The sequence below is a fragment of the Pseudophryne corroboree genome, chromosome 2 (genome assembly GCF_028390025.1).
Source record: "Pseudophryne corroboree isolate aPseCor3 chromosome 2, aPseCor3.hap2, whole genome shotgun sequence".
Taxonomy (NCBI): Eukaryota; Metazoa; Chordata; class Amphibia; order Anura; family Myobatrachidae; genus Pseudophryne; species Pseudophryne corroboree.
The window spans coordinates 536,354,268-537,507,700 of NC_086445.1; the positions used below are offsets into that span (position 1 = coordinate 536,354,268).

Consider the following 1,153,433-nt stretch of genomic DNA (forward strand, 5'->3'; position numbering starts at 1 on the left):
ACAGCGAGCAGCTACCAGCAAGAACAAACAGTTGTCTTAACATCGGGTGTGCTTGGAAAGCTCAGTCCTGTTTACTACTGTATATTTTTATGAAATGATTAACTTTTTTGTGACCACTTATTATTATGAGAAATTTAGCTCACTGCACGTCCCTGATGTATAGGGGATAAATATTTATGATATAGAAAGTTTGCTTTTTAGAGTCTCTCCCTTAGCTCCAGAACTTGCTTGAATACTGTGTAGAGCAGGGGACTTGAGCTGGGTACACACTATGCGACATATAGGGCGTTCAACCGAATGTCCGATATATCGCTATCGGGTCTGCTGGTGTATGTGAAATGATATGTCTGCGAACAATGTCCTTCACAGACATATTGTTTCAGGTGTGCAGCACAGCGATGGCCTTTATATCTTCAGATGAATCAGCGCATCTGGCTTTGTGTATAAGAGGTCTACCAACTGCCCATACACTTGCTGCAGGGGCTGACGTCACAGCTGGGAAGGCAAACTCAAATGTCCACCTGGCTGCGATGCGAGACCGACACACTGAGCGACCAATCGGTAAGTGTTTATGCTTACCTGGTTTAACCGCTCTATTGGCTTGATGGAAGGTCTGCCTTCAAGTTGTGACTTTGTATTCAGTTTGGTAGGGTTGGCTCTACTGTTACATAATAGGATTTTGGTACCTACCGGTAAATCCTTTTCTCGTAGTCCGTAGAGGATGCTGGGGTCCACATTAGTACCATGGGTATAGACGGGTCCACCAGGAGCCATTGGCACTTTAAGAGTTTGAGAGTGTGGGCTGGCTCCTCCCTCTATGCCCCTCCTACCAGACTCAGTTTAGAAAATGTGCCCGGAGGAGCCGGTCACAGTTAGGGGAGCTCTCCTGAGCTTTTCTAGTAAAAGTTTCTTTTAGAGTTAATTTTTTTACAGGAGGCTGTTGGCAACAGCCTGCCTGCAGCGTGGGACTAAGGGGGGGAGTAGTGTCCGCCCTGCGGGGTCTGAGCCACTGACTCCTCTGAATGGACACTGAGCTCCAGAGGGGTCAGGTCGGTCTCCCCCACAGGGGAACCGCTCGCCCCCGCAGCAAGCCGCCAATTCCATACAGAGCTGAAGAGAGTGGTGAGTTAGTCACGACCCCCCTAGCAGGCGGGGGGCCGGTGTGAAGATGGCGGCAATAGGGAGGGAGTGTGGTATTAACTACGCTCCTGGGATGGTACCAGAGGCACATAGTGCGGAGCTGTGAGGGGCGCCCTGGGCCAGCGCTTACCCCCCACACTGATCGGCAAGCCTGTCGGGGTCCAGGGATCTCAGCCAGCAATTTTCCTCAGGCCAGTATAATCATCTGAAGAGCGGGAAGACAGCGCCATTAAGGGGGCGGAGCTTCTCCTCAGAGCGGACCCAGCAGCGTTCCAGCCCCATTTTCCTGCCTGCAAGCGCTGAGAGGAAGATTCAGGTACCTCCACAGCAACTCCAGCTTACTGTACACGGTACCAGGGGGTTGTAGAAGGGAGGGGAGACTGTGTCCTATTAAGGAGCACAGTCAGCGCTGACAAGGGGTTTCTCCTTGCTACAAAGCGCTGTGTGTGGGTTGGCTCCAATCTCTCTCTCTCTCTTGCCATTCTTTGGGGGGGAAACTCTGTCTGCCCTCACCTGTGTGTGTGTGGTGTGTTTGGTGGTCTCCTTTAGCTATGTCCAGGGACCGTGTGTCATATGCTGCAGTGGATTTATCCTCCCAGGATGATCCCATTCCATTCTATTGGCTTGATGGAAGGTCTGCCATCAAGTTGTGACTTTGTATTCAGCTTGGGAGGGTTGGCTCTACTGTTACATACAGTATAAGAGTTACTGTGATTGCTGGCCTTGTATACTTCTGAAGCATTACGTACACTGTACTTGGTATGAGGCAGACTATAGCTTATTATAGTGTTCACTCTAGGTGCAAGGTGCTGATCAGTGAGGTAGGCATATTTTAAGTTTGATGGTTGTGGCTCAAAAGAAAGTGGTTAAAAAAAGCTGTGCTCCCAGATTTTTTTATGAATCTATTAACCCAACTTTAAAGACCAAAGCTGGAATCCATACACACCTTTCAGAATCCTGATGCCGGAGTCCGACATTTGACATTGTGAACATAATTATACCGGGGAGGGTCAGGTTTAGGCTGCGGGAAGGGAGGGTTAGGGGAATAGAGGGGACAGAATTAGCATACCTGCCCACCAGGTGCCGGGATTCTTAGCATCAGGAGGACGGTGTCGATCATGTGATCGCCAGCATTGCAAACACTTGGGTACAATCCTGTACCCAACCTCTTTAAAGTTTGAGTTCCATTACTATAAAAAAAAACAAAAAATTTTTATTGATAAACTATTATTAGAGAAAAACGATAAGTGAAGAGACCTTCGGTCATTTTGCCAGCCTACAAATGATACATGCCAGTACATTAACACAAATTAACTTGAATGAAAAAACAACATTCTGTTATTTTCAACACTGACTGTGCAAAGCAGTATCTGTAATCTGCTGCCATTCTCCTGCCACTAAATTGTGTCTTGGTTTTTCTTTACGCTGTGTAGATTGATTTGTACAGAGCTGTTGCGTGGTCCCTTGCTCTTCCCTTTAAATTGTTTTCAGAAAGGTTTTGAGCTGGCAGTGGCCTTACAAACCCCATTGAGAGAAAGGCAGTCATACCAGTTCACCCCCCCTCCTGTACATGTGCGTTAATACAGCAAAAAATCAGAGTCTTCTCCCTCCCTGGGGATAGGAGAGCAATAACCACACGCCTTTTCTCCTCTTCACACTCCTGACACTGCTCCTATCTACCCGAGAAGGATATTTCCTCTTTCATATTCCCTTGGATATCACGGATCAAATATTCATACAACCTCCTAGAGAACAGGCTGGGACGTGATGCATAATGTAACTACAAGACACGCTGCACAGCAAGCATGCTAACAGACACAGCCAAATTGCAAGCTCCTGTGAACAATTTAATATGTAGAATAACATATTTGTACCACGGCACCTAGGTAGAGCCACTGTAGGGGTTAAACTAGCTTCTGCTTCCCTTTGCCTTTGTAATTGATTTTGTTTTTTTTTGTTTTTTTTTGGGGGGGGGGGGGGGGGAATCAGTCATTGAATTCCAATCACATGGATGTAACAATTCTTGGAAAAATGTGAAAATCCTTAAAGGCTTTTATTGCAAAACAAATGTTATATATGGACTGTAATTATTATTATTTTTCTTTTATACATTTGTCACCTCTTTATTGAATATACACTATGCGATCATTCTGTACACCTCAAGTGTGTGTGAAAATGGCCAGTGCACACAATACTGGGAGCATCTCAGATAAGAAAGAGTTATGAGGTTGTTAAAACCTGTGTAGGCAACATAGTACATACTGGCATATATACAGTAGTTGTATGAAAACTGTATGAGTGCTATTATCAGTGTACCTCTCAAAATATACCTGCAAATTGGTATGAGGATGTAAGTAAATAATGAATTGTAGCGTTGAGATAAAGTACACTACGTGCTCGATATGGCTTCTGTATATAACTGTGCTCTGAATGCTAAGACAGAAACATGCTGCCCTCTACTGGCCAAAGATTTTATTAAACTTGAATGCATTATAGTTCTCAAGACCTGCATTAGAGGCGGATAAGTATAATGATAACAATTAAAAGAATGACATGTCAGTGATATCTGCATATAAGGGAAACGATAGATACCTACATAAATACATACTTACATACATAAATGTGTACAAGGGAAAGGAAACTGATACAGATGGAGCCACGCTAGTCGTGGCTCCGTCTGTGTCTGGACGCGTCTGCCCAGGCGTGCCTAATGCCGAGTGTCTTCGTCCGTCTGGGCGCGCACACTAGTGACGGAGACGCGCCCCCATTCACTAGAATGGTTGACCGTCTTAGTCGCGTGCCCGGACGGAGACGCTCTGAATGGGAACATCGTTGTGCATTCCTGGCATGACTAAGCAGACGGATCGCCTAGTCACGCCAGGAGTGCACGCCTGCGATGTAGCCGCCTCAGCTGAGCATGGCTCCATCTGTACGTCTACTAATGTAAAAAAAAACAAGTAAGTTTTCACCTGAACAAACCATGCTGCAGTGCAAGAGGTGCAAGCATATGTATTGTTTTTGCACGCAGTGTTAATACTGGCTGCTCTTGCATGTAGCCCACAAATGCTGTATGTGGACAGTTCTTTTTACACATCACTTCAGATTTCAGTTTGGACACAACCTTCTCAGATCTAAATATCTATGAATACATCTTTTTTCCAATTTATTTTTAAACTACAATAAAATGGACTTATCATTTTTTTTCCCTGACTTTTTCTATAACTAACAGAAAGTATTTAGTACATTTGTATTATGATTCTGGAAATATAAACAGGCCATTGCCAAGTTTTCAGGGAATTCCATTTTAAAGTGTCCCTAAAGACAGTCTTCTCTTTCACAGTACTGAGAACAGCTTCTGTTTAGTAATATAGAATGCAGATGCACAACCAGATCATATACTTCTCTGTGCATATCAGAAAGAATTATGTGAGTGATCAGTAGTAGTAAGATATGAACACGCTCATCATGCAAGGGCGAAACAGTTGCATACCTGATGGGCTATAAAGGCAAACTTTGATTGGGGCACCGGGAATGTAGCTTATTGCAATAGACTGCATATAATGAACTTGAACACCAAACTTACAACAAAGAGCCCTATTCATTCATATTGGAAGAAGTGGAATGTGAGGAGGGATCCATTCAAATTCAGCTGCCTCCTACTGCCCTCTTTGTATGCATGCATGAATGAATACTTTGGAAATCCAGTATGCACACTTACATTGGTGGTCAGCAGTGCCAGATTAAGGTCCATATGGGCCTGGAGCTGAAATTTAAGAAAGGCCTAGTGTGTGTCGCCGCAGGGTCATGATCACCGCTGCAGGCGTGTCCAAGCGTTTGCAGGGCGGGTGTCTGACGTCAATTCCGGAACAGGACAGTCTGAATTGATCGCAGCGGCTGAGTAAGTCCAGAGCTACTCAGAAACTGCAAAAAAACTTTTTTGTGCCGTCGGCTGCAAAAGCGTTCGCACACTTGCAAAGCGAAAATACACTCCCCCATAGGCGGCGACTATCTGATCGCAGCACAGCAAAAAGTTGCTAGCAAACGATCAACTCGGAATGACCCCCTATGGGCCTAATTCAGACCTGATCGTAGCAGCAACTTTGTTAGCAGATGGGCAAAACCATGTGCACTGCAGGGGGGGGGGGGGGGGCAGATATAACATGTCCAGAGAGAGATAGATTTGGGTGCGTTATTTTGTTTCTGTGCAGGGTAAATACTGGCTGCTTTATTTTTACACTGCAATTTAGATTTCAGTTTTAACACCCCCCACCCAAATCTCACTCTTTCTGCATCATGGGTGGTTGCGCTTTAGTGGAGCTCCGACTGTCATAGCTCATTTTGGGGGGTTTTAGGAGCCCATTTATCTGGAAAAAAAACCACATGATTTCGAGGGATGGGATTCACTGCAATGTAAAAAGGAGGGATCACAGTGGTTATCTCCGATACCTGCTGCGATCCCTCCAAAACTCCCCACCGCATCTCACACACAATTCTATATGGGATGCGCTGCTGCCAGATGCCGCATTCAACCTATTTAAAGCCTGTTCCGATTTTTCAGCTTGTGAAAAATCTGCCCGGCCGAAAACCACGTGGATCGTGAATTCACCGCTGATCCACGTGTTTTGTAGAATTTGTGGGCGTTTACAACAGTTTTTGTTTGTTTTCATCCATGCCGATTCAACTAAAAAACAAAAACGAAAAGGCATGATGAAAATGAAGCAAAAAACTGTCAAAAATGCCCGCTACTGAATAGCAAACAGTCGAATTAGTGCCGGTTTACCGACTAATTGAATATACCCCATAGAAGGCAGATCCCTGGTACTGTTTTTGAATTATGGTGGGTACACACTGCTCGATATACATATCTGCAGATATATCTACAGACAGACCACGCAGTGTGTTGTACATACAGATGGGGCCTCGCTCATCTAGCCTTCTCTGCACCTAGGTGCACCAAGGTTTATCAGCATAAACTCATCTATTGTTCTCAGCTGCAATACAATACCGAGAGAACAATACAGCAGGGGATTAAGTCATTACAGCAGGGGATTAAGAAAGACTGCCCTGGCTCAATTAATCCTATTAAAGGGATAGATGAGGATGACTCCATCTGTACACACTGCCCGATCTGTTGTGACTGATGTCACGAACTGGGCGCGCATTTCAGCCATCAGTCACCGCCAGCTGCTGCAGCATGTGCACGGGCAGTTGGCTGACCGACTGTATGCACACAGGGATGCGCCAATATATGTGAAGATGTGTGTGATGCAGGGCCGATGCGATGTGTCTGTGAACGATAGCGTTCACAGACATATCGTTGTTACACACTGGTCGACGGGCTCACCTACATATCAGCTGTTCAATAGATCAGCCGACATATCCGCCTATGTGTACCCAGCATTATACTATAATCACAGAGATATCGGTTTCCCATTTTCGGTGGACAATTAAAACACACATGTATTTTGTGCGGATAATAAAGAACGTATAAAACATATGTTTTTACAATATGTTTTTGACTGATTTTAGAAATTAACCTGTCTGGCCAATTTACAGTCTCTGCCCTCCCACGCCGACTGGGGAGTTTGGTGTATACCCGTTTGTTTCACATCCAGCCGTAAGGGACAACCGCCGGAGGCTCCCCTCTTACCTCCTGTCTGCGGCTCAGAGTGACATGCTGCGCTGGTGACCTCCGGCGATCTGGTGCTTCCTGCCTCCCCGGTGTGATGCTAGCAGAGGCTCCAGCGGCTCCTGGCAGCGATCACTTCTTAGCGCCTGTTGCTCCCGACTCGCTGACCACAGCTCTCAGCCTTAACACCAACTGGCCGTCCAGCGTGGACCTTCACTGCCCGTGACCAGCGGCCACCGGGCCATTTTACTTCAGCTTCTCCCTCTTGAGCTCCGGTCACATTGGGAAAGGGGGTTCCTGCGTACACCATGGACGGCGTTCGGGGGATGGACGGGATGTTTATGCAGCCGGAGGCGGGGCCACGAATACCCACTGGCAGGCTGCTGTAGCAGGAATTTGTTTTTCCTGTCTACAGCAGCATAGCAATATAAAGATGCCGTGGGCCTATTTTGATGCTGGGCCTGGAGCTGCAGCTCCATCAGCCCCATTGTTAATCCGGCCCTGGTGGTCAGTGTAAACTTTCAGAGATACTTATTAGTGGTAGGTCTCACGGGACAGCTGTTATACACAGCTACAACTCATGGCAAGTTGGGCACAGTACATTATTAATGGAGGGGCCATTGGGGTTTAATAATGAATTGACCACTAAGTCATTAAATAATTACTAGAACATGCTTAATGCTCCCATACTACCTAGTATATACATTTCACCAACACGGTGATTCCACTAGCGGGAGTCTATTTCATTTGCAATTTTAAAATGATAGCGGAGGCAACTTGAGAGCAGCAGGGCCAATTATAATACCCCAACACCAACCACAGCGATCCACAACCAAGTCTTCACTTGGGAAGAAACTGGTTTCTATTAAGGGGCATCACATTAGTAAAATATATATATATATATATATATATATACACATATGTAGTATTAGTGTAATTGGTGCCTTGGGGTTGTTATAACACCCCTATTTTTGTGACAGAATGACCTAATGTCAAATAAAATCTTGTTTAGGTTAAACAAACAATATGTTCCAATACGCAAAATTGATTAAAATTTATAAAAGATCATCTGATACTGTATTGATATAACTGTCCATAAAACATTTCAACCACCACTAACATCCAGTGGTGGTCCACATAAGAGCAGATGTACAAATATTTATTTTGCGAACTCCTCCTTCAAGGATTGTAAGTTGGAGGTCAGATCACAACAAATTTGATAGGGTTATCAAATTTGTTGTGATCTGACCTCCAACTTACAATCCTTGTAAGCAGGATATTTGTATACATAAACTAGTTGCATTTAAAAAAACATTCATAGTAATTGTTCTAATGGTGCACTGTGCAATCACTCTGTGCTTGCACATAACGATCATTTTAAATGGTAGTGGTGCAGTATTAGTAGGGTGTAGTATGGTATGCCGGCGGCCGGGCTCCCGGCGACCAGCATACCGGCGCCGGGAGCCTGACCGCCGGCATACCGACAGCTTGGCGAGCGCAAAGGAGCCCCTTGCTGGCTCGCTGCGCTCGCCACGCTGCGGGCACGGTGGCGCGCTACGCTATTTATTCTCCCTCCAGGGGGGACGTGGACGCCCACGAGGGAGAATATCTGTCGGTATGTCGGGTGTCGGGATTCCGGAGCCGGTATACTGTGCGCCGGGATCCCGACATTCGGCATACTGAAGACCACCCGTATTAGTCCTATAGGGCTTCTCTGAGGCAGTGACATGCAGTGAGGAGAGGCAGAGCCTTTCCTGTCATACTAACATATACTGTATGCCAGAGTTTTGACTGTATAAGGTATATGAAATATATACTGCTGCACCTGTGTATAATGCCCACATGAACCCTTGGGCTCATGTATTGTGTGTAGATCTGGCTCTGGTACTAGCTAGTGCCTCCTGAGCCGTTACCTCAACGCGCATTGCTGCTCTGAGGAGCTAGGTTAAAGCGTGCATTCAGGAGTCACATACAGTAAATACTGGGCCTCTAAAGCTCCGCTCTTGTTAGTGATCTTCAGAATGTACATAGTGAATGTGGCATCCTTTTTAGAAAATAAAGAACAAACTAAATCACAGCTGCTGTTAATATCTTTTTAATTTTTGGTCATTAAATTAGGTTAAATAGATATTTTTAAATGTATTTTTTCATGTTATGCTTAGATGCATTCATATTATTTCAAATTATAGCAAATCAACCCATAAGATATCTCTATTTGCTGCTACGCTACAGTACATCTGCCTTGTACAGGGACACCTAATATGTGTACTTTATTGGATTTTTGGCATGCTCTAACACTAAATGCATTGTAGGAAGAATGATCTGGGTCTTACTAGTCCCAGATCATTCTCTTTCGCGAAACTCCATTGATCATGTCACATATATATCATGTCTGTCACCGAAGGCAATCTGTGACGTATCTGGATGCATAGTGGTATTTGAAATTATTCTGTGCCTGAGGCAGTAACTAAGACGGAGTCTTTCCCTTTCTTTATACAGACTACCACAAACATTTCTACACAAATAGGGCTATACTATTAATATAACTTGAATCATTAGCCATCTAAGATCAAAGCCACTAAAATAGACTATGGCCACAAGAACAAAGGCCCAGATTTATCAAGCCTTGGAGAGTGATAAAGTGCATGGTGGTAAAGCACCAACCAATCAGCTCCTAACTGTCATGTTACAGGCTGTGTTTGAAAAACGACAGTTAGAAACTGATTGGTTGGTACTTTATCCCTGCAAATTATCACTCTCCAAGGCTTGATAAATCTGGGCCAAACTTTTTAATCCTCTATTTTTTTTGCTGCTTTCCTCAAACTGCTGCCTGGAACACAACATACCCTTGTATATGGCTTTATGTTGTGTATACAGACACAACCTGCACCACAGCAAACTCAGATACAAACCAATTTCTGTATGCACACTAAAAACAAATGTCTCGATCATGAAATACGAGTACTTACCCCTCCTCTGGCTTTGTACCTCCATGTTGAACGGAGTGTATATTATTAATAGGAGGGGTGGACTTATTTTTCTGCCTTTCTGTTTACATAGGAACACTTCTACTTGGTTATGTCTCCTCAGATTATAGAGTTGACATTAACCTGTATTGTGCTGGGCAGTCCACTCAGACCAAGGCATTTTGCAGCATGCATTGAAGGTGCTTCATAAATGACTTATTTGTACCTTCTTGTACACATTTGTCACAGAAAAACTGTTCACATCCCTAGGTCATAACTCTACTATGTGGATGATCAGATGCTTTGACATCTATAAAATGCAAGCCCATTCCATAGCACATCTCCCACCAAGTTTGGGAATAGCAGTGTTAGTTTGGATGCTTTCATTGGCTTTTTTTTTTCTTTCTTGCCCATAGACCCATTCAGATGCAGGAAATATATTACAAATGCATTGTGTCAGATATTTTTGTTTTCTGCTGCGTCAGAATCCAAGTTACGCATTGTTCTGTATTTTGTGGTATCCGAATGGAAAAACAGTCCTATCATAAATAACAACTGTGAAGTCAATATAGACTTTTTTTTTTTTTTTTTTTTAAATACCACAGTGCAAAAGCCCCTTTGGATCCTGCTTGTTCCTAGATTTCCACTGGGTTCCCTAGGTGTCCAGAGAGGAATGGGCACATTTGCAGAAGATCAGTTTGCACAGGCAGAGGGGAAGAACGGGACCAGTCCAGGGCCATTCTGAAGGTGGTGTAATCAGTGGCACCTTCAATGGCACAAGTCTGAGCGAGTGGGAGGGCTCTCTGATTTGATCCAGGAAGACGTCTAGGCTCCTGTGGTCTGTTAGCTTTCTCCAGCATGGAGGGAGCAGTAGCCAAGAAAAGCCAAGTAGCAGCGGAATGGGATGTTTGTAGAAATGCCATAGATGGATGTGGGGGTAGGGGGAGCTGGTGGTTATAGAGGTACCAGAGAGAATGGAGGACTGGTGTGTCCAGGTATTATTATTATTACTACCAGTTATTTGTATAGCGCACACATTTTACGCAGCGCTGTACAGAGAATATTTGCCCATTCACATCAGTCCCTGCCCCAGTGGAGCTTACAATCTATATTCCCTATCACATGTACACACAGACACATTCATGCTAGGGTTAATGTTGTCAGAAGCCAATTAACCTACCAGTATATTTTTGTATTGTGGGAGGAAATCCACGCAAATACAGGGAGAATATACAAACTCCACACAGAGCCATGGTGGGACTCAAACCCATGGCCTCAGTGCTGTGAGGCAGTAATGCCAACCATTACACCACCCGTACTGCCCACATGGCAGGTAAGGCACTCATCTGATGCAGAGAGTTGCACAACCAATTCATTCCACAAAAGGTTTTAGGATTGTTGGACTTAATCTTTTACATTGTTGGATGGACCATTCAGGCACCTGGTATACAATGAATGTAACTGGTTCTATTCATAAGTGATATGAAGTAGCATAATACCAAAATGTACACTGTTATGCTCAGCTCACACACAACAAGCCTGCATGGAGGATTTTAGTTGAAGCACACATAGCTAGCTCACCATTGGTGTATGTGTAATGGGTGCAGGGTATGGGGTTCACACGGGTCCCTCACTGCACACAGAACAAACCCCAGTGTATGCCATGCATCTGCTGGTGGCACCAAGATTTGGCTGACGGGCAGAAAGATGATGATGGAAATAGCAAAAGGTATAGCAGAAACTCAATGCATGGGGTGGGGGTCCCGGAGCACAGGGGTCCTCTATAGCACACACACCTGCCTCCATGTTGTGTTATTCTGAATGACAGATTATTTATTTCATAACTAATCTTCACAACCATATAATTTTGGCAAGATCTGTTCCACATACAGATTGCAGCATATTACAAAGTCATTTTCTAATTTTGCTACCTGGTAAAGTAAAAAAAAGAAAAAGGAAAAAAAAAAAAGAAGAAAAAAACATCAATTACATTTTTCTTTTTATATGTGACTGAGAAATCCATGAAATATAGAGGGGGGTTTTACCACCTCAGTTCCTCTCCTTATAAAAGGCTCCCAGTCCCAAGTGTGTAATATGTAACAATTGCTATAAGCGGCGTGAAAGTGTTGGGCTGAAATGACAGTTGTTTATCAGATTCAAACATTTTCAATAACACATTCATTGCCCAGGAGATCCATGCATGGGTGTTTTATTACATGAACTACCCGCCTGATCTGTTTGCATCAGATAATTAAAGGGAATTATTTATTAACCTTTCTAGGCAGCAAACTGTAGAAAACTGTAGATGAAAAATGACTGTATCCCACATTTAAACGAAAAGTGATATTTATTTCCTGGAAATGTTCAGTTGCAGGCAGTATTTTTACCAGTTTCATAATAAGAAAAAAAAATCAGGTTTATGAAGCACAATGATCAGAAATACAGGGCATTACAGAACACGTACATATACTTCAACAGATTTTCTAAAAAGATGTTCCCAGGGGTGTAGTCATATTCATATTTTATGGTGCATTCCTAAACTACAGATCAGCTGCATTTATCCATTACATAATGACACTGTTTTCCCTCTATTGCCCATCATCTCTATGAAATCTGTATAGTTTGCCAGTTTTTGTATGGATCAGTGATCACTATTGCAAGTTTCATTTAAAATTTAGGATGTCTGCTTACAAACCACCTACATCAGGTATGTCAAACTCAAAATCCCAACTGGGCTGAATAATCAAGGTCTAAAGGTCCATACACACTAAGCGTTTTCCCCCCCTGCCAAGCGATGTCAGTGGGGGTGAAACTGCTTTCCATAGCAGGACGCTATGGAAAGCTGCTCACCCCGCCGTTCATCTACTGGTAATACCAGTAGATGAACGGCGGCTGCCAGCGAAAAGCGGGAGTGCGCATCAGTGCTACATACACACTGAGCGCTTTTCCCCGCTGCCCAGCGATGTTAGCGGGGGTGAGCGGCTTTCCATAGCAGGATGCTACGGAAAGCCGCTCACCCCGCCGTTCTGCTGGTAATACCAGTAGATGAACGGCGGCTGCCAGCGATGAAGCGGGAGCGCGCATCAGCACTCACCTCTTGCTTATACACACTGGGCGGCTTTGAGCTGAAAGCAGCTCAAAACAGCAAAAGTGACCTGCTCTCAGCTCAAAATCGCCCAGTGTGTGGGCCTTTAGTGTTGTGTGGGCCGCAAGAAAAAGAGTCTTATATGCAATAATATAATAATAATAATACCACCATATATCAGTGTGTGCCAGAGGCTGTTATTCCCCCTTATACAGTATACCACCACCGGCAGTGCCTGATACACATAATTGCCCCCAGGGTGCCAAATAACACACATCCCCCCTCGGTGCTAGATAACACATATGCCCCCACGGTGCCAGATAACACATATGCCCCCTCGGTGCCAGATAACACATAAGCCCCCACGGTGCCAGATAACACATAAGCCCCCACGGTGCCAGATAACACATATGCCAGCTCCCTCCAATTTACCTTCCTCCTTGACAGCTAACAATTACTTTTCAATGCAGAATCTGCATCGCAGACGACTCCTCCTGCTCTTCAAGGTCAGACGGGCACACAGTGAGGGTAACTCTCCTCTATATAATAATAACAATACCACATATCAGTGTGAGCTGACAGCGGTGCTATACCCTTTCATATATAACTGTGTGGTCCCCTCTCCCCTATATAATAATAATACCATATATCAGTGTGTGCCAGGGGCTGTTATTCCCCCTTATACAGTATAGCACCACCGGCAGTGCCTGATACACATATTTGCCCCCACGGTGCCAAATAACACAAATACCCCCACAGTGCCAGATAACACATATGCCCACTTGGTGCCAGATAACACATATGCCCCCACGGTGCTAGATAACACATATGCCCCCTCTGTGCATTTTATATAAAATAAATAAGTACTATTATTACTATATAGGGGAGAGAGGACTGCATTTTATATATGAGGGTGAATAACAGCTCCTGGCACACAGAAACTACTATGTTTCTGAGTGTACCAGGAGCTGCTATTCCCCTCATATATAAAATGTGGGCCTCTCTCCCCTATGTAGTAATAATGCTATTTAACCATTAATAATACTATTTATATTACTTGTTATTGGCCATATATAGTTAGCCCTCAGCAGTGTGCTCACCCTGTTTATTCAGCGCTGCCGCTCTGGTAGAGCAGTGCCGCCTCCTCCGAACACGCTGCGCCTGGCCACTGGTGTCAGTCAGACGCCGAGTGTCTCCCTGTTTCCTCCGACACGGCCCTGTGAGCGGAATCAGGTGCCATTTTGTGAGCCAATGAAAGCTTGTGGTCCGGCAGCCAATCAAGAGCCGTAGCTGCCGGTCTGCGAGCTCTGATTGGCTCAGGAACCGGCGCCTTAATTAAAATATCAAAAGTCCGCTTTAGCCCTTCTCAGGCCAGCGCGCAGCCCGCAAAAGTAGGCGGGCCGCGAGTTTGACACCTATGACCTACATGTACACAACTACACCTGCATCCTCCATTACCTAATAATCAGTGGTGTCGAGAGAGGGTACAAATACCCGGGCCCAGGTCTGATGGAGAGGCCCAGTGAGGGTCCAGTAGGGGCCCAGGCCCACAGCAGCAGGTGCGGCTCTTCTCGTCAGCCCAGAACACTCTGCTGTGTACTGGGCTACAGTGTGGCCATAGAGGTGCTTAAAATACAATTTTTTTCAGTATTTTTTCTAAGGTTACATGACCACACCTCCTGTGATTAGGCCATGCCCCTTGAAAAGTACCTGGGCCCAGCCAGTAGTGGCTGCAACAAGAGACACAGTTGCTGCTGCAGCTGCATCCGCCGCTAAATCAGGTCCTGATTATTTCAATCTAATATTACATGCAAAATTATATTTGTTAACGAAAAAAAAAAAAAAACAGCAGTAGGGATTGAAACCAGGTCCCCTCCCCAAAAAGTTGCCCTTTGCGAAATCTCTCTGCCTCCATCACTCTCTGTAAATTATGGTCAGATGTAAACCCACCATAAAAATCATACCCCTGGAACTAAACACCCACACACACACTGAAAACCATACTTAAAATAATTAACCTTTCACCCTCTACTGTTGAAAATGAGACCATAGCTCAATAGTGACTCACTGCTCAGAGAGAATTAGCTCACCTGCCTGCAGTTGCCTGCCTCCAGTGAGTCTCTCCATAGATAGTACATGCACTCTAATTGGTAGATAGCTCTAGCCATCTACCAATCAGTATGCAAAGACATTTCTCGACTGTAATTGGTAGATAACCAGAACCACGTAGCCTGGAAGAGTGGGAGACTCAGGCAGGCAGAAGGTGTGGCCTAGCAGCTCTGATGCAACTGCATCATAGTCTTCAGTTGTCATAGATTACGGGTCGAGAGCGTACAAGAGGGAAACAGCCTGGAACCGGTGGATCCCTCAGTCCACAGGTGCCCCCTGTGCAGTGCAGCTGCTGCACCACCAGTAGTGCAGCCCCTAAATGCAGTGATTCATTTTTTTTGTATTCTACAGTGCAATCAGCACTCTTTTTCCAAAATAGCCACCTGGCCAAAGGATTTTCAAAATATGTGACGTGGCAAGATAAAATTAAGGCAATCACTAATGTTTCTGAACTTTAAATTCATTCATTCAGTTTTTTGTTTTTTTTTAAATCCATCTATGCCTAATACACAGTTTCATGCGCATGTGCCGGAAAATTCTAAAATGTAAAGTGACAGCTTACTTGATAACTTTATTTTGGCGGTTCAGATGCTATTGAGCGATTTCACATACATTGCCAGCTGCCATGCATGCACAGGCAATAATTACAGGAGAGGGATCTGAAGGGGAAAAAAATGCATAAATATATCCGATTAGTAACAATAGGCTAAAGGGGCCAAGTTTGTTATGTAACCCTGATGCTCAATATGGGGCAACTCTCTGAAACAGCCATTTTCGGAGGACTAACCTCATTTTCAGACCTTAATGAATAGGTCACTATGGGGTAGATGTATTAAGCCCAGAAAAGTGATAAAGCAGTGATAAGTGCAATGTAATAACGCACCAGCCAATCAGCTCCTAACTGTCAATTTACATATTGGAGCTGATTGGCTGGTACGTTATCACATTGCACTTATCACTGCTTTATCACTTCTCCAGGCTAAATATATCTGCCCATGTGGTTTAAGGTATTGTTATATAGTTTATATGAAAAGAGGATGCATATGAGGAGCATCTGTTACAAGTATCTTGTTTCTATATGGCCTTCGTTGACAAATCATTGATCAAGTCATTGCTGAGGAGGAGAAATGAAGACTGCTTGGCTTGGGGCAAGCTTACGAAACCCATAATGTGAGAACATCACATTTGCCAAATTATTCTAATTTAAATGTCATTAACTGTCCATCTCTTTGTCTAGATGCTTTATCCATGACAGTGTTCATTTTTCACTACTAGTAACAAATACCACATTTCTTAGTAATCAGTTTCTGCTGGATGGGTTAATGTTCCATATAATTAAGTAACCATATAACATTACTGTATTCTGACCCTGTTCACCAGTCTGTTCATGTTAGGGATTAGGCAAAGCAGTATTAAGGGCCATAACGTGATATTATATATAATATAAACCTTTTCAGGAGACCTATTCTTACAAGGCATTCCACTCTCACCTCTATTACTAGAATTCCCACCATACACGGTAAAAATAAGAATTTACTCACCGGTAATTCTATTTCTCGTAGTCCGTAGTGGATGCTGGGAACTCCGTAAGGACCATGGGGAATAGCGGGCTCCGAAGGAGGCTGGGCACTCTAGAAAGATCTTAGACTACCTGGTGTGCACTGGCTCCTCCCACTATGACCCTCCTCCAAGCCTCAGTTAGGTACTGTGCCCGGACGAGCGTACACATAAAGGAAGGATTTTGAATCCCGGGTAAGACTCATACCAGCCACACCAATCACACCGTACAACTCGTGATATGAAACACAGTTAACAGTATGAAACAATAGAGCCTCTCAACAGATGGCTCAACAATAACCCGATTTAGTTAACAATAACTATGTACAAGTATTGCAGATAAACCGCACTTGGGATGGGCGCCCAGCATCCACTACGGACTACGAGAAATAGAATTACCGGTGAGTAAATTCTTATTTTCTCTGACGTCCTAGTGGATGCTGGGAACTCCGTAAGGACCATGGGGATTATACCAAAGCTCCCAAACGGGCGGGAGAGTGCGGATGACTCTGCAGCACCGAATGAGAGAACTCCAGGTCCTCCTCAGCCAGGGTATCAAATTTATAGAATTTTGCAAACGTGTTTGCCTCTGACCAAGTAGCAGCTCGGCAAAGTTGTAAAGCCGAGACCCCTCGGGCAGCCGCCCAAGATGAGCCCACCTTCCTTGTGGAATGGGCATTGACAGATTTTGGCTGTGGCAGGCCTGCCACAGTATGTGCAAGCTGAATTGTACTACAAATCCAACGAGCAATAGTCTGCTTAGAAGCAGGAGCACCCAGCTTGTTGGGTGCATACAGGATAAACAGCGAGTCAGATTTTCTGACTCCAGCCGTCCTGGAAACATATATTTTCAGGGCCCTGACAACGTCTAGCAACTTGGAGTCCTCCAAATCCTTAGTAGCCGCAGGCACCACAATAGGCTGGTTCAGGTGAAACGCTGACACCACCTTAGGGAGAAACTGGGGACGAGTCCTCAATTCTGCCCTATCCATATGGAAAATCAGATAAGGGCTTTTACATGATAAAGCCGCCAACTCTGACACTCGCCTGGCTGAAGCCAAGGCCAATAACATGACCACTTTCCACGTGAGATATTTCAGATCCACGGTTTTTAGTGGCTCAAACCAATGTGATTTTAAGAAACTCAACATCACGTTGAGATCCCAAGGTGCCACAGGAGGCACAAATGGGGGCTGAATATGCAGCACTCCTTTCACAAATGTCTGAACTTCAGGTACTGAAGCTAGTTCTTTTTGAAAGAAAATTGACAGAGCCGAGATCTGTACCTTAATGGAGCCCAGTTTTAGGCCCATATTCACTCCTGCTTGCAGGAAATGCAGAAATCGACCTAGTTGAAATTCCTCTGTTGGGGCCTTTTTGGCCTCGCACCATGCAACATATTTCCGCCATATGCAGTGATAATGCTTTGCCGTAACATCTTTCCTGGCTTTAATAAGCGTAGGAATGACTTCCTCCGGAATGCCCTTTTCCTTCAGGATCCGGCGTTCAACCGCCATGCCGTCAAACGCAGCCGCGGTAAGTCTTGGAACAGACAGGGGCCCTGCTGCAGCAGGTCCTGTCTGAGCGGCAGAGACCACGGGTCCTCTGAGATCATCTCTTGAAGTTCCGGGTACCACGCTCTTCTCGGCCAATCCGGAACCACAAGAATTGTGTTTACTCCTCGCTTTCTTATTATTCTCAATACCTTTGGTATGAGAGGTAGAGGAGGGAACACATAAACTGACCGGTACACCCACGGTGTCACTAGAGCGTCCACAGCTATCGCCTGAGGGTCTCTTGACCTGGCGCAATACTTCTCTAGTTTTTGGTTTAGGCGGGACGCCATCATGTCCACCTGTGGACGACCCCATTGATTTACAATCATTTGGAAGACTTCTGGATGAAGTCCCCACTCTCCCGGGTGGAGGTCGTGCCTGCTGAGAAAGTCTGCTTCCCAGTTGTCCACTCCCGGGATGAACACTGCTGACAGTGCTAGTACATGATTCTCCGCCCATCGGAGAATTTTTGTGGCTTCTGCCATCGCCGTCCTGCTTCTTGTGCCGCCCTGTCGATTCACATGGGCGACTGCCGTGATGTTGTCTGACTGGATCAGCACCGGCTGGTGTAGGAGCAGGGATTTTGCTTGACTTAGGGCATTGTAAATGGCCCTTAGTTCCAGAATATTTATGTGAAGGGCAGTCTCCTGACTTGACCATAGTCCTTGGAAATTTCTTCCCTTTGTGACTGCCCCCCAGCCTCGTAGGCTGGCATCCGTGGTCACCAGGACCCAGTCCTGTATGCCGAATCTGCGGCCCTCCAGAAGATGAGCACTGTGCAGCCACCACAGAAGAGACACCCTGGTTCGTGGAGACAGGGTTATTAAACGATGCATATGAAGATGCGATCCGGACCACTTGTCCAACAGGTCCCACTGAAAAATTCTGGCATGGAACCTGCCGAATGGAATTGCTTCGTAAGAAGCTACCATCTTTCCCAGGACCCGCGTGCAGTGATGCACCGATACCTGTTTTGGTTTTAGGAGGTCTCTGACTAGAGAAGACAACTCCCTGGCTTTCTCCTCCGGGAGAAACACTTTTTTCTGGGCCGTGTCCAGAATCATTCCCAGGAACATTAGACGTGTCGTGGGGACCAGCTGTGACTTTGGGATATTCAGAATCCAACCGTGCTGGCTCAGCACTTCCTGAGATAGTGCTACTCCCACTAACAACTGTTCCTTGGATCGTGCCTTTATTAGGAGATCGTCCAAGTATGGGATAATTAAAACTCCCTTTTTTCGAAGGAGTATCATCATTTCCGCCATAACCTTGGTAAATACCCTCGGTGCCGTGGAGAGTCCAAACGGCAGCGTCTGGAATTGGTAATGGCAATCCTGTACCACAAATCTGAGGTACTCCTGGTGAGAATTGTAAATGGGGACATGCAGGTAAGCATCCTTGATGTCCAGGGATACCATGTAATCCCCCTCGTCCAGGCTTGCAATAACCGCCCTGAGCGATTCCATCTTGAACTTGAATTTTTTTATGTATGTGTTCAAGGATTTCAAATTTAAAATGGGTCTCACCGAACCGTCCGGTTTCGGCACCACAAATAGTGTGGAATAGTAACCCCGGCCTTGTTGAAGTAGGGGTACCTTGATTATCACCTGCTGGGAATACAGCTTGTGAATCGCTGCTAGCACCGCCTCCCTGTCTGAGGGAGCAATCGGCAAGGCGGATTTTAGGAAACGGCGAGGTGGAGTCGCCTCGAATTCCAGCCTGTATCCCTGAGATACTATTTGAAGGATCCAGGGATCCACCTGTGAGCGAGCCCACTGATCGCTGAAATTCCTGAGGCGGGCCCCCACCGTACCTGGCTCCGCCTGTGAAGCCCCACCGTCATGCGGCGGACTTGGAAGAGGAAGCGGGGGAGGACTTTTGTTCCTGGGAACCTGCTGTTTGCTGCAGCCTTTTTCCCCTGCCTCTGCCTCTTGACAGAAAAGACCCTCCTTTTCCCCGCTTATTTTTCTGGGACCGAAAGGACTGAACCTGATAAAATGGCGCCTTCTTAGGCTGTGAGGGGACATGGGGTAAAAATGCTGACTTCCCAGACGTTGCTGTGGAAACTAGGTCGGAGAGACCATCCCCAAATAATTCCTCCCCCTTATAAGGCAAAACTTCCATGTGCCTTTTGGAATCTGCATCTCCAGTCCACTGGCGAGTCCATAAGCATCTCCTAGCAGAGATGGATAATGCACTTACTTTAGATGCCAGCCGGCAGATTTCCCTCTGTGCATCTCTCATGTATAAGACTGAGTCTTTGATATGGTCAATTGTTAGCAGGATCGTGTCTCTGTCTAACGTGTCAATATCTTCTGACAGTTTATCTGACCACGCAGCGGCAGCACTGCACATCCATGCTGACGCAATAGCTGGTCTGAGTATAATGCCTGAGTGTGTATATACAGACTTCAGGATCGCCTCCTGCTTTCTATCAACAGGTTTCTTAAGGGCGGCCGTATCCTGGGACGGTAGTGCCACCTTTTTAGACAAACGTGTGAGCGCTTTATCCACCTTCGGTGGTGTTTCCCAACGTAACCTATCCTCTGGCGGGAAAGGGAACGCCATTAGTAGCTTCTTAGGAATTACCAATTTCTTATCAGGGGAAGCCCACGCTTCTTCACACACTTCATTTAATTCATCTGACGGGGGAAAAACTACAGGTAGTTTTTTCTCCCCAAACATAATACCCTTTTTTGTGGTACCTGGATGTAAATCAGAAATATTTAACACCTCTTTCATTGCCTCAATCATGCAGTGAATGGCCTTAACGGGCATTAAATTTGACTCATCGTCGTCGACACTGGTGTCAGTATCCGTGTCGACATCTACTTGTGCCACCTGAGATAGCGGGCGTTTCAGAGCCCCTGATGACTTTTGAGACACCTAGACAGGCACGAGCTGAAGACTCGGCTGTCCCACAGTCGGCATGTCGTCAAATTTTTTATGTAAGGAGTCTATACGTGCACTCATTTCCTGCCATAATACCATCCACTCAGGTGTCTGACCCCCAGGGGGTGACATCCCTGCTAAAGGCATCTGCTCCCCCTCCACATCATTATCCTCCTCAAACATGTCGACACAGTCGTACCGACACACTCCACACACACAGGGAATGCTCCAACAGAGGACAGGACCCACAAAAGCCCTTTGGGGGGACAGAGTAAGAGTATGCCAGCACACACCAGAGCGCTATATATATACAGGGACTAACTGAGTTATGTCCCTAATAGCTGCTTTTCAATATAATATACTGTATACAGTGCCAATTTTAATGCCCCCCCCCCCCCCCCCTCTCTTTTCCCTCTTACTGTACTGTAGAATTGCAGGGAAGAGCCAGGGAGCTTCCTTCCAGCCGAGCTGTGAGGGAAAAATGGCGCCAGTGTGCTGAGGAGATAGGCTCCGCCCCTTTTTTGCTGCGTATTCTCCCGCTTTTTATGGGATTCTGGCAGGGGTATTTACCTCATATATAGCCCCAGGGGCTATATATTGAGGTATTTTAGCCAGCCAAGGTGTTTTTATTGCTTCCTCAGGGCGCCCCCCCCCCAGCGCCCTGCACCCTCAGTGACCGGAGTGTGAAGTGTGTATGAGGAGCAATGGCGCACAGCTGCAGTGCTGTGCGCTACCTTGGTGAAGACAGGATGTCTTCATGCCGCCGATTTTCCGGACCATCTTCTTGCTTCTGGCTCTGTAAGGGGGACGGCGGCGCGGCTCCGGGACCGAACATCAAGGCTGGGCCTGCGGTCGATCCCTCTGGAGCTAATGGTGTCCAGTAGCCTAAGAAGCCCAATCCGGCTGCAAGCAGGCGAGTTCGCTTCTTCTCCCCTTAGTCCCTCGCTGCAGTGAGCCTGTTGCCAGCAGGTCTCACTGAAAATAACAAATTCTAAGACTATAACTTTCTAAGAGCTCAGGAGAGCCCCTAGTGTGCATCCAACCTCGGCCGGGCACGAAATCTAACTGAGGCTTGGAGGAGGGTCATAGTGGGAGGAGCCAGTGCACACCAGGTAGTCTAAGATCTTTCTAGAGTGCCCAGCCTCCTTCGGAGCCCGCTATTCCCCATGGTCCTTACGGAGTTCCCAGCATCCACTAGGACGTCAGAGAAAACTCATGTTCAGTAGTGCAGTATCACATTTCTCGTGACTCCTATAATTCCAGTCCCATTCCAGCAGCATTTCTATTGCAGTAAGGTAACCACAGTTCTGAATCCCAGGCCTGTGTGTTGGTGTTTTGCTTATAGCACCTGGCACGCACAATATGGAAAAGCTCAGTCTCACAGCAGGACAGCCAGTGTACAAATGAACTCTGAAAGGAAAGGTTGGGTGATTATACGATAACATTTGTATTGTCGCAAGTGGAAAGCATGGATTGCACGCGTTTGTAACCAGGAGCGGCCCTAATCAGGTTTTGCTTTCCATACTTAGCTATGCCGTTAAACAACAAGCCCTACTACAGGAAGAAAGTTTGCAAATAAACATAAATTAAAGCTAACTGTGCAGAGAAAAGAAATCAATTTGTCTGTGACCCGGTGTCAGGCTGGGAGAGGCATTAATGCAGAGCGGGGGGGGGGAGGAGCTGCCGCTGAGAGATGGTGAGCAAGCGTCTCATCATGATACAAAAGGTGGTTCAGCAGGGACAGGGATGAAACCAACTTCTATTTACAGAACAGGAGGTCAGCAGCAGAGAGAACATGCAATCTGCTAGATGTTACTAACTGTTCTCCTGTATGCACTGTCTCTCACTGCGTCATCTCCACTGTCTGAAGCTTCTTTTCTTGGCCATTACATTATTTCCTTTATGTGAGCATCAGAGGTCCCCAGATCAGTGTGCCCTCTCCTGCTCCTTTCTCCTCACAGCAGCTAAAGCTCCACAATCCTGACCAGAGGCGTGGAGTTCAGGGATGTGCCTCCTAACCTATACATTGCCAAGGGGCAATATATATTCAATCAGCCATCTATGTTATTGTGAAATGTCTGCACATCCAGCTCTTCATCTGCTGTCCTTGGCCATATACTTCAACTTAAAAAATGATAATATTATGAACTGTGTGATGGGTCAAGCAGCAACTTGAATTGTACAATTCTCCTTCCTTACACAGACAACAATAAACATTTCTATATGCATAGTGCATGCTATGATAGACAAATATCAGTTCAGTTTCTTACATTTGCTGTAATTGTCTCTTATCACTTTGCTTAAAACTAAAGTCAGTCCATCCTTGCTGCCATGACAACCAGGGCCGTTTCTAGACAATTTGGCTCCCAGTGCGAGATTTCAAAATGCGCCCCCCCCCCCCCCATTGCTATAAAAAAAAAATGCGTGCCTCCCCCCATATAGCTATAAAAAGAAAAAGCATGCGCGCGCCGCTCCCGACAAGGGTGTGTGGCCTGATTGAAATGGGCATGGTCTCATTAAAGTGGGCGTGGCCTCGTCTGATATCATCACGCCCACCACAGGGGGGAAAAAATAAAAATAAAAAAAGTCCCCATTTTACACATTACAGCAGGCAAGTGTCCCCATTTTACACAGCGCGGCAGGCAGGTGTCCCCATTTTACACAGCGCGGCAGGCAGGTGTCCCCATTTTACAAAGCGCGGCATGCAGGTATCCCCATTTTACACAGTGCGGCAGGCAGGTATCCCCATTTTACACAGTACGGTAGGCAGATATCCCCATTTTACACAGTACGCAGGCAGGTGTCCCCATTTTACAAAGTGCGGCAGGCAGGTATCCCCATTTTACACAGTACGGCAGGCAGATATCCCCATTTTACACAGCGCGGCAGGCAAGTGCCCCCATTTTACACAGCACGGCAGGCAGGTGCCACCATTTTACACAGTGCGGCAGGCAGGTGTCCCCATTTTATACAGTGCGGAAGGGCAGGTATCCCCATTTTACACAGTGCGACAGGCAGGTATCCCCATTTTATACAGCGCGGCAGGCACGTGCCCCCATTTTACACAGTACGGCAGGCAGGTGTCCCCATTTTACACAGTGCGGCAGGCAGATATCCCCATTTTACACAGTACGCAGGCAGGTGTCCCCATTTTACACAGTGCGGCAGGCAGATATCCCCATTTTACAGTGCGGCAGGCAGGTATCCCCATTTTACACAGTACGGCAGGCAGATATCCCCATTTTACACAGTACGCAGGCAGGTGCCCCCATTTTACACAGTGCGGCAGGCAGATATCCCCATTTTACACAGTACGCAGGCAGGTGCCCCCATTTTACACAGTATGGCAGGCAGGTGTCCCCATTTCACACAGTGCGGCAGGCAGATATCCCCATTTTACACAGTACGCAGGCAGGTGTCCCCATTTTACACAGTGCGGCAGGCAGATAGCCCCATTTTACACAGTGCGGCAGGCAGGTATCCCCATTTTACACAGTACGGCAGGCAGATATCCCCATTTTACACAGTACGCAGGCAGGTGCCCCCATTTTACACAGTGCGGCAGGCAGATATCCCCATTTTACACAGTGCGGCAGGCAGGTGTCAAGTGGGGGGGGAAGGAAGTGGGAGAGAGAGAGATAGAGATAATACTTGACAACTGCTATAACATTATCACTAAGCAGAGCAGTGCTCCAGGAAAGGGTTAAGCATTGCACTTAGCAAACTGACATATGAAATAAGATACACTGGGGCTGGAGTAATTCCCTCCACATACTGTATAATATCACCTGAGTGCAGGGACTCTTAGGGGGATAAACCTTACTGTCGTCTGGATAGTTGCAGGAATCAGGACTTCACTAGTGCATAGCCAGACCGGGGATGGAACGGACTCTAACCAGACAGACCTTTATGTATTATTCATCAGCCATGAGTATACTGTGCAGATAAAATACCCTCCAGGAACAGAAATAAAGAGCAATGTCAATTCTGTAAAACTCCTTTACAGACATGAAGAAAAGCATACACTAAAATCATACACTAACATAAACAGAATATATATACATACCTGTAGTGCGCACATGTAAATAGGCTAGATCCAAGGTACTGGGCTATTATTATTTCTCTAACGTCCTAGTGGATGCTGGGGACTCCGTAAGGACCATGAGGGGGGTAGACGGGCTCCGCAGGAGACATGGGCACTTTAAGAAAGAATTTAGATTCTGGTGTGCTCTGGCTCCTCCCTCTATGTCCCTCCTCCAGACCTCAGTTTGAATCTGTGCCCGGACGAGCTGGGTGCTGTTCAGTGAGCTCTCCTGAGCTTGCTGTAAGAAAGTATTTTGTTAGGTTTTTTTTTATTTTCAGGGAGCTCTGCTGGCAACACACTCCCTGCATCGTGGGACTGAGGGGAGAGAAGCAGCCCTACTCTCTGCAGATAGGTCCTGCTTCTTAGGCTACTGGACACCATTAGCTCCAGAGGGATCGTACACAGGATCTCACCCTCGTCGTCCGATCCCGGAGCCGCGCCGCCATCCCCCTCGCAGAGCCGGAAGACAGAAGCCGGGTGAAAGAAGCAAGAAGACTTCGAAATCGGCGGCAGAAGACTCCAGTCTTCACTGAGGTAGCGCACAGCACTGCAGCTGTGCGCCATTGCTCCCACACTACACCCACATACTCCGGTCACTGTAAGGGTGCAGGGGGGGGGGGGGCGCCCTGGGCAGCAATTAGAGACCTCTTTGGCAAAAGTTTGCATATATACAGTTGGGCACTGTATATATGTATGAGCCCCCGCCAAAAATTGTACATTAAAACGGGACAGAAGCCCGCCGTCGAGGGGGCGGGGCTTCTTCCTCAGCACTCACCAGCGCCATGCTTTTTCTCCACAGCACCGCTGAGAGGAAGCTCCCCAGCCTCTCCCCTGCAGTTACACGGTAGAAGAGGGTAAAAAGAGAGGGGGGCACATAATTAGGCGCAAAAATCAATATAAACAGCAGCTACAGGGTTAACATTAAGTTACTGTGTTATTCCTGGGTTAATAGCACTGGGGTGTGTGCTGGCATACTCTCTCTCTGTCTCTCCAAAGGGCCTTATGGGAGAATTGTCTTCAGATGAGCATTCCCTGAGTGTGTGGTGTGTCGGTACGTGTGTGTCGACATGTCTGAGGTAAAAGGTTCCCCTAAGGAGGAGATGGAGCAAATGTGTGTGTGAGGGTGTCTCCGTCGACAACGCCGACACCTGTTTGGATATGTGTAATTAAGTGCTAAGGTGAATTTATTGCACAAAAGTTTAGAGAACAGACAGGGAATCTACCCATGTCTGTCCCTATGTCGCAGAGACCTTCAGAGTCTCTCAATGCTCACTATCCAAAATAATAGACACTGATATCGACACGGAGTCTGACTCCAGTGTCGACTACGATAATGCAAAGTTACAGCCAAAATGGCAGAAAAGTATTCAATATATGATTATTGTAATAAAAGATGATTTGCATATCACTGATGACTCATCTGTCCCTGACACAAGGGTACACATGTCTAAGGGGAAGAAAGCTGAGGTAAATTTCCCTCCTCTCATGATGAAAAAGAGCGGGAATCTCCAGACAAGAGACTGCAGTTTCCCACAAAGAATTCTCAGGGAGTATCCTTTCCCTACTAGGGCCAGGATACGATGGGAATCTTCCACTAGGGTGTCACGTTTGCCCAAAAGGTAGCCCTGACGTAACAGCTATCCTCAGGGATCCTGCAGATAGCGTGCACATTCTGGTACACTACTCAGACCGGCGATTGTGTCGGCATGGGTTTATAGCGCTGTAGCAGCGTGGACAGGTACCTTATCAGCAGAGATTGAGACCCTAGTATGTATATATATATATATAGAGATATATATTAAAGATGCTGTCTTAAGAGATATATATATATATAAAACATGCCCAAAGAGACATTAGTCTACTGGGTTCTAGAGTCAAAGCTATGTCGATTTCTGCTTGACGTGTCCTAAAGAATATGCAATGGACAGATGATGCCGACTTAAGAGGCATATGGAAGGCTGAGGATTGTGTGGAGAAGGGTTCTCGGACCTGGTCTCCACAGCTATAGCTGGTAATTCTGATATTTTACCTTATATTCCAGCACAGCCTATGAAAGCACGACATTATCAAATACAGCCTTTCGAACACAAAGAAACAAGAAAGTCCGAGGTGCGTCCTTTCTTGCCAGAGGCAGGGGCAGAGGAAAGAAGCTGCACAACACAGCTAGTTCCCAGGAACAGAAGTCCTCCCCGGCCTCTACAAAATCCACCGCATGTCGCTGGGGCTCCACAGGCGGAGCTAGGCCCGGTGGGGGCACGCCTTCATAAGTTCAGCCACAAGTGGGTTCACTCCCTGTTGGATCCCTGGGCAATAGATATTGTGTCTCAGGGATACAAGCTGGACTTTGAGGAGATGCCCCCTCACCGACGGCCCTGCCGGCTTCCCCCCACGAGAGGGAAATAGTGTTAACTGCAATTCACAAATTGTATCTTCAACAGGTGGTGGTCAAGGTTCCCCTCCTTCAACAAGGACGGGGTTATTATTCGACCATGTTGTAGTCCCGAAACCGGACGTTTCGGTCAGACCCATATTGAATTTAAAATCCCTGAACATATACCTGAAAAGGTTCAAGTTCAAGATGGAATCGCTAAGAGCGGTCATCGCAAGCCTGAAAGGGGGAGATTTTATGGTGTCTCTGGACATAAAGGATGCATACCTTCATGTTCCCATTTATCCACCTCATCAGGCGTACCTCAGAATTGCGGTACGGGATTGTCATTACCAATTTCAGAAGTTGCCGTTTGGTCTTTCCACGGCCCCGAGAATATTCACCAAGGTAATGGCGGAAATGATGGTGCTCCTGCGGAAGCAAGGTGTCACTATTATCCCGTACTTGGACGATCTCCTCATAAAAGCGAGATCAAGAGAGCAGTTGCTGAACAGAGTATTACTTTCTCTGGAAGTGTAACGGCAACACGGCTGGATTCTATATATTCCAAAGTCGCAGTTGGTTCCTACAGCTCATCTGCCTCTCCTAGGCATGATCCTAGACACAGACCAGAAAAGGGTTTATCTCCTGATACAGAGAGCTCAGGAGCTCATGACACTGGTCAGGAATCTATTAAAACCAAAACAGGTGTCAGTGCATCACTGCACTCGAGTCCTGGGAAGGATGTTGGCATCATACGAGGCCATTCCCTTCGGCAGGTTCCATGCGAGGACCTTCCAATGGGACTTACTGGACAAGTGATCCGGATCACATCTTCAGATGCATCGGTTAATCACCCTGTCCCCCAGGGCCAGGGTGTCACTCCTGTGGTGGCTGCAGAGTTCTTACCTTCTAGAGGGACGCAGATTCAGAATTCAGGACTGAGTCCTGGTGACCACAGACGCTAGCCTCCGAGGGTGAGGAGCAGTCACACAGGGAAGAAATTTCCAAGGTCTGTGTTCAAGTCAAGAGACTTGCCTTCACATCAACATCCAGGAACTAAGGGCCGTATACAGCGCCCTACGTCAAGCGGAGCACTTGCTTCGCGACCAACCGGTTCTGATTCAGTCAGACAACATCACCGCAGTGGCTCATGTGAACCGCCAAGGCGGCACAAGGAGCAGAGTGGCGATGGCAGAAGCCACCAGAATTCTTCGCTGGGTGGAGAATCACGTAAGCTCTCTGTCAGCAGTGTTCATCCCGGGAGTGGACAACTGGGAAGCAGACTTACTCAGCAGACACGACCTCCACCCGGGAGAGTGGGGACTTCATCAGGAAGTCTTCACACAGATCACATATCGGTGGGAACTGCCACAGGTGGACATGATGGCATCCCGCCTCAACAAAAAACTACAGAGGTATTGCGTCAGGTCAAGAGACCCTCAAGCAATAGCGGTAGACGTCCTGGTGACACCGTGGGTGTTCCAGTCGGTCTATGTATTTCCTCCTCTTCCTCTCATACCAAGGTGCTGAGGCTAATAAGAAAAAGAGGAGTGAGAACAATCCTCATTGTTCCAGATTGGCTACGAAGGACCTGGTATCCAGATCTGCAAGAAATGCTCACAGAGGACCCGTGGCCTCTTCCTCTAAGACAGGACCTGTTGCAACAGAGGCCCTGTCTGTTCCAAGACTTACCGCGGCTGCGTTTGACGGCATGGCGGTTGAACGCCGGATCCTAGCAGAAAAGGGCATTCCGGACGAGGTCATTCCAACGCTGATAAAGGCTAGGAAGGACGTGACAGCTAAACATTATCACCGTATTTGGCGAAAATATGTTTCTTGGTGTGAGGCCAGGAATGCTCCTACAGAGGAATTCCAGCTGGGCCGTTTCCTCCACTTCCTACAGTCGGGAGTGAATTTGGGCCTGAAATTGGGCTCCATTAAGGTCCAGATTTCGGCCCTATCCATTTTCTTTTTTTCCATTTTCTACCAGAAGTTCAGACGTTGTAAAGGGAGTGCTGCATATTCAGCCTCCTTTTGTGGCTCCAGTGGCACCTTGGGATCTTAACGTGGTGTTAAGTTTCCTGAAATCACACTGGTTTGAACCACTTAAAACGGTGGAGTTAAAATATCTCACGTGGAAGGTGGTCATGCTATTAGCCTTGGCTTCGGCTAGGCGTGGGTCAGAATTAGCGGCTTTGTCACATAAAAGCCCCTATCTGGTTTTCCATATGGATAGAGCAGAATTGCGGACCCGTCCACAATTTCTGCCAAAAGTGGTGCCATCTTTTCATATGAACCAACCTATTGTGGTGCCTGTGGCTACTCGTGACTTGGAGGATTCCGAGTTACTGGATGTGGTCAGGGCTTTGAAGGTTTATGTAGCCAGAACGGCTAGAGTCAGGAAAACGGAGTCGCTGTTTATCCTGTATGCATCCAACAAGCTGGGTGCTTCTGCTTCAAAGCAAACTATTGCTCAAAGAAAAACTCCTGGCGCTATGATTATACAGGTGTGTAAGCAGCTCTCTCAGGGGTAATTGGTATTTCACCCCTGAAGTAGAACAAGAAGATCAAAAAATGAGAAAGCGCTAATCACATCTGATGTGGATTTTATTTTTCATTCATTTCAATTTTTACTAAAAGCACATTAAATGTATTCAGTGCCGGCCGGCAATACACAAGAAAAATAATAAAATATTACAATAAAATTAATAATATTCTAGACATAACTTTTCATCTGCATATTGTGAGTATGATGACTCTAATTTATACTATATCTAAGTTTATAACAATGCACATAATATATTAGCCCGAGGATCCTCTTCTTATCCTCAGATATTTTGTTACTATTATGCTCAGGCAGATGGTAATCGTGTGTCTTTGTAACAATATTAGGCAATGACACTGAGGAAGCCGCCGATATTCACTAATAGGCGGAGAAACGCGTCTGTCAGCATCTCCGGTCACAGCACACTGCAGACCGAGTTCATCAGCCGGCCAGCTGAACACAGTCCCTGTGGAGGTGAGAAAAATCCCTCCATCAACCGCACACGGACTCCGGATAAGGCCGAGGGTGGTGCACACCGGCCGGGAGGAAAAAGCAAACACACCGTGGATACGAGCGGACACCTGTTCAACTCCAATTAAAGGCATACATTCAGCCAGGAGAAGCATCTCTACCATTGCGTCTGAACAGAGGTTTCAATACGGTACTTTTCAATTATACACTGTGGTACAGTGACCATATTCATATCAGCTTTCTTTCATAAACTGCTATTAATATCCGTTATAAATCAACAACAGGACTGTCTAATTTATTCTTCATATACGCACTCCATTAATTTGGAACGCACGGACATAAGCATTGCCTAATATTGTTACAAAGACACACGATTACCATCTGCCTGAGCATAATAGTAACAAAATATCTGAGGATAAGAAGAGGATCCTCGGGCTAATATATTATGTGCATTGTTATAAACTTAGATATAGTATAAATTAGAGTCATCATACTCACAATATGCAGATGAAAAGTTATGTCTAGAATATTATTAATTTTATTGTAATATTTTATTATTTTTCTTGTGTATTGCCGGCCGGCACTGAATACATTTAATGTGCTTTTAGTAAAAATTGAAATGAATGAAAAATAAAATCCACATCAGATGTGATTAGCGCTTTCTCATTTTTTGATCTTCTTTCAAACTATTGCTCGCTGGATCTGTAACACAATTCAGCAGGCTCATTCTGCGGCTGGATTGCCGCTGCCAAAATCAGTTAAAGCCCATTCCACTAGGAACGTGGGCTCTTCTTGGGCGGCTGCCCGAGGGGTCTCGGCATTACAACTATGCCGAGCTGATACTTGGTCAGGTTCAAACACTTTTGCAAAGTTCTACAAGTTTGATACCCTGGCTGATGAGGACCTATTGTTGCTCAATCGGTGCTGCAGAGTCTTCCGCACTCTCCCGCCCGTTTTGGGAGCTTTGGTATAATCCCCATGGTCCTTACGGAGTCCCCAGCATCCACTAGGACGTTAGAGAAAATAAGATTTTACTTACCGGTAAATCTATTTCTCGTAGTCCGTAGTGGATGCTGGGCACCCGTCCCAAGTGCGGACTTCTTCTGCAATACTTGTATATAGTTATTGCTGCAATAAGGGCTATGTTATTGTTGCATCAGGGTTGAACTGATGCTCTGTTGTTGTTCATACTGTTGACTGAGTAAGTTTATCACAAGTTATACGGTGTGATTGGTGTGGCTGGTATGTATCTTGCCCTGGATTACCAAAATATTTTCCTTGTACTGTCAGCTCTTCTGGGCACAGTTTCTCTAACTGAGGTCTGGAGGAGGGACATAGAGGGAGGAGCCAGAGCACACCAGAATCTAAATTCTTTCTTAAAGTGCCCATGTCTCCTGCGGAGCCCGTCTACCCCCCAATGGTCCTTACGGAGTCCCCAGCATCCACTACGGACTACGAGAAATAGATTTACCGGTAAGTAAAATCTTATTTTTTTTGTGTGTGCAGTAGTTAAATGTACTAAAGTATAAATTATAAACTAAAGTGTACTACATATAAGGGCCCTATTGCTGCAGTGCTGCGATTGTTGAGTAGGTCTGCAGCACTTCACTTTTTACAAAAATGTCCCCGCTATGTACTGCTGCTATCCCTGCCAGTTACATCACAGGGGTATTGAAAGAGTCATTCACATCCACCTGAGAGTCTAACACATACGCAGTGTCACTTCCAAAGCCAGACAGAGGCCACGTTAGAGGGATCATGAAAGTAGCCTCCATAGGCATAAAGCGTGTTGTACTATTTGAGGATTGCGTAAACCAACAGGGCCAAACTCTGAAAATCTTAGCTTTTCTGAGTTAAGGCCCTCATTCCGAGTTGTTCGCTCGCTAGCTGCTTTTAGCAGCATTGCACACGCTAGGCTGCCGCCCTCTGGGAGTGTATCTTAGCTTAGCAGAATTGCGAACGAAAGATTAGCAGATTTGCGAATAGAAATTTCTTAGCAGTTTCTGAGTAGCTCCAGACTTACTCAGCCATTGCGATCAGTTCAGTCAGTTTCGTTCCTGGTTTGACGTCACAAACACGCCCAGCGTTCGCCCAGACACTCCCCCGTTTCTCCAGCCACTCCCGCGTTTTTCCCAGAAATGCCAGCGTTTTTTCGCACACTCCCATAAAACGGCCAGTTTCCGCCCAGAAACACCCACTTCCTGTCAATCACACTCCGATCACCAGAACGATGAAAAATCCTCGTTATGCTGTGAGTAAAATACCTAACTTTTGAGTAAAATAACTAAGCACATGCGCTCTGCGACCCTTGCGCATGCGCAGTAAGCGGCTAATCGCAATATAGCGAAACTCGGCAACGAGCGAACAACTCGGAATGAGGGCCCAAGTACATAGGGGTCAGATCGCAGTCCCCATTGATAATAATAGAGACTGAAGCCTGGAGTGCTAATAGCCTTCTGCAGGAGATTGTATTCATGATTTGGATCCTGCCAGAGATAGGAAGGAGTACTGTAAGTTCCAGAGTCATTGTAATAAAGGCCAGTAGGTCAGCGGGAAGCATATTGTACCTGCAGGCTCCTGGATTATATGGGCTACATATGGAAACACTGTTGAAATGATGTATGGTAACCTAATGCAGAAAAGACAGAATTAAAGTAGTGAACATAGGAAGTGCACACGTAGGAGGATGGCAACTACAGATCTAAAACCCACTCGAGTTGAAGTGAAGCCGATCAATAAAAAAAAAAAAATGAGTGAGCAACCACCGATTGATATTAAAACTTTGTAATGGAAAATGGCACCCACACTCATAAGAAAGCTCAAATTATTGACCTACTGTATTGAGATCCCTTTACAAGGAGCTGTATTCACAAAATCATACTGATGAGGCTGCAAAGCTATCATCTTGGATGAATACGTCTCCACCATGTGACCCACACTCTGCCACGCTGACGATATTTCAGCAGATCAGTAAGTTGATTATAAATCTTAAACCCTCTAAGGCTCCAGGTCTGATGATTTGAGCAGGGACTTCTATAGAACACTCTCCTGCAAGTTGCAATTGGTCTCTAATACTATTGCTGAGACATGATTGTAACCAGTTTCTTTGAATTTAGTCATCAAAAAGTACTACCCAAAGCAGGAAGATATACTGAACAACCACACACCTACATTATACACCGATTTCCCTACTGAACAGATTATAAATTACTAATGAAGATCCTGGTAAAGGGAGTCAAGACAACCCTTCCCTTAATAAGGGTCGGAGCAGTGCCATAGCAGTGGTGCGTGCATTAAGCAATCCTATTTCTTTTATGGCTTCCACCATAAAATTCGCAGAGTCCTGCATATGTTGCAGGAGCAAAATAATCTCCACTTGAGGTAAGGTACCTAACCCCTCAATTAGGTTACCCGACCATCTGGCGATGGTTTTAGTAATCCACCCACATGCTATAGTGGGTCTCTGGGCCACCCCAGCAGCTGTATACCAAGATTTGAGTGTATTCTCAATTCTACGATCAGCCGTGCCTTTTAGGGAAGCTGCACCCGGGACAGGCAATACAATTTTCCGTGACAGCCTAGATACTGATGCATCCACTATCGGTGGATTTTCCCATTTTTTTCTATCCTCAGGAGGAAAGGTAAAAGATATCAACCTTTTAGGGATTTGAAATTTCCTATCAGGATTAACCCACTGTTCTTCAAACAGGGTATTTTGTTCCTTTGACACAGGAAAAGTGGCTGAGGATTTCTTTTTTATATTAAAATAAGATTCCTCAGTCTCCTCTGTTACCTTATCAGGGATATGTAGAACTTCTCTGATAGCTTCTGAGAGCCTCTATTCCTTGTGACAGAGTAGCCTCCCCCACCTCGGAGTCCACCTCCCCCTCCTCCATGTCTGAACCCCTCATCATTAGAGTCAAACTGCAGGATATAAGCCAAACGTTTTTTGCGGACAAATGGCAGGGGACTAAGACACTGGTTTTGGGTACTGAGTCTCTGTTCATAAACTCAGTCATTAATATTCTTAAGTATTGCGTCTCTTTCTCATTGCGTGACAATTTAGTAGAAATATTGGAAATCATTCCCCTAATGGAATCCAACCAAGCTAGTTCTGCCCCGCTAGCCAGAGAAGGTACACTGCACTGAGTACACTGTAGTGAACCCCCTGGAGAAGAGGAACACTGTGCCTTACATGAAACACACTCTTTGTCTGACATATTGTGACAGTGACAGCAAACACACAGGAAGAGGTTAAATGCACAATTAACCCACAAAGAGCCGTTGAAGAGAGACACAGAGATAGCCTGGAGCCAGCACACAGCGCCCTTACTGCTAATGCCAAGCTTAGCCTAGTCGCAGACTAAGTACCCTGATTGGGGACTTAGTACACTAGTAAGCGCTATGACCCCCTGGTACTGATGAGGAAATCTGGAGTCTCTCCGGAGGAGCTGCGCGTCCCTGTCAGTCAGCGTCTGTGTCCACTGCAGAGGGAAAATGGCGCTGGTGAGCTGCTGTATCTGCTAATAGTGGAGCCCCGCCCACTTCCATGGCGCATGGTCTTCAAGCTTTTTTATACTGGCTGAGGTAATTTTAGTGCTTAAAATGCGCCGGCGCATAACTGACAGCCGACATTGCCTAACGATCGCCTCTGCCTGGTTGACAGGCAAAGGCGGTCGCTGGGCAGGAGGGGGCGGCACGGAGGCGTTTGGACGCCATTTTGTGGGCACGGACCGGCCAACGTAGGCGTGGCCAGACCATGCGGGGGGCAGGCCGCAGCGGCTTCATGACGTCACATGCAGCGGCTGCGATCCGGGCAGCGATGAGTAGCTCCCGGCCAGCACGCAAAAGCTGCGCTGGCCGAGAGCTACTCCTGAAGTGCAAAAGCATCGCCGCTGTGCGATGCTTTTGTACTTCTGCGGGGAAGGGGGGGCGGGCCTGACATGCGGGGCAGACTAGCCCTGTGCGGGGCGGACTAGCCCTGTCAGTGTGCCTGATCGTAGCCCTGCAAAATTTTGCAGGGCTACGATCAGGTCTGAATTAGGCCCATAGACTTAGTTCGCTCCCTCAGAAACGATGCGTCCGCACTGTGTACTAAGTCTGGAGAACCTGCCACCCCCATAGAAGCCATGCGTCTCCGTACCCTCATGCCGCCATAATGGCTGGCGACCCGCTAACCGGGACGCCGGATTAGTACTCACCACTCTTTTATCATCTGGCTCTGTTAGGGGTGGTGGCGTGCTGCGGGAATGTATGCTTGCCGTGTTGGGGCTTGCGAATAGTTCCCTCAGGAGCTAGTGTCCTGTCAGCAGAGAACGGGACCATTAACCCTTCAAGAGGTTGGGCCGTCCTCCCCTCTAAGTCCTACGAAGCAGGCAGGCTGGTACCAATCAGCCCTGTCTGAAAATAACAAGCAGATAAAATAAATGCAGAAAACTCTTCAGGAGCTTCCAGCAACATGACTGGCTCCTCTGGGCACATTTTCTAAACTGAGTCTGGTAGAGGGAGGAGCCAGCGCACACCATCAAATTCTTAAAGTGCCCAAGGCTCCTAGTGGACCCATCTATACCCCATCGTACTAAATGGATTCTCAGTATCTTTTAGGACGTAAGCGAAAATTTGATTTTACAAATACTGTACAGTGTTGAATGACAAAGTAAAAGCAGAATGTGAGGATAGTATCTCCAAAATGCTATACCTCTGTGAAACAGCCCTATTCCACCGCAAGTACTGTAGTTTGCATTTGCCTTACAGTATTAGGTTATTAAGTCACAGTGGCAGGAAACTAGGCTATGTTGACTTTTGAAGTAAGTGAGTAAACTAGGCACCCTATTCAGTATCAATAGCAGATTCTGCTAAAAAGCAAAATCTGCTAATGCTGAAGATCACATGCTGGGGTCCGCCCAGCACAGGGTAAGGCCGCCCAGCGTGCCAAGTCCGCCCAGCATTGTGATCCCAATCTAATTGCGATTCCATCGCTGACCTGAGATTTGCGGATGCCCCCTGCATACGCCAAACCGCCGCCATGTTCTTCACCGGAGCGGCATGCATGTGACTCCCCTGCAAATGGTCCGTCGCCGCCCACCCAACGGCGGTCGCTGTCAATCAGCGAAGTTCCACGCATGCGAAAATGTTTGATAATCGATCGTTTGCAATGTTCGGACATCTAACCTGAATGAGCACCTACATTCTGATGTGAAAGAAACTCAGCCACCTAATATAATTTTTTATTTTGACAAATATTTTTATTTATTTATAAACAAAACAAGTAAAAACTGTAAAACAAAAAAACAAGCATCAACATTAATTACAATAAAAAACTTTTTCCTTTTTTAAAGTTATCTGGTTACAGAAAGGTTTTTGTCTTAAACATAGCAGTCATTTTAATTCTAACATCTTAAAAACAGTTATATGCTCTCAAAACTAAACACTATATTTACAAACCTCCCTAAATTTTAAAAAACTGTTCAAAACTTTCTATACAAAAAAATAAACAAAGACAAATATTTTAAGTATTGTGTGTTATTATGATGTTAGAATGTAGAAGGCCAAAAACAGGGTTGACCACACATGACTGATGGATCAGACATGGCTACTGGATTAGTGTCATAAGGGGGAAGAGGCTGCACACTGGGTGTCATATTATGAATTGGCCACATAGGGCTTGTTGCTGTTAAGGGATCAGGCTGGTTATCAGTCATCACATTGCTAAAATTGTTGTTATTCTGTGTTGCCATCCCCTGAAGTGTGTTTACCAACAGACAGAGACTACCTATCAGCTCTGGCATGGACACTTCCTGACCTACAGAGCTCTGATCTTTGGGGGGAAGCCACATAGGTGGCAGCCCCTGTTCCTCCATTTGATGCTCTTCTCTCTCCATATCATCTATTATAGATAAAAAGATGTCATCGGGGACATCCAGCTCCTCTTTCTGTATCCTGCTTCTTTTTGTACAGGAAGTCCATGATGGATGGTTTGGAAGAAGGAGGCCTAGCAACAGCTGGGGATGGTCATCATCGAGACCTGTGGAAAGCATAGCATACATAAGATTAATAATGGCAAGGTTCAATGGCAAAGAATTATACAACTACTATATATTTTCCTTTTAGTTTACTGTTCCAGTATATTCCTGGAATATTAATGTTGGCACACATTAGCAGCAATTCAATAGGATCTCAAAGTGGTCCTATAGTAGCTGATATGCAAATATAGGGGGTCATTCCGAGTTGTGCGCTCGTTTTTTTTCTCTCGCTACGGAGCGATTAGTCGCAAACTGCGCATGCGCAATGTTCGCAGTGCGCCTGCGCCAAGTAAATTAGCACAAAAGTTTGGTATTTTACTCACGGCCTAACGAGGATTTTTCATCGTTCTGGTGATCGGAGTGTGATTGACAGGAAGTGGGTGTTTCAGGGCAGATACTTGCCGTTTTATGGGAGTGTGCGGAAAAACGCTGGCGTTTCTGGGAAAAACGCGGGAGTGTCTGAAGAAACGGGGGAGTGTCTGGGCGAACGCTGGGTGTGTTTGTGACGTCAAACCAGGAACGAAACTGACTGAATAGATCGCAGTGTAGGAGTAAGTCTGGAGCTACTAAGTAACTGCTAAGAAATTTCTATTCGCAATTCTGCTAATCTTTTGTTCGCAATTCTGCTAAGCTAAGATTCACTCCCAGAGGGCGGTGGCTTAGCGTGTGCAATGCTGCTAAAAGCAGCTAGCGAGCGAACAACTCGGAATGAGGGCCATAGGTTGAGTCTCCCGTATCCGAAAATTCAATATTCCGAAATCCAACATTTTTTTAGAGCATGACGGAGATAGTGGCACCTTTGCTTTAAAATGGTTCAATGTACACAAACTTGGTTTCATACACAAACTGATTAAAAAAAAATTGTATAGAAATACCTTCAAGCTTTGTGTATAAGGTGTATATGAAACATTAATGCATTTTATGTGTAGACTTCAGTCCCATCCCCAAGATATCTCATTATGGTATGCAAATATTCCTAATATGGAAAAATAGGATTTTAATTAACTACCGGTAAATCCTTTTCTCGTAGTCCGTAGAGGATACTGGGGTCCACATTAGTACCATGGGGTATAGACGAGTGCACTAGGAGCCATGGGCACTTTAAGAAATTGATAGTGTGGGCTGGCTCCTCCCTCTATGCCCCTCCTACCAGACTCAGTCTAGGAAAATGTGCCCGAGGAGACGGGCATACTTTGAGAGAAGGATATAAAAGGATAGTGGTGAGATTTCGAACCAGCACACACAAACCAGAGGAAAGCCAAGCCAACCAAACTTTAAACCAGGAACAGCAACCGCTGAACCAACAATACTTAACCAAGTAACAGTGCAGGAAGAAACAAAGCACTGGGCGGACGCCCAGTATCCTCTACGGACTACGAGATAAGGATTTACTGGTAGGTAATTAAAATCCTATTTTCTCTTACGTCCTAGAGGATACTGGGGTCCACATTAGTACCATGGGGAAGTACCAAAGCTCCCAAACCGGGTGGGAGAGTGCTGAGGTTCCTGCAGAACTGATTGACCAAACTGAAGGTCCTCAGAGGCCAAAGTATCGAACTTGCAGAACTTAGCAAACGTGTTTGAACCTGACCAAGTAGCTGCTCGGCAGAGCTGTAAAGCCGAGACACCCCAGGCAGCCGCCCAGGAAGAACCCACCGATCTAGTAGAGTGGGCCTGTACAGATTTTGGACACGGCAAACCTGTCGTGGAATAAGCATGCTGGATAGTAAACCTAATCCAGCGTGCAATTGTCTGCTTTAAAGCAGGACACCCAATTTATTGGGATCATAGAGCACAAACAGCGAGTCAGATATCTGTGACGAGCTGTCCGCTTCACACAGATCTTCAAAGCCCTCACAACATCTAAAGACTTTGAAGTAGCAGAGGTGTCGGTAACCACCGTAACCACAATAAGTTGGTTGATATGAAACGCAGAGACCACCTTTGGAAGAAATTTCTGACGAGTTCTGAGTTCAGCCCTATCTTCATGAAAAATCAAATAGGGGCTTTTGTGAGACAACGCCCCAATCTCCGACACGCGCCTCGCAGAAGCCAAAGCCAACAGAGTGACAGCCTTCCATGTAAGAAAGTTGACGTCAACGTCCTGTAACGGCTCAAACCATTCCGATTGCAGGAACTGCAACACCACGTTGAGATCCCAAGGTGCCGTAGGAGGCACAAAGGGCGGTTGGATGTGCAGAACCCACTTCAAAAATGTCTGAACCTCAGGGAGAGAAGACAATTGTTTCTGGAAGAAAAAGGATAAGGCCGAAATCTGGACTTTTATGGAGCCCAAACGTAGGCCCACGTCCACACCTGACTGCATAAAAAGGAGAAAACGTCCCATTCCAAATAAGGTGGTAATGTTTAGACGTTACCCCCTTTCTGGCTTGGATCAGGGTTGGAATAACCCTATCTGGGATCCCTTTCCGGGCTAGAATTTGATGCTCAACCTCCATGCCTTCAAATGTAGCCGTGGTACGTCTTGATAGACGAACGGCCCCTGTTGGAGAAGATCCTCGCAAAGAGGTAGAGGCCACGGGCCCTCTAGGAGCATCTCCAGTAGATCTGCATACCAGGCCCTTCTAGGCCAGTCTGGAGCAATGAAAATTGCTTTAACCTTTTCCCTTTTTATTCTTTAGAGAATCTATGGAATCAATGGGAGTGGTGGAAACATGTACACCATCTGGTAGACCCATGGACTCACTAGAGCGTCCACCGCCACTGCTTGCGGATCCCTCGATCTGGAACAATACCGCTTGAGCTTCTTGTTGAGATGAGAGGCCATCATGTCGATTGGTGGCATTCCCCACTGATGTGTCAAGCACCGGAACACCTCCGGGTGAAGGCCCCACTCTCCTGGGTGGAGGTCGTGTCTGCTGAGGAAGTCTGCCTTCCAGTTGTCTACTCCCGGAATGAAGATCGCGAACAACGCCACAGCGGGTCTTTCTGCCTGGGGGAGAATCCTTGTTACCTCTGACATTGCTGCCATGCTCTTCATTCCGCCTTGTCGGTTTATGTACGTTACTGCCGTCACATTGTTCGACTGAACCTGAATGGCTTGATTTTGAAGAAGATGCAATGCCTGTAGAAGGGTGTTGCATATGGCCCATAGCTCCAGAATGTTGATTGGAAGAATGGCTTCCTGATTTGGCCATTTTCCTTGGAACTGTTCCCCCTGAGTGACTGCTCCCCAACCTCTGAGGCTTGCGTCTGTGGTTAGCAGAATCCAATTTTGAATCCCGAACCTTCTGCCCTCGGTCAGGTGAGAAGTCTGAAGCCACCACAGAAGAGAAATCCTGGCTTTTGGCGACAGACGGATCCTCTGGTGCATGTGCAGATACAATCCGGACCATTTGTTCAACAGATCCAGCTGGAAGGGCCTTGCGTGAAACCTTCCGTACTGCAGCGCATCGTAAGCGGCTACCATCTTTCCCAGAAGGCGACTGCATAGATGCACCGATGTCCGGGTTTGTCTTAAAACATCCCGCACCATTGATGGGATCACCAATGCTTTTTTAACGGAAAGAATACCTTCTGCGCCTCCGTATTCAATATCATCCCCAGGAACGGAAGCCTACGTGTTGGTTCCAGATGAGATTTTGGCATGTTCAAAATCCACCCGTGATCCTGGAGTAGTCGGGTTCAGAGGGTAATATTGACTAACAACCTCTCCCTGGATGGTGCTTTTAGCAGCAGATCGTGCAGGTACGGTATTATGTTCACTCCCTGTTTGCGGAGGAGAAAAATCATCTCTGCCATTATCTTGGTGAACACCCTCGGTGCCGTAGAGAGGCCAAATGGCACGGCCTGGAACTGGTAGTGACAGTCCTGTAATGCAAACCTTAGATAAAATCGGAATATGATGGTACGCATCGTTGATATCCAGAGACACCAAGAATTCCCCCTCCTCCATCACCGCTCTCAGGTGGTCATTCCGAGTTGTTCGCTCGCTAGCAGTTTTTTAGCAGCCGTGCACACGCTATGCCGTCGCCCACTGGGAGTGTATTGTAGCTTAGCAGAAGTGCGAACGAAAGGATCGCAGAGCAGCTACAAAGTTTTTTTTGTGCAGTTTCTGAGTAGCTCAAAACCTACTCAGCGCTTGCGATCACTTCAGACTATACAGTTCCTGTTTTGATGTCACAAACACGCCCTGCGTTCGCCCAGCCACGCCTGCGTTTTTCCTGGCACGCCTGCGTTTTTACGATCACTCCCTGAAAACGGTCAGTTGACACCCAGAAATGCCCACTTCATGTCAATCACTCTGCGGTCAGCAGTAAGATTGAAAAGCTTCGTAGACCCTGTGTGAAACTACATCGGCCGTTGTAATAGTACTACGTGCGTGCGCATTGCGCCGCATACGCGTGCGCAGAAGTGCCAGTTTTTTGCCTCATCGCTGCACAGCGAACAAATGCAGTTAGCGATCAACTTGGAATAACCCCCTCAGAGACTCCATCTTGAATCTGAACACCCGTAAGTACGGGTTTAACGACTTGAGAATTAAAATGGGCCTTACCGAACCGTCCAGTTTCGGAACTACAAACAGGTTGGGATAATAATCCTGACCTTGTAGCTGAAGTGGAACTGGAACAATGACCTGAGTCTGTACCAGTTTCTGAATTGCTTCCTGTAAAGTCATACTTAATTCTTAAGAAGCTGAGAAGCCTGATTTGAAGAATCTGTGAGGTGGGAGTTCGTGAAACTCCAGTCTGTAGCCCTGGGTTACAAGATCTTTGACCCAGGGATCCTGGCATGACGTTGCTCATATGTGACTGAAGAATCTCAAACGGGCTCCCATCTGCCTGTCTTACAGACAGTGCGGTCCACCATCATGCTGAAGGCTTAGAGGAAGCAGAACCGGGGTTCTGTTCCTGTAAACCTGCAGTTGCTGGTTTTACCTCTATTGCCTTTGAAGGCCGTAGAACTACCTTTGGTTTTGTTTTTAAACTTTGCTGTCCGAAAGGACTGCAGAGATGGAGCAGTAAAAAGAAAAGTGGATGCTGCGCTTGGGTTGGTGAATATAACAACAATAATGATGTATCTAATAATTACACAATTTATTTATAAGAAATTAATAAACTTGAAGTTTTTAAAAAAAATAAATACATCATAGGAATGCATGCATCAATGATAAAAGGTTAAAAAACACAATTGGTACAGTATATAGTTTTTGGGTTACCCAAATAGCCAGGAATTTGAAGAGGATTTGGAGAAAAGCTGCTAGCTGATTGCAGCGAAACGCGTCAGTTGCACAGGTACCCCTGTCAGGAACTTATTGTTGGAGGACCGGACCATCCCCTACATAATCCAGATTGTCTATTTGCACATGGAGGACTTATAATAGCAAGCTGAACCGATTAACTGTATCTACCGTATTGCAGTCCACCACTCAAGATTTCGGATTATACCATCCTCTAGCGGTAAAGTGTCATCACATTGGACATTGCTTACCTCCCAATAACCTGCCTGTGCTGGACTATACAAATTTTGGGGAACAAATTTGGAACGGACCTCCCATCTCCAAATCCTCTTCAAATTCCTAGCTATTTGGGTAACCCAAAAACTATATACTGTACCATTTGTGTTTTTTAACCTTTTATCATTGATGCATGCATTCCTATGATGTATTTATTTTAAAAAAAACTTCAAGTTTATTAATTTCTTATAAATAAATTGTGTAATTATTAGATACATCATTATTGTTGCTATATTCACCAACCCAAGCGCAGTCTCCACTTTGCTTTTTGTTTTTCCATTGTGGGAGTGACTCCCCCTTTCTTTCTGAGGCCGTTGCTCGGTACAGCACCTCATACCTAGAGCGCCTGAGTACCCCTTGGGGGTTCACTACGGCTGGCCGGCGGTCGGGCTCCCGGCGACCAGCATCCCGGCGCCGGGAGCCCGACCGCCGGCTTACCGACAGCTTGGCGAGCGCAAATGAGCCCCTTGCGGGCTCGCTGCGCTCGCCACGCTACGGGCACGGTGGTATTTTATTCTCCCTCTATGGGGGTCGTGGACCCCCACGAGGGAAAATAAGTGTCGGTATGCCGGCTGTCGGGCTCCCGGCGCCGGTATACTGAGCGCCAGGAGCCCGACCGCCGGCAAACAGAAGACCACCCCCCCTTGGTAACCTATTTTCTACAGAGTTGGAGCAGTGTAGGATTTTCTAGCCGGGGGAGCTGCGGAAGGAAGATATGTAGACTTACCCGCTGTAGCCTTGGAAATCCACGTATCCAGTTCATCTCCAAAAAGGGCTTCACCTGTGAAAGGTAGGTTTTCCACGCCTTTCCTGGAATCTGCGTCCGCAGCCACTGGCGTAGCTACAAGCCCCTGCATGCTGACAGTGCTATGGCAGTGGTGCGCGCATTGAGTAAACCAATTTCCTTTTTGGCCTCCACCATAAAGTTAGCAGAATCCTGTATATGCTGAAGGAGTAAAATTATCTCCCCCCTTGATAAGGAATCTAACCCGTCAATCAGATTACCTGACCATTTAGCAATGGCCCTAGAGATCCATGCACAAGCTATAGTGGGTCTCTGGGCCACCCCCGCAGCTGTGTACAGAGATTTGAGAGTGGTCTCAATCTTGCGGTCTGCAGCATCCTTCAAGGAAGCTGCCCCAGGGACAGGTAAAACTATCTTACGTGACAGCCTAGAAACTGATGCGTCAACTATCGGTGGGTTTTCCCATTTATTTCTGTCATCCTGAGGAAACGGGAAGGATGTGAGTAATAGTTTTGGGACCTGAAACTTCTTGTCGGGATTTACCTAAGTTGCTTCAAATAGGGAATTTAATTCCTTAGATGCAGGGAAAGTAACTGAGGATTTTCTTTTCACATTAAAATAAGATTCCTCCTTGTCCTCTGATACCTTATCAGGGATGTGCAGAACATCTCTAATAGCTACTATCAGGGCCTGTATACCCTGTGACAAAGCTGCCTCCTCCCCTCCCGAGTCTACCTCACCTTCCACCGGGTCTGATACATCATCATCATCATCAGTATCAGCCTGCATGATTTGGGCCAAAGTACGCTCCTGTGGACAATTGGTAGGGGTCTGAGACACTGGAATGACCACTGAATCTCTATTCATCAAGTCATCAACAGATTGCCTTAAGCATTGTGTCTCCTTCTCATTTTGGGATAATTTAATCGAAATATTAGAAATCATCCCTTTTAATGAATCTAACCATACTGGTTCAGATCCACTAGTCTGAGAACGTGTACTATCCTGAGTACACGGCAGTGATCCCCCAGATTGAGAAAAACACTCTGCTGTGCATGATACACACTCCTTTGACATAGTAAATGTGAAAGAATACACACACACACACACGAAAATAGGGTGAAACACAGTTAACCCACACAGAGCCCTCCTGGGAGACAGAGTATAATGGAGCCAGCCACACAGCGCCCCTAAAGCTAAAGTACGAGTTTAGCTGGGTCGCAAACGAAGTACCCTAAATAGTGTTTAGTATACCAAATATTGCTCCCCCCCTTGCTATGACCCCCTGGTACCGCTGAGGTGCTCTGTGTTCTTGTGGAGGAGCTGTGCTTCCCTGCCAATCTGTCTGTGTATAGCTGCAGAGGAAAATGGCGCCGGTGAGCTGCAGGATCCGCTCATTGAGAAGCACCCCCCCCTCTTAATGGCATGCGGTCTTCCCGTTTTTTTTAATACTGGCTGAGGTAATTTCTGCACTACAGTGGGTTAAAACCGCTGAAGAATTGCTGCCAGTCTGGGTATATTGTTGTGTCTTCAGCTTGCCCCTCACAGCGGAACAAACAGCATCCTGTATGCCTCTGAAGCCTGGAGCCACAGCCTGCTTGTCAGCATTGCGCTCCTACCCTTTTGCCGCCATTACAGCAGGCGACCCACTAACCGGGACGCTGGCCAACTACTCACCACTCTTCTTACTTCTGGCTCTGTTAGGGGAGGCGGTGTGCTGCGGGTCTGTACGCTCGCCGTGGTGGGGCAGCGAATAGGACCCTCAGGTGCTCAGTGTCCTGTCAGCGGGGAACGGGACCATTAACCCTATGGAGGTTAGGCCGCCCCCCCCCCCCCCTCCTAAGTCCCACGAAGCAGGCAGCCTGGTGCCAGCCAGACCTTACTAACAACAATAAAAAGGAAAATAAATGCAGAAAACGCTTCAGGAGCTTCCCAAGCGTGACAGACTCCTCCGGGCACATTTTCTAAACTGAGTCTGGTAGGAGAGGCTATTCCACTTATCAACTACCCTTTCTGTGAAGTAATTTTTCCTTAAATTTCCCCTGAACCTCCCCCCCCCCCCCCTCCAGTCTCAGTGTATGTCCTCGAGTTCTAATACTTCTCTTCCTTTGAAGAATGTTTCCCTACTGAACTTTGTTAAGACCCTTGATATATTTGAAAGTTTCTATCATGTCCCCCCTTTCCCTTCTCACCTCCAAACTATACATGTTAAGATCTTTTAGCCTTTACGGGTAAGTTTTGTGATGTAGGCCATGCACCATTTTAGTTGCCCTTCTTTGTACACTCTCTAATGTATTTATATCCTTCTGGAGATATGGTCTCCAGAACTGGACACAGTATTCCAGATGGGACCGTACCAATGACCTATACAGTGGCATTATCACTTCTTTTTTCCTGCTACTGATTCCTCTCCCTATGCAACCAAGCATCTGACTTGCCTTTCTCATTGCTTTGTTGCATTGCTTTCCTGCCTTCAATTCACTTGAAATAGTGACTCCTAAATCCCTTTCCTCCTCAATAGTATCCATTATAGTACCCTTGATACTATATTTAGCCTTTGGGTTTTTGAGACCCAAGTGCATGATTTTGCATTTTTTAGCATTAAACTGTAGTTGCCACGTTCTTGACCATTTCTCAAGCCTACCTAGGTCATCAATCATTTGTTTTACCCCTCCCGGTGTGTCTACTCTGTTGCATATCTTTGTATCATCTGCAAAAAGGCATACCTTCCCTTCAATACCATTTGCAATGTCACCAACAAAGATATTAAAGAGAACTGGACCAAGTACAGATCCCTGGGGTACTCCACTTGTAACATTTCCCTCCATAGATTGTACTCCATTAACTACAACTTGCTGTTTCCTATCCTGCAACCAGTTTCTTATCCATTTAACTGTTCTATAATCCACCCCCACGCTTTCAAGTTTATTTAGCAGTCTGCGATGTGGGACAGTGTCAAATGCCTTACTAAAGTCTAGATATGCTACATCTACAGCTCCCCCTTGATCTATTATTTTCGTCACAGAGTCAAAAAAGTCAGTAAGATTTGTTTGGCATGATCTCCCACCAGTAAAACCATGCTATTTTGCATCCTGTAAGTTGTTTGATTTAAGATATTCCACAACTCTTTCTTTTAATAGTTTTTCCATTACTTTCCCTACTACTGATGTAAGGCTTACTGGTCTGTAGTTACTTGCTTCTTCCTTGCTTCCACTTTTGTGCAGTGGAACTACATTTGCTCTTTTCCTGTCCTCTGGAATGGCACCTGTACTTAGAGACTGGTTAAATAATTATGTTACAGGTGTAACCAGAACATCTATTAGCTCTTTGAGTATCCTTGGGTGTATCCCATCTGGTCCCATTGATTTATCCATTTTTAGTTTTAAAAGTTCTGCTAGGACCTTCTCCTCTGTAAATGTACTTTCATCTACCTTATTTTTATGAATGTCCTTGCAACTTAACTGTGGACCCATCCCTTCTTCTGTAGTAAATACTGAGCAAAAATAATTATTTAGGTGATCTGCTATTGCCTTGTCTCCCTCCACCAAATGCTCACTCTCCGTCTTAAGTCTTATTATTCCTCCATTTGATTTTCTCCTTTCACTTATATACTTAAAAAAAGTTTTGCCCCCTGTATCTACTGACTGGGCCATTTTCTCCTCAGCTTCTGCATTTGCATGTCTTATCACTTTCTTAGCAACCTTCCGTCTGTCCAGATACACCTCTTTGTCGTTATTATTTTGAGTCTGTTTGTACTGTATTTCCTAAAAGCCATCTTTTTTGCTTTCACACTAGTTGATACTTCTTTTGTGAACCACACTGGTTTCCTTTTCCTGGTGCTTTTCCTAACCCTTTTGATACAAAGGTCTGTTGCACTTAATATTGCACTTTTCAGTTTTTCCTACCTCTCCTGCACTTCTTCCAAATTCCTCCAGTCCGCCAGTGAATCACTTAAACATCTCCCCATTTTTGCAAAGTCAGCATTTCTAAAATCCAACACCTTTGTTTTTGTGTGACAGGAGTTGGATCCTGTCTTTATACTAAACCATACTGCTTGATGATCACTGGATCCCAGGTGCTCACCCACATATGTGTCGTATATCCTATCACCATTTGTAAGAATTAAATCTAATATTGAGTCTTTGCGAGTGGGCTCCCTCACCAATTGCTTGAGAGATGCTCCCTGTAAGGAATGGAGAAATTTTCCACTTGTAGCTGAACTTGCAAAAGACCCCTCCCAATTTACATCAGGTAAATTAAAGTCTCCCATGATTATGACTTCTCCCTTTAAAGCCATTTTAGTGATGTCCAACAATAGGTTCCTGTTCAAATCGTGCCCCTGGCCTGGTGGTCTATAGATCACCCCAATGCGAATAATGTCCTTCTACGCAGTTTCTATGGTGACCCAAAGGGCCTAAGTTTTGTCTTCAATATTTTGTATTAAAGTAGCATTTATGCTTTTTTTCACATACATTGCTACCCCTCCTCCTATTCTTCCTATTCTATCCTTCCTAAATAAATTGTATCCTGCTATAGCTATGTCCAAGTCATGATTCTCATTGCACCATGACTCTGTAATTGCCACAAAATCCAAGTTATCCCTTGTCATTATTGCAATTAGCTCTGGAATTTTGTCTCCTAAGCTCCTAGCATTTGCACACATAGGGGTATATTTACTAAGGTCCCGATTTTGACCGAGATGCCGTTTTTTCATCAAAGTGTCATCTCGGTAATTTACTAAGCAAAAATCACGGCAGTGATAAGGGGATTCGTAATATTTTGGAAGTCCTAGGAAAAAATCATGAATCAATACACCATCGGTCAAATACGCCTGCAATTTGCTAGAAATCGGGAATTTACTAAAAAGTGCAAAACACAAACACTGCCGACAATTGCCAAACACTGCCGTGATAAAATACAAATCGTGAAAAAGTGCTAAAAAAAAACAGACCTGCTTTTTTATCCCGTGATTGTATAGGCATGCACGGATCCATGAGATCCGTGCATGTTTTTCAGTGGGAAGGGGGGGGAAATGTTCAAAATTTTCGGAAAAAAAATTGCGTGGGGTCCCCCCTCCTAAGGCAAACCAGCCTCGGGCTCTTCGAGCCGATCCTGGATGCAGAAATATGGGGAAAAAATGGACAGGGGGTCCCCCATATTTAAGCAACCAGCATCGGGCTCTGCGCCTGGTCCTGGTTCCAAAAATACGGGGGACAAAAAGCGTAGGGGTCCCCCGTATTTTTAAAACCAGCACCGGGCTCCACTAGCTGGACAGATAATGCCACAGCCGGGGGTCACTTTTATACCGTGCCCTGCGGCCGTGGCATCAAATATCCAACTAGTCACCCCTGGCCGGGGTACCCTGGGCGAGTGGGAACGCCTTCAATCAAGGGGTCCCCCCCCCCAGCCACCCAAGGGCCAGGGGTGAAGCCCGAGGCTGTCCCCCCCATCCAATGGGCTGCGGATGGGGGGCTGATAGCCTTTGTTGATAGTTATGAATATTGTTTTTAGTAGCAGTACTACAAGTCCCAGCAAGCCTCCCCCGCAAGCTGGTACTTGGAGAACCACAAGTACCAGCATGCGGCGGAAAAACTTGGCTGCTGGTACCTGTAGAACTACTACTAAAAAAATACCCCAAAAATGACAAGACACACACACCTTGAAAGTAAAGTTTTAATACATCCATCCACACAAACATATACACATACTTACCTTATGTTCACACGCAGGTCGGTCCTCTTGTCCAGTAGAATCCATGGGGTACCTGTTGAAAAAATTATACTCACAAAATCCAGTGTAGATCGGTCCTCTTCAAATCCATTTGTAATCCACGTACTTGAGAAAATAAAAAAACGGAGTCCCGACCACGAACTGAAAGGGGCCCCATGTTTTCACATGGGACCCCTTTCCCCGAATGCTAGAAACCCACTCTGACTTCTGTCTAAGTGGGTTTCTTCAGCCAATCAGGGAGCGCCACGTTGTAGCACCCTCCTGATCGGCTGTGTGCTCCTGTACTGACTGACAGGCGGCACACGGCAGTGTTACAATGTAGCGCCTATGCGCTCCATTGTAACCAATGGTGGGAACTTTCTGCTCAGCGGTTGACCGAAAGTGACCTCACCGCTGAGCAGAAAGTTCCCACCATTGGTTACAATGGAGCGCATAGGCGCTACATTGTAACACTGCCGTGTGCCGCCTGTCAGTCAGTACAGGAGCACACAGCCGATCAGGAGGGTGCTACAACGTGGCGCTCCCTGATTGGCTGAAGAAACCCACTTAGACAGAAGTCAGAGTGGGTTTCTGGCATTCGGGGAAAGGGGTCCCATGTGAAAACATGGGGCCCCTTTCAGTTCATGGTCGGGACTCCGTTTTTTTATTTTCTCAAGTACGTGGATTACAAATGGATTTGAAGAGGACCGATCTACACTGGATTTTGTGAGTATAATTTTTTCAACAGGTACCCCATGGATTCTACTGGACAAGAGGACCGACCTGCGTGTGAACATAAGGTAAGTATGTGTATATGTTTGTGTGGATGGATGTATTAAAACTTTACTTTCAAGGTGTGTGTGTCTTGTCATTTTTGGGGTATTTTTTTAGTAGTAGTTCTACAGGTACCAGCGGCCAAGTTTTTCCGCCGCATGCTGGTACTTGTGGTTCTCCAAGTACCAGCTTGCGGGGGAGGCTTGCTGGGACTTGTAGTACTGCTACTAAAAACAATATTCATAACTATCAACAAAGGCTATCAGCCCCCCATCCGCAGCCCATTGGATGGGGGGGACAGCCTCGGGCTTCACCCCTGGCCCTTGGGTGGCTGGGGGGGGGGACCCCTTGATTGAAGGGGTTCCCACTCCCCCAGGGTACCCTGGCCAGGGGTGACTAGTTGGATATTTGATGCCACGGCCGCAGGGCACGGTATAAAAGTGACCCCCGGCTGTGGCATTATCTGTCCAGCTAGTGGAGCCCGGTGCTGGTTTTAAAAATACGGGGGACCCCTACGCTTTTTGTCCCCCGTATTTTTGGAACCAGGACCAGGCTCAGAGCCCGATGCTGGTTGCTTAAATATGGGGGAACCCCTGTCCATTTTTTCCCCATATTTCTGCAACCAGGATCGGCTCAAAGAGCCCGAGGCTGGTTTGCCTTAGGAGGGGGGACCACACGCAATTTTTTTGTAACATTTAAACTTTATTTTTTTTTTAAACAAAGTGCACAATGAAGCCCAGCACGGATCTCTCAGATCCGGCCGAGATTCATTGTATTAAAGTCGGCAGTGTTTTACAAGTCACTCACGTAAAACACTGCCTAAAAAAACGAATGACATCGACATCGGAAAACCCGAAAATGCAGAATACGGCAGCTTAGTAAATTAGTCGTAATCAATTTAAAAAGTTGCATATTTACACTTTCGATGTCATTCGTGATTGAACTTTGACCTCAAACGGGAAAACACGAATCTTAGTAAATTTACCCCATAGCTTTAAGAATTTTGTCTGTGCATTTGTTATTAGTAGCCATATCCAGACAGTACAAAATAAATTACAAGTTATTGTTCAAACCCTGAAGAGATATAACCTGTCAAAAGCTTGTCTTGACAAAAAGTAGCATCACCAGTTACTAATCGACCTTCATTTTACAATAAATGAAATGTGTTGTTTCTAAAGTTATCTAAAAGCTGTGTGGGACAAAAACAAAACAAAGGTGGTCATTCCGAGTTGTTCGCTCGCTGCTATTTTTAGCAGAATTGCTAATAGGCTAAAATCTGGCAGTTCTGCGCATGCGTCTGCACTGCAGGGCGCACGCGCTAAGCAATTTTACACAAAACTATGCTATTTTACTCACGGGCGAACAAAGCTTTTCAGTCGCTCTGTTGATCGGAGAATGATTGACAGGAAGTGGGTGTTTCTGGGTGGTAACTGAGCGTTTTCCGTGAGTGTGCTAAAAAACGCAGGCGTGCTAGCAGAAAATGCAGGAGTGGCTGGCCGGACGCTGGGCGTGTTTGTGACGTCAAATTAGGAACTAAACGGACTGAGATAATCGCAATCTAGGAGTAGGTCTGGAGCTACTCAGAAACTGCAAGGAAATACTTAATAGAGGAATTGCTAATCTTTCGTTAGCAATTCTGCTATGCTAAGATACACTCCCAGAGGGCGGCGGCTTTGTGTTTGCATTTCTGCTAAAAGTAGCTTGCGAGCGAACAACTCGGAATGACCACCAATGTACATATCTGTCCTCCAGTGCAATGCTTGAGAGTACCACTGTTCCTGAGTACAGCCATCCAACTACTGACACTGGGGGTCATTCTGAGTTGATCGCTTGCTGCCGTTTTTCTAAGCGCAGCGATCAGGTTACTACTGCGCATGCACTGCAATGCGCACGCGCGTCGTACGCGTACAAACAGCATCGTTGCTGGGCAATGCTTCTAGCGACGAATCCATTCGCACAACCGATTGCAAGGAGATTGACAGGAAGAAGGCGTTTATGGGTGTCAACTGACCATTTTCTGGGAGTGGTAGTGAAAACGCAGGCATGTCCAGACGGTTGCAGGGCGAGTGTCTGACGTCAATTCTGGGACCGGACAGGCTGAAGTGATCGCAAGGGCTGAGTAAGTTCAGACCTACTCAGAAACTGCAAAAAACATTTTTGTCCCACTCGGCTGCTCATGCGTTCGCACACTTGCAAAGCGAAAATGCACTCCCCTAGAGGCGGCGACTATCTGATCGCTGCTCTGCAAAAAATAGGTAGCGAGCGATCAACTCGGAATGACCCCCAATGTTGGAAGGAAAATTCCCAAACTGTGTGAGGCCGGAAACAGAGGTAACAAGCTAACAAAAATAATTTAGGTTACATACACATTATTCTTTCAACTGTTTCTGTAATGAATACATGTAGCATGGATGGAGTAAAACAAAATTCATCATATTGATATTCCAGTAAACTGTGCACAGTAATTCTGCTAGTGTCAGTTTCCAGAAGCCCCCTAGCAACAAGTGGAATCTATCTGCCTGAGAGCACAACATACGTGTCTGCCTTTTGCACCATATAGTATATATCAGCACTCTCCATCATGTCATCTCCCTGAAATCATCAGGATTCGAATCACCATGACATCCAACGCATGACACAGTGGCAGGTGTGGTTGTATGCAGGGGCGGATCGGTACGCCGGACCGGATTCCGTTTGGCTGGTCCGATCATCCCCTCAGTGGCTGCCCGTCATTCCCTTTGGCTCCAATAAAATGGCCGCCGTCAGAGCGCAGCAGCTCCCTACCCGCATAATTTTTTGTGGAACCGGTCCGTCAATCACCACAGACAGCTCCGCCTCCCCTCCAGCTCCGTGTTTACACTGACTGTCTTTCAAAGAAGCAGCTGCAGCAGCCAAAATGAGCCAGCAGCCGCCCAATTCTGAGTTGACTGTAGTGACATTCAGGCAGTAAGTGCCATTATTTGATAATTATATTATTAATTTATATGATTTAAATTATATATATTATATATGTAGAATATATACATGATACACAGGGGCGGATTGGGACGCCGGACCGGATTCCATTTGCCCGGTCCGGCGTCCCCTCATTGGCTGGCCGTCACCCCCTATGCAGGCTGCGATCGCGTTAACTGAAGCTTCTACACATGCGCAGAAGCTCAGTGAAGTATTTTAAAAATGGCCACCATCGGAGCTGCAGCAGCCCCTCCTCCCCATAATGCCTTGTAGAGCAGAGCCGTCAGTCACTATTGACAGGTCTGCCTCCAGCCCTGAGTCTTCCTCCAGCCAGCCCCAGCTTCCCTCCAGCCTCCTTGGAAGGAGGCTGGATTCCCTCCTTGAAAGGAACCAAGGTAGATCTCTCTGAATGCAATAGCTGGAGCACATGCAACAGGCTTATAAGAGCCAAGCAGAGTCTGGATGCAGGCAATAAAGACAATGATCGGCTACCTGTAAAATCCACAGATCGGGTTTGAATATCACTCTTGCTGAGCGAAGGTACAGAGACAATGAGAGAGCAGTCATGTAACTGAGGTTATAAAGTGGAGGTATGCATTACAATATGCAAGAAAGAGAGTGGTTAAGTGGACCATAGACACCCTACTGGGTAGAACATTTCAATCAAATAATTTCAGAGACTGGGGAGCATGAAGATCTGCAGGATGTAAATATATTTGTTCATTTTCTCAATGAGCCCAGTTTAAGAGTCAGGTCAAATACAAGTCAGGTCATATATATAAAGTCATCACTCTCTGCACTGGTTTTGTCAAAGCTACTCTACTTATCCAAACTGGTAAGGGATTTTGTAACAAAATATTTTCCGGTACAGTATATCGATGAGTAAGGAGGCTCCCCAGATAATAGTGACATAACAATTAATAAATGAATGCTAAATATATTATCAAAGATGAAGGCACATCTCTGTTACTGAAAAGAGAGGTATAATGCAACCCTCTCCTCAATAATACATATTTGCTAAATGTTTTCAATTCTACATAGACACAAATGGAATAGTCCAACGGGATGTGAATGAATTATTCCAAATGCATACAAGTACAACACAAGAATGTAGTGCAGTACATGGGTTATTAGCATTAATTTTAAGATTTTTTAAATACAGGTCTGTGGATGAGTAGAAAGCACTAGTCCCACTTAGTCTTAGCTGGGAGACCTAAAGGGAGATTTATAAAACCTTTTAAGAGAGATAGAGAAGTTGCTCACAGACATAATCACTAAAATCGTGGAACTATTCACAGTAAAAAAAAAAAAAATGTCAGTTATCTCTACTTGGGCCTGAACAGTTGAATTCACCTGTCTCAACATGAAACGCTGAAAGGTTAACTCCTCATGGGCCGTAACATTGCTTTTGGTTATGTCTCTTCAATGGAGTTCATTGAAGTGCACTCGAGACCGGCTTGACACAAGTTATATTCCCACTCGGTTGGTGGCGTGGACCCACCAACCTAGTGGGAATACAGAGGGTCTGCCGGGATTCCGGCTTCGGTCTCCTGATCGCTGGGATCCCGACAGCTGCTATATTAACTGCATCCCTCTTCAATTAACATGTCCTGCCACCTGCTTCTTTGGTCAGTTCACATGCACAGTGAGATGCTGTCACCAGAAGAGGAAGACTCATAATGACAGTAAAGCTGATGAGACCAGAACTTGGACAGATACCAGTCATGAAGCAGAGCTGTTATTAAGTGCACAAATTATACATAGGTCCATAAATATTTGGACACTGACACAATTTTTTTGGCATTTTAGATGTTTACCAAAACATATTTAAGTTACAGTTATATAATTAATATATGGGTTTAAAGTGCAGATTATCGGCTTTAATTTGAGGGCACTCACATCCAGATTGGAGTATGGGTTTAGGAAATGCAGCTGTTTACTATGTACAGTACCCCCTCTTTTTCAAGGGACCAAAAGTAATTGGACAATTGTTTAGCTAACCACTACAGAGTGCATGGTCTGGGCCCCCCTGATATATATATATATATATATATATATATAGTAAATACTGTAGTGCATGCATTAATGTACCAGAATAATGATGCAATGCACTGTAGAAAATACACCATAGTCCTGTGCAGTAGAAGGTAAAACGAGATTTATGGTAAGAACTTACCATTGTTAAATCTCTTTCTGTGAGGTACACTGGGCTCCACAGGGAATGACATTGGGGTGTAGAGTAGAATCTTGATCCGAGGCACCAACAGGCTAAAAGCTTTGAATGTTCCCAGAATGCATAACGCCGCCTCCTCTATAACCCTGCCTCCGTGCACAGGAGCTCAGTTTTTGTTAACCAGTCCAATGCAGTAGCAGGTACTACAGAGCACAACCGTTAGTAGCCACATACATCACATTGTCACGACAGGAGAAAGTGTCAGCGGCTAATGCCATACCAACCCAAAGAAGCTAAGTGCGTCAGGGTGGGCGCCCTGTGCAGCCCAGTGTACCTCGCAGAAAGAGATTTAACAACGGTAAGTTTTTACCATAAATCTAGTTTTCTTCTGCGGAGTATACTGGGCTCCACAGGGAATGACATTGGGGATGTCCTAAAGCAGTTCCTTATGGGGATGCACTGTAGCGGGTACAAGACCCTGGCGTCCAAAGGAAGCATCCTGGGAGGCGGAAGTATCGAAGGCATAGCACCTTATGAACGTGTTCACTGAGGACCACGTAGCCGCCTTGCACAATTATTTAAGGGTAGCACCACGGCGGGCCGCCCAAGAAGGTCCAACAGACTGAGTAGAATGGGCCTTGATAGTAGCAGGAGCTGGAAGGCCAGCCTGTACATAAACATGTGTAATCACCATTCTAATCCATCTGGCCAGAGTCTGCTTGGAAGCAGGCCAGCCACGTTTGTGAAAACCAAACAACACAAAAAGAGAATCGGATTTCCTAGTGGATGAAGTTCTCTTCACATAGATACGGAGAGCCCGTACCACATCCAAAGATCACGTCCCAAGGAGCCAAAGGCGGGACATAAGGAGGTTGAATCCGCAACACACCCTGAGTGAACGTATGAACATCAGGTAAGGTCGCAATTTTTCTCTGGAACCAAACCGACAAGGCAGAAATATGAACCTTGATGGAGGCCAGACGAAGGCCCAAGTCCAGGCCCTGTTGTAGAAAGGTCAAAAGCTTTGCCGTACTAAACTTGCAAGCGTCATAATTGTTAGTGGCGCACCAAGCAAAGTAAGAATTCCAGACCCTATGAAAAATCCGAGCAGAAGCCGGTTTCCGGGCCTTCAACATAGTTTGACTGACGGCCTCAGAAAATCCTTTGGCCCTCAAGACGGAAGCTTCAAAAGCCACGCCGTCAAAGCCAGCTGGGCCAGATCCTGGTAGACAAAAGGGCCCTGAATGAGGAGGTCTAGTCGTTGTGGAAGCAGAAGAGGACGCTCTAACGATAGACCCTGAAGGTCTGAGAACCAGTGCCGTCTGGGCCACGCTGGAGCAATCAGAAGCAGGATTCCTCCTTCTTGCTTGAACTTCCTTATTACTCTGGGCAGGAGTGACACCGGAGTTAACACGTATGGCAGCCGAAAGTTCCATGGAATTGCCAGTGCGTCCACGAACGCTGCTTGAGGATCCTTTGTCCTTGCTCCAAAGACCGGAACCTTGTGATTGTGTTGAGACGCCATCAGGTCCACATCTGGGAGGACCCACTTGTCCACTAGGAGTTGAAATACTTCTGGATGGAGGATCCACTCTCTGGCGTGTACGTCCTGGCGACTGAGGAAGTCCGCTTCCCAGTTTAGGACTCCCGGAATGAACACTGCAGATATGGCTGGCAGATAGCGTTCTGCACACTGTAGAATTCTTGAAACTTCCCTCATTGCCATGCGGCTGCGAGTGCCGCCTTGATGATCTATGTACGCCATATGGTGGCGTTGTGCGACACTGCAATGGGAATATGCAGGTAAGCATCCTGTATGTCCAGGGAGACCATATAATCCCCAGGTTCCAAGGCCAGAACAATAGAGCGAAGAGTTTCCATACGAAACTTGGAAACCTTCACAAATTTGTTCAAGGACTTGATGTTGAGGATGGGCTGACCCATTCGGTTTCTGGACTAGGAACAGAGGTGAATAGTACCCCTTGCCTCTCTGAGCCAGAGGCACCTGTACTACCACTCCTGTGTACAGGAGGGACTGTACCACCGAATGAAGAGTTTTTGCCTTCACCTGATCCGAAGGGACGTCTGTCAGGCAAAATCGATGAGGGGGACAATTCTTGAAGGATACGGCGTAACCTCGAGTGACAACTTCCCGTACCCAGGCATCGGAAGTGGTCTTCAACCATTCCTGGGTAAACCCTAGAAGTCGGCCCCCCACCCTGGGATCCCCCAGAAGGAGGCCCGCTCCGTCATGCAGCAGGCTTGTCAGTTTTGGAAGCAGGCTGACGGGCAGCCCAGGCCCATTTAGGTTTGGGCTTATTGGGTTTGGAAGTGCGAGCCTGTTTTGGATACGCATGACCCTTTACTTTCCCTGAAGGACGAAAGGAAGAACTCTTAGCCTTCGGTACCGAAGGAGCAGTACTAGGTAGACAAGCTGTTTTAGCAGAGGCTAAGTCTGTCGCTATCTTGTTAAGGTCTTCTCCGAAAAGAATGTCTCCCTTGAAAGGGAGTACCTCCAGGGTTTTCTTAGAGTCCAGATCTACAGACCAGGACCGTAACCAGAGAATCCGGCAAGCCAAAATGGACGTAGTAGAAGCCTTGGCCACCAGAATACCGGTATCAGAAGCCACCTCCTTAATGTAATGAGAAGCTGTGACAATATATGAAAGACATTGTCCAGCATGATCAGAAGTATTGGAAGGCAGCTCAGCTTCCAACTCCTGAGCCCACGCTTCAATAGCCTCTGCAGCCCAGTCGCTGCAATGGTGGGCCGATGCGCAGAACCTGCTGAGGTGTAAATCGCCTTTAAACAACCCTCCACACGCTTATCCGTCGGTTCTTTCAGAGACGTGACGGTAGTAACAGGAAGAGCTGAGGATACTACCAGCCGCGCCACTTGCGAATCCACTGGCGGGGGTGTCTCCCAATTTTTACTTAGCTCCGCCGTGAGTGGATAGCGAGCCAGCATCTTCTTGTGAGGTGTGAATTTCTTTCCTGGATTTTCCCAGCATTCCTGACGTATGTCAACTAAATGGTCAGAGTGAGGTAAAACTTGTTTAACCACTTTCTGATGTTTAAATCTGTCCGGCTTCTTAGGGGTAGTATCAGGCTCTGGGTCATCATTAATTTGAAGAATCATCCTGATAGCCTCCAACAAGTCAGGAACATCCACCTGTGAAACAGATTCCCCATCAGAATTATCAGTATCAGTGTCTGTGGGTCAGTATATACGCCATCCTCATCAGACGAGGTGTCTGGGACGTTGGTGAATTGTGAGGAAGTAATAGCCTGCTTAGAGGACCCCTTGGCAGGCGAGGGTGAGATTTCTATTTAGTCAGTGACTGGTTCCATTGCTGTAACTGAGTGGACAGTTGAGCTGCCCATGGCGGATTAACCGCAGGGACCATAAGCGGTTGCACCGGCACAGGAGGTCCCATAGGGGGTGTAAGTCTAGTTACTAGCATATTCAATAACGTGGAGAAAGTAGCCCAAGGTGTGTCATTATGCATCCAATGTGTCTGCAGCGTCAAAACCACGCAATGTGGGATCAGCCCCAGCTCTGTCGCCTCGTGTAGCTGACATGTCTGAAAGCTCAATTCAAGGCAACCCAGTACAATATCAGCAGCACAACACCTGACAAGAACCCCCTGTGTAGTACAAACAGAGAGTTCCAGAGGTATATGGTGACTAAGAATCACAGAGAAATACACACAATAAGTATATCTTGTGAAATACCTACTGTATATTAAGTAATAATCCTAAAGCACTTAGCCCCCTCAGGTTACAGAATATAGGGATAGCAATCTGAGTGAGATACACGAAATGGAGGTCACACAGCAGTTATATGCACACACACATAGTCATATTGTACAATGCAGAAATTATGACATGCAATAAAACTGCACTGGACTAGCAATACAGAGTAATATAAGTATAGCTATACACTCAATATATATAACAATGCACAGTAAAGACTGGATGTATATCACGGGGTACTTGTACTAAATAACCTTGACTAAATGCACTTAACTAACACTGTCAACAGACATGTAGAATACTTAAGTGTCCTGTAAAATGCACTGCGCTGACATGCAGGCGGCTTTACATAGGAGAATTTGTCCAAACAGTCCCAGGATCGGCTCAGCTTGACCTAATGGCGCCCAAACGCTGACAGGGAGTGAGTTAGAGAGAGATATGCAGCTCCAGGGCGGGAACATTTACTCTAAATGGCGCCCTGGGGCTACAGGTCAAAGCCTTATCCCTTTGCTGGACTTCACCACCGGGTACTGTGGGCCTTAGTAAACGGATTTTTGAGAGAATCTGACCTGTGCCCTTGCCCTGGTGGTCTAGTGAGGCCCTGTACTACCACAGTGTCCACGCCACCGCGCGCGGCCCGCCTCCCACCGGCCGCACCGGATCGCGGTCTACAGCACCTGGGGATCTTGGAGAGCTGCTGTGGTGTGTGTGCCTGGCGGAAGAAAACCGGAGCCTCCGCTGTAAGTACCTGGCAACCAGGGCGCGGGAGTATACAGCGCCGCTGGGGGAGGTGATGGAGCTGCAGCAGGAGATGTCTGACTGACATCTAACACTCACAGTGTCTCTGCTGCAGCCCTTGAAGTCTTAATTTTTCACTTAAAAAAGCTCTTCTGAGGGCTACTGGAGCAGCCCACCTGTTGTATGCCTGCACTGCATGGCACCAACTACAAAACTGAGCTCCTGTGCACGGAGGCGGGGTTATAGAGGAGGCGGCGCTATGCATTCTGGGAACAGTCAAAGCTTTTAGCCTGTTGGTGCCTCGGATCAAGAACCTACTCTACACCCCAATGTCATTCCCTGTGGAGCCCAGTGTACCCCGCAGCAGAAAAATAAGATTTTACTTACCGATAAATCTATTTCTCGTAGTCCGTAGTGGATGCTGGGACTCCGTCAGGACCATGGGGATTAGCGGCTCCGCAGGAGACAGGGCACAAAAATAAAAGCTTTAGGACTAGGTGGTGTGCACTGGCTCCTCCCCCTATGACCCTCCTCCAAGCCTCAGTTAGGATACTGTGCCCGGACGAGCGTACACAATAAGGAAGGATTTTGAATCCCGGGTAAGACTCATACCAGCCACACCAATCACACCGTACAACTTGTGATCTGAACCCAGTTAACAGTATGACAAACGTAGGAGCCTCTGAACAGACGGCTCACAACAATAACAACCCGATTTTTTTGTAACAATAACTATGTACAAGTATTGCAGACAATCCGCACTTGGGATGGGCGCCCAGCATCCACTACGGACTACGAGAAATACATTTATCGGTAAGTAAAATCTTATTTTCTCTGACGTCCTAGTGGATGCTGGGACTCCGTCAGGACCATGGGGATTATACCAAAGCTCCCAAACGGGCGGGAGAGTGCGGATGACTCTGCAGCACCGAATGAGAGAACTCCAGGTCCTCTTTAGCCAGGGTATCAAATTTGTAGAATTTTACAAACGTGTTCTCCCCCGACCACGTAGCTGCTCGGCAGAGTTGTAATGCCGAGACCCCTCGGGCAGCCGCCCAAGATGAGCCCACCTTCCTTGTGGAATGGGCCTTGATAGATTTAGGCTGTGGCAGGCCTGCCACAGAATGTGCAAGTTGAATTGTGCTACAAATCCAACGAGCAATCGTCTGCTTAGAAGCAGGAGCACCCAGCTTGTTGGGTGCATACAGTATAAACAGCGAGTCAGATTTTCTGACTCCAGCCGTCCTTGAAATATATATTTTCAATGCCCTGACAACGTCCAGCAACTTGGAATCCTCCAAATCGCTAGTAGCCGCAGGCACCACAATAGGCTGGTTCAGGTGAAACGCTGAAACCACCTTAGGCAGAAACTGAGGACGCGTCCGCAGTTCTGCCCTGTCCGAATGGAAAATCAGATATGGGCTTTTATACGATAAAGCCGCCAATTCTGACACTCTCCTGGCTGAAGCCAGGGCCAGTAGCATGGTTACTTTCCATGTAAGATATTTCAAATCCACCGATTTGAGTGGCTCAAACCAATGGGATTTGAGAAAATCCAAAACTACATTAAGATCCCACGGAGCCACTGGGGGCACAACCGGGGACTGTATATGTAGTACTCCTTTTACAAAAGTCTGGACTTCAGGAACTGAAGCCAATTCTTTCTGGAAGAAAATCGACAGGGCCGAAATTTGAACCTTAATGGACCCTAATTTGAGGCCCATAGACAATCCTGTTTGCAGGAAATGTAGGAATCGACCAAGTTGAAATTCCTCCGTCGGGGCCTTCCTGGCCTCACACCACGCAACATATTTTCTCCAAATGCGGTGATAATGTTGTGCAGTCACCTCCTTCCTGGCTTTTACCAGGGTAGGGATGACCTCTTCCGGAATGCCTTTTTCCCTTAGAATTCGGCGTTCAACCGCCATGCCGTCAAACGCAGCCGCGGTAAGTCTTGGAATAGACACGGTCCCTGCTGAAGCAGGTCCCGTCTTAGAGGTAGAGGCCACGGATCTTCCGTGAGCATCTCCTGAAGTTCCGGGTACCAAGTTCTTCTTGGCCAATCCGGAGCCACGAGTATCGTTCTTACTCCCCTTTGCCGTATAATTCTCAGTACTTTTGGTATGAGAGGCAGAGGAGGAAACACATACACTGACTGGAACACCCACGGTGTTACCAGAGCGTCCACAGCTATTGCCTGAGGGTCTCTTGACCTGGCGCAATACCTGTCCAGTTTTTTGTTGAGGCGGGACGCCATCATATCCACCTTTGGTTTTTCCCAACGGTTCACAATCATGTGGAAGACTTCTGGATGAAGTCCCCACTCTCCCGGGTGTAGATCGTGTCTGCTGAGGAAGTCCGCTTCCCAGTTGTCCACTCCCGGAATGAACACTGCTGACAGTGCTATCACATGATCTTCCGCCCAGCGAAGAATCCTTGCAGCTTCTGCCATTGCCCTCCTGCTTCTTGTGCCGCCCTGTCTGTTTACGTGGGCGACTGCCGTGATGTTGTCCGACTGGATCAACACCGGCTGACCCTGAAGCAGGGGTTTTGCCAGGCTTAGAGCATTGTAAATCGCTCTTAGCTCCAGTATATTTATGTGAAGAGACATCTCCAGGCTTGACCACACTCCCTGGAAGTTTCTTCCCTGTGTGACCGCTCCCCAGCCTCTCAGACTGGCATCCGTGGTCACCAGGACCCAGTCCTGTATGCCGAATCTGCGGCCCTCTAACAGATGAGCACTCTGCAACCACCACAGAAGAGACACCCTTGTCCGTGGAGACAAAGTTATCCGCTGATGCATCTGCAGATGCGATCCGGACCATTTGTCCAGCAGATCCCACTGAAAAGTTCGTGCGTGGAATCTGCCGAATGGAATCGCTTCGTAAGAAGCCACCATTTTTCCCAGGACTCTTGTGCATTGATGCACAGACACTTTTCCTGGTTTTAGGAGGTTCCTGACAAGTTCGGATAACTCCCTGGCTTTCTCCTCCGGAAGAAACACCTTTTTCTGAACCGTGTCCAGAATCATTCCCAGGAACAGCAGACGTGTCGTCGGGGTCAATTGAGATTTTGGAAAATTCAGAATCCACCCGTGCTGTTGCAGCACTACTTGGGTTAGTGCTACTACGTCCCCCAGCTGTTCTCTGGACCTTGCCCTTATCAGGAGATCGTCCAAGTAAGGGATAATTAATACGCCTTTTCTTCGCAGAAGAAACATCATTTCGGCCATTACCTTGGTAAAGACCCGAGGTGCCGTGGACAATCCAAACGGCAGCGTCTGAAACTGATAATGACAGTTTTGCACCACGAACCTGAGGTACCCTTGATGTGAAGGGCAAATTGGGACATGCAGGTAAGCATCCTTGATGTCCAGGGACACCATAAAGTCCCCTTCTTCCAGATTCGCTATCACTGCTCTGAGTGACTCCATCTTGAACTTGAATTTTTGTATGTACAGGTTCAAAGATTTCAGATTTAGAATAGGTCTTACCTAGCCGTCCGGCTTCGGTACCACAAATAGTGTGGAATAATACCCCTTTCCCTGTTGTAGGAGGGGTACCTTGACTATCACCTGCTGAGAATACAGCTTGTGAATGGCTTCCAATACCGTCGCCCTGTCTGAGGGAGACGTTGGCAGAGCAGACTTTAGGAACCGGCGAGGGGGAGACTTCTCGAATTCCAACCTGTAACCCTGAGATACTACCTGCAGGATCCAGGGGTCCACCTGTGAGTGAGCCCACTGTGCGCTGAAATTCTTGAGTCGACCCCCCACCGCCCCTGAGTCCGCTTGTAAAGCCCCAACGTCATGCTGAGGGCTTTGCAGAAGCCGGGGAGGGCTTCTGCTCCTGGGAGGGAGCTGCTTGGTGCACTCTCTTACCCTTTCCTTTGCCTCGGGGCAGATATGACTGTCCTTTTGCCCGCTTGTTCTTATAGGAACGAAAGGACTGCGGCTGAAAAGACGGTGTCTTTTTCTGTTGGGAGGGGACCTGAGGTAAAAAGGTGGATTTCCCGGCTGTTGCCGTGGCCACCAAATCCGATAGACCGACCCCAAATAATTCCTCCCCTTTATACGGCAATACTTCCATATGCCGTTTGGAATCCGCATCACCTGACCACTGTCGCGTCCATAAACTTCTTCTGGCAGATATGGACATCGCACTTACTCTCGATGCCAGAGTGCAAATATCCCTCTGAGCATCTCGCATATAAAGAAAAGCATCCTTTAATTGCTCTATAGTCAATAAAATACTGTCCCTATCCAGGGTATCAATATTTTCAGTCAGGGAATCCGACCAAACCACCCCAGCACTGCACATCCATGCAGAGGCGATGGCTGGTCGCAGTATAACACCAGTATGAGTGTATATACTTTTCAGGGTAGTTTTCAGCCTCCTATCAGCTGGATCCTTGAGGGCGGCCGTTTCAGGAGACGGTAACGCCACTTGTTTTGATAAGCGTGTGAGTGCCTTATCCACCCTAGGGGGTGTTTCCCAGCGCGCCCTAACCTCTGGCGGGAAAGGATATAATGCCAATAACTTCTTTGAAATTAGCAGTTTTCTAGTTTTGTGCCCTGTCTCCTGCGGAGCCGCTAATCCCCATGGTCCTGACGGAGTCCCCAGCATCCACTTAGGACGTCAGAGAAACTACAGGTAGTTTATTCAGACCCCACATAATACCCCTTTTTGTGGTACTTGCAGTATCAGAGATATGCAAAGCCTCCTTCATTGCCGTGATCATATAACGTGTGGCCCTACTGGAAAATACGTTTGTTTCTTCACCGTCGACACTAGATTCGGTGTCCGTGTCTGGGTCTGTGTCGACCGACTGAGGTAAAGAGCGTTTTACAGCCCCTGACGGTGTCTGAGACGCCTGGACAGGTACTAACTGGTTTGCCGGCCGTCTCATGTCGTCAACTGATTTTTGTAACGTGCTGACATTATCACGTAATTCCATAAACAAAGCCATCCATTCCGGTGTCGACTCCCTAGGGGGTGACATCACCATTACCGGCAATTGCTCCGCCTCCACACCAGCATCGTCCTCATACATGTCGACACACACGTACCGACACACAGCAGACACACAGGGAATGCTCTTATCGAAGACAGGACCCCAATAGCCCTTTGGGGAGACAGAGGGAGAGTTTGCCAGCACACACCCAAGCGCTATAAATATATAGGAACAACCCTACAGAAGTGTTGTTTCCTTTATAGCAGCTTAATATATCAATATCGCCAAAAAAGTGCCCCCCCTCTCTGTTTTTTTACCCTGTTTCTGTAGTGCAGTGCAGGGGAGAGTCCTGGGAGCCTTCCTCGCAGCTGAGCTGTGCAGGAAAATGGCGCTGTGTGCTGAGGAGATAGGCCCCGCCCCCTATTTCGGCGGGCTCTTCTCCCGGTGTTTGTGAGACCTGGCAGGGGTTAAATACATCCATATAGCCCCAGGGGCTATATGTGATGTATTTTTAGCCAGAACAAGGTATTATCATTGCTGCCCAGGGCGCCCCCCCCCCAGCGCCCTGCACCCTCAGTGACCGCTGGTGTGAAGTGTGCTGACAACAATGGCGCACAGCTGCAGTGCTGTGCGCTACCTCATGAAGACTGAAAAGTCTTCTGCCGCCGGTTTCTGGACCTCTTCACTTTTCGGCATCTGCAAGGGGGTCGGCGGCGCGGCTCCGGGACCGGACTCCATGGCTGGGCCTGTGTTCGATCCCTCTGGAGCTAATGGTGTCCAGTAGCCTAAGAAGCCAATCCATCCTGCACGCAGGTGAGTTCACTTCTTCTCCCCTAAGTCCCTCGTTGCAGTGAGCCTGTTGCCAGCAGGACTCACTGAAAATAAAAAACCTAATAACTTTTTCTAAGCAGCTCTTTAGGAGAGCCACCTAGATTGCACCCTGCTCGGACGGGCACAAAAACCTAACTGAGGCTTGGAGGAGGGTCATAGGGGGAGGAGCCGGTGCACACCACCTAGTCCTAAAGCTTTTATTTTTGTGCCCTGTCTCCTGCGGAGCCGCTAATCCCCATGGTCCTGACGGAGTCCCAGCATCCACTAGGACGTCAGAGAAATATAGATAATGTATAATTCAACTGTCCATTTTGGAACCTGTTCCCTAGAGGAGGGAGTGGCCCACCGGGGGTTTCCACTGTACCCCTGTGGGCCAGTCCAACCCTGCACAACATGCAGTCAGAGGACCACTTAATGCAAGTGAAAGTGGCCATCCTTAGGCTGCAAAGGCAAACAGATCAATCAGAGAGATAGCGGGCACCTTTAGAGTGGCCAAATCAACAGTTTGAGAAAAACCCCCACAATGGTTAGTTTGGCAACACAAAAAGGCCTGGACGTCCTCAGAAAGACAACAGTGATGGATGAATGCAGGATCCTTTTGCATTGTAAAGAAAAACACTTCACAACATCCAACACTCTCCAGGAGGAAGGGATATTGGGGGTAATTCAGACCTGATCGCTAGGGTGCGTTTTTTGGCATCCCTGCGATAAGGTAGTCGCTGCCTACATGGGGAGGGGGAATTCTCTGTGCAAGTGTGCGTTCGGATGTGTAGCAGAGCTGCACAAACTCATTTTGTGCAGTCTCTGTGCAGCCCAGGGCTTACTCTTCCAGTGTGATGATCAGGGCCGGAGCAGACATCAGAAACCCTCCCTCCAAACGCCTGGTCCCTCCTGCGTTTTTCCAGACACTCCTTGAAAAAGGTCAGTTGCCTCCCACAAATGCCCTCTTCCTGTCAATCTCCTTGCGATCGCCGTTGTGTTCGGATTTTTCGCATCTTCTCGTCGCTGCCCGGCATGCCCTGTTGCTGCAGTCTGTTGCGCCTGCGCATTGCGGTGCATACACATGCGCAGTTCAGACCTGATTACTCGCTGTGTGAAAAAGCACAGCAGCGATCAGGTCTGAATTATCCCCATTATTATCCAAACTTACCATAAAGGAAATACTTCACAAAGCAATTACAGAAAGTTCCCTGCAAGGTGCAAACCATTAAAAAGCCTCAAAAATAGAAAGGCCAGATTAGACTTTGCCCAAAAACATCTAAAAAAGCCAGCCCAGTTCTGGAACAGCATTCTTTGTAAAGATGAAACTAAGGATCAACCTGTACCACACTGATGGGGAGAAAAAAAAAGTATGGAGAAGGCTTGGAATGGTTCATGATCCAAAGCATACCACATCTTCTGTAAAACACGGTGGAGACGGTGTGATGGCATGTTCCTGTATGGCCTCTAATGGCACTGGATCACTAATGTTTATTGATGATGTGACAGAAGCAGCCAGATTAATTCTGAAGTGTATCTATATAGATATACTGGGGTATATTTACTAAGATTCGTAATTTCCGAAAATAGGTCAAAGTTCAATCACGAATGACATCGGCAGTGTAAAACTGCAACTTTTTGAATTGATTACGACTAATTTACTAAGCTGTCGTATTCGTATTTTTCTTTGCTTCCGATGTCGATGTCATTCGTGTTTTTTTACCTAATTTGACGGCAGTGATTAGCAAAACACTGCCGTTTTTTTTTACAATCAATCTCGGCCGGATCTATGTGATCCGTGCTGGGGTTCGTATTTTTTTTTTTTTTTTAAATTAAACAAAGTAAAATCCTAAAAAAAATTGCGTGGGGTCCCCCCTCCTAAGCATAACCAGCCTCGGGCTCTTTGAGCCGATCCTGGTTGCAGAAATATGGGGAAAAAAATGACAGGGGTTCCCCCATATTTAAGCAACCAGCATCGGGCTCTGCGCCTGGTCCTGGTCCCAAAAATACGGGGGACAAAAAGAGTAGGGGTCCCCCGTATTTTTAAAACCAGCACCGGGCTCCACTAGCTGGACAGATAATGCCACAGCCGGGGGTCACTTTTATACAGCGCCCTGCGGCCGTGGCATCAAAAATCCAACTAGTCACCCCTGGCCGGGGTACCCTGGGGGAGTGGGGACCCCTTCAATCAAGGGGTCCCCCCCCCCAGCCACCCAAGGGCCAGGGGTGAAGCCCGAGGCTGTCCCCCCCCATCCAATGGGCTGCGGATGGGAGGGCTGATAGCCTTTGTTGTAAAACAAAAGATATTGTTTTTAGTAGCAGTACTACAAGTCCCAGCAAGCCTCCCCCGCATGCTTGTACTTGGAGAACCACAAGTACCAGCATGCGGCGGAAAAACGGGCCCGCTGGTACCTGTAGTACTACCACTAAAAAAATACCCAAAAAAACACAAGACACACACACCGTGAAAGTATAATTTTATTACATACATACACACATACATACATACTTACCTTATGTTCCCACGCAGGTCGGTCCTCTTCTCCAGTAGAATCCAAGGGGTACCTGTTGAAGAAATTCTACTCACCAGATCCAGTGGTCCAGGCTCCTCGGCAAATCCAGGGATAATCCACGTACTTGAATAAAACAAAAAAACGGCTGCCCGACCACGAACTGAAAGGTGACCCATGTTTGCACATGGGTCACCTTTCCACGAATGCCAGAAACCCACTTTGCCTTCTGGCTAAGTGGGTTTCTTCAGCCAATCAGGGAGTGCCACGTTGTAGCACTCTCCTGATCAGCTGTGTGCTGCTGTCCTCACTGACAGGCAGCACGCGGCAGTGTTACAATGTAGCGCCTATGCGCTACATTGTAACCAATGATGGGAACTTTCTGCTCAGCGGTGACGTCACTTTAGGTCAACCGCAGGGCAGAAAGTTCCCATCATTGGTTACAATGTAGCGCATAGGCGCTACATTGTAACACTGCCGCGTGCTGCCTGTCAGTGAGGACAGCAGCACACAGCTGATCAGGAGAGTGCTACAACGTGGCACTCCCTGATTGGCTGAAGAAACCCACTTAGCCAGAAGGCAAAGTGGGTTTCTGGCATTCGTGGAAAGGTGACCCATGTGCAAACATGGGTCACCTTTCAGTTCGTGGTCGGGCAGCCGTTTTTTTGTTTTATTCAAGTACGTGGATTATCCCTGGATTTGCCGAGGAGCCTGGACCACTGGATCTGGTGAGTAGAATTTCTTCAACAGGTACCCCTTGGATTCTACTGGAGAAGAGGACCGACCTGCGTGGGAACATAAGGTAAGTATGTATGTATGTATGTGTGTATGTATGTAATAAAATTATACTTTCACGGTGTGTGTGTCTTGTGTTTTTTTGGGTATTTTTTTAGTGGTAGTACTACAGGTACCAGCGGGCCCGTTTTTCCGCCGCATGCTGGTACTTGTGGTTCTCCAAGTACAAGCATGCGGGGGAGGCTTGCTGGGACTTGTAGTACTGCTACTAAAAACAATATCTTTTATTTTACAACAAAGGCTATCAGCCCTCCCATCCGCAGCCCATTGGATGGGGGGGGACAGCATCGGGCTTCACCCCTGGCCCTTGGGTGGCTGGGGGGGGGGACCCCTTGATTGAAGGGGTCCCCACTCCCCCAGGGTACCCCGGCCAGGGGTGACTAGTTGGATTTTTGATGCCACGGCCGCAGGGCGCTGTATAAAAGTGACCCCCGGCTGTGGCATTATCTGTCCAGCTAGTGGAGCCCGGTGCTGGTTTTAAAAATACGGGGGACCCCTACTCTTTTTGTCCCCCGTATTTTTGGGACCAGGACCAGGCGCAGAGCCCGATGCTGGTTGCTTAAATATGGGGGAACCCCTGTCATTTTTTTCCCCATATTTCTGCAACCAGGATCGGCTCAAAGAGCCCGAGGCTGGTTATGCTTAGGAGGGGGGACCCCACGCAATTTTTTTTGGCAAAAAAAAGCACTTTCCAACCCCTTCCCACTGATATACATGCACGGATCTCATGGATCCCTGCATGCATCTCAAATCACGAATAAAAAAAGCAGGTCTGTTTTTTTTTAGGACTTTTTTACGAATTGTAATTTTTCACGGCAGTGTTTTGGGTTTTTTTGCTTTGCACTTCTTAGTAAATGACCGAGATTCATACTTAAACAGGCGTAATTTGACCGATGGTGTATTCATTCGTAATTTTTTACCTGAACTAGAAAAAAATTACGAATGCCCTCATCACTGCCGTGATTAGTGTTTAGTAAATGACCGAGATTGACCGAGATGACACTTTGATGAAAAAACGGCATCTCGGTCAAAATCGGGAGCTTAGTAAATATACCCCACTGTCTGCTTAGATTCAGTCAAATTCTGCAAAGTTGATTGGACTGTGCTTCAAAGTACAGATAGACAATGACCCAAAACATACTGCGAAAGCAACCCAGGAGTTGTTAATGGCAAAGAAATGGCATATTCTGAAATGGCCGAGTCAGTCTCCTGATCTCAACCAGATCGAGCACTTGCTGAAGACAAAACTAAAGGCAGAAAGCCATCTGCAGTTAAGGCCTGGAAAAGCATAACAAGAGAAACCCCAGCATTAGCCTATGTCCATGATTTCCGCACTTCAGGCAGTCATTGCTTTGAAAAGATTCTCGACAAAACATTAAAAATTAACATTTTATTTATGATTATGTTAATTTGCCCTATTACATTTCAGCTTGTGAAAACAGGGGACTCTAAATAAAAATTGTTCTCCCAAACTTTTCATACAATATTTTTGTTCAACCACATGAATTAAAGCTGAAATGCTGGGTACACACTGGTAGATATATCTGCAGATATATCTACAGACAGGCCAGGCAGCGTGTGTTGAGCATACACACTGCCCGATCGGCCGGGCCTGATGTAACGAAATGGGCTGACCGCAGTACACACTGCACAATGCACCAATGGGATGCCGTCAAGATACCGCCGGACGGAATCCCAGCGGTCGGGATCCCGACTGGCACAATCCCGACATATTCTCCCTCTGTGGGTGTCCACGACACCCATAGAGGGAGAACAAATTAGTGTGCCGAGCGTAGCGAGGCACCGTGCCCGCAGCGTGGGGAGCGCTCGCCCCCGTCGGGATTGTGCCGGTCGGGATCCCGGTGTCGGTATTCCGACCGCCAGGATTCCGTCCGGCGGTATAGCGTACTGATCCCGCACCAATATAGCGTTAGATATATTGGCCGTTGGCTGTGCTGCGGGGCCGACGCGATATGTCTGTGAATGACGGCGTTCACAGACATAGTGCTCGTACACACTGGCCGGTGGACCCGCGATATATTGGCCGTTCAATAGATTCTTCTGTGTTTACTTAGGATGATTGATAGTGAGTGCCAATTAATCTAGTCAAGGGCTCTTACCAACCCTCGTGAACAAGGAGCTACTATGAAAACAGTATATAAAGAGGGCCACCCCTCCAACACTCCAGGAAAAAAAGTGCAAAAATCAAATGACTTAGAACATTTTAATCAGACACAAGGATGAAGTAGGTTTCATTCTTTGATCAGTCCTACCTGGCCCCCCCAGTGGGTGTAGTCTGTGAGGTATTGGTTGGCATGCAGGCAGCGGAATAACAAAGGCTTCCATGTTGTCTGCACTCACTATTCCGTATTTGAGTTTGCGATTCAGGTAGGAATAAAGCCGGCTACAGAATACAGAATCACTGGAGGTCTGGGGACAGAATCGGAGCAGGCACATATCCTGTGTGGACACAATCACACACATTGTATATATTACTATTGCATAAAATAGAAAATGAAATCTGGTTAAGATGATACCATAAGCACCCATGTATGAAAACAATACACTACAGAATATCGTAGTGGCTGAATATTTTAAAAAGTAATCTGAAATATTAGCAGAGGCAACGTAAAGAGAAGTTTATTGTTCATAGAAATACAGTAAAATGGGTTTCTGAAATTACAAGGACACATTAGTAAAGGGCCATGCACACTTTAGATATTTAAGAACGATATCATTAAAAAATGAACAATATATCGTTCAGTGTGGAAGAACCGACGATGAACGATGCATGTTTCTGCAGTCGTTCATCGCTGGTCTATCATCGTTTATCATTGCAAGCCAATATGGACGATATCGATGTTTGCAATGTTAAATCGTTCAGTGTGTATGCAAAAAAACGTTACTGAAAAATCGTTCATTGTTCATATAGATAAAATCGCCCAAAATCGCACAGTGTGTAGGGCCCTTAAGGTTTATATATTTAGCTAGATCACTGTTTTTATGAAGTAATGGTATAGAACAGACATTACCAACCTCCAGGTTTTAGTGATATCCATGCTTGAGCACAGGTGACTTAATTAGTACCTTAGTTATTTTGATTATACCATCTGTGCTAAAGCCTGGATATCACTAACACCTGCACTGTTATATCACTTTTATATGGTATTGCCGAGTCGCACCCAGGATTTGTGCACGGGACCATACCGGGTGCGACTTGGCGAGACCCTTTTCAGACAGGGGCCCGACTCAGCAATATGCCAGGTTGGTGACGACACCGCAGATGCGTGCGGAGACGGTGTTTGGAGATCAGAGGATCTCCAAAGGCCCCCTCTTCTCTATGCAGTGAATGGGTTCCAGGACACAATTATAACAGGGTACTTTTACACTGCACAATATCCCGGGATGCTGCGTGTTCAAAGGCAAAACCCGGGATATTTATTGCGGTGTAAACGGGGTATAAGTGTGCCTTGGAGACAGAGGTTGGGAATGCCTGCTATAGAAGTATAAATGAATAGATACAGTATATTGTCTTATTACACTATATATGACAAATTTGGGACAGATTATGTAATCATATACTCAAAAATTATAGGCTGATGTATTACTCTCTATAAAGTGTTTAATACATGTTATTCTAATACTTGAATATGGCACAGCATCCTAATAGGTGATTTTTGTAGTGCTTTAAATATAAACCGATAAATGACCAATTTCATACAATTTAATAGGCCACACCATGCATCATATTGAGGATTACCAATCTGTGATAGCTGCTAGCAGCTACTGAAGTATGAGCTTTATCTACAATCACAAGTTCTCCTAATTGGATCTATAGGCTTTTAAATAGCTATCAATAGTGTTTCAAGAAAGGCATGACACTAATATTCCTGGCTGACTGCTTTTTATTGGCATTTTAACACCTTAGGGTCTAGCTGCAACTCCGGTCCTCAATGGCTGATAACAGGTTAGGTTTAAACCAATGACAGAACATTTTTTAAAAAGTAAATGTGAGAAGCATCCATTAGTACACAGGTTCTCAAATTCAGTCCTCAGGACCCCACACAGTGCATGTTTTGCAAGTCTCCTCACAGAATAATTACTCCACCTGTGGACCTTTTAAAATGTGTCAGTGAATAATGAACACACCTTTGCACTTGCTGGGTTACCTGTGTGGTACCTGTGTTAACTGTGTGGGGTCCTGAGGACCGAGTTTGAGAACCACTGTATTAGTATACCGGAAGAGCAGTAAATATTTGGGGCCTGATTCTCAGTTAGATGCAAAGCGGCTGTAACTGTTGGAAGATGAGGAAGCCAGATATTACTACCTCATGCTAATGCAAATATCTGTATGGCTTCAAGAGGGAAGTGGCACTGCTCACTGTTTTTTCGTTCTCTGAGAATAATGAAAACTATATATACAGTATACATTTTGCTCTAAACAATTAAAGATGCATAGAATATAAGAATATGCTACTTTAACACCAGTCGTGCTTCATATAGTGCATCCGGAAAGTTTTCATAGCGCTTCACTTTTTCCACATTTTGTTATGTTACAGCCTTATTCCAAAATAGAATAAATTCATGTTTTCCTTCAAAATTCTACACACAATACCCCATAATGACAACATGAAAAAAGTTTTTTTTTTACAGATGTTTGCAAATTTATTAAAAATAAAAACCTAAGAAATCACATGTACATAAGTATTCACAGCCTTTTCTCAATACTTTGTTAATGCACCTTTGGCAGCAATTACAGCCTCATTATGAGGTATTGGCAGCAACTGTCATTATGGGGGATCGTGTGTATAATTTTGAGGGAAAAAATGAATTTATTCCATTTTGGAATAAGGCTGTAACATAACAAAATGTGGAAAAAGTGAAGCGCTGTGAATACTTTCCGTATGCACTGTACTTGTTTCGGACTGGCCCAGCTGCTTCACCAAGTGGTTTGAGCGCATGCAAGTTTGCATAGACTTCTCTGGTGAATACTTTGAAAAAAATGTAACGTTCAATTTGTTTGTAAATTAAATACTTTTTGTGCATCTGGAAACTAATTGCACACCCCTCGTATTCTGAAAATGCCAAAAAGGCTGTAGGTGACCTATTTATTTGTATGTTGATCTGTCACGTAATGCACCACTTTCACTAGATTTTCCTTTGTAGCAGGAGATGATTTAACTTGTTAGTCATTTTTCAATTAATTATGTATGAAGTGCAAAAAAATTCCACAACGGAATACAATAAGATACATCTGACAGGCATGAAGTAATGCAGCTACCATATAAATCAGAGGTTCTCAAACTCGGTCCTCGGGGGCCCACACAGTGCATGTTTTGCAGGTCTCCTCACAGAATTACAAGTGAAATAATTAGCTCCACCTGTGGACCTTTTAAAATGTGTCAGTGAGTAATTAATACACCTGTGCACCTGCTGGGTGACCTGCAAAACATGCACTGTGTGGGGTCCTGAGGACCGAGTTTGAGAACCTCCGATATAAATCTTGTCATAAAGAAAATGTCTATTTTGCTGATAATTTAAATGGAACCAGATCTTATTTAATTTTCCCTTTATTCTTTGGTGAATCTATAATAACAGCATAGCATAGCTGATGAGCATAGAGAAATGGACAAATTATCATGATAACTTGATGCTTGATCGGCTTAAATCCTTGGAAACAGGCAAAAGCCAAGGCTCAGACACATTTTCAGAGAAATGCCATCAGATATTCTTTCCTCTGATTTAGTCACCATGTTTAAAGACACACTAACCTTAAAAAAAGCTCTATGCTTCATGGGCATTTCCATTTTAAATAAGCCCTGCACTAAATGAAATGCCTTCCTTTCCAGAAATATTAACTTTCACTGAACATCCTTCCCTGGGAACTCCACAAGCTGTCTGAAACAGGCATCCCATCTCCCGCTGCATACTACTGGAGTTGGCTAACACACCCATGACACTCGCACTAGACAGAACAGATCCATGAGTCCACATTGTCGATTACCAATTTCCACGCTGAAATGCTCATGTCACAGAAAGAGTGGTCCTATCAATCTCTCCGCACTTGCCATCTCCGTCCATGTACGTATGCTTGATCCGGTGCATGCGCATTTGACTATTTCTGTTTTCAGCACATGCGCAGTATGCAAGATCCATCCAAAAACCCATTTGCATCCAACTCAGAATCAGGCCCATGGTATCTAAATGTTGTCTACAGGTACTTCAATACATTCTTACATTAACAAAGTCGCACAGTGTTACTGCAATTCCCATTTAGTAGTATTATAGAATATACACTGCTCAAAAAAATAAAGGGAACACTAAAATAACACATCCTAGATCTGAATGAATGAAATATTCTTATTAAATACTTTGTTCTTTACATAGCTGAATGTGCTGTCAACAAAATCACACAAAAAATAAGATTTTACTCACCGGTAAATCTATTTCTCGTAGTCCGTAGTGGATGCTGGGGACTCCGTAAGGACCATGGGGAATAGCGGCTCCGCAGGAGACTGGGCACAGCTAAGAAAGAATTAGGACTACCTGGTGTGCACTGGCTCCTCCCTCTATGACCCTCCTCCAGACCTCAGTTAGGATACTGTGCCCGGAAGAGCTGACACAATAAGGAAGGATTTTGAATCCCGGGTAAGACTCATACCAGCCACACCAATCACACCGTATAACTCGTGATACAATACCCAGTTAACAGTATGAACATAACAGAGCCTCTCAACAGATGGCTCAACAATAACCCTTTTAGTTAACAATAACTATATACAAGTATTGCAGACAGTCCGCACTTGGGACGGGCGCCCAGCATCCACTACGGACTACGAGAAATAGATTTACCAGTGAGTAAAATCTTATTTTCTCTAACGTCCTAGTCCTCCTCAGCCAGGGTATCAAATTTGTAGAATTTTGCAAACGTGTTTGCCCCTGACCAAGTAGCAGCTCGGCAAAGTTGTAAAGCCGAGACCCCTCGGGCAGCCGCCCAAGAAGAGCCCACTTTCCTCGTGGAATGGGCTTTTACAGATTTAGGCTGTGGCAGGCCAGCCACAGAATGCGCAAGCTGAATTGTGCTACAAATCCAGCGAGCAATAGTCTGCTTTGAAGCAGGAGCACCCATCTTGTTTGGTGCATACAGGATAAATAGCGAGTCAGTCTTCCTGACTCCAGCCGTCCTGGAAACATAAATTTTCAAGGCCCTGACTACGTCCAGTTACTTGGAGTCCTCCAAGTCCCTAGTAGCCGCAGGCACCACGATAGGTTGGTTCAAGTGAAAAGCTGATACCACCTTAGGAAGAAATTGGGGACGAGTCCTCAATTCTGCCCTATCCATATGGAAAATCAAATAGGGGCTTTTACATGACAAAGCCGCCAATTCTGACACCCGCCTTGCCGAAGCCAAGGCCAAAAGCATGACCACTTTCCACGTGAGATATTTTAAATCCACGGTTTTGAGTGGCTCAAACCAATATGACTTTAGGAAACCCAACACCACGTTGAGGTCCCACGGTGCCACTGGGGGCACAAAAGGAGGCTGAATATGCAGCATTCCCTTGACAAATGTCTGAACTTCAGGCAGTGAAGCCAGTTCTTTTTGGAAGAAAATCGACAGAGCCGAAATCTGGACCTTAATGGACCCCAATTTTAGGCCCATAGTCACCCCTGACTGTAGGAAGTGCAGAAATCGACCTAGCTGGAATTCCTCCGTTGGGGCCTTCCTGGCCTCACCACGCAACATATTTTCGCCATATGCGGTGATAATGTTGTACGGTTACATCTTTCCTAGCTTTAATAAGCGTAGGAATGACTTCCTCCGGAATACCCTTTTCTTTTAGGATCCGGCGTTCAATCGCCATGCCGTCAAACGCAGCCGCGGTAAGTCTTGGAACAGACAGGGCCCCTGCAGCAGCAGGTCCTGTCTGAGCGGCAGAGGCCATGGGTCCTCTGAGATCATTTCTTGAAGTTCCGGGTACCAAGCACTTCTTGGCCAATCCGGAACAATGAGTATAGTTCTTACTCCTCTTCTCCTTATTATCCTCAGTACCTTGGGTATGAGAGGAACAGGAGGGAACACATAAACCGACCGGTACACCCACGGTGTCACTAGAGCGTCCACAGCTATCGCCTGAGGGTCTCTTGACCTGGCGCAATATTTTTCCAGCTTTTTGTTTAAGCGGGACGCCATCATGTCCACCTGTGGCCTTTCCCAACGGTTTACAATCAGTTGGAAGACTTCTGGATGAAGTCCCCACTCTCCCGGGTGGAGGTCGTGCCTGCTGAGGAAGTCTGCTTCCCAGTTGTCCACTCCCGGAATGAACACTGCTGACAGTGCTAACACGTGATTTTCCGCCCATCGGAGAATCCTTGTGGCTTCTGCCATCGCCGTCCTGCTTCTTGTGCCGCCCTGTCGATTGACATGGGCGACAGCCATGATGTTGTCTGACTGGATCAGAACCGGACGGTTTTGAAGCAGGGGCTTTGCTTGACTTAGGGCATTGTAAATGGCCCTCAGTTCCAGAACATTTATGTGTAGGGAAGTCTCCTGACTCGACCAAAGTCCTTGGAAGTTTCTTCCCCGAGTGACTGCCCCCCAGCCCCGAAGGCTGGCATCCGTGGTCACCAGGACCCAGTCCTGTATGCCGAATCTGCGGCCCTCTCTGAGGTGAGCACTCTGCAGCCACCACAGCAGAGACACCCTGGTCTTTGGAGACAGGGTTATCAACCGATGCATTTGAAGATGCGATCCGGACCATTGGTCCAACAGGTCCCACTGAAAAGTTCTGGCATGGAACCTGCCGAATGGAATCGCTTCGTAGGAAGCTACCATCTTTCCCAGGACTCGCGTGCAATGATGCACCGACACCTGTTTTGGTTTCAGGAGGCCTCTCACTAGAGACGACAGCTCCTCGGCTTTCTCCTCTGGGAGAAACACTTTTTTCTGGATCGTGTCCAGAATCATCCCTAGGAACAGTATACGTGTCGCCGGAACCAGCTGAGACTTTGGAATATTCAGAATCCAACCATGCTGGTGTAGCATCTCCTGAGATAATGCTACGCCGACCAACAACTGCTCTCTGGACCTTGCCCTTATCAGGAGATCGTCCAAGTATGGGACAATTAAAACTCCCTTTTTCCGAAGGAGTATCATCATTTCGGCCATTACCTTGGTAAATACCCTCGGTGCCGTGGACCGGCCGAACGGCAACGTCTGGAATTGGTAATGACAATCCTGTACCACAAATCTGAGGTACTCCTGGTGAGGATGGTAAATGGGGACATGCAGGTAAGCATCCTTGATGTCCAGAGATACCATGTAATCTCCCTCTTCCAGGCTTGCAATAACCGCCCTGAGCGATTCCATCTTGAACTTGAATTTTCTTAAATATGTGTTCAAGGATTTCAAATTTAAAATGGGTCTCACCGAACCGTCCGGTTTCGGTACCACAAACATTGTGGAATAGTAACCCCGTCCTTGTTGAAGTAGGGGCACCTTGACTATCACCTGCTGAAAATACAGCTTGTGAATTGCCTCTAACACAGCCTCCCTTTCTGAAGGAGTCGTTGGTAAGGCAGATTTGATGAAACGGCGGGGGGGGGGGGGGGGGTGTCTCGAATTCCAGCCTGTACCCCTGAGATACTACTTGAAGGATCCAGGGATCTACCTGTGAGCGAGCCCACTGATTGCTGAAGTTTTTGAGACGGCCCCCACCGTACCTGGCTCCGCCTGCTGAGCCCCAGCGTTATGCGGCGGACTTAGCAGAAGAAGCGGGGGAGGACTTTTGTTCCTGGGAAGTGGCTGTATGCTGCAGCTTTTTCCCCCTACCTCTGCCTCTGGGCAGAAAGGACGCGCCTCTACCCCGTCTGCTCTTTTGGGGGCGAAAGGACTGCACCTGATAATACGGTGCTCTCTTTGGTTGTGAGGGGACATGTGGCAAAAATGCTGACTTCCCAGCTGTTGCTGTGGACACTAAGTCTGAAAGACCATCCCCGAACAACTCCTCACCCTTATAAGGCAAAACTTCCATGTGCCTTTTGGAATCTGCATCCCCTGTCCACTGCCGGGTCCATAACCCTCTCCTGGCACAAATGGACAGTGCACTTATTTTTGATGCCAGCCGGCAAATATCCCTCTGTGCATCTCTTATGTAAAAGACAGCGTCTTCAATATGCTCTACGTTTAGCAATATAGTGTCCCTGTCTAGGGTGTCAATGTTCTCTGACAGGGAGTCTGACCATGCAGCTGCCGCACTGCACATCCATGCTGAGGCAATAGCTGGTCTCAGTATAATACCAGTGTGTGTATATATAGCTTTTTGGAGAGCCTCCTGCTTTCTGTCAGCAGGTTCCTTTAGGGCGGCCGTATCTTGGGACGGCAGTGCCACCTTTTTTGATAAGCGCGTAAGTGCTTTATCCACCTTAGGGGGTGTTTCCCAACGTGACCTATCCTCTGGCGGGAAAGGGTACGCCATTAGTAATTTTTTTTAAATTACAAATTTTTTATCAGGGGAAGCCCACGCTAGTTCACACACGTCATTTAATTCTTCAGAAGGGGGAAAAACTACTGGTAGTCTTCTCTCCCCAAACATAATACCCTTTTTTGTGGTACCTGGGGTCACTTCAGAAATGTGTAAAACATTTTTCATTGCCTCAATCATATAACGAGTGGCCCTATTGGACATTACATTAGTCTCTTCGTCGTCGACACTGGTATCAGTATCCGTGTCGACATCTGTGTCTGCCACCTGAGGTAGCGGGCGTTTTAGAGCCCCTGATGACTTTTGAGACGTCTGGGCAGGCACGGGCTGTGAAGCCGGCTGCCCCACATTTGGCATGTCGTCAGATTTTTTATGTAAGGAGTCGACACTTTCGCGTAATTCCTTCCACAAGTCCATCCACTCCGGTGTCTGCCCCGCAGGGGGTGACAACACATTTATAGGCACCTGCTCCTCCTCCACATAAGTCTCCTCATCAAACATGTCGACACAGCCGTACCGCCACACCGCACACACACAGGGAATGCTCTGACAGAAGACAGGACCCCACAAAGCCCTTTGGGGAGACAGAGAGAGAGTATGCCAGCACACACCAGAGCGCTATATAATACAGGGATTAACTAAATTATATCCCCTTATAGCTGCTATATATGTATTTTGCGCCTAAATTTAGTGCCCCCCCTCTCTTTTTTACCCTTTTCTGTAGTGTAGACTGCAGGGGAGAGCCAGGGAGCTTCCTTCCAGCGGAACTGTGAGGGAGAAATGGCGCCAGTGTGCTGAGGGAGATAGCTCCGCCCCTTTTTCGGCTGACTTTTCTCCCGCTTTTTTATGGATTCTGGCAGGGGTATTTATCACATATATAGCCTCTGGGGCTATATATTGTGATATATTTGCCAGCCAAGGTGTATTTATTGCTTCTCAGGGCGCCCCCCTCCAGCGCCCTGCACCCTCAGTGACCGGAGTGTGAAGTGTGTATGAGGAGCAATGGCGCACAGCTGCAGTGCTGTGCGCTACCTTGGTGAAGACTGATGTCTTCTGCCGCCGATTTTCCGGATTCTTCTTGCTTCTGGCTCTGTAAGGGGGCCGGCGGCGCGGCTCCGGGACCGAACACCAATGGCCGGTTCCATGCGGTCGATCCCTCTGGAGCTAATGGTGTCCAGTAGCCTAAGAAGCCCAAGCTACCACCAGTTAGGTAGGTTCGCTTCTTCTCCCCTTAGTCCCTCGCTGCAGTGAGTCTGTTGCCAGCAGATCTCACTGTAAAATAAAAAACCTAACATATACTCTCTTTCTAGGAGCTCAGGAGAGCCCCTAGTGTGCATCCAGCTCGGCCGGGCACAGGATTCTAACTGAAGTCTGGAGGAGGGTCATAGTGGGAGGAGCCAGTGCACACCAGGTAGTCCTAATTCTTTCTTAGCTGTGCCCAGTCTCCTGCGGAGCCGCTATTCCCCATGGTCCTTACGGAGTCCCCAGCATCCACTAGGACGTTAGAGAAATTATCAATGGAAATCAAATTTATTAACCCATGGAGGTCTGGATTTGGAGTCACCCTCAAAATTAAAGTGGAAAAACACACTACAGGCTGATCCAACTTTGATGTAATGTCCTTAAAACAAGTCAAAATGAGGCTCAGTAGTGTGTGTGGCCTCCACGTGCCTGTATGACCTCCCTACAATGCCTGGGCATGCTCCTGATGAGGTGGCGGATGGTCTCCCTTGCAGTTTTCGTGGGCCCTGAGAAGAAGTCTTTATATAGACTTTGTTTTTGTAACAGAAAAACCTTGAAGATAAGACAATGACGCGTGGCGTTTTCTGTAGCATAGAGTGGGCTCACTAGGCATTATAGTCCAAACACCAGTTACCAATAGCATTATGGGCCAAATGCCATAGTAGTTTAAAACCAGTTCAGAATCAGAATATTGGGAGTAGCTCTGTAAGCAAAAAATACAGTATATGAAGGAGGTCTTCCATATGTTTAATAGGGGTTCAGCTAAGGCAGAGTGAGATATGCAACGTGCTTAGTACAGTATATATGCGCTGTGACGGACCAGCACATGTGAGTTTCATGTGCTATAATGACGGATTCCCCTCAGAAAAATGAAGGACATATTTAGGGACTTTCACATATAAGTTGAGTACTGATTCTTATATTGCTTGTCATTATTGAATTGCATGCTGTTTTGTGGTAAAATCATTTATATGCACCAATAAACTATATATATATCTTTTATGTAATACTGAGCCTCAGAATATATTTACTGACATAGAATAAACGTGGTGAAAGATTACACTTGTTCCCCACACCCTATAGATTATAAACTCCTTTTCGGTAGGCCCATCTTTACCTTCTGTTCGAAGCCACTGTATTTGACTGCAAGTACAGGTTGAGTATCCCATATCCAAATATTCCGAAATACGTATTTTGTTGAGCGAGACGAGATAATAAAACTTTGCTTGATTTAAAAATAGGAATTTAATACCTACTGGTAATTCCTTTTCTCGTAGTCCGTAGTGGATACTGGGGAATTCTAGATTACCATGGGGTATAAATCGGGTCCACTGGAGCCTGGCACTTTAAGAAACGAATAGTGTGTGCTGGCTCCTCCCCTCTATGCCCCTCCTAGCAGACTCAGTCTAGGAAACTGTGCCCGAGGAGACGGACATACTTTCAGAGAAGGATATAACACATAAAGCGGTGAGGTAACAAACCAACACACTACAATAATACAGTAGAGCTAACCAAAACAGAGGAAATCAATGCTAACTTAGATAAGGATAGCAACACTAAGCAAACATGGAACAGGGAAAGCAACAGCAAAACCTACCATAACACTTACAACCAGGTAAGCAGGCAAACAAAGCACAGAGGCGGGCGCCCAGTATCCACTACTGACTACGAGAAAAGGAATTACCGGTAGGTATTAAATTCCTATATTCTCTAATGTCCTAGCGGATACTGGGGAATTCTAGATTACCATGGGGACGTCCCAAAGCTCCCAGAACGGGTTGGAGAGTGCTGAGACCCTTGCAAAACCGCCTGAAGAAACTGAAGGTCATCTTTGGCCAATGTGTCAAACCTATAGAACTTAACAAAAGGTGTTCACACCAGACGAAGTTGTGGCCCGGCAAAACCGTAAGGCCGAGACACCCCGGGCAGCTGCCCAGGAAGAACCCACGGACCTCGTGGAGTGGGCCTGAACAGAACTCGGCGGCAGTAGAGCCGCTGAAGTATAGGCTTACTGGATAGTCAACTTGAGCCAAAGAGCAATGGACTGCTTGGAGGCAGGACGACCAATTTTCAAAGCATCATAAAGGACGAAAAGCGAGTCAGACTTCCTGTGACGAGCAGTCCTTTTGATGTAAATCCTCAAAGCTCTTACAACATCCAGGGACTTTGGAGCAACTGAAGTGTCGGATAAGACTGGAACAACAATAGGTTGATTCACATGAAAGTCCGAGACCACTTTCGGCAAAAACTGAGATCTAAGCTCCGCCCTATCCTTGTGAAACACCAAGTAAGGGCTCTTACAGGACAGGGCCCCCAATTCCGACACATGCCGAGCCGAAGCCAAGGCCAGTAACATAGCAGTCTTCCACGTAAGGTATTTTAAGTCAACCCTATGCAAGGGTTCAAACCAATACGACTGGAGAAAGGTCAAAACCAAATTTAAGTCCCACGGAGCAGTGGGAGGAACAAAGGGTGGCTGAATGTGCAACACCCCCTTAAGAAAGGTCTGTACTTCAGGAAGTACCGCCAGTTGCTTCTGGAAGAAGATTGAGAGAGACGAAATCTGAACTTTAATGAAGCCTAATCGTAGGCCCTTATCCACTCCTGTTTGCAGGGACAGAAGAAATTAGGCCAGACGAAATTCCACAGGAGAACATTTTCGACCCTCACACCAAGAAACATTTCTTCCAAATGCGGTGATAGTGTTTGGAGATAACCACCTTACGGGCCTGAACCATAGTTTAAACCACATTGGAGGGAAGACCCTTCCTGGTTAAAATTTCCCTCTCAACTTCCAGGCCATCAAACGTAAGTCTGAATAGACGAACGGTCTTTTGTTGAAGAAGGTCCTTGAGAAGCGGCAGAGGCCGGGGATCCTCCAACGACAAGGTCAGGAGGACCGCATACCAGGCTCGTCGAGGCCAATCCGGGGCAATGAAAATTGCCTGAACTCTTTCCTTTGAGTATTTTGAGAGCTCTCGGGATTAGCGTAATCAGAGGAAACAGGTAAACGAACTGGTAAATCCACGGTGTCGTCAGAGTGTGCACCACCACCGCAACAACTGCTGCAGTATAAATTGATTTAAGAGTGGTTTCAACTTGCGATCAGCTGAGTCTTTAAGGGAAACAGCCCCCGGTACGTGTAAACTATCTTACGTGACAGCCTGGATACAGAGGTATCCACTGTCAGCGGGGTTTCCCAGACCTTCCTCTCCTCTGCAGGGAAAGGGAAAGAATTTAACACCCGTTTAGGGGTAATACATTTCTTGTTAGGATTAATCCATGCTGCCCTAGCCAGGGAATCTAATTCCTTAGAAACCGTGAAGGTGGCAGAGGACTTAGGCTTCACATTAAAATACGATTCCTCTGCCTGCTCTTCCACCTTATTAGGGATGTTAAGCACCTCTCTATTGGCATAAACGAGGGCTTCAACACCCGGGGACAGGGAATCATCCTCGTCCACCTCAGCCTCTCCCTCATCGAGCTCTGGTAGTTCAGAATGTAATAATTGAGGGAGTGCGTATGTGAGAGACAAACAGGGGGGGCTGAAGTGTATGTCTGTGGTCGGCAGCAGTTATCATAAACGTGTCCATAGTTTGTTACAGGGCTTGCCTTTCTTGCTTAGCCATAGCTAGCTCTGAATTAAAATTGGAAATCAAAGATTTAAATGATTCTATCCACTCTGGTGCCTGCACCTCACTACCCTGTGAAGGAATTGAGCATTGGGTACATATCAGTGAACCTTGTGAGGAAGATGTAAACCTAGCTTTGCATAAAGTACACAGACTTATTTGCAGACATGCTTGTACACAGATTAGTATGGAAAACAGTAATATTAGTGAGATAAGCACACTAACCCGGACCACCCTGAAAGGAGTGACACAGAGAGATATGGGAACCAGCACACTTCACCACAGACTGAGCAACACCCCGCTGGGTGACCTTAGTGTCATTGTCCTCAAAGCGGTAAAACCGCTGAACTAGCGCTCCCCTGGTAATTCAGTGGGTCCTGAAGGAGCAGTGTCCGCGTGCAGCCTGTGAAGTAGCAGCAGCAGCAGGAAATGGCGCTGTTTGCCTTCTGGTCCCGCACTCCGGAAAGCCCCGCCCCCATAATGGCATTCGGTTCCGTCATCATTTCTTTTACTGGCTGTCTATAATCAGTGTAAAAACGAGAGCACAGAGCCCCCAGTGTTGCCAGTCCGGGTAGTCAGAGTCCACCGCGGCCCGGAGCCGGGTGGACATGCCCCCATCACGCACCGGGGACCCGCTAACCGGGTCCATGGTGTAACTCACACCAAACCGCGTCATGGTCCCTCTGTCTTCGGCATCTGTTAAGGGGTGGCAGCATGCGATCACCCTCTGGGAGTGTGAGAACATCACCTCAGGAGCTCAGTGTCCTGTCAGCTGGGATGACGAACCATTAACTCTAAGGAAGTTGGTTCAGTCTCCCCCTTAAGTTCCACGACGCAGGCAGACTGGTTGCCAACCAGTGTGCCTGAAAATAATAAACTAAAATAAATGTCTCTCTGGAGAGCAACAGAATTCACCCGGCTCCTTGGGCACATTTTCTAAACTGAGTCTGCTAGGAGGGGCATAGAGGGGAGGAGCCAGCACACACTATTATTTTCTTAAAGTGCCAGGCTCCAGTGGACACGATCTATACCTATGGTAATCTAGAATTCCCCAGTATCCACTAGGATGTAAGAGAAAACTATAAAAAATATTGTATTAAATGACCTTCTGGCTGTGTGTATAAGGTGAATTTGAAACATAACTGAATTGTATGTACACAAACTTTGTTTAATGTACAAAATTATTAAAAACATTGGCTAAAATTACCTTCAGGCTGTGTGTATAAGGTTTATATGAAACAAACGCACTCTGTGCTTAGACTTAGGTCCCATCACCATGATATCTCATTATGGTATGCAATTATTCCAAAATACGGAAAAATCTGCGCTCATCTGAGGCGGCTCCATCGCCTAGTCATGCTGGGAGTGCACAGAGACGCTCCCATTCTGAGCGTCTCCGTCCGGGCGTGCGCCCCCGCTCTCGGCGTTATGCGCGCTCACAGACGGAGCCACGAATAGCGTGGCTCCATCTGTACTTCTGGTCCCAAGCATTTTGGATATGGGATATTCAACCTGTATTGCAATTCCCTCAATGTATAGCCTTCTAGAAATAAAAGATAATAATGATAGCTCCATTTTAGGAAGGAATGAAGCCTTTTAGTTTTCAGAAATTATTTGCTTATAGATGATGTTCATATTCTAACAGATGTGAGACTTGGCTCTTTGAGAAGAAGCTTTGGATCAATATGTCTTACAAAGCAAAGATCTTTCATGCATCATGAACAGAACCACAAGGGAAATAAAAACCCAACAGAGCTTCTGAAAGCTTGTTACAATGTCAAGAAGGAAGTAATAGGCAATCATTAGCTAATGGATCTCTGAAGGGCACTGGTTTACTTTATCAGAGATGGAAAGCGCATGACAAAATCCATGAAATTCAACAGGTCTTTAAAGGGAAATAAGAGAAACATGATAATGGGGTTTTATTATGTAATTGTAATAGCTAATGCAATAGCAAACATGAAAGAGTGAGCATACTCCACAGGTCAAAAGCGGACACTCAACCTTAAAACAGTGCTACTCTTCACCTTGAAATGAATGGTCTGTCAACATAAAAGGGCATTATTACTTATTTAGAGGACATTGAATGCTTTGCATGGCTTGTCTTTCTGAATAAAAAAGGATACTTCATTGTGAGAGACATTTTCTTTGTCTGTAACATGTTAAGTGATCTACTATTTCTGTACTTAGTAAGCTACTGTTTATCACTATTATTGTACTTTCTTAATAGCATTTTACTTAACCTCATTAGAGAAAATGGCAATATGTTATCATGTACTGTAGATAACAACCCATTAGGAACCACAAGTCTTTTATAAATTGATGACCACAACATTTTTTTCTGTTGATTGCAATACATGAGCAAATCTGGAGGAAAAATGTTCCACTTTAAATAAGAATTTACTTACCGATAATTCTATTTCTCGGAGTCCGTAGTGGATGCTGGGGTTCCTGAAAGGACCATGGGGAATAGCGGCTCCGCAGGAGACAGGGCACAAAAAGTAAAGCTTTCCGATCAGGTGGTGTGCACTGGCTCCTCCCCCTATGACCCTCCTCCAGACTCCAGTTAGGTACTGTGCCCGGACGAGCGTACACAATAAGGGAGGAATTTTGAATCCCGGGTAAGACTCATACCAGCCACACCAATCACACTGTACAACCTGTGATCTGAACCCAGTTAACAGTATGATAACAGCGGAGCCTCTGAAAAGATGGCTCACAACAACAATAACCCGATTTAGTTAGCAATAACTATGTACAAGTATTGCAGATAATCCGCACTTGGGATGGGCGCCCAGCATCCACTACGGACTCCGAGAAATAGAATTATCGGTAAGTAAATTCTTATTTTCTCTATCGTCCTTGTGGATGCTGGGGTTCCTGAAAGGACCATGGGGATTATACCAAAGCTCCCAAACGGGCGGGAGAGTGCGGATGACTCTGCAGCACCGAATGAGAGAACTCCAGGTCCTCTTTTGCCAGGGTATCAAATTTGTAGAATTTTACAAACGTGTTCTCCCCCGACCACGTAGCTGCTCGGCAAAGTTGTAATGCCGAGACCCCTCGGGCAGCCGCCCAAGATGAGCCCACCTTCCTTGTGGAATGGGCCTTAACAGATTTAGACTGTGGCAGGCCTGCCACAGAATGTGCAAGTTGAATTGTGCTACCAATCCCACGAGCAATCGACTGCTTAGAAGCAGAAGCACCCAGCATTGTTGGGTGCATACAGGATAAACAGCAAGTCAGATTTCCTGACTCCAGCCAACCTGGAAACTATATTTTCAGGGCCCTGATAACATCCAGCAACTTGGAGTCCTCCAAGTCCCTAGTAGCCGCAGGTACCACAATAAGCTGGTTCAGGTGAAACGCTGACACCACCTTAAGGAGAAACTGGGGACGAGTCCGCAGCTTTGCTCTGTCCGAATGGACAATCAGATATGGCTTTGTGAGATAAAGCCGCCAATTCTGACACTCGCCTGGCCGAGGCCAGGACCAACAGCATGGTCATTTTCCATGTGAGATATATCAAATCCACAGATTTGAGTTGTTTAAACCAATGTGATTTTTTAGGAATCCCAAAACTACGTTGAGATCGCCCAGTGCCACTGGAGACATCAAAGGGGCTGTATATGCAGTACTCCCTTAACAACTTCTGGACTTCAGGAACTGAAGCCAATTTCTTTCTGGAAGAAAATCAACAGGCCGAAATTTGAACCTTAATGGACCCAATTTGAGACCCATAGACACTCCTGTTTGCAGGAAATGTAGAAATTAACCTAGTTGAAATTCTTCCGTGGAGCCTTCCTGGACTCACACCCTGGCACATATTTTCACCTAAGTGGTGATAATGTTGTGCGGTCACCTCCTTCCTGGCTCTGACCAGGGTAGGGATGACCTCTTCCGGAATGCCTCTTTCCCTTAGGATCCGGCGTTCACCCGCCTTGGCGTCAACGCAGCTGCGGTAAGTCCCGGAACAGACACGGTTCTTGCCGAATCAAGACCCTTCTTAGTATCTCTTGAAGTTCCGGGAACCAAGTCCTTCTTGGCCAAACCGGAGCCACGAGTATAGTTCTTACTCCTCTCCTTCCTATCATTTTCAATACATTGGGTATGAAAAGCAGAGGATGGAACACATACACCGACTGGTACACCGACGGTGTTACCAGAGCGTCCCAGCTATTGCCTGAGTGTCTCTTGACCTGGCGCTTCAGGTGGGACGCCATCATAACCACCTTTGGTCTTTCCCAACGGTTTACAATCATGTGGAAACTTCCAGATTAAGTTTCCACTTTTCCGGGTGGAATTCATTTATGCTGAGGAAATCTTCCCAGTTGCCCACTCCCGGAATGAACACTGCTGACAGTGTTATCACATGATTTTCCGCCCAGCGAAGAATCCTTGCTGTCATTGCCCTCCTGCTTCTTGTGTCGCCCCGTCTGATAACGTGGGCGACCGCCATGATGATGTCCTACTGGATCAGCACCGGTTGACTTTGAAGCAGGAGTCTTCCTAGGCTCAGAGCATTGTAAATTGCCCTTAGCTCCAGTATATTCATGTGGAGAGAAGTCTCCAGACTTGACCACACTTCCTTGGAAATTTTTTCCCTGTGTGACTACTCCCCAGCCTCTCAGGCTGGTATCCGTGGTCCCCAGAACACAGTCCTGAATGCTGAGTGTGCTGCCCTCTAAAAGATGAGCACTCTGCAGCCCCCACAGAAGAGACACCCTTGTCCTTGGAGACAGGATTATCCGCTGATGCATCTGAAAATGCGATCCGGACCATTCGTCCAGCAAATCCCCTGAGATCTGCCGAATGGAATCGCTTCGTAAGAAGCCACCATTTTTCCCAGGACTCCTGTGCATTGATGCACTGATACTTGGCCTGGTTTTAGGAGGTTTCTGACTAGGTCGAATAACTCCTTGGCTTTTTCCTCCCGGAGGAACACCTTTTTCTGGACTATGCCCAGAATCATTCCTAGGAACAGCAGACGTATCGTCGGAAAACAGCTGCGATTCTTGGAATATTTAGAATCCAGTCGTGCTGTCGTAGAACTACTTTAGATAGTGCTCTTCCGACCTCCAACTGTTCTCTGGAACTTGCCCTTCCAAGTAAGGGATAATTTAGATGCCTTTTTTCTTTGAAGAAACATCTTTTCGGCCATTACCTTGGTAAAAGGCCCGGGGTGCCGTGGATAATTCAAACGGCATCGTCTGAAACTGATATTGACAGTTCTGTACCACGAACCAGAGGTACCCTTGTTGAGAAGGGCAAATTTGGACATGGAGGTAATCCTTGATGTCCAGGGACACCATATAGTCCCCTTTTTTCCGGTTCGCTATCACTGCTCTGAGTGACTCCATCTCGATTTGAACCTTTTATGTAAGTGTTCAAAGATTTCAGTTTAGACTATGTCTCACCAAGCCGTCTGGCGTCAGTACCACAATATAGTGTGGAAAAATAATACCCTTTTCCTTGTTGTAGGAGGGGTACTTTGATTATCACCTGCTGGATATACAGCTTGTGAATTGTTTCCAATGCTGCCTCCCTGTCGGAGGGAGCCGTTGGTAAAGCAGACTTCAGAAACCTGCGAGGAGAAGATGTCTCGACTCTCCAATCTGTACCCCTGGGATAATACTTGTACTATCTAGGGGTCAACCTGCGAGTGATCCCACTGCGCGCTGAGACTCTTGAGACTACCCCCCCACCTTGAGTCCGCTTGCATGGCCCCAGCGTCATGCTGAGGACTTGGCAGACGCGGTGGAGGGGTTCTTTTCCTGGGAAGGGGCTGCCTGCTGCAGTCTACTTCCCTTACCTCTATGTCTGGGCAGATATGACTGGCCTTTTGCCTGCATGCCCTCATGGGAAAGGAAGGATTGAGGCTGAAAAGACGGTGTCTTTTTCAGCTGAGATGTAACTTGGGGTAAAAAGGTTGGATTTCCCAGCTGTTGCCGTGGTCCCCAGGTCCGATGGACCGACCCCAACTAACTCCTTCCCTTTATACGGCAATACTTCCATGTGCCGTATGGGATCTGTATCACCTGACCACTGTCGTGTCCATGACATCTTCTGGGTGATATGGACAACGTACTTATCTTGATGCCAGAGAGCAAATATCCCTCTGTGCATCTCACGTACATATATATAGAATGCATCCTATTAAATGCTCTATATGAATAAAATATTTTCAGTCAGGGAATCCGACCAAGCCAACCCAGCACTGCATCTCCAGGCTGATGGCGATCGCTGGTCGCAGTATAACCACCGTATGTGTGTATATACTTTTTAGGATATCTTTCCAGCTTCCTATCAGCTGGCTCCTTGAGGGCGGCCGTATCTGGAGACGGTAACGCCACTTGATAAGCGTGTGAGCGCCTTATCACCCTAAGGGGTGTTTCCCAACGCGCCCTAATTTCTGGCGGGAAAGGGTATAACGCCAATATTTGCTATCGGGGTAACCCCACGCATCATCACACACTTCATTTTATTTTATCTGATTCAGGAAAAACTACAGGTAGTTTTTTCACTCCCACATAATACCCTTTTTTGTGGTACTTGTAGTATCAGAAATATGCAACACCTCCTTCATTGCCCTTAACGTGTGGCCCTAATGAGAAATACGTTTGTTTATTCACCGTCGACACTGGATTCAGTGTCCGTGTCTGTGTCTGTGTCGACCGACTGAGGTAAATGGGCGTTTTTAACGCCCCTGACGGTGTTTCTGAGACGCCTGGACCGGTACTAATAGTTTGTCGGCCGTCTCACGTCGTCAACCGACCTTGCAGCGTGTTGACATTCTCACGTAATTCCCTAAATAAGCCATCCATTCCGGTGTCGACTCCCTAGAGAGTGACATCACCATTACAGGCAATTTCTCCGCCTCCTCACCAACATCGTCCTCATACATGTCGACACACACGTACCGACACACAGCACACCCACCGGGAATGCTCTGACAGAGGACAGGACCCACACTAGCCCTTTGGGGAGACAGAGGGAGAGTTTGCCAGCACACACCAAAACGCTATAATTATATAGGGACAACCTTATATAAGTGTTTTCCCTTATAGCATCTTTATATATATCTCAATATCGCCAAAATCAGTGCCCCCCCTCTCTGTTTTAACCCTGTTTCTGTAGTGCAGTGCAGGCTTTCTGTGAGAGAAAATGGCGCTGTGTGCTGAGGAGATAGGCCCCGCCCCTTTTTCGGCGGGCTCGTCTCCCGCTATTTAGTGAATCTTGGCAGGGGTTAAATATCTCCATATAGCCTCTGGGGGCTATATGTGAGGTATTTTTCGCCAAAAAAGGTTTTCATTTGCCTCCCAGGGCGCCCCCCTCCCAGCGCCCTGCACCCTCAGTGACTGCCGTGTGAAGTGTGCTGAGAGGAAAATGGCGCACAGCTGCAGTGCTGTGCGCTACCTTTAGAAGACTGCAGGAGTCTTCAGCCGCCGATTCTGGACCTCTTCTTACTTCAGCATCTGCAAGGGGGCCGGCGGCGCGGCTCCGGTGACCATCCAGGCTGTACCTGTGATCGTCCCTCTGGAGCTGATGTCCAGTAGCCAAGAAGCCAATCCATCCTGCACGCAGGTGAGTTCACTCCTTCTCCCCTAAGTCCCTCGTTGCAGTGATCCTGTTGCCAGCAGGACTCACTGTAAAATAAAAAACCTAAGCTAAACTTTCTCTAAGCAGCTCTTTAGGAGAGCCACCTAGATTGCACCCTTCTCGGCCGGGCACAAAAATCTAACTGGAGTCTGGAGGAGGGTCATAGGGGGAGGAGCCAGTGCACACCACCTGATCGGAAAGCTTTACTTTTTGTGCCCTGTCTCCTGCGGAGCCGCTATTCCCCATGGTCCTTTCAGGAACCCCAGCATCCACAAGGACGATAGAGAAATTATATATATCCTATATAATAAAAGCCAACTTTGCTCCTCAGCTCTGTCATGTACTCAAACTCAAACTGCAGGGAGATGTTACTGTCCTCTAACCTACTGCTGGTAATATAAATAATACTGATCTGACTGTTTCACACTTGCTGCATAAGGAGAGAGAGAGGGGGTAGGGGCAGATAGGGACTGGGGAGTAGGGTAGAGGCAGATAGGGCATGGGGGGGAGAGAGAGGGGTTGTGTTAGATAGGGACTGGGAGAGAGTGGAGTGTTAGGGGCAGATAGGGACAGTGGGGAGATGCAGATTTTTTCAATACAGTCAACTCTGTGTGACACACACACACACACACACACACACACACACACACACACACACACACACACACACACACACATTGCCTATGTACACTGCACCCCCCACCATATACTGCACCCCCATCCTCTTCTATATTCTGCACCCCCCCCCCACCATATACTGCCCCTATATACACTGCACCCCCATAGCCCTCCATATAGTGCCCCATATATACAGGGAACCCCCTCCATATACTGCTTCCATTATATACTGCATTCTCTGCACCCCCTCCTCCATATACTATGCTTCAACGTCAGATTACCTGCTACCCCGGGACTCAGCAACCAATAGCAGCACTAACTATGAAACGGATGCAGGAACCACTAGATGGTCCCACAGCGCACAGAGCGGAGGCATCGGGGACACATGTGGCCACTTACCAGCAGGGGGAGGTGAATCAGTCTGGCAGGAAGGGGTGGGACCCTGTGTCGGGTGACCAGTGCAGTGACCGGGAGGAGAGATCGGTGCTGGGGATGCAGATGATGAGGCAGATAACGTCTCAGCTGCTTTATATATCTACTGCTGTGCTCGCACCTCCCACGCAGGCCATGCCCAGACCTCTCCAGACAGCTGCTTGTGGCTACTGGTATCCTCTACCCCCCAGACTGGCTGGGAGCTGTGCAGAGACTGGTGAGCTTATACGTGCCAGAACTGGTAAATATAGTACAGCATCATTATAGACTGCCCATTACAGATAGACAGCATTTATATTTATAAAAGGTTAACGCTACACCATTTACGTCACCGCACGTCCATAACACACAGCATGACAGAGCCCCAGCTTCCAGCAGTAGGACTTCCATAAACCCGGCAGCTCCTGTGTCTGGAGCGACTGCCCTCCTAATATAATCCGGCCCTGGTGTCCATCATCATCATCTTGACGGGCTTTCAACTAATATATATATATACAAACATATATATATATATATATATATATATATATATACATGCACTGCTCAAAAAAATAAAGGGAACACTTAAACAACACAATGTAACTCCAAGTCAATCACACTTCTGTGAAATCAAACTGTCCACTTAGGAAGCAACACTGATTGACAATCAAGTTCACATGCTGTTGTGCAAATGCAATAGACCACAGGTGGGAATTATAGGCAATTAGCAAGACACCCCCAATAAAGGAGTTGTTCTGCAGGTGGTGACCACAGACCACTTCTCAGCTCCTATGCTTTCTGGCTGGCTGTTTTGGTCACTTTTGAAAGCTGGCGGTGCTTTCACTCTAGTGGTAGCATGAGACGGAGTCTACAACCCACACAAGTGGCTCAGGTAGTGTAGCTCATCCAGGATGGCACATCAATGCGAGCTGTGGCAAGAAGGTTTACTGTGTCTGTCAGCGTAGTGTCCAGAGCATGGAGGCGCTACCAGGAGACAGGCCAGTACATCAGGAGACGCGGAGGAAGCCGTAGGAGGGCAACAGCCCAGCAGCAAGACCGCTACCTCCGCCTTTGTGCAAGGAGGAACAGGAGGAGCACTGCCAGAGCCTTGCAAAATGACCTCCAGCAAGCCACAAATGTGCATGTGTCTACTCAAACGATCAGAAACAGACTCCATGAGGGTGGTATGAGGGCTCGACGTCCACAGGTGGGGGTTGTGCTTACAGCCCAACACCATGCAGGACGTTTGGCATTTGCCAGAGAACACCAAGATTGGCAAATTCGCCACTGGCGCCCTGTGCTCTTCACAGATGAAAGCAGGTTCTCACTGAGCACATGTGACAGACGTGACTGTCTGGAGATGCCAAGGAGAACGTTCTGCTGCCTGCAACATCCTCCAGCATGACTGGTTTGGCAATAGGTCAGTAATGGTGTGGGGTGGCATTTCTTTGGGGGGCCGCACAGCCCTCCATGTGCTCGCCAGAGGTAGCCCGACTGCCATTAGGTACCGAGATGAGATCCTTAGACCCCTTGTGAGACCATATGCTGGTGCAGTTGGCCCTGGGTTCCTCCTAATGCAAGACAATGCTAGACCTCATGTGGCTGGAGTGTGTCAGCAGTTCCTGCAAGACGAAGGCATTGATGCTATGGACTGGCCCGCCCGTTCCCCAGACCTGAATCCAACTGAGCACATCTGGGACATCATGTCTCGCTCCTTCCACCAACGCCACATTGCACCATAGACTGTCCAGGAGTTGGTGGATGCTTTAGTCCAGGTCTGGGAGGAGATCCCTCAGGAGACCATCCGCCACCTCATCAGGAGCATGCCCAGGCGTTGTAGGGAGGTCATACAGGCACGTGGAGGCCACACACACTACTGAGCCTCATTTTGACTTGTTTTAAGGACATTATATCAAAGTTGGATCAGCCTGTAGAGTGTTTTTCCACTTTAATTTTGAGTGTGACTACAAATCCAGACCTCCATGGGTTAATAAATTTGATTTCCAATGATAATTTTTGTGTGATTTTGTTGTCAGTACATTCAACTATGTAAAGAACAAAGTATTTAACAAGAATATTTCATTCATTCAGATCTACAGTAGGATGTGTTATTTTAGTGTTCCCTTTATTTTTTTTTTGAGCAGTATGTATATATATATATATATATATATATATATATATAGTCCAGAACCAAGAACCAGCACCTCCAATCAATGCAAAAAAAAAGGTTTTAATATCCACAGAATCCACAAATTCCATTTAAAAACAGATGCAAAAAAATGGAAACATGATAAAGCATAATAGGAGCAAGACAAAAAAAAGTGCAAATGCCTGCACAGGGTGGCCAATGATATAGTTAGATGTCTCCAGTGTGTCATATTCAGGTCGACAGCCGTTTCGGTGCCATCACAGCACCTTCATCATGCTGTGATGGCACCAAAACGGCTATCGACCTGAATATGACACACTGGAGACATGTAATTATATCATTGGCCACCCTATGCAGGCATTTGCACTTTTTTTGTCTTGCTCCTGTTATGCTTTATCATGTTTCCGTTTTGTTTTTTTGCATCTGTTTTTAAATGGAATTTGTGGATTCTGTGGATATTAAAACCTTTTTTTTTGCATTGATTGGAGGTGCTGATTCTTGGTTCGGGACTATACAATACATGTACAATACAATACATGTACCATGCACTTCCCCTTTGGACTCTAATATGTGCAGGCTGGCTTCTTATATATATATATACATACATACATAGAGTACTGTGCAAACGTTTTAGGCAGGTGTGGAAAACTGCTGCAAAGTCAGAATGCTATCAAAAATAGAAGTGTTAACAGTTTATTTTTTATAAATTAACAACATGCAAACTGAATGGACTGAGGAGAAATCTATCTCAAATCAATATTTGGTGTGACCACTCTTTGCCTTCAAAACAGCACACTTGCACACAATTTAAAGTAACCCAGCAAGGAGGTTGTTCCAAACATCTTGGAGAACTATCCACAAATCTTCTGTGGATGTAGACATGCTCAAATCCTTCTGTAATCCCAGACAGACATGTTGAGATCAGGGCTCTGTGGTGGCCATATCACTTAAAGGACTCCTTGTTCTTCTTTATGCTGAAGATAGTTCTTAATGACATTGGCTGTATGTTTGGGGTCGTTGTTCTGCTGCAGAATAAGTTTGGAGCCAAACAAACATCTACCAGATGGTACTGCATGATACAGTGCATCCGGAAAGTATTCACAGTATTCACGGTGCATACGCATGTGCAGATTAGCCTTTTTTTACTGATCGCTATGCAGCGAACAACGGCAGCTAGCAATCAACTTGGAATTACCCCCAATACCCCATAATGACAACGTGAAAAGTTTTTTGAGATTTTTGCAAATTTATAAAAAATAAAATACTAAGAAATCACATGTACATAAGTATTCACAGCCTTTGCCATGAAGCTCAAAATTGAGCTCAGGTGCATCCTGTTTCCACTGATCATTCTTGAGATGTTCCTACAGCTTAATTACAGTCCGACGGTGGTATATTCAGCTGATTAGACATGATTTGGAAAGGCACACACCTGTCTATATAAGGTCCCACACAAACCAAGCATGAAGTCAAAGGAAATGTCTATAGATCTTTGAGACAGGATTGTCTCGAGGCACAAATCTGGGGAAGGGTACAGAAAAATATCTGCTGCTTTGAAGGTCCCAATGAGCACAGTGGCCTCCATCATCCATAAATGGAAGAAGCTCAGAACCACCAGGACTCTTCCTAGACCTGGCTGTCCGTCTAAGCTGTGCGATTGGGGGAGAAGGGCCCTAGTCAGGGAGGTGACCAAGAACCCGATGCTCACTCTGTCAGAGCTACAGCATTCCTCTGTGGAGAGAGGAGAACCTTCCAGAAGGACAACCATCTCTGCAGCAATCCACCAATCAGGACTGTAAGGTAGATTGGCCAGACGGAAGCCACTCCTTAGTAAAATGCACATGGCAGCCCGCCTGGAGTTTGGCAAAATGCACCTGAAGAACTCTCAGACCTTGAGAAACAAAATTCTCTGGTCTGATGAGACAAAGACTGAACTCTTTGGCGTGAATGCCAGGCATCATGTTTGAAGGAAACCAGGCACTGCTCATCACCAGGCCATACCATCCCTACAGTGAAACATGGTGGTGGCATCATCATGCTGTGGGGATGTTTTTCAGCGGCAGGAACTGGGAGACTAGTCCGGATAAAGGGAAAGATGAATGCAGCAATGTACAGAGACATCCCCGATGAAAACCTGCTCCAGAGCGCTCTTGACCTCAGACTGGGGCGACGGTTCATCTTTCAGCAGGACAACGACCCTAAGCACACAGCCAAGATAAGGAGTGGCTTCAGGACAACTCTGTGGATGTCCTTGAGTGGCCCAGCCAGAGCCCATACTTGATTTCGATTGAACACCTCTGGAGAGATCTGAAAATGGCTGTGCACCGACACTTCCCAACCAACCTAATGGAGCTTGAGAGGGGCTGCAAAGAGGAATGGGCAAACCTGCCCAAAGATAGGTGTGCCAAGCTTGTGGCTTCATATTCAAAAAGACTTGAGGCTGTAATTGCTGCCAAAGGTGCATCAACAAAGTAATGAGCAAAGGCTGTGAATACTTATGTACATATGATTTCTTAGTTTTTTATTTTTAAGAAATTTGCAAAAATCTAAAAAAAAAAAAACTTTCTTCATGGTGTCATTATGGGGTATTGTGTGTAGAATATAATTCTATTGTGGAGACACCCAGCAAACATAAGCCATGTTAAAGGGAGTGCTAGGCCCTATGGACATAAAATCCAATATGCCAGGACGAAGTCCAAATGCATTCAAAGTACTCTCAGATTTGAAAAAAATGTTTAGAAATCCATAAATTTTCCCAGCGGCTGGGATCCGGCAATCAGAATACTGACGCTGGAATCCCAACATTATTCAAAATGCCGTCACCAGCATCCCGAATAGGGTCTCCAGCTCGGCGCCACCGCCATGCTAGAGAGGTAAGCTGCGCAGGAGGGGGTTAAGTTTAGGCTGTGGGGGGAGGGTTAGGCTGCACCACGGTGGGGGGAGGGAGGTGTAGACTGTGTGGAAGGGGGGTTATTGCAACCCCAGGGGAGGGTTATGGTTAGGCTTTGAGGGAGGGAGGACTAGGGTTAGGCTGATGGAGGAGGAGGGTGGGGGGGGGTTAGGTTAGGTTTCAAACCATCAGGATGCCGCAGTCGGTATTCTGACCACCGGCATCCCTAACGCTGGCTAATCAATCCCAACCACTTTCCGGGCAATGCAAGACCCTGTCATCAGGACACTGGGATCCAAAATTATAGAAATAACATAGGAAGAAAAAAGCAGAATACAAAAAGAACTCACCTAATAAACCAACCACTTGTGGAAAGAGACTATCTTCAGATGTGACTTTCTTTTGGTAACATTTCTGAATGAATATCCTCGTATTTTAGTGGAAAGTGCAAAAACTGGATGAAAATAAAATTAACTAGGACTTGCTTTCCCTGTAATTTTCCACACCTAGCCTAATTGAACAATAACGTGGAGGCTTTTTCAGGCACATACAGTATGATCTCATGATCCTATACCTGTACTATGGGCCTAATTCAAACCTGGTCACACGCAGGCAATTTTTTTGCACTGCTGCGATCAAGTAATCGCCGCCTACAGGGGAGGGGGTAATTGATGTGCAGGGGTGCGATCGGCTGTGCAGTCAGCTGCACAAACAAAAGTTTGTGCAGATTCTGCAAAGCCCAGGACTTACTTAGCCGCTGCGATGATCCTGGAAGAAGCTGACCCCAAGAACCCTCCCTGGAAACGCCCGGGCACTCCTGCGTTTTCCTGGACACTCCCTGAAAACGGTGAGTTGACACCCCCGGACGGCCTCCCCCTGTCAATCTTCTTGCGTTTGCCGCTGTGAACGCTTTCTTCGTTAGTTTCGACGCTTCGTGGCGATGGCCGTCGCCAGCAACCGACGCGCCTGTGCATTGCGGCCCACGCGCATGCGCTGTTTAGACCCGATCGCACGGCTACGAAAAAAGGCAGTGTGTAATCGGGTCTGAATGACCCCCTATGTCTGTATGGACATCACTCAGTCAGCAGCAGAATGAGTTCTGAAAATAATGGCTACACCTTCTCCACTTCATATTTATCTTAGACAGGCTGTAGGCTACCAAACATAAACACAGCAAAACCCTGTATGTTAAAAATCTTTAACTTCTTTGGAGATAACCTGTAGTTACGTTCATTCCTACATAAATAAAATCTTTTGAAAGAGATTAGCAAGCAACTATCTCCACTGAAGTCTCTCTGCACCCTTTCCATACCTCTGAAGGGGTTCAGTATGATATCCCGATGATCAGGATGCCGGCGGTCAGAATACCGACAGCGGCATCCCGACCATCAGAATCTCGGCAGCCACCTGGAAAGTACCCTATACCTCCCCTGCCCCCTACCCTAACCGTCCCTTGTGGGTGCCTAACCCTGACCCTCGCCACCCTAACCCTCCCTTCCCCGCCTAAACCTAACCCTCCCCGCTTGGTGCCTAACCCTAACCTCCCCTTCTAAGTGCCTAAACCTAACCCTCCCTCCACAGTACCTAACCATACCCTTCCCTGCACCTAACCCTAACCACCCCTTTTAATACCTGAACCTAACCTCATACCCCCTGCAGAAGCATGCAAGCGCGTCCCACTGGAGAAAACTATCTGGATTCCAGCTGTCTGTATTTTGACACCGGGATCCCAACCTCCATCGGGATTTAGATGCCGGGCTTATGGCGTCAGTATATCGACCGCCGGGATCCCGTCCTTCGGGATATTAATTGCATCCCTTCTGAAGCCATATATTTACACAATATATAGGCTGATTTTAAATGACAGACCCAACCAATGGACCTTGTTTCTCTGTTGCATGACATAGAAACCTGGGTAGAACACTTAACTCCATCCAGTGAGCCAAAGTTTACCAATTCATTCATACATGTTTATGTACTTCCTAGGGAGTTGAGACTCAATATAAGATATTAAGTAGGTGGTAAATGTGTCCAGAGCTTCTTCTCAAGATCTCTCCATCTGTCTCCCTTCTCTGCTGGAGATGTAATTCCACAGTTGGCTGACCACGGTACAGTATACCAGTATATATGCCATAGCAGCCTCCAAAGTACTCCATTTAGCAACAAGATCATAACATTCCCTAAGACTATCTTAGGAACTGATATATCGCTCACACTATTTCTTAGTCTAAAAATGATCTCCATAAATACCTTGGCAATGCAGCCAAGGCTTTGATCCCCATCCATGAGAACTTACCTACTGTGCCCTCAATGTCCGAGTGATTTCATGTACTGATTTCTATACGTTCACGGACAACCTTAATTGGTCAGCAGCCGAAAGAATTCAAGAGCTTACCTCTACCTGACTGAAATGGCTACAGTTCAATAGTTGGTCACATATAATTACCTAAACCTAACCCTTCATCTACTTCCACTGCCAATGCTGGTATTTCACCCATAAATGATGCCTTCCATACACATAATATAGTATTGAGACCATTTTCCCAAAACTAGGTGACCCTCCTCTCCCTTTGTCCACTTGGCATTAGCTGACCTCATCGGCTTAGCCCCTACCCCAGTTAACTACCTTCCAGTTTCCCCCTCCCTGTTTCAATTTATTATTAATCTTGTGCACAAAATCAAAAAGTTGTAACCTCATAATGTTACAAACTGAGTACCTGGAACTCTGGGTAGTGGGTGGTAACTGGGGAGTTCCAGTACTCACGAGTGAAGCTGCGGCCAGTTATGAATGACAGCAGCTACGCCTACTCTAACCCCTGACTCCGTTACTCCCCCCAGTGGTCGGTTGGTGCCTGCAGTGCTAGCCTTCTCCTATAGCAGCCGCGTTTAAATGGGCAAATTAGGTCCGCCCAGACTCCGATGACCCCCAGGTCTTACGAGGTAACAAGACACCAACTGAGACTGCGAGTGAATAAGGGGAAGGCTAATTAAGACTAGCGTGACTACCAATGGGAGAGAATACAGAAAGGACAATGAACAGATTATATGCGGTGCGGTCGCCGAAATCCCAACATAGGAACAAAGGCACAGAGTGTTGAAAGCAAAGACACTGAATATATGAGTGATTGTGAATGCAACAATGCATGATGATGTTATAATGCGGAAATACAGGCAAGCAGTATCTGCTCCACAGAAACCTGAGTACAAGGCTAGCTGGTTCTGGTCAGGTAATCAATATGGCAAGCTCTCCGGGTCATGGGTTCAATACAGACAGAATCTGTCAGCTTGTATTAGATCCTGTCTAACTGAATGCTCTAAGATGTTATTATACAGAAACATAAGCAAGACAGTGTCTGTGTGTAAACTCCACACACTGCTTGGCAAAAACCTGAATACAAGGCTGGCTGGATCTGGTCAGGTTATCAATCCAGCAGGGTCTCCAGGTCACAGGTACGACACAGACAGACAGGATCTCTCTCGAGCTGATAAGTTCAAGATTCCACCATAGGACTGGGCCTGGACACAGGTACAAACAGGAAACATGTATGTATAGGGGGGTACTCACGGAGAGATCCATGATTAAAACCTAAGCAATCTGGCTAGATTGCTTAGATTATAAGCAAAGATCATTTGTGTGTACCCCCCCACAGCGATAGCGATGCACGGCCCCGAGCATCTCTATCGCCGGTGCTAGATTGGCCTGCATGCAGGCTCAATCTTGCACGTCGCTCATTTCACCCGCTGGGTGAAATGGGCGGCCCCCTGTCCTCCCCCGCATCACTCAGCACACATCACGCTGTGCTGAGCGGCGCCGGCGTCAGGTGAAAGGCAGACTGGATAATAAAGGAAACACACCCCAATCAGGATGGCTGGAAGTCAGACACAATGTAATGGCCTTCTTAACCAACAGGTGAGACAGCACAGGCCACACACACAAGAGACAGGCTGCAGTTACACAGACTCACCACATAATGGCCTAATTATCTGACAGGAGAGGCTGCACAGGCCACACATAGAAGAGACAGGCTGCAGTTACACAAACTCACCAAAGGCGGCCCGCAACAGTACTCTAAACAAGTACATGAGAAAACCTGGCATGCAAACATAAATATAACATAAAATACATAAACAGAATGCAAACAGGAATGAGCCACAGCAGTGGCTTATGACACATAAACCTCTAAATGAATTTGTATGCATGAATTCTGCTCACCCCTGTTATTTTAGTTATCTGATTTTATTAATTAAAGAAAAATTGGAATTTGTTTTCAAAAAGTACTACTGTATGAGAATGGATTGCATCACCTGTATAAAATAAAGTCCCTACGGCCTTCTAATAGCCTTATATTTCACAGCAGGGTATACATAATTTAGTACGTTATATACCAAATCTAAAGAGTAATTATCATTTGTAAGGGATGCCTTCTCCTTAAAACACAGTCAAATCTAGTCTTCAAAAATATCTTAAGAATTTCTTTGGAAGATAAAATTAGCCTCTCAAGATCACATAGACGCAAGTGTCTTGAGCATTTAGCTGTTTATAATCTACACAGGCAATGCTGAAAGATCAGATATCTTTTTGAATTCAACATGAAGGCTGCAAGTATACGCTACAGATGAGGTGGAAAGAAGATAAATACGAAATGTCTGAGCCAAGAAAGATAACAACAAATGAGAAAAAACAAGGTTATGGATCAGCATGTTATTAGACCAACAAAACAATGCACTGTAAGCCTCACATAAACTAATGGCATTACAGTAATGTTTCTAATCAGACTCTATTTGCATTAGTATTCAAAAAGAAAATTTGCATAGAGCATTTCTAAACAGAAATACAACACTGTACTATTATCTTAATTCTTATGTTTATTGTATGCAACGTGTAGACTGTTTGACAAGTGTAGTTTTAAAATTCATGGTTCTCTTGAAGTTATACTATTACCTAATAAAAGGTAGTAATTCAGGGTCCTCACTCCCCTCTCTCCACAGCCTTGAAAGAGAGTGTACTACGTTATACTGACGGTCGGGATCCCGGCACCCAGCATACCGGCGCTGAGATCCTGACCGCCAGAATGCTGGCAGCGGGGCCAGCGCAGAAGAGTGTGGCGCGCTACGCACAAGGTGGCGCTCTACGCTATTTATTCTCCCTCCAGGGGTATCGTGGACACCCCAAGAGGCTTAATAGTTGTCGGTATGCCTGCTGTCGGGATCCCGGCGTCAGTATGCTGAGTGCCGGGATCCCGACAGCCGGCATACCGAATGCATTCCCTTGAAAGAAGATGATCTAGCTGACAATACAGATACACCAGGACATCGGAAGCATGCGGCACTTTACAACTGAAAACTAGTCTGGAAGCACAAGGATTTCAGAGAGCCATATGAATCTTTCTGCAAGCATGCTAGACAAAGGTCTGGCAATGAGTAGTGCACTAGGTTTAAATAGCCTGCCTATAGGTGGAGAGGCTGGCTATTGGTTCATGCTGTAAGATGACCAAAGTTTGCAAAGGCATGATGGCACCCAAGAGAGCTTCCCAGCACTGGTATCTAAACCTATGAGAACAGCTCTACAGACCATGATAAGTGCACTGGAGCAGTGGAGTCATAAGGCCGCACCTGGGTATCATCCTCGGAGGGGGTGACACCAAAGTGCTTGCTCTTCCACAGTGATGTGAGCCAGGTGCTGCAGTGTGACAACCTCATACAGTACCTGGCTCCTCTCATTGATGGGGAGCCGACAGCGAAGGCAGAGTGTCTCCGGGGGCTGCCCAGTACAGCCCAGCATCTCCGGAGATGCTGGGCACGCCCCCGGAGTTACGAGTTCGGGATCCCCGCGAGGTCAGGCCCTCTATACTTGTGGCCATTCACACTTATCGCCACAAGCGCGCAGGGAGATCCAGGGTGCGCACCAGGTGTCACCACACCCGGTGACACCTCTGCACTAGAGGGTGTGGTACTACTGTGCAAAAATAAGTGCATTTTATGACGTGCTGCAGGAATGCATTTTTACACACTCATAATGTCTTTCAATGGCATAACAGTAATTGAATCTGTTGAAAAACAATTACACACCTCTCATCATTGAAGTTCCTCAAGGATCTGTCCTTGTGCCTGTTTTCTTTTTGTAGCCTTCTTCTCTATGTAACCTACAGTAATACACTTCTTTGGGGTGGTTGTGGTATGTCAGGTCTTCAACTGTCATGTCAACATGGTAGGAATGTCGACAGCGACCATGTCTATATTAGTCATGTCTACACAGATGAAATGTCAACATGTTAAAATGTTGACCTAACGTCCCTGGAGGCCCCATGGTCACTTACCTGGTCCTTGCTGCCCTTTTTTATTCCTTATCTTGGTCTCGAATTGTACACTGTAGGACTACCCACAAGGAGATAACCTAGATTACAGAGTCATTTTAAGTTAGAACTTGCCCACTGGCCCACCTAGCTTCCCTGCATAGTCAGCATGCCCACTGACACGCGGGACTCTAAAAAATCTGCTTTGTGAGATTAATACAATGATGTCCACAAAGTGACACATTATTACCCCTTATATGGCCATCTAAAACAAACTGCTGACTTAAGGTTTTCCAGGATTCTTAAGTGACTTGGGGCACTATTCTGCTTCAGTTGCAGTTTTGCTAAATTAGCAAAACTGCAATTGCTTGCAATCGCATGCTGGGACCCACCCAGGACAGGGTAAGGCTGCCCAGCATGCTAATAGCTGCCAGCGATGCGATTGCAAATTGATTGTAATCGCATCACTGTCCCAGCAAAATAAGTGATGCCCCCTGTCTGCGTAGCCTGACTGCGAAGGCAGACAAGGCGTGGCCATCTTACCTCTCACAGCGGATGCGTGTGACATCATGCAGCCGGCCAAAAACGTCCAGGACCTGCCTGCGTTCCCGATGACACGCCTCCGCATGCGGCATCGCCAAACCTAACCGCCACGTATACGCATCTGCCTGTCAATCAGCATTCGCATTACTGAGATGTGATTGCATCTCCCTGCCTAAGCACTGGGCGATATTTGGAAGTATGAGATCGCATCTCAGATGCATCACATACTGAATAAGCCCTTGGTGCTTCCAGCTGGTGAAAAACTTCTGTGTAATTGCTGTATGGTGCAGTTTACTTCTATTAGAGAAACATTTAGCTAGGACTGCTATCAGAACACTCCACAACTGGTCAAAAATAGGATTTTAAATTCCTACCGGTAAATACTTTTCTCGTAGTCCATAAGGGATATTGGGGACACAATAGTACGATGGGTATAGACGGGGTCCACAGGAGCCAGTGCACTTTAAATTTCTTCCACTGGGTGTGCTGGCTCCTCCCCTCTATGCCCCCTCCCACAGGCAGTTATAGGTAAAACAGGTCTCAAAGGAAAAATTACATACTTGAGAGAAGGAACATAACAATGAAAAGTGTGGTGAGATTTATACACCAGCACCCCATAACATAACTGGGCCAGCAACATCAGGCAACATAAACAGCAACAGCTGAACAGGTAACACCTAACAGAGAACCTGCAGAAAGTCACCGCACAGAGGCGGGCGCCCAATATCCCTTATGGACTATGAGAAAAGGATTTACCGCTAGGTATTTAAAATCCTATTTTCTCTAGCATCCATAAGGGATATTGGGGACACATTATTACGATGGGGATGTCCAAAAGCTTCCAGAACGGGCGGGAAGGTGCGGAGACTTCTGCAGCGCTGCCTGCCCAGACTGGGTATCCTCTTTGGCCAGGGTATCAAACTTGTAGAACTTCACAAAGGTGTTCTTCCCCGACCAGGTAGTGGCTCGGCATAGTTGCAAGGCCGAGACTCCATGAGTAGCCACCCAGGAAGAGCCCACCAATCTAGTAGAGTGGGCCTTTAGAGACTGAGGAACTGGTAAGGCTGCCGACATATAGGCCTGTTGGATAGTAAGCCTAATCCAACGAGCAACGAACTGCTTTGAAGCAGGGCAACCCTTTTTCTGCGCATCATAGAGCACGAACAAGGAATCCATTTTTCTGACCTGAGCTGTGCGCTTGACATAGATCTTCAAGGCACGCACAGCATCCAATGCCTCCGGAGGAGAAGAAGCGTCAGAACAGGATGGAACTACAGTACAATAGGTTGATTCCGATGAAACGCGGAAACAACCTTCGTCAGGAACTGCTGTCTAATCCTGAGCTCCGCCCTGTCCTCGTAAAAGACCAAATACGGACTTTTATACGATAAGGCACCCAATTCTGAGACGTCTAGCAGAAGCCAGGGCCAGTAACATCACCGTCTTCCACGTAAGGTACTTGTCTTCTACCGTCCTCAGAGGTTCAAACCAGGAGGACAAACGAAGTCTTGATAAACTAACGGTCCCTGCTGAAGCAGGTCCTCGTGAAGAGGAAGAGGAAGAAGCAAAGGATCTTCCAGCAGTAACTCCTGAAGATCTGGTTATCAAGCCCTCCTTGGCCAGTCTGGAGCAATGAGAATTGCCCGAACCCTTGTTCTTCTGACGATCTTGAGAACTTTTGGTATTACTGGAAGTGGAGGGAACAGATACACTGATTGAAAGACCCACTGGGTCACCAGTGCATCTACTGCTATTGCTTGTGGGTCTCTCGACATGGAACAATATTTCTGAAGCTTCTTGCTGAGACGTGATGCCATCATACCTACTTGAGGAACGCCCCAACGATCTGCTACCTCTGCAAAGACTTCTGGGTGGAGGCCCCATTCTCCTGGATGGAGATCGTGTCTGCTGAGAAAGTCCGCTTCCCAGTTGTCCACTCCCGGAATGAAAATTGCCGACAGAGCTCTTGCATGTCTTTCTGCCCAGAGGAGTATTTTTGTTACCTCTGCCATTGCCGCTCTGCTTTTCGTTCCGCCCTGACGGGTTTATGTAAGCTACTGCCGTTACATTGTCTGACTGGATCTGTATGGGACGACCTTAAAGAAGATGCGCCGCTTGATGAAAGCTGTTGTACACAGCTCTCAACTCCAGAATGTTTATGTGAAGAAGGACTTCTTGACTTGACCATCTTCCTTGGAAGCTTTCCCCTTGCGTGACTGCCCCCCAACCTCGGAGGCTTGCATCTGTGGTAACCAGGATCCAGGCCTGAATCCCGAACCTGCGTCCCTCCAGGAGGTGAGAACTTTGTAGCCACCACAGAAGTGAAATTCTGGCTTTTGTTGACAGGATTATCCTCTGGTGCAAGTGTAGGTGCGATCCGGACCACTTGTCCGGTAGGTCCCACTGGAACACCCTGGCATGGAATCGGCCATATTGTAGAGCCTCGTAGGCCGCTACCGTCTTCCCCAGCAGGCGGATGCACTGATGAATCGACACACGTGCTGGTTTCAAAACTTGTATGACCATCTTCTGGATTTCCAGAGCCTTTTCCATCGGTATAAATACTTTCTGTACTTCTGTGTCCAATATCATTCCCAGAAATGATGTGATTTTGGAAAATTTATGATCCAATCGTGCTGTTGAAGCACCGTCAGGGAAAGTGCAATGTTCTGCACTGGCTTCTCCCTGGATCTCGCTTTTATGAGGAGATCATCCAAGTACGGGATTACGTTGACTCCTTTCTTGCCAAGAAGAACCATCATCTCCGCCATCACCTTGGTGAATATTCTCGGAGCCGTGGAGAGCCAGAAATGCAATGTTTGGAACTGGTAGTGGCAGTCCTGCACCGCAAACCTTCGGTATGCTTGATGCGGAGGGTAGATGGGAACATGCCAATAAGCTTCCTTTATGTCCACCGACACCAGAAATTCCTTTTCCTCCAAGCTGGAGATCACCGCTCAGGGATTCCATCTTAAATTTGGACCTTTTCAAATACAGTTCAGAGTTTTTAGGTTTAGAATTGGTCTGACCGAGCCATCCGGTTTCGGCACTACAAACAGGCTTGAATAAAAACCTTTTTCCTGTTGTACCACAGGAACTACGGAAATTACGTTGTCTCTACATAATTTCTGTATTGCGTTCAGCACTTTTGTTCTGTCCCGAACAGAAGCTGGTAAGGCTGATTTGAAAAATCGGCATGGGGAAGGTCTTGAAATTCCAACTTGTAACCTTGGGATACTATCTGTAATACCCAAGGATCCAGATCTGAGTGAACCCAGACCTGGCTGAAAAACAGTAGACGTGCCCCCACCCGATCGTACTCCCACACGGGAGCCCCAGTGTCATGCTGTGATTTTAGCAGCTGTTGACTTCTGCTCCTGCGAGCCTGATGGTGTTGTAGGTTTGATACCTCTTCCTCGCCCTCTTCCTGCGAAGAATGGGGTACCCTTTGCCTTTTTGTACCTGTTGGTCCGAAAGGACTGCATCGTATGAGAATGATATCCTTTCCTAGGTGGAGCAGCTGCGGAAGGCAAAATGCTGACTTGCCTGATGTAGTTGTTGAAATCATGGCATCCAGCTTGTCTCCAAAGAGGGCCTCTCCATTGTAAGGGAGCGCCTCTATATATTTTTTTGATTCCACATCAGCATTCCATTGGCGGATCCATAGCGCCCTGCGGGCTGAAATCGCCATAGCGGAGGATCTTGAACTCAGCAACCCAATATCCTTCATAGCTTCAACTAAGTAACCTGCAGCATCTTTGATATGGCCGAGAATTAGGACTATTTCATCCCTGTCAACTGTGTCTATATTAACAAGCAAGTTGTCTAACCATTTTTCCACAGCGTTACCCACCCATGCACAAACAATGGTGGGCGTGAGCACCGTTCCGTTAGCCGTATATTTGGACTTTAAGGTTGTCTCTAATTTACGGTCAGCCGGATCCGTTAAAGAAGCTGACCCTGGGGCAGGCAAAACAATTTTCTTAGACAGCCGAGAAATTGAAGTGTCTATCATTGGGGGTGTCTCCCATTTGTGCCTGTCTTCCTCAGGGAAAGGGTACGCTACACGTATCCTTCTGGGAATAGTAAATTTCTTTTCTGGGTTAGACCAGGATTCTTCAAAGAATGCATTCAGATCCTATGAAGGAGGAAAAGTCACAACCTGCTTTTTATTTAATTTAAAATAATCCTTTTCCTCCGGGACAAGTGTGGTCTCAGTAAACTCCAACACTTCATTTATAGCGACTATCATACATTGAATGCTTTTGGCTAATTTGGGGTCTACCCCTCTCCATTCCCCAGTGTCGACGTCAGTGTCGGAATCTGTGTATGTGTCCCCTTGCATTATCTGGGCCAGAGACCTTTTCTGGGAACTGGATGGGACCGAGTGGATGATATGGAGGGGTCAGCAAACAGTGCATCCTCCACAGACTGTCTCCAATATTTGGTCTGTTGTTCAGACTCAGAGAATTTCTTTGCAAGCACTGACATATTCTTCTGCAACTTTCTCACCCACTCCGGCTCCTTCTGAGAGGGAAGGGCCATCATATTACCCTCTTGTGCATCTAAAATGGGTTCCTCCGGGGAAGAACCCTCCCCGATGTCTGACATGTTACACACCTGTACACACCTGTACACCGACACACACACACACACTTATCACACACGGGAGCTATCGGGGACAGACCTACACTAATGTATGTCAGAGAGACACAGAGGGATTCGCCAGTCCACACACTGCGCCCTATATGTGAAATGTGCAAATATTACACAATTACAGCGCATATACCAATATTAGGCCCACAGACCTAATTATAATGAACACTCCCTTCCCCCTCTATAACACCTCAGTACTTGTATCAGCCGTGTCTTGAGGAGAAAACAGCGTTCTGGAGCCTCACAGTGGCGGTTCTGCAGGAGAAAATGGCGCCCAGTGAGTGTTCCGGCACATCTGAGGAGAAGCCCCGCCCCCGTGTAATGGCGCGATTCAACCTCAGAGAGGGTTATCTTTATACTGGCCTCGGGGGTAGTACATGAACAGACACTCTGGATGTACCTTTTCACCAGTGAGAGTAAGGATTTACACATGCTGCTCAGAGCGCCCCCCCCCCCACGCGCGCTCTGCACCCGTGCTGAGAGACATGGCAGCGCAGTGTCCCGCCGCTGCGGTGGTACCTGTATGCCGCCAACGGACCCCTCTCTGCAGGACTCTGGTAAATATACTCACCAGCCTTTCGACTTCTGGCTCTGTTAGAGGGTGGCGGCAGTGCTGTGGGAGTGAACGCTGGCCAGGCTTGAGCTGTGTTCAGTACCCTTCAGGAGCTAATGGTGTCCTGTCAGTGGAAGCAGAACCATTAACTAATTGAGAAGTTGGTTCCTACTTCCCCCCCCTAAGTCCCACGAAGCAGGGAAGCTGTTGCCAGCAGCTTCCCTGTAAAATAAAAAACCTAGCTAAGTCTTTTTCCAGCAAAGCTCTGTAGAGCTCCACTAGTGTGCATCCAGTCTCCCGGGCACATTTTCTAAACTGAGGTCTGGAGGAGGGGCATAGAGGGAGGAGCCAGTTCACACTGTTGAAAAGTCTTAAAGTGCCGAAGGCTCCTGCGGAACCGTCTATACCCCATGGTACTAAATGGACCCCAGCATCCTCTAGGACATAAGAGAAATCCCATTTTCTCTTACGTCTAGAGCAGGGGTGGGCAATTATTTCAGCTGAGGGGCCACTTGACACTTTCTTGTCAGTATCCGAGGGCCACACATAAAATAGCAGCTCCCCCCCCACCCACGTGCCAAAAATATAGGGACGTGGCTTCATGTGGAAGGGGCATGGCCAAAAAATAATACAGATTCATATTAGGCTGCTCAATAGTCTCCATTACTCAAATTGGGCCACACAGTAGCGCCACTTACACACATTACACCAGGTAGAGCCCCTTTTACACACATTATGGCAGGTAGAGCTCCCTTATACACAGTATGGACGGTAGAGCCCCCTTTTTACACAGTACGGAAGGTAGAGCCCCCTTTTACACATTACAGCAGGTAGAGCCCCCTTTTACACATTAACATTTTATTTGGGATAATCATTGCGCAGCAAGCAAATTATCCAGTGTATTATGGCCCCTGGGGAAAGGTGTGACACAGTGATAGAACACGGGGGTGTGACACGGTGACAGAACACTGGGGTGACAGTGACAGAACATGGTGGGGGTGACACAGTGACAGAACACGGGGGGTGACACGGTGACAGAACATGGGGTTACACAGTGACAGAACACGGGGGGTGACAGTGACAGAGCACAGGGGGGTGACAGTGATAGAACACGGGGGGGTGACATTGACAGAACACGGGGGGTGTGACACAGTGACAGAACACGGGGGTGTGACACGGTGACAGAACATGGGGGGGTGACACGGTGACAGAACATGGGGGGGTGAGACGGTGACAGAATACGGGGGGGTGAAACGGTGGCAGAACACGGGGGGGGGGGGGGGTGACATGGTGACAGAACACGGTGGGGGTGACACAGTGACAGAACATGGGAGGGGTTGGTACAGCGAGAGCTAAAGATCTCTACCCCCAACCTAAAAACAGTCTGACGCCACTGCCCGCACACACAAATATATGCACACTATCACACACACACACACTTTTCTTTCTTTCACTCACTTTTCCCAGTAACTTACTGATCTGGCTGGCAGTGCAGGAAGGATTGATCTGCAGCAGCCTGGCTCTTGTCCCGTGTAGCTCCGCCCCCTGAGGTCCCGTGTTGCCCCGCCCCCTCATCGACACGTAGCTCCACCCCCTTTTCGGCTGAACACAGCCGTTGTCACTGGGGACGCGGGAGGAGGAGGCTACAACGCAGGCGCCGTGCAGCAGCAGCAGCAGGGGAGACTGGCATCGGCAGCTTGGAGGTACTGCAAAGCAATGACAAGCAGCTCAGCCGGTCGGGCCGCTTGTCATTGCTCGCTGTTGGGAGGCAGTGGGCCGGGCAGGATTGGTTTGCGGGCCGCATCCGGCCCACGGGCCGTATTTTGCCCACCCCTAGTCTAGAGGATGCTGGGGCCCACATTAGTACCATGGGGATGTACCAAAGCTCCCAGAATGGGAGGGAGAGCGCGAAGGCTCCTGCAGAACTGATTGAGCAAACTTTAGGTCCTCAGCGGCCAAAGTATCGAACTTGTACAACTTAGCAAACGTGTTCGACCCTGACCAAGTAGCCGCTCGGCAAAGTTGTAAAGCTGAGACACCCCGGGATGCTGCCCAGGAAGAACCCTTACGAGTAGAGTGGGCCTTAACAGATTTTGAACACAGCAATCCTGCCGTAGAATATGCATGCTGAATAGAGAACCTGATCCAGCGAGAAATTGTCTGCTTAGAAGCAGGACACCCAATTTTCTTGGGATCATAAAGGACAGAGAGTCCGATTTCCTGTGAAGAGCAGTCCTCTTCACATAGATCTTCAAAGCCCTCACAACATCCAAGGACTTTGACGGAATTGAGGAGTCAGTAGAAACTGGCACCACAACAGGTTGGTTAATGTGAAAAGCCGACACAACCTTTGGAAGGAACTGCTGACGTGTCCGGAGCTCAGCTCTATCTTCATGGAAGATCAAATAGGGGCTTTTTCAAGACAAAGCCCCCAACTCCGATACACGTCGAGCAGAAGCTAAGGCCAACAAAGTGACAGCCTTCTATGTGAGAAACTTGACTTCAACCTCGAACCAATCCGATTGGAGAAACTGTAACACCACGTTAAGATCCCAGGGTGCCGTAGGCGGCACAAAGGGAGGCTGGATGTGCAGAACCCCTTTCAAAAAAGTCTGAACCTCAGGGAGGGAAGCTAGCTGTTTCTGGAAGACTATGGATAAGGCCGAAACCTGGGCCTTTACGTATCCCAACCTCAGGCCCATATCCACACCCGCTAGCAGGAAGAGGAGAAACCGTCCCAGTTGAAACTCCACTGTAGGAAACTTCTTGGATTCACACCAAGATACATACTTTTTCCAAATGCGATGGTAATGTTTAGATGTTACTCCTTTCCTAGCCTGTATCTGGGTAGGAATAACTTTGTTCGGAATGCCTTTCCGGGCAATCATGTGGCGTACAACCTCCATGCCGTCAAACATAGCCGCGGTAAGTCTTGATAAGCGAACGGCCCCTGTTGTAACAGGTCCTCCTGAAGAAGAAGAGGTCTCGGATCTTCCAGCAGTAGACCCAGAAGATCCGCGTGCCAAGCCCTTCTTGGCCAGTCCGGAGCAATGAGGATTGCCTGAACTCTTGTTCTCCTTATGAGCTTTAGAATCCTTGGAATGAGTGGAAGGGGAGGAAACACGTACACCGACTGGAACACCGACTGAGACACCGCAGCATCCACTACCACTGCTTGCGGGTCTCTCGACCTGGAACAATACCTCCGAAGCTTCTTATTGAGGTGGGAGGCCATCATGTCTATCTGAGGAACCCCCCAAAGATGTGTCACTTCCGTGAACACCTCTGGATGGAGGCCCCACTCTGCTGGATGGAGATCGTGTCTGCTGAGGAAGTCCGCTTCCCAGTTGTCTACTCCTGGAATGAAAATTGCTGATAGCGCCAACGCGTGTTTTTCTGCCCAGAGGATGATTCTTGTTACCTCTGACATTGCAGCTCTGCTCTTCGTTCCGGCCTGACGGGTGATGTAGGCCACCGTCGTTACATTGTCCGACTGTACTTGAATGGCACGATCTCGCAGAATATGCGACGCTTGGAGAAGACCGTTGTACACAGCTCTTAGTTCCAGAATGTTTATTGGAAGATTGGATTCCAGACTTGACCACCTTCCTTGGAAGGTTTTATTTTGAGTGACTGCGCCCCAGCCCCGGAGACTTGCGTCCGTGGTCAGAAGGATCCAGTCCTGAATCCCGAACCTGCGGCCCTCCAGAAGGTGAGACATTTGCAGCCACCAGAGAAGTGAAATCCTTGCTTTCGGCGACAGACGTATCCTCAGGTGCATATGTAGATGAGACCCCGACCACTTGTCTAGGAGATCCAGTTGGAAGGATCAAGCACGAAATCTTCCGTACTGTAGAGCCTCATAGGAGGCAACCATCTTCCCCAGTCCACCGTCATGCTGAGGACTTTTAGGAACCAGAAGCAGGCTTCTGGTCCTGGGAGCCTGCAGGTGCAGGCTTTTTGGATTTTGCACGCCCACCTCTAAAGAAAGTGGTAGGGGGCTTGGACTTTTTTGTCTTAGCGGTCCGAAAGGACTGCGATGCGGATGAAGAAAAGGGTTTCTTCGTAGAAGGCGTAGCTGATGGAAGGAACGGTGACTTACTCGCGGTTGCCGTGGAAATCAACGCATCCAACGCTTCCCCAAACAGAGACTGACCTGTGTAGGGTAGGTTCTCCACACTTCTCCTGGATTCCGCGTCTGCCGACCATTGACGTATCCAGAGTCCCCTGCGAGCTGAGACAGACATGGAAGATATCCGTGCATTCAGCGTACCCAGGTCCTTCATGGATTCCACCATGAACCCCACAGAATCTGTATATTACGTAAAAACATTCAATGTCACTTCTATCCATTGTATCTAAGTCTTCTAGTAACGTGTCTGACCACTTTACTATAGCTTTTGAGATCCATGCACAGGCAATAGTAGGCCTTAATGCCACCCCTGAAGCCATGTATATGGATTTGAGCGTAGTGTCAATCTTACGATCAGCCGGTTCTTTTAACGCGGTAGATCCAGGGACAGGTAAAACCACCTTTTATGACAGTCTGGAAAAATACGCGTCAACTATGAGTGGGTTTTCCCATCTTTTTCTATCCTCCTCAGGGAAGGGAAAAGCAACCAGAACCCTCTTGGGGATCTGGAATTTTTTCTCCGGGGTTTCCCAGGATTTTTCAAATAAAGCATTTAGCTCTTTAGACGCAGGAAAGGTTAGCGGGGTTTTCATATTGTCTGTGAACTAAGCCTCTTCAACCTGCTCAGGTGGTGTGTTAGTAATGTTTAACACATCTCTAATGGCCTCAGTCATGAGCTGCACCCCCTTAGCCAACTTTCAGAGAAACACAGAGCTTGGAGCCAGCACACACACAGCGCTTAATAAGGTAGATAAAACAAAATACCTGTCGCTGACTGTGTACCCTTAATAGACTACACAGGAATTTAGAGCCTCCCCTTCCCCCCTTCTACAACCCTTTGTACCGCACAGGATAGCTGGAGTCGTGTGGAGGGACAGCTCTCCCTGTCAGCGTCTCTGTGTCTGGATCTGCAGGGGGGGAAATGGCACTGAACGCTGCTGGGTGCGCTCTGAGGAGAAGCTCCGCCCCCTGACACATGGCGCTGCTTCCAGCTTTTACATCTTTATACTGGTTTGAGGTATGGTGCTGGCAGCGTTACCTAGGTTCATGACAGCCTGAGTGACCAGTGTAGGGTATAGGCGCTGGCTCAGGGCGCCCCTCATAGCGCCGCACTGTATACCGCTGAGCCTCTGGAGCGCAGTTAGTACTGCGCTCCCACCCTGTTGCCGCCATCTTCACACCAGCTCCCCGCTTGCCGGGGCGCCGGTGACTCACTCGCCACCGGAATGTTCTGGCTCTGTTAGGGGGTGGCAGCAAGCTGCGAGAGTGAGCGGTCGCCTGGGGTGGCTAACGATCATCACCCTCAGGAGCTCAGTGTCCTGTCAGCGGAGATAGTGGCCATTAACTTCTGAGAGTTGGACACTACTCCCCCCCTAAGTCCAACGAAGCAGGGAAGCTGTTGTCAGCAGCCTCCCTGTGCCTAAACTCTAATGAAAAAAATAAAAAAAACTCCTATGGAGCTCCCCTAGCTGTGACTGGCTCCTCCGGGCACATTTTCTAAACTGAGTCTGGTAGGAGGGGCATATAGGGAGGAGCTAGCCCACACTATTAAACTCTTAAAAGTGCCAGTGGCTCCTAGTGGACCCGTCTATACCCCATGATACTAATGTGGACCCCAGCATCCTCTAGGACGTAAGAGAAAGTGACTGAGGACTTCTTTTTTACATTAAAATAAGATTCCTCACACTCCTCTGACACCTTATCAGGAATTTGCAGAACATCTCTGATAGCCTCTGTAAGAGCCTCTATTCCCTGTGACAGAGTGGTATCCCCCCCTCCAAATCCACCTCACCCTCCTCCATGTCTGACTCGTCAGCGTCAAAGACAGATCGTTTTTGCGGCCAAATGGGAGGGGATTGAGACGCTGGTTTGGGGACTGAGTCTCTATTCATAAACTCATCCACAGTCTGTCTGAAGTATTGTGTCTCTTTCTCATTGCGGGATAATTTCATAGAAATATTGGAGATCATTCCCTTAATGGAATTAACCCACTGCGGTTCAGCCCCGCTATTCTGGGAAGGTGCACTGCTCTGAGTACCCAGTAGTGAGCCCCCTGGTGAAAAGGAACACTCCGCTGTACAAGAAACACACTCTTTGCCTGACATAATGTAAATGTAGCTGTACACACACAGAAAAAGGTTAAGCACAATTAACCGACAAAGAGCACTTCAGGGAGACACAGAGTTATTTGGAGTCAGCCCCCACCATGCCCTTATCGCTAATGCCAAGCTTAGCCGGTTCGCAGACTAAGTTCCCTGATAGGGGACTTACTACACTAATAATCGCTCCCCCCCCCCCCTCCTGCTATGACCCTCTGGTGCAGCTGAGGTAATCTGGAGTCTCTCCAGAGGAGCTGCGCGTCCCTCTCAGTTAGCGTCTGTGTCCACTGCAGAGGGAAAGTGGAGCTGGTGATCTGCTGGATCCGCTCATAGTGAAGGCCCGCGGTTTTCCGCTTTTTATATACTGGCTGACGTAATCTGGTGCTTAAAATGGAGAAAAAACGGCTGTTTATGCCAGTGTGGGTACTGTATACAGTGTACTGAGACGCAGCTGTGTACTGTGTCTGGAGACGCATTCCGTCCCGGTTAGAAGCCGTGCGTCTCCGTACCCTCATGCCGCCATAATGGCTGGCGCCCCGCTAACTGGGACGCCGGCTAAGTACTCACCAATCTTCATTCTTCTGGCTCTGTTAGGAGTGGCGGCGTGCTGCGGGAGTGTATGCTCGCCTTGGTGGGGCTTGCGAATAGTTCCCTCAGGAGCTCAGTGTACTGTCAGCGGGGAACGGGACCATTAACCCTTCAAGAGGTTGCCACCCCCCTCTCCCCCCTAAGTCCTACGAAGCAGGCAGGCTGGTGCCAACCAGCCCTGCCTGAAAATAACAAGCATATAAAATAAATGCAGAAAACTTTTCAGGAGCTCCTCCGGGCACATTTTCTAAACTGAGTCTGGTAGGAGGGGCATAGAGGGAGGAGCCAGCTCACACTATCAACTTTTTAAAGTGCCCATGGCTACTAGTGGACCCGTCTATACCCCATGGTACTAAATGGAACCCCAGTACCCTCTAGGACGTAAGAGATATAAATAAACACGTACGGGGTATAGCTGAACAAGTACAAATGATCATGCATCAGCAGTCTGGGAAGTGCCCTTCAAAGCACAGAAGATCACTCACATGATTTTGGGAAGAACTGGGTTTCCACATGCAGAGTTTTCTTACTACCAGCCTTTAAGTCTTGGATACCAGAAGGTGGACAACACCTCTCCAAAAAAAACATATACAAAACTTGATTGTAGCCAAGAGGTTGAAAAATGTATGTTCATGTAGATTTAGATGTGTTCTGAAGAGTGTTTGCACTCAGAGACAATTCAACCTAACAGGTTCTAGATAAAGCTGCTACCAAGGTTCTTTCTGACTGTAAATAAGCATTACAGACTTATACAGGTTGAGTATCCCATATCCAAATATTCCGAAATACGGAATATTCCGAAATACAGACTTTTTTGAGTGAGCGTGAGATAGTGAAACCTTTGTTTTTTGATGGCTCAATGTACACAAACTCTGTTTAATACACAAAGTTATTAAAAATATTGTATTAAATGACCTTCAGGCTGTGTGTATAAGGTGTATATGAAACATAAATGAATTGTGTGAATGTAGATACACTTTGTTCAATGCACAAAGTTACAAAAAATATTGGCTAAAATGACCTTCTGGCTGTGTGTATAAGGTGTATATGTAACATAAATGCATTCTGTGCTTATGGTAAGCAATTATTCCAAAATACGGAAAAATCCGATATCCAAAATACCTCTGGTCCCAAGCATTTTGGATAAGGGATACTCAACCTGTACATAAACAATTTATCCCCACAAAAAATAATAATTTACTCACCGGTAAATCTATTTCTCGTAGTCCGTAGTGGATGCTGGGTACTCCGTAAGGACCATGGGGAATAGACGGGCTCCGCAGGAGACTGGGCACTCTTAAAAGAAAGATTAGGTACTATATCTGGTGTGCACTGGCTCCTCCCTCTATGCCCCTCCTCCAGACCTCAGCTAGGGAAACTGTGCCCGGAAGAGCTGACATTACTAGGAAAGGATTTGGAATCCAGGGTAAGACTCATACCAGCCACACCAATCACACCGTACAACTTGTGATAACTATACCCAGTTAACAGTATGAACAACAACTGAGCCTCATTTAACAGATGGCTCAGAACAATAACCCTTAGTTAAGCAATAACTATATACATGTATTGCAGAAAATCCGCACTTGGGACGGGCTCCCAGCATCCACTACGGACGAGAAATAGAATTACCGGTGAGTAAATTCTTATTTTCTCTGACGTCCTAGTGGATGCTGGGTACTCCGTAAGGACCATGGGGATTATACCAAAGCTCCCAAACGGGCGGGAGAGTGCGGATGACTCTGCAGCACCGAATGAGCAAACTCAAGGTCCTCCTCAGCCAGGGTATCAAACTTGTAGAATTTTGCAAAAGTGTTTGATGCCGACCAAGTAGCAGCTCGGCAAAGTTGTAAAGCCGAGACCCCTCGGGCAGCCGCCCAAGAAGAGCCCACCTTCCTCGTGGAATGGGCTTTTACTGATTTAGGATGCGGCAGTCCAGCCGCAGAATGTGCAAGTTGAATCGTGCTACAGATCCAGCGAGCAATAGTCTGCTTTGAAGCAGGAGCACCCAGCTTGTTGGGTGCATGCAGGATAAATAGTGAGTCAGTTTTTCTGACTCTAGCCGTCCTGGAAACATAGATTTTCAGGGCCCGGACTACGTCCAGCAACTTGGAATCCTCCAAGTCCCGAGTAGCCGCAGGCACCACAATAGGTTGGTTCAAATGAAACGCTGATACCACCTTCGGGAGAAATTGGGGACGAGTCCTCAATTCTGCCCTGTCCATATGGAAAATCAGATATGGGCTTTTACAGGACAAAGCCGCCAATTCTGACACACGCCTAGCTGAGGCCAAGGCCAACAGCATGACTACCTTCCACGTGAGATACTTCAACTCCACGGTCTGAAGTGGCTCAAACCAATGTGATTTTAGGAAATCCAACACAACGTTGAGATCCCAAGGTGCCACTGGAGGCACAAAAGGGGGCTGAATATGCAGCACTCCCTTAACAAACGTCTGAACTTCAGGCAGTGAAGCCAGTTCTTTTTGAAAGAAAATAGACAGGGCCGAAATCTGGACTTTAATGGATCCTAATTTTAGGCCCATAGTCACTCCTGACTGTAGGAAGTTCAGAAATCGACCCAGCTGAAATTCCTCTGTTGGGGCCTTCCTGGCCTCACACCAAGCAACATATTTTCGCCATATGCGGTGATAATGTTGTGCTGTCACATCCTTCCTAGCTTTTATCAGCGTAGGAATGACTTCATCCGGAATGCCCTTTTCCATTAGGATCCGGCGTTCAACCGCCATGCCGTCAAACGCAGCCGCGGTCAGTCTTGGAACAGACAGGGCCCCTGCTGTAGCAGGTCCTGTCGGAGCGGCAGAGGCCAAGGGTCCTCTGAGATCATTTCTTGTAGCGCCGGGTACCAAGTTCTTCTTGGCCAATCCGGAACGATGAGTATAGTTCTTACTCCTCTCTTTCTTATTATCCTCTGTACCTTTGGTATGAGAGGAAGAGGAGGGAACACATAAACCGACTGGTACACCTAGAGCGTCGTCACTAGAGCGTCCACAGCTATCGCCTGAGGGTCCCTTGACCTGGCGCAATATCTTTTTAGCTTTTTGTTGAGGCGGGACGCCATCATGTCCACCTGTGGCCTTTCCCAACGATTTACAATCAGCTTGAAGACTTCTGGATGAAGTCCCCACTCTCCCGGGTGGAGGTCGTGCCTGCTGAGGAAGTCTGCTTCCCAGTTGTCCACTCCCGGAATGAACACCGCTGACAGTGCTAGCACGTGATTCTCCGCCCATCGAAGAATCCTTGTGGCTTCTGCCATCGCCATCCTGCTTCTTGTGCCGCCCTGTCGGTTTACATGGGCGACCGCCGTGATGTTGTCTGACTGAATCAGCACCGGTTGGTCTTGAAGCAGGGGTTCTGCTTGACTTAGGGCATTGTAAATGGCCCTTAGTTCCAGAATATTTATGTGTAGGGAAGTCTCCTGACTCGACCACTGTCCTTGGAAGTTTCTTCCCTGAGTGACTGCCCCCCAACCTCGGAGGCTTGCATCCGTGGTCACCAGGACCCAGTCCTGAATGCCGAATCTGCGGCTCTCGAGAAGATGAGCACTCTGCAGCCACCACAGCAGAGACACCCTGGCCCTCGGGGACAGGGTGATCAGCCGATGCATCTGAAGATGCGATCCGGACCACTTGTCTAACAGATCCCACTGAAAGATCCTTGCATGGAACCTGCCGAAGGAAATTGCTTCGTAAGAAGCTACCATCTTTCCCAGGACTCGCGTGCAATGATGCACCAACACCTGTTTTGGTTTCAGAAGGTCTCTGACCAGAGATGACAACTCCTTGGCCTTCTCCTCCGGGAGAAACACCTTCTTCTGTTCTGTGTCCAGAATCATGCCCAAGAACAGCAGACGTGTCGTAGGAATCAGCTGCGACTTTGGGATATTCAGAATCCAGCCGTGCTGTTGTAGCACTTCCCGAGATAGTGCTACTCCGACTAACAACTGCTCCTTGGACCTTGCCTTTATAAGGAGATCGTCCAAGTACGGGATAATTATAACTCCCTTCTTTCGAAGGAGTATCATCATTTCGGCCATTACCTTGGTAAATACCCTCGGTGCTGTGAACAGACCAAACGGCAACGTCTGGAATTGGTAATGGCAGTCCTGTACCACAAACCTGAGGTACTCCTGGTGAGGTCGGTAAATGGGGACATGTAGGTACAGTAAGCATCCTTGATGTCCAGTGACACCATAAAATCCCCCTCTTCCAGGCTTGCAATAACCGCCCTGAGCGATTCCATTTTGAACTTGAACTTCCTTATATAAGTGTTCAAGGATTTCAAATTTAGAATGGGTCTCACCGAACCGTCTGGTTTCGGTACCACAAACATTGTGGAATAGTAACCCCGTCCCTGTTGAAGGAGGGGAACTTTGATTATCACCTGCTGAAGGTACAGCTTGTGAATTGCCGCCAGTACTACCTCCCTTTCCTTGGGAGTAGCTGGCAAGGCTGATTTGAGGTAACGGCGAGGGGGAGACGCCTCGAACTCCAGCTTGTATCCCTGAGATACCACTTGTAGAACCCAGAGATCCACCTGTGAGCGAACCCACTGGTCGCTGAAGTTCCGGAGACGGGCTTCCACCACACCTGGCTCCACCTGTGGAGCCCCAGCGTCATGCGGTGGACTTAGTGGAAGCAGGGGAGGATTTTTGTTCCTGGGAACTGGATGTCTGGTGCAGCTTTTTCCCTCTACCCCTGCCTCTGGGCAGAAAGGACGCGCCTCTGACCCGCTTGCCTTTCTGAGGCCGAAAGGACTGTACTTGATAATACGGTGCTTTCTTAGGCTGTGAGGGAACCTGAGGTAAAAAAGTCGACTTCCCAGCTGTTGCTGTGGATACGGGGTCCGAGAGACCGTCCCCAAACAATTCCTCACCTTTATAAGGCAAAACTTCCATGTGCCTTTTAGAATCAGCATCACCTGTCCACTGCCGAGTCCATAATACTCTCCTGGCAGAAATGGACATTGCATTAATTCTAGATGCCAGCCGGCAAATGTCCCTCTGTGCATCCCTCATATATAAGACTACGTCTTTAATATGCTCTATGGTTAGCAAAATAGTATCCCTGTCAAGGGAATCAATGTTATCTGACAGGGTATCAGACCATGCTGCTGCAGCACTACACATCCATGCTGAAGCAATAGCAGGTCTCAGTATAGTACCTGAGTGTGTATACACAGACTTCAGGATAGCCTCCTGCTTTCTATCTGCAGGCTCCTTTAAGGCGGCCGTATCCTGAGACGGCAGTGCCACCTTTTTTGATAAGCGTGTGAGCGCCTTGTCCACCCTAGGGGATGATTCCCAACGCAACCTGTCCGTTGGCGGGAAAGGGTACGCCATTAGTAACCTCTTAGAAATCACTAATTTCTTATCTGGGGAACACCACGCTTCTTCACACAATTCATTTAACTCATCAGATGTCACTGGCTGCTTTTTCTCCCCAAACATAATACCCTTTTTAGTGGTAACCGGGTTAATGTCAGAAATGTGCAACACATTTTTCATTGCCGTAATCATGCATCGGATGGCCCTTGTGGATTGTACATTTGTCTCATCCTTGTCTACACTGGAGTCAGACTCCGTGTCAACGTCTGTGTCTGCCATCTGAGGTAGCGGGCGTTTTTGAGCCCCTGATGGCCTCTGAGACGCCTGGGCAGGCGCGGGCTGAGATGCCGGCTGTCCCAAAGCTGTTACGTCAGCGAACCTTTTATGCAAGGAGTTGACACTGTCGGTTAATACCTTCCACATATCCATCCACTCAGGTGTCGGCCCCGCAGGGGGCGACATCACACTTATCGGCTCCTGCTCCGCCTCCACGTAAGCGTCCTCATCAAACATGTCGACACAGCCGTACCGACACACCGCACACACACACAGGGAATGCTCTGACTGAGGACAGGACCCCACAAAGTCCTTTGGGGAGACAGAGAGAGAGTATGCCAGCACACACCAGAGCGCTATATAACAGAGGGATTTACACTAACACAAAGTGAATTTTCCCCCAATAGCTGCTTATATCACCTTTTGCGCCTAAATTTATGTGCCCCCCCTCTATTTTTTACCCTTCTCGTAGTGTATACTGCAGGGGAGAGCCTGGGGAGCGTCCTTCCAGCGGAGCTGTGAAGAGAAAATGGCGCTGGCTGTGCTGAGGAAGATAGCCCCGCCCCTTCAGCGGCGGGCTTCTCCCGCTTTTTTAATAATATTTATGGCGGGGGATTAGGCACATATACAGTTTATAACTGTATTATGTGCATTTTGCCAAAAAGGTATACATATTGCAGCCCAGGGCGCCCCCCCCCTGCACCCACCAGTGACCGGAGCGTGTGGTGTGCTGTGGGAGCAATGGCGCACAGCTGCAGTGCTGTGCACTACCTTATTGAAGACCGGAGTCTTCAGCCGCCGATTTTCTCCTGGTTCTTCCGTCTTCTGGCTCTGCAAGGGGGACGGCGGCGCGGCTCCGGGAACGGACGATCGAGGTCGGGCCCTGTGTTCGATCCCTCTGGAGCTAATGGTGTCCAGTAGCCTTAGAAGCACAAGCTAGCTGCAAGCAGGTAGGTTTGCTTCTCTCCCCTCAGTCACTCGTAGCAGTGAGTCTGTTGCCAGCAGATCTCACTGAAAATAAAAAACCTAACAAATACTTTCTTTTTTAGTGAGCTCAGGAGAGCCCACTAAGTGCATCCAGCTCTGGCCGGGCACAGATTCTAACTAACTGAGGTCTGGAGGAGGGGCATAGAGGGAGGAGCCAGTGCACACCAGATATAGTACCTAATCTTTCTTTTAAGAGTGCCCAGTCTCCTGCGGAACCCGTCTATTCCCCATGGTCCTTACGGAGTACCCAGCATCCACTAGGACGTCAGAGAAATAAATGATAAAAGAAAGCATTCTCTGGTCATGGCGATAGGACAAAAATAATGAAATGAATGGAATTATAACTAAAAGCTCAAACGTTTGATTTGTGTACTATCATACATGAAACACTTCTGCAATATCTATAATTTGTTCCACAAAATGTGCAAGCTTTGTGAGAGCTATTTCTGATTCTAACATTATGATGAAGGGCAATGCATAAATTATAATGTCATCTAATAATTGGAAACAGATAAATGCGGGAAAACATACCCCCCCCCCCCCACTCCCGATGCTGCTTAATAAGAGTGAACTCAATGTTTTCAATCTATTTAAAACTGAACTTAGCCTTTAAAATATCTTAGGCCCTCATTCAGCATGGATTGAAATTGTGCAAATGCAATCCATAGTAATGCAAATGCAGTAGGAGCAGTATACACACCTCCGTGCTGCATTTGCGATCGCAGCACTGCGACCGCGTCGCAGCCTAGGATCAAACATCGCGACCGATGTTCATCTGTGAGAGCGAGCTGAGTAAGCCATGCAAAGCAGTCCTTGGCCTTGCCACTCCCGGAAAATGTGGGAGACACGCCCCCATTTCTTGCAATGCTGGACATCCCTGTCCCTCCCCCCGAATGCCTCTGCCTGTCAATCAAGCAGAGGCATTCACAATACTGCGATGCAATCGCAAGATCCATTCTGCGCATGCACAGAACGATACCTGCACAGTTTCCCGATAATTAGGAAACTGCACAGGGGATCAGATACGCGATCCATCATGAATAACCCCCTTAGTGCATTGTTCAGTACCTTAGTGCATTCAGGCCAAATAAGATCCATGAATTCCCAGACAGATTCTGGACAGATTAATCCATTGTTTGTGATGATCTTTGGTAATTCCTAAAGACACAAAAAAAAGCTAAATGGATGACTGGTCTGTGTATCATATATTAGAGTTGCATCTGTGCATATATTTTAGAGTTGCAGCTCACTCCTAACATTAATGAATATTATTTAGTTCAGTAAAATATAACCCCTTAAATATAGTACACGTACCTCTGGTCCCAAGCATTTTGGATAAGGGAGACTCAACCTGTAATATCAAATAGCGGGTTTACTTTCTGGGGATGTTCCTTGCCATGCACAGCCATTTCCCGTACAGATCTGTCTTGTACCACTCTTTAATGAGACAAAACACTTCCAATAACCAGTGTATTGTACATTGGGGGTCATTCCGAGTTGTTCACTCGTTATTTTTTTTCCGCTACGGAGCGATTAGTCGCAAACTGCGCATGCGCAATGTACGCAGCGCTCCTGCGCCAAGTAAATTAGCACAAAAGTTTGGTATTTTACTCACGGCGTAACAAAGTTTTATCATCGTTCTGCTGATCGTAGTGTGATTGACAGGAAGTGGGTGTTTCTGGGCGGAAACTGGCCGTTTTCTGGGAGTGTGCGGAAAAACGCAGGCGTTTCAGAGAAAAACGCGGGAGTGGCTGGAGAAACGGGGGAGTGGCTGGGCGAACGCTGGGTGTGTTTGTGACATCAAACCAGGAACGAAAAGGACTGAGCTGGTCGCAATGGCAGAGTAAGTCTGGAGCTACTCAGAAACTGCGGGGTAATCGTTACGAGAAAATTTGCGAATCTTCGTTCGCAATTCTGCTAAGCTAAGATACACTCCCAGAGGGTGGCGGCTTAGCGTGTGCAATGCTGCTAAAAACAGCTAGCGAGCGAACAACTCGGAATCACCCCCCTTATAAAAATAGGATTTTAATACCTACCGGTAAATCCTTTTCTCTTAGTCTGTAGAGGATGCTGGGGACTCCATAAGGACCATGGGGTATAGACGGGATCCGCAGGAGACATGGGCACACTACAAGACTTTTACTGGGTGTGAACTGGCTCCTCCCTCTATGCCCCTCCTCCAGACCTCAGTTAGAAAACTGTGCCCAGGGAGGCGGACATTTCGAGGAAAGAATTTATTGATTAAACACAGTAAGTGTCATACCAGCTCACACCACGAACATACCGCAGAACGTGGCATTCAAAAGAATACCAGCCCACGGCATGAACAAATACACAGCCACAAGCTGATAGAATATGTAACACAACCAGTGTGTCAACACAACCAATAGTAAGACACCGCTTGCCATGGCATGCACAACGTCAGCAACAGCCTGACAGAAAAGAAACACCACAAGAGTGTAACCAGAACCAATAACTGCAGACAGGGTACGCACTTGGGACGGGCGCCCAGCATCCTCTACGGACTAAGAGAAAAGGATTTACCGGTAGGTATTAAAATCCTATTTTCTCATACGTCCTAGAGGATGCTGGGGACTCCGTAAGGACCATGGGGTTTATACCAAAGCTCCTGACCGGCGGAAGAGTGCGGACGACTCTGCAGCACCGATTGAGCAACATAAGGTTCCCATCAGCCAGGGTATCAAACTTGTAGAGCTTAGCAAAAGTGTTTGAACCCGACCAAGTATCCGCTCGGCCAAGTGAAACCACAGAGACTCCTCGGGCATCCGCCCAAGAAAAGCTCCCCCTTCCTAGTAGAATGGGTCACCACCGAATTCGGTAACGGCCTTCCAGCCGTAGAACAAGCCCGCCGAATAGGATCACATATCTAGCGTGTAACCGACTGCAGAGACGCAGGCGCACCAATCACGCTAGGAGCATACCGGACAAACAGAGCCTCTGTTTCCCCAATCTGAGCCAAATTGGCGACATAAATATTCAAAGCCCTGACTACATCAAGAAAACTTGAATCAGCCAATGCTTACGTAACCACAGGCATCAAATAGGGTGGTTTCTGCGAAACACCTAAACCACTTTTGGCAGAACTATTATCCGAGTTCTCAATTTCGCTCTTTCCACCTGAAAGATCAAACAGGGCTCCTGTGAGACCCAGCCGCTACGTCCGACACTCGCCTTGCGGACGCCAAAGCCAAAAGCATGACCACTCTCCAAGAGAGAATTTTTTAACACAACCTTTCATAAAGGTTCCAATCATTGTGACACTAGAAACTCAACGCCATGTCAAGGCCCCACGGTGCTAATGGGGCACAAATGGAGGTTGGATGTGCAGTACTCCTTCCACGAATGTCCGAACTTCCGGAAAGGTCGCCAATTCTTTCTTGAAAGAAAATTTATAAGGCCAAAACCGCACTTGAACGGGGCCTAACTTTAGGCCTGCCTGGAGAAGAATGACCCAGCTGAAGCTTCCGTAGTAACCTTCTTGGACTCACACCAGGACACATATTTTCTCCAACCACGGTGGTAAGGCTATGCCTTTACTTCTGTTCTAGCCTGAAGAAGAGTGGAAAGACTTCACTGGGAATACCCTTTCTGTCTAGGATATGGCGTTCAACAGCCACGCCGTCAAACGCAGCCGCGGTAAGTCTTGATACACGCCCTGATCTTGCTGTAACAGTTCCTCATGTAGAGGAAGAGGCCAGGGATCTTCTATGAGTAAATCTTGAAAAACTGGATACCAAGCCCTCCATGTTCAGACCGGAACAATGAGGATCGCCTGAACATTCGTTCGTCTTACGGTTATCACCTTCAGAAGAGTGAAAACGGAGGGGACACATAGACCGACTGAAAACACCCAAGGTGTCCCGAGGACGTCCACTGCTATAGCCTGAGGCGGAATGAAATTGACGAATTTACTGTCGAAAAGCACTGTTGTCGAATCGACATTTTTCAATTGAATATACTTTTGTAGAAAAGCCGCATTTTTAACATTGCAGACATGTCGAATTTGTCAACTGTCGAATTTCAAAAAGTCGAATCTGAAAAGTCTGTTTTTTTGTCGAAAAGTACTGTATTGCATTGTCGAATTTATTTTTTGTGTAGAAAATGCCCCGTTTTTCGACATTTGCGGCAATTCGACCGCAATTGCATATACCCCATAGTCTCCTTCAGGATGTTGGAAAACTGATCCAATTTTTAATTATTCTTTACCTTAGGTTTCACAATTTTTATTGAATTCAGTATACCAAATGGGACATCAAAGCTGATTATATATCTTGAATTTTATATTTTCATTTTATGTCGTTTGTCAGTTATACGGGTTTTGAAAATCTAAAAAATCAACAAATGTTGGCACTTGTAAGCATATAAAACCCAATTTTCTAAGGCCAGAATTAAGATATTTTCAAAATAAAACCCATAACAGGCTTTAATTTGGTATACCACATGACAAGGTTTAAGGAAGTCAATATTTATAGATCAAAGAAGCAAATATTTATAAAAAGTGCCTCCCATTTCACTTTCTAGACTATACTACAAAATTAGTAAACAGAAAAATAGTCAATGGTCAATATACTAAAATAACAGTAATGGTCAACACCTCTTTTTCCAAATCAATGAACTGACAATGCATGCAAGACCTAATCTCTATTAACACAAGAGCCCTGGATCTTCATGATTTAAAATTTGTCAATACAATTCAAACTGATTTAAAATATTGGAAGTTTTTTTTTTTAAATGTTATTCTTCAACTCCAGAGGAAAAAAAATCAACTTACATTATAATGCATCCTTACATGTTGCGGTCTACAAGGTACGAGACAGTTGATGAAAACAATTTATGGAAGAAAAAAATGCTTTAAATGTTAAGAATATAATAATCCAACAAAATGTCATTTTTTAATGAAAATAATTTGATATTTAATGGCAATATAGTACGAGAAGAAGGAAGCCCGACACACTTACAGGTCCAAACACTCATAAGATGTGGACAGAGGAACCGGGAGCTGAGCAAAACCCCGCAAGTCAGGTGTATCAGGGGGTGGCCTGTGTCTCCTATGGATTCCAAAGAAAACGACTTAAACAGGTAAGAACATAAATCTCCTTTTCTTCTTCATGCCATAGGGGACACAGGCTTCACAGCGGGATGTCCCACAGCTATCCCCCCTAAGGAAGGAGGCGCTCCTCATCTGCGCTGGGAAACCTTTGCCCAAAAGCCGATTCTGCAGTAGCGAAGGTGTCCAAACTAAAGAATTTGACAAACGTGTGGGTAGAGAACCATGTGGCCGCCTTGCAAAGCTGATCTGCAAAGGCACCACGTGAAGCTGTCCAAGAAATTCCCACCGACATAGTGCAATGAGCCGTCACCACAGCCGGGGCAAGGAGGCCCGCCACAGTGTAGGCATGGCAGATGGTCAATCGGATCCACCTGGCTAAGGTCTGTTTCGAAAGCCAGCCAGCCCTCAGTTTGTAAAAGTCATAGAGGACAAAAAAGGGCTATTGTATATTTGTGTAAAAAGTAGCATCTACAGGTTTTTTTTTCTAATTTTGACTGTATATCTGTATGCAGTTTCTGAGTCTGCGGACAAAGTATGACAGAACTTGTTTTGGGAAAATTAGAAAAAAAACTGTGGATGCTAATTTTTACACAGCTATAATGCAACTTTTTACACAGATATACAATACAAGTGTGACTTTTCAAATTATAAGAGTCTTATCTTTATAAGACTGAGTTTACTGTACTTCTTCCTGGGCCTCCCCATTGCTTTAATAGGCAGACTCATCCACCACCACCACTAATTCCACCCCTTGTGAGACTTGTGATTTTACGGACTGGGTATACTGCTTAGTAAACGACAAACACAACATGGCCGGTAGACTACTGTATGCAACTGAACGGCTCCTACTGGCTTTGGTTGGGGGAAGGGAAACCCAGAAGGCACGTTCATTTGTAAGGCATGTAAGCATTGTGCATCAAGAGATGCCTGGCGTGAGTTAGCCGTCATTTGCTGGGCAGCTCTGCTAACGTTGGGCGTCTTTTCTTGCCATAAATGCATGTTATATACATCGCTATGCAAATAGGACAAACAAGCTTCTGATGATTAAAATGATATGCGGTATGCCTATATTAAGTATGAGAATGCAAATGTATCTGCTAACAAAATTTTACGTAAGTATTTTTCTGGAAATCATTGTAGCATTTTGTATGCAAATACAGCCGGACTCGCACACTGAATATAGGCATGTTGCATATCATTTTACTCAGCAGAAGCTGCTTGTGCATTCTATTTGCATAGTGATGCATATAAGTTGCATTTATGGCAAATGTTAAAGAGCTGCCTGTCAACGGACTGCTTACTCATGCCAGGCATCTCTCAGTGCATGTACAATGCTAATATGGCTTACAAATGAATGTGCCTTCTATGTTCCCTTTGTCACGATCCTGACTGTAGTTTTCATATTTGGTGACTTACCTCTGCCATCCCTGTCCTGGATCCTGCATCTTTCTGCTCACTGGGATAAACAGCTTGCCAATACCATGAGTTTCCTGAGTCCTGAGTTCTCTGCCTGGAAGATAATAGTTAACGAGCTCCACCTGTGGTGATTAATCTTCTGTGTGAGTCTGAATTCAGCAAACTGTAGTTTAGGCCTAAAAGCCAGCATCCTCTGTTTGTTTGCAGAAGTTCAGGCTTCAGTGTTCTCTCAGCCTGCTAGGCCTCACTCCACATTACAGCCTAGTCTAGAGTACTCACATGACAGTGACTGTTCACCTGACCCAGAGCTGTCCAATCCTATGCCAGCCTGAGACTCTCTTAATCACCTGACACTGCTCACCAATCACCAAGGACCAGGAAGTATAAGTCAGGAGACTGAGTTGGAAACTCTGCCAGTTCCTTGTGTCACAAACAGCTCTGTGTGAGCTTTGAAGCTGAGCTCCCTAAAGGTAACCCTTGTACTTCAGTTCCTGTAAAAACTCTGTTCCTTTGCTACCCAGTTTGGATTACATTTGTGTTACCATTGATATCCAGTATTTCTACAGTTTCATCTTACAGGCACAGTTGCAGTATTCCATAGTTTCATCTTAAAGTCACAGTCGCAGTATTCCACAGTCTCAACTTAAAGGCACAGTTGCAGTATTCCATAGTTTCATCTTAAAGTCACAGTCGCAGTATTCCACAGTCTCAACTTAAAACCACAGCTGCAGTATTCTACCGTCTCATCTTAAAGTCACAGCCGCAGTGTTCTTCAGCCTCGTCCTAAAGTCACAGCCACAGTCATCGTTCTACTTTCAGCTGCGTTTCCAGTTATATCTGGTACCAGCCCGGATTACAGTTGCATCCCAGTCTCACCGGTAACCAGCCCGGTTCTCAGTTTCACCAGTAACAGTCTGTCTTACTATCTCGCCAGTAACCTTGAGTACATAAGCACCTACTCCTGTGACACTATATCCAGTACAGTCTCACCTATACATTCATCATCCTGCTATCAAAGTCCCTGGTGATCCAGTGGTCAGGATACGGCTTCCTCTGCCGAGGCCCGGGTTCGATCCCCGGTCAGGGATTGCTCCTTCTTCTCACCGATTACTACAGACTAGCCTAATATTCACATAGTCCTCCAGTTGCCCGCACAGACTTCACTAGCACTGGGTTCACAAAAACCACAGTCATGACAGTAGGAACTGGCCTCATGGACCCGGCCGAAAGTGTTTGTCTGACGCAGGACCTCCTAAGCAATATTCAGGACGCTTGGAGGGTTTGGAGTCGACTCAGCATCACTTGGCACAGTGTCTGCAGCGGAACTTCTCCAGAGATTCTCGGACTTTCTGCACTAAGACTCCTGACAAACTGCAGATTTTCTACCAGATGCTATTACAGTTACAAGAACTTTTGTCTAGTATTCTTTCTGTGATGCCTGATCTCTTTAGGAATACTACCAACATTGTTGATTCTGTTTTGTCCCATCCAGTTACTAAAGTCTCTTCCTCTGTGCAAGGAAAAGTTGTTCATAAGAGCTATCCACGGCCCAAGCTCTCTGAAGCTGAACGTCAGCGTCGTAGGGAGCTACACCTCTGTCTTTACTGTGGAAATTCTGGTCATTTTGTTAAGGATTGCATTTTTCGCAAGCCTGGAAATGGTGACAAATCTCAGTATCATAGCGCTCATGTCTACAAGTCATCCACAGTAGCCGATCCTGCTACTGCTGATGGGGGTGTCAAGAAGGCTACTCTGAAAGAGACTCAAATTTATGACTGGGGACCTGTGATTAAAAGACCATATCCCAAGTTGGGTGTCCAGAAAAGAATGTTCAAGCCATTTAAAGTCAGAGGAGTCCGTGTCTTCAGCCCAAGGAGGGGCGTCCGTGTCTACGGCCCAAGGAGGGGGCGTCCTTGTCTACAGCCCAAGGAGGGGGCGTCCGTGTCTACGGCCCAAGGAAAGGCATCCATGTCTACGGCCCAAGGAGAGCCGTCTGTGTCTACGGCCCCAGGAGGGGGTTCAAAGCGTCCAGCCCCAGGAGGCTGTTCAGAGCGTCCAGCCCCAGGAGGGGGTTCAGAGCGTCCAGCCCCAGGAGGGGGTTCAGAGCGTCCAGCCCCAGGAAGGGAAGTCCAAGTGTCCAGCCCCAGGAGGGGGTTCCGAGTGTGCAGCCCAAGGAGGGTTATCCAATGTTCAAGCTCTAGTAGGAGCATATGAGTCTTCCACTCAAAAAGGAGTATCTGATCTGTCAACCCCAGGAGGGGTGCTGGAAATAACAACCCTGAGAGAGGTGTCTGATTCGTCAACCCAAGGAGGGGTCACCAGTTTCAACCCCAAGGGAAGTATCCAGAGTCAAGTTTCCAGATGGGAATCTTTGTGCTACAGATGCAGTTATGAACTCCTGTTTGCCGTCTCCCGAGAGCACCACCATGTTGGCATCCAGCATGGTTCAGGTCCAGGATGGACCATCTGAACACTTGGATTCTACTCACTCCAGTTCCAGCCAGAATCCGTCTTCTCCGGTTTCAGCCGGTCCAGCAATACTCCAGGCCCAGCCTGGCCAGTCCGTCCCGGTTCCAGCCGGTCCAGCAATACTCCAGGCTCTGCCTGGTCAGCCCGTTCCGGCTCCTGCCGGTCCGGCAATACTGCAGGCTTCGCCTGGTCAGCCCGTCCCAGTTCCATCCGGTCCAGCAATACTCCAGGACCAGCCTGGTCAGCCCATCCTGGTTCCAGCTGGTCCAGCAATACTCCAGGACCAGCCTGGTCAGTCTCCTTTGGTTCCAGCCAATTCAAGTATCCTCGGATCCAATCCAGTCCTACTCATCCAGCCCAAGATTTCTCCAGTTTCAGTCAGTTCAAGTTCATCCGGACTCAATCTGGTCTCGTCCATATGTCCGATTCAGTCTCCTCCGGTCCCAGTCGGTTCAAGTTCATCCGAACTCAATCTGGTCTCGTCCATATGTCCGGTTCATTCTCTCCCGGTTCCAGCCGGTCCAGCAGTATTCCAGGTCCAGTCTGATCAGTCCGTCCTGGTTCCAGCCGGTCCAGCAGCAATTCTACAAGTCCAGCCTGGTCAACCCGTCCCAGCCAGTCCAGCAATGCTCCAGGACCAGCCTGGTCAGTCTCCTTTGGTTCCAGCCAATTCAAGTATCCTCGGATCCAATCCGGTCCTACTCGTCCAGCCAAAGATTTCTCCAGTTTCAGTCTGTTCAAGCTCATCTGGACTCAAACCGATTCCAAGCATTGGTCCGAGTAAAGAACTTCCACCATCTAGTTCTAAAATTAGACTTCAGTCTGTCTCTGATTCTGTTTCCTTGTCTTCCAGCACTGAGTCCACAGCTTCTGCTGGGAATTCTAATACCTCTTCTCCTCAATGTCAGGATAATTTTGCTGTAGCCGCTAAAGTTAAGAAAAATCCCAAGGCTATTAACTTGAAGTCAGAATGTGCTACAGAACTGGATGCAAATCTGAGTACAGCTTACTCAGCTTTGTCCCTAAGCTTTTCTGAGCAACCTAATGTTCCATCTGCTGATTTGGATACAGGACTTCAGGCTAATTTCGCTGAGGATACCGAAGTTACTTCCTCAGTCCAGTCACCAGAGTCGTTTACCTCAGTCGCAGACGCAAATGTTGCAGCTTCGGGGAGAATTACTAGCATCTCCATCCAGAAGAAGATTTCAAGTGATTTCTCAGTCTTATTTGAGGATTTCAGCCAGACTACTTCAGAAGGGATAGTTTCTCATCAACCTGACGTTCCACAAACTAACTCCAATCTAGCTTCTGAGAGTGCATCATCGGTTTCAGCCTCTAAGCTTTCGTCTGATGCTTTACCACCTATTTACTTTGATGGAGATTTATTGCAATATGCCGCTCTGGTTGATCAATTTCTCTCTCTGATGGAGTCGGATCCTTCGGGTGCAGTAACTCCTTCCAACGTTACTCGATATCTGTTCCTGGCTTTCAGAGGAAGCGCTCTGGAGTGGGCCAACACGCTTTTTGAGGGTAATGATCCTGTGTTCCATGATTTACAGACTTTTAGTAATGCTGTGGTTAAAGAATTTAGTCCTAAACCTTTGGAATCTGACTCCGTAAAAGAATCATGCTCTAAAGGGAATGCAGAAGGAAGTTTGTGCTGTCCTCCCAGGGATAATCTAAGTATCTCCTTCGGTAAGAATCCAACCATTAAAATTGGTCATGTAGGAGTCTCTCCTAACCCAGAGAATTTAAAACTCCAGTGCACTTCCTTTTCATCTGCAAACTGTGTATCTAAGGGAGATTCATATCTTCCATTAGACTTGGACTCAGACTCTGAATTTGATCCAGTTCATGATGCTACTCCTTACAGGGGAGGTCCCATGTTTTCTAAGGAAGTTTTTTCTTTACAGGAGATTCCGCTCTCCCTGGTCAAAACCAAATGTTCCCGTAAGAAGAAGAGGCATCGACGAAGGTCCTAAGTTATTCTGTATGAATTTCTCAAGTTACTCTTAAGATTCAAGATGGGTGTCCGGAGTCCACCCTTGAAGAGGGGGATACTGTCACGATCCTGACTGTAGTTTTCATATTTGGTGACTTACCTCTGCCATCTCTGTCCTGGATCCTGCATTTTTCTGCTCACTGGAATAAACAGCTTGCCAATACCATGAGTTTTCTGAGTGCTGAGTTCTCTGCCTGGAAGGTAATAGTTAACGAGCTCCACCTGTGGTGATTAATCTTCTGTGTGAGTCTAAGTTCAGCAATCTGAAGTTTAGGCCTAAAAGCCAGCATCCTCTCTTTGTTTGCAGAAGTTCAGGCTTCAGTGTTCTCTCGGCCTGCTAGGCCTCACTCCACATCACAGCCTAGTCTAGAGTACTCACATGACAGTGACTGTTCACCTGACCCAGAGCTGTCCAATCCTGTGACAGCCTGAGACTCTATGAATCACCTGACACTGCTCACCAATCACCAAGGACCAGGAAGTATAAATCAGGAGACTGAGTTGGAAACTCTGCCAGTTCCTTGTGTCACACACAGCTCTGTGTGAGCTTTGAAACTGAGCTCCCTAAAGGTAACCCTTGTACTTCAGTTCCTGTAAAAACTCTGTTCCTTTGCTACCCAGTTTGGATTACATTTGTGTTACCATTGATATCCAGTATTTCTACAGTTTCATCTTAAAGACACAGTTGCAATATTCCATAGTTTCATCTTAAAGTCACAGTCGCAGTATTCCACAGTCTCCACGTAAAGGCACAGTTGCAGTATTCCATAGTTTCATCTTAAAGTCAGTTGCAGTATTCCAGTCTCAACTTAAAGGCACAGTTGCAGTATTCCATAGTTTCAGCTTAAAGTCACAGTCGCAGTATTCCACAGTCTCAACTTAAAACCACAGCTGCAGTATTCTACCGTCTCATCTTAAAGTCACAGCCGCAGTGTTCTTCAGCCTCGTCCTAAAGTCACAGCCACAGTCATCGTTCTACTTTCAGTTGCGTTTCCAGTTATATCCGGTACCAGCCCGGATTACAGTTGCATCTCAGTCCCACCGGTAACCAGCCCGGTTCTCAGTTTTACCAGTAACCAGTCCGTCTTACTATCTCGCCAGTAACCTTGAGTACATAAGCACCTACTCCTGTGACACTATATCCAGTACAGTCTCACCTATACATTCATCATCCTGCTATCAAAGTCCCTGGTGATCCAGTGGTCAGGATACGGCTTTCACTGCTGAGGCCCGGGTTCAATCCCCGGTCAGGGATTGCTCCTTCTTCTCACTGATTCCTACAGACCAGCCTAATATTCACATAGTCCTCCAGTTGCCCGCACAGACTTCACTAACACCGGGTTCACAAAAACCACAGTCATGACACCCTTCCCCCAATCAAAGCCAGCATGAGCCATTCATTTACATACAGTAGTGTACCGGCAGTGTTGTATTTGTCATTTACCAAGCAGTACACCCAGTTCGTGAAATCACAAGTCTCACAGAGGGAGGGATTAGTGGTGGGAAGGCTGCCTATTAAAGCTATGGGGAGGCTCAGGAAGAAATAAAGTAAACTCAATCTCATAAAGATAACACTCTCGTAATTTGAAAAGCCACACTTGTATTGTATATTTGTGAAAAAGTATCACCTAAAGCTTTTTCTAATTTTGACTGTATATCTGCGTGCATGTCTGAGGCTGCATACAAAGTATTATAGAACTTGTTTTGAGAAAATTAGAAAAAACCGGTGGATGCTAATTTTTACACAGATATAAAGCTACTTTTTAAACAGATATACAATACAAGTGTGACTTTTCAAATTACGAGAGTCTTATACCCCAGATAGAGCATCTCCAGAGATGGACTCAAGGAGGACTTCACCCAATTGATGATCCAGCCGTGAAACTGAAGATCTATCCTGAGATGGAGATGATCGGAGTACATCTGGTAACAGGGCCAGAATAAGAGGATCATCCAGGTAAGGAAGAAATCTGACAACCTTCGTCATAAACGAGCTGCCGTGACCGACATGCCCTTCATGAAGACACAAAGAGCTGTAAAAAGACCAAATGGCAACACCCGAAATTGGTAATGTTTCTTCCTAACCTTAAACCAGAAGAAGGGCTGATGACTGAGCAAGACAGGAACATGCAAATAGGCATCCTGGATGTCCAAAGAGGCCATGAAAACCCCTGCTCCAGGGCCAGAATGATGCAACGCAGAGACTCCACACGGAACCTGGGAACCCGTAAGTACCTGTTGAGGGTCTTCAGGTTGAGGATAGGCTGGAAGGAGCCCTTCGGCTTCTGAACCAAGAAGAAACTGGCATAGAAGCCTATGCCTCTCTGCAACTGGGGAACAGGAACAATTACCTTGAAGGCCAAATGAGAGTGATGCTCCCAGGAGGATAGAGTGTAACCTTGGGAGACTATGCTTCGAACCCAGGAATCCGTCATGATTGCCATCCAGGGCTCTGAGAAAAGCAGAAGCCGGCCTCCCACACTGGGATCCTCCATGTGGAGGCCTGTCCAGTCATGTGGCAGGCTTGTCTTCTGGCTTGATGAACAGACGTCTGGTAGACCAGGGCTGTTTAACTTGGTGCTTGGAGCTCTTGGAGGGAGAACCATAGAACCTAGAAAAATATTGGCCTTTGGCTTTCCCTTGCGGACGAAAGGAGTAGATGCTCACTGCAGAAGGAAGGAAGGCTGTCTTGGACGTCTCCACCATGGCCACAATCTTGTTCAATTTTATACCAAAGAGAATATCATAGGAATACGGAAGAGCCTCTAGGGCCTTCTGTGTCAGCACACCAGGAACAGAGCCAGAGTGCTCTCCTAGCCGACACGAAGGAAGCAGACATCTTGGAGGTTAGGATACCAGTGTTTATTGCCGCCTAACCAAGATAGGGTACTGCCATCATAATAAACGTACCCAGAGACAATAAATTATTTCTAAGGGTACCCGAAGAAAGACCATCCTTAGGGTGTCTACCCAACTGCTGATGGCCTTAGTCGCCCAAGCAGATACTAGGGCCGGACACTCGACAGCATTGGAATGAGAATAAATGACCATAAAGAAAGCTTTCAACTACCAATCTATCCAATCCTTAAGAGAAACCGTGTTATGGATAGGGAGGGTAGATGTTTTAACAAGGCGGGCAACGTGTGCGTTTACTAGGAAAGAAGATTTCCACTTGGACTGATTCAGGAATCAGATAAATAGCCGCAATGAGATTTGAGACATGAGAACGCCTGTTCAGAGTAACCCAAGCCTCCGCCAAGATCCTCAAACTGAGAAGACATAGGGAATACAACGGGAACCTGCTTCTGACATTTGAACTGCTTTAATCAGGGACACTACATCAACGTGAGACACAGAATACTCTGGGATAGAGGAATTCTCCACATCCGAGTTAATTGATACAGTTTCCTCCTGCTCAGAAAGCCCAGAGTCTGAATCCGAACCAGACTGTGGAGTAGAGGCTGCACGCCTGGTAAGTCTGCGTCTGGAAGGGCAGTCTTTACCCATTTGTTGGAAAGAAGCGGACACCTGCCCCAAACCATGCACTGTCTATGAGAAGGAGTACCTCCACGATGGCTCTACAGTGGGCGGTGAAGATCAGACAGCGCAACCGTGGCAGACTAGCCCCTGTATAGCAACCAGCCTGGGTGGTGGGCACAGGGGTAGCAAGCCGATCCAGCGACTGCAAAATTACTTGCAAAAGAGAGGTAACCCAAGCCGTTTCCTGGTTGGAAGCAGTGGCCGAGAGTAGGAAGGAGCTTTCTGTATAACCTGCCTGCTGGAAGTGAGGTATACAGGGAGATCTTGTCATGGTCCTCCGTGCGGCCCGTGCTGGATGCAGGTCCTGGTCATTGCCAGGAGTCTGGGACGCTGCGTCTCTTCCAGCAGCTAGAGTCACTGGTCCCCACCCGGGGCCTAGCAACCTAGACACAATGGACGCGCTGCAAGTCTAGTTAATCACTGCTCCCTCTCGCTGCTGGTAGCTGATTGGTGCAGCTACCCTACATATTCCCTCCTGGCCACTACCCCAGTGCTGGTTATAGTTTATAAACCACTGACTCCAGACACCTGTCCAGATTGATTTCTGTGGATAGATTTCTTGCATGTCTGTGACCTGACTCCTGTCCTGCCTGCTTCCACCTTAAGATTTGTATGGCATCCTTCATCTGCCATTACCAGTGCTTCGGCTTGCAGCCTGCATAACTTCTACACAGTATAACACCTGCCCTGATTGAGATTGTATGCAACCCTTGACGCACTCCCAATGCTGTAGTGTGCCTCACTCTAAGTCCTTTCTCAGTGTTACCCAGGGTTTTCAGTCTATTGTGTGTGCTCCTACTGCCGGATGTATTAAGTCCAGAGGGCCAACTAAGTACCGTTGTACGTATCAAGCACTAAGGGAACAGCGGAGGGTTGCTATTGGTGGAAGACCCTCTTGAGGACTCTAGGAGTCTCAAGCCAATAGTTCTGGAGTTCCCCTCAACATCAAGCAAGTCCAAGCTTCCTAAGGTATATCAAGTCAGAGAATTCCTACGTTCCTCAAATCCAAGAACCACAATTCTAAGCAAGTCCAAGAGTCTAAACATTAAGCAAGTCCAAAGTTCCTAACAGATCTGGAGCCTATGTAAGTCTCTGGAGACTTGTGGAAGCAACTGGAAGAAGGGCGCCAGAGAAATAATTTGATTTGATGAATTTTAGTACCAAAAGGGGACAATTAACCTGACATGTGTCACTATTGCAGTGTCCAAATTGGTGGTGCGCCCAGAGTCAGAGAACAATATATGTAACTGTAGTAGAGAAAACAAGACTCTTGTGTGGGCGCACTCGTAAATGTCGGTAAATACAGAGCAAAAATACTATTTAAAACATCACTTTTAATAGCTTGCCACTAAACTGATGGTTGACTCACTGTACCCCACTTGGAAATTATACGAGGAGAAATGAATAAGAAAAAAATATAATAAAGAAGAGGCTATAAAGATAGCTTACATTTTAGTGTATACCGAAACCTTAAAAAATTATTAAATGTTCTGGTAAATTTAACCCTTAATTGGGAATTGGGGGTAAACAGCCACATATCTGGCCTGTACCCTGCCACCCTGACCAGTACAGTGATTGTATTAATGGGGCCACGAGTGGCTAAACGGAGCACCGTGCCCCACCTGGGTTGAGGCAGCACCGTATCCTTTGATAGGAATATAGCAATATAATATGTCACTTAAAGAGGGTTCCCCTGGTAAATGGTGCACACTGAAGAACAAGAGTGAAAGAAGAAAAGGGGTGCTTCTGCTGTTGGTGTTGAGAATTACTCCAGTCCTGGTAGATCCTACAACACCCGGTATTCCCAGCAAGTCACCCTCCAGGTACTGACCAAGCCCAGACCGCTTGGCTTCCAAGATCAGACGAGATCGGGCATATGTGGTGTGGTATGGTAGTAGGGTCTAGGGCTAGTGGAGGCACCAATGAGAGAGCACCGAATAAGAATATTATTGTAGCGGTCTCATCTGGGACAGAATCAAAAATAAATAATGAAAGTGAAAATAAAGATGGGTGAATCTGCTGTCTGTATTAGGCAGGAAAAGACCTGGATCTCAGATGAGAGTTCACCGAATAAGTAAAGTCACAGAATAATAAATTGAAAACAGGTGTGCAACAGGGGTGGTGACATAATGAATATGGATTCAGTATCATGCAATCAGTTAGAATAATTACATTCTGCACATAGCATTGTGCTGAAACCCTACCCTCTTAATTAGAGGATAACATTGCTACCAAATTTTGCTTAATGCATAAATTGCTAATCCTTCACCAGCAAGCTATAATAGCTGAAGATGTTAATGTCCAGTACTCATTAGTGTATTACACCAATAGATATTGCTGATTCCACAATACACCAAACACAATTCACCATAGTCATTTGACTTTCTTAATTAGAGGATAGCATTGATACCCGAATTTGCTTAATGAATAAATTGCTGATCCATCACCAGCAAGATATTATAGCTAATGATGTTAGTGTCCAGTACTCATTAGTGTATTTCAAGCAATAGATATTGCTAATTCCACAATAAACAGTACACAATTCACCATAGTCACTTGATTAGGTCAGAAAAGCATGGTAAGTTCTGTCCTAACATGCACAGCAATAAATTCTGCTTTGGACATGAGATCGGGGTTGAAATAGTCACTTTCTGCACATAGCATTAAAATAGAGACCCCGCCCTCGTAGTTAGAAAATAATCTGGGTACTGCAATTTGTATGCTAATTAGATACCGGACAATCGCCATCATGATGTCATAGCTAATAATATCAATGTCCAGTCTCCAGATGAAATATTCCTATATACTGTGGGTATGCGCCCACTATGAACTGAAATCTCAAACACTCTGCAATGTCACAGCTGGGAGATAATAACGCCGTGTAGTATAAAGAATTACCGGTACGTGCCCCTAAAATCTGGGGCAGCACCTGTGTGCTGTGTTGTGAATTATCAGTTAGCAGTGAAGTATTACACTAGGAGCCGGACAAGTCATTGTGCAGGAAGCTCCGAGACTCCTCAGGCTGTTACCAGGACCCCGGACCGGGATCAAGTACTGCTGGTGCGGTGCTCCTGGTCTCAGGTGGGATAGTGTCTGGAAAACGTTTCGCCCAACAAGCGGGCTTGTTCACATCCTAGTAAGGTTGACCTGCCCACACAAGACACTTGTGGAGGCTGTCAATGTGTAAAATGGCTGCTCCGCTTCTCTGTGAAGGAGGGCAGGGTGAGGATGAGTCAACCTGTGGCGGGATGCCTGTAAAGAGAGAAAGCATCAAAGTGTGGGGGAGGCGCTAACAGGGATAGTCTAACTCCCCCTACTGACATTGATCCCAGGGCAAATGGCAGCCACCTTTGTAGTGCCGCGTTACCTAGCTGTCCTTGGGGTCTAGTGGGGGTGAAGGTGACCTGGACATCCACTATCAGCACAGCCGATGGTCTCCCGCAGCGGCGGTGACAGACGCTATCATTCTTGCAGGGAGCAGCATGTTCCTGGGGGAACAGACAGACAAGCCCAACCCAGAGCTTAATGAGGACATGGACTGTCACCGGTACTGAGGCTATTTCTATTACAGGACTTTGCCCAGGACTAAGTTAATAATGCTACCCTGGAACAAGACTTTAAGGCGGAGACAAAGGTTAAAGGGGTCTCCGAGTAGCCCTACTGCAATCGGGGAGCTGCTGTTAACTGTACCCTCATGCGTCCGGCTGCAGCTAAGGGTTCCAGACTGGGGTTGACGAAGTGGCAGTGCTTATCGCTGTCCGCTCAATAAATAAAAAGATGAGAGGCTACTAAAAGCAGTCCCCCTAAAACGGTGCCTGCATGCACCAAACAAAAAATGGCCTGCCTGGAACTTGGGGCATAGGGAGATAAGGAGCCTGGGTTGCTGCCGGTAGAAAAAAGTTAACTGTTTGGTACCCAGACATCTACTCAACCTATACCCCACTATGAAGCCTGTGTCTCCTATGGCATGGAGAAGAAAAGTGTGTTTAGCTCAAATTATTTAATGCTATCCCATAACATAATGTACAGCGTACTAAAATATTACAGCTTTTGTGTTGATTTTTTGCTACAAGTAACACTACTGACCTGGCATAGGTGGGTGTTATAGCCAGACACTTTGTATGCTGTAACTTTGAACTGCTTTATAGAAAACATGTTAATGAATCCTTTCCACACAGCAGAACATGAAGAAGGTATCCCTTGAAGTTCAGTACTCACAGCATATCTGGAAGAGGAAAGCATACACAGAGTGATGGGAGGGTTACACACATAAGGAATCACTAAGTTGGAAGCATTTGCACAACGAATTCAGGCTTAAAAAAAAAGGACTTGCCGATAAAAATAAATATATGTGTACCTCCAACTTAAAATCAGTAGTAATTGTCTCAGGTATACATCAAGCATATAAGTGTGTATACTTATTTCTAACAAAAGCAGAGATTTACACTAAGGGGGTCATTCTGAGATGGTCGCTCGCTGCCGTTTTTCACAGCGCAGCGATCATTTTAAAAAATGGCAAATCTGCGCATGCGTATGCACCACAATTCGCACACGGTGTACATGGAGCATAGTGGTTTTGCACAGGTTCTAGCGACGCTTTCAGTCGCACTGGCGGTCGCAAGAACATTGAAAGGAAGTGGGAGTTTCTGGGTGTCAACTGACCGTTTTCTGGGAGTGTTTGGAAAAACGCAGGCGTGGCCGGGCGATTGCTGGGCGGGTATCTGACGTCATTACCGTGTCACTCGTCGCAGCAATCATTGCACAGGATAAGTAACTACAGGGCTGGTCTTGTTTTGCACAAAATGTGTTTGCAGGGCTAGTCTTGTTTGCACAGGCGTTCGTACTCCTGCAAAGCGAAAATACACTTCCCGTGGGCGGCGACTATGCGTTTGCACGGCTGCTAAAAACTGCTAGCGAGCAATCAATATGGAATGACCCCCTAAATCATAGTATTTACAACATAGGGGGGAATGCCTACAACTTCAAAGATTTTTTTATTTATTGTGAAACAAACAACAAATAGGACAAAATAATAGAAAACTTCAGCGTGCATAACTATTCACCCCCCTAATATCAGTACTTTGTAGAGCCACCTTTTGCGGCAATTACAGCTGCAAGTCGCTTTGGATAAGTCTCTATGAGCTTGCCACATCTTGGCACTGAGATTTTTGCCCATTCCAGGCAAAACTGCTCCAGCTCCTTCATGTTGGATTGTTTCCGCTAGTGAACAGCAATCTTCAAGTCTGACCACAGATTCTCAATTGGATTGAGATCTGGGCTTTGACTAGGCCATTCAAACACATTTAAATGTTTCCCCTTAAACCACTCGAGTGTTGCTTTAGTAATATGCTTCGGGTCATTGTCCTGCTGGAAGGTGAACCTCCATCCCAGTCTCAAATCACAGGCAGACTGAAACAGGTTTTGCTCAAGAATATCCCTGTATTTAGCACCATCCATCTTTCCCTCGACTCAAAACAGTTTACTAGTCCCTACTGCTGAAAAACATCCCCACAGCGTGATGCTGCCACCACCATGTTTCACTGTGGGGATGTTGTTCTTGGGGTGATGGGATGTGTTAGGTTTGTGCCAGACATAGCGTTTTCCTTGGTGGCCAAAAAGTTACATTTTAGTCTCATCTGACCAGAGTACCTTCCTCCATACATTTGGGGAGTCGTCTTATATGCCTTTTGGCAAACTCAAAACGTGCCTTCTTGTTTTTAACACTAAGTAATGGCTTTTCTCTGGCCACTCTTCCATAAAGCCCAGCTCTATGGAGTGTACGGCTTATTGTGGTCACATGCGCAGATACACCAGTCTCTGCTGTGGAACTCTGCATTTCCTTCAGGGTTACCTTTGGTCTCTGTCCTGCCTCTCTGATTAATGCACTCCTTGCCCGGTCTGCGAGTTTTGCTGGCCGGCCCTCTCTTGGCAGGTTTGTTGTGGTACCATGTTCTTTCCATTTGAAGATGATGGATTTGATGGTGCTCCGTGGAATCACCAAAGGTTTGAATATTTTTTTATAACCCAAGCCTGACGTGTACTTCTCAACAACTTTGTCCCTGACTTGTTTGGAGAGCTCCTTGGTCTTCATGGTGTGATGCCTCTTGCTTAGTGGAGTTGCAGCTTCTGGGGCCTTTCAGAAAAAGTGTGTTTATACTGACAGATGATGTGACACTTAGATTGCACACAGGTGGACTTAATTTCACTTAAGGTAGGTAATTGGTTGCGCCAGAACTTTTGAGGGGCTTAATTGCAAAGGGGGTGAATACATATGCACATGCCAATTTTCAAATTATTATTTATAAAAATTATTTTTTATATAAATTTTGCTCATTTCACTTCACCAACTTATAGACTATTTTGTGCAGATCCATCACATAAAATTCAGATTAAAATTTTTTCTAATTACAGGTTGTAATGTTACAAAATAACTAAAAACCCAAGGGGGTGAATACTTTAGCAAGGCACTGTACAGGTCTATAGATCTTAGTAATCAAACATAATGATAACCTAATTTACATCAAAACCCAACTTTTTCAGGTTCTCTGTGGTCTCTCCTGATTGTGAAGAAAGATTATCCATGCTGTTGTTTTCCGATGTGATTTTTACTGGTGATGTCAACTGTATTAACTGGCTGAGATCCATCTCATCTGAAGGTTGTATTTTCCCTATGAAACAGAATAACAGTGTGTTAAAAACATCCTCTTAGATTTGTATTTTATTAACCTTGATTATGGCAAAAAAATAAGATTTTAAACCTACCGGTAAATCTTTTTCTCCTAGTCCGTAGAGGATGCTGGGGACTCCGTAAGGACCATGGGGTACAGACGGGCTCCGCAGGAGATATGGGCACTATAAAGAACTTTAGAATGGGTGTGCACTGGCTCCTCCCTCTATGCCCCTCCTCCAGACCTCAGTTAGAGAAACTGTGCTCAGAGGAGATGGACAATACGAGGAAAGGATTTTGTTAATCTAAGGGCAAGATTCATACCAGCCCACACCATCCACACCGTATAACCTGGAATATACGCAACCAGTTAACAGTATGAACAAAAAACAGTATCAGCTAAAGACTGATCTCAACTGTAACATAACCCTTATGGAAGCAACAACTATATACAAGCCTTGCAGATTTTGTCCGCACTGGGACGGGCGCCCAGCATCCTCTACAGACTTGGAGAAAAAGATTTACGTCCAAGAGGATGCTGGGGACTCCGTAAGGACCATGGTGTTTATACCAAAGCTCCAGACCGGGCGGGAGAGTGCGGATGACTCTGCAGCACCGACTGAGCAAACGCAAGGTCCTCATCAGCCAGGGTATCAAACATATAGAACTTTGCAAAAGTGTTTGAACCTGACCAGGTAGCTGCTCGGCAAAGCTGTAAAGCCAAGACGCCTCGGGCAGCCGCCCAAAAAGAGGCCACCTTCCTAGCGGAATGGGCCTTTACCGAATTTGGTAACGGCAATCCTGCCGTAGAATGAGCCTGCTGAATCGTGTTACAGATCCAGCGAGCAATAGTCTGCTTCGAAGCAGGAGCGCCAACTTTGTTGATTGCATACAGGACAAACAGTGCTTCTGTTTTCCTAACCCGAGCCGTCCTGGCTACATAGATTTTTAAGGCCCTGACTACATCCAGGGACTTGGAATCCTCCAAGTCACCAGTAGCCACAGGCACCACAATAGGTTGGTTCATATGAAATGAAGAAACCACCTTAGGCAAAAATTGAGGACGAGCCCTCAACTCTGCTCTATCCACATGGAAAGTCAAATAGGAGCTCTTGTGAGACAAGGCCTCCAATCCGGACACCCGCCTTGCAGATGCCAAGGCCAACAACATGACCACCTTCCAAGTGAGAAATTTCAATTCAACCGTTTGAAGAGGTTCAAACCAGTGAGACTTCAGGAACCGTAACACCACATTAAGGACCCAAGGTGCCACTGGGGGCACAAAAGGAGGCTGGATGTGCAGCACTCCCTTTACAAAAGTCTGGACTTCTGGGAGAGAAGCCAATTCCTTCTGAAAGAAAATAGACAGGGCCAAAATCTGTAACTTAATGGAGCCTAATTTTAGGCCCATATCCACTCCTGTCTGTAGAAAGTGGAGAAAACGGCCCAGATGGAAATCTTCCGTAGGAGCATTCTTGGCTTCACACCAAGAAACATATTTCCTCCAGATACGGTGATAATGTTTTGCCGTCATCGCCTTCCTAGCCTTTATCAGAGTAGGGATGACTTCCTCCGGAATACCTTTCCCAGCTAGGATTCGGTGTTCAACCGCCATGCCGTCAAACGTAACCGCTGTAAGTCTTGGAACACGCAGGGCCCCTGTTGTAACAGGTCCTCCCTGAGAGGAAGAGGCCATGGATCTTCTGTGAGCATCTCCTGAAGATCTGAATACCAGGCCCTTCGAGGCCAATCTGGAACAATGAGGATTGTTTTCACTCTTTTTTGTCTTATGATTCTCAATATTTTTGAGATGAGAGGAAGAGGGGGGAACACATAGACCGACTGAAACACCCAAGGTGTCACCAGGGCGTCTACCGCTACTACCCGAGGGTCCCTTGACCTGGCACAATACCTCCGAAGCTTCTTGTTGAGGCGTGACGCCATCATGTCTATGTGAGGAATTCCCCAGAGACTTGTTATCTCTGTAAAAACGTCTTGATGAAGTCCCCACTCTCCTGGATGGAGATCGTGTCTGCTGAGGAAGTCTGTTTCCCAGTTGTCCACTCCCGGAATGAAGACCGCTGACAGAGCGCTTACGTGATTTTCCGCCCAGCGAAGAATTCTGGTGGCTTCCGCCATTGCCACTCTGCTCCTTGTCCCGCCTTGGCGGTTTACATGAGCCGCGGCTGTGACGTTGTCTGATTGAATCAGAACCAGTAGGTCTCGAAGAAGATTCTCCGCTTGTCGTAGGCCATTGTATATGGCCCTCAATTCCAGTACGTTGATGTGTAGACAAGCCTCCTGGCTTGACCATAGCCCCTGAAAACTTCTTCCTTGTGTGACTGCTCCCCATCCTCGGAGGCTCGCGTCCGTGGTCACCAGAACCCAGTCTTGAATGCCGAACCTGCGACCTTCTAGAAGCCACCACAGGAGAGACACCCTGGCCCGGGGAGACAGGCTTATCTTCTGATGTATTAGTAGATGGGACCCTGACCACTTGTCCAGGAGGTCCCACTGAAACGTCCTCGCATGAAACCTGCCGAAGGGGATGGCCTCGTAGGCTGCCACCATTTTCCCCAGAACTCGAGTGCATTGATGAACAGACACTCTTTTTGGTTTTAGCAAGTCTCTGACCATGTTCTGGAGGTCCTGGGCTTTTTCCATCGGGAGAAAAACCCTCTTCTGTTCCGTGTCCAGAATCATGCCTAGGAATGATAGTCGAGTCGTTGGAATCAATTGTGACTTTGGCAGATTGAGAATCCAACCGTGTTGTTGTAGCACTCTCAGGGAGAGCGACACGCTCTTCTGCAATTGATCTCTCGATCTTGCTTTTATCAGGAGATCGTCCAAGTATGGGATAATTGTGACTCTCTGCATGGAATCGGCCAAACTGAATGGCCTCGTAGGCCGCCACCATCTTCCCCAGCAACTGAGTGCATTGATGAATTGATGCTCTCGCTGGTTTCAGAATTTGTTTTACCAAACTCTGAATTTCCAGAGCCTTCTCTTCTGGAAGAAAAACTCTCTGTAATTCCGTGTCCAGAATCATTCCCAAAAACAACAGCCGCTTCGTCGGATTCAACTGTGACTTCGGCAGGTTTAGGAGCCAACAATGTTGTTGCAGAACTGTCAGGGAGAGAGCAATGTCCTGCTCCAGCTTGTCTTTGGATCTCGCCTTTATCAGGAGATCGTCCAGGAAAGGTATAATTGTGACTCCTTGCCTGCGCAGGAGCATCATCATCTCCGCCATCACTTTGGTGAAAATCCTCGGGGCCGTGGAAAGCCCAAACGGCAACATCTGAAACTGGTAATGACAGTCCCGTACAGCGAATCTCAGGTACGCCTGATGAGGAGGATATATGGGGACATGAAGGTATGCATCCTTTATGTCGAGTGACACCATAAAATCCCCCCCTTCCAGACTGGAGACTGGAGATAACAGCCCGGAGCGATTCCATCTTGAATTTGAACTTTTTCAAGTACAGGTTTAGGGATTTTAGATTTAAAATGGGTCTGACCGAACCATCCGGCTTCGGGACCACGAACAGGATCGAATAGTACCCTTTCCCCTGTTGGACTAGGGGAACCTTGACAATCACTTGCTGTTGACACGGCTTTTGAATTGCAGCTAACACTACTTCCCTCTCTGGGGAAGAAGCTGGCAAGGCCGACTTGAAAAATCGTCGAGGGGGCACCTCTTCGAATTCCAGTTTGTAGCCTTGGGATACAATATCCATCGTCCAAGGATCCACGTCTAACAGAACCCAGACCTGGCTGAAGAGTCAAAGACGTGCCCCCACTGGTGCGGACTCCCTCAGTGGAGCCCCAGCGTCATGCGGTGGATTTAGTAGAAGCCGGGGAGGACTTCTGCTCCTGGGAACTAGCTGGAGCAGGTGCTCTCTTTCCTATACCCTTACCTCTGGCGAGGAAAGATGAGCCCCGACCTCTTCTGGACTTATGCGACCGAAAGGACTGCATCTGATATTGTGGAGTTTTCATTTGCTGTGGGGGAACAAAAGGCAAAAAGGTAGATTTACCCGCAGTAGCTGTGGCAACCAGGTCCACGAGACCTTACCCAAATAAAACTTCACCTTTGTATGGCAAAACCTCCATATGCTTCTTTGAGTCGGCATCACCCGTCCATTGGCGGGTCCACAAGGCTCACCTAGCAGAAATCGCCATGGCGTTGGCTCTCGAACCCAGCAGCCCAACGTCTCTTTGAGCGTCCCTCATATATAAGTCTGCGTCTTTAATGTGGCCTAAGGTCAATAAAATGGTATCCCTGTCTAGGGTATCAAGGTCAGCTGACAAGGTATCTGTCCAAGCTGCAACTGCACTACACACCCATGCCGATGCTATTGCCGGTCTGAGCAAAGCACCTGTATGCGCATAAATAGATTTTAAAGTAGTTTCCTGTCTGCGATCAGCAGGATCCTTGAGGGTTGCCGTGTCCGGAGACGGTAGCTCCACCTTCTTGGACAGGCGTGTTAAAGCCTTGTCCACCCTGGGTGAGGATTCCCAACGTACCCTGTCCTGTGCAGAGAAAGGATACGGCATAAGAATCCTTTTGGGAATCTGGAGTTTCCCAAGCTTTTTCAAATAACTCGTTAAGATCATGGGATGGGGGAAAGGTTACCTCAGGTTTCTTTTCCTTATACATGTGCACCCTCGTGTCAGGGACCGAGGGGTCATCTGTGATATGCAAAACATCTTTTATTGCAATAATCATCTAATGAACACTTTTGGCCACCCTTGGGTGTAACCTCGCATCATCGTAGTCGACACTGGAGTCAGAATCCGTGTCGATATCAGTGTCTGCTATTTGGGATAGGGGACGTTTTTGAGACCCAGAAGGGCCCGGTGACCCAGTAAAAGCGGTGGATTGACCCCAGCTTTTTCTCTGGACTCTGCTTTGTCCAATCTCTTATGTAATAAGGTCACATTTGCATTTAAAACATTCCACATGTCCATCCAATGAGTCGGCATTGCCGACGGAGACACCACAATCATCTGCTCCACCTCCTCCTTAGCGGATCCTTCCGCATCAGACATGCCGACACACTCGTACCGACACACACACACAGGGATATAGTTATAAGGAGACAGTTCCCCAATAAGGCCCTTTGGAGAGACAGAGAGACAGTATGCCAGCACACACCCAGCGCCAACTCACACTGGAAAATAATCTCCCAGATAATAGCGCTTTTATCTTAATCACTGTGTTAATACACTCACTGCGCCTTACAAGTGCCCCCCCCTCCTCTTTTTAGCCCTGTGTCACCGTGTTCAGCAGGGGAGAGACCGGGGAGCCAGCTTCTCTGCAGATCTCTGTGGAGAAAATGGCGCTGGTTAGTGCTGAGGGACCAAGCTCCGCCCACTCAGCGACGGGCTTCGGTCCCGCTCAAAGTATCACAAAACTGGCGGGGGATGTATAGAATTACTGCCTCCGCAGTGTCTAACCTTATAATGCCAGATTTAGAGGTTTTTATTGCTGCCCAGGGCGCCCCACCTGCGCCCTTCACCCATCAGTGCCCGCTAGTGTGTGTAGTGTGTGGGAGCAATGGCGCTTACCTCAGTGAAGATCTGAAGTCTTCTGCCGCCTTGAAGTCTTCTTTTATTCTTATACTCACCCGGCTTCTATCTTCCGGCTCTGCGAGGAGGCTGGCGGCGCGGCTCTAGGACGAACAGCGAGGGGAGACCTGCGTTCCGACTCCCTCTGGAGCTAATGGTGTCCAGTAGCCTAAAAAGCAGAGCCTATGACTTAAGTAGGTCTGCCTCTCTCTCCTCAGTCCCACGATGCAGGGAGCCTGTTGCCAGCAGTGCTCCCTGAAAATAAAAAACCTAACAAAATTCTTTATCAGAGAAACTCAGGAGAGCTCTCTGCAGTGCACCCAGTCTCCTCTGGGCACAGGATCTAACTGAGGTCTGGAGGAGGGGCATAGAGGGAGGAGTCAGTGCATACCCATTCTAAAGTTCTTTATAGTGCCCATATCTCCTGCGGAGCCCGTCTATACACCAAGGTCCTTACGGAGTCCCCAGCATCCTCTAGGACGTAAGAGAAATATCCCACAACGACTTTGTCCCATGGAATCTATTTTGTTAATCTTTCTGGCATTGTCGGGACATATGCTATTCTACAAGTGGGGTTGCACATCCTTGTATATCAGCCTATTTCCTGTATAGCAGAAAATGTGTATTTGCGCATGTGTTGTGTGTGCCCGTGCACAGACATCTGCCCAACTCAGGCCCTAAATATGTGAAGAAATTGCTGCAACGCTCATCTTACCCATGCAGATGAGACAATTCACATCCAGAAGGTGGCTCTTATGGTTAGCCGTGGTGTTAATCTCTGATTTGTCAGAATTTGCACAATCTTGGCGGTACCAAGGTGAATCCTATGAAGAAATTCAGTAGATTATTTATACTTTATTCACAACCATATAAAAGAACAATTGTAAATACACCCTTTCATTGGTAATGGTAATATGACAGCTTAATGAGAAGATGCCCGCTGTTCCAGAGTGTGCATGCTTCACCCCTTTCATTAAATTCTACTTTTCAGCTTTTCTCCAGAATACTGCTGGGCTTATGGCTTAAGACGATCATATAAAGGAGTGGACATCGGACTGCTCCTTATTAAATGTGTCAATTTGAATGTTTTAAGGTTTTCATTATATGGGCTGGAGTGCTCCTGCACTTTTCCAAAGGGAAAGATGTACGTAAAGAACAAGCCCGATCTCCACCAGCTCAGATCTCATACAGATGGCAAGTACTGTATGTTTATGGATTTAAAATGGCTGTGCGTCTTTTGCAGTACAACGTATGTCCTTAAAAATATGCCCTCTCCATCCTTTTATTTTATTTGAATAAACTCATTTATGAGCTGCTCCATAAAAATAAGAATTTACTTACCGATAATTCTATTTCTCGTAGTCCGTAGTGGATGCTGGGGACTCCGTCAGGACCATGGGGTTTAGCGGCTCCGCAGGAGACAGGGCACAATAATAAAAGCTTTAGGATCAGGTGGTGTGCACTGGCTCCTCCCCCTATGACCCTCCTCCAAGCCTCAGTTAGGATACTGTGCCCGGACGAGCGTGCATAATAAGGAAGGATATTGAATCCCGGGTAAGACTCATACCAGCCACACCAATCACACCGTACAACCTGTGATCTGAACCCAGTTAACAGTATGATAACAACGAAGGAGCCTCTGAAAAGATGGCTCACAACAAGAATAACCCGATTTTTGTAACAATAACTATGTACAAGTATTGCAGACAATCCGCACTTGGGATGGGCGCCCAGCATCCACTACGGACTACGAGAAATAGAATTATCGGTAAGTAAATTCTTATTTTCTCTAACGTCCTAAGTGGATGCTGGGGACTCCGTCAGGACCATGGGGATTATACCAAAGCTCCCAAACGGGCGGGAGAGTGCGGATGACTCTGCAGCACCGAATGAGAGAACTCCAGGTCCTCCTCAGTCAGGGTGTGCCCATGACCAAGTAGCAGCTCGGCAAAGTTGTAAAGCCGAGACCCCTCGGGCAGCCGCCCAAGATGAGCCCACTTCCTTGTGGAATGGGCTTTTACTGATTTTGGCTGTGGCAAGCCTGCCACAGAATGTGCAAGCTGAATTGTACTACAAATCCAGCGAGCAATCGTCTGCTTAGAAGCAGGAACACCCATCTTGTTGGGTGCATACAGGCTAAACAGCGAGTCAGATTTTCTGACTCCAGTCGTCCTGGAAACATATATTTTCAGGGCCCTGACAACGTCAAGTAACTTGGAGTCCTCCAAGTCCCTAGTAGCCGCAGGTACCACAATAGGTTGGTTCATGTGAAAAACAGAAAACACCTTAAGGAGAAATTGAGGACGAGTCCTCAATTCTGCCCTGTCAGAATGAAAAATTAAGTAAGGGCTTTTATATGATAAAGCCGCCCATTCTGACACACGCCTGGCTGAAGCCAGGGCTAATAGAATCTTCACCTTCCATGTGAAATATTTTAATTCCACAGTGGTGAGTGGATCAAACCAATGTGACTTTAGGAAACTCAAAACAACATTGAGATCCCCAAGGTGCCACTGGAGGCACAAAAGGAGGCTGTATATGCAGTACCCCTTTTACAAACGTCTGAACTTCAGGCACTGAAGCCAGTTCTTTCTGGAAGAAATTCGACAGGGTCGAAATTTGAACCTTAATGGACCCTAATTTTAGGCCCATAGACAGTCCTGTTTTCAGGAAATGTAGGAAACGACCCAGTTGGAATTCCTCTGTAGGGACCTTCTTGGCCTCACACCACGCAACATATTTTCGCCAAATGCGGTGAAAATGTTTTGCGGTTACATCCTTCCTGGCTTCGACCAGGGTAGGGATGACTTCATCTGGAATGCCCTTTCAGGATCCGGCGTTCAACTGCCATGCCGTCAAACGCAGCCGCGGTAAGTCTTGGAACAGACAAGGCCCCTGCTGGAGCAGGTCCTTTCTTAAAGGTAGAGGCCACGGTTCTTCCGTGAGCATCTCTTGAAGTTCCGGGTACCAAGTCCTTCTTGACCCATCCGGAACCACGAGTATCGTTCTTACTCATCTCCTTCTTATGATTCTCAGTACTTTTGGTATGAGATGCATAGGAGGGAACACATACCCTGACTGGTACACCCACAGTGTTACCAGAGCGTCCACCGCTATTGCCTGAGGGTCCCTTGACCTGGCGCAATATTTGTCTAGTTTTTTGTTCAGGCGGGACGCCATCATGTCCACCTTTGGTTTTTCCCAACGGTTTACAATCATGTGGAAGACTTCCCGCTGAAGTCCCCACTCTCCCGGGTGGAGGTTATGCCTGCTGAGGAAGTCTGCTTCCCAGTTTTCCACTCCCGGAATTAACACTGCTGAGAGTGTTATCACATGATTTTTCGCCCAGCGAAGAATCCTTGCAGTTTCTGCCATTTCCCTCCTGCTTCATGTGCCGCCCTGTCTGTTTACGTGGGCGACTGCCGTGATGTTGTCCCACTGGATCAATACCGGCTGACCTTGAAGCAGAGGTCTTGCTAAGCTTAGAGCCTTGTAAATTGCCCTTAGCTACAGTATATTTATGTGGAGAGAAGTCTCCAGACTTGATCACACTCCCTGGAAATTTTTTTTTTTTTTTCCTTGTGTGACTGCTCCCCAGCCACTCAGGCTGGCATCCGTGGTCACCAGGACCCAGTCCTGAATGTCGAATCTGCGGCCCTTTTATAGATGAGCACTCTGCAGCCACCGCAGAAGAAAACACCCTTGTCCTTGGAGACAGGGTTATCCGCTGATGCATCTGAAGATGCGATCCGGACCATTTTCCCAGCAGATTCCACTGAAAGGTTCTTGCGTGAAATCTACCGAATGGGATCGCTTTGTAAGAAACCACCATTTTTCACAGGACCCTTGTGCAATGATGCACTGATACTTTTCCTGGTTTTAGGAGGTTCCTGACTAGCTCGGATAACTCCCTGGCCTTCTTCTCCGGGAGAAAACATCCTTTTCTGGACTGTGTCCAGAATCATTCCTAGGAACATTAGACGTGTCGTCGGAAAAAGCTGCGATTTTGGAATATTTAGAATCCACTCGTGCTGTCGTAGAACTACTTGAGATAGTGCTACTCCGACCGCCAACTGTTCTCTGGACCTTGCCCTTATCAGGAAAGCGTCCATATTTCTTTTAGGAAGAATCATCATTTCGGCCATTACCATGGTAAAGACCCGGGGTGCCGTGGACAATCCAAACGGCAGCTTCTGAACTGATAGTGACAGTTCTGTACCACGAACCTGAGATACCCTTAGTGAGAAGGGCAAAATTTGGACATGTAGGTAAGCGTCCCTGATATCCAGTGACACCATATCGTCCTGGTTCGCTATCACTGCTCTGAGTGACTCCATCTTGATTTGAACCCTTGTATGTAATTGTTCAAATCTTTTAGATCTCACCGAGCCGTTTGGCTTCAGTACCACAATATAGTGTGGAATAATACCCCTTCCCTTGTTGTAGGAGGGGTACTTTGATTATCACCTGCTGGGAATACAGCCTGTGAATTTTTTCCCAATACTGCCTCCCTGTCGGAGGGAGACGTTGGTAAAGCAGACTTCAGGAACTTGTGAGGGGAAGACGTCTCGAATTTCCAATGTACACCTGGGATACTACGTGTAGGATCCAGGAGTCCACTTGCGAGTGAGCCCACTGCGTGCTGAAACTCTTGAGATGACCCCCCACCGCACCTGAGTCCGCTTGTATGGCCCCAGCGTCATGCTGCGGACTTGGCAGAAGCTGTGGAGGACTTCTGTTCCTGGGAATGGGCTGCCTGCTGCAGTCTTCTTCCCTTTCCTCTAACCCTGGGCAGATATGACTGGCCTTTTGCCCGCCTGCCTTTATGGGTACGAAAGGACTGAGACTGAAAAGACTGTGTCCTTTTCTGCTGAGATGTGACTTGGGGTAACAAAAGTGGATTTTCCAGCTGTTGCCATGGCCACCAGGTCCGATGGACCGCCCCTTTATACGGCAATACTTCCATGTGCCGTCTGGAATCTGCATCACCTGACCACTGTCGTGTCTATAAACATCGTCTGGCAGATATGGACATCACATCTACTCTTGATGCCAGAATGCAAATATCCCTCTGCGCATCTCGCATATATAGAAATGCATCCTTAAAATGCTCTATAGTCAATAAAATATTGTTCCTGTCAAGGGTATCAATATTTTCAGTCAGGAAATCCGACCAAGCCCCCCCAGCGCTGCACATCCAGGCTGAGGCGATTGCTGGTCGTAGTATAACACCAGTATGTGTGTATATACTTTTTAGGATATTTTTCAGCTTCCTATCAGCTGGCTCTTTGAGGGCGGCCGTATCTGGAGACGGTAACGCCACTTGTTTTTATAAGCGTGTGAGCGCCTTATCCACCCTAAGGTGTGTTTCCCAACTCGCCCTCACTTCTGGCGGGAAAAGGTATACCTCCAATAATTTTCTATCGGAGGAAACCCACGTATCATCACACACTTTAATTTATCTGATTCAGGAAAAACTACAAGTAGATTATTCCCACCCTACATAATACCCTTATTTGTGGTACTTGTAGTATCAGAAATATGTAACACCTCCTTCATTGCCCTTAACATGTAACGTGTGGCCCTAAAGGAAAATACGTTTGTTTCTTCACCGTCGACACTGAAGTCAGTGTCCGTGTCTGTGTCGACCAACTGAGGTAAATGGGCGTTTTTACAAGCCCCTGACGGTGTCTGAGACGCCTGGACAGGTACTAATTTGTTTGCCGGCCGTCTCATGTCGTCAACCGACCTTGCATCGTGTTGACATTATCACGTAATTCCTAAATAAGCCATCCATTCCAGTGTCGACTCCCTAGAGAGTGACATCACCAATACAGGCAATTTGCTCCGCCTCCTCACCAACATCGTCCTCCTACATGTCGACACACACGTACCGACACACAGCACACACACAGGGAATGCTCTGATAGAGGAAAGGACCCCACTAGCCCTTTGGGGAGACAGAGGGAGAGTTTGCCAGCACACACCAAAAAACGCTATAATTATACAGGGACAACCCCTTATACAAGTGTTTTCCCTTATAGCATTTTCACATATGTAATCATATCGCCAAATAAGTGCCCCCCCTCTCTGTTTTAACCCTGTTTCTGTAGTGCAGTGCAGGGGAGAGCCTGGGAGCCTTCCTCACAGCAGAGCTGAGCAGGAAAATGGCGCCGTGTGCTGAGGAGAATAGGCCCCGCCCCCCTAAAACGGCGGGCTCTTCTCCCGGAGTTTGTGAGTTCTGGCAGGGGTTAAATACATCCATATAGCCTCAAGGGCTATATGTGATGTATTTTAGCCATAAAAAAGGTATAATACATTGCTGCCCAGGGCGCCCCCCCCAGCGCCCTGCACCCTCAGTGACCGCTGGTATGAAGTGTGCTGACAACAATGGCGCACAGCTGCAGTGCTGTGCGCTACCTTATGAAGACTGAAAGTCTTCTGCCGCCTGTTTCTGGACCTCTGGACCTCTTCAACTTCGGCATCTGCAAGGGGGGTCGGCGGCACGGCTCCGGGACGAACCCCAGGGTGAGACCTGTGTTCCGACTCCCTCTGGAGCTAATGGTGTCCAGTAGCCTAAGAAGCAAATCCATCCTGCACGCAGGTGAGTTTACTTCTCTCCCCTAAGTCCCTCGTAGCAGTGAGCCTGTTGCCAGCAGGACTCACTGAAAATAAAAAACCTAACAAACTTTTATTCTAAGCAGCTCAGGAGAGCCACCTAGATTGCACCCTTCTCGGCCGGGCACAAAAATCTAACTGAGGCTTGGAGGAGGGTCATAGGGGGAGGAGCCAGTGCACACCACCTGATCCTAAAGCTTTTATTATTGTGCCCTGTCTCCTGCGGAGCCGCTAAACCCCATGGTCCTGACGGAGTCCCCAGCATCCACTTAGGACGTTAGAGAAACTAGGAGTACTGTTGTAGTCCTAGCTACTTAGATAATAACATTCACACCTCGCCCAATTTTAACCAGGAGGGGTTTCCTCTGCGTATCAGTGGTATTGCAGATCATAGACAACTCTATGTATCTTTCCATAAATGGTTACAAATGGTTCTCTTCCAGTTTTATTTAGTAGCATGGCTCATCCTGTAACTAGAGCTCTCTTATGACACAAGCAAGTTGCTAAGATGGTGGAAATTTGAGTTAAACTTTAGCTGTGAGCACAATGGGTGTGATTCAAAGATACGTTTGCAGGTGCAATCCGGTACGCAGTGGTCTTGCAAAAATATGCTAATGACTTAGCTGATGCCTATTGTATAGACACCCACCAAAGGCATCTCACATCCGCAGCTTACACACAAAAGCGGGAACATCAGATGCACAATGCTCAAATCTCAAACTTCTGAGTAAGCCTATGCTGTCCTAGGCTGAGCAGCTCTCCTAAGACAATGGGGCCTCTCTAGCTGAATTCGCAGTGGCTGACTATGGTATGCCCAGAAACCCAGGACGCCTGCATTTTTGAAGCCACCCACGTTACCTCCCACAAACGCTGGCTACCTGTCACTTTCCGAATAAATTCTGTCATCGTAAAACAATCACAAGTGCGGCAGTGGCAAAAAAAAATACCTCAACTGCGTGAAACCTCGACATTGTGTCCATTTCTGAATCAGGCCCAATTTAAATTTGGCATTGCTGAAATATACAGTAAATATAAACTGTGCATTACAGTTTCACATTGCACTTACTTTCCAAATACTGGATGTATCTTACACACTATGGAAGGTATTCAATTTTTCGCCCAAAACAACAGGGCATTATCACAATTTTGTACAGATATTTCACCATGCAATCCTAACTGTTTTTTTGTCCGAAAAACATACCCCGTTTTCGTGGAAAAAAACAGGCTGATGAGGCTGGTTATCAGGGATTTTGCTTAGCCTCCCTCAGGGGACAACTGAATATTGCCAGGGGGCTCACTTAGCCACTGGAAAATTATGGCGGCTAATTGAATATCAGTGTACAGATGGGTCCACCTTTATCTTGGCCTTTAATAGGATTAACTGAGCCAGGGCAGTCGGACAAGGGTGGTCATTCCGAGTTGATAGCTAGCTGCATTAGTTCGCTGTGCAGCGATGAGGCAAAAAAATGGCACTTCTGCGCATGCGGCACAATGCTCACGCGCGATGTACTATTACAACGAACGATGTAGTTTCACACAAGGTCTAGCAAAGCTTTTCATTCACACTGCTGGCCGCAGAGTGATTGACATGAAGTGGGCATTTCTGGGTGTCAACTGACTGTTTTCAGGGAGTGTTCGAAAAAACACAGGCGTGCCAGGAAAAACGCAGGTGTGGCTGGGCGAACGCAGGGCGTGTTTGTGACGTCAAAACAGGAACTGAACAGTCTGAAGTGATCGCAAGCGCTGAGTAGGTTTTGAGCTACTCTAAAACTGCACAAAAAAACTTTGTAGCCGCTCTGCGATCCTTTCGTTCGCACTTCTGCTAAGTTAAAATACACTCCCAGTGGGCGGCGGCATAGCGTTTGCACGGCTGCTAAAAACAGCTAGCGAGCGAACAACTCTGAATGACCATCTTAATCCCCTGCTGTAATGACTTAATCCCCTGATGTATTGTTCTCTGTATTGTATTGCAGCTAAGAACAATAGATGAAGGGCTTATGTTAATAAACCATGGTGTGCCTAGATGCAGCAGAGAAGCCAGATGAGCATAAACCCATCTGTATGTATTTCAAGTGTGTACTCACAGACAGATCCTCCAGGGTAAACATCTGATCTGGTGCTGTATCTATTTCGATTAAACCTTTGTGCGTGAGTTTAGTCATCTGTTGCTTGTGGTGGAGCTCTTTTTCTGCTCTCTCAATGATCTCCAGAGTCTAGATAAAAAAAGAGCTAACAACGTAGATATAGTGCCATGTCAAATAAAACAAAACAGAGGATAAGGGGTGGAATGGACAGTGAGAAGACACGTTGAATGGAAATCCCACTGACTTCATCATTTAACCACGTACTTTGCAACCAGCCAATACGTCCATTGTTTGGCTGCTGGAATTTCTTCCAGCGGCTGCCACTCTTAGAGGGACTTCCTGGCCCCTCTGCTTCCTGGTTCCCTCTCCCCAGTGTCAGCCGTGCTGCCGATCACTGCAGATGGGGACATGTAAAAGAAGTAGCACTCCCTAACCTGTGTACACCTGGCGGCTGCAGAGAGAAGCAGCCGCCAGGAAAAAGTGGGTTCGCAATAATCGCAATAATTGATGGCCAGATATTTTCAGCATCAATGTTTAACTAATGTTTATTTAAAAAAAATAAAAAAAACAGGATTTTGGTACTTACCGATAAATCCCTTTTTCTGAGTCCATAGGGAACGCTGGAGTTCAGTACCATGGGGTATAGCTGGGGTGATCAGGCGAGCCGGCACTTTAAATTTTTAATGTGTGACTGGCTCCTCCCCCTCTATAATCCTCCCCAGACCAGTTAAAAAACTGTGTCCAAGGAGAGACGGCAACACGACCAAGAGAGGAGGAGGTAAGCAAGACAACCATAAAGAAAAATCTCTGTAAAACAGGAACCTCAGAAACAGCTAGATAGACATGTAAAATGGATGAGAGTGTGTGTGTGTGTGTGTGTGTGTGTGTGTGTGTGTGTGTGTGTATACATACATATATAGAGATATAGACATATACACAGTGTATCTTCAGATGTTGTAAATTACACAGGTCTTAGCAGTCACGCCCAAGAGTTGAGCACATAACCAGTTACTCTCAAGGTAGACACCGTACAGAGAGTGATTCACGCTTGAAGTATAACCATACAGAAAGAGAAAATATATACAGTAACACAAGGAAACCTTGCAACCAGGTCCCAAGGACACCCAGCCACCAGGAACCACCGGGACAACCAAGGATATAACCACACCGCCGGAAGAAAGCAGCACAGGGTGGGCGTTCAGCGTCCCCTATAGACTCAGAGAAAGGGATTTATCTGTAAGTACCAGAATCCTGTTTTCTCTATCATACATAGGGGACGCTGGAGTTCAGTACCAAGGGGACGTCCCAGAGCTTCCCAAATGGGCGGGAGAGCGCTGAGAATTCCAGAAACTGCACAGTCAAGCCGAGACTCAAGGCCACAACCAAGAGAATTGTGGAGCGTGACAAAAGGATGTCAGGCAATCGAAGATGTAGTCTGACCCCAAGGCAACCGATACAGAGATCCACCAAGATAACTTAGATACATATATCGCACCAATAACTGGTATACAGATATCGCAGAAATAACAGTAATACATATATCGCGCCAAGAGCTCTGCCAGCGAGCCAAATAACATGTTGAGCCTGGCCAGGCAGTGATCGAACCAAGGAGGAGCCATCAGGTTAATCAAAGACTGACGCCAAAAACATGCTTTGAAAAGCATATTAGACAGCAGAGGCTAGCCAGAAATATTGAAATACTAAAAAATCAATCAAGATCCAAAGGAGTAAGGCGGAACCGTGAATTGCCAAAACCACCCTGAGCAAACAGCTGAATGTCCGGCAGGACTTGTTGCAGACAAGACCGACAAGCAAGTCTTTATCGGAACGTAGGGCAGTCAGCTATGCTGTTAACAAAAACGTAACTGAAAAGGTGCCACCAACTACCAGGAGTATGCACCATATGCAACATATGACGTCCACTAGTATAGGAATGGCTGGACTATAAGCAGCATGAGTCGACTGATACCGTAGAGTAACCACAACAGAATTCCATATTTCCGTCCTAGGAAAGAATGCCGGAATGTTGCATAATAGAGGGAAGCAATACACTGCACGACCAGAGTTCCATCACCACACTGTAAACAGCCAAACTGTCAAACGTAGGTGCCAGAAAAACCCAAACGCAGAGGCAACATACCAGGGTTGCCCGTGAGAAGAATCAGCAGGTCTGGAGACCGAGACCAGCGAGGTTAGACAAAAAATGAGAACGAAGCAGTTGTATATTGTATACCCTGCATGAGTAAACAAGGAAGGAGCAGAGAGGTCAGTTGACACCTAAGCCAACTGGCAAGACCCAGAGCAGACAAGGTCTACCTTCATATAGCCCTCCACTAGCATATAAAAATAATGAGGATCTCACCAATCCACTAACAGGTAGAATTTCTGGTATAGAAAACCACCCTCACCCTAAGGGTAGGATTAGTATGTTGCAAAGACTATGGTCGATTAGTCGACCTGTGGACAATAGGCAAAAGGTGGGATAGCACCATCTGTTGACTCCTTATTGTTATAAGTATGCTACAGTAGAAGAGTAGCACAATCTGTGTATTCCTACTTCTAAGGGTCTGCAACAGAAGGGATGTAGCCTGACCAGATTTAAATGACCCATTCTCAAAAGGAGAAGCGATATAACCCAAAGCCGTTCAAGTAGTCCTAGTTTCAGGACAGCTATGGGCAGTGCAAAAGAGATCTCATAGGGAATGGAAAAGGCCCAACTGGAAAGTCCTATTTAAGGCCAACCAACTCTCCCAGAAGTATAAAACACCAACTGAGCCGAGTACCCAGCGAAGCAAAACCCATATTCCAAAGAGAGTATCCAAGCTATACGTTCAGAACTAAAATCACTGAATGTAATGAGACTCGTGGAAAGTCTCCCTCATACATACCTTTGTGTAAGCAGAAGTATTAATCAAACTCTCTTCAGAATATGCCTACAGGAATAGGTCATCAAGATAAGGGATGAAGCTTTTGAGGTGAGGACACAGATGAGCAACCCCTGTGACCACGAATAACGCCCCCTGAGTCGCGGGGCGTCAAGTATTAAAAGTTGGAAGATGACAAGAGGATTACAAACCCTATTTACGGAAGAAGAATCTTTCAGAAGGGAACAAGGAGGAAAGTGCAAAGCCATGTAGGAATTCCCCCTACACCAAGTCTAAAGGGGAATGTAAACCCTCAGTTCCAGAATAGACTGTGACCTTAACACAGGTCCCTATACCACTTGGAGTTCCTGATAAGTTTATTCTGAACTTAAAAAAAACACTATTCTACCTGTAGGCTTGGAGTCTGAAGTAGTGTCAGAAGACTCAGGACCTTTTACGCCAACCGACTGGAATGACGCTAGTTGAGAGAAGCTAGGTGGCTGAAAAGTGACTATCCTTTGCCTGCAAGCAATTGAGATATGACTTCTGAATGTGGAGGTCTTAATCCCAATCATGAGAAAGAGTCAGGAGACGCTATCCACATTGCGATCTTCCAGTTAAGATAATAGGTAAAGCTAGTTGCTAATGGAATCTACCTAGAGAATCCAAAAGTAAGCATAACTTGTTTTTGGAAAAAACATATATACTGTAGGTGTGTGTGTATGTATATATATATATATATATATATATATATATATATATATACACACACACACACACATATATATATATATATATATACACATACACTGCTCAAAAAAATAAAGGGAACACTTAAACAACACAATGTAACTCCAAGTCAATCACACTTCTGTGAAATCAAACTGTCCACTTAGGAAGCAACACTGATTGACAATCAATTTCACATGCTGTTGTGCAAATGGAATAGACAACAGGTGGAAATTATAGGCAATTAGCAAGACAACCCCAATAAAGGAGTTGTTCTGCAGGTGGTGACCACAGACCACTTCTCAGCTCCTATGCTTTCTGGCTGATGTTTTGGTCACTTTTGAAAGCTGGCGGTGCTTTCACTCTAGTGGTAGCATGAGACGGAGTCTACAACCCACACAAGTGGCTCAGGTAGTGCAGCTCATCCAGGATGGCACATCAATGCAAGCTGTGGCAAGAAGGTTTGCTGTGTCTGTCAGCGTAGTGTCCAAAGCATGGAGGCGCTACCAGGAGACAGGCCAGTACATCAGGAGACGTGGAGGAGGCCGTAGGAGGGCAACAACCCAGCAGCAGGACCGCTACCTCCGCCTTTGTGCAAGGAGGAACAGGAGGAGCACTGCCAGAGCCCTGCAAAATGACCTCCAGCAAGCCACAAATGTGCATGTGTCTACTCAAACGATCAGAAACAGACTCCATGAGGGTGGTGTGAGGGCTCGACGTCCACAGGTGGGGGTTGTGCTTACAGCCCAACACCGTGCAGAACGTTTGGTATTTGCCAGAGAACACCAAGATTGGCAAATTCGCCACTGGTGCCCTGTGCTCTTCACAGATGAAGGCAGGTTCTCACTAAGCACATGTGACAGACGTGACAGAGTCTGGAGACGCCAAGGAGAACGTTCTGCTGCCTGCAACATCCTCCAGCATGACCGGTTTGGCAGTGGGTCAGTAATGGTGTGGGGGGTGGCATTTCTTTGGGGGGCCGCACAGCCCTCCATGTGCTCGCCAGAAGTAGCCTGACTGCCATTAGGTACCGAGATGAGATCCTCAGACCCCTTTTGAGACCATATGCTGGTGGGGTTGGCCCTGGGTTCCTCCTAATGCAAGACAATGCTAGACCTCATGTGGCTGGAGTGTGTCAGCAGTTCCTGCAAGACGATGGCATTGATGTTATGGACTGGCCCGCCCGTTCCCCAGACCTGAATCCAATTGAGCACATCTGGGACATCATGTCTCGCTCCATCCACCAACGCCACGTTGCACCACAGACTGTCCAGGAATTGGCGGATGCTTTAGTCCAGGTCTGGGAGGAGATCCCTCAGGAGACCATCCGCCACCTCATCAGGAGCATGCCCAGGCGTTGTAGGGAGGTCATACAGGCACGTGGAGGCCACACACACTACTGAGCCTCATTTTGACTTGTTTTAAGGACATTACATCAAAGTTGGATCAGCCTGTAGTGTGTTTTTCCACTTTAATTTTGAGGGTCACTCCAAATCCAGACCTCCATGGATTAATAAATTTGATTTCCATTGATAATTTTTGTGTGATTTTGTTGTCAGCACATTCATCTATGTAAAGAACAAAGTATTTAATAAGAATATTTCATTAATTCAGATCTAGGATGTGTTGTTTAAGTGTTCCCTTTATTTTTTGAGCAGTGTATATATATATATATATATATATATATGTTTAAAACAGAAAAAAAACAAGGCGGCACCCCAAGGCTGGTAAATAAATGAACTTTAGTGCACAAACATAAGTGCAACAGTTCAACATTTCGGGGAATGATACCCCATCATCAGGATAACCAGTGAAAACAGAAGAGAATAAATTTTATACTTACAAAATCCCCCTTGCTCGCGCTCACCTCCGGACGCCGGCCCGGGACCCCGCAGCACTTCCGGTGATGTACAGCGGTGGTGACGTCATCTCTGGGGCAGCGCCGGCGGCCAGCTAGAGAAGAGGAACACAGGACTAGTTGCTGTGGCGACAGACTTGGCACCAAAACAGCAGTGAATACATTGTTATACTGTTATTAAGTATAACATAAGTATAACATAAAGTGCATCAAAACATCACTACATATATTGCAAGAGATCTGAGTGAACAGAAAATACTAATACATACATAAAACAAAATGAGAAATAAATGAACACATATAGAACAGAGTTAAACAAATGCAGATAGATACAATCAGTATGGCAGGAAGCTGCATAACATGACTGCCCGGCTCCTGTATGTAACAAACACTACCATAGGTATATAGCCAAGAATTAACCTTTTCTATAAGATACCATACCAGGAACCTGCTCAGGTAAGTTAAAACCACTATAACGTCACCTAAAGATAAACTAAATGAACTATTTATTTATTATAAAATCAAACGGGTACATAAAGTTATACATCTGTTAATCAAAGAAAACATGACAGGCTCAGTGATTCATTTAAGCCCCACGGACTAACCGTATCCAGGGTAAAAATCCACTTTGCTTCCAGTTGCAACAATTTCTTTGCTCTATCTCCCCTTCTCAAAGAGTTGGGGACCTGGGCAATCATCCTGTATCTCAACATGGCCATATTATGTATGGCCTGTGTGAAATGCCTAGCCACTGCTTGGTCACTATTACCAGAGATCAGCGCAGCCCTACTAGCTGCCCTGTGTTGAGCAATTCTTCCCTTGAATTGTCTCTCTGTCTTGACCACATAGTGTAAACCACATGGGCAAGACAGAAGATAGACAACAAACTTAGATGTACAAGTCAGGGGAACTCTGATCTTGTACATCTTACCTGTATAGGGATGTGGGAATTTATTCCCGACGTTCATGGCTCTGCATGTTGTACAACCCGTACAACGTCAACAGCCGCCCTTTCTGCTAAGGAAGTGTTGCGGTCTTACCTTGCCCATCCCTGTTATGTCAGTCTTGACCAGCATGTCCTTGAGGTTAGGACCTCTCGTATAACTTGGAAGCAGTTTAGAATTAAGCAAATAAGGTAATTCTACCTTGTTTCTTGATAGAAAAACATTGTTAGAAGAAAAACTAAGGTGGAAGCTAGCAATGCACTCATACCCTGGGTTAACAGATATATACGGTAGAAAGTGAGGCGATTAAGAAAAAAGCCAAAAGGTTATGGCCCATTGTCAGCTCTGATGTAGAATTACCTTATGAAAGTGTCAACCCGATACTCCTCACCTTACCAGCAACCCAGTTCCTGTGGCAAAAAGAAACTGCTCTTTACAGCCTCCGAGCTGTTAGTGGCAGCCCCGTTTTAAGGGGAAGCTCAAAACACTGCCTGTGCGTAAGTGGAAAAAAAATCCCGCCTTATGCCTGTAACCAAAAGGTCTAGCTCCGAAGGCGTATCAGTAAACCAGAATCGCCTCCCAGACATCAATTTGTGCTGTACAGAATCACATTTCTGCGAAAACTAGAACAGAAGGGAAGGGATGGAACATACCTTGAATTATCTTCAATACACCTTCCTGTCCATTTTAGTTTTGATGAGCCTCAAATACTTCCCTGTACATTGGTGCTAAATTCAGCTGGGCAGAGAAAAATAGGATTTTAATACCTACCAGTAAATCCTTTTGTCTTAGTCTGTAGAGGATGCTGGGGACGCTTCAAGAACCATGGGGTATAGCCGGGATCCGCAGGAGACATGGGCACTTTAAGACTTTTAAGGGGTGTGACCTGGCTCCTTCCTCTATGCCCTTCCTCCAGACTCCAGTTATAGGAACTGTGCCCAGGGAGACGGACATTTCGAGGAAAAGGATTTATTTTTAAACCAGGTGAGATACACACCAGCTCACACCACAAACACGCCGTACAACATGGCATTCAACAGAACTCCTGTCAACGGCATGAACCATGTCAGCAACAGGCTGACTATAACAGAAACACAACCTGTGTGTAAACATAACTAATAACTGCAGATAGAGTCCGCACTGGGACGGGCGCCCAGCATCCTCTACGGACTAAGAGAAAGGATTTACCGGTAGGTATTATAATCCTATTTTCTCATGAATCCTGCTGGGGATGCTTCAAGAACCATGGGGTTTATACCAAAGCTCTAGAACGGGCGGGAGAATGCGGATGACTCTGCAGCACCGATTGACCAAACATGAGGTCCTCATCAGCCAGGGTATCAAACTTGTAAAATTTCGCAAAAGTGTTTGAACCCGACAAAGCAGCTGCTCGACAGAGTTGTAATGCCGAGACCCCCCGGGCAACCGCCCAGGACGAGCCCACCTTTCTGGTAGAGTGGGCCATTACTGATTTCGGTAACGGCAATCCAGCCGTAGAATGATCTTACTGAATCGTATTACAGATCCAGCGCGCAATAGTCTGCTTGGAAGCAGGCGTCCCAATCTTGTTGGAAGCATATAGGATAAACTGAGCTTCCGTTTTCCTAAGATGAGCCGTTCTGGTGACATAAATCTTTAAGGCCATGACAACATTGAGAGATTTTGACTCCGCGAAGGCGTCGGTAGCCACCGGTACCACAATAGGCTGATTCATGTGCAAAGATGAAACCACCTTCAGCAGAAATTGTTGACGAGTCCTCAACTCCGCTCTATCTTCATGGAAGATTAAATAAGGACTCTTGTGAGACAAAGCCGCTAACTCAGACACCCGCCTTGCGGATGCTAAGGCCAATAGCATGACCACTTTCCAAGTGAGAAATTTCAACTCTACCTTCTATAAATGTTCAAACCAATGTGACTGAAGGAAATGCAACACCACGTTAAGATCCCATGGTGCCACTGGGGGCACAAACGGAGGTTGGATGTGCAAAACTCCTTTCACGAAAGTCTGAACTTCTGGAAAGGAGGCCAATTGTTTCTGAAAGAAAACCGATAAGGCCGAAATTTGTACTTTAATCAAGCCTAACTTCAGGCCCGCATCCATACCTGCTAAAACGTCCTAACTGAAATTCTTCCGTAGGTGCCTTCTTGGATTCACAGCAAGACACATATTTTCTCCAAATACGGTGATAATGTTTAGACGTTACTCCTTTTCCAGCCTGAAGTAGTGTGGGAATGACTTCACTGGGAATACCCTTTCGGGCTAGGATCCGGCGTTCAACCGCCAAGCCGTCAAACATAGCCGCGGTAAGTCATGCTATACGCACGGCCCCTGCTGTAACAGATCCTCACGTAGAGGAAGAGGCCAGGGATCTCTTATGAGTAATTCCTGAAGATCTGGATACCAAGCCCTCCTTCGCCAATCCTGAACAATTAGGATCGCCTGAACCTTTGTTCTTCTTATGATCTTTAGCACCTTTGGAATGAGTGGAAGTGGAAGGAACACGTACACCGACTGAAACACCCACGGTGTTACCAGCGCGTCCACTGCTATTGCTTGTGAATCCCTCGACCGGGAACAATATCTCTGAAGTTTCTTGTTGAGACGAGACGCCATCATGTCTATTTGAGGAATTCCCCAAAGACTTGTCACTTCTGTGAAGACCTTTTGATGAAGACCCCACTCTCCTGGATGGAGATCGTGTCTGCTGAGGGAGTCTGCATCCCAGTTGTCCACTCCTGGAATGAAGATTGCTGACAGACCGCTTGTATGTCTTTCCGCCCAGCGGAGAACTTTTATAGCCTCTGCCATTGCCGCCCTGCTCTTTGTTCCGCCCTGGCGGTTTATGTGCGCTACTGCTGTTATGCTGTCCGATTGTATTAGGACGGGCAGGTTGTGAAGAAGACGTTCCGCTTGAAGAAGACCGTTGTAAATGGCCCTTAACTCTAGAACGTTTATGTGTAGACAAACTTCCTGGCTTGACCATTTTCCCTGGAAGGTTTCCCCCTGTGTAACTGCTCCCCAGCCTCGGAGACTCGCATCCGTGGTTACTAGGATCCAGTCCTGGATCCCGAACCTGCGTCCCTGTAGGAGGTGAGAGCTGTGCAGCCACCACAGGAGTGAGATTCTGGTCTTGGAGGACAGGATTATTTTCCGGTGCATGTGCAGATGGGATCCGGACCACTTGTCCAACAGGTCCCACTGAAACACTCTGGCATGGAATCTGCCAAATTGAATGGCCTCGTAGGCCACCACCATCTTCCCCAGTACATTGATGGATTGACACTCTCGCTGGTTTCAGAATTTGTTTGACCAATTTCCAGAGCCTTCTCTTCTGGAAGAAAAACTCTCTGTAATTCTGTGTCCAGAATCATTCCCAAAAACGACAGCCGTTTTGTCGGATTCAACTGTGACTTCGGCAAGTTTAGGATCCAACCATGTTGTTGTAGAACTGTCAGGGAGAGCGTAATGTCCTGCACCAGCTTGTCTTTGGATCTCGCCTTTATCAGGAGATCGTCCAAGTACGGGATAATTGTGACTCCTTACTTGCGAAGGAGAACCATCATTTCCGCCATTACCTTGGTGAAAATCCTTGGAGCCATGGACAGACCAAACGGCAACGTCTGAAATTGGTAATGACAATCCTGAATAGCAAACCTCAGGTAAGCCTGATGCGGAGGATATATGGGGATGTGTAAGTAGGCATCCTTTATGTCGACCGACACCATGAAATCCCCTTCCTCCAGACTGGAGATCACCGCTCGGAGAGATTCCATCTTGAATTTGAATTTTCTTAGGTAAAGATTGAGGGATTTCAGGTTCAGAATTGGTCTGACCGAACTATCCGGCTTCGGGACAACAAACAGGCTTGAATAAAAGCCTTCTCCCTGTTGAGACTGGGGAACCCTGATAATGACTTGATTTAGACACAACTTTTGTATTGCATCGCAAACAATCTTCCTGTCAGGAAGAAAAGCTGGTAAGGCCGATTTGAAAAATCGGTGAGGGGGAACGTCTTGAAACTCCAGTTTGTACCCCATGGACACTATTTCTAAAACCCATGGGTCCAGGGCCGAACAAGCCCAGAATTGACTGAAGAGCCGGAGACGTGCCCCCACCGGTGCGGACTCCCGCAGAGGAGCCCCATCGTCATGCGGTGGATTTGGCAGAAGCCGGGGAGGACTACTGCTCCTGGGAACCTGCCACGGCCGGAGATCTTTTACCTTTTCCTCTTCCCCCTATTAGCAATAAAGGAATAACCTCGGCCTTTTTTGTATTTATTTGGCCGAAAGGACTGCATCTGAAATTGGTGTGCTTTCTTTTGTTGTGGAGGAACATAAGGCAAAAATTACGACTTACCCGCAGTAGCCATAGATACAAAATCAGTGATACCCCCACCAAACAAGACACTACCTTTATATGGGAGAGACTCCATAGCTTTCTTAGAGTCAGCATCAGCATTCCATTGATGAATCCACAATGCCCTCCTAGCTGAAACCGCCATGGCATTGGCTTTTGATCCCAAAATGCCAATATCTCTCGTGGCCTCCTTTAGGCTTTAGGTAGGCCGCAGCATCCTTGATATAAGCCAGAGTTAACAGGACACTATCCCTATCTAGGGTATCTATATCAGATGACAAGTTATCTGCCCACTTTTCGATAGCACTACTCACCCACGTAGATGCGATGGTTGGTCTGAGCAGTGTACCCGTGGTGACGTAAATGGATTTTAAAGTATTTTCCTGTCTACGATCCGCAGGATCCTTAAGGGCTGCCGTGTCAGGAGACGGTAAAGCCACATTTTTAGACAACCGTGATAGAGCCTTGTCCACAATGGGGGATGACTCTCACTTTTCTCTATCCCCAGAGGGGAACGGATACGCCACCTGAATCCTTTTGGGAATCAGAAACTTTTTGTCAGGATTTTCCCACATTTTTTCAAACAGAGTATTCAGTTCATGAGAGGGAGTAAACGTTACCTCAGGCCCTTATACATACAGACCCTAATATCAGGAACCGCAGGGTCTTCAGTGATATGTAACACGTCTTTTATTGCCACAATCATGTACTGAAAGTTCTTTGCCAATTTTGGGTCTAATCTGGCATCACTATAGTCGACACTGGAGTCAGTGTCCGTATCTGTGTCTGCCAACTGAGCAAAGGAACGTTTTTGTGACCCCGACGGGGTCTGAACCTGTGATAACACATCCTCCACAGATTTCTTCCATGCCTGGTCCTGAGAATCAGATCTATCTAATCTCTTATTAATAAGAGCCATATTAGCAATCAAGGCATTTAACACATTTACCCAATCAGGAGGCGGCGGTGCCGACAGGGTCACTCCCACAGCCGTTTCTGACCCTAACACAGTCTCCTCCTGGGAAAAGCACTCCGCCTACACGCGTACCGACACCCACAGACACACTGGCCCAAAGGGGGAGAGACCCACAGTAAAGCCTGTCAGAGAAACACAGAGGGAGTTTGCCAGCTCACACCCCAGCGCTCAATCCCGGTTCTGAAACGTTAATATAAAGCCTCAGACCCTGCAGTGCTTTTCCAATACTTATATTTGCACCAAATCAACTGTGCCTCCCCCCCCCCCCCCCCCCCCCCGTTTTGCACACTGTCACCTGTACAGCAGTGTTGAGGAGAAGGACCAGCATCTCTGCAGCTCAGAGAAAAGAAAATGGCGCAGATGAGAGCTGTGAGGGCTAAGCCCCGCCCCCTCAATTGCGCGCTTCAGCCCCGCTATTTTTAAATATAATCACACTGGCGGGGGTTAGGATTTTGTGCCTAGGGACTTAAAATCCACCTTGCCAGCCTTAATGAGGAGTTTTATGCTGCCCAGGGCGCCCCCCCTGCGCCCTGCACCCTGTAGTGCCGCTGTGTGGGAGCATGGCGCGCAGCGCGATCGCTGTGCGGTACCTCAAAAGCCGTCACTGAAGGCTTCTTTCTTCCTCTACTCACCTGTCTTCTGACTTCTGGCTCTGCAAGGGGGGTGACGGCGGGCTCTGGGAGTGAACCCCTAGGCGTACCTAGTGTTCCAAACCCTCAAAAGCTAATGGTGTCCTGTAGCCAAGAAGCAGAGCCTTTAAACTCACTAGAAGTAGGTCTGACTTCTCTCCCCTAAGTCCCACGATGCAGGGAGACTATTGCCAGTAGTCCTCCCTGAAAATAAAAAACCTAACATAAGTCTTTTCCGAGAAACTCAGTAGAGCTCCTCTAAGTGCATCCAGTCTGCCTGGGCACAATTCTAAAACTGGAGTCTGGAGGAGGGGCATAGAGGTAGGAGACAGGTCACACCCCTTAAAAGTCTTTAAGTGCCCATGTCTCCTGCGGATCCCGTCTATACCCCATGGTTCTTGAAGCGTCCCCAGCATCCTCTAGGACTTATGAGAAATAGGATTTTAATACCTAACGGTAAATCCTTTTCTTGTAGTCCATAAGGGATATTGGAGACACATTAGTAAGATGGGTATAGACGGGGTCCAAAGAAGCCAGTGCACTTTAAATTTCTTCCACTGTGTGTGCTGGCTCATCCCCTCTATGCCCCCTCCCACAGGCAGTTATAGGTAAAACAGTGCCCGAAGGAGAAATTACATACTTGAAAGAAGGAACATAACAACAATAAGTGTGGTGAGATGTACACACCAGCACACCATAACATTACCGAGACAGCAACGTCTGGCAACATAACAGCAACAGCTGAACAGGTAACACAGAACAGAGGTGGTCATTTTTTACTGCTGCTGCTGCGATCAACTAGTACACCCCTATGGGGTAGTGTATTTTAGCTTAGCAGGGTTGCGATCGCTTGTGCAGCCCTGCTAAGCTAAAAAAATTTCAAGCAGAACAAGACCAGCCCTATACTTACTAACCCTGTGCGATGAATCCAGCAATGATGGGACCGGCTTTGACGTCACTCCTCCGCCCTCCGTTCTGCTGGACATGCCTGCGTTATACTCACCACGCTCCGAAAACGGCTCCAAACGGTCCGGATGCGCCCTGCCATGCCTCCCTGCTGTCAATCTTCTTAGCGGTCGGCTCTGCGAACGCTTCCTTTGTAAGTCGCGACGTAACCCGCAACGTCGCACACACGCACTGTGCCTGCCACGCATGCGCATTCCGCACCCGTTCGCACCGCAGCAATAAACCGCTGCGTGCAAACGGGTCGGAATGACTCTCAGACAACCTGCAGAAAGTCACCGCACAGAGGCGGGCGCCAATGGTGGTCATTCCGAGTTGATCGCTTGCTGCATTTGTTCGCAGCACAGCGATCAGTCTAAAAAAAAAGCAGTTCTACGCATGCATATGCGGCACAATGCGCACGCGCGTCGTACGGGCACAACAAACGATGTAGATTTGCACAGGGTCTAGCGAAGCATTTCCGTCGCACTGGTGGCCACAGTGTGATTGGCATGAAGTGGGTGTTTCTGGGTGTCAACTGACCGTTTTCAGGGAGTGTTTGGAAAAACGCAGGCGTGCCATGAAAAACGCAGGCGTGGCTGGGCGAACGCAGGGCGGGTTTGTGATGTCAAAACAGGAACTAAACAGTCTGAAGTGATCGCAAGCGCTGAGCAGGTTTTCAGCTACTCTAAAACTGCACAAAAAAACTTTGTAGCCGCTCTGCGATCCTTTCGTTCGCACTTCTGCTAAATTAAAATACACTCCCAGTGGGCGGCGGCATAGCGTTTGCACGGCTGCTAAAAACAGCTAGCGAGCGATCAACTCGGAATGACCACCAGTATACCTTATGGACTACGAGAAAATAGGATTTTAATACATACCGGTAAATGCTTTTCTCTTAGACCGTAGAGGATGCTGGGGACACCATAAGAACCATGGGGTATAGACGGGATCCGCAGGAGACATGGGCACTTTAAGACTTTGAATGGGTGTGAACTGGCTCCTCCCTCTATGCCCCTCCTCCAGACTCCAGTTATAGGAACTGTGCCCAGGGAGACGGACATTTCGAGGAAAGGATTTATTGTTAACTAAGTTGGGACACATACCAGCTCACACCTCAAACAAGCCGTACAACATGGCATTTAACAGAAACTCCAGTCAACGGCATGAACAACGTCAGCAACAGGCTGACCATAACGTAACACAACCCGTGTGTAAACATAACTAATAACTGCAGATAGAGTTCGCACTGGGACGGGCGCCCAGCATCCTCTACGGACTAAGAGAAAAGGATTTACCGGTATGTATTAAAATCCTATTTTCTCATACGTCCTAGAGGATGCTGGAGACACCATAAGAACCATGGGGTTTATACCAAAGCTCTAGAACGGGCGGGAGAGTGCGAATGACTCTGCAGCACCGATTGACCAAACATGAGGTCCTCATCAGCCAGGGTATCAAACTTGTAAAATTTTGCAAAAGTGTTTGAACCCGACCAAGTAGCTGCTCGGCAGAGTTGTAATGCCGAGACTCTGCGGGCAGCCGCCCAAGATGAGCCCACTTTTCTGGTAGAGTGGGCCTTCACTGATTTCGGTAACGGCAATCCAGCCGTACAATGAGCGTGCTGAATCGTATTACAGATCCAGCGCGCAATAGTCTGCTTGGAAGCAGGCATTCCAATCTTGTTGGCAGCATACAGGATAAACTGAGCTTCCGTTTTCCCAAGTTGAGCCGTTCTGGAGACATACATTTTCAAGGCCCTGACAACATTGAGAGATTTTGACTCCGCGAAGGCGTCAGTAGCCACTGGTACCACAATAGGCTGGTTCATGTGGAACGATGAAATCACCTTCGGCAGAAATTGTTGACGAGTCCTCAACTCCGCTCTATCTTCATGGAAGATTAAATAAGGACTCTTGTGAGACAAAGCCGCTAACTCAGACACCCGCCTTGCGGATGCTAAGGCCAATAGCATGACCACTTTCCAAGTGAGAAATTTTAACTCAACCTAATGTAAGACACACCAAGACACATATTTTCTCCAAATACGGTGATAATGTTTAGACGTTACTCCTTTTCTAGCCTGAAGAAGTGTGGGAATAACTTCACTGGGAATACCCTTTCGGGCAAGGATCCGGCGTTCAACCGCCAAGCCGTCAAACGTACCCGCAGACGTACCCGCAGTAAGTCGTGGTACACGCACGGCCCCTGCTGTAACAGTTCCTCTCGTAGAGGAAGAGGCCACGGATCTCTTATGAGTAATTCCTGAAGATCTGGATACCAAGCCCTCCTTGGCAAGTCCGGAGCAATGAGGATCACCTGAACCTTTGATCTTCTTATGATCACCTTTGGAATGAGTGGAAGCAGAGGAAACACGTACACCGACTGAAACACCCATGGTGTTACCAGTGCGTCCACTGCTATTGCTTGAGGGTCCCTCGACCTGGAACAATATCTCTGAAGTTTCTTGTTTAGGCGAGATGCCATCATGTCTATTTGAGGAATTCCCCAAAGACTTGTCACTTCTGTGAAGACCTCTTGATGAAGACCCCACTCTCCTGGATGGAGATCGTGTCTGCTGAGGAAGTCTGCTACCCAGCTGTCCACTCCTGGAATGAAGATTGCTGATTGCTGACAGAACGCTTGTATGTCTTTCCGCCCAGCTGAGAACTTTTGTAACCTCTGCCATTGCCGCCCTGCTCTTTGTTCCGCCCTGGCAGTTTATGTGCGCTACTGCTGTTATATTGTCCGATTGTATTAGGACGGCCCGGTTGCGAAGAAGACGTTCCGCTTGAAGAAGGCCATTGTAAATGGCCCTTAACTCTAGAACGTTTATGTGTAGACAAACTTCCTGGCTTGACCATTTTCCCTGGAAGGTTTCCCCCTGTGTGACTGCTCCCCAGCCTCGGAGACTCGCATCCGTGGTTACTAGGATCCAGTCCTGGATCCCGAACCTGCGTCCCTCTAGGAGGTGAGAGCTGTGCAGCCACCACAGGAGTGAGATTCTGGTCTTGGGAGGACAGAATTATTTTCCGGTGTATGTGCAGATGGGATCCGGACCACTTGTCCAATAGGTCCCACTGAAACACTCTGGCATGGAATCTGCCAAACTGAATGGCCTCGTAGGCCGCCACCATCTTCCCCAGCAACTGAGTGCATTGATGAATTGATGCTCTCGCTGGTTTCAGAATTTGTTTTACCAAACTCTGAATTTCCAGAGCCTTCTCTTCTGGAAGAAAAACCCTCTGTAATTCCGTGTCCAGAATCATTCCCAAAAAGAACAGCCGCTTCGTCGGATTCAACTGTGACTTCGGCAGGTTTAGGAGCCAACCATGTTGTTGCAGAACTGTCAGGGAGAGCGCAATGTCCTGCTCCAGCTTGTCTTTGGATCTCGCCTTTATCAGGAGATCGTCCAGGTAAGGTATAATTGTGACTCCTTGCCTGCGAAGGAGAACCATCATTTCCGCCATTACCTTGGTGAAAATCCTCGGAGCCGTGGACAGACCAAACGGCAACGTCTGAAATTGGTAATGACAATCCTGAGTAGCAAACCTCAGGTAAGCCTGATGCGGAGGATATATGGGGACGTGTAAGTAGGCATCCTTTATGTCGACCGACTCCATGAAATCCTCTTCCTCCAGACTGGAGATCACTGCTCGGAGAGATTCCATCTTGAATTTGAATTTTCTTAGGTAAAGATTGAGGGTCTTTAGGTTCAGAATTGGTCTGACCGAGCCGTCCGGCTTCGGAACCACAAACAGGCTTGAATAAAAGCCTTCTCCCTGTTGTGCCGGGGGAACCCTGACAATAACTTGATTCCGACACAACTTTTGTATTGCATCGCATACTACCTCCCTGTTCGGAAGAGAAGCTGGTAAGGCTGATTTGAAAAAACGTTGAGGGGGGACGTCTTGAAACTCCAGTTTGTACCCCTGGGACACTATTTCTAAAATCCACGGGTCTAGGGCCGAACGAGCCCAGAATTGATTGAAGAGCTTGAGACGTGCCCCCACCGGTGCGGACTCCTGCATTGGAACCCCAGCGTCATGCGGTGGACCTGGCAGAAGCCGGGGAGGACCTCTGCTCCTGAGAACCTGCCACGGCCGGAGATCTTTTACCTTTTCCTCTTCCTCTATTAGAAATGAAGATATAACCTCAGCCTTTTTTGTATTTATTTGGCCGAAAGGACTGCATCTGCAAGTGGTGAGCTTTCTTTTGTTGTGGAGGAACATAAGGCAAAAATGACGACTTACCCGCGGTAGCCGTAGATACCAACTCAGCGAGGCCGTCACCAAACAATACACCACCTTTAAACGGTAGAGATTCCATAGCTTTCTTAGAGAGTCAGCATCAGCATTCCATTGATGAATCCACAATGCTCTCCTAGCTGAGACTGCCATGGCATTGGCCCTTGATCCCAAAAAGCCAATATCTCTCGCCGCCTCCTTTAGGTAGGCTGCAGCGTCCCTGATATAACCTAGCGTTAAAAGGATGGTATCCCTATCTAGGGTATCTATCTATATCAGATGACAAGTTATCTGCCCACTTTTCGATAGCACTACTCACCCACGCAGATGCAATAGCTGGTCTGAGTAGTGTACCTGTGGTGACGTTAATGGATTTTAGCGTATTTTCCTGTCTACGATCCGCAGGATCCTTAAAGGCTGCCGTGTCAGGAGACGGTAAAGCCACATTTTTAGACAACCATGATAGCGCCTTGTCCACAATGGGAGGTGACTCCCACTTTTCTCTATCCCCAGAGGGGAACGGATACGCCATTTGAATCCTTTTGGGAATCAGAAACTTTTTGTCAGGATTTTCCCACATTTTTTCATTCAGTTCATGAGAGGGAGTAAACGTTACCTCAGGTTTCTTTCCCTTACACATACAGACCGTAGTATCAGGAACAGAAGGGTCCTCGGAGATATGCAACACGTCTTTTATTGCAACAATCATGTACTGAATGCTCTTTGCCAATTTTGGGTCTAATCTGGAATCACTATAGTCGACACTGGAGTCAGTGTCCGTGTCGGTATCTGTGTCTGCTAACTGAGCAAACGAACATTTATGTGACCCCGACAGGGTCTGGACCTGTGATAACACATCCTCCACAGATTTTTTCCATACCTGGTTCTGAGACTCACATTTATCTAATCTCTTATTAATAAGAGCCACATTAGCATTCAAAGCATTCAACACATTTACCCAGTCAGGAGTCGGCGGTGCCGCACTCCGCCTCAGACATGCCGACACACCTGTACCGACACCCACAGACACACTGGGCAAAAAGGGGGACAGACCCACAGTAAAGCCTGTCAGAGAACACAGAGGGAGTTTGCCAGCTCACAACCCAGCGCCTGTCCCGGTTCTGAAACCTTAATATCTAATGCCTCAGACTCTGTAGCGCTTTATAATAACTATTTAAGCACCAAATTTGCTGTGCCCCCACCAGTCTTCCACCCTGGTACTTGTTATAGCAGTGGTGAGGAAGGACCAGCGTCTCTGCAGCTCTGGAGAGAAAATGGCGCCAATGAGAGCTGTGAGGGCTAAGCTCCGCCCCCTTCACGGCGCTTCAGCCCCGCTATTTTTTAAAACTAATAATGCTGTCGGGGGAAAGAATTCCAATTTCACTTTGCCAGCCTGAAAAGAGGATTTTTATGCTGCCCAGGCCCCCCCCCCCTCCCCTTGCATCCTGCACCCTGTAGTGCCGCTGTGTGTGGGAGCATGGCGCGCAGTGCGATCGCTGTGCGGTACCTCAGAAGCCGTCTTCTATCTTCTTCTACTCACCTGTCTTCTGACTTCTGGCTCTGCAAGGGGGGTGACGGCGGACTCTGGGAGTGAACCCCTAGGCGTACCCAGTGTTCCAAACCCTCAGGAGCTAATGGTGTCCTGTAGCCAAGAAGCAGAGCCTTTAAACTCACTAGAAGTAGGTCTGACTTCTCTCACCCAGGTCCCACGATGCAGGGAGACTGTTGCCAGCAGTGCTCCCTGAACATAAAATATTTTCTGAGAAACTCAGTAGAGCTCCTCAGTGTGCATCCAGTCTGCCTGGGCACAGATTCTAAACTGGAGTCTGGAGGAGCGGCATAGAGGGAGGAGCCAGGTCACACTCATTCAAAGTCTTAAAGTGCCCATGTCTCCTGCGGATCCCGTCTATATCCCATGGCTCTTATGGTGCCCCCAGCATCCTCTAGGATGTATGAGAAAAGGATTTACCGGTAAGTATTAAAATACTGTTTTCTCTAGCATCCATAAGGGATACTGGGGACACATTAGTACGATGGGGATGTCCCAAAGCTTCCAGAACGGGAGGGAATGTGCGGAGACATCTGCAGAACCGCCTGCCCAAACTGGGTATCCTCTTCGGCCAGGGTATCAAATTTGTAGAACTTCACAAAGGTGTTCTTCTCCGACCAGGCAGCGGCTCGGCATAGTTGCAGGGCCGAGATTCCACAGGCAGCCGCCCAGGAAGAGCCAACCGATCTAGTAGAGTGGGCCTTCAGAGACTTAGGAACAGGTAAGGCTGCCGAAACATAGGCCTGTTGGATAGTAAGTCGAATCCAACAAGCAATGGACTGCTTTGAAGCAGGGCAACCCTTCTTCTACGCATCATAGAGCACGAACAAGGAATCCGTCATTCTGATCCGAGCCTTCCTCTTGATATAGATTTTCAAGGCTCGCACTGCATCCAATGCCTCCAGAGGGGCAGAAGTGCCAGAACTGGACGGAATCACAATAGGCTGATTCAAGTGAAACATGGAGACCACCTTCGGCAGGAAGTGCTATGCAGTCCTGACCTCCGCTCTGTCCTCGTATAAGACCAAGTATGGACTTTTACATGATAAGGCCCCCAATTCCGAGACACGTCTAGCAGAAGCCAGGGCCAGTAACATCCCCGTCTTCCACGTGAGGTACTTGTCTTCTACCGTCATCAGAGGTTCAAACCAGGAGGACTGCAGAAAACGTAACACCACATCCAAATCCCAAGGTGCCGTAGACGGCACAACAGAGGTTGTATGTGAAACACCCCTTGCAAGAAGGTCTGAACTTCTGGCAATAGAGCAAACTTCTTCTGGAAGATGACGGAAAGAGCTGAAATCTGGACCTTAATGGATTCTAGACGTAAGACTTTATCCACTCCAGTTTGCAGGAAACTAAGGAATTTTCCCAAGTGGAAGTCTGCAGATGGATATGTGCGTTCCTCGCACCAGGAGACATATCTCCGCCAGAAATGATGATAGTGTTTGAAGACACAGGTTTTCTGACTTGCACCACAGTGGCAATTACTTTTTTGGAAAACCCTTTGTGAGCTAGGATGTTCCGCTCAACCTCGATGCCGTCAAACAAAGTCGCCGTAAGTCCGGGTAGACAAACGGTCCCTACTGAAGAAGATCCCATCTGAGAGGTAGAGGCCAAGGGACTTCTACTGACATGTCCAGGAGAGCCGCGTACCACGCTCTTCGGGGCCAATCTGGGGCAATCAAGATGGCTTATACTCCTTGATGCCTAATCCTCTTGAGTACCTTTGGGATCAACAGAATCGGAGGGAATAGGTAGATCAGTTGGTAAGGCCAAGGCGATGTCAGCGCATTCACTGCGCTCGGCTGAGGGTCTCTAGTCCGCGCACAATAGCAGGTAAGCTTCTTGTTGAGGCGAGACGCCATCATTTCGATCTGTGGGCATCTCCACCAGTCGATGATTTTTCGAAACACCTGATGGTGGAGTCCCCACTCCCCCGGGTGAAAATCTTGGCGACTTAGGAAGTCCGCTTTCCAGTTGTCCACTCTCAGAATGAAGATTGCGGACAGTGCTCTTGCATTTCTTTCCGCCCAGAAGAGTATCCTTGACACTTCTCGCATGCAGGCACTGCTTTTTGTCCCTCCTTGTCGACTGATATACGCCACGGCCGTGGCGTTGTCCGACTGAACCTGGATTGCCAGATTCCGGAGCAGAGGGGAGGCCTGAATCAGAGCATTGTAGATAGTCTGAAGTTCCAGGATGTTGATCGGAAGTAGGGCCTTTTGGGCAGGCCACCTGCCCTGGAACTGTGCCCCCTGGGATACAGATCCCCATCCTCTTAGACTTGCATCCGTCGTGAGGAGGACCCAATCCTGAATCCCGAAGTGTCGACCTTCCAGTAGATTGGAAGATTGTAGCCACCACAGGAGAGTAATCCTGGCCTGGGGTGACAGCTGAATCATCCAAGGTGTGCAATTGGAAGGGTCTGGCATGGAACCTTCCATACTGTATCGCCTCGTACGAGGCCACCATCTTTCCCAACAATTTTGAGCAAAGATGAATGGATATTCGAGCAGGTCAGAGAACCATGCAAACCATTTCCTGGAGAGTTCTCGCTTTGTGCTCTGGGAGGAATACTCGTTGTGCTACAGCATCCAGTAGCATACCCAGAAACAGGAGCCGCTGAGAAGGGTCCAAGTGGAACTTCTGGAGATTTAGGATCCACCCGTGGTGAGACAGAAGTTGTGGCGTGCGATAAATATGGAGCAGGAGAAGCTCCCGAGAATTCGCTTTTATCAGGAGATCGTCCAGGTAAGGGACAAAGTTGACTTCCTGGACTCTGAGTTGAAACATAATTTCCGCTATCACCTTTGTGAACACCCTCTGAGCAGTAGACAGGCCGAAGGGTAACGCCTGGAACTGGTAGTGATCGTTCAGAAGGGTGAACCTTAGATAGGACTGATGAAGAGGCCAAATCGGGATATGGGGGTAGGCGTCCTTGATATCCAGTTATACCAGGAATTCCTGTGGTTCGGGGCTTGCATTCACCGCTCTTAAAGATTCCAGCTAGAATTTGAAAACCTTCAGGTAAGGATTCAAGGACTTCAGATTCAAAATGGGTCTCACAGACCTGTCTGGTTTTGCTACTACGAATAGGCTGGAGTAGTAACCTTGTCCCTGTTGATGCAAGGGGGCACTGGAACAATGACCTGGGACTGGACTAACTTTGTGATGGCCAGTAGCAGCATAACACGCATATTTTCCAAAGCTGGTAAGCTTGATTTGAAAAATCATTGGGGAGGAGCACCGTCGAACTCCAGCTTGTAACCCTGAGAGACGAGGTCTCTTACCCAGACATCCTGGCAGGAACCTTCCCAGATGTGGATGAAGCAACGTAACCGAGCTCCCACCGCGAGATCCTCTTGGGGTGGGCGGGCACCGTCATGCTAAAGCTTTTGCGGTAGCTGCACTTGTGCACTGTTCCTCAGAGCTAGTAATGGCTGGTTTCTTAGGCTTACCTCTGCTGCCTCTAGCTGCGTTGGAGGCACCCCTGGTTCTAGATCGAAATCTAGTGGACCGAAAGGACTGGGTAGAAGGTCCCTGGTATGTACGTCTAGCAGGGGGAGCCCCAGAGGGAAGAAACATGGATTTTCCAGTAGTAGCCTTGGAAAGCCATGCATCCATTTCACCTCCGAAGAGCCATTCACCTGTAAAGGGAAGAGATTCCACATTGCGTTTGGAGTCAGCATCTGCAATCCACTGACGCAACCATATGGTTCTGCGTGCAGTAACAGCCATAGCAGTGGTCCTAGCATTAATATTGGCAATCTCTTTTAGGGAGTCACAGAGGACTCTAGCCGTGTCCTGAATGTGTTTGAGGAAAGTAACTGTAGTAATAACCATGGTCATATCCCCCGAGAGACCCTCCTGAATTTGAGTAGTCCAGGAATGAATTGCATGTGTCATCCAGCAACCTGCAATGACTGGTCTTTGAGATACATCCGCAGCAGTGTAGACAGATTCAATGTGGCCTCAATTTTCCTATCCCCTGGGTCCTTTTCCATAAGCAATCCTGGGGCAAGGAGTATCGCCTTTTTTGGAAAGGTGAGAGACAGAGATATCTACAGCTGGAGATTCTTCACATAACTTTCTGCCTTCAGGGGAAAAGGGGAAGGTATGCAAAAATCGTTTTGACACCTGATGTTTTTCATCAGGAGTTTTCCAGGCTAATTTAAACAAATAATCTAATCCTTGGAATCAGGAAAAGTGACTGTCAATTTGTCTGAGGGGGGAAAAATTACTGCTGATTTGTAGTGTCCTCCAAGGGGAGCTTTAGCACATCCCTTATAGCCAAAATGAGGGGTTCAATACCCTGTGCAGGGGTGGAGTTCCCACTTATGGGGTCCACATCATCCTGTATATCATCATCAGTATCTGATCAGAGTGCAGGTAAAGCACTTTAATGTGCACCTGTAGTAGACAGTGGGGGATGGGGGGCATCAGCCCTGGCAGCAAGACTTGCTACTGCTTTCTGCAGTTCTTGTGTTTTATTGGCATTAGCAGTTAATTGAGATGACATATCAGTCATCATATTTTTGATAGCCCCTAGCCAGGGCTCGTGACTCTCCCCCACATTGTCAGCATTTTGTGATGACTGACTACACTGCTCACATGATAAGGAGCCAGATGAGGGAAGGGAGAATCTGGCATTACATACACTGCATCATTTTTGTTTCACCATTACGGAGTAACACACAATAACACATACGACACATGTGAGAGGAGACAAATAGTATGAGAGGACACCAGCACACCAACGCTGCAGAGCCCCAGTGAGGCTGTCAGCGTTTTTTATATAGATAAATCAGTTAAACTGTTTCTATTACGATTCCCCTAGAGGAATAGTGTGCACAAATAGCGTCGCTCCCCCTACTAAAAACACCCTATACCAGTGATCCAGCGTGTGACAGACCGGAGGAGCTGTGTGAGGCTTTTGCTGCTTATGCAGAGGAAGGCGCCAAAATGCAGCTGAGCCCGCTCTGATATAGCTCCGCCCCCCGTAATGGCGCCGAAGTAACTGTTACATATTTATATATTTATACTGGCTATGTCTCCTAAATGTGCTGTAGTGTCACATAACTGTAAAGTACAGACAATGTCACGCAGGGGCTACATCGGGTCCCCCCCAGGAGGGACCAGTACGCCTCACCCGCGCTTTTGCCGCACCATAAATCGGGGGACCCCCCTAGCAGGGCCCCGGTGTGTACTCACCACAGACGATCACCTTCAGGCAGTGTTAGGGGTGTGCGGCATGCTGCGACAGCTAAGGTGCAGTGCCCGCTGACCAAACAGCCCCACAGGACGGTGGTCCTGCAGCGGGAAAGTAGCTCTGCACCTCACGAGGCTGGTGACCGCACCACCAACGCCCATGGTGCAGATATGCTGTTGCCCAAACAGCATACCGAAAATAATAAAAATAAATTGAAGAAATCTCACTGGAGCTCCAGAGTGTGCATCCTCTCCTGAGGGCACTTTTTTCTAAACTGCTTGTGAGAGGGGGCATACAGGGGACCCCGTCTATACCCATCGTACTAATGTGTCCCCAATATCCCTTATGGATGCTAGAGAAAACCGACTTGACCGTAGTCAAGTGGACACCCAGTCAGATGCCTGTTAAGAATCTGTGGAGAATAAAAGTCATTATAAACAGTACAGTCTGGAATTCACCTTAGTGAATGTTACCAGGTACAGCATACAGCACAGGCAATAAGAATTATAGAGTTTAAGGAAAACCCCAAATCTACGTCACATGTTTTATAGACGTGTTGATTTCAAATCACCTAGTTGCACCGGTCCTGGGGGTACTGCCATACTAGGGGCCTAATTCAGAGTTGATAGCAGCAGTAGATTTGTTAGCAGTAAGGAAAAACCATGGGGGTAATTCCAAGTTGATCGCAGCAGGATTTTTGTTAGCAATTGGGCAAAACCATGTGCATTGCAGGGGAGGCAGATATAACATGTGCAGAGAGAGTTAGATTTGGGTGGGGTGTGTTCAATCTGCAATCTAATTTGAAGTAAAAATAAAGCAGCCAGTATTTACCCTGCACAGAAATAAAATAACCCACCCAAATCTAACTCTTTCTGCACGTTATATCTGCCTCCCCTGCAGTGCACATGGTTTTGCCCAATTGCTATCAAAAATCCTGCTGCGATCAACTTGGAATTACCCCCCATGTGCACTGCAGAGAGAGTTATATTTGGGTGGGGTGTGTTCAAACTGAAATCTTAATTGCAGTGTAAAAATAAAGCAGCCAGTATTTACCCTGCACAGAAACAAAATAACTCACCCAAATTTAACTCTACCATATTCAGCTGTTATTTTTGCGGGACCCATTTACTAAACTGCTACTTATTAGCATTCCTAGAACATGGATTTTTCTACTGCTTAGCTCTGTCCTACACACCCATCAGACACATGTCTACATATCTCATCTTTCTTGCTAAACTGCCTGGCCTTCTGAGGACTCCTGTTGGCTACGTCTGATCTGCATTCCTTTATACCCACTAAATCATCTATGGGAAATGATAAACAGACCAAATTCAAATCAGATTAGAAGTCGAAGAGGGACAGTGGTTCTCATCCTGACATGTCAATTTTTAAAGATTAAAGATACCATCAATAATAGCTCACTATTTCATGAAAAGTAAATTATATACAATACGTATATGTAAAAGTAAGAGTTATGGTAGACTCACCATTGTTAACTCTCTTTCTGCGAAGTACATTAGGTTCCACAGGGAAAACATCAGGGTGTAGAGTGGATCAGGATCAAGAGGCACCAACAGGTAAAGCTTTTAGCTGTCCCAGGATGCATAGGGGCCTCCTCTATAACCCCGCCTCCAGGCAATGTGAGCTCAGTTTTGAAGTTGGTGCCTGCAGAGCAGTTCATTAAACAGGAGGGCTGCACTGGCAAACCTGAAAGCTTTTACTTTTTGACATGAAATCTGACTTTTTTTCTTCTGGGCTAGCAGCACTGTAAGTCGGGGTGACTTCAGTGCTGCACCTCCATCACCTCCCAAGCGGCGCTGCAGACTCCCGCTGACCTGGTTCCCGGGTACTTGCGGCGGGGACATCCGCGGACATAGGCACAGTCCCAGATCACTGTCCAGGATCACATGGTTGCTACCACATCTAAAGAACGATCTTTAGCCTGACAAATCCGAAGAGGTAAAGGTCGGGACCACAATCTCTTGGTTAAGGTGAAATGATGACACCACCTTAGGTAACCGCCCTGTCACGGTGGAAAATCAGAAAGGGTCGACGACAGAACAAAGCGCCTAAGGGCCTAATTCTGACCTGATAGCACGCTAGGTTTTTTCGCTGCGATCAGATCAGAACTGCTGGGCGATGGATTGTACGAATAATCGATTCGCACAGCCGATCGCAAGGAAGGAGATTGAGAGGAAGAAGGCGTTTGTGGGTGTCAACTCTTAAAGGGTTTTAAGAACAATAGACAGATCCCATGGAGCCACTGGGTGGACATAGGGAGACTGCTTATATAAAACACCCTGAATGAACGTGTGAACATCAGGTATAGAGGCAATCTTGCTTTGAAACCACACCAAGAAGGCAGAAATGTGAACCTTGAGGGAGGCAAGACGAAGACCTAAGTCTAAGCCTCTTTACAGAAAAGCCAGAAGTCTGGATTTTCAGAATCTATAGGCATCATAATTCTTATCAGCACACCAGGTGAAGTAAGAATGCTACACTCTGTAATAAATCCAGGCAGAGGCCGGTTTGCGGGCCTTCAGCATAGTCTGAATAACAGCCTCAGAGAACCCTTTCAACGTTAGGAGTGATGCTTCAAGAGCCACGCCATCAAAGCCCGTCTGGCCAGGCCCGCGTAGAGGCAAGGGCCTTGCACTAGGAAGTCTTGATGCTGAGGAAGTAGAAGGGGACGCTCTGACGAGAAACCCTGTAGGTCTGAGAGCCAGCGCCGTCTGGACCATGCTGAAGCGATCAGAATCTGTATTCCTCCTTCTTGTTTGAACTTCCAAAAGTACCCTGAGCAGGTGTGACACCGGAGGGTACATGTAAGGCAGCTGAAAGCTCCACAGAACTGCCAATGCATCCACGAACGCTGCCTGAGGATCCCTGGTTTATGATCCGAAGATTGGAGCCTTGTGATTGTGTCGAGACACCAAGAGGTCCACATCTGGCAGACCCCATCTGTACACCAGAAGTTGGAAGACTTCGGGATAAAAACCTCACTCTCCAGAGTGAACGTCCTGGCGACTGAGGAAGTCCGCTTCCCAGTTTAAGACGCCTGAAATGAACACTGCCGATATGGCTGGTAGATGCCGTTCCACCCAACATAGGATTCTGGACACTTCCAACATGCGGCTTCGAGTGCTGCCTTGATGGTTTATGTACGCCACCGTGATGGTGTTGTCTGATTGTACCTGAACAGGCCTGTTCTGTACCAGAGGCAGGACAAAAGACAGTGCATTAAACCCTGCTCTCAGCTCCAGAATATTGATTGGAAGAAGAGATTCTTCCTTGGTCCAACGAACCTGAAATGAGTGTTGCTCCAACACCGCTCCCCAGCTCCAAAGACTGGCATCCGTTGTCAGTAGGACCCAGTTGGGGATCTAGAAGGGACGGTGCCTGCTCAATTGCTGGTCCTGGTGCCACCAGGTCAGCGACAGACGAACCTCTGGAGTCAACGAGACCATTTGAGATCTGATCCGATGAGGTAAGCACTTGGAAAGGATCAACCGTTGTAGAGAGTGGTAGTGAAATTGAGTAAACGCTATTATGTCGACGGACGACACCATCAGGCCAAGGACTTGCATCGCTGAGTGTGTCGACACTCTGGGGCGATGAATGAAGTGTCTTATCCTGTCCTGAAATTTCAGGACCTTGTCTGGAGACAAGAACAGTCCAAAAGTGCCCCTAGGTGAACCATACTCTGAGCTGAAACTAGTGAGGACTCCTTCCAATTTATCAGCCACCCGTGGGCTTGCAGGAAGTTACCGTCAAATGTAGGTGACTGAGGAGAACTTCCTGTAAATTTGCCAGAATCAGTAGGTCGTCCAAGAATGGAAGGATTCTGATTCCCTGGCGACGGAGATGGGCAGTCATCACAGCCAGGACCTTGGTGAAGATTCGAGGAGTCATAGCCAGTCCAAACGGCAGAGCCTGGAATTGGTAATGAAGGTTGCCAATAGCAAACCGCAGGAACTGCTGATGCTAGATGGCAATAAGAATATACAGATATGCATCCTGTATATCCAGGGATACCATATAGTCTCCGGGTCCATAGCCAGCACTATTGAGCACAGTGTTTCAATACGAAACTTGGATACTCTCACAAACTTGTTTAAAGCCTTGAGGTTGAGTATAGGGTGTGGACACCCCGAGTGGGAGAATAGGTGACGGTATACCGGTGGTCAGAATCCCGGCGCCGGTATGCTGAGTGCCGGGATCCCGACATATCGGGATATCGAATGCCTCCCATATATGGATATAGATAAACTCTGTGTACAACTATAATTCTTGACCCAAACGCACCCTGCTCAGGGTATAGAATTCAGTGATAGTTATAGCTGGGAAACACTGAAAGTGAAACCACACAGTAGAGGCACACACAGGCACATGCAATGCAGAGAATTATATCACAATAATGCTGCACTAGACTTGTATTATCACAACGTGTTCCAGAGACCGGAGGATATAGCAGAATACTCGTAACAATATAATCTGCAAGGTACATATTTCTCACTTAAACTGTCTGATAAGACAGGTAGGATTCTCAAGTGTACTGTAAAAACACAGCTCTGTATACAGGCGGTTTTACATGGGAGACACTGCCCAGCAATCCCTGAGACCTGCAGCAACATGCTGTTAAGATGGCTGTCAGTGTCTCTGTGAGGAAAGTAGGATAGAGTGGGACAGCTCAAGGGCGGGAAATCTGCAGTAGATGGCGCCCAGAGCCGGGGGAGGGGCTACAGGTCAAGCACCATATCATCTATGCTGGTATTCCACCCCAGGTACTGTAGGGCCTTATTAAACAAGTGTTAATATATCTGACCTATGCCCATATACCCTGGTGATCTAGTGGGGTACCTGTCCAGTGACAGTGTCCACTTCAGCACCGTAGTCTGTCTCCTGTCTCCCTAGACCGCGAACGGAACGCGATTTAATGGAGGGTCCCACCCTGTAGCAGCCACACAATCCTAGAGAGTGATCCGGGACTGTGCCTATGTCCACGGATCACTATGCACGGTCCTCCGCAGTTATGTTAGGTGGCGATGTGAACGCTGCCCGGCAGGTACTGGTGAGCGCAGGTGAGTTCAGACGCTCGTGCGCCTATGATATATCTGGTGTCTCTGATGTACTGTATCCTCTTGCCCTGATTGGTACATGTTAGTTCTGGTCTTTATGACGCACGCTGATGCCACTAGGTGGTACCATTGGCACATTTTTTGAATAATGGGGGTAATTCCAAGTTGATCGCAGCAGGAAATTTTTTAGCAGTTGGGCAAAACTATGTGCACTGCAGGGGAGGCAGATATAACATCTGCAGAGAGAGTTAGATTTGGGTGGGTTATTTTGTTTCTGTGCAGGGTAAATACTGGCTGCTTTATTTTTACACTGCAATTTAGATTGCAGATTGAACTCACCACAGCCAAATCTATCTCTCTCTGCACATGTTATATCTGCCCCCCTGCAGTGCACATGGTTTTGCCTAACTGCTAAAAAATTTCCTGCTGCGATCAACTTGGAATTACCCCCATTGTAGGGTATAAAATGAGCCAGATAGGCACAGCAAGCTCTGCTGCTGGGTCATTCAGAGGATTATACTCCCGTTGAAACTGAGATGCTAGGCATCCAGATGAAGGCCCCCTGTGGCCCATAACGTTTTCATGTTTGACTCAGCTTCTGAGTATACTGTATTGAATCTATTTTCATTAAACAATTATTTGTGAAAGTCTGGAGAGTGCCCCCTTTGGAACAATTTCTGTATTATGATACTTTGGTAGTTTGTGGACACCCCAGCCATTGAATACTCCCTTGATGATGTGAGTGCAACCTTACTGCATGTATATATATATATCTATATATCTAATATATCTATATATATATATATCTATTGCAATCACAGTGGGGAGTGTGTCAGGATCCACGAGGGACTCACCACAGCCAGAGTAATTCTGGAGTAACAGCCGTGGGACTGCGGGCGGCTGCTGCTGCTGTTTGTGAAGGCCCCCTCAGACCATGTCTGTCACAGACTAGTGACAGATGCTGGAGGGACTTGGGAGGCTTTGGGTACACCTGCTGGGCTGGCTCAGAGCTGCTGCTCCTCCTTGGCTCGGCCCTGGGCAGGGGAAGGAGACAGGGAAGGGGCTGGTGTACAGCGCTGCGTCATGACCGGGACCCGACTAAGTGACATGGTAAGGCAGGGGAGCGGCGAGCGGGGTTTGGAGCAGCCTGCATGTTAATTAGTTTAGTTAGTTTGGTGAGCAGTATAAAAGTTAATAGATGTTGTGAACCCCTTTTTTGTGTCCCTGATCCACGGGGCCCCTCTGACCTTCGGGGCCCCATACAAGTGTCCCCTTTGTACCCCCCCCCTGTCGCTGGGCCTGATAATGACACAATAAAGGAAGATGCTTCACTCACATGCTGTCTCTCCTGGTTTCTCCAATTTGTCAGCTCCAGTCCAGCCATTTCTGTTGGGTTCAATTGAACAAGGCATTGTGGGGTGAGCTCCCCAAGTATCACACGGTGAAATAAAATCTGATAAAGAAACAAGCAATTAGCATGGCAATGGAAGGTGAATACAAAAGGCTTTCTGATTCTACATAGGTACAAAAATAATTTTGTGGATACAAAGAAAATACATAAGCAGGAGCATGTACTGTAAATCAGTGATGACACACTGTACATGATGGGATAAGTGTAATCTGCATTTTGTCCAAATTAAATATTTTCAACTGTTGTTGCCATAGGATTTAAAATAATTGCTGCAAAAATCAAGAAAATTGTAGATTTGGAAAATAATGTACCATAATGTACCTTATTTTTGGGGTCTTTCAGATTGAATAGGAGACTTCTGTACTTATTTTTGTACCTCACTCCAGTATCATTATACAAGTTGTAAATTTCATTCTCTACATTCTCTGCCAATTTTTCCAAAGTTTCCAGGTGCACATCAAGATTTTGTGTCTCCAGAACTCTGAAATATAAAAAAGAAAGATAGGGTAGCACTGTTAAAAAAAAGTTAAACTGGGCGTGGCCTGGCGAGCTGTAGGGTAAGATGTGCCCTGGATCAGTTCCTGCCAAGCGTCTGCTATCACATTAAAATAGCCCGCTCTACAGTCTCCCTGGCCCTCCTGTGCTGCCCAGCCTGCTGCTGCAGGTGACCGGGATCGGTGGTGTAGGCGTCGCGGAGGCGGGAGCCGGTGTTACTGTCTCGGCGGATTTCGGCCCTGCACCCCCGACGCCTGGACCTCGTGTGTGCCGGGGACCTGCCACAACGCTCCAGGGCGGCAGAACGGAGCGACCTGTTCCGCCCGGGTTAGCGGCTTTACAACTGGCCGTTCTCGGTCTCAGTGAGGCCCCCTGGCTACGGGCTCACCTGGCTCCTCTTCTCTGAGCAGCAACGATCACCCGCAAGGGTATATACAGCCCTCTTCACAGCTCTCTCCTCCCGGCGGCTATTTTAGGATCCCCATACGCTGCCAGCTGGATTCCTCACTGCCTAGCTGCTACATATATGTGGATATTGGCTGGTTCCTATCCACAGCAACATCACTCCCCAGAGCTGATATTCTTCTGTCTCCTCCACTGGATATACCCTGCAGCAACTGTGAGTACAGGGTCCATTACCCACGCTTTGACTGCCTTTTGTTCTCTTTTGTAGCTATTACCTGGCTCCTGCACTATTGCATTTTTATTCTCTTCAATTTACTTTTGGGATTTACTACAGTGGATCTGCAATAACAGTACTCCTCGGTGGAGCCAGTGTTTTTTCCTTTTCCTAATTTTCCGCTTTGCCTGTTTAGTGGAATTATTACCCACTTTTCCAGTGGCCACGTGTGGCTACTATTATGGACAAATTCATGTCTAAAACACCACGGAATCCTAGGGGTGCCCAAACGGGTAAGGGCAAAAATCGTGACAACTCTACTAATAGTGCTCCTGTTTCCCCGGCGCATAGTCATGGTTCCAGCCCTCGGGGACCGTCACTGCTTACGCCAGTTATGGAATCTGCCAAATCCTTCTCCACAAGTGAAATTACAAATATCCTTTCGTCCTTACTGGATCAAAAGCTGGTGCCCCTAAAGGACTCTCTAGATTCAGCCCTTACTCAACTCTCTGCTCATGAGCACCGTATCTCTGAGGCCGAGCAAAGAATCTCTGATTTGGAGGATGATCTATCTGCGGCAAAGTCGTCCCTGATGGAACACGTCAAATTGCTGATGTCCCTACAAGACAAACGTGAAGATTTGGAAAATCGGAATATAAGAAATAATGTACGTCTTATAGGGATGTCGGAGTCTGTGAAACCGTCCGTCCTCATGAAACTGGTCTCCCAATGGTTGCCTAGACAATTTGGCTGTGTTTCGGAATCGGGCTCCATTTTAGTGGAAGGTGTCCATCGTATTGGTCCTGATCGCCAGGCCAACAGAGATAGACCCAGACTGGTCATCATGAGAATCCTTAACTACGCTGATAAAGTCCGCCTACTGGAGGCACATCGGAAACATCTTGATCTTAAATATCAGGACTCTGTTATTTCAGGACTTCTCTTATCTAGTGGCTGCAAAACGGCGAGAGTTTTCACCAATATGTAAGCATCTGTTTGAGCTTGGCCATCGATTTGCATTACTGTACCCTGAGTTGATAGTCTCTCAAGCTGGTAAATCCTACTTCTTCGAATCTGCTCAAGCGGCAAGGAATTTTGTGGACTCTTTGGATAAAGATCCGCTTTCTGGCGTAGATGATGCTGACTGACTCTCTATATCCTTTTCCAGTTGGTTAATTATCATTTTTGGTTTTGCCCATTCAGGGTACTGATTGACTTTATTTTCATGTTTTATATAATATACCAGTTTTATTCTTTTTGTCTGAAAATTGCTTATTGCTGTAGCTGGTGTTTAACGCCACTTACTGTAAATCAATATCGTACTCATTATCTTGCCTTCTCCTCTCCTTTGTCTTCTTTCTTTCTTCTACTGCTATCTTTTTTTTCTTGTCTTCTGGCTGCCTCATTTTCCTTTTTCCCCCTCATCTCACCTTTTGTTACATTATTTTAGTTCATGGTGCTCTCTGGAACTGTGTTTGAGGATACCCCCCTCATACGTGTTTACGCCGTCTTTCTGGATATTGCAGCAACTCCGCAGGGCACCCACATGGTTTCTTAAAAAGTTCAAAATATTTTGTAATTTTAATTTTATAGTTTTATTGCTATTCATACACAAACTCCACAATTTATGGTAGAAATTAATTTAATCGTTTTTTGCTGTGTTTCTTTACTGATTTACCACAGCTCGCTCGCTGGAACGGGTTGGGATAATTTTTTTTGGCATTCTGTAGTCAGTATTTGGCATAGGGTGGGTATCGGTTGAATGCCATCTACACTCACGTCTTCCACGACAATGCAATCACGGTTCAAGTTAGTATAGTGAAATGTTGAAGGGCTTAATACCCCTTTTAAGAGGAAAAAGGGTCTTACCTATTTGAAACGGTTGAAACCTGACATAGTACTATTGCAGGAAACTCATTGGAAGGTCTCTGATCCTAATGTGTTATGGGATACGTGGATTGGGGAGTGTAGGGCAGCTTCTTATACATCTAAACGCAGGGGTGTTCTGACCATCTTCAACAAATCCCTTCCTTCTACTATTCTTGACAGCTTGGTTGATCAGGAAGGTAGATTTCTTTTCTTGAAAATAAAGATACATACTGTAGTACTTTATATACGGTAGCTAATATTTATGCCCCTAATGTGTCCTTTTTTTCTGACATTTATTCTAAATTGCAGGGTTGGGTGGAGGAGGAAATTATTTTGGGTGGAAATTTTAACTGTGTTCAGTCGGTCGGTCTGGACAGATCATACTCGCCTGGTTCATCCATAACCACCACCCCTACCTCGCTCTCACTGCTCACCTCTTCCCTAAGACTATCTGACGCTCGGGAATACACCTTTTATTCTCATCCCCACCACTCCTCCTCCAGACTAGATTTTTGGCTAATTTTTGATTCTCTGTTGCATCATATTGTTGATTCTAGAATACCGTATATACTCGAGTATAAGTCGACCCGAATATAAGCCGAGGCACCTAATTTTACCACAAAAACCTGGGAAAACTTATTGACTCGAGTATAAGCCCAGGGTGGGAAATGCAGCTCTAGCCGTACACAGCCCTCATAGTGCCAGATATGCCCTCATACTGCCAGATATGCCCCACAGTGCCAGATATGCCCTCATGCTGCCAGATATGCCCCACAATGCCAGATATGCCCTTATGCTGCCAGATATGCCCCACAATGCCAGATGTGCCCTCATGCTGCCAGATATGCCACACAGTGCCAGATATGCCCTCATGCTGCTAGATATGCCCCACAGTGCCAGATATGCCCCACAGTGCCAGATATGCCCTCATGCTGCCAGATATGCCCCACAGTGCCAGATATGCCCTCATGCTGCCAGATATGCCCCACAGTGCCAGATGTGCCAGATATGCCCCACAGTGCCAGATGTGCCCTCATGCTGTCAGATATGCCCCACAGTGCCAGATATGCCCCACAGTGCCAGATGTGCCAGATATGCCCCACAGTGCCAGTTTGTTACTTACCCTCCGTCGCTCCCGCGCTGTCCCGTCGCTCCCTCACTGTCTTCTGAAGGAGGGACACGGAGGGCACAGCGCGCGGCTCTCCTGTGTCCCTCCTGCGTCTCCGGAGGCAGCGGCGTGTGTGTGTGTTAAAGGAAGTGCCGGTTCGTGCACTTCCTTTAACACACACACGCCGCTGCCGCCGGAGACGTAGGAGGGACACAGGAGAGCCGCGCGCTGTGCCCTCCGTGTCCCTCCTAAATACTCACTCGAGTATAAGCCGAAGTGGCTTTTTCAGCACAAAAAAAGGTGCTGAAAAAGTCGGCTTATACTCGAGTATATACGGTAGAACCTATTTTACTTTCGGACCATGCCCCGATTTGGATCTCGGTCACCTTAGATACCCCCTTACCTAGATCTTATAATTGGCGTTTCCCTGCTTATCTGGAACACTCCTCACATTTCCGTACATTTCTAACTCATGCCTTCCTTAACTACGTAGATGACAATATAGTTCATATCAATGATATCAATTTTGTTTGGTTGGCTTCTAAGCCGGTTGTCCGTGGACAAATTCTGGAATATGTCTCTAGAAAATGCAAATTATTAGACACCCAGTTACGTGATCTTAGTAGAGCACTGACGGTGGGTTACGTCACCATGATATGATTCTCCGTACAATAGACAAGCTTATATTGATGCAAAGCGACTGTATGACACACTATTCACTGAACGAGCCAGTTTTTCCTATGATGTTCAACGAAATAAATTCTTTCGTAGTGGTAACAAGTCAGGCAAATTGCTGGCTAATCTAGTCCGGTCATACTCCGCCCCTTCCCGCATAACTCACTTACATACCCAAATTCTTCAACTATGGATACACAGGCCATATCTGAGGCCTTCTTGCAATATTATGAAAATCTCTATACAGCCCCTTTAGATAACCCCATTGAGACAATGCAGGTTTGCCTACACTGACAGAGGAGGAACGGACGTCACTGACGGACACAGTGACAGAACCAGAATTGCTATATTTGATTAAATCGTTCCATAATGGGAAAACGCCTGGCCCAGATGGGTTCGGGGCGGAATACTATAGAATGCTAGCTCCCCATCTAATGACTCAATTGTTAGCATTGTTTAATTCATTGTTACAAGGGAACCTCTCCACCTCCAGGATTTACGGATGCTAGAATAGTTGTATTTCCGGAACCGGGTAAAGACCCTAGATAATTCCCATCTTATCGACCTATATCTCTCCTAAACCAGAATCTAAAGTTATTTATAAAAAATTATTGGCCTCTCGTCTCCAACTAATACTACAACGTATTCTACACCCTACCCAAACTGGATTTGTAAAATCTAGAACTTCAGTACATAACGTGCGTACGCTGATTGCAGCAATACATAGTGTTAATGAATCAGCTAATTTTAAAGCACTAGTGGTTAGTTGTGATGCTGATAAAGCGTTTGACTGCGTGTCATGGTCTCAATTGCTTAGGATTTTTCACACACAACACTTCAGAGTGGATTTCACTAAGGTCTTCCGTATGCTTTATTCTAATCCACAAGCATACCTCACCATAAATGGATTGAATACGTCTTCATTTTCCCTAAACGAGGCACGCAACAGGGATGTCCCCTTTCTCCCCTACTCTTTAATTTGGCCCTTGACACGTACCTGTATACAGGATGTTCCTTGGGAAGGGATAGGCATAGGCCCAGGTACAGTGAAGGTGTCGACTTTTGCTGATGATTTGTTACTTTACTTTAATGACCCCGTAATAGCGTTCCCCTCTCTAATGACTATACCTAGTGATTTCCATTTGTTCTCGGGCTTCTTAGTTAATTTTGACAAAACGGAGGCATTGACTCTGGGTCTCCGGGCTAAACAAAATTGGGATTCCCGGTTTCCTTTCAAGTGGGCCACCGGTTTTATAACCTATTTGGGTTTCATCAAAATTGACTGACTTATATACATTAAATTTTTCTCATTCTATTAATAAAATAATAGATGACTTTACACGATGGCAGCGCCTGCCAATCTCATATCTGGGTAGATGCCATCTGTACAAGATGATTTCCTTTCCCCGCCTGCTATATTCGATCCAAATGCTTCCGTTTTTATTGACTAAACGTGATATACACACAATTAAAGCCCTTACTAACTTTATTTGGGAGAAAAAACGCCCACGCATAGCCCTTTTAAGCTGAAACAACCAACTTCGTTAGGGGGAGTGAATTTACCATGTCCAGAGGATTACTCCCTAGCTGCCAATTATAGATACACTATTGATTGGATTGGGGGATCTGCTAATTATGTTAATATGGCTCTGGAACAATCATGTTACCCCATGGTAACTTGCTCTCCATATTACACTTTTCTGATTCTTTTGCATCGGCTTCCTTGCGCTCGAATCCACTACTGTTTTCTCTGTGTAGACCATGGACTCCCTTACGGAAACGCATGGGTCTTACACCAGCGTATTCCATATTCCAACCACTCTTACATAACCCGGATTTCCAGGGCGGGGAGGCCGATGTTATTGTTAAGACTTGGTACACCCACGGCTTACGCTTAGTGTACCAATTACTGATTGCCAACTGTACTGAAGTACTCACATTGTCCCAACTAAAACTCAAATTCCCGAACCTTCATTTTCCACAGTTTGCATACTTACAAATACGCAGCTTTGCAATGCGACTGATGTCGCACTTACAACCTGCTGACTACACTTTTTCCCTAGACGTCCAACTACGCTTGGCATCTCATTCCCCTTATTCCACATCTTTCATTTATACATATACCAGGCGTCGGATAGATCTGTCCGGACAAACCACTGGCCTGGCTAAATGGACGGATACTTTGCCAGGAACTGATCTCCAAACAATAATGCACTGGCACTTATTGCTTAATAAATGTCTAGTTTCTTCTTCCTATGCACAGATGCATTTAAAAATTTTACATAGGGCATACTACACCCGTCGCCTTAGATATCTTACGGGTATATCTGACAATTCTCATTGTTTCAAACGTTCCTCACCTGATGCCGATATTACTCACTGTCTCTGGTCTTGTCCTGTTATCCAGTTATTTTGGAAAGATGTCTGTAACTACATTACAGTAACTTTGAATATTACTTTTAATGCAACTTTACTTTGGACATTTTGGAATCGATATGACACCTGTTATTCTTCATTATCTCAGGGAAATAAACTGTTATTAGCTTGTATAGCTGCAGCATCAAAAAAGATTATATTGTCTCAGTGGATACATAGAGTCCCGGTGTCCATTACCCTTATGTTCCCCAGATTATCATATCTTTACCAAATGGATTGGGTGGAGTGTTCTCTCGATGCAGAATCTCGCTCGTCCAAATTTTTTGCAATATGGTTGCCTTACATTGTCACCCTGCCGCAATCAGCTCGTAATAACATACGCAAAGTAGTTAGACTCACTACTTGGTACAACATGGAAGGCCTCACGCGAGACTCCCCCCCTTTTTATCCGACACGTATTTTTACTATCTACCTCACTGGGTTTCTTGTTTTCACTGAGACAGTTACTTTGCATATAGAACCGCTTTCTGTATTTCGCTATCTACTGTGAATTGTATTGAACCACTGCTATGTTGTGAATACCTACATTTTCTTATTACCATTGTGAAGATGTGTATGTGTATTTTCTCAATAAACATATTTGGAAAAAAAAATTGGATTTTAATACCTACCGGTAAATCCTTTTCTCTTAGACCATAGAGGATGCTGGGGACACCATAAGAACCATGGGGTATAGACGGGATCCGCAGGAGACATGGGCACACTATAAGACTTTGAATGGGTGTGAACTGGCTCCTCCCTCTATGCCCCTCCTCCAGACTCCAGTTATAGGAACTGTGCCCAGGGAGACGGACATTTCGAGGAAAAGGATTTATTGAAATATTTTAAACTAAGGTGAGATACATACCAGCTCACACCACCAACACGCCGTACAACATGACATTCAACAACGCATGCAACGGAATGACCAACAGCAGTCACAGATTTTACTGAACTCAACGCACCATGAGCGTAACTACAACCAAACTGCAGATAACTAAGGTGGGACACATACCAGCTCACACCTCAAACAAGCCGTACAACATGGCATTTAACAGAAACTCCAGTCAACGGCATGAACAACGTCAGCAACAGGCTGACCATAACGTAACACAACCCTTGTGTAAACATAACTAATAACTGCAGATAGAGTTCGCACTGGGACGGGCGCCCAGCATCCTCTACGGACTAAGAGAAAAGGATTTACCGGTAGGTATTAAAATCCTATTTTCTCATACGTCCTAGAGGATGCTGGGGATGCTTCAAGAACCATGGGGTTTATACCAAAGCTCTAGAATGGGCGGGAGAGTGCGGATGACTCTGCAGCACCGATTGACCAAACAAGAGGTCCTCTCCAGCCAGGGTATCAAACCTGTAAAACTTCGCAAAGGTGTTTGATCCCGACCAAGTAGCAGCTCGGCAAAGTTGTAACGCCGAGACTCCCCGGGCAGCCGCCCAGGATGAGCCCACCTTTCTGGTAGAATGGGCTTTCACCGATTTTGGTAACGGCAATCCTGCCCTATCCGCATGGAAAATCAAATAGGGGCTTTTGTGAGACAATGCCGCCAATTCAGACACTCGCCTTGCTGACGCCAAGGCCAACAACATGACCACTTTCCAAGTAAGGAATTTTAACTCTACCTTTCGCAAAGGTTCAAACCAATGTGATTGCAAAAATTGCAACACCACATTAAGATCCCACGGTGCCACAGGAGGCACAAATGGAGGTTGGATGTGCAGTACGCCTTTTACGAAGGTCTGAACGTCTGAAAGAGCAGCCAATTCTTTCTGAAAAAAGATTGACAAGGCCGAAATCTGTACTTTAATAGAGCCTAACTTTAGGCCCACATCCACACCTGCTGGTAGGAAATGGAGCAAACGCCCCAGGTGAAATTCTTCCGTAGGAGCCTTCTTGGATTCACACCAAGACACATACCTTCTCCAAATACGGTGGTAATGCTTTGCAGTTACTTCTTTTCTAGCCTGAAGAAGTGTGGGTAGAATTTGACGTTCAACCGACACGCCGTCAAACGCAGCCACGGTAAGTCCTGAAACACGAACGGCCCCTGTTGTAACAGGTCCTCCCGAAGAGGAAGAGGCCAGGGATCTTCTATGAACAACTCCTGAAGATCTGGATACCAGGCCCTTTTTGGCCAATCCGGAACAATGAGGATCGCCTGAACCCTTGTTCTTCTTATAAGTGTTATCACCTACGGAATAAGTGGAAGTGGAGGGAACACATATACCGACAGGAACACCCACGGTGCCACTAGGGTGTCCACCGCTATCGCTTGAGGGTCCCTTGACCTGGAACAATATCTCAGAAGTTTCTTGTTGAGGCGGGACACCATCATGTCTATTTGAGGAACTCCCCAACGACTTGCCACTTCTGCAAAGACCTCTTGATGAAGACCCCACTCTCCTGGATGGAGATCGTGTCTGCTGAGGAAGTCTGCTTCCCAGTTGTCCACTCCTGGAATGAACACTGCTGACAGAGCGCTGGCATGTCTTTCCGCCCAGCGAAGAATCTTCGTGGCCTTGGCCATCGCCGCTCTGCTCCTTGTTCCGCCTTGGCGGTTTATGTACGCCACTGCTGTCACGTTGTCTGACTGAATCAAGACAGGCAGACCTCGAAGAAGATGTTCTGCTTGCAGTATGCCGTTGTAAATGGCTCTTGATTCCAGAACGTTTATGTGTAGACAAGCTTCCTGGCTCGACCACTTTCCCTGAAAGTTTCTTCCCTGTGTGACTGCTCCCCAGCCTCGGAAGCTTGCATCTGTGGTCACCAGGATCCAATCCTGAATCCCGAACCTGCGTCCCTCCAGTAGGTGAGAACTGTGCAGCCACCACAGAAGGGAGATTCTGGTCCTGGGAGATAGAATTATCTTCCGATGCATGTCCAGGTGAGACCCGGACCACTGGTCCAACAGGTTCCACTGAAACACCGTGGCATGGAACCTGCCATACGGTATGGCCTCGTAGGCCCCCACCATCTTCCCCAGCAACCGAGTGCATTGAAGAACGGACACTTTTGCTGGTTTCAGAATCTGTTTTACCATGTTCTGTATTTCCAGAGCTTTTTCCACTGGAAGAAAAACTCTCTGCAATTCTGTGTCCAGAATCATACCCAGGAACAACAGCCGTGTCATTGGATCCAACTGTGATTTTGGCAAATTTAGGAGCCACCCGTGTTGTTGCAGAATCGTCAGTGAAAGGGCAACATTCTTCAACAATTGCTCCTTGGACCTCGCCTTTATGAGGAGATCGTCCAAGTACGGGATAATTGTGATTCCCTGCTTGCGCAGGAGAACCATCATTTCCGCCATTACTTTGGTGAAAATCCTCGGAGCCGTGGACATACCAAATGGCAACGTCTGAAATTGGTAATGACAATCCTGTACCGCAAATCTCAGGTAAGCCTGATGCGGAGGATATATGGGTACATGTAAGTAGGCATCCTTAATGTCGACCGATACCATAAAATCCCCCTCTTCCAGACTGGAGATCACTGCCCGGAGAGATTCCATCTTGAATTTGGATTTTTTTAGAAAGAAATTAAGGGATTTTAGGTTCAGAATCGGTCTGACTAAGCCATCCAGCTTCGGGACCACGAACAGGCTCAAATAAAAACCTTCCCCCTGTTGTGACGGGGGCACCGTGACAATTACTTGATTTTGACACAACTTTAGTATCACAGCGCTTACTATTTCCCTTTCTAGAAGAGAAGCTGGCAAGGCCGATTTGAAAAATCGGTGAGGGGGCACGTCTTGAAACTCTAACTTGTACCCTTGGGTTACTATGTCTACTATCCAAGGATCCAGGTCCGAGTGCACCCAGAGCTGACTGATGAGTTGGGAGACGCGCCCCCACCGGTGCGGACTCCCGCAGAGGAGCCCCAGCGTCATGCGGTGGATTTGGTAGAAGCCGGAGAGGACTTCTGCTCTTGGGAACTTGCCACAGCCTGTGACCTTTTTCCCCTTCCTCTCCCCCTCCCAGCAAGGAAGGAGGACCTACGTCCTTTTTTAATTTATTGGGCTGAAAGGACTGCATTTGATAGTGAGGCGATTTCTTCTGCTGTGCAGGAAAATCAGGTAAAAATGAAGACTTACCCGCGGTGGCCGTAGACATCAGGTCAGTGAGGCCGTCACCAAACAAGACCTTACCGTTAAACAGTAGAGACTCCATCACCTTCTTAGAGTCAGCATCAGCATTCCATTGATGAATCCACAATGCTCTCCTTGCTGAGACTGCCATGGCATTGGCCCTTGACCCCAAAAGGCCAATATCCCTTACAGCTTCTTTTAAATATGCTGCAGCGTCCCTGATATGACCCAAAGTCAAAAGCACACTATCCCTGTCTAGGGCATCTACCTCAGATGACAAGTTATCTGCCCACTTTTCAATAGCGCTACTCACCCATGCCGAAGCAACGGCAGGCCTGAGTAGCGACCCAGTAGTGACATAAATGGATTTTAGGGTATTTTACTGCTTACGATCCGCAGGATCCTTTAGGGCTGCCGTGTCAGGGGACGGAAGCGCCACCTTTTTGGATAGACGCGACAAAGCTTTGTCTACCGTGGGGATTGACTCCCACCTTTCCCTGTCCCCAGAGGGAACGGATATGCCACTGGAATTCTTTTGGGAACATGTATCATTTTGTCAGGATTTTCCCAAGCCTTTTCAAAAAGTGCGTTCAGTTCATGAGAGGGAGGAAACGTTACCTCAGGTTTCTTTCCTTTAAACATACAGACCCTAGTATCAGGAACAGCAGGGTCCTCAGTGATATGTAATACGTCTTTTATCGCCACAATCGTACTGAATACTCTTAGCCAGTTTTGGATGTAATCTGGCATCACTATAGTCGACACTGGAATCAGAGGCCGTGTCGGTATCTGTATCTGCTATCTGGGTAAATGCACATTTCTGAGACCCCGAAGGGGTCTGGGCCTGTGACAAAGCATCTTCCGTGGATTTCCTCCATGTCTGGTTCTTAGACTCAGATTTATCAAACACTCAACATATTCACCCAATCATCCATCGGCGGTGCCGACATGGTCACTCTCACAGTATTTTCTGTCCCCACTCCAGCCTCCTCCTGGGAAGAGCATTCAGCCTCAGACATGTCGACACACACGTACCGGCACCCACAACCACACTGGGGCTATAGGAGACAGACCCACAATAAAGCCTGCAAGAGAGACACAGAGAGAGTTCTGCCAGCTCACACCCAGCGCCTATCCCGGTACTGAGGCCAGTAAAATGACTGCCCAGACCTGTTAGCGCTTTATATATATACAAATCAGCACCAAATTATTTGTGTCCCCCCCGTTTTGCACCCTGTTACTTGTACAGCAGTGTGGAGGACAGGGCCAGCGTCTCTGCAGCTTCTGAGGAGAGAAAATGGTGCTGGTCAGAGTTGTTTTTTACTGGCGGGGGTCCCTTAACTAGTGCCCGGGGCACTGTTATAACTCATGCCAGTCTGATTTGAGGTGGTCATGCTGACCAGGGCGCCACCCCTGCGCCCTGCAGTGCTCTGTTATGTGTAGGAGCATGGAGCACAGCGCGGCCGCTGAGCGGTACCTCTTCTGCCGTCACTGAAGTCTTCTGATACTCACCCGGCTTCTATCTTCTGGCTTTGTGAGGGGGGTGACGGTGCGGCTCCGGGAACAAGCAGCTAGGCGTACCATAGTGATCGAACCCTCTGGAGCTAATGGTGTCCAGTAGCCTAAGAAGCAGAGCCCTTGAACTCTTAAGAAGTAGGTCTGCTTCTCTCCCCTCACTCCCACGATGCAGGGAGCCTGTAGCCAGCAGGTCTCCCTGAAAATAACAAACCTAATAAAGTATTTTTCAGAGAAACTCTGGAGAGCTCCTCAGTGTGCATCCAGTCTCACTGGGCACAGAATCTAACTGGAGTCTGGAGGAAGGAGCCAGTTCACAACCATTCAAAGTCTTATAGTGTGCCCATGTCTCCTGCGGATCCCATCTATACCCCATGGTTCTTGAAGCATCCCCAGCATCCTCTAGGACGTATGAGAAAAATTTATAAACTACAGATGTTAACACTTTAAAAATCTGAGCTCACAACGGGGCTCATTTAAAGTAGGACACATTTGCACCCCAAACACATACAGGAAAATAAGAATTTACTTACCGATAATTCTATTTCTCGTAGTCCGTAGTGGATGCTGGGAACTCCGTAAGGACCATGGGGAATAGCGGCTCCGCAGGAGACTGGGCACAAAAGTAAAGCTTTAGGACTACCTGGTGTGCACTGGCTCCTCCCCCTATGACCCTCCTCCAAGCCTCAGTTAGGATACTGTGCCCGGACGAGTGTACACAATAAAGAAGGATTCATGAATCCCGGGTAAGACTCATACCAGCCACACCAATCACACCGTACAACTTGTGATATGAACCCAGTTAACAGCATGATAACAGAGGAGCCTCTGGAAAGATGGCTCACAACAACAATAACCCGAATTATTTAACAATAACTATGTACAAGTATTGCAGACAATCCGCACTTGGGATGGGCGCCCAGCATCCACTACGGACTACGAGAAATAGAATTATCGGTAAGTAAATTCTTATTTTCTCTGACGTCCTAGTGGATGCTGGGAACTCCGTAAGGACCATGGGGATTATACCAAAGCTCCCAAACGGGCGGGAGAGTGCGGATGACTCTGCAGCACCGAATGAGAGAACTCCAGGTCCTCCTCAGCCAGGGTATCAAATTTGTAGAATTTAGCAAACGTATTTGCCCCTGATCAAGTAGCTGCTCGGCAAAGTTGTAGAGCCGAGACCCCTCGGGCAGCCGCCCAAGAAGAGCCCACCTTCCGTGTGGAATGGGCTTTTACAGATTTTGGCTGTGGCAGGCCTGCCACAGAATGTGCAAGCTGAATTGTACTACAAATCCAACGAGCAATAGTCTGCTTAGAAGCAGGAGCACCCAGCTTGTTAGGTGCATACAGAATAAACAGCGAGTCAGATTTTCTGACTCCAGCCGTCCTGGAAACATATATTTTCAGGGCCCTGACTACGTCCAGCAACTTGGAGTCCTCCAAGTCCCTAGTAGCCGCAGGTACCACAATAGGCTGGTTCAGGTGAAACGCTGAAACCACCTTAGGGAGAAATTGAGGACGAGTCCTCAATTCTGCCCTGTCCGTATGAAAAATCAGGTAAGGGCTTTTACAGGATAAAGCCGCCAATTCTGACACGCGCCTGGCCGAAGCCAAGGCCAACAACATGACCACTTTCCACGTGAGATATTTTAAATACACAGATTTAAGCGGTTCAAACCAATGTGATTTTAGGAACCCCAAAACTACATTGAGATCCCAAGGTGCCACTGGAGGCACAAAAGGAGGCTGTATATGCAGCACCCCCTTGACAAACGTCTGAACTTCAGGCACTGAAGCTAGTTCTTTCTGGAAGAAAATCGACAGGGCCGAAATCTGAACCTTTATGGATCCCAATTTGAGGCCCATAGACACTCCTGTTTGCAGGAAATCTAGGAATCGACCCAGTTGAAATTCCTCCGTAGGGGCCTTCCTGGCCTCGCACCAAGCAACGTATTTTCGCCAAATGCGGTGATAATGCTTTATGGTTACATCCTTCCTGGCTTTGATCAGGGTAGGGATGACTTCCTCCGGAATGCCTTTCTCTTTCAGGATCTGGCGTTCAACCGCCATGCCGTCAAACGCAGCCGCGGTAAGTCTTGGAACAGACATGGTCCTTGCTGGAGCAGGTCCCTTCTTAGAGGTAGAGGCCATGGGTCCTCTGTGAGCATCTCTTGAAGTTCCGGGTACCAAGTCCTTCTTGGCCTATCCGGAGCCACGAGTATAGTTCTCACTCCTCTCCGTCTTATAATTCTCAGTACCTTGGGTATGAGAGGCAGAGGAGGGAACACATACACTGACTGGTACACCCACGGTGTTACCAGAGCGTCCACAGCTATTGCCTGAGGGTCCCTTGACCTGGCGCAATACCTGTCCAGTTTTTTGTTGAGGCGGGACGCCATCATGTCCACCTTTGGTTTTTCCCAACGGTTTACAATCATGTGGAAGACTTCTGGGTGAAGTCCCCACTCTCCCGGGTGGAGGTCGTGCCTGCTGAGGAAGTCTGCTTCCCAGTTGTCCACTCCCGGAATGAACACTGCTGACAGTGCTATCACATGATTTTCCGCCCAGCGAAGAATCCTTGCAACTTCTGCCATTGCCCTCCTGCTTCTTGTGCCGCCCTGTCTGTTTATGTGGGCGACTGCCGTGATGTTGTCCGACTGGATCAGTATCGGCAGACCTTGAAGCAGAGGTCTTGCTTGGCTTAGAGCATTGTAAATGGCCCTCAACTCCAGAATATTTATGTGAAGTGATGTCTCCAGGCTTGACCACAAGCCCTGGAAATTTCTTCCCTGTGTGACTGCTCCCCAGCCTCGCAGGCTGGCATCTGTGGTCACCAGGACCCAGTCCTGAATGCCGAATCTGCGGCCCTCGAGAAGATGAGCACTCTGCAACCACCACAGGAGAGACACCCTTGTCCTTGGAGACAGGGTTATCCGCTGATGCATCTGAAGATGCGATCCGGACCATTTGTCCAGCAGGTCCCACTGGAATGTTCTTGCGTGGAATCTGCCGAATGGGATTGCTTCGTAGGAAGCCACCATTTTCCCAGGACCCTTGTGCATTGATGCACTGATACTTGGCCTGGTTTTAGTAGGTTTCTGACTAGCTCGGATAACTCCCTGGCTTTCTCTTCCGGGAGAAACACCTTTTTCTGGACTGTGTCCAGGATCATTCCAAGGAATAGAAGACGTGTCGTCGGGATCAGCTGCGATTTTGGGATATTGAGAATCCAACCGTGCTGCCGCAGCACTACTTGAGACAGTGCTACTCCGACTACCAACTGTTCCCTGGATCTTGCCCTTATCAGGAGATCGTCCAAGTAAGGGATAATCAAAACTCCTTTCTTTCGAAGGAGTATCATCATTTCGGCCATTACTTTGGTAAAGACCCGGGGCGCCGTGGACAATCCAAACGGCAGCGTCTGAAACTGATAGTGGCAGTTCTGTACCACAAACCTGAGGTACCCTTGATGAGAAGGGTAAATTGGGACATGGAGGTAAGCATCCTTGATGTCCAGAGACACCATATAATCCCCTTCTTCCAGGTTCGCGATCACTGCTCTGAGTGACTCCATCTTGAATTTGAACCTCTGTATGTAAGTGTTCAAAGATTTTAGATTTAAAATAGGTCTCACCGAGCCGTCCGGCTTCGGTACCACAAACAGTGTGGAATAATACCCCTTTCCCTGTTGTAGGAGGGGTACCTTGATTATCACCCGCTGGGAATACAGCTTGTGAATGGCTTCCAATACCGCCTCCCTGTCGGAGGGAGACGTCGGTAAAGCAGACTTTAGGAAACGGCGAGGGGGAGACGTCTCGAATTCCAATTTGTACCCCTGAGATACCACCTGAAGGATCCAGGGGTCCACTTGTGAGTGAGCCCACTGCGCGCTGAAATTCTTGAGACGGGCCCCTACCGTACCCGAGTCCGCTTGTAAAGCCCCAGCGTCATGCTGAGGACTTGGCAGAAGCGGGAGAGGGCTTCTGTTCCTGGGAACTGGCTGTCTGCTGCAGCCTTTTTCCTCTTCCTCTGCCACGGGGCAGAAAAGAGGAGCCTTTTGCCCTCTTACCCTTATGGGGCCGAAAGGACTGCGCCTGATAATACGGCATCTTCTTATGTTGAGAGGCTACCTGGGGTAAAAATGTGGATTTCCCAGCAGTCGCCGTGGCCACCAGGTCTGATAGACCTACCCCAAATAACTCCTCCCCTTTATAAGGTAATACTTCCATATTTGGAATCCGCATCACCTGACCACTGCCGCGTCCATAACCCCCTTCTGGCAGAAATGGACAGCGCACTTACTCTTGATGCCAGTCGGCAAATATCCCTCTGTGCATCACGCATATATAAAAATGCATCTTTTAAATGCTCTATAGTCAGTAATATACTATCCCTATCCAGGGTATCAATATTGTCAGTCAGGGAATCCGACCAAGCCACCCCAGCACTGCACATCCAGGCTGAGGCGATTGCTGGTCGCAGTATAACACCAGTATGTGTGTATATACATTTTAGGATATTCTCCTGCTTTCTGTCAGCAGGTTCCTTAAGGGCGGTCGTATCAGGAGACGGTAGTGCCACTTGTTTTGACAAGCGTGTGAGCGCTTTATCCACCCTAGGGGGTGTTTCCCAACGTGCCCTATCCTCTGGCGGGAAAGGGTATGATGCCAATAACTTTTTAGGAATTATCAGTTTTTTATCGGGGGAAACCCACGCTTCATCACACACTTCATTTAATTCATCAGATGCAGGAAAAACTACGGGTAGTTTTTTCTCACCAAACATAATACCCTTTTTAGTGGTACTTGTACTATCAGAAATGTGTAAAACATCTTTCATTGCCTCAATCATGTAACGTGTGGCCCTACTGGAAGTCACATTTGTCTCTTCACCGTCGACACTGGAGTCAGTATCCGTGTCGGCGTCTGTATCTGCCATCTGAGGTAACGGGCGTTTTAGAGCCCCTGATGGCCTTTGAGACGCCTGGACAGGCACAAGCTGAGTAGCCGGCTGTCTCATGTCATCAACTGTCTTTTGTAAAGAGCTGACACTATCACGTAAGTCCTTCCATAAGTTCATCCACTCAGGTGTCGACTCCCTAGGGGGTGACATCACCATTACCGGCAATTGCTCCGCCTCCACATCATTTTCCTCCTCATACATGTCGACACAATCGTACCGACACACATCCCACACACAGGGAATGCTCTGATAGAGGACAGGACCCCACTAGCCCTTTGGGGAGACAGAGGGAGAGTATGCCAGCACACACCAGAGCGCTATATATATATATAGGGATAACCTTATATAAGTGTTTTTCCCCTTATAGCTGCTATGTTAAAACTGCGCCCAATTAGTGCCCCCCTCTCTTGTTTTACCCTTTTCTGTAGTGCAGGACTGCAGGGGAGAGTCAGGGAGACGTCCTTCCAGCGGAGCTGTGAGGGAAAATGGCGCCTGTGTGCTGAGGAGATAGGCTCCGCCCCTTCTCGGCTGACTTTTCTCCCGCTTTTTGCTGTATTCTGGCAGGGGTTAAAATACATCCATATAGCCCTGGGGGCTATATGTGAGGTATTTTCGCCAGCCAAGGTGTTTTTATTGCTGCTCAGGGCGCCCCCCCCCAGCGCCCTGCACCCTCAGTGACCGGAGTGTGAAGTGTGCCTGAGGAGCAATGGCGCACAGCTGCAGCCGGCTCTGGGACCGGACTCCGAGGCTGGGCCTGTGTTCGGTCCCTCTGGAGCTAATGGTGTCCAGTAGCCAAGAAGCCCAAGCTGGCTGCAAGCAGGCAGGTTCGCTTCTTCTCCCCTTAGTCCCTCGATGCAGTGAGCCTGTTGCCAGCAGGTCTCACTGAAAATAAAAAACCTAAAACTAAACTTTTTCTTAGAAACTCAGGAGAGTCCTAGAATGCACCCTTCTCGGCCGGGCACAAAAATCTAACTGAGGCTTGGAGGGGGGTCATAGGGGGAGGAGCCAGTGCACACCAGGTAGTCCTAAAGCTTTACTTTTGTGCCCAGTCTCCTGCGGAGCCGCTATTCCCCATGGTCCTTACGGAGTTCCCAGCATCCACTAGGACGTCAGAGAAAAGACAAATGCAAATAGTATAATATAATATATTAAGGAATTGCACAGCCTCAAGGTAGTGGCTGTGCAATTCAGTGTCTTTAAATGCAGCAGGAGGAGTCTGTAGGAGAAAGATGCCACCTGTTTGCATTAGCGAGGATCCAAGTTCTGCGTCTGAGGATGCAGCCTTCTTGGTGGTTTTAGGTACCAGCCAGCATGCGTAAGCGCAAGCTTACTCGGGCTGGTTGTCAGATCAGGTTACTGGGGTCCAGGAGGTCTGCGTCCGTTTATGCAGACCCTGAACCCATCATGCCTTAAAGATGGGGTCTATGTGCCCACATTTTGAAGAACAGTGGCGGGTGCTGCCCCACAAACAATATACATGTCAATCATGCTGCGGCTGACGGGGCTGCGAGCAACATCGAAAGACCCGTTCTGCACATGCGCAGAATGGGTCCTGCACATGCACAAACCCACAACCATGATATTTGTACACAGAGGCAGAGATTCAAACAGGATGTGGCGCAGGTAAGACTGTGTTTATACCACGTATACCCCTTACCCCCAACAATTTGTCTTTTCAATTCAATCGCCTGCAGTATCCTGTAAGCGACTGCTTTGCTATGATGATCAACAAGTCACAAGGGCAAACACTCAGGGTTGCAGGCGTAGATTTCAGGACCAGCTGCTTCTCCCATGGGCAGCTTTTTGTGGCTTGCTTATGATTGAGTAGCCCAAACATCTTTATGTGTTAATCACTGAAGGAAAAACTGCAAATATTGTTTACAAAGAAATTTTGTAATCAGTGTGTACAATATAAAATATACATCACAATATTAGATGGCACTACTGTCTTTGTAAAATTAGTTTCGCTGAGCTATAACAGTCATCATTATCATTAAGTATTTTTGAACGCACCTTCCAACACTTTACACCGTGTTTAACATCCCCAACTACTTGAGTCACAATTACATGAACACTACCCATTACTGTACTTTCTCAACTCTTTGCCTCCCACGGCCCTTCTCTTCAAAAGTAAGAAGTCAAAAATGTAATATACACAGAAGTTTAATTAGGGCTGTATGCCTACATATTTTTGGTACACATGTTCAGTACAGGAGTGTGCATGTGACGAAGAGAAAATAAAAACATAAAAATTAAAAACTCTAGCCTAAATGCGTTTTGCTGTTTGGTTCTATCACTACTGTCTATTTTGTGACTCTGCCAATGTCAGTCACTGAATGGTATGGATAGACTTTTAATGCAGAGCACTGCAAGACTTAAACATTGTGGAAAAATACTACAACACACCATCTTATATATCCATGCAAATGAAATAAAGGCTAGTTAAAAGTCGGTCAAAATGACGGACACCAGGGCCAGATAATAGGAGGGGGGCGGTCGCTATTCACACAGGTGCTGCTGGGTAAAGCACTGTATACAGTACACCAGTCCTGGCACATGTAAGCTCACCAGTCCCCGCACAGTTCTTGGCCAGTCTGGGGTAGAGGACACCAGTAGCCACTAGCAGTTGGCCGGAGGGGTCTGGGCATGGCCTGTGAGGGGTGTGGGAAAGACAAGCACAGGACCCACTACTCCGCCAGAGTACAGTATAATAAGAATTTACTTACCGATAATTCTATTTCTCATAGTCCGTAGTGGATGCTGGGGACTCCGAAAGGACCATGGGGAATAGCGGCTCCGCAGGAGACTGGGCACAAAGTAAAAGCTTTAGGACTAGCTGGTGTGCACTGGCTCCTCCCCCTATGACCCTCCTCCAAGCCTCAGTTAGGATACTGTGCCCGGACGAGCGTACACAATAAGGAAGGATTTTGAATCCCGGGTAAGACTCATACCAGCCACACCAATGACACCGTACAACTTGTGATCTGAACCCAGTTAACAGCATGATAACAGAAGGAGCCTCTGAAAAGATGGCTCACAACAACAATAACCCGATTTTTGTAACAATAACTATGTACAAGTAATGCAGACAATCCGCACTTGGGATGGGCGCCCAGCATCCACTACGGACTATGAGAAATAGAATTATCGGTAAGTAAATTCTTATTTTCTCTAACGTCCTAGTGGATGCTGGGGACTCCGAAAGGACCATGGGGATTATACCAAAGCTCCCAAACGGGCGGGAGAGTGCGGATGACTCTGCAGCACTGAATGAGAGAACTCCAGGTCCTCCTCAGCCAGGGTATCAAATTTGTAGAATTTAGCAAACGTGTTTGCCCCTGACCAAGTAGCTGCTCGGCAAAGTTGTAAAGCCGAGACCCCTCGGGCAGCCGCCCAAGATGAGCCCACTTTCCGTGTGGAATGGGCTTTTACAGATTTTAGCTGTGGCAGGCCTGCCACAGAATGTGCAAGCTGAATTGTACTACAAATCCAACGAGCAATCGTCTGCTTAGAAGCAGGAGCACCCAGCTTGTTGGGTGCATACAGGATAAACAGCGAGTCATATTTTCTGACTCCAGCCGTCCTGGAAACATATATTTTCAGGGCCCTGACTACGTCCAGCAACTTGGAATCCTCCAAGTCCCTAGTAGCCGCAGGCACCACAATAGGTTGGTTTAAGTGAAATGCTGAAACAACCTTAGGGAGAGTCCTCAATTCTGCCCTGTCCGTATGAAAAATTAGGTAAGGGCTTTTATAGGATAAAGCCGCCAATTCTGATACCCGCCTGGCTGAAGAAGGGCTAACAGCATTACCACTTTCCATGTGAGATATTTTAAGTCCACAGTGGGGAGTGGTTCAAACCAATGTGATTTTAGGAATCCCAACACTACATTGAGATCCCAAGGTGCCACTGGAGGCACAAAAGGAGGCTGTATATGCAGTACTCCCTTGACAAACGTCTGAACTTCAGGAACAGAAGCTAGTTCTTTTTGGAAGAATATCGACAGGGCCGAAATTTGAACCTTAATGGACCCTAATTTGAGGCCCATAGACAGTCCTGTTTGCAGGAAATGCAGGAATCGACCCAGTTGAAATTCCTCCGTAGGGGCCTTCCTGGCCTCGCACCACGCAACATATTTACGCCAAATACGGTGATAATGTTGTACGGTTACATCCTTCCTGGCTTTGATCAGGGTAGGGATGACTTCATCCGGAATGCCTTTTTCCTTCAGGATCCGGCGTTCAACCGCCATGCCGTCAAACGCAGCCGCGGTAAGTCTTGGAACAGACATGGTCCCTGCTGGAGCAGGTCCTGTCTTAGAGGTAGAGGCCACGGGTCTTCCGTGAGCATCTCTTGAATTTCCGGGTACCAAGTCCTTCTTGGCCAATCCGGAGCCACGAGTATAGTCTTTACTCCTCTCCTTCTTATGATTCTCAGTACTTTTGGTATGAGAGGAAGAGGAGGGAACACATACACTGACCGGTACACCCACGGTGTTACCAGAGCGTCCACAGCTATTGCCTGAGGGTCCCTTGACCTGGAGCAATATCTGTCCAGTTTTTTGTTGAGGCGAGACGCCATCATGTCCACCTTTGGTTTTTCCCAACGGTTTACAATCATGTGGAAGACTTCTGGGTGAAGTCCCCACTCCCCCGGGTGAAGATCGTGTCTGCTGAGGAAGTCTGCTTCCCAGTTGTCCACTCCCGGAATGAACACTGCTGACAGTGCTATCACATGATTTTCCGCCCAGCGAAGAATCCTTGCCACTTCCGTCATTGCCCTCCTGCTTCTTGTGCCGCCCTGTCTGTTTACGTGGGCGACTGCCGTGATGTTGTCCGACTGGATCAATACAGGCTGACCCTGAAGCAGAGGCCTTGCCTGACTTAGGGCATTGTAAATGGCCCTTAGTTCCAGGATATTTATGTGAAGTGACGTTTCCATGCTTGACCACAAGCCCTGGAAATTTTTTCCCTGTGTGACTGCTCCCCAGCCTCTCAGGCTGGCATCCGTGGTCACCAGGACCCAATCCTGAATGCCGAATCTGCGGCCCTCTAGGAGATGAGCACTCTGTAACCACCACAGGAGAGACACCCTTGTCCTTGGAGACAGGGTTATCCGCTGATGCATTTGAAGATGCGATCCGGACCATTTGTCTAGCAGATCCAACTGAAAAGTTCTTGCGTGGAATCTGCCGAATGGAATCGCTTCGTAAGAAGCCACCATCTTTCCCAGGACCCTTGTGCACTGATGCACTGACACCTGGCCTGGTCTTAGGAGTTTCCTGACTAGGTCGGATAACTCCCTGGCTTTCTCTTCCGGGAGAAACACCTTTTTCTGTACTGTGTCCAGAATCATCCCTAGGAACAGCAGACGTGTCGTCGGAATCAGCTGCGATTTTGGAATATTAAGAATCCATCCGTGCTGTCGTAGTACTATTTGAGATAGTGCTACTCCGACCTCTAACTGTTCTCTGGACCGTGCCCTTATCAGGAGATCGTCCAAGTAAGGGATAATTAAGACGCCTTTTCTTCGAAGAAGAATCATCATTTCGGCCATTACCTTGGTAAAGACCCGGGGTGCCGTGGACAATCCCAGGGGCAGCGTCTGAAACTGATAGTGACAGTTCTGTACCACAAACCTGAGGTACCCTTGGTGAGAAGGGCAAATTGGGACATGGAGGTAAGCATCCTTGATGTCCAGAGACACCATGTAGTCCCCTTCTTCCAGGTTCGCTATCACTGCTCTGAGTGACTCCATCTTGAACTTGAACCTTTTTATGTAAGTGTTCAAGGCTTTCAGATTTAAAATGGGTCTCACCGAGCCGTCCGGCTTCGGTATCACAAACAGCGTGGAGTAATACCCCTTTCCCTGTTGTAGGAGGGGTACCTTGATTATCACTTGCTGGGAATACAGCTTGTGAATGGCTTCCAATACCGCCTCCCTGTCGGGGGTAGACGTTGGTAAAGCAAACTTCAGGAACCGGCGAGGGGGAGACGTCTCGAATTCCAATTTGTACCCCTGAGATACTACCTGCAGGATCCAGGGGTCCACTTGCGAGTGAGCCCACTGCGCGCTGAAATTCTTGAGACGGGCCCCCACCGTGCCTGAGTCCGCTTGTAAGGCCCCAGCGTCATGCTGAGGACTCGGCAGAAGCGGGGGAAGGCTTCTGTTCGTGGGAAGAAGCTGTCTGTTGCAGTCTTTTTCCCCTTCCTCTGCCCCGGGGCAGATATGAGTGGCCTTTTGCCCGCTTGCCTTTATGGGGACGAAAGGACTGAGCCTGAAAAGACGGTATCTTTTTCTGCTGCGAGGTGACTTGGGGTAAAAAGGTGGATTTCCCAGCCGTTGCCGTGGCCACCAGGTCCGATAGACCGCCCCCAAATAACTCCTCCCCTTTATACGGCAATACTTCCATATGCCGTTTGGAATCCGCATCCCCTGACCACTGTCGCGTCCATAATCCTCTTCTGGCAGAAATGGACATCGCACTTACTCTTGATGCCAGAGTGCAAATGTCTCTCTGTGCATCTCGCATATATAGGAATGCATCCTTTAAATGCTCTATAGTCAATAATATATTGTCCCTGTCCAGGGTATCAATATTTTCAGTCAGGGAATCCGACCAAGCCACCCCAGCACTGCACATCCAGGCTGAGGCGATTGCTGGTCGCAGTATAACACCAGTATGTGTGTATATACTTTTAAGGATATTTTCCAGCCTCCTATCTGCTGGCTCCTTAAGGGCGGCCGTTTCTGGAGACGGTAACGCCACTTGTTTTGATAAGCGTGTGAGCGCCTTATCCACCCTAGGGGGTGTTTCCCAACGAGCCCTAACCTCTGGTGGGAAGGGATATAGTGCCAATAATTTTTTAGAAATTAGCAGTTTTTTGTCGGGGGTAACCCACGCTTCATTCAATTCATCTGATTCAGGAAAAACTACGGGTAGTTTTTTCACACCCCACATAATACCCCTTTTTGTGGTACTTGCAGTATCAGAGATGTGCAAAACCTCCTTCATTGCCGTGATCATGTAACGTGTGGCCCTACTGGAAAATACGTTTGTTTCTTCACCGTCGACACTGGAGTCAGTGTCTGTGTCTGGGTCCGTGTCGACCCACTGAGGTAACGGGCGTTTAATAGCCCCTGACGGTGTTTGAGACGCCTGGACAGGCACTAACTGAGCTGCCGGCTGTCTCATGTCGTCAACAGTTTTCTGTAACGTGCCGACACTGTCACGTAATTCCTTAATTACGGCCATCCATTCAGGTGTCGACTCCCTAGGGGGTGACATCACCATTATAGGCAATTGCTCCGCCTCCACATCATTTTCCTCCTCATACATGTCGACACACACGTACCGACACCCAGCACACACACAGGGAATGCTCTGATAGAGGACAGGACCCACTTAGCCCCTTGGGGAGACAGAGGGAGAGTTTGCCAGCACACACCAGAGCGCTATATATGTATAGGGACAACCTTACAATAAGTGTCTATCCCTTATAGCTGCTTATATCTGTTATTTTGCCAAATAAGTGCCCCCCTCTCTTTTTTACCCTGTTTCTGTAGTTGCAGGATGCAGGGGAGATTCTGGGAGCCTTCCTACCAGCGGAGCTGTGTGGGAAAAATGGCGCTGTGTGCTGAGGAGATAGGCCCCGCCCCCTTCACGGCGGGCTCTTCTCCCGCTTTTTACTGGAAAACTGGCAGGGGTTAAATACATCCATATAGCCCAGGAGCTATATGTGATGTATTTTTTGCCAAATAAGGTAAATTCATTGCTTCCCAGGGCGCCCCCCCCCCCCCAGCGCCCTGCACCCTCAGTGACCGCAGTGTGAAGTGTGCTGAGAGCAATGGCGCACAGCTGCAGTGCTGTGCGCTACCTTATGAAGACAGGAAAGTCTTCTGCCGCCGATTTATGGACCTCTTCTTGCTTCAGTATCTGTAAGGGGGCCGGCGGCGCGGCTCCGGGACCCATCCATGGCTGGGCCTGTGATCGTCCCTCTGGAGCTAATGTCCAGTAGCCTAAGAAGCCCAATCCACTCTGCACGCAGGTGAGTTCGCTTCTTCTCCCCTTAGTCCCTCGATGCAGTGAGCCTGTTGCCAGCAGGTCTCACTGAAAATAAAAAACCTATTTAAACTTTTACTCTAAGCAGCTCAGGAGAGCCACCTAGATTGCACCCTTCTCGTTCGGGCACAAAATCTTAACTGAGGCTTGGAGGAGGGTCATAGGGGGAGGAGCCAGTGCACACCAGCTAGTCCTAAAGCTTTTACTGTGTGCCCAGTCTCCTGCGGAGCCGCTATTCCCCATGGTCCTTTCGGAGTCCCCAGCATCCACTAGGACGTTAGAGAAATATTACGCAGCTGAGCCAGTTATCTGCCTCCTCCTCACCCACATCATCTGCAGCTCCAGCACCGACCCCTTCTCCTCCTGGTCACCGCACTACTCACCCCACACAGGGTCTCACCCCTTCCTGCCGGACTGATTCACCTTCTCCGTCTGCCAGTAAGTGGCCACACAAGTCCACGGTGCCTCCGTTCTGAGCGCTGCAGGACCTTCTGGTGGTTCCTGCATCCATTTCCTGGTTACTGGTGCTACTTGTTGCCGAGTCTCGGGATAGCAAGCAACCTGGGGTTGCAGCAATGGAGGAGGAGATGCAGAGTATGCAGTATATAGCGGACACAGCTTTATATGGAGGGATATGGGGGTGCAGTGTGTTTATAGGGGCAATCTATGGTGGGGGCTGCAGAATATGGAAGAGGATGGAGTGCAGATTATATAGGAGCAGTATATGATGGGTGGTGAAGTGTACATAGGGTTGTGTGTCCATGTCTCAAACGGAGCTCCGTTGGGCACCCCCCAGTAGCTGCCACAGAGGTGGGGATCAGCGTTAGCCTTTTATATATAAGACTACATTGAAAAAAAATATGCATCTCTCTCTCAACTGTCCCTATCTGCCTTTACCACTCCACTGTCTCCCCAGTCCCTATCTACCCCAACCCCTCCCTCCCCAGTTCATTTTCTTCCACAACCCACCCACCTTCTCTCTTTCTCCTCCAGTCATCTTCCCCCTTCCCACTATCCACACCCCCAGCCCCTATCTGCCCCAACCCTCACTCTCTTTCTCCCCAGCCCCCTCTCTCCATATGCAGCAGGTGTGAAAGAGATCAGTATTATTAATATTAGCAGCAGCATGTTAGGAGGAGGTAACATCTCCATGCAGTATCACTTTCACCTGTGAAAGCTTGCAGCACACAAAGGAGTCACTTGGTCCGTCCAGAGCCCTCTAGTGGCCACCGGCGCACATAACAGAGGTGAGGAGCAGCGTTAGCCTTTTATTATATAGGATGGCTCTTTTCAACATGGCAAAATAAGAGGATGTGGAACATAAACATACTACATACATAAACATAACTGAGCACTCTGAAGAGTTATGAAATTACAATGAGAAAGAGATTACAAACAAAGCTATTTAATCAATGCTCTTGTGACAATGCAAATAAACATGTATCTGGTGATCCATACCCTGCAGTATCTTTTGGTTATTTTCAGCATTCCTTTAAAAACACCCTATGCTGCAAAGACGCTCCTAGCAAACGATATCTGATTAATCTGTGTGCCCTAGCTAAGGTGTGTGTCGCTAGACTATGGCTAGCTAAAGATGCTCCTACAGTACAGTCCTGGGTTTTGCTTGTTAATGAAACGGCTGCTCACGAGAAATATGTATATATGGCCAGAAAAGCAAGGAAAAAGTACTACGACTTGTGGGGCAGATGGCTCAGCTCTCCTAACTCAACGAACCATAATAACTGAATACTCACCACTGTGTGACTAATATGGGGGATGCTGGAGAGATGGGCCACGTTCCGTGTGGAACATGTAGAGTTATGTAAGAAGGGTTTATACTAGCAGCAGTGATTTCTCCTCTTATACATTGTCCTTGGGACCAGCGACCGCTCCCCATTTGCCCGCACTTGTAGATAGGGGTTGTACATTTGTAGTTAGCTGGTTGGATATCTGAGAAGTACTTGACTACTATATTTGGATAATTGTCTTAATATGTGTCATTTTGTCCTGATTTACAAATGTATGTTTTAAAGTGATAAGCCTGCACATCGCATTTATAATGACTGTATTGTTTCTGCATTGGGAATCTGCGTATTCCCTTGTGTGGAATTTTGTATTTTGTTTGTGTTCCTTTTTCGTTTAGTGGTTTTTGTTTTAATGTTTACAATGCAAAATGAAATGCCAATAAAAATTATTGCATTTAAAAAAAAAAATATGAGACCAACTTGCAGATCTGGTCAAAGAATGATTTTACATGTGAGTCAAGTGTACAAGCACCTTACAATCTGATCAGTGATCACAAAATACGCATTATAGCATGTTTTTACACACAACAGGCATTTTGGGACCCCATTCTCAAAAAGGACCCACTGTGCTGCAATTCAAATCAGTGACTGGGTGACTGAGCGCGTCGGGGGAGAGCTTGGTGTGACTCAGGCAGCGTAAGAGGCAGAGCTGTGTTGGGCAAGGCATGCCACCCCTAAGGCAGCCGTCATGGTCTTCATCACTTGCGATAACTCCCTCCGCCACTGCTATGGACTCGTTCCCACTGCTGCTGCTGCCCGCCCTCCTGCGCGTCACATCTGCAGGTCCCTCCCAGCCCACGATGGTCCGGAACTCCTCACTCACAGTCACTGATAGCACTGCTACTGACTGTGCCCATGGTCCCTGAACAGCGAGTATATGTGTGTATGTGTGTGTCAGTGTTCCCGTTTCCTGTACAATGCGCGTGTGTGTGTGTGTGTGTGTGTGTGTGTGTGTGTGTGTGTCAGTGTGCTTCTCGTCCCTGTACAATGTGTGTGTGTGTGTGTGTGTGTGTGTGTGTGTGTGTGTCAGTGTGCCCCTGTACAATGTTTGTGTGTGTGTGTGTGTGTGTGTGTGTGTCTGTTTGCACCTAGTCCCTGTACAGTGTGTGTGCCAGTGTGTCCCTGGTCCATGTACAATGGCCCTTGTCACTATCTTGTCACCCACTATCTCCCTGTCACACCTGCACCCCCAGCCACCCACTATCTGTCAACCCTGCCTCCACCTGTCACCCACTAACTATCTGTCACACCTGCCATACCAGTCACCCACTATCTTCCCGTCACCCCTACCTCACCAGTCACCCACTATCCCTCTGTCACCCCTGCCTCACCAGTCACCCACTATCTCCCTGTCACTCCTGCCTCAGTCACCCACTAACTACCCGTCATCCCTGCCATACCAGTCACCCACTATCTCCCTGTCACCCCTGCCTCACCAGTCACCCACTATCCCTCCGTCACCCCTGCCTCACCAGTCACCCACTATCTCCCTGTCACTCCTGTCTCAGTCACCCACTAACTACCTGTCATCCCTGCCATACCAGTTGTCGAAGTCGAAAATATTACACCTATACTCGGCACATGCAAACACCACACAGAGTGGCCTCTGTGCGTGCACGTGTTCTGCCGTGCGTGCACATACCCGCAAGCTGCGTACATTGGCTCGCGAAGCCCTGCGTATTAGCGCGTGGTATGAGTAAATATGGTAGCATACGCATTTGCATAGAAAAGCCACAAAGACATATCTGATATTATATCCACATAGTGCATAATTTACACATAGTCTACACGCACCACACCAGTAAGTTACATTTACTTAGGAAATAGAACAACAGAGATATCCAGCTTTACAGGATGTGAAGGGACAGAACTAGGTTAGGACATAGTGTTTGGTATCCAGATGTACAGTATTTTAAGGGCTACATTCCGATCGCAGTTTGCAGATTATAGCATGCTCCTGCGCATAGATATGCGCAGGAATACAATATTCATATCTTACTGCAATTACTGTACTCGTGATATTCGCCGGGAACCCAGTGGAGGACATCTGCAAGTACACCTGGATCAAGCATCGCCCACCTATTCAAACCAACCTATGACCCCTCATGTGCTGTAAATGACCTGCCCCTTGACCTATGGAAGAAGAGTTTACAGTTTACTTTGTATTATGTTTTGGACCATTGTATAAAAGCAAGGCCTCCTGGCCGGTCTCAGTCTATTCTCTGAAGGTCATCTTGCTAAGACTGACTGAGGACCAGAACCGGGAGGCGCAGGCGAATAAACGTATGTACTATTGGTTGTAGCTCTTCTCTTGTGATATTGTTGTATTTCTGTGTTTACTCCTTTTAGTAAATATTTGTTGCTGCGTTGGACCACAGCATAACATATACAACTGGTGTCGCATTCCATTCTTGTTTGGGTATAGAAGTGTATTAAGCCACACGTGTCGCTATTCAGTGTGCATAGTGTGTCGGCATGCATACGCTACGTGCATTCACGGTGTAGGGGTATTATCTGCATGAAGCGGGCGCAGCGGCCCGAACCAGTGTATTATATGGTATAGCATTTCCCTGAAAGTTAAACGAACTTAACAGTTGCGGGCTCGTCCGGTTCACCACATACTCACGACTTGCAGGGCCTAACAGACTTTGGTCTACCAACAAAGGGTGGAGACGCGTCTTAAGTAATTTTGTATTGTGTTTAAAACTATCTAATGTTGTTAGACCACGTCTGTTCTGTATAGTCTTAGAGGTGCTGGTGCGAACCGAGGGACAACAGGGAAAAGCCATTTACTTTCTTTTGTGTGTAATTTTTTTTTGTATGAAAACGCGCACAAAACGTACTGAAAAATTTGCATACATTCTCACATATAAGCCCTTATTACGAGTTGTTCGCTCGCTAGCTGCTTTTAGCAGCATTGCACACGCTAGGCCGCCGCCCTCTGGGAGTGTATCATAGCTTAGCAGAATAGCGAACGAAAGATTAGCAGAATTGCTACTAAATATTTTCTTGCAGTTTCTGAGTAGCTCCAGACCTACTCACAGATTGCGATCAGCTCAGTCCTTTTAGTTCCTGGTTTGACGTCACAAACACGCCCTGCGTTCGGCCAGCCACTCCCCCGTTTCTCCAGACACTCCCGCGTTTTTCCCTGACACGCCTGCGTTTTTTGGCACACTCCCGGAAAACGCTCAGTTACCACCCAGAAACGCCCCTTTCCTGTCAATCACACACCGATCAGCAGTGCGAATGAAAAGCGCCGCTGAAGCCACAGCAAAACTGCTAAGTTTTTAGTAAAATAACAAAGCGCATGTGCGCTGCGTATCATGCGCATGCGCATTTAGCAGCAAAGCGCAGCATAGCGAAAATCGGCAACGAGCGAACAACTCAGAATGACCCCCATTGTTGCCATAGGTTGTAATAATCATTATAGATCTGCATAAAATCGGATACGTTTATTTGTTATATATTTGATATATTTTGTTAAGGGAGTTATCATAAAAACACAAAACACAGTTCCGGCCTAAAAGTTTAGGTAAACACTCAAAGGAGGATTACCCTTGTGGGCGACTTCCGGCGAGTGTGAGGAACAAAAGTGTATTGTGTAAGTGGGCAGTAGCATTTTGCTCACATTGATTGTGATAAGTGTGGTATAGTTAGTTGTACACGTGATCGTGATAAGTGTGGTGTAGCACATTGTACACGTGGTACGGTACGTGAGGTAAGCGTACGGGAACGCGCACGTGGCGCAAGGTTGCGTGAAAATTGCGAGCGCAAGTTTAGCCACAAAATAGGAATACATTTAAAGGTGGGATAGAAGACACATTTATACAATAGAAAGGACCTATCCGATTTTAAAAGCAGATTACTATAATATTTTGTTTAAAGTGTACTACCTCTGGGACAAGCTATCGATCAAAGGGAGTGATATTTTTCTGTACAGAAAACCTTGTGTATTAGTGTGAGCTGAAAGTAGGTGTAGATGTATTGAAACACGGAGAAACAGGGATCCCGTCAGAGACGTTGAGTTGGCAGAGGCTCGGCGGCGTGAAAGGGTCGCAACCTTACGTATTAACGAAGTAGGCACGTACTACAACGTGTAGAGGAGCGTAATAGATTGTGTATTGGGGAAGTAGGCACGTACTACGTGTAGAAGTATTTTAGTGTTACGCTCCGGCTGTGGAGCGCAGCTTGTGAAATCGACTCCTGTGATCGTAGGAAATATAGATAACAAGTATCTATAGGCCTGCGATTGGACCGCACCTCTGTGTGTGTAATACGCGGCGCAACGTGATACCATTTGCGTTCTTTTCGCTATTGTGTCATCATACGCGCTGTGTGGAGCATACGCAGAAGTGATTTGTGTAAAGTAGAAGGAATTTTTCGCTGACTCTCTCTCAGGAAAGATTCCTGGTGGAAGTCCACAGGAAGGCTTGGTGACGTTTCCCAGGCGGAATTCCTGTGGAAAGAAACCACAAAGAACAGGCTGATTTTTAACCTCCACTGAAAAGGTGGCGTATTGATTTATTGCTGTCAATACGTCAATACTTACAGTGCAGAGGGGCCTGATAGAGATACCTCCCTGGGTACACGGTAGTCACTATTGGAGTGAGTCGTGGTACTGCCAGCGGAGAAGGAGTTGGTGAGAGAACTCAAGAGGACTTTCACCATTTGCTCGTATTGTGCATTTGGGGATCGTGTCAAAAGTCCGTACAAGCGAGAAACGTTCGGCAGCCAGGGTTCAGGCTGGAGAGCTGAGGCCAAGAGGATACGCTCGGTTTATAGTGTGTGGGAAGTATGGTCCACATGGAGAGGCTTTTTGTGATGAATAGGTGAGAATGACAGTGGATGATAGAGCATCATTTCCTAGGGTTGGTAGTTTTGAACCAGAGGTGCTGCAGAATGTTAGGAAGAGAATATGTCTGATCAAATCTAAGAAACAGAGGATCAGACATAACGACTGTTTAAACATATGGCAACAAGAGGGAGATATGCAAAGGGAACTTGCTCGCATAGCGAATTCCAAACCAAACAGGAATGTGAATGCGACAGCACCACCACCGCCATATGTCGATGGGGAGAAGATAGCTACAACCAATGGTATATCGGGAAATGATAGGAACACACAAACAAATTGTACTAATCATAACCCATGCAAGTTGTACCCAGTTCTAAATGTTCCCAAAGGTTGTAGTTCTGAGGAAGACGACTAGCCCAGCGTGATCTCAGCCCTCTCCCTGGAAGCTACCATACAGGAAACTCAGGTGGGCACGGCACAACCAGTAAGAGCCGTAGCGATGCCCTCCACTGGAGGAACGGGTGAGATCATATCCACAGGTAAGTACAGGACTGTTATGCAGAGACAGTAGCCCCCCGCACAGACACAAACAAAGGTGAAGTGGCTGAGTTAAACCCAGTTCGGGTAATAGCAATCCCCAATGGGAGAACTGACAACCAGGGAGTAACCCCCATTAGGAACATTGCAATGCATTGTCCATGGTCCCGGTCTGAACTGAGGTCAATTATGTCAGAGTTCCCCGATCCCAGGAGAGATCTAGTAGGATGCCAGACATTTATTAAAGAACTGGGCAATGCCCATGAGCCCACAAACAAGGATTGGTGGATAGTGTTACGAGCGAGTCTACCCTCAAATATTGACATCCAGAAATTTATAACAGACTGCAAGCTAGATGCAGAAGTGCCTCTCACTGATGAATACAATCAGGAGAATGTTAGGCAAATTAACATACAACTAGGATTGTATTTCCCCATCGTTGTCAAGTGGAATAAAATTTTCTCTATAAGACAAAAAGAAAGTGAAATGGCATCCGAATATTTCCATAGAGCTCTACAGGAAATGGCTAGATACACTGGGATAGGGGATATAAAGGAAAATGCCAACCACAGGGAGGTAGCTGTCTCTGTTCTAATGGACGGGCTCAAAAAGGCTCTGAGAACCAGAGTACAAACCTCTTTGCCAAATTGGAGTCTGCTATTGAGCACGACCGTAATATCCTCAAGCACAAGGAGACGCAAGGGGATAGGTTGATGCTGGTAAGTATCTAGGCTCTCGAAGGAATGTCCAACCAACCACAACCCCAGACCCCGGAAGACTGGAAACAGGTAATAGTATGTTATGCAGGCAAAAAGGAGGGACACTTTGCCAGGAACTGTAGGAGTACAGGGAAACATAATAAGTACAGACCCCCTAGACAACAACACGAGCCACGCTATCAAACACATAGATGGGATAGAGATTACGAGCCACATAGAGGGGAAACACGGAGGTACCCACCAAGGAGGGACTGGCAGGCCTCCGAAAACTTACAGCTATCCCACCCACATATAGTAGCTGCCAATGTTCTGCGGGAGGGCCCAAAACCACAATAGGGGTCAGGTCCTACCTGTAGTCTGCAGCCAGTGAAATTGATTGCTGGCATTGGAGGTGAACCTGAGGTCATCGACAATGTAGCTGGCATACCACAACCTTTTCTTGTAGATACAGGGGCGGCCAGATCAGTGCTAAACTCCACAAGTGTAATGACCACGGGTAATACGATTTTGGCAATGGGAGTAACGGAAAAGGTGCAGTAGTACCCTTTGAGTAGACCTGCAGAGATTACGATAGGGCCCTTGCATACCAAATATTCCTTCCTGTTGGCAGCATCGGCTCCGACTAATCTACTTGGCAGAGATTTGTTGTGTAAAATGCGGTGTGTCATATATTGTACCCCTGATGGTGTGTTTTTAGATATCCCTGAAACCATGCACAGGAAGTACAAGATATATTAGACCCCCCTCAAAGGCTAATGTTACACTCTACCGTTATAGACACATGTCCATCACAGGTAGAGAAAATTATCTCACAAATACCAGGTTCCCTTTGGACCAAAGATGGACAGGACACTGGATTGATGGCGAATGTAGTCCCAGTAGTAGTGCAAGTAAAAGATGGCAGGATAGCTCCAAAAATCCCGCAGTACCCTATGAAACCAGAGGTGGAATTAGGAGTATACCCCGTCAAAGAACGGCTGCTACAGCAGGGCATCCTAGTCAGGACGTCCAGCACAGCCAACAGTCCCATCTTCCCTGTGAAAAAGAGTGGAGGGAGGGGTTACAGGCTAGTGCAGGATCTAAAGGGGATAAACAAGATAGTCGAGAGCCAATTCCCCGCAGTGTCCAATCCAGCAAGTCATCCTCATGCAGATTCCCTCCACCTCAAAGTACTTCACTGTCATTGACCTCTGATTGCTTTCTTTTCTGTCCCTCTTCACACCGACAGTCAGTAACTTTTAGCTTTCACCTACAGGGAAGTACAGTAGACTTGTACCCGTCTCCAAGGATTCATTGACAGCTCAAGTATTTTCTCCCAGGCCCTACATGACTGTTTGCAATCCTTTCAACCTGAGAATGGGTCGGTGCTGATACAATATGTTGATGACTTGTTGTTATGCTCTGACTCATTCGAGTCGTCCTGGCAGACACTAAACAGCTTCTGTTCCATATCTCCCAGACAGGACACAAGGTCTCTAAGGATAAGTTGCAGTTGTGCCAGACTAAGGTTAAATACTTGGGACACTGCTTGACGCAAGGACTCAAGACACATGACCACAGACAGAATACAGGCTATCCGTGACATGACTCTGCCACAAACCCAGCAACAAAGTCGCACCTTTCTAGGAATGTGCGGGTATTGTCGGAACTGGATTCCGGGGTTCTCTATTCTGGCACTACCTCTACAAGAAATGGTCTCTTGAACGGGTCTCTCATTCAGAGGAGTCCGAATTGGCATTCGAGAGACTAAAGGAGTGTTTGTCACAAGCACCAGCATTGGGGATGCCAGATTACGAGAAACCTTTTGAGTTGTACGGTACCGAGAGTGCTGGGTTTGCGGCAGAAGTCTTAACCCAGAAACATGGTGATGCCAGCAGACCGGTAGCCTACTACAGTGCACAATTGGACACTGTAGCACGGTCTCTCCCCACTTGCCTACGAAGCGTTGCAGCCATAGCTTTGTTGGTAAGTAAAAGCGAAGACGTAGTGTTAGGACATGACCTGACAAGCCATACACCTCATGCAGTATCAGCCTTGCTAAACTCCGCCCAAACCAGACATGTCTCATCCGCTCGGTTTACAAAGTGGGAACTTTCACTGATGGCCCCTGTAAACGTCACCATAAAGAGGTGCAGCACACTAAATCCTGCAACTTACTTGCACAAACTTACAACCAAGACCCAATCTCACTTGGTAACAGCCGAGCGGACGAAGCTGCAAAATCAGCAGCAAGCACCACCACACAAATTAACACCACAGAACTAATGACATTCAACATGGTAAACATGCAACAGTTAATTGAAATACAAATTTGTGTTCCCTACAAAAGAAGGCAGTCTGGAAGGCAAAGGATTAATGGTCAGGAGACCTCAGGACTCTGGAAAGATGGACAAGGTAAGCCAGTGGCCCCCAGGGAATATCTCCCAAGCCTAGCTGAAGCGGCACATGGTCTGACTCATCTGGGCAAGGAAGGTATGTGCAAATTGGTAAGAGCCTACTGGAGTGCACCAGGGTTCTCTTCTCAGGCGAGCAAGAAAGCAATGACATGTCTAACTTGCTTGAGGAAGAATATTGGTAAGACGATACCAACAGAGCCATCCCATATTCCTCCTACAGACGGACCTTTCCAGGTAATACAAATTGACTTCATACAGTTACCACCCTGTAGGAATTTAAAGTATGTTTTGGTATGTACTGATGTCTTTTCAAACTGGGTAGAGACATTGCCGCCACAAATACTGCCGTATTCACTGCAAAGAAAATTGTACAATAATTTGTGTGTAGATATGGTATCACTAAAATGATTGAAAGTGATAGGGGTACCTATTTTACAGGTGAAGTCTTTCAGGTCATGTGCAAGCTTATGGGTGTTAATAGTAAGCTACATACTCCCTACCGGCCACAGGCTAGTGCGAAGGTGGAGAGAATGAATAGCACTATTAAGAACAAGCTGAGCAAAGTGATGGCTGAAACTGGACTGTTGTGGCAAGAAGCACTGCCATTAGTGTTGTACAGCATCAGAACCACTCCCAGGTCACCGCTTAACCTATCACCCTTTGAAATTCTTTTTGGACGACAGCCCCATGTAATGATAGCCCCCCGGATGATTTGAAGTGCAATAATGAAATGACTGTGCAATATTTGTTTAGGATGAGCCAGCAACTGAGAAACCCGCAAAGGAATCTGAAACTGGTGATTCCTGACCTACCAAACAGTAATTGTCATGACATTGAACCTGGGGACTATGTGATGATTCTAAATTTTCTATGCTCAGGTTGCCTCATAGACAGGTGGGAAGGACCGTATCAAGTTTTGTTGACCAGCACGACAGCACTGAAGGTTGCAGAGAGAGAGACTTGGGTCCACTCGTCCCACTGCAAGAAGGTCGCTGACCCGGAGAAAACTCGTGAGAAGGAGAAAGGTGAAGAGAACCTCATATCACTAGAGAATCTGTTCCGGGAAGGCTGAAAGGCAGGACTATTGAACGGCACCTGAGCGTGGTGGAAAGAAAAAATAAGATTTTACTTACCGATAAATCTATTTCTCGTAGTCCGTAGTGGATGCTGGGGACTCCGTCAGGACCATGGGGATTAGCGGCTCCGCAGGAGACAGGGCACAAAAATAAAGCTTTAGGATCAGGTGGTGTGCACTGGCTCCTCCCCCTATGACCCTCCTCCAAGCCTCAGTTAGGATACTGTGCCCGGACGAGCGTACACAATAAGGAAGGATTTTGAATCCCGGGTAAGACTCATACCAGCCACACCAATCACACCGTACAACTTGTGATCTGAACCCAGTTAACAGTATGACAACGTAGGAGCCTCTGAACAGACGGCTCACAACCCGATTTTTTTGTAACAATAACTATGTACAAGTATTGCAGACAATCCGCACTTGGGATGGCCGCCCAGCATCCACTACGGACTACGAGAAATAGATTTATCGGTAAGTAAAATCTTATTTTCTCTAACGTCCTAGTGGATGCTGGGGACTCCGTCAGGACCATGGGGATTATACCAAAGCTCCCAAACGGGCGGGAGAGTGCGGATGACTCTGCAGCACCGAATGAGAGAACTCCAGGTCCTCTTTAGCCAGGGTATCAAATTTGTAGAATTTTACAAACGTGTTCTCCCCTGACCACGTAGCTGCTCGGCAGAGTTGTAATGCCGAGACCCCTCGGGCAGCCGCCCAGGATGAGCCCACCTTCCTTGTGGAATGGGCCTTGACAGATTTAGGCTGTGGCAGGCCTGCCACAGAATGTGCAAGTTGAATTGTGCTACAAATCCAACGAGCAATCGTCTGCTTAGAAGCAGGAGCACCCAGCTTGTTGGGTGCATACAGTATAAACAGCGAGTCAGATTTTCTGACTCCAGCCGTCCTTGAAATATATATTTTCAATGCCCTGACAACGTCCAGCAACTTGGAATCTTCCAAATCGCTAGTAGCCGCAGGCACCACAATAGGCTGGTTCAGGTGAAACGCTGACACCACCTTAGGCAGAAAATGAGGACGCGTCCGCAGTTCTGCCCTGTCCGAATGGAAAATCAGATATGGGCTTTTATACGATAAAGCCGCCAATTCTGACACTCTCCTGGCTGAAGCCAGGGCCAGTAGCATGGTTACTTTCCATGTAAGATATTTCAAATACGCCGATTTGAGTGGCTCAAACCAATGGGATTTGAGAAAATCCAAAACTACATTAAGGTCCCACGGAGCCACTGGGGGCACAACCGGGGGCTGTATATGTAGTACTCCTTTTACAAAAGTCTGGACTTCAGGAACTGAAGCCAATTCTTTCTGGAAGAAAATCGACAGGGCCGAAATTTGAACCTTAATGGACCCCAACTTGAGGCCCATAGACAATCCTGTTTGCAGGAAATGTAGGAATCGACCCAATTGAAATTCCTCCGTGGGGGCCTTCCTGGCCTCACACCACGCAACATATTTTCTCCAAATGCGGTGATAATGTTGTGCAGTCACCTCCTTCCTGGCTTTAACCAGTGTAGGAATGACCTCTTCTGGAATGCCTTTTTCCCTTAGAATTCGGCGTTCAACCGCCACGCCGTCAAACGCAGCCGCGGTAAGTCTTGGAATAGACACGGTCCCTGCTGAATCAGGTCCCGTCTTAGAGGTAGAGGCCACGGATTTTCCGTGAGCATCTCCTGAAGTTCCGGGTACCAAGTTCTTCTTGGCCAATCCGGAGCCACGAGTATCGTTCTTACTCCCCTTTGCCGTATAATTCTCAGTACTTTGGGTATGAGAGGCAGAGGAGGAAACACATACACTGACTGGAACACCCACGGTGTTACCAGAGCGTCCACAGCTATTGCCTGAGGGTCTCTTGACCTGGCGCAATACCTGTCCAGTTTTTTGTTGAGGCGAGATGCCATCATATCCACCTTTGGTTTTTCCCAACGGTTCACAATCATGTGGAAGACTTCTGGATGAAGTCCCCACTCTCCCGGGTGTAGATCGTGTCTGCTGAGGAAGTCTGCTTCCCAGTTGTCCACTCCCGGAATGAACACTGCTGACAGTGCTATCACATGATCTTCCGCCCAGCGAAGAATCCTTGCAGCTTCTGCCATTGCTCTCCTGCTTCTTGTGCCGCCCTGTCTGTTTACGTGGGCGACTGCCGTGATGTTGTCCGACTGGATCAACACCGGCTGACCCTGAAGCAGGGGTTTTGCCAGGCTTAGAGCATTGTAAATCGCTCTTAGCTCCAGTATATTTATGTGAAGAGACATCTCCAGGCTTGACCATACTCCCTGGAAGTTTCTTCCCTGTGTGACCGCTCCCCAGCCTCTCAGACTGGCATCCGTGGTCACCAGGACCCAGTCCTGTATGCCGAATCTGCGGCCTTCTAACAGATGAGCACTCTGCAACCACCACAGAAGAGACACCCTTGTCCGTGGCGATAAGGTTATCCGCTGATGCATCTGCAGATGCGATCCGGACCATTTGTCCAGCAGATCCCACTGAAAAGTTCGTGCGTGGAATCTGCCGAATGGGATTGCTTCGTAAGAAGCCACCATCTTTCCCAGGACTCTTGTGCATTGATGCACAGACACTTTTCCTGGTTTTAGGAGGTTCCTGACAAGTTCGGATAACTCCTTGGCTTTCTCCTCCGGAAGAAACACCTTTTTCTGAACCGTGTCCAGAATCATTCCCAGGAACAGCAGACGTGTTGTCGGGGTCAACTGAGATTTTGGAAAATTCAGAATCCACCCGTGTTGTTGCAGCACTACTTGGGTTAGTGCTACTCCGTCCTCCAGCTGTTCTCTGGACCTTGCCCTTATCAGGAGATCGTCCAAGTAAGGGATAATTAATACGCCTCTTCTTCGCAGAAGAATCATCATTTCGGCCATTACCTTGGTAAAGACCCGAGGTGCCGTGGACAATCCAAACGGCAGCGTCTGAAACTGATAATGACAGTTTTGCACCACGAACCTGAGGTACCCTTGATGTGAAGGGCAAATTGGGACATGCAGGTAAGCATCTTTTATGTCCAGGGACACCATAAAGTCCCCTTCTTCCAGATTCGCTATCACTGCTCTGAGTGATTCCATCTTGAACTTGAATTTTTGTATGTACAGGTTCAAAGATTTCAGATTTAGAATAGGTCTTACCGAGCCGTCCGGCTTCGGTACCACAAATAGCGTGGAGTAATACCCCTTTTCCTGTTGTAGGAGGGGTACCTTGACTATCACCTGCTGAGAAAACAGCTTGTGAATGGCTTCCAATACCGTCGCCCTGTCTGAGGGAGACGTTGGCAAAGCAGACTTTAGGAACCGGCGAGGGGGAGACTTCTCGAATTCCAACCTGTAACCCTGAGATACTACCTGCAGGATCCAGGGGTCCACCTGTGAGCAAGCCCACTGCGCGCTGAAATTCTTGAGTCGACCCCCCACCGTTCCTGAGTCCGCTTGTAAAGCCCCAGCGTCATGCTGAGGGCTTTGCAGAACCCGCGGAGGGCTTCTGTTCCTGGGAAGGAGCTGCTTGCTGCCCTCTCTTACCCTTTCCTCTGCCTCGGGGCAGATATGACTGTCCTTTTGCCCGCTTCTTATAGGACCGAAAGGACTGCGGCTGAAAAGACGGTGTCTTTTTCTGTTGGGAGGGGGTCTGAGGTAAAAAGGTGGATTTCCCGGCAGTTGCCGTGGCCACCAAATCCGACGCCAAATAATTCCTCCCCTTTATACGGCAATACTTCCATATGCCGTTTGGAATCCGCATCACCTGACCACTGTCGTGTCCATAAACTTCTTCTGGCAGATATGGACATCGCACTTACTCTCGATGCCAGAGTGCAAATATCCCTCTGAGCATCTCGCATATAAAGAAAAGCATCCTTTAATTGCTCTAAAGTCTGTAAAATACTGTCCCTATCCAGGGTATCAATATTTTCAGTCAGGGAATCCGACCAGACCACCCCAGCACTGCACATCCAGGCTGAGGCGATGGCTGGTCGCAGTATAACACCAGTATGTGTGTATATACTTTTTAGGGTAGTTTCCAGCCTCCTATCAGCTGGATCCTTGAGGGCGGCCGTATCAGGAGACGGTAACGCCACTTGTTTTGATAAGCGTGTGAGCGCCTTATCCACCTTAGGGGGTGTTTCCCAGCGCGCCCTAACCTCTGGCGGGAAAGGGTATAATGCCAATAACTTTTTTGAAATTAGCACTTTTCTATCTGGGTTAACCCACGCTTCATCACATACATCATTCAATTCCTCTGATTCAGGAAAAACTACAGGTAGTTTTTTCACCCCCCACATAATACCCCTTTTTGTGGTACTTGTAGTATCAGAGATATGCAAAGCCTCCTTCATTGCCGTGATCATATAACGTGTGGCCCTACTGGAAAATACGTTTGTTTCTTCACCGTCGACACTAGATTCAGTGTCCGTGTCTGGGTCTGTGTCGACCGACTGAGGTAAAGGGCGTTTTACAGCCCCTGACGGTGTCTGAGACGCCTGGGCAGGTACTAACTGGTTTTCCGGCCGTCTCATGTCGTCAACTGATTTTTGTAATGTGCTGACATTATCACGTAATTCCATAAACAAAGCCATCCATTCCGGTGTCGACTCCCTGGGGGGTGACATCACCATTACCGGCAATTGCTCTGCCTCCACACCAACATCGTCCTCATACATGTCGACACACACGTACCGACACACAGCAGACACACAGGGAATGCTCTATTGAAGACAGGACCCCACTAGCCCCTTGGGGAGACAGAGGGAGAGTTTGCCAGCACACACCCAAGCGCTATAATATATATGGGAACAACCCTATATAAGTGTTGTATCCTTATAGCAGCTTAAATATAGTAATATCGCCAAAAAAAGTGCCCCCCCTCTCTGTTTTACCCTGTTTCTGTAGTGCAGTGCAGGGGAGAGTCCTGGGAGCCTTCCTCACAGCGGAGCTGAGCAGGAAAATGGCGCTGTGTGCTGAGGAGAATAAGCCCCGCCCCCTATTTCGACGGGCTCTTCTCCGGAGTTTGTGAGATCTGGCAGGGGTTAAATACATCCATATAGCCTCAAGGGCTATATGTGATGTATTTTTTTAGCCATAAAAAGGTATTATACATTGCTGCCCAGGGCGCCCCCCCAGCGCCCTGCACCCTCCGTGACCGCTGTGTGAAGTGTGCTGACAACAATGGCGCACAGCTGCAGTGCTGTGCGCTACCTCAGGAAGACTGAAAAGTCTTCTGCCGCCTGCTTCTGGACCTCTTCCATCTTCGGCATCTGCAAGGGGGGTCGGCGGCGCGGCTCTGGGACCGGACTCCATGGCTGGGCCTGTGTTCGATCCCTCTGGAGCTAATGGTGTCCAGTAGCCTAAGAAGCCAATCCATCCTGCACGCAGGTGAGTTGACTTCTCTCCCCTAAGTCCCTCGATGCAGTGAGCCTGTTGCCAGCAGGACTCACTGAAAATAAAAAACCTAAAAACTTTTTCTAAGCAGCTCTTTAGGAGAGCCACCTAGATTGCACCCTGCTCGGACGGGCACAAAAACCTAACTGAGGCTTGGAGGAGGGTCATAGGGGGAGGAGCCAGTGCACACCACCTGATCCTAAAGCTTTATTTTTGTGCCCTGTCTCCTGCGGAGCCGCTAATCCCCATGGTCCTGACGGAGTCCCCAGCATCCACTAGGACGTTAGAGAAATCAAGGACGGTTGTCTTTAAAAAAAAATTCTCTCCAACCCCCCCCCCCCCCTCGCCCTTCATTTTTTTCTCCCCACCTTTTTTTTTCCTACTAAAATGGATCCACATCAAGAGACTGTATTCTGGATTTTTCTTGTAATTCTATTTTTGATCAGGACAATTTGTTTTTGTGAAGGCCCCCGAGAAGTCAAGCAAGGATCTGGAATGGGTTCTGATGGAGAGGATGAATTCGTAGGACCCCAGGATCAGTCCATCACTTTGGTCAAAGCTGGTATAAGTAAGAGATCTGGTAGTCACGGAGCTCGGAGGCAATGTGAATGGTTATTGTCTGGTGAATACTGCATATGTAAGTACTGCGACAACATAGTCGAAGATGGGTACATCCAGAGATGTCAGTCAAACAATAATATCATTATTGACAGAAATCCTTTGAGTGATTATCACTCATTAGTGGGTACGGTCTTAAACCAGACGGAATGCTGGGTGTGCTCACAAGTACCTCAAGGACAGAGTAAATCGGGATTAGTGCCATACCCCTTAACAGTAAATGAGGTACTCGAATTGCATGGGGAGAGACCGGTGGACAGAAAATGCAATATATCTAGGCCCCCTAGCTTGAAGCTCCACCAGTACCACGTAGATAGGTCACTACTGTGTTTCAACATATCCAATTTCCGGAAACCAGGAAATTGAGAAGTAACATGGAACAATCAGACAATGACCTTTTCACACAGAGCTGATAAAGAACCCATCAACTCTTGAGCTTGTACATGGGATAACCACAAGTGGGAGGTACTTCCGATACAGGTATACACGTGGGATCAAAACCATGTGGGCTGGAAAGGTGTCACAGGGATTTTGTGCACACATCATCCAACCAGATACTTGTATCGAACATATGGAAGACCTGGGGACCAGTTTCTTTGTGAAAATTATTTGTGATATGATCTTGACGCATTTTGTCACCTATGTTCTTCCAGATGACGCCTATTTCATATATGGAAGGAAGGCGTACAAGTGGCTTACTCCGAGCTCTGAAGGGATGTGTTACATAGGCAGAGTACTACCAGAGGTCATGACCATCGCACATGACAAAATGAAAGACATTCACCGCAGCACTCCGCCTTATTCTCACACCCACTATGAACACATTTTCAAGAGACACCTCATAGACAGGGGAGAGCTCGCAGCCTCTAATTTGATCCATGAATCTACCGTGATTCAGATCCTTCTTGCATTAGATATCACCCATACTGCCAGAGGAATTATAAATTATAGGTACATCCATGCGCTAGCGAACTTGATAGATAATATCACTGAGATGTATGAAGACACCTTCAGGTATACGGGTAGGGAACTACAGGCCTACAAGAAGGAACTGGTCCACACAGGATAGTCTTAAATTATGTCATGGCCGTGACAGGTGGGTATTGTGTTACTTTGTCGACTCAATATGGTGCGAAGTGCTGCACGTATATTACGAACAGTACCGAGGACCCAACGGAGATCATCGATCAAAAGATGGGCGAGATCTTGCAGTTGAAGTGGGAGTTCAGAAGGAAACACAATCTCACTTTAGCGGCTGTGGGTAATGAATTGACCGGATGGGCCTCATGGCTGAACCCACTCAAATGGTTCTCTGGGTTAGAAGAGTGGGCACAAAATGTGATTGCAAGCGTGGGAAAGTTTCTCCTCTGTATCCTGGGTGTCGTCATAATTATCGGTCTGATATTTAGATGTGTTCGAATTTTGACGCGACGAAAAAGACATAACACAAATTTGATGAGTCTAAGGAGCAGGTGCATTGTAAATGCGGCAGATTTGATATATGATCCAACCATAGAAACAGTGTTGTGATAAGGAATGTAAATTAATTTCATGGCCTGTTTCTTTCACCATCTTTTTGTTGTCAAAGTCGAAAAATATTGCAGTACACACATCACGTACAAACCACACACAGATGGCCCCTGCGCGTGTACTTGTTCTCCCGTGCGTGCACATACTCGTAATTTGCGTATGGTCGCTCCCGCGGTCCTGCGCGTGGTATGGGTATTTACGGCGGAGTTTGTGAACGCATGGAGAGCTATCAAAACACATTACATATTTAATCCAAATAGTGCACAATGTACACATAGTCTCCTTACACCACATCAGAAAGTTATAGCTGTTTAAATAGTTGCAGAACAAAGGGATTCACCTTTGCAGGATAAGAGGGGACAGACTAAGGTTATAAGGTGATGTTTGGTATCTATCTGTAGGGTATTTTAAGGGAAACATTCCGGTGTTGGTCTGCGGAAGATTGCATGTTCCTGCTGATAGTTATGTGCAGAAATAGAATATAGATATAAACTGTATTTACTGTATATTATGTATGCGGGGGGAATCCAGAGGAGACCACCCACAAGAGCAGTTAAGAAAGACATCGCCCACCTATTCAAACAGACCTATGACCTCTCCTGTACTGTAAATGACCATCCCTGTGTCCAATGGACAAAGGGATTACAGTATCCATTGTGTTATGTTTTGGATGAAGTGAATAAAGAGAGCCTGCAGCAGGCTTGGTCACAAAAAGACTCACAAACGTTATCTATTTGATTAATGGAGGACTGGACCAGGAAGTGCAAGCGAATATTCTCACGTTATGTACATTGACTGTAGCAATTTTTGTATTGTAGTGTATGAATTGTATTGTTAACCCCCTTTCAGATATATTACTCTGTGGTGTCGGAACCCAGTGTTTAACTACAAATCGGTGCTGTGTCCTCTTTTCCCTGCTAGGGTTTAAAGTGTATAACATTGCCTAACTGTATAAGATTCAAAAGTGTATTCATAAGGTGTGTACGCGCTGCGGGTACTTTGTACCGTCAGCGCTGCATAAGGTGTAAAGTGTAATATCATTGCACTGCATTGCTGCATAAGGTTTAAAGTGTAATAGCATCACACTGCATTGTTGCATAAGGTTTAGAGTGTATTCATTATTGTATTGATTATCTGTATAGGGTTTAAGGTGTATCAATTGAGTGTGTATGCGCTGCGTGTACTTTGTACCCTCAGCGCGGCGTTTGTACGCAGAGTCCGTACGTGGTACGGGACTCATTACGCAAATAGCGTAAAAGGTATAAAGAGTGAATATTAAGTTTAGCGGCCGTAGCGGCTCCATGGTAAAAGTGTGTTATAAGGTATAGCTTTATGGTTTAAGATAATATCGACATTATCATTGTTTTCTCCTCTACCCAGAGATCTACAACCGGAAATGACATTAGTGCACCCTGATTTATGTGTATGTACCCTTGTATGTTTTAACCTCATCTCTGAAATCTTCAGTTAATAACACACATAGCCGATAAACGTTAATCCACACATAATGGCATACACATACATCTCCCCGCATGTATCATCAGATAAATGTGCTCCCCATTTATTATTATAAGAAGCCGAACAAGGTGAGGGCGAACAGCCCATGCCTAGAAAGATCTCGGTAATGTTTGTTTGACCATGTACAAACCCTTAATACGGGATGAGAAGGATTAAAAGTATACTTCGCAGAACCTTGAAGCTTTCTTAGAACTTATACGGCACGATGATACATCCCCCTCAAACATTTACTCATACATACACGCTTTTTCCTACCCCACTAGGCCATATATTTCCCACCTACAACTCTTCCTCCTGTTCAAAGGTGCCTGCTCGAATGTTGTACATATTGTATAGGAAATATTTTCAGTGTTATTAGTAATTTATGGCAGTTATTGTTTTACTGTCAAAGTCGAAAATATTACACCTACACTCGGCACGTGCAAACACCACAAGAGTGGCCTCTGTGCGTGCACGTGTTCTGCCGTGCGTGCACATACCCGCACGCTGCGTACATTGGCTCACGAAGCCCTGCGTATTAGCGCGTATGAGTAAATACGGTAGCATACGCATTCTCATAGAAAAGCCACAAAGACATATCTGATATTTTATCCACATAGTGCATAATTTACACATAGTCTACACACACCACACCAGCAAGTTACATTTACTTAGGAAATAGAACAACAGAGATATCCAGCTTTACAGGATGTGAGGGGACAGAACTAGGTTAGGACATAGTGTTTGGTATCCAGATGTACAGTATTTCAAGGGCTACATTCCGATCGCAGTTTGCAGATTATAGCATGCTCCTGCGCATAGATATGCGCAGGAATACAATATTCATATCTTACTGTAATTACTGTACTCGTGATATTCGGCGGGAACCCAGTGGAGGAAATCTGCAAGTACACCTGAACCAAGCATTGTCCACCTATTAAAACCAACCTATGACCCCTCATGTACTGTAAATGACCTGCCCCTTGACCTATGGAAGAAGAGCTTACAGTTTCCTTTGTATTATGTTTTGGACCATTGTATAAAAGCAAGGTCTCCTGGCCGGTCTCAGTCTATTCTCTGAAGGTCATCTTGCTAAGACTGACTGAGGACCAGATCCGGGAGGCGCAGGCAAACAAACGTATGTACTATTGGTTGTAGCTCTTCTCTTGTGATATTGTTGTATTTCTGTGTTTACCCCTTTTAGTAAATATTTGTTGCTGCGTTGGACCACAACATAATATATACAACTGGTGTCGCATTCCATTCTTGTTGGGGTATAGAACTGTATTCAGCCACACGTGTTGCTATACAGTGCGCATAGCGTGTCAGCGTGCATACGCTACGTGCATTCACGTCGTAGGGGTATTATTTGAATGTAGCGGGTATAGCATTTCCCTGTAAGTTAAACTAACTTAACAGAGTCACCCACTATCTCCCTGTCACCCCTGCCTCACCAGTCATCCACTATCTACCTGTCACCCCTGCCTCACCAGTCATCCACTATCTCCCTGTCACGCCTGCCTCACCATTCACCCACTACCTCCCTGTCACCCCTGCCTCAACAGTCACCAACTACCTCCCCATCAACACTGCCTCAGTAGTCACCCACTATCTCCCCATCACCCCTGCCTCCCCAGACACCCACTATCTCCTCGTCACCCCTGCCTCCCCAGACACCCACTATTTCCCTGTCACCTGACACCCCTGCCTCCCCAGTCACCCACTATCTACTTGTCACCCCTGCCTCCTGTACCTGATAGGTGATGTCTTACTGTTTACTCTCCGGACAGTCCTATAAATTGCCTCCCTGTGTCCCACACAGCACCTCATAGTACATACACTCCTATAATCCCACAAACTGCATCGCTGTGCCCTACACAGCTAATGGCATATAGGGAACTCAAACACATAAATTGCTATGGCACCCAGAAAAAGTGAAGTAGGACCCCAAATTTTTAAAATGAGGGGTCACTGGTGCCACTTTTTTTTTGCTCAGCGTCATCACTACTGATTTTCAAAGATTTGGGGGTTTGTGAGCGTCTCTTGGTAATTTAAACACAACTTTATTTATTTATATAATGTACCATATAAATAACGAGTTTTATGGTAAGAACTTACCCTTGTTAAAACTCTTTCTGCGAGGTACACTGGGCTCCACAAGTCTGGACAATGGGGTGTAGAGTAGGATCTTGATCCAAGGCACCAACAGGCTCAAAGCTTTGACTGTTCCCAGAATGCACAGCGCCGCCTCCTCTATCACCCCGCCTCCCAGCACAGGAGCTCAGTTTAGTTAACCATTCCAATGCAGTAGCAGGAAGAGACGACAACGGTTAGTAGCCACATACACCACACTCTCACGACAAGAGAAGTGTCAGCGGCTAATGCCATATCAACCCAAAGAAGCTAAGTGCGTCAGGGTGGGCGCCTTGTGGAGCCCAGTGTACCTCGCAGAAAGAGTTTTAACAAGGGTAAGTTCTTACCATAAAACTCGTTTTCTGCTGCGGGGTACACTGGGCTCCACAAGTCTGGACAATGGGGATGTCCGAAAGCAGTTCCTGTAGCGGGCACAAGAACCCGGCGTCCAAAGGAAGCATCCTGGGAAGCGGCAGTATCGAAGGCATAGAACCTTATGAAGGTGTTCCCGGAGGACCACGTAGCCGCCTTACACAATTGGTCAAGGGTCGCACCACATTGGGCTGCCCAAGAAGGTCCAACAGACCGAGTAGAATGGGCCGTAATGTGAACAGGAGCTGACAGACCAGCCTTCACATAAGCATGCGCAATCACCATTCTAATCCACCTGGCCAGGGTCTGCTTGTGAGCAGGCCAGCCACGTTTGTGAAATCCAAACAAAACAAAGAGAATCAGACTTTCGAATAGAAGCAGTTCTCTTCACATAGATACGGAGAGCCCGTACCACATCCAAAGACCGCTCTTTGGGAGACAAATCAGGAGAAACAAAAGCTGGAACCTCAATCTCCTGATTAAGGTGGAACGAAGAAACCACCTTAGGTAAATATCCGGGAGGAGTCCTAAGAACCGCCCGGTCATGGTGAAAAATCAGATATGGGGAACTACAAGACAAGGCACCCAAATCCGACACTCTTCTAGCAGAGGCAATAGCCAGCAAGAACACCACCTTAAGGGAAAGCCACTTAAGGTCAGCTTGAACCAAGAGGTTCAAAGGGAGGCTCCTGCAACGCCTCCAAAACCACCCACAAGTCCCAAGAAGCCAGAGGCGGGACATAGGGAGGTTGGATACGCAACACACCCTGAGTGAAAGTATGAACATGAGGTAAAGTCGCAATTTTTCTCTGAAACCACACCGACAAGACAGAAATCTGAACCTTGAGGGAGGCCAGACGCAGGCCTAAATCTAGGCCCTGCTGTAGAAAAGCCAAAAGTTTGGCTGTACTAAACTTGGAAGCGTCATAATGGTTAGATGCGCACCAAACAAAGTAGGAATGCCAGACCCGATGGTAAATCCGAGCAGAGGCCGGTTTCCGGGCCCGCAACATAGTTTGAATAACCTCTTCAGAAAAGCCTTAGCTCTTAAGACGGAAGCTTCAAGAGCCACGCCGTCAAAGACAGCCGGGCTAGGTCCTGGTAGACACAGGGGCCCTGAACGAGGAGGTCTGGGCGCTGTGGAAGTAGAAGTGGACGCTCTGACGATAGGCCTTGAAGGTCTGAGAACCAGTTCCGTCTGGGCCATGGCGGAGCTATGAGAAGCAGATTTCCTTTTTCTTGCTTGAACTTCCGAATTACCCTGGGCAGGAGTGACACCGGAGGGAATACGTACGGCAGCCGAAAACTCCACGGCACCGCCAGCGCATCCACGAATGCTGCTTGAAGATCCCTTGTCCTTGCTCCGAAGACCGGAACCTTGTGATTGTGTCGAGAAGCCATCAGATCCACATCTGGAAGACCCCACCTTTCCACGAGGAGTTGAAACACTTCTGGATGGAGGCCCCACTCGCCGGCATGCACGTCCTGACGACTGAGAAAGTCCGCTTCCCAATTCAGGACTCCCGGAATGAATATTGCCGATATTGCCGGTAGATGGCGTTCTGCCCAACGTAGAATCCGTGAGGCTTCCTTCATTGCCAAACGGCTTCGAGTGCCGCCTTGATGATTTATGTAAGCCACTGTGGTGGCGTTGTCCGACTGTACTTGAACAGGACGGTTCTGAATCAAATGCTGGGCTAGGTTCAATGCATTGAAGACTGCCCGCAATTCTAGAATGTTGATCGAGAGGAGAGATTCCTCCTTGGTCCACCGACCCTGCAAGGAGTGTTGCTCCAGCACCGAGCCCCAACTTCTTAGACTGGCATCTGTCATCAACAGGACCCAGTTGGATATCCAGAAGGGACGGCCTCTGCACAATTGTCGGTCCTGGAGCCACCAGAGCAGCGACAGACGGACCTCCGGAGTCAAAGAGATCATGTGAGACCTGATCCGGTGAGGCAGGCCGTCCAACTTGGCTAGAATCATCTTCTGGAGGGGGCGAGAATGGAATTGAGCATACTCCACCATGTCGAATGCTGACACCATGAGGCCCAGCACCTGCATTGCTGAATGTATCGACACTTGCGGACGAGAAAGCAAGTAACGAATCCTGTCCTGAAGTTTCAGGACTTTCTCCTGAGACAAGAATAACCTCTGGTTGTGAGTGTCCAACAGCGCTCCCAGATGCACCATGCTCTGAGCAGGGACCAGGGAGGATTTCTTCCAGTTGATGAGCCACCCGTGGGCTTGTAGAAACTGGACCGTGATATCCAGATGACGCAGGAGAAGATCTGGGGAATTTGCCAGGATTAACAAGTCGTCCAGATACGGCAGTATCCTGACCCCTTGACGGCGGAGTACCACTGTCATCACCGCCATAACTTTGGTGAAGACTCGCGGAGCCGTTGTTAAACCAAAAGGTAACGCCCGAAACTGGTAATGGAGGTTGCCAATAGCGAACCTCAGGTATTGTTGATGTGACACTGCTATAGGAATATGCAGGTAAGCATCCTGTATGTCCAGGGAGACCATGTAGTCCCCAGGTTCCAAGGCCAGAACTATAGAGCGAAGGGTTTCCATACGGAACTTGGAAACCTTCACAAATTTGTTCAGTGCCTTGAGGTTGAGAATGGGCCGGGAGGACCCATTCGGTTTCGGGACTAGAAACAGCGGAGAATAGTACCCCTGGCCCCTCTGAGCAAGAGGCACCTATACTACAACTCCTGTATCCAGGAGGGTCTGTACCACCGAATGCAGAGTGTTTGCCTTTGTCTGGTCCGACGGGATGTCTGTCTGGCAAAATCAATGAGGGGGTCGGTTTTTGAAGTGATGACTTCCCGTACCCAGGCATCTGAAGTGGTCTTCAACCATTCCTGGGTATACCCTAGAAGCCGGCCCCCTACCCTGGGATCCCCCAGGGGGAGGCCCGCCCCGTCATGCGGCAGGCTTATCGGTCTTGGCTGCTGGCTGACGGGCAGCCCAGGCTCTTTTGGGCTTCGGCATACCAGGTTTGGAAGTGCGGGCCTGCTTATGATACGCCTGACCTTTTGCTTTTGCTTTACCTGAAGGACGAAAGGGGCGAAAGGACGTGCCTTTGGCCTTCGACACAGAAGGAGCTGTATTGGGCAGACAGGTAGTTTTGGCAGTAGCCAAGTCAGCCACTATCTTATTTAAGTCCTCCCCAAACAGAATATCCCCCTTGAAAGGGAGTACCTCCAGGGTTTTTCTAGAGTCCAGATCCACAGACCAGGATCTCAGCCGCAATATCCTGCGAGCCAGGACTGACGTAGTAGAGGCCTTGGCTGCTAGGATACCGGCATCAGAAGCCGCCTCTTTAATATAGCGAGAAGCTGTGACAATATATGACAAGCATTGTCTAGCATGGTCAGAGGAGATTTTAGCCTCTAACTCCAAGGCCCATGCTTCAATAGCCCCTGCCGCCCATGTAGCTGCAATAGTGGGCCTTTGTGCAGCACCCGTGAGGGTGTAAATCGCTTTTAGACAACCCTCGACACGTTTATCCGTAGGCTCTTTTAGAGACGTGACAGGTAGAGCTGAGGAAACCACCATCCTAGCCACATGTGAGTCTACTGGAGGAGGCGTTTCCCAATTCTTAGACAGCTCTGGCGCGAGGGGATAGCGAGCCAGCATCTTCTTTTGAGGCACAAACTTCGTACCCGGGCTTTGCCAGGGTTCCTGACGTATATCCACTAGGTGGTCAGAGTGAGGTAAAACTTGTTTAATCACCTTCTGACGCTTGAACCTATCTGGTTTCTTAGGAGGAACGGATGGCTCGGGATCATCCGTAATCTGCAGAATTAACTTAATAGCCTCCAAAAGATCAGGAACATCCACATGTGAACTACCCTCCCCATCAGCCGTATCTGAGTCAGAACCTGTGGGGTTAGTGTATGTGCTGTCTTCAACAGACAAGGTGTTAGTGACAGCAGTGGATTGTGAAGAGACGAGCGCTCGCTTAGAGGACCTCCTGGACTTAGGCGAGCGTTGCTCAGACTTTTCAGTAGTCAGGGACTGGTTCAACTTCTTTAATTGAGCAGATAAATCGTCCGCCCACGGCGGGTTAGCTGCAGGGACCACATACGGTTGTACCGGCATTGGGGGTCCCATAGGAGGTGTTAGTTTATGAACTAGCGTATGCAGAAGCGTGGAAAAAGCGGCCCACGGAGGGTCAGTATGTGCCTCCGTTGCCACAGTCCCACTGGGGGGTAAGGTTCCCCCAGAACCAGAGCCCACAGCTGCTATATTCTCCCCATATGTGCCTGTGGCTTCAGCAACACCAGCAGTGTGTTCCGCCCCAGAACCGTTACCCTCAGAAGCAGACATGATATAACTTGCAGTATGAGGTAACACAGTACAATTATTAGCAGCACTATATTCCTAAACCCAAACCCCTGCGCAGTGTAGTCAGCACCAGCAGAGATAAAGGAGAGATATGGTGACTAAATCACAGAGAAAAATACGTAATACAGTATATCTTTGTGAAAATCCTATATTAAATAACACCTGACGCACCAAGCCCCCTCAGGTTATAGAATATAGGGATAGCAAGTTGAGTGAAAGACACGAGATGGACACTACTCAGCTATCAATGCACACACAAATAGTCACAGTTTGTACAATGCAGAGGTTATTACAGACAATAATACTGCACTGGACTAGCTTACACAGCTATATAGTCAATAGATATAACACTACACAGTAAGAAACTGGATGTATATCACAGGGTAATTGTACTATAAACCCCTGACTAAATACACTCTTTCTTACTAACACTGACTAAAAATAAGAATTTACTCACCGGTAATTCTATTTCTCGTAGTTAGTAGTGGATGCTGGGAACTCCGTAAGGACCATGGGGAATAGACGGCTCCGCAGGAGACTGGGCACATCTAAAGAAAGATTTAGGACTATCTGGTGTGCACTGGCTCCTCCCCCTATGACCCTCCTCCAAGCCTTAGTTAGGACACTGTGCCCGGAAGAGCTGACACAATAAGGAAGGATTTTGAATCCCGGGTAAGACTCATACCAGCCACACCAATCACACGTATAACTCGTGATAGGAACCCCGGTTAACAGTATGATAACAAAAGGAGCCTCTGAACAGATGGCTCGCAATAATAACCCGATTTGTGTAACAATAACTATTTACAAGTATTGCAGACAATCCGCACTTGGGATGGGCGCCCAGCATCCACTACGGACTACGAGAAATAGAATTACCGGTGAGTAAATTCTTATTTTCTCTGACGTCCTAGTGGATGCTGGGAACTCCGTAAGGACCATGGGGATTATACCAAAGCTCCCAAACGGGCGGGAGAGTGCGGACGACTCTGCAACACCGAATGAGAGAACTCCAGGTCCTCCTCAGCCAGGGTATCAAATTTGTAGAATTTTGCAAACGTGTTTGCCCCTGACCAAGTAGCAGCTCGGCAAAGTTGTAAAGCCGAGACCCCTCGGGCAGCCGCCCAAGATGAGCCCACCTTCCTTGTGGAATGGGCTTTTACAGATTTAGGCTGCGGTAGTCCCACCGCAGAATGCGCCAGCTGAATAGTGCTACAAATCCAGCGCGCGATAGTCTGCTTAGAAGCAGGAGCACCCAGTTTGTTGGGTGCATACAGGATAAACAGCGAGTCAGTTTTCCTGACTCCAGCCGTCCTGGAAACATAAATTTTCAGGGCCCTGACTACGTCCAGTAACTTGGAATCCTCCAAGTTCCCAGCAGCCACAGGCACCACAATAGGCTGGTTCAAGTGAAACGCTGATACCACCTTCGGGAGAAACTGAGGACGAGTCCTCAATTCTGCCCTATCCATATGGAAAATCAGATAAGGGCTTTTATAAGACAAAGCCGCCAATGCTGACACACGCCTGGCCGAAGCCAGGGCCAACAGCATGACCACTTTCCCCGTGAGATATTTCACATCCACAGTCTTAAGTGGTTCAAACCAATGTGATTTCAGGAACTCCAAAACCACATTGAGATCCCAAGGTGCCACTGGGGGCACAAAAGGAGGCTGAATATGCAGAACTCCCTTGACAAAAGTCTGAACTTCAGGCAGGGAAGCCAGTTCTTTCTGGAAGAAAATCGACAGGGCCGAAATCTGGACCTTAATGGACCCCAATTTAAGGCCCAACATCACCCCTGCTTGCAGGAAATGCAGGAATCGACCCAGTTGAAATTCCTCCGTTGGGGGCCTTCCTGGCCTCACACCAAGTAACATATTTTCGCCAATGCGGTGATAATGTTTTGCGGTGACATCCTTCCTGACTTTGATCAGGGTAGGGATGACTTCCTCCGGAATGCCCTTTTCCTTCAGGATCCGGTGTTCAACCGCCATGCCGTCAAACGCAGCCACGGTAAGTCTTGGAACAGACAGGGCCCCTGCTGCAGCAGGTCCCGTCTGAGCGGCAGAGGCCAAGGGTCCTCTGAAAGCATCTCTTGAAGTTCCGGGTACCAAGCTCTTCTTGGCCAATCCGGAACCACGAGTATAGTTTTTACTCCTCGCCTTCGTGTTACCTTGGGAATGAGAGGCAGAGGAGGAAACACATAAACCGACTGGTACACCCACGGTGTTACTAGAGCGTCCACAGCGATCGCCTGAGGGTCCCTTGACCTGGCGCAATTCCACCTGTGGTCTTTCCCACCGGTTTACCAGTATTTGGAAGACTTCTGGATGAAGTCCCCATTCTCCCGGGTGGAGGTCGTGCCTGCTGAGGAAGTCTGCTTCCCAGTTGTCCACTCCCGGAATGAACACTGCTGTCAGTGCTAACACATGATTTTCCGCCCATCGGAGAATCCTTGTGGCTTCTGCCATTGCCCTCCTGCTTCTTGTGCCGCCCTGTCTGTTTACATGGGCGACCGCCGTGATGTTGTCTGATTGGATCAGTACCGGCTGGTTCTGAAGCAGGGGCCTTGCTTGGCTTAGGGCATTGTAAATGGCCCTTAGCTCCAGAATATTTATGTGAAGCGAAATCTCCTGATTTGACCACAGTCCTTGGAAATTTCTTCCCTGTGTGACTGCCCCCCAGCCCCGAAGGCTGGCATCCGTGGTCACCAGGACCCAGTCCTGTATTCCGAATCTGCGGCCCTCTAGTAGATGAGCCCTCTGCAGCCACCACAGCAGCGACACCCTGGTCCTTGCCGACAGGGTTATCCGCTGTTGCATCTGGAGATGGGACCCGGACCATTTGTCCAACAGGTCCCACTGGAAAGTCCTTGCGTAGAACCTTCCGAATGGAATTGCTTCGTACGGAGCTACCATTTTTCCCAGGACTCGTGTGCATTGATGTACCGACACCTGTCCCGGTTTTAGGAGGTCTCTGACTAGAGATGACAACTCCTCGCCTTTTTCCACTGGAAGAAACACTTTTTTCTGGTCTGTGTCCAGAATCATTCCCAGGAACAGAAGACGTGTCGTCGGGACCAGCTGTGACTTTGGAATATTGAGAATCCAGCCGTGCTGTTGTAGCACTTCCCGAGAAAGTGCTACCCCCACTATCAACTGTTCCTTGGACCTCGCCTTTATCAGGAGATCGTCCAAGTATGGGATAATTAAAACTCCCTTCTTGCGAAGGAGTATCATCATTTCGGCCATTACCTTGGTAAAGACCTTCGGTGCCGTGGATAACCCAAACGGCAGCGTCTGGAACTGATAGTGACAGTCCTGTACCACAAATCTGAGGTACTCCTGGTGAGGGGGGTAAATGGGGACATGTAGGTACGCATCCTTGATGTCCAGGGCGACCATGTAATCCCCCTCGACCAGGCTCGCAATAACCGCCCTGAGCGATTCCATCTTGAACTTGAACCTTTTGATATAAGTGTTCAAGGATTTTAAATTTAAGATGGGCCTCACCGAACCATCCGTTTCGGTACCACAAACATTGTGGAATAGTAACCCTTTCCTTGCTGAAGGAGGGGTACCTTGACAATCACTTGCTGTGAATACAGTTTCTGGATAGCCACCAACACTGCCTCCCTGACAGAGGGAGTTGCTGGTAAGGCAGATTTTAGAAAACGGCGGGGGGGGGGGGGGACGTCTTGAATTCCAGCCTGTACCCCTGAGATACTACTTGAAGGATCCAGGGATCCACCTGTGAGAGAGCCCACTGTGTGCTGAAATATCTGAGACAGGCCCCCACCGTACCCGGGTCCGCCTGTGAAGCCCCAGCGTCATGCTGTGGACTTACCGGACGCGGGGGAGGACTGTTGCTCTTGGGAACTGGCTGTATGCTGCAGCTTTTTCCCTCTACCTTTGCCTCTCAGCAGAAAGGATGCGCCTCGAGCCCTCTTGTGTTTATGGGGCCGAAAGGACTGTACTTGATAATACGGTGCTTTCTTTTGCTGTGGGGTAGCCTGTGGCAAAATGTCGATTTCCCAGCCCGTAGCTGTGGAAACGAGGTCTGAAAGACCATCCCCAACAGTTCCACCCCTCAGCAAAATATTGTCCCTATCCAGGGTATCAATATTATCCGACAGGGAATCTGACCACGCAGCAGCAGCACTGCACATCCATGCTGATGCAATCGCTGGTCGCAATATAATGCCCGTGTGTGTATATATAGCTTTTAGGGTAGCTTCCTGCCTTCTATCAGCAGGATCCTTTAGGGCGGCCGTATCCGGAGACGGTAGTGCCACCTGTTTTGATAAACGTGTAAGCGCTTTATCTACCCTAGGGGATGTTTCCCAACGTGACCTATCCTTTGGCGGGAAAGGGTACGCTGCCAATAACCGTTTAGAAATTATCAATTTCTTATCGGGGGAAGTCCAGGCTTCCTCACACACCTCATTTAATTCCTCAGATGCAGGAAAAACTACTGGTAGTTTTTTCTCACCGAACATAATACCCTTTTTTGTGGTACCTGGGGTACTATCAGAAATGTGTAATACATTTTTCATTGCCTCAATCATGTAACGGGTGGACCTATTGGAGGGTACACTAGTCTCATCGTCGTCGACACTGGAGTCGGTATCCGTGTCGACATTTGTGTCTGTCATCTGAGGTAGCGGGCGTTTTAAAGCCCCTGATGACATTTGAGACGCTGGAACAGTCACAAGCTGAGTAGCCGGCTGTCCTATGTCGTCAAACCTTTTATGTAAGGAGCTGACACTGTCACGTAATTCCTTCCATAAGTCCATCCACACAGGTGTCGACCCCTCAGGGGGCGACAACACATTTACAGGCATTTGCTCTGCCTCCACATCATTTTCCTCATCATACATGTCGACACAGCGGTACCGACACACAGCACACACACAGGGAATGCTCTGACAGAGGACAGGACCCCACAAAGCCCTTTGGGGAGACAGAGGGAGAGTATGCCAGCACACACCAGAGCGCTATATCCCACAGGGATATCACCTATAAAGAGTGTTTTCCCCATATAGCGGCATATATATATTATACTGCGCCTAAATTTGTGCCCCCCCTGTCTTTTTTACCCTTTCTGTAGTGCAGGACTGCAGGGGAGAGCCAGGGAGCGATCCTTCCAGCGAAGCTGTGAGGGAAAATGGCACCAGTGTGCTGAGTGAGATGGCTCCGCCCCTTTTTTGGCGGGCTTTCTCCCGCTATTTTAATATTTCTGGCAGGGGTTAATATACACCTATATAGCCTCTGGGGCTATATATGGTGTCAGTTTGCCAGCCAAGGTGTTATTTATTGCTGCTCAGGGCGCCCCCCCCAGCGCCCTGCACCCATCAGTGACCGAAGTGTGTGGTGTGCATGAGGAGCAATGGCGCACAGCTGCAGTGCTGTGCGCTACCTTGGGGAAGATAGAAGTCTTCAGCCGCCGATTTTCCGGACCTTCTTGCTTCTGGCTCTGTAAGGGGGACGGCGGCGCGGCTCCGGAAACGGACGACGAGGTCGGGTCCTGTGTGCGATCCCTCTGGAGCTAATGGTGTCCAGTAGCCTAAGAAGCCCAAGCTACCACCACTTAGGTAGGTTCGCTTCTTCTCCCCTTAGTCCCTCGGTGCAGTGAGCCTGTTGCCAGCAGGTCTCACTGTAAAATAAAAAACCTAAATTATACTTTCTTTCTAGGAGCTCAGGAGAGCCCCTAGTGTGCATCCAGCTCAGCCGGGCACAGAAATCTAACTGAGGCTTGGAGGAGGGTCATAGGGGGAGGAGCCAGTGCACACCAGATAGTCCTAAATCTTTCTTTAGATGTGCCCAGTCTCCTGCGGAGCCGTCTATTCCCCATGGTCCTTACAGAGTTCCCAGCATCCACTAGGACGTCAGAGAAAAGGCAGGTATCAGGATTTTGGTACTTACCGATAAATCCCTTTCTCCGATTCCACAGGGGCCACTGGAGCGTAGTTACAATGGGGAAATAGTAGGCAGTAATTGGGAGCTGGCACTTTAAAATTCTCACACTGTGGCTAGCTCCTCCCCTACTATCTCCCCTCCAAGCCAGTCTACGTAAAACTGTGCCCGAGGAGAGCTGTAATAAACAAACCGTAAGGTAGAGGAGGTTAATGAAGCCCTGTAAACCAGGAGAACACAAACCCAACCTGGAACAGAACCTAACAAACAACCGGCTAGCCCGAACTCAACAAGCAGTCATATGGTGATCTGCAAACCGTTAAGCAAAAAACAAGGAGGAACAGCGCTGGGCGGGCGTCCAGTGGCCCCTGTGGAATCGGAGAAAGGGATTTATCGGTAAGTACCAAAATCCTGATTTCTCCTTCATCCACTAGGGGCCACTGGAGCGTAGTTACAATGGGGACGTCCCAGAGCTCCCAAAACGGGTGGGAGAGCGCTGAGAGTCCTGTAAAACCGCTCGGCCAAAGTGAGATGCAGAGGCCGCAAAAGTGTCAAACTTGTAGAATTTGACAAAACGAATGTCGGTCTGACCAAGTAGCCGCGCGACATAAAGTATTCATGGAGACCCCACGGGCAGCTGCCCACGAAGGTCCCACCACGCACGTAAAGTGCGCTGAAATGGAAAACGGAGGCTCCCGAGCAACCGCCAAGAACACTGTCTGATGGTCAGATGTATCCAACGGCCCAGCCTATGCTGGGACCCCGGCTATTTAGTACGGGAGCATCGTACAGAATAAAGAAGAAAAAACCCTTCGTCGAATAGCCTAAGACCTCTGTAGAGAAAGTCAGCGAGCCCTGACAACAGTCAAAGAGGACTGAAAAACACTAGTGTCAGATTTATATGAAAAACGGACATGCCCTTTGGGAGAAACGACCGCTGAGGCCGAAGCTCAGCCGGGGGAGTTGCTAATAGAGTACTCCCTGAAAGAGAGCCCGAACTTACGGGCGCCAGGCTAATTTCTTTTGGAAGAAAACCAAAAAAGGTAGGGACCGAAAATTCAGGTCAATGTGGTTTGAAGCGCAGCGGAGCAAAACCTCCCAGAGAAACCAAAGATTACGGCTGAATGGTAACTGAAAGAAGGGGAAAACCCCCTTTTATCCTTATTATGTCCCATACAGCTTTCCAAAAGTGGCAAAAGCGAGTAGAGGTAACAGACTTCTGAAATCGGGGCCTAGTAGGCCTAACCGAACTAGGGAACTCCTCCCTTCTGAGGGCTCGTGAACAGTCACACGGTTAAATGAAACCAGTGTAAGATTGAACAAAGAAAAGGACCCTGTTGAAGTAGACAGTCCAGTCGAGGTAGGAGCCAAGGCTCCTCTACCGACAACAGTTGTAGCCGTATCTTCAAGTCATGGGTGGCCCAACCAGAGCCACCGAGAGGACTAGCACGCATATTCTCCTCCTGTGTTACCGAAAGTGAGGTAGAAATAGAAAAGGAGGCAGGATAGAATAACCAGAAACTCCCAGGAGCCCTGAGGGCATCCTCTGCTACTGCCACCAGAGCTCACGTCGGTGAGTAGTAAAGGGTTAAAGAGTCAGTCAGAACGCCCTGAGGTCGATTCGAAATCTCCGCCCACAGCAGACCAGCTGACAAAACTCCGGGGAATGTTCCCTCACCCAGGAGTCTGACCTGGTGGCCTGATCTGGAAAGAAGATTGTTGTCCCCCCGCTCAGAGGGGAATGTAGGCGACCACTCATTGCGTCGCAGCTTGACTGAAGAAATAGAGTACCTGGTACCGAGGAAGGAAAAATCCTCCGACGGACCCTGTTGAGAAAACGTTTATGAGGAGCATAAATCGGATCTTCAGAAGCCACGTAATGTACAGAGTGGGATAGTAGCAGTAGATTGTCCCATTAGGGAACCAACGTCAACCCCTTGAAAAAGAGTTATTCTGTGATCTTCCTGAACCCTGTGGGAGCGGAAGAGAGACCGAAAGAAAAGGACTTACAGTGAAAATGAGAATCCTGTAATGCGACTGAGTAAAGCCCGATGAGGAAACCCAACGGAATATCAGTAAACAGGCATCCCTGAAGACAAGGGACGCGTAAAACTCCCTTTCTTGTTCAACTAGCAATCACAGACTGAAAGGATTCTAAGGCCAGAATAGGCCTGGCCGAGCCAACTGGCTTCGGAACGTGAAAAGAAAACAAAGGCCTGAGAACTGTCCCGATTCAAATGATATGTAAAAAACAGGGATCAACACCCTTTGCGGTTAGAAGCATATGGAGCGCCGCCTGCATTATGACTCTCTTGTCATCGTAAATCGGTCGACCCCTGCCGAGGGACTCCCGAGACGGTTGTACTCCCAAATCTAGTCTGTAACCGCCCAAGCCTTCTTCCACCGACCTGCGCCTACCCTGGGACCCTCCAGGTGGTAGGAAAGTCTGACCTTTAGTGTGTGTATAGGATGATGTAGAATCAGACTGGACCGAGGATGCTGAACCTCTGCTTCAGCTTTTTTTTTTTTTTCTGAGATCCCCTGGCGACAGAGATATCGCCCGTGTGGAATCGGAAGCCTGAAAGGGCACGGTAAAAATCTAAAGGAAAGACCGGTAAAGGTCTGTCTTGGAGCTGGGGCAGAAGTAGGAGAAAGCAAAGTGGACTTACCTCCAATGGTTCAAGAAATCCTGCAGAAAGTTCCTTCCCCTGAACCATCTGCCCCGTAGGATTTCATGTTCACCTGTCACTGTCGCAGCCCCAGAGTTCGTCGGGTTAAGACAGCCCAAAGCGAAAATGCAGGTTCCGAGACTGCAGACGTGGAGACCTCCAAAGAACATAAAGCAGAATCGTGATTCTGACCCGTACCAAAGTATCAATTGATCCGGATGCGAAACATCCTGTAACCTAGAGGACAATTGTTCCACAACCTACCTGCTCCGGACAAGGTAGAACCCTGCTGCCGTATATGTCTTCGATGGATCCCTGAGCAAGGTTGCCTCAGGAAAACGGCAGCTTGTTGGACCGGCGATACATCGAGGGGTATACCCTGGAGAGGTTCTGATACCCTTTCCTGCCGTCTGCGGGGAAAGGATAGGAAAACAAACATTGTTTGATACCTGAAATTGTGTATTCGGGTGTCTGCCGGCCGTCTACCGGAGCCTGCCCAGCTCATCCGAAACTGGACCAGTCGCTGTCATTTCGTCATCGGCGTCGAACCCTGATGGACTTGACGTGTCCGCCTCCTTTACCTGCAGTCTCAGACGAACTGCTGTATAATGCACCTGGATATTCTGAGACACAGGTTCAGACTCCACAGAAAACAGACATCATCAGTATTGTAACATGAAAGGTTAGCAAGGTTCTTTTAGAAACCTGGAGAGGTGAAATGACGTACAAGGTCTCTGGTTACCAGTGACATTACCTGTATAATCTGAGCTGTTCAAACAGGAGTGTCCTGCAGGTGCGTGGAGGGCTCTGCAGATGGCTCCACCGCATACTTTACACCTAAGAGGGAATTTTTTGACTATCCCAGGTGAGACAAACGAAAGGAGAAAAGGTGGGTTAAATAAACACAGCCCTATGTAAGGTCTGCACTATAATGTGTGACCGACACGATTCAAATAAACTTTCTGGAGCAGCGGAGACCTGAACCAGTAACGCTGCGCTGTGGGACAGGAGTCTTAGCCCTAGGCTATAGGAGCTCTCCTTAAAGTTTTGTTTGGATTCAAACCCCTGTTCAGATACCCGCTACTAGCGTACTGAGCCACAGCGCTATTTGTCTGATGCCTTACACACATTCCCCAATTACAAATAGCATTAGTAACTAGTGACACCAAGGAATAATAAAGGGAAGGCAACACCCCGCCCTGTATGTAGTGTACCGCTAATTAAGGTGCACCCGATGTTTCTCTGAGGTTCCGCTGGCTTTTCAAAATGGTGACCAGCCTGTGAGAAAAGATGGGTGAAAATGTTATGTGGCAAGGTGGGGTATTCTGTTTCTAGAAAACCTTGCGGAAGTGTTTGTTTTATCCCCTATATATGGTATTGTATGGATATATCTATATACATACCCACACACTTAAATATATATATACAAACATATATCTATATACACACACCACAGTGAACCCATGCACCTAATAGGGCAGATAAATACTGTGCACCTAATAGGGTAGATAATTACTGTGCACCTAATAGGGTAGATAAATACTGTGTATTTGTAGGGTAAAGAAATACTGCACAGTAGATTTTTAATTATCAATGAGCCGAGTCCCAGCTCCTATAATAGAGCAGATTCCCTGATCTAAATGTCTGAAATGGGGCAGAGGACTCCCCTGCAGGAGGAATGTAGCCAAAGCAAGATGTAACAATATTTCTGCAGCACACTGCACAGAAAAGCTACAAACTCCAGAGACAGGTGTGTTGCCTAGAGACCATGAGAGCTGGGAGCCTCCACCGGGGGGAATAAGCTTCACCCCCCTTCCCCCCTCATACCTTATACATGTAAAGAATCCTCCCTGCACAGCCAGGAGAGGAAAGGAGCTTTCAGTGGCCCGGGGAGCGGGGGACTGTGGAGCGGCGTCTCGTCATGCTGCAGCGGCTGGGGAGCGGAGAAAGCCCGCCGTACAGAGCGGGAGTTAGCTCCGCCCCCTCCGCTTCGGCGCCAAATTTAAATCTGCCGTATAGTAAGCGGAAAGCGCCCATGCATCCCCCGGCCGCCTGTATGCTGCGGCCGGGGAGCGATGTGCGGCCGGGGAGCGGAAAGCCTGAGCCCGCCGAACGGAGCGGGAGTTAGCTCCGCCCCCCTGCTCCGGTCACTTTCAAATTAAAACCGCACTATCATCCGGCTGCCTGTAAGTGTGTATGCTGCGGCCGGGGAGAGTGTGTCCTTTGCTGGAATCGAACCCTAGCTCGTGGGCATCGTAACCATAGGTGTTACCACTCTGCCATGAGAGCTATGCTAATTATTACACAGATATATGATATATGTATCACCCGGCTGCCTGTATGCTGCAGCCGGGGAGTGAAGAGCGCTGAGCCCGCTTACAGAGCGGGCTGAAGCTCCGCCCCCCACATAATGGCGCCAATTTCAAATTAGTAAGCCTTTTATGCACTCCAGCCTGTCTGACTGGAGAGTATAGGGGAGCCTGTCCATCCATGTATTAAAACACTGAAACTGAAAAATGTAAAAACATACATCAGTCTGGAGGGGGAGGGGGGGGAGATTGTACTCACCGCTTCCTTCCGTCAGGCGTTTCGACCCAGCGGCCCCGACACGCGCCGCACGCAGCGGTGTCCGGCCATTTTTGATACTCACCGCTGCCATGCTGCCGGAATCTTCTGCTGGATGGAGTGGCCCCGACACGCGCCGCACGCAGCGGTTGTCCCCCTCTGCCGGGGCCCATCCCGAGCCGCACGCAGCTGCGATGGGACCCCGCCGGCAGCTCCCGCGGTGCAGACTGGCAGTGGCAGAGCTGCCAGTCTGTGAGTGTGTGAAAGAAAAATAAAATAATAAAGAAAAAAGAAAAAATTCTTCAGCTAAACCCAAGTGAACCAGCTACCTCGGGCACTAAACTAAGACTGGCTTGGAGGAGATAGTAGGGGAGGAGCTAGCCACAGTGTGAGAATTTTAAAGTGCCAGCTCCCAATTACTGCCTACTATTTCCCCATTGTAACTACGCTCCAGTGGCCCCTAGTGGATGAAGGAGAAAGAATACTTAAGTGTCATGTAAAGTCACAGCACTGACAACCAGGCAACTTTACATAGGAGGATTTGCCCAAGCAGTCCCAGAAAAAGTGAGCTGAGGAGTAATGGCGCCGCAGACACTGACAGGGAGTGAGGAAAGACAGAGATGCAGCTCCAGGGCGGGAACACTTGCTAGAAATGGCGCTCTTTGGCTAGGGGAGGGGCTTCAGGTCTAAGCCTTATCCCCCTTGCTGGCAAAACCACCGGGTACTGTGGGCGATATTAAAATCGTTTTAAGAGAAAACCTGACCTGCGCCCATGCCCTTGAGATCTAGTGGGATCGCCTGTATCCACAGTGTCCACCGCCAGCGCGCGCGGCCCGCCTCCCACTGACCGCGCCGGATCGCGATAAAGACCGGGTCCCGCGAGCTGGACCCATTTACCACCTCCCGAAGCGTGGCCACGCGATCCTGGAGAGCCCCAGCCGTGTGTGCCTAACGTGAAGTAAACCCGGAGCCTCCGCTGTAGGTACCCGGCAACCAGGGCTCGGGAGTGTACAGCGCCGCTGGGGAGAGCTGGAGCTGCAGCAGAGAATGTCAGAAGACATTTACCCCTGCTGCTGCCCTTGAAGTCTTCACTTTTTACCTCATAAAAAGCTTTTCTTAGGGATGCCTGGAGCAGCCCCTCTGTTAAGTGCCTGCTTACTGCAGCACCAACTGACAAACTGAGCTCCTGCGCTGGGAGGCGGGGTGATATAGGAGGCGGCGCTGTGCATTCTGGGAACAGTCAAAGCTTTGAGCCTGTTGGAGCCTCGGATCAAGATCCTACTCTACACCCCATTGTCCAGACTTGTGGAGCCCAGTGTACCCCGCAGCAGAAAAATGGTTGAACTGTATATGTGAGTTTGTAGTTCAGACCTCTTGGAAAAACGAGATTTATGGTAAGAACTTACCGTTGTTAAATCTCTTTCTGCGAGGTACACTGGGCTCCACAAGGATTAACATTGGGGTGTAGAGTAGGATCTTGATCCAAGGCACCAACAGGCTCAAAGCTTTTGACTGTTCCCAAGATGCACAGCGCCGCCTCCTCTATAACCCCGCCTCCATGCACAGGAGCTCAGTTTCGTTAACCAGCCCAATGCAGTAGCAGGTACCAGAGACGACAATCGCTCGTAGCCAATTACACCACACACTCACCACAGGAGAGGGTGTCAGCGGCTATGCCAATACCAACCCAAAGAAGCAAAGTGCGTCAGGGTGGGCGCTTTGTGGAGCCTAGTGTACCTCGCAGAAAGATTTAACAACGGTAAATTCTTACCATAAATCTCGTTTTCTGCTGCGGGGTACACTGGGCTCCACAAGGATTAACATCGGGGATGTCCTAAAGCAGTTCCTTATGAGTGGGGACGCACTGTAGCGGGCATGAGAACACAGCGATCAAAGGAAGCATCCTGGGAAGCGGCGGTATCGAAGGCATAGAACCTTACAAACGTGTTCCCTTAGGACCACGTTGCCGCCTTGCACAATTGTTCAAGGGTCGCACCACGGTGGGCCGCCCAAGAAGGTCTCAATTTAACCTATCAATAGGCTGCCTCAGGCAGCCCCCTGTTAAGTGCCTGCTTACTGCATGGCACCAACTTACAAACTGAGCTCCTGTGCATGGAGGCGGGGTTATAGAGGCGGCGGCGGCGCTGTGCATCTTGGGAACAGTCAAAAGCTTTGAGCCTGTTGGTGCCTCAGATCAAGATCCTACTCTACACCCCGATGTTTATCCTTGTGGAGCCCAGTGTACCCCGCAGCAGAAATGCTGGGTAAAGTGTATTTGACCAGAGTGAAAAAATGCTGCTCAAATGAAAACAATGTAAATCAACGAAAGCATGTCAAAATGGGATGTAGCTGGAATCGCGATGGTCAAAATATCGACACCAGAATCCCGACCACAAGAATACCCGAAGCGCTGCCACAGCTATTCCCACTCCTGGGTGTCCACGACACCCATGGAGTAAGAATAGAACCTGTGGTGAGTGAAGCGAGCCACAGAGTCCGCAGCGTAGCGAGCCCGCAAGGGGCTTCGTTCTGCTTGCCCCCCTGCCGGCATTCTGATGGTCGGGATTCCAGAGTCTGTATTTTGACCATCGGGATTCCGACCGGCGGGATCCCGTACCCAACCCGTCAAGATGAGCAATTAAAATAGTAAAATTATTAAATTTATAACTTTTTGAAACATGATTAAGCTGCAGCGATATTCCAGTTACAAGAGAAAATTGGCAGTGTGATTACCTCTTTGACTACAATCTGCTATATATAAAAAAAGCATAATGCACAAATGGAGCTGATTAGAAGTGAAGAAATTTCACAGAAAGATGGGGGAGTAATAATGGTTCCTCTCAATCTCATATTATGAACTTTAAATTATGGAAATAATATTATGGAACAGGTTCTCAAACTCAGTCCTCAGGACCCCACACAGGGCATGTTTTCTTCTCACAGAATTATAAGTGAAATAATTAACTTCACCGGGTTCCAGTCTATAGATAGACAGTTAAAAGATAGACAGTCATTAGGTAGACACCATATGGTCGACAGTCAAAAGTCATACAGGGTCAAAAGTCAGACAAGGTCAAAAGTCAGAAAGTCAAAAGTCAGACACAGAAAAAAAAAATTTGTTTTTTTTCAGTGTTTTTTTTTTTTTACAACTTTTGCCTCATTTACTATCCATGCCACAAACCATCACCGTTCACGGAAGCGTGGCGAGTGTAGTGAGCCCGCGAGGGGGCGAACTTTACCAAATTTGGGTTAAAAAGGTTTAAAAACACCAAAAAAAAACTGAGATTTATGGTAAGTACTTACCGTTTTTAAATCTCTTTCTGCGAGGTACACTGGGCTCCACAAGGAATAACATCGGGGTGTAGAGTAGGATCTTGATCCGAGGAACCAACAGGCTCAAAGCTTTGACTGTTCCCAAGATGCATAGCGCCGCCTCCTTATAACCCCGCCTCCGTGCACAGGAGCTCAGTTTTCGTTAACCAGTCCAATGCAGTAGCAGGTAACAGAGACGACAATCGTTAAAAGCCACACACACCACACACTCACGACAGGAGAGGGTGTCAGCGGCTAATGTCATACCAACCCAAAGAAGCAAAGTGCTTCGGGTTGGGCGCCTTGTGGAGCCCAGTGTACCTCGCAGAAAGAGATTTAACAACGGTAAGTTCTTACCATAAATCTCGTTTTCTGCTGCTGGGTACACTGAGCTCCACAAGAAATAACATCGGGATGTCCCAAGGCAGTTCCTTATGGGAGGGGACGCACTGTAGCGGGCACAAGAATCCGGCGTCCAAAGGAAGCATCCTGGGAGGTGGAAGTATCGAAGGCATAGAACCTTATGAACGTGTTCATTGAGGACCACGTTGCTGCCATGCATAATTGTTCAAGGGTCGCACCACGGCAGGCCGCCCAAGAAGGTCCAACAGACCGAGTAGAATGGGCTATGATGGTAGCAGTAGCTGGAAGACCAGCCTGTATATAAGCATGTGCAATCACCTTTCTAATCCATCTGGCCAAGGTCTGCTTGTTAGCAGGCCAGCCACGTTTGTGAAATCCAAACAGTCCAAAGAAAGAATCAGACTTCCTAATGGAGACAGTTCTCTTCACATAGATACGGAGGCCCGTACCACATCCAAAGACCGCTCTTTGGAGGACAACTCAGGAAAACTAAAGGCTGGAACCACAATCTTCTGGTTAAGGTGGAAGGAAGACACCAACTTATGCAAATAACCAGGGCGCGTTCTAAGAACTGCCCGGTCATGGTGAAAAATCAGATAGGGGGACTTACAGGATAAGGCTCCTAAGTCCGAGATCCTTCTAGCAGAGGCAATAGCCAGCAAAAACAAAACCTTAAGGGAAAGCCACTTAAGGTCTGCAAACGCAAGAGGTTCAAACGGATACTCTTGCAAGGCCCCCAGAACCACTGACAAATCCCAAGGGGCCACTGGTGGTACATAAGGAGGTTGAATCCGTAACATTCCCTAAGTGAAAGTATGAACATCAGGCAGGGTAGCAATCTTTCTCTGAAACCAAACCGACAAGGCAGAAATGTGAACCTTGAGGGATACCAGACAAAGGCTTAAGTCCAGACCCTCTTATAGGAAGGCCAAAAGTTTGGCTGTACTAAACTTGTAAACGTCATGGTTATTAGACGCGCACCAAGCAAAGTAAGAATTCCACACCCTATGGTAAATCCGAGCAGAAGCTGGCTTACGGGCCTTCAACATAGTATGAATGACCACCTCAGAAAAACCCTTGGCCCTCAAAACGGAAGCTTCAAGAACCACGCCGTCAAAGCCAGTCGGGCAAAATCCTGGTAAACACAAGGGCCCTGAATGAGGAGGTCTGGTCGTTGTGGAAGTAGAAGGGGACGCTCTATCGAGAGACCATGTAGATCTGAGAACCAGTGCCGTCTGGGCCAAGCCGAAACGATCAGAAGCAGGGATCCTCCTTCTTGTTTAAACTTTCTTATTACTCTGGGCAGGAGTGACACCGGAGGGAACACATATGGCAGCTGAAAGCTCCATGGGATTGCTAGTGCATCTACGAACACCGCTTGACGATCCCTTGTCCTTGCTCCTAAAGATCGGAACCTTGTGATTGTGTCGAGACGCCATCAAGTCCACATCTGGAAGGACCCACTTGTCCACGAGGAGTTGAAATACTTCTGGATGGAGGCTCCACTCTCCGGCGTGTACGTCCTGACGACTGAGAAAGTCCGCTTCCCAATTGAGGACCCTGGGAATGAACACTGCCGATATGTCTGGCAGATGGCGTTCCGCCCATTGAAGAGTCCTTGATACTTCCATCATTGCCATGCAGCTTCGAGTGCCGCCCTGATGATTTATGTACGCCACCGTGGTGGTATTGTCTGATTGTACTTGAACAGGTCTGCTCTGTATCAAATGCTGGGCCAGGTTCAGTGCATTGAACACCGCCCGCAGTTCCAGAACGTTTATCGGAAGGAAAGACTCCTCCTTGCTCTACCGACCCTGAAGGAAGTGTTGCTCCAACACCGCGCCGCAACCCCTCAGACTGGCATCCGTCGTCAGAAGGACCCAGTTGGAGATCCAGAAGGGACGACTCCCGCTCAATCGGTGGTCCTGAAGCCACCAGCTCAGTGACAGACGGACCTCTGGAGACAAGGAGATCCTTTGAGACCTGATCCCGTGAGGCAAGCCGTCCCACTTGGCCAGAATCAACTTCTGTAGAGGACGAGAATTGAATTGAGCGTACTCCACCATGTCGAAGGCCGACACCATGAGACCCAGTACTTGCATTCCCGAATGTATCGACACTTGCGGAAAACTTAGGAAGCATCGAATCTTGTCCTGAAGTTTCAGGATCTTCTCCTGAGACAAGAACAACCGCTGGTTGTGAGTGTCCATCAATGCCCCCAGGTGTACCATGCTCTGAGCAGGGACCGGGGAAGATTTCTTCCAGTTGATGAGCCACCCGCGAGTTTTCATAAACTGGATTGTCACTTCCAAATGACGTAGGAGAATTTCTGGGGAGTTTGCCAGGATCAGCAAGTCGTCTAGATACGGGATGATCCTGATCCCCTGACGGCGTAGCTCAGCCGTCATTACCGCCATGACCTTGGTGAATACCCGCAGAGCCGTGGCCAACCCGAAAGGTAATGCCCAAAACTGGAAATGAAGGTTGCCCACAGCAAACCTCAGGTACTGCTGATGTGGCATTACAATAGGGATATGCAGGTAGGCATCCTGTATGTCCAGGGAGACCATATGGTCCCCAGGCGCCAAGGCTAGAACAATAGAGCGTAGAGCTTCCATACGAAACTTGGAGACCCTCACATATTTGTTCAAAGACTTGAGATTGAGAATGTGTCGCAAGGACCCGTTCGGTTTTCGGGACTAGAAACAGCGGTGAATAGTATCCCTTGCCTCTCTGAGCCAGAGGCACCTGTACTACCACTCCTGTGTCCAGGAGGGACTGTACCACCGAATGAAGAGTTTTTACCTTCACTGGATCCAAAGGGACATCTGTCAGGCAAAATCAATGAGGGGGACGATTCTTGAAGGATACGGCATAACCTCGAGTGACGACTTCCGTACCCAGGCATTGGAAATGGTCATCAACCATTCCTGGGTAAATCCTAGAAGTCAGCCCCCCACCCTGGGATCCCACAGAGGTAGGCCAGCCGTGTCATGCGGCAGGCTTGTCCGTTTTGGATGCAGGCTGACGGGCAGCCCATACCCGCTTGGGTCTGGGCTTAGCAAGTTTGGAAGTACGAGCTTGTTTCGGGTAAGCCTGACTTTTTGCCTTTCCTGGAGGACGAAAGGAGCGAGAGAAGGTACTTTTAGCCTTTGGTGCCGAAGGTGCCGTACTCGGTAGGCAAGCCGTTTTAGCAGAAGCTAAGTCAGCCACGATCTTAATGAAGTTTTCTCCGAACAGAATGTCTTCCTTAAAAGGAAGTACCTCCAGGGTTTTCTTAGAATCCAGATCCACAGACCAGGATCTCAACCAAAGGATACATCGAGCTTAGGTGGACATAGTAGCAGCCTTGGCCGTCGGCACCCCTGCATCGGAAGCCGCCTCCTTAAAATAATGAGAAGCCGTGGTAATATATGAGAGACACTGTCTAGCATGATCAGAAGCGTTGGAAGGTAACTCCGCCTCCAGCTCCTGAGCCCATGCTTCAACAGCTTCAGCAGCCCATGTCACTGCAATGGTTGGCCTATGCACAGCCCCTCTCAGGGTGTAAATCGCCTTTAAACAACCCTCCACACGTCTATTCGTCGGTTCCTTCAGAGAGGTGACGGCAGTCACTGGCAGAGCAGAGGAAACTACTATCCGTGCCACATGAGAATCTACAGGCGGAGGAGTTTACCCATTTTTACACAGCTCCGCAGAGAGAGGGAAGCGAGCCAACATTTTCTTATGCAGCGTGAACTTTGTTCTTGGATTTTCCCAGGATTCCTGACGTATGTCAGCCAGGTGTTGAGAATGAGGCAAAACTTGTTTAACCACTTTCTTAAGTTTAAATCTGTCCGGATTTTTAGACACAGGCTCAGGTTCCGGTTCATCAGAAATGTGAAGAATCAGCCTGATAGCCTCAATCAAATCAGGGACATCCACCTGTGACCGTCCCTCCCCATCTGAAGCATCAGAGTCAGTGTCTGTGGGGTCAATGTATGCGCCATCCTCATCAGAGGAAGTGTCTGGAATAGTGGTGGATTGTGAGGAAGTAACGGCCCCGTTTAGAAGACGCCTTAGTCTTAGGCGGGCGAGAGTTAGACTTCTTTTTAGTCAGTGATTAGTTCAAGTGCTGTAACTGTGATGAGATCTGATCTGCCCATGGCAGATTGATTGCAGGGACCATAAACTGCTGTACTGGCACAGGTGGTCCCACAGGGGGCGTAAATTTAGTTACCAGCGTATTTAATAACGTGGAGAAAGTAGTCCAGGGCGGGTCATTGTGGACGCCCGTTGCTACAAACCCACTGGGGGGCAAAGAACCCCCAGAACCTGAACTCTCTGCTGCCATGTTTTCCTCAAATGAGACTACAGCGGCAGCACCACTCAATGTGGGATCAGCCCCAGTTCCATTGCACCTTGCAGCCGACATAATGAGAAGCTCAATATCAGGCAACCTAGTATAATATTAGCAGCACTATATCTAGCAAGAACTCCCAGTGTAGTGTTTTCAGCACAAACCGGGAACCCAAGAGATATATGGTGACCAGAAATCACAGAGAAAAATACACAAGTATATCCTGTGAAACACCTATATAGTCTAATAAACCTGACGCACTTAGCCCCCTCAGGTTACAGAATATAGGGGTAGCAGGCTGAGCTAAATACACGAGATGGCAGCCACTCAGCAGCTACATGCATACACACAGAAAGTCACAATGTACAATGCAGAAATTATAACATACAATAAGACTGCACTGGACTAGCAATACAAAGTAATACTCAGTATAGCTATATATATATATATATATATATATATATATATATCTTTACAATGTAGGCGGCACTCGGATTGAAGACAATGACACAGGTTGATGTCAACGTTTCGAAGTTATTTAATACCTCGTTGACGATCTTCAATCCGAGTGCCGCCTACATTGAAAAAGCTATTACATGGTTAACCACGCCAGGTTACCTAAGGAGGGCACCATGACCTTTTATTATTCTATTGGGAGTGCTGCCTGAACACAGTTTTATATATATATATATAAAAATGCAGAAATGGTACCAAATAATATAATATAATATATAAGTAGCACCTCTAGAAGAATCCTTCGTTAACAAAGATTCAGAAATAGTATATACAAAACAGATCTGAGGGCGCTAACAGATTTCAATTCTTTTGCAAACAGTCAAGAATTTTAAGTTTAAAAATGTATTCATAAAACAGAATACTTTCTCCATTTCACAGTGTTAATGACATTTTCACCATACAGGATGGATATTCAATTTGAAATGCATGAATTCCAATATACACCAATTAGGTTTGATCAGATGCAGAAGCAAACGCGTTTCGTCCCTTAGGACTTCCTCAGGGGTCTTAAATCTCAACGGGAAAAAAGTACAATAACTTAATATATTCACAATACATAATTATATATAACCATCCAGACCCACTGGTTAGATACAACGTATTTCGAGTGAATGTCCAAAATTTGAACATTAATTTACATAATTAATTTTAGTGGCTAATTAATAGTGCCAGACTATAAAGTGAAGGTAGAGCAGGTGACGTGAATGATAATAATACGTAATATACATACCAATAAGCGTCTGAGACTATTATCTCCAGACAAAATCCTTATTAAAAGATCAAGATAAACCTAGACCAATACTGGACCTATAGTGAAGATAATTATTTATTATATGTAGGAAATTCTTCCAGATAAATGTCACCCAAGTGATAGAGGAGTAAAAGATATACGTACCAATCGGGCTCAAGAAGACCGATATCAGTAGATATAGCAAAACACAGCAAATACTGGATGTATATCACAGGGTGTTTGTACCACACAACCCTGACTGTATGCACTCCTTCTTAACTAACTTTTTCCAGTGAGTAGATGCCATGCGCATCCACCATTGCCGTCCCACCTCCATGGGTATGACGGCAAGGCAGTGCCCGAAATTGTGACTGCCGCCAAAATTGGGAGAGTTGGGAGATATGTGGTAAGCTTGTGTCAGAAAGGCCCTCTCCCCTTTGCCTTTACATAATTATGCTAACTGCACACTCTAATTATGTACCTATAGCAATTTATATACTCCTAGCAATAGTCTGTACTTATATACAGTATATATCTTCAGAATCCAACTAGCACCTTCTAAGTAAAGATGATGATGATGATGATGATGATGATGATGATGATGATGATGATGATAATAAACAGGTTGTTTTTCTGGTTCAAATAAAAAACAGGTTGTTTTTCTGGTTCAAGCCAGTCTTAAAGGGATTTCATTGCCAAATTTAGTAGTGAAAATGCACTGTGAGATTTCACAGGAAAATGTGACACCAGTCTCCTGATGCTGTTTAATACATGGCGTGCTGGGAGATAGTCCTTTCAAGTGGGAACTGGTCTCTGGGACGACAGTGGCTAGGTTGACAGTGTCTGGGTCGACCACTATTGGTCGACAGTGACTGGGTCGGCGGGGTCTCTGGGTCGGCGGGGTCTCTGGGTTGACATGAGTTTTTCACAATTTTTTTCTTTTTTTGACCTTTTTGCTGTCTAGCTGAGCTACAGGAGTGGATGAGTGCCAGTTGGCTGCGACTGAACCCGGATAAAACAGAGGTCCTTATGATACGACCGCAACATCAAAGGACAAGACCGCAGCATAGCCAACCAACTGGACTTACACTCGGGATTCAGAATTACAGACCAGTGATCGTGTGCGGAATCTTGGTGTTGTCCTGGATGGTGGCTTGACACTTAAACATCAGATATCAGCCACAATCAAATCCTCATTCTTTCACCTGAGGAACATAGCCAGAATCAAGCACTTAATTCCCTCAGATGATCTGCCAAAAGTCATACATGCATTTGTATCATCTCGATTAGACTACTGTAATGCCCTCTACCTTGGTCTCCCAGCAAAAGAATTGCAACGCTTACAGCTGGTGCAAAACACAGCTGCCAGGCTCTTAACCAACCAGCCCCGTTCTAGCCACATAACACCCATCCTCTACTCCCTTCACTGGCTGCCTGTAAGATGGCAAATCATCTTCAAGATTGGCTTACTGAGTTTCAAAGCACTACATGACCAGGGCCCAAGGTACCTGAAACAGCTTCTGACCCCATACTGCCCCACTCGATTACTGCGATCTGTAGATGAGGACTTTTTTAGCAGTACCTAGAATCTCCCGTAATTCATCTGGGGGTCGAGCTTTTATTCATGCGGCTCCAACTCTATGGAACTCACTTCCCCGCACAGTGCGAGAGGCCCCAACTATAGAATCCTTCAAAAATAGACTCAAGACTTTCCTGTTTACTCAAGCATTTCCATAGTGTCCTTTTAGTATCTTCATTCTTCTGTATTTTATGAAAATGTACTTCATTATTTTCTGTACAGTATTATGCTATGTATCTGTTAAGCGCCTTGAGTCCTATTGGAGAAAGAGCGCTATATAAATAAAATTATTATTATTATAATACTGTCCACTGACAGGTAGAATACTTAAGTGTCCTGTAAAATGCACAGCGCTGACGTGCAGGCGGCTTTACAGAGGAGGATTTGCTCAAGCAGTCCCAGGAACAGCGCAGCTCCGTGTAATGGCGGCTGACAGGGAGTGAGGGAGAGATATGCAGCTGCAGGGCAGGAACATTTACCCAAATGGCGCCCTGGGGCTGGGGGGAGAGGCTACAGGTCAGGCCTTATCCCCCGTACTGGCATCCCCACCAGGAGCTGCGGGCTGTCAAACAAACGGTTTATGAAGAAAACCTACTTGTGCCCAGTGCCCTGGTGGCTAGTGGAGCCCCTGCTCCTTACTGTGTCCACGGCCGTGCCGGATCGCGATTACAGCGGGCCAAAGAGACCCCTTACCTCCCCCTGTATGCGGCCACGCGATCCGGGAGAACAGCGGCGAGTGTGTAACCAACTAGAAGAACACCGGAGCCTCTGCTGTAATTACCCGGCAACCAGGGCGCAGGAGTATACAGCGCCGCTGGAGGAGTGATGGAGCTGCAGCAGGGGATGTCTGACTGACATCCAGACACAGCTGCAGCCCTTGAAGTCTTCAAATTTCTTTCTTCTTGAAATAGCTTTTCTTTAGGGCTGCAGGAGCAGCCCCCTGTTGACTGCCTGCTTACTGCAAGGCACCAACTACAAAACTGAGCTCCTGTGCACATAGGTGGGGTTATAGACGAGGCGGTGCTAAGCTTTGAGCCTGTTGGTGCCTCGGATCAAGATCCTACTCTACACCCCAATGTAATTCCTTGTGGAGCCCAGTGTACCCCGCAGCAGAAATATAATTTTTTTCCATGTCTGACTTATGACCCTGTCTGACTTTTGACTGTCGACCATATGGTGTCTACCTAATGACTGTCTCTCTTTTGACTGTTTTTGTGCTATACCACACCCACTTCACCTGTGAATCTTTGAAAATGTGTCAGCGGGTTATGAATACACTAGTGCATCGGCTAGCTGACCTGGAAAATGTAAGCTGTTTGGGGTCTTCAGGACCAAGTTTGGGAACCTATGTGGTATGGTATACCTATAAATATGAATATTTATATGGGGTTAACATTACATATTTTTAAGATCTTAACTGTGGGAAATGAATCGAAATATATAATTGATGCAAGTGATGTTACCTCTTCAGCAGAACATCATATAGTGTCTGCACTGTGGTGCTCCGAATGTCTTTAGGTGACTTTCCTGAAGCCAGGACCAGAGAGGAGAGTGTCTTTGTTCTTTTACACCTTCTTTCTTTTGACTTTCTTTTCTGCGGTGATACTTTAAGGGCTACAACATTGAAAGAAAGAAAATGACTTAATCCAAACGTAACCTATTCACATATTAAGCAATATATCATGGGAACCATCGACAAACGAAAACTGCTTTCAGTGACACATAAATGCATTATTTCTTCACTTTTAAATATTTTAATAAGCACAAATAAACATATTCCATAACACTCCATGGGGGTCATTCTGAGTTGATCGCTCGCTAGTAGTTTTTAGCAGCCGTGCAAACGCTATGCCGCCTCCCACTGGGAGTGTGTTTTAGCTTAGCAGAAGTGCGAACGAAAGGATCGCAGAGCGGCTACAAAATAATTTCGTGCAATTTCAGAGTAGCTCCAGACCTACTCAGCGCTTGCGATCACTTCAGACTATTCAGTTCCTGTTTTGAAGTCACAAACACGCCCTGCATTCACCCAGCCACGCCTGCGTTTTTCCTGGCACGCCTGCATTTTTCCGAACACTCCCTGAAAATGGTCAGTTGACACCCAGAAACGCCCTCTTCCTGTCAATCACTCTGCGGCCAGCAGTGCGACTGAAAAGCTTCGCTAGACCTTGTGTGAAACAGCATCGTTCGTTGTAATTGTACGATACGCGTGCGCATTGCGCCGCATACGCATGCGCAGAAGTGCCGATTTTTTTGCCTGATCGCTGCGCAGCGCACGAAAGCAGCTAGCGATAAACTCGGAATGACCCCCCAAGACAACTGATCTTATGGAAACCATACATCAGCAATAACAAACAAAGAAATCCAATATGTCGGTCTTCCCGATTCACCAATTATGATCACTTTTCGGAACCTCATACATTGCTGATTTTTTTACACCATTACAATACCTATTAGCGCTGCCGCTTAGGATTAGGCTGTGGGAGGGGCAGGTTAGAGTTAAGGGCCCCATACACTACTGCTACATGTCCGGGGCGATCACCCCCGGCAGCCTCCCGGGGGGGCAGGATAGCCCAAGATACATCATATGCTGTGCTTATGAATACAATGTATCTCGGGCGATCCCAGCCATGCCTGCGGGGTCGGATCAGATTGAATGTGCAGCACATTCAATCTGGAGGATCCGATCCGATGCTCACAGGAACTCGCATCGGATCGGAAACACCTCCAAAATGCCCGATTTCATTCGATATATCGGGCCGAATGCCCAAAATCGGATTAAATCGGGCATTATCGTCCTAGTGTATGGGGCCCTTTAGGCTGCAGGGATGGGGGGTTAGGCACCACCAGAGAGAAGCTAGGTTTAGGCACTAAGGGGGTAGGTTAGGGTTAGGCTGCAGGGAGGGGATCGCTAGGTTTACTCCCCACCGAGGGGAGCTTAGAGTTAAGGACTAAGGGGGGAGGTTAGAGTTAGGCAGCGAGAAGGGAGGGTTAGGGTGTAGGGTAGAGGGGATAGCATACTTACCTCGCACCTGTCGGGATTTTAAACATCGGCTTGCTGTCATAGGTATTGTAACCACGTGAATCCCGTCCACCGGTCACACATACCAAACCCTGTGCAAATACCTGATAAAATTAAAGTGCTTTAATTGTGAAGTTGAACAAAGGAGATCTGGTCAAAATGCAGGCTGTCGCGATCCCGGAAGTCGGAATACCGATGCCGAAATCCAGAAAAGGTCAGGATACCGAAATCCGTGAGTACAGCAAGAGGGTTAGTGTTGGAGAGGGACAGGGTTAGGCACCACAGGGGGGGTGGTTAAGTTTAGGCACCATGGGGTGGAGGCTTAGGTTTAGGCTGCGGGAGGGGGGAGTTTAGGTTTAGGAAACAACGGGGGATGTTAGGGTTAGGCTGACATAAGGAAGGGTTAGGTTTAGGGGGTTTGGGGAAAATAGCCCTACCTCACTCCTGCCGGGATTTCAATTGTCGGGATGCCGGTGTCAGTATACTGAGCGCTCGCATCCCGACTGCCGGTCAGTCATACCCAACCCGAACAAAGCTATACACCTATTAGCAGTCATACTCTCTGTGTGTCATCATGTACTATTAGATATTATATGTTTCATACATTTTTGTTTATACAGTTCCATTGTACTATGGGGGTCATTCCGAGTTGTTCGCTCGTTGCCGATTTTCGCTATACTGCGATTATTCGCTTACTGCGCATGCGCAAGGTTCGCAGAGCGCATGCACTTAGTTATTTTACACAAAAGTTAGGTATTTTACTCACGGCATAACGAAGCTTTTTCATCGCTGTGCTGAACGGAGTGTGATTGACAGGAAGTGGGTGTTTCTGGGCGGAAACTGGCCGTTTTATGTGCGGAAAAACGCAGGCGTTCGAGTTGTAAAATGCAGGAGTGGCTGGAGAAACGGGGGGGAGTGGTTGGGCAAACGCTGGGTGTGTTTCTGACATCAAACCAGGAACGAAAAGGACTGAACTGATCGCAGTGGCTGAGTAAGTCTGAAGCTACTCAGAAACTGCTAAGAAATTTCTATTCGCAATTCTAATCTTTCGTTCGCAATTCTGCTATGCTAAGATACACTCCCAGAGGGCGGCGGCCTAGCGTGTGTAATGCTGCTAAAAGCAGCTAGCGAGCGAACAACTCGGAATGAGGGCCTATGTACCAGGGTACTAGGGCCCTCATTCCGAGTTGCTCGCTCGCTAGCTGAAAAACATCCGCACAGCATGATGCTGCCACCACCATGTTTCACTGTGGGGATGGTGTTCTTGGGGTGATGGGATGTGTTGGGTTTGCGCCAGACATAGCGTTTTCCTTGGTGGCCGAAAAATTAAATTTTAGTCTCATCTGACCAGAGCACCTTCCTCCATACATTTGGGGTGTTGTCCACATGCCTTCCGGCAAACTCAAAACATGCCTTCTTATTTTTAACACTAAGTAATGGCTTTTTTCTGGCCACTCTTCCATAAAGCCTAGCTCTATGGAGTGTACGGCTTATTGTGGTCATATGCGTAGATACACCAGTCCCTGCTGTGGAACGCTGCAGTTCCTTCAGGGTTACCTTTGGTCTCTGCGCTGCCTCTCTGATTAATACCCTCCTTACCCGATCTGTGGGTTTTGGTGGCTGTCCCTCTCTTGGCAGGTTTGTTGTGGTACCATGTTCTTTTCATTTGAAGATGATGGATTTGATGGTGCTCCGGGGGATCATCAAAGATTTGGATTTTTTTTTATAACCCAGCCCTGACGTGTTCTTCTCAACAAATTTTTGTCCCTGACTTGTTTGGAGAGCTCCTTGGTCTTCATAGAAACATAGAAATTGACGGCAGATAAGAACCACTTGGCCCATCTAATCTGCCCCTTTTTTATTTTATCCTTTAGGCAATCTCAACCCTTTTTTAACCTTAATTCTTTGTAAGGATATTCATATGCCTGTCCCAAGCATGTTTAAATTGCCCTACAGTCTTAGCCTCTACCACCTCTGATGTGAGGCTATTCCACTTATCCACTACCCTTTCTGTGAAGTAATTTTTCCTTAAATTTCCCCTTGAACCTCCCCCCTCCAGTCTCAATGTTTGCCCTCGAGTTCTAATACTTCTTTTCCTTTGAAGAATGTTTCCCTCCTGAACTTTGTTAAGACCCTTGATATATTTGAAAGTTTCTATCATGTCCCCCCTTTCCCTTCTCTCCTCCAAACTATACATGTTAAGATCTTTTAGCCTTTCCGGGTAAGTTTTGTGATGTAGGCCATGCACCATTTTAGTTGCCCTTCTTTGTACACTCTCTAATGTATTTATATCCTTCTGGAGATAGGGTCTCCAGAACTGGACACAGTATTCCAGATGGGGCCGTACCAATGACCTATACAGTGGCATTATCACTTCTTTTTTCCTGCTACTGATTCCTCTCCCTATGCAACCAAGCATCTGACTTGCCTTTCTCATTGCTTTGTTGCATTGCTTTCCTGCCTTCAAGTCACTTGAAATAGTGACTCCTAAATCTCTTTCCTCCTCAGTAGTTTCCATTATAGTACCCTTGATACTATACTTAGCCTTTGGGTTTTTGAGACCCAAGTGCATGATTTTGCATTTTTTAGCATTAACCTGTAGTTGCCACGTTCTTGACCATTTCTCAAGCCTACCTAGGTCATTAATCATTTGTTTGACCCCTCCCGGTGTGTCTACCCTGTTGCATATCTTTGTATCATCTGCAAAAAGGCATATCTTCCCTTCAATACCATCTGCAATGTCACCAACAAAGATATTAAAGAGAACTGGACCAAGTACAGATCCCTGGGGTACTCCACTGGTAACATTTCTCTCCATAGATTGTACTCCATTAACTACGACTGTCTGTTTCCTATCCTGCAACCAGGTTCTTATCCATTTAACTGATTTATAATCCACCCCCAGGCTTTCAAGTTTATTTAGCAGTCTGCGATGTGGGACAGTGTCAAATGCCTTACTAAAGTCTAGATATGCTACATCTACAGCTCCCCCTTGATCTATTATTTTCATCACAGAGTCAAAAAAAGTCAATAAGATTTGTTTGGCATGATCTCCCACCAGTAAATCCATGCTGTTTTGGATCCTGTAAGTTGTTTGATTTAAGATATTCCACTACTCTTTCTTTTAATAGTTTTTCCATTACTTTCCCTACTACTGATGTAAGGCTTACTAGTCTGTAGTTACTTGCTTCTTCCTTGATTCCACTTTTGTGCAGTGGAACTACATTTGCTCTTTTCCAGTCCTCTGGAATAGCACCTGTATTTAGTGACTGGTTAAATAATTCTGTTAAAGGTGTAACTAGCACATCTTTTAGCTCTTTGAGTATCCTTGGGTGTATCCCATCTGGTCCCATTGATTTATCCACTTTTAGTTTTGAAAGTTCTGTTAGGACCTTCTCCTCTGTAAATGTATTTTCATCTACCTTATTTTTATGAATGTCCTTGCAACTTAACTGTGGCCCCATCCCTTCTTCTGTAGTAAATACTGAGCAAAAATAATTATTTACGTGATCTGCTATTGCCTTGTCTCCCTCCACCAAATGCTCACTCTCTGTCTTAAGTCTTATTATTCCTCCATTTGATTTTCTCCTTTCACTTATATACTTAAAAAAAAGTTTTGCCCCCTTTATCTACTGACTGGGCCATTTTCTCCTCAGCTTCTGCCTTTGCACGTCTGATCACTTTCTTAGCAACCTTCCGTCTGTCCAGATACACCTCTTTGTTATTATTTTGAGTCTGTTTGTATTTCCTAAAAGCCATCTTTTTTGCTTTCACACTAGTTGATACTTCTATTGTGAACCACACTGGCTTCCTTTTCCTGGTGCTTTTCCTAACCATTTTGATACAAAGGTCTGTTGCACTTAGTATTGCACTTTTCAGTTTTTTCCACCTCTCCTGCACTCCTTCCAAGTTCCTCCAGTCCGCCAGTGAATCACTTAAACATCTCCCCATTTTTGCAAAGTCAGCATTTCTAAAATCCAACACCTTTGTTTTTGTGTGACAGGAGTTGGATCCTGTCTTTATACTAAACCATACTGCTTGATGGATGGATCCCAGGTGCTCACCCACATATATATCAGATATCCTATCACCATTTGTAAGAATTAGATCTAATATTGAGTCTTTGCGAGTGGGCTCCCTCACCAATTGCTTGAGAGATGCTCCCTGTAAGGAATGTAGAAATTTGCCACTTGTAGCTGAACTTGTAAAAGACCCCTCCCAATTTACATCAGGTAAATTAAAGTCTCCCATGATTATGACTTCTCCCTTTAAAGCCATTTTAGAGATGTCCAACAATAGGTTCCTGTCCAAATCCTGCCCCTGGCCTGGTGGTCTATAGATCACCCCAATGCGAATAATGTCCTTCTTCCCAGTTTCTATGGTGACCCAAAGGGCCTCAGTTTTGGCTTCAATATTTTGTATTAAAGTAGCATTTATGCTTTTTTTCACATACATTGCTACCCCTCCTCCTATTCTTCCTATTCGATCCTTCCTGGTGTGATGCCTCTTGCTTAGTGGTGTTACAGCCTCTGGGGACTTTCAGAAAAGATGTGTTTATACTGACAGATCATATGACACTTATAATGCACACAGGTGGACTTCATCTCACTGATTATGTGACTTCTGAAGGGAATTGGTTGCACCAGAACTTCTGAGCAGTTGAAAGATGTCCAGATGAAGAGCACACTCGCCTGAGTGAACGTCCTGGCAGCTTAGGATATCCGCTTCCCAATTATGGACCCCGGGAATGAAGACAGCCGAAAGGGCCGGCAGATGACGCTCTGTCCTGCTGAGAATGTGGCTCATCTCCTTCATGGCACCTCGACTGCTGAGTGCCGCCCTGATAGTTGACGTAGGCGATGGCTGTCGCTTTTTCGGACTGTACTTGAACCGGACGGACGATGCTAGACAAAGCGCACGGTAGACTGCTTGGAGTTCCAGAATTTTGATTGGAAGGTGGCTCTCTTGAGCAGTCCACCGACCCTGAAAGGACCGCTGGCAGGTTACTGCCCCCCATCCGTGCAGACTGGCCACAGTGGTAAGGAGCACCCAATCCTGAATCCAAAAAGGGCGGGCCTTGTTCAAATTGGACGTCTAGAGCCACCACAAAAGGGATAGACCGATCTCCCGAGAGAGGATGATAGTTTGCGTCTGGATGTACTGATGGGATTTGTTCCATTAGGTCAGAACTTACATCTGTAGTGGCCGGGAGTGAACCTGAGCATACTTCGCCATGTCGAAGGTGGAGACAAGCGATCCCTGGATCAGCATGCAGGAATGTACTGACACCTGACGGTAATACAAGAAGCTACAAATACAGTCCTGAATGTCTCGAAGCTTGCTCACAGGAAGGAAGACCCATTGAACCCTGGAGTCCAGCAAGGTCCCCCGGTGGAGCATCTCCTGAGAATCCATGTGTGAGACTGGAGAAGATCCATCGCAAGACGGAGGTGCTCCATGTGGACATCCAGAGACTGGGCCCGGTTAAGAAGATAGTCAAGTCTGCTCCTCAAGTGGGCTGCCATGAAGACACAAGGAGCCGTGTAAAGACCAAGTGGCAATACCCAAAATTGGAAGTGGTCATCCCTGCTTGCAAACCGAAGGAAGCGTTGGTGACTGGGCTGGATAGGAACATGTAAATAGGTTCCAGCGCCAGAATGATGGAACGTTAGTTTTCATGTGAAATCTGGGGATCCGCAAGTACCTATTAAGGGACTTGAGGATCAGTCAAAAGGAACCGTTCGGCTTGTGGGCCAAGCAGAGGTTGGCATAGAAGCCTGCGCTTTTCTGAGCCAGAAGGACTGGAAAAATTAACTTGAAGTGAATGGACTCCTGCAGCGCTTTTGCTTTTCCCTGATACGCAGAAAAGTCTGTCGGAAAAAATTGGGCCGAAGGACGCTCCTGGAAGGTGAATTTGTATCCTTAGGAGACTACTCCTCATACCCAAGCGTCCATTGTTGCCAAACAGGCCCCAGAGAAAAGCAAAAGCCGGCCTCCCATGCTGGGATCCACAAGACGGAGGCCCACCCCATCATGTGGTAGGCTTGTTGGCCGGCTTAGCAGCTGGGAAACTGGTAGACCAGGGATGCTTATCTCGGGGCTTGGAGATCTTAGAGGAAGCTCACTGGTAACTGGAGAAAAGCTGTCCTTTAGCTTTAACTTGCAGATGAAAGGAGTGAAAAGTAGACGCTCATGACTTAGGGGCTGCAGCTGAAGGAAGAAACGCAATTTTGGACACCGCTAATGTATCTATGATATTGTCCACTTCAGTACCAAAAAGAACACCCCACAAATAAGGAAGAGCCTCAAGGGCCTTCTTAGAGTCGGAGTCTGCGTGCCAGGAACGAAGCCAGAGGGCTCTCCTGGCTGAGACTGAGGAAGTTGATAACTTGAAGGTTAAGATACCAGTGTCCAGAGCTGCCTCTCCTAGGTAGGAGGCTGCTTCCCTAATATGTGCCATTAAGGAGAAATGGTCCCTGTGAGAACCAGAAGAGAGGCTCTAATCCAGAGTGCCCGCCCAGCTACCGATAGCCTCCACGTCCTCAATGAAAAAGACCAAGGGGGTAATTCTGAGTTGATCGCAGCAGAAATTCTGTTAGCAACTGTGCAAAACCATATGCACTGCAGGGGAAGCAGATATAACATGTGCAGAGAGAGTTAGATTTGGGTGTGGTGTGTTCAATCTGCAATCTAATTTGCAGTGTAAAAATAAAGCAGCCAGTATTTACCCTGCACAGAAACAAAATAACCCACCCAAATCTTACTCTCTCCACACATGTTATATCTGCCTCCCCTGCAGTGCACATGGGCCCTCATTCCGAGTTGATCGGTCGCAAGGCGAATTTAGCAGAGTTACACACGCTAAGCCTACGCCTACTGGGAGTGTATCTTAGCTTCTTAAAATTGCGACCGATGTATTCGCAATATTGCGATTACAAACTACTTTGCAGTTTCTGAGTAACTTCAACCTTACTCTGCCTGTGCTATCAGTTCAGTGCTTGTCGTTCCTGGTTTGACGTCACAAACACACCCAGCGTTCGCCCAGCCACTCCTCCGTTTCTCCAGCCACTCCTGCGTTTTTTCCGGAAACGGTAGCGTTTTCATCCACACGCCCATAAAACGCTGTGTTTCCGCCCAGTAACACCCATTTTCTGTCAATCACATTACGATCGCCGGAGCGATGAAAAAGCCGTGAGTAAAAATACTATCTTCATTGTTAAATTACTTGGCGCAGTCGCAGTGCGAATATTGCGCATGCGTACTAAGCGGATTTTCATTGCGATGCGATGAAAAATACCGACCGATCAACTCGGAATGCGGGCCATGGTTTTTCCCAGTTGCTAACAGAATTCCTGCTGCAATCAACTTGGAATTACCCCCCAATTTAACAGTTTTGAGTAAAGCCGCTACGTCTACCTGAGTCGGGGATTCCTCCTGCACAGAGGATATCTCAAGTCGGAAGTAACATACACATCTTCCTCACGGTCGAAGCAAACCTTCAAGTTTCATGCATAACCAGACTGGGGAGTAGAGTTTTTCCATCTGGATGGTTTGTGCTCGAAAATGTGGTCCCTATCCAGCATCCGCTGAAAAGAGGCGGACACCTGCACTGAACCCTGCACTGTCTGGGAAAAGGAACTCATCCACTGCGGTTCCAAAGCGGGTGGGTGCAGAGTAAACTGCATAACCGCTGTAGTAGGGGAAATGAGCGAGGGGGTTGTCAGATGATCCACCAACTGCAACATTACCTGTAATAGAGAGGCAGCATAAGTCGGCTCCTGGACGGAAGCTGTGGATGGGTACTAAAGCTGTGTATCTGTGCAGCACCAGATACAGAGACCATACTGGACAAGCTCCTGTGGGGAAAGACCAGCGAAAAAAGTTCTGCATGTATGCAACACAGAAGCCCACACCTCCTTAGACGCTCCCACACACCAGATTAAAGTAACAGAGGTGTGCAACAAAGATTAACTAGACCTGCGAGAATACAGCTCTCCAGAGTAGCACAGCTCTCCACAGACTAACTGCAGCTGGCTGTGAGAGGAAATGGCTGCTCAAAGTCTCTGTGTGGGAGGGGAAAGGAGGAGGAGAAGCCCAGTGGCGGGAAGCTTCCATGAGGGAATGTGCTATAGGCTGGGAGAGGAGCTAACAGGGAGAGCCTAACTCACACTACTGACACGGAGCCCTAGGGCTAAGGCCGCCTACTTATCAGTGCCCTGTTACCTGTGCCCTAGTGGTTTAACGAGGGTGCGAGCACACCGGAGGCCGGTTGTCAGCGCCTCCGGTGGTCTCACCAAGCAGGTAGCCGCCTTATCTGTCCCCTGTTGCATACGACTGTGGCTGTGGTCCTCGGTGTGCTGTAGAAGATCCGGCTGTAGTCACAAGCCCGCTCACCAGCGCTGTGGCCACTGGCGCCAGTGGTTGGTGGAGCAGCAGTGCAGGCATCCTATAGGACACCAGGAGCTACCCACTCAAAAAGAAAAATACAAGAAAATAAGTGGGTATACCAACGCTGGCTGAATTACAGAAATAATGAATGGACGGGTTGGTTTAAAATTAAAATAATCTGATTTTATTATCTAAAATAATTAAGAGAATAAAATTCCTTCTCTAAAATATGCAGATGCAAAAATAATAAACAGTACATGGATTATTGTCACCAATAGAGATGTATATGTATATTGTAATACAAGAGAAGTTCCACTTCTGTACTCCTGTATAGTTCAGGAAACTTGGCTCCTGAGGAAGCTGGATGCTCTGGAACCAGCGTAACGCGTAGAGCTTGAGCCTTTCCACTCTGCTGTGATTTTAACTCCTGCTACATCTTGGCACACTTTTAGACACCTGCTCCATTTTGGGACTTTGCACTACAGCACTTTAATTTCGGATCATCCCTCCAGCCATAATTGGACTCCACCTAAGGCTGATGCTACATCATGGGATCTATCCTTCAACATATCCGGTAAACCCATTGCATACCTAGTGACTGTTTACACGGGGAAAGTGTACTAGCCAAATTTCATGAACTATACAGGAGTACAGAAGTGGAACTTCTCTTGTATTGCAATATACATATACATCTCTATTGGTGGCAATAATCCATGTACTGTTTATTATTTTTGCATTTACATACTTTAGAGAAGGGATTTTATTCTCTTAGTTATTTTAGATAATAAAATCAGATTATATTAATTTTAAAATAAGATTTTATTTACCGGTAAATCTATTTCTCGTAGTCCGTAGAGGATGCTGGGACTCCGTAAGGACCATGGGGAATAGACGGGCTCCGCAGGAGATAGGGCACTTTAAGAAAGCTTTGGATTCTGGGTGTGCACTGGCTCCTTTCTCTATGCCCCTCCTCCAGACCTCAGTTAGGGAAACTGTGCCCAGAGGAGATGGACAGTACGAGGAAGGATTTTTGTAAATCTAAGGGTGAGATTTATACCAGCCACACCAATCACACCGTATAACTTAAGATAAACTTACCCAGTTAACAGTATGAACAACAACATAGCCACGGTATCACCGAAAACTATAACATAACCCTTATGTAAGCAATAACTATATACAAGTCATGCAGAAGAAGTCCGCACTTGGGACGGGCGCCCAGCATCCACTACGGCAGGGGTGGGCAATTATTTCAGCTGAGGGGCCACTTCACATTTCCTGTCAGTATCCGAGGGCCACAAACAAAATAGCAGCTCCCCCCACTTGCCAAAAATATAGGGACGTGGCTTCATGTGGAAGGTGTTTGGGCAAAAAATAATACAGATTCATATTAGGCTGCACAATAGTCTCCATTATTCAAATTGCGCCACACAGCACCACTTACACACATTACAGCAGGTAGAGCCCCTTTTTACACATTAACATTTTATTTAGGATAATTATTGCGCAGCAAGCAAATTATCCAGTGTCTTATAGCCCCTGGGGAAAGGTGTGACACAGTGATAGAACACGGGGGATGTGACACAGTGACAGAACATGGGGGGGTGACACAGTGATAGAACACGGGGGATGTGACACAGTGACAGAACATGGGGGGGTGACACGGTGATAGAACACGGGGGGGGGGGGGGTGACACGTGACAGAACACGGGGGGGTGACATGTGACAGAACACGGAGGGGGTGACACGTGACAGAACACGGGGGTGACATGGTGACAGAACACAGGAAGGGATGGTACAGCGAGCGCTAAAGTTCTCTCCCCGCAACCTAAAAAAAGTCTGATGCCACTGCCCGCACACACAAATATACACACTATCACACACACTCACACACACACTTTCACTTTTCCCATTAACTTACTGATCTGGCTGGCAGTGGCAGGAAGGAGCAGTCTGCCTCTTGTCCCGTGTAGCTCCGCCCCCTGAGGTCCCGTGTAGCCCGCCCCCTCATCAGCACATAGCTCCGCCCTCTTTTCGGCCGAGCACAGCCGTTGTCACTGTGGACGGGAGGAGGAGGCTGCTACAACGCAGCAGGGGAGAGAGGCGCCCCGGCAGCTAGGAGGTACTGCAGTGCAGAGCAATGACAAGCAGCTCAGTCGATCGGGCCGCTTGTCATTACTCGCTGGTGGGAGGCAGTGGGCCGGGCAGGATCGGTTTGCGGGCCGCATCCGGTCTGCGGCCCGTATTTTGCCCACCCCTACTCTACGGACTACGAGAAATAGATTTACCGGTAAGTAAAATCTTATTTTCTCTAACGTCCTTGAGGATGCTGGGACTCCGTAAGGACCATGGGGATTATGCCAAAGCTCCCAAACAGGCGGGAGAGTGCGGATGACTCTGCAGCACCGATTGAGCAAACAGGAGGTCCTCCTCAGCCAGGGTATCAAACCTATAGAACTTTGCAAAGGTGTTTGTCCCCAACCAAGTAGCTCCTCGGCACAACTGTAATGCCGAGACCCCTCGGGCAGCTGCCCAAGAAGAGCCCACTTTCCTAGTGGAGTGGGCCTTAACCGATTTCGGTAACGGCAATCCTGCCATAGAATGCGCCTGCTGAATCGTGTTACAGATCCAGCGAGCAATAGTCTGCTTTGAAGCAGGGGCGCCAACCTTGTTGGCCGCATACAGAACAAACAAAGCTTCAGTCTTCCTGATCCGAGCCGTTCTGGTCACATAAATCTTCAAAGCCCTGACTACATCCAGGGACTCGGAATTCTCCAAGTCCCTTGTAGCCACAGGCACGACAATAGGTTGGTTCACATGAAAATATGAGACCACTTTTGGCAGAAAGTGAGGACGAGTCCTCAACTCTGCCCTATCCACGTAAAAAACCAAGTATGGGATTTCATGCGATAAAGCCGCCAATTCTGAAACACGTGTCGCCGAAGCTAACGCCAACAACATGACCACTTTCCACGTGAGGTATTTCAACTCCACAGTTTTAAGTGGTTCAAACCAAGGTGACTTGAGGAAACGTAACCCCACGTTAAGATCCCAAGGCGCCACCAGAGGCACAAAGGGAGGCTGAATATGCCCCCTTCACAAAAGTCTGTACCTCAGGAAGAGAGACTAATTCTCTTTGAAAGAAAATGGATAAGGCCGAAATCTGGACCTTTATGGACCCTAATTTTAGGCCCAAGGTCACTCCTGTTTGAAGGAAGTGAAGTAGACGGCCCAAATGGAACTCCTCCGTAGGAGCAGCTCTGGCCTCACACCAAGAAACATATTTCCGCCATATACGGTGATAATGTTTTAACGTCACGTCTTTCCTAGCTTTGATCAGGGTAGGAATGACTTCCTCCGGAATTCCTTTTTCCGCTAGGATCCGGCGTTCAACCGCCATGCCGTCAAACGCAGCCGCGGTAAGTCTTGGAACAGACAGGGCCCCTGCTGCAGCAGGTCCTGCCTTAGAGGAAGAGGCCACGGATCTTCTGTGAGCAACTCTTGCAGTTCCGGATACCAAGTCCTCCGTGGCCAATCTGGAACAATGTGGATTGTTCTGACCCTGCTTATTCTTACAATTCTAAACACCTTGGGTATGAGAGGAAGAGGAGGAAACACATAGACCGATCTGAACACCCAAGGTGTCACCAGAGCATCAACCGCTAACGCCTGAGGGTCCCTTGACCTGGCGCAATACCGCTTTAGCTTTTTGTTGAGACGGGACGCCATCATGTCTATTTGAGGCAGGCCCCACCGATCCGCGATCTGTGCAAAGACTTCTTGATGAAGTCCCCACTCCCCCGGATGCAGGTCGTGCCTGCTGAGGAAGTCCGCCTCCCAGTTGTCCTCCCCCGGGATGAACACCGCTGACAGCGCGCTTACATGGCCTACCGCCCAGCGTAGAATCCTGGTCGCTTCTGCCATGGCCACTCTGCTCCTTGCTCCACCTTGGCGGTTTATATGAGCCACTGCCGTGACATTGTCTGACTGAATCAGAACCGGTCTTCTCCGAAGTAAGTTCTCCGCTTGACGCAGGGCGTTGTATATGGCCCTCAACTCCAGGACGTTGATGTGGAGACAAGTCTCCAGGCTTGACCAGAGACCTTGGAAATTTCTTCCCAGTGCCACTGCTCCCCAGCCTCGGAAGCTTGCGTCCGTGGTCACCAGGACCCAGTCCTGAATGCCGAACTTGCGACACTCTAGAACGTGAGCACTGTTCAGCCACCACAGGAGAGATACCCTGGTCCTGGGAGACAGGGTGATCCTTTGATGCATTTGTAAATGGGACCCGGACCACTTGTTCAAGAGGTCCCATTGAAAAGTCCTCGCATGGAATCTGCCGAAAGGGATGGTCTCGTATGAAGCCACCATATTCCCCAGGACCCGCGTGTACTGATGCACTGAAACCTTCTTTGGTTTCAATAGGTTCCTGACCATGGTCATGAGTTCCTGAACCTTTTCGATCGGAAGAAAAACCTTTTTCTGGTCTGTGTCTAGGATCAGGCCCAGAAAGGTCAGACGTGTTGTAGGAACTAGCTGGGACTTCGGTATATTGAGAATCCAGCCGTATAGCTGCAAAGTCTTCATGGACAGAGACACGCTGTCCAGCAAGTTCTCCCGAGATCTCGCCTTTATTAGGAGATCGTCCAAGTATGGGATAATTGTGACCCCCTGCCTGCGCAGGAGCACCATCATTCCGCCATTACCTTGGTGAAAACCCTCAGGGCCGTGGAAAGCCCAAACGGCAACGTCTGAAATTGGTAGTGACAGTCCGGTACTGCAAATCTCAGGAACACCTGATGGGGGGGGGGGGAGAATATTGGAACATGAAGGTATGCATCCTTTTTGTCCAGGGACACCATCCAATCCCCCCCCTCCAGGCTGGCGATGACCGCCCTGAGTGATTCCATTTTGAACTTGAACCTTTTCAAGTACAAGTTCAGAGATTTCAGGTTTAAAATGGGCCTGACCGAACCGTCCGGTTTCGGGACCACAAACAGGGTTGAATAATATCCCTCTCCGTGCTGGAGATGAGGAACTGTGACAATCACCTGTTGAACATACAATTTTTGGATTGCTGTCAACACTGACTCCCTCTCTGACGGGGAAGTCGGCAGAGACGATTTGAAAACCGGCGAGGAGGCAAGTCTTCGAATTCTAGCCTGTATCCCTGAGCAACAATCTCTACTGCCCAGGGATCCACCTGCGATTGAACCCAGACGTGGCTGAAAAACTGAAGACGAGCCCCCACCAGATCTGCCTCCCCCCGGGAAGCCCCAGCGTCATGCGGTGGACTTTGCAGACGCAGGGGAGGACTTCTGCTCTTGGGAACTAGCTGTGTGCAGCTTCTTTTTCCTGCCTTTTCCTCTGGTAACAAAGGACGATCCCCGCACCTTCTTGTTTTTATTGGAACGAAAGGACTGCATTTGATAATGAGGTGCCTTCTTAGTATGCTGCAGGGGGACATAAGGTAAGAAATTCGACTTACCAGCCGTAGCGACAAGGTCCAAGAGGCCGTCTCCAAACAACTCCTCCACCTTGTACGGCAAGGACTCCATGTGCCGCTAAGAATCGGCAACTCCCGTCCACTGCCGGGTCCACAGGAGTCGCCTAGCAGAAATAGACATAGCATTTATTCTGGAGCTTAATAAACAAATGTCTCTCTGGTCATTTGAATGGCATCCTTATCTAAGGTGTCAATCTCCGCAGATAAGGAATCTGCCCATGCCACCACCGCACTACAAACCCAGGCCGACGCCATAGCCGGTCTAGCAATAGTACCAGAGTGAGTGTAAATATGCTTCAAGGTAATTTCCTGCCTGCGATCAGCCGGTTCCTTTAGGGAAGCCGTATCCTGAGAAGGCAGTGCCACCTTTTTGGACAAGCGTGTCAGCGCCTTGTCCACTTTTGGCGAAGATTCCCAGCGTATCCTATCAGTTTGTGGAAAAGGATACGCCATAAGAATCCTTTTGGGAACTTGTGGTCTCCTATCGGGAGAGTCCCAAGCCTTTTCGGACAATTCACTTAATTCAAATGATGATGGAAAAGTGACTTCAGGCTTTTTCTCTTTATACATGTGTACCCTTGTGTCAGGGACAGGGGGTTCCTCAGTAATATGCAAAACCTCTTTAATGGGCATAATCATGTACCGAATACCTTTTGCCACCTTCGGCTGTAATTTTGCATCTTCATAGTCGACACTAGAGTCAGAATCTGTGTCGGTATCTGTGTCATCGATCTGGGATATGGTGCGCTTCTGAGACCCCGACGGGCCTGGCGCCACAGGGACAGGCATGGACTGGGTACCTGACTGATCCCTAGCTTCTGCTTGTCTAACCTTTTATGCATAGATTGACATTTGCATTCAAGACATTCAGCATATCCACCCATTCCGGTGTCGGCGTTGCCGACGGTGACCTGACATTCAAACACTCCCCCTCCACAGTAAGCGAGCCTTCCTCGTCAAACATGTCGACACACGCGTACCGACACACTTCACACACACAGGGAACCCCTTTTCTGAAGACAGTATCCCTGTCAAGGCCCTTTGGAGAGACAGAGAGAGAGTATGCCCCCCCCCTGCGCTCTGCACCCTTACAGTGACCGGAGTGTGTGAGGTGTATGGGAGCAATGACGCACAGCTGCAGTGCTGTGCGTTACCTCAGTGAAGCTGATGGCTTCTGCCGCCTGAGACATCTTCTGACTTCTGTACTTCTGGCTCTGTGAGGAGAACGGCGGCGCGGCTCCGGGAGTGGACGCCCAGTAAGAACCTGCGTTCACCCCCTCTGGAGCTAATGGTGTCCAGTAGCCGAGGAAGCAGAGCCTATCTTTGACAAGAAGGTCTGCTCCTCTCTCCTCAGTCCCTCGATGCAGGGAGCCTGTTGCCAGCAGTGCTCCCTGTGAAAAAAGTAGTAAAAAGTAGAAAGAAAAATCCAAACAAAAATGCTTTCAGGCAGAGAACTCTGGAGAGCTCTCTGCAGTGCACCCATCTTGCTCTGGGCACAGTGTAAAACTGGAGGAGGAGGGGCATAGAGGGAGGAGCCAGTGCACACCCAGAATCCAAAGCTTTCTTAAAGTGCCCTATCTCCTGCGGAGCCTGTCTATTCCCCATGGTCCTTACGGAGTCCCAGCATCCTCAAGGACGTTAGAGAAACCAACAATCCATTCATTTTTTATGTCATTCAGCCAGCGCTGGTATACCCACTTGTTTTCTTGTATTTGCGTATTAAGGGATTTAAGACCATCCCTATACCAGCTGCTGTTGACAGAGCACTTGTAAATTTTTACTTTTTCAAAAAGAAAAATACTCCTGCTGGCACCAAATGAAAAAACTGGCCTGCCTGGAGCTACTGGTAGGGTATAGGGGAGAATGAGTGTGGACTGCCAGGAAGCAGTTAGTGTATAGTCTAAGCAAACCAGTGCAAAATAAAACACGTTCAAATAAAGCAGGGATGGGGAACCTTTGGCCCTCCAGCTGTTGTTAAACTACACATCCCAGCATGCCTTGCAATAGTTTTAGCATGGCCAAATAGCAAAACTGTAGCAGGGCATGCTGGGATGTAAAGTTCAACAACAGCTGGAGGGCCAAAGGTTCCCCACCCCTGAAATAAAGCATAGGATGTGGGAAAGGAAATGTGAATGTTCCTCTAGAAGAAACCCTCTTTGGTGAATCTAAATTCATTGAATTACAAGCTAACAATAATAGGACAGAACTTTTAGTACAAAGCTCTTTGCTTTTTCTAAGGTCTTTCTGTACAGAAGCCTGGGCACATTGGTGTCATTCCGAGTGGATCGCTGGGGTACCAGCCCAGTTCTTCTACACAGCCTACAGATGTAGCCATGCTCATCTAGGGTGGCTACATCGCAAATGTGCACTCTCAGCACGACTAGGAGCTCTGGCAGCGTAAACCGACACTCCTATTCATGCGAATGAGGCGCATCTATGGCACGCACGCGCCCCAGACGCTCCCGATGTAACACCATGCACGGCACGGATGTAGTCACGATGATATACCCCAGCGTAATCCATGTGTGCCCGTAATCCCTGTGTGCCCATGATGTATACCCCAGCGTAATCCCTGTGTGCCCAAAGAAGAAAATATAATTTTAAGGCTGCAGTATATAAAGAACACAGCAAAGTTCCAAACTAAGAACATATATAAAAAAAGGTAACATTGAATTCAGAGAACCACTGAATCTGTGTCATTGAATAAAAGAAGATTTATGGTAAGACTTACCATTGTTAAATCTCTTTCTGCGAGGTACACTGGTTTCCACAGGGAATAACATCAGGGTGTAGAGTTGGATCTTGATCCGAGGCACCAACAGGCTAAAGCTTTGACTGTTCCCAGGATGCACTGCACCGCCTCCTCTATAGCCCCTCCTCCAGGCACTGGAGCTCAGTTTCGTTAACCAGTCCAATGCAGTAGCAGCTAAGACAGATGGTAGAAGTTAGTCACATAGACCCACATTCTCACGACAGGAGAAGGGACTAGCGGCTAATGCCATACAAACCCAAAGAAGCTAAGTGCGTCAGGGTGGGCGCCTTGTGGAAACCAGTGTACCTCGCAAAAAGAGATTTAACAATGTTAAGTCTTACCATAAATCTCCTTTTCTGCAGCGGAGTACACTGTGATTCCACAGGGAATAACATCGGGGATGTCCTAAAGCAGTTCCTCATGGGAGGGGACGCACTGTAGCGGGCTCAAGAACGCGGCGTTCAAAGGAAGTATACTGGGAGGCGGAAGTATCAAAGGCACAGAACCCGATGAAGGTGTTCACTGAGGATCACGTAGCCGCCTTGCACAATTGTTCAGCACACGCGCCACGGCGGGCCGCCCAAGAAGGTCCAACAGACCGAGTAGAATGGGCCTTGATAGCAGCAGGAGCTGGGAGTCCAGCCTGCACATAAGATTGTGCAATCACCATTCTAATCCATCTGGCCAAGGTCTGCTTATTCGCAAGCAAGCCATGTTTGTGAAAACCAAAAAGTACAAAAAGAGAATCTGACCTCCTGATAGAGGCAGTCCTTTCTACATATATACGGAGAGCCCGTACCACATCCAAAGACCGCTCTTTGGAGGACAAACCAGGAGAGATAAAGGTCGGAACCACAATCTCTTGGTTAGGGTGGAAAGATGACACCACCTTAGGCAGATAACCAGGGCGATTTCTAAGCACCACCCGGTCATGGTGAAAAATCAGAAAGGGTGAACGACAGGACAAAGCGCCTAATTCTGACACCCTCTTAGGAGAGGCAATAGCCACCAGAAAAATGACCTTAAGCGTAAAGCATTTAAGGTCCACAGACTCAAGAGGTTGAAACGGAGACTCTTGAAGGGCAGTAAGAACAACAGACAGATCCCATGGAGCCACAGGAGGGACATAGGGAGGCTGAATCCACAGTACGTCCTGAGTGAATGTATGAACGTCAGGAATAGATACAATTTTTCGCTGAAACCACACCGACAAGGCAGAAATGTGAACCTTGAGGGAGGCCAGGAGAAGTCCTAAATCCAGGCCTTGTTGCAAAAAAGCCAGAAGTCTGGAAGTACTAAACTTGTATGCATCATAATTCTTAGCAGCACGCCAGGTGAAGTAAGAATTCCAGAACCTTTATTAAATCTGTGCAGAAGCCGGTTTGCGGGCCTTCAACATAGTTTGGATAACCACCTCAGAAAATCCTTTGGCCCTCAGGAGTAAAGCTTCAAAGCCAGTCTTGCGAGGTCCTTGTAAACAGAAGGGCCCTGAACGAGGAGGTCTGGGCGTTGAGGAAGTAGAAGAGGACGCTCGATCGAGAGACCCTGCAGCTCTGAGAACCAATTCCGTCTGGGCCACACTGGAGCGACTAGAAGCAGTATTCCTCCTTCTTGCTTGAACTTCTGTAGTACCCTGGGCAGGAGTGACACTGGAGGGAACACGTATGGCAGCCAAAAGTTCCATGGAATTGCCAGTGCATCTACGAACGCTGCTTGAGGATCCCTTGTTCTTGCTCCGAAGACCGGAATCTTGTGATTGTGTTGAGACGCCATCAGGTCTACATCTGGTAGACCCCACTTGTCCACAAGGAGTTGGAAGACCTACAGATAAAGACCCCACTCTCCGGCGTGTACGTCCTGACGACTGAGGAAGTCCACTTCCCAGTTGAAAACCCCCGGAATGAACACTGCTGATATTGCTGGCAGATGTTGTTCCGCCCATAGAAGAATTTTTGACACTTCCATCATTGCCAGGCGGCTTCGAGTGCCGCCTTGATAATTTATGTACACCACCGTGGTGGCGTCTGATTGTACTTGAAAAGGCCTGTTCTGTACGAAAAGCAGAGCCAGTGTCAACGCACTGAACACTGCCCGCAATTACAGAATGTTTATTGGGAGGAGAGATTCCTCCCTGGTGCACCGACCCTGGAGAAAGTGTTGCTAAAACACAGCGCCCCAACCCCGCAGACTGGCATCCGTCGTTAGGAGGACCCAGTTGGAAATCCAGAAGGGACGACCCCTGCTCAATTGTTGGTCCTGTAGCCACCAACTCAGTGACAGACGGACCTCCGGAGTCAAGGAGAACATTTGAGACCTGATCCGGTGAGGCAGGCTATCCCACTTGGAAAGCATTAACCTCTGCAGAGGGCGGGAATGAAATTGAGCGTACTCTACCATGTCGAAAGCCGACACCATGAGGCCTAGTACTTGCATCGCCGAGTGTATCGAGAGAGGATGTATCTGATTCTGTCCTGAAGTTTCAGGACCTTCTCTGGAGACCAGAACAAACGTTGGTTGTGTGTGTCCAGTAATGCCCCCAGGTGCACCATGCTCTGTGCAGGGACCAGTGAGGATTTCTTCCAGTTGATGAGCCACCCGTGGGCTTGCAGGAATTGGACCGTCAGATCCAGATGATGGAGGAGAACCTATGGGGAGTTCACCAGGATCAACAAGTTGTCCAGATACGGCAGGATCCTGATACCCTGACGGCGGAGAAGGGCCGTCATGACCGCCTTGACCTTGGTGAAGATCCAAGGAGTCGTGGTCAGTCCGAAAGGCAAGGCTTGGAACTGATAATCAAGGTTGCCAATAGCAAACTGAAGATATTGCTGATGCGACATGGCAATAGGTATGTGTAGGTAAGCATCCTGTATATCCAGGGATGTCATTGGGTTCCATAGCCAGTTCAATAAAGCGCAGAGTTTCCATATGGATTTTGGACACCCTCACAAATTTGTTCAAAGATTTGCGGTTGAGTATAGGTCAGGAGGATCCATTCGGCTTCTGAACTAGAAACATCGTTGAATAGTATCCCCTGTCTCTCTGAGATAGAGGCACCGGCACTATCACTCCTGTATCTAGGAGGGATTGGACAACCAAATGTAGAGTTTGTGCTTTTAACGGATCCAAAGGGATAACTGTTGAGCAAAACTGGCGTGGGGGCGTCTCTTGAAAGAGATTGCTTACCCATGAGAGACCACTTCCTGCACCCAGGCGTCCGAAGTGGTCTTTAACCATACCTGGGTGAACTGCAGAAGTTGACCTCCCACCCTGGGGTCCCCCAGGGGGAGGCCCGCCCCGTCATGCAGCAGGCTTGTCCGGTTTGGTAGCAGGCTGACGGGCGGCCCAAGATCGTTTAGGTTTGGGCTTAGAGAACTTGGAAGTGCGAGCCTGTCTCAGGTACGCCTGCTTTACATGGAGGTCGAAAGGAATGAAAAGTAGTGCTCTTAGCCTTCGGAGCAAAAGGATTAGCACTTGGGAGTAACGCAGATGCCAAGTCGGTCACAATATTGTTCAGATCATCTCCAAATAGTACCTCCAAGGTTTTCTTAGAGTCCAGGTACACCGACCAGGACCGTAACCACAGAATCCGGCGAGTCAGGACAGACGTAGTAGATGCTATGGCCGCCATAACACCTGCATCAGAGTCCACCTCCTGAATACAGTGGGAGGCTGTGGTAATATAGGACAGATATTGTCTGGCAGTGTCAGAAAAATTCAGAGGTAGCTCTTCCTCAATTGCTTGAACCCATGCTTCAATGCCTTTTGCAGCCCAAAAGGCTGCCATAGTGGGTCTATATACAGCACCTGTAAGAGTGTAAACAGATTTCAAGCAACCCTCCACACGCTTATCCGTCGGCTCCTTCAAAGAAGTGACGGTGGTGACAGGCAGAGTAGGTGACACCACAAGACGGGCTACATGTGAGTCCACTGGTGCCGGGGTTTCCTACTTGTTACTCAACTCCGCAAAGATAGGATAACGACCTAGCATCTTTTTAGACAGGGAAAATTTATTTCCTGGAAAAGACCAGGATTCCTAACGTATCTCAATTAAATGGTCAGAATGTGGTAAGACTAATTTAGTAACCTTTTGGCGTTTGAACTTATCAGGTTACTTAAAATGTATCAGGATGGTCAATCTCATCATCAATCTGAGGAATCAGCTTGATCACCTCCACCAGGTCAGGAACATCAAAGAAATGGCCAGCTTCGATGACCCTTTGGTCCCAGTAGAGCGAGGGTTGGGTTTTTGTTTAACCAAGGATTGATTTAATTGCTGCAATTGGGTTGACAGAGTATCCGCCCATGGTGGATTAACTACAGGGACAATATGTGGCTGTAATGGCACAGGAGGTCCCACAGGGGGCGTAAGTCTTGTTACAAGCGTAGTCAGCATATTTGAAAATGCAGCCCAACGTGGATCTGCCACAGGTGCTGCGGGCTGACTAGGGGATGCAGAACACCCAGTACCTGGACCCTCAGCAGAAATCATTTCCTCAGGTAAATCCGTGGCGCCAGCACTGCATGATGTAGGAGCGTCTGCGGATTTCCCTCCCTGTGCAGCAGACATTATTAGGAATATAACCTTAGGGCGTATCAGTACAATATAGTCAGACAAACACAATACCTGACAAAAAAACCCTAAGATGTGTGACTGCAATGCAGAGTACAAACAGAGGATTTAAGTGGTATGAGGTGATTGAAACACAGTGAAAAACACAAAACAGTATATCCTGTAGAACACTATATGGTATATGAGACCCTGACGCACTAAGTTCCCCAGGGTACAGAATATAGTGATAGCAATATGTGTGAAAAGAACAGAATCCACACAGCAGCTATAGGCACACACAGTCACAGGTACAATGCAGATATTATTACATATAAACAATAAGACTGCACTGGACTAGTAATACTACATAGAGATATGTATGTATACAGATATAACAATGCACAGTAAACACTGGATGTATATCACAGAATACTTGTACTAAATATTCATATAGTAGTGCACTTGTTCTTAACTAACGCTGTCCAAACGACATGTAGAATACTTAAGTGTCCTGTAAATGCACAGCACTGATGAGATAGGTGGCTTCACAGAGGAGACAGTGCCCAGCAGTCCCAGGATCAGCGCAGCTCTGTGAAATGGCGCCCAAACGCTGACAGGTAGTGAGGAAGTGAGAGATGCAGCTCCAGGGCGGGAACACCTGCGGTAGATGGCACCTGGACCTGGGGGAGGGACTACAGGTCAGCGCCTTATCCCCTCTGCTGGACTTCACCACTGGGTACTATGGAGCCTATAATAAACGGATTTTAGTAAATCCGACCTGTGCTTCCTGCCTTGGTGGATATAGTGGGGTTCCTGCACAGCCACAGTGTCCACGCCAGCGGCGCGGCCCTTCTCCTGGGACAGCAATTTCGGTGGGTCCCAACTGGGGGACCTTCTTACCTCCTCCCTGAAGTGCAGCCACGCTATCCAGTAGAGGAGCAGCGGTGATGTGTGCCTGATGACTGGAGTGCCACCGCTGCAAGCACCCGGCAACCAGGGTGCAGGAGTATGCAGCGCCGCTGGGGGAGGTGATGGAGCCGCAGCACAGAATGTCAGCATGACATGACTGTGCTGCGGCCCTTGAAGTCTTCTTTCTTCTTAAAAAGCTCTTAATATGGCTGCCTAGCGCAGCCCCACCTGTTAGCTGCTTGCACTGCAGGCACCAACTTACAAACTGAGCTCAAGTGCCTGGAGGCGGGGCTATAGAGGAGGCGGTGCAGTGCATCTTGGGAACAGTCAAAGCTTTAGCCTGCTGGTGCCTCGGATCAAGATCCAATTCTACACCCCGATGTTATTCCCTGTGGAATACCAGTGTACCCTGCTGCAGAAAGAAATATTTTTCATTAATGAACTCTTGCATAAAGATTTAGATATGCTTCTCATTTTTACAGCAATGCTTTTGCAAGTTACAAAATCAAAACATTACATCCACTGTATACTGTAAGTGAGCACTAACTCATTCAAGAAAAGTAATACAAAGGTTTTGCTTCGTGTAGATATTTTTCATAAAAAGATGATTCCTGTTTATAATTTTATTATTGGATCTTCAGCAGTGGAAAGGGTCAATATGTTATTTGATGTTATCTCTACTGCTGTTTTTTATTTTACTGTTACTAGTTACTGTATATTGCTTATAGCGTCTTCGAATTTATCTGTGCTGTACTTGTTTACATTCTTCATAACAAGAAATTAAAAGATAAAAAAAGAAATGTTATTAGATCCAGGCACTAGAATCAATGTAAGGTTATCTAAGGACAAAGAGAAGAGGTTAGCAAGTACAGGTTGAGTATCCCATATCCAAATATTCCGAAATACGGAATATTCCGAAATACGGACTTTTTTGAGTGATAGTGAGATAGTGAAACCTTTGTTTTTTGATGGCTCAATGTACACAAACTTTGTTTAATACACAAAGTTATTAAAAATATTGTATTAAATGACCTTCAGGCTGTGTGTATAAGGTGTATATAAAACGTAAATGAATTGTGTGAATGTACACACACTTTGTTTAATGCACAAAGTTACAAAAAATGTTGACTAAAATGACCTTCAGGCTGTGTGTATAGGGTGTATATGTAACATAAATGCATTCTGTGCTTAGATTTAGGTCCCATCACCATGATATCTCATTATAGTATACAATTATTCCAAAATACGGAAAAGTCCGATATCCAAAATACCTCTGGTCCCAAGCATTTTGGATAAGGGATACTCAACCTGTATTATATAATTCAGAAAGTCCCACTGAAAACTATAAAAACATATAGAAAAATGGGAAATGTGAATCTAAAGCTAGAAAAAATAAGATTTTAAACCTACCGGTAAATCTATTTCTCCTAGTCCGTAGAGGATGCTGGGGACTCCGTAAGGACCATGGGGTATAGACGGGCTCCGCAGGAGATAGGGCACCTAAAAAGAACTTTGACTATGGGTGTGCACTGGCTCCTCCCTCTATGCCCCTCCTCCAGACCTCAGTTAGAGAACTGTGCCCAGAGGAGATGGACAATACAAGGCAGGATTTAGCAATCCAAGGGCAAGATTCATACCGGCCCACACCAATCATACTATGTAACCTGGATCATACATTACCAGTTAACCATATGAACAACAACAGTAATGGTCCAAGACCGATTTCAACTGTAACATAACCCTTATGTAAGCAACAACTATATACAAGTCTTGCAGAGTTTCCGCACTGGGACGGGCGCCCAGCATCCTCTACGGACTAGGAGAAATAGATTTACCGGTAGGTTTAAAATCTTATTTTCTCTTACGTCCTAGAGGATGCTGGGGACTCCGTAAGGACCATGGGGTTTATACCAAAGCATCCAATCGGGCGGGAGAGTGCGTATGACTCTGCAGCACCGACTGAGCAAACGCTAGGTCCTCATCAGCCAGAGTATCAAACTTGTAGAATTTAGCAAAAGTGTTTGACCCCGACCAAGTCGCCGCTCGGCAAAGTTGTAATGCCGAGACTCCTCGGGCAGCCGCCCAAGAAGAGCCCACCTTCCTAGTGGAATGGGCCTTAACCGAATTTGGAACCGGCAATCCAGCCGTAGAGTGAGCGAGCAATAGTCTGCTTTGAAGCAGGTGCGCCAATCTTACTGGCCGCATACAGGACAAACAGGGCCTCTGTTTTCCTAATTCTAGCCGTCCTGGCTACATAAATCTTTAAGGCCCTGACTACGTCCAGGGATCTGGAATCCTCCAGGTCACTTGTAGCCACAGGCACCACAATAGGTTGATTCACATGGAATGAAGAAACCACCTTAGGCAAAAATTGCGGACGTGTCCTCAATTCAGCTCGACTCACATGAAAAATCAAGTAAGGGCTTTTGTGTGACAAAGCCGCCAATTCTGATACTCGCCTTGCCGATGCCAAGGCCAACAACATGACCACCTTCCAAGTAAGAAATTTCAACTCAACCTTGTTAAGCGGTTCAAACCAGTGTGATTTTAGAAACTGCAACACCACGTTGAGGTCCCACGGTGCCACTGGAGGCACAAAAGGAGGCTGGATGTGTAGCACTCCCTTTACAAACGTCTGGACTTCTGGAAGAGAAGCCAATTCCTTCTGAAAGAAAATCGAGAGGGCCGAAATCTAAACCTTAACAGAGCCTAATTTCAGGCCCATATCCACTCCTGTCTGTAGGAAGTGGAGAAAACAACCCAGATGAAAATCTTCCGTAGGTGCATTCTTGGTCTCACACCAAGACACATACTTTCGCCAGATACGGTGATAATGCTTAACCGTCACCTCCTTCCTAGCCTTTATTTAAGTAGGGATGACCTCTTCAGGAATCCCCTTTTTCGCTAGGATTCTGTGTTCAACCGCCATGCCGTCAAACGTAACCGCGGTAAGTCCTGAAATACACAGGGCCCCTGTTGCAACAGGTCTTCCCTCTGAGGAAGAGGCCAGGGATCTCCTGTGAGCATCTCTTGTAGATCTGAGTACCAGGCCCTTCGAGGCCAGTCTGGGACAACGAGTATTGTCTGTACTCTTCTTTGCCTTATGATCCTATACACTTTTAAGATGAGAGGAAGAGGAGGAAACACGTAGACCGATTTGAACACCCACGGTGTTATCAGAGCATCTACTGCCACTGCCTGAAGGTCCCGAGACCTGGCACAATACCTCCGAAGCTTTTTGTTGAGGCGTGACGCCATCATGTCTATTTGAGGAGTTCCCCCAAAGACGTGTTATGTCTGCAAAGACTTCTTGATGAAGTCCCCACTCTCCTGGATGGAGATCGTGTCTGCTGAGGAAGTCTTCTTCCCAGTTGTCCACTCCCGGAATTAAGACAGCCAACAGAGCGCTTACATGATTTTCCACCCAGCGAAGAATCCTGGTGGTTTCCGCCATCGCGACTCTGCTTCTTGTCCCGCCTTGGCGGTTCACATGAGCCACTGCTGTGACATTGTCTGATTGAATCAGAACCGGTAGGTTTCGAAGAAGACTCTCCGCTTGTCGAAGGCCGTTGTAAATGGCCCTGAGTTCCAACACATTGATGTGTAGACAGGACTCCTGGTCTGACCAAAGTCCCTGAAAGTTTTTTCTCTGTGTGACTGCTCCCCATCCTCAGAGGCTCGCGTCCGTGGTAACCAGGATCCAGTCCTGAATCCCGTACCGGCGACCCTTCAGCAGGTGAGAACTTTGCAACCACCACAGGAGAGACACTCTGACCCCTGGGGACAGAGTTATTTTCCGATGTAAGTGCAGATGGGACCCGGACCACTTGTCCAGAAGGTCCCATTGAAAAGTCCTTGCATGGAACCTTCCGAAGGGAATGGCCTCGTAGGCCGCCACCATTTTTCCCAGAACTCGAGTGCATTGGTGAACTGACACCCTTTTCGGTTTTAGCAGGTCTCTGACCATGTTCTGGATGTCCTGGGCTTTCTCTATTGGGAGGAAGACCTTCATTTGTTCCGTATCCAGTATCATACCTAGGAACGGTAGTCGAGTTGTCGGAATCAACTGTGACTTCGGTAGATTTAGAATCCAACCATGTTGCTGGAGCACTCTCAGAGAGAGTGCCACACTGCTCAGCAATTTCTGCCTTGATCTCGCTTTTATCAGGAGATCGTCCAAGTATGGGATAATTGTGACTCCATGCTTGCGCAGGACCACCATCATTTCCGCCATTATCTTGGTGAAAATCCTCGGGGCCGTGGAAAGTCCAAACGGCAACGTCTGAAATTGGTAATGACAATCCTGTACAGCGAATCTCAGGTATTCCTGATGGGGGGCATATATGGGGACATGAAGGTACGCATCCTTTATGTCCAGAGACACCATAAACTCCCCCTCCTCCATGTTGGTTATTATCGCTCTGAGTGATTCCATTTTGAATTTGAATCTTTTTATGTACAGGTTTAGGGATTTCAGATTCAAAATAGGTCTGACCGAACCGTCCGGTTTCGGGACCACAAATAGGGTTGAGTAGTAACCTCTTCCCTGCTGGTGCAGGGGAACCTTGATTATCACTTGCTGTATACACAGCGTTTGAATTGCAGCTAACACTACATCCCTTTCCGATGTGGAAGCTGGTAGGGCCGATTAGAAAAATCGGTGCGGGGGCACCTCGTCGAATTCCAGTTTGTACCCCTGGGAAACTATTTCCAACACCCAGGGATTCAGGTCTAATCTGACCCAGGCCTGACTGAAAAGTCGAAGACGTGCCCCCACCGATGCGGACTCCCTCAGGGGAGCCCCAGCATCATGCTGTGGGTTTCGGAGCAGCCGGGGAGAACTTTTGTTCATGGGCACCTGCCGAAGCAGGTGCTCTTTTGCCTCTGCCCTTACCTCTGACGAGGAAAGAGGATCCCCGACCTCTTTTGGACTTGTGTGACCGAAAGGACTGCATCTGATAGGGTGTTACTTTCTTTTGCTGTTGGGGAATATATGGTAAAAAATTTGAATTACCTGCTGTTGCTGTGGAAACCAGGTCCGTCAGCCCATCCCCAAACAATACATCACCCTTATAGGGTAGTACTTCCATATGTTTTTTGGAATCCGCATCACCCGTCCATTGGCGAGTCCATAAGGATCTTCTCGCTGAGATAGACATGGCATTGGCCCTAGAAGCCAGCAATAAAATGTCCCTTTGAGCATCCCTCATAAATAAGACTGCGTCTTTTATATGGGCTAGAGTTAAGAATATAGTATCCTTATCCATATTATCAAATTGATCTGTCAGCTCATCTGTCCAAGCTGCAATTGCGCTACACATCCATGCCGACGCAATTGTCGGTCTTAGCACAGCCACTGTATGAGAATAAATACACTTTAAGGTAGTTTCTTGCCTGCGATCTGCAGGGTCCTTAAGGGCCGCTGTGTCAGGAGACGGTAGCGCCACTTTCTTGGACAAGCGCGTCAGGGCCTTGTCCACAGTGGGGGATGATTCCCAAATCTCCCTGTCCTGCTTAGGGAAGGGGTATGCCATATAAATTCTTTTGGGGATCTGTGGTCTCTTTTCCAGAGTCTCCCAAGCTTTTCCAAAGAAATCATTTAATTCATGAGATGTGGAAAAATTAATAATCTGTTTCTTTTCCTTAAACATGTGTACCCTTGTGTCGGGGACCAAGGGTTCATCCTCAATATGTAACACATCCCTTATTGCCACAATCATACACTGAATGGTTTTATTCACCCTCGGGTGCAATTTTACTTCGTCGTAGTCGACACTGGAGTCAGAATCCGCGTCGGTAGTAGTGTCTTGTGTTAAGGGACGTTTTTGAGACCCCAACGGGCCCTGTGAGTCGGTCCAATCCGAGGATTGACCCCCTGATGTCCCCCCTAATTCAGCCTTATCAAGCCTTTTATGTAAAGATGCCACACTTGCATTCAACATATGCCACATGTCCATCCAATCCGGAGTCGGCACAACCGACGGGGACACACCACTCATTTGCTCCACCGCCTCCTTGGAGAAGCCTTCCGCCTCAGACATGTCGACACACACGTACCGACACCCCACACACACAGGGATTAACCTATAAGGGGACAAAACCCCAACCAGGCCCTTAGGAGAGACAGAGAGAGAGTATGCCAGCACACACCAGCGCTTAAAAACACTGGAATATATATACCAGATAGCGCTTTTTATATATATACCCTTAATTACCACTCACTGCGTCTCCAAAGTGCCCCCCTCCTCTTTTTTCCAGCCTGTGAAGGTTCAGCAGGGGAGAGATCAGGGAGCCAGCTTTTCTCATGCAGTTTCTGTGGAGAAAATGGCGCTGGTTAGTGCTGAGGATCAAGCCCCGCCCACCCGACGGCGGGCTTCGGTCCCAGTAAACTTATATAAAAAATGGCGGGGGATTTGTGGATTTACTGTGCCACAGCCTAATCCTGCTTATATTGCCACAAAATTAGGAATATTGCTGCCCAGGGCGCCCCCCCCTGCGCCCTGCACCCTTCAGTGCCTGCTTGTGTGTGTGTACTGGGAGCAATGGCGCGCAGCTTACCGCTGCGCGCTTACCTCATGAAGATCTGATGTCTTCTGCCGCCTGATGTCTTCTTGCCTTCTCATACTCACCTGGCTTCTATCTTCGGCATCTGTGAGGAGGACGGCGGCGCGGCTCCGGGACGAACCCCAGGTGAGACCTGTGTTCCGACTCCCTCTGAAGCTAATGGTGTCCAGTAGCCTTAGAAACAGTGCCCAACTTGACAAGCCTGCTCTGTTTCTCTCTCCTCAGTCCCACGATGCAGGGAGCCTGTTGCCAACAGGACTCCCTGAAAATAAAAAACTTAACAAAATTCTTTAAAACAGAAAACTCTGGAGAGCTCTCTGCATTGTACCCTTTCTCCTCTGGGCACAAGATCTAACTGAGGTCTGGAGGAGGGGCATAGAGGGAGGAGCCAGTGCACACCCATAGTCAAAGTTCTTTTTAGGTGCCCTATCTCCTGCAGAGCCCGTCTATACCCCATGGTCCTTACGGAGTCCCCAGCATCCTCTAGGACGTAAGAGAAACTATAATCCAACCATCCAACTTGTTGGTTGGGAGGAAGAAAAATCTGGTGATGTATGGGAGCAAATTACAATATTTATACATATATAAATACAAGGCAAATGTTTCTAAAGGCCCCCATCCACTAGTGAGACATATCTGAACTGATAGTCGGATCCGATTTTTCCCCGATGTTCCCGGCAGCTCCCGGGAGTCCTGCGATTACAATTTGCAACTGAGTGTTTTTTTTACATCTGATGAATCGGATCCAATTGTGTACAAATGCATTCCGATGTGCGCCTTCTCCGATTGCGATAAATATTCATGTCAGCCATGCCGATCTGCGACTCCGATCCGAGGAGCACGGGAATGTGCCTCGGATCGGAGTCGGAGGAAAATGACATGCAATGTGACACTTTTCATCCAATTCATCACACAGAAAGCCCGGAATCGGATGAAAATTGGTCATATCGCACTAGTGGATGGGGGCCTTAAAGGTGCATACACACGGTGAGATATTGACTATCTCCGATTTTGACTTTGCGATTTCCCTTGAACTCCCTGGAGCCCTGAACCACCGATACTATCTTTACTTGAAATTCTGACTATGTGAGATTTTGACTAAGTGACAATTTTGACTACACTGTGGGGGTGATTCAGACCTGATCGTAGATTTGCTAAATTTTTGGACATCTACGATCAGCTTCCCTGAAATGCGGGGGGACGCCCAGCACAGGGCTAGTCCACTCCGCCTGTCAGTCCCAGCCCCGTCGCACCAGTAGAAAAGCATTGCACAGCGGCGATGCTTTTGTATTGGAAGAGTAGCTCCCAGCCAGTGCAGATCCCGCTCTCTGGCAGGGAGCTACTCGTCGCTACTAGGGTCGCAGCGGCTGCGAATGACGTCACAGAGCCGCTGCGGCCCGCCCCCCCCAACAGTCCGGGCACGCCTGCTTAGCACGGACCGCGCCCCCTAAATGCCGGCTATACGCCGCCAGCCCGCCCCCTCCCGCCCAGCGACCGTCTCTGCCTGTCAATCAGTCAGAGGCGATCGCAGGGTAAAGACAACCGTTGGCTGTCCGGCATGCGCCGGCACATGCGCAGTTCAGACCTGATCTTTCCTGTGCAAACACGCACAGCACCGGTCAGGTCTGAATTAGCCCCTATGTACTAGATATTACACAATATAGGGCCTAATTCAGACCTGATCGTAGAGAAGCTAAATTTAGCACATCTACGATCAGTCACACAGACATGTGGGGGGACGCCCAGCACAGGGCTAGTCCGCCCAGCATGTCAGTCCCTACCCCCCCCCCCCCCCCCCGCACAAGTACAATAGCATCGCACAGCTGCAATGCTTTTATACTTTAGGAGTAGCTCCCTATCATAGCAACTCCTGCACGCTGGCATGGAGCTACTTGTCGCTGTGAAGGTCGTAGCGGCTGCGTGTGACGTCACGCAGCCGTTCACCCCTCGCACGGTCCCGGCTCGCCTGTGTTGCCCGGACCTCGCCCCTAAAATGACGGCCAAACACCGCTGGCCCGCCCCCATCGACCACCTATGCCTGTCAATCAGGCAGAGGCGTTCGCAGGGCTGAGACGACCGTCGGATGTCTGGCATGTGCTGTTCAAACCTGATCGGCTGCTGTGTGAAAACGAACAGCCCCGATCAGGTCTGAATTAGTCCCATAGTCAAGATTGAATTGCCTGCACAGTCTATCTTTTCTTGCGATACCGACCCCACGGGACCGCGCATCGGTATTGCAAGCTGTGTAAGCACAGTGCGATTCGTACTAACTTTCCTGACGATTTTGACTATATAGTAAAAATTGTAAGTTTACATTGCACTGAGTGTATGCACCTTAAAATCTAGGAGACAGAATGAAAGTGTAGGAGCTAGACCACTGCCCCCTCTTAAAAAAATAAAAAAAAAATAAGATTTTACTTACCGATAAATCTATTTCTCGTAGTCCGTAGTGGATGCTGGGACTCCGTCAGGACCATGGGGAATAGCGGCTCCGCAGGAGACAGGGCACAAAATTTAAAAGTTTGACCACTAGGTGGTGTGTACTGGCTCCTCCCCCTATGACCCTCCTCCAAGCCTCAGTTAGGATACTGTGCCCGGACGAGCGTACACAATAAGGAAGGATTTTGAATCCCGGGTAAGACTCATACCAGCCACACCAATCACACCGTACAACTTGTGATCTGAACCCAGTTAACAGTATGACAAACGTAGCAGCCTCTGAACAGACGGCTCACAACAATAACAACCCGATTTTTTTGTAACAATAACTATGTACAAGTATTGCAGACAATCCGCACTAGGGATGGGCGCCCAGCATCCACTACGGACTACGAGAAATAGATTTATCGGTAAGTAAAATCTTATTTTCTCTGACGTCCTAGTGGATGCTGGGACTCCGTCAGGACCATGGGGATTATACCAAAGCTCCCAAACGGGCGGGAGAGTGCGGATGACTCTGCAGCACCGAATGAGAGAACTCCAGGTCCTCCTTAGCCAGGGTATCAAATTTGTAGAATTTTACAAACGTGTTCTCCCCTGACCACGTAGCTGCTCGGCAGAGTTGTAATGCCGAGACCCCTCGGGCAGCCGCCCAAGATGAGCCCACCTTCCTTGTGGAATGGGCCTTGACAGATTTAGGCTGTGGCAGGCCTGCCACAGAATGTGCAAGTTGAATTGTGCTACAAATCCAACGAGCAATCGTCTGCTTAGAAGCAGGAGCACCCAGCTTGTTGGGTGCATACAGTATAAACAGCGAGTCAGATTTTCTGACTCCAGCCGTCCTTGAAATATATATATTTTCAATGCTCTGACAACGTCCAGCAACTTGGAATCCTCCAAATCGCTAGTAGCCGCAGGCACCACAATAGGCTGGTTCAGGTGAAACGCTGAAACCACCTTAGGCAGAAAGTGAGGACGCGTCCGCAGTTCTGCCCTGTCCGAATGGAAAATCAGATATGGGCTTTTATACGATAAAGCCGCCAATTCTGACACTCTCCTGGCTGAAGCCAGGGCCAGTAGCATGGTTACTTTCCATGTAAGATATTTCAAATCCACCGATTTGAGTGGCTCAAACCAATGGGATTTAAGAAAATCCAAAACTACATTAAGATCCCACGGTGCCACTGGGGGCACAACCGGGGGCTGTATATGTAGTACTCCTTTTACAAAAGTCTGGACTTCAGGAACTGAAGCCAATTCTTTCTGGAAGAAAATCGACAGGGCCGAAATTTGAACCTTAATGGACCCTAATTTGAGGCCCATAGACAATCCTGTTTGCAGGAAATGTAGGAATCGACCCAGTTGAAATTCCTCCGTCGGGGCCTTCCTGGCCTCACACCACGCAACATATTTTCTCCAAATGCGGTGATAATGTTGTGCAGTCACCTCCTTCCTGGCTTTTACCAGGTTAGGGATGACCTCTTCCGGAATGCCTTTTTCCCTTAGGATTCGGCGTTCAACCGCCATGCCGTCAAACGCAGCCGCGGTAAGTCTTGGAATAGACACGGTCCCTGCTGAAGCAGGTCCCGTCTTAGAGGTAGAGGCCACGGATCTTCCGTGAGCATCTCCTGAAGTTCCGGGTACCAAGTTCTTCTTGGCCAATCCGTAGCCACGAGTATCGTTCTTACTCCCCTTTGCCGTATAATTCTCAGTACTTTTGGTATGAGAGGCAGAGGAGGAAACACATACACTGACTGGTACACCCATGGTGTTACCAGAGCGTCTACAGCTATTGCCTGAGGGTCTCTTGACCTGGCGCAATACCTGTCCAGTTTTTTGTTGAGGCGGGACGCCATCATGTCCACCATTGGTCTTTCCCAATGGACCACAATCATGTGGAAGACTTCTGGATGAAGTCCCCACTCTCCCGGGTGCAGATCGTGTCTGCTGAGGAAGTCTGCTTCCCAGTTGTCCACTCCCGGGATGAACACAGCTGACAGTGCTAACACATGATTTTCTGCCCAGCGGAGAATCCTTGCAGCTTCTGCCATTGCCCTCCTGCTTCTTGTGCCGCCCTGTCTGTTTACGTGGGCGACTGCCGTGATGTTGTCCGACTGGATCAACACCGGCTGACCCTGAAGCAGAGGTTTTGCCAGGCTTAGAGCATTGTAGATTGCTCTTAGCTCCAGTATATTTATGTGAAGAGACGTCTCCAGGCTTGACCACACGCCCTGGAAGTTTCTTCCCTGTGTGACCGCTCCCCAGCCTCTCAGGCTGGCATCCGTGGTCACTAGGACCCAGTTCTGTATGCCGAATCTGCGGCCCTCTAACAGATGAGCACTCTGCAACCACCATAGCAGAGACACTCTTGTCCTTGTGGACAATTTTATCCGCTGATGCATCTGCAGATGCGATCCGGACCATTTGTCCAGCAGATCCCACTGAAAAGTTCGTGCATGGAATCTGCCGAATGGAATCGCTTCGTAAGAAGCTACCATTTTCCCAGGACTCTTGTGCATTGATGCACAGATACTTTTCCTGGTTTTAGGAGGTTCCTGACTAGATCGGATAACTCCCTGGCTTTCTCCTCCGGAAGAAATACCTTTTTCTGAACAGTGTCCAGAATCATCCCTAGGAACAACAGACGTGTCGTCGGGATCAGTTGGGATTTTGGAAAATTCAGAATCCACCCGTGTTGTTGGAGCACTACTTGGGTTAGTGCTACTCCGACCTCCAGCTGTTCTCTGGATCTTGCCCTTATCAGGAGATCGTCCAAGTAAGGGATAATTAAGACGCCTTCTCTTCGAGAAGGATCATCATTTCGGCCATTACCTTGGTAAAGACCCGGGGTGCCGTGGACAATCCAAACGGCAGCGTCTGAAACTGATAATGACAGTTTTGGACCACGAACCTGAGGTACCTTTGGGTCGGTCTTACCGAGCCGTCCGGCTTCGGTACCACAAATAGCGTGGAGTAATACCCCTGTCCCTGTTGTAGGAGGGGTACCTTGACTATCACCTGCTGAGAATACAGCTTGTGAATGGCCTCCAATACCGTCGCCCTGTCGGAGGGAGACGTTGGCAAAGCAGACTTTAGGAAACGGCGAGGAGGGGACTTCTCGAATTCCAACCTGTTACCCTGAGATACTACTTGCAGGATCCAGGGGTCCACCTGCGAGTGAGCCCACTGTGCGCTGAAATGTTTTGAGGCGACCCCCCACCGCCCCTGAGTCTGCTTGTAAGGTCCCAGCGTCATGATGACGCCTTTGTAGAAGCCGGGGAGGGCTTCTGCTCCTGGGAAGGAGCTGCTTGTTGCAGTCTCTTACCCTTTCCTTTGCCTCGGGGCAAATAGGAATGTCCTTTTGCTCGTTTGTTCTTAGAGGGACGAAAGGACTGCGGCTGAAAAGCCTGCGGCTTTTTCTGCTGGGAGGTGACCTGGGGTAAAAAGGTGGATTTTCCGTCCGTTGCCGTGGCCACCAGATCCGATAGACCGACCCCAAATAATTCCTCCCCCTTATACGGCAATACTTCCATATGTCGTTTGGAATCCGCATCACCTGACCACTGGCGCGTCCATAAACTTCTTCTGGCAGATATGGACATCGCACTTACTCTTGATGCCAGAGTGCAAATATCTCTCTGTGCATCTCGCATATAAAGAAATGCATCCTTTAACTTCTCTATAGTCAGTAAAATACTGTCCCTATCCAGGGTATCAATATTTTCAGACAGTGACTCCGACCAAGCCACGCCAGCACTGCACATCCAGGCTGAGGCGATTGCTGGTCTCAGTATAACACCCGTATGTGTGTATATACTTTTTAATGTATTCTCCAGCCTCCTATCAGCTGGATCCTTGAGGGCGGCCGTATCAGGAGACGGTAACGCCACTTGCTTTGATAAGCGTGTGAGCGCCTTATCCACCCTAGGAGGTGTTTCCCAGCGCGCCCTAACCTCTGGCGGGAAAGGGTATAATGCCAATAACTTCTTTGAAATTAGCAGTTTTCTATCTGGGGTAACCCACGCTTCATCACACACTTCATTCAGTTCCTCTGATTCAGGAAAAACTATCGGTAGTTTTTTCACACCCCACATAATACCCCTTTTTGTGGTACTTGCAGTATCAGAGATATGCAAAGCCTCCTTCATTGCCGTGATCATATAACGTGTGGCCCTACTGGAAAATACGTTTGTTTCTTCACCGTCGACACTGGATTCAGTGTCAGTGTCTGGGTCTGTGTCGACCGACTGAGGTAAAGGGCGTTTTACAGCCCCTGACGGTGTCTGAGACGCCTGGACAGGTACTAACTGGTTTGCCGGCTGTCTCATGTCGTCAACCGACTTTTGTAGCGTGCTGACACTATCCCGTAATTCCATAAACAAAGCCATCCATTCTGGTGTCGACTCCCTAGGGGGTGACATCACCATTACAGGCAATTGCTCCGCCTCCACGCCAACATCGTCCTCATACATGTCGACACACACGTACCGACACACAGCAGACACACAGGGAATGCTCTGATAGAAGACAGGACCCCACTAGCCCTTTGGGGAGACAGAGGGAGAGTTTGCCAGCACACACCCAAGCGCTATAAATATATATATATATATATAGGGACAACCTTAATAAGTGTGTTCCCTTTATAGCAGCTCAAATATTATAAATATCGCCAATAAGTGCCCCCCCTCTCTGTTTTTACCCTGTTTCTGTAGTGCAGTGCAGGGGAGAGTCCTGGGAGCCTTCCTCGCAGCGGAGCTGGGCAGGAAAATGGCGCTGTGTGCTGAGGAGAATAGGCCCCGCCCCCTTTTCGGCGGGCTTCTTCTCCCGGTTTTTTTGGAACCTGGCAGGGGTTAAATACATCCATATAGCCCCAGGGGCTATATGTGATATATTTTAGCCAGAATAGGTATATTACATTGCTGCCCAGGGCGCCCCCCCCAGCGCCCTGCACCCTCAGTGACCGCTGGTGTGAAGTGTGCGGAGAGCAATGGCGCACAGCTGCAGTGCTGTGCGCTACCTCATGAAGACTGAGACGTCTTCTGCCGCCGGTTTCTGGACCTCTTCTCTATTCGGCATCTGCAAGGGGGTCGGCGGCGCGGCTCCGGTGACCCATCCAGGCTGTACCTGTGATCGTCCCTCTGGAGCTAGTGTCCAGTAGCCTAAGAAGCAAATCCATCCTGCACGCAGGTGAGTTCACTTCTTCTCCCCTAAGTCCCTCGTTGCAGTGAGCCTGTTGCCAGCAGGACTCACTGAAAATAAAAAACCTAACAAACTTTTTCTAAGCAGCTCTTTAGGAGAGCCACCTAGATTGCACCCTGCTCGGACGGGCACAAAAACCTAACTGAGGCTTGGAGGAGGGTCATAGGGGGAGGAGCCAGTACACACCACCTAGTGGTCAAACTTTTAAATTTTGTGCCCTGTCTCCTGCGGAGCCGCTATTCCCCATGGTCCTGACGGAGTCCCAGCATCCACTAGGACGTCAGAGAAAAATCTGTAACCACCCTAACCCCCCCCAAAGCCACATTACTGGGCAGTTTCTCCCTAGCCCCTAGGCAAACCAACCCCCCAGCCCCCATGGCCATACAAACTAAGGAGGTACCCACAGGATGACCAGACCTCCACAGCCACAGTGGCGTGCAGCAACTTCCTGGGCAAACATCTAATCCAAAGCAATGACACCCCCCTCCCCACCCCACCTCCAGCAGCCACATCAATGAGCAGCTAATCCTCCAGGGCAACTATCTCGCCCCCGCCACCACTGTCTATACAAATAAAGGGGGTCCTCCAGGCAAACCACCCTTATGTAGCTACCTCCCCCAGGATATCACTACCCCCTCTGAAGCTGCAATTCTTGGTCACGCATAGACACTCTTTGTCTAGCATCCATAAGGGATACTGGGGTTCACCTAATACGATGGGTATAGTAGGGATCCAAAGGAGCAGGTGCACTTTAAATTTCTTCAACTGGGTCTGCTGGCTCCTCCCCTCTATGCCCCCTCCCACAGGCAGTTTAGAAAAAAGTGCCCTCAGGAGAGGATGCACACTATGGAAGCTCCAGGGGATTTTTTCTTCAGTTTATTTTAAACTTTATTATTTTCGGTATACTGTTTGGGCAACAGTATATATGCACCATGATAGTTAGGGGGGAACGGTTACCGGCCTCTGTAAGGCATCAGAGCCGCTTCCCCGCTGCAGGACCACCATCCTGAGAGGTTGTTTGTTCCGCAGGGCACTGCGCATTGACGGTAGCAATCGCAGCACGCCGCACACCCCTAACATAGCCTGAAGGTGAGAAGAGTGGTGACTACAAACCGGGGGCCCCCCGGTTCTTGGTGCGGCACAACGCAGGGGCGGCATACGGGACTTTACATGGGGGGACCCACTATAGCCCCCTGTGTACACTGGCAGCGGTAGTGCATTCTAACAGCCATTGTGATGCTTGCGCAGTATTAGGAGACTTTGCCAGTATAAAGAATCTGTGTAGCTCTGGCGCCATTACAGGGGGCGGAGCTTACTCAGAGTGGGACCAGCGGCATTTTGGCGCCTTCCTTTGCCTACAGCAGCAGCAGCAAGGACACACAGCTCCTCCAGGCACTCCGGGATACACAGGAAACGGGTACAGGGGTGTCTAACAGGGGGAGAGCCGCTATTGTACACAATCTAGAGTCCTCTCACTCTAGGTCTCCATCTCACACGCAAGTGCCGTAAGGGCAGGCTTGCTAGTGTGTGCGTGCGTGTGTTGTTTTCTGTAATTACGGTCAAACACACATTATGCAAGGTTTGTCACACCAGATTCTCCCCTTCTACAACTGGTTCCCTATCGTGTGACCAATGCAGTCAGTCTTCCCAAGTAAGTGTGGAGACTGGGGGAGATGGTTTGGAGCCATCCTGGCTTGGTGCCATAAAAACTATGATGGCAGACATGTCATCTCAGCTCAATGCTAATAAACAGACAACACAACAACTGCAACAGGCTGTTTCAGACCTGGCTGCTAAGGCTGATGAAAGACAGCCTCCCCTCCCTAATTCAGGGCCACTTATACATGGGCTGCCTTCTGTACTCTCAGAATCTGATGAGGATATTCAGGAGGAGGGGGATGAAATGGAACCTGATATAGAAGATTCCATTTCTGCACAGGGTATTGAGCCCCTCATTCTTGCTGTCAGGGATGTATTAAAAATCCCTTTGGAAGAGGCTACTGCACCGCAGTCCTTTTTCCTAGCACAGAAAAAGCTCAGCATCACCTTCCCTGATTCTCCGGAACTAGACAAGGTTTTTAAACAAGCCTGGAAAAATCCTAATAATCGATATCAGGTTACAAGTAGGTTTTTACGCTCTTTCCAATTTACACCGGAGGGTAGGAAACACTCGGAAGAACCCCCAGCCGTAGATGTCTCCCGCCTCTCTAAGAAGGTGGTGTTACCTGCACCTAGAGCCTTTCAGCTCAAGGACCCTGGGGATAGGAAAATAGAAAACTACACTAAAGTCTATTTACACGGTGGCTGGCATATCACAAAGACCTGTGATAGCGGGTTACTGGATGTCTCATGCCATTCATACCTGGGCGACTCAAATTCAAGAGGGACTTATGGGGGATATGCCCCTGGTCACTACGGTGACCCTCATTAAACACATTCAAGACCCTGCACGCGTGCTGTGTGACTCTCTCAAGTAGATAGGCACTATTAATGCTAGAACTACTGCAATGGCAGTGTCGGCGCGCTGAGCTTTGTGGCTGTGTCAGTGAATTGCGGACGCGGATTCCAATCGCAGTGTGGAGTCTCTCCCTTTCTCAGGGGAGTGGCTCTTCCAGGGTTGAGTTAGATACTTGGATTTCTAAGGTTACTACAGGGAAATCCATGTTTCTCCCTTCTGGGGCCCCGCCGGCTAGGCGTTCCTACCCGGGGACTACCCAGTCCTTTCGGACCACCAGATTCAGATCAAGGGCCAGGGGTGCCTCCAATGTGGCACGAGGCACCAGAGGTAAGACTAGAAAACCAGCTGCTGCTGCGGTTTCCCAGGAACCAAGCACCAGTTCAGCTTCCACAAAAGCCTCAGCATGACGGTGCCTCCCGAGGGGATCTCGAGGTGGGAGCTCGTCTGCATCACTTCGGGCGCATCTGGGAAGGCTTCTGCCAGGATACCTGGATAAAGGACCTCATTTCCCAGGGCTACAAGCTGGAGTTCGACAGCGCTCCTCCCCAAGATTTTTCAAATTAGGCTTACAAGTTTTGGAGGATACACGGGTTACGCTGCAACAGGCTATCCTAAAACTGGTCCAGTCCCAGGTCATTGTTCCAGTACCACTGCTACAACAAGGAAAGGGTTACAACTCCAACCTGTTTGTGGTACCGAAACCGGACGGATCAGTAAAGCCCATTCTGAATCTAAAATCCTTGAACCCTTACCTCAAGGTTTTCAAGTTCAAGATGGAATCCCTGAGGGCAGTGATTGGGGGCCTGGAAGAACGGGAGTTCATGGTCTCTCTGGATATAAAGGACACTTATCTCCATATCCCAATTTGGCCGCCTCTCCAAACTTACCTGTGGTTTGCCCTGCTGAACGATCACTACCAGTTCCAGGCGCTACCCACCTGTCCACAGCGCCGAGGGTCTTCACAAAGGTGATAGCGGAGATGATGTTCCAACTCCGGGTCAAGGGGGTCAATGTTGTCCCTTATCTGGACGATCTCTTGATAAAAGCAAAATCCAGGGAGCTTTTATTGCTCCATATAGACCACACTATCCAACTTCTGTCACACCATGGGTGGATCCTCAATTTACAGAAGTCCCACCTCGAGCCAACTCAGCGGCTCCTGTTCCTGCGAATGTTGCTGAATACTGTGGCCCAGAAAGTGTTCCTACCAGAGCACAAAGCAAGAACACTTCAGGAGATGGTCCGAATGGTACTCTAGCCTCCACGAATATCCATCCATCTTTGCACAAGATTGTCGGGGAACATGGTAGCCTCATACGAGGCGATCCAGCATGGAAGGTTCCATGCCAGAACGTTTCAATTGGATCTCCCGAGCAAGTGGTCCGGATCACATCTTCAGATGCACCGGATAATACGGCTGTCACCTCAGGCCAGGATTTCCCTCCTATGGTGGCTGCAGTCCTCCTGGAAGGTCGAAGTTTCGGGATTCAGGATTGGATCCTCCTCACAACAGATGCTAGTCTGAGGGGATGAGGAGCTGTTGCCCAAGGGGCTCAGTTCCAGGGCAGATGGTCAACCCACGAAGCTCTTCTTCCGATCAACATTCTAGAACTGCGGGCAATCTACAATGCTTTGCTTCAGGCCTCTCCTCTGCTCAGGGATGGGGCGATCCAAGTTCCGTCGGACAACGCCACGGCAGTGGCTTACATAAATCGACAAGGAGGGACAAAAAGCAGACCCTGCATGCAAGAGGTGTCATAAATACTCCTCTGGGCAGAAAAAAAATGCAAAAGTAATGTCCGCCATCTTCACTCCGACTTCCTCAGCCACCACGATCTCCACCCGGGAGAGTGGGGTCTCCACCAACAGGTGTTTCAACAGATCATCGACTTGAGGGGCTGCCCACAGATAGACTTGATGGCTTCTTGACTCAACAAGAAGCTTCCCTGATATTGCTCAAGAACCAGGGACTCTCAAGTGATGCGCTGACATCTCCATTACCTTAACAGTTGGTCTACCGGTTTCTTCTGATTCCGTTGCTCCCGAGGGTGCTCAAACGAGGAATCAGGGAGTCCAGGCAATTCTGATTACCCTAGATTGGCCTCGGAGGGCGTGGTATGCAGATCTTCTGGACATGTCCGTGTCAGACCCTTGGCCTCTGCCACTGAGAAAAGATCTTCTGCAACAAGGACTGTTCGTCTACCTGGACTTATGGTGACTTTGTTTGATGGCTTGGAAGTTGAGTGGAACATCCTAGCAAAGGCTTTTCCAAGAAGGATATTACAACCATGGTTCAGGCCAGAAAATCTGTAACGTCAAAACACTATCATCATATCTGGTGGAGATAAGTCTTCTGGTGCGAGGAACGGTATCCACCTGCAGAGTTCCACTTAGGATGTTTCTTACGTTTCCTGCAGGCAGGTGGGGATAAGGGCTTACGTCTGGGTTCCCTTAAGGTCCAGATTTCATCTCTCTCAATTTTCTTCCAGAAGAAGTTGACAGTGTTGCCAGAAGTTCAGACCTTCTTGCAGGGAATTCTCCACATACAACCTCCATTTGTGCCACCCACGGCACCCAGGGACTTGAATGTGGTGTTGGAATTTCTACAGTCCTCCTGTTTTGAACCTTTGATGATGGTAGAAGAACCTCACGTGGAAGACGGTGATGTTACTGGCCCTGGCTTCTGCTAGGCGTGTCTCAGAATTGGGGGCCTTATCGTGTAAAAGTCGCTACTTGGTCTGTTACGAAGACAGAGCTGAGCTCAGGACTAGACAGAGTCACTGACCTAGGTTGGGGGTGTTGTGAACTCGGGGGTTCTCCCGATGGTAGGGGAGAGGAACCACAGTTGGGTCGGAACAGGGATGGCTTAATATAGGTCTTCCTCATACAGGACTCTGACAGTAAAGCTTGGTGAAAATATTAAAGAACTTTATTGCAGGAAGAGAGCAACACAATGTCACATACCAGAGAAGGAACGTATGGGGGAATGTCCAGGCCTATAGGAGAACTTGTAAGCAATGCTAAGGATTCCAGGAAAAGAAGTACTTGTGAGTGTTGGTACAAGATAATAATGACTGAAGAACTTGTAAGCGATGTTTTTAAAGATACTGGTGATTTGAAGAACTGGTGAACGGTGGTTAAAGACTCTGACGATTTGAAACACTTGTGAGCGGTGGTTAAAGACACTGATGATTTGTATGACTTGAGAGCGGTGACTAAAGATATTGATGATTTATAAAACTTGAGAACGGTGGTTAAAGACACTGATGATTTGTAGAACTTGAGAACGGTGGTTAAAGACACTGATGATTTGTATGACTTGAGAGCGGTGATTAAAGACACTGATGATTTGTAGAACTTGAGAGCAGTGGTTAAAGACACTGGCAACTTGCAAAACTTGGGAGCGGTGGTTAAAGACACTGATGATTTGTATGACTTGAGAGCGGTGATTAAAGACACTGATGATTTGAAGAACTTGAGAGCGGTGATTAGCCCGCAGCACACGCTGACTCCAAGAAGCACTGGTGACTGGATCGCAGAGAAACACACCAGCCGCAGTATACGCTGAACTGTGCAGCAACTGGCACCTGGAAGTGCCGGAGACACTGGGGTACAACTGCAGAGAGATACGTCGGGAACAAGAGCACTGGCATCCACGTCAGGGGTAAAGACGATACTCAGGCGCCGAGGCTCTGCCCGGCGTCTGACTTTGAATCTCGCGCCTCCGCTGAATTGGCGGAACAGTCTGATGACGTCACCTGCTCCCCGCCTACGTGATGCCGGGTGTCATGGCGGCGCCCCTGCCCCGGGGGAACCGCCGGGAGCCGCGCCAGCCAGACGCCGGAGCCCGTGGACCCCCGAAGGCGGAGGCCACAACACAGACCAGCAGACACGCAGGGGTAAGCGCGGTGAACGCCGCCTATGGCGTGTGACAGACAGCAGTTCCTGCCAAAGGTTGTCTCTGCATTCAACTTGAATCAACCGGTTGTAGTCCTGTCAAGTTCTGGTACATCTGCTCCTCTGGAGTCGTTGGATGCTGTACGAGCCTTGAAGATCTTTATCAGGAGGACGGCTTGGGTTAGGAAGACAGATTTACAGTTTGTGCTCTATGATGCGTAGAAAAAGGGTTGCCCTGCATCTAAGCAGTCCATTGCTCATTGGATTAGGCTTACTATCCAACAGGCCTATGTGTCGGTGGCCTTGCCCGTTCCACAGTCTCTGAAGGCCCACTCTACAAAATAGGTGGGGTCTTCCTGGGCGGCTGCCCGTGGAGTATCGGCCTTGTAACTATGCTGAGCTGTACAAGTTTGATACCCTGGCCAAAGAGGATACCCAGTTTGGCCAGTCGTATCCGCATGTTCCCGCAACGTTCTGGAACCTTTGGGACGTTCCAATCGTATTAAGTGAACCTCATGGATGCTAGAGAAAACGGGGTTTCAATACCTACCGGTAAGACCCTTTCTCGTAGTCCATAAGGAAAACTGGGTGCCCGCCTCAGTGCGTTGACTTACCTGCAGGTTTTGTTCTTTTCCAAAAAAGTTATCTGTTCAGCTGTTGCTGTTTTGTTCCAGAATTTGCTGGTTGTTCTATGTTATGGTGTGCCGGTGTATGAATCTCACCGCTCATTGTTGTTATGTTCCTTCTTTCAAGTATGTCCTTTCTCCTTCGTGCACTATTTTACTTATAACTGCCTGTGGGAGGGGGCATAGAGGGGAGGAGCCAGCACAGCCAGATGAAGACATTTAATGTGCACCGGCTCCTTTGGACCCCTTCTATACCCATCGTATTAAGTGAACCCCAGCATCCCTTGTGGACTACGAGAAAGGGATTTACTGGTAGGTATTAAAATCCCATTTTTTGCTGAGCAAGGGGAGCTTGGAGACAGCAGTCCTAAACACTAGAGGACTCATTCAGAAAACCTGTGATTGGAGAGAAAAAATGCTTACTAGGGTGAAAAGATAGGTTCACTAAAGCAATGTATTGTATGACAAAATGTCTAAATGTATTTTATTCATCTAAAGCAGGCCTGGCCAACCTGTGGCTCTCCAGCTGTTGTGAAACTACGCATCCCAGCATGCACTGCCACAGTATTGGTATTAGAAAATATTAAAACTGTGGCAGGGCATGCTGGGATATGCAGTTTCTCAACAGCTGGGGAGCCACAGGTTGGCCATGTCTGATCTAAAGCTTTGTACAATTTCAATTTGAATAAATTGTGATTGTTACAATTCTAAATCAAATCACACAAGGGCGTCAAACTGCTCTTTAGTAATGTTATATAGGCAGTACAGAGGAAACATCCAATAAAATAAGATTTTACTTACCGATAAATCTATTTCTCGTAGTCCGTAGTGGATGCTGGGACTCCGTCAGGACCATGGGATTAGCGGCTCCGCAGGAGACAGGGCACAAAAATAAAAGCTTTAGGACTAGGTGGTGTGCACTGGCTCCTCCCCCTATGACCCTCCTCCAAGCCTCAGTTAGGATACTGTGCCCGGACGAGCGTACACAATAAGGAAGGATTTTGAATCCCGGGTAAGACTCATACCAGCCACACCAATCACACCGTACAACCTGTGATCTGAACCCAGTTAACAGTATGACAAACGTAGGAGCCTCTGAACAGACGGCTCACAACAATAACAACCCGATTTTTTTGTAACAATAACTATGTACAAGTATTGCAGACAATCCGCACTTGGGATGGGCGCCCAGCATCCACTACGGACTACGAGAAATAGATTTATCGGTAAGTAAAATCTTATTTTCTCTGACGTCCTAGTGGATGCTGGGACTCCGTCAGGACCATGGGGATTATACCAAAGCTCCCAAACGGGCGGGAGAGTGCGGATGACTCTGCAACACCGAATGAGAGAACTCCAGGTCCTCTTTAGCCAGGGTATCAAATTTGTAGAATTTTACAAACGTGTTCTCCCCCGACCACGAAGCTGCTCGGCAGAGTTGTAATGCCGAGACCCCTCGGGCAGCCGCCCAAGATGAGCCCACCTTCCTTGTGGAATGGGCCTTGATAGATTTAGGCTGTGGCAGGCCTGCCACAGAATGTGCAAGTTGAATTGTGCTACAAATCCAACGAGCAATCGTCTGCTTAGAAGCAGGAGCACCCAGCTTGTTGGGTGCATACAGTATAAACAGCGAGTCAGATTTTCTGACTCCAGCCGTCCTTGAAATATATATTTTCAATGCCCTGACAACGTCCAGCAACTTGGAATCCTCCAAATCGCTAGTAGCCGCAGGCACCACAATAGGCTGGTTCAGGTGAAACGCTGAAACCACCTTAGGCAGAAACTGAGGACGCGTCCGCAGTTCTGCCCTGTCCGAATGGAAAATCAGATATGGGCTTTTATACGATAAAGCCGCCAATTCTGACACTCTCCTGGCTGAAGCCAGGGCCAGTAGCATGGTTACTTTCCATGTAAGATATTTCAAATCCACCGATTTGAGTGGCTCAAACCAATGGGATTTGAGAAAATCCAAAACTACATTAAGATCCCACGGAGCCACTGGGGGCACAACCGGGGGCTGTATATGTAGTACTCCTTTTACAAAAGTCTGGACTTCAGGAACTGAAGCCAATTCTTTCTGGAAGAAAATCGACAGGGCCGAAATTTGAACCTTAATGGACCCTAATTTGAGGCCCATAGACAATCCTGTTTGCAGGAAATGTAGAAATCGACCCAGTTGAAATTCCTCCGTCGGGGCCTTCCTGGCCTCACACCACGCAACATATTTTCTCCAAATGCGGTGATAATGTTGTGCAGTCACCTCCTTCCTGGCTTTTACCAGGGTAGGGATGACCTCTTCCGGAATGCCTTTTTCCCTTAGAATTCGGCGTTCAACCGCCATGCCGTCAAACGCAGCCGCGGTAAGTCTTGGAATAGACACGGTCCCTGCTGAAGCAGGTCCCGTCTTAGAGGTAGAGGCCACGGATCTTCCGTGAGCATCTCCTGAAGTTCCGGGTACCAAGTTCTTCTTGGCCAATCCGGAGCCACGAGTATCGTTCTTACTCCCCTTTGCCGTATAATTCTCAGTACTTTTGGTATGAGAGGCAGAGGAGGAAACACATACACTGACTGGAACACCCACGGTGTTACCAGAGCGTCCACAGCTATTGCCTGAGGGTCTCTTGACCTGGCGCAATACCTGTCCAGTTTTTTGTTGAGGCGGGACGCCATCATATCCACCTTTGGTTTTTCCCAACGGTTCACAATCATGTGGAAGACTTCTGGATGAAGTCCCCACTCTCCCGGGTGTAGATCGTGTCTGCTGAGGAAGTCCGCTTCCCAGTTGTCCACTCCCGGAATGAACACTGCTGACAGTGCTATCACATGATCTTCCGCCCAGCGAAGAATCCTTGCAGCTTCTGCCATTGCCCTCCTGCTTCTTGTGCCGCCCTGTCTGTTTACGTGGGCGACTGCCGTGATGTTGTCCGACTGGATCAACACCGGCTGACCCTGAAGCAGGGGTTTTGCCAGGCTTAGAGCATTGTAAATCGCTCTTAGCTCCAGTATATTTATGTGAAGAGACATCTCCAGGCTTGACCACACTCCCTGGAAGTTTCTTCCCTGTGTGACCGCTCCCCAGCCTCTCAGACTGGCATCCGTGGTCACCAGGACCCAGTCCTGTATGCCGAATCTGCGGCCCTCTAACAGATGAGCACTCTGCAACCACCACAGAAGAGACACCCTTGTCCGTGGAGACAAAGTTATCCGCTGATGCATCTGCAGATGCGATCCGGACCATTTGTCCAGCAGATCCCACTGAAAAGTTTGTGCGTGGAATCTGCCGAATGGAATCGCTTCGTAAGAAGCCACCATTTTTCCCAGGACTCTTGTGCATTGATGCACAGACACTTTTCCTGGTTTTAGGAGGTTCCTGACAAGTTCGGATAACTCCCTGGCTTTCTCCTCCGGAAGAAACACCTTTTTCTGAACCGTATCCAGAATCATTCCCAGGAACAGCAGACGTGTCGTCGGGGTCAATTGAGATTTTGGAAAATTCAGAATCCACCCGTGCTGTTGCAGCACTACTTGGGTTAGTGCTACTACGTCCTCCAGCTGTTCTCTGGACCTTGCCCTTATCAGGAGATCGTCCAAGTAAGGGATAATTAATACGCCTTTTCTTCGCAGAAGAAACATCATTTCGGCCATTACCTTGGTAAAGACCCGAGGTGCCGTGGACAATCCAAACGGCAGCGTCTGAAACTGATAATGACAGTTTTGCACCACGAACCTGAGGTACCCTTGATGTGAAGGGCAAATTGGGACATGCAGGTATGCATCCTTGATGTCCAGGGACACCATAAAGTCCCCTTCTTCCAGATTCGCTATCACTGCTCTGAGTGACTCCATCTTGAACTTGAATTTTTGTATGTACAGGTTCAAAGATTTCAGATTTAGAATAGGTCTTACCGAGCCATCCGGCTTCGGTACCACAAATAGTGTGGAATAATACCCCTTTCCCTGTTGTAGGAGGGGTACCTTGACTATCACCTGCTGAGAATACAGCTTGTGAATGGCTTCCAATACCGTTGCCCTGTCTGAGGGAGACGTTGGCAGAGCAGACTTTAGGAACCGGCGAGGGGGAGACTTCTCGAATTCCAACCTGTAACCCTGAGATACTACCTGCAGGATCCAGGGGTCCACCTGTGAGTGAGCCCACTGTGCGCTGAAATTCTTGAGTTGACCCCCCACCGCCCCTGAGTCCGCTTGTAAAGCCCCAACGTCATGCTGAGGGCTTTGCAGAAGCCGGGGAGGGCTTCTGCTCCTGGGAGGGAGCTGCTTGGTGCACTCTCTTACCCTTTCCTTTGCCTCGGGGCAGATATGACTGTCCTTTTGCCCGCTTGTTCTTATAGGAACGAAAGGACTGCGGCTGAAAAGACGGTGTCTTTTTCTGTTGGGAGGGGACCTGAGGTAAAAAGGTGGATTTCCCGGCTGTTGCCGTGGCCACCAAATCCGATAGACCGACCCCAAATAATTCCTCCCCTTTATACGGCAATACTTCCATATGCCGTTTGGAATCCGCATCACCTGACCACTGTCGCGTCCATAAACTTCTTCTGGCAGATATGGACATCGCACTTACTCTCGATGCCAGAGTGCAAATATCCCTCTGAGCATCTCGCATATAAAGAAAAGCATCCTTTAATTGCTCTATAGTCAATAAAATACTGTCCCTATCCAGGGTATCAATATTTTCAGTCAGGGAATCCGACCAAACCACCCCAGCACTGCACATCCATGCTGAGGCGATGGCTGGTCGCAGTATAACACCAGTATGTGTGTATATACTTTTCAGGGTAGTTTCCAGCCTCCTATCAGCTGGATCCTTGAGGGCGGCCGTTTCAGGAGACGGTAACGCCACTTGTTTTGATAAGCGTGTGAGTGCCTTATCCACCATAGGGGGTGTTTCCCAGCGCGCCCTAACCTCTGGCGGGAAAGGATATAATGCCAATAACTTCTTTGAAATTAGCAGTTTTCTATCGGGGTTAACCCACGCTTCATCACACACTTCATTCAATTCCTCTGATTCAGGAAAAACTACAGGTAGTTTTTTCAGACCCCACATAATACCCCTTTTTGTGGTACTTGCAGTATCAGAGATATGCAAAGCCTCCTTCATTGCCGTGATCATATAACGTGTGGCCCTACTGGAAAATACGTTTGTTTCTTCACCGTCGACACTAGATTCGGTGTCCGTGTCTGGGTCTGTGTCGACCGACTGAGGTAAAGGGCGTTTTACAGCCCCTGACGGTGTCTGAGACGCCTGGACAGGTACTAACTGGTTTGCCGGCCGTCTCAAGTCGTCAACTGATTTTTGTAACGTGCTGACATTATCACGTAATTCCATAAACAAAGCCATCCATTCCGGTGTCGACTCCCTAGGGGGTGACATCACCATTACCGGCAATTGCTCCGCCTCCACACCAACATCGTCCTCATACATGTCGACACACACGTACCGACACACAGCAGACACACAGGGAATGCTCTTATCGAAGACAGGACCCCACTAGCCCTTTGGGGAGACAGAGGGAGAGTTTGCCAGCACACACCCAAGCGCTATAAATATACAGGAACAACCCTACAGAAGTGTTGTTTCCTTTATAGCAGCTTAATATATCAATATCGCCAAAAAAGTGCCCCCCCTCTCTGTTTTTTTACCCTGTTTCTGTAGTGCAGTGCAGGGGAGAGTCCTGGGAGCCTTCCTCGCAGCGGAGCTGTGCAGGAAAATGGCGCTGTGTGCTGAGGAGATAGGCCCCGCCCCCTATTTCGGCGGGCTCTTCTCCCGGTGTTTGTGAGACCTGGCAGGGGTTAAATACATCCATATAGCCCCAGGGGCTATATGTGATGTATTTTTAGCCAGAACAAGGTATTATCATTGCTGCCCAGGGCGCCCCCCCCCAGCGCCCTGCACCCTCAGTGACCGCTGGTGTGAAGTGTGCTGACAACAATGGCGCACAGCTGCAGTGCTGTGCGCTACCTCATGAAGACTGAAAAGTCTTCTGCCGCCGGTTTCTGGACCTCTTCACTTTTCAGCATCTGCAAGGGGGTCGGCGGCGCGGCTCCGGGACCGGACTCCATGGCTGGGCCTGTGTTCGATCCCTCTGGAGCTAATGGTGTCCAGTAGCCTAAGAAGCCAATCCATCCTGCACGCAGGTGAGTTCACTTCTTCTCCCCTAAGTCCCTCGTTGCAGTGAGCCTGTTGCCAGCAGGACTCACTGAAAATAAAAAACCTAATAACTTTTTCTAAGCAGCTCTTTAGGAGAGCCACCTAGATTGCACCCTGCTCGGACGGGCACAAAAACCTAACTGTGGCTTGGAGGAGGGTCATAGGGGGAGGAGCCAGTGCACACCACCTAGTCCTAAAGCTTTTATTTTTGTGCCCTGTCTCCTGCGGAGCCGCTAATCCCATGGTCCTGACGGAGTCCCAGCATCCACTAGGACGTCAGAGAAAATTCCATATTAGGAAAAGTCATATCTGTAGGGTAATGAAGACTAGACGGTTTTATTTGGAATGTATTAGAAAGCAATTAAGTAAAGTCCCTCATGTTAAACATTTATACTATATAATGATAGACAGACAGACAGACAGACAGACAGACAGACAGACATTTTGTTATGTTACAGCCTTATTCCAAAATGGAATAAATTCATTTTTCCCTCAAAATTCTACACACAATACCCCATAATGACAATGTAAAAAAAAGTTTTTTTGAGGTTTTTGCAAATTTATTAAAAATAAAAAACTAAGAAATCACACGTACAGTACATAAGTATTCACAGCCTTTGCTCAATACTTTGTTGATGCACATTTGGCAGCAATTACAGCTTCAAGTCTTTTTGAATATGATGCCACAAGCATGGCACACCTATCTTTGGGCAGTTTCGTCCATTCCTCTTTGCAGCACCTCTCACTCTTCATCAGGTTGGATGGGAAGAGTCGGTGCACTGCCATTTTCAGATCTCTCCAGAGATATTCAATCGGATTCAAGTCTGGGCTCTGGCTGGGCCACTCAAGGACATTCACAGAGTTCTCTTGAAGCCACTCCTTTGATATCTTGGCTGTGTGCTTAGGGTTCTTGTTCTGCTGAAAGATGAACCGTCGCCTCAGTCTGAGGTCAAGAGCGATCTGGAGCAGGTTTTCATCCGGGATGTCTCTGTACATTGTTGCATTCATCTTTTCCTCAATCCTGACTAGTAACCCAGTTCCTGCCGCTGAAAAACATCCCCACAGCATGATGCTGCCACCACCATGCTTCACTGTAGGGATGGTATTGGCCTGGTGATGAGCGGTGCCTGGTTTCCTCCAAACATGACTGGCATCCATGCCAAAAAGTTCAATCTTTGTCTCATCAGACCAGAGAATTTTGTTTCTCAAGGTCTGAGAGTTCTTCAGATGCATTTTGGCAAACTCCAGGCGGGCTGCCATGTGCTTTTTCCTAAGGAGTGGCTTCCGTCTGGCCACTCTACCATACAGGCCTGATTGGTGGATTGCTGCAGAGATGGTTGTCCTTCTGGAAGGTTGTCCTCTCTGCACAGAGGAATGCTGTAGCTCTGACTGAGTGACCATCGGGTTCTTGGTCACCTCTCTGACTAGGGCCCTTCTCCCCCCATCGCTCAGTTTAGATGGCCAGCCAGCTCTAGGAAGAGTCCTGGTGGTTCCAAACTTCTTCCATTTACGGATGATGGAGGCCACTGTGCTCATTGGGACCTTCAAAGCAGCAGATATTTTTCTGTACCTTTCCCCAGATTTGTGCCTCGAGACAATGCTGTCTCGGAAGTCTACAGACAATTCCTTTGACATCATGCTTGCTTTGTGCTCAGACATGCACTGTCAAGTGTGGGACCTTATATAGACAGGTGTGTGCCTTTCCAAATCATGTCCAATCAACTGAATTTACCACAGGTGGACTCCAAGTAGGATGATTAGTGGAAACAGGATGCACCTGAGCTCAATTTTGAGTTGCATGGCAAAGGCTGTGAATACTTATATACATGTGATTTCTTAAGTTTTTTATTTTTAATAAATTTGGAAAAATCTAAAAGAAAAATATATATTTTCACGTCATTATGGGGTATTGTGTGTAGAATTTTGAGGGAAAAATGAATTTATTCCATTTTGGAATAAGGCTATAACATAACTAAATGTGGAAAAACTGAAGTGCTGTGAATACTTTCCGGATGCACTATATGTGCTGGGCTGGATTAATTTGTCAGTAGCTACTCACACGGGAGCTTCCAGGTTTCTGGAAGTCCTGCTGCTGGGAGCTGAATAAAATAGAATACAGCGCCACTTGTGGGATATAATCCCAATAATAAAAAGATCTATAAAAACAGATCTACAAAAGTCTGTATGACTAAAATACCATAAAACACCCCTCTTCCCCCAAAAAAACATACGGGTGTCAGCCAGCTCCTAAAATATACAGTACAGGTATAATACTGTGATTGTTCTATTTTACTCTCTTACTGTTATTGGCTTTTAAGAAAGTTTTTTAGTATTTTTTTTTTTTTTTAAACTCATAGTATATCTTTATCTCTTAACAACACAAGTCGCCGATACCCTTATCCTCCTAATGGGCAGACTATAAAGATGTTGAACTATATACACCAGTACTTACACGTGCAAGCTTACCAGTCTCCTCACAGCTTCCGGCCAGTCTTGGGGTAGGGACACCAGAAGCCACCAGCAGCTGGCTGGAGGGCTCTGGGCATGGCCTGTGTGGGGTGTGGGAGGGGTTAGCATAGGATCCCGCCCCTACACCAGCAAGCAGTATATATAAAGCAGTTGAGACAATTATCTGCCTCCTCACCCACATTGTTTGCAGCCCCTTCTTCCTCCTGGTCACCGCACTGCTCACCACACACAGGGTCTTACCCCTTCCTACCGGACTGATTCACCTTCTCCCCTGCCAGTAAGTAGCCACACATGTCCCCGTTGCTTCCGCTTTGAGCGCTGCAGGACCGTCAGGTGGTTCCTGCATCTGTTTCTTGGTTACTACTGCTACTTATTGCTGAGTCCCGGGATGGCAAGTAACCTGGGGTTGCAGCATAGTATACGGAGGAGGGGGTGCAGACTATGCGGTCTGTGGCAGGAACAGTATATGGAGGAGGGAGGTGCCCTGTATATAGGGGGCACAATATGAAGTCGACAGGCGGCATTCTCAGGATTATTGGTTCGGAACCTAGCGTTTCTTGGACTGGACAGGATCTAGGTGTATAGATGAGTGTTTAAAGGATACTGCAATTCTACCTTACACAGCAGTTGAAAACTGTATAATCTGGGCCTGAATCTACACAAAGATATTTAGATCTGTAAATCCAGGACGCACGTCATCCCTACCCTTATCCTGACCCTAACTCATCCCTTACCCCACACCTCACCCTAACTATAATCCCAATACCTTAACCCTAAACTGTACACAACCCTAATACCCCATCCCTAACGCAAACCCCTATACTAACCCTAATACCCTAACCCAAACCTCTAAATTAACCCTGTGTTACAATTCACCTGCCTATAATGTTTGGCAGGTGAATTACGAGAAGAGGATAAATGCTGGAGGTACAGTCAGATGCAGAGTGGCACAAAAATGGTTACCAGACTTGGCTGTGGAATACCGAATAGTCTTGAGCGAGGTATAGCAGAATTTAATGTTTAGCAGACTATGGACTCTACGTTTAAGACTGGAATGTGCAGCACAATACTTCATACTGATGATAAACAGCAAATGAGTAGTTACTAGTGATGTGCACCGGAAATTTTTCGGGTTTTGTGTTTTGGTTTTGGGTTCGGTTCCGCGGCCGTGTTTTGGATTCGGACGCGTTTTGGCAAAACCTCACCGAAATTTTTTTGTCGGATTCGGGTGTGTTTTTGATTCGGGTGTTTTTTTCAAAAATCCTAAAAAACAGCTTAAATCATAGAATTTGGGGGTCATTTTGATCCCATAGTATTATTAACCTCAATAACCATAATTTCCACTCATTTCCAGTCTATTCTGAACACCTCACACCTCACAATATTATTTTTAGTCCTAAAATTTGCACCGAGGTCGCTGGATGGCTAAGCTAAGCGACACAAGTGGCCGACACAAACACCTGGCCCATCTAGGAGTGGCACTGCAGTGTCAGGCAGGATGGCACTTGAAAAAAATACTCCCCAAACAGCACATGATGCAAAGAAAAAAAGAGGCGCACCAAGGTCGCTGTGTGACTAAGCTAAGCGACCCAAGTGGCCGACACAAACACCTGGCCCATCTAGGAGTGGCACTGCAGTGTCAGACAGGATGGCACTTGAAAAAAATACTCCCCAAACAGCACATGATGCAAAGAAAAAAAGAGGCGCACAAAGGTCGCTGTGTGACTAAGCTAAGTGACACAAGTGGCCGACACAAACACCTGGCCCATCTAGGAGTGGCACTGCAGTGTCACGCAGGATGGCCCTTCAAAAAAATACTCCACAAACAGCACATGATGCAAAGAAAAAAAGAGGCGCAATGAGGTAGCTGTGTGACTAAGCTAAGCGACCCTAGTGGCCGACACAAACACCTGGCCCATCTAGGAGTGGCACTGCAGTGTCACGCAGGATGGCCCTTCAAAAAAATACTCCCCAAACAGCACATGACGCAAAGAAAAAAAGAGGCGCAATGAGGTAGCTGTGTGACTAAGATAAGCGACCCAAGTGGCCGACACAAACACCTGGCCCATCTAGGAGTGGCACTGCAGTGTCAGACAGGATGGCACTTCAAAAAAATTGTCCCCAAACAGCACATGATGCAAAGAAAAATGAAAGAAAAAATAGGTGCAAGATGGAATTGTCCTTGGGCCCTTCCACCCACCCTTATGTTGTATAAACAGGACATGCACACTTTAACGAACCCATCATTTCAGCGACAGGGTCTGCCACACGACTGTGACTGGAATGACTGGTTGGTTTGGGCCCCCACCAAAAAAGAAGCAATCAATCTCTCCTTGCACAAACTGGCTCTACAGAGGCAAGATGTCCACCTCATCATCATCGTCCGATTCATCACCCCTTTCACTGTGTACATCCCCCTCCTCACAGATTATTAATTCATCCCCACTGAAATCCACCATCTCAGGTCCCTGTGCACTTTCTGGAGGCAATTGCTGCTGGTGAATGTCTCCACGGAGGAATTGATTATAATTCATTTTAATGAACATCATCTTCTCCACATTTTCTGGAAGTAACCTCGTACGCCGATTGCTGACAAGGTGAGCGGCGGCACTAAACACTCTTTCGGAGTACACACTGGAGGGAAGGCAACTTAGGTAGAATAAAGCCAGTTTCTGCAAGGGCCTCCAAATTGCCTCTTTTTCCTGCCAGTATACGTACGGACTGTCTGACGTGCCTACTTGGATGCGGTCACTCATATAATGCTCCACCATTCTTTCAATGGTGAGAGAATCATATGCAGTGACAGTAGACGACATGTCAGTAATCAATGGCAGGTACTTCAGTGCGAACCAGATGTCAGCACTCGCTCCAGACTGCCCTGCATCACCGCCAGCGGGTGGGCTCGGAATTCTTAGCCTTTTCCTCGCACCCCCAGTTGCGGGAGAATGTGAAGGAGGAGCTGTTGACGGGTCACGTTCCGCTTGACTTGACAATTTTCTCACCAGCAGGTCTTTGAACCCCTGCAGACTTGTGTCTGCCGGAAAGAGAGATACAACGTAAGTTTTAAATCTAGGATCGAGCACGGTGGCCAAAATGTAGTGCTCTGATTTCAACAGATTGACCACCCGTGAATCCTGGTTAAGCGAATGAAGGGCTCCATCCACAAGTCCCACATGCCTAGCGGAATCGCTCTGTTTTAGCTCCTCCTTCAATGTCTCCAGCTTCTTCTGCAAAAGCCTGATGAGGGGAATGACCTGACTCAGGCTGGCAGTGTCTGAACTGACTTCACGTGTGGCAAGTTCAAAGGGTTGCAGAACCTTGCACAACGTTGAAATCATTCTCCACTGCGCTTGAGACAGGTGCATTCCACCTCCTTTGCCTATATCGTGGCCAGATGTATAGGCTTGAATGGCCTTTTGCTGCTCCTCCATCCTCTGAAGCATATAGAGGGTTGAATTCCACCTTGTTACCACCTCCTGCTTCAGATGATGGCGGGGCAGGTTCAGGTGTGTTTGGTGGTGCTCCAGTCTTCTGTACGCGGTGCCTGAACGCCGAAAGTGGCCCGCAATTCTTCGGGCCACCGACAGCATCTCTTGCACGCCCCTGTCGTTTTTTAAATAATTCTGCACCACCAAATTCAAGGTATGTGCAAAACATGGGACATGCTGGAATTTGCCCAGATGTAATGCACGCACAATATTGCTGGCGTTGTCCGATGTCACAAATCCCCAGGAGAGTCCAATTGGGGTAAGCCATTCTGCGATGATCTTCCTCAGTTCCCGTAAGAGGTTTTCAGCTGTGTGCGTATTCTGGAAAGCGGTGATACAAAGCGTAGCCTACCTAGGAACGAGTTGGCGTTTGCGAGATGCTGCTACTGGTGCCGCCGCTGCTGTTCTTGCAGCGGGAGGCAATACATCTACCCAGTGGGCTGTCACAGTCATATAGTCCTGAGTCTGCCCTGCTCCACTTGTCCACATGTCCGTGGTTAAGTGGACATTGGGTACAACTGCATTTTTTAGGACACTGGTGACTCTTTTTCTGAGGTCTGTGTACATTTTCGGTATCGCCTGCCTAGAGAAATGGAACCTAGATGGTATTTGGTACCGGGGACACAGTACCTCAATCTATAGTTGGCTCTGAAGTAACGATGGATACCGGAACCACGTTTCTCACCGCCCAGGCTGCCAAGGCCTCAGTTATCCGCTTTGCAGCAGGATGACTGCTGTGATATTTCATCTTCCTCGCAAAGTACTGTTGGATAGTCAATTGCTTACTGGAAGTAGTAAAAGTGGTCTTCCGACTTCCCCTCTGGGATGCCGATCGACTTCCAGCAGCAACAACAGCAGCGCCAGCAGCAGTAGGCGTTACACTCAAGGATGCATCGGAGGAATCCCAGGCAGGAGAGGACTCGTCAGACTTGCCAGTGACATGGCCTGCAGGACTATTGGCTTTCCTGGGTAAGGAGGAAATTGACACTGAGGGAGTTGGTGGTGTGGTTTGCGGGAGCTTGGTTACAAGAGGAAGGGATTTAGTGGTCAGTGGACTGCTTCCGCTGTCGCCCAAAGTTTTTGAACTTGTCACTGACTTATGATGAATGCGCTGCAGGTGACGTATAAGTGAGGATGTTCCGAGGTGGTTAACGTCCTACGTCCTTACCCCTACTTATTACAGCTTGACAAAGGCAACACACGGCTTGACATCTGTTGACCGCATTTGTGTTGAAATAATTCCACACCGAAGAGCTGATTTGTTTTGTATTTTGACCAGGCATGTCAATGGCCATATTCGTCCCACGGACAACAGGTGTCTCCCCGGGTGCCTGACTTAAACAAACCACCTCACCATCAGAATCCTCCTTGTCAATTTCCTCCCCAGCGCCAGCAACACCCATATCCTCATCCTGGTGTACTTCAACACTGACATCTTCAATTTGACTATCAGAAACTGGACTGCGGGTGCTCCTTCCAGCACTTGCAGGGGGCGTGCAAATGGTGGAAGGCGCAAGCTCTTCCCGTCCAGTGTTGGGAAGGTCAGGCATCGCAACCGACACAATTGGACTCTCCTTGGGGATTTGTGATTTCGAAGAACGCACAGTTCTTTGCTGTGCTTTTGCCAGCTTAAGTCTTTTCTTTTTTCTAGCGAGAGGATGAGTGCTTCCATCCTCATGTGAAGCTGAACCACGAGCCATGAACATAGGCCAGGGCCTCAGCCGTTCCTTGCACTCCGTGTCGTAAATGGCATATTGGCAAGTTTATGCTTCTCCTCAGACGCTTTTAATTTAGATTTTTGGGTCATTTTACTGATCTTTTGTGTTTTGGATTTTTACATGCTCTGTACTATGACATTGGGCATCGGCCTTGGCAGACGACGTTGATGGCATTTCATCGTCTCGGCCATGACTAGTGGCAGCAGCTTCAGCACGAGGTGGAAGTGGATCTTGATCTTTCCCTATTTTTTTAACCTCCACATTTTTGTTCTCCATATTTCAATGCGCACAACTAAAAGGCACCACAGGTATACAATGTAGATGGATGGATAGTATACTTATGGACGACGAGTGACGACACAGAGGTAGGTACAGCAGTGGCCTACCGTACTGCTATATACAGTATAATGGACCTGGTGGACACTGTCAGCAGACTGCTAAACTAGTACTACTAGTATAAAGAAAAAAAGGCACCACAGGTATACAATGTAGATGGATGGATAGTATACTTATGGACGACGAGTGACGACACAGAGGTAGGTACAGCAGTGGCCTACCGTACTGCTATATACAGTATAATGGACCTGGTGGACACTGTTAGCAGACTGCGTTTATAGTATAAAGAAAAAAAGACACCACAGGTATACAATGTAGATGGATGGATAGTATACTTATGGACGACGAGTGACGACACAGAGGTAGGTACAGCAGTGGCCTACCGTACTGCTATATACAGTATAATGGACCTGGTGGACACTGTCAGCAGACTGCGTTTATAGTATAAAGAAAAAAAGACACCACAGGTATACAATGTAGATGGATGGATAATATACTTATGGACGACGAGTGACGACACAGAGGTAGGTACAGCAGTGGCCTACCGTACTGCTATATACAGTATAATGGACCTGGTGGACACTGTCAGCAGACTGCGTTTATAGTATAAAAAAAAAAGACACCACAGGTATACAATGTAGATGGATGGATAGTATACTTATGGACGATGAGTGACGACACAGAGGTAGGTACAGCAGTGGCCTACCGTACTGCTATATAGAGTATAATGGACCTGGTGGACACTGTCAGCAGACTGCGTTTAAAGTATAAAAAAAAAGACACCACAGGTATACAATGTAGATGGATGGATAGTATACTTATGGACGACGAGTGACGACACAGAGGTAGGTACAGCAGTGGCCTACCGTACTGCTATATACAGTATAATGGACCAGGTGGACACTGTCAGCAGACTGCGTTTATAGTATAAAGAAAAAAAGACACCACAGGTATACAATGTAGATGGATGGATAGTATACTTATGGACGACGAGTGACGACACAGAGGTAGGTACAGCAGTGGCCTACCGTACTGCTATATGCAGTATAAAGGACCTGGTGGACACTGTCAGCAGACTGCGTTTATAGTATTAAAAAAAAGACACCACAGGTATACAATGTAGATGGATGGATAGTATACTTATGGACGACGAGCGACGACACAGAGGTATGTACAGCAGTGGCCTACCGTACTGCTATATACAGTATAATGGACCTGGTGGACACTGTCAGCAGACTGCGTTTATAGTATAAAAAAAAGACACCACAGGAGTGTTTTTCAGGCAGACAAACGTATACTGGTGGTCACTGTCAGCAAAACTGTGCACTGTACTCCTGCTATAGCTGCTCCCCAGTCCCCACAATTAAGCAGTGTGAGCACTCAGCACAGATATATCATGCAGCACACTGAGCACAGATATGGTATGGAGCGTTTTTTTCAGGCAGAGAACGGATAAAAAACTGGTGTTCACTATTAGCAAAACTCTGCACTGTACTCCTCCTAACAGCTGCTCCCCAATCCTCCCCACAATAAGCTAAGCAATCAGATCAACTGTGTAGTATATAACTATATAAACGGAGAGGACGCCAGCCACGTCCTCTTCCTATCAATCTCAATGCACGTGTGAAAATGGCGGCGACGCGCGGCTGCTTATATAGAATCCGAATCTCGCGAGAATCCGACAGCGGGATGATGACGTTCGGGCGCGCTCGGGTTAACCGAGCCATACAGGAGAATCCGAGTATGGCTCGGACCCGTCTAAAAAGGGTGAAGTTCGGGGGGGTTCGGTTTCTCGGAAACCAAACCCGCTCATCACTAGTAGTTACACAGCTATGAGCCAGGGCTTGAATACAGGACCAGAATGTATCACAATCACTGTTGCAGGTAATGAATCTCCACAAAAGTGAGGGAATACTAAGTACTTTACTGAAGCAGTGGTGTGATAATGTATAGCAGATGAATCAAAGTAACAATCCAAAGCACAACATGAGCAGAGAGTGTAAATGGTTTTCTAGTATGAGATTTGCAGCAGAGTAATGAAATAGAATAGAATCCAGGCTATAATCCACAGAACTAAGATTGCAGAACTTGCACAATAAATCAGAAATGCATGTAGGCACAGATGAAGTCCACAGTAATATGTAAACAAAAGTAATGAATGCTTAGAGAATCCACAAAGCACAGTGAAAGTCCGTAATACTTAGCTAACGTAGATCTGGAAACACAAACTGCCTAAAACAGGAGTTGCTGGATAACATGAACCGGATTGGACTAAAGACACCAGGCAATTCAAATAGTTCTGGCAGGCAAATAATAGTAATATAACCAGCATGGGAGAGCTAAACTGGTTGGTTTATAACACTCACACTGACCAATGAAAAAAACAGACTGGGAGTGTTAACTCTAATTACAAACCCTGTGCACCTGCAGAGCTGCATGTACACAGAGAGTCTAAGGAACAGAAAACACAGGAAAGACACTGGCCCTCATTCCGAGTTGTTCGCTCGTTGACGAGTTTCGCTATATTGCGATTAGTCGCTTACTGCGCATGCGCAAGGTTCGCAGAGCGCATGCGCTTAGTAATTTTACACAAAAGTTAGGTATTTTACTCACGGCATAACGAGGATTTTTCATCGTTCTGGTGATCGGAGTGTGATTGACAGGAAGTGGGTGTTTCTGGGCGGAAACTGGCCGTTTTATGGGTGTGTGCGGAAAAACGCTGCCGTTTCTGGGAAAAACGCAGGAGTGGCTGGACAAACGGGGGAGTGTCTGGGCGAACGCTGGGTGTGTTTGTGACATCAAACCAGGAACGAAATTGACTGAACTGATCGCAGTGGCAGAGTAAGTCCCGAGCTACTCAGAAACTGCAAAGAAATTTCTATTCGCAATTATGCGAAACTTTCGTTCGCAAATCTGCAAAGCTAAGATTCACTCCCAGTAGGCGGCGGCTTAGCGTGTGCAATGCTGCTAAAAACAGCTAGCGAGCGAACAACTCGGAATGAGAGCCACTGATGGATTGCTAATGTCAGCTGACACCAGGTGCATTCTGAACAGAGGGAATACATGCACCAACAGAATCATAACACCCTAATACCCAAACCCTAAGTTTTTCCTCTTGGTTAGTACTATAAAGGTGGATGGCCCTCTCCCTGTTGCTCCTTTCATATAACCTGATCTGAAAGAGTGCTAGGGATCAGAAAGTTGCTACGAGGTGGCATCTGCAATGGGGAATGTGGTGCGGACACAAACAGCTGGTGGTGTGGTAGGTTAGGGTACATACAGTACACAGTAATGTGTGTGTCTGTGACATAATGATGGTGATGAGTCATCAGAACAGACTATGGTGGGTTTATCTCTTGGGATGTGTGGCACAGGGCTTTCATTTGAATTTTCACACTGCAAGCACTGGGTGCCTGCCTAATATAGTAGTGACATTACTGGGGTGCCAGGGAAATTTCACAAGCTAGACACTGACTACCCAACATCCCTGCAAATTATAAATATCAGTATACGCATACAGGGAGGCATCCCCCACCTACTCAGACACACACCCCTTTTTTTTTTCCAAGTACACTATGGGATTTATTTTTTAGGGTAGGTGGGAAAGGACAAGATTGCTTTACGTTAAATGTATATTACAAGTAGTGATGAGCGGGTTCGGTTCCTCGGAAACCGAACCCCCCCGAACTTCACCCATTTTACACGGGTCCGAGGCATACTCGGATTCTCCTGTATGGCTCGGTTAACCCGAGCGTGCCCGAACGTCATCATCCCGCTGTCGGATTCTCGCGAGATTCGGATTCTATATAAGGAGCCGCGCGTCACCGCCATTTTCACTTGTGCATTGGAAATGTTAGGGAGAGGACGTGGCTGGCGTCCTCTCCGTTTATTAATGTTGCTGCAAATATTTGTGCTCATTGCTTAATTGTGGGGACTGGGGTGCAGCTGTATTATATAGGAGGAGTACAGTGCAGAGTTTTGCTGATCAGTGACCACCAGTTTTATCCGTTCTCTGCCTGAAAAACGCTCCATATCTGTGCTCAGTGTGCTGCATATATCTGTGCTCACACTGCTTTATTGTGGGGACTGGGGACCAGCAGTATTATATAGGAGGAGTACAGTGCAGAGTTTTGCTGACCAGTGACCACCAGTATTATACGTTGTCTGCCTGAAAAACGCTCCATATCTGTGCTCAGTGTGCTGCATATATCTGTGCTCACACTGCTTTATTGTGGGGACTGGGGACCAGCAGTATTAAATAGGAGGAGTACAGTGCAGAGTTTTGCTGAACAGTGACCACCAGTATATATAGCAGTACGGTACGGAAGGCCACTGCTCTACCTACCTCTGTGTCGTCATTAAGTATACTATCCATCTACATTCTATACCTGTGGTGCATTTCAGTTTTGCAGTTTGCTGACAGTGACAACCAGTATATATAGCAGTACGGTACGGAAGGCCACTGCTCCACCTACCTCTGTGTCGTCAAGTATACTATCCATCTAGATTCTATACCTGTGGTGCATTTTAGTTTTGCAGTTTGCTGACAGTGACCACCAGTATATATAGCAGTACGGTACGGAAGGCCACTGCTCTACCTACCTCTGTGTCGTCAAGTATACTATCCATCTAGATTCTATACCTGTGGTGCATTTTAGTTTTGCAGTTTGCTGACAGTGACCACCAGTATATATAGCAGTACGGTACGGAAGGCCACTGCTCTACCTACCTCTGTGTCGTCAAGTACACTATCCATCTAGATTCTATACCTGTGGTGCATTTTAGTTTTGCAGTTAGCTGACAGTGACCACCAGTATATATAGCAGTACGGTACGGATGGCCACTGCTCTACCTACCTCTATGTCGTCAAGTACACTATCCATCTAGATTCTATACCTGTGGTGCATTTTAGTTTTGCAGTTTGCTGACAGTGACCACCAGTATATATAGCAGTACGGTACGGAAGGCCACTGCTCTACCTACCTGTGTGTCGTCAAGTATACTATCCATCCATACCTGTGGTGCATTTCAGTTGTGCGCAGTATATATAGTAGTAGGCCATTGCTATTGCCTGAATTGCCTGGTGTCTTTAGTCCAATCCGGTTCATGTTATCCAGCAACTCCTGTTTTAGGCAGTTTGTGTTTCCAGATCTACGTTAGCTAAGTATTACGGACTTTCACTGTGCTTTGTGGATTCTCTAAGCATTCATTACTTTTGTTTACATATTACTGTGGACTTCATCTGTGCCTACATGCATTTCTGATTTATTGTGCAAATTCTGCAATCTTAGTTCTGTGGATTATAACCTGGATTCTTGTTCAACTATTTCATTACTCTGCTGCAAATCTCATACTAGAAAACCATTTACACTCTCTGCTCATGTTGTGCTTTGGATTGTTACTTTGATTCCTCTGCTATACATTATCACACCACTGCTTCAGTAAAGTACTTAGTATTCCCTCACTTTTGTGGAGATTCATTACCTGCAACAGTGATTGTGATACATTCTGGTCCTGTATTCAAGCCCTGGCTCATAGCTGTGTAACTACTAGTGATGAGCGGGTTCGGTTTCCGAGAAACCGAACCCCCCCGAACTTCACCCTTTTTAGACGGGTCCGAGCCATACTCGGATTCTCCCGTATGGCTCGGTTAACCCGAGCGCGCCCGAACGTCATCATCCCGCTGTCGGATTCTCGCGAGATTCGGATTCTATATAAGCAGCCGCGCGTCGCCGTCATTTTCACACGTGCATTGAGATTGATAGGGAGAGGACGTGGCTGGCGTCCTCTCCGTTTATATAGTTATATACTACACAGTTGATCTGATTGCTTAGCTTATTGTGGGGGGGATTGGGGAGCAGCTGTTAGGAGGAGTACAGTGCAGAGTTTTGCTAATAGTGACCACCAGTTTTTTATCCGTTCTCTGCCTGAAAAAAATGCTCCATACCATATCTGTGCTCAGTGTGCTGCATGATATATCTGTGCTGAGTGCTCACACTGCTTAATTGTGGGTACTGGGGAGCAGCTATAGCAGGAGTACAGTGCACAGTTTTGCTGACAGTGACCACCAGTATACGTTTGTCTGCCTGAAAAACACTCCTGTGGTGTCTTTTTTTTTATACTATAAACGCAGTCTGCTGACAGTGTCCACCAGGTCCATTATACTGTATATAGCAGTACGGTAGGCCACTGCTGTACCTACCTCTGTGTCGTCACTCGTCGTCCATAAGTATACTATCCATCCATCTACATTGTATACCTGTGGTGTCTTTTTTTTTTATACTATAAACGCAGTCTGCTGACAGTGTCCACCAGGTCCATTATACTGTATATAGCAGTACGGTAGGCCACTGCTGTATCTACCTCTGTGTCGTCACTCGTCGTCCATAAGTATACTATCCATCCATCTACATTGTATACCTGTGGTGTCTTTTTTTCTTTATACTATAAACGCAGTCTGCTGACAGTGTCCACCAGGTCCATTATACTGTATATAGCAGTACAGTAGGCCACTGCTGTACCTACCTCTGTGTCGTCACTCGTCGTCCATAAGTATACTATCCATCCATCTACATTGTATACCTGTGGTGCCTTTTTTTCTTTATACTAGTAGTACTAGTTTAGCAGTCTGCTGACAGTGTCCACCAGGTCCATTATCCTGTATATAGCAGTACGGTAGGCCACTGCTGTACCTACCTCTGTGTCGTCACTCGTCGTCCATAAGTATACTATCCATCCATCTACATTGTATACCTGTGGTGCCTTTTAGTTGTGCGCATTAAAATATGGAGAACAAAAATGTGGAGGTTAAAATAGGGAAAGATCAAGATCCACTTCCACCTCGTGCTGAAGCTGCTGCCACTAGTCATGGTCGAGACGATGAAATGCCATCAACGTCGTCTGCCAAGGCCGATGCCCAATGTCATAGTAGAGAGCATGTAAAATCCAAAAAACAAAAGTTCAGTAAAATGACCCAAAAATCAAAATTGAAAGCGTCTGATGAGAAGCGTAAACTTGCCAATATGCCGTTTACGACACGGAGTGGCAAGGAACGGCTGAGGCCTTGGCCTATGTTCATGGCTAGTGGTTCAGATTCACATGAGGATGGAAGCACTCATCCTCTCGCTAGAAAACTGCAGTGCCACTCCTAGATGGGCCAGGTGTTTGTGTCGGCCACTTGGGACGCTTAGCTTAGTCACACAGCTACCTCATTGCGCCTCTTTTTTTCTTTGCATCATGTGCTGTTTGGGGACTATTTTTTAAATCTGCCATCCTGTCTGACACTGCAGTGCCACTCCTAGATGGGCCAGGTGTTTGTGTCGGCCACTTGGGTCGCTTAGCTTAGTCACACAGCTACCTCATTGCACCTCTTTTTTTCTTTGCATCATGTGCTGTTTGGGGACTATTTTTTAAATCTGCCATCCTGTCTGACACTGCAGTGCCACTCCTAGATGGGCCAGGTGTTTGTGTCGGCCACTTGGGTCGCTTAGCTTAGTCACACAGCGACTTTGGTGCACCTCTTTTTATCTTTGCATCATGTGCTGTTTGGGGACTATTTTTTTGAAGTGCCATCCTGTCTGACACTGCAGTGCCACTCCTAGATAGGCCAGGTGTTTGTGTCGGCCACTTGTGTCGCTTAGCTTAGTCACACAGCGACCTTGGTGCGCATCTTTTTTTCTTTGCATCATGTGCTGTTTGGGGACAATTTTTTTGAAGTGCCATCCTGTCTGACACTGCAGTGCCACTCCTAGATGGGCCAGGTGTTTGTGTCGGCCACTTGTGTCGCTTAGCTTAGTCACACAGCGACCTTGGTGCGCCTCTTTTTTTCTTTGCATCATGTGCTGTTTGGGGACAATTTTTTTGAAGTGCCATCCTGTCTGACACTGCAGTGCCACTCCTAGATGGGCCAGGTGTTTGTGTCGGCCACTTGGGTCGCTTAGCTTAGTCACACAGCGACTTTGGTGCACCTCTTTTTATCTTTGCATCATGTGCTGTTTGGGGACTATTTTTTTGAAGTGCCATCCTGTCTGACACTGCAGTGCCACTCCTAGATGGGCCAGGTGTTTGTGTCGGCCACTTGTGTCGCTTAGCTTACTCACACAGCGACCTTGGTGCGCATCTTTTTTTCTTTGCATCATGTGCTGTTTGGGGACAATTTTTTTTGAAGTGCCATCCTGTCTGACACTGCAGTGCCACTCCTAGATGGGCCAGGTGTTTGTGTCGGCCACTTGTGTCGCTTAGCTTAGTCACACAGCGACCTTGGTGCACTTCTTTTTTTCTTTGCATTATGTGCTGTTTGGGGACTATTTTTTTGAAGTGCCATCCTGTCTGACACTGCAGTGCCACTCCTAGATGGGCCAGGTGTTTGTGTCGGCCACTTGTGTCGCTTAGCTTAGCACACAGCGACCTTGGTGCGTCTCTTTCTTTCTTTGCATCATGTGCTGTTTGGGGACTATTTTTTTGAAGTGCCATCCTGTCTGACACTGCAGTGCCACTCCTAGATGGGCCAGGTGTTTGTGTCGGCCACTTGTGTCGCTTAGCTTAGTCACACAGCGACCTTGGTGCGCCTCTTTTTTTCTTTGCATCATGTGCTGTTTGGGGACTATTTTTTTTAAGTGCCATCCTGTCTGACACTGCAGTGCCACTCCTAGATGGGCCAGGTGTTTGTGTCGGCCACTTGTGTCGCTTAGCTTAGCCATCCACCGACCTCGGTGCAAATTTTAGGACTAAAAATAATATTGTGAGGTGTGAGGTGTTCAGAATAGACTGAAAATGAGTGTAAATTATGGTTATTGAGGTTAATAATACTATGGGATCAAAATGACCCCCAAATTCTATGATTTAAGCTGTTTTTGAGGGTTTTTTGTAAAAAAAACACCCGAATCCAAAACACACCCGAATCCAACAAAAAAATTTCAGGGAGGTTTTGGCAAAACGCGTCCGAATCCAAAACACGTCCGCGGAACCGAATCCAAAACCAAAACCCGAAAAATTTCCGGTGCACATCTCTAATTACAAGTAATTAACATGCACAGTGCAGACAACGGGACTCTGAGGAATGTTTTGGACAGGCTGGATTTCTTTGTGGGGCCTATTCAAGGGCCCCTTGAGACCCATGTGGCCCTAGGCAGGTGCCTAGGTTGCCTTGTGGGAAATATGGGCCTGCATTAGGGAGAGTGGTACCCAAGTGGAAGATCCAAAACATTTCACATTGTAAGAGGAGATTGGATATATCACCTATACTATCCCAGACTTGTACGTGCTCGATAGCTTGACAAACAAAACCCCTCTGCATTGTGTACCTCTGTAAAATATCGAGGAACTGAAGGATAGTAAGAGAATACCGATTGGTCTTTGATCAAAATGCAAAGCCTAAATAAAATGATCGAAGAAAGCCCTCTTTTATTGCAGACATAGGATGAAATTCATCTCCGAGCATTATTCAGGTATGCTGCAGAGGGAAGTCTATTGGGGGGTATTCAATTAAGTGCAGTTTTTCCAACTGGTCGAAAAAATGGCACTAATTCGACACAGGGTATTCAATTGCGGGCATTTTCGCTTGTTTTTTAATCCATTTTCGGCCATGCCGCTTCACTTTTTTTTTTTTTGTCGAACGGACATGGGGCGAAAAAATTGTTCCAAAAACGTGCGGAAACGCCCGCGAATTCTCCAAAATGCGAGTATCAGCAGCGAATTTGACCAGTCGAAAAAATGGCACGAGCATTGAGTAGGTCGAATGCAAATTCAACCCAAAAACGGGCGATAAGTGCAGTTTTTTCGACTAGTCGAAAAAAAGTCACTAATTGAATACCCTCAATAGACTGCGAGGATGTTGGGATAATGTTACAGTGTTGGGGGATAATGCTAAAGGAGTCTGTCAGACACTCCCTACGTGTATTTTTTCTATTCTCTTTTAGTAAAATAGTTAAAAAAGTTTTTAAATATTTGTTCTTGAATTTAATTAAATTATATATTTCTGAGGACATTGGCCCTCATTCCGAGTTGTTCGCTCGCTAGCTGCTTTAAGCAGCATTGCACACGCTAAGCCGCCGCCCTCTGGGAGTGTATCTTAGCATAGCAGAATTGCGAACGAAAGATTAGCAGAATTGCAAATAGAAATTTCTTAGCAGTTTCTGGGTAGCTCCAGACTTACTCAGCCATTGCGATCAGTTCAGTCAGTTTCGTTCCTGGTTTGACGTCACAAACACACCCAGCGTTCGCCCAGACACTCCCCCGTTTCTTCAGACACTCCAGCGTTTTTCCCAGAAACGCAAGCGTTTTTTCGCACACTCCCAGAAAACGGCCAGTTTCTGCCCAGAAACACCCACTTCTTGTCAATCACACTACGATCACCAGAACGATGAAAAAGCTTTGTTATGCCGTGAGTAAAATACCTAACTTTTGTGTAAAATAACTAAGCGCATGCGCTCTGCGAACCTTGCGCATGCGCAGTAAGCGACTAATCGCAGTATAGCGAAAATCGTCTAAGAGCGAACAACTCGGAATGACCCCCATTAAACCACAAGCCACAGTTAAATGGCTAAAAGACGAAATATACTTTGAAAACTAGGCTTAAATACATAGTTAAGTAAAGGAAATTTGGTGTCTAGCGTAAGGTGTTTCCATTATTGCTTTATATACAGAAGGAATACATTCATTAAACATAACTGGTCACATGGTGAGAAATAGAGAAAATACAAACAAGTTACCCAACTTAAAAGCTGATGCTTATTCAATATTCCAATTTTTCATTTTTTACTTTTCATTTTTTTTGGTAAAGATAAGTCTATGGTGCTTGTTGGGAAGGTATAAGAATTATAACGAGATATGATATACATACATGCAAACTGTACCTATAGCATGTATTTGCCTAGTTTGCCAAAGATAAGTCTGAGAAAAAGTAACTCACATGCTGCCCTAGCCGACACCAGTAGGTGGTCTCTTGTCTGTCTAGTATCAAGCAGAGCGGTTAAGTCTGCCTCAGATTGTTCTCTGTCCTCTTCACGCATTATATCACCATCATCTTCATCCTGATAGAAAGAATAGGAATTTAATACCTACCGGTATTTCCTTTTCTCGTAGTCTGTAGTGGATATTGAGGACAAGTATATTACCATGGGGTATAGATCGGGTGCACTGGAGCCTGGCACTTTAAGAAATCAATAGTGTGTGCTGGCTCCTCCCCTCTATACCCCTCCTAGAAGACTCAGTCTAGGAAACTGTGCCCAAGGAGACAGACATAATTTGAGAGAAGGATATGACACATAAAGAGGTGAGGTAACGAACCAACACACAAACAATAAGATAGCAGAGCTAACCAGAACAGAGAAAAGCAACGCTAACGATAGAAGGATAGCAACGCTAACCAAACATGGAACAGGGAAGCAACAGCAAACCCATCCAATAACACTTACAATCAGGTAAGCAGGAAAACGAAGCACAGAGGCAGGCGCCCAGTATCCACTACGGACTGCGAGAAAAGGAATTACCGGTAGGTATTAAATTCCTATTTTGTCTAACGTCCTAGTAGATACTGGGGAATAGTATATTACCATGGGGATATCCCAAAGCTCCCAGAACGGGTGGGAGAGTGCTGAGACCCCTGCAAAACCGCCTGACCAAACTGAAGGTCATTCTTGGCTAAGGTGTCGAACCTGTAGAACTTAACGAACGTGTTCACACCAGAACAAGCAGCTGCACGGCACGACTGTAAGGCCGAGACGCCCCAGGAAGTCACCCAGGAAGAACACACCGACCTTGTGGAGTGGGCCTGAAAAGAACTCGGCAGTGGCAGAGCAGCCGAAGTATAGGCTTGTTGGATAGTCAATTTGAGCCAATGAGCAATGGACTGCTTGGAGGCAGGTCGACCAATTTTCGTAGCATCATAAAGGACAAAAAGCAAGTCAGACTTCCTGTGTCGAGCAGTCCTTTTAATGTAAATCCTCAAAGCTCTTACAACATCCAGGAACATTGGAGCAACGGAAGTGTCGGATAAGACTGGATACACAATTGGTTGATTTACATGAAAGGCTGACACCACTTTCTGCAAAAACTGTAGGCGATTTCTGAGCTCCGCCCTATCCTCATGAAACACCAAGTATTGGCTTTTACAGGACAAGGCCCCCAATTCCGACACTCGCCGAGCCGAAGCCAAGGTTAGTAACATAACAGTCTTCCACGTTAGGTATTTTAAGACAACCCTATGAAAGGGTTCAAACCAATCCGTCTGTAGAAAGGTCAACACCACATTGAAGTGGGAGAAACACAGGGTGGTTGAATGTGCAACACCCCCTTAAGAAAGGTCTGTACTTCAGGGACTACCACCAGTTGTTTCTGGAAGAAGATAGAGCCGAAATCTAAACTTTGATGGAGCCTAATCGCAGGCCCTTATCCACTCCTGCTTGCAGGAACAGTAGAAACCGGCCCAGACGAAAATCCACAGGAGAACATTTTCAACCCTCAAACCAAGAAACATATTTCTTCCAAATACAGTGGTAATGTTTGGAGGTAACCGCCTTATGGCCCTGAACCATAGTGGGAACCACCTTGGATGGAAAACCCTTCCATCTCCCTCTCAACTTACAGGCTGTCAAACGTAGCCGCTGTAAGTCTGGAAAGACGAACGGTCCTTGTTGAAGAAGGTCCTTGAGAAGCGGCAGAGGCCAGGGTTCCTCCAACGACAGAGTCAGGTGGTCCGCATACCAGGCACATCGAGGCCAATCCAGGACAATGAGAATTGCCTGAACCCTTTCCTTTTTGAGTCTATTGAGAACTCTTGGGATTAGGGGAATTGGAGGAAACAGGTAAACGAACTGGTGAGGCCATGGCGTCATCAGAGCGTCTACCGCAACCACCTGCGAGTACTTCGTTCTGGGGCATTAACGACGGAGCTTCTTGTTGAGACAAGAAGCCATCAGGTCTATCTGTGGACAACCCCACCGGTGAACAAGTAGTTGAAACACCTGAGGGTGGAGGCCCCATTCCCCCGGATGGAGGTCATGCCTGCTTAGGAAGTCTGCTTCCCAGGTGTCCACCCCTGGAATGTAAACGGCTGAGATTGCCCTTGTGTTGACTTCCGCCCAGAGGAGTATTCTGGACACCTCTCGCATTGCGGCGCTGCTTTTTGTTCCTCCCTGTCGGTTGATGTACACTACTGCCGTGGCGTTGTCCGATTGCACCTGTATGGCCTGATTCCGAAGAAGGGATGAGGCCTGTATTAGAGTATTGTAAATTGCCCTGAGTTCCAGGATGTCAATTGGAAGAGCAGATTCCTGAAAAGACCATGTCCTCTGGAACTGCGCTTCCTGAGTCACAGCTCCCCAACCCCTGAGGCTCGCATCTGTAGTCAACAGAGTCCATGACTGGGTGTTGAAACTCCGACCTTCCACCAGATGGGGAACCTGTAGCCACCATAGCATATCCGTTCTTTCGGTGACAGGGTTATATGCTGATGCATGTGCAGGTGAGATACTGACCATTTGACCAACAAATGCAGTTGAAACGGTCGCGCATGGAACCTGCCGTACTGTAATGCTTCGTAGGAGGCCACCATCTTGCCCAACATGCGGATGCAAAGATGAATTGAGAGCACGCGGGGTTTCAGCACCGAACGGACCATAGACTGAATAGTCAAGGCCTTGTCCATGGGGAGGTAAACCTTCTGAGACACCGTATCTAGGATCATCCCCAGGATCATCCCCAGGAACTGAATTCTCTGAGACGGTTCCAAGTGAGATTTCTGGAAATTGAGTATCCATCCGTGATCAGTAAGCAAGCGAGTAGTTAAGTCGATACTGTGCAGTAGTTGTTCCCTGGACACCGCCTTTATCAGGAGATCGTCCAGGTACGGAATTATTTGGACACCCCTCACGCGCAGTTGTAGCATAATTTCCGCCATGACCTTTGTGAATACCTTTGGGGCTGTGGAGAGACCGAAGGGTAAGGCCTGAAACTGGAAATGCTGGTCCAAAATCGCGAACCTGAACGCTTGGTGAGGGGGCCAAATTGGGATATGTAGGTATGCGTCCTTTATATCCAGGGACACCAGAAACTCCCCTTCCTCCAGATTCGCTATCACTGCTCTTAGAGATTCCATCTTGAATTTGAACACCCGAAGATACGGGTTCAGGGATCTGAGGTTCAAGATCGGTCATACAGAGCCGTCCGGCTTCAGAACCACAAAGAGACTTTAGTAAAAACCCTTTGTGTGCAGCTGAGGAGGCACTGGAACAGTAACTCCTGTAGAAAGCAGTTTTTGCACTGCCTGCTGTAAGGAAACCCTTACTTCCTGTGAAGCTGGTAAGCCTGACCTGAAGAATCTGAGAGGAGGGAAATCCTGAAATTCCAGACAGAATCCTTGGGATATGAGGTCCCTCACCCAAGGATCCCGGCAGGACTCTGCCAAATGTGGGCGAAGTGCTGAAGGCGAGCACCTACCTGAAATTCACCTTGCTGCTGGGGCCAACAGTCACACAGAGGGCTTCATGGAAGAGGATCCTGAGGCCTGGTCCACAGGTCCAGCAGCTGCTGGTTTACGGGACTTACCGCGAGATCCTCTAGTAGCACAGGAGGCACCATTGGCTTTAGCTCTGAATCTGGCCACCGGAAGGGACTGCAGGGAGGGTCCAGGATAGGGACGCCTGGCAGGTGGCGGGGCAGACGGCAGATATGTAGATTTACCTGCAGTTGTCTGAGATATCCACTTGTTCAGCTCTTCTCCAAACAAGGCATCACCTGTAAAAGGAAGGTTCTCAACCCCTTTTATAGAATAAGCATCCACTGACCAGTGTCGCAGCCACAGGGTGTGCGAGCCGATACTACCATAGCAGCGGTACGGCCGTTAATGATACTAGGGGGGGGTCATTCCAAGTTGATCGCTAGCTGCATTTGGTCGCTGTGCAGCGATGAGGCTAAAAAACGGCACTTCTGCGCATGCGTATGCGGCGCAATGCGCACGCGCGTCATACTTTTACAACGGCTGATGTAGTTTCACACAGGGTCTACTGAAGTTTTTCAGTTGCACTGCTGACTGCAGAGTGATTGACATGAAGTGGGCATTTCTGGGTGTCAACTGACCGTTTTCAGGGAGTGTTCGAAAAAACGCAGGCGTGCCAGGAAAAACGCAGGCGTGGCTGGACGAACGCAGGGCGTGTTTGTGACGTCAAAACAGGAACTGAATAGTCTGAAGTGATCGCAAGCGCTGAGTAGGTATTGAACTACTCTAAAACTGCACAAAAAAATGTTGCCGCCGCTCTGCGATCCTTTCGTTTGCACTTCTGCTAAGCTAAAATACACTCCCAGTGGGAGGCGGCATAGCGTTTGCACGGCTGCTAAAAACAGCTAGCGAGCGAACAACTCGGAATGACCCCCTAAGTTCCTTAACAGCCTCACTCATAAAGTTTGCAGCATCTTGGATGTGTTGTAGTAATGTAACTATCTCTTCCTGAGGTAGCGTAAGCAGCACTTTCTGAATCTTATCAGACCATTTCACCATGGCTCTAGAAATCAAGCCGCATACTATGGTAGGGCGTTAGGCTACACCCGCTGCAGAGTAAATTGATTTAAGAGTGGTTTCAATTTTGCGATCAGCTGGGTCTTTAAAGGAAACAGCCCCAGGTACAGGTAAAACAATCTTACGTGACAGCCTGGACACAGAAGTATCCAGTGTCGGTGGGGTTTCCAAGACTTTCCTATCCTCTGTAGGAAAAGGGAATCAATTTAACACCCGTTTAGGGGTAATACATTTTTTTATCAGGATTTAGCCATGCTGTCTTAGCCAGGGTATCTAATTCCTTAGAAACCGGGAAGGTTGCAGAGGACTTTGGTTTCACATTAAAAAAACAATTCCTCTGTCTGTTCTTCCTATTTATTAGGGATATTGAGCACCTCTCTAATGGCATCCACCCATGTTCCTGCACATTACTACTCTGTGAAGGAATTGAGCATTGGGTACACATAAGGTACCCCTGTGAGGAAGGTGTAAACCTAGCCTTGCATAAAGTACACAAAGACTTATTTGCAGACATGCTTGAGCAGAAAACACAGTTAGTATGATAACACAGTGCAGTACTAGTGAGATATGCATACTTATCCCAGAATACCCAGAATGGAGTGATACAGAGAGATTGGAACCAGCACACTACACCACAGATGGAGCAGCTGGTGATTCAGAGGGTCCTGTGGAGGAGCAGTCTCCGCATGCAGCCTGTATCAGCAGCAGCAGGAAATGGCACAGTTTAGCCTCTGGTCCCGCTCTCCGGGAAGCCCCGCCCCCATAATGGCGCGCGGCCCCTGCATTTTACTTATACTGGCTTTCTCCACGAACTGTGAAAACGAGTGTACGCAACCCCCGTTCACCATGCTGCCAGTTTGGGTACTCAGTGGGCACCGCGGCCGTAGCCGGGTGATCACTGTCCCTTCATGCCGCCAATTTGTACCGGGGACCCATTAACCGGGTCCCAGGTGTAACAATCACCACACCGCGTTGACTTCGGCATCTGTTAAGTGGTGGCGGCATGCTGCCGGCGTGGGCTCACAACCTGGGGATGTGTGAAACAGTGCCTCAGGAGCTCAGTGTCCTGTCAGCTGGGATTACGAACCATTAACTCTTAGGAAGTTGGTTCGGTCCCCCCCTTAAGTCCCACGACGCAGGCAGACTGGTTGTCAACTAGCACTGCCTGAAAATAACAAACTAAAAGAAATTTCTCTCTGGAGAGCAACAGAATGAACCCGGCTCCTTGGGCACATTTTATAAACTGAGTATGCTAGGAGGGGCATAGAGGGGAGGAGCCAGCACACACCATTGATTTCTTAAAGTGCCAGGCTCCAGTGGACCCAATCTATACCCCATGGTCATATACTATTCCCCAGTATCCACTAGGACGTTAGAGAAAAAATCATTACATGTTTGTACAATAAACTTACACATTACTTGGCCCTATATTGAACTGTACACAACCACACAGCCAAATAGCAATTTATAGATTACATCTTAAGAATAAGAAGAAAGATAGCTGGTGGCAAAATTCCACATGAACCATGAAGTCCTACCTTCTGTCTACTAATTCTGCTATAACTTCAGTTTTCAATAGTCAAATGCCTGGTTTCAAATTACTGTTACTATCCTATCCTTCGTTTATAAAACACTAACATATTATGCAGTGTTCTGCTATTGGATAATCATGCTACAGCAGTGATTGCACCGTGGGCCTGATTCAGCCCTTATTGCTGCTGTATGTGTTCGCAAAGTGGGCGATCAGTTCATAACTGCGCATACTTATGCACCGCATTCGCACGGGCGTTCGCAAAGTGATTGACAGGAAGAGGCCGTTTGTAGGTGGTAACTAAACGTTTACTGGGAAAGTCCGGAAAAACGAGATTTATGGTAAGAACTTACCGTTGTTAAATCTCTTTCTGCGAGGTACACTGGGCTCCACAAGGAATAACATCAGGGGTGTAGAGTAGGATCTTGATCCGAGGCACCAAGAGGCTCAAAGCTTTAGACTGTTCCCAAGATGCACAGCGCCGCCTCCTCTGTAACCCCACCTCCATGCCAGTGAGCTCAGTTTAGTTAACCAGCCCAATGCAGTAGCAGGTAACAGAGACGACAACCGCTCGTAGCCAATTACACCACACACTCACCGCAGGAGAGGGTGTCAGCGGCTATGCCAATACCAACCCAAAAAAGCTAAGTGCGTCAGGGTGGGCGCCTTGCGGAGCCTAGTGTACCTCGCAGAAAGAGATTTAACAACAGTTCTTACCATAAATCTCGTTTTCTGGTGTGGAGTACACTGGGCTCCACAAGGAATAACATCGGGGATGTCCTAAAGCAGTTCCTTATGGGACAGGACGCACTGCAGCGGGCACAAAAACCCGGCATCCAAAGGAAGCATCCTGGGAAGCGGCAGTATCAAAGGCATAGGACCTAATAAATGTGTTCCTCGAGGACCACGTAGCCACCTTGCACAATTGTTCAAGGGTCACACCACGGTGGGCCGCCCAAGAAGGTCCAGCCGACCGAGTAGAATGGGCTTTGATGGTAGCAGTAACTGGACGACCGGCCTGTACATAAGCATGTGCAATCACCATTCTAATCCATCTGGCCAATGTCTGCTTAGTAGCAGGCCAGCCATGTTTGTGAAAACCAAACAACACAAAACGATTTCCTGACGGAGGAAGTTCTCTTCACATAGATACGGAGAGCCCGTACCACATCCAAAGACCGGTCTGTGGAAGACAACTCAGGAGAATTAAAGGCCAGAACCACAATCTCCTGGTTAAGGTGGAAATAACCAGAAGATTGGGTAAATAACCTAGGCGTGTCCGAAGAACCGCCCGGTCATGGTGAAAAATCAAATTGGGGGACTTATAGGATAAGGCACTGAAGTCCGAGACCCTTCTAGCTGAAGCAATAGCCAGCAAAAACAACACCTTAAGGAAAAGCCACTTAAGGTCAGCAGAGGTAAGAGGCTCAAATGGAGACTCTTGTAAAGCCTCCAAAACCACCGAGAGATCCCAAGGGGCCACAGGTGGCACATAAGGAGGCTGAATCCTCAGCACACCCTGAGTGAATGTATGAACATCAGGTAGGGTAGCGATCTTTCTCTGAAACCAAACCGACAAGGCTGAAACGTGAACCTTGAGGAAGGCCAGACGCAGGCCTAAATCCAGGCCTTGTTGTAGAAAAGCCAACAGTTTGGCCGTACTAAACTTGAAAACGTCATGATTGTGAGACGCACACCAAGTAAAGTAAGCATTCCAGACCCTATGGTATATCCGAGCAGAAGCCGGCTTACGGACCTTCAACATAGTTTGAACGACCGCCTCAGAAAAACCCTTGGCCCTCAGGGCGGAAGCTTCAAGAGCCATGCCGTCAAAGCCAGACGGGCCAAATCCTGGTAAACACAAGGGCCCTGAACAAGTAAGTCTGGTCGTTGTGGAAGTAGAAGGGAACGATCTAACGAGAGGCCCTGTAGATCAGAGAACCAGTGCCGTCGGAGCCACGCTGGAGCGACTAGAAGTAGGTTTCCTCCTTCTTGCTCGAACTTCCGTATTACTCTGGGAAGTAGTGACACCGGAGGGAACACATACGGCAGTTGAAAGTTCCACGGGATTGACAGAGCATCCACGAACGCTGCTTGAGGTTCCCTTGTCCTTGCTCCGAGGACCGGAACCTAGTGATTGTGTCGAGACGCCATCCGGTCCACATCTGGGAGGCCCCACATGTCCACGAGAAGTTGAAACATGTCCAGATGTAGGCTTCACTCTCCGGCGTGCACGTCCTGACGACTGAGATAGTCCGCCTCCCATTTCAGAATACCACGGAATGAACACTGCTGATATGCCGGCAGATGGCGTTCTGCCCACTGAAGAATCCTTGATACTTCCTTCATTGCCATGCGGCTTCGAGAGCCACCCTGATGATTGATGTACGCCACCGTGGTGGCATTGTCCGATTCTACTTGAACAGGTCTGTTCTGTATCAGATGCTGGGCCATTGTCAACACATTGAACACTGCCCGCAGTTCCAGAATGTTTATCGGCGACCCTGGAGAGAGTGTTGTTCCACCACCGCGCCCCAACCTCTCAGACTGGCATCCGTCGTCAGCAGGACCCAGTTGGATATCCAGAATGGACGGCCCCTGCTCAATTGTTGGTCCTGAAGCCACCAGGTCAGTGACAGACGGACCTCCGGAGATAGGGAGATCATGTGAGATCTGATCCAGTGAGGCAGGCCGTCCCACTTGGACAGAATCAACTTCTGCAGAGGGCGAGAAAGGAATTGAGCATACTCCACCATGTCGAAAGCCGACACCAAGAGACCTAGCACTTGCATCACTGAATGAATCGACACTTGCGGACAGGATAGGAAGCATCGGATCTTGTCCTAAAGCTTCAGGACTTTCTCCTGAGACAGGAACAACCGCTGGTTGTGGGTGTCCAATAACGCTCCCAGGTGTACCATGCTCCGAGCCGGAACCAGGGAGGATTTCTTCCAGTTGATCAGCCATCCGTGGGCTTTCATGCACTGGATTGACAAATCCAGATGACACAGGAGAAGTTCTGGGGAACTCACTTGGATCAACAAATCGTGTAGGTATGGTAGTATCCTGAAACCTTGACGACGTAGCGTGGCCGTCATGACCGCCATCACCTTGGTGAAGACTCGCGGAGCCGTAGTCAAACCAAAAGGTAACGCCCGAAATTGGTAATGAAGGTTGCCCACTGCAAACCGCAGGTACTGCTGATGAGATACCGCAATAGGAATATGTACGTAGGCATCCTGCATGTCCAGGGAGACCATATAGTCCCTAGGCTCCATGGCCAGAACAATAGAGCGCAGCATTTCCATACGGGACTTGGAAAGTCGCACATGCTTGTTCAAGGACTTCAGATTGACAATGGGCCGCGAGGACCCGTTCGGTTTCGGGACTAGAAACAGCGGTGAATAGAACCTCTCGCCCCTCTGAGTCAGAGACACCTGTACCACCACTCCTGTGGACAGGAGGAAACATACCACAGAGTGAAACGTGTTTGCTTTTGCCGGATCCAGAGGCACATCTGTTAGGCAAAATCGATGAGTGCGGCGATTCTTGAAGGGTATGACGTAACCTCGAGCAACGACTTCCCTCACGCAGGTATCCGAAGTGGTATTCAACCATTCCTGGGTAAACCCTAGAAGTCGGCCCCCCACCCTAGGATCTACCAGAGGGAGGTACGCCCTGTCACGCGGCCAGCTTATCAGTTTTTGAAGCTGGCTGACGGGCGGCCCAAGCACGCTTCGGCCTGGGCTTGGCAGGCCTGGAAGTACAGGCTTGCTTCGGGTACGTCTGACCTTTTGCTTTACCTGGAGTATGAAAGGGCAGAGGGAAAGTACTTTTAGCCTTCTGCGTGGAAGGAGCCGTACTAGGTAGGCAGGCTGTTTTAGCAGTATCCAGGTCAGCCACAATCTTATTGAGGTCTTCTCCAAAGAGAATGTCCCCCTTGAAAGGAAGCACCTCCAGGGTTTTTCTGGAATCCAAATACACCGACCAGGATCTCAACCAAAGGATACGTCTGGCCAAAACGGACGCAGTAGCAGCTTTGGCCACGAGCACCCTGGCATCGGAGGCCGCCTCCTTAAGGTACAGAGAAGCCGTGGCAATAAACGAGAGACATTGTCGAACATGCTCAGAAACATCAGAAGGCAGTTCCGCCTCGAGTTCCTGAGCCCACGCCTCAACAGCTTCAGCAGTCCAAGTCGCTGCAATAGTTGGCCTTTGAACAGCCCCAGACAGGAGATAAATCGCTTTTAAACAGCCCTCCACCCGACAATCCGTCGGTTCCTTCAGAGAGGTGACGGTAGTTTCTGGCAGGGCAGAGAAAATAAGATTTTACTTACCGGTAAATCTATTTCTCGTAGTCCGTAGAGGATGCTGGGGACTCCGTAAGGACCATGGGGATAGACGGGCTCCGCAGGAGACATGGGCACTTTAAGAAAGAATTTAGTTCCTGGTGTGCACTGGCTCCTCCCTCTTTGCCCCTCCTCCAGACCCCAGTTAGAGAAACTGTGCCCAGAGGAGATGGACAGTACGAGGAAAGGATTTTGTTAATCCAAGGGCAAGATTCATACCAGCCATACCAATCACACCGTATAACTTGTGATAACTACCCAGTCAACAGTATGAAAACAACATATCATCAGTTCAAGAGCGATGCAACTATAACATAACTTTTATTGAAGCAATAACTATATACAAGTATTGCAGAAGAAGTCCGCACTTGGGACGGGCGCCCAGCATCCTCTACGGACTACGAGAAATAGATTTACCGGTAAGTAAAATCTTATTTTCTCTAACGTCCTAGAGGATGCTGGGGACTCCGTAAGGACCATGGGGATTATACCAAAGCTCCCAAACGGGCGGGAGAGTGCGGATGACTCTGCAGCACCGATTGAGCAAACATGAGGTCCTCCTCAGCCAGGGTATCAAACTTGTAGAATTTTGCAAAAGTGTTTGAACCCGACAAAGTAGCAGCTCGACACAGCTGTAGTGCCGAGACCCCCCGGGCAGCCACCCAAGAAGAGCCCACCTTCCTAGTGGAATGGGCCTTGACCGATTTTGGTAACGGCAAACCAGCCGTAGAATGCGCTCGCTGAATCGTGTTACAAATCCAGCAAGCAATAGTTTGCTTTGAAGCAGGGGCACCAATCTTGTTGGATGCATACAGGACAAACAGCGCTTCAGTTTTCCTGACTCTAGCCGTTCTGACTACGTAAATTTTCAAAGCCCTGACCACATCAATTAACTCGGAATCCTCCAAGTCACGTGTAGCCACAGGCACCACAATAGGTTGGTTCATATGAAAAGATGAAACCACTTTTGGCAGAAATTGAGAACGGGTCCGCAATTCTGCTCTATCCAAATGGAAAACCAAATAGGGGCTTTTATGTGACAAAGCCGCTAATTCAGACACTCGCCTAGCCGAAGCCAAGGCTAATAATACCACTTTTACACTCGCAGGAAAGTTCATTCCCGGGAATGTGTCCCGGTATATTTGCCGGGACACATTCCCGGGAATGACCCTTTCACATTAGCGGGCTGACCCGGCATACTGCCGGGTCAGTGACGTCACCGCCGAGTCTCCCAGAGGCGGTGCTTGGAGATAATCTTCTCCAAGCACCGCCTCCTCCTATGAAGAGAACGGGTGCCGGGTCGCCTTGACCCGGTATACCCGTTTACACTGGCAGCTTCCCGGGACGGTCCCGGGTTCAACCCTGCTTTTGACCTGGGATGAAATCCCGGGATGCTCGTCCCGGGAAATTGTCCCTGTACCCATTTACACTGAGAAGAATCCCGGGATGATGCGCGTTCACGTGCAATATCCCGGGATTTTTCTGCGAGTGTAAAAGGGGTATAACATGACCACCTTCCACGTGAGATATTTCAACTCCACCGTTTTAAGTGGTTCAAACCAGTGTGACTTTAGGAAACTTAACACCACGTCAAGATCCCAAGGTGCCACCGGAGGCACAAAAGGAGGCTGAATATGCAGCACTCCCTTTACAGAAGTCTGAACTTCTGGGAGAGAAGACAATTCTTTTAGAAAGAAAATGGATAGGGCTGAAATCTGGACCTTAATGGAACCTAATTTAAGGCCCAAATTCACTCCAGTTTGTAGGAAGTGAAGGAAACGGCCCAGATGGAATTCTTCCGTAGGAGCATTCTTGGTCTCACACCAAGAAACATATTTTCGCCATATACGGTGATAATGTTTTGCTGTTACTTCCTTCCTAGCCTTTATCAGCGTAGGGATAACCTCAACCGGAATGCCTTTTTCTGCTAGGATCCGGCGTTCAACCGCCATGCCGTCAAACGCAGCTGCGGTAAGTCTTGGAACAGACAGGGTCCCTGTTGCAACAGGTCCTGTCTTAGAGGAAGAGGCCACGGATCTTCTGTGAGCAGTTCCTGCAGATCTGGATACCAGGTCCGTCTTGGCCAATCTGGAACGATGAGGATTGTTCTCACTCCTTTTCTTCTTATTATCCTCAACACCTTTGGTATGAGAGGAAGAGGAGGAAATACATAGACTGACCGGAACACCCACGTTGTCACTAGGGCGTCTACCGCTACTGCCTGAGGGTCTCTTGACCTGGCGCAATACCTCTGTAGCTTTTTGTTGAGGCGGGACGCCATCATGTCTATCTGTGGCAGTTCCCACCGACTCACAATCTGTGCAAAGACTTCTGGATGAAGTCCCCACTCTCCCGGGTGTAGGTCGTGTCTGCTGAGGAAGTCTGCTTCCCAGTTGTCCACTCCGGAATGAACACTGCTGAAAGTGCGCTTACATGATTCTCCGCCCAGCGAAGAATTCTGGTGGCTTCCGCCATTGCCACTCTGCTCCTTGTGTCGCCTTGGCGGTGTTATGAGCCACGGCTGTGGCTCATTTCCATTTTTGCATTTTGGTTATGTATTTTATGTTATACTTCTGTTCATGTTCCCCGTGGGTGTCATGGGGTGCTCGGAGCTCACCCTTAAGGAGGGGATACTGTTATGAACCACAGGTAGTGGTTCATTCCTATTTTATGTTTATAAAGTTGTCTTGCATGCCAAGATTTCCTGTTGCTCTGTTTTAGAATACTCTTGTCTGCTGCCGCTGGTGAGTCTGTGTAATTGCAGCTTGTTCCCATGTGTTCAGCCTCACCAGGCTGCTAATTGCATCTTGTCAGTTTGGAGTCATGTAACAGGGCAGCTGCATGAGATTATTAATTAGGCCTCTCTGTTATATGCTGGCTGACTGCAATTCACAGATGCTGGTGATATTTCTGGGTATCCGGTCTGCTTGAGTTCTGAGCTTGGTTCCTGCTAGTTCCTGAGCTTCCTGTGTCGATTCCTGAGTCAGTCCCTGTGTCGATTCCTATGTCTGATCCAGTGTCCTGCCGTGAGGCGTTCCTGTCCTGAGGTCCAGTGCCTTTGCCTGTGCCTGGTCAAGTTTCTGGCTTCTTGGTGTCCACCGGTCTTTTCGTTTGGGATTCTGCCTGTCCTCCAGTTCTAAGAGTCTGTGTCAGCAGCATTGGGGGTTCCTGTCCGTTTGCCAGTATTCGTACCGGTTCCGTGAGTAGCGGCTCTGCCGCGTCCGTCGGCCTAGGCCGCTGTATTCCATTATTATTTCTGTCACTGGTGTTTTGCAGAGGGTTCTGCTTATGCTGTCACCGCCGGTACACAAAAGTATTGTGTGGGCGTGTGGTCAGCATTTCCTTTGTTGTTCTTTTCCTTTGGCGGCAAGCTGCACATACATTTAGTTTTAGGCTAGTTAGTAGCCCCTGGCTTTGGTTGTTTCAGTAAGAGGGCCCCTTGTTATCACCCTGTCTCTGTACACTCTTTGTCTCTCATTAAGACCTGAGGGGGCATCGAAGTTGGGCAGACGTAATCCGCCCTTCAAACGCGGCTGCCATGGGCTCAAGCAACCATAGTCTCGCAAGAGTGTACTGACAGCACGGGCGAGACAACGGAGATAGGGCGCCAGGGGCTATTCCCTTTCCATTCCCCTTTCCCAGCATTACGTTCCAGTGCTCCGGTCCTTGCAATAAGATCTCCTCAGACCTCAGTGCTGGAATCATAACATTATCACCAGCCATACCACAAAAAAGAAATAAAACTTTTTTTCTTTTTTGGCCCAGTCCAGTGTCTAGTCTAGAATCCAGTCCTGTCTAGAATTCAGTGTGCAGAATCCAATCCGGTGTTTAGAATCCAGTCTTGTCTATAATTCAGTGTGCAGAATCCAATCCGGTGTTTAGAATCCAGTCCTGTCTAGAATTCAGTGTGCAGAATCCAGTCCGGTGTTTAGAATCCAGTCCGGTGTTTAAAAAAAAAAAAAAAAAGTCTTGTTTTGTTTAGCAAAAATTTAGTCCTGCCTTGTCTAGTCCTGCCTTGTCTAGTCCTGCCTTGTCTAGTCTTGCCTTGTCTTGTCTAGTTTTAAATCCTCCTATGTCTACTATGCAAGCCCTGCAGGCATCTCTCGCAGCCCTGAACTCTGTTTTCAGTGCTTTGAGACCAGAGCGACTAGAAGTTTTGCAGCAATCCCTAAAGCAACTGCAAAACCTTCTGACTAAAATCTTGCTTATCTTGCCAGAAGTCGTTGAGAGTACATCTATCTCTAAAGAGACTCTTGTTCACAGTATGGTGACAAGAGAATCCTCTGGTTTAATTGAAGAGAAAAGGTTTAAAAGTTTTCTGCGGCCCAGGCTCTCAGAAGAGGAGCGTCTGCGTCGCAGAAACTTAAACTTATGCCTATATTGTGGGGGTTTAGGCCACTATCTGCAGACCTGTGAGTTGCGCAAGCCAAAGTGTGGTGACGAGTCTTGCCCTCTGGCCAAGTTGAGTCAGGATACAAGACCTACTCCTGTCTCTACTGTGGCAGAGGTACTTGTCACACAACCGACACTAAAAAGCTCTCTGTCCTATAATTGGGGTCCTTGGGCAAGGGAGCCCCATTATAGATTTAGGAATCAAAAGAGAATGTTTCTCTCCTCTCGAGGTTCCTGTTGAAGTAGAGTTGCAAGCCCCTGGAGTGGTGCCCGATGCCCAGGGTCCTGGAGTGGTGCCCGATGCCCAGGGTCCTGGAGTGGTGCCCGATGCCCAGGGTCCTGGAGTGGTGCCCGATGCCCAGGTTCCTGGAGTGGTGCCCGTTGCCCAGGTTCCTGGAGTGGTGCCCGTTGCCCAGGTTCCTGGAGTGGTGCCCGTTGCCCAGGTTCCTGGAGTGGTGCCCGTTGCCCAGGTTCCTGGAGAGGTGCCTGTTGCCCAGGGTCCTGGAGAGGTGCCCGATGCTCAGGATCTTGGTGCGGTACCCGATGCCCAGAGTGCTGGAGCGGTACCCGATGCCCAGAGTGCTGGAGCGGTACCCGATGCCCAGAGTGCTGGAGCGGTACCCGATGCTCTAGCTTATAGAGGGACATCAAATATTTTAGCTCATGTTTCCATACCAGAAGGGGTCTCAGAAGCTGTTACTCCAGGTAGGGACTTGAAGAGCGCAACCCCAGAAAGGGTATCTGAAACCATAGTTCTAGAAGGGAACTCGAGAAGCAAAACCCCAGAAGGGATCTTTGAAGTAATATCCCCAAGTGGGGTCTCGAGAGACGCAACCTCTAAGAAGGGTCTAGAGGTCGCTTCCCCAGGAAAGAACTTAAGAGGCGTAGCATTAGTGGAGGTGCTGAAGGTTATAGCTTCAGCAAAAGTACCGGAAGTCATAGTCCCGGGAGAAGTTTCGATAATTATCGACTCAGAGAGGGAGGCCGAAGGCTCGGTCCCAGTGGGGGAGGCCGACGGCTCGGTCCCAGTAAAAGAATCCGAGGTGCTGACCCCAGCGGGGTTCCCGGAGGCCACTGCCCCAGCGGGGTTCCCGGAGGCCACTGCCCCAGCGGGGTTCCCGGAGGCCACTGCCCCGGGTGGGGTTCAGAAAGTCACTGCCCCGGGTGGGGTTCAGAAAGTCACTGCCCCGGGTGGGGTTCAGAAAGTCACTGCCCCGGGTGTGGTTCAGAGAGTCTCAGCCTCGAGTAAGGTCAATAGTGACCAGGTCCTAGCAAAGCACTCCAGTCAGTCAGATGGGAAGGAAACAGATCCTGACTCTGATATCTCAACATCCATAATCTTTGATGGGGACTTAGCCCAATTTCTGGCACTTTATAAACACTATTACATTATTATGTTGTCTAGACCATTTCTGGGCATCACTTCAGAGAACCTTGTGCTTTATCTGATTTATTCTTTTAGAGGAGAGCCTTTTGAGTGGGCGACCAGCCTAATGAAAGCTGAAGATCCCATTCTTCAGGATCCCCCAGCATTCAGTGATGCAATTATTAAAAGATATGGTTCCAAAGAAATTGGTTCAGGTTCCTCTAAGTCACCCGTCTTGTCTGCTGAGAGTCCACCAAATACTGTAAACTCGGCACAAGAGTCCCAGCCCATTGTTTTGACTGCAGGATGTGCTTTTCTGACTTCTTCTTCTTCTAATAATAGTACTTTGCCAGAAAGTTCAGCTCCCAAGGGTAAGAAACCTGTCTCTGATTTGAACGCAGCCTTGCTGGGTGGTACCATCAGTTCAGACAATGTTTGGGGAATTACCTTGGTCAGACCTAAAGAGCTTTGTAAAAAGAAGAAGAAAAAGAAATTTTATTTTTTTATCAAGGCAAGAGTCAAAAATTAAGATTTTTTTTTTCCCTTATCTTGTGTCCAGTGGCCACCGTCAGGGGGAGGGCACTGTTACAAGCTGTGGTTGCAGCTTGTTTCTGTTTTCATGTCTGTTAGACCAGTGTGTCAGGTTTTTTTTTTTTGTGTATCCCTTGTTTTGGATAGTCTGTATTTTGGGGTCCTTTGACCCCTCCTCAAGGGGGGGGGTAATGTTATGAGCCACGGCTGTGACTCATTTCCATTTTTGCATTTTGGTTATGTATTTTATGTTATACTTCTGTTCATGTTCCCCGTGGGTGTCATGGGGTGCTCGGAGCTCACCCTTAAGGAGGGGATACTGTTATGAACCACAGGTAGTGGTTCATTCCTATTTTATGTTTATAAAGTTGTCTTGCATGCCAAGATTTCCTGTTGCTCTGTTTTAGAATACTCTTGTCTGCTGCCGCTGGTGAGTCTGTGTAATTGCAGCTTGTTCCCATGTGTTCAGCCTCACCTGGTTGCTAATTGCATCTTGTCAGTTTGGAGTCATGCAACAGGGCAGCTGCATGAGATTATTAATTAGGCCTCTCTGTTATATGCTGGCTGACTGCAATTCACAGATGCTGGTGATATTTCTGGGTATCCGGTCTGCTTGAGTTCTGAGCTTGGTTCCTGCTAGTTCCTGAGCTTCCTGTGTCGATTCCTGAGTCAGTCCCTGTGTCGATTCCTATGTCTGATCCCGTGTCCTGCCGTGAGGCGTTCCTGTCCTGAGGTCCAGTGCCTTTGCCTGTGCCTGGTCAAGTTTCTGGCTTCTTGGTGTCCACCGGTCTTTTCGTTTGGGATTCTGCCTGTCCTCCAGTTCTAAGAGTCTGTGTCAGCAGCATTGGGAGTTCCTGTCCGTTTTCCAGTATTCGTACCGGTTCCGTGAGTAGCGGCTCTGCCGCGTCCGTCGGCCTAGGCCGCTGTATTCCATTATTATTTCTGTCACTGGTGTTTTGCAGAGGGTTCTGCTTATGCTGTCACCGCCGGTACACAAAAGTATTGTGTGGGCGTGTGGTCAGCATTTCCTTTGTTGTTCTTTTCCTTTGGCGGCAAGCTGCACATACATTTAGTTTTAGGCTAGTTAGTAGCCCCTGGCTTTGGTTGTTTCAGTAAGAGGGCCCCTTGTTATCACCCTGTCTCGGTACACTCTTTGTCTCTCATTAAGACCTGAGGGGGCATCGAAGTTGGGCAGACGTAATCCGCCCTTCAAACGCGGCTGCCATGGGCTCAAGCAACCATAGTCTCGCAAGAGTGTACTGACAGCACGGGCGAGACAACGGAGATAGGGCGCCAGGGGCTATTCCCTTTCCATTCCCCTTTCCCAGCATTACGTTCCAGTGCTCCGGTCCTTGCAATAAGATCTCCTCAGACCAGAGTGCTGGAATCATAACATTATCACCAGCCATACCACAAAAAAGAAATAAAACTTTTTTTCTTTTTTGGCCCAGTCCAGTGTCTAGTCTAGAATCCAGTCCTGTCTAGAATTCAGTGTGCAGAATCCAATCCGGTGTTTAGAATCCAGTCTTGTCTATAATTCAGTGTGCAGAATCCAATCCGGTGTTTAGAATCCAGTCCTGTCTAGAATTCAGTGTGCAGAATCCAGTCCGGTGTTAGAATCCAGTCCGGTGTTTAAAAAAAAAAAAAGTCTTGTTTTGTTTAGCAAAAATGTAGTCCTGCCTTGTCTAGTCCTGCCTTGTCTAGTCTTGCCTTGTCTTGTCTAGTTTTAAATCCTCCTATGTCTACTATGCAAGCCCTGCAGGCATCTCTCGCAGCCCTGAACTCTGTTTTCAGTGCTTTGAGACCAGAGCGACTAGAAGTTTTGCAGCAATCCCTAAAGCAACTGCAAAACCTTCTGACTAAAATCTTGCTTATCTTGCCAGAAGTCGTTGAGAGTACATCTATCTCTAAAGAGACTCTTGTTCACAGTATGGTGACAAGAGAATCCTCTGGTTTAATTGAAGAGAAAAGGTTTAAAAGTTTTCTGCGGCCCAGGCTCTCAGAAGAGGAGCGTCTGCGTCGCAGAAACTTAAACTTATGCCTATATTGTGGGGGTTTAGGCCACTATCTGCAGACCTGTGAGTTGCGCAAGCCAAAGTGTGGTGACGAGTCTTGCCCTCTGGCCAAGTTGAGTCTGGATACAAGACCTACTCCTGTCTCTACTGTGGCAGAGGTACTTGTCACACAACCGACACTAAAAAGCTCTCTGTCCTATAATTGGGGTCCTTGGGCAAGGGAGCCCCATTATAGATTTAGGAATCAAAAGAGAATGTTTCTCTCCTCTCGAGGTTCCTGTTGAAGTAGAGTTGCAAGCCCCTGGAGTGGTGCCCAATGCCCAGGGTCCTGGAGTGGTGCCCGATGCCCAGGGTCCTGGAGTGGTGCCCGATGCCCAGGGTCCTGGAGTGGTGCCCGATGCCCAGGTTCCTGGAGTGGTGCCCGTTGCCCAGGTTCCTGGAGTGGTGCCCGTTGCCCAGGTTCCTGGAGTGGTGCCCGTTGCCCAGGTTCCTGGAGTGGTGCCCGTTGCCCAGGTTCCTGGAGAGGTGCCCGTTGCCCAGGGTCCTGGAGAGGTGCCCGATGCTCAGGATCTTGGTGCGGTACCCGATGCCCAGAGTGCTGGAGCGGTACCCGATGCCCAGAGTGCTGGAGCGGTACCCGATGCCCAGAGTGCTGGAGCGGTACCCGATGCTCTAGCTTATAGAGAGACATCAAATATTTTAGCTCATGTTTCCATACCAGAAGGGGTCTCAGAAGCTGTTACTCCAGGTAGGGACTTGAAGAGCGCAACCCCAGAAAGGGTATCTGAAACCATAGTTCTAGAAGGGAACTCGAGAAGCAAAACCCCAGAAGGGATCTTTGAAGTAATATTCCCAAGTGGGGTCTCGAGAGACGCAACCTCTAAGAAGGGTCTAGAGGTCGCTTCCCCAGGAAAGAACTTAAGAGGCGTAGCATTAGTGGAGGTGCTGAAGGTTATAGCTTCAGCAAAAGTCCCGGAAGTCATAGTCCCGGGAGAAGTTTCGATAATTATCGACTCAGAGAGGGAGGCCGAAGGCTCGGTCCCAGTGGGGGAGCCGACGGCTCGGTCCCAGTAAAAGAATCCGAGGTGCTGACCCCAGCGGGGTTCCCGGAGGCCACTGCCCCAGCGGGGTTCCCGGAGGCCACTGCCCCAGCGGGGTTCCCGGAGGCCACTGCCCCGGGTGGGGTTCAGAAAGTCACTGCCCCGGGTGGGGTTCAGAAAGTCACTGCCCCGGGTGGGGTTCAGAAAGTCACTGCCCCGGGTGTGGTTCAGAGAGTCTCAGCCTCGAGTAAGGTCAATAGTGACCAGGTCCTAGCAAAGCACTCCAGTCAGTCAGATGGGAAGGAAACAGATCCTGACTCTGATATCTCAACATCCATAATCTTTGATGGGGACTTAGCCCAATTTCTGGCACTTTATAAACACTATTACATTATTATGTTGTCTAGACCATTTCTGGGCATCACTTCAGAGAACCTTGTGCTTTATCCGATTTATTCTTTTAGAGGAGAGCCTTTTGAGTGGGCGACCAGCCTAATGAAAGCTGAAGATCCCATTCTTCAGGATCCCCAAGCATTCAGTGATGCAATTATTAAAAGATATGGTTCCAAAGAAATTGGTTCAGGTTCCTCTAAGTCACCCGTCTTGTCTGCTGAGAGTCCACCAAATACTGTAAACTCGGCACAAGAGATCCAGCCCATTGTTTTGACTGCAGGATGTGCTTTTCTGACTTCTTCTTCTTCTAATAATAGTACTTTGCCAGAAAGTTCAGCTCCCAAGGGTAAGAAACCTGTCTCTGATTTGAACGCAGCCTTGCTGGGTGGTACCATCAGTTCAGACAATGTTTGGGGAATTACCTTGGTCAGACCTAAAGAGCTTTGTAAAAAGAAGAAGAAAAATAAATAATTTTTGACTCTTGCCTTGATAAAAAAAAAAAAAAAGATTTTTTTTTTCCCTTATCTTGTGTCCAGTGGCCACCGTCAGGGGGAGGGCACTGTTACAAGCTGTGGTTGCAGCTTGTTTCTGTTTTCATGTCTGTTAGACCAGTGTGTCAGGTTTTTTTTTTTGTGTATCCCTTGTTTTGGATAGTCTGTATTTTGGGGTCCTTTGACCCCTCCTCAAGGGGGGGGGGGTAATGTTATGAGCCACGGCTGTGACTCATTTCCATTTTTGCATTTTGGCTATGTATTTTATGTTATACTTCTGTTCATGTTCCCCGTGGGTGTCATGGGGTGCTCGGAGCTCACCCTTAAGGAGGGGATACTGTTATGAACCACAGGTAGTGGTTCATTCCTATTTTATGTTTATAAAGTTGTCTTGCATGCCAAGATTTCCTGTTGCTCTGTTTTAGAATACTCTTGTCTGCTGCCGCTGGTGAGTCTGTGTAATTGCAGCTTGTTCCCATGTGTTCAGCCTCACCTGGTTGCTAATTGCATCTTGTCAGTTTGGAGTCATGCAACAGGGCAGCTGCATGAGATTATTAATTAGGCCTCTCTGTTATATGCTGGCTGACTGCAATTCACAGATGCTGGTGATATTTCTGGGTATCCGGTCTGCTTGAGTTCTGAGCTTGGTTCCTGCTAGTTCCTGAGCTTCCTGTGTCGATTCCTGAGTCAGTCCCTGTGTCGATTCCTATGTCTGATCCCGTGTCCTGCCGTGAGGCGTTCCTGTCCTGAGGTCCAGTGCCTTTGCCTGTGCCTGGTCAAGTTTCTGGCTTCTTGGTGTCCACCGGTCTTTTCGTTTGGGATTCTGCCTGTCCTCCAGTTCTAAGAGTCTGTGTCAGCAGCATTGGGAGTTCCTGTCCGTTTTCCAGTATTCGTACCGGTTCCGTGAGTAGCGGCTCTGCCGCGTCCGTCGGCCTAGGCCGCTGTATTCCATTATTATTTCTGTCACTGGTGTTTTGCAGAGGGTTCTGCTTATGCTGTCACCGCCGGTACACAAAAGTATTGTGTGGGCGTGTGGTCAGCATTTCCTTTGTTGTTCTTTTCCTTTGGCGGCAAGCTGCACATACATTTAGTTTTAGGCTAGTTAGTAGCCCCTGGCTTTGGTTGTTTCAGTAAGAGGGCCCCTTGTTATCACCCTGTCTCGGTACACTCTTTGTCTCTCATTAAGACCTGAGGGGGCATCGAAGTTGGGCAGACGTAATCCGCCCTTCAAACGCGGCTGCCATGGGCTCAAGCAACCATAGTCTCGCAAGAGTGTACTGACAGCACGGGCGAGACAACGGAGATAGGGCGCCAGGGGCTATTCCCTTTCCATTCCCCTTTCCCAGCATTACGTTCCAGTGCTCCGGTCCTTGCAATAAGATCTCCTCAGACCAGAGTGCTGGAATCATAACATTATCACCAGCCATACCACAAAAAAGAAATAAAACTTTTTTTATTTTTTGGCCCAGTCCAGTGTCTAGTCTAGAATCCAGTCCTGTCTAGAATTCAGTGTGCAGAATCCAATCCGGTGTTTAGAATCCAGTCTTGTCTATAATTCAGTGTGCAGAATCCAATCCGGTGTTTAGAATCCAGTCCTGTCTAGAATTCAGTGTGCAGAATCCAGTCCGGTGTTAGAATCCAGTCCGGTGTTTAAAAAAAAAAAAAGTCTTGTTTTGTTTAGCAAAAATGTAGTCCTGCCTTGTCTAGTCCTGCCTTGTCTAGTCCTGCCTTGTCTAGTCTTGCCTTGTCTTGTCTAGTTTTAAATCCTCCTATGTCTACTATGCAAGCCCTGCAGGCATCTCTCGCAGCCCTGAACTCTGTTTTCAGTGCTTTGAGACCAGAGCGACTAGAAGTTTTGCAGCAATCCCTAAAGCAACTGCAAAACCTTCTGACTAAAATCTTGCTTATCTTGCCAGAAGTCGTTGAGAGTACATCTATCTCTAAAGAGACTCTTGTTCACAGTATGGTGACAAGAGAATCCTCTGGTTTAATTGAAGAGAAAAGGTTTAAAAGTTTTCTGCGGCCCAGGCTCTCAGAAGAGGAGCGTCTGCGTCGCAGAAACTTAAACTTATGCCTATATTGTGGGGGTTTAGGCCACTATCTGCAGACCTGTGAGTTGCGCAAGCCAAAGTGTGGTGACGAGTCTTGCCCTCTGGCCAAGTTGAGTCAGGATACAAGACCTACTCCTGTCTCTACTGTGGCAGAGGTACTTGTCACACAACCCACACTAAAAAGCTCTCTGTCCTATAATTGGGGTCCTTGGGCAAGGGAGCCCCATTATAGATTTAGGAATCAAAAGAGAATGTTTCTCTCCTCTCTTGAGGTTCCTGTTGAAGTAGAGTTGCAAGCCCCTGGAGTGGTGCCCGATGCCCAGGGTCCTGGAGTGGTGCCCGATGCCCAGGGTCCTGGAGTGGTGCCCGATGCCCAGGTTCCTAGAGTGGTGCCCGTTGCCCAGGTTCCTGGAGTGGTGCCCGTTGCCCAGGTTCCTGGAGTGGTGCCCGTTGCCCAGGTTCCTGGAGTGGTGCCCGTTGCCCAGGTTCCAGGAGAGGTGCCCGTTGCCCAGGGTCCTGGAGAGGTGCCCGATGCTCAGGATCTTGGTGCGGTACCCGATGCCCAGAGTGCTGGAGCGGTACCCGATGCCCAGAGTGCTGGAGCGGTACCCGATGCCCAGAGTGCTGGAGCGGTACCCGATGCTCTAGCTTATAGAGGGACATCAAATATTTTAGCTTATGTTTCCATACCAGAAGGGGTCTCAGAAGCTGTTACTCCAGGGAGGGACTTGAAGAGCGCAACCCCAGAAAGGGTATCTGAAACCATAGTTCTAGAAGGGAACTCGAGAAGCAAAACCCCAGAAGGGATCTTTGAAGTAATATCCCCAAGTGGGGTCTCGAGAGACGCAACCTCTAAGAAGGGTCTAGAGGTCGCTTCCCCAGGAAAGAACTTAAGAGGCGTAGCATTAGTGGAGGTGCTGAAGGTTATAGCTTCAGCAAAAGTCCCGGAAGTCATAGTCCCGGGAGAAGTTTCAATAGTTATCGACTCAGAGAGGGAGGCCGAAGGCTCGGTCCCAGTGGGGGAGGCCGACGGCTCGGTCCCAGTAAAAGAATCCGAGGTGCTGACCCCAGCGGGGTTCCCGGAGGCCACTGCCCCAGCGGGGTTCCCGGAGGCCACTGCCCCAGCGGGGTTCCCGGAGGCCACTGCCCCGGGTGGGGTTCAGAAAGTCACTGCCCCGGGTGGGGTTCAGAAAGTCACTGCCCCGGGTGGGGTTCAGAAAGTCACTGCCCCGGGTGTGGTTCAGAGAGTCTCAGCCTCGAGTAAGGTCAATAGTGACCAGGTCCTAGCAAAGCACTCCAGTCAGTCAGATGGGAAGGAAACAGATCCTGACTCTGATATCTCAACATCCATAATCTTTGATGGGGACTTAGCCCAATTTCTGGCACTTTATAAACACTATTACATTATTATGTTGTCTAGACCATTTCTGGGCATCACTTCAGAGAACCTTGTGCTTTATCTGATTTATTATTTTAGAGGAGAGCCTTTTGAGTGGGCGACCAGCCTAATGAAAGCTGAAGATCCCATTCTTCAGGATCCCCCAGCATTCAGTGATGCAATTATTAAAAGATATGGTTCCAAAGAAATTGGTTCAGGTTCCTCTAAGTCACCCGTCTTGTCTGCTGAGAGTCCACCAAATACTGTAAACTCGGCACAAGAGTCCCAGCCCATTGTTTTGACTGCAGGATGTGCTTTTCTGACTTCTTCTAATAATAGTACTTTGCCAGAAAGTTCAGCTCCCAAGGGTAAGAAACCTGTCTCTGATTTGAACGCAGCCTTGCTGGGTGGTACCATCAGTTCAGACAATGTTTGGGGAATTACCTTGGTCAGACCTAAAGAGCTTTGTAAAAAGAAGAAGAAAAATAAATAATTTTTGACTCTTGCCTTGATAAAAAAAAAAAAGATTTTTTTTTTTCCTTATCTTGTGTCCAGTGGCCACCGTCAGGGGGAGGGCACTGTTACAAGCTGTGGTTGCAGCTTGTTTCTGTTTTCATGTCTGTTAGACCAGTGTGTCAGGTTTTTTTTTTTTGTGTATCCCTTGTTTTGGATAGTCTGTATTTTGGGGTCCTTTGACCCCTCCTCAAGGGGGGGGTAATGTTATGAGCCACGGCTGTGGCTCATTTCCATTTTTGCATTTTGGTTATGTATTTTATGTTATACTTCTGTTCATGTTCCCCGTGGGTGTCATGGGGTGCTCGGAGCTCACCCTTAAGGAGGGGATACTGTTATGAACCACAGGTAGTGGTTCATTCCTATTTTGTTTATAAAGTTGTCTTGCATGCCAAGATTTCCTGTTGCTCTGTTTTAGAATACTCTTGTCTGCTGCCGCTGGTGAGTCTGTGTAATTGCAGCTTGTTCCCATGTGTTCAGCCTCACCTGGTTGCTAATTGCATCTTGTCAGTTTGGAGTCATGCAACAGGGCAGCTGCATGAGATTATTAATTAGGCCTCTCTGTTATATGCTGGCTGACTGCAATTCACAGATGCTGGTGATATTTCTGGGTATCCGGTCTGCTTGAGTTCTGAGCTTGGTTCCTGCTAGTTCCTGAGCTTCCTGTGTCGATTCCTAAGTCAGTCCCTGTGTCGATTCCTATGTCTGATCCCGTGTCCTGCCGTGAGGCGTTCCTGTCCTGAGGTCCAGTGCCTTTGCCTGTGCCTGGTCAAGTTTCTGGCTTCTTGGTGTCCACCGGTCTTTTCGTTTGGGATTCTGCCTGTCCTCCAGTTCTAAGAGTCTGTGTCAGCAGCATTGGGAGTTCCTGTCCGTTTTCCAGTATTCGTACCGGTTCCGTGAGTAGCGGCTCTGCCGCGTCCGTCGGCCTAGGCCGCTGTATTCCATTATTATTTCTGTCACTGGTGTTTTGCAGAGGGTTCTGCTTATGCTGTCACCGCCGGTACACAAAAGTATTGTGTGGGCGTGTGGTCAGCATTTCCTTTGTTGTTCTTTTCCTTTGGCGGCAAGCTGCACATACATTTAGTTTTAGGCTAGTTAGTAGCCCCTGGCTTTGGTTGTTTCAGTAAGAGGGCCCCTTGTTATCACCCTGTCTCGGTACACTCTTTGTCTCTCATTAAGACCTGAGGGGGCATCGAAGTTGGGCAGACGTAATCCGCCCTTCAAACGCGGCTGCCATGGGCTCAAGCAACCATAGTCTCGCAAGAGTGTACTGACAGCACGGGCGAGACAACGGAGATAGGGCGCCAGGGGCTATTCCCTTTCCATTCCCCTTTCCCAGCATTACGTTCCAGTGCTCCGGTCCTTGCAATAAGATCTCCTCAGACCAGAGTGCTGGAATCATAACATTATCACCAGCCATACCACAAAAAAGAAATAAAACTTTTTTTCTTTTTTGGCCCAGTCCAGTGTCTAGTCTAGAATCCAGTCCTGTCTAGAATTCAGTGTGCAGAATCCAATCCGGTGTTTAGAATCCAGTCTTGTCTATAATTCAGTGTGCAGAATCCAATCCGGTGTTTAGAATCCAGTCCTGTCTAGAATTCAGTGTGCAGAATCCAGTCCGGTGTTAGAATCCAGTCCGGTGTTTAAAAAAAAAAAAAGTCTTGTTTTGTTTAGCAAAAATTTAGTCCTGCCTTGTCTAGTCCTGCCTTGTCTAGTCCTGCCTTGTCTAGTCTTGCCTTGTCTTGTCTAGTTTTAAATCCTCCTATGTCTACTATGCAAGCCCTGCAGGCATCTCTCGCAGCCCTGAACTCTGTTTTCAGTGCTTTGAGACCAGAGCGACTAGAAGTTTTGCAGCAATCCCTAAAGCAACTGCAAAACCTTCTGACTAAAATCTTGCTTATCTTGCCAGAAGTCGTTGAGAGTACATCTATCTCTAAAGAGACTCTTGTTCACAGTATGGTGACAAGAGAATCCTCTGGTTTAATTGAAGAGAAAAGGTTTAAAAGTTTTCTGCGGCCCAGGCTCTCAGAAGAGGAGCGTCTGCGTCGCAGAAACTTAAACTTATGCCTATATTGTGGGGGTTTAGGCCACTATCTGCAGACCTGTGAGTTGCGCAAGCCAAAGTGTGGTGACGAGTCTTGCCCTCTGGCCAAGTTGAGTCAGGATACAAGACCTACTCCTGTCTCTACTGTGGCAGAGGTACTTGTCACACAACCCACACTAAAAAGCTCTCTGTCCTATAATTGGGGTCCTTGGGCAAGGGAGCCCCATTATAGATTTAGGAATCAAAAGAGAATGTTTCTCTCCTCTCTTGAGGTTCCTGTTGAAGTAGAGTTGCAAGCCCCTGGAGTGGTGCCCGATGCCCAGGGTCCTGGAGTGGTGCCCGATGCCCAGGGTCCTGGAGTGGTGCCCGATGCCCAGGTTCCTAGAGTGGTGCCCGTTGCCCAGGTTCCTGGAGTGGTGCCCGTTGCCCAGGTTCCTGGAGTGGTGCCCGTTGCCCAGGTTCCTGGAGTGGTGCCCGTTGCCCAGGTTCCAGGAGAGGTGCCCGTTGCCCAGGGTCCTGGAGAGGTGCCCGATGCTCAGGATCTTGGTGCGGTACCCGATGCCCAGAGTGCTGGAGCGGTACCCGATGCCCAGAGTGCTGGAGCGGTACCCGATGCCCAGAGTGCTGGAGCGGTACCCGATGCTCTAGCTTATAGAGGGACATCAAATATTTTAGCTTATGTTTCCATACCAGAAGGGGTCTCAGAAGCTGTTACTCCAGGGAGGGACTTGAAGAGCGCAACCCCAGAAAGGGTATCTGAAACCATAGTTCTAGAAGGGAACTCGAGAAGCAAAACCCCAGAAGGGATCTTTGAAGTAATATCCCCAAGTGGGGTCTCGAGAGACGCAACCTCTAAGAAGGGTCTAGAGGTCGCTTCCCCAGGAAAGAACTTAAGAGGCGTAGCATTAGTGGAGGTGCTGAAGGTTATAGCTTCAGCAAAAGTCCCGGAAGTCATAGTCCCGGGAGAAGTTTCAATAGTTATCGACTCAGAGAGGGAGGCCGAAGGCTCGGTCCCAGTGGGGGAGGCCGACGGCTCGGTCCCAGTAAAAGAATCCGAGGTGCTGACCCCAGCGGGGTTCCCGGAGGCCACTGCCCCAGCGGGGTTCCCGGAGGCCACTGCCCCAGCGGGGTTCCCGGAGGCCACTGCCCCGGGTGGGGTTCAGAAAGTCACTGCCCCGGGTGGGGTTCAGAAAGTCACTGCCCCGGGTGTGGTTCAGAGAGTCTCAGCCTCGAGTAAGGTCAATAGTGACCAGGTCCTAGCAAAGCACTCCAGTCAGTCAGATGGGAAGGAAACAGATCCTGACTCTGATATCTCAACATCCATAATCTTTGATGGGGACTTAGCCCAATTTCTGGCACTTTATAAACACTATTACATTATTATGTTGTCTAGACCATTTCTGGGCATCACTTCAGAGAACCTTGTGCTTTATCTGATTTATTATTTTAGAGGAGAGCCTTTTGAGTGGGCGACCAGCCTAATGAAAGCTGAAGATCCCATTCTTCAGGATCCCCCAGCATTCAGTGATGCAATTATTAAAAGATATGGTTCCAAAGAAATTGGTTCAGGTTCCTCTAAGTCACCCGTCTTGTCTGCTGAGAGTCCACCAAATACTGTAAACTCGGCACAAGAGTCCCAGCCCATTGTTTTGACTGCAGGATGTGCTTTTCTGACTTCTTCTTCTAATAATAGTACTTTGCCAGAAAGTTCAGCTCCCAAGGGTAAGAAACCTGTCTCTGATTTGAACGCAGCCTTGCTGGGTGGTACCATCAGTTCAGACAATGTTTGGGGAATTACCTTGGTCAGACCTAAAGAGCTTTGTAAAAAGAAGAAGAAGAAAAATAAATAATTTTTGACTCTTGCCTTGATAAAAAAAAAAAAGATTTTTTTTTTCCTTATCTTGTGTCCAGTGGCCACCGTCAGGGGGAGGGCACTGTTACAAGCTGTGGTTGCAGCTTGTTTCTGTTTTCATGTCTGTTAGACCAGTGTGTCAGGTTTTTTTTTTTGTGTATCCCTTGTTTTGGATAGTCTGTATTTTGGGGTCCTTTGACCCCTCCTCAAGGGGGGGGTAATGTTATGAGCCACGGCTGTGGCTCATTTCCATTTTTGCATTTTGGTTATGTATTTTATGTTATACTTCTGTTCATGTTCCCCGTGGGTGTCATGGGGTGCTCGGAGCTCACCCTTAAGGAGGGGATACTGTTATGAACCACAGGTAGTGGTTCATTCCTATTTTATGTTTATAAAGTTGTCTTGCATGCCAAGATTTCCTGTTGCTCTGTTTTAGAATACTCTTGTCTGCTGCCGCTGGTGAGTCTATGTAATTGCAGCTTGTTCCCATGTGTTCAGCCTCACCTGGTTGCTAATTGCATCTTGTCAGTTTGGAGTCATGCAACAGGGCAGCTGCATGAGATTATTAATTAGGCCTCTCTGTTATATGCTGGCTGACTGCAATTCACAGATGCTGGTGATATTTCTGGGTATCCGGTCTGCTTGAGTTCTGAGCTTGGTTCCTGCTAGTTCCTGAGCTTCCTGTGTCGATTCCTGAGTCAGTCCCTGTGTCGATTCCTATGTCTGATCCCGTGTCCTGCCGTGAGGCGTTCCTGTCCTGAGGTCCAGTGCCTTTGCCTGTGCCTGGTCAAGTTTCTGGCTTCTTGGTGTCCACCGGTCTTTTCGTTTGGGATTCTGCCTGTCCTCCAGTTCTAAGAGTCTGTGTCAGCAGCATTGGGAGTTCCTGTCCGTTTGCCAGTATTCGTACCGGTTCCGTGAGTAGCGGCTCTGCCGCGTACGTCGGCCTAGGCCGCTGTATTCCATTATTATTTCTGTCACTGGTGTTTTGCAGAGGGTTCTGCTTATGCTGTCTCCGCCGGTACACAAAAGTATTGTGTGGGCGTGTGGTCAGCATTTCCTTTGTTGTTCTTTTCCTTTGGCGGCAAGCTGCACATACATTTAGTTTTAGGCTAGTTAGTAGCCCCTGGCTTTGGTTGTTTCAGTAAGAGGGCCCCTTGTTATCACCCTGTCTCGGTACACTCTTTGTCTCTCATTAAGACCTGAGGGGGCATTGAAGTTGGGCAGACGTAATCCGCCCTTCAAACGTGGCTGCCATGGGCTCAAGCAACCATAGTCTCGCAAGAGTGTACTGACAGCACGGGCGAGACAACGGAGATAGGGCGCCAGGGGCTATTCCCTTTCCATTCCCCTTTCCCAGCATTACGTTCCAGTGCTCCGGTCCTTGCAATAAGATCTCCTCAGACCAGAGTGCTGGAATCATAACAGGCGGTTTACATGAGCCACTGCGGTGATGTTGTCTGACTGGATCAGAACTGATTGGTCGCGAAGTAAAGTCTCCGCTTGACGTAGGGCGTTGTATATGGCCCTTAGCTCCAGGATGTTGATGTGAAGACAAGTCTCTTGACTTAACCAAAGACCCTGGACATTTCTTCCCTGTGTAACTGCTCCCCAACCTCGGAGGCTTGCGTCCGTGGTCACCAGGATCCAGTCCTGAATGCCGAATCTGCAGCCCTCGAGAAGGTGAGCACTCTGCAGCCACCACAGTAGTGACACCCTGGCCCTGGGGGACAGGGTGATCAACCGATGCATCTGAAGATGTGACCCGGACCACTTGTCCAGTAGGTCCCATTGGAAAGTCCTCGCATGGAACCTGCCGAAGGGAATAGCCTCGTATGACGCCACCATCTTTCCCAGGACTCTAGTGCAATGATGCACTGACACCTGTTTTGGTTTCAATAGGTTCTTGACCAGAGTCATGAGTTCCTGGGCCTTCTCTATCGGGATATAAACCCTCTTCTGGTCCGTGTGAATCATGCCCAAGAAGGGTAGACGAGTCGTAGGAACCAACTACGACTTTGGAATATTGAGAATCCAGCCGTGTTGCTGTAACACTTTTAGTGAAAGAGATACGCTGTTCAGCAACTGCTCTCTTGATCTCGCTTTTATGAGGAGATCGTCCAAGTACGGGATAATTGTGACACCTTGCTTCCGCAGGAGCACCATCATTTCCGCCATTACCTTGGTGAAAATCCTCGGGGCCGTTGAGAGACCAAACGGCAACGTCTGAAATTGGTAATGACAATCCTGTACCGCAAATCTTAGGTACGCCTGATGAGGTGGATAAATGGGGACATGAAGGTACGCATCCTTTATGTCCAGTGACACCATAAAATCCCCCCCTTCCAGGCTTGCGATGACCGCTCTTAGCGATTCCATCTTGAACTTGAACCTTTTCAAGTATAGGTTCAGAGATTTTAAATTCAATATGGGTCTGACCAAACCGTCCGGTTTCGGGACTACAAACATGGTCGAATAATAACCCCTTCCCTGTTGAAGGAGGGGAACCTTGACCACCACCTGCTGAAGATACAATTTTTGTATTGCGTTTAACACTATTTCCCTCTCTTGGGGGGGAGATGGTAGGGCCGATATGAAATACCGGCGAGGAGGCACCTCTTCGAATTCCAGCTTGTAACCCTGAGACACAATTTCTATTGCCCAAGGATCCACCTGGGAGTGAACCCACATGTGGCTGAAATTCCGAAGACGTGCCCCCACCGGGCCCGACTCCGCCAGTGGAGCCCCAGCGTCATGCGGTGGATTTTGCAGAGGCCGGTAAGGACTTCTGTTCCTGGGAACTAGCTGGGAAGCAGCTTCTTTCCTCTGCCCCTACCTCTGGCAAGAAAGGACGCACCTCGGACTTTCTTGTTTCTTTGTGAACGAAAGGACTGCATTTGATAATGCGGTGCTCTCTTAGGCTGTGAGGGAACATAAGGCAAAAAATGTGACTTTCCAGCTGTAGCTGTGGAGACCAGGTCCGAGAGACCTTCCCCGAACAATTCTTCACCCCTGTAAGGTAAAACCTCCATATGCCTTTTTGAGTCGGCATCACCTGTCCATTGCCGAGTCCACAGGACCCTTCTGGCAGAAATCGACATAGCGTTTATTCTAGAACCCAGTAGACTAATGTCTCTTTGAGCATCTCTCATATATAGGACAGCGTCTTTTATATGCCCCAGGGTCAATAATACAGTATCCTTATCTAGGGTATCCAATTCCTCAGATAAGGTATCCGTCCATGCCGCTACAGCACTACACACCCAGGCCAACGCAATTGCCGGTCTTAGTAAGGTACCTGAATGTGTATAAATGGACTTCAGGGTAACCTCCTGTTTGCGGTCAGCAGCATCTTTGAGGGTAGCCGTATCCTGGGACGGCAGGGCTACCTTTTTGGATAAGCGTGTTAAAGCTTTGTCCACCCTAGGGGAAGATTCCCATCGTAGCCTATCCGTTGGCGGGAAAGGATACGCCATAAGAATCCGTTTGGAAATCTGCATTTTCTTATCTGGAGATTCCCAAGCTTTTTCACAACTCATTCAGTTCGTGTGAGGGGGGAAAAGTTACCTCAGGCTTCTTTCCCTTATACATATACACCCTCGTGTCAAGGACAGGGGTTTCCTCTGTGATGTGCAAAACATCCTTTATTGCTATAATCATATATCGAAGGGATTTAGCCAATTTTGGCTGTAACTTTGCATCATCGTAATCGACACTGGAGTCAGAATCCATGTCGGTATCTGTGTCAACAATTTGGGATAGTGGGCGCTTATGAGACCCTGACGGTCCCTGCGACAGAGGGTCAGGCACGGGTTGAGACCCTGACTGTCCCAATGCATCAGCCTTGTCAAATCTTTTATGCAAGGAATTAACATTATCATTTAAAACCTTCCACATATCCATCCAATCAGGTGTCGGCGCCGTCGGCGGAGACACCACATTCATTTGCTCCCGCTCCTCTCCCACATAGCTTTCCTCATCAGACATGTTGACACAAGCATACCGACACACCACACACACACAGGGAAATGTCCTTTCTGAAGACAGTTCCCCCACCAGGCCCTTTGGAGAGACAGAGAGAGAGTATGCCAGCACACACCCCAGCGCTATAATATCCCAGGAATAACACAGTAACTTAATGTTAACCCAGTAGCTGCTGTATGTAGTTTTTGCTCCCGCTCCTCTCCCACATAGCCTTCCTCATCAGACATGTCGACACAAGCGTACCGACACACCACACACACACAGGGAATGTCCTTTCTGAAGACAGTTCCCCCACCAGGCCCTTTGGAGAGACAGAGAGAGAGTATGCCAGCACACACCCCAGCGCTATAATATCCCAGGAATAACACAGTAACTTAATGTTAACCCAGTAGCTGCTGTATGTATAGTTTTTGCGCCTAATTATGTGCCCCCCCTCTCATTTCAACCCTCTTCTACCATGTAACAGCAGGTGAGAGTCCGGGGAGCTTCCTCTCAGCGGAGCTGTGGAGAAAAAATGGCACTGGTGAGTGCTGAGGGAGAAGCCCCGCCCCCTCGACGGCGGGCTTCTGTCCCGCTTATACAGTAATTTTGGCGGGGGCTCATACATATATACAGTGCCCAGCTGTATATATGTGTACTTTTGCCAACATGAGGTTCCAAATGCTGCCCAGGGCGCCCCCCCCCCCCTGTGCCCTGCACCCTTACAGTGACCAGAGTATGTGAGGTGTGTGGAGCAATGGCGCACAGCTGCAGTGCTGTGCGTTACCTCTAGTGAAGATCATGAAGTCTTCTGCCGCCTGTGAAGTCTTCTTTTCTTCTCATACTCACCCGGCTTCTATCTTCCGGCTCTGCGAGGGGGATGGCGGCGCTGTTCTGGGACGGACGGCGAGGGTGAGATCCTGCGTACCAATCCCTCTGGAGCTAATCGTGTCCAGTAGCCTAAGAAGCAGGACCTAGCTTCAGAGAGTAGGGCTGCTTCTCTTCCCTCAGTCCCTCGATGCAGGGAGTCTGTTGCCAGCAGAGCTCCCTGAAAATAAAAAACCTAACAAAATACTTTCTATCAGTAAACTCAGGAGAGCACACTGAAAAGCACCCAGCTAATCTGGGCACAGTATCAAACTGGGGTCTGGAGGAGGGGCATAGAGGGAGGAGCCAGTGCACACCAGGAACTAAATTCTTTCTTAAAGTGCCCATGTCTCCTGCGGAGCCCGTCTATCCCCATGGTCCTTACGGAGTCCCCAGCATCCTCTAGGACGTTAGAGAAAACAACCATGCGCGCCACATGAGAATCTACAGGCGGAGGGGTTTCCCAATTTTTACACACCTCCGCACAGAGAGGATAGCGAGCCAACAGTCTCTTATTCGGTGTAAACTTTGTCCCCGGATTTTCCCAGGATTCCTGACGTATGTCAATCAGGTGTTTAGAGTAGGGTAGAGCCTGCTTAAGCACCTTCTTACGCTTAAATCTATCAGGTTTCTTGGAGACAGTCTCAGGCTCAGAGTCATCAGCCACCTGAAGAATGAGCCGTATCGCCTCAATCAAATCCGAGACATCCACGGACGATTTCCCCTCCCCTTCTGAAACATCAGCGTCAGCGTCAGTGTCCGAGGGGTCAGTATAAGCACCGTCCTCCTCGGAGGACGTGTCAGTTAAGGCCGCGGATCGGGAGGAGGTAATGGCCCTTTCAGAAGACGACTTAGTCTTATGCGGGCGAGAGTGACCCTTAGATTTGTACATGGATCGGTTCAAATGCTGTAACTGAGTGGAAAGCTGATGTGCCCATGGCGGGTTCACAGCAGGGACTATAATCTGTGATAGCGGCACAGGTGGTCCCACAGGGGGCGTCAATTTAGTTACAAGCGTGTTTAACAATGTGGAAAATGTAGCCCAAGGTGGATCTTGTGTTGCCCCGAGTGCTACCAACCCACTGGGGGGCAAGGAAGCCCCTGAACCTGAACTCTCAGCTGCTAAATTATCCTTCATGCCGTCAGTGACCTCACTACAACGCAGTGTGGGAGAGGCCCCAACGTCGTTGCCACGTGTAGCAGACATAACAATGCGCACAGTAATGGGCAACCAGGTACAAAAAGATATTTATTATTTTGTAGCAGCACTATACCTATTAAGAACTCCCAGAGAAACAGCCGAAGCTGGACAGACCGAGGGTTCAATAGGAATAGAACATATGGTGACTATAATTCACAAGTAAAAAATACTCCAGTAGCATATCTTGTGAAACAAACCTATATTATCAGAGAAAACCTGAAACACTTGGCCCCACAGGCATAGTAATATAGGAATAGCACGCTGAGTGAAATACCCTGCAATAAGGCAACCACACAGCAGTTACATGCACACACATGTATATAGTCACACACGTACCATGCAGAAAATAAGATTTTACTTACCGATAAATCTATTTCTCGTAGTCCGTAGTGGATGCTGGGGACTCCGTCAGGACCATGGGGAATAGCGGCTCCGCAGGAGACAGGGCACAAAAGCAAGCTTTTAGGATCACATGGTGTGTACTGGCTCCTCCCCCTATGACCCTCCTCCAAGCCTCAGTTAGGTACTGTGCCCGGACGAGCGTACACAATAAGGAAGGATCTTGAATCCCGGGTAAGACCTAAACCAGCCACACCAATCACACCGTACAACTTGTGATCTGAACCCAGTTAACAGTATGATAACAATGAAGTAGCCTCTAAAAAAGATGGCTCACAACAATAATAACCCGATTTTTGTAACAATAACTATGTACAAGTAATGCAGACAATCCGCACTTGGGATGGGCGCCCAGCATCCACTACGGACTACGAGAAATAGATTTATCGGTAAGTAAAATCTTATTTTCTCTAACGTCCTAGTGGATGCTGGGGACTCCGTCAGGACCATGGGGATTATACCAAAGCTCCCAAACGGGCGGGAGAGTGCGGGTGACTCTGCAGCACCGAATGAGAGAACTCCAGGTCCTCCTCAGCCAGGGTATCAAATTTGTAGAATTTTACAAACGTGTTCCCCCCTGACCACGTAGCTGCTCGGCAAAATTTTAAAGCCGAGACCCCCTCGGGCATCCGCCCAAGATGAGCCCACCTTCCTTGTGGAATGGGCATTGACAGATTTTGGCTGTGGCAGGCCTGCCACAGACTGTGCAAGCTGAATTGTACTACAAATCCAACGAGCAATAGTCTGCTTAGAAGCAGGAGCACCCATCTTTTGGGGTGCATACAATATAAACAGCAAGTCAGACTTTCTGACTCCAGCCGTCCTGGAAATATATATATATATATATATATATATATATATATATTTTTTTTTTTTAGGGCCCCGACAACGTCTAGCAACTTGGAGTCCTCCAAGTCCCTAGTAGCCGCAGGCACCACAATATGTTGTTTCAGGCGAAACGCTGACACCACCTTAGGAAGAAACTGGGGACGAGTCCGCAGTTCTGCCCTGTCCGAATGGAAAAACAAATATGAGCTTTTTTTAAGACAAAGCCCCCAATTCTGACAATCGCCTGGCCGAGGCCAGGGCCACAACATGGTCCCTTTCCATGTGAGATATTTCAAATCCACAGATTTGATCGGTTCAAACCAATATGATTTGAGGAATCCCAACACTACGTTGAGATCCCACGGTGCCACTGGAGGCACACAAGGGGCTGTATATGCAATACTCCCTTGACAAACGTCTGGACTTCAGGAATTGAAGCCAATTTTTTCTGGAAGAAAATCTACAGGGCCGAAACTTGAACCTTAATGGACCCCAATTTGAGGCTCATAGACACTCCTGTTTTCAGGAAGTGCAGAAATCGACCTAGTTGAAATTTTTTCGTGGGGCCTTCCTGGCCTCACCCACGCAACATATTTTCACCACATGTGGTGATAACGTTGTGCGGTCACCTCCTTCCTGGCTTTGACCAGGGTAGGTATGACCTCTTCCGGAATGCCTTTTCCCTTAGGATCCGGCGTTCAACCGCCATGCCGTCAAACGCAGTCGCGGTAAGTCTTGGAACAGACAAGGTCCCTGCTGGAGCAGGTCCTTTCTTAGAGGCAGATGCCACGGTTCCTCTTGGAACAGACATGGTTCTTGCTGAAAGCAAATCCCATCTTAGCTCCCGAGGCCATTAGTCCTCTGTGAGCATCTCTTGAATTTCCGGGTACCAAGTCCGTCTTGGCCAATCCGGAGCCACGAGTATAGTTCTTACTCCTCTACGTCTTATAATTCTCAATACCTTGGTTATGAGAAGCAGAAGAGGGAACACATACACCGACTGTTACACCCACGGTGTTACCAGGACGTCCACAGCTATCGCCTGAAGGTCTCGTGACCTGGCGCAATACCTGTCCCGTTTTTTGTTCGGGCGGGACGCCATCATTTCCACCTTTGGTCTTTCCCAACGGTTCACAATCATGCGGAAAACTTCCCGATGAAGTTCCCACTCTCCCGGGTGGAGGTCGTGCCTGCTGAGGAAGTCTGCTTCCCAGTCGTCCACTCCCGGAATGAACACTGCTGACAGTGCTATCACATGATTTTCCGTCTAGCGAAAAATCCTTGCAGTTTTGACCACTGCCCTCCTGCTTCTTGTGCCGCCCTATCTGTTTACGTGGGCGACTGCCGTGATGTTATCCCACTGGATCAATACCGGCTGACCTTGAAGCAGAGGCCTTGCTAAGCTTATAGCATTACAAATTTGCTCTTAACTCCAGTATATTTATGTGGAGAGAATTCTCCAGACTTGATCACACTCCCTGGAAATTTTTTCCCTGTGTGACTGCTCCCCAGCCTCTCAGGCTGGCCTCCGTGGATACCAGCATCCAATCCTGAATGCCGAATCTGCGGCCCTCTAGAAGATGAGCACTCTGTAATCACCACAGGAGAGACACCCTTGTCCTTGGATATAGGGTTATCCGCTGATGCATCTGAAGATGCGATCCGGACCATTTGTCCAGCAGATCCCACTGAAGAGTTCTTGCGTGAAATCCGCCGAATGGAAGCGCTTCGTAATAAGCCACCATTTTTTTTTTTTTTTACCAGGACTCTTGTGCAATGATGCACTGACACTTTTCCTGGTTTTAGGAGGATCCCGATTAGCTCGGATAACTCCCTGGCTTTCTCCTCTGGGAGAAACACCCTTTTCCTGGACTGTGTCCAGAATCATCCCTAGGACCAGCAGACGTGTCGTCGGAACAACTGCGGTTTTGGAATATTTAGAATCCACCCGTGCTGTCGTAGAACTACTTGAGATAGTGCTACTCCGACCTCCAACTGTTCTCTGGACCTTGTTCTTATCAGGAGGTCGTCCATTTTCTTTGAAGACGAATCCTCATTTCGGTCATTACCTTGGTAAAGACCCGGGGTGCCTTGGACACTCCAACGGCATCGTCTGAAACTGATAGTGACAGTTCTGTACCACGAACCTGAGGTACCCTTGGTGAGAAAAGCAAATTTTGGGACATGGAGGTAAGCATCCCTGATGTCCCGGGACACCATATAGTCCCCTTGTTCCCAGTTCGCTATCACTGCTCTGAGTGACTCCATCTGGATTTGAACCCTTGTAAGTGTTCAAATTTTTCAGATTTAGAATCGGTCTCACCTAGCCTTCTGGCTTCAGTACCACCCTATAGTGTGGAACAATACCCCTTTCCTTGTTGTAGGAGGGGTAATTTTATTATCACCTGCTGGGAATACAGCTTGTGAATTGTTTTCAATACTGCCTCCCTGTCGGAGGGGGACATTGGTACAGCAGACTACAGGAACCTGCGAGGGGGGAAACGCCTCGACATTCCAATCTGTGCCCCTTTGATACTACTTGTAGGATCCAGGGGTCCTGTACGGTCCCAGCGTCATGCTGAGAACTTAGTAGAAGCGGTGGAGGGCTTCTGTTACTGGGAATGGGCTGCCTGCTGCAGTCTTCTTCCCTTTCCTCTATCCCTGGGCAGATATCTTATAGGGACGAAAAGACTGAGGCTGAAAAGACGGTGTCTTTTTCTGCAGAGATGTGACTTAGGGTAAAAAACGGTGGATCTTCCAGCAGTTGCCGTGGCCACCAGGTCCCATGGACCGACCCCAAATAACTCCTCCCCTTTTATACGGCAATACATCTTTGTGCCGTTTGGAATCTGCATCCCCTGACCACTGTCGTGTCCATAAACATCTTCTTGCAGATATGGACATCGCATTTACTCTTGATGCCAGAGTGCAAATATCCCTCTGCGCATCTCGTATATATAGAAATGCATCCTTTAAATGCTCTATAGTCAATAAAATACTGTCCCTGTCAAGGGTATCAATATTTTTAGTCAGGGAATCCGACCAAGCCACCTCAGCTCTGCACATCCAGGCTGAGGCGATCGCTGGTCACAGTATAACACCAGCATGTGTGTGTATACTTTTTAGGATATTTTTCTGATAAGCATGTGAGCGCCTTATCCACCCTGAGGGGTGTTTCCCAATGCGCCTTAACTTCTGGCGGGAAAGGGTATACCGCCAATAATTTTCTATCGGGGGAAACCCACGCATCATCACACACTTCATTTAATTTATCTGATTCAGGAAAAACTACAGGTAGTTTTTTCACCTCACACATAATACCCTTCTTTGTGGTACTTGGAGTATCAGAAATATGTAACACCTCCTTCATTGCCCTTAACGTGTGGCCCTAAAGGAAAATACGTTTGTTTCTTCACCGTCGACACTGAAATCAGTGTCCGTGTCTGGGTCTATGTCGACCGACTGAGGTAAATGGGCGTTTTTACAAGCCCCTGACGGTGTCTGAGACGCCTGGACCGGTACTAATTTGTTCGCCGGCCGTCTCATGTCGTCAACCCACTTGCAGCGTGTTGACATTATCACGTAATTCCATAAGTAAGCCATCCATTCCGGTGTCGACTCCCTAGAGAGTGACATCACCATTACAGGCAATTTGCTCCGCCTCCTCACCAACATTTTCCTCATACATGTCGACACACACGTACCGACATACAGCACACACATAGGGAATGCTCTGATAGAGGACAGGACCCACTAGCCCTTTGGGGAGACAGAGGGAGAGTTTGCCAGCACACACCAAAATGCTATAATTATACAGGGACAACCCTTATATAAGTGTTCCTCCCATATAGCATTTAATATATATGTATATCGCCAAATCAGTGCCCCCCCTCTCTGTTTTAACCCTGTTTCTGTAGTGCAGTGCAGGGGAGAGCCTGGGAGCCTTCCCCTCAGCCTTTCTGTGAGGGAAAATGGCGCTGTGTGCTGAGGAGAATAGGCCCCGCCCCCTTTTCGGCGGGCTTCTTCTCCGGAGATTGTGAAGTCTGGCAGGGGTTAAATACATCCATATAGCCTCAAGGGCTATATGTGATGTATTTTTCGCCATACAGGTATTCTACATTGCTGCCAGGGCGCCCCCCCCCCCCCGCGCCCTGCACCCTCCGTGATCGCTGTGGGAAGTGTGCTGACAGACAATGGCGCACAGCTGCAGTGCTGTGCGCTACCTGAGGAAGACTGAAAAGTCTTCTGCCGCCTGGTTCCGGACCTCTTCAATCTTCAGCATCTGCAAGGGGGTCGGCGGCGCGGCTCCGGGACGAACCCCAGGGCGAGACCTGTGTTCCGACTCCCTCTGAAGCTAATGGTGTCCAGTAGCCTAAGAATCCAATCCATCCTGCACGCAGGTGAGTTGAAATTCTCTCCCCTAAGTCCCTCGATGCAGTGAGCCTGTTGCCAGCAGGACTCACTGAAAATAAAGAACCTAAAAACTTTTTCTAAGCAACTCTTTAAGAGAGCCACCTAGATTGCACCCTTCTCGGACGGGCACAAAAACCTAACTGAGGCTTGGAGGAGGGTCATAGGGGGAGGAGCCAGTACACACCATGTGATCCTAAAAGCTTGCTTTTGTGCCCTGTCTCCTGCGGAGCCGCTATTCCCCATGGTCCTGACGGAGTCCCCAGCATCCACTAGGACGTTAGAGAAATTATGTACCATAAACTGCACTGGACTAGCAATACAAAGAAATACTCAGTATGGCTATATGTGATAACAGTAGATATAACAAACGCAGTAAACTTTGGATGTATATCATAGGGTGTTTGTACCACACAACCCTGACAGTATGCACTCTTTCTTAACTAACACAGTCGCAGTGACAGGTAAAATGCTCAAGTGCCCTGTAGGAAACACAGCACTGGCAGTCAGGCGGTTCCACAGAGGAGGATTTGCCCCAGCAGTCCTAGAAACAACTCAGCTCAATCTATAATGGCCGCTGATCAGGAGTGAGGGAGAGATATGCAGCTCTAGGGCAGGAACATTGTAGAAATGGCGCCCTGGGGGGAGGGGCCTCAGTTCCGGCCTGCTCCCCCTGCTGGCATCCCCACCGGGCGTGCGGGCAGTAAAGAAAATGGGGGGGGGGTAATGGTACAACATTCCCCCTGACCTGTGCCCATATATAATCACCCTGGTGGCTACTGGAGCAAGCAGCCCAGTAATCTGTGTCCACGCCAGCGCGCGCGCGGTCCACCTCCTATGGCCGCGCGGGATCGCGGTGCAAAGTGCGGCACAGACGCCCCTTACCTCGCCCTTGTCAGCGGCCCCGCGATCCGGGAGACGGCGGCGTGTGTGTGACTCACGTGAGGACAGAGGAAGAAGCCGGCGCCTCCGCTGTAGTTACCGGGCAACCGCGGCGCGGGAGTATACAGCGCCGCTGGGGGTGATGGAGCTGCAGCAGAGACGTTGATCAGACACAGCCTTCTGCAGCCCTTTGTATAGTCCTCTTCTGTTTTTAAAGTTTAAGCTAAGAATAGGCTGCCTGAAGCAGCCCCCTGTTAAGTGACATGCTACTGCAGGCACCAACTACAAACTGAGCTCACTGGCATGGAGGCGGGGTTATAGAGGAGGCGGTGCTGTGCATCTTGGGAACAGTCTAAAGCTTTGAGCCTGTTGGTGCCTCGGATCAAGATCCTACTCTACACCCCTGATGTTATTCCTTTTGGAGCCCAGTGTACCCCGCAGCAGAAAACACAGGCATTTCCAAGCGTATTAAGGGAGGGTGTGTGACATCAGCTCCGGGCCCGATCAGCCTCTTCTCATCACACTGTAGGAGTAAGTCCTGGGCTGCACAGAGACTGCGCACAGTGGATTTTTGCAGCTCGGCGTACATATGGGATTGCACACTTGCACAGCGAATTTACACGCCCCCTGGAGAGGTGACTATCTGAACGCAGGACAGCACACTTAGCAGCCCAGCGATCAGGTCTGAATCACCCCGCAAGTTCATAAATATGAGTTGCAGGGACCCATTACTTAAAAAAATGTTGGGTCCGACCGCATTGTTCCTGATGTGCTGCTGTTAAATGCCCATTAGCACCCCTCACGTTTCATAACATTTTACCACAGGCATCCATAAATAACCTCAGACATCCCCACCTGATCCCTTCATGTCACTAAAATGCCCATCTGGTGCTAGTTTTAACTATCTGCAGCTTCATGTCCTGGCCACAGCGGCACAGATAGCCAGCTACCCTTCACAGCACGTCATCAGCAGCATGTTGCCTCTGGAAATGTTGTTGTCCTCCTTCCGCAATACCCTCCCCTGTTTTTGACAGTCTCCCAGCAATTATGATTTCACGCAATTCACTGAAGCTCACATTCCAGTCTCATGGACACCATCCGTTAAAAAAATATCTCTTATGTTTGTTTGTTTGTTTGTTTGTTTGTGATTGAATGTATCTTGCAATTTCATGCTTTGCCTCATTAATTGAACTGACAGAGTGCTGATGTCATTTTGCTCTATTTTATCTTTTACGTCTACTTTAATTAATTTCTCCCTGACTTTTCATACCATTATTTCCATTATCAAGTGTTATGTGCTAAGAGCCTGATCCATATTTGTAAGTAAAGCAATAAAAACAAGTAACTATGTGTTTGGAATAAATCATGTTGCCATGAAAATACATTTATATTTTTTCTGTGCAGGGTAAATACTGCCTGCTTTTGCATGTAGCCCACAAATGTTAAACAGATTTATTTTTACACTGTAACGTATATTTCACTCCACCCAAATCTTAATCTTTCTGTACATTACATCTGTCCAACCTGCAGTGCAACATGGTTTTGCCAGGTTGCTTGCTACTTTGCTTTACTTACAAATATGAATCAGGCCATAAGTGAGGAGTTTCTCAGAGGAGAACCCTCATGGATGTGCTCCTGATGTGAAGCGGAAAAACCCCACAGCATTAACTCCCTTCCTATGAGGCCACCATGTCTGTCTGTCCTTAGCATTTGAACAGTGAACTGAAAAGCATGTACAGTAAGCTACGACCCAAAATAGGTTCTGGATGGGATGGAATCTTCAAAACACCACACCCATCTTCAGTCAATCACATCTCATAGTGTATTACTGACAGCTGAACAGCCAATCACATGTCATAACATGTAGGCACTGAAGGTGGCTGACTCAATAGAGTCAAAAAAGACAGCTGGGGGAGTTGCCATAACCGGTGAATTGGAACAGAAGGAAGGGCACCTGGTACTTGAGTCTCCTTCGCTATAATTTGATGAGCTGTGTGTCATGCTGGCAGTGACTGGATAGGGGACAGACAGTTCCTATTAGCTAGAGTGAGTCTTTTAGGAATCACTCAGAACATGGGCATAAAGAAAAGGGAGTTATTGCAGAAGCCGTTGGTGGAGGAAGTAGAGTAGCCAGTGATAAAGTAAAATTAAACTTAAATAATATGAATACAGAAAAAGTAGTCTCCTTTGAAGATGTAGATTTTCATGAAGACTTTAATCACTCAAAACGCAAAGTTGACCTGTCGCTTATCGATGACATATATCATCCCACAAAATGACTATAAAATACTTTTAGTTTGTCTTGTGAAGCTTGTAAAGGCTCTGTGTATATTGATTAAGGATATCTCAGTGGAAAATTATATAGTAAAAATAGGAATTTAGGGGCAGATTTATTAAGCTCGGTGAAGTGATAAAGTGGAAGGTGATAAAGGACCAGCCAATCAGCTCCTAACTGCCATGACACAGGCTGGGTTTGAAAAAAATAAGAATTTACTTACCGATAATTCTATTTCTCGTAGTCCGTAGTGGATGCTGGGGACTCCGTCAGGACCATGGGGATTAGCGGCTCCGCAGGAGACAGGGCACAAAAGTAAAAGCTTTAGGATCAGGTGGTGTGCACTGGCTCCTCCCCCTATGACCCTCCTCCAAGCCTCAGTTAGGATACTGTGCCCGGACGAGCGTACACAATAAGGAAGGATTTTGAATCCCGGGTAAGACTCATACCAGCCACACCAATCACACTGTACAACCTGTGATCTGAACCCAGTTAACAGCATGATAACAGCGGAGCCTCTGAAAAGATGGCTCACAACAACAATAACCCGATTTTTGAACAATAACTATGTACAAGCATTGCAGACAATCCGCACTTGGGATGGGCGCCCAGCATCCACTACGGACTACGAGAAATAGAATTATCGGTAAGTAAATTCTTATTTTCTCTGACGTCCTAAGTGGATGCTGGTGACTCCGTCAGGACCATGGGGATTATACCAAAGCTCCCAAACGGGCGGGAGAGTGCGGATGACTCTGCAGCACCGAGTGAGAGAACTCCAGGTCCTCCTCAGCCAGGGTGTGCCCCTGACCAAGTAGCAGCTCGGCAAAGTTGTAAAGCCGAGACCCCTCGGGCAGCCGCCCAAGATGAGCCCACCTTCCTTGTGGAATGGGCATTTACATATTTTGGCTGTGGCAGGCCTGCCACAGAATGTGCAAGCTGAATTGTACTACACATCCAACTAGCAATCGTCTGCTTAGAAGCAAGAGCACCCAGTTTGTTGGGTGCATACAGGATAACAGCAAGTCAGTTTTCCTGACTCCAGCCGTCCTGGAAACCTATATTTTCAGGGCCCTGACAACATCTAGCAACTTGGAGTCCTCCAAGTCCCTAGTAGCCGCAGGTACCACAATAAGCTGGTTCAGGTGAAACGCTGACACCACCTTAGGGAGAAACTGGGGACGAGTCCGCAGCTCTGCCCTGTCCGAATGGACAATCAGATATGGGCTTTTGTGAGACAAAGCCGCCAATTCTGACACTCGCCTGGCCGAGGCCAGGGCCAACATCATGGTCACTTTCCATGTGAGATATTTCAAATCCACAGATTTGAGCGGTTTAAACCAATGTGATTTGAGGAATCCCAGAACTACGTTGAGATCCCACAGTGCCACTGGAGGCACAAAAGGGGGTTGTATATGCAGTACTCCCTTGACAAACTTCTGGACTTCAGGAACTGAAGCCTATTCTTTCTGGAAGAAAATCGACAGGGCCGAAATTTGAACCTTAATGGACCCCAATTTGAGGCCCATAGACACTCCTGTTTGCAGGAAATGCAGGAATCGACCGAGTTGAAATTTCTTCGTGGGGCCTTCCTGGCCTCCCACCACGCAACAAATTTTCGCCACATGTGGTGATAATGTTGTGCGGTCACCTCCTTCCTGGCTTTGACCAGGGTAGGAATGACCTCTTCCGGAATGCCTTTTTCCCTTAGGATCCGGCGTTCAACCGCCATGCCGTCAAACGCAGCCGCGGTAAGTCTTGGAACAGACATGGTACTTGCTGAAGCAAGTCCCTTCTTAGCGGCAGAGGCCATGAGTCCTCTGTGAGCATCTCTTGAAGTTCCGGGTACCAAGTCCTTCTTGGCCAATCCGGAGCCACGAGTATAGTTCTTACTCCTCTACGTCTTATAATTCTCAGTACCTTAGGTATGAGAAGCAGAGGAGGGAACACATACACCGACTGGTACACCCACGGTGTTACCAGAACGTCCACAGCTATTGCCTGAGGGTCTCTTGACCTGGCGCAATACCTGTCCAGTTTTTTGTTCAGGCGGGACGCCATCATGTCCACCTTTGGTCTTTCCCAACGGTTCACAATCATGTGGAAGACTTCCCGATGAAGTCCCCACTCTCCCGGGTGGAGGTCGTGCTGAGGAAGTTTGCTTCCCAGTTTTCCACTCCCGGAATGAACACTGCTGACAGTGCTAACACATGATTTTCCGCCCAGCGAAGAATCCTTGCAGTTTCTTCCTGCTTCTTGTGCCGCCCAGTCTGTTTACGTGGGCGACTGCCGTGATGTTGTCCCACTGGATCAATACCGGCTGACCTTGAAGCAGAGGTCTTGCTAAGCTTAGAGCATTGTAATTGCTCTTAGCTCCAGTATATTTATGTGGAGAGAAGTCTCCAGACTTGATCACACTCCCTGGAAATTTTTTCCTTGTGTGACTGCTCCCCGGCCTTTCAGGCTGGCATCCGTGGTCACCAGGACCCAGTCCTGAATGCCGAATCTGTGGCCCTTTAATAGATGAGCACTCTGCAGCCACCACAGAAGAGACACCCTTGTCCTTGGAGACAGGGTTATCCGCTGATGCATCTGAAGATGCGATCCGGACCATTTTTCCAGCAGATCCCACTGAAAAGTTCTTGCGTGAAATCTGCCGAATGGAATCGCTTCGTAAGAAGCCACCATTTTTCCCAGGACCCTTGTGCAATGATGCACTGACACTTTTCCTGGTTTTAGGAGGTTCCTGACTAGCTCGGATAACTCCCTGGCCTTCTCCTCCGGGAGAAACACCTTTTTCTGGACTGTGTCCAGAATCATCCCTAGGAACAGCAGACGTGTCGTCGGAGACAGCTGCGATTTTGGAATATTTAGAATCCACCCGTGCTGTCGTAGAACTACTTGAGATAGTGCTACTCCGACCTCCAAATGTTCTCTGGACCTTGCCCTTATCAGGAGATCGTCCAAGTAAGGGATAATTAAGACGCCTTTTCTTTGAAGAAGAATCATCATTTCGGCCATTACCTTGGTAAAGACCCGGGGTGCCGTGGACAATCCAAACGGCAGCGTCTGAAACTGATAGTGACAGTTTGTACCACGAACCTGAGGTACCCTTGGTGAGAAGGGCAAATTGGGACATGGAGGTAAGCATCCTTGATGTCCAGGGACACCATATAGTCCCCTTCTTCCTGGTTCGCTATCACTGCTCTGAGTGACTCCATCTTGATTTGAACCTTTGTATGTAAGTGTTCAAATATTTCAGATTTAGAATAGGTCTCACCGAGCCGTCTGGCTTCAGTACCACAATATAGTGTGGAATAATACCCCTTTCCTTATTGTAGGAGGGGTACTTTGATTATCACCTGCTGGGAATACAGCTTGTGAATTGTTTCCAATACTGCCTCCCTGTCGGAGGGAGACGTTGGTAAAGCAGACTTCAGGAACCTGCGAGGGGGAGACGTCTCGAATCTCCAATCTGTACCCCTGGGATACTACTTGTAGGATCCAGGGGTCCACTTGCGAGTGAGCCCACTGCGCGCTGAAACTCTTGAGACGACCCCCCACCGCAGCTGAGTCCGCTTGTACGGCCCCAGCGTCATGCTGAGGACTTGGCCAAAGCGGTGGAGGGCTTCTGTTCCTGGGAATGGGCTGCCTGCTGCAGTCTTCTTCCCTTTCCTCTATCCCTGGGCAGATATGACTGGCCTTATGCCTACTTGCCGTTATGGGGACGAAAGGACTGAGGCTGAAAAGACGGTGTCTTTTTCTGCTGAGATGTGACTTGGGGTAAAAAAGGTGGATTTTCCAGCTGTTGCCGTGGCCACCAGGTCCGATGGACCGACCCCAAATAACTCCTCCCCTTTATACGGCAATACTGCCATGTGCCGTTTGGAATCTGCATCACCTGACCACTGTCGTGTCCATAAACATCTTCTGGCAGATATGGACATCGCACTTACTCTTGATGCCAGAGTGCAAATATCCCTCTGTGCATCTCGCATATATAGAAATGCATCCTTTAAATGCTCTATAGTCAATAAAATACTGTCCCTGTCAAGGGTATCAATATTTTCAGTCAGGGAATCCGACCAAGCCACCCCAGCGCTGCACATCCAGGCTGAGGCGATCGCTGGTCGCAGTATAACACCAGTATGTGTGTATATACTTTTTAGGATATTTTCCAGCCTCCTATCAGCTGGCTCCTTGAGGGCGGACGTATCTGGAGACGGTAACGCCACTTGTTTTGATAAGCGTGTGAGCGCCTTATCCACCCGAAGGGGTGTTTCCCAACGCGCCCTAACTTCTGGCGGGAAAGGGTATAACGCCAATAATTTTCTATCGGGGAAAACCCACGCATCATCACACACTTCATTTAATTTATCTGATTCAGGAAAAACTACAGCTAGTTTTTTCACACCCCACATAATACCCTCGTTTGTGGTACTTGTAGTATCAGAAATATGTAACACCTCCTTCATTGCCCTTAACATGTAACGTGTGGCCCAAATGGAAAATACGTTTGTTTCTTCACCGTCGACACTGGAGTCAGTGTCCGTGTCTGTGTCTGTGTCGACCGACTGAGGTAAATGGGCGTTTTAAAGCCCCTGACGGTGTTTGAGACGCCTGGACAGGTACTAATTGGTTTGCCGGCCGTCTCATGTCGTCAACCGACCTTGCAGCGTGTTGACATTATCACGTAATTCCCTAAATAAGCCATCCATTCCGGTGTCGACTCCCTAGAGAGTGACATCACCATTACAGGCAATTGCTCCGCCTCCTCACCAACATCGTCCTCATACATGTCGACACACACGTACCGACACACAGCACACACACAGGGAATGCTCTGATAGAGGACAGGACCCCACTAGCCCTTTGGGGAGACAGAGGGAGAGTTTGCCAGCACACACCAAAACGCTATAATTATACAGGGACAACCTTTATATAAGTGTTTTTCCCTTATAGCATCTTAATATATATAATCATATCGCCAAATAAGTGCCCCCCCTCTCTGTTTTAACCCTGTTTCTGTAGTGCAGTGCAGGGGAGAGCTTGGGAGCCTTCCCACCAGCATTTCTGTGAGGGAAAATGGCGCTGTGTGCTGAGGAGAATAGGCTCCGCCCCCTTTTCGGCGGGCTTCTTCTCCCGTTTTTCTGAGACCTGGCAGGGGTTAAATACATCCATATAGCCCCAGGGGCTATATGTGATGTATCTTTTAGCCAGTATAGGTATTTCATTGCTGCCCAGGGCGCCCCCCCCAGCGCCCTGCACCCTCAGTGACCGCTGGTGTGAAGTGTGCTGACAACAATGGCGCACAGCTGCAGTGCTGTGCGCTACCTCATGAAGACTGAACAGTCTTCTGCCGCCGGTTTCTGGACCTCTTCACTTTTCGGCATCTGCAAGGGGGTCGGCGGCGCGGCTCCGGGACCGGACTCCATGGCTGGGCCTGTGTTCGATCCCTCTGGAGCTAATGGTGTCCAGTAGCCTAAGAGGCCAATCCATCCTGCAAGCAGGTGAGTTCACTTCTTCTCCCCTAAGTCCCTCGTAGCAGTGAGCCTGTTGCCAGCAGGACTCACTGAAAATAAAAAACCTAACAAAACTTTTACTCTAAGCAGCTCTTTAGGAGAGCCACCTAGATTGCACCCTTCTCGGCCGGGCACAAAAATCTAACTGAGGCTTGGAGGAGGGTCATAGGGGGAGGAGCCAGTGCACACCACCTGATCCTAAAGCTTTTACTTTTGTGCCCTGTCTCCTGCGGAGCCGCTAATCCCCATGGTCCTGACGGAGTCCCCAGCATCCACTTAGGACGTCAGAGAAATAGGATTTTAATTACCTACCGGTAAATCCTTTTCTCGTAGTCCATAGAGGATGCTGGGGTCCACATTAGTACCATGGGGTATAAACGGGTCGGTACACTAGGAGCCACTGGCACTTTAAGAGTATTGAGGGTGTGGGCTGGCTCCTCCCTCTATGCCCCTCCTACCAGACTCAGTCTAGAAACTGTGCCTGAGGAGACGGACAACTTCGAGAGAAGGATTTTACACAGATAGTGGCAAGATTCACACCAGCTCACACATACAAGGCAAACCAAGCTAACCAGCTTGAAAAATCAGCAATGGTTGAACAATATTACTTAACCAAGTAACAAAACAGTACTTAACCAAGAACTAAGCAGTACTGAACTAAGTAACCACTGCAGGATCACGAAGCGCTGGGCGGGCGCCCAGCATTCTCTACGGACTACGAGAAAAGAATTTACCGGTAGGTAATTAAAATCCTATTTTCTCTTACGTCCTAGGGGATGTACCAAAGCTCCCAGAACGGGAGGGAGAGCGCGGTGGCTCCTGCAGAACTGATTGACCAAACTTAAGGTCCTCAGAGACCAAAGTATCGAACTTGTAGAATTTTGCAAACGTGTTCGACCAAGACCAAGTAGCCGCTCGGCAAGCTGTAAAGCCGAGACACCCCGGGCAGCCGCCCAGGAAGAACCCACCTTACGAGTAGAGTGGGCCTTAACAGACGTAGGAAACGGCAATCCTGCAGTAGAATACGCATGCTGGATAGTGAACCTGATCCAGTGAGAGATCGTCTACTTAGAGGCAGGACACCAAAGTTTCTTGGGATCATACAGGACAAACAGAGAGTCTGATTTTCTGTGACGAGCAGTCCTCTTCACATAGATTTTCAGAGCCCTTACAACATCCAAGGACTTTGATGAAATTGAGGAGTCAGTAGCAACTGGCACCAAAAAAGTTTGGTTGATATGAAATGCCAACACAACCTTCGGAAGGACATTGACATTGCAGCTCTGCTCTTCGTTCCGCCCTGTCGGTTTATGTAAGCCACCGTCGTTACATTGTCCGACTGTACCTGAATGGCTCAATCTCGCAGAAGATGGGCCGCTTGGAGAAGACCGTTGTAGACGGCTCTTAGTTCCAGAATGTTTATGGAAAGCTGGATTCAAGGCTTGACCACCTTGGAAGGTTACCCCCTGAGTGACTGCGCCCCAGCCCCGGAGACTCGCATCCGTGGTTAGAAGGATCCAGTCCTGAATTCCGAACCTGCGGCCCTCCACAAGGTGAGGTAGTTGTAGCCACCAGAGGAGCGAAATACTGGCTTTCGGCGACAGACGTATTCTTTGGTGCATTTGTAGATGAGATCCCGACCACTTGTCCAGGAGATCCAGTTGGAAGGGCCGAAAATTAAACCTTCCGTACTGTAGAGCCTCTAAAGAGGCCACCATCTTCCCCAGAAGGCGAATGCACTGATGAACTGAAACCCGGGCTGGCTTCAGGACACCCCGGACCATTGTTTGTATCACCAATACTTTCTCCTCCGGGCAGTGCCTGAAACTGATAGTGACTGTCCAACTGAGATAAGCCTGGTGCGTCAGCCAAATCGGAATGAGGAGGTACGCATCCTTGATATCCAGGGATACCAGAAATTCTCCCTCCTCCAGACCGGAAATCACTGCTCTGAGAGACTCCATTTTGAATTTGAACACCTTCAGGTAAGGGTTCAACGATCTCAAATTCTAAATTGGTCTGACCGAACCATCCGGTTTCGGTACCACTAAAAGGTTTGAATAACAACCCTTGTTTCGCATATGAGTTGGAACTGGGACAATGACCTGTGACTTTTCCAATTTTAGGATGGCTTCTCGTAGGATAGCCCTGTCTGTCAGCAAAGCTGGCAAGCCTGATTTGAAGAATTGGTGAGGCGGGAGTTCTTGAAACTCCTGTCTGTACCCCTGGGACACAATGGCCCTCATTCCGAGTTGATCGCTAGCTGCTGTTGTTCGCAGCGCAGCGATCAGGCTAAAAATTGGCACTTCTGCACATGCGTATGGTGCGCACTGTGCACGCGCGACGTACTTTCACAAAAGCCGATGCAGTTTTACACAAGCTCTAGCAACGCTTTTCAGTTGCACTGCTGGCCGCAGAGTGATTGACAGGAAGTGGGTGTTTCTGGGTGGCAACTGACCGTTTTCGGGGAGTGTGTGTAAAAACGCAGGCATGCCAGATAAAAACGCAGGAGTGGCTGGGGAAACGTAGGCGTGGCTGGCCAAACGCAGGGCGTGTTTGTGACGTCAAAACAGGAACTAAACAGACTGAAGTGATCGCTAGCTAGGAGTAAGTCTCGAGCTACTCTGAAACTGCACAATCTTTTTTGGTAGCAGCGCTGCGATCCTTTCGTTTGCACTTCTGCTAAGCTAAGATACACTCCCAGAGGGCGGCGGCTTAGCGTTTGCACTGCTGCTAAAAGCAGCTAGCGAGGAAACAACTCGGAATGAGGGCCAATATCCTGTACCCAGGGATCCAGGCCGGACGAAACCCAGACGTATCTGAAACGTCTGAGTCTCGCACCCACCAGCCCGTCCTCCAGGCTGTGCGGTCCACCATCATATTGAGGCTTTTGAGGAACCAGAAGCAGGTTTCTGGTCCTGGGAGCCTGCGGGTGCAGGCTTTTTGGATTTTGCACGACCACCTCTAAAGAAAGTGGTAGGAGGCTTGGACTTTTTTGCCTTAGCGGTCCGAAAGGACTGCGACACAGCTGAAGAAAATGGTTTCTTCGTAGAAGGTGTAGCAAAGGGAAGGAAAGGTGACATAGCCGCGGTTGCCGTGGAAATCCACGCATCCAACGCTGCCCGAAATAGAGCGTGACCTGTGTAGGGTAGGTTCTCCATACTCTCCTGAATTCCGCGTCTGCAGACCATTGGCGTAGCCCGAGTCCACTGTGGGCTGAGACAGACATGGAAGATATCCGTGCAGTCAGCGTACCCAGGTCCTTCATGGACTCCACCAGGAACCCTGAAGAATCCTGTATGTTACACAGAAACAATTGAATGTCACTTTTATTCATTGTACCCAAATCCTCTAGTAATGTGCCTGACCACTTTACTATGGCTTTAGAAATCCATGCACAGGCAATAGTGGGCCTTAACGCCACTCCTGAAGCAGTGTATATGGATTTGAGCATAGCGTCAATCTTACGATCAGCCAGTTCTTTTAACGCGGTAGATCCAGGAACTGGTAAAACCATTTTTTTAGACAGTCTTGAGACAGATGCATCAACAATTGGTGGGTTTTCCCATTTTTTCCTATCCTCCTCAGGGAAGGGAAAAGCAACCAGAACCCTTTTTGGGATCTGGAATTTTTTCTCCGGGTTTCCCAGGATTTTTCAAATATAGCGTTTAATTCTTTAGACACAGGGAAGGTTAGCGAGGCTTTCTTATTGTCTGTGAAGTAAGCCTCCTCAACTTGCTCAGGTGGCGTGTCAGTAATGTTTAACACATCTCTAATGGCCTCAATCATGAGCTGCACCCCTTTTTCAAGGGATGCCGCCCCCCTCAGCAAGTCCCCATCACCGTCTGCTGTATCAGAGTCGGTATCCGTGTCATCTTGCATAATCTGGGCAAGAGCACGTTTCTGTGGGAACATACTAGGGGATTTTGCAGGAATAGGAACAGAACCTGACCAAACTGCCATAGAGTTCTTTAGCACCTGAGTTTAAGTCTCAGTATGAGCTACCCAGGTAGAGATCTGAGAGATCATCCCCTTAATAGAGGACAACCACTCAGGCTCATTAATTGGGATCTGAGACAAAACATTACATTCCTGTGTACATGGAATGGATCCCCCCTGAGAGGAAACATCCTCTGCAGAATATGGCACAGAGTCCCTAGACATGGCTATGTGAGACAACAAACACCCACACCCACACACACAGGGAAATGTCAAACACAGTTTCCCCCCAAGTATGCCACAGAGAGACACAGAGCTTGGAGCCAACCCATACACAGCGCTAACTGAGGTAGATATAATACAAATACCTAGCATTTACTGTGTACCTTAATAGAGTACACAGTATTTACACAGCCCCCCCCCCCCCCCCTTCTACTCTGGTACTGCACAGGATAGCTGGAGTTGCTTGGAGGGACAGCTCTCGCTGTCAACGTCTCTGTTTAGGATCTGCAGGCAGGAAAATGGCGCTGAACGCTGCTGGGTCTGCTCTGAGGAGAAGCTCCGCCCCCTGAACATGGCGCTGCTTCCCACTCTTCCATTCTTTATACTGGCCTGAGGATTTCTGCTGGCAGTGTAACCGAGGTCCCTGACAGGCTTTCTGACCAGTGTAGGGTATAGGTGCTGGCTTAGGGGGCCCCTCATAGCGCTGCACTATGTACCGCTGAGCCTCCGGAGCGTAGTTAATACTGCACTCCCACCCTGTTGCTGCCATATTAACACCGGCTCCCCGCTTGCTGAGGGGGCCGGTGACTCACTCGCAACCGGAATCTTCTGGCTCTGTTAGGGGTTGGCGGCATGCTGCGGGAGTGAGCGGTCGCCTAGAGTGGCTAACGATCATCACCCTCAGGAGCTAATGTCCTGTCAGCGGAGATAGTGGCTCAAAACCCCTCAGGGCGGACACTGCTCCCTCCCTAAGTCCCACGAAGCAGGGAGGCTGTTGCCAGCAGCCTCCCTGTGCCTAACTTACTCTTAGAAAAATAATAAAACTAAAGAAGCTTTAGGAGCTCCCCTAGCTGTGACCGCCTTCCCCGGGCACATTTTCTAAACTGAGTCTGGTAGGAGGGGCATAGAGGGAGGAGCCAGCCTAAACTCTCAAACACTTAAAGTGCCAATGGCTCCTAGTGGACCTGTCTATACCCCATGGTACTAATGTGGACCCTAGCATCCTCTAGGACGTAAAAGAAATGACCGTTAGGAGCTGACTGGCTGGCCCTTTATCACCTTCCACTTTATCACTTCACCAGGCTTACTAAATCTGCAGCTTAATACCTACCGGTAATTCCTTTTCTCCTAATCCGTAGTGGATACTGGGGTCTTGTACTTTAGTACCATAGGGTATAAATCAGGTCCACTGGAGCCTGGCACTTTAAAACCTTTAGTGTGTGTATGTGTGTGCAGGCTCCTCCCCTCTATGCCCCTCCTACCAGACTCAGTCTAGGAAACTGTGCCCGAGGAGAAGAACAAAACAACAGCAGTGAGGCAACAAGCCAACACACAACCAGAACAAAAAGGAGGGCGCTAGCCAGAACAGAGGATAGCAACCCAACCCAACTCTGATAGCACAGCTATCCAAACCAAAAAACGGGACCGCAACACCAGTCCAATCCAATACTTACACAGGTAAGCAAGAGCGAAGCACTGAGGCGGGCGCCCAGTATCCACTATGAACTAGAAGAAAAGGAATTACCGGTAGGTTTTAAATTCCTATTTTCTCTTATGTCCTAGTGGATACTGGAGTCTTGTACTTTAGTACCATGGGGAAGACCCAGAGCTCCCAAACAGGTGGGAGAGTGCTGAGACACCTGCAAAACCGCCTGACCTAACTGAAGGTCATCCTTGGCCAAGGTATCGAACCAATAGAATTTAAGAAACGTGTTTGAACCAGACCAAGTTGCAGCTCGGCACAACTACAAGGCCATGACACCCCGCGCAGCCGCCAAGGAAGAGCCCACCGACCTCGTCCCTATCCCACTGAGCCGTGGGAGGAACAAAGGGCGGTTGTATATGAAGAACACCCTTAAGGAAAGTCTGTACTTCGGGTAACATGGCAAGTTGTCTCTGGAAGAAAATAGAGAGCGCAGAGATCTGGACTTTGATGGAGCCCAAACGTAGGCCCACATCCACTCCCGCTTGCAGGAAAAGCAGAAAACGACCAATTCTGAATTCCACAGGAGACACCTTTCTACTTTCACACCAGGAAACATACTTTTTCCAGATATGATGATAATGCTTTGACGTAACCACCTTACTGGCTTGGACCATGGTAGAAATAACCCTGGAGGGAAGACCTTTCCTTGCTAGAATCTCCCTCTCAACTTCCAAGCCGTCAAACATAGCCGCTGTAAGTCTGGATAGGCGAACGGACCTTGCTGCAGAAGATCTTCCTGGAGTGGCAGAGGCCAGGGATCCTCCAGAGCCATGGCTAGGAGGTCCGAGAACCACGTCCGTCGATGCCAATCCGGGGCATTCAGAATTGTCAGAACGCTTTCCCTTCTTAGCCCCTTTGGGATTAGCGGTAGAGGAGGGAACATGTACACAAAACGGTACATCCACGGCGCCATCAGCGCGTCCACTGCAACAGCCTGCGGGTCCCTTGTCCTGGAACAGTAACGGCATAGCTTCTTGTTGAGACGAGAAGCCATCAGATCTATCTGCGGACAGCCCAACCGGTGGATTAACTGTTGAAACACCTGGGGATGTAGGCCCCATTCCCCCGGATGGAGGTCGTGCCTGCTGAGGAAGTTTGCTTCCCAGTTGTCCACCCCTGGAATTAATATGGCTGTGATGGCACTGGCGTTGGCCTCCGCCCAGAGGAGCATTTTTGACACCTCTCGCATTGCTGCTCTTCTTCTTGGTCCCACTTGTTGGTTTATGTACGTCACCGCCATGGCGTTGTCCGATTGAACCTGTATTGCCTGACCTGTCAGGAGATGGGAGGCTTGTAGAAGAGCATTGAAAACTGCCCTGAGTTCCAGGATGTTTATCGGTAAAGCCGATTCCGGAACTGACCATAACCCTTGGAACTGGCTCCCCAACCCCGGAGGCTGTCATCCGTTGTCAGTAGAATCCACGAGTGGATATTGAAACATCTGCCCTCTACCAGGTGAGGAATCTGAAGCCACCACAATAGAGAAATCTGGGCTTTTGGAGATAGGGTCACTTCCTGATGCATGTGCAGGTGAGAACCCGACCATCTGTCCAGCAGATCCAGTTGAAACGGCCGGGCATCGAACCGGCCGTATTGGATTGCCTCTTAAGCAGCCACCATCTTGCCCAGTAATTTGATGCAAAGATGTATAGACACCTTGCGAGGACTGAGTACCGAGCACACCACAGCCTGGATGGTCAAGGCCTTGTCCATCGGGAGAAACACTCTTTGGGATACCGTGTCCAGTATCATTCCCAGACGCTGGGTCAGATCCAGGTGAGATTTCTTGAAATTGAGATTCCTCCCATGATCTGTGAGTAGGCGGGTAGTCAGAGCGATGCTGTGTAGCAGACGTTCCCTGGACACCGCCTTTATCAGGAGATCGTCCAAGTAGGGGATTATGTTCACTCCCATTATGCGCAATTGTAGCATCATCTCCGCCATGACCTTTGTGAAGACCCTCGGAGCTGTGGATAATCCGAAGGGTAAGGCCTGAAACTGGAAATGGTTTTCCAATATAGCGAACCTGAGGTAAGCCTAATGAGGGGGCCACGTAGGAGTGTGAAGGTAAGCATCCTTGACATCTAGAGACACCAGGAACTCCGCCTCCTCCAGAGCGTACACCACCACCCTCAGACTCCATCTTGAATTTGAACACCCGCAGATACGGGTTGAGAGACTTCAGATTCAAGATGGGGAGCACCGAACCGTCTGGTTTGGGAACGACAAAAAGACTGGAGTAAAACCCCATGCTTCATAACGGAGGAGGTACAGGAACTACCACCCCTGTCTGCAAAAGTTTGTGAATAGCCTCTTGCAAGGTAACTTTAGCTGTAAAGCTGGTAAGCCCGACTTGAAAAACCTGTGAGGAGGTCTCTCACCCAAGGATCCCGGCAGGACTCCGCCCACACGTGGGTGTAGTGTTGAAGCCGAGCACCTACCTGAAAGTCGCCTTGTTGCTGGAGCCAACCGTCATGCGGAGGGTTTAGCGGCCGGGGATCCAGGGAGACGGCAGTAGCGGGTTTACAAAACTTACCACGAGATCCTCTGGAGGTGGTGGAGACCAAACGGCCTAGCAGGTGGCGCAGCCGACAGTAGGCAGGTAGACTTGCTTGGGAGATCCACTTATTCAATTAGTCTCCAAACAAGGCATCACCTGTGAAGGGAAGATTTTCCACACCCTTTTTGGAATCAGCGTCCACCGCCCATTAACGTAACCATAGAGCTCTGCCCGTGGAGACCACCATAGCAGTAGTGCGGCCATTGATCTTACACAACTCCTTTATAGCTTCGCTCATAAAATTTGCAGCATCCTGTATATGTTGCAGCAGGGTAACTACCTCATCCCGGAGTAGAGAGTCTAAACCATCAATAACATTATCAGACCACTTTACCACAGCCCTGGAGATCCACCCGCAAACTATTGTGGGCGCTGTGCTAAGCCTGCTGTCGTGTAAATGTGCTTGAGCGTTGTCTCAATTTTATGGTCAGCAGGCTCTTTTAGGGATACAGCCCCGGGGACAGGCGGTACGAATTTCTTAGTCTGGATACAGATTCCCAGACCTTCCTATCCTCAGCTGGAAGGGGGAAGGTAGATAAAAACCTCTGAGGAATTTTAATTTTTTTATCAGGGTTCAACCAAGCCTCCCTGGCCAGGGAATTTAACTCCTATGACACCGGAAAGGTAGCAGAACACATGGGTCTAACATTAAATTATAACTCCTCATCTGGCTCCGCCTCCGGTATGTGAAGGACCTCCCTTATAGCAAAAATAAGGGCCTCCACCCCAGGGGTCAGAGAGCTGTCCTCCTCCATATCATCATTATCCACATCTGGCTGACCAGAATCAAAATCAGACTGGAGCACCTGTTGCAATAAGCGTTTGTGGGAAACCCCTAGAGGGGGCTGTGAAACCTTTATAGAATCTGCTGCCTTAGCCACACAATCAATTGAGTGTCTTAACACCTGTCTCTATCTTCTAGCAGCAGCTAGTTCAGAATTTACATTGTGAATCATGCTCTTAAAGCTATTCAACCAGTCAGGTGTCTGTGAGCTGGGTCCTTGAGGAGACAAGGAACATTGCTCGCACATGAGAGACCCCGCAGAAGACGGGGTAGAATTACAAGCAGCACACATAACCCAGACAGCCCTGTGGAGTGACACAGAGGAGTAGACCCAGCACACAGAAACACAAAGTGTGAAACAATGTGTATGTACTAATAGTGCAGCGGCGCTACCACTGGTACCCAGGTATACAGCCTGTAACAGTGTGGGTCCTGGAGGAGCAGCCTGCATGCAGCCTTTGATGTCCGCAGCAGCAGGAAATGGCGCCTTCCCGACGTTGGTCCCGCTCCGGGAAGCCCCGCTCCTTGCAACGGCGCGTGGTCACTCACAATAATATACTGGCCACAAGTGTAAAACACTGCATTTTAGTCATGAACAGTACACACAAAGCCTTAAAGACAGTGAGCACTGTAGGGCAATAACCCTGAGCCAGTTATATCCGCAGCGGGCACTGCAGCTCTGGGCCCGTGACCATCGCATGACTTGCCGCCAACACTGCATCGGGGACCCGCTAACCGGGACCCTGGTGTAACACTCACCACACCTGGTTTCGGCATCTGTTAGAGGGTGGCGGCTAGCTGCTGGTGTGGGCACACATACTGACGATGAGTGATCATCACCTCAGGAGCTCAGTGTCCTGTCAACTGGGATTACGAACCATTAACCCTCAGGAGGTCGGTTCGGTCCCCGCTCTAAGTCCCACAAAGCAGGTAGTCTGTCCGCCAAGCAGAGCTACCTGAAAATAAGAAACTTAAAAGAAAAATCTCTGGAGCTCCAGAGAAGTGCACCCGGCTCCTCGGGCACAATTTTCTAAACTGAGTCTGGTAGGAGGGGCATAGAGGGGAGGAGCCAGTACACACATATACGCACACTAAAAATGTTAAATTGCCAGGCTCCAGTGGAACCAATCTATACCCCATGGTACTAAAGTACAAGACCCAGTATCCACTAGGACGTAAGAGAAAGTGAGCATTTGAGAAATATGAAAGTGCAGGTTGCATGGTGACTATTCAATCAGCCAGCAGTTCCAAAATAACCACCTCTGGATTCCAAAGAGGCAGCAAAACAGAGAAGGGACTTAAAAGGGAAGATATTTTATCATCTTTGGAGTAGGTTATTATAATCTTAAATCAGATGGAGATATCCTTAGCTTGGACTAGCAAAAGTATGAACCAAGAATCTCATACATTTACCTGAATGAGAATGTGATCTCCCTGACCCGTCTGGTCAGAACAGCTCTCCAGCTCATCCAGTACCTGTACTTCTTTGGAATCTGCATTCCAGTATCCCAGCAGCTTGCAAGTTTGGTCATCTCTTTTCTTTAGAATGGACCGAAAAAGAAAAAAGTAGAAAGTTGTAGGTCTATAACCATATAACAGAATCAAAAGTGTAAATTATAAGAATGATAGAAAAAAAATGCATTTACCAGCATGTGCTGAAAACGAGATGCAGTACTTACATAATCATTTATCAGCATGCATGAGTGTAATTAAATTTAATTCCTCATAGGAATACTCATAGGAATACTGTAGGTGTTGGTTAACACTGAGTTGAGCTTGGCATCATAGTCAAAACTTCCAGCTTTTTCGGGGTTAGACAAGAGTCATGGCTTCTGAGTAACAAAATCACCACCACGTGACAAATTTTAAGTCCTCGCTCTTTGTCAATACAGTTACAAAAAGATGATTTCAAATAGTTTAATAAGTACACTTGTGTTAGAGTAAGTAACTGTAACTGACTTGCATCAGACCATCCACTTGCAGCAGGTATATTAAAATGATCAGATTTCCCCTTTCTGTATCACAGTTCCAGACAAGGCCACTAGTCTTACCTGGAAAACTTCCGGACAAGAAAGAGATAAGCCACTAGTCTTATCCGGAAAACTGTAAATTTTGAAATCTAAGATGCCACACTCACATGAGTGCTGATGGCGATGAAGAATTTCCAGGAATAAATCCACAAGATTCAATTATTTTTATTTTTGAAACATATTTACAGTTAAATGTGGGTGATGATCAGCATCTAGTATAATAGCACCCTCTAAATATGGCATTTATATAACTAAAATCATAGTTCAACCGGTTTTCTGGTGTCTTCAGAGGGGATGCAGTTAACTTACGGCTGTTGGGATTCCTGACGGCCAGTAGGCTGATGCCAGAATCCCGACAGCCAGCGAAATGCCACCGTTCGGAATCCTGACCAAAGCCCACCACCGTGCCTAAAGCGTGGCGAGCGCAGCGAGCCTGCGAGGGGAATCGCGCTCGCTGATGGGATTCCAGCTGTTGGGATTTCAGCGTCGGTCTCCTGACCGCCGAGATCCCAACTGCTGGTATTACATACCGGACCCCTTCAGAGATACTGTACATAATGATAACGTAAAATAAGCAAGAATTATGACTTCTATGAGATGGTAACTGTTTACGGGATGCAGTTAATTTATCGACTGTTGGGATCCTGGGCAGTCAGGAGACCGATGTCGGAATCTCGGCAGCCATCGAAATGCCGCCGGTGGGAATCCCGACCACAGCCCCTAGTTCCCACTCGGGTGTTGGTCCATGCTGAGGGGGAATATAATAGTGTGCACTCACGGCCAGGATTCCACCTGTCGGGATTATGGCTTTGTTCTCCTGACTGCCGGGATCCCGACCGCTGGTATTACATAACAGACCCCTGCAAGCACATGCTAGACATCAGAATACAGAAGAAAACTGAATGAGTAGTGCTTATTTTCTCTCTTTTTTCAATGCACTCAGTAAACTATATTAGTACATATTGGCAATTAATCTAGAGAAGCCCAAAGCAGTTCTCCACCAGAAATGAACGAAAACAATGTTCCAAAACCTCCCCCTTAATTAAATGTTTTTCTCATTTAAATGTAAAACAATTTCCCATTTTCCTTATGCACCACATATTCACTTCTCACGCTGCTCTGTGTATCATGCATGTGTCAGTCATCCACTCATTTCTAGTAGGTGAGCCACACTAGCTGGACATTCCATCTAATATTGGGGGTCATTCCGAGTTGATCGCTCGTTGACGTTTTTCGCAATGGAGCGATTAAGGCAAAAATGCGCATGCGCATGGTACGCAGTGCGCATGCGCTAAGTATTTTAGCCCAAAAGTTAGATTTACTCACGTCCGAACGAAGAATTTTCATCGTTGAAGTGATCGGAGTGTGATTGACAGGAAGTGGGTGTTTCTGGGCGGAAACTGACCGTTTTCTGGGAGTGTGCGGAAAAACGCAGGCGTGTCAGGATAAAACGCGGGAGTGTCTGGAGAAAAGGGGGAGTGGCTGGCCGAACGCAGGGCGTGTTTGTGACGTCAAACCAGGAACGAAACGGGCTGAGCTGATCGCAATGTAGGAGTAAGTCTGGAGCTACTCAGAAACTGCTAAGAATTTTCTATTCGCAATTCTGCTAATCTTTCGTTTGCTATTCTGCTAAGCTAAGATACACTCCCAGAGGGCGGCGGCCTAGCGTGTGCAATGCTGCTAAAATCCGCTAGCGAGCGAACAACTTGGAATGACCCCCCTTGTGAAGACTGCTGTTAGCCCTTCAAGCTACATACTAAAGACAGAACTGTTATGGGCAGGATGCACAGAGAAAAGTCAGAGCAGGACGTGTCAATAAAATGGTTTCAAATGTATATTTTTCGTTCTGTAAACAGCAAAAACGTAATGCTAATAAAGGGTGAAGTATGATAAGCAAAAGAAAAATAATTTTTCTAATGTAGATCATTTATTGAAAGCCGGCCTACTTATAAGTCAACATTTATTAAACGCAAAAAAAAAAAATCACACATATATATAGGTTGAGTATCCCTTATCCAAAATGCTTGGGACCAGAGGAATTTTGGATATCGGATTTCTCTGTATTTTGGAATAATTGCATACCATAATGAGATATCATGGCGATGGGACCTAAATCTAAGCACAGAATGCATTTATGTTTCATATACACCTTATACACACAGCCTGAAGGTAATTTTAGCCAATATTTTTTATAACTTTGTGCATTAAACAAAGTGTGTGTACATTCACACAATTCATTTATGTTTCATATATACCTTATACACACAGCCTGAAGGTCATTTAATACAATATTTTTAATAACTTTGAGTATTAAACAAAGTTTGTGTAAATTGAGCCATCAGAAAAATAAGAATTTACTTACCGATAATTCTATTTCTCGGAGTCCGTAGTGGATGCTGGGGTTCCTGAAAGGACCATGGGGAATAGCGGCTCCGCAGGATACAGGGCACAAAAAGTAAAGCTTTAGGATCAGGTGGTGTGCACTGGCTCCTCCCCCTATGACCCTCCTCCAAGCCTCAGTTAGGATACTGTGCCCGGACGAGCGTACACAATAAGGAAGGATTTATGAATCCCGGGTAAGACTCATACCAGCCACACCAATCACACTGTACAACCTGTGATCTGAACCCAGTTAACAGTATGATAACAGCGGAGCCTCTGAAAAGATGGCTCACAACAAATAATAACCCGATTTTTGTAACTATGTACAAGTAATGCAGATAATCCGCACGTGGGATGGGCGCCCAGCATCCACTACGGACTCCGAGAAATAGAATTATCGGTAAGTAAATTCTTATTTTCTCTATCGTCCTAGTGGATGCTGGGGTTCCTGAAAGGACCATGGGGATTATACCAAAGCTCCCAAACGGGCGGGAGAGTGCGGATGACTCTGCAGCACCGAATGAGAGAACTCCAGGTCCTCCTTAGCCAGGGTATCAAATTTGTAGGATTTTACAAACGTGTTTGCCCCTGACTAAATAGCCGCTCGGCAAAGTTGTAAAGCCGAGACCCCTCGGGCAGCCGCCCAAGATGAGCCCACCTTCCTTGTGGAATGGGCATTTACATATTTTGGCTGTGGCAGGCCTGCCACAGAATGTGCAAGCTGAATTGTATTACACATCCAACTAGCAAAAGTCTGCTTAGAAGCAAGAGCACCCAGTTTGTTGGGTGCATACAGGATAACAGCAAGTCAGTTTTCCTGACTCCAGCCGTCCTGGAACCTATATTTTCAGGGCCCTGACCACATCTAGCAACTTGGAGTCCTCCAAGTCCCTAGTAGGCGCAAGACACCACAATAAGCTGGTTCAGGTGAAACACTGACACCACCTTAGGGAGAGAACTGGGGACGAGTCCGCAGCTCTGCCCTGTCCGAATGGACAAACAGATATGGGCTTTTTTGAGAAAAAAACCACCAATTTGACACTCGCCTGGTCCAGGCCAGGTCCAAGAGCATGTTCACTTTTCATGTGAGATGCTTCAAATCCACAGATTTGACTGGTTTTAAACCAATGTGTTTTGAGGAATCCCAGAACTACGTTGAGATCCCACAGTGCCACTGGAGGCACAAAAGGGGGTTGTATATGCAATACTCCCTTGACAAACTTCTGGACTTCAGGAACTGAAGCCAATTCTTTCTGGAAGAAAAATCGACAGGGCCGAAATTTGAACCTTAATGGACCCCAATTTGAGGCCCATAGACACTCCTGTTTGCAGGAAATGCAGGAATCGACCGAGTTGAAATTTCTTCGTGGGGCCTTCCTGGCCTCACACCACGCAACATATTTTCGCCACATGTGGTGATAATGTTGTGCGGTCACCTCCTTTCTGGCTTTGACCAGGGTAGGAATGACCTCTTCCTGAATGCCTTTTCCCTTAGGATCCGGCGTTCCACCGCCATGCCGTCAAACGCAGCTGCGGTAAGTCTTGGAACAGACATGGTACTTGCTGAAACAAGTCCCTTCTTAGCGGCAGAGGCCATAAGTCCTCTGTGAGCATCTCTTGAAGTTCCGGGTACCAAGTCCTTCTTGGCCAATCCGGAGCCATGAGTATAGTTCTTACTCCTCTACGTCTTATAATTCTCAGTACCTTAGGTATGAAAAGCAGAGGATGGAACACATACACCGACTGGAACACCCACGGTGTTACCAGAACGTCCACAGCTATTGCCTGAGGGTCTCTTAACCTGGCGCAATACCTGTCCCGTTTTTTGTTCAGACGGGACGCCATCATGTCCACCTTTGGTAATTCCCAACGGTTTACAATCATGTGGAAAACTCCCCCATGAAGTTCCCACTCTGCCGGGTGGAGGTCGTGCCTACTGAGGAAGTCTGCTTCCCAGTTTCCATTCCCGGAATGAAACACTGCTGACAGTGCTATCACATGATTTTCCGCCCAGCGAAAAGTCCTTGCAGTTTTTGCCACTGCCCTCCTGCTTCTTGTGCCGCCCTGTCTATTTACGTGGGCGACTGCCGTGATGTTTTATCCCACTGGATCAATACCGGCTGACCTTGAAGCAGAGGTCTTGCTAAGCTTAGAGCATTATAAATTTACCCTTAGCTATATTTATGTGGAGAAAAGTCTCCAGACTTGATCACACTCCCTGGAAATTTTTTCCTTGTGTGACTGCTCCCCAGCCTCTCGGGCTGGCCTCCGTGGTCACCAACATCCAAAACTGAATGCCGAATCTGCGGCCCTCTAGAAGATGAGCACTCTGTAACCACCACAGGAGAGACACCCTTGTCCTTGGATATAGGGTTATCCGCTGATGCATCTGAAGATGCGATCCGGACCATTTGTCCAGCAGATCCCACTGAAAAGTTCTTGCATGAAATCTGCCGACTGGAATTGCTTCGAAGGAAGTCACCATTTTTTTACCATGGCCCTTGTGCAATGATGCACTGATTTTAGGAGGTTCCTGACTAGCTCGGATAACTCCCTGGCTTTCTCTTCCGGGAGAAACACCTTTTTCTGGACTGTGTCCAGAATCATCCCTAAGCACAGGAGACTTGTTGTCGGGATCAGCTGCGATTTTGGAATATTTAGAATCCACCCCTGCTGTTGTAACAGTATCCGAGATAGTGCTACTCCGACCTCCAACTGTTCCCTGGACTTTGCCCTTATCAGGAGATCGTCCAAGTAAGGGATAATTAAGACGCCTTTTCTTCGAAGAAGAACCATCATTTCGGCCATTATCTTGGTAAAGACCCGGGGTGCCGTGGACCATCCAAACGGCAGCGTCTGAAACTGATAGTGACAGTTCTGTACCACGAACCTGAGGTACCCTTAGTGATAAGGGCAAATTTGGGACATGGAGGTAAGCATCCCTGATGTCTCGGGACACCATATAGTCCCCTTCTTCCCGGTTCGTTATCACTGCTCTGAGTGACTCCATCTTGATTTGAACCTTTGTAAGTGTTCAAATTTTTTTAGATTTAGAATAGGTCTCACCTAGCCTTCTGGCTTCAGTACCACAATATAGTGTGGAATAATACCCCTTTTCTTGTTGTAGGAGGGGTAATTTAATTATCACCTGCTGGGAATACAGCTCGTGAATTGTTTCCCATACTGCCTCCTTGTCGGAGGGAGACCTTGGTAAAGCAGACTTCAGGAGCCTGCGCAGGGGAAACGTCTCGACATTCCAATCTGTACCCCTGGGATACTACTTGTAGGATCCAGGGGTCCTGTACGGTCTCAGCGTCATGCTGAGAGCTTGTCAGAAGCGGTGGAACGCTTCTGTTCCTGGGAATGGGCTGCCTGCTGCAGTCTTCTTCCCTTTCCTCTATCCCTGGGCAGATATGACTCTTATAGGGACGAAAGGACTGAAGCTGAAAAGACGGTGTCTTTTTCTGCAGAGATGTGACTTAGGGTAAAAACGGTGGATTTTCCAGCAGTTGCCGTGGCCACCAGGTCCGATGGACCGACCCCAAATAACTCCTCTTCCTTTATACGGCAATACACCTTTGTGCCGTTTGGAATCTTCATCACCTGACCACTGTCGTGTCCATAAACATCTTCTGGCAGATATGGACATCGCACTTACTCTTGATGCCAGAGTGCAAATATCCCTCTGTGCATCTCGCATATATAGAAATGCATCCTTAAATGCTCTATAGTCAATAAAATACTGTCCCTGTCAAGGGTATCAATATTTTTAGTCAGGGAATCCGACCAAGCCACCCCAGCTCTGCACATCCAGGCTGAGGCGATCGCTGGTCGCAGTATAACACCAGTATGTGTGTATATACTTTTTATGATATTTTCCAGCCTCCTGTCAGCTGGCTCCTTGAGGACGGCCCTATCTATAGACGGTACCGCCACTTGTTCTGATAAGCGTGTGAGCGCCTTATCCACCCTAAGGGGTGTTTCCCAACGCGCCCTAACTTCTGGCGGGAAAGGGTATACCGCCCATATTTTCTATCGGGGGGAACCCACGCATCATCACACACTTCATTTAATTTATCTGATTCAGGAAAAACTACGGTAGTTTTTTCACATCCCACATAATACCCTCTTTTGTGGTACTTGTAGTATCAGAAATATGTAACACCTCCTTCATTGCCCTTAACGTGTGGCCCTAATAAGGAATACGTTTGTTTATTCACCGTCGACACTGGATTCAGTGTCCCTGTCTGTGTCTGTGTCGACCGACTAAAGTAAACGGGCGTTTTAAAACCCCTGACGGTGTTTTTGAGACGTCTGGACCGGTACTAATTGTTTGTCGGCCGTCTCATGTCGTCAACCGACCTTGGCGCGTGTTGACATTATCACGTAATTCCCTAAATAAGCCATCCATTCCGGTGTCGACTCCCTAGAGAGTGACATCACCATTACAGGCAATTGCTCCGCCTCCTCACCAACATCGTCCTCATACATGTCGACACACACGTACCGACACACAGCACACACACAGGGAATGCTCTGATAGAGGACAGGACCTACTAGCCCTTTGGAGAGACAGAGGGAGAGTTTGCCAGCACACACCAAAAACGCTATAATTATATAGGGACAACCTTATATAAGTGTTTTCCCTTATAGCATCTTTTTTATATATTTCTAACGCCAAATTAGTGCCCCCCCTCTCTGTTTTAACCCTGTTTCTGTAGTGCAGTGCAGGGGAGAGCCTGGGAGCCTTCCCTCCAGCCTTTCTGTGAGGGAAAATGGCGCTGTGTGCTGAGGAGATAGGCCCCGCCCCTTTTTCGGCACCTCGTCTCCCGCTCTCAACGGATTCTGGCAGGGGTTAAATATCTCCATATAGCCCCCGGAGGCTATATGTGAGGTATTTTTAGCCAAAAATAGGTTTTCATTGCCTCCCAGGGCGCCCCCCTCCCAGCGCCCTGCACCCTCAGTGACTGCCGTGTGAAGTGTGCTGAGAGGAAATGGCGCACAGCTGCAGTGCTGTGCGCTACCTTAAGAAGACTGAGGAGTCTTCATGCCGCCGATTCTGGACCTTCTTCTTGTTTCAGCATCTGCAAGGGGGCCGGCGGCGAGGCTCCGGTGACCATCCAGGCTGTACCTGTGATCGTCCCTCTGGAGCTAATGTCCAGTAGCCAAAGAAGCCAATCCATCCTGCACGCAGGTGAGTTCACTTCTTCTCCCCTAAGTCCCTCGTTGCAGTGATCCTGTTGCCAGCAGGACTCACTGTAAAATAAAAAACCTAAGCTAAACTTTTCTAAGCAGCTCTTTAGGAGAGCCACCTAGATTGCACCCTTCTCGGCCGGGCACAAAAATCTAACTGAGGCTTGGAGGAGGGTCATAGGGGGAGGAGCCAGTGCACACCACCTGATCCTAAAGCTTTACTTTTTGTGCCCTGTCTCCTGCGGAGCCGCTATTCCCCATGGTCCTTTCAGGAACCCCAGCATCCACTAGGACGATAGAGAAACAAAGGTTTCACTACCTCACTCTCACTCAAAAAAGTCCGTATTTCGGAATATTTGGATATGGGATACTCAACCTGTATATATATGTATATATATATATATATATATATATATATATATATAGAAGTGGGAATCAGCGGCACTCAGCAGGCAGAGCAACTGGTTAAAACGTCTTTAATGTGGTCTTTTAACCAGTTACTCCGCCTGCTGAGTGCCGCTGATTCCCACTTCTATCTATTGGATCTTGCTACAGATCACAGAGGGCACCGCAGCAAGTATCACTCTCTATACCCGACTGAGTGCCGTACCTAACCGCTGCTTATATATATATATATATATATATAGAGAGAGAGAGAGAGAGAGAGAGAGATGTAATAAGATCACAGCCATTTGATGAATAGACATAAATGCGCAACAATAACGCGTCCTTGTAAGTGGCATTCAAGTGTTGTAAAACGCAAGAGCCAAAGTGAACAGTCAGCAATACTAACTGTTCAATAACCAGCATAGATTTTCAGCAATCAATGTTCTACTATTTTTTCATTGCATACTTTATGTATATAAGTAAATAAACTGTGCATCATAATGTAGTAAAGGTTATTACTGAAATTTTGAATTACAGAGATTGCATTAATGTTTTCATAACATGCTGTTAAATGCCAATGTCAACCTGTGGTTCACAGATATAGATGTGGGTCACAGAATGGCAAATCTTTCTTGTCTATAACGGCAACTGCCAAAACGACCTTGATATTGTTCTGTGCAGATGAGCGGAAAAGCAAAGTCAGACAAGAATGTAAATAAAATACATACATAAAATACAACTTTGACACCATTTGGCTGGACAAAATCTTCCTCCTGAATCACAAACAGAACATGTATATTGTAATATGACAAACTTCCCAAAGGTCACTCCCTGCTCAGGATAAAGAACAGTGCAGAGATACTATACTGGTAGTGACGTTTCATTTCTTCATAAGATACATTACAGTTACATTACCTTTAATAAAGAAAGCAGCTCTATTTTCACAATGCAACATTTAGGGGAGGAATTCACTTGTTTTGAGTATAGTGTTAGTTAATGTGTGCCCGACGGAGCAATTCAATTGTTCCTCCGATCGTGCACAAATGTTGCGGGCTCCCTCCTGAAGTGGAGAGCAGAAATGTGCGAAAAGTTTGTGGTTTGGGTGCCCAATAATTAATGGGTGCCTAAAACAATTGTTTCGTTGTGCTCAAAATATATATTGTATAATAAACAGGAAGAAACCCCCATTCAAACATCTTTAACATTCGCAGAAATACACCTGTGCTGTTTTATACAATAACAGAGAGACCCCCTAGGAGAAACCCTACTATAGTCCAAAAAATAGTAAACAACCCCTGCGTATGATATGTCGGTGTTGACCATGTCAACATTCATCATGTAGACAGTGATGAAATGTCAACATGTTAGAATCTCATCATATCGTTCCTGGTGGTCTTCTGGAAGCATCTTCCAGGTCCTAGCGGTCATGTGACCAGCACTTCCAGGTCAGACCTCCGATCTTCCAGCATTCCAGTAAGCATTTCGCTGCAATCCCTAACCCTAATCCCTACACAATTCCATCCCTCTAGTGCCTAATCCTAATCTCCAACCCTCCTCGCATCTTAACCCTAACCTAATATTGACATTCTAACAATGTTGCAATTTCAACATTCTAAGAATGTCGGCGTGTTGCCAGCCGACATTTTAACAATGTGATCATCATAACTGTCTACGTTGTGGTGTCAACATTATGAATGTGAACATTGTTATGGTCGACCTTATGACTATGTCCCCTCCCAAATGCTACCAGATGATAAGCACTGGGGTTCTTCCTAAACCTTAAATCCGGCTGAGGGGGCAGAGGTGATGAACAAGATTGCACATTGAATAGAGTTTCATTTATTAAGTATAAAACAATATATTTTCTTCTTTCTTGCTCATACGTAAGGCAAACTAAATACAGGTTTGAAAATCACGGTGTCCTCTGCTCCGGTGAGCGCTGCCAGGCACCGGGTCCCCCATATGCTGCACTGTGACCCATATGCTGCAAAACGGCAGCGCACTTTACAGCACCGGGGGTCACAGCGCAGGAGAAGGACCCGGCATCCGGAAGTCTCCTGAAGCAGCGCGGACCGGCTCCCTGGACAGGTGAGTATATTATCCTGCTTGGGGGGTCCGCAGCGCGCGGGGGTAGTCGCGATGGGTTGGGGGGGGCCTGACCGGGCGGCAGCTGTAGCATCGATGTCGGCAGGGGCAGCGCATGCACAGCAGGACATCGGGGTATTTTTTACGAAAAAATACCCCGATGATGCTGTAAAGAGGCATCACAGGGACAGAGCATGACCGCAAGCTCTGTTCCTGCATGCGATAATTGATACATCCCTGAGATGTAATCAATTATCGCAGTGCGAGTTTGGGCGATTTTATCACCTGTTATCCGCATCCTGGATGCGGATGGTGATAAATAGGCCCCTAAATGATCAAACTCTTTCCCCTGACCAGCTGATCACAAGCAACCAGCAGTGTCACACTCTTTATATGCACCCACACCTCCCCTATTGAGGCATCCTCAGCCTAGCAGTAAACAGCCTGGGCTGTTTTCACTGTAGGAAAGGGACGACAGACTTGTTTACTCCCTGGTAGGCAGAAACCAGAGCAGGATGCTAGATGGGACTGATTGATGATTTGGAAGGGGACATGCTTACTGCTCATTTTTACTTATTTTAGTTTTTGTCATTTTAATGATTACTACTTTAAAACATCAGACAGACTCGTACGTAACCAGCCGATATCTGCAGTTCACAGGCTATTACATTTACCCCAGTATCTCTGGGTACATATGCCCATGCTTCCAGTTGGCAGTTGTACAATAAAGATGAGCAGAGGCCCTGCCACCCTCAGAGGTCATAGCGCAGCTAAAAAGACATACTGTAGGGCCTGCCCACCCTCATCCTAATGCTAGCTGGGACTCTACGTAACCAATTACCTCTAGATGTAATGCAACAGTATACTGAGGTAAGCTGTATTAATAAGTGTATCCACTTTTATATGGTTGTTTTTTGCTCCATTTGTTCCAATTGTTTTGGTCCCAATTTTAAATGAAAAAAAAAAACAACAATAGTAATAAACTTTATTTTTACTTATTTTTGCCGCCATAAAAAAAAACAAACCCCAAGGGGCCGATACGAGTTTGGAGCAAGTAAAACCATGTTGCTATAAAAGCCTACTGCGTGCATTTGCATGTAGCCCATAAACATTTTACATCTGTATTTTACACTGCAATTTAGATTTCACTTTGGACACAGCCCCTTTCACATGTAAATCACTGTGCACATATTACATCTACCCCACCTGCAGTGTAACATGGTTTTACCAAGGTGCAGATACTATTTTTTTGCTTTGCTCCCACCTCAGATTTAGCACCAAAATGTTTAGTTTACTAAAACTGAGGGTCATTTATATGACCAGCAAACAAAACTTTTGGATTGTGTGGTTGGGAAGCTGTGTCTCTGGCATCCTGTGTGATAAGAGGGGCCAAGCTATTTCATGGCATTTATCAACCGTGTTTAGCTTGACTATTCATTATAACAGTATTCACATTTTGGCACAGGCACAAATGATCCCTGTGTCTGCAAAAATGTACAAACATTTCCCTCTTGTCAGCGCTCCAGTCAGAACTCAGCATGAGCAAAACTTTTCTAAGGCTTCCAACATGTGCATCTGAGTGATCCCTAAAAGATCATGCAGGTAACCTGTCAGTTTAACTACAGCTCATGGACTATTTCTTATCCATCTTGTGTATTTTAGATACTCCATGCACATCTATAACTCAACACATTACTATTCTGCGTAATTATTTGCCCAGCATTGTGCAAAGGCTTGTAGACCGAGGACAATATGCTTAATCAGACTGATAGGAAAGTAGATTACAGTAAATTACCTGGTATCCAGTGCAATGAATAAAAAGCTGTTTAGAGAAGCTAAAACAGGATGATTAAATCTATTTTAGGTGACCAATTACCTTGAAAAATCAACATTTTCTTTTGCAAGAGGTGCTGCCACAATTTGATGCACAAAGAAGCTTTGTATCAAGTAACAAGAATTCAGAGATTGAATAAATGGCAGTTTCTAGAGATTACACACTGAAGCTATGTTATTGGTTGTGAAGGAGACTATCACTCCACCAAATTGAAGAAATGTGGAATGGTAATGCCTCAGATACAGTAAAATGTGATAGAGTCTAGGTAATTTCGAAACACCTTGGATTATAGATTTCCGGAATATGCTGGGCTCAGAGAGAGACACTAGGCAAATATGATAGGAATGAATGCAGAGAAATATAATTTGATCTAATTTGGTGGTAAAATACCTAGATATTATTTGCTGGTTATATGTTGCTTTTCTCTCGTTTGTAGTACAGTGCATATAAAGGGGGGGAATTGTCTCTCCTTACGGCCATCACTAGATGGTGCCCAATGAAGCAATTTAATAGTTGCTGTGTTAGGGAGCGCTGAGCTGTGGGGAGACATATTTTAGCTCGCAGGCCTGCGAGCTAAAAATGTGCAAAAAATTAATCGTTTGGGTGCCCAAACAGCACTATTCGCAATTGCGTCCATTAGTTTAGTCGAGTATAGATGCTTCACGTGGCGAAACCCAACACTATTGTGCACGATCGGCATGATAAGGGCATCAATTGAATATTGCCCCTGCAATCTCTCATCACTTTTAAAACAAGACTTATGGTAAGAACTTACCATTGTTAAATCTTTCTGCGAGGTACACTGGGCTCCACAAGGATTAACATCAGGGTGTAGAGTAGGATCTTGATCCGAGGCACCAACAGGCTCAAAGCTTTTGACTGTTCCCAAGATGCACAGCGCCGCTTCCTCTATAACCCCGCCTCCGTGCACAGGAGCTCAGTTTCGTTAACCAGCCCAATGCAGTAACAGGTGCCAGAGACGACAATCGCTCGTAGCCAATTACACCACACACTCACCACAGGAGAGGGTGTCAGCGGCTATGCCAATACCAACCCAAAGAAGCTAAGTGCGTCAGGGTGGGCGCCTTGTGGAGCCCAGTGTACCTCGCAGAAAGAGATTTAACAACGGTAAGTTCTTACCATAAATCCTGTTTTCTGCTGCGGGGTACACTGAGCTCCACAAGGATTAACATCGGGGATGTCCTAAAGCAGTTCCTTATAGGAGGGGACGCACTGTAGCGGGCACAAGAACCCGGTATCCAAAGGAAGCATCCTGGGAGACGGAAGTATCGAAGGCATAGAACCTAATAAACGTGTTCCCTGAGGACCATGTAGCCTCCTTACACAATTGTTCAAGGGTCGCACCACGGCTTTGATGGTAGCAGGAACCGGATGACCACCCTGTACATAAGCATGTGCAATAACCATTCTAATCCATCAGGCCAGAGTCTGCTTGGAAACAGGCCAGCCACGTTTGTGAAAACCAAACAGTACAAAAAGATAATCAGATTCAGGCTCTGTTGTAGAAAGGCCAATAGTTTGGCTGTACTAAACTTGAAAACGTCATGATTGTGAGACGCACACCAAGTAAAGTAAGCATTCCAGACCCTATGGTAGATCCAAGCAGAAGCCGGCTTACGGGCCTTCAACATAGTTTGAACGACTGCCTCAGAAAAACCCTTGGCCCTCAGGACGGAAACTTCAAGAGCCATGCCGTCAAAGCCAGACGGGCCAAAACCTGGTAAACACAAGGGCCCTGAACGAGGAGGTCTGGATGTTGTGGAAGTAGAAAGGGATGATTCCTCAAGAGACCCTGTAGATCGGAGAACCAGTGCCGCCTGGGCCACGCTGGAGTGACCAGAAGCAGGTTTCCTCCTTCTTGTTTGAACTTCCGTATTACTCTGGGCAGGAGTGACACCGGTGGGAACAGATACGGCAGCTGAAAGTTCCATGGAATTGCCAGAGCGTCCACGAACGCAGCTTGAGGATCCCTTGTCCTTGCTCCAAAGACCGGAACTTTGTGATTTTGTCGAGACGCCATCAGATCCACATCTGGAAGGCCCCACATGTCCACGAGAAGTTGAAACACCTCCGGATGGAAGCTCCACTCTCCGGCGCGTACGTCCTGACAACTGAGATAGTCCGCTTCCCAGTCCAGGACGCCCGGAATGAACACAGCTGATATGGCCGGCAAATGGAGCTCTGCCCACTGAAGATCCGTGATAGTTACCTCATTGCCACGCGGCTTCGAGTGCCGCCTTGATGATTTATGTACGCCACCGTGGTGGCGTTGTCCGATTGTACTTGAACAGGTCTGTTCTGTATTAGATGCTGGGCCATTGTCAACGCATTAAACGCTGCCCGCAGTTCCAGAATAGTTATCGGGAGTAGAGACTCCTCCTTGGTCCACCGACCCTGAAGACAGTGTTGTTCCAACACCACGCTCCAACCTCTCAGACTGGCATCTGTCGTCAGAAGGACCCAGTTGGATATCCAGAAGCGACGACCCCTGCTCAATCGTTGGTCCTGAAGCCACCAGCTCAGTGACAGGCGGACCTCCGGAGACAATGAGATCATGTGAGATCTGATCCGGTGAGGCAGGCCGTCCCACTTGGTCAGAATTAACTTCTGCAGAGGGCGAGTGTGGAATTGAGCATACATGTCGAAAGCCGCCGACACCATGAGACCTAGCACTTGCATTGCCGAATGTATCGACACTTGCGGATGAGATAGGAAGCATTGAATCCTGTCCTGAAGCTTCAGGACTTTCTCCTGAGACAAGAACAACCAATGGTTGTGAATGTCCAATAACGCTCCCAGATGTAACATGCTCCGAGCAGGAACTAGGGAGGGTTTCTTCCAGTTGATCAGCCACCCGTGGGCCTTCATGCACTGGACCGTCAGATCGAGATGACACAGGAGAAGTTCTGGGGAATTCGCCAAGATCAACAAATCGTCCAAGTACGGTAGGATCCTGATCCCTTGACAGCGGAGTGTAGCCGTCATGACCGCCATAACTTTGGTGAAAACCCAGGGAGCCGTTGTCAAACCAAAGGGTAACGCCCGAAATTGGTAATGAAGGTTGCCCAACGCAAACCTCAGGTACTGCTGATGAGACACCACAATAGGAATATGCAGGTAGGCATCCTGTGTTTCCAGGGAGACCATAAAGTCCCCAGGTTCCAAGGCCAGAACAATAGAGCGCAGAGTTTCCATACGAAACTTGGAGACCCACACTTGCTTGTTCAAGAACTTCAGATTGAGAATGGGCCGCGAGGACCCATTCGGTTTCGGAACTAGGAACAGCGGTGAATAGTACCCCTTGCCTCTCTGGGCCAGAGGCACCTGTACCACCACTCCTGTGGTCAGGAGGGAATGAACCACCGAGTTCAAGTGTTTGCTTTTGCCGGATCCAGAGGCACATCTGTCAGGCAAAATCGATGAGGGGGACGATTCTTGAAGGGTATGGCGTAACTTCAAGTGATGACTTCCCTTACCCAGGTATCTGAAGTGGTCTTTAACCATTCCTGGGCAAAACCTAGAAGTTGGCCCCCACCCTGGGATCCCCCAGAGGGAGGCCCGCCCCGTCATGCGGCAGGCTTGTCAGTTTTGGAAGCGGGCTGACGGGCGGCCCAGGCCCGCTTCGGTCTGGGCTTTGCAGGTCTGGAAGCACGAGTTTGCTTTGGGTACGCCTGACCTTTTGCTTTACCTGGAGGATGAAAGGGCAGAGGGAAAGTACTTTTAGCCTTCTGTGCAGAAGGAGCCATACTAGGTAGGCAAGCTGTTTTAGCAGTAGTCAGATCAGCCACAATCTTATTGAGGTCTTCTCCAAAGAGAATGTCTCCCTTGAAAGGAAGCAACTCCAGGGTTTTCTTGGAATCCATATCCACCGACCAGGATCTCAGCCAAAGGATACGTCTGGCCAAGACGGACGTAGTAACAGCCTTGGACGCCAGCACCCCGGCATCGGAGGCCGCCTCCTTAAGGTACAGAGAAGCCATGGTAATATACAAGAGACATTGTCGAGCATGCTCAGATGCGATGGAATGCAGTTCCGCTTCATGCTCCTTAGCCCACGCCTCAACAGTTTCAGCAGCCCATGTTGCTGCAATGGTTGTCCTATGCACAGCCCCCATTAGAGTGTAAATCGCTTTCAAACAACCCTCCACACGTCTATCCGTCTGTTCCTTCATAGAGGTGACGGTACTTACTGGCAGAGCAGAGGAAACTACCATGCGCGCCACATGAGATTCTACGGACAGAGAAGTTTCCCAATTCTTACATATCTCCGCAGAGAGAGGATAGCGAGCCAACAGTTTCTTATTCGGTGTGAATTTTGCCCCCGGATTTTCCCAGTATTCCTGACGTATGTCAACCAGGTGTTCAAAATGAGGTAAAACTTGTTTAACCACCTTCTTACGTTTAAACCTATCCGGTTTCTTAGAGACAGCCTCAGGCTCAGGATCATCAGACACCTGAAGAATGAGCCTAATTGCCTCAATCAAATCCGGGACATCCACCAATGATTTCCCTTCCCCATCAGAAACATCTGAGTCAGTGTCTGTGGGATCAGTATATGCACCATCCTCCTCAGAGGACGTTTCGGGGATAGCAGTGGATTGGGAGGAGGTAAAGGCCCGTTTAGAAGACGACTTAGTCTTAGGAGGGCGAGTGTGACACTTAGATTTAATCAATGACCGGTTCAAATGCTGTAACTGAGTGGAGATTTGATTTGCCCATAGCGGATTAATAGCAGGCACCATAAACTGCTGCAGTGGCACAGGTGGTCCCGCAGGGGGCGCCAATTTAGTTACAAGTGTGTTTAACAGTGTGGAAAAGGTAGACCAAGGTGGGTCCTGTGATGCCCCTGCTGCTACAGACCCACTGGGAGGTAAGAAACCCCCTGAACCTGAACTCTCAGCTGCCATATTTTCGTCCAACGCATCTATGGCATCACCACCACGCAATGTGGGAGAAGCCCCAGCTCCGTTGCCACATGTAGCTGACATACTAATGTGCACAATATCGGGCAACCTGGTACAAGTCTTAGCAGCGATATACCTAGCAAGAACCCCCCCCAGTGAAGGTTATAACAGCAAAAAACGGTAGTTCTAGAGCTATATAGGGTGACTATAGATCACAAGTAAAAATACACAGCAAGTATACCTTGTGAAACAAATCTTATATTATACAGAAAATAAGAATTTACTTACCGATAATTCTATTTCTCGTAGTCCGTAGTGGATGCTGGGGACTCCGTCAGGACCATGGGGAATAGCGGCTCCGCAGGAGACAGGGCACAAAAGTAAAAGCTTTAGGATCAGGTGGTGTGCACTGGCTCCTCCCCCTATGACCCTCCTCCAAGCCTCAGTTAGGATACTGTGCCCGGACGAGCGTACACAATAAGGAAGGATTTTGAATCCCGGGTAAGACTCATACCAGCCACACCAATCACACTGTACAACCTGTGATCTGAACCCAGTTAACAGCATGATAACAGCGGAGCCTCTGAAAAGATGGCTCACAACAATAATAACCCGATTTTTGTAACAATAACTATGTACAAGTATTGCAGACAATCCGCACTTGGGATGGGCGCCCAGCATCCACTACGGACTACGAGAAATAGAATTATCGGTAAGTAAATTCTTATTTTCTCTGACGTCCTAAGTGGATGCTGGGGACTCCGTCAGGACCATGGGGATTATACCAAAGCTCCCAAACGGGCGGGAGAGTGCGGATGACTCTGCAGCACCGAGTGAGAGAACTCCAGGTCCTCCTCAGCCAGGGTGTGCCCCTGACCAAGTAGCAGCTCGGCAAAGTTGTAAAGCCGAGACCCCTCGGGCAGCCGCCCAAGATGAGCCCACCTTCCTTGTGGAATGGGCATTTACATATTTTGGCTGTGGCAGGCCTGCCACAGAATGTGCAAGCTGAATTGTACTACACATCCAACTAGCAATCGTCTGCTTAGAAGCAAGAGCACCCAGTTTGTTGGGTGCATACAGGATAACAGCAAGTCAGTTTTCCTGACTCCAGCCGTCCTGGAAACCTATATTTTCAGGGCCCTGACAACATCTAGCAACTTGGAGTCCTCCAAGTCCCTAGTAGCCGCAGGTACCACAATAAGCTGGTTCAGGTGAAACGCTGACACCACCTTAGGGAGAAACTGGGGACGAGTCCGCAGCTCTGCCCTGTCCGAATGGACAATCAGATATGGGCTTTTGTGAGACAAAGCCGCCAATTCTGACACTCGCCTGGCCGAGGCCAGGGCCAACATCATGGTCACTTTCCATGTGAGATATTTCAAATCCACAGATTTGAGCGGTTTAAACCAATGTGATTTGAGGAATCCCAGAACTACGTTGAGATCCCACAGTGCCACTGGAGGCACAAAAGGGGGTTGTATATGCAGTACTCCCTTGACAAACTTCTGGACTTCAGGAACTGAAGCCAATTCTTTCTGGAAGAAAATCGACAGGGCCGAAATTTGAACCTTAATGGACCCCAATTTGAGGCCCATAGACACTCCTGTTTGCAGGAAATGCAGGAATCGACCGAGTTGAAATTTCTTCGTGGGGCCTTCCTGGCCTCACACCACGCAACATATTTTCGCCACATGTGGTGATAATGTTGTGCGGTCACCTCCTTCCTGGCTTTGACCAGGGTAGGAATGACCTCTTCCGGAATGCCTTTTTCCCTTAGGATCCGGCGTTCAACCGCCATGCCGTCAAACGCAGCCGCGGTAAGTCTTGGAACAGACATGGTACTTGCTGAAGCAAGTCCCTTCTTAGCGGCAGAGGCCATGAGTCCTCTGTGAGCATCTCTTGAAGTTCCGGGTACCAAGTCCTTCTTGGCCAATCCGGAGCCACGAGTATAGTTCTTACTCCTCTACGTCTTATAATTCTCAGTACCTTAGGTATGAGAAGCAGAGGAGGGAACACATACACCGACTGGTACACCCACGGTGTTACCAGAACGTCCACAGCTATTGCCTGAGGGTCTCTTGACCTGGCGCAATACCTGTCCAGTTTTTTGTTCAGGCGGGACGCCATCATGTCCACCTTTGGTCTTTCCCAACGGTTCACAATCATGTGGAAGACTTCCCGATGAAGTCCCCACTCTCCCGGGTGGAGGTCGTGCTGAGGAAGTCTGCTTCCCAGTTGTCCACTCCCGGAATGAACACTGCTGACAGTGCTATCACATGATTTTCCGCCCAGCGAAGAATCCTTGCAGTTTCTGCCATTGCCCTCCTGCTTCTTGTGCCGCCCTGTCTGTTTACGTGGGCGACTGCCGTGATGTTGTCCCACTGGATCAATACCGGCTGACCTTGAAGCAGAGGTCTTGCTAAGCTTAGAGCATTGTAAATTGCTCTTAGCTCCAGTATATTTATGTGGAGAGAAGTCTCCAGACTTGATCACACTCCCTGGAAATTTTTTCCTTGTGTGACTGCTCCCCAGCCTTTCAGGCTGGCATCCGTGGTCACCAGGACCCAGTCCTGAATGCCGAATCTGTGGCCCTTTAGTAGATGAGCACTCTGCAGCCACCACAGAAGAGACACCCTTGTCCTTGGAGACAGGGTTATCCGCTGATGCATCTGAAGATGCGATCCGGACCATTTTTCCAGCAGATCCCACTGAAAAGTTCTTGCGTGAAATCTGCCGAATGGAATCGCTTCGTAAGAAGCCACCATTTTTCCCAGGACCCTTGTGCAATGATGCACTGACACTTTTCCTGGTTTTAGGAGGTTCCTGACTAGCTCGGATAACTCCCTGGCTTTCTCCTCCGGGAGAAACACCTTTTTCTGGACTGTGTCCAGAATCATCCCTAGGAACAGCAGACGTGTCGTCGGAGACAGCTGCGATTTTGGAATATTTAGAATCCACCCATGCTGTCGTAGAACTACTTGAGATAGTGCTACTCCGACCTCCAACTGTTCTCTGGACCTTGCCCTTATCAGGAGATCGTCCAAGTAAGGGATAATTAAGACGCCTTATCTTTGAAGAAGAATCATCATTTCGGCCATTACCTTGGTAAAAACCCGGGGTGCCGTGGACAATCCAAACGGCAGCGTCTGAAACTGATAGTGACAGTTTTGTACCACGAACCTGAGGTACCCTTGGTGAGAAGGGTAAATTGGGACATGGAGGTAAGCATCCTTGATGTCCAGGGACACCATATAGTCCCCTTCTTCCTGGTTCGCTATCACTGCTCTGAGTGACTCCATCTTGATTTGAACCTTTGTATGTAAGTGTTCAAATATTTCAGATTTAGAATAGGTCTCACCGAGCCGTCTGGCTTCAGTACCACAATATAGTGTTTCCAATACTGTTTCCAATACTGCCTCCCTGTCGGAGGGAGTATTGTTTCCAATACTGTTTCCAATACTGCCTCCAATACTGTTGTTTCCAATACTGTTTCCAATACTGCCTCCCTGTCGGAGGGAGACGTTGGTAAAGCAGACTTCAGGAACCTGCGAGGGGGAGACGTCTCGAATCTCCAATCTGTACCCCTGGGATACTACTTGTAGGATCCAGGGGTCCACTTGCGAGTGAGACCACTGCGCGCTGAAACTCTTGAGACGACCCCCCACCGCACCTGAGTCCGCTTGTACGGCCCCAGCGTCATGCTGAGGACTTGGCAAAAGCGGTGGAGGGCTTCTGTTCCTGGGAATGGGCTGCCTGCTGCAGTCTTCTTCCCTTTCCTCTATCCCTGGGCAGATATGACTGGCCTTTTGCCTGCTTGCCCTTATGGGGACGAAAGGACTGAGGCTGAAAAGACGGTGTCTTTTTCTGCTGAGATGTGACTTGGGGCAAAAAAGGTGGATTTTCCAGCTGTTGCCGTGGCCACCAGGTCCGATGGACCGACCCCAAATAACTCCTCCCCTTTATACGGCAATACTTCCATGTGCCGTTTGGAATCTGCATCACCTGACCACTGTCGTGTCCATAAACATCTTCTGGCAGATATGGACATCGCACTTACTCTTGATGCCAGAGTGCAAATATCCCTCTGTGCATCTCGCATATATAGAAATGCATCCTTTAAATGCTCTATAGTCAATAAAATACTGTCCCTGTCAAGGGTATCAATATTTTCAGTCAGGGAATCCGACCAAGCCACCCCAGCGCTGCATATCCAGGCTGAGGCGATCGCTGGTCGCAGTATAACACCAGTATGTGTGTATATACTTTTTAGGATATTTTCCAGCCTCCTATCAGCTGGCTCCTTGAGGGCGGCCGTATCTGGAGACGGTAACGCCACTTGTTTTGATAAGCGTGTGAGCGCCTTATCCACCCTAAGGGGTGTTTCCCAACGCGCCCTAACTTCTGGCGGGAAAGGGTATAACGCCAATAATTTTCTATCGGGGGAACCCACGCATTATCACACACTTCATTTAATTTATCTGATTCAGGAAAAACTACAGGTAGTTTTTTCACACCCCACATAATACCCTCTTTTGTGGTACTTGTAGTATCAGAAATATGTAACACCTCCTTCATTGCCCTTAACATGTAACGTGTGGCCCAAATGGAAAATACGTTTGTTTCTTCACCGTCGACACTGGAGTCAGTGTCCGTGTCTGTGTCTGTGTCGACCGACTGAGGTAAATGGGCGTTTTAAAGCCCCTGACGGTGTTTGAGACGCCTGGACAGGTACTAATTGCGTCTCATGTCGTCAACCGACCTTGCAGCGTGTTGACATTATCACGTAATTCCCTAAATAAGCCATCCATTCCGGTGTCGACTCCCTAGAGAGTGACATCACCATTACAGGCAATTGCTCCGCCTCCTCACCAACATCGTCCTCATACATGTCGACACACACGTACCGACACACAGCACACACACAGGGAATGCTCTGATAGAGGACAGGACCCCACTAGCCCTTTGGGGAGACAGAGGGAGAGTTTGCCAGCACACACCAAAACGCTATATTATACAGGGACAACCTTATATAAGTGTTTTCCCTTATAGCATCTTAATATATAATAATATCGCCAAATAAGTGCCCCCCCCCTCTCTGTTTTAACCCTGTTTCTGTAGTGCAGTGCAGGGGAGAGCCTGGGAGCCTTCCTAGCAGCGGAGCTGTGTAGGAAAATGGCGCTGTGTGCTGAGGAGAATAGGCCCCGCCCCCTTTTCGGCGGGCTTCTTCTCCCGTTTTTCTGACAACCTGGCAGGGGTTAAATACATCCATATAGCCCCAGGGGCTATATGTGATATATTTTTAGCCAGCATAGGTACTTTCATTGCTACCCAGGGCGCCCCCCCAAGCGCCCTGCACCCTCAGTGACCGTTGGTGTGAAGTGTGCTGAGAGCAATGGCGCACAGCTGCAGTGCTGTGCGCTACCTCATGAAGACTGAGAAGTCTTCAGCCGCCGATTTCTGGACCTCTTCTCTCTTCAGCATCTGCAAGGGGGTCGGCGGCGCGGCTCCGGTGACCCATCCAGGCTGTACCTGTGATCGTCCCTCTGGAGCTAGTGTCCAGTAGCCTAAGAAGCCAATCCATCCTGCACGCAGGTGAGTTCACTTCTTCTCCCCTAAGTCCCTCGTTGCAGTGAGCCTGTTGCCAGCAGGACTCACTGAAAATAAAAAACCTAACAAAACTTTTACTCTAAGCAGCTCTTTAGGAGAGCCACCTAGATTGCACCCTTCTCGGCCGGGCACAAAAACCTAACTGAGGCTTGGAGGAGGGTCATAGGGGGAGAAGCCAGTGCACACCACCTGATCCTAAAGCTTTTACTTTTGTGCCCTGTCTCCTGCGGAGCCGCTATTCCCCATGGTCCTGACGGAGTCCCCAGCATCCACTTAGGACGTCAGAGAAAAACCTGATACACTTAGTTCCCTCAGGTATAGGAATATAGGAGAAGCACGCTGAGTAAAATACCCAATAAGACAGCTACGCAGCAGCTACATGCACAAACACATATATAGTCACAAGCGTCCCATGCAGAAGATATGTACCATAAAACTGCACTGGACTAGCAATACAAGGTAATACTCAGTATGGCTATATGTGTCAACAATAAATATAACAAAGCACAGTAGATACTGGATGTATATCACATGCCGGGTAGAAAGACACTGCTGAATCAGGTCTCCCAAGTAAATCACTAATACACAGTGCATCCGTAAAGTATTCACAACACTTCACTTTTTCCAGATTTTGTCATGTTACAGCCTTATTAAAAAATGTAAAAAGTTAAAATTTTTCCATCAAAATTCTACACGCCATACCCCGTAATGACAATGTGATTTGCAAATTTATTAAAAAATAAAAAACTAAGAAATCACATGTACGTAAGTATTCACAGCTTTTGCCATGAAGCTCAAAATTGAGCTCAGATGCGTCCTGTTTCCACTGATCATCCTTGAGATGCTCTTAAAGCTTAACTGGAGTCCACCTGTGGTAAATTCAGTTGATTGGACATGATTTGGAAAGGCACACACCTGTCTATATAAGGTCCCACACTTGACAGTGCATGTTGGAGCACAAATCAAGCATGAAGTCAAAGGAATTGTCTGTAGACCTTCGAGACAGGATTGTCTCGAGGCACAAATCTAGGGAAGGGTACAGAAAAATATCTGCTGCTTTGAAGGTCCCAATGAGCACAGTGGCCTCCATCATCCGTAAATGGAAGAAGTTCGGAACCACCAGGACTCTTCCTAGAGCTGGCCGGATGTCTAAACTGAGCGATGAGGGGAGAATGGCCCTAGTCAGGGAGGTGACCAAGAAACCGATGGTCACTCTGTCAGACTTACAGCATTCCTCTGTGCAGAGAGGAGAACCTTCCAGAAGGACAACCATCTCTGCAGCAATCCACCAATAAGGTCTGCACAGTAGTGTGGCTAGACGGAAGCCACTCCTTAGTAAAAAGCACATGGCAGTCCGCCTGGAGTTTGCCAAAATGCACCTGAAGGACCTTCAGACCATGAGAAACAAAATTCTCTGGTCTGATGAGACAAAGATTGAACTCTTTGGCGTGAATGCCACTCATGTTTTGAGGAAACCAGGCACCGCTCATCATCAGGCCAATACCATACCTACAGTGAAGCATGGTGGTGGCAGCATCATGCTGTGGGGATGGTTTTCAGCAGCAGGAACTGGAAGTCTAGTCAGGATAGAGGGAAAGATGAATGCAGCAATGTACAGAGACATCCTGGATGAAAACATGCTCCAGAACGCTCTTAACCTGGGGCGACGATTTTTCTTTCAGCAGGACACTGACACTAAGCACATAGCCAAGCTATCAAAGGAGTGGCTTCAGGACAACTCTGTGAATGTCCTTGAGTGGCCCAGCCAGAGCCCATACTTGAATCCAATTGAACACCTCTGGAGAGATCTGAAAATGGCTGTGCAACGACGTTTCCCATCCAACCTGATGGAGCTTGAGAGGAGCTGCAAAGAGGAATGTGCGAAACTGCCCAAAGATAGATGTGCCAAGCTTGTGGCATCATATTCAAAAAGACTTGAGGCTGTAATTGCTGCTAAACGTGCATCAACAAAGAATTGAGCAAGGGCTGTGAATGCTTATGTAGATGTGATTTCTTAGTTTATTTTTAATAATTATGCAAAAATCTCAAAAAAAACGTTTTTCACATTTTCATTATGGGGTATTGTGTCTAGAATTTGGAGGGACAAAAATATTTTATTCCATTTTGGAACGGTGGAGGAGTTGCGGGAGGGGTCACTGGTAGAAGAGGTTGATGATCAGGTAGCCAGTTGGGTCACAGTTAGAAGGAAGAATAAGAGGGGGAGGCACGACATCTCCGAACTATCAAACCCGAACAAATTTGCCCGATTGGACGAGGAATCGGAGGATGATAGCGAAGAAATGACGGTGCCGGAGGAGACTGCTCCCTCTAGCATCCAGAGGTGCGGTCCCTCTGGCGCGGTTGGGATAAAAGATAGAGAGGTACCTAGTCAAATGGTGGTGGTAGGGGATTCTATCATCAGGAAGGCAGATAGGGCAATCTGCTACCGGGACCGTGATCGCCGTACAGTCTGTTGTCTCCCGGGTGCTCGGGTACGGCACATCGCGGACCGGGTAGATAGATTGTTGGGAGGGGCTGGCAAAGACCCGGCGGTCTTGGTGCACGTTGGCACCAATGACAAAGTTAGCGGAAGGTGGGATGTCCTTAAGAAAGATTATAGGGACTTAGGAAAGAAACTGAAGGCAAGGACATCTAAGGTAATATTCTCGGAATTATTACCCGTGCCACGCGCTAGTCCAGGGAGGCAGAGGGAGATTAGGGAGGTAAATGTGTGGCTTAGGGATTGGTGCAGGAAAGAGGGGTTTGTGTTCCTGGAACACTGGGCGGACTTCTCAGTCAGACGCCATCTCTTTTGTCGTGACGGATTGCACCTGACTGAGGAGGGGGCAGCGGTGCTGGGGGGAAGGATGGTTAGAAGGTTGGAGGAGATTTTAAACTAGGAGCCTGGGGGGAGGGTTTAGCTAAAAACTACGGGTCATGCAGTGAGAATAGTGGGGATGGCGGTAGTAAACAAAATGGGGGAGAAGTTGGGGGGAGGGTAAGAGCAGGCAGTAAGGTTATTAACATGGGTACTAAAAGGGATTTTACCAAAGCACTAACCAATGACGATTACAGGTCATCCTTGCCACATAAGGTGAAAGATGTCCCTAATGCAAGGGAAAATACTTATCTTAGTTGTATGTATGTAAACGCCAGAAGCATTACTGGTAAAAAGGGTGAACTAGAAATACTTGCAGCAAGCAAACAGTATGATATTATAGGCATTACTGAAACTTGGTGGGATGAATCTCATGACTGGACAGTCAATCTAGAGGGCTATACACTGTTTAGGAGAGACAGACTAAATAAAAAGGGTGGAGGGGTGTGTCTGTACGTAAAGCCGTTTTTAAAACCTAATATATGGGAAGATACTCAGGAGGGTACTGTAGACACTGTTGAGACACTATGGGTAGAAATTGCATGCGGGGAAAAAGGAACAAAAAAGTTAGTATTGGGTGTATGCTATAGGCCGCCTGGTATCAACGCATCTGATGATGAATTGTTACTAAAGCAAATTGAAAAAGCAGCAGGAGTAGGAGACATAGTAGTGATGGGAGATTTTAACTATCCAGAGATAAACTGGAAAAACGATTCATGTGATACTGCTAGGGGCAGTATGTTTTTAAACACACTAAATGATAACTACCTAGTCCAACTAATTGAGGAACCAACTAGGTACAATGCAATCTTAGACCTGGTATTAACAAACAATCAGGATTTGGTATCGGGTATTATAGTAGGGGAACCCATAGGAAACAGCGACCATAATATGGTCACATTCAATATCAGTTTCTACAAACAGCCCTATACTGGCTCAACTAGGACTTTAAATTTTAGCAAAGCAAATTTTGAAATGATGAGGGTATTTTTCAGGGATATTGAATGGGAAGGTTTGTTTTTAGGAAAAAATACTACGGAGAAATGGGAGGTACTAAAATTCCTGCTAGCTAAAAATACACTCAAATATATTCCTATGAGTAGCAAAAAAGGGAATAAAAATCATAAACCGATGTGGCTTAACAAAAAGATTAAGGAACTTATGGGCAAGAAAAGGCGAGCATTTAAAAAATACAAATCTGACGGGGAAGCAGAGTCATTTCAGCACTATAAGGAATGTAACAAAAATTGCAAAAAGGAAATAAGAGCGGCTAAAGTAGAAACTGAAAAACTAGTAGCAAAGGAAAGCAAAGCAAATCCCAAAAAATTCTTTAAATACATCAATAGCAAGAGATTAAAAAAGGAGAGTATAGGCCCTTTGAAGGACACGTTGGGAGTCTTAAGCAAAAATGATAATGACATAGCGAACACACTAAATGAGTTTTTTTCAACAGTATTCACTAGAGAGGACCCAATTCAGGGACTGACACACAATCTCAATAAGGACAATATCACACTGATAGGTACTTATTTAAGCGAGGAAGTAGTCTGTCACCGATTAAAACATTTAAAGATTAATAAATCACCAGGGCCCGATGGTATTCATCCAAGGGTTCTAATGGAGCTTCACTCTGAACTGGCAAAACCGCTATCTCTGATCTTTGAGGATTCAGTTATATCAGGTATGGTTCCCAAAGACTGGCGTATAGCGGAAGTAGTGCCTATATTCAAAAAGGGAAGTAAAGCTGAACCAGGTAATTATAGACCAGTTAGTCTTACATCTATAGTGGGGAAAGTATTGGAAGGTATTCTAAGAGATAGTATTCAGAAGTTCCTTGAAACCAATAAGGTCATTAAAAGGAATCAACATGGGTTTATGAAGGACAGATCCTGTCAAACCAACTTACTTGGCTTTTATGAAACAGTAAGCGCAAACCTAGATCAGGGTAAAGACGTGGATGTAATCTTTTTAGACTTTGCCAAAGCGTTTGATACTGTACCACACATGAGACTTATATACAAGCTACAAGAATCAGGGCTAGGAAGCACAATATGCACTTGGGTCAAAAACTGGTTAGATAATAGGAAGCAGCGCGTTGTGGTTAATGGATATTTTTCAACTTGGACTGAAGTGCTAAGTGGTGTGCCGCAAGGCTCAGTATTAGGACCGCTATTGTTCAATATTTTCATTAACGACCTAACAGAAGGTCTAGAGAGCATGGTGTCAATTTTTGCAGATGATACCAAATTGTGTAAGGCTATAAATACAGAGGAGGATGCCGAGTCTCTTCAGAACGACTTAGTTAAATTAGAAGCATGGGCAGCCAAATGGAGAATGCGCTTCAACACAGACAAGTGTAAGGTAATGCACTGTGGTAACAAGAACAAAAATTACACCTACCTACTAAATGGGGTAAAACTAGGGGATTCTGTACTGGAAAAGGACTTAGGTGTCCTCATAGATAGCAAGCTAAGCAGTAGTACCCAAAGTAGGACTGCAGCAAAGAAGGCTAATAAGATATTAGCATGCATAAAACGGGGTATTGATGCTAGGGACGAGAGTATTATACTCCCATTATATAAATCACTAGTGAGGCCACACCTTGAATACTGTGTACAGTTCTGGGCACCGTACTACAAAAAGGATATCCTGGCGCTTGAAAAGGTACAAAGGAGGGCGACCAAACTAATTAAGGGCATGGAGACGATGGAATACAAGGAAAGGCTTGAAAGACTAGGCATGTTTACATTGGAAAAGCGGAGACTAAGAGGGGATATGATCAACATCTACAAATATATAAGGGGACAATACTCAGAGCTTGCGCGGGACCTGTTTTTGGTTAGATCAACACAGAGGACTCGTGGACACTCGCTCAGGTTAGAGGAGAGGAGATTCCGCACAATACGGCGTAAAGGCTTTTTCACGGTAAGGACAATACGTGTTTGGAATTCCCTGCCCGAGGGAGTTGTAATGGCGGAATCTGTCAACACCTTTAAGAATGGGTTAGATAAATTCCTATTGGATAAGGATATCCAGGGGTATGGTGCATAGTCATGCATTATAGTTACTATTTAGTCAAATCATCATGCAGAGGACACCACAAATAGGTTGAACTCGATGGACAATTGTCTTTTTTCAACCTCAGATACTATGTTACTATGTTACTATGTTATAACAAAATATGGAAAAAGTGAAGCACTGTGAATACTTTACGGATGCACTGTAACCATCTTAAATATTCAGTTAATTTATATTCACTTAATAGCAATTGCTGTTGTAATTACTAATAAGGAGATTTATGGTAAGAAGTGACCTTTGTTAAAACTTTTTCTGCGAGGTACACTGGATTCCACAGGGAATAACATCGGGGTGTAGAGTAGGATCTTGATTTGAGGCACCAACAGGCTAAAAGCTTTGACTGTGCCCAATATGCTCAGCGCCGCCTCCACTATAACCCCGCCTCCATGCACAGAAGCTCAGTTTTGTTAACAAGTCCAATGCAGTAGAAGGTAAAAGAGACGGCAACAGTTAGTAGCCACAGACACCACATTCTCACGACAGGAGAAGGTATCAGCGGCTAATCCCATACCAACCCAAAGAAGCTAAGTGCGTCAGGGTAGGCGCCCTGTGGAATCCAGTGTAAATCGCAGAAAGAGATTTAACAAAAGGTAAGTTCTTACCATAAATCTCCTTTTCTGCAGCGGGCTACACTGGGGTTCCACAGGGAATAAGATCGGGATGTCCTAAAGCAGTTCCTTATGGGAGGGGTCGCACTGTAGCGGGCACAAGAACCCGGCGTCCAAAGGAAGCATCCTGGGAGGCGGAAGTATCGAAGGCATAGAACCTTACCACCTAGCCGCCTTGCACAATTGTTCAAGGGTCGCACCACGGTGGGCCACCCAAGAAGGTCCAAGAAGGACCACCCAAGAAGGGCTTTGATGGTAGCAGGAACCGGACGACCAGCCTGTACATAAGCATGTGCAATCACCATTCTAATCCATCTAGAGAAGGTCTGCTTGTTAGCAGGCCAGCCACGTTTGTGAAAACCAAACAGTACAAAGAGAGAAACCGACTTCATAACGGAGGCTGTCCTCTTCACATAGATACAGGGAGCCCGTACCACATCCAAAGACCGCTCTGTGGAGGATAAATCCGGAGAGACAAAGGCTGGAACCACAATCTCCTGGTTAAGGTGGAAAGAAGACACCACCTTAGGTAGATAACCAGGGAGCGTCCGAAGAAAAGCCCGGTCATGGTGAAAAATCAGATAGGGGGACCTACAAGACAAGGCACCCAAATCTGGTGCCCGTCTAGCAGAGGCAATAGCCAGCAGAAACAAGAACTTGAGGGAAAGCCACTTAAGGTCCGCAGATTCAAGAGGTTCAAACGGAGACTCTTGCAAATCCTCCAGAACCACCGACAATTCCCGAGGAGTCACAGGTGGGACATAGGGAGGTTGAATCCGAAAAACACCCTGAGTGAATGTATGAACATCAGGCAGAGTCGCAATTTTTCTCTGAAACCATACCGACAAAGCAGAATATGAACCTTGAGGGAGGCCAGCCGAAGATCCAAGTCCAAGCCCTGTTGTAGGAAGGCCAAAAGTTTGGCCGTACTAAACTTGTAAACGTCATGATTGTTAGATGCGCACCAAGTAAAGTAAGAATTCCAGACCCTATGGTAAATCCGAGCAGAAGCCAGCTTACGGCCCTTCAACATAGTTTGAATGACCGCCTCAGAAAATCCTTTGCCTCAGTACGGAAGCTTCAAGAGCCACGCCGTCAAAGCCAGTCAGGTCAAATCCTGGTAAACACAAGGGCCCCGAACGAGGAGGTCTGGTCGTTGCGGAAGCAGAAAAGGACGCTCTAGCGAGAGACCCTGTGGGTCTGAGAACCAATGCCGTCTGGGCCACGCTGCAGCTATTAGAATAAGGATTCCTCCTTCTTGCTTGAACTTCCTCAGGAGTGACACTGGAGGGAGCATGTACGGCAGCCGAAAGTTCCATGGAATTGCCAGTGCGTCCACAAACGTCGCTTGAAAAACCCTTGGCCCTCAGGACGGAAACTTCAAGAGCCATGCCGTCAAAGCCAGACCTGGTAAACACAAGGGCCCTGAACGAGGAGGTCTGGATGTTGTGGAAGTAGAAAGGGATGATTCCACAAGAGACCCTGTAGATCGGAGAACCAGTGCCACCTGGGCCACGCTGGAGCGACCAGAAGCAGGTTTCCTCCTTCTTATTTGAACTTCTGTATTACTCTGGGCAGGAGTGACACCGGAGGGAACAGATACGGCAGCTGAAAGTTCCATGGAATTGCCAGTGCGTCCACGAACGCCGCTTGAGGATTCCTTGTTCTTGCTCCGAAGACCGGAACCTTGTGATTGTGTCGAAACGCCATCAGGTCTACATCTGGTAGGCCCCACTTGTGCCCTAGGAGTTGAAATACTTCTGGATGTGAACGTCCTGACGACTGAGGAAGTCCGCTTCCCAGTTGAGGACCCCCGGAATGAACACGGACGATATGGTTGGCAGATGGCGTTCTGCCCATTGAAGAATCTTTGACACTTCCGTCATTGCCATGCGGCTTCGAGTGCCGCCTTGATGATTTATGTACGCCACAGTGGTGGCGTTGTCTGACTGTACTTGAACAGGTCTGTTCAGTACCAGATGCTGGGCCAGTTTCAGAGCATTGAACACTGCCCGCATTTCCAGAATGTTTATCAGGAGGAGAGACTCCTCCCTGGTCCACCGACCCTGAAGAGAGCGTTTCTCCAACACCGCGCCCCAACCCCTCAGACTGGCATCCGTCGTCAGAAGGACCCAGTTGGAGATCCAAAAGGGACGACCCCTGCTCAATTATTGGTCCTGCAGCCACCAGGTGAGTGACAGACGGACCTCCGGAGACAAGGAAATCATTTGAGACCTGATCCGGTGATGCAGGCCGTCCCACTTGGCAAGAATCAGTTTCTGCAGAGGGCAGGAATCAAATTGAGCGTACTCCACCATGTTGAAAGCCGACACCATGAGGCCTAGTACTTGCATCGCCGAGTGTATCGACACACGCGGACGAGAGAGTAAGCAACATATCTTGTCCTGAAGCTTCAGGACTTTCTCCTGTGACAAAAACAAACTCTGGCTGTGTGTGTCCAACAATGCTCCCAGATTCACCATGCTCCGGGCAGGGACCAGGGATGATTTCTTCCAGTTGATGAGCCACCCGTGGGCTTGCAGAAACTGGACCGTCAGATCCAAATGACGGAGAACTTCTGGGGAATTGGCCAGGATCAGCAGGTCGTCCAGACACGGCAGGATCCTAATGCCCCGACGGCAGAGTGAAGCCGTCATAACTGCCATGACCTTGGTAAAAATTTGCGGATTCGTGGTCAGACCAAACGGTAAGGCCTGGAACTGGTAATGGAGATTGCCAATAGCAAACCGCAGGTATTGCTGATGTGACATGGCAATAGGGATATGCAGGTGAGCATCCTGTATATCCAGGGATACTATATAGTCTCCTGGTTCCAAAGCCAGGACAATAGAGCGAAGGGTCTCCATACAAAACTTGGAGACCCTCACAAACTTGTTCAAAGATTTGAGGTTGAGAATGGGTCGGGAGGAACCATTCTGTTTGGGGACTAGGAACAGTGTTAAATAATACCCCTTGCCCCTCTGAGCCAGAGGCACCGGCACTACCACTCCAGTGTCCAGGAGGATTGTACCACTAAATGAGAGTTGTTGCCCTCACATGATCCGAAGGGATGTCGGTGAGGCAACAGAGAGGAGGGGGACGTGTCTTGAAGGATACAGCGTATCCGTGAGTGACGACTTCCCGTACCCAAGCGTCTGAAGTGGTCTTCAACCATACCTGGGAGAACTGTAGAAGTCGGCCTCCCACCCTGGGATCCCCCAGGGGGAGGCCCGCCCCGTCATGCCGCAGGCTTGTCAGATTTGGAAGCAGGCTGACAGGCAGCCCAGGCACGTTTAGGCTTGGGCTTGGTGGTTTTGGAAGTGCACCACTGTTTCGGGTATGCACTAGTGATGAGCACCGAAAATTTTTCGGGTTTTGTGTTTTGGTTTTGGGTTCGGTTCCGCGGCCGTGTTTTGGGTTCGAACGCGTTTTGGCAAAACCTCACCGAATTTTTTTTGTCGGATTCGGGTGTGTTTTGGATTCGGGTGTTTTTTTCAAAAAACCCTAAAAAACAGCTTAAATCATAGAATTTGGGGGTCATTTTGATCCCAAAGTATTATTAACCTCAATAACCATAATTTCCACTAATTTTCAGTCTATTCTGAACACCTCACACCTCACAATATTATTTTTAGTCCAAAAATTTGCACCGAGGTCGCTGGATGACTAAGCTCAGCGACCCCAGTGGCCGACACAAAAACCTGGCCCATCTAGGAGTGGCACTGCAGTGTCACGCAGGATGGCCCTTCAAAAAAATACTCCACAAACAGCACATGATGCAAAGAAGAAAAAAAAGAGGCGCAATGAGGTAGCTGTGTGAGTAAGCTAAGCGACCCTAGTGGCCGACACAAACACCTGGCCCATCTAGGAGTGGCACTGCAGTGTCACGCAGGATGGCCCTTCCAAAAAACACCCCCCAAACAGCACATTACGCAAAGAAAAAAAGAGGCGCAATGAGGTAGCTGTGTGACTAAGCTAAGCGACCCTAGTGGCCGACACAAACACCTGGCCCATCTAGGAGTGGCACTGCAGTGTCACGCAGGATGGCCCTTCCAAAAACTACTCCCCAAACAGCACATGACGCAGAGAAGAAAAAAAAGATGCGCAATGAGGTAGCTGTGTGACTAAGATAAGCGACCCTAGTGGCCGACACAAACACCTGGCCCATCTAGGAGTGGCACTGCAGTGTCACGCAGGATGGCCCTTCCAAAAAACACCCCCCAAACAGCACATGACGCAAAGAAAAAAAGAGGCGCAATGAGGTAGCTGTGAGACTAAGATAAGCGACCCAAGTGGCCGACACAAACACCTGGCCCATCTAGGAGTGGCACTGCAGTGTCACGCAGGATGGCCCTTCCAAAAAACACCCCCCAAACAGCACATGACGCAAAGAAAAAAAGAGGCGCAATGAGGTAGCTGTGTGACTAAGATAAGCGACCCAAGTGGCCGACACAAACACCTGGCCCATCTAGGAGTGGCACTGCAGTGTCACGCAGGATGGCCCTTCCAAAAACTACTCCCCAATCAGCACATGACGCAAAGAAGAAAAAAAAGAGGCGCAATGAGGTAGCTGTGTGAGTAAGCTAAGCGACCCTAGTGGCCGACACAAACACCTGGCCCATCTAGGAGTGGCACTGCAGTGTCACGCAGGATGGCCCTTCCAAAAAACACCCCCCAAACAGCACATGACGCAAAGAAAAAAAGAGGCGCAATGAGGTAGCTGTGTGACTAAGCTAAGCGACCCTAGTGGCCGACACAAACACCTGGCCCATCTAGGAGTGGCACTGCAGTGTCACGCAGGATGGCCCTTCAAAAAACTACTCCCCAAACAGCACATGACGCAAAGAAGAAAAAAAAGATGCGCAATGAGGTAGCTGTGTGACTAAGATAAGCGACCCTAGTGGCCGACACAAACACCTGGCCCATCTAGGAGTGGCACTGCAGTGTCACGCAGGATGGCCCTTCCAAAAAACACCCCCCAAACAGCACATGACGCAAAGAAAAAAAGAGGCGCAATGAGGTAGCTGTGTGACTAAGCTAAGCGACCCTAGTGGCCGACACAAACACCTGGCCCATCTAGGAGTGGCACTGCAGTGTCACGCAGGATGGCCCTTCAAAAAACTACTCCCCAAACAGCACATGACGCAAAGAAGAAAAAAAAGATGCGCAATGAGGTAGCTGTGTGACTAAGATAAGCGACCCAAGTGGCCGACACAAACACCTGGCCCATCTAGGAGTGGCACTGCAGTGTCACGCAGGATGGCCCTTCCAAAAACTACTCCCCAAACAGCACATGACGCAAAGAAAAATGAAAGAAAAAAGAGGTGCAAGATGGAATTGTCCTTGGGCCCTCCCACCCACCCTTATGTTGTATAAACAGGACATGCACACTTTAACCAACCCATCTTTTCAGTGGACCCCCACCAAAAAAGAAGCAATTAATCTCTCCTTGCACAAACTGGCTCTACAGAGGCAAGATGTCCACCTCATCATCATCCTCCGATATATCACCGTGTACATCCCCCTCCTCACAGATTATCAATTCGTCCCCACTGGAATCCACCATCTCAGCTCCCTGTGTACTTTGTGGAGGCAATTGCTGCTGGTCAATGTCTCCACGGAGGAATTGATTATAATAAGAATTTACTTACCGATAATTCTATTTCTCGGAGTCCGTAGTGGATGCTGGGGTTCCTGAAAGGACCATGGGGAATAGCGGCTCCGCAGGAGACAGGGCACAAAAAAGTAAAGCTTTACTAGGTCAGGTGGTGTGCACTGGCTCCTCCCCCTATGACCCTCCTCCAGACTCCAGTTAGGTACTGTGCCCGGACGAGCATACACAATAAGGGAGGCATTTTGAATCCCGGGTAAGACTCATACCAGCCACACCAATCACACCGTACAACTTGTGATCTAAACCCAGTTAACAGTATGACAACAGAAAGGGCCTCTTAAAGATGGCTCCTTAACAATAACCCGAATTAGTTAACAATAACTATGTACAAGTATTGCAGATAATCCGCACTTGGGATGGGCGCCCAGCATCCACTACGGACTCCGAGAAATAGAATTATCGGTAAGTAAATTCTTATTTTCTCTATCGTCCTAAGTGGATGCTGGGGTTCCTGAAAGGACCATGGGGATTATACCAAAGCTCCCAAACGGGCGGGAGAGTGCGGATGACTCTGCAGCACCGAATGAGAGAACTCCAGGTCCTCCTTTGCCAGGGTATCAAATTTGTAAAATTTTACAAACGTGTTCTCCCCCGACCACGTAGCTGCTCGGCAGAGTTGTAATGCCGAGACCCCTCGGGCAGCCGCCCAAGATGAGCCCACCTTCCTTGTGGAGTGGGCTTTTACAGTTTTAGGCTGTGGCAGGCCTGCCACAGAATGTGCAAGTTGAATTGTGTTACAAATCCAACGAGCAATCGACTGCTTAGAAGCAGGTGCGCCCAACTTGTTGGGTGCATACAATATAAACAGCGAGTCAGATTTTCTGACTCCAGCCGTCCTTGCAATGTATATTTTTAAGGCTCTGACAACGTCCAACAACTTGGAGTCCTCCAAGTCGCTAGTGGCCGCAGGCACCACAATAGGTTGGTTCAGATGAAATGCTGATACCACTTTAGGGAGAAAATGCGGACGAGTCCGCAGTTCTGCCCTATCCGAATGGAAGATTAGATAAGGACTTTTATAAGATAAAGCCGCCAATTCAGATACTCTCCTGGCAGAGGCCAGGGCTAGTAACATAGTCACTTTCAATGTGAGATATTTCAAATCCACCTTTTTCAATGGTTCAAACCAATGGGATTTGAGGAAATCTAAAACTACATTTAGATCCCACGGTGCCACCGGAGGCACCACAGGAGGCTGTATATGCAGTACTCCCTTGACAAAAGTCTGGACCTCAGGGACAGAGGCCAATTCTTTTTGGAAGAATATTGACAGGGCCGAAATTTGAACCTTAATGGATCCCAATTTGAGACCCATAGATAATCCTGATTGCAGGAAATGTAGGAAACGACCCAGTTGGAATTCCTCCGTCGGAACCCTCCGATCCTCGCACCACGCTACATATTTTCGCCAAATGCGGTGATAATGTTTCACGGTGACTTCCTTCCGTGCCTTAATCAAGGTAGGAATGACTTCTTCTGGAATGCCTTTCCCTTTTAGGATCTGGCGTTCAACCGCCATGCCGTCAAACGCAGCCGCGGTAAGTCTTGAAAAAGACAGGGACCCTGCTGTAGCAGGTCCCTTCTCAGAGGTAGAGGCCACGGTTCGTCCGTGAGCATCTCTTGAAGTTCCGGATACCAAGTCCTTCTCGGCCAATCCGGAACCACTAGTATTGTTCTTACTCTTCTTTGCCGTATGATCTTCAATACCTTTGGTATGAGCGGCAGAGGAGGAAACACATACACTGACTGGTACACCCAAGGAGTTACCAGTGCGTCCACAGCTATTGCCTGTGGATCTCTTGACCTGGCGCAATATTTGTCCAGTTTCTTGTTGAGGCGAGACGCCATCATGTCTACAATTGGTCTTTCCCAACGGTCTATTAACATGTTGAAGACTTCTGGATGTAGACCCCACTCTCCCGGATGAAGATCGTGTCTGCTGAGGAAGTCTGCTTCCCAGTTGTCCACGCCCGGGATGAACACTGCTGACAGTGCTATCACGTGATTCTCCGCCCAGCGAAGAATCTTGGCAGCTTCTGCCATTGCACTCCTGCTTCTTGTGCCGCCCTGCCTGTTTACATGGGCGACCGCCGTGATGTTGTCCGACTGAATCAACACCGGCTTTCCTTGCAGGAGAAGTTCCGCCTGGCTTAGAGCATTGTAGATTGCTCTTAGTTCCAGAATGTTTATGTGAAGAGACTTTTCCAGACTCGTCCATACTCCCTGGAAGTTTCTTCCTTGTGTGACTGCTCCCCAGCCTCTCAGGCTGGCGTCCGTGGTCACCAGGATCCAATCCTGAATGCCGAATCTGCGGCCTTCTAATAGGTGAGCCTTCTGCAACCACCACAGAAGTGACACCCTTGTCTTTGGTGACAGGGTTATTCGCAGGTGCATCTGCAGATGCGACCCTGACCATTTGTCCAACAGATCCCTTTGGAATATTCTTGCATGGAATCTGCCGAATGGAATTGCTTCGTAAGAAGCCACCATTTTTCCCAGGACTCTTGTGCATTGATGTACTGACACTTTTCCTGGTTTTAGGAGGTTCCTGACCAGATCGGATAACTCCTTGGCTTTTTCCTCTGGAAGGAAAACCTTTTTCTGAACCGTGTCCAGAATCATTCCTAGGAACAGCAGACGAGTTGTCGGGATTAAATGGGATTTTGGAATATTCAGAATCCACCCGTGTTGTCTTAGCACCTCTTGAGATAGTGCTAAAGCTGTCTCCAGCTGTTCTCTGGACCTTGCCCTTATTAGGAGATCGTCCAAGTATGGGATAACTAATACGCCTTTTCTTCGAAGAAGAATCATCATCTCGGCCATTACCTTGGTAAAGACCCGAGGCGCCGTGGACAATCCGAACGGCAGCGTCTGAAACTGATAGTGACAGTTTTGAACAATGAACCTGAGGTACCCCTGGTGTGCGGGGTAAATCGGAACGTGTAGATACGCATCCTTGATGTCCAAGGATACCATAAAGTCCCCTTCTTCCAGGTTCGCTATCACTGCTCTGAGTGACTCCATCTTGAACTTGAACTTTTTTATGTAGAGGTTCAAGGACTTCAGATTTAGAATAGGCCTTACCGAGCCATCCGGCTTCGGTACCACAAATAGAGTGGAATAATACCCCTTTCCTTGTTGTAATAGGGGTACTTTGACTATCACCTGCTGAGCGTACAGCTTGTGAATGGCTTCCAACACCCTCTCCCTTTCGGAAGAGACGGTTGGTAAGGCAGACTTCAGGAAACGATGAGGAGGATCCGTCTCTAATTCCAACCTGTACCCCTGAGATATTATCTGCAGGATCCAGGGGTCTACCTGCGAGTGAGCCCACTGCGCGCTGTAATTTTTGAGACGGCCCCCCACTGTCCCCGAGTCCGCTTGAGAGGCCCCAGCGTCATGCTGAGGTTTTTGCAGGAGCCGGGGAGGGCTTCTGTTCCTGGGAAGGAGCTGCCTGTTGGTGTCTCTTCCCTCTTCCTCTGCCTCGTGGCAGGTACGACAAGCCCTTTGCTCTCTTATTTTTGTAGGAGCGAAAAGGCTGCGGTTGAAAGGTCGGTGCCTTTCTCTGTTGGGGAGTGACTTGAGGTAAAAAAGTGGATTTCCCGGCAGTAGCCGTGGCCACCCAGTCTGATAGACCAACTCCAAATAACTCCTCCCCTTTATACGGCAAAACCTCCATGTGACGTTTTGAATCCGCATCGCCTGTCCACTGTCGTGTCCATAAGGCTCTTCTGGCTGAAATGGACATAGCACTCACCCGAGATGCCAGTGTGCAAATATCCCTCTGTGCATCACGCATATAGATAAATGCATCCTTTATTTGTTCTAACGACAGTAAAACATTGTCCCTATCTAGGGTATCAATATTTTCAATCAGGGATTCTGACCAAACTACTCCAGCACTGCACATCCAGGCAGTTGCTATAGCTGGTCGTAGTATAACACCTGCATGTGTGTATATATTCTTTTGAATAACTTCCATCTTTCTATCTGATGGATCCTTAAGTGCGGCCGTCTCAGGAGAGGGTAACGCCACTTGTTTGGATAAGCGTGTGAGCGCCTTGTCCACCTTAGGGGGTGTTTCCCAGCGCGCCCTAACCTCTGGCGGGAAAGGGTATAATGCCAATAACTTTTTTGAAATTATCAACTTTTTATCAGGAGCAACCCACGCTTCATCACACACGTCATTTAATTCTTCTGATTCAGGAAAAACTGTTTGTAGTTTTTTCACACCATACATAATACCCTGTTTTACGGTATCTGTAGTATCAGCTAAATGTAACGTCTCCTTCATTGCCAAAATCATATAACGTGTGGCCCTACTGGAAAATACGTTTGAATTTCTACCGTCGTCACTGGAATCAGTGCCCGTGTCTGGGTCTGTGTCGACCGACTGAGGCAAAGGGCGTTTTACAGCCCCTGACGGTGTTTGAGGCGCCTGGACAGGCATTAATTGATTGTCCGGCCGCCTCATGTCCTCAACTGACTGTTTAAGGGAAGATAAACCATCACGTAATTCCACAAATAAAGGCATCCATTCTGGTGTCGACCCCCTGGGGGGTGACATCTGCATATTTGGCAATTGCTCCGCCTCCACACCAATATCGTCCTCATACATGTCGACACCACGTACCGACACACACCGCAAACTCACAGGGAATGCTCTAATGAAGACAGGACCCACTAGCCCTTTTGGGGAGACAGAGGGAGAGTCTGCCAGCACACACCACAAAGCGCTATATATACAAGGGATATCCTTATATTAAGTGCTCCCTTATAGCTGCTTTAATATATATATATATAGCCATTAATGTGCCCCCCCTCTCTGTTTTACCCTGTTTCTGTAGTGCAGTGCAGGGGAGAGACCTGGGAGCCGTTCTGACCAGCGGAGCTGTGACAGAAAATGGCGCCGTGTGCTGAGGAGATAGGCCCCGCCCCTTTTTCGGCGGGTTCTTCTCCCGCTATTTTTCCAGTCAGGCAGGGGTTAAATATCTCCATATAGCCCCTATGGGCTATATGTGAGGTATTTTTAGCCTTGTATAAGGTTTATATTTGCCTCTCAGAGCGCCCCCCCCCAGCGCTCTGCACCCTCAGTGACTGCCCAGTGAAGTGTGCTGAGAGGAAAATGGCGCACAGCTGCAGTGCTGTGCGCTACCTTATGAAGACTGAGGAGTCTTCAGCCGCCGGTTTCCGGACCTCTTCACGCTTCAGCATCTGCAAGGGGGTCGGCGGCGCGGCTCCGGGACCGGACTCCACGGCTGGGCCTGTGTTCGATCCCTCTGGAGCTAATGGTGTCCAGTAGCCAAGCAGCAAATCCACTCTGCATGCAGGTGAGTTTACTACTTTCCCCCTAAGTCCCACGTTGCAGTGATCCTGTTGCCAGCAGGACTCACTGTAAAGAAAAAAACCTAAACTAAACTTTCTCTAAGCAGCTCTTTAGGAGAGCCACCTAGATTGCACCCTTCTCGTTCGGGCACAAAATCTAACTGGAGTCTGGAGGAGGGTCATAGGGGGAGGAGCCAGTGCACACCACCTGACCTAGTAAAGCTTTACTTTTTTGTGCCCTGTCTCCTGCGGAGCCGCTATTCCCCATGGTCCTTTCAGGAACCCCAGCATCCACTTAGGACGATAGAGAAAATTCATTTTAATGAACATCATCTTCTCCACATTTTCTGGATGTAACCTCGTACGCCGATTGCTGACAAGGTGAGCGGCGGCACTAAACACTCTTTCGGAGTACACACTTGTGGGAGGGCAACTTAGGTAGAATAAAGCCAGTTTGTGCAAGGGCCTCCAAATTGCCTCTTTTTCCTGCCAGTATAAGTACGGACTGTCTGACGTGCCTACTTGGATGCGGTCACTCATATAATCCTCCACCATTCTTTCAATGGGGAGAGAATCATATGCAGTGACAGTAGACGACATGTCCGTAATCGTTGTCAGGTCCTTCAGTCCGGACCAGATGTCAGCATCAGCAGTCGCTCCAGACTGCCCTGCATCACCGCCAGCGGGTGGGCTCGGAATTCTGAGCCTTTTCCTCGCACCCCCAGTTGCGGGAGAATGTGAAGGAGGAGATGTTGACAGGTCGCGTTCCGCTTGACTTGACAATTTTGTCACCAGCAGGTCTTTCAACCCCAGCAGACTTGTGTCTGCCGGAAAGAGAGATCCAAGGTAGGCTTTAAATCTAGGCTCGAGCACGGTGGCCAAAATGTAGTGCTCTGATTTCAACAGATTGACCACCCGTGAATCCTTGTTAAGCGAATTAAGGGCTCCATCCACAAGTCCCACATGCCTAGCGGAATCGCTCCGTGTTAGCTCCTCCTTCAATGTCTCCAGCTTCTTCTGCAAAAGCCTGATGAGAGGAATGACCTGACTCAGGCTGGCAGTGTCTGAACTGACTTCACGTGTGGCAAGTTCAAAGGGCATCAGAACCTTGCACAACGTTGAAATCATTCTCCACTGCGCTTGAGACAGGTGCATTCCACCTACTATATCGTGCTCAATTGTATAGGCTTGAATGGCCTTTTGCTGCTCCTCCAACCTCTGAAGCATATAGAGGGTTGAATTCCACCTCGTTACCACTTCTTGCTTCAGATGATGGCAGGGCAGGTTCAGTAGTTTTTGGTGGTGCTCCAGTCTTCTGTACGTGGTGCCTGTACGCCGAAAGTGTCCCGCAATTCTTCTGGCCACCGACAGCATCTCTTGCACGCCCCTCTCGTTTTTTAAATAATTCTGCACCACCAAATTCAAGGTATGTGCAAAACATGGGACGTGCTGGAATTTGCCCATATTTAATGCACACACAATATTGCTGGCGTTGTCCGATGCCACAAATCCACAGGAGAGTCCAATTGGGGTAAGCCATTCCGCGATGATCTTCCTCAGTTGCCGTAAGAGGTTTTCAGCTGTGTGCGTATTCTGGAAAGCGGTGATACAAAGCGTAGCCTGCCTAGGAAAGAGTTGGCGTTTGCGAGATGCTGCTACTGGTGCCGCCGCTGCTGTTCTTGCGGCGGGAGTCCATACATCTACCCAGTGGGCTGTCACAGTCATATAGTCCTGAGCCTGCCCTGCTCCACTTGTCCACATGTCCGTGGTTAAGTGGACATTGGGTACAACTGCATTTTTTAGGACACTGGTGAGTCTTTTTCTGAGGTCTGTGTACATTTTCGGTATCGCCTGCCTAGAGAAATGGAACCTAGATGGTATTTGGTACCGGGGACACAGTACCTCCAACAAGTCTCTAGTTGGCTCTGCAGTAATGATGGATACCGGAACCACGTTTCTCACCGCCCAGGATGCCAAGGCCTCAGTTATCCGCTTTGCAGCAGGATGACTGCTGTGATATTTCATCTTCCTCGCAAAGGACTGTTGGACAGTCAATTGCTTGGTGGAAGTAGTAAAAGTGGTCTTACGACTTCCCCTCTGGGATGACCATCGACTCCCAGCAGCAACAGCAGCAGTAGGCGTTACACGCAAGGATGCATCGGAGGAATCCCAGGCAGGAGAGGACTTGTCAGAATTGCCAGTGACATGGCCTGCAGGACTATTGGCATTCCTGGGGAAGGAGGAAATTGACACTGAGGGAGTTGGTGGGGTGGTTTGCGTGAGCTTGGTTACAAGAGGAAGGGATTTACTGGTCAGTGGACTGCTTCCGCTGTCGCCCAAAGTTTTTGAACTTGTCACTGACTTATGATGAATGCGCTGCAGGTGACGTATAAGGGAGGATGTTCCGAGGTGGTTAACGTCCTTACCCCTACTTATTACAGCTTGACAAAGGCAACACACGGCTTGACAAATGTTGTCCGCATTTCTGTTGAAATACTTCCACACCGAAGAGCTGATTTTTTTGGTATTTTCACCAGGCATGTCAATGGCCCTATTCCTCCCACGGACAACAGGTGTCTCCCCGGGTGCCTGACTTAAACAAACCACCTCACCATCAGAATCCTCCTGGTCAATTTCCTCCCCAGCGACAGCAACACCCATATCCTCCTCATCCTGGTGTACTTCAACACTGACATCTTCAATCTGACTATCAGGAACTGGACTGCGGGTGCTCCTTCCAGCACTTGCAGGGGGCGTGCAAATGGTGGAAGGCGCATGCTCTTCACGTCCAGTGTTGGGAAGGTCAGGCATCGCAAACGACACAATTGGACTCTCCTTGTGGATTTGTGATTTCGAAGAACGCACAGTTCTTTGCTGTGCTTTTGCCAGCTTGAGTCTTTTCATTTTTCTAGCGAGAGGCTGAGTGCTTCCATCCTCATGTGAAGCTGAACCACTAGCCATGAACATAGGCCAGGGCCTCAGCCGTTCCTTGCCACTCCGTGTGGTAAATGGCATATTGGCAAGTTTACGCTTCTCCTCCGACAATTTTATTTTAGATTTTTGAGTCCTTTTTTTACTGATATTTGGTGTTTTGGATTTTACATGCTCTGTACTATGACATTGGGCATCGGCCTTGGCAGACGACGTTGATGGCATTTCATCGTCTCGGCCATGACTAGTGGCAGCAGCTTCAGCACGAGGTGGAAGTCGATCTTGATCTTTCCCTATTTTTGGAACCTCAACATTTTTGTTCTCCATATTTTAATAGGCACAACTAAAAGGCACCTCAGGTAAACAATGGAGATGGATGGATACTAGTATACTTATGGATGGACGAGCGACTGCCGACACAGAGGTAGCTACAGCCGTGGACTACCGTACTGCGTCTGCTGCTAATATAGACTGGATGATAATGATATAAAAAATATATATATCACTACTGCAGCCGGACAGGTATATATTATATAATGACGGACCTGCTGGACACTGTCAGCACTGCAGACTCCTAAAGTAAGCTACTAGTATCAAGAAGATAGAAAAAAAAAAAACACCACAGGTAGGTGGTATACAATTATGGATGGACGAGCGACTGCCGACACAGAGGTAGCTACAGCCGTGGACTACCGTACTGCGTCTGCTGCTAATATAGCCTGGATGATAATGATATAAAAAATATATATATATCACTACTGCAGCCGGACAGGTATATATTATATAATGACGGACCTGCTGGACACTGTCAGCACTGCAGACTCCTAAAGTAAGCTACTAGTATCAAGAAGATAGAAAAGAAAAAAAACACCACAGGTAGGTGGTATACAATTATGGATGGACGAGCGACTGCCGACACAGAGGTAGCTACAGCCGTGGACTACCGTACTGCGTCTGCTGCTAATATAGACTGGATGATAATGATATAAAAAATATATATATATATATCACTACTGCAGCCGGACAGGTATATATTATATAATGACGGACCTGCTGGACACTGTCAGCACTGCAGACTCCTAAAGTAAGCTACTAGTATCAAGAAGATAGAAAAAAAAAAAAACACCACAGGTAGGTGGTATACAATTATGGATGGACGAGCGACTGCCGACACAGAGGTAGCTACAGCCGTGGACTACCGTACTGCGTCTGCTGCTAATATAGACTGGATGATAATGATATAAAAAATATATATATATCACTACTGCAGCCGGACAGGTATATATTATATAATGACGGACCTGCTGGACACTGTCAGCACTGCAGACTCCTAAAGTAAGCTACTAGTATCAAGAAGATAGAAGAAAAAAAAACACAACTGGTAGGTGGTATACAATTATGGATGGACGAGCGACTGCCGACACAGAGGTAGCTACAGCCGTGGACTACCGTACTGCGTCTGCTGCTAATATAGACTGGATGATAATGATATAAAAATATATATATATATGACTACTGCAGCCGGACAGGTATATATTATATAATGACGGACCTGCTGGACACTGTCAGCACTGCAGACTCCTAAAGTAAGCTACTAGTATCAAGAAGATAGAAAAAAAAAAAAAACACCACAGGTAGGTGGTATACAATTATGGATGGACGAGCGACTGCCGACACAGAGGTAGCTACAGCCGTGGACTACCGTACTGCGTCTGCTGCTAATATAGACTGGATGATAATGATATAAAAAATATATATATATCACTACTGCAGCCGGACAGGTATATATTATATAATGACGGACCTGCTGGACACTGTCAGCACTGCAGACTCCTAAAGTAAGCTACTAGTATCAAGAAGATAGAAAAGAAAAAAAACACCACAGGTAGGTGGTATACAATTATGGATGGACGAGCGACTGCCGACACAGAGGTAGCTACAGCCGTGGACTACCGTACTGTGTCTGCTGCTAATATAGACTGGATGATAATGATATAAAATATATATATATATCACTACTGCAGCCGGACAGGTATATATTATATAATGACGGACCTGCTGGACACTGTCAGCACTGCAGACTCCTAAAGTAAGCTACTAGTATCAAGAAGATAGAAAGAAAAAAAAACACAACAGGTAGGTGGTATACAATTATGGATGGACGAGCGACTGCCGACACAGAGGTAGCTACAGCCGTGGACTACCGTACTGCGTCTGCTGCTAATATAGACTGGATGATAATGATATAAAAAATATATATATATCACTACTGCAGCCGGACAGGTATATATTATATAATGACGGACTTGCTGGACACTGTCAGCACTGCAGACTCCTAAAGTAAGCTACTAGTATCAAGAAGATAGAAAAAAAAAAAAAAACACCACAGGTAGGTGGTATACAATTATGGATGGACGAGCGACTGCCGACACAGAGGTAGCTACAGCCGTGGACTACCGTACTGCGTCTGCTGCTAATATAGACTGGATGATAATGATATAAAAAATATATATATATATATATCACTATTGCAGGACACGTATATATTATATAATGACGGACCTGCTGGACACTGTCAGCAGAATGCGTTTATAGAATAAAAACACCACACGACGAGTGTTTAAATTTTTCAGGCAGACAATCACAATATACTGGTGGTCAGTGGTCACTGGTCAGTCACACTGGCAGTGGCACTCTGGCAGCAAAAGTGTGCACTGTTAATGTACTCCTGCTATAACTGCTCCCCAGTCTCCCCCACAATTAAGCTGTGTGAGCAGTGAGCACTCAGCACAGTCAGATATACATAGATGATGCAGCACACTGAGGCTGAGCACAGATATGGTATACTGTGTCTCGTTTTTTTTTCAGGTAGAGAATGGATTATATTAAATAATAATAAAACTGCACTGGTGGTCACTGGTCAGTCACTAGTAAACTCTGCACTCTCTGAGTACTCCTAAGCTCCAGTAAATCAAGTGTCTCACTCTCACTCTCTATCTATTTCTATTCTAAACGGAGAGGACGCCAGCCACGTCCTCTCCCTATCAATCTCAATGCACGTGTGAAAATGGCGGCGACGCGCGGCTCCTTATATAGAATCCGAGTCTCGCGATAGAATCCGAGCCTCGCGAGAATCCGACAGCGGGATGATGACGTTCGGGCGCGCTCGGGTTAACCGAGCAAGGCGGGAAGATCCGAGTCTGCCTCGGACCCGTGTAAAAAGGCTGAAGTTCGGGGGGGGTTCGGATTCCGAGGAACCGAACCCGCTCATCACTAGTATGCACCAAGAAAAAACGTGAGGCAAAGGAGGCGCCACTTGTAACTTCTAGAAACACATAATAAAATGCTTACACAATAAAATTCCCACAATGGTAAAAACGACAAGTGAATCAAAGTTCACCTTCCATGAAGATGGATACTAAAAAGATAGTAAAAGAACACAGAACATAGTGTATTCCAATTTAATTAGTTGATATAGCTTTATTGCTTCTTGGTCTCACTCACATGATGTAAAAGTTTAATTTGCATGTAGAGATCAGTGCATCAAGATGATTAAACTTCATAAATATGCACACAGCATAAACTCCAATTGGCACTTAAAAAAGAAAGATAGAAAATAGTGCAATACTGTCTGTGTATAGAGAAAAATTCTTTTCATAAAAACACTCACAAACACAGACTTGATAACAGCATAAAACAAGGAAAAGTTGCATGGACATCAGGACAAAGGGAAACAGCCACCAGCAGCATGGGATTATAGTCACCGCAAGTCCCGGTTTACTCAAGGCGTCCCCACGCTGTCAGATCCGTTCTCCAAGTCTCCAGTCCGTCCAGCACAAAAGGTCCCCAGCCTTAAGCGCTTTCGGATAGTATATCCTGTTTCGGGTATGCCTGACCCTTTGCTTTACCCGGAGGGCAAAAGTAACGAAAGGAAGTACTCTTAGCCTTCGAGGCCGAAGGAGTAGTACTAGGTAGACATGCAGTCTTAGCAGATGCCAAGTCAGCGACAATCTTGCTGAGATCCTCACCAAAGAGGATGATTCCTTTAAACGGGAGCACCTCAAAGGTTTTCTTAAGAGTCCAAGTCCACCGACCAAGACCGTAACCAGAGAATACGGCGAGCCAAAATGGATATCGTAGCAGCCTTGGCTGCCAGAACACCAGCATCTGAAGCGGCTTTTTTAATGTAATGAGATGCCGTGACAATATGAGAGATATTGTCAGGCATGTTCAGGAAAATCGGATGGAAACTCTGCTTCCATTTCCTGAGCCCACGCCTCAATAGCTTCTGCGGCCCAAGTAGCCGCAATGGTGGGCCTATGCGCAGCCCCTGCAAGGGTATAGATAGCTTTTAAGCAGCCCACCACACGCTTATCCGTCGGCTCCTTGAGAGAAGTGACGGTAGTGACAGGCAGAGCAGATGACATCACCAGCCGAGCGATTTGCTAGTCCACCGGCGGTGGAGTTTCCCAATTTTTACTCAATACTGCCGCAAGGGGATAGCAGGCTAGCATCTAGATAGCAGGGGATAGCAGGCAGTGCGGGGTGAATTTCTTTCCTGGGTTCTCCCAGGATTCCTGACGTATGTCAACCAAGTGGTCAGAATGAGGTAAAACCAATTTAGTAACCTTCTGACGTTTGAACCTGTCCAGTTTCTTAGATGTAGTAGCAGGCTCAGGATCATCATCAATCTGAAGAATGAGCCTGATAGCCTCTAAGAGATCAGGAACATCCACCTGTGAAACAGATTCCTCATCAGAAACGTCATGATTAAAGTCTGTGGGGTCAGTATACAGGCAATCTTCATCGGAAGAGGTATCCAGAACATGCGTGGATAGAGAAGAAGTAACAGCCCGCTTGGAGGACTTCTTAGGTTTAGTCTTAGGCGGGACAGGGTCAGGAATACGTTTATCCAAAGAGTTATTCAAGTGCTGTAACTGAGTGGACAGAGTATCTATCCATGGCGGATTAACCACAGTGACCGTATACGGCTGATAAGACATAGGAGGTCCCATAGGGGGCGCAAGTCTAGTTACCAGTGTAGCCAGTAAATTAAAAAAGGCATCCCAAGGCGGGCCCTGATGTGCCCCCGTTGTTACAAACTGACTGGGGGGTACAGAACCCCCAAAACCTGAACCCTTCGCAGCCATGTTATCCTCAAATGCATCTGGGACATCATAACCCCGCACGGCGGAATCAGTCCCAGACCCATCGCCCCCTGTAGCTGACATAATATGAAAGCGTAAACCACGGGCAACACAGTACAATGTCAGGAGATAGAATACCTAACACAAACCCCCTGTGCAGTGTGACAGCACAAACAGAGGATTTCTGAGGTAAAATGTGACTGAAAAATACAGAGAAAAATACAAAATACGTATATCCTGTGAAATACCTATATTATCTAATAACCCTGATGCACGGAGCCCCCTCAGGTTACAGAATAAAGGGATAGCAGTAGGCGTGAGATACACGGAGTAGAGATCACCCAGCAGCTATACGCACACACACACAGTCACATGTACAATGCAGGAATCATGACAAACAATAAAATTGCACTGGACTAGCAATACTATTACTGAGTAAGGCTATGTGTATAAACAGATATATCAATGCACAGTAAAAACTGGATGAATATCACAGGGTACTTGTACTAAATAACCCTGAAGTATGCACTTGTCCTTAACTAACACTGTCTAAACGACATGTAGAATACTTAAGTGTCCTGTAAATGCACAGCGCTGATGATGCAGGCAGCTTTACAGAGGAGGCATCACTCAGCAGTCCCAGAATCAGCGCAACTGTGTGTAATGGCACCCAAACGCTGACAGGGAGTGAGGGAGACAGAGAGATGCAGCTCCAGAGCGGGAACATTTACTCTAAATGGCGCTCGGGCTGGGGGAGGGGATACAGGCCAGAGTCTTATCCCCTTGCTGGACAGCACCACCGGGTGCTGCGGGCCTTAATAAAATGGATTATAGCCTATTCCGACCTGTGCCCTTGCCCTGGTGGTCTAGTGGGGTCCCTGTACGGCCACAGTGTCCACGCCAGTGCGCGTGGTCCGCCTCCTAATGGCCGCACCGGATCACGATTTCCAGCAGGTCCCGCCTGGGGGACCCTCTTACCTCTTTTCTGAGTGCGGCCACGCGATCCCGGAGAACTTCGGTTAGTGTGTGTGCCCTGGGTGAAGAACCGGAGCCACCACTGTAAGTACCTGGCAACAAGGGACGCGGGAGTATACAGCGCCGCTGGGGGAGGTGATGGAGCTGCAGCAGGAGATATCAGAATATCTAGCACTAGAGTGCCTCTGCTGCAGCCCTTGAAGTCTTCTATCTTCTTTAAAATAGCTCTTCTTAGGGCTGCTGGAAAGCCCTGCCCGTTAGCTGCCTGCACTGCAGGCACCAACTTACAAACTGAGCTCCTGTGCACAGAGGCTGAGTTATAGAGGAGGCAGCGCTGAGGATCTTGGGAACAGTCAAAGCTTTTAGCCTCTTGGTGCCTCGGCTCAAGATCGTACTCTACACCACGATGTTATTCCCTGTGGAATACCAGTTGTCAAAGTCGGAAAAATATCATGCTACACGTTGCCATATATTCACCCCATGCGCTTGCCCGATACACGTGCACGTTCTCTCCCGTGCGTGCGCATATTCGCAGATGCGTGACGGCGCCTCCACGGCCGTGCGCATTGGCGCGTGGTATGCGCACTTACGGTAGAGTTCGTGTGCGTCTAGCGGGCGACTCAATCGTTACATAGTAAATCCAAATAGTGTGTGTTATAGATAATGTTCCCTTTAATAATAACTGTAAGTTTGTTTAATGTAACTGGTCCCTGGACAGAGGAATTCCTCTTTTCATGGTACGAAGGGTCAGACAGGGTTTGAGCAGTTGTGTTTGGTACCTAACTAAAGAACATTTTATTAGAAACAATCCGGTGCTGGTTAGGTAAAGATTAATCGCTCCTGCATATAGTTATGTCTATTAGTAGTTTCTGGACATTTATTCATTGTCCATGTGTTGGAAATCCTGAGTTTCCCTCCCACCTGAGCAGTCTGAAATAGTCACGGCCCACCTGTTCAAACAAACCTATGACCTTTTGTTGTAATATGAAGACAGATTCCTGTGTCCAATGAACAATGAGATTATAGGTCCCTTTGTAGTGTACTGTATGCAGTGTATATAAGGACAGCCAGCCTGGCCAGCTCATTCTCTCTCTCTCTCCACAAACGGTTTTCATCTTGACTAACTTGGAGCTGGTACCAGAAGCTGCGCAGTGATCATTCCCCAGTGTGTGTAAGTTATTCTCTGTAACCAACTTGTTCCCTGTTTGTATTTGCCATATTCTCTCTCTCTCTCTGTTATTGTATAAGATTGTGATGCTATTGTATATTTATGTGTAGTTATTCTGCTTAGATATTGATGTTAGACTGTAGTGTATGAACTGTTCACTGTTTTCACCTTTTTACATCAGCTAGACATTGCTAGTAAAGGTGTTGGAACCTCAGCAGGGTGTCTGTGTGTTTCTAGCTAGTACAAAGGGTTTCTGTGTATTTCAAATCACTCAAACAGCTTGCTTATATATCCAGGTTAACCAGTTGTATATCATTACAGTGTTACAATTCTAAGGTTTACAGTGTAAGCATATTCTGTGTTTAAAGTTTATAAAAGTACTGTCTGTGTGTGCGCTCGCAGTGTGTATTCCATACACCCAGCGCAGTGTGTGTACGTTACTTGCGTACCACGTGTGAGGCCTTCATACGCAAATAGCGTATGATGTGCGTAGCACGTGCACGAGGTTTAGCGGCCACTACGGCTACACGGTATTAGTATATAGCTAATGTTAAAAGGTATAGATCTGACTCTATCAATTGGGGGCTCTCACGGGATATCACGTTCTTAATGATGCACTGTACATTACAAACGCGGCTGTAATAGACCGGCTAATGATGGACGCATCGCAAAATGCTGACGGAAAAAAAAACCATCCACGTTAATGTATTGTTGTGGTATCAGTAAGACGCTGATAGGAAATTTTAAGGGACAAGGCGTTTCTCATAATATTTAAGATGCTAAAATGTATTTTTATTGTTGCAAAACAAGGTTCAAATGGATCATATCGTGTTTGATTCAGATTGGATTGTTTATCTGTTTAAATAGGTTTAAAAGTATTTTTAATCGCTCTGCATAGCGTGATAGTTTTTAGCTCAGGCCTAGAATAACTTTAGGGGCTTGAATGATGATTTTCTTTGTGACAAAAGGAACCGCATGGTCTGTCCACCATTTTGTGTAACCCTCATGGATGTGGAAGGGGGAGGAGCAGCAGCGGCCATTTTGGGAAGGTCCAAAAAAAAAATTTCCTAAGCGGCTGATTTTTAGTTGACTCAGGAAATAATCAGCCATCCATTGTCAAAAAGAAATCATCATTTAATGAGGTTTTTTTTAATGCATTTGTTTAGTCCATGTCATGGTCAATCATGAGTGGTTCAGATAGAGTTTGATAAAAGTTAATAATAAAATAAATATTTAATTTAGGAAATACAAATAACACGTAGTGGTTTTTTTGGGGGGTTTTTTTGTCACTATCCCCATTCAAGAGCCTGTTTAACTCTGCTACTTGTAAGATGGGCCATTGAAATGCAAATGAACCTGTGTAACTGGTTTTGTTCCCTAGCAGTGAAGACAATCGCCTTCACAGATTAGTTAAAAAAAAGCACCTTCATATGCAAATTAGAAGCACTGAATAAGGTCTCATATATGTAATAGTGATTAGTACATATATGTAATATCTATATGTGCGTGCTTACATCAATGTATGTTATTAGATTAATTTAGAATTGCATTTTCATCTGTGTACTTTCACATCTCACCTTCCTGGTTGCCATTTCATAATTGATAACGTGCTGAGAAAGATTTGTTGCTATTGGTAGTTAAAAGTAAAAATAATACGTTAAGGAGTAATTTGTAAAACACGCACTCAGCTTTGCCTAAAGATACAAGGAAAGACCTGTGTGGTGCTCGGTAGATGATTACAGTTAAAGATCATTTACATTGATATAAACGTGTTAATTGTATTTCTGTGGACATATCTGGCTGGCGTACGCGTGTCTCTAACAAAAGGGTGAGACTAGCGTACGCGACGCAAGGGCCGACGCACGGAGCGTATATTACGCAACAGAGCATCTGGGTACGCCCACATGATACAAATCACACGATAGTATTGTTTTAAGTAAGCGATAAGGAGGCAACGCGATAATAGCACAAATTGATTTCAGTTTCCAAAATGTAGTTTAAATACCTTACTTTACTGTAATGCCTCTGGGGAGAGCTATCAGATTACGGGAAATGATTTTTCTGATCAGAAAACTATAGAATGATAGTGGGTTGAAAACGGTATGAGTGTATTGAACTCCTCTTGGTGAAGTCTTGGTGAAATCTTGGTGAAGTAAATCTTGGTGAAGTAAATCTTGGTGAAGTAAGTCTTGGTGAATCACGGTCTAGGTGAATACGTGATGAGCACGGTCTAGGTGAAAACGTGCGACGGAGTGTGATAAAGTTTTCGTGGTATTACGCTCTGGCTGTTTTGGAGCACAGTAGGGAGACTCCAACGATCCTACCATTTATAGGCAACAAGTGTCTATAAGTGGTACGATTGGACCGCACGGTTGTATGTGTGACCAATAACGCAACGTGATATGAGGTCGTATATTTAAATTGTCCTCATGCGTGTTGTAGGGAGCACATGCAAGCGTGATTTGTGTAAAAAAATATAAAGGTAAGGAATTTTCGCTGGTAGGGCCTGCAACGATTACGTGGGTCTGCTAAAAGGGGCGGATTCGTTGTACTCGGAGCAGAAGAAGCTGGTGGAAGAGCTTGGAAAACTTCCACCGTAGACTTCTGTGTTTGGTGCATTTTAGGAAGTTTTTCTGTGTTAAAAAGGTCCACAATGGAAGCCAAGTGCACAACACAGGGACGTTTAGCAGTCAGGGTTCAGACTGAAGAGGCTTGCAGACCCCGAGGGTCTGCTCGGTTAGTAATGTGGGGGAAGTATGGTCCCCACACTGAGACCTTTTGTGACGAATGGACACGAATGACTGTGGGGGATAAAGCACCATTTCCTGGGATAGGTAGTTTTGACTCAGAGGTATTGCATAATTTAAGGCGAAGGATCTGTCTCATAAAATCCGGGAAGCAACGAATTAGACATTATGATTGTTTACAGATATGGCAACAGGAAGGTGAAATACAAGGAGGATTAGCTTACACAGCTGACTCTCACTGTGGTAAGAAAAATATGGCAACAAGAGAGAAGGTGGTTACAGAGAGTGGCACACTAGTGTTTGATAAACATGCACTTAGCAACTGTATTATTGATGATAAGAATAATTGTAATAAATGTAACAATGATAAAGGTAACAAATGTAACAATGATAAAAGTAAAACTGTTAAATGTACCACTGTTAACCCGTGCAAGTTGCACCCCATGTTAAACTTCCCTCAGGATCACAAACAAGAAAGTGAGCCCAGCACGATGTCGGCACCTTTCCCAGCAGCCATCATACAAGACATCCAGGTGGACGCGACCAAATCGGTAAAGGCAGTAATCAAACCCCCTAACGGAGGGTCAGGTGAGGTCGTGTCCACAGGTACGTATGGTGTTATATATCACGCACAAACAAATGTACCTCATATTGTAGAACCAACTCAGAATGACGTTATTGGACTTAATCCTGTCAGGGTAATTGCAGTACCCAATGGGAAAACTGACACTTCAGGAGTCACTCCTGTCAGAAACATCGCCATGACTGCCCCTTTTCCCGAACGGAATTAAGATCAATGGTGTCTGAATTCCCTGATCCTAGGAAAGATCTAGTTGCAAGCCAGAAGTACATTAGAGAGCTAGGAAATACTGTGGAGCCCAATAACAAAGATTGGCGGGTATTGCTGAGGGCATGTTTACCCCCCAATGTCGACTCAGTGAAATTTATCGCTGACTGTAAACTAGATGAAGAGGTACCCCTTACGGATGAGTACAATCAAGATAATGTAAAAAGAATCAATCTGCAGTTGGGAGTGTATTTCCTGCTGTTGTCAAATGGAACAAAATTTTCTCCATCAAACAAAAAGAGGGAGAAACAGCTGCTGATTACTTCCATCGGGCATTGCAGGACATGGCTAGGTATACAGGGATAGAAGACATTAAAACAAATGTGAATCATAGAGAAGTAGCTGTGTCCGTATTAATGGACGGCTTAAAAGACACACTAAGAATCAGGGTACAAACCTCTCTACCTCACTGGAGAGGTATCTCGGTGGCTGCATTAAGAGAGTCCGCTATCGAGCATGACCGTAATATCCAAAGAACCAGGGAAGCACAGGGAGAGCGGTTGATGGTGATGAGCATCCAAGCACTAGAGGAGGCATCAAATCGACCGAAACCCCAGGCCACTGGCACAGAGGAAGCCAAGGGTTTGTTATCTTTGTAAAAGAGAAGGGCATTATGCCAGCAACTGTAACAGCCCACATAAAGTCAGACCCCCTAGACAAGAACACGAGCAGAGTTATGACACACGAAATTGTAATCAGGGATCATATAAGAATAAGTTTGGGCCGCACCTGTAATATGTAGTCGGGAAAGGTGATCATTAGGACTGATAGTAAGCCTGAGGTTACAGTTAATGAAATTGGGAGGTCAGTTCCTTGTAGACACAGGAACGGCCGGGTAAACGTTGTAATTGATTTGTAAATGTTTTTTTCCCCATCTCTGACGTTCATCGGCAGAACTCAAACATCACATAGCTACTTGGTCTTTCCAGAAGTCTACCTAACCCCAGTGTGACCTACCGACATCGGTGTGTCCTGGCCAGGCACAAAAAGGGTGGAGTGTGGAAATACTGGTGGGGGAGACTGCGCAAAGATACCAATGGATGTGTTGGTGTGACAGCCTGATGGTGAACGGAAGATCTGACAATGTTTTTGTTTGTTTGTTGTTTTATGTAACATATATATGAATTGTTCTCTCTCTCGTTTGTTTTTTTCCTCTTCTCTCTCATGTTTTCATGCTTTAAAGATGGTATGTCACACATCAGTTAGACAAATGGTAATGCAAGATTTTTGCTCCTTACAGAAAGATCGCAGATTTGGAAGGAATATTGTATCACCAGAATGATTCGTTAGGAAGACTGAGAGACAGCACCTTTGAGATGACAGCAGAGCAAGAAGAACAACACGACTAGAGGACAAAAGCATCATAACATTTTTTCTTTCCCCTCAAAGTATTTTTTTTTTGTGCCCCCATTACAAATTTCTCTTTCTCCTCCTGTAAGATGGAATCGCCCCAAGAGACTGCAGTCCGTGTTTTCCTGTTGACCATGATGTTAACCAGAGCAGTCTGTTTCGGTGAGAGTACCAGTGAGGTCGAGAAAGGATCCGGAATGGGTTTCTGATGACTGAGACGGAGGCGTAGATTTCCAAGAACAACATAATCACCGAGTAAAGGCGAGTATCAGAAAACGATCTGATAGCATTGACAATAGAAGGAATTGTGAAGGATTGTTAGCAGAAGAGAACTGCATCTGTAGACACTGTGACAGTATAGTTGAGGATGGGTGCATCAAGAAATGTCAATCCAGTTTTAATATCCATATGGACCGGCATCCATTGAGTGACTATCACTCATTAGTGGGTAAAGTGTTAAATCAGACAGACTGTTGGGTATGCTCTCAAGTACCTCAAGGCCATAGCAAATCAGGACTAGTACCATTCCCTTTAACTGTAGGAGAGGTACTTGAGCTAAGTGGTGGGAGGCCGGTGGACAGGAGGTTTAATATCTCTAGTCCTCCTAGTTTGAAGCTCCACCAATATCATGTGGATAGATCCTTAGTGTGCTTTAACATTTCCAATCCCCGAAAGCCGGGAAATTGGGAAGTGTCATGGAGTAATCAAACCATGACCTTTTCATACAGACCCGACAAAATGCCCATAGACACAGAACTTATACGCCAGATAGCCGACCATAGGAAATTTTGCCGGTATAGGTACACTTTAGGAAGTAGGACCATGCGAGTTGGAGAAGTATCACCAGGATACTGTGCACATATCGTACAAACAGATACGTGTACTAAACAGATGGGAGAATTAGGGTTAGGAGATTTCACATGGAAAATTTGTAACATGGTAATGTCATACTCCGTCCCATATGTTCTCCCCGATGATGCATCTTTCATATGCGGGAGGAAGGCGTATAAGTGGCTTGCCCCAAACTCAGAGGGATTATGTTATATTGGAAAAGTACTGCCTGAGGTAATGACTGTATCCCATAACAAAATGAAAGATATTCACCGCAGTGCCCAAGCTCCTTATACTCACACTCATTACGAGCACATTGTTAAACGGCACCTGGTAGAAAGAACAGACCATCCGGCCTCTGACCTGATCCATGAATCCACCGGGATTCAAGTCCTACTCGCGTTAGATGTCACTCGTACCGCCAGAGGAGTGTTAAATTATAGATATATATCTGCGCTTGCAAATTTATTAGACAATATCACCGAAATGTATGACGACACGTTCAGGTACACTGGGAAAGAGTTACAGGCCTACAAAACAGAACTGGTTCAGCATAGGATGATTCTCAATTACCTCACAGCTGTGACAGGCGGGTATTGTGTTACCCTAGCAACTCAGTCTGGAATAAAGTGCTGCACGTATATCACAAACAGCACAGAGGACCCAGTCGAGGTCATAGACCAAAAGATGGATGACATTTTGCAATTAAAGTGGGAGTTCCGGAGGAGACATAATCTCACTCTCGCAGCTGTGGGCAATGAGCTGACCGGTTGGGTGTCATGGTTGAACCCACGAAATTGGTTCACGGGCTTAGGAGAATGGGCCCAAGGTATTATCATGGATGTAGGGAAATTTCTCTTGTGGATATTGGGAGTCGTCATATTTGTTGGCCTGATATTTAGATGCGTTCGGATTTTAACGAAGTGTAAAGGTAATACCAGAGTGATGAGTTTAAGGAGCAAAGACACTATAATAACAACAACAAATTTGATTTATGACCCAACGATAGAGACAATGTTGTGATGAAAATGCGATTCCACGGTCCGTTTCTTTCACCCGTTTCTCCTTTGTTTTCCTCCAAGGTACAAAGACATCCGCTTGGAAGAAGAATTTGACAACCTCTTTTATACAGACTATTGATGGACTATACCACAGACCCCCAATATCCCTAGTGACTTTAAATTTTTACGATAGCCCAAATATTTTAGTGACTGTAACTTTCTGGACAATGGAAAAGCTTTTGTCGCCATTTATAGCAAAAGCATCGAGAGACATCAGACAACATGTACATCAAGACAAGACATCAGACAAGACCTCAATCGGCGAATGCATATTAAACTCACATAGTTTATGACTGCATTTGTACTAATTACTTCTTCTCTTCACCTCTACAACCTTCAGGTAATGCCACACATAGTCGATAGGGAATATAGACACAGATATCAGCACTCACATACCCCCCCATTTATGTATCATCAACTAAAATGTGCTCCCCCATTTGTTGCAACCAAAAGCCGAAAAGAGCTCGGTAAAGTTTGACAGCCCATCCACAGACCCTTAATACGGGATAAGAAGGATTCAAATGTATACTTCGCAATACCTCGAAGCTTGATTTAAAACACGTACGGCACGATGATATATGACCCCTCAAACATGGATTCATACACACATGCTTCTACTATCTCACTAGGTCATACCTTTTTCCCACCTTCTCCTCTCCTCCCTTTTCTCAATCATAAAATGGTACTAACATGATGGTATATATTTTTCTTTTTGAATTATTTTAGGAAGTGGCAGTTATTGTTGACTGCCAAAGGGTGGACTGTCAAAGTCGGAAAAATATCATGCTACACGTTGCCATATATTCACCCCATGCGCTTGCCCGCTGCACGTGCACGTTCTCTCCCGTGCGTGCGCATATTCGCAGATGCGTGACGGCGCCTCCACGGCCGTGCGCATTGGCGCGTGGTATGCGCACTTACGGTAGAGTTCGTGTGCGTCTAGCGGGCGACTCAATCGTTACATAGTAAATCCAAATAGTGTGTGTTATAGATAATGTTCCCTTTAATAATAACTGTAAGTTTGTTTAATGTAACTGGTCCCTGGACAGAGGAATTCCTCTTTTCATGGTACGAAGGGTCAGACAGGGTTTGAGCAGTTGTGTTTGGTACCTAACTAAAGAACATTTTATTAGAAACAATCCGGTGCTGGTTAGGTAAAGATTAATCGCTCCTGCATATAGTTATGTCTATTAGTAGTTTCTGGACATTTATTCATTGTCCATGTGTTGGAAATCCTGAGTTTCCCTCCCACCTGAGCAGTCTGGGGTAGTCACAGCCCACCTGTTCAAACAAACCTATGACCTTTTGTTGTAATATGAAGACAGATTCCTGTGTCCAATGAACAATGAGATTATAGGTCCCTTTGTAGTGTACTGTATGCAGTGTATATAAGGACAGCCAGCCTGGCCAGCTCATTCTCTCTCTCTTCACAAACGGTTTTCATCTTGACTAACTTGGAGCTGGTACCAGAAGCTGCGCAGCGATCATTCCCCAGTGTGTGTAAGTTATTCTCTGTAACCAACTTGTTTCCTGTTTGTATTTGCCATATTCTCTCTCTCTCTCTGTTATTGTATAAGATTGTGACGCTATTGTATATTTATGTGTAGTTATTCTGCTTAGATATTGATGTTAGACTGTAGTGTATGAACTGTTCACTGTTTTCACCTTTTTACATCAGCTAGACATTGTTAGTAAAGGTGTTGGAACCTCAGCAGGGTGTCTGTGTGTTTCTAGCTAGTACAAAGGGTTTCTGTGTATTTCAAATCACTCAAACAGCTTGCTTATATATCCAGGTTAACCAGTTGTATATCATTACAGTGTTACAATTCTAAGGTTTACAGTGTAAGCATATTCTGTGTTTAAAGTTTATAAAAGTACTGTCTGTGTGTGCGCTCGCAGTGTGTATTCCATACACCCAGTGCAGTGTGTGTACGTTACTTGCGTACCACGTGTGAGGCCTTCATACGCAAATAGCGTATGATGTGCGTAGCACGTGCACAAGGTTTAGCGGCCACTACGGCTACACGGTATTAGTATATAGCTAATGTTAAAAGGTATATATCTGACTCTATCAATGTGTACCCCGCTGCAGAAAAATAAGATTTTAAACCTACCGGTAAATCTATTTCTCCTAGTCCGTAGAGGATGCTGGGGACTCCGTAAGGACCATGGGGTATAGACGGGCTCCGCAGGAGATAGGGCACCTAAAAAGAACTTTGACTATGGGTGTGCACTGGCTCCTCCCTCTATGCCCCTCCTCCAGACCTCAGTTAGAGAACTGTGCCCAGAGGAGATGGACAATACAAGGTAGGATTTAGCAATCCAAGGGCAAGATTCATACCAGCCAACACCAATCATACCATGTAACCTGGAACATACATAACCAGTTAACAGTATGAACAAACTACAGTAACGGTCCAAGACCGATGTCAACTGTAACATAACCCTTATGTAAGCAACAACTATATACAAGTCTTGCAGAGTTTCCGCACTGGGACGGGCGCCCAGTATCCTCTACGGACTAGGAGAAATAGATTTACCGGCAGGTTTAAAATCTTATCTTCTCTTACGTCCTAGAGGATGCTGGGGACTCCGTAAGGACCATGGGGTTTATACCAAAGCATCCAATCGGGCGGGAGAGTGCGTATGACTCTGCAGCACCGACTGAGCAAACGCTAGGTACTCATCAGCCAGGGTATCAAACTTGTGAGACCTGTGTTCCGACTCCCTCTGGAGCTAATGGTGTCCAGTAGCCTTAGAAGCAGTGCCCAACTTGACAAGCCAGCTCTGCTTCTCTCTCCTCAGTCCCACGATGCAGGGAGCCTGTTGCAAACAGGACTCCCTGAAAATAAAAAACCTAACAAAATTCTTCTTCAACAGAAAACTCTGGAGAGCTCTCTGCAGTGCACCCATTCTCCTCTGGGCACAAGATCTAACTGAGGTCTGGAGGAGGGGCATAGAGGGAGGAGCCAGTGCACACCCATAGTCAAAGTTCTTTTTAGGTGCCCTATCTCCTGTGGAGCCCGTCTATACCCCATGGTCCTTATGGAGTCCCCAGCATCCTCTAGGACGTAAGAGAAATTAGATTTTACTTACCGGTAAATCTATTTCTCGTAGTCCATAGTGGATGCTGGGGACTCCGTAAGGACCATGGGGAATAGACGGGCTCCGCAGGAGACATGGGCACTTTAAGAAAAAATTTAGATTCTGGTGTGCTCTGGCTCCTCTCTCTATGTCCCTCCTCCAGACCTCAGTTAGAGAAACTGTGCCCGGAAGAGATGACAGTACAAGGAAAGGATTTTGGAAATCCAGGGCAAGATTCATACCAGCCACACCAATCACACCGTATAACTTGTGATAAACTTACCCAGTCAACAGTATGAACAACAACAGAGCATCAGTTCAACCCTGATGCCACAATAACATAGCCCTTATTGCAGCAATAACTATATACAAGTATTGCAGAAGAAGTCCGCACTTGGGACGGGCGCCCAGCATCCACTACGGACTACGAGAAATAGATTTACCGGTAAGTAAAATCTTATTTTCTCTAACGTCCTAGTGGATGCTGGGGACTCCGTAAGGACCATGGGGATTATACCAAAGCTCCCAAACGGGCGGGAGAGTGCGGATGACTCTGCAGCACCGAAAGAGCAAACACAAGGTCCTCCTCAGCCAGGGTATCAAACTTGTAGAACTTTGCAAAAGTGTTTGAACCTGACCAAGTAGCCGCTCGGCACAGCTGTAATGCCGAGATTCCTCGGGCAGCCGCCCAAGAAGAGCCCACCTTCCTAGTGGAATGGGCCTTAACTGATTTTGGCAGCGGAAATCCAGCCGCAGAATGAGCCTGCTGAATCGTGTTACAGATCCAGCGAGCAATAGTTTGCTTTAAGCAGGCGCACCAAGCTAGTTGGAAGCATACAGGATAAACAAAGAGTCTGTTTTCCTGACTCTAGCCGTTCTGGCTACATAAACCTTCAAAGCCCTGACCACATCAAGGAACTCGGAATCCTCCAAGTCAGTAGTAGCCACAGGCACTACAATAGGTTGGTATATATGAAAAGATTAAACCACTTTTGGCAGGAATTGTGGACGGGTCCGCAATTCTGCTCTATCCGCATGGAAAACCAGACAGGGGCTTTTATGTGACAAAGCCGCTAATTCTGACACACGCCTAGCCGAAGCCAATGCTAGTAGCATGACCACCTTCCACGTGAGATATTTAAATTCCGCCGTTTTGAGTGGTTCAAACCAGTGGGATTTCAGGAAACTCAACATCACGTTAAGATCCCAAGGTGCCACCGGGGGCACAAAAGGGGGTTGAATATGCAGCACTCCCTTCACAAACGTCTGAACTTCAGGTAGAGAAGCCAGCTCTTTTTGAAAGAAAATGAATAGGGCCGAAATCTGGACCTTAATGGAACCCAATTTTAGGCCCAAAGTCACTCCTGACTGTAGGAAGTGAAGGAAACGGCCCAGCTGGAATTCCTCCGTAGTGGCATTCCTGGCCTCACAACAAGCAACATATTTTCGCCATATACGGTGATAATGTTGAGCTGTCACGTCCTTCCTAGCCTTTATCAGCGTAGAAATGACCTCATCCGGAATGCCTTTTTCCGCTAGGATCCGGCGTTCGGCCGCCATGCCGTCAAATGCAGCCGCGGTAAGTCTTGGAACAGACAGGACCCTTGTTGCAACAAGACCTGTCTTAGAGGAAGAGGCCACGGGTCCTCTGTGAGCATTACTTGCAGATCTGGATACCAAGTCCTTCTTGGCCAATCCGGAACAATGAGTATTGTTCTCACTCCTCTTTTTCTTATGATTCTCAACACCTTGGGTATGAGAGGAAGAGGAGGAAATACATAGACCGATTGGAACACCCACGGTGTCACCAGGGCGTCTACAGCTATCGCCTGAGGGTCTCTTGACCTGGCGCAATACCTCTGTAGCTTTTTGTTGAGACGGGATGCCATCATGTCCACCTGTGGCAGTTCCCACCGACTTGCAATCTGTGCGAAGACTTCTTGATGAAGTCCCCACTCCCCCGGGTGGAGGTCGTGCCTGCTGAGGAAGTCTGCTTCCCAGTTGTCTACCCCCGGGATGAACACTGCTGACAGTGCGCTTACGTGATTCTCCGCCCAGCGAAGAATTCTGGTGGCTTCCGCCATCGCCACCCTGCTCCTTGTGCCGCCTTGTCGGTTTACATGAGCCACAGCGGTGATGTTGTCTGATTGAATCAGAACTGGTTGACCGCGAAGCAGGGTCTCTGCTTGACGTAGGGCGTTGTAAATGGCCCTTAGTTCCAGGATGTTGATGTGAAGGCAAGTCTCCTGACTTGACCACAGACCTTGGAAATTTCTTCCATGTGTGACTGCTCCCCACCCTCGGAGGCTTGCATCCGTGGTCACCAGGACCCAGTCCTGAATGCCGAATCTGCGGCCCTCGAGAAGGTGAGCACTCTGCAGCCCCCACAGGAGAGACACCCTGACCCTGGGGGATAGGGTGATTAACCGATGCATCTGAAGATGTGATCCGGACCACTTGTCCAGTAAGTCCCATTGAAAGGTCCTCGCATGGAACCTGCCGAAGGGAATGGCCTCGTATGATGCCACCATCTTTCCCAGGACTCGAGTGCAGTGATGCACTGACACCTATTTTGGTTTTAATAGGTCCCTGACCAGTGTCATGACTTCCTGAACTTTCTCTATCGGAAGATAAACCCTTTTCTGGTCTGTGTCCAGAATCATGCCCAGGAAAGGCAGACGAGACGTAAGAACCAACTGCGACTTTGGAATATTTAGAATCCAGCCGCGTTGCCGTAAAACTTCCAGAGAACGTGCTACGCTGATCAGCAACTGCTCTCTTGACCTCGCTTTTATGAGGAGATCGTCCAAGTATGGGATAATTGTGACCCCTTGCTTCCGCAGGAGTACCATTATTTCCGCCATTACCATGGTAAATATTCTCGGAGCCGTGGAGAGACCAAACGGCAACGAGACACCATAAAATCCCCCCCTTCCAGGCTTGCAATGACCGCACTCAGCGATTCCATCTTGAACCGGAACCTTTTTAGGTACATGTTCAGGGATTTTAAATTCAATATGGGTCTGACCGAACCGTCCGGTTTCGGTACCACAAACATGGTCGAATAATAACCCTTTCCTTGTTGAAGGAGGGGAACCTTGACCACCACCTGTTGTAGATACAATTTGTGAATTGCAGTTAACACTATATCCCTCTCTAAGGGGGAAGCTGGCAGGGCCGATTTGAGGTATCGGTGAGGGGGCATCTCTTCGAACGCCAGCTTGTATCCCTGAGACATAATATCTATTGCCCAGGGATCCAACTGGGAGTGAACCCACTTGTGGCTGAAATTTCGGAGACGCGCCCCCACCGGGCCTAGCTCCGCCTGTGGAGCCCCAGTGTCATGCTGTGGATTTTGTGGAAGCCGGGGAGGACTTCTGTTCCTGGGAACTAGCTGTGTTGTGCAGCTTCTTTCCTCTGCCCCTGCCCCTGGCAAGAAAGGTCGCACCTCGGACTTTCTTGTTTTTCTGTGATCGAAAGGACTGCATTTGGTAATACGGTGCTTTCTTAGGCTGTGAGGAAACATATGGCAAAAAATGTGACTTTCCAGCCGTAGCTGTGGAGACCAGGTCCGAGAGACCCTCCCCAAACAATTCCTCACCCTTGTAAGGTAAAACCTCCATGTGCCTTTTTGAGTCGGCATCACCTGCCCATTGCCGAGTCCACAGGACCCTTCTGGCAGAAATCGACATAGCATTTATTCTAGAACCTAGTAGGCTATTGTCTCTCTGAGCATCTCTCATATAAAGGACAGCGTCTTTAATATGCCCCAGGGTCATTAATATAGTATCCTTGTCTAAGGTATCAAGTTCCTCAGATAAGGTATCCGTCCATGCTGCTACAGCACTACACACCCAAGCCGACGCGATTGCCGGCCTCAGTAAGGTACCTGAATGTGTATAAATGGACTTCAGGGTACCCTCCTGTTTTCTATCCGCAGCATCTTTGAGGGTAGCCGTATCCTGTGACGGCAGGGCTACCTTCTTGGATAATCGTGTCAAAGCTTTGTCCACCCTAGGGGAGGATTCCCAGCGTAACCTGTCCGTTGGCGGGAAAGGATACGCCATAAGAATCCTTTTGGAAATCTGCAGTTTTTTATCTGGAGATTCCCAAGCCTTTTCACATAACTCATTGAGCTCGTGTGAGGGGGGAAAAGTTACCTGCGGCTTCTTTTCCCCATACATATGAACCCTCCTGTCAGGGACTGGGGTTTCCTCTGTGATGTGCAACACATCCTTAATAGCTATAATCATATAACGGATGGATTTAGCCAATTTTGGCTGTAACTTTGCATCATCGTAATCGACACTGGTCAGAATCCATGTCGGTATCCGTGTGAATAATTTGGGATAGTGGGCGCTTCTGAGACCCTGTCGGCCTCTGCGACATAGGATCAGGCAAGGGTTGGGACCCTGACTGTCCTGAGGCTTCAGCTTTTTCCAACCTATTATGTAAGGAATTAACATTATCATTTAAAACCTTCCACATATCCATCCAATCAGGTGTCGGTGCCGTCGGCAAAAACACCACATTCATTTGCTCCCGCTCTGCTTCCACATAGCCTTCCTCATCAGATATGTCGACACAAGCGTACCGACACACCACACACACAGGGAATGCCCTTTTGAAGACAGTTCCCCCACAAGGCCCTTTGGTGAGACAGAGAGAGAGTATGCCAGCACACACCCCAGCGCTATATAACCCAGGAATAATAAGATTTTAAACCTACCGGTAAATCTATTTCTACTAGTCCGTAGAGGATGCTGGGGACTCCGTAAGGACCATGGGGTATAGACGGGCTCCGCAGGAGATAGGGCACCTAAAAAGAACTTTGACTATGGGTGTGCACTGGCTCCTCCCTTTATGCCCCTCCTCCAGACCTCAGTTAGAGAACTGTGCCCAGAGGAGATGGACAATACAAGGCAGGATTTAGAAATCCAAGGGCAAGATTCATACCAGCCCACACCAATCATACCATGTAACCTGGATCATACATAACCAGTTAACCATATGAACAACAACAGTAACGGTCCAAGACCGATTTCAACTGTAACATAACCCTTATGTAAGCAACAACTATATACAAGTCTTGCAGAGTTTCCGCACTGGGACGGGCGCCCAGCATCCTCTACGGACTAGGAGAAATAGATTTACCGGTAGGTTTAAAATCATATTTTCTCTTACGTCCTAGAGGATGCTGGGGACTCCGTAAGGACCATGGGGTTTATACCAAAGCATCCAATCGGGCGGGAGAGTGCGTATGACTCTGCAGCACCGACTGAGCAAACGCTAGGTCCTCATCAGCCAGGGTATCAAACTTGTAGAATTTAGCAAAAGTGTTTGACCCCGACCAAGTCGCCGCTCGGCAAAGTTGTAATGCCGAGACGCCTCGGGCAGCCGCCCAAGAAGAGCCCACCTTCCTAGTGGAATGGGCCTTAACCGAATTTGTAACCGGCAATCCAGCCGTAGTGAGCCTGCTGAATCGTATTACAGATCCAGCGAGCAATAGTCTGCTTCGAAGCAGGTGCGCCAATCTTATTGGCCGCATACAGGACAAACAGAGCCTCTGTTTTCCTAATTATAGCCGTCCTGGCTACATAAATCTTTAAGGCCCCGACTACGTCCAGGGATCTGGAATCCTCCAGGTCACTTGTAGCCACAGGCACCACAATAGGTTGATTCACATGGAATGAAGAAACCACCTTAGGCAAAAATTGCGGACGTGTCCTCAATTCAGCTCGATCCACATGAAAAATCAAGTAAGGGCTGTTGTGTGACAAAGACGCCAATTCTGACACTCGCCTTGCCGATGCCAAGGCCAACAACATGACCACCTTCCAAGTAAGAAATTTCAACTCAACCTTGTTAAGCGGTTCAAACCAGTGTGATTTTAGAAACTGCAACACCACGTTGAGTTCCCACGGTGCCACTGGAGGCACAAAAGGAGGCTGGATGCGTAGCACTCCCTTTACAAACGTCTGGACTTCTGGAAGAGAAGCCAATTCCTTCTGAAAGAAAATCGAGAGGGCCGAAATCTGTACCTTAACAGAGCCTAATTTCAGGCCCATATCCACTCCTGTCTGTAGGAAGTGGAGAAAACGACCCAGATGAAAATCTTCCGTAGGTGCATTCTTGGTCTCACACCAAGACACATACTTTCGCCAGATACGGTGATAATGCTTAACCGTCACCTCCTTCCTAGCCTTTATTAAAGTAGGGATGACCTCTTCCGGAATCCCCTTTTTCGCTAGGATTCGGCGTTCAACCGCCATGCCGTCAAACGTAACCGCGGTAAGTCCTGAAATACACAGGGCCCCTGTTGCAACAGGTCTTCCCTCAGAGGAAGAGGCCAGGGATCTCCTGTGAGCATCTCTTGTAGATCCGAGTACCAGGCCCTTCGAGGCCAGTCTGGGACAACGAGTATCGTCTGTACTCTTCTTTGCCTTATGATCCTCAACACTTTTGTGATGAGAGGAAGAGGAGGAAACACGTAGACCGATTTGAACACCCACTGTGTTTTCAGAGCGTCTACTGCCACTGCCTGAGGGTCCCGAGACCTGGCACAATACCTCCGAAGCTTTTTGTTGAGGCGTGACGCCATCATGTCTATTTGAGGAGTTCCCCAAAGACGTGTTATGTCTGCAAAGACTTCTTGATGAAGTCCCCACTCTCCTGGATGGAGATCGTGTCTGCTGAGGAAGTCTGCTTCCCAGTTGTCCACTCCCGAAATGAAGACAGCCGACAGAGCGCTTACATGATTTTCCGCCCAGCGAAGAATCCTGGTGGTTTCGCGACTCTGCTTCTTGTCCCGCCTTGGCGGTTCACATGAGCCACTGCTGTGACATTGTCTGATTGAATCAGAACCGGTAGGTTTCGAAGAAGACTCTCCGCTTGTCGAAGGCCGTTGTAAATGGCCCTGAGTTCCAACACATTGATGTGTAGACAGGACTCCTGGTCTGACCAAAGTCCCTGAAAGTTTGTTCCCTGTGTGACCGCTCCCCATCCTCGGAGGCTCGCGTCCGTGGTAACCAGGATCCTGTCCTGAATCCCGAACCGGCGACCCTCCAGTAGGTGAGCACTTTGCAACCACCACAGGAGAGACACTCTGGCCCCTGGGGACAGAGTTATTTTCCGATGTAAGTGCAGATGGGACCCAGACCACTTGTCCAGAAGGTCCCATTGAAAAGTCCTTGCATGGAACCTTCCGAAGGGAATGGCCTCGTAGGCCGCCACCATTTTTCCCAGAACTCGAGTGCATTGGTGAACTGACACCCTTTTCGGTTTTAGCAGGTCTCTGACCATGTTCTGGATGTCCTGGGCTTTCTCTATTGGGAGGAAGACCTTCATTTGTTCCGTATCCAGTATCATACCTAGGAACGGTAGTCGAGTTGTCGGAATCAACTGTGACTTCGGTAGATTTAGAATCCAACCGTGTTGCTGGAGCACTCTCAGAGAGAGTGCCACACTGCTCAGCAATTTCTCCCTTGATCTCGCTTTTATCAGGAGATCGTCCAAGTATGGGATAATTGTGACTCCATGCTTGCGCAGGACCACCATCATTTCCGCCATTATCTTGGTGAAAATCCTCGGGGCCGTGGAAAGTCCAAACGGCAACGTCTGAAATTGGTAATGACAATCCTGTACAGCGAATCTCAGGTATTCCTGATGGGGGGCATATATGGGGATATGAAGTTACGCATCCTTTATGTCCAGAGACACCATAAACTCCCCCTCCTCCATGTTGGCTATTATCGCTCTGAGTGATTCCATTTTGAATTTGAATCTTTTTATGTACAGGTTTAGGGATTTCAGATTCAAAATAGGTCTGACCGAACTGTCCGGTTTCGGGACCACAAATAGGGTTGAGTAGTAACCTCTTCCCTGCTGGTGCAGGGGAACCTTGATTATCACTTGCTGTATGCACAGCGTTTGAATTGCAGCTAACACTACATCCCTTTCCGATGTGGAAGCTGGTAGGGCCGATTTGAAAAATCGGCGCGGGGGCACCTCCTCGATTTCCAGTTTGTACCCCTGGGAAACTATTTCCAACACCCAGGAATTCAGGTGTGATCTGACCCAGGCCTGACTGAAAAGTCGAAGACGTGCCCCCACCGGTGCGGACTCCCTCAGGGGAGCCCCAGCGTCATGCTGTGGGTTTTGGAGCAGCCGGGGAGGACTTTTGTTCCTGGGCACCTGCCGAAGCAGGTTCTCTTTTGCCTCTGCCCTTACCTCTGACGAGGAAAGAGGATCCCCGACCTCTTTTGGACTTTTGCGACCGAAAGGACTGCATCTGATAGGGTGTTACTTTCTTTTGCTGTTGGGGAATATATGGTAAAAAATTTGATTTACCTGCCGTAGCTGTGGAAACCAGGTCCGTCAGCCCATCCCCAAACAATACATCACCCTTATAGGGTAGTACTTCCATATGTTTTTTGGAATCCGCATCACCCGTCCATTGGCGAGTCCATAAGGATCTTCTCGCTGAGATAGACATGGCATTGGCCCTAGAAGCCAGCAATCCAAGGTCCCTTTGAGCATCCCTCATAAATAAGACTGCGTATTTTATATGGGCTAGAGTTAAGAATATAGTATCCTTATCCATATTATCAAATTGATCTGTCAGCTCATCTGTCCAAGCTGCAATTGCGCTACACACCCATGCCGACGCAATTGTCGGTCTTAGCACAGCCCCCGTATGAGAATAAATACACTTTAAGGTAGTTTCTTCCCTGCGATCTGCAGGGTCCTTAAGAGCCGCTGTGTCAGGAGACGGTAGCGCCACTTTCTTGGACCAGCGCGTCAGGGCCTTGTCCACAGTGGGGGATGATTCCCAAATCTCCCTGTCCTGCTTAGGGAAGGGGTATGCCATATAAATTATTTTGGGAATCTGCGGTCTCTTTTCCAGAGTCTCCCAAGCTTTTCCAAAGAAATCATTTGATTCATGAGATGTGGGAAAATTAATAATCTGTTTCTTTTCCTTAAACATGCGTACCCTTGTGTCGGGGACCAAGGGTTCATCCTCAATATGTAACACATCCCTTATTGCCACAATCATACACTGAATGGTTTTAGTCACCCTAGGGTGCAATTTTACTTCGTCGTAGTCGACACTGGAGTCAGAATCCGTGTCGGTAGTAGTGTCTTGTGTTAAGGGACGCTTTTGAGACCCCGACGGGCCCTGTGAGTCAGTCCAATCCGAGGATTGACCCCCTGATGTCCCCCCTAATTCAGCCTTATCAAGCCTTTTATGTAAAGATGCCACACTTGCATTCACCATATGCCACATGTCCATCCAATCCGGAGTCGGCACAACCGACGGGGACACACCCCTCATTTGCTCCACCGCCTCCTTGGAGAAGCCTTCCGCCTCAGACATGTCGACACACACGTACCGACACCCCACACACACAGGGATTAACCTATAAGGGGACAAAACCCCAACCAGGCCCTTAGGAGAGACAGAGAGAGAGTATGCCAGCACACACCAACGCTTAAAAACACTGGAATATCTATACCAGATAGCGCTTTTTATATATATATAGCCTTAATTCCCACTCACTGGGTCTCCAAAGTGCCCCCCTCCTCTTTTTTCCAGCCTGTGAAGTTCAGCAGGGGAGAGATCAGGGAGCCAGCTTTTCCTCGTGCAGTTTCTGTGGAGAAAATGGCGCTGGTTAGTGCTGAGGATCAAGCCCGCAGGCTTCGGTCCCAGTAAACTTATATAAAAAATGGCAGGGGATTTGTGGATTTACTGTGCCACAGCCTAATCCTGCTTATATTGCCACAAAATGAGGAATATTGCTGCCCAGGGCGCCCCCCGCTGCGCCCTGCACCCTTCAGTGCCTGCTTGTGTGTACTGGGAGCAATGGCGCGCAGCTTACCGCTGCGCGCTTACCTCGTGAAGATCTGATGTCTTCTGCCGCCTGTAGTCTTCTGGCCTTCTCGTACTCACCTGGCTTCTATCTTCGGCATCTGTGAGGAGGACGGCGGCGCGGCTCCGGGACGAACCCCAGGTGAGACCTGTGTTCCGACACCCTCTGAAGCTAATGGTGTCCAGTAGCCTTAGAAACAGTGCCCAACTTGACAAGCCAGCTCTGTTTCTCTCTCCTCAGTCCCACGATGCAGGGAGCCTGTTGCCAAAACGACTCCCTGAAAATAAAAAACCTAACAAAATTCTTTAAAACAGAAAACTCTGGAGAGCTCTCTGCATTGTACCCTTTCTCCTCTGGGCACAAGATCTAACTGAGGTCTGGAGGAGGGGCATAGAGGGAGGAGCCAGTGCACACCCATAGTCAAAGTTCTTTTTAGGTGCCCTATCTCCTGCGGAGCCCGTCTATACCCCATGGTCCTTACGGAGTCCCCAGCATCCTCTAGGACGTAAGAGAAAACACAGTAACTTAATGTTAACCCAGTAGCTGCTGTATATTGTGTTTTTAGTGCCTAATTATGTGCCCCCCTCTCCTTTTACCCTTTCTACCTTGATCTGCAGGGGAGAGCCTGGGGAGCTTCTTCTCAGCGGAGCTGTGGAGAAAAAATGGCACTGGTGAGTGCTGAGGGAGAAGCCCCGCCCCCTCGACGGCGGGCTTCTGTCCCGCTAAAATACATATCTTTTTGGCGGGGGCTCATACATATATACAGTGCCCAACTGTATATATGAGTACTTTTGCCAACAGAGGTCCATATGCTGCCAAGGGCACCCCCCCCTGCGCCCTGCACCCTTACAGTGACCGGAGTATGTGAGGTGTGTTTGGAGCAATGGCGCACAGCTGCAGTGCTGTGCGTTACCTCATGTGAAGAACTGAGTCTTCTGCCGCCGATTTCGAAGTCTTCTTGCTTCTCATACTCACCCGGCTTCTGTCTTCCGGCTCTGCGAGGGGGACGGCGGCGCGGCACTGGGATCGGACGACGAGGGTGAGATCCTGTGTACGATCCCTCTGGAGCTAATGGTGTCCAGTAGCCTAAGAAGCAGGACCTAGCTTCAGAGAGTAGGGCTGCTTCTCTCCCCTCTGTCCCACGATGCAGGGAGTCTGTTGCCAGCAGAGCTCACTGAAAATAAAAAACCTAACAAAATACTTTCTTACAGCAAGCTCAGGAGAGCTCACTGAACAGCACCCAGCTCGTCGGGCACAGATTCAAACTGAGGTCTGGGAGGGGCGTGGCCACGGCGGTGAAGGAGTAGGCAGCAGATCCCAGGAGCTCCCCGATCATATAACTCCTGAACCCATCCTGAGTCCCTCCGGAGTGTCTGCCTCCCAGTGCTGGTCCCCCCTCACCTCCGGGCAGCGGCGGGCACCCTCGTCCGCGGTCTCCGTGTCCTGGCTGACCGCGGCGGACGACTTCCGGAATTGCGGCCTGTGCCTCCTCCGGATCCCCGGCCTCGAGTTTGGCGCTCCCGGCCGCGTGACTCCCGGGGCCTCATTGGCGGGCGAGTGGCGCTGTCTGGCTGCAGGAGGCACCTTGGAGGACACAGATATCCCTCCTGCGCCTGGCTGGCTGAGGCCCACGACTTGCTCGAAGACAGGTACTCCAGGGGAGGGGGAGAAGTGGAGAAGTGCCTGTGAACCCGGGGGCCATTTTGGGTGCAGCTCCACACATAACCTCACTGCACAGCTCTGCCATTCTACCCTGCAGGGGCTGCATATAGCTTGGAACTGACTGTGCTGTTGTACTGCTCTGCTATCTCACAGTGTACTATATACCAACATCCTACCTTTACCTCCTGGAATTTGCTGCAGGATATTCTCTCCTCAATATTACCTTTATTTTCACTTTTACACAATGCCTGTGCTTCCTATCCATTGATATATTGACCTAAAAATCGGGCACGGCTGCTTTCCGGCACTGAAAACATACAACCTCTGCCGCTGTCTTCTGACTGCACTTCTATATTGAGACCCTATCCCGGGGTTTGTGTGACTGCTTCTTGTTCAATATGTTTAGAGACGGCCAGCGTACGGCCGCGGCCAAACTGGAGAGATTTGTCAGGCAACCCAACCCCAGGGGGTCGTTGGCTCATCCTCAGGGAGCCTCTCCAACACACTCATGCTCCCCCTCTGCGTCTACTACCAGCTCCCCAGCGGCATCGGAGGCGCCGTCTATTCAGCAGGTGCTGGAGGCTATAGCGGGCAGTGAACAGCGTCTTTCCGATAAGATGGAGAAGGTGCAGTGCGACCTCTCCTTACTCCGACAAGATGTTCAGCGTATCCGTGAGAGAGTGGGTGAGGTGGAGACACGCGTCTCCAACTTGGAAGATATGTGTGGCCCCCTCAAGCAATCTGTGTCCACGGTGACCCAGCAGGTTTCCTCCCTCCAAACCAAGCTTCTAGACATGGAGGGTCGGCTGCGTAGAAACAATGTAAGATTTGTGGGCCTGCCTGAGAGAGAGGAGGGCTAGCAACCGGAGGACTTTCTCGAAACTTGGCTTAAAGAGATATATGGCGCTGAATCCTTTACGGCCCAATTCACGGTGGAGCGTGCACATAGGATACCATCTCGGCCGCTACCTCCTGGTGCCCCCTCTTCGCACCTTCATAGCCAAATTCCTGCATTATAAGGATCGTGACTCAGTTCTCCGCCTGGGTCGTACGAAGGGCCCGTTGGTCCGTAATGGAGTCAGGGTGTTGGCCTTCCCGGACTTTGCCGCAGACGTCCAGAAGGACCGAGCCCAGTTTATGCCTATCAAACGACGTATGCGAGACCTCAACCTCTCATACTCCATGCTGTTTCCCTCTCGGCTCCGGGTTGTGGCGGATGGGGAGACCAAGTTCTTTAACTCTCCTAGAGAGGCGGCCCAATGACTGGACAGATTTGCGCCGGGTGCTCGTCAGCTGGCTCCGGACTGACTCCCTGCGTTGAAGATGCTGGGATCTTGACTACCGGAGGAGACGACCATACTTCGGGGAGCCCCCCCCCCCTTTGCTTTGGTGGCTCAAGACTTTTCACGTTCAAGTGGTACTGGTTAAAGAGGTTTAGCTGAGAATCTAGGCCTTCTTAGCATTTGGTAGTTGGGGTTGGTTGTTTGGGATATAAGTATGCCGGTGTTCGGGGTGGTGTACAGGGAGGGGATGGAAGGTTGGGGAGCTGCCAGTTGCGGCTCCTCTTGCTGTTTTCTGTTCTCTTTCTTTAGTTTGTTATTTTTCATATCTATGTACTTTCTGAAACAAGGATGTTTAATATATTGGATGTTATGGCTTACAACGCAGGGCTTGTATATGATATATGTTGCTGTTGCTAATAGTGCTGATTCTCAGATATATTTTGAGAGATGTCTATCCGTGTGGCACATAGTGTTTACCTGGGGTCATGATTAATCTGAAATTTCTGGCATGGAATGTCCGAGGTTTGAATAATAAAATCAAATGCTCTTTGGTTTTAAATATGATTAGGAAATATGACCCGGATATTGCATGCCTCAGCGAGACCCACTTAGAGGGAAATAGGTTGTTATCTCTACGACGGGCTTGGGTGGGATGGGCTTACCATGCCTCATATTCCTCCTTTTCCAGGGGTGTGTCTGTCCTGATTAAAAAATCGGTGCAATTTGAGTTAATATCGATCAAAACTGACCCGTATGGAAGATTTGTATTCCTGGAATGCAAACTGAGTTCCCAGCCCTATTACATTTTAGCGGTGTACGTCCCCCCTCCTTTTTCATATGCTGTGTTGCAGCAAGCTGCCTCTTTTATAGCTTCCTCTCCTGCCACCCCGGTGATATGTCTGGGTGATTTTAATAATATACTAGATTTGTCTTTGGATAGATGGCATTCTCCGAATACTGCGGTGGTGGGTAGTGGTTCTACCAAGTTTGCCGATTTCTTAGATAGCTTGCAGTGGGTAGATGTGTGGAGGCTTCGTCAGTTCTCCTGTTTCTCCAGCACATATGGCTCCTTTTCTAGAATCGACCTGATACTAGTGTCCCCCGCCCTCGTCCCTGTGGTTACTGACGTCCACTATGAGGCCCGGGGGGTCTCTGATCACTCCCCTTTGTTGATGACTCTTGCTGTGGAAAGTCAGAGGGGGCACTCTTACTGGAAGCTGCACCCCTCTTGGCTGACTCAGCTGGGTGACTGCAGTGACCTGGAGACTCAGTGGGGGGGTTACTTTAACGACAATACAGGATCTGCCCCGGGGACGATGGTTTGGGATTCATTTAAGGCATTTTTGAGGGGTTCATATATTGGACGCATAGCAGCTCATAAAATATCCTGTAGGGAGAGGGAAAAGGCCCTTGAGAGTGACGCCAGAGATCTGGAATCCCAATATTTGTTGGATGGTACCCCCACGACGAAAACACGCTGGCTGGTGGCTCAATCGGCTTGGCTGGCCCACCTGTCTGATAAAAACTCACGGTCCCTCCTCTTTAGGGCTACTAATATTTATATGCAAGCTAATAGAACAGGTAGCCTCCTGGCCCGTCTGATACATTATGATCGCCCTGGGACTACGATCACCTAAATGTCCAACAGTGATGGCTCCCTTGTTGACACCACGCCGGACATTGCGCAGTTATTCCGTTCTTATTACACTGCGGTTTATAGCTCGCAGTTGACATGCTCTACTCTGGATCTCTCATATTATCTGGGGGGTGTTCCACTACCCGCACTCTCCTCTGAGGCCCGTGAGGTACTGGAGGCGCCTTTGACGCTCGCGGAAGTGACTGCGGCTATTGGTATGTCCCCTAATGGCAAGGCTCCGGGGTGTGACGGAATTCCCTCCGAAGTATACAAAACTCATATTGATTTTTTCGGGCCCAGGCTCCATGCCTTATACTTATATGTCAGAGGCAGTTATAATAGTGATTCCAAAGCCCGGTAAAGACCCTAGGTCTCCAGACTCCTATAGGCCGATATCTCTGATTCCCACCTATGCTAAGATCCTGGCAAAGATATTGGCAGTACGGCTTAACACAGTGATCACCTCCCTCGTTCACCCGGATCAGACTGGCTTCATGCCAGGGAAGTCCACGTCTATTAACCTACGTAGATTGTATACCATTTTACAACTCCCACATGACTTCCCTTCTGACTCGGCTGTGGTCTCGCTGGACGCGGCCAAAGCCTTTGACAGTATTGAATGGGCTTATTTATGGGAGGTGACGGCTTGTATGGGCTTTGGGCCCAACTTTATCAGATGGACTAAATTACTGTATCAACATCCGAGTGCCAGGATCTTGGTGAATGGCTATGTATCCCCCTCCTTTCAATTGTCCCGTGGTACTAGGCAGGGCTGCCCCCTATCCCCCACACTGTTTGGCTTGGCCATCGAGCCCTTGGCCTGTCTGATAAGATCGCACCCAGATATTGTGGGAGTCTGTGCGGGCCCACGTGAGGATAGGATAGCTCTCTATGCCGACGGCATGTTGTTGTTTTTGCAAGATTACACCAAGTCAATGCCCATTCTGCTACGTGTGATAGAGAGCTTTGGTGCTCACTCGGGTCTTCAAATCAACTGGTCTAAATCATACATTATGCCAGTCATAGGCCCCCCTCCTACTGTTCCCAAAATCTCACTGCCATTGTGGACAACACAATTTAAATACCTCGGAATTCAAATAACTAACGACCCTTCTGATTTTATCCCTTTGAACCTTGACCCGATCATGCAGCAGGTCGCGTGCAAATCCAAAACTTGGTGTAGACTTCCACTGACGGTGTCTGGCAGGGTTAATCTCATTAAAATGATCATACTGCCCAAACGTTTATATATTATTCTCCAGTCCCCTGTATATATCTATCCATTATTCTTTAGGAAATTGAATAGTGTTTTATCCTCACTGATTTGGGCTAACAAACGACCTAGGATACAGTTAAATACTCTCACCAGGCAACGCTCTGATGGCGGCCTAGCTCTGCCTAACTTCCAGATGTATTACTACGCTGCTCAGCTGACTCATATTAGTGTATGGGCGCAGGATTCTGGCATTGACTCTTTACACTGTGAGTTCATTCGATGCTACTTTCCTCACCTCTCTCCTATGCAGGTACTGCTGAGTGGGAGCATAGCTCGGTTTCTTCCCCCTATTATTTTCCAGGCTTTAAAGATATGGCGGGCCCTGAGGGACCTCTTGGGGTACGACGGCCTGGACCCAGATACCCCCTTTGGTACTCTGACTGGCTTCCTGAACTGCATACGATTGAGGGACGGGAGGTTTGGGCCCCTAGATCTGTGGTTTCTATTTCCCAACTTTACCTAGATAGTGTACTCAAATCCTTTCAGCAACTGAAAGATGAGTTTGATCTACCCAACTCCTGCTTTTTCAGATACCTTCAACTTCGTCATGCCCTCCAGTCCCAATTTGCTGAGTCCCCCCCCACGAATCCTCCCATTTCCCATCAAGAACTTTGTGACTACATTGGGTCGAGTTAAGATGGTTTCCCTCGCGTATGGATATCTTCTTACCAAACTCCATACGGACCCTTTGACGGCGGGTCTATATGCTCGCAATGTATGTGCCTTGGATAAGGTATGCATTGCAAGGCTCTGGATGGCCCCTGGGGGCCCTTTAGTTTCTGCGTTCAAGACCCTAGTTAATGATACAATATCCAAGGAACGATATATATATATGAAACAAAACGCATCAGCCAAATTTGAAAGAGTCTGGTCTCCATGGCTGAAATCTCCCCACTCCCGCCTGGTCCCTCAACCATAGTGGGCACTGAAGTGCTATCGTGTCACTGAATTAATGTTTAATGATGTATGCTCAGTTGTTTGGCTGCTGAGCTCTGCGTGCTCGCCTAACTACATGCACGGCTGAAGAGGTCCTGAGTTAGGTGATTCCTCCTTATTATGCTTCTTTCTATGTTTTTCTCTCTTTCCTTTTTCTTTTCTTGTACTCTTTTTCTGGGTTAGTTTACGGGTGAAAAACAAAAAGGTTAATGGGGATTAATATATTGGTTGCGGATCTTGCAAGTCCAAATACTATGAACAATTGTATATCTTTGCTCATTTCATCAAAGACACAGCTGGCTACTTCACTGCTGTAAACGATGTCTCATAAATGAAAATGTGATTTGTTTGATATATGTGATATGCCGTTGATATGCAATTTCTGTAACTTTATCTCCATTCTCTTGAATAAAAATTACTTTATTAAAAAAAAACTGAGGTCTGGAGGAGGGACATAGAGGGAGGAGCCAGAGCACACCAGAATCTAAATTCTTTCTTAAAGTGCCCATGTCTCCTGCGGAGCCCGTCTATTCCCCATGGTCCTTACGGAGTCCCCAGCATCCACTAGGACGTTAGAGAAAGATACAATTTGCATTGAATATATTACTGCTAAAAATAGGAGACCTTTTGGAATCTTAAGTGACTACAATATGAATCGCTTATAAAATACACAACATAAAACTGTCTTACTCTAGACTTTGAAATAAAAGTATAAATAACCTCTGTGTATGCAGAGGTTAAGTAGTGCCTAACTATTTGCATCTATTAGGCATCAGGAAAATGTGTGTCCCAGTCGACCCAAGGAATGATGAACGATATATCGAGTGGTCGTACACACTGTATGACCGCGCAATATATTACTACCCGCTGCATTCACCTGCCATCATCTGTGGAGCCGGCCAATCTGACGTGCAGCACATCAGTTGGGATGCCCCCCCATGGCAACAGCTGGGAGCGCACAATCACGGCTACACACCGAGTGATATGGGTGATATATATTGCCTAATGTTTCACAAATAAAGCGTAAGTATTATCTTTTTTACTCAAAACAATGCTACATGTATCTCATATGAAGAAAATAGAATGTAAAGTAGTACTTACAGTTTTAACTCTGCTCATCATCCAGCGTATCTTATCGGCCAATGTGTTATTGTTTAGAGTAAGTGCATTCACATTTTTGGAAATATGGCTATCCACAGAATGCTCAGTCTGCCATTTCAGATGAGGAGATTTCAGCACGGAGACAAACTGCACATCGGGGTCAGGATCAGGCAAAGTGTTAAATGGGGTTTCCACCATGAATTTCTCAAATAATCCCAATGGGCTGTAACAGTCACGGTTCTGTGGTAACACAGCAGGGTTAGCGGGATCCACATGGTTTTCCATTTCCTGACTTTCTTGCATGACCTGAAATCAATGTGACAAATAAATGTCACAGAACATTTGTACAAAACTGTACACACGTGCTTGCTGTAGAACACATGGGGTGGAATGTAACACAGTGAGATCTACTCAAATCACCGATTTACAGCAATACAGGCCCTCATTTCGAGATGATCGCTAGCTGTTTTCGGTCGCTGTGCAGCGATCAGGCAAGAAAAGGCAATTCTGTGCATGCGGCGCAATGCACACGCGCGACGTACTTTCACAGTGCAGTTTCACAAAAGATCTAGCGACGCTTTTCAATCGCACTGCTGGCCGCAGAGTGATTGACAGGAAGTGGGTGCTTCTGGGAGGTAACTGACCGTTTTCGGGTAGTGTGTGAAAAAACGCAGGCGTGTCACATAAAAAACGCAGGCGTGCCTGGGGAAACGCAGGCGTAGCTGGCCTAACACAGGGCGTGTTCGTGATGTCAAAACAGGAACTAAATAGTCTGAAGTGATCGCAAGCTAGGAGTAGGTCTGGAGCTACTCTGAAGCTGCACAAAATTATTTTGAAGCCGCTGTGCGATCCTTTCGTTCTCAATTCTGCTAAGCTAAGATACACTCCCAGAGGGTGGCGGCTTAGCGTTTGCACGGCTGCTAAAAGCAACTAGCGAGCGAACAACTCAGAATGAGGGCCATTGTGGGGTGAATCACAACCTTCAGATATATTTATAGCAAAATCTCCTGAACATTGTCAGAAAATCATGATTGTGAAACACTATTTGCCCTAGCTCACCACTCCGATTTTTTCATTGTTCTGCATACAAATGGTCAGCTGTAATAAGGTGCGTGTTCACAAATCGTCTGCAAAAAAACAAACAACGCCCAACTATAAAGGTGCCTCTGATAGGCGAGACTGCCAGCTACAGGTCTGGCACATGGAACATGTGTTGAATTGCACTAATTAACACTTAAGTATGGGACTCATACAATTAATACATTAAGAGGAAAAATTATGTAATTTATTTATTATTGGGAACAATTTAGAAATATCTTCTAATAAAATATTTGAAATTTTAATTACATGCATAATATAGTGTATAACAAATTTTAATATTAGGTGTAGCCAGGTTAATTAGTAACGTAGTAACATAGTTGTTGAGGTTGAAAATGTTATGCACACCAGTGCCTGCAGGAATGTACTGGTGTTTGAACTGTTATGCAAAACAAATGGACTCACAGACAGACTGGGGAATATGACATAACGTACACAGAAGGTGATAGGGTAACAAAATACACACAAAGTGAACAGAGAAGCCCAGAGGCTAAGGAACTGGGTGTCTCCCTTGTATTAGTAATGCTCAGATGAGAAAAGCAAGATGTTGTGTTTTAATACGTAGAGAACCCGAAATGCTGTTGCTAAGGGCAACAGCAAAACCCTAAAGGGTTACCAACGGGTGTGGCAGTAAACTCCTTGGTCAGAGATGGAATGATAGACACAAGGAGAGTCTCCACAATCCTAATTCTCACTTGCAGTGCACAGGTTCAGCTTACTGCCACTAAACTGACCCCTGACACCTAGCACAGTGAGACAGGATTAGACAGGCAAGTCTTAGAATACAGCCGCAAACTTGCTAAGTTCACAGAGTAGTAACAGAACCCCAGCAAGCTAAACGACTGACTCCAGTCTTACTGCTAGGTCTGGATTGGCAGAGTGTAATACCAAATCCCCAGGCCTATTTGCAGTAAGCAACAAACAAATACAAAGCTACACAGTACTGGCTAACTTTCAGGAACTGACTAACCAACAAAGATTCAGCAGCATCTGCTTACCTTAAGAAGAGGCCTTATAAAGCAGGTGCTGTCCACGCCCCACTCAGACCTCACAGACTGTGAGCACAAAAACCAGCACCGGATCCCCTACCGTGCACAGAGCCTATAACCACTGCACAGCAAAAGACCCGAACCGGAGTATCAGCTGCGCTCAGGTTACTCTGCTAGCACTTGTCTCCCGGTTGCCATGACGACGTGGCAGCACAGGGCAGGAGACCCTAACAGTACCCCCCCTCTGACGAGGGGTCAAAGAACCCCTACCACCGGGTTTATCGGGGAACTGCGAGAAGAAAGAGCGTATCAGTCTGCCCCATGAAGATCACAACTGCGCACCCACGACCGCTCCTCCGGGCCATACCCCTTCCAGTGCACCAAAAATGACAGCCGACCCCGAACCACCTTGGAGTCAAGAATCCTTTCAACAACAAACTCCCTCTGGCCACGTATCAGAAGAGGGGAAGGTCTTCCACTGGAAGGATTACTAATCGCCCGTTTTAAAAGGGAACAATTAAATGTTTTATTGATACCAAAAGAACGGGGCAGATCTAACTGAAATGCCACCGGATTGATAACCCTGGTGATCTTATAAGGGCCGATGAACCGGGGGCCTAACTTATGAGATGGCTGTCTCAACTTCAAATTCTTGGTAGACAACCAGACGAAGTCTCCTAATTTGAAGCTGCAGGGTCTTTTCCGCTTATCAAAAACCCTTTTGGTCACTAATGACACAGACACAAGGGCTTTCTTCACTTTCCGCCAAATACCTCTAAGGACCGAAACCACAGAGGAACCACCAGGCGTGGAGTCCAGGGGGTCAAAAGAATTGGCCTTAGGATGATGCCCATACAAACAAAGGAAGGGAGAGATCCCTGTAGCAGAGTGAGCCGCGTTGTTATAGGCAAACTCCGCCATGGACAGATGAGCAACCCAGTCAGTCTGACACTTGGAGACATAACACCTGAGGAACTGCTCCAAGGACTGGTTCACCCTTTCAGTCTGCCCATTAGACTGCGGATGGTAGCCTGACGACAAGCTGACAGAAATCTGGAGATCGGAACAAAATGCCCTCCAGAATTTGGCCACAAACTGGGATTCGCGGTCAGAGACCACATCAAGTGGCAACCCGTGGAGACGCACAACATGCAGCATAAATAATTCAGACAGGCGTCTGGCCGATGGCAGCCCAACCAGTGGAACGAAGTGCGCCATCTTCGAAAACCTGTCAACGACAACCCAGATGGCTGTCATCCCCGAGGATTTGGGCAAGTCCACCACAAAATCCATTGAAATGTGGGTCCATGGCTTAGATGGGATAGAGAGTGGATGTAATGGGCCAACAGGAACCCCTCTAGGAGTCTTATTTCGGGCACAGATGTCACATGCCCGAACCCACTGATCCACATCCTTAGCCACCGAGGGCCACCACACCGCCCTAGATAGCAACTCCCGAGTTCTGGCAATACCCGGGTGACCTGCCGACTTCTTGGCATGGAATTCCAGGAACACTCGCTGTCTTAACCTAGGAGGCACAAACAAAAGACCTACCGGAAGGTCTGGAGGAGCCTGCTCCTGTGCTCTAAGGACTAATGATAAGAGGTCCTGGGTAATGCCCACTTTAATACATGATGGGGAAACAATGGGCAACGGCTCCTCGGTGGTCTCCTGGATTGGAGCAAAACTCCGCGAGAGCGCATCAGCCTTGATGTTTTTTGACCCAGGGCGATATGTTATCAAAAAATTAAAGCGAGCAAAAAACAAAGCCCATCGTGCCTGCCTGGCATTGAGACGCTTCGCTGACTCTAAATATGCCAGATTCTTATGGTCAGTGAGAATTGAGACCACAAACTTAGCCCCCTCAAGCCAGTGTCTCCACTCCTCGAGTGCATCCTTAATAGCCAACAATTCCCGGTTACCCACGTCATAATTCATCTCGGCAGGCGAAAATTTACGGGAAAAGTAAGCACAGGGATGAAGGCGATTATCAGACACTCCCATCTGAGAAAGCACTGCCCCAATACCCATCTCAGAGGCATCCACCTCCACCACAAAAGGACGCTCTGGATCTGGGTGTCGCAGCACCTTGGCCGAAACAAATGCCCTTTTGAGACGGGCAAAAGCCGCTTTAGCCTCACAAGACCAGTGAGCAACATCCGCCCCTTTCTTAGTGAGTGCCACCAAGGGCGCCACTATAGACGAAAATCCAGCGATAAATCGTCTATAAAAATTCGCAAAGCCCAGGAAACGCTGAAGCGCCTTCAAACTAGTGGGCTGCACCCAATCCAGGACTGCCTGTACCTTGGAACCCTCCATTTGGAGACCTTCTGGGGAGATAATATATCCTAGAAATGCGATTTGCTGAACTTCAAATTCGCACTTCTCCAGCTTCGCCCCAAGCCGGTGGTCTCTGAGTTTCTGGAGGACTAAGCGTACATGCTTCCGATGTTCCTCCAGGGAATGGGAGAAGATTAGGATGTCATCTAAGTATACAACTAAGAATCTATCCAAATATTCCCTGAGCACATCATTCATGAAATCCTGGAAGACTGCCGGGGCATTACAGAGCCCAAAAGGCATCACCAAATATTCATAATGCCCTGAGTGGGTATTAAAGGCAGTCTTCCATTCATCCCCCTCTCTTATTCGGATTAGATTGTACGCACCGCGTAGGTCAATCTTAGAAAAAATGGTGGCAGTACGAAGCTGGTGAAACAAGACCGAAATGAGAGGCAGTGGGTATGAGTTTTTAATCGTGATACGGTTCAATTCCCTGAAGTCGATGCAGGGTCGCAACGAACCGTCCTTTTTACCCACGAAGAAGAACCCCGACCCAACTGGAGACTGTGAAGGTCTGATAAATCCCTTAGCCAAGTTCTCCTGAATGTACTCTGCCATAGCCTGAGTCTCAGGACGTGACAGGGAGTACAACCTGCTCTTGGGAAGCTTAGCATTTGGCAACAAATCAATGGCACAGTCATAGGGGCGATGGGGAGGTAGTACCTCTGCAACTTTTTTGGAGAACACGTCCGCAAAATCTGCATAACACCCTGGCAATCCTGGCAAACTTAGCTGCGAGAGCCTGACTGGAAGGCTCAAGCAACTCCTGAAACAATCAGTACCCCAACTAAGAATCTCCCCAGAGACCCAGTCAAATTGAGGATTGTGGGCCCTTAACCAGGGTAACCCCAACACCAATGGGGCAAAAGTACAGACAGTCACATAAAAGGACAATTTTTCAGAGTGTGTGGCTCCAATAAACAAAGAAATCTGGCTAGTGCAAGAGGTAATTTTACAATGGAATAATGGTTCCCCGTTTAACCCACAAATCTCAATTTCCGATGCCAAGGGTACTAAGGGAACAGAGTGTTTCAGGGCGAATTGGCGGCCCATAAAAACCCCGTCGGCCCCACTGTCCACAAAGGCCTCAGTCTTGACAGTTTGACCGAGGATCTTCAAGGTCACCGGAATGATAAAAGTCTTCTTGGGAAATTCTGACTTCTGGCCTGACAGGATATTTCCCATCACCCTCAGGCCCTGAAGTTTTCCTGCTTTTCTGGGCATGATACTACCACATGACCTTTATTCCCACAGTACAAACACAACCCCTGCTGTCTCCTCCGCGTCTTCTCACGCGAGGAGAGGCGGGTAGCCCCAATCTGCATAGGCTCCTCGGAAAATTCCTCAGAGTCTGAGGTTCCCTTGGGAAGGAAGGAAATCTCAGTCTCCCTTTCAAGCCTACGCTCTCTCAGCCGTCTATCCACCCGGATGGATAACTGCATGAGCTGATCCAAGCTATCAAGCAAGGGATATTGTACCAGTTGGTCCTTTATCTGGTTAGAAAGACCTCTTCGGTACTGGTGTCTCAGGGCTGGGTCATTCCACTGGGTATCATGGGCCAACCTCCGAAACTCCGTACAGTAAACCTCAACTGGCCTTCGCCCTTGCTTAAGGATCGAAATCTGAGCCTCGGCTGAGGCCGTCTTGTCAGGGTCATCATACAACATGCCCAGTGCCGTAAAAAAAGCATCAACACTTTTAAGCGACGGACAGTCAGGCTGCAACCCATATGCCCAGACCTGTGGGTCTCCTTGTAGCAAGGAAATCACTATGCCCACCCGCTGAATCTCCGACCCAGAAGACTGAGGCCTAAGCCGGAAGTATAGCTTGCAGCTCTCCTTGAAACAAAAGAACTGCGAGCGATCTCCAGAAAAACGATCCGGGAGATTTACTTTCGGCTCCTTAACCCCTGCAGGTGCTGCTGCTGCGGGAGCTCCGCCAGCAGCCTGGGAGGTGTGCATTTTAATGGACAAATCATTAAATTGTCGAGTCAGGACCTGCACCTGATCGACCACCTGTTGCAACGTATTTTGAGGGGTATGCTCCATATTCCCACAAAATTTCAACAGGAGTATTAGGCTGCTGAATATGTTATGCACACCAGTGCCTGCAGGAGTGTACTGGTGTTTGAACTGTTATGCAAAACAAATGGACTCACAGACAGACTGGGGAATATGACATAATGTACACAGAAGGTGATAGGGTAACAAAATACACACAAAGTGAACAGAGAAGCCCAGAGGCTAAGGAACTGGGTGTCTCCCTTGTATTAGTAATGCTCAGATGAGAAAAGCAAGATGTTGTGTTTTAATACGTAGAGAACCCGAAATGCTGTTGCTAAGGGCAACAGCAAAACCCTAAAGGGTTACCAACGGGTGTGGCAGTAAACTCCTTGGTCAGAGATGGAATGATAGACACAAGGAGAGTCTCCACAATCCTAATTCTCACTTGCAGTGCACAGGTTCAGCTTACTGCCACTAAACTGACCCCTGACACCTAGCACAGTGAGACAGGATTAGACAGGCAAGTCTTAGAATACAGCCGCAAACTTGCTAAGTTCACAGAGTAGTAACAGAACCCCAGCAAGCTAAACGACTGACTCCAGTCTTACTGCTAGGTCTGGATTGGCAGAGTGTAATACCAAATCCCCAGGCCTATTTGCAGTAAGCAACAAACAAATACAAAGCTACACAGTACTGGCTAACTTTCAGGAACTGACTAACCAACAAAGATTCAGCAGCATCTGCTTACCCTAAGAAGAGGCCTGTCCACGCCCCACTCAGACCTCACAGACTGTGAGCACAAAAACCAGCACCGGATCCCCTACCGTGCACAGAGCCTGTAACCACTGCACAGCAAAAGACCCGAACCGGAGTATCAGCTGCGCTCAGGTTACTCTGCTAGCACTTGTCTCCCGGTTGCCATGACGACGTGGCAGCACAGGGCAGGAGACCCTAACAGAAAAGAGGCGAAATGCCCATCGGTTTCAACCTGTATTCTGTGTTTAGCTGTGCACATTATAATGCACCAGCTGAAGTAATGGTTTCGTACCAATTGTCAACTATATTTCGTACAAATCCCAGATACTTAATGTCAATATATTAAATTATGTAGCCCTGGATACTTTTTTCAGCTAGAAAGCTGTTCAATCTGATTTTTAATGCATTTACCACGTCCATTATTACCTTCTACGGCAGGGAGTTCCAAATTCTTATTGCCCTTACCGTGAAGAACCCTTTCCTACATTTTGTACGGAATTTTCTCTCCTCTAACCTCAGTGAGTGTCTACGTGTCCTATACAGAGTTCTATTAATAAATAAATCCTGCTAACTCCTTGTAATGACCCTTTACATATTTGAAGATATTAATATCTCCTCTTAGACTTCTCTTTTCTAGAGTATACATATTTAACCTAGTTAGCCTTTCCTCGTACTCCAGTGTCTCTAACCCTTTAATCAGTTTAGTAGCTCACCTTTGAACTCTTTCGAGTTCCCCAATATACTTTTTATAATATGGTGACCAGAATTGAACACAATATTCCAGGTACGGACATACCAATGATTTGTGCTGCGGCAGGATTACATACTCGTCCCTGGTCTCAATACCCTGTTTTATGCAAGTAAGGACTTAACTTGCCTTCTTCGCTGCATTTTGACACTGTGTAGTTATTGAGCGTATTATTTATGAGGACCCCCAAATCTTTTTCCACTGTTACCCCAATATTTTCCCCATTAAGTGAATAGGATGCAACTTTGCATTTTTCAATATTGAACCTCATTTCTCATTTAGAAGCCCAGGATTCAAGTTTAAATAAGTCATTCTGTAGAGACTCCACATCTATTTCCGAATTAATTACCTTACACAGTTTAGTATCATCTACAAAGATTGATACTGTGCTTCCCAGACCTATTCCTAGATCATTCATAAATATTTTGAACAGTAGCGGGCCAAGTACGGACCCTTGTGGTATACCGCTGACTATTGGTGCCCAGCTCGAGAACATCCCATTGACCACTACTCGTTGTACACTGTTATCCAGCCAATTACCTATCCATGTACAAACAGTATATTGTAGGCCAAGTTCCCTTAATTTGATGATCAGTCTCTTGTGACGCACTGTATCGAAGGCTTTTGCAAAATCTAAATAGACCACATCCACTGCTTTTCCCTGGTCAGGATTATCGCTCACTTCCTCGTAGAAGCTAATTAAGTTAGTTTGACATGATCTGTCCCTCACAAACCCATCCTGACTCTTGCTAATAAATTTAGTATTCCGCAGATAATCCTCTATGCCAGAGGTTCTCAAACTCGGTCCTCGGGGGCACACACAGTGCATGTTTTGCAGGTAACCCAGCAGGTGCACAGGTGTATTAATTACTCACTGACACATTTTAAAAGGTCCATAGGTGGAGCTAATTATTTCACTTGCGATTCTGTGAGGAGACCTGCAAAACATGCACTGTGTGTGCCCCCGAGGACCGAGTTTAAGAACCTCTGCTCTATGCTATCCCTCAAAATTCCTTCCAATATTTTACCCACTATAGAGGTTAAACTAACTGGTCTATAGTTCCCAGGATGATTTTTAGATCCCTTTTTAAATAATGGCACTACCTCAGCTAAACGCCAATCCATCGGTACCATAGCCGATTTAATGGAACTATAGAAAATCAAGTATAAGGGTCTTGCAAACTGTGCCTTAAGCTCCATAATTACCCTCGGATGAAAACCATCTGGTCCCGGTGATTTATTAATCTTTATGTTGCTTAGTCTCTCCTGGACTACTTCCTCACTTAAACAAGCATCTAGCCAAGAATCATTACCTTCACTGTCGTTATGCACTGCTAACACCGTCTGATCCTCCCTGGTGAATACTGATGAAAAAAGGCTGTACAGTATATCCGCTTTTATTTTGTCATCGTTTACCAAGGCTCCCAGTTCATCTTTTAATGGGCCTACGTTCTCCTTTTTTGACCTTTTACTGTTTATGTATTTATAAAACTTTTTGGGATTGGCTTTACTCTCTGCAGCGATTTGTCTTTTCGTTTACAATTTTAGCTGCTCTTATTACTTTTTTGTATCTTTTATTGCATTCCTTGTAATACTGGAATGACTCCTCCCCTTTAAAAGCATGCCTCTTTTTAGCCATTGCTTCTTTGACATCCTTATTAAGCCACAATGATTTGAGTTTAGTACTCCTGTGTTTACTGCCCAAGGGTATGAATTTGCGAATATTGCTATCAAGCAACCCTTTTAAAGCATCCCACATTTCCGATGTTTCTTTACCATGAAACAAAACTTCCTAGTCAATGTCGTTTAGCGCCTGTCTCAGCATATTGAAGTTGGCTTTTCTAAAGTTTAATGTTTTGGTTGATCCCTTAGAGCTATGTTTCTTGAAACTGATGCTGAATGTGATCATATAGTGATCACTGTTTCTCAAGGTCTCCCCAACTGTAATGTTTGATATAATGTCCACATTATTGGTAATAACTAGGTTCAAAATATTATTACCTCTGGTTGGGTCCTCGACTAATTGAGACAAGTATTGATCATTTAATGTGTTCAGAAACCTGCAGCTCCTAATTTTTACACATGAATCGTTACTCCAATTTATATCCGGATAGTTAGAATCCCCTAACACTAGGATGTCCCCCATTCACCCAGCTTTTTCAATTTGCTGTAAGAGTAGTTCCTCGTCATGTATGCTAATATCTGGTTGCTTGTAGCACGTGCCAATGACTACTTTCTTTATTTCAGTGCCCCCACTAGTGATCTCAACCCATAGTGATTCCACATTATCACCAGTCCCCTCGTAAATAACATCTATTAAGTTTGGTTTTAGCGATGGTTTTACATAGAGACATACCCCTCCTCCCCTTTTGTTAGCCCTGTCCCTCCTGAAAAGTGAATACCCCTCCAAATTGGAGTAATCTCACCCTGTTTCCGTAATACCTATAATATCATAATGATTTTTTGATACGAGCCATTCCAATTCCCCCATTTTACCCGATAGGCTCCTTGTGTTCGCAAGCATACATTTTATGTTAATATTTCCTTTGCCCATATGCTTTAGTGGTAACATACCATTATGTACAAGTACCTTTCTAGAATTACTCTTACCGACTGTTACTCTATTCTCTCCCATATCCCCCTCCCCCACCCCATCATACCTAATATAGCCTTTCTTACTACTATCCCTAATTGTCCTATTAGGTCTTTCTAACACCCCCCCCCCCCATGTTAGTATTTTCCCTTATGCTATGGACATTAAATTTAATACATACCGTCCTGTTGAACCATACTTGTCATAAGTTAATAATTTGGGAATTCCATGGGCAATACCTATGTCAGCAATTCCTGTGTCAATGCCCCTGCAAATACCCTTGCTGACTGAACTTTCCCTCCCCCCTTCACCACCCTCATTTTACTCACTACCCCCATCCTTACTGTACTCACTGTTTGACCCATAACTTCTAGCTAAACCCTCCCCCCAGGCTCCTAGTTTAAAAGCTCCTCCAACCTTCTAATCATCCTGCCTGCCAGCACAGCAGCCCCCTTCTCATTCAGGTGCAATCCATCGCGACAAAAAAGTTGGCGCCTGACTGAGAAGTCCGCCCAGTGTTCCTAGAACACAAACCCCTCCTTCCTACTACAGTCTCTAAGCCACACATTTACCTCCCTAATCTCCCTGTCTTTCTTGGCTAGCACGTGGCACAGGTAATATTTCGGAGAATATTACCCTAGATGTCCTTGCCTTAAGTTTCTTGCCTAACTCCATATAGTCTTTCTTAAGGACATCCCACCTACCACTAACTTTGTCATTGGTGCCAACATGCACCAAGACCGCTGGGTCTTTACCAGCCCCACCCAACAATCTATCTACCCGGTCTGCGATGTGCCGTATCCGAGCACCCAGGAGACAACAGACTGTACGGCGATCACGGTCCCAGTAGCAGATTGCCCTGTCTGTTCTCTTGATGATAGAATCCCCTACCACCACAATCTGACTAGGTACCGCACTATTTTCCCATCTGCACCGGAGGGACTGCTCTTCTGGTTGCTAGAGGTAACAGCCACCTCCAGTTCCGTCATTTCCTCACTGCCATCCTAATTAATTAGTTTGAACTCTCTGCCACAGTCATACTGTTACATATCCCCCAATGTATCTGAGTGGTCTAATCATAAATACAAGATTTCACTACCGAACTTCTAATAACATATAATTACTTTTCTTGTATCATGTATATGCATTCTTGTGGATAGGAATGCAACTGTCACTGTTACAATTATACTCCTTTTCCACCTGAGTGCCAAGTCCGATCCGGGAAGTTTAACCCGGCTACAACCCGCGTCAGCCCCGTTTCCACTGCACTTAGACACAAGTTGTTCCCGGTCGGGTCTGTTTACACTTAACCTGGGTAAGCTCTGTAAAAGCCTATTGATGTAATTAAAAATGTACTTTTTCCTCTCTCATCAAGATGATGTCACGAAAAGGAACAAAAGGGAGTGGTGGGGCCTGCTCACAGCATTGCAGCAATGGAGACAGATGCAGTAGCTGTGTCTAGAATGGAGTTGCAGACTGTAGTTTTTTCTGCTTATATCTGCTACAGACAGCTTGATGCAGCTTCTTACCCTGTGCTACCTACTGCTGAGCTAGAGGAGGAGGGCACAATTCTTTGCTGAGAGGGCTAATTCTCAATTATTTGAAAAGGAGGAGAGTGGCGATATCAGCCACAGTTACTTCTCTCATAAGAATGAGCTCTACACAAAGCCGAAGAACGTGGGTGAAAGATCACAGACATGGAGAAGCATTCATGCAGACCATTTTAGCGTATCAGGAGGAGCAGTGGCTGGCCCATTTCAGGATGTCTTGTGCAGCATTCGACTATATTTTGGTACTATTGTCCCCCGCAATCATCCAAGCAAACCACCAGGTTCCGGAAGCCCATTGAGCCGAGCAGGAGATTGCGATTGCTATCTGGTGGTATGCTACCCCTGGAGAGTATCGCAACCTCTCCTGTTTATATGGAGTAGGGATTGGCACGGTCTGCAAGATTGTCTACCAGATCACGCGGGCATTGCTGGATACCATGTACCATCGCTTTATTTCCTTGCCACAAGGACAGCGGCTAGATGAGACTATAAAAGGATTTAAGAAGCGAGGCTACCCACAGTGTGCTGGTGCCATAAATGGGACCCACATCCCAATCATCGCCCCCCGTGACAACCCAGCAGACTACTATAAACGCAAGGGTTGGCATTCCATTGTACTGCAAGCCGTAGTGGACCACAAATCTTGGTAAGCACTGTTTTACTAATGTGTTTGAAATAGGCTTTTGATGATGCATAAATTGTAATAAACCTTTATTTTTAGTTTCACAGATGTCTTCATAGGGTGGCCCGGACGGTCACATGATGCAAGGGTTCTCCCCAACTCCGATTTTTACAATATTGCTGAGGACAAGCTCGGTGGATGGCTTTTCCCTAGAGAGGTAAGATTATTTACTCCTTAAACTAATGTTCAAACATAAACCAATAATCATGTTTTACCCCTGGAATAATATTAATATTTTATTAACAGAAATCGGTGATCGTAGATGGTGTGGCCATCCCGGTCCACCTCATTGGTGATGCAGCATACCCGTTACAGCGCTGGCTGATGAAGGGCTACACCCAGCATGTTCAGTTATCTCCCGAACAGATATCATACACCCATGCCCTAAGTTCAGCCCGTATGGCAGTAGAGAATGCGTTTGGGCGTTTAAAAGGATGCTGGCGCTGCTTCATGAAGAGGAATGATGTGGACTTGAAAATCATGCCAGATATAGTAGCAGCCTGCTGCATTCTCAATAATATATGTGAGATTCAAAAGGAAAACTTTCTCCCCGAGTGGAATGTGCATGATCATGGGGCGGGGGTCACTGTACATGATGCATCAGGCTTGGTGGGGGGGCATGACATAGGTGGCGAGCGCATCATGGCCACCATTGCAGCCAATCTTCCCTTAATGTTGCAGTAGATAGAGAAGACAGACAAGTTTTTGTGTGCAAACAGTTTTGTGTTCTACAATTTCTCAGTTATAAAAACTGTTCAAAAGATATTAGTTGTATATGTTTGCTTTTAAACAGTTGGCACACATTTTCTGAGGTAACAATATAAAATATTGAAGTGCAAACAGAACATTCTGTAAAAATCTCCATAACGCAGTGGGTCTTCAACATATGGCCCTCCAGCTGTTGTGGAACTACATGTCCCAGCATGCCTTGCTATGGATATCCACAACAGCTAGAGGGCCACAGGTTGAAGACTCCTGCCCTAATGTTTGGCAGGTATCAGGGTAACCCCAATCTTTGGATCCCACTGCCGTACATCCTTGAGGTAACATTATAAAAGAGTAAAGTGCAAACAGAACACTCTGTAAAAAAATAAGATTTTAAACCTACCGGTAAATCGTTTTCTCCTAGTCCGTAGAGGATGCTGGGGACTCCGTAAGGACCATGGGGACAGACGGGCTCCGCAGGAGACATAAGCACTAAAAAGAACTTTAGATATGGGTGTGCACTGGCTCCTCCCTCTATGCCCCTCCTCCAGACCTCAGTTAGAGAAACTGTGCCCAGAGGAGACGGACAGTACGAGGAAAGGATTTTTGTTAATCTAAGGGCAAGATTCAGACCAGCCCACACCATCCACACCGTATAACATGGAATATACGAACCAGTTAACAGCATGAAACCAAACAGCATCAGTACGAGACGGGAGAGTGCGGATGACTCTGCAGCACCGATTGAGCAAACATGAGGTACTCATCAGCCAGGGTATCAAACTTGTAGAACTTCGCAAAGGTGTTTGAACCTGACCAAGTAGCAGTTCGGCACAGCTGTAAAGCCGAGACACCTCGGGCAGCCGCCCAAGAAGAGCCCACCTTCCTAGTGACATGGGCCTTTACAGAATTTGGTAACGGCAATCCAGCCGTAGAATGAGCCTGCTGAATTGTGTTACAGATCCAGCGAGCAATAGTCTGCTTCGAAGCAGGAGCGCCAACCTTGTCGGCTGCATACAGGACAAACAGTGCCTCTGTTTTCCTAACCCGGGCCGTTCTGGCCACATAAATTTTCAATGCCCAGACCACATCAAGGGACTCGGAATCCTCCAAGTCCCGTGTAGCCACAGGTACCACAATAGGTTGGTTCATATGAATAGAAGAAACCACCTTGGGCAAAAATTGAGGACGAGTTCGCAACTCTGCTCTATCCACATGGAAAATCAGATAGGGGCTTTTGTGAGATAAAGCAGCCAACTCCGACACTCGCCTTGCCGATGCCAAGGCCAACAACATGACCACTTTCCAAGTAAGATATTTTAATTCCACCATTTTAAGTGGTTCAAACCAGTGAGACTTAAGGAACCGCAACACCACGTTAAGGTCCCAGGGTGCCACTGGAGGTACAAAAGGAGGCTGGATATGCAGCACTCCCTTCACAAAAGTCTAGACTTCTGGGAGAGAAGCCAATTCCTTCTGAAAGAAAATGAAATCTGAACCTTAATGGAGCCTAATTTAAGGGCCCAAATTCACTCCCGTTTGTAGGAAGTGAAGGAAACGGCCCAAATGGAATTCTTCCAGAGGAGCATTCCTGGACTCACAACAAGATACGTACTTTCTCCATATACGGTGATAATGTTTCGCTGTCACGTCTTTCCTAGCCTTTATCAGAGTAGGAATGACCTCATCCGGAATGCCCTTTTCCGCTAGGATCCGGCGTTCAAACGCCATGCCGTCAAACGTAGCCGCGGTAAGTCTTGGAACAGACAGGGCCCCTGTTGTAACAGGTCCTCTCTGAGAGGAAGAGGCCACGGATCTTCTGTGAGCATTTCCTGCAGATCCGGATACCAGGCCCTTCGCGGCCAATCTGGAACAATGAGAATTGTCTGTACTCCTCTTCGTCTTATGATTCTCAATATCTTTGAGATGAGCGGAAGAGGAGGGAACACATAGACCGACTGAAACACCCATGGTGTCACGAGGGTGTCCACCACCACTGCCTGAGGGTCCCTCGAACTGGCGCAATACATCGGTAGTTTCTTGTTGAGGCGTGACGCCATCATGTCTATCTGAGGCAGTCCCCACCGACTTGCAATCTTTGCAAAGACTTCCTGAAGTCCCCACTCTCCTGGATGTAGATCGTGTCTGCTGAGGAAGCCTGCTTCCCAGTTGTCTACTTCCGGAATGAAGACTGCTGTCAGGGCGCTTACATGATTTTCCGCCCAGCGAAGAATCCTGGTGGCTTCCGCCATTGCCACTCTGCTCTTTGTTCCGCCTTGGCGGTTTACATGCGCCACTGCAGTGATGTTGTCTGACTGGATCAGAAGCGGCAGGTCGCGAAGCAAATTTTCCGCTTGTCGAAGGGCGTTGTATATGGCCCTCAACTCCAGTACGTTGATGTGAAGACAAGCCTCCTGGCTTGACCAGAGACCCTGGAAGTTTCTTCCCTGTGTGACTGCACCCCAACCTCGGAGGCTCACGTCCGTGGTTACCAGAACCCAGTCCTGAATGCCGAACCTGCGACCCTCCAGAAGGTGAGCACTCTGCAGCCACCACAGGAGAGATACCCTGGCCCTGGGGGATAGGGTGATCATCCGATGAATCTGTAGATGTGACCCGGACCACTTGTCCAGAAGGTCCCATTGAAACGTTCTCGCATGGAACCTGCCGAATGGAATGGCCTCGTAAGTCGCCACCACCTTTCCCAGAACTTGAGTGCAGTGATGCACCGACACCCTCGTTGGCTTCAATATGTCCCTGACCAAAGACATGAGTTCTTGGGCCTTTTCCATCGGAAGATAAACCCTTTTCTGGTCTGTATCCAGAATCATGCCTAGGAAGGGCAAACGAGTCGTTGGAATCAACTGTGACTTCGGAAAATTGAGAATCCAGCCGTGCTGTTCCAACACCCTCAGGGAGAGTGATACGCTGTTCAGCAGCTATTCTCTCGATCTCGCTTTTATTATGAGATCGTCCAAGTACGGGATAATTGTGACACCCTGCTTACGCAGGAGCATCATCATTTCCACCATTACCTTGGTGAAAATCCTCGGGGCCGTGGAAAGCCCAAATGGCAACGTCTGAAATTGGTAATGACAATCCTGTACAGCAAATCTCAGGAACGCCTGATGAGGCGGATATATGGGGACATGAAGGTATGCATCCTTTATGTCCAGGGACACCATATAATCCCCCCCTTCCAGGCTGGCGATGACCGCTCTGAGCGACTCCATCTTGAACTTGAACCTTTTTAAGTATAGGTTTAAGGATTTTAAATAAAAAATGGGCCTGACCGAACCGTCCGGTTTCGGGACCACAAACAGGGTTGAGTAATACCCCATCCCCTGCTGCAGCAGGGGGACTTTGACCACCACTTGTTGAAGACACAATTTTTGAATAGCCTTTAACACTATCTCCCTCTCTGGGGGAAAAGCCGGCAGGGCCGATTTGTAAAACCGGCGAGGAGGCACCGCTTCGAATTCCAGCTTGTAACCCTGGGAAATAATTTCTATTGCCCAGGGATCCACCTGTGATAGAACCCAGAGGTGGCTGAAAAGTCAAAGACGTGCCCCCACTGGGGCGGACTCCCTCAGCGGAGCCCCAGCGTCATGCAGTGGATTTTGTAGAGGCCGGGGAGGACTTCTGCTCCTCGGAACTAGCTGTGGCTGGCAGCTTTTTCCCCTTGCCCTTACCTCTGGCAAGAAAGGAAGATCCCCGCACTCTCTTGGGTTTATGCGACCGAAAGGACTGCATCTGGTAATGTGGCGTTTTCGTAGGCTGTGAGGAAATATAAGGCAAAAAAGTTGATTTACCTGCCGTAGCCGTGGAAACTAGGTCCGTGAGACCTTCCCCAAATAATTCCTCACCCTTTTAAGGTAAAACCTCCATATGCCTCTTCGAGTCGGCATCGCCCGTCCATTGTCGGGGCCATAGGGCTCGCCTAGCCAAAATCGCCATAGCGTTGGCTCTGGAACCCAGTAGGCCAATGTCTCTCTGAGCATCTCTCATATATAGGACAGCATCTTTGACATGACCTAGGGTCAATAAAATGGTTTCCTTATCCAGCGAATCTATATCAGCCGATAAGGTATCTGTCCACGCCGCTACAAACCCAAGCCAACGCTATCGCCGGTCTGAGTAAGGTACCAGTATGTGTGTAAATATACTTCAAGGTAGTCTCCTGCCTGCGATCAGCAGGATCCTTGAGGGTTGCCGTATCTTAAGATGGCAGCGCTACCTTTTTGGATAAGCGTGTCAACGCTTTGTCCACCCTTGAGGAGGATTCCCACCGTATCCTGTCCTCAGCCGGGAAAGGATACACCATAAGAATCCTTTTGGGAATCTGCTGTTTTTTATCTGGAGATTCCCAAGCCTTTTCAAATAACGCGTTCAGCTCATGAGATGGAGGAAAGGTTACCTCAGGTTTCTTTTCTTTAAACATGTGGACCCTCGTGTCAGGGACAGAGGGTTCATCCGTGATATGCAACACCTCTTTTATAGCAATAATCATATAATGAATACTTTTAGCCAATTTTGGCTGCAACTTTGCATCATCGTAGTCGACACTGGAATCAGAATCCGTGTCGGTATCAGTGTCTACTATTTGGGATAGTGGGTGCTTTTGAGACCCAGAAGGTCCCTGTGACATAGTGAAAGGCAGGGCTAAACTTGTACAGTCCCTGGACTCAGCTTTTATGCAATAAATTCACATTTGCATTTAACGCATTCCACATATCCAACCAGTCCGGTGTCGGCGTTGCCGACGGAGACACCACACTCATTTGCTCCACCTCCTCCCTAGAAGAGCCTTCCGCTTCAGACATGCCGACACACGCGTACCGACACACCACACACTCAGGGAATTCTCTATCTGGAGACATTTCCCCCACAAGGCCCTTTGGAGAGACAGAGAGAGAGTATGCCAGCACACACCCAGCGCCAATGACCCAGGGAAACAAATTACCCAGATAGCGCTTTTTACAATTATATATATATAACACTGCGCCAAATTATGTGCCCCCCCTTCTTTCAAACCCTCTGTCACCGTGTTCAGCAGGGGAGAGTCCGGGGAGCCAGCTACTCAGCGTGTGCTGTGGAGAAAATGGCGCTGGTGAGAGCTGAGGATCAAGCCCCGCCCCCTCAGCGGCGGGCTTCGGTCCCGCTTGATTGCTTTGAAAAACTGGCGGGGGCTCTTATATATACCGAGCAAAGCCCATATATATATCCTAATATGCCAGAGAAGAGGTTTAATTGCTGCCCAGGGCGCCCCCCCTGCGCCCTGCACCCTTACAGTGCCTGCCGTGTGTGTGTGTTGTGTGGGAGCAATGGCGCGCAGCATTACCGCTGCGCGTTACCTCAGTGAAGATCCGAAGTCTTCTGCCGCCTTTGAAGTCTTCTTTCTTCATATACTCACCCAGCTTCTATCTTCCGGCTCTGTGAGGAGGACGGCGGCGCAGCTCCGGGACGAACTGCAAGGAGAGACCTGCGTTCCGACTCCCTCTGGAGCTAATGGTGTTCAGTAGCCTAAGAAGCAGAGCCTAGCATTTAAGTAGGTCTGCTTCTCTTCCCTCAGTCCCACGATGCAGGGAGCCTGTTGCCAGCAGGCTCCCTGAAAATAAAAAACCTAACAAAATACTTTCTTTCAGGGAAACTCAGGAGAGCTCCCTATAATGCACCCAGTCTCCTCTGGGCACAGTATCAAACTGAGGTCTGGAGGAGGGGCATAGAGGGAGGAGCCAGTGCACACCCATATCTAAAGTTCTTTTTAGTGCCCATGTCTCCTGCGGAGCCCGTCTATCCCCATGGTCCTTACGGAGTCCCCAACATCCTCTAGGACATAAGAGAAATAAGATTTTAAACCTACCGGTAAATCTTTTTCTCCTAGTCCGTAGAGGATGCTGGGGGCTCCGTAAGGACCATGGGGTATAGACGGGCTCCGCAGGAGACATGGGCACTACAAAAAACTTTAGATGGGTGTGCACTGGCTCCTCCCTCTATGCCCCTCCTCCAGACCTCAGTTAGAGAAACTGTGCCCAGAGGAGACGAACAGTACGAGGAAAGGATTTTTGCTAGTCTAAGGGCAAGATTCATACCAGCCCACACCATCCACACCGTATAACATGGAATATAGGCAACCAGTTAACAGTATGAACAAAACAGTATCAGCCCACGACTGATCTTAACTGTAACATAATCCTTATGTAAGCAATAACTATATACAAGCCTTGCAGAAATATGTCCGCACTGGGACGGGCGCCCAGCATCCTCTACGGACTAGGAGAAAAAGATTTACCGGTAGGTTTAAAATCTTATTTTCTCTTACGTCCTAGAGGATGCTGGGGACTCCGTAAGGACCATGGGGATTATACCAAAGCTCCAGACCGGGCGGGAGAGTGCGGATGACTCTGCAGCACCGATTGAGCAAACATAAGGTCCTCCTCAGCCAAGGTATCAAACTTGTAGAATTTAGCAAAAGTGTTTGAACCCGACCAAGTCGCCGCTCGGCAAAGCTGTAATGCCGAGACGCCTCGGGCAGCCGCCCAAGAAGAGCCCACCTTCCTAGTGAAATGGGCCTTAACCGAATTTGGTAACGGCAATCAAGCCGTAGAATGAGCCTGCTGAATCATGTTACAGATCCAGCAAGCAATAGTCTGCTTAGAAGCAGTAGCGCCAACCTTGTTGGCTGCATACAGGACAAACAGTCCCTCTGTTTTCCTAACCCGAGTCGTCCTGGCTACATATATTTTTAAGGCCCTGACCACATCAAGGGACTTGGAATCCTCCAAGTCCTTCGTAGCCACAGGTACCACAATAGGTTGGTTCATATGAAACGATGAAACCACCTTAGGCAAAAATTGAGGACGAGTCCGCAATTCTGCTCTATCCACATGGAAAATCAGATAGGGGCTTTTGTGAGACAAAGCCACCAATTCAGACACCCGCCTTGCAGATGCCAAGGCCAACAACATGACCACCTTCCAAGTGAGAAATTTCAATTCAACCGTTTGAAGAGGTTCAAACCAGTGAGATTTTAGGAACTGTAAACCCACGATAAGGTCCCATGGTGCCACTGGAGGCACAAAAGGAGGCTGTATGTGCAGCACTCCCTTTACAAAAGTCTGGACTTCTGGGAGAGAAGCCAATTCCTTCTGAAAGAAAATTGATAGGGCCGAAATCTGTACCTTAATAGAGCCTAATTTTAGGCCCATATCCACTCCTGTCTGTAGAAAGTGGAGAAAACGGTCCAGATGGAAAACTTCCGTAGGAGCATTCTTGGCTTCACACCAAGATACATACTTTCTCCCATACGGTGATAATGTTTCGCCGTCATCTCCTTTCTAGCCTTCATCAGAGTAGGGATGACTTCTTCCGGAATGCCTTTCCCAGCTAGGATTTGGTGTTCAACCGCCATGCCGTCAAACGTAACTGCGGTAAGTCTTCGAACACGCAGGGCCCCTGTTGCAACAGGTCCTCCCTGAGAGGAAGAGGCCACGGATCTTCTGTGAGCATTTCCTGAAGATCGGAATACCAGGCCCTTCGAGGCCAATCTGGAACAATGAGTATTGTCTGCACTCTTTTCCGTTTTATGATTTTCAATATCTTTGAGATGAGTGGAAGAGGAGGGAACACATAGACCGACTGAAACACCCACGGTGTCACAAGGGCGTCCACAGCTACTGCCTGGGGGTCCCTTGACCTGGCACAATACCTCCGAAGCTTCTTGTTGAGGCGTGATGCCATCATGTCTATTTGAGGACGTCCCCACTGACTTATTATCTCTGCAAAAACTTCTTGATGAAGTCCCCACTCTCCTGGATGGAGATCGTGTCTGCTGAGGAAGTCTGCTTCCCAGTTGTCCACTCCCGGAATGAAGACTGCTGCCAAAGCGCTTATGTGATTTTCCGCCCAGCGCAGAATCCTGATGGCTTCCGCCATTGCCACTCTGCTCCTTGTTCCGCCTTGGCGGTTTACATGAGCCACAACTGTGACATTGTCTGATTGAATCAGAACCGGTAGGTCGCGAAGAAGATTCTCCGCTTGACGTAGGCCGTTGTATATGGCCCTCAATTCCAGTACGTTGATGTGTAGACAAGCCTCCTGACTTGACCATATCCCCTGAAAATTTCTTCCTAGTGTGACTGCTCCCCATTCTCGGAGGCTCGCGTTACTGGTAACGACAGTCCTGTACAGCGAATCTCAGGTACGCCTGATGAGGGGGATATATGGGGACATGAAGGTATGCGTCCTTTATGTCCAGTGACACCATAAATTCCCCCCCCCCCCCCCCCCCCCCCCAGGCTGGAGATCACTGCCCGGAGCGATTCCATCTTGAATTTGAACTTTTTCAAGTACAGGTTTAGGGATTTTAAATTTAGAATGGGTCTGACCGAACCATCTGGTTTCGGGACCACAAATAGGGTAGAATAGTACCCCTTCCCCTGTTGAACTAGGGAAACCTCGACAACCACTTGTTGTTGACACAGTTTTTGAATTGCAGCTAAAACTATCTCCCTCTCTGGGGGAGAAGCCGGTAGAGCCGATTTGAAAAACCGGCGAGGAGGCATGTCTTCGTAGTCTAGCTTGTAGCCTTGGGATACAATTTCCATTGCCCAAGGATCCACGTCTGACGAACCAAGACGTGGCTGAAGAGTCGAAGACGTGCCCCCACCGGCGCAGACTCCCTCAGTGGAGCCCCAGCGTCATGCGGTGGATTTAGCAGAAGCCGGAGAGGACTTCTGCTCCTGGGAACTAGCCGTAGCAGGCTGCTTTTTCCCTCTTCCCTTACCTCTGGCGAGGAAGGAAGAGTCCCGACCTCTTCTGGACTTATGCGACCGAAAGGACTGCATCTGATATTGCGGCGTTTTCTTTTGCTGTGGGGAAACATAAGGTAAAAAAGTAGATTTGCCCGCGGTAGCTGTGGAAACCAGGTCCGCGAGACCTTCCCCAAATAAATCCTCACCTTTGTAAGGCAAAACTTCCATATGCTTCTATGATTCGGCATCACCCGACCATTGGCGGGTCCACAGGGCTCGCCTAGCAGAAATCGCCATGGCGTTGGCTCTCGAACCTAGTAGACCAACGTCTCTCTGAGCATCTCTCCTATATAAGACTGCTTCTTTAATGTGACCTAAGGTCAATAAAATGGTATCCCTATCCAGGGTATCAATGTCAGCTGACAAGGTATCCGTCCAAGCCGCAAAAGCGCTACAAACCCAAGCCGACGCTATTGCCGGTCTGAGCAAGGCCCCCATATGTGTATAAATAGATTTTAAGGTAGTTTCCTGTCTGCGATCAGCAGGAACCTTGAGGGCGGCCGTGTCTGGAGACAGCAGCGCCACCTTTTTGGACAAGCGCGTTAAAGCCTTGTCCACCCTGGGTGAGGATTCCCACCGTAACCTGTCCTGCGCAGGGAAAAGATACGCCATAAGAATTCTTTTGGGAATCTGCAGTTTCTTGTCTGGAGTTTCCCAAGCCTTTTCAAATAACGCGTTCAGCTCATGAGATGGGGGAAAGGTTACCTCAGGTTTCTTTTCCTTAAACATGTGTACCCTCTTGTCAGGGACAGAGGGGTCATCAGTGATATGTAAAACATCCTTTATTGAAATAATCATATAATGAATACTTTTGGCCACCCTTGGGTGTAACCTCACATCATCGTAGTCGACACTGGAATCAGAATCCGTGTCGGTATCAGTGTCTGCTACTTGGGACAGGGGACGTTTCTGAGACCCTGAAGGGCCCTGTGACACAGCCAAAGCCATGGATTGACTCCCTGTTTTATCCCTGGACTCTGCTTTGTCCAACCTCTGATGTAATAAAGACACAATTGCATTTAAAACATTCAGCATATTCATCCAATCATGTGTCTGCGTTGCCGACGGAGACAACACAATCATCTGCTCCACCTCCTCCTTAGATGAGCCTTCCGCTTCAGACATGCTGACACACACGAACCGACACCCCCACACACTCAGGGATATATCTATATGGAGACAGTTCCCCAATAAGGCCCTTTGGAGAGACAGAGAGAGAGTATGCCAGCACACACCCAGTGCCAACTGACACTGGAAACCAAATTCCCAGACAAAACAGCGCTTTTATATAAATATACAAATATACACTCACTGCGCCAATAAAAAGTGCCCGCCCCCCCCCCCTCTTTTTTGCCCTCTGTCACCGTGTTCAGCAGGGGAGAGTCCGGGGAGCCAGTCTCTCTGCAGTGTGCTGTGGAGAAAATGGCGCTGGTTAGTGCTGGAGGATCAAGCTCCGCCCCCTCAGCGGCGGGCTTCCGGCTCTGTGAGGAGGACGGCGGCACGGCTCCAGGACGAACGGCGACGGTGAGACCTGCGTTCCGACCCTCTGGAGCTAATGGTGTCCAGCAGCCTAAGAAGCAGTGCTTATCATTTAAGTAGGTCTGCTTCTCTCTCCTCAGTCCCACGATGCAGGGAGCCTGTTGCCAGCAGTGGTCCCTGAAAATAAAAACCTAACAAAATTATTTTTCAGAGAAACTCAGGAGAGCTCCCCTGTTGTGCACCCAGTCTCCTCTGGGCACAGGATCTAACTGAGGTCTGGAGGAGGGGCATAGAGGGAGGAGCCAGTGCACACCCATCTAAAGTTCTTTATAGTGCCCATGTCTCCTGCGGAGCCCGTCTATACCCCATGGTCCTTACAGAGTCCCCAGCATCCTCTAGGACGTAAGAGAAATCCCCATAACGTTTGGCTTTCTTGGTATCAGGGAAACTCCAATATTTGGATCCCACTGCCGCACATTTTTGTAGAAATCCCCATAACGTTTGGCTTTCTAGGTATCAGGGTAACCCCAATATTTGGATCCCACTGCCGCACATTTTTGAGGTAACAATATAACATAGTAAAATGCTAACAGAAACCTTAACACACAAACATTTTTATCAACAGCTGCCCTTATTTAAGGCAACTGTCTATACACCTGATATTCTGAGGATTGCGGGATTTGTGTTGTGGGATTTGAGGGAGGCTCATAGTTGTATGGACCATATGGGTGTTGTGGGTAGGCTGGGTCTTGATGTTGTGCTTGTGTGGTATTCCCTAGAGTACTGTACGTGCAAACGTGCTCTCAAAAATGACATATGCTAATCATGCATGGCCATTAACTGCGTCATAAATGATTGATGCATTTCCTTTTCGGACGCAAGATATCTCTCAATTCGTGCATCTTTCTGGTAATTCAGCTCACTATCCGCCTCACGCAGGTGCTCCACGATAATGGACGCCATTGCTCTGACCGTTTGTTCTGTTTTGTTCAGTTTATTTTTCTGCTGTGGAACGAATTAGACTGTGAAGGGGATGAAAAAAATATATACACGTGTTTGTGGCCTTCTTCCGCCTGCACACTAGCTACACTCTGCAACATTACCATGCGCCAATCATTGACAAGTCAAAACCACAGTATTGACTGGAGCACCATCACTGCTACTAAAATAGCTAAAACTTGTTGAGAAATGAGCCTGTAGGGCTGGAGTGTTAAAACTCACAGCCCTCCAGCTGTTGTGGAACTACATATTTCAGCATGCCTTTACAATAAGAATTTACTCACCGGTAATTCTATTTCTCGTAGTCCGTAGTGGATGCTGGGAACTCCGTAAGGACCATGGGGATAGCGGGCTCCGAAGGAGGCTGGGCACTCTAGAAAGATCTTAGACTACCTGGTGTGCACTGGCTCCTCCCACTATGACCCTCCTCCAAGCCTCAGTTAGGTACTGTGCCCGGACGAGCGTACACAATAAGGAAGGATTTTGAATCCCGGGTAAGACTCATACCAGCCACACCAATCACACCGTACAACTCGTGATATGAAACACAGTTAACAGTATGAAACAATAGAGCCTCTCAACAGATGGCTCAACAATAACCCGATTTAGTTAACCATAACTATGTACAAGTATTGCAGATAAACCGCACTTGGGATGGGCGCCCAGCATCCACTACGGACTACGAGAAATAGAATTACCGGTGAGTAAATTCTTATTTTCTCTAACGTCCTAGTGGATGCTGGGAACTCCGTAAGGACCATGGGGATTATACCAAAGCTCCCAAACGGGCGGGAGAGTGCGGATGACTCTGCAGCACTGAATGAGAGAACTCCAGGTCCTCCTCAGCCAGGATATCAAATTTGTAGAATTTTTGCAAACGTGTTTGCCCCTGACCAAGTAGCTGCTCCGCAAAGTTGTAAAGCCGAGACCTCTCGGGCAGCCGCCCAAGATGAGCCCACCTTCCTTGTGGAATGGGCATTGACAGATTTTGGCTGTGGCAGGCCTGCCACAGTATGTGCAAGCTGAATTGTACTACAAATCCAACGAGCAATAGTCTGCTTAGAAGCAGGAGCACCCAGCTTGCTAGGTGCATATAGGATAAACAGCGAGTCAGATTTTCTGACTCTAGCCGTTCTGGAAACATATATTTTCAGTGCCCTGACAACGTCTAGCAACTTGGGAGTCCTCCAAGTCCCTAGTAGCCTAGGCACCACAATAGGCTGGTTCAGGTGAAACGCTGACACCACCTTTGGGAGAAACTGGGGACGAGTCCTCAATTCTGCCCTATCCATATGGAAAATCAAATAAGGGCTTTTACAAGACAAAACCGCCAACTTTGATACTCGCCTGGCAGAAGCCAAGGCCAATAACATAACCACCTTCCACGTGAGATATTTCAGATCCACGGTTTTTAGTGGTTCAAACCAATGTGATTTTAAGAAACTCAACACCACGTTGAGATCCCAAGGTGCCACAGGAGGCACAAACGGGGGCTGACTCTGCAGCACTCCTTTTATAAATGTCTGAACTTCAGGTACTGAAGCTAGTTCTTTTTGAAAGAAAATCGACAGAGCCGAGATCTGTACCTTAATGGAACCCAATTTAAGGCCCATAGTCACTCCTGCTTGCAGGAAATGCAGAAATCGACCTAGTTGAAATTCCTCTGTTGGGGCCCTTTCGGCCTCACACCATGCAACATATTTTCGCCATATGCGGTGATAATGAGTTGCTGTAACCTCTTTCCTGGCTTTTGTAAGCGTAGGAATGACTTCCTCCAGAATGCCCTTTTCCTTCAGGATCCGGCGTTCAACCGCCATGCCGACAAACGCAGCTGCGGTAAGTCTTGGAACAGACAGGGCCCCTGCTGCCGCAGGTCCTGTCTGAGTGGCAGAGGCCATGGGTCCTCTGATATAAATTCTTGAAGTTCTGGGTACCAAGCTCTTCTTGGCCATCCATAAGTATCGTTCTTACTCCTCGCCTTCTTATTATTCTCAGTACCTTTGGTATGAGAGGCAGAGGGGAGAACACATAAACCGACTGGTACACCCACGGTGTTACCAGAGCGTCCATAGCTATCGCCTGAGGGTCCCTTGACCCGGTGCAATATCTTTTATAGCTTTTAGTTGAGGCGGGACGCCATCATGTCCACCTGTGGCCTTTCCCAATGGTGTACAATCCTATTGGAAGACTTCTGGAGGAAGTCCCCATTCTCCCGGGTGGAGGTCGTGTCTGTTGAGAAGATCTGCTTCCCAGTTGTCGACTCCGGGAATGAACACTGCTGACAGTGCTAACACATGATTTTCCGCCTATCGGAGAATCCTTGTGGCTTCTGCCATCGCCATCCTGCTTCTTGTGCCGCCCTGTTGGTTTACATGGGCGACTGCCGTGATGTTGTCTGATTGGATCAGTACCGGCTGGTTTTGAAGCAGAGGCCTTGCCGGCCTCAGGGCATTGTAAATGGCCCTCAGGTCCAGAATATTTATGTGTAGGGAAATAACCTGACTTGACCAAAGTCCCTGGAAATTTCTTCCCTGTGTGACTGCCTCCCAGCCTCAAAGGCTGGAATCCATGGTCACTAGGACCTAGTCCTGTATGCCGAACCTGCGGCCCTCTTGAAGATGGGCACTCTGCAGCCACCACAGTAGAGATACCCTGGTCCTTGGAGACAGGGTTATCAGCCTATGCATCGGAAGATGCGATCCGGACCACTTGTCCAACAGGTCCCTCTGAAAAGTTCTTGTATGGGACCTGCCTAATGGGATTGCTTCGTAGGAAGCTACCATTTTTCCCAGGACTCGCGTGCAATGATGCACCGCTACCTATTTTGGCTTCAGGAGGTCTCTGACTAGAGATGACAACTCCTTGGCTTTCTCCTCCGGGAGAAACACTATTTCTGGTTTATGTCCAGAACCATCCCCAGGAACAGTAGACGTGTCATAGGAACCAGCTGTGACTTTGGACTGTTTAGAATCCAACCATGCTGTTGTAGCACTTTCCAAAATAGTGCTACCCCGACTACCAACTGCTCCTTGGACTTCGCCCTTATAACGAGATTGTCCAAGTACGGGATAATTACAACTCCCTTTTTTTGAAGGAGTATCAACATTTCGGCCATTACCTTGATAAAACACCCTCGGTGCCATGTACAGTCCAAACGGTAGTGTCTGGACTTGGTAATGGTAATCCTGTACCACAAATCTGAGGTACTCCTGGCGAGGATGGTAAATGGGGACATGCAGGTAAGCATCCTTGTGTTAGGCGCCGGGGTCCGCTCGTCGGTGCGGCCCGGCGCCTAGCAACCAGGGACGCCGTGCGCGTACAGCCGCCGGCTCCCTGGCAACGCTAGACGCCGGGCGCACGGAGCCGCTCTGACCCTAGCAACGGGGACGCCACGTTCGGGCCGCGTTCCCCGTTGCTGGGTCTGTTCTAATTGTATTATGGTGTGCTGGCCGTGCAGCATGCAAGCTGCACGGCATTAATTGTGATGACCCAGTCTGGCTCCTGATTGGGGAGCTCACACTTATAAGCACCCTTTGGACTTCTCACAGACGCCGGTGATAGCTTCCTGTTTGCCTGTGTCAGTTGCAGAGAGTTTCCAGTCCTGCTCAATCCGGTTGTTCCTGTCCTCAGTGGTCCTGTACTCGGAAATTTGTCATCTATTCCTGGAGTCTGACCGAGCACCTTTAACATCCTGTGGTGTTCGTGAGTCACGGCGCAGCCGTGTGTTGCGGCTTGTCCGCTTACTGTTTATTATTTAGTATATTTGTGTTCTGGAGCTTTTGCGGAGGATTCCGCTCCCACAGATCCACTCTGGTATCCAGCGGTGCTGGATAGGAGTAACGGATCAGTGGATCTTTGGTTGTCCTTTTCCCTGGCGGCTAGTCCGCACATACCTTGGTTTAAGTTAGTTAGCTTGTAACCCCTGGCCTGGTTGCTTAGTCAGAGGGCCCCTTGTTATCACCCTGTCTCGGATTTCCCTTTGTCTCCCATTAAGACCTGAGGGGGCATCGGGGTTGGGCAGACATAATCCGCCCTTCGAACGCGGCTGCCATGGGCTCAAGCAACCATAGTCTCGCAGGGGATTTCTGATAACACGGGCGAGACAACGGAGTTAGGGCGCCAGGGGTTACTAGGCTCTCCTGCTCCCACAACCAGCAAATCTTCCCAGTACTCAGACCTCTGCCATTAGATCTCCTCTGGTCTGGAGTACGGGAATCATAACATTATCACCGGCCAGACAAAAGAAAAAATTTAAATTAACAGGAGTTAATCTTTTTTTTTACTTATTCAGTTGGGAGATTTTTGTCGGCCTCATGAATCCCACCGGTGTTGGGCCAAATCCTGGCCAGCTTCTAGTTAGTCAGATTCAAGAACTTACTCAGATGGTTCAGGATCTGTCCCTCCGGGTGAGGTCACAGGAAGATCTGTTACGGACTTCCCCGAGGGTCATCCCTGAACCAAAAATGCATCTGCCTGACCGTTTTTCTGGGGATAGAAAACAGTTTTTTAATTTTAAAGAGTCTTGTAAACTTTATTTTCGTTTAAGACCAGTCTCCTCAGGTACGGAGACTCAGCGGGTTGGAATTATTATTTCTCTGCTTCAGGGGGATCCTCAGACCTGGGCTTTTGGTTTAAAGACAGACGATCCGGCCTTATTGTCTGTAGACGCCTTTTTAAAATCTTTAGGGCTATTGTATGACGACCCTGATAGAGAGGCGTCCGCTGAGAGTCAGTTGCGTGCTCTCAGACAGGGTAGGAATCCCGCAGAGATTTATTGTACGGAGTTTCGCCGTTGGTCGAACGACTGTGGATGGAATGACCCAGCCCTGCGCAGTCAGTTTCGCCTCGGCTTATCTGAATCTATAAAAGACAGTCTCCTTCAGTATCCCGCTCCTGAGACTCTCGATAAACTCATGGAGCTCTCTATTAAGATAGATCGTCGGCTCAGAGAGCGGAGGGCTGAAAAAGGAGCGTCTGTCGGGTCTACTCCTTGTGTTTTTTCCATTCCTGTGGACATGGAGGAGCCTATGCAGATAGGTCTCTCCAAATTGTCTCCTGAAGAAAGAACCAGGAGGCAAAATTCTGGTCTTTGTTTATACTGTGGAGGTAAGGGACATTTTGCCCGTAGTTGTCCGAACAAGTCGGGAAACTTCCCGACCAAGTGAGTTGTGAGGGGGTTCACTTTGGTCTGCAGCTTATCTCCTCAAATAATTCACTGTTAGTTCCTGCTAAAGTTTCCTTTGGCAGCCTCTGTTCCTCGGTCTCTGCTTTTGTGGACAGTGGAGCTGCAGGGAACTTTATGGATTTAACATGGGCCAAGGCCTTAGGTATTCCTCAGTTAACCTTGGGTAGGTGTGTCACCATGCATGGTTTAGATGGGAGTCCCTTGTCCAATGGGGTTATTTGTCTCTGTACACCTCCTGTTTTAATTTCGGTAGGAGCTCTGCATTCTGAAAAGATTGAGTTTTTCCTTACCCATTGTCCAGCAGTTCCTGTGGTTCTGGGTCACCCTTGGCTGGCCTTTCATAATCCCATCATTGATTGGCAGTCGGGGGAGATCTTACAATGGGGTACCATCTGTAATAAAGAATGTATTACGCTTCCTATCCGAGTAGCTGCCGCCGTTCCCGCACCCATTCCTGTGGAATACCAGGATTTTGTTGATGTATTTTCCAAGGGCAATGCGGATATTCTGCCTCCCCATAGGCCTTATGATTGTGCCATTGAGCTAATTCCTGGTGCCACGTTGCCTAAAGGAAGGTTATATGCATTGTCTGGTCCTGAAACTGTGGCCATGAATGAGTATGTGAAAGAAAGCCTTGGGAAAGGATTTATCAGGCCATCCAAATCCCCTTTAAGTGCAGGTTTCTTCTTCGTAGAGAAGAAGGATGGTTCTCTCAGACCCTGCATTGACTTTAGAGCTTTGAATAAAATCTCAGTAAAGAATACTTACCCTCTGCCGCTGATCTCTGTCCTCTTTGATCAGCTACGTTCGGCTGTGATTTTTTCCAAGATTGACCTGAGAGGAGCATATAACCTCATCAGAATCAAGTCAGGGGATGAGTGGAAAACGGCATTCAGTACTCAGTCAGGCCACTATGAGTATCTGGTTATGCCATTTGGCCTGTCTAACGCTCCGGCAGTTTTCCAGGATCTCATTAACGATGTGCTCCGTGAATTTCTTGGAAGGTTCGTTGTAGTCTACTTAGACGATATTTTGATATTTTCTGACTCTGTAGAACAACATGTTACCCAGGTGCGTCAGGTTCTAAAAAAATTACGTGAAAATCACCTATATGCCAAGCTGGAGAAGTGTGAATTTCATGTCACGGAGGTATCCTTTTTAGGGTACATTATTTCCCCTCGGGGATTCTGTATGGAACCAAAGAAGCTCCAAGCCATCCTTAGTTGGGCGCAACCCACCAACCTAAAAGCAATTCAGCGCTTTTTAGGGTTTGCGAACTACTATAGAAGATTTATTCACTCTTTCTCTGACCTAGTTGCTCCCATTGTGGCACTAACTAAGAAGGGAGCAGATCCTACCAATTGGTCACGTGAAGCTGAGTTATCTTTTCAGGCCTTGAAACAAGCCTTTGTCTCAGCCCCTGTCCTCAGACATCCCAACCCAGAATTGCCTTTCATTGTTGAGGTTGATGCCTCGGAGGTTGGAGTAGGGGCTATCCTATCTCAGAAGGATCCGGATTCCCTTGAATTACATCCTTGTGCCTTTATGTCCAGGAAATTCTCATCTGCAGAATCCAACTACGATGTTGGTAACCGGGAATTGCTGGCTATTAAATGGGCTTTCGAGGAGTGGAGGCATTGGCTTGAAGGAGCGACTCATACCATTTCAGTTTTGACTGATCATAAAAATCTTCAATACATTGAATCAGCTAAACGACTGAATGCCCGGCAGGCTCGTTGGGCTTTATTTTTTACTCGTTTCAAATTCATTATCACCTTCAGGCCAGGTTCCAAGAATACTAAGGCAGATGCCCTGTCACGCAGTTTTCTTCCAGTTCAAGACAACAGTCCTGTTACTCCCATACTTCCGTCTTCAGCCATTCGGGCAGGCCTCACACAGGATGTATTTACCCAGTTAAAGCTGCTTCAACATCAAGCTCCTGGAAATACTCCTGCTGGTCGTCTTTTTGTCCCTGAGTTTTTGAGAGCAACTGTTTTGACGGAGTTTCATGATAGCAAAGTTGCCGGGCATCCGGGAATCGCTAAGACTTTGGAATTAGTCTCCCGCTCAGTATGGTGGCCTGGTCTTTCCAAAGACATTAAAGAGTTTGTTTTTTCGTGTCAGGTCTGTGCACAGCATAAAGTTCCCCGTTCTTTGCCCATCGGTCAACTTATGCCCTTGAATGTTCCTCTTAGGCCATGGTCGCATATCTCCATGGATTTTGTGGTGGACCTCCCTCTGTCAGCCGGATGCCGAGTCATATGGGTGGTAGTGGACCGTTTTAGCAAAATGGCCCATTTCATTGCTCTTCCCCGATTGCCATCTGCCCAGGGATTGGCAGTCTTGTTCCTCCGCCATGTTTTCAGACTCCATGGCTTACCCACTGATATTGTTTCTGATCGGGGTCCACAATTCATTGCACAATTTTGGAAGTCTTTTTGTGCTTCATTAAAGATGAAATTATCTTTAACGTCCGGCTATCATCCCCAATCCAATGGGCAGACTGAGCGAGTTAATCAATCTCTGAAACAATATTTGCGTTTGTACTCGGCCAAACTCCAAAATGACTGGTCTGAGTTTCTTCCATTGGCGGAGTTTGCTTATAATAATGCCTGTCATTCTTCCACCAATGTGTCTCCATTTTTTGCAGTTTTTGGTTTTCACCCCAGAGCTAATTCATTTTTTCAACATTCCTCTGTCTCCTCACTGGCCCTGACCTCTCATCTTAAACTTATTTGGAGAAAAGTGCACCTGGCTCTCAGAAAAGCGGCATTCCGGGAAAAAAGATTTTCTGACAGGCTCCGGCGGCCGTGCACTTTTAAAGTAGGAGATAGGGTGTGGTTGTCGACTCGCAACATTAAACTTCGACAAACCTCAGCCAGATTGGGTCCTAAATTTATTGGACCATTTCACATTATCAAAAAAGTCAATCCAGTTGCTTTCCGGTTACGTTTACCAAAAACTTTACGGATCGGAAATACCTTCCATTGCTCATTGCTGAAACCATATGTTTCGTCCAGTAGATTTCCTCGTAAAATATCTCAGGGGAGATCACCTATAAATGTACAGGGTCAGCAGGAGTTCTTGGTGGAGAAGGTTCTCGATTCCAAGTTGTCCCGGGGTCGGCTTTATTTTTTGGTACATTGGAGAGGTTATGGGCCAGAGGAAAGGTCTTGGGTCCTGGATGAGGATCTTCATGCCCCGAGGCTCAAAAGGGCATTTTTTCGAGAATTTCCTCAGAAACCTGGCTTTAGGGGTTCCTTGACCCCTCCTCAAGGGGGGGGTACTGTTAGGCGCCGGGGTCCGCTCGTCGGTGCGGCCCGGCGCCTAGCAACCAGGGACGCCGTGCGCGTACAGCCGCCGGCTCCCTGGCAACGCTAGACGCCGGGCGCACGGAGCCGCTCTGACCCTAGCAACGGGGACGCCACGTTCGGGCCGCGTTCCCCGTTGCTGGGTCTGTTCTAATTGTATTATGGTGTGCTGGCCGTGCAGCATGCAAGCTGCACGGCATTAATTGTGATGACCCAGTCTGGCTCCTGATTGGGGAGCTCACACTTATAAGCACCCTTTGGACTTCTCACAGACGCCGGTGATAGCTTCCTGTTTGCCTGTGTCAGTTGCAGAGAGTTTCCAGTCCTGCTCAATCCGGTTGTTCCTGTCCTCAGTGGTCCTGTACTCGGAAATTTGTCATCTATTCCTGGAGTCTGACCGAGCACCTTTAACATCCTGTGGTGTTCGTGAGTCACGGCGCAGCCGTGTGTTGCGGCTTGTCCGCTTACTGTTTATTATTTAGTATATTTGTGTTCTGGAGCTTTTGCGGAGGATTCCGCTCCCACAGATCCACTCTGGTATCCAGCGGTGCTGGATAGGAGTAACGGATCAGTGGATCTTTGGTTGTCCTTTTCCCTGGCGGCTAGTCCGCACATACCTTGGTTTAAGTTAGTTAGCTTGTAACCCCTGGCCTGGTTGCTTAGTCAGAGGGCCCCTTGTTATCACCCTGTCTCGGATTTCCCTTTGTCTCCCATTAAGACCTGAGGGGGCATCGGGGTTGGGCAGACATAATCCGCCCTTCGAACGCGGCTGCCATGGGCTCAAGCAACCATAGTCTCGCAGGGGATTTCTGATAACACGGGCGAGACAACGGAGTTAGGGCGCCAGGGGTTACTAGGCTCTCCTGCTCCCACAACCAGCAAATCTTCCCAGTACTCAGACCTCTGCCATTAGATCTCCTCTGGTCTGGAGTACGGGAATCATAACACCTTGATGTCCCAGGATACCATGTAATCCCCATCGTCCAGGCTTGGAATAACCGCCCTGAGCGATTCCATCTTGAACTTGAATTTTTGTGTTCAAGGATTTTAAATATAAAATGGGTCACACCGAACCATGCGGTTTCGGTACCCCAACCCGTGTGGAATAGTAACCCCGTCCTTGTTGAAGTAGGGGCACCTTGAGTATTACCTGCTGGGAATACCGCTTATTAATTGCCTCTAGCACAGCCTCCCTGCCTGAGGGAGTTGTCAGCAAGGCATATTTTAGGAAACGGCTGGGGGGAGACATCTCGAATTCCAGCTTGTACCCCTGAAATACTACTTGAAAGAAACAGGGATCCACCTGTGAGCGAGCCCACTAATTGCTGAAATTTTTGAGACGGCCCCCCACCGTACCTGGCTACACCTGTGGAGCACCCGCGTCATGGTGTGGCCTCACAGGAGGCGGGGGAAGAATCTTGATTCTGGGAACAGGCTGACTGGTGCAGCTTTTTTCCCTCTACCCTTGTCTCTGTACAGAAAGGAAGCGCCATTTGACCCGCTTGCTTTTCTGAAGCCGAAAGGACTGTACCTTTGTCTGTGAGGAAACATGAGGTAAAATTATTTCTTCCCAGCAGTTGCTGTGGATACGAGGTCCCAGAGACCATCCCCAAATAATTCCTCACTCTTATAAGGCTCTCTATGCGCTTTTTAAGTCAGCATCACCTGTCCAGTGACAGGTCTCTAATACCCTCCTGACAGAATGGACATTACATTTATTTTGGATGCCAGCCGGCAAAATATCCCTCTGTGCATCCCCCATATATAAGACGACGTCTTTAATATGTTTTTATGTTTGCCAACTAGTATCCCTGTTTGACAGGGTCACCGACCACGCTGCAGCAGCACTATCTGCAGGTCTCAGTCTAGTACCTGAGTGTGTAAATACAGACTTCAGGATAGCCTCCTGTTTTTTATCAACAGGTACCTATTAAAGTGGCCGTATCCTAAGACGGCAGTGCCACCTTTTTTGACAAACGTGTGAGCGCCTTATCCACCCTAGGGGATATCTCCCAGCGTAACTTATCCACCTGGCGGGAAAGGGTACGCCATCAGTAACTTTTTATAAATTACCAGTTTGTTAACGGGGGAACCCACGCTTTCACACACTTCATTTATTTATCTGATGGGGGAACAAAACACTGCCTGTTTTATCTCCCCAAACCTAAAACCCATTTTTAGAGGTGCTTGGGTTAAAGTCAGAAATGTATAACACATTTTTTATTGCCGGGATCACGTCACGGATGTTCCTAGTGGATTGTGTATATGTCTCCACCTTGTCGACACTGGAGTCAGACTCCGTGTCGACATCTGTGTCTGCCATCTGAGAGAGCGGGCGTTTTTGAGCCCCTGATGGCCTTTGAGACGCCTGGGCAGGCGCGGGCTGCGAAGCCGGCTGTCCCACAGCTGTTACGTCATCCACCCTTTTATGTAAGGAGTTGACACTGTCGGTTAATACCTTTCACCTATCCATCCACTCTGGTGTCGGCCCCACAGGGGGCGACATCACATATATCGGCCTCTGTTCTGTCACCATATAAGCCTCCTCATTCAACATGTCGACACAGCCGTACCGACACACCGCAGACACACAGGGAATGCTCTAAACGAGGACAGGACCCACAAAAGCCCTTTGGGGGGACAGAGTAAGAGTATGCCAGCACACACCAGAGCGCTATATATATACAGGGACTAACTGAGTTATGTCCCTAATAGCTTTTATATAATATACTGTATACAGTGCCAATTTTAATGCCCCCCCTCTCTTTTCCCTCTTACTGTGCAGGGAAGAGCCAGGGAGCTTCCCTCCAGCCGAGCTGTGAGGGAAAAATGGCGCCAGTGTGCTGAGGAGATAGGCTCCGCCCCTTTTTCGCGGCCTATTCTCCCGTTTTTTATGGAATTCTGGCAGGGGTATTTACCTCATATATAGCCCCTGGGGCCATATATTGAGGTATTTTAGCCAGCCAAGGTGTTTTTATTGCTGCCTCAGGGCGCCCCCCCCAGCGCCCTGCACCCTCAGTGACCGGAGTGTGAAGTGTGTGAGAGGAGCAATGGCGCACAGCTGCAGTGCTGTGCGCTACCTTGGTGAAGACAGAGTCTTCATGCCGCCGATTTTCCGGACCATCTTCTTGCTTCTGGCTCTGTAAGGGGGACGGCGGCGCGGCTCCGGGACCGAACATCAAGGCTGGGCCTGCGGTCGATCCCTCTGGAGCTAATGGTGTCCAGTAGCCTAAGAAGCCCAATCCGGCTGCAAGCAGGCGAGTTCGCTTCTTCTCCCCTTAGTCCCTCGCTGCAGTGAGCCTGTTGCCAGCAGGTCTCACTGAAAATAACAAATTCTAAGACTATAACTTTCTAAGAGCTCAGGAGAGCCCCTAGTGTGCATCCAACCTCGGCCGGGCACGAAATCTAACTGAGGCTTGGAGGGGGGTCATAGTGGGAGGAGCCAGTGCACACCAGGTAGTCTAAGATCTTTCTAGAGTGCCCAGCCTCCTTCGGAGCCCGCTATCCCCATGGTCCTTACGGAGTTCCCAGCATCCACTAGGACGTTAGAGAAATATATTTTGTATAGGGACTGCTGCAACTGTGGCAGGGCATGCTAGGATGTGTAGTTCTACATAAGTTGGAGGGCCTGGAGTTTTTACATCCCTGCTGTACAGTGGTTTGTATGTATGTAAATGTAAATGTTAATACTTACTATTTGAGTGCAAAGTCGTGGTCTTGGGGGGTTGCAACGTCTCCACCTGAGACTCTGGTACGTCCTCAATAGTTGCGCTGATGGAATCATCGTTGGCGGTTGATTCTTCGAAACGGCTGTCCGATATAAGCAGCGGGGATGGTGGGCTGAATTGTGAGCTGGGAAGGCTGTGCTGTGTTTCCTCACGGTCCTCCTCTACTGACATCTGGCGGCTGGCACAGCTGGATGACGATAGTGCTATGGGATTTATTAGCGCAGTTTTGCCGAAGACACTATAGCATAGGTCATAATATGGCCATGTGTTCCGTCCAGTGACACTTTTTTGCGGTTATGGTCATGCCTTCAATTTGTTAACGACTTTTTGCTGGGTTTTTTGGATGCCTCTTTCTGCCAGCATAAGGGATATGTTCTTATACACGACAGCATCCTTAACTGCTCCAGTAACCTGCATTCTAATTTCTTCCTCTCCCTGAATATTAAGCAGCTTTTTTATCTCTGTGTCTGACCAGGTACGGGTAGCCATGCTGCTGTGCTGGAACTTCTGCTGCTGCTGTATACTGTCTGTTTGTTTGTTTGGAAGCTGCTGCAATAAATATCTGCATGTGCTCAGCGTGACTTCAGATTGTCTGTTTGTTTGCAAGCTGCTTCAATGCCTGCATGTATCCTGCGGAGTGTCTTTGTGCAAGCTGCTGCAATAGCTGTGCCCAGCGTGTCTCCCAGCGTCTCAATGCTGTGATGGCTGCATGCGCCCAGCGTGTCTCCCAGGGATGACATCATCTTCTGTGCCCCAGAAGCACCAATCAGCATCTCAGAGCATTACTCAGGTCTGAAAACACGGGTAATGACCGTTTCCACTGCACAATTACCCGGGTCATTACCGTGTACAACCCAGGTAGCTACCCGGGTAGGATTCCAGGGTCACTCAACCCGTGTTGAGCCGTTTCCACTTACTAAAAACCTGCGTCGATGTGCTTCCCCATGCAAAAACACGGGTAAATTTAGCTAGTGGAAAAATAGGATTTTAGTACCTACCGGTAAATCCTTTTCTCTTAGTCCGTAGAGGATGCTGGGGACTCCAAAAGGATCATGGTGTATAGACGGATCTGCAGGAGCTTGGGCACACTGTAAAGACTTAAACTGGGTGTGAACTGGCTCCTCCCTCTATGCCCCTCCTCCAGACCTCAGTTAGAAAACTGTGCCCAGGAGAGATGGACAATTTTGAGGAAAGAATTTATTGTTATAACACGGTGAGTGTCATACCAGCTCACACCTCAAACACACCGTAGAACGAGGCATTCAGTAGAATACCAGCCAACGGCATGAACAAAACACAGCCACCTGCTGAAAGAATATGTAACACAACCCGTGTGTCCACATAAACAAAAATGAAGACACCACATGCTATGTCATGAACAACGGTAGCAACCGCCAGATAGAAAAGACACCCCACCAGGGTGTAACCAAAAGCCATAACTGCAGACACAGTACGCACTGGGATGGGCGCCCAGCATCCTCTACGGACTACGAGAAAAGGATTTACCGGTAGGTACTAAAATCCTATTTTCTCATACGTCCTAGAGGATGCTGGGGACTCCAAAAGGAACATGGGGTTTATACCAAAGCTCCAAAACGGGCGGGAGAGTGCGGACGACTCTGCAGCACCGAATGAGCAAACATAAGGTCCCCAAAAATCAGGGTATCAAACTTGTAGAGCATATCAAAAGCGTTTGATCCCGACCAAGAATCCGCTCGGCAAAGCTGAACCGCCGAGACTCCTCGGGCATCCGCCCAAGAAAAGCCCATCTTCCCAAAAGAATGAACTTCCACCGACCTTGGTGACTGCAAATCAGCCGACGACTATGCCAAACCGCATTACAGATTCAGCACGTAACAGACTGCATAACGCAGTCTCCCAAACCAAGCTGGGAACATACCAGACAAACAGAGTCTCTGTTTCTCCAAACTGAGCCAAATGGACGACCTACATACTCAAATCACTGGCTAGATCAAGGGAATTTGAATCAGCTAATGCCCAAGTAACCACCGTCATCAAAATAGACCGATTTCTGCGAAACCCAGAAACCACTCTTTGTAGAACTACCAACTGAGTACTCAATTCCTCTCTATCCACCTGAAAGATCAAACAAGGCTCTTGTGAGACAAAACCACCACTTCCGACACCCGCCTTGCGGACGTCAAAGCCAATAGCCTGACCACTTTCCAAGAGAGAAATTCTGTAAAGAAACTTATTAGGCATTGCCTCCACACCGGCTTGTAAAGCATGGATAAGCACAACCTAGCTGAAAGTCCTCCATAGGAGCCTTCCTGGACACACCGAGACACATAATTACTCCAACAACGGTGGTAACGCTGTGCCGTTAGTTCTTTCCTAGCCTGAAGAATTGAGGAAACGACTTCGCTGGGAACTCCCGATCGGCGTAGGATATGGCATTCAACCGCCCCGCCGTCAGACGCAGCCGCGGTAAGTCCTGATACACGCCCTGATCTTGTTGTAACCTTACCTAACGTAAAGGAAGAGGGCAGTAATTTTCTATGAGTAAACCATGAAAAACTGGATACCCAACCCTCTCTGGCTAGACCGGATTTAAGAGGATCACCTGAACCTTTGATCATCTTATGCTTACCACTGTCAGAAAAGTGAAAGCGGAGAGGCCACATAAACCGACTAAAACATCCACGGTGTCACGAGGATTTCCACTGCTATATCTTGAGTGTCCCTTGACCTGGAACAATCTCCTTGAGGCCTCTCGTTGAGGCGAGACGCCAACATGTCCAATTGCGACACTCCTCAAAGACTTGTCACGTCTGGGAAAGCTTCTCGATGATGACTGAATTTTTCCCGGCAGGATATCATGTCAGCAGAGGCAATCTATTTCTCCGTCGTTTACTTCCGGAACGAAGACTGCTAAAATAGCGTTTACCAGACTTCCCACTCAACTGCAAACTGTGCCTCTTCTGCCATTGCCGCTTTGCTCCTTGTTCCGCCATAGCGGCTTACTTACGCCATTGCTGACAAGTCGTCTGGCAGAATTAACACGGGCAGAACACGAAAAATACGTTCGTCTAAAATAGCTCTTAATTCAAGAAAGCTTACAGCAGACAAATTTCCCAACTTGACCTCATCCTCTGGAAATACGTCCCTTGCAAAGGACTGCTCCCCAGCTTCGAAAATCTGTATGCACGGACACCCGGATCTAAACCTGGATCCCCAACCTTCATTGCTCTAGAAGGAAAGAACCGAGCAGACACAGCAGGAGCGATGTCCTGGCCGTTTTGATTATATTCCGGTGCATGCGCAGGTGAGACCCGGACCACATTTCCAACTGGTCCCATGAAAACCACTCTGGTATTAGACCCGCTCACCGAAAAAAAACCTCTTAGGCCGCACCGGAATAACGGAACATATTGATGAGGTGTCACCTCAAATCCGATCCAACTCTGGATCCTCAGACCTCTTTCCACAGGAAAAACACCGAACCTTAACCGGTCAGTATCTACTCTGAAACCCACTTCTGACAACTGCGTCGTTGGGAACAACAGCCAATCCCTGCGCCGAAGAACAGTCAGAGAGAGACAACGATATGCACCTTTATACAGGGACAACCAGACTATGTCCTGAACGTGACGCACCTCTGTATGGCGTCGCGTACTACGTCCCCTTCCATAGGGAAAGGCAAGAACTAATAGAAAAAACAGTAAGGGGAAACAACCGTAACTCAGAATGTCCCCCTTTTGCTTCTATAAATAACTCAAAGGTCCTAGTCTATTTCTGGACTAACTGAAAATTAGTAGACAAGTAGTCACCGGAGTGGGGACCACCCAGATAGACTCAGCGACAAGTGGTGTATGTAGTGGAAACAGAAAACTACGTCCACTTCTGCGAACCTAAAGAGGCTGCAGAACATTTACCTTTTCACCCTCCACTGTCTACACAGAAAAGGAAAAAAGAACGGTATCGAACCGGTTAAAACGACTGCATCCCACAAAAGAATGCGTCACCAACCGTTGTGAAGGAGGCTAATTCACGAATTCAGACTTACAAGCGGAAACCGCCGAGATTGACTGAACAGAGGCCACACCAAACAGCTGTATACCTCCCACCAGCTTCTCCAGGACCTCCTCCGCATTTTTCCGGTCACACCTCCTGCTGTCACATGGCAGCCATGTTATAAGGAAAAATAAACATAGGCAAGCCTACCCACTCTGGGTAGGATAATTCTATCGGATGCCTACCCGACTACAACACTCCCTCAAGTGCATACAGTGCAAATAAGGTCAAAGTATAGAAAAAAATTTCACTTAGCTGCCTGTGTATGATCCTTTGCGACCGGGCTCTGCGTCGACCAGGAGTTGACTGTCATAACTTTCTCTCCGCGTTGTGAAGAGAATAATATTCGGACTCCTTGGGGGAAATTTACTAAGCTCCCGATTTTGACCGAGATGCCGTTTTTTCATCAAAGTGTCATCTCGGTAATTTACTAAACACTAATCACGGCAGAGATGAGGGCATTCGTAATTTTTTGCAAGTCCAAGTAAAAAATTACGAATGAATACACCATCGGTCAAAACGCGGCTGTTTAAGTATGAATCTCGGTCATTTACTAAGAAGTGCAAAGCAAAAAACAAACAAACACTGCCGTGAAAAATTACAACTCGTAAAAAAGTGCTAAAAAAAACCAGACCTTTTTTTTTTATTCGTGATTGGATAGGCATGCACGGATCCATGAGATCCGTGCATGTATATCAGTGGGAAGGGGTGGGAAAGTGCTTATTTTTTCAAAAAAAATTGCGTGGGGTCCCCCCTCCTAAGCATAACCAGCCTCGGGCTCTTTGAGCCGATCCTGGTTGCAGAAATATGGGGAAAAAAATGACAGGGGTTCCCCCATATTTAAGCAACCAGCATCGGGCTCTGCGCCTGGTCCTGGTCCCAAAAATACGGGGGACAAAAAGAGTAGGGGTCCCCCGTATTTTTAAAACCAGCACCGGGCTCCACTAGCTGGACAGATAATGCCACAGCCGGGGGTCACTTTTATATAGTGCCCTGCGGCCGTGGCATCAAAAATCCAACTAGTCACTCCTGGCCGGGGTACCCTGGGGGAGTGGGGACCCCTTCAATCAAGGGGTCCCCCCCCCCCCAGCCACCCAAGGGCCAGGGGTGAAGCCCGAGGCTGTCCCCCCCCCATCCAATGGGCTGCGGATGGGGAGGCTGATAGCCTTTGTTGTAAAAGAAAATATATTGTTTTTAGTAGCAGTACTACAAGGCCTAGCAAGCCTCCCCCGCATGCTGGTACTTGGAGAACCACAAGTACCAGCATGCGACGGAAAAACGGGCCCGCTGGTACCTGTAGTACTACTACTAAAAAAATACCCAAAAAAAGACAAGACACACACACCGTGAAAGTATAATTTTATTACATACATACACACATACATACATACTTACCTTAAGTTCCCACGCAGGTCGGTCCTCTTCTCCAGTAGAATCCAAGGGGTACCTGTTGAAGAAATTATACTCACGAGATCCAGGGGTCCAGGCTCCTCGGGAAATCCAGGGGTAATCCACGTACTTGAAAAAAAAAAAAAAACGGTGTCCCGACCACGAACTGAAAGGGGACCCATGTTTGCACATGGGTCACCTTTCCACGAATGCCAGAAACCCACTTTGACTTCTGTCTAAGTGGGTTTCTTCAGCCAATCAGGGAGCGCCACGTTGTAGCACTCTCCTGATCAGCTGTGTGCTCCTGTCCTCACTGACAGGCAGCACACGGCAGTGTTACAATGTAGCGCCTATGCGCTACATTGTAACCAATGATGGGAACTTTCTGCCCTGCGGTTGACCTAAAGTGACGTCACCGCTGAGCAAGAAAGTTCCCAGCATTGGTTACAATGGAGCGCATAGGCGCTACATTGTAACACTGCCGTGTGCTGCCTGTCAGTGAGGACAGGAGCACACAGCTGATCAGGAGAGTGCTACAACGTGGCGCTCCCTGATTGGCTGAAGAAACCCACTTAGACAGAAGTCAAAGTGGGTTTCTGGCATTCGTGGAAAGGTGACCCATGTGCAAACATGGGTCCCCTTTCAGTTCGTGGTCGGGACACCGTTTTGTTTTTTTTTTCAAGTACGTGGATTACCCCTGGATTTCCCGAGGAGCCTGGACCCCTGGATCTCGTGAGTATAATTTCTTCAACAGGTACCCCTTGGATTCTACTGGAGAAGAGGACCGACCTGCGTGGGAACTTAAGGTAAGTATGTATGTATGTGTGTATGTATGTAATAAAATTATACTTTCACGGTGTGTGTGTCTTGTCTTTTTTTGGGTATTTTTTTAGTAGTAGTACTACAGGTACCAGCGGGCCCGTTTTTCCGTCGCATGCTGGTACTTGTGGTTCTCCAAGTACCAGCATGCGGGGGAGGCTTGCTGGGCCTTGTAGTACTGCTACTAAAAACAATATATTTTCTTTTACAACAAAGGCTATCAGCCTCCTCATCCGCAGCCCATTGGATGGGGGGGGACAGCCTCGGGCTTCACCCCTGGCCCTTGGGTGGCTGGGGGGGGGGGGACCCCTTGATTGAAGGGGTCCCCACTCCCCCAGGGTACCCCGGCCAGGAGTGACTAGTTGGATTTTTGATGCCACGGCCGCAGGGCACTATATAAAAGTGACCCCCGGCTGTGGCATTATCTGTCCAGCTAGTGGAGCCCGATGCTGGTTTTAAAAATACGGGGGACCCCTACTCTTTTTGTCCCCCGTATTTTTGGGACCAGGACCAGGCGCAGAGCCCGATGCTGGTTGCTTAAATATGGGGGAACCCCTGTCATTTTTTTTCCCATATTTCTGCAACCAGGATCGGCTCAAAGAGCCCGAGGCTGGTTATGCTTAGGAGGGGGGACCCCACGCAATTTTTTTTTTAAATTTTACAGTGTTTAATTAAAAAAAAAAAAAAATAGAACCCCAGCACGGATCACACAGATCCGGCCGAGATTAATTGTAAAAAAGTCGGCAGTGTTTTGCTAATCACTGCCGTAAAAAACACAAAAAAAACACGAATGACATCGACATCGGAAGAAAAGAAAAACCCGAATACGACAGCTTAGTAAATCCATCGTAACAAATTCAAAAAGTTGCAGTTTTACACTTTCGATGTCATTCGTGATTGAACTTTGACCTGAAACGGGAAAATACGAATCTTAGTAAATTTACCCCCTTGAGAGGTTCGAAACCAACTCGTCACGGCCAATCTAGCGCTTAATCAACAGAGCGACCAGCACATGATAAGAATACCATTATTTCAGCATTCATGAATATACATCATGTAATACACAATAAAACACATATATCCTCACCATGCATATATAACCTATATCTACATATATACACATTTAGATATAACCCATACGCAAGTGGATTTTCCAGACCTGTCAGGTCCCTAGTGACAGTAATGTGTTGCGAATGTGTATGACCATGTACTGACATGCCCCCGATGTGGATCTACCAGGAACGTTATGGTCGACAGAAACTTAATAAATGTCGACAGCAAGGAATAGTAAGTGGACAAAAAATAATAATAATAATCACGGAACCCCGAGGGGTCTGAGGGAAGTAATACAAATACAATTTTGATAACACTCCCCCCCATATACATATACATATATATATATATATATACAGGTACAAGGCCAGAACAGCCTGATAATTCTTTACCCAGGAAATACCGTTGATGCCGACTGGGCATCCATAAACAATTGCATCTCCCCTATCGTGTTTACTGTTTACATACACAAACACCCATTTGCTAATACTTAATTTTCCGAATCAAGTACCGCCATACGCCGGCGAAGCCGACAGTTTTTCCCACAGCAGCTTATGACAAAGCCCTCACACCTGCCGACATATGTCGACTAACCAATAGTGGGTACAAACAGGGAAACAGTGAATTTATGTAATATAAGAGTGATTACGCGTCCATTATAAAACATAATGCTATACGACAACCACATAGCATTAAAACACTGTGCACCCCCCTGGCGGGGATCTGAGGAAAATGGCGCTGACTCTATGAGGGCTAAGCTCAGCCCCTTCCCGGCGCGCTTACCCTCTCAACATATATACATATATAACTTTAAATTGAACTGGGGCTTATATACAGGGATTAACCCCCTGTATATACCCCTATATGCACAAAAACGCAGCCCAGGGCGCCCACCCCCACGGAAATCGTTGGTGTGTGGAAGCGACAGAGGGCAGCGTGCACGCTGCGGTGCCCTGGCGGGGTGAAAACACCCGGTGTCCGGGTATGTTCCCCCGCCCGGGATGATTTAACAAATGCTGCCCAGGGCGCTCCCCCCCAGCGCCCTGCACCCATGGAGCCGGCGGCGGTGGGAAAATGGCACGCAGTGCGCTAGCACACGCTGGCGGGGGTCCGGGACACGGAGCCCCAGCACCGCCAGCATAAGTAATTACGATCAAAAATATGCTGCCCAGGGCGCTCTTCCCCCAGCGCCCTGCACCCGTGGGAGCCGGCGGCGGGGTAATAATGGCGCGCAGTGCAGTTATATGCTGGCGGGGGTATGATATACGATAGCTAGGTACCGGAATGCTTTTACGCCCGCCTTAAAAAGAAATCAGCAACCTGCTCCCCCCCCCCAGCACCCTGCACCCTGTGAGTGCCGTTGGCGTGTGGGAGCATGGAGCGCAGCGCAGCGCAACCGCTGTACCTCCGTTACTGAAGTCTTCTGCCGTCACTGAAGTCTTCGGTTCTTCTAATACTCACCCGGCTTCTTTCTTCTGGCTTCTGTGAGGGGGTGACGGCGTGGCTCCGGGAACAAGCAGCTAGGCGCACCAAGTGATCGAACCCTCTGGAGCTAATGGTGTCCAGTAGCCGAGAAGCAGAGCCCTTAAACTAAGAAGAAGAAGTAGGTCCTGCTTCTCTCCCCTTAGTCCCACGATGCAGGGAGCCTGTAGCCAGCAGGTCTTCCTGAAAATAATAAACCTAACATAAAGTCTTTTAGAGAAACTAAGGAGAGCTCCCCTAGTGTGTGACCCATCACTCCTGGGCACAAAGTCTAACTGAGGTCTGGAGGAGGGGCATAGAGGGAGGAGCCAGTTCACACCCAGTTTAAGTCTTTATAGTGTGCCCAAGCTCCTGCGGATCCGTCTGTACCCCATGGTCCTTTTGGAGTCCCCAGCATCCTCTAGGACGTATGAGAAAGGGGTATTACTGTGATGCATTACAGTAACTAAGAACCTTTATCAACTGCAAAAACAACAGTGTTATCTGCAAATATACAAAACAGAGTTCTCCCCAGACACTTTTGCAAGCCAGGTGGCATTTAGACGTAGCCATGTAGGGGCAATGTAATACTGCACAATAATAAAAAATGGCGAAATCCCTATATTTATTTGATCTTGAGATTAACAATTTTAAATTAAATCATTTTTATAGTGTAGATTTTGCTCACTTGCTGGTTGGACATAGATATAGAGCCTAATTTAGACCTGGTCACTGCAGCGGCTGCGTATGCAGGCTGAAGCCAGGGAAATGTGTGCGTGTGCAGCAGCCGCACTGCGCGTGCGCACACAGTGAGATGCGACAGCATCTCACTTGTGCGATCACCTCTGCCTGACAGGCAGAGGCGGTTGAGGGGCGTGTTGGTGGCGTTGAAGCGGCGTTAGTGGGTGCAGTCCGGCGAACACAGGGCGTGTCCGGACCGTTTGCGGTTGGGTCATGGCGGGTCACTTGTTTAGGGCACATGCAGCCGCTGAGACCCTAAACATGGCAGGTAGACTTGTCCTGTGCTGGGCGTCCCTCCGCATGCCAAAGATTTTGATTGTAGATGTGTGATTTTTTTCGCACAGGTCTGAATTAGGCCCATAATTGTGATCAGAAATGCATGCTCAAACACAGTGCGCCCAAGTCTACAATCTCCATCTACCTTTTCTGCAGCTGTGCAAGGGCCTAATTCATGTTTGTATGCAAATTAAATTGCAATTATATAGGCTACAGAGCTGATAATGTTAGCAAGTAAAGCTGGCTCCCAGCAATGAAAAGAGACACCCACTGGAGTCATCGTAAACTCATTAGTAATTACGTACACATTCTCAGCCTAAACTCAAAAAAAAAAAAAAACACGAGAAACATCAAGGCTAAGAGTATCCCTATGGCTATAGAATAGACACAGCAGTAGCGACGCAGGTGCCATGTTTTTGCACGTATGAGCTCGCAGCTGAAGGCAGATACACGCCTGAAAACGGCCATGACACGGCTGCATTTTTGCAACCACTCCCCTCCATTAATACCTCCAAACTGTCACTTCCTGTCAATCACTATTCCATGAAAACCTCACTGCAATCATTATCACAGCGGCAACTTGACAAATGCACATTGCGATCGCAGCATATGCACAGTCTGACGATAATCACTCCGTTGTTTGAACATTGGCCACTTCGTACAAATATTAATTAGGCCCAAACTGCTCCCTGCATCCTAAAAATTGGGAGGAATCTCTGTTACTGTGCTTGTCACAGTAACGTTAAGTGCATCACAACTCTGATTTTGAACGTCAAACCCTTGGAGCAGGATGGTGCCAGGTGACATAGAAAACAAAAGCCTGAAATGGATTCTGGAGAGAACAATGCAAAAGCACTATCAAACTGTTTTAGTTTTTTAAATGAAAAAAAAAAAACGTTTTATTATAATTATTTTAACATAATGAAATTCCAAGAATGCGTGCAAAGCAATTCAAATCTGGGTACTTGTTAATTATATGATACTCACTTAAAACGTGGATGGATTACATGGCATTTTGGCTGTCACTGTGGTTGATTTAATTGAGCGTGAATTGAATAGCGCCCTATTCAATTCAGCGTGCTGTTTAGTCCAACTAGTGGCTATCTGCTCGCACCCCTTCTTGCAGAAATCCGACAAAACTACTGTAGAGCCGTAATGCTGTTTTGTGCCTTAGTGCAGGGCAAACAGCATGGCGGCGGGGCACTTATGTCGGAGAATGCCCGTTCTCGCGCCTAAACACCCTGTTTAAAGTGCAAGTACAGGTGGTCTCTGACAAAGCAGCGCACTGCATTGAATAGCGCACAGACCTCCCCGGTGCTATTCAATTTGCTTTCAATTGAATCGACCCAATTGTGTTCCCACCACCTCTGTGCCACATGGTCTCGGTTCTGTCCACACTTATGCAGTCAGCTCTAACTTACATCCTCGAGGGTCTTGCGGATGCAGCATGCCAGTTCCCACCATCTGGATCCCACCCTCTTCACTGTCTTTGTACGTATTGGCTGGGCAAAATTATGCAAAAGCTGCAGGAGGCGTCTTAAATAAAAAGACGCCCTCTAACGGCTTTTCTGATCTGTTGATGTGTCTTCAGGTGTAAACATAGGGCATCTGAGTAACCCTCAGATAACAGAGAATGTCTTCCAAAAATCACACTGCCGGGAGACAGTGAAGCTGTGTCCGCCAATGTCTTTGGCACGTTCAGAAAACGGGGCCGACACATTCCTGTTTTCTGTAAAGCTTCCTGACGCTGCCCTCAAACACCAGCATCATGTCAATCATGCTGCAGCTTTTGGAGCGCTACGAGTGTCACAAGACCATATATACACATGTGCAGTTCGGCTCCTGCTCATGCACAGATGATTAAACATTGGAGATTTACGTAAATATTACATTTACATAAATCTCTGAATCAGGCTGGAAGCAGTGTGCTATCAAGGATGATAAGGGTGACTCAATTCACCAGTACCTACGTCACACTCCTGCTCAACAAAACCAAATCCTTCCTGAAATGTGTAGTAAATTGGCATCCATATAATTATTATCACTTAACTGGCTAGTTTTTTTCTCCATAAAGTTTCCCAAACTTGCCATTTTTGTATTATCACATTATGTAAATAATAGCTAATTAAACCTGATTCAGTAGTTTTTAAACAAATATGCAGATGTGTTAATAGAATGATAATGAATCAAGTTAAACACCTTTTTGATTATAATTTTTTTTTTACCACTTTGGGGACACTTTTGGACCTTCTCCTGGAAGGCCGTAGTAGCTGACGCCAGGTCAGGGGGCGGAGCCAGCGGCGGGTGCGGTCAAAGAGCAGGGAAGCATTGAGCTTCCCTGCAGTTACCGCTCCCCAGTTTAGGTTTCGGCAGCCTGATATGGCGAACTTGAACTCCATGGAGAAGCGGAAAGCTGAGCTTTCCACACCTTTGTGAATTGCACTCACCATACTAGAATATGGTGATGTGATTCAGAAACAGAGCGGTGGGTAGGGGGGTGGTACCCGCTCTGTGAATTGCGGTAAGTAGAGAAAAGCCCTGTTTGAATGCAAAACATTGCTTTTTCTGCTTTATCAATAGACCCTTAAGTACCCAAATACGGGGGAGATGTATCAAGCCTCCTAAAAATAAGAATTTACTTACCGATAATTCTATTTCTCGTAGTCCGTAGTGGATGCTGGGAACTCCGTAAGGACCATGGGGAATAGCGGCTCCGCAGGAGACTGGGCACAAAAGAAAAGCTTTAGGACTACCTGGTGTGCACTGGCTCCTCCCCCTATGACCCTCCTCCAAGCCTCAGTTAGGATACTGTGCCCGGACGAGCGTACACAATAAGGAAGGATTTTGAATCCCGGGTAAGACTCATACCAGCCACACCAATCACACCGTACAACTTGTGATATGAACCCAGTTAACAGCATGATAACAGAGGAGCCTCTGGATAGATGGCTCACAACAACAATAACCCGATTTGTTTACAATAACCATGTACAAGTATTGCAGATAATCCGCACTTGGGATGGGCGCCCAGCATCCACTACGGACTACGAGAAATAGAATTATCGGTAAGTAAATTCTTATTTTCTCTGACGTCCTAGTGGATGCTGGGAACTCCGTAAGGACCATGGGGATTATACCAAAGCTCCCAAACGGGCGGGAGAGTGCGGATGACTCTGCAGCACCAAGTGAGAAAACTCCAGGTCCTCCTCAGCCAGAGTGTCAAATTTGTAAAATTTCACAAAAGTATTTGACCCTGACCAAGTAGCAGCTCGGCAAAGTTGTAAAGCCGAGACCCCTCGGGCAGCCGCCCAAGATGAGCCCACCTTCCTTGTGGAGTGGGCTTTTACAGATTTTGGCTGTGGCAGGCCTGCCACAGAATGCGCAAGCTGAATTGTACTACAAATCCAGCGAGCAATAGTCTGCTTAGAAGCAGGAGCACCCAGCTTGTTGGGTGCGTACAGGATAAATAGCGAGTCAGATTTTCTGACTCCAGCCGTCCTGGAAACATATATTTTCAGGGCCCTGACAACGTCCAGCAACTTGGAGTCCTCCAAGTCCTTAGTAGCCGCAGGTACCACAATAGGCTGGTTCAGATGAAACGCTGAAACCACCTTTGGGAGAAATTGAGGACGAGTCCTCAATTCTGCCCTGTCCGTATGAAAAATCAGGTAAGGGCTTTTACAGGATAAAGCCGCCAATTCAGACACACGCCTGGCTGAAGCCAGGGCCAACAGCATGACCACTTTCCATGTGAGATATTTTAAGTCCACAGTGTTGAGTGGTTCAAACCAATGTGATTTTAGGAAACCCAAAACAACATTCAGATCCCAGGGTGCCACTGGAGACACAAAAGGAGGCTGTATATGTAGCACTCCCTTAACAAACGTCTGGACTTCAGGCACTGAAGCCAGTTCTCTCTGAAAGAAAATCGACAGGGCCGAAATCTGGACCTTAATGGATCCTAATTTTAGGCCCATAGACACTCCTGCTTGCAGGAAATGCAGGAATCGACCCAGTTGAAATTCCTCCGTCGGGGCCTTTTTGGCCTCGCACCACGCAACATATTTCCGCCAGATGCGGTGATAATGCTTTGCGGTTACATCCTTTCTGGCTTTTATCAAAGTAGGGATGACTTCGTCTGGAATGCCTTTTTCCTTTAGGATCCGGCGTTCAACCGCCATGCCGTCAAACGCAGCCGCGGTAAGTCTTGGAACAGACAGGGTCCCTGCTGGAGTAGGTCCCTTCTCAGAGGTAGAGGCCACGGGTCCTCTGTGAGCATTTCTTGAAGTTCCGGGTACCAAGTCCTTCTTGGCCAATCCGGAGCCACGAGAATAGTTCTTACTCCTCCCCGCCGTATAATCCTCAGCACCTTGGGTATGAGAGGCAGAGGAGGGAACACATACACTGACTGGTACACCCACGGTGTTACCAGAGCGTCCACAGCTATTGCTTGAGGGTCCCTTGACCTGGCGCAATACCTGTCCAGTTTTTTGTTGAGGCGGGACGCCATCATGTCCACCTTTGGTTTTTCCCAACAGTTTACAATCATGTGGAAGACTTCTGGGTGAAGTCTCCACTCTCCCGGGTGGAGGTCGTGCCTGCTGAGGAAGTCTGCTTCCCAGTTGTCCACTCCCGGAATGAACACTGCTGACAGTGCTATCACATGATTTTCCGCCCAGCGAAGAATCCTTGCAGCTTCTGCCATTGCCCTCCTGCTTCTTGTGCCGCCCTGTCTGTTTACGTGGGCGACTGCCGTGATGTTGTCCGACTGGATCAGCACCGGCTGACCTTGAAGCAGAGGTCTTGCTTGGCTCAGAGCATTGTAAATGGCTCTTAACTCCAGGATATTTATGTGAAGTGATGTCTCCAGGCTTGACCACAAGCCCTGGAAGTTTCTTCCCTGTGTGACTGCTCCACAGCCTCGCAGGCTGGCATCTGTGGTCACCAGGACCCAGTCCTGAATGCCGAATCTGCGGCCCTCTAGAAGATGAGCACTCTGCAACCACCACAGGAGAGACACCCTTGTCCTTGGGGACAGGGTTATCCGCCGATGCATCTGAAGATGCGATCCGGACCATTTGTCCAGCAGGTCCCACTGGAATGTTCTTGCGTGGAATCTGCCGAATGGGATTGCTTCGTAGGAAGCCACCATTTTTCCCAGGACCCTTGTGCATTGATGCACTGATACTTGGCCTGGTTTTAGGAGGTTTCTGACTAGCTCGGATAACTCTCTGGCTTTCTCTTCCGGGAGAAACACCTTTTTCTGGACTGTGTCCAGGATCATCCCTAGGAATAGAAGACGTGTCGTCGGGATCAGCTGCGATTTTGGGATATTGAGAATCCAACCGTGCTGCCGCAGCACTACTTGAGATAGTGCTACTCCGACTACCAACTGTTCCTCGGATCTTGCCCTTATCAGGAGATCGTCCAAGTAAGGGATAATTAAAACTCCTTTCCTTCGAAGGAGTATCATCATTTCGGCCATTACTTTGGTAAAGACCCGGGGCGCCGTGGACAATCCAAACGGCAGCGTCTGAAACTGATAGTGGCAGTTCTGTACCACAAACCTGAGGTACCCTTGGTGAGAAGGGTAAATTGGGACATGGAGGTAAGCATCCTTGATGTCCAGAGACACCATATAATCCCCTTCTTCCAGGTTCGCGATCACCGCTCTGAGTGACTCCATCTTGAATTTGAACCTCTGTATGTAAGTGTTCAAAGATTTTAGATTTAAAATAGGTCTCACCGAGCCATCCGGCTTCGGTACCACAAACAGCGTGGAATAATACCCCTTTCCCTGTTGCAGGAGGGGTACCTTGATTATCACCTGCTGAGAATACAGCTTGTGAATGGCTTCCAATACCGCCTCCCTGTCGGAGGGAGACGTCGGTAAGGCAGACTTTAGGAAACGGCGGGGGGGAGACGTCTCGAATTCCAATTTGTACCCCTGAGATACCACCTGAAGGATCCAGGGGTCCACTTGTGAGTGAGCCCACTGCGCGCTGAAATTCTTGAGACGGGCCCCCACCGTGCCTGAGTCCGCTTGTAGAGCCCCAGCGTCATGCTGAGGACTTGGCAGAAGCGGGAGAGGGCTTCTGTTCCTGGGAACTGGCTGTTTGCTGCAGCCTTTTTCCTCTCCCTCTGCCACGGGGCAGAAATGAGGAGCCTTTTGCCCGCTTGCCCTTATGGGGCCGAAAGGACTGCGCCTGATAATACGGCGTCTTCTTATGTTGAGAGGCTACCTGGGGTAAAAATGTGGATTTCCCAGCAGTTGCCGTGGACACTAGGTCCGATAGACCTACCCCAAATAACTCCTCCCCTTTATAAGGCAATACTTCCATATGCCTTTTGGAATCAGCATCACCTGACCACTGCCGCGTCCATAACCCTCTTCTGGCAGATATGGACAGCGCACTTACTCTTGATGCCAGTCGGCAAATATCCCTCTGTGCATCACGCATATATAAAAATGCATCTTTTAAATGCTCTATAGTCAGTAATATACTGTCCCTATCCAGGGTATCAATATTTTCAGTCAGGGAATCCGACCACGCCACCCCAGCACTGCACATCCAGGCTGAGGCGATTGCTGGTCGCAGTATAACACCCGTGTGAGTGTATATACATTTTAGGATATTCTCCTGCTTTCTGTCAGCAGGTTCCTTAAGGGCGGCCGTATCAGGAGACGGTAGTGCCACCTGTTTAGACAAGCGTGTGAGCGCTTTATCCACCCTAGGGGGTGTTTCCCAACGTGCCCTATCCTCTGACGGGAAGGGGTATGATGCCAATAACCTTTTAGGGATTATCAGTTTTTTATCAGGAGAAACCCACGCTTCATCACACACTTCATTTAATTCCTCAGATGCAGGAAAAACTACAGGTAGTTTTTTCTCACCAAACATAATACCCTTTTTAGTGGTACTTGTACTATCAGAAATGTGTAAAACATTTTTCATTGCCTCAATCATGTAACGTGTGGCCCTACTGGAAGTCACATTCGTCTCTTCATCGTCGACACTGGAGTCAGTATCCGTGTCGGCGTCTGTATCTGCCACCTGAGGTAGCGGGCGTTTTAGAGCCCCTGATGGTCTTTGAGACGCCTGGACAGGCACAAGCCGAGTAGCCGGCTGTCTCATGTCATCAACCGTCTTTTGTAAAGAGCTGACACTTTCACGAATTCCTTACATAAGCCCATCCACTCAGGTGTCGACTCCCTAGGGGGTGACATCTCCATTATAGGCAATTGCTCCGCCTCCACATCATTTTCCTCCTCATACATGTCGACACAGTCGTACCGACACACAGCACACACACAGGGAATGCTCTGATAGAGGACAGGACCCCACCAGCCCTTTGGGGAGACAGAGGGAGAGTATGCCAGCACACACCAGAGCGCTATATATATGTTGGGATAACACTATACAGAGTGTTTTTCCCCTTATAGCTGCTGTTTATATTATACTGCGCCTAATTAGTGCCCCCCCCCCCCTCTTGTTTTACCCTTTTCTGTAGTGCAGGACTGCAGGGGAGAGTCAGGGAGACGTCCTTCCAGCAGAGCTGTGAGGGAAAATGGCGCCAGTGTGCTGAGGAGATAGGCTCCGCCCCCTTCTCGGCTGACTTTTCTCCCGCTTTTTTCAGGAATCTGGCAGGGGTTAATATACATCCATATAGCCCTGGGGGTTATATGTGATGTATTTTAGCCAGCCAAGGTGTTCATATTGCTGCTCAGGGCGCCCCCCCCCAGCGCCCTGCACCCATCAGTGACCGGAGCGTGTGGTGTGCATGAGGAGCAATGGCGCACAGCTGCAGTGCTGTGCGCTACCTTGGTGAAGACTAATGTCTTCTGCCGCCGATTTTCCGGACTTCTTCTTGCTTCTGGCTCTGTAAGGGGGCCGGCGGCGCGGCTCTGGGACCGGACTCCGAGGCTGGGCCTGTGTTCGGTCCCTCTGGAGCTAATGGTGTCCAGTAGCCTAAGAAGCCCAAGCTGGCTGCAAGCAGGCAGGTTCGCTTCTTCTCCCCTTAGTCCCTCGATGCAGTGAGCCTGTTGCCAGCAGGTCTCACTGAAAATAAAAAACCTAAAACTAACTTTTCCTAAGAAGCACAGGAGAGCCCCCTAGATTGCACCCAGCTCGGTCGGGCACAAAAATCTAACTGAGGCTTGGAGGAGGGTCATAGGGGGAGGAGCCAGTGCACACCAGGTAGTCCTAAAGCTTTTCTTTTGTGCCCAGTCTCCTGCGGAGCCGCTATTCCCCATGGTCCTTACGGAGTTCCCAGCATCCACTAGGACGTCAGAGAAAAGTGGACAAGCAGAGAGGTTGCCCATAGCAACTAATCAGCTGCTACCTATCATTGTATACCATGTATTTTATAATTGCCAGCAAGAAGTTCATTGGTTGCCATGGGGAACTTTTCCACTTGTCCACTCTGTACAAGATGAATCTCTCCCTATGCTCCTTAAATCCAAAGCTGTGTGTGAGTGGGTTTTCGAGTCCGAGGATTTCCTGTAGCTTAACGAACGGTGTAATTAAACAGTAGAAAAGAAGGGGTCACATATCATTTTTGTAAACTACATTACAAGTATATTAATGTATGTGAAAAATGTTTTTAGTATGGGGTTACCCTTCATGATTCCTGCCCTTATATACATGGCATTGAGTAGAATTTTGCATGTGTTGATAAAAACTTTTCCATGCATTTTAATGTAAACGGATGGACCTATATACACACAATTTTGTACAAGTGGTACTTTTGTCATTTACTGTAGATGTCTGCAGCATTTTTTATTATTATTAGCATTTGGGGAAAGAAAAACAATAATTGCTATGGAAACACTGACTATGCACAGGAACAATAAGCTGCTGGGAAGCTTAGAGAATTAATAATCATGCTTCTAAACCTGTAAAAGCAAAGGCACAGTACAAGTTTTGGGGCTGTGCTACAAATTAGCATTCTGTTTATTATCACCCCCGCGTGTGAGCCCTCGTAAAGCTGCTTGGCTGCATGTTCTGTTCTTTCAGCACTCACCCCACTCCCTAGCAGATTGATAAATTAAATATTGGTTCGGCAGACAGATCACCCTCCTTCCCTGCGTGGGGCCAGATTAACAAACAAGCCATGATGCAGCGATCGGAAGGGATGCGGGAAACGTTCTGCAGCCACACAGTGCAGCACATGGCAGGCATGGGGCACATAGCTGTCACTTCCGATACTAATCTTAATAAAAAAAGGAAGTTTCCAGCTCTTGCTCCGCACAGGCCACTCACACTCCCAGCGCCATTGCTGAGTGCTCACTCTACCCACTCCCGATCTCCGAGCACTCACCCAGGCAGCGTGACCATGCGGCTGCCCTGACATCGTCCCAAGCCTATCCTGCCAGGCTACTACATACCATCACCCTGCTCCTACCTCCGCTCCACTTTCCCCGGGGCTGTCACACAACATAAACCGTAAGCGACCACCGCTTTATAGCGCGGATAGTTTGTGACCTGTGCCCAGATCTACAGTCCCTATGGCCCGTGTGTTGTTACCTGGTAGTCCGGCGCCGTTCTTTTCGTGTGGGTGGGGTCACCGCTCCCTTCTTGTGGGTGTGGCCAATGGTGTCCGCGCCCTCACAGAGCCTGTTGTTGTGTTTGCCTGTGGCTATGTCTTCTCTGTTACTGCACATAAGATACTATTGGCAGATATTATCAGAGAGCAGTATAAATATTTCTGCAGGCCCATATGTGTTTGCAGGGCTGGTTTAATACGTGGGCAATGGGTGGCTAACTGGCTACTAAAAACATGCATACCTCAGTGCTATCTTCAGAGGCCAAACCAGTCACTTATTTCAACTGGACCTCTTTGTGTCTCCTTTTTAGCCTCGGTGACAGTCCTGCAAGTCCCGTTTACCAATTTGTTTATAGACTGGCTAAGCAGATCCACACATTACTTCATACACGTATACAGTATTTATCAAGTTATTAATGCAAGGTAAAGGGCTGTATTACGCTTTCTAAGGCTGTCTAAGATGCTTAACGTGCAATAATATTTTGTATGTGAAAACTGTCTACATAGCCTGCTACGAGGGTGAGGTGTACTTGCTAATTATGCTTGGCTTTCCGTCTCTTGTCAAAGAAACATACTATAATAATAATAATAGTATTAATGCTATATCAGGATGGAGTTACACACCCTTTGCTGCAGTATGAGGAGAATCTGCAGGGAAGATCATCGTCTCCCTCTCATGGTTGCTCATGACATCTTGCTGGTAAGATATATTTTTTTTGGAGTATATATTTTACAGGAATGCATATCATATAGGGTGGGATGCACTAACTCTTGCCAGTACATCCTACCACACATCACATGTCATCGCTAACATACTGTTCTCATATGCTATTAGTACCACTACGGCCAGCTCTCCTTATAAGAGCTGCCATTGGCTTTGAGATTAGTGGGCTAAGGAACCTATGACATCAGGGGGCGGAGCAAGGATGCCAGGATACTACTTTCAGTATCCACGCCATCAACTATTACGTTTAGTAATCAGGTGGCGAGCGAAACGGAGCGGAACGAGCCACCGTACCCGAAGCATGGCGAGCAAAGCAAGCCCTCAAGGGTCCATTTCTAGACCCTTTGCCGAACTTGCTCCTCCCCTTCTCGCGTGTCACGTGGGTCAAATGTCCCTTAGCCCACTAGGAAATAGACACAACCTTGAGATGAGTGCCGCTCACTGGACTTCCGGGTTTATGACCTGGGAGTTCATCTGTGCATACGCAGAGTGACGCAGTGGGTACTGGGAGAGATCAGATCCCTCTGACAGTGCAATGCAGATAGAGCAAAAGCTGGCGTTACACTTCGCACCGAAGCCTTGGCATCCAGGCCTTAATGCATATGGAAATGCTGTAAAAACCCTGAAAACTGGGTTTTTACCGCATGTTTCCTTTAGTGCCTCCCTCCTATTGATAGATGTGATACAAAGACCTTATAAATGTTAGATGTGCCGTATAGACATAAATATATATTAACAATGGAACAAAATGGAATGTTGGCAATGAGACACCCAGCTAAAAAGGCATGGAAAAGATGTGTATCTTTTACAAATGATGCATGCACAATACAGCCACACAAACAAGTGAACATCGCTTCAATAAAGCAGAAAGTGGAGAAACTGTTCGCCGGGGCGGATGACTTCCCGCAACACCTCTCTGGCAAACTATTTCTTGATAAATTCAAACACGTGCAAACGTTTCTCCAAAAATTTGAGACGCATGCTAAATATCTCTGTAAGGGGCCCATTTATTATAGATTACATATTCACTCTGGCATACTGATTAGCAGGTGTACTATTGTTTGGCGTACTGTGTATAAGGGTACTATTGTGGCATAAAATGTATAAGGGGTACTACTGTGGCATAATGTGTATAAAGTGCACTACTGTGTGGGGTACTGTGTATAAGCGGTATAACTGGCATAATGTGAATAAGTGGCACTACTGTGTGATGTAACGTGAATAAGGGAATGTGTGGTGTGACCAAGCCCCTTTAGCTGAAAGACCATGCCCCCTTTTTTTGGATGCGCATCTTCTGTGTACACTATCCCTATTTAGAATACTGGGGGGGGGGGGGGGGGGGCAGTGTCCTTTCTGGCACAGGGCACCAAAATGTCTAGTTATGGCTCTGTCCCACACATGCAGGGACTTTCAGAGCCTATTCCTCTAATGTGCTGTGGCAGCTGCAGTGGCCACTGCACATTAGTGGTCAGCTCAATTGCATAAGCACAGTGGCCACTTCCGGGGAGGGGAACCCTTCTGCCCGGCCAGCAATGCGATGTGTAGCCCATAGGCTACAATGGGCATTGGGCGGTAGCTGCAGGAGATAATGGGGCAGATGTATTAATCTGGAGAAGGCATAAGGAAGTGATAAACCAGTGATATGTGCAAGGTGATAACGCACCAGCCAATCAGATCCTAACTGTTAATTTACATATTGGAGCTGATTGGCTGGTGCCTTTATCACCTGGCACATATCACTGATTTATCACTTCCTTATGCCTTCTCCAGGTTAATACATGTGCCCCAATATGGGGAATGCATCGCATTCCGGATATTTGTAAATTGGGCAGCATCGCATCCCCCATAGAAGCCTATGGGGAAGGCGGCTGCAGGGTGACAATGGAGAGATCGCAGCAGTTATTGGAGATACCTGCTGCGGTCCCTCCTTCTTACATTTAGGGGCTACATAATAATTGTGGCTATCCCCTGAAAAACACCTGTTTAGCCGCAAACATAGAATGAAAAATGGGCCATTAAGTCTCCAAACAGGACCCTATTGCCCCTCTGTCTACTCATACCCAGCGGGAGATCAAATCTTGAAAAGAGGTAGTGGAGAAGTTGGCCCATAGCAATCAGTGGGGGCGAGTCAGTTGTTTTTTTAGGCGTTCGCCACTAGATGGTGCCTGATGGAAGTAATTAAATTTTTCTGCCATAATCACCTTCAGCACTGACATTTCTGCTTGCAGCCTGGCGAGCAGAATTATGGGAAAAATGTACTAGATGCCCCAATAGCACTTTTCACATTGCAGACACTATTTTAGTGGGGTTTAGCTGCTTTGCTCGGCTAAACCCACTGCTTTCGGGCACTTATAAAGTAATAGGCACCCGATCGTAGCAACAATTGATTTGCTCTGATGGTCACCCATTATTTTGGGCGGCCAAAAATACATTTGAATCACCCCCAATCAACTTCTATTTCCCATATAAACTGTGTTAGATGAATGATAGCTAGGTTTAATACATTCCCATCTCATTTACTCATTACTGGTTTGTTCCCAATTGTGAAGTGCAACAGAATATGCTGCCTCTATTTGGGATCCGGTTAGCATACTGGTTCCCAACACTGGTCAGAAGACCGACACTGGGATCCCGACATCGATCACAATGCCGGCGCCAGAATCCCGTAAGCATGTCGGGGAGGGTTAGGCACTAGAGGGTTCACAGATTCACCAATGTCTGCCAGGCTTATTAAATCTCCACCGGTATGTGTATGTACAGATGGCACCAGTAACTGGTTATGTTATTAAATGTAGCCCCAAACAACACAAACTGGCCTTGATGTACTAAACAAACTACAGTCTGACTGCCCAATTTAAATAAAACATTTGGGATGCAGAAAAGGTATTTGCCAGGGAAGTCTATGCAAAGTTGCATGCGCTCAAACCACTTAGTGAAGAAGATGAACCAGTCCGAAGTATGTATGTCTTCTACATGCTAGATGAAGGTCTCCACTGCAGCTTCTGGTGACGCAAAGCAAATCTGATGCATCTTGCATTTGATTTGTGGGGAAAAAGAGAAGTCGCAAAGTGCCAGTTCTGGGGTGCATGGCGGACGACCAAGCTCCTCTATGCGTTCATGGGCCAGAAAATCCACTACTTTACTAGACTTGTGGACAGGTGCATTGTGTGATGAAGAAGGGCACCACAAGTGCAAATTCGTGGACAGTGTCTGCAAATGGCATCCAGCATTTGTGTTAGGTACTGGTTGGCATACATTAGCTACATGACCAGTCTTGGCCATAAAAACAGCCACCATCTTCTTGGTCATGCTTCACTCACTTAAGAACTTCTGTGGTGTCGCACCTCCAGCTGGCGTCCACTAGGCCGAATGTTGCTGGTCTTGGGGTTGAAACTATAGCTCCAGGATTCATCACCACTGATGATATCCCAGACAGAGTTTGAGCGACCACCATGAAACCTGGACAGCAAGTTGTAGCATCAAGTCACCCAAGCCTCAAGTCAGCTGATGGGGCAACCAGTGTGCAGAAACCTTGCTCAGGCCAAGCTTTTCATGGAGTATCAAGCCAATGATCTTGATGACATGCCTATCTCCTTCTCTAACTGGGCCACGCTCACCCTAGCATCCACGTCAACTATGGCCTGCACTTCAGCAATGTTGTCCTCTGTGATGGTGGACACTTATTGGCCGCAACACTTCTCATCTTCCAGGGACCATCCAAACACAGTGGTCGGGGATGGTGCTTCCTCCCCAAAAGCAGCAGCTTGCAGTCCGTCAAAACTCTCCTGCTGTAGTAGACCACTCTTGTAATCATAGAAGATCATGACTCTCCAGTGGCCTCTGTTTATCTCCATAACAAGTTTGTGAAAGAAGTGAACATTCTGACTTCTTCGTGGTGCAATGCTGCTTATATACTGTTCTGTGCCATCACATTTCACAAGACCTTTAGTCAGAGATTGCAGTTCACAACCAGACAGTCAGATTTTGTCTACTCTATCTGCAGTCTGCACTGCACATCCAGAAATGGATTGCACGCCCCTCGTACTTGGCCACTTTTGAGAAAGCATTTCAAGGAGATTTCTCTAACGTCCTTGAGGATGCTGGGACTCCGTAAGGACCATGGGGAATAGACGGGCTCCGCAGGAGATAGGGCACTTTAAGAAAGCTTTGGACTCTGGGTGTGCACTGGCTCCTCCCTCTATGCCCCTCCTCCAGACCTCAGTTTTACACTGTGCCCAGAGCAAGATGGGTGCACTGCAGAGAGCTCTCCTGAGTTCTCTGCCTAGAAGCATTTTTGTTTGGATTTTTTTCTACTTTTTTACTGCTGGCAACAGGCTCCCTGCATCGAGGGACTGAGGAGAGAGGGGCAGACCTTCTTGTCTAAGCTAGGCTCTGCTTCCTCGGCTACTGGACACCATTAGCTCCAGAGGGGGTGAACACAGGTTCTTACTGGGCGTCCACCCCCAGAGCCGCGCCGCCGTTCTCCTCACAGAGCCAGAAGAACCGAAGTCAGAAGACGTCAGGCGGCAGAAGCCTTCAGCTTCACTGAGGTAACGCACAGCACTGCAGCTGTGCGTCATTGCTCCCATACACCTCACATACTCCGGTCACTGTAAGGGTGCAGGGCGCAGGGGGGGGGGGGGGGGGGGCGCCCTGGGCAGCAACATAACACCTCTATTATGGCAAAAGACAATATACATGTACAGGTGGGCACTGTACATGTATATAAAAGAGCCCCCGCCATATTTTAGTAAGTTTGAGCGGGACAGAAGCCCGCCGCCGAGGGGGCGGGGCTTCTCCCTCAGCACTCACCAGCGCCATTTTCTCTCCACAGCACCGCTGAGAGGAAGCTCCCCGGACTCTCCCCTGCTTACACACGGTGAAGAAGTGTTTAAAAGAGAGGGGGGGGGGGGCACATAATTGGCGGATAACATATTATACAACGCGGCTGGGGGAAAAACATTTTGTGTTGGTCTCCAGGGTCATTGCGCTGGGGTGTATGCTGGCATACTCTCTCTCTGTCTCTCCAAAGGGCCTTGAAGGGGATACTGTCTTCAGAAAAGAGGTTCCCTGTGTGTGTGAAGTGTGTCGGTACGCGTGTGTCGACATGTTTGACGAGGAAGGCTCGCTTAATGTGGAGGGGGACTGCTTGAATGTCATGTCGACGTCGGCAACACCGACACCGGAATGGGTGGATATGCTGAATGTCTTGAATGCAAATGTCAATCTATTGCATAAAAGGTTAGACAAAGCTGAAGCTAGGGATCAGTCAGGTAGCCAGTCCATGCCTGTCCCTGTGGCGCCAGGCCCTTCGGGATCTCAGAAGCGCACCATATCCCAGATCGATGACACAGATACCGACACGGATACTGACTCTAGTGTCGACTATAAAGATGCAAAATTACAGCCGAGGGTGGCAAAAGGTATTCGGTACATGATTATTGCCATTAAAAAGGTTTTGCATATTACTGAGGAACCCCCTGTCCCTGACACGAGGGTACACATGTATAAAGGGAAAAAGCCTGAAGTCACCTTTCCGTCCTCATTTGAACTAAGTGAATTGTGCGAAAAGGCTTGGGAATCTCCGGATAGGAGACCACAAGTTCCCAAAAGGATTCTTATGGCGTATCCTTTTCCACAAACGGATAGGATACGATGGGAATCTTCGCCTAAAGTAGACAAGACGGTTGTCCAAAAAGGTGGCACTGCCTTCTCAGGATACGGCTTCCCTCAAGGATCCTGCTGATCGCAGGCAGGAAATTACCATGAAGCACATTTACACTCATTCAGGTACTATTGTTAGACCGGCTATGGCGGCGGCCTGGGTTTGTAGTGTGGTTGTGGCATGGGCAGATTCCTTATCTATGGAGATTGACACCTTAGATAGGGATGCCATTCAAATGACCATAGAGCATATCAGAGATGCTGCCTTGTATATGAGAGATGCTCAGAGAGACATTTGTTTATTAAGCTCCAGAATAAACGCTATGTCTATTTCTGCTAGGCGGCTCTTGTGGACCTGACAGTGGACGGGAGACGCCGATTCAAAGCGGCATATGGAGTCCTTGCCTTACAAAGGGGAGGAGTTGTTTGGAGACGGCCTCTCGGACCTTGTCTCTACTGCTACGGCTGGTAAGTAGAATTTCTTACCTTATGTCCCCCCGCAGCATACAAAAAAGGCACCTCATTATCAAATGCAGTCCTTTCGTTCCAATAAAAACAAAAAGGTACGGGGATCGTCCTTTGTTGCCAGAGGGAAAGGCAGGGGAAAGAAGCTGCACACAGCTAGTTCCCAAGAGCAGAAGTCCTCCCCTGCGTCTGCAAAGTCCACCGCATGATGCTGGGGCTTCCCGGGGGGAGGCAGATCTAGTGGGGGCTCGTCTTTGGTTTTTCAGCCACGTCTGGGTTCACTCGCAGGTGGATCCCTGGGCATTAGAGATTGTTTCTCAAGGATACAGGCTGGAATTCGAAGACTTGCTTCCTCGCCGTTTTTTCAAATCGGCTCTGCCGGCTTCCCCATCAGAGAGGGAGCTAGTGTTGGCCAGCAAGGAGAGGGATATTACTCAACCCTGTTTGTGGTCCCAAAACCGGACGGTTCGGTCAGACCCATTTTAAGCCTAAAATCCCTGAACCTGTACTTGAAGAGGTTCAAGTTCAAAATGGAATCACTCAGGGCGGTTATCGCCAGCCTGGAGGGGGGGGATTGGATGGTGTCCCTGGACATAAAGGATGCTTACCTTCATGTTCCGGTATTCCCCCCTCATCAGGCGTTCCTGAGATTTGCAGTGCAGGACTGTCACTACCTGTTATGTACACCAGTGCCTGCAGGAAAGTACTGGTGTCAGAACTGTTATGCACAACAAATGGACTCACAGACAGACTGGGGAATATGACATAACGTACACAGAAGGTGATAGGGTAACAAAATACACACAAAGTGAACAGAGAAGCCCAGAGGCTAAGGAACTGGGTATCTCCCTTGTATTAGAAATGCTCAGATGGGAAAAGCAAGATGTTGTGTTTTAATACATAGAGAACCCAAAATGCTGTTGCTAAGGGCAACAGCAAAACCCTAAAGGGTTACCAACGGGTGTGGCAGTAAACTCCTTGGTCAGAGATGGAATGATAGACACAAGGAGAGTCTCCACAATCCTAATTCTCACTTGCAGTGCACAGGTTCAGTTTACTGCCACTAAACTGACCCCTGACACCTAGCACAGTGAGACAGGATTAGACAGGCAAGTCTTAGAATACAGCCGCAAACTTGCTAAGTTCACAGAGTAGTAACAGAACCCCAGCAAGCTAAACGACTGACTCCAGTCTTACTGCTAGGTCTGGATTGGCAGAGTGTAATACCAAATCCCCAGGCCTATTTGCAGTAAGCAACAAACAAATACAAAGCTACACAGTACTGGCTAACTTTCAGGAACTGACTAACCAACAAAGATTCAGCAGCATCTGCTTAACCTGGAAAGAGGCCTTATAAAGCAGGTGCTGTCCACGCCCCACTCAGACCTCACAGACTGTGAGCACAAAAACCAGCACCGGATCCCCTGCCGTGCACAGAGCCTATAACCACTGCACAGCAAAAGACCCGAACCGGAGTATCAGCTGCGCTCAGGTTACTCCGCTAGTACTTGTCTCCCGGTTGCCATGACGACGTGGCAGCACAGGGCAGGAGACCCTAACAGTACCCCCCCTCTGACGAGGGGTCAAAGAACCCCTACCACCGGGTTTATCGGGGAACTGCGAGAAGAAAGAGCGTATCAGTCTGGGGGCATGAAGATCACAACTGCGCACCCACGACCGCTCCTCCGGGCCATACCCCTTCCAGTGCACCAAAAATGACAGCCGACCCCGAACCACCTTGGAGTCAAGAATCCTTTCAACAACAAACTCCCTCTGGCCACGTATCAGAAGAGGGGAAGGTCTTCCACTGGAAGAAGGATTCCTAATCGCCCGTTTTAAAAGGGAACAATGAAATGTTTTATTGATACCCAAAGAACGGGGCAGATCTAACTGAAATGCCACCGGATTGATAACCCTGGTGATCTTATAAGGGCCGATGAACCGGGGGCCTAACTTATGAGATGGCTGTCTCAACTTCAAATTCTTGGTAGACAACCAGACGAAGTCTCCTAATTTGAAGCTGCGGGGTCTTTTCCGCTTATCAAAAACCCTTTTGGTCACTAATGACACAGACACAAGGGCTTTCTTCACTTTCCGCCAAATACCTCTAAGGACCGAAACCACAGAGGAACCACCAGGCGTGGAGTCCAGGGGGTCAAAAGAATTGGCCTTAGGATGATGCCCATACACACAAAGGAAGGGAGAGATCCCTGTAGCAGAGTGAGCCGCGTTGTTATAGGCAAACTCCGCCATGGACAGATGAGCAACCCAGTCAGTCTGACACTTGGAGACATAACACCTGAGGAACTGCTCCAAGGACTGGTTCACCCTTTCAGTCTGCCCATTAGACTGCGGATGGTAGCCTGACGACAAGCTGACAGAAATCTGGAGATCGGAACAAAATGCCCTCCAGAATTTGGCCACAAACTGGGATCCGCGGTCAGAGACCACATCAAGTGGCAACCCGTGGAGACGCACAACATGCAGCATAAATAATTCAGACAGGCGTCTGGCCGATGGCAGCCCAACCAGTGGAACGAAGTGCGCCATCTTCGAAAACCTGTCAACGACAACCCAGATGGCTGTCATCCCCGAGGATTTGGGCAAGTCCACCACAAAATCCATTGAAATGTGGGTCCATGGCTTAGATGGGATAGAGAGTGGATGTAATGGGCCAACAGGAACCCCTCTAGGAGTCTTATTTCGGGCACAGATGTCACATGCCCGAACCCACTGATCCACATCCTTAGCCACCGAGGGCCACCACACCGCCCTAGATAGCAACTCCCGAGTTCTGGCAATACCCGGGTGACCTGCCGACTTCTTGGCATGGAATTCCAGGAACACTCGCTGTCTTAACCTAGGAGGCACAAACAAAAGACCTACCGGAAGGTCTGGAGGAGCCTGCTCCTGTGCTCTAAGGACTAATGATAAGAGGTCCTGGGTAATGCCCACTTTAATACATGATGGGGAAACAATGGGCAACGGCTCCTCGGTGGTCTCCTGGATTGGAGCAAAACTCCGCGAGAGCGCATCAGCCTTGATGTTTTTTGACCCAGGGCGATATGTTATCAAAAAATTAAAGCGAGCAAAAAACAAAGCCCATCGTGCCTGCCTGGCATTGAGACGCTTCGCTGACTCTAAATATGCCAGATTCTTATGGTCAGTGAGAATTGAGACCACAAACTTAGCCCCCTCAAGCCAGTGTCTCCACTCCTCGAGTGCATCCTTAATAGCCAACAATTCCCGGTTACCCACGTCATAATTCATCTTGGCAGGCGAAAATTTACGGGAAAAGTAAGCACAGGGATGAAGGCGATTATCAGACACTCCCATCTGAGAAAGCACTGCCCCAATACCCATCTCAGAGGCATCCACCTCCACCACAAAAGGACGCTCTGGATCTGGGTGTCGCAGCACCTTGGCCGAAACAAATGCCCTTTTGAGACGGGCAAAAGCCGCTTTAGCCTCACAAGACCAGTGAGCAACATCCGCCCCTTTCTTAGTGAGTGCCACCAAGGGCGCCACTATAGACGAAAATCCAGCGATAAATCGTCTATAAAAATTCGCAAAGCCCAGGAAACGCTGAAGCGCCTTCAAACTAGTGGGTTGCACCCAATCCAGGACTGCCTGTACCTTGGAACCCTCCATTTGGAAACCTTCTGGGGAGATAATATATCCTAGAAATGCGATTTGCTGAACTTCAAATTCGCACTTCTCCAGCTTCGCCCCAAGCCGGTGGTCTCTGAGTTTCTGGAGGACTAAGCGTACATGCTTCCGATGTTCCTCCAGGGAATGGGAGAAGATTAGGATGTCATCTAAGTATACAACTAAGAATCTATCCAAATATTCCCTGAGCACATCATTCATGAAATCCTGGAAGACTGCCGGGGCATTACAGAGCCCAAAAGGCATCACCAAATATTCATAATGCCCTGAGTGGGTATTAAAGGCAGTCTTCCATTCATCCCCCTCTCTTATTCGGATTAGATTGTACGCACCGCGTAGGTCAATCTTAGAAAAAATGGTGGCAGTACGAAGCTGGTCAAACAAGACCGAAATGAGAGGCAGTGGGTATGAGTTTTTAATCGTGATACGGTTCAATTCCCTGAAGTCGATGCAGGGTCGCAACGAACCGTCCTTTTTACCCACGAAGAAGAACCCCGACCCAACTGGAGACTGTGAAGGTCTGATAAATCCCTTAGCCAAGTTCTCCTGAATGTACTCTGCCATAGCCTGAGTCTCAGGACGTGACAGGGAGTACAACCTGCTCTTGGGAAGCTTAGCATTTGGCAACAAATCAATGGCACAGTCATAGGGGCGATGGGGAGGTAGTACCTCTGCAACTTTTTTGGAGAACACGTCCGCAAAATCTGCATAACACCCTGGCAATCCTGGCAAACTTAGCTGCGAGAGCCTGACTGGAAGGCTCAAGCAACTCCTGAAACAATCAGTACCCCAACTAAGAATCTCCCCAGAGACCCAGTCAAATTGAGGATTGTGGGCCCTTAACCAGGGTAACCCCAACACCAATGGGGCAAAAGTACAGACAGTCACATAAAAGGACAATCTTTCAGAGTGTGTGGCTCCAATAAACAAAGAAATCTGGCTAGTGCAAGAGGTAATTTTACCTTGGGATAATGGTTCCCCGTTTAACCCACAAATCTCAATTTCCGATGCCAAGGGTACTAAGGGAACAGAGTGTTTCAGGGCGAATTGGCGGTCCATAAAAACCCCGTCGGCCCCACTGTCCACAAAGGCCTCAGTCTTGACAGTTTGACCGAGGATCTTCAAGGTCACCGGAATGATAAAAGTCTTCTTGGGAAATTCTGACTTCTGGCCTGACAGGATATTTCCCATCACCCTCAGGCCCTGAAGTTTTCCGGCTTTTCTGGGCATGATACTACCACATGACCTGTATTCCCACAGTACAAACACAACCCCTGCTGTCTCCTCCGCGTCTTCTCACGCGAGGAGAGGCGGGTAGCCCCAATCTGCATAGGCTCCTCGGAAAATTCCTCAGAGTCTGAGGTTCCCTTGGGAAGGAAGGAAATCTCAGTCTCCCTTTCAAGCCTACGCTCTCTCAGCCGTCTATCCACCCGGATGGATAACTGCATGAGCTGATCCAAGCTATCAGGCAAGGGATATTGTACCAGTTGGTCCTTTATCTGGTTAGAAAGACCTCTTCGGTACTGGTGTCTCAGGGCTGGGTCATTCCACTGGGTATCATGGGCCAACCTCCGAAACTCCGTACAGTAAACCTCAACTGGCCTTCGCCCTTGCTTAAGGATCGAAATCTGAGCCTCGGCTGAGGCCGTCTTGTCAGGGTCATCATACAACATGCCCAGTGCCGTAAAAAAAGCATCAACACTTTTAAGCGACGGACAGTCAGGCTGCAACCCATATGCCCAGACCTGTGGGTCTCCTTGTAGCAAGGAAATCACTATGCCCACCCGCTGAATCTCCGACCCAGAAGACTGAGGCCTAAGCCGGAAGTATAGCTTGCAGCTCTCCTTGAAACAAAAGAACTGCGAGCGATCTCCAGAAAAACGATCCGGGAGATTTACTTTCGGCTCCTTAACCCCTGCAGGTGCTGCTGCTGCGGGAGCTCCGCCAGCAGCCTGGGAGGTGTGCATTTTAATGGACAGATCATTAAATTGTCGAGTCAGGACCTGCACCTGATCGACCACCTGTTGCAACGTATTTTGAGGGGTATGCTCCATATTCCCACAAAATTTCAACAGGAGTATTAGGCTGCTGAATATGTTATGTACACCAGTGCCTGCAGGAAAGTACTGGTGTCAGAACTGTTATGCACAACAAATGGACTCACAGACAGACTGGGGAATATGACATAACGTACACAGAAGGTGATAGGGTAACAAAATACACACAAAGTGAACAGAGAAGCCCAGAGGCTAAGGAACTGGGTATCTCCCTTGTATTAGAAATGCTCAGATGGGAAAAGCAAGATGTTGTGTTTTAATACATAGAGAACCCGAAATGCTGTTGCTAAGCGCAACAGCAAAACCCTAAAGGGTTACCAACGGGTGTGGCAGTAAACTCCTTGGTCAGAGATGGAATGATAGACACAAGGAGAGTCTCCACAATCCTAATTCTCACTTGCAGTGCACAGGTTCAGTTTACTGCCACTAAACTGACCCCTGACACCTAGCACAGTGAGACAGGATTAGACAGGCAAGTCTTAGAATACAGCCGCAAACTTGCTAAGTTCACAGAGTAGTAACAGAACCCCAGCAAGCTAAACGACTGACTCCAGTCTTACTGCTAGGTCTGGATTGGCAGAGTGTAATACCAAATCCCCAGGCCTATTTGCAGTAAGCAACAAACAAATACAAAGCTACACAGTACTGGCTAACTTTCAGGAACTGACTAACCAACAAAGATTCAGCAGCATCTGCTTAACCTGGAAAGAGGCCTTATAAAGCAGGTGCTGTCCACGCCCCACTCAGACCTCACAGACTGTGAGCACAAAAACCAGCACCGGATCCCCTGCCGTGCACAGAGCCTATAACCACTGCACAGCAAAAGACCCGAACCGGAGTATCAGCTGCGCTCAGGTTACTCCGCTAGTACTTGTCTCCCGGTTGCCATGACGACGTGGCAGCACAGGGCAGGAGACCCTAACACTACTGATTTCAGACATTGCCGTTTGGGCTGTCCATGGCCCCAAGAATTTTCACCAAGGTAATGGCGGAAATGATGGTGCTCCTGCGCAGGCAGGGGGTCACAATTATCCCATACTTGGACGATCTCCTCATAAAGGCGAGATCTCGGGAGAAGTTGCTGGACAGCGTGTCTCTGTCCATGAAGACGTTGCAGTTACACGGCTGGATTCTCAATATACCGAAGTCCCAGCTAGTCCCTACAACGCGTCTAACTTTTTTGGGCCTGATTCTAGACACAGACCAGAAAAAGGTTTTTCTTCCGGTCGAAAGGGTTCAGGAGCTCATAGCCCTGGTCAGGAACCTATTAAAACCAAAACAGGTTTCAGTGCATCATTGCACGCGGGTCCTGGGGAAGATGGTGGCTTCATACGAGGCCATCCCTTTCGGCAGGTTCCATGCAAGGACTTTTCAAATGGGACCTCTTGGACAAGTGGTCCGGGTCTCCCATTTACAAATGCATCGAAGGATCACCCTGTCTCCCAGGACCAGGGTATCTCTCCTGATACCAAGCGGAGGAGCGGAGGAATTGCTTCGGGAAAAACCGGTTCTGATTCAGTCAGACAATGTCACGGCAGTGGCTCATATAAACCGCCAAGGCGGAACGAGGAGCAGAGTGGCTATGGCAGAAGCGACCAGGATTCTATGCTGGGCAGAAGGCCATGTAAGCGCGCTATCAGCAGTGTTCATCCCGGGGGTGGACAACTGGGAGGCGGACTTCCTCAGCAGGCACGACCTGCATCCAGGAGAGTGGGGACTTCATCAAGAAGTCTTCGCACAGATCACGGGTCAGTGGGGACTGCCTAAAATAGACATGATGGCATCCCGTCTCAACAAAAAGCTAAAGCAGTATTGCGCCAGGTCAAGGGACCCTCAGGCGGTAGCGGTAGACGCTCTGGTGACACCTTGGGTGTTCAGATCGGTCTATGTGTTTCCTCCTCTTCCTCTCATACCCAAAGTGTTGAGAATAATAAGAATAAGCAGGGTCAGAACAATCCTCATTGTTCCAGATTGGCCACGGAGGACTTGGTATCCGGAGCTGCAAGAGTTGCCCAAACTCTTGAAGGGTTAATGGTCCTGTTCCACGATGACAAGGCACTTAGCTCCTGAGGGAACTATTCGCAAGTCCCATCACGGCGAGCGTACCTTCCCGCTGCACGCCGTCACCCCTAACAGAGCCAGAAGAATGAAGAGTGGTGAGTACTAAGCCGACGTCCCGGCTAGCGGGCCATTATGGCGGCATGAGGGTACGGAGACGCACGGCTTTCAAACTGGGGCGGAATGCGTCTCCAGACACAGTACACAGCTGTGTCTCAGTACATTGTACACAGTACCCGCACTGGTAAAAACAGCCTTAAAACGTTTTTCTCTCCATTTTAAGCACCAGATTGCCTCACTTTAAAAAAAGTTGGAAGACCGCGCGCCATTGAAGGGGCGGGGCCTTCACTATGAGCGGGTTCAGCAGCTCACCAGCGCCATTTTCCCTCTGCAGTGGACACAGACGCTGACTGACAGTGATGCCCAGCTCCTCCGGAGAGACTCCAGATTACCTCAGCAGGGGGGGGGCGATCATTAGTGTACTAAGTCCCCTATCAGGGTACTTAGTCTGTGACCCAGCTAAGCTTGGCATTAGCGATAAGGGCACTTTGGGGGCTGGCTCCAAATAACTCTGTGTCTCACTGAAGGGCTCTTTGTGGGTTAATTGTGCTTAACCTTTGTGTGTGTGTGTGTGTGTGTGTGTGTGTGTGTGTGTGTGTGTGTGTGTGTGTGTGTGTGTGTGTGTGTGTGTGTGTGTGTTTTTGTGTGTGTGTGTGTGTGTGTACGCGCCCGCCAGCGTCTCAAATCCCCTCCCATTTGTCTGCAAAAGCGATCTCTGGCCCATATCCTACAGTCTGACTCTGACACTGAAGGGTCAGACATGGAGGAGGGTGAGGTGGATTTGGAGGGGGGGGATGCAACTCTGTCACAGGAAATAGAGGATCTTATAGAAGCTGTCAGAGATGTTCTGCAAATTCCTGATAAAGTGTCAGAGGAGTATGAGGAATCTTATTTTAATGTAAAAAAGAAGTCCTCAGTCACTTTTCCTGCGTCAAAGGAATTGAATACTCTGTTTGAAGAACCGTTGATTAATCCTGATAAGAAATTACAAATCCCTAAAAGGTTGCTCTCATCTTTTCCTTTTCCTCTGGAGGACAGGAAAAAATTGGAAAATCCACTGATAGTGGACGCATCAGTCTCTAGGCTGTCACGAAAAATTGTATTGCCTATGCAGCTTCCCTAAAAGATACGACTGATCGTAAAATTGAGACTACACTCAAATCATTGTACACAGCTGCTGGGGTGGCCCAGAGACTCACTATTGCATGTGCGTGGATCACAAAAGCCATTGCAAAATGGTCAGGTAACCTAACTGAGGGGTTAGATTCCTTGTCTAGGGGGGATGTTGTTTTACTCCTGCACCATGGCCCTCATTCCGAGTTGTTCGCTCGTTCTTTTTCATCGCATCGCAGTGAAAATCCGCTTAGTACGCATGCGCAAAGTTCGCACTGCGACTGCGCCAAGTAACTTTACTATGAAGAAAGTATTTTTACTCACGGCTTTTTCTTCGCTCCGGCGATCGTAATGTGATTGACAGGAAATGGGTGTTACTGGGCGGAAACACGGCGTTTCAGGGGCGTGTGGCTGAAAACGCTACCGTTTCCGGAAAAAACGCAGGAGTGGCCGGGGAAACGGTGGGAGTGCCTGGGCGAACGCTGGGTGTGTTTGTGACGTCAACCAGGAACGACAAGCACTGAACTGATCGCACAGGCAGAGTAAGTCTGGAGCTACTCTGAAACTGCTAAGTAGTTAGTAATCGCAATATTGCGAATACATCGGTCGCAATTTTAAGAAGCTAAGATTCACTCCCAGTAGGCGGCGGCTTAGCGTGAGCAACTCTGCTAAATTCGCCTTGCGACCGACCAACTCGGAATGAGGGCCCATATACAGGACTCTGCGAACTTTATGGTGGAAGCCATAAAAGAGATTGGTTTGCTTAATGCACGCACCACCACTATGGCAGTGTCAGCATGCAGGGGCTTATGGCTACGCCAGTGGACTGCTGATGCAGACTCCAGGAAAGGCGTGGAAGGCCTACCATTCACAGGAGATGCATTGTTTGGAGACAAACTAGACAAATGGATCTCCAAAGCTACTGCGGGTAAGTCTACGTATCTTCCTTCCGCAGCTCCCCCCAGCCAGGAAAGCTTATTCAGCTTCAAATTTACAGTCCTTTCGGACAGCCAAGTTTAAGGGAAAATCCAGAGGTGCTTCTACGGCCTCCAGAGGCGCAAGAGGTAAACCACGCAAACCAGCAACTGCAGGTGCTCAGAAACAGAGCTCAGACTCTGCTTCCTCAAAACCTTCAGCATGACAGTGGACCGCGATGCCTGGAGGACTGTCACATGGGAGCCCAACTAAAATTCTTCAGTCACATCTGGTCACGTTCGTGCCGGGATCCCTGGGTCATAGATCTTATTTCCCAGGGCTATAGACTGGAGTTTCAAGAGCTCCCACCTCACAGATTCTTCAAATCAGGCTTACCAGCTTCACAAGAGGCAAGTATAACTTTACAGCAGGACATCCAAAAACTGGTACAGACTCAAGTCATTGTTCCAAATCCACCTCATCTGCACAACAAGAGGTACTATTCCAACTTGTTTGTAGTACCGAAACCAGACGGTCCGGTACGACCAATTCTGAACCCAAAGTCCTTGAACCCGTTCTTAAGAGTGTTCAAGTTCAAGATGGAGTCTCTGAGAGCGGTGATCTCAGGTCTGGAGGAAGGGGAATTCCTAGTGTCTCTGGATATCAAGGATGCGTACCTTCACATTCCGATCTGGCCGCCTCATCAGGCTTATCTACGGTTTGCACTGCAGGACTGTCACTACCAGTTCCAGGCCCTGCCATTTGGTCTCTCCACGGCACCAAGGGTGTTCACCAAAATGATGGCAGAGATGATGTTTATACTCCGCAAGCAGGGAGTGAACATAATTCCGTACCTGGACGATCTTCTGATAAAGGCGCCGTCCAGGGAGAGGTTGCTGGACAGCATTGGTCTCTCAACCAAACTTCTCCAGGATCATGGGTGGATTCTGAACCTTCCGAAATCTCACCTAGAGCCAACTTTGAGGCTCCCATTCCTGGGAATGATACTGGACACGGAGTCGCAGAAAGTGTTCCTTTACCCGGATATCGATGCATCTATGCATTCGCCTTCTGGGGAAAATGGTGGCCTCTTACGAGGCGCTTCAATACGGAAGGTTTCCAGCTCGATCTGTTGGGCAAATGGTCCGGATCACATCTTCACATGCACCAGAGGATCCGTCTGTCGCCAAAAGCCAGGATCTCCCTTCTGTGGTGGCTACGGACTTCTCACCTCGTCGCGGGTCGGAGGATCGGAATTCAGGACTGGACCCTGTTAACCACAGACGCAAGCCTCAGAGGTTGGGGAGCAGTCACCCAGGGAGTGCAGTTTCAAGGAAGATGGTCAAGTCAGGAAGTCATCCTTCCAATCAACATTCTGGAACTCGGGGCCATATACAACGTCCTTCTGCAGGTCTCTTATCTTCTTCACGATCGGGCCATTCAGGTCCAGTCGGACAATGTGACGGCAGTGACGTACATAAACCGACAGGGCGGAACGAAAAGCAGAGCAGCAATGTCAGAGGTGTCAAGAATTCTCCTCTGGGCAGAAAAAAACCGCTGTGTCATTGTCAGCGGTCTTCATATCGGGGGCAGACTTCCTCAGCAGACACGACCTGCACCCGGGGGAGTGGGGCCTTCACCCGGAAGTGTTCAGGTGCTTGAAACATTGTGGGGATATCCACAAATCAACATGATGGCCTCTTGTCTCAACAAGAAGCTGAATCGGTATTGTTCCAGGTCGAGAGACCCACAGGCAGTGGCGGTAGACGCTCTGACGACTCCATGGGTCTATTAGATGGTGTACGTGTTTCCTCCACTTCCTCTGATCCCAAGAATTCTCAAAAGAATAAAAAGGGAAAAGGTTCAAGCAATACTCATTGCTCCAGACTGGCCAAGAAGGGCCTGGTATGTGGACCTTCTGGAGATGCTCCTCGAAGATCCGTGGCCTCTACCTCTTCGCAAGGTTCTTCTGCAACAGGGCCCTTTTGTCTATCAGGACTTACCGCGGCTACGTTTGATGGCATGGAGGTTGAATGGCTGATTCTAGCCAGAAAATAGATCCCTAACAAAATTATCCCTACTATGATCCAAGCCAGGAAGGGGGTCTAAACATTACCACCGTATTTGGAAGAAATACGTCTCTTGGTGTGAGAGCAGAACTTATTCTGCGGTGGAATTTCACATGGGACGTTTCCTGCTTTTTCTGCCGGTAGGTGTGGATGTGGGCCTACGTTTGGGCTCCATAAAAGTCCAGATTTCGGCCTTGTACATTTTCTTTCAGAAACAATTGGCCTCTCTCTCTGAGGTTCTGCGCATCCAACCTCCCTTTGTGCCTCCCACGTCACCTTGGTGTCTCAATTTGGTGCTGAGGTTCCTCCAATCAAACTGGTTTGAACCATTACAGGAGGTGGACGTAAAATATCTTACGTGGAAGACCGTCACACTGTTGGCCTTGACTTCAGCAAGATGTGTGTCGGAGCTGGTGGCTTTGTCTCACAAGAGCCCCTATTTAATTTTCCATGAGGACAGAGCTGAACTCAGAACTCGTCAGCAATTTCTTCCAAAAGTGGTGTCTGCGTTTCACATCAACCAACCTATTGTGGTTCCGGTTATCACCGACACTTCCGCTACTTCAAAGTCTTTGGATGTTGTGAGGGCTTTGAAGGTATATGTAAAGAGGACAGCTCATCACAGGAAATCCGACTCGCTGTTTGTTCTATATTATCCCAATAAAGTTGGGTGTCCTGCTTCAAAGCAGACAATTGCATGCTTGATCAGGCTCACTATCCAGCATGCTTATTCCACGGGAGGTTTGCCGGTTCCAAAATCTGTACAGGCCCACTCTATTAGGTCGGTAGGTTCTTCCTGGGTGGCTGCCCGAGGTATCTCAGCTTTACAGCTCTGCTGAGCAGCTACTTGGTCTGGTTCGAACACGTTTGCTAAGTTCTACAAGTTCGATACTTTGGCCTCTGAGGACCTTCAGTTTGGTCAATCAGTTCTGCAGGAACCTCTGCACTCTCCCACCCGATTTGGGAGCTTTGGTACATCCCCATGGTACGAAATGGAACCCCAGTATCCTCTAGGACGTAAGAGAAAATAGGATTTTAATTACCTACCGATAAATACTTTTCTCGTAGTCCGTAGAGGATACCGGGCACCCGCCCGGTACTTCGTTCTTCCTGCACTGTTACTTGGTTAAATATTGATGGTTCAGCTGTTGCTGATCCTGTTTAAAGTTGGGTTAACATAGCTTTTCTCTGTTTTGTGTGTGCTGGTTCGGAATCTCACCACTATCTTTATCTATTTTTCTCTCAAAGTATGTCCGTCTCCTCTGGCACAGTTTCCTAGACTGAGTCTGGTAGGAGGGTCATAGAGGGAGGAGCCATCCCACACTATCAAATTCTTAAAGTGCCCATGGCTCCTAGTGGACCCGTCTATACCCCATGGTACTAAATGGAACCCCAGTATCCTCTATGGACTACGAGAAAAGGATTTACCGGTAGGTAATTAAAATCCTATTTTTTTCAAGTATGTAACAGCTACATAATGTGGGTCAGGTGCAATCAGGGAGATTGCTAGTCTCTTTGGGGAGTCAGGGAGATTGCTACTACTTCAGAAAGTCTCCCTGACATTTAAGCAGAGTTGGCAAGTATGGGGGTGATTCAGACCTGATCATTGGGCTGCTTAATTTGTATTGCTGCATTTAGATAGTCGCCATCCAAGGGGAGTGTATATTTGCTGTGCAAGTGTGCGGATTGCATGTGTACGCCGAGCTGCAAAAAAAACCTTAGTCAGCAGACAGCTGCAAATCCGTTCGCACCTCACTCACCATTGAATGATTTTTCCATTGCATGCAGTGTGTGCGCAGGCCAGGACTTACTCCTCCACTGCGGTGAGAAAACGCTGATCGGGTCTGGAGCTGACGTCACACACCCTCCCTGAAAACGCTTGGGAACCCCTGCGTTTTCCCTGACACTCCCAGTAAACGGTCAGTTACCACCCACGAACGGCCTTTTCCCGTCAATCAGCATGCGAATGGCTGTGCGATTGTAATTTTCACACCAGCCTGTCACTGTCCGGTGATGCCTGTCGTTTGCCGATGCGTGTGCGCATTGCGGTGCATACGCATGCGCAGTCTTTCGCTGATCGCCCGCTGTATGAAATCGCACAGGAGTGATCAGATCTGAATCACCCCCTATGTATGGTAGTGAGGAACACAGTGTCAGCAACACAATTACAGGGTAAGCTTAGTAAATAGCTATGAGGGGCTACACTGTAAATATCTATTACAGAAAAAAGTCTCAAATGTTACATTTACTTTTCAACTTTACAATAGTTAATTCTACCATCCCCTGCCACTGGAAAAAGCAGTAGCATAATATTCAATGCAGTTTAGAACTTGGAAAGTAACCAGATGAGATGCAAGGGCTTGGGTCAGTAACAGGAAATTTGCGGTTTATATATGTCAGAGATCAGCCGATGAGTTGACAATCCTGGCGGACAGACAGGAATTAGCTGTAAGTGTTTGCAGAGTTCTACAATAGTACATTTTGTTACAAGAGCTTTACAGTGGTTTAAGCCCCAGATCGGATTGCGGACCCTTTTTAGCATGGATTGCAGATTCTGCTAAAAAGCAGAATCTGCAATCCCTCTGTAGCATGCTGGGGGGCCCCCAGCGCAGGGCAAGGCCATCCGGCATACTAACTCCCGCCCCATGGCTGCAATCTCAATCCGATCGTGATGCGATCGCAATCGGATTGCGGTCGCAGCAATTGTGGATGACCCTTGCCGCAGCTAGGCTGCACATGCAGGTGATCCGCCACCACTTTTTCCATTGGTGTGGCTGCGTGTGACGTCACACAGCTGCCTCAAAAATGCTGCCTATCTACCCCTGTTTTCCCAACGCCGCCACTGCAACAGTCCGTTGCCGTCCCCCTGTCAATCAGGTAATGTTGTTCGCAGGTAATGCAATGCACTTGCATTGGCCAGGCTGCGCGTGCGCAGGATGGTACGTGCGTGTGCACATTGATGCCCGGCACAGGGATATTGCAGTCGCATTGCAACCTGAATAACCCCCTGAGTCTACAATATGTACAAATTGTAAACTCCACTGGCGCAAGGACTGAAATTAAAGATTAAATATTTATTGTAAAGCGCTGCTTAATATAATAATAATAATAATAATGTAAAATTAATAAATCAGTGCTAAAGTGCACAATCTCCATTAGTATGAACTTTGGGCCTAATTCAGATCTGATCGCTGGGCTGCTTTTTTTGCTGCCCTGTGATCAGATAGTCGCCTGCTACAGGGGGAGTGCATTTTAGCTGTGCAAGTGTGCGATCGCATGTGTAGTAGAGCTGCACAAAATTAGTGTGTGCAGTCTCTGCGCAGCCCAGGACTTAGTCTTCCAGTGTGACTGAATCCTGCTGATCAGGGTCGGAGCTGACGTCAGACACCCTCCCTGAAAACGCTTGGGCACACTTGCGTTTTTCTGGACACTCCCTGAAAATGGTCAGTTGCCACCCACAAATTGCCTCTTCCTGTCAATCACCTTGTGAACACTCGTTCGAATGGATCCTTCGCACCATCCTGTCTCTGACCGCCGATGCCCGTTGTAGCCGTCCGACACGCCTGCGCATTGTGGCTCAGACGCATTTGCAGTTCGGATCTGATCACCTGCTGTGACAAAATGCACAGCAGCGATCAAATGTGAATTACCCCTCTTATCAAGTACTAAATAATATATTGAGCATGTGCTGGGAACATGGCTTTGATTGTGACCAATGTACTTTCTGAGTGTAATTTATATGTCCTCCACAATTTTTCTCCCATAGTGGAAAAATAAATACTGTCTGGTTAATTGGCTTCTGTTGAAACTAACCCAATTTTGCCAATGGGACTGTAAATTGTAAATAACTGATTACTGCATAAGGGCCCTCATTCCGAGTTGTTCGCTCGTTATTTTTCTTCGCATCAGTGCGATTTTCTGCTAACTGCGCATGCGCAATGTTCGCACTGCGGCTGCGTCAAGTAAATTTGCTAAGAAGTTTGGTATTTTACTCACGGCATTACAAGGTTTTTTCTTCGTTCTGGTGATCGGAGTGTGATTGACAGGAAGTGGGTGTTTCTGGGCGGAAACTGGCCGTTTTATGGGTGTGTGTGAAAAAACGCTGCCGTTTCTGGGAAAAACGCGGGAGTGGCTGGAGAAACGGGGGAGTGTCTGGGCGAACGCTGGGTGTGTTTGTGACGTCAAACCAGGAACGACAAGCACTGAACTGATCGCGCTGGAAGAGTAAGACTCTAGCTACTCAGAAACTGCAAAGAAAAATCTTTTCGCAATATTGCGAATACTTCGTTCGCAAATCTGCTAAGCTAAGATTCACTCCCAGAGGGCGGCGGCTTAGCGTGTGCATTGCTGCGAAAAGCGGCTAGCGAGCGAACAACTCGGAATGAGGGCCAATATGTAGATGCTGTATAAATAAAAATCTATATAATAATCAAGTATGACCTGTGACGTAGCTTTCATACACAGTGGCAGTAGAGATGGTACAAACTAGAAGAGGACAACCCTACAGCTGCGGCACAAGGTAAGTATAGCAGGGTGGACCCGGACCCAGTCTATGACAGATCCAAAACTACTAGTAATAAATAAGGAGATACAGTGAACACATTTGAAAGACCTTAATACAGCAAAACAGCTCTTGTAAACTAAATGCTTTCATTGAGTATACAGTGGTGCTTGAGTTTGTGAACCCTTAAGAATTTTCTATATTTCTGCTGAAATTTGGCCTAAAACTACCTCAGATTTTCACACAAATCGTAAAAGTAGATAAAGAGAACCAAATCAAACAAATGAGCTGCATCTCGAGAACATGGGTCATGCAGCAAGCCAACAACCCAAAGCACACAAGTCATTCAACCAAAGAATAGTTAAAGAAGAATAAATTCAAAGTTTTGGAATGGCCAAGTCAAAGTCCTGACCTTAATCCAATCAAAATATTGTGGAAGTCGAGCAGTTCATGGGAGGAAACCCACCAACATAACAGAGTTGAAGCTGTTTTCTACGGTGGAATGGGGTACAATTCCTCCAGGTCGATGTTCAGGACTAATCGACAATTACCGGAAACATTTACATGCAGTTATTGCTGCACAAGGGGGTCATACCAGATACTGAAAGCAAAGGTTCTCATACTTTTACCACTCACAGATATGTGATATTGGATCATTTTCCTTCATCCAAATGCCCGAGGTGGCACTATCATTTAAGCCAATTACTATTGATTCTATGCACTAACCAGAGGTTCTCAAACGCGGTCCTCAAGGCATCCCAATGGTCCAGGTTTTAAGTTTATCCATGCTTACCCACAGGTGACTTAATTTGCACCTCGGTCAATGTGATCTAAACCATGGATATACCTAAAACCTGGACCGTTGGGGTGCCTTGAGGACTGCGTTTTAGAACCTCTGTACTAAACTGATTTGTCAAAGGTGGTGCTACAAAGGTTTAAAAAAAAAAAAAAAAAGCATTCTTTGCTATGTAACATAATTGACTGCATTAAACTCCTCTTTATTTGTATATTTGCCCTAGTATTGCAATTTCTGGATATTTGCACTTGTGGCAAGGAGTGTCACGCCTGGATGTACGTTGCAGTTCCTTTGGTGGCAATATTTCCCACTGAGGAAGCAGGGCCGTTCCACCCCCATACAGTGTCTGTGCATTTCTCAAACTATTGCTAGCCACCCTGAGTGCAACTACAAATGCTGAAATAAAAGAATCCTCCAATTGTTCATACAGTAAGTCAACAAACTTTGGCTCTTTGAAGCACTGAGAGTCAATGAATTGGCAGAGTGTTGAGTGGCAGAATGAGTAGAGATACTGGAAGGGTGATAAGCTGCTGTGAGTCTCTGCATCGTCATACCACCACACAAACAACAGTACATTGATGCAAAATTTGTCTAATCCATCCGAATTAGGCTGTTGGCCAAGCTGATATTGGGGGCATGCACCAGTAATGCAACAAACACATGAAGAGGAGAGGTGATTGGTGTCACACAGCGCTCTCTTCTGCAATCAGTGACTGAGCAATGGAGCTCTAAGTGGAATGTTGTGCAGAAAAAGTGACTTAGTGTAACTAATACCCCTTTTACACCACCTGAAATATCCCGGGATTATGCACGGGAGCACGCAAAATCTCAGGACTGCAGGCGGTGTAATAGGGGCCTTCTCCTAAACCCCGGGTCCACTTTCCCAGGAATCCAACAAGGCACATACGCAGGGTTGGACACGGGTAAGACCCGGGTAGATGGCGGTGTAAATGGGTAAGCCGGGTCAGCCGACCCGGCACCTATTTACAGCATGGCAAACCTCCCATAACGCAGTGTCCAGCGGGCGGTAGGGAGGCTGGGGGTCACGGCGCACGCTGTCTATGCAGACAGCGTGCGCCGAACTGGTTGCCATGCATCGGCTGGGGACATGGCACATGTTGTCTATGCAGACAGCAGCGCCATATCTGGAGCCTGGAAGCGCCAGAGGCTGCGGGCAGCACAGCAGCATCCAGATTGCTGTGCTTGACCCCGGCGAGATGCTCCGGAGTCCCGCTCTGCAGTGTTTCCCGGCGCTTGGAGATTACATCATCTCTAAGCGCCGGCCCACAAGACACTGCACCCGGGTGTAGTGTAAACAGTGCCGATCCGGGAATATCCCGGATCGGCACTGCAGTGTAAATGGGGGGAGTCCCGGGTCTGACCCGGCTTGGAGCCGTGTTCCAAATCCAGGGTCAGACCCAGGATTTTGGTGTAAAAGGGGTATAAATGTTCAAACAGCGGCGTGGGGACAATACCCGTACAAGAAAATACCCGTTCATCAGTAAAATTAAATTTGATGGTTAAGGTTGGTTCCTCACTGCGAAATGTTCTGCAGTGGTCTAACAAATGATTACACTCATTGTAAATAACTTGTACACCTTACTTGCATCCACAACTGCTGTAGTGCCTTGTGTTCATTCTGATACAATATATTTATGTATATGAATTATTTTGAGTGCTATTGTTTTAGTGCAGGAGTTAGAGTCACAGTTATCAGTATGACTAACTATGCAGTCATAATCCAGTGACCATCACCCCACTGATCCGATAATCCTTTTACTTATTATTTCAGGCCTGTCAGGATAAGTCATGTGTTACTGGAACATTCAGTGTATGACAAGCTCTTACTTTGTACAACAGTGCGGCCACCTAAGTACTCTATCGGACTATTGCCAATATTTATGAATTCTAGGAAAAAAATTTCCACTAGGAAAATTACATGTAGCACACATTAAGCCTGATTGGTTGGAGTGGCTATCCATGCTGCTTACATGGAAGCAGAAGCAATAGCTCTATTAGCATAATGCATCAGTAGTAATCATACCTCTTGCTTGCATTAGTGATCTGAGCTGCATCCTAGGATGCAGTATCGGATCATCTGCGATACCATCGGACGGCTGCGTGACCCATGGGTCCAACAAAGAGGCCAGGAAATCTCTGCCTTCTGATAGAGATATTGGCCTCATCACTCCCTCGCAACGGCAGCAACATGCCTCCGTTTTGGGAAGTGGAAGCCGTCAATCACTGACAGTCTGCTGTCAATGGCATCCGAAGTCGTAGTAAGCAGTGTTTGCGCAAAGTACCGAACAACCACATCTGAATGAGGCCCATTCATTATGCAGACATAAAACACTAAAACCCTGACTATGGCTTGATAAATGGACATAATCATAATATTTGTGCAAATGAAATGATTTAATAAATTGTTACTGCTTTCCCCACTGGCCGGAATGTCAGTCCGGTAACTGGCTTTCTGCAAAGGTCCTGCTAGGCCAGCTGCACTGAGCTCCCAAACTGTAATAAAATTGTCTCTAATTATACTAGTGGTGTGGGTCAGTGGTGACAGCACTATATATAATCTGTGAGGCACCCAGCGTAATATGGACTGAATAGTGACATTAAGTTGAGTGCAAAACAAGATGCTGGCTTGAGTGGATACATGAAAGTGGCTACATTATACTTCCAGCTTTGGTAAAATACAATTTCCTTTAGTACTGAGTAGGGTGGCCAATCCCGGGATCGGGATCGGCGGGATCCCGGGATTTGGGGCCAAAAATGCCGGGATTTGAATCCCGGGATTGGAGCCTTCAATCCCGGGATTCACGTGCGCATGCGCACTACTGATTCTTGACCGGGCAGCGCCGCTGAGCACTAGCGCTCGGCTCAGCCTCAGACGCTGCCCGGCCCCGGCTTCCCTGCTGTGTGCGGCGTGACGTCAGCGAGGTCACGCTGCACAGCCCCTTCAGCCATGGCCGCTCCTTCCGCCCTCCAATGCGCCTGCCTGCCAGCCAGCCCTCCTGCCCGCCACAATTTGAAAGTAAAGAGGACTCTAAAGCAGGTGCACTGTGAGTGATACTCACGCTGCGCTGCCCTGCTGCCTGCCTCTGGACCTCAGTGACCCCTCTACTCCATAGTGAGTATTATATATATCTATATATATATATATATATATATATATATATATATAGAATTAATTAATGCTGCAGCACTCTGAGTCTTTTAAACATCAAAGGTGTATTGGAAAAATCACATCATGATTTTTTCAGTACACCTGTGATGTTTAAACGACTCAGAGTGCTGCAGCATTAATTTATCCCATTGCTTCCATCACTTTATTCCCTGAAGCAGAGTGCCAGGCTGTATGTACCATAATATATATATATATATATATATATATATATATATATATATATATGTTATACATACACAGTACAATCCCGGGAATCCCGGGATTGAGCATTTTTCAATCCCGATCCCTGGGATTGGAAAAACGGCCCGGGATTGGCCTCTCTAGTACTGAGCAATAACAAAAGCTTTTGTGCCAACTGAACCCAGTACAATATTCACTGCAATACCCTGACCACAACGTTATATACACAATCCTTTCTACTTTCTAATATTTCTGTGAACCCTCTGGTGTTCAGTGTAAACAACTGGGTGCAAAGGTACAGACCCTTACTCTTAAGCCTCGGTTAGCTTGTTTTTGGAGCAGATCTGACCAGAGGGTCCCTCGCTGATCATGAGACCATCTCTTGTGAATATAATCAACTTTTACTTACATTCTCCTTCTATATAAATCTTTAGTTTCAAACACACTTTAACATCTCTTCTCCAGCACAATACTTTATTAGATGTTATTTGCTCAGACATAAATGGTTTTCCTCACATCATCAATGTATTTCAGAAGACAGCAGCAATAGGTTACAACTTAACAGATGTTGCTGAAAGCATTAGTGCTACAATCACACAGGATCATAATGGTCACATTACCATGTCCTTAACCAGTTGCAACTATTCCCTTAGTCATGAGCTGAACCAGTAGCCAGTCTCTCGAGTCGAAGCTCCCCAAATGGTATACGGATGCTTTACATGAGTAATACTCAACTATTATTCCTGAACAACGACTCAATTACAATAAGAGGGCTGTTACATGTTAGTTAACTTGTTGCTGCTGATGGCACAAACCCCCCGATCAAGTAGAGTATTTCCTTAATTCATGTACGAGAGATCCTTCGTTCGGCCAAGGGTTTGCATACTTCCTGTCAGCCATGTTGCCTGATGCAATCCCCCCCCCCCCCCTCTTCACGGTGTCTTACAAGGGAACTCTCAGCTGATGGGACATCTTCCCCACCATCAGACAATACCACTTTAGACACAGAGTATTAGGGCCTTTATTACATTCATAGAGGCATTCAGCTTCACAAATTGGGTGTCTCTTCCACTGCGACACAATGCTATGATTATGTAGAATTGCCTTTCAAAGCTTCTCTCCTAAGAGACAGCAAGAAAAGAAGAATTGTTCTAATTTCAAAGCCGTATAAAGGAGTAGAGTATAAAGTAGGAAAGAAGGAGACCCTGCTGCACGTCCCTTACAGTATGGAGCATTTTTTACATAGAAGCACTCGCCCTCAAGTCATGGGTGTATCTTGCAATCCAGACACACTACTTGGATTCTACAGTGTACCCCCTCATTCTGTCTGTGGTACTGTATAGGGTATATGGTCAAAATACCAGCATGTGAGTTCCTGACAGTCGGGAGACCGTCAGCAGGATCCCGACGGACAGAATCCTGACACATCCCTCAAGTAAATACTAGGGTAGAGGCTCTCTCCTATTTTCATTCTTATGTTGATCTCTCCAGGGGTACCCTTGCTTCTAGGGGGCTTTCCTCTCCTCAACAAAATACTAATGTCTTCTTCCTGATAAATTGAAGCAAGAAAAAAATTGCTGGCTTGCAGTGGTAGACCTTATCATACCCAAGACAGCTGCCTGTTTTGCCTTCCCTTCAACTTCAACCAGTTCATGCATTGTAATGACAGATCATTTCCATCTATGGGGTCTATTCAATGAATCCGACAAGTCGGAAAAAACGGCATTTTCTGACTTTTAGGTCGAATCTGGATTTGACCTATTCAAGTCTGTTGCCGTTTTTCCAACTTGTCGGAAAACACTGGATCGGCGGATTAGCCACGGATCCACGTATTTTGTCGAATTTGTGGGCGTTTCCAACAGGTGTTTAGTCCGTTTTCGACAATGACTATTCGGCTTCACAAAAAGTCAGATCGGCATTGTCCAAAACGGGCTAAACCTGTCGAAAATGCCTGCAAATTGAATAGTGCAGTGTCGGATCCTCTCCGTCGGAGAGGATCCGACACCAATTGAATACACCCCTTTGCTGTATATTTAGTAAGTGTCACTCATTGGTGGTGTTACATCATCCTGCCTTCAATATAGCTGTATTTGCCCGCAGCACCATAATCTCGTACAGTTCATTTTGAGCTATAGTGATTTAATAGAGGTCTACAGAGGAGCAGTCACAGGCCCTGATTTGTGACATTTTCCAGCATAAAAACAAATGAAAGATCACATTTTTTAATTACTGGTGGCATACAGATGTGATTTGGTGGAGGCTAGAGAGATAATGCGCTGTTGCATTTTGACAAGCATCAAAACCTTTAAATTAGGGTCTGGAAATGATGTTTCAGCTTAGATGGAACACATTGCATGTAAGTAAATGAAACTGGCATTTTTAGTATGGCTCCCTTTTAGCAGGTGTATCCACATCCACCAATATGAAACTTCAGCTATAGGCACAAAAGTAACAGACCTTTAACAGCCTTTACAAAATAAAATTCCAATCTATTTTCGCAATTAAAGCAGCATATGCTTAAACACCAATAATAGGGGAATTTAACAAGGCTGGAATTAATTAGCCAGGGAAATTCAGCAGGGTGTCCTTGTTTCCCACTGTATGCCCTTGTCCTTGATAAGGTTTTGAAATTAGAACAATCCTCTCTCTCTCTTCCTATCTCTCGGGAGCAGAGCTTTGAAAGGTAAATCCTACAGAGCAGTGAATGCAAATCTTCCATAGCTTTGAAAGTGATTTCATTCTGACATATGCTAAAAGAAACTCTTTCAAGAATCTTGCACTTCATCCTCAATGATTCTCATCATCTTGACGTATATTTAGGCTTTAAAATTATGCAGAAAAAAGGTGTTTTGTGGATCTATTAGATGGTAACCTCGATTTCTCCTCTTTTCAGTGCTACAGTACACCAGCATTATCCTGACATCTACATTAATATCCGCAAAATGTATTTTGGAGTCAGACATCTCCAGTTAGTCTACACGGAATTAGAAACAGAAAGTGGCAGCAAAAGCTAAGCACTTTTTCCTTACTGTTCAATCATTGGTCAGTTGTTTATGTCTCACTAAATATTCCTAAAGCACTTCCTCTTCTGGTAATTAGCATCGGTGCTGAGCTTGTGGTTCACAAATGCAGCATTTTTACGCAATAAAGAAATACCAAACCTGTTATAGCTTCTTATATTATTGTCATCGATAAATTAAATACCATTACGTTTCTTGTTTGTAAACAATGAATTGTTAAGGTGCATACACGCTTTGCGATTCTGCCTAAAGGCCGATTTTGATTTTGCGATTTCCCTTGAACTCCCCGGAGCCCAGAACCACCAATATTGACTACACACACGGTGCCATTTTGGCTATACAATTTTGACTATAATAGAAATGGGAGGCACTTGATATCCCGGCTCTCGTTATCCTGACGCCAGAATCCCGACTGCCGGGATACCGACAACTATTCTCCCTCTTGGGGTGTCCACGACACCCCTGGAGGGAGAATAAGTAGGGGCTCTTTTGCGATTGCCCCGCTGCCGACATTCCGGTGGTCGGGTTCCCGGGGCCGGTATGCTGGGCTCCAGGATCCCGACCTCCAGGATCTCGTGGTACACCCACTAGAAACTAGATTGTACACTTTCTAGTCAAAATTGACCTGCATGCACAGTCTATTTTTTCTTAAGATACCGACCCCGCGGGAGCGCACATCGGTATCGCAGGCTGTATACACGTGGGGCCTCATTCAGACCTGTTCACTCGCTAGGAGTTTTTTGCAGTCCTGCGTTCGCATAGTCGCCGCCCATAGGGGAGTGTATTTTCGCTTTGCAAGTGTGCGAACACGTGTGGCAGAGCTGTACAAACAGATCTTGTGCAGTCTCTGAGTAGCCCAGGACTTACTCAGCTGCTGCGAACACTTCAGCCTGTCCGGGACCGGAATTGACGTCAGGAACCCTCCCTGAAAACGCTTGGACACGCCTGTGTTTTTCCAAACACTCCCAGAAAACGGTCAGTTGCCACCCACAAATGCCTTCTTCCTGTCAATCTCCTTGCAAACGCCCGTGCGAACGGATCCTTTGCACAAACCCATCGCTGAGCGGTAATCCGCTTTGTACCTGAGCGATGCGCCTGCGCATTGTGGTGCATACACATGTGCAGTTTAGACCTGATCGCCCGCTGTACGAAAATGCAACCTAGCAATCAGTTCCGAATTAGCCCCATGGTGCAATATGTGCTATGTTTTCTACCGATATGGACTACAGGTTGAGTATCCCATATCCAAATATTCCGAAATATGGAATATTCCGAAATACGGACTTTTTTGAGTGAGACAGCGATAGTGAAACCTTTGTTTCTCTAACGTCCTAAGTGGATGCTGGGACTCCGTAAGGACCATGGGTATTAGCGGCTCCGCAGGAGACTGGGCACAACTAAAGAAAGCTTTAGGACTACCTGGTGTGCACTGGCTCCTCCCACTAAGACCCTCCTCCAGACCTCAGTTAGATTTCTGTGCCCGGCTGAGCTGGATGCACACTAGGGGCTCTCCTGAGCACCTAGAAAGAAAGTATATTTAGGTTTTTTATTTTCAGTGAGATCTGCTGGCAACAGACTCACTGCAGCGAGGGACTAAGTGGAGAAGAAGCGAACCTACCTAACAGGTGGTAGTTTGGGCTTCTTAGGCTACTGGACACCATTAGCTCCAGAGGGATCGACCGCAGGACCCGACCTTGGTGTTCGTTCCCGGAGCCGCGCCGCCGTCCCCCTTACAGAGCCAGAAGCACGAAGAAGGTCCGGAAAATCGGCGGCAGAAGACTTCGGTCTTCACCAAGGTAGCGCACAGCACTGCAGCTGTGCGCCATTGCTCCTCATGTACACCTCACACTTCGGTCACTGATGGGTGCAGGGCGCCCTGAGGGCAATAAATAACACCTTGGCTGGCAAAATATACATCATATATAGTCCCAGAGGCTATATAGATGTAAAATTACCCCTGCCAGTATCACAGAAAAAGCGGGAGAAAGTCCGCCGAAAAGGGGGCGGGGCTTCTCCCTCAGCACACTGGCGCCATTTTCTCTTCACAGTGCAGCTGGAAGACAGCTCCCCAGGCTCTCCCCTGTAGTTTTCAGGCTCAAAGGGTTAAAAAGAGAGGGGGGGCACTAAATTTAGGCGCAATATATGTATACAAGCAGCTATTTGGGGAAAAATCACTCAATTATAGTGTTAATCCCTGCATTATATAGCGCTCTGGTGTGTGCTGGCATACTCTCTCTCGGTCTCCCCAAAGGACTTTGTGGGGTCCTGTCCTCAGTCAGAGCATTCCCTGTGTGTGTGCGGTGCGTCGGTACGGCTGTGTCGATATGTTGGATGAGGAAGGTTACGTGGAGGCGGAGCAGAGGCCGATAAATGGGATGTCGCCCCCTGTGGGGCCGACACCAGAGTGGATGGATAGGTGGAAGGTATTAACCGACAGTGTCAACTCCTTACATAAAAGGCTGGATGACGTAACAGCTGTGGGACAGCCGGCTTCTCAGCCCGCGTCTGCCCAGGCGTCTCAAAGGCCATCAGGGGCTCAAAACAACGCCCGTTACCTCAGATGGCAGACACAGATGTCGACACGGAGTCTGACTCCAGTGTCGACGAGGTTGAGACATATACACAATCCACTAGGAACATCCGTTACATGATCTCGGCAATGAAAAATGTGTTACGCATTTTCTGACATAAACCCAAGTACCACATAAAAGGGGTTTTATTTTTGGGGAGAAAAAACAGCCACTGTTTTGTTCCCCCATCAGATGAATGAATGAAGTGTGTAAAGAAGCGTGGTTTCCCCCGATAAGAAATTGGTTATTTCTAAAAAGTTACTGATGGCGTACCCTTTCCCGCCAGAGGATAGGTCACGTTGGGAGATATCCCTTAGGGTGGATAAGGCGCTCACACGTTTGTAAAAAGGTGGCACGGCCGTCTTAGGATACGGCCACCTTGAAGGAACCTGCTGATAAAAAGCAGGAGGCGATCCTGAAGTCTGTATTTACACACTCAGGTTATATACTGAAACCTGCAATTGCGTCAGCATAAATAGTGCTGCTGCAGCGTGGTCTGACACCCGGTCAGATAATATTAATACGCTAAGACAGGGATAATAATATTTGCTAACATTGAGCATATTTAAGACGTTGTCTTATATATATAAAGGATGCACAGAGGGATATTTGCCGGCTGGCATCCAGAATTAATGCAATGTCCATTCTGCCAGGAGGGTAGTAGAAACCCGGCAGTGGACAGGTGATGCTGCATTTAAAAGGCACATGGAGATTCTGCCTTATAAGGGTGAGGAATTGTTTGGGGATGGTCTCTGGGACCTCGTATCCACAGCAACAGCTGGGAAGAAAAAAATTTACCTCAGGTTTCCTCACAAAAGCCTAAAGAAAGCACCGTATTTTCAGGTACAGTCCTTTCGGCTTCAGAAAAGCAAGCGGGTCAAAGGCGCTTCCTTTCTGCACAGAGACAAGGGAAGAAGGAAAAAGCTGCACCAGTCAGCCAGTTCCAGGATCAAATATCTTCCCTCGCTTCCTCTGAGTCCACCGCTTGACGCTGGGGCTCCACAGGTGGAGACAGGTGCGGTGGGAGCGCGTCTCAGGAACTGCAGGGATCAGTGGGCTTGCCCACAGGTGGATCCCTGGGTTCTGCAAGTAGTATCACAGGGATACAGGCTGGAGTTCGAGACGACTCCCCCTCGCCGTTGCCTCACATCAGCCTTGCCTGCTGCCCTCGGAGAAAGGTAGTACTGGCGGCAATTCACAAGCTGTACTTCCAGCAGGTGAAATCAAGGTACCCCTCTTTCAACAAGGCCGGGGTTACTATTCCAAAATGTTGTGGTACCGAAACCAGACGGTTCGGTGAGACCCATTCTAAAATTGAAATCCTTGAACACTTATATACGAAGGTTCAAGTTCAAAATGGAATCGCTCAGGGCAATTATTGCAAGCCTGGAAAATTTCAGGGTATCACTGGACATCAAGGATACTTACCTGCATGTCCCTATTTACCCTCGTCACCAGGTGTACCTCAAAATTGTGGTACAGGATTGTCATTACCAATTCCAGACGTGGCCGTTGGTCTGTCCCCGGCACCGAGGGTATTTACCAAGGTAATGGCCGAAGTACTTATCCCGTACTTGGACGATCTCCTTATAAAGGCGAGGTCCAAGGAGCAGTTGTTCGTCGGAGTAGCACTATCTCGAGAAGTGCTACAACAGCACGGCTGGATTCTGAATATTCCAAAGTCACTGCTGGTTCCTACGACGCGTCTACTGTTCCTGGGTATGGTTCTGGACACAGAACAGGATAAAAAGGGTTTCTCCCGGAGGAGAAGTCCAAGGAGTTGGCGTCTCTAGACGGAGACCTCCTAATACAAATACAGGTATCGGTGCATCTATGCACGCGAGCCTTGGGAAAGATGGTAGCTACTTACGAAGAATTTCCATTCGCCAAGTCCCATGCAAGGATCTTCCAGTGGGATCTGTTGGACAAGTGGTCCGGGTCGCATTCTCAGATGTATCGGCGGATAACCCTGTCTCCAAGGGCCAGGGTGTCGCTGTGGTGGTGACTGCACATCTTCTAGGGGGCCGCAGAGTCGGCATACAGGACTGGGTCCTGGTGACCACGGATGCCAGCCTTCAAGGCTGGGGGGCAGTCACACAGGGAAGAAACTTCCAAGGCCTATGGAAAAGTCAGGAGACTTCCCTACACATAAATGTTCTGGAACTTTGGGCCATTTACAATGCCCTAAGTCAGGCTAGACCCCTGCTTCAACACCGGCCGGTGCTGATCCAGTCAGACAACATCACGGCGGTCGCTCATGTAAACCGACAGGGCGGCACAAGAAGCAGGATGGCGATGGCAGAAGCCACAAGGATTCTCCGATGGGCGGAAAATCATGTGTTAGCACTATCAGCAGTGTTCATTCCCGGAGTGGACAACTGAGAACTTTCTCAGCAGACACGACCTCCACCTGAGAGAGTGGGGACTTCATCCAGAAGTCTTCCAAATGATTGTACACCGTGGGGAAAGGCCACAGGTGGACAGGCTGGCGTCCCGCCTCAACAAAAAGCTACAAATTATTGCGCCAGGTCAAGGGACCTTTAGGCGATAGCTGTAGACGCTCTGGTAACACCGTGGGTGTACCAGTCGGTGTATGTGTTCCCTTCTCTGCCTCTCATACCCAGGGTAATGAGAATAATAAGAAGGAGAGGAGTAAGAACTATACTCATTGGTCCGGGTGGCCAAGAAGAGCTTGGTACCCAGAACTCCAAGAAATGATCTCAGAGGACCCATGGCCTCTGCCGCTCAGACAGGACCTGCTGCAGCAGGGGGCCTGTCTGTTCCAAGACGTACCGCGGCTGCGTTTGACGGCATGGCGGTTGAACGCCGGATCCTGAAGGAAAAGGGCATTCCGGAGGAAGTTATCCCTACGCTATTTAAAGCTAGGAAAGAAGTGAACGCAAACCATTATCACCGCATATGGCGGTAATATGTTGCGTGCTGTAAGGCCAGTAAGGCCCAAAAGGAGGAATTTCAGCTAGGTCGTTTTCTGCACTTCCTACAAGTCAGAGGTGACTATGGGCCTAAAATTGGGTTCCATTAAGGTCCAGATTTCGGCTCTATCGATTTTCTTCCAAAATAGAACTGGCTTCACTGCCTAAAGTTCAGACTTTTGTTAAGGGAGTGCTGCATAGTCAGCCCCCGTTTGTGCCTCCAGTGGCACCGTGGGATCTCAACGTAGTGTTGGATTTCCTGAAGTCGCATTGAGTTGAGCCACTTAAATCCGTGGAGCTACAATACCTCACGTGGAAAGTGGTCATGCTGTGGGCCGTGGCGTCGGCCAGGCGTGTATCAGAATTGGCGGCTTTGTCATACAAATGCCCTTATCTGTATTCTATATGGATAAGGCGGAATTGAGGACTCGTTCCCAATTCCTTCCTAAGGTGGTATCAGTTTTTCATGTGAACCAACCTATTGTGGTGCCTGCGGCTACTTGGGACTTGGAGGATTCCAAATTTTCTGGACGTAGTCAGGGCCCTGAAAAGTATATGTTTCCAGGACGTCTGGAGTCAGGAAAACTGACTCGCTATTTATCCTGTATGCACCCAACAAGCTGGGTGCTCCTGCTTCTAAGCAGACTATTGCTCGCTGGATCTGTAGCACGATTCAACTTGCACATTCTGCGGCTGGAATGCCGCACCCTAAATCTGTGAAAGCCCATTCCACGAGGAAAGTGGGCTCTTCTTGGGCGGCTGCCCGAGGGGTCTCGGCTTTACAAATTTGCCGAGCTGTTACTTGGTCGGGTTAAAACACTCTTGCAAGAGTCTACAAGTTTGATACCCTGGCTGAGGAGGACCTAGAGTTTGCTCATTCGGTGCTGCAGAGTCATCCGCACTCTCCCGCCCGTTTGGGAGCTTTGGTATAATCTCCATGGTCCTGACGGAGTCCCAGCATCCACTTAGGACGTTAGAGAAAATAAGATTTTACTCACCGGTAAATCTATTTCTCGTAGTCCGTAGTGGATGCTGGGCGCCCATCCCAAGTGCGGATTGTCTGCAATACTTGTATATAGTTATTGCCTAACTAAAGGGTTATTGTTGAGCCATCTGTTGAGAGGCTCACTTGTTATCATACTGTTAACTGGGTATAGTATCACGAGTTATACGGTGTGATTGGTGTGGCTGGTATGAGTCTTACCCGGGATTCAAAATCCTTCCTTATTGTGTCAGCTCTTCCGGGCACAGTATCCTAACTGAGGTCTGGAGGAGGGTCTTAGTGGGAGGAGCCAGTGCACACCAGGTAGTCCTAAAGCTTTCTTTAGTTGTGCCCAGTCTCCTGCGGAGCCGCTAATCCCCATGGTCCTTACGGAGTCCCAGCATCCACTACGGACTACGAGAAATAGATTTACCGGTGAGTAAAATCTTTTTTTTTTTATGGCTCAATGTACACAAACTTTGTTTAATACACAAAGTTATAAAAAATATTGTCTAAAATGACCTTCAGGCTGTGTGTATAAGGTGTATATGAAACATAAATGCATTCTGTGCTTAGACTTAGGTCCCATCGCTATGATATTGGTATTATGCAATTATTCCAAAATACGGAAAAATACGATATCCAAAATACCTCTGGTCCCAAGCATTTTGGATAAGGGATACTCAACCTGTATATAGTTCATATCGATAGTTAAAATAGCACCGTGTGTATGCACCGGCCTTTACCACATTATACAAGCATCTATAAATAATGATCAAACATAAATATAGGATCTTATATGGAGTTCATTTGCAGCACATACAGATATATTTTTTTTCACACTATGTGTAATAAAAAAATATATATATTTTTTTTTTAGGGTAGAAGACATGGGCTGCACTGGACGCCACGCAACAGTGACACCCTGAGGTCATGGTATGTCCCCATATAGTGTGACATTGACCCCTTTGTCCCAATACAGACCGGGAACAGTGTTGGAGGTATTATTAAAATACTTTGCCCTGCAGGTGATGTGCTTTAATGTGTACTGTAACAATTCAGTCATTATCGGTCAAGTGATGCAACTATTTTATACATGGAATGAAAACAGCCTTTAAACCTCAAATATATTCAAGAAGACAGATAGAAAGAATAAATAAATCATACTGACAGCATGGCCTGCTTGCCACTGTAAGAAAATATGGCCTTTGATAGGATTTAAATTCATCTCTTCTTCCAAAACCTACAGGAGCCATCTGTGACTGTTTCTATTAAATTAGGAACTTGTGAAACTGCAAGTTCTCCATCACTGTTCCTAAGTGTTAGCACAAATTTCTTTGATTTTACAGTAATAATTAGTTTAGAAAAATGTAGGGGTGATTAGTATAGTTATTGGTACTTTGAAAATGTCTAAGATAATTTATGTTATAGAGCGATACAAAAAATATGCAATTACATGTGCACTGGAACAGATTTGTCCTCATGCATACCTCTCAAGTTACCAGTATGGGTCACTCTCATGTTATGGACTCTTTTAAGCAAAGCCACCTTAGGATACTGTTAGCCTGCTTCCCCCTCCCACTTTAGGAAGCTTTCACTATGTGCATGTGGGCCTGATGGCTCCCAAACCAACAGTACAGTGACAGAGGAAGCTATTACAGGTTGAGTATCCCTTATCCAAAATGCTTGGGACCACAAGTATTTTGGATATCGTATTTTTCCGTATTTTGGAATAATTGCATACCATAATGAGATATCATGGTGATGGGACCTAAGTCTAAGCACAGAATGCATTTATGTTTCATATACACCTTATACACACAACCTGAAGGTCATTTTAGCTAATATTTTTAATAACTTTGTGCATTAAACAAAGTGTGTACATTCAGACAATTCATTTATGTTCCATATACAGTTAATACGCACAGCCTGAAGTTCATTTAATACAATATTTGGAATACTTTTGTGTATTAAACAAAGTTTGTGTATATTGAGCCATCAGAAAACAAAGGTTTCACTATCTCATACCCCTTTCACACCGCAAATATATCCCGGGATATTGCCAGGGCCGTCTTTTCGTATGCGCTCAATGGGCTCTTGCCCAAGGGCCCCAGGCGTATAAGGGCCCTAGGCTGATAGCTGAGGGTCCCCTCTTTCCAGGGGTACCAGATTTTTGAAAATCGGTCCTGCGGAACCGGAGATATTCGACTTGAAAGCAGTGGTCCCCCTCCAAGCCTGTTAATTACTCTTCGCAGCCAGATATATCGGGTCCTGTCTGACTTAGAGTTTTTCTGAGGGTATAATCCTAAAGCTGTGACTCTCCCCTTTTGGTGGACACTGGCAGCTTGTCTCTACTATGCTCAGAACCAGAGATATCAGCCTTCAAGCAGTTGGTCCCTGCTCCAGCTCCACACGCCTAATATTCAGTTTTAGATTTTTGTTGGTGAATTGCTCTGGCTCCTGATCTCTGATCCCCAAGTCCCCAGAACCTTCTGAATGGTGGGACTCTCTAGTTTTTTTTTATCCCATTCAAAGCTAAGAAATATATTTTCAGGAACTTGAGATATCTGCAGTCAAGCAAGCTGCCCTCCCACCGGAAAATGATAAATATTAAGCCTACTTCACTATCCACCCCTCCCTTACATAGTAAACACCCCCTACCACCCTGGAAGTCATGTACCAGGGCATCTTCATTTAGCCCAATACCCCCTTCTACAGTTTAGCCCCATCTGTGCAGTAAAGGAGTAATTACCAGCAATTACTGCTCCAGGTCCTACACGCTGAGCGGAAGATAGAACACCCCCTACCACCCGCGCGACATAAAGGCTGCCACTGATAGCACCCCCCACCCCTACCGCTGGAGGATGGGTAGGGGGCCCAGTGCATAGCTGTGCCCAGGGGCCTACACTGCTGTTAAGATGGCCCTGGATATTGCAGGGTTGAGCCAGCTCAACCTGGGTCAAGGTGCAGTCTAAAAGCACCATTTTTGAATATCCCGGGTCGAGTAACCCTGCATTTCAACCTGGTATAAAAGCAGTGTTATACACGGGTTGGACCCGGGTCAATGTGCACTCTAAAGTGTCCAACCCGGGTTATTCAACCCTGCATTCATGTAAAAGTGCTGATTGGCTGTCCTCTGTGTGCCTTGATGATGTCAGCAGCCTGAGCACTGCTACACAGGAGAGAACAGAGAGCATTAAGAATTAGAGCTACTAAGAATTAGGGGTGAGGTGGAGATTGCTAGACAGCTTACTGCATACCTCCCAACTTATTAAAAGTACAAAGAGGGACCTTGGGGCGCGCCATGCGCATGTGTGCCCGAAAGGGGGTGTGACCTATATGAAAAGGGCGTGGTCTAGTGGCAGAGCTGTGATCGCGAGTCACGCCCCCTTGTACAGTCACTGAGGGGGCATGCCCAGCACTCTCTGAGCTGCTGGCATGCCTCCTCTGTCACCTGTGAATAGACGCAGTGACGGGAGCCTCCCAACTGCCCCTCCCCCCCCCCACCGCGGGACACTGCAGCCCGTGGGTGGGACAGCGGGACAGTCCCAAAAAAATGGAACTGTACCATGAAAAACGGGACAGTTGGGAGGTACAGTATGTTACTGGAACAGTTAAAGATGCAATTGTGTATAAAAACATAGCTCTGTCAGCCACAATTCCTGCAATGCTGTGAGCTGTCCCCACCCTCTCTTTTTGTCCTCTTCTAACACTGCATCTTTCTGAGCCAAAAAAAGTCAATTTAAAATGACATCCATGGTGTTTTAATTGCTGACCCAGGTTGAGTTAAAAGGAGCCAACCCTGCAATAACCCGGGTTGAAAGTGTAGTGTGAAAGGGTCTGACCCGTGTCCGACCCGGGTCGGATCCGGATTCAAAATACCGGGACGGACCCGGGTTTGCGGTGTGAAAGGGGTATCAGTCTCACTCAATTTCAGAATAATCCGTATTTTGGAATATTTGGACATTGGATACTCAACCTGTACTATACATTTATGTCTTCAGCTTTGCTGCGACTTTTCTGATGCAAGGAGCTCTTGCTAAATGTTTCCAAAGCTTCATTTCTTATTGCTACGAATAGCAGCGATACAGGGTGAACACAAACCAGGCTAAATTGCAGGAAAGCTCCTCAATGCCAGGGTGCCCTGCAAGCCCACCTGCGGCAGAAAACAAACAAACAAAAAGTCCTTCTGGTAAGTGCCAGTCCCCCTTCAAAGTCATCATGCTCTACAGGGAAATCAGTATAACTGTGATGGTATGGGAATAAGGGCATAACCAGAACATTGTGGGCCTCATATCAACATATTGAAGGGACCCCTGTCCAAATGCTTCTTGAGAGACACCGCAGCAGTTATTAGTTTTATGCCCCATAATAGTGCCCTCGGTTAATTTTCTGAACAATAGTAGTGCCCTAGTTAATATTGTGCCCCATAGAAATGCCCTAGTTTATTTTATGAACCATCATAGTTCCCTAGTTTACATGATGACACATTGTAGGGCTGACAGTACACATTTTACTCAGTACAGTATCTCAAATTCACTTTATGACATACAGTGTCCCCAGTTCATATTATGCCACCTTACAGTGCCCCAGTTTATATTCTGCCACCCTTTAGTTCCTCCATTTCATATTGTGCCACATTAAAGTGCTCCAGTTCCTATGATGTAACATTATAGTCAGGGGTGTAGCCAGAACTTTGTGGGCCCCATAGCAACATTTTGAAGCCCCCCCCCCCCCCCCCCCCCGTCCCAATGCTTCTAGAGAGACACCCTGCAGCAGTTAATTTGATGCCCTATAATAGTGCCCTAGTTCATTTTCTGAACCATAGTAGAGCCTTATTTAATGTTATGCCCCATAGTAGAGCCCTAGTTTCTTTTATGAATCGCAGTAGTGCTTAAGTTCACCCTATGTCACATTTCAGAGCTGCCAGTACACATTATGCCGCACAGTACCTCCAATTCACATTATGATATATAGTGCTCCCAGTCCCCGTTCATGTTGTGTCTCATTACAGTGCCCTGGTTCAGATCATATAACATTAAATGTCCTCCAATTCATTTTATACCATACTACAATGGGCATTTCCAGGGGCATACTTAGATATATTGCAGACCCCAAGGCAAAAGTTTGAAAGGACCCCTACGTACCACCCAATGGCGAAAAATGTATATAACACATGTAACTCTGACAGGGAAGGTGGGCCCCTCTCAGCTCTGGGCCCCATAATAGCTGCACTACCTGCACCTATGGTAGCTACGCTCTTGATTATAGTGCCCTGCACATTACATTGAGCAGATCAGATTAAGACATATTACTGTGCCCTCCAGTTCAAAATATGCCACATTACAGTGCCCCCTTACCATTATAGCTTCTACTACACACTCCTCTAACTAAAAATTTAATGTCACATAATTCAGGCTGTGCAATGGATCAGACCCAATTGCTTAGCAGCCAAATCTGGAAAATTGGTATGCAACTTTATACTGTATTGTGGGTCCAGGCCCCCCTAAGCTTTAGGGCACCATAGCAATGGCACCCCTTGCATCCATTATAGTTATGCCCATGTATGGGAACCTACATGTACAAACTTAGTGATTCTTCCATGCATACACAGTGAAGTGCCTAACAGAATATATGTATGCGATGACCAGAGGCAGGGGGACACCAGAGAACCCAGCAGTGCCGTAACTAGATATTTTAGCGCTGTGTGCACGAAACCGCCCAGCACCCCCCCGAATATGTAAAATAGCACCAGTGCACACCATAGGCGTGCAACTAAAATATAGAGGCATGGCTTCATGGGGAAGGGGTGTGGCCACAAAATAATACCAAATAATATTACACTGCACAGTCGTCTCCATTATTCAAATTATGCCGCACAGTAGCGCCACTTACACACGTTATACCAGGTATAGCCCCTATCACACATTATGCAAGGTAGAGTCCCCTTTTACACATTACGCCAGTTGAAGCCCCCTTTTACACATTATGGCAGGTAGGGTCCCCTTTTGGCACATTACGGCAGGTACCACTGGCACACCAGTAGTTACGGCACTGATTCTGCATACAAATGGCTGCTATAAATATGATACAGCATTTCACAACCATATTACAATAATGTAATTTACTAGAACCAGAAACACATACCCATTTACTTTCCTTGCAGATTACTGTTTATTTTGCAAACAAGAAATTGACTAGGTTATACCAGATAAAACGTAAATGAAGGGGGGGGAAAAAAAAGGGTAGTGGGTGGAGGTGCGGGTTGACACAGGGCAGGCAGTTTGACAATACTCCCAGGTGACTGCGCTGATCTCCGGGGTGTTTTCCTCAGGTGTCCTCTGCCACTCTCTTCCCCTTCCTATCCCTGGTACCTGCCTGCAGAGATCCAGGAGTGGATCCGCGCCAACAGCTCCAAGTTCATTGAAGCTACACTAGCAGTGCACTCTGTATGTGTGCAGTCCAGCCCTTATCTCACGGCTGCAAGTTCTGGCAGAGGGAGAAGGTTCAGCTGTATTACTACCCGCAGCTGAAGCTCCAGGTGAGGGGAGGGTAGGGTAATATTACCCGTGGCTGAAGCTCCAGGGAAGGGGAGGGTAATATTACCCGTGGCTGAAGCTCCAGGGGAGGGGATGGGAGGGTAATATTACCCGTGGCTGAAGCTGCAGGGGAGGGGAGGGTAATACTACCTGCGTCTGAAGCTCCAGGGGAGGGGAGGGGAGGGTAATACTACCCACGGCTGAAGCTCCAAGGGAGGGGAGGGTAATATTACTCGCGGCTGAAGCTCCAGGGAAGGGGAGGTTAGGGTAATACTACCCGCGGCTGAAGCTCCATGGGAGGGGAGGGTTCAGGCATTACTATCTGCGGATGTGCCTGCAGCAAAAGGTCACTTCACTTCTTCAGTGTCAGTGGCCATCTCTTCACCCCTCAGAACAGCAGGACTCTGCCTGCTAAAATGTCTACAATGGCCAACGCTGCAACTCTCAATAAATACAAAAAGGCGGCTAATTGGTCTGGATGCGGATGGTGCGCCCACAGAAGAATGCGCTGTGTGCAATGCACCGTCTGCCCACACCTAGTTACGGCCCTGGAACCCAGCACCAGCCATGATAGATAGGTCAACGAACACAGCCCTATCTGGTATTCAATGCAGAGATTATTCTAGTGCCCTACATACAATGCAGACAACATTCTATTAACTGATTTACAATACAGAAAGGGATCATAATGCTTGATATACAATACAGAGAGTACCTATATTTATGGTTGCTCTAATATCCCTTTAATCAGAACATTACAGCAGTTCTTCTGCTGATTAAAACCAGGTGAAAGTCAGCCAATCACAGTAACTGAGTAATTTATACTGTATGTGTCCCTACATAGATTATACAGAGCATTCTAGTAAAATCTATACAATATTGAGAGCATTCTAATTAATTCTATGCAATATGATTTACATCTACTGTATATAATTCAGACAGCATTCTAGTAAATAATATACTATACACAGAGCATACTAGCATTCTAGGGATCTATATGCAATGCACATAGCATTTTAATTATCTTTATACAACCCAGAGAACATTTTAGTGACCAGTATACAATGTGTTGATCATTCTAGTGACCTCTACAACAGTGTTTTCCAATCTTGGTCCTCAAGGCACACTAACAGTCCAGATTTTAGGGATATCCGTGCTTGAGCACAGATGGCTAAATCAAAATAACTGAGATACTAATTGTCACCTGTTCTCAAATATGGCTTTCCTTAAAACCTGGACTGTTAGTATGCATTGAGGTCCATGGTTGAGAATCCCTGCTCTATATACTATAGAGAGTGCCTTATATAAGGTGAGTGCTAGCCTTAGGAGTACCCAAAGCCTCTGCCTAGCCCTCACAACTGATGTAGTGCCCAGTCCTTTATGTTGTACCCCAAACACCTCAAAGTGCTTATCTTACAAAGACCATCATGATAAGAAATATGCTATAAAGAATACATTTTACTGACCTCTATAGACTATAGAGAGCATTTTACACAGGGTTTGGAAGTGCCCAAGGCAAGCGGGGGGACAGTGGGAAGAAGGCGGCTAGAGGGTTGGAGCGCGGTCTTAACCACGGTACTGCAGTGCGTTGCGGCGCTGGGGGGGGGGGGGGACCCTACACTGACCACAAGCAGCCTGTCGGGGTCTGTGGATCCAAGCCAACATGAATTCCTCCGGCCAGTATAATCTTCATTGAGCGGGAAGACAGCGCCATTGAGGGGGCGGAGCTTCTTCTCAGAGCGGATCCAGCAGCATTCATCGCCATTTTGCAGCCTGCAGCTCACTGCCAGTGGATGCCAGGTCCCTCCTGAACGACTCCAGCTATCTTTATGGTACCAGGGGGTTGTAGAAGGGGGGGGGGGGGGACTGTGTTAAGGCTGTGTCACCTATTAAGGGACACAGTCAGCGCTTGTTTAGGGTCTCCCTATACTCTAACAGTGCTGTGTGTGGGTTGGCTCCATTCTCTGTGTCTCTCTGCCATTCTTGGGGGGGAAACTCTGTCTGCCCAGTACCCTGTGTGTTTGTGGGGTGTTTGAGGGTGTGTGACAACATGTCTAGGGACACTGTTTCATATGCTGCAGAGGATTTGTCTTCCCAGGAAGACTCCATTCCATGAAATCAGGATTGCACTGTTTTAGCATAGATCCCAGCTAGAGAGCCAGAATGGTTAGTCTCTCTGAGGTGGACTATTTCTCAGATTTCTGATAGAGTTGCCAGGACTGAGCATGCCACTCAGGTCCTCCAGTCCTCTATGGTGGTATGGTCTGATACTGCCTCCTCGGGGTCCTCTGCGGTACAAACGTGCACTTGCAATTATGCAGGATGACACGGACACCGATTCTGACGCTGAAGACGGTGACGGGGATGTGTTGAGGGGGACAGCATCACTTGCCAAGGGGGTGCAGTTGATGATTGAGGCTGTTAGGGATGTTTTACACATTTCGGACACAGCTCCGGAACAGGTGGAGGAGGCCTTCTTTACAGATAATAAGAAGCCCCCCCTCACCTTCCCGGCATCCAAAGAATTGAATGCTATCTTTGAAAAGGCGTAGGAAACTCCGGAAAAGAAATTCCAGATTCCCAAGATGGTCTTGGTGGCTTTTCCCTTCCCAGAGGGAGAAAGGAAGAGATGGGAGTCCCCACCGATAGTCTCCAGGCTATCCAAACAGGTGGTATTTCCGGTCCCGGGATCTACCGCGTTAAAGGACCCGGCAGATCGCAAGGTGGATGCTACGCTGAAATCCATTTACACGGCTTCAGGGGCTATATTGCGACCTACTATAGCCTGTGCTTGGATTGCTAAAGCTATTGCCAGATGGTCAATCACTCTGCAGGAGGAATCGACTATGCTGGACAAAGGTGACGTTGATTTATTTTTATGTAATATTCAGGATTCTGCAGGGTTCCTGGTGGATTCCATGAAGGACCTGGGTTCCATGGCTGCGGGGATCTCTATGTCCGTCTCGGCTCGCAGAGGTCTCTGGCTGCGCAACTGGTCTGCGGACGCGGAATCCAGGAAGTGTGTGGAAGGCCTACCATACAAGGGTCAGGCTCTCTTTGGGGAGGCGCTGGAGGCGTGGATTGCCACGGCTACCGCGAGTAAGTCTCCTTTTCTCCCCTCAGCTGCACCGGCTACAAAGAAGCCCTTTTTTATCTACCTCGTCACAGTCCTTTCGGCCCGCGAGGCCTAGAAAGAATAAGCCTTCGAACACCTTCTTCAGAGGTGGTCGTGCCAAAGGAAAGAAACCTGCTCCCGCAGGTTCCCAGACCCAGAAGCCCGCTTCTGATACCCCTAAGTCCTCCGCATGACGGTGGACAGCTCGGCCTAGAGGAAGGTCAGGTGGGGGCAAGACTCCGGCAGTTCAGCCACGTATGGATGTCGTTGGGTCTGGACCCCTGGGTTCTGGATATAGTGTCCAGAGGGTACAGATTGGAGTTCCAAGATCCCTCGCCTCACCGTTTCTTCAAGTCAGGCTTGCCAGCCCTGCTGGCAGACAGGACAATTCTTCTGGAGGTCATTGTTCCGGTCCCACTTCAGCAGTGGAACAAGGGTTATTATTCAAACCTTTTTGTGGTACCGAAACCGGATGGTTCGGTACGGCCTATTCTAAACTTTAAATCTTTGAACCCTTATCTCAGGGAGTTCAAATTCAAGATGGAATCTCTGAGAGCTGTCATCTCAGGACTGTCGGAGGGGGAGTTCCTGGTGTCCCTGGACATCAAGGATGCATACCTCCACATTCCCATTTGGGCGCCGCATCAAGCATATCTCAGGTTTGCGCTGATGGACGATCACTATCAGTTTCAGGCGCTGCCGTTTGGCCTCTCCACAGCACCGACGATCTTCACCAAGGTGATGGTGGAGATGATGGTTCTCCTCCGCAAACAAGGAGTGAACATAATTCCATATCTGGACGATCTCCTGATCAAGGCGTCGTCCAGGGAGAGGTTGTTGCGTTCCATCGCGCTCACGACACGGCTGCTCAGGAGGCACGGTTGGATCCTAAACCTTCCGAAGTCTCATCTGGAGCCGGAATGATCCTCGACACGAAGTGCAGAGGGTATTTCCCCCGGTCGAGAAAGCGTTGGTGATTCAAGCAATGGTCCGGGAGGTCCTAAAGCCTACCCGGGTATCGGTTCATCAATGTATACGCCTTCTGGGGAAGATGGTTGCTGCCTACGAGGCTCTGCAGTACGGCAGGTTTCATGCTTGACCTTTTCAGCTGGCCCTATTGGACCAGTGGTCAGGCTCTCACCTACATATGCACAAGAGGATACGCCTGTCTCCGAAAGCCAGGATTTCACTCCTCTGGTGGCTGCAACTTCCGTACCTTCTGGAAGGGAGAAGGTTCGGAATTCAAGACTGGAACCTTTTAACCACAGATGCAAGTCTAAGAGGTTGGGGAGCAGTCGCTCTGGGGGAAGCCTTTCAGGGACGATGGTCGGATCAAGAGTCACTTCTCCCAATAAACATCCTGGAACTCAGGGGCGTTTACAACGCCCTTCTGCAAGTAGCACACCTTCTACAGGATCGGGCTGTCCAGGTGCAGTCGGACAATGTGACCACAGTGGCCTACATAAACCGACAAGGCAGACGAAGAGCAGGGCTGCCATGTCAGAGGTGTCAAAAATCCTCATCTGGGCAGAAAGGCACGCGGTGGCGATGTCGGCAATCTTCATTCCGGGCATAGACAACTGGGAAGCAGACTTCCTCAGCAGTCACGATCTCCATCCAGGGGACTGGGGCCTCCATCCGGAGGTGTTCGAGGAGGTAACCGGTTGGTGGGGGGTTCCCCACATAGACATGATGGCCTCACGCCTCAATAAGAAGCTACGGAGGTACTGTTCCAGGTCAAGAGACCCACAGGCAGTGGCGGTGGACGCACTGGTGACACCGTGGGTGTTCAAGTCAGCGTATGTGTTTCCTCCACTTCCTCTGATACCAAAGGTCTTCAGCTCGTAAGAAGAACAAAGGTTCTGGCAATCCTCATTGCTCCGGACTGGCCAAGGAGGGCTTGGTACGCGGATCTGCTGGATCTTCTGCTGGAAGATCCATGGCCTTTACCTCTTCGGGAGGATCTGCTTCTGCAGGGGCCGTTCGCTTATCAAGACTTACCGCGGCTACGTTTGACGGCATGGTGGTTGAACGCCAGATCTTAGCTCAGAAAGGTATCCCGAGTGATTCCTACCCTGATACAGGCCAGGAAGGGGGTAACGTCTAAACATTACCATCGCATTTGGAAGAAATATGTTTCTTGGTGTGACGCCAAGAAGTTTCCGGAGGTGGAGTTTCAACTTGTACGTTTTCTCCTTTTCCTGCAAGCAGGGGTGGATATGGTACTGAGACTGGGCTCCATCAAGGTCCAAATCTCTGCTTTGTCCATCTTCTTCCAAAAACAATTGGCTGTTCTTCCTGAAGTTCAGACCTTTTTGAAAGGGGTTCTTCACATCCAGCCTCCCTTTGTGGTGCCTACGGCTCCATGGGATCTTGATGTGGTGTTGCAGTTCCTGCAAACTGCTTGGTTTGAGCCTCTACAGGAGGCTGGCCTCAAGTTTCTCACGTGGAAGGCGGTCACCATGTTGTGGCCTTGGCTTCTGCACGACACGTGTCGGAATTGGGGGCTTTATCTTGTAAAAGCCCCTATCTGATCTTCCATGAAGACAGGGCGGAACTTAGGACTCATCCACAGTTCCTACCTAAGGTTGTGTCGGCTTTTCACATCAACCAACCTATTGTGGTGCCAGTGGCTACTGACTCCTCAATTACTTCAAAGGCCTTGGATGTAGTGAGGACTTTGAAGATTTACGTGAAGAGGATGGCTCGTCATAGGAAAAGTGACTCTCTGTTTGTCCTCTATGATCCAAGGAAAATTGGATGTCCTGCTTCTAAGCAGTCGATTTCCCGCTGGATCAGGTTCACTATCCAGCATGCTTATTCCACGCCAGGATTGCCGTGTCCGAGATCTGTAAAGGCCCACTCTGCTCGTAAAGTGGGCTCTTCCTGGGTGGCTGCCCGGGGTGTCTCGGCGGTACAACTCTGCCGAGCAGCTACTTGGTCTGGGTCGAACACGTTTGCCAAGTTTTACAAGTTCGATACTTTGGCCTCTGATGACCTCAAGTTTGGTCAAGCAGTGTTGCAGGAGCCTCTCTCTCCCTCCCGTACTGGGAGCTTTGGTACACCCCCATGGTATTAATGTGGACCCCAGCATCCTCTAGGACGTAAGAGAAAATAGTATTTTGGTTACCTACCGGTAAATTCTTTTCTCGTAGTCCGTAGAGGATGCTGGGCGCCCGCCCAGCGCTTCGTTTTTCTGCATTGGTTTTATGGTTCAGTTTTACCTGGTTCCTAGGTAAGTTCTGCGTTATTTACTGTTTCAGCTGTTGCTGAAGTTGTTCCGGCATGTTGGCCGGATTCTCATGTTTGTGCGAGCTGGTATAAAACTCGCCACTATCTGTGTAATTCCTTCTCTCGAAGTATGTTGTCTCCTCGGGCACAGTTTCTAGACTGAGTCTGGTAGGAGGGGCAGCCCACACTATTAAACTCTTAAAGTGCCAATGGCTCCTGGTGGACCCGTCTATACCCCATGGTACTAATGTGGACCCCAGCATCCTCTACAGACGAGAAAAGGATTTACCGGTAGGTAACCAAAATCCTATTTTTTTATTAACTTATCTGTAAAAAATAAATATTTAAACTTTTTGTAAAACTTAGGAAAATAGTGGTATAGGAAATAGTGGAGTTCTCTTTTTGTATCTACGGCACTACAAGTAATATAGATTAGATTTTTGTTACCTGTATTGCTGGCACAAGCTTTATGTTTCAGAGAAAAGATTCCTGCACAATGTTTATCCTTTATAATAATAGTGACCATTCTATTTTGTCACACGTTTGAGCTGGTTTTGTAAGCCTCCCTACCTGCTGTATTATGGAGTACAGTACATCGCACACTACTGCCACTAGCTTGCCTTCCATTATGTAAACTGCTCTCTATGTTTAAATCATGTTTTAGCAGAAACAATCAGTGCTTCAGAATTTGTGCCAAGTAGCAGTTATGAGAAAGCATTAAGACTTTTTGAAAACTGTTCATTTGGTTTTCTTCCCTTGTGCAAGGAGAACAGAATAAGCAGAATACCAGAGTTTATCAAATTCTCATTCAGGGGCTGATTCTGAGTTGGATACAAAGTGGCCGTATTTGCTGGTAGTGGCTTATGCTGGGGTGGAGGAAGCCAGGACTGCACACCCTCGCTACTTATAATGGGATGTGCGGGATACAGTTAATTTGCCGGCAGTGGGGATCCCAGCGGTCAGGATATTACCTAGCCGAGACTTAGGGCCATATTCAGGGTTGTTAGCAAACCAAAAAAGCATACTAATGGGCAAAACCATGTTGCACTGCAGGTGGAGTAGATGTAACATGTGCAGAGAGAGTTATATTTGGGTGGGGTTTGTTGAAACGGAAAACTGGGACCTCCTTTGCAAAGCAAAGCGGCGGTGATCACTGGCTCTCCCATCGTCCTGTCTCCCCCACCCACTAGGGCACTGTGGCCCATGGGTGAGACAGCAGGACAGTGTCCAATTAGCGGGAGGTATGCTTTTTGAACACTTAACATTGATCAGCTAACCTCACCTTTTTAATACTTTAACACTCTGATACTTCACTGCTGTCCTCTCTCTAACACTCAGCTGTTATTTTCACTTACCTAACACTCTGATTTTTCAATGCTATCCTTTATTTGTGTGGTGCCCTGGGATGGTTTGAGGTGAATTCCCCAGAGGCGAACCCCTATAATGTTAGGGATCTGCCCGATGACGTAACCTTCACGATTATTCTACAGCGAGTTCCCGGGAGACTTCAAGCGGAAAACCACTCCGCCCACTGTTTTCCCATACACTGCCGCAACCATCATCAGTAGTATGGGCGATTACACCAGCCCTATGCTAGGTACTAGAGATCCATCTGAAACAGGTTTCTTTTACACACAATTCACATTGTCACTGCCCATCTCCAGTCCCAGAATGCACATTTCATCATGTAAAGACAGTTCCATCGGACTTACAATAGGACAGAGATATCAAGAAAAATGTACATTTGCATCTGCTCATGTCATACCTCCCAACATGACCCTCTCCAGGAGGGACAGAATGCTCTGCTCCTGGACTTCCCTCTTCATTTGTGATTGCCATCACCTGTGGTGAAACATCTTTCTTATCCATTAACCTGTTCAAAATAATGTCACAACTGAGGGCCTGAGCTGACGGGAGGCAGCCTCAGTTGTAGGGGCTGAGATGTAACGGAACCTGGGAGGTTGTATCAGACCCCTAGACATGTAAGTAACATGTAGAATAACTGCCCGAAGGCGTGACCACGACAACCAGGATAAAAGTCAATGATGTTTATTATGACAAACTCCGTAACACAGCAGCAGTAAAAGGAAACATAAAAGTCAACAGAGGAAAAATACAATCCCTGGGTACTACAGGGTGGCAAGGGCCACAGGCACTGGTAGTGTGAGACAGTTCTTATAATCTTCTAGTTGGAAAGTCCTTACCAGGCCTGACTGTAGCAATGGAGAGAACCCAGGATCGTACCAGCTGATGTTCCAGGAACGGCTGGGCTGCTGAAGGTAAAACGGCTGCTGTGGATACTGGCTGGAACCAGACTGTTGTTGGTACGGAGTGGATACTGGCTGGAACCAGTTAAATAATAAACGAACTTGAGAGCGATGAAATAATAATGAAGTTTGGAGTTTGAGAGCGGTGAAATAATAATACCGGTGGAGAGTGGTAAACTGCAGAAAAGGACACCGGCCCTTTAAGAGAAGCTATACACTGCTGGAAGCTGGGCTGGAAGCAGGTGATTGTTTGAGAGCGGTGAAATAATAATACCGGTGGAGAGTGGTAAACTGCAGAAAGGACACCGGCCCTTTAAGAGAAGCTGTACACTGCTGGAAGCTGGGCTGGAAGCAGGTGATTGTTGTAGCTGGAAACAGGTGAGTCCAGAATGGATCGGAGAGTCAGGCTACACCGCAGATGGAATGCTGGTGCGGGTCTCTATAGCAGAAGTCTGGAGACAGGAGCTGGAACCTGGAAGACAACCACAGGAGAGAGACAAACTGGAACTAGGTTAGACAACCAAAGCACTGACGCCTTCCTTGCTCAGGCACAGCATACTTATACCTGCAGCAAGGAAGGGGTTGGCTAGGCAATTATGCAAATCAACAATACAGACAGCAGATTGGTGGAAATAATCAGATGACAAAATCCAAGATGGCTGCGCCCATGCAGACACTTGGAGGGAAGTTTGGTTTGTAATCCATGTGAGAATTGAAACAGGAATGGCGACGCCGGCCACAGGAGACAGGAGACGCCAGACTGACAAGCGCACATTTAACCACGCGGGCACAGCGGAGGCCGCGGCTGATGAAATCACCACTCTGACATTCTGCATGTGGAAACTCAGGAACAGCGGGATCCGGTCCTGGAACGCTGAGCCAGCCTTAGGAGGCATCTGAAGGGTAAGTAATGGCGTCCAGATACCAGGATCGTGACAGCACCCCCCCCCCTTTAGGCCCCAGGACACTTCTTAGGCTTTAAAGGAAACTTTGCGTGGAAATTTCGGACCAAGGCAGGAGCATGGACGTCTGAGGCATTGGTCCAAGAGCGTTCTTCAGGACCATAGCCCTTCCAGTCAATGAGGTATTGTAACTGACCGTAACGGAAACGTGAGTCCAAAATCTTGGCCACCTCGTACTCGACTCCCCGTTGAGTCTGAACTTTGGGAGCTGGAGGAAGTGCGGAATGAAACCGATTCAGGATCAGCGGTTTCAACAAAGAAACATGAAATGTCCTGGGTATTTTCAAGAAGGATGGTAACTGTAACCTGTAGGCAACAGGATTGATGACTTGTTCAATCTTGAAGGGTCCGATGTAGCGAGGTGCAAATTTCATGCTGGGAACTCTCAACCTCAAATTCTTCGTGGACAGCCACACACGATCACCCACCTTGAGAGCAGGAACCGCTCTACGCTTCCTATCGGCAAACTTCTTATACCTGAATGAGGCTTTAAGCAGGGCTGCGCGGACGTTCCTCCAGTTATTTGAAAACTGACGCAAGGTGACATCCACTGCTGGAACAGAAGTTGCGGGAAGCGGTTGGAATTCTGGGACTTTAGGGTGGAATCCATAATTAATGAAGAATGGTGTAGAAGAAGATGAGGAATGGTATTGATTGTTGTGGCTGAACTCGGCCCAAGGAAGGAGTTGAACCCAGTCATCTTGAGAGGAAGACACATATATACGGAGGAAGGCCTCCAAGTCCTGATTCACCCTCTCGGTTTGACCATTGGTCTGAGGATGGTAAGCCGTGGAAAACTTTAACTTGACTTGGAGGGCTTGACACAAACTTCGCCAAAATTTGGCTACAAATTGTACTCCACGATCCGAGATGATCTCTTCAGGAAGACCGTGAAGTCGGAAGATCTCTTGTATAAACACTTGAGCCAACTTGGAAGCTGACGGAAGACCGGTGAGAGGGATGAAATGTGCCATCTTGGTGAACCGGTCAACTACCACCCAGATGGTATTAAACTTGTTGCAGATAGGTAGATCGGAAACAAAGTCCATCGACAAATGGGTCCAAGGTCGACGGGGAACAGATAATGGAACCAGTTGCCCCGCAGGCGACTGGCGGGAGACTTTGTGTTGGGCACACTTTGGGCAGGAGGCAATAAATTCCATAACGTCCTTCTTCAGAGTTGGCCACCAGTAGGACCTAGAAATAAATTCAAGGGTTTTCTGAATGCCTGTATGTCCAGCAAAACGGGAAGCATGGGCCCAATGCATGAGCTTCTTCCTTAGAACTGCCTTAACAAAACTTTTCCCTGGTGGAGGCGTAGAGTCCATCCCTACCGTGGAGAATGCCAACGGATTAATAATAGGATGCTTGTCTACAGACTCGGACTCATTTTCTTGCTCCCATGAGCAGGAAAGGGCATCGGCCTTACGATTCTGAGAACCCGGACAGAACTGGAGTTTAAAGTCAAACCTAGAGAAGAAAAGTGCCCATCTGGCCTGACGAGGATTCAGACATTGTGCGCCTTTGAGATATAAAAGATTTTTGTGGTCGGTAAGTATGGTGATTGAGTGGGAAGCTCCCTCCAACAGGTATCTCCACTCCTCCAGAGCGAGCTTGATGGCTAGCAACTCCTGATCGCCAATGGCATAGTTGCGCTCAGCTGGGGAGAACTTCCGGGAGAAGAAACTGCAAGGATGTAGATGTCCATCTTTGGCCCTCTGGGATAACACTGCTCCTACTCCAACGGAGGAGGCATCTACCTCTAAGATAAAAGGAGAGTCGGTGTCGGGCTGTTTCAGAACTGGTGCAGAGATGAACCGTTGCTTCAGAAGGTGAAAGGCCTGTGTAGCTTCCTCGGACCACTTGGACGGATTAGCACCTTTCTTGGTTAATGCAGTGATAGGCGCCACGATGGTGGAAAAGTCTCGTATAAATTTTCTATAATAATTGGCGAACCCTAAGAACCTCTGGACCCCTTTGAGGCTTAAGGGTATAGGCCAATTCTGGATTGCTTGGAGTTTCTCAGGATCCATCTCTAGTCCGGAACCGGACACAATGTAACCTAGAAACGGAATGGTTTTAACTTCAAACACACACTTCTCCAATTTACAATAGAGGTGATTGACACGGAGACGGGAAAGAACCTCTTTTACCCAGAAACGATGATCTTCGAGATTATTAGCAAAGATGAGGATGTCGTCTAGATAAACCACGACATGGCGGTACAAGATGTCCCTGAAAATCTCATTCACGAAGTGCTGGAAGACTGCTGGAGCGTTGCTCAATCCGAAGGGCATGACGAGGTACTCATAATGTCCGTCACGGGTGTTAAAGGCGGTCTTCCACTCGTCACCCTCACGGATTCGGATGAGATTGTAGGCACCCCTCAAGTCCAGCTTTGTGAAAATAGTTGCACCACTAACTCTATCAAAGAGCTCGGTAATCAGGGGTAAAGGGTATCGGTTCTTGACGGTAATGTCGTTCAGACCTCTGTAGTCGATGCACGGACGCAGACCACCGTCTTTCTTCTTAACGAAGAAGAAGCCTGCGCCGGCTGGAGAAGAAGATGGTCGGATGAAACCCTTCGCCAGGTTCTCTTTGATGTACTCTTCCATGGAGTGTGTCTCAGGCAGAGACAACGGATAAGTTCGGCCTCGCGATGGAACCTTCCCTGGAATGAGGTCGATTGGGCAGTCCCATTCTCTATGAGGAGGAAGGATATCAGCAGAGGCTTTACTGAACACGTCCGTGAAGTCTTGATATGGAGGAGGCGGAACATCAGATGACCTGGGGAAGGAAGAACAAACAGGAAGAACTTTGGCTAAACAAGTCTCAGCACAGGAGGGACCCCATGCCAGTATTTGCGTAGTCGTCCAGTCAATTGATGGGTTGTGGAGACGGAGCCATGGAAGGCCTAAAACCACTGGATGTGTGGCTCTTGGAATCACTAAAAAAGAAATATACTCAGAATGAAGAACTCCCACTCTCAGACGAACTGGAAGAGTCCTTAAGGAAATGACTGCGTCAAAAATCTTGCTGCCATCCACGGCAGTCAAAGAGATGGACGAGGACAGTCTCTCGGTGGGTAGGGACCACCGTTTAACATAAGCTTCGGTTATGAAATTCCCAGCTGCTCCGGAATCAAGGAGGGCAATGACGTTCCTGTAACGTTGAGCAATTTGGAGCGACACTGGGAGGTTACAGTCATGAGGAGATGGAGAGGAGATCATTACTCCTAGCCGGCCCTCTCCTTGGCGAGCTAGGATCTGGAGTTTCCCGGACGTTTGGGACAGGCATTGATAGTGTGCGACGGAGCTGCACAGTAGAGACAGAGAGACTCAGAGAGACGTCTTCGGCGCTCAGCGGGAGATAGACGGGAACGACTAATTTGCATAGGCTCATCCTTGGATGGAGATGGTTGACGACGAGGAGGAGGAGCAGAAGATTTAGGAGTAGATGATCTTCCTCGCTCGGTTGCTCTCTCTCTGAAACGTAGATCAACCTTCGTGCAAAGAGAAATTAGCTCATCCAACTTAGAGGGCAAGTCTCTGGTAGCTAACTCATCCTTGATGCGTTCTGATAAGCCATGCCAGAATGCAGCATACAGGGCCTCGTCGTTCCATGCCAGTTCGGATGCCAGGATTTTAAACTGTATAAGATACTGTCCCACAGTACGTGTTCCCTGGCGTAAACGGAGAATCTCAGATGAAGCAGATGTTATCCGGCCTGGCTCGTCGAAGATGCGCCTGAATGTAGCTACAAAGTCAGTATAGGAGGATAGCAGGGGATCAGACTTCTCCCATAAAGGTGATGCCCAGTCAAGGGCTGAGCCACTGAGAAGGGAGATGATATAGGCAATTTTGGTACGGTCACTGAAGAAATTGCCAGGTAGAAGCTCAAAGTGGATTTCACATTGATTGAGAAATCCCCTGCAGAACCTTGGAGATCCATCAAATTTTGCTGGCGTTGGAAGATGAAGATGTGGACTGGAAATGGGTAAGGTGGGTGGGGTTACAGCTGGTGTTACTGTAGTGGACGCACCGGACGTGCCAGGTCCACGGAGGGTCGTTTGAATCCCATCCAGCCGTGTAGAGAGATCCTGGAGACAGCGGATGATGTGGCCCTGTGCAGCCTCCTGATGTTCAAGTCGGGCTGCCAGTTCTTGCATCGGCCTGGCCGCTTGATCCTGGTCTCCGGCTGGATTCATTAGGTCAGTGCTTACTGTCACAACTGAGGGCCTGAGCTGACGGGAGGCAGCCTCAGTTGTAGGGGCTGAGATGTAACGGAACCTGGGAGGTTGTATCAGACCCCTAGACATGTAAGTAACATGATGAATAACTGCCCGAAGGCGTGACCACGACAACCAGGATAAAAGTCAATGATGTTTATTATGACAAACTCCGTAACACAGCAGCAGTAAAAGGAAACATAAAAGTCAACAGAGGATAAATACAATCCCTGGGTACTACAGGGTGGCAAGGGCCACAGGCACTGGTAGTGTGAGACAGTTCTTATAATCTTCTAGTTGGAAAGTCCTTACCAGGCCTGACTGTAGCAATGGAGAGAACCCAGGATCGTACCAGCTGATGTTCCAGGAACAGCTGGGCTGCTGAAGGTAAAACGGCTGCTGTGGATACTGGCTGGAACCAGACTGTTGTTGGTACGGAGTGGATACTGGCTGGAACCAGTTAAATAATAAACGAACTTGAGAGCGATGAAATAATAATGAAGTTTGGAGTTTGAGAGCGGTGAAATAATAATACCGGTGGAGAGTGGTAAACTGCAGAAAAGGACACCGGCCCTTTAAGAGAAGCTATACACTGCTGGAAGCTGGGCTGGAAGCAGGTGATTGTTTGAGAGCGGTGAAATAATAATACCGGTGGAGAGTGGTAAACTGCAGAAAGGACACCGGCCCTTTAAGAGAAGCTGTACACTGCTGGAAGCTGGGCTGGAAGCAGGTGATTGTTGTAGCTGGAAACAGGTGAGTCCAGAATGGATCGGAGAGTCAGGCTACACCGCAGATGGAATGCTGGTGCGGGTCTCTATAGCAGAAGTCTGGAGACAGGAGCTGGAACCTGGAAGACAACCACAGGAGAGAGACAAACTGGAACTAGGTTATACAATAAAAGCACTGACGCCTTCCTTGCTCAGGCACAGCATACTTATACCTGCAGCAAGGAAGGGGTTGGCTAGGCAATTATGCAAATCAACAATACAGACAGCAGATTGGTGGAAATAATCAGATGACAAAATCCAAGATGGCTGCGCCCATGCAGACACTTGGAGGGAAGTTTGGTTTGTAATCCCAGACCCTCCAACATGACCCGCCCCACTAGGTACAAGAGGCTCTGTTTCTGGACTTCCCTCTTAATGTATGATTTCCATCACCTGTGTTGAACTAGTTAAATGATAAGAAAGCTGTTTCTTCACAGGTGATGGCAATAATAAATTAAGAGGGAAGTCCAGAAACAGAGCATTTTGTACCTAGTGGGGCGGGTCATGTTGGAGGGTATGTAATCCATGTGAGAATTGAAATAGTAATGGCGACGCTGGCCACAGGAGACAGGAGACGCCAGACTGACAAGCGCACATTTAACCACGCGGGCACAGCGGAGGCCGCGGCTGATGAAATCACCACTCTGACATTCTGCATGTGGAAACTCAGGAACAGCGGGATCCGGTCCTGGAACGCTGAGCCAGCCTTAGGAGGCATCTGAAGGGTAAGTAATGGCGTCCAGATACCCGGATCGTGACAAATAGGTGCCGACAATCATACATTAAGAGAAAAGTCCAGAAGCAGAGCGTTGTGTCCTTCCTGGAGAGGGTCATGTTGGGAGGTATGTCATGTGCATTATGCTAAATCAGACCACTTGCCTCTGTTCAGAGATCAGTCTGACTCAGAATTAGCCCCTCAATTTCAGCTGATAGTAGATTACCAAATCATTTCACAGGTGTTGAAGCTATTGTTATAGAAAGAAACATATCCATATCTAGACTGATGTGAATGGGGAAATATTCTCTGTACAGCGCTGCGGAATATGTGTGCGCTATATAAATAACTGGTAAATAAATAAATAATATTTCACCTGATGATGACAAAGAAGCCATTATAAGCAAAAAGACACTTGCTGATCATCGTGAAAAGCAAAAGGGAAACCTTTATGAAAACATGTAAGATTATAAAATGCATATAAAATTGTGTCATATAAATAGTTAATAAAACATGATATGTATATTAAAAATGCAGAGCATAGTAATGTTCATTTCAATTTAATTAAAATGTCTATACCTATGACATACTTGCCTACCTGACCCTCTCCATGAGGGAGAAAATGCTCTGTTCCTGGACTTACCTGGTAATGTGTGATTGCCATCACCTGTGGTGAAACGCCTTTCTAATCAATTAACTAGCTCACCACAGGTGATGGCAATCATACATTACCAGGAAAGTCCAGGAACAGAGCATTTTCTCCCTCATGGAGAGGGTCAGGTAGGCAAGTATGATTTAATACATTTGCACTCAACAGTGAGGTCCTGTGTAAACCTACCTCTCCAGCAATGCAGTTTCTGCTACTCAGCTCTGATCTCGCCTTTTGTATGCATGAGCTGGTAAGGTCGTAAATGTGTGTAAAATAATGTCAAGATATTGGGATTGCACATGTACAGACAGCAGTGTAACTTTTCTGTACTGCGCATGCCCAAGATACACAGTGCATCTGAAGGAACATCTGCATAGGCAGCCCTGAAAGTAAGCATAAATCCATCCTAATATGGCATTATGTTTTTAACAAATGCAGTGAAAATCCTAGATTTTTGCAGCTTCATAACTTTATTGACTTCTTTGACCCATTGCAAGCTATGGAGATGGCGTTAAATAATGTAAAAGGAAGTAGCAGAATAGAATAGGTGATTTCTCCACTGTTTACTGCTTGGTAAATAAGGATAAGTGGTAGTTTTCCCTTTCTTCAGACCACTGGCGGAACCTGTGAGTGGTGGTCCCTGGTGCAAAAATATATTTTGGCCCTCCTTCTCTGACACACTCCAAGATCATAATATGTCACCTGTGACGTGCTGTGGGGTGAGGCAGAGCCTTTCCAACATTTAACATTTGCGCCAGAGTTTTGACTGTATAAAAGTATATGAAAAATACAAAGAATATGTTAGAAATATCTTCTTTGTATTATTCTAATCTGTGGAGTAAAAAGTCTATGGCATGTGAGGCAGTGTCTCCCCTACCTATCTGTTCTGCACATCTCATGTGCATTATACCTCTGCACTTTTGCATAATGCCCACATGAAGCCTTTGGCTTATATATTGTTTGTAAATCTGGCTCTGGTACCAGCCAGTGCCTCCTAAGCCATTTACCTCACCGCATGTCCCTGTATGCCACATGCCAGTGCGTGACAGGGAGAGGCAGAGGATGACAGGAAGAAGCAGTGGAAGGTACAGAGTGACAGGGAGAGCCAGTGGGTGACAGGGAGAGGGTGACAGGGGTACAATGGCACAGTCCTACACACACAGTCCTGTTCTGTGTGGAGAACAGTGGGGATGTACCTTTGTGATGGTGGGAGATTAAAGATGAGTATGCTACTGCGCAGACTCTAGTCTTTTTGTGCTTAAAGGAGGCCACATTGGGAATGGGCAGGGGCCATCTTATTACTTTACTGTATAAGACTGTGTAGTGACATGTGGGAGACAGAAGTTATGGTTAACATCTGCCATAAAGCTGTCCCAGCATCCCTGCACCGGTTGGGATTGATACACTGGCATTTGGATGCTCAGAATACTGACAGGGGAAGGTAAGTATATTTACTTTCCCCAAATTGCTCCCTAACTCTCCCTTCTAGCAGCCTAAACCTTACTCTCCCCCCCCCCCCCCCACTCTCACAGCCTAACCCTCCACAGGGGTGCCTAGCTCTAACCCCTCCTCCCCGCAGCCTAAACCTAAACACCCCTGCCCCACACCCTAACCCTCCCCCTGCAGCCTAAACCAGATCCCCCCTTCCTTACCTCTCCTGCGGGCCGGCGCACGATCATTCGGGATTCTGGTGGTCGGGATTCCGGTGGCGGGCAGGTGAGCCTATTCGGAATGCCGGTGTCTGTATTTCAACTACCGGAATTCTGATCAGATCCCTCCTTGAACAGCCACCTATTTGCAGTATACACTCTGGTGAGCTTTATGAAACCCCAATCCGCTCCACTCTGCTCCATCACCAGTGTACATGTAACAGTGAGTACAGCTATACCTGCTATCTATCAATAATTCCAACCATCAATAGTAAAACCATAATCCATTAGTGGTTGCTTCAATTGATGGTCAGTGGCCTAGGTTATCTTATCACCATTTGTTAAATAGATTGATCCCAAATTATATGAAAATAAGCAGGCCTAGTGATAGGAGGTACGAGTGAGACATTTTGGGGTCCTGAGATTCTCATGGACCTTGGCCACTCAGCAGCCTGCAGAATCCTGTCCATCTGCCCCCAGAACTAGTCAGTTGTTGTTTTTTTGCACTGGAGACTTTCTTAGCATGCTTCCTTTCTGAACTGTGCCCGTTTGCTTTAACACAGTACTTGGTATGCCAGCATAAGATCCTTGCTGTAAAGTGGAAACAGTATGTTAGCTTAATAGAAAGACAGTTTTCAAAGACTATAACACGTGAGACATGCTGGGTTGTTCTACTGTGTCATGTCTCTCCCTCACACAAGCAATCCTACAAAAGCCACTGCTGTGTTCAGAAACCACACAAATATATTATTTCGGACTTCTCAGTAGGTACAATATTTACTGACTGCACCAATTATTGGGCTGTCATGGCCTCTGAACTAACCTGCAGGTAGGAGGCAGGTTACCATTGGGATGCCTTGCCATTCTTGCCATTGAGATGATACAAAACAAGATGGCTGTGTTATCATATATTACCTCCAAACTTTCACTAGTTAACATTTTATATTCATCACAAATAACTTTTGGCAACGCACCTAATGATTCCAGTGTCCTCAGATTTAGATTTCACTTAATTTTCCTGCAAGAGGGATAGATATTGTTCTTGATTTCAAATCTTTCTGCTCTCATTATGGGGGATATTCAATTTGGTCCGAAGAGACATCGGGAGTAAAAACCCCCGATGTTTCTTCGGGTGCTGCGGTCGGGCTATTTAATTTGCTCGGCCGGTAACAAGTCCTCTTACACCCGAAAACACACAGGTTCAGTGAAACCTGTGTGTTTTCGGGTGAAACAGCCCCGTTTTCGGTTGAAAACGGGGCTGTTATCGGGCATTTTGCTTCGCCTGCCGGAGGCAGGTGAAGCAAAACCCCCGATAAGCCGCGGCACGCGCCGGCTTATCGGGGCCAATTAAATAGCCCCCACCGGCCGATACTTATCACCCGGCACCCCGGGCCAAATTGAATATCCCCCTTAATATGAGTTGAAACACAACATTTTGCTGTCTAGTAGCATGCATATGTGCTTTTTGAAATCTTTGCTTTTGTTTGTTCTGTACAATTTTTCATTACATCACTGTATGGTACTACAATGGCTTGGAAAAGTCATTTGCATTTTTTAAAATATTTTTCAACATCCATCAATCTTATCAGTTATGTGTCTGCTTTCTAATTGGACATCTTTACCGATTTTAAGCCTATCCATTTCAAAACATCCATTATTCCAAAAGTCTTCACTAACATCGCTGTTACATTTGGTAAATCTGTTTTCTTCAGTCTTCTTCAGCAAAACTTACAGAAGATCAAACGAGTTTAAAAAAAAAAAATCATAACAAAGCAAATAATCAGTTTCTTTTATCGAGTACATTCTATAACATTATAGCAACAATCGGATTGGTTGCTATGGGCAATCCCTTGACTTCACTTTAGAAGGTGTGATAAATCCCTTCGAAGACAGAAAATTGTGCCTGACATTCCTATTGTTCTTTCTCTTTGATGCACTAAATGTATATACATTTTCTATAGAGCTTACTTCTAAGGATTGACATCGGAAGACGATTGTTAGCAACCATCGATGTTCCCGAATTGATGGAAGTACTTTTCCTATCGAATTGCAGGAATATGGTTGCCAACCCTTGGATGCAGCTTTCCCATGCCCATCCAATGTCTAGCTACTTTTGTGCAGCTGAGGAAGCCAGGAAGTGGTGTTCACAGCTCAGCCCTGAAAGCTTCTGTGCATGCGCACAATAAAATCAACAATGGTTATACCATCAAATGGTTACGATGCAATGGCTAATAGCCATTGTATCGCTGGATTTGATATCGAAAGCCTGCCAGCCATTCAATTCTGGGCTGTTCATGTCCACCTCCACTTGCTTCTATGCACAGTCCTGCTAACATAACACTCAAATCTTGCCAGCACTAAAACTAAATAAAAGTGTCCACAATTCACAAAGTGTAAATACATTTTCACAGTTGAGTATCAGATCCCCAAAAGAGCTTGTAACTGTAAAAAAACAAAAAACACTTTGGGGGGAGATTCAAATGTTTGAAAAGTCAGTTGGGAGTCTGTTTTTCCTATCTAATAGACAGGGGGGGGGGGGGGGGGGGGGGTAGACACCCAACCGACTTTTCAAACATTTTGAATTCCACCCTTTGAGTGTTTCTGTGACAGATGAGACCTCAATCCTCGCGCATAGACTTCTATGTCCAGCAGTGCCACCAGCTCAGAACTGGCAGAAACCAGTGAGACCCAGGTACACCCATCTAATGTTGGGAGACGTCTGGTCAGAAGTGGTCTTCATGGAAGAATTACTGCCAAAGAGCCATACCTTCGATGTAGAAACAAGGCCAAGCGACTCAACTATGCACGAAAACATAGAATCTGGTGTGCAGAAAAATGGCAGCAGGTGCTCTGGACTGGTGAGTCAAAATCTGAAAAATTTGTCTGTAACCGACGGAAGTTTGTTTGCCGAAGGGCTGGAGAGCGGTACAATAATAAGGCAACCGTGAAGCATGATGAAGGTTTTTTGTAAGTTTGCAGCTGCATTTCAGCAAATGTAGTTAGGGATTTGGTCAGGATTAATGGTGTCCTCAATGCTGTGAAATACAAGCAGTACCATCAGTCAGACGTCTGATTGGCTCCAAATTTATTCAGCAGGACATTGACTGTATGTTTGGAGTCAATGTCATTAAGAACTATCTTCAGCATAAAGAAGAACAAGGAGTCCTGGAAGTGATTATATGGCCCCCACAGAGCCCTGATCTCAACTTCACAGAGTCTGCCTGGGATTACATGAAGAGATAGAAGGATTTGAGCAAGCCTACATCCACAGAAGATCTGTGGAAAGTTCTCCAAGATGTTTGGAACAACCTTCCTGCCAAGATCTTTGAAAAGCTGTGCAAGTATACCTAGAAAAAGTGATGCTGTTTCGAAGGCAAAAGGTGGTCACACCAAATATTGGTTTGATTTAGATTTTCCTTCTGTTCATTCACTTTGCATTTTGATAATTGATAAAAAAATAAACTATTAACACTTCTATTTTTGAAAGTGCTCTTATTTTGCAACATTTTTTCAACACCTACCTAATACTTTTGCACAGTACTGTATGTCTGTGGTAAACCAGGAATGTATACTGCTTTCATCTTGCAATTCGTTCAAGTTTGCATATTGCATATATATGCAATTGTGTTTTCTTGTGAACTAATTTATGTCAGCATTTTTGACTGCACATGAACCCCATTATGTCTTATAAAACTACATATTTTAAGATTTGTATAAGTCAAGAGATATAACCACATTTCTCAAAATAACACTGTATTACATTAAGATACTCTGCTTCAGTCTGTAAATGTGTCAATTCCCGTTTAAGGATTGAAGTCTCAGAGTAGCAATATGTAAACCTCTGCTTATTTAATGGTTTGCTTACGCTAAAGATAATTGATAACAGCACATTGTCTATGTACATTTACCAATGTGACTTTAGCACATAATTCTCTCTTTACACCCAATTGACATCGGAAAGAACAGTTTGTCTCAGAATATAGAACACTTGCAGTGTTACAGGCTCAGCATGCTGAGGAGAGCTGTGGATTGAATTTACAGCAATTCTATGTCATTTGCTCTCAGCAGGGATGTTGCCGTTTTCTCAAATGATCAGTCTGAGTACCATATACACTTAGACAGTGTTAACTTACAAGTGGCTCCCAGAGCAAGCATATGCTATGGCGCCCCTCCACCCACGGCCTGCAAGTCTGGGCAAGTTGAAGTTTAATAATCAAACAAAATAAACACCGTTGGACTTGGTCATGAAAGGGATAGTAGGGAATGTGCAATGGTAAAAGCCCATGAAAAAGCAGGGCCAGCAGCAAGAGGGAATGTGGTTACCACTTTGCCAAACCAGTCTGAGATAAGTAATAAAGCATCCCTTAAAATGATGTTGATTTATTATATGGTCCTCCATTATACTTGTATAATTAATAAATCATTGGCAGGTTATAGGGGGGGGGGGGGGGGGAACAAACATATTGATAGCAAAAGATTGTGCTTAGCTGCTATTCCAGTGGTTTGTTCCCTTTGCTTCTGATTGGCGGTCAGCAGGACTCCAATGACTTCATCAAAAGAGAGGTGGTAGGGGGAGGCATTGGTATAATGGAGGCACACTAAACACACTGATATATAATCAATAAGTCACTGACTGAGGGTGCAATAAGGATTTTATAAGGGATGTGGGACCTGCTTATAGGGGATGGGGGATGTTCTACAATCAATGGGAGGAGAGGGGGCACTGACATATAATGCAGGCACCCATACCATATAATACTAATACTCATTATTATATACCTCAGTCATTGTGACTGTAGTGATTATATATCAGTGCCCCACTGATTGTAGCATGCATTTCCCAAACATGGTAATACTTAAAATAGAGTATAATGGCATATTGATATATCACCAGTCAGAGGCTACCGGCGGTCGGGACCCCGGTGGTCAGTATACCCACGCCAGGATCCCGACCACTTGAAATGCTGACCATCGGAATGCAGACACACAGGGACTATTCCCACTCGTGGGTGTCCACAATACCCATAGAGTGCGAATAAAACCTGTGGCGAGCGCAGTGAGCACACAAGGTGCTTTGTTGTGCTCACCCCCCTGCAGGCATTCTAACGGCCGGGATCCCAGTGTCGGGATGCTAACCGCTGGGATCCCGGCAACCGGTCACATGATACCAACCCAGTGGATGTTATAAAACACAAAAAAAATACTGTAATAAAGTACACTGAAAGACCTCATGTTTTATCTGTGCACGTCCCAGCTCCTCTCTCTGTGAATCTGACATCATACGCACATTACTGCAGGACTTGTGACACACCCAACAGCTGTCTAATCACTGACAATCTGCCGGGAGTATTAGCCCAGCTCAGCTCTCGGACAGTTTCAGCGGAGCTTGCGGTCCGCTGGTAATGCTCTTTATACAGCCTTGTCAGTAGGCTTCTGGGGACCTAAAGGGGCCCCATGCAGCCACTTTTGTTCCCTTGGGGTAAATCCACTACTGGTCCAGAGCATTAGCTCAACTGGCTACACCCACGCTGCGCCCTGAGTGACACCAATATAGGAGAAAATATACAAATCCTTCAGGTGACTATTATATAACATAAGTTGTAAAGTGGCAGGACTCTGGAGAGCTGCAGAAGTGTGATCTTACTACCTGCAGTCATGCTGAACAATGTCTCAGAGGCACTTCCTGAATAGCAAGTAGTGATGCGCAACTTCTGCCATCCACATTAAAGCCAAACAGGAGACATTTACATTCCTCTTTCAAACATGAAGAAACAATAAACAGTGTTAGCTAGTGTAACAGTTGTTAAATTCAGGGACATTGTGTAGCAAAGAACAAACAAAAACTGAAAAATGGGAGATGAAGTAACATAGTCAAAGAATTTTGGTTTAGGCCTGGAAATTCTCCCAGTCCTGGTGCCAAAGAAAGTGACTAGTGGTGTGGCTGGTGTCTGAAAGGTCTCACGATTGGGCAAGGGCGGTAGCAGAACTAGTCTCCGGGTTTTTTTATGGGCGGAAGTTGGTAGCATGTGGGCACTGATGGCGCTGGTGAGGTCACTGCGGCTGTGCTCTCAGGCCGCAGTGACCCAAGCAGCCGACCTGCTAGCCCGTCCCTAAATCCGCCACTGAGCAGTACTCCTTACATACATTACATCACACAGTAGAGCTCCTTATATATGTTATGTCACACAGTAGTACCATGGCCAGTTTTAGTCTTTGTGGCGCCCAGGGTGAAAGCTTCCTTTAGTGCCCCCACCCAAATTCAAAATAGGGATAGTGCGCGAAAAAATAGGGTCATGGCTTCATTGGGAAGGAGTGTTTCCACAGAATAGTACCATTTCACTTTACACCGCACAGTAGTGTACATCAGTCACATTACATTACACAGTAGTACCCCTTATATAGATTATGCCATGTTAGAGCCCCCTACACACAATACACCACAGTAGAACAGAACCCTTTATATACATTACGCTAGGTAGAGTCCCTTATATACTTTACGCCAGGTAGAGTCCCTTTTATACACGTTACGCCAGGTAGAGTCCATTTTTACACGTTATGCCAGGTAGAGTCCCTTTTACACACATTATGCCAGTTAGAGCCCCTTATATACATTACACCAGGTAGAGCCCATTATACACATTACACCAGGTAGAGCTCCTTATACACATTACACCAGGTAGAGCCCCTTTTTTACACAATATGGCTCCATGGGGAAGGAGTGTGGCCACAAAATAGTACCATTTCACTTTACACTGCACAGTAGTGTCCATCAGTAACATTCTACTGCACAGTAGTGTCCGTCAGTCACATTACACCACACAGTAGTACCCCTTATACAGATGATGCCATGTTACAGCCCCCTACACACAATACACCACAGTAGAGCAGAACCCCTTATATAGATTATGCCAGGTAGAGCCACTTTTATACATGTTACGCCAGGTAGAGCCCCTTTTTACACGTTATGCCAGGTAGGGCCCCTTTTATACACATTATGCCAGCTAGAGATACTTATATACATTACACCAGGTAGAGCCCCTTATACTAATTACTCCAGGTAGAGCCCCTTATACACGTTACACCAGGTAGAACTCCTTACACACATTACATGTCAGGTAGAGCCCCCTATACACATTACACGCCAGGTAGAGCCCTTTTAATTAATGTCTCAAATATAAATGTCCCATACTCAGAATAAATGGTATGGAAGTATCTCACCGTGGCGGTGTCCCGCTGGTGCAGATCACTTACCAATCTTCATATGTGCGCTGTCCTCCCTTTGCTGCCCTGCAGTGAAATTTGAGTAGCCACAATGTTCATCCTGCTGGGTGAGTTGGTGGCCACTTCACCTTCTTCTTCGCCTTAGTGGTGGTCAGCAGAGGCACCAAGCTAGCTGCGTCAGCAGTCCTTGTGGCTGAGGAGACTCACTCCATCTCACTCCCCCATTTCCACCCCTGTGCTTCTCACTCTCCCATCTCAAGCCTCTCACTACCGCATCTCAACCCCTGCACTTCTCAACCCCTACTCCTCTCACTACCCCATCCCAACCCCTGTGCTTCTCACTCTCCCATCTTATGCCTCTCACTCCCCCATCTCACCCCCTGCCAGGAGCGGATTTAGAGGTGAGGGCACCCCTAGGCACAACAGTAACGGCCGCCACCTGCGTGCCTAATTTTATTCATTTTATTGATTGGTTATAAACCCTCATTTGATGATAGCTAATTTAATAGAATAGTAATAAAAAGCTACGATTACTTTTTTAGTTTTTTATGATGTATTCATATATACTAAGTAGGACAGCTTACAGGGCCAGTATGTACATATCCTACCTGTTAATACTCCATTCAAGATGGCATGTGGTACCGTACAGTGGAAATGCTTTGTAGTTACTTGTGCCGCCCCATAACAGGTGCCGCCCCTAGGCACGTGCCTAATGGGAAATTCGCTACTGCCCCCTGCACTTCTCACTCCCCCATCTCACCTCCTGTGCCTCTCACTCTCCCATCTCACACCTGCTCCTTTCATTCCGCTTACTCACCCTCCCGCCCCCTACCCTTTTGTCTATGCTGGCAGTGGGATGGAGGCAGAGCCGGAAGCATTGGGTCCCTGCAGTTTAAAGTAAGCACCAGCAGCCAGCCAACCCTAGCTCGCGGACCAGCTGCCACTAAATAGAAGTTGCTTCTCTTTGAATCTGATGCCAATTGCGCTCCAATCAGCAATTATGGACCGCCAGCCAATGAGAAGCTGCTGTGACTGGCTCACGCCAAATTTTAAAAAAGCCACCCCTTCTTTTGATTGTCAGCCGGTCTGCGAGCTGGAATTGCCTGGCAGCCGTTGCCAACTTTAAACTGCGCTGTATCCGGGACCTTTTGTGGACGAAAGTGGGCAGTGGGCCTATGAGACAGGATTATCGGACTGGAACCGATGATGCTTCTTAAATCTGTCTGGAACCGATGATGCCCAGAGACGTAACTCAGTGAAGCGACGTTGTTCAAGGGCCTTGCTGCTTGTCTGGGAAATACTTATATCCTCCCAGGAAATCGGTGATTGGAGGACCAAGTCAGATGACCGCTGCTAGGCCAGGGATAGGTACAGTAGAGAACAGCAGCGGATTGGTGTGCAGAGTCAGGTGACCCCCCCAAACAACACTCCAGTACCCACTATCCAGCCCCTCAGTTGAAAGTGTGAAGGTAACATCTTAAAAGTTCAACAGCAGCAGCCTGCTTTAAGTTAAACAAGAATGCATCTCTCAGAGTTATCCTTAATTTTGTGATAAACAGACTCAGTTATGGATTAGCAAATGTATTCCCTACCCCTTCTCCTGAAAACTTACATGAATAGTACTGGTATTTTTAGCGCATAGATATGAGGGGAGTATATTCAATTATAGTTGTACATTTTGCAATCTTAAAAGGAGTTTTTACATTTTAAAAGGAAAAAAAAAAAAAAGGGTTTGTCTAATTTCCGGTGCTTACTGAAAATATCTCACCATCATTTCAATCAGCTGAGACCTCTGCTGGCCAACTGTGGTAAAAAGACTATACAACTCAGAAATATATACTTCAAAAGGTATAAATATATAAGTATGAATCCTTTAGTAAAAATTAAGTTATTCAGTATGTGTTTTCAATGAAAAATAGGTGTCGATACAATGTTAATAATATCTTTGATACTCTGGATAAGTGGGCAGATGCTTTTTGTTCATTTATTTCTGAAATGATTTCATAGATTTATTCCTGCTTCTATGGAAGATCATGGGCAATATGTAATAGCCTGCGAGGTGCAGGCTGTTCATGATTTTCTGCGGGTCTACCCCTATTTTTAAAGCGTTAATCATTAACAAGGCAAAACCAGGTCAGTTTTGCCTTGTTTATGATTGCCGCTTTAAAAATACAGGTAAACTTCCAGAAATTCACGAATAGCCTGCACTGCACAGTCTATTAGACATTGGTGGCCATTCCGAGTTGTTCGCTTGCTAGCTGCTTTTAGCAGCATTGCAAACGCTAGGCTGCCGCCCTCTGGGAGTGTATCTTAGCTTAGCAGAATAGTGAACGAAAGAGTAGCAGAATTGCTACTAAATATTTTCTTGCAGTTTCTGAGTATCTCCAGACCTACTCCTAGATTGCGATCACCTCGTTCCGTTTAGTTCCTGGTTTGATGTCACAAACACGCCCTGCGTTCGGCCAGCCACTCCAGCGTTTTTCCCTGACATGCCTGCGTTTTTTAGCATACTCCCGGAAAACGCTCAGTTACCACCCAGAAACGCCCCTTTCCTGTCAATCACTTACCGATCAGCAGTGCGACTGAAAAGCGCCGCACAGACAACAGCAAAACTGCTACGTTTTTAGTTAAATAACTAAGCGCATGCGGGCTGCGCACTATGCGCATGTGAATTTAGCAACAAATTGCAGCATAGCGAAAATCGGCAACGAGCTAACAACTCGGAATGACCACCATTGCCCCATATATCTGAAAGATACATGTCAAATTTGTGTATAGGATCCACTTTAGATTTTACATATTTAGAATTGCTAATGGATGATATAGATATTAACTTAATTTGTTAATATCTATCTATCCAAGCATGTAATAAGTTTGAAGTAACAGTAAATACAACTGTTAGGTCACAGCCTCTATAGATGCCCAATGCGGAATTAAAATTTATATATATATATATATATATATATATATATATATATCTCAACAAAATAAAAAGCGGAAACAATAATAGTCTGACATTATACAGTCCATGCTACTCTTAGAAAGTATAACAAGATATATTGAGTCAAGAAAAAAGAATTTATGTAATGAAGGTATGTAGATAAAATAGTCAATAATATTACGTGAGGAAACTTTTACTAGAAATGACTGAAAATCTAAAGTTGCTGGATCTTTACATTTCTATAAACTAGAAGATGGATGTGAATAGCCACGTTACAATATTTCTATCAGGATGCACTTTCTTCTTTGCCGCCTAAATCATCAGAAACTAAGCAGAAAACCCCCCAAAACATCATATGTGTATAAAAGTTTGAGGTGTTTCTCATTATGTACCTCCATTTTTTTTACTCCTGCAGAGACCACTGCAGTTGTAACAGAGACTATGTGATACCTTCCTAGTCCCTTGACTACATTTTATATTGCACAATAATCGTATATTTATGTATTATGATAAAGTAACTACTTAAAAATGTAAAAACATTTGAGTGTTATGACGTGTTTTGCATTTCAGTTGTGGCAACACTTCAGTTATTATATTTTACATTTTGTGAACAAATAATCCATGAGATCTTCACTGCTACTTTCAGGGTTGCAAACGTATTTCCTCAGCAATATTCCTACTTTCCAGGATGCATACTGTACTCTTATGTTATTACACACACCAGGAAAACTGTCCTTATTCCTTTCTTACCTTTCCATTGTTTAGCCCACAAGCCACCTGTTACCTATATAGCCATATGGCAACTGCTTTAGCCCCAATTGTTGGCCTAGTTCAATTCCCATTCCCTGCTCCTTTTCCTATACACTGGAATCACTTTCAGTCTGCTTCCTAGAATTCTTACGTCACTCCTACTAGGACCAATCTCATCTACAATTGCCTTCCTTCCTTAAGAGATCATGGTTACATTTTCTCCCTAAATGTCAGAAGTCTGAATTCCCAAACTGCCTCATGATTTCTCTACTTTCCATCGTAATAGCATGAAAATGGTCACATTGCAAGAGGCATCATTTTCTTCATTAGCTCTCCTGGTGTTCAGGGATGACATGTATCCCATGGCTTAATTTGCAAATGGCTCATTTAAATGAAAATGTAGTTGCCATTTTGTTTGATAACTCTTTATTATTTACTTTTATGAACAAGGATAAGGCAAACATTTAATTTATTTAACTTAGACTGGTTGGAGGACAGAAATGTAACTATCTGTTCTCTATCTTTCCCTAATCTTTGCCAAAATTCCAAAATACTGTATACAGTACTCAATACGAAGCTAGACAAAGGTGTCAATTCATCAAGTCGCACCCACCAGTGAGTCTTTATGCTGCTCATAATTAAAGTTTGCAGCCACACAGGACTGCATGCAAAAATCTATGAGTTCCAGGTGAGATCAGGCCACCCGCTTCAGTCCTAATTGAATTGACCCTAAATCTTCAATGACGCCTCTAAGGTGCATGTAGGAAACGTGGCTTCCACAGAGTCATTTTGCAAAGTTTGGTGCAAAGGCACCCCTGGATAGAGTAATATATATATATATATATATATATATATATATACTCTGCCTAAGCTGGTGGAGATCCTAGTTTACTTTTTTTTATCTAAGAAAAATTGGGATTGCAGAGATCCATCTATTAATTACACAACTTGATTGATCTGACCCCTAAGTGGTCTATTTCACATTTCCATTCTTGTAGTTTATGGGAAATTCTCAACATTACTAAGATGAAGTTATCTACTAATTGATTAATCTTGATATTCTGTATATCATTGCACATTAAGTGGGCGTCACTATGATCATATAAAAAAACCTAATGATTATTCAACTTATGAATAATTGAAGCCATGGAGATATTTATCGTGTAACTATATTCCTCAAGTCGACTGACCCTTTAATGGTTTATTATTTATATTATCATTATATCATCATTCCCATTACCTCTGGAGAATTACAATAACCTACGTGAATTAAGCATTTCTATTAGCTTCCACCAATCAGTCGATTTGTTTGTTTCAACTGCCCCTGAGGAAGTCCGTTTGGATGAAACACTTAGGGTTTTGGTACGCAGTACCCACAAAAACCAGGAGGTTGTCACTGGGTTTGGACTTGAGAGCGGAGGGAAGAATTGGGCAGGCTTGAGATATCTCCTACTCATGCAGACGTGGCAGGTTGGTTAACGAGTCTGGAGAGGAAAGTGATAGGTGACTAGCTACAGTATGTGGGTACTGGAACACTGGTGAATGGAATCACCAGTGCAATGGATAGCTGGGATTTCACAGGTATCAGGATGTCACTGGGATGAGGAGACCAATGACTGGGTGGATGATGGATGCTAAGGAGCAGGTCAGTCAGAACGCTGGGATTGAGTTAACCAGCGAAGCAGGTTTCAGAACGCTGGGATTGGCTTGACCAAAAAAGCGGGTTTTCAGAACGCGGGGATTGGCTTGACCAGCGAAGCAGGATTTCAGGATGTCAGGATTGGCTTTCTGACAAGGCTGTTTTTTGGGACGTCGGGATTGGATTTCCGACAAGGCAGGTTTTTGGGATGTCAGGATTGGATTTCTGATAAGGCAGGTTTCAGGATGTCGGGATTGGCTTTCTGACAAGGCAGGTTTTCGGGATGTCGGGATTTGCTTTCCGACAAGGCAGGTTTTCAGGATGTCGGGATTGGCTTTCCAACAAGGCAGGTTTTCAGAATGCTGGGCTGAACCAGCAAGGCAGGTTTTCAGAAAGCTGGATGGAACCAGCAAGGCAGGGGTTCCGTATGCTGGACGGAACCAGCAAGACAGGGGTTCCGGATGCTGGTCGGAACCAGCTAGGCAGGAGTTCCGGATGCTTAATGGAACCAGCAAGGCATATGTTCAGAGTGCTGGATGGAACCAGAAAGGCATATGTTAAGAATGCTGGACGGAACCAGCAAGGCATATGTTCAGAATGCTGGACGGAACCAGCAAAGCAGGTTTTCAGGAGTGCTGGTTATTGCTGAACCAGCAAAGCAGGTTTTCAGAAGTACTGGATGGGCTGAACCAGCACAGCATGTTTTCAGAAGTACTGGATGGGCTGAACCAGCACAGCAGGTATTCAGAAGTACTGGATGGGCTGAACCAGCACAGCAGGTTTTCAGAAGTACTGGAAGCTGGCCGGAACCAGCAAGGCACTAATACCGCAGAGATGTTTAGAACAGTCCCTCGGGAACACTGGGATTGCACACCAGTGAATATGAATATACTGCGGTATAACTGCAGTAGTGGCCCTTTAAGATCATCAAGGGAGTCAGGTAGTGCTGGAGATGGATACTGCACTTTGTCTATACCAGCAGGAGATACTGGAGCCCACAACAGGCTGAGAGACATCAAAGCACTAACAGATTGCCAGTTCTGGTACTTAGAACTTATACCTATTGCTCACTGCTGACTGGATGAGGGAGTCACATGACATGGAAGTGATTCCAGATTGGGCCCAGGAAAGTCAGCTGACCAGGAACTGTCATGGCGACATCGATAGGTGGTTTTGGAGGGAACTCCGGCGTGGTGTGTGCATAGACAGACAGTAATCGCCGCAGGCCCTGAGAGCACAGGCAGGGTCGGTTCTAGCCCTTGTGGCGCCCCGGGCAAAAAATAGGGGCATTGCTTCATACGGGGGCGTGGTCAGTAACGCCCCCATTTGTGCCCCCTGTAGAGTAGTGCCGCTGAAAGAAAAAAAAAAATGAACACTTACTATCCCTGCTCCTGATTCCCAACCGATGCAGACCTCTGCTGGCGCCGCTCCTCTCCTCGGATCTATGGGAGAGACGTCATGACGTCTCTCCCATAGCACAGCATAGACACTAGAGGTCAATTATTACCCCTAGCGTCTGTGCTAGTCCCACAATGCTGTGCAGTGCGCACCGCACAGGAAAGGTCCTCTCCACAAAGGGAAACTAGAGGGTAGCGTCTACTTCCCTACACAGCGGGGGGCACAGTAGCGGATCTTGCCATGGTGCGGCGCCCTCCGGATGGCGCCGGCGCCCTCCGGAAGGCGGTGCCCCGGGTAAAAGTCCTGCTTGCCCGTGGCAAGATCCGCTACTGAGCACAGGGAGTTGTATCTGGTGACCACTGGACTTGTGGATGCTGGCACGGAAGCATAGGACAGCATGAAGAGACTTGCTGAATTCAGTATTCACACAGCAGGCTAATCAACAAAATATACGTTATGGTAAGAACTTACCGTTGATAACGGTATTTCTCCTAAGTCCACAAGATCCACAGGATAACAGTGGGATATGATGAAGTGACAGCGGATTGGCACCAATTGATTAAAGCTTTCCGGCCTCCCAGCATGCAATGGGCCCATCCATATAACCCCGCCTCCTGGCTCAGACAAATCAGTTGTATTCCAAAGCACACGGCAGGATCATCATGTAGAGCCCTAATCAGGCGAGAAGAACACACATGCACACCCTTCCGTACAAGAAGGAAGAGGTTAGTGATTAAAAGGATCCTCAAATCAGGTGCGTCAGGGTGTGATCCCTGTGGATCCTGTTGACTTAGGTGAAATACCGTTATCAACGGTAAGTTCTTACCATAACGTATATTTCTCCGACAGGGTCTACAGGTTATCCACAGGATAACAATGGGATTTCCCAAAGCAATTTAGTGGTGGGGACGCTCCTGATTGGACAGGAGAACCCTTCGCCCGAATTCAGCGTCATGAGAGGCAAAGGTATCCCAGGCATAATGTCTAATGAATGTGTTAATGGAAGACCATTTGGCTGCCTTACATATCTGTTCTGCTGAAGCACCACGCTGTGCTGCCCATGAGGGACCTACCTTACGAGTGAGCAGAGACATTAGCCGGAACAGGGAGATCAGCCTGAGAATATGCTTCTGAAATCGTCATCCGAAGCCCTCTTGCCAGCGTTTGTTTACTAGCAGGCCATCCTCTCTTGTGAAATCCGTAGAGAATGAAGAGAGAATCTGTCTTTCTTATGGCACTGGTACGATCCACGTAGATCCTTAATGCACGGACCACGTCCAGCGATGCATCTGCCACAGAAAATCCCGGTACCTGAAAAGCCGGGACTACAATTTCTTCATTAAGGTGGAATTTAGACGCCACCTTAGGAAGATACCCAGATCTAGTTCTGAGAACTGCTCTATCTGGATAAAAATTCAGAAATGGGGAACGACATGACAAAGCCCCTAAATCTGATACTCTTCATAGTCTGTAGAAAGAGCGCTTTAGCTGTCAACCATTTAAGTGGTTCAAATGGGGCAACTTGAAGGAAAAAAAGTACGCACATCCTGTAAATTGGCAATTTTCTTTTGGAACCATACAGTCAATGCCGACACTTGCACTCTCAAGGAAGCCACCTTCAAACCTTTATCCATTCCTGCCTAAACTCTGAAAGATTTAGGGTCCACCTTTCTTATGCTGCACCAATGAATATAGGTTTGCCATATTCGGTGATAAATACGAGCCGAGGAAGGTTTCCTTGCTCTGAACATTGTTTGAATTACCTGTTGTGAGAATCCGCTTAACTTCAGGATAGTGGTTTCAAGAGCCACGCCGTCAAAGACAGTTGATCCAGATGTCTGTGATAACAAGGACCCTGCGTCAGTAGTTCTGGACGTTGAGGGAGCAGAAATGGAGCATCCAGTGGCAAACGCAGGATTTCTTGAGGGGGGTTTCCAAATGCAGTCCACAGTCTCCAGCTCTGTGGAACATCGGAGCATGTACAGGAGTCTGGGAGAGCAGTAGAAGAACCTAGTGATGATCCTGGACATTAATGTAAGCATTGGTCTTTTTATACACTGGATACTGTATGGAATATAGTATTAATATTACTATAGATGTTCTCTAATTTAGGCTGCATCAAAATTTTAATAAGTGGTCAGGAAAAGGTTAAACATTTCATAATGAATAAATACTTAAACATAATAGAACCAGTACTGCACTTTCTAAGCTCACATTCACCCCCCTCATGGTAAGGCTCCTGTCTCTTCTTCCTGGTAGCTACTCTCTTGTCCAGTGCACTGATTGAGGACTCACATTCACACATACACAGCAAACTTGGTAGAAGAAGCTGCTACCACTGTGCATGTGCAGTAGCTCTGCTCTGTCCCTTAAACTGCATGATGTGGTGGCAGCTGTTGTAATTGTATTATATACCATCACTATTGTTGTCATCATTTGAGCCACTTGCCAAGAGGAGGGGGGTTTCCAGGCAACCAGAAACCCCCCTGGGTTTGCCTATGGCATCCATCGACATTCTCTGCAGATCCGTATACCAAATCCTTCTGGGCCAAGCCGGAGCTATTAGTATCACGGCACCCTTTCATTGCTTTATCTTTCTCACCACCCTGGATAAAAGAGTTGTTGGAGGGAACACATAAGAAAGATGAAAGTCCCATCTCACCGACAAGGCGTCCACAAAGATCGCTCTGGGATCCTTTGTTCTTGACCCGTATGCAAGCACTTTGTTGTTTAGATGGGACATCATGAGATCTATCTCTGGCAACCCTCATTTGTCTACTAGAGTCTGGAAGACCTCCGGGTGTAGAGCCCATTCGCTTGCTTGAATGGTGTGTCGACTGAGAAAGTCCGCTCCCCAGTTTAGGACTCCCGGAACGAACACTGCGGACAAGGCTGGATGATGAAGTTCTGCCCACTTTAGTATGTGACTTACCTCCTTCATTGCTTTTTGGCTGCAAGTTCCTCCCTGGTGGTTGAGCATTGTCCGAGCGGATCTGGACTGGTTTTCCTCGAAGAATGTCCTTTGCCTGAATCAGTGCCATGTATATGGCCCGAAGTTCCAACACCTTTATTGGCAGGCAACTTTCTTCTTTGGTCCATTGCCCTTGGAAACACAACCTTCCGGACTTCTCCCCAGCCCTGGAGACTGGCATCTGTTGTCAGAATTTCCCAATCTGATATCCAAAAGGGTCTCCCCTTGTCCAGATGGGAAGCCTGTAGCCACCAGGCTAATGACCTTCTTACTTTTATCGAAAGTACCATAGTCTGTGTTTTTATCGTCTCATGTAATCCATTCCATTTGGCAAGAATCAGATGCTGCAGAAGCCTTGAGTGGAATTGTGCATACTCCACCATATCGAATGTTGACACCATCAAACCCATCACTCGCATTGCTGCATGAATGGATACTGTTTGACTGTGTAGCAAGTCTTCAATCCTTGACTGAACCTTGGATATCTTGTTCTGAGGTAAAAATACTCTCTGCAGACCTGAATCCGGTACAGCCCCCAAGTGAGTCATCCGTTGTGACGGAACTAGACAATATTGCCCAATTTATGAACCACCCGTTCCTCTGAAGACATGTTATTGTCTGTTGGAGGTGCCAGGATTAAAAGATCGTCGAGGTATGGAAAAATTCTTATCCCCTGCCGGCGGAGATAAGCTGCTATAACCAATGAAAATGCTGTTGGAGGTTAGCGAACCTGAGATAACACTGATGAGACAGTGCTATAGGAACACGAAAGGTAAGCATCCTGTATATCCATGGATACCATATAATCCCCTTGCTCCATGGCCAAGACTATGGAACGTAACGTCTCCATGTGAAACCGAGGTACCCAAATGTATTTGTTTAGCATTTTGAGATTGAGAATGGGCCAAAATGACCCATTTGGCTTCTGAACCAAAACCAGGTTGGAGTAAAAACACTGTCCTCATTGTGCAGGGGGAACTGGAATGACTACTCCTGACTGAAGCAATTTCTGAACTGCTTCTTGCAAGGCCCTGGCCTTCGTCTCTACCTGAGAGGGGCTGGTACAAAAAAACCTTTGAGGAGAATGCTTCTTGAAGGGAAAAGCATAACCTAGAGATACTGATTCCTGCACCCAGGCATCTGTTGTAAACTGCTTCCAGATCTGTGCAAACTGAAGAAGTTGGCCCCCTACCCTGGGGTCCCCCAGGTGGAGGCCCACACCATCAGGCTAATGGCTTGTCTTCTGATTTGGAAGCCGCCCCTCTGGTAGCCCAATGCTTTTTTGACTTACCAGACTTGTTGTATTGGGGCTGCTTGCAATACCTTTTTCCCCTAGCTTTTCCTTGAGACCAAAAGGGCTGAAAAGCCAGAACTTTAGGTTTGAGGTTGTATGTGGAAGGAAACTTGACCTTTTTGGAGTCTGCTTCTGACTCCAGAATATCTGTCAATTCTTTACCAAAAAGAATATTTCTAGAAAAAGGCAAAGATTCCAAAACCTTCTTAGATTCTGAATCAGCTTTCCACGTACGTAACCAAACTGCTCTGCCAGCAGCTATTGTTGAAGCTGATGCCCTGGAGGCAATAGTACCCATATCTAATGCTGCTTCTTCCAAGAATATTGCAGCCTGTTTTATATGAGCTATATGGGATTTTTGCTCTCTAGAAGCTACTGAAAAATCCCCCTCCAATGTATCAGCTCAGGCAGCTACTGCCTTTGCCGTCCAAGCTGAAGCCATGACTGGTCTTATGACTGCCCCAGACAGGGAAAATATGGTTTTTAGAAACCCATCCACTCTCCTATCCGTGACATCATTTAATGATGTTGAAGGCAAAGTTAATATAGATTTTCGCATTAATTGAATCACATGCGTATCTACTTTAGGAGCCACCTCCCTTTTTAAACAATCCTCAGCTGGAAGAGGTTAATTGGAATCCCATTTTTTAGGAATTTTAAACCTCTTATTGGGTGTAGCCCAAGCCTCTTCCATGATTTCCGTCAGCTGATCTGACCCTGGAAACTCGTTTTAACTGTTTTGGGACTTTTAAACACAGGTACCTTGGCTTTTAACACAGGCTCTGCTGAATCCTCTGAGGATAGAATGGCTCTCATTGCTTTAATTAACTCAGCTATGTCCACTGAGCTGAGACCTTCTTCCTCCTCTTCGTATGCCGAAGTAGAAATAATTGAGCTTTCATCTTCCGATGAATCCTCCTCTGCCTCATGTGTAGCCTGTGAAGGTGAAGATTTACTTACCATTGGTTTATCAGCTTGTTTCTTTTGAGAAGCTGCTGGTGAAAGTGATATACCGTAGGTAGGGAGCTGCATGTAAGGGTTAATAGTGGGACCTATTCCTGGTACAGAAGCTGTAGGAATTATCCATTCAGCTATACTGGATAAGGTCTGTGCAAACATAGCCCAAGGTGGATCCATCTGTACATGACGTTGTACAGGGATCTGCCTTGTATTTTGCTGAAAACTAAAACAATTTGCACACAAACCATCATGAACCAGATCCTGAGAGGATAATACAGTTATGCAAGACAAACATGATATGAGTGTTGGTGTTGCTGTTGCTGTGAGTGTATCTTCCTCACCTTTAACGCTCTTAGACATGAAAAATAATCAGCACTTTTACAGTGTACTACACAGTTTGTGACTGTAATCACTTTAAACGTTCTAGTGACATACAATCTGACCCTACCCATGCACCAGCATTGAGGATCAGAAAAACAAACTGACAGACATATAGTAAAGTCAGCAATCACACTAGCAGTCAGTCACATGTTATACATTAGTATAATTAGCAATATGAGCACATCAACTACAAACACATTTTTAAGTATGTAGTAGAACATATTTCACTGATCATGTTTAAATGGATCTAACATATTCAGACGCAATGCGATATAAGAAACAGTAAATGTATACAGACTCATATGATATAGGCACTTATCTAACTATTCATACTCAAAAGGTAGATAGAGATTTAGTGCTGTATAACCCGTACTCAGTAGAGTTGGATACAGGGAGACTCACCTCGCTTCCAGGATCGATCAATACGTTAGCGAACGCTGAGTGGATCCAGATACTACTAGTGTACACTGCCGCTCCATGAACCTATAGTGAACACAGACGCACCGGTCACACAGCCGCCTATGCTGCAACCGGGTCCCCGTGCACAGCGTCTGGGATGGAAGCGAGGAAACGGTTCATGGCAGGAGACTCGGAGGAAACCGGTCATGAACCGGGGGGGAGGGGCGACCAGGAGAGCGTCTGACTCCCCCTGCTGACATCAACCCTAGGGATCACGGCCTCATGCTATTCCTGGAGCCTATGATCCCTAAAGCCTAGCGCTGGTGCACCCGCGGTGGCAGCCACTTCAGCTACTGTTTGGTAGTCTCCTCCCAAAACAGTGCAGCTGTGTCCTTATTCTATCTAGCTAAGCGGAACCGATGCCTTACCTTCTCCCCGTCCTCCGGCCACAGCTGGTAACGTCTGCTGGACCTGCTAGTATATTTGACACAGACGCCCGCCGAAACAGCACTGTACTCGTGGGTAAGCGTTATCGCGACCCGGCGGAGAGTTGTTGGAGCCACTCTTTCTAATATACGTATAGGAAGTTGTTTAGAAAGATCACTCAAAAAACTAGTAAGCCTATAAAAATAAAATAAGAAAGCTTAGGGCTGCAAAAAGCAGCAGCCCTCTGACCATGGTCCGGCTCCTGCCGTACCAAACAAAAAACTGATTTGCCTGAGCCAGGAGGCGGGGATATATGGACGGGCCCGTTGGATGCTGGGAGGCCAGAAAGCTTTGATCGATTGGTGCCAATCCGCTGTCGATTCATCATATCCCATTGTTATCCTGTGGATAACCTGCTACCGGAGAAAAGTGCAGCTTGTTAGCAACTCTCACTTTCCAGATAGAGAACTCAGCACTCAGAGAACTAATGGTACTGGTGAGCTGTTTATCCCAACCAGCAGAAACAAACAGGATACAGGACAGATGGCAGAGGTAAATCACCAAATGATATGATTTAAGTCAGGATTGTGACAGAGGTTCACATTCACCTGAAAATGTCTTCTATAATGCATATGTCACCGGTGTGAAAGTGATAATTATTTTCTTTGTAATTTGTTGGATGACTGCTACTATTGGGGATCGTTCCGAGTTGATCGCTAGCTGCCGTTGTTCGCAGCGATCAAGCTAAAAATCAGCATTTCTGCGCATGCGTATGCACTGCAATGCGCGACATACGGGTACAAAGTCCTTTGTGATTTTGCACAAGTTCTAGCGAAGCTTTCAATCGCACGGCACAACGCAAGAAGATTGACAGGAAGAGGGCGTTTCTGGGTGTCAACTGACCGTTTTCAGGGAGTGTTTGGAAAAACGCAGGCATGCCGGGGAAAACGCAGGCGTGGCTGGGTGGGTGTGTGACGTCAAAAGCCAACCCTCCAACGTTAGAATCAACGCACACGAAGAGTAAGTCCAGGGCTGGTCTTCTTCTGCACAAAATGTTTTTGCAGGCGCTCTGCTGCACAGGCGTTCGCACTTCCTCAAAGCAAAAATACACTCCCTGATGGGCGGAGACAATGCGTTTGCACGGCTGCTAAAAACTGCTAGCGAGCAAACAACTCGGAATGACCCCCATTGTTCTGAATGTTTTTTTTTGTATTGCTTTTATGGAAAAGAAATAAAAATAATTATACATTGTTTAAATTTTTAATTGTATGACCTACTGGGTGGTTACTGTAATAATTTGGTCTATAATTAACTGATTGAGAATTGGTTTATTCGATTCTCACTAGCGCCCTCTCAAAACACCATTTCAATATATACAGGTGAAACTCAAACAATTAGATTATTGTGTAAAAGTTCATTTATTTCAGTAGTTCAACTTAAAAGGTGAAACTAATATATTATATAGACTCATTACATGCAAAGTGAGATATTTCAAGCCTTTGTTATATTTTTGATGATTGTGGCTTACATCTTAAAATAACCCCAAATCTCAGAAAATTAGAATATTGCATAAAATCAATAAAAAAAGGATTTTAAATACAGAAATGTCAGCCCTCTGAAAAGTATAATCATGCATATGTACTCAGTACTTGGTTTGGGCCCTTTTTGCATGAATTACTGCCTCAATGCAGCGTGGCATGGATTCTATCAGCCTGTGGCACTGCTGAGGTGTTATGGAAGACCTGGATTCTTCAATAGTGGACTTAAGCTCTTCTGCATTGTTCGGTCTCATGTCTCTCATCTTTCTCTTGGCAATGCCCCGTAGATTCTCTATGGGGTTCAGGTCAGGTGAGTTTGCTGGCCAATCCAGCACAGTAATCCCATGGTCATTGAACCAGGTTATGGTACTTTTGGCAGTGTGTGCAGGTGCCAAGTCCTCCTGGAAAATGAAGTCAGAATCTCCATAAAGCTTGTCTGCTGAAGGAAGCATGAAGTCCTCTAAAATGTCCTGGTAGACAGCTGCATTGACTCTGCACTTAATAAAGCACAGTTGACCAACACCAGCAGATGTTATGGCTCCCCAAATCAACACAGACTGTGGAAATTTCACATTGGACTTCAAGTATCTTTGATTATGTGCCTCTCCATTCTTCCTTCATACTCTGGGACCTTGGTTTCCAAATGAGATGCAAAATTTGCTCTCATCAGAAAAGAGGACTTTAGACTACTGAGCAACAGACCAGTTCCTTTTTTCTTTAGTCCAGATAAGACGCTTCTGACGTTGTTTGTTGTTCAGGAGCGGTTTGATAAGAGGAATATGACATTTCAAGTCCATGTCCAGGATCCGTCTGTGTGTGGTGGCTTTTGATGCACTAACTCCAGCCTCAGTCCACTCCTAGTGAAGCTCCCCCACACTTTTGAATTGCCTTTTCCTGACAATCCTCTCCAGGCTGCGGTTATCCCTGCTGCTTGTGCACCTTTTTCTTCCACACTTTTCCCTTCCACTTAAATTTCTATTACTGTGCTTTGATACAGCACTTTGAGAACATCCAACTTCTTTTGCAATTTCCTTGTGAAGGGTGTCAATGATGGTTTTCTGCACAACTGTCTGGTCAGCAGTCTTCCCCATGATTGTGAATTGTACTGAACCAGACTGAGAGGCAATTTAAAGGCTCAGGAACCCTTTGCAGGTGGTTTGGATTAATTAGCTGATTAGGGTGTGACACTTTGAGCCTACAATATTTATACCTTTTCACAATATTCTAATTTTCTGAGATTTTGGATTTGGGGTTTTCTTAAGCTGTAAACCACAATCATCAAAATTATAACAAATAAAGGTATGAAATATCTCACTTTGCATGTAATTAGTCTATATAATATATTCGTTTCACCTTTTAAGTTGAATTACAGAAATAAATGAACTTTTTAGCGCATGTTCTTATATACAGCCCACGGTCCTCAAGGCACCTAAACAGTCCAGGTTTTAAGTGTATCAATGCTTGGATATGCGTAAAACCTGGACCACTGGGGTGCCTTGAGGACTGTGTTTGAGAATCTCTGTCACAGGGCATTAAACATTGTGAATATTGGGGGTAATTCTGAGTTGATCGCAGCAGGAGCTTTGTTAGCAGTTGGGCAAAACCATGTGCACTGCAGGGGGGGGGGGCAGATATAACATGTTAGATTTGGGTGGGCTATTTTGTTTCTGTGCAGGGTAAATACTGGCTGCTTTATTTTTACACTGCAATTTAGATGCAGATTGAACACACCACACCCAAATCTAACTCTCTCTGCACATGTTATATCTGCCTCCCCTGCAGTGCACATGGGGGGTCATTCCGAGTTGTTCGCTCGTTGCCGATTTTTGCTATACTGCGATTAGTCGCTTACTGCGCATGCGCAAGGTTCGCAGAGCGCATGCGCTTAGTTATTTTACACAAAAGTTAGGTATTTTACTCACGGCATAACAAAGCTTTTTCATCGCTGTGCTGATCGTAGTGTGATTGACAGGAAGTGGGTGTTTTTGGGCGGAAACTGTCCGTTTAATGGGAGTGTGCGAAAAAACGCAGGCGTTCGAGTTGTAAAACGCAGGAGTGGCTGGAGAAACGGGGGAGTGGTTGGGCAAACGCTGGGTGTGTTTGTGACGTCAAACCAGGAACGAAAAGGACTGAGCTGGTCGCAATGGCTGAGTAAGTCTGGAGCTACTCAGAAACTGCTAAGAAATTTCTATTCTCAGTTCTGCTAATCTTTCGTTCACACTTCTGCTTAGCTAAGATACACTCCTAAAGGGCGGCGGCTTAGCGTGTGCAATGCTGCTAAAAGCAGCTAGCGAGCAAACAACTCGGAATCACCCCCATGGTTAAAAAGATAAGGATGGCTGCTAATGTCTGCAGTAGCGGGGTGGTGGGTGCTGGCAGGCTGCCCGATCAGCTTTGATCGGCAGCACGGCAGACACAGAGGGAAGCAGAGGTCTTGTTAGGCCCCTCAGAGTGACAGCTGCTGTGTGGCTGTTTCTGACTGGTAGCATCAGATGTGACCATGGGGTCTATTTGCTAAGCCGTGGATGGAAATATATACGTTATGGTAAGAACTTACCGTTGATAACGGTATTTTTCCTAAGTCCACAGGTTCCACAGGATAACAATGGGATATGATGGAGTGACAGCGGATTTGCACCAATCAGTCAAAGCTTTCCGGCCTCCCAGCATGCAACGGGCCCGTCCATATATCCCCACCTCCTGGCTCAGGCAAATCAGTTGTATTCCAAAGCTCAAGTCAGGAGCATTATGTAGAACCTTAATCAGGCGAGAAGAACCCACATGCACACCCTTCCGTACAAGAAGGAAGAGCTTAGTGAGTAAAAAGGATCCTCAAATCAGGTGCATCAGGGTGGGATCCCTGTGGAACATGTGGACTTAAGAGAAATACCGTTAGCAACGGTAAGTTCTTACCATAACATATATTTCTCTAACGTCTTAGAGGATGCTGGGACTCCGTAAGGACCATGGGGAATAGAGGGGCTCCGCAGGAGACATGGGCACTTTAAGAAAGACTTTGGGTGTGCACTGGCTCCTCCCTCTATGCCCCTCCTCCAGACCTCAGTTTGAGACTGTGCCCAGAGGAGATGGGTGCACTGCAGGGAGCTCTCCTGAGTTTCCTACTAAGAAAGTATATTTGTTAGGTTTTTTATTTTCAGGGAGCACTGCTGGCAACAGACTCCCTGCATCGAGGGACTGAGGGGAGAGAAGCAGACCTACTTAAATGATAGGCTCTGCTTCTTAGGCTACTGGACACCATTAGCTCCAGAGGGAGTCGGAACACAGGTTCGCCCTGGACGTTCGTCCCAGAGCCGCGCCGCCGTCCTCCTCACAGAGCCAGAAGAAGCCGGGTGAGTATGAGAAGAAAGAAGGCTTCATAAGGCGCAGAAGACTTCATTGATCTTCACTGAGGTAACGCACAGCACTGCAGCTGTGCGCCATTGCTCCCATACACCTAACACACTCCGGTCACTGTAAGGGTGCAGGGCGCAGGGGGGGCGCCCTGGGCAGCAATATAAACCTCTTATTTGGCAAAAGAGAGCATATATACAGCTGGACACTGTATATATGCATGAGCCCCCGCCAATTTTACACTTTTAGCGGGACTGAAGCCCACCGCCGAGGGGGCGGGGCTTCTCCCTCAGCACTCACCAGCGCCATGTTTTTCTCCACAGCACAGCTGAGAGGAAGCTCCCCGGACTCTCCCCTGCTTATACCACGGTAGAAGAGAGGGTTTTAAAGAAGAGGGGGGGGGGCACATAATTCGGCGCAGATAATAATAACAGCGCTACGGGGTAAACATTAAATTGCTGTGTTTTTCCTGGGTCATATTGCGCTGGGGTGTGTGCTGGCATACTCTCTCTCTGTCTCTCCAAAGGGCCTTGTGGGGGAACTGTCTTCAGAAGAGCATTCCCTGAGTGTGTGGTGTGTCGGTACGTGTGTGTCGACATGTCTAAGGTAAAAGGCTCTCCTAAGGAGGAGATGGAGCAAATGTGTGTGTGTGTGTGTGTGGTGTCTCCGTCGACAACGCCGACGCCTGATTGGATATGTGAAATTAAGTGCTAAGATGAATTTATTACACAAAAGATTAGAGAACAGACAGGAAATCTACCCATGTCTGTCCCAATGTCACAGAGACCTTCAGAGTCTCACAACGCTCACTATCCAAAATAATAGACACTGATATCGACATGGAGTCTGACTCCAGTGTCAACTACGATAATGCAAAGTACAGCCAAAACTGGCAGAAAAGTATTCAATATATGATTATTGTAATAAAAGATGTTTTGCATATCACTGATGACTCATCTGTCCCTGACACGAGGGGAAGAAAGCTGAGGTAAATTTCCCTCCTCTCATGAAGAAAAAGAGTGGGAATCTCCAGACAAGAAGCTGCAGCTTCCCAAAAAAGAGAATTCTCAGGGAGTATCCTTTCCCTAATGGGGCCAGGATACGATGGGAACCTTCCCCTAGGGTGTACAAGGCATTGACACGTTTACCGAAAAAGGTAGCGCTGACTTTACAGCTATTCTCAGGGATCCTGCAGATAGCATGCAGTAAAAGTACCTTGAAGTCCATTTACACACATTCTGGTACACTACTCAGACTGGCGATTGTGTCGGCATGGGTTTATAGCACTGTAGCAGCGTAGACAGATAAAACCCTAGATAAGGATACAATGTTATTGTCCCTAGTGTGTATATATATATATATATATATATTTATATGTAAAAGATGTTGTCTTTTATATATATATATATATTTCTCTAACGTCCTAAGTGGATGCTGGGGACTCCGTAAGGACCATGGGAATAGCGGCTCCGCAGGAGACTGGGCACATCTAAAGAAAGCTTTAGGACTATCTGGTGTGCACTGGCTCCTCCCCCTATGACCCTCCTCCAAGCCTCAGTTAGATCTCTGTGCCCGAACGAGAAGGGTGCACACTAGGGGCTCTCCTGAGCTTCTTAGTGAAAGTTTTAGTTTAGGTTTTTTATTTTCAGTGAGACCTGCTGGCAACAGGCTCACTGCATCGAGGGACTAAGGGGAGAAGAAGCGAACTCACCTGCGTGCAGAGTGGATTGGGCTTCTTAGGCTACTGGACATTAGCTCCAGAGGGACGATCACTGGCCCAGCTTGGATGGGTCCCAGAGCCGCGCCGCCGGCCCCCTTACAGAGCCAGAAGGCAGAAGAGGTCCGGAAAATCGGCGGCAGAAGACGTCCTGTCTTCAACAAGGTAGCGCACAGCACTGCAGCTGTGCGCCATTGCTCTCAGCACACTTCACACTCCGGTCACTGAGGGTGCAGGGCGCTGGGGGGGGGCGCCCTGAGACGCAATAAAAACACCTTGGATGGCAAAAAAATGCATCACATATAGCTCCTGGGCTATATGGATGCATTTAACCCCTGCCAGAATACATAGAAAAACGGGAGATAAGGCCGCCGATAAGGGGGCGGAGCCTATCTCCTCAGCACACTGGCGCCATTTTCCCTCACAGCTCCGTTGGAGGGAAGCTCCCTGGCTCTCCCCTGCAGTCACTACACTACAGAAAGGGTTAAAAAAGAGAGGGGGGCACTAATTAGGCGCAGTATTAACTATACAGCAGCTATAAGGGGAAAAACACTTATATAAGGTTATCCCTGTATATATATAGCGCTCTGGTGTGTGCTGGCAAACTCTCCCTCTGTCTCCCCAAAGGGCTAGTGGGGTCCTGTCCTCTATCAGAGCATTCCCTGTGTGTGTGCTGTATGTCGGTACTTTTGTGTCGACATGTATGAGGAGAAAAATGATGTGGAGACGGAGCAGATTGCCTGTAATAGTGATGTCACCCCCTAGGGGGTCGACACCTGAGTGGATGAACTGTTGGAAGAAATTACGTGACAGTGTCAGCTCTGTATAAAAGACAGTGGTTGACATGAGACAGCCGGCTACTCAGCTTGTGCCTGTCCAGACGTCTCAAAGGCCGTCAGGGGCTCTAAAGCGCCCGTTACCTCAGATGGCAGATATAGACGCCGACACGGATACTGACTCCAGTGTCGACGGTGAAGAGACAAATGTGACTTCCAGTAGGGCCACACGTTACATGATTGAGGCAATGAAAAATGTTTTACACATTTCTGATAATACGAGTACCACCAAAAAGGGGTATTATGTTCGGTGAGGAAAAACTACCTGTAGTTTTCCTGAATCTGAGAAATTAAATGAGGTGTGTGATGATGCATGGGTTTCCCCCGATAACAACTGATAATTTCTAAAATGTTATTGGCATTATATCCTTTCCCGCCAGGTTAGGGTGCGTTGGGAAACACCCCCTAGGGTGGATAAAGCGCTCACACGCTTGTAAGGGCTCTACCCTCTCCTGAGATGGCCGCCCTTAAGGATCCTGCTGATAGAAAGCAGGAGGGTATCCTAAAATGTATTTACACACATATTGGTGTTATACTGCGACCAGCAATCGCCTCAGCCTGGATGTGCAGTGCTGGGTTGGCGTGGTCGGATTCCCTGACTGAAAATATTGATACCCTAGATAGGGACAGTATATTTTTGCCTATAGAGCATTTAAAAGATGCATTTCTATATATGCGTGATGCACAGCGGAATATTTGCCGACTGGCATCAAGTCTAAGTGCGTTGTCCATTTCTACCAGTAGAGGGTTATGGACACGTCAGTGGTCAGGTGATGCGTATTCCAAACGGCATTTGGAAGTATTGCCTTATTAAGGGGAGGAGTTATTTGGGGTCGGTCTTTCAGACCTGGTGGCCACGGCAACAGCTGGGAAATCCACGTTTGTACCCCAGGTCGCCTCTCAACATGAGAAGACGCCGTATTATCAGGCGCAGTCTTTTCGTGGACAAGCGGGCAAAAGGTTCCTCATTTCTGCCCCGTGACAGAGGGAGAGGAAAAAGGCTGCAGAAATCAGCCAGTTCCCAGGAACAGAAACCCTCTCCCGCCTCTGCCAAGCCCTCAGTATATGCTGGGGCTTTACAAGCAGAATCAGGCACGGTGGGGGGCCCGTCTCAATGAATTTCAGCGCGCAGTGGGCTCACTCGCAAGTAGACCCCTGGATCCTTCAGGTGATATCTCAGGGGTACAAATTAGAATTCGAGACGTCTCCCCCTCGCCGTTTCCTAAAGTCGGCTTTACCGATGTCTCCTTCTGACAGGGAGACAGTTTTGGAAGCCATTCACAAGCTGTATTCCCAGCAGGTGATAATCAAGATACCCCTCCTGCAACAGGGAACGGGGTATTATTCCACACTGTTGTGGTACCGAAGCCGGACGGCTCGGTGAGACCGATTCTAAATCTAAAATCTTTGAACACTTACATACAGAGCTTCAAATTCAAGATTGAGTCACTCAGAGCAGTGATTGCGAACCTGGAAGAAGGGGACTACATGATGTCTCGGGACATCAAGGATGCTTACCTTCATGTCAAAATTTACCCTTCTCACCAAGGGTACCTCAGGTTTATGATACAGAACTGTCACTATCAGTTCAGACGCTGCCGTATGGATGGTCCACGGCACCCCGGGTCTTTACCAAGGTAATGGCCGAAATGATGATATTCCTTCGAAGGAAGGGAATTTTAGTTATCCCTTACTTGGACAATTCCCTGATAAGGGTAAGATCCAGGGAACAGTTGGAGGTCGGTGTAGCACTATCTCAGGTAGTGTTGCGGCAGCACGATTGGATTCTCAATATTCCAAAATCGCAGCTGGTTCCGACGACTTGTCTTCTGTTCCTAGGGATGATCCTGGACACAGTCCAGAAAAAGGTGTTTCTCCCGGAGGAGAAAGCCAGGGAGTTATCCGAGCTAGTCAGGAACCTCCTAAAACCGAGCCAAGTCTCAGTGCATCAATGCACAAGGGTTCTGGGTAAAATGGTGGCTTCCTACGAAGCAATCCCATTCGGCAGATTCCACGCAAGAACTTTCCAGTGGGACCTGCTGGACAAATGGTCCGGGTCGCATCTTCAGATGCATCAGCGGATAACCCTGTCACCAAGGACAAGGGTGTCCCTCCTGTGGTGGTTGCAGAGTGCTCATCTTCTAGAGGGCCGCAGATTCGGCATTCAGGACTGGGTCCTGGTGACCACGGATGCCAGCCTGCGAGGCTGGGGAGCAGTCACACAGGGAAGGAATATCCAGGGCTTATGATCAAGCCTGGAGACATCACTTCACATAAATATCCTGAAGCTAAGGGACATTTACAATGCTCTAAGCTTAGCAAGACCTCTGCTTCAAGGTCAGCCGGTGTTGATCCAGTCGGACAACATCACGGCAGTCACCCACGTAAACAGACAGGGTGGCACAAGAAGCAGGAGGGCAATGGCAGAAGCTGCAAGGATTCTTCGCTGGGCGGAAAATCATGTGATAGCACTGTCGGCAGTATTCATTCCGGGAGTGGACAACTGGGAAGCAGACTTCCTCTGCACGACCTCCACCCGGGAGAGTGGGGACTTCACCCAGAAGTCTTCCACATGATTATAAACCGTTGGGAAAAACTCGACAGGTATTGCGCCAGGTCCAGGGACCCTCAGGCAATAGCTGTAGACGCTCTGGTAACACCGTGGGTGTACCAGTCAGGGTATGTGTTCCCTCCTCTGCCTCTCATACCCAAGGTACTGAGATTGATAAGATGGAGAGGAGTAAGCACTATATTCGTGGCTCCGGATTGGCCAAGAAGGACTTGGTAACCGGAGCTTCAAGAGATGCTCACGGAGGATCCGTGGCCTCTACCTCTAAGAAGGGACCTGCTCCAGCAAGGACCCTGTCTGTTCCAAGACTTACCGCGGCTGCGTTTGACGGCATGGCGGTTGAACGCCGGATCCTGAAGGAAAAAAGGCATTCCGGATGAAGTCATCCCTATCCTGATCAAAGCCAGGAAGGATGTAACCGCAAAAACATTATCACCGCATTTGGCGAAAATATGTTGCGTGGTGCGAGGCCAGTAAGGCCCGACGGAGGAAATTCAACTGGGTCGATTCCTACATTTCCTGCAAACAGGAGTGTCTATGGGCCTGAAATTGGGGTCCATTAAGGTTCAAATTTCGGCCCTGTCAATTTTCTTCCAAAAAGAACTAGCTTCAGTCCCTGAAGTTCAGACGTTTGTAAAAGGGGTACTGCATATACAGCCTCCTTTTGTGCCTCCAGTGGCACTTTGGGATCTCAATGTAGTTTTGGGTTCCAAAAGTCACATTGGTTTGAACCACTTAAATCTGTGGAGTTAAAATATCTCACATGGAAAGTGGTCATGCTGTTGGCCCTGGCCTGGGCCAGGCGCGTGTCAGAATTGGCGGCTTTATCCTAAAAAAGCCCTTATCTGATTTTCCATTCGGACAGGGCGGAATTGAGGACTCGTCCTAAGTTTCTCCCTAAGGTGGTTTCAGCGTTTCACCTGAACCAACCTATTTGTGGTGCCTGCGGCTACTAGGGACTTGGAGGACTCCAAGTTGCTAGACGTTGTCAGGGCCCTGAAAATATATGTTTCCAGGACGGCTGGAGTCAGGAAATCTGACTCGCTGTTTATCCTGTATGCACCCAACAAGCTGGGTGCTCCTGCTTCTAAGCAGACTATTGCTCGTTGGATTTGTAGTACAATTCAGCTTGCACATTCTGTGGCAGGCCTGCCACAGCCAAAATTCTGTAAATGCCCACTCCACAAGGAAGGTGGGCTCATCTTGGGCGGCTGCCCGAGGGGTCTCGGCTTTACAACTTTGCCGAGCAGCTACTTGGTCAGGAGCAAATACGTTTGTAAAATTCTACAAAATTGATATCCTGGCTGAGGAGGACCTGGAGTTCTCTCATTTGGTGCTGCAGAGTCATCCGCACTCTCCCGCCCGTTTGGGAGCTTTGGTATAATCCCCATGGTCCTTACGGAGTCCCCAGCATCCACTTAGGACGTTAGAGAAAATAAGAATTTACTTACCGATAATTCTATTTCTCATAGTCCGTAGTGGATGCTGGGCGCCCATCCCAAGTGCGGATTGTCTGCAATACTGGTACATAGTTATTGTTACCAAAAAATCGGGTTATTGCTGTAGTGAGCCATCTTTTCTAGAGGCTCCTCTGTTATCATGCTGTTAACTGGGTTCAGATCACAAGTTGTACGGTGTGATTGGTGTGGCTGGTATGAGTCTTACCCGGGATTCAAAATCCTTCCTTATTGTGTACGCTCGTCCGGGCACAGTATCCTAACTGAGGCTTGGAGGAGGGTCATAGGGGGAGGAGCCAGTGCACACCAGATAGTCCTAAAGCTTTCTTTAGATGTGCCCAGTCTCCTGCGGAGCCGCTATTCCCATGGTCCTTACGGAGTCCCCAGCATCCACTACGGACTATGAGAAATAGAATTATCGGTAAGTAAATTCTTATTATATATATATATATATATATATATAAATAAGACATGCCCAAAGAGACGTTAGTCTACTGAGTTCTAGAGTCAACGCTATGTCGATTTCTGCTAGACATGTCCTGTAGAACATGCAATGGACAGGTGATGCCGACTAAAAGAGGCATATGGAGTTGTTGCCCTACAAGGATGAGGATTTGTTCTGAGAGGGTCTCTCGGATCTCGTCTCCACGGCTACGGCGGGTAAATACATTTTTTTGCCATATATTCCCTCACAATCTAAGAAAGCGCCTCATTATCAAATGCAGTCCTTTCGTTCCAATAAAAGCAAGAGAGCACGTGGATCGTCCTTTCTTGCCAGAGGTAAGGGCAGAGGAAAAAAGCTGCAAAACACAGTTAGTTCCCAGGAACAGAAGTCCTCCCCGGCCTCTGCTAAATCCACTGCATGATGCTGGGGCCCCCCTGAGGGAATCGGCTCCTGTGGGGGCACGTCTTCGACTGTTCAGCCACGTCTGGGTCCACTCACAGGTGGATCCATGGGCAATAGAAATTGTTTCCCAGGGTTACAAGCTGGAATTCGAAGAAGTGCCTCCTCGCCGGTTTTTCAAATCGGCCCTACCGAATCAACCCCTGGAAAGGGAGATAGTGTTACATGCGATTCACAAATTGTGTCTGCAACAAGTGGTGGTAAAGGTTCCCCTGCTTCAAAGAGGGCAGGGGTACTACTCATCTCTGTTTGGGGTTCCGAAACCGGACGGTTCGGTCAGACCCATTTTAAATTTAAAATCCCTGAACCTTTACTTTAAACGGTTCAAGTTCAAGATGGAATCACTCAGGGTGGTCATCGCCAGCCTAGAAGGGGGAGATTTTTTGGTATCTCTGGACATAAAGGATGCATACCTGCATGTCCCCGTATATCCTCCTCATCAGGCGTACCTGAGATTTGCGGTACAGGATTGTCATTACCAATTTCAGACGTTGTCGTTTGGGCTTTCCACGGCCCCGAGAATTTTCACCAAGGTAATGCCGGAAATGATGGTGCTCCTGCGCAAGCAGGGTGTCACAATTATCCAGTACTTGGACAATCTCCTCATAAAAGCGAGATCACGGGAGAAGTTGCTGAGCAGCGTATCACTTTCACTGAATGTGTTACAGCGACGCGGCTGGATTCTCAATATTCCAAAGTCGCAGCTGAATCCTACAACTCGTCTGCCCTTCTTGGGCATGATTCTGGACACAGACCAGAATAGGGTTTTTCTTCCGAAGGAAAAAGCGCAGGAACTCATGACTCTAGTCATAAACTTGTTGAAACCAAAACAAGTGTCAGTACATCATTGAACTCAAGTTCTGGGAAAGATGGTGGCAACATACGAAGCCATTCCATACGGCAGATTCCATGCAAGGGCCTTCCAATGGGACCTATTGGACAAATGGTACGGGTCTTTTCTGCAATTGCATCAGCGGATCACCCTGTTCCCCTAGGGCAAGAGTATCTCTCCTGTGGTGACTAAACAGTGCTCACCTTCTAGAGGGCCGCAGGTTCGGCATTCAGGACTGGATCCTGGGGACCACGGACGCGAGCCTCCGAGGTTGGGGAGCGGTCACACAGGGAAGAAATTTCCAAGGACTTTGGTCAAGTAAAGAGACTTGTCTTCACATCAACATCCTGGAACTAAGGGCCATATACAACGCCCTACGTCAAGCGGAGATCTTACTTCGCAATCGACCAGTTCTGATCCAGTCAGACAACATCACCGCAGTAGCTCATGTAAACCGCCAAGGCGGCACAAGGAGCAGAGTGGCAATGGCGGAAGCCACCAGAGTTCTTCGCTGGGCGGAGAATCATGTAAGCGCTCTGTCAGCAGTGTTCATTCCGGGAGTGGACAACTGGGAAGCAGACTTCCTCAGCAGACACGATCTGCATCCGGGAGAGTGGGGACTTCATCAGGAAGTCTTCACGCAGATTGCAAGTCGGTGGGGACTACCCCAAATAGACTTGATGGCATCCCGTCTCAACAAAAAGCTACAAAGGTATTGCGCCAGGGCAGACCCTCAGGCGGTAGCTGTGGATGCCCTGGTGACACCGTGGGTGTTACAGTCGGTATATGTGTTTCCTCCTCTTCCTCTCATACCCAAGGTGTTGAGGATAATAAGAAAAAGAGGAGTGAGAACAATTCTCATTGTTCCAGATTGGCCACGAAGGACCTGGTATCCGGATCTGTGAGAAATGTTCACAGAAGATACGTGGCCTTTTCCTCTAAGGCAGGACCTGTTACAACAAGGTCCCTGTCTGTTGCAAGACTTACCGCGGCTGCGTTTGACGGCATGGCGGTTGAACGCCGGATCCTAGCGGAAAAGGGTATTCCGGATGAGGTCATTCCTACGCTAATAAAGGCTAGGAAGGACGTGACGTCTAAACATTATCACCGAATATGGCGAAAATATGTTTCTTGGTGGGAGGCCAGGAATGCTCCTACGGAAGAATTCCACCTGGGCCGTTTTTCTTCACTTCCTATAAACTGGAGTGAATTTGGGCCTAAAATTAGGCTCCATTAAAAGTTCAGATTTTGGCCTTATCCATTTTCTTTCAAAAGGAATTGGCCTTATTACCTGAAGTACAGACTTTTGTGAAGGGAGTACTGCATATTCAGCCCCCTTTTGTACCTCCGGTGGCGCCTTGGGACCTTAACGTGGTGTTAAGTTTCCTTAAGTCACATTGGTTTGAACCACTTAAGACAGTGGAGTTGAAATATCTCACCTGGAAGGTGATCATGTTGTTAGCCTTGGCTTCGGCTAGGCGAATTTCGGAATTGGCGGCTTTATCACATAAAGCCCCTTTCAGGTTTTCCATATGGATAGAGCGGAATTGCGGACCCATCCTCAATTCCTGCCTAAGGTGGTCTCATCCTTTCATATGAACCAACCTATTGTCGTGCCTGGGGCTACACGTGACTTGGAGGATTCCGAGTCCCTTGATGTGGTCAGGGCTTTGAAAATTTACGTGGCCTGAACGGCTAGGATCAGAAACACAGAAGCACTGTTTGTCCTGTATGCAGCCAACAAAGTTGGCGGCCCTGCTTCAAAGCAGACTATTGCTCCCTGGATCTGTAACACGATTCAGCAGGCACATTCTACGGCAGGATTGCCGTTACCAAAATCGGTTAAGGCCTGTTCCAGTAGGAAGGTGGGCTCTTCCTGGGCGGCTGCCAGAGGGGTCTCGGCACTACAGCTGTGCCGAGCTGCTACTTGGACGGGGTCAAACACCTTTGCAAAAGTTCTATAAGTTTGATACCCTGGCTGAGGGAGGACCTCCTGTTTGTTCAATTGGTGCTGCAGAGTCATCCGCACTCTCCCGCCCGTTTGGGAGCTTTGGTATAATCCCCATGGTCCTTACAAAGTCCCCAGCATCCTCAAGGACGTTAGAGAAAATAAGATTTTAAACCTACCGGTAAATCTTTTTCTCGTAGTCCGTAGAGGATGCTGGGCGCCCGTCCCAAGTGCGGACTACTTCTGCAAGACTTGTATATAGTTATTGCTTACATAAGGGTTATGTTATAGTTTCATCAGTCTTGGACTGATGCTATGTTGTTTTTCATACTGTTAACTGGGTAGTATATCTCAAGTTATACGGTGTGATTGGTGTGGCTGATATGAATTTTGTCCTTGGATTATCAAAAATCCTTTCCTCGTACTGTCCATCTCCTCTGGGCACAGTTTCTCTAACTGAGGTCTGGAGGAGGGGCATAGAGGGAGGAGCCAGTGCACACCCAAAGTCTTTCTTAAAGTGCCCATGTCTCCTGCGGAGCCCGTCTATTCCCCATGGTCCTTACGGAGTCCCAGCATCCTCTACGGACTACGAGAAAAAGATTTACCGGTAGGTTTAAAATCTTATTTTCTCCGGCAGGGTCCACAGGTTATCCACAGGATAACAATGGGATTTCCCAAAGCAGTTTAGTGGTGGGGACGCTCCTGATGCATAGGAGAATCCTTCGCCCGAGTTCAGCATTGTGAGAGGCAATGGTATTCAAGGCATAATGTCTATTGAATGTGTAAACGGCAGACCATATGGCTGCCTTACAACCCTGTTCTGTTTAGGCACCACATTGTGCTGCCCAATAATTACCTACGTTACGGGTAGAATGAACAGAGACACTAGCCAGAATAGGGAGATCAGCTTAGAGAATATGCTTCTGAAATCGTCCTCTGAAGCTGTCTCGCCAGCATCTGCTTACCAGCCTGCCATCCTCTCTTATAAAATCCATAGTGAATGAAGAGGGAATCTCTTTCCTGATGGCACTGGCATATTATACGTATATCCCTTATGCACGGATCACGTCTAGTGATGCATCTCCCGCAGCGAGGCCCCGAACCTGAAAAACCGGGATAATATTTTCCTCATTAAGGTGGAACTTAGTCATCACCTTGGAAATATACCCAAACCTAGTTCTGAGAACTGGTTTATGTGGATAAAGATCAGAAATGGGGAACAACATGACCATGCCCCTAAATCTGATATTCCTCTAGCTGACCCCTTAGTCAGTAGAAAACACACTTATGATCCATTTTAACCAATGGTTCAAATTGGGCAACTTGAAGGGCTTTAAGGACTAACATCAATCCCGCGTCACTGTAGGAACAACCAGAGGCTGAATGCGCTGCATCACCTGGAAAAAGGTACGCACATCCTGTAAGTTATTTAGTTTTGGAACCCTACAGTCAATGCCGACCCTTGCTTTTTCAAGGGAGCCATCTTCTAAATTTTATCCATTTGTGCCTGAAAGTAAGCTAAGACCCCAGAACACTGAAAGATCTAAGATCCAACCTCACTGCAAGCCTGAACATAGGCTTGCCATATTTGGTGATAAAGGCGAGCTAAGGAAGGGTTCCTTGTTCTGACCTTTTGTTTAAATCACCTGCTGCAAACATCCTGTTACCTTCAGGATAAATGTATCAAGGCCATGCCATCAAGGATCGTAGATCAAGCTGTCTGTGATACCAGGACCCTGCGTCAGTAGTTCTGGACCTTGGGAGAGCAGAAATGGAGTATCCATTGCCATTCTCTGCTGGTTTTCCTGTTTAGCTTTCTCACTACCCTGGTAATAGGGTGATTGAAGAAACATCAAAACCAGAAGAAAGTCTCATCTCACCGATAAGACATCCACAAAGATCACTCTGGGATCCATTGTTTTTGACCCCTATGTGAGCACTTTGTTTTTCCGACAAAAACTCCATGAGATATATCTCTGACAAACACCTGGAATTTCACCAAAATCTGGAACCTTCCGGGTATAGAGCCCATTCATTTTCCTGAATGGTGTGTCAACTTGAGAAGGTCTGCTTCCCAATTTAGGATTCCCGTAATGAAAGTAGCAGACCCGGTTGAACGATGAAGTTCTGCCCATCTTAGTATGTGCTTTACCTTTTTCATCGCTTTTTGGCTGCGAGTTCCTTCCTGGTGTTGAGGTACGCGCAGAGTCCGCACAGCACTGGACTGGTTTTCCTTAAAGACTCTCCTGTGCCTACACCAGTGTCCTATGTGTGGCCCAAGGTTCCACCTTTAATTGGCATACAACCTACTTCTTTGGGAACACAACCTTCCTGGCACTGTTCCTCAGTGTCAGAATTTTTCCAATCTGATATCCAAAAGGATTTCCCTTTGTCCAGCTGGGATGCCTGTTTCCACCAGGCTGAAGACCTTCTTACTTTTATCGTAAGTACCATTCCATTTTCATTATGTGAAGCCTTCCGTAATTAACTACAGCACCTTGTATTCCCTGGTGGTTCCTCAAAGTACCAACCCGGACAACACTGCCCATCTTCCACGATCCAATGCGATTGGGCACATTTATTGTGGTGTGACTGTAGATGCTATTTGGTAAAATTCAGACGTTGCAGAGCCATCGAGAGGAATTGTGCATACTTCACTCTGTTGATGCAGATATCATCAAACCCATCACCCGCTTTGTTGTGTGAATGGATCCGTTTGACTGTATGACAAAAACTTGAATCCTAGACTACACCCTGGATATTTTGTTGCAAGGCAAAATTTACTTCTTGCAGACCTGATCCAGTACAGCCCCCAAGTGAATCATCCGATGTGACGGAACTGGAGACACTTAATGGTTCATTATTGATTCACTTGTGCCTCTGCATACAGGTTATTGTCTGTTGCAGAGGACGTAAAGGTAATCCCTGCGTGCCAGGATTAAAGATCGTCTAGGTCTGAGAAAATTCTTAACCGCTGCTAGCGGAGATAAGATGTGCTCACCTTCATATGTTTGTTAAATAGTCAGGCTAACTGAAAAGGTAAGACCTAAACTAAAAAATGCTGTTGGAAGATAGCAAACCCTTAAATAACATTGATGGACAGTGATATAACCCCTGAAGGTACGCATCCTGTAGATCCAGGGTTAGCCTCAATCCCCTGGCTCTATGCCAAGCATAAGAAACATAACGATTGCAAGTGCAACTGAGGTTCAGCATTTTGAGATTGAGCCTAGACCCAACGACCTGTTTGGCTTCTGAATTTACCAAATTGGGGTAAAAACTCTGTGGTCGTTTGCAAGAGGAATTGGAATGACTATTCCTGCTGAAGCAATTTCTGAACTGCTTCTTGCCAGCCTTGTCCTTCATCTCTACCCGAGATGGCTGTGAAGGTAAAAACATACCTAGTACTGTGTCAGAACTGTATGCCTGAAAAAATGCCCCCCCCCCCCCCCCCCCAGCCTGGGGTCCCAGGCAGAGGCCTATACCATGCTACTGATGGCTTATCTTTCTACAGCACCTGACCAGTTGGTCTCGCATCCGAGTATCAACCAGGCTCAACACTGCTGATCTACCCAACTCAGATGAGAGTGGGCCTATCCAGTGTGATATAGCTGTAGATCCAACTGGACTTTAATAGTCCTCCTAGGTCTCAAACCCATGGGCCGAAAAACAGAACTTTAAGATTAACATTGTATGTGGAAGAAAGTTGACCTTTTTGGAGTCTGCTCCTGATTTCAGAATATTTGTTAATTCTTTACCAAAGAAAAACTTTCCAGAAAGGACAATGATTCCAAACCTTTCCTAAATTCTGAATCGGCTTCCACCTTCCAGTCAAAAACTGCTCTGCGTGCAGATATGAATGAGGCTAATGCCCAGGAGGAAACAATGCCAATATATTGGTGTTTCTCCAGGATCATTGCAATATATGAGAACTTTACAGTTAATGAATAGATTCTCCTTCAATTGCATTAGCCCAGACAACCACTGTCTATGCCATTTAAGTCAAAACCAAGGCTTGGCCCTATGACTGCCCTAGACAGGGAAGGCAAAGATAAAGTAGATCACTTGCATAACTACTTTAGGAGTCACCTCTTTTTTAAACATCCCCAACTGGAAGAAGGTAATTAGAATTAAATTTCTTAGGATTCTAACCTTTATTTGGGGACAACTCCAACCTCTTCCCTGATTTCTGTCAGCTGATCTGATTTAGGAAACTCAGGTTTTTAGGATGTTCAAATACAGGTGCCTAGGTTTTTAACCAGGCTCCCTCAATGCTTTATTTAGCTCAGCTATATTCCAGCTGAAACCTGCCTCTTCTTTGTAAAATGAAGTAGAATAAATTGGACTTTCATCTTCCGATGAATTCAACCATGTGTAGCCTGTGAATGTGAAGATTTTACTTACCATTGCTCTCAGAAGCTGCTGCTGGGAGTGATGCACCATAGGTGTATCTGCATGTAAAGGCTCTACCGGGTGTAGTATGGTATGCCGGCGGCCAGGCTCCCGGCGACTAGCATACCGGCGCTGGGAGCCCGACCGCCGGCATACCGACAGCGTGGCGAGCACAAATGAGCCCCTTGCGGGCACGGTGGTGCGCCACGCTATTTTATTCTCCTTCCATGGGGGTCGTGGACCCCCATGAGGGAGAAAAAGTGTCGGTATGCCGGCTGTCGGGATTCCGGCACCGGTATACTGTGCGCCGGGATCCCGACAGTCGGCATACTGAAGACTACCCGGCTCTACCTCGTACAGGATTCTGAAGAGATTATCCATTTAGCTTATTGGATAAAATGTGTGCAAAGATAGCCCAAGGAAGAGACATTTGTACCTGAATCTGCCTTGTATTTCTGCTGAAGCTAAACACTATGCACATGAACCCTCCTGAACCAGATCATGAGAAGACAATACAGCTTTTGTAAAACAAACATAATATATGAGTGTCCTCACCTTTGCTGCTCTTATACATGATAATCAGCACTTCCACAGTATACTACACAATTTTGTGACTGTAATCTTTAAACGATATTCATCCGACCCTCCATGCATCAGCACTGGGGATCTGCAAGACAGGCTAAACAGACATATAGTAAAGTCAGCCTAAATACTAGCCGACAGTCACATTAGTATAATAAGCAATAAAGGTTGAGTATCCCATATCCATATATTCCGAAATACGGAATATTCCGAAATACGGACTTTTTTGAGTGAGAGTGAGATAGTGAAACCTGTGTTTTTTGATGGCTCAATGTACACAAACTTTGTTTAATACACAAAGTTATTAAAAATATTGTATTAAATGACCCCCAGGCTGTGTGTATAAGGTGTATATGAAACATAAATTAATTGTGTGAATGCACACACACTTTGTTTAATGCACAAAGTTATAAAAAATATTGTCTAAAATGACCTTCAGGCTGTGTGTATAAGGTGTATATGTAACATAAATGCATTCTGTGCTTATATTTAGGTCCCATCACCATGATATCTCCTTATGGTATGCAATTATTCCAAAATACGGAAAAATCCGATATCCAAAATACCTCTGGTCCCAAGCATTTTGGATAAGGGATACTCAACCTGTATGAGTATATTATCAACTACAAATAACATATTATATATGTAGGAGCACACATTTACTGAATCATGTTTAAAACAGATCTAACGTATTCAGACTCAATGCGAAAGAAACAACAGTAATGGTACAGACTCATATGCAATAGACAATTTATCTAACTATTCGTACTCAAAGGTAGATAGAGACTTAGTGCTGTATTACCCGTACTCAGTAGAGTGGGATACAGGGATACTCTCCCCACTTCCAAGATCGATCAAACGTTAACGAATGCTGAGTGGATCCAGACGCTAGTAGTGTACACTGCCGCTTCCTGACCCAGTGATCACAGACACTCCGGTCACACAGTCACCTATGCTGCGACCGGATCCCCTCGTGATAGCGCTTAGTGAATACAGACGCTCTGGTCACACAGCCGCCTATGCTGCGACCAGATCCCCTCGTGATAGCGCTTAGTGAATACAGACACTCTGGTCACACAGCTGCCTATGCTGCGACCGGGTCTCCTCGGGGTAGCGCTTAGTGAACACCGACGCATCTGTCATGCAGCTGCCTATGCTGCGACCGGATCCCCTCGTGGTAGTGCTCAGCGAACACAGACGCACCGGTCACACAGCCGCCTATGCTGCGACCGGGTCTCCTCGAGGTAGCGCTTAGTGAACACAAACGAACCGGTCACACAGTCGCCTATTCTGCGACCGGGTCCCCTCGTGGTAGCCATCAGTGAACACAGATGCCCCGGTCACACAGCCGCCTATGCTGTGACCGGGTCCCCTCGTCTCCTAGTTTAGTTAGTAGCGTCTGAGACGGAAGCGAGGAAACAGTTCATGGCGGTAGACTCAATGGAAACTGGTCATGAACCGGGGGGAGGGGTGACCAGGAGAGCGTCTGACTCCCCACTGCTGGCATCAACCCTAGGGATCGTGGCTTCATGCTATTTCTGGTGCCTAAGATCCCTAAGGCCTAGCGCTGGAGCACCCGTGGTGGCAGCGCGTCACCTACTGTTTGGTAGTCTCCTCCCAATACAGTGCAGCTGTGTCCGTATTCCCCTACTAAGCGGAATCGATGCCTTACCTTCTCTCCGTGCTCCGGCCACAGCATGGTAACGTCTGCTGGACCTGCTAGTATATCCGACACAGACGCCCGCCGAAACAGCACTGTACTCGTGGGTAAGCGTTGTCGCAACCCGGCGGAGAGTTGTTGGAGCGACTCTTTCCAATATGCATATAAGACGCTGCTTAGAAAGATCACAAAAAAAATAGTAAGACTATAAAAATAAAATAAGAAAGCTAAGGGCTGCTAAAGAAACAGCAGCCCTCTGACCATGGTCCGGCTCCTGCCGCACCACACAAAAAACTGATTTGCCTAAGCCAGGGGGCGTGGATATATGGACAGGCCCGTTGCATGCTGAGAGGCCGGAAAGCTTTGACTGATTGGTGCAAATCCGCTGTCACTCCATCATATCCCATTGTTATCCTGTGGATAACCTGTGGACCCTGCCGGTGAAAATATACCAGCCAATCGGCTCCTGTCATTTTTCATACCCAGCCTGTGACATGGCAGTTAGGAGCCGATTGGCTGGTCATTTATCTCCATCCAAGGCTTAATAAATAGATCCCCATGTCAGGGAAAGGCTAACCAGGTGTGGTCACATCTGATGCGACCACACAAGCAAGTGGTTGAGAAAATAGGATTTTAAATACCTACCTGTAAATCGTTTTCTCGTAGTCCATAAGGGATATTGGGGACACATTAGTACGATGGGGTATAGATGGGGGTCGAAAGGAGCCAGTGCACTTTAAATTTCTTCCACTGGGTGTGCTGGCTCCACCCTCTATGCCCCCTCCCACAGGCAGTTATAGGTAAACAGTGCCCGAAGGAGAAAGGACATACTTGAGAGAAGGAATATAACAAGAAGAAGTGTGGTGAGATTTATACACCAGCACACCATAACATAACTGGGCCAGCAACAGCTGGCAACATAAACAGCAACAGCTGAACCGGTAACACATAACAGAGAACCTGCAGAAAGTCACCGCACAGAGGTGGGCGCTCAATATCCCTTATGGACTAAGAGAAAAGGATTTACCAGTAGGTACAGGTTGAGTATCCCATATCCAAATATTCCGAAATACGGAATATTCCGAAATACGGAATTTTTTGAGTGAAACTGAGATAGTGAAACCTTTGTTTTCTGATGGCTCAATGTACACAAACTTTGTTTAATACACAGTTATTGAAAATATTGTATTAAATGACCTTCAGGCTGTGTGTATTTGGTGTATATGAAACATAAATGAATTGTGTGAATGTACACACACATTGTTTAATGCACAAAGTTATTAAAAATATTGGCTAAAATGACCTTCAGGCTGTGTGTAACATAAATGTATGTAACATATGTATGTAACATAAATGCATTCTGTGCTTAGACTTGGGTCCCATCACCATGATATCTCATTATGGTATGCAATTATTCCAAAATACGGAAAAATCCGATATCCAAAATACCTCTGGTCCCAAGCATTTTGGATAAGGGATACTCAACCTGTATTTAAAAATAAGATTTTACTCACCGGTAAATCTATTTCTCGTAGTCCGTAGTGGATGCTGGGAACTCCGTAAGGACCATGGGGAATAGACGGGCTCCGCAGGAGACTGGGCACTCTAAAAGAAAGATTAGGTACTATCTGGTGTGCACTGGCTCCTCCCACTATGACCCTCCTCCAGACCTCAGTTAGGATACTGTGCCCGGAAGAGCTGACACAATAAGGAAGGATTTTGAATCCCGGGTAAGACTCATACCAGCCACACCAATCACACCGTATAACTCGTGATACTACACCCAGTTAACAGTATGAAATATAACTGAGCCTCTCAACAGATGGCTCAACAATAACCCTTAGTTAGGCAATAACTACATACAAGTATTGCAGACAATCCGCACTTGGGATGGGCGCCCAGCATCCACTACGGACTACGAGAAATAGATTTACCGGTGAGTAAAATCTTATTTTCTCTGACGTCCTAGTGGATGCTGGGAACTCCGTAAGGACCATGGGGATTATACCAAAGCTCCCAAACGGGCGGGAGAGTGCGGATGACTCTGCAGCACCGAATGAGAGAACTCAAGGTCCTCCTCAGCCAGGGTATCAATTTTGTAGAATTTAGCAAACGTGTTTGCCCCTGACCAAGTTGCCGCTCGGCAAAATTGTAAAGCCGAGACCCCTCGGGCAGCCGCCCAAGATGAGCCCACTTTCCTCGTGGAATGGGCTTTTACTGATTTAGGATGCGGCAATCCAGCCGCAGAATGCTCCAGCTGAATTGTGCTACAAATTCAGCGAGCAATAGTCTGCTTAGAAGCAGGAGCACCTATTTTGTTGGGTGCCTACAGGATAAAAAGCGAGTCAGTTTTCCTGACTCCAGCCGTCCTGGAAATATAATTTTTTAAGGCCCTGACTACGTCCAGTAACTTGGAATCTTCCAAGTCCCTAGTAGCCGCAGGCACTACAATAGGTTGGTTCAAGTGAAAAGCTGATACCACCTTAGGGAGAAACTGGGGACGAGTCCTCAATTCTGCCCTATCCATATGGAAAATCAGATAAGGGCTTTTACATGACAAAGCCGCCAATTCTGACACACGCCTGGCCGAAGCCAAGGCCAATAACATGACCACTTTCCACGTGAGATATTTCAAATCCACAGTTTTAAGTGGCTCAAACCAATGTGATTTTAAGAAATTCAACACCACGTTGAGATCCCAAGGTGCCACAGGAGGCACAAAAGGGGGCTGAATATGTAGCACTCCCTTTACAAATGTCTGAACTCCAGGCAGTGAAGCCAGTTCTTTCTGGAAGAAAATCGACAGAGCCGAAATCTGGACCTTAATGGAACCCAATTTTAGGCCCATAGTCACCCCTGACTGTAGGAAGTGCAGAAAACGACCCAGCTGAAATTCCTCTGTTGGGGCCTTCCTGGCCTCACACCACGCAACATATTTTTGCCAAATACGGTGATAATGGTTTGCGGTTACTTCTTTCCTGGCTTTTATCAGCGTAGGAATGACTTCGTCCGGAATGCCCTTTTCCTTTAGGATCCGGAATTCAACCGCCATGCCGTCAAACGCAGCCACGGTAAGTCTTGGAACAGACAGGGCCCCTGCTGTAGCAGATCCTGTCTGAGCGGTAGAGGCCATGGGTCCTCTGATATCATTTCTTGAAGTTCTGGGTACCAAGCTCTTTTTGGCCCATCCGGAACCACGAGTATCGTTCTTACTCCTCGTTTTCTTATTATTCTCAGTACCTTTGGTATGAGAGGCAGAGGAGGGAATACATAAACCGACTGGTACACCCACGGTGTCACTAGAGCGTCCACAGTTATTGCCTGAGGGTCCCTTGACCTGGCGCAATATCTAGTTTTTTGTTTAGGCGGGACGCCATCATGTCCACCTGTGGCCTTTCCCAACGGTTTACCAACAGTTGGAAGACTTCTGGATGAAGTCCCCACTCTCCCGGGTGTAGGTCGTGTCTGCTGAGGAAGTCTGCTTCCCAGTTGTCCACTCCCGGAATGAACACTGCTGACAGTGCTAAGACGTGATTTTCCGCCCATCGGAGAATCCTTGTGGCTTCTGCCATCGCCATCCTGCTTCTTGTGCCGCCCTGTCGGTTTACATGGGCGACTGCCGTGATGTTGTCTGATTGGATCAGTACTGGCTGGTTTTGAAGCAGAGGCCTTGCCAGACTTAGGGCATTGTAAATGGCCCTCAGTTCCAGAATATTTATGTGTAGGGACGACTCCTGACTTGACCAAAGTCCTTGGAAATTTCTTCCCTGTGTGACTGCCCCCCAGCCTCGAAGGCTGGCATCCGTGGTTACCAGGACCCAGTCCTGTATGCCGAATCTGCGGCCCTCTTGAAGATGAGCACTCTGCAGCCACCACAGTAGAGATACCCTGGTCCTTGGAGACAGGGTTATCAGCCGATGCATCTGAAGATGCGATCCCGACCACTTGTCCAAGAGGTCCCACTGAAAGGTTCTTGCATGGAACCTGCCGAATGGAATTTTGCTTCGTAAGAAGCTACCATTTTTCCCAGGACTCGTGTGCAGTGATGCACTGATACCTGTTTTGGTTTCAGGAGGTCTCTGACTAGAGATGACAGCTCCTTGGCTTTCTCCTGCGGGAGAAACACTTTTTTCTGTTCTGTGTCCAGAACCATCCCCAGGAACAGTAGGCGTGTGGTAGGAACCAGCTGTGACTTTGGAATGTATAGAATCCATCCGTGCTGTTGTAGCACTTCCCGAGATAGTGCTACTCCGACCAACAACTGCTCCTTGGACCTTGCCTTTATAAGGAGATCGTCCAAGTACGGGATAATTAAAACTCCCTTTTTTCGAAGGAATATCATCATTTCTGCCATTACCTTGGTAAAGACCCTCGGTGCCGTGGACAGTCCAAACGGCAGTGTTTGGAATTGGTAATGGCAATCCTGTACCACAAATCTGAGGTACTCCTGGTGAGGATGGTAAATGGGGACATGTAGGTAAGCATCCTTGATGTCCAGCGATACCATGTAATCCCCCTCCTCCAGGCTTGCAATAACCGCCCTGAGCGATTCCATCTTGAACTTGAATTTTTTTATGTATGTGTTCAAGGATTTCAAATTTAAAATGGGTCTCACCGAACCGTCCGGTTTCGGTACCACAAACAGTGTGGAATAGTAACCCCGTCCTTGTTGAAGTAGGGGCACCTTGACTATCACCTGCTGGGAATACAGCTTGTGAATTGCCTCTAGCACAGCCTCCCTGCCTGAGGGAGTTGTCGGCAAGGCAGATTTGAGGAAACGGCGGGGGGGGAGACGCCTCGAATTCCAGCTTGTACCCCTGAGATACTACTTGAAGGATCCAGGGATCCACCTGTGAGCGAGCCCACTGATCGCTGAAATTTTTGAGGCGGCCCCCCACCGTACCTGGCTACGCCTGTGGAGCCCCCGCGTCATGCGGTGAACTCAGAGGAAGCGGGGGAAGAATTTTGATTCTGGGAACTGGCTGACTGGTGCAGCTTTTTCCCTCTTCCCTCGTCTCTGTGCAGAAAGGAAGCGCCTTTGACCCGCTTGCTTTTCTGAAGCCGAAAGGACTGTACCTGATAATACAGTGCTTTCTTAGGCTGTGAGGAAACCTGAGGTAAAAAAATTTCTTCCCAGCTGTTGCTGTGGATATGAGGTCCCAGAGACCATCCCCAAACAATTCCTCATCCTTATAAGGCTCTATGTGCCTTTTAAAGTCAGCATCACCTGTCCAGTGTCGGGTCTCTAATACCCTCCTGACAGAATGGACATTGCATTAGTTCTGGATGCCAGCCGGCAAAATATCCCTCTGTGCATCCCTCATATATAAGACGATGTCTTATGTTCGCAAAATAGTATCCCTGTTTGACAGGGTTACAGACCACGCTGCAGCAGCACTATCTGCAGGTCTCAGTCTAGTACCTGAGTGTGTAAATACAGACTTCAGGATAGCCTCCTGCTTTTTATCAGCAGGTACCTTCAAAGTGGCCGTATCCTAAGACGGCAGTGCCACCTTTTTTGACAAACGTGTGAGCGCCTTATCCACCCTAGGGGATATCTCCCAGCGTAACTTATCCTCTGGCGGGAAAGGGTACACCATCAGTAACTTTTTAGAAATTACCAGTTTCTTATCGGGGGAACCCACGCTTTTTCACACTTCATTCACTCATTTGATGGGGGAACAAAACACTGCCTGCTTTTTCTCCCCAAACATAAAAACCCTTTTTTAGTGGTACTTGGGTTAATGTCAGAAATGTGTAACACATTTTTTATTGCCGGGATCATGTAACGGATGTTCCTAGTGGATTGTGTATATGTCTCAACCTCGTCGACACTGGAGTCAGACTCCGTGTCGACATCTGTGTCTGCCATCTGAGGGAGCGGGCATTTTTGAGCCCCTGATGGCCTTTGAGACGCCTGGGCAGGCGCGGGCTGAGAAGCCGGCTGTCCCATAGCTGTTACGTCATCCAGCCTTTTATGTAAGGAGTTGACACTGTCGGTTTATACCTTCCACCTATCCATCCACTCTGGTGTCGGCCCCACAGGGGGCGACATCACATTTATTGGCATCTGCTCTGCCATCACATAAGCCTCCTCATCAAACGTGTCGACACAGCCGTACCGACACACCACACACACACACACACACACACACACACACGGAATGCTCTGACTGAGGACAGGACCCCACACAGCCCTTTGGGGAGACAGAGAGAGAGTATGCCAGCACACACCAGAGCGCTATATAATTTTGGGATTAACACTATATTGAGTGAATTTTTCCCAATAGCTGATTGTATATACAATATTGCGCCTAAATTTTGTGCCCCCCCTCTCTTTTTAACCATTTGAGCCTGAAAACTACAGGGGAGAGCCTGGGGAGCTGTCTTCCAGCTGCACTGTGAAGAGAAAATGGCGCCAGTGTGCTGAGGGAGAAGCCCCGCCCCTTTTTCAACTGACTTTCTCCCGCTTTTTCTGGAATACTGGCAGGGGTAATTTTACATCTATATAGCCTCTAGGACTATATATGATGTAGATTTGCCAGCCAAGGTGTCATATATTGCCCTCAGGGCGCCCCCCCAGCGCCCTGCACCCTCAGTGACCGGAGTGTGAAGTGTGCATGAGGAGCAATGGCGCACAGCTGCAGTGCTGTGCGCTACCTTTGTGAAGACCGAAGTCTTCTGCCGCCGATTTTCCGGACCTCTTCTTGCTTCTGGCTCTGTAAGGGGGACGGCGGCGCGGCTCCGTGAACGAACACCAAGGCCAGTTCCATGCGGTCGATCCCTCTGGAGCTAATGGTGTCCAGTAGCCTAATAAGCCCAAGCTAGCTGCAAGCAGGTAGGTTCGCTTCTTCTCCCCTTAGTCCCTCGATGCAGTGAACCTGTTGCCAGCAGGTCTCACTGTAAAATAAAAAACCTAAAATAAACTTTCTTTCTAGGAGCTCAGGAGAGCCCCTAGTGTGCATCCAGCTCGGCCGGGCACAGAAATCTAACTGAGGTCTGGAGGAGGGTCATAGTGGGAGGAGCCAGTGCACACCAGATAGTACCTAATCTTTCTTTTAGAGTGCCCAGTCTCCTGCGGAGCCTGTCTATTCCCCATGGTCCTTACGGAGTTCCCAGCATCCACTAGGACGTCAGAGAAATCCTATTTTCTTTAGCATCCATAAGGGATATTGGGGACACATTAGTACGATGGGGATGTCCCAAAGCTTCCAGAATGGGCTGGAATGTACAGAGACATCTGCAGCACCGCCTGCCCAAACTGGGAATCAAACTTGTAGAACTTCACAAAGGTGTTCTTCCCCGATCAGGTAGCAGCTCGACATAGTTGCAAGGCCGAGACTCCACGGGCAGCCGCCCAGGAAGAGCCCACTAATCTATTAGAGTGGGCCTTTAGAGACTTAGGAACAGATAAGGCTGCCGACACATAGGCCTGTTGGATAGTAAGCCGAATCCAACAAGCAATGGACTGCTTTGAAGCAGGTCAACCCTTTTTCTGCGCATCATTGAGTACGAACAAGGAAACTGTTTTTCTAACCCGAGCTGTGAGCTTGACATAGATCTTCAAGGCACGCAGAGCATCCAAAGCCTCCGGAGGAGCAGAAGCATCAGAACTGGACGGAACCACAATAGGTTGATTCAGATGAAACGCGGAGACAACCTTCCGCAGAAACTGCATTCTAGTCCGGAGCTCCGCTCTGTACGAACCAAGTATGGACTTTTACACGATAAGGCCCCCAATTCACAGACACATCTAGCAGAAGCCAGGGCCAGTAACATCACCATCTTCCACGTGAGGTACTTGTCTTATACCATCATCAGAGGTTCAAACCAGGAGGACTGCAGAAATCGTAATACCACATCCAAATCCCAAGGTGCCACAAATGGAGGTTGGATGTGAAGCACCCCTTGCAAGAAGGTCTGAACTTCAGGCAGTACACCCAACTTTTATTAGAAGAAGATTGAAAGAGCTGAAATCTGAACCTTAAGGGATCCCAGACATTGCCTTGATCCACTCCATCCTGCAGGAAACAAAGAGATCTTCCCAAGTGAAATTCGGCAGATGGATATGTGCGTTCCTCGCACCTGGAGACATATCTCCGCCAGATATTATGATAGTGTTTTGACGTCACAGGTTTCCTGGCTTGCACCATAGGATGTTCCGCTCAACTTCCATGCTGTCAAAACAAAGCCACCGTTAGTCCGGGTAGACGAACGGTCCTTGTTGAAGATCTCTTCTGAGTGGCCAAGGGTCTTCAATGGACCAGAAGATCCACGTACCACGCTTTCCATGGCCAATCCAGGGCAAGCAGAATTGCTTGTACTCCTTGATGCCAGATCCTCTTGAGCACCTTTGGATCAACGGAAATCGGAGGAAATATGTAGACCAGCTGGTAAGGTCAGGGTGACGTCAGTGCATCCACTGCGCACGCCTGAGGGTCTCTGGTTCGTGAGCAATAGCACCAAAGTTTCTTGTTGAGGTGAGACGCCATCATGTTGACCTGGGGAATGAAGACTGCAGACAGTGCTATCGCATTTCTTTCCGCCCAGAGGAGTATTCTTGATACTTCTCACATGCAGGCCCTGGTTTTTGTCCCTCCTTGTCAATTGATGTATGCCACAGCCGTGGCGTTGTCCGACTGTACCTGGGTTGCCTGATCCCGGAGCAGAAGGGAGGCCTGAATCAGAGCATTGTAGATAGCCCAAAGTTCCAGGATGTTGATTGGAAGTAGGGCCTCTTGGGCAGACCACCTGCCCTGGAACTGCACCCCTTGGGCGACAGCCCCCACATCCTCTCAGACTCTCGTCCGTAATTCTGAATCCCGAAGCGTCGAACTTCCCAGAGATTGGAAGACTGCAGCCACCACAGGAGTGAAATCCTGGCCTGGGGTGACAGTTAAATCATCCGGTGCATCTGAAGATGGGAACCGGACCACTTGTTCAGGATGTCCAGTTGAAAGGGTCTGGCATGGAACCTTCCATACTGAATGGCTTTGTACAAGGCTACCATCTTCCCCAACAACCTTATGTAAATATGAATGGAAACTCGAGTCGGTCGGAGAACCATTTCCTGGAGAGTTCTCACTTTGTCCTCTGGGAGGAACACTTTCTGCGCTACAGTATCCAGTAGCATTCCCAGAAACAGGAGTCACTGAGATGGCTCCAGGTGGGACTTCTGTAGATTGATGATCCACCCGTGGTGTGACAGAAGGTGGACAGTGCGATCTATATGGATCAGTAGGAGTTCCCTGGGACTCACTTTTATCAGGAGATCATCCAGGTAAGGGACCACGTTGACCCCCTGGACCCTGAGCTGGAACATAATTTCTTCCATCACATTCGTGAACACCCTCGGAGCTGTAGACAGGCCAAAGGGTAACACCTGGAACTGGTAATGATCGTTCAGCAGGGTGAACCTCAGATAGGCCTGATGAGGCCAAATGGGTAGATATCCAGGGATACCAGGAATTCCTGATGTTCCAGGCCTGCGATCACCACTCTCAAAGATTCCATCTTGAATTTGGAATCCTTCAGGTAGGGATTCAAGGACTTCAGATTCAAAATTGGCCTCACAGACCCGTCTAGTTTTGGCACACTGTTGCCGGGGTACTGGAACAATGACTTGGGACTGGACCAACTTTGTGATAGCCTGTAGTAGTGTAACATACATATTTTCCAAAGCTGGTAAGCTGGATTTGAAAAATCTTTGGGGAGGAGCACCGTCAAACTCCAGCTTATATCCCTGAGAAACAAGGTCCCTTACCCAGGCGTCCTGGCAGGAACTTTCCCAGATGTGGCTGAAGTGACATAGTCGGGCTCCCACCTAGAGATCCTCCCAGGGTGGGCGGGCACCATCATGCTGAGGTTTTTGCAGAAGTTGAACTGGTGCTCTGTTCTTGAGAGCTGGTTTCTTAGGTTTACCCCTGGTGCCTCTAGCTGCATTTGATGCACCTCTGGCCCTAGATCGAAATCTGGTGGACCGAAAGGACTGAGTAGACGGTCCCGTGTAGGTACGTCTAGCAGGCGGAGCCCCCGAGGGAAGAAACGCGGATTTCCCAGCAGTAACTTTGGAGATCCATGTGTCCAATTCACCTCCGAAGAGCCATTCACCTGTAAAGGGAAGAGATTCCACATTGCATTTGGAGTCAGCGTCTGCAATCCAATGACGCAACCATATGCGTCAATGCTGGGTAATGCAAATTGAAACATTATTGCATAGTATGTGATTTTGAAGTACTTTTTTAAGTTTTGAATGATATAGACCCAGTTTAATCTTTGTGGAATGCCTGGTTGTTGTTTTTAAGGTAATTTATTGCCTAGCATTTGAGGGGGTGGGGTGTGGTTACAGATTTCAATTATTGGTTTCACTTGTAATAGTCTTCTACTTAAGTCCAATGGTGTAGGCTGTGCAAAGCCGTTTGGCTGTGCATTTATTGATCTAAGCGTGCATTTTTATCAAAGCGTGATAAAATTGACACATAACAGCAGCGTTCAATCAGCGTTCAATCAAAGTGAAAAAGAAGGAAAACAGAAGCACACCAATCAAACAAAACAAAGAAAACTGAAGAACTAATAACAAATGTGAGTCACTTACTCCTCAGATCACTCACCTCCTGATTGTTGCATCTGATTAAATAGCACGGAACAACCTTACTTGGACATTTCAAAAACCGCCCATTTCACCTACAAATGCTTTTATCTGTATTATTGTAATTTTGTTTTTTAAGCACAGCTGCACCAATGCAATTTTACCTGCAAACACTTAAAAATTCTAACATAATTACCATTGCTTCTTAAACCTCTTACAATCCTTTCATTTCTTACACTCCAAATACATTTCTGCACCCACTTTATCTACGCTTTTGACTCATTTCATACTAAATCTACACCCCTTGAGCCTACACTGCTTTTCTCACCTGCATTTCTGCAATTCTTCTGCTCGGATTCCCTTACAGTCTCCTCTCCTACTTCCACTTTCCCTCAACCTATTTACCTACTTAACACTATGTCAAGGCTTTCTTATACTCCCCACATCACTCAGTGTCTACCTAATAATGTATCTTTATCCTTCCCCCCTAGTCTCCTACACCTCCTCCTCTCTCCCCTCCTCTGTCTCCCCTCCATCCCTCTGTTTCCTTCCCCCACCTTTCCTGTTACCCCACTTTCATTCACCTCTGCCCCATGGTCCTGCTACCCCACAACTCAGCCCTGCTCCCTTCCCTGTCACCTCCCCACACCCCCATCCACATCACACTGACCTCCCTCCCTGCCCACCTCCTGCAGTTTCCCCTCCTAGCTCAGGCACCCGTACCATCACTACTCTCTCATCATCCCTGCCCTCAAAGTTAATCCCACCTCATCGCTACAGCAACCCTGAAAATCTCATTCACATCTCTCCCACAAACTCATACCCCCTATCCTGTGCCCTCTGGAATGCCAGATCTGTTTGTAACAAACTGGTCCCCACTCATGACCTTTTCATTTCCAACTCCCTACACCTACTAGCCATTACTGAAACTTGGATTGCGCCCTCTGACACTACTTCTGCTGCTGCTCTCTCTCTGCTGGGGGCCTCACATTCACCCCCCCCCCCCCGACCTGGGGGTCGCCGTGGGGGTGGTGTTGGGGTCCTTTTACCTTCTAGTTACTCCTACCAACTCTTACCACCAGAACCATCCCTTATATTCTCTACATTTGAGGTCCACGCCATACGCCTCTTCCAACCAGTCCATCTTAGAGTAGCTGTCATTTACCGCCCCCCTGGCACTGATTCCAAATTCATCGACAACTTTGCTTCCTGGCTTCCTCACTTCTGACATTCCCACCATTATCCTAGGTGATTTCAACATCCCTATTGACATCCCCACACAATCCCCTGCCTCAAAACTCCTTAACCTCACCTCTTCACTTGGTCTCTCCCAGTGGACCTCCTCACCCTCCCATGTGAATGGGAGCTCACTGGATCTGGTCTTCACTCACCGCTGTGATATTTCTGATTTTTCCAACTCCCCATTTCCCCTCTCTGACCACCACCTGCTCTCCTTTAACCTATCTCTCTCGACTTCCCCATCTCTACCTCCTAAGGCTACCATCACTAAGCGTAACATTGAAGCTATTGACACCACATTCCTTTCCTCCCTGTTTGACTCACTTCTCTCTCCTATTCTCTCTCTCATGCCCTGAACAAGCCACTTCCACATACAATGCTTCCCTTACTTCTGCTCTTGACTCTGTTGCTCCACCAACCACTATTCACCCTCGCAAATTAACACCTCAACCCTGGCACACCAAATGCACCAGATATCTGCAAAAATGCTCACGTACTGCTGAGCGACACTGGAGGAAATCACGCTCTAAGGCAGACTTCCTCCATTTCAAACTTATGCTCTCATCCTTCAGTGCTGCCCTTTCTCTTGCTAAACAGTCATACTTCAAGAACCTCATCTCCTCGCAGTCTTCCAACCCCCGGCGCCTCTTTGCCACTCTCAACTCACTCCTCTGCCCACCTCCACCTCGTCTCCCTTCCTCACTCTCTGCTCTTGACTTTGCCACTTACTTCACATCCAAAATTGACTCCATACGTCAGGACATCACATCACACCAGACCATCAGTAACCTGCCTTCTCCCATCCCTTACCAACTATCCCCATCCCTCGCACCAACTCTGTCATCTTTCTCCCATGCATCTGGAGAGGAAGTCATGGCCCTCATTCGTTCCTGTCCCCTCACCACCTCCCCACTTGACCCTATCCCCTCCCGCCTCCTCTGCTACCTCTCTTCTTCTGCTTGTTCCCATCTTTCCCACCTTCTCAATCTCTCCCTCTCATCAGGCACTGTCCCCTCTGCCTTCAAGCACGCACTCATCTCTCCCATTCTTAAAAAACCTACCCTTGATCCAAACACTCTCTCCAACTACCGACCAATCTCTCTCCTCCCTTTTGCCTCCAAACTCCTTGAGCGTATTGTCTACAACCGCCTTACATCCTTTCTTTCCTCACACTCACTGCTTGACCCATTCCAGTCTGGCTTCCGTCCTCTCCACTCCACTGAAACTGCCCTTACAAAAGTATGCAATGACCTCCATGCTGCTAAATCTAAGGGACACTACTCTCTACTTATTCTACTTGATCTCTCTGCTGCTTTTGACACTGTGGACCATCCTCTCCTACTGCAAATCCTTCACTCCATTGGTCTGCGTGACACTGCCCTCTCTTGGTTGTCATCCTACCTTTCTGACCGTTCATTCTCTGTCTCCTCTCATGACTCCACCTCCCCCTCACTTCCACTAACTGTAGGGGTACCCCAAGGTTCTGTCCTTGGTCCTCTTCTCTTCTCTCTCTATACGTCCTCACTAGGTAAGCTCATTAGTTCTTTTGGTTTCCAATATCATCTCTATGCTGATGACACTCAAATCTATCTTTCCTCTCCAGACCTCTCCCCTGCTCTCCTCACTCGTATCTCCAACTGTCTCTCTGCTATCTCTTCCTGGATGTCCCAGCTCTTTCTTAAACGTAACATGTCTAAGACCGAGCTGATCATCTTCCCTCCCTCCCGGATAACCTCACCTCCTACAATCTCATTATCTATTGATGGCACTACTATCTCCTCTACCCCCCAAGTGCGCTGTCTTGGAGTAATCCTTGACTTCTCCCTCTCCTTCAAACCACACATTCAGCACCTCTCACAAACCTGCCGTTTTCATCTAAAAAATATTTCCAGGATCAGACCCTTTCTGACCCAGGATGCTACTAAGACTCTTATCCACTCACTGGTCATCTCCAGACTGGACTACTGTAATCTCCTCCTGACTGGCATTCCTGACAAATACCTCTCTCCACTCCAATCTATCCTCAATGCTGCTGCCCGGCTCATTTTCTTCACCAAACGCACTACGTCCACCTCTCCTCTCTTACTAGACCTTCACTGGCTCCCCTTCCCTTTCAGAATCCATTTCAAGCTTCTCACACTTGCTTACAAAGCCCTCACCCACTCCTCTCCCATCTCTGATCTTATCTCGCTTTACACTCCCACCCGTCCTCTTCTCTCTGCTAATGCTCGCCGACTCTCCTGCCTACGGATTACTTCCTCCCACTCCTACCTCCAAGATTTTTCACGTGCTGCACCACTTCTCTGGAATTCCCTACCTCTCCCCCTCAGACTCTCCACCTCTCTACAAAACTTCAAACGGGCTCTCAAGACCCACTTCTTCACCAAACCCAGCCAAATCTCATCCTAAACCTGTTCCACGCTCTCTATGTACCCCATCTGTCTCACCCCTGTCTGTCTACCCCTCCCCTTTAGAATGTAAGCTCTCACAAGCAGGGCCCTCTTCCCTCATGTGCTTACCCTTTTCTTACTTTAATAATCTTCAGCTGCACCAAATCCAGCAGTCTTCTGCCACGTGATACTTATTCCAGTGTCATCTGCTGATGTAGCTATGTTTATTTACCCTGTACTTGTCCTATATTGTCGTCAACTGTAAGTTGCTGTTTTCCTGTTTAATTATGTACTCTGTAATTGGGCGCTGCGGAACCCTTGTGGCGCCTTATAAATAAAGGATAATAATAATAATATGGCTCTGCATGCTGACACAGCCATAGCAGTGGTCCTAGCATTAATATTGCCAATCTCTTTTTAGGAGTGACAGAGAACTCTTGCCGTGTCCTGAATGTGTTTTAGGAAAGTCACCTTAGTAACAAGGGTCATGTCACCCGAGAGATCCTCCTGAATTTGAGTAGCCCAAGAGTGAATTGCATGTGTCATGCAGCAACCTGCAGTGACCGGTCTTTGAGATACACCTGCAGCAATGTAGACAGATTTCATTGTGGTCTCAATCTTTCTATCCCCCTGGTCCTTTACGCGAAAGGAGTCTTGAGTCGAGAGGCGAGAAACTGAGACCATCTACAGCCGGACATTCTTCCCAGAACTTTGTGCCCTCAGGGGCAAAGGGGAATGTATGCAAAAACTGTTCGGACTCCTGATATTTCTTATCTGGATTTTTTTCAGGCTAGCTTAAATAAATCATCTAATTCTTTAGAATCAGGAAATGTGACAGTTTGTCTTGAGGGAGAAAAAATTACTGCCGATTTGCAGCGTCCTCTAGGGGGAGCTTTAGCACATTCCTTATAGCTGAAATGAGGGGTTCAATACCCTGTGTAGGAGTGGAATCCCCCACCTATGGGACCCACATCGTCCCCCAGGGAACATCAGCCCTGGCATCTAGATCTGCCACTGCTTGTTGCAGTTCTTGTTACAACACAGACAGTTACAATGCAATCCTGCCCTACTGTTTGTGCCGGGGCGGATTGGGAACAAAAAGCGGCCCTGGAAAATAATTGTACTAGTGGCCCCACTTGGGCAGCACCAGAGGTGTAAGGTCTAGCCATGGGCCATGGCAGCAGCACCCTCCCCCCAAGACTTTCCAGATAGTGGGCATGTCCAGCATCAAGGGGGAAGTTAAAAGGAAATAAAATTAAATATTATGAGCACATTAGATGATACACCTTTAGAATTTAGGAAACTATATAATTCTTTAGAAAGATATATTTTCTTGCTTATTACACCAACCGTATCCCAATAACTATTCACTCAATCTTATATGTCAGCCAAGCAGGCAGACAGAGCATACACTAGATCATCTGCAATCACAGGCTAAGTGGCAAAGTCATTTTCATATATGCAAATTGTTTGGCATCTTATTCATTATGTCTATAAATAGGACCACATGTCCTCAAACAAAACAGGCCCCACAGGTGCGTCGGCCCACCGAGAATCTTCCCTGTAGACCTTATGGCCAATCCGCCTCTGTGTATGTGAGAGGAGACACAGATGAAGAGAAGGCACTAGCACACCCACGCCAGAGAGCCTCAGTGAGGCGGTCAGCGTTTAGTTCAGTGAAACACTGTTTTAAAACCCAAGTTTCTTTAGGAATGTGTAATGTGCACAATTTAAGCGGCTCTCCCCAAAGCTACACCCTGTACCAGTGATCCAGCGTGTGTCAGCGTCTGGAGGAGCTGTGTGAGGCTGCTGCTGTATCTGTAAAGAAAGGCACCAAAATGCCGCTGAGTCCGCTCTGATGTAGCCCCGCCCCCCTTAATGGCGCCGGAGCTACTGAAGATTTTATACTGGCAATGTCTCCAAACATGCTTAAAACTTCACATAAATGCTCAGTTAAGCCCACCGGTAGCCAGTTTACACAGTGGCAATAGCGGATACCCCCTAGGAGGGACTCGTATGTCTCACCTGTGTGATAGCCGCACCTGGAACTGGGGGACCCCCCTAGCGGGGCCCGCGGCGTGTAACCACCACTTATGTTCACCTTAAGGCATCTGTTAGGGGTGTGCTGTGCAGTGCCCCGCTGAACAAATAACCCCTCAGGACGGTGGTCCTCCAGCGGGAAAGCGGCTCTGCACCCCGTGAGGCCAGTGACCATACCCCCCCTAACTCCCACGGCGCAGGTGTTCTGTTGCCCAAACAGCATACCGAAAAAAACCGTAAGTTTAAAAGAAATTGAAGAAAAACTCTGGAGCTAGCAGAGTGTGCATCTTCTCCTGAGGGCACTTTTTTCTAAACTGCCTGTGGTAGGGGGCATAGAGGGGAGGAGCCAGCGCACCCAGTGTAAGAAATTTAAAGTGCACTGGATCCTTTGGACTTCGTCTATACCCCATCGTACTGTCCCCAATATCCCTTATGGATGCTAGAGAAAATGGGTTTCTATTTGCTATCAACTGCAAAAATTATTCAGTTTCTCAGTAGGGATCAGTACGAAATCCCGCTGGACGGGATCGCAGCGGTCAGAATACAGACACTGGGATCCCGACTCGCACAATCCCTGCGGGCACACTAATTTATTTTCCATCTATGGGTTTCGTGGACACCCACAGAAGGAGAATATGTCGGGATTGTGCCGGTCAGGATCCCGGTGTCTGTATTTCGACCACCGGGATTCCGTCCGGCGGGATCTTGACCGCATCCCTCTCAGTATGGTTTTCAGGGTACAATACTATAATTTTTTCTCTATGTAGCAGACTTACAATATAGCCAGGGTAATTTGTAATGGGATCCAGTCTTCCATTTTTCCCATCACCAATGGCACAAGACAGGGATGTTCCAAGCATATACAGATAGTCGAATCTTTAGCCACTACAATTTGGGCCCTTCCTACAATTCCAGGCATTACAGTCAGTCCCTCCATACACAATGTATTATCACAGATAATATCCTATTTGTACAACAACAGATATTGAATACACCTTTAGGCACTACCACTTTCTATATGATCACGTAATGTTCTTAATAAATAGTCCCAAATAGGATCACTTGTTCCACTTGAAATGTTCCTCCTTCTAGAAGTTCGTTCCTCTTCGAGTTCACAATTTTCTTATGTGAAGATGTGATTCATAAAAAGAAAGAATGACGTATATGGTGTAGTAGATTTAAGCAAAAAATTGAATTTATTCAATAGTAAAATACATAAAATCTATTTTCATCCAATTAAAAGTGACAACTCCACTCTCTGATAAAATTGGAACCGTACCGTGTCAAGCTCCCAGCATGGAGCAATGAAGAAAGTATAATTGGAAGGTTCCGGAATTCCTCCCTCCTCCCTTCACGCAATCTGCTGACCACTGGACCTGGCAAGGTTCCCCTCTGGTTCGTAGTACAGGTAAAGGATCACTGGATGCCGCCAACGCGTTTCGAGTCCTTATTAACTCTTCCTCAGGGCAGAGTTAATAAGAACTCGAAACGCGTTGGCTGCATCCAGTGATCCTTTACCTGTACTACGAACCAGAGGGGAACCTTGCCAGGTCCAGTGGTCAGCAGATTGCGTGAAGGGAGGAGGGAGGAATTCCGGAACCTTCCAATTATACTTTCTTCATTGCTCCATGCTGGGAGCTTGACACGGTACGGTTCCAATTTTATCAGAGAGTGGAGTTGTCACTTTTAATTGGATGAAAATAGTTTTTATGTATTTTACTATTGAATAAATTAAATTTTTTGCTTAAATCTACTACACCAGGCCTGGCCAACCTGTGGCTCTCCAGATGTTGTGAAACTACACATCCCAGCATGCCGTGCCAGTTTTAGCATTCCCTAATAGCAAAACTGTGGCAAAGCATGATGGGACATGCGGTTTTACAACAGCTGGAGAGCCACAGGTTGGCCAGGCCTGTACTACACCATATACGTCATTCTTTCTTTTTATGAATCACATCTTCACATAAGAAAATTGTGAACTCGAAGAGGAACGAACTTCTAGAAGGAGGAACATTTCAAGTTGAACAAGTGATCCTATTTGGGACTATTGATTAAGAACATTACGTGATCATATAGAAAGTGGTAGCGCCTAAAGGTGTATTCAATATCTGTTGTTGTATATTAGTCTTTCCGGTGATTGGGAGTCACCAGAATATATCTTGGGCTGCTTTGTTTCCACCAAGCGCTATTTTCTATTCCACTCATATATTTTCAATATCCTATTTGTAACCAGTCCTGGGTTCTTATTGCACGTCCTACCCAGGCTGTTAAGAGATCTGCAGCATATATTTTTTTTTTATAGACTGAACACTTCCAAAGCTGTATGCTTAGTCTTTAATCTTTCTGATGCTTCTTAAGCTCCATGATCCATTTAGTTAGAAGGCTATTATAAACTTGGGTATTTCTATTCCAAATAAACTTACAAGTTATGCTGAAGTACATATTGACCCTACTGTATGTTAAATCATATCACTAACCTTCTTTGGTGTTGGACTTTGAGGTCTCATGGCTATCCTGATTAGCAGCATTCAAAAACGAGATTTATGGGAAGAACTTACAGTTGTTAAATCTCTTTCTGAGAGGTACACTGGGCTCCACAGGGAATGACATTGGGGTGTAGAGTAGGATCTTGATCCGAGGCACCAACAGGCTCAAAGCTTTGACCTCCTTCCCAGAATGCATAGCGCTGCCTCCTCTATAACCCCACCTCCGTGCACAGGAGCTCAGTTTTGGTTAACCAGTCCAATGCCGTAACAGGCCAAAGAGACGACAACTGTTAGTAGCCACATACACCACATTCTCACGACAGGAGAAAGTGTCAGCGGCTAATGACATACAAACCCAAAGAAGCTAAGTGCGTCAGGGTAGGCACCCTGTGGAGCCCAGTGTACCTCGCAGAAAGAGATTTAACAACGGTAAGTTCTTACCATAAATCTCTTTTTCTGCTGCGGGGTACACTGGCCTCCACAGGGAATGACATTGGGGATGTCCTAAAGCAGTTCCTTATGGGAGGGGACGCACTGTAGCGGGCACAAGAACATGGCATCCAAAGGAAGGATCCTGGGAGGCGGAAGTATCGAAAGTATCGAACCTTATGAACGTGTTCACTGAGGACCACAGAGCCGCCTTGCACAATTGTTCAAGGGTCGCACCATGGCGTGCCGCCTAAGAAGGTCCAACCGATCGAGTAGATTGGGCCTTTATAGTAGCAGGAGATGGAAGGCCAGCCTGTACATAAGCATGTGCAATCACCATTCTAATCCATCTGGCCAGAGTCTGCTTGTGAGCAGGCCAGCCATGTTTGTGAAAACCAAACAGAACAAAGAGAATCAGACTTCCTGATGGAGGCAGTTCTCTTCACGTAGATATGGAGAGCCCATACCACATCCAAAGACCTCTCTTTGGAAGACAAGTCAGGAGAGGCAAAGGCCGGAACCACGATCTCCTGATTAAGATGGAAAGAAGACACCACCTTCGGTAAAATACCTGGGACGTGTTCTAAGAACCGCCCGATCACGGTGAAAAATCAGATAAGGTGACCTGCAAGACAAGGCACCCAAATCAGACACCCATCTAGCAGAGGCAATATAGCCAGCAGAAACAATACCTTAAGAGAAAGCCACTTAAGGTCTGCAGATTCAAGAGGCTCAAACGGAGACCCTTGCAACGCCTCCAGAACCACTGATAATGTCAATTTTATATTACAACATAAAGCTATACTTTAAACACACCGTAAATACACTTTAAACCTTTAGCCGCTGCGGCCGCTATACTTAATACACACGCTACGTACTTTATACACTGTTTGCGTACGGAGTCCCGTATCACTGTACGGACTTAGCGTACAAACGTCGCGCTGGGGGTACAAAGTACACACAGCGCGCACACACCCAGAGATTCACTTTAAACCTTATACAGCAATGCGATGCGTTACTAATACACTCTTAAACCTTAGCAGGAAAAGGAAGACAACACCGATTTGTAGTTAATCACTGGGTTCCGACACCACAGAGTAATATTTCTGAAAGGGGGTTAACAATACAAATTATGCACTACAATACAACAGAGTAAATGGCTACAGTCAATGTACATACGTGAGTATATTCGCGTGCGCCTCCCGGTCCGGTCCTCCGCTATCAGGTTGATAACGTTGAGAGTCTTGTGTCAGGCTGGGCTGCAGCAGGCTTTATTTATACAAGTCTTCCAAAAGCAATACAATGGATACTGTAATCCCGTTGTCCATTTGACACAGGAATGCACTTTAACAGTACAGGAGAGGTCATAGGTTGATTTGAAAAGGTAGGCGATGTCTTTCCCAACTGCTCTTATGGGTGGTCTCCTCTGGATTCCCGCCGCATACATAATATACAGTAAATACAGTTTATATCTATATTCTGCACCTAACTATCCGCAGGAACATGCGATCTTCCGCAAACCAACACCGGAATGTTACCCTTAAAATACCCTACAGCAGGATACCAAACACCACCTTATAACCTTAGTCTGTCTCCTCTTATCCTGTAAAGGTGAATCCCCTTGTTCTGGAATCATTTAAACTGTTGATACTTTCTGATGTGGAGCAGGGGGACTATGTGTACAAAGTGCAGTATTTGGATTAAATATGTAATGTTTTGATAGCTCTCCATGCGTTCACAAACTCTGCCGTAAATACCAATACCACGCGCAGGACCGCGGGAGCGACCGTACGCAAATTGCAGATATGTGCATGCACGGCAGAAAAAGTGCACGCGCAGTGGGCATGTGTGTGCAGTTTATACGTGCTGTGTGTTCTTCAATATTTTTCGACTTTGACACCACAGACATTTCCCAAGGAGCCTAAGGCGGGACATAAAGAGGTTGAATCCGCAACACACCCTGAGTGAACGTATGCACATCAGGTAAGGTCGCAATTTCTCTGGAACCAAACCGGCAAGGCAGAAATACGAACCTTGATGGAGGCCAGACGAAGGCCCAAGTCCAGGCCCTATTGTAGAAAGGCCAAAAGTTTGGCCGTACTAAACTTGTAAGCGTCATAATTGTTTGATGCGCACCAAGCAAAGTAAGAAATCCAGACCTTATGGTAAATCCGAGCAGAAGCCGGTTTCCGGGCCTTCAACATGGTTTGAATGACCGCCTCAGAAAATCCTTTGGCCCTCAAGACGAAAGCTTCAAGTGCCACGCCGTCAAAGCCAATCGGGCTTAATCCTGATATACACAGTGGCCCTGAACGAGGAGATCTGGGCGCTGCGGAAGTAGAAGAGGATGCTCTATTGAGAGACCCTGATGGTCTGAGAACCAATGCCGTCTGGGCCACGCTGGAGCGGTCAGAAGTAGGATTCTGATTGCTTGAACTTCCTTATTACTCTGGGCAGAAGTGACACCGGAGGGAACACGTATGGCAGCCAAAAGTTCCATGGAATTGCCAGTGCGTCCACGAACGCTGCTTGAGGATCCCTTGTCCTTGCTCCAAAGACCGGAACCTTGTGATTGTGTCAAGATGCCATCAGGTCCACATCTGGAAGGCCCCACTTGTCCACGAGGAGTTGAAACACTTCTGGATGGAGGCTCCACTCTCCAGCGTGTACGTCCTGACGACTGAGAAAGTCCGCTTCCCAGTTTAGGACCCCCGGAATGAACACTGCCGATATGGCTGGCAGATGGCGTTTCGCCCACTTAAGAATCCGTGATACTTCCCTCAATGCCATGCGGCTTTGAGCGCCGCCTTGATGATTGATGTACGCCACCGTGGTGGCGTTGTCCAACTGTACTTGAACAGGTCTGTTCTGCATTAAATGCTGGGCCAGGTTCAATGAGTTGAACACCACCCGCAATTCCAGAATGTTTATCGGGAGGAGAGACTCCTCCTTGGTCCACCGACCCTGAAGAGAGTGTTGCTCCAACACCACATCCCAACCTCTCAGACTGGCATCCGTCGTCAGCAGGACCCAGTTGGAGATCCAGAAGGGACGTGACCCCTGCTCAATCGTTGGTCCTGAAGCTACCAGCTCAGTGACAGACGGACCTCCGGAGACAAGGAGATCATTTGAGACCTGATCCGGTGAGGCAGGCCGTCCCACTTGGCAAGAATCAGCTTCTGCAGAGGGCGGGAATGGAATTGAGCGTACTCCACCATGTCGAAAGCCAACACCAAGAGACCTAGCACTTGCATTGCCGAATGTATCGACACTTGCGAACGAGATAGGAAGCAACGAATCCTGTCCTGAAGCTTCAGGACTTTCTCCTGAGACAAGAACAACCGCTGGTTGTGAGTGTCCAACAATGCCCCAAGGTGCACCATGCTCTGAGCAGGGACCAGGGAAGATTTCTTCCAGTTGATGAGCCACCCGTGGGCTTGCAGAAACTGGATAGTCAGATCCAGATGGCGTAGGAGAATTTCTGGGGAATTTGCCAAGATCAACAAGTTGTCCAGGTACGGTAGGATCCTGACCTCTTGACGGCGGAGTACAGCAGTCATTACCGCCATGACCTTGGTGAAGACTCGCGGAGCCGTGGTCAAACCAAAAGGTAACGCCTGAAATTGGTAATGGAGGTTGCCAACCCCAAACCTCAGGTACTGCTGATGCGACCATATAATCCCCAGGTTCCAAGGCCAGAACAATAGAGCGAAGAGTTTCCATATGAAACTTGGAGACCCTCACAAATTTGTTCAATGACTTGAGGATGAGAATGGGCCGGGATGACCCATTCTGTTTTGGGTCTAGGAACAGCGGTGAATAGTACCCCTTGCCTCTCTGAGCCAGAGGCACCTGTACTACCACTCCTGTGTCCAGGAGGGACTGTACCACCGAATGAAGAGAGTTTTTGCCTTCACCTGGTCTGAAGTGACATCTGTCAGGCAAAATCGATGAGGACGATTCTTGAAGGATACGGCGTAACCTCAAATGACGACTTCCCGTACCCAGGCATCAGAAGTAGTCCTCAACCATTCCTGGGTATACCCTAGAAGTCCGCCCCACACCCTGGGATCCCAAGAGGGAGACCCTCCCCGTCATGCGGCAGGCTTGTCAGTTTTGGCAGCAGGCTGACGGGCAGCCCAGGCCCGTTTGGGTCTGGGCTTATTGGGTTTGGAAGTGCGAACCTGCGGGATCGAAATGGAGTATTCTTATCCTTTGGCCCCGAAGGAGCAGCACTAGGTAGCTTCTGCTAAAATAGCATGTGTAAGCCAGCCACTATCTTGTTGAGGTCTTCTCCGAAAAGAATGTCTCCTTTAAAAGGGAGTACCTCCAGGGTTCTTTTAGAGTCCAGATCCACAGACCAGGACCGTAACCAGAGAATCCGGCGAGCCAAAATGGATGTAGTAGAAGCCTTGGCCGCCAGAATACTGGCATCAGAAGCCGCTTCCTTAATGTAATGAGAAGCTGTGATAATACAAGACAGACATTGTCTAGCATGATCAGAAGCGTTGGAAGGCAACTCCACCTCCAGCTCCTGAGCCCACACTTCAACAGCCTGGTGGGCCTATGCGCAGCACCAGTTAGGGTGTAAATTGCCTTTAAACAACCCTCCACCCGCTTATCCGTCGGTTCTTTCAGAGACGTGACGGTAGTTACCGGCAGAGCTGAGGATACCACCAGCCGCGCCACCTGCGAATCCACTGGCGGGAGTGTTTCCCAATTTTTACTTAGCTCCGCTGCGAGGGGGTAGCGAGTCAGCATCTTCTTGTGAGGCGTGAATTTCTTTCTTGGATTTTCCCAGGACTCCTGACGTATGTCAACTAAATGGTCAGACTGAGGTCAAACTTGTTTAACTACTTTCTGACGTTTAAACCTGTCCGTTTTCTTAGGGGCAGCATCAGGCTCCGGGACATCAGTAATTTGAATAATGGTCCTGATAGCTTCCAACAAGTCAGGAACATCCACCTGTGAAAGATTCCCCATCAGAAGCGTCGGGATCAGAATCTGTGGGGTCAATATAACGCCATCCTCATCAGACGAGGAGTCTGGGACATTGGTGTATTGTGAGGAAGTAATGGCCTGCTTAGAGGACCCCTTGCTCTTAAGCGGGTGAAGGTTAGACTGAGTAGTCAGTGATTGGTTCAATTGCTGTAACTGAGCAGACAGTTGATCTGCCCATGGGGGGTTAACCGCAGGGACCATAAGCGGTTGTACCGGCACAGGAGGTCCCATAGAAGGCGATAGTCTAGTTACCAGCATATTCAATAGCATGGAGAAGGTAAGGATCCCCCAGAACCTGAACCCTCAGCTGCTATGTTTTCCTCAAATGTGTCTGCAGCGTCACCACCACGTAATGTGGGATCAGCCCCAGCACCATTGCCCATTGTAGCTGACATATATACGAAAGCTCAATGCAAGGCTACACAGTACAATATCAGCAGCACAATACTGGACAAGAACCCCCTGTGCAGTGTATCCACACAAACAGGGAATTCAAGAGGTATATCGTGACTAAAAATCACAGAGAAAAATACACACTGAGTATATCCTGTGAATTACCTATATTAAATGATAAACCTGATGCACTTAGCCCCCTCAGGTTATAAAATATAGGGATAGCAATCTTAGTGAGATACACGAAATGGAGGTCACACAGCAGCTCTATGCACACACACATAGTCACATTGTACAATGCAGAAATTATGACATGCAATAAAACTGCACTGGACTAGCAATACAGAGTAGTACTATGTATAGCTATACACTCAATAGATAAAACAATGCACAGTAAAGACTGGATGTATATCACAGGGTACTTGTACTATATAACCCTGACTACATGCACTCTCTTAACTAACACTGTCAGCAGACATGTAGAATACTTAAGTGTCCTGTAAAATGCACAGCGCTGACATGCAGGCGGCTTTACAGGGGAGGATTTGCCCAAACAGTCCCAGGATCAGCTCAGCTTGTCCTAATGGCGCACAAACGCTGACAGAGAGGGAGAGAGATGCAGCTCCAGGGCGGGAACATTTACTCTAAATGGTGCCCTGGGGCTGGGGGAGGGGCTACAGGTCAAAGCCTTATCCCCCTGTTGGACTTCACCACTGAGTACTGTGGGCTGCAGCCCTTGAAGCCTTCATTTTTCTTAAAAGCTTCTTCTCAGGGCTGCTGTAGCAGCCCCCCTGTTGTATGCCTGCTTACTACATGGCATCAACTACAAAACAAAACAGCTCCTGTGCACGGAGGCAGGGTTATAGAGAAGGCGGCGCTATGCATTCTGGGAAGAAGGTCAAAGCTTTGAGCAGGTTGGTGCGTCGGATCAAGATATTACTCTACACCTGAATGTCATTCCCTGTGGAGCCCAGTGTACCCCGCAGCAGAAATTATTGTTTTGCCAAAACTTATATACCTTCTCCACAGTATTCAATACTCCATTCCTAAAGTTTTTTTTAACCCTGTGAATATAAATCTATTATATACTATGGGTTGGGTAAAATTCCCAGTGGTCAGAATCCTGACAGATGACTGTATTAACCACCTACATTTCCCCTCCTACAGCCAAAACCTAATCCCCTCTAATTACCTCCGGGATGCGTCAGGATCCCCACTGCCGAGGTTTTTACTGCATCCCAATCCTATATTTGTACAAAAAACCTGCTTGTTTGGCTTATGCTCACTTTACTAAGCCCAGACGTTCTTGTAGGGTGGGTTGGAAGTTCCTGCCTTGTTTGCTTACAATTCTGCATGTTTGATTTCCCAGATGGGGGATTGGGATCTTCCTCCTGGTTCAAAACAGTGGAATTTAGAACAGACATTATCATATGAATTTCACTTATTTACTTTGGACTCCCTCCCAGCGTGGACCTCTTCCCATAGATGCACCTAGGGCAATTGAAGATTCCCTTAAGACGTGGTATGCCATGATTCACAGCTCTCAATGCCTCACCCAACCGGCCAGTACACTTTGAGTGTATCATCACATTTCATTTTAGGCCTTGGGGTCACTTCTTGGGGGGTTCATATATGTTGCAGATATTATTGACATCTACTTTAGTTCCCGTCTCTCATTTACAGTCCCAATAGCATCTTTCCTGAATTGAACCCTACATACTACCGCATTAGGTTTAGGGTGACTAGTTTGGTTAAATTGTGTGGCCCCATTCGTCAGCTCGCCCCAAACATCTTAACTCAGCTCACTATAGGTAACATCATATATTATATTCCCATATATTGTAAGCTTGCGAGCAGGGCCCTCCTACCTCTATGACTGTTTGTTTTTACCCAGTTGTGTCTTCTAATTGTGTCCAGTGGTAAAGCGCAACAGAATTTGCTGCGCTATATAAGAAACTGTTAATAAATAAAGTAATATTAGCTTGTTGGTACTCCCCCACTGCCTAGGTGACTTTTTTTTTTTTTTTTTTAAATCAAGTATTCTTTTTTTTTTTTTATTTAACAATAACAAAACTTACATAAACAATCATCGTAAAACTCATAAGGACGAGAGAGAGAACATAAATTACATTCCATAAGCATGAGCAGCTCAAACCTTTAACACTCCAGTAGGCCTAATACAGCAGATCAAAGCTGAAGTATGAAGAACCACTTCCGGCACAGCATACTGATGGACAATAAATTAGTAGACCAATACAGCCAGAGTAATAAAAGAGGAGGAGAGTTGAAACTTATAATAAAATAACCCAAGCAGTGTCATTCCATCGGAAGGGAGTAAGGTGAACCTACCCCTACCCTCATAAAATAAACTCATGAAACAACTGTGTCACCATGATCCCCACCCAGTCTCGAGTGGCACCATTTGGCATGAAATGTATGCCTAGTCTTACAGGTTCTAAACATGTAATCAACATGCTTCTTGTGTCTAGCGACATCATTTACCAAGGCTCTCTGGATCAGGAGAAGTAGCTGCAAACCAAGTGTGAGCAATTATACCTTTGGCTAATGTGGTAAGGCACATAACATAGCGGTAAAGGACTGCAGAGCGAGTCTTCTCCAGATCAGGTGACATTTCTTTTGACAAATATAAATCCCAGCTTTTATGAGAATCAGATTTATGCATCACCTTCACTTCTCAACAGTGGGGTCACTTTATTTAAAAGGCTTAAACTCCAAATAATATCATCACCTTGAGCTCCAATACAGAGTTCTGCACCATCTATATTATGCACCAGCCCAGTGACAGTCCCAATTTTGTTGGCACAACTGTATGGAAGTGGGTGACATTTTTATCTCTTTTTGGGGGATTGTCCTAACATTTGTCCCCTGTGGGTTGTTTTTAACTTAATTTATAAAATGTGTTGACTATGCCTTTCATTTACAAGAATATCCTCTATAAATCAGATTCTTATATACTGGGACACATTTTCAAAGCTACTAAAACTGCTATTGTTCAAATTTGGAAGAACCCTTAACCTCTATGTATAAAGTTTTTTATAATAATAATAATTTTATTAATATAGTGTGCTTTCTCCAAAAGGACACAAAATTCAGAAACACAATGTCCCTACTGCCACCTCCTTGGCCCCCATGAAATGATTCAAATGGCACAAATTTAGCACTGACGGCGAAGGGGCAGATTTACAGATGAGGAATGATTCTTTCCAACTGTGGGGCAGATTTATTAAGCCTGGTGAAGTGATAAAGTGGAAGGTGATAATGCTCCAGCCAGTCAGCGCCTGTCATTTTTCAAACCCAGCCTGTGACATGGTAGTTATGAGCTGATTGGCTGGTGCGTTATCACCTTCCACTTTATCACTTCCCAAGGGTTAATAAATCTGCGCCTGGGTCAGCGTTGTGTTTTGTAACTTTCTACTCAAACTTGTGTGGTGTTTTACTGTTGCCTTTGTCTTTATTCTATTTGATTTGTGGACTACTATACCCTCACCGTTCAGCCCCCCCCCCCCCCCCTTTTTTTTGTACCTTCCATGTTGCCTACTACATTTATTCATTCTTGTTGTCATGTAATACCTCGATAAAATTGATACACAAAAACTAAAAAACACAGACCACAGAACACTGAATGTGTAAAATATTTTTATTTAACACGTTTCATGAGATCAGGGATATTTCTAGCACTTGTTGATATACAATTATATCACCTGTCTTGACACCTCTCAGTCACTACTTCCATATTTAAACAGCAGGAAACAGAGGGCTGGAAAAAAGAAATAACGTAATTGACTAAGCACTTTTTTTTTTTTTTGTGTGACCCCTGTATGTAATATTCTGTCAGAGTGGGAATATAAAAGGGATTTAGGCACAGAATTCCCACTGTCTGATGTACATGGGAGTAAAGTATTTAATTCTCAATGGGCAAAGTTGCTGTATAAAATCCAGCCAGATGGGCCTAAGTACACAAAGCTGTGTGATATTATAATCATTCCCTTGATCTTTTTTTTTGAGCAGCAATACAATATTTTCTTTCAAGTCCATTTCCAACAGTGAATATATACAGTATATATACTGCAACACTAAAATCATTTTCTTGCACATAAGATACAATCCTGAACTGGGGTTAGGCAGCAGAGACATCCTTGAATTATGCACTATTACGTGCAACTACCCTGTATTCACAGGCTGGGATTGTGTAATAGGACTGTGTTCCCTACCTTGGAATACAATGCATCTCTTCACAGCAGGTGCCATAATAATACATTGGAGTTTCAATAAAGTGAACCAACTTGTGCAAGTTTTACCTCCCGCTCTGCAATCAGAATGCCGCTCATCACCTATCTGTTGCCTACCATCAGGCTACACTTTGCAAGGCAGGTTAGAGAGAATACATTGTACACCATACAAAAAAAAAAAAAAAAGGATATCTAGACAAGTCTGAAATAGATAAGCGACGATAACAGTGCATATTGCACACAGAGCTGCCGGTCATGTTTGAAGTAGCAGCTTGAGTAGATGCAGTGCAAACTATGGCTGCAGTTTGAATTTCAAAATGCATCTGGGCTTTGGCATCAGCCTTGTGTTAATATATGGCATCTAAACTTGTGAAAATGTGTATATGACAAGAGGATATTAGACAATGTTAGGTGTTATTTGGACTGTTAGCTGCCATAGAAAAACAGTGTGCAAGGGATTTGGCTTAAGGCTGAGAGACCATGTTCAAAGCGTCATTAGAAACGGTGCTGGCACAGAGATGTGAAGAGCCCTGAGCACTACAGTTGTTCAATTCGTATAACCTACCCTGCATCCATTACTTTGGATTGCTTGCTGTAGATGACAGATACAATAACCTTTTTGGAACTGGGGGGGGGGGGGGGGGGGGGCACACACGCAACAAATGTATATCTCATCAGGAGGGTGTCAAAACAATTCACATTCATTTGGTCCAGTCAACATCCCCAGTACCCTCCTACTGTACTTGAATACAGATGTTACTGCATATTTAATACCTTCATTTTTCTTTAGGCTTCTCTATGTCTATAACAAACGTTGCTGCTCTGCGTAATAGTCAGTACTTGAGCTGGGATACATCTAGGCTATATCTGAGCTCCTTAATTTGCCTTACATGGTGATGTTCAATCTAAATTCCACATGGACATGTATTCTTTAAAATCAACAGGGAATGGGGCATGTGTAAAAATGCAATTTCCTTTTTTTTTTTTTGCCAACTGTGGAACTTCATGTAGTTTTGTGTCTGATGGGACAGAGGTGAGAAACCAGTCATCTGATGTAGGTTCATTTCATCTTGATCCATTCCGCTGGGTCACAAAGGCCTGGATTGAACCAGTGGGTTCCATTTCCTGTTATTGCATACAGCAATGACCATTGGCATCCTTGAATCGCAGACGCATTTTGGGCCTGTACTTCTCCAGGTACAGTAGCTGTTTGGAGTTAAACGCTCCTCTTCGTTTCCTAGAAGAAGAAAAACACAACTACTTGATGTACTGTATCTGTGCAAGGATTTACGTATGTTTGCATTTACGGCCAGATGTAATATATAATTGTAGGCCAACAACATCTCAAAGAACTTCAATAGCTGGAAAAATAAAAAATGATGCGCAAACAATAATAGTTACTAGGACCCAGATATTAAATAGAGGCTCTAAACTTTATCTTCATTTTTCCAATATCCAAATACATTTATTTTCAAAGTACCAGCATTATCTAGGCACTGGTGTATAAGTTGAATTAAAACAAAATGAGAACATATTTTAAAGGATGACACCAGCAGCAAGGCTACATGTACAGTAGCTTATGGTGCATGATTACTGCCTTTAGTATACACATACTAAGTTACTATATCCAGTACACCCTTAGGCAAGTGTATATATACACACACACACACACACACACACACACACACACACACACACCAAATAAAAACATGATAGGTTCCTGCATTTTTCCCCCATAAAGCTGTTTATTTCTTGTTGCAGCAAGCCATGTGAGGACGTCTGTTTAACAAGCGAGCTGTGCAGAGCCTTGTTTACCATGAACAGAGGTCTCAGGAGGTAATGTCAGATGAGAGATTGGGAGGGGGAAGAGAGAGGATCTGTTAATGAGCTCACTTACTGCCTGATAAACTGCACGGCGTCCTCATACTTCATCCCGCATTCAATCAGCGCAAGAGCAACCAGCACAGGGGCCCTGAAATAAAACAGTGAAGAGAGATTGGCCATGTGCGCATTTCCTAGACTGAATCCTTGGGAACAGACACCAGAAATGCATTATTAATTGGCTTACAACCAAAACCGTTTCAGGTCTATACTTATCCAGTGCTAGAGCGGCCTCCAACACAGGGCCAAGAAGTAACTAATTCTCTGCATTTAACCTACAGACAAACTAACACATCACAAATCACTTACCAGGTAAAGAAAATCAAAACAGTCTACGCAAAAAAGCTACAATATCAGTAATTCAAACACCATAGCAGCACAGTGAAGGGTTACATTTCATTGCATCCCTCAACTCAGGCCAGATGACATCATTTCTGCCAACAAGCTCTACAGTACAGCAAACGTACAAATCAGTGCACTCTGCGCACATAACCCACATCGCTCTTCATTTCTGCTGCCAGGTACTTTATCATCTGTATCTTGCTATACCGTCAGCTGGTGCCCTGCAACAATTCCTTATATAAACACTCCTAGCTCCATGTACCCACCAGCTCAAGTATAGTAATCATTGCACGCTAATTAAACAGATACATGGCACACCAATTATACATTACCAGATGCCTTCTTAATTTTCTAATCATCTTGCAATTCGTCCAAGCTATATCTTGCATCATACCAAATAAACTACATGGGGTTTAGTGCTTTGTGAAGTGTTAGGGCTCCAAGTGGAAAACATGTAGATGAATCTAGAGTAGCCGAAGCCAGCGTCTCAATGCAGTAGTGCACAAACAATGCAATGTACTAGACCTGGCATCTGATGCATTCCTTACTGCAAAGTCAAACATCCAGAAGATGGCAATGTGTGGATCTGGTCTGATGCGCCACATATGGCTAGTAAGAAAACCCAACTCAGAGTAATGCTGCGACAATGTACCCACCTGCCCAGTCCTGCCACACAGTGTACAGCAATGCAGCAACCTGCTTCTTCACGAAATTTGGTTTTTAAGAGGTTCAGCCAATCGTCAACTATTTGTGTAGGGGGTGGAGCTCCATCATCAAATGGCCAGTCCTAAATTGGGCGAGTAAGTGGTCAGGTGAATGAAGTAAGCAGTTGAGGAGTAAAAGAAAAGCAGAACCAGATATATAAATAAATCACAATAGACAAGGCCAGAACCCCTAAAAGATATTAAGTCACACAAGCCCAGCATGTGCACCATCAAGATATTCTTTATTAGTGGTGACTCATTTCTTCATGGGTTGAATAAAAATACATGATCAAGGGTGATCTGCCATGCCATGCAGCAAGGGTAGCTGACATTATGCAGTGAGCTGGTGGCTACAGAAGACCCTTTCATTCCTACAAGGGTCATGACGATGGTGTAACAGCGGCTACTTTCAGCGCAAGATCAGAGATATATGAACTGTAACTGTATGGCTTTGGAGCCCCTGCTGGGCAGGACAGTGCAATAAGACTAGTTATTAAAAATAGGATTTTAGTACCTACCGGTAAATCCTTTTCTCCTGGTCCGTAGAGGACGCTGGGGACTGCAAAAAGGACCAAGGGGTATAGACGGGATCCGGAGGAGCTTGGGCACACTACAAAGACTTTGACTGGGTGTGAACTGGCTCCTCCCTCTATGCCCCTCCTCCAGACCTCAGTTATAGGAACTGTGCCCAGGAGAGACGGACATTTCGAGGAAAGGATTTTTGTTTAAACTAAGGGTGAGAAACCTACCAGCCCACACCACAAACATACCGTACAACCGAAGTATCAAGAAACCAGATAACAGTATGAATTAACAACAGCAACAAGCTGAATACAACTAATACAAAACCTGCGTGTTAACCAGTAATAATACGCTGTAAGTAACAGTCCGCACCGGGATGGGCGCCCAGCATCCTCTACGGACTAGGAGAAAAGGATTTACCGGTAGGTACTGAAATCCTATTTTCTCTTACGTCCTAGAGGATGCTGGGGACTCCAAAAGGACCATGGGGTCTATACCAAAGCTCCAGAACGGGCGGGAGAGTGCGGACGACTCTGCAGCACCGATTGAGCAAACATGAGGTCCTCATCAGCCAGGGTATCAAACTTGTAGAACTTAGCAAAGGTGTTTGAACCCGACCACGTAGCTGCTCGGCAAAGCTGAAGTGCCGAGACCCCTCAGGCAGCCGCCCAAGACGAGCCCACTTTTCTGGTAGAATGGGCCTTTACTGACTTCGGCAACGGTAGCCCAGCCGAAGAATGAGCTTGCTGAATCGTACTACAAATCCAGCATGCAATAGTTTGCTTAGAAGCAGGTTTCCAATCTTGTTGGAAGCATACAGGACAAACAAGGCCTCTGTTATCCTGGTAAGAGCCGTTCTGGCGACGTAAATTTTCTAAGCTCTTACAACATCAAGAGACTTTGGAACTGCCACAGCATCTGTAGCCACAGGTACCACAATAGGTTGGTTAATGTGAAACGAAGAAACCACCTTCGGCAGAAATTGTTGACGAGTCCTCAATTACTGCTCTATCCGAATGGAAAATCAAATATGGACTCCTGTGAGATAAGGCCGCCAACTCTGACACTCGCCTGGCAGACGCCAGAGCCAAAAGCATGACTACCTTTTAAGTGAGAAACTTTAACTCAACCTTATGCAAAGGTTCAAACCAGGGAGACATAAGAAACTGCAAGACCACTTCAAGATCCCATGGCGCCACAGGCGGCACAAATGGAGGCTGGATATGCAGCACTCCCTTCACAAAAGTCTGAACCTCTGGAAGGACGGCCAATTCCATTTGAAAGAAAATAGATAAAGCCGAAATCTGCACTTTGATGGAACCCAATTTCAGGCCTGCATCGATGCCTGCCTGCAAAAAATGGAAAAACCGACCCAAGTGAAATTCCTCCGCAGGAGCAGTTTTGGTTTCACACCACGAAACATACTTTCTCCAAATACGGTGATAATGTTTCGCCGTAACCTCCTTCCTAGCCTTAAGGAGAGTGGGGATGACCTCCCCAGGAATACCTTTTCGAGCGAAGATTTGGCGCTCAACTTCCACGCCGTCAAACGCAGCCGCGGTAAGTCCGGAAACACGCATGGCCCCTGAAGTAACAGGTCCTCTCAGAGGAAGTGGCCAAGGATCTTCCACTAGTAATTCCTGAAGGTCCGGATACCAAGCCCTGCGTGGCCAGTCTGTAACAACGAGAATCGCCTGAACTCTTGTTCGTCGTATGATCCCCAGCACCTTTGGACTGAGAGGGAGCGGAGGGAACACATATACCGACTGAAACACCCACGGAGTTACCAGGGCGTCCACTGCACTGACTTGGGGGTCTCTTGACCCGGAACAATACCTCGGAAGCTTCTTGTTGAGGCGAGACGCCATCATGTCTATCAGAGGAATTCCCCAACGCCCCGTCACTTCTGCAAATACCTCTTGGTGAAGAGCCCACTCTCCCGGATGGAGATCGTGTCTGCTGAGGAAGTCCGCTTCCCAGTTGTCCACGCCCGGGAGGAAGACTGCTGACAGAGCGCTCACGTGCTGTTTCGCCCAGCGAAGGATTCTTGTGGCCTCCGCAATAGCCGCCCTGCTCCTTGTTCCGCCTTGGCGGTTTACGTATGCCACTGCTGTTATGTTGTCTGACTGGATCAGGACAGGACGACCCTGAAGAAAGCTCTTTGCTTGTAGCAGGCCGTTGTAAATGGCTCTTAACTCGAGAACATTTATGTGGAGACAAGATTCCTGGTTTGACCATTTTCCCTGGAAATTTCTTCCTTGGGTGACTGCGCCCCAGCCTCGGAGACTTGCATCTGTTGTCAGCAGGACCCAGTCCTGGATTCCGAATCGGCGTCCCTCTAGAAGGTGAGAGCTTTGTAGCCACCACAGGACAGAAATCCTGGCCCTGGAATATAGACTTATTTTCCGGTGCATGTGCAGGTGAGACCCGGACCATTTTTTCAGCAGATCCCACTGAAACACCCGGGCATGAAACCTGCCAAACGGAATGGCTTCGTAAGCTGCAACCATCTTCCCCAGAACCAAAATACATTGATGAATCGACACACTTGTCGGTCTCAGAAGCTCCCTGACCATTGTCTGTATTTCCAGAGCTTTGTCTTCCGGAAGAAACACTCTCTGTAACTCAGTGTCTAGAATCATGCCCAGAAAGGGCAGCCGAGTGGCCGGGATCAACTGAGACTTTGGCAAATTTAGATGTCTGAGACTCAGATTTATCCAACCTCTTGGACAATGAGGCCACATTTGCATTAAGTGCACTTAACATAGTAACCAAATCAGGTGTTGGCTGTGCCGACAGAGCCATTTCCAGCCCCGTTTCTGCGCCCCCAGCAACCTCCTCCGGGGAGTAACACTCAGCCTCAGACATGCCGACACGTAATACCGACACACCCACACTGCCCCAACCAGGGGACAGACCCACAGGGAAGCCCGGAGAGATCGAAACACAGAGGGAGTATGCCAGCTCACACCCCAGCGCCCATATATCACACCAATATAATATATGATGATAGCGCTGCCCTTAATTATAAATAAGCACCAAAATAACTCTGCCCCCCCCCCCGTTTTGCTCCCGTTTACTTGAATGGAGCCTGGAGGTCCCGGGCCAGCGTCTCATGCAGCGGCTGTGGATGAGAGAAAATGGCGCTGGTGAGCTGTGCGGCTAAGCCCCGCCCCTTCCCGGCATGCTTCAGTCCTGCAAAAATTCAAATCTGCTATGCTGGCGGGGGTATGAAAAAAAGGTGCCCGGGCACCGAATTGCCTGTCTCCCAGCTCAAGACTCCAGTAACATGCTGCCCAGGGCGCTCCCCCCCCAGCAACCTGCACCCGCAAGTTGGTGAAGTGTGTGGGAGCATGGAGCGCAGCGCTACCGCTGCGCTGCTACCTCGTTACTGAAGTCATCTGCCGTCTGATGTCTTCGGATCTTCTCATACTCACCCGGCTTCTTTCTTCTGGCTTCTGTGAGGGGGGTGACGGCGCGGCTTCGGGAACAAGCAGCTAGGAGAACCAAGTGATCGAACCCTCTGTAGCTAATGGTGTCCAGTAGCCTAAGAAGCAGAGCCCTTAACTAAGTAGAAGTAGGTCTGACTTCTCTCCCCTCAGTCCCACGACGCAGGGAGCCTGTAGCCAGCAGGTATCCCTGAAAATAAAAAACCTAACAAAAGTATTTTCTAGAGAAACTCAGTAGAGCTCCCCTAGTGTGTGTCCAGTCACTCCTTGGTACAAAGTCTAACTGAGGTCTGGAGGAGGGGCATAGAGGGAGGAGCCAGTTCACACCCAGTCAAAGTCTTTGTAGTGTGCCCAAGCTCCTGCGGATCCAGTCTATACCCCTTGGTCCTTTTGGAGTCCCCAGCATCCTCTAGGACGTAAGAGAAAAGGAGTATAATCAACAATGTCATTAAGTCACTTCACAAATGATATCTACAAAACTGTAGTACTGGAAAGTAACATTTTAGAAATAGAAGAAAAAAACAAAACAAAAACACAACAACTATTGACAGTATTTAGCGTTATCCAGTTACCTTCATATTCATAACAAAATCTATATTTAGGTTTGTGATTTCAGTGTCAAAGTTGCATGTTGGGCTTAAGTGTCATTTTGAGACAAGTGTGAAATTTTGGGGGGCATGAAAGGGGTTTATGTAAATTTAGCCTATTTATCAATTTCTAGTACAGAGGTTCCCAAACGCGGTCCTTAAGGCACCCCAACGGTCCAGGTTTCAAATGTATCCATGCTTGGCCACAGGTGACTTAATCAGCACCTCAGTCAATCTGATTTAACCATTTGTGCCGAGCCATGGCTATACCTAAAATCTGGACTGTTGGGGTGCCTTGAGGACCGCGTTTGGGAACCTCTATTCTAGTAACATACTTCGCTCACTGAAGTGATAACAGTGACCTATCGCATTATACCACTATTTTATATAGATAAATAGATATATATATATATATATATATATATATATCTCTATCTCTCTAAATTCATATTTTTCTTCGTTATATTCACCAAATGCTCCGTTGATTCTTCTATTACAATTGATTTGTATTTTGTTGTATGCATATTTACCTGCAGATAGTGTCCGGTTATCCCTCACCTTTTTCTAATGTTGTTGTTTTTGTATTTTCCTGATTATGTGACTATATTTCATTGTTAGTATACAGAGTATACTGCATTCCTGCAAAGATCTTTTTGTAAACTTTTGTATCCTGTTTAAACACAATGTCACTCTTTATCTACAATAACACACGGATGTGATCTGTACGTTTTATTTGATGTTTTGATACCAATAAAAAGTTTATAAAATAAAAATAAAAAAAAGAAACCATTCAGCAGTTTAATATTTGCTTTTGCAATATTACAAATTAGGATACAGATTTCTCCTACCACCCAGGGACTAGGGCCTGATTCAGGGTTGTAAGCTATGCAGTTAATGGGATTTTAATACCTACCGGTAAATCCTTTTCTCGTAGTCCATAAGGGATATTGGGGACACATTAGTACGATGGGTATAGACGGAGTCCAAAGGAGCCAGTGCACTTTAAATATTTTACCACTGGATGGCACAGAGGAGGCCTTTTGTCTTGGTGCCTACAATAAATCTAGTTACACCCCAGGACCTGCTCATTGTAATGTGGTATAAGATGAACTGGGGGGCATTATAATGAAACTGAGGTACTATAGTGTGGCATATGAACTGGGGACAGTCATAATTGAAATTGTGTCAATGTGTACTGGCAGCTGTACAATGTGACATTAAGTGAACTAGAGCACTACTGTGGTTCAGTAAATGAACTAGGGCAATATTGTGGAGCATAAAACTGTTGCGGGGGAGGCGCCTCTCTAGAAGTATTGGGACAGGGGCCCCTTCAAACTGCTGTTATGGGGCCCACCGAGTTCTGGCTATGCCCCTGCTTCTTTTCAATATGAGAGCAACATATAAACTCTTACTACAGTTTAACCTTTAACCTTCTCTTCCTTGAGCTTTGACATATTCATCTTTTTACATTTTACAATGGCCTCAACACAAATCCGGACCAGGTTAGATAATAGCATAAATACTCACTAGCACTTGAATCCCTTCCTTCTCTACCGGAGCCTTGTCATACGTGGCTTCACAAACTCTCACAAGTGTAGTGACTCCATATTTCTTCAGCTCCTGAGGAGGTAAACATTTCATTTACAAAAAGCCCAGCCACAATACACAACTAAAATGATAAAACGGAGGACACCACAGACTAGTCATAGTGAAGATGTAAAAAAGTCTCGTCAGTACCTTGATAAACGAATATAATAAGATGAAATTTAGAAATATAATAGTCTAAGTGGCCAGGATATTAGAATGGAAAAAGAGAGGCTATTGCCCATTTACTAAAACATACTGAAAAAAAAAGTTAAAAAAATTAAATTAATCAACTTATCACTTTCCAAATCATAAGCTAGACTTTCAAGTAGGTTGTTTTGCTGTAAAAATAAAAAAAGTTTGGATCATTATTTGATTACAGCCTTTCAATGTGCATAGAATAAAAATGTGTAATAAAAGTGTAAAATAATAGCAAGTCCATTATAAAAAGCAGAAACAAACTCTATATTGAATTTATGTCCAATAAACGAGTATTACCTACTGTATACATTAAACCTATATGATTATTATCCTATTGGGACAGAATTAACACTAAGTAATGCACAACCTAAACATGGCCTACCATTTCCTTTTACCGGCAACATTAGCATGAGATACTAGCAGAGTTTCATTGCTAGTCCTAAAAGACTAAGTTTTTGGCAAACATGGCGGCCATAACTTTTTGTCTTGGGTGTATTAATAATGAAATGAATGGGTGCTATTGAACCAGATACATTTTATATTTTATGTTTACCTATAGTAATGGTCATAGTAGGCCTGGGTTGTGACACAGCCCCAACCACCCACACTCAATCCTTACGCATTATATCCAGGCTATGACCACAGTACTTATATTAGCCATAATACTGCAAGCCTTAAAGGAACTAAACGTTTTTATTCTGCAAAACCAAAAAGTAGTATATAAGCAAGATTCTCGGGTTATATTTATTGTACAGACCGTTCCAGTGATATGACAACCATATAGGGGTTCCGGATGATAGGTCGACTCCATATGGTCAACATGGTCAAAAGTTCGACAGGTACAAATGGTTGGCATGACAATGGTCAACTTCATTTTTTCCCCCAAGTATATCATGTACCATCCACGTGGACAAAGACTGGGAATAGTAAGTAATCTGTGCCGCGCACTCCCGTAGCGGAGCGAGGCACTGTACACTTATTGGGGTCACATGTGGTTTAACATAGGAAATTACACCCAAAAAACTGGTGTCTACCTTTTCAAGTGTCTGCCTTTTACATGTTGGGCTGTCCACCTTTTGACCATGTCGACCATATGGGGTTAACCTATTGACCGTCGACCCAATGATCCACACCCCCATACTGAGGTTGTAGATGTGAACTTTAGCAAAGTTACTATTCGTTTCTCTAGTTAGACCACTAGAAGCAAAACACACTGCAGCCACAAAACGTTGGTACACTAAACTTTAGGATACCAGTGCCACTGGATTGATCTCTACAAAAAAAACATTGGTAGGTTATGTGGATGTTCACTGAAAAGGAGAGTTTATGTGGTAGGCCATTTGTACTGTAAGCGCTAATGGGTCAGGGTGATATGAATGACTAAATAGTCTCTATACAGCATAAAAATAAAAAACAGACAAGATATTCAAATTGCAAACACAAATAAATCAAATAAGCACATAGTGAAATGTTCACATTTTAAATGAGCAACCAGTTTTGTCCGATAGAACTTACCTCTGTGAACTTGTTCAGTGTGGCATTAGTTGGATTGTGGGTGATAAGAAAACGCATACACTCATAAGATATTTCCACTGGAGCTGGACGGTTCATTGTGACAGTTTAAAAAAATAAGTTTTATTTCTTTAAAAAAAAAATTCACAGCAGAAAATATTTAAAAATTCTATAAAGAAAAAAATAGATATTTGAGGTGGGGAAAAAAACCTAATTATTGCAAAATCCCAATTGAGAGAGGTTTGTTACTTAGAGATACGCACTCTTTCTGGTATTCAGAAGAGTACCTAGTAGAACCTCACATTACTTCTGGGAGAAAAATAGGGCTTAAAAATATAAATGGATATATAGCGACCAAAAGGTCTCTACTGCAGTGAGGCACTCATTAAGGGAGAATATTATTTCCCCTATAAAATCCTTCCCTTCACAAAAGGAAAAATAAAGTAGTGAAAAGTATGCGGTTGTGAGGTGAGATAATAAATAAGAACGCCCATATGCTTTTCTGAAGCGGACGAGAGGGAGAGCAGAAACTGGAGGGGTGGGCTCAGTGTGTCCACCAAGAGCACTCTCAGCTCACTTGTCTGCACCAACGCTGTGCTGAGCCTGGCAGTACTCTGTCCTTATGCGCCGAATCGCCATAAATGTGCGACGTATATTCCAAGAGTAACCCTGAAACAAAGAGTAAATCATGTTACACGCAAACTTTATACAAATATATTACATTTTGTTCTAAACACACACACCATATTAACAAAAAGTAGATTAAGGTGCAGAACCCAACTAATGAGCGAAAACTACAACAGAGGTACAACAGACTATTAGGTAGAAGTGCACATTAAACACAAGTAGAAAAACGCTTGGAGTTATTAGGAAACAATTTAAAGTGAAAGAAAAAAAAATGTATAATCATGGAAAGGATTTGGACTGTGTATTTTTGTAATGCAGTAAACTAGTCTCTAACACAAATACATATTAAAAATAAGAATTTACTTACCGAAAATTCTATTTCTCATAGTCCGTAGTGGATGCTGGGAACTCCGAAAGGACCATGGGGAATAGCGGCTCCGCAGGAGACTGGGCACAAAAGTAAAAGCTTTAGGACTAGCTGGTGTGCACTGGCTCCTCCCCCTATGACCCTCCTCCAAGCCTCCGTTAGGATACTGTGCCCGGACGAGCGTACACAATAAGGAAGGATTTTGAATCCCGGGTAAGACTCATACCAGCCACACCAATCACACCGTACAACCTGTGATCTGAACCCAGTTAACAGCATGATAACAGAGGAGCCTCTGAAAAGATGGCTCACAACAATAATAACACGATTTTTGTAACTATGTACAAGTATTGCAGACAATCCGCACTTGGGATGGGCGCCCAGCATCCACTACGGACTATGAGAAATAGAATTATCGGTAAGTAAATTCTTATTTTCTCTGACGTCCTAGTGGATGCTGGGAACTCCGAAAGGACCATGGGGATTATACCAAAGCTCCCAAACGGGCGGGAGAGTGCGGATGACTCTGCAGCACCAAATGAGAGAACTCCAGGTCCTCCTCAGCCAGGGTATCAATTTTGTAGAATTTTACAAACGTATTTGCTCCTGACCAAGTAGCTGCTCGGCAAAGTTGTAAAGCCGAGACCCCTCGGGCAGCCGCCCAAGATGAGCCCATCTTCCTTGTGGAGTGGGCATTTACAGATTTTTGGCTGTGGCAGGCCTGCCACAGAATGTGCAAGCTGAATTGTACTACAAATCCAACGAGCAATAGTCTGCTTAGAAGCAGGAGCACCCAGCTTGTTGGGTGCATACAGGATAAACAGCGAGTCAGATTTTCTGACTCCAGCCGTCCTGGAAACATATTTTCAGGGCCCTGACAACGTCTAGCAACTTGGAGTCCTCCAAGTCCCTAGTAGCCGCAGGCACCACAATAGGTTGGTTCAGGTGAAACGCTGAAACCACCTTAGGGAGAAACTGAGGACGAGTCCTCAATTCCGCCCTGTCCGAATGGAAAATCAGATAAGGGCTTTTACAGGATAAAGCCGCCAATTCTGACACGCGCCTGGCCCAGGCCAGGGCCAACAGCATGACCACTTTCCATGTGAGATATTTTAATTCCACAGATTTAAGTGGTTCAAACCAATGTGACTTTTTGGAACCCAAAAACTACATTGAGATCCCAAGGTGCCACTGGAGGCACAAAAGGAGGCTGTATATGCAGTACCCCTTTTACAACGTCTGAACTTCAGGGACTGAAGCTAGTTCTTTTTGGAAGAAAATTGACAGGGCCGAAATTTGAACCTTAATGGACCCCAATTTCAGGCCCATAGACACTCCTGTTTGCAGGAAATGTAGGAATCGACCCAGTTGAATTTCCTCCGTCGGGCCTTACTGGCCTCGCACCACGCAACATATTTTCGCCAAATGCGGTGATAATGTTTTGCGGTTACATCCTTCCTGGCTTTGATCAGGATAGGGATGACCTCATCCGGAATGCCTTTTTTCCTTCAGGATCCGGCGTTCAACCGCCATGCCGTCAAAGGCAGTCGCGGTAAGTCTTGGAACAGACAGGGTCCTTGCTGAAGCAGGTCCCTTCTTAGAGGTAGAGGCCACGGATCCTCCGTGAGCATCTTTTGAAGTTCCGGTTACCAAGTCCTTCTTGGCCAATCCGGAGCCACGAATATAGTGCTTACTCCTCTCCATCTTATCAATCTCAGTACCTTGGGTATGAGAGGCAGATGAGGGAACACATACACTGACTGGTACACCCACGATGTTACCAGAGCGTCTACAGCTATTGCCTGAGGGTCCCTTGACCTGGCGCAATACCTGTCGAGTTTTTCCCAACGGTTTATAATCATGTGGAAGACTTCTGGGTGAAGTCCCCACTCTCCCGGGTGGAGGTCGTGTCTGCTGAGGAAGTCTGCTTCCCAGTTGTCCACTCCCGGAATTGCTGACAGTGCTATCACATGATTTTCCGCCCAGCGAAGAATCCTTGCAGCTTCTGCCATTGCCCTCCTGCTTCTTGTGCCACCCTGTCTGTTTACGTGGGTGACTGCCGTGATGTTGTCCGACTGGATCAACACCGGCTGACCTTGAAGCAGAGGTCTTGCTAAGCTTAGAGCATTGTAAATGGCCCTTAGCTTCAGGATATTTATGTGAAGTGATGTCTCCAGGCTTGACCATAAGCCCTGGAAATTCCTTCCCTGTGTGACTGCTCCCCAGCCTCGCAGGCTGGCATCCGTGGTCACCAGGACCCAGTCCTGAATGCCGAATCTGCGGCCCTCTAGAAGATGAGCACTCTGCAACCACCACAGGAGGGACACCCTTGTTCTTGGTGACAGGGTTATCCGCTGATGCATCTGAAGATGCGACCCGGACCATTTGTCCAGCAGGTCCCACTGGAAAGTTCATGCGTGGAATCTGCCGAATGGGATTGCTTCGTAGGAAGCCACCATTTTACCCAGAACCCTTGTGCATTGATGCACTGAGACTTGGCTCGGTTTTAGGAGGTTCCTGACTAGCTCGGATAACTCCCTGGCTTTCTCCTCCGGGAGAAACACCTTTTTCTGGACTGTGTCCAGGATCATCCCTAGGAACAGAAGACGAGTCGTCGGAACCAGCTGCGATTTTGGAATATTGAGAATCCAATCGTGCTGCCGCAACACTACCTGAGATAGTGCTACACCGATCCCTGGATCTTACCCTTATCAGGGAATCGTCCAAGTAAGGGATAACTAAAGTTCCCTTCCTTCGAAGGAATATCATCATTTCGGCCATTACCTTGGTAAAGACCCGGGGTGCCGTGGACCATCCATACGGCAGCGTCTGAACTGATAGTGACAGTTCTGTACCATAAACCTGAGGTACCCTTGATGAGAAGGGTAAATTTGGACATGAAGGTAAGCATCCTTGATGTCCCGAGACATCATGTAGTCCCCTTCTTCCAGGTTCGCAATCACTGCTCTGAGTGACTCAATCTTGAATTTGAACCTCTGTATGTAAGTGTTCAAAGATTTTAGATTTAGAATCGGTCTCACCGAGCCGTCCGGCTTCGGTACCACAACAGTGTGGAATAATACCCCGTTCCCTGTTGCAGGAGGGGTACCTTGATTATCACCTGCTGGGAATACAGCTTGTGAATGGCTTCCAAAACTGTCTCCCTGTCAGAAGGAGACATCGGTAAAGCCGACTTTAGGAAACGGCGAGGGGGAGACGTCTCGAATTCCAATTTGTACCCCTGAGATATCACCTGAAGGATCCAGGGGTCTACTTGCGAGTGAGCCCACTGCGCGCTGAAATTCATTGAGATGGCCCCCCCACCGTGCCTGATTCTGCTTGTAAAGCCCCAGCGTCATACTGAGGGCTTGGCAGAGGCAGGAGAGGGTTTCTGTTCCTGGGAACTGGCTGATTTCTGCAGCCTTTTTCCTCTCCCTCTGTCACGGGGCAGAAATGAGGAACCTTTTGCCCGCTTGTCCACGAAAAGACTGCGCCTGATAATACGGCGTCTTCTCATGTTGAGAGGCGACCTGGGGTACAAACGTGGATTTCCCAGCTGTTGCCGTGGCCACCAGGTCTGAAAGACCGACCCCAAATAACTCCTCCCCTTAATAAGGCAATACTTCCAAATGCCGTTTGAAATCCGCATCACCTGACCACTGTCGTGTCCATAACCCTCTACTGGTAGAAATGGACAACGCACTTAGACTTGATGCCAGTCAGCAAATATTCCGCTGTGCATCACGCATATATAGAAATGCATCTTTTAAATGCTCTATAGGCAAAAATATACTGTCCCTATCTAGGGTATCAATATTTTCAGTCAGGGAATCCGACCACGCCAACCCAGCACTGCACATCCAGGCTGAGGCGATTGCTGGTCGCAGTATAACACCAGTATGTGTGTAAATACCTTTTAGGATACCCTCCTGCTTTCTATCAGCAGGATCCTTAAGGGCGGCCATCTCAGGAGAGGGTAGAGCCCTTACAAGCGTGTGAGCGCTTTATCCACCCTAGGGGGTGTTTCCCAACGCACCCTAACCTCTGGCGGGAAAGGATATAATGCCAATAACATTTTAGCAATTATCAGTTGTTATCGGGGGAAACCCACGCATCATCACACACCTCATTTAATTTCTCAGATTCAGGAAAACTACAGGTAGTTTTTCCTCACCGAACATAATACCCCTTTTTGGTGGTACTCGTATTATCAGAAATGTGTAAAACATTTTTCATTGCCTCAATCATGTAACGTGTGGCCCTACTGGAAGTCACATTTGTCTCTTCACCGTCGACACTGGAGTCAGTATCCGTGTCGGCGTCTATATCTTCCATCTGAGGTAACGGGCGCTTTAGAGCCCCTGACGGCCTATGAGACGTCTGGACAGGCACAAGCTGAGTAGCCGGCTGTCTCATGTCAACCACTGTCTTTTATACAGAGCTGACATTGTCACGTAATTCCTTCCAACAGTTCATCCACTCAGGTGTCGACCCCCTAGGGGGTGACATCACTATTACAGGCAATCTGCTCCGTCTCCACATCATTTTTCTCCTCATACATGTCGACACAAACGTACCGACATACAGCACACACACAGGGAATGCTCTGATAGAGGACAGGACCCCACTAGCCCTTTGGGGAGACAGAGGGAGAGTTTGCCAGCACACACCAGAGCGCTATATATATATATATATATATACAGGGATAACCTTATATAAGTGTTTTTCCCCTTATAGCTGCTGTATCTTTAATACTGCGCGTAATTAGTGCCCCCCCTCTCTTTTTTAACCCTTTCTGTAGTGTAGTGACTGCAGGGGAGAGCCAGGGAGCTTCCCTCCAACGGAGCTGTGAGGGAAAATGGCGCCAGTGTGCTGAGGAGATAGGCTCCGCCCCCTTATCTCCCGTTTTTCTATGTATTCTGGCAGGGGTTAAATGCATCCATATAGCCCAGGAGCTATATGTGATGTATTTTTTGCCATCTAAGGTATTTTTATTGCGTCTCAGGGCGCCCCCCCCCCAGCGCCCTGCACCCTCAGTGACCGGAGTGTGAAGTGTGCTGAGAGCAATGGCGCACAGCTGCGGTGCTGTGCGCTACCTTATTGAAGACAGGACGTCTTCTGCCGCCGATTTTTCCGGACCTCTTCTGCTCTTCTAGCTCTGTAAGGGGGACGGCGGCGCGGCTCTGGGACCCATCCATGGCTGGGCCTGTGATCGTCCCTCTGGAGCTAATGTCCAGTAGCCTAAGAAGCCCAATCCACTCTGCACGCAGGTGAGTTCGCTTCTTCTCCCCTTAGTCCCTCGATGCAGTGAGCCTGTTGCCAGCAGGACTCACTGAAAATAAAAAACCTAATTTAAACTTTTACTCTAAGCAGCTCAGGAGAGCCACCTAGATTGCACCCTTCTCGTTCGGGCACAAAAATCTAACTGAGGCTTGGAGGAGGGTCATAGGGGGAGGAGCCAGTGCACACCAGCTAGTCCTAAAGCTTTTACTTTTGTGCCCAGTCTCCTGCGGAGCCGCTATTCCCCATGGTCCTTTCGGAGTTCCCAGCATCCACTAGGACGTCAGAGAAACAAATACTGCATATAACTAAGCATATTCCTCGTTACAGTAGTACGGCTTTTAAATTCCCTTTTCGTTCTTACATCCCGCACCACCATGTGTTTCTACTCTTCCAGGACAGACACCGTATTTGCACAAAAAAACTCACGCAATGCTTATTCCCCTATAATTCAGATTATGGATGCAACCAAATAAACATCAAAACACGCATAAGGTTCCTAAGAAAGTTTTACCTTCCTTGAGACATAAAAGTGGTTTCCTCCAAGCAAGTTATTTTCAAACTGTAGGTCGTGACCCCAAAGTGGGACACGCTGATGACTCATCGGATACCTCAGCCAGTGATCAGAGCAGTATGAAATAATGCTAGCCATACAGCAGGATATCATCGTTCCAACCAGCCAACTATTTGGAACGATAATCTGTCAGTGTGTGGGAGCAAACGCTCATCAGCCGTTTGCTCCCACACGCTGAAAAACGGTCAAAAACGGTTGGTCCAACTAGTTGGTAAAAATCAAACCGGTTTGATTTTCCCAACTAATCGTTCAGGTGTAGGGGGAACTGTCCCCCTAACCTAACGATAAGTAGGCAGACACTGGCCAGCAGTGTCCGACTACTTCTGTCACCATCGCTGCCGGCTTAGCCCTGGATCCCCAGCAACGGCGGCAGTGGAGCAGGACCCGGGAGGAGGTTTAGAGGCAGCGGCAGCAGTCCATCACTGCTGCCGCGCTGCCCCTGTAATCCCTGTAGCTGCGGTAATGGCTGGCGGAGTACCAGGGACCGGTGGCGGCAGTACTTGACTGCTGTTCAGCTGCCACTATGACACCAGGACCAGATATCCTAGTATCGCAGCAGGAGGAAAACCAGGTGCAGCGGTGGTAGTACTTCACTGTTGCCCAGCTGCCCCGGTGACACCGGGACCCGTCAGCGATGTAGGTCAGCAGGAGCCACGAGGAAGATAACTATATTCCCCACCTGTGGGCGGGCACTGCAATCACCCGGCACCTCTAACCCCCCCCCCCCCCATTTGTGTACCATTCCCGCATTCCACCTCAGCAAACCCCCCCCCCATCCATCAACTTCTACCGCCACCTGATCATCAGCGCTGACAGTGGGTCCTCTTTGTACAGAGCAGCACCTCCCCCAGTTGCCAGGGCTAACATGCAGCCAATGGAGAGATGTTCCTACTGTATTGTGCAATAGTGGCTGCTGCTTAGGGCCAGACTCCCCGCTCCTCCTCCAGTGTCCCTTGTTGCTGGAGAAGAGGCCACACCCTGGCTGAGATTTGGGATGCTGTGCTGGGGAGATTCCGGCACTGCTAATGGCCGCGGTTTGCTCATCATGTCACACCCCCATCTTGTCATCACTGAGGGAAAGTTATTACTGCACAGTGCTGAGAGTGTGATTGTCAGTAAGGCGCGTACTCCTTCATTCCTTATATAGTTACAGAACGGATTTAGAATGTACGTAAACTGTGTTAAGTTAAATATAGGGCAAAATAATTCCATATCTGTTAATAATTAAGTATTTGTAAAATGTGCTTTACATAAGGATAAATATTTCTCTGCCTTCGAATATAACAATATAATACACAAGTTGCGGAGTGGGGGTTGGGGGTGTGCGGAGGAAGCAGCAGCATTGCCAACAGATTGATTAAAATGCCCCCTCCCCCCCCCTGCCGCTCTCTAGTCACCAAATGCCTCCCTCTGCCACTCACCGCCAATCCCCTGTCACCCACTGCATCCCCCAAATCATTCACAGAGGTATAAACTTAAGATTTGCCTAAATGTATTAAAAAAACACATACAGAAATGGAGCTGGTCTCTGTTACGTGTAAGAAATGAAGTGATCACATTATTATTTGTGCCTCCGCAGGACTACTGTGCATACACGGTCTGCTGATCCCGCATGTTTGGCGGAATTCTGCGGTAACATGATGGGGTCCTGTAATAATTTTTGATGTCCGATGGGGTCCCAGAGCAAAATAGTTTGAGAAACCCTGCTTTAAGCCGAGTGCACAAGAAAGGATCAGGCAAAAAAAATAAAAATAAGAATTTACTTACCGATAATTCTATTTCTCGTAGTCCGTAGTGGATGCTGGGGACTCCGTAAGGACCATGGGGAATAGCGGCTCCGCAGGAGACTGGGCACAAAAGTAAAGCTTTAGAACTACCTGGTGTGCACTGGCTCCTCCCCCTATGACCCTCCTCCAAGCCTCAGTTAGGATACTGTGCCCGGACGAGCGTACACAATAAGGAAGGATTTTGAATCCCGGGTAAGACTCATACCAGCCACACCAATCACACCATATAACTTGTGATCTAAACCCAGTTAACAGCATGATAACAGAGGAGCCTCTAGAAAAGATGGCTCACTACAGCAATAACCCGATTTTTTGGTAACAATCACTATGTACCAGTATTGCAGACAATCCGCACTTGGGATGGGCGCCCAGCATCCACTACGGACTACGAGAAATAGAATTATCGGTAAGTAAATTCTTATTTTCTCTGACGTCCTAGTGGATGCTGGGGACTCCGTAAGGACCATGGGGATTATACCAAAGCTCCCAAACGGGCGGGAGAGTGCGGATGACTCTGCAGCACCAAATGAGAGAACTCCAGGTCCTCCTCAGCCAGGGTATCAGATTTGTAGAATTTTACAAACGTATTTGCTCCTGTCCAAGTAGCTGCTCGGCAAAGTTGTAAAGCCGAGACCCCTCGGGCAGCCGCCCAAGATGAGCCCACCTTCCTTGTGGAATGGGCTTTTACAGATTTTTGGCTGTGGCAGGCCTGCCACAGAATGTGCAAGCTGAATTGTACTACAAATCCAACGAGCAATAGTCTGCTTAGAAGCAGGAGCACCCAGCTTGTTGGGTGCATACAGAATAAACAACGAGTCAGATTTTCTGACTCCAGCCGTCCTGGAAACCTATATTTCCAGGGCTCTGACAACGTCTAGCAACTTGGAGTCCTCCAAGTCCCTAGTAGCCGCAGGCACCACAATAGGTTGATTCAGGTGAAACGCTGAAAACCACCTTAGGGAGAAACTGAGGACAAGTCCTCAATTCCGCCCTGTCCGAATGGAAAATCAGATGAGGGCTTTTACAGGATAACACCGCCAATTCTGACACGCACCTGGCCCAGGCCAGGGCCAACAGCATGACCACTTTCCATGTGAGATATTTTAACTCCACATATTTAAGTGGTTCAAACCAATGTGACTTTTGGAACCCAAAAACTACATTTCGATCCCAAGGTGCCACTGGAGGCACAAAAGGAGGCTGTATATACAGTACCCCTTTCACAAACGTCTGAACTTCAGGGACTGAAGCTAGTTCTTTTTGGAAGAAAATTGACAGGGCCGAAATTTGAACCTTAATGGACCCCCATTTCAGGCCCATAGACACTCCTGTTTGCAGGAAATGTAGGAATCGACCTAGTTGAAAATTCCTCCGTCGGGGCCTTACTGGCCTCGCACCACGCAACATATTTTCGCCAAATGCGGTGATAATGTTTTGCGGTTATATCTTTCCTGGCTTTGATCAGGATAGGAATGACTTCATCCGGAATGCCTTTCTCCTTCAGGATCCGGCGTTCAACCGCCATGCCGTCAAACGCAGCCGCGGTAAGTCTTGGAACAGACAGGGTCCTTGCTGGAGCAGGTCCCTTCTTAGAGGTAGAGGCCACGGATCCTCCGTGAGCATCTCTTGAAGTTCCGGTTACCAAGTCCTTCTTGGCCAATCCGGAGCCACGAATATAGTGCTTACTCCTCTCCATCTTATAATTCTCAGTACCTTGGGTATGAGAGGCAGAGGAGGGAACACATACACTGACTGGTACACCCACTGTGTTACCAGAGCGTCTACAGCTATTGCCTGAGGGTCCCTTGACCTGGCGCAATACTTGTCGAGTTTTATAAACATGTGGAAGACTTCTGGGTGAAGTCCCCACTCTCCCGGGTGGAGGTCGTGTCTGCTGAGGAAGTCTGCTTCCCAGTTGTCCACTCCCGGAATGAATACTGCTGACAGTGCTATCACATGATTTTCCGCCCAGCGAAGAATCCTTGCAGCTTCTGCCATTGCCCTCCTGCTTCTTGTGTCACCCTGTCTGTTTACGTGGGTGACTGCCGTGATGTTGTCCGAATGGATCCACTCCGGGTGACCTTGAAGCAGAGGTCTTGCTGAGCTTAGAGCATTGTAAATGGCCCTTAGCTTCAGGATATTTATGTGAAGTGATGTCTCCAGGCTTGACCATAAGCTCTGGAAATTCCTTCCCTGTGTGACTGCTCCCCAGCCTCGCAGGCTGGCATCCGTGGTCACCAGGACCCAGTCCTGAATGTGCGGCCCTCTAGAAGATGAGCACTCTGCAACCACCACAGGAGAGACACCCTTGTGCTTGGTGACAGGGTTATCCGCTGATGCATCTGAAGATGCGACCCGGACCATTTGTCCAGCAGGTCCCACTGGAAAGTTCTTGCGTGGAATCTGCCGAATGGGATTGCTTCGTAGGAAGCCACCATTTTTCCCAGAACCATTTCATTGATGTACTGAGACTTGGCTCGGTTATAGGAGGTTCCCGACTAGCTCGGATAAGTCCCTGACTTTATCCTCCGGGAGAAACGCCTTTTTCTGGACTGTGTCCAGGATCATCCCTAGGAACAGAAGACGAGTCGTCGGAATCCGCTGCGATTTTGGAATATTGAGAATCCAATCGTGCTGCCGCAACACTACCTGAGATAGTGCTACACCGACCTCCAACTGTTCCCTGGATCTTATCCTTATCAGGGAATCGTCCAAGGAAGGGATAACTAAAATTCCCTTCCTTCGAAGGAGTATCATCATTTCGGCCATTACCTTGGTAAAGACCCGGGGTGCCGTGGACCATCCATACGGCAGCGTCTGAAACTGATAGTGACAGTTCTGTACCATAAACCTGAGGTACCCTTGGTGAGAAGGGTAAATTGGGACATGAAGGTAAGCATCCTTGATGTCCCGAGACATCATGTAGTCCCCTTCTTCCAGGTTCGCAATCACTGCTCTGAGTGACTCAATCTTGAATTTGAACCTCCGTATGTAAGTGTTCAAGATTTTAGATTTAGAATCAGTCTCACCGAGCCGTCCGGCTTCGGTACCACAACAGTGTGGAATAATACCCCGTTCCCTGTTGCAGGAGGGGTACCTTGATTATCACCTGCTGGGAATACAGCTTGTGAATGGCTTCCAAAACTGCCTCCCTGTCAGAAGGAGACATCGGTAAAGCCGACTTTAGGAAACGGCGAGGGGGAGACGTCTCGAATTCCAATTTGTACCCCTGAGATATCACCTGAAGGATTCAGGGGTCTACTTGCGAGTGAGCCCACTGCGCGCTGAAATTCATTGAGACGGGCCCCCACCGTGCCTGATTCTGCTTGTAAAGCCCCAGCGTCATACTGAGGGCTTGGCAGAGGCGGGAGAGGGCTTCTGTTCCTGGGAACTGGCTGATTTCTGCAGCCTTTTTCCTCTCCCTCTGTCACGGGGCAGAAATGAGGAACCTTTTGCCCGCTTGCCCACGAAAAGACTGCGCCTGATAATACGGCGTCTTCTTATGTTGAGAGGCGACCTGGGGTACAAACGTGGATTTCCCAGCTGTTGCCGTGGCCACCAGGTCTGAAAGACCGACCCCAAATAACTCCTCCCCTTAATAAGGCAATACTTCCAAATGCCGTTTGGAATCCGCATCACCTGACCACTGTCGTGTCCATAACCCTCTACTGGCAGAAATGGACAACGCACTTAGACTTGATGCCAGTCGGCAAATATTCCGCTGTGCATCACGCATATATAGAAATGAATCTTTTAAATGCTCTATAGGCAATAATATACTGTCCCTATCTAGGGTATCAATATTTTCAGTCAGGGAATCCGACCACGCCAACCCAGCACTGCACATCCAGGCTGAGGCGATTGCTGGTCGCAGTATAACACCAGTATGTGTGTAAATACATTTTAGGATACCCTCCTGCTTTCTATCAGCAGGATCCTTAAGGGCGGCCATCTCAGGAGAGGGTAGAGCCCTTACAAGCGTGTGAGCGCTTTATCCACCCTAGGGGGTGTTTCCCAACGCACCCTAACCTCTGGCGGGAAAGGATATAATGCCAATAACATTTTAGCAATTATCAGTTGTTATCGGGGGAAACCCACGCATCATCACACACCTCATTTAATTTCTCAGATTCAGGAAAACTACAGGTAGTTTTTCCTCACCGAACATAATACCCCTTTTTGGTGGTACTCGTATTATCAGAAATGTGTAAAACATTTTTCATTGCCTCAATCATGTAACGTGTGGCCCTACTGGAAGTCACATTTGTCTCTTCACCGTCGACACTGGAGTCAGTATCCGTGTCGGCGTCTATATCTGCCATCTGAGGTAACGGGCGCTTTAGAGCCCCTGACGGCCTATGAGACGTCTGGACAGGCACAAGCTGAGTAGCCGGCTGTCTCATGTCAACCACTGTCTTTTATACAGAGCTGACACTGTCACGTAATTCCTTCCAACAGTTCATCCACTCAGGTGTCGACCCCCTAGGGGGTGACATCACTATTACAGGCAATCTGCTCCGTCTCCACATCATTTTTCTCCTCATACATGTCGACACAAACGTACCGACACACAGCACACACACAGGGAATGCTCTGATAGAGGACAGGACCCCACTAGCCTTTTGGGGAGACAGAGGGAGAGTTTGCCAGCACACACCAGAGCGCTATATATATATATACACAGGGATAACCTTATATAAGTGTTTTTCCCCTTATTTTTAATACTGCGCGTAATTAGTGCCCCCCTCTCTTTTTTAACCCTTTCTTTAGTGTAGTGACTGCAGGGGAGAGCCAGGGAGCTTCCCTCCAACGGAGCTGTGAGGGAAAATGGCGCCAGTGTGCTGAGGAGATAGGCTCCGCCCCCTTCTCGGCGGCCTTATCTCCCGTTTTTCTGTGTATTCTGGCAGGGGTTAAATACATCCATATAGCCCAGGAGCTATATGTGATGCATTTTTTTTGCCATCCAAGGTGTTTTTATTGCGTCTCAGGGCGCCCCCCCCCCAGCGCCCTGCACACTCAGTGACCGGAGTGTGAAGTGTGCTGAGAGCAATGGCGCACAGCTGCAGTGCTGTGCGCTACCTTGTTGAAGACAGGACGTCTTCTGCCGCCGATTTTCCGGACCTCTTCTGGCTCTGTAAGGGGGCCGGCAGCAGGTGAGTTCGCTTCTTCTCCCCTTAGTCCCTCGATGCAGTGAGCCTGTTGCCAGCAGGTCTCACTGAACATAAAAAACCTAAAACTAAACTTTTCACTAAGCAGCTCAGGAGAGCCACCTAGTGTGCACCCTTCTCGTTCGGGCACAAAAATCTAACTGAGGCTTGGAGGAGGGTCATAGGGGGAGGAGCCAGTGCACACCAGGTAGTTCTAAAGCTTTACTTTTGTGCCCAGTCTCCTGCGGAGCCGCTATTCCCCATGGTCCTTACGGAGTCCCCAGCATCCACTAGGACGTCAGAAAATTTTTTACTGTAGCTAGGAGAAATCCAGCAGATTGAGAACACAGGCCTCATTATGTGTATGTTTTATCGTTTCATTTACAAATTGCTCAGATTAGAGACAACATCGGTCACTGGGTGGTATAATGTTTCATTTCAAAATGATGGAAGCCCAAGAATGAATATATCTATCTTCAGGGCTATTCTGAATATTCCTGAGTAGTAATCAGTCGGAGCAGCCGAGGTCCAGTGTCCCAACTCCCACTCATGTCCCCACCTTCCCCCTCATATGCCATGGTCCGGTGTCAATCTCCTAAATCCTGTGTTAACACCCCTACCCCCCCTTATGTCCCCAGGTTCTGTCTTCCTCCTCCCCCTGATGCTCCCATGTCACCCTCTCTGCCCTCATATGCCCAAGCCCTTTGTCATCCCTTTAAGTCCTATGTCATGTCCCCAGGTCCTGTGCCTCTCCTCCACTCTCCCCCTCATGTCTTGTGTAAAGGGCACTACACACTTTGGGATCTGCCGCCAAGCTGCCCGATGGCGGATACGGCCAACGGGCGACCCGGCGCCGGGGGGGGGGGGTGGCATTAAAGTTTCTTCACTCCCCCCCCCCCCCCCCCCCCCGTCACCTACCTGGCTCCATAGCAGTGCAGGCAAATATGGATGCGATCATACATATTGGCCTGCATGCACAAGCGACGGGGCACCAGCGATGAATGAGCGCAGGGCCGCGCATCGTTCATCGCTGGTGCCTCCACACTGAAAGATATGAACGGTATCTTGTTCATTTATGAATGAGATCGTTCATATCTTTCAGTATTATCGCCCAGTGTGTAGGGTCCATAACCCTCTCCCCCCCCCCCCCCCATGTCCCCAGGTCCTGTGCCACACCCCCTCATGTCCCAAGGTCCTGTGTCCCTCCTCCCACTCCCCACCACCCTCATGTCCCTATGTCCTGTGACACCCACTCCTCCTTCATGTTCCCAGGTCCTGTGTCCTTCCTCCTCTCCCCCCACCCCGCTCATGTCCCAAGGTCGTGTCCCTCTCCCCCTTCATGTGCCCAGATCCAGTGTCACAGCTTCAGCTTCACCAGCTCATCCATCCCTGCAACTCTTTGTGGAAGCATGGGCAACCAACAGGAGACCCACTAACAGCAGAGAGTCCCTGAGCAGCACCATATGGACTCAGGTTGTTGTGATTGTGACAGTACTGGTGACACAGAGTGCATCCTCCCCTGTGGCTGGAGCCTAGTCTGGTGGGGGCACTGCCGACGCTAAAACAGATTAATTTTAACAGGGGGCTCTCGACTGTATGTGTGCCATTGTCTTCCATGCAGGACACCAGTAGTGACTGGAGGTACCAGACACACACAGCATGCCAGGATGACAGCACTAAACAGCCTCGGCAGTGCCTGGCTGAAAAATTAGTATAGGGGGGTGGGGGGGGGGAGGGGAGGGGGCAAGTAGGCTGAAGTTTTGGCCGGGGTGCCAAGAAACCTTGCACCGGCCCTGCCATTACAGTTCATTGTATGTAAATTAAAAAAATGCCAATGCTCTAAACACACACAGATGATAGTGATCTTTGATTTCATCTTTCATAAGCTGTATGTTCAGTCTGTAAAAACTGCATCCTGCAAATTTCATTGTAACCATGACAATATAGTCTACATCAGGCCTGGCCAACCTGTGGCTGAGCATGTTGGGATTTGTAGTTTCACAACAAATGGAGAGTCACTGATGAGCCAAGCCTGTTCTACATCGTGATACTAAGGGTGTGTACACACGGTGATATATATTTTCTTTCGATTTTGACTATATAGTCAAAATCGCAAGAAAAGTTAGTGCAAATCGCAAGGTGAAAGTCACCTTGCAATCCCGATTCGATCCCGATGCGCGGTCCCGCCAGGTCGGAGCAGGCAAGTCAATCCTTGCTAGATCGGTGTACTATCTAGTTCATCTCACAATGACATCTCACATAAGCCAAAATCGTAAGCACACAGTCCATATCTCAAGAAAAGTTAGTCAAAATCTGTGCTATCTGGGCTCCGGGGAGTTCAAGGGAAATCGCAAGTATCTCACCGCGTGTACACACCCAGACTGGATACACTCCATGCTGACGGATCTGTCAACCTCTGGATCCGCAGACACAAACCAGCCGATTTTGTGAACATACACACTTACCAATCAGCTGCTCGATATGTCTGGCTAGATATAACTGGGTGGGCACTCGATTTTTCCCGCTGTGACGTCATTGTCGGCAGTCTCTGCTGCTAGCATATGGGACTGTTGGCCGGTCGGCCGTACTCACAGCCAGACATGCAGATATATCTGCAAAATATCTTGGCATCAGCTATGCTGCAGAGCTAATCTGAACGTCATTCACAGATACATTTGGTGTACAAACCCGCTGAAATGAACAATATATAGCGTTCAAGTGTATGCCCAGCCTCAAGGTATGAAGCCACTTCAAAATCTTTTGCATTTCTCAGACCACTGTACCATTTGTCAGTTTGCCTGGTAAAATCTCACACTGTATGTCTAACTTAATACTGCTAAGAACATTCACTACCTGTAACAGTGTGCATTTAGAACACCATAGTAACACACAATCTACACTTGGGGCCCTCTGCAAGCAGTGGTGTAGACATAAATGTTACTATGGCACCAATAATATACACATATACATAGCTCTATCTATATAAGATCTTTGGCATGTCTGAAGAATAATTTATTACTAATAGAGGAAAATGAATACAAATATAGTTTACTGCACATTTGCTTACAAAGTAGCAATCAAGTAAACTAATAAATCCGAAAGATGCTGACCTTTAAACTAGGTAATTTAAAGTTAAAGTAAACTTGTTACCAGCCCAGTACACTGACATAATCTTATAAGCTACTTAAGAACTAAAGCCTAAATTTATTAGTAGCCATTTCATACATATCCCTACACTGTTATATTGCAGTACAAAAGTTTAAACCACTGTGGATAAACTACTTTGCTGCAATGCTGTCTGTGCAGCGCTAGGTCACAAAACAGAATTGCGGACCTAGTTTTGCCGGATTTCTGCTCACAAAACCCCGGAGGAGTGCGAGAAGAAATACTCTAGTTGGGTACAGCATCACGCTGCATTGAATAGCTCCAGGAGCTTCCTCCCAGCGCTATTCAATCCGTGTTGAATTGAAATGACCTCAATCTTTCTAATCTCTTGCTTAAAGCTTGTAATTGGTTCTGCTCAGACCCCCTCCCCAAATGGTCATCCAGGGCTGTAGAAGCAGAGAAGCCCAAGGACATTCAGCTACATTTAAAAGACCTTTGTCTTGTTTGCTTTGTTGTAATAAATGTTTAAGTCTAATAAACAATAACAATTTAGTCACATGTAGCCCTGGGGATACATACCATAATTAGTCATTTCTAAATGTTAGCTATAATATTCCCACAAATCAATGTATAAGCAAAAAAACATTCAAAGAAATACCCATGAACAGCTTTATACAGTATAATATATTTAAACAACATGAAAGTAGAGTGGTGACAGAAACAGGAGTGTTAAAAGTTATTCACGTTAATAGGTTTTAGCCTTTTATCAGCTATGGCCACACATGACAACTAACAGCTTTCACACTAATCTCTGGATAAGTTTCAAGAGAGAAAGCTAAACAGGAGATACTGCATACAAGAGAAGCAGAAGTTCTGTACAGGCAATATGTGATCATTACCCTGCTACACTAGAATATGGAAGCAAAAGCTATCCCAGATAAACATAAGATATATGAACTTGAAGTTAATGATTTAACAGGTTATTGAATAGGCTGCACACAGATAGCTTGGCCAGGCCACACGCTGTTGGACATGGCTCACTTAATAGGACATCCTATCATTACCCCTTCTGTCAGTGAACTGCTGAGGTTAATGAAATCCCAGTGAAGTACACACATGTAACCTGAAAGGCTAGGTCTAAACAAAGGCTCAAACCACACATCAAAACCGGTTAATCTTTCCAGGGTGACTGTTGTGCCAGCACACCAATTTGCTGCCAAGACAGCACTGTAGCAGAAAACTTGGGCAAATGTGCATGTCATAAAGCATACGATAACATGGACTACATGTGGCACAAAACAGCAATCAGAATTTACTGCAGTTTTAATCAATATTAGCAGTCTAGGTTTTGCAGATTTATTGCTCTAGTATCTGTATATTACTATGAACACAAAGCATCACAGCACTGCACATTAGGTTATACAATGTTAAGTTGGGTATGATACGCTCTATGAGCAACATAGTCTAGTGCGGTGATCTCCAACCCGTAGCTCGCCGTAGTATTTTCAGTAGCTCACAGAGCTCACAGCCAATCCGGCAGTGGCGGCACCTGATTGGCTCACTTACCACCACCATATTTTAAATGCCCGCCGCCGCCGGAGACTGTCACCCTCACTGCAGCCGCTCTCCGGACTTCACAGGAGGTGCACGCGCGCAGCGCTCTCCTCCCCTTCTGTCCCTCATACAGGAGGAGCAGCACCGGCGGCAGTAGAAGAAGCCAGCAAGTGTGAGGGGGGGGGGGGGGGGGGAAGAGATACAATGCCCCCTGCAGCGCCATTTAAAATGTATCTGGCACTACTCAGTGTTCGCAAAAACGCGCTATAGCGCGTATTTTACCCGATAACGGATGGTGGGGACCCGAAAATAAAAAAACACTGGGTCCATCAGGACGCGCTCTGGCCAATCAGCAGCGCTGTGCTGTCAATTAGCTTCCTTCTCCAACGGCAGAGAAAGGGGAGGAGACCATGGAGACTAGAGCGTGATCTCCATCCCTCCCCTCACCCTCTGGTCTGCACGGGAGCACGGCATCAGACAGAATAGGAGGGGACATTACCTGCTGCTGTCCGGGGCTGGCCTGACACAGATCCCTGCGTGTCAGTTATGCAGGATCTCGGCGGCTGCGCTGATTTCCGGCATCTCCATGTCTTGTGGGAGCTGCAGGCGGCGAGAGGTGAGGTGGCTGCGGGAGGAAAGGAGACGAGGGGGACGAAAAAAACAACTGAGGTAACCCCCCACTAGTTCCCCCCCGTCTTCACGGGAACGTGGTCATTTGGCTCACTGCTGTTGCCATGACAGTGTCATAGCAGCCGCGGGGAGAGGAAGGAGCCCGTTCCTCATGGTGTTGCAGCTCTCCCCAGCCTCCGGTGTACAATGACGCGGGGGCACTTGCTATGTCAGAAAGATAGGCTTTCATTTCAGAGCAGCCGCGTCAGGGTCGGAGATGGACTCACCAGCAAGTGAGTGACCCTGAGCTCTTTGCTCTATGAGGGGACGCTGCCTTCTGTCTATCTGCTAAGGAGAAGGTCTACGGGAGGCATAGCAATTAGGAGTTAGACTCGCTCCTTCATCCCCTCTACAGTGTCCACCCTCTAACCTGCCGCTCTATTCTAAACTGAGCCCTCCTGTTCCTTCTCCTCCATCGTCACACCCCAATTCTAATTTGCCCCCCCCCTCCTTCCACTCAACCCTCCTTGTGCCCTCATTCTGAGTTGGGGCTAAAGTGCTGGCGGTCAGAATACCGACCGCGGCATCCCACTGTATAGAATACCTACCTCCCTCCTTTCCAGCAGCCTAAACCCCCCTCCTCGCAGCCTATATCAAACCATCCGTTCCCACAGCTTAAACCTAATTCCCCCTGGCCAAATGTGATCGGGATGCCGGCGCCGACCTTCTGACAAGTGATTCCAGTGTCGCAATATTGACAGCCGGCTTCCCGACTGCCAGGATCTTGACCAGTTCCCCTTGTTCTACCCTTTTCGCGCTACACAGGAGTTGGGAAGTTATCCTGCAGGGATAATTCTAATGTTAATCTGTAGTGTACTGCAGTGATTTAGTGTAGTGGATTGTATAGGGAGGGGGATATAGGGGGTTATTCCGACCTGATTGCACGCTAGCTATTTTTTGCAGCGCTGCGATCAGATAGTCGCCGCCTATAGGGGAGTGTATTTTTGCTTTGCAAGCATGCGATCGCATGTGCAGCTGAGCGGTACAAAAAAGTTTTGTGCAGTTTCTGAGTAGCTCTGTGCTTACTCAGCCGCTGCGATCACTTCAGCCTGTCCGGTCCCGGAATTGACGTCAGACACCCGCCCTGCAAATGCTTGGACACGCCTGCGATTTTCCAACCACTCCTAGAAAATGGTCAGTTGCCACCCACAAAAGCCTTCTTCCTGTCAATGTTCTTGCGTTCGGCTGTGCGAATGGATTCTTCGTTAAATCCATCGCTCAGTAACGATCCGCTTTGCACCCATACGACGCGCCTGGGCATTGCGGTGCATACGCAGTTCTGACCTGATCACAGCGCAGCGAAAAAATCTAGCGGGCGATCAGGTCGGAATGACCCCCATAGCGTAGTGATGTAGTTCAGCATATGGTGGGGATGTAATGATGTAGTGCAGCACATAGAGGGGAATGTAGTGTAGTCGTGATGTAGTGCAGTGTATGGGAGGATGCAGTGTGGCATATAGGGTAAGGTAGTGCAGTTAAGTAGTGTAATAATGTAGTGCAGAAATGTTGTGTAGTAATGTAGTGCAGCATATAGGGACATGATGTAGTGCAGGAAAGTAGTGTAGCGTATAGGGGGACTGTAGTGCAGTGATGTATGCAGGGAGGAATGTAGCACAGCAATGTTGTGTAGTGGAGAACATGTTGCTGTGGATGCAGCATGTCCATTAGGCAATGGGTGCATTTAGGGCACACAAGGGGCATGTGGGGTAAACACGTCTGTGGAGTGAGCAAAGCCCCGGCACTCTGCAGCCATGTCTTATTTTTCTTTAGCTTAGATATGGGGAGGCGGGTCACCTGGGTGGTGTATATACTTTATGTGCAGTGTCGCTATAGATGGGGACGTCTGATGAGCATTTTAGGGTTATGTAGAGTGATCTAATGCCAGGACACGTGGAGAGGCTGAGCTGTATTAACAGGGAATTTAGAGAGGTCTGATAGCCATTTAACAGATTTAGCAGCAATAATTTATGATGGGACCCAAAAACAATGAAGAGGGACCCAAAATTGTAAAAATTATGGGTCCCTGGGACCCACATAATTTTCATCCCAGCGCGATCACTGCTACTGGAGGGCATTATTTGTGTATCTGGCACTGCTGAGGGGCATTATTTGTGTATCTGGCACTACGTGTGTGTGGGGGGGGGGGCCCATAACTTGTAGTTGTGCGGCCAAACTCACTTTTGTGAGGCAACACTCACTGTCGCAGAAACGCACGCACATTGGGGGGAGGGGGTAGCTCCTTCAGAGGTTTTATTTTCCGAAAGTAGCTCACACCCCAATTAAGGTTGGAGACCACAGGTCTAGTGTTTTCCCTTGCCTCTCGGGCAGCCAATATAGTGTGTACACACTGGACGATATTGCTAACGAAATTGTTCAGAGACGTCATCCTGCGGCCAATCCGTACATGCAGTTTTGGACGATAAGTCCAAATTGATTTGTACAAACGACAGAGCGGGTAGATAACGACCCGCGGAAGCGCGCATTACCTATCGGTCGTAGCATACACACTAGGCTATATTGTAAACCATATCACTCAGAAGGCTGAAAATGAGTGATGTCGTCTAAAATATTGCCTAGTGTGTACGCACCTTTCATTTTGAAGTGCTGGGTATTTTACCATTTAAGCGGACTACAACTTTAAGAGATTTCAACCATTATGGCATAGGAAAACGCAGGGGGGGGGGGGGGGGGGGGGGGTTCTGGTTGCCTGGAAACCCCCTCCTCTTGGCAAGTGACTCAAATTATGACAACAATAGCAATGGTATATACTTTTACTAGCGCTGCCGCCATATCATGGAGTTTAAGGTACAGAGCAGAGCTCCTGCACAAGCTTAGTGGTAGCAGTTACTTCTACCAAATTTGCTGTGTGTGTGGATCTGAGCACTCAGTCCGTGCACTGGACCAGAGAGTAGCTCCCAGGCAGAAGAGACAGGAGCCTTACTATAACATGGGAGAATGTGTGCTTAGAAAATTCAGTACTGGTTCTATTATGTTTGTCAATTTATTTATTATGGGATGTTTAACCTTTTCCTGACCCATTTATATTATTTAAATTTTTGATACTATACTACAGACCAACTATAGTGTTAAAATAAGAATTTACTTACCGATAATTCTATTTCTCATAGTCCGTAGTGGATGCTGGAGACTCCGAAAGGACCATGGGGAATAGCGGCTCCGCAGGAGACTGGGCACAAAAGTAAAAAGCTTTAGGACTACCTGGTGTGCACTGGCTCCTCCCCCTATGACCCTCCTCCAAGCCTCAGTTAGGATACTGTGCCCGGACGAGCGTACACAATAAGGAAGGATTTTGAATCCCGGGTAAGACTCATACCAGCCACACCAATCACACCGTACAACTTGTGATCTGAACCCAGTTAACAGCATGATAACAGAAGGAGCCTCCGAAAAGATGGCTCACAATAACAATAACCCGATTTTTGTAACAATAACTATGTACAAGTAATGCAGACAATCCGCACTTGGGATGGGCGCCCAGCATCCACTACGGACTATGAGAAATAGAATTATCGGTAAGTAAATTCTTATTTTCTCTAACGTCCTAGTGGATGCTGGGGACTCCGAAAGGACCATGGGGATTATACCAAAGCTCCCAAACGGGCGGGAGAGTGCGGATGACTCTGCAGCACCGAATGAGAGAACTCCAGGTCCTCCTCAGCCAGGGTATCAAATTTGTAGAATTTAGCAAACGTGTTTGCCCCTGACCAAGTAGCTGCTCGGCAAAGTTGTAAAGCCGAGACCCCTCGGGCAGCCGCCCAAGATGAGCCCACTTTCCGTGTGGAATGGGCTTTTACAGATTTTGGCTGTGGCAGGCCTGCCACAGAATGTGCAAGCTGAATTGTACTACAAATCCAACGAGCAATCGTCTGCTTAGAAGCAGGAGCACCCAGCTTGTTGGGTGCATACAGGATAAACAGCGAATCAGATTTTCTGACTCCAGCCGTCCTGGAAACATATATTTTCAGGGCCCTGACTACGTCCAGCAACTTGGAATCCTCCAAGTCCCTAGTAGCCGCAGGCACCACAATAGGCTGGTTTAAGTGAAAAGCTGAAACCACCTTAGGGAGAAATTGAGGACGAGTCCTCAATTCTGCCCTGTCCGTATGAAAAATTAGGTAAGGGCTTTTATAGGATAAAGCCGCCAATTCTGAGACACGCCTGGCTGAAGCCAGGGCTAAAAGCATTACCACTTTCCATGTGAGATATTTTAAGTCCACAGTGGTGAGTGGTTCAAACCAATGTGATTTTAGGAATCCCAAAACTACATTGAGATCCCAAGGTGCCACTGGAGGCACAAAAGGAGGCTGTATATGCAGTACTCCCTTGACAAACGTCTGAACTTCAGGAACAGAAGCCAGTTCTTTTTGGAAGAATATTGACAGGGCCGAAATTTGAACCTTAATGGACCCTAATTTGAGGCCCATAGACAGTCCTGTTTGCAGGAAATGCAGGAAACGACCCAGTTGAAATTCCTCTGTAGGGGCCTTCCTGGCCTCGCACCACGCAACATATTTACGCCAAATACGGTGATAATGTTGTACGGTTACATCCTTCCTGGCTTTGATCAGGGTAGGGATGACTTCATCCGGAATGCCTTTTTCCTTCAGGATCCGGCGTTCAACCGCCATGCCGTCAAACGCAGCCGCGGTAAGTCTTGGAACAGACATGGTCCCTGCTGGAGCAGGTCCTTTCTTAGAGGTAGAGGCCACGGGTCTTCCGTGAGCATCTCTTGAATTTCCGGGTACCAAGTCCTTCTTGGCCAATCCGGAGCCACGAGTATAGTCTTTACTCCTCTCCTTCTTATGATTCTCAGTACCTTTGGTATGAGAGGCAGAGGAGGAAACACATACACTGACTGGTACACCCACGGTGTTACCAGAGCGTCCACAGCTATTGCCTGAGGGTCCCTTGACCTGGCGCAATATCTGTCCAGTTTTTTGTTGAGGCGGGACGCCATCATGTCCACCTTTGGTTTTTCCCAACGGTTCACAATCATGTGGAAGACTTCTGGGTGAAGTCCCCACTCCCCCGGGTGAAGATCGTGTCTGCTGAGGAAGTCTGCTTCCCAGTTGTCCACTCCCGGAATGAACACTGCTGACAGTGCTATCACATGATTCTCCGCCCAGCGAAGAATCCTTGCCACTTCCATCATTGCCCTCCTGCTTCTTGTGCCGCCCTGTCTGTTTACGTGGGCGACTGCCGTGATGTTGTCCGACTGGATCAACACCGGCTGACCCTGAAGCAGAGGTCTTGCCTGACTTAGGGCATTGTAAATGGCCCTTAGTTCCAGGATATTTATGTGAAGTGACGTTTCCATGCTTGACCACAAGCCCTGGAAATTTCTTCCCTGTGTGACTGCTCCCCAGCCTCTCAGGCTGGCATCCGTGGTCACCAGGACCCAATCCTGAATGCCGAATCTGCGGCCCTCTAGGAGATGAGCACTCTGTAACCACCACAGGAGAGACACCCTTGTCCTTGGAGACAGGGTTATCCGCTGATGCATTTGAAGATGCGATCCGGACCATTTGTCCAGCAGATCCCACTGAAAAGTTCTTGCGTGGAATCTGCCGAATGGAATCGCTTCGTAAGAAGCCACCATCTTTCCCAGGACCCTTGTGCATTGATGTACTGACACTTGGCCTGGTCTTAGGAGGTTCCTGACTAGGTCGGATAACTCCTTGGCCTTCTCCTCCGGGAGAAACACCTTTTTCTGTACTGTGTCCAGAATCATCCCTAGGAACAGCAGACGTGTCGTCGGAATCAGCTGCGATTTTGGAATATTTAGAATCCATCCGTGCTGTCGTAGTACTACTTGAGATAGTGCTACTCCGTCCTCCAGCTGTTCTCTGGACCTTGCCCTTATCAGGAGATCGTCCAAGTAAGGGATAATTAAGACGCCTTTTCTTTGAAGAAGAATCATCATTTCGGCCATTACCTTGGTAAAGACCCGGGGTGCCGTGGACAATCCAAACGGCAGCGTCTGAAACTGATAGTGACAGTTCTGTACCACAAACCTGAGGTACCCTTGGTGAGAAGGGCAAATTGGGACATGGAGGTAAGCATCCTTGATGTCCAGAGACACCATATAGTCCCCTTCTTCCAGGTTCGCTATCACTGCTCTGAGTGACTCCATCTTGAACTTGAACCTTTTTATGTAAGTGTTCAAGGATTTCGGATTTAAAATGGGTCTCACCGAGCCGTCCGGCTTCGGTACCACAAACAGCGTGGAATAATACCCCTTTCCCTGTTGGAGGGGTACCTTGATTATCACCTGCTGGGAATACAGCTTGTGAATGGCTTCCAATACCGCCTCCCTGTCGGGGGGAGACGTTGGTAAAGCAGACTTCAGGAACCGGCGAGGGGGAGACGTCTCGAATTCCAATTTGTACCCCTGAGATACTACCTGCAGGATCCAGGGGTCCACTTGCGAGTGAGCCCACTGCGCGCTGAAATTCTTGAGACGGGCCCCCACCGTGCCTGAGTCCGCTTGTAAGGCCCCAGCGTCATGCTGAGGACTTGGCAGAAGCGGGGGAGGGCTTCTGTTCGTGGGAAGAGGCTGTCTGCTGCAGTCTTTTTCCCCTTCCTCTGCCCCGGGGCAGATATGAGTGGCCTTTTGCCCGCTTGCCCTTATGGGGACGAAAGGACTGAGCCTGAAAAGACGGTATCTTTTTCTGCTGCGAGGTGACTTGGGGTAAAAAGGTGGATTTTCCAGCCGTTGCCGTGGCCACCAGGTCCGATAGACCGACCCCAAATAACTCCTCCCCTTTATACGGCAATACTTCCATATGCCGTTTGGAATCCGCATCCCCTGACCACTGTCGCGTCCATAATCCTCTTCTGGCAGAAACGGACATCGCACTTACTCTTGATGCCAGAGTGCAAATATCCCTCTGTGCATCTCGCATATATAGAAATGCATCCTTTAAATGCTCTATAGTCCATAATATATTGTCCCTGTCCAGGGTATCAATATTTTCAGTCAGGGAATACGACCAAGCCACCCCAGCACTGCACATCCAGGCTGAGGCGATTGCTGGTCGCAGTATAATACCAGTATGTGTGTATATACTTTTAAGGATATTTTCCAGCTTCCTATCAGCTGGTTCCTTGAGGGCGGCCGTATCAGGGGACGGTAACGCCACTTGTTTTGATAAGCGTGTGAGCGCCTCATCTACGCTAGGGGGTGTTTCCCAACGTGCCCTAACCTCTGGCGGGAAAGGGTATAATGCCAATAACTTTTTAGAAATTAGCAGTTTTTTATCGGGGGAAACCCACGCTTCATCTCATTTAATTCATCTGATTCGGGAAAAACTACGGGTAGTTTTTTCACACCCCACATAATACCCTTTTTTGTGGTACTTGTAGTATCAGAAATGTTCAAAACCTCCTTCATTGCCGTGATCATGTAACGTGTGGCCCTACTGGAAAATACGTTTGTTTCCTCACCGTCGACACTGGAGTCAGTGTCCGTGTCTGTGTCGACCACCTGAGGTAACGGGCGCTTTAGAGCCCCTGACGGTGTTTGAGACGCCTGTACAGGTATTAACTGATTTGTCGGCTGTCTCATGTCGTCAACAGTCTTTTGTAAAGTGCTGACACTATCACGTAATTCTTTCCATAAGACCATCCAGTCAGGTGTCGACTCCCTAGGGGGTGACATCACTAACAGAGGCAATTGCTCCGCCTCCACACCATTTTCCTCCTCATACATGTCGACACAACGTACCGACACACAGCACACACACAGGGAATGCTCTGATAGAGGACAGGACCCCACTAGCCCTTTGGGGAGACAGAGGGAGAGTTTGCCAGCACACACCAGAGCGCTATATATATACAGGGATAACCTTATATAAGTGTTTTTCCCTAATATAGCTGCTGTATATATTTATATGCCAATTTAGTGCCCCCCTTCTCTTGTTTTACCCTGTTTCTGTAGTGCAGGACTGCAGGGGAGAGTCAGGGAGCCTTCCTCCAACGGAGCTGTGAGGAAAAAATGGCGCCAGTGTGCTGAGGAGATAGGCTCCGCCCCTTTATCGGCGGCCTTTCTCCCGCTTTTTTATGTAAAAATAGGCAGGGGTTAAATACATCCATATAGCCCAGGAGCTATATGTGATGTATTTTTTGCCAAAAAAGGTGTTTTTATTGCGTCTCAGGGCGCCCCCCCCCAGCGCCCTGCACCCTCAGTGACCGGAGTGTGAAGTGTGCTGAGAGCAATGGCGCACAGCTGCGGTGCTGTGCGCTACCTTAGTGAAGACAGGACGTCTTCTGCCGCCGATTTTCCGGACCTCTTCAGTCTTCTGGCTCTGTAAGGGGGACGGCGGCGCGGCTCCGGGACCCATCCATGGCTGGGCCTGTGATCGTCCCTCTGGAGCTAATGTCCAGTAGCCTAAGAAGCCCAATCCACTCTGCACGCAGGTGAGTTCGCTTCTTCTCCCCTTAGTCCCTCGATGCAGTGAGCCTGTTGCCAGCAGGTCTCACTGAAAATAAAAAAACCTATTTAAACTTTTACTCTAAGCAGCTCAGGAGAGCCACCTAGATTGCACCCTTCTCGTTCGGGCACAAAATCTTAACTGAGGCTTGGAGGAGGGTCATAGGGGGAGGAGCCAGTGCACACCAGGTAGTCCTAAAGCTTTTTACTTTTGTGCCCAGTCTCCTGCGGAGCCGCTATTCCCCATGGTCCTTTCGGAGTCCCCAGCATCCACTAGGACGTTAGAGAAATATTAATACTGAATTACATACAGTATCCAGTTTATAAAATGTCCATTGTTTACATTAATGTCCAGGGTCATTACTAGGTTCTTCTACTTCTCCCCCAGACTCCCGCACTTGCTCCAATGTTCCATAGAGTGGGAGATTGTGGACTGCATTTGGAAACCCCCCTCTAGAAATCCTGCGTTTGCCACGGATTATGGCTAAAACTATCTAAAAGCAAACAACTTGGAATCAAGGTCTTTTAGGGGGATATCCAATTAGAGGTGAAACAATATCGGGTGCGAAAAACTGCAGTTTTTTAAACTTTTTTCCTATGTTTCACCAATATGCTTTACAGGCTATCCAATTTGGTTGGCTGTAAAAAAATAAAATAAATGCATTATCTCCAGAAAACAAACAGGTTCAGTGAAAACAGGTCTGTATCCAGGGATTTTAAGCCACGTCCCGCGTCGGCTTATCGGGGCTAATTAGATGGCCTCCAGCAGGACAATTAGCCCTGGAAAATTACCGGGGCTAATTGGATATCCCCCTTATAGGCCCTACACACTGGCCGATTTGTTAGAAAGATATGAACGATCTCGTTCATAAATGAATGAGAACTCGTTCATATCTTTCAGTGTGGAGGCTCCAGCGATGAACGATGAGCGGCCCCGCGCTCGTTCATCGCTGGTCCCCCGTCGGCTGTACATGCAGGCCAATATGGACGATCTCGTCCATATTTGCCTGCACTTCAATGCAGCCGGGTGACGGGGGGAGTGAAGAAACTTCACTCCCCCCCTGCCGCCGGGTCGCTCGTCGGCCGTATCCGCCGTCGGGCAGCTCGGCCAGTGTGTAGGGCCCATTAGAACCACTATTATCATCATCATCATCATCCTCTATTTATTTGGTGGTACAAGGGATCAGCAACGCCCAATTACAGAAAACAAACATAAGTAAAACAAGAAAAGGGACTCAAAGTTCAAGACAATAGAGGACAAGTACAGGGTACAGTGCATCCGGAAAGTATTCACAGCGCTTCACTGTTTCCACATTTTGTCATGTTATAGCCTTATTCCAAAATGGAATAAATAAATTTTTTCCCTCAGAATTCTACACACAGTACCTCATAATGACAACATGAAGAGTTTGAGACTGTTTAAAATGTATTAAAAATAAAAAAACTAAGAAATCACATGTACATAAGTATTCACAGCCTTTACTCAATACTTTGTTGATGCATCTTTGGCAGCAATTACAGCCTCAAGTCTTTCTGAATATGATGCCACAAGCTTGGCACACCTATCTTTGGGCAGTTTCGCCCATTCCTCTTTGCAGCCCCTCTCAAGCTCCATCAGGTTGGATGGGAAGCGTCAGTGTACAGCAATTTTCAGATGAATCTGATTGAACATCTCTGGAGTTAAGTCTAGGCAACTCAAGGACAGTCACAGAGTTGTCCTGAAGCCACTCCTTTGATATCTTGGCTGTGTGCTTAGGGTCGCTGTCCTGCTGAAAGATGAACAGTCGCCCCAGTCTGATTTCAAGAGCGCTCTGGATCAGGTTTTTATCCAGGATGTCTCTGTACATTCCTGCATTCATCTTTCCCTCTATCCTGACTATTCTCCCAGTTCCTGCCGCTGAAAAACTATCCCCACAGCATGCTGCTGCCACCACCATGCTTCACTGTAGGGATGGTATTGGCCTGGTGATGAGCGGTGCCTGGTTTCCTCCAAACATGACACCTAGCATCCACGCCAAAGAGTTCATTCTTTGTCTCATCAGACCAGAGAATTTTGTTTCCATGGTCAGTCCTTCAGATGCATTTTGGCAAACTCCAGGCAGGCTGCCATGTGCTTTTTACTAAGGAGTGGCTTCCGTCTGGCCACTCTACCATACAGACCTGATTGGTGGATTGCTGCAGAGATGGTTGTCCTTCTGGAAGGTTCTCCTCTCTCCACAGAGGAATGCTGTAGCTCTGACAGAGTGACTATCAGGTTCTTGGTCACCTCCCTGACTAGGGTCCTTCTTCCCCGATCGCTCAGTTTAGACTTCCGGCCAGCTCTAGGAAGAGTCCTGATGATTCTGAACTTCTTCCATTTACGGATGATGGAGGCCACTGTGCTCATTGGGATCTTCAAAGCAGCAGATATTTTTCTGTACCCTTACCCAGATTTGTGCCTCGAGACAATCCTGTCTCAAAGGTCTACAGACAATTCCTTTGACTTCATGCTTGGTTTGTGCTCCGACATGCACGGTCAAGTGTGGGACCTTATATTGACAGGCGTGTGCCTTTCCAAATCAAGTCTAATCAACTGAAATTACCACAGGTTGGACTCCAATTAAGCTGTAGGAACATCTCAAGGATGATCAGTGGAAACAGGATGCACCTGAGCTCAATTTTGAGCTTCGTAGCAAAGGCTGTGAATGTACATGTGATTTCTTAGTTTTTTATTTTTAATACATTTGTAAAAATCTCAAAAAAAACAACAACTTTATTCACGTTGTCAATATGGAGTATTGTGTGTAGAATTTTGATGAGAAAAATGAATTTATTCCATTTTGGAATAAGGCTGTAACATAACAAAATGTGAAAAAGTGAAGCGCTGTGAATACTTTCCGGATGCACTGTATATTAACATAGCTGCATCAGTAGACGACACTGAAATAAGCATCAGGGTGGCAGGAAACCAAGGGATTTGGTGGCATCGAGAAGAGAATGGAGTAGAAGTTAGTTTAAGTAAGAGAACGAAAATCACATGAGGGAAGAGATGCCTGCTACGAGAGCTGACATACTAAAGGAGAGTGGCAGACAGACAGGGGTGACACAGATGGTGTAGACCAGTGGTAGCCAACTCTGGTCCTCAAGAGCTACCAACAGTTCACGTTTTCCAGCTCACCTAGCAGGTGCACAGGTGTATTCATTATTCACTGACATTTTAAAAGATCCACAGATGGAGCCAATTACCTCACTTGTGATTCTGTGAGACCTGGAAAACGTTAACTGTTGGTAGCTGTTAAGGACCAGGGTTGGCTACCCCTGGTGTAGACCATAGGTCTGCAAACTCGTCCTCATTACCCCACACAGTGCATGTTTTGCAGGTAACACAGCAGGTGTACAGGTGTATTAATTACTCACAGATACTTTTTAAAAGGTTCGCAGGTGGAATTATTTCACTTGTGATTCTGTGAAGAGACCTGCAAAACATGCACTGTGTGGGGTAATGAGGACCGAGTTTGCAGACCTATGGTGTAGACAGTAAGGGGTATATTCAATTAGCAGCGATAACGGACTTTTCCCGCGAAACGCAATTACAGCCTATTCAATTTTCCGGGAAAATTTATCGGTGATCATTTTTTCACTAATTTCACTTCACCTACTCTGAAGCAGGTGAAAAGTTGTGAAAAGTCACTATTTTAAAGGTAAAAATGTTTGGATATGGTACAGAACTCCTGAGACACCCCCCTTAATGACTAATTAGGCACGTTGAAGTTTTTCATTATTTTTAATTGGCCAATAATGACATATCATTTTTGGGGTGAAAAAGTACAACGTGATGGAAATTGGGGTTCAAGGTATGGGACAGGTATATTGGGGTGCTTTATGAGTGGGACAGTTGTTTTTAGGCTTGCAGATGGGAGTAATCTGTCTGTTTCCACTTTTTTTTTTTTTTAAAGTACCTTAAAATGACCCAAATATATACTTATACCCATTTTCATGTACCCCAAATTTAATGAGAGCATTTATTTTGCTCAAAAAAAAAAAAAAAAAAAAAAAAAACTTGCTTTCTATAATTTTTTTGCATTTTTAAAAAAATGCATATAACAGCCATTTCACACAATTTAAGTCCCCAAAAACTCTCTAATGCAGCGGTGGCCAACCAGTGGCTCTTGAGCCGCATGAGGCTCTTTCTTTATTTAAATGTGGCTCCCAACACTCTAAATCATGTGACCACAACAGATACAGAAACTGCTGCACTCCAGCCAGACATGCAGCAGCACTACAGGGACTGAAAATTGAAGGAGCGAGATACTAGAGGCGAGACACCCACTGGCAAACAGAGAACACATTAGGGGCTGCAGCAATTGCACGACTTGGTGGGGGAACTTTAGTGACACATGAGGGTGGGCTAGAGTGACACAAGGTGGAGCTGGCTGGAGTGACACAGAAGGGTCCTGGCAGGAGTGACACATGGAGGAGCTGACTGGAGTGATGAAGGAGGGTGCTGGAAGTAGTGACACATGGGAAAGCTGGCTGGAGTGACATAGCGTGGAAGCAGCAGTGACACATGGGAGAGCTGGCTGGAGTGACATGGGGGGTGCTGGCAGAAGTGACATAGGGTGGTAGCAGGAGTGACACATGGGAGAGCTGGCTGGAGTGACATGGGGGTTGCTGGCAGGAGTGACATAGGAGGGTGCTAGCAGGAGTGTCACATGGGGAGCTGGCTGGAGTGACATAGGAGGGTGTTAGCAGGAGTGTCACATGGGGAGCTTGCTGGAGTGACATAGGAGGGTGTTAGCAGGAGTGTCACATGGGGAGCTGGCTGGAGTGACATAGGAGGGTGCTAGCAGGAGTGTCACATGGGGAGCTGGCTGGAGTGACATAGGAGGGTGCTAGCAGGAGTGTCACATGGGGAGCTGGCTGGAGTGACATAGGAGGGTGCTAGCAGGAGTGTCACATGGGGAGCTGGCTGGAGTGACATAGGAGGGTGTTAGCAGGAGTGACACATGGGGAGCTGGCTGGAGTGACATAGGAGGGTGTTAGCAGGAGTGTCACATGGGGAGCTGGCTGGAGTGACATAGGAGGGTGCTAGCAGGAGTGTCACATGGGGAGCTGGCTGGAGTGACATAGGAGGGTGCTAGCAGGAGTGTCACATGGGGAGCTGGCTGGAGTGACATAGGAGGGTGCTAGCAGGAGTGTCACATGGGGAGCTGGCTGGAGTGACACATGGGGGAACTCAAGTTTATTATGTGAATCTGGCTTTTTCAATTATTTTGTGTGAAAGTGGCTTTTTCAATGGATCTGACTTTAAAAATGTTTATTTTATGTCGTTCTGGCTTTTTCAATGTATTTTATACCAGGGGCGTACCTAGCAGGCACAAGGCCACATTCCATTTTTGCATGCGCGCCTTTGGCTTGATGTCGGCTCTTTGACGTACCTAACAAGGTTTTTTGGCTCTTTGTCACTGACTGGTTGGCCGCCCCTGCTCTAATGTGATCTCTAACACACTTCTCTTCTGTTTTCCTATGTTAGTTTAGCATTTTTTGGGGTACAGACTGATTTCCCCATTTTCACCTACACTTTACACTGCAACAACTTTCACGTGAAACCCGTTTGGAATTAAATAGGTCGCAAAACGGAGCGTTTTCGCGGCAATTTTCGGCCGAAAAATTGCCGCGAATTTGCGGATAATTGAATACCCTAGTAAGAGTGGAACAGAGGGTTTAGGATGAGAGTTTGCTGGGTTTGGTGAGGTAGTTGGTCTTGAGAGCCCGTCTGAAGGGGATACATTTAGCATCCCGGCAGTCAGATGACAGATGCCGGAATCCCGACACCCCTGCCGGTAAGTATCAGGGTGGGTTTTAAGATTAGGCATTATAGGAGGCATTGTAATATTGGGATTAGTATGTAAAAGGTTGACATATTTTATAGCTAAACAACAAACAAATTACTTAAAGTGATTAATAATGTGCATTAGTGATCAGATGAATTAATCACAATTAATTTCATTAATTCATAGTCAACGGTTTTCCCCAGCACTGGCAAAACAGAGCAATTTAATATCTGCTCTGTTCAGGCACCCATTGGCTGCGGGAGAGACATTTCTTATTGCTGCCTTTTGTCGCAGCGAGAAGTAAATGTGCGAAAAATACATTGTTTAGGCGCATAGGAAGTAGTTTGGGTACACTAATCAGGTCACTTGATGGCTAAACCTCGCCTATTTGGACGCTTAAAAAGTAATGGGCACCCCAACATTTCAAGGAACGGGATTCAAGGAAAGGACAGAGACCGCAAAGAAAAAAAAACATTTAGGAAGGAATTCAATTGTTTTTCACTCTGGCTGCCACTAGATGGCACCCAATGGAGCAGTTTAATTGTTGCTTTGTTCGGGCACACATGCAGCTGGAGTATTTATCACAAGAGCAGCAAAAGGTTAGTTTTTTCGCTGCGCAGAAGAATCTGAGGCATACATGGTGCTATATCAGGATAAACACCACACATTACTACAAGATTTATGGCAGTAAATTCCAGCTAATCTTACTAACAGCTTTATCTGGAAGTATTACCTTCACGGTTGTACATGCAGCACATAGACTTGGAGCTCCAAGTCTATCTGTGAAACTGAAGGCAAGATCACCCTGTGCTTTTGCAAGGAGAATGGACACAGTCATTTTATTACTTGGCAAAAGCAGCCTGTACCTGAATAATCAGGTTTCCTCATGATTAATTTAATAACAGACATGTGAGTGAAGCAGGGCCAAGAATTCCAAAGAGGGGAGTGAATATTCAGGACTGTGACCCTACCGCTCCCACCACATGTACGCCTCCTGTCTTACTACCTTTACCTTGGATCTCTCCCAAAACATGCAGCTGGACAAGAGCCATTTGCTGTACTCACTAGATTTCCTTAAACATACTACAACAGCTGAGAATCGGATAGGTTTACAAATAGCAAATAAATAATGTTGGAAAGGGGAGTTTTATCACAGTCACAGACATACAGATGTGTCCGCCTACATCTTGACTCAATACGGCATGCAGCGGGAGATTCCTGGCGTGAGTGAGCCGACAGGTCCCGTGTAACTACATCTTTTTTGCCAGAAATGAGTCTTATTCGTATCGCTATGCAAATAAAACGCACATGCAGAGACTTCCGATTAAAATGATATGTTGCACGCCTATACGGTGTGCATCTGCGGCTGTCTTTGCATACAAAATGCTATGTCAGCATTTCGTATGCATACACAGCTGCAGTCACACAGAATGTAAGCATGCTGCATATAATTTAAATCAGCAAAAGGTGCATGTGCGTCATATGCACATCATTTTGCAAATAAGATGCATTTTAATGGAAAAAGTTGCACAAAAAGACGTTCGGCGCTATGAAATCACGCCACGGCATGGCATGACTAGAAGAGCTATTTAACACTCAGTGAGGCTAGATGTAAGTGGACACATCTGTACAGTTCAAAAATTGCAGAAAAATGTGTGCAGTGCGCTTAGAAGGGGTAGTGTCTTCAGTATGCCGAATGTCGGGATCCCGGCGCACATTATACCTGCGCCGGAATCCCAACACCCGGCATACCGACAGCTATTCTCCCTCGTGGGGGTCCACGACCCCCCTGAGGGAGAATAAAATAGTGTGGTGCGCGTAGCGCGCCACCGTGCCCGCAGCGTGGCAAGCGCAGCGAGCCCGCAAGGGGCTCCTTAGCGCTCGCCACGCCGACGGTATGCCGGCGGTCGGGCTCCCTGCGCTGGTATGCTGGTCGCCGGGAGCCCGAGCGCCGGCATACCGTACTACACCCCTTAGAAGTCCTGAATGACAGGGCAAATACTACAGAATTGACAGCATATATTAAGAAAATAAAGTACATTAAATTAATGGCAAACGTAGGATTTTGCCATTAGTACCGGCAAACTATTGTGAATATTACAAACTTTTTTTTTTTTTTTTTTTTTAAATGCTGCCCAATACAAAGTGATCAGCTCAGCAGTATGGACTGCAAGCATGGCTGTGCCCAGAAAAACATCAGGTACATCAGGGCATTCCTCAGACCAAGGGGGAATTCAATTGTTTTGTGTGCTGCGCTAATTAATGAGCAACCACACACATTAAGTCAAGAAAACATCTTACTTGTCAAACACACTCACTGCTAGTTGTGATGAAAGCCCCGCAATAAAAACGTGCAACTGAAATGCCAGACAAACTGTTCTATAAAAATCAAATGTTAAGACATATATACATACATCATAAATAGGAATCTATAATCATGCAATGCTGCAAACATGTCCCAAATAGATCTACTTTTAATCAAAACTAGTGTGTGTGCCTATATAACGGGGGTGGGGTAGATTCAATTTACTGCAACATAGGGGCAATGCAAGCAGTATGACGTTGGGACAAAACATGAACACTAGCAATACCACTACACTGTGCATTTTACCATGTATGCCCATATAGGTGGTCAGGCACATCATGATGATAGGCTACAGAATGTACAGGAGATGTGTGTACCTTGTACCAGAACATGCAATATACCTACAGTACCAAGAGGTGACGTTGCCTCCATTCATTTTATTCTCCTACATCAACTCATCTCCTATTACCATAATCACCACTACTCACCCTTTCCTAAGTATGGCTATAAATCCCCACCATCGCTACTGCAAATAGCAGATTAAGACAGGACTAGGTTGTGAATATTTGTCAGAAGAGCCCTTTTAACTTTCTTACAAAGTGCAACTTCATTTACTTTTTTCCTCAGCAGAAACAGCATTTTAAGACAATCACTTCTGGCATCATTTCTACCATAACAACTGTATAATAGAAAAAAATTAAAAAAAATAAACAAAACACGTTTTCCTACAAACATACCCTTTAAGGCAGGGGTGGGGAACCTCAGGCCCAAGGGCCGTATAAGGCCCGCAGAGCCACTTGATCCGGCCCGGCCAGGCTCACCTAGCTGGGCGCCCGCTGAGATTTTGTTACTAGTGGGTGCCTGAATTCTTACCCTCAGTAGCAGCCGGAGGCAGGAGCTCACTCCTGAACTCCGGCAGTGTGCTGCTGTGCGGTGTTATGGGAGAGCCGTCATGACTTCTCTCCCATAGTTCTGAGGAGCGAGCGGCCAGGCGGAGGGCAACGGTCCGGAAGCAGGAGCGGGGCTGGTGAGTATTGTGGGTTTTTTTTTCTTTGTGTGTGTGTGTGTGTGTGTGTGTGTGTGTGTGTGTGTGTGTGTGTGTGTGTGTGTATAAGCGTCGCTACTAGGGGGCATATCTAATGGGGTACAACAAGTGACTGGGGTCATATCTACTGGGGCATAACTACTGACTGAGGGCATATCTATTGGGGGCAGGCTCATTTTTAAGTTGATAATTTTTGTATGGCCCCCGAAGGATTTTATAAGTATCCAAATGGCCCTTGGTAGAAAAAAAGGTTCCCCACCCCTGCTTTAAGGCTTGTAAGCATGTAATGTTTATAGGTTGCTGAAGGCAACTTCCCCATATCTTATTACACACTGCGGACAATTTAATTGTATATGCGTGCCAATCTCCAGTCTAAAGTTTTTTTTTTTTTTATTGTGCATGTCGTGCCCACACAGACCACGTTTAGCCACGTAAGGAAGCTAAATTCGTCTAGAGTAATGGGTAAGACCAGAAAGGTGCTGATTGGGTGCCCAAACAGCTGACTTTTCACATATTTCAGCTCGCCAGCTCTGGGGGCTGAGAGCTGAAATAGGTCGTCGCCCCCCCCCCCCCCCGCCCCCTTCCCGAGGCTAATCGTACCTAAAAGGAGCAACAATTGAATTTCTCTGCTGGGTACCATCTAGTGACAACAGAGGGACAAAACAATTGAACTTCACCCCAATTGCGTATAAAACTTTTCAAATGTTAAGTTTTATCATAAACTTTACCTTAGCAGTGTGAAAGTGAATAGCATTAAAAAAAAAATCATAAAAATCACAAAATCACAGAATACCACAACAAAATACAAGCAAAGTGATAACAAGCAACTTCTCAACTATCAAATTTAGGAAACAGTACATACGATGCCAATATCAACCACAAGAAAACAGGTACAATCATTACAATCTCTTTTAACATACTATACTGACTTTTAAAAAAGCATGCCTGCACATCAGACTTGGGGGGGGGGGGGGGTGGAAGGTAGATTACCCACTATATTTACATGCATTAATCCTGTAGAGTGCCTGTTTTCATCCATGTGCTGATGCTGCACCGCATACATGAGATACGTTTCTGTGTTGTGAGAGGACAGAAGTTCCTGTAACGGGCATTGCAGGAAGAGGGTGGCTACCTCCCAGGAGGCCTCATCCAATATTCTGTGTTCCGCATGTCAACCAATAACCACTTCTGAGAATCACATGACTACCGCTTAAAATAGATCTCCCTGCTTGTTTTCCGAGAAAGACCGTCTGTTTCTACACTTCACACCAGCACAGCAATGAATGTGTATTCAAGAGCTATGCTAGAGGAGACTAGGTTTAACCCATCTCAACAGTCATTAAATATTTAAGATTCTTTGTACAGTAGCTTGGTATAAGCATAGACAAGTTATAATAATGATGGAATAAATGATCTGTAAAATATTTTACAGACTTCAGCAATAGGCGATGTGACGTGTAGCATCACTGCACATATACCAAACATCACAAGTTTTCTTCACACCTCTACGGGATCAGAGGGCTAACTTGTAATGTGAATATACACGATTTGCTCTACCAGATTGGCAAATTGCATCCATTGCATTGAATTGAATCTTCCCCAATAAGTGTAGGTAGCACGTCATAACAAGAAAGGTTCAAAACCCAGTTGGATTCGTATGAAAGGAAAATCAGTTGTTCACAACCATTTCTTTAGTCTGATCTATGTACCATAATGACTCATGATAAATAAAAAAGGTGAAAGAAAACGAACATTCCAACCCCATATTTAATACGTACCTGATGGAGAAAATTTAATTGTTTGTGGGTGCACTCATCACTGTTTTCACAGGCAAAAAGCTTAGACTTAGCCATGTATAGCAATGAGTCTCAAATCCTGGTTAGGAATGCCAAACCACAGACATTTTACACTTTCTTGCTGCAAGCAGAAATGTCTGCCACAGCGGCACTCCTGCTCGAATACAGCAACAATTGAATTGCTCCATTAGGCGGCTATTACACAGAGCCACTGGCAAAACAACTGAATCACCCCCTTCAGCCATCACTCCTGAATTCTTCTCATAGATGCACGAAATGTAGTCATGTGCTCGGCGGTCAGGAGACTGACGGTCACATAACCTCCCCCTGGATCCCGCCCCCTCACAATCCCGACGGTCGGCATGCCGACCAACAGGGACTTTTCCCACTCGTGGGTGTCCATGACATCCATAGAGTGCGGTTGACACCGAGCCTGCAGCGTGGCGAGGATACCGGCATCGCTATGCTGACTGCCGGTCACACATACCACACCCAGATGCAATAGTTAAGCATCAATAGCCTAATATATACAGAATTTTATTTATTAATCAGTATTGATTGGAAACAGACATGGTTTTATTTTATCGTTTTACAACTGACAGACATCTTAAGCAGAAAGGATAGTCCTTTAGGAGTTAACATAACTAAAAATGATTGCACAAAATACTCAAATAGCCACATTAATTTACTACAATTATCAGCCAAGTGATATTGGTGGCGATTTAACTACTGCGCTATATAGGAAGATTTATTCTCAACTAGGTTTTCATGTTCAGAGGGACATCTCTAGAGAAATGATTTCCAAAAACAGGTGCACTGCTCCATCAATCCTGCTACCCAATTTACTTACATATCCATAAGAGTCACATAGAAGCGGCTCCTCTGGTCTGAGAGGCCTGGTAAGGTTAACATGAAAAGGTTCCCCTGCCAAACAAACAAGGACGTTCAGCTGCTTCAAAAAGGGCAAGAGGGGAAGGGAGAGAAATTTGAGAACTCACTCAGGGAAACAGCTTTTAGAGTCGGAATGGCCTGCAGGGTGTGTGGCAGCTACTTTCACCATCCTGCTGCATAAAAGATACATCCTGCAATTTGTCCCTGTGTGTGTTTTGCTCTGTGACCCCTAAATATCAGATACCGCACGCAATCTCCTTGTAATCTCAGACCAGCTAGTTTGCCAGTAAACCCATGTGGGGAACAAAGAATATAGATTCAATGCACATACTGATCAGAGGTGGAAAAGGTTAGCTCAGTCGGACATTTCAAAAGTGCTCAAGACAGATCAGTCATGAAGAGAATCTAGAGCAGTGATTTTCAACCTTTTTTTACTCACGGCACACCGAACAAAATATTTTAAAATTCCCAAGGCACACCATCAGTTCCCCACAGAAAAAAAAAAACAAAAAAACACACATTGGCCCTCACAGTAAAAAAAATTCCACACATACATTGGCCTACACAGAAAAAAATAATAATAATCACATTGCTCCCCACATAAATCATGTTGCTCCCCACATAAATCCTATTGCCCCCCACATGAATTATTCACATTGTTCCCCCCATAAATCCACATTCTCCCCACGTAAATTCTATTGAAATCCTATTGTTCCCCACAGGAGAAATAAAATAACAAATATTAGCCCCTACTGGTCAGCTGTCCTCCTCCCTGTCCCTCAGTGGCAGGGGTTGTTCATAGTGGAGTGCTGCGAATACTGAGCAGCAGGCGGTCGGGCAGGTGTGGATGTGGGTTGGCAAGGAAAGCTGTGTATGCAGGCAGGAACTGGAAGATGTGTATTTAGGCGGGTGGGCTGGCTGGGTGGTGAGACGCGGCGGCTGTGACCTATGATATCATACCGCCGTGTCTTCAAGGCATAGGTCACGGCCGGAGCACGACTGATCCTCTAAGAAGAGTCCGGGCCAACAGTTCTCTCTGAAGGTGCAGGAAGCTGTTCTGGCTCCGCGGCACACCTTGCAACTGGACGCGGCACACTAGTGTGCCATGGCACACGGGTTGAAAAAGCCTGATCTAGAGTGAAGCAGGTGTTCTGTGTCAGAGCACACAGGAATACCATAAATTAGGTGGGCAGTTTGTAAACGCTGTGCTTTTTGCAGAAAATGTATGCATTTGTGTAAGGATAAGTACTGTATGCCAGGGTTTATATTTGTCATTGCAAACAGCTGAAAACAGCTTAAAATGCACTTACAGAACATTTATTTTTTTAGCATGTGAGCAGGATTATATTAGTAGGTGGAAATGCAATGAGTGGAAACTCTGTAAATTGTTTTTGCAGATAAAGTGATCAGTCTCTTGGGAAGAAACAATTTCCAGAGCATTAAGCAGACATCAACTAGACTCCCCCAATGGAAGCATCAGTGACAGGAGAGATGAAATAAAAATTGAACAGCACAAAGCAATCACAATTTTCATTGAAAGGGTTATCAGATGTTAATATGGATTACATGTACCGTCCACCAATAAAGTGAATGTGGCAGTCCGTGAATACTAGAGGTTAGCACCCTGCTGGAAAAAGATTACCTGGCATGAGGATTATTTATTGAAGAACAAAGAACAATCTTATAGTTTAGTAGTAGACAAAGCAACCCTTTACTTTCATTTGGTTGCTTAAGGAGTCCAGTTTCTAATGTTTTTAACAACTTTATTTTTCCTCTACATCAAGCAATATGATTGTCTAAAATCTAAAGCATTATTAGATAGAGATATTTAAGTTTTGTTTCATTTAGATTCAACAACAACAGGTAATTGCAAACTGTTAGTGCAAACAAAAGACGTATAAAAGTTACACTGAAAAACTGAAAGGGGGATTATGAATTTACACACTATGGGCACAATTCAATTCTAAGAGAGTTGAATAGCACCAGGAATTAGCTCCCGGGGCTATTCAATAGAGCGCAGTGGTATCTCAAAGAACTCCCGTTCGCCAGAACTAAACAGGGTGTTTTGTTGGGAGAACAGGCTTTCATCGACTAAAGTGCCCGTCGCAACGCTGTTTCCGCAGCGCTAAGGGCAGAAATCAGCATCATGCTGGCACTTTTGTTGGATTTCTCTTGCACCCCTCCGGGGGTGCGAGAAGAAATCCAGTCATCGGGTGTCACAGGGCGCTGTATTGAATAGCACAGGGAGCAAATTCCCGGTGCTATTCAACGCTCTAAGAATTAAATTGTGCCCTATGAGGTCCAATTAATTACCAGCGGGATGAAGTCCCACTGCAACTCATTGAAACACTGGCAACAGTACCTCAGCTTGCCCACATCTCGCCCCAGACTTGAGCACACAGCCCTATTGTGCTGTGAACAAAAATCTGCAAGTTCAGAGCTACCATCGGTGCAGTATGTTGCCACACTTGCTCGTGCTGCGAGCCAACATGACCCTTACGAATATCATCAGTCTCAAAATGTTTATGTTACCAGACCTATGTTATTTTATTTTTATACTGTATTTATTAATCTTTTTACTGCCACTCACCGCTGTTCTTCTTGTTTTTTGGGTTACTATATAGAGCGGCCACCACTTTCATTACAGCTGCTTTAGGTTAGGTTGACTTCAGCACCTTTTAGGGATTTTTCAATGTTTTATCTTGATGCAAACAAGCGTGATCAGTGAAGACGATAATCTAGATGAATTTATTAATGTTAGATTATTCATCCGGCTGAAGCCTAGACTTAAGATTTTATGCACTAGATAATTTAATATGGAAATGAAAGCATAAACTGTTTGTCCAATTACAAGAGCTGAAGCAGACATATACAGGCAAGATAATTTTATTTTATCATTGTCTAAACTACTCTTCAATTAGCAGATAAATACAGCTATGTAGGAAAAAAATTTATGTACACCCATCAGCCATAACATTAGATCATTGACAGGTGAAGTGAATGACATTGATTATATTGTTACATTGGCACCTGTCAAGAGGTGGAATATATTATGCAGCAAGTGACCCTCAGCTCTTGAAGTTAATATATGTTGAAAGCAGGAATAATGGGCAAGTGTAAGGATCTGAGTGACTTTGACAAGGGCCAAACTGTGATTGCTGGAGGACTGGGTCAGAGCATCTCCAGACCAGCAGGTCTTGTTGGGTGTTCCCGGTATGCAGTGGTTAGTCCCTACCAAAAGTAGTCTGAGTGAATCGGGTGGCAGAGTCATGGAAAGCAAAGGCTAACCTGTCTGGTCCGATCCCACTAAAGAACTTCTGTCACAACTTGCTGAAAAATGAATATTGGCTATGACAGAGAGGTATCAGAACACACAGTGCATAGCAGCTGGCTGGGTATGGTGGTAACCCCCTACCTAAACAATGTTGCAGACCAATACATGCCTTCATGGCAACGGTACTCCCTGGTGGCAGTGGCCTCTTTCAGCCAGATAATGTGCCCTGCCACACTGTAAAAATTGTTAAGGAAGACCACAAAGAATTTGATCCAATCCGACCGAGCATCTGTGGGATATGCTGTAAAAACAAGTCCGTACCACGGAGGCCCTACCTAGCAGTGACATGCAGTGAGGTGAGACAGAGCCTTTCCTGTCATACCAATTTATTTGCCAGAGATTGGTCTATGTAAACGATATGAAAAATGCAAAAAATATATTAGAAACATCTTCTTTGCATTATTCCAGTCATTTTTATATCCAAACTCTGGAGAAAAAAGGTTTATGGCTCCTATCTTTTCCACACTTCTCTAATCAAAACTCACCAAATTTTCAGCAGTTTATACTGCTGCACCCGTGTATAATTTCCACATGAAGCCTTTGGCTTATATATTGTGTGTAAATCTGGCTCTGGTGCTAGCCAGTGCCTCCTCAGCCATTTTCCTCACTGCACGTCCCAGCTACCTAGCAACATACAGGAGTGAACGTCTTGGTGCCAGATACCACAGGACACCTTCAGAAGTCTTGTGGAGTACATGTTCAAACAGGTTAGAGCTGTTTTGGCAGCACCCGGAGGACCTGCACATTATTAAGCAGGTGGTTTAAATGTTATGGCACTCATACTAAAAAACGTACAAATTTGATTTTAGTGATCGATCCCGAATGAATCCTTCAATAGACTATACTATAAAAATACAACAGGTTCAAATGTTTAGACGCTGCTGGTGCATTAGGAAAACACCAATAATTGTGCATATTAAATGTGGAAATATAGCAACAGCAACAAGCACATGCTATTAGAGAGAGGGGGGGGGGGGGGGGGGGTTGAGCCACTAAAAGATCCTGGATAGGACTATTTCCCTTTTCCAATATCTTCCTCACGACCACATGCACTTCCTTCTTTCTCCTGCTATCTTGTACACTGCCCTATTTGCCCCAATACCTGCTCAACTATTCTTCCTCCTTGTACTTACTCACACAGTTCTAAATCGGGTCAGACCCAAGATATACCCCTTTTCCGCCACAGCGCCATTCCATGTTAATTCTCGAATCAGCACCGTTCGTGCTGTGCTTGGAGAGGACCTAATCATCTTCACCACAATGCGGCTCGCCTCCTGCTGGAAACCGGTCCCGTGTCAGACAACTCTGGTAACCTGTTTCCACTGCAGTTCACCTGGGACATACTTCGAAACATAGTAATTGAGGTTGAATAGAGGCAAATTGCCCATCGTGTTCAACCTGTTTTAAGTTGTGATGAATCTACATACCCGCTGAATAATGTTTTATGACTAGTTAGCTACTATAACTCATGTTACCCCCGGATTAACCACGTTGATATTTTAAGTATTATAACCTTGGATAGCTTTTTCATTCAGAAATTTATCCATTCCTTTTTTAAATCCAATTATAGAGTCCACCATTACCACTTTCCCTGGCAGGGAATTCCACATCCTGATTGCCCTAACAGTGAAGAACCCTTTCCTCCGTTGCGTCCTGAACTTTGCGAGTGCTCATGTGTCCTAAACGGTGTTTTTTTTTTTTTTTTTTTTTTAATATTAAATTTTTATTGAGGTTTTATACAAATTACAGTTACATTTAGATAGGTAACACCAAAAGAAAACAAAAAAAAAAAAAAAAGGGGGGAAAAAAAGGAAAATGGGGGAGAAAACACTAACACAACACAAAACTAATAAGGACATGGGGTAGGAAGGGTATGCATCAGGGAAATCGGAATATAACAATGAAGATACGGTATGATTAAGGAAAGGGAGTTTGCATCAATTAACAAATTAAGGTCCTGTGTGGACCGGAGAATGCAGCACATAAAGGTCTGGTAGGTCACTCGAGGCACCAGATACACCCATTTGGCCTGATCTCTCCTTATATAGGGACCATTTAAACCATTTCTGACTAATAGAGGTAGTTTCTGAAGAATAATTGCCTTCTGCTGTTTCGAAAACATAATGTTGATGGACTCTACTTTCTATCATTAATAAATTGGGGACGGCCGCCGACTTCCATTTGGAGGCAATGGCGGCCTTAGAGGCTATGAGGATGTGGTCTAAAAGATATCTATCACATTTGGACATCTCACCAGAGTAATAGTGAAAGAGTGCCTAGAGGGGGTCAGGTATAAGAACCACTCCTAGTATATGGGAAATGAAAAGAAACACCTCCCTCCAGAGCGATCGGATTACCGGACATAGCCAGAAAACATGAAGGATATCTCCCACCATCCCACAATTCCTCCAGCAACTAGAGGAGACATCAGGCCAAATCTTATGCAGACGCTCCGGTGTAAAATAAACCCTATGGACCAGTTTATAGTACATTTCACAATGATTCACACATTTAGAAATTTTGAAGCAAGATTTAAATATATCTTTCCATATATCCTCCGTGAAAACCGCAGGGAGGTCTTTTTCCCACTTAGTCTGTGAGGGGAATACGCCATGGCAGGATTTAGTTACAAAATGTTGGTACCATCTGGAGATGCCCCCCCTAATACCGCTAGGCACCAGAAGAGACATCAATAATTTAGGGAGACCAGTATGGAGGACTCGGCTAGGAGAGGAGCTTTGAAGCCAATGCCGCAGTTGCAGGTATTTATGAAAATCTTGTTTAGGTACACAAAATTGTTCCTGGAGTAAGGAAAAGGGGATCAAAACACCGTCTCGAAGGACATCTTTTAGGGTAGAGAGGCCTATGTCCTGCCAATGGTGTAAGTGCAAATCTGGGATCAATAGGGCTATAACATTTAGAGACAGTTGGGGGGAGGGCAGAGCACCTGCAGGGAGAGATTTAATTACGGTCCTCCATGCAGACAACGTTGCGTGGACCGCGGAACACTCAGCAATTCTAGCAGGGATTGAGATGGTGGGCAGCCAGAACAAGTCCGGCAGTGTAAAGGGAGATATTGCATTCTGTTCTAAGTATACCCATGGTTTAGGAATGCCCTGGGTGAACCAATCTCTGGCCTGAGCGAGTAAACAAGCAGTATGGTATCTCTCTAAATCTGGATATGCGACTCCACCTGCCCATTTAGGGGCAGTTAGAGTGGATTTCGCTATCCTCGGCTTTGAGCCCCCCCCCCCCCCCCCCCCCCATATATATATCTGGTTAATAAACTATTAAATTACAAATATCTTTAGGGAAGGTCCTAGGGATAGTACGGAAAAGGTACATCAATTTTGGTAAGAGAACCATTTTCGCAGCCGCCACCCGTCCAACCCAGGAAACCTCCTGCATCATCCAATCTTTAATAAACAGTTCAAATGCCCGAAAGAGTGGGTCGTAGTTACACCCCGTCAAATCCCGCTCTCCAGATATATGTACACCGAGATATTTAAGCGATCTTAGTTGCCATGCGTATTTATAATCATTTTTTAGACGGCTAAGAGCGCTATCAGAAATATTCAGAGGGAGGGCCTCAGTCTTAGTAGTATTCAGCTTGTAGTAGGAGACCGCTGCATAAGAGTCCAAAAGAGAATGTAAATGTGGTAAAGACGATTCAGGTTCCCGAAGGCATACTAAAATATCGTCAGCAAAAAGACAGATTTTATGGGGCATCCCCCCCACCACCGGACCCTTAATCGAGTCCAATACCCTAATCCGCTCCGCCAAAGGGTCAACAGCCAGAACAAAAATGAGGGGTGATAAGGGGCAACCCTGACGGGTACCATTAGTAATATTAAATGTAGAGGAATTACAGCCATTGGTGAAAACGGAAGCCGAGGGCGAGGAGTACAAAGCTAAAATGGAATCGAGTATCCTTCCCGCAAACCCAAAACGTCCCAGGGTAACCCGCAAATAGTCCCAGTGGAGCCTATCGAATGCTTTCTCTGCATCCAGAGAAAGGACTAAGAGAGGTTCGCCCCGGGCCTGGCTGCGTTCAATCAAATTAATGACTCTGCGTGTGTTATCCGACGCTTGTCGACCCAAAACAAAACCCACCTGGTCAGGGTTGATCAAACTAGGTAAAAGAGGGGATATCCTATTTGCCACCATCTTAGCAAACAGTTTAAGGTCAGTGTTCAGCAATGCTATTGGGCGGTAATTCTGAACTACTGTAGGAGATTTTCCTGGTTTGGGGATAGTAACTATCCGGGCCTCTAACATCTCTTTCGGGAAACATGTGGAGTCCGAGGCTTCATTAAAGACTGACTTCAAAAGTGGGGCAAGGGTTGATTTAAATTTTTTATAAAAGTCAGAGGGGTACCCATCAGGTCCGGGGGCCTTATTCATTGGACAGGAATCTATGGCCACCTCGACTTCTTCGAGTGACCAGGGAGCGCTAAGGGACTCACGTGTCTGAGAGTCAATAGTGGGAAGAGACAACCCATCCAAAAACCCATTAATATCTGCCAGAGTTGGCTGAGGGGTACCAGGGTCATCTCTGAGGTTACAGAGCTGCGAATAATATTCGGCAAACATATCAGCTATCTCCACCAGATCGGTTACTTAAACTCCAGTAGATGTGTAAATAGCATGTATGCGTTCCTTAGCTCTACGTCCCCTCAATTTACGCGCCAGCAAGCGCCCCGCTCTGTTGCCAAGCATATAATATTTTTGGTTAAGCCGCTGCAAATTGCGGTGAACTTCAGTTAAGGCAAACATATTCACCTTTTCACGGGCAGCAAGGAGTTGCTTAAAGAGGGATTTATTTGCAGGGCTAATTTTATGTGCAGATTCCAGTCGGGTAGCCTCCCTTTCGGCTGAGGCGTATCTGTCTCTATACTCACGTTTGAGTCTGGCCTCTATTTGGATTGCAGAGCCTCTAACCACGACTTTCAGAGAACACCAATGCGTGAAAACGGATGTATCCTCGGGGTAATTAGTAGCCAGATATAGACCTAGAGATTGCTGGATGGCCTGGTGAGCCTCAGGGCGGGCAAGAAGGTACGAACCTAGTCTCCAGGGACCATGGGGGACCACCCTTTTACCGGTATCCCAAACTACAAGAAGTGGCGAGTGGTCTGACCAAGACATAGGTAATATGTCTACTTTACTTATAGCTGCTAACGTCCATTTATCCACCAATGCCAAGTCTATTCTAGAATATGAGCTATGGATGTGGCAATAAAAAGTGTAATCCCGCTCTGCAGGGTGTTTGGCCCTCCATACATCAAACAACTCATATTCAGCTAGCAGTTGACCAAATTTGCCCGAGGGATCCTGGGCTGGACTACTACGTAGGATTCGGGTTGGACGGGAGCGGTCAGCAGTAGGGTCTAACACCATATTGAAGTCTCCAAGGATCAATAGTGCACCCCTAGTACGTTCCTGGAGGATTCTACAAAAGGTTCTGAGAAATGATATTTGTTTAGTATTTGGAGCATAGCAAGAGACCAAAGTGGTCTCTACATTGTTCAGCTGACCTACTAAAATCAAATATCTCTCGTCAGGATCTTCATATTTAGAGGACAAAACAAACGGGCAGTGTTACGCTATGAGAAGAGCCACGCCAGCTTTCTTGGTGGGTCCATTTGCAGTATAACAATGGGGGTAACGTGAGTTAGTGAAGAGGGGGGGATTCTGGCTCTGAAAGTGTGTCTCCTGTACCGCTACCACTTGCGCCTTAAGCTTGTGAAAATAATTCAAGGCCACTCTTCGCTTTTGGGGAGAGTTAAGCCCTTTGGCATTAATGGAAACTATGCGCACCATGTTCAACTACAAATAGGGCTGATGACTCCGTAGACCAATTTCTGTGCGTAAACTGATATACCTGATGGGGGGGGGGAAACACATCAGATAACAGGAGGGAAAACATAAGGAAAATAAAAAAGACAAAACTAAATTGATCTCTCTTGAGATCACAGCCAGTCGCCATGATGTGGCGGCTGTGTAGGCTAAAGGGGGGGTTAGTAGCATAACACCTACCCACAGCCATATTTTTATACTTTAAAATAAAGAATATAAGAACATCTTGATAATAACGAGATCAGATGAACACACAGGCATATAAGCAAAACCTTAATAGTAGATAAAGCGGAGCAGAAACGCTCCAACATGGAAACATAAGTCAGGAATCAGGCTAGGATCATTCCAGCGACTCTCACTACGCATTAAATTACTCTAACAGGCCAACATTAATAATAAACGGCTATGTCCGATATGTCCGAGGAGGCGCCAGACACAACGCCCGAGAGGGAAAAAAAAAGGACGTGGGAATTAATAACGCAAAATATGCAATCAGGAAAATATGTCCTAAATACAGACAGAGCGAACACCGTACTCAGCGCCTCCCCATACACACCACGGCCTGATCAAACAGGGGCAAAGATAATATTGACATAGCAAACAACTAAATCTGGAGAGTCACTGGGGTCACAACAGTAAAGACATAGCATCTATGTAAGCTGTCCAACCCAGAGCAGGCTCCTTCACTTCACAGAGGACCAGTCCTGCTGAAGTCGACGGGGGGGGGGGGGGGGAGGAGTCCGCAGAAGGTCCCGGAAGGTTCCATGACTTAATCAATTTCGCCCCTTCATCTGCAGTAGAAATAGAGACAGTAGAGCCATCTCGTGCAATCAACAGCTTGGTAGGGAAAGCCCATCGATAGGGGATATCAGCCTTTCTGAGGGCCGCAGTGATGGGTTGAAACGATCGTCGTTTATTGAGGGTGGCTGCAGACAAGTCACCGAAGAGCTGTAGGCCCTGAAGGGCTGAAGATGTGTCAGACGTTGGTCTAGATGCTTTCAATAAGGCCTCCTTAACGTGAAAATAGTGCATCTTCATAGGGGCATCGTCAGGAGCTGCTCTGGCCTTCGGTAGCCGGTGTATTCGGTCAATAAGGAAATCCGCAGTTGAAGACTGAGGTAGTAGGGCTTTAAATAAGGCCACGGCGTAATCGTGCAAACTGCTGTGTGACACCGACTCGGGGACCCCACGTAATTTAAGATTGCTACACCCCACGTAATTTAAGATTGCTACGCGGTGATCTGTCCTCCAAATCCGTGACTTTGTCCCGTAAAAGTTTCACCTCCGCCTCTAATGCATCATGAGAGTCCAGTAGGCCGTTATGGGACCCCACGACTTCCTCCATTTTAGTTTCCAAATGGTCAGTGCGGCCACCCAGTTCATCTATAGATTGTTGACATGCCGTTAAGGTGGTACGGAACTCGGCCGCCACCTCCTCCTTAAAGCGAGACAAAAGTAGCTTCATAGTGCCCACAGTGAGGGCTTCTCCATCACCGACCCTGTCCAGACTCGCACCGGCTGTAGATGCAGAAGGGGATGCCTCCAGGGCATGAGCAGGGCTGACAGGGCTATGCGACTAGCCATCCTCGTATGCACGTAGAAGAAACACTGGGCGGAGCCCCAGCCCAGCACTCCAAGCGCACTGGGGACTCTCAGACTATGGTGGCAGGTTATATATAATCAAGGCCGCTGTGTGGATTACTATAATTTAAAGGACTCCCGGCAACTCCAGGTGCAGGTAGAAGGGTGCAGCCCGTCAACATGGGAGGGTTCCAGGCGCAGTAGGGAGGCATCAGTAGGGCTGTGGGCCAGGCCCGTCTTGGTTGACCCTATGGTCGTATTATTCTGAACGTCCAGCTTCAGCCCCCGGGAGCAGTGTAGAGAGGCTGGAGGCCGCAGCCGTCCGTGCTGCCCAGCGAGCCACCCACAGCCGTGGACGGACTCGCAAAGGGGCAGGGGTACTGTAGGACCTCTGGGTGTTCATAGGCGAGCAAGCGCGGGGGGGGGGGGGGGGAATCCGTCGGCCGCCCGGGGCAGTTTTCACCCCTGGGGGTGGGAAGGTGCTATCCGGGATGTGGTGGGGGCCCCAGGTGAACGGGGGGGCAGCCTCAGAGGGAGCCGCTAATCTCCAGACAGGGAGAGAGGGAGGAGAGGGCCGCGGCCGGGCCGGCGGTCCGCCCGCAGCAGCGGGAGACGGGCGTCCGCCTAGATCTAGCGGGAGAGGAATAATCACTTCAGTGGAGCCGGGGCAGCAAGCCGTACCTGCCCGGAGGTCTCCAGACGTCCTCTTCAGGCACCCGCCGCGTCACTCCTCGCTGCTCGGCAACCAAGATGGCCGCCGCCCTCGACCCGGTCCCGGATCGCCCCCGCTGATCAGTAGAGAGCACCGGGCAGGCCAAGGCAACGTGTAGGCAGGGGACAAGGTCCAGGTAGGCTCCGCAGGTGTCCCGGGATGGTAAATCACTCGTCTGGGCTTAGGAGCTAAAATTGAGGTCCCGGCTTCAGGGCAGTGAGTAGGCCACAATCCGCGGGAGCCAGGAAACCGGCTCCCCGATTCCGCAGCACTACCTCACCGCATACACCACTGGTCTAGGACTCCGACCAGTGCAGATAGGGTAGGAAAGAGGTGCGAGGAGGCTATATAATTACTCAAAAACTCCCAGGTCCTTGGGAGCTCATGAAAAGTGCAGCCTGCTCCATCAGCCTCCAGGCCACGCCCAAACGGTGTTCTTTTAATAAATAATTCCTCTGATAACTCTTTGTGATGTCCCTTTACATATATGAAGATATTAATATCTCCTCTTAGGTGCCTCTTTTCTAGTGTATACATATTCAACCTAGTAAGTCTTTCCTTATAGTCCAGTCCTTCTAGGCCTTTAATCAATTTAGTAGCTCGCCTTTGAACACTTTCGAGTTCACTGATGTCTCTTTTTATACAATGGTGCCAAAAACTGAACACAATATTCCAGGTGCGGACGTACCAATGCCTTATACAGCGGCATGATTACATCCGAGTCCCTTGTCTCAATTCCCCTTTTTATGCATGCTAGCACCTTACTTGCCTTCTTTACTGCGTTTTGACCTAGCAGGGTATTACATTTGGGACCTTCAAATGTAATACCCTGCTAGGTACCCAGGAAGGATTTTCGGATGATTGGACCCGGTTGGAGCTGTTCCCATGGACAAAAATCCCGGGACAGTGGAAAAGGGGTATTATTCAATTACTAAAACCTGAATACTCCAATACGCCCTTTCCTTGAGATACCAAACTACAGCCAATGAATGTTTTCAGAAAATGGAATGAAAGAAACGTCTAAAAAGACTAGTGCACAGAGCATATCTGGGTAACAGGGAGACACAAGGAGCATGTTTTGTTTGACCCTTCTATTTTCCAGGAAGCTAAGGCGTTTGGACAGTATTTAGAAATGTACAAATAGATACAGAAGTAGCATTCCTGAATATGTGGGAAGCCCACAAGGCAAGCAGAGCTATCTGCATTGAAGCTGGCTTCAAACTGAAAAGAAATATTGGGGCGAATTTCAGGATCTCTTAAATCATAGCAGACCTGTAAAGCCTACACATTATTTTCAAACACAATTCAGTAATTGGTGAACTAACCCTTCTTCTGATTGGCAAAACCAAAAAAAGGACACAAAATTTACCCATTACGATAAGAGTAAAAAGCATGAATTCATTTTAGCACAAACTACAGAAGCAATTATCGTCTTCCATCCAAAAAACCATCCCTTAAATTAATTTTTTGCATATTACACAGTACTTTATAATGAAAAATGATAGAGAAAAAACACCCTATCAAATGCCTGACTTCTGTTAATATTATCTACATACAGTACCATATTATCAGACCAGACACCCATCTTGCAGTTATGTTAACTCGGGAGGAGACTCACTTAATGATCTGTTATCGTTAACTCTCCAAAGCTACTGGGACCTGGCAGCCTATCAGCAGATTATTACAGGAGAGATGTTGCAACTTTCCACACATCTCACAATGTAGTACAGGTTGAGTATCCCATATCCAAATATTCCGAAATACGGAATATTCCGAAATACGGTCTTTTTTGAGTGAGAGTGAAATAGTAAAACCTTTGTTTTTTGATGGCTTAGTGTACACAACCTTTGTTTAATACACAAAGTTATTAAAAATATTGTATTAAATGACCTTCAGGCTGTGTGTATAAGGTGTATAAGAAACATAAATTAATTGTGTGAATGTACACACACTTTGTTTAATGCACAAAGTTATAAAAAATATTGGCTAAAATTACCTTCAGGCTGTGTGTATAAGGTGTATATGTAACATAAATGCATTCTGTGCTTAGATTTAGGTCCCATCACCATGATATCTCATTATGGTATGCAATTATTCCAAAATACGGAAAAATCCGATATCCAAAATACCTCTGGTCCCAAGCATTTTGGATAAGGGATACTCAACCTGTACTAATCAAGTACACTTCATACATTGCTCCTAAGGGCAAGAATAGCTATCATTCCTTAGCCAGACAGAACCTCTGCTGCTTGACAGATACCAATCAATCTTGTGAATAATCACATTGAAAACATGTAAATTTGGGATTTAAGGCTAAACAGAATTATTTTCCCACTAATACACCTTTACCAGCAAAATCCCGGGTCTGTCCTGGGATTTTGCCGGGTCATACACAGCTAAGATCCCGTTTCCACTGCACCCTCTACCCGGGATTTTCCTGGATTGCCTCCTTTTCCACTGAACCCGGGTAAGCCCAGTACAACTTGTGGATGTCATTAAAAATGGCCTTTATTCAGACTCGCAAAGATGAGGTCACTAAGAGGGAACAGAAGGGAGAGGTAGTGACTGCTTACAGTATTGCAGCCCAGTATTCCAAGTACTCCAGGCCTGTGTGCGCCCAGCTCTCCTTCCAGGCCCACTGTGCCCAGCTGCCAGATCTCCTTACAGGCCCTCTCTCAGAAGCCTCTCCCAGTGTGGGCACATCTCCTCTGCTCTCTGGGGGACTACATCAGCAGCAAGCGCCCTGGAAGGACCAATCAGTGGCTTTTGCAATTGCCTGGGCCAAAAAACCTGGGTAAAAGCCATTTCAACTTCAGTGTTACTGGATTTACCTGCTAAAAACCCTGTTCAACACCCAGGAAGAAATCACTGGTCAGTAGATCTGGGTTTTTTCCTTGGAGCCATTTCCACTGAGCCACATCCCGGGTAGATATGGCAATTACCCGGGTTTCTGAGGCAGTGGAAAAGGGGTATAATATACCCAAACAAAAATAATGCCCCAGAGAAGCACAAAACCTGTAAAATTCTGCCACTATTACATCATGCTCAAAGTCAATGTTTTGACCCTAGTCAAATTAAAGGCATAGTAAGCCTGAGATACATGGATGCCGTGCTACACTTTTTGCTTCCTTGTATATAGACAGAAACTACTGCAGGAATAAGTCTCCAGAGCAGCGGTGGCCAACCTGTGGCTCTTGAGCCACATGCGGCTCTTTCTTTCTTCAAATGTGGCTCCTAACACACAAAGTCACATGACCACAACAGATCCGGTAACCACTGCTCTCTAGAAAAACACGCAGCAGCACTACGGGGACTTAGACCTGTGGGAGCCAGATACTAGAGTTGAGACACCCACCAGCAAACAGAGGACACATAAGGGGCTGCTGCAGTGGCATGAATTGGGGGAAGCTGAAGCGATACAAGAGGGTGCTGGCTGGAGTGACAAGAGGGTGCTGGCTGGAGTGACAAGAGGGTGCTGGCTGGAGTGACAAGAGGGTGCTGGCTGGAGTGACAAGAGGGTGCTGGCTGGAGTGACAAGAGGGTGCTGGCTGGAGTGACAAGAGGGTGCTGGCTGGAGTGACAAGAGGGTGCTGGCTGGAGTGACAAGAGGGTGCTGGCTGGAGTGACAAGAGGGTGCTGGCTGGAGTGACACATAGGGGAGCTGAAGTGTATTATGTGAATCTGGATTTTTCAATTTATTTTATGTGGATCTGGCTTTTACAATTATTTTACGTGGAAGTGGCTTTTTCAAAGTATTTTATGTTGGATCTGGCTTTTTCAATGTATTTTATACCAGGGGCGTGGCCTAGAAGGCACAAGGCCACACCCCATTTTTGCATGTGCGCCTTCGGCTCGATGTCGGCTCTTTGACGTACCGAACACATTTTTTGGGGCTCTTTGTCTCTGACTGGTTGGCCACCCCTGCTCCAGAGCATAGCTAAGGGTACTGCACTGAATCCATGGCACAGTTGGTTTCACACCACTCAAGTTTAGAATGGGTATTTAAGAGCGAGATCCTAATTACAAAGTATCTATATTTGCAGATAATACATGGTTCGTAATTTCCAGATTTATTTACATTACACCCTTAATCTCATTCCTATATGATGCCAACTACATGTAACTACTTACAGAACATTGAAAAGAATGTTCAATTATGGAGAACGTACACTACATCTTATAGACGGGCCGATGTGGGAGAGACGTGTGCTGAGCGAACCACTCAGCACACATCTCTCCCGCCGCTCAGCACAGCGCGTTCTGTGCCGAGCGTGCGGGGAGAGACGGGGGGGCCGCTCATTTCACCCAGCGGGTGAAGTGAGCGAACCGCTAGATTGGCCTGCATGCAGGACAATCTAGCACCAGCGATAGCGATGTGCGGGGCTGCGCATCGCTATCGCTGTAGGGGGTACACACGGAGCGATAATGCTTAAATTCTAAGCAATCTAGTCAGATTGCTTAGAATATTGCTCCGTGAGTACCCCCTTTTAGTTCGGCCATATCAATACTACCCAAAAAACGTGACTATACGAGGGGAATTCAAATGTTATCGCCCCCGATCTCCTGTCTAAAGTGGCGGAAGATTGCAGAGAGGCAATATACAAATGTCCCCCGTTTTTGCGCTGATCGCACCAATAGCAGTCGAGTTTAGCCGCATCAAGTGGGTAAACCTGACTAAACTATTGGGCACGACATGAAAAGTCCTGCTTGGGTGCCCAAATGGGTCACTTTCCACGCATTTCAGCTCGCCACCCCCCGGGTGTAGTGAGCTGAAATGCCGATGTTGTGCCTGTCTGCAGCAACATTTGAATAGCTGCTGGCAGGCGCGATTGCAGGCGGAAGGGGGAGGAAACATTTGACTTCCGCCCTATAAATTTTAAATCTTACCAAACTTTAAAAATATTTTTAGACATATTAATTATTAACTTTATCCTAACAAATGCAAGAGTCAGAATTGCTGACCTGTAGAGGATGGACGGCAGGTAAGTCGTCCCCTATATGCTGGCATACTTTCCAGCTGCTCAGTTCACTCAGTTAGCCAATCACACCCCTATCCATCAGACTGCAGATGACTGAAAACATAACACGTCACCTAGGACTTCCATCTTGGGAAATCCCTCCACAAAGTAGAAGGGCAATTTAAAAAACCGAGAGGTGAAACAAACAATCTTTAGAAGCGCACTGTGCACAAAGTTGTAGTCTACACCCTCTTTAGTAATTTCCATAACAATCATGAAGATTATTATGCTGTTTACTACTGGCACGGCACCATAACTTCATGAAAAAAAGGCAATTATACTATATAAAATAAATAAATAAATAAAAATTTAAAAAAAAGTACTGTTTTTATTAAAAATGTTTAATGCCAGTGGCGTGCCCAGTGCGAATGCTTAACGCCTCCTTTTGTGTTTGTTTCTCTGAAAAGTGCTTTTGTCATTTTGTATTACTATTCAGATTAATTTAATTATAATAAGTAATAAGTAATACTAATGCTTAACATTGATTATGAATAGCGCTGGGAAGGAGGTTCTGGAGCTATTCAATTGACTGATTTCGGAGAATGTTGGTTCTCGCACCTTCGTGTTTAGTCGCAAAAACAGGCATTCTCCGAATTAAGTGCCTGCCGCGATGCAGTTCGCTAAAGGCAGGAAACAGCATTGCACCAGTAGTTTTGTGAAATGTCTGCTCGTACCCCTGGAAGGATGCGAGACGGAATCCTCTGGTCGGGCATAGCAGCGCGCTCAATGGTATAGCTCCGGAACATCCTTCCCGGCGCTATTCATATTGCACTAAATTAAATTGCCCCCTTTGTATAAATGAATGTACATACATTCAGAAGTAATAGGAAGAAGTTGTAGAAAAAATTGTTATATCAATAGATACAAACTAAATCAAAAGTCTAACAACATCATTAATGTTAGAAACCATTAAAACATGGGTGATCAAGGATTCTAATACACAATTTTTTTCCCCCCATTAAAACATTAATGTAAAACACTAAAATGGTTTAAACCAAAAATAGCGGGGACTTTTTTTTTTTTTTTTTTACTATTTTTTTCCAACCCTGTGGATTAGCCAAACAGATCCTATTTAAAGTATAGGATGAGACCCCAAATATGACAGCACTGAGATGATGCACTTTTCAAACCCTATTGCAGCAAGTAGGGAGGCCAATCCCAGGATCGGCGGGATCACGGGATTTAGGGCCAAAAACATCCGGGCTCCAATCCCGGGGATTGAGGGATTAGCGTTGAGCGTCCTCAGGATGCTCAGACGCTGCCCGGCTTCCGGCTCCCCAGCGTTGCGCGAGAGGTCACACGCCGGGAGAGTGCAGCTGAAGTGCCCCACCCACTCAACACTGGTGTTTAGTGAGTTATGTGTGCTGGGCGAGGGAGGCGGCCCTATAGGGAACCGCCAATCCCGTGGATCCCGGGATTGACCATTTTTTCAATCCCGATACCCGGGATTGAAAAAAATGGCCTCGGATTGGCCTCCCTAGCAGCAAGGAACAGCCAGAAAGATGCGCATTCTAAACACCTCTAACCGCAATAATCTTATTTCAAAGTTAAATCTAATTTCTTCACTATAACATTAGTTACAACAGTGAGTCTGCTCCACATTTATTGGGATCACATTTGCATCACCTCTCTGATCTATGCAAAATGCTGTTCCTCCACAAACATTCCATGTTACTGGCAAAGCAGCTAATTTGCTAGCAACTAGCTAGCTCTGTTCAGCAATGTTTCCATCCAAAGCTGCCCTGGATGTAAGGCTTTCAAGAGTCAGGGAACTGCTGTGGTCTTATGGTTGACCATCAACAGCTCTTCTTCTGGGGAGAAGGAAAAATACTTCTAAAATGCAATTTTAAAATGCAATCTCTTCATTTGATAAAAAAACCTGTTCATGTCTGACTAACATGTCACAAAAACAGCAAATATGTATGTTATGTATAACCATTTCACATTACTTGGGGTAATTCAAATGTTCTGGGCGCTCCATGCTGGGTGTCTAAATGAATGGAGCGTCTATTGGAGCAATTCAAACACCAGACTCGCACATTTTTCTTACACCACTAAAGGCTGCGAGAAAAAAAAAAGGAGGTATCTGCAGCGGCTAATGGGCATCTGATCGGAGCAGCAACTGAATTGGTCCAATAGACACCATTCGTTTAGATGCCCAGTAGTGGGCACCTGGACCATTTGAATCACCATCACTATAGCTTACATGTACTACTTAAACCATATGTGGAGGAATTCAAATGAGGGCACAAAATAAAATAAAAAAACGTGGTCCGGGACTTTTCCCCACAGCCACACTTTTCATATGCAATTAGAGGAGAGAAAATGAGACAGAAACACACTCCCAGAGCAAGTCAGATTTTTCTTTAAACGGTTATGTTTAGGGGGGTAAAAATCACCAGGACTTGCTCTGGCACCCTTGTGGCATCCCCCCTAAGTACTAATTAAGCAATTGTAGGTTTCCAATTAGCTTAAGGGGGGTACTCACGGAGAGATCGCTGCTTAAAATCTAAGCAATCTGACTAGAAGGCTTAGATTTTAAGCATGATCACTCCGTGTGTACCCTCCACAGCGATAGCGATGCGCGGCTATCGCTGGTGCTAGATTGGCAATCTAGCAGGTCGCTCGTTTCACCCGGTGGGTGAAATGAGCGATGTGCGCTGAGTGGTTCGGTCAGCACACATCTCTCCCGCATCGGAAAGTGAGTACTGGCCTGTAGCCTGTTTTTACTCACCTTCCGAAGTGCTTTCTTCTTCCTCCAGCGTCGGGACCCATTCTCCTGCAGCAGCGGTGAGTGTAATGTGTGTGTGTGTGTGTGTGTGTGTGTGTGTGTGTGTGTGTGTATGTATGTATGTATGTATGTATGTATGTATGTATGTATGTATGTAGGCCCCCCCCATCCCGACCTGAGGCAGCAGCTGGGTGAACTTGATCTCCCAGCAGCCCCCTCCCCGATGCAAAAAAGACAGAAGTCCTGCATACATTATTTTTTTTGGAGGGGGGGGGGGGGGGGGGATACCGTGGGTGTCAGGAACACGAATACCTGCGCCAGTCCACGATGATAAGCAAGTCAATAAGCACTGGGTTGGTAGAAAGTTATTAAGTACAGTTATTATTAAGTAAAGTTACCTGATAAAGAACAATTCTAAAATCACCTGATACAGATCTATACGTACACGCTCTGTTATAAAAATACAACAAAGAATTAATACTTCTAAACTAACAGATTTTCCTACACAGCAAAACTATTACCTCAAAATACTGAGTAAGAATGGCCTTCGCCAAAAGGAAGTAGCATTTCCGAAGCATATTACAATAACAGTAAATTTCACACTGATATAGTAAGCTACAAAAAGTGTTTCCTGAGCATTGTGTTAGCTAACATGAGTCTCTGCATAATCTGTCCAGTCACAAGTGAGGCTGAAGGAGGTTACGTAAGGCCGAGTTCCAGCACTTTGGAACAAAGTCCAGTACTAATCTCACACTAATCTCGTGCACATCATCCCTGCTCCCCAAAACATTAAATAATTGTTATTACACTATAAAGTACTACTGAAAAACAGAATTTGTTATTACATGGGGTATCGGTTTTATTCTCCGACAATCACACAGTCAGTAGAAAAATGTCAAGCACAGTATGCCAACACAGAATCAAAGTTAGAAATAAAACACTGTAACCATGTCAACCCAGTTACATTGTTTTAACTAATACCCATTTCACAATGCCAAAAGTAACCTGTGTTATTGCACGTGAACATGCAGTAACCAGAGTTTTTGTGCAGTGTGAAAGGTGATGGGAAATATCCCGCATCGAGCAACCCAGCATTTCAGTGTTTAAATACGGCTGGATCCGGTTTGCCAGGTCGATGCGACACGTTAACACTATAGGAGAAGGTGGCGCTTGGAGATCTGATCTCCAAGTGTCGCCTCTGCACGTGACATCATCAACACAGCAATATGCCGTGTCGGGGGCGCCAGTCTGAAAGGGGTCTCAAGCAGGTCGCACCCGGAAAAGACCAGTGCACAAGTCCCGGGTGCGACCCACTTAATGCGATGTGAAAGCAGTATTACATTATTGTGTTGGCATACTGTGCATGACATTATGCTACTGACAATGTGAAGGTCTGATTAATAACTATCTCCCATTACATGCTATAACCCAGCAGAAAGTCCACTTCTATTACAGTTCTTACTGACTAAAGCCAGGGCTTTGATCCTGCTTTTTCCCAGGTTACTGAACACGGGTTGTACCCGGGTCTCAGCTCATATACCCCGTACACACACTACACCTTGGTCCCGGATTATTCCCAGATCAACCCTTTCACACTGAACCAGTGTCTACCATGCATACCACGGTAGACCGCTAATCAGCTTTGAAAGGTAAACCGGGTCAAATAATCTGTGTCGCATTATTTACAACGCAGGCAACAAGATCAGTCCCAGGAATAATCCTGGTAGCAACCAGGGTCATGCCCAGCAATTCAGACCTGGGTAGACCCTTTCACACAAATACAGGACCCAGGTTGCCCTGGCAATATCCTGGGTTTTCTCTAACGTCCTAGTGGATGCTGGGGACTCCGTAAGGACCATGGGGAATAGACGGGCTCCGCAGGAGACAGGGCACTTTAAGAAAGAATTAGGAATACTGGTGTGCACTGGCTCCTCCCTCTATGTCCCTCCTCCAGACCTCAGTTAGAATCTGTGCCCGGACGAGCTGGGTGCACTTTAGTGAGCTCTCCTGAGCTTGCTAGATAGAAAGTATTTTGTTAGGATTTTTTATTTTCAGAGAGATCTGCTGGCAACAGACTCTCTGCTACGTGGGACTGAGAGGAGAGAAGCAGACCTACTAACTGCGGATAGGTCATGCTTCTTAGGCTACTGGACACCATTAGCTCCAGAGGGATCGAACACAGGAACGCACCCTTGGTCGTCAGATCCCAAAGCCGCGCCGCCGCCCCCCCTCGCAGAGCCAGAAGCCGGCGTGAGAAGCAAGAAGACTTTAAAAGCGGCGGCAGAAGACTCCAGTCTTCATATGAGGTAGCGCACAGCACTGCAGCTGTGCGCCATTGCTCCCACATTACACCCACACACTCCAGTCACTGTAGGGTGCAGGGCGCAGGGGGGGGCGCCCTGGGCAGCAATTAGAGACCTCTTGGCAAAGTGGGCATATATACAGTTGGGCACTGTATATATGCATGAGCCCCCGCCATTATTTTACACAAAATCGCGGGACAGAAGCCCGCCGCTGAGAGGGCGGAGCTTCTTCCTCAGCACTCACCAGCGCTATTTTCTCTCCACAGCTCCGCTGAGAGGAAGCTCCCCAGGCTCTCCCCTGCAGAAGCACGATAGAAGAGGGTGAAAAAGAGAGGGGGGGGAACATAAATTTGGCGTAAAAACAATATATACAGCAGCTACTGGGTTAACACTACGTTACTGTGTGATTCCTGGGTCATATAGCGCTGGGGTGTGTGCTGGCATACTCTCTCTCTGTCTCTCCAAAGGGCCTTGTGGGGGAACGGTCTTCAAATAGAGTATCCCCTGTGTGTGTGGTGTGTCGGTACGTGTGTGTCGACATGTCTGAGGTAAAAGGCTCCCCTAAGGAGGAGATGGAGCTAATGTGTGTGAGAGGGTGTCTCCGTCGACAACGCCGACACCTGTTTGGATATGTGTAAGTGCTAAGGTGAATTTATTGCACAAAAGATTAGAGAACAGACAGGAAATCTACCCATGTCTGTCCCTATGGTGCAGAGACCTTCAGAGTCTCACAATGCTCACTATCCAAAATAATAGACACTGATATCGACACGGAGTTTGACTCCAGTGTCGACTACAATAATGCAAAGTTACAGCCAAAATGGCAGAAAAGTATTCAATATATGGTTATTGTAATAAAAGATGATTTGCATATCACTGATGACTCATCTGTCCCTCACACAAGGGTACACATTTTAAGGGGAAGAAAGCGGAGGTAAATTTCCCTCCTCTCATGAGGAAAAAAGAGCGGGAATCTCCAGACAAGAGACTGTAGCTTCCCACAAAGAATTCTCAGGCAGTATCCTTTCCCCACTAGGGCCAGGATGTGATGGGAATCTTCCCCTAGGGTGTCACGTTTGCCCAAAAGGTAGCCCTAGCTATTCTCAGGGATCCTGAAGATAGCGTGCACATTTGGGTACACTACTCAGACCGGCGATTGTGTCGGCATGGGTTTATAGTGCTGTGGCGGCGTGGACAGGTACCTTATCAGCAGAAATTGAGACCCTAGTATGTATGTATGTATGTATGTATGTATGTATGTATGTATGTATGTATGTATGTATGGCTGTCTTGAGATATATATATCATAAAACATGCCCAAAGAGACATGAGTATACTGGGTTCTAGAGGCAAAGCTATGTCGATTTCTGCTTGACGTATCCTGTAGAATATGCAATGGACAGAGGATGCCAACTTAAGTGGCATATGGAAGGCTGAGGATTGTGTGGAGAAGGGTTCTCGGACCTGGTCTCCAAAGCTATAGCTGGTAATTCTGATATTTTGCCTTATATTCCTGCACAGCCTAGGGAAGCACGTCATTATCAAATGCAGCCGTTCGAACAAAGAAACAAGAAAGTCCGAGGTGCGTCCTTTCTTGCCAGAGGCGGGGGCAGAGGAAACCAGCTGCACAACACAGCTAGTTCCCAGGAACAGAAGTCCTCCCCGGCCTCTACGAAAATCCACCGCATGTCGCTGGGGCTCCACAGGCGGAGCTAGGCCCGGTAGGGGCACGCTTTCGTAAGTTCAGCCACAAGTGGGTTCACTCCCTGTTAGATCCCTGGGCAATAGATATTGTGTCTCAGGGATACAAGCTGGACTTTGAGAAGATGCCTCCTCACTGACGGCCCTGACGGCCCCCCCCCCCCCCGAGAGGGAAACAGGGTTTACTGCAATTCACGAATTGTATCTTCAACAGGTGGTGGTCAAGGTTCCCCTCCTTAAACAATTCGACCATGTTGTAGTCCCGAAACCAGATGGTTCGGTCAGACCCATATTGAATTTAAAATCCCTGAACATATACTTGGAAAGTTCAAGTTCAAGATGGAATCGCTCAGAGCGGTCATCGCAAGGGAGGGGGATTTTATGGTGTCTCTGGACATAAAGGATGCTTACCTTCATGTCCCCGTTTATCCACCTCATCAGGAGTACCTCAGATTTGTGGTACAGGATTGTCATTACCAATTCCAGACGTTGCCGTTTGGTCTGTCCACGGCACCGAGAATATTTACCAAGGTAATGGCAGTAATGATGGTGCTCCTGCGAAAGCAAGGAGTCACAATTATCCCATACTTGGGCGATCTCCGCATAAAGGCGAGGTCCAGAGAGCAGTTGCTGATTAGTGTAGCACGCTCTCGGGAAGTGTTACAACAGCACGGCTGGTTTCTGAATATTCCAAAGTCGCAGCTGATTCCTACGACGTGTCTGCCCTTCCTGGGCATGATTCTGGACACAGACCAGAAGAAGGTTTTCTCCCGACGGGGAAGGCTCAGGAACTCATGACACTGGTCAGAGACCTCTTAAAACCAAAACAGGTGTCTGTGCATCACTGCACGAGAGTCCTGGGAAAGATGGTGGCGTCATACGAGGCCATTCCCTTCGGCAGGTTCCATGCGAGGACCTTTTCAATGGGATCTGTTGGACAAGTGGTCCGGATCGCATCTACAGATGCATCGGCTGATCACCCTATCCCCCAGGGCCAGGGTGTCTCTTCTGTGGTGGCTGCAGAGTACTCACCTTCTCGAGGGCCGCAGGTTCGGTGACCACGGATGCAAGCCTCCGAGGGTGGGGGGCAGTCACTCAGGGAAGAAGTTTCCAAGGGCTGTGGTCAAGTCAGGAGACTTGCCTTCACATCAATATCCTGGAGCTAAGGGCCATATACAACGCCCTAAGTCAAGCGGAGACCCTGCTTCGCAACCAATCGGTGCTGATTCAATCAGACAACATCACCGCAGTGGCTCATGTAATCCGCCAAGGCAGCACAAGGAGCAGGGTGGCGATGGCGGAAGCCACCAGAATTCTTCGATGGGCGGAGAATCACGTACGAGCACTGTCAGCAGTGTTCATTCCGGGAGTGGACAACTGGGAAGCAGACTTCCTCAGCAGGCACGACCTCCACCCGGGAGAGGGGGACTTCATCAAGAAGTCTTCGCGCAGATTGTAGGTCGTTGGGAACTGCCACAGGTGGACATGATCGCACCCCGCCTCAACAAAAGGTTACAGAGGTATTGCGCCAGGTCAAGAGACCCTCAGGCGATAGCTGTAGATGCACTGGTGACACCGTGGATGTTCCAGTCGGTTTATGTCTTTCCTCCTCTTCCTCTCATACCCAAGGTGCTGAGAATCATAAGAAAAAGAGGAGTGAGAACAATACTCATTGTTCCGGATTGGCCAAGAAGACTTGGTATCCAAAGCTGCAAGAAATGCTCACAGAGGACCCATGGCCTCTGCCTCTAAGGCAGGATCTGTTGCAGCAGGGACCTTGTCTGTTCCAAGACTTACCGCGGCTGCGTTTGACGGCAGGGCGGTTGAACGCCGGATCCTAGTAGAAAAAGGGATTCCGGATGAGGTTATTCCTACGCTAATAAAGGCTAGGAAGGACGTGACGGCTAAACATTATCACCGTATACGGCGAAAATATGTTGCTTGGTGTGAGGCCAGGAATGCCCCTACAGAGGAATTCCAGCTGGGCCGTTTCCTTCACTTCCTACAGTCGGGAGTGACTTTGGGCCTAAAATTGGGGTCCATTAAGGTCCAGATTTCGGCCCTATCCATTTTCTTTAAAAAAAAAACTAGCTTCTCTACCTGAAGTTCAGACTTCTGTAAAGGGAGTGCTGCATATTCAGCCCCCGTTTGTGCCCCCAGTGGCACCTTGGGATCTTTACGTGGTGTGGAGTTTCCTGAAATCACACTGGTTTGAGCCACTTAAAACCGTGGAGTTAAAATATCTCACGTGGAAGGTGGTCATGCTATTAGCCTTGGCTTCGGCTAGGCGTGTGTCAGAATTGGCGGCTTTGTCACATAAAAGCCCCTATTTGGTTTTCCATATGGACAGGGAAGAATTGCGGACTCGTCCGCAATTTCTGCCAAACGTGGGATCATCTTTTCATATGAACCAACCTATTGTGGTGCCTGTAGCTACTCGTGACTTGGAGGATTCCGAGTTACTGGATGTAGTCAGGGCTTTGAAGGTTTATGTTGCCAGAACGGCTAGAGTCAGGAAAACTGAGTCGCTGTTTATCCTGTAGGCGTCCAACAAGCTGGGTGCTCCTGCTTCAAAGCAAACTATTGCTCGCTGGATCTGTAACACGATCCAGCAGGCTCATTCTGCGGCTGGATGGCCGCTTCCAAAATCAGTAAAAGCCCACTCCACAAGGAAGGTGGGCTCTTCTTGGACGGCTGCCCGAGGGGTCTCGGCATTACAGCTTTGCCGAGCGGCTACTTGGTCAGGTTCAAACACCTTTGCAAAGTTCTACAAGTTTGATACCCTGGCTGAGGAGGACCTTGTGTTTGCTCATTCGGTGCTGCAGAGTCATCCGCACTCTCCCACCCGTTTGGGAGCTTTGGTATAATCCCCATGGTCCTTACGGAGTCCCCAGCATCCACTAGGACGTTAGAGAAAATAAGATTTTACTTACCGGTAAATCTATTTCTCGTAGTCCGTAGTGGATGCTGGGCGCCCGTCCCAAGTGCGGATTTCTTCTGCAATACTAGTATATAGTTATTGCTTAAATAAGGGTTATGTTATGGTTGCATCAGGTTTGTCTGATGCTCTGTTGTTGTTGTTCATACTGTTAACTTGGTAAGTTTATCACGAGTTATACAGTGTGATTGGTGTGGCTGGTATGAGTTTTACCCTGGATTCCAAAATCCTTTCCTTGTACTGTCAGCTCTTCCGGGCACAGTTTCCTTAACTGAGGTCTGGAGGAGGGACATAGAGGGAGGAGCCAGTGCACACCAGTATTCCTAATTCTTTCTTAAAGTGCCTTGTCTCCTGCGGAGCCCGTCTATTCCCCATGGTCCTTACGGAGTCCCCAGCATCCACTACGGACTACGAGAAATAGATTTACCGGTAAGTAAAATCTTATTTTTTGCTCAATGTCAAATGGGGTATAATTGCCAATACAATACCAATCTAGGTCTTGCAAGTAACACATAAATATCAACTTTCAATAGGTGTGTAAGTGGAATTAAAAATAAAATAGTAAAAAGTAAACCATCTATGGGGGTGATTCAATTGATTGTGTGTGTCCAAGCTCCCCTTTAAAAGTGACAGGAGATCTCGGGGGATTTTTTTTTTTTTAACATGATTATTTCACCTAAACATACCAGGTTTAGCAGTGTAACATACATATTTTGACTCCACACACCAGGTAAGGCTTTGTAAAGTAATAGGCGCAACGCAGAGTGCTGTTTGGAGCAGAAATACCAGCACCGGTGGCTGTTCGTGCGCGAATGGTGCAACAATTGAATTGCTCCATCGGGAGCCAAGCACTGCCAGCATAAATAGTTGAATTCACCCCTATATTTGTTGGCTAAAAGCAAGGGATTTCATTTAAAAGTTGAAAACAAAATGATTATTTTCTTTAAATAAAACATTAAAGCTTAAAGTTTATATTGCGTTAACAGGGTGACTAACACCAACCACTCAAAATCATCAGACATTGCAAAGCCAAGGGAAGAAGACACCGTGACTGTCACTTTCAGTCACTCCATAAGGTCAACATGATCTCAGATACAACATGAGTCACCTAATGTAGGGCAAAATCAGCTTCCTCCAGGTGGGAGGGAGCACCTGTGCTCCTGGCTCTAAAAGCTCTAATTATTGTTTACTTTGTCATAAAGACAACAACTATAGCTTGACTGTTACCAGGTTATTTTACCTTTATTATGAACTCATAATATGCAAGTTCATAAAACGTGAACTGATGGTGGTTCTGAGGACAGAGGGGTCTATTTACTAAGCCTTGGATGGAGATTAAGTGGATAAAGTACCAGCCAATCAGATCCTGTCATTTTTCTAACCCAGCCTGTAACATGGTAGTTAGGAACTGATTGGCTGGTACTTTATCCATTTTATCTCCATCCAAGGCTTAGTAAATAGACCCCACAGTTTGAGAACCACTGCACAAGATGATTGCAATGTTGGCCCCAGAGCATACTTGCCTACCTGACCCTCTCCATGAGGGAGAAAATGCTCTGTTCCTGGACTTTCCTGGTAATGTATGATTGCCATCACCTGTGGTGAAACACCTTTCTTATCAATTAACTAGCTCACCACAGGTGATTGCAATCATACATTACCAGGAAAGTCCAGGAACAGAGCATTTTCTCCCTCATGGAGAGGGTCAGGTAGGCAAGTATGCCCCAGAGCAATAAATACACTAGCCACTGACTTAACCACCATCTATATTTCAGACAACACTCACATGACAACATGCCATGCCATAACTTCACCTGCTATAGAGTTTCACAATATATTATTCTGTCCAATGCCAAACCCGGTGATTTTGATTACCCACGAAAACAAAGCCATCACATCCACAACATGTTCCTCCTATAGACACACTTTATTAAGTCAGTCCACAAATGAAATTTAAAAAAATAAATTTATATCAAAGATCTTCCAAACATGGGACAATAACTAGACACCCAAATCAAACCATCCATGGTAAAAAAACATGTCAATCTACCACTATGATGGTGTCAGAATGTGGTTAATGGTTCCCAAGTAGTTTGAATATTTTCCCAAATTAGTGTTTTTTGCGTAACTTTATCACCTTATCCAAGCCGCAGACTTGCGTATTATCACAGCACTTATCACGGGTGCCTGCAGCACGCAAAGCATAATCCCCGATAAGTGCTGGCATTGAGGGTAAACTGCGGCTTATCAGGGTTAATTGGATAGCACCAGGTAAACCAATTTACAGCTGTAAATTACCGCAGCTAATTGGATACAGCCCCAAAGGGGGGTACACACGGAGAGATCCATGTTTAAAATCTAAGCAATCTGACTAGATTGCTTAGATTTTAAGAACGGATCTGCCGTGTGTTTGCCCCACAGCGTTAGTGATGCGCGGCCATCGCTATCGCTGGTGCTAGATTGAGCCTGCATGCAAGCTCAATCTAGCGGGTCGCTCACTTCACCGCTGTGCTGAGCAGGGGGAGAGATGTGAACTGAGCGGTCTGTGTTAAGATCGCTCAGCAAACATCTCTCCCGTCAGTACCCCCCTTAACAGTCCAAGTTTAAAGATGCCTATGCTTGAGAACAGATCCTTAAATCAAAATAACTGAGGTTCTAAATGAGTCACCTGTGGTCAAGTACAGCTAGCCTTAAAACCTACCTTAAGGACCACGGTTTGAAAATACTGGTCTACAGGCGGAAGCAGCAGAGTGACAGTTTGTCCAAACACCGCCATTACAGTCCAGATTTCAAGGCTATACATGCTGGAGTCGAAATGACTAAATCACATTGAATGAGGAACTAATTAGGTCACCCGTGCTCAAGCATGAATAGCCTTAAAGCATGAACTGTAATGGTGGAGTTTGGGAAACTGAGGGGGACATTTACTAAGCAGTGACAAAAGCGGAGAAGTGAGCCAGTGGAGAAGTTGCCCATGGCAACCAATCAGCACTGAAGTAACATCTATAATTTGCATACTATAAAATGATACAGATCTGCTGACTGGTTGATGGGGCAATTTCTCCACTGGCTCACTTCTCCGCTCTTATCACGGCTTAGTAAATGTCCCCCTATGTTAACTAGTCACAAGAATCAGCCATTCAATGTTGGCGATGTACTTTTAGGTATCCAAGAGAAGCATTCTGAATGGTGCTTACGGTAGTGAATTACAATTTAAACTAGGATAGTCCAGAGTATTAAGCATCCATGGTTCTAACTAGTTGTTAGTGTTGGTGACGTGCCTGGAATTTACTTTATAAACAAAAGAAAATATAAAAATATTTGAATGTGAAAATAATGTAGAATAATCCGCTGTATTATTTACTGAGTGTATGACAGCTGTTTGGTGAGGAAGAGGCGCTCGGAGCACATGGAGGAGGCTGTGGTGGGGGCAATGTGTCCTGTAATGGGCTGTCTCCCCCACCTGTCACCGCGGCTAGCCCCACGGTGAGCTGTGTAACATGCACAGTGCAGGATACAGGTACAGCTGAATAAGACCATGGTGCCCCCAGCACAGGCAGCGCTCTCCTCCCCCTCCCCCCATGTGCAGACAGGGCGCAGCGGCTCCGGCACATGCGGCCACACAGCTACAGACACCGCGCCGGTATACACCAACCCCAACATAAGAAGGGGGTTTTAAGTGTGGACGGGAAGCCCCGGGGCTCGGGAGACGACTAAGTCGGCTCGTATCATACCCACTGGCGTGTCTCGCTTTGTGGCCCCTGACCGCCACACATGACGCCGGCAATCACCTGCCTGTGCGGTCACTGGGCCAAACGACGCCTGTAACGTCGCCCACGGCAGGGCGAAATGGATCGGTGCTACGGGGAAGGAAATAGGGGTGGCCCCTGTACTCACAGGCGAGCTGTTCATTGAAGTCCGGCTGTCAGGGTGCTGGGGCCGCTCTACGCTCCAATCTCCCCGCTTCGTTTCTGACGGTTCCGGCCGCTATGACACCTCTGACACAACGCAACGACTGGCACCGCCCACTCATCAGGCCAGCCAATCAAAGGGCGGAAACAAGGGGCGTCCCAGCGTATCTCAATTGGCTCAGCTCAAAGAAGGCGAGACAGGATGCGTCTCCTCCTCTCGCTAGCAGCTAATAGGAAGCGTGTAACGATCGGGGGTAGACCAAAGCGCGACTCCAGAGGGAGTGGTGCCTGTCGGTAGCCGCGTCACAACCAATCCTCTGTAGCCGCAACAGCTCGCGAGTCGGCTGTGAAAGCGCGAGTGTAACGCACGAAGGGTAGAGCCAATAAAAAATCAGAAGGTGACGCTATCAGGCTCGTGACGTTTCCTGCGCTGGTCACATGACCTTGTTATCGCTGACATCTTTTCAGGGCAGTGACGTACTTTCCGGCATTTTCTGAATGACTCCCTTGTGTCGTAGTCTCCCGGCAGCGCTGTTCCGGCTCCTCTTACTCACGTGACTGATACCAGACCCCGCGTCACACAGCGCGGGCAGTAACACCGTAGGGCTGTGACACACACTCCGGTTTTTCCCGGCCGGCAACAACCGTGTAGTGCAGGCCTGGCCAACCTGTGGCTCTCCAGCTGTTGTAAAACTACAAGTCCCATCATGCTTTGCCACAGTTTTGCTATTAGGGAATGCTAAATCTGTGGCAAGGCATGCTGGGATGTGTAGTTTCACAACATCTGGAGAGCCACAGGTTGGCCAGGCCTGGTGTAGTGTGTTTTAGCCCTAACCCTACCGGTGCCGGGCCGGGGGGAGGGGGCGGTGAAGCAGTAAATAGTTTTCTAACGTACTGTGCAATGGGAAAACAGTCTGCCTTCCGGTCAGGATTTGTTTGGAAACGGGGTCCTTGGACTTTATTACTATGTGCTGCCTTTGCGTAGAGCTGAGCTAATACTGACAAACACTGTAGAGAGAGAGAGACAGACGATGCTGAAGTTAGCATACTGTACATGCCAACTATGTACCTCTTCTCTCCAGGAGAAGCGAGAGGAGATGCTGCTGGCCTCAATTTTTTATTTTTTTGGTGTGTGGTGTGGATTTGGTCTGTACATAGATTATTGATGCTTACACGCCAATATTAGATGGTTTTGCCATCGATAATGGAGAAGCAATGGCTCTTTACTATCGATGGTACAGAAAACCACAATGCTTTTTTTTTTTTTTTTTTTTTTTTTTAAATCCAACTTGGTACCTGGAAGCAGAACCAAGCTCTGTCTCATTCTTCCCCCCCCTTCCCCATGCACATGTACAGCTCTACCCCCAGGTTCTGATTCTGATTAGCCTGCAGTCCAGTGAGTAATAGAAAAGGGATGACCATCGGGTAAAACCATCCATGGTTCTGCTCTGAGTGGTTTTATACCACCGATGGGTAACCCACAGATGGCCAACCCTACTCTGCCATTAGGCCCTGCCGACACCACGGTAAAATGCGGCGGGAAGGGTGCTGTGCTAAAATGATGTAATTTGTGTAATGTAGCCCCGCCTTCTCCATAAGGCGCTGCAATTCCTGTGATTATTTAATCTTTTGGTTAAGCGTTGAGGTAGAGTAAGCAGATATGGTGAAGTTGCCCATAGCAACAAATCATCAAATTCTCCACTTTATCTCTCTAAAGTTTGATACATCTCTCCCAAAGGGTGCTATTTAAGAATGAGCCGTAACCCCTTAAGAACTCACCGTTCTGTATTTAACAAACATCTTCTGTTTGTGACTGTACGGCTTATGCCATCTATAGATGCTGTTAGCAATACGGTCTCCTTTGCCAGCAATGTGCATCCAGTAACAAACGTTCCACCTGCAGCAAAACTTTCCAGGCTTTGTTGTGTCCCCCTTTGGGTTGAATACACTTGCACACACTTGCATTACTTAACCTGTTGCTGGCAGTGGTAGGCAGCCAAGTGCTCAGCTTAGGGTGCTGATGGACTTTGCTGGATAGGTATGTAATGTTAAATGTCATTTCTCTATCGTCCTAGTGGATGCTGGGGTTCCTGAAAGGACCATGGGGAATAGCGGCTCCGCAGGAGACAGGGCACAAAAAGTAAAGCTTTTCCAGATCAGGTGGTGTGCACTGGCTCCTCCCCCTATGACCCTCCTCCAGACTCCAGTTAGATTTTTGTGCCCGGCCGAGAAGGGTGCAATCTAGGTGGCTCTCCTAAAGAGCTGCTTAGAAAAAGTTTAGCTAGGTTTTTATTTTACAGTGATTCCTGCTGGCAACAGGATCACTGCAGCGAGGGACTGAGGGGAGAAGGAGTCAACTCACCTGCATGCAGGATGGATTGGCTTCTTGGCTACTGGACATCAAGCTCCAGAGGGACGATCACAGGTACAGCCTGGATGGTCACCGGAGCCGCGCCGCCGGCCCCCTTGCAGATGCTGAAGTCAGAAGAGGTCCAGAATCGGCGGCTGAAGACTCCTGCAGTCTTCTAAAGGTAGCGCACAGCACTGCAGCTGTGCGCCATTTTCCTCTCAGCACACTTCACACGGCAGTCACTGAGGGTGCAGGGCGCTGGGAGGGGGGCGCCCTGGGAGGCAAATGTAACCTATATAAAGGCTAAAAATACCTCACATATAGCCCCCAGAGGCTATATGGAGATATTTAACCCCTGCCTGATTTCTCTAAATAGCGGGAGACGAGCCCGCCAGAAAAGGGGCGGGGCCTATCTCCTCAGCACACGGCGCCATTTCCTCTCACAGCTCCGCTGGTCAGGACGGCTCCCAAGTCTCTCCCCTGCACTGCACTACAGAAACAGGGTAAAACAGAGAGGGGGGGCAAATTTATGGCGATATTTTGATATAACAAAGCAGCTATAAGGGAGCACTTATTATAAGGCTATCCCTGATATATATATATATAGCGCTTTTGGTGTGTGCTGGCAAACTCTCCCTCTGTCTCCCCAAAGGGCTAGTGGGTCCTGTCTTCGTTAGGAGCATTCCCTGTGTGTCTGCTGTGTGTCGGTACGTGTGTGTCGACATGTATGAGGACGATATTGGCGTGGAGGCGGAGCAATTGCCAAATATGAGGATGTCACCCCCTAGGGAGTCGACACCAGAATGGATGCCTTTATTTATGGAACTACGGGATAGTGTCAACACGCTAAAGCAGTCGTTTGACGACATGAGACGGCCGGACAATCAATTAGTGCCTGTCCAGGCGACTCAAACACCGTCAGGGGCTGTGAAACGCCCTTTGCCTCAGTCGGTCGACACAGACCCAGACACAGGCGATGACTCCAGTGGTGACGGTGACGAATCAACCGTATTTTCCAGTAGGGCCACACGTTATATGATTTTGGCAATGAAGGAGGCGTTACATTTAGCTGATACTACAGGTACCACTAAACAGGGTATTATGTGGGGTGTGAAAAAACTACCTATAGTTTTTCCTGAATCAGAAGAATTAAATGACGTGTGTAATGAAGCGTGGGTTGCCCCTGATAAAAAGCTGATAATTTCAAAGAAATTATTGGCATTATACCCTTTCCCGCCAGAGGTTAGGGAGCGCTGGGAAACACCTCCTAGGGCGGACAAGGCGCTAACACGCTTATCTAAACAAGTGGCGTTACCCTCTCCTGAGACGGCCGCACTTAAAGATCCATCAGATAGGAGGATGGAAAATATCCAAAAAAGTATATACACACATGCAGGTGTTATACTACGACCAGCTATAGCGACTGCCTGGATGTGCAGTGCTGGGGTAGTTTGGTCAGAGTCCCTGATTGAAAATATTGATACCCTGGACAGGGACAATATTTTACTGTCGTTAGAACAAATAAAGGATGCATTTCTTTATATGCGTGATGCACAGAGGGATATCTGCACACTGGCATCACGGGTAAGTGCTATGTCCATTTCGGCCAGAAGAACTTTATGGACGCGACAGTGGACAGGCGATGCGGACTCAAAACGGCATATGGAAGTTTTGCAGTATAAAGGGGAGGAGTTATTTGGAGTCGGTCTATCAGATTTGGTGGCCACGGCTACAGCCGGGAAATCCACCTTTCTACCTCAAGTCACTCCCCAACAGAAAAAGGCACCGACCTTTCAACCGCAGCCCTTTCGTTCCTTTAAAAATAAGAGAGCAAAGGGCTATTCATATCTGCCACGAGGCAGAGGTCGAGGGAAGAGACAGCAACAGGCAGCTCCTTCCCAGGAACAGAAGCCCTCCCCGGCTTCTACAAAAGCCTCAGCATGACGCTGGGGCTTCTCAAGCGGACTCGGGGACGGTGGGGGGTCGTCTCAAAAATTACAGCGCGCAGTGGGCTCACTCGCAAGTAGATCCCTGGATCCTGCAGATAATATCTCAGGGGTACAGGTTGGAATTAGAGACAGATCCACCTCGCCGTTTCCTGAAGTCTGCTTTACCAACGTCCCCCTCCGAAAGGGAGACGGTTTTGGAAGCCATTCACAAGCTGTACTCTCAGCAGGTGATAGTCAAGGTACCTCTTCTACAACAAGGGAAGGGGTATTATTCCACTCTTTTTGTGGTACCGAAGCCGGATGGCTCGGTAAGGCCTATTCTAAATCTGAAGTCCTTGAACCTGTACATAAAGAAGTTCAAGTTCAAGATGGAGTCACTCAGAGCAGTGATAGCGAACCTGGAAGAGGGGGACTTTATGGTATCCTTGGACATCAAGGATGCGTATCTCCACGTTCCAATTTACCCCTCACACCAGGGGTACTTCAGGTTCGTTGTACAAAACTGTCACTATCAGTTTCAGACGCTGCCGTTCGGATTGTCCACGGCACCTCGGGTCTTTACAAAGGTAATGGCCGAGATGATGATTCTTCTTCGAAGAAAAGGCGTATTAATTATCCCATACTTGGACGATCTCCTAATAAGGGCAAGGTCCAGAGAACAGCTAGAGATGGGATTAGCACTGTCTCAAGAAGTGCTAAAACAGCACGGGTGGATTCTGAATATTCCAAAATCCCAGTTAATGCCGACAACTCGTCTGCTGTTCCTAGGGATGATTCTGGACACGGTTCAGAAAAAGGTTTTTCTCCCGGAGGAAAAAGCCAAGGAGTTATCCGAGCTTGTCAGGAACCTCCTAAAACCAGGAAAGGTGTCTGTACATCAATGCACAAGAGTCCTGGGAAAAATGGTGGCTTCTTACGAAGCAATTCCATTCGGCAGATTCCACGCAAGAATTTTCCAAAGGGATCTGTTGGACAAATGGTCAGGGTCGCATCTTCAGATGCACCTACGGATAACCCTGTCTCCAAGGACAAGGGTGTCTCTTCTGTGGTGGATGCAGAGTCCTCATCTATTGGAGGGCCGCAGATTCGGCATACAGGATTGGATCCTGGTGACCACGGACGCCAGCCTGAGAGGCTGGGGAGCAGTCACACAAGGAAGAAACTTCCAGGGAGTATGGACGAGCCTGGAAACGTCTCTTCACATAAACATATTGGAACTAAGAGCAATATACAATGCTCTAAGCCAGGCAGAACCTCTGCTTCAAGGAAAACCGGTGTTGATCCAGTCGGACAACATCACGGCAGTCGCCCATGTGAACAGACAGGGCGGCACAAGAAGCAGGAGTGCAATGGCAGAAGCTGCAAGGATTCTTCGCTGGGCAGAGAATCATGTGATAGCACTGTCAGCAGTGTTCATCCCGGGAGTGGACAACTGGGAAGCAGACTTCCTCAGCAGACACGATCTTCACCCGGGAGAGTGGGGACTTCATCCAGAAGTCTTCCACATGCTGGTAACCCGTTGGGAAAGACCAATGGTGGACATGATGGCGTCTCGCCTCAACAAAAAACTGGACAGGTATTGCGCCAGGTCAAGAGATCCGCAGGCAATAGCTGTGGACGCGCTGGTAACGCCTTGGGTGTACCAGTCGGTGTATGTGTTTCCTCCTCTGCCTCTCATACCAAAAGTATTGAGAATTATACGGCAAAGAGGCGTGAGAACGATACTAGTGGTTCCGGATTGGCCAAGAAGGACTTGGTACCCGGAACTTCAAGAGATGATCACGGAAGATCCGTGGCCTCTACCTCTAAGGAGGGACTTGCTTCAGCAGGGTCCCTGTCTGTTTCAAGACTTACCGCGGCTGCGTTTGACGGCATGGCGGTTGAACGCCGGATCCTAAAGGAAAAAGGCATGCCGGAAGAAGTCATTCCTACTTTGATTAAAGCGAGGAAGGAAGTAACCGTGCAACATTATCACCGAATTTGGCGAAAATATGTTGCGTGGTGCGAAGATCGGAGTGCTCCGACGGAGGAATTTCAACTGGGTCGATTCCCACATTTCCTGCAATCAGGATTGTCTATGGGTCTCAAATTGGGATCTATTAAGGTTCAAATTTCGGCCCTGTCGATTTTCTTTCAAAAAGAATTGGCTTCAGTCCCTGAAGTCCAGACCTTTGTTAAGGGAGTGCTGCATATACAGCCGCCTGTGGTGCCTCCAGTGGCACCGTGGGATCTCAATGTGGTTTTGGAATTTCTAAAATCTCATTGGTTTGAACCACTAAAAAAGGTGGATTTGAAATATCTCACATGGAAAGTGACCATGCTTCTAGCCCTGGCTTCGGCCAGGAGAGTGTCAGAACTGGCAGCTTTATCTTACAAAAGCCCATATCTGATTTTCCATTCGGACAGGGCAGAACTGCGGACTCGTCCGCATTTTCTCCCTAAGGTGGTGTCAGCATTTCATCTGAACCAGCCTATTGTAGTGCCTGCGGCTACAAGTGACTTGGAGGACTCCAAGTTACTGGACGTTGTCAGAGCATTAAAAATATATATTGCAAGGACAGCTGGAGTCAGAAAATCTGACTCGTTGTTTATATTGTATGCACCCAACAAGATGGGTGCTCCTGCGTCTAAGCAGACGATTGCTCGTTGGATCTGTAGCACAATCCAACTTGCACATTCTGTGGCAGGCCTGCCACAGCCTAAATCTGTAAAGGCCCACTCCACAAGGAAGGTGGGCTCATCTTGGGCGGCTGCCCGAGGGGTCTCGGCATTACAACTCTGCCGAGCAGCTACGTGGTCAGGGGAGAACACGTTTGTAAAATTTTACAAATTTGATACTCTGGCTAAGGAGGACCTGGAGTTCTCTCATTCGGTGCTGCAGAGTCATCCGCACTCTCCCGCCCGTTTGGGAGCTTTGGTATAATCCCCATGGTCCTTTCAGGAACCCCAGCATCCACTAGGACGATAGAGAAAATAAGATTTTACTTACCGATAAATCTATTTCTCGGAGTCCGTAGTGGATGCTGGGCGCCCATCCCAAGTGCGGATTATCTGCAATAATTGTACATAGTTATTGTTAACTAATTCGGGTTATTGTTGAAGGAAGCCATCTTTCAGAGGCTCCGCTGTTATCATACTGTTAACTGGGTTTAGATCACAAGTTGTACGGTGTGATTGGTGTGGCTGGTATGAGTCTTACCCGGGATTCAAAATCCTCCCTTATTGTGTACGCTCGTCCGGGCACAGTACCTAACTGGAGTCTGGAGGAGGGTCATAGGGGGAGGAGCCAGTGCACACCACCTGATCTGGAAAAGCTTTACTTTTTGTGCCCTGTCTCCTGCGGAGCCGCTATTCCCCATGGTCCTTTCAGGAACCCCAGCATCCACTACGGACTCCGAGAAATAGATTTATCGGTAAGTAAAATCTTATTATTCATAAGCGCATCACCGTATTATTAATGGAGTCCAAACTTTCATTATCCACAAGGAACATTAAACTCTGTCAACCTTCAGCTAAATTAGACCCTAGGTACATATGACCTTGTAAGATTATTACAGACGCAATCTGATTTATAATTTTATAGGTTGTACTAGATCAGTGGTTTTAAACTTTTTTTTCAACTACAACACGCTGATTGTAGTTTTACTTATCTTTGGACTCCTTTCCTCTTTATTTCATCTGAAGCTGCCCATACACCATACTAACAGCTTAGTTGTGGTTATATGACCGATTCTAGCTCTCTGGTTTGTGCTCGGCATCTGTGTAGTAGAGTCTCATTCTTGCGGTTATAGCTTCAAGTTTCTTTGTATATGGGGTATTCTACTTTTTATGCTCTGTGTACAGACTCGTGCCTTATCTTTGATAACTAGGGGCCTAATTTAGTGATGGGCGCAAACCTGATATTTCTGCAGCAGGATACATTGGTTTCCACAGGGAAACATCAGGTGTAAAGTGAATCGTGATCCAGAGAGGCACCAACAGGCTAAAGCTTTAAGCTGTCCCAGGATGAATTGTGGAGGCTCCTCTATAACCCCGCCCCCAGGCACTGTGAGCTCAGTTTTTTGAATTGGTGCCTGTAGAAGCAGTCACTAATAGGAGGGCTGCGATGGTCAGCCCTGAAAAAGCTTTTCCTGATAGTAAGTTTCTTCAAAACTGAGCTGTCAGCGCTGTATGTCATGGTGACACTTCAGCGCCGCAGCTCCATCTCCTCCCAAGCGGAGTCTCATACTCCCGCAGCCTGTTCCCGGGTACTTGTGGCGGAGACGCTCCGGCTCTAGGCACACGGTTGCAGACGCTCTCCTGGTTCGCGTGGCTGCTACGGGGAGGAGGTAAGAGGGTCCCCCAGGCGGGACCCGCCACTAAATCGCGTTCCTGTCGCAGTCTAGGGAGATGGACTGCAACCCTGGCGTGGACACTGTCCCCGAGCAGGGACCCCACTACATCTGCCAGGCAGCGGTGCAAGTGGGTAGGTATGGCATACCATTAAGAATGTAGCTGTGGGTACGCCGGGCCGCCGATCAGTGCGCTCAAAGCCGCCGCTGTGCACCGCCGAGCCTCCTCTGCGTCTGCCTTCCCAGCCTGCTGGGAGCGTGATCGTGACGTAATCACGCTTCTGCGGCGGGTGTGCAGAAGACACTGGGGGCTGGCTGGGCGTTTCAGTCTCACTCTCTTCTTGAGCAGTGCAATTAGGAGCACTGGAGCAGGCTCATCTCTCGGAGGGGAGCCTGACTGCCTAAGGTGTAGTACATACTATTTTCTCTATCGTCCTAGTGGATGCTGGGGTTCCTGAAAGGACCATGGGGAATAGCGGCTCCGCAGGAGACAGGGCACAAAAAGTAAAGCTTTTCCAGATCAGGTGGTGTGCACTGGCTCCTCCCCCTATGACCCTCCTCCAGACTCCAGTTAGATTTTTGTGCCCGGCCGAGAAGGGTGCAATCTAGGTGGCTCTCCTAAAGAGCTGCTTAGAAAAAGTTTAGCTAGGTTTTTTATTTTACAGTGATTCCTGCTGGCAACAGGATCACTGCAGCGAGGGACTGAGGGGAGAAGGAGTCAACTCACCTGCGTGCAGGATGGATTGGCTTCTTGGCTACTGGACATCAAGCTCCAGAGGGACGATCACAGGTACAGCCTGGATGGTCACCAGGGCCGCGCCGCCGGCCCCCTTGCAGATGCTGAAGTCAGAAGAGGTCCAGAATCGGCGGCTGAAGACTCCTGCAGTCTTCTAAAGGTAGCGCACAGCACTGCAGCTGTGCGCCATTTTCCTCTCAGCACACTTCACACGGCAGTCACTGAGGGTGCAGGGCGCTGGGAGGGGGGTGCCCTGGGAGGCAAATGTAACCTATATAAAGGCTAAAAATACCTCACATATAGCCCCCAGAGGCTATATGGAGATATTTAACCCCTGCCTGATTTCTCTAAATAGCGGGAGACGAGCCCGCCAGAAAAGGGGCGGGGCCTATCTCCTCAGCACACGGCGCCATTTCCTCTCACAGCTCCGCTGGTCAGGACGGCTCCCAAGTCTCTCCCCTGCACTGCACTACAGAAACAGGGTAAAACAGAGAGGGGGGGCAAATTTATGGCGATATTTTGATATAACAAAGCAGCTATAAGGGAGCACTTATTATAAGGCTATCCCTGATATATATATATATATATATATATATATATATAGCGCTTTTGGTGTGTGCTGGCAAACTCTCCCTCTGTCTCCCCAAAGGGCTAGTGGGTCCTGTCTTCGTTAGGAGCATTCCCTGTGTGTCGGTACGTGTGTGTCGACATGTATGAGGACGATATTGGCGTGGAGGCGGAGCAATTGCCAAATATGAGGATGTCACCCCCTAGGGAGTCGACACCAGAATGGATGCCTTTATTTATGGAACTACGGGATAGTGTCAACACGCTAAAGCAGTCGTTTGACGACATGAGACGGCCGGACAATCAATTAGTGCCTGTCCAGGCGACTCAAACACCGTCAGGGGCTGTGAAACGCCCTTTGCCTCAGTCGGTCGACACAGACCCAGACACAGGCGATGACTCCAGTGGTGACGGTGACTAATCAACCGTATTTTCCAGTAGGGCCACACGTTATATGATTTTGGCAATGAAGGAGGCGTTACATTTAGCTGATACTACAGGTACCACTAAACAGGGTATTATGTGGGGTGTGAAAAAACTACCTATAGTTTTTCCTGAATCAGAAGAACTAAATGACGTGTGTAATGAAGCGTGGGTTGCCCCTGATAAAAAGCTGATAATTTCAAAGAAATTACTGGCATTATACCCTTTCCCGCCAGAGGTTAGGGAGCGCTGGGAAACACCTCCTAGGGTGGACAAGGCGCTAACACGCTTATCTAAACAAGTGGCGTTACCCTCTCCTGAGACGGCCGCACTTAAAGATCCATCAGATAGGAGGATGGAAAATATCCAAAAAAGTATATACACACATGCAGGTGTTATACTACGACCAGCTATAGCGACTGCCTGGATGTGCAGTGCTGGGGTAGTTTGGTCAGAGTCCCTGATTGAAAATATTGATACCCTGGACAGGGACAATATTTTACTGTCGTTAGAACAAATAAAGGATGCATTTCTTTATATGCGTGATGCACAGAGGGATATCTGCACACTGGCATCACGGGTAAGTGCTATGTCCATTTCGGCCAGAAGAGCTTTATGGACGCGACAGTGGACAGGCGATGCGGATTCAAAACGGCATATGGAAGTTTTGCAGTATAAAGGGGAGGAGTTATTTGGAGTCGGTCTATCAGATTTGGTAGCCACGGCTACAGTTGGGAAATCCACCTTTCTACCTCAAGTCACTCCCCAACAGAAAAAGGCACCGACCTTTCAACCGCAGCCCTTTCGTTCCTTTAAAAATAAGAGAGCAAAGGGCTATTCATATCTGCCACGAGGCAGAGGTCGAGGGAAGAGACAGCAACAGGCAGCTCCTTCCCAGGATCAGAAGCCCTCCCCGGCTTCTACAAAAGCCTCAGCATGACGCTGGGGCTTCTCAAGCGGACTCGGGGACGGTGGGGGGTCGTCTAAAAAATTACAGCGCGCAGTGGGCTCACTCGCAAGTAGATCCCTGGATCCTGCAGATAATATCTCAGGGGTACAGGTTGGAATTAGAGACAGATCCACCTCGCCGTTTCCTGAAGTCTGCTTTACCAACGTCCCCCTCCGAAAGGGAGACGGTTTTGGAAGCCATTCACAAGCTGTACTCTCAGCAGGTGATAGTCAAGGTACCTCTTCTGCAACAAGGGAAGGGGTATTATTCCACTCTTTTTGTGGTACCGAAGCCGGATGGCTCGGTAAGGCCTATTCTAAATCTGAAGTCCTTGAACCTGTACATAAAGAAGTTCAAGTTCAAGATGGAGTCACTCAGAGCAGTAATAGCGAACCTGGAAGAGGGGGACTTTATGGTATCCTTGGACATCAAGGATGCGTATCTCCACGTTCCAATTTACCCCTCACACCAGGGGTACCTCAGGTTCGTTGTACAAAACTGTCACTATCAGTTTCAGACGCTGCCGTTCGGATTGTCCACGGCACCTCGGGTCTTTACAAAGGTAATGGCCGAGATGATGATTCTTCTTCGAAGAAAAGGCGTATTAATTATCCCATACTTGGACGATCTCCTAATAAGGGCAAGGTCCAGAGAACAGCTAGAGATGGGATTAGCACTGTCTCAAGAAGTGCTAAAACAGCACGGGTGGATTCTGAATATTCCAAAATCCCAGTTAATGCCGACAACTCGTCTGCTGTTCCTAGGGATGATTCTGGACACGGTTCAGAAAAAGGTTTTTCTCCCGGAGGAAAAAGCCAAGGAGTTATCCGAGCTTGTCAGGAACCTCCTAAAACCAGGAAAGGTGTCTGTACATCAATGCACAAGAGTCCTGGGAAAAATGGTGGCTTCTTACGAAGCAATTCCATTCGGCAGATTCCACGCAAGAATTTTCCAAAGGGATCTGTTGGACAAATGGTCAGGGTCGCATCTTCAGATGCACCTACGGATAACCCTGTCTCCAAGGACAAGGGTGTCTCTTCTGTGGTGGTTGCAGAGTCCTCATCTATTGGAGGGCCGCAGATTCGGCATACAGGATTGGATCCTGGTGACCACGGACGCCAGCCTGAGAGGCTGGGGAGCAGTCACACAAGGAAGAAACTTCCAGGGAGTATGGACGAGCCTGGAAACGTCTCTTCACATAAACATTCTGGAACTAAGAGCAATATACAATGCTCTAAGCCAGGCAGAACCTCTGCTTCAAGGAAAACCGGTGGTGATCCAGTCGGACAACATCACGGCAGTCGCCCATGTGAACAGACAGGGCGGCACAAGAAGCAGGAGTGCAATGGCAGAAGCTGCAAGGATTCTTCGCTGGGCAGAGAATCATGTGATAGCACTGTCAGCAGTGTTCATCCCGGGAGTGGACAACTGGGAAGCAGACTTCCTCAGCAGACACGATCTTCACCCGGGAGAGTGGGGACTTCATCCAGAAGTCTTCCACATGCTGGTAACCCGTTGGGAAAGACCAATGGTGGACATGATGGCGTCTCGCCTCAACAAAAAACTGGACAGGTATTGCGCCAGGTCAAGAGATCCGCAGGCAATAGCTGTGGACGCGCTGGTAACGCCTTGGGTGTACCAGTCGGTGTATGTGTTTCCTCCTCTGCCTCTCATACCAAAAGTATTGAGAATTATACGGCAAAGAGGCGTGAGAACGATACTAGTGGTTCCGGATTGGCCAAGAAGGACTTGGTACCCGGAACTTCAAGAGATGATCACGGAAGATCCGTGGCCTCTACCTCTAAGGAGGGACTTGCTTCAGCAGGGTCCCTGTCTGTTTCAAGACTTACCGCGGCTGCGTTTGACGGCATGGCGGTTGAACGCCGGATCCTAAAGGAAAAAGGCATGCCGGAAGAAGTCATTCCTACTTTGATTAAAGCAAGGAAGGAAGTAACCGTGCAACATTATCACCGAATTTGGCGAAAATATGTTGCGTGGTGCGAAGATCGGAGTGCTCCGACGGAGGAATTTCAACTGGGTCGATTCCTACATTTCCTGCAATCAGGATTGTCTATGGGTCTCAAATTGGGATCTATTAAGGTTCAAATTTCGGCCCTGTCGATTTTCTTTCAAAAAGAATTGGCTTCAGTCCCTGAAGTCCAGACCTTTGTTAAGGGAGTGCTGCATATACAGCCTCCTGTGGTGCCTCCAGTGGCACCGTGGGATCTCAATGTGGTTTTGGACTTCCTAAAATCTCATTGGTTTGAACCACTAAAAAAGGTGGATTTGAAATATCTCACATGGAAAGTGACCATGCTTCTAGCCCTGGCTTCGGCCAGGAGAGTGTCAGAACTGGCAGCTTTATCTTACAAAAGCCCATATCTGATTTTCCATTCGGACAGGGCAGAACTGCGGACTCGTCCGCATTTTCTCCCTAAGGTGGTGTCAGCGTTTCATCTGAACCAGCCTACTGTAGTGCCTGCGGCTACAAGTGACTTGGAGGACTCCAAGTTACTGGACGTTGTCAGAGCATTAAAAATATATATTGCAAGGACAGCTGGAGTCAGAAAATCTGACTCGTTGTTTATATTGTATGCACCCAACAAGATGGGTGCTCCTGCGTCTGGGCAGACGATTGCTCGTTGGATCTGTAGCACAATCCAACTTGCACATTCTGTGGCAGGCCTGCCACAGCCTAAATCTGTAAAGGCCCACTCCACAAGGAAGGTGGGCTCATCTTGGGCGGCTGCCCGAGGGGTCTCGGCATTACAACTCTGCCGAGCAGCTACGTGGTCAGGGGAGAACACGTTTGTAAAATTTTACAAATTTGATACTCTGGCTAAGGAGGACCTGGAGTTCTCTCATTCGGTGCTGCAGAGTCATCCGCACTCTCCCGCCCGTTTGGGAGCTTTGGTATAATCCCCATGGTCCTTTCAGGAACCCCAGCATCCACTAGGACGATAGAGAAAATAAGATTTTACTTACCGATAAATCTATTTCTCGGAGTCCGTAGTGGATGCTGGGCGCCCATCCCAAGTGCGGATTATCTGCAATAATTGTACATAGTTATTGTTAACTAATTCGGGTTATTGTTGAAGGAAGCCATCTTTCAGAGGCTCCGCTGTTATCATACTGTTAACTGGGTTTAGATCACAAGTTGTACGGTGTGATTGGTGTGGCTGGTATGAGTCTTACCCGGGATTCAAAATCCTCCCTTATTGTGTACGCTCGTCCGGGCACAGTACCTAACTGGAGTCTGGAGGAGGGTCATAGGGGGAGGAGCCAGTGTACACCACCTGATCTGGAAAAGCTTTACTTTTTGTGCCCTGTCTCCTGCGGAGCCGCTATTCCCCATGGTCCTTTCAGGAACCCCAGCATCCACTACGGACTCCGAGAAATAGATTTATCGGTAAGTAAAATCTTATTTTCTCTGACGTCCTAGTGGATGCTGGGGACTCCGTAAGGACCATGGGGAATAGACGGCTCCGCAGGAGACTGGGCACATCTAAAGAAAGATTTAGGTCTATCTGGTGTGCACTGGCTCCTCCCCCTATGACCCTCCTCCAAGCCTCAGTTAGATTTCTGTGCCCGGCCGAGCTGGATGCACACTAGGGGCTCTCCTGAGCTCCTAGAAAGAAAGTATAGTTTAGGTTTTTTATTTTACAGTGAGACCTGCTGGCAACAGGCTCACTGCAGCGAGGGACTAAGGGGAAAAGAAGCGAACCTACCTAAGTGGTGGTAGCTTGGGCTTCTTAGGCTACTGGACACCATTAGCTCCAGAGGGATCGCACACAGGACCCGACCTCGTCGTCCGTTCCCGGAGCCGCGCCGCCGCCCCCCCTTACAGAGCCAGAAGCAAGAAGGTCCGGAAAATCGGCGGCTGAAGACTTCTGTCTTCTCCAAGGTAGCGCACAGCACTGCAGCTGTGCGCCATTGCTCCTCATGCACACCACACACTTCGGTCACTGATGGGTGCAGGGCGCTGGGGGGGGGGGCGCCCTGAGCAGCAATATTAACACCTTGGCTGGCAAAACTGACACCATATATAGCCCCAGAGGCTATATAGGTGTAAATTACCCCTGCCAGAATAACACAAAAAGCGGGAGAAAGCCCGCCGAAAAAGGGGCGGAGCCATCTCCCTCAGCACACTGGCGCCATTTTCCCTCACAGCTCCGCTGGAGGGATCGCTCCCTGGCTCTCCCCTGCAGTCCTGCACTACAGAAAGGGTAAAAAAGAGAGGGGGGGCACAAATTTAGGCGCAGTATAAGATATATATATGCAGCTATAAGGGAAAACACTCTTTATAGGTGATATCCCTGTGGTATATAGCGCTCTGGTGTGTGCTGGCATACTCTCCCTCTGTCTCCCCAAAGGGCTTTGTGGGGTCCTGTCCTCTGTCAGAGCATTCCCTGTGTGTGTGCGCTGTGTGTCGGTACCGCTGTGTCGACATGTATGATGAGGAAAATGATGTGGAGGCAGAGCAAATGCCTGTAAATGTGTTGTCACCCCCTGAGGGGTCGACACCTGTGTGGATGGACTTATGGAAGGAATTACGTGACAGTGTCAGCTCCTTACATAAAAGGTTTGACGACATAGGACAGCCGGCTACTCAGCTTGTGACTGTTCCAGCGTCTCAAATGTCATCGGGGGCTTTAAAACGCCCGCTACCTCAGATGGCAGACACAGATGTCGACACGGATACCGACTCCAGTGTCGACGACGATGAGACTAGTGTACCCTCCAATAGGTCCACCCGTTACATGATTGAGGCAATGAAAAATGTATTAAACATTTCTGATAGTACCCCAGGTACCACAAAAAAGGGTATTATGTTTGGTGAGAAAACTACCAGTAGTTTTTCCTGCATCTGAGGAATTAAATGAGGTGTGTGAGGAAGCCTGGACTTCCCCCGATAAGAAATTGATAATTTCTAAACGGTTATTGGCAGCGTACCCTTTCCCGCCAGAGGATAGGTCACGTTGGGAAACATCCCCTAGGGTAGATAAAGCGCTTACACGTTTATCAAAACAGGTGGCACTACCGTCTCCGGATACTGCTGCCCTAAAGGATCCTGCTGATAGAAAGCAGGAGGCTACCCTAAAAGCTATATATACACACACGGGCATTATATTGCGACCAGCGATTGCATCAGCATGGATGTGCAGTGATGCTGCTGCGTGGTCAGATTCCCTGTCGGATAATATTGATACCCTGGATAGGGACACTATTTTGCTGACAGAGCATATAAAAGACGCTGTCTTATACATGCGTGATGCACAGAGGGACATTTGCCGGCTGGCATCAAAAATAAGCGCAATGTCCATTGCCGCCAGAAGGGGGTTATGGACTCGGCAGTGGTCAGGTGATGCCGATTCAAAAAGGCACATGGAAGTTTTGCCTTATAAGGGGGTGGAACTGTTTGGGGTTGGTCTTTCAGACCTCGTTTCCACAGCTACGGCTGGGAAATCGACATTTTTGCCACAGGCTACCCCACAGCAAAAGAAGGCACCGTACTATCAAGTACAGTCCTTTCGGCCCCATAAACACAAGAGGGCTCGAGGCGCATCCTTTCTGCCGAGAGGCAAAGGTAGAGGGAAAAAGCTGCAACATACAGCCAGTTCCCAAGAGCAAAAGTCCTCCCCCGCGTCCGGTAAGTCCACAGCATGACGCTGGGGCTTCACAGGCGGATCCGGGTACGGTGGGGGCCCGTCTCAGAAATTTCAGCACACAGTGGGCTCTCTCACAGGTGGATCCCTGGACCCTTCAAGTAGTATCTCAGGGGTACAGGCTGGAATTCGAGACGTCTTCCCCCCGCCGTTTTCTAAAATCTGCCTTACCAGCAACTCCCTCTGCCAGGGAGGCAGTGTTGGTGGCTATCCGAAAACTGTATTCACAGCAAGTGATTGTCAGGGTACCCCTCCTTCAGCAAGGGAAGGGTTACTATTCCACAATGTTTGTGGTACCGAAACCGGACGGTTCGGTGAGACCCATCTTAAATTTAAAATCCTTGAACACTTATATCAAAAGGTTCAAGTTCAAGATGGAATCGCTCAGGGCGGTTATTGCGAGCCTGGACGAGGGGGATTACATGGTCTACCTGGACATCAAGGATGCGTAACTGCATGTCCCCATTTACCCTCCTCACCAGGAGTACCTCAGATTTGTGGTAAAGGACTGTCACTATCAGTTCCAGACGCTGCCGTTTGGGTTATCCACGGCACCGAGGGTCTTTACCAAGGTAATGGCCGAAATGATGATACTCCTTCGCAAGAAGGGAGTTTTAATTATCCCGTACTTGGACGATGATCTGATAAAGGCGAGGTCCAAGGAACTTTCTCGGGAAGTGCTACAACAGCACGGCTGGATTCTCAATATTCCAAAGTCACAGCTGGTCCCGACGACACGTCTTCTATTCCTGGGAATGATTCTGGACACAGACCAGAAAAAAGTGTTTCTTCCAGTGGAAAAAGCCGAGGAGTTGTCATCTCTAGTCAGAGACCTCCTAAAACCGGGACAGGTGTCGGTACATCAATGCACACGAGTCCTGGGAAAAAATGGTAGCTTCGTACGAAGCAATTCCATTCGGAAGGTTCCACGCAAGGACTTTCCAGTGGGACCTGTTGGACAAATGGTCCGGGTCCCATCTCCAGATGCAACAGCGGATAACCCTGTCGGCAAGGACCAGGGTGTCGCTGCTGTGGTGGCTGCAGAGGGCTCATCTACTAGAGGGCCGCAGATTCGGAATACAGGACTGGGTCCTGGTGACCACGGATGCCAGCCTTCGGGGCTGGGGCGCAGTCACACGGAAGAAATTTCCAAGGACTGTGGTCAAATCAGGAGATTTCGCTTCACATAAATATTCTAGAGCTAAGGGCCATTTACAATGCCCTAAGCCAAGCAAGGCCCCTGCTTCAGAACCAGCCGGTACTGATCCAATCAGACAACATCACGGCGGTCGCCCATGTAAACAGACAGGGCGGCACAAGAAGCAGGAGGGCAATGGCAGAAGCCACAGATATTGCGCCAGGTCAAGGGACCCTCAGGCGATCGCTGTGGACGCTCTGGTACCACCGTGGGTGTACCATCGGTTTATGCGTTTCCTCCTCTGCCTCTCATTCCCAAGGTACTGAGAATAATACGAAGGCGAGGAGTGAAAACTATACTCGTGGTTCCGGATTGGCCAAGAAGAGCTTGGTACCCGGAACTTCAAGAGATGCTTTCAGAGGACCCTTGGCCTCTGCCGCTCAGACAGGACCTGCTGCAGCAGGGGCCCTGTCTGTTCCAAGACTTACCGCGGCTACGTTTGACGGCATGGCGGTTGAACACCGGATCCTGAAGGAAAAGGGCATTCCGGAGGAAGTCATCCCTACCCTGATCAAAGCCAGGAAGGATGTCACCGCAAAACATTATCACCGCATTTGGTGGAAATATGTTGCTTGGTGTGAGGCCAGGAAGGCCCCAACGGAGGAATTTCAACTGGGTCGATTCCTGCATTTCCTGCAAGCAGGGGTGACGTTGGGCCTCAAATTGGGGTCCATTAAGGTCCAGATTTCGGCCCTGTCGATTTTCTTCCAGAAAGAACTGGCTTCACTGCCTGAAGTTCAGACTTTTGTCAAAGGAGTTCTGCGTATTCAGCCTCCTTTTGTGCCCCCAGTGGCACCTTGGGATCTCAATGTGGTTTTGGAGATCCTGAAATCACATTGGTTTGAACCACTTAAGACTGTGGATTTGAAATACCTCACGTGGAAAGTGGTCATGCTGTTGGCCCTGGCTTCGGCCAGGCGTGTGTCAGAATTGGCGGCTTTGTCCTATAAAAGCCCTTATCTGTTTTTCTATATGGATAGGGCAGAGTTGAGGACTCGTCCTCCGTTTCTCCCTAAGGTGGTATCAGCGTTTCACTTGAACCAGCCTATTGTGGTGCCTGCGGCTACTAGGGACTTGGAGGATTCCAAGTTACTGGACGTAGTCAGGGCCCTGAAAATTTATGTTTCCAGGACGGCTGGAGTCAGGAGAACTGACTCGCTGTTTATCCTGTATGCACCCAACAAACTGGGTGCTCCTGCTTCTAAGCAGACTATCGCGCGCTGGATTTGTAGCACTATTCAGCTGGCGCATTCTGCGGTTGGACTACCGCAGCCTAAATCTGTAAAAGCCCATTCCACAAGGAAGGTGGGCTCATCTTGGGCGGCTGCCCGAGGAGTCTCGGCTTTACAACTTTGCCGAGCTGCTACTTGGTCAGGGGCAAACACGTTTGCAAAATTCTACAAATTTGATACCCTGGCTGAGGAGAACCTGGAGTTCTCTCATTCGGTGTTGCAGAGTCATCCGCACTCTCCCGCCCGTTTGGGAGCTTTGGTATAATCCCCATGGTCCTTACGGAGTCCCCAGCATCCACTAGGACGTCAGAGAAAATAAGAATTTACTCACCGGTAATTCTATTTCTCGTAGTCCGTAGTGGATGCTGGGCGCCCATCCCAAGTGCGGATTGTCTGCAATACTTGTAAATAGTTATTGTTACACAAATCGGGTTGATATTGCGAACCATCTGTTCAGAGGCTCCGTTGTTATCATACTGTTAACCGGGGTTCCTATCACGAGTTATACGGTGTGATTGGTGTGGCTGGTATGAGTCTTACCCGGGATTCAAAATCCTTCCTTATTGTGTCAGCTCTTCCGGGCACAGTGTCCTAACTGAGGCTTGGAGGAGGGTCATAGGGGGAGGAGCCAGTGCACACCAGATAGACCTAAATCTTTCTTTAGATGTGCCCAGTCTCCTGCGGAGCCGTCTATTCCCCATGGTCCTTACGGAGTCCCCAGCATCCACTACGGACTACGAGAAATAGAATTACCGGTGAGTAAATTCTTATTTTAACAGTCACAGTGTCAGCGGCCTGGGGCAGTGTATGTGGGGCCATTTGTGTATCTGATACTGTGGGGCCATTTGTGTATCTGGCCACCCCATATGTGTACCACGCCCCCATTTTCATTGGCCACGCCCCATGTGGCATTTGGCCACACCCACACAGTGCCTATAAGACATTTCTTTCTACTTGCACCACTGCCGCCAGGGCATAGGAGTACAGGTCTGGTGTACTAACGCCCATGTTAATAAGGCTCCTTAGTACCGGCAGTGAGGCCCAGCATAGGGGAGTCAGCGCTTGACCTGTAGCCCCCTCTCCCCTCCCTGGCCCAGGGTGACATCTACTGCAGATGTTCCCGCCCTGGAGCTTCCTTACACTCTCCCTCACTCTCAGACTGAGACACTGGGCGCCATCTTTGGTATAGCTGCGGCTGGTACCTGGGACTGTAGGGTAAGGTCTCCCTTGTAGAGCTGCCTGTATACAGCGCTGTGACTTTACAAACACTTGAGTATTCTACATGTCTCTGTATAGATAGCGTTAGTTAAGAAAAAGTGTACCAATTGCAGAATATATTGTACGAGTATTTTGATATATACCTCTGGTCTAGGACCGCGCTGTGCTTTATTTATATATATATATATATATATATATATATATATATATATATATATATATATATATATATATGTATATATATATATATAATAGAGAATAACGAGGCGGCACTCGGAGTCTTGCAAAAAAATCAAACGTGTATTTTGTGATGACAGCACCTTTTACTTTACTCCCGGTACATAGATGATATTTTCATCCTGTGGACCGGGGGTCAAGATAGTTTTGATGAATTAATGCTTAAGGTTAATCAACTTGACTCCCCTATTAAGTATACTTACACTTGTAGTGCCACAGTAATGCACTTTTTGGATGTGAAAGTTATGATTCATGAAGGCATCATTAGCACTGATATTTATTACAAAGATGTCGATCGTAACACTTTCCTCAGAGCAGATAGCCATCATCCTGTGGCCCTTAAGAAAGGATTGCCACTATCCCAGATGATGAGAATCGCTAGGATAGTTAGTGACCCAGTTATACTCCCTGGTAGATTAGATTAATTGATCTTGAAATTTATTGCCCGGGGCTATGAACCTAAAAATCTTTATGTTCAGAAAGAGCAAGTATTGCAAATATCTCGTGAACGTCTATTACAACCTAAAGTACGTGCCTGTGATAACTGTATCCCGTGGGTAAGTCAGTTTACGACAGCTAGTCCTGTCATTAAATAGGCATCACTAGCTTTATGGCCCATTATTAAATCAGATAGTGAATTGCCAGCATTTAAAGATATGAGACCGTTAGCAGCCTTTAAACGAGGCCGTAATCTTCGAGATAGGCTTGTGAAAGCTGACATTTCCGGTATGGGGCAAAATATAACACCAAACGTGTACTACAAACCTCCGGGTTGTTACAGCTGCTATAACTGTACAACATGCAAATATATGCAACCTTGTCGTAACTTTAAACATCCACACTCCGAGAAAACTTATGAGATTAGGTATGTTTTAACCTGTAGATCTGAGTTTGTGGTTTACATTATTTGTTGCCCCTGTGGGCTGTATTATGTAGGTCAGACCTCTAGACCGTTTAGGGATCGTATGGCCCTACATAGGTCTGCTATTCACTTATCTGGGAGAAATCTGGATCAGCCGGTGGCCCGTCACTTTAGAGAAAAGGGTCACACTCTATCCATGCTCCGTTATTTCATGATTGATCACATCCCAGTATCTCTCAGGGGTGGTGATAGTCATAAAGCACTCCTTCTAGCAGAAGCTCGGTGGATTTACCGTCTCAATACTATGTCCCCCTTGGGATTAAATGATAAGATCAACTGGAATAGTATAATGTAGTGTAGTGTACCTAGGGTCTATTTCTGCTATCGTTATACTGCTGCTATTGTTTTATGTGGGATACCATTATGACCCTTTGCTTTTGTCTTCATCCTGTGCGTTTTATTTGTATATGCACTATAGATGTTCATGTATGGTCTCTGTGTTCTCTATTTGTATGTATTTTGTTATATTTGTATTGTCTTTTCTCTATCGTCCTAAGTGGATGCTGGGGTTCCTGAAAGGACCATGGGGAATAGCGGCTCCGCAGGAGACAGGGCACAAAAAAGTAAAGCTTTACTAGGTCAGGTGGTGTGCACTGGCTCCTCCCCCCATGACCCTCCTCCAGACTCCAGTTAGATTTTGTGCCCGAACGAGAAGGGTGCAATCTAGGTGGCTCTCCTAAAGAGCTGCTTAGAGAAAGTTTAGTTTAGGTTTTTTTCTTTACAGTGAGTCCTGCTGGCAACAGGATCACTGCAACGTGGGACTTAGGGGGAAAGTAGTAAACTCACCTGCATGCAGAGTGGATTTGCTGCTTGGCTACTGGACACCATTAGCTCCAGAGGGATCGAACACAGGCCCAGCCGTGGAGTCCGGTCCCGGAGCCGCGCCGCCGACCCCCTTGCAGATGCTGAAGCGTGAAGAGGTCCGGAAACCGGCGGCTGAAGACTCCTCAGTCTTCATAAGGTAGCGCACAGCACTGCAGCTGTGCGCCATTTTCCTCTCAGCACACTTCACTGGGCAGTCACTGAGGGTGCAGAGCGCTGGGGGGGGGCGCTCTGAGAGGCAAATATAAACCTTATACAAGGCTAAAAATACCTCACATATAGCCCATAGGGGCTATATGGAGATATTTAACCCCTGCCTGACTGGAAAAATAGCGGGAGAAGAACCCGCCGAAAAAGGGGCGGGGCCTATCTCCTCAGCACACGGCGCCATTTTCTGTCACAGCTCCGCTGGTCAGAACGGCTCCCAGGTCTCTCCCCTGCACTGCACTACAGAAACAGGGTAAAACAGAGAGGGGGGGCACATTAATGGCTATATATATATATATTAAAGCAGCTATAAGGGAGCACTTAATATAAGGATATCCCTTGTATATATAGCGCTTTGTGGTGTGTGCTGGCAGACTCTCCCTCTGTCTCCCCAAAAGGGCTAGTGGGTCCTGTCTTCATTAGAGCATTCCCTGTGAGTTTGCGGTGTGTGTCGGTACGTGGTGTCGACATGTATGAGGACGATATTGGTGTGGAGGCGGAGCAATTGCCAAATATGCAGATGTCACCCCCCAGGGGGTCGACACCAGAATGGATGCCTTTATTTGTGGAATTACGTGATGGTTTATCTTCCCTTAAACAGTCAGTTGAGGACATGAGGCGGCCGGACAATCAATTAATGCCTGTCCAGGCGCCTCAAACACCGTCAGGGGCTGTAAAACGCCCTTTGCCTCAGTCGGTCGACACAGACCCAGACACGGGCACTGATTCCAGTGACGACGGTAGAAATTCAAACGTATTTTACAGTAGGGCCACACGTTATATGATTTTGGCAATGAAGGAGACGTTACATTTAGCTGATACTACAGATACCGTAAAACAGGGTATTATGTATGGTGTGAAAAAACTACAAACAGTTTTTCCTGAATCAGAAGAATTAAATGACGTGTGTGATGAAGCGTGGGTTGCTCCTGATAAAAAGTTGATAATTTCAAAAAAGTTATTGGCATTATACCCTTTCCCGCCAGAGGTTAGGGCGCGCTTGGAAACACCCCCTAAGGTGGACAAGGCGCTCACACGCTTATCCAAACAAGTGGCGTTACCCTCTCCTGAGACGGCCGCACTTAAGGATCCATCAGATAGAAAGATGGAAGTTATTCAAAAGAATATATACACACATGCAGGTGTTATACTACGACCAGCTATAGCAACTGCCTGGATGTGCAGTGCTGGAGTAGTTTGGTCAGAATCCCTGATTGAAAATATTGATACCCTAGATAGGGACAATGTTTTACTGTCGTTAGAACAAATAAAGGATGCATTTATCTATATGCGTGATGCACAGAGGGATATTTGCACACTGGCATCTCGGGTGAGTGCTATGTCCATTTCAGCCAGAAGAGCCTTATGGACACGACAGTGGACAGGCGATGCGGATTCAAAACGTCACATGGAGGTTTTGCCGTATAAAGGGGAGGAGTTATTTGGAGTTGGTCTATCAGACTTGGTGGCCACGGCTACTGCCGGGAAATCCACTTTTTTACCTCAAGTCACTCCCCAACAGAGAAAGGCACCGACCTTTCAACCGCAGCCTTTTCGCTCCTACAAAAATAAGAGAGCAAAGGGCTTGTCGTACCTGCCACGAGGCAGAGGAAGAGGGAAGAGACACCAACAGGCAGCTCCTTCCCAGGAACAGAAGCCCTCCCCGGCTCCTGCAAAAACCTCAGCATGACGCTGGGGCCTCTCAAGCGGACTCGGGGACAGTGGGGGGCCGTCTCAAAAATTACAGCGCGCAGTGGGCTCACTCGCAGGTAGACCCCTGGATCCTGCAGATAATATCTCAGGGGTACAGGTTGGAATTAGAGACGGATCCTCCTCATCGTTTCCTGAAGTCTGCCTTACCAACCGTCTCTTCCGAAAGGGAGAGGGTGTTGGAAGCCATTCACAAGCTGTACGCTCAGCAGGTGATAGTCAAAGTACCCCTATTACAACAAGGAAAGGGGTATTATTCCACTCTATTTGTGGTACCGAAGCCGGATGGCTCGGTAAGGCCTATTCTAAATCTGAAGTCCTTGAACCTCTACATAAAAAAGTTCAAGTTCAAGATGGAGTCACTCAGAGCAGTGATAGCGAACCTGGAAGAAGGGGACTTTATGGTATCCTTGGACATCAAGGATGCGTATCTACACGTTCCGATTTACCCCGCACACCAGGGGTACCTCAGGTTCATTGTTCAAAACTGTCACTATCAGTTTCAGACGCTGCCGTTCGGATTGTCCACGGCGCCTCGGGTCTTTACCAAGGTAATGGCCGAGATGATGATTCTTCTTCGAAGAAAAGGCGTATTAGTTATCCCATACTTGGACGATCTCCTAATAAGGGCAAGGTCCAGAGAACAGCTGGAGACAGCTTTAGCACTATCTCAAGAGGTGCTAAGACAACACGGGTGGATTCTGAATATTCCAAAATCCCATTTAATCCCGACAACTCGTCTGCTGTTCCTAGGAATGATTCTGGACACGGTTCAGAAAAAGGTTTTCCTTCCAGAGGAAAAAGCCAAGGAGTTATCCGATCTGGTCAGGAACCTCCTAAAACCAGGAAAAGTGTCAGTACATCAATGCACAAGAGTCCTGGGAAAAATGGTGGCTTCTTACGAAGCAATTCCATTCGGCAGATTCCATGCAAGAATATTCCAAAGGGATCTGTTGGACAAATGGTCAGGGTCGCATCTGCAGATGCACCTGCGAATAACCCTGTCACCAAAGACAAGGGTGTCACTTCTGTGGTGGTTGCAGAAGGCTCACCTATTAGAAGGCCGCAGATTCGGCATTCAGGATTGGATCCTGGTGACCACGGACGCCAGCCTGAGAGGCTGGGGAGCAGTCACACAAGGAAGAAACTTCCAGGGAGTATGGACGAGTCTGGAAAAGTCTCTTCACATAAACATTCTGGAACTAAGAGCAATCTACAATGCTCTAAGCCAGGCGGAACTTCTCCTGCAAGGAAAGCCGGTGTTGATTCAGTCGGACAACATCACGGCGGTCGCCCATGTAAACAGGCAGGGCGGCACAAGAAGCAGGAGTGCAATGGCAGAAGCTGCCAAGATTCTTCGCTGGGCGGAGAATCACGTGATAGCACTGTCAGCAGTGTTCATCCCGGGCGTGGACAACTGGGAAGCAGACTTCCTCAGCAGACACGATCTTCATCCGGGAGAGTGGGGTCTACATCCAGAAGTCTTCAACATGTTAATAGACCGTTGGGAAAGACCAATTGTAGACATGATGGCGTCTCGCCTCAACAAAAAACTGGACAAATATTGCGCCAGGTCAAGAGATCCACAGGCAATAGCTGTGGACGCACTGGTAACTCCTTGGGTGTACCAGTCAGTGTATGTGTTTCCTCCTCTGCCGCTCATACCAAAGGTATTGAAGATCATACGGCAAAGAAGAGTAAGAACAATACTAGTGGTTCCGGATTGGCCGAGAAGGACTTGGTATCCGGAACTTCAAGAGATGCTCACGGACGAACCGTGGCCTCTACCTCTGAGAAGGGACCTGCTACAGCAGGGTCCCTGTCTTTTTCAAGACTTACCGCGGCTGCGTTTGACGGCATGGCGGTTGAACGCCAGATCCTAAAAGGGAAAGGCATTCCAGAAGAAGTCATTCCTACCTTGATTAAGGCACGGAAGGAAGTCACCGTGAAACATTATCACCGCATTTGGCGAAAATATGTAGCGTGGTGCGAGGATCGGAGGGTTCCGACGGAGGAATTCCAACTGGGTCGTTTCCTACATTTCCTGCAATCAGGATTATCTATGGGTCTCAAATTGGGATCCATTAAGGTTCAAATTTCGGCCCTGTCAATATTCTTCCAAAAAGAATTGGCCTCTGTCCCTGAGGTCCAGACTTTTGTCAAGGGAGTACTGCATATACAGCCTCCTGTGGTGCCTCCGGTGGCACCGTGGGATCTAAATGTAGTTTTAGATTTCCTCAAATCCCATTGGTTTGAACCATTGAAAAAGGTGGATTTGAAATATCTCACATTGAAAGTGACTATGTTACTAGCCCTGGCCTCTGCCAGGAGAGTATCTGAATTGGCGGCTTTATCTTATAAAAGTCCTTATCTAATCTTCCATTCGGATAGGGCAGAACTGCGGACTCGTCCGCATTTTCTCCCTAAAGTGGTATCAGCATTTCATCTGAACCAACCTATTGTGGTGCCTGCGGCCACTAGCGACTTGGAGGACTCCAAGTTGTTGGACGTTGTCAGAGCCTTAAAAATATACATTGCAAGGACGGCTGGAGTCAGAAAATCTGACTCGCTGTTTATATTGTATGCACCCAACAAGTTGGGCGCACCTGCTTCTAAGCAGTCGATTGCTCGTTGGATTTGTAACACAATTCAACTTGCACATTCTGTGGCAGGCCTGCCACAGCCTAAAACTGTAAAAGCCCACTCCACAAGGAAGGTGGGCTCATCTTGGGCGGCTGCCCGAGGGGTCTCGGCATTACAACTCTGCCGAGCAGCTACGTGGTCGGGGGAGAACACGTTTGTAAAATTTTACAAATTTGATACCCTGGCAAAGGAGGACCTGGAGTTCTCTCATTCGGTGCTGCAGAGTCATCCGCACTCTCCCGCCCGTTTGGGAGCTTTGGTATAATCCCCATGGTCCTTTCAGGAACCCCAGCATCCACTTAGGACGATAGAGAAAATAAGAATTTACTTACCGATAATTCTATTTCTCGGAGTCCGTAGTGGATGCTGGGCGCCCATCCCAAGTGCGGATTATCTGCAATACTTGTACATAGTTATTGTTAACTAATTCGGGTTATTGTTAAGGAGCCATCTTTAAGAGGCCCTTTCTGTTGTCATACTGTTAACTGGGTTTAGATCACAAGTTGTACGGTGTGATTGGTGTGGCTGGTATGAGTCTTACCCGGGATTCAAAATGCCTCCCTTATTGTGTATGCTCGTCCGGGCACAGTACCTAACTGGAGTCTGGAGGAGGGTCATGGGGGGAGGAGCCAGTGCACACCACCTGACCTAGTAAAGCTTTACTTTTTTGTGCCCTGTCTCCTGCGGAGCCGCTATTCCCCATGGTCCTTTCAGGAACCCCAGCATCCACTACGGACTCCGAGAAATAGAATTATCGGTAAGTAAATTCTTATTATTTCTTGTTAGGGCCATCGTAGAGTTGTGTGTCCTCTCCGCCTCCCTTAGCCAGCGACACGGGCTGTGAACCGCATGCGGCACCTTCCGTGGTGGACCGCATGCTTCCTAGGTTGCCATGACAATCAGGTCAAGCGAGGACCCGGAAGTAACAGACGGCGGTGAGCAGAGACGGAGACGCGGCGGGAGACGTGGAGGACGGCGTACTCGGGCCCACAGGGGTATTTTAGGGGGGTAAGTTTCTGTATTTCACTTTGTATTGGTATGCCTTGAGGAAGGGGCACAGCCCCGAAACGTCGCTTCTATGTCAATACAAGCTTTCTTTTTCAATTAGCCTCTGGAGTGCCTGATTTCCACCATTTGGAATTGTGTGTGTGTGTGTGTGTGTATGTGCATGTGCATGTGTGTGTGTATGTGTATATATATATATATATATATATATATATATATATATATATATATACACTGCTCAAAAAATAAAGGGAACACTTAAACAACACATCCTAGATCTGAATGAATTGAATAATCTTATTAAATACTTTGTTCTTTACATAGTTGAATGTGCTGACAACAAAATCACACAAAAATTATCAATGGAAATCAAATTTATTAACCCATGGAGGTCTGGATTTGGAGTCACACTCAAAATTAAAGTGGAAAAACACACTACATGCTGATCCAACTTTGATGTAATTTCCTTAAAACAAGTCAAAATGAGGCTCAGTAGTGTGTGTGGCCTCCACGTGCCTGTATGACCTCCCTACAATGCCTGATGAGGTGGCGGATGGTCTCCTGAGGGATCTCCTCCCAGACCTGGACTAAAGCATCCACCAACTCCTGGATGTCCCAGATGTGCTCAATTGGATTCAGGTCTGGGGAACGGGCGGGCCAGTCCATAGCATCAATGCCTTCGTCTTGCAGGAACTGCTGACACACTCCAGCCACATGAGGTCTACCATTGTCTTGCATTAGGAGGAACCCAGGGCCAACCGCACCAGCATATGGTCTCACAAGGGGTCTGAGGATCTTATCTCGGTACCTAATGGCAGTCAGGCTACCTCTGGCGAGCACATGGAGGGCTGTGCGGCCCCCCAAAGAAATGCCACCCACACCATTACTGACCCACTGCCAAACCGGTCATGCTGGAGGATGTTGCAGGCAGCAGAACGTTCTCCTTGGCGTCTCAAGACTCTGTCACGTCTGTCACATGTGCTCAGTGAGAACCTGCTTTCATCTGTGAAGAGCACAGGGTGCCAGTGGCGAATTTGCCAATCTTGGTGTTCTCTGGCAAATGCCAAACATCCTGCACGGCGTTGGGCTGTAAGCACAACCCGCACCTGTGGACGTCGGGCCTTCATACCACCCTCATGGAGTCTGTTTCTGATCGTTTGAGTAGACACATGCACATTTGTGGCTTGCTGGAGGTCATTTTGCAGGGCTCTGGCAGTGCTCCTCCTGTTCCTCCTTGCACAGAGGCGGAGGTAGCGGTCCTGCTGCTGGGTTGTTGCCCTCCTACGGCCTCCTCCACGTCTCCTGATGTACTGGCCTGTCTCCTGGTAGCGCCTCCATGCTCTGGACACTATGCTGACAGACACAGCAAACCTTCTTGCCACAGCTCGCATTGATGTGCCATCCTGGATGAGCTGCACTACCTGAGCCACTTGTGTGGGTTGTAGACTCCGTCTCATGCTACCACTAGAGTGAAAGCACCGCCAGCTTTCAAAAGTGACCAAAACATCAGCCAGAAAGCATAGAAGCTGAGAAGTGGTCTGTGGTCACCACCTGCAGAACAACTCCCTTATTGGGGGTGTCTTGCTAATTGCCTATAATTTCCACCTATTGTCTATTCCATTTGCACAGCAGCATGTGAAATTGATTGTCAATCAGTGTTGCTTCCTAAGTGGACAGTTTGATTTCACAGAAGTGTGATTGACTTGGAGTTACATTGTGTTGTTTAAGTGTTCCCTTTATTTTTGTGAGCAGTGTATATTATTTATATATAATTAGTTCAATGCAATTTTATTGTCATATAATAATCAGGCTCCTATGGCTCCTCAGATTTTCACCAAGGTCATGGCTGTAATGACGGCGCATCTCCGCCGTCAGGGAATCGGGATCCTGCCGTATCTAGACGACCTTCTGATCCTGGCAAACTCCCACGATGTCCTCCTTAGTCATCTACAACTGATGGTACGCTTCCTACATGCCCACGGGTGGCTCATCAACTGGAAGAAATCCTCGCTGGTCCCAGCTCAGAGCATGGTGCACCTGGGGGCACTGCTGGACATGCACAGTCAACGGCTGTTTCTGTATTTAGAGAAGATCGTGAAGCTTCAGGACAGGATAAGATGCTTCCTTTCCTGCAACAGTGTCGTTACACTCGGCGATGCAAGTACTTGGTCTAATGGTGTGACAATCGACACGGTGGAGTACGCTCAAGTTCATTCCCGCCCTCTGCATAATCCTTTCCAAGTGGGACAGCCTACCTCACCGGATCAGATCTCACATGATGTCTTTGACTCTGGAGGTTTGGCTATCGCTTACCTGGTGGCTCCAGGTCCAGCAACCGACCAGGAGACGTCACGTCTGGATCCCCGACTGGGTCCGGTTGACAACAGATGCCAGTCTTAGGGGATGGGTTGAGGTGTTGGAGCAACACTCTCCTGGCTCACTGGACCAGAGAAGAATCACTCATTACGATAACCATTCTGGAGTTTCAGGCGGTGTTCAATGTATTAACCTTGCCCTGCCTCTACTGCAGAACAGGCTTGTTCCAGTACGGTCAGACAACGCCACCATGGTGGCATACATAAACCATTAAGGCGACACTTGAAGCCGCATGGCAATGTTGGAAGTGTCAATAATCCTCCGTGGGGCGGAACGCCGTCTGCCAGCAATATCGGCAGTGTTCATTCCAGGCATCCTGACCTGGGAAGCAAACTTCATCAGTCGTCAGGACATGCATTCCGGAGAGTGGAGTCTTCATCCGAAGTCTTTCAACTGCTAGTGGACATGTGAGGGACATGTGGGACCTACCAGACGTAGCCCTGATGGCGTCTTAACACAATCACAAAGTTACGGTATTCAGATCAAGGACCAGGGTTCCTCAAGCAGCGTTCGTGGATGCATTAGCAATTCCACGGAACTTTCGGCTGCCATACGTGTTCCCTCTAGTTTCACTCCTGCCCAGGGTCCTGCTGAAGTTCAAGTAAGAAGGAGGAATACTACTTCTAGTCACTCCGGCGTGGCCCAGACGGCATTGGTTCTCAGACCTGCAGGGTCTATCGACAGAGCGTCCTCTTCTACTTCCTCAACACCCAGACCTCCTCGTACAGCGTCCGTGTCTCTACAAACAGGCTAAATAGCACAGTGGTCTAAAGTACCAGTGCAATACACACTGGGGCCCAGTTTCTGTTCCCAAGTAACATACTGTATATACTTTCAGTCATGGCCAGACTGGCTTTGACGGCTTGGCTCTTGAAGCATCACTCCTGAGGGCCAAAGTATTCTCTAAGGTGGTCATCCAAACTAGGCTGAAAGCCTATAAACCGGCATCTGCCCGGATTTACTATAGGGTTTGGAATTCTTACTTCACCTGGTGTGCTGATAAGATTTATGTTGCCTACAGATTCAAAACTTCTAGAATCCTTGCTTTTCTACAACAAGGTCTGGATTTAGCCCTTCATCTGGCCTCCCTGAAGGTTCACATATCTGCCTTGTCGGTGTGGTTTTAGAGAAAAATTGCATCTATACCTGACGTTCCTACATTCACTCAGGGTGTGTTACAGATTCAGCCTCCCTATGTCCCTCCTGTGGCTCCATGGGATCTGTCTGTTGTCATGAATGCCCTGCAAAAGTCTCCATTTGAACTTCTCGAATCAGTGGACCTTAAATGGCTCACAGCCAAGGTCCTGTTTCTACTGGCTATTGCCTCTGCTAAAAGGGTGTCGGACTTAGGTGCTTTGTCCTGACTTCAACCCTTTCTAATATTCCATCGTGACTGGGCAATTCTTAGAACTCACCCAGGTTATTTACGTAAGGTGGTGTCATCTTTTCACCTTAACCAAGAGATTGTGGTTTTGGCCTTCATCCCTTATGTTTTATCCTCCAAAGAGCGGTCTTTGGATGTGGTAAGGGCTCTCCAAATAATTGGGGTGAGTGCTGCCTCTTTCAGGAGGTCAGATTCCCTTTTTGGACGGTTTGGTTTTCACAAATGTGGCTGGCCTGCGAATAAGCAATCCCTGGCCAGATGAATTAGAATGGTGAATGCACAGGCTGGACTCCCAGTTCCTGCTGCTATTATTGCTCATTCTACTCAGTCTGTTGGACCTTCTTGAGCGTCCCGCCATGGCGTGTTCGCTGAACAATTGTGCAAGGCGGCTACGTGGTCCTCAGTGAACATGTTCATTAGGTTCTATGCCTTTGATACTTCCACCTTCCAGGATGCTTCCTTTGGACGTCGGGTTTTCATACCAGCTAAGGCGCGTCCCCCTCCCTTGAGGAACTGCTTTAGGACATCACCCGATGTTTCCCTGTGGAAACCAATTTACCCTGCTGTAGAAAAGGAGATTTATGGTAGACTTACCATTGTTAAATCTCTTTCTGTGAAGTACATTGGGTTCCACAGGGCGCCCACCCTGACGCACCGAGCTTCTATGTGTTTGTATGGTATTAGCCGCTGGTCCCTTCTCCTGTCGTGAGAATGTGGTTCTATGGGAGTCATTCCGAGTTCGCTCGCTAGCTGCTTTTAGCAGCATTGCACACGCCATGCCGCTGCCGTCTGGGAGTGTATCTTAGCTTTGCAGAATTGCGAACGAAAGATTAGCAGAATTGCGAATAGAAATTTCTTAGCAGTTTCTGAGTAGCTCCAGACTTACTCCTACATTGCGATCAGTTCAGTCAGTTTCGTTCCTGGTTTGACGTCACACACACGCCCAGCGTTCGCCCAGACACTCCCCCGTTTCTTCAGACACTCCCGCGTTTTTCCCAGAAACGCCAGCGTTTTTTCGCACACTCCCAGAAAACGGCCAGTTTCCGCCCAGAAACACCCACTTCCTGTCAATCACACTACGATCACCAGAACGATGAAAAAGCTTAGTTATGCCGTGAGTAAAATACCTAACTTTTGTGTAAAATAACTAAGCGCATGCGCTCTGCGAACCTTGCGCATGCGCAGTAAGCGACTAATCGCAGTATAGCGAAAATCGGCAACGAGCGAACAACTCGGAATGACCCTCTATGTGACTAACATCTGCCTTCTCTTTTGCCTGCTCCTACATTGGACTGGTTAACAAAACTGAGCTCACAGTGCCTGGAAGCAGGGTTATAGAGGAGGCCCCACAATGCATCCTGGGACAGCCTAAATCTTTAGCCTGTTCGTGCCTCTCTGGATCGAAATCCACTCTACACCCGATGTTTCCCTGTGGAACCCAATGTACTTCGCAGAAAGAGATTTAACAATGGTAAGTCTACTTTAAATCTCCTTTTTCACAGTTGAGCGTTTATTGATGTTCTTCATGAGCGTATGATTCGCACAGTGCATGTATCAAGTTACGTTACCTTCCGCAGTTGCATTGAGGATTGTTTTGCAAAGTGAGTAACATTTAGGGGATGATTTTAGGAGTTAATAGGGAAGTGGCAGCTCAAAAACAGGCATGTCACAGACTGCCTTTGCGATCCCGTAAGTAGACACAATGACTCAGTTTCAGTGGCTATTCTGATTGACCATACGATTACTCAGTATTCTGATTGCTTCATCTTTGTGTGCAACCAATTGGATTTGCAAAGCCGCCGTTGGGGTGTCCCAAGATAAAGGCTGACAGGTGCTACAGTTGCATATTTTCACATAGCCACGTATTCGCACCCTTGGTGGCATTATTGTTCATCTTTGAATTGGGCCCTTTGTTTGTACCCTGCCTGCCCTGACCAACTTTCTGACCTCTGGGCCTAATTCAGAGTGCGTCCCACTGATTCCCAGTCATTGGAAATCTGGGGCTGCGCATGGTCTGTTCTGCGCATGCACAGAATGGGCCTTGCGTTGTTGTCTGCAGTTCCCCTCTCCCACTGCCTGATTGAGAGGCAACGGTGTTGAGGGAGGGGGCGGCGGGAGTCCTACGTTTCCAGAAATGAGGGGGGTGTTACCCCTGTTTTCTTTAAGGGATGAGTCCAGGGTCTGCACACAGGCTTCCTGGCCTCACAGCCCCCGCTTCCATGGGCCAGCTGAGTAAGCTGGAGCTTGCTCAACGGGCCCTCTGCATGGAACATCGTGACCATTGGTCGCAGTGCTCGGATCGCAGCTACATGCAGGTGGCGTCTCTTCTATTGAGACGTCTCCTGAATGTCTCTCCTTATAATCAGACGGAAATACCAAGCTGCTTGCAAGCGGCTTTGCATTTTTGTCCATCTCTGAATCCGGCCCTTTGTATCTGCAGTTACCTTCAGATATTTTCTTGACCACTATTTCTGCTGTCGGGCAATATACTTGTCACCTTACTTGGATACTGATGCTTGCCTTCCTTTTTAGTCTCCTCTCCGGGAGAAGCCCGGAGAGGAGATGCGGCAGGCTATTTCAGGGGAGTGGTGCCGTACTGTGATGGAATTAGGCCCCGCTCCCAAGGTGAGGAAATGTCTGTGATTGGCTGGTCTCCAAGTAGGGGTCGTGGCTAAATGATTAGCCCTGCTCCTACACACGGCTGCCAAGAGAGTATTAATTTTAACGCATCCTGTCCGCTTCACTAGGAAGCGGACGGGAATCTGCAGTATGCAGGAGACTCGCCTACCCTTCCAGGGCTGCGGGAGTCTCCCACAGCTTCCGGGAGAGAAGGCAAGTATGAGTGACCTTAGGGCATGGTTTACGTACCTCCAGCTACCGTATCTCTTTCTATACCTGTACAGTAATAACTCAATTTGTCTTCACCTTCTTGCCTCTATGGTGAACTATTACAAACAATGGTTGTGTTTTGCGGCAAATGCAGAGGTCTGGGCTATTTAACCATGAGTATTAAATTGGATTTTAGTATTTTACAAAAGGTTTGAGTTGTTGGACATTACATTAGCAAAACATGTCTGGGGATTTTGCATTTTACATTCTAATCAAGCAGAAATTATTTTAATTAAGTGAAATTATTCATTGTCATGCATGTTATTATATATATTGTTATTAACTTTGAGTGCCATCTTATTTGATCTGCTGTAAGTGGTATACTCCACTGGTTTTAAAATCATAGTTCTATTTAAATATCGGCAGGGAACTGTTCTAGATGGTGTCATAAAGATGCGCTGAACAGTTAGTCCAAGTTCTTACCTACAACCCCTTCAACCACTCTTTTCCTCCTAACATTTCTATACATACTCCCGTCAGCTCACTTTGCTCTGCCAATGACTGCAGCCTCACCCTGATTGCCTCTACCAACAGCTGCCTCTAGGATTTCTCATGCATTGCTCCCAGCATCTGAAATACCCTTAAGACTTAGCTCATTTAAGCCTAATACTACCCATCCTCCTAACTCTCTCCAACTCTGTTGTCCACTTCTATGCTCCTCTTTATGTATGTCTACGTCCTCTCTAGAATGTAAGCTCTTGTGAGCAGGGCCCTCTTTCCTATTGACTCCTCTACAGAATTTTATAACTTAAGTTTAAAGTTATGCAAATATGTATATATGTAGATTTCTAAACTTGTCTGTAACTAAGCTGCTTATGTATGACGCAGCTCCTAGGAGAGACCTCAGAGTTAGACCCTGTTTCTTACCTGTCCAGCTGGAGGTCCAGGCTTGTTGTTCTGGGTTTCTGGTGCCGTGCGGCTCACACTGCGGTAGTTATTTCTATGGCTGGATCCAGTGGTATCAGGAGAGCAGCGCATGAGTGCAGGGGGCAGAATGCTGGTTGCGGAGCTGGCATGTCTCGTGGTCTAGTTGGACGTTGCCATCATGTGATGAGATTCTCACCAATCCCGGTCAGATGATCAGCTGACAGTGACAGCCAATCCAGCCTCCTCCACAGGTATAAAACTCCCAGACCAACAAGCCCAGGGGTGAAAATGCCACAAGTCACACAGCTCTGCATGTGAGCCTTGTACCTTAGCTCCTCAGAGTGTCCACTCGGCTTCATTTATTCCTGACTACATTTTCTGAATCTTGTAGAAGTCACCCTGATTTCAGTCCTGACCTCTGTAGCTAATTTGACCCATTAGTTCCAGTCCGATACTAATTACCATCGGTTCCAGCCTGATACCTGTTACCATAATATCCAGTCCCATACCTGTTACCACCTGTTCCAGTCCCATACCAAATACCATCAGATCCAGTCTGATACCTGGTACCATTGGTTCCAGTATGATATCTGTTGCCTACGGTTCCAGGCCAATACCTGTCTGATATCTATCCCATAATTTTTAGCCTCCGGGACGTAGACGGCAAGCTATATTCTTCACTTAGTGCTAGTTCCGAGTGACCCAGACAGGGAGCCGCGACCTGCATGTTGGTTGCATCGAAGCCCAAATACCCTTGCGGGGTCCATGGGGAAACCACCAGTGGGTTAGCCTCCACACCTTGTCTCCACCAACCACTCAGTGCTAGTTTTAGTTCTCCGCTTTACTCCTCCAGATAGCCTCCAAGCCAGTTCAGAGTTCCAGCTGTACACTGGGGGTACTTCAGATCTGATCGCTGCTGTGCGTTTTTGCACAGCGGCGATCAGATCCTAACTGCGCATGCGTCTGAGCTGCAATGTGCATGCGTGTCAGACAGCTACAATGGGCATCGCTGGTCAGCGAAGGGATGGTGCGAAGGATCCATTTGCACGTGTGTTCGCAAGGTAATTGACAGGAAGAGGCCATTTGTGGGTGGCAACTGACCATTTACAGGGAGTGTCCAGAAAAACGCAGGTGTGTCCAAGCGTTTTGAGGGAAGGTCTGTGACGTCCGCTCCGTCCCCGATCAGCAGGAATCAATCGCACTGGAAGAGTAAGTCCTGGGCTGCGCAGAGACTGCACAAACTGATTTTTAGCACCTTTTGTTACCACATAGGAATGCACACTTACACAGCGAAAATACACTCCCCCTGCAGGCGGCGACTATCTGATCACAGGACAGCAAAAAACGCAGCCCAGCGATCAGATCTGAATTAGGCCCACTGTCTTCATTGATGCAAATGAATTATATCAAACACTCTTGCTTCCATTAATCAGACTCCTCATAGCTCTGACACTGGTTCGGAGACATCCACATACCAGATCCTGACAATGTAAATATGTTGCATGTTTTATTCCCTGTGTTTCCACATGTACTATTCCATCTCACTAGAGAAGTTAGGCTGTGGAACATCTTAAAAGTTGTACTTGTACCTGAAATGTAAAAAAAAAATGCAACAAAGCTTTCTCAATATTTGTTGCATTATTGTCATTTACTTGTATGATAGATTGCAGAACTCGCCATTTGTTGGCAAGTATAATGAAGTAATTGTAAATATGTTTTATTATTCTTGACTAACCACTTTTTGAGTACAGTTCCTCTGTCATTAAAGCCTCAGAAGCTACAAAGGAAAACACCATCAAGTCCCATCAATTGTGTGGTCTGGCAATTCACAGTGTGTTATCCTTCACATTTTCCAAATTTCCTCTCCTGAACTGCCATATGAGACTGCGAACAGATCAACTGTTTTATAACTAAAATATCTGGAAGCCCTAAAATGATGTGCAAAAGTCTTGACAAGTGTTCCAACTGTGACTCGAAAAGAGAGTTGGGAAATCAGGATGCTGGATGATATAGTTCTGCCATGTGTAATCATTTCTCCATAGCTGGAACTGGCATCACAATGCCCTTTAAATGCCAAATTATTGGGCAAGAATTATAGAAGAGAGAGTGAACAATGAAGGAAACTGTTCGCACAGACATAGATATCTCCATTTTCACTCACTTGCACAAAATAACGTCCTGCTAGTTTTAGCCTTTGCTCTCCATGTAGAGAAGATATTGTTAATCAGCTTTTATATATAACATTTATTCTTATTAGGAAACATTAGGTTGACCTTTGTGGAGTGCATCTTGTGTGATTTTTGCACCTTGGATCCACAGGAAAAGGTCGCACACAAGTATGGGCTGTAATGTGGTGCTCATGTTTTCGCACCCAAGATTTAGTGAGGGCATGTCAACTCAGTTGTTGGAAGCTAGTGGAAAAAAACTTATTTGGAGGCAGATATTTTGACCCTAGTTTAGGGTAGGTGCAAGTCCACCCTCATGTTGATGGCTACTTGAAAGATTAGTGCATGTATAAAGATGGTCACATGTGAATATATGTCTTTTCCATGCATAATTCTTTGGCGCGATGCTACTCTAAATCAGGAAGATAATTTCTAATGGGAGTATTGTCAAAGTCAAAAATATTACATACACACCACATACAAACTCCAAACAGATAGGTCTCTGTGCGTGCGCATACATGCAGCGTGCACAGCGATTATATGGTAGCATACGCATTCACACAGACAAGCCACAAAGATATATTCAACACATATTTCATACAACACATAAATTAAACATGTCAAGCGCCAAACATAATGTATTTATATAAGAGTTATAACATCATATATATATGTATTATTGGAACAGAGCGATATGGACATGTCATGCTTGGTGTCAAAATGATCAGGAGAATGTGTGTGTTGGTTTGATAGCTATGGGTGGATTGTGGCACATTGCAAAGATTAGTTATGATTAAATGTATGAATATGAAGCCACAATTCTAAAGTGAACAAAGGATTTCCTGAAAGACAGCATGTGTGCAGAAAGAAACCAGTGGCTAACCCCTAGGATTTCATCATCAAGCTGGACGTTGCTTGTATATGAACTGACCAATAACACATCATGAATGAGAGATCTCCCTCACCTGGACCAATAACAGAAGACTCAGTCCCAGACATGTACCTCCCCCAATACACAGTATATAGATATTTCACCTCACCCAGGAAGCTCTGTTTTTTTGCTGTTGCTTGCTGAGATGTAATTGTAACTCCCTAACCATATATATATATATATATATATATATATATACATATATACACACACACACACACACACACATTATAACTGAATTATATACTGTACATATGTTATATTGTATGCATACCCTTTTAATATCAAATATATACATCTCTGAGCGTTGGACCTCAGCCTACAATGTTGTGCGACTGCTTGCTTTCTCTTAAGGAATGTAGTGTTTGCGACGTACAGCGCACTTTTATCGTATATGGTAATAAGATGCGCCATGCGTCAGCAGCATATATTAACGCTGGCATTTGAAATGTTTGTTTAGAAATAATTGGAAATTTACAGTATGTATTAGGCCTTGCGTGTAGTTTGTATATTCTCCCCGTGTTGGCATGCGTGAGTTTCCTCCAGGTGCTTTGGATTCCTGCCACAGTCCAAAAATATATTAGCAGGTTAATTAGCGTCTGACAAAAATGAATCCAAGTACATACTGTATGTGTGTGTGCTTATGTGCGTGTGGTAGGGAATATAAATAATAAGCTCCACTGGGGCAAGCGATTGGTGTGAATGACTAAATATTCTCTGAAAAGTGCTCCAAAATGTGTGGTCTATATAAATAAATGTTAGCAAACAAATATTAGGCATCACTGTAAACAATAGGTTGTGAAATAATGTTGCAATATATTATGTGACGTTACTTTATCAACGTTACATTAACAATGGTTAAGTCCGTGCTTCAATGCATCGCTTTCTTATTTTTGTTGATTGTCCCCAGCAGTAGCAAAATGAAACAAATTTTATCAAAATATCCTACCAAAAGAAAGTACAGTTTGCCCTGAAAACAAAAATTCAAACATTTACTTGGGTAGGCTACAAGAAATAAAAATTTCTCCATTACAAACGTACAGTATCATGAAAATATTAAAATTTCTCTAACGTCCTAGTGGATGCTGGGGACTCCGTCAGGACCATGGGGAATAGCGGCTCCGCAGGAGACAGGGCACATCTAAAGAAAGCTTTTAGGATCACATGGTGTGTACTGGCTCCTCCCCCTATGACCCTCCTCCAAGCCTCAGTTAGGTTTTTGTGCCCGTCCGAGCAGGGTGCAATCTAGGTGGCTCTCCTAAAGAGCTGCTTAGAAAAAGTTTTTTTAGGTTTTAAATCTCAGTGAGTCCTGCTGGCAACAGGCTCACTGCATCGAGGGACTTAGGGGAGAGATTTTCAACTCACCTGCGTGCAGGATGGATTGGAGTCTTAGGCTACTGGACATAGCTTCAGAGGGAGTCGGAACACAGGTCATCCTGGGGTTCGTCCCGGAGCCGCGCCGCCAACCCCCCTTACAGATGCTGAAGATCGGAGGTCCGGAAACAGGCGGCAGAAGACTCTTCAGTCTTCATGAAGGTAGCGCACAGCACGGCAGCTGTGCGCCATTGTTGCTACACACTTCTCACTGACCAGTCACGGAGGGTGCAGGGCGCTGCTGGGGGCGCCCTGGGCAGCAATATTAAATACCTTTAGTGGCAAAGAATACATCACATATAGCCATTAAGGCTATATGTATGTATTTAACCCAGGCCAGATTTCTCAAAACCCGGGAGAAAAGCCAGCCGAAAAGGGGGCGGAGCTTATTCTCCTCAGCACTCAGCGCCATTTTCCTGCTCAGCTCCGCTGTGAGGAAGGCTCCCAGGACTCTCCCCTGCACTGCACTACAGAAACAGGGTAACAAAGAGAAGGGGGGCATAAATTGGCGATATTTATATATTAAAAGCGCTTATAACAAAAACAACACCTTTTAGGGTTGTTTATATACATTTATAGCGCTTTTGGTGTGTGCTGGCAAACTCTCCCTCTGTCTCCCCAAAGGGCTAAGGGGGTCCTGTCTTCGATTAGAGCATTCCCTGTGTGGCTGCTGTGTGTCGGTACGTGTGTGTCGACATGTATGAGGACGATGTTGGTGTGGAGGCAGAGCAATTGCCGGTAATGGTGATGTCACCCCCTAGGGAGTCGACACCGGAATGGATGGCTTTAGTTATGGAATTACGTGATAATGTTAGTACATTACAAAAGTCAGTAGACGAAATGAGACGGCCGGAAAACCAGTCAGTACCGGCTCAGGCGTCTCAGACACCGTCAGGGGCTGTAAAACGTCCCTTACCTCAGTCAGTCGACACGGGTACCGACACAGATGAATCTAGTGTCGACGGTGAAGAAACAAACGTATTTTCCAACAGGGCCACACGTTATATGATCACGGCAATGAAGGAGGCTTTGCAGATCTCTGATACTGCTGGTACCTCAAAAAGGGGTATTATGTGGGGGGTGAAAAAACTACCTGTAGCTTTTCCAGAATCAGAGGAATTGAATGACGTGTGTGATGAAGCGTGGGTTAACCCAGATAGAAAACTGCTAATTTCTAAGAAGTTATTGGCATTATACCCTTTCCCACCAGAGGTTAGGACGCGCTGGGAAACACCCCCTAGGGTGGATAAGGCGCTCACACGTTTATCAAAGCAAGTGGCGTTGCCGTCTCCTGATACGGCCGCCCTCAAGGATCCAGCGGATAGGAGGCTGGAAACTACCCTGAAAAGTATATACACTCATACTGGTGTTATACTGCGACCGGCAATAGCCTCAGCCTGGATGTGCAGTGCTGGGGTAGTGTGGTTGGATTCCCTGACTGAAAATATTGATACCCTGGATAGGGACAGTATTTTATTGACTCTAGAGCAATTAAAGGATGCGTTTCTTTATATGCGAGATGCTCAGAGGGATATTTGTACTCTAGCATCAAGAGTAAGTGCGATGTCCATATCTGCCAGAAGAAGTTTATGGACGCGACAGTGGTCAGGTGATGCGGATTCCAAAAGGCATATGGAAGTATTGCCATATAAAGGAGAGGAATTATTTGGGGTCGGTCTATCGGATCTGGTGGCCACGGCAACTGCCGGCAAATCCACTTTTTTACCTCAGACCCCCTCCCAACAGAAAAAGACACCGTCTTTTCAGCCGCAGTCCTTTCGCTCCTATAAAAAGCGAGCAAAAGGACAGTCTTATCTGCCGCGAGGCAGAGGAAAGGGTAAGAGAGGGCAGCAAGCAGCCCCTGCCCAGGACCAGAAGCCCGCCCCGGGTTCTACAAAGCCATCAGCATGACGCTGGGGCTTTACAAGCGGACTCAGGAGCGGTGGGGGGTCGACTAAAGATTTTCAGCAATCAGTGGGCTCGCTCACAGGTGGACCCGTGGATCCTGCAGATAGTATCTCAGGGTTACATGTTGGAGTTCGAAAGGTCTCCCCCTCGCCGGTTCCTAAAGTCTGCTTTACCAACGTCTCCCTCAGAAAGGACGACGGTATTGGAAGCCATTCACAAGCTGTATTCTCAGCAGGTGATAGTCAAGGTACCCCTCCTACAACAGGGAAAGGGGTATTATTCCACACTATTTGTGGTACCGAAGCCGGACGGTTCGGTAAGACCTATTCTAAATCTGAAATCCTTGAACCTGTACATACAGAAATTCAAGTTCAAGATGGAGTCACTCAGAGCAGTGATAGCGAATCTGGAAGAAGGGGACTTCATGGTGTCCCTGGACATAAAAGATGCTTATCTGCATGTCCCAATTTACCCCTCACACCAAGGGTATCTCAGGTTCGTGATACAAGACTGTCATTATCAGTTTCAAACGCTGCCGTTTGGTTTGTCCACGGCCTCTCGGGTCTTTACCAAGGTAATGACCGAAATGATGGTTCTTCTACGAAGAAAAGGCGTATTAATTATCCCTTACTTGGACGATCTCCTGATAAGGGCAAAGTCCAGAGAACAGCTGGAAGTCGGTGTAGCACTAACCCAAGTAGTGCTTCAGCAACACGGGTGGATTCTGAATCTTCCAAAATCTCAATTGACCCCGACAACACGTCTGCTGTTCCTGGGAATGGTTCTGGACACGGTTCAGAAAAAGGTGTTTCTCCCGGAGGAGAAAGCAAGGGAGTTATCCGAACTGGTCAGGAACCTCCTAAAACCAGGAACTGTGTCAGTACATCAATGCACAAGAGTCCTGGGAAAGATGGTGGCTTCTTACGAAGCAATTCCATTCGGCAGATTCCATGCACGAACATTTCAGTGGGATCTGCTGGACAAATGGTCCGGATCGCATCTGCACATGCATCAGCGGATAACACTGTCACCAAGAACAAGGTTGTCTCTCCTGTGGTGGTTGCAGAGTGCCCATCTGTTAGAGGGCCGCAGGTTCGGCATACAGGACTGGGTCCTGGTGACTACGGATGCCAGCCTACGGGGCTGGGGAGCAGTCACACAGGGAAGAAACTTCCAGGGTGTATGGTCAGACCCGGAGACGTCTCTTCACATAAATATACTGGAGCTAAGAGCGATATACAATGCTCTAAGCTTGGCAAAACCGCTGCTTCAGGGTCAGCCGGTGTTGATCCAGTCGGACAACATCACGGCAGTCGCCCACGTAAACAGACAAGGCGGCACGAGAAGCAGAAGAGCAATGACAGAAGCTGCAAGGATTCTTCGCTGGGCGGAAAATCATGTCATAGCACTGTCAGCAGTGTTCATCCCGGGAGTGGACAACTGGGAAGCAGACTTCCTCAGCAGACACGACCTTCACCCGGGAGAGTGGGGACTTCATCCGGAAGTTTTCCACATGATTGTGAACCGTTGGGAAAAACCAAAGGTGGATATGATGGCGTCTCGCCTCAACAAAAAACTGGACAGATATTGCGCCAGGTCAAGAGACCCTCAGGCAATAGCTGTGGACGCTCTGGTAACACCATGGGTGTACCAGTCAGTGTATGTGTTTCCTCCTCTGCCTCTCATACCAAAGGTACTGAGAATTATTCGGAAAAGGGGAGTAAGAACAATACTAGTGGCTCCGGATTGGCCAAGAAGAACTTGGTATCCGGAACTTCAAGAGATGCTCACGGAGGATCCGTGGCCTCTACCTCTAAGAAGGGATCTGCTTCAGCAGGGACCTTGTATGTTCCAAGACTTACCGCGACTGCGTTTGACGGCATGGCGGTTGAACGCCGGATTCTAAAAGAAAAGGGCATTCCAGAGGAAGTTATTCCTACCTTGATTAAGGCTAGGAAGGAAGTGACCGCACAACATTATCACCGCATTTGGAGAAAATATGTTGCGTGGTGTGAAGCCAAGAAGGCCCCAACGGAAGAATTTCAATTGGGTCGATTCTTACATTTCCTGCAGGCAGGATTGTCTATGGGCCTCAAATTGGGGTCTATTAAAGTTCAAATTTCGGCCTTATCAATCTTCTTCCAGAAGGAATTGGCTTCAGTGCCTGAAGTACAAACTTTTGTCAAGGGTGTACTACATATACAGCCCCCGATTGTGCCCCCAGTGGCACCGTGGGATCTAAACGTAGTTTTGGATTTTCTCAAATCTCATTGGTTTGAGCCTCTCAAATCTGTAGATTTGAAGTATCTTACATGGAAAGTAACCATGCTACTGGCCCTGGCTTCAGCCAGGAGAGTTTCAGAGTTGGCGGCTTTATCGTACAAAAGCCCATATCTGATTTTCCATTCGGACAGGGCAGAACTGCGGACACGTCCTCATTTTCTCCCTAAGGTGGTTTCGGCTTTTCACTTGAACCAGCCTATTGTGGTGCCTGCGGCTACTAGCGACTTGGAGGACTCCAAGTTACTGGACGTTGTCAGAGCATTAAAAATATATATTTCAAGGACAGCTGGAGTCAGAAAATCTGACTCGTTGTTTATATTGTATGCACCCAACAAGATGGGTGCTCCTGCGTCTAAGCAGACGATTGCGCGTTGGATCTGTAGCACAATCCAACTTGCACATTCTGTGGCAGGCCTGCCACAGCCTAAATCTGTAAAGGCCCACTCCACAAGGAAGGTGGGCTCATCTTGGGCGGCTGCCCGAGGGGTCTCGGCATTACAACTTTGCCGAGCAGCTACGTGGTCAGGGGAGAACACGTTTGTAAAATTTTACAAATTTGATACTCTGGCTAAGGAGGACCTGGAGTTCTCTCATTCGGTGCTGCAGAGTCATCCGCACTCTCCCGCCCGTTTGGGAGCTTTGGTATAATCCCCATGGTCCTGACGGAGTCCCCAGCATCCACTAGGACGTTAGAGAAAATAAGAATTTACTTACCGATAATTCTATTTCTCATGGTCCGTAGTGGATGCTGGGCGCCCATCCCAAGTGCGGATTGTCTGCAATACTTGTACATAGTTATTGTTACAAAAATCGGGTTATTATTATTGTTGTGAGCCATCTTTTCAGAGGCTACTTCGTTTGTTATCATACTGTTAACTGGGTTCAGATCACAAGTTGTACAGTGTGATTGGTGTGGCTGGTATGAGTCTTACCCGGGATTCAAGATCCTTCCTTATTGTGTACGCTCGTCCGGGCACAGTACCTAACTGAGGCTTGGAGGAGGGTCATAGGGGGAGGAGCCAGTACACACCATGTGATCCTAAAAGCTTTCTTTAGATGTGCCCTGTCTCCTGCGGAGCCGCTATTCCCCATGGTCCTGACGGAGTCCCCAGCATCCACTACGGACTATGAGAAATAGAATTATCGGTAAGTAAATTCTTATTTTATCTAGCCAGCTTGAGGGGAAATACACCAGGTCCAGATGAGGTTAAAGACCTGTAGACAAAGGATTTCATACTTTGTCATGTGTATTACTAGTAAAGATGTTTATTTTTAATCAGAGTAACAGAAAAGTTAAGGTCATAAGATCTATTTTAATAATAGTACTTTAAGCTTACATTTATTGTATACAAGATTTCAAACAACATAGAATTATTAAATAATTTTTGATTATTCTTCAAGACCAAAAACTGGAAACACACAACTAACACATTATTTACATGTTCTTCATCAAGAGTACTCAATTTTCATTCTAACTAATTACCTGGGCCCAGGCTTGCTAGCAGGTGCGGTGGGCTCCCAGGTCCGCCCCTACTTACCTGCCACCTTCCTGCATCTCCCCAGCACGCTGCTGTGTGCTGGGCTGCAGCAGGGCCAGGGTGCCTCATCTGCCTGCATGTATAAGAAAGCCCAGAAAGTTGCTTGCCACTGCTTCATAGTGTGTCTAAGAGGAATCCAATTAGCAATTAGTGGGGATTACCCTGTGGGTTAAACCACACTAGGAAGACTTTTCCTCACAGTTCCTGAAGCCACCTTATACGGTTTAATGTGTGGGGAAACCAGAGCCGGCCCTAGGCATAGACAAACTAGGCAAATGCAGCTTCTGATTAAAATGATATGTGGCATGCCTATATTCTGTGTGTAGCATTTCGTATGCAGATATAGCCGCACACAGAATATAAGCATGCTGCATATAATTTTAATCAGCAGAAGCTGCTTGTGCATCTTAGCCACATAGCAATGCAAATATGATGCATTCTCATCAAAAAAGGCGCCCGACGTTAGCAGAGCTGCCAGCTTACTCACCCCAGGCATCTCCTGCTGATTGGCGCATTGAGGCAAGATGTATGAGGTCACATCTGTATCCAAGCAGAGACAAAGGTCACAGTGTAAGCAGCCGTGTGAGTGTTATGTGTGCGTGGGTTATGGCATTATGTGTGTCGTGTATAAATGCATTAATAATGTGCCGCGTATGTGTAAGAGGCACTATGTGTGCCATTATGTGTATAAGGGCATTAATAATGTGCGGCATATGTGTAAGAGGCACTATGTGTGTCGTGTATAAGGGCATTAATAATGTGCGGCATATGTGTAAGGGACATTATGTGTATAAGGGCATTAATAAAGGTTGGCATAATGTGTAAGGCGACTTATGTTTATAAGGACATTAATAATGTGTGTCATATGTGACAGGGGCATTACCATGTGGTATTATGTGTATAAAGGCATTACTAATGTGTTGCATTATGTGTATAAGGTGCTCTACTGTGTGGCGTTTTGTATAGAAAGGGCACTATTGTGTGGTGTAATGTGAATAAAGGGCACTACTGTGAGTAACGTTTATAAGGTAAAGTGGTACTACTGTGTGATGTAATGTGAATAAGGGACACTATCGCATGATAAAATATGAAAGTTGCACTACTGTGTGGCGTAATTTGAATTGGGAGTGCTATTGTGTGGCCATGCCCCTTCCCAAAAGAACACGCCCCTTTTTGGGCTGTGCGCCAAAGGTGCGCACTGTTCCTATTTAAAATATAGGGGGTAGGAACACCATAATAAGGACTGCTATGGGTGAGGGGTGATGGTGCAGGGTCAGAGGCAGAACTAGCAGCGGTGCTAGGGGGCACCAAACAAAATCTTTCCTAGGGCATCATATTGGTTAGGGCCGGCTCTGGGGGAAACCCATACATTCTGCATTTAACATGGAATGTATGGGTTAGAGCACATTTACCCAGAGCTTACCATGCAGGGAAAAATAAGATTTTAAACCTACCGGTAAATCCTTTTCTCCTAGTCCGTAGAGGATGCTGGGGACTCCGTAAGGACCATGGGGAATAGACGGGCTCCGCAGGAGACATGGGCACTAAAAAGAACTTTAGATATGGGTGTGCACTGGCTCCTCCCTCTATGCCCCTCCTCCAGACCTCAGTTAGAGAAACTGTGCCCAGAGGAGACGGACAGTACGAGGAAAAGATTTTTGTTAATCCAAGGGCAAGATTCATACCAGCCCACACCATCCACACCGTATAACCTGGATATACGAACCAGTAAACAGTATGAAACAAAACAGCATCAGCCCGAGACTGATCAAAACTGTAACATAACCCTTAGGTAAGCAATAACTATATACAAGTCTTGCAGAATGTAGTCCGCACTGGGACGGGCGCCCAGCATCCTCTACGGACTAGGAGAAAAAGATTTACCGGTAGGTTTAAAATCTTATTTTCTCTTACGTCCTAGAGGATGCTGGGGACTCCGTAAGGACCATGGGGATTATACCAAAGCTCCAAAACGGGCGGGAGAGTGTGGATGACTCTGCAGCACCGATTGAGCAAACATGAGGTCCTCATCAGCCAGGGTATCAAACTTGTAGAATTTTGCAAAGGTGTTTGAACCCGACCAAGTCGCTGCTCGGCAAAGCTGTAATGCCGAGACCCCTCGGGCAGCCGCCCAAGAAGAGCCCACCTTCCTAGTGGATTGGGCCTTTACTGAATTTGGTACCGGCAATCCAGCCGTAGAATGAGCCTGCTGAATCGTGTGACAGATCCAGCGAGCAATAGTCTGCTTAGAAGCAGGAGCGCCAACCTTGCTGGCTGCATACAGGACAAACAGAGACTCTGTTTTCCTCACCCTAGCCGTTCTGGCTACATAAATTTTCAATGCCCTGACCACATCAAGGGACTCGGAATCCTCGAAGTCCCGCGTAGCCACAGGCACTACAATAGGTTGGTTCATATGAAAAGACGAAACCACCTTGGGCAAAAATTGAGGACGAGTCCGCAACTCTGCTCTATCCACATGGAAAACCAAATAGGGGCTTTTGTGAGATAAAGCCGCCAATTCCGACACTCGCCTTGCCGATGCCAAGGCCAACAACATGACCACTTTCCAAGTGAGATACTTAAATTCCACTGTTTTAAGAGTCTCAAACCAGTGAGACTTAAGGAAACGTAACACCACGTTAAGATCCCAGGGTGCCACTGGAGGCACAAAAGGAGGCTGGATATGCAGCACTCCCTTCACAAAAGTCTGTACTTCCGGAAGAAAAGCCAATTCCTTCCGAAAGAAAATAGATAGGGCCGAAATCTGAACCTTAATGGAGCCTAATTTTAGGCCCAAATTCACTCCAGTCTGTAGGAAGTGAAGGAAACGGCCCAGATGGAATTCTTCCGGAGGAGCATTCCTGGACTCACACCAAGAGACATACTTCCTCCAAATACGGTGATAATGTTTCGCTGTCACGTCCTTCCTAGCCTTTATCAGAGTAGGAATGACCTCATCCGGAATGCCCTTTTCCGCTAGGATCTGGCGTTCAACCGCCATGCCATCAAACGCAGCCGCGGTAAGTCTTGGAATAGACAGGGCCCCTGTTGTAACAGGTCCTCTCTGAGAGGAAGAGGCCACGGATCTTCTGTGAGCATTTCCTGCAGATACGGATACCAGGCCCTTCGAGGCCAATCTGAAACACTGAGAATTGTCTGTACACCTCTTCGTCTTATGATTCTCAATATCTTGGAGATGAGGGGAAGAGGAGGAAACACCTAGACCGACTGGAACACCCACGGTGTCACCAGGGCGTCCACTGCTACCGCCTGAGGGTCCCTCGACCTGGCGCAATACCTCGGTAGCTTTTTGTTGAGGCGCAACGCCATCATGTCTATCTGAGGCAGTCCCCACTGACTTGCAATCTCTGCGAAGACTTCCTGATGAAGTCCCCACTCTCCTGGATGTAGATCGTGCCTGCTGAGTAAGTCTGCTTCCCAGTTGTCCACTCCCGGGATGAAGACTGCTGTCAGAGCGCTTACATGACTTTCCGCCCAGCGAAGAATCCTGGTGGCTTCTGCCATTGCCACTCTGCTCTTTGTTCCGCCTTGGCGGTTTACATGAGCCACTGCGGTGATGTCTGACTGAATCAGAACCGGTAGGTCGCGAAGGAACGTCTCCGCTTGACGAAGGCCGTTGTATATGGCCCTCAACTCCAGTACGTTGATGTGAAGACAAGTCTCCTGGCTTGACCAGAGACCCTGGAAGTTTCTCCCCTGTGTGACTGCTCCCCAACCTCGGAGGCTCGCGTCCGTGGTTACCAGAACCCAGTCCTGAATGCCGAACCTGCGACCCTCTAGAAGGTGAGCACTCTGCAGCCACCACAGGAGAGATACCCTGGCCTTTGGGGACAGGGTAATCATCTGATGAATCTGTAGATGAGACCCGGACCACTTGTCCAGAAGGTCCCATTGAAAAGTTCTCGCATGGAACCTGCCGAATGGAATGGCCTCGTAAGTTGCCACCATCTTTCCCAGAACTCGAGTGCAGTGATGCACCGACACCCTTTTTGGCTTCAATAGGTCCTTGACCAAAGACACGAGTTCTTGGGCCTTTTCCGTCGGAAGATAAACCCTTTTCTCTGACGTCCTAGTGGATGCTGGGTACTCCGTCAGGACCATGGGGAATAGACGGGCTCCGCAGGAGACTGGGCACTTCTTTAAAGAAAAGATTAGGTACTACATCTGGTGTGCACTGGCTCCTCCCTCTATGCCTCTCCTCCAGACCTCAGTTAGAATCTGTGCCCGGCCTGAGCTGGATGCACTTAGTGGGCTCTCCTGAGTTCACTATAAAGAAAAGTATTTGTTAGGTTTTTTATTTTCAGTGAGATCTGCAGGCAACAGACTCACTGCTACGTGGGACTTAGGGGAGTGAAGCAAACCTACCTGCTTGCAGCTAGCTTGTGCATCTAGGCTACTGGACACCATTAGCTCCAGAGGGCCCGACCTCGATCGTCCGTTCCCAGAGCCGCGCCGCCGTCCCCCTTGCAGAGCCAGAAGACGGAAGAAACCGGAGAAAATCGGCGGCTGAAGACTCCGGTCTTCAATAAGGTAGCGCACAGCACTGCAGCTGTGCGCCATTGCTCCCACAGCACACCACACGCTCCGGTCACTGGTGGGTGCAGGGCGCTGGGGGGGGGAGCGCCCTGGGCTGCAATTAGTATACCTTTTGGCACAAAAAAGCACATAATACAGTGTATAACACTGTATATGTGCAGAAACCCCCGCCATTAACGTTATAAAAAGCGGGAGAAGCCCGCCGCTGAAGGGGCGGGGCTATCTTCCTCAGCACAGCCAGCGCCATTTTCTCTTCACAGCTCCGCTGGAAGGACGCTCCCCAGGCTCTCCCCTGCAGTATACACTACAGAAAGGGTAAAAAAGAGAGGGGGGGCACATAAATTTAGGCGAAAATTGTGATATAAGCAGCTATAGGGGGAAAATTCACTTTGTGTATAGTGTATATCCCTCTGTTATATAGCGCTCTGGTGTGTGCTGGCATACTCTCTCTCTGTCTCCCCAAAGGACTTTGTGGGGTCCTGTCCTCAGTCAGAGCATTCCCTGTGTGTGTGTGCGGTGTGTCGGTACGGCTATGTTGACATGTTTGATGAGGACGCTTACGTGGAGGCGGAGCAGGTGCCGATAAGTGTGATGTCGCCCCCTGCGGGGCCGACACCTGAGTGGATGGATATGTGGAAGGTATTAACCGACAGTGTCAACTCCTTGCATAAAAGGTTCGATGACGCAGCTTTGGGACAGCCGGCATCTCAGCCCGCGCCTGCCCAGGCATCTCAGAGGCCGTCAGGGGCTCAAAACGCCCGCTACCTCAGATGTCGACACGGAGTCTGACTCCAGTGTCGACGAGGATGAGACAAATGTACAATCCACTAGGGCCATCCGATGCATGATTACGGCAATGAAAAATGTATTGCACATTTCTGACATCAACCCGGTTACCACAAAAAAGGGTATTATGTTTGGGGAGAAAAAGCAGCCAGTGACTTTTCCCCCATCTGATGAGTTAAATGAATTGTGTGAAGAAGCGTGGTGTTCCCCAGATAAGAAACTAGTAATTTCTAAGCGGTTACTAATGGCGTAGCCTTTCCCACCAACGGATAGGTTACGTTGGGAGACATCCCCTAAGGTGGACAAGGCGCTCACACGCTTATCAAAAAAGGTGGCACTGCCTTCTCAGGATACGGCCGCCTTAAAGGAACCTGCAGATAGAAAGCAGGAGGCTATCCTGAAGTCTGTGTATACACACTCAGGTACTATACTGAGACCTGCTATTGCTTCAGCATGGATGTGTAGTGCTGCAGCAGCGTGGTCTGATTCCCTGTCTGATAACATTGATTCCCTTGACAGGGACACTATATTGCTAACCATAGAGCATATTAAAGACGTAGTCTTATATGAGAGATGCACAGAGGGACATTTGCCGGCTGGCATCTAGAATTAATGCAATGTCCATTTCTGCCCGGAGAGTATTATGGACTCGGCAGTGGACAGGTGATGCTGATTCTAAAAGGCACATGGAAATTTTGCCTTATAAGGGTGAGGAATTGTTTGGGGACGGTCTTTCGGACTTCGTATCCACAGTTCCAGCTGGGAAGTCGACTTTTTTTTACCTCAGGTTCCCTCACAGCCTAAGAGAGCACCGTATTATCAAGTACAGTCCTTTCGGCCTCAGAAAGGCAAGCGGGTTAGAGGCGTGTCCTTTCTGCCCAGAGGTAGGGGTAGAGGGATAAAGCTGCACCATACAGCCAGTTCCCAAGAACAAAAATCCTCCCCTGCTTCCACTAAGTCCACCGCATGACGCTGGGGCTCCACATGTGGAGCCAGGTGCGGTGGGGGCCCGTCTCCGGAACTTCAGCGACCAGTGGGTTCGCTCACAGGTGGATCTCTGGGTTCTACAAGTGGTATCTCAGGGATACAAGCTGGAGTACGAGACGTCTCCCCCTCGCCGTTACCTCAAATCAGCCTTGCCAGCTACTCCCCAGGACATGGAGGTAGTACTGGCGGCAATTCACAAGCTGTACCTCCAGCAGGTGATAATAAAAGTTCCCCTCCTTCAACAGGGACGGGGTTACTATTCCACAATGTTTGTGGTACCGAAACCAGACGGTTCGGTGAGACCCATTCTAAATTTGAAATCCTTGAACACTTATATAAGGAAGTTCAAGTTCAAAATGGAATCGCTCAGGGCGGTTATTGCAAGCCTGGAAGAGGGGTATTACATGGTATCACTGGACATCAAGGATGCTTACCTACATGTCCCCATTTACCCACCTCACTAGGTGTACCTCCGTTTTGTGGTACAGGACTGCCATTACCAATTCCAGACGTTGCCGTTTGGTCTGTCCACGGCACCGAGGGTATTTACCAAAGTAATGGCCGAAATGATGATACTCCTTCGAAAGAAGGGAGTTATAATTATCCCGTACTTGGACGATCTCCTTATAAAGGCGAGGTCCATGGAGCAGTTGTTGGTCGGAGTAGCACTATCTCAGGAAGTGCTACAACAGCACGGCTGGATTCTGAATATCCCAAAGTCGCAGCTGGTTCCTACGACGCGTCTGCTGTTCCTGGGTATGATTCTGGACACAGAACAGAAGAAGGTGTTTCTCCCGGAGGAGAAGGCCAAGGAGTTGTCATCTCTGGTCAGAGACCTCCTGAAACCAAAACAGGTGTTGGTGCATCACTGCACGCGAGTTCTGGGAAAGATGGTAGCTTCTTACGAGGCAATTCCATTCGGCAGGGTCCATGCAAGGATCTTTCAGTGGGATCTGTTAGACAAGTGGTCCGGATCGCATCTTCAGATGCATCGGCTGATCACCCTGTCCCCGAGGGCCAGGGTGTCTCTCCTGTGGTGGCTGCAGAGTGCTCATCTTCTCGAGGGCCGCAGATTCGGCATACAGGACTGGGTCCTGGTGACCACGGATGCAAGCCTCCGAGGTTGGGGGGCAGTCAGTCAGGGAAGAAACTTCCAAGGACAATGGTCGAGTCAGGAGGCTTCCCTACACATAAATATTCTGGAACTAAGGGCCATTTACAATGCCCTAAGTCAGGCAAAACCCCTGCTTCAAAACCAGCCGGTGCTGATTCAGTCAGACAACATCACGGCGGTCGCCCATGTAAACCGACAGGGCGGCACAAGAAGCAGGATGGCGATGAGAAGCCACAAGGATTCTCCGATGGGCGGAAAAATCACGTGATAGCACTGTCACCAGTGTTCATTCCGGGAGTGGACAACTGGGAAGCAGACTTCCTCAGCAGGCACGAACTCCACCCGGGAGAGTGGGGACTTCATCCAGAAGTCTTCCAGCTGATTGTAAATCGTTGGGAAAGGCCACAGGTGGACATGATGGCGTCCCGCCTCAACAAAAAGCTAAAAAGATATTGCGCCAGGTCAAGGGACCCTCAGGCGATAGCTGTGGACGCTCTAGTGACACCGTGGGTGTACCAGTCGGTTTATGTGTTCCCTCCTCTTCCTCTCATACCAAAGGTACTGAGGATAATAAGAAAGAGAGGAGTAAGAACTATACTCATCGTTCCGGATTGGCCAAGAAGGACTTGGTACCCGGAACTACAAGAAATTATCTCAGAGGACCCTTGGCCTCTGCCGCTCCGACAGGACCTGCTACAGCAGGGGCCCTGTCTGTTCCAAGACTTACCGCGGCTGCGTTTGACGGCATGGCGGTTGAACGCCGGATCCTGATGGGAAAGGGCATTCCGGTTGAAGTCATTCCTACGCTGATAAAAGCTAGGAAGGATGCGACAGCAAAACATTATCACCGCATATGGCGAAAATATGTTGCTTGGTGTGAGGCTATGAAGGCCCCAACAGAAGAATTTCAGGGGGTCGATTTCTGCACTTCCTACAGTCAGGAGTGACTATGGGCCTAAAATTGGGATCCATTAAAGTCCAGATTTCGGCCCTGTCTATTTTCTTTCAAAAAGAACTGGCTTCACTGCCTGAAGTTCAGACGTTTGTTAAGGGAGTGCTGCATATTCAGCCCCCTTTTGTGCCTCCTGTGGCACCTTGGGATCTCAACGTTGTGTTGGATTTCCTAAAATCACATTGGTTTGAGCCACTTCAGACCGTGGAGTTGAAATATCTCACGTGGAAAGTGGTCATGCTTTTGGCCTTGGCTTCGGCTAGGCGTGTGTCAGAATTGGCGGCTTTGTCATGTAAAAGCCCCTATCTGATCTTCCATATGGACAGGGCAGAATTGAGGACTCGTCCCCAATTTCTCCCTAAGGTGGTATCAGCGTTTCATTTGAACCAACCTATTGTGGTGCCTGCGGCTACTCGGGACTTGGAGGCTTCCAAGTTGCTGGATGTAGTCCGGGCCCTGAAAATCTATGTTTCCAGGACGGCTAGAGTCAGAAAAACTGACTCGCTGTTTATCCTGCATGCACCCAACAAGCTGGGTGCTCCTGCTTCTAAGCAGACTATTGCTCGATGGATCTGTAGCACGATTCAACTTGCACATTCTGCAGCAGGACTGCCGCATCCTAAATCAGTCAAAGCCCATTCCACGAGGAAGGTGGGCTCTTCTTGGGCGGCTGCCCGAGGGGTCTCGGCTTTACAACTTTGCCGAGCTGCTACCTGGTCGGGATCAAACACGTTTGCAAAATTCTACAAGTTTGATACCCTGGCTGAGGAGGACCTTGAGTTTGCTCATTCGGTGCTGCAGAGTCATCCGCACTCTCCCGCCCGTTTTGGAGCTTTGGTATAATCCCCATGGTCCTTACGGAGTACCCAGCATCCACTAGGACGTCAGAGAAAATAAGATTTTACTCACCGGTAAATCTATTTCTCGTAGTCCGTAGTGGATGCTGGGAGCCCGTCCCAAGTGCGGAATTCTGCAATGCTTGTATATAGTTATTGCTTAACTATAGGGTTTTTGTTCTGAGCCATCAGTTTAGTGAGGCTGTTATTGTTCATACTGTTAACTGGGTATAGTTATCGCGAGTTGTACGGTGTGATTGGTGTGGCTGGTATGAGTCTTACCCTGGATTCCAAATCCTTTCCTTGTAATGTCAGCTCTTCCGGGCACAGTTTCCCTAACTGAGGTCTGGAGGAGGGGCATAGAGGGAGGAGCCAGTGCACACCAGATGTAGTACCTAATCTTTTCTTTAAAGAAGTGCCCAGTCTCCTGCGGAGCCCGTCTATTCACCATGGTCCTTACGGAGTACCCAGCATCCACTACGGACTACGAGAAATAGATTTACCGGTGAGTAAAATCTTATTTTCTGGTTCGTATCCAGAACCATGCCTAAAGAAAGGCAAACGAGTCGTTGGAACCAACTGTGACTTCGGGATATTGAGAATCCAGCCGTGCTGTTGCAACACCCTCAGGGAGAGTGATACGCTGTTCAGTAACTGTTCTCTCGATCTCGCTTTTATTAGGAGTTCGTCCAAGTACGGGATAATTGTGACACCATGCTTGCGCAGGAGCACCATCATTTCCGCCATCACCTTCGTGAAAATTCTCGGGGCCGTGGAAAGCCCAAACGGCAACGTCTGAATTTGGTAATGACAATCCTGTACAGCAAACCTCAGGAACGCCGGATGAGGCGGATATATGGGGACATGAAGGTATGCATCCTTTATGTCCAGGGACACCATATAATCCCCCCCTTCCAGGCTGGCGATGACCGCTCTGAGCGACTCCATCTTGAACTTGAACCTTTTTAGGTATAGGTTTAAGGATTTTAAATTCAAAATGGGCCTGACCGAACCCTCCGGTTTCGGGACTACAAACAGGGTTGAGTAATACCCCATCCCCTGCTGCAGCAGGGGGACTTTGACCACCGCTTGCTTGAAGACACAATTTTTGAATTGCATTTAACACTATCTCCCTCTCTGGGGGAGAAGCCGGTAGGGCAGATTTTGAAAAACCGGCGAGGAGGCACCTCTTTGAATTCCATCTTGTAACCCTGGGAAATAATTTCTATTGCCCAGGGATCCACCTGTGAGTGAACCCAGACGTGGCTGAAAAGTCGAAGACGTGCCCAAACTGGGGCGGACTCCCTCAGCGGAGCCCCAGCGTCATGCGGTGGATTTTGTAGAGGACGGGGAGGACTTCTGCTCCTGGGAACTAGCTGTGGTTGGCAGCTTTTTCCCCTCGCCCTTACCTCTGGCAAGAAAGGAAGATCCCCGCACTCTCTTGGGTTTATGCGACCGAAAGGACTGCATCTGATAATGTAGTGTTTTCTTAGGCTGTGAGGAAACATAAGGCAAAAAAGTTGATTTACCTGCCGTAGCCGTGGAAACAAGGTCTGTGAGACCTTCCCCAAACAATTCCTCACCCTTGTAAGGTAAAACCTCCATATGCCTCTTCGAGTCGGCATCGCCCGTCCATTGTCGGGTCCATAGGACTCGTCTAGCCGAAATCACCATAGTGTTGGCCCTGGTACCCAGTAGGCCAATGTCTCTCTGAGCATCCCTCATATACAGGACAGCATCTTTAATATGACCCAGGGTCAATAAAATGGTTTCCTTATCCAGCGTATCTATATCAGCAGACAAGGTATCTGTCCATGCTGCTACAGCGCTACAAACCCAAGCCGACGCTATCGCCGGTCTGAGTAAGGTACCAGTATGTATGTAAATAGACTTCAAGGTAGTCTCCTGCCTGCGATCAGCAGGATCCTTGAGGGTTGCCGTATCTTGAGATGGCAGCGCTACCTTTTTGGATAAGCGAGTCAACGCTTTATCCACGCTCGGGGAGGATTCCCACCGTAACCTGTCCTTAGTAGGGAACGGATACGCCATAAGAATCCTTTTGGGAATCTGCAGCTTTTTGTCTGGAGATTCCCAAGCCTTTTCAAATAATTTGTTCAGCTCGTGGGATGGGGGAAAGGTTACCTCAGGTTTCTTTTCCTTATACATGCGCACCCTCGTGTCAGGGACAGAGGGGTCATCTGTGATATGCAACACCTCTTTTATTGCAATGATCATATAATGAATACTTTTAGCCAATTTTGGCTGCAACTTTGCATTATCGTAGTTGACACTGGAGTCAGAATCCGTGTCGGTATCAGTGTCTACTATTTGGGATAGTGGGCGCTTTTGAGATCCAGAAGGTCCCTGCGACATAGTGAAAGGCAGGGTTTGACTCCCTGTACACTCCCTGGACTCAGCTTTGTCCAACCTTTTGTGCAATAAATTCACATTTGCATTTAAAACATTCCACATATCCAACCAGTCAGGTGTCTGCATTGCCGACGGAGACACCACACTCATTTGCTCCACCTCCTCCTTAGAAGAGCCTTCCGCTTCAGACATGCCGACACACGCGTACCGACACACCACACACTCTATCTGGAGACAGTTCCCCCACAAGGCCCTTTGGAGAGACAGAGAGAGAGTATGCCAGCACACACCCAGCGCCAAGACCCAGGGAAAAAATTACCCAGATAGCGCTTTTAATATATATATTTCTCTATCGTCCTAGTGGATGCTGGGGTTCCTGAAAGGACCATGGGGAATAGCGGCTCCGCAGGAGACAGGGCACAAAAAGTAAAGCTTTACGATCAGGTGGTGTGTACTGGCTCCTCCCCCTATGACCCTCCTCCAAGCCTCAGTTAGATTTTTGTGCCCGGCCGAGAAGGGTGCAATCTAGGTGGCTCTCCTAAAGAGCTGCTTAGAAAAGTTTAGCTTAGGTTTTTTATTTTACAGTGAGTCCTGCTGGCAACAGGATCACTGCAACGAGGGACTTAGGGGAGAAGAAGTGAACTCACCTGCGTGCAGGATGGATTGGCTTCTTGGCTACTGGACATCAGCTCCAGAGGGACGATCACAGGTACAGCCTGGATGGTCACCGGAGCCTTGCCGCCGGCCCCCTTGCAGATGCTGAAGTAAGAAGAGGTCCAGAATCGGCGGCAGAAGACTCCTCAGTCTTCTAAAGGTAGCGCACAGCACTGCAGCTGTGCGCCATTTTCCTCTCAGCACACTTCACACGGCAGTCACTGAGGGTGCAGGGCGCTGGGAGGGGGGCGCCCTGGGAGGCAAATGAAAACCTATTTTGGCTAAAAATACCTCACATATAGCCTCCGGAGGCTATATGGAGATATTTAACCCCTGCCAGAATCCGTTAAGAGCGGGAGACGAGGCCGCCGAAAAAGGGGCGGGGCCTATCTCCTCAGCACACAGCGCCATTTTCCCTCACAGAAAGGCTGGAGGGAAGGCTCCCAGGCTCTCCCCTGCACTGCACTACAGAAACAGGGTTAAAACAGAGAGGGGGGGCACTAATTTGGCGTTAGAAATATATAATAAAGATGCTATAAGGGAAAACACTTATATAAGGTTGTCCCTATATAATTATAGCGTTTTTGGTGTGTGCTGGCAAACTCTCCCTCTGTCTCTCCAAAGGGCTAGTGGGTCCTGTCCTCTATCAGAGCATTCCCTGTGTGTGTGTGCTGTGTGTCGGTACGTGTGTGTCGACATGTATGAGGACGATGTTGGTGAGGAGGCGGAGCAATTGCCTGTAATGGTGATGTCACTCTCTAGGGAGTCGACACCGGAATGGATGGCTTATTTAGGGAATTACGTGATAATGTCAACACGCTGCAAGGTCGGTTGACGACATGAGACGGCCGACAAACAATTAGTACCGGTCCAGACGTCTCAAAAACACCGTCAGGGGTTTTAAAACGCCCGTTTACTTTAGTCGGTCGACACAGACAGGGACACTGAATCCAGTGTCGACGGTGAATAAACAAACGTATTCCTTATTAGGGCCACACGTTAAAGGCAATGAAGGAGGTGTTACATATTTCTGATACTACAAGTACCACAAAAGAGGGTATTATGTGGGATGTGAAAAAAACTACCGTAGTTTTTCCTGAATCAGATAAATTAAATAAAGTGTGTGATGATGCGTGGGTTCCCCCCGATAGAAAATTAGGGGCGGTATACCCTTTCCCGCCAGAAGTTAGGGCGCGTTGGGAAACACCCCTTAGGGTGGCTAAGGCGCTCACACGCTTATCAAAACAAGTGGCGGTACCGTCTATAGATAGGGCCGTCCTCAAGAACCAGCTGACAGGAGGCTGGAAAATATCATAAAAAGTATATACACACATACTGGTGTTATACTGCGACCAGCGATCGCCTCAGCCTGGATGTGCAGAGCTGGGGTGGCTTGGTCGGATTCCCTGACTAAAAATATTGATACCCTTGACAGGGACCGTATTTTATTGCCTATAGAGCATTTAAAGGATGCATTTCTATATATGCGAGATGCACAGAGGGATATTTGCACTCTGGCATCAAGAGTAAATGCGATGTCCATATCTGCCAGAAGATGTTATGGACACGACAGTGGTCAGGTGATGCAGATTCCAAACGGCACAAAGGTGTATTGCCGTATAAAGGAAGAGGAGTTATTTGGGGTCGGTCCATCGGACCTGGTGGCCACGGCAACTGCTGGAAAATCCACCGTTTTTACCCTAAGTCACATCTCTGCAGAAAAAGACACCGTCTTTTCAGCCTCAGTCCTTTCGTCCCTATAAGATCATATCTGCCCAGGGATAGAGGAAAGGGAAGAAGACTGCAGCAGGCAGCCCATTCCCAGGAACAGAAGCGTTCCACCGCTTCTGACAAGTTCTCAGCATGGCGCTGAGACCGTACAGGACCCCTGGATCCTACAAGTAGTATCCCAGGGGTACAGATTGGAATGTCGAGACGTTTCCCCTTCGCAGGCTCCTGAAGTCTGCTTTACCAAGGTCTCCCTCCGACAAGGAGGCAGTATGGGAAAAAATTCACAAGCTGTATTCCCAGCAGGTGATAATTAAATTACCTCTCCTACTACAAGAAAAGGGGTATTATTCCACACTATATTGTGGTACTGAAGCCAGAAGGCTAGGTGAGACTTATTCTAAAAAATTTTTGAACACTTACAAAGGTTCAAATCAAGATGGAGTCACTCAGAGCAGTGATAACGAACCAGGAAGAAGGGGACTATATAGTGTCCCGGGACATCAGGGATGCTTACCTCTATGTCCCAAATTTGCCCTTCTCACTAAGGGTACCTCAGGTTCGTGGTGCAGAACTGTCACTATCAGTTTCAGACGCTGCCGTTTGGATTGTCCACGGCACCCCGGGTCTTTACCAAGGTAATGGCCGAAATGATGATTCTTCTTCGAAGAAAAGGCGTCTTAATTATCCCTTACTTGGACGATCTCCTGATAAGGGCATAGTCCAGGGAACAGTTGGAGGTCGGAGTAGCACTATCTCGGATACTGCTACAACAGCACGGGTGGATTCTAAATATTCCAAAATCGCAGCTGATCCCGACGACACGTCTGCTGCGCCTAGGGATGATTCTGGACACAGTCCAGAAAAAGGTGTTTCTCCCGGAAGAGAAAGCCAGGGAGTTATCCGAGCTAGTCAGGAACCTCCTAAAAACAGTGCATCATTGCACAAGGGTCCTGGTAAAAATGGTGGCTTCCTACGAAGCAATTCCATTCGGCAGATTTCACGCAAGAACTTTTCAGTGGGATCTGCTGGACAAATGGTCCGGATCGCATCTTCAGATGCATCAGCGGATAACCCTATATCCAAGGACAAGGGTGTCTCTCCTGTGGTGGTTATAGAGTGCTCATCTTCTAGAGGGCCGCAGATTCGGCATTCAGGATTGGATGTTGGTGACCACGGAGCCAAGCCCGAGAGGCTGGGGAGCAGTCACACAAGGAAAAAATTTCCAGGGAGTGTGATCAAGTCTGGAGACTTTTCTCCACATAAATATACTGGAGCTAAGGGTAAATTTATAATGCTCTAAGCTTAGCAAGACCTCTGCTTCAAGGTCAGCCGGTATTGATCCAGTGGGAAAAACATCACGGCAGTCGCCCACGTAAACAGACAGGGCGACACAAGAAGCAGGAGGGCAATGGCAAAAACTGCAAGGACTTTTCGCTGGGCGGAAAATCATGTGATAGCACTGTCAGCAGTGTTTCATCCCGGGAATGGAAACTGGGAAGCAGACTTCCTCAGCAGGCACGACCTCCACCCGGGAGAGTGGAAACTTCATCGGGAAGTTTTTTCCACATGATTGTAAACCGTTGGGAAATACCAAAGGTGGACATGATGGCGTCCCGTCTGAACAAAAAACGGGACAGGTATTGCGCCAGGTCAAGAGACCCTCAGGCAATAGCTGTGGACGTTCTGGTAACACCGTGGGTGTACCAGTTGGTGTATGTGTTCCCTCCTCTGCTTCTCATACCTAAGGTGCTGAGAATTATAAGACGTAGAGGAGTAAGAACTATACTCATGGCTCCGGATTGGCCAAGAAGGACTTGGTACCCGGAACTTCAAGAGATGCTTACAGAGGTCTTATGGCTTCTGCTGCTAAGAAGGGATTTGCTTCAGCAAGTACCATGTCTGTTCCAAGACTTACCGCAGCTGCGTTTGTCGGCATGGCGGTGGAACGCCGGATCCTAAGGGAAAAAGGCATTCCGGAAGAGGTCATTCCTACCCTGGTCAAAGCCAGAAAGGAGGTGACCGCACAACATTATCACCACATGTGGCGAAAATATGTTGCGTGGTGTGAGGCCAGGATGGCCCCACAAAGAAATTTCAACTCGGTCGTTTCCTGCATTTCCTGCAAACAGGAGTGTCTATGGGCCGCAAATTGGGGTCCATTAAGGTTCAAATTTCGGCCCTGTCGATTTTCTTCCAGAAAGAATTGGCTTCAGTTCCTGAAGTCCAGAAGTTTGTCAAGGGAGTATTGCATATACAACCCCCTTTTGTGCCTCCAGTGGCACTGTGGGATCTCAACGTAGTTCTGGGATTCCTCAAATCACATTGGTTTAAAACCAGTCAAATCTGTGGATTTGAAGCATCTCACATGAAAAGTGACCATGCTCTTGGCCCTGGCCTGGACCAGGCGAGTGTCAAATTGGTGGTTTTTTCTCAAAAAAGCCCATATCTGTTTGTCCATTCGGACAGGGCAGAGCTGCGGACTCGTCCCCAGTTCTCTCCCTAAGGTGGTGTCAGTGTTTCACCTGAACCAGCTTATTGTGGTGCCTTGCACCTACTAGGGACTTGGAGGACTCCAAGTTGCTAGATGTTGTCAGGGCCCTGAAAATATGTTCCAGGACGGCTGGAGTCAGGAAAACTGACTTGCTGTTATCCTGTATGCACCCAACAAACTGGGTGCTCTTGCTTCTAAGCAGACTATTGCTAGTTGGATGTGTAATACAATTCAGCTTGCACATTCTGTGGCAGGCCTGCCACAGCCAAAATATGTAAATGCCCATTCCACAAGGAAGGTGGGCTCATCTTGGGCGGCTGCCCGAGGGGTCTCGGCTTTACAACTTTGCCGAGCGGTTATTTAGTCAGGGGCAAACACGTTTGTAAAATCCTACAAATTTGATACCCTGGCTAAGGAGGACCTGGAGTTCTCTCATTCGGTGCTGCAGAGTCATCCGCACTCTCCCGCCCGTTTGGGAGCTTTGGTATTATCCCCATGGTCCTTTCAGGAACCCCAGCATCCACTAGGACGATAGAGAAAATAAGAATTTACTTACCGATAATTCTATTTCTCGGAGTCCGTAGTGGATGCTGGGCGCCCATCCCAAGTGCGGATTGTCTGCAATACTTGTACATAGTTACAAAAATCGGGTTATTATTGTTGTGAGCCATCTTTTCAGAGGCTCCGCTGTTATCATACTGTTAACTGGGTTTAGATCACAGGTTGTACAGTGTGATTGGTGTGGCTGGTATGAGTCTTACCCGGGATTCAAAATCCTTCCTTATTGTGTACGCTCGTCCGGGCACAGTACCTAACTGAGGCTTGGAGGAGGGTCATAGGGGGAGGAGCCAGTACACACCACCTGATCGTAAAGCTTTACTTTTTGTGCCCTGTCTCCTGCGGAGCCGCTATTCCCCATGGTCCTTTCAGGAACCCCAGCATCCACTACGGACTCCGAGAAATAGAATTATCGGTAAGTAAATTCTTATTATAACACTGCGCCAAATTATGTGCCCCCCTCACCTTCTTTCAAACCCGTGTCACCGTGTTCAGCAGGGGAGAGTCCGGGGAGCCAGCTTCTCAGCGGTGTGCTGTGGAGAAAATGGCGCTGGTGAGTGCTGAGGATCAAGCTCCGCCCCCTCAGCGGCGGGCTTTGGTCCCGATCGATTACTTTCAGAAGCTGGTGGGGGGGATCTCATATATAATGCAGAGCCCATATATGCCCAGATTTTGCCAGATCAGAGGTTTAATTGCTGCCCAGGGCGCCCCCACTGCGCCCTGCACCCTTACAGTGCCTGCCTTGTGTGTGTTGTGCGGGAGCAATGGCGCGCAGCGTTACCTCAGTGAAGATCCGAAGTCTTCTGCCGCCTCTGAAGTCTTCTTTCTTCTCATACTCACCCGGCTTCTATCTTCCGGCTCTGTGAGGAGGACGGCGGCGCGGCTCCGGGACGAACAGCTAGGAGAGACCTGCGTTCCGACTCCCTCTGGAGCTAATGGTGTCCAGTAGCCTAAGAAGCAGAGCCTAGCAGTTACGTAGGTCTGCTTCTCTCTCCTCAGTCCCTCGATGCAGGGAGTCTGTTGCCAGCAGGCTCCCTGAAAATAAAAAACCTAATAGAATTACTTTCTTTCAGGAAACTCAGGAGAGCTCCCTTTAATGCACCCAGTCTCCTCTGGGCACAGTATCAAACTGAGGTCTGGAGGAGGGGCATAGAGGGAGGAGCCAGTGCACACCCATATCTAAAGATCTTTTTAGTGCCCATGTCTCCTGCGGAGCCCGTCTATTCCCCATGGTCCTTACGGAGTCCCCAGCATCCTCTAGGACGTAAGAGAAAGGCTGTTTTATTGAATAGTTCCGGGTGTGAAACCAGGAGCTATACTCTGCATGGCTGGTTGTATTCCCCCCTAAATGTTTGATTAAGTTATCTATTTAATATGTTGTTTTTTTTCTAATGGATTGACAAGATTGCATGGGTAAAAGAGAAAGGGTAAACTCAAATCAAGCTTCTTTAACATAAATAGCAAGATTGTGACAGAATTTGTAATACAGGGGGTCATTCCGAGTTGTTCGCTCGCAAGCTGCTTTTAGCAGCTTTGCACACGCTAAGCTGCCGCCTACTGGGAGTGAATCTTAGCTTATCAAAATTGCGAACGAAAGATTTGCAATATTGTGAAAATACTTCTCTGTGCAGTTTCTGAGTAGCTCGAGACTTACTCTGCCAGTGCGATCAGTTCAGTGCTTGTCGTTCCTGGTTTGACGTCACAAACACACCCAGCGTTCGCCCAGACACTCCTCCGTTTCTCCGGCCACTCCCGCATTTTTCCCAAAAACGGTAGCGTTTTTTCACACACACCCATAAAACGGCCAGTTTCCGCCCAGAAACACCCACTTCCTGTCAATCACATTACGATCACCACAACGAAGAAAAAACCTCGTAATGCCGTGAGTAAAATACCTAACTGCATAGCAAATTTACTTGGCGCAGTCGCACTGCGGACATTGCTCATACGCATTAGCGACTAATCGCTCCGTTGCGAGAAAAAAATAACGAGCGAACAACTCGGAATGACCCCCACAGTTCTGACATGTCCCAGCATGCCTCTGGCATCTGCTGTGTGAGTGACCAATACTGCATTTCAACAATGTGCTCCCAATACTCATTTCCTGCCAGCTGGAGCGAACACCAGGCTGCATGCCAGCAGTGTGTGTGTGTGTATAAGAGCAAGAGACAAGGAAGTGTTTACGGAAAAAACAGGCACAAAAAGCTCACCCACGTCACAACCTGTTCCCTGTCTCCTGCCAGCAGTGGTTACCTTGTATTATGTCACCAATAAAATCAGGTACTCCATGACCTGACCTGATATAGGCTGTGGCTATCAGCCAGCAATTTAATAAACATTACTATACTGAAAGACTGCGTAGGGAATATAATATGACCATAGCAGCATAAACGCACCATCTGGGCTTGCGGAGCGCCGCTCAGTGCATCACTTTGGTTTGGAAGGGGTTAAGGTTTTGTAGTGGGAGGAACGTAGATGGAAGGACCGGGAGGCTATTGGCTGGATTGTGGATAGGGGCTGTACTGCCATGGATATAAGTTGCTAACCTAGTACTTCCTACCTCTTTCAGTTTCTTCACGTGAGGCTGCAAGTATTACCCATTCTACTTCAGTAATTCACAGTTTCATTTCCTTTCTCTTTCTGCCACTTCTACTTTCCTATTCCTACTGCTGCATTCACTCTCCTATTCCTAACTTTTATTCCTTACTGTGCCTCTCCTCTCCCCTGTGTCTTATTCTGTGCTGCTAACCCCTAAGCCCCCCTCCCTTGTGTTATGGCGGCCCGTTCCCGTCCTACCCGCAGTGCTGGCCTCCCCGCCCGGCTTTTGGACTCCTCTACTGTCCTGCCGGCCCGGGGTAGCCCTGCTGTGGGTGCCGTATGGGTGACGAGGGCCGTGCGCCACCGGGCTCGGCCGCCCGCGCTCCCCCGCGTTTGCGCTCTCCGTCCCCGCTGCGGTCAGCGGCGGTGGACGGGGAGCCGGGGGCGTCTTAGGCGGCCTGCCAGGGACGGTGTTCCGCCGTCCCTGACCCCGCTGTTTGTTGCGGCGGATGGCCGCACGGGTCACGTGGGGCGGGGACGGAGCTCCCGCCCGGCGGCTCTCCCCAGTCTCCTTCCTCCTCCTCACAGTGGGCGGGTGAGGGTTTGCGTGGCTGCCGGACGCAGGCAGTCCGCCCAGCGCACGCGTGCCAGAGGCCAGCAACGCAGCAGGGGGGCCCAGATGAGGCCTACCCCCTCTGTGCAAATACCCCCCTTGCCTTTGTCAGTCTGGTCAGCGCCCTCCCGCGTCGGGGTGGGGCGTAGCCTCCGCGGCTGCGGAGAGGGCGTTGCCAGTTACGGATAGTGCGGGGCCTGTCGTGCGGGGCCGTGCCCGCCCGCGGTGGGGCGGCCTGCCCGACCTCACCTACCGTGGTTGGGCCCGGGGCGCCGGTCCCTTCCAGGGCGCCTCCCTTGGCGAGTAGTTCTGCCGCCGCCCGTGGCCACACGCCTCCTGCCGGACACCGGCCGGGGTCTCGCCTGCCGGTCACTCACCCCATTAGGGGGCGGCGTGCGCAGGTGGCTTACGGACCAGCACCCCCTCCCCGCATCCAGTCGTCTTCTGCCGACGCTTCTGCGGTCAGCTCTCAGTCCGACGTCGCGCTGCCCCCTTCTAGTGGTGACGACTCTCCGACTTCTCCTGTGGCCGACGCTCGGGTTGGTAGACGGTCACGGCGCCGGCGGTCTACCCGCGGTTTAGCGCAGCAAGACGGTTGTGCCGTGATTCCAGATAGTGAGGGATCCTCCGGGTCCTTGCTCCCGACGGGAGGTTTGCGTACCTCACGTGGGGCGCGCGACTCGCGTGGCGGGTCCGTTCTTATTTCGCCTGCCACTGCGGCTGCACCCTTGGTGGACGCCACCGTCTTGTCCGCCATTTGTGCCGCTGTTGTGTCGGCGGTGGCTCCCTTGTTATCCTCCGTACCCGGGGGACTGGGGCGGCCCACTGCTTCTTTGGCGGATAGCATTGCGCAATCCCTTATCCCGCTTCTGTCCTCTGGCGCGATGATCCCCCCTCCTGCCCCGCTCCCGGTGGCTGTTGGTCCGGTGGTGGAGCAGGGGAACAATGTCTCTTTTGTCTCCCCAGCCACGGACGTCGGGTCGGCAATGGAGTCAGTCGGTGCATCCACGAGTCGTTCGGTGGCCGGTGGGACGGACGGTGTTCCCTCTCGTGCAGGTGAGTCTTCCTCGGACCCCGACTGGTCCAAGGGGAGCGCGGTGACACCCCGTAGCGGCTTGGGTTCGGGTACTCGCTCCAGCTCCTCTAGCGTAGGCAGCAGTGCGGGTAGGATTTCCGGCAAGCGCAGCAGGCGCAGGCGTCGGGGCACAGATTCCTCCCTTGCCTCCATGTCCTCGGAGGGTCTGTCCTCCTCAGATGGTGGCTTGCACAGGGTGAAGCGTCGCAGACGACGCGAGCGTCGGTATTCCACCTCGTCCGCTTCCCAAGTATCGGTGGAATCGGACACCGTGCACTGCGCCAATACGGCTGTGCAACGTGGACTCAGGTCCCGGGTCCGGGACGTATCCGTAAGGGCCAATATGTGAATATTTTTGCTCTTACCAGCGACGATCGTAAAGCCTTGCTTTCAACTAAGAAAAAGGGGCAGGGTAGCGAGGACGCTATGCGGTCCTACCCAAATTGGGTCCGCTGCATGTTGATCTTTGCGGCGTGTTACCTGGAGACGCGCCCGGACAAACACATGAACGTGGTGCGCTATCAATTCCTCATACACGTGCTGTACCATAAGTACAAAGGGTCAGCCTGGCGGCGTGACGACGAGGATTTCTGGCGCAAACAACACGGGCGGCAGATCTATAACTTCGGTAAAAAAGATGTGGAACTGTGCTCTGAACTGACCCAGGGTTCGGCCGGCACTGATGAAGGCGGCACGGCAAGACGACGGGCAAAATGACCTGCCTCTCGTTCTGCCGGCTTTCGCGGAGGTGCAGGGTGCGCGGGGCATGGGAAATGCTTTGCTTTTAATAATGCCCAATGCGACTTGGGGGGGCGGTGTCGTTTTCGTCACTCCTGTATCAGATGTGGCGGGGGCCACGGGATTAAGGATTGCCCCAGTCCTGGGAGCGGGGGTGCTTCTGGCTCGCAGCCCTGGCAGAGTCGCGCTCCCGCGGCCACCGGCGTTGGCCACAGCCCCCACCCCAATTAGACTTCAGGCGCTCATTCCCTGGCTGCGACGATACCCGCGGCCGGTGGACGCCCAATTTTTACACTCAGGTTTCGCGTCGGGTTTCCCCTTGCCGATACATGGACGGGTTGGTCCCGGGGCGGGTACGAACCTGCATTCGGCTCGGGAGTTTCCGGACGTGCTCCGGCAGAAGGTAGAGGCAGAGGTGGCGTTAGGGAGGATGATAGGCCCTTTCCGGGAACCCCCCTTGCCAGATTTGGTCTTGTCCCCCGTAGGCGTAGTGCCCAAAAAGACAGTGGGCAAATTTCGCCTCATCCAACATCTTTCCTGTCCTATGGGGTCCTCGGTTAATAATGCTATCCCTTCTGACCAGTGTAGGGTCGTTTACCTATCCTTTGATTCGGCCATAGACGCAGTCCGGTCTTTTGGCCCGGGGGTAGTTATGTGTAAGTTGGACATCCAGTCAGCGTTTCGTCTCCTTCCGCTGCACCCTTCCGCCTTCCGGTTTATGGGTTTTAAGCTGGACGATGGCTATTACATCGATCGGTGCCTCCCTATGGGCTGTTCTATCTCTTGCGCCTACTTCGAGAGATTCAGTTCTTTCCTCCACTGGTGACTCGAGCAGGCAAGGGGCGAACGGGGAATTTCGCACTACTTGGACGATTTTCTTTTTATCGGCCCCTCAGATTCACCTCGCTGCGTCAACTTGCTGCAGGAGGCTCTGGCCCTCTTTGCACGCTTCGGGGTTCCGGTTGCACCAGAAAAGACGGAGAGTCCCTCCGCATCATTGGTTTACCTCGGGATTCAGATTGATACGGTCGGTGGTCTCTGTAGGCTTCCTTCGGACAAGGTGTTGCGTTTACGTGACTGTATCCTATATGCGCTGGCCGCGGGCAAGCTCACTCTCAAGCAGGCTCAATCCCTATTGGGCCTGTTTAACTTCGCTTGCAAAGTGATCCCCATGGGCAGGGTTTTCTGTAGAAAATTGGAACGGGCTACCGTGGGGGTTAGACGCCCGCATCATTTCCTTAGGTTGTCCCTCGAAATCCGACGGGATTTACGTATTTGGGACGACTTTCTTGTTCGTTTCAACGGCATCTGTATTTGGCAGGAGGCGGTCGTGTCTAGCCCGTCCCTGGAGCTTTTCACGGACGCCTCTGGCGCTTTCGGGTTCGGCGCTTATTTCGCGGGCCGTTGGTGTGCGTCTCCTTGGCCGCGTGCCTGGCTTAGCAAGGGCCTCACTACGAACATGCTGTTGCTGGAAATTTTTCCTATTCTGGTCGCTTTGGAATTATGGTGCGATGCCCTGCGTAACAAACATGTTGTCTTCTGGTGCGACAATCTGGGCGTGGTTTTTGCCATCAACCGCCAAAAATCCACGTCCTTGCCGGTACTGCGGGTCATTGCGCAGATAGTCTTGTTATGCTTGGTGAACAACATTACGTTGCGAGCCAAGCATGTCCCTGGCGTGCGTAACAAAATTGCAGATGCCCTGTCTCGCGGCGATTTGCAGCGGTTTAGGCGCTTGGCTCCTGCAGCTCTACTCCATGGGGAATCATGTCCTGCTTATGTGTGGCAGGTCATCCACCCGGATTGGAGGCGTTAGCCCACAGGTCATTGGCCCCTGCAACTTTTGCGGCCTATCGGGCCGCCTGGGAGCGGTGGTGTCGCTTCCTCCTGGAGAGAGGCCAGTGTGGTAAGACCTCTCATGATTTACTTTTAGACTACATCTGGGTTTTGTACTCCGACTGGATTTCGTGGGCGTCTGTTAACAGGGTTCTGGCGGGTATATCTTACTTTCTGCAGCTTCGGGGGGAAGCGGGTGTTGAAAGGTTGGGCGCGGGCGATTCCGCCCCTCCCGGATGCTCGCCAGCCGATCACTGGTGCTTTGCTGAGGCGGATTTTGGGATCCCTACAGAGCATTTGCTCTTCGGGATACGAGGTTCGCCTCTTCCGGGCGGCCTTTACTATGGCCTTCCACGGTGCGTTCAGGGTGGGTGAGCTGGTGGCCGTCTCTCGGGCTTCTGCCTCGCCCATGCTGGAGGCCCACGTCGTCTTCCGCCCCGACGGTTTGTGGTGCAGGATTCAGCGCTCCAAGACTGACGTAGCCGGCAGGGGGCAGTGGGTTCGAATGGGTCCGGCTCGTGCGCGGGGCATTTGTCCAGTTTCCGCGGCCCGGGCTTATTCGTCCATACGGCCTCCAACGCCCACCGTGTGGCTCGTCCATAGTGACTGTTCCCCGTTGACCAGATATCAATTCCGGTCAGTTTTGGGGCATTGTATTTTGTACCTGGGTCTATCTCCGGCCGACTATGGGACTCACTCTTTCCGCATCGGACCTGCTTCAGCTGCCGCTGCGGCGGGTTGGTCCGCGGTCGAAGTCCGGGCACTGGGTAGGTGGAGGTCTGGTGCAGTCAGACGCTATATCAGGCCTTTTCCTTCCAGTGCGTCCCTTTGAGGACTAGCCGCTCGTCGCAGTTGCGCTTTGTGATTGCGGGGCCTTGAGGAATTTTCGTTTTATCGTTGGTTTTAATTACGGCTTTTGCCGGCTAACGAAGTTTTGTGTTTTTGCCTCAAGTCAAATTGGGCGGCCCACCCCCCACCCCCCACCCCCTCCCTCGTTAGGGACGCAGTTAGGTTACTCATTTACATACCTTCTTTATTTTGTTTCCTAACCTTCGTCACACACTTCTTTTGCAGGACGGCGGTTAGATCCGCACTTTATATGGTTTGTCGGCCATTCCTACGTCTATTGGCTGTCCGTGTCGGCTCTGGCCTGCGACACCACCCGGTTTCCGGAGCTGCAGGCTGTGCGCTGGTTGGGGCGTAGAGGCCTCCGCTGGGATGGCCTGCGGGACTGGCTTCGGGCGGCAGTTGGCCGTTTTGGGTAACCCCTGATTTTGGTCTTGCATCTGGGTGGCAATGATATGGTGCGCCGCACTGGGCTCGACATTCGCCTCGAGATCAGACGTCAGCTGCTGGAACTTATGGCTGACTGGCCGTTTTGCCTGATCCTCTGGTCAGACATCGTCCCTCGGCGGTCTTGGCGCGGAGCCTTTAACCCCGGGGCGATTGACCTTGTTCGGAGGCGGGTCAATTCGGTTGTTGGTCATGCTGTCCTCCAGCATGGTGGGCTGGTCGTGCCGCACGGTGGTATCTGCTACCGTGATCCGGCACAATACCGGTCTGACGGGGTGCATTTGTCGCCGGCTGGCATGCTGATCTTCCTGGAGGACATTATTCACGTTCTTAGGTCCCTTTAGATAGTTTTCTTTTTTGATAGTCCATTTGTTTTTTTTTCGTGCTTTCTTAGGTCTCTTTAGTTAGTTTTCTGTTTTCGTTGTGTGGGTTTTTGAGTTCGGTGGCGGTGGCAGGTTGGTAACCTGGCAGTTGGGCGGTTTTCTGAACGGTTACTTAAATTTAATTATGAGTTCACGGTTAGTAAGTTTGGGTGTAATTTGAGGTAATTTTATAGCTTTTAGAATTAGTTTACGGGCATCATTTTACCAAGTGGGTCCATATAATTGGTATAAAACATATGTGGATGGCGGGGCTGGTGGCCCAATTTTTTTATCCCGTAGGGGCGGAGCGTACCTCCGTCCCTGCAACTGTTGGTGGACAGGGGTAGTGGCAGAAGGTCGACCCCTGTCCTTGGATTTTTGATTTTTTGATGTCTGGGATGGAGGCAGGAGGCCGATCCCGGAACATCTGGGGCAGGAGGCTCCGTCACACATATGTTTTTTATTGCTTGTTTTTCTGTATTATAATGTTGATCACCCATGTTACGTTTATTATGTTTAACCGTTCTTCTCCCCGCCACCTTACTTAGAGAGGGAAGTCTGCATTTTAGTTTTAGTATTTAATAGGCCTCCCTCTCAGTCAAAAAATAAAAGCTGACCCCTTTCACGCCAACTACAGTTGTGGTGTCTTTATTTCATAAGATTAGTGTGCTTGAGTGGCGCGTGGATGCATCTGACGTGTGAGGTTTATAAGTTACCTAAATTGTGTATTTGTAAAGGTACTTTGTACCATGGATAACCTAAATCTTCTGTAACACTGTAGGGGTGCAAGGCGCCTCTTCCTGGGGAATATGGCAGCACGCAGCAGCTGAGAAACAACACAAGTCCAGTTTCTGGTACAACTGGCCCCGGCCAGTTTTATTGAAACAGAAAATAAAACAAACACCAAAAGAAAATACCTTGCCTGTCCGGCACTAACTAAACACAAGATGTTCCTAACTATCACTAAACAAAAACACAGGGTTCTCCAGTAAACACTGTATAGCTCACTTGTATCCAGAAGCGTGTTTCTCTCACACAGATCCCTCCAGTCTTCCCAGGCAGTCTGCCCATACTAATCAGGCTAGCAGCCCTATAACACTCTTACACAGCTGAAACCCTGATTAGCCCTCTGTGAGGCCAAAGACCCGAACTGGGCCCAATGTCTAGAACTCGCCTTATCTCTCTCTCAGAGCCTTTACCCAGCTTTTACAGCAAACTGAAAAGGTTCTGACAAAACAAAAGCATTTTTCCTAGAAGTTTTCATTTTCTAAAACATGTAAGACAAGAACCTGGGACAAACATACCTGCCCTCAAACACTGTCCCAGTGTTCTTGTCACATATCCCCCTCCCCTGTTTCGACCTAGGGGCCGGAACACTTGTAACCCCCAAACAGAAGATGCGAAACAATGCATCTGCGTTGGCCAATTGTGTTCCCGGTCTATGTTCGACCGTAAACTTAAAGTCCTGCAACGCTAGAAACCATCTAGTTACACGAGCATTCTTGCCTCTATTTACATACATCCATTTTAAAGGGGCATGGTCTGTCACTAGTCTGAATTGTCTACCCAAGAGGTAATATCTCAAGGTATCTAGTGCCCACTTAATGGCCAAAGCCTCCTTTTCCACAATGGCATACCTTTTTTCATGCTCATTGAGTTTCCTACTCAAATAAATGATAGGGTGTTCGTCCCCATCTCTGGTTGGGGACAGCACAGCACCTATCCCTACCTCTGAGGCATCTGTCTGTACCACAAATTCTTTTGAAAAATCTGGTGTTATCAACACCGGTTGTGAACACAAAGCCACTTTTAACGCTTGGAACGCTTTTTCTGCATCAGGGTTCCATTTCACCATATTTGACTGCTTCCCTTTGCTAAGGTCTGACAACGGCACCGCTGTGGTCGCAAAATTGGGAATAAACCGTCTATAGTACCCAGTAATTCCCAAAAAAGCCCTTACCTGTTTTTTATTCACTGGACGAGGCCAGTTTTGAATAGCATCAATTTTATTCAATTGGGGCCTAATCAGACCTCTGCCTATGGTGAAGCCCAAGTATTTGACCTCCTCCATTGCGAGGCAGCACTTCTTTGGGTTAGCAGTTAACCCTGCCTCTCTGATTGAGTCCAGTACTGCTTGTACTTTAACCAAATGGGACCCCCAGTCTGTACTGTGAATTACCACATCATCCAAATAGGCAGCTGCATATTTTCTATGGGGCCTCAAAATTTTATCCATCGCCCGTTGAAAGGTTGCTGGAGCCCCATGCAACCCAAAGGGTAACATCTTATACTGGTACAGCCCCTCCGGAACCGAGAAGGCTGTTTTTTCTTTGGCGCTATCAGATAAAGGTATTTGCCAGTAACCTTTGGTCAGGTCCAATGTGGTGAGAAACCTGGCTGTTCCCAGCCTTTCTACAAGCTCATCCACACGGGGCATGGGGTATGCGTCAAACTTGGACACCTCATTTAACTTACGAAAGTCATTACAGAAGTGTATGCTACCGTCGGGCTTCGGGATGAGCACTATGGGACTGGACCACTCACTATTAGACTCGTCTATGACTCCAAGTTCTAACATGGTTTTAACTTCTTTAGAAATAGCTTCTCGCTGAGCTTCAGGAATCCTATATGGCTTTAAATGAACCCTGACCCCTGGTTCTGTGACAATGTCATGTTTTATTATGGTCGTTCGGCCAGGCAGCTCTGAAAATATCTCCCTATTTTGGATGAGAAATTCTTTAACCTGATTGTTCTGATCAGCTGATAATGTCTCTGACACCTTCACTGCGGGAAGTAACCGGGGTGAAGACACCGAAGGGCAAGGCTCCGCTGACAGAGACAACCTATCTTTCCAGGGTTTGATTAAGTTAACATGGTAGATCTGTTCGGGTTTTCTCTTTCCCGGCTGGTATACAGGTTGAGTATCCCATATCCAAATATTCCGAAATACGGAATATTGCGAAATACGGAATTTTTTGAGTGAGACTGAGATAGTGAAACCTTTGTTTTCTGATGGCTCAGTGTACACAAACTTTGTTTAATACACAAAGTTATTAAAAATATTGTATGAAATGACCTTCAGGCTGTGTGTATAAGGAGTATATGAAACATACATGAATTGTGTGAATGTACACACACTTTGTTTAATTGCACAAAGTTATTAAAACTATTGGCTAAATGACCTTCAGGCTGTGTGTATAAGGTGTATATGAAACATAAATGCATTCTGTGCTTAGACTTAGGTCCCATCACCATGATATCTCATTATGGGATGCAATTATTCCAAAATACGGAATAATCCGATATCCAAAATACTTCTGGTCCCAAGCATTTTGGATAAGGGATACTCAACCTGTACTTTGTAATTAACCTCATTCACTTTTTCCCTAATCTCAAATGGACCCTGCCATTTAGCTAGGAATTTGCTTTCCACAGTGGGTACCAAAACAAGAACTCTATCTCCAGGAGCAAATTCCCGTATCTTGGCACTCCGGTTATAGACCCTCTGTTGAGCACTTTGGGCCTGTTCCATGTGCTCTCTGACAACAGGTACCACGGCTGCAATCCTATCCTGCATTTGTGTTACATGTTCAATAACGCTCCTATAAGGAGTGGGCTGTCCTTCCCACGTCTCTTTGGCAATGTCCAACAGCCCTCTGGGGTGTCTACCATACAACAAATCAAATGGAGAAAACCCCGTAGAGGACTGAGGAACTTCTCTGATGGCCATTAACAAGTAGGGCAACAAACAATCCCAGTTTTTCCCGTCTCTCTCAACAACCTTTTTTAACATACTTTTTAATGTTTTATTAAACCTTTCCACCAACCCGTCAGTTTGGGGATGGTAGATGGACGTCCTGAGGTGAGTGACCTTAAATAATTTGCACAATTCTTTCATGATCCTTGACATAAATGGAGTACCTTGGTCAGTCAAAATTTCTTTTGGTATTCCCACTCTACTAAATACCTGCACCAGCTCCCTAGCTATCGCCTTGGTTGTGATAGTGCGTAAAGGGACAGCCTCAGGATATCGAGTGGCATAGTCCATAATTACCAGGATATACTGATGGCCCTGAGCAGACTTTAACAAGGGCCCCACGAGATCCATGGCTATTCTGTCAAACGGGACCTCTATAATAGGCATGGGAACTAGTGGGCTCCTAAAATGGGGTCTAGGGGCATGATACTGGCATTCAGGACAGGAAGAACAATATTCAGACACTTCTTTATAAACCCCTGGCCAAAAGAACCTTTGTAAAACTCTTTCAGTGGTTTTTTCTGCCCCTAAATGTCCTGCCGTAATGTGACTATGAGCTAAATCTAGTACCGTTCTCCGATAAGGCTGGGGAACTACCAGCTGTTCCACCACATCCTCACCCTTTTTGACAATGTGGTACAAGAGCTCATTACAGATGGCCATGTGGGGATACGAAACCCTGTCACCTGGTACCACAGGCTCCCCATTAACAATCTTAACATTCTCTCTAGCCTTTATCAAGGTAGGATCCTTTAACTGTTCAGATGCAAACAGATCCTTTTTTACCTCCAGGTCAGGCACACTTTCGTTTCTAACCACTATGTCTCTGTTCCCAGCAAGAGGGTCCTCACTGAACTCCCCGTCTGTCACTTCCCCAGCCAAAAAGGGAGAGATAAACTCTGCGCTTGAAACAATGTATCTAAAGGAAATGTGAAGTCTGACACAGAAGATTGACTCAGTACACTTGGAATATAATAAAAAGCAACTTTATATACTGTCTGTTGAAGCAGAGAATGTGACAATTTGTAAAGATAAATATATAAAAATAAAAAGATAATTGGACAGTTTACTCACATGTACTGTCTAGATATAAACATACAGCATACAATAGATTTGTTAAAATAACATTTTCAAATGGTGATAAAAAATCGAAAATCACAGACACTGGCGTCCCAGTGTATTGATTGAGGTTACCAAAGAAACCGATAGGGAATTTCCGATGCAACAAAAAGGTATGCCTAACATGTAAACACATGAGGAACAAAGTATCTTGTATAACCTCCCAAATTAATGGTACCACTTTTCAGATAAAACAATTTATCAATTGTGACTCAGAATATTGCGTATACCTATTACAATGCTCATGCTCTCTCCAATATGTGGGAAGAACAACCAGATCAATCAAAACTAGATTCAGAGAACACAGGTTAAACATTATTAAAAAACTTCAAACTCATAGCGTGTCCCGGCATTTTTCAAGAGCACATAATGGTGATCCATCATCCCTCTCTATCGTTGGGCTAGAACAATTTGCCAGCACAAAAAGGGGAGGGGACAGATTTCGTAAACTCTGTTTGGGGGAATCATCATGGATTTTTAAATTAGATTCTCTCTATCCAAATGGTCTTAATGAAGCCCTAGATTACTCATGTTTAGACTAAATCTATAGGCTACCTGCTAGTTCTAATAGTTTAGAGATCTACCTTGCTTAATCCAAATAAATGGATCGAATTATGCATATTCACATGATAATTTTATTAGATTAGTTTGTTCCACCGAAGAATTACAGTATAAGTAGCCTAAAATAATTGCATTTATTTAGATCCATTTTCCACTCTATCTTTCATCATGTTTATACTTTTTATTTTTTATTTTTTATTTTACATTATTATTAATTTTATGGCTGTTTAAATTTTATTTATCTTTGTCTATTCTTAATATTGACATATTTATTTTTATATATGGTCCTGAGAGTAATTTAGAGAGAACCTTAAAATTATTCTACCTTTTAATTTGAATTGGTTTTGGTATCAGAAACTATTTTTGTTGAATATGTGTGTCTTATATTAATTATCTATTATATTTATCTTTAATTTGGTCTATCACAACAAAATAACTGGCCGTTGTAAGTTTATTCATAATTTGCGTACTAGGCATATATCGATATATAACAGGTAGCCAGACATCATGTGCGGGTTTGCTACTTAGAGATCCAGGAAGGACACTAAGTAGAATATAAACCCAGACGACTTTGATATTATGTCTAAATTGTTCCCAATTAAATTATTAAGCTCGCATCTTATCATATTATATATGTTTGACTCAGTACACATTTAGAACATTTTACAAAGACTGCAGTATATTTATATTAGTTTATATTATCTCACATGTTTTTCGTTAGTGTGTTTATTTTAGATATTAACTATAGAGAATGGTATTAATTATCAATTAGACCACAACTGATCGACATGAAAGTTATTAGACAGGTATATATTCGTGACTAGGAGGAGGGGAGATATCTGTCTTGAGGAAGTCTCCGTTGCTAGGAGACGAAACGCGTTGACGCCCACTTTCTGTCACATCATTTCATTTGGTGATACCTGCTGTGAGGACACAGCCCGCAGCCCGCAGCTCAGCTCATATGCGACAGCCCTGGTCGCAGCTCACTGCCGCACGTTGGATTCTTCAGTGCCGCACGGCTTCAGAGACACTGGTCGGCCCGCAGCCCGCAGCTCAGCTCATCCGCGACAACCCTGGTCGCAGCTCACTGCCGCACGTTGGATTCTTCACTGCCGCACGGCTTCAGAGACACTGGTCGGGTGAGTTCCATGTGACCCTTGCTGTGGGGCCTAACACCCGTTCCCAGAAGTTTCAATCACGGCGGCTCTAACTATATGAATGCTGCTTCTCATTTAAGCCAACTAACACCTGCACGGGAGCTCTAAATACAGTTTGCAGCATTCCCTTTAAAGTGATATTTTTTCTGAGACTGTGGAACTATTAATTATTACTGCGGGAATCTTTAATCTCAATCAATACACTGGGACGCCAGTGTCTGTGATTTTCGATTTTTTATCACCATTTGAAAATGTTATTTTAACAAATCTATTGTATGCTGTATGTTTATATCTAGACAGTACATGTGAGTAAACTGTCCAATTATCTTTTTATTTTTATATATTTATCTTTACAAATTGTCACATTCTCTGCTTCAACAGACAGTATATAAAGTTGCTTTTTATTATATTCCAAGTGTACTGAGTCAATCTTCTGTGTCAGACTTCACATTTCCTTTAGATACATTGTTTCAAGCGCAGAGTTTATCTCTCCCTTTTTACCAGTTTTTAATTGTTACAACTTGGCAAGTTGTTTATACTCAGCTGCAGAAACAATTAGTGTACAAATAACTAAATTAGTACAGCGCCGGGTCATCACAATCGGTTACCGATTTGTGGTTTTTTTCTTCACTTCCCCAGCCAAACTGGCAAAAGGCAAAGGGTCAGAAAGTTCCGAAGACACACGTACATCCATACAATCACCGGTATTACCAACTGGCTCTTCACTTCTCACATCTGTTGATAAACGTGATTCCCACAGTTTCCAAAAATGAGGAAAATCCCTCCCTATTATGGCCTTATGCACCTAGGTGGGGACCAGTCCTACTTTAACCATTGCTGACCCACAACAAGTTTCTATATTCACTTCAGCAGTGACATAATATTGGGTACCCCATGTATGCAAGTTACCCCAATAGGTATTTGCTGGACCTTTAAGGGGTTCACTAACCCAGCTTTCACGAGGGTAACTAAACTTCCTGAATCTAGCAAGGCCTCTACCCGGTTACCCTCTAAGAACACATCACACATTTGTTTTTCCAGCTCAGGTGAAGGTACCACAGTACAGGCTAACCTAGCAAAGAAAGACATTCTGCGACATTCAAAGGCAGCATCACATTGCATGGGTTCTTGCATGACTGGGCAATTGGCAATAACATGACCTGGCATACCACATCTAAAACATTTAACCACACGATTATCAACCCGTTTGGGCAACATAGACCGTTCTAGCCCCATTGGCCTGTCTCCAGGGCCAGTGTTTACAGTCTCTCCAGCCTTGCGTTCTCTTAACCGCCCAGCAACGTTTTCCCACGGAACAGTCTTACCAGCCTTTACTGAAGGGCGCTGTCGAGGATCTATGGGTTGCTGGGTGGTCATCAGTAGTTCCTCTGCTGCCAAATACCGCTCTACCATGTCCACTAATTGGTCAGCAGTACCCGGGTTTCCATGGCTCACCCACTTGCGCAGGACCATGGGCAAAGATCTCAAGTAGCGGTCCATGACGACTCTTTCAACCATCTGGGGACCAGTTAATGTCTCTGGCTGTAGCCATTTTTTTGTTAGCTGAATAAGGTCGTGCATCTGGGAGCGCGGAGGCTTCTCCATGGCGTACACCCAACGGTGCACCCGTTGTGCTCGTACTGACAGCGTGACTCCCAGGCGGGTCAGGATCTCAGTCTTTAGTTTATCATAGTCCCGAGCCTCAGCAGGGCTTAAATCAAAGTACGCTTTTTGGGGCTCACCTGACAAAAAAGGTGCCAGCAGACTGGCCCACTGCGCTTTCGGCCAGTTCTCACGCTCGGCAGTCCTTTCAAACGTGGTCAGGTAGGCCTCCACATCATCAGCCTCTGTCATTTTCTGCAGGAAGTGACTGGCCCATATAGAACTAGAGCTGGTCGGAGCACTGACGGCCACATCTCCAACCCGAGCTGCAAGTCTCTGCACCACTTCTGCTAAGGCCTCTCTATCCTGACGCTGTTGCCTCCAATTTTCCTCCATTGCCACCTGCTGCTGTCTGATGGCCTCCTGCTGTGCCGCTGTAGCTTGCAGCAGGGCTTTAAGCAGTTCCTCCATGTCGACAGATTTTTCAGGCGGCTTTGTAGCTGCTTTCACCCAGGACATATATCAAACCCTCGGGGTGAGTCTCAGCAACTTCACACTGGGCTGTATCTGCATAAACCACCGTGTTCTGCAGGCCTCATAAAGCTGCTGCTTTCACTTATGCGCAGAGCGGCATGCTCGCATTCTCCACCAAGTTGTAACACTGTAGGGGTGCAAGGCGCCTCTTCCTGGGGAATATGGCAGCACGCAGCAGCTGAGAAACAACACAAGTCCAGTTTCTGGTACAACTGGCCCCGGACAGTTTTATTGAAACAGAAAATAAAACAAACACCAAAAGAAAATACCTTGCCTGTCCGGCACTAACTAAACACAAGATGTTCCTAACTATCACTAAACAAAAACACAGGGTTCTCCAGTAAACACTGTATAGCTCACTTGTATCCAGAAGCGTGTTTCTCTCACACAGATCCCTCCAGTCTTCCCAGGCAGTCTGCCCATACTAATCAGGCTAGCAGCCCTATAACACTCTTACACAGCTGAAACCCTGATTAGCCCTCTGTGAGGCCAAAGACCCGAACTGGGCCCAATGTCTAGAACTCGCCTTATCTCTCTCTCAGAGCCTTTACCCAGCTTTTACAGCAAACTGAAAAGGTTCTGACAAAACAAAAGCATTTTTCCTAGAAGTTTTCATTTTCTAAAACATGTAAGACAAGAACCTGGGACAAACATACCTGCCCTCAAACACTATCCCAGTGTTCTTGTCACACTTCTTAGAAAAGGAATAACGAGCACATTAAAAGGTTAAATGTCTAATTAAAAGTTTTGCCTTAAGCTGGGTACAAACAACGCAATATTTTAAACAGTATCGCTCATTTTCACACTTTTGAGCAATTACATTTGTATTATCGCCCAGTGTGTATACACAATCTCGTTAATGATGCTCACGCGGGTCGTTAACAAGGTCCTCTCTCGTCTGTACATGTAGGTCATTTCTGACTATGCCGTCGTTGACGATACATGTACAGCATGGATGTAGGATAAAGTCACTGAACGATATTTGGGATATACAGGACCCGCTGAAAACCGCGATCCGCCGCGGTCTCTAGGAGACGGGCCGCACGCGCTGGCGTGGACACTGTGGCCGTACAGGGACCCCACTAGACCACCAGGGCAAGGGGCACAGGTCGGATTACCTCATAATCCACTTTAATAGGCCCCGCAGTACCCGGTGGTGAAGTCCAGCAAGGGGATAAGGCTCTGACCTGTAGCCCCTCCCCCATCCCCAGGTGCCATTTACTGCAAATGTTCCTGCCCTGGAGCTGCATCTCTCTGTCTCCCTCACTCCCTGTCAGCGTTTGGGTGCCATTACACACAGCTGGGCTGATTCTGGGACTGCTGGGCAATGTCTCCTCTGTAAAGCCGACTGCATCATCAGCGCTGTGCATTTACAGGACACTTAAGTATTCTACATGTCATTTAGACAGTGTTAGTTAAGAACAAGTGCATTACTACAGGGATAGTTAGTACAAGTACCCAGTGATATACATCCAGTCTTTCCTGTGCATTGTTATATCTATATACCTATATAGCGTTACTTAGTGGTACAGTTTGTACTTAGTATTGCTAGTCCAGTGCAGTTTTATTGTTTGTAATAATTTCTCCATTGTATATGTGACTGAGTGTGTGCCAATGGCAGCTGTGTGATTTCTGTTTTGTGTATCACACATATTGCTATCCCTATAGTCTGTACCCTGAAGGGGGTACATCAGAGTTATCATATAATATAGTGTTTCTCATACATCCTAGAGGATGCTGGGGTCCACTTCATTACCATGGGGTATAGACGGTTCCGCAGGAGCCATGGGCACGTTAATACTTTTCTAGAGTGTGAACTGGCTCCTCTCTCTATGCCCCTCCTCCAGACCTCAGTTTAGAAAATGTGCCCAGGCAGACTGGTCGCATTCCAGTGGAGCTCTACTGAGTTTCACTGAAAAGACTTTATGTTAGGTTTTTTATTTTCAGGGAGACTGCTGGCAACAGTCTCCCTGCTTCGTGGGACTTAGGGGGAAGAAGTAGGAACCAACTTCCTAAATAGTTTCATGGCTCTGCTTCTTGCTGACAGGACATCATTAGCTCCTGAAGGGTACTGAACACTAGTTGCGGCTATGTGCTCACACCCACAGCACGCCGTCACCCCCCTAACAGAGCCAGAAGTCAGAAGACGCGTGAGTATTATTACCGGAGATCTGCAAGAGGGACCTCCGGTCATCGTGATGGCTCAAGGTAACGCACAGCGAGCGGGAACGCTGTGCGGACATGCTACCCATACACAGCGCACAGCAGGGCGCGGGAGGGGTGTGCCCTGGGCAGCATGAAAACCTACTCTTACACTGGCAAAAGTAGCATATTATGCTGTGGCACAATCCTACACCCCCGCCAATATAAATATTACCTCATGTTTGCTGAGAAAAAACTCGCCATTGCAAGGGGCGGGGCTTCTTCCTCAGGCAGCCAGCACACTGCTCAGCGCCATTTTCTTCCAGCAAAAAGCAAGGGAAGAAACACTGATCCTCCTCTCAACTTATGATTTTATTATCAGAGTGCAAAAAGGGGGGGGAAAGTGTATATTGTGGTATTATAACCTATTATTGACAATATATATAGAGCGGAAAGTCTCTGTGTACAAAGTACACGACACAGGGATTTTTTATTAAAGCGCTGAGTTGTGGACTGGCAATGTTTTTTCTGTGTCCCTCTGACAGATTTTACTGTGGGTCTGTCCCCTATAAGCACCGGAGTGTCTGTGGTGTGATTGTGCACGTGTGTGACATGTCTGAGGCAGGGAGCTCTCCCTCTGTGGGAGCCATGTTAGGGACACAGTTGTAATGTGACACCAAGAGCCTGACTGGGTGAAAGATTTTGAATCATATCAGTAAGAGATTGGATAAATCTGAGTCATGCAGAAAACTGAAAATAATCTGTTCAAGATGTGATTTTTAATAGTTCTGCTTTTCATCCACAGGGGACCCCTCTGGGTCACATAAACTTTTGCACAAGTAGTATGAACTGATACCGACACGGACGCTGATTCCTGTGTCGACACTAGTGATTCCAGGGGAATAGGTCCTAAGTTAGTGAAAAACATTAAAAACATGTTTTCAGCTATAAAGGAAGTATTAGAAGTTACGGGCCCCCCTCCTTTACCACAGGAGCAGGCACACTTTAGTAAAGTAGTAATGTAACTTTCCCTCCACCTCATGAGCTGAACAGTCTCTTGGAGGGAGTCTGGTTTAACCCGAAAAAAAATTTCAGATTCCCATAAGAAGTTAGGCAGCTTAGCTTTTTCCATGCAGAGGACAGGAAAAGGTGGGAGTCACCCCCGATTTTAGACAGTGCCCTGTCACAGTTAAAGGAAAAAGGTGTTTCTCCCTGCACCTGGGACGGCTTCACTTAAGGAGCCGGCAGACCGCAAATTGGAGTCTACGTTGTAATCTATTGATGTGGCCAATGGGACACTACTCAGGCCTACCATTGCCTGTGCGTGGGTGAGTGGTGCTATTGAAAAGTGGTCAGAAATCTTGTCATCAGACATTGACACAATAGATAGAGACGAGATACTCCTAACGTTAGGTCATATCAAAGACGCTGCTGCGTACATGCTAGAAACCATGAAAGATATTGGTCTCTTGGGCTCAAGAGCCGCTACCATGGCAATCTCAGCACGGAGGGTGTTGTGGATTCGCCAATGGAATGCTGACGCAGATTCCAAAAGGAATATGGAGGCTCTCCTGTATTAAGGTGAGTCCTTATTTGGAGATGGGCTGGATGTTTTAGCTTCTGCAGCTACCGCAGGTAAGTCAACATTCTTGCCTATTGCTCCTGCGCCGGCGAAAAAGACACATCACTCTCAGATGCAGTCCTTTCGGCCCAATAAATACAAAAAGGGTAAAGGTTCCCCTTTCTTTGTGGGTAAAGAAAGGGGAAAAGGAAATAAAGCCCACAGCGTCTCCAGGATCACAGGAGCAGAAATCAACCTCTGCTCCTGACAAATCTTAAGCATGACGCTGGGGCTCCCTTGCGGGAGTCTGCTCAGGTGGGGGCACGTCTGAAACGCTTCAGTCAGTTCTGGGTTCAATCTGGCCTAGACCCATGGGTCATACAAATAGAGTCCCACGGGTACAAACTGGAGTTTCAAGACATTTCCCCAGGCCGTATTTTCAAATCGACCTTACCAGCTTCTATCCCAGACAGGGAAGTGGTGGCAGCAGCAATACAAAATTGTGTCAGGATCAAGTTTTTGTCCTGGTTCCCTTGTTACAACAAGGAGAAGGGGTTATTGCAACCCTATTCGTGGTTCCGAAGCCGGACGGCTCGGTCATACCGATTCTAAACCTGTATACTCTGAATCTCTACCTGCAAAGGTTCTAGTTCAAGATGGAATCCCTGAGGGCAGTGGTTTCTGGTCGGGAGGAGGAGGACTTCATTTTGTCAGTAGACATAAAAGATGCCTACTTACACGTTCCCATTTATCCTTCACATCAAGCTTATCTGAGATTCGCAATACAGAATTGTCATTACAATTTCAGACGTTGCCGTTCGGACCTTCCACGGCACCGAGGGTTTTCACCAAGGTGATGGCAGGAGATGATGGTCCTCCTTCGACAACAAGGAGTCAATATAATTCCTGACCTGGAAGATCTCCCGATAAAAGCGAGATCCAGGGAAAAGTTGGTGCAGAACATAGCACTCTCCCTGACAGTACTCCAACATCACGGTTGGATCTTAAGTTTTTCCAAAGTTACAATTGGAACCGATGACAAGATTGTCTTTTCTGGGGATGATACTGGACACAGAAGTACAGAGGGTATTTCTTCCAGTAGGAAAGGCTCTGGAAATCCAGAGAATGGCCAAACAAATTCTGAAACCAACAAGAGTGTCGATTCATCAATGCATTTGGGTGTTGGGGAAGATGGTAGCGGCCTACGAGGCCATACAATTTGGCCAATTCCATGCCAGAGTATTCCAGTGGGACCTGTCGGACAAGTGGTCCGGATCCCACCTACACATGCACCGGAAGATAATCCTGTCATCCAAAGCCAGAATTATAATCCTGTCATCCAAAGCCAGAATTTTGCTCCTGTGGTGGCTACACAGTTCTCACCTACTAGAGTGGCGCAGGTTCGGGATTCAGGACTGGGTCCTAGTAACCATGGATGCAAGTCTCCGAGGCTGGGGTGCAGTCACACAGGGAGGAAGCTTCCAAGGAAGATGGTCAAGTCAGGAAACCTGTCTTCACATAAACATTTTGGAGTTAAGAGCCATTTACAACGGCCTTCTACAAGCGGCGCATCTTCGTCAAGATCAACCCATACAGATCCAGTCGGACATTGTAACAGCAGTCGCGTACATAAACCGTCAGGGCGGAAAGAAAAGCAGAGTGGCGATGGCAGAGGTGACAAAGATCCTCCTCTGGGCAGAAAGACATGCAAGAGCTCTGTTGGCAATTTTCATTCCGGGAGTGGACAACTGGGAAGCAGACTTCCTCAGCAGACACGATCTCCATCCAGGAGTATGGGGCCTCCACCAAGAAGTCTTCGCAGAGGTGACAGGTCTTTGGGGAGTTCCTCAAGTAGACATGATGGCATCTCATCTCAATAAGAAGCTTCAGAGATATTGTTCCAGGTCGAGAGACCCTCAAGCAATAGCAGTGAATGCACTAGTGACCCAGTGGGTGTTTTGGTCGCTGTATGTCTTTCCTCCACTTCCACTAATACCAAAAGTGCTCAAGATCGTGAGATGAACAGGGGTTTGAGCGATCCTCATTGTCCCAGACTGGCCAAGGAGAGCTTGGTATCCAGATCTTCAGGAGTTGCTCATAGAAGATCCTCGGCCTCTTCCTCTTCACGAGGACCTGCTGCAGCAGGGGCCGTGCGTGTATCAAGACTTACCACGGCTACGTTTGACGGCATTGCTGTTGAGCGCCGGATCCTAGCCCGAAAGGGTATTCCCAAAGAAGTCATTCCCACTCTGATTCAGGCCAGGAAAGGAGTAACGTCTAAACATTACCACCGTATTTGGAGAAAATATGTGTCTTGGTGTGAATCCAAGAAGGCTCCTACGGAAGAGTTTCAGTTAGGACGTTTTCTCCATTTTCTGCAGGCAGGTGTGGATGCGGACCTAAGATTGGGTTCAATCAAGGTCCAGATTTTGGCTTTGTCCGTTTTCTTTCAGAAACAATTGGCCTCCCTTCCAGAAGTTCAGACGTTCAAGAAAGGGGTTCTGCACATCCAACCTCCATTTGTGCCTTCGTGGCACCATGGGATCTTAACGTGGTGTTGCAGTTCCTTCAATTGGATTGGTTTGAACCTCTACAGGAGATAGAGTTGAAGTTTCTCACTTGGAAAGTGGTCATGCTGTTGGCCTTGGCATCCGCATGGAGGGTGTCTGAGTTAGGGGCCTTGTCTCACAAGAGTCCTTACTTGATCTTCCATGAAGATAGGGCTGAGTTAAGAACTCATCAGCAATTTCTTCCGAAGGTGGTTTCTTCTTTCAATATAAACCAGCCTATTGTGGTGCCAGTGACTACTGACACCTTCGCTGCGTCTCTGGATGTGGTCAGAGCTTTGAAATTTTATATCGCAAGAACAGCTCAGATACGGAAAACAGAGGCTCTGTTTGTCCTGTATGCTCCCAACAAGATTGGGTGTCCTGCTTCTAAGCAGACCATTGCGCGCTGGATCAGAGGTAAGATTCAGCACGCTCATTCCACGGCAGGATTGCCGATACCGAATTCGGTGAATGCCCATTCTACTAGAAAGGTGGGCTCATCCTGGGCGGCTGCCCAGGGGGTCTCAGCGTTACAACTTTGCCGTCCTGGAGTTGAGGGCCATATACAACGCCCTGCGTCAAGCGGAGGGATTGCTTCGGGAAAAACGGTTTTGATTCAGTCAGACAATGTCACGGTAGTGGCTCATATAAACCGCCAAGGCGGAACGAGGAGCAGAGTGGCCATGGCAGAAGCGACCAGGATTCTACGCTGGGCGGAAGGCCATGTAAGCACGCTATCAGCAGTGTTCATCCCGGGGGTGGACAACTGGGAGGCGGACTTCCTCAGCAGGCATGACCTGCATCCGGGAGAGTGGTGACTTCATCAAGAAGTCTTCGCACAGATCACGGGTCGGTGGGGACTGCCTCAAATAGACATGATGGCATCCCGTCTCAACAAAAAGCTAAAGCGGTATTGCGCCAGGTCACGGGACCCTCAGGCGGTAGCGGTGGACGCTCTGGTGACACCTTGGGTGTTCAGATCGGTCTATGTGTTTCCTCCTCTTCCTCTCATACCCAAAGTGTTGAGAATAATAAGAATAGGCAGGGTCAGAACAATCCTCATTGTTCCAGATTGGCCACGGAGGACTTGGTATCCGGAGCGGCAAGAGTTGCTCACAGAAGATCTGTGGCCTCTTCCTCTAAGGCAGGACCTGCTGCGGCAGGGGCCCTGTCTGTTCCAAGACTTACCGCGGCTGCGTTTGACGGCATGGCGGTTGAACGCCGGATCCTAGCGGAAAAAGGGATTCCGGAGGAGGTCATTCCTACCCTGATCAAGGCTAGGAAAGACGTGACGTTAAACATTATCACCGTATATGGCGAAAATATGTTTCTTGGTGTGAGGCCAGAGCTGCTCCTACGGAGGAGTTCCATTTGGGCCGTCTACTTCATTTCCTTCAAACAGGAGTGACTTTGGGCCTAAAATTAGGGTCCATAAAGGTCCAAATTTCGGCCTTATCCATTTTCTTTCAAAGAGAATTAGCCTCTCTTCCTGAAGTACAGACTTTTGTGACGGGTGTGCTGCATATTCAGCCTCCCTTTGTGCCTCCGGTGGCGCCTTGGGATCTTAACGTGGTGTTACGTTTCCTCAAGTCACCTTGGTTTGAACCACTCAAAACTGTGGAGTTGAAATACCTCACGTGGAAAGTGGTCATGTTGTTGGCATTGGCTTCGGCAAGACGTGTTTCAGAATTGGCGGCTTTATCACATAAAAGCCCATACTTGGTTTTTCACGTAGATAGGGCAGAGTTGAGGACTCGTCCTCACTTTCTGCCAAAAGTAGTCTCATCTTTTCATCTGAACCAACCTATTGTCGTGCCTGTGGCTACACGGGACTTGGAGGATTCTGAGTCCCTGGATGTGGTCAGGGCTTTGAAGATTTATGTGACCAGAACGGCTAGAATAAAAAACAGGAAGACTGAAGCTCTGTTTGTTCTGTATGCGGCCAACAAGGTTGGCGCTCCTGCTTCAAAGCAGACTATTGCTCGCTGGATCTGTAACACGATTCAGCAGGCGCATTCTACGGCAGGTTTGCCATTGCCTAAATCGGTTAAGGCCCATTCCACTAGGAAAGTGGGCTCTTCTTGGGCGGCTGCCCGAGGGGTCTCGGCATTGCAATTGTGCCGAGCTGCTACTTGGTCGGGTTCAAACACCTTTGCAAAGTTCTACAAGTTTGATACCATGGCTGAGAAGGACCTCATGTTTGCTCAATCGGTGCTGCAGAGTCATCCGCACTCTCCCGCCCGTTTGGGAGCTTTGGTATAATCCCCATGGTCCTTACGGAGTCCCAGCATCATCAAGGACGTTAGAGAAAATAATATTTTACTTACCGGTAAATCTATTTCTTGTAGTCCGTAGAGGATGCTGGGCGCCCGTCCCAAGTGCGGACTTCTTCTGCAAGACTTGTATATAGTTGTTGCTTACATAAGGGTTATGTTATAGTTTATCGGTTGAACCGAGGCTATGTTGTTGTTCATACTGTTGACTGGGTAGTGTATCACAAGTTATACGGTGTGATTGGTGTGGCTGGTATGGATCTCGCCCTTAGATTTACAAAAATCCTTCCTCGTACTGTCCATCTCCTCTGGGCACAGTTTCCCTAACTGAGGTCTGGAGGAGGGGCATAGAGGGAGGAGCCAGTGCACACCCAGAGTCCAAAGCTTTCTTAAAGTGCCCTATCTCCTGCGGAGCCCGTCTATTCCCCATGGTCCTTACGGAGTCCCAGCATCCTCTACGGACTACGAGAAATAGATTTACCGGTAAGTAAAATCTTATTATTACTCTGGAAGGTTCTAGGTATGTTTTGTGTAATGTCTATGCCCCTACCATATACGACAAATCCTTTTACATAAAAATTACTGATTTACTTCGGTCATATACTAATACCCCTATCCTTCTAGAAGGTGAGCTTGGTCTCGTCTGTGACCCTAGACAGGAAGGCCGCCTCTTCTCGCAGATACAGCCTTCCAAAGACCAATCTGAAATATTTGTCCACTCAGCTTGGTCTTATTGATATCTGGAGATTCCATAATCCCATTGAACTTGAATACACATATTCTGACTCTTTTAACTCATTTTCTCGTTTAGATTATTTTTTTGTTTCTGACATTTTGTCAGACAAAATTACAGACACTAGTATAGAACCGATACTGATTTCAGACCATGCCCCCATTTCTATAACTCTCCAAACCAGATTTGTACTGAGCTCCTGCTCACAGTGAAGGTTCCCAGCCCTCTTGGCTGGATCTCAACAATTCCAAACTATGCTACATGATGCTTGGGATTCATATCATTTCAATAATTCTTTACATGAATCGGACCCGGCTCTGTTTTGGCAGACAGCCAAGGCAGTTTTGAGGGGAGAGATTATTGCTTTTGTAGCCAAATTAAAAAAAAAAATTAAACTCCACATATCGTACTGCCCAATCTGCTCTCACCTCCTCCTTTCAGGACTTTAAATCCTCTCCCACGACAGAGAGAAAAACTTTATACTCTAAAGCTAAGCAACACTTTGACCAGGTGCTGACACAACTAGACAACAAATTCTTAGGCGCAGGTAAACAACATATTTCGATTTAGCACTAAATCCAGTAAGTTACTATCCAATCTTCTTAAGGCTGAAACTGGCCCCCATCACATAGCAGCCCTAAAAGATGAGGAGGGAAAGTGTCACTTTCATGGCAGTAAGATCTCTGACATCCTTCACAAGTGTTATAAGGATCTTTACTCTCAGGACCCTATCAATACTGTAGCTAAACATGACTTTTAGGAGGGGATATCACTGCCACGACTCTCCCCGGAACATTCGGAGTCGCTTACTGCCCCCATCACCACACAAGAGGTTCTGAACACTATTCACTCTAATAAAAACCTAAAAACTCCAGGCCCTGATGGTTTGTTAATGGAGTTCTGCAGGATTCTTGAGACAAAAATTAGTGGCCCCTTGACATCTCTGTTTAACTCCATATTTTCCTCTCACAAGGCTCCACAATACTTTAATACGTTGATCAGAGTGCTCCCCAAGCCGGGACGGGACTCACTGATGCCTTCCTCCTATAGACCCATAGCGTCACTTAACGTCGATTACAAAATATTCACAAAGCTTTTGTCAGAGAGATTGAAAAAGTTGCTTCCGGGTCTAATTCATGAAGACCAAACTGGCTTTATATGGGGGAGGCACTCGGTGACTAACATCAGAAAGATTCTCGCTGTTATACAGGCCTTGGAGTCGTCTCGGGCTGGTGGTCCTGCTTTCCTGTTATCTTTAGATGCCGAGAAAGCCTTTGATCTGGTTACGTGGAATCACCTGTTCGAGACTCTCCGAAGATTTGGTTTTCCTCTTGAGTTTATTTCCATACTACAAGCTCTTTACCACGAACTCCTCACGCAAATATTCACTGACAAATTCCTTTCCAACCCGTTTCTTACTCAAAGAGGTACTAGGCAGGGATGCCCACTTTCACCTCTCCTGTTTGCGGTAGCCCTGGAACCTCTGGCCATTGCTCTTAGACACCTTCAAACGTTTACTGGTGTGGATGTCAGTGGTGTGCAAACTAAGTTGAGCTTGTTTGCAGACGACATGCTCCTGTTTGTGAGTAACCCTCTGACTTCCATCCCGGCCATTTTTAACATCATAGATTTGGTTCGTTTGCGGGTTATCGAGTGAACGTTAATAAATCTGACCTACTCCCTATAGGCCCTGAGATAGCTTCCATGGATCTCACAGTACTCGTGCCACAACTCAAACTTAATACAAACACACTAAAATATCTAGGAATAAATATCCCCTTGCACACCTCTCAAGTGTACTCGTCCAACTATGCCCCAATTATTCAGAAAATGAAACTTCAGTTAGAGAACTGGATTGACCTCCCTCTCTCCATTCTTGGCAGAACCATAGTGATAAAATCAGTGACCTTCCCTAAGTTGGCATACTTACTCCAGATGCTACCTGTAGTGGTTTCTAAAAAGGATGCTCTGATTTGCTCCAGAATATTTTCCAAATTTATTTTGAAAAATGGAAGGCCTCGCATGCCCAAATCACACACATATCTTACGAAACAAAAAGGAGGACTGAGTGTCCCTAATGTCCAACTCTTTGCTAGAGCGGCCCTCTTCCGATATGCTTCAGATTGGCTTCTAAACCAAGACTCATATATTAATCTCTCCCTGGAGGAGGCGCTTTTCTTCCCATACTCTCCAGCTGCGCTTTTGCACACCCGCCTGAGAGACATCCCAAAAGAAATTAGAACTAATATCTTATTTAATAACACTTACAGGGCTTGGGTAGCGGTTCATAAAAATTTTAAAAGTGATCCCTACCTTACTCCTTGTATCCCTATTTGGGGAAACCCTAATTTCTAACCATCACTGCACAATAGGCTGTTTTACACATGGAAACTGCAGGGCATTAATGCAATCAAAGATGACTTTGACCCGGGTGGCCAACTCCTCTCTTTTTCCCAACTGCAGGATAAATACTCCCTGTCACAGAGACAATTCTTCATGTACCTTCAGCTTAGACACTATATTACTGCTCTCAAGGATCCTGTAGGTCCATCTCTTTTGTCCAACATTGTATTGACTGTTCTAGCCTTTTGCCGCTCTCACTCATTTAAATTTAGATACCTATATGCTGACTTAATAGAAGCTAATACCCTTTCTTGGAACCCGCTCTCTTTGACTTGGAAGAAAGAAATCCCTAACTTCCCAGAAATCACAGATATATTAGATAACACGAAACAAGCTCTTAAACATTTAAAACCAGCTAAGCTACAAGAAATTCATATTAGAACTATTAATAGGATGTATGTGTCTCCCTCACAGAGGAAACACTTCAATACCTCTGAATTAGGGTCGTGTGTTAAATGTTCCATGCTGGATGCTACTCTTACCCATCATTTCTGGTCCTGTTCTAAGGTTAAGAAATGTTGGCATAAACTTTGTAACTATTTCAACAAAATGTTTGTACTGACTTTACCGTTAAATATTCGACCACTGTTATTTGCAGACTTCTCAGAGTGGTTGGTGGTTTCAAATACAGGTTGAGTATCCCTTATCCAAAATGCTTGGGACCAAAGGAATTTTGAATATCGGATATTTCCGTATTTTGGAATAATTGCATACCATAATGAGATATCATGGTGATGGGACCTAAATCTAAGCACAGAATGCATTTATGTTACATATACACCTTATACACACAGCCTGAAGGTCATTTTAGACAATATTTTTTATAACTTTGTGCATTAAACAAAGTGTGTGCACATTCACACAATACATTTATGTTTCATATACACCTTATACACACAGCCTGAAGGTAATTTAATACAATATTTTTAATAACTTTGTGTATTAAACAAAGTTTGTGTACATTGAGCCATCAAAAAACAATGGTTACACTATCTCACTCTCACTCAAAAAAGTCCGTATTTGGGAATATTTGGATATGGGATACTCAACCTGTATTACCAATTTAGTTCCAGCTTTGACTGTCATGGTAACTATAGCGAAGCAAATGATAATTTCCCATTGGATATACCCAACGGCTCCGACGATTCAGGAATGGGAGAATGCTTTACTAGAAGTTATCTATCATGAGCGCCGCATGGCAACTTTCCATGTTGCTGGTGGTTTAAGCCTTTTCCAAGAAATGGGGTTTAGTTTTAAGTAATATGTCTATGCATACACAGGAGCGGCTGCAAAAGCTTTTTGACCCTGTCTCATGGCGCGGGCGGTCACCTCCTCTTTAGAGCGGATGCGATTGCCTACTCAACAATCAATAGTAGAATTTCTTGCTCACTTTTACACCACTTCACGAGTACCAAACGTGATATTAGATTCCACACATTAAGTAATACTCCGGCTCCCTGTCCCCCTACCCCCTCTCCCCCTTCTTGTTCTACTCCCCCCTCTTTGCTTCCTTCCCCCTCTCTCTCTTTTTCTGGTCTCTTACTTTCATTAAAATAATTACAAAAAAGGATTAGCTAATATGGTTGTTTTGCTAAATTCTGGAAATGTATTGTGTGATGTCTTCTGATGTTATGCCTTATGTATTTTCCAGATTTATGGATATTTTCATATCTGTACTCTTTGGCTGTTCAATAAACAGATTATTAAAAATAAAAAAAAGAGTAAACACAGTTGTTTGACAATAAATGGCTTCATCCAACCACTAACCATGAGTGAAAGAAAAGTTTGTAAGTTAACATTCATATTCTCTGACAAATGGCCAGAAAATGACAAATTCTGACAGGGTATGTAAACTTATGAGCACAACTGTGTGTGTGTGTGTGTGTGTGTGTGTGTGTGTGTGTGTGTGTGTGTGTGTGTGTGTGTTTTATAATGTGTGGGTGGGTGCATGTCACAGCTGCTTACTGAGGGCATCTGCTCCAATTTACTGCCTCCGCTTCTAGATTCTTGTTTTTTGATTTCCGATCCTTCAAATCTGCAGACATGTAAAAGTACAGAATCCTATGAATGTATGAACCCTAGCACTATGTTAAGTCGTTACCACCAGGAGACACATATCTGCATTGCATGGAGAGCTATGCAATTTCGATAGGTGTTCCTGGGAGGTGACTGGAGAGTGGCTAATGGCGGTAGACAGTGACTGCGTCAAAGGACGTGGTTCCACTGGCACTGACAGCCACGATCCAATGTACATTCTGAGCACCAAAGGGATTCTATAATGTCTGATGGTCAGGGCCGAATTGGGAAATAAAAGTGGCCCTGGAAAAATTTCTAGAAGTGGCCTCATGTGGGCGGCACCAAATCAACTGTAGGCGGAACCAATACCAATGTAGGCGGGATTACTACTTTAAAATGTAATATAGGCAGAGTTACACCAACAAAAGGCAGAGCATGGCATATTAGCTGGATCTAACACATTAAAACATTTAGAAAGTATTGTATTGTAGCAGAAGTAGTTAAGAAATTAAACTTGAGGTGACATTTAATCCTCTGCACACTCCCTAAATACATTTTAAAGCAATTATAGCTACTTTATGCTATACTCTATTACAGTGATTCGCAAACTTGGTCCTCAAGACCCCAAACAGCTCATGTTATCCAGGTCACCTAGCAGATGCACAGCTGTCTTCATTACTCACGAACACATTTTAAAAGGTGGAGCTAATTATTTCACTTGTCATTCTGTGAGGAGACCTGAAAACATGCACTGTTTGGAGTCCTGAGTTTGAGAAAATATGCTCTATTAAAAAACAAGGAATGCCATCACCCCTAACACTTCCCCCGACCTACCACTACCACCCCCACCGGACCTAAGACATCATCATCATATTTTAACGCATACTGTAGGTTGAGCAAGAGACAAATATGCTTCTGTTTCTCTGACGTCCTAGTGGATGCTGGGAACTCCGTAAGGACCATGGGGAATAGCGGGCTCCGAAGGAGGCTGGGCACTCTAGAAAGATTTATGACTACCTGGTGTGCACTGGCTCCTCCCACTATGACCCTCCTCCAAGCCTCAGTTAGATTTTGTGCCCGGCCGAGGTTGGATGCACACTAGGGGCTCTCCTGAGCCCTTAGAAAGAAAGTATAGATTTAGGTTTTTTTATTTTCAGTGAGACCTGCTGGCAACAGGCTCACTGCAGCGAGGGACTAAGGGGAGAAGAAGCGAACTCGCCTGCTTGCAGCCGGATTGGGCTTCTTAGGCTACTGGACACCATTAGCTCCAGAGGGATCGACCGCAGGCCCAGTCCTTGGTGTTCGGTCCCGGAGCCGCGCCGCCGTCCCCCTTACAGAGCCAGAAGCAAGAAGAGGTCCGGAAAATCGGCGGCAGAAGACATCAGTCTTCACCAAGGTAGCGCACAGCACTGCAGCTGTGCGCCATTGCTCCTCACACACACTTCACACTCCGGTCACTGAGGGTGCAGGGCGCTGGGGGGGGGCGCCCTGAGAAGCAATTATAACACCTTGGCTGGCTAAAATACCACAATATATAGCCCCAGAGGCTATATATGTGGAAAATACCCCTGCCAGAATCCAGAAAAAAGCGGGAGAATAGTCCGCGGAAAAGGGGCAGAGCTATCTCCTGCAGCACACTGGCGCCATTTCTCCTTCACAGATCCGCTGGAAGGAAGCTCCCTGGCTCTCCCCTGCAGTCTACACTACAGAAAAGGGTAAAAAAAGAGAGGTGGGGCACTAAATTTAGGCGCTGTATAAATTATATAGAAAAAGCAGCTATAGGGGACATAACTCAGTTAGTCCCTGCATTATATAGCGCTCTGGTGTGTGCTGGCATACTCTCACACTGTCCCCCCAAAGGGCTTTTGTGGGTCCTGTCCTCTGTTGGAGCATTCCTTGTGTGTGTGCGGTGTGTCGGTACGGCTGTGTCGACATGTTTGATGAGGATAATGATGTGGAGACGGAGCAGATGCCTTTAGAAGGGATGTCACCCCCCTGCGGGGCAGACACCTGAGTGGTTGAGCTTATGGAAAGAAATGAGTGCACGTATAGACTCCTTACATAAGAAATTTGACGACATGCCAAATGTGGGACAGCCGACTTCTCAGCTTGTGCCTGTCCAGGCGTCGCACAAGTCATCAGGGGCTCTAAAACGCCCGCTACCTCAGACCGCAGACCCAGATGTCGACACTGATACTGACACCAGTGTCGACGACGATGAGTCTAACCTGATGCCCACTAAGGCCATTCACTGCATGATTGAGGCAATGAAAGAGGTGTTACACATTTCTGATATAAATACAGGTACCACTAAAAAGGGTATTATGTTTGGGGAGAAAAAACTACCCGTAGTTTTTCCCCCATCAGATGAATTAAATGAAGTGTGTGAAGAAGCGTGGGCTTTCCCTGATAAAAAATTGGTAATTCCTAAGAAGGTACTAATGGCGTTCCCTTTCCCGCCAGAGGATAGGTCACGTTGGGAAACACCTCCTAGGGTGGATAAAGCGCTCACACGTTTGTCTAAAAAGGTGGCACTACCGTCTCCGGATACGGCCGCCCTCAAGGAACCTGCTGATAGAAAGCAGGAGGCGATCCTGAAGTCTGTATATACACACTCAGGCATTATACTGTTAAAGTAGAATATTTATCTTATATAATACCCTTTATGAGGTCTAAGAACACTGTACGCTAACTACGTATGAAGTACCGTAAGGGTACGCACGTTGCGTAACAATCGCTTAGCCGTGGTCGAGACGCTCAAGCGTTACGTTCGCTCACGGCCAAGAGATCACTGGCAGGCACGCTATTGGCTGCCGACTACCGTAATGATTCGCTATAGCGATGCGACCGCTCGAGACCACGAGGAGATCACCAGCGGCGCATACGCTCACAATGTAAAACCTTTATCTCTAAACCATAAACAGTGTATTATGCAGTAAACCCTTTGTGTAGTGATATGGTGTAAATGCAACACAGTATAACCTTACTAGCTTAAAAGCAGTTTGAGCGTCACCGACGCTCTGAGAATACTTAACTCTATAAGAAATACACAGATACCTGGGCTTAGGGTCCAACGCCTAATATATATATATTTTGAATGATATACTTGCAAAAGAATTAATACAAATACAAATCATACACTACAATATAACATAGACTAACTAACCAGGTAACTACACAGTAAATACAATACAATTAAGTTTAAGAGAAAAATGAGAGAAAGAGAAGAGAGAGAAAGATATGGCCCATAATAACAAGAGAGAAACAGTATGATTACGGAGAAAAACTTACGCACAAAGGAAACGATCGCATGCGCCTCTGGACATCCAGCTCCCGATTTTCAGCAATGATAACCGTTGAAGAGTGAGAGCTGGATGTGATTGGCCATTCTATTTATGCCCCACACACAATGCAATTCAATGGTCCCTACAATCTCATTGTTCATTGGACACAGGAATTCCTCCTCGCATTATAACAAAAGGTCATAGGTTGATTCATACAGGTGGGCTGTGACTATTTCCAACAGCTCAGGTGGGAGGGAAACTGTGTTTCCCGCCGCATGGGTAATAAAGTGCAAATAAAGTAAATGTTCATAAACTTCTTATGTCCATAACTATTCGCACGAGCGATTGATCTGCTTCAAACCAACACCGGAATATTTCTAATTAAATATTCTTCCGATGGATACTAAACACCACTGTATTACTCCTGTCTGACCCTTCGTATCAAACAAAGAGGGATTTTTCTGTTCATGAACATTCTATATTAACCAAACTTTCAGAATCTATCAAAGGGACCATGATCTAAAAAATACATTATATAGTGAAAATATGTAATGATTGAGTCGCACGCTACGATCACAAACTCTACCGTAAATACGCATACCGTGCGCCTGCGGGTGCCCGCGACTGTGAGTATGCGCACGTACGGGAGAGCGTACGCATGCGCAGCACGGACCTGTGTGAGGTGCAAATATGGTAGTGTGCATAGAGATATTTTTCTGACTTTGACAGTCCACCCTTTGGCAGTCAACAATAACTGCCACTTCCTGAAAACATTTCAAAAAGAGAAAAATATATGTTAGGGGTTAATACATTTACATGGTTGGGTAAGGGAGGAGAGGAGAAGGTAGGAAAAGGGTATGACCTAGTGAGATAGCAGAAGCATGTGTGTATGAATCCGTGCTTGGGGGTCATGTATCATCGTGCCGTACGTGTTTTAAATCAAGCTTCGAGGTATTGCGAAGTATACATTTGAATTCCTTCTTATCCCGTGGTACGGGTCTGTGGATGGGCTGTCAAACTTTACCGAGCTCTTTTCGGCTTTGGTTGTAACAAAATGGGGGAGCACATTGTAGTTGATGATACATGAATGGGGAAGATATGTGATTGCTGATATCTGTGCCTGTATTCCCTATCGACTATGTGTGTCATTACCTGAGGGTTGTAGAAATGAAGAAAAGACATAATTACGGTAAATGCGGTGGTATTCTATGTCAGGTAAATGTACGTTCGTCGATTGAGGTCTTGTTTGGTGTCTGTTGAATGCAGTCTTCTTTGTGCTTTTGCCCATAAGGTGCGAGCAAAAGCTGTCAATGTCCATAGATTTACAAAAGTGTTGGGCTAGCGTAATTTTAAAATTTCTAGGGAAACTGGGGATCCATGGCATAGTTCATCAAAATCTGTGTATCAGGTTGTCAAAACTTCTTCTTTAATCCATCTGTTGTCTGCATATCGGCTCATCAAATTCCTCGTCCAAGTGGGTCTTTTTACCTTGGAGGAAACGGAAAAACAGGTGAAAGAAACGGACCGTAGAAATCGCATTTTCATCACATCAATGGGGTATATTTACTAAGCTCCCGATTTTGACCGAGATGCCGTTTTTTCATCAAAGTGTCATCTCGGTCAATCTCGGTCATTTACTAAACACTAATCACGGCAGTGATGAGGGCATTCGTAATTTTTTGCTAGTTCAGGTAAAAAATTACGAATGAATACACCATCGGTCAAATTACGCCTGTTTAGATACGAATCTCGGTCATTTACTAAGCAAAAAAACACAAAACACTGCCGTGAAAAATTACAATTCGCAAAAAAGTCCTAAAAAAAAACAGACCTGCTTTTTTTATTCGTGATTTGAGATGCATGCAGGGATCCATGAGATCCGTGCATGTATATCAATGGGAAGGGGTGGGAAAGTGTTTTTTTGTTGTTAAAAAAAATTGCGTGGGGTCCCCTCTCCTAAGCATAACCAGCCTCGGGCTCTTTGAGCCGATCCTGGTTGCAGAAATATGGGGAAAAAAATGACAGGGGTTCCCCCATATTTAAGCAACCAGCATCGGGCTCTGCGCCTGGTCCTGGTCCCAAAAATACGGGGGACAAAAAGAGTAGGGGTCCCCCGTATTTTTAAAACCAGCACCGGGCTCCACTAGCTGGACAGATAATGCCACAGCCGGGGGTCACTTTTATACTGCGCCCTGCGGCCGTGGCATCAAAAATCCAACTAGTCACCCCTGGCCGGGGTACCCTGGGGGAGTGAGGACCCCTTCAATCAAGGGGTCCCCCCCCCCAGCCACCCAAGGGCCAGGGGTGAAGCCCGAGGCTGTCCCCCCCCCCATCCAATGGGCTGCGGATGGGAGGGCTGATAGCCTTTGTTGAAAAATAAAAGATATTGTTTTTAGTAGCAGTACTACAAGTCCCAGCAAGCCTCCCCCGCATGCTGGTACTTGGAGAACCACAAGTACCAGCATGCGGCGGAAAAACTGGCCCGCTGGTACCTGTAGTACTATTACTAAAAAAATACCCAAAAAAACACAAGACACACACACCGTGAAAGTATAATTTTATTACATACACACATACATACATACTTACCTTAAGTTCCCACGCAGGTCGGTCCTCTTGTCCAGTAGAATCCAAGGGGTACCTGTTGAAAAAATTATACTCACGAGATCCAGTGGTCCAGGCTCCTCGGCAAATCCAGGGTTAATCCACGTACTTGAATAAAATAAAAAAACGCTGTCACGACCACGAACTGAAAGGTGACCCATGTTTGCACATGGGTCACCTTCCCACGAATGCCAGAAACCCACTTTGCCTTCTGGCTAAGTGGGTTTCTTCAGCCAATCAGGGAGTGCCACGTTGTAGCACTCTCCTGATCAGCTGTGTGCTCCTGTCTTCACTGACAGGCAGCACGCGGCAGTGTTACAATGTAGCGCCTATGCGCTACATTGTAACCAATGATGGGAACTTTCTGCTCAGCGGTGACGTCACTTTAGGTCAACCGCAGGGCAGAAAGTTCCCATCATTGGTTACAATGTAGCGCATAGGCGCTACATTGTAACACTGCCGTGTGCTGCCTGTCAGTGAAGACAGGAGCACACAGCTGATCAGGAGAGTGCTACAACGTGGCACTCCCTGATTGGCTGAAGAAACCCACTTAGCCAGAAGGCAAAGTGGGTTTCTGGCATTCGGGGCAAGGTGACCCATGTGCAAACATGGGTCACCTTTCAGTTCGTGGTCGTGACAGCGTTTTTTTTATTTTATTCAAGTACGTGGATTAACCCTGGATTTGCCGAGGAGCCTGGACCACTGGATCTCGTGAGTATAATTTTTTCAACAGGTACCCCTTGGATTCTACTGGAGAAGAGGACCGACCTGCGTGGGAACTTAAGGTAAGTATGTATGTATGTGTGTATGTATTTAATAAAATTATACTTTCACGGTGTGTGTGTCTTGTGTTTTTTTGGGTATTTTTTTAGTAATAGTACTACAGGTACCAGCGGGCCAGTTTTTCCGCCGCATGCTGGTACTTGTGGTTCTCCAAGTACCAGCATGCGGGGGAGGCTTGCTGGGACTTGTAGTACTGCTACTAAAAACAATATCTTTTATTTTACAACAAAGGCTATCAGCCCTCCCATCCGCAGCCCATTGGATGGGGGGGGACAGCCTCGGGCTTCACCCCTGGCCCTTGGGTGGCTGGGGGGGGGGACCCCTTGATTGAGGGGGTCCCCACTCCCCCAGGGTACCCCGGCCAGGGGTGACTAGTTGGATTTTTGATGCCACGGCCGCAGGGCACTATATAAAAGTGACCCCCGGCTGTGGCATTATCTGTCCAGCTAGTGGAGCCCGGTGCTGGTTTTAAAAATACGGGGGACCCCTACTCTTTTTGTCCCCCGTATTTTTGGGACCAGGACCAGGCGCAGAGCCCGATGCTGGTTGCTTAAATATGGGGGAACCCCTGTCATTTTTTTACACATATTTCTGCAACCAGGATCGGCTCAAAGAGCCCGAGGCTGGTTATGCTTAGGAGGGGGGACCCCACGCATTTTTTTTAAAAAAATTACATTGTTTACTTTAAAAAAAAACAAAAAAAAAACCCAGCACGGATCACACAAATCCGGCCGAGATTGATTGTAAAAAAAAACGGCAGTGTTTTGCTAATCACTGCCGTTAAATTAGGTAAAAAAACACGAATGACATCGACATCGGAAGCAAAGAAAAACACGAATACGACAGCTTAGTAAATTAGTCGTAATCCATTCAAAAAGTTGCAGTTTTACACTGTCGATGTCATTCGTGATTGAACTTTGACCTTTTTTCGGAAATTACGAATCTTAGTAAATAAACCCCATTGTTTCTACATTTGGGTCATAAATCAAGTCCATTGGAATTACAGTTTCCTCACTCCTTAAACTCATTACCCTAGTACGATGATTGCACCTCATTAAAGCCTGACCGCATCTAAATATCAAACCAATCGTTATGATAACACCTAAGATACATAGGAGAAACTTCCCAACATCCATTATAACTCCTTGGGCCCATTCTCGTAAACCGGAGAACCAATTTCGCGGGTTCAACCATGACACCCAACCAGTCAGCTCATTACTCACAGCAGCAAGGGTGAGATTGTGTCTTCTGCGAAATTCCCACTTTAGTTGGAGAATATCGTCCATCTTTTGGTCTATGACCTCGACCGGGTCCTCGGTGCTATTCGTAATATATGTGCAACATTTCACGCCGTATTGTGTTGCCAGTGTGACACAATATCCGCCTGTTACTGCTGTGAGGTAATTAAGAACCATTCTATGCTGGACTAGTTCTGTTTTGTAAGCCTGAAGTTCCCTTCCAGTATACCTAAACGTGTCATCATACATTTCAGTGATATTATCTAACAAATTGGCGAGCGCAGAAATGTATTTATAATTCAACACTCCTCTAGCGGTGTGAGTGATATCTAACGCGATTAAGAATTGAATCCCGGTGGATTCACTGATCATGTCAGAGGCCGGGTGCTCTGTTCTTTCTATCAGGTGCCGTTTAACGATGTGCTCGTAATGAGTATGAGTATAAGGAGTTTGGGCAACACGGTGTATGTCTTTCATTTTGTCATGTGATACAGTCATTACTTCAGGCAGTACTTTTCCAATATAACACAATCCTTCAGAGTTTGGGGCAAGCCACTTATACGCCTTTCTCCCGCATATGAAATATGCATCATCGGGGAGAACATATGGGACGGAGTAGGACATAACCATATTACACACCTTCCATGTGAAATCTCCTAACCCTAATTCTTCCATCTGCTTAGTACACGTATCAGGTTGTACGATATGTGCACAGTATCCTGGTGATAGCCTCTCCAACTCTCGTAATCCTATTTCCTAAGGTATACCTATACCGGAAAGATTTTCCTCTACTGGCTATGTGGCGTATAAGCTCTGTATCTGTAGGCATTCTATCTGCTCTGTGTGAAAAGGTCATGGTTTGATTACTCCATGACACTTCCCAATTTCCCGGCTTTCGGGGATTGGAGATGTTAAAACATAATAGGGACCTATCCACATGGTATTGGTGGAGCTTCAAACTAGGAGGGCTGGAGATATTAAACCTCCTGTCCACCGGTCTCCCACCACTTAACTCAAGTACCTCCCCTAACGTTAAAGGAAATGGTACTAGCCCTGATTTGCTATGACCTTGAGGTACTTGAGAGCATACCCAACAATCTGTTTTATTTAACACACTACCCACTAAAGAGTGATAGTCACTCAAGGGATGCCGGTCCATATGGATATTAAAACTGGATTGGCATTTCTTTATGCACCCATCCTCAATGACATTGTTACAAAGCCGACAGATACAGTTTTCTTCAGCTAACAATCCTTCACAATTCCTTCTATGGTCAATGCTATCGGATCGTTTTCTGATACTCGCCTTTACTTGTTGGTTAAGTTGTTCTTGGAAAACTACGCCTCCATTTCTGTCATCAGAACCCATTCCAGAACCTCTCTCGAACTCCATGGTACTCTCGCCGGAACAGACTGCTCTGGTCAACATCATGGTCAACAGGAAAATCCGGATCACAGTCTCTTGGGGCAAGTCCATCTTGTAGGAGGAAACGGAGAAGAATGAGAAGGGGAAAAAAAATAATTTGAGGGAGAGGGGATGGGAAGTTGGAGAAAAACAATAAAAGGGAACAGGGGATCGACAACTGCTTTTGATCTTGTGGTTCTCGATGCTCAGGTGCCGCCTTAGTCCTCCTGGAACAGACACTCTAGTGATACAACCTCTACCGTCTGTTCCTTATCACAGAACTTCTCTGGATCAACGACCTTCTTACAGTGGGACGAATGAACCCAAGTCTCTCTCTCAGCAACCTTCAATGCTGTAGTGCTAGTCAATAAGACCTGGTATGGTCCTTCCCATCTGTCAATAAGGCAACCTGAGCGTAGAAAATTCCGTATCATTACATAATCCCCAGGTTCAATGTCATGACAATTACTATCTGGTAAGTCAGGAATCACTAACTTCAGATTATCATTTTGATTCCTTAACTGTTTACTCATGTTAATCAAGTATTTTACAGTCACTTCATTGTTACACTTCAAATCATCCTGAGGGTTCATCATAACATGCGGTTGTCGACCAAACAAGATTTCAAAGGGAGACAGATTAAGAGGGGACCTGGGAGTGGTTCTGATGCTGTACAGTACAATGGATAAAGCTTCTGGCCATGTCAATCCTGTCTCTGCCATCACTTTACTCAGTTTATTTTTAATAGTGCTGTTCACTCTTTCCACTTTCGCACTCGCCTGTGGACGGTATGGAGTGTGCAGCTTGCTATCAATTCCCATCAATTTACACATTCCTTGAAAGACATCACCTGTAAAATGGGTACCCCTATCACTTTCGATAATTCTAGGGATACCATATCTACATACAAATTCCTGCACAATTTTCTTAGCAGTAAACATAGCGGTATTTGTGGCCGCCGGAAATGCTTCGACCCAATTTGAGAAAACATCTATACAAACAAGTACATATTTCAAATTTCGACAAGGGGGTAATTGAATAAAGTCAATCTGTATTACCTGGAAAGGGCCGCCGGCAGGTGGGATATGGGATGGTTCTGTTGGTATTGTTTTTCCGATGTTCTTTCTCAGACAGGTAAGGCATGACATTGCTCTTTTACTCGCATGAGATGAAAATCCTGGGGCACACCAATATGCTCTTACCAACTTGCACATCCCTTCCTTGCCCAGATGAGTCAGCCCGTGAGCTGCCTCAGCTAAACTTGGAAGATATGCTCTGGGGGCCACCGGTTTACCTTGTCCATCCGTCCAGAGTCCTGAGGACTCCTGGCCATATCCCTTTGCCTTCCAGACTGCCTTTTCCTGTGTGGAACACAAATTTTGCATCTCACACAACTTCCTTGTGTTGATGGTATTAAATACCATCAGTTGTGTGGTGTCTGTCTGTCTGGGGGTAGCAGCTGCTAATTTAGCCGCTTCGTCTGCTCGGCTGTTACCAAGTGATATTGGGTCTTGGCTATATGTGTGTGCTTTACATTTGATAACAGCCACTCTGTCGGGTTCCTGTATCGCTGTTAGAAGCCTTTTTATGTGAGCTGCATGCGCTACTGGTGTACCAGCTGCCGTCATGAAATTTCTGAGGCGCCATAGGGCTCCGAAATCATGGACTACCCCGAATGCGTATCTAGAATCGGTGTAGATATTGGCTGATTTGCCCTTAGCCAATTCGCATGCTCTGGTTAGGGCGACCAGTTCAGCAACCTGGGCTGAGTGAGGTGGGCCTAGCAGTTCCGCTTCTATGGTGCCTTGGTCATCTACGACTGCGTATCCAGTACACAAGTCTCCCGAGTCTGACTGTCTATGACAACTACCGTCCGTGTAGAACGTAAGTTCTGCATCTTCCAGTGGGTTGTCACTGATGTCAGGCCTTGCGGTAAAATTTTGGGTCAAATATTCCATACAATCATGAGTGTCTTCCTTTGTATTAAATTCTCCTTCCCCACCACTCTCATCCTCCACCCTTTGTGCCTGTCCAGGCACACCTGGGAGATATGTTGCCGGATTTAATGCACTGCATCTCCTTGTGGTGATGTTTACGGGGGCCATTAGTGCCAATTCCCATCTTGTAAACCGCGCTGATGAGACGTGTCTGGTTTGGGCAGAATTTAACAAGGCTGACACTGCATGTGGTGTATGAATTGTGAGGTTGTGACCTAGCACGACGTCTTCGCTTTTCGTTACTAGCAATGCTATCGCAGCAACGCTTCGCAAGCATGTGGGGAGGGATCGCGCTACCGTATCTAGCTGAGCGCTGTAGTATGCTACCGGCCTGCTGGCATCACCGTGCTTTTGGGTTAGTACGCCTGCCGCGCAACCAGCACTTTCTGTTCCGTATAGTTCAAAGGGTTTCCCATAGTCAGGCATACCTAATGCTGGTGCCTGCGTTAGGCACTGTTTAAGTCTCTCAAATGCTGTCTCAGACTCGTCTGTATGCGAAATCCGATCAGGTTTGTTTGAGGAGACCATCTCCTGCAAGGGTAACGCTAGGATGGAAAACCCTGGGATCCAGTTACGGCAATACCCACACATTCCTAAAAATGTTCTGATCTGTTGCTGGGTTTGTGGCAGAGTCATGTCTCTAATTGCTTGAATTCTATCAGCGGTCAGGTGTCTCAGTCCTTGTGTTAGACAGTGTCCCAAATATTTTACCTTAGTTTGGCATAATTGCAACTTGTCTTTGGAAACCTTGTGTCCTGTGTCTGAAAGATGAAACAGGAGCTGTTTCGTATCCTTCAGGGATGCTTCCAATGAATCAGAACACAGTAGTAGATCATCCACGTACTGTATTAATACTGATCCACTCACTGGTTGGAAAGACTGTAAACAATCATGCAAAGCCTGAGAAAATATACTTGGACTATCTATGAATCCTTGTGGTAATCGAGTCCATGTGTATTGGACTCCTCTGTATGTGAATGCAAACAAATATTGGCTGTCAGGGTGCAGAGGTACCGAAAAGAAAGCAGAGCAGAGGTCAATAACAGTGAAAAATTTCGCAGTGGGAGGGATTTGCATTAGGATGACAGCTGGATTTGGCACTACGGGGAACTGACTCTCAACTATTTTGTTAATCCCCCTTAGATCCTGCACTAGCCGGTAACCCCTCCCCCCACTCTTTTTAACAGGGAAGATGGGACTATTGGCAGTGCTGGACGTTCTTACCAGAATGCCCTGTTGTAGCAAGCGCTCTATTACGGGATAAACTCCTAACTCCACCTCTGGCTTCAGAGGGTACTGTGGGATTTTTGGAGCTATCCTACCATCTTTTACTTGTACAACTACCGGAGCTACGTTTGCCATTAATCCAGTGTCCTGTCCATCTTTTGTCCAAAGTGACTCTGGTATCTGAGATGTCATTTCTTCTACTTGGGAGGGAGTCCTATTTGTCATAATGGTATGCGACATTAATTTTGACGGGGAGTCTAACATGTCTCGTACTTCCTGAGCGTGATTCTCAGGTATGTCCAAGAATACACCTTCAGGAGTACAATAAATGACGCACCCCATTTTACACAATAAGTCTCTACCCAGGAGATTGGTCGGTGCCGATGCAGCCAGCAAAAAGGAATGCTTGGTATGTAACGGCCCTACTGTAATCTCGGCTGGTTTGCTAACAGGGTAGTGCTGGACTACTCCCGTTACCCCTATGGCTGGAATTGTCTTACCAGTGGTTCTCATGCCCACTGTCGAATTTATCACTGATTTGGCCGCCCCTGTGTCTACAAGAAAGTTTAATGATTTACCAGCTACATTGATTGCAATTTCTGGTTCACTTCCAAGGCTTGCAATCAATTTTACTGGCTGCAGATTACAGGTATGGCCACACCCCTATTGGGTATGGTGACCTCCCTGAATCCCGCTGGCAGCAACTACTTGTGATGGAGTTAATTGGGAGCTACCAGAGGCTTGCCAATCTCTGTTTGGGGGGTATCTTTTTGTTTCCCCTGCATGTGGCTCATAACTCCGTTTCTGCGGACCCTGCTCCCAATGTCGTGTGTCGTGTCGTTGTCTAGGGGGTTGATAAGATTTTTGTACATTTCTCGATCTACAGTCTCGTGCAAAGTGTCCCTGTTTGTGACAAAAATAACATGTTACCACATTTGACTTACCCACAGGGTTTGGTGATGTTAACACAGGCTGTTTTGTGGTCAGGGCCTGTATACTTACTGCCATTAACTTATCACTTTGTTGTTCCCTGTGTCTGGTGATGTTCCTATCGTGATCAATAGCAGCCTCTCTCAAAGTAGCCACAGACAGACCTCGCCAACATGGTTGTGTGGTCTGTACCCTAGTCTTTAATGATTCTTTTAAACCATCCATCAGTACCGATACTGCTACTTCTCGATGGTTTATGTTTGTTTTAATGTCCTCTATGCCTGTGTATTTTGCCATTTCTGATAATGCTCTGTGAAAATACTCTGCAGCTGTTTCTGACTCCTTCTGTTTAATGGAGAATATTTTGTTCCATTTAACTACGGCTGGGAAATACTCCTTTAACTGTAAGCTTATTCTTTTTACATTGTCTTTGTTGTACACATCTGTAAGAGGTACATCCTGATCTAATCCACAGTCAGCTAAAAATTGAGTTGCGTCAACATTGGAGGGTAAACATGCTCTCAGCAATATCTGCCAGTCTTTGTTGTTGGGCTCTACAGTGTTACCTAGGTCTCTGATGTTTTTTTGGCTGGCAACTAAGTCTTTTCTACGGTCAGGGAAATCAGACACCATGGTCCTTAATTCCATTCTCGAAAATGGGCTTTACATGGCAATGTTCCTCACAGGGGTGACTCCTGATGTGTCAGTTTTCCCATTTGGAACAGCTATTACCCTAACAGGATTAACTCTAACAATATCACTCTGTGTGGGTTCTACAGCCTGTGGTGAAATGGCTTCAGCATAGTGTATGGTGCCGTACTTACCTGTAGATACGACCTCACCTATCCCTCCGCTAGGGGCCCTTGTTACTAATCTCGTGGGTGGAGCTGTGCCTACTGTGGTCTCTGCTATGGTGGCTGCTAGAGAGAGCGCTGAAATTGTTGCCGATTCGTCTTCTTGATCACACTCCTGAGGAAAGTTCAAAACAGGGTACAACTTGCACGGGTTAATACTTGCATTGGTTAATTGGTTAACATTATCTTTAACATTTACACAGTTGCTAAGTGTTTGTGTGTTACACCTTAGTGCGTCATTCTCCGCAACCAATTTCTCTCCCGATATATATGGTGGCGGTGGGGCCGTGGCTATCAGTTTTCTGATTGAGCCAGATCCCGCCGCCTGAGCCAATCCTCTCTGTATGTCACCCTCCTGTTGCCACAACTGCAAATAATCATAATGCTTGATTCGTCTCTTTGCTGATTTAATGAGACATATCCTTCTCCTTAAATTCGTTAACACTTCTGTGCTGAAGCTACCTACTCTTGGGAATTTCTCCCCCGTCATGTACTGTCATTCTCTCCCATTCATCACATAAAACCTCTGTGTGTGAACCGTATTTTCCACACATCACGTACCTTGCCGACCCAACTGGTCGGTTCACTGAATCAACCCGAACCGAGGTTGATCGCCCCCTACCTGAACAAGTGGCCCCCATAGTTCGAAGGTGTTGCTTTATTCAGCCAACCCTTGCGCAAACCAAAATGTTCAAAATAGGCTGACGGTGGCGGTTTACCGAGTACCTCACTCACTCGCCCACGCCGACCAATACGACCTGATCACACCGATATGGTGCTGGCGTACTCGACCCAGGGCCCCTGCGACCTGAACCTCTATTTACTGGAACCTGTGAGGGTGATCCGAAGAACACTTACTCTTTCCAGTAACTATTGGTTGTTGGATAGTTCCTGAGTGAGCAGCGAACTTCCCTTAAAATAAAAAAATTTACACAAATCACGTTAGAATGTACAAATAGCGTTTATGACCTTCGTACACAAATAGTACCGGTCAGGTTTACTAATGTACACAATTACGTGCGGTACAATCGTTCAGCACATAAGCAACTAATCTTATGTACGGAGCGACCAGTGGAATCGAAAATTGCGGCTGCGAATTCCTTCAGCTAGAGCTTGTATGGCCTATATGGGTGTTGCACCAACCCTTTCTTGGTGTTGTGCCTGTGGACTGTATAGCGGACTTCCTTGTCTGCTGTACCTGAACCTGTTGGTCTGCTATGACCTCCTGGTCTGTTACAGTATGACCTTGTGGTCTGCTACACTCTAATGCTCAAATTGTATGTTTTAACCAGGGATGCCTCCCTAGCCACCATGTACGTCACTTACACGCATGTACCTCACGAGAACTCGACTTTTCTTGTGGTTCAACCTGTAAAATTGTATACAACACACTCACTCACCACATGTACACTTTTGTTTCTGTTTCTATTTCTGCGCAGAAATTTCTCTTTAGACCAGATGTGTTACAAATTAGGAGAAGGATCTATTAATTTAAATTTCGAATTTAAAATAAATTTGTGCGATTTATCGCCTTGCGTTATTTACCGCGTTGCGCTATTTATCGCGTTGAGAAGCGAAAAACTTGTGATTTGAGTTACGTGGGCGTACCCGGACGCTCCGCTGCGTGATATACGCTGCGTGCGTCGGCCTTTGGTTTGCGTACGCAAGTCTCAGTCCTTTGTTAGAGACACGTGTACGCAAAATAAAGATCCACCGTAACACAATTTATACGTTTATCAATGTAGATGATCCTTGATCATCTACCGCGCACCACACTGACTTCGCCTTGTCTCTCAGGCAGAGCTGTGTGTTTGTCTATATTTTAACTATATTACCTTTACTTTTACACTTTGAAATAGCGGCAAATCTCTCTTAGCACGTTTATCAACTATATAATAGCAAACAGGAGAGTGATATACGAAAATACACGAATGAAAAGAAATGCAGATATGCGTGCGTGTGTACGCAAGACAGAAAAATAAACAGTTTTAAAAGAGACTAGCGTGTTGTTCTTACCTCCGGTTCCCGAATTACTTCAGCACCCTTTACTAAGAGAAGCAGACGCTTATCCAAACAGCACTACGAGGAATATGATCTCCCGCCCTTTGCTGCTGGATAATGTCTGCTGTAATTACCTAGTGCAGATATGTGAAGGACAGGACGAGCCCGCAATTGTTAAAGTAGAATATTTATCTTATATAATACCCTTTATGAGGTCTAAGAACACTGTACGCTAACTACGTATGAAGTACCGTAAGGGTACGCACGTTGCGTAACAATCGCTTAGCCGTGGTCGAGACGCTCAAGCGTTACGTTCGCTCACGGCCAAGAGATCACTGGCAGGCACGCTATTGGCTGCCGACTACCGTAATGATTCGCTATAGCGATGCGACCGCTCGAGACCACGAGGAGATCACCAGCGGCGCATACGCTCACAATGTAAAACCTTTATCTCTAAACCATAAACAGTGTATTATGCAGTAAACCCTTTGTGTAGTGATATGGTGTAAATGCAACACAGTATAACCTTACTAGCTTAAAAGCAGTTTGAGCGTCACCGACGCTCTGAGAATACTTAACTCTATAAGAAATACACAGATACCTGGGCTTAGGGTCCAACGCCTAATATATATATATTTTGAATGATATACTTGCAAAAGAATTAATACAAATACAAATCATACACTACAATATAACATAGACTAACTAACCAGGTAACTACACAGTAAATACAATACAATTAAGTTTAAGAGAAAAATGAGAGAAAGAGAAGAGAGAGAAAGATATGGCCCATAATAACAAGAGAGAAACAGTATGATTACGGAGAAAAACTTACGCACAAAGGAAACGATCGCATGCGCCTCTGGACATCCAGCTCCCGATTTTCAGCAATGATAACCGTTGAAGAGTGAGAGCTGGATGTGATTGGCCTTTCTATTTATGCCCCACACACAATGCAATTCAATGGTCCCTACAATCTCATTGTTCATTGGACACAGGAATTCCTCCTCGCATTATAACAAAAGGTCATAGGTTGATTCATACAGGTGGGCTGTGACTATTTCCAACAGCTCAGGTGGGAGGGAAACTGGGTTTCCCGCCGCATGGGTAATAAAGTGCAAATAAAGTAAATGTTCATAAACTTCTTATGTCCATAACTATTCGCACGAGCGATTGATCTGCTTCAAACCAACACCGGAATATTTCTAATTAAATATTCTTCCGATGGATACTAAACACCACTGTATTACTCCTGTCTGACCCTTCGTATCAAACAAAGAGGGATTTCTCTGTTCATGAACATTCTATATTAACCAAACTTTCAGAATCTATCAAAGGGACCATGATCTAAAAAATACATTATATAGTGAAAATATGTAATGATTGAGTCGCACGCTACGATCACATAAACTCTACCGTAAATACGCATACCGTGCGCCTGCGGGTGCCCGCGACTGTGAGTATGCGCACGTACGGGAGAGCATACGCATGCGCAGCACGGACCTGTGTGAGGTGCAAATATGGTAGTGTGCATAGAGATATTTTTCTGACTTTGACAATACTTAGGCCAGCTATTGCGTCAGCTTGGATGTGCAGTGCTGCCGCTGCGTGGTCAGATAAACTGTCAGAAAATATTGACACATTAGACAGAGACACGATCCTGTTAACCATAGACCATATAAAAGACTCAGTCTTATATATGAGAGATGCACAGAGGGAAATCTGCCGACTGGCATCTAAAGTTAGTGCATTGTCCATTTCTGCTAGGAGAGGCTTATGGACTCGCCAGTGGACAGGAGATGCAGATTCTAAAAGGCACATGGAAGTGTTGCCATATAAGGGTGAGGAATTATTTGGGGATGGTCTCTCGGACCTAGTTTCCACAGCAACGTCTGGGAAGTCAGCATTTTTACCCCATGTCCCCTCACAGCCTAAGAAGGCGCCGTTTTATCAGGTTCAGTCCTTTCAGACCCAGAAAAACAGGCGTGGAAAAGGCGGGTCTTTTCTATCCAGAGGCAGAGGTAGGGGAAAAAGGCTGCAACAAACAGCAGGTTCCCAGGAGCAAAAGTCCTCCCCCGCTTCTTCTGCCAAGTCCGCCGCATGACGGTGGGGCTCCACAGGCGGAGCCTGGTACGGTGGGGGGCCGCCTCAAGAATTTCAGCGATCAGTGGGCTCGCTCACAGGTGGATCCCTGGATCCATCAAATAGTATCTCAGGGGTACAAACTGGAATTCGAGGAGTCTCCACCCCACCGGTTCCTAAAATCTGCCTTGCCGATTGCTCCCTCAGACAGGGAGGCGGTGCTAGCGGCAATTCACAAGCTGTATTCCCAGCAGGTGATAATCAAGGTACCCCTACTTCAACAAGGCCGGGGTTACTATTCCACACTATTTGTGGTACCGAAACCGGACGGTTCGGTGAGACCCATTTTAAATTTGAAATCCTTGAACACATACATAAAAAAATTCAAGTTCAAGATGGAATCGCTCAGGGCGGTTATTGCGAGCCTGGAAGAGGGGGATTACATGGTATCCCTGGACATCAAGGATGCTTACTTGCATGTCCCCATTTACCATCCTCACCAGGAGTACCTCAGATTTGTGGTACAGGATTGCCATTACCAATTCCAGACGCTGCCGTTTGGACTGTCCACGGCACCGAGGGTATTTACCAAGGTTATGGCGGAAATGATGATACTCCTTCGAAAAAAGGGAGTTTTAATTATCCCGTACTTGGACGATCTCCTAATAAAAGCGAGGTCCAAGGAACAGTTGTTGGTGGGAGTAGCACTATCTCAGGAGGTGCTGCACCAGCACGGCTGGATTCTGAATATCCCAAAGTCACAGCTGGTTCCGACGACACGGCTACTGTTCCTGGGTATGATTCTGGATACAGTCCAGAAAAAAGTGCTTCTCCCGGAGGAGAAAGCCAGGGAGTTGTCATCTCTAGTCAGAGACCTCCTGAAGCCAAAACAGGTATCAGTGCATCGCTGCACGCGGGTCCTGGGAAAGATGGTGGCTTCTTACGAAGCAATTCCCTTCGGCAGGTTCCATGCCAGAATCTTTCAGTGGGACCTGTTGGACCAGTGGTCCGGATCGCATCTTCAGATGCATCGCTTAATAACCCTGTCTCCAAGAACCAGGGTGTCTCTACTGTGGTGGCTGCAGAGTGCCCATCTTCTAGAGGGCCGCAGGTTCGGCATACAGGACTGGGTCCTGGTGACCACGGATGCCAGCCTTCGAGGCTGGGGGGCAGTCACACAGGGAAGAAACTTCCAAGGACTATGGTCGAGTCAGGAGACTTCCCTTCACATAAATATTCTGGAACTAAGGGCCATCTACAATGCCCTAAGTCAAGCAAAATCCCTGCTCCTACACCAGCCGGTGCTGATCCAGTCAGACAACATCACGGCAGTCGCCCATGTAAATCGACAGGGCGGCACAAGAAGCAGGATGGCGATGGCAGAAGCCACAAGAATCCTCCGATGGGCGGAGAATCATGTACTAGCACTGTCAGCAGTGTTCATTCCGGGAGTGGACAACTGGGAAGCAGACTTCCTCAGCAGACACGACCTCCACCCGGGAAAGTGGGGACTTCATCCAGAAGTCTTCCAGATGCTGGTAAACCGTTGGGAAAAACCACAGGTGGACATGATGGCGTCCCGCCTCAACAAAAAGTTAAAAAGATATTGCGCCAGGTCAAGGGACCCTCAGGCGGTAGCTGTGGACGCTCTAGTGACACCGTGGGTGTACCAGTCGGTTTAGTTCCCTCCTCTGCCTCTCATACCAAAGGTATTGAGAATAATAAGAAAGCGAGGAGTAAACACAATTCTCGTGGTTCCGGATTGGCCAAGACGCGCGTGGTACCCGGAACTTCAAGAGATGCTCTCAGAGGACCCGTGGCCTCTACCGCTCAGACAGGACCTGCTACAGCAGGGGCCCTGTCTGTTCCAAGACTTACCGCTGCTGCGTTTGACGGCATGGCGGTTGAACACCGGATCCTAAAGGAAAAGGGTATTCCGGAAGAAGTCATTCCTACGCTTATTAAGGCCAGGAAAGATGTTACGGCAAAGCATTATCACCGCATATGGCGAAAATATGTTGCATGGTGCGAGGCCAAAAAGGCCCCAACAGAGGAATTTCAACTAGGTCGATTTCTGCATTTCCTGCAAGCAGGAGTGAATATGGGCCTAAAACTAGGCTCCATTAAAGTACAGATCTCGGCTCTGTCGATTTTCTTTCAAAAAGAACTAGCTTCAGTACCTGAAGTTCAGACATTTGTGAAAGGAGTGCTGCATATTCAGCCCCCGTTTGTGCCTCCTGTGGCACCTTGGGATCTCAACGTGGTGTTGAGTTTCTTAAAATCACATTGGTTTGAGCCACTAAAAACCGTGGATCTGAAATATCTCACGTGGAAAGTGATCATGTTATTGGCCTTGGCTTCAGCCAGGCGAGTGTCAGAATTGGCGGCTTTATCATGTAAAAGCCCTTATCTGATTTTCCATATGGATAGGGCAGAATTGAGGACTCGTCCCCAATTTCTCCCTAAGGTGGTGTTAGCGTTTCACCTGAACCAGCCTATTGTGGTGCCTGCGGCTACTAGGGATTTGGAGGACTCCAAGTTGCTAGACGTTGTCAGGGCCCTGAAAATATATGTTTCCAGGACGGCTGGAGTCAGAAAATCTGACTAGCTGTTTATCCTGTATGCACCCAACAAGCTGGGTGCTCCTGCTTCTAAGCAGTCTATTGCTCGCTGGATTTGTAGTACAATTCAGCTTGCACATTCTGTGGCAGGCCTGCCACAGCCAAAATCTGTAAATGCCCATTCCACAAGGAAGGTGGGCTCATCTTGGGCGGCTGCCCGAGGGGTCTCGGCTTTACAACTTTGCCGAGCAGCTACTTGGTCAGGGGCAAACACGTTTGCAAAATTCTACAAATTTGATACCCTGGCTGAGGAGGACCTGGAGTTCTCTCATTCGGTGCTGCAGAGTCATCCGCACTCTCCCGCCCGTTTGGGAGCTTTGGTATAATCCCCATGGTCCTTACGGAGTTCCCAGCATCCACTAGGACGTCAGAGAAAATAAGAATTTACTCACCGGTAATTCTATTTCTCGTAGTCCGTAGTGGATGCTGGGCGCCCATCCCAAGTGCGGATTGTCTGCAATACTTGTAAATAGTTATTGTTAACGAAAGGGTTATTGTTGAGCCATCTGTTGAGAGGCTCAGTTGTTTTCATACTGTCAAACTGGATATAGTATCACGAGTTGTACGGTGTGATTGGTGTGGCTGGTAAGAGTCTTACCCGGGCTTCTAAATCCTTCCTTATTATGTCAGCTCGTCCGGGCACAGTGTCCTAACTGAGGCTTGGAGGAGGGTCACAGTGGGAGGAGCCAGTGCACACCAGGTAGTCATAAATCTTTCTAGAGTGCCCAGCCTCCTTCGGAGCCCGCTATTCCCCATGGTCCTTACGGAGTTCCCAGCATCCACTACGGACTACGAGAAATAGAATTACCGGTGAGTAAATTCTTATTTTTTCAGCCCTGTCTTGGTTGCATTTTCCTCAACACACCCTTACTGTATTAACCGAAAACATATTGGGCCTAATTCAGACCTGATTGCTAGGCTGCATTTTCATACAAACTGCGATCAGGTCTAAACTGCGCATGTGTATGCACTACAATGCACAGGCGCGTCGCACAGGTACAAAGCGGATCACTGCTCTGCGATGGGTTTGTGCGAAGAATCCATTCGCACAGGCACTCGCAAGCAGATTGACAGGAAGAAGGCGTTTGTGGGTGTCAACTGACCGTTTTTAGGGAGTGGTTGGAAAAACGTACGCGTGCCCAAGCGTTTGCAGGGCGGGTGTCTGACGTCAATTCCGTTCCCGGACAGGCTGAAGTGTTCGCAGCGGCTGAGTAAGTCCTGGGCTGTGCAGAGACTGCACAATATCTGTTTGTACAGCTCTGCTACACGTGTGTTCGCAGACTTGCACAGCTAAAATACACTCCCCTATGGGCGGCGACTATGCGAACGCAGGACTGCAAAAAAACCAGGTCATGGCCTCTACCCACCCCTATTCTGCCTCTCGAAGCTTTGTGGTAAATCCACTACTGCCCTCCCCAGATAGATCATCATCTCCCTTAGCATAGAATAGCCCCTTTTCCCTCAGACAGATCATTTCCCCCTAGCATGGACTACCCCCTCCCCCATACTGTAGGTCATCTTACTTTAGATATAAATAACTCCCCTCCCCCTCAGACAGATCATCTCTCCCTAGTAGATTCTTCCTCCACCTAAGCCAAATCATCTCCCCAAAGCATAGAATAACCCCCCGCCCCTCAGACAAATCATCTCTTCTAGCACAGAATACCCCTCCAGATTGATCATCATATCCCTTACCATAGAATTAACCCACCCAGATACAACTCATACCCCCTTAGCACCAAAAACCCTTCCCCCACCTACTACAGAATATCCCCCTCCCACCCCCGCGACAGATATCCATCAGGGCCGGTTCTAGACCTTGTGGTGCCCAGGGTGAAAATTTGGCTTCATAGGGAAGGGGCGTTACCACAGAACCAGAGGCGTAACTAGCATGGGGCGAGCAGGGCTCGTGCCCTGGGCGCCGTGGCAGACCCAGCAGAGGGGGGCGCCACCGCCACCTGCACGGCCCGCTCCGCTCGCCCCATGCGACATGGTTTCCGACGGCGGTCTCTCCCTGGCTCCCTAGCTCCGGCTGCTGTGCCTGTCACACTGTACAGGCAGCAGCAGCTAGGACGGAGCCTCCCCCTACTCCCCCCCCCAAGCAGTGTCTAATTGTTGAGGCGCGCGTGCGCGACCTCGGAGGTGCGCGCGTACGCGCGTGCGCGACCTCGGAGGTGCGCCCGCGTAGGGCATCGGAGGCGGCAGGTGAGCAGGCAGGCGGCGGCGGCAACAGTAGTAATTTATTGGCAGGGGGGGGGTGGTACAGTGTGTGTGTGGGTTAAGTGTGTGTGTGTGTGTGTGTGTGTGTGGGACAGTGTGAGTGTAAGTGAATATTGTAGTCCTGTGTGTGGGGTGGGAGGGGGGGAAAGTATGAGAATGTGTGTGTAGTCTGAGTGGGTGTGTGTGGGGTTTGGGGGGTGGCCAGTCTGTGTGTGTGTGTGTAATCTGTAGATTACACACACACACACACAGACTGGCCACCCCCAAACTCCACATACACCCACTCAGACTACACACACATTCTCATACTTTCCCCTCCCCCACCAGAGACGTAACTAGCATGGGGCGAGCAGGGCACGTACACTGGGCGCTGTGGCAGCCCCAGCAGAGGGGGGCGCCACCGCCACCTGCACGGCCCGCTCCGCTCGCCCCATGCGACATGGTTTCCGCCGGCGGGCTCTCCCTGGCTCCCCAGACCCGGCTGCTGTGACTGCCACACAGGCAGCAGCAGCTAGGACGGAGCCTCCCCCTACTCCCCTCCCCCCCCTCCCCCCAATCAGTGTCTAATCGTGGAGGCGCGCGTGCGCGGGTCTGCGGAGGCAACAGGTGAGTAGGCAGGCGGCGGCAGCAGTAGTTTATTGTCGGGAGGGGAGGGGGGGTGGTACAGTGTGTGTGTGTGGGTTAAGTGTGTGTGTGTGTGGGACAGTGGGAGTGTAAGTGAATATTGTAGTCCTGTGTGTGGGGGGGAGGGAGGCGAAAGTATGAGAATGTGTGTGTAGTCTGAGTGGGTGTGTGTGGGGTTTGGGGGGTGGCCAGTCTGTGTGTGTGTAATCTGTAGATTACACACACACACACACACACACACACACACACACACACACACACACACAGGCCACCCACAAACTAACCCTAGTTACTAACCCTAGGATTTCCCAACTGATGGTGTGCTGAGTGACGACGCAGGTTGAGGTGATGGTGTGCTGAGTGAGTGACGACGCAGGGGAGGTGATGGTGTGCTGAGTGACGACGCAGGGGGAGGTGATGGTGTGCTGAGTGACGACGCAGGGGGAGGTGATGGTGTGCTGAGTGACGACGCAGGGGGAGGTGATGGTGTGCTGAGTGACGACGCAGGGGGAGGTGATGGTGTGCTGAGTGACGACGCAGGGGGAGGTGATGGTGTGCTGAGTGACGACGCAGGGGGAGGTGATGGTGTGCTGAGTGACGACGCAGAGGTAGGTTATGGTGTGCTGAGTGACGTCGCAGAGGTAGGTTATAGTGTGCTGAGTGACGACGCAGGGGAGGTGATGGTGTGCTGAGTGATGACGCAGGGGGAGGTGATGGTGTGCTGAGTGACGACGCAGGGGGAGGTGATGGTGTGCTGAGTGACGACGCAGAGGTAGGTTATGGTGTGCTGAGTGACGACGCAGGGGAGGTGATGGTGTGCTGAGTGACGACGCAGGGGGAGGTGATGGTGTGCTGAGTGACGACGCAGGGGGAGGTGATGGTGTGCTGAGTGACGACGCAGGGGGAGGTGATGGTGTGCTGAGTGAGAGACGACCAGAGGCGTAACTTACTTATTTTTTAATTAGCAGACAGCAGCAGCACGTAGGAAGTAGGCCCTGGAGGACTCACGCCTGCACCTGTCACCGTAGCGACCAGAGCCGTCCGCGCTGAGTGGAGAAGATGCCGCAGAAGAGGAGTCCAGCCAGACGCAGGACCGGGGAAGGACATCCAACCTTCGGTGGACCGGGACACTGCAGCAAGGGAGGAGACTGACCAGCGATGGGAGCACCGGCAGAAGACCCTGGCTGGCTTAAAGAAGACGGCACGGAACAGCGGGGAGGACGGCGCAGATCGGAATCCTACAGCAGGAGAGAATATTCCCCTTTGGAGCGCAGCAGACCACACTGAAAAGGGTGCATCCCCGGTGCGGTGCTCTGCATCCCGGGTGGCGCTGAAGACGTGGAGTGTCGGAGGTGGCAGAAGCGCCGCAGCTTGGGGTGAGAAACCGCTGCAACCCTTCCACTGCTAAACTCTGCAATTAGTCGATTAAGGGGGTAGGCTCCCCTCATCATAGTGCCCCACAGGCCGTGTTAATTAAGAGGGTTGAATCCCCTCACTCTATAATGTGAATTTCGGCTCCTACCGTGTGTTATAATGTGAAAGGGGCACCAGTACTAGATAGTATAAGGGGTCCTACTACACTGAAGGGCACGCCCCCTCCTGAGTGGCCACGCCCCCTTTTCCAGGGAGCGCGCGCGCCTTCGGCGCGCGCATAATGCATACCTCCACTTTTTCATATCCCCCTTCAAAAATTACACTTCGACCACTGCACCTACATCTATACATACACACCCTGACATCTTTATACACAGTGACACCTATTTGTGTAGGAGATGATGATGTTAAGGTGCATGTGGAATTGAAAAGAATGTTCTCAGTATGACCTGAAACAGCTGGCGTGTCATGTTGGCACATCACCATTAGCGTGCGCACATACTTTCCTTTTGTATTTTATTTATTATTATTTATTTATTTATTTGGGGGGGGGGGCGCCATTTTTGATCTTGCCCTGGGCTCCAAAACCCCTAGTTACGCCTCTGCACAGAACAGTAACAGTTCACATTACACAGCACAGCAGCGTCTGTCAGTCACATTACACCGCACAGTAGCGTCCGTCAGTCACATTACACCGCACAGCAGTGTCCGTCAGTCACATTACACCGCACAGCAGTGTCCGTCAGTCACATTACACCGCACAGTGGCGTCCGTCAGTCACATTACACCGCACAGCAGTGTCCGTCAGTCACATTACACCGCACAGTAGTACCCCATAGACACATTATGCCACACACCGTAATGCCCATTATATATTATGCCACACACCATAATACCTATTATACATTATGCCACACACCGTAACACCTATTTCAACTTATGCCACACACAGTAATGTCTATTACATATTAGGCAACACACCGTAATATCATTTACATATTACGCCACACACCATAATGCCCATTACATGTTACGTCACATACCATAATGCCCACTACACATTACACCACACACTGTAATGCCCATTACACGTTGCGCCACACACCGTACTGTTTATTCACATTACGCCATACACTGTAATGCCCATTACACGTTATGCCACTCACCGTAATGCCCCCAACTCCATTTTACGCCCCACACACAATGTCTCTTATAAATTATGTCCCACAGCTTCTAATTATTTTTTAATTACCTGCTCGCTGCCAGGGGTCTCATGTTCATTGCCAAGGGTCTCATGCTCAGTGGCAAGGGTCTCTCGCTTGTAGCCAGGGGCCTCATGCTTGTTCCCAGGGGGTCTCATGCTCATTCCCAGGGGGTCTCATGCTTGCTGCCAAGGGTCTCATGTTCACTGCCAGCGGTCTCATGCTTGTTCCCAGGTCTCATGCTCATTCCCAGGGGGTCTCAAGCTCGCTGCCAATGGTCTCATGCTCACTGCCAAGGGTTTCATTCTCACTGCCATGGGATTCATGCTCATTGGCAAGGGGTTTATATGCACCCAACCCACCTGCTCCCCTGCACTTCTTCTGCAGCAGGTGCCCTGGGCTACATGGGGTCCCGCTGCAGCCGATACCATTGAGAGAAACACTCAGATGCTAGAGATCCTACTCAACCTCTAGCGTCTATCTCCTTTCTCTCCTCCAGTTGCTATAGGTCAAGTAGTGTTTCTCTCAATGGTATCAGCTGCAGTGGGTGCCCATGGCGCCTGCTGCAGCTGGGGTTCAGGCAAGTGCCTGTGTGGTGACTGCGGCCGCTCATTCAGGTCGCAGCGCCCTTGACGGCACCCAGCTTGCCTGCACCTGGAACTGCTGCTGAGCTCTATTTCTCCCTATCATCCAGTACAGCTCAGCAGGCAGCCCGACAGTCTTTTCAAAATAAAATGTGCTGCAAGCTGCATGAATATTGTTGTTTTTTTCAAAACAAACTGCAGCAGGAGCCATTTACAGCACAATCAGAGGACATCTCCCTGTCAGCCCCGACTTTCCCCATTGTGTCCCCCTTCCTCGCTGCACAGTCTGGAAAGTTGCAGCTGATGGCGGCCTGGGGAGCACAGTGCAGGCTGCTGAACTGATCGCAGCCTCTCTTCCTCCGAGGTACGTGACGTCACTCGCTGGCGTTGTGGCACTCATACCTCCTTTTAGGTTGGCAGTGGCCTCTTCTGCTGACAGCGGCCGCACTAGTAGCTTTGATTGGTGTGCGGGGCCGCCTGTCATCTGTTTCCCCGCCCCCTTCGTACGTCACCCGCTGGCTGGCTGTAATGCACAAAAGATGTGACCGGGTGAGGCGCTAAGGGGGCGGGGAAACAGATGACAGACGGCCTCGCACACCCATCGGCCCACCGGTAATCTCCCCGGTCGTTGTAGTGGCCAATCCGGCCCTGCTGATGGTGCAACCAATGTTTGATCGATGGCCCGTCCTCATGCACACATCAACAGATTTGCATTACAGCTGCTGGACATCACATAAGGGCGCCCACCGACTGCGGCATTAGCATAAAGACATAATAGCAGCTGCTGCAAATCCACCCACCTCCAAATCAGGTTCAGTATTAATATAACCCCACCCCACCACCCAGATAACGGTAATATACCCCCATGATATTAATACACCCCCACCCCAATAACAGTAATACTGTATAGTCCCCATAATGTTAATACACCCCCATCCTCTTAACATAGCCTCCACATATAACATAAATACAACCCCAGACTATTACTATACCCCCCTACACTTCCCCATATAGTTACCTCAGTTGAAAGTAGGCTGCCTGGTCTCAGACTCTCAGCAGACTGCGGAGCTGGAGCTCATGGGGAGAAGGAGAGACAGTCACAGGGTAGAAGAGAGGAGGAGAGGCATGGGGTGGAGACTAGGGCAGGATAAGCAAAGACACAGGAATAGAGGAGAGAAGGGGTGAGGCTTCACGGAGCATTGGGGACGGGGTCTCAGCCGGGAGGTGGGTGAGTGGAGGCATCCTCACCGCAGCCCATTGGTGGCAGTGGGAGATGACCAGTTCGGCTGTGACTGGCTGCTGCACTGAGTGCTGTTCCCGATGACAGCAGCAATACAGCAGCAGAAGCTGCGTGCTCATGGAACCAAAGAGAAAGATTCCTACTGGTCGTCCAGGGGGGCCCCTGAGATTTGGTGGGCCCAGGGTAACGTACCCCCTGGGCCCCCCTTAATCCGGCTCTGGCTTTATCCCAAGCATTAGCTCTTATTCTAGACCATTCACTTGTAAAGATACAAACCAGCAATTTTAACAATATCTTTCTTACGTCCTAGGGGATACTGGGAATCCATTTAGTACCATGGGGTATAGACGGGTCCACTAGGAGCCATGGGCACTATAGAAGTTTGATTGTGTGTGCTGGCTCCTCCCTCTATGCTCCTCCTACCAGACTCAGTTTAGAAAATGTGCTTGGAGGAGCCGGTCACATCTCTGGAAGCTCCTGAAGAGTTTTCTACATTTATTTTTAAAGTTTGTTATTTTCAGGCAGAACTGGATAACACCAGCCTGCCTGCTTCGTGGGACTTAGGGGGAGGAACGGCCCAACCCCCACTAAGGGTTAATGGTCCCATTCCCCCGCTGACAGGAGGCTAGCTCCTGAGGGAACTATTGGCAAGCCCCACCACGGCGAGTGTACATTCCCGCAGCATGCCGCCACCCCTAACAGAGCCAGAAGAAAGAAGAGTGGTGAGTACTAAGCCAGCGTCCTGGTTAGCAGGTCAATGGCCATTATGGCAGCATGAAGGCATGGAGACGCACGCTTCTACAGTGGGCGGACTGAGTCTCCTGACCTAAGGCCCTCATTCAGAGTTGATCGCACAAAGCTACTTTTTGCAGCCTGTGCGATCAACTAGACGCCACCTATGGGGAGGAATTTTTTGCATAGCAAGGCTGTGAATGCTTGTGCAGCCCTGCTATGCAAAAAAAGTTTTGAGCAAAAGAAGACCAGGGTCAGACTTACCTTGTGCGACGGATCCAGTGACGAAGGTCCCGGAATTGACGTCAGACATCCGCCCTCCAAATGCCTGGACACGCCTGCGTTCGCCTCACCACGCCTTGAAAATGGTCAGTTGAATCCCCAGAACGCCTCCCGCCTGTCAGTCTTCTTGCGATCGCCGCTGCGATCACTTTTTCTGCTGGCGGAGTCACTGCCTGGTGACCGCCGTCGCTGGGCAATGAAGCGTGCACGCATTGCGGGCGCCACACAGGTGCAGTCCCGACCCGTCCGCACCACAGCGATGAACCGCTGCGTGCAAATGGGTTGGAATGACCCCCTAAGTACACTGTAGTGTACAGTACCCAGACTGGCACTCCAGCGGGGAAGAAGTACAGTGATGAGTGATGTCAAGCTACCTTCTGATGTCCCAAGATGCCAGGAAGATCTTATGTCACAAAATCATTCAGCTACAGATATCATGTTAGGAAGATTTGAACAATATCTTTTCTCTTACGTCCTAGAGGATGCTGGGGTCCACATTAGTACCATGGGGTATAGACGGATCCACTAGGAGCCTCTGGCACTTTAAGAGTTTAAGAGTGTGGGCTGGCTCCTCCCTCTATGCCCCTCCTACCAGACTCATTTCAGAAAATGTGCCTGGAGGATCCGGTCACAGTGAGGGGAGCTCTCCAGAGCTTTCTTAGTAAAAATTTATTTTAGAGTTTATTATTTTACAGGGAGTCTGCTGGCAACAGCGGCACATGGGGTTGGCACTATGAGGGGCATCCTGAGCCAGCGTCTAAATACCCTGAACTGGTCACAGACGTTAACCGGAGACTGAATCCCCAGGCTAGCATCAGAATCTGCAGTACACAGACGCTAACCAGAGACTGAATCCCCCGGCTAGCGACGGAATCCTCAGGCCAGTGTAAAGAATTTGTGCGGGAAAACGTGCGATCTTCTGGGGCTTCTCCTCAGAGCAGACCCAGCAGCGTTCAGCGCCATTCTCCTGCCTGCAGTTCCTGTACACAGAGAGCTGTCCCTCCAAGCAACTCCATCTATCCTGGTACAAGGGCGTTGTAGAATGGGGGGGGGGGGGGGGGGGCTGTGTGAAATCTGTGTGGTCTATTAAGATACACAGATGGCGATGGTAGTTTTATTTGTTCTACCTCAGAAAACGCTGTGTGTGGGTTGGCTCCAATCTCTGTGCCTCTCTGCCATTCTTGGGGGGGAAGCTGTGACTGACAATTCCGTGTGTGTGTGTGTGTGTGTGTGTGTGTGTGTGTGTGTGTTTAATACCTTCCATACCCAGGGACTCGGGGTCATATGCTGCTGAAGCTGTTTCCTCTCAGGAGGAATCCATTTCATGTACACAGAAATGTAATCACGGCGCTGAGCCTGCGTCTAAATACCCTAACTGGTCACAGTCGCTAACCGGGGACTGTACCCCCAGGCTAGCGACAGAATCCTCAGGACACAGATGCTAACCGGGAACTGAATTACCCGGCTAGCGACGGAATCCTCAGAACACAGACGCTAACAGGAGACTGAATTCCCCGACTTGCGACAGATCCTCAGGATCATCCTGTATTATTGGAATGGAACAAGATAAAAATGTCATGCTTGGTGTCAAAATAATCAGGGGAATGTGTGGATTAATTTGATAGCTGTGGGTAGGTTGTAGCTCATTGCAACAATTAGTTATGATTAAATGTATGAAATCTAAAGTTACTCTTATTAGAACAAAGAAAGCATGTGGGCAGGAAACCAGTGGCTAACCCCTATGATGTCTGATTCAAGGCTGGACGTTGCTTGCATATGAACTGACCAATGACACATCATGAATGAGAGACCTCCCTCTCCTGTACCAATGGAAGGAGCCTGAAACCAAGTTCCAACAACCTGTTAATTCCCACTGTTTTGATATAGGCAGTTTCTAGGACTTAGAGAGTTAGTTGCTGTTCTGTTTAGCTGCTGTTGAGGCAGATTCAGCAATGGAGGAAATGTTCTATGGGAAAGGGTAATGTATGTATGCTGGCTGTAATGGATTATTTTGTAACAATCTGTTTCTTGTGTAATTGTAACATTATAACTGAATGATATATATTGTACTTGTTTTCTCTTAAGGGATGTAGTGTTTTCGACGTACAACGCACTTTTATCGTATATGGTAATAAGATGCGCCGTGCGTCCGCAGCATATATTAACGCTGGCATTTTAAATATTAGAAATAATCTGAACTTCTCAGTCCGAAAGGACTGCGATGCAGCTGAAGAAAAAGGATTCTGCGTAGGAGGCGTAGCAGAGGGAAGGAAAGGTGACTTACCTGCGGTTGCCGTGGAAATCCACGCATCCAATGCTTCCCCAAATAGAGCCTGACCTGTGTAGGGTAGGTTCTCCACACTTCTCCTTGATTCCGCGTCTGCAGACCATTGGCGTAGCCAGAGTCCCCTGCGAGCTGATACCAACATGGAAGATATCCGTGCAGTCAGCATACCCAGGTCCTTCATGGACTCCACCAGGAACCCCGCAGTATCCTGTATGTTACGTAAAAACAATTCAATGTCACTTCTATCCATTGTATCCAAATCCTCTAGTAACGTGCCTGGCCACTTTACTATGTTTTTATAAATCCATGCACATGCAATAGTGGGCCTAAATGCCACTCCTGAAGCAGTGTAAATGGATTTGAGCGTAGTGTCAATCTTACGATCAGCCGGTTCTTTTAACGCAATAGATCCAGGGACATGTAAAACCAAATTTTTAGACAGTCTGGAGACAGATGCGTCCACTATGGGTGGGATTTCCCATTTTTTCCTATCCTCCTCTAGGAAGGGAGAAGCAACCAGAACCCTTTTTGGGATCTGGAGTTTTTTCTCTGAGTTTTCCCAGGATTTTTCAAATATAGCGCTTAATTCTTTAGACGCAGGGAAGGTTAGCGAGGCTTTCTTATTGTCAGTGAAGTAAGCCTCCTCAACCTGCTCAGGTGGCGTGTCAGTAATGTTTAACACATCTCTAATGGCCTCAATCATGAGCTGCACCCCGTTTGCAAGGGATGCTGCCCCCCTCAGCACATCCCCATCACCGTCTGCAGCATCAGAGTCGGTATCCGTGTCATCTTGCATAATTTGGGCAAGTGCACGTTTCTGTGGGAACATACTAGGGGATTTTGCAGGAATAGGAACAGAACCTGACCAAACTGCCATAGATTTCTTTAATACCTGAGCTTCAGTCTCAGTATTAGCTACCCTGGTAGAGATCTGAGAGATCATTCCTTTAATAGAGGTTAACCACTCAGGCTCATTAAAAGGGATCTGAGACAAGACATTACATTCCTGTGTACATGGAATGGATTCCTCCTGAGAGGATACATCTTCTGCAGCATCCCTAGACATGGCTATGGGAGATAACACACACACACACACACAGGGAAATGTCAGGCACAGTTTCCCCCCAAGTATGCCACAGAGAGACACAGAGATTGGAGCCAACCCACACACAGCGCTTTCTGAGGTAGACATAATACAACTACCAGTGCTATCTGTGTACCTTAAAAGACTACACAGTATTTACACAACCTCCCCCCCCCCACACACTTTCTACAATCCCCTGGTACCGCACAGGATAGCTGGAGTTGCGTGGAGGGACAGCTCTCCCTGTCAGCGTCTCTGTGCAGGAACTGCAGGCAGGAAAATGGTGCTGAACGCTGCTGGGTCCGCTCTGAGGAGAAGCTCTGCCCCCTGAACATGGCGCTGCTTCCCGCTTTTCACATTCTTTATACTGGCCTGAGGATTAATGCTGGTAGCGTTACCGAGGTCCCTTACAGTCGTGTGACCAGTGTAGGGTATAGGCGTTGACTCAGGGCGCCCCTCACAGCGCCGCACTATGTACCTCTGAGCCTCCGGAGTGCAGGTAGTACCGTGCTCCCAACCTATTGACCATCTTCACACTGGCTCCCTCCTTGCCAGGGGGGCAGTGACTCAATCGCCACCAAGAATTTTTCTGGCTCTGTAAGAGGGTGGCGGCATGCTGCGGGAGTGAGCGGTCGCTTGGGGCGACTAACGATCATCACCCTCAGGAGCTCAGTGTCCTGTCAGCGGAGATAGTGGCTCAGGCCCCGCAGGGCGGACACTACTCCCCCCTTAGTCCCACGAAGCAGGGAGGCTGTTGCCAGCAGCCTCCCTGTGTCTAACTAACTCTTAGAAAAAAAATAAAACTAAAGAAGCTCAAGGAGCTCCCCTAGCTGTGACCGGCTCCTCCGGGCACATTTTCTAAACTGAGTCTGGTAGGAGGGCTATAGAGGGAGGAGCCAGCCCACACTCTCAAACTCTTAAGTGCCAGTGGCTCCTAGTGGACCTGTCTATACCCTGTGGTACTAATGTGGACCACAGCATCCTCTAGGACGTAAGAGAAATAATACAAATAATGACATAAAGCCAAAGATAGAGGTTCTCACTGTGAATCGTGATTTAGATTGTACATCGTAAATTATACATTTTTCAGTAATCTGAACTCTCATTGACTGATCACCTGTGGCGTCATAACTTCCAACTTTAGAAAGAAGACAGAAGCTCATTCTTATGATTGTTTGTAGGAAAAGATACAGTAGAAAATAAAATAGTAGATTTATATCCATATGGTGACAATCATTTATGTCCACACTGCATATATTGCAGCCGTGTTTCCGGTACCAATATGTTACAATTCTAAAAGAAGTATGTTTAAAGCAGAAGCGATCATCCCGTCCCCTCCAATACATTTCTCCTCCCCACTACCGCTGCCTCCTATATATATCAATGCAGTGACGTATCAGGCAGGAAGTGAGCAGAGACTGTGCAGCAGACACTTCCCAGCAGCCCAGCAAATGCTGCACACCGTTCTGATACATCCAGCTCAGATGTTGCAGCATAGCTCTCACCATTGGTAGATCCAGAAGTTGGAAGGGAGCGTGGCTGTGGCTGTGTCCGTATTATAGTGGATGCATCCAGGGCTGTTTCTAGCCAATATCAGGCCCAGTGTGTACAGAAAAAAATGCAGGTACACAGGAAGCCGGGCTGGTGGGTCGGCCGCTTGAGCAGGTCTCCAGCAGTGGTGGACTGATTGACAGCACAGCAGCCAGCAGGGATTGGGGGCTGGTGGGCTCCCCGTATGATTACATAGCTTGCCCACCCCTAGAAATGACCCTGGATGCAGCCATGTCACTTGTGGACATGCAACGCAGTAAGACACCATGGTGAATGAGCTAATCATGAAACAGCATCACAGTCTCCAAAATATAGGACTGTCACACTGAAGTTGGGTTTGTTAGGAGGTACAGTCATCAGGGGTATAAGCTTATCCACCATACGTTAATGTAGAAATGTGGCTTGACAATGGGCCTGATTCATAGTTGCAATACTGTACATATAATATGCTAATGCCACAAGAGCGTCTGAAATGCCTCCTGCCGGTATCGCACATCAGAGTGCTGTACCCTGAAGACGAAGCATCAGATAATGGGATGGTCGCATAAACGTACTCAGACTGGGCACAAGATGTCAGTCATGCTGCGACATGTGGGCACTGTGTGATCTTGCAGGACCCATTCTGCACATAACCAGAATCGCAGCATCGGTTTTGCGTACAGCTCTGAATCAGTCCCAATGTTAATAGTAAATACTAAAGTCACATTACCCTAGCTGTACACAATATAATAGAATTTAAATAATGCTAAAACACAATAAGACTCATCAGTGCGCCCTCACAGTATTTAATCAAGAGGAGATCGGCTGCTAACCAGGAGTTAACCACTTCCCTATTAAGGCCTAGTTCTCACAGTTGAACCAATAATTCAAAATCCAACTCATATATAATATTCAATCAAATGTATTACATACAAATTCACATTAGCATAAATATTTCACAATAAAAATGGAATGTACAGTACATTTCTGAAATGGCATATAAGTCAACAAAATATTATATCCAATATGAACCGTGGGTACATAATAAATGACTCCTATGTAAAGAGGATGATTAATATCTGCACACATTCCTAATGAAAGACCACAAATGGATATGGATATAATACCCCAGTGGGTAGACAGCTGGTGTATATCCGTGGCTGCCCCAGTGGGTCCGTTGTTGGAATGATTGAATATACCACTCCCCGCTGTCAGTCACTCCAATAGGTGTATAAATGGGGTGTTGTACATATGTTAAATGGTCCTGTATGGTGCACCAGTATCATAATAATAAAGCGGTTACTGGACCTTCCGGTTAGTTTAGTGTCTAAAGCACGCTGACTTATTCTTTATCCTCTTAGCAGCCACTTGTCCATGGCTCAGTCACCGGCAATAGCGCTCCATCTTATTGATATAAGTGATAGCTCGCTAGCCAATATAGGCAGATCAGCCCTTGGAGTCTTACTTGTAATCACTGATCGACAGCACCACTCGGTCCACACTTCTGCACTGAGGGGGTAATTCCAAGTTGATCGCAGCAGGAAATTTGTTAGCAGTTGTGCAAAACCATGTGCACTGCAGGTGTGGCAGATATAACATGTGCAGAGAGAGTTAGATTTGGGTGGGTTATTTTATTTCTGTGCAGGGTAAATACTGACTGCTTTATTTTTACACTGCAATTTAGATTGCAGATTGAACACACCACACCCAAATCTAACTCTCTCTGCACATGTTATATCTGCCTCCCCTGCAGTGCACATGGTTTTGCCCAATTGCTAACAGAATTCCTGCTGTGATCAACTTGGAATTAGCCCCTGTGTTGGGCAGTATGGGGTCTCGTGGCTGAATGCGGCGATGCTAATATATAAGGTGCTACTTCTCCTCTCCACGGGGATAAAATAGAACAGTGTGTGCGGACAAATGTATGGAGCCACAGACCTCTCACCTTAACGCATTTCTCTTTCCTTAGAAAGTTTCCTCAGAAGGTTGGCAAATTAAATAATGTTAAAAAAAAAAAAACAGTGAGTCTTCCTCCTTGCAGTTGTCCAAATTCTAATAGCAATTAAGTGATACAAATATATGGTTGTTGTAACGTGACGTACTATCAAATGGAAGGGATAATACACAGTCAGCCAGTCACAAGCAGTTATGTAGGGTTGCTTGTAGTCATCACCAGGGTGTATTGTTGCACCAGACCTCCAGCACCAGCAAGAGAAAGCTTTCTAAAAGGTGTCTCTGTATGTGTGCATGCTGCATAGCAGTTATGTGAGCACACACTTACTGTAGTAGGCCTACACTTGCCCAACTGCTTCTATTTCCCCAGCGCATACCTCCCAAAATGACCCTCTCCAGGAGGGACAAATTGCTCTGCTCCTGGACTTTCCGCTTAATGTATGATTGCCGGCACCTGTGCTGAACAGGTTAATGGATAAGAAAGGTGTTTCAGTACAGGTGACGGCAATCATACATTAAGAGGGAAGTCCAGGAGCAGAGCATTCTGTCCCTCCTGGAGAGGGTCATGTTGGGAGGTATGCCAGCGATAAGGAGAGGTGAATTAATAATAGGCAAGGACCTATATACATATGTATTCTATGGTTAGTTATGTGACCGAAGAAACTCGCAAAAAGATAAGCAACAGAATTTCTTATTTTATGTTCACATCACACGCACCAAATTAGGAGTGTGGTATGATAAGTGACTAGATCTACACTATTAGGCGCTTATGTTTTTCCTCTACTATTGCTACATTTTATTAACGTGTGAGCCACCATCACATATTCCTGGTTAAGCGCAGCTACTCACATATAAAGTGAGGAGTGTTTTTTTTTTATAGGCTGCTAATCTAAGGGGAGGGTGGAGGGGGAAAATCGAATTGCCGGCAGGGAAATAAAAAAATCCCCACGGCACAGGTTTTAACCCACTGCTGCTGGGTTTGGTATTCAATTGCAGGACATCACAGCAGCTTTTTTCTTGCACCTCCAGAGCAAGCCTGATCTTTCCGTTTTTCTTAGGAAAAATCACCGGGCTCTGGCACCATCTCCCCCCCCCCCCCCCCTAGGAATAATTAAGCAATTGTAAGTTTCCAGTTAGCTTAATCAGTCAGTTAATTATCACCCTCTGAAGCCGGGTCCTCTGCAGCAGGGTGAATATGTGAGGTAACAAAATTAACTAAAAGACTGGCACTGTAGTCCTTAAATTAACACTTACACCGCTTTTATACTAATATCACGTGCAGGGGCGTATCTACCCATTGGCCAGGATGGCACTCGCCAGGGGCGCCAGCCGAGCAGGGGGCACCGTCCGACGGTGCCACCCTCGGCCAATGGGTGGAATCCCTTAAGCTGTAGTGTCTGGCAATGCCTGCTGTGCTGAGCTGACTGTGCCTGGGATGGAGGGTGGAGGATTGCTCAGCAGGCAGGAGCTGGCGCCGGTGTCCGGCACTGCAATGCACTACAGGGAAGAAACAGAAAAGAAACTACAACTCCCAGCAACCCTTGCTGTCGGGAGCTCCCGGCTGTAAGGGCTGCTGGGAGCTGTAGTTTTTTTTCCCAGTTTCTTCACGTAGTTTGGTGCGGTGCCGGACACCAGCGGCAGCTCCTGCCTGCAGAGCGATCCTCCGCCCTCCATCCCAGGCAGCTCGGCACAGCAGGTATTGCCAGACACTATGGCTATCTGCTGGGATGTTGTGGGGTGGGGACTAGGGTTATGTGCTGTGTGGGGAGGCTATGTATGTGCTGGGATCGGGGGAGACTACTACTATGTGCTAAGGGTGGACTACAGCTATGTGCTAGGAGGGAGATGGGGACTATGTCTATGTGCTTGGGGAGGTGAGGGGCTATGTGCAGGGAGGGGGACTATGGCTATCTATTTTGGCAGGGAACTATTGTTATGTGATGGGAAGGGAGTGGAGACTACTGTATGACTGTGTTAGGAGAGGTAGAGACTACGGCTGTGTGCTGGGGGGACTACGGCTATTGCTTGGGGAGGTGGGGGCTATGGCCATTTACTGGGAGGGGACTATGGCTATGTGCTAGGAGGGGGATGGGGACTATGACTATGGGGCCTATTTATCACCGTCCGCATCCAGGATGCGGATGACAGGTGATAAAATCGCCTAAACTCGCACTGCGAAAATTGATTACATCGCAGGGATGTATCAATTATCGCATGCAGGAACAGAGCTTGCGGTCAAGCTCTGTCCCTGTGATGCCTCTTCGCAGCATCAGCGGGGTATTTTTCATATAAAATAACCTATTGTCCTGCTGCGCCGCCCCGCCGACATTGCCGCTACCCGGTTGACCCCCCCCATCGTGACTACCCGCATGCGCGCCGCGGACACCCCCCCAGCAGGATAATATACTCACCTGTCCAGGGAGCCGGTCCGCGCTGCTTCAGGAGGCTGCCGGGCGCTGGGTCCTTCTCCTGCGCTGTGACCCCTGGTACTGTAAAGTGCGCTGACACTTTGCAGCGTCACTTTACTGTACCGGGGTCACATTGCAGCATATGGGGGAACCCGGCGCCCGGCAGCGCTCATCGGAGCAGCGGACACCAGCTCGCTGGACAGGTGAGTATGTTTTTTTTGTTTTTTTCACTTTTTTTATTATATTTTAATACTGTGGTCAGCTGATCACTCTGCCGGGTCCCCGCTCAGCTTTCTCTGCCAGGGGCACTGTGAGGGCATATGTGTATCTGGCACTGTGGGGGCATATGTGTATCTGGCACTGCAGTATTGAGGTCATATGTGTATCATACCCCCACTTTAATTGGCCATGCCCCATGTGGGCACACCCATTTTTGGGGCGTGCGTGCACCGAAGCAGTACCACTAAAAAAAAAATGTGTTCCACTGCACTTCTTTGAACTACTATTTGATTATACGACCTGGCCTTGGGTGGCATTGCATCCTCAGCCAGGCCAGGCACTGTTGATGTCTCTTCAGTGTTATAAGAATTACTGTGTGGGCATAATGTGTAAAGGGAACTGCTACTGTGTGGGCATGATGTGTATAAGGGTTACTACTGTGTAGCGTAATTTGAATTGGGGGAACTATTGTATGGTAATGCCCCTTTCCCACAAGATCATGTCCCTTTTTTGCACATGTGCCTTCTCTATTTCACATATGGGGGGCGCCAGTCTCTTACCTTGCCAGGGGCGCTCGGACCCCTAGATACACCCCTGATCACGTGTCGCTGCCGGGAGCCTGACATGGGTGCTACCCGGCTGCGACCCGTGTCAGCCCCCTTTCCCACTGAAATCTCCAACTTGGCATATTGCTAGGTTAGTGATGTCCGCGGTGATGGAGCTTGGAGATCACATGATCTCCAAGCGCCGCCTGTACATCACTGTGAACAGGAAGCTGGGTCGATGCGACCCGGCTCCGTTTACACTGTACAGTTTGCCGGGTTGAACCCGTGTTCAACCCTGCAAACTACCTGAGTTGGAATACCGGGACACTCGACCCGGATTATTCCAACTCGACCCTTTTACACCAACCAGCAACACGGGTTATGCACATTCATGTGCAATATAACCCGTGTTATATACTAGTGATGAAAAAAAGGGATATAATTCTCCAGCAGCTGTCTAAGAGGGATTACACAACCCTCACCAAAAACCTAAACACAAATATATAAAGACTGCGCTGGTGAAGAGGTGGTATTTAATTACCCAACAAAATGTATTAAAACAACATTAATGTATTCAATCACCGGCCGGTATTTCCACAGATAAACAAAACATGAAAATAATTAAAAGCTTAGTATAATTAACTTCTAGACAGCGTATTAAGAGCATGTTGTCCATATTTTCCTTAATACTCAAGCATGCATTCCATATTATAGTTGCTCCCAAAGCTTTATGTAGTTAGTATCCACAGCAATTAGGCTCAGAGTCAGATGTATATTAGAAAGCAGTCTGGTTAGTAAGATAAACTATAAAATGTCAATGTTAAAGGGAGTACACATGGTAGAGATGTGTGCTGAGCGATCTATCTCAGACCCTCAGCACACATCTCTCACCCCACACAGCTCATCGCGATGTGTGCTGAGTGAGGGGGGGAACGGGGGGCCGCTCACTTCACACAGCGCTGGAGTGAGTGACCTGCTAGATTGAGTCTGCATGCAGGCTCAATCTAGCACTGGCGATAGCGATGCGCAGGGCCGCGCATAGCTATCGCTGGGGGGCATACGCACGAGAGATCCGTGCTTATCTTCTAAGCAATCTAGTCAGATTACTCATGCAACTATATTCCTCCAAGTTACTAATTATAGCACAGGTTATTTCTTATTACCCGTTTAGATTCTTATACCTGGCCAGGAAAATTCCAATGGATTGGGAGCGTTCAGTATAGATTTAAATCACTCACAGTGAAATGCTCCCAATACATTTGAATTTTCCTGGCCAGGAATAAGAATCTAAACAGGTAATAAGATTATTACCTGTTTAGATTCTTATTCCTGTGCAGGAAAATGTGTATGTGAGTGACCCCGGTGTATGTAACCCCAAACCCCCGTGTGTGTGTATGACGCCTCTGGAAGCGGCCGCTGGGAAAACTACATCTTCCTGCAGCCCTTGCACCTCCCTCCAGCCCATGAGCCTCCCAGCAGCCATCAGGACTTCTAGAAGCCCACTCCCCAGTCAGAAGATGGAGGAGAAACCACCTGGAGCCGCAGAGACCTCCGGACAGGGAGTAGGATTCTTTTATTTATTTCTTTTATGTGCCACTGGGTTTTCAGCGCTGAAAACTCTGCAACCACTCTTTCTTTTAAATGGATACCGTGGGAATCAGGAACGTGCATACCCACGATAATCCAAAATTGGGAGCAGGGTAAGCAGGGTTTGATACCTTGCTAAACCTCGCTCCCAATTGAAATCTGCCCCTGTATGTCCAGATCAGATAGACAATTTCTCCTTGTACCTGTGCGCCAGTGGAGCTCTCTCTGCACAAATTTCTTTATACATATGTGCTCACATACACATATGTATATAGAATTATATTTTAAATATTATTAAGCACAGGAAGCAACACCCGTAGATCATGCCAGACGTCTTGCGCCATATGGGGCAAAAAAAAAGTATATAGCTATGAGTACACGTGTATGGATGAATGTGTATGCCTTTTTGTTCATATACACATTATGAAAATGTGTATATTGCATAAAAACAATTAACATACAGCCCATTTCTTGTAAGTTGGCGGCTGCAGGGGTCTCCGGGGCACTTACCCTTCCGGGGAGTTACCCAAGTAGGCATGTATGTTCTACATTTGCCTATCATCAGAAGTGCTTGTACTCCTAGACGTCTATATTATGTAATTCATACATGTATAAGGGAGCTGTATGTAAGCACTCATTACGTACATACTATGCTATAATGCTGGGAACATTGCAGAACGTGAAAGCTCAGTTAAACATGACACGGTTTTGGCTACACCAGGCATGCTTTTTCAATTCCCATGTCTAGTAACTAGTAGAAGGGACAGGTGGAGTGCTACATGGTAAAGAACAGAGATTGTCTAAAACTGGGCAACAACTTTTGACATTGTCCTGTTTCTTTTCGGCTTAATGCCTGCTTTCCTTAGGGCATAGTAAATGGAAGACAAGAGGAAGAAGCGGAGTCCCAAGGTGTGTGTAACCCAAACAGAGGAGGATTTACCACAAGGCCACCAAGGCGGCTGCTTAGGGCCCTGTAGGTCTCAAGTGGCCCCTTTGGGTTCCAGGGGGGGCCCGACGATAAGGCTGCATGGGGGGCATTTCTGGTGGAAATGTCAGAGTGCTGGGTTGGCTAAGTGCTCCTGGCATGTTGCCAATGAGGAGAAAGCTGTTGGGTGCTGGATCCAGCACACTCCTGTGTCTCCAGTCCTGCAGTATTGTGCGTGTAACCCGTCATGACACATGTGTTTATGACTTCACACAAGCGCAGAGAGAGGAGCCGACACGCACAGAGAAAAACATGAGCTCTTCCAGTGTACTTTATTACAGTATTTGTGTTCATCTTGTATAACATCAACCTACTTCAAATTCCAATAAGAAGGGGAGGTGTGTGTGGGGTGGACAGTGTTATTTGAAGTAAAGTGTATAACATCTGGATGCTGCAAACAGCACTGACTGATGATATATCAATATGCTATTATACTCTATAGTAAGTACTACTGTGTATGGGCGATGGGGGCCTGCCTGCGACAGTCAGTGGGACACTGCTATATAATCAACACAGTCACTATGGGGGTCATTCCGACCCGTTTGTATGCTGCAGTTTGTCGGAGCTGTGCGAACGGGTCGGAACTGCGCATGCGCTGCGCACGCATGCCGTTGCCCGGCGACGGTCAACAACGCCAGCGGTAAAAGTAATCGCAGCGGCGATCGCAAGAAGACTGACAGGCGGGAGGCGTTCCGGGGTGTCAACTGACCGTTTTTCAGGCGTGATGAGGTGAACACAGGCGTGTCCAGGCGTTTGGAGGGCGGATGTCTGACATCAATTCCGGGACCTTCGTCGCTGGATCCATCGCACGGGGTAAGTAAGTCTGACCCTAGTCTTGTTTTGCAGGAAACTTTTTTAGCTTAGCAGGGCTGCACAAGCAATCGCAGCCCTGCTATGCTAAAATACACTCCCCCATAGGCGGCGTCAAGTTGATCTCACGAGCAGCAAAAAGTTGCTACGTGCGATCAACTCGGAATGTCCCCCTATGACTGAAGAGGGTAGTAATGGGTACTTATAAAATGCTGATATAAAATGCAATCAGTGAAGGGGGAAAGTAATATACTGTAATAGAATATAAGGAGGAAAAGCAAGAAATAATGGCAGGGGCATATTTCCGGAACAAAAATATAGTGCTATGGATTGTTTGAGGGATCGGGACCCAAAATCTGTATCCTGCTTAGGGCCCCATGAGGTCTAAATCAACCTCTGAGAGGGGCCACTTAGGGGGACATGTACTAAGCAGTGATAAAAGCGAAGAAGCGAGCCAGTGGAGAAGTTGCCCATGGCAACCAATCAGCTGCTCTGTTACCTTTTATAGTATGCAAATTATAACTGTTATGTCACTGCTGATTGGTTGCCATGGGCAATTTCTCCACTGGCTCAGTTCACCACTTTTATCACTGCTTAGCATATGTACCCCTTAGTGCCCAGCAGGGATGTGAGCCATCTTGTCCAAATAGGGCAGTGAGCTGTAGGTGGTGTGGGCACAGCCTCAGAGTGACAGAAGCCTCTCACACACAGCGACTGTGTGGCTCGAGTGTGTGCCCACTCTTCCGGGTCCAGCTCTGTAGCAGGCATCTACAGGACATGGCAGCAGCTCCACTGGACAGGATTCCTGTGGACTGCACTGGCCACCCTGGTGGGGCGTGAGGGGTGCATGGTACCTGCTGTGCGGTGAGTCTTTCCCTGAGGTAAGAGTGGATTAACGAGGGGACACAGGGCTTTGGGATGGGGTGGGGGAGCTGGGAATGCAGCATGGAGTCAATGGGGAGACAGACTGTGGAGCGTATGGGGCAGGAAGAGAGATATACATATGTATAGATGTCTACAGTTACATAATATATATATATATATATATATATATATATATATATATATATATATATATATATATAGTAATTTATTAACAATTTCTTATACAGCACAGGCACAGCACATTCTTTTGTGTGTGTGTATATATATATATATATATATATATATATATATATATATATATAAAAATATAAAAAAGAAAGGAAATTGGCGCCCAAAGGTTATTTTAACCTATAAATACAGGGAACCCAGTGGGTTTCACAATTAACATTGATTTTAAAACATAAACATGAACTGTTCTTTCATAAAAAATCTATTAAAATGTACAGAAGCAATGAAGCAAGTCCATCATATTACACAGACAAAATTATGTAATTTCTCTTCGAATACTCCATCTTTGAAGTTGATAGAGGAATATCGGCAACTTAGTGCAATATCTTTAATCTTCCTCATATGCTTTTCAGAGATAACATCAAATATAACAACCCAACGTGTTTCGTCTAGTAACTAGACTTCATCAGGGGTATGTCTTTTGGTATTAACATTTATCAAAATGTGATCGATCAGAATGGATACTCAGGATTTTTCAAAGGATAACTTCAAAACATCAAAAAGGAGACTGCCAAAGCTTCAAGCCAGTCTCATATATTCGATTGATCAGAATTCAGCTATTTCCTATGTTTCTAACTTTCAAAAGGAAGGTGAAAACAGCAAGATCCTGCCAAAAATGGACCTCATGTGTCAAACACAAACGTGAAATACAGATACGGGTAAGCTGTCCATACAGATTCACACAGGAAAAAACTTTCCAGACAGCCAGTGAGATGTCACTGTATCGGGCCTCAAGATTTCTATTGAAGGCCCTGTTCACAGGGAAGTGCTTTGTATCGGTATTGTAGCGGTATTTGCATAAAGTGCAGAACGCATATTTCATACCTCACACCTTTTCTTTCTTGTGAGGAGGGATATCTGCGCACGTGCCCGAAAAAGGGCATGACCTACGTAAAAGGGGTGTGGCTTAGTGAGAGGGCCCGCGATCGCGTCACTGAGGGGGCATGCCCAGTGCTCTGTGAGCTGCTGGCATGCCCCTCTCCTCCTGTCTCCACTGAATAGATGCTGTGGCCCGCGGGTGGGACAGTGGGACTGTCCCGCAAAAATTGGGACAGTTGGGAGGTATGATATTTTAGTTTTAAGATTTATTTAGTATTATTTATTATGTTTTCATGTTCTGCACCTTGTATTTTCTTTTAAGGTAAATATTGCAAAAATTAACAAAATTCAGTTATGTTTGTGGTAAAGCACTTTATAAGTAAAAATAGATGCATTTTATTAATATACCATCGTTTTTGGGGTTTTATTTATTTTTGTATGTAATGGTCAATAATATAACAGATTGTGTATACTTTATATAAGCTAAGAGGGGAGAGAGTTCAAGATGGTTGAAGGTAGATGGTAGCTATGCCCTCTACTGTGCTAGCCCCTTCCTCCATATCAGTGGTCACACCCCTGACATGCTAGTCACAAATGCTGCAGAGTATATACAGTACAATAAGCTCTTCACACATTTCAGCTCCAGGCCCATGTGGACCTTAATCTGGCACTAACGATGACGGACCAATGCTTTTTTTCCATTGTCTTTCAAATTTAGTTCATAAATGAGGCCTACTGATTACAGTACATGCAAGTGAACAAATTGCCCAAGCTGTAGAAGATATGGCAGGCTTTTAACCCCATCAGTTGATGGAAGTATTAGCATTGTAGATCTAAACAAAAATCTCAATCCGTTTCTTACCAAGATAATTATTCTCACCTGAACATCTACTTGCCACAAAATCAGACAACTGCAATCCAATAATTACCCCTGTAAATGACAAAGCTGACGCCTCACTCCTGGGCTGTGGTTAGTGGTCCAGATAGAAAGAATAGAATGTGCATGTGCTGTCTATATGTTGCCATTATATACCTTGTATATATAAGTAGTATAGGTTTATCCTGTGGTTAACAGAGACTCTACAGTGAGTGAACAGATAAAAATAATAATGCTCCATTGTTTTTCTGTCTTACCATGGAATTGTACTGGTGTGTTGGACTTCCTTCGTCTTGCAAAAAATTCATCAAGACTTGGGGGGTAATTCAGACCTGATCACTAGGGTGCATTTTTTGATGCCCTGCGATCAGATAGTCGCCACCTACAGGGGGAGGGGAAAAGCCTGTGCAAGTGTGCGATCGCTTCTGTAGCAGAGCTGTACAAAAATCAGTATGTGCAGTCTCTGCGCAGCCCAGGACTTACTCAACAGCTGCGATGGAATCCTGCTGATCGGGGCCGGAGCTGACGTCAGACACCCTCCCTTAAAACACCTGAGCCCGCCTGCGTTTTTCCGGACACTCCTGGAAAACGGTCAGTTGACACCAACAGGCAGCCACTTCCTGTCAATCACCTTGTGACCGCCCGTGTGTTCGTTTTTTTCTCTCTATCCTGTTGCTAGTCGCCGTTGCCGTTGCCGTTGTGCGACACGGTGGCGCATTGCAGCTCAGACACATGCGCAGTTCAGATCTGATCTCACGCTATGCGAAAATGCAGAGCAGCGATCAGATCTGAATTACCCCCTTTATCTCAAATACAGCACACCAAATATTAACAAATACAGGGCCTAACTCTGCATGGATCTCTAATTAGAGAAATCGCAAATGGATCGATTATCGAATGACTGCACACGCGTAGCATTCACATTGCGCACACACGAGAGAGGTAATAGCCATAGAAAATGCGTACAGATCGTATACGCAATGCAGCCACTGTTTGACAGGAAGCCAGCATTTCTGGGTGGAAACCTGCCATTTTCTGGGTGTGTCAGAAAAACCGCAGGCGTGCCCAGGTGTTTTTGGGAAGCGTCTCTGATGTCAGTGCAAACCACTTCCAGCCCGTCTCAGTCGCAGATTAATGGCAGACTCAGACCTACTCAGCAAAATCTCTTCAATGTTCCGGAATTTGCTCTTGCATCTGCAAGTGTATAGTGATCTGCGAGGCTTTAGCAAATTTGAAAACCACTGATTTACCTTTGTGTTACGCCACTCTGTTGTTCCTCTTGTTGCAGTGGGGGCCCATCGGGGGTTTCCCCCTGTACCCCTCTGAGACAGTCCGACCCTGGACAGATATGATTTAGAAGTTTACATGAGCTCCTTGATTGTGCAAATTGGGTGTAATTCCAAGTTGATCGCAGCAGGAAATTTTTTAGCAGTTGGGCAAAACCATGTGCACTGCAGGGGGGGCAGATATAACATCTGCAGGGAGAGTTAGATTTGGGTGGGTTATTTTGTTTCTGTGCAGGGTAAATACTGGCTGCTTTATTTTTACACTGCAATTTAGATTGCAGATTGAACTCACCACACCCAAATCTATCTCTCTCTGCACATGTTATATCTGCCTCCCCTGCAGTGCACATGGTTTTGCCCAACTGCTAAAAAATTTCCTGCTGCGATCAACTTGGAATTACCCCCATTATGTGTCCTGACATACAGTACTTGTTAAACACACATTATTAACATATTTATAGAAATACATTAATTCACCAAAGCAGCTGATGAAATCTGTATATATTAATGGACATGAGAACATACAGATGTGAAGGCTTACACCAGGCATATAAAAGGCTTAACTGAAAACCAGCAGCATACCTCCCAACATGACCCTCTCCAGGAGGGACACAATGCTCTGCTTCTGGACTTTTCTCTTAATTTATGATTGCCAACAGCTTAATGATTGCCAACAGGTTAATGGATCAGAAAGGTGTTTCAGTTTCAGCACAGGTGCCGGCAATCATAAATTAAGAGGGAAGTCCAGGAGCAGAGCATTCTGTCCCTCCTGGAGAGGGTCATGTTGGGAGGTATGCAGCAGTGATCTAACATAATTTTTTGTGTATAAAAGTGGGGTGAAAAAATACTACATTTCCGTATCAACTATACAACTAAAAATAGTTAAAATCTTGAAGCTTTATTTTTTAACACAGTATCAATTATATAACATAGGTGCTCCAAGTAAACATCAACCACGCTTCCCTTGGGTTTCTTCCCAAGATGTTCCTCTCACTGTCTCAGCACTCGGGAGATGTATATGTAAAAGGAGGGGAAAACACAAACAGATCCTCTTGAGATACAGATATGTCCAAATGTTTTACCACGTGGGACACAAATAACTATGCAAATTTATAGGTCACAATGTTGTGAGGAGATGCCCAGGGGAGTAACTAGAACTTTATGGGCCCCATAGCAAACCTTTGATGGGGCCCCAATGCTCTAGAGCAGGCATTCCCAACCACGGTCCTCAAGACACACCAACAGTGCAGGTTTTAGTGATATCCAGGCTGCAACACAGATGGTTAAATCAAAATAACTCAGCTACTAATTAAGTCACCTGTGCTGAAGCATGGATATCACTAAAAAACCTGCACTGTTGGTGTGCCTTGAGGACCGTGGTTGGGAATGCCTGCTCTAGAGAGACACCTCCATCCGCAGCGCTCCACCAGAGCTTCCTTTGACATTTCTATGATGTTGCATGCTGAATGAACTAACATGTTGTTTTTTATTATTACATAATCTATATTAGCCAACCAATATGGTGGTTGCTCACCCGGGACTGCAGCACATTACAAAACTAGCAGAGAGGAACCATGTAAAACATAACTACTAACTGTGTGTGTGGGGTGAATGGGGGGGAAGCAGTATGGGGTGTGTGTATGGCAGTATGGTGGGGTGACTGACAGTATGGGGGGATTCTGAAGTCTGGGGGGAAACTGGCAGTAAGGGAGAAGTATGTGGCACTATGTGGTGAGAAGTATGGCAGCATCGGACACACACACACACACACATGCACACCCTCATCAGCTAGCATAGGTAGTAAGTAGTATTAGTGATGACACACTGACCTCATTTGTATGTATAATACGGTGGGGCTCCTCTATCTGCTGCTTGGAACTCTGGGAGCAATGAGAAGTACTCGGGGGTCAAGGCAAGTCCAGCGGCCATACCACAGGCATGCTCTCTGCACACTGACAGTATGGGGGGATTCTGAAGTCTGGGGGGAAACTGGCAGTAAGGGAGAAGTATGTGGCACTATGTGGTGAGAAGTATGGCAGCATCGGACACACACACACACATGCACACCCTCATCAGCTAGCATAGGTAGTAAGTAGTATTAGTGATGACACACTGACCTCATTTGTATGTATAATACGGTGGGGCTCCTCTATCTGCTGCTTGGAACTCTGGGAGCAATGAGAAGTACTCGGGGGTCAAGGCAAGTCCAGCGGCCATACCACAGGCACGCTCTCTGCACAAATGGAGAAACGATGGGCCTAATTTAGACCTGATCGCTAGGGTGCGTTTTTTATATCCCTGCGATCAGGTAGTTACCGCCTACAGGGGGAGGGGGAAATCTTTGTGCAGGGGTACGATCGTATATGCAGGAGAGCTGCACAAACAGTAGTTTATGCAGTCTCTGCAATGCCCAGGACTTACTCTTCCAGTGCGATGATCGGGCCGGAGCTGACGTCAGAAACCCTCCCTTCAAACGCCTGGTCCCTCCTGCGTTTCTCCGGACACTCCTTAAAAACGGTCTGTTGCTACCCACAAATGGCCTCTACCTATCAGTCACCTTGCGTTCGCCCGTGCGATCGCTTTTCCTGCACCATCCCGTCACTGTGGACCGACGTGCCTGCGCATTGTGGTGCATACGCATGCGCAGTTCAGACCTGATCACAGGCTGTATGAAAACGCAGCCTAGCGATCAGCTCTCAACTAGGCCCATTATGTAGCTGTGGGCCCTGGAGCTGCACTGAGGGAGAATCTGTGAGTTCTATCAGCTGCTCAGTTACTGTATAAGTATCAAAATGTGGCTGGAGCAGGACACGGGGTGGTAGAGATGAGCGCCTGAAATTTTTCGGGTTTTGTGTTTTGGTTTTGGGTTCGGTTCCGCGGCCGTGTTTTGGGTTCGAACGCGTTTTGGCAAAACCTCACCGAATTTTTTTTGTCGGATTCGGGTGTGTTTTGGATTCGGGTGTTTTTTTCAAAAAACACTAAAAAACAGCTTAAATCATGGAATTTGGGGGTCATTTTGATCCCAAAGTATTATTAACCTCAAAAACCATAATTTACACTCATTTTCAGTCTATTCTGAATACCTCACACCTCACAATATTATTTTTAGTCCTAAAATTTGCACCGAGGTCGCTGTGTGAGTAAGATAAGCGACCCTAGTGGCCGACACAAACACCGGGCCCATCTAGGAGTGGCACTGCAGTGTCACGCAGGATGTCCCTTCCAAAAAACCCTCCCCAAACAGCACATGACGCAAAGAAAAAAAGAGGCGCAATGAGGTAGCTGTGTGAGTAAGATTAGCGACCCTAGTGGCCGACACAAACACCGGGCCCATCTAGGAGTGGCACTGCAGTGTCACGCAGGATGGCCCTTCCAAAAAACCCTCCCCAAACAGCACATGACGCAAAGAAAAAAAGAGGCGCAATGAGGTAGCTGTGTGAGTAAGATTAGCGACCCTAGTGGCCGACACAAACACCGGGCCCATCTAGGAGTGGCACTGCAGTGTCACGCAGGATGTCCCTTCCAAAAAACCCTCCCCAAACAGCACATGACGCAAAGAAAAAAAGAGGCGCAATGAGGTAGCTGTGTGAGTAAGATTAGCGACCCTAGTGGCCGACACAAACACCGGGCCCATCTAGGAGTGGCACTGCAGTGTCACGCAGGATGTCCCTTCCAAAAAACCCTCCCCAAACAGCACATGACGCAAAGAAAAAAAGAGGCGCAATGAGGTAGCTGACTGTGTGAGTAAGATTAGCGACCCTAGTGGCCGACACAAACACCGGGCCCATCTAGGAGTGGCACTGCAGTGTCACGCAGGATGTCCCTTCCAAAAAACCTTCCCCAATCAGCACATGATGCAAAGAAAAAGAAAAGAAAAAAGAGGTGCAAGATGGAATTGTCCTTGGGCCCTCCCACCCACCCTTATGTTGTATAAACAAAACAGGACATGCACACTTTAACCAACCCATCATTTCAGTGACAGGGTCTGCCACACGACTGTGACTGATATGACGGGTTGGTTTGGACCCCCCCCAAAAAAGAAGCAATTAATCTCTCCTTGCACAAACTGGCTCTACAGAGGCAAGATGTCCACCTCATCTTCACCCTCCGATATATCACCGTGTACATCCCTCTCCTCACAGATTATCAATTCGTCCCCACTGGAATCCACCATCTCAGCTCCCTGTGTACTTTGTGGAGGCAATTGCTGCTGGTCAATGTCTCCGCGGAGGAATTGATTATAATTCATTTTAATGAACATCATCTTCTCCACATTTTCTGGATGTAACCTCGTACGCCGATTGCTGACAAGGTGAGCGGCGGCACTAAACACTCTTTCGGAGTACACACTTGTGGGAGGGCAACTTAGGTAGAATAAAGCCAGTTTGTGCAAGGGCCTCCAAATTGCCTCTTTTTCCTGCCAGTATAAGTACGGACTGTGTGACGTGCCTACTTGGATGCGGTCACTCATATAATCCTCCACCATTCTATCAATGTTGAGAGAATCATATGCAGTGACAGTAGACGACATGTCCGTAATCGTTGTCAGGTCCTTCAGTCCGGACCAGATGTCAGCATCAGCAGTCGCTCCAGACTGCCCTGCATCACCGCCAGCGGGTGGGCTCGGAATTCTGAGCCTTTTCCTCGCACCCCCAGTTGCGGGAGAATGTGAAGGAGGAGATGTTGACAGGTCGCGTTCCGCTTGACTTGACAATTTTGTCACCAGCAGGTCTTTCAACCCCAGCAGACTTGTGTCTGCCGGAAAGAGAGATCCAAGGTAGGCTTTAAATCTAGGATCGAGCACGGTGGCCAAAATGTAGTGCTCTGATTTCAACAGATTGACCACCCGTGAATCCTTGTTAAGCGAATTAAGGGCTCCATCCACAAGTCCCACATGCCTAGCGGAATCGCTCCGTGTTAGCTCCTCCTTCAATGTCTCCAGCTTCTTCTGCAAAAGCCTGATGAGGGGAATGACCTGACTCAGGCTGGCAGTGTCTGAACTGACTTCACGTGTGGCAAGTTCAAAGGGCATCAGAACCTTGCACAACGTTGAAATCATTCTCCACTGCGCTTGAGACAGGTGCATTCCACCTACTATATCGTGCTCAATTGTATAGGCTTGAATGGCCTTTTGCTGCTCCTCCAACCTCTGAAGCATATAGAGGGTTGAATTCCACCTCGTTACCACTTCTTGCTTCAGATGATGGCAGGGCAGGTTCAGTAGTTTTTGGTGGTGCTCCAGTCTTCTGTACGTGGTGCCTGTACGCCGAAAGTGTCCCGCAATTCTTCTGGCCACCGACAGCATCTCTTGCACGCCCCTGTCGTTTTTTAAAAAATTCTGCACCACCAAATTCAAGGTATGTGCAAAACATGGGACGTGCTGGAATTTGCCCATATTTAATGCACACACAATATTGCTGGCGTTGTCCGATGCCACAAATCCACAGGAGAGTCCAATTGGGGTAAGCCATTCCGCGATGATCTTCCTCAGTTGCCGTAAGAGGTTTTCAGCTGTGTGCGTATTCTGGAAAGCGGTGATACAAAGCGTAGCCTGCCTAGGCAAGAGTTGGCGTTTGCGAGATGCTGCTACTGGTGCCGCCGCTGCTGTTCTTGCGGCGGGAGTCCATACATCTACCCAGTGGGCTGTCACAGTCATATAGTCCTGACCCTGCCCTGCTCCACTTGTCCACATGTCCGTGGTTAAGTGGACATTGGGTACAACTGCATTTTTTAGGACACTGGTGAGTCTTTTTCTGACGTCCGTGTACATTCTCGGTATCGCCTGCCTAGAGAAGTGGAACCTAGATGGTATTTGGTAACGGGGGCACACTGCCTCAATAAATTGTCTAGTTCCCTGTGAACTAACGGCGGATACCGGACGCACGTCTAACACCAACATAGTTGTCAAGGCCTCAGTTATCCGCTTTGCAGTAGGATGACTGCTGTGATATTTCATCTTCCTCGCAAAGGACTGTTGAACAGTCAATTGCTTACTGGAAGTAGTACAAGTGGGCTTACGACTTCCCCTCTGGGATGACCATCGACTCCCAGCGGCAACAACAGCAGCGCCAGCAGCAGTAGGCGTTACACGCAAGGATGCATCGGAGGAATCCCAGGCAGGAGAGGACTCGTCAGAATTGCCAGTGACATGGCCTGCAGGACTATTGGCATTCCTGGGGAAGGAGGAAATTGACACTGAGGGAGTTGGTGGGGTGGTTTGCGTGAGCTTGGTTACAAGAGGAAGGGATTTACTGGTCAGTGGACTGCTTCCGCTGTCACCCAAAGTTTTTGAACTTGTCACTGACTTATTATGAATGCGCTGCAGGTGACGTATAAGGGAGGATGTTCCGAGGTGGTTAACGTCCTTACCCCTACTTATTACAGCTTGACAAAGGGAACACACGGCTTGACACCTGTTGTCCGCATTTCTGGTGAAATACCTCCACACCGAAGAGCTGATTTTTTTGGTATTTTCACCTGGCATGTCAACGGCCATATTCCTCCCACGGACAACAGGTGTCTCCCCGGGTGCCTGACTTAAACAAACCACCTCACCATCAGAATCCTCCTGGTCAATTTCCTCCCCAGCGCCAGCAACACCCATATCCTCCTCATCCTGGTGTACTTCAACACTGACATCTTCAATCTGACTATCAGGAACTGGACTGCGGGTGCTCCTTCCAGCACTTGCAGGGGGCGTGCAAATGGTGGAAGGCGCATGCTCTTCACGTCCAGTGTTGGGAAGGTCAGGCATCGCAACCGACACAATTGGACTCTCCTTGTGGATTTGGGATTTCGAAGAATGCACAGTTCTTTGCTGTGCTGCTTTTGCCAGCTTGAGTCTTTTCATTTTTCTAGCGAGAGGCTGAGTGCTTCCATCCTCATGTGAAGCTGAACCACTAGCCATGAACATAGGCCAGGGCCTCAGCCGTTCCTTGCCACTCCGTGTGGTAAATGGCATATTGGCAAGTTTACGCTTCTCCTCCGACAATTTTATTTTAGGTTTTGGAGTCCTTTTTTTCTGATATTTGGTGTTTTGGATTTGACATGCTCTGTACTATGACATTGGGCATCGGCCTTGGCAGACGACGTTGCTGGCATTTCATCGTCTCGGCCATGACTAGTGGCAGCAGCTTCAGCACGAGGTGGAAGTGGATCTTGATCTTTCCCTAATTTTGGAACCTCAACATTTTTGTTCTCCATATTTTAATAGGCACAACTAAAAGGCACCTCAGGTAAACAATGGAGATGGATACTAGTATACAATTATGGACTGCCTGCCGACTGCAGACACAGAGGTAGCCACAGCCGTGAACTACCGTACTGTACTGTGTCTGCAGCTAATATAGACTGGTTGATAAAGAGAAGATGTCTATGTAACTATGTATGTATAAAGAAGACTGAAAAAAATCCACGGTTAGGTGGTATACAATTATGGACGGACTGCCTGCCGAGTGCAGACACAGAGGTAGCCACAGCCGTGAACTACCGTACTGTACTGTGTCTGCAGCTAATATAGACTGGTTGATAAAGAGAAGATGTCTATGTAACTATGTTTGTATAAAGAAGAATGAAAAAAAACCACGGTTAGGTGGTATACAATTATGGACGGACTGCCTGCCGAGTGCAGACACAGAGGTAGCCACAGCCGTGAACTACCGTACTGTACTGTGTCTGCAGCTAATATAGACTGGTTGATAAAGAGAAGATGTCTATGTAACTATGTATGTATAAAGAAGAATGAAAAAAATCCACGGTTAGGTGGTATTACAATTATGGACGGACTGCCTGCCGAGTGCAGAGACACAGAGGTAGCCACAGCCGTGAACTACCGTACTGTGTCTGCTGCGACTGGATGATAAATGATATAAAAAATATATATATATCACTACTGCAGCCGGACAGGTATATATTATATATTATATAATGACGGACCTGCTGGACACTGTCTGTCAGCAGAATGAGTTTTATTTTTATAGAATAAAAAAAAAAAAAAAACACACAAGTGAAGTCACACGACGAGTGTTTAACTTTTTCAGGCAATCACAATATAAGTATACTACTAACTATACTGGTGGTCAGTGTGGTCAGGTCACTGGTCAGTCACACTGGCAGTGGCACTCCTGCAGCAAAAGTGTGCACTGTTTAATTTTAATATAATATGTACTCCTGGCTCCTGCTATAACCTATAACTGGCACTGCAGTAGTGCTCCCCAGTCTCCCCCACAATTATAAGCTGTGTGAGCTGAGCAGTCAGACAGATATATAATATATATAGATGATGCAGCACACTGGCCTGAGCCTGAGCAGTGCACACAGATATGGTATGTGACTGACTGAGTCACTGTGTGTATCGCTTTTTTCAGGCAGAGAACGGATATATTAAATAAACTGCACTGTGTGTCTGGTGGTCACTCACTATATAATATATTATGTACTCCTGGCTCCTGCTATAACCTATAACTGGCACTGCAGTAGTGCTCCCCAGTCTCCCCCACAATTATAAGCTGTGTGAGCTGAGCAGTCAGACAGATATATATAATATTATATATAGATAATAGATGATGCAGCACACTGGCCTGAGCCTGAGCAGTGCACACAGATATGGTATGTGACTGACTGAGTCACTGTGTGTATCGCTTTTTTCAGGCAGAGAACGGATATATTAAATAAACTGCACTGTGTGTCTGGTGGTCACTCACTATATAATATATTATGTACTCCTGGCTCCTGCTATAACCTATAACTGGCACTGCAGTAGTGCTCCCCAGTCTCCCCCACAATTATAAGCTGTGTGAGCTGAGCAGTCAGACAGATATATATAATATTATATATAGATAATAGATGATGCAGCACACTGGCCTGAGCCTGAGCAGTGCACACAGATATGGTATGTGACTGACTGAGTCACTGTGTGTATCGCTTTTTTCAGGCAGAGAACGGATATATTAAATAAACTGCACTGTGTGTCTGGTGGTCACTCACTATATAATATATTATGTACTCCTGGCTCCTGCTATAACCTATAACTGGCACTGCAGTAGTGCTCCCCAGTCTCCCCCACAATTATAAGCTGTGTGAGCTGAGCAGTCAGACAGATATATATAATATTATATATAGATAATAGATGATGCAGCACACTGGCCTGAGCCTGAGCAGTGCACACAGATATGGTATGTGACTGAGTCACTGTGTGCTGTGTATCGCTTTTTTCAGGCAGAGAACGGATTATAAAGTAAACTGCACTGTCCTCACTAGTAAACTCTCTCCACTCAGTCTCTACACTTCTACAGTAACAGTACTCCTCCTAGTCAGCTCCAGTAAATCTCTCTCAGTCTCTTATAATCTAAATGGAGAGGACGCCAGCCACGTCCTCTCCCTATCAATCTCAATGCACGTGTGAAAATGGCGGCGACGCGCGGCTCCTTATATAGAATCCGAGTCTCGCGATAGAATCCGAGCCTCGCGAGAATCCGACAGCGTCATGATGACGTTCGGGCGCGCTCGGGTTAACCGAGCAAGGCGGGAAGATCCGAGTCTGCTCGGACCCGTGAAAAAAACCATGAAGTTCTGGCGGGTTCGGATTCAGAGAAACCGAACCCGCTCATCTCTACGGGGTGGGTGGCTCAAGATCCCTGTGCTGGGAAGTCAGCTAACTAGAAATGTGGGCAGAGGGGTCACTGTAATAATAATAAAAAAGAATATACCCCACCCAGCTTCCCAGTCCTGACGCATGGGGAAGAGAAAGAATATGCAGAGTGAAGGGGGCTGGGTGCTGGAGGAAGGCAGGGCCTGGAGGCTGTCCCCAGTAGCTGTGATCTTCAGCATGAAGGGAGCTGGGTTCCGGAAGAGGCTGGGCCCGGAGGTGGTCCCCCATAGTTGTGATCTGCAGAGTGAAGGAAGCAGGGTGCCGGGGGGAAGGCAGGGCCCGGAGGTGGTTCCCTGTAGTTGTGTTCCAATGCGTGAAAGGAGCTGGGTGCAGGGGAGAGCCGGGCCCCAGAGACAGTGTGGGCCCCATAGCAACTGCATCCCGAAGACAGTGCGGGCCCCATAGCATTCATGTTAGTTACACCAGTGCAAGTGACTTCTAGATAATGCAGAGGGCAAATCAATAACTGACAGATAATGCTGAGAGGTTTGCAGTGATGGGTCCACTACGTTATGCCGGCTGTCGGGATCCCGGTGCCCAGCATACCAGCGCCGGGATCCCGACCGCTGGCATCCCGACCGCTGGCATGCCAGCAGTGGGGTTAGCGCAAAAGAGCCCCTTGAGGGCCTGCTGCATTATTCTCCCTCCAGGGGTGTCGTGGACCCCCAAAGAGGGAGAACAGTTGTCGGTATGCCGGCTGTCGGGATCCAGGTGCCGGTATGCTGAGCGCCGGAATCCCGACAGCCAGCATATAAAGTGCTACCCCGCAGTGACAGCCAGATAATACACAGAGCATTGCAATGACTGTCAGATAATATAGAGACCATTGCAGAGACAGTCAAATAACACTGAGAACTTTGCAGTTACTGCCAAATAATGCAGAGATTAATATACTCATAGCCAGATTAAGAGGATGATGCAGCGGACACTGTATCTGTTACAGGCCAACCTTGGCTGGGGCACACTGATATCACCAGTTCTCTCTAATGCAGTAAAAGAAGGAAGCCTTTGTTCCACTGCAAGAAAACCTTATAAAACAGTTGTCTCCATAGGTGTGCGCATGGGGGGAGCCTGGTGCGCACAGGCACCCCCTAATGTCCGGCACCCCCCACACGTCATGCCTGTGATCCAATCATCACTGTCCGTGTGCTGCTGTTGTAGCAGTGCTACTACAGCAGCACACAGATAGCGGTGATCGGATCATCTGCTGCACATCACTGCCCAGGCTGTGCTGGTCAAACTCACCCCTTCCCGCTGTGCTGGTCAAACTCACAGTTGCAGGAGGTGAGTGGCTGGCCGTGCAACACAATGCTCTGACCGTCTAGCGATGTGATGTTCGCCCTCCCTCCCCGCAATGCGCTATCCTCCCGCACTCAGTCTCTCCACTCAGCCACGTGTATTCCCTGCCATCGTCGACAGCCCGACACACACCAGGAGCCTACGACAAACCTCCGCTGAAGCAGGACAGAGGACAGTGGTGGACTGACTGGACACAGGTAGCTGAGCCTTCCTGCCTGATTCAGAGAAAGTGTATATTATATATATATATATATATATATATATATATACTGTATATATGGACCAGGTGCACAACTATGGGCATTGTAGAGGTTGTGTGATCCCTGTGCAGCAGTCACAGAAGGGTTAATCTCTGCAGTTTGTCGCTCAGAGTTACATTGTTGCTCTTTTTTTGCAGAAACTGAACTGGGAGCTGTAAGCCACAGACCAGCTGCACTTTAGTAATTACTCTTATACATAACACAGCATCTCTTCTGTACTCCTGTATTCTGGATGAAATTCTCAGTAAATGTCACTGAGAGCTGCGCTGCACCACTTCTGTGATACGGTATACTGGATGTATTTATCAGCATGTTACAGAGCAGAACAGCATTACTTCTATAATAATGTATAATGGATGGAATTCTCAATATATGTCACTGACAGGTGCACAGTACTACTTCTGTAATCCTTTATATTGGATGGAATTTTCAGTATATGTCAAGAGCTGCACAACATCACTTCTGTTATACTGTATTGTCACTAATAGCTGCACAGCACTACTTTTTATCCCTGTATACTGGAAGTAATTCTCAGTAGATTACACTGACTGCTGCACAGAACCATTTCTGTAATCATGTATACTACCGGGTGTCATTCTCAGTATATGTCACAGACAGCTGCACAGTAGCACTACTAGATGCTGTACACTGGATGGAATTCTCAGTATATGTCACATAGCTGCACAGCAATACTTCTGTAATCCTGTTCAGTCGATGGAATTTTCAATATATGTCACTGAGAGCTGCACAGAACTACTTATGTAATCCTGTAACCTGGATGTAATTCTCAGTATATGTCACTGACAGCTGCACAGAAATACTTCTGTAATCCTGTATCCTGGATGTAATTCTCAGTATACTGTATGTCACTGACAGATGCACCACTACTGTAATCCATTATACTGGGTGTAATTCTCAGTGTGTGAATGGGTTCTGCGGCATAGCACATAGGCTGGCATGAGACCAGTGGCGTAACTACTGCCCCCGCAGTCCTCGCGGTGGCTTGGGGGCGAGGGGCTGCGGGGGCGCCACTGATTTAGCAGATTGACATGCGGACGAGCCGTCCGCATGTCAATCTGCGGTCTCCTTCCCTCCGCTGCTGTAAGGAGAGACACGGAGGGCACAGCGCGCGCCTCTTCCATATCCCTCCGTCCTGCGTCTCCGGCGGGTCTAATAAAGGAAGTGCCGTTCGTGAGCTCTGATTGGCTCACGAACCGGCACTTCCTTTAACAGACCCGCCAAAGACGCAGGACGGAGGGACACAGGAGAGGCGTGTGCTGTGCCCTCCGTGTCCCTCCAACACAAAACGGGGGGAGCGGGTGCACACTGGGGAATCATGGGGGGCACTGGGGGAGCATATGCGGCACAGGGGGAGGGGGGGGGATTATGTGGCACTGGGGGCATATGCGGCACAGGGGGAGGGGGGGCTTATGTGGCACAGGGGGAGGGGGGCTTATGTGGCACTGGGGGCATATGTGGCACAGGGGGAGGGGGACTTATGTGGCACTGGGGGCATATGTGGCACAGGGGGAGGAGGGCTTATGTGGCACTGGGGGGGTATATGTGTACCTGGCACATGGGGGGAAGGGGGCTGTATTTGGCACTGGGGGCATGTGAGTACCTGGCACTATGGGGGAATATCTGGCACTGGAGGCATATGTGGCACTGGGAGAGCACAGCCCTAGCAACAAGCACTACCCCCTGGCAACGAGCATGACACCCAGTGCATGAAAGCCCTGGCAACGAGCATGACACCCAGTGCATGAAACCCCTGGCAACGAGCATGACACCCAGTGCATGAAACCTCTGTCAACGAGCATGACACCCTGAGCATGAAAACCCCTGGCACCGTGCATGGAACCAAGAGCATGAACCCCCTGGCAACGAGCAGGTAATTTAAAAGTAATTAGAAGCCTTACTGTAGGACTTAATGTGTAATGGGCATTACGGTGTGTGGCATAAGGTATCACGGACATTGCGGTGTGTGTCATAATGTGTCACAGGCATTATGATGTGTGGTATACTATATCACGGGCATTGTGGTATGTGGTATAATGTCTCAGGGGCATTGCAGTGTGGCATAATGTATAACGGGCATTGCAGTGTGTGGCATAGGGTATAACGGGCATTGCAGTATGTGTCACAGGCATTACGGTGTATGGTATACTATATCACGGGCATTGTGATATGTGGTATAATGTCTCAGGGTCATTGCAGTGTGTGGCATAATGTATCACGGACATTGTGGTGTGTGTCATAATGTGTCAGGCATTACGGTGTGTTGTATACTATATCACGAGCATTGTGGTATGTGGTATAATGTCTCAGGGTCATTGCGGTGTGTGTCATAATGTGTCACAGACATTGTATGTGCTATAATGTATCAGGGGCATTGCAGTGTGTAGCATAATGTATAACGGGCATTGCGATTCCTGTCATAATGTGTCACAGGCATTACGGTGTGTGGCATAGTGTGTCGGGGGCATTATGGTGTGTGCATTATTGTGTGTGGCATAATGTCTAAGGGCCATTGCAGTATGTGGCATAATGTATACTGGGCATTACTATAAGGAGGAAAAATGACAAATAATGTAAGGGGCATGGATCAGGATTATTTTTCTTTCCTGTGGTGGCTAACGTCTGGGCGTGCAGGTTGCAAAACTGGGGTATGAGGTAGTCTTTTCCTGCAATGCCATGCCCCTTTATGCGTAACCACGCCCATTCCAATGAAGCCACACCCCTTTTTAAATCTCTTTTCTATTGCCAATTATGGGGGATTTGGGGGGGTCGGGCGCCGAAGAATTTTTTGGCTTGGGGGACAAAAATTTCTAGTTACGCCACTGCATGAGACTGTCATTAATTTACATTCTGATGCTGTTTCGGACTCGGGAAGTATGCAGCAATGGGCTCCATTTGTGTCACCGCTGTTTAGGGGGTGGGAAGAGACTAGGAGACCAGGGATCTCTGTGGTAGGACAGAGATTTCCTTGCCTCTGCGACGGGTGGCTTGCGTGGCACAATGGGTGCTTTGATCCGATGCTATGTCCTATGATGCAATTTGATCACTACTGCAGCAGGAGGCATCTGCTTGTAATAGATGCCTCCTGCTGTATAACCACACAGCGCTATCACTGCTGCTACCAAGGAAGCAGCAGCAGTGATAGCGACTCCAACTGCACCTATATGTCATTGAGAGCTGCACAGTATTACATATATAACCCTGTATACTGGATGTAATTATCAGTATATAGTATGTCACAAACAGCTGGACAGCACTACTTCTGTTTACCTGTATACTGTTGTAATTCTAAGACTATGCCACTGACAGCTGCACAGTACCACTTCTGTAACCCTGTTTAAAAGGGAGACCTACAGTATGAAAGGTTGACACAGGAAATGGTCAACATGGACAAAAGGTTGACAGGATCAAAAGGTCGACATGGCAATGGTCGACACACTGTCTTTGTATTTTTGGCGTTACTGTGGATAGTTTTTCCATCTAGGATTACCATTTGTAGGAAGCAGTTCGTCAAGGAAGGGGAGGCGCCTTAGCGAGTAAGAAAACCTGGTGTCCAAAGGAAGCATCCTGGGAGGCAGAAGTATCAAAGGCATGGAACCTAATGAACGTGTTCACTGAGGACCATGTAGCTGCCTTGCACAATTGTTCTGGGGACGCACCACGGCGGACCGCCCAAGAAGGTCCAACAGACAGAGTAGAATGGGCTTTAACTGCAGCAGGAGCTGGGAGTCCAGTCAGCGCATAGACTTGTGCAATCACCATTCTAATCCACCTGGCCAAGGTTTTCTTATTTGCAGGCCAGCCACATTTGTGAAAGCCAAACAAAACAAAAAGGGAATCTGACCTCCTGATAGAGGCAGCCCTCTCCACATAGATACGGAGAGCCCTAACCACATCCAAAGAACACTCTTTGTGATACCAATCCGAAGGCCTAATTCAGACCTTATCGCTCGCTAGTGTTTATTTGCAGTCCAGCGTTCACATTGTCGCCGGCCACCGGGGAGTGTATTTTTGCTGTGCAAGTGTGTGATCGCATGTGCAGACGAGCGGTGCAAAAAAAACTTTGTGCAGTTTCTGAGTTGCCCAGAACTTACTCAGCCGCTATGATCACTTTAGCCTGTCCGGGGCCGGAATTGATGTCAGACACCCGCCTTGCAAACGCTTGGACACGTCTGCGTTTTTCCAACCACTCCCAGAAAATGGTCAGTTGACACCCACAAACTCCTTCCTGTCAATTTCCTTGCGATCGGCTGTGTGAATGGATTCTTCATAAAACCCATCGCACAGCAATGATCCGCTTTGTACCCGTGCGATGCACCTGCACATTGCAGTACATACGCATGCGCAGTTCTGACCTGATCGCAGCACTGCAGAAAACGCTAGTGAGCGATCAGGTCTGAATTAACCCCAAAGGCTGGAACCACAATCTCTTGGTTAAGGTGAAAAGATGACACCACCTTAGGCAAATAACCTGGGCGAGTTCGCAGAACTGCCCGGTCACGGTGGAATATGAGAAAGGGTGGATGACAGGGCAAAGCACCTAAGTCCAACACCCGCCAGCAAAAACAGGACCTTGGCTGTGAGCCATTTAAGATCCACCAATTCAAGAGGTTCAGATGGAGACTGTTGAAGAGCATTCAGCACAACAGACAAATCCCATGGAGCCACAGGAGGGACATAGGAGGCTGAATCCAAAGAACACCCTGAATGAACATCTGAACATCAGGTATAAAGGCAATTTTTCTTTGAAACCAAACCAACAAGGAATATATATGAACCTTGAGGGAACCCAAACGAAGGCCTAAGTCCAGTTCTCTTTGCAGAAAAGCCAGTATCCTGGAAGTTCTGAATCTATGGACATCGTAATTCTTCTCAGCAGACCAGGTGAAGTAAGAATTCCAAACCCTGTAATAAATCTGGGCAGAGGCTGGTTTGCGGGCTTTCAACATCGTTTGAATAACCGCCTCCGAAAATCCTTTGGCTCTCAGGAGTGATGCTTCAAGAGCCACGCTGTCAAAGCCAGTCTGGCCAAGTCTGGGTAGAGAAAAGGGCCCTGTACAAGGAGGTCTGGTCGTTGAGGAAGTAGAAGGGGATGCCCCACCGATAGACCCTGCAGGTCTGGGCCACGCTGGAGCAACTAGAAGCAGTATTCCTTCTTCCTGTTTGAACTTCCGTAGAACCCTGGGAAGGAGTGACACCAGAGGGAACACATAAGGCAGGCAAAAGTTCCATGGAATTGCCAGTGCTGCTTGAGGATCCCTTGTCCTTGATCCGAAGACCAGAACTTTGTGATTGTGTCGAGACGCCAATAGGTCTACGTCCGGTAGACCCCACCTGTCCACTAGGAGTTGAAAGACTTCCGGATGAATACTCCACTCTCCAGCATGTACGTCCTGATGACTGAGGTAGTCCGCTTCCCAGTTCAGGACACCCGGACTGAACACTGCCATTATAGTCGGTAGATGGCGTTCTGTCCAACAAATTATTTTTGACACTTCCTTCATAGCCATGCGGCTTCAAGTGCCGCCTTGATGGTTTATGTATGCCACTGTCGTGGTGTTGTCTGACCGTACCTGAACCAGTCTGTTCCATACCAGAGGCAAGGATAAGGCATTGAACATCGCCCTCATCTCTAGGATGTTTCTTCCTTGGTCCACCGACCCTGAAAAGAGTGTTGCTCCAACACCGCTCTCCATCCCCTTTGACTGGCATCTGTCATCAGGAGGAACCAGTCAGGGATCCAGAAGGGAAGGCCCCTGCTCAATTGCTGGTCCTGGAGCCACCAGGTCAGCAACAAATGAACCTCCGGGGTCAACAAGATACTTTGGGATCTGATCCGATGAGGCAGGCTGTCCCACTTGGCAAGAATTAATCATTGCAGAGGGCGGGAACTAAATTGAGCGTACTCCATCATGTCAAACATCGACACCATCAGGCCAAATACTTGCATCGCCGATTGAATCGTCACTCTGGGGTTATGGATGAAGTGTCTTATCGTGTCCTGGATTTTCAGGACCTTGTCTGGAGACAGGAACAGTCTCTGACTGTGTGTGTCCAGAAGCGCCCCTAGGTGCACCATGCTCTGTGCTGGGACCAGCGAGGACTTCTTCCAGTTGATCAGCCATTTGTGGGCTTGTAAACAACTCACCGTCAATTGTAGATAACTGTGGAGGACATTGTGGGAACTTGCCAGAATCAGCAGGTCATCCAAGTACGGCAGGATTCTGACTCCCTGGCGACGGAGGTGCACCGTCATCATGGCCATAATCTTGTTGAAGATCCGAGGAGCCGTGGCCAGTCCGTACGGCAGAGCCTAGAATTGGTAGTGATTGTCGCCAATAGCAAACCGCAGGAACTGCTGATGCAATATGGCAATAGGAATATGCAGATAAGCATCCTGTATATCCAGGGATACCATGTAAGCTCTGGGTTCCATCGCCAGCACAATAGAGCGCAATGTTTCTATACGAAACTTGTCGACTCTCACAAATTTGTTCAGTGACCTGAGGTTGAGAATAGGCCAAAAAGACCCATTGGGTTTCTGCACAAGAAACAGGGTCGAATAATAGCCTCTGCTACGCTGGGACTGAGGTACCGGCACAACCACTCTTGTACTCAGGAGAGAACCTACCACCGTTTGCAGAGCCTGCAACTTCAACAGATCCGAAGGGAGTACCGTAATGCAGAACTGGTGAGGGGGACATCTCTTGAAGGAGACAGCGTACTCGTGAGAGACAACTTCCAGTACCCAAGTGTCTGAAGTGGTCTTTAACCAGACCTGGGCGAACTATAGAACTTGACCTCCCAACCTGGGGTCCCCCAGGGGGAGGCCTGTACCGTCATGCGACAGGCTTGTCTTGTTTTGTCTTGGTGGTCTTGGGAGCACGAGATTGTCTGGGGTAAGACTGACTCTTGGTTTTCCCTTGAGGTCGAATGGAACAAATAGTGGTAGTCTTTGCCTTCTGAGCAGAAGGATTAGTAGGAGGAAGAAAAGCAGTCTTAGCAGCTGCTAATTCAGACACTATTTTATTCAGGTCCTCTCCAAATAAAATGTCCCCAGTAAAGGGGAGTACCTCCAAGGTCTTCTTGAAATCCAAATACACTTTCCACGACCTTAACTACAGTATGCGGCAAGCCAGGACCGACGTGGATGGCGCTTTGGCTGCCAGTATCCCCGCCTCAGAGGACGCCTCCTGCATATGTGGACAGGTATTGTCTGGCCTTGTCAGAAATATCCTCAGGCAGCTCATCCTCTAACGCCTGAACCCATGCCTCAGTACCCTTTGCGGCCCAAAAGGCAGCTATGGGGGGCCTATGGATGGCCCCTGCGAGAGAATATATAAAGCCTTCAGGCATCCCTCCACACGCTTATCTGTCGGTTCCTTCAGGGGGGTGACAGTGGTGACAGGTAGAGTAGACGACACGAGATGAGTGACGTGAGAATCCACCGGCAGTGGGTTTTCCCAATTACTACATAACTCTGCAAGGAGAGGATATCGAGCCAAAGCCCGTTTAGGGAGCGGAAAATTTTTACCTGGGGTAGACCAGGGTTCCTTCCGGATGTCCACAGGATGATTAGAATGGGTCAATACAGTTTTAACCACCTTCTGTTGTTTAAACATGTCAGTTTTCTTGGCCACTGTAGTGGAATCCTCATACTCAGTGATTTAAAGGATCTGCTTAATAGCATCCACCAGGCCAGGGACATCAACCTGTAAGGTAGAATCCTCGTCAGTAACACATGAGTCAGAGTCTGACAGGACCGTATGCTCCCCCTCCTCGTCAGATGAAACATCAGAGAGGATAGTGGATTGTGAGGAGGAAGCAGCCCGCTTGGATTACCCAGGGACACGGGAGTGATCTGGAGTAGATTTCTGTCTAACCAAGGACTGATTCAACTGTTGCAGCTGGGCAGACAAATTTTCCGCCCATGGCAGATTTACTATAGGGACAACTTGTGGTAGCAGTGACACCGGAGGTCCCATGGGGGGGACGCTAAACCGTCCACCAGAGTCCCCAGGAGGGTGGTGAACATAACCAAGGGTGGTTCCATTGTAGTTACAGGAGCTGCAGGATGACTGGGAGGTGATGACATTTAGTACACAGACCATCACACAATACTTCCCCCTCAGGTAAACCTCGGGAGCATGCCTTGCAAATTACAGGAGCTTCCAGAGTTTTACTGCCCTTATTGTTAGACATTGTAATACGATGAAGCCAGACAGAGTACACAACTTGCAGACAAAGTATACAAACAGCTTCAGAATACACAAACTTGTGAACTAAATCCTGGTGTACGTGACTGTAACACAGTAAAATATCCATATAGCGATAAATACTGTGTACATTATATTAGAGGACCCTGACGCACCTAGTCCCTTCTGGTATAGAAAATAGTGATAGCTACCTTAGATGGGATACACATAAGAGTAAAACCACAGGCACACACAGTCACAGGCAGTGCAGAGATTATTTTAAGCACAGGACATATATATATATATATATATATATATATATATATATGTATATATATATATATATATATATATATATATATATATGGAAAAATAAATTGGAGGTGTGAGCGCAAACCGGGTTTAAATGGAGAATGTCTGTGGAACTAAAAGTCCAAGTCCAGATTGTTAGATCCAAATTAAAACAGGTTAAGTCTCCAAATAATCTGGCTGCACACTGCCGTTTAGATCAGCTGTCGTCCACCCCGTTCTTCCGTCTCCCAACAGGGAAAGATTATGTCTAGAGAAAATAGAATAATGGGGGGCGCCAATAGTGCATTAAAAGATGACAATTTATTGATACATCATAAAACACAGGTCTAAAAATGTAAGCGTACCAAAGATGGCGGTATAATCACCGCTGATACATTCGTTTTAAAATCAAAGACACAAGATGGATTCACCACTGCATGTTGCCTTGTTCAGCGTCCATCCATAAGCCACGCCCCTACCGGTTTCGTCACCAGGACTTCATCAGAGGGCTTGGCTTAACATTTCCCTTAGAGCTTTTAAATCCTAAAAACCTGTTTGCATTCTCCAATCAGTGTTATACATTAACAGGTTCAAGTAATCATTCATTAGTGAGTGAGATTTATCAACAACACATACATTTACACAGAAAAAGACTGTCTAATACAAATGAATATCATGCAGCCATATTTTATCCTAAAATTACACTGATAAAACATTTGTAATAAATGAACAGTTACAAGCAGCAACGTACACCGTTTGTTAAACCAAAAAAGGAGTGAGTTCATAACCTTCATTTAATCCATCTGGAGATAAAGTATTCAAAGTAATGATCCAGAAGGTTTCTCATCTGTTAAAGTCTATTTATTCTATCCCCACCACGTTTATCCACAGGTATATGTTCCAAACCTAAAAATTTTAATGAAGATGGATCACTATTATGGCACTGTTTAAAGTGCCGGGGGACACTATGATTATCCATATTATTTTTTATATTTCTTAGATGTTCTAATATCCGCAGTTTTAGAACTCTTTTGGTTTTTCCTATATACCTCTTTCCGCAACCACATTCCAGCAAGTATATAACATGAGTAGTGTTACAATTAATACGCTTATCGATTTTATATTCTTTTACAGGAGTGCCCCTGTCCTTAAATGATTTCATGCCTTTCATACCGTGGCTGCACACTTTGCATCTGCCACATGTGAAAAACCCTTTAATCTGATCAAACATGTTGCCATTGGAGATTTCCGTTGCCAAGGGGAGTAAACTTGGTGCCAGGTGTGTTTTCAAGGTCTTAGCTCTTTTAAAAACTACATCCGGCTTTTGTGACACATGTTCTGCTAACACCGGGTCCATTTGTATAATATGCCAATGGCGTGTCAGGGACTTTTGAATGTCACTATTAAAAGAGTTATACTGTGTTGTAAAGGGACATAAAATGACACCCTCCCTGTCCTTTTTATTTTTATTTGTTTCTTTATATTGTAACAGATCTTTTCTTTCTAGACTTCTTGCTCTTGAAATGGCTGTTTCTATTAAAGGGATAGGATACCCTTTTTCAATAAACCTTTGTCTATACACTTCTGCTTGTTCTTCAAATTTGGATATTGATGTGCAGTTGTGTCTAAGTCTAATTAGTTGAGAATAGGGCAAATTTTGTTTCCATTTTCTATGATGGCAGCTTTTATAGTCTAGATAATTGTTGCTGTCAACTTCTTTAAAAAAAGTGAATGTTTCCACATTCATGCTGGTTCCCTTTTGATAATCCTTGGCACTGAGGACTAAGTCTAGGAATTCAATTTCTTGCTTATGAAATTTTGACGTGAAGCTGAGGTTATAGTCGTTAATATTCAAATACTGTACAAAATCCCCAAAATCTGATTCATTTCCTCGCCAAATCACGATAATATCGTCGATATAGCGTTTAAATAATATTAATTTGTCAGAATAGGGATTTTCACTAAGAACTTTGTCTTGTTCCCATATCCCCATAAATAAATTTGCCACACTCGGGGCACAAATCGTCCCCATCGCTAAACCACATCGCTGTACAAAAAATTTATCTAAAAAAGTAAAATAATTGTGCTCAAACACAAATTTGAGACAGTCTAATAAAAAAGCAATTCTGTGTGTATTCATTTCTGGGTCTTTTTGTAATACCATCTCTATACATTGTATACCTTTAACATGGGAGATAGAAGTGTACAGCGACTGTACATCTATGGTACCCCAGCTATATTCATCACTCCAAAGAAATGAATCTAATAATTGTAAAACATGCATTGAATCCTTAACATAGGTGTCTAGCAACGGAACATATTTTTGAATAAAAACGTCAATGTATTCTGATAAACGAGCAGTTAAGGAATCAATGCCCGAGACGATGGGGCGACCCGGCGGGTGCTCCCTATTTTTATGGATCTTAGGCAAATAGTATATTGTTGCAATTCTCAGGCTTTGATTCCATAAATAGTCAGATTCATCTTTATTTATCACCTGTGATGCAATACCTTGATCTAATAAGCCTTTTAGATCTGTCAGATATTCAATTGTATGATCTTTTTTTATTCTAAAATAACAGTTGGTATCAGACAACAACCTGTACATTTCAGATTCATAATCCACCCTATCCAGTAATACCACGCCTCCACCCTTATCTGCCTGCTTAATAACTAAATTTTTATTCTCAGAAAGTTGTTTTAATGCTTTTTGTTCAAATTTATTCAAATTATTTATCGGATAATTTTTAGATGTACTAATTTTTTCAAAATCTTTTTTGACTAGCTGGGCAAATAAATCAATACAAGAACCTCTAGATTCTAACGGATAAAAGGTTGAATTATTTTTTAAACCTGATGCATTATCTAATTTTTTATTTTCATAATTTTTCATTAATGCAAGAGATTTATTATCTTGTCGAATAAAGTGACGTTTTAAGGTCATCCTTCTAACATAAAGGTTTAAGTCCATACATAAATTGAACTTATTAACACCTGCAGTGGGTGCAGGGGACAAACCTTTTTGAAGTACAATAACCTCGGCATCTGACAAATCAACTGTTGAAAGGTTAAATATACCCTTTTTTTCACCCTCTGTACAAGCTAAAGATGTTATATTATGCCTCTCCTTTTGTAAGGTACATTTTCCTCCTCTCTGACCTCTTCTCTGTATCTTTTTCCTTTGCCTAGGGGACTTCCCCGATATTGATCTTGATTCCCCCTCATAAAAAAACAGATTTTTTTCCTTTGTCTAAAAAACGTGGGCCAGAGTGGTATTCTTTTTTTTTTTTAAACATTGAATTTTTATTGAAGAGTTTACACACAGAAATGTGGAACAGAAAAAAGAGGTAAGGGAAACACAGGGGAAGTCCGGAATGGTTACCATATGCAAAATACAAACAGCGCACAGTCGGATGAATATACAATTGGCTACATTAGGCGTTCAGATACATGAGAAGGAGAAAGCACTGAGAAAAGACATGGAAGAAGAAAAAACAATAAGGACTAAAATACAATAAACTTAGAGAATACCTGATAGCACAACATTCTTGTAAAGGTCAATCTAGGTGGGGTAAAGCACAGACACATCAATTGGAGAGCTATAAACGGTTAGCCTACCTTCTCTACTCCTATAGTCGAACCATCCTAACCATTTCAGGTGGATAGAGTTAGCCGAGGAAGAGTATTTAGCCTCCACTGTTTCGAAAATGAAATGTTTGTGAATCTTATTTTGAATAAACGCTAAGGTAGGAATATTCTCAGACTTCCACAATTGTGCTATAGCAGCTTTAGTGGCTATCAAGATATGTCCCAAGATGTAGCGATCACCTGCGGAGAGGCGATCAACGTATAAATGGAATAGCGCTAGAGCTGGGTCCAGAGGGATGTTGAGCCCTAACACTATGCTAGCCATATTTAAAACTTCTCTCCAAAGTGGTTGTATATGAGGGCATGCCCAGAAGATATGAAAGATATCCCCCGTAGAGCCGCATTTCCTCCAACATGATTTAGATTGTGAAGGCCAGATCCTGTGTTGTCTTTCAGGGGTGAAGTAGGCCCTCTGTATAAGCTTGTAGAACATTTCAGAGTGGTTAACACATTTGGAGACTTTAAAACAAGATCTAAATATACTGTCCCAATCTGCATTAACATCGGACCTATTCAAATCTCTTTCACATAAAGTCTGAGCTTTTAATTTTGTCTCTGGGCCGTTAGTCAATTGAAATTGGTACCACCATGTAATCCTATATTTATGCGAGGACGACTCCAATCGGCTTATAATATAAGCCGGAAGAGAAGGTTTGTGGAGATGTGAGGGAGTAAATGAGTGTAACCAACTTCTCACCTGCAGGTATTTGAAAAAATCTTGAGTCCGAATCCCAAATCTCTCTTGCAATTGAGAAAAGGAAATCAAGACGTCTCCTACAAATAAATCGCCCACAGTGGAAAGCCCCTTCCGAATCCACTCCTCTAGGGAGACATTAGGAATCGATGACATAAGAGCAGATAACGACAGGCAGGGGGCAGGTAAATTAATCTCTTCCGAAGAGAGCACTAGTTTATGCCATGAATCTAGGGTCGTTTTAATAGACTTGCAGGATCCGGCCCTACTCCGAGCAGCAGACAGTGGTAACCAAAACAAATCAGGGAGAGAAACAGCGTCTAAGCATGAAGCTTCCAGAATCACCCATGGTTTCAGACTCGAGGTGTCGAACCAGTCTCTAGACTGACTCATCAGACATGCAGCATGGTATTTTTCTATATCTGGGAAAGCTACCCCACCAGACAGTTTGGGCAGAATAAGAGGTTTTTTTTGCAATTTTCAGTCTAGAGCCTCCCCACACATATCTGATCAGGACCTGATTAAATTTATTATAGAAGAGTTTGGGAAGGGGCCTTGGTATGGCGCGAAACAGGTACATTAATTTCGGCAACAGGACCATCTTGGCAGCAGCAATCCTACCCAACCAAGACATTTCCTGTAGCATCCACTCCCCAGTCAGCTCCGTAAATGCTTTTAATAACGGGGCATAATTACACTCAATCAAAATATCTTCTCTGGTTAAATTAATCCCTAGATATCTCAAAGAGTAGGACTTCCAGGCATATTTGTACGAATCCTTCAACCTAGAGACCACAGTCAGAGATATATTGAGTGGGAGGGCTTCAGTTTTATTTGTATTTAATTTATAAAAGGAAACATCTGAATAACTTTGAAGGACGTCATGAAGAACTGGCAAGGAAGCCTCAGGGTCAGAAAGACATAGCAGAATATCGTCCGCAAACAAGCTGATTTTGTGGGAAATGCCCCCTATAACCGGGCCTCTAATCGAGTCCCGGGATCTAATGCAAGCAGCCAAGGGTTCTATCGCCAATGCAAAAATAAGAGGAGATAGCGGACAGCCCTGTCGCGTGCCATTAGAAATATTGAAGGGTGAAGAAAGGCATCCGTTAACAAAGACCCGCGCACTGGGTGTGGAATAGAGAGCCAGGATAGAGTCTGAGATCCTTCCAGAGAAGCCAAATTTGTCCAGAGTTAATCTCATAAAATCCCAGTTCAATCTATCGAACGCCTTTTCGGCGTCCAGAGACAAAACTAAGAGGGGTTCTCTTCTACAGGCAGAGTGTTCAATAACATTAATCACCCTACGCGTATTATCCGGGGCCTGTCTGTTTAAGATGAAGCCCACTTGATCAGGGTTGATAAGGGAAGGGAGAAGGGGACTGATACGGTTAGCAATTAATTTTGCATAAATTTTTAGATCCGTATTTAATAAAGCAATTGGTCTAAAATTTTGGACTGAGGTAGGGCTTTTCCCCGGTTTGGGAATGGTGATGATTTGAGCTTCCAGCATCTCTTTGGGGAAGTGGCCAGCCTCTGAGGCTTCATTAAACACTGACAAGAGCACCGGGGCCAAGTTCTCCTTAAAGGATTTATAAAAACCAGAAGGGTAACCATCGGGTCCCGGGGCCCTACCCGCTGGAAGGGAGTCAATAGCCTTTTCGACTTCGGCTAAAGTCCAAGGTGCACTGAGTGAGCTACAAGACTCCGACGACAGCGAGGGGAGAGGAAAGTTACTCAGAAAATTCTGAACATCTATGCCTGTAGGTTGAAAAGTAGAAAAATCCCCCTTCAAGTTGTATAATTTAGAGTAATAGGATGCAAAGACATTTGCAATTTCGTCAGGATCGTAGACTCTCTTACCCCTATCTGAGTGGACAATATGGATTTTTTCTTTCGCCTTCTTACCCCTCAGCTTCCTCGCCAGTAGTCTACCAGCCCTGTTGCCATAAACATAAAATTTTTGGTTCAGTCTATGTAGGTTGCGTTGGACCTCCACTAGATAGAAAACATTTACCGCCTCCCTTGCTTCTTTCAATGACTTAAGGAGGGCTTTATCGTGTGGATGTGCCTTGTGAGAACTCTCCAGGGAAGCGACTGTGAGCTCAGCTTGTTCAAATTTCTTACGATATGCCCTTTTAAGCTTAGCCACAGTTTGAATCGCCGTCCCTCGTGTTACTGCTTTGAGGGCGCACCAGAATGTGAAGATAGATGTCTCCTGAGGAGAGTTCTCAGAAAGATAATAATCCAAGGTGGTTTGGATCGCCTGCGTGGTCTCTGGCGGAAGAAGACTGAGTTTACCTAAGCGCCAGGGGGCCGGGGTAACCTTTCTACTATTTATGTCCCATTCGATGTATAGTGGGGAGTGATCCGACCAGGACATGGGGAGAATGGAGATTTTACGGATGGACTGTAGAGTCCACTTGTCTGCTAATGCTAGATCTATTCTAGAATAGGATTCATGCACCGGGGAGAAAAACGTGTAATCTCTGTCCATTGGATGTTTAACGCGCCAGAGGTCTAAAAGATCATATTCCGCCATTAGCTGGCTAAAGCCCTTTGCATTCTTATGGAGCTGACTGGAGAGCGAGGGCCTTATCAACTAAAGGGTCCAGGGTCAAGTTAAAGTCCCCCATTAGGAGTAAAGCGCCCTTAGCCAATTGTTGCACCTTAGCGCAAAGTTTCCTGCAAAATGCTAGTTGCTTGGTGTTAGGAGCGTAGCAAGAAACTAATGTCACCTCTTTATTTTCAAGAGTACCAACCAGAATTAGAATTCTCCCCTCAGGGTCGCAGTATTGCGAAGTGAGGGAAAACTCGCAGTGTTGAGATATCAAGATTGCCACCCCCGCCTTCTTTGCTGGCCCGTTGGCCAGATAGCAGTGGGGGAATCTCCCATTAGTAAACCTTGGAGGGGCTGATTTAATAAAGTGATTCTCTTGGACGGCTATGATTTGAGCTTTAAGTTTATGGAAATAATTAAGTGCTAATCTCCTCTTGTGTGGGGAATTACGACCCTTTGCATTTATAGAAACAATGTTAACCATATTGTAAAACTGTCGGGGAATGCATAACTATCGACAACCAACTGGCAAGTAGAAAGTGTGTGTAATGTTTCCGGACAAAAAGAGAGGAAAAGGGAAAGAAAGGACAAAAAAGATGAAGGATTACAGAAAGAAGAAACAGAACAATAACCCCTCGCGGGGGCACATTTGGACGCCTAACCATGGCGACTCAGAGTTAAACTGTGGGGGGTAGTGGTCAATCTGCCCGCACCCGAACCAAAATTAAACAAAATGTAGTTCCTCGGCCCTCCATCTCTGGTCCCCCGACAGCCACCGGGATTAAAGGAAACTTGGGTAGAGTTCCCAGCCGACAAAGAAATGCGGGCGGCAGTCGGGGCAGCAGAGACAGGCAGCAAATAGTAAATCGGCAGAGAGAAGGCATCACTGAAAAACATTCTAATAACACTCAGATATCACAGAGACACCCTCATTAAACAATTGCAAAGGAACTGGTGCAACGTAAGAAATACGACACTACAAACCGATCAGAAGACATGAAATCAATGCAAGTGTAGTAAATCAAACAATACTGAAAGTTCTGCAGCCGAAGAGGCCCAGTCCCACTGAAGGCCCCGCTCAGGAGAGGTGTGTGTAGAAGAGCTTGCAGAGTTCCATGATGCTAGGATCTTTTTACCGTCCTCGACATTCGTTATGACAACAGTAGAACCCTCTCGAGAAATAAGCAACTTAGTGGGATATCCCCATCTGTATAGAATGTTCTCTTTACGTAGCACTGATGTGATGGGGTAAAGAGAGCGCCGTTTCGCTAAAGTAGCAGGGGACAGGTCTCCGAAGATCTGAAGTGAGCCCAAAGCCTCCGATGCAGTATCCAAGGGCCTAGCAGCTTTCAAGATCGCCTCCTTCACGTGGAAATAGTGTAACCTCATAAGGACATCCCGGGGGACACCATCAGGAGCGTTCCTGGCTTTAGGGAGCCTATGGATACGGTCAAGTAGAAAGTCCACTGAGCGGAACGAAGGAAGGAGTTTGCTGAAGAGGTCAACTGCAAAATCTTTTAAAGCGCCATTAGCGACAGCTTCCGGGACACCACGTAGCTTTATATTGTTACGTCTCGATCTGTCCTCAATATCCGAGAGTTTGTCTCTGAGCACCGTGACCTCATTTTGGAGCAGATCATGAGAAGACATCAGGTCGTTGTGCGACGACACCACTTCACCCATTTTCGTGCGGCCACCTATCTCGTCAATAGATCTCTGACATTCCTTCATAGTCGCTCTGAATTCTGCCGCGACTTCATCCTTAAATTGTGTTAGGAGATATTTTATAGCACCCACCGTAAGCGAGTCACCGTCATCGATGGAGCTGAGGTGTGCAGTGGCAGGGGCGGACATGTCTCTAGATGGCGAGGGCACCGGGACAGCAGGTTTAGAGGCACCACCCCGTGCATCTTTTGCTTTAGCGGCTTGAGGAGAAGGTTTAAAGAACGCCACCTGGGAGACAGTTTTAGCGGCCTTATATTTCTTGGGAGGCATGGCAGCGCTGAATGACAAAGGTAGAGGAACGGGAGGCACAAGGCTTCTGAGATATCAATCGAGGAGGGATCCACGCAAAAGTCAAGTTGTCATATCATGTCATAGGAGCATTCGGGTGTAGGCAGAGTTATCTCAGAGTGATCACTTCATAATATCTTGGTTATTCAACCATGAGGACATCGCGGACGATCGTCTCGGCAGGTGCCGGGATATCTGCGGTCCTACAAATTCTGCAGAGCAATATGTATTATATATCCAGCACACTGTGTGAGAAATGTATGCTATTACATCCAGAGGCCACTAGATGGGGCAGTTGCAGTAGAAAATAATAGTGCCAAGTAAAAGGCTATTTCTCCACACACAAAAATGCACCAATCCCACTGCAGGGACCCCAGGGCAGGAACAGGGAGGGGACAATGCAAGAGGGCCACCAAGCTTGAATAATCCCCAACCCAGAGACCCCCACAGCCGCAAATACACCCTGCTACCTCAGTGCCAGCACACCAGAGGAGTTAAAGATGGCCGCCGAGTCTCACTGGCCGTCCGTTCCACCTCCGTCTCCCGCTGTCCTGCGTCCCTCCGATCTTCTACCACAGGGGGTGTCCGCTCCGGAGGTCCGGGGTGGCCTCCCGGGTGGTCCGGAGTTTATATGCGGGGTCCGCTCCGCTCCCCGACGACGCGCTCCCGCCGTGGAGCTCAAGACGCGGGCGCCGGGAGTACGCGAGTCCCCGGCTTCGGCATGTGTGGAGGCCGCAACCTGCAAGAGCGCTGAAAACCGCTGCCCAGCTCCGCAGCACACACCACAGTGCACAGGGGACACACAGGGAGGGACAGGGAGCCCCCAGAAAGAAAATCCAGGTGGTGAGTGCCCTGAATTATTGAAGTTAAGAGCATTGCTCTCTTCTCCAGCCAAGCCACGCCCCCCAGAGTGGTATTCTTGATCTCCTAAATGATTCAATGTTTCAAATCTATTGGCTGTTTTTAAAGTGGATTTTTCTGGGGAAAACGGATTGGATCTCCAACTTTTTCCATTCCTGACTTTTTGCCATCTCTGTACTGGTTTTTCCCATCTAGTAGCTGGTCTGTAATCAATGGGATTCTGATTACGTCTATCCTCAAACCTGAACTGATTCTGGTTCTGTGCCTCATTAACCCGTCTCCGTCTGGAGATGGATCTATTTTCTATTCTAAAACCTTGTCTGTTATTATAGGTGTTTTCTCTCCTAAACTGGGGCCAATTTCTCACCTGTCCTAGGTCATAATCCTCTTTATCTCTTTTGAATTTCCTTTTTTTGGTTTCTATAATCTCTTTTTCAATTTTGTTGGTTTTGTTTCTCATATACTCTGAAAACTCTTTAAACTCTACACTGTAGTTACTAGCTTCTAATTGCTGCTCTATTAAAGCCAGTTCTTTTTCAACAGCTGTAATCATTTTCTTTTTTTCAAACACAATTAATCTCATAAACTCTAGGGAACTTTCATCTAAAATACGATACCATTCTTTTAAAAACTTTTCATTTGAGACACCGAAGGTGGGGTTCTTGGAGATTCTCAATACTCTTTTACATTTAATGTAGTTTTCTAAACCAACAATGTCCCACCACATTCGAGTCTCTTGAATTAAAAGGCGTTCTGCCTTCACATAATTATCCTCTATGGTACAAACATTCTCTGGTTCTATAATGTTACCCACAGTATCTTCATTAAACATCTCATTACATTGTGGAGACCTATTAGAACTAAGGTCTGCAAATTTAAACATATTGTTGCCGTAATGCAGCTACAAACACCAAAGGAGACAAACAATTGGAAAAAGAAATTGGAGGTGTGAGCGCAAACCGGGTTTAAATGGAGAATGTCTGTGGAACTACAAGTCCAAGTCCAGATTGTTAGATTCAAATTAAAACATGTAAAGTCTCCAAATAATCTGGCTGCACACTTTTAGATCAGCTGTCGTCCACCCCGTTCTCCCGTCTCCCAACGGGGAAGGATGAATAAACACAGAATTGCTTTTTTATTAGACTGTCTCAAATTTGTGTTTCAGCACAATTATTTTACTTTTTTAGATAAATTTTTTGTACAGCGATGTGGTTTAGCGATGGGGACGATTTGTGCACCGAGTGTGGCAAATTTATTTATGGGGATATGGGAACAAGACAAAGTTCTTAGTGAAAATCCCTATTCTGACAAATTAATATTATTTAAACGCTATATCGGCGATATTATCGTGATTTGGCGAGGAAATGAATCAGATTTTGGGGATTTTGTACAGTATTTGAATATTAACGACTATAACCTCAGCTTCACGTCAAAATTTCATAAGCAAGAAATTGAATTCCTAGACTTAGTACTCAGTGCCAAGGATTATCAAAAGGGAACCAGCATGAATGTGGAAACATTCACTTTTTTTTAAAGAAGTTGACAGCAACAATTATCTAGACTATAAAAGCTGCCATCATAGAAAATGGAAACAAAATTTGCCCTATTCTCAACTAATTAGACTTAGACATAACTGCACATCAATATCCAAATTTGAAGAACAAGCAGAAGTGTATAGACAAAGGTTTATTGAAAAAGGGTATCCTATCCCTTTAATAGAAACAGCCATTTCAAGAGCAAGAAGTCTAGAAAGAAAAGATCTGTTACAATATAAAGAAACTAATAAAAATAAAAAGGATAGGGAGGGTGTAATTTTTTGTCCCTTTACAACACAGTATAACTCTTTTAATAGTGACATTCAAAAGTCTCTGACACGCCATTGGCATATTATACAAATGGATCCGGTGTTAGCAGAACATGTGTCACAAAAGCCGGATGTAGTTTTTAAAAGAGCTAAAACCTTGAAAACACACCTGGCACCAAGTTTACTCCCCTTGGCAACGGAAATCTCCAATGGCAACATGTTTGATCAGATTAAAGGGTTTTTTCACATGTGGCAGATGCAAAGTGTGCAGCCACGGTATGAAAGGCATGAAATCATTTAAGGACAGGGGCACTCCTGTAAAAGAATATAAAATCGATAAGTTTATTAATTGTAACACTACTCATGTTATATACTTGCTGGAATGTGGTTGCGGAAAGAGGTATATAGGAAAAACCAAAAGAGTTCTAAAACTGCGGATATTAGAACATCTAAGAAACATAAAAAATAATATGGATGATCATAGTGTCCCCCGGCATTTTAAACAGTGCCATAATAGTGATCCATCTTCATTAAAATTTTTAGGTTTGGAACATATACCTGTGGATAAACGTGGTGGGGATAGAATAAATAGACTTAACAGACGAGAAACCTTCTGGATCATTACTTTGAATACTTTATCTCCAGATGGATTAAATGAAGGTTATGAACTCACTCCTATTTTGGTTTAACGAACGGTGTACTTTGCTGCTTGTAACTGTTCATTTATTACAAATGTTTTATCAGTGTAATTTTAGGATAAAATATGACTGCATGATATTCATTTGTATTAGACAGTCTTTTTCTGTGTAAATGTATGTGTTGTTGATAAATCTCATTCACTAATGAATGATTACTTGAACCTGTTAATGTATAACACTGATTGGAGAATGCAAACAGGTTTTTAGGATTTAAAAGCTCTAAGGGAAATGTTAAGCCAAGCCCTCTGATGAAGTCCTGGTGACGAAACCGGTAGGGGCGTGGCTAATGGATGGACGCTGAACAAGGCAACATGAAGTGGTGAATCCATCTTGTATCTTTGATTTTAAAACGAATGTATCAGCGGTGATTATACCGCCATCTTTGGTACGCTTACATTTTTAGACCTGTGTTTTATGATGTGTCAATAAATTGTCATCTTTTAATGCACTATTGGCGCCCCCCATTATTCTATTTTCTCTAGACATATATATATATATATATATATATGTGTATATATATATATATATATATATAGAGAGAGAGAGAGAGAGCGAGACGGGCGGCACTCCACGGGTTCCAAAAGAATTGAGACAGCTACACAGGCTTAATATCAACGTTTCAGGTGCTGCTTTAATGCCACCTTTCGTCAGGATACAAACACAACATACAGAACATACCTTATGTATATCCCAGTGCCCAGAACCAAATCACATTCACCGCCCACTTCCGGTCGCGGGCACAGCCGTATCACACGGCGGTCCGCAACAGGTGGAAGAATCTGTTCCCCTAGCAACCACCGACGCTGCTAGACACCCTCGTGCGCCGGGCCTCCCACCACCAGTCCGCCCACCGGAAGCGCGTCTAACCGCGTCCTCCAATAGGCGGGCGGGAGAGGAGGAGCCCGTTACCAAGGCAACAACAATAACAAAAACAAAAAACAGTGCACGGACTTCACTGCTGCACGGCTTCAAAGTCTATCAATAACACAGATCTAAATCTATGTGAGGCATGAAGTTATTACTCAGTAGGTTGATTAATAATAAACAGAATAATGTGATAAACACACTGCTCATAGACATAAGCCAATCAACATGCATATAGAATAAACCAATAATATACTGCACAAGGGAACTAAATGTCGATCTAATCCACAATAATATAGTCCAGTAAAAAAAAACCATATTGCAACTGTTTAGATTATCAGAGAGAAACTTATCATAAAGACTTGGACCCCTTTCACATCGCACAAATAACCCGGTACCGACACGGCATATTGCCGTGTCGAACCGGGTCAGTGTGCGATGTGAAAGCACACTGGCCGATTTAGCGGGTCGCCTGACCCGGTAAATCAACCCGGTAAAAAAGAAGGGTTTTACCCGGGTTGATTACCGGGTCAGGTGCGGTGTGAATGGGAGCCGTGTCGATGCGACACGGTTCCCATTCACAAGATAGGGAGAGGCGGCGCTGGAGATGAGCTCATCTCTCGACGCCGCCTCCACCCCAGCCCCTGCTGCTGCTGCGCGCTCCGTTGTTATGGCAACCGACCCGGTATATTGCCGGGTCGGAAAGCCAGCAGCGGAGTGCAAATGCCGGATCCCACCCAGTAAGTACACGTTTGTCTTACCGGGTAGGATCCGGCATTTGCAGTCTGAATGCAGCATTAAGGAAATTTATCCTAAACATGCAAGGTTATTCATAGAAAGCACAAAAAAGATAAGTTCTCATTGAGGCCCGCAGGTGAGACGGTGTTAAAGTCAAATATCCACCGTGCCTCTAACTGCAATAACTTCTTGTCCCGGTCACCCCCTCTCGTCATTGGGGGGACACGATCAACCAGCTAATAGCAGATCTGTGTTGTGCGGCACGTTCCCGAAATATACACACAGATCTGCTATTAGAATGGCCCTGGAGGGAAAACCTACTGAACAACCAGTGGCGCGTCACTTCAAGGAAGCAGGCCACAGTATGGCTACCCTGCGCTACAAACTGGTTGATCATGCCCCCCCAATGACGAGAGGGGGTGACCGGGACAAGAAGTTATTGCAGTTAGAGGCACGGTGGATATTTGACTTTAACACCGTCTCACCTGCGGGCCTCAATGAGAACTTATCTTTTTTGTGCTTTCTATGAATAACCTTGCATGTTTAGGATAAATTTCCTTAAGTCTTTATGATAAGTTTCTCTCTGATAATCTAAATAAGGCGTCTATTCAATTATTGTGCTTGACATTAACTAAACACTTTAAGCTAGCTTATCAACTAAAAATAACGACACGGACACAACTGCGTTGGATTAAATGGTCATTGAATTTATTAATTGGAATGACCTCACTCGTAGTGGGTGGCCAGGAAAACGCTACCACTAACCAGCTCTAGTCACGATCTTACAAAATGGCGGCGACTAAACGCCCCAACTGTCATGGGTGCGACTGAAACGCCCCATCTATATATATCAGCATAACCTGTGTTGCGAAGGTCTCACCACCCCTTCCTATAGCAGAGTGAGGACGCTCCCCAAGGAAGCGCCCCTCGCCCCCCCACAAGGGCAGGACACACTCGCTGTCCTTCAAAAGGGGTAAGTGCCCCACAACACCACTTATGCTACAAGTGACCGCTGGCCAGTAGCGCCTTCCCGCCACCGCCAGTTTCAGAGAAACGCAGCCCGCCAACCCAATACGAAATGAAATCCAACTAAAAGAACAAAATACCTATCAAAACAAATCCTATCCCTACCTACAAAGATAACAAACTAATCCAGACAAGAGAACAGCGCCCTCAGAAAAACACCAATCCCAAGATGGGAGAGATGCACACCATCCTTCCTAAAATAAAAGGGGCTCTGGAGCACCAATAGCGGATGTCTAACGGCCAAACCACCAGCCGCCAACACAAACTTCGACACAGCAAAGTTAATCTTCTTCCTAGCCCTGTCCAGCGCTGTGACGTTCCGTGATCCCTTCCAGACAAACCTAGGAATAATGTCCGACCAAACCAAGCGTACACCAGGCCAAAGCAAGCTAAGCTCCCCCAAATCCGCCTGAATCCGAAGGATAAGATCTATACCTTTTAGGTGACCTACATCGTTACCGCCCAGGTGCAGCAGTAGCCATTGGGGACGCCCCCAACGCTGCTCGTGTTGAAACAACAGCTCCAAAGGTCCAGACCATCTGAGCCCTCTCACACCTAACCATCGCACTCTGCGACCACCTAACAACTCAGACGACCTATCAGCAAGGGGATGACGCTCGGCCCAAAACACGTAAGAATGGCCAACTACCCAAATCTGTTCGTTGGAATCAGTGGACGCTGTAAAAGAAAAAGTAACCTAGCTGTCAGGCCGTGCCCATAAAACGGGTAATTAGAACCGTTAGACCAAACCGAACAGTTAATAACATAAAAAACCCAAGTGAAGGAGAAAACTTAAAAAAACTCCCGTGGACCTGGTGTGTCAGCCAATTGTAATTAGGCCCCCTCGGAGGAAAAATTTTAAAAATTCCTTCACACCTCCAATTCTGGAACGCTAATCATTCCAAAATTGGCAGGTAAACAATGTTTTTGGGTTAGCGCAAGTAGCGCAACATTAAACCTTATCCAATCTAACACAAGACTTAAACGCCGCTGACTTCCAACGTCCCATTTCCTGAATGGCTGACGGTGGAAGTCCGCGTGACGCAGCGCAAGTTGCCGCACCGATGCGAAAGGAATGCGTCCCATATTCCGCGCTATTAAGCCCCAGGGCGACCAAACAGCGCTTCAACACAGCGGCAAACTGAAACCGAGTGAGAGGCAATGCATCCCCGTGCAGCAGTACTTGAGCCCCACCTTTAGGTCGTAAAGGTAAATACATTTTTGCAAGCAGCACAGGGCACAAATCGGTATCCTCCTGCGCCTTCAAAGTCACCCAGCGACCTCGACCCAGCTGGTCGGTCTTGGAACGAGGCAACCTAAACATGGCGACACCTTCCTTGAGTACCAGGTCCCTAAAAAGCATGCCTGTATCAGTGGACCGTTTATTAGCGGCCACCAGCTCGCCAACCCGAAAAGGCCCCAAAAAACGCAAATGAAAATGCTGCACGGAAAAGGGACGCCTCAAAAGCAGAATCAGTCACCGCCGGCAGAATCGCCATGAGCTCGCGCAACAACTGCGTGTCAATAGGCCTGCGCGTATCCGGCTGGGACGGACTTAACTTCGCCCAACCCCTGAGCGCCTTGGATAAAGTAAAAGACCTGGTGGGGTCCGTCCCCCGCTGCAACCGGGCACGGAACGAAATCCCCGCCAACGCCGCGCACATGGACGCCTTGGACCTACCATTCTGGTAACACTCCCAAACAAAGGCCAACAAAAGATCCTCCTCCGACTTACCCCCGGCCCCACACCTAACCTGATGCGCCTGCCATTCACGCCAAGCCGCAGCGTATGCCCGGCGGGTCGAAGGGGCCAATGAGTTCAGCGCCAAGCCATCTACGCCAGTTCTATAATCTGCCAGACAGAAGTTGGACAAGTCAAACCTAGGGCCTCTGCCCCGGGGGCCAACCTGCGAAACCTGGGAAAATCTAAACGCGACAGCGCATCCGCGATGTCGTTATCGACCCCAGGCACGTGCTTCGCCGTGAAATTGATGTTAAAACGGAGACATTGTAACACCAAAAATCTCAACAGCCGCAAAGCCTGCGGCGATGATGCACGTTGGTTGTTCACCGCATGCACCACCCCCAAATTGTCGCACCAAATGACAATCGTCCGGTTCGCCAACTTAGGGGCCCACAACTCCACTGGCACCGCTATAGGGAACAGTTCCAATAAGAGTAGGTTAGCCGTAAAGCCACGAGATACCCAAGACTGGGGCCAGGCCGAAACACACCACTCGCCCTGGAAAAAAGCACCGAAACCCGTAGAACCGGCAGCATCTGTAAACAGCTTCAGGGAAGAATTGGCGACGGGCCGGAGAGGCCACAGCAATTCTGAATTAAAAGTTACCAAAAAGGTCGACCAAGTTCTAAGGTCGTCCTTAATTTCCCGAGACAGACGAATGGTGTGGTGCGGCCCAGTCGCTCCCGCTGTGGCCCTCTCAAGTTTGCGGCAAAACACCCTCCCCATAGGTATGACCCGGCAAGCAAAATTAAAGGAGCCTAAAAGGGACTGCACCTGACGGAGTCTAACTCTACGCTTACTCAAGCATTCTTCGATCTGTCCCAAAAGCTTCGCCACCTTGTCGGCTGGGATGCGACAACAACCTGCGCTAGTGTCAACCTCGATGCCCAGGTAAGAAAGGCAACACGTGGGTCCCTCTGTCTTATCGTGAGCAACAGGCACTCCCAGAACCCTGAACAAGGCGGACGCCGAAAAAAGGAGCTCCTGGCACGTGTTGCTGCCTCCTGGGCCTACAAAAATAAAGTCATCGAGATAGTGTGCGATGCCAACTTGCCCCGTTCCCGCAGCAATGCACCAATGCAGGAACAAGCTAAATTTCTCGAAGTAGGCGCAAGAGACAGAACAACCCATCGGCAAACATTTGTCAACATAAAAGAAACCGCCTAACCGAAAACCCATAAACTTGAAAGAATCGGGGTGAAGGGGAAGAAGGCGAAAAGCGGATTCAACATCCAACTTGGCCAACAGGGCTGCGGGCCCAAAACCCCGGATCAATTCCAGGGCCTCGTCAAACAACTGGTACCTGACCGTGCAAAACTCCTCAGGAATGGCGTCGTTAACGGAGCCGCCATGCGGGTAGGACAAATGTTGGATCAAGCGGAATTTACCCGGCGCCTTCTTGGGTACTACTTCCAAGGGAGATACGCATAACCCAGGCAAAGGCTCGCATGCAAAAGGGCCACACATGCGACCCAATTGCACCTCCGCCTCCACCTTCTGCCTGACCACATGGGGAAACTCCGTCGCCGACCTCAAATTCCTGCGAGACACCACATGAACTGATTCCGAAATGGGCAAACGAAAACCGCAACTAAACCCGGCTAACAAAAACTCAGCATCCTCCGTCCTGGGGTAACGGTGCAATTATTTAGCCAACTCAGGTACAACTATGGGCGAGGGTGCCTTACTTCGCACTGCCGCCTGCAGCGCCCTGGTCGGCCTGCTTAACCCCGCTTCCGGACTTACAATCCTTGGCGGGGTGATTGGCTCCACAGACGCGGCAGGAGTGACGAAAACGACAACTCGCACCCCTAGTGCATTTAGAGTCGTTAAACGCAAAACACTTGCCCTTCGCCGCCGTACCAGGAACATTCTTGCCCCCCGAAAACTTCCTCTTGGCCTGACCCTCAACCACACTACTCGCTTGGTTGGAAACCTCCATCCAAACCTCGACATCCTTAAAGCCCAAAGGTAACGTCGGATTGCCATTCTGATTCTTACGGAATTTTTAATCGTAATCCCTCCAGACGGAACCTTTGTACTTTAAGAACATCTCATTAATTAAAAACATGTACTTTACCACATTAAGATGTTCGGCAGGGCGCGTTTTTAGGTAAACAGCAGAAAAGACTAAGAAACCCCTTAACCAATGATGAAAGCTCCGGAAAGCATTTTCACCGATGCCCCCCGCCTTCTTCGCCTTGTCGAAGTCCTTCCTCATGTCATCCGTGAGGGTGAAAAGGTCGACAAATTTCCCCTTAACTATTTTTTCCTTCATCCTCTTCCGTAAACCCCGAGTAACAGCCGTGTTTGCGCAGCGCACCATCTCCGAAAACAACGGCGGCTCATCAGGAGCCGCCGCCTTTTTCGGCGGCTGATCAGGAGCCACCGCCTTCCTCGGCACCTTATCCTTCCCTACCACCTTGGCGACCTCACGCGCGACTAATTTCGCAAGCTTGCGCGGGCGCTTGGGGGAATCAGACCCCTCGCTGCTAGTAGAGGATTCAGATGAAGATACAACAGATGAATCAGCTGCAACGTCATGCTCACCAGAACCGGAAGGGCCAGGGACGTCAGCCATTTCAGTCGTCTGCGAGAGACCTGGAACTGAAGAAACGGCATCTGTTGGAGATGGGTCCACATCACCGCGCCTTCCGGATCCGTCCTGCACCGGAGCGGCCTGAGGGGCTGCAGAGCAGTCTGTACTAACCTCGGGAACAGAAACAAGCGGAATTAAGTTACCCGGCCCCTCAGCCCCACCAACGGATGAAACGGGGAGGGGGCGCGGCGCTTCCCCGCCCGGGGCCACCGAATGCAATGGTGTACCTGACCCAGGCGGTGCCACCTGAGCTGGCGGGGCCTGTGCTGGGGGAAGGTACGGAGGCAGCGCAACTGCTTGGCTAACGCTGGGAACGCGGAAACCTGGGGACCCGAAACCGCCCTGCCACGGATACCCGTAAGGCCCTGGCTGCGCCGGGAGATAAGGCGGTTGACAGTATGGAAACTGGTGGAATGCTGGCGCCGGAAGTGACGCGGATTGTAACCCCCCCCGAAAAGGAAGAAACATTATGCGGGTGTCCGAAAGCCTGCCCCATCCCGGAGGACCAGACTGACTGGACCACCTGCGGAGTGGAGACTAGCGGAGGGAAACTTTGCTAAACTACCGGGGGAAATGGGAATTGCAAGTAAGGCAGGCCCGTACTGCTGGGGGAAGAGAATGCTGGCAAACCAAGGGTGCTCGTAGCAAAGCCACCCCCCGCCATGGACCGAAAATCCGCAACGGAATGCTGGCCTGGCAAAGACACAGAGGCTGCTGCGGAGCTATGTACCGAAAAGGCCCGCAGCACCTCCAAGTGTCCAGCAGATGGCTGCACCTCCCCACCCAGCATGCTGCCAGCAGCTTGCTGAGGTGGATGAGGTGAGCAGCCAGGCACTAAAATGGCCGCCAGAGGGGGAGCCTGACCCAGGAGGGTCTCACTGATATCTTGCAGATCCCCCCACTGCCCGCTGACCCCCCCCCCAGCTACTGGGGCTATATGATGCCCACCAGCAGCCAGGGGTGCCTCAGGGGCCCCAAAAGCACCGGGCGCGGGACCCGTGGGGGGCCCACTATGCCCCAGGGTAGCCGCGCCCGCAACCTCCCCAGTGTTGTAAACCAGCGTGGCCGGGGGTGCTGAATCCCCGCCGCGCATGACCCCTGTAGCAGCGCCGGCGCCAGTCGCCCCACACCCGCTGATCGCGGGAGAGAAGCGGCCAGCCGGCGCTGCAGCCCCAGCCACCTTCGCGGCCGGGGTTGACGAGTCCCCGGCGCGAGGCAGCGAGCGTCCTGCGCTGGCGGCCGCCGTGCCCGACCCGCTAATAGCGGGACGCACGGAGCCGCCAGGCACTGCATCGGGGGCAGAGACGGGAGGCGCTGACGGAATGGGCACCGTCGCGCCTCCCACCCCGGAGCTGTGAGCCTGACGCGAGGGGACAGCAGCTGGGCGGCGGAGGCGCACAGCACCCGATGCGGGAGCAGCGTCCGCCAGCCTTAGGGGACGGGGTGCTGAGCGCTTAGGCCTGGGCATAATGTAGGGTGGGGAGGCACACTGGGCAATATAAAAAAAGGAGAAATAAGCAGCAGTATAGAAAAAAGGAAAAGGCTGGGGAAAGATAGCAATATAAGAAAGGAAGATAAAGGGAAAACTAGGAATCAGGCAGAAACTTGAAAGAAATAAAGAGACAGGCAGACAACATCAGCCTTCACTTATCCTTCCAGGCTTCCAGACGACAAGAGGAAGTAACTCTGGAAGTTTCTACCCTAAATGTACTAGACACCTCCCCCACACTCACCGATAGGCTGGCCCTACCCAATTATCACTCACTCACTCACAACTCTGATCTGCCTAGCAACAATTGACCTTCTTTAACCAATCACAAAATTGCAAGACTCTTATATAGATATCGTGCCCAGTCAGGCACTCTCCTTATCTAGTTGCAAATTGCAATATGTTTTTTTTTTTACTGGACTATATTATTGTGGATTAGATCGACATTTAGTTCCCTTGTGCAGTATATTATTGGTTTATTCTATATGCATGTTGATTGGCTTATGTCTATGAGCAGTGTGTTTATCACATTATTCTGTTTATTATTAATCAACCTACTGAGTAATAACTTCATGCCTCACATAGATTTAGATCTGTGTTATTGATAGACTTTGAAGCCGTGCAGCAGTGAAGTCCGTGCACTGTTTTTTGTTTTTGTTATTGTTGTTGCCTTGGTAACGGGCTCCTCCTCTCCCGCCCGCCTATTGGAGGACGCGGTTAGACGCGCTTCCGGTGGGCGGACTGGTGGTGGGAGGCCCGGCGCACGAGGGTGTCTAGCAGCGTCGGTGGTTGCTAGGGGAACAGATTCTTCCACCTGTTGCGGACCGCCGTGTGATACGGCTGTGCCCGCGTCCGGAAGTGGGCGGTGAATGTGATTTGGTTCTGGGCACTGGGATCTATATAAGGTATGTTCTGTATGTTGTGTTTGTATCCTGACGAAAGGTGGCATTAAAGCAGCACCTGAAACGTTGATATTAAGCCTGTGTAGCTGTCTCAATTCTTTTGGAACCCGTGGAGTGCCGCCCGTCTCGCTCTCTCTGTATCTGCTCCGTTTGGATCATGGGAAGGCACCCAGGTATTTAAAGTAACATATTTGGAGTGCCGTTTACACTGGAACTGTATATATATATATATATATATATATATATGAGAATAACAAAATTTAGGAGAATGCGCCCATAGTGCAGATCAGTTTATTTCATACAAAAGATAAAATCAGAACACAGCATGGGTACAGAAAGACTTGTACCCTGTAAGACCCACTCTTTGGGCCAGTTTACCACATATTAGGAATCCACAAAGCAAAACAGCAAACCGCTGCAGTCAGTGGTGGTCATTCCGAGTTGTTCGCTCGTTGCCGATTTTCGCTATGCTGCGATTTGTTGCTAAATGCGCATGCGCTTAGTTATTTAACTAAAAACTTAGCAGATTTGCTGTGGATCCTGCGGCGCTTTTCAGTCGCACTGCTGATCAGTGAATGATTGACAGGAAAGGGGCGTTTCTGGGTGGTAACTGAGCGTTTTCCGGGAGTGTGCTAAAAAACTCAGGCGTGTCAGGGAAAAAAGCGGGAGATACGGGGGAGTGGCTAGCCGAACGCAGGGCGTGTTTGTGACGTCAAACCAGGAACTAAACGGACTGAGCTGATCGCAATCTAGGAGTAGGTCTGGAGCTACTCAGAAACTGCAAGAAAATATTTAGTAGCAGTTCTGCTAATCTTTCGTTCACTATTCTGCTAAGCTAAGATACACTCCCAGAGGGCGGCGGCCTAGCGTTTGCAAAGCTGCTAAAAGCAGCTAGCGAGCGAACAACTCGGAATGAGGGCCAGAGCCGGGACCGTGCACCGCGCAGGTGGAAGCCGGACCCGTCAGGCCACATGCAAAGGATAAACAGAGAAAGTGTGAAACCGCACTAGACCTGTGGAAAGTGACCACAGACAATTTCAACTCACTAGGAGTTGTATAATGGTGTCTAAACCAACATAGAGGCTCTTGGTGAAATACCTGTGGCACTGGGTTGGTGGTGCTCCCGGAAAATTAGTTCAATAAACTATGAAAAAGGATCGACCTACAAGAGAGCAGGGCAAAAAAAGACTAAAAAGCCTGACCCGGGGCACACTTTTATTATCTATAATTTAAAATTTAACTTTTATTATCACTTAATAAAACTGTGAATTACACAACAAACACTAGGTATAGTAGACAATTTAGTACATACAAAGATATAAGGTCAACAGACCATTATTCAGGATAAGGTTATGGGACCAATTTGGTACATGCAAAGATATAAGGTCAACAGACCATTATTCAGGATAAGGTCATGGGACCAATTTGGTACATGCAAAGATATAAGGTCAACAGACCATTATTCAAGATAAGGTCATGGGATCATTCATAAAGGTATAATCAAAGATAAATATATTTCTCTATCGTCCTAGTGGATGCTGGGGTTCCTGAAAGGACCATGGGGAATAGCGGCTCCGCAGGAGACAGGGCACAAAAAGTAAAGCTTTAGGATCAGGTGGTGTGCACTGGCTCCTCCCCCTATGACCCTCCTCCAAGCCTCAGTTAGATTTTTGTGCCCGGCCGAGAAGGGTGCAATCTAGGTGGCTCTCCTAAAGAGCTGCTTAGAAAAGTTTAGCTTAGGTTTTTTATTTTACAGTGAGTCCTGCTGGCAACAGGATCACTGCAACGAGGGACTTAGGGGAGAAGAAGTGAACTCACCTGCGTGCAGGATGGATTGGCTTCTTTGGCTACTGGACATTAGCTCCAGAGGGACGATCACAGGTACAGCCTGGATGGTCACCGGAGCCTCGCCGCCGGCCCCCTTCAGATGCTGAAACAAGAAGAAGGTCCAGAATCGGCGGCATGAAGACTCCTCAGTCTTCTTAAGGTAGCGCACAGCACTGCAGCTGTGCGCCATTTCCTCTCAGCACACTTCACACGGCAGTCACTGAGGGTGCAGGGCGCTGGAAGGGGGGCGCCCTGGGAGGCAATGAAAACCTATTTTTGGCTAAAAATACCTCACATATAGCCTCCGGGGGCTATATGGAGATATTTAACCCCTGCCAGAATCCGTTAAGAGCGGGAGACGAGGCCGCCGAAAAAGGGGCGGGGCCTATCTCCTCAGCACACAGCGCCATTTTCCCTCACAGAAAGGCTGGAGGGAAGGCTCCCAGGCTCTCCCCTGCACTGCACTACAGAAACAGGGTTAAAACAGAGAGGGGGGGCACTAATTTAGCGTTAGAAATATATAAAAAAGATGCTATAAGGGAAAACACTTATATAAGGTTGTCCCTATATAATTATAGCGTTTTTGGTGTGTGCTGGCAAACTCTCCCTCTGTCTCTCCAAAGGGCTAGTAGGTCCTGTCCTCTATCAGAGCATTCCCTGTGTGTGTGCTGTGTGTCGGTACGTGTGTGTCGACATGTATGAGGACGATGTTGGTGAGGAGGCGGAGCAATTGCCTGTAATGGTGATGTCACTCTCTAGGGAGTCGACACCGGAATGGATGGCTTATTTAGGGAATTACGTGATAATGTCAACACGCGGCAAGGTCGGTTGACGACATGAGACGGCCGACAAACAATTAGTACCGGTCCAGACGTCTCAAAAACACCGTCAGGGGTTTTAAAACGCCCGTTTACTTTAGTCGGTCGACACAGACACAGACAGGGACACTGAATCCAGTGTCGACGGTGAATAAACAAACGTATTCCTTATTAGGGCCACACGTTAAGGGCAATGAAGGAGGTGTTACATATTTCTGATACTACAAGTACCACAAAAGAGGGTATTATGTGGGATGTGAAAAAACTACCGTAGTTTTTCCTGAATCAGATAAATTAAATGAAGTGTGTGATGATGCGTGGGTTCCCCCCGATAGAAAATATGGGCGGTATACCCTTTCCCGCCAGAAGTTAGGGCGCGTTGGGAAACACCCCTTAGGGTGGATAAGGCGCTCACACGCTTATCAGAACAAGTGGCGGTACCGTCTATAGATAGGGCCGTCCTCAAGGAGCCAGCTGACAGGAGGCTGGAAAATATCATAAAAAGTATATACACACATACTGGTGTTATACTGCGACCAGCGATCGCCTCAGCCTGGATGTGCAGAGCTGGGGTGGCTTGGTCGGATTCCCTGACTAAAAATATTGATACCCTTGACAGGGACAGTATTTTATTGACTATAGAGCATTTAAAGGATGCATTTCTATATATGCGAGATGCACAGAGGGATATTTGCACTCTGGCATCAAGAGTAAGTGCGATGTCCATATCTGCCAGAAGATGTTTATGGACACGACAGTGGTCAGGTGATGCAGATTCCAAACGGCACAAAGGTGTATTGCCGTATAAAGGAAGAGGAGTTATTTGGGGTCGGTCCATCGGACCTGGTGGCCACGGCAACTGCTGGAAAATCCACCGTTTTTTACCCTAAGTCACATCTCTGCAGAAAAAGACACCGTCTTTTCAGCTTCAGTCCTTTCGTCCCTATAAGAGTCATATCTGCCCAGGGATAGAGGAAAGGGAAGAAGACTGCAGCAGGCAGCCCATTCCCAGGAACAGAAGCGTTCCACCGCTTCTGACAAGCTCTCAGCATGACGCTGAGACCGTACAGGACCCCTGGATCCTACAAGTAGTATCCCAGGGGTACAGATTGGAATGTCGAGACGTTTCCCCTGCGCAGGCTCCTGAAGTCTGCTTTACCAAGGTCTCCCTCCGACAAGGAGGCAGTATGGGAAACAATTCACGAGCTGTATTCCCAGCAGGTGATAATTAAATTACCCCTCCTACAACAAGAAAAGGGGTATTATTCCACGCTATATTGTGGTACTGAAGCCAGAAGGCTAGGTGAGACCTATTCTAAATCTAAAAAAATTTGAACACTTACAAAGGTTCAAATCAAGATGGAGTCACTCAGAGCAGTGATAACGAACCGGGAAGAAGGGGACTATATGGTGTCCCGAGACATCAGGGATGCTTACCTCCATGTCCCAAATTTGCCCTTATCACTAAGGGTACCTCAGGTTCGTGGTACAGAACTGTCACTATCAGTTTCAGACGCTGCCGTTTGGATTGTCCACGGCACCCCGGGTCTTTACCAAGGTAATGGCCGAAATGATGGTTCTTCTTCGAAGAAAAGGCGTCTTAATTATCCCTTACTTGGACGATCTCCTGATAAGGGCAAAATCCAGGGAACAGTTGGAGGTCGGAGTAGCACTATCTCGGATACTGTTACAACAGCAGGGGTGGATTCTAAATATTCCAAAATCGCAGCTGATCCCGACAACAAGTCTCCTGTGCTTAGGGATGATTCTGGACACAGTCCAGAAAAAGGTGTTTCTCCCGGAAGAGAAAGCCAGGGAGTTATCCGAGCTAGTCAGGAACCTCCTAAAATCAGTGCATCATTGCACAAGGGCCATGGTAAAAAAATGGTGACTTCCTTCGAAGCAATTCCAGTCGGCAGATTTCATGCAAGAACTTTTCAGTGGGATCTGCTGGACAAATGGTCCGGATCGCATCTTCAGATGCATCAGCGGATAACCCTATATCCAAGGACAAGGGTGTCTCTCCTGTGGTGGTTACAGAGTGCTCATCTTCTAGAGGGCCGCAGATTCGGCATTCAGTTTTGGATGTTGGTGACCACGGAGGCCAGCCCGAGAGGCTGGGGAGCAGTCACACAAGGAAAAAATTTTCAGGGAGTGTGATCAAGTCTGGAGACTTTTCTCCACATAAATATAGCTAAGGGTAAATTTATAATGCTCTAAGCTTAGCAAGACCTCTGCGTCAAGGTCAGCCGGTATTGATCCAGTGGGATAAAACATCACGGCAGTCGCCCACGTAAATAGACAGGGCGGCACAAGAAGCAGGAGGGCAGTGGCAAAAACTGCAAGGACTTTTCGCTGGGCGGAAAATCATGTGATAGCACTGTCAGCAGTGTTTCATTCCGGGAATGGAAACTGGGAAGCAGACTTCCTCAGTAGGCACGACCTCCACCCGGCAGAGTGGGAACTTCATGGGGAAGTTTTCCACATGATTGTAAACCGTTGGGAATTACCAAAGGTGGACATGATGGCGTCCCGTCTGAACAAAAAACGGGACAGGTATTGCGCCAGGTTAAGAGACCCTCAGGCAATAGCTGTGGACGTTCTGGTAACACCGTGGGTGTACCAGTCGGTGTATGTGTTCCATCCTCTGCTTTTCATACCTAAGGTACTGAGAATTATAAGACGTAGAGGAGTAAGAACTATACTCATGGCTACGGATTGGCCAAGAAGGACTTGGTACCCGGAACTTCAAGAGATGCTCACAGAGGACTTATGGCCTCTGCCGCTAAGAAGGGACTTGTTTCAGCAAGTACCATGTCTGTTCCAAGACTTACCGCAGCTGCGTTTGACGGCATGGCGGTGGAACGCCGGATCCTAAGGGAAAAGGCATTCAGGAAGAGGTCATTCCTACCCTGGTCAAAGCCAGAAAGGAGGTGACCGCACAACATTATCACCACATGTGGTGAAAATATGTTGCGTGGTGTGAGGCCAGGAAGGCCCCACGAAGAAATTTCAACTCGGTCGATTCCTGCATTTCCTGCAAACAGGAGTGTCTATGGGCCTCAAATTGGGGTCCATTAAGGTTCAAATTTCGGCCCTGTCGATTTTTCTTCCAGAAAGAATTGGCTTCAGTTCCTGAAGTCCAGAAGTTTGTCAAGGGAGTATTGCATATACAACCCCCTTTTGTGCCTCCAGTGGCACTGTGGGATCTCAACGTAGTTCTGGGATTCCTCAAAACACATTGGTTTAAAACCAGTCAAATCTGTGGATTTGAAGCATCTCACATGAAAAGTGAACATGCTCTTGGACCTGGCCTGGACCAGGCGAGTGTCAAATTGGTGGTTTTTTTCTCAAAAAAGCCCATATCTGTTTGTCCATTCGGACAGGGCAGAGCTGCGGACTCGTCCCCAGTTCTCTCCCTAAGGTGGTGTCAGTGTTTCACCTGAACCAGCTTATTGTGGTGTCTTGTGCCTACTAGGGACTTGGAGGACTCCAAGTTGCTAGATGTGGTCAGGGCCCTGAAAATATAGGTTCCAGGACGGCTGGAGTCAGGAAAACTGACTTGATGTTATCCTGTATGCACCCAACAAACTGGGTGCTCTTGCTTCTAAGCAGACTTTTGCTAGTTGGATGTGTAATACAATTCAGCTTGCACATTCTGTGGCAGGCCTGCCACAGCCAAAATATGTAAATGCCCATTCCACAAGGAAGGTGGGCTCATCTTGGGCGGCTGCCCGAGGGGTCTCGGCTTTACAACTTTGCCGAGCGGCTATTTAGTCAGGGGCAAACACGTTTGTAAAATCCTACAAATTTGATAACCTGGCTAAGGAGGACCTGGAGTTCTCTCATTCGGTGCTGCAGAGTCATCCGCACTCTCCCGCCCGTTTGGGAGCTTTGGTATAATCCCCATGGTCCTTTCAGGAACCCCAGCATCCACTAGGACGATAGAGAAAATAAGAATTTACTTACCGATAATTCTATTTCTCGGAGTCCGTAGTGGATGCTGGGCGCCCATCCCAAGTGCGGATTATCTGCAATACTTGTACATAGTTACAAAAATCGGGTTATTATTGTTGTGAGCCATCTTTCAGAGGCTCCGCTGTTATCATACTGTTAACTGGGTTCAGATCACAGGTTGTACAGTGTGATTGGTGTGGCTGGTATGAGTCTTACCCGGGATTCATAAATCCTTCCTTATTGTGTACGCTCGTCCGGGCACAGTATCCTAACTGAGGCTTGGAGGAGGGTCATAGGGGGAGGAGCCAGTGCACACCACCTGATCCTAAAGCTTTACTTTTTGTGCCCTGTCTCCTGCGGAGCCGCTATTCCCCATGGTCCTTTCAGGAACCCCAGCATCCACTACGGACTCCGAGAAATAGAATTATCGGTAAGTAAATTCTTATTTTTAGTGGGGCAGACCTTTAACTGCCACGAGCGAAAATATTGTTCAGCAATAGTACTCTAAATAATCATGCGGAAAAAATATTTATTAGGTCAGATATCAATGATATCATATATAAGTGGGCTGGTTTACCGCATGAACTTATCGAGCACCAAAATCAGATTATAAACTCTCCCCTGGTATGTAACCAATTATCACAGTAGCAAGGAGAGTGGACTTCCCTGTGTGCGACTTCTAACCATCAGATATCAAAAACCCCAAAAGCTTCCATATATAATTCATATGTATGCCATATCATAAATGCAGGTAAATAAACAGGAATCTGTATATTTCCAAACCCAATTGCATATGCATAGGACTGTAGGTCTCCATTTTGGGGGACACAGCTCCAACAGGATGATGCACACTTTGTTGTTTGTGTAGAATTAATACGTGTCTCAAAACATCATTCAAAAATTCAAAAATTCCTATGCATAATATGATTTATAATCAGTTAAGATATGGGATTGGAAAGTATCATATATCATTGATTTCAATACAAATTTCATACCAATCAGTATACACTTATATGGAAGCAGAGAGATGATACAGCACATTGATCATGCTTAAATTTTGTCACTGTGTGAAGTTTATATGTGCTTCAAATCACGTCAAAAAAACATTGATTTCATCCCAGTGTGGAGTTTGTATGTGCTTCAAACCACAGAAATTGGATAAGCAGTCAGTTTCTCTGGAAGAATAACCCCCTATGGGAATTAAATGCACAATTTTGAATATCCTATATCAATATTATATATACAGCATAAGGAATGATTCTCCTCAAATCACAGCTGGAAATAAATGAACAGTAGCTTTCTTCATGAAGAATACCCCTTAATGGGAAAAATGCATAGTTTAGGATGCCCTATATAGGTGTTTAAATTCAACATGGAGAACACTTCATGGATAAATTTCCTTGAATGAAATAGGAAAAATACCGGGGTATAGGAAGGTGCAGGCCTTCTGCTGTCTCAAACATCTGCTTATAGCATCGAATGTCAGGATGAGAGGGGTCTGCCTCCTTCACCGCGGTATTGAAATAGGAGAAATAGAGGTACCTACTTCTGCTTTTCCAATATTGCTGCTCAGAGCACTCTGTTGCTAAAACATTGCAGAGTAGCCCGGCTGCTGGAATGAGAGAGTGTGTACATAGAAAGGAAATCACACAGTTATCCAGTTGAGATAAAGAAGAAAATAGTACCAAAGTACTTGAAGGGTTGAACCTTCTGCTTTCCCCATATCTGCTGTCAGGATCGAATATTGGGATGAGAGGGGCCCATTCCCTTCACCTTGGTATGAAACAAGACAAGTAGAGGTCTCAATTCTGCTTTTCCAATATTGCTGCTCAGAGCCCTCTGTTGCTTTATAACATTGCAGAGTGGCCCGGCTGCTGGAATGAGAGGGTGAGTACCTATATGAATAGGAAATAGTCAAAGAGCTGTATATTATAAATCCACTGGTCTCTCTGTGTTTGGATATAAAGATTAACTATTCAAAACATGTGTAAACTGCTAATTAGTGGAATTGGCACAAGGAGTATATTGTACATGGATTAATCTAAAGCATTATGGTACCTGTGGTACACCACTCCAAAGTTAGCTATCTGCTGAAAGCCTCCCATGCAATGTTAATAACTAACACATTTAGCCTGTACTCAGACATTGTGCATGCATGAAGTCTATTCTATATTAACAGCAGTCAGGAGTATATTGTACATGGATAAATCTAAAGCATTATGGTACCTGTGGTACTCCACTCCAGAATTAGCTATCTGCTGCAAACCTCCCATGCAATGTTAATAACTACCACATTTGGCCTGTACTCAGACATAAAGCATGCATGTAGTCTGTTCTATATAATCAGCAGTCTGATAGTAATGTGATACATCAGACTGTGATTTGCGCTGGCTATATGGTTATCATGCAAGTTCTGGTGTAACTTATCTGTAAGTGGACGAGCTGGTATAGCACAGGTGACAGGCATCTGATGCACGCTGGGAAGCCGTCGGCGTCCGGGGTCCGCAACCGGAAGTCGGACCCGGCTTACCGGAACTGGAAGTAAGACGTACGTTTCGCTCCTAGAGCTTGGTCACTTGGTCGCCTAGTAGCACTCCTGCAACCAGGGAGTTTTTATTCAGTCCGGCGGCCATTTTGGGTGGGATTAGACCACTTTGTTAAAGGACATTTTTAGCTCCATAATGTGAACTTCTATCATTCTAGCCGTTTTCCATAGCAATAGTGATGCATGTAGATTGATAGATAAGCTTATACATATGCCTATATGCTATTGTATTTACATTCAGACAAGCGTTGGGATTAAAATTAAGGCAATGAATAAAATAAAATATATATATATGTGTGTGTATATGCTCACACATTATGTATTGATAATTATAAGTTGCTTATTGGGTCTGAGAGGTAAATATAAATGAATAAAAGATACATGTATGTGTAAAAATATATAAACAACATTGTATGAAGAAATGTATAAGGGTTGCCCTGAAGTTATTGGTTGTATTGTGTTAGTGATGTGATGTTAGATCAACTGGGTTCTTTTTGACCCAAACTGATTTTGGTACTGTGTGCATGGTTTCTGGTGAATTTGTGATGTATAAATAGTAAGTTGACTTTAGTGACCAAATGTGAAATGAGGGTGTCTGATGATTCTGAAATATTTTTGAGACTCTGCACTGGTGAGAGATATATAGATAACGTGCACAGGATATAGAAATCCCGTGTATATCTGTGAGCCAAACAAATGTGGTGTAATAATGTGATACGAAGGGACTAAGTTGAGAAAAACCTGTCCAATTTAAGTGCACCCAAAGTGTGTGATAAATCAAGTGTACATGATTAAAAAGCCAAATAAGTGAAGGGGGGAGAAGGGAAAGAGGGGGTGGGGGGGAAAAAGAAAGGGGGGGAAAGGAGGGGGGGGGGAAGGGGGGGGAGGGGAAAGGAGGGGAGAAAGAGGGAAAGAACCAACAGTGAAATTAAACTGTATTGAAAGTCAAATAATGATTGGGCAAAACTACCATGATGGTGGTATTACTGCTCCAAAAAGACACTGTAATTAATATACTCATTCATTCCATTAGGAGCCAACGAGTTAAGTCTGAATGTCCACTGACTTTCTTTCTGGAGAAGTGTCCTAGTCACATCCCCTCCTCTAATGCCTAATTTGGCGTTTTCTAGGCCAAAGATCCTGAAATGTTCAAATGAACCTTGATGATATTTCAAGAAATGTTGTGCAACCGTGGTGATTGGTTTCATCTTCTGGATATCTGTCCGAACATTCCTAATGGATCCGATATGTTCTAATGCTCTGATTTTCAGCATGCGGGTTGTCATACCCACATATCTTTTCTGACATGGGCATTCTATGCAGTAGATAAGATTACTACTCTTACAATTCACATAATCTTGAATTGTGATTACACAGCCATATTTATCTGTAATGGTTTGTACTTGGTCGATATATTGGCATATTTTACAGTTCCCGCAGGGGTAACTTCCTTTGATAATCGGTTCTTTGGATGGTGATGCTTTGAAGTGGCTCTGTACTAGTAGGTCTCTTAAATTAGGAGCCCGACGCCAGCTCATATCAATCTGGGTGTTTAGTTTGTTGGCCAGGTCACTATCACATGTGAAGTAGTTTTTACTTAATACTATTTCCATCAGTTGTAATAAGAATGTTTTAAAGTCACTCTTATCCCCCATATCAAGGAAGTACTCCACTGCTTTTAAACCCAGGTCGTGATTGATGCTTGTGTACAAAGCCTCTACGTCTAGACTGACTAGGATGTGGCAATCCTCCAATTGAATGTCATTTATTTTTCTTAGAATGTCCGTGGTATCTCGTGTATACGAGGGCAGTTGTAATACATATTCTCTTAAATTGCACAACATTTCTTGAAATATCATCAAGGTTCATTTGAACATTTCAGGGTCTTTGGCCTAGAAAAGGCCAAATTAGGCATTAGAGGAGGGGATGTGACTAGGACACTTCTCCAGAAAGAAAGTCAGTGGACATTCAGACTTAACTCGTTGGCTCCTAATGGAATGAATGAGTATATTAATTACAGTGTCTTTTTGGAGCAGTAATACCACCATCATGGTAGTTTTGCCCAATCATTATTTGACTTTCAATACAGTTTAATTTCACTGTTGGTTCTTTCCCTCTTTCTCCCCTCCTTTTCTCCCCCCCCCCCTTTCCCCCCCCCCTCCTTCCCGCCCCCCCCCCCTTTCTTCCCCCCCCCCAACCCCCTCTTTCCCTTCTCCCCCCTTCACTTATTTGGCTTTTTAATCATGTACACTTGATTTATCACACACTTTGGGTGCACTTAAATTGGACAGGTTTTTCTCAACTTAGTCCCTTCGTATCACATTATTACACCACATTTGTTTGGCTCACAGATATACACGGGATTTCTATATCCTGTGCACGTTATCTATATATCTCTCACCAGTGCAGAGTCTCAAAAATATTTCAGAATCATCAGACACCCTCATTTCACATTTGGTCACTAAAGTCAACTTACTATTTATACATCACAAATTCACCAGAAACCATGCACACAGTACCAAAATCAGTTTGGGTCAAAAAGAACCCAGTTGATCTAACATCACATCACTAACGCAATACAACCAATAACTTCAGGGCAACCCTTATACATTTCTTCATACAATGTTGTTTATATATTTTTACACATACATGTATCTTTTATTCATTTATATTTACCTCTCAGACCCAATAAGCAACTTATAATTATCAATACATAATGTGTGAGCATATACACACACATATATATATATTTTATTTTATTCATTGCCTTAATTTTAATCCCAACGCTTGTCTGAATGTAAATACAATAGCATATAGGCATATGTATAAGCTTATCTATCAATCTACATGCATCACTATTGCTATGGAAAACGGCTAGAATGATAGAAGTTCACATTATGGAGCTAAAAATGTCCTTTAACAAAGTGGTCTAATCCCACCCAAAATGGCAGCCGGACTGAATAAAAACTCCCTGGTTGCAGGAGTGCTACTAGGCGACCAAGTGACCAAGCTCTAGGAGCGAAACGTACGTCTTACTTCCAGTTCCGGTAAGCCGGGTCCGACTTCCGGTTGCGGACCCCGGACGCCGACGGCTTCCCAGCGTGCGCGGACCATCAGATGCCTGTCACCTGTGCTATACCAGCTCGTCCACTTACAGATACGTTACACCAGAACTTGCATGATAACCATATAGCCAGCGCAAATCACGGTCTGATGTATCACATTACTATCAGACTGCTGAATATATAGAACAGACTACATGCATGCTTTATGTCTGAGTACAGGCCAAATGTGGTAGTTATTAACATTGCATGGGAGGTTTGCAGCAGATAGCTAATTCTGGAGTGGAGTACCACAGGTACCACAATGCTTTAGATTTATCCATGTACAATATACTCCTGACTGCTGTTAATATAGAATAGACTTCATGCATGCACAATGTCTGAGTACAGGCTAAATGTGTTAGTTATTAACATTGCATGGGAGGCTTGCAGCAGATAGCTAACTTTGGAGTGGTGTACCACAGGTACCATAATGCTTTAGATTAATCCATGTACAATATACTCCTTGTGCCAATTCCACTAATTAGCAGTTTACACATGTTTTGAATAGTTAATCTTTATATCCAAACACAGAGAGACCAGTGGATTTATAATATACAGCTCTTTGACTATTTCCTATTCATATAGGTACTCACCCTCTCATTTCAGCAGCCGGGCCACTCTGCAATGTTATAAAGCAACAGAGGGCTCTGAGCAGCAATATTGGAAAAGCAGAATTGAGACCTCTACTTGCCTTGTTTCATACCAAGGTGAAGGGAATGGGCCCCTCTCATCCCAATATTCGATGCTGACAGCAGATATGGGGAAAGCAGAAGGTTCAACCCTTCAAGTACTTTGGTACTATTTTCTTCTTTATCTCAACTGGATAACTGTGTGATTTCCTTTCTATGTACACACTCTCTCATTCCAGCAGCCGGGCTACTCTGCAATGTTTTAGCAACAGAGTGCTCTGAGCAGCAATATTGGAAAAGCAGAAGTAGGTACCTCTATTTCTCCTATTTCAATACCGCAATGAAGGAGGCAGACCCCTCTCATCCTGACATTCGATGCTATAAGCAGATGTTTGAGACAGCAGAAGGCCTGCACCTTCCTATACCCCGGTATTTTTCCTATTTCATTCAAGGAAATTTATCCATGAAGTGTTCTCCATGTTGAATTTAAACACCTATATAGGGCATCCTAAACTATGCATTTTTCCCATTAAGGGGTATTCTTCATGAAGAAAGCTACTGTTCATTTATTTCCAGCTGTGATTTGAGGAGAATCATTCCTTATGCTGTATATATAATATTGATATAGGATATTCAAAATTGTGCATTTAATTCCCATAGGGGGTTATTCTTTAAGAGAAACTGACTGCTTATCCAATTTCTGTGGTTTGAAGCACATACAAACTCCACACTGGGATGAAATCAATGTTTTTTTTTACGTGATTTGAAGCACATATAAACTTCACACAGTGACAAAATTTAAGCATGATCAATGTGCTGTATCATCTCTCTGCTTCCATATAAGTGTATACTGATTGGTATGAAATTTGTATTGAAATCAATGATATATGATACTTTCCAATCCCATATCTTAACTGATTATAAATCATATTATGCATAGGAATTTTTGAATTTTTGAATGATGTTTTGAGGCACGTATTAATTCTACACAAACAACAAAGTGTGCATCATCCTGTTGGAGCTGTGTCCCCCAAAATGGAGACCTACAGTACTATGCATATGCAATTGGGTTTGGAAATATACAGATTCCTGTTTATTTACCTGCATTTATGATATGGCATACATATGAATTATATATGGAAGCTTTTGGGGTTTTTGATATCTGATGGTTAGAAGTCGCACACAGGGAAGTCCACTCTCCCTGCTACTGTGATAATTGGTTACATACCAGGGGAGAGTTTATAATCTGATTTTGGTGCTCGATAAATTCATGCGGTAAACCAGCCCACTTATATATGATATCATTGATATCTGACCTAATAAATATTTTTTCCGCATGATTATTTAGAGTACTATTACTGAACAATATTTTCGCTCGTGGCAGTTAAAGGTCTGCCCCACTAAAATATATTTATCTTTGATTATACCTTTATGAATGATCCCATGACCTTATCTTGAATAATGGTCTGTTGACCTTATATCTTTGCATGTACCAAATTGGTCCCATGACCTTATCCTGAATAATGGTCTGTTGACCTTATACCTTTGTATGTACTAAATTGTCTACTATACCTAGTGTTTGTTGTGTAATTCACAGTTTTATTAAGTGATAATAAAAGTTAAATTTTAAATTATAGATAATAAAAGTGTGCCCCGGGTCAGGCTTTTTAGTCTTTTTTTGCCCTGCTCTCTTGTAGGTCGATCCTTTTTCACACTTGCAAAAGATGCAGTCGGGGTGTGTGAGCCAAGTGAGGAAGACACACGTTTGGCAAGCCCCACCTCAACGCGTTTCGTAGTTACTTCGTCAGGAGGCTCCTGACAAAGTAACTACGAAACACGTTGAGGCTCACACACCCCGACTGCATCCTTTGCAAGTGGCCTGACGGGTCCGGCTTCCACCGGCGCAGTGCACGGTCCTGGCTCTGACTGCAGCGGTTATTCCCAGATACTTCTGCTCAAGGGGTCCTGAGCTTCTCTGGAGAATTGCAGCGGTGTTGGTTTTACACCAGTGCAGCTGTCCAGAGAGTTATTCCCTGTGGATTGGAAAGCCCCAGCTAAGAATCACCAGCGCACCTGTACACTTTGTTTCAGTATATATATATATATATATGTATGTAGACTTGGACTGGTACTCCCCTTATACGTGGTAAGCTGCTCCGGTGCCCCCAGATAAAAGAGGTATTAACAAATGCAAAGACAGAGGCCTGCGGCACTCAGAGGCTTAATGGTGCAAATCGTGTATTTATATCAGCATATCAAACCAACGTTTCGGGGCTCGCACGCCCCTTTGTCAAGGTGAACACCTTGACAAAGGGGCGTGCGAGCCCCGAAACGTTGGTTTGATATGCTGATATAAATACACGATTTGCACCGTTAAGCCTCCGAGTGCCGCAGGCCTCTGTCCTTGCATATATATATATATATATATATATATATATATATATATAAACACAGCGTGGTCCGGAGGTATATATCAGAATACTCGTACAATATATTCTGTAATAGGTACACTCTTTCTTAACTAACGCTGTCTGTAATAAGACACGTAGAATACTCAAGTGTCTGTAAAGTTTCAGCGCTGTGGACAGGCGACTTTACAGGGGAGACCTTGCCCTGCAATCCCAGAGACCAGTAAGAATGCCAAATTGATTTCTCACAAATATTTAAAATGCCCGCTCTAATATATATTGTAAATGCCTGCACCTCTTGCTACCATATACGATAAAAGTGCGCTGTACATCGCAAACTGTATCCCATAAGAGAAAACAATACATCCACACATTATCTGAGTTCCAAAGCTCATTGATGTATATATTTGTTGTTAAAAGGGTATGGATTCAATATATATTACAAAGTACAGTATACCTATAGTTACATGAATACAACTTACACAGTAAACAGTTAGAACATACTATTACATACAGTCATATGCAGTTTCAGTTACATGCCAGCAATACAATTACCATTATCTTTCTCATATAAGTTTGTCTCTCCATATGACTCTCTCTCTCTCTCTGTAGACTCCACCTTCCTCAGAGACCAAAAAAAGCAAGTAACTGACCTCCTGTGTGGTCAGCAGAGTATTATCTAGTTTCTGGGGGAGGGGTTCATGGTGAGTCACCAATTCCTTTGTATATGGTAATCAGATTCAGCCTTGAAGACATCCAAAGGGCTGGCCTGAGTTCCCTGTCCTCTACCTCTAAGAATATCTATTGTTCTAATAAGAGCGATTTTAGCTTTTATACATGTAATCATAATTATCCGCTGCAATGTCCTACAACTTAATAATAAGTATCAAATTAATCTACACACCAATCGGCTTGTTTTAATAGTAAACATGACAGGTGTATCTGGTTCCGTTCAAATAATACACATTCATGACATTAATTCATTAGGTAATTTTAAATCATCATGTCTGGAGCTTGATATTATTATAATTATGTACTGTATGAAATAAGTGTCGAATCCATCTCTGTGGCATGTCCGTGTAAATGCGTGTGTTACTATATATGGCTGTGCTCGCTGCGCGTATTTGCAAGTATAGTGACTTAAATGTGTGTAGTTTGTATGTTCTCTTTATGTAATATTTTTGACTTTGACACCAGTAGCAGCTATGCTCAGAAGATGGCACCCAGCGTCTCTGTCAGGAACTGAAGGAGAGTGTGAGGCAGCTCCAGTCTTCAGTTTTTTTAAGGCTGCCCAGTGCAGCCCGCCTGTTAGATGACCTGCTGCCTGCAGGCACCACTCGAAACTGAGCTCTCAGTACCTGGAGGCGGGGTTATAGAGGAGGTCCCAATGCATCCTGGGACAGTCAAACCTTTGCCTGATGGTGCCTCTGGATCCAAGATCCCACTCTACACCCTGATGTATTCCTTGTGGAACACAGTGTACCCTGCTACAGAAATAGCAACAATTGAATTACTCTAATAGGCCCGTGTATTAGACTGGCTCTTGTATTACATATCATCGCATAGGTGGTCTTGAAACAGGCAGCTACCGGTGCTAGCAGGGATAGGATTAGGGCATGGGGTTGGGGAGCAAATGGAATGGAAGTGGAAATAATAACTATAGTGCTGTATGAGACACGTGCTCTCCTGCGCTCAGTGTAAACTGTGCAGTAACAGTGGCAGGTGTGAGTGTATATGTAATTCCCGACACTGGGTAAAGCAGTGCCCACCCTATACATGTACAGTGTGTGGGGTGGGCACTGGATACCGGGATGCAGGATGTAGATGCGATTCCATGTGGTGGCCGCCACGTTCCATTGCTCGGATGATGGAGGGTGTGTCCTGCCATCAGACACCTCACACCCCTGCTCCCAAAACAGAATTCCCAACCACCACACACCCTGCCTTCAGACGCCACCTACCTACCTCTCCCCTGCTACCAGAGTCCTAGCCTACAGGCACTAGCCTTTCCTCCCTTCCTGCCTCCAAGTACCACCCACTCTCCTTACCTCAAGACACCCCTTTGCTCCCCATCCCTGCTTCCAGAACATCCCTACTGTTACCAGTACCATGTATGGTACCTCTCTCTGCTACCAGATGTAATCAATTTCTTTTACCACACAATCATTTTTCCTGTTGCCAGACCCCTCTTCTTGCTGCTACCCGTAATGCCATACCACCCTCCATGTTGCAATCCTCCTCCCACCCGCATAGTGCCTCTTACTTCTCCCCCATACTGATAGTTTCTCCTCAGATTTACATAATCCGCCCATATTGTCAGACACCACACCATACTGCCATACACAGCCCCCATACTGCCATACTTCCCCATTCCCAAACAAACTGCTTCCTTTTCCTTCCCCACCACACACACAGTTAGTGGCTATGTTTTATGGGACTCCCCTCTGCTAGTGTTGTAATGCGCTGCAGCCCTGGGTTGGCTAATATAGAATATATATATTAATTTTAAAAAAATTCTGCTGCGGGGTACACTGGGCTCCACAGGGAATGACATTGGGGTGTAGAATAGGATCTTGATCCGAGGAACCAACAGGCTCAAAGCTTTGACCTTCTTCCCAAGATGCATAGCGCCGCCTCCTCTATAACCCCGTCTCCGTGCACAGTAGCTCAGTTTTGTAGTTGGTGCCATGCAGTAAGCAGGCATACAACAGGTGGGCTGCTACAGCAGCCCTGAGAAGAGCTTTTTAAGAGAAGATAGAAGACTTCAAGAGCTGCAGCAGTGATAGATGTCAGTCTGACATCTCCTGCTGCAGCTCCATCACCTCCCCCAACGACACTGTATACTCCCGCGCCCTGGTTGCCGGGTACTTACTGCGGAGGCTTCGGTTTGCTCACCGTTAGTCACACACTCGCCGAAGTTCTCCTGGATCGCATGGCCGCACTCAGGGAGGAGGTAAGTGGGTCCCCTAGGCGGGTCCCGCTGAAATCGTGATCCGGCGCGTCTGGTGGTAGGCTGCCGTGAGCGCTGGCGTGGACACTGTGGTCGAGCAGGGACTCCACTTAACCACAAGGGCAAGGGCACAGGTCGGTTTTTACCTCATAAAAAAAGTTTTTATTACAGCCCATAGTACCAGTGGTGAGGTCCAGCAGGGGGATAAGGTGTGGACCTGTAGCCCCTCCCCCAGCCCCAGGGCACCATTTACAGTAATGTTCTCACCCTGGAGCTGCATATATCTCTCTCCCTCACTCCCAGTCAGTGTTTGGGCACCATTACACAGAACAGCACTGTTCCTGGGACTGTTTGGGCAAATCCTCCTTTGTAAAGCCGCCTGCATGTCAGTGCTGTGCATTTTACAGGACACTTAAGTATTCTACATGTCTATTGACAGTGTTAGTTAAAAAAAACAGTGCATTTGGTCAGGATTATATAGTACAAGTACCCTGTGATATACATCCAGTCTTTACTGTGCATTGATATATCTACTAATTATATAGCTATACTGAGTATTACTTTGTATTGCTAGTCCAGTGCAATCCAGTTTTATTGCATGTCATAATTTCTGCATTGTACATTGTGACTATATGTGTGTCATGGTATCCGTTCACATGGTCGACCATGTTATGGTCGACAGTCATTAGGTCGACCACTATTGGTCGACATTGACATGGTCGACATGGACACATGGTCGACACATAAAATGGTCGACACATGAAAGGTCAACACATGAAAAAGTCGACATGATTTTTTTTTTACTTTTTTTCTTTTGGGGAACTTTTCCATACTTTAAGATCCACGTGGACTACGATTGGAACGGTAATCTGTGCCGAGCGAAGCGGTAGCGGAGCGAAGGCACCATGCCCGAAGCATGGCGAGCGAAGCGAGCCATGCGAGGGGACGCGGTGCACTAATTGGGGTTCCCAGTCACTTTACGCAAAAAACGACACCCAAAAAAGTTAAAAAAACTCCTGTCGACCTTTTCATGTGTCGACCATTTTCACGTGACGACCATGTGTCCATGTCGACCATGTCAATGTCGACCAATAGTGGTCAACCTAATGACTGTCGACCATAACATGGTCGACCATTCATACCGGAACCGTGTGTCATACTTGCCTACTCTCCCGGATTCTGCGGGAGACACCCGGTTTCTCAGGTAGTCCCCCGCAGCCCCGGAAGAGTGGGCACCCCTCCCGCATTCTGCCCACTTCCTATGTAAGTGGGCAGAATGGGGAGCTAAATAGTGACAAATCGCGGACCCGGCGGAGGGGGCGGGTCATAATGACGTGATTATATGCTAATCGCGTCATCAAAGCTCCACTCGTATGCAAATACCTTCCAATCGTGGTATTTGCTTGTGTAGTGGGCAGGTCCTAATGACATCATTGGTTCGGTCCCGCCTCCGTCACCGCCCACCTGTTTCTACTCTCCAAGTATCTCCCGGAGAGAAGAAAGTAAATGTAGGTAAGTATGATGTGTGTGCATGTAGCTGGTGTGTGACCTCCAGTTCGTGTCTCTCACTCAGATTGCTATCCCTATATTCTATAACCTGAGGGGGCTAAGTGCGTCAGGTTAATCATTTAATATAGGATATACTCAGTGTGTATTTTTCTCTGTGATTTTTAGTCACGATATACCTCTTGAATTCCCTGTTTGTGCTGATACACTACACAGGGGGTTCTTGTCAGGTATTGTGCTGCTGAAATGAAATTGAACTGCGTTATCTTGCATTGAGCTTTCAGATATGTCATCTACAAAGGACAATGGTGCTGGGGCTGATCCCACATTGTGTGGTGGTGATGCTGCAGACACATTTGAGGAAAACATAGCAGCTGAGGGTCCAGGTTCTGGGGGATCCTTACCCCCAAGTTGGACTGTAGCAATGGGGGTTCAAAATGACCCACCTTGGGCTACCTTCTCCACGCTATTGAATACGCTGGTAACTAGACTAACGCCCCATATGGGACTTCCTGTGCCGGTACAACCGCTTATAGTCCCCGCGGTTAACCCGCCATGGGCAGATCAACTGTCTGCTCAGTTACAGCAATTGAACCTATCACTGACTACTCAAAAGTCTAACCCTCGCCCGCCTAAGACCAAGGGTCCTCTAAGCGGGCCATTACTTCCTCACAATCCACCAACGTCCCAGACTCCTTGTCTGATGAGGATGGCGTTTATACTGACCCCACAGATTCTGATCCCGACGCTTCTGATGGAGATTCTGTTTCACAGGTGGATGTTCCTGACTTGTTGGATGCTATCAGGACCATTCTTCAAATTACTGATGACCCAGAGTCTGATGCTGCCCGTATGAAACCGAACAGGTTTAAACGTCAGAAAATGGTTAAACAAGTTTTACCTTATTCTGACCATTTAGTTGACATACGTCAGGAGTCCTGGAAAAATCCAGCAAAGAAATTCACGCCTCACAAGAAGATGCTGGCTCGCTACCCACTAGAAGCTGAGCTAAGTAAAATTGGGAAACACCCCACGCCAGTGGATTCGCAGGTGGCGCATCTGGTGGTATCCTCAGCTAGACCTGTAACTACCGTCACGTCTCTGAAAGAACCGACGGATAAGTGTGTGGAGGGTTGTTTAAACGCAATTTACACCCTAACTGGTGCTGTGCATAGGCCCACCATTGCAGCGACATGGGCTGCAGAGGCTGTTGAAACATGGGCTCAGGAGCTGGAGGCGGAGTTGCCTTCCAATGCTTCTGATCATGCTAGACAATGTCCATCTTATATTGTCACAGCTTCTCATTACATTAAGGAGGCAGCTTCTGATGCCGGTACTCTGGCGGCCAAGGCTTCTACTACGTCCATTTTGGCTCGCCGGATTCTCTGATTACTGTCCTGGTCTGTGGATCTGGACTCTAAGAAAACCCTGGAGGTACTCCCTTTTAAGGGAGACATTCTTTTCGGAGAAGACCTCAACAAGATAGTGGCAGACTTAGCTTCTGCTAAAACAGCATGTCTACCTAGTACTGCTCCTTCAGTGCCGAAGGCTAAGAGTACTCCATTTCGCTCCTTTCGTCCTTCAAGGAAAGCAAAAGGTCAGGCGTACCCGAAACAGGTTCGCACTTCCAAACCCAATAAGCCCAAACCCAAACAGGCCTGGTCTGCCCGTCAGCCTGCTTCCAAAACTGACAAGCCTGCCAAATGATGGGGCAGGCCTCCCTCTGGGGGATCCCAGGGTGGGGGGCCGACTTCTAGGGTATACCCAGGAATGGTTGAGGACCACTTCCGATGCCTGGGTACGGGAAGTCGTCACTCCAGGTTACGCCATATCCTTCAAGAATCATCCCCCTCATCGATTTTGCCTGACAGATGTCCCTTCGGATCAGGTGAAGGCAAAAACTCTTCATTCGGTGGTACAGTCCCTCCTGGACACAGGAGTGTTAGTACAGGTGCTTCTGGCTCAGAGAGGCAAGGGGTACTATTCACCGCTTTTCCTAGTCCTGAAATCGAATGGGTCATCCCGGCCCATTCTCAACCTCAAGTCCTTGAACAAATTTGTGAGGGTCTCCAAGTTTCGTATGGAAACTCTTCGCTCTATTGTTCTGGCCTTAGGACCTGGGGATTATGTGGTCTCCCTGGACATACAGGATGCTTACCTGCATATTCCCATTGCAGTGTCGCATCAGCAGTACCTGAGGTTTGCGGTTGACAACCTCCATTACCAATTTTGGGTGTTACCTTGTGGTTTGACTATGGTTCCGTGAGTCTTCACCAAGGTCATGGTGGTCATGACGGCTGTACTCTGCAGTCAAGAGGTCAGGATCTAACCGTACCTGGACGACTTGTTGATCCTGGCAAATTCCCCAGAAATTCTCCTACGCCATCTGGAACTGACTATCCAGTTTCTGCAAGCCCACGGGTGGCTCATCAACTGGCTCATCAACTGGTCCCTGCTCCCATGGGTGGCTCATCAACTGGCTCATCAACTGGTCCCTGCTCAGAGCATGGTTCACCTGGGGGCGTTGTTGGACACTCACAACCAGCGGTTGTTCTTGTCTCAGGAGAAAGTCCTGAAGCTTCAGGACAGGATTCGATGCTTCTTACCTCGTCCGCAAGTGTCGATACATTCGGCAATGCAAGTGCTAGGTCTCATGGTGTTGGCTTTTGACATGGTGGAGTACACTCAATTCCATTCCCACCGTCTGCAGAAACTGATTCTTGCCAAGTGGGATGGCCTGCCTCACCGGATCAGGTCTCAAATGATCTCCTTGTCTCCGGAGGTCCATCCGTCACTGAGCTGGTGGCTTCAGGGCCAATGATTGGGCAGAGGTCTTTCCTTCTGGATCTCCAACTGGGTCCTTCTGACGACGGATGCCAGTCTGAGAGGTTGGGGCGCGGTGTTGGAGTAACACTCTCTTCAGGGTCTGTGGACCAAGGAGGAGTCTCTCCTCCCGATAAACATTCTGGAATTGCAGGCGGTGTTCAACTCATTGAACTTGGCCCAGCATTTAATACAGAACAGACCTGTTCAAGTACAGTTGGACAATGCCACCACGGTGGCGTACATCAATCATCGAGGCGGCACTCGAAGCCGCATGGCATTGAGGGTAGTATCACGGATTCTTCAGTGGGCGGAACGCCATCTGCCAGCCATATCGGCAGTGTTCATTCCGGGAGTCCTAAACTGGGAAGCGGACTTTCTCAGTCGTCAGAACGTACACGCCGGAGAGTGGAGCCTCCATCCAGAAGTGTTTCAACTTCTCGTGTACAAGTGGGGCCTTCCAGATGTGGACCTGATAGCATCTCAACATAATCACAAGGTTCCGGTCTTCGGAGCAAGGACAAGAGATCCTCAAGGGATCCTCAAGCCCAGAGTAATAAGGAAGTTCAAGCAAGAGGGAGGAATCCTACTTCTTATTGCTCCATCGTGGCCCAGACGGCATTGGTTCTCAGACCTTCAGGGTCTCTCGATAGAGCGTCCCCTTCTACTTCCGCAGCGTCCGGATCTCCTCATTCAGGGTCCCTATGTATATCAGGATTTGGCCCGATTGGCTTTGACGGCGTGGCTCTTGAAGCTTCCGTCTTCAGGGCCAAAGGATTTTCTGAGGCGGTCATTCAAACCATGTTAAAGGCCCGGAACCGACTTCTGCTCGGATTTATCATAGGGTCTGGAATTCTTACTTTTCTTGGTGCACATCTAACAATTATGACGCTTACAAGTTTAGTACGGCCAAACTTATGGCCTTTCTACAACAGGGCCTGGACTTGGGCCTTCGTCTGTCCTCCATCAAGGTTCATATTTCTGCCTTGTCGGTTTGGTTCCAGAGGAAAATTTCAACTTTACCTGATGTTCATACATTTACTCAGGGTGTGTTGTGGATTCAACCTCCTTACGTCCCGCCTGTGGCTCCTTGGGATTTGTTGGTGGTTCTGGAGGCGTTGCAAGGGTCTCCGTTTGAACCTCTTGAATCTGCAGACCTTAAGTGGCTTACTCTTAAGGTGTTTCTGCTGGCTATTGCCCCTGCTAGATGGGTGTGGGATTTGGGTGCCTTATCTTGTAGGTCACCATATCTGATTTTTCACCGTGATCGGGCGTTTCTTAGAACTTGTTCTGGGTATTTACCTAAGGTGGTGTCTTCTTTCCACCTAAATCAGAAGATTGTGGTTCCGGCCTTTGCCTTCCTAAATTGTCTTCCAAAGAGCGGTCTTTGGATGTGGTATGGGCTCTCCTTATCTATGTGAAGAGAACTGCCTCCATCAGGAAGTCAGATTCTCTCTTTGTTCTGTTTGGTTTTCAATAACGTGGCTGGCCTGCTCACAAGCAGACCCTAGCCAGATGGATTAGAATGGTGATTGCACATGCTTATGTACAGGCTGGCCTTCCAGCTCCTGCTACCATCAAGGCCCATTCTACTCGGTCGGTTGGACCTTCTTGGGCGGCCCGCCATGGTGTGACCCTTGAACAATTGTGCAAGGCAGCTACTTGGTCCTCAGTGAACACGTTCATAAGGTTTTATGCCTTTGATACTTCCGCCTCTCAGGATGCTTCCTTTGGACGCCGGGTTCTTGTGCCCGCTACAGTGCGTCCCCTCCCATAAGGAATTGCTTTAGGACATCCCCAATGTCATTCCCTGTGGAGCCCAGTGTACCTCGCAGCAGAAAATTACATTTATGGTAAGAACTTACCATTGTTAAATCTCTTTCTGCGAGGTACACTGGGCTCCACAGGGCGCCCAACCTGACGCACTTAGCTTCTTTGGGTTGGTATGGCATTAGCCCCTGACACCCTCTCCTGTCGTGAGTGTATGGTGTATGTGGCTACGAGCGATTGTCGTCTCTTTTACCTGCTACTGCATTGGACTGGTTAACAAAAACTGAGCTCCTGTGCACAGAGGCGGGGTTATAGAGGAGGCGGCACTAAGCATTATGGGAAGAAGGTAAAAGCTTTGAGCCTGTTGGTGCCTCGGATCAAGATCCTACTCTACACCCCAATGTCATTCCCTGTGGAGCCCAGTGTACCTCGCAGAAAGAGATTTAACAACGGTAAGTTCTTACCATAAATCTCATTTTCATTCAGTATGCATGTATCATAGAAAGCTCTAGTGGAGCATTTCGGATGGAGGTGTCTCTCCAGAAGCATTGGGGGCCCCATCAGAGTTTTGTAGTGGGGGCCCATTAAGGTCTAGTTACCTCCCTGGCTACTTTAATTACATGGTGTTTTGCAGGGGAAAACCTGCGAATCCAGCGGTACTGTAGGTGGGGCATATACAGTGGGGCAAAAAAGTATTTGGACAGCCACCGATTGTGCAAGTTGACCCACTCAAAAAGATGAGAGGTCTGTACTTTCCATCATAGGTACACTTCAACTGTTACAGAATCTGGGGGGAAAAACTAGGAAATCACATTGTATGATTTTTAAACAATTTATTTGTATATTCTTGCGGAAAATAAATATTTGGACAATCAAAACGTTTAACTCAATACTTTGTAATATAACCTCGGTTGGCAATTACAGAGGTCAAACATTTTCTGTAGTTCTTGACCAGGTTTACACACACTGTAGCAAGTATTTTGGCCCACTCTTCCATGCAGATCTTCTCTAGATCTGTCATGTTTTGGGGCTGTTGCCAACACGGACTTTCAACTCCCTCCACAGATTTTCTATTGGGTTGGGGTCTGGAGACTGGCTAGGCCACTCCAGGACCTTGAAATGCTTCTTACGGAGCCACTCCTTAGTTGCCCAGGTGGTGTGTTTGGGGTCATTGTCATGCTGGAAGACCCAGCCACGTTCCATCTTTAATGCTCTTACTGAGGGAAGGAGGTTTTTGCCCAAAATCTCACGATACATGGCCCCATTCATCCTCTCCTTAATACAGATCAGTCGTCTTGTCCCCTTTGCAGAAAAGCAGCCCTAAAGCATGATATTTCCACCCCCATGCTTCACAGTGGGTATGGTGTTCTTGGGATGCCATTCATCATTCTTCTCCCTCAAAACACGGTTTGTGGAGTTTATTCCAAAAAGTTCGATTTTGCTCTCATCTGACCACATTACATTCTCCCAATCCTCCTTTGGATCATCCAGATGGTCACTGGCAAACTTTAGACGGGCCTGGACATGTACTGCCTTAAGCAGGGGGACCTTTCGGGCGCTGCAGGATTTCAATCCATGACAACATAGTGTGTTACTAATGGTAACCTTTGTGACTGTGGTCCCAGCTCTCTTGAGGTCATTGACCAGGTCCTCCCATGTAGTTCTGGGCTGATTCTTCACCGTTCTCAAGATCATTGATACCCCACGACATGAGATCTTGCATGGAGCCCCAGGTCGAGGGAGATATTCAGTGATCTTGTATTTCTTCCATTTTTTAATAATTGCACCAACAGTTGATCTCTTCTCACCAAGCTGCTTGCCTATTGTCGAGTAGCTCATCCCAGCCTTGTGCAGCTCTACAATTTTGTCCCTGGTGTCCTTGGACAGCTCTCTGGTCTTGGTCATGGTGGAGAGGTAGCAGTCTGACTGTACGAGGGTGTGGACAGGTGTCTTTTATACAGATAACCAGTTCAAACAGGTGCCATTAATACAGGTAACGATTGGAGGATAGAAGAGCTTCTTAAGGTCTGTGAGAGCCAGAAATCTTGCTGCTTGGTAGGTGTCCAAATATTTATTTTTCCACAAGAATATACAAGTAAATTGTTTAAAAATCATACAATGTGATTTCCTGTTTTTTTTTTTTCCAGATTCTGTCTTTCACAGTTGAAGTGTACCTATGATGGAAATTACATACCTCTCTCATCTGTTTAAGTGGGTCAACTTGCACAATTGGTGGCTGTCCAAATACTTTTTTGCCCCACTGTACCTGCACTTACATCTCCCCTATCGAGCACATTGTATCTTATCTCCCTACAATGAAGAGACTGTACACTGAAAATATTGTACTTACAATGTCTTTATTGACATGTAAAAACTTTTCTGATATAAAAATATGCAATTTATATATTTACTCTGTAATAATAGGCAGAGCTGTAATAAATATATAGGTATATAAGTTAAAATTAATTTGTATACAAAATTTTGTTACAACTGAAGAATCTTCTCCCAGAAGGGTTTGTTGCCCCTGAAGATCTTCTGGACAGTGACCCTTGTACACCCTGGGTTAAGACTCGTAGAACTCACCAGCAGGTCTTCTTGCCTATAATAGCCGCTTTTCCCATAAGGCTTTATGTGCCTACCGGTACTGGGATGCCATCAGGACTTACGCCACTGGTGGTAGTATGAGCTTAACCTTTGACTGAGTGACCCGAGTCAATGCCGATAGAACGAAAGACTCAAAGAGAGGAGCTGCTCAAAGACAGAAGACAAGAGAAAGAGGGTGGTACTATAGTGCCAGGTAAAAATGGGGAGATCCAGAGAAGTAAACACTGGAGTCTGCGATCGAGGACAAGACAGGAGTAACTAGGTCTAGAATACAATAGGGATATGAGAGCTCAGAACCAGTAGGTGGAATACTGGAAATGGTGTCAGCGCAGGACAAACTTACAGAAGAGTGTAGCCATTACATGTATACATAGTATAAGAGGAGTAGGATATTGGAGCTTTGGATGTAGAGGCTCACAAGCTCACGCAGAGTGTAAATTTACATACATGATGTTATAATAGTTGGATAACTTATTATATCCCTCTCCTTTGTGGGAGGATAATAGAGAAAAAAAAAGTCCGGCCTCCGCCTTCCCCATAGCCGGCCAATCACACTCCTTAGATCTTACTTCTCTATCATCCTCTGATGGATACTGGAGCTTGGGACGTAGAGGCTCAGAAGCTCACTGCAGTGTACATTTAAATAAATGATGTTATTATGGCAAGGATGGCAAGGATGTTTAAAGATCTTATCTTCATTGAGGAGACGTCAGATGATATAGTTACTGGTTACAAGGGCCTCAGAGAATGGATGGGTGATGTTATGCCATATCAAGTGCAGCAGAGCTCATGAAGGGGTCCCCGATGTAATCTGCAGCAGGACAGCTATATCCTAGTCTCAAATGAGAATCCCCGGAAGAGTTCCTGGTGGACGGAACTAATTGGTGACTCACAGGCTGATGGTGTAGCTGACAGAAGATCTGAGAACACCAGGTGTGGAAGCGACTTCTTAGGTGGCTGCAGAGAGAAGAAATAAGAGACATGTATTTTATCTAAGCAGGGAGAGAGAACGCCCTTACTGTATATATGTCAGACGGGATCCGGTCACGTGACCGGAACTCGGGATCCTGGCAGTCACCATGCCAACGATGGGATCCCGAGCGATCAAAATCCCTACAGTTGGCATGAAGACTAACAGGGACTATTCCCTCTATTGGGTGTCCACAACACCCACGGAGTGGGAATAGAACCTGTTGCGAGCGCAGCGAGCCACCAAGCCTACAAGGGGCTTTGTTGCGCTTGGCCCCCCCTTCCAGCATTCTGTGACCGGGATCCCCACCGCCAGCCCCAACCCTGTCAGACAATACAAGTATATAATAATATTGTATTCATATCAGGGGAATTCACATTCGCCTTTACCAATTATCTGGCTGCAATCTATATACCGACTACACCAAATGTCAGTAAGAAATGAGCCATGGCAGCTTTATACATACACACCACAGACACGCACAGTACAAGACTCTTAGACTGCCAATTATTAGCACGGGTTATTGCACATGAGCACGCATAACCCGTGTTGCTGTGTGGTCTGAAAGGGCCCAGTTGGAATAAACCGGGCTGAGCTACCCGGTATTCTAACTCAGGTAGCGAGCAGGGTTGAACACATGTTCAACCCGACTCACTGTGTTATGTGAACGGGAAGCCGTGTCAATGCAACCCGTTTCCAGTTCACTCTGTGTGGACAGGCAGCGCTTGGAGATCATGTGATCTCTAAGCGCCACCCCCGCTGCGTCACGAGGGGCCTGAGGCAGGTCACATGCAGGAAGCACCCATGTCAGGCTCCCGTGTGCGACCCACCTCAGGCAGTGTAAAGGGGTATAACAGTGCACTTACTTTGCTGGGTATGAATGGGGGTGGTATCTTGCGGGCCTCTAGCCTCTCCCAATCCATACTCCAGAAGAAGGGATGGTCTCTAATTACACCATCCACACCCAGACGCTTATCAGGATCTTCACACAGGAGCTGAAAAGAGCAACAAGACCATCATTATTTAACAGCTGAGCTGCAAATGAAATTGTGACCCATATATATCTAGAGATTCATTAGATATTATTTACTTGCAGCACCAAACAAGTGAGACTTTTGCCACATCATATTCAAGAATAAATGTGTGATAGGTAACAGGTCGTTTACACAATCATTTTGTAGACTTCAAAAGAAATGTGTATATGTATCTGTGTTTTAAATTATGTATGTTGGGTTCTCAGGTCAGTCATTTAATACATGGCACAGATATGAAATACACATGCTGCGTGCCTGCGCTGGGGTTACCCCCATACATAATGCATAACACACACAGCAGTAACCAGGGCTGCCATCAGTAAATGTGGAGATAAGTTAAAAAAAATCAGACAAGGCCGATTCCATCTGCCCCTCCCCCTCTGCTCTTACTGGGTATCAGATAGGAAATGCTCCATGGCTGACCTTCAGGAGGGATCAGAGCAGTGACGTGCGGTGAGGTGAGGCAGAGCCTTTCCTGTCATACTTACGTTTGTGCCAGAGTTTTGACTGTATAAAGTATGTGATAAATTAAAGAATATGTTTGAAATATCTTCTTTGCATTATTCTAATTATTTTTATAGCCAAAACTCTGAAGTAAAAAGTCTATGGCAGATGAGGCAGTGCCTCCCCTGCCTACCTCTTCCGCACATCTCTGATCAAAACTCACCAAATTTCCAGGAGTTTATAATGCTGAACCTCTGTATAATGCCCAGATGCTCCCTTTTGCTCATATATTGCATGTAAACCTGGCTCTGGTGCTAGCCAGTGCCTCCTGAGCCATTTAGCTCACCTCACATCCCTGGATCAGAGTAACAAGAGTAACACCCAGGCAGCACCTAAGGTAGAAATTGGAAATTTTCTCTGAACACTGATGCAGGACACTGAAAAGTATTAAAACCTTTCCTTGGGAACCTGTAAGACCAATATAGACGCTTTTCCAAGGGTAATTTCTTCTTAATTGAGATTATAGACTACAGAGGCCCATTTATCAAACAGTATTTGTGGCTATGTCACCAAAAACACCAGTTTTCAGCAGCTAGCCGCAAATACTATGTATCCCTGGAATGTATGAAGGAGGGATCGCTGTAGGTATCTCCGATACCTGCTGTGATCCCTCCATTGCTATGGTGGATGCATGCTGCCTAATGTAACAATATTGGGAACACAGAATGTGTCGGCAGATAAGAACCACTTGGCCCATCTACTCTGCCCCTATTTTACCATATTTTTACCTCAAACCTTATTTGATCTTTATTTGTAAGGATATAGTTATGCCTATCCCATTCATGCTTAAATTGCTCTACTTTCTTAGCCTCTACCACCTCTGATGGGTTGCTATTCCACTTGTCCATAACTCTTTCTGTGAAGTAATTTTTCCTCAAATTTCCCCTGAACCTACTTCCCTCCAGTTTCAGTGCATGTCCTCTTGTTCTAATACTTTTTATTTGAAGAAAGTTTCCCTCCTGGACTTTGTTAAAACCCTTGATATATTTGAAAGTTTCTATCATGTCCCCCATTTCCCTTCTCTGCTCCATACTATATATATTGAGATAAAGGTTGAATATCTCTTATCCAAAGTGCTTGGGACCAGAAGTATTTTGGATATCGGATTTTTCCGTATTTGGGAATAATTGCATACCATAATGAGATATCATGGCGATGGGACCCAAGTCTAAGCACAGAATGCATTTATGTTTCATATACACCTTATACACACAGCCTGAAGGTCATTTAATACAATATTTTTAATAACTTTGTGTATTAAACAAAGTTTGTGTACATTGAGCCATCAGAAAACAAAGGTTTCACTATCTCACTCTCACTCAAAAAATTCCATATTTTGGAATATTTGGATATGGGATACTCAACCTGTATTTTAGTCTTTCTGGGTAAGTTCTGTGATGTAGGCCATGCACCATTTTAGTTGCCCTTCTTTGTACAGTCTCTAATGTATTAATATCCTTCTGAAGATATGGCCTCCAGAATAGAACACAGTATTCTAGATGACCAATGACCAATGACCTATACAGTGGCATTATTACTTCTTTCTTTCTGCTGCTGATTCCTCTCCCTATGCAACTAAGCATTTGACTAGCCTTCCTTATTGCTTTGTTACATTGCTTACCTGCCTTTAAGTCACTTGAAATAGTGACTCCTAGATCCCTTTCCTCCTCAGTAGTTTCCAGTATAGTGCCAATAAAACTATATTTAGCGTTGGACTTTTGAGACCCAAGTGCATGATTTTGCATTTTTTTGGCATTAAACTATAAGTGCCACACTCTTGACCATTCCTCTAGTCTACCTAGATCCTCAATCATTTGTTTTACCCCTCCTGGTGTGTCTACCCTGTTGCATACCTTTGTGTCATCTGCAAACAGGCATACTTTCCCTTTAAGGCCATTTGCAATGTCACAAATAATAAGAATTTACTTACCGATAATTCTATTTCTCGGAGTCCGTAGTGGATGCTGGGGTTCCTGAAAGGACCATGGGGAATAGCGGCTCCGCAGGAGACAGGGCACAAAAAAGTAAAGCTTTACTAGGTCAGGTGGTGTGCACTGGCTCCTCCCCCTATGACCCTCCTCCAGACTCCAGTTAGGTACTGTGCCCGGACGAGCATACACAATAAGGGAGGCATTTTGAATCCCGGGTAAGACTCATACCAGCCACACCAATCACACCGTACAACTTGTGATCTAAACCCAGTTAACAGTATGACAACAGAAAGGGCCTCTTAAAGATGGCTCCTTAACAATAACCCGAATTAGTTAACAATAACTATGTACAAGTATTGCAGATAATCCGCACTTGGGATGGGCGCCCAGCATCCACTACGGACTCCGAGAAATAGAATTATCGGTAAGTAAATTCTTATTTTCTCTATCGTCCTAAGTGGATGCTGGGGTTCCTGAAAGGACCATGGGGATTATACCAAAGCTCCCAAACGGGCGGGAGAGTGCGGATGACTCTGCAGCACCGAATGAGAGAACTCCAGGTCCTCCTTTGCCAGGGTATCAAATTTGTAAAATTTTACAAACGTGTTCTCCCCCGACCACGTAGCTGCTCGGCAGAGTTGTAATGCCGAGACCCCTCGGGCAGCCGCCCAAGATGAGCCCACCTTCCTTGTGGAGTGGGCTTTTACAGTTTTAGGCTGTGGCAGGTCTGCCACAGAATGTGCAAGTTGAATTGTGTTACAAATCCAACGAGCAATCGACTGCTTAGAAGCAGGTGCGCCCAACTTGTTGGGTGCATACAATATAAACAGCGAGTCAGATTTTCTGACTCCAGCCGTCCTTGCAATGTATATTTTTAAGGCTCTGACAACGTCCAACAACTTGGAGTCCTCCAAGTCGCTAGTGGCCGCAGGCACCACAATAGGTTGGTTCAGATGAAATGCTGATACCACTTTAGGGAGAAAATGCGGACGAGTCCGCAGTTCTGCCCTATCCGAATGGAAGATTAGATAAGGACTTTTATAAGATAAAGCCGCCAATTCAGATACTCTCCTGGCAGAGGCCAGGGCTAGTAACATAGTCACTTTCAATGTGAGATATTTCAAATCCACCTTTTTCAATGGTTCAAACCAATGGGATTTGAGGAAATCTAAAACTACATTTAGATCCCACGGTGCCACCGGAGACACCACAGGAGGCTGTATATGCAGTACTCCCTTGACAAAAGTCTGGACCTCAGGGACAGAGGCCAATTCTTTTTGGAAGAATATTGACAGGGCCGAAATTTGAACCTTAATGGATCCCAATTTGAGACCCATAGATAATCCTGATTGCAGGAAATGTAGGAAACGACCCAGTTGGAATTCCTCCGTCGGAACCCTCCGATCCTCGCACCACGCTACATATTTTCGCCAAATGCGGTGATAATGTTTCACGGTGACTTCCTTCCGTGCCTTAATCAAGGTAGGAATGACTTCTTCTGGAATGCCTTTCCCTTTTAGGATCTGGCGTTCAACCGCCATGCCGTCAAACGCAGCCGCGGTAAGTCTTGAAAAAGACAGGGCCCCTGCTGTAGCAGGTCCCTTCTCAGAGGTAGAGGCCACGGTTCGTCCGTGAGCATCTCTTGAAGTTCCGGATACCAAGTCCTTCTCGGCCAATCCGGAACCACTAGTATTGTTCTTACTCTTCTTTGCCGTATGATCTTCAATACCTTTGGTATGAGCGGCAGAGGAGGAAACACATACACTGACTGGTACACCCAAGGAGTTACCAGTGCGTCCACAGCTATTGCCTGTGGATCTCTTGACCTGGCGCAATATTTGTCCAGTTTCTTGTTGAGGCGAGACGCCATCATGTCTACAATTGGTCTTTCCCAACGGTCTATTAACATGTTGAAGACTTCTGGATGTAGACCCCACTCTCCCGGATGAAGATCGTGTCTGCTGAGGAAGTCTGCTTCCCAGTTGTCCACGCCCGGGATGAACACTGCTGACAGTGCTATCACGTGATTCTCCGCCCAGCGAAGAATCTTGGCAGCTTCTGCCATTGCACTCCTGCTTCTTGTGCCGCCCTGCCTGTTTACATGGGCGACCGCCGTGATGTTGTCCGACTGAATCAACACCGGCTTTCCTTGCAGGAGAAGTTCCGCCTGGCTTAGAGCATTGTAGATTGCTCTTAGTTCCAGAATGTTTATGTGAAGAGACTTTTCCAGACTCGTCCATACTCCCTGGAAGTTTCTTCCTTGTGTGACTGCTCCCCAGCCTCTCAGGCTGGCGTCCGTGGTCACCAGGATCCAATCCTGAATGCCGAATCTGCGGCCTTCTAATAGGTGAGCCTTCTGCAACCACCACAGAAGTGACACCCTTGTCTTTGGTGACAGGGTTATTCGCAGGTGCATCTGCAGATGCGACCCTGACCATTTGTCCAACAGATCCCTTTGGAATATTCTTGCATGGAATCTGCCGAATGGAATTGCTTCGTAAGAAGCCACCATTTTTCCCAGGACTCTTGTGCATTGATGTACTGACACTTTTCCTGGTTTTAGGAGGTTCCTGACCAGATCGGATAACTCCTTGGCTTTTTCCTCTGGAAGGAAAACCTTTTTCTGAACCGTGTCCAGAATCATTCCTAGGAACAGCAGACGAGTTGTCGGGATTAAATGGGATTTTGGAATATTCAGAATCCACCCGTGTTGTCTTAGCACCTCTTGAGATAGTGCTAAAGCTGTCTCCAGCTGTTCTCTGGACCTTGCCCTTATTAGGAGATCGTCCAAGTATGGGATAACTAATACGCCTTTTCTTCGAAGAAGAATCATCATCTCGGCCATTACCTTGGTAAAGACCCGAGGCGCCGTGGACAATCCGAACGGCAGCGTCTGAAACTGATAGTGACAGTTTTGAACAATGAACCTGAGGTACCCCTGGTGTGCGGGGTAAATCGGAACGTGTAGATACGCATCCTTGATGTCCAAGGATACCATAAAGTCCCCTTCTTCCAGGTTCGCTATCACTGCTCTGAGTGACTCCATCTTGAACTTGAACTTTTTTATGTAGAGGTTCAAGGACTTCAGATTTAGAATAGGCCTTACCGAGCCATCCGGCTTCGGTACCACAAATAGAGTGGAATAATACCCCTTTCCTTGTTGTAATAGGGGTACTTTGACTATCACCTGCTGAGCGTACAGCTTGTGAATGGCTTCCAACACCCTCTCCCTTTCGGAAGAGACGGTTGGTAAGGCAGACTTCAGGAAACGATGAGGAGGATCCGTCTCTAATTCCAACCTGTACCCCTGAGATATTATCTGCAGGATCCAGGGGTCTACCTGCGAGTGAGCCCACTGCGCGCTGTAATTTTTGAGACGGCCCCCCACTGTCCCCGAGTCCGCTTGAGAGGCCCCAGCGTCATGCTGAGGTTTTTGCAGGAGCCGGGGAGGGCTTCTGTTCCTGGGAAGGAGCTGCCTGTTGGTGTCTCTTCCCTCTTCCTCTGCCTCGTGGCAGGTACGACAAGCCCTTTGCTCTCTTATTTTTGTAGGAGCGAAAAGGCTGCGGTTGAAAGGTCGGTGCCTTTCTCTGTTGGGGAGTGACTTGAGGTAAAAAAGTGGATTTCCCGGCAGTAGCCGTGGCCACCAAGTCTGATAGACCAACTCCAAATAACTCCTCCCCTTTATACGGCAAAACCTCCATGTGACGTTTTGAATCCGCATCGCCTGTCCACTGTCGTGTCCATAAGGCTCTTCTGGCTGAAATGGACATAGCACTCACCCGAGATGCCAGTGTGCAAATATCCCTCTGTGCATCACGCATATAGATAAATGCATCCTTTATTTGTTCTAACGACAGTAAAACATTGTCCCTATCTAGGGTATCAATATTTTCAATCAGGGATTCTGACCAAACTACTCCAGCACTGCACATCCAGGCAGTTGCTATAGCTGGTCGTAGTATAACACCTGCATGTGTGTATATATTCTTTTGAATAACTTCCATCTTTCTATCTGATGGATCCTTAAGTGCGGCCGTCTCAGGAGAGGGTAACGCCACTTGTTTGGATAAGCGTGTGAGCGCCTTGTCCACCTTAGGGGGTGTTTCCCAGCGCGCCCTAACCTCTGGCGGGAAAGGGTATAATGCCAATAACTTTTTTGAAATTATCAACTTTTTATCAGGAGCAACCCACGCTTCATCACACACGTCATTTAATTCTTCTGATTCAGGAAAAACTGTTTGTAGTTTTTTCACACCATACATAATACCCTGTTTTACGGTATCTGTAGTATCAGCTAAATGTAACGTCTCCTTCATTGCCAAAATCATATAACGTGTGGCCCTACTGGAAAATACGTTTGAATTTCTACCGTCGTCACTGGAATCAGTGCCCGTGTCTGGGTCTGTGTCGACCGACTGAGGCAAAGGGCGTTTTACAGCCCCTGACGGTGTTTGAGGCGCCTGGACAGGCATTAATTGATTGTCCGGCCGCCTCATGTCCTCAACTGACTGTTTAAGGGAAGATAAACCATCACGTAATTCCACAAATAAAGGCATCCATTCTGGTGTCGACCCCCTGGGGGGTGACATCTGCATATTTGGCAATTGCTCCGCCTCCACACCAATATCGTCCTCATACATGTCGACACCACGTACCGACACACACCGCAAACTCACAGGGAATGCTCTAATGAAGACAGGACCCACTAGCCCTTTTGGGGAGACAGAGGGAGAGTCTGCCAGCACACACCACAAAGCGCTATATATACAAGGGATATCCTTATATTAAGTGCTCCCTTATAGCTGCTTTAATATATATATATATAGCCATTAATGTGCCCCCCCTCTCTGTTTTACCCTGTTTCTGTAGTGCAGTGCAGGGGAGAGACCTGGGAGCCGTTCTGACCAGCGGAGCTGTGACAGAAAATGGCGCCGTGTGCTGAGGAGATAGGCCCCGCCCCTTTTTCGGCGGGTTCTTCTCCCGCTATTTTTCCAGTCAGGCAGGGGTTAAATATCTCCATATAGCCCCTATGGGCTATATGTGAGGTATTTTTAGCCTTGTATAAGGTTTATATTTGCCTCTCAGAGCGCCCCCCCCCAGCGCTCTGCACCCTCAGTGACTGCCCAGTGAAGTGTGCTGAGAGGAAAATGGCGCACAGCTGCAGTGCTGTGCGCTACCTTATGAAGACTGAGGAGTCTTCAGCCGCCGGTTTCCGGACCTCTTCACGCTTCAGCATCTGCAAGGGGGTCGGCGGCGCGGCTCCGGGACCGGACTCCACGGCTGGGCCTGTGTTCGATCCCTCTGGAGCTAATGGTGTCCAGTAGCCAAGCAGCAAATCCACTCTGCATGCAGGTGAGTTTACTACTTTCCCCCTAAGTCCCACGTTGCAGTGATCCTGTTGCCAGCAGGACTCACTGTAAAGAAAAAAACCTAAACTAAACTTTCTCTAAGCAGCTCTTTAGGAGAGCCACCTAGATTGCACCCTTCTCGTTCGGGCACAAAATCTAACTGGAGTCTGGAGGAGGGTCATAGGGGGAGGAGCCAGTGCACACCACCTGACCTAGTAAAGCTTTACTTTTTTGTGCCCTGTCTCCTGCGGAGCCGCTATTCCCCATGGTCCTTTCAGGAACCCCAGCATCCACTTAGGACGATAGAGAAAAAGATATTTAAATGCACTGGCCCAAGTACAGATCTCTGGGGTACTCCACTGGTAACATTTCCCTCCTGTGAATGCACTCCATTTACTACAACTCTCTGTTTTCTATCCTGCAACAAAGTGAGGGAGTGATCTGGCAACCCGAGCTGCATACTCAGCACTTACACTCACCTTTTCAATGATGTCTTTAGCATCAGGATCTAATGAAAAGTCCTGTAGGCCAACTAGCCTGCTATCTTCCGGGGATTGTCCGGTCAGCATTTGGAATAGAACGACTCCAAATGAGAACCAGTCTGCCGCGGTGTTATACCCGAGGAAATCTTCCATCTGCCAAAAGAATGACATCATTTACTATATGTTATAAGTTTAGTCACAATAATGTTAATATAAGTGAACAGTATATACTGTACTAAGGGGCAGACGTATTAACCTGGAGAAGGCATAAGGAAGTGATAAACCAGTGATATGTGCAAGGTAATCAAGGCACCAGCCAATCAGCTCCAATATGTAAATTAACAGTTAGGATCTTATTGCTGGTGCGTTTATCATCTTGCACATATCATTGGTTTATCACTTCCTTATGCCTTCTCCAGTTATACATCTGCCCTTATCTCACATACATTGGAGCAATATTTTCATTGGGGAATTCACATGTATCAAAGGAAATAATACATACATGTAACGCATCACTGATTAGAATAATTATACTGGTAAATGTTATAAACATAAAAAGTAATATATTTTATTTACTGATTTTATCACTTTATGGGCCCTATTTATCAATAAATATTTGAGGGAAATCCTCCCAAAACACATGTTGTCATGAGGTACCTGTAAGTAATAAGTATTCAAATAATATATGTGCAGGGGAGCACAGCAGCTATTGGAGACACAGTGCCTGCTGTGGTTCCCTGTTTTCACTCACAATAGCAGCCCCATAAGTTTCTATAGGGACTGGTGTTTTGCTGAATTTACCAAGCTCCTTGGACCCATATCTCATGCCATATCAAGAGTAACTGGAGAGGGATCCTATGGGTACCTATACATCATAAACCTATGGATCTGTACAAATTAGAGACCTATATGAGCTGCGTTTGTGAGCAAAGATGGGAGGCCGCAGCAGATATCTCAGACACTGGCACACCCCACTTGTCCTGGCACAGTCAGCAGACCGCGCATGTGCAATAGTGCGCCCAGATCCTGAAGATCCCTCCTCCTACATGAAGGCTTCATCTGATAAAAAGGAAAGGGGGATCCAGCGTGGGAGACCAGACGGATGGTGAAGTAGTAGCTGCGGTTGCCGTGGATATTGCAAATCCCATGCTTTTAGAACTGCCGCAAAACAGTTCTCGCCTACCTCTGGTAACTGCCCATTGTTGGACTCTCTGATTGGATACTTTTATGCTGCTGTGTTTGTACACATATGTGTTTATATTGTGATTTTACATTAAATTTTAAAATTGTACGTCACTATATGCACTTTTTTTTCCTTCTTGCTGGAACTAATCCCATTGAGAATCATCTATGAAAGGACCTTTGACTGCAGTCGGTCCATGATTCCACTACTATACTGATGCGCTTGTATGTATTGTCACCATTTACTTTTCTGAGCTTGATAAATAGCACAACCGTTACATTCCCGCACATTGTAATGGGACTGCAGTGTGCGCTATTACCTATAGGAATGCTGGAGATATCACAGAGACTTAATAGCCTTTTTACTTAAATTTGTGGCATTTAGCCCTGTTTCCACGTGACTACGGGGACTAAAGGGCCTGACCAATAAGCCCTCAAATGTTATAACATCATTTCCTGGTCTCTTGAAAACCAAAAAGTGGAGATCTGACACTCTCTGCCTCCCTTTCTCTATGTTTATCAATAGATAAAAAATAAAGAAATAGACAGCAACCACTGACATATTCATAGCTTGAACCCATGTTTATATACTTACCTCTCTGATGTCCAGCGTTGGTGCTGCAGTCGCAGCACAAATCCCCACTGCATCATGTTCCCAGAGATATGCGCATGTGCAGTAGAAAAGTCTCTGGGAACAGGGCACGGGCAATATGTTCCCAGAGATCCACATTGCCAGAGGCTACTGTACCGTAATACCACCACAGAGTCTGCACATGGGATCCCTCCTCTCGTAATCCTCCCTGACTGCAGCATCATTTTGTGCTTTATTATTGTATATATTAGCAAGCTAAATAGCTGAGATATGTTGTCCTACAACGTGGCCTTCTACTTGTGCTTAGGTCACCCTGAGGAAGATATAATTATCTGTACAAGCGTACTTGCTATTTAGGATAAATTATGGGCTAAATGTAATAGCCTCCGAGTTGCTGGACTTTGTGCGTCTGCCCGTTTTTTAAAGCGAAAATCATTTACATGGTAAAACCAAACTGGTTTTGACTTAAAATTATTGTTGATTTAAAAAAGGGGCAGACTCGCACTAATGGGCAAAATCATGTTGCACTGCAGGTGGGGCAGATGTAACATGTGCAGAGAGAGTTAGATTTAGGTGGGGTGTGTTCAAACTCAAATCAAAATTGCAGTGTACAAATAAAGCAGCCAGTATTTACCCTGCACAGAAACAATATAATCCACCCAAATCTAACTCTCTCTGCACATGTTACATCTGCCCCACCTGCAGTGCAACATAGTTTTGCCCATTAGTGTGTTTTTTTTTTATTTGCTAACAAATCTGAATAACCCCCTCTGTCAACTCGGGAGGCTATTACATTTAGTCCTATATATGAGAAATCCACTAATATCCTTTATAACTCACCTCGGGGGCAATATAGCCTGTTGTTCCTGCATATTCAGTGGCGACGTCTCCTTCATGCATGTTGTTTAATGCAAGGCCCAAATCTGCAATCTTAATATGGCCGTCTCCATGGATGAGAATATTCTCTGGTTTGATGTCTCTGTAAAAAGGAAGTTTCTCTAAGTAAAACAAGCTGCTGAGATGGACCAGCACATGACATAACTTACAATTACATCTTTCAATATGTAATTAAACACTTCAAAGGGTTTTCCCATAATCAATGTGCACAGCGTCTATTCACAGGAAGCAGAGAGGCTGGGGGCATGGCCTGCAGCTCACAGAGCACTGGGCATGCCCCCATAGTGGCGAAAATGGGGTCGTGGCTCGCAATCGCGGGCATTCCCACAAAGCTACACCCCCTTATCACGAGGCCACTGCCCATTTTCATGGGTGTGTGCCTTCGTCGCGCAGCAGTGTTCCTACTTGGACAGTGACGATGTTGGGAGGTATGTCTCATATAGACCAAGCTCAGTGAGGGTGTATCACTGTGGCTATTCTAGGTGTAAGAGTAAATATGGCTGCGACCAGGCATATCTATTACACCTAGTATAGGGTAGGTACAAGTGTGCACTGATAGCAGTGACTAGAAGTAAACCAATCATACACATAGGAGGCGGGCGCACAGCAAGACACCTACAGCTCTGCATATGGGGAATATACACACGTCTTCCATGCATGCAGCTCAGGGTGATTTCCATACAACCCAGCATCAGGCCCTATCTGTGTATGGTCAGTCTCCTGTACTCATCATTGTAAATAAGACACAAGTGTACAAAGACATATATAATAGCGTCAGAACTGAGACAGGAAACAATGATCTACTACAATGAGAGGACAGATGTACTTACCGATGGATGTAGCCCTTGGTATGCAGATGTTCCAGTCCACACACAATCTCCGCTGCATAGAAACTGGTAGAGAAAGAAAGGAAACCGCTGTAACCATAGGTAACAGGCTCAGAAAGAGGCTACACACAGAATTACACCTGTACCATGTGACACTGGGATGTACAACTCACTACATAAATACATAACACGCTGATAACACCTCTCCCCTACTGCTCAGGACGGTATAGCACACTGGGGGCCATTTATCATAGATTGTATATTCAATGTGATCTGAGCGGGATCTTACCTCCCAGGATCACATTGCAATATGCGATCATAACGAGCAGGTGTATCAAATCAATCAGCACCTGCAGGGACAAGGGCTCCGAAAGGATCTCATCCCTGCCATCTGCTGTGATGGCTGCTGGGGCTCCTGCGCATGCGCGGTCAGCTAAGATCACACAGCGGCCACTTCCGGGGAGATTCCTGCTGCGATCTTACATTGCTGGGATACATAATATTTGTGGCTAGCACCAGAAAATGAGTGTTTTCACGGACTCAGCCACAAATATTGTTTGATACATGGGCCCCTGTCTTATGGGATATCCCACATTCAGATGTCACCTGGTTGTGTCTGACAATAGAAGGCAGAATAGGCCTTTGTACCAGTCAGTGCAGAGATGTAATGCTGACATGAGGATATTAGGGCACACACCAATACCAGGGGAGGCTTTCATGCATGACCATGACACAAATGTGATGTGTATGGGCCACCATATGAATGTCATTCAGCCAATGCTGATCCAGAATCCATCATTACATGTCTGACTTTTACATATTACATATATTATATTAATACAATGCCTCCATCCTCCAATCCCTATAACCCTGAATGTATTCTGTGGCCAGACACTCATCCACTCAGTCTCCTTTCAGCTCTTACGTTGCTGTGTTTAGGTCCAAGGCACCAGTTCTTTCCAATAGGTCATAAAGGTCTCCTCCATTGGCATACTCCATTCCCAGGAAGAGGAGCTCCTGTTAGAAGACATATTATGATATATTAATGTTCCTAATCATTGGCATCTACAGACAGCACATAACTCACTGTGATTCCCAGATTTCAATTGCAAAAGCAGCCTCTATAGATTTCTGTGGCGATTGCTTCAATGCCAAATTTACCAAGTCCCAGAATGTAAAGCATGACATCGTTTGGCCCCGGTAGGTAACACCATCTTGGCCCCGGTAGGTAACACCATCTTGGCCCTGGTAGGTAACACCATCTTGGCCCTGGTAGGTAACACCATCTTGGCCCCGGTAGGTAACACCATCTTGGCCCTGGTAGGTAACACCATCTTGGCCCCGGTAGGTAACACCATCTTGGCCCCGGTAGGTAACACCATCTTGGCCCTGGTAGGTAACACCATCTTGGCCCCGGTAGGTAACACCATCTTGGCCCCAGTAGGTAACACCACCTTGGCCCTGGTAAGTAACACCATCTTGGCCCCGGTAGGTAACACCATCTTGGCCCTGGTAGGTAACACCATCTTGGCCCTGGTAGGTAACACCATCTTGGCCCCGGTAGGTAACACCATCTTGGCCCCGGTAGGTAACACCACCTTGGCCCCGGTAGGTAACACCACCTTGGCCCCGGTAAGTAACACCATCTTGGCCCCGGTAGGTAACACCATCTTGGCCCTGGTAGGTAACACCATCTTGGCCCCGGTAGGTAACACCATCTTGGCCCTAGTAGGTTAGCCGTTGTAGCCTATTGGCTATATTCCACAAAAGGTACTAGGAGAGGGATCTATAGGATCCCTCCCTGACACTCCCCGCTCACACATGTGCAGTCAGCAGACCGCACATACAGAGCAGCGTATCCGGCCCTACAACATGGGAGTAAAGAGATCGTATTAGTGATCTCTATACTATTACACATCACTAGAACAGGCACCTATCAGAGCCCCTATAGCTGCAAGTGATTTTTCTCTAACGTCCTAGAGGATGCTGGGGACTCCGTAAGGACCATGGGGATAGACGGGCTCCGCAGGAGACATGGGCACTTTAAGAAAGAATTTAGTTCCTGGTGTGCACTGGCTCCTCCCTCTATGCCCCTCCTCCAGACCTCCGTTTGATACTGTGCCCAAATGAGCTGGGTGCTTTTCAGTGAGCTCTCCTGAGTTTACTGATAGAAAGTATTTTGTTAGGTTTTTTATTTTCAGGGAGCTCTGCTGGCAACAGACTCCCTGCTTCGAGGGACTGAGGGGAGAGAAGCAGCCCTACTCTCTGAAGATAGGTCCTGCTTCTTAGGCTACTGGACACCATTAGCTCCAGAGGGATTGGTACGCAGGATCTCACCCTCGCCGTCCGTCCCAGAGCCGCGCCGCCGTCCCCCTCGCAGAGCCGGAAGATAGAAGCCGGGTGAGTATGAGAAGAAAAGAAGACTTCACAGGCGGCAGAAGACTTCATGATCTTCACTAGAGGTAACGCACAGCACTGCAGCTGTGCGCCATTGCTCCACACACCTCACATACTCCGGTCACTGTAAGGGTGCAGGGCGCAGGGGGGGGTGCCCTGGGCAGCATTTGGGACCTCATGTTGGCAAAAAGTACACATATATACAGCTGGGCACTGGATATATGTATGAGCCCCCGCCAAAATTACTGTATAAGCGGGACAGAAGCCCGCCATCGAGGGGGCGGGGCTTCTCCCTCAGCACTCACCAGCGCCATTTTTTCTCCACAGCACCGCTGAGAGGAAGCTCCCCGGACTCTCCCCTGCTGATACACGGTAGAAGAGGGTTGAAAAGAGAGGGGGGGGGGGGTACATAATTAGGCGCAAAAACTATACATACAGCAGCTATCTGGGTTAACATTAGGTTACTGTGTTATTCCTGGGATATTATAGCGCTGGGGTGTGTGCTGGCATACTCTCTCTCTGTCTCTCCAAAGGGCCTTGTGGGGGAACTGTCTTCAGAAAGGACATTCCCTGTGTGTGTGTGGTGTGTCGGTACGCTTGTGTCGACATGTCTGATGAGGAAGGCTATGTGGGAGAGGAGCGGGAGCAAATGAATGTGGTGTCTCCGCCGACGGCGCCGACACCTGATTGGATGAATATGTGGAAGGTTTTAAATGATAATGTTTATTCCTTGCATAAAAGATTTGACAAGGCTGATGCATTGGGGCATTCAGGGTCTCAACCCGTGCCTGACCCTATGTCGCAGGGACCGTCAGGGTCTCAGAAGCGCCCACTATCCCAAATTGTTGACACAGATACCGACATGGATTCTGACTCCAGTGTCGATTACGATGATGCAAAGTTACAGCCAAAATTGGCTAAATCCCTTCGATATATGATTATAGCAATAAAGGATGTTTTGCACATCACAGAGGAAACCCCTGTCCCTGACACGAGGGTGTATATGTATAAGGGAAAGAAGCCTGAGGTAACTTCTTCCCCCTCACACAAACTGAATGAGTTATGTGAAAAAGCTTGGGAATCTCCAGATAAAAAAATGCAGATTTCCAAATGGATTCTTATGGCGTATCCTTTCCCGCCAACGGATAGGCTACGATGGGAATCCTCCCCTAGGGTGGACAAAGCTTTAACACGCTTATCCAAAAAGGTAGCCCTGCCGTCCCAGGATACGGCTACCCTCAGAGATGCTGCTGATCGCAAACAGGAGGTTACCCTGAAGTCCATTTATACACATTCGGGTACCTTACTAAGACCGGCAATTGCGTCGGCCTGGGTGTGTAGTGCTGTAGCGGCATGGACGGATACCTTATCTGAGGAATTGGATACCCTAGATAAGGAAAAAATGGAATTAGCAAGTAAAACCTTTGGCGCTCGTAGTGAGTGGTCTTTCTTAGAGCAGCTAATATACCAGGGTTAGTTAGACCCTATAACTGAGAACAATAAACAAGAAAAAGCGCTAGGAAACTGGATAAGAAATTTCTGACAAATTTAATAAAGAATAAAAATTATTCACTGTTGCAACAGATAATTGGAAAATTCATTGGAATCAATTAAAAATAGGGCTTAATATAGCACTGCAAGAATTTAAAAAGTCCCATATGCTTTATATGGTATTTAGAATTTGCCGGTACTCAAATGAAACAGTTCATCCCAAGAAGCTTTTTTGCCACAGTCCAGGAACAATATTGCGAATGGAAAAGAGAATACTGCAGTTAATGACCTTACGTAGCTAGGTTCAAGACGCTGCTTGGTCCAGTGATTTTGCTCAGGTCCAATGATGCAGTGATCCAAATCGCTGATGCAAAGAGTTCCTTTATCTGACTTCTAGGCGTTTGTATTAGAGATGTGCACTTGAAATTTTTCGGGTTTTGTGTTTTGGTTTTGGGTTCGGTTCCGCGGCCGTGTTTTGGGTTCGACCGCGTTTTGGCAAAACCTCACCGAATTTTTTTTTGTCGGATTCGGGTGTGTTTTGGATTCGGGTGTTTTTTTCAAAAAACCCTAAAAAACAGCTTAAATCATAGAATTTGGGGGTCATTTTGATCCCAAAGTATTATTAACCTCAAAAACCATAATTTCCACTCATTTTCAGTCTATTCTGAATACCTCACACCTCACAATATTATTTTTAGTCCTAAAATTTGCACCGAGGTAGCTGTGTGAGTAAGATAAGCGACCCTAGTGGCCGACACAAACACCGGGCCCATCTAGGAGTGGCACTGCAGTGTCACGCAGGATGGCCCTTCCAAAAAACACTCCCCAAACAGCACATGACGCAAAGAAAAAAAGAGGCGCAATGAGGTAGCTGTGTGAGTAAGATAAGCGACCCTAGTGGCCGACACAAACACCGGGCCCATCTAGGAGTGGCACTGCAGTGTCACGCAGGATGGCCCTTCCAAAAAACACTCCCCAAACAGCACATGACGCAAAGAAAAAAAGAGGCGCAATGAGGTAGCTGTGTGAGTAAGTTAAGCGACCCTAGTGGCCGACACAAACACCGGGCCCATCTAGGAGTAGCACTGCAGTGTCACGCAGGATGGCCCTTCCAAAAAACACTCCCCAAACAGCACATGACGCAAAGAAAAAAAGAGGCGCAATGAGGTAGCTGTGTGAGTAAGATAAGCGACCCTAGTGGCCGACACAAACACCGGGCCCATCTAGGAGTGGCACTGCAGTGTCACGCAGGATGGCCCTTCCAAAAAACACTCCCCAAACAGCACATGACGCAAAGAAAAAAAGAGGCGCAATGAGGTAGCTGTGTGAGTAAGATAAGCGACCCTAGTGGCCGACACAAACACCTGGCCCATCTAGGAGTGGCACTGCAGTGTCACGCAGGATGGCCCTTCCAAAAAACACTCCCCAAACAGCACATGACGCAAAGAAAAAAAGAGGCGCAATGAGGTAGCTGTGTGAGTAAGATAAGCGACCCTAGTGGCCGACACAAACACCGGGCCCATCTAGGAGTGGCACTGCAGTGTCACGCAGGATGGCCCTTCCAAAAAACACTCCCCAAACAGCACATGACGCAAAGAAAAAAAGAGGCGCAATGAGGTAGCTGTGTGAGTAAGATAAGCGACCCTAGTGGCCGACACAAACACCTGGCCCATCTAGGAGTGGCACTGCAGTGTCACGCAGGATGGCCCTTCCAAAAAACACTCCCCAAACAGCACATGACGCAAAGAAAAATTAAAGAAAAAAGAGGTGCAAGATGGAATTGTCCTTGGGCCCTCCCACCCACCCTTATGTTGTATAAACAGGACATGCACACTTTAACCAACCCATCATTTCAGTGACAGGGTCTGCCACACGACTGTGACTGAAATGACGGGTTGGTTTGGACCCCCACCGAAAAAGAAGCAATTAATCTCTCCTTGCACAAACTGGCTCTACAGAGGCAAGATGTCCACCTCATCATCATCCTCCGATATATCACCGTGTACATCCCCCTCCTCACAGATTATCAATTCGTCCCCACTGGAATCCACCATCTCAGCTCCCTGTGTACTTTGTGGAGGCAATTGCTGCTGGTCAATGTCTCCACGGAGGAATTGATTATAATTCATTTTAATGAACATCATCTTCTCCACATTTTCTGGAAGTAACCTCGTACACCGATTGCTGACAAGGTGAGCGGCGGCACTAAACACTCTTTCGGAGTACACACTTGTGGGAGGGCAACTTAGGTAGAATAAAGCCAGTTTGTGCAAGGGCCTCCAAATTGCCTCTTTTTCCTGCCAGTATAAGTACGGACTGTGTGACGTGCCTACTTGGATGCGGTCACTCATATAATCCTCCACCATTCTTTCAATGGGGAGAGAATCATATGCAGTGACAGTAGACGACATGTCCGTAATCGTTGACAGGTCCTGCAGTCCGGACCAGATGTCAGCATCAGCAGTCGCTCCAGACTGCCCTGCATCACCGCCAGCGGGTGGGCTCGGAATTCTGAGCCTTTTCCTCGCACCCCCAGTTGCGGGAGAATGTGAAGGAGGAGATGTTGACAGGTCGCGTTCCGCTTGACTTGACAATTTTCTCACCAGCAGGTCTTTGAACCCCAGCAGACTTGTGTCTGCCGGAAAGAGAGATCCAAGGTAGGTTTTAAATCTAGGATCGAGCACGGTGGCCAAAATGTAGTGCTCTGATTTCAACAGATTGACTACCCGTGAATCCTTGTTAAGCGAATTAAGGGCTCCATCCACAAGCCCCACATGCCTAGCGGAATCGCTCCGTGTTAGCTCCTCCTTCAATGTCTCCAGCTTCTTCTGCAAAACCCTGATGAGGGGAATGACCTGACTCAGGCTGGCAGTGTCTGAACTGACTTCACGTGTGGCAAGTTCAAAGGGCAGCAGAACCTTGCACAACGTTGAAATCATTCTCCACTGCGCTTGAGACAGGTACATTCCACCTCCTATATCGTGCTGAATTGTATAGGCTTGAATGGCCTTTTGCTGCTCCTCCAACCTCTGAAGCATATATAGGGTTGAATTCCACCTCGTTACCACTTCTTGCTTCAGATGATGGCAGGGCAGGTTCAGGCGTTTTTGGTGGTGCTCCAGTCTTCTGTACGTGGTGCCTGTACGCCGAAAGTGTCCCGCAATTCTTCTGGCCACCGACAGCATCTCTTGCACGCCCCTGTCGTTTTTTTAAAAATTCTGCACCACCAAATTCAAGGTATGTGCAAAACATGGGACGTGCTGGAATTTGCCCATATTTAATGCACACACAATATTGCTGGCGTTGTCCGATGCCACAAATCCACAGGAGAGTCCAATTGGGGTAAGCCATTCCGCGATGATCTTCCTCAGTTGCCGTAAGAGGTTTTCAGCTGTGTGCGTATTCTGGAAACTGGTGATACAAAGCGTAGCCTGCCTAGGAAAGAGTTGGCGTTTGCGAGATGCTGCTACTGGTGCCGCCGCTGCTGTTCTTGCGGCGGGAGTCCATACATCTACCCAGTGGGCTGTCACAGTCATATAGTCCTGACCCTGCCCTGCTCCGCTTGTCCACATGTCCGTGGTTAAGTGGACATTGGGTACAGCTGCATTTTTTAGGACACTGGTGACTCTTTTTCTGAGGTCTGTGTACATTTTCGGTATCGCCTGCCTAGAGAAATGGAACCTAGATGGTATTTGGTACCGGGGACACAGTACCTCCAACAAGTCTCTAGTTGGCTCTGCAGTAATGATGGATACCGGAATCACGTTTCTCACCACCCAGGATGCCAAGGCCTCAGTTATCCGCTTTGCAGCAGGATGACTGCTGTGATATTTCATCTTCCTCGCAAAGGACTGTTGGACAGTCAATTGCTTGGTGGAAGTAGTAAAAGTGGTCTTACGATTTCCCCTCTGGGATGACCATCGACTCCCAGCAGCAACAACAGCAGCGCCAGCAGCAGTAGGCGTTACACGCAAGGATGCATCGGAGGAATCCCAGGCAGGAGAGGAATCGTCAGAATTGCCAGTGACATGGCCTGCAGGACTATTGGCATTCCTGGGGAAGGAGGAAATTGACACTGAGGGAGTTGGTGGGGTGGTTTGCGTGAGCTTGGTTACAAGAGGAAGGGATTTACTGGTCAGTGGACTGCTTCCGCTGTCGCCCAAAGTTTTTGAACTTGTCACTGACTTATTATGAATGCGCTGCAGGTGACCTATAAGGGAGGATGTTCCGAGGTGGTTAACGTCCTTACCCCTACTTATTACAGCTTGACAAAGGCAACACACGGCTTGGCAAATGTTGTCCGCATTTCTGTTGAAATACTTCCACACCGAAGAGCTGATTTTTTTGGTATTTTCACCAGGCATGTCAACGGCCATATTCCTCCCACGGACAACTGGTGTCTCCCCGGGTGCCTGACTTAAACAAACCACCTCACCATCAGAATCCTCCTTGTCAATTTCCTCCCCAGCGCCAGCAACACCCATATCCTCCTCATCCTGGTGTACTTCAACACTGACATCTTCAATCTGACTATCAGGAACTGGACTGCGGGTGCTCCTTCCAGCACTTGCAGGGGGCGTGCAAATGGTGGAAGGCGCATGCTCTTCACGTCCAGTGTTGGGAAGGTCAGGCATCGCAACCGACACAATTGGACTCTCCTTGTGGATTTGGGATTTCGAAGAACGCACAGTTCTTTGCGGTGCTTTTGCCAGCTTGAGTCTTTTCATTTTTCTAGCGAGAGGCTGAGTGCTTCCATCCTCATGTGAAGCTGAACCACTAGCCATGAACATAGGCCAGGGCCTCAGCCGTTCCTTGCCACTCCGTGTGGTAAATGGCATATTGGCAAGTTTACGCTTCTCCTCCGACAATTTTATTTTAGATTTTGGAGTCCTTTTTTTACTGATATTTGGTGTTTTGGATTTTACATGCTCTGTACTATGACATTGGGCATCGGCCTTGGCAGACGACGTTGCTGGCATTTCATCGTCTCGGCCATGACTAGTGGCAGCAGCTTCAGCACGAGGTGGAAGTGGATCTTGATCTTTCCCTAATTTTGGAACCTCAACATTTTTGTTCTCCATATTTTAATAGGCACAACTAAAAGGCACCTCAGGTAAACAAAGGAGATGGATGGATACTAGTATACTTATGGATGGACGAGCGACTGCCGACACAGAGGTAGCTACAGCCGTGGACTACCGTACTGTGTCTGCTGCTAATATAGACTGGATGATAATGAGATGAAATCAATATATATTATATCACACTAGTACTGCAGCCGGACAGGTAGATATATTTATTATGTAATGACTGATGACGGACCTGCTGGACACTGTCAGCTCAGCAGCACCGCAGACTGCTACAGTAAGCTACTATAGTAGTATGTATAAAGAAGAAAGAAAAAAAAAACCACGGGTAGGTGGTATACAATTATGGATGGACGAGCGACTGCCGACACAGAGGTAGCTACAGCCGTGGACTACCATACTGTGTCTGCTGCTAATATAGACTGGATGATAATGAGATGAAATCAATATATATTATATCACACTAGTACTGCAGCCGGACAGGTAGATATATTTATTATGTAATGACTGATGACGGACCTGCTGGACACTGTCAGCTCAGCAGCACCGCAGACTGCTACAGTAAGCTACTATAGTAGTATGTATAAAGAAGAAAGAAAAAAAAAAAACACGGGTAGGTGGTATACAATTATGGATGGACGAGCGACTGCCGACACAGAGGTAGCTACAGCCGTGGACTACCGTACTGTGTCTGCTGCTAATATAGACTGGATGATAATGAGATGAAATCAATATATATATATATAATATCACTAGTACTGCAGCCGGACAGGTATATATATTTATTATGTAATGACTGATGACGGACCTGCTGGACACTGTCAGCTCAGCAGCACCGCAGACTGCTACAGTAAGCTACTATAGTAGTATGTATAAAGAAGAAAGAAAGAAAAAAAACCACGGGTAGGTGGTATACAATTATGGATGGACGAGCGACTGCCGACACAGAGGTAGCTACAGCCGTGGACTACCGTACTGTGTCTGCTGCTAATATAGACTGGATGATAATGAGATGAAATCAATATATATATATATAATATCACTAGTACTGCAGCCGGACAGGTATATATATTTATTATGTAATGACTGATGACGGACCTGCTGGACACTGTCAGCTCAGCAGCACCGCAGACTGCTACAGTAAGCTACTATAGTAGTATGTATAAAGAAGAAAGAAAGAAAAAACCCACGGTAGGTGGTATACAATTATGGATGGACGAGCGACTGCCGACACAGAGGTAGCTACAGCCGTGGACTACCGTACTGTGTCTGCTGCTAATATAGACTGGATGATAATGAGATGAAATCAATATATATATATATATATATATAATATCACTAGTACTGCAGCCGGACAGGTATATATATTTATTATGTAATGACTGATGACGGACCTGCTGGACACTGTCAGCTCAACAGCACCGCAGACTGCTACAGTAAGCTACTATAGTAGTATGTATAAAGAAGAAAAAAAAAACCACGGGTAGGTGGTATACAATTATGGATGGACGAGCGACTGCCGACACAGAGGTAGCTACAGCCGTGGACTACCGTACTGTGTCTGCTGCTAATATAGACTGGATGATAATGAGATGAAATCAATATATATATATATAATATCACTAGTACTGCAGCCGGACAGGTATATATATTTATTATGTAATGACTGATGACGGACCTGCTGGACACAGTCAGCTCAGCAGCACCGCAGACTGCTACAGTAAGCTACTATAGTAGTATGTATAAAGAAGAAAGAAAAAAAAAACCACGGGTAGGTGGTATACAATATTATATATATATTATATACAATTATATATATATATATATATTAAACTGGTGGTGACTGGTGGTCAGGTCACTGGTCACACTATCAGCAACTTGCAAGTAGTACTCCTAAGCAGACAATCACAATATATATTATACTGGTGGTCAGTGTGGTCACAATGCCAGTGTGGCACTCTGGCAGCAAAAGTGTGCACTGTACGTTATATGTACTCCTGAGTCCTGCTCTCAGACTCTAACTGCTCCCCACTGTCAGTGTCTCCCCCACAAGTCAGATAATATACAGTCACACTATCTATCACTTCAGCAAGTAACTAGTACTCCTCCTAATGCTCCCCAAAATTACTACTATGTCTCTCTCTACTGTCTCACTCTCTTCTCTATAAACGGAGAGGACGCCAGCCACGTCCTCTCCCTATGAATCTCAATGCACGTGTGAAAATGGCGGCGACGCGCGGCTCCTTATATAGAATCCGAGTCTCGCGATAGAAACCGAGCCTCGCGAGAATCCGACAGTGGGATGATGACGTTCGGGCGCGCTCGGGTTAACCGAGCAAGGCGGGAAGATCCGAGTCGCTCGGACCCGTGTAAAAAAACATGAAGTTCGGGCGGGTTCGGATTCCGAGGAACCGAACCCGCTCATCCCTAGTTTGTGTGGGGATGTATAGTCAAAGTCCAGCTGCTGGACTTTGACTATACATCCCCATACAAACGCCTAGAAGTCAGATAAAGGAACTCTTTGCATCAGCGATTTGGATCACTGCATCATTGGACCTGAGCAAAATCACTGGACCAAGCAGCGTCTTGAACCTAGCTACGTAAGGTCATTAACTGCAGTATTCTCTTTTCCATTCGCAATATTGTTCCTGGACTGTGGCAAAAAAGCTTCTTGGGATGAACTGTTTCATTTGAGTACCGGCAAATTCTAAATACCATATAAAGCATATGGGACTTTTTAAATTCTTGCAGTGCTATATTAAGCCCTATTTTTAATTGATTCCAATGAATTTTCCAATTATCTGTTGCAACAGTGAATAATTTTTATTCTTTATTAAATTTGTCAGAAATTTCTTATCCAGTTTCCTAGCGCTTTTTCTTGTTTATTGACCCTAGATAAGGATACTGTATTATTGACCCTGGGGCATATTAAAGACGCTGTCCTATATATGAGAGATGCTCAAAGAGACATTAGTCTACTGGGTTCTAGAATTAACGCTATGTCGATTTCTGCCAGAAGGGCCCTGTGGACTCGGCAATGGACAGGTGATGCCGACTCAAAAAGGCATATGGAGGTTTTACCTTACAGGGGTGAGGAATTGTTCGGGGAAGGTCTCTCGGACCTGGTCTCCACAGCTACAGCTGGAAAGTCAAATTTTTTGCCTTATGTTCCCTCACAGCCTAAGAGAGCACCGCGTTATCAAATGCAGTCCTTTCGTTCACAAAGATCAAGAAAGTCCGAGGTGCGTCCTTTCTTGCCAGAGGTAGGGGCAGAGGAAAGAAGCTGCACAACGCAGCTAGCTCCCAGGAACAGAAGTCCTCCCCGGCCTCTGCAAAATCCACCGCATGACGCTGGGGCTCCACTGGCGGAGTCGGGCCCGGTGGGGGCACGTCTTCGGAATTTCAGCCACATGTGGGTTCACTCCCAGGTGGATCCTTGGGCAATATAAATTGTGTCTCAGGGTTACAAGCTGGAATTCGAAGAGGTGCCTCCTCGCCGGTATTTCAAATCGGCCCTACCATCTTCCCCCCAAGAGAAGGAGATAGTGTTAAACGCATTACAAAAAATTTATCTTCAGCAGGTGGTGGTCAAGGTTCCCCTCCTTCAACAGGGAAGGGGTTATTATTCGACCATGTTTGTAGTCCCGAAACCGGACGGTTCGGTCAGACCCATATTGAATTTAAAATCTCTGAGCCTATACTTGAAAAGGTTCAAGTTCAAGATGGAATCGCTAAGAGCGGTCATCGCAAGCCTGGAAGGGGGGATTTTATGGTGTCACTGGACATAAAGGATGCGTACCTTCATGTCCCCATTTATCCACCTCATCAGGCGTACCTAAGATTTGCGTTACAGGATTGTCATTACCAATTTCAGACGTTGCCTTTTGGTCTCTCAACGGCCCCGAGGATTTTCACCAAGGTAATGGCGGAAATGATGGTGCTCCTGCGGAAGCAGGGTGTCACAATTATCCCGTACTTGGACGATCTCCTCATAAAAGCGAGATCAAGAGAGCAGTTGCTGAACAGCGTATCTCTTTCACTGAAAGTGTTACAGCAGCACGGCTGGATTCTCAATATTCCAAAGTCGCAGTTGGTTCCTACGACTCGTCTGCCCTTCTTGGGCATGATTCTGGAAACGGACCAGAAGAGGGTTTATCTCCCGATAGAGAAGGCCCAGGAACTCATGACTCTGGTCAAGAACCTATTGAAACCAAAACAGGTGTCAGTGCATCATTGCACTCGAGTCCTGGGAAAGATGGTGGCGTCATACGAGGCCAATCCCTTCGGCAGGTTCCATGCGAGGACATTCCAATGGGACCTACTGGACAAGTGGTCCGGGTCACATCTTCAGATGTATCGGTTGATCACCCTGTCCCCCAGGGCCAGGGTGTCACTCCTGTGGTGGCTGCAGAGTGCTCACCTTCTCGAGGGCCGCAGATTCGGCTTTCAGGATTGGATCCTGGTGACCACGGATGCAAGCCTCCGAGGTTGGGGAGCAGTCACACAGGGAAGACATTTCCAGGGTCTTTGGTCAAGTCAAGAGACTTGTCTTCACATCAACGTCCTGGAGCTAAGGGCCATATTCAACGCCCTACGTCAAGCGGAGACATTATTTCGAGACCAACCAGTTCTGATCCAGTCAGACAACATCACCGAAGTGGCTCATGTAAACCGCCACGGCGGCACAAGGAGCAGAGTGGCAATGGCGGAAGCCACCAGAATTCTTCGCTGGGCGGAGAATCATGTAAGCACACTGTCAGCAGTGTTCATTCCGGGAGTGGACAATTGGGAAGCAGACTTCCTCAGCAGACACGACCTACACCCGGGAGAGTGGGGGCTTCATCCAGAAGTCTTCGCACAGATTGTGGGTCGGTGGGAACTGCCACAGATACACATGATGGCTTCCCGCCTCAACAAAAAGCTACAGAGGTATTGCGCCAGGTCAAGAGACCCTCAGGCAGTAGCGGTAGACGCCCTAGTGACACCGTGGGTGTTCCGGTCAGTCTATGTATTTCCTCCTCTTCCTCACATACCAAAGGTGTTGAGGATAATAAGAAGAAAAGGAGTGAGAACAATCCTCATTGTTCCAGATTGGCCAAGATGGACCTGGTGTCCAGATCTGCAGGAAATGCTCACAGAAGATCCGTGGCCTCTTCCTCTAAGACAGGACCTGTTGCAACAGGGACCCTGTCTGTTCCAAGACTTACCGCAGCTGCGTTTGACGGCATGGCGGTTGAACGCCGGATCCTAGCAGAAAAAGGCATTCCGGTTGAGGTTATCCCTACGCTGATAAAGGCTAGGAAGGAAGTAGCAGCAAAACATTATCACCGTATATGGCGAAAATATGTTTCTTGGTGTGAGACCAGGAATGCTCCTATGGAAGAATTCCATCTGGGCCGTTTCCTTCACTTCCTACAAACTGGAGTGAATTTGGGCCTTAAATTAGGTTCCATTAAGGTCCAGATTTCGGCCCTATCCATTTTCTTTCAAAAAGAACTGGCTTCTCTCCCAGAAGTTCAGACTTTTGTAAAGGGAGTGCTGCATATTCAGCCTCATTTTGTGCCTCCGGTGGCACCTTGGGATCTTAACGTGGTGTTAAGTTTCCTAAACGGTGGAGTTGAAATATCTCACGTGGAAGGTGGTAATGTTATTAGCCTTGGCTTCGGCTAGGCGAATGTCTGAATTAGCGGCTTTGTCACATAAAAGCCCTTATTTGGTCTTCCATATGGATAGAGCAGAATTGAGGACCCGTTCGCAACTTCTGCCAAAAGTGGTATCATCTTTTCATATGAACCAACCTATTGTGGTGCCTGTGGCTACACGTGCCTTGGAGGATTCCGAGTTACTTGATGTGGTCAGGGCTTTGAAAATTTACGTGGCCAGAACGGCTAGAGTCAGGAAAACTGAAGCGCTGTTTGTCCTGTATGCATCCAAGAAGATTGGTGCCCCTGCTTCAAAGCAAACTATTGCTCGCTGGATCTGTAACACGATTCAGCAAGCGCTTTCTACGGCTGGTTTGCCGTTACCAAAATCAGTCAAGGCCCATTCCACTAGGAAGGTGGGCTCTTCTTGGGCGGCTGCCCGGGGGGTCTCGGCACTACAGCTGTGTCGAGCTGCTACTTGGTCGGGTTCAAACACTTTTGCAAAATTCTATAAGTTTGATACCCTGGCTGAGGAGGACCTCATGTTCGCTCAATCGGTGCTGCAGAGTCATCCGCACTCTCCCACCCGTTTGGGAGCTTTGGTATAATCCCCATGGTCCTTACGGAGTCCCCAGCATCCTCTAGGACCAGGCCCGGCGCTACCCGCTCAGCGAAGGGATGCAGTGCAGGGAGGCGCTGGGACAGATAGGCGCTTCCCCTACTCTGCATCCCTTCCCTGCTGCGCCGTCCTGTCCCCCCTGCTGCTGCTACTGCTGTGTCTGTCACTGTATGACAGTCACTGGCAGCGGGCACCTGCAGCATGATACGCCTCCTCCCCTCCCCTCATCTCATCTGTGTGCGCCGCCGCCAAGTACAGGACAGAAGGGGGCGGAGCTACACGGGACGATAGGGGGCGTGGCTAAATGGGCCTAAGGGGGCGGAGCTACCGGACCTGGCTGCTGTACAGAGGGAGACTGGATTAGGTAAGTGGAGGGTGAGAGAGGTGTGTGTGTGTGTGTGTGTGTGTGTGTGTGTGTGTGTGTGTGTGTGTGTGTGTGTGTGTGTGTGTGTGTGTGTGAATTGTGTGTATGGTGGGTGTGTGTGTATATATGTGTGAAGTATGTGTGTTTGTGTGGAATTTCTAAGTGTCTGCTTCACAGCAAAAGTTGGATGGAGACCCAGCGAGGCTGCTTCAGCTTCCTGGGAATCCCCAAACGCCACTACTGGGGGGGCATTACGTATAAGGACGCTACTACTACAGGGGGGCATTACGTGTAACAACGCTACTACTGGGGGGCCATTATGTGTAAGGACGCTACTACTACTGGGGCTGGGGGCATTACATATAAGGACGATACTACTACTGGGGTGCACTACGTATAAGAACACTACTACTACTGGGGGGGCATTATGTACAAGGACGCTACTATTACCGGAAGGGCATTACGTATAAGGACGCTACTACTACTGGGGGGTATTACGTATAAGGACGCGTCTACTACTGTGGGTGCATTATGTATAAGAATGCTACTACTACTCGGGGGGCATTATGTATAAGGATGCTACTACTACTGGGGGGTCATTATGTATAAGGATGCTACTACTACTGGGGTGCATTACATATAAGGACGCTACTACTACGGGTGGGGCATTACGTATAAGGACGCTACTACTACGGGTGGGGCATTACGTATAAGATTAATAAGATTGTGCTACATTGCGGCGTAATTTTAAATGGGGGTACTACTATGTGGCAATGCCCCTTACTTGTGAGACCACACCCCTTTTCCCGGCGCGTGCCAAAGGAATATGGGAGGGCGCAAATTTATAGTTTGCAGGGGGGCGCCGAACACCCTAGCACCGGCCCTGTCTAGGACGTTAGAGAAAATAAGATTTTACTTACCGGTAAATCTATTTCTCGTAGTCCGTAGAGGATGCTGGGCGCCCGTCCCAAGTGCGTACTTCTTCTGCAATACTTGTATATAGTTATTGCTTCAATAAGGGTTATGTTATGGTTGCATCGGTCTTGAACTGATGATATGTTGTTTTCATACTGTTAACTGGGTAGTTATCACAAGTTATACGGTGTGATTGGTGTGGCTGGTATGAATCTTGCCCTTGGATTAACAAAATCCTTTCCTCGTACTGTCCATCTCCTTTGGGCACAGTTTCTCTAACTGAGATCTGGAGGAGGGGCATAGAGGGAGGAGCCAGTGCACACCAGGGACTAAATTCTTTCTTAAAGTGCCCATGTCTCCTGCGGAGCCCGTCTATCCCCATGGTCCTTACGGAGTCCCCAGCATCCTCTACGGACAACGAGAAATAGATTTACCGTTAAGTAAAATCTTATTTTAATACATGCCGCCAGTCTTCAATTTCTTGCGGTGATAAATGAAAACTATAGGGTATAATTAATAAATGGGCTAATGAGTAAATTATTTGATGTGATGGATAGAGACAGAATATCTGAATTTTCTGTGGGTTGTGCATTGTCTGCATCAAATCCAACCACAAAATACAGGGTGAGATTTTTTTAGTCAGCTTAAACAAATTTGCTGAATTACAGATGCAGTGTGCAATAGAGTAGAGGTATGGGCCCTCATTCCGAGTTGTTCGCTCGCTAGCTGCTTTTAGCAGCTTTGCACACGCTAAGCCGCCGCCTACTGGGAGTGAATCTTAGCTTATCAAAATTGCGAACGAAAGATTTGCAATATTGCGAAAAGACTGCTCTGTGCAGTTTCTGAGTAACTCGAGACTTACTCGGCATCTGCGATCAGTTCAGTACTTGTCGTTCCTTTGACGTCACAAACACACCCAGCGTTCGCCCAGACACTCCTCCGTTTCTCCTGCCACTCCCGCGTTTTTCCCAGAAACGGTAGCATTTTTTCACACACTCCCATAAAACGGCCTGTTTCCGCCCAGAAACACCCACTTCCTGTCAATCACACTCCGATCACCAGAACGAAGAAAAAACCTTGTAATGCCGTGAGTAAAATACCTAACTGCATAGCAAATTTACTTGGCGCAGTCGCACTGCGGACATTGCGCATGCGCATTAGCGACTAATCGCTCCGTTGCGAGAAAAAAATAACGAGCGAACAACTCGGAATGACCCCCATGATTCTAGAATAAAAGTACTACATAAAATAGTTTTCTACATAAAGTCATTTTAGTATTATTATTATTATTATACATGGAAAGATGCCCAGAAATAGCATCTGCTCCAGTACGTGAGGATTCCCAGGAAGAAACAAAAAGAAAAAACACTTGGCGCCTAACCTTAACTGGTAACGTATAGACCCCTATAAGCTGCTGCTTCTTGATAAAGGTTATTGACCTTTCAAAAGGTTATCATGAGTAAAAGTTGTTAATATAGTTTAGCTCCTTTATGCTACACAGAGGATTAGTTACTTTCTTATAGTGTTAGTGAGGGGGGTTATTCTGGTTTGTTAGCACAGTGCACACTAATGGGCAAAAACATGTTGTACTGCAGGTGTGGCAGATGTAACGTGCAGAGAGATTTAGATTTGGGTGGGTTATTTTGTTTCTGTGCTGGGTAAATACTGACTGCTTTATTTTTGCACTGCAAGTTCGATTTCAGTTTGAAGACATCCTACCCAAATCTAAATCTCTCTGCACACGTTACATCTGCCCCACCGGCAGTGCACATGGTTTTTCCCATTAGTGTGTTGTTTTTTTTGTTTGCTAACAAACCTGAATAAGGCCCCAAGTCACTCACATTTAAAGCTCATGCAGGAAAACTGGACTGTATAAACTGTTGTGGGTAAGAAGCAAAGCCGACCCTCCTACCTTCCTTAAGTAGCACAAGCCGGGGGGCTAAGCATATATGGAGTCTGATAAACTTCTTATTGTACGCTTCATATAGAAAAAGCTGAGCTGTGTAAACATCCACTGTTGTGGGAATAGCAGACAAAGCCGATCCCCCTGCCTCCCTCAGATAGCACAGCCAGGTTTTTTATGTGTATGAGTCCACATTAATTTTACTGTTCTGTATGGCCATATATTGTTGAATACAATTATTATATATTACTATTAATATATTATTAAGTGGTTATTATATTGGTAAACCAATTATGCAGTGCTTCTTAATAAACGACTGCTTATAGATTTTTATTCCCAGGAACAGTATAAACCAAGACCAAGAGGGTTAGTAGAAATATACATGAACTTACCTCAGTCTGGAAGGCAAAAAGCCCTCGGACGACAAAGGGCGTCCTGACAGCCTGCAGTGCCTCTCTCTCCACCAGCACAGATCTTATCATATCTTCTTCCACCACAACTCTTTTCTTAATGACCTTCACTGCAAGCTGCCTTCTGGTGACAGTGTCAGATGCCAGTAACACCTGTACGGTACAGAGACGTTACAGAAGCCGGAGGAAAGAGGTATGGCTCATATAGTAACTAATGATAACATTCTGTGTCAGGAGATAGGAGAATGGAAGCACAAATGCCTGGAATGAATAAAGTAAGATATGTTGGTCTTGATTACATTGCATTGTCCATGTTGTGGGGTAATTGGGGAGGTCTGGTCACTGCTGGGCGCTGCACACACCTGCCACTGGTGCTGAGGAGAGTGAGAGGTCATTATGAAGGAGACCAGATGGGGATAAAGGGCAGCCTTGTGCTTTCCATGCACCCATCCATGATACAGACATACCCTATATATGACATAATGCCCCTGTCCTGTTCCAATCCCCTCCAATGTTGAGTTGTAAGCTATAGTGTGGCATTTGGTAAACACGCTAACCAGACAATGCCATATGTTTGGAGCTGGGACAGTATGTGGGTAACTAGGAGCTGTATATGATGGTCACTTTCTTATTATGTGCACAGAAATATTGTTACCGCAGCATGCACATACAGGATTTATTTCTGTGCTATAGTAAAAAGTCTTATTTTTCTCCAGAGTATTCATTTAAATGTAAATGTGCCAACTGTATTGTGCAGTGACTATCAAGGTGCTGCCCGCTTCCCTTACCCAGTAGCTGTCTCTGGAAATAGGCAGTGTGGCTGCTTATACAGAACTGACAGGTATGTGGGAGACACCAATGTCACTTCAGTGTCCAACCTGCTACCCCATCATTAATATAAACATATAACATTTTCTACATTGCATTCTCCTATAATATTGTTTGACTGAACGTATATCCTACAGGTATATCAGCAGAGATATCAGTACAGACCCCCCAAATCTGCCCAAATCCTCCCTGCAGAAAATACAACCCCCCCCCCCCCCCCCACACACTCACACACACACCATTTCCACACGTAACATTATTCACATCAGTAAAGATAGGCTGCTTTTACACACAGACACAAATGGGATTTGGACACAAATCTATATAAATGACTATTGTGTAACCAATGTCACTATGGCAGGTTTGTTATTATATATAGCTGTGTGTATATACAGTTAGCATAATGGCATACCTCCCAACTTTCAAGGATTGTGAAGCGGGACTTCATGCGCGGCGGAGCGGCGCCCGGCGCCGAAAATGGGCGTGTCTACATAAAATGGGCGTGATTTTGCATAAAGGGGGCGTGACCTCGCGGCAATGCCGCTATCGCGAGCCACGGCCCCCGTTCTTGTTACTATGGGGGGCATGGCCAGCGCTCAGTGAGCTGCTGGCATGCCCCCAGTACCTCTGTCTCCATGAATAGACGCTGTGTGCGCATGCGCACAGCGTCTATTCACTCTGCTCTGCTGCGAGTGCAAGAGCCTCCCAACTGTCCCCCCCACCGCGGGACACTGCTGTCCGCGGGTGGGACAGCGGGACAGTCCCCAAAAAATGGGACTGTCCCGCGAAAATCGGGACAGTTGGGAGGTATGTAATGGTGACAACATTAGAAATCAGACAGAAAACACAAATCTTACTCTTCCGTAGCTGCCCCGGCCGAGCTCTTGGTGGTAAATGAACCGCCCGATGGATAATGGTGTTCTGCAGCCGGGGCCGGCTGAGGAGACTCCGCTGCCTCCTATTGGGGTAATAAAGGAAGAGGTTATACATTTACTCTTTATATAAATGATGAGTCAGACAGTGGATATTATACAAATCAGTATTCAGCTGCTGCATCGGGGCCTATGCCATCTTGTATTTTAAGGCCCATTGTAAAGGATATTTAAACCAAATACAAGTTATTTTTGTTTTCTAAAAGTGCCACACATATAATTTCCACACATTTACATGTGTTATCAGTTCTTTTATTTTATTAAATACAATTTGTATTTTAGTTTTAGTGCAGCTACAGACACCTTTACATCATTAAAACAAATCTCCCCAATTCACAGTCACTTACAGCAAAATATTGTCACTGTAATGTGTAATGCGCCCCCAATTCCTGACAACTATTAGGGTGTATTATACATACAGGGCTCTATGGGGTTTATAACACAGAGCTCAGTCACTCAGCACAGTCTCTTACTCCATATTATTCACTGATTTTTTTGGTGTAGACATATCTTAATTATTACAGGTGACTATTATATCCTCTGCGGTTATATATCCTGTCTGGGTTTTTTTTCATTCAGTGTATAACAGGAAAAGCCTGATTTATCTACCTGAGAGATACAAGTTATATTCCACTCAGAGGCGGAACTACCGCCAGTGCAACCAGTGCGTTGCACTGGGGCCCGCCACTGTCCAGGGGCCCAAAGCATGTAATGAGTCAAACTGACTCATTACATGCCGCTGTGTGCTGCGGGCAACCGCTGCCCGCAGCACACAGCCGCCCGAAGAGGAGAGGAGCGCAGCCAACATGAGGCGAAGGAGGAGGAGGGAAGTGGAGGAAGGAGCCGCAGCAGCGCCTCAACCAATAAATAGCGCTGCTGCGGCTCCCTCTTCCACCTCCCTCCTCCTCCTTCCCCTCGTGTCGGCTAGTAAGTAAGATGGAACGCACAGTCCGGATGTGGCTGCGCCAGACGGGATTCCAGGCCCCGCCCAAGCAGGAAGTGGTGTGCAGCCTCCTCCCGGTTACTGGCAGCAGCAGGTAATGTCCTGTGTTATCGGCGCTGATCACGTGTGCGGCTTCTTATCTCACTCATACTGTGTAAAAAGGGGGAATCTGCCAGCCTGCCGTAATGTGTAAAAAGGGCACGCTGTCTGCCGTAATGTGTAAAAAGGGCACGCTGTCTGCCGTAATGTGTAACAAGGGCACGCTGTCTGCCGTTATGTGTAAAAAGGGGACGCTGTCTGCCATAATGTATAACAAGGGCACGCTGTCGGCCGTAATGTGTAAAAAGGGGACGCTGTCTGCCGTAGTGTGTAACAAGGGCACGCTGTCTGCTGTAATGTGTAATAAGGGCATGTAAAAAGGGCACGCTGTCTGCCGTAATGTGTAACAAGGGCACACTGTCTGCCGTAATGTGTAACAAGGGCACGCTGTCTGCCATTATGTGTAAAAAGGGGACGCTGTTTGCCGTAATGTGTAACAAGGGCACGCTGTCTGCCGTTATGTGTAAAAAGGGGACGCTGTCTGCCGTAATGTGTAACAAGGGCACGCTGTCTGCCGTAATGTGTAAAAAGGGGACGCTATCTGCCGTAGTGTGTAACAAGGGCACGCTGTCTGCTGTAATGTCTAATAAGTGCATGTAAAAAGGGCACGCTGTCTCCCGTAATGTGTAACAAGGGCACACTGTCTGCCGTAATGTGTAACAAGGGCACGCTGTCTGCCATTATGTGTAAAAAGGGGACGCTGTCTGCCGTAATGTGTAACAAGGACACGCTGTCTGCCGTTATGTGTAAAAAGGGGACGCTGTCTGCTGTAATGTGTAACAAGGGCACGCTGTCTGCCGTAATGTGTAAAAAGGGCACGCTGTCTGCCGTAATGTGTAACAAGGGCACGCTGTCTGCCGTTATGAGTAAAAAGGGGGACGCTGTCTGCCTTAATGTGTAAAAAGGGGACGCTATCTGCCGTAATGTGTAAAAAGGGGAATCTGTCCGCCGTAAGGTGTAAAAGGGTCTCTAGCTGGTGTAGTGGTGCTACTGTGCAGCGTAATTTGAATAATGGAGACTACTGTGCACCGTTTTATGAATTGGTATTATTTTGTGGCCACACTCCTTCCCCACAAAGCCACGCCCCTATGTATTTTTGCACGCGCCTACGGCGCGCACTGCCCCAGTTTTGCATGCAGGGATGGGGCTCCGATGCCGTTTCTTGCACACACTGCTAAAATGCCTAGTTACGGCACTGTTGCTAGGTATCCATTTCTCTGGCCCTCAGCAGGTCCCCCTCGCCAGATCCTCTCCAGGGGTGAGGGGGTGGACTTGGATGGGATGAGGGGGCCCAAAGCATTTTGTCGCACCTGGGCCCACCGCTCGCTTGTTCCGCCACTGATTCCACTATATACTATAAATCATGGGTCTTCAACCTGCGGCCCTCCAGCTGCTGTGGAACTACACATCCCAGCATGCCCTGCCTCAGTCTTAGCATACCTTAATAGCAAAACTATGGCAGGGCTTGCTGGGATGTATAGTTTCACAGCAGCTGGAGAGCCACAGGTTGAAGACCGTTGCTATAAATTATTATTTTAGGACTTCAACTCAGTGATAAAATGATGATGAGGAGTAATCAGTAGTGAGGTGCACGGGGACCTGCATGTTATACACACACAATATATATATATATATATATAGCGGTCACAAACGAGGCGGCACTCAGAGGCTGTCACAAATTCTTGTAATAGTGCAAACAGAGAAATCAACGTTTCGGGGACCAGTTCCCCTTCTTCAGGATATGTGTAAACACTGCACAAAAAACATTTAAATACTTAAACGAAGTACTTACCCCCCACCTCACACCCAATCACCTGGCGTCTCCCCTGGTCTCGCCGCCGTTCTCACCGCCCGGCACCGCCGGCTGCGTCCACTTCCGCCGGAAGTGACGTTGCGGGAGTATGCCGCGTTACCATGGAGACGCTAGCTAAACTCCATAACAACAACAATACATCTGTGAACCTTGTATTACAAGCAAATGCAGTGCGGATCAAGAACTGGTTACATCTTAGTGCATATCACTATAAGGTGCTAATATCAGCTACAAACATTAAAAAAGAAACCCACGTTTAAAAACAATATTAGTGCCTTTTAAAATCCCCTACTAAAAAGTGTCAATACCACATAATAGAATTATTTCTTACTCATAATAGCGCAAGCCGCTCCTGTTCTTCCTTATCATGAACCAACTTACTAGCAAATATCTACATACTCTGCCATTGTGACATATACGGGAATTTTTGTCTTTATGTTTATGCTTGACTCCCTCACTATATTTTAACCTATTCATCTGCTGGTTCCACGGGTGCAGGGACTTTATTCACTACTAGTACCCTGACCAGCTGCGGACATCCTACCCACTACGTAATTCCTCCCCCCTGTCCATTTTATGAACCCACTGAGATGAAAACTGTCCCACGACTAATGCTACCCAACCCCCTGGCGTCTGAAATCTACCTCCAGAGGTAGAACTAAAGAAAATTAATGAGGCCCAAATTTTCATTCAAGCCTCCAGGTTTCAGGGTTTGTAGTCTGTGAATCCACATGGACTCTAACTGTAAGAGCTTTTTACCTCTATTTCCCCCACGGGGGGATTCTGGCACGTGGTCAATAATTCGATGTTTAAATGTGGCCATGCTGTGTCTGAACTCGGCAAAGTGCTTGGCGACTGGCTGTTCACCACTGCCCGTCGCCAAAGCGTTCCTAATCGCTTGTCTATGCTGAGCCATGCGCACTTTAAACTGGCACTCGGTCTTCCCTATGTAGTACCGGCCACACGGGCATATAATGGCGTATATAACAAACTTGGTACTACACGTTAAGGGCCACCTGATCTTAAAACTTTTTCCGGAGAACGGGTGAGCAATACTGTCTCCTGGAGACATATGCGCACACGTCGTGCAGCCCGTGCATTTAAAGCACCCGTTTTTTCTACTTAAAAAGTGGTGGGTGGGGGCTGCTTTCAATTTGGCCATGTCGGTTTTGACGACAAGGTCTTTTATACTGCGCCCTCTGGTATAGCTTGGCATAATGCGCTTACTCTTAAAGATTGTCAGATCGGGATCCGATGTGACTATCGGCCACAAACCTTTCATCCTTTTCTTAACTTGTCCACTGTTGACATCATATGCACTCACCCAGGGGATACTGCTGGTGATATCCTTGGGTGGTGTTGTTTGGAGAGTATCTTCTCTCCTTCTTGCTGTGGCCTTTTGACGGGCCTTACTTAGCAGTTTTGAGGGAAAGCCCCTGTCCCGAAGTCTGCCCTCCATTTCATCAAGTTGTTTGTTTCTGACCTCAACATTTGTGTTGGTCCTGCAGACCCGCAGAAATTGTGAATAAGGCAGTCCCCTAATGGTTGAGGTTGGATGGAAACTATCGTACCTCAAAACCGTGTTACGGTCCGTAGGTTTCTTATATAAGCACGTTTCAATTCTGCCTTCCTGGAGCTTAATAAGGATATCTAAATAGCACATTTCATATTGACTCACACTCATCGTAAATTTGGCAGGACTGTCTGATGTATTGTGCCTATCAATAAGGGACACTAAATCCTGCACTTCGCCTCGCCAAAAGATTAATACGTCATCTATATATCGGTAGTAGATGAACAACCGGTTAGATATCGTTAGCTCGGCCAAAAACAGTTGACGTTCCACCTCCCACATGAAGGCGTTAGCGAACGAGGGTGCCACGGAAGATCCCATGGCACACCCCGTTCGCTGTATGTAAAACTGCCCATCAAAGATGAAGAAATTATGGGATAAGGTGAACTGAAGCAGCTCTATAAAGAAATCTATATCTGGCCCAGTATACAATGCGTTACCTGTGATTAACCGTCTCACTGCATTGACCCCCTGTTGGTGTGGGATACAGGTATATAAGCTGGTAACATCGATGGTTACCATCGTTGTATCAGGTGGTACCAGCTCAATGGAATGAAATTTTCTTAATATACTGGGCCAGATATAGATTTCTTTATAGAGCTGCTTCAGTTCACCTTATCCCATAATTTCTTCATCTTTGATGGGCAGTTTTACATACAGCGAACGGGGTGTGCCATGGGATCTTCCGTGGCACCCTCGTTCGCTAACGCCTTCATGTGGGAGGTGGAACGTCAACTGTTTTTGGCCGAGCTAACGATATCTAACCGGTTGTTCATCTACTACCGATATATAGATGACGTATTAATCTTTTGGCGAGGCGAAGTGCAGGATTTAGTGTCCCTTATTGATAGGCACAATACATCAGACAGTCCTGCCAAATTTACGATGAGTGTGAGTCAATATGAAATGTGCTATTTAGATATCCTTATTAAGCTCCAGGAAGGCAGAATTGAAACGTGCTTATATAAGAAACCTACGGACCGTAACACGGTTTTGAGGTACGATAGTTTCCATCCAACCTCAACCATTAGGGGACTGCCTTATTCACAATTTCTGCGGGTCTGCAGGACCAACACAAATGTTGAGGTCAGAAACAAACAACTTGATGAAATGGAGGGCAGACTTCGGGACAGGGGCTTTCCCTCAAAACTGCTAAGTAAGGCCCGTCAAAAGGCCACAGCAAGAAGGAGAGAAGATACTCTCCAAACAACACCACCCAAGGATATCACCAGCAGTATCCCCTGGGTGAGTGCATATGATGTCAACAGTGGACAAGTTAAGAAAAGGATGAAAGGTTTGTGGCCGATAGTCACATCGGATCCCGATCTGACAATCTTTAAGAGTAAGCGCATTATGCCAAGCTATACCAGAGGGCGCAGTATAAAAGACCTTGTCGTCAAAACCGACATGGCCAAATTGAAAGCAGCCCCCACCCACCACTTTTTAAGTAGAAAAAACGGGTGCTTTAAATGCACGGGCTGCACGACGTGTGCGCATATGTCTCCAGGAGACAGTATTGCTCACCCGTTCTCCGGAAAAAGTTTTAAGATCAGGTGGCCCTTAACGTGTAGTACCAAGTTTGTTATATACGCCATTATATGCCCGTGTGGCCGGTACTACATAGGGAAGACCGAGTGCCAGTTTAAAGTGCGCATGGCTCAGCATAGACAAGCGATTAGGAACGCTTTGGCGACGGGCAGTGGTGAACAGCCAGTCGCCAAGCACTTTGCCGAGTTCAGACACAGCATGGCCACATTTAAACATCGAATTATTGACCACGTGCCAGAATCCCCCCGTGGGGGAAATAGAGGTAAAAAGCTCTTACAGTTAGAGTCCATGTGGATTCACAGACTACAAACCCTGAAACCTGGAGGCTTGAATGAAAATTTGGGCCTCATTAATTTTCTTTAGTTCTACCTCTGGAGGTAGATTTCAGACGCCAGGGGGTTGGGTAGCATTAGTCGTGGGACAGTTTTCATCTCAGTGGGTTCATAAAATGGACAGGGGGGAGGAATTACGTAGTGGGTAGGATGTCCGCAGCTGGTCAGGGTACTAGTAGTGAATAAAGTCCCTGCACCCGTGGAACCAGCAGATGAATAGGTTAAAATATAGTGAGGGAGTCAAGCATAAACATAAAGACAAAAATTCCCGTATATGTCACAATGGCAGAGTATGTAGATATTTGCTAGTAAGTTGGTTCATGATAAGGAAGAACAGGAGCGGCTTGCGCTATTATGAGTAAGAAATAATTCTATTATGTGGTATTGACACTTTTTAGTAGGGGATTTTAAAAGGCACTAATATTGTTTTTAAACGTGGGTTTCTTTTTTAATGTTTGTAGCTGATATTAGCACCTTATAGTGATATGCACTAAGATGTAACCAGTTCTTGATCCGCACTGCATTTGCTTGTAATACAAGGTTCACAGATGTATTGTTGTTGTTATGGAGTTTAGCTAGCGTCTCCATGGTAACGCGGCATACTCCCGCAACGTCACTTCCGGCGGAAGTGGACGCAGCCGGCGGTGCCGGGCGGTGAGAACGGCGGCGAGACCAGGGGAGACGCCAGGTGATTGGGTGTGAGGTGGGGGGTAAGTACTTCGTTTAAGTATTTAAATGTTTTTTGTGCAGTGTTTACACATATCCTGAAGAAGGGGAACTGGTCCCCGAAACGTTGATTTCTCTGTTTGCACTATTACAAGAATTTGTGACAGCCTCTGAGTGCCGCCTCGTTTGTGACCGCCATATCCTGGGGGGCCTCACCAAAGCTCTCCACGGAGGAAGGCACCGGAGCGAGACATATCCCTGAGTGGATATTTGGAGTGCCGGGGCAATAAGGTACTATATATATATATATATATATATATATACACACACAAATTGCTTTATAACATTTTTTCACATAAAAAAAATTCATATAACAGCCATTTCACCTAATTTAATTACACCAAATAGTTTTTGTATGGCCACTAATAGACTTCTATAAAGCTTCCTATGTTAGTTTGGCTTTTTGCAGGGTACAGGCAGATTTCCCCATTTTCTCCTATACTTATCTCTGCTTTTGCCAGCTTGAATTATTGCGTGGATCCCGATTTCGGGAGCGCACAGGGTGTGATAAGTGGATTTTGGCGGTGATAGGTGTGATAACATTAGACGCGATGGATACCCCCCTAAGTAGTGCTTGGTATAACTTGGCCACAGGCAGGTTCCAGGTAACAGCTGGGGGGAGGGGGCGGGGCTAGGCAGCTCAACCGACCAACTGTCATTTCCGTGCCCCAGGGAAGCAGCAGGGATCATTATCTGCGTTTAATATAAAAGGCCGATCACAGGTAATCCCAGGCAGGGCCTCTAGCAGCTAAGTAGCCAATAGTGTAACAGCCCCCATCACTGGTACACTGAGAAAGTACCGCAAAAGAAGTAGATTTGTTATTTTAGAGGTGATGAAATATGCCCTATATGAGAATTTGGCACTATTATGTAGCACATTTGATAGCTTACTGTAGTGGGGATCGCTCCAAACTTTCAGGCCTCTAAAGTCCCATTTATCTGGCAGATTGAATCCAAACAATGTACTTCAATCTCTCATATAATTTTTGGATGCCACAATACCACACTCTGGGTCTTATGTACTAAGCCTTGGGGAGTGATACTTGGCGAGAGATAAAGTACCAGCCAATCAGATCCTAACTGCCATGTTATAGGCTGTTTTTGAAAAATAACAATTAGGAGCTGATTGGTTGGTACTTTATCCCCCTTCTACGCTTAGTACATCTGCCCCTCTATGTGAAAGAAACACTGAAATAAATGAACAATCAGCTACAGTTTGATCTATAGTTAGTAGCAGTGGAGCAAGTTCTCCATATTAAGAAAGAGTTTTCTGTGAAAACCATTAATACCTCCTTACCTGGTCTGTCCAATGGAGGAGTGAAATCACTGCCCTTGACCTTCTCTTGGACCACGGCCACATCCAGATGTCTCCTTTTCTGCTTTCTATGCTCACCATCTTGGTGTTTCACCCTCTTCTGCTGTCCTGTCCCTTCTTTTATCTGACGTTTCCTCTTTTTCTTGCCAGTCACAGCCTCAGGGGAAGATGGTTTCTCCCTTTTGTACAGATGACTCTCTGCAGTGAGACTCGGCCTGTTCCCTGCTCCAGTCGGGGGGTTCTCATAATCTCCAAGCTCGTTGATTGTAATGAGCTGGAATTCGATGACATCTTCTCCATTGGGATTTTGAGGACTGCTGGATGGTACAGCATCTCTGCTATTTGCTCCTCCAATCTTCCTGTCTCTGCTCTTCTCTCCACTCCTCTTCTCTCTGCACCTCTCCTGTGCGCTCCTCTTCACTCCACGCCTCTTCTCTAAGCTCTTCTCTTCTTTCATCGCATTTTGGGGTTGGGGTCGCCGCTTTCCTTTACTAGCCTCCATCGCTGGCTGCTCAGCTCTGGACTGTTAACACCAACTGTCATTCTGCCTCACGGAATGCTGGGATGGCAGTGGCCATGAGACCAGCTACATGCCCCCTGTACTGGCTGTCATGTATTGCTGAGGCCCCCATATCATTTATTGGGGAGTTATCAGTAATGCTGGTTATGAAACTTTTTTCCCCAAAACTTTTCACCAAAAGTTAAAACCATTTATGTAAAGTGTTATGATGGGAGAAAGCTGAAAAACGCACAATTATTGGATAGGCTGACAAAAAAACGAACCTTTGGCGAGATGTGTACACGCACCACAGCCTTATCTATCGGACGTAAGAGGACTGAGGACTGGGGGCAGAGTGAATAGCTGACTTGACCCGGGTCCATTATTTTCTTTTATATATATATGAATTAAGCAGGGATGGTGTGGCGCTCACGGCTGTATAGGAAAAAGTAAACTCACAGAACCACCATGGTTATCAACGTTTCAATCTTAATGTAGATTTTCTTCAGGATACCATACAAAATCTACAGTAAGATTGAAACGTTGATAACCATAGTGGATCTATGTGTTTATTTTCTCCAACATAGCCGTGAGTACCGCACAATCCCTGCTTAATATGTGACCATTTATGTGAGAGCACTGGATTCGGCTGCATATATATATATATATATATATATATATATATATATACAGAAACCAAGAATATGGGCACAAGCGACCAATGGTGTCTATAGTAAAGGAACGTAAAAAGATTTTTTATATAGAAAATAAAAGCATATTTATTTTACACGATTAAAAAACACTGATAAAATTTTAGTTTAAGAAAACATGCTTAAGCATAAGAATTCATTCCATGATCCTTCCCAGACCAACCTCCTGAACCTAAGATAAGCACTTTTTACACATTTACTGCAAACTGATGTGTACCTTGGCCCTCATTCCGAGTTGATCGGTCGCAAGGCGAATTTAGCAGAGTTACACACGCTAAGCCGCCGCCTACTGGGAGTGAATCTTAGCTTCTTAAAATTGCGACCGATGTATTCGCAATATTGCGATTACTAACTACTTAGCAGTTTCAGAGTAGCTCCAGACTTACTCTGCCTGTGCGATCAGTTCAGTGCTTGTCGTTCCTGGTTGACGTCACAAACACACCCAGCGTTCGCCCAGGCACTCCCACCGTTTCTCCGGCCACTCCTGCGTTTTTTCCGTAAACGGTAGCGTTTTCAGCCACACGCCCCTGAAACGCCGTGTTTCCGCCCAGTAACACCCATTTCCTGTCAATCACATTACGATCGCCGGAGCGATGAAAAAGCCGTGAGTAAAAATACTTTCTTCATAGTAAAGTTACTTGGCGCAGTCGCAGTGCGAACATTGCGCATGCGTACTAAGCGGTCGCAAGGCGAATTTAGCAGAGTTACACACGCTAAGCCGCCGCCTACTGGGAGTGAATCTTAGCTTCTTAAAATTGCGACCGATGTATTCGCAATATTGCGATTACTAACTACTTAGCAGTTTCAGAGTAGCTCCAGACTTACTCTGCCTGTGCGATCAGTTCAGTGCTTGTCGTTCCTGGTTGACGTCACAAACACACCCAGCGTTCGCCCAGGCACTCCCACCGTTTCTCCGGCCACTCCTGCGTTTTTTCCGTAAACGGTAGCGTTTTCAGCCACACGCCCCTGAAACGCCGTGTTTCCGCCCAGTAACACCCATTTCCTGTCAATCACATTACGATCGCCGGAGCGATGAAAAAGCCGTGAGTAAAAATACTTTCTTCATAGTAAAGTTACTTGGCGCAGTCGCAGTGCGAACATTGCGCATGCGTACTAAGCGGATTTTCATTGCGATGCGATGAAAAATACCGAGCGAACAACTCGGAATGAGGGCCCTTGTACTTTTAGATTTTTTCTTCTCTCTTAACCATATTTTTGTTCACATTTTTTATGAATTCTTATGCTTAAGCATGTTTTCTTAAACTAAAATTTTATCAGTGTTTTTTAATCGTGTAAAATAAATATGCTTTTATTTTCTATATAAAAAATCTTTTTACGTTCCTTTACTATAGACACCATTGGTCGCTTGTGCCCATATTCTTGGTTTCTATAACACTTTTTACAGCAGCTTACCACTGCTGTTTTTATTTAGGGGCCTGCTGACACCCTTTGTACCAAGGGAGTGTATTTTTGGACATATATTATACATAATTGTGAAGGTTAACTTACCACAAGTGGCGCTATTTTTTCCTTTTTTGCATATATATATATATATATACATATATATTAGAGATGAGCGCCTGAAATTTTTCGGGTTTTGTGTTTTGGTTTTGGGTTCGGTTCCGCGGCCGTGTTTTGGGTTCGAACGCGTTTTGGCAAAACCTCACCGAATTATTTTTGTTGGATTCGGGTGTGTTTTGGATTCGGGTGTTTTTTTCCAAAAACACTAAAAAACAGCTTAAATCATAGAATTTGGGGGTCATTTTGATCCCAAAGTATTATTAACCTCAAAAACCATAATTTACACTCATTTTCAGTCTATTCTGAATACCTCACACCTCACAATATTATTTTTAGTCCTAAAATTTGCACCGAGGTCGCTGTGTGAGTAAGATAAGCGACCCTAGTGGCCGACACAAACACCGGGCCCATCTAGGAGTGGCACTGCAGTGTCACGCAGGATGTCCCTTCCAAAAAACCCTCCCCAAACAGCACATGACGCAAAGAAAAAAAGAGGCGCAATGAGGTAGCTGTGTGAGTAAGATTAGCGACCCTAGTGGCCGACACAAACACCGGGCCCATCTAGGAGTGGCACTGCAGTGTCACGCAGGATGGCCCTTCCAAAAAACCCTCCCCAAACAGCACATGACGCAAAGAAAAAAAGAGGCGCAATGAGGTAGCTGACTGTGTGAGTAAGATTAGCGACCCTAGTGGCCGACACAAACACCGGGCCCATCTAGGAGTGGCACTGCAGTGTCACGCAGGATGGCCCTTCCAAAAAACCCTCCCCAAACAGCACATGACGCAAAGAAAAAAAGAGGCGCAATGAGGTAGCTGACTGTGTGAGTAAGATTAGCGACCCTAGTGGCCGACACAAACACCGGGCCCATCTAGGAGTGGCACTGCAGTGTCACGCAGGATGTCCCTTCCAAAAAACCCTCCCCAAACAGCACATGACGCAAAGAAAAAAAGAGGCGCAATGAGGTAGCTGTGTGAGTAAGATTAGCGACCCTAGTGGCCGACACAAACACCGGGCCCATCTAGGAGTGGCACTGCAGTGTCACGCAGGATGTCCCTTCCAAAAAACCCTCCCCAATCAGCACATGATGCAAAGAAAAAGAAAAGAAAAAAGAGGTGCAAGATGGAATTATCCTTGGGCCCTCCCACCCACCCTTATGTTGTATAAACAAAACAGGACATGCACACTTTAACCAACCCATCATTTCAGTGACAGGGTCTGCCACACGACTGTGACTGATATGACGGGTTGGTTTGGACCCCCCCCAAAAAAGAAGCAATTAATCTCTCCTTGCACAAACTGGCTCTACAGAGGCAAGATGTCCACCTCATCTTCACCCTCCGATATATCACCGTGTACATCCCCCTCCTCACAGATTATCAATTCGTCCCCACTGGAATCCACCATCTCAGCTCCCTGTGTACTTTGTGGAGGCAATTGCTGCTGGTCAATGTCTCCGCGGAGGAATTGATTATAATTCATTTTAATGAACATCATCTTCTCCACATTTTCTGGATGTAACCTCGTACGCCGATTGCTGACAAGGTGAGCGGCGGCACTAAACACTCTTTCGGAGTACACACTTGTGGGAGGGCAACTTAGGTAGAATAAAGCCAGTTTGTGCAAGGGCCTCCAAATTGCCTCTTTTTCCTGCCAGTATAAGTACGGACTGTGTGACGTGCCTACTTGGATGCGGTCACTCATATAATCCTCCACCATTCTATCAATGTTGAGAGAATCATATGCAGTGACAGTAGACGACATGTCCGTAATCGTTGTCAGGTCCTTCAGTCCGGACCAGATGTCAGCATCAGCAGTCGCTCCAGACTGCCCTGCATCACCGCCAGCGGGTGGGCTCGGAATTCTGAGCCTTTTCCTCGCACCCCCAGTTGCGGGAGAATGTGAAGGAGGAGATGTTGACAGGTCGCGTTCCGCTTGACTTGACAATTTTGTCACCAGCAGGTCTTTCAACCCCAGCAGACCTGTGTCTGCCGGAAAGAGAGATCCAAGGTAGGCTTTAAATCTAGGATCGAGCACGGTGGCCAAAATGTAGTGCTCTGATTTCAACAGATTGACCACCCGTGAATCCTTGTTAAGCGAATTAAGGGCTGCATCCACAAGTCCCACATGCCTAGCGGAATCGCTCCCTTTTAGCTCCTTCTTCAATGCCTCCAGCTTCTTCTGCAAAAGCCTGATGAGGGGAATGACCTGACTCATGCTGGCAGTGTCTGAACTGACTTCACGTGTGGCAAGTTCAAAGGGCATCAGAACCTTGCACAACGTTGAAATCATTCTCCACTGCACTTGAGACAGGTGCATTCCACCTCCTATATCGTGCTCAATTGTATAGGCTTGAATGGCCTTTTGCTGCTCCTCCAACCTCTGAAGCATATAGAGGGTTGAATTCCACCTCGTTACCACTTCTTGCTTCAGATGATGGCAGGGCAGGTTCAGTAGTTTTTGGTGGTGCTCCAGTCTTCTGTACGTGGTGCCTGTACGCCGAAAGTGTCCCGCAATTTTTCTGGCCACCGACAGCATCTCTTGCACGCCCCTGTCGTTTTTAAAAAAATTCTGCACCACCAAATTCAAGGTATGTGCAAAACATGGGACGTGCTGGAATTTGCCCATATTTAATGCACACACAATATTGCTGGCGTTGTCCGATGCCACAAGTCCACAGGAGAGTCCAATTGGGGTAAGCCATTCCGCGATGATCTTCCTCAGTTGCCGTAAGAGGTTTTCAGCTGTGTGCGTATTCTGGAAAGCGGTGATACAAAGCGTAGCCTGCCTAGGAAAGAGTTGGCGTTTGCGAGATGCTGCTACTGGTGCCGCCGCTACTGTTCTTGCGGCGGGAGTCCATACATCTACCCAGTGGGCTGTCACAGTCATATAGTCCTGACCCTGCCCTGCTCCACTTGTCCACATGTCCGTGGTTAAGTGGACATTGGGTACAACTTCATTTTTTAGGAGACTGGTGAGTATTTTTCTGACGTCCGTGTACATTCTCGGTATCGCCTGCCTAGAGAAGTGGAACCTAGATGGTATTTGGTAACGGGGGCACACTGCCTCAATAAATTGTCTAGTTCCCTGTGAACTAACGGCGGATACCGGACGCACGTCTAACACCAACATAGTTGTCAAGGACTCAGTTATCCGCTTTGCAGTAGGATGACTGCTGTGATATTTCATCTTCCTCGCAAAGGACTGTTGAACAGTCAATTGCTTACTGGAAGTAGTACAAGTGGGCTTACGACTTCCCCTCTGGGATGACCATCGACTCCCAGCGGCAACAACAGCAGCGCCAGCAGCAGTAGGCGTTACACGCAAGGATGCATCGGAGGAATCCCAGGCAGGAGAGGACTCGTCAGACTTGCCAGTGACATGGCCTGCAGGACTATTGGCATTCCTGGGGAAGGAGGAAATTGACACTGAGGGAGTTGGTGGGGTGGTTTGCGTGAGCTTGGTTACAAGAGGAAGGGATTTACTGGTCAGTGGACTGCTTCCGCTGTCACCCAAAGTTTTTGAACTTGTCACTGACTTATTATGAATGCGCTGCAGGTGACGTATAAGGGAGGATGTTCCGAGGTGGTTAACGTCCTTACCCCTACTTATTACAGCTTGACAAAGGGAACACACGGCTTGACACCTGTTGTCCGCATTTCTGGTGAAATACCTCCACACCGAAGAGCTGATTTTTTTTGTATTTTCACCTGGCATGTCAACGGCCATATTCCTCCCACGGACAACAGGTGTCTCCCCGGGTGCCTGACTTAAACAAACCACCTCACCATCAGAATCCTCCTGGTCAATTTCCTCCCCAGCGCCAGCAACACCCATATCCTCCTCATCCTGGTGTACTTCAACACTGACATCTTCAATCTGACTATCTGGAACTGGACTGCGGGTGCTCCTTCCAGCACTTGCAGGGGGCGTGCAAATGGTGGAAGGCGCATGCTCTTCACGTCCAGTGTTGGGAAGGTCAGGCATCGCAACCGACACAATTGGACTCTCCTTGTGGATTTGGGATTTCAAAGAACGCACAGTTCTTTGCGGTGCTTTTGCCAGCTTGAGTCTTTTCAGTTTTCTAGCGAGAGGCTGAGTGCTTCCATCCTCATGTGAAGCTGAACCACTAGCCATGAACATAGGCCAGGGCCTCAGCCGTTCCTTGCCACTCCGTGTGGTAAATGGCATATTGGCAAGTTTACGCTTCTCCTCCGACAATTTTATTTTAGGTTTTGGAGTCCTTTTTTTACTGATATTTGGTGTTTTGGTTTTGACATGCTCTGTACTATGCCATTGGGCATCGGCCTTGGCAGACGACGTTGCTGGCATTTCATCGTCTCGGCCATGACTAGTGGCAGCAGCTTCAGCACGAGGTGGAAGTGGATCTTGATCTTTCCCTAATTTTGGAACCTCAACATTTTTGTTCTCCATATTTTAATAGGCACAACTAAAAGGCACCTCAGGTAAACAATGGAGATGGATGGATTGGATACTTGTATACAATTATGGACGGGCTGCCGAGTGCCGACACAGAGGTAGCCACAGCCGTGAACTACCGCACTGTACTGTGTCTGCTGCTAATATATAGACTGGTTGATAAAGAGATAGTATACTCGTAACTAGTATGTATGTATAAAGAAAGAAAAAAAAACCACGGTTAGGTCACTGGTATATACAATTATGGACGGGCTGCCGAGTGCCGACACAGAGGTAGCCACAGCCGTGAACTACCGCACTGTACTGTGTCTGCTGCTAATATATAGACTGGTTGATAAAGAGATAGTATACTCGTAACTAGTATGTATGTATAAAGAAAGAAAAAAAAACCACGGTTAGGTCACTGGTATATACAATTATGGACGGGCTGCCGAGTGCCGACACAGAGGTAGCCACAGCCGTGAACTACCGCACTGTACTGTGTCTGCTGCTAATATATAGACTGGTTGATAAAGAGATAGTATACTCGTAACTAGTATGTATGTATAAAGAAAGAAAAAAAAACCACGGTTAGGTCACTGGTATATACAATTATGGACGGGCTGCCGAGTGCCGACACAGAGGTAGCCACAGCCGTGAACTACCGCACTGTACTGTGTCTGCTGCTAATATATAGACTGGTTGATAAAGAGATAGTATACTCGTAACTAGTATGTATGTATAAAGAAAGAAAAAAAAACCACGGTTAGGTCACTGGTATATACAATTATGGACGGGCTGCCGAGTGCCGACACAGAGGTAGCCACAGCCGTGAACTACCGCACTGTACTGTGTCTGCTGCTAATATATAGACTGGTTGATAAAGAGATAGTATACTCGTAACTAGTATGTATGTATAAAGAAAGAAAAAAAAACCACGGTTAGGTCACTGGTATATACAATTATGGACGGGCTGCGGAGTGCCGACACAGAGGTAGCCACAGCCGTGAACTACCGCACTGTACTGTGTCTGCTGCTAATATAGACTGGTTGATAAAGAGATAGTATACTACTAATATTATATACTGGTGGTCAGGTCACTGGTCACTAGTCACACTGGCAGTGGCACTCCTGCAGCAAAAGTGTGCACTGTTTAATTTTAATATAATATTATGTACTCCTGGCTCCTGCTATAACCTATAACTGGCACTGCAGTAGTGCTCCCCAGTCTCCCCCACAATTATAAGCTGTGTGAGCTGAGCAGTCAGACAGATATATAATATATATAGATGATGCAGCACACTGGCCTGAGCCTGAGCAGTGCACACAGATATGGTATGTATGTGACTGAGTCACTGTGTGCTGTGTATCGCTTTTTTCAGGCAGAGAACGGATTATAAATAAAAGTGGTGGTCACTGGTCACTATCAGCAAAACTCTGCACTGTACACTACTGAGTACTCCTAATGCTCCCCAAAATTAGTAAATCAAGTGTCTAAACGGAGAGGACGCCAGCCACGTCCTCTCCCTATCAATCTCAATGCACGTGTGAAAATGGCGGCGACGCGCGGCTCCTTATATAGAATCCGAGTCTCGCGATAGAATCCGAGCCTCGCGAGAATCCGACAGCGTCATGATGACGTTCGGGCGCGCTCGGGTTAACCGAGCAAGGCGGGAAGATCCGAGTCGCTCGGACTCGTGAAAAAAAACATGAAGTTCTGGCGGGTTCGGATTCAGAGAAACCGAACCCGCTCATCTCTAATATATATATATATATATATATATATACAGGTTGAGTCTCCCTTATCCAAAATGCTTGGGACCAGAGGTATTTTGGATATGGGATTTTTCCGTATTTTGGAATAATTGCATACCATAATGAGATATCATGGCGATGGGACCTAAATCTAAGCACAGAATGCATTTATGTTACATATACACCATATACACACAGCCTGAAGGTAATTTTATCCAATATTTTTGATAACTTTGTGCATTAAACAAAGTGTGTCTACATTCACACAATTCATTTATGTTTCATATACACCTTATACACACAGCCTGAAGGTCATTTAATACAATATTTTTAATAACTTTGTGTATTAAACAAAGTTTGTGTACATTGAGCCATCAAAAAACAAAGGTTTCAGTATCTCACTCTCACTCAAAAAAGTCCGTATTTCGGAATATTCCGTATTTCGGAATATTTGGATATGGGATACTTAACCTGTATAAGTAAATAATGTGTGTGTGTATATATATATATATATATATATATATATATAATTGGACCCTCATTTTAATTATATCATCGTGCGTATGTACCTGTGCCCTGTTTATCACTATGCACACCATGCACATAAAGATGACCAGAAATGGAGGAGGGTAAGTATTATAAATGGTAACATAGTAACATAGAAACATAGTATTCGAGGTTGAAAAGAGGCAAAATGCCCTTCGCGTTCAACCCGTATTTTGTATTAAGTTGAGTTGATTTTAATGTAAATGTACCTGCTGAAGAATGTTTTATGACTAGTTAACAGCTGCAAATCATGTTACACCCGGATTAACAACTTCAATATTTTAAATGTTGTAACCTTGGATATCCTTTTCAATCAGAAATTCATCCAATCCCCTTTTAAATGCATTTACAGGGGGAGATTCAAATGTTTGAAAAGTTGGTTGTGTGTCTGTTTTTTCCTGTCTGTTAGATAGGAAAAAACATACTCCCAAATGACTTTTCAAACATTTGAATCTCCCCCACTGTGTCCACCATTACCACCTTCCCTGGCAAGGAATTCCAAATCCTTATTGCCCTAACAGTGAAGAACCCTTTCCTCCGTTGCGTGCGTAATTTTCTCTTCTTCAGCCTCAGCGAGGGCCCACGTGTCCTAAACAGAGTTCTTTTCATAAATAATTCCTCTGATAACTCTTTGTAGAGACCCTTTACATATTTGAAGACATTAATAATGTCTCCTATTAGACACCTCTTTTCTAGTGTATACATGTTCAACCTAGAAAGCCTTTCCTTGTAATCCAGTCCCTCAAGCCCTTTAATCAATTTAGTAGCTCGCCTTTGAACCCTTTCGAGTTCACTGATATCTTTTTTATACCGTGGTGCCCAAAACTGAACACAATATTTCAGGTGCGGACGTACCAATGATTTGTACAATAGCAGAATTACATCCTCGTCCCTTGTCTCAATTCCCCGTTTTATGCCCGCTAACACCTTACTTGCCTTCTTTACTGCGCTTTGTCATTGTATATGGTTATTACGTTTATTATCAATGAGTACCCTCAAATCCTTTTCCAAAACTGTTACCCCTAGACTTTCCCCGTTTAATATATAGGATGCAAGTTTGGTTTTAGTCCCGAAATGCATAACCTTGCATTTTTCTATACTGAACCTCATTCTCCATTCTCTGGTACAGTAGAAGAGCAGAGGGTAGGAGGGAGAGGGAGAGTTTTTTATATATATATATATATATATATATACATAGTAAAGCTAAATGTTACTGTACATCTGCATATATATTCCTAAGAAATGCAATGGCAGGGCTTATACCTTTGGCCTTTTACATATTCTCCTACACTTACATTTTCTGTATTATCCACTAGTGATGAGCGGGTTCGGTTCCTCGGAATCCGAACCCCCCCGAACTTCAGCCTTTTTACACGGGTCCGAGGCAGACTCGGATCTTCCCGCCTTGCTCGGTTAACCCGAGCGCGCCCGAACGTCATCATCCCGCTGTCGGATTCTCGCGAGGCTCGGATTCTATCGCGAGACTCGGATTCTATATAAGGAGCCACGCGTCGCCGCCATTTTCACACGTGCATTGAGATTCATAGGAAGAGGACGTGGCTGGCGTCCTCTCCATTTAGATTAGAAGAGAGAGAGTGAGAGTGAGACACTTGATTTACTGGAGCTTAGGAGTACTACTCAGAGAGTGCAGAGTTTACTAGTGACTGACCAGTGACCACCAGTGCAGTTTTATTATATTATTATTTATATAATCCGTTCTCTGCCTGAAAAAAAACCGATACACAGTGACACAGTAACAGTATACCATATCTGTGCTCAGCCTCAGTGTGCTGCATCATCTATGTATATCTGACTGTGCTGAGTGCTCAGTGCTCACACAGCTTAATTGTGGGGGAGACTGGGGAGCAGTAGCAGGAGTACATATTATTTAACAGTGCACACTTTTGCTGCCAGAGTGCCACTGCCAGTGTGACTGACCAGTGACCACTGACCACCAGTATAACTATATTGTGATTGTCTGCCTGAAAAAGTTAAACACTCGTCGTGCGGTGTTTTTATTCTATAAACGCATTCTGCTGACAGTGTCCAGCAGGTCCGTCATTAATTATATAATATATACCTGTCCGGCTGCAGTAGTGATATATATATATATTTTTTATATCATTATCATCCAGTCTATATTTGCAGCAGACGCAGTACGGTAGTCCACGGCTGTAGCTACCTCTGTGTCGGCAGTCGCTCGTCCATCCATAATTGTATACCACCTACCTGTGGTGTTTTTTTTTTCTATCTTCTTGATACTAGTAGCTTACTTTAGGAGTCTGCAGTGCTGCTGACAGTGTCCAGCAGGTCCGTCATTATAATATATACCTGTCCGGCTGCAGTAGTGATATATATATATTTTTTATATCATTATCATCCAGTCTATATTAGCAGCAGACGCAGTACGGTAGTCCACGGCTGTAGCTACCTCTGTGTCGGCAGTCGCTCGTCCATCCATAATTGTATACCACCTACCTGTGGTGTTTTTTTTTTCTTTCTATCTTCTTGATACTAGTAGCTTACTTTAGGAGTCTGCAGTGCTGCTGACAGTGTCCAGCAGGTCCGTCATTATAATATATACCTGTCCGGCTGCAGTAGTGATATATATATATTTTTTACATCATTATCATCCAGTCTATATTAGCAGCAGACGCAGTACGGTAGTCCACGGCTGTAGCTACCTCTGTGTCGGCAGTCGCTCGTCCATCCATAATTATATACCACCTACCTGTGGTGTTTTTTTTTTCTATCTTCTTGATACTAGTAGCTTACTTTAGGAGTCTGCAGTGCTGCTGACAGTGTCCAGCAGGTCCGTCATTATAATATATACCTGTCCGGCTGCAGTAGTGATATATATATATTTTTTATATCATTATCATCCAGTCTATATTAGCAGCAGACGCAGTACGGTAGTCCACGGCTGTAGCTACCTCTGTGTCGGCAGTCGCTCGTGCATCCATAATTGTATACCACCTACCTGTGGTGTTTTTTTTTTTTTCTATCTTCTTGATACTACTAGTAGCTTACTTTAGGAGTCTGCAGTGCTGCTGACAGTGTCCAGCAGGTCCGTCATTATATAATATATACCTGTCCGGCTGCAGTAGTGATATATATATATTTTTTATATCATTATCATCCAGTCTATATTAGCAGCAGACGCAGTACGGTAGTCCACGGCTGTAGCTACCTCTGTGTCGGCAGTCGCTCGTCCATCCATAAGTATACTAGTATCCATCCATCTCCATTGTTTACCTGAGGTGCCTTTTAGTTGTGCCTATTAAAATATGAAGAACAAAAATGTTGAGGTTCCAAAAATAGGGAAAGATCAAGATCGACTTCCACCTCGTGCTGAAGCTGCTGCCACTAGTCATGGCCGAGACGATGAAATGCCATCAACGTCGTCTGCCAAGGCCGATGCCCAATGTCATAGTACAGAGCATGTAAAATCCAAAACACCAAATATCAGTAAAAAAAGGACTCAAAAATCTAAAATAAAATTGTCGGAGGAGAAGCGTAAACTTGCCAATATGCCATTTACCACACGGAGTGGCAAGGAACGGCTGAGGCCCTGGCCTATGTTCATGGCTAGTGGTTCAGCTTCACATGAGGATGGAAGCACTCAGCCTCTCGCTAGAAAAATGAAAAGACTCAAGCTGGCAAAAGCACAGCAAAGAACTGTGCGTTCTTCGAAATCCCAAATCCACAAGGAGAGTCCAATTGTGTCGGTTGCGATGCCTGACCTTTCCAACACTGGACGTGAAGAGCATGCGCCTTCCACCATTTGCATGCCCCCTGCAAGTGCTGGAAGGAGCACCCGCAGTCCAGTTCCTGATAGTCAGATTGAAGATGTCAGTGTTGAAGTACACCAGGATGAGGAGGATATGGGTGTTGCTGGCGCTGGGGAGGAAATTGACCAGGAGGATTCTGATGGTGAGGTGGTTTGTTTAAGTCAGGCACCCGGGGAGACACCTGTTGTCTGTGGGAGGAATATGGCCATTGACATGCCTGGTGAAAATACCAAAAAAATCAGCTCTTCGGTGTGGAAGTATTTCACCAGAAATGCGGACAACAGGTGTCAAGCCGTGTGTTGCCTTAGTCAAGCTGTAATAAGTAGGGGTAAGGACGTTAACCACCTCGGAACATCCTCCCTTATACGTCACCTGCAGCGCATTCATCATAAGTCAGTTACAAGTTCAAAAACTTTGGGCGACAGCGGAAGCAGTCCACTGACCAGTAAATCCCTTCCTCTTGTAACCAAGCTCACACAAACCACCCCACCAACTCCCTCAGTGTCAATTTGCTCCTTACCCAGGAAAGCCAATAGTCCTGCAGGCCATGTCACTGGCAAGTCTGACGAGTCCTCTCCTGCCTGGGATTCCTCCGATGCATCCTTGAGTGTAATGCCTACTGCTGCTGGCGCTGCTGTTGTTGCTGCTGGGAGTCGATCGTCATCCCAGAGGGGAAGTCGGAAGACCACTTGTACTACTTCCAGTAAGCAATTGACTGTCCAACAGTCCTTTGCGAGGAAGATTAAATATCACAGCAGTCATCCTGCTGCAAAGCGGATAACTCAGGCCTTGGCAGCCTGGGTGGTGAAAAACGTGTTTCCAGTATCCACCGTTAATTCACAGGGAACTAGAGAATTGCTTGAGGTACTGTGTCCCCTGTACCAAATACCATTTAGGTTCCACTTCTCTAGGCAGGCGATACCGAAAATGTACACAGATGTCAGAAAAAGACTCACCAGTGTCCTAAAAAATGCAGTTGTACCCAATGTCCACTTAACCACGGACATGTGGACAAGTGGAGCAGGGCAGACTCAGGACTACATGACTGTGACAGCCCACTGGGTAGATGTATTGCCTCCCGCCGCAAGAACAGCAGCGGCGGCACCAGTAGCAGGATCTCTCAAACGCCAGCTCGTTCCTAGGCAGGCTACGCTTTGTATCACCGCTTTCCAGAATACGCACACAGCTGAAAACCTCTTACGGCAACTGAGGAAGATCATCGCAGAATGGCTTACCCCAAATGGACTCTCCTGTGGATTTGTGGCATCGGACAACGCCAGCAATATTGTGTGTGCATTAAATCTGGGCAAATTCCAGCACGTCCCATGTTTTGCACATACCTTGAATTTGGTGGTGCAGAATTATTTAAAAAACGACAGGGGCGTGCAAGAGATGCTGTCGGTGGCCAGAAGAATTGCGGGACACTTTCGGCGTGCAGGCACCGCGTACAGAAGACTGGAGCACCACCAAAAAAACCTGAACCTGCCCTGCCATCATCTGAAGCAAGAGGTGGTAACGAGGTGGAATTCAACCCTCTATATGCTTCAGAGGATGGAGGAGCAGCAAAAGGCCATTCAAGCCTATACATCTGGCCACGATATAGGCAAAGGAGGTGGAATGCACCTGTCTCAAGCGCAGTGGAGAATGATTTCAACGTTGTGCAAGGTTCTGCAACCTTTTGAACTTGCCACACGTGAAGTCAGTTCAGACACTGCCAGCCTGAGTCAGGTCATTCCCCTCATCAGGCTTTTGCAGAAGAAGCTGGAGACATTGAAGGAGGAGCTAACACAGAGCGATTCCGCTAGGCATGTGGGACTTGTGGATGGAGCCCTTAATTCGCTTAACAAGGATTCACGGGTGGTCAATCTGTTGAAATCAGAGTACTACATTTTGGCCACCGTGCTCGATCCTAGATTTAAAACCTACCTTGGATCTCTCTTTCCGGCAGACACAAGTCTGCAGGGGTTCAAAGAAATGCTGGTGAGAAAATTGTCAAGTCAAGCGGAACGCGACCTGTCAACATCTCCTCCTTCACATTCTCCCGCAATTGGGGGTGCGAGGAAAAGGCTCAGAATTCCGAGCCCACCCGCTGGCGGTGATGCAGGGCAGTCTGATGCTGACATCTGGTCCGGACTGAAGGACCTGCCAACGATTACTGACATGTCGTCTACTGTCACTGCATATGATTCTGTCACCATTGAAAGAATGGTGGAGGATTATATGAGTGACCGCATCCAAGTAGGCACGTCAGACAGTCCGTACGTATACTGGCAGGGAAAAGAGGCAATTTGGAGGCCCTTGCACAAACTGGCTTTATTCTACCTAAGTTGCCCTCCCTCCAGTGTGTACTCCGAAAGAGTGTTTAGTGCCGCCGCTCACCTTGTCAGCAATCGGCGTACGAGGCTACTTCCAGAAAATGTGGAGAAGATGATGTTCATTAAAATGAATTATAATCAATTACTCCTTGGAGACATTCACCAGCAGCAATTGCCTCCAGAAAGTACACGGGGATCTGAGATGGTGGATTCCAGTGGGGACGAATTAATAATCTGTGAGGAGGGGGATGTACACAGTGAAAGGGGTGATGAATCGGAGGATGATGATGAGGTGGACATCTTGCCTCTGTAGAGCCAGTTTGTGCAAGGGGAGATTGATTGCTTCTTTTTTGGTGGGGGTCCAAAACCAACCCGTCATTTCAGTCACAGTCGTGTGGCAGACCCTGTCACTGAAATGATGGGTTGGTTAAAGTGTGCATGTCCTGTTTATACAACATAAGGGTGGGTGGGAGGGCCCAAGGACAATTCCATCTTGCACCTCTTTTTTCTTTTTTTCTTCTTTGCGTCATGTGCTGTTTGGGGAGTGTTTTTTTGAAGGGCCAGCCTGCGTGACACTGCAGTGCCACTCCTAGATGGGCCAGGTGTTTGTGTCGGCCACTTGGGTCGCTGAGCTTAGTCATCCAGCGACCTCGGTGCAAATTTTAGGACTAAAAATAATATTGTGAGGTGTGAGGTGTTCAGAATAGACTGAAAATGAGTGGAAATTATGGTTATTGAGGTTAATAATACTTTGGGATCAAAATGACCCCCAAATTCTATGATTTAAGCTGTTTTTTAGGTTTTTTTTTTTTTTAAAAACCGAATCCAAAACACACCCGAATCCGACAAAAAAAATTCGGTGAGGTTTTGCCAAAACGCGTTCGAACCCAAAACACGGCCGCGGAACCGAACCCAAAACCAAAACACAAAACCCGAAAAATTTCAAGTGCACATCCCTATTATCCACTAGGACTTGAGGGGAGAGATGCAGCAGCAGGACCCATTAATTGCCTTAATGTAGCAGGTCCTGCCAAGCAATCTCATGCCTCTCCAGCTGGGTCTAACATCACATGACCAGTAGGGCAACTTTGCTATGACAGACCTTTAAGTTTCATATAAATAGCACAATAATAGTTTTGAAATATTTCAAACTCCTGCCGTTACTTAGCATGTTTTACTAAATAGTAATACAGGTTGAGTATCCCATATCCAAATATTCCGAAATACGGAATATTCCGAAATACGGACTTTTTTGAGTGAGAGTGAGATAGTGAAATCTTTGTTTTCTGTGGCTCAATGTACATAAACTTTGTTTAATACACAAAGTTATTAAAAATATTGTATTAAATGACCTTCAGGCTGTGTGTATAAGGTGTATATGAAACATAAATGAATTGTGTGAATGTACACATACTTTGTTTAATGCACAAAGTTATTAAAAATATTGGCTAAAATTACCTTCAGGCTGTGTGTATAAGGTGTATATGAAACATAAATGCATTCTGTGCTTAGATTTAGGTTCCATCACCATGATATATCATTATGGTATGCAATTATTCCAAAATACGGAAAAATCCCATATCCAAAATACCTCTGGTGCCAAGCATTTTGGATAAGGGATACTCAACCTGTATATCTATCTATATATGGGATGTAGTTATGATCCCGGCGGTCAGAATACCGACGCCAGGATCCCGGCCACCAGAATGCCGACAGGGAGCCAAGGGCTATTCCCACTTGTGTGTGTCCACGACACCCATAGAGTAGGAATAGAACCTGTGGCGAGCCTCTGAGCCCACAGCGTGGTGAGGGCAGCGAGCCCACAAGGGGCTTCGTTGCACTCACCCCCCCACTGGCATTCTGACGGCCAGGATCCCTGTGTTGGCATGCTGACCGTTGGGATCTCATACCCAATGCGCATATATATATATATATATAGAATGTGGTTGCGGGCGGCACGTCATCAACGTTTCAATGTCCAAAGTGACATTTTCGTCAGGATAAAATCCTGACGAAAATGTCACTTTGGACATTGAAACGTTGATGACTTAAAAGACTTACGTGTCTGTCTTCATTTACGCCGAGAGTGCCGCCCGCAACCACATTCTATACATCAGGATACAGGTGCACTGTATACCTCTGGGAGGGCACCGGCATTTAAACCATCGTTACATTTATTTAGGGGACTTGGGAGTGCCGTCGACTTTGTTTACCTATATATATATATATATATATATATATATACAGTGTATATATATACTTACACTCCATATAAAATGTTAAATTGCCTGGGTTCCCTTGTTATATAAAACATACGTAGCTAGTAATTAACTAATTTCGTTAAAAACAAAACACGGCACTACAGGTCTAAATGCTGAAATTTTTATATCCAGAAAAATCACATAATATTTCCCATAGCCAATGGGCATAAATCAGTCATGCTAGAAAACATGTCAACACATGTCAATGGACATGCAGGTGCCCAGTATACACATCATAGGAGAGTCATGTCTCTCTTACGGTGTATACTGGGCACCTGCATGTCCCAAGGAAGGGTCCCGCTGTGGTCCTGAAATGCTGCATAGACGTTTTGCATGTGCTAGCAGTTTTGCCTTGATATGTACCATTGACATGTGTTGACATGTTTTCTAGCATGACTGATTTATGCCGATTGGCTATGGATAATATAATGTGATTTTTTCGGATTTAAAAATGTCAGCATTTAGTCCTGTAGTGCCATGTCTTGTTTTGAACTAAATTAGTTAATTACTAGCTACGTATATAAATATATATATATATATATATATATATTATACAGGATAGATAGATTGATCGATCGATTGATAGACAGACAATGTGATCAGCTATTGGGGTGCACGCTACCAGAGTGCGGGGCTCAACAGTCTAAGCTCCAATATAAAAAGACAATTTTCATATCACGCCATTTGCAACATTTTGGATTTTATTACCCATCTTCAGGCAACATACCAATAGTAAATAATAAAATCCTACCTTATATAACAACACCGGGGGGCGGGGAATGTTATAGGGTGGGAGAATCAGGAACTGAGAGATTTTGTGAGAGTTCTTCTGTTCTTTTTAAAGTGGCAATCATTTATATGGCATAATCAACTTGGTTTTGCCATGTAAATGATTGCTACTCTCACTTTCTGATTCTCACACCCTATTACATTCCCCCCCAAGTGTAGTCCTCCGACAGTGCATGCGGGATTTCCAGGATATCCCAGACTCCATAACCTGACTCCGCCAGTTACCCCAGCAACCCGTCATCTGTAACAAAAGTGAAATATGTTATCACTACATACATGCATGCAGTGCCGTTTCTTGCGGCGGGCGAGCCGTGCAACCGCACGGGGCGCCCGCCGCGGCACTTTTTGAGGACTTTGAAACCCTCCTCCCCTCTCCTCCCGAGTGCCCAGCTCGGGGGGGCGAGGTCTCGCGGAATGACGCGTTTGCGTTCACGACGCAATCGCGTCATTCCGTGAAACCCCGCCCCCCGAGCTGGGCACTCGGGAGGAGGGTGAAGGGGGAGCCAAGCCGGCTGGCGGTGGTGCCGCACAGACGAGGGAGAGGCGGCTGAAGAGCGGGAAGAACCACTTGAAATGTAAGTCAGCCCCTCTCCCTCTCTCTCCCTCCCTCCCCCCCACCACCACCTGCCGTACTGTGTTAAATGGGGACGCAGTCTGCCGGAATGTGTTAAATGGGGACTCTTGCCTGCCTTAATGTGTAAAATAGGGACACCTGTCTGCCGGAATGTGTAAAATGGGGACACTTGCCTGACGGAATGTGTAAAATGGGGACACTTGCCTGCCGGAATGTGTAAAATGGGGACGCAGTCTGCCGTAATATGTAAAATGGGGGCACATGCCTGCCGCAATGTGTAAAATGGGGACACTTTCCTGCCGCAATGTGTAAAATGGGGGCACGTGCCTGCCGCAATGTGTAAAATGGGGACACTTTCCTGCCGTACTGTGTAAAATGGGGGCACGTGCCTGCCGCAATGTGTAAAATGGGGTCGCGTGCCTGCTGTAATGTGTAAAATGAGGCCTTTTTATTTTTATCCTGTGGTGACCGTGATGATGAGATCAGATGAGGTCACACCCATTTTAACGAGGCCACGCCTTCGGCGCGCGCATGCTTTCACTCTTTATATCTATGGGGGGGCGTATTTTTTTATGTGAATGGGGGGGTGGGGGGCGCATTTTTAAATCTCGCACTGGGAGCAAAATTGGTTAGAAACGGCCCTGCATGCATGTACTGTATATAAAGTGCAAAGAGTGTCATAAAATATCAAAATAAACATTTATAGATGTAAATATCCACGATAAAATACTAATTAATTAATATCGATTAAAATATAAAACTACATAACTCTGGGCCTAATTCAGATCTGATCGCAGCAGCAAATTTGTTAGCAATTGGGCAAAACCATGTGCACTGCAGGTGGGGGCAGATATAACATTTGCAGGGAGAGTTAGATTTGGGTGGGTTATATTGTTTCTGTGCAGGGTAAATACTGACTGCTTTATTTTTACACTGCAACTTAGATTTCAGTTTGAACACACCCCACCCAAATCTAACTCTCTCTGCACATGTTATATCTGCCCCCCCCCACACAGTGCACATGGTTTTGCCCATTAGCTAACAAATGTGCGGCTGTGATCAGATCTGAATTAGGCCCTCTATAACAACAAATTTGATTCAATATTTCTAGAAAGAAGGGACTATTGTATACAGTAAATGATCATACCCTCCAACATTTGGCATATAAAAATCGGTACAAATTCAAAAAGGGGGTGTGGACATTTTCCTATACTTTCAATGGAAGTGTGGAGAGCCAAAATCGGTAAACCATAAAAAAAAGGTACTGTACCTGCCAAAAAGGTACAGTTGGAGGGTATGACTTATGCTATTCCATCTATTATCTATAAAAATTCCTAATAGGATTTCTATTTTGATACATTTTACATTATTTAATGTCATTTTGCAGCTTTACTGATTAGTGCTAAGCCTTATCAGGAGAATCCAGCAAGGAGTTTTCCCCTGGAGGGGACTAGTCACAACAGCAGTGCCAGCGCTCCACCACTTACTGAAGCCTCTCACTTCCACCCAGCCCCGGGATCAGGGCCGTTTCTTGGGGCAGGCGAGCCGTGCAACCGCACGGAGCACCCGCCGTGGCACTTCTGCTGCTCTTTGCTTCCCCCTCCTCCCTCTTCCCGAGTATCCAGCTCAAGGGGCAGAATTTCACGGAATGACGCTGTTGCAACGTGACGTCACGACGCAATTGCGTCATTCCGCAAAACTCCACCCCTGAGTACTGCTGACAAGAGGAGGGGGAGCCAAGCTACAGGAAGGGCCAGGCGGTCGGCGCGACGAGGGAGAGGCTGGCCGAAGAGCGGGAAGAACCTCTTCAAACGTAAGTTTCTCTCTCTCTCTCCTCCCCCTCCTCGGCCACCTGGCATAATGTGTAAGATGGGGACACTTGCCTGCCTAATGTGTAAAATGGGGACACTCGCCTGCCTAATGTGTAAAATGGGGACACTCGCCTGCCGTCATGTGTAAAATGGGGACTCTTGCCTGCCGCCATGTGTTAAATGGGGACTCTTGCCTGCCGTCATGTGTAAAATGGGGACTCTTGCCTGCCGTTATGTGTAAAATGGGGACTCTTGCCTGCCATCAGGTGTAAAATGGGGACTCTTGCCTGCTGTCATGTGTAAAATGGGGAATTAATGTATTAAGGGCATTGCGGTGTATGACATAATATAATTTTTTTATTTTTTTTCCTTTGGTGGCCATGATCAGTTGGTGCAAGGTCAAAAACTGGGGCGTAAGGTAGTCTTTTCAGACGAGGCCATGCCAATTTTAATGAGACCACACCCATTTTAACGAGCCCACACCCCTTGCCGGGAGCGTGCGTGACTTCGGCGCGCGCATACTTTATCTTTTTATATCTATATGGGGGGGGCGCATTTTTTTTGTCAATTAAGGGGGGGATGGGGCACGTTTTTAAATCTCCAACTGGGAGCCAAATTGGCTAGAAACAGCCCTGCCCGGGATGACTGTGCTATACAGTGTGCACTGCTGTAACTGATGGATGGGCCTGATTAATGCTGGAGCTTTTAACTCCGCATAATGGGGGTAATTCAGAGTTGATCGCAGCAGCAAATTTGTTAGTAGTTGGGCAAAACCATGTGCACTGCAGGTGTGGCAGATATAACATTTGCAGAGAGAGTTAGATTTGGGTGGGTTATTTTGTTTCTGTGCAGGGTAAATATTTGCTGCTCTATTTTTACACTGCAATTTAGATTTCAGTTTGAACACACCCCACCCAAATCTAACTCTCTCTGCACATGTTATATCTGCCCCCCTGCAGTGCGCATGGTTTTGACCAACTGCTAACAAATGTGCTGCTGCGATCAACTCTGAATTAGGCCCAAGGGCCCTCATTCCGAGTTGTTCGTAGCAGTTCATCGCATCGCAAATGGCAAAAATTTGCAAACTGCGCATGCGCGCAAGCAGAAATGCACGTGCGCAAAGGGAGCGATACGACGCTTGTGCAAAATTACTAACTGAAAATCAGCTCGTACTACATCACCGAAAACAAGGAGTGACGGAGGCGTGACAGAGGCTCGGCTACGCTATCTAACGAAATGGGCGTGAAAGTGGGCGGCTAGTGTGGGAGTAGGCAACCGGCAGTAGGCGTGTTTTGTGCAGAAATACGTAGCCGATGGTAAAATTTACACAACAAATGTTCGCTATCTTGTCGCAGCTGAGGAGTTAGTCTGCAGCTACTCAGCACTTGCGAAGTACTGTTACAAGTGTGTCTGCCCTAATTAGCAATTAATTTGCCAATTAATTCACCTGTTGACCAATTACTTGCCAAACACTGCTCTTACAAAATACTACAAACAGCAATTGTATGCCCACATAACATTTTTATTGTTAGCACGTATAAATCTGACACACTCACAAATAATGCACTGTATTTTATTTATTTGGTTAAATACTTTGATGTTAACTGCATGTTTTAATTATTTGTTTGATACTATCAAATTTAGAAGTAGAGAGAAAAGAAGACTCTATTTTGGGGGCACTCTTTGAAATACAAAACAGGGCCAATGTTATCCTAGTTGTCTTAAAATATAACCTTTATTAATCCATTAAAATATATCATTGTAACAAACATAAGCATATAGAACGTCACATTGATCTTCATAAAAGTACTGCAACACAACTATTCATATGTGTTAATTGAATAACCAAAATTGTTCCTCACTGTTAATAATCAATCAATACCCTCTGTAGATATACCACTCCCATATAAAATTGTTGTGAATTTCACAAGTGTGGCTATACCCAGGATTGACGATAATGGTAAAGGGTTATCCCCCACTAAGACTGAAAATTGTATTAAACGTTTACCATCTCAGCATACACAGACACCAAAAAATCTTCCATCAGTGTTTGTACATTAGTTAAAAAAAAACAACCTAACTGTATTTATCTTTAGACCTCATTGTAGGTTTTTCAACACCATAATTGTAACACTCCTTAATATTAATAGTTGTCACTGAAAGTGGTGACAATTTTAAAAGCTACAAAAAACCTGTACCCATAATAGCCTGAAGTAGTTTAGCATTAAAGAAAGTCACTGTGTAACATAGGTAGTCTTCCCCCATTCAATTTGTAAAAACAATGGGTATTTGTTTTAAAGGAAGATCAGCAACTCATAACCTGTTGCTTCTGCTGTCTCTCCGTCATGAGTTAGACAAAATTGTCGACACAGCGGCCGGCAGATGAGAGAGCAGCGGTCTGAGAATAGCTGATGAGAAGGAAGATAGAAGCCGTACTGCTTTCCCCGTTAGAATGATCACAGTGTCCTGATATCATAGAGACATTGCAGAACACCACACCATAATTCAGGAATGAGAGCTGGCCGAAAATAGTTGATCACAATTATTCCTGATTAATATACCATTAATTAAGGTCCTTGATTCACACAATCTGCATAAATATTTATTATGCCTGATACCATAGGGACATTGCAGGGCATCACAACATAACACAAGAATGTGAGCTAGCCGGAGATAGAAAGTCAAAATTATTCTTGATTAATAAACACAGGACCAGCATGTACGTTTGTAGCATGAATTAAGGTCCTTAATACACACAGTCTGCACAATTAATAAAACCTCTATTTCAGTTGAAGAACGGCTATATCACAATCAAACTGTTTCAACTACCTTTGTCAAAAAGCCGTTTGTATGGATAACAAAATAACACTGCTAAATTCCCTCTTGTAATTTTGTTGCAATGCCTGTGTAAAATTTACCATGATTCTACCAAGACCAAAGTTCTTGAATATTAGCAGTCATATAGCAGTTATTATGAAAACTCGTATCAAAGAAGGAGGAAAACCTTAATGACAGCAGACCTTACCACCCCGTATCAACCGTTTTCCCGTCATGAATTAGGGTCTCAGGACCAATACAGCGGACGGTGAGCGAGAGGACAGGGGCAGATCAGGTATCGTCTGTAGGAAGGAAGAAAGTGGCCATACTGCTGTCCACGTTAGAGCGGTTGCAGCACCTTGGTGTCATGAGACATAGCAAGGACGCTGCACCGCAATCGTGGATGAGAGCTGACCGAAGGTGTTACCGTATATGCAATGAGACGAACGGTCCCGGGTGGAGCAAAGGGTATCGATTGAATCAGTGGTTAGACAGTTTCTCGCGGCGGTATTGCCATGATAACGCGTTTCACCCGTAGGGCTTGTTCACATTACTGCACCGTCTGACATCTGTTGTAAAGAGCACTATCAGTCACTATATTGACTAGTTCCTCCTATCACATTTAGGTTAGATTGATTGGCGCTGACATTATCCAATAGGATTTGTGGGGGGAAGGGAAAAAGTGTAAGTTGTATTCTCACAGCTCGTTCCACCAAGAGCCTAACAATTTACACCTGCAACTTGTGATCTTCAAAATTAACCCCGTAGATAACTCACATAAAGGCCCATTAAAAATAAACCTCGTTGTTACAAGGGTTGAAATAAAAATAGAATGAAACAAAACAAAACGAAAAAAAGTAAAACATACCAGATATATACTATAACAGAATTGTTATTATTATCATAGTACTATCACGCATATTATGCTTGCAATAATACCACATCTGCACAACAATTAATCATCACTATTTGAAAACTATCCCCACTAACTCATGACGGAGAGACAGCAGAAGCAACAGGTTATGAGTTGCTGATCTTCCTTTAAAACAAATACCCATTGTTTTTACAAATTGAAAGGGGGAAGACTACCTATGTTACACAGTGACTTTCTTTAATGCTAAACTACTTCAGGCTATTATGGGTACAGGTTTTTTGTAGCTTTTAAAATTGTCACCACTTTCAGTGACAACTATTAATATTAAGGAGTGTTACAATTCTGATGTTGAAAAACCTACAATTAGGTCTAAAGATAAATACAGTTAGGTTGTTTTTTTTTTACTAATGTACAAACACTGATGGAAGATTTTTTGGTGTCTGTGTATGCTGAGATGGTAAACGTTTAATACAATTTTCAGTCTTAGTGGGGGATAACCCTTTACCATTATCGTCAATCCTGGGTATAGCCACACTTGTGAAATTCACAACAATTTTATATGGGAGTGGTATATCTACAGAGGGTATTGATTGATTTATTAACAGTGAGGAACAATTTTGGTTATTCAGTCAACACATATGAATAGTTGTGTTGCAGTACTTTTATGAAGATCAATGTGAAGTTCTATATGCTTATGTTTGTTACAATGATATATTTTAATGGATTAATAAAGGTTATATTTTAAGACAACTAGGATAACATTGGGCCTGTTTTGTATTTCAAAGAGTGCCCCCAAAATAGAGTCTTCTTTTCTCTCTACTTCTATTTGACTTTCTGACTCTGGGGAGCAACACCAACCTTTGCCTGTGACGGATTTCCACAGCAAGTATAGGTATCTGGTTTATAGACCCTTTGTGTATATTTACTTATCCTTCAACAATACTTATGTTAATAAGGGTTTTCTTGTTGCGGATCATCTCAACTGTCTTTTTCTTGTATCTCCTTTGCTAGTGAACACTAGCTTTCTGAAGATCCAGCACAGAATAATAATAATAATATTACTCTTTCAGGGACAACAACCTTGTCTAGCGTGTCTTCTTTTATAATCAAATACATACGTACTATAAAACTGTACATTACTACGTCTGAAATGACTAGTTTTAGCCTAAAAAATGAATTAATAGTAAGGCGCAAAATTAACGAAGACGTTAACAGTATATTCCCTAGTGACATTCATCATACGGAAATAAATCCTAAGTGGGAGGAAGATTTCAATAGATTGAAGTATGTACTTCAAAAACAGTTGAGAACGAGTTGGGATTTGACCACATTAGAAAACTACCAGAAGCAACGCATATATCCCAGGGGTTTAAGATCTAAGGCCTTCCCTGCCTTTCCCCTGGCAACAGAAGCATTAAAAATGGAATGGGAAACATGCTTACTAAGATGCTCGCATGAACTTACAAATATCCTATTGAAGCATGACAATCTAATGCTGGATGAGTGTGAGAGGGAAATTGAGGCATTAGGTAAAACCTTGGAACAATGGGAATTGGATGGTCAATTCCAGAAGGTATTTGAGCAGAACAAAAGGGACCTTGACAATTACGAAAAAACAATAATAGAACGTAAAAGGAACAAGTTTCTTAGGGATAAGAAGGACTTTGCTAATGGTCAAATTTTTAAGTGGACCAATACACAGAAGAGAGTCTACAATAAGGATACCCGTGCAAATTATAATTACACATCATCTGAAGCGGAGTCTTCAGGAGACGAGTCATATGATACACAATTTTTTAATAGAAAGAGTGTAGAAAATTCTGAGAATTTTTTAGGCAATACTCGTGGTGCCAAGGGAGGGCACCAGGACCCAAAAGGAAGACGCGGAGGTCAAAGAAGAAGAGGAAGGGCAAGATGGGGATCACCATCTCCAAACAGATACCCAATCCGTGCCCAGAAGGAGAAGTAAGGGATATTTTGAAAGTTGTTAATCTATCTGACCGGTTATTAACAGAAGTGGAAAATGATGTACTTAGTAGAGGCCTATCCTTCTCACCTAGCATTAAATTTGATCGATTCCAATTAGAAAAGGATTTTAAGCTCTTTGAACGCACACTATTACTTAAAAAATTCTTTGCAGTAAAAAAGACTGATATGCCTGTACCTAATGAGGATGAGACCATACAACAAGAGCTTGAGGCATTAGTCGCTCTTGAAGAACTTTATGATGAATCCGAAGGCAGAGAACAGATGGATATGACAAGGAATAAACCATCTTGTAAGAAAAAGTCTACATTCTTTCCACCAGAGACAATATGCCCGGAGGTAAAGGTTTTTAACAATCTTGTGTCACAAGAATTTGATCACTTATATCAAAATCGTTCTCTGCAAAGGGTGAACAACAATCTCAGTAAGGACGAGAGGGAGTCCTTAAGGAATATTAAAAGTTGGAGTGACGTGGTGATCAAGCCCTCGGATAAGGGTGGGAATGTAGTGATTTGGCCGAAAGAGCAATACATGGAGGAGGCATATAAACAGCTTAACAACAAGGACTGTTACAAACAGATGCTATTAAATCCCCTACAATACATCAAATCCAAATTTAAATCCATCCTAGACGAGGCCTTTAACAACAGATTTATAACAAAACATGAGTTTGAATATCTATGGACTGAAAATCCAACAATACCTACACTATATCTGCTTCCTAAGATCCATAAAAACTCACATAATCCTCCAGGTAGGCCGATTGTATCGGGAGTAAACAGCATATCTGAAAAACCAAGTCGGTTTATTGACCTGCATTTGAGAGATTTTGTTCTAGGATTACCTTCCTATATACAGGACACTAGGGATATTCTTAGAAAGATCAATGAGACAACTCTGGATAATGATCAACTATTAGTTGGTCTCGACGTGGAATCATTATATACCAGTATTGACCATGCGGCTGGTATATCAGCCATTAAGTATTTCCTAAGCAAGCATGGGTGACTATGATGCATTCCAGGAATTCCTAGTGGACCTACTGGATTTTGTACTAAACAACAATTTCTTTACTTTTGATGGTAAATTCTTCCTACAAGTAAGGGGGACCGCCATGGGGGCGGCATGCGCTCCCACCTACGCAAATCTTTTTTTGGGATGGTGGGAGCGTGAGCCCGTTTTCTGTGATGGTAATGAATTCTATAACCAACATATATCAATGTGGTATCGTTAAATTGATGATATCTTTATGATATGGAATGGAGGTCTGGATCTTCTGTTGGAATTCATCAAGGTATTAAATACTAATTGCCTCAATTTAAGATTAACTTCGGAAATCAGTAGCTCAGAAATCTCCTTCTTGGATGTTAAAATATACAAGGGCTCACAGAATAGGCTGGAAACAAAATTATTTAGGAAAACTACAGCTACTAACACATTGTTACATCAAAAAAACAGTCATCACTTTCTACTGATTGTGGAAAATATACCTAAGGGAGAGTTTCTGAGACTGCGGAGGAACTGTTCTGAAAATATGGTATTCAAACAACAAAGTGAGGAATTAACCAACAGACTTAGAGAAAGAGGATACAGCCATAGGTCTATAAAAAGAGCCAAGAAATCGATAAATGAGACCAACAGAGAAGCACTCATTTTCAACCGTAAGGATACTTCAACTCACAAGGATGACAAACTGAGATTTGTTATAAATTTCAGCCAGGGCTGGGATCAGATCAAAAAATGTATTCAAAAACATTGGCATATATTACTGTCAGACAAGGATCTGTCAGAATACATTGGTGCTAATGTATCTATGAGTTGGCGACGTGCCCCTAATTTACGGGACCATTTAGTAAAGAGCCACTTTGTCCGTACAGCTCCTAAACCTCCTACTATAGCTGGATCTTTCCCTTGTGGTGCCTGTAAGGCCTGTCAATATATGCCTAGAACAAAAGAAGTGGTGGATAAATATGGCAGCAATAACAGAATTAGGGCTTACATCAATTGCCGAACAACAGGAGTGGTTTACTGCATTTCTTGTGAATGTGGTATGCGATACGTGGGTATGACCACCAGGATGGTAAAATAGCGTATCCTGGAACACGTAGGTACCATTAGAAATGCCGCTCTAGATATGAGTAGGGGAAAGCAACTCACCACGGTGGCCAGACATTTTCATTGCATACACAAAGGAGATCTCAGGAACTTTAAGGCTTTTGGCTTGGAAAGGGTACAACTTGGCATTAGGGGTGGTGATTTGACCAATGAATTGTTGAAGCGAGAGAGTTTTTGGACCTTCAAACTTGGTGCTTTGGCACCAGAAGGCCTGAATGAATATATAAACTATAGTGCGTTCATTTAAATTTCCTCACCATCAACTCTGAATAACATGGCTCGTTAACAAATCTCTGGCCCGTTCTGGTATATTATTATCAAAAACCCTTCTCTTCTTCCTTTGACTCTCCCTCTATTTCTATCTTTATCTTTTATCTTTATTCTTATCCTTCGCCTCTAAGTTAATTGATCAATGTGAGGTCTTTATTTATGCACATACATAGCTCAAGTGCATATATTTATATAGCATATGGGCATATGTAATGTGCATATATGTCCTTATATGTAAACAATAATTGGTAGATTGATGTTTTCTGTCTTTGTCCAGGACGGAACACACTATTTTACCTAATCATTAGAGATCTTTGATCTTGTTGAATACAATACAAAGCTTATATAGGTTGGACTGTGGTTTCCTTGAACTACCATGGTTCTGTAAGTATGTATATATGTGTATATGTGTGGGTATGCATATATATGTACACACACATATATATATATATATATATATATATCCCCTTTGTTTCAATGAATATAATATAATTTTTCTGCAGACCAAGTTATCTTTCATCCATCTTATACTCAGACAAGACATCTTTTTGATGAAATTTTTATCACTAGGATCATGTTCTGTAAAAGGAAAAAGTATCGCTTTTTAACTAAATTTCATTAGCCTGATACATTTTATGAAGGTGACTATATTTTTGCAGACATCACTGATTATATATGACGACTTTTTGAGGAACCGATTGTTTAGAGATTTGGTCTGCAGAATCTTTAAAAATCTGAGAATAGACTAACAATGGCTGGTATTTTCCCTTTCAGTATAATTATCTTTATGGGGATAGTTTTCAAATAGTGATGATTAATTGTTGTGCAGATGTGGTATTATTGCAAGCATAATATGCGTGATAGTACTATGATAATAATAACAATTCTGTTATAGTATATATCTGGTATGTTTTACTTTTTTTCGTTTTGTTTTGTTTCATTCTATTTTTATTTCAACCCTTGTAACAACGAGGTTTATTTTTAATGGGCCTTTATGTGAGTTATCTACGGGGTTAATTTTGAAGATCACAAGTTGCAGGTGTAAATTGTTAGGCTCTTGGTGGAACGAGCTGTGAGAATACAACATACACTTTTTCCCTTCCCCCCACAAATCCTATTGGATAATGTCAGCGCCAATCAATCTAACCTAAATGTGATAGGAGGAACTAGTCAATATAGTGACTGATAGTGCTCTTTACAACAGATGTCAGACGGTGCAGTAATGTGAACAAGCCCTACGGGTGAAACGCGTTATCATGGCAATACCGCCGCGAGAAACTGTCTAACCACTGATTCAATCGATACCCTTTGCTCCACCCGGGACCGTTCGTCTCATTGCATATACGGTAACACCTTCGGTCAGCTCTCATCCACGATTGCGGTGCAGCGTCCTTGCTATGTCTCATGACACCAAGGTGCTGCAACCGCTCTAACGTGGACAGCAGTATGGCCACTTTCTTCCTTCCTACAGACGATACCTGATCTGCCCCTGTCCTCTCGTTCACCGTCCGCTGTATTGGTCCTGAGACCCTAATTCATGACGGGAAAACGGTTGATACGGGGTGGTAAGGTTTGCTGTAATTAAGGTTTTCCTCCTTCTTTGATACGAGTTTTCATAATAACTGCTATATGACTGCTAATATTCAAGAACTTTGGTCTGATACAATCATGGTAAATTTTACACAGGCATTGCAACAAAATTACAAGAGGGAATTTAGCAGTGTTATTTTGTTATCCATACAAACGGCTTTTTGACAAAGGTAGTTGAAACAGTTTGATTGTGATATAGCCGTTCTTCAACTGAAATAGAGGTTTAATTAATTGTGCAGACTGTGTGTATTAAGGACCTTAATTCATGCTACAAACGTACATGCTGGTCCTGTGTTTATTAATCAAGAATAATTTTGACTTTCTATCTTCGGCTAGCTCACATTCTTGTGTTATGTTGTGATGCCCTGCAATGTCCCTATGGTATCAGGCATAATAAATATTTATGCAGATTGTGTGAATCAAGGACCTTAATTAATGGTATATTAATCAGGAATAATTGTGATCAACTATTTTCGGCCAGCTCTCATTCCTGAATTATGGTGTGGTGTTCTGCAATGTCTCTATGATATCAGGACACTGTGATCATTCTAACGGGGAAAGCAGTACGGCTTCTATCTTCCTTCTCATCAGCTATTCTCAGACCGCTGCTCTCTCATCTGCCGGCCGCTGTGTCGACAATTTTGTCTAACTCATGACGGAGAGACAGCAGAAGCAACAGGTTATGAGTTGCTGATCTTCCTTTAAAACAAATACCCATTGTTTTTACAAATTGAAAGGGGGAAGACTACCTATGTTACACAGTGACTTTCTTTAATGCTAAACTACTTCAGGCTATTATGGGTACAGGTTTTTTGTAGCTTTTAAAATTGTCACCACTTTCAGTGACAACTATTAATATTAAGGAGTGTTACAATTATGGTGTTGAAAAACCTACAATGAGGTCTAAAGATAAATACAGTTAGGTTGTTTTTTTTGACTAATGTACAAACACTGATGGAAGATTTTTTGGTGTCTGTGTATGCTGAGATGGTAAACGTTTAATACAATTTTCAGTCTTAGTGGGGGATAACCCTTTACCATTATCGTCAATCCTGGGTATAGCCACACTTGTGAAATTCACAACAATTTTATATGGGAGTGGTATATCTACAGAGGGTATTGATTGATTTATTAACAGTGAGGAACAATTTTGGTTATTCAATCAACACATATGAATAGTTGTGTTGCAGTACTTTTATGAAGATCAATGTGAAGTTCTATATGCTTATGTTTGTTACAATGATATATTTTAATGGATTAATAAAGGTTATATTTTAAGACAACTAGGATAACATTGGCCCTGTTTTGTATTTCAAAGAGTGCCCCCAAAATAGAGTCTTCTTTTCTCTCTACTTCTATTTGACTTTCTGACTCTGGGGAGCAACACCAACCTTTGCCTGTGACGGATTTCCACAGCAAGTATAGGTATCTGGTTTATAGACCCTTTGTGTATATTTACTTATCCTTCAACAATACTTATGTTAATAAGGGTTTTCTTGCTGCGGATCATCTCAACTGTCTTTTTCTACTATCAAATTTAATCAAGTGTGAATAAACCAACTTATAAACTACATCAGCTAAATCTTCTCGACATAGACATATTCCTTTGTACATACCAAATAATATGAGCAACATAATGCAGCCTACACTTAATGTTACTTAATACAATTTGTTTCTTTTTTTGTGGGAATATGTGTCCATATCTAATACTATGCCATGTTACCCCTAGTAACCCAAGTTCCAAATTGTTGTTTGTTTATATGGCCACTTAAGTGTTGTGCAAGGCATACATGTTTTAAATTATAATATTCAATGTTTGTATGAATATTCTGATTGTTCCCTTGTTCCACAAATGTCAATATGCCATGTAAAAGTTTACAGGGCACAGTTTTCCAGAGTGCATAACCTTTAATAAAACATACAAACAAGTTTTGTTTTTTTTACTTCAAAAAATAAAGTAAATCAGCAACACAACATGGCTACAAATGAGCATCACATACAAAGATGGACATAGCAACAAGCAGATGCCAGAGCCAAAATTCACATAGCAGAACCCAGTACTATGGTAACACCATCTTCTGACAAAATATGATGTTTAATATTTACTAAGTATATGTTGTGAACCCCCAGCCAGACGAAACTTTTAGGGGAACTGAGGTCGATTCTGGAACCAATACACAAACACAACCATACACAGCATGCTAGGAAGAGGAAGATGGCTCAGGTGTAAAAGAAAATAACTCACAGGCTACAATTTAAATAAACACAAATATACCCTTTCACTTTGAGGGAGTTGTACATTCTGGCCACACAAGCAAAAAAAAAAAAAAAAAAAAAATCGAGGCAACATGTAAAACATGGGTGCTGCCCATCTGGAGAGACATCACTTTCTCTTCTTTTTCCCCGCCTGATGTAGTTCTTCACGGCTCGGTCTGCGAAGCAACCTTCGAGGGCCCTGCCCAGTGGGATGTTCTTCCTGGGCAGAGGGAGGGGAGGGAGCAGATGTGGCTGGCTCTCTGCCACTGTGGGCAAGGGAGACAGCGATGTCCTGGAGCCCTTGCAGAATGGAATTGGCAATTTGTTGGAAGGAGGAGGCGAGTTGATCTTGTCCCTGCCTGATCTCTGCCAGACCTTGGCAGAGTTGAGCTACACCTTGCTCCACACTGTTTCTGTGCTCAGTGAGCCGGACAGGTATCTGGCTTACCTCCCGGATCATCCTGTCCTGAAAAGCATTCAGGCTCTCACCATACCTGGCAATTTGAGACAGGATGTCCGGGATAGCAGAGGGTTGGGTGGGGGGGCCAGTTGGAATCTGGGCGGATGGAATCTGTGGTCCCACAGTGTCAGAGACACTAGGTCCCCCCACCTCAGCCTCAGCCACATAACCCTCCTGTGACTCTACCTGCTCACCCACCTGTGCTGTGTTATGTTCAAAGCAAATAGAAGAATGAGTGGAAAAAGAGTAGAAAAAAACAACATGAGACTTTTGGAACCACTAAATTAGTTTTTTAGAAATATGTGTGTAAACTTACCTGGCAAGTCATGTGCATTCAGTATTTCAGGCAGGTCCGTGTCCATATGAGACACCCCAACCCCCTCCTCGTAGCTCACACAGTCCATCGCCATCTCCTCAAGATCTGTGTACTCCACAGTGGCAGCTGGACCTCCCCCTGTTGCCCTCGAGGCATTCCACTCCGCAGACCTCTTGCCCTTCAGGCGGGATTTGAAGTCGGCCCAACTACATATGTGATTAGAATTAGGGGCAAGGGACATAAAAGTTATGAATACCTGCTTTAATTGATAGTACACATGTTATGTATTTGGTTGCTATAGGCAACATCACATCTAGCTAAGTTTTTAATAATACTTGGCTCAGAAAATGGTGTTTCAATATACACAAGCTGTCTTCTAACTTCCTGTGAGGTGCGGACTATGGAGCCGACTTCATTAACAGAATCAGTGATGTCCCCCCAGATTCGATCTTTGGATGCAGCACCCATGTTTTTGCTGCCTCAATGAATTTTTTCCATGGCCTGTGAGACCAAAACACGTAACTCCCTCTTAGTGAAGGCGGGCTGTCTTTTTTATTTTTTTGGATGTAGCCTGTGAGCTATCGTCCTGTCCCTCCTCACCATCTTCCTCTTCACTAGCTGCTTGTGTACTTTGTGTTTGAGATGGTAGGCCGGACTCTCCCTCAGTTTCCCCAGTATCTATGTCTGGCAGGGGATTCACTCCTAACTCCTGGGTATCAGAAGATGGAGTTTGTACAGTACTGGGTCCTGCAATTTGAACATCCGCACTGGCAGCTTCCAGCATCTGCCTCCGCAGCGCTAGGCGCCTATGTGTCAAAGCGGACATCTGCTGCTGCACCTGGTCCATCTCTGCTGCCATCTGCTCACGAGTAGCCATGTTGCAGGTGGCATGTGTGTTTGCACAGGTGTCTAGCGATTTATAGCTGCGTGTGGTTTCCAGTGCGGTAATTCGCACAGGTGTCAATTATGCTAATACTTCCAGTAATTGTTGGACTGCCTATTTAAAAGCCTTGACTGCAGCCTGTGTGAGTGGGTGTATGATGCTAAATGGTGATTCAAGACACAAGCAAGGTGGACGTGTTGCCTCTCACATTTCAGAGTGAGTTTTTATTGCAGTATATAGCATAAAAATGTGCGTATGTTTGCTAGCAAATTTGTTACTGTTGTGTTGCGGAGGGCATATTTAAAGCATTTTTTTTCCTTAAAAATTAGGATATTACCAAACCAAGTATGTTTGGGTGTGCAATGGTCCTTTGTAGTGGTATAAAATGGGTTTTTGTTGTTTGGTGTTTAATGTTTTTTTCTATAAATTTATTAGCATGTACTATCTAATAGTTTTGTTACCTGTAATTTACAGTGTGGCCATTCTAGTGCCAAGAGTGGTTCTTTTATTTCTTATTGCCCATTTCTCTCTCTTGTAGGTGTCTCTATTGTTTTTGTTTGCATTTCCATTTTGAGTGCCAAAGTAGGCCAGTTTTCATTTTCAGTTTCCAAAAAAGGGATCCTTTATTTTCTGAGCAGGTAATTTTTTATTTTTTGCATTTGTTTTTGTGTCTAACAAAAACATACTTAGTACTTTTTTCATATATTGTTGCAGTAATTATATAGTTAGGTTTTTTGTCTCAAAAAGTTTGTTATTTGTGATGGTAACCTATGTTGTAGGTACTTAGCTAATTGTGGCGTTTTTTTTTTTTTTTTCATTTATGTTATTTTGTTCCGTATTTTCACCTTGAAGATACGGAGTACGCTCCTGCAGTAAGTGAACACCCATACACTTTAAATTAAATTTTGTTTTACAATGTGTGTTGTTAATTGATTGTGTTTTTTAATGATTCTTACCTTCATTTGAAGTTGGTGATGTCCATTCATGTGGCAGCTGAAGCCCTCCCACCACAACCCACGGAACCACTCCCACCCCAACCGGCGCAAGCCCTCCAACCTCAACCGGCTCCTCATCCTCCAAGGCAACGGAGGCGTGCTAGGCAGTGGCGTGCATTGAGGTCAGAGGCTGGTGAGGCACTACAGCCATAATGTCCGCCGAATCCTGCCGATGACCCCTACTGCCGCCGAGCCAATGCCTGCTACTGCCTCTGAGCCGATGCCTGCTGCCACCGCCAATGGCTTACAAACTCACCCACCATCAACTGACCCAGCCCTCCGCCACTAATTTGCATCTCAATCTGATGCCGCCAATGCCCGCTGCCTGCCTGCTCATCATACTTGTGATATATTGTACATTTTTATAGAAAAAAATTAAAATTAGTGTTTGGGAAGGGAGTGGGAGGAGGACATGAATGCAATTTTGTTGTCCAGGGCTTCCATTACCTTAATGGAGAAGGGTCTGAATGGGTTAAAAAATGTAAAAAAAAATGCGTGAGGTCCCCCTTCCTAAGTATAACCAGCCTCGGGCTCTTTGAGCCGGTCCTGGTTGTTTAAATACTGGGAAAAAATTGGACAGGGGTTCCCCGTATTTAGACAACCAGCACCGGGCTCTTAGACCGGTCCTAGTTCCAAAAATACGGGGGATAAAAGATGTAGGGGTCCCCCGTATTTTTAAAACCAGCACCGGGCTCCACTAGCCAGGGACATAATGCCACAGCCGGGGGACACATTTATGTAGGTCCCTGCGGCCGTGGCATTACCCCCCCCCCCAACTAGTCACCACTGGCCGGGGTTCCCTGGAGGAGTGGGGACCCCTTAAATCAAGAGGTCCCCCCCTCCAGGCACCCAAGGGCCAGGGGTGAAGCCCGAGGCTGTCCCCAGCACCCCTGGGCGGTGGGTGCCGGGCTGATAGCCATAAGTGTGTATAAAAAAGAATATTGTTTTTTGTTGTGGAACTACAAGGCCCAACAAGCCTCCCCCGCTTGCTGGTGCTTGGAGAACCTCAAGTACCAGCACGTGGGGAAATAACGGGCCCGCTGGTACCTGTAGTTCTACAAAAAAAAATATCCAAATAAAAACACAACACACACACCGTGAAAGTAAACATTTATTAAAACACACTTACACACTCACACATACTTACCTACATCCCACGCCGATCACGTCCACTTGTCCATGTAGAATCCAATAGGTGGTTCCTGTAAAAATGAGAGAGAGATTACTTACCTACATCCCACGCCGGTCACGTCCACTTGCCCAGTAGAATCCAATAGGGCCGGTACCTGTAAAAATGAAAATTATACTTACAAACAAAGTAATCCACAGAAGGAGAGAGAGAAATTAATGAATATTATACACTCGCTGATGCGGGAGGACGTTAGCATAGGCAGGGGAGAGTGCTGCTGCTAGCTGGGATGATGGAGCAGGCTCCCCCAATAGTTGTGAGCCTAGTAGCTGTACCCCTAGTAGCTTTGCCCCCTGTAGCAGTGCCCCCAGTAGCAGTGCCACGAGTAGTTGTGACCCCTGTAGTTGTGCCCCCAGTCGCTGTGCCCTTTGTAGCTGTGCCCCCCTGTAGCTTTGCCCCTTGTGGCTGTGCCCCCAGTAGTTGTGACCCCTGTAGCTGTGCCCGTTGTAGCTGTGCCCCTTGTAGCAGTGCCCTGAATAGTTGTGCCCCCAGTCGCTGTGACCCCTGTAGCTTTGCCCCCAGTCGCTGTGCCCCCAGTAGTTGTGACCCCAGTCGCTGTGCCCCTTGTAGCTTTGCACCCAATAGCTGTGCCCCCTAGCTGTGCCCCGAGTAGTTGTGCCCCCAGTCGCTGTGCCCCCAGTCGCTGTGCCCCCTGTAGCTTTGCCCCCAGTAGCTGTGACCCCAGTCGCTGTGCACCCTGTAGCTTTGCCCCCAGTAGCTGTGCCCCCAGTAGCTGTGACCCCTGTAATTGTGCCCCCAGTTGCTGTGCCCCTTGTAGTTGTGCCCCCCAGTTGCTGTGCTCCTTGTAGTTGTGACCCACAGTTGCTGTGCCCCTTGTAGTTGTGACCCACAGTTGCTGTGCCCCTTGTAGTTGTGCCCCCCAGTTGCTGTGCCCCTTGTAGTTGTGCCCCTGTTGCTGTGCCCCTTATAGTTGTGCCCCTGTTGCTGTGCCCCTTGTAGTTGTGCCCCTTGTAGTTGTGCCCCTTTTGCTGTGCCCCTTGTAGTTGTGCCCCTTGTAGTTGTGCCCCCCAGTTGCTGTGCCCCTTGTAGTTGTGCCCCTTTTGCTGTGCCCCTGTTGCTGTGCCCCTTATAGTTGTGCCCCTGTTGCTGTGCCCCTTGTAGTTGTGCCCCTTTTGCTGTGCCCCTTGTAGTTGTGCCCCTTTTGCTGTGCCCCTTATAGTTGTGCCCCTTGTAGTTGTGCCCCTTTTGCTGTGCCCCTTATAGTTGTGCCCCTTGTAGTCAGGGCCGGCGCTTCCATTAGGCAGCTTTAGGCAGCTGCCTATGGGCGCCGGGACCTGAGGGGGCGGTACGCTGAGGCTGTCAGGAGCATTTTGGTCATTTTGACAGTAAGCCGCCCCCTCCCTCTCCCCCCACTCGGCCCTGTAGCCATGCAATAGCAGCAGCAGGGCACCCGGCGGCATGGACACACATAGCAGCGCTGCGGGTAATCCTGAAACGCTGCTAAGCTGACTGACAGGCAGTTGATGCACTACCCACGTCCCGGGATCCACCAGTGATTCTTTTTTAATTCACCACCGCACCGCTGTGCAAGGGAGCAGAGAGGTGGTTTCCCCCTCGCCCGGTCCTGTGTCCCCTCTCTGCAGGGCCGGCTCAATGCTGCTTGATGCTTTTTTGTTTTTGTTTTAAAGGGGCGTGGCCGCACCTCCGTGATTAGGCCACGCCCCCCCAAGTATGCCAGGTCCTCGACGGTCTGTCTGTGGCTCTGCTGCCTGGCATGCCTGCTCTTTCAGAGACTGGCTCTTGTGACTTAAGCTGGAGGTAACTACTGTGGTAGAGTATCTGTGTGTCTCAGTATGAGTGTCTGAGTGTCTGTGTGTGTGTGTGTGTGTGTGTGTGTGTGTGTGTCTCAATATCAGTGTGTGTGTCTGTGTGTGTCTCAATATCAGTGTGTGTGTGTGTGTGTGTCTCAGCATCACTGTGTGTCTCAGTATGTGTGTGTATGTGTGTGTCTCAATATTAGTGTGTGTGTCTCCAGTATGAGTGTGTGTGTGTGTGTGTGTGTGTCTCAGCATCACTGTGTGTGTCTCAGTATGAGTGTGTGTGTGTGTGTGTGTGTGTGTGTGTGTGTGTTCCTCTACCTCAGTATGAGTGTCAGTGTGTGTCAGTATGAGTGTCAGTGTGTGTGTGTCTCAGTATCAGTGTGTGTGTGTGTGTGTGTGTGTGTGTGTGTGTGTGTGTGTGTGTGTGTGACTCTGCCTCAGTATGAGTGTCAGTGTGTGTGTGTCAGTATGAGTGTATGTGTGCCTCTGCCTCAGTATGAGTGTCAGTGTGTGTGTCTCAGTATCACTGTGTGTGTGTGTGTGTGTGTGTGTGTGTGTGTGTGTGTGTGTGTGTGTGTGTGTGTGTGCCTCTACCTTAGTATGAGTATCAGAGTGTGTGTCAGTATGAGTGTATGTGTGCCTCTGCCTCAGTATGAGTGTCAGTGTGTGTGTCTCAGTATCACTGTGTGTGTGTGTGTGTGTGTGTGTGTGTGTGTGTGTGTGTGTGTGTGTGTGCCTCTACCTTAGTATGAGTGTCAGAGTGTGTGTGTCTCTCAGTGAGTGTGTGAGACACATACTGACACTCATACTGAGGCAGAGGCACAGACTCTCTCCGTATGAGTCTGTGCCTCTGCCTCAGTATGAGTGTCAGTATGTGTCTCAGTATCAGAGTGTGTGTATGTGTCCCTCAGTATGAGTGTGTGTGTGTGTGTGTGTGTGTGTGTGTGTGTGTGTGTGTGCCTATGCCTCAATATAAGTGTCAGTGTGTGTCTCAGTATGAGTGTGTGTGCCTCAGTATGTGTGTGTGCCTCTGCCTCAGTATAAGTGTGTACCTCAGTATGAGTGTGTGTGTCTCAGTATGATGGTATGTGTGCCTCTGCCTCAGTATGAGTGTCAGTGTATGTGTGTGTGTATGTCTCGATATGAGTGTGTGTGTGTGTGTGTGTGTGTGTGTGTGTGTGTGTGTGCCTCTGCCTCAGTATGAGTGTCAGTGTATGTGTGTGTGTGTGTGTGTGTGTGTGTGTGTGTGTCTCAGTATGAGTGTGTGTGTGCCTTTGCCTCAGTATTGGTGTCAGCGGGTGCGTGTCTCAGTCTTAGTATGAGTGTATGTGTTCCTCTGCATCAGTATGAGTGTCAATGTGTGTGTGTCTCAGTATCACTGTGTGTATGTCTCAGTATGAGTGTGTGTGTGGGCCTCAGTGTGAGTGATTGTGTGTGTGTGTGTGTGTGTGTGTGTGTGTGTGTGTGTGTGTGTGTGTACTACAGGGCTCATTGTGATACATCCAGTACCTGTATTGCCATACCTCACACTCTGTTAGTTAAATAAGTTCCCTGCACACATACTGTATCACTAGAGGCCTGCAGTTGGGGAGAGTATAGGCAGATTCAGTGGCAGCACCGAGCAGCACTGACAAAAATTATTTGTCAGTTTGTCATGATCTATTTTTTTGCCATATATTAGTACTGAAATCTAACTGCACACACTAAAAACGTGCTGCCCGACAACGCTCAGAATCCCAATGCCGGAATCCCAAGAGTCAACATACCGAATGTAAGTATGCTGGGGAGGGTTTCAGTTAGGCTGTGGGGGCTATGGGGAGGGGGATAGGGTTAGGAACCAGGGGAGGTTTAGGGTTAGGTTGTAGGAAAGGAGGGTTAGGCTGCATGTAGGGGAGGGTAGAGGGTTAGCATACTTTCCTACAAGGTGTTGGGATTATAAGCAGCAGGATGCTGCTGTCATTCTTCTGACTACTGGCATCCTAAGTGCCAGGATCCCTTTCCCAACCTGCTGTATTGTGTATTCTCCATACAGCCTGCAACATTTTTTATACGTTATAATCCAATCGTTGGGTCAGTGGCATAGGGTAAGCATTACTGCCTCACAGCACTCAGGTCATGAGTTCAATTCCTGGTCATGGCCTGTCTGTGTGGAGTGTGCATGTTCTTTTTATGTTTGTGTGGGTTTCCTCTGGGTATTCCTGTTTCCTCCCAGTCTCCCACACTCCAAAAACATATGTGAAGGTTATGTGGATATGTGTGTGTGTGTGTGTGTGTGTGTGTTTGCATTTTAGGGACTATCACTCCCATTCCAGTGGAACAGGGAGTGATATGAATTCTGATGTTATGTGTACAGCGCTGTGCAAATTAGTGGCACTATATAAGTAAACAATAATAATAATTTTGATACTTTAAGATAGGGCCTTGCGCATACGTTGGAGAAGCCATCACATTTCCCCTTTGTACTTAGCAGGAGCACATTAATTTGCTGTTCTGTCAGTAATAAAGGGGTAGATGCTAATTATGTACTGGGGAGCATAGGGTTTTTTTTTCCTGTCAGGGCAAATGTGTGTGTTTTTTTTACCCTGTGGAAGCCAAAGTGTTTTTTTCTTTTTTCCTGAAAGGGGCCAATGTGTTTGTCATTATTTTTCCTGTGGATGCCAATGTGTTTTTTTTTATTTCTTGTGTTGGCCAATGGGGAGGGGCGTGGAGGGGGAGGGAGGCTGAAGTTTTAACTAGGGTGCTGAGAAATCTTGCACCGGCCCTGCTTGTAGTTGTGCCCCTTTTGCTGTGCCCCTTATAGTTGTGCCCCTGTGTCTGTGCCCCTTGTAGTTGTGCCCCTTTTGCTGTGCCCCTTATAGTTGTGCCACTTATAGTTGTGCCCCTTTTGCTGTGCCCCTTATAGTTGTGCCCCTTTTGCGGTGCCCCTTATAGTTGTGCCCCTTTTGCTGTGCCCCTTATAGTTGTGCCCCTTATAGTTGTGCCCCTTTTGCTGTGCTCCTTATAGTTGTGCCCCTTTTGCTGTGCCCCTTATAGTTGTGCCCCTTTTGCTCTGCCCCTTATAGTTGTGCCTCATTTGCTGTGCCCCTTATAGTTGTGCCCCTTTTGCTGTGCCCCTTATAGTTGTGCCTCTTTTGCTGTGCCCCTTATAGTTGTGCCCCTTTTGCTGTGCCCCTGTTGCTCTGCCCCTTATAGTTGTGCCCCTGTTGCTGTGCCCCTTGTTGTTGTGCCCCCCAGTTGCTGAACCCCTGTTGCTCTGCCCCCAACACACACATAAAAAAAAACAAAAAAACACACACACATACTTACCGCTCCAGCAGCGCAGCTCCATTAGCGCTGTCCTCCGTCTCCGTCCGCCGGCTCGTCTCTGCTGTACACACAGCCCACGGCGCCCACTGCAGCCGGGAAGGGGGCTCGCTAGTGATTGGACAGCGGATCCAGCACTGGATCCGCTGGGCCAATCACATCTGGGGCACTCACAGGGGCGTGCATTCATCGGGGCTGAATGCACGCCCCTGTCATTGCGGCACCAGTATAGGTGCCGCTTCCCCATTCATTTTCAATGGGCTTTCACAGCCCATTGATGCGCCCCGCCCCCTGCCCGCCCCCCGCTGCCCGGAGTTTTAGTGTTAGCAGCGGGAGGCACCTCTCCCGCTGCCTCCCACCCTCACAAGCAGCCACAGGGGGGGGAATTATTAAAATAATGAAAAAAGATATTTATAACAGACTGTGTTATAAATATCTTCTTTTTATTATTTTAATCATTATGACAGGGGAGGCACTGCCTCCCCTGCCTCCCCTGACTGCACGTCCCTGGTGCTAGGCCACCAATTTTCCGTACCCGTGTCCTCCTTTTTGGGATGCCTGATGATGTAGTGTTGCGCAGATACAGACTGCTACCTCATCTAATCCAAGACACTCTCTCCATAATAGAGAGTGATCTAGAACAATCCATTAGGTATCCTACAGCAATACCAGCATTGACAGAATTCCTTGCTGTGTTACATTTTTTGGCCACTGGTTCATACCAGCATGTCGTAGGAGATCTGGTTGGCATGTCGCAGGGCCAGTTCAGTAAGGTCCTGCGGCGTGTCAGCCAAGCTTTCCTAACCCGAGTGAAGCAATTTATCTCAATGCCTTTGGATGTTGGTGCCCTGGCTGTGGTGAAGCGGCAATTTCAGGAAGGTGGTAGTCGCTTCCCACACATTATTGGGGTTGTGGATGGGACACATGTAGCTATTGTTGCGCCAAGACATAATGAAGAAAGTTATAGAAACAGGAAACTGTTTCATTCTCTGAATGTAATGGTTGTTTGTGGCCCATCCCTCCAGATCCTGTCCCTGAATGCTAAGTTCCCTGGGAACTCCCATGATTCCCATGTCATTAGACAATCAGGGATATGGCAAAGATTAAGAACGATGGAAGGCCAAGACATGTGGCTATTGGGTGAGTTTGGTATTTTTCATTATTTGAGCAGTCATATTTTTGGTATTTCATTATTTAATGTATTTTATTTCCTTTTTCTATTTTCATCTTATCAAACAGGAGACCGTGGATATCCTTGCACCCCCTGGCTCATGACTCCTTACAGTAAACCCAGGCCAGGACCACAGACGACATTTAACTCCGCGCTTAATGCCACTAGACAGCTGGTGGAGCGCACGATTGGTGTTCTTAAAGGGCGTTTTCGTGTGCTCCACCGCACTGGTGGTGACATCATGTATTCGCCGGAGATGGTAAGTAAAATTGTGGTCTTGTGCCCTACCCTACATAACATCGCTGTAAGGAGTCACGTAGAGCTTCCCCAAACGGAGGAATTGCCGGATGAGGAGCCAGGGGTTGGCCGGACATTCGGTGGGGGGAGTGTGTACCACTGGGGGAATGCAGTAAAGGCTAGAATTGTCCGGGATTATTTCAGGTTTTTTTTTTTTTTATTTAGTTTTGTCTCCCAAAACTGTATGTATTTGTTTATTAATTTTGGACTGATGTCATTTAGGTAGCTTGGTAAATTTCAGAGTGTGTTGGTTTTGTTTTGTGAATCTTTATTATTGTTTCAGTACATAATTAATCTGTAATGTTCTCCTTATCATGTTTTTTGTGTAATATTGTTGTTTACACTTTTTTTTTTAATTTTAAAATTTATAATTAATAATATTTGGGTTAATTGTGTTATTAACCATCATGTTTATATTTTTTATTTTTATGTTTGGCTTGTGCATCTGTTTATAATAAAAATGACACAACATCTTTTCCTAACTTTCGAAAACTTTGTGACTTTGTGTAGCTGATTGTTCCAGCAAAATGTGGTGAGTACACAGATTGTAACACTTTTTTTGTTATTTTTTATTTTTTTGTGGCTTTTTGTGTTCTCTCTCTCTCTCCCACTCTCTCTCTCTCTCTCTCTCTCTCTATATATATATATATATATATATATATATATTTTTTTTTTGTTATTTTAAATATATATATATATATATATATATATATATAAAAAAATTTAAATAAAAAAAAAATATATATATATATATATATATATAGAGAGAGAGAGAGAGACGTATACTGTATGTTTATGATTTCCATAAAAAAATTACTGGTATATGTGTGTGTATGTATCTATATAACTATCTAGAGACATATTTCTAAATATTGTCATTTTTTTGGATTTTCTTTTATCCTACAAACCTACAATGCTAGTAATTTCTAATCCTGTATTTGGAATACAAATTTGCAACAATAAGTGTGTGTGTGTGTGTGTGTGTGTGTGTGTGTGTGTGTGTGTGTGTGTGTGTATCTGAGTGTGTGTGTGAGTGTGATTGTGAGTGAGTTTGTGTGTGTATGTATGTTTTTTTTTATTATTATTATTTTTTCGCGGGTGCGAATTTCCGCTGATGCAAAAATGTACACAGTGTCCTGCACATTAATGTACACATATCAATAAAGTTTAATACAGATGACACCATACAATTTCAACCAATAAAATTGCACCCCACACACTATAAATATATGCCGATGTATGGAAAACGGCATTGGCGCCATGCGCGCAGCTGCCTTTTCACGCCGGGAGCTGCGCATGCTAATCTCCATCAAGGACCGCCGCGTAGGCCGCGCAGGTCCCTTTATCCCTAATAGGGTTAAGCGCAAGGCCTACGCAGAGGTCCGCCGCATACTGCGCTCAAACACCCGGACACACCGCAGCATTATACAGCTTGAAAGGCAGTGGAGTGACCTCCGCCGTCGCACGCCGGAGCTGTTGGCGGAGCTGCGCCAACAGATTCGCATACGCCGTAGACGCAGTAAATTGAACACATTACATAAAATATGAATATTACACTGAGATTATTTGCAGCATTTTTTCTCTAACGTCCTAAGTGGATGCTGGGGACTCCGTAAGGACCATGGGGATTAGCGGCTCCGCAGGAGACTGGGCACAACTAAAGAAAGCTTTAGGACTACCTGGTGTGCACTGGCTCCTCCCACTAAGACCCTCCTCCAGACCTCAGTTAGATTCTTGTGCCCGGCTGAGCTGGATGCACACTAGGGGCTCTCCTGAGCTCCTAGAAAGAAAGTATAATTAGGTTTTTTATTTTACAGTGAGATCTGCTGGCAACAGACTCACTGCAGCGAGGGACTAAGGGGAGAAGAAGCGAACCTACCTAACAGGTGGTAGTTTGGGCTTCTTAGGCTACTGGACACCATTAGCTCCAGAGGGTTCGACCGCAGGACCCGACCTTGGTGTTCGTTCCCGGAGCCGCGCCGCCGTCCCCCTTACATAGCCAGAAGCATGAAGAGTCCGGAAAATCGGCGGCAGAAGACTTCGGTCTTCACCAAGGTAGCGCACAGCACTGCAGCTGTGCGCCATTGCTCCTCATGTACACCTCACACTCCGGTCACTGATGGGTGCAGGGCGCTGGGGGGGGGGCGCCCTGAGGGCAATATATGACACCTTGGCTGGCAAATCTACATCATATATAGTCCTAGAGGCTATATAGATGTAAAATTATCCCTGCCAGTATTCCAGAAAAAGCGGGAGAAAGTCAGTTGGAAAAGGGGCGGGGCTTCTCCCTCAGCACACTGGCACAGCTCCCCAGGAAGACAGCTCCCCAGGCTCTCCCCTGTAGTTTTCAGGCTCAAAGGGTTAAAAAGAGAGGGGGGGGGGCACTAAATTTAGGCGCAATATATGTATACAAGCAGCTATTTGGGGAAAAATCACTCAGTTATAGTGTTAATCCCTTCATTATATAGCGCTCTGGTGTGTGCTGGCATACTCTCTCTCTGTCTCCCCAAAGGACTTTGTGGGGTCCTGTCCTCAGTCAGAGCATTCCCTGTGTGTGTGCGGTGTGTCGGTACGGCTGTGTCGACATGTTGGATGAGGAAGGTTACGTGGAGGCGGAGCAGAGGCCGATAAATGGGATGTCGCCCCCTGTGGGGCCGACACCAGAGTGGATGGATAGGTGGAAGGTATTAACCGACAGTGTCAACTCCTTACATAAAAGGCTGGATGACGTAACAGCTGTGGGACAGCCGGCTTCTCAGCCCGCGCCTGCCCAGGCGTCTCAAAGGCCATCAGGGGCTCAAAAAAAAAAAAAAAAGGAATGAAGTGGGTAAAGAAGCGTGGTTTCCCCCGATAAGAAACTGGTAATTTCTAAAAAGTTACTGATGGCGTACCCTTTCCCGCCAGAGGATAGGTCACGTTGGGAGATGTCCCTTAGGGTGGATAAGGCGCTCACACGTTTGTCAAAAGGTGGCACTGCCGTCTTAGGATACGGCCACCTTGAAGGAACCTGCTGATAAAAAGCAGGAGGCGATCCTGAAGTCTGTATTTACACACTCAGGTTATATACTGAAACCTGCAATTGCCTCAGCATAAATAGTGCTGCTGCAGCGTGGTCTGATACCCTGTCAGATAATATTAATACGCTAAGACAGGGATAATATTTTGCTAACATTGAGCATATTTAAGACGTTGTCTTATATATAAAGGATGCACAGAGGGATATTTGCCGGCTGGCATCCAGAATTAATGCAATGTCCATTCTGCCAGGAGGGTATTAGAAACCCGGCAGTGGACAGGTGATGCTGCATTTAAAAGGCACATGGAGATTCTGCCTTATAAGGGTGAGGAATTGTTTGGGGATGGTCTCTGGGACCTCGTATCCACAGCAACAGCTGGGAAGAAAAATTTTTACCTCAGGTTTCCTCACAAAAGCCTAAGAAAGCACCGTATTTTCAGGTACAGTCCTTTCGGCTTAAGAAAAGCAAGCGGGTCAAAGGCGCTTCCTTTCTGCACAGAGACAAGGGAAGAAGGAAAAAGCTGCACCAGTCAGCCAGTTCCCAGGATCAAATATCTTCCCTCGCTTCCTCTGAGTCCACCGCATGACGCTGGGGCTCCACAGGTCCAAGTCCAAGGAGTTGGCGTCTCTAGACGGAGACCTCCTAATACAAATACAGGTATCGGTGCTTCAATGCACGCGAGCCTTGGGAAAGATGGTAGCTTCTTACGAAGAATTTCCATTCGCCAAGTCCCATGCAAGGATCTTCCAGTGGGATCTGTTGGACAAGTGGTCCGGGTCGCATCCTCAGATGCATCGGCGGATAACCCTGTCTTCAAGGGCCAGGGTGTCGCTGTGGTGGTGACTGCAGAGTGCTCATCTTCTAGGGGGCCGCAGATCCGGCACACAGGACTGGGTCCTGGTGACCACGGATGCCAGCCTTCAAGGCTGCGGGGCAGTCACACAGGGAAGAAACTTCCAAGGCCTATGGAAAAGTCAGGAGACTTCCCTACACATAAATGTTCCGGAACTATGGGCCATTTACAATGCCCTAAGTCAGGCTAGACCCTGCTTCAACACCGGACGGTGCTGATCCAGTCAGACAACATCACGGCGGTCGCTCATGTAAACCGACAGGGCGGCACAAGAAGCAGGATGGCGATGGCAGAAGCCACAAGGATTCTCCGATGGGCGGAAAATCATGTGTTAGCACTGTCAGCAGTGTTCATTCCCGGAGTGGACATCTGAGAAGCAGACTTTCTCAGCAGACACAACCTCCACCCGGGAGAGTGGGGACTTCATCCAGAAGTCTTCCAAATGATTGTACACCGTGGGGAAAGGCCACAGGTGGACAGGATGGCGTCCCGCCTCAACAAAAAGCTACAAAGATATTGCGCCAGGTCAAGGGACCCTCAGGCGATAGCTGTGGACGCTCTGGTAACACCGTGGGTGTACCAGTCGGTGTATGTGTTCCCTTCTCTGCCTCTCATACCCAGGGTAATGAGAATAATAAGAAGGAGAGGAGTAAGAACTATACTCATTGTTCCGGGTGGCCAAGAAGAGCTTGGTACCCAGAACTCCAAGAAATGATCTCAGAGGACCCATGGCCTCTGCCGCTCAGACAGGACCTGCTGCAGCAGGGGGCCTGTCTGTTCCAAGACGTACCGCGGCTGCGTTTGACGGCATGGCGGTTGAACGCCGGATCCTGAAGGAAAAAGGCATTCCGGAGGAAGTTATCCCTATGCTATTTAAAGCTAGGAAAGAAGTGAACGCAAACCATTATCACCGCATATGGCGGAAATATGTTGCATGCTGTGAGGCCAGTAAGGCCCCAAAGGAGGAATTTCAGCTAGGTCGATTTCTGCACTTCCTACAAGTCAGAGGTGACTATGGACCTAAAATTGGGTTCCATTAAGGTCCAGATTTCGGCTCTATCGATTTTCTTCCAAAATTGAACTGGCTTCACTGCCTGAAGTTCAGACTTTTGTTAAGGGAGTGCTGCATAGTCAGTGGCACCGTGGGATCTCAACGTAGTGTTGGATTTCCTGAAGTCGCATTGAGTTGAGCCACTTAAATCCGTGGAGCTACAATACCTCACGTGGAAAGTGGTCATGCTGTGGGCCTTGGCGTCGGCCAGGCGTGTATCAGAATTGGCGGCTTTGTCAAAAGCTCTTATCTGTATTTTATATGGATAAGGCGGAATTGAGGACTCGTTCCCAATTCCTTCCTAAGGTGGTAGCAGTTTTTCATGTGAACCAACCTATTGTGGTGCCTGCGGCTACTTGGGACTTGGAGGATTCCAAGTTTCTGGACGTAGTCAGGGCCCTGAAAAGTATATGTTTCCAGGACGGCTGGAGTCAGGAAAACTGACTCGCTATTTATCCTGTATGCACCCAACAAGCTGGGTGCTCCTGCTTCTAAGCAGACTATTGCTCGCTGGATCTGTAGCACGATTCAACTTGCACATTCTGCGGCTGGACTGCCGCACCCTAAATCTGTGAAAGCCCATTCCACGAGGAAAGTGGGCTCTTCTTGGGCGGCTGCCCGAGGGGTCTCGGCTTTACAAATTTGCCGAGCTGTTACTTGGTCGGGTTCAAACACTCTTGCAAGAGTCTACAAGTTTGATACCCTGGCTGAGGAGGACCTAGAGTTTGCTCATTCGGTGCTGCAGAGTCATCCGCACTCTCCCGCCCGTTTGGGAGCTTTGGTATAATCCCCATGGTCCTTACGGAGTCCCCAGCATCCACTTAGGACGTTAGAGAAAATAAGATTTTACTCACCGGTAAATCTATTTCTCGTAGTCCGTAGTGGATGCTGGGCGCCCATCCCAAGTGCGGATTGTCTGCAATACTTGTATATAGTTATTGCCTAACTAAAGGGTTATTGTTGAGCCATCTGTTGAGAGGCTCAGTTGTTATCATACTGTTAACTGGGTATAGTATCACGAGTTATACGGTGTGATTGGTGTGGCTGGTATGAGTCTTACTCGGGATTCAAAATCCTTCCTTATTGTGTCAGCTCTTCCGGGCACAGTATCCTAACTGAGGTCTGGAGGAGGGTCTTAGTGGGAGGAGCCAGTGCACACCAGGTAGTCCTAAAGCTTTCTTTAGTTGTGCCCAGTCTCCTGCGGAGCCGCTAATCCCCATGGTCCTTACGGAGTCCCCAGCATCCACTACGGACTACGAGAAATAGATTTACCGGTGAGTAAAATCTTATTTAAATTGTTGAAAATGCACATTTTCACTAAGAGGTGCTATAGTTATAAATTTAGCAGACTGTGTAATGACACTATTGTAGCACAAACCTTACACAAGTTTCTACATTGTGTGTGTTTATGGGTTGCAGTACTGAGTGTGTAGCAAAGTGCTTGTGAAAAGGTTAATGTTGTTGTACTGAGTTGGTACACAGGCTCTCGGCTGTACAAAATAACTTGATCTGTGTATTTAACATGGTAACTAACAATGTATTTTTGACATGAAGATTTTTTAACATTTAAAGCCACAGCCTAATTATTACATATGTCATTCTAGGGCAAGCACAACGGCGAGCAGCGGCTGCAAGGTGGCGAATTCAAGGGCCAGGCCAAACCCCTTCTCCGCCCCCCTCCCCTTCTGTGGACCACTCCCCCTCTCCGCCCCCCTCCCCCTCCTCCCCCTCTCTTTTCCAATCCCCCTCTCCGGCCCACTCCCCCTCTCCGCCCCCCTCCCCCTCCTCCCCCTCTCTTTTCCAATCCCCCTCTCCGGCCCAATCCCCCTCTCCGGACCCCTCTCCCTCTCTTTCCCAATTCCCCTCTCTGGCCCACTCCCCCTCTCTTTCCCAATCCTCCTCTCCGGCCCACTACCCCTCTCCGCCCCCCTCCCCCTCTCCAGCCCAATCCTCCTCTCCGGCCCCCTCCCCCTCTCTTTCCCAATCCCCCTCTCTGGCACACTCCCTCTCTCCGCCCCCCTCCCCCTCTCTTTCCCAATCCCCCTCTCCAGCCCACTCCCCCTCTCCGGCCCCCTACCCCTCTCTTTCCCAATCCCCCTCTCCGGCCCACTCCCCCTCTCTTTCCCAATCCACCTCTCTGCCCCCCTCCTCCTCTGTGGCCCAAACCACCTCTCCGCCACCCTCCCCCTCTCTTTCCCAAGTCATCTCTCTGCCCCCTCCCCCTCTGTGGCCCAACCCCCCTCTCCACCACCCTCACCCTCTCAATCTGACCCACCCTCTGTAAGCTCCTCCCCCTTCCATCCTCTTTCACAAATCCACCCTCCTTCCTCCATCCTGCCTCCTTCCCCCATCCAGCCGCCATCCCCCATCCATCCAACGTCCCCCATCCAGCCGACATCCCCCAGCCAGCCAACATCTCCCATCCAGCCGACATCCCCCATCCAGCCAACATCTCCGCCATCGGAATGGGCAGCAGAGGCCCCGGAGCCACTTGAGGGAGGTGGGCAAGTGGCAGAGGACAGTAAGTTCACACACATTGACATTTCTTTTTGAAACTTATTTAACGTCACATTCTAATAAATGCAGTGTTGTACTGTGGCTAATCTTTTGGCAAGGTTAAATGCTTGTCTTCTTCATCATGGTATGGATGATGCATTAACATTTGTGTGAGGAACATTAGATGTACAGTGTCTACGTCTGCAATGTTGAGGATGCCCACTCTAGGTCGACAATCATTATGTCGACAGGGTTGCCTGCACAACAGGGTTTGTATGTGATACATTATATGCAAAACAGTTAGACCTGAGTGGAGTTTAGTTTGTGGTTTAACTTTTACACTTGTGCCTGGGTATTCCAATATTTGCACATTGAAGTTGCAGGCTTCACTTTGTTAGGCAGGCTAAGGACACAGTGATTTGTGTTGTAAAAGTTACACTCCTACAATTTAGGATTTATACATTTTGAAAGCTGTTAGACCTTATGTAGTAAGGCAGGCTTTCAGGGAGTGTGGGCATGCTAGGATATGTTGTCCTTCTGAAGATGTTGATATGCAGAGTGATGATTTAGGGACAAACCCAAAAAAGATAAGTCTGCTTCACTCCAGATGTGAAGTAATCCCAGCATGGTGTTACATTTACTAAGATGGTAGTTCTATTTAAGATGGGATGTTGACCATAGCAACCAAGCAGATTCTACTTCTAATTTTTTTTCACATCTTCTACAAGATAATATGTTTAATGTTATTGGTTGCTATGGGCACGACCCATCTTAAATAGAACTCACATATTAGTAAATGTACCCCATGGTGTGGTACACTTTCTTAAAAATATTAATAAAAAAAAAAAAAAACATTGCTGAGCAGGCTTGTGTGTTTTTCTGCTACTGTTTTCTCATTGAAACATCCATGATGTAGTCACTTTGCCATTAAAGCAGGCATGTCAAAACTTCGGCCCTCCAGCTGTTGAGAAAGTACACATCCCAGCATGCCCTGAAACAGCTTTAGCATTCTCTGACTGCAAAAATGTGTCAAGGCATGCTGGTATATGTAGTTTCACAACAGCTGGAGGGCCACAGTTTGGACATGCCTGCATTAAAGTGTGCTTTGTGCCTTGCTTGTATAATAGGTAATGTGAGTAAGTTAGTAATGTTTTCTTTGCCTCTTCATTTCAGATGTGGCAGTTGGAGATCCCAGCAGTTTGCCTGCTATTGTTTCCCGGCTTTAAGGGAACCTGAGGGCCGTGATTGTGGACCTAGAAAATTTGGATAGATTTTTCTAAGTTGGATTTTTATTTTAGTATTTACATTAGTTGTTTAAAAATAAATAAATAAATACATTTTTTTTAAGTTAAGCGGGTGTTGTGTTTATTAATGCTATTTAGGAAAAGCAGGTTTGCATGCATAAATTGGTGACCTAACACACTTCACACATCTTATTTTAGAATAGTTAATTAAAATTACACAAACAGAAAACAAAAACAAAAAAAGTTAGGAGCTTATTGTTTAAAAAAACATGTTAACACATTTATTCACACACTACACCTCTACACAAAAAAAAAAGACCAGGCACATTTACCACATCTATATTTTTAATTTCTTATTTTAAATGTTGATGTACAATTATGCCTACAAAGTGTTATTCAGGTGTTCTTTGAAGACTTAATTGGTCATGACCATTATCATTCATTACACTAATTGGATTCGTAATTGAGGAAGGCTTGTGGAGTTTGAACTGAAAGGTGTAATTTAACTTAAAAAAAATAAGAATTTACTCACCGGTAATTCTATTTCTCGTAGTCCGTAGTGGATGCTGGGTACTCCGTAAGGACCATGGGGTATAGACGGGCTCCGCAGGAGACTGGGCACTCTTTAAAGAAAGATTAGGTACTATATCTGGTGTGCACTGGCTCCTCCCTCTATGCCCCTCCTCCAGACCTCAGTTAGGGAAACTGTGCCCGGAAGAGCTGACATTACTAGGAAAGGATTTGGAATCCAGGGTAAGACTCATACCAGCCACACCAATCACACCGTACAACTCGTGATAACTATACCCAGTTAACAGTATGAACAATAACTGAGCCTCTCTCAACAGATGGCTCATACAATAACCCTTTAGTTAAGCAATAACTATATACATGTATTGCAGAGAGTCCGCACTTGGGACGGGCTCCCAGCATCCACTACGGACTACGAGAAATAGAATTACCGGTGAGTAAATTCTTATTTTCTCTGACGTCCTAGTGGATGCTGGGTACTCCGTAAGGACCATGGGGATTATACCAAAGCTCCCAAACGGGCGGGAGAGTGCGGATGACTCTGCAGCACCGAATGAGCAAACTCAAGGTCCTCCTCAGCCAGGGTATCAAACTTGTAGAATTTTGCAAAAGTGTTTGAACCCGACCAAGTAGCAGCTCGGCAAAGTTGTAAAGCCGAGACCCCTCGGGCAGCCGCCCAAGAAGAGCCCACCTTCCTTGTGGAATGGGCTTTTACTGATTTAAGATGTGGCAGTCCAGCCGCAGAATGTGCAAGCTGAATCGTGCTACAGATCCAGCGAGCAATAGTCTGCTTTGAAGCAGGAGCACCCAGCTTGTTGGGTGCATGCAGGATAAATAGCGAGTCAGTTTTTCTGACTCTAGCCGTCCTGGAAACATAAAGTTTCAGGGCCCGGACTACGTCCAGCAACTTGGAATCCTCCAAGTAGCCGCAGGCACCACAATAGGTTGGTTCAAATGAAACGATGATACCACCTTAGGGAGAAATTGGGGACGAGTCCTCCATTCTGCCCTTTCCATATGGAAGATCAGATATGGGCTTTTACATGACAAAGCCGCCAATTCTGACACACGCCTAGTCCAAGCTAAGGCCAAAAGCATGACCACTTTCCACGTGAGATATTTTAGCTCCACGGTCTTAAGTGGCTCAAACCAGTGGGATTTTAGGAATCCAACACACGTTAAGATCCCAAGGTGCCACTGGATGCACAAAAGGGGCTGAATATGCAGCACCCCTGTAACAACGTCCGAACTTCAGGCAGTGAAGCCAGTTCTTTTTGAGAGAAAAAGGGATAGGGCCGAAATCTTGGCCTTTATGGATCCTAATTTTAGGCCCATAGTCACTCCTGACTGTAGGAAGTGCAGGAATCGACCCCCCTGGAATTCCTCTGTAGGGCCTTCCCGGCCACACACCAAGCAACCTATTTTTGCCATATACAGTGAAAAAGTCATGCTGTCACGTCTTTCCTAGCCTTTATCAGCGTAGGAATAACTGCATCCGGAATACCCTTTTCCGCTAGGATCCGGCGTTCAACCGCCATGCCGTCCAACGCAGCCGCGGTAAGTCTTGGATCAGACAGGGTCCCTGTTGCAACATGTCCTGACTGAGAGGCAGAGGCCATGGGTCCTCTGAGAGTATTTCTTGCAGTTCCGGGTACCGAGTCCTTCTTGGCCAATCCGGAGCAAAGAATATTGTTCACACTCCTCCGTTTATTACAATTCTCAGCCCTTGGGTCTGAGAGGAAGAGGAGGGAATATATAGACCGACTGGAACACCCACGGTGTTACTAGTGCGACCACAGCTATCGCCTGAGAGTCCCTTGACCCAGCGTAAAAACCTTTTTTATCTTTTTATTGAGGTGGGACGCCATGTAGTCCACCTGAGGCAATTTCCATCAATTTGCAAAACTGCGTGAAGACTTCCTGATGAAGTCACCACTTTCCCGGGTGGAGGTCGTGTCCACTCCCGGAATGAACACTGCTGACAGTGCGCTTACTTGATTCTCCGCCCAGCGAAGAATTCTGGTGGCTTCTACCCTCGCCACCCTGCTCCTTGTGCCGCCCTGGCGGTTCACACGAGCCCCTGCGGTCTGACTGGATCAGAACCGGTTGCTCACGAAGCAGGAACTCTGCTTGACTTAGGGCGTTGTATATGGCCCTTAGTTCCAGGATATTGATGTGAAGACAAGTCTGTTGGCTTGACCACAAACCTTGGAATTTTCTTCCCTGTGTAACCGCCCCCCACCCTCGGAGGCTTGCATCCGTGGTCACCAGGACCCAGTCCTGAATGCCATATCTGCGGCCCACGAGAAGGTGAGCACTCCGCAGCCACCACAGGAGAGACACCCTGGCCCTGGGGGATAGGGTGATTAACCGATGCATCTGAAGATGTGATCCGGACCACTTGTCCAGTAAGTTCCATTGTCCTTGCATGGAACCAGCCGAAGGGGATGGCCTCGTATGATGCCATCATCCTTCCCAGGACTCGAGTGCAGTGATGCACTGACACCTGTTTTGGTTTTCAATAGATTCCTGACCAGTGTCATGAGCTCCTGAGCTCTCTCTATCGGGAGATAAGCCCTCTTCTGGTCTGTGTCTAGGATCATGCCTAGGCGAGGCAGATGAGCTGTAGGAACCAACTGCGACTTTGGAATATATAGAATCCAGTCGTGTTGCCGTTTCACTTCCAGAGAAGGTGATACGCTGTCCAGCAACTGCTCTCTTGATCTCACTTTTATGAGGAGATCATCCAAGTATGTGATAATAGTGACACCTTGCTTCCGCAGGAGCACCATCATATCCGCCATTACCTTGGTGAAATTGGTAATGACAATCCCGTAACGCAATTCTGAGGTACGCCTGATGAGGTGGATAAATGGGGACACGAAGGTATGCATCCCTTATGTCCCGATTCATTTCAGGCTTGCAATGACCGCTCTTAGCGATTCCATCTTGAACCTAGAGATGTGCACTTGAAATTTTTCGGGTTTTGTGTTTTGGTTTTGGGTTCGGTTCCGCGGCCGTGTTTTGGGTTCGACCGCGTTCTGGCAAAACCTCACCGAATTTTTTTTGTCGGATTCGGGTGTGTTTTGGATTCGGGTGTTTTTTTCAAAAAACCCTAAAAAACAGCTTAAATCATAGAATTTGGGGGTCATTTTGATCCCAAAGTATTATTAACCTCAAAAACCATAATTTCCACTCATTTTCAGTCTATTCTGAATACCTCACACCTCACAATATTATTTTTAGTCCTAAAATTTGCACCGAGGTAGCTGTGTGAGTAAGATAAGCGACCCTAGTGGCCGACACAAACACCGGGCCCATCTAGGAGTGGCACTGCAGTGTCACGCAGGATGGCCCTTCCAAAAAACACTCCCCAAACAGCACATGACGCAAAGAAAAAAAGAGGCGCAATGAGGTAGCTGTGTGAGTAAGATAAGCGACCCTAGTGGCCGACACAAACACCTGGCCCATCTAGGAGTGGCACTGCAGTGTCACGCAGGATGGCCCTTCCAAAAAACACTCCCCAAACAGCACATGACGCAAAGAAAAAAAGAGGCGCAATGAGGTAGCTGTGTGAGTAAGATAAGCGACCCTAGTGGCCGACACAAACACCGGGCCCATCTAGGAGTGGCACTGCAGTGTCACGCAGGATGGCCCTTCCAAAAAACACTCCCCAAACAGCACATGACGTACAGAAAAAAAGAGGCGCAATGAGGTAGCTTTGTGAGTAAGATAAGCGACCCTAGTGGCCGACACAAACACCGGGCCCATCTAGGAGTGGCACTGCAGTGTCACGCAGGATGGCCCTTCCAAAAAACACTCCCCAAACAGCACATGACGCAAAGAAAAAAAGAGGCGCAATGAGGTAGCTGTGTGAGTAAGATAAGCGACCCTAGTGGCCGACACAAACACCGGGCCCATCTAGGAGTGGCACTGCAGTGTCACGCAGGATGGCCCTTCCAAAAAACACTCCCCAAACAGCACATGACGCAAAGAAAAAAAGAGGCGCAATGAGGTAGCTGTGTGAGTAAGATAAGCGACCCTAGTGGCCGACACAAACACCGGGCCCATCTAGGAGTGGCACTGCAGTGTCACGCAGGATGGCCCTTCCAAAAAACACTCCCCAAACAGCACATGACGCAAAGAAAAAAAGAGGCGCAATGAGGTAGCTGTGTGAGTAAGATAAGCGACCCTAGTGGCCGACACAAACACCGGGCCCATCTAGGAGTGGCACTGCAGTGTCACGCAGGATGGCCCTTCCAAAAAACACTCCCCAAACAGCACATGACGCAAAGAAAAAAAGAGGCGCAATGAGGTAGCTGTGTGAGTAAGATAAGCGACCCTAGTGGCCGACACAAACACCTGGCCCATCTAGGAGTGGCACTGCAGTGTCACGCAGGATGGCCCTTCCAAAAAACACTCCCCAAACAGCACATGACGCAAAGAAAAAAAGAGGCGCAATGAGGTAGCTGTGTGAGTAAGATAAGCGACCCTAGTGGCCGACACAAACACCGGGCCCATCTAGGAGTGGCACTGCAGTGTCACGCAGGATGGCCCTTCCAAAAAACACTCCCCAAACAGCACATGACGTAAAGAAAAAAAGAGGCGCAATGAGGTAGCTTTGTGAGTAAGATAAGCGACCCTAGTGGCCGACACAAACACCGGGCCCATCTAGGAGTGGCACTGCAGTGTCACGCAGGATGGCCCTTCCAAAAAACACTCCCCAAACAGCACATGACGCAAAGAAAAAAAGAGGCGCAATGAGGTAGCTGTGTGAGTAAGATAAGCGACCCTAGTGGCCGACACAAACACCGGGCCCATCTAGGAGTGGCACTGCAGTGTCACGCAGGATGGCCCTTCCAAAAAACACTCCCCAAACAGCACATGACGCAAAGAAAAAAAGAGGCGCAATGAGGTAGCTGTGTGAGTAAGATAAGCGACCCTAGTGGCCGACACAAATACCGGGCCCATCTAGGAGTGGCACTGCAGTGTCACGCAGGATGGCCCTTCCAAAAAACACTCCCCAAACAGCACATGACGCAAAGAAAAAAAGAGGCGCAATGAGGTAGCTGTGTGAGTAAGATAAGCGACCCTAGTGGCCGACACAAACACCTGGCCCATCTAGGAGTGGCACTGCAGTGTCACGCAGGATGGCCCTTCCAAAAAACACTCCCCAAACAGCACATGACGCAAAGAAAAAAGAGGCGCAATGAGGTAGCTGTGTGAGTAAGATAAGCGACCCTAGTGGCCGACACAAACACCTGGCCCATCTAGGAGTGGCACTGCAGTGTCACGCAGGATGGCCCTTCCAAAAAACACTCCCCAAACAGCACATGACGCAAAGAAAAAAAGAGGCGCAATGAGGTAGCTGTGTGAGTAAGATAAGCGACCCTAGTGGCCGACACAAACACCTGGCCCATCTAGGAGTGGCACTGCAGTGTCACGCAGGATGGCCCTTCCAAAAAACACTCCCCAAACAACACATGACGCAAAGAAAAAAAGAGGCGCAATGAGGTAGCTGTGTGAGTAAGATAAGCGACCCTAGTGGCCGACACAAACACCTGGCCCATCTAGGAGTGGCACTGCAGTGTCACGCAGGATGGCCCTTCCAAAAAACACTCCCCAAACAGCACATGACGCAAAGAAAAATTAAAGAAAAAAGAGGTGCAAGATGGAATTGTCCTTGGGCCCTCCCACCCACCCTTATGTTGTATAAACAGGACATGCACACTTTAACCAACCCATCATTTCAGTGACAGGGTCTGCCACACGACTGTGACTGAAATGACGGGTTGGTTTGGACCCCCACCGAAAAAGAAGCAATTAATCTCTCCTTGCACAAACTGGCTCTACAGAGGCAAGATGTCCACCTCATCATCATCCTCCGATATATCACCGTGTACATCCCCCTCCTCACAGATTATCAATTCGTCCCCACTGGAATCCACCATCTCAGCTCCCTGTGTACTTTGTGGAGGCAATTGCTGCTGGTCAATGTCTCCACGGAGGAATTGATTATAATTCATTTTAATGAACATCATCTTCTCCACATTTTCTGGAAGTAACCTCGTACGCCGATTGCTGACAAGGTGAGCGGCGGCACTAAACACTCTTTCGGAGTACACACTTGTGGGAGGGCAACTTAGGTAGAATAAAGCCAGTTTGTGCAAGGGCCTCCAAATTGCCTCTTTTTCCTGCCAGTATAAGTACGGACTGTGTGACGTGCCTACTTGGATGCGGTCACTCATATAATCCTCCACCATTCTTTCAATGGGGAGAGAATCATATGCAGTGACAGTAGACGACATGTCCGTAATCGTTGACAGGTCCTTCAGTCCGGACCAGATGTCAGCATCAGCAGTCGCTCCAGACTGCCCTGCATCACCGCCAGCGGGTGGGCTCGGAATTCTTAGCCTTTTCCTCGCACCCCCAGTTGCGGGAGAATGTGAAGGAGGAGATGTTGACAGGTCGCGTTCCGCTTGACTTGACAATTTTCTCACCAGCAGGTCTTTGAACCCCAGCAGACTTGTGTCTGCCGGAAAGAGAGATCCAAGGTAGGTTTTAAATCTAGGATCGAGCACGGTGGCCAAAATGTAGTGCTCTGATTTCAACAGATTGACCACCCGTGAATCCTTGTTAAGCGAATTAAGGGCTCCATCCACAAGTCCCACATGCCTAGCGGAATCGCTCCGTGTTAGCTCCTCCTTCAATGTCTCCAGCTTCTTCTGCAAAAGCCTGATGAGGGGAATGACCTGACTCAGGCTGGCAGTGTCTGAACTGACTTCACGTGTGGCAAGTTCAAAGGGCAGCAGAACCTTGCACAACGTTGAAATCATTCTCCACTGCGCTTGAGACAGGTGCATTCCACCTCCTATATCGTGCTGAATTGTATAGGCTTGAATGGCCTTTTGCTGCTCCTCCAACCTCTGAAGCATATATAGGGTTGAATTCCACCTCGTTACCACTTCTTGCTTCAGATGATGGCAGGGCAGGTTCAGGCGTTTTTGGTGTTGCTCCAGTCTTCTGTACGTGGTGCCTGTACGCCGAAAGTGTCCCGCAATTCTTCTGGCCACCGACAGCATCTCTTGCACGCCCCTGTCGTTTTTAAAAAAATTCTGCACCACCAAATTCAAGGTATGTGCAAAACATGGGACGTGCTGGAATTTGCCCAGATTTAATGCACACACAATATTGCTGGCGTTGTCCGATGCCACAAATCCACAGGAGAGTCCAATTGGGGTAAGCCATTCCGCGATGATCTTCCTCAGTTGCCGTAAGAGGTTTTCAGCTGTGTGCGTATTCTGGAAACCGGTGATACAAAGCGTAGCCTGCCTAGGAAAGAGTTGGCGTTTGCGAGATGCTGCTACTGGTGCCGCCGCTGCTGTTCTTGCGGCGGGAGTCCATACATCTACCCAGTGGGCTGTCACAGTCATATAGTCCTGACCCTGCCCTGCTCCACTTGTCCACATGTCCGTGGTTAAGTGGACATTGGGTACAGCTGCATTTTTTAGGACACTGGTGACTCTTTTTCTGAGGTCTGTGTACATTTTCGGTATCGCCTGCCTAGAGAAATGGAACCTAGATGGTATTTGGTACCGGGGACACAGTACCTCCAACAAGTCTCTAGTTGGCTCTGCAGTAATGATGGATACCGGAACCACGTTTCTCACCACCCAGGATGCCAAGGCCTCAGTTATCCGCTTTGCAGCAGGATGACTGCTGTGATATTTCATCTTCCTCGCAAAGGACTGTTGGACAGTCAATTGCTTGGTGGAAGTAGTAAAAGTGGTCTTACGATTTCCCCTCTGGGATGACCATCGACTCCCAGCAGCAACAACAGCAGCGCCAGCAGCAGTAGGCGTTACACGCAAGGATGCATCGGAGGAATCCCAGGCAGGAGAGGAATCGTCAGAATTGCCAGTGACATGGCCTGCAGGACTATTGGCATTCCTGGGGAAGGAGGAAATTGACACTGAGGGAGTTGGTGGGGTAGTTTGCGTGAGCTTGGTTACAAGAGGAAGGGATTTACTGGTCAGTGGACTGCTTCCGCTGTCGCCCAAAGTTTTTGAACTTGTCACTGACTTATTATGAATGCGCTGCAGGTGACGTATAAGGGAGGATGTTCCGAGGTGGTTAACGTCCTTACCCCTACTTATTACAGCTTGACAAAGGCAACACACGGCTTGACAAATGTTGTCCGCATTTCTGTTGAAATACTTCCACACCGAAGAGCTGATTGTTTTGGTATTTTCACCAGGCATGTCAACGGCCATATTCCTCCCACGGACAACAGGTGTCTCCCCGGGTGCCTGACTTAAACAAACCACCTCACCATCAGAATCCTCCTGGTCAATTTCCTCCCCAGCGCCAGCAACACCCATATCCTCCTCATACTGGTGTACTTCAACACTGACATCTTCAATCTGACTATCAGGAACTGGACTGCGGGTGCTCCTTCCAGCACTTGCAGGGGGTGTGCAAATGGTGGAAGGCGCATGCTCTTCACGTCCAGTGTTGGGAAGGTCAGGCATCGCAACCGACACAATTGGACTCTCCTTGTGGATTTGGGATTTCGAAGAACGCACAGTTCTTTGCGGTGCTTTTGCCAGCTTGAGTCTTTTCATTTTTCTAGCGAGAGGCTGAGTGCTTCCATCCTCATGTGAAGCTGAACCACTAGCCATGAATAGGCCAGGGCCTCAGCCGTTCCTTGCCACTCCGTGTGGTAAATGGCATATTGGCAAGTTTACGCTTTTCCTCCGACAATTTTATTTTAGATTTTGGAGTCCTTTTTTTACTGATATTTGGTGTTTTGGATTTTACATGCTCTGTACTATGACATTGGGCATCGGCCTTGGCAGACGACGTTGCTGGCATTTCATCGTCTCGGCCATGACTAGTGGCAGCAGCTTCAGCACGAGGTGGAAGTGGATCTTGATCTTTCCCTAATTTTGGAACCTCAACATTTTTGTTCTCCATATTTTAATAGGCACAACTAAAAGGCACCTCAGGTAAACAATGGAGATGGATGGATACTAGTATACTTATGGATGGACGAGCGACTGCCGACACAGAGGTAGCTACAGCCGTGGACTACCGTACTGTGTCTGCTGCTAATATAGACTGGATGATAATGAGATGAAATCAATATATATTATATCACACTAGTACTGCAGCCGGACAGGTAGATATATTTATTATGTAATGACTGATGACGGACCTGCTGGACACTGTCAGCTCAGCAGCACCGCAGACTGCTACAGTAAGCTACTATAGTAGTATGTATAAAGAAGAAAGAAAAAAAAAAAACCATGGGTAGGTGGTATACAATTATGGATGGACGAGCGACTGCCGACACAGAGGTAGCTACAGCCGTGGACTACCGTACTGTGTCTGCTGCTAATATAGACTGGATGATAATGAGATGAAATCAATATATATTATATCACACTAGTACTGCAGCCGGACAGGTAGATATATTTATTATGTAATGACTGATGACGGACCTGCTGGACACAGTCAGCTCAGCAGCACCGCAGACTGCTACAGTAAGCTACTATAGTAGTATGTATAAAGAAGAAAGAAAAAAAAAAAAACCACGGGTAGGTGGTATACAATTATGGATGGACGAGCGACTGCCGACACAGAGGTAGCTACAGCCGTGGACTACCGTACTGTGTCTGCTGCTAATATAGACTGGATGATAATGAGATGAAATCAATATATATTATATCACACTAGTACTGCAGCCGGACAGGTAGATATATTTATTATGTAATGACTGATGACGGACCTGCTGGACACTGTCAGCTCAGCAGCACCGCAGACTGCTACAGTAAGCTACTATAGTAGTATGTATAAAGAAGAAAGAAAAAAAAAAAAAACACGGGTAGGTGGTATACAATTATGGATGGACGAGCGACTGCCGACACAGAGGTAGCTACAGCCGTGGACTACCGTACTGTGTCTGCTGCTAATATAGACTGGATGATAATGAGATGAAATCAATATATATTATATCACACTAGTACTGCAGCCGGACAGGTAGATATATTTATTATGTAATGACTGATGACGGACCTGCTGGACACAGTCAGCTCAGCAGCACCGCAGACTGCTACAGTAAGCTACTATAGTAGTATGTATAAAGAAGAAAGAAAAAAAAAACCACGGGTAGGTGGTATACAATTATGGATGGACGAGCGACTGCCGACACAGAGGTAGCTACAGCCGTGGACTACCGTACTGTGTCTGCTGCTAATATAGACTGGATGATAATGAGATGAAATCAATATATATATATATATATATAATATCACTAGTACTGCAGCCGGACAGGTATATATATTTATTATGTAATGACTGATGACGGACCTGCTGGACACTGTCAGCTCAGCAGCACCGCAGACTGCTACAGTAAGCTACTATAGTAGTATGTATAAAGAAGAAAAAAAAAAAAAAACCACGGGTAGGTGGTATACAATTATGGATGGACGAGCGACTGCCGACACAGAGGTAGCTACAGCCGTGGACTACCGTACTGTGTCTGCTGCTAATATAGACTGGATGATAATGAGATGAAATCAATATATATATATATAATATCACTAGTACTGCAGCCGGACAGGTATATATATTTATTATGTAATGACTGATGACGGACCTGCTGGACACTGTCAGCTCAGCAGCACCGCAGACTGCTACAGTAAGCTACTATAGTAGTATGTATAAAGAAGAAAGAAAAAAAAAAAACCACGAGTAGGTGGTATACAATTATGGATGGACGAGCGACTGCCGACACAGAGGTAGCTACAGCCGTGGACTACCGTACTGTGGCCCTCATTCCGAGTCGTTCGCTCTGTATTTTTCATCGCATCGCAGTGAAATACCGCATAGTGCGCATGCGCAATATTCGCACTGCGACTGCGCCAAGTATCTTTGCTATGAAGATAGTATTTTTACTCACGGCTTTTTCATCGCTCCGGCGATCGTAATGTGATTGACAGGAAATGGGTGTTACTGGGCGGAAACACGGCGTTTTATGGGCGTGTGGCTGAAAACGCTACCGTTTCCGGAAAAAACGCAGGAGTGGCCGGAGAAACGGGGGAGTGGTTGGGCGAACGCTGGGTGTGTTTGTGACGTCAAACCAGGAACGACAAGCACTGAACTGATCGCACAGGCAGAGTAAGTGTGGAGCTACTCTAAAACTGCTAAGTAGTTTGTGATCGCATTATTGCGAATACATCGTTCGCAATTTTAAGATGCTAAGATACACTCCCAGTAGGCGGCGGCTTAGCGTGTGTAACTCTGCTAAATTCGCCTTGCGACCGATCAACTCGGAATGAGGGCCTGTGTCTGCTGCTAATATAGACTGGATGATAATGAGATGAAATCAATATATATATATATAATATCACTAGTACTGCAGCCGGACAGGTATATATATTTATTATGTAATGACTGATGACGGACCTGCTGGACACAGTCAGCTCAGCAGCACCGCAGACTGCTACAGTAAGCTACTATAGTAGTATGTATAAAGAAGAAAGAAAAAAAAAAACCACGGGTAGGTGGTATACAATATTATATATATATTATATACAATTATATATATATATATATATATTAAACTGGTGGTGACTGGTGGTCAGGTCACTGGTCACACTATCAGCAACTTGCAAGTAGTACTCCTAAGCAGACAATCACAATATATATTATACTGGTGGTCAGTGTGGTCACAATGGCAGTGTGGCACTCTGGCAGCAAAAGTGTGCACTGTACGTTATATGTACTCCTGAGTCCTGCTCTCAGACTCTAACTGCTCCCCACTGTCAGTGTCTCCCCCACAAGTCAGATAATATACAGTCACACTATCTATCACTTCAGCAAGTAACTAGTACTCCTCCTAATGCTCCCCAAAATTACTACTGTGTCTCTCTCTACTGTCTCACTCTCTTCTCTATAAACGGAGAGGACGCCAGCCATGTCCTCTCCCTATGAATCTCAATGCACGTGTGAAAATGGCGGCAACGCGCGGCTCCTTATATAGAATCCGAGTCTCGCGATAGAATCCGAGCCTCGCGAGAATCCGACAGCGGGATGATGACGTTTGGGCGCGCTCGGGTTAACCGAGCAAGGCGGGAAGATCCGAGTCGCTCGGACCCGTGTAAAAAAACATGAAGTTCGGGCGGGTTCGGATTCCGAGGAACCGAACCCGCTCATCTCTACTTGAACCTGAACCTTTTCAGGTATATGTTCAGGGATTTTAATTCAATATGGGTCTAACCGAACCGTCTGGTTTCGGGATTATAACATTGTCGAATAATAACACCCTCTTGTCAGGGGCGGAACTGTGGGAGGCAGTGGAGTCGGCTGCCGCCGGGCTCCTGACCGGCAGGGGGCACATTTCCTCCACTGTCTCCCGCTGCCTGATCGCCGCTGCTCAGCGGCGGAACTTGCGGGGCCCACAGCCGGCAGCAGTGTAATGAGTCACACTGACTCATTACACGCTGCGCTGCAGGCCTTAACACAGGAGGAAGCCGCCGGACGTGAGCGCACAGCGCCATCAAGTGAGAAGGGTGAGCTCATCACCCTTCATCTCGGCACCGCGCTGCTGCAGCTTCCTCCAGACTCCTGGTCTCTGCCACCGCTGCATGCTGGGAGAAGGGGGAGGAAGGAGAGACAGTCACGGCAGCAGTGTGTGTGGAGAGTGAGGACTGGGAGACATCAGCTCAGCCGCAGTGAGGAGCCTTACAGGAGCCAGGAGGTGAAAAGTATGTTGTACACACATGCAAATGCTGGCTGTGTGTGTATGTATTTAGCTGTGTGTGTTTTGCTATGGGTGTATGTGTTTTGCTAGGGATGTATGTGTGTGGTTTTGCTATGGGGGTGTGTATGTATTTTGCTATTGGTGTATGTATACTGTATTTTTTTGCTATGGGTGTGTATGTATATGTGTGTTTAGTAGTGTGTGTGTGTGTGTGTGTGTGTTTGTATGTATGTTTTTGCTATGGATGTGTGTGTGTATATGTATTTTGCTGTGTGTGTGTTTACTATGTGTGTGTATATACAGTATACTGTATATCCATATCTACAGATGTAGCCACACTCATGACTAGTGTTCCCATGTCTATGAAATGTGTATACACTATAGAGAGAACGTTGGCTGCAACTTAGCGCAGCACAGCGTTCACTGCAGCTTGTCGCAATACGTATTCCCATACCAACGCATCACGGCAAAAATTAGGCTGGCTACATCTGTTTCTATCTAGCTCACATTCCTCGTAGTTAATCTTGGTGTGCACATCAGTTAGACACTGGCGTAACGTGTATAAGGCTCCCAACTGTGTGACGTAACGTGTATAAGGCTCTCTCATGTGTGGCGTAACGTGTATAATGCTCTCTACAGTGTGACGTAACGTGTATAAGAATCTCTACTGTGTGACGTAACGTGTATAAGGATCTCTACTGTGTGACGTAACGTGTATAAGGATCTCTACTGTGTGACGTAACGTGTATAAGGATCTCTACTGTGTGACGTAACGTGTATAAGGCTCTCTCATGTGTGGCGTAACGTGTATAATGCTCTCTACTGTGTGACGTAACGTGTATAAGGATCTCTACTGTGTGACGTAACGTGTATAAGAATCTCTACTGTGTGACGTAACGTGTATAAGGATCTCTGCTGTGTTATGTACCATGTATAAGGATCTCTACTGTGTGGCACAATGTGACTTTAGAGTACTATTGTATGGTGACACCCTTCTCAGTGAGACAAAACTACATTTTCTGGGTGATGTGCGTCACCTATTTATAATATGGGAGGGGGGCCCAATGCATATTGTTGCACCTGGGCCCACCATTCTTTAGTTCCGCCACTGCCGTTGCTAATTTTTTTTTTAATGATTCTTACAGACGGAGGAGCTGTGTCAGTGGGAAGCTGCCTCCTGTATATACAGAGAGCTGGCTGCAGCTAGGGGAGCTCCAGAGCGCGGCTCCTCCCGGGCCCTTCCAGTTAAGCAAGCCAGCCGAGGGAAGTTCTCTGCTCCTCCGTCAGGCTGATGATAGCCAAAGGTAGGCACTGACAGCACTTGCCTCAAGCTTTAATAAATGTTGGAAGCACTGTGTTTTGTGTTTGCATGTTTTTAAGTGAGGTGTGTGTGTGTGTGTGTGTGTGTGTGTGTGTTTAAAGAAAGTTGTGTGTTCAAGTAAAAGAGGCATGTGTGTGTGTGTGTGTGTGTGTGTGTGTGTAAGTGAGAGGTGTGTGTGTGTGTGTGTGTGTGTGTGTGTGTGTGTGTGTAAGTGAGAGGCATGTGTGTGTTTAAGTGAAAGTGGTGTGTGTGTGTGTTTTTAAGTGAAGGAGGTATGTATGTGTTAGTGAAAGAGCCATGTGTAAGTGAGAGGCATGTGTGTGTTTTTAAGTGAAAGGCATGTGTGTGTTTAAGTGAAAGCGGCGTGTGTGTGTTTAAGTGAATGAGGTGTTTGTGTGTTTTTTTATATATATATCGGCACACCGCTGCGCCAAAGCATCTCCATGGAGACCTGCTGGCGGGTGAGGGAGCACTGTAGGTGTACTATAAAGGTATGCTGGTGTCTGTTTTATTGTAATGACTGACTTAGAGTGCGTCCACTTTGTATGTGTATGTATATTACTATTGGGAAAGGTACCTGAGCACGCTACTACTTTTCACCCTGAGTGCCGGATAGTTACATATGGTATGTGTGTGTATATATGTAGGGGGGCACCAACATTTATCATGCCTCCGGGCGACTGGGACGAACTTACGCCACTGCCTCTTGTTGAAGGAGGGGACCCTTGACCACCACCTGTTGAAGATACAATTTACGAATTGCAGTTAACACTGGCTCCCTCTCTTGGGGGGAAGCCCGCCGGGTCCTCGGTGAGGGGGCATCTTCTCACAGTCCAGCCTGTATCCCTGCGATACAATTTCTATTGCCCAGGGATCTAACAGGGAGTGAACTCACTTGTGGCTGAACTTATGAAGGCGTGTCCCCACCGGGCCTAGCTCCGCCTGTGGAGCCCCAGCAACATGCGGTGGATTTTTGTAGAGGCCGGGGAGGACTTCTGTTCCTGGGGACTAGCTGTGTTGTACAGCTTCTTTCCTCTGCCCCCGGCTCTGACAAGAAAGGACGCACCTCAGACTTTCTTGTTTCTTTATTCGAAAAGCTGCATTTAATAATGTCGTGCTTTCCTAGGCTGTGCAGGAATATAAGGCAAAATATCAGAATTCCCAGCTATAGCTGTGGAGACCAGGCCCGAGAACCTTTCTCCACACAATCCTCAGCCTTCCATATGCCTCTTAAGTCGGCATCATCTGTCCAATGTATATTCTACAGGACACGTCAAGCAGAAATCGACATAACCTTTGTCTCTAGGACCCAGTATACTCATGTCCCTTTGGGCATGCTTTATAATTATATATCTATCACTTAAGACAGCATCTTAAAATATTTATATGCATACTAGGGTCTCAATCTTTGCTGATAAGGTACCTGTCCACGCTGCCACAGCGCTATAAACCCATGCCGACACAATCGCCGGTCTGGGTAGTATACTAGAATGTGCACACTATCTGCAGGATCCCTGAGCATAGCTAGTGCAAACAGGACACCCAAGGGGAAGATTCTCAACACATCCTGGCCCTAGCAAGGAAAGGATACAGCCTGAGAATTCTCTTGTGGGAAGCTGCCGTCTCTTGTCTGGAGATTCCCGCTCTTTTTCCTCATGAGAGGAGGGAAATTTACCTCAGCATTCTTCCCCTTAACATGTGTACTCTCGTGTCAGGGACAGATGAGTCATCAGTGATATACAAATCATCTTTTATTCCAATAATCATATATTGAATATCTTTTAGCCCTCTTGGCTGTAACTTTGCATTATCGTAGTCGACAGTGGAGTTAAACTCCGTGTCGATACTTTGTTATTTTGGATAGTGAGCATAGAGAGACTCTGAAGGACTCTGTGACATAGGGACAGACCAGGGTAGATTTCCTTTCTGTTCCCTAACCTTTTGTGCAATAATATTACCTCAGCACTTACACATATCCAAACAGGTGTCGGCGTTGTTGACGGAGACACCCTCCCACATACTTATCCGCTCTATCACCTCCTTAGAGGAGCCTTTTACCTCAGACATGTCGACACACACGTACCGACACACCACACACACAGGGGATGCTCTATTTGAAGACAGTTCCCCCACCAGGCCCTTTGGAGAGACAGAGAGAGAGTATGCCAGCACACACCACAGCGCTATATAATACAGGGATGTACACTATACTGAGTGATTTTTCCCCTATAGCAGCTTATATACACAGTTTTGCGCCTAAATTTATGTGCCCCCCCTCTCTTTTTTACCCTTTGTGTACCAGGATACTGCAGGGGAGAGCCTGGGGAGCTTCCTTCCAGCTGAGCTGTGAAGAGAAAATGGCGCCGGTGTGCTGAGGAAGAAGGCCCGGCCCCCTCAGCGGCGGGCTTCTGTCCTTTTATGTACTTTAATGGCGGGGGTTAATGCACATATACAGTTTATCAGACTGTATTATGTGCTTTTCGCCAAGTAAGGTAATCTAATTGCTGCCCAGGGCGCCCCCCCCCCCCAGCGCCCTGCACCCATCAGTGACCGGAGTGTGTGGTGTGCTAAGGGAGCAATGGCGCACAGCTGCAGTGCTGTGCGCTACCTTAATGAAGACCGGAGTCTTCAGCCGCCGATTTTCAACTTCTCTTCATTCTCCTGGCTCTGCAAGGGGGACGGCGGCGCGGCTCCGGGACCGGACGACCGAGGACTGGGCCTGTGTTCGATCCCTCTGGAGCTAATGGTGTCCAGTAGCCTTAGAAGCCCAAGCTAGCTGCAAGCAGGTAGGTTCGCTTCTCTCCCCTCAGTCCCACGTAGCAGTGAGTCTGTTGCCAGCAGATCTCACTGAAAATAAAAAACCTAACAAATACTTTCTTTTCTAGGAAGCTCAGGAGAGCCCCTAGGGTGCATCCAGCTCTGGCCGGGCACAGATACTAACTGAGGTCTGGAGGAGGGGCATAGAGGGAGGAGCCAATGCACACCAGATATAGTACCTAATCTTTCTTTTAAGAGTGCCCAGTCTCCTGCGGAGCCCGTCTACACCCCATGGTCCTTATGGAGTACCCAGCATCTACTAGGACGTCAGAGAAATAGGATTTTGGTACCTACCCGTAAATCCTTTTCTCTTAGTCCGTAGAGGATGCTGGGGACTCCAAAAGGACCATGGGGGTATAGACGGATCCGCAGGAGCCTGGGCACACTATAAAGACTTAAACTGGGTGTGAACTGGCTCCTCCCTCTATGCCCCTCCCCCAGACAGAAAACTGTGCCCAGGAGAGATGGACATTTCGAGGAAAGAATTTATTGTTATAAACACGGTGAGTGTCCTACCAGCTCACACCTCAAACACACCGTAGAACGCGGCATTCAGTAGAATACCAGCCCACAGCATGAACAAAACACAGCCATATGCTGAGAGAATATGCAACACAAACCGTGTGTCCACATAAGCAAAAATAAGACCCCGCATGCCATGGCATGAAAAAAACGGTAGCAACCGCCCTGACAGAGAAGACACACCACCAGGGTGTAACCAAAAACACTAACTGCAGACACCGTACGCACTGGGATGGGCGCCCAGCATCCTCTACGGACTAAGAGAAAAGGATTTACCGGTAGGTACCAAAATCCTATTTTCTCATACGTCCTAGAGGATGCTGGGGACTCCAAAAGGACCATGGGGTTTATACCAAAGCTCCACTACGGGTGGGAGAGTGCGGACGACTCTGCAGCACCAAATGAGCAAACAAAAGGTCCCCAACAATCATGGTATCAAACTCGTAGAGCATAGCAAAAGCGTTTGATCCCGACCAATAATGCGCTCGGCAAAGTTGAACCGCCTAGACTCCTCGGGCATCCGCCCAAGATAAGCCCATCTTCCCAGAAGAATGGACCTCCACCTACTTCGGTCACGGCAATCCAACCATCGAACAACATGCCAAATCGTATCACAAATTCAGCGTGTAACAGACTGCATACTGCAGTCGCCCCAAGCATGTTGGGAGCATACCGGAGAAACAGAGCCTCTATTTCTCCAAACTGAGCCAAATTGGCAACCTTTTTTTTTTTTTTAAGAAAATAATAAGGCCATACTGCACCGAAATGGAGCCTAACTGTAGGCCTGCATCCACAATGGCTTGTAAGTATGGATAAGAACGACCTAGCAGAAAGTCTTCCGTAGGAACCATCCTGGATTCACACCAAGACACAGAAATACGCCAACCACGGCGGACAGGCTTTGCCGTTACTTCTGTCCTAGCCTGAAACATTGAGGAAACGGCTTCACTGAGAACATCCTTCCGGCTTAGAATATGGCATTCAACCGCCACGCCGTCAGACGCAGTCGCGGTAAGTCTTGATACACGCCCTGATCTAGTTGTAACAGTTCCTCACGTAAAGGAAGAGGGCAGGAAACTCCCATGAGCAAATCATGAAAAACTGGATAGCAAAAACTCCTTGGCTAAATCAGATCCGAGAGGATCGCCTGAACCTATGTTCTTCTTACGTTTATCACCTTCCGAAAAAATGAAATAGGAGAGGCCACATAGACCGACTAAAAAACACCCACGGTGTCACCAGGGTGTCCCTTGACCTGAAACAATATCCCTGAGGCCTCTCGTTGAAGCGAGACACCAACATGACCAATTGCGACCCTCCACAAAAGTTGTCACGTCTGTGAAAACTTCTCGACGATGACTGAATTTTTCCCCCGGATGGAGATCGCGTCAGCAGAGGAAATCTATTTCTCCTTCGCTAACCACCGGAACGAATACTACCAGACTTTTTGCCCCACAGCAAAACTGTGCATCTTCTGCCATTGCCGCTTTGCTCCTTGTTCCGTCATAGCGGCTTACTCACGCCATTGCTGATAAGTGGTCTGGCAGAACTAACATGGGCCGAACACGAAGAATACGTTCGTCGAAAATATCTCTTCAATCAAGAAAGCTTATTGCAGACAAGCTTTCCAACTTAACCTTAACCTCTGGAAATACGTCCCTTGCAAGGCCTGCTCCCCAGCCTCGGAGATCCTTATGCACGGATACCAAGATCTAACCTTGGATCCCGAACCTTCATCCCTCTAGAAGGAGAGAACCGAGCAGACACCACAGGCGTGATGTCCTGGCCTTTAGGATTATATTCCGGTGCATGTGCAGGTGAAACGCGGACCACAATTTCAACTGGCCCCTTGAAAGCCACTCTGGCAGTAGACCTGCTCACCAAAACAGGCCTCGTAGGCCGCACCCATCTGTTTTAGTAACAGAACATATTGATGAAGTGTCCCAGCAAAGCTGATCCAACTATGTATCCTCAGACCTCTTTCCACAGGAAAAAACCCCGAACATTTACCGGGCAGTATCTACTCTGAAACCCATCTCCGACAACTGTGTCGGTGGGAACAACAGCCAATCCCTGTGTCGAAGAACAGTCAGAGAGAAACAACGATTTGCACCTTTATACAGGGACAACCGGACAATGTCCTGAACCTGACGCACCTCTGTATGACGTAGCGTACTACCTCCCCAACCAGAGGGGAACGGCAAGATCCACTAGAAAAAACAGTAAGGGGAACAACCGTAACTCAGAATGCTCCCCCTTTTGATTCTATTATAACTCACAAGTCTTAGTCTATTCCTGGACTAACTGAAAATATTAGACGAGCGCTCTCCGGAGTGGGAACTAGCCAGATAGACTCAGCGACAAGTGGTGGATATGTTGTAACAGAAAACGACATCCACTTCTGCGAACCTACCAAGGCTGCAGAACTCTTACCTTCCAACCTTCCACTGTCTGCACAGAAAAGGAAAAAAGAACGGTATCGAACCGGTTAAAACGACTGCATCCCACAAAAGAATGCATCACCAACCGTTGTGAAGGAGGCTAACTCACGAAGGTAGACTTACCAGGTGTATCCGCCGAGAGTGACTGAACAGAGGGCTCACCAAACAGCTGTCTACCTCCCCCGAGTATCTCTCGGAGACAACCTCAGCATTTTCCCGGCTACACCTCCTGTTGTCACGCGGCAGCCTGCTGCAATGTTATAAGTAGAATCAACATAAGCAAGCTTACCCACTCTGGGTAGGGTAATTCTATCGGATGCCTACCCGAATACAACCCTCCCTCATGTGCATGCAATGCAAATAAGGCCAAAGTATAGAAATAAAATATCACTTAGCTTCCTGTGTATGATCCTTTGCGACCGGGCTCTGCGTCGACCAGGAGTTGACTGCCGTAATGTTCTCTCCGCGTCGGGAAGAGAATAATATTCGGACTTCTTGAGAGGATCGAAAATCAACTCGTCACGGCCAATCTAGAGCTTAATCAACAGAGCGATCAGTACATGAGAAGAATACCATTATCTTAGCATTCATGGATATACATAATGTAATACACAATAAAACACACATATCCTAACCATGCATATATAAATATATATCTACATATATATACATATAGATATAACCTATACGCAAGTGGATTGTCCAGACCAGTCAGGTCCCAGCAATGTGTTGTGAATGTGTATGACCATGTACTGACGTGCCGATGTGGATCTACCAGGAACGTTATGGTCGACAGAAACTGAGTAAATGTCGATAGCAAGGAGTAGTAAGCGGGCAAAAAATAATAATAATCTTAGAACCCCGAGGGGTCTGAGGGAAGCATACATATACAATATCAATAACACTCCCCCCACATATACCTATAAATATATACATATATATATGGGAAGCGGTCAAGATGCCGCCGGCCGGAATCCCGGCGGTCGAAATACCGACGCCGGAATCCCGACCGCCACAATCCCGACCGCTACAATCCCAACATATTCTCCCTCCGTGGGTGTCCACGACACCCATAGAGGGAGAATATAATAGTGTGCCGAGCGTAGCGAGGCACCGAGCCCGCAGCGTGGCGAGCGAAGCGAGCCCGCAAGGGGCTGCGTTCCGCTCGCCACCGCTGTCGGGATTGTGTGGTCGGGATTCCGGCGTCGGTATTTCGACCGCCGGGATTCCGGCCGGCGGCATTTAGTACTGATCCCCAGATATATATATATATATATACCAATACAGGTACAAGGCAATAACAGCCTGTTAATTTTTCTACCCCGGAAATACCGTTGATGTCGACAGGGCATCCATCAACAACTGTGTCTCCCCTAGCGCGTTGACTTGTTTTCAAGCACACAAAACCAACCTGCTAATACTTAATTTTTTTGAATCAAGTACCGCCAAGCATCGGCGAAGCCGACAGTTATCCCCACAGCAGCTTGTGACAAAGCCCTAACACCTGTCGACATATGTCGACTAACCGATAGTGGGTAAAAAACAGGGAAACAGTGAGTTTATGTATCACAACAAGGATTATGCGTCCATTATTAAACATAATGCTATATGACACCCATATAGCATTAAACACTCTGTGCCCCCTCCTTCTTACTATACAGTAAATCCTGGTGGGGACCTGAGGAAAATGGTGCTGACTCCTCTGTGAGGGCTAAGCTCCGGCCACTCCCGGTGCGCTTAAGCCCGCTCAATTAAATAAATATATAAATATATAACCCCCTAAAAACTAGCTGGGGACCCTATATACAGGGGGTAACCCCCTGTATAACTTACTTTTTTGTCCCAACGCAGCCCAGGGCGCCCCTTCTGCGCCCTGCACCCACGGAAGCCGTTGGTGTGTGGGAGCTATGGACCGCAGCGTGCACGCTGCGGTCTCCCGGCGGGGCGAAGACACCCGGTGTCCGGGTATGTTCCCCCGCCCGGGATCCTTTTATTAATGCCGCCCAGGGCGCTCCCCCCCAGCGCCCTGCACCCTGGAGGCCGACGGGGAGCGGGAGCAGAGAGCGCAGCGCTACCGCTGCCTCTCCCTCCCATTCGCGGCGCACTGGCAGGGCGGGCGCCGAAGCATGTCCCCCCCCGTCAATGATCACATTTTTTAAATGTTGCCCAGAGGGCGCTCCCCCCCAGCGCCCTGCACCCTGCAGGCCCGGTGAAGTGCGGGAGCCGGGAGCGCAGCGCTACCGCTGCTGTTCCCTCCCGTTCACGGCGCACTGGCGGGGTGGGCACCGAAGTATGTCCCCCCGCCAGTGATATTACAGATTTTATTATATGCTGCCCAGGGCGCTCCCCCCCCAGCGCCCTGCACCCTGCAGGTGATGGAAAGCGTGGGAGCCGGGAGCGCAGCGCTACCGCTGTCTCTCCCCCCTGCGACACGCTTGCGGGGTGAACATACACTGTGCCCAGGCACCGTAATATGTCCCTCGCCAGCATTATAGACCATCAGCAACATGCCCCCAGGGCGCTCCCCCCCAGCGCCCTGCACCCCGCCAGAGACGTTGGTGTGTGGGAGCATGGAGCGCAGCCCTACTGCTGCTGTTACCTCCGTTACTGAAGTCTTCTGCCGTCACTGAAGTCTTCTTTTCTTCCAATACTCACCCGGCTTCTTTCTTCTGGCTTCTGTGAGGGGATTGACGGCGTGGCTCCGGGAACAAGCAGCTATGCGCACTAAGTGATCGAACCCTCTGGAGCTAATGGTGTCCAGTAGCCGAGAAGAAGAGCCTTTAAACTAAGAAGTAGGTCTGACTTCTCTCCCCTCACTCCCATGATGCAGGGGGCCTGTAGCCAGCAGGTCTGCCTGAAAATAACAAACCTAACAATAAAGTCTTTAGAGAAACTCAGGAGAGCTCCCCTAGTGTGTGACCCATCACTCCTGGGCACAAAGTCTAACTGGGGTCTGGGGGAGGGGCATAGAGGGAGGAGCCAGTACACACCCAGTTTAAGTCTTTATAGTGTGCCCAGGCTCCTGCGGATCCGTCTATACCCCCATGGTCCTTTTGGAGTCCCCAGCATCCTCTAGGACGTATGAGAAAATAAAATAAAATTGCTGTGCGTTTTTTTGCAAAAGCGTGTGCAATTTTAAGAGGAATGTGTAAATCTACAAGAAGTTAGTATTTTTACGATGAGGTTTGTGGTAATGCGATGGGTTCGCATTAGTGCGATGTCATTTGGCATACGCCTACTTTGTGTACTACTGCGTACGAAATTGCAAAAATAAGTTTGGGGCGGATATTCGCTATTGTGTAACGTATTCGCAATTTTGCGAATATGTTGTGTGAACGAAAAAAAATAGCGATCAACTCGGAATCACCACCAATGTGTGCAACACTTCAACACACTGATTTGTAATCAGGTGAGTGTGTGTATGCATGTATTTTGGGCTTTTTTTCATACTCTTTCCTCACATCTCACCCATTATTCCCCGTGTTCCTCTTGTCTCCTGATATTCATCCTGTGTTTCTCCTGTTCCCCGTATGGTCCTCCCATCTCCTCCTGTACTTTCCCATTCCTGCTGGTTCTCACTTGCGCAAAATGGCTGCAGTTTTATTTTTAATGTGACAGTTACCATCCGCTGTTATGGAGGAGCCTTCCATCTCCCATGTCTTCCTCCCTCCTGTCTACCCTTCCTCATGTTCCTCCAGTCTCCGCCTGTATGCCAGTGTGCCTCCTATCACCCCTCTGTGTGCCTCCTATCATCCATCTGTGTGCCTCCCATCCCCTCCTGTCCTTCCCTATTCCTCACATCTCTCTCCGTTCACCGAGGAGGGGTAGGGGGTGGGTGGGGGGGGGGGGGGGGGGGGGGGTTCTGATGCTCAGCCACAGCTGTCTTATTTTTTATTTTATTTTTTATAATACACAGCGCAGCCACTTTCTGTTGTTTCTCAGTTTGTTAATCCATCTCACATAGTGGTTGTGGCAAGCGCGGTGTCTCAGGAGCCCGTTTTATATTTGTTTGATATATTAATTTATTTATTTAGGTGAGGCGCTGTATAAGTAGTTTTCTCTGTTGTTTTGTCTTATTTTTTATGTGACAGCCAGTGCTGCAAGTATGGTGGTACAGGGTGGTACTGCGTACTGGTAAAAATTGACCGCCGGTGCGCAGTACCACCGGCCCGACCACCTTGCTTGCAGCTGCTGTGTGTGAGGGGAGTGGGGCGCAGTGCGCGCCTCTCCTGCCCCTAAGTGCTCAGTCCGGTCTCCGGTGGTGGCGTATATCTCAAATGAGGCGCCAGTTCATTAGCCAATGAGAGCACGCGGACCAGCAGTGGCAGCTCCTGATTGGCTGCTGGACCACGAGCTTTGATTGGCTCACGAACCGGCACCTGATTTGAGATACACACCGCCACCACCAGAGACTGGACTGAGGGGCAGAAGAGGCACGCAATGCTCTCTCCTCCCCCCACACACACAGCAGCAGCAGCAGCCAGAGAAGCTGCAGCGGTACTGGCAGGCCCGGGTTGGTCATTGTTCTTTCCGGGGAGGATCCCGGTGGTCTGATTGGTGTGTGTGTGGCCGCCTGTCTTATGTGGCCCCACCCCCCCACTCACGCGTCATCCACTGATACTGTTCTCAGTTAAATCAGAATGCCGCGGGGAGAGCAGGCTCCACCCGCATCACACCCAGGTCACCCAGCTTACGGTGTATGTGTGCCGCAGCCATCAGCTGATGAGAGAACAGGCTCGGCCCCAACCACATCAGCTGACAGGATGAGGAGGTCTGTGCACCAAACATCATTGGTCCGGACCTTCGAGGAAGGGGAAGAGACAGTGCGGCCGCGGTGGGTGTCTGTTCAGCAGGAGAGGTGAGTATTATAAGTCTACTCTGACCTCTTCCTGCACTGTGCTCCTGGGCCACCTCTGTGTTGTGATGCTGGCCTGTCTCCAGGGAGGGAAGAAGCAGCTAGGGCTTGAGAAATGGGGCCATTGAGTCTGTCCTGATTGCTGCAATCAGACAGATTTCCATGTACCACTGGCACTGCAGCTTGCAGGACTTTGGGGGACATGTACTAAGTAGTGATAAAAGTGGAGAAGTGAGCCAGTGGAGAAATTTCCCATGGCAACCAATCAGCTGCTCCGTACAATTGTATAGTATGCAAATTAGAAATGTAACATCAATGCTGATTGGTTGCCATGGAAACTTCTCCACTGGCTCACTTCTCCACTTTTATCACTGCCTAGTACATGTCTCCCTATGTTTGTAAAGACTGACATGCTGTCTGCAGAGCTGCAGTGCCAGTGGTACATGGAGATCTGTCTGGGTAAATAAATGGAGATCTTATTGGGGGGGAGGGGAGGGGGGGGGCAAGTGAATAATAGGGACAGACACCAGAGGCGTATCTAGGGGGGGGTGGTATGGAAGGTCGACAGTAACTAGGTCAACAGGGTCTTTAGGTCGACAGGGTCTTTAGGTCGGCATGGTCTAGGTCGACAGGTCAAAAGGTCGACATGAGGTTTTTATTTTATTTTTGTGTCGTTTTCTTCATAGAGTTACCGGGAATCCCAATTAGTGCACCTTGTCCCCTCACATGGCTCGCTTTGCTTGCCATGCTTCGGGCAAGGTGTCTCGCTTCGCTCGGCACAGATTACCGTTCCAATCATAGTCCACGTGGATCGTTAAGTATGAAAAGGTTAAAAAAAAGAAAACAATCGTGAAAAACTCATGTCGACCTTTTGACTTGTCGACCAAGAACATGTCGACCTAGAAGCCCAGTCAACCTAGTTACTGTTGACCAATAAGAAAAATTGAGAAAGAGGGACTTATCCTGCGCTTCACAATTGGATGACGTCTCAATAGATCCCAGAGTTATTTGTAAACTCGTAGAGATGCCACATAAAAGAGAGGAATATTGTACATACATAGTGAAGTACAGTTTTAATTTTATACACATAAAACAAATTAAGCAGACAATAAAAACATCATACACTTTTCAATAGGAATGTATAGCAGCAATTGAGTAACAATTTATATATTTTATAGCAGCATATCAAATCATAGTCGTACCTGGAGCCGGCCCTGTACACTGCAGGCAGCTCTCCCCGCCGTCCCCGGCCTTTCACTGTGTGTGCGCTGCGCGGCGCCGGCGTCTGACGTCAGACGCCGGCGTCGCGCAGCGCGCATTGAGCGCTCAAGCGGCCGGGAACAGTTGGTGCCCTCAGGAGAGAGTATTGACTGCATAGGAGAGGAAAGAGTTAAACATCTGGGGAGGGGTGGACCTAGCTGTGAGGAAAGTACAGCCTTCTTTAGGGGGAGGGTTTGCTATATATAGGGAAGGAGAGGCCATCTTAAGTCTCTTGGTGATTTGCTTTGGGGTGAGTGCTGCTTTGCAGAATCCCCCCATTTTCTTTTTCGGATTTATACATTTCAGTGTTTTGTCAGCTAGTCATGGGCAAAGTGATTCACTGAGCTGAGCTGAGACACATGACTCAGTTCAGTGAAGTGTCTGGAGTCAGTGTCTCGGCACATGAGTCATGACTCATCTGTAGTGGAATGTGTTGCAGAGACTGCACATAGGCCCTCATTCCGAGTTGTTCGCTCGGAGTTTTTCATCGCATCGCAGTGAGAATTCTCTTAGTGCGCATGCGCAATGTTCGCACTGCGACTGCGCCAAGTAACTTTACTATGATGAAAGTAAGTTTACTCACGGCATTTTCATCGCTCCGACGTTCGCATTGTGATTGACAGGAAATGGGTGTTACTGGGCGGATGCACGGCGTTTTAGGGGCGTGTGGCTGGAAACGCTACCGTTTCCGGAAAAAACGCAGGAGTGGCCGGAGAAACGGTGGGAGTGCCTGGGCGAACGCTGGGTGTGTTTATGACGTCAGCCAGGAACGAAAAGCACTGAACTGATCGCACAGGCAGAGTAAGTCTGAAGCTACTCAGAAACTGCTAACTCGTTTGTAATCGCAATATTGCGCGTACGTCGGTCGCAATTTTAAGAAGCTAAGATTCACTCCCAGTAGGCGGCGGCTTAGCGTGTGTAACTCTGCTACATTCGCCTTGCGAGCGAACAACTCGGAATGAGGGCCATGATTCAGTGAGTTGCCAGTGCTGGAGGATCAGTGCTGGACTCATGGAGTTATTCAGCTGCAGTGATTGTACAGTGTATCTGGGGGAGGCAGCTGCTTATGCCCTGATTGTTAATAATATGTTAACATAGATTTACTGTTATGTTGATATATTATTAATAACCACTTATTGCATACTAGTTATAGAATATGACATTACTTTTGGCTGAGGAGAGAAAGCTTAACAGCCATGAAACACATCATTCATTCTGTAACTAAACCAAATAAAAACGTTTTGTTTTTTTATCTTGCATACTTTGCTAATTGGATGATTTTAGGTGGCCTTGGATTTATTATATTATCCACTATCTAGCCTCCAGGGAGTTTGCCACCCACAATCACACTGAGCAGGATCAGTGAGCACTGAGCCGAGAGCCCTGTACCACAGGGGCTCCACCTCCTGCTGCATGAATCAGATTCATTCACTGAGTCACTGAGTCTACACAGTGTACAACTGTCTCCCTCACTGGCAGACTCAGGATGAATCATGATTCATGACATGGATCAGGCACAGCAGCAGAGCACTCACTGACTGGTGAGTCGTGACTGCTCCCTCCCCCCTCCCACTGGGTGTCACCTGGTATAGCCTCTGGCCAATCACAGCTAAAGACAGCAGAACACACTGACTGAAGGACACAGAGTTTCCTCCCTCTGTCTGAGAGAAGCTGCTGCTGTCTCCACTCATTACACAGTGAGTAACTCGAATCATTCACACTTCCTGATGATTCCAGTCACTGTGTTGAGACAGAGAGTCAGTAGCCATCTCTATTGTCAGCTCCCTGCATTTAGGTCACACATCAGTGCTCTGGCTGCCACTCGCCCACGACGGTCCGCCGGGACCCCAGCCCGTTACCGCTCATCGGGCGGTGGGGGCTGGTTCCGGGGGCGAGCTGGCTGGCCCTGGGGACGGCGTCCCGTCTCCTAGGGCCTCCTCGAGGGATCTGGCGGAAGCCGGGCCGGATGTGACTGGCGGGAGCGGCCGACGAGGAGGATCAGAGAGGGAGTCAGGCCGCCCGGAGGTGGGCGGGCAGCAGCCCTTGCCTCCGGGCATGGCCGGGGAAGCCCCAGTGCCGGGTGCCCGCGGGAGCGCGCCGCGCCAGGCGCTCATCCAGGGACCGGAGACTGAGTTCGATGCCCAGCTCTTCCCCCTTGCCGGGGCCGGCTAGTGGTTCCAGGCGGGGGGAGGGCACTGGGCGGGGGACGGTGGCCAGCCGAGCGAGGCCTGTCGCAGGGCCTCGCACGGCGTCATCCCCAAACGCTTCGGCTGAGAGAGCACGGACCGGAAGCGGTGGGACGCGCGCGCGCAGCGGCGCCGCTTTCCTCCTTGTCTCCTCAGCCCTCTCCCCCGCAGCCGGAACACGGTGTGGAGCGGGGAGGGAGGGGGAGAGGCAGTGATCAACCAGGTTAAGCTAATGGAGCTCTTAATGCAGGAGCCCAGACAAGAGGCCTTGTGGTGACAGAGAGCAGTGGGGCGCGCGCCCGAGGTGCGCGCGCGCCCACGCTCGCCTCTGGCGCCGCTAGCCGCGCACGTGTGTGCGCAGCAGCGCCGCCGGCCCTGCTGTCTCCCCTGCTATCTCCCAGGCAGCCGGAGTCCGGGGGGAGAGGGGAGACAGGGCAATTATGATCACTGGCAGGGCAGTGCGATACCAAGGAGAAGGGGTGCGGCAGCAAGAGGTCACCGGGTGCGCGAGCCCGTGTCCACTGAAAGCGGAGCAGTGCGCGCGCGCTCTGCTGCGCCGCGGGGTTCCCGGTCTTTTCAGATCACTCCCCCAGGGCCGGAATCTAGCGGCCTGCGGGGGAGGAGGGGGGACAGGGAATGGGTTAGTGGCCGCGGGGCTGCTGCACGCGCCGCAGGAGCTCGCGGCAGTCCCACCCCCCCCCCTCTGCGGCATCGGATAGTTCCGATACACGGGAAGAGGGGACAAATTCGGAGGCGAGGGCAGTGCGGGCGTCGACAGCGGTGCCTCCGCTTTCCCGCAAGGGCAGCGTGCGTCGGATGCCCGGCACACGCATGTCGGGCGGCGAGTGCGTGGTCACACGCGGGCCCCGGCGAAGGACCCAGGACCGCGTTTTGGGGCAGTCACGACCCCTCCGGAGCGCTGGCTCGGCCCTGGCCACAGCGGTGAAGGTGTTAGGGCCGCTAGCCGCAGCTGCCTCCCCTAGAACGGCTGTTCGTTCCGGCGGGCTGCGGGCTATGGCGGCGCAGCGGGTGGCACGCGCCTGCCGTGAGCTTGGGACGGTCGCCGCAGAATTACAACAGGGTCCAGGGCAGGACGCGGGGGAGCTCACGGCCGCAACGCCCCCAGCACTGAGGCCGCGAGTGCTGGAGGGGTCCTCCGCTTCTTCCTCTTTTTCAAGGGAGCTCGGGGATGAGGCGATGGCAGATTTCGAGGAGGAAGGCAACGATTTGGACGCGCCGGAAGATTCCATGTTGGGGCAGTCGGCGGCATCAGGTAAGGTGGTGCAGTCGGTATTCGGGTTCCTCCACGAGCTCTAGTTCGCGTAGTTCTTCCTCTTCCTCATCTTCAATGTCGTCACAGGCGTCCGTAGTCAGTAGCACAACTAGGGCAAAGAAGCGGGCAACTAAATTCGCCAAGAGGGCAGCGGAACAGGCGCAAGCGGCTTAGCGAGGAAGTGCGTAGGGCCAAGAAGCTCGCAATTTGCCCGGTGTCGTGCGATTTGTCTATACTGCTGTACTGCGGGGGCTGCGAGATAGCTGCCGCAAGAAGATTTGGAGGGGCGACTTCGTGGACGTGTTCGTATTGACGAAGGTCGCGAAGAAAGAGTATAAGGTGGCGGCGCAAAGAAGGGCATCGGGGCTGAGGCATTCCGTACCTTCGATAATTGCCTGGCCGGGTTCTGGGTCTTCGCGGCATCTTACCTGGAGGACAGGCCGGCAGAGCACACGAATATAATTAGGTACCTGCATCTCGTACATGACATGCAGCGCACGTCTTCGGGATCGGAGTGGCGCAGGTACGATCAGGAATTCAGGGAACAACAGGAAGGTTTGCAGGTCATGGACTTCGGGTTCAAGGACGTTGAGGTTGGGCTCAAGGTCACCCGGGCTTCGCTACAGGCGGAGGAGCCCCGGAAGCCGGGGGCGGACGGGCACCACGCAGGGTCGTCCTCCCAGTGGTTCGGCGCGGACGGCGGATTGGTCAAGTCAGGTAGGTCGGCAGTCCGCGCAGGGGGGCGTGCCACCACAAAAGGAAAATGTTTCACGTTTAACAACGCGGCGTGTTCCTTCGGGGGATGACTTGGTCATCTCTCCAGTGGGGGTGGTTCCTAAGAAGGCTCCAGGCGCCTTCCGGCTCATCTGAGTTCGCTTTTAGGTGTGTACTGCCGGAAGCTGTGAAGGGCGACTGCGGGGTGTGCCAGAACGCACCATTTCGTGCGTTTGTCCTCAGAGATTAAGAGGGATTTGGCAATATGGGCCTCGTTCCTCGAGGACTTCAACGGGGTGTGTATATGGCAGGCCCCAATGGCGGACAGCGCTAGGTTGCAGCTGTTCACCGACGCAGCGGGCGCCTCTGGATTCGGTTGCCATCTGGAGGGATCTTGGTGCGCGGCCTCGTGGCCGGCAGAATGGCATCGCGGGGGTTTCACGAAGGACCTTTTGCTTCTGGAGTTTTTCCCATTATGGTGGCGTTGGAGGTCTGGGGCGATCGGCTGGCTAATCGCAGCATTTTGTTTAGATGCGATTATCTGGGCGTGGTGCATGCGATTAATAACCAGAGGGCAAAGTCGTTGGTGGTTATGCGGGTGCTAGGGCAATTGCTTTTGACATGCTTGCATAGGAACCTGTGGTTCCGCGCGCAACATGTGCCCGGTTTGGAGAATGGGATTGTCGACGCTTTGTCGCGAGGACAGTGGGAGAGGTGTTGGTTGTTGGCACCTGAGGCCAACGAGCAAGGTTTTCATTGTCCCGGTTAGGTTTGGCAGGTGATCGGGCCGGACTGGAGGGTCTAGCGTTGCGGTCAGTAGCGCCAGCCACGCTCAAGGCTTACGAACAAGCTTGGAGTGAATGGGAGGAGTTTGTCCAAGGGCGTCAGCATCAAGGTAAGAGTAGTCATCGGCTGATGCTTTCTTTTATGTGGCAGCTTTACGTCTCCGGTAGGTCACGAGCAGTGGTATCGCGGTATTTGGCAGGCATCTAATTTTTCTGCAAGCTGCGAGGCGTCCCTGACGTAACAAAAAGCGAGGTTCTGCGGAAGGCAATGAAAGGGTGGGCGCGAGTTGCGCCGTCGCCACCGGATAGGAGGCGGCCCATCGATGCGGCTTTGTTGCCAGCCGTCATCGAGGCGGTAGGGCGAGTCGCGTCGTCCAGGTTTGAGACGCTTTTGTTTAGTTTGGCGTTCTCAATGGCTTACCACGGGGCCTTTCGAGTTTCTGAGTTGGTAGCGCCTTCCAAGAGAGCAGATTCGCGCATGCTGGTCGGGGGCGTGGTAGTGGGTGAGAGGTCCTTGCTGTGCAGGTTGCGACGCTCCAAGACGGATCAAGTGGGGAGAGGGCGCTGGGTTACAATGGTTCCAGCGCTAGAGGAGAGCGTTTGCCCAGTTGGCTGGCAAGGCAATATGTGGTGGTGCGACCCGTTAAGGAGGGGTCTTGGCTGTTGCATTATGATGGGCTGCCAGTCACGAAATACCAGTTTCGTTGGATGCTGAGTCGTTGTTTGGCGGGCTTGGGCCTCCCACCCACTGCTTTCGGTACCCATTCCTTTCGCATAGGCGCAGCGACGTCGGCTGCTGCGGCGGGTTGCTCCAGAACTGAAATCCAAGCGGTGGGGCGATGGAAGTCGTCAAGTTACAGACGATATATTCGCCCCGTCACATGAGAGGTCGGTTTGCGCTTGGGGTTTTGTTTAAATGGCAATGTATTACGTTGTTCCAGTTCTGTGATTTTATGGTGTTGTGCGTCTGTTGGTGTTCCCCCTTTTTTATCCTACTCAGGGATTAGCTACTCGCCGTTGCTGGCATGAGTCGGCAGCGGGGGTCTGGAGTTATTTGTGATTTTTTGCCTGACTTGACGGACTGAATTCTAATCTATAATTCGGCTAATTTGGTCTAATCAGAGTCCCTCAGCAGGTCTTTACGTTTCACCTCCAGCTGAGTTATTACATGTGTTTCCCATTTTATATCCCCCCCCCCTTTTTTATTTCGTTTGTTTTATTTGATCCTTCCCCTTTGTGTCTTTAATTGCGCTTTAAATTGGCAACGGAACATGGTGCAGTCGGCTAGGCCGTGACTGCTGCAATGGCGAGATCTAAAGTTTTCTTTTTTGGCAGATCCTTCAGTATAAACAATTAATAAGCCTCTTAGTAATCAATTCTACCCCTCTTTTTCCCTTCAGGATGGTTCAGAGACTATTTGCCCATTTGGGTGGTTGGCCACTCTTACATTTACTGGGCGGCCAGGTTTGTGGCCTCGGAAGGGTCTCAGGCATTGCTAGGAACACAGGGTGTCAGATGGCTTGGCTGGCGAGGAATGATGTGGGGTGAGCTGAGGAGTAGGTTAGTCAGGCCAGCAAGCATGGAGTCCCTAGGGTTTTGGTTGTCCATCTAGGTGGCAACGACCTGGGGAAGAGGACATCCTTGGATCTGCGGTGGGCCATGATACAGGATCTGGCAAGTGTGACCGCGGCATGGACCAATTGTGTGTTGGTTTTTTCCATGATGGTGCCAAGATTGTGTTGGAGGGGTGTGGCGGATGGTCGCCAGATTGATGAGGCCCGGAAAAAGGTGAACGGAGCGGTGGCAAAGTGGGTGCTGTCCCACGGTGGGAGGGTGGTTCGCCACCCGAGGATACGGTTCAGAGACAGCCACCTTTTCCGGCGCGATGGAGTACATCTATCCAATGAGGGGATGATGTTTTTTCTGGAGGATCTAGGTTTCGCTTTGCAGGAGTTAGGGTAGGTTTATGGTGGCGGTGCGAAAGACTTTGGGGATGAGTCTTTCGCTGTTGGCGGAAAAGAACGGCAGTTTTGTATTGTAGGGAAAACTGTAGTGTTTTTTACAGTTTGTTGTGGTTTAGGTGCACTCACCTCCATCGACTTATGGCCGCTTGACCACCCGTCCGGGAAGGCAGCGGCAGGGCACCCAGGAGCGGTGGGTAGTCACTGTGGGGGTTGAGTTGTCACCTATTACCGGTTTATAGTAAGTTTTAGTAAATTTATAGGGTTAGTTATTTAAAGTTAATTCAGATTAATTGAGCCGTTCTTTTGGGCCGCCACCATATGCCAGCTGGAGCGGCATATTAAATTAATTTCTTTATTACAGGTTTCCTAATGGATAGGGACAAATAAATAGCTAGCAATTTTCTGCCAAAATTCAAGTCTCAGTGTCGTTATTTCTGGTTCTAGGTTATGAATGCTTTACTTTCAAAGAAAGGGGTCCACCAAATATCACTAAGATGTTTAGGAGAGAGTATTGACTGCATAGGAGAGGAAAGAGTTAAACATCTGGGGAGGGGTGGACCTAGCTGTGAGGAAAGTACAGCCTTCTTTAGGGGGAGGGTTTGCTATATATAGGGAAGGAGAGGCCATCTTAAGTCTCTTGGTGATTTGCTTTCCCACCCTCCCGCCCTGGTATTAAGAATTTGTGGCACGTGGGCTTTGGCTTTAAGTTGTTGGCTGTTTTCGTTGGCTATTTATTGGCGGAAAAGAACGGCAGTTTTGTATTGTAGGGAAAACTGTAGTGTTTTTTACAGTTTGTTGTGGTTTAGGTGCACTCACCTCCATCGACTTATGGCCGCTTGACCACCTGTCCGGGAAGGCAGCGGCAGGGCACCCAGGAGCGGTGGGTAGTAACTGTGGGGGTTGAGTTGTCACCTATTACCGGTTTATAGTAAGTTTTAGTAAATTTATAGGGTTAGTTATTTAAAGTTAATTCAGATTAATTGAGCCGTTCTTTTGGGCCGCTACCATATGCCAGCTGGAGCGGCATATTAAATTAATTTCTTTATTACAGGTTTCCTAATGGATAGGGACAAATAAATAGCTAGCAATTTTCTGCCAAAATTCAAGTCTCAGTGTCGTTATTTCTGGTTCTAGGTTATGAATGCTTTACTTTCAAAGAAAGGGGTCCACCAAATATCACTAAGATGTTTAGGCTCAGACGGCAGCACTTCCCCTCCCAGCGCCGCCGCAGGTATTGTTGGGATCATCGGGCACTGTGTGGGTGCATATCTGTCCATGTGGGGTCATCTGCACTGTAGTGTCATCTGCACTGTGTGTGGGGGCATATCTGTCACTGTGGGGGCATATCTGTCACTGTGTGGGCATATCTGTTACTGTGGGGGCATATCTGTCACTTTGGGGTCATCTGCACTGTGGGGTCATCTGCACTGTGGGGGCACTGGCACTGTGTGTGGGGCATATCTGTCACTGTGGGGTCATCTGCACTGTGGGGGCACTGGCACTGTGTGTGGGGGCATATCTGTCACTGTGGGGGCACTGGCACTGTGTGGGGGCACTGGCACTGTGTGGGGGCATATCTGCACTGTGGGGGCACTGGCACTGTGTGTGGGGGCATATCTGTCACTTTGGGGTCATCTGCACTGTGGGGTCATCTGCACTGTGGGGGCACTGGCACTGTGTGTGGGGCATATCTGTCACTGTGGGGTCATCTGCACTGTGGGGGCACTGGCACTGTGTGTGGGGGCATATCTGTCACTGTGGGGGCACTGGCACTGTGTGGGGGCACTGGCACTGTGTGGGGGCATATCTGTCACTGTGGGGGCATTTATGTATCTTGCACTGTGGGGGCATCTGCACTGTGGGGGCACTGGCACTGTGTGTGGGGCATATCTGTCACTGTGGGGTCATCTGCACTGTGGGGGCACTGGCACTGTGTGTGGGGGCATATCTGTCACTGTGGGGGCACTGGCACTGTGTGGGGGCACTGGTACTGTGTGGGGGCATATCTGTCACTGTGGGGGCACTGGCACTGTGTGGGGGCATATCTGTCACTGTGGGGTCATATCTGCACTGTGGGGGCATTTATGTATCTTGCACTGTGGGGGCATTTATGTATCTGGCACTGTGGAGTCATTTATTTATCTGGCACTGTGGGGGAATATCTGCACTGTGGGGGCATATATTTATCTGGCACTGGGGGCATTTATGTATCTGGCACTGTGGGGGCATTTATGTATCTGGCACTGTGGAGTCATTTATGTATCTGGCACTGTGGGGGAATATCTGCACTGTGGGGGCATATATTTATCTGGCACTGGGGCATTTATGTATCTGGCACTGTGGGGGCATATATTTATCTGGCACTGGGGCATTTATGTATCTGGCACTGTGGGGGAATATCTGCACTGTGGGGGCATATATTTATCTGGCACTGTGGGGGCATTTATTTATCTGGCACTGGGGGCATTTATGTATCTGGCACTGTGGGGGCATATTTGCAGTGTGGAGGCATATATTTATCTGGCACTGTGGGGGCATTTATATGTATCTGGCACTGTGGGGGCATTTATATGTATCTGGCACTGTGGGGGCATTTATTTATCTGGCACTGGGGGCATTTATGTATCTGGCACTGTGGGGGCATATCTGCAGTGTGGGGGCATTTATGTATCGGGCACTGTGGGGGCATTTATTTATCTGGCACTGTGAGGGCATCTATGTATCTGGCACTGCTGGGGGGCATATCGGCACTGTGGGGGCATTTATTTATCTTGCACTGTGGGGCATTTATTTGGCACTGTGGGGGCATTTATGTATCTGGCACTGCTGGGGGGGCATGTCACGTGTATCTGGCACTGCTGGAGGGCATGTCACGTGTATCTGGCACTGCTGGGGGGCATGTCATGTGTAGCTGGCATGGCTGCGGGGCATGTCATGTGTAGCTGGCACTGCTGCGGGGCATGTCATGTGTAGCTGGCACTGCTGGGGGGCATATCATATCTATCTGGCACTGCACATTATGTGTATCTGCCAATATACTGGAGACATTGTGTGTAAGGAACACTACTGTGGCTGTTATGTCTAAGGCTGCTAATTGTGTGCGTAGAGGGGGTGTGAAAATATATTTATAGTGTGATAATATATGAGGCCACGCCCACTTTTCCAGGAGGCCACACCCACTTTTCCTGTAGCAAACGCGCGCATAGAGGTGTTTTTTTTTTTTTTTGGGGGGGGGGGGGGTGCTTTTATATTTTCTCGCTCAGGGTGCTAGTAGGCCTGGAGCCGGCCCTGCGCGTTGGTGACTACAGGACTGTAAGGAGGGGACAGGAGAGGACTGAGCCATTCCAGTGCAGCGAGGCACAGGGGATTCCCGGGTTTCCCTGCACCTAATAAACCCGCAAGCTGGCTTTGAACTGTATACACAGTTCAGATTATCTGGTAATTTCCTCACCATTCCCCACCCCAGTTTGATATGCTGCTATAAAATATATAAATTGTTTCTCAATTGCTGCTATACATTCCTATTGGAAAGTGTATGATTTGAGAAAGTGAGATTTGATATGCTGCTATAAAATATATAAATTGTTACTCAATTGCTGCTATACATTCCTATTGAAAAGTGTATGATGTTTTTATTGTCTGCTTAATTTGTTTTATGTGTATAAAATTAAAACTGTACTTCACTATGTATGTACAATATTCCTCTCTTTTATGTGGCATCTCTACGAGTTTACAAATAACTCTGGGATCTATTGAGACGTCATCCAATTGTGAAGCGCAGGATAAGTCCCTCTTTCTCAATTTTTCTTGTTAGACACGTGTGGTGAAGGAATTGGGAACCTTCTTTGGAGAGGGGGGATAATATCCAGCAGCCAGGGCCGTTTCTAGACAATTTGGCTCCCAGTGCGAGATTTCAAAATGCGCCCCCCCCCCCCCCATTGCTATAAAAAAAAATGGCGTGCCCCCCCCCCCCCCCCCATATAGCCAGAAAAAAAGCATGCGCGCGCGCTCCCGACAAGGCTGTGTGGCCTTATTGAAATGGGCGTGGCCTCGTCTGATATCACACCCACCACAGGGGGAAAAAATTAAAATAAAAAAGTCCCCTTTTTACACATTACACCAGGCAAGTGTCCCCATATTACACAGCGCGGCAGGCAGGTGTCCCCATTTTACAAAGTGCGGCAGGCAGGTGTCCCCATTTTACAAAGTGCGGCAGGCAGGTGTCCCCATTTTACAAAGTGCGGCAGGCAGGTGTCCCCATTTTACAAAGTGCGGCAGGCAGGTGTCCCCATTTTACAAAGTGCGGCAGGCAGGTGTCCCCATTTTACACAGTACGCTGGCAGGTGTCCCCATTTTACACAGTACGCTGGCAGGTGTCCCCATTTTACACAGTACGCAGGCACGTGCCCCCATTTTACACAGTACGCAGGCAGGTGTCCCCATTTTACACAGTGCGGCAGGTATCCCCATTTTACACAGTGCGGCAGGTGCCCCCATTTTACACAGTGCGGCAGGTATCCCCATTTTACACAGTGCGGCAGGTGCCCCCATTTTACACAGTGCGGCAGGTGCCCATATTTTACACAGTGCGGCAGGTATCCCCATTTTACACAGTGCGGCAGGTGCCCCCATTTTACACAGTGCGGCAGGTGCCCCCATTTTACACAGTGCGGCAGGTGCCCCCATTTTACACAGTGCGGCAGGTGCCCCCATTTTACACAGTGCGGCAGGTGCCCCCATTTTACACAGTGCGGCAGGTGCCCCCATTTTACACAGTGCAGCAGGTGTCCCCATTTTACACAGTGTGGCAGGTGTCAAGTGGGGGGAGGGAGGGGGAGAGAGAGAGAGAGAGAGAGAGAGAGAATACTTACAACTTGCCGCTCTTCGGGTCCCTCCTCTGTCGATGGTTATCTCCAGTCCTCCGGCTCCTCTCCTCCCTCTCTCTCCCCCCCCCCCCCCCCCCGAGCGCTCCTGCTCGGGGGGGGGGGGGGGGGCTTCGCGAAATGACGCGTTTGCGTCGTGACGTCACGATGCAAACGCGTCATTCCGCGAAGCCCCGCCCCCCGAGCAGGAGCGCTCGGGGGGGGGGGGGGGAGAGAGAGGGAGGAGAGCAGTGGTCACAAAGTGCCGCGGCGGGCGCCCCGTGCGGTTGCACGGCTCGCCCGCCGCTAGAAACGGCACTGCCAGCAGCTTTGATCTTTTGCCCACTGAGACCTTCCTTGTATTTCTCTGACGTCCTAAGTGGATGCTGGGGACTCCGTCAGGACCATGGGGATTAGCGGCTCCGCAGGAGACAGGGCACAAAACTAAAGCTTTAGGATCAGGGGGTGTGTACTGGCTCCTCCCCCCATGACCCTCCTCCAAGCCTCAGTTAGGTTTTTGTGCCCGTCCGAGCAGGGTGCAATCTAGGTGGCTCTCTTAAGGAGCTGCTTAGAAAAAGTTTTTAGGTTTCTTATTTTCAGTGAGTCCTGCTGGCAACAGGCTCACTGCATCGAGGGACTTAGGGGAGAGAAGTTCAACTCACCTGCGTGCAGGATGGATTGGCTTCTTAGGCTACTGGACACCATTAGCTCCAGAGGGAGTCGGAACACAGGTCTCACCCTGGGGTTCGTCCCGGAGCCGCGCCGCCGACCCCCCTTGCAGATGCTGAAGATTGAAGGTCCAGAAACCGGCGGCAGAAGGCTTTTCAGTCTTCATGAAGGTAGCGCACAGCACTGCAGCTGTGCGCCATTGTTGTCACACACTTCACACCAACGGTCACGGAGGGTGCAGGGCGTTGCTGGGGGCGCCCTGGGCAGCAATGTATAATACCTTATTCTGGCTAAAAATACATCACATATAGCCCCTGGAGGCTATATGGATGTATTTAACCCCTGCCAGGTCTCAGAAAAACGGGAGAAGAAGCCCGCCGAAAAGGGGGCGGGGCCTATTCTCCTCAGCACACAGCGCCATTTTCCCTCACAGAAATGCTGGTGGGAAGGCTCCCAGGCTCTCCCCTGCACTGCACTACAGAAACAGGGTTAAAACAGAGAGGGGGGGCACTTATTTGGCGATATGTATATATATATTAAAATGCTATAAGGGAAAAACACTTATATAAAGGTTGTCCCTGTATAATATAGCGTTTTTGGTGTGTGCTGGCAAACTCTCCCTCTGTCTCCCCAAAGGGCTAGTGGGGTCCTGTCCTCTATCAGAGCATTCCCTGTGTGTGTGCTGTGTGTCGGTACTTGTGTGTCGACATGTATGAGGACGATGTTGGTGAGGAGGCGGAGCAATTGCCGGTAATGGTGATGTCACTCTCTAGGGAGTCGACACCGGAATGGATGGCTTATTTAAGGAATTACGTGATAATGTCAACACGCTGCAAGGTCGGTTGACGACATGAGACGGCCGGCAAACCAATTAGTACCTGTCCAGGCGTCTAAAACACCGTCAGGGGCGTTAAAAACGTCCTTTTTACCTCAGTCGGTCGACACAGACACGGACACTGACTCCAGTGTCGACGGTGAAGAAACAAACGTATTTTCCTTTAGGGCCACACGTTACTTGTTAAGGGCAATGAAGGAGATGTTACATATTTCTGATACTACAAGTACCACAAAAAAGGGTATTATGTGGAGTGTGAAAAAACTACATGTGGTTTTTCCTGAATCAGATAAATTAAATGAAGTGTGTGATGATGCGTGGGTTTCCCCCGATAGAAAATTATTGGCGGTATACCCTTTCCCGCCAGAAGTTATGGCGCGTTGGGAAACACACCTTAGGGTGGATAAGGCGCTCACACGCTTATAAAAACAAGTGGCGTTACCGTCTCCAGATACGGACGCCCTCAAGGAGCCAACTGATAGGAGGTTGGAAAATATCCTAAAAAGTATATACACACATACTGGTGTTATACTGCGACCAGCGATCGCCTCAGCCTGGATGGGCAGCGCTGGGGTGGCTTAGTCGGATTCCCTGACTGGAAATATTGATACCCTTGACAGGGACAGTATTTTATTGACTATAGAGCATTTAAAAGATGCATTTCTATATATGCGAAACTCTGGCATCAAGAGTAAGTGCGATGTCCATATCTGCCAGACGATGTTTATGGACACGACAGTGGTCAGGTGATGCAGATTCCAAACGGCACATGGAAGTATTGCCGTATAAAGGGGAGGAGTTATTTGGGGTCGGTCCATCGGACCTGGTGGCCACGGCAACAGCTAGAAAATCCACCTTTTTTTTACCCCAAGTCACATCTCAGCAGAAAAAGACATAGTCTTTTCAGCCTCAGTCCTTCGTCCCCATAATATCTGCCCAGGGATAGAGGTAAGGGAAGAAGACTGCAGCAGGCAGCCCATTCCCAGGAACAGAAGCCTTCCACCGCTTCTGCCAAGTCCTCAGCATGACGCTGGGGCCGTACAAACAGGTGCGGTGGGGGGTCGTCTCAAGAGTTTCAGCACGCAGTGGGCTCACTCGCAAGTGGACCCCTGGATCCTACAAGTAGTATCCCAGGGGTACAGATTGGAAATTCGAGACGTCTCCCCCTCGCAAGTTCCTGAAGTTTGCTTTACCAACGTCTACCTCCGACAGGGAGGCAGTATTGGAAACAATTCACAAGCTGTATTCCCAGCAGGTGATAATCAAAGTACCCCTCCTACAACAAGTAAAGGGGTATTATTCCACACTATATTGTGGTACTGAAGCCAGACGGCTCGGTGAGACCTATTCTAAATGGAGTCACTCAGAGCAGTGATAGCGAACCAGGAAGAAGGGGACTATATGGTGTCCCTGGACATCAAGGATGCTTACCTCCATGTCCAAATTTGCCCTTCTCACAAAGGGTACCTCAGGTTCGTGGTACAAAACTGTCACTATCAGTTTCAGACGCTGCCGTTTGGATTGTCCACGGCACCCCGGGTCTTTACCAAGGTAATGGCCGAAATGATGATTCTTCTTCAAAGAAAAGGCGTCTTAATTATCCCTTACTTGGACGATCTCCTGATAAGGGCAAGGTCCAGAGAACAGTTGGAGGTCTGAGTAGCACTATCTCAAGTAGTTCTACGACAGCACGGGTGGATTCTAAATATTCCAAAATCGCAGCTGTCTCCGACGACACGTCTGCTGTCCCTAGGGATGATTCTGGACACAGTCCAGAAAAAGGTGTTTCTCCCGGAGGAGAAAGCCAGGGAGTTATCCGAGCTAGTCAGGAACCTCCAAAAACCAGGAAAAGTGTCAGTGCATCATTGCACAAGGGTCCTGGGAAAAATGGTGGCTTCTTACGAAGCGATTCCATTCGGCAGATTTCACGCAAGAACTTTACAGTGGGATCTGCTGGACAAATGGTCCGGATCGAATCTTCAGATGCATCAGCGGATAACCCTGTCTCCAAGGACAAGGGTGTCTCTTCTGTGGTGGCTGCAGAGTGCTCATCTACTAAAGGGCCACAGTTATGCATTCCGGACTGGGTCCTGGTGACCACGGATTCCAGCTTGAAAGGCTGGGGAGCAGTCACACAGGGAAAAAATTTCCAGGGAGTGTGATCAAGTCTGGGGACTTCTCTCTGCATAAATATACTGGAGCTAAGAGCAATTTACAATGCTCTAAGCTTAGCAAGACCTCTGCTTCAAGGTCAGCCGGTATTGATCCAGTGGGACAACATCACGGCAGTCGCCCACGTAAACAGACAGGGCGGCACAAGAAGTAGGAGGACAATGGCAGAAACTGCAAGGATTCTTCGCTGGGCGGAAAATCATGTGATAGCACTGTCAGCAGTTTTCATTCCGGGAGTGGACAACTGGGAAGCAGACTTCCTCAGCACGACCTCCACCCGGTAGAGTGGGGACTTCATCGAGAAGTTTTTTCCACATGATTGTGCACCGTTGGGAAAGACCAAAGGTGGACATGATGGCGTCCCGCCTGAACAAAAAACTGGACAGGTATTGCGCCAGGTCAAGAGACCCTCAGGCAATAGCTGTGGACGTTCTGGTAACACCAGGGGTGTACCAGTCGGTGTATGTGTTCCCTCCTCTGCTTCTCATACCAAAGGTACTGAGAATTATAAGACGTAGAGGAGTAAGAACTATACTCGTGGCTCCGGATGGGCCAAGAAGGACTTGGTACCCGGAACTTCAAGAGATGCTCACAGAGGACTCAGGGCCTCTGCCGATAAGAAGGGACTTGTTTCAGCAAGTACCATGTCTGTTCCAAGACTTACCGCGGCTGCGTTTGACGGCATGGCGGTTGAACGCCGGATCCTAAGGGAAAAAGGCATTCCGGAAGAGGTCATTCCTACCCTGGTCAAAGCCAGGAAGGAGGTGACCGCACAACATTATCACCACATGTGGCGAAAATATGTTGCGTGGTGTGAGGCCAGGAAGGCCCCACGAAGAAACTTCAACTCGGTCGATTCCTGCATTTCCTGCAAACAGGAGTGTCTATGGGCCTCAAATTGGGGTCCATTAAGGTTCAAATTTCGGCCCTGTCGATTTTCTTCCAGAAAGAATTGGCTTCAGTTCCTGAAGTCCAGAAATTTGACAAGGGAGTACTGCATATACAACCCCCTTTTGTGCCTCCAGTGGCACTGTGGGATCTCAACATAGTCCTGGGATTCCTCAAATCACATTGGTTTAAACCGCTCAAATCTGTGGATTTGAAATATCTCACATGGAAAGTGACCATGATGTTGGCCCTGGCCTCGGCCAGGCGAGTGTCAGAATTGGCGGCTTTGTCTCACAAAAGCCCATATCTGATTGTCCATTCGGACAGGGCAGAGCTGCGGACTCGTCCCCAGTTTCTCCCTAAGTTGGTGTCAGCGTTTCATCTGAACCAGCTTATTGTGGTACCTGCGGCTACTAGAGACTTGGAGGACTCCAAGTTGCTAGATGTTGTCAGGGCCCTGAAAATATAGATTTCCAGGACGGCTGGAGTCAGGAAAACTGACTTGCTGTTATCTTGTATGCACCCAAAAAACTGGGTGCTCTTGCTTCTAAGCAGACGATTGCTAGTTGAATGTGTAGTACAATTCAGCTTGCACATTCTGTGGCAGGACTGCCACAGCCAAAATATATAAATGCCCATTCCACAAGGAAGGTGGGCTCATCTTGGGTGACTGCCCGAGGGGTCTTGGCTTTACAACTTTGCCGAGCTGCTACTTGGTCAGGGGCACACCCTGGCTGAGGAGGACCTGGAGTTCTCTCACTCGGTGCTGCAGAGTCATCCGCACTCTCCCGCCCGTTTGGGAGCTTTGGTATAATCCCCATGGTCCTGACGGAGTCCCCAGCATCCACTTAGGACGTCAGAGAAAATAAGATTTTACTTACCGATAAATCTATTTCTCGTAGTCCGTAGTGGATGCTGGGCGCCCATCCCAAGTGCGGATTGTCTGCAATACTTGTACATAGTTGTTGTTACAAAAAAATCGGGTTGTTATTGTTGTGAGCCGTCTGTTCAGAGGCTCCTACGTTTGTCATACTGTTAACTGGGTTCAGAGCACAAGTTATACGGTGTGATTGGTGTGGCTGGTATGAGTCTTACCCGGGATTCAATATCCTTCCTTATTGTGTACGCTCGTCCGGGCACAGTATCCTAACTGAGGCTTGGAGGAGGGTCATGGGGGGAGGAGCCAGTACACACCACCTGATCCTAAAGCTTTAGTTTTGTGCCCTGTCTCCTGCGGAGCCGCTAATCCCCATGGTCCTGACGGAGTCCCCAGCATCCACTACGGACTACGAGAAATAGATTTATCGGTAAGTAAAATCTTATTTTCTTTCACATACTGTTGACCAATAGTGGTCAACCTAGATAGTGTCGACCTAGTTACTGTCGACCTAAAGACCGGATCCCATCTAGGGCGGGGCGAGCAGGGTGCTTGCCCTGGGAGCCATGACAGGTCTGACAGAGGGGGCCCAGTCAGCCAGGTCAGTGTACCCTGTGCAGTGTCTGCGCTGGACATTTCAAGGGTGTTTCCTGAATGAAGAGCTCTACCAGCCTCCCACTGCTCCGCCTCCGATCTGTATTCTGTACCATCCAGGGTAGGGCGGGGAGTGTGGGACGGGGTAGCCACATCCGATGTCTTTGCCAGGCCAATGGGAGTATGTAAGGGCGGGGATAGGGAAGTAGCCCACGGAGCATCACAGACGGGTGGGATGTCCGGATCTCGGAGGCTCTGCACCATGTGGGTGTATTTATTTATTTTATTTATATTTCTGTCATATCAGCAGTTTGCGTCGCTGCGGGTCCCGGCGGGAAGGGGGGAAGGCAGCGGTCCTGTGGGTGTGACATCTCCACGTGTGTGGGTGAGTGACTGCGACCGAGTATATTTGCTGACTTGGCGTGCATCAACAGGCGCCGAGTCACACTACACTGCCCTTTTCTGTCCTTATTGTTGGCTCCACCTCCTCACACTGCTGCGGATGTAATCTGCCGCGGGTCCCGACTCCCACTCCTCCTCCACGGCATCCCCCATGCACGGCTGCACTGACTGGGAGACCGTAATTCCTTACTGCAGTTTGGTAATGTTACATTGTACCTGCTGTCTTTCTCTCTCTGACCCTGCTCTCTCTCTCTCTGACCCTGCCCTCTCTTTCTCTGTCTCTACTGTCTCTGACCCTGCTCTCTCTCTCTGTACCTGCTAGCTCTCTCTGATCCTGCTGTCTCTCTATCCCTACTGTCTCTCTGACCCTGCTCTCTCTCACTCTCTCTTTCTCTGTACCAGCTGTCTCTCTCTGACCCTGCTCTTTCTCTGACCCTGCTCTCTCTCTGTCCCTGCTGTCTTTCTCTGTCCCTGCTCTCTTTCTCTCTTTTGGATCCTGCTATCTCTCTCTGACCCTGCTCTCTCTCCATCCCTGCTGTCTCTTTTTTTCCATCTTTCCCTGCTCTCTCACCCTCTATGTCCCTGCTGTCTCTCTCTGACCCTGCTGTCTCTCTCTCTCTCTGACCCTGCTCTCTCTCTCTCTCTCTACCTGTGGTCTCTCTCTATGCCTGCTGTCTCTCACTGACCCTGCTGTCTCTCTCTATCTGTGCCTTCTGTCTCTCTCTCTGTCCCTGATGTCTCTCTCTCTCTTTGTCTGATGTCTCTCTCTGACCCTGCAGTCCGCCCCATTTAGAAGCTGTGCGTCTCCGTACCCTTGTGCCGCTAAACGGGAACGCCGGCGTAGTACTCACCACTCTTCTTTCTTCTGGCTCTGTTAGGGGAGACGGCGTGCTGCGGGAATGTACGCTTGCAGTAGTGGGGCTTGCGAATAGTTCCCTCAGGAGCTAGTGTCCTGTCAGTGGGGAACGGGACCATTAACCCTGAGAGAGGTTCCCTTCCCCCCCCAAGTCCCATGAAGCAGGCAGGCTGGTGCCATCCAGTCCTGCCTGAAAACAACAAACACAGAAAATAAATGCAGAAACCTCTTCAGGAGCTTCCAGAGACATGACTGGCTCCTCCGGGAATATTTTCTAAACTGAGTCTGGTAGGAGGGGCATAGAGGGAGGAGCCAGTGCACACTATCAATTTCTTAAAGCGCCCATGGCTCCTAGTGGACCCATCTATACCCCATGGTACTAAATGGATTCCCAGTATCCCCTAGGACATAAGAGAAAATACATTAAAAAAGACGGATAAAAAAATATACTCATCTGAAACCTAAGGGTTCTGTGACTGGGTCGCTCTCCTCCACCAGGGTGACCTCTGATATGGGTATGCAGCTCCACCGAAGTTCTTCTACCCCTGACACAGCTTGGCACGCGGGTGATATCATCACAAGGGGCGGATTTAATTCATTAGAAGACATGGGGAGGAAGAGCTGCTGGGGACTCTATAGGTCTTGCCGGTCCATGGGGCACAATCAGGGTGGGTGAATCCTGACTGGATGAATATAGCCGATAGGCGATGGGTGGTCCGGTGCACAGTCCCTGGCCAGTGGCGTTCCCTTCTGCCGGACCTGACATGGCGCCCAGGACACATGCGTTGCTCGCCCCACCCTAGTTAACGTCTTTGAGAGAGAGAGACAACAGGGACAGACAGAGAGAGGCAGTGGGGACAGAGGGAGACATCAGGGATATAGAGTGGCTGACAGGGACAGACAGAGATAGCAGGGACAGAGAGAGAGGCAGTGGGGACAAGAGAGACAGCAGGGACAGAGAAAGATAGCAGGCATATAGAGTGTCAGACAGTGACATAGAGAGAGACAGCAGGGTCAGAGAGAGACATCAGACATGGGGAGAGAGAGAGAGAGAGAGAGAGAGAGAGCAGGGTCAGAGAGAAAGACAGAAGGAACAGATAGAGAGATACAGCAGGGTCAGAGAGAGACAACAGGTAGAGAGAAAGAGAGAGCAGGGTCAGAGAGAGAGAGAGAGAGAGAGAGAGAGAGAGCAGGGTCAGAGAGAGACAGCAGGGACAGAGAGAGAGAGAGAGACAGCAGGGTCAGAGATAGACAGCAGGGACAGAGAGAGTGAGAGCAGGGAAAGATGGAAAAAAAGACAGCAGGGATGGAGAGAGAGCAGGGTCAGAGAGAGACAGCAGGGACCAAAAGAGAGAAAGAGAGCAGGGACAGAGAAAGACAGCAGGGACAGAGAGAGAGCAGGGTCAGAGAGAGAGAGAGAGAGAGAGAGCAGGGTCAGAGAGAGACAGCTGGTACAGAGAGAGAGAGAGAGAGAGAGAGAGAGTGAGAGAGCAGGGTCAGAGAGAGACAGTAGGGATAGAGAGCGAGACAGCAGGATCAGAGAGAGAGATACAAGGTACAAAGAGAGAGAGAGAGAGCAGGGTCAGAGAGAGAGAGAGAGAGAGAGAGCGTGGGGGTAATTCTGAGTTGATCACAGCAGCAAGTTTATTAGCAATTGGGCAAAACCATGTGCACTGCAGGGGGGGCAGATGTAACATGTGCAAAGAGAATTAGATTTGGGTGGGTTACATTGTTTCTGTGCAGGGTAAATACTGGCTGCTTTATTTTTAGACTGCAATTTAGATTGCAGATTGAACACACCCCACCCAAATCTAACTCTCTCTGCACATGTTATATCTGCCTCCCCTGCAGTGCACATGGTTTTGTCCAATTGCTAACAAAAATCCTGCTGCGATCAACTTGGAATTACCCCCAGGGTCAGAGACAGTAGGGACAGAGAAAGAGAGAGCAGGATCATAGTGAAGCCCCGCCCCTTCAATGGCGCGCGGTCTTCCAGTTCTTTTTTTATACTGGCTGCATGTGTCTAAGTGCATAAAATGGAGACAGACTCCTTTTATGGCTTTGTTGCCTGTCTGGGTACTGTGTCCGCTGTTCAGCATCTGTGTTCTTGCACAGCGGGAGACGCAGTCTGCCCCGTTTAGAAGCCGCGCGTCTCCATACCCTTGTGCCGCTAAACGGGACGCCGGCTTAGTACTCACCACTCTTCTTTCTTCTGGCTCTGTTAGACGTGGCGGCGTGCTGCGGGAATGTACGCTCGCCGTAGTGGGGCTTGCGAATAGTTCCCTTAGGAGCCAGTGTCCTGTCAGCGGGGAAGGAGAGAGAATTGACTGCATAGGAGAGGAATGAGTTAAACATCCTGTGAGGGGTGGACCTGACTGTGAGGAAGTACAGCCCTTAGGAAAAGGGGAGGGTTAGGATATATATAGGCCAGGAGTGGCCATTTTGGGTCTCTTTGATAGTGATTTGCCTTCCCGCCCTCCCGCCCCATGGGTAGAGGTTGTGTTTTGACACGGAGTGCATTGGCGTCTAATTGTTTAGCTGGTTTTATTCGTTGGCTATTTATCGGCGGAAAAGAACGGCAGTTTGTTAGTTGTATGGTTTTTTATAGGTAGTAAGTTTCAGTGCTATATGGTTTAGGTGCACTCACCTCCATCGACTTAATGGCCGCTCGACCACCCATCCGGGAGGCAGCGGCAGGGCACCCAGGAGCGGTGGGAAGTCACTGTGGGGGTTGTGTTGACACCTATTACCGATTTTGATAGGGTGCTGGACGGTTTCGGTCAGTTTACCATTTTAAGTTTACCAAAGGTTTAATAGAGCCGTTCTTTTTTCTGCCACCATTATGCCGGCTGATTCGGCATCTTAACAAACGTTTTCCAATTACAGGTTTTGCTATGGTTAGGGTCAAATAAATAGCTAGCAATTTTTCTGCCAAAATCAAGTCTCCGTGTCTTTATTTACTGGTATAAGAGGTAACTAAGGTTTACTTGAATAAAGGGGGGTCCACCAAATATCACTAGGATGTTTATGGGACCATTAACCCTGAGAGAGGTTCCCCACCCCCCAAGTTCCATGAAGCAGGCAGGCTGGTGCCATCCAGTCCTGCCTGAAAACAACAAACAGAAAATAAATGCAGAAAACTCTTCAGGAGTTTCCAGAGACATGACTGGCTCCTCCGGGAACATTTTCTAAACTGAGTTTGGTAGGAGGGGCATAGAGGGAGGAGCCAGCGCACACAATCAATTTCTTAAAGTGCCCATGGCTCCTAGTGGACCCATCTATACCCCATGGTACTAAATGGATTCCCAGTATCCCCTAGGACGTAAGAGAAAATACATTAAAAAAGCCGGATAAAAAAATATGCTCACCTGAAATCTAAAGCTTCTGTGACTGGGTCGCTCTCCAACGCCAGGGTGACCTCCATTCTCGGATATGGGTATGCAGCTCCACCAAAGTTTTTCTTTCCCTGACATAGCTTGGCACGCGGGTGACGTCATCACAAGGGGCGGATTTAATTCATTAGAAGACATGGGGAGGAAGAGCTGCTGGGGACTCTATAGGTCTTGCTGGTCCATCGACAAACTGCAGCAAGCGATTGGGTCGGAATGACCCCCACAGTAACCAGACTGGCAACACAGCCATAAAAGGAGTCTGTCTTCATTTTATGCACTTAGATACATATAGCAAGTATAAAAAAGAGCGGGAAGACCGCGTGCCATTGAAGGGGCGGGGCTTCACTATGAGCGGATCCAGCAGCTCCCCAGCACCATTTCCCTTCTGCAGCTGACACAGACGCTGACTGACAGGGAGCGGCAGCTCCTCTGGAGAGACTCCAGATTACCTCAGTGGTACCAGGGGGTCATGGCAGGGGAGGAGCGATTATTAGTGTACTATGGTGGTCATTCCGAGTTGTTCGCTCGCTAGCTGTTTTTAGCAGCCGTGCAAATGCTATGCCGCCTCCCACTGGGAGTGTATTTTAGCTTAGCAGAAGTGCGAACTAAAGGATCGCAGAGCGGCTCCAAAATATTTTTGCGCGATTTCAGAGTAGCTTCAGACCTACTCAGCGCTTGCAATCACTTCAGACTGTTCAGTTCCTGTTTTGACGTCACGAACACGCCCTGCGTTCGCACAGCCACGCCTGCATTTTTTACTGAAAAGCTTTGCTAGACCTTGTGTGAAACTACATCGATCATTGTAATAGTATGACACGCATGCGCATTGCGCCGCATACGCATGCGCAGAAGTGCCGCTTTGTTGCCTGATCGCTGCGCAGCGAACGAATGCAGCTAGCGATCAACTCGGAATGACCCCCAATGTCCCTAATATAGGTACTTAGTCTGCGACCCAGCTAAGCTTAGCATTAGCGTTAAGGCTCTCATAGAAGCTATCAGAGAAGTTCTAAATATCCCTGTTAAGGTGACAGAGTAGAGTGAGGAATCTTATTTTAATATAAAAAAGAAATCCTCAGACACTTTTCCAGTGTCAAAGGAACTAAATACCCTGTTTGAAGAACCATGGGTTAGTCCTGATAGGAAATTTCAAATCCCTAAACGGTTATCATCCTTTCCCTTTCCTCCTGAGGATAGGAAAAAATGGGAAAATCCACCGATAGTGGATGCATCAGTCTCCAGGCTTTCACAAAAAACTGTATTGCCTGTCCCGGGTGCAGCTATATAGAATATAAGGTGGTGCTATGGATCTATTCTTGATGTGTAATACACTCTGGGGGGAGGAGTATCTTCCTCAGTTATTTATGAAGGTATCACTAGCCCTTACAAATGAAGGTGCCTACCTTTAAGGGGTAATAATAGTGTGAATACCCGAACATCATAAGAGAGTGCCATATATTATATTGATATGAATAACTGAGGAAGATACTCCTCCCCCCAGAGTGTATTACACATCAAGAATAGATCCATAGCACCACCTTATATTCTATATTATATCACATTCCTGATTTAATCAGATACATTAACGATTAATTCACTATATCCAATTTGAAACTAAACAGCTTAGAATAAATGTACCTTTAGGGCATTACCACAACTGACACCGATGCCTCCTCCATAAATTTGAGATGGACTAAACACATGAATGAATACTGATTCAATTATGCAATAATAGACTATACTTACCTGGACACTAGAATAAAACACGTGGACACACATTTTAATCTTAAAATCACCTTTATTTTCATTTTGCACCTTGTATGTTTTGTTTATGTCAATATTTTAACCTCTATGTTTCGCTTATACTCATGGTTATGTGTAAGTAATATACACCAGTTTTAAATAGTTATCAATAAAAGTTAAATTTTATTAAAACATTGGTAGATGTGATAACCAGATCTAGTCTCCCTTATGTGCGCTGACAATACAGTTCTTTCCTTCTTCTTTCTTGTAGTTTTACAAGAGGCAAGTATAACTTTACAGGACGCCATTCAAAAAATAGTAAAGACTTAGGTCATTGTTCCAGTTCCACCTCATCTGCAAAAAAAGGGGTACCATTCCATCTTGTTTGTAGTACCGAAACCAGACGGTTCGGTATGATCTATTCTGAACCTTATATCGTTGAACCCATACTTACGAGTGTTCAAATTCAAGATGGAGTCTCTAAGAGCGGTGATCTCAGGTCTGGAGGAGGGGGAATTTCTAGTGTCTCTGGATATCAAGGATGCATACCTTCACATTCCAATCTAGCCGCCTCATCAGGCTTATCTACGGTTTGCACTGCAGGACTGTGACTACCAGTTCCAGGCCCTGCCATTTGGTCTCTCCACGGCACCGAGGGTGTTCACCAAAGTGATGGCAGATATGATGTTTCTACTCCGCAAACAGGGAGTGAACATAATTCCGTACCTGGATGATCTTCTGATAAAGGCACCGTCCAGGGAGCGGTTGTTGGACAGCATTGGCCTCTCAACCAGGCTAGTCCTGGATCACGAGTGGATTCTGAACCTACCAAAATCTCACCTAGAACCAACACAGAGACTTCCTTTCCTGGGAATGATACTGGACACAGAGTCTCAGAAAGTGTTCCTTCCCTTGGAAAAGGCAATGGTAATCCAGTCGATCGTTCGGGCTGTCCTGAAGCCAATCCGGATCTCGGTGCATCTGTGCATTTGCCCTCTGGGGAAAATGGTGGCCTCTTACGAAGTTACGAGGCGCTTCAGTACATAAGGGTTCATGCGAGGTCCTTCCAGCTGGACCTGTTGGACAAATGGTCCGGATCACATCTTCACATGCACCAGAGGATCCATCTGTCGCCAAGAGCCAGGATCTCCCTCCTGTGGTGGCTACAGACTTCTCACCTAGTTGAGGATCAGAGGTTCGGGATTCAGAATTGGATTCTGCTAACCACAGATGCAAGCCTCAGAGGTTGGGGCGCAGTCACCCAGGGGGTGCAGTTTCAGAGAAGATGGTCAAGTCAGGAAGTCGTCCTTCCAATAAACATCCTGGAACTCAGGTTTGCAGGAGGTAGATGTAAAGTACCTTACGTGGAAGACCGTCACACTGTTGGCCTTGGCTTCAGCAAGACGTGTATCGGAGCTAGAGGCGTTGTCTCACAAGAGCTCCTACCTCATTTTCCATGAGAACAGAGCTGAACTCAGAACTCATCAGCAATTTCTTCCTAAGGTGGTGTCTGTGTTTCACATCAACCAACCTATTGTGGTTCCGATTGTTACGAACGCGTCTGCTACTTCAAAGTCTTTGGATGTTATGAGGACTTTGAAGGTGTATGTAAAGAGAACAGCACGTCACAGGAAATCGTACTCGCTGTTCGTTCTCTATGATCCCAATTAAATTAGGTGTCCTGCTTCAAATCAGTCAATTGCACGCTGGATCAGGCTCACTATCCAGCATTGTTATTCCACGGCAGGCTTGCCGGTTCCAAAATCTGTACAGGCTTACTCTACTAGGTCAGTGGGTTCTTCTTGGGCGGCTGCCCGGGGTGTCTCGGCTTTACAGCTCTGCCAAGCAGCCACTTGGTCAGGTTCGAACACGTTTATTAAGTTTTATAAGTTCAATACCTTGGCTTCTGAGGACCTTCAGTTTGGTCAATCAGTTCTGCAGGAACCTCAGCACTCTCCGACCCGGTTTGGGAGCTTTGGTACTTCCCCATGGTACTAAATGGATTCCCAGTATTTCCTAGGACGTTAGAGAAAATAGGATTTTAATTACCTACCGGTAAGTTCTTTTCTCATTGGGGTTAATTCCAAGTTGATCGCAGCAGTAAATTTTTTAGCAGTTGGGCAAAACCATGTGCACTGCACTGGGGGCAGATATAACATTTGCAGAGAGAGTTAGATTTGGGTGGGTTATTTTGTTTCTGTGCAGGGTAAATAGTACTGGCTGCTTTATTTTTACACTGCAATTTAGATTGCAGATTGAACTCACCACACCCAAATCTATCTCTCTCTGCACATGTTATATCTGCCTCCCCTGCAGTGCACATGGGGGGTCATTCCGAGTTGTTCGCTCGTTGCCGATTTTTGCTATATTGCGATTAGTCGCTTACTGCGCATGCGCAAGGTTCGCAGAGCGCATGCACTTAGTTATTTTACACAAAAGTTAGGTATTTTACTCACGGCATAACGAGGATTTTTCATTGTTCTGGTGTTCGTACTGTGATTGACAGGAAGTGGGTGTTTCTGGGCGGAAACTTGCCGTTTTCTGGGCATGTGCGAAAAAACGCTGGCGTTTCTGGGAAAAACGCGTGAGTGTCTGAAGAAACGGGGGAGTGTCTGGGCGAACGCTAGGTGTGTTTGTGACGTCAAACCAGGAACGAAACTGACTGAACTGATCGCAATGGCTGAGTAAGTCTGGAGCTACTCAGAAACTGCTAAGAAATTTCTATTCGAAATTCTGCTACTCTTTCGTTTGCAATTCTGCTAAACTAAGATACACTCCCAGAGGGCGGCGGCTTAGCGTGTGCAATGCTGCTAAAAGCAGCTAGCGAGCGAACAACTCGGAATGAGGGCCATGGTTTTGCCCAACTGCTAACAAAGTTCCTGCTGCGATTAACTCAGAATTACCCCCATAGTCCGTAGGGGATACTGGGCGCCCGCCTGGTACTTTGTTCTTCCTGCACTGTTACATGGGTAAATATTCTGGTTAGCTCAGCTGTTACTGTTCGTGTTTCAAGTTTGGTTAGCATGGCTTTCCTCTTGTTTTGTGTGTGCTGGTTCGTAATCTCACCACTTTTCTTATCTATCCTTCTCTCAAAGTGTGTCCGTCTCCTCGGGCACAGTTTCCTAGACTGAGTCTGGTAGGAGGGGCATAGAGAGAGGAGCCAGCGCACACTATCAATTTCTTAAAGTGCCCATCGCTCCTAGTGGACCTGACTATACCCCATGGTACTAAATGGATTCCCAGTATCCCCTACAGACTACGAGAAAAGGATTTACTGTTAAGTATTTAAAATCCTATTTTTTCTCTGCTCTTCCTCTCCCACCCATGTCCTCTGCTCTGTTCCTGGTCACCCTACAGCCTGTCACGACACTCCCACTGACCCCACTCACAGCCTGTCACCCGATACCCACTATCCCCACTTATAGCCTGTCACCCCAAACCCACTACTCCCCTTTCTCACTCACAGCCTGTTGCCCTACTCCCATTGACCCCAATCAGAGCCTGTCAGCCCATTCCCGCTACCTCCACTTACATCCTGTCAACCCACACCTGCAACTCCCTCTTCTCAATCACAGCCTGTCGCCCTACACCAGCTACCCCCTTCTCAATCACAGCCTGTCACCCCACACCCACTTCCCCCCTTATCACTCACAGCCTCTCACCCCACACCCATTGTCACCACTAATAGCTGCCTCTCTCTCTCTCTGTCCCTACTGTATGTTCCTGCTGCATCTGTGCCCTACATCCCTGCTGCTTCTGTCCATATTTCCCTGCTGCCTCTCTCTGTCTCTACGTCCCTGCTGCCTCTCTCTCTCTCTTTGTCCTTACGTCCCTGCTTCCTCTCTCTCTGTCCATACGTTCCTGCTACCTCTCTCTCTGTCCCTGCATCCCTGCTGCCTCTCTCTCTGTCCCTACGTCCCTGCTTCCTCTCTCTCTCTGTCCCTACATCCCTGCTGCCTCTTTCTCTCTGTCCCTTCTGCCTCTCTCTCTGTCCCTACGTCCCTGCTGCCTCTCTGTCCATACATTCCTTCTGCCTCTTTCTGTCTCTACATCCCTGCTGCCTCTCTCTCTCTATCCCTACGTCCTTGCTACCTCTATGACCCTACGTACCTAGTGCCTCAGTCCCTGCTGCCTCTCTCTGTCCCTATGTTTCTGCTGTCTCTCTCTGTTCCTTCATCAGTGCTGTCTCTCTGTCCTTATGTCTCTGCTGTCTCTCTCTGTCCCTACTTCCTGATACCTCTGTCCCTACTATATGTTCCTGCTGCCTCTCTGTCCCTACTGCTTCTGTACTGACGTTCCTGCTGCCTCTCTCTCTGTCCCTACATCCCTGGTGCCTCTCTCTGTCCCTATGTCCTGGTGCCTGTGTCCCTGCTGCCTCTCTCTCTGTCCCTACATCCCTGCTGCCTCTCTGTCCCTAGTTCTTCAGTCCTTGCTGCCTCTCTCTGTCCCTATGTCTCTGGTGTCTCTCTCTGTTCTTACGTCAGTGCTGTCTCTTTCTGTGCCCTACATCCCTGCTGCTTCTGTCCATATTTTCCTGCTGCCTCTCTCTGTCTCTACATCCCTGCTGCCTCTCTCTCTCTCTTTGTTCCTACGTCCCTGCTTCCTCTCTCTCTCTGTCCATATGTTCCTGCTACCTCTCTCTCTGTCCCTGCATCCCTGCCGCCTCTCTCTCTGTCCCTACATCCCTGCTGCCTCTCTCTCTGTCCCTACGTCCCTGCTTCCTCTCTCTCTGTCCCTACATCCCTGCTGCCTCTTTCTCTCTGCCTCTCTCTCTCTCTCTCTCTCTGTCCCTTTGTCCCTGCTGCCTCTCTCTCTGTCCATACATTCCTTCTACCTCTCTGTCCCTACATCCCTGCTGCCTCTCTCTCTATCCCTACGTCCTTGCTGCCTCTCTCTCTCTGTCCCTACGTCCCTGCTGCCTCTCTGACCCTATGTACCTAGTGCCTCAGTCCCTGCTGCCTCTCACTGTCCCTATGTCTCTGCTGTCTCTCTGTTCCTATGTCAGTGCTGTCTCTCTCTGTCCCTACATCCCTGCTGTCTCTCTGTCCTTATGTCTCTGCTGTCTCTCTCTCTGTCCCTACCTCCTGATGCCTCTGTCCCTACTATATGTTCCTGCTGCCTCTCTCTCTACATCCCTGCTGCCTCTCTCCCTACATCCCTGCTGCCTCTCTCCCTCTCTATGTCCCGACGTCCCTGGTGCCTCTCTGTCCCTGGTGCCTCTGTCCCTGTTGCCTCTCTCTCTGTCCCTACATCCCTGCTGCCTCTCTGTCCCTACGTACCTAGTTCCTCAGTCCCTGCTGCCTCTCTGTCCCTATGTCTCTGCTGTCTCTCTCTGTTCTTACGTCAGTGCTGTCTCTCTCTGTCCCTACATCCCTGCTGTCTCTCTGTCCTTATGTCTCTGCTGTTTCTCTCTCTCTGTCCCTACCTCCTGATGCCTCTGTCCCTACTGTATGTTCCTGCTGCCTCTCTGTCCCTACTGCTTCTGTACCTACATTCCTGCTGCCTCTCTCACTTTGTCCCTACGCCCCTGTTGCCTCTCTCTCTCTCTGTCACTACGTCCCTGGTACCTCTCTCTGTCCCTATGTCCCTGGTGCCTCTGTCCCTGCTGCCGCTCTCTCTGTCCCTACATCCCTGCTGCCTCTGTTCCTACTGTATGTTCCTGCTGCCTCTCTGTGTCCCTGACGCTACCCTGTATCCCTGCTGCTATGTCACTGCTGTCACTCTCTTTGTTTCTGTGTCCCTGCTGCCTCTGTTTCTGTCTCTATGCCCCTGCTGTCACTCTCTGTCTCTGTGTCCCTGCTGGCACTCTTTTTATGTCTGGGTCCCTGCTGCCACTCTCTGTATCACTGCTGCCACTCTCTTTGTGTCTGGATCCCTGCTGCCACTCTCTGTCTCCCTGCTGCCACTCTCTTTGTGCCTGGGTCCCTGCTGCCACTCTCTCTGTGTCTGGGTCCCTGCTGCCGCTCTCTCTCTCTCTGGGTCCCTGCTGCCACTTTCTCTCTCTGGGTCCCTGCTGTCACACTCTGTCTCTGTGTCCCTTCCCCCACTATTTGTCTCTGTGTCCCTTCAAACACTGGAGCTGAATGCTGCCAGTGTGTGAGCAGGAGCAGCTTGTTGGTTGGATCCCGCAGGGTCATGATAATGTCAAGATGCTCAGTAATAACGTTTGTCTGATGAAGGGTCCAAATGTGTGGCCTAATGTGTATTTGTGCCTAATGTGTGGCATAATGTTTATTTGTGCTCTAATGTGTGGCATAATGTGTGTATGGAGTACTACTACCGTGTGGCATGATGTGTATGATGGGTACTACTGCTGTTGGCATAATGTGTATATGGGGTACTACTACTGTGTGGCGTAACATGTAAATGGGGTACTACTACTATGTGGTATAACATGTACATTTACATCTTTGGCTTAAATAGTAAAAAAAAAAAAAAAAAAGCCCCAGGCAACAATAAACATGTTTTATTTTGTATTCATTCTGAAAGCCGTTTTATAGCAATCAATCAGTTTATATTTCTATAGAAGATTTAAATCATGCTTTTATAGATTTGTTGTTTTTTTGGGGAAGGGGGGATGCTGTTTTTTATCTTGCCCTAGGCTCCAAAAAATAAGATTTTACTTACCGATAAATCTATTTCTCGGAGTCCGTAGTGGATGCTGGGGTTCCTGAAAGGACCATGGGGGAATATCGGCTCCGCAGGAGACAGGGCACAAAAAGTAAAGCTTTTCCAGATCAGGTGGTGTGCACTAGCTCCTCCCCCTATGACCCTCCTCCAGACTCCAGTTAGGTACTGTGCCCGGACGAGCGTACACAATAAGGGAGGATTTTGAATCCCGGGTAAGACTCATACCAGCCACACCAATCACACCGTACAACTTGTGATCTAAACCCAGTTAACAGTATGATAACAGCGGAGCCTCTGAAAGATGGCTTCCTTCAACAATAACCCGAATTTGTTAACAATAACTATGTACAATTATTGCAGATAATCCGCACTTGGGATGGGCGCCCAGCATCCACTACGGACTCCGAGAAATAGATTTATCGGTAAGTAAAATCTTATTTTCTCTATCGTCCTAGTGGATGCTGGGGTTCCTGAAAGGACCATGGGGATTATACCAAAGCTCCCAAACGGGCGGGAGAGTGCGGATGACTCTGCAGCACCGAATGAGAGAACTCCAGGTCCTCCTTAGCCAGAGTATCAAATTTGTAAAATTTTACAAACGTGTTCTCCCCTGACCACGTAGCTGCTCGGCAAAGTTGTAATGCCGAGACCCCTCGGGCAGCCGCCCAAGATGAGCCCACCTTCCTTGTGGAGTGGGCCTTTACAGATTTAGGCTGTGGCAGGCCTGCCACAGAATGTGCAAGTTGGATTGTGCTACAGATCCAACGAGCAATCATCTGCTTAGACGCAGGAGCACCCATCTTGTTGGGTGCATACAATATAAACAACGAGTCAGATTTTCTGACTCCAGCTGTCCTTGCAATATATATTTTTAATGCTCTGACAACGTCCAGTAACTTGGAGTCCTCCAAGTCACTTGTAGCCGCAGGCACTACAATAGGCTGGTTCAGATGAAATGCTGACACCACCTTAGGGAGAAAATGCGGACGAGTCCGCAGTTCTGCCCTGTCCGAATGGAAAATCAGATATGGGCTTTTGTAAGATAAAGCTGCCAGTTCTGACACTCTCCTGGCCGAAGCCAGGGCTAGAAGCATGGTCACTTTCCATGTGAGATATTTCAAATCCACCTTTTTTAGTGGTTCAAACCAATGAGATTTTAGAAAGTCCAAAACCACATTGAGATCCCACGGTGCCACTGGAGGCACCACAGGAGGCTGTATATGCAGCACTCCCTTAACAAAGGTCTGGACTTCAGGGACTGAAGCCAATTCTTTTTGAAAGAAAATCGACAGGGCCGAAATTTGAACCTTAATAGATCCCAATTTGAGACCCATAGACAATCCTGATTGCAGGAAATGTAGGAATCGACCCAGTTGAAATTCCTCCGTCGGAGCACTCCGATCTTCGCACCACGCAACATATTTTCGCCAAATTCGGTGATAATGTTGCACGGTTACTTCCTTCCTTGCTTTAATCAAAGTAGGAATGACTTCTTCCGGCATGCCTTTTTCCTTTAGGATCCGGCGTTCAACCGCCATGCCGTCAAACGCAGCCGCGGTAAGTCTTGAAACAGACAGGGACCCTGCTGAAGCAAGTCCCTCCTTAGAGGTAGAGGCCACGGATCTTCCGTGATCATCTCTTGAAGTTCCGGGTACCAAGTCCTTCTTGGCCAATCCGGAACCACTAGTATCGTTCTTACGCCTCTTTGCCGTATAATTCTCAATACTTTTGGTATGAGAGGCAGAGGAGGAAACACATACACCGACTGGTACACCCAAGGCGTTACCAGCGCGTCCACAGCTATTGCCTGCGGATCTCTTGACCTGGCGCAATACCTGTCCAGTTTTTTGTTGAGGCGAGACGCCATCATGTCCACCATTGGTCTTTCCCAACGGGTTACCAGCATGTGGAAGACTTCTGGATGAAGTCCCCACTCTCCCGGGTGAAGATCGTGTCTGCTGAGGAAGTCTGCTTCCCAGTTGTCCACTCCCGGGATGAACACTGCTGACAGTGCTATCACATGATTCTCTGCCCAGCGAAGAATCCTTGCAGCTTCTGCCATTGCACTCCTGCTTCTTGTGCCGCCCTGTCTGTTCACATGGGCGACTGCCGTGATGTTGTCCGACTGGATCAACACCGGTTTTCCCTGAAGCAGAGGTTCTGCCTGGCTTAGAGCATTGTAGATTGCTCTTAGTTCCAGAATGTTTATGTGAAGAGACGTTTCCAGGCTCGTCCATACTCCCTGGAAGTTTCTTCCTTGTGTGACTGCTCCCCAGCCTCTCAGGCTGGCGTCCGTGGTCACCAGGATCCAATCCTGTATGCCGAATCTGCGGCCCTCCAATAGATGAGCACTCTGCAACCACCACAGAAGAGACACCCTTGTCCTTGGAGACAGGGTTATCCGCAGGTGCATCTGAAGATGCGACCCTGACCATTTGTCCAACAGATCCCTTTGGAAAATTCTTGCGTGGAATCTGCCGAATGGAATTGCTTCGTAAGAAGCCACCATTTTTCCCAGGACTCTTGTGCATTGATGTACAGACACCTTTCCTGGTTTTAGGAGGTTCCTGACAAGCTCGGATAACTCCTTGGCTTTTTCCTCCGGGAGAAAAACCTTTTTCTGAACCGTGTCCAGAATCATCCCTAGGAACAGCAGACGAGTTGTCGGCATTAACTGGGATTTTGGAATATTCAGAATCCACCCGTGCTGTTTTAGCACTTCTTGAGACATTGCTAATCCCATCTCTAGCTGTTCTCTGGACCTTGCTCTTATTAGGAGATCGTCCAAGTATGGGATAATTAATATGCCTTTTCTTCGAAGAAGAATCATCATCTCGGCCATTACCTTTGTAAAGACCCGAGGTGCCGTGGACAATCCGAACGGCAGCGTCTGAAACTGATAGTGACAGTTTTGTACAACGAACCTGAGGTACCCCTGGTGTGAGGGGTAAATTGGAACGTGGAGATACGCATCCTTGATGTCCAAGGATACCATAAAATCCCCCTCTTCCAGGTTCGCTATCACTGCTCAGAGTGACTCCATTTTGAACTTGAACTTCTTTATGTACAGGTTCAAGGACTTCAGATTTAGAATAGGCCTTACCGAGCCATCCGGCTTCGGTACCACAAAAAGAGTGGAATAATACCCCTTCCCTTGTTGTAGAAGAGGTACCTTGACTATCACCTGCTGAGAGTACAGCTTGTGAATGGCTTCCAAAACCGTCTCCCTTTCGGAGGGGGACGTTGGTAAAGCAGACTTCAGGAAACGGCGAGGTGGATCTGTCTCTAATTCCAACCTGTACCCCTGAGATATTATCTGCAGGATCCAGGGATCTACTTGCGAGTGAGCCCACTGCGCGCTGTAATTTTTGAGACGACCGCCCACCGTCCCCGAGTCCGCTTGAGAAGCCCCAGCGTCATGCTGAGGCTTTTGTAGAAGCCGGGGAGGGCTTCTGTTCCTGGGAAGGAGCTGCCTGTTGCTGTCTCTTCCCTCGACCTCTGCCTCGTGGCAGATATGAATAGCCCTTTGCTCTCTTATTTTTAAAGGAACGAAAGGGCTGCGGTTGAAAAGTCGGTGCCTTTTTCTGTTGGGGAGTGACTTGAGGTAGAAAGGTGGATTTCCCGGCTGTAGCCGTGGCCACCAAATCTGATAGACCGACTCCAAATAACTCCTCCCCTTTATACGGCAAAACTTCCATATGCCGTTTTGAATCCGCATCGCCTGTCCACTGTCGCGTCCATAAAGCTCTTCTGGCCGAAATGGACATAGCACTTACCCGTGATGCCAGTGTGCAGATATCCCTCTGTGCATCACGCATATAAAGAAATGCATCCTTTATTTGTTCTAACGACAGTAAAATATTGTCCCTGTCCAGGGTATCAATATTTTCAATCAGGGACTCTGACCAAACTACCCCAGCACTGCACATCCAGGCAGTCGCTATAGCTGGTCGTAGTATAACACCTGCATGTGTGTATATACTTTTTTGGATATTTTCCATCCTCCTATCTGATGGATCTTTAAGTGCGGCCGTCTCAGGAGAGGGTAACGCCACTTGTTTAGATAAGCGTGTTAGCGCCTTGTCCACCCTAGGAGATGTTTCCCAGCGCTCCCTAACCTCTGGCGGGAAAGGGTATAATGCCAATAATTTCTTTGAAATTATCAGCTTTTTATCAGGAGCAACCCACGCTTCATTACACACGTCATTTAATTCTTCTGATTCAGGAAAAACTATAGGTAGTTTTTTCACACCCCACATAATACCCTGTTTAGTGGTACCTGTAGTATCAGCTAAATGTAACGCCTCCTTCATTGCCAAAATCATATAACGTGTGGCCCTACTGGAAAATACGGTTGATTCGTCACCGTCACCACTGGAGTCAGTGCCTGTGTCTGGGTCTGTGTCGACCGACTGAGGCAAAGGGCGTTTTACAGCCCCTGACGGTGTTTGAGTCGCCTGGACAGGCACTAATTGATTGTCCGGCCATCTCATGTCGTCAAACGACTGCTTTAGCGTGTTGACACTATCCCGTAGTTCCATAAATAAAGGCATCCATTCTGGTGTCGACTCCCTAGGGGGTGACATCCTCATATTTGGCAATTGCTCCGCCTCCACACCAATATCGTCCTCATACATGTCGACACACACGTACCGACACACAGCAGACACACAGGGAATGCTCCTAACGAAGACAGGACCCACTAGCCCTTTGGGGAGACAGAGGGAGAGTTTGCCAGCACACACCAAAAGCGCTATATATAACAGGGATAGCCTTATAATAAGTGCTCCCTTATAGCTGCTTTATATATATAAAAATATCGCCATAAATTTGCCCCCCCTCTCTGTTTTACCCTGTTTCTGTAGTGCAGTGCAGGGGAGAGACCTGGGAGCCGTCCTGACCAGCGGAGCTGTGAGAGGAAATGGCGCCGTGTGCTGAGGAGATAGGCCCCGCCCCTTTTTTGGCGGGCTCGTCTCCCGCTATTTAGTGAATCCAGGCAGGGGTTAAATATCTCCATATAGCCTCTGGGGGCTATATGTGAGGTATTTTTAGCCTTTATATAGGTTACATTTGCCTCCCAGGGCGCCCCCCCCCAGCGCCCTGCACCCTCAGTGACTGCGTGTGAAGTGTGCTGAGAGGAAAAAGGCGCACAGCTGCAGTGCTGTGCGCTACCTTTAGAAGACTGCAGGAGTCTTCAGCCGCCGATTTTGGACCTCTTCTGACTTCAGCATCTGCAAGGGGGCCGGCGGCGCGGCTCCGGTGACCATCCAGGCTGTACCTGTGATCGTCCCTCTGGAGCTGATGTCCAGTAGCCAAGAAGCCAATCCATCCTGCACGCAGGTGAGTTCACTTCTTCTCCCCTCAGTCCCTCGTTGCAGTGATCCTGTTGCCAGCAGGACTCACTGTAAAATAAAAAACCTAAGCTAAACTTTTTCTAAGCAGCTCTTTAGGAGAGCCACCTAGATTGCACCCTTCTCGGCCGGGCACAAAAATCTAACTGGAGTCTGGAGGAGGGTCATAGGGGGAGGAGCCAGTGCACACCACCTGATCTGGAAAAGCTTTACTTTTTGTGCCCTGTCTCCTGCGGAGCCGATATTCCCCCATGGTCCTTTCAGGAACCCCAGCATCCACTAGGACGATAGAGAAAGCCTAGTTACGCCTCTGCAGACAACATACAGATGGAGCCTCCGTTATCTTTGCTCCTTCTGTGACTAGACATGCCCGCCTGGGCGCACCTAGTCACTGTGAGCGTCTCCGTCTGGACGAGCGCGCGTGCTTGGACGGAGACGCTCCCCATTCACTTGAATAAAGAGCGTCTCCGTCCCGGCGGACGCGCGCACCCAGAGACACTTACAAATGGAAGTGGCTCTGTGCACTCCCGGCATGATAAGGTGGACGGATTGCCTAGTCACGCCGGGAGTACATACCTGCGACTAGGCAGGCATAGATAAGAAAGGCTGCATCTGTACAGTACAAAGAAGAGACAGGTTCAAGTCTCTAACAAAGCTGATCCATTACTGCAGGTCCATTGACTAAGTCTTCTTGTATGGGTACATGGATGGATGGTTAATGTAGATCTGTTTTGAGGTGGCAGGGTGGCTATAAGGTATGTATATGCTCTGTATAGTTGATTATATAGCTAGCTATGTATATGCTATGCACATTGCTATGTTTTGTTAATTATGTATATGCTATGTACATTCTATGTATATATGGTTATTTATATGTTATGTCCATTCTGTGTTTAGTTTTGTATATGGTATGTGTATGCTATGTTTAGTTGTTAATATATCTGCTATGCACATGCTGTGGGTGGGATGTACTAAAATGAAAATGCAGAAAATCCCTGTTTTCTGGGTTTTTACCACATTTTCATATGTACTTACCTCCATGCGCTGGGTCTCCGCCACACAGGGTAATGCCAGCTTTTGCTGACGTTATCCTGTAGCAGCCTATGGGGCTTCTTCCATAATGCAATGTTGGAGGGTTCTCTCATGAAACTCTCCCAGCATCCCCCACAGTTGCCGCCTGTCTGCGCATCTGCAGATGGACTCCCGGGTCATAGATTCGAAAATCCAGATCCTCTACCATTTGTCTGCAAAAACGTACCTTAGCCCATATCCTGCATTCTGACTCTGATAATGAAGGGTCAGAAATGGAGGAAGGTGAGGTGGATACAGAGGTAGGGGAGGGTGCTCTGTCACAGGGTGTAGAGGCTCTTATAGATGCTATCAGAGAAATTCTAAATATCCCTGAAAAGGTGACAGGAGAGTGAGGAAACTTACTTTAATATTAAGAAAAAATCCTCAGCCACTTTTCCTGTGTCAAAGGAACTAAATACCCTGTTTGAAGAACCGTGGGTTAATCCAGGTTGTTATCTTTTCCTTTTCCTCCTGAGAATAGGAAAAAATGGGAAAATCCACTGATAGTGGATGCGTCAGTCTCCAGGCTCTCACGTAAAATTGTTCTACCTGTGCCTGGTGCAGCCTCCCTAAAAGATGCGGCTGATCGCAAGATTGAGACTACACTCAAATCTTTGTATACTGCTGCCTGGGTGGCCCAGAAACCCACTATAAAATGTGGGTGGATTACAAGAGCCATTGCTAAATGGTCAGGTATTTAATTGAGGGGTTAGACACTTTACCTCAAAAGGAAATTATTTAGCTCCTGCAATATATACAAGACTCTGCAAACTGGCTAAAACTCTTCAGTCACATCAGGACAGGATCGTGCCAGGATCCCTGGGTCATAGACCTTATATCCCAGGGCTACGGACTGGAGTTCCAGGAGCTCCCATCTCACAGATTCTTCGAATCAGGCTTACCAGTTTCACAAGACGCGAGACTAAACTTACAGGACGCCATTCAAAAAGTGTTATAGACCCAGGTCACTATTCCAGTTCCACCTCGTCTACACAAAAAGGGTTACTATTCCAGCTTGTTTGTAGTACCAAAAACGGACAGTTCGGTAAGACCGATTCTGAACCTCAAGTCATTGAACCCGTACTTACGAGTGTTCAAATTCAATAAGGAGTCGTTGAGAGCGGTAATCTCAGGTCTAGAGGAGGGGGAATTCCTAGCGTCTCTGGGTGTCAAGGATGCGTACCTTCACATTCCGATCTGTCCACCTCATCAGGCTTATATACGGTTTGCACTGCTGGACTGCCACTGCCACGGATTGCACTGCTGGACTGCCACTACCAGTTTCAGGCACTTTGGTCTCTCCACGGCACCGAGGGTGTTCGCCTAAGTGATGGCAGAGATGATGATGTTGCTCCGCAGACAGAGAGTGAACATAGTTCCGTGCTTGGACGATCTTCTGATAAAGGCACCATCAAGGGAACAGCTGTTGAAGAACATTGCCCTCTCAACCAGACTACTCCTGGATCATGGGTGGATTCTGAACTTGCCAAAATCTCACCTAGAACCAATGCAGATTCTTCAGTTCCTGGGAATGATACTGGACACAGAGTCTCAGATAGTTTTCCTTCCCTTAGAAAAGGCAATGGTAATCCAGTCGATGGTTCAGGCCGTCTTGAACCCGACCCGAATCTCGTTGCATCTCTGCATACACCTTCTGGGGAAAATGGTAGCTTCTTACAAAGCAATTCAGTACGGAAGGTTTCATGTGAGGCCCTTCCAGCTGGATCTGTTGGACAAATGGTCCGGATCACATCTTCACATGCACCAGAGGATCCGTCTGTCACGAAAAGCCAGGATCTCCCTCCTATGGTGGCTACAGACGTCTCACCTAGTTGACGGTCGGAAGTTCGGGATTCAGTATTGGATTCTGCTAACCACAGACGCAAGACTCAGAGGTTGGGGCGCAGTCACCCTGGGGGTGCAGTTTCAGGGAAGATGGTTAAGTCAGGAAGTCGTCCTTCCAATAAACATCCTGGAACTCAGGGCTATCTACAACGCCCTTCTGCAGGCCTCATCTCTTCTTCAGAATCAGGCCATTCAGGTCCAGTCGGACAATGTGACGGCGGTGGCATACATAAACCGACAGGGCGGAACGAAAAGCAGAGCTGCAATGTCAGAGGTGTCAAGAATTCTCCTCTGAGCGGAAAAACATGGCGTGGTGTTGTCGGCGATCTTCATTTCGGGAGTAGACAACTGGGAAGCAGACTTCCTCAGCAGACACGATCAGTACCCAGGGGAATGGGGCCTCCACCCAGAGGTGTTCCGGTGGTTAACACATCAGTGGGGGTATCCACAGATCGACGGAATGGCCTCTCGACTCAACAAGAAGCTCAAGCGGTATTGTTCCAGGTCGATGGACCCATAGGCAGTAGCGGTAGACATCCTGACAGCTCCGTGGGTTTACCAGCTGGTGTACGTGTTTCCTCCCATTCCTCTGATCCCAAGAATTCTAAAAAGAATAAAAAGTGAAAAGGTTCAAGCAATCCTCATAGCTCCAGACTGGCCACAAAGGGCCTTGTATGCGGATCTTCTTGAGATGCTCCTCGAAGATCCGTGGCCTCTGCCTCTTTAAGAGGATCTTCTGCAGTAGGGCCCGTTTGTCTATCAACGGCTACGTTTAATGGCATGGAAGTTGAACGGCTGATTCTAGCCAGGAGAGGGATTCCTGACAAGGTCATCCTGACTATGATCCAAGCCAGAAAGGGGGTAATGTCTAAACATTACCATCGTATTTGAAAGAAGTATGTTTCTTGGTGTGAGAGCAGATAATATTCTGCGGTGGAACTTCAGCTGGGACGTTTCCTGCTTTTTCTACAGTTGGGAGTTGACGTGGGCCTACACCTAGGCTCCATTAAAGTTCAGATTTCGGCCTTATCTATTTTCTTTCAGAAATAATTGGCTTCTCTCCCTGAGGTCCAGACGTTCTCTGCATGTACAGCCTCCCTTTGTGCCACCTACGGCACCTTGGGATCTCAATGTGGTGCTGCGGTTCCTCCAATTGGACTGGTTTGCAGGAAGTAGATGTAAAGTACCTTACGTGGAAGACCGTCACACTGTTGGCCTTGGCTTCAGCAAGACGTGTGTCGGAGCTAGGGGCGTTGTCTCACAAGAGCCCCTACTTAATTTTCCATGAGGACAGAGTTGAACTCAGGACTCACCAGCAATTCCTTCTTAAGTTGGTGTCCGCGTTTCACATCAACCAACCTATTGTGGTTTCCGGCTGTTATGGACGCCTCTGCTACTTCAAAGTCTTTGGATGTCGGAGGGCGTGGCCTGGCGTAGCTAGAGAAAGGGAGTGTGTGCTCGGCTCTTCCGATGTTATCCTTAATATATCCTGGTTTTTCTATTCTTTTTATTCACCGTATGGTCTTAGGAAATAGCTCCTGCTTACTTGTGGCTCTGTGTAGGACTTTCCTGCGACAGCTTTTTGTACGATCCCTGGAGTTCTGCACGCGACTGTGTCCTCTGCTCCTGCTGTCTGGTGCCTTTGCCCCGGCTCCTGTGGCTGATCAGAAGTTGTATACTTACCATCCAGACTCCTGACGGTACCCAGTGAGAGACCCTGGTTGCCTTCTGACGCCCGGCTTCTGTGGCGTCTGGGTGTGGTGTCCGCGGCTTGGCGCCATTTTACCCTGGTGCATGTAGGTCTTCTCAGGCCGCTTCAGGGATACTTGCTGCTTCCACGACTGTTTGGTGCTGCTCCGCTGGTCTGACCTTCCCTCTGCTGGAGCTCATTGCGGTTGCTGGTGGATTTGGAGGTGTGCCGGCCGCCGGCATAATCTACCCATAGGCTCCTTGACCGACTTGACAACGTGGCGACTGTATCCTCGGGGTCTGTGGATATGACTTGCAGGTCTCTGCCACCAGAGTCACTCTCTAATTTATCCGATGTGAAGGATATGTCTTCTTCTGATCCTGTGCTCCTGTATATGATTGGATGCCCTGATTTCAGCGTTGATCTCCTACAAGCTATCTACGTATCTGTGGGGTCAGAACTGTGGTTCTATGTTCTCTCATCCAAGTGTCCATGGCTGGTTGGGAAGATTTACTATTCAGCTTTCAAGTTTTCATTTCCTTCTATGCTTGTCCATGGGGGTCTGGGACTGGGACTATTCTCATTTTCCTGCCTGAGTATGAGGACCGACCAGACTGATATTTGCAGTGTTCTATATAATATCTCTGTATCCGGGATTTTGTTTGTGACTTTCTTACAGTGAAGATATAGCACGCATATTTTGTGAAATTTATATATCCTTATAATGAGAGAGCCGGGTAATTATTTCCCACACCTCCCCCCCTCTGGCTAAAGGCCATTAGTATATTGCCCCTGTAACTTGTCCTTTGTTTTTAACTGTAATGGGGGAGGGGGGTGGGGATGGGTGGTTGGATGGGTTGGATATTATTCTGTATGTGCATATTGTGTGACTTTGATACATCCTTACATTGTGACAGCTTGGTATTCTATGGCTATCGGCCTTCAGTATATTGTGTTTACATCTTACCCTATGCTTCTGTTTGATATGGGGATGAGTGGTTGGAGGGCTTAGATATTATCCTGTATACACATATTTTGTGACATTGATATATCTTTATAATGAGAAAGCTCTGTATTTTTATGGCTATTGGCCATATATTGCCCCTGCAACTAACCTTTTATTGTTGTTGTTTTTTATATGGGGGGAAAGGGGGCAACGACGACTGAGTGGTTTGATATTATCCTGTCTGGATTGGGAAGGGAGGATGGGTAGTTAGGTTTTAGTTTAGGGGAAGCGGGAACTGGGGATCCAGGAATGCCTAGGTTTGGGTTAGGTTATACAGGGTGGGTGGTTATTGGGGTGGTTTGTGTTTGAGGGTTTTTTATTTTATTTGGATGCTTTGACAGCTGTCTTGTATTTTAGTGGCTTATATTTTACTACGGTGTGTATTTACTCTGACAGTTCTATAGGTACAGGCACTCTCCTCTTTATTTATGATGCGTGGGCTCACATGGCGCCTGTGGGCCTCTATGTATTATCATACTTGGGGATATGATGTTTATGATTGTCCGTATATTCTGTAACTTCCTGTTCTATATACAATGCTGCATACTCTATAATATGCCTCTGATATCTGCATTCAATGTATCCATTTTGGGTTTTCTTTTCAATTGTTTGTTTTTTTGTGTAGTTTTGTAAAATACTAAATTTCAATAAAAATTATTGAATTAAAAAAAGTCTTTGGATGTCATAAGGGCTTTGAAGGTGTATGTGAAGAGAACAGCTCATCACAGGAAATCGGACTCGCTGTTTGTTCTTTGTGATCCCAATAAAATTAGGTGTCCTGCTTCAAATCAGTCCATTGCATGCTGGATCAGACTCACTATCCAGCATGCTTATTCCACAGCAGGTTTGCCATTTCTGAAATATGTTCAAGCCCACTTTACTATGTCGGTGGGTTCCTCTTGGGCGGTTGCCCGGGGTGTATCGGCTTTACAGCTCTGCCGAGCAGCTACTTGGTTGGGGTCGAACACGTTTGCTAAGTTTTACAAGTTCGATACTTTTGCCTCTGAGGACCTTCAGTTTGGCCAATCAGTTTTGCAGGAACCTCAGCACTCTCCTACCCGGTTTGGGAGCTTTGGTACTTCCCCGTGGTACTCAATATCCCCTAGGACGTAAGAGAAAATAGGATTGTAATTTCCTACCGGTAAATCCTTTTCTCGTAGTCCTTAGGGGATACTGGGTGCCTGCCCGGTACTTCGTTCTTCCTGCTCTGTTACTTGGTTCAGTAATGTTGTTTGGTTCAAAGGACTATAGAAATTTCTGCTACTGTGGTGGTAGTGAAATTATATTTCTTGTGAATGATTTGCCTTCATGCTATGTATGTATGCTGCTGCTTTAATGTCTGAGCAGAGCAGATGGAGGGAGGGGAAAGAGCATCATCTCTAGGTGGTGCATAGGTCCCACAGACCCTATGTATTTTTTTTCATGGACATTTGAACCTATCTTTTCTCAGATCAGGAGGTTGTGCAACACTTATGTCCTGAATGTGCAGCATAGATGGTGTAATGGTTAGCACTACTGCCTTACACCACTGAGGTCGGTTTCAGTATGAAATACAGACGGCCAGGATGCCAGCCGTTAGTACACCGACAGTGGCATCCCGGTCACCAGTGTGCCAGCAGCAGGGTGAGTGACACCCTCACTGGGAGAATAGGCTGTGGCGCCAGTGTTCCGGCAGCGGCATTTCACCACTAGTCGGGATTCTGGTGTTAGCATTGTGACCGTGGAGATCCCGACTAGTGGGAAGGGGGGGGGGGAGGGGTGTGTGTGTGTGTGTGTGTACACGTACATGTGGTAGGGAATACAGATTGTAAGCTCCACTGGGGCAGGGACTGAGGGGCAGATTTATTAAGCTCGGTGAAGTGATAAAGTGGAAGGTGATAACGCACCAGCCAATCAGCTCCTAACTTCCATGTTACAGGCTGGGTTTGAAAAATGACAGTTAGGAGCTGACTGGCTGATCCTTTATCACTTTCCAATTTATCACTTCACCAAGCTTAATAAATCTACCCCTGATGGCCAAATATTCTCTGGAAAGCGCTGCTGAATATATGTGCGATATATAAATAACTGGTAATAAATAATATGTATGGTCTTGATGAATCTGGTACCAGGTCTTGATGAATCTGGATGCTCCTCTTAGTTGCTGTCTAATAATCTGGCATTACAGTAAAGGGGGGTACTCATGGAGCGATCGCTGCTTGAAATGTAAGCAATCTGACTAGATTGCTTAGATTGTAAGCATGATCACTCCGTGTGTACCCCCCACAGCGATAGCGATGCGCAGCCCGGCGCATCGTTAGCACTGGTGCTAGAGTGGCCAGCTGTGCAGGCCAATCTAGCAGGTCGCTCATTTCACCCACAGGGTAAAATAACTCCCCCCCCCCCCCCCCCGTCTCCCTCTGCACGCTCAGCACACATCTCTCCCACATCGGCCCTTGAGTACTGGCCTTAACTGATCCTATTGTGCAAGTAGCGTAAATTCATCCCCGTCGCGCCGGAGGCAAGTTAGAGTTTGGTGCCCCCCGCCCCACAAAAAAAGGGGAAAATTATATATAATTTGGGGCTAGGACAGAGGTGACAGGACCAGGTGGGGCATTGCCAAGACAGGGGTGACAGGGCCAGTACTGAGATGAAAGGAACAGTACAGTGGGGCCAGGACAGACTAGAACAGAGGTGACAGGGCCAGGACAGAACGGTAGGAGACAGGAGAGAGTGGTATCAGGGACAGGACAGAGGTGTTAGGGCCAATACAGAGATGACAGAGACAGTACAGTGGTGAAGAACAGAAATGACAGGGCCAAGATAGAGGTGACAGGGACAAGATAGATGGAACAGGACCAGGACATAGGTGACAGGGCCAGGATAGAGGTGACAGGACAGGGGTAACGGGGACAGTACAGAACAGATGGGACCAAAGAGAGAGGTGATAGGAACTGGACAATTGTGACAGGGACAGAACCAGGACAGAGGTGACAGGACCAGGGCAGTGGGGACAGGAAGAGAAAGAACAGGAGAAAGAAATGACAGGACCAGGATATAGGTGACAGGGACAGGACAGGGGTGACATGGACAGAATAGAAGAGACAGGAAAGAGGGATGAAAGGGCCAGGACAGAGGTGATAGGCCCCGAACAGAGGGGACAGAAGGGACAAGAGAGAGGTGAGACAGGGCCACCACTGAAGGCACATGGACAAGACAGAGGTGACAGTGACAGGACAGGGTGACAGGATCAGAGCAGAAGCGATAGGAGAGGGGTGACAGGGACAGGACAGGGCTGACAGAGACAGGACAGGGTGACAGGGACAGAACAGATGTGGCAGAGGCAAGATAGAGGTGACAGGGACAGGATACAGCTCTGAATTCAGCACCGGTGGGAGGAGCTAGTTGGCAGCCACACTCAATATCTATACTGTACGTAACTCATCCCTCCAGTGACAGTCCCACTCACCAGTGGCTATGCTGTATGTACTTTAGCCTGCAGCTGCTCAGACTGAGCCTGGTCCCACAGCCAGAGGAGGGTCCCACTGATGCCTGCACGTGGAGTTGGAGGCCGGGTTGTGCAGTGTCATATCTAGCCTCCGGGGAGGCATCTCTGTGACTCCTTCCCCTTCCTTATTCCTGCCCAGCAATCACCATGGTAACCATCTAGTAGGCTGCTGGAGTCACATACAAAAATGAGAGAATACTGGATCTGTCTCTGTTATTATTGTTGTATGTGATTCCAGCTTACAGTACTAGCTGGGCAGGAATGTGTGTGGTAATGGTTGGGAGGAGGCATGACCTCAGAAGACTGCCAGCTGCCAGCATTGACTGTAGGCTGTAGACACTGCCAGCCTCTGCAGATGCTGCTCTCCATTTGGGCCCGGAACGGCCGGGGGACAATGGAGGAAGTGCCCCCTTCAGGGCTGGTGCCCGGCGGCAGCAGACTCCGTGGTCTTCGGCAGTTCCGCCCCTGTATTATGCCCCTCACATTTTCATGTGTTTTAATCTAAAACTGCTCTCTAAAATATATGAATAGCAAAAGGCATTACTGTGCAAATGTGACAACACACATTTATTTCTGCAGGATACATAATCTTTTCCAACATTCTTAATGTCGACAAGCAGTTGCAGTATACCAACACAGTTAAAATGCAGATTAGAGCATGTGTGCAGTATATGTACAGAGTGAGATGCAGTTAATATACCGGCTGTAGGGATCCAGGCGTTCAGGAGGCTGACGCCGGAATCCTGACAGGCGGTGAAATGCCGCCGGCCGTAATCCCGACAAACACGGGGGACCAACCGCCACCAAACGAGTGGGAGTATAACCCGTGGCGAGTGGATTCGCTGCCGGGATTCCGACAGACAGGATGCAGATGCCTCGCTCCTGGGATTCCGACAGACGGGATGCTACTGTCGGTATACTGTAGTGACAGCCGGCATCCCGTCTGCCGGTCAAACATATGTATCCCTATAAAGTCTGTGTACAGTTCCCCCCCACAATGTTGAAATGCTTTAAGCTGCATTTTAACTGTGTCGGTATACTGCAGCCGGTATATTGGTGCTGATCTCCTGCATGTCAACATCATGAATGTTAATATGCGGACTGTATACTATTTCTGCATTGTGATATTCAGAAAATAAAATATAGTGAACATTTTGCAAAAATGAAATGGCATAATGGTGGTATTACCTTTCCTGACCTAGGGGGTTATTCAGAGTTGTTAGCAAACCAAAAACGTGAGCAACTGGGCAAAACCATGTTGTACTGCAGGTGGGGCAGATTTAACATGTGCAGAGAGAGTTAGATTTGGGTGGGGTGTGTTCAAACTGAAATCTAAATTGCAATGTAAAAATAAAGCAGCCAGTATTTACCCTGCACAGAAACAATATAATCCACTAAAATCTAACTCTCTCTGCACATGTTACATCTGTATCACCTGCAGTGCACATGGGGGGCAATTCAGACCTGATCGTAGCAGCAATTTTGTTAGCAGATGGGCAAAACCATGGGGGTAATTATGAGTTGATCGCAGCAGGAATTTTGTTAGCAGTTAGGCAAAACCATGTGCACTACTGCAGGGGAGGCAGATATAACATGTGCAGAGAGAGTTAGATTTGGGTGGGTTATTTTATTTCTGTGCAGGGTAAATACTGGCTGATTTATTTTTACACTGCAATTTAGATTGCAGATTGAACACACCACACGCAAATCTAACTCTCTCTGCACATGTTATATCTGCCTCCCCTGCAGTGCACATGGTTTTGCCCAATTGCTATCAAAAATCCTGCTGCGATCAACTTGGAGTTACCCCCATAGTTTTGCTCAACTGCTAACAAAGTTCCTGCTGCGATCAACTTGGAATTACCCCCATAGTTTTGCTCAACTGCTAACAAAGTTCCTGCTGCGATCAACTCGGAATTACCCCCATGGTTTTGCCCAACTGCTAACAAAATTCCTGCTGCGATCTATTTGGAATTACCCGCATGGTTTTGCCCATCTGCTAACAAACTTGCTGCTACGATCAGATCTGAGAGGGTCATTCCGACCTGATTGCACGCTAGCTATTTTTTGCAACGCTGCGATCAGGTCAAAACTCAGCAAAACTGCGCATGCGTATGCACCGCAATGCGCAGGCGCTCGTACGGGTACAAAGAGGGTCGGTGCTGGGCGATGGATTTAACGAAGAATCCATTCGCACAGCGGATCGCAAGGTGATTGACAAAAAGAGGGTGTTTATGGGTATCAACTGACTGTTTTCTGGGAGTGTTTGGAAAAACGCAGGCGTGTCCAGTCCAACAATCTGATCGCTGCGCTGCAAAAAATAGCTAGCGAGCGATCAACTTGGAATGACCCCCAGAAGAAGGCCCTTGGTTTTGTCCAATTGCTAACAACTCTGAAAAAAACCCATAGTGCAATATAAGTATGCTGCACTTATCCGTTATTTGAGAGGCTGGCAACATGGTCGTAACTAGGGGGGGGGGGGGGGGGCTAGGGGGGCATGTGACCCGGGCGCGGGATTGTATTGGGCGCTGGGATCCGTGTGCTTCTGACATAGCAGAGAAGGTAGTGGAGTAACATGGGATTTGTAGTCATGTCTGTTACCGCTAAGACTTTAAGCAGTAGCAGAGAGACTACAAATCCCATGAAGCATTGCACCCTGCAGAAAGATGGCCGCCGCTGGAGCTGCAGTAGTCAGCTATCATCAGCGGCAAGCCGAAAAAGTACACCAGTCGCCCGGTCTCATGCTGCTGACCTTTCTCCAACCCCACGCACACAGCATTCAGCGGGGAGCCTCTGATTGCACAGTGATTGATGGAAGCAGGGGGACAGCACCCTTCACCTCTGTCCCCGTGGGCACTGGGCTTACGTAAAGAGGGGAGGTTAAAAACACACACGCTCACTCTGTTTTGTTGTTAACCCCTGCAGCTCATTTACACTGTAGTTCTTGAGATTACATATCTTGCCTTAAGTTATAATAGTGATAGTGCCTATTTTCACCACCATGACAGCTGCAGATCATTTTTATATATATATATATATATATATATATATATATATATATATATATATATATATAGTATGTGTGTATATATATATTTCTCTAATGTCCTAGTGGATGCTGGGGACTCCGTAAGGACCATGGGGAATAGACGGGCTCCGCAGGAGACGGGGCACTTTAAGAAAGAATTAGGATACTGGTGTGCACTGGCTCCTCCCTCTATGTCCCTCCTCCAGACCTCAGTTTGAATCTGTGCCCGGACGAGCTGGGTGCACCTTAGTGAGCTCTCCTGAGCTTGCTAGGAAAGAAAGTATTTTGTTAGGATTTTTTATTTTCAGAGAGATCTGCTGGCACGGTACGCTTGTGTCGGCATGTTTGTCGAGGAAGGCTATGTGGAAACAGAGCGGGTACAAATGAATGTGGGGTCGCCGCCGACGGCGCCGACACCTGATTGGATGGATATGTGGAAGGTTTTAAATGATAATGTTAATTCCTTGCATAAAAGGTTGGATAAAGCTGAAGCCTTGGGACAGTCAGGGTCTCAAACCATGCCTGATCCTACAGCGCAGAGGCCGTCGGGGTCTCAGAAGCGCCCACTATCCCAAGTTGTTGACACAGATATCGACATGGATTCCGACTCCAGTGTTGATGACGATGATGCAAAGTTGCAGCCTAAAATGGCTAAAGCCATCCGCTACATGATTATAGCAATGAAAGATGTGTTACACATCACAGAGGAAACCCCAGTCCCTGACAAGAGGGTTTATATGTATGGGGAAAAAAGGCAAGAGGTAACCTTTCCCCCTTCACATGAGTTAAATGAGTTATGTGAAAAGGCTTGGGAATCTCCAGATAGAAAACTGAAGATTTCCAAAAGGATGCTTGTGGCGTATCCTTTCCCGCCAACGGACAGGTTACGCTGGGAATCCTCCCCTAGGGTAGACAAAGCTTTAACACGCTTATCCAAGAGGGTAGCCCTGCCGTCACAGGATATGGCCACCCTAAAAGATGCTGCGGATAGAAAGCAGGAGGGTATCCTGAAGTCCATTTATACACATTCAGGTACCCTACTAAGGCCGGCGATTGCGTCGGCCCTTGATGTGTAGTGCTGTAGCAGCATGGACAGATACCTTATCTGAGGAACTTGATACCTTGGACAAGGATACTATAGTACTGACCCTGGGGCATATAAAAGACGCTGTCCTATATATGAGAGATGCCCAAAGAGACATTAGCCTACTGGGCTCTAGAATAAATGCAATGTCGATTTCCGCCAGAAGGGTCCTGTGGACTCTGCAATGTACAGGCGATGCCGACTCAAAAAGGCACATGGAGGTTTTACCTTACAGGGGTGAGGAGTTGTTTGGGGACGGTCTCTCGGACCTGGTCTCCACAGCTACGGCTGGAAAGTCAAATTTTTTGCCATATATTCCCTCACAACCTAAGAAAGCACCGTATTATCAAATGCAGTCCTTTCGATCACATAGAGGCAAGAAAGTCCGAGGTGCGTCCTTTCTTGCCAGAGGCAGGGGTAGAGGAAAGAAGCTGCACAATACAGCTAGTTCCCAGGAACAGAAGTCCTCCCCGGCTTCGTCTAAATCCGCCGCATGACGCTGGGGCTCCACAGGCGGAGCCAGGCCCGGTGGGGGCGCGTCTCCGAAATTTCAGCCACAAGCGGGTTCACTCACAGGTGGATCCCTGGGCTATAGAGATTGTGTCTCAGGGTTACAAGCTGGAATTCGAAGTGATGCCCCATCACCGTTACCTCAAATCGGCCCTGCCAGCTTCCACCATAGAGAGGGAAATAGTGTTAGCAGCAATTCACAAATTGTATCTCCAGCAGGTGGTGGTAAAGGTTCCCCTCCTTCAACAGGGAAGGGGTTACTATTCAACAATGTTTGTGGTACCGAAACCGGACGGTTCGGTCAGACCCATATTGAATTTAAAATCCCTAAACATATACCTGAAAAGGTTCAAGTTCAAGATGGAATCGCTCAGAGCGGTCATCGCAAGTCTGGAGGAAGGGGATTTTATGGTGTCTCTGGACATAAAGGATGCTTACCTTCATGTCCCCATTTATCCACCTCATCAGGAGTACCTCAGATTTGTGGTACAGGATTGTCATTACCAATTCCAGACGTTGCCGTTTGGTCTGTCCACGGCACCGAGAATATTTACCAAGGTAATGGCAGAAATGATGGTGCTCCTGCGAAAGCAGGGAGTCACAATTATCCCATACTTGGACGATCTCCTCATAAAGGCGAGGTCCAGAGAGCAGTTGCTGATCAGCTTAGCACGCTCTCGGGAAGTGTTACAACAGCACGGCTGGATTCTGAATATTCCAAAGTCGCAGCTGATTCCTACGATGCGTCTGCCCTTCCTGGGCATGATTCTGGACACAGACCAGAAGAAGGTTTTTCTCCCGACGGAGAAGGCTCAGGAACTCATGACACTGGTCAGAGACCTCTTAAAACCAAAACAGGTGTTGGTGCATCACTGCATGCGAGTCCTGGGAAAGATGGTGGCGTCATACGAGGCCATTCCCTTCGGCAGGTTCCATGCGAGGACCTTTCAATGGGATCTGTTGGACAAGTGGTCCGGATCGCATCTACAGATACATCGGCTGATCACCCTATCCCCCAGGGCCAGGGTGTCTCTTCTGTGGTGGCTGCAGAGTGCTCACCTTCTCGAGGGCCGCAGATTCGGCATTCAGGACTGGGTCCTGGTGACCACGGATGCAAGCCTCTGAGGGTGGGGGGCAGTCACACAGGGAAGAAATTTCCAGGATCTGTGGTCAAGTCAGGAGACTTGCCTTCACATCAATATCCTGGAACTAAGGGCCATATACAACGCCCTAAGTCAAGCGGAGACCCTGCTTCGCAACCAATCGGTGCTGATTCAATCAGACAACATCACCGCAGTGGCTCATGTAAACCGCCAAGGCGGCACAAGGAGCAGGGTGGCGATGGCGGAAGCCACCAGAATTCTTCGATGGGCGGAGAATCACCTACGAGCACTGTCAGCAGTGTTCATTCCGGGAGTGGACAACTGGGAAGCAGACTTCCTCAGCAGACACGACCTTCACCCGGGAGAGTGGGGACTTCATCAAGAAGTCTTCACGCAGATTGCAAGGTGATGGGAACTGCCACAGGTGGCCATGATGGCATCCCGTCTCAACAAAAAGCTACAGAGGTATTGCGCCAGGTCAAGAGATCCTCAGGCGATAGCTGTAGACGCACTAGTGACACCGTGGGTGTTCCAGTCGGTTTATGTGTTTCCTCCTCTTCCTCTCATACCCAAGGTGCTGAGAATCATAAGAAAAAGAGAAGTGAGAACAATACTCATTGTTCCGGATTGGCCAAGAAGGACTTGGTATCTAGAGCTACAAGAAATGCTCACAGAGGACCCATGGCCTCTACCTCTAAGACAGGATCTGTTACAACAGGGGCCCTGTCTGTTCCAAGACTTACCGCGGCTGCGTTTGACGGCATGGCTGTTGAACGCCGGATCCTAGCAGAAAAAGGCATTCCGGATGAGGTTATTCCTACGCTGATACAGGCTAGGAAAGGACGTGACGGCTAAACATTATCACCGTATATGGCGAAAATATGTTGCTTGGTGTGAGGCCAGGAATGCCCCTACGGAGGAATTCCAGCTGGGCCGTTTCCTTCACTTCCTACAGTCGGGAGTGACTTTGGGCCTAAAATTGGGGTCCATTAAGGTCCAGATTTCGGCCCTATCCATTTTCTTTCAAAAAGAACTGGCTTCTCTTCCTAAAGTTCAACGTTTGTAAAGGGAGTGCTGCATATTCAGCCCCCGTTTGTGCCCCCAGTGGCACCTTGGGATCTTAACGTGGTGTTGAGTTTCCTGAAATCACACTGGTTTGAGCCACTTAAAACCGTGGAGTTAAAATATCTCACGTGGAAGGTGGTCATGCTATTAGCCTTGGCTTCGGCTAGGCGTGTGTCAGAATTGGCGGCTTTGTCACATAAAAGCCCCACTCTGGTTTTCCATATGGACAGGGCAGAATTGCGGACTCGTCCACAATTTCTGCCAAAAGTGGTGTCATCTTTTCATATGAACCAACCTATTGTGGTGCCTGTGGCTACTCGTGACTGGGAGGATTCCGAGTTACTGGATGTAGTCAGGGCTTTGAAGATTTATGTAGCCAGAACGGCTAGAGTCAGGAAAACTGAGTCGCTGTTTATCCTGTATGCATCCAACAAGCTGGGTGCTCCTGCTTCAAAGCAAACTATTGCTCGCTGGATCTGTAACACGATTCAGCAGGCTCATTCTGCGGCTGGATTGCCGCTTCCAAAATCAGTAAAAGCCCACTCCACAAGGAAGGTGGGCTCTTCTTGGGCGGCTGCCCGAGGGGTCTCGGCATTACAGCTTTGCCGAGCGGCTACTTGGTCAGGTTCAAACACTTTTGCAAAGTTCTACAAGTTTGATACCCTGGCTGAGGAGGACCTTGTGTTTGCTCATTCGGTGCTGCAGAGTCGTCCGCACTCTCCCGCCCGTTTGGGAGCTTTGGTATAATCCCCATGGTCTTTACAGAGTCCCCAGCATCCACTAGGACGTTAGAGAAAATAAGATTTTACTTACCGGTAAATCTATTTCTCGTAGTCCGTAGTGGATGCTGGGCGCCCGTCCCAAGTGCGGACTTCTTCTGCAATACTTGTATATAGTTATTGCTTAAATAAGGGTTATGTTATGGTTGCATCAGGGTTATCTGATGCTCTGTTGTTGTTCATACTGTTAACTGGGTATGTTATCACAAGTTATACGGTGTGATTGGTGTGACTGGTATGAGTCTTACCCTGGATTCCAAAATCCTTTCCTTGTACTGTCAGCTCTTCCGGGCACAGTTTCCTTAACTGAGGTCTGGAGGAGGGACATAGAGGGAGGAGCCAGTGCACACCAGTATCCTAATTCTTTCTTAAAGTGCCCTGTCTCCTGCGGAGCCCGTCTATTCCCCATGGTCCTTACGGAGTCCCCAGCATCCACTACGGACTACGAGAAATAGATTTACCGGTAAGTAAAATCTTATTTTTTATATATATATATATATATATACAGTTGTGTGCATAGACATATATATATATATATATATATATATATATATATATATATATGTATATATATATATACACCATGTGTGTACTGGGGTCAGCCGGTCTGAGGGATATCTGTTTTGAATTTTGTTTTTTATTTATTTAATTTATATATATATATATATATATATATATATATATATAGTATGTAGAAGCAGCACTCCCAATAAATGTGGTACTTAGCCGGTGCCCTCCTAGGTATCTCTGCAGGTCCACCACATATCACTCAAATGGCGGCACTCGGAAATAAATGCACAGACAGGCATCGAAGTTTCGAAGATTTACTTTGTCATCAGGATCCTGATGACGAAGTACAGTAAATCTTCGAAATGTCGATATTATACCTGCCTGTCTGTGCGTTTATTTCCGAGTGCTGCCGTTAGAGTGAGATATATATATATATATATATATATATATATATATATATATTATATAATATACATTTTGTATTTTTTTTTTCTTCTTGGGGGGGCGTTAAATTACTGCCTTGCCCCGGGTGACGTAAGCCCTAGTTTCGGCCCTGCTGGCAACATTATAAACAGAACAGATATATAGTATTCTTGTGCAAAACTTTTACCACGCATCTCGTTGGTGGCTTTCTTACATATGTCTGACACTGATATTCCTCCCTCTCTATTTTATCATTCCCTACTTATTACACTCCCAATCAGGACTGCCATCAGAAATTTTAACCAGGCAATACAATCTATAAAAAATATGACAAACAAAGCAGGCATGGGCTGGTAGCTGCAAGCGAAGGCTTGGTGGGCCACCTGTAGCCCATCACTGGTTTCTCATATCCTGCATCTCTCTGATGGTAATATATACAGGAGACCAGCTGACGGGATGCCAGCTGTCACTATACCGACAGCGGCATCCCGTCAGCTGGAATCCTGGCAGCAAGTCCCCTTGCGGGCTCGCTACGCTTCGGGCATGGTGGCAAGCTACATTCGCCACAGGTTATATTCCCACTCGGGTCGTTGCGTGGACCCACCGTCCGAGTGGGAATACCGTTCTGCGGTCGTGATTCCATCCATCTGCATTTTGCCTGTTGGGATTCTGGCGGGGGTATCCTGAACGCCGGGATCCCAACAGGCGTTCTATTACTCACATCACCTCTGATGGTATTATGGAGTATTACTTGCAGCACTGTTCCACCCCTTCAGACATCGGAGCCGGGAATTTGCTGGGTCTAGCAGCTGGCAAATTCCCTGGTAAAGAGCAGGGTCGGGGACCAGGGACTTTGGGGGTTATTAAGAGATGAATGCATATGGCTGTATACGCAGCCAGCTCTACGTGCGTTCATCTCTGCACATGCTGGGGCCCCGCCCAGCACAGGGCAAGACCGCCCAGCATGTGTGAGGCTGCATCCCGATGTGTACGCAATCTAATTGCAAATGCATTGGATCTAAGGTTGATCCCTGGCAGCACAGCCTGGCTGCGCTGTCAGGCGGTCAGCGGCTATGTTTTTTTTTATCAGTGCAGCTGCATGTGACGTCATGCAGCAGCCCCAAAAATGGTCCCAGGCCGCCCCTTTCCGCCCCCCCCCCCCCCAATGATGTCGATGCCCAAAAAAACGGCTGCCGATGTCTATCACACTGCAGTCCTATTCATCGGCGATGCGACCGCAATTTGTGTGTCCGCGCAGCCACTGTGGACGATTTTCAAATATCCGGTTCACCTGGAGAAAGGGAACCCTCCGCTGTCAGTCTAGGGCCCTTATTCTCCTGGGGCGCTTTTTCAACTGCCCATTGAGCCCATACGAAAAGACAGCCATTCGGTGCCTCTCCTGTAGTGCACATACATAATGTAGCCTGTGATGCTAGTGGGTGTGTGTATAATGAGGTGAGCTCCTCCTGTAGTGTGCATACATAATGTAGTCTGTGATTCTAGTGGGTGTGTGCATAATGAGGCGAGATCCTCTCCTGTAGTGTACATACATAATGTAGCCTGTGATGCTAGTGGGTGTGTGCATAATCAGGTGAGCTCCTCCTGTAGTGTATATACATAATGTAGTCTGTGATTCTAGTGGGTGTGTGCATAATGAGGCGAGATCCTCTCCTGTAGTGTACATACATAATGTAGTCTGTGGCGCTGGTGGGTGTGTGCATAATGAGGCGAGCTTCTCCTGTAGTGTACATACATAATGTAGCCTGTGATGCTAGTGGGTGTGTGTATAATGAGGCGAGCTCCTCTCCTGTAGTGTGCATACATAATGTAGCCTGTGATTCTAGTGGGTGTGTGTATAATGAGGCGAGCTCCTCTCCTGTAGTGTACATACATAATGTAGCATGTGATGCTGGTGGGTGTGTGCACAATGAGGCGAGCTCCTCTCCTGTAGTGCACATACATAATGTAGCCTGTGATGCTAGTGGGTGTGTGTATAATGAGGCGAGCTCCTCTCCTGTAGTGTACATACATAATGTAGCCTGTGATTCTAGTGGGTGTGTGTATAATGAGGCGAGCTCCTCTCCTGTAGTGTACATACATAATGTAGCATGTGATGCTGGTGGGTGTGTGCACAATGAGGCGAGCTCCTCTCCTGTAGTGTACATACATAATGTAGCCTGTGATGCTGGTGGGTGTGCGCATAATGAGGCGAGCTTCTCTCCTGTAGTGTACATACATAATGTAGCCTGTGATGCTGGTGGGTGTGCGCATAATGAGGCGAGCTCCTCTCCTGTAGTGTACATACATAATGTAGCATGTGATGCTGGTGGGTGTGTGCACAATGAGGCGAGCGCCTCTCCTGTAGTGTACATACATAATGTAGCCTGTGATGCTAGTGGGTGTGTGCATAATGAGGCGAGCTCCTCCTGTAGTGTACATACATAATGTAGCCTGTGATGCTGGTGGGTGTATGCATAATGAGGCGAGCTCCTCTCCTGTAGTGTACATACATAATGTAGCCTGTGACGCTGGTGGGTGTGTGCATAATGAGGCGAGCTCCTCCTGTAGTGTACATACATAATGTAGCCTGTGATGCTAGTGGGTGTGTGTATAATGAGGCGAGCTCCTCTCCTGTAGTGTACATACATAATGTAGCCTGTGATGCTGGTGGGTGTGTGTATAATGAAGCGAGCGCCTCTCCTGTAGTGTACATACATAATGTATCCTGTGATGCTAGTGGGTGTGTGTATAATGAGGCGAGCTCCTCCTGTAGTGTACATACATAATGTAGCCTGTGATGCTAGTGGGTGTGTGTATAATGAGGCGAGCTCCTCCTGTAGTGTACATACATAATGTAGCCTGTGATGCTAGTGGGTGTGTGTATAATGAGGTGAGCTCCTCCTGTAGTGTACATACATAATGTAGCCTGGGATGCTGGTGGGTGTGTGCATAATGAGGCGAGCTCCTCTCCTGTAGTGTACATACATAATGTAGCCTGTGACGCTAGTGGGTGTGTGTATAATGAGGCGAGCTCCTCTCCTGTAGTGTACATACATAATGTAGCCTGTGATGCTAGTGGGTGTGTGTATAATGAGGAGAGCTCCTCTCCTGTAGTGTACATACATAATGTAGCCTGTGATGCTAGTGGGTGGGTGTATAATGAGGCGAGCTCCTCTCCTGTAGTGTACATACATAATGTAGCCTGTGACGCTGGTGGGTGTGTGCATAATGAGGCGAGATCCTCTCCTGTAGTGTACATACATAATGTAGCCTGTGACGCTGGTGGGTGTGTGCATAATGAGGCGAGATCCTCTCCTGTAGTGTACATACATAATGTAGCCTGTGACGCTGGTGGGTGTGTGCATAATGAGGCGAGCTCCTCTCCTGTAGTGTACATACATAATGTAGCCTGTGATGCTGGTGGGTGTGTGCATAATGAGGCGAGCTCCTCTCCTGTAGTGTACATACATAATGTAGCCTGTGACGCTAGTGGGTGTATGTATAATGAGGCGAGCTCCTCTCCTGTAGTGTACATACATAATGTAGCCTGTGATGCTAGTGGGTGTGTGTATAATGAGGCGAGCGCCTCTCCTGTAGTGTACATACATAATGTAGCCTGTGACGCTGGTGGGTGTGTGTATGAGGCGAGCTCCTCTCCTGTAGTGTACATACATAATGTAGCCTGTGATGCTGGTGGGTGTGTGCATAATGAGGCGAGCGCCTCTCCTGTAGTGTACATACATAATGTAGCCTGTGACGCTAGTGGGTGTGTGTATAATGAGGCGAGCTCCTCTCCTGTAGTGTACATACATAATGTAGCCTGTGATGCTAGTGGGTGTGTGTATAATGAGGCGAGCTCCTCTCCTGTAGTGTACATACATAATGTAGCCTGTGACGCTAGTGGGTGTGTGTATAATGAGGCGAGCTCCTCTCCTGTAATGTACATACATAATGTAGCCTGTGATGCTAGTGGGTGTGTGTATAATGAGGCGAGCTCCTCTCAAGTAGTGTACATACATAATGTAGTCTGTGACGCTAGTGGGTGTGTGTATAATGAGGCGAGCTCCTCTCCTGTAATGTACATACATAATGTAGTCTGTGACGCTAGTGGGTGTGCGTATAATGAGGCGAGCGCCTCTCCTGTAGTGTACATACATAATGTAGTCTGTGACGCTAGTGGGTGTGTGTATAATGAGACGAGCTCCTCTCCTGTAGTGTACATACATAATGTAGTCTGTGACGCTAGTGGGTGTGTGTATAATGAGGCGAGCTCCTCTCCTGTAGTGTACATACATAATGTAGCCTGTGACGCTGGTGGGTGTGTGCATAATGAGGCGAGCTCCTCTCCTGTAGTGTACATACATAATGTAGCCTGTGACGCTGGTGGGTGTGTGCATAATGAGGCGAGCTCCTCTCCTGTAGTGTACATACATAATGTAGCCTGTGACGCTGGTGGGTGTGTGCATAATGAGGCGAGCTCCTCTCCTGTAGTGTACATACATAATGTAGCCTGTGACGCTGGTGGGTGTGTGCATAATGAGGCGAGATCCTCTCCTGTAGTGTACATACATAATGTAGCCTGTGATGCTAGTGGGTGTGTGCATAGTGAGGCGAGCTCCTCTCCTGTAGTGTACATACATAATGTAGCCTGTGACGCTGGTGGGTGTGTGCATAATGAGGCGAGCTCCTCTCCTGTAGTGTACATACATAATGTAGCCTGTGATGCTAGTGGGTGTGTGTATAATGAGGCGAGCTCCTCTCCTGTAGTGTACATACATAATGTAGTCTGTGATACTAGTGGGTGTGTGCATAATGAGGCGAGCTCTTCTCCTGTAGTGTACATACATAATGTAGCCTGTGACGCTAGTGGGTGTGTGTATAATGAGGTGAGCTCCTCTCCTGTAGTGTACATACATAATGTAGCCTGGGATGCTAGTGGGTGTGTGTATAATGAGGCGAGCTCCTCTCCTGTAGTGTACATACATAATGTAGCCTGTGATGCTGGTGGGTGTGCGCATAATGAGGCGCGCTCCTCTCCTGTAGTGTACATACATAATGTAGCCTGTGATGCTAGTGGGTGTGCGCATAATGAGGCGAGCTCCTCTCCTGTAGTGTACATACATAATGTAGCCTGGGATGCTAGTGGGTGTGCGTATAATGAGGCGAGCTCCTCCTGTAGTGTATATACATAATGTAGTCTGTGACGCTAGTGGGTGTGTGTATAATGAGGCGAGCTCCTCTCCTGTAGTGTATATACATAATGTAGTCTGTGACGCTAGTGGGTGTGTGTATAATGAGGCGAGCTCCCCTCCTGTAGTGTACATACATAATGTAGCCTGTGACGCTGGTGGGTGTGTGCATAATGAGGCGAGCTCCTCTCCTGTAGTGTACATACATAATGTAGCCTGTGACGCTGGTGGGTGTGTGCATAATGAGGCGAGCTCCTCTCCTGTAGTGTACATACATAATGTAGCCTGTGACGCTGGTGGGTGTGTGCATAATGAGGCGAGATCCTCTCCTGTAGTGTACATACATAATGTAGCCTGTGATGCTAGTGGGTGTGTGCATAGTGAGGCGAGCTCCTCTCCTGTAGTGTACATACATAATGTAGCCTGTGACGCTGGTGGGTGTGTGCATAATGAGGCGAGCTCCTCTCCTGTAGTGTACATACATAATGTAGCCTGTGATGCTAGTGGGTGTGTGCATAATGAGGCGAGCTCCTCTCCTGTAGTGTACATACATAATGTAGCCTGTGACGCTAGTGGGTGTGTGTATAATGAGGTGAGCTCCTCTCCTGTAGTGTACATACATAATGTAGCCTGGGATGCTAGTGGGTGTGTGTATAATGAGGCGAGCTCCTCTCCTGTAGTGTACATACATAATGTAGCCTGTGATGCTGGTGGGTGTGCGCATAATGAGGCGAGCTCCTCTCCTGGGCCGGGGGAAGGGGTGGTAGGCCTGGGGGACGGGGCTCCGTCCCCCGGGGCCTCCACGAGCGCGGGCAGGAGCACAGTGCGGCGGACCATGTCGGCCTTGCCGCTGGGGGCCGGGCTGGCTTTGCCGGGCAGGCGGCGGGGTGGGCCGGAGGTCCGTTTAGGCCGCCCGGAGGTTGACGGGCATCGGCCCTCGCCTCCGGGAGCGGCGGATCAAGCGGCGGTGTCCGGCACCCGCGCGCCGCGGCGGGCGCCCGGCGATGGATCCTAACCCGGCCTCTATCGCTTCCCCCTTGCCGCGGCCGGGTGGAGGTGCAGGGCGGGGGGGGAGGGCCGGGCGGGGGTCGGGTGTTCACCGCGCGGGGCTTGTTACGGAGCCTCGCGCGGCGGGTCTGACTGGTGAGGCGGCCGGGAGCTCTGTGGCGGGAAGCAGTGGGACGCGCGCACCTCGTGCCACAGGCGGCGCCAGCCGCACACGTGTGTGCGCGCAGCGGCGCCGCCAGCCCCTCTGTCCCCACTGATAACTCCCCGGCAGCCGGAGTCCGGCAGGGGCCGGGGGGGGGGGGGGGGGGGAGAAGCAGGGGGATGCAGCATGGACTGGCAGGGGACAGTGTTTGGCAAGGGAGTGCAGGGTATGCACATAGGGATACGGCAGCGAGCGGTGACGGGGCGCGCGCACGGGATGTGCCCGTGCCCATCGCGAGCGGCACCGTGCGCGCGTCCGTGCGCAGCTGCGCCGCGGGTTTCCCTATCTCCCCAAAACACTCCACCGGAGCCGGAATCCAGCGTCCTTCGGGGGAGGAGGGGGGACAGGGAATGGATTAGTGGCCGCAGGGCTGCTGCACGCGCCGCTTGGCATTGCGGCGGGTCCTCCCCAGGGGCGGGGGATAGTTCCGATCCGCAAGGGGAGGAGGCGTATTCGGAGGGGGAGAGTGAGGGCGGCGCGGGCTCCGACAGGGGTGCCCCCGCTTTCCCGCTGGGGCAGCGGGCGTCGGGTGCCCGGGTCACGCCTGTCGGGCGGCGGACACGGGGTCGCGCGCGGGCCCTGGCGGGAGGTCCCTCGGGGTCCGATGCCGCGTTTTGGGGCGGTCATGACCCCTCCGGAGCGCTGGCATCGGCCCTGGCCACAGTGGTGGAGGCATTAGGGCCGCTGGCCGCGGCTGCCTCCCCGAGGGCGGCTGCAAGTCCGGCGCGCCTGCGGGGGCAGGCGGGTCCGGCGGGCGGCGGGCCTCGGCGGCGCAGCGAGTGGCACGCGCCTGCCGGGAGCTCGGGGCGGCCGCCGCAGAATTGGAGCGAGGTCCGGGGCAGGACGGGCAGGGGCGCGCGGCGGCAACGCCCCCCCCACGTAGGGCTCGGCATGCGCCGCGAGTGCGGGCTGGGTCCCCCTCTTCTTTCTCTTTTGCAGGGGATCACGGGGAAGTGGAGATGGCAGAGTACGTGGAAGAAGACGTCGGGGTGGACACGCCAGAGGATTCCATGTCGGGGCAGTCGACGGCATCAGGTGAGGTGGTGCAGTCGGTATCGGGTTCCCCCACGAGCTGTAGTTCTCGTAGTTCTTCTTCTTCCTCCTCTTCGTCTTCTCTGTCGTCACAGGCGTCCGAAGTAAGTAGCACTACTAGGGCGAAGAAGAGGGCGACGAAATTCGCCAAGTGGGCAGCGGGCCAGCAGAAGAGGCGGAAGAGGCGCAAGCGGCTTAGCGAGGAAGCTCGTAGGGCCAAGAAACGCCGCGATTTGCCCGGGGTCGTTCGCTGCGACTACACTGCCGTAATGCGAGGGCTGCGAGATAGCTGCCGCAAAAAGATTCACAGGGGTGACTTCGTGGATGTGTTTGTCTTGACGAAGGACACGAAGAAGGAGTATAAGGCGGCTACCGCAAAGAAGGGCATCGGGGCTGATGCATTCCGGACCTTCGATAATTGGCTGGCCGGGTTCTGGGTCTTTGCGGCGTGCTACCTGGAGGACAGGCCGGAAGAGCACATGAACATAATTCGGTACCTGCATCTCATACACGACATGCAGCGCACATCTTCGGGCTCTGAGTGGCGTCGGTATGACCAGGAATTCAGGGAAAAGCAGGACGGTTTGCGGGTCATGGACTTTGGGTTCAAGGATGTTGAGGTCTGGCTCAAGGTCACTCGGGCTTCGCAACAGGCTGAGGAGCCCCGGAAACCGGGGGCGGACGGGCGCCGCGCAGGGTCGTCCGCCCAGGGGTCCGGCGCGGACGGTGGACTGGCCAAGCCAGGTGGGTCGGCCGTCCGTGCAGGGGGGCGAGCCGCCACAAAAGGAAAATGTTTCGCGTTTAACAACGCGGCATGTTCCTTCGGCAAGCAGTGTCGTTTTTGACACTCCTGCCTGCAATGTGGCGGATCCCACCCAGCCTCCTCCTGCTTCAAAGGCAGTCGGCAGGGTGCGCGGGGTAAGCAAACTTACCCCAGACAGGCCGCGGTCGGGAACGCTCCGCAGAGCTCCAACACCAATTAATTTGGAGACTATGGGCCGGTGGTTGGACTTGTATCCGAATAGGGAGGATGCAAAATTTTTGTTTTCCGGTTTTCAGTTTGAGTTTCGCTTGCCTGTTGCGAGCGAGGTGTCCGTGCGGGCCCAGCGGAACCTCCAGTCTGCCCGAACCTTGCCGTTAGTGCTGCTGGAGAAAGTGGATAAAGAGGTCAGGTTGGGCAGGATGGAGGGGCCTTTTCAATCGCCCCCGGTAGATGACTTGGTCATCTCTCCGGTGGGGGTGGTTCCCAAGAAGACTCCAGGCGCTTTCCGGCTCATTCAGCATCTTTCTTACCCGTCGGGGGCGTCGGTCAATGACGCAATACCGCCGGCGCATTGCTCGGTGGTGTATCAGTCGTTTGACGAAGCGTTAGAGATGGTCCGCAGCTACGGGACTGGGGCCCTCATGGCTAAGATTGATGTTGAGTCCGCTTTTCGGTTGTTGCCGTTACATCCGGACTCATTCCGTTTTATGGGTTTCCGGATTGGAGCGGAGTATTTCATCGACAAATGTTTGCCGATGGGATGTTCCGTTTCATGCTCATTTTTCGAGCGTTTTAGCACGTTTCTACATTGGTGCGTGGAGTCTTCGTCAGGGGGTCACGGGGTCGCCCATTACCTCGATGACTTCCTTTGTGCGGGTCCGGCAAATTCTCCACGCTGCGGCGACTTGCTTTTCAGCATCCGAGCTCTGTTTTACCACTTCGGCGTTCCCGTGGCCGTGAATAAAACAGAGGGACCGGCCTCCTGTTTGTCATTTTTGGGGATTGAGATTGACACTGTGGCGGGAGAGTGTCGGCTGCCTCGGGACAAGGTGTTGAAGCTCCGCGACGCTATTTGCCGGTTCGAGGGGTCGCGTAAGGTTACACTAAGGCAGGCGCAGTCCTTGCTGGGCATGTTGAACTTTGCTTGTCGGGTAATCCCGATGGGCAGGGTCTTTTGCCGGACGCTAGAAAGGACGACTGCGGGGTGTGCCAGACCACACCATTTCGTGCGTTTGTCCTCCGAGATTAAAAGGGATTTGGCCTCGTTCTTGGAGGATTTCAACGGGGTGTATATGGCAGGCGCCAGCGGTGGACAGCGAGCGGTTGCAGCTGTTCACCGACGCAGCAGGTGCCTCTGGATTCGGTTGCTATCTGGAGGGATCTTGGTGCGCGGCCTCCTGGCCGGCGGAGTGGCATTGCGAAGGTTTAACTAAGGACCTGGTGCTTCTGGAGCTTTTCCCCATTATGGTGGCGCTGGAGGTCTGGGGCGAGCGGCTGGCTCATCGCAGCATTTTGTTTAGATGTGACAATCTGGGCGTGGTGCATGCGATTAATAACCAGAGGGCAAAGTCGTTGGTGGTTCTGAGGGTGCTGGGACAGTTGCTATTGACATGCTTATGTAGGAACCTGTGGTTCCGCGCGCAGCATGTGCCCGGTCTGGAGAATGGAATTGCCGACGCTTTGTCGCGAGGGCAGTGGGAAAGGTTTTGGTTGTTGGCACCCGAGGCCGACGAGCATGGTTTTCATTGTCCCGGTTATGTTTGGCAGGTGATCGGGCTGGACTGGAGGGTCTAGCGTTGCGGTCAGTCACGCCAGCCACGCTCAAGGCTTACGGACAGGCTTGGAGCGAGTGGGAGGAGTTTGTAAGAGGACGTAAGCAACAAGGTAAGAGCAGGCATCGGATGATGCTTTCTTTTATTTGGCAGCTGTATGTTTCGGGTAGGTCCAGAGCGGTGGTATCCCGGTACTTGGCTGGTGTTTCGTTTTTCAGCAAACTGCGGGGCGTCCCTGACGTGACAAAAAGCGATTTTCTGCGGAAGGCGATGAAAGGATGGGCGCGAGTCGCGCCGACGCCACCTGACAGGAGGCGGCCCATCGATGCGGCTTTGTTGCCGGCTGTCATCACGGCGGTTGGAGGAGTCGCGTCGTCCAGGTTTGAGTCGCTATTGTTCAGTTTGGCGTTCTCAATGGCTTACCACGGGGCCTTTAGGGTTTCGGAATTGGTAGCGTCTTCTAAGCGAGCAGATTCGCGCATGCTGGTCGGGGACGTGGTGGTGGGTGAGAGGTCCTTGCTATGCAGATTGCGGCGCTCTAAGACGGACCAAGTGGGGAGAGGTCGATGGGTCACCTTGGTTCCGGCACTTGAGGAGAGCGTTTGCCCAGTAAGGTTGGCAGTGCAATATGTGGCAGTGCGACCCGACAGGAGGGGGTCATGGCTGCTGCATTATGACGGGCTGCCGGTGACGAAATATCAATTTCGTTGGATGCTGGGTCGCTGTTTGGCGAGCTTGGGTCTTCCACCCGCTGCGTTCGGGACGCATTCCTTCCGCATAGGCGCTGCGACGTCAGCTGCAGCGGCGGGTTTGTCCAGGACTGAAATCCAGGCGGTGGGGCGATGGAAGTCGTCGAGTTACAGACGATATATTCGCCCCGTTGCATGAGAGGTTGGCTTGCGCGTGGTATTTTGTTAATTACATTTGTATAATCATGTTACAGTTCAGTGCGTTATTAGTATTGTGCGTCTGTTTGTCCCCCCCTTTTTTATCCTACTCAGGGATTAGCTACTCGCCGTTGCTGGCATGAGCCGGCAGCGGGGGTCTGGAGTTCTTTTGCGATTTTTTGCCTGACTTGACGGACTGAATTCTAATCCACAATTCGGCTGATCAGTTCTAATTAAAGTCCCTCAGCAGGTTTTACGCTTTCACCTCCAGCTGAGTTCTTACATGTTTTTTCCCGCTTTAAACCCCCCCCCCGTTTAATTTTTTTTAAATTTAATTTGAATTTTCCCATTGTGTGTTTATGTCCGCTTCAAATTGGCTAGAAGCATTGTGCAGATCGGCTAGGCCGTGACTTCTGCAATACCGAGAACTAACATTTTTTTTCTTTTTGGCAGATCCTTCATGTTAATGCTTTAATGAAACTTATTAGTAACCAATTTTACCCCCCTTTTTTCCTCCTCTTCAGGTTGGTTTGACGATGGTTTGGCTATATGGGTGGTCGGCCACTCTTATGTATATTGGGCCGCCAAGTTTTTGGCCTCGGAGGGGGCTCAGATGTTGCCTAGGGCTCAGGGTGTTAGGTGGCTTGGTTGGCGAGGGATGATGTGGAACGAGCTGAGGAGTAGACTAGTCAGTCAGGCCAGCAACATGGAGTCCCTAGGGTCCTGGTTGTCCATCTAGGTGGCAACGACCTGGGGAAGAGGACATCCTTGGAGCTGCGGTGGGCCATGATACAGGATCTGGCAAGTGTGGCAGCAGCATGGACCAATTGTGTATTGGTGTTCTCCCAGATGGTGCCAAGGTTGAGTTGGCGGGGTGTGGCGGATGGTCGCCAGATTGATGAGGCCAGGAAGAAGGTGAATGGGGCGGTGGCGAAGTGGGTACTGTTTCACGGAGGCAAGGTAGTTCGCCACCCTAGGATTCGGTTCCGAGACAGTCACCTTTTTCGGCCGGATGGTGTGCATCTATCCAATGAGGGGATGATGCTTTTCCTGGAGGATCTGGGTTTAGTGTTGCAGGAGTTAGGGTAGGTTATGGTGGCGGTGCGAAGACTTTGGGGATGAGTCTTTTGCTGTTGGCGGAAAAGAACGGCAGTTTGTATTTGTATGGTAAGCTGTAGTGATTTACAGTTTGGTGTGGTTTAGGTGCACTCACCTCCATCGACTTATTGGCCGCTCGATTACCCGTCCGGGAAGGCAGCGGCAGGGCACCCATCAGGGTGGGTAGCCACTGTGGGGGTTGAGTTGTCACCTATTACCGGTTTTTGATAGTTGTAGTAAAATTAGGATGGTTTCGAATTTTTTGTATTTTAAGGTTAGCTTAGTTTAATAGAGCCGTTCTTTTTTCTGCCACCATATGCCGGCTGAATCGGCATCTTAATAACATTTTCTATTACAGGTTTGCTATTGGTTAGGGTCAAATAAATAGCTAGCAATTTTTCTGCCAAAATTCAAGTCTCCGTGTCTTTATTTCTGGGTATGAAGGTAACGAATGCTTTACTTTGAAGGAAGGGGGTCCACCGAGTATCACTAGGATGTTTATGTAGCCTGTGATGCTAGTGGGTGTGTGTATAATGAGGCGAGCTCCTCTCCTGTAGTGTACATACATAATGTAGTCTGTGATGCTAGTGGGTGTGTGTATAATGAGGAGAGCTCCTCTCCTGTAGTGTACATACATAATGTAGTCTGTGACGCTGGTGGGTGTGTGCATAATGAGGAGAGCTCCTCTCCTGTAGTGTACATACATAATGTAGTCTGTGATGCTAGTGGGTGTGTGTATAATGAGGCGAGCTCCTCTCCTGTAGTGTACATACATAATGTAGCCTGGGATGCTAGTGGGTGTGTGCATAATGAGGAGAGCTCCTCTCCTGTAGTGTACATACATAATGTAGCCTGTGATGCTGGTGGGTGTGTGTATAATGAGGTGAGCTCCTCCTGTAGTGTACATACATAATGTAGTCTGTGACGCTGGTGGGTGTGTGTATAATGAGGAGAGCTCCTCTCCTGTAGTGTACATACATAATGTAGCCTGTGATGCTAGTGGGTGTGTGCATAATGAGGCGAGCGCCTCTCCTGTAGTGTACATACATAATGTAGCCTGTGATGCTGGTGGGTGTGTGTATAATGAGGAGAGCTCCTCTCCTGTAGTGTACATACATAATGTAGCCTGTGATGCTAGTGGGTGTGTGCATAATGAGGCGAGCGCCTCTCCTGTAGTGTACATACATAATGTAGCCTGTGATGCTGGTGGGTGTGTGTATAATGAGGAGAGCTCCTCTCCTGTAGTGTACATACATAATGTAGTCTGGGATGCTAGTGGGTGTGTGCATAATGAGGAGAGCTCCTCTCCTGTAGTGTACATACATAATGTAGTCTGTGACGCTGGTGGGTGTGTGTATAATGAGGTGAGCTCCTCTCCTGTAGTGTACATACATAATGTAGCCTGTGATGCAAGTGGGTGTGTGTATAATGAGGCGAGCTCCTCTCCTGTAGTGTACATACATAATGTAGTCTGTGATGCTAGTGGGTGTGTGCATAATGAGGAGAGCTCCTCTCCTGTAATGTACATACATAATGTAGCCTGTGATGCAAGTGGGTGTGTGTATAATGAGGCGAGCTCCTCTCCTGTAGTGTACATACATAATGTAGTCTGTGATGCTAGTGGGTGTGTGCATAATGAGGAGAGCTCCTCTCCTGTAGTGTACATACATAATGTAGCCTGTGATGCAAGTGGGTGTGTGTATAATGAGGCGAGCTCCTCTCCTGTAGTGTACATACATAATGTAGTCTGTGATGCTAGTGGGTGTGTGCATAATGAGGAGAGCTCCTCTCCTGTAGTGTACATACATAATGTAGCCTGTGATGCTAGTGGGTGTGTGTGTGTATAATGAGGAGAGCTCCTCTCCTGTAGTGTACATACATAATGTAGCCTGTGATGCTAGTGGGTGTGTGTATAATGAGGCGAGCTCCTCTCCTGTAGTGTACATACATAATGTAGCCTGTGATGCTAGTGGGTGTGTGCATAATGAGGTTAGCTCCTCCTGTAGTGTACATACATAATGTAGTCTGTGACGCTGGTGGGTGTGTGCATAATGAGGCGAGCTCCTCTCCTGTAGTGTACATACATAATGTAGTCTGTGATACTAGTGGGTGTGTGCATAATGAGGAGAGCTCCTCTCCTGTAGTGTACATACATAATGTAGTCTGGGATGCTAGTGGGTGTGTGCATAATGAGGAGAGCTCCTCTCCTGTAGTGTACATACATAATGTAGTCTGTGACGCTGGTGGGTGTGTGTATAATGAGGTGAGCTCCTCTCCTGTAGTGTACATACATAATGTAGCCTGTGATGCAAGTGGGTGTGTGTATAATGAGGCGAGCTCCTCTCCTGTAGTGTACATACATAATGTAGTCTGTGATGCTAGTGGGTGTGTGCATAATGAGGAGAGCTCCTCTCCTGTAATGTACATACATAATGTAGCCTGTGATGCAAGTGGGTGTGTGTATAATGAGGCGAGCTCCTCTCCTGTAGTGTACATACATAATGTAGTCTGTGATGCTAGTGGGTGTGTGCATAATGAGGAGAGCTCCTCTCCTGTAGTGTACATACATAATGTAGCCTGTGATGCAAGTGGGTGTGTGTATAATGAGGCGAGCTCCTCTCCTGTAGTGTATATACATAATGTAGTCTGTGATGCTAGTGGGTGTGTGCATAATGAGGTGAGCTCCTCCTGTAGTGTATATACATAATGTAGTCTGTGATGCTAGTGGGTGTGTGTATAATGAGGAGAGCTCCTCTCCTGTAGTGTACATACATAATGTAGCCTGTGATGCTGGTGGGTGTGTGTATAATGAGGAGAGCTCCTCTCCTGTAGTGTACATACATAATGTAGTCTGTGATGCTAGTGGGTGTGTGCATAATGAGGAGAGCTCCTCTCCTGTAGTGTACATACATAATGTAGCCTGTGATGCTAGTGGGTGTGTGTATAATGAGGAGAGCTCCTCTCCTGTAGTGTACATACATAATGTAGCCTGTGATGCTAGTGGGTGTGTGTATAATGAGGAGAGCTCCTCTCCTGTAGTGTACATACATAATGTAGCCTGTGATGCTAGTGGGTGTGTGTATAATGAGGCGAGCTCCTCTCCTGTAGTGTACATACATAATGTAGCCTGTGATGCTAGTGGGTGTGTGTATAATGAGGTGAGCTCCTCCTGTAGTGTACATACATAATGTAGCCTGTGATGCTAGTGTGTGTGTGTTTAATGAGGAGAGCTCCTCTCCTGTAGTGTACATACATAATGTAGCCATAGGCGTGCGCACGGGGGGTGCCTGGTGCGCACAGGCACCCCCTAATGTCCGGCACCCCCCGCACTGCACGCCTGCGATGATCGCGAGTCTGTCACTGACAAACTGTGCCGCTGGGCCCACCGCCCGCCGCCGGGTACAATATATTTATAGAGGCACATGCTGGGGTCATGAATGGCAGCCCAGCGGCCGTACAGGGGGTGACTGATGTCAAGCGCTGCCTCCTGCCCGCGGTCTTCAGTCTCCTCCCGCGGCTACTTGCACGCAGGGGGGTGAGTGCAGCTCCTTCCTTCTCATGGGTGTGGACTGGCTGAATTGGATGCAGCGTCTCCTGTCTGCAGGTATGAGACGCATGTCAGGGGGTGACGGCGGTAGTGGCGGGTCCAGTGGGGGGGGGGGATCAGTACGCGGGCATCTTTGATTAAAGATGCTGGCCATGCGGGCTCTCGCTGACTCGGCAGGGGCTGGCAGCGTCTATATGCAAGTATGGTGGCTGTGCTTTATTGTTTTGTGAAAGAGATGTGTGTGTACAGTATGTATACTATGGTGGCAACTGTGTCTGCTGTGTATCTGTATGCTACTGTGTGTGTCTACTGTATGTATGCTTTTTGTGTACTACTGCTATGTGTGTTTATGTATGTAACTACTAACTATGTCATCTATGTGTATGTCTACTATTATGTGAGTCCACTGTGTGTATGTATGTATGTATGTATGCTGTGTGTGCTTATGTGTACTATGTGGTTGGTGACATGCTGTGATGTGGTTTAATTATTGACATCTTCTTGGAGTGCCGGCCATTGTTTTTGCTGTATAAATATATATATATATATATACATATAGGAAACCCCCCACCCCCCCATAAAAATCCTGCGTTTGCCTCTGCGCCGTGTCCTCACTGTCCTGTAACTGCTGCCGCCAGCCACACCAACTTCACAGGCCCAGCCCAGGTAGCGTTCCTCTCAGGAGGACATGGCTGAGCGAGCCTGAGACAGTTCAGCACTCAGCAGAGAGTGTAAAGGTGCATACACACTGGACGTTTTTGCCCAGCGTGTATGCATGGGGATGATTGCTGACATCTCTGGGTTGAAAATCGCCCAGCAATATCAGTGGGGTGAATGGCTTTCCATAACAGGACGCTATGGAAAGCTGTCCACCTCACTGTTCATCTGCTAGTAATACCAGCAGATGAACGGCGGCTGCCGGCGATGAAGCGTAGGCGCGCATCACCGCTCATCGCCGGGGCATACACACTGGGCAGTTTTGAGCTGAAAAGTGAGCTGCTTTCAGCTCAAAATCGCCCAGTGTGTATGGGCCTTAAGACACACGCTATCTGTCAGTGTGTCACTGAGACAGCTCTGTTTAATATGTTAAATTTGGATTTTTTTTATTACTTTGGATTATTTATATCCCTCAAAATATTTATTATTAATAATGTGTTATACTTTTATAATAACGGTGAGCACTACGGGGGTATTATGTGTATCTGGCACTGCTGGGGGCATACTGTTTGCCATAATGTGAATTCTGACTCATACTGTGTGACATAACGTGAGTTTTTGGATCATACTGTGTGGCATAACGTTAATTTCAGTTCATACTGTATGTCAAAAAGTTAATTTCGGCTCATACTGTGTGGCGTAATGTGAATTTCGCTCATACTGTGTGGCATAATGTGAAATTCATCTCATACCGTGTGGCGTAATGTGAATTTCGGCTCATACTGTGTGGCGTAATGTGAATTTAGCTCATACTGTGGCATAATGTGAAATTCATCTCATACCGTGTGGTGTAATGTGAATTTCGGCTAATACTGTGTGGCAAAATGTGAATTTTGACCCATAATGTGAATAAGGGTCACTACTGTCAGTAGCTGGTGAGCATGGGAACATTTGTGACAAATGCTGGTGTCATGCAGAGGAGGGGTCTGTTGGCATAGAAAGAGGCAAATGAGGCTCTGATGGCACATGTGTAAATTATAAACTTACTTATGTTATATTAAAATGGAAATGTTCGTCCCGGAATACACACCTCTTACCGGAGGCCGGGATCCCGGCTGTCATGACAGCGGGATACCGACCACCAGTATGCCTACAGCGGGGCGAGCGCTAGAAAGCCCCTTCCAGGCTCGCCATGCTCGCCACAGGATCTATTCTCCCTCTATGGGTGTCGCGGACACCCACAGAGGGAGAGAAGCCTGTGGCGCTGGTTTTCCGACAGGCGGTCTTGTGATCGCCTCCCATTTGGCTCAGTAAAACTCCCATACTTTTTAGAGTGGACCACTCAAAATTAGGGTGTAGTGCTGGGGGGTGCAAGGAGTGGGTGGGGAGGGGAACGCATATGCACCTAGGCCCATCACTCTCTAGTTCCGCCACTGGGTCAGGGATAGATTGTGTAAGTGTAAGCAGTGAATAGGGTACAGCGGCAGCTAGCACTCAGGGTTATGCCGTAGCGGCCCGTCAGTACTGCCTGGTGGTCGCACCATTATATTTCTTTTTTTTTTCTCTGGAGTGTATTATATCTACTTTATTATTAGGGAGAAATTAGATAAGCCATGTGATTTTACTGAGAGAATGTAAAATAGTTCTAGACATGTCTATGGGTGGTGCTAGACACGCCCAAAAGGCGGTGCTAGATGTGCCCCTCCGTGGGTGCACCCCCTAATAAAATTAGCTGCGCACGCCTATGAATGTAGCCTGTGACGCTGGTGGGTGTGTGCATAATGAGGAGAGCTCCTCTCCTGTAGTGTACATACATAATGTAGCCTGTGATGCTAGTGGGTGTGTGTATAATGAGGAGAGCTCCTCTCCTGTAGTGTACATACATAATGTAGCCTGTGATGCTAGTGGGTGTGTGTATAATGAGGCGAGGTCCTCTCCTGTAGTGTACATACATAATGTAGCCTGTGATGCTAGTGGGTGTGTGTATAATGAGGAGAGCTCCTCTCCTGTAGTGTACATACATAATGTAGCCTGTGATGCTAGTGTGTGTGTGTGTATAATGAGGAGAGCTCCGCTCCTGTAGTGTACATACATAATGTAGTCTGTGATGCTAGTGGGTGTGTGTATAATGAGGAGAGCTTCTCTCCTGTAGTGTACATACATAATGAAGCCTGTGACGCTGGTGGGTGTGTGCATAAAGAGGAGAGCTCCTCTCCTGTAGTGTACATACATAATGTATAGTGATGAGCGGGTTCGGTTTCTCGGAATCCGAACCCGCCGAACTTCAGCTTTTTTTACACGGGGCCGAGCAGGCTCGGATCCTCACACCTTGCTCAGGTTAACCCGAGCGCACCCGAACGTCATCATCCCGCTGTCGGATTCTCGCGAGGCTCGGATTCTATCGCGAGACTCGGATTCTATATAAGGAGCCGCGCGTCGCCGCCATTTTCACACGTGCATTGAGATTGATAGGGAGAGGACGTGGCTGGCGTCCTCTCCGTTTATAGAGAAGAGAGTAGAGAGTTAGAGACACTATTTACTAATTTTGGGGAGCATATTAGGACTGGAGTACTACTACTTGCTGATAGTGTGACCAGTGACCATTGACCACCAGTTTAATTAATCCGTTCTCTGCCTGAAAAAAAACGATACACAGTGTGACACAGTCACATACCATATCTGTGCTCAGCCTCAGTGTGCTGCATCATCATATGTAATACTGTATATCTGACTGTGCTGAGTGCTCACTGCTCACACAGCTTAATTGTGGGGGAGACTGGGGAGCAGTTAGAGCAGGAGTACATAAATAATATATTTTAAGTACAGTGCACACTTTTGCTGCCAGAGTGCCACACTGCCAGTGTGACTGACCAGTGACCACACTGACCACCAGTATATTGTGATTGTCTGCTTAGGACGGAGTTCTACTTGCTGATAGTGTGACCAGTGACCAGTGACCACCACCAGTTTAATTAATCCGTTCTCTGCCTGAAAAAAAACGATACACAGTGTGACACAGTCACATACCATATCTGTGCTCAGCCCAGTGTGCTGCATCATATGTAATACTGTATATCATTATCTGACTGTGCTGAGTGCTCACTGCTCACACAGCTTAATTGTGGGGGAGACTGGGGAGCAGTTATAGCAGGAGTACATATTTTAAGTACAGTGCACACTTTTGCTGCCAGAGTGCCACTGCCAGTGTGACTGACCAGTGACCACTGACCACCAGTATATTGTGATTGTCTGCTGACCACCAGTATATTGTGATTGTCTGCCTGAAAAAGTTAAACACTCGTCGTGTGGTGTTTTTATAAACGCATTCTGCAGACAGTGTCCAGCAGGTCCGTCATTACATAATATATACCTGTCCGGCTGCAGTACTAGTGTGATATACATATATATATTTTAATTTTATCTCATTATCATCCAGTCTATATTAGCAGCAGACACAGTACGGTAGTCCACGGCTGTAGCTACCTCTGTGTCGGCAGTCGCTCGTCCATCCATAATTGTATACCACCTACCCGTGGTTTTTTTTTTTCTTTCTATCTTCTTGATACTAGTAGCTTACTTTAGGAGTCTGCAGTGCTGACAGACAGTGTCCAGCAGGTCCGTCATTACATAATATATACCTGTCCGGCTGCAGTACTAGTGTGATATATATATATATTTTAATTTTATCTCATTATCATCCAGTCTATATTAGCAGCAGACACAGTACGGTAGTCCACGGCTGTAGCTACCTCTGTGTCGGCAGTCGCTCGTCATCCATAAGTATACTAGTATCCATCCATCTCCATTGTTTACCTGAGGTGCCTTTTAGTTGTGCCTATTAAAATATGGAGAACAAAAATGTTGAGGTTCCAAAAATAGGGAAAGATCAAGATCCACTTCCACCTCGTGCTGAAGCTGCTGCCACTAGTCATGGCCGAGACGATGAAATTCCATCAACGTCGTCTGCCAAGGCCGATGCCCAATGTCATAGTACAGAGCATGTAAAATCCAAAACACCAAATATCAGTAAAAAAAGGACTCAAAAATCTAAAATAAAATTGTCGGAGGAGAAGCGTAAACTTGCCAATATGCCATTTACCACACGGAGTGGCAAGGAACGGCTGAGGCCCTGGCCTATGCTCATGGCTAGTGGTTCAGCTTCACATGAGGATGGAAGCACTCAGCCTCTCGCTAGAAAAATGAAAAGACTCAAGCTGGCAAAAGCACAGCAAAGAACTGTGCGTTCTTCGAAATCCCAAATCCACAAGGAGAGTCCAATTGTGTCGGTTGCGATGCCTGACCTTCCCAACACTGGACGTGAAGAGCATGTGCCTTCCACCATTTGCACGCCCCCTGCAAGTGCTGGAAGGAGCACCCGCAGTCCAGTTCCTGATAGTCAAATTGAAGATGTCAGTGTTGAAGTACACCAGGATGAGGAGGATATGGGTGTTGCTGGCGCTGGGGAGGAAATTGACAAGGAGGATTCTGATGGTGAGGTGGTTTGTTTAAGTCAGGCACCCGGGGAGACACCTGTTGTCCGTGGGAGGAATATGGCATTGACATGCCTGGTGAAAATACCAAAAAAATCAGCTCTTCGGTGTGGAAGTATTTCAACAGAAATGCGGACAACATTTGTCAAGCCATGTGTTGCCTTTGTCAAGCTGTAATAAGTAGGGGTAAGGACGTTAACCACCTCGGAACATCCTCCCTTATACGTCACCTGCAGCGCATTCATCATAAGTCAGTGACAAGTTCAAAAACTTTGGGCGACAGCGGAAGCAGTCCACTGACCAGTAAATCCCTTCCTCTTGTAACCAAGCTCACGCAAACCACCCCACCAACTCCCTCAGTGTCAATTTCCTCCTTCCCCAGGAATGCCAATAGTCCTGCAGGCCATGTCACTGGCAATTATGACGAGTCCTCTCCTGCCTGGGATTCCTCCGATGCATCCTTGTGTGTAACGCCTACTGCTGCTGTTGTTGCTGCTGGGAGTCGATGGTCATCCCAGAGGGGAAGTCGTAAGACCACTTTTACTACTTCCACCAAGCAATTGACTGTCCAACAGTCCTTTGCGAGGAAGATGAAATATCACAGCAGTCATCCTGCTGCAAAGCGGATAACTGAGGCCTTGGCATCCTGGGCAGAGAGAAACGTGGTTCCGGTATCCATCATTACTGCAGAGGCAACTAGAGACTTGTTGGAGGTACTGTGTCCCCGGTACCAAATACCATCTAGGTTCCATTTCTCTAGGCAGGCGATACCGAAAATGTACACAGACCTCAGAAAAAGACTCACCAGTGTCCTAAAAAATGCAGTTGTACCCAATGTCCACTTAACCACGGACATGTGGACAAGTGGAGCAGGGAAGGCTCAGGACTATATGACTGTGACAGCCCACTGGGTAGATGTATGGACTCCCGCCGCAAGAACAGCAGCGGCGGCACCAGTAGCAGCATCTCGCAAACGCCAACTCTTTCCTAGGCAGGCTACGCTTTGTATCACCGCTTTCCAGAATATGCACACAGCTAAAAACCTCTTACGGCAACTGAGGAAGATCATCGCAGAATGGCTTACCCCAATTGGACTCTCCTGTGGATTTGTGGCATCGGACAACGCCAGCAATATTGTGTGTGCATTAAATATGGGCAAATTCCAGCACGTCCCATGTTTTGCACATACCTTGAATTTGGTGGTGCAGAATTATTTAAAAAACGAGAGGGGCGTGCAAGAGATGCTGTCGGTGGCCAGAAGAATTGCGGGACACTTTCGGCGTACAGGCACCACGTACAGAAGACTGTAGCACCACCAAAAACGCCTGAACCTGCCCTGCCATCATCTGAAGCAAGAAGTGGTAACGAGGTGGAATTCAACCCTCTATATGCTTCAGAGGTTGGAGGAGCAGCAAAAGGCCATTCAAGCCTATACAACTGAGCACGATATAGGAGGTGGAATGCACCTGTCTCAAGCGCATTGGAGAATGATTTCAACGTTGTGCAAGGTTCTGCAACCTTTTGAACTTGCCACACGTGAAGTCAGTTCAGACACTGCCAGCCTGAGTTAGGTCATTCCCCTCATCAGGCTTTTGCAGAAGAAGCTGGAGACATTGAAGGAGGAGCTAACACAGAGCGATTCCGCTAGGCATGTGGGACTTGTGGATGGAGCCCTTAATTCGCTTAACAAGGATTCACGGGTGGTCAATCTGTTGAAATCAGAGCACTACATTTTGGCCACCGTGCTCGATCCTAGATTTAAAACCTACCTTGGATCTCTCTTTCCGGCAGACACAAGTCTGCTGGGGTTCAAAGAACTGCTGGTGACAAAATTGTCAAGTCAAGCGGAACGCGACCTGTCAACATCTCCTCCTTCACATTCTCCCGCAACTGGGGGTGCGAGGAAAAGGCTCAGAATTCCGAGCCCACCCGCTGGCGGTGATGCAGGGCAGTCTGGAGCGACTGCTGATGCTGACATCTGGTCCGGACTGAAGGACCTGACAACGATTACGGACATGTCGTCTACTGTCACTGCATATGATTCTCTCCCCATTGAAAGAATGGTGGAGGATTATATGAGTGACCGCATCCAAGTAGGTGTTATGATTCCCGTACTCCAGACCAGCGGAGATCGTATGGCTGAGGTCAGAGTACTGGGAAGATATGCTGGTTGTGGGAGCAGGAAAGCCTAGTAACCCCTGGCGCCCTAACTCCGTTGTCTCGCCCGTGTTATCAGAAATCCCCTGCGAGACTATGGTTGCTTGAGCCCATGGCAGCCGCGTTCGAAGGGCGGATTATGTCTGCCCAACCCCGATGCCCCCTCAGGTCTTAATGGGAGACAAAGGGAAATCCGAGACAGGGTGATAACAAGGGGCCCTCTGACTAAGCAACCAGGCCAGGGGTTACAAGCTAACTAACTAAATCAAAAGGTATGTGCGGACTAGCCGCCAGGGAAAAGGACAACCAAAGATCCACTGATCCGTAACTCCTATCCAGCACCGCTGGATACCAGAGTGGATCAGGGAGAGCGGAATCCTCCGCAAAAGCTCCAGGACACAAATATACTAAATAATAAACAGTAAGCGGACAAGCCGCAACACACGGCTGCGCCGTGACTCACGAACACCACAGGATGTTAAAGGTGCTCAGTCAGACTCCAGGAAAAGATGACAAATCTCTGAGTACAGGACCACTGAGGACAGGAACAACCGGCTTGAGCAGGACTGGATACTTTCTGCAACTGACATAGGCAAACAGGAAGCTGCCGACACCGACTTTCAGAACTGGAGGACAGGCAGAATCCACTGGAACTCAGGGTAGGACACGGAATCAGACACAGGGACTGACACAGGAATCAACACAGGGACTGACACAGGAATCCACACAGGGACTGACAGGAACCAGCTCAAACTTAAAGCAGACTGCAAACCAAGGAATATCATCAGCATCTGCTAACTGCAGTGAGCCAGCATATATCAGAGAGGCCTAATTAATTATCTCTTGCAGCTGGCCTGCTGCACGACTAAGCTGACAAGATGCAATCAGCAGCCAGATGAGGCTGAACACATGGGAACAAGCTGCAATTGCACAGACTCACCAGCGGCAGCAGACAAGAGTAATCCAAAACAGAGCAATGGGAAATCCTGGCATGCAAGACAACTAAATAAACATAAAATAGGAATGAACCACTACCTGTGGTTCATAACAGTATCCCCTCCTTAAGGGTGAGCTCCGAGCACCCCATGACACCCACGGGGAACATAAACAGAAGTATAACATGAAATACAGAACAAAACTGCAAAACAGGAATGAGCCACAGCCGTGGCTCATAACAGTACCCCCCCCTTGAGGAGGGGTCAAAAGACCCCAAAATTCAGACTATCCAGAACAAGGGATACAAAAAAAAACCTGACACATTGGTCTAACAGACACGAAAACAGAAACAAGCTGCAACCACAGCTTGTAACAGTGCCCTCCCCTTGATGGTGGCCACTGGACACAAGACAAGGGAAAAAAAATCTTTTTTTTTTTTTTTTTTATCAAGGCAAGAGTCAAAAAATTATTTCTTTTTCTTCTTCTTCTTTTTACAAAGCTCTTTAGGTCTGACCAAGGTAATTCCCCAAACATTGTCTGAACTGATGGTACCACCCAGCAAGGCTGCGTTCAAATCAGAGACAGGTCTCTTACCCTTGGGAGCTGAACTTTCTGGTAAAGTACTATTATTAGAAGAAGTAGTCAGAAAAGCACATCCTGCAGTCACAACAACGGGCTGAGACTCCTGTGCCGAGTTTACAGTATTTTGTGGACTCTCAGCAGACAAGACGGGTGACTTAGAGGAACCTGAACCAATTTCTTTGGAACCATATCTTTTAATAATTGCATCACTGAATGCTGGGGGATCCTGAAGAATGGGATCTTCAGCTTTCATTAGGCTGGTCGCCCACTCAAAAGGCTCTCCTCTAAAAGAATAAATAAGATAGAGCACAAGGTTCTCTGGAGTGATGCCCAGAAATGGTCTAGACAACATAATAATGTAATAGTGTTTGTAAAGCGCCAGAAATTGGGCTAAGTCCCCATCAAAGATTATGGATGTTGAGATATCAGAATCAGGATCTGTTTCCTTCTCATCTGACTGACTGGAGTGCTTTGCTAGGACCTGGTCACTATTGACCTTACTCGAGGCTGAGACTCTCTGAACCCCACCCGGGGCTGAGACTCTCTGAACCCTACCCGGGGCTGAGACTTTCTGAACCCCACCCGGGGCAGTGACTTTCTGAACCCCACCCGGGGCAGTGACTTTCTGAACCCCACCCGGGGCAGTGACTTTCTGAACCCCACCCGGGGCAGTGACTTTCTGAACCCCACCCGGGGCAGTGACTTTCTGAACCCCACCCGGGGCAGTGGCCTCCGGGAACCCCGCTGGGGCAGTGGCCTCCGGGAACCCCGCTGGGGCAGTGGCCTCCGGGAACCCCGCTGGGGCAGTGGCCTCCGGGAACCCCGCTGGGGCCAGCACCTCGGATTCTTTTACTGGGACCGGGTCGTTGGCCTCCCTGACTGGGATCGGGCCATCGGCCTCCCTCTCTGAGTCGATAATAATCGAAAGTTCTCCCGGGACTATGACTTCCGGGACTTTTGCTGAAGCAATAACGTTCAGATCCTCCACTAATGCTATGCTTCTTAAGTTCTTTCCTGGGGAAGCGACTTCTAGACCCTTCTTTGGGGCTGCGTCTCTCGAGACCCCACTTGGGGATATTACTTCAACGATCCCTTCTGGGGTTTTGCTTCTCGAGTTCCCTTCAAGAACTATGGTTTTAGATACCCTTTCTGAGGTTGCGCTCCCCAAGTCCCTACCTGGGGTAACAGCTTCTGAGACCCCTTCTGGTATGGAAACCTGAGCTACAATATTTGATGTCCCTCTATAAGCTTGGGCATCGGGTACCGCTCCAGCACTCTGGGCATCGGGTACCGCTCCAACACTCTGGGCATCGGGTACCGCTCCAGCACTCTGGGCATCGGGTACCGCTCCAGCACTCTGGGCATCGGGTACCGCTCCAGCACTCTGGGCATCGGGTACCGCTCCAGCACTCTGGGCATCGGGCACCGCTCCAGGACCCTGGGCTACGGGCACCACTCCAGGACCCTGGGCTACGGGCACCACTCCAGGACCCTGGGCTACGGGCACCACTCCAGGACCCTGGGCTACGGGCACCACTCCAGGACCCTGGGCTACGGGCACCACTCCAGGACCCTGGGCTACGGGCACCACTCCAGGACCCTGGGCTACGGGCACCACTCCAGGGACTTGCAACTCCGCTTCCACAGGAACCTCAAGAGAGGAGAGAAACATTCTCTTTTGATTCCTGAATCTATAATGGGGCTCCCTTGCCCAAGGACCCCAATTATAGGACAGAGAGCTTTTTTGTGTGGGTTGTGTGACAAGTACCTCTGCCACAGTAGAGACAGGAGTAGGTCTTGTATCATGACTCAACTTGGCCAGAGGGCAAGACTCGTCACCACACTTTGGCTTGCGCAACTCACAGGTCTGCAGATAATGGCCTAAACCCCCACAATATAGGCATAAGTTTAAGTTTCTGCGACGCAGACGCTCCTCTTCTGAGAGCCTGGGCCGCAGAAAACTTTTAAACTTTTTCTCTTCAATTAAACCAGAGGATTCTCTTGTCACCATACTGTGAACAAGAGTCTCTTTAGAGATAGATGTACTCTCAACGACTTCTGGCAAAATAAGCAAGATTTTAGTCAGAAGGTTTTGCAGTTGCTTTAGGGATTGCTGCAAAACTTCTAGTCGCTCTGGTCTCAAAGCACTGAATACAGAGTTCAGGGCTGCGAGAGATGCCTGCAGGGCTTGCATAGTAGACATAGGAGGATTTAAAACTAGACAAGACAAGACAAGGCAAGACAAGGCAAGGCAAGGCAAGACAAGGCAAGACAAGACAAGGCAAGGCAAGACAAGGCAAGGCAAGACAAGGCAAGGCAAGGCAAGACAAGGCAAGACTAAATTTTGCTAAACAAAACAAGACTTTTTTTTTTTTTTTTTTAAACACCGGACTGGATTCTAAACACCGGACTGGATTCTAAACACCGGACTGGATTCTAAACACTGGATTGGATTCAAAACACTGGATTGGATTCTAAACACCGGACTGGATTGGATTCTAAACACCGGACTGGATTGGATTCTAAACACCGGACTGGATTCTAAACACCGGACTGGATTCTAAACACCAAATTCTAGACAGGACTGGATTCTTGACACCGGATTGGATTCTGCACACTGAATTCTAGACAAGACTGGATTCTAGACTAGACACTGGACTGGGCCAAAAAAGAAAAAAAAAAGTTTTATTTCTTTTTTGTGGTATGGCTGATGATAATGTTATGATTCCCGTACTCCAGACCAGCGGAGATCGTATGGCTGAGGTCAGAGTACTGGGAAGATATGCTGGTTGTGGGAGCAGGAAAGCCTAGTAACCCCTGGCGCCCTAACTCCGTTGTC

The 1,153,433-nt window shown here is 47.4% G+C and overlaps 3 protein-coding genes and 1 long non-coding RNA gene across 8 annotated transcripts; 1 reads left to right on the forward strand and 3 right to left on the reverse strand.

Annotated features, from left to right (window-relative positions):
- Nucleotides 1-36,687: 36,687 nt before the first annotated feature.
- Nucleotides 36,688-530,179, reverse strand: SPOCD1 (SPOC domain containing 1). Of its 4 annotated transcripts, none has more exons than XM_063954236.1 (14): nt 530,082-530,179; nt 473,799-474,104; nt 395,302-395,427; nt 336,006-336,126; nt 266,074-266,224; nt 189,879-190,038; nt 189,483-189,599; nt 158,759-158,887; nt 150,772-150,880; nt 144,351-144,486; nt 141,905-142,043; nt 124,389-124,478; nt 71,095-71,281; nt 36,688-37,429 (listed from the first exon to the last, which is right to left on the reverse strand). In XM_063954236.1, exons 2-14 carry the CDS (start codon nt 474,099-474,101, stop codon nt 36,939-36,941), a joined length of 2,259 nt encoding a protein of 752 aa, XP_063810306.1. In that variant the 5' UTR covers nt 474,102-474,104; nt 530,082-530,179; the 3' UTR covers nt 36,688-36,938. The 4 variants fall into 4 exon arrangements, with proteins under 4 accessions (XP_063810306.1, XP_063810303.1, XP_063810305.1 ...); XM_063954233.1 differs by lacking the exon at nt 530,082-530,179 and adding an exon at nt 529,960-530,061; XM_063954235.1 differs by lacking the exon at nt 530,082-530,179 and adding an exon at nt 529,943-530,014.
- On the forward strand, nt 530,096-560,725 carry LOC135034136 (uncharacterized). Its single transcript, XR_010229419.1, has 2 exons — nt 530,096-530,800; nt 560,455-560,725. It is a non-coding gene; the product is annotated as an uncharacterized LOC135034136 (long non-coding RNA).
- Nucleotides 560,726-661,560: 100,835 nt separating this feature from the next.
- On the reverse strand, nt 661,561-742,682 carry PTP4A2 (protein tyrosine phosphatase 4A2). 2 transcript variants are annotated; one of them, XM_063954238.1, is made up of 6 exons: nt 742,439-742,682; nt 672,956-673,621; nt 671,183-671,275; nt 665,050-665,180; nt 664,068-664,142; nt 661,561-663,407 (listed from the first exon to the last, which is right to left on the reverse strand). In XM_063954238.1, the coding sequence occupies exons 2-6, from the start codon at nt 673,049-673,051 to the stop codon at nt 663,299-663,301; spliced, it is 504 nt and encodes a 167-aa protein (XP_063810308.1). In that variant the 5' UTR covers nt 673,052-673,621; nt 742,439-742,682; the 3' UTR covers nt 661,561-663,298. The 2 variants fall into 2 exon arrangements, with proteins under 2 accessions (XP_063810308.1, XP_063810309.1); XM_063954239.1 differs by lacking the exon at nt 742,439-742,682 and adding an exon at nt 710,681-710,773.
- Nucleotides 742,683-951,084: 208,402 nt separating this feature from the next.
- Nucleotides 951,085-994,560, reverse strand: LOC135050941 (protein kinase C delta type-like). Its single transcript, XM_063957178.1, has 9 exons — nt 994,000-994,560; nt 985,594-985,694; nt 983,891-984,061; nt 966,006-966,097; nt 965,084-965,146; nt 964,197-964,335; nt 961,580-961,735; nt 953,150-953,278; nt 951,085-952,270 (listed from the first exon to the last, which is right to left on the reverse strand). Exons 1-9 carry the CDS (start codon nt 994,517-994,519, stop codon nt 952,139-952,141), a joined length of 1,503 nt encoding a protein of 500 aa, XP_063813248.1. The 5' UTR covers nt 994,520-994,560; the 3' UTR covers nt 951,085-952,138.
- Between the last annotated feature and the right edge of the window lie 158,873 nt (nt 994,561-1,153,433).

Excerpts from the sequence above, each read along its gene's own strand:
- SPOCD1 (XM_063954233.1), bottom strand. The coding sequence starts at position 529,995 with ATGTTGTGTGACAGCCCCGGGGAAAGTGGAGCGGAG. Across the intron at positions 474,105-529,959 it reads CCGGGGAAAGTGGAGCGGAG|GTCATGCAAGAAAGTCAGGA; the intron begins GTAGGAGCAGGG and ends CATTGATTTCAG. Across the intron at positions 158,888-189,482 it reads GAAACCAGGAGAGACAGCAT|ACTCTGGAGATCATTGAGAG; the intron begins GTGAGTGAAGCA and ends TTTTTTATCTAG.
- PTP4A2 (XM_063954238.1), bottom strand. The coding sequence starts at position 673,051 with ATGAACCGTCCAGCTCCAGTGGAAATATCTTATGAGTGTATGCGTTTT. Across the intron at positions 671,276-672,955 it reads CACTGAACAAGTTCACAGAG|GAGCTGAAGAAATATGGAGT; the intron begins GTAAGTTCTATC and ends TTACCTCCTCAG. Across the intron at positions 664,143-665,049 it reads TGTGTGGCAGGACTGGGCAG|GGCCCCTGTGCTGGTTGCTC; the intron begins GTGGGTACATTG and ends GTTTTATTTCAG.
- LOC135050941 (XM_063957178.1), bottom strand. The coding sequence starts at position 994,519 with ATGGAGGCTAGTAAAGGAAAGCGGCGACCCCAACCCCAAAATGCGATG. Across the intron at positions 964,336-965,083 it reads ACCAAGGGCTACATCCATCG|AGACATCAAACCAGAGAATA; the intron begins GTAAGTACATCT and ends TCCTTTTTACAG. Across the intron at positions 961,736-964,196 it reads CAGGCTATATTGCCCCCGAG|ATGGAAGATTTCCTCGGGTA; the intron begins GTGAGTTATAAA and ends TTCTTTTGGCAG.